At 37.1% G+C, this 1,043,147-nt stretch overlaps 6 protein-coding genes, 1 long non-coding RNA gene and 1 pseudogene across 11 annotated transcripts; 4 read left to right on the forward strand and 4 right to left on the reverse strand.

Moving 5' to 3' along the window:
* The first annotated feature begins 5,411 nt into the window (after window positions 1–5,411).
* LOC118837773 (glyceraldehyde-3-phosphate dehydrogenase-like) lies at window positions 5,412–6,413 on the forward strand. The gene has a single exon (XM_036744866.1). The coding sequence runs from the start codon at window positions 5,412–5,414 to the stop codon at window positions 6,411–6,413; it is 1,002 nt and encodes a 333-aa protein (XP_036600761.1).
* Window positions 6,414–37,033: 30,620 nt separating this feature from the next.
* Window positions 37,034–77,663, forward strand: DAPL1 (death associated protein like 1). The gene is made up of 4 exons (XM_036746787.1): window positions 37,034–37,143; window positions 53,731–53,818; window positions 66,364–66,424; window positions 77,277–77,663. The coding sequence occupies exons 1-4, from the start codon at window positions 37,086–37,088 to the stop codon at window positions 77,391–77,393; spliced, it is 324 nt and encodes a 107-aa protein (XP_036602682.1). The 5' UTR covers window positions 37,034–37,085; the 3' UTR covers window positions 77,394–77,663.
* A 115,161-nt stretch (window positions 77,664–192,824) lies between these two features.
* On the forward strand, window positions 192,825–464,038 carry TANC1 (tetratricopeptide repeat, ankyrin repeat and coiled-coil containing 1). The gene is made up of 26 exons (XM_036743222.1): window positions 192,825–192,938; window positions 273,448–273,529; window positions 305,855–306,055; window positions 342,989–343,093; window positions 354,922–355,052; window positions 356,075–356,261; window positions 373,385–373,645; window positions 389,724–389,849; window positions 392,752–393,033; window positions 393,990–394,141; window positions 397,500–397,731; window positions 398,584–398,750; window positions 401,402–402,009; window positions 405,494–405,602; window positions 405,794–405,916; window positions 415,045–415,281; window positions 419,233–419,418; window positions 421,328–421,406; window positions 450,749–450,882; window positions 452,630–452,753; window positions 452,942–453,117; window positions 454,854–454,986; window positions 457,073–457,164; window positions 459,364–459,510; window positions 459,988–460,088; window positions 460,785–464,038. Exons 2-26 carry the CDS (start codon window positions 273,469–273,471, stop codon window positions 462,223–462,225), a joined length of 5,595 nt encoding a protein of 1,864 aa, XP_036599117.1. The 5' UTR covers window positions 192,825–192,938; window positions 273,448–273,468; the 3' UTR covers window positions 462,226–464,038.
* WDSUB1 (WD repeat, sterile alpha motif and U-box domain containing 1) lies at window positions 463,339–542,272 on the reverse strand. Of its 5 annotated transcripts, none has more exons than XM_036743227.1 (13): window positions 542,084–542,272; window positions 540,868–540,935; window positions 539,266–539,404; window positions 538,735–539,150; window positions 535,888–536,072; window positions 523,795–523,887; window positions 515,004–515,097; window positions 513,012–513,045; window positions 499,913–499,953; window positions 499,708–499,814; window positions 498,874–499,050; window positions 491,016–491,156; window positions 463,339–467,236 (listed from the first exon to the last, which is right to left on the reverse strand). In XM_036743227.1, the coding sequence occupies exons 4-13, from the start codon at window positions 539,130–539,132 to the stop codon at window positions 467,079–467,081; spliced, it is 1,428 nt and encodes a 475-aa protein (XP_036599122.1). In that variant the 5' UTR covers window positions 539,133–539,150; window positions 539,266–539,404; window positions 540,868–540,935; window positions 542,084–542,272; the 3' UTR covers window positions 463,339–467,078. The 5 variants fall into 5 exon arrangements, with proteins under 5 accessions (XP_036599122.1, XP_036599118.1, XP_036599119.1 ...); XM_036743223.1 differs by having other exon boundaries at window positions 498,874–499,053; window positions 542,084–542,173; XM_036743224.1 differs by lacking the exon at window positions 542,084–542,272 and adding an exon at window positions 541,724–541,785 and having other exon boundaries at window positions 498,874–499,053.
* On the reverse strand, window positions 483,210–484,727 carry LOC118840001 (annotated as a pseudogene).
* LOC118835932 lies at window positions 542,193–580,997 on the forward strand. Its single transcript, XR_005009538.1, has 3 exons — window positions 542,193–542,272; window positions 579,721–579,818; window positions 580,909–580,997. It is a non-coding gene; the product is annotated as an uncharacterized LOC118835932 (long non-coding RNA).
* Window positions 554,156–908,130, reverse strand: BAZ2B (bromodomain adjacent to zinc finger domain 2B). Its single transcript, XM_036743221.1, has 38 exons — window positions 907,824–908,130; window positions 823,569–823,611; window positions 716,014–716,169; window positions 688,014–688,202; window positions 679,778–679,939; window positions 678,522–678,715; window positions 669,576–669,782; window positions 668,442–668,837; window positions 665,041–665,659; window positions 663,258–663,554; window positions 662,118–662,178; window positions 661,041–661,149; window positions 660,665–660,766; window positions 648,649–648,859; window positions 634,514–634,606; window positions 634,323–634,384; window positions 629,590–629,655; window positions 627,523–627,588; window positions 625,664–625,708; window positions 625,392–625,418; window positions 624,044–624,109; window positions 604,726–604,866; window positions 601,270–601,524; window positions 599,207–599,421; window positions 596,925–596,999; window positions 595,563–595,806; window positions 589,494–589,556; window positions 588,263–588,407; window positions 579,671–580,332; window positions 578,930–579,203; window positions 578,435–578,590; window positions 577,917–578,077; window positions 573,136–573,446; window positions 572,612–572,747; window positions 567,094–567,240; window positions 559,715–559,980; window positions 559,354–559,497; window positions 554,156–555,607 (listed from the first exon to the last, which is right to left on the reverse strand). The coding sequence occupies exons 3-38, from the start codon at window positions 716,165–716,167 to the stop codon at window positions 555,454–555,456; spliced, it is 6,675 nt and encodes a 2,224-aa protein (XP_036599116.1). The 5' UTR covers window positions 716,168–716,169; window positions 823,569–823,611; window positions 907,824–908,130; the 3' UTR covers window positions 554,156–555,453.
* A 105,057-nt stretch (window positions 908,131–1,013,187) lies between these two features.
* LOC118838946 (nucleoside diphosphate kinase, mitochondrial-like) lies at window positions 1,013,188–1,013,697 on the reverse strand. Its single transcript, XM_036746327.1, has one exon. The coding sequence runs from the start codon at window positions 1,013,611–1,013,613 to the stop codon at window positions 1,013,263–1,013,265; it is 351 nt and encodes a 116-aa protein (XP_036602222.1). The 5' UTR covers window positions 1,013,614–1,013,697; the 3' UTR covers window positions 1,013,188–1,013,262.
* Between the last annotated feature and the right edge of the window lie 29,450 nt (window positions 1,013,698–1,043,147).

Below are 1,043,147 nucleotides of genomic sequence, written 5' to 3' on the forward strand. Positions count from 1 at the left end.
CAAAAACTTATTTTCTATAAATTTTAAAGCCAGGTGGCCTAGCAGATGGCTAATTGTATGTGCGCATTCCTTCTCCTTCAGCCTTCTCCCAAAGAGAAAAAAAGTATGTCTTACTTAATATTAAGGCTTTTTCTAAAGTTGAGTGCTACACAGCTCTATCATCAATAGTAATCCTACATGTTTTTCCCATATGCCATCCCCACATCCTAGGAGCACAGGTCCTGGCACATAGTGGGTACTACTTAGAGAGACAGACAGACAGATGTACCCAGAGACAGACAAAGACCAAGAGACAGAGAGAGGGAAACAGAGAAGCAGAGACAGAAATAATAGATGGTAGATAGATAATAGGAGATGGATTGATAGATATTAGAAAACTCTCTTTATTATGAAATGCCATGATGTAGTGGATAGAAAGGCAACCTCAGAGTCAGGATGACCTGGGTTCAAAACTGTCTCTGACATAATACTGACTATATAACTCTCAACAAGTCACCCAATCTTTTGATGCCCTAGGTGACTCTCTAAGACTATAAATTGCAAAGCAAATGTCAACCTGCATTGGTAGTAGGAATTTCCTCACTGGGAGTTCCCTACATCAATTCAATCACAGGTTGTGGTTAAAAGGGGGAAAAAAGATTTAGTGGCAAGAAGAGTGTGGTCTATGGAACTATGCCCAAAGGGCTATAAAACTGCATACCCTTTGACCCAGCAAAAGCACTACTAGGTCTGTCTCTCAAAGAGATCATAGAAAATGGAAAAGGACCCACGTGTACAAAAATATTCATAGCAGCTCTTTTTGTGGTGGTCAAGAATTGGAAATTGAGGGGATGCCCATCAGTTGGGGAATGGCTGAATAAGTTGTGGTATATGAATTTAATGGAATACTATTGTGCTATAAGAAATGATGAACAGGCAAATTTCAGAAAAACCTGGAAAGACTTGCATGAACTGATGCTGTCTGAAGTGAGCAGAACCAGGAAAACATTGTACACAGTAACAGCAACGTTGTGCGATGATCAGCTTTGATAGACTTAGCTCTTCTCAGCAATGCAGTGATCTAAAACAAGTCCAAAAGACTCATGATGGAAAATGCTATCCACATCCAAAGAAAGAGCTATGGAGTCTGAATGCAAATCAAAGCCTACTATTTTTCTTTTTTTTTCTTTCTCTTGGTTTTTCCCTTTTGTTCTGATTCTTCTTTCACAACATGACTAAAGTGGAAATATGTTTAATATGATTGTGCATGTATAGCCTATATCAGATTGCACTCCATCTTGGGGGAAAGGGGAAGGACGGGGGAAATTTAGAACTCAAAATCTTATAAAAGTGAACGTTGAAAACTAAAAATAAATAAAGAAAAAAGAACAGTGTGGTCTAGAAATGAGAGTTGTGTTTTCCTCTCAGCTCTGACACTTTCTAGCTGGGCAGCAGTTGACGAAATCACATAACCCCTCTGGGGTTTCTGTTTACTCATTTGTAAAAATGAGGATGCTTGTATCACCTGGCTCAGGATTGCCGAGTACAAATCACTGTGGTACAATGCAAAGAGCAAATTAACTCTGGAGTAAAAGGACCAAATCTTGCTGCTGATGCTTGGTAATGGTGTGTTCTTTTTTTTTTTTTTGCTGGGGGGGGAGGCAATTGGAGTTAAGTGACTTACCTAGGGTCACACAGCTAGTAAGTGTCTGAGGTCAAATTTGAACTCAGGTCCTCCTGACTCCAGGGCCAGTGCTCAAATCTCCTAACCTCTCTGGTCTTAAGTTTCATAGGATCACACGCCTAGAGCTGGAAGGGACCTCAGAGGCCATCTGGTCTACACTTGAGGAAACTAAAACCCAGGTTAAGTGACTTGCCCAAAGATGCACATGTAGTAAAGGTCAGAAGTGGGATTTGAACCCATATGCCCTCTGACTTGAGTTAGTACATGCCTCTGAGTTCTCTTCTAGTTCTGTATCTGTGATCCTATGAAGCATTTAAAATGCTAGAAAAAATGAGCTATTATTTCCCAGATTTTTTTAGCCTCTCATTCTCCAGTGATTTATTTCACAATCTACTCAATGTAGTTTGCCTTCTGTTTATCAGCTGCAATGCCTCAAACGTCAGCTCCAACCAACCTTCCATCTTGCATTTCCCGGCATCTCTGTCTCTTCCTTAGACATCAAAGAAGTTCCATTGAAGCACCAGATTCTTCTTCTATTGTGAATACAGGATACTGTGCAGTCCAGCGGTAAATGCACTGTCAAGACTCTATCAACAGATGTTGCCCATCCCCCACCCAGAGATAAAAGTAATGGAAAATTACAAAAGAAGAATGTCTGGAATCACAAGGGAAAGTAGACATACCCACCAAGTCTATATGTGCAGAGGATAAGACAGCCCACTGTACTAGAAAGAGCACCGAACCAGACAATTGGGAGAGCTGAATTCTACACTCACCTGGTGGGTCTGTCTCCTCACCTGTAAAATGGCAACCATAATGCTCATCCTACTTATCTCACAGGCATGTTGTAAGTGTAAATAAAACATCTTTCTCACCTGTCTTGTCACTTCCATTTCTGTTCCTATCAGTCTAGGTCAGAACTTTATCACTCCTTCTTACCTCAGTCACTGAAATACCTCCAGTGGTTTTGCAGTGCTCACAGAATAAAAGTCCAAATCCTTAGCATAGTATTCAAGGTCCTCCACAATCTGTCTCCAGCGTACTCTCGTAACTTCATTTCACATTATTCCCCTCCATAATATGCTCCAACCAAACTAGACCACCAATCCCCCTTTTCTCATCCTGTCCTCTCAGCTTTGTGAACATATGTACAAGATACACTTCATGCCTGGTTTTGAGGAGGTCCAGAACACATGAGATTTGCTCCTGACCACAGGCACGTAATGGAGGCCTCTCATTTGGAATCTGGACCTCCAATCTCCAGCTACTGCCATCCTTTTATTCCACCAAGGGGATCTTTACAAATACTATTTTATTTCATCCTCACAACTACCCTGAGAGGGCGGTGTTATTATTATCCCCACTTTACAGATGAGAAAACTGACGTAGACAGAGGTTAAATGACTTGTCCAGGATCCATAGCTAGTATGTGTCTGAGAATGGATTTGAATTGTGGTCTCCCTGACTCCAGGTCCAGCACTCTATCCACATCACCTATTTGTTATTGTTCAGTCACTTTTCAGTCATGTCCAACTCTTTGTGACCCCATTTAGGGTTTTCTTTCTTTCAAAGTGGCTTGCCATTTTCTTCTCTAGCTCATTTTACAGATGAGGAAACTGAGGCAAACAGGGTTAAGCGACTTACCCAAGGTCACACACCTAGTAAGTGTCTGAGGCCAGATTTTAACTCAGGAAGATGAGTCTTCCTGATTCTGAGCCCATTGCACCACCTAGCTATACCCACTAGCTGCCCATAATGAGGAAACCAAGACCTAGGGAGGTTAAATGACTTGATCAGGTGATAATTGAATAGCCTGGTGACTGGGTGAGGCTTATGAGTCAGGAAGAGGTATTAGTGTCAGCCAGAAGTAGCTTGAATTCTGATAAACTGTTAACTTTCTGGCTACCAACACCTCAGCTTTCCGATCTTATCCAGTTCCCCTCACCTTTGACCTCTGACCAGCTACCCACAAATCCTTCATCTCCAAATATTACCCATGAACACAGACTCCTTGTAGCCTCTCTGATAATGATGAGGCCAAGTCTTAGACTTACATTTTTCTCTATCATCTCCAGCCTCACCCCACCTTGCTTCCCAGCTAGGATTGTCCTTTCCCTCTGCTTAGGGATTTTCTTAATTACTGGCTGAGCCTGCCAAAGATGTCGTAAGACATTTCCCTGTTACCATTGTCCCCATCCACCCTTCCCTGATTCCCTCCTTCCTTGAATCTCTGAGATCTCTCCCAGGGACACAGTGGCAAATGACATCAAGGGCATTGGAAAAGTAGCAGGTGCTTAATATATGCTCATTGAATGAATTTTGAATCAACCACCATGCACTTATTATGTTCCAGGTGTTATGCTAGGTTCTAGGGATATAGACATAAAACTGGAAAGGCCCCTGCCCTTAAGGAGTTTATATTCTGTTAAGGGAACCCAACATATAACAGGTAGAGGCAGCTAGGTGATGCAGGGGATAGAGCATGGGCCAGGAAGACCGGAGTTCAAATCCAGCCTCAGACACTGATTAGCTGTGTGACCCTGAGCAAGTCACTTAATCCTGTTTGACACAGTTTCCTCATCTATAAAATGGGGGAAATCATAGCGCCTAACTCCCAGGGTTGTTGTGAGGATCAAATGAGATAATATTTGTAAGGCACTTAGCACAGTTCCAGGTACTATAGAAATGTTAGCTATTATTATTATTATATTTCTCCACTTGCTTTTCTCATTCATTCTTGGACTCTTGCAATAAATAACCTGCTGATTAGTCTCCCTGACTAGTCTCTGTCTATTCTAAACCACCTTCCACTCAGCCACTACAATGATTTTCTTAAAGTACTCATTTGAGAGAGGGTAGAAGAAAAAAAAAGTAAAAAGTGCAGAGCAGAGAACAAAAGAAAACCTTAGAAGGAACCAAAAAAAAAAGCTGGGTAGCTTTGAAAAACAATGTGTAGTATTTATTATATAGGTTTTCTTGAAATGGAAATCCTCTAGCATTCTATTGTATATGTGGAAATGTTCTTTTTTTTTCTTTTCTCATTTTGTATTTAAGTTTAAAATGAATAAAAAATTTATAAAAAATAAAACAAAACAAAGTATACATCTTTAATCATGTCACTTCCCAAACCAAATAAACTACAGTAGCTCCAGGATCAAATATAAAATCCTCTGCTTGGATTTTAAAGCCATTCACAGCCTTGCCTCTTCCTACCTTGGTAACCTTCTTACACACATTGTAAGCACTTGTCAGTTGATCTCACAACTCCATGCATTTTCACAGGCTGTTCCCCTCACCTGGAATGCTCTCTCTGTTGCCTCTCTGCCTCCTGGCTTCCCTGGCCTCCTTCAAGACTAAGTTCAAACCTCCTGCATAAGGCCTTTTCTTTCTTTTTTTTTCCTGAGTAAATTTTTTATTTTCTTTTTTAAAAAATGTTTTTTCTTTTTAATTTACAGAATAAAACAAGCATTTCTATAGCATTTTTTAAAAAGATGATTGCACATGAAACTGTAAATTTATTATGTACAACTTGCTATTCCTTTTAAATATATAACGAAGTTATCACGTAAATTTCTTTTTTTTCTTTTTTTTTTTTCTTCCCTCCTCTCCCCTGCCACCCTAGAGATGGCCACCCTTAGACATAAATAAGAATACATATAGTAGCAATTAAAAGGGTTTGAGAGTTTTTCGGCTTTTCTCCCAAAATCTGTGCCAGGATCTGCTGTTTCAGTCACATCCCTGAAACAAGATGGTGAAGGTCAGAGTCAATGGATTTGAACGTATTGGGCACCTGGTGACCAGGGCTGCATTCACCTCAGGTGGAGTAGATATTGTGGCCATTAATGACCCCTTCATTGACCTCAACTACGTGGTTTATATGTTTCAATATGATTCCACCCATGATAAGTTCAAGGGTACTGTCAAAGCTGAGAATGGGAAGCTGGTGATCAATGGAAAAGCCATTACCATCTTCCAGGAGCGGGATCCCACTAACATTAAATGCGCAGATGCTAGAGCCGAGTGTGTTGTAGAGTCCCCTGGAGTCTTTACCGCCATGGAAAAGGCTGGGGCTCACTTGAAGGGTGGAGCCAAGAGGGTCATCATCTCTGCCCCTTCTGCTGATGCCCCAGTGTTTGTGATGGGAGTGAACCCTGAGATATATGATAATTCCCTTAAGATTGTCAGTAATGCCTCCTGCACTACCAACTGCTTGGCCCCCTTGGCCAAGGTCATTCATGACAACTTTGGCATTGTGGAAGGACTCAGGACTACAGTCCATGCCATTACTGCTACCCAGAAGACAGTAGATGGCCCCTCTGGTAAGCTGTGGCATGATGGGCATGGTCCTTCCCAAAACATCATCCCTGCTTCCACTGATGCTGCTAAGGCTGCAGGCAAGGTCATACCTGAGCTGAATGGGAAGCTCACAGGCATGGCCTTCCATGTTCCTACTGCCAATGAATCTGTTGTGGATCTGACCTGCCACCTGGAGAAATCTGCTAAATATGATAATATCAAGAAAGTGGTAGAGCAAGCATCAGAGGGACCCTTGAAGGGCATCTTGGGCTACACAGAGGACCAGGTTGTATCCTGTGACTTTAACAGCAACAACCACTCTTCTACCTTTGATGCTAGCACTGGTGTTGCCCTCAATGACCACTTTGTCAAGCTCATTTCCTGGTATTACAATGAGTATGGTTATAGCAACCACGTAGTAGACCTCATGGTCTACATGGCCTCCCAAGAATAAAGTGGAAAGCCATGACAAAAGGAAATCCACCACTGGGGAGCCTACATTCCTAACCTATGTTCTTATACTGGGGATCCATATCCCATTTACATTCTTGTCCCAAAGCACCCCTGTAGTAAGCGGAAGAAGCCTAGAGTCCTGTATTGTGTACCATCAATAAAGTCACCACATTCAGTGCAAAAAAAAAAGTTTTGAGAGATATAATTTCTGGGTAATGTAATCATTTTATTAATAAAGCCAGCATGTTATTAATAACAGAATGGTCATTTGGTCAACTCTCATAGAGCAAAGACAGTCACAGCAAGATAGGCTCAGGGCCTATGTGTTCTCTTGGAAGAGGGGTAGCAATCCACTCTGATTGGTTAACACAATGGGAGGTGAGTTATATTAAAATGAAGGGTTGAAAGTGATATCATGTCAGCCTTGGACAGAGAATTTAACCTCTATATCCAGATCACCCCCAGCCTTGGGTCATCTATTCGAAGAATGAATGCCACACCCAAGCCTGAAAAGGAGACAATGGCATGATGGGGTCCTAATCCAATCTCATTATCAGCAATGTCCTTCAGGAGTCTGAACTTTTAAAAATCAGGACTTTAGGAAAGAAGGGAGCTCTGGATCTCCCCAAATCATTGGTTACTAATAATCATTTCTCTCATTCTCCCATTTGATTCTGTTGAGAAGTGTAGCCCCCTCAATGGATTACTAACTGATATGACACTTCATCAAGGATTTCTAATGACGGGACTTACGAAAGGAGACAATGTGAGGGGAAAAGAGAAAGATGGACAGGCACTTTGACAAAATCAGAGGGAGCAATCTCCTTTGATAAGTAGACCTTAGAGTAAAAAGTACAACAGTAACACAAAATTGTCCATTTGAAGCTCAGAAGTCTCATCTCATACAGCTGTCTGGTTCTCAGTACACCATCTGATACAACTCTGATCTGAATGTAGTCTCAGAGCAGTTTCAAGCTGACTGTCTTCTTAGACTCAGGTCACTTCGCAGTGATCTCTCTTCTCTGCTAAAAAATCTCCTACAAAATTGGTCTTAACACAAACTTAAATTTACTTTGCAAATAACTAGGTCACATAATGAAAGTCAGCTCAGACCTTGTGTCTCTATTATTAGAAAATCAAATTTGGAACCTTTTAGACCAGGGAATTTACAATTTTAGGTTGGCCAATTGTCATGTTGAGATATATTTTATTTTTATACTTGCATTATCCATTCATCCATTAGGAGAATGAGATTCCACTAAGGAATTAATAGTGGAGCATTTTTTATAACATGGACTCTAATACAAAAATGAATTCATTTAAAAGTTGTCAGATTAACTTTAGTTGTAACAAAAGGTTCTGGGAGGGGATATGTAATTGATTTTTAAACAATACATATTAAGTAAGTTGTTTATAATAAAAATATTTTCAACTTCTACTGATGTTCAAGTGAATAACCCCCAACAAATGTGAATGTCTCTATAAGGCATTTATAAGATAGACTATAAGCCATTCTTCTTCTAAGATTGTACTGATATTCCTTTCCTTAACACAGAACTGAGACAGATAAGATATTCACTAAATAATAGATAATATCCTGGTTTTACAAGTTTTTGCATGATTTGCCTAATTATCCCTATACCATTGTGAGAAATTAAAGGATGGAATACATAACTAGTAACAGCAGGTGACAAGGTTAGATACTTATTCATTTAGTTGTTCAGAATATAGAAAGGACTAAAATCCTAGGCTAAAGAGCTCAAATCTTATAACTGCGTCTTATGATAGTGACTCAAATGTAGTTCAGCATTAAACTAAGAGATAAAGATCTAATATTATGTTTATCCTGATCATCTGACATGATTATAGAAATTTGCCATAGAAGAAGAATAGGGATGTAACTATATAGTAAGGGATTAATGCTTTCCTAACTTCATGTCTACTCCAGGCAAAAGTTATATAGATAGCCAATTGCATTGAGACAGACTTAAAGTCAGCCAGTTGAGGTATTTTCCATTCAAGGGGAAAGGTCATATTGGAATCAGGAGAATCCTACCTCAGCCCATGTGTAATGGCAAACAAAATGGGACTTTTTGTTGTCTTTTGTTTTGGAGTGCTTTTCAGCACTAAGGCAATCAAATGCCTTTGATTGAGTCTTCCTTTTGTTTGCAGGAAGGCCCACACCCTTTTGCTAATTAGGTCATGAGAGGTGTGAAGCCCTCTGACCCTGAAGAAGGGTATATATATTCTGAGGTTAGCATTTTGTTTGGGGTTCACTCATTGGAAGACTGTCGGTGTGGAGACTCTGGGTAGCCGTTAAGGAGCCTCCCGGCTTTGAAAACCCAGATGTTGGTGTTTCCTCTCTGGTAACTGTGTATACATAGCTTTGGTCAGACAGCTAGAAGCCTGTCTGGTGATTTGTGTTATTTGCTCTGTTTATATTTTCTCTGTTTGTAATTTCTGTTCGTATTTGCTCTGAAGTTCAAGGTGCTGATATTTTTCCCTGAATTAAGTGGATGATATATGTATGTTTGATTAAAGTAAGATTATTAACCCCTTAAAGTTGCTTTCCTTAGAAAAGCATATCAAAGAACGTGTTGTAGCAGCCCTTCTGTGCGCTGGTGTTATTAGCTTTACATAGCCACAGTAGCTGCAAGCAGCATTGTTGTGACACCATGCCAAAAGTCATTCTCCCAACTTTTTTCCATGAGAATTCCATCTGCAGTTCATGCACGTAAATCTCATAGGGTTGCTGGAATCATTGATTCATTGGCTCAGTGGCATTATTTGGTGATCGTATCTGGAGTCAGACTCAGAATAATATCAGTTAACAGCAAGTTCCAATAATCATAGCTTTGAGTGGATTCACTTTTCAAGGATCACATTCCCTAGTATCTACAAGTATTGACTATAATCTCACATTGGTAACAGTAAGAGATTCATCATGAAAAATCACAATTTATCTTGACATAACTAGTACTCATGTTAAGTAGATGCCTTTTCATTCCAAAGTTCAACATTACAAAAATGATTTTGCTTTAAGATGCTTAATAACAAACAACAAAAGACTTGAGATGGAATGTGTTAATATAATAATCCCAAATTATATACAGAGAATAGATTAAATGAAACAGCTCACATTTCTGTAGGGTTTTAAAGTTTTTCCTTACCACAACCCTGTGACAACCCTGTGAGGTAGAAGTACAATTTTTTTTCCTGCCAGTTGACCATTGAGGAATTTGATGAGGTTCAGGTCTCCCAACTCCCATCCCAGCTGATCCTACTGATTTCTTGGCTCCTCACAGCATATTCCTGGTTTTGCACTGAGAGTAACGAGTGAACAACAGGAGGCAAAATCATATAGTCAGTGGAATTGTAAACTGAAAAAGAAAGTCAGGGCTGAGTCATCAGGGCTAAAAATCATAGCATTCAAAAGTCACCACAGATATTAGAGATTATTATCTGGGCCAACTTTCTTATTTTATAAAGTAGAACTACTTAGAGAAGTAAATCAAAAGCCAAAGAAATGATTTGACTTTCCCAAGGTCACTCCACTGGCTAAGGGCAAAGATAAACCAGGTCTCATGACTAGAAGACTGAGATTATTTCCTACTTTACCAAATTATTGAGGCCATTTGACTACAGCAAGAATTAAACCCAGGCCAGCGCTATGGAATCTTTAGCCTGGTGGCTAGGGATCAGAGAAAGGTAAGGGAGCTGGGTGGAGAAGTTGGAGGAAACATAATGGTCATGACCAGAACCCCAGGGTTACAATACCCTTAATATATCCATGATCCAATTGAAGAGGGTAGACTCTCCAACTATGTTCAGATCTCAACCCATGACCATATTCTGAGATTCTTGTCCATGTCTTCCCATAAACTCACAACAGAGGGTCCATCCAATATACTGAGGGACTTTCTCAGGCTCTCTTGATATTTCATGAAAAGCAATGGAGCATAGAACTGTCCTTTTTTCTTACTTTTTTGCTGTCAACAGTCTTTTCTTTTCCAGATGTGTATTTCTCCGATGTCATCTTTTATGATTCCTCATTTGAAAGGGCCTGTAATCTGTTCACACCCACCATGTGCATTTCTGTTACCTTTTGGGCAGGCACATGCTGGTAAATATTTTAACAACCAGCTTAGGGGAGGGGCGGGGGGTGGGGGTGGGGAATGTTCTCACCACCCACTTTTAAGTTTGATCTGCATTATTAACATTTTCTTCATCACTTTTTAAGCAACAAATCAAGCCCTGATTTGTAGAGTTTGTTGGTTTCCTGAGGTGTAAATTCTCTCGCTGAAAATCTAACAATCAGTTCACTCAAAAGCTGGCTCCAATACATCCCTGTTTCTGGGTGAGCCTCAATTTCCTCAGTGAATGCTGTATTCTCTGCTTCACTGTCATACATACTAGGATTGCAGTAGGTAGCAAGAATCAAGTTAATGAGTTCTCTAGTCTGGGACTAGGAAAGAGCATCCTGTTAGAAAACCCAGAATCACAGCTCAAGGTAAAGGCTGAAATTATCAAACTTTGGACTTGTAAAATATAATAGTCAACGGAAGAGGGACCAGGCCTTGGAGTTGGGGAAAGGTTATCCTGAACTAAAGAGCTAAAGCTGAATCTTAAGACAACAGGAAAGAAGGAAAAGGCTGATGTCATTAAAAACCTATATTAGTAGGCAGAGAATCCTGGCTGATATATGGTCTCCCAACTGCATGGGGGAAACAGCATGATTCTGGAGTTGAGTTGGAGAGGATGATTTCTGTCCTAAGAGGAACACTTCATGTCTTTACAGTTGTATCATACCAAGGACTTTTCTTGTTCCTTCAGGCCTTGCTTCAGAGTGTTTTTCATTTCTTCCAGGTAAACATCTTGTTATAAATTGCATGTTTGATTTAGGGGAAATGCCAAGACAATTGCCAATTCAGAAAAGATCGAATCTAATGGGCTAGGAGTCGTTCTACCATCTCTCATGCTACATTTGCAAAACAACAAAAACTGGAGTGAGCCAGCATGTGAAAGAGGGGGGAAAGAGGAAGAGAATAATGTTAAGAACTCTGTCTGGTCTGTATCATATCAGAGTGAAGTTAGATACGCTTGGTTTTTTCTTTCTGTTTATTGTACATGTCAGATCTATACATAAATGAACTAAGTAAAGCATCAACCGTCACCCAAAAGAATCCTTCTTTATAGATGACCTCCAATCATCCCATAAGGACATTTGTTTCAAGTGAAAAAATTTTCCATAACACCACTGTCTCTGTTGCACTTCAAAGATATTTCATCTTTCCTCCCCTACATGCTACATGAACTGCACCCATCTCCACCAAATGAATAACCCAGATGTTCCCTATTCCACATCCACCAATTCAAAGACCATGGTACACACTTGGGAAAAAAGAAGAATTTCTTTTTACTTCAGTGAAACCAGTAGGAGAAAAAGATCATGAATGTTTCATATGTTAATGACTAAAAATTCACATATATACATCCATATGTACATATACATATATATACATATAAACCCACACATGTATACATATGCATGCATATATACCTATTCTATACATACATACATATATCATATGCACACACATGCACATATACTTGTGCAATACATGCACATGCAAATACATACATATATACATTATTAATAATGAGAGCTGGCATTTTCAAGTTCACAGATTGCTTTACATATATTATCCCATTTGATCTTTCCAAATACTCTATTTTGGTTCAGTTTACGGTACATGCAAAATTTCTTTGAATGGTCATAGTCAAACATACAAAACTGGTTTGTGTACTTCAATGCAGGATTATTCAGCAAACATACGTTCCTGCATAAAAAAGAAAAACAAATAATAAGTATAGCCTAAGGATTCCCATTTTCACAGCCTCCTCCCCCCAACCCCTCCGAGGCCACCTCTGGACCTTTCTTGCATTGACTTGTGAACTTTCAATTGTTTTGGCACTTTTGAGATCTACTTTTTTTGGTTCTCTAGGCATCATGATCAATTCTCCATGCCCTGTTTTATGTAATTCGAGGCATCGACAGAGAAAGATGGAGCTGGATCTCTAAGGATAGCCACTTTGATCTCCTTATGGGACAGAGGAGAACACCCTGTTGAACTCTGCAGATTCCAGTTAGATGACAAGCAGAAGGAAAGTCCTATCATCCCCTCAAACTATTATCTTATAATCTCCCTCCCTTTTCACAACTTCACTCCTAGAAAAAGCTATTTTCATTCTTATTGCTAAATCCAATGGCCTTCTCTCAGGCTTCGTCTTTCTTGACCTCCCTGGAGTTTAACACTATTTAATATTACTGAACTCTTTCTGAATACTCTCCTTCCTGAGTTTTTGTGAGCCTGTTCTCCCTTGGGCCTCCTGCCTATCTGATTGAGTGTTTCTGCTCAATCTCTGCCTCTCATTGACCATGTGACTTTAGGCAAGCAACTTCACATCTCTGGGACCTCGGTTTCTTGCATCAGTAAAATGAAGAAGTTGAACTAGTTGACCTCTAAAGTCCCTTCCAGATGGAATCTGTTGCAGAGTATTTATCCATGCCCTGCCTTTACATGTGGGTGTACCATAGAGCCCTACATGGGGCCTCTCCTCCTCTTTCTCTACATTCTCTCTTGGTAATCTCATCAGCTCCCACAGGTCAAGACAAGAAGCATTTATTAAGCACCTCTTATGTTTCAGCCCCTGCACTAAGTTCTGGGGACAAAAAGAAAGGCAATTTAAAAAAAAAATTTAAATAGCATTTTATTTTTTCCAATTACATGTAAAGATAGTTTTCAGCATTCATTTTTTATAAGATTTTGAGTTCCAATTTTTTCTTTCTCCCACCCCACCCCCTCCCTAACATGGCAAGCAATCTGATAAAGGTTATATATATGCAATCATGTTAAACATATTTCCATATTAATCATGTTGTGAAAGAAGAAACAGAACAAAAGAAAAAACACAGAAAAAAAACCATGAAAGTGAAAATAGTATGCTTCGATCTGCATTCAGTTTCCATAGCTCTTTCTCTGAATATGGCTAGCATTTTCCATCATGAATCTTTCGGAATTACCTCACATCACTGTATTGCTGAGAAGAGCTAACTATCACTGTTGATCATTGAACAAGGCTGCTGTTGCCGTGTACAGTTTTCTCCTGGTTCTGTTCAACTGGCTCAGCATCAGTTCATGTAAGTCTTTCCAGGTTTAAGAAAGGCAATTCTAAAATATTTATAGCAGCTCTCTTTGGAAAAAGAACTTTTGGCAAAGAACTAGAAATTGAGGGGATGACCATTGATGCAGGAGTGGCTGAACAAGTTGTAGTAATGATTATGATGGAATAGAACTGTGCTATAAGAAATGATGAACTGGGGGCAGCTAGGTGGCGTAGTGAGTAGAGCACCGGCCCTAGAGTCAGGAGGACCTGAGTTCAAATCTGTCCTCAGACACTTGACACACACTACTAGCTGTGTGACCTTGGGCAAGTCACTTAACTCCAATTGCCCTGCCTGTCCCCCTGCAAAAAAAAAAAACGTTAAAAAGAAAAAAGAAGTAATGAACTGGCTGACTTTAGAGAAATATGGGAAGACTTCCATGAAATAATGAAGAGTGAAATGAGCAGAACCAAGAGAACATTGTATACAGTAGTAGCAATATTGTTCAAAGAACAACTGTGAATGACTAAGTTATTCTGGATATTATAAATACTGAAATCAGCTACAAAGCACCTATAAAGGAAGATGCTATCCACCTCTAGAAAAAAAAAACTGATAAATGGAAGTGTGCATAGTATGATTTTACATATGTGTGTGTGTGTGTGAGTGTGTGTGTGTGTGTGTGTGTGTGTGTGTGTGTGTGTGTGTGAAATGGTAGCCTCCTCTAGTGTGGGGTGGGGAGAGAGAGAAAGAGGGAGACAATTTGGAATTTTAAATGTAACAAAAATTAAATTAAATTTAAAAAATAAAAATGGAGCAATGAAAAACAAAGAAATGCAAAAGCAGTCCCTGCCATCTAGGAGCTTACAATCTCATGTTCTAAGGTCAAACTATCTATCACCTCTGTGTAGGAAGCTCCCAAATCTACGTCTCCAGCCCTCATCTCTCTCCTGAGCTTCAGACCCACATTTCCAACTGTTTCCTGCAAGAATATCTCCACCCGTATGTCATATAGGTATCTCAAATTCAAGGTATCCAAAACATGACTCTTTCTCCCTAAATCTTCCCCTCATCCTCCCAATATCCCTGTGTGTGTTTTTCTGGTCACCCAAGTCAACAACCTTTAAGATGTCTTCAACTCTGTATCTTCACACATGCCCCAGATTCAATCAGTTGCCAAATGATTCTCACTCAACATCTCTCAAATCTATTTTCTTCTCTTTACTCACGGGATCACCACTCTCATCACCTTTTGCCTAGACCTTTAAAATAGTATACTAATTAGTCTCCCTCCATCTAGTCTCTCCTTCTACAATTCAGTTTTCCCCACAAGTGGCCAAATTGATACTTCTAAAACACAGGCTTAGAAATCTGTCACTCCTCTGCACAAGAAGTCTGTGTCTCCCTATTTGCTCTAAGATGAAATACAAACTCCTCTGCTTGGAATTTGTGGTCCTACACATAATTCAGAAGAAATCTTCCATGAAGGCAACCTCAGATGGTTCTTTGGTTCTTTGTTGGGGGTGGGACTGGTGAGTAAGAGCAGCTTTGAACAGTGACTAATTTCTGATGGCAAAACTCCAGCATAAAGAGATTTCTGTATTGCTTGTTTTCAAAATTCTCAAGATTCCACATGAATAGTTGGCCCAGATGTTTAGAATGTCCAGGTGGAATGGATTAATGGTACCAAGCATCCTTTCCAGAGACCTACTTCAAAGGATGAAAAATGTCTCCCCAGGAAAGTAGTCTTGCCTGAGGCTTGGTGGCCCAGAGCCTGACACTCCATCTACCCCTAGCTCCTGGAGCCAGAGATCACCAAACAGTGAAAGGTGGGAGGGGTGGGGTCATAAAGGAATGCTAGGCAGGGTGAGTGGGAAGACAGTAGTTCTCCTTGGAGTACTAATGTTCTGTGTGTATGGCTAAAGCACTTTGGTTTTCTGAGTTCTGGAGCCCTAACAGAACAAATGGGGTAATGTATGGTAATTGATTCTGCTTATATGCTTCCTCTGCATTGTTTTATTTTTTCCTAATGCCACTTTTGAAAGTGGCAAGAGGAAGTTTATTTGCTAGGAACCCCTCTCTTTGGCATTTAAAGACCTTTCACAACCTGGCTCCAAACTACCTTTCTAAACTTGTTATCCATTATTCCTCTTCACTTGCTCTATGTTTGGTCCAGCCAAATTGGCCTTCTTGCTGGTCCTCATGGAAGACTTTCCACCTCTTATATGTGCCTTTGAATATATAGCACCGTTGAGGGGGAAAATACAGGGATTCAGGAATCCCAAAACTAAAGTTCCCAGGACTGGAATTCCCAGTTGAGGGGAAGTGCCCCTCAAGGACCCAAGTACTGGAGAGGGTCGGTGCCATCCAGAATGAATTCACGATCTCAAGCATTCTTTAAGTCAAGGTGGCAATATTTATTAAATTATTCTCTTTTTTTGGGAGGGGGAAGGCAGGGCAATTAGGGTTGAGTGACTTGCCCAAGGTCATACAGCTAGTAGTGTGTGTCAAGTGTCTGAGGCCAGATTTGAACTCAGGTCCTTCTGACTCCAGGGCCGGTGCTCTACTCACTGAGCCACCTAGCTGCCCCTGCAAAGATTTATTATGCTTTACAGAGGGCAAGAGTTCTTAAGGAACCTGCAACCTTAGAAGGGTGCAGGGAGAGCTTTTATAAGAGATTTAGGGTGAAACATGTCAATTTGGTGTTTTGGGGTGGGATTAGGGAGTGGTTAAGGGGTGGTCAGTTCTTAAAGGAACATGCACTTTTTGTATCTACTGCTCAGGCGTATTAACCAGAGTTCACTGGGAAGTAGCCCAAGGTGGGGCAACCTGGAGATGTGGTTTTGACTGTGAAACATCACTAAGTCAACTAGCAGTCAGGGCTGACTGGGTATATCTAGGTGGCTTTCATCAATATCTTGTTAGACAAAATAAATGTAAGAGAGTATACATTTGACTATATCTAGGATGCATATCAGTAAGGTCAGTAAGCAGTAAATCTGGTCATGACCCAGTGCACAGCCAATTATCAGTACACAGGGAGTCAGTCACAGCTACCTACTATGAAAGGAGTAGAGATAAATGTGTTGCTGGGGCATGCTGCCCTTGTGCTAGAGAGACAGTATTTTGAGGCTAGGGAGAGATGTGATTTTAGAACTGGATGTGGTTTTGGGGTTCAGGCACAGGTACCCAAGCAGAGGCTGTTAGAATTAGAGTTCAAGCACAAGTACCCAAGCACCCCATCAGCACCTGCCACCCCCTTTCATGCCTTGTAGAATTCCTAGTTCCTTTATAGCTCAGCTCAAATGCTCCCTTCCACATAGTCCTTTTTTAATGTATATATTTTAATTTTATTGCTATATATCATTATGACATTATCACTGAAATTACAGCATTATTTAGTCTTAAGTCCACAAAGACAATAAAACTGCTATGAAAGACCAAAGGAGAAAAAGGTAATATTTATCTCTAGTTCCTTATATTGTAAACATTTAATCTATATGCTATTACTAACTTCTAACAAGTATTTAGAGATCTACATAGACGATTAATGAAATGATGCCCTGTATTTCCATTCATATTTAGCAGTAGCATATGATGACGGAGCATCTGTTCCTTTTAATTACCCTAGCAGTAAGTTTTCTTCAGCTAAGTATTTAACTTTCAAAAGAACTAAATATACCAAAGTGCTATACAGTTACATCTACCTAAGTCAACACATCTGGCTTTTATCCCATATTCCTAGCTACTAGTGTCTCTACAGAAAATAGTCTCCTTATCTATGAATTTGTTGCCTCTCCTGTTATAATATAAGCTCCTTGAGGGCAAGGATAGTTTCATTCTCACCTTTGCATCCTTAGCCCTCAGCACAGTGCTGGCACATAGGAGGTACTAAATCAATGCTTGTTAGCTGGTGGTTGATGGGGGGACTACATAAGCCACCCAAAACATCAAGCTCATTCACCACTGAGCTAATACGGGGTAAAGGAATAAAGCCAGGGGAGAATATACAGCAAGAGAGAGGGTAAGTACAGAAGAACACATTACTTGCCCCCTTCTAGAGCAAAAGGATAAGTGGATTGATCTCTGCAAATAAACTAACAGGATCTAGCAGAGTGGCAGGTGAACCAAACAAACTCATGGCTTGCACAAGAAAAGTGGAAGAAATGTTATTTGAAAGACTGGATTTTTTTAAAAGAAGGATAAATACCCTATTGAGAAAAGGGGTCCTTTTCTATTCACTAACCCCAAATGTGACTGCACTCCTGCCAGAGATCCCTGATTTTATAGGCAAGGGCACACAAGCCTTATTGACATGACTATTTACCAGTTAAATGGGATATGGCAAAGGAGATTGCAGCTCCTCTAAAGTATTTCCTGCTGCTTTGAAAACACATAATGACAACATTTAAATGGAGCCCTGTGTATGGACGTGAGCCTTCAAAATTTAAGACATTTCTTCATGTTTCATTCTCCCGGGCCTTCTCCCCATCAAAAATACTTTTCATTCAGCCCTATTCCCCCGACTCCTTTCTTAGCTACCCTGTCTCTTCTGCCATACTTTGATGCTTTCATTCCCTGCCTGCCTTTATAACTTTTTCTTGTATTCTCCACAGATCACTTACTAAGATTTCTTCCCTTGTCTCTGCCTTTATGAAGAACATGTTCAATTGCAGAGGAGAGCACTTTAAAATTATCATTCACATTTGTCTCTTTGTTTCCAGTTACATCAAGTGAGATATTTTGGGAGGAGGAGTGGTGTTGAACTTAGCAGATATGATCCTAAAATCTGCCTGAGGAATAGGGGAAATTTGAGGCTACAAGGACTGTTAACTCTTTGCTGATGGCTCTTGTTCCCACACCACTAATAGCTAAACATCTACATTTATAATACAAAAACAATAAAAATTTCCCACTGCTAGTAGTCTATTCCACTATCCTCATCATGGAGTTCCATTTAGTAAGTGTTATTAAGTACCAATTATGTATAAGGTACTGTGCTAGACATAATCCAGAACCAATGTTCTGTGTGGGTTTACATATACGAGATGCAGGTTTTGGGGACTTCTCAATAATTATCTCTCTCTTTGGCTTGTCATCCTACTCAAGATTTCTGCTGGGTCCAGAAGAAAGAAAGTCTTCAGAGAGCAGGGATTTGAAGAAGTTTCCTTCCAGGCATAGGGATATAAAGCTGAAAAATTACATAGTCCCTGCCCTGAAAGAGTTTACAATGTATTAGGGGAATAATAGATGTACACAAGTGATAAGGAGAGTCAAAAAGAGAGAAAATACATAGCAACAGGAGAGAGCAAAATAAAATAGAAAAGTGGTCACTAGTCCCAGTCTGCCTAGATTATAGATCTCAGAGGTTTTGTGGGAGGATTATTTCTAAGGTCTTTTTCAAACCTCAACCCTGTGATCCATTTTCCAGATAAGGAAAACTAGTCTCAGGTTAAGTAACTCACTTATGATCACAGAACTAATCAATATTAGAGTCAGGAGTCCAGTCCAGTTTCCTTGGCTACAGGTCCCTCCCTCCTTCCTCTGCAATGCACTGTCTCTTGGAGTCAAAGATTAAGATTTCAAGACTGAATGACTGGGAACATGGTGCTATTACTACCACCATGGAAAGCACAATAGGGAAGTTAGGAGAGATGATGTTTAAATAGGAAGATGATTTGTTCTGTTTTAGGTATATTGAACATCTACATTGTGCAAGGTGCATGGTTGGCTGACGGTGAGACAAAGATACTGATCCCCTTCACTCAAGGAGTTAGGGCAGAGATATAAAAAGGTAACTACTCACCCCTTTCAGGTTTTCTTGGCGAAGATGCTAGAGTGTTGCCATTCTTTCTCCAGCTCATTTTCCAGATGAGGAAACTGAGGCAAACATGCCAAGCAATTTTCCCGGAGTTACACAGCAGGTAAATGTCTAACACCAAATTTGAACTTGGGGCTTCCTGACTCTAAGCCCAGAGCTCTAGCCACTGAGCCACCAAGCTGCCTCAGCACTAAATAACATATACTTATACTTCAGTATGAAAAGGACCTATAATGCTTTCAATATGGATTCCACTCAGCATCAACACAGATTCTACATCTTACTAGAAATTGCTCCAGAGTCACTGCAGCAAAAAAAAAGTCATCACCTTTATGCCAATCTAATGTAAATGCAACTAGGCTGGTCTTCAGACAACTGACATGCTCATAACCTTTTCAGCTGGGTAGGACCTGGCATTGAGTTGCAGAATACAAGTTTAGCATCATGCTATGATGAAGCATCATGCTGTGAAGAGAGCAGCATGGTTCAGTGATTTGGAGTCAGGGAGCTAAATTTAGATCCCAACTGCCACTTATTAACTGTGTGACCATAGGCAAGTCACTTAGGCTGAGTTTCCTAATCTGTAAAATGAGGGGATTGGACTCTTGAATCACCTAGCTGTAAACCTATGCTCTTGTATATAGGACTCAAGGATAGAAGGTAACAGGTACTTGTTTAATTGGTCAGTTGTGTCTGACTCATCATGACCACATTTGGGGTTCTCTTGGCAGAGATACGGAGTGGCTTGCCATTTCCTTCTCCAGATCACTTTACAGGAGGAAACTGAGGCAAATGGGGTTAAGTGACTTGCTCAGGGTTCACACAGCTTGTAAGTGACTGAAGCCCATTTGAAATCAGGAAGATGAGTCTTCCTGATTCTAGGACCAGCACTTTATCCACTGTACTACCCAGCTGCCCAACAGGCACTCAATTTGAATTATTGACATACAAAATAAAGGTGATTGGTAGTCTGGTGGCAGGCTTTGGGGCTTGTTGCTACTCTGTTTTGGGGACTTTCATATTATCCAGGATGTTCATACATGCACATACACTCACACACACATATACACGCACATACACTCACACACACACACACACACACACACACACACACACACACACAAAATGTAAAGCAATTTTCTCCAAAGTTAGGGATAAGGACTGAACCTGTGATTTCATTGATACAGGGAATTCTCTGATGAAGAAACTCTCTTTACCAATGAAGATAGAGGGTGTCATTAGAAGGGAATTTCTTCAGCTTATTCCTAAAGAGTTGCTGTGGCAAGAAGTTAAGTGACTTTCCCAGAGTAATGCAGCCTGTATGAATTGAGACGATCTTCGAGGGCAAAGGATGAACAATGACAACCCATATGTCTTTCTGGCTCCAAGGCCCGCTCTGTCTACAACACCATGCTGACCACTACTAAGTCCATTGGATTGTTCTCAGTCTCAGTCCTTCCTGAAAAGCAAACACATTTGACAAGGGACAGGGTCAAGGGAGAAAATTGAATACAGGGAAACAGGATAGGATGGAAGGAAATATAGTTAGCCTTTCACAACATGAGTATTGTGGAAGTGTTTTGCATATTGATACACGTGTGGCCTATGTTGAATTGCTTGCCTTCCTAGGGAGGGTGGGTGGGGAGGGGAGAGGGGAGAGGGGAGAGAATTTGGAACTCAAAGTTTTAAAAGCAGATGCTCAAATAAAAAAGTTGTTTTTGCATGCATCTGGGAAACAAGACATATGGGGAATGGGGCATAGAAATCTATCCTGCCCTACAAGAAAGTAAGAGGAAAGGGGATGGGGGAGTGGGGTGACAGAAGGGAGGGCTGACTGGGGAACAAGGCAATCAGAATATATGCCATCTTGGAATGGGGGGGAGGGTAGAAATGGGGAGAAAATTTGTAACTCAAATCTTGTGGAAATCAATGTTGAAAACTAAATATTAAATAAAAATGATAAAACTCAAAAAATAATTCAAAAAAATTCAGTCCTCCCTATCCCTCTGAAAGTTTTATCATTGTAAAACACCCTCCTCTTCCTGAATACCTTTCCCTTTATGGCTTCCATAACACCACTCTCTGGTTTTCCTCCTACAGATCTCAACAATCCTTTTCACTCTCCTTTGCTGATTCAATGCCCATCTCTCACCCTCTAACCAAGGAGGGTTCCCCAAAACGCTGTCCAGGGTTCTGTCATCTTCTCTGTTTCTCTTAATGATTTCATTTCATTCCATGCATTCAGTGATCAGCTCTACTCAAATGACTTCCAAGACCTAATCTTTATTCTGAACTCACATCCATGTTGTCAACTGCCTGCTAGATATCTCCTCCTGGGTGTCCCATCAGCCTCTCAAACTCAAAATGTCCAAAGCAAAATTCATTATCTTTTCCTTAAACTTGCTTCTCTTTCATATTTCCCTCTTTTTGTCAGTAATACCACCATCCTTCCAGTCATCCAGGTTTATGACCTCTGGTCATCCATGATTCACCCCTCTCCTTTACCCTCCTTTTCAAACAGTTGCTCAGTCTTGTTGATTCCATCTCCATAACTCTCCAGACTCTCATCGTTTTTTGCCTAAACCATCACAATAACCTTCTAATTGGTCTCTGCTTCTACTTGTCTCTCACCAATCTCTCTCCACACTGATGTCAAAATCATTTTCCTAAAGCCCAGGCCAGACCATAGCAATCTTCTGCCCAAAGATAGTTCTCAATTGTCTCTGAGATAAAATAAAAACCATTCAACTGGACATTTAAAGCCCTCTGCAATCTAACTCCAGCCTATTTTCCAAATTTAATTCAAATTACTCCCCTTCAGACACTCTGCATTCCAGCCCTGCTTGCCCACTGGTCTGCTAGTGAGTAGGTCTACCTTGGTAGTCAATCTCTCATCTGTATGCCTGTGGCCAGAGTGGCCTTTGTTTTGTTTGAGTGACTCAGTTTATCTCATTGAGCCTCGCTGGGCCATACCTGGGAGCAGAGAACTTCCTGGGTGACCTCTTCTGGGGCAGGAAGCCCAGAGACCATGCCAGGAAGCAGAGAACTTCCTGTGTGATGAGTCATGGGGCTGGCTGAGGGGAGGTGTTACCTCCATAGCCATGCCCTATTGGATGTTAACCTAGGGGAAGGGGCCAACTCAAGAACCAATCGGCCCCGGTCATTCAGGCGGCACTTGATGATGTCAAAAACTCTATAAGAGGGGAGAAGACGGCTTGAAGATTCCTCTTTCCTTTTCCGGTTGGTGCGGGAGCAGTGGCAAGCATGACTCTGGGCCAGCCCTTGCTCTCGGGCTGAGCTAAGATGTTGGTAACTATGAATTGTATTGGGTCTGTCTGTTGATATTTGTAATTTGTTTGTATTTTGTTCTGAGTTCGGGGTACTGGTTTGTTTTCCCCCGACTAAATGAATGTTCTGAACTTCAGGGTGCTGGCTGTTTGTTCCCTGAACTAGCTGACTGTATCTGTATTTGGTCTGTCTCTTGATGCTTGCCTGTATGCTCCCCTGAAACTAACTGAATGCTGGTGTTTTTTCCCCTAAACTAAATGAATGTTGTCTATGTGCTAACTGAATGCTGGATTAAAGTAAGCTGGTCACCCCTTCACCGTGCTTTCCTTGTTTAAGCAGATAAAAAGAACCTGTGCTTTCCCGCATGCCAGCAGCCTCCTGGGTGCTGGCTGTGGGTGGATCTTACACCCCCACAGGAGCTGCCAGCCGGATTATTAAAACAATGCCTTCTAACAAGCTATCCCCCACACTGGAATTCATTTCCTCCTCACCTCCACCTCTTATAAGAATGCCAATTCTTACCTTCCTTCAGGTTCAACTCATTGCCACCCCACCTATCCTTTGGTGACCAGAACCTCAAATCACTCTGGCTCTCATGGATTGACCAGAATAGGTCCCAGGTTGAGCCCTCCTTGGGTTATTGTTGGGCCTTAATTGGCTCAGAATGAATGTCAATAGCAGTTATTTTTGTTTTGGCCAGGAACCCTAAGGGTCTTTCCTTCTCAGGTCTTTTTGTTTTAAGAGGCCACTCTCTACTTCATTTTTTTTAAGCTTTAATCACTGAATGGGTGTTGAATCAGAAAAACCGAGACCTGTTAAAGGCCTTAGTTTGAAAAGCCAATTGCATTCTGGGCCATCTCCAGTCATCTTGATCTATATCTTGCCACTAGACCCAGATGGCTCTGGAGGAGAAATTGAGGCTGGTAACTTTGCACAGCCCTCCCTCATTGAAATCCAATTCACTTGCATGTTGTGGCATCACCTCCCTGATGTCATGGTCCTCTTTGAGAATGAAGGACAAACAGAAAACAAGCACTGCCACCTCTTCTCTAAAGCCTTTTCTAACTGCCCGTAGATGTTAGGCCTTCCTCCCTCTTCGAATCATCTTGCACTGACTCATCTGTGGGCCAATTGTATCCCTCAAAAGAATTTAAGTTCCCTGAGGGCAGGTACTGTTTCCATTTTTTATATTGTCATCCCCAGTGCCTAGCCTAGTGTCTTGCACATGGGAGATACATAATAAATAGTTGTTAAAGTGAATTTAAATAACCACAGGCCACTTGCTACTAACTGAAGTTGTAATAATCTAAGACAGACATGATTTTATTTCTATACTCCATGAAGATGCTTTAAATAATTGCCTGCCTTTTGAGAAATCACTTACTTAGATAATGTCACCTGCTAAATCTGTTTACAGCATACCTTTAAAATTGAAGATAGGTATTTTTAATCTCCTACATATGCTTATAAAAAAAGTTGGAAGTACTCAAATAGCAGGTGCTCACTCTTTTGCTAGCTCTCTCCAGAACCTAATACCTGGATAAATGTCAATGTCAGACTTTCATTTATTTTTCCATTTCTGAAACATATTGGTTGTCCAGGCTGATAGAACTACATATAGTTGCTACACAAAGTAAATCGGAGCAAAAAGTATGAGGTGCTTCCTTTCTAAGCCAGACCTTTTTCCCTTGCCCCAATTATACAATTTTTGGATTGGAATCAACCAATTAACATTTACTAATCTCCTACTATGTGCTAAGCATCATATAACAAAACTAATTTTTGAGACTTACAATCTAGCAAGGGGAGACAACTCTAACAAGGACTGATACATACTCAAAAATGAATACCCAATATAACTTATCTGACAAGTATATAAATGAACTAAAGGCATTTATTAAGCACCAGCTACATTCCAAGCACTGAATAAGGGCTGAGTATAAAATTAGGGAGAAAAGATAGTTTCTGTCCTCAGGGAGCTCACATTCTAATAGAGGGAAACAAACAATAAAGAGGGTTAGCTGCAGGCTGGATGACAAGGCCAAGAGGTCCTTAGGGTAGTTGTCTAGACTCTACTTGAAGGTGGGTGAATCTAATACCTCTGTGGTTGAGTCTTTTCAGTCATGTCCTACCCTGCATGACCCCATCTGGGGTTTTCTTGGCCATTTCCTTCTCCAGGTCATTTTACAGCTAAGAAAACTGATTCAAACAGGGTTCAGTGCTTTGCCCAGGTTTACAGAGCTAGTAAGTGTATGAGGCCAGATTTGAAACTCACAAAGAAGAGTCTTCCTGACTGCAGGCTGGGCACTGTATCCACTGCACCATCTAAGTGACCAATACCTATAGAGGAAGTCCATTCAGTTTCGGGAGCTCTGGTAGGAAGTTTAACTCACTTAAATTTGCCTTTTTGCAGCTTCCATCCATTACTCTCATGGTGCTACAGCTGGGCTATCACATTCCCCTGAACGAACTTTTCTCTAGACCTAATGTCCCCACTTCCTTCAGCCAGTACTAATGTGACATGACCTCACCATCCTAGTTGTCCTCCTCCGGAAGCTCTAGGTCAGGGGTGGGGAACCTGCGGCCTCAAGGCCACTTGTGGTCCTCTAGGTCCTCAAGTGCAGCCCTTTGACTGAATCCAAACTTCCCAGAACAAATCCCCTTAATAAAAGGATTTGTTCTGTAAAACTTGGACTCAGTCAAAGGGCCCCACCCAAGGACCTAGAAGGCCACAGATGGCCTCTAAGTCACAGGTTCCCCACCCCTGCTCTAGGTGGCGCAGTAGATAGAGCCCTGGGCCCAGATGAGTTCAAATCTGGCCTCAGATACTGGTTGTGTGGCCTTATGCAAGCAATTTAACCTGTTTGCCTCAGTTTCCTCATTTGAAAAATGGGGATAATAATAGCACCTACCTCCCAGAATTATTGTGAGGATTAAGTGAGATAATGTTTGTAAGCATTTAGCAAAATGCCTGGCACTATATGCATGTCTGATATTTTTTTATTTCTTTTTCAATGTCTTTCCAAAACTGAGGTGAACAGAACTGAACATATCACTCCATACATGGTCTGACCAGGACACAGTGCCACAGAACTATCAACTCCTTATTCTTGGTTTTAAGCCTCTCTCACCATAGTCCAAGAAAAAATTAGCTTTCTTTTTTTTGGCTGCCATATAATCCTATTGAATAATCTTCAGATCGATGTCCACTAAAAACCCCAAATCTTTTTCTAATAATCACATTCTCTTTCTCTTTCTCTCTTTTTTCTTTCTCTCTTTGCCTTTCTTCTTTCTTTCTTTCTTTCTTTCTTTCTTTTCTTTTCTTCTTCTTCTTCTTCTTCTTCTTTCTTCTCTTCTTCTTCTTCTTCTTCTTCTCTCTCTCTCTCTCTCTCTCTCTCTCTCTCTCTCTCTCTCTCTCTCTCTCTCTCTCTCACTAGGTGGCAGAGTAGATAGAACAGTGGACTTGGGTCAGGAAGACCTGAGGTCAAATCCTACCTCAGACAATTTCTAGCTGTGTGACCCTAGGCAAGTCACTTTACCTCTGTTTGCCTCAGTTTCCTCAACTGTAAAATGAGGATAACAATAGCACCTACCTCCTAGGGTTATTGTGAGGATCAAATGATCTAGTATTTGGAAAGTGCTTAGCACAGTGCCTGGTATATGGAAGGTGTTATGTAAATACCCTTCCCCTTGTACTTGTCAAGTTGATTTTTGTACTCATGTGTAAGACTTCACATTTATCTCCACTAAATTTATACCTCTTAGATTTGGCTTCAATTTGGAATGGAGATGAAATGCCATGTGAAGAACTATTTTAGAAGGCTTGTTTGGCTGGACCATAAAGTGCCACAAAAAAAAGAGTAATATGTAATAAAGGTAGGAAAGGAGGATGGGAGCAGAACGAGTGGCTTTAAATGCCAAGGAAAGCAATTCATTTTTTATCCCAAAAGTCATAGGGAGCCACTGGATGTTATTGAGTAGAGAGGAGCTATGGCTAGGTTCTAGTCCATTAAGATCTTAGATCCCCATGCTATTATCCAACATGTTAACCATTCCTCCCAGCTCTGTGTGAGATACAGTTTTGATGAGCATACCATCATTGTCTTTAAACTTGGATGAAGAATAACAAATAATAAGTGGTTAAAGCATTAATAAAAATGCTAAATAACACAGGATTGGGCCCATATCCCTGTGAAGGTAAAAATGATGGGCCATCTATGAAAACCTCTTCAAGCAAAACCTATTTCAACAGTTTACCACTTTTATCCTTAATAATATGATTATCATAAGAAGACTTATTTTAAAATGTCTCTTTTATGTGCGGTTAAACTAGGATTGACTAAAGGGGTTTAAGGATTATAAGAATATTGGGAAAATGCAGGAAATGAGATTATTCACAGTTGCATCTCTTCCAGCAAACCCTTTTATCTGAGTCAACAGGAGGTTTTTATATAATTATGGTGACCCAAGTATATTGAGCTATGATTGATATTCAATTAATCTGAACATGTAAGGCTCTTTAAGAGACTGCTGATATTACCTTTTCAGAAATCCAGCTCCTAAATCTCCTAGATGTTAAATTTGATTAAGTGTTCCATTTGTTAGATAGACTAGTGAATTGTTTTCACCCCTGTGTTACCCTTCCTTGAAGTCTGGAGTATTTCAAGGAAGCCTCCCAGTCATCATTAGGGTAATTCACTTGTAATCTAGAATGTCTGTGTAGTCTTAATTAGATTTTAAATACTTTAGGGATTACAATACTTTTACAATACAATTTTTTCAATTTAGATGGCAGCTTGATGCAGTTATCTTTTCCCCATTTGAAACAACTGCCTTTGAAGCAACTAAATTTTTAAAACAAAATAAACCAAGAAAAAATATCTGATGCCTTCTGGTCTGTCAACAGTATTCACAGAGGCACCACAGAGTACAAATACTAGATTTAAAGAAATATTGAGGAAGACATAAGGCATCAGGTTTAAAAGTTAGAAATTCTTGCTAACAGCTTTGGAGAAAGTTTCATTAGAATAATGAGATTAAAAACTAGATTAATCATTTATCACAGCATGATGCCCAGTAGCAATGAAATGCCCAGCACAGATACAACCCATTCACCAGGGATGATACATCCAACAAAAAACAGCAGAAAAATAATGGGATGACATCACCAGAGGATGTCATTAGCTCTGCAAAAATGGATGTCTAACCCTAAATGCACTGATGGGGGCTAATAGGTGATGGTTTTGAGTTGTTGCTGACCCGCAGTGGGCCTTGATATTAGGACTGCTTTTCTGTGAGGAGTATCCTAAAGAGCTACATTTAAAATTTACATTTCTCGCAGCCTCTTTGTGATGGTAAATTGGGCCATCTTTTATCTCAATTCTTACCTAGCCCTTAGTCACTGAATGGGTGTTGCCTCAGACAAACTAAGACTTAAGAAAGACTTAATTTAGAAAGGCCAAGATCCTCCATTGCATCCTGGGCCATTGCCAGTTGACTTTTGTCTTGCCACTGGACTTCCATGACTCTAGAGGACAAAATAAGGTGATGAATTTGCTCAACTCTACCTCACTTAAATCCAGTTCATGCACAGCATCAATCATCAGCCTCATGATGTCACTGGTCCTTTTTGAGAATGAAGGGTGAATAACATCAAGACTTCTTTGAATATTTCAGGTACTTCCAAGTTTGTGGGGGAAAGTGAGTAGAAGGTTTAATTAGATTGCACAGACAGAAGACAATGGGTGCCAGCTGGGAGAGTTGTCCCAGGACTAAGAATAGGCTGGAGGAAGAAAGGAGGCCTTTCATATGACCATTAGATACAATTCCTTACTTAATGAGGTCCTAGAATCTGTGGTGAGGCTTCCTTACCTAACTTGGTAAGGTTTCCCCAGTGACTAAGGACGTGACATGATCACTGCCTTCAAATATCTGAAAGGCTTTCATGAAGAACGGGGACTTGGTATTAGATTTATTTTTTATGGTTTCAGAAGGAAGAAGAGAATACAATGAGTGTTAGAGGAAGGCAGATTTTTGATACAATGTACCTCTATGAACACTCACCAGGCAAATGCTTTATGGCCCTGGATACATATGACCCAGTCCTCTCCCCTAAACTCATTTCTGTACCTCCCCCTAAACCTATACACAAGAACAGCAAGTGAAAAACAAAGAAAGGACTAGCCAGAGAGAGTGACATGAAAGAATGACACAGTCTGAGGCAGTCATTTGTGCTAAAGTAAACCAAGTGAGACAGACTGAAGAAAACGCAGAATTCCAGAGAGGCTACATGTTACATAACTTCCAAGTCTTTATTTCTGCTGAGGACAGTGACCTACCCGAAGCCCTGAGACAGGAAGAAAGGGTAAAGTTGAAAAAAAACAGTTTGCCCTCCAGATGTCTAAAAAAAACCTTAAGTCCTGGGAAGAAAAAAAATAGTCAATTACAACATTTCCAAGGCACTTCTGTCTCTGAGCACAGTCTTATACAGAGCTGGGGACAAGGCATTTTGTGCACTAGGAGAAATTTAAATATTGCAACCCCAGTGTGTTTTGCCAAAGGATTTGAGCCTTTGAATTAGAGGATTTAGAGACAGAAGGGAGCTTAAAGACTGTCTAGTCCAAACCCCTCATTTTACAGATGAGGAAACTGAGATGCAGAAAAAAAGATTTGTCCTGGGTCAAGATGAATGGTTAGGTCAAGATTTGAACCCAGGTACTCTCATGCCAAATTCAGCATTGATCCCACTACATCATACAGTAATTCATTGTATTAACAACAGCAGCAGCAACAGTTAGCATTTATGTAGTGATTTGAGGATTGCGAAGTGTTTTTTTTATGTCATTTGATCCTAACTGTTGTTAGAATATATAAAGTTAAGTGCTGTTATTATCCCCATTTTACAGATAAGGAAACAGAGGCTCAGAAAGTTTAATGACTTGACCATGTCCCACAAATAGTAAAGTAATTTAAATACTTACCAAATAGAGAGTATTAAGCAGATCCTTCCAAGTGGATAGTGAGTATCTAAACAGATACTAAATTGTTGTTTGTCTTTTATTCAAAGAGGACTGTGACATCAGGAAGATGATGCCATGACTTGCAAGTGAATTGGATTTAAGCTCATGAGGTCACCAGCCTCACTTTCTCCACCAGAGCTGTCTGGATCCAGTGGCAAGATAGAGATCAGGACTATTGGAGACGCTGCCAGAACAGATAGTAAGTAGATAGTATCTAAAGTTTTATTGTTCGATCCCATCTGATTCTTCGTGACCCCGTGGTACATAACACACCAATACCATCCATGGGGTTTTCTTGGCAAAGATACTAGAGTAGTTTGCTATTTTTTTGTCCAGTGGATTAAGGCAAACAGAGATGAAGTGATTGCCCAGGCTCACACAGCTAGTAGGTGTCTGAGGCCCCATTTGAACTCAGGTCTTCCTGACTCCAGGCCAAGTACTCTAGCCACTGAGCCACCTAGCTGCTTCAAGTATCTAAACAGATATTTACTAAAAGATAGTAAGTATCCAAAGCAAGCTTTGAACCCAGATCTTCCAGACTCCAGCTCCAGCACACCATCAACTTGTGCTGGAACAAATCCTGACTTGCTGTGCCAGCCAGACTTTGTCATTGAAGTTGCATTTTGAAAAATATTTAAAACCTATTCTTCGTTGCTCTTCCCACTAAATGATGTGCCCTAGGCAGCTGTCCACTTTGCCTCCTCCTAACCCAGCCCTGGTCTAGACCACCAAGTTGCTCCTCTTCCCGGATGTAGCAGTGTGTTGGCTGCCTCTGCAGAGAATACTCTGACTTTGGATGCTTAGAAACTCAGCCACAGCTGCTTTCAGAGATTCTGTTCTTCACCTCACTTGTAAACAGCCTGTCATGTAGGTTTCTTTAAGGCTTTTTTTATGTTGACTAGGAAGATTTTGAGCTTCTAGAAAGTCATAAGGGACTGAAAAGACACTTAATCAAGTGTGGATCCCCCTGTGATGTTGAAAACCAATTTCTCTCCCTTTACCCCCATTTCTGCTTGTTGAAATACTGTGAGTAAGCTTTCACTTCACAGAAAGGGAAAGGGGCTGGTGCAGAAATTGATGTTTTCAAACTTCTTTGAAATCTTGTCAGGTACGCATTCATAAAAGCACAAGCTATTATTATTTTCTCATTAAGATCACTTGCCTTTCGACTCTAACATCCACTGTTAAAACTTCCAAAGTCCCAGGGTTAAGAAAAGCTTCACTCTTCTTTATTTGTTCTGCCAAACAATCAAATAAGCAGTTATTAAGCACTTACTATGAGCACAGTAGTGGGCCAAGTGCTGGGAATACAAAGCAAAAGAAAAAAAATGACCCCTGTCCTCCAGGTGCTTCCATTCTGATGGGGAGGGGGAAAATATCATGTACATAACTAGATACACCCTGAGTAAGTAGAAGACACCTTGCAGGGGAAGGCTCAAGCAATGGGGATCAGGAAAGGCCCACCGTAGAAGGCAATATTGCTGTTGTTATTGTTTGTCCTTCATCCTCAAAGAGGACCATGACATCAGGAAAGTGATGCTGTGACATGCAAGTAAACTGGATTTAAGTGAGGGAAGGCTATGCAAAGTCACCAGCCTCACTTTCTCCTCCAGAGCCATCTGGGTCCAGTGGCCAGAAACAGATCAGGATGACTGGAGATGACTCTGGATGCAGTAGAAGACCTTGGCTTTTGCAAGCTAAGGTCTTTAACAGGTCTCTGTTTGTCTGAGGCAATGCCCATTCAGTGATTAAGGCTAGATTTGTCTTAAAGGAAGCCAGGGATTGAACTCCAAGCTTGAGGAAATACCTCGACCTGACCCTGGATACAAAAGTGACCTCTCTGCTACTTGGGAAGTCCTTCCTTACAGCATCAAGCAATCAGCAACACAACACAGATGTTTGTGACTGGAAGATGCCCATTTAATATCTCCAAATTATCCAAAGTTCTATTTCTTTCTAAGGACTAGTACATATAGGAGTATACATAAGAGTGGGGATATTCACAGGGAAAAATGGTCCTGAAGCTAAGCAATGTAAGTGGTTATGATAGTCCTCCAGGGAACAGAGATGCACCTAAGGAGGGAGGAAGAGACAAAAGTGTTGTGAGACTTTGAAAACACACAGAGGAAGCCAGTGAACACTTGAGACACTGAGGGCAGTGGAGCATGTCACTAAAACAGGGGGTGGGGCTCCCCAGAGGGGGCTTCCTACAGAAACACACTTCTCCACCCCAGCTACAGGCACCAGCTTCCTGGTTGGCTTCCCCAGCCCATGACTGCTAATGAGTTTTTCCCAATGCTTTGAGACCTGGGGATTACAAACAGTAACATCCTCTCAACTAAGCAGCTTTTTTTCTTAGGGTCTCTTGGGACTGCTTAAACAGTGATTTGAGAACTTGGGGAGATCCAAGCATCAATCAGTCAGGCAATCTCTTATCCTAAAATATATAGCTGCATTTTAAAAAGCTATCTGGCTTCATCCAACATGGGATTGATTTTATTGGGCGTTTAGCACCATAAAACATTATTTGGAATGCTTTGGTCCTTCCATGAGCCTCTCTCCCATGGCAGATCACTAGACTAACTGCCTCTTAAACACAATGTTAAAAGCCCTGTTAATAGTAATAACATGCTAGTTGTCTTTCATCCAGAAGCATCAAGCAATGCTTTCCCAGACTGAATAAACTAGGCTCCAGCCTATCTCTGAAGGAGTCAGCGCATCTCACAAGGTGAAAGGCAACAGTGGAGTTTTAGACACTGTAATGACAGTCAGATAGGTAGCATGCCACTGTGGACAGAGGACTGGCCTTAGGGTCAGAAAGACCTGGTTTCAAGTCTGCCTCTGACAAATAGTAGCTATGTGACCATAGACACATCATTTAATTTCTCGATGCCACCAGACAACTCTAAGACTATATTTATTCTAGTCTCTTTTACGTGTAGAAAGGAATCACAAGAGACTGGGACAGGATCAAGTTGCTCTATGACTCCCTAGCTTCCTTCAAGATATCTCAAAGGCCTCTTTCTGGAAGAGGTCTTCCCCATCTCCCCAGTCACTTAAGCCTTCCTCTTGAAGTTTACCCACCTTCTGGTCTGTATATATACATATAGGTATTATGTATGTGCATATTTATACATGTATTGTATATACATATATGTATGTGTTATTTATTATATATATACTGTGTGTGTGTATATGTATATACACACACATACATATCGCTTATAGACTAGGAATAAAAATGTAAAGAATTAAAGAAGCACAATGGCAACTGTTTGGGCATTGAAGAAGAGAGTGGTGGGACTTCTGTACCTGAGGTTATTGAGAAGCTAATAGGCTAAAACAGAAGGTCTGAAGGAAACTCAACTTAACTCAATTCAATCAATATTTAAGTGCCTGCTATAGACATTTTACTGGGAGCTGGAGACACAGTCATAGACTAGAAGTGTAGAATAAGGCAATATTTTTAGGCATGGCCAAAATGTTGGTTTTGCTTGACTATACTTATTTGTTACAGGAGAGGCCTTCTAAGGTGGTCGGGAGGGAGATTGGAGTTGGTGATAGGCATGAAGAAAAGAAGACAAGATAAAAGCGATTCAATGAAATATTTTAAAATATAAAGAAGAAAGCAGAAGGAAGTTCAGAAGAAAACAAATGAGTAGGGCAGTTTTGTAGCTACCATGTTAAATTTAGCATACATATAGCCCATTTATGGGGGGGCGATCATCATCCTAATTTCCACTCACATTGGTGTGCTAGGTCCTCAGAGAGTAGTTACTTCTCCCCTCAGGGAGAACCTTAACCCCTAATGGGTTAAGGGCTTTTCTCTAATACTTTTGATCTCAAGCCAAATCTGGTATGTTTCCCCCGCCAATACGATCAGTAAATATCTCTTCAATGTCTAACCAGCAATTATTGCTCCTATGTGATTTTACCAGTTATCTCAACAATATCATTGATAACCAATTAACATCAATTAGCTTTTAGAAAGGAATATTTACTGTGAAGATACAACAAGAAACAAAGTATCAAAACATCACCCTTAGGGTGATGGGCACACTAGGGCACACTCTCCCCTCTCTCCCTCTGTCCTTGGGGAGAATGGACTCAAACTTAAAGTGTTGGCTTACAAAACATTCTTCCCAAATCAAGGTATGCTGTCCTCTACCACCTTGGTCCTTGGGAAGAGAGGATTCAAACTCAAGCAATAGACACAAAGCATTCCTTCTACCAAGTTTATTTCTGGATGGAACAGAGTTGGTAGATAAGTCACTCTCTTGCTTACATAACATGGTGTCTCAGCTACCAAGTTGATCCACTGAAGGGTTGGGTCATGGAGGTTACGCCTCAAGGATGGCTTTTTCCTGGGCTCACCTGCTACATTACCAGCTGAGATTGCTATAAGGACCTCTGAAGTCTCAGCCAACTTTGTGAAGTTTATAAGGTCAGAGCCTGGTCCATTTCATCTTTAATATTCTTTCACCTAAGATCAGGAAACTAATACACTTTACAAAACAGTAGTGCTATGAATTCATGTCACATGGCTACCCAGGTGGAGAGATAAGACTGCCCACAGCAGCACCTGCTATCTCTCTCTCTACCCAAAGGGCTACAACATTTCTTCCTCACTCCCCATCAGGGAAAAGAGGTTATATTCCTGTTAGAGACTTTTGTATGCACACTCAGTTCTCCCTCAGCACCCACTGAAAAGGCCTTCCTTTGCCATGAAGAAAACAGAAAGGGAACAATCACAGAATACCTGTGAGCCTGAAGTGGAATGTTGACCATTACGCTATCACCTACTTCTAAGAGCAGGCCGACCCAGCCCAGGAGTTGAGTGGTGACAGGCAGAGCGGAGTACACATGCTGGAAGAACTGAGCCTCTAATAGTCAGTCTCCTATCTCCCTTACATACACTTTTTAAAAAGCACAAAACGTATCCGCCATTTTGTATATAATCTTCTTTTTTGTTCTTCTTTGCATATTAAAAAGCACCAGTGTGTTGATGCATGTTAAGTTCATCATAAAAAAAAGGAAAAAAAATTAAGTCTTGTCCTTAAAGGGGTAAAGATGGTACTCAGGGAAATAGTCAAAGAACAAAAGGACACTGGCCCCTTTCCCCCTGGCCTCTCCTGTTTCCATAATTAAAGAGGGATGATGTTCCTCTTGTACAAGTCCTTTGCTTCTCTTTCATATTCCTGCTGCCAGTCTTTTGATCGTTTCACTGCTCCTCAGAGGGTAGGCAGGGAAAATGAAAGGTAATGGAAGCCCAATCAGTCCATATTCTTCCTTGTTAGTAGCTCTGATTAAAGTGTCCAGTGAAAGGGAAAGCTGAAGCTATTGTGTAAAATTGAAGGGTCTGAGTTCACTCACAATCTTATTTAACTCGCAGGGCTCCCTGCTCCTCTATCCCTCTGCTTCACCTCATACTCTCTGTCTCTCTTCCATTAGCATAAATAATTATAGATCGGCCCTTTTAAAGATTATCCCCATTACAATTCCTTTTTTCTAAGTGCAAAATAAAAAACAAGGCCAGGAAATTATCCTTCTCAAGGAGACAGTCAATCAATCAGCAAGCATTTATTAGGCTCCCACTCTGTGCAAGGAATAGGGCTAGGCACAGGGGATATAAATACAAAGTATTTCCAGAGTAACAGGAGACTGACCAATGAGAACCCAGCCCCTATGAGCATGCATAGGCTTGATGCAATCCCCTACATGGACTTTGGATCAAACTTCGATACTCTATGACTGTTTCCAATCCACTTACTACCCATAAGTAGAGGCATTTCCATTGGCTTCTGAGTCAGAACTGAGTATGCAAAAGGCCCTAAACTTTCCTGCCTGGCTTCATTTGAATAAGGAGACTGAAACTGCTGTAAGCCTCCAGGTGGAGGCAACTTTTTAAAAAAAAAATTTCATTTTTATCTTCTTCCATATTCCCCCTCCCTCCCCCCTCCCCTCTTTGAGAAGGCAAGAAATACTATACCGATTATGTATGTGAGGTCATGCAAAACTGTTTCTATATTAGCCATGTTACAAAGGAAAAAAAGTGAAAAAAATGTTTTAATCTGTACTCAGAGTTCATTAGTTCTCTCTCTGGAGGAGAGACTCATCACGAGTTCTTTGGAATTGTCATGAATCATTGATCAGAGTAGCTAAGTCTTTCACATTGATTGTCAATACAATATTGGTGTTACTGTGTTCTGCTCAATTCACTTTGCATCAACTCATATGAGTCTTCCCAGGTTTTTTAAAACCATTCTTTTCATCATTTCTTACAGCACAATAATATTCCATCACAATCATATTCTACAACTTGTTCAGAGTCAATTCTCCATTTGATGGTCCATGTCCATATTTTCCAATTCCTTGCCACCCACATGGGGGCAATTTGTAAGATTAGGAGGTAACATTGGACAAGAGTCTTCTCTGAATGATGGTATTGCATAGGGAACAGAAGACAAGTCTTTGGAATCAGGAAGGGGTTCAAGCCCTGCCCTTGACAAACACTAGTTGTAATGACCCTAAGCAAGTCACTTAACCACAAAGTACCACAGGCAACTCTCTAATATAATATAAATTAGAAATAAAGAGAAAAACAACTTTGAAAGACCCCATGAACTCAGATCAATACAATGAAAAACCATGATTCTAGAGGACCAATATCAGCCCTAGCTGACAGAGAAGTGATAAGAACAAAATACAGAATGAGATATAATTCTTTATCATATCCAATGGGGGAATTTTCTTTGCTTGATTATATATATTTAGTTTGGAGGGTTTTATTTTTGTTGCTATTGCTCATTTGGGAGGAGGGGAGGACAAGAGAGGAACAAGGGGAGGGAGAAAAAAATAAACACTTGTTAATTTTTTTAATATTATAAGGTAGACATAAATTTCTGATTGGCTTCCGGGAACCCTCCACACTGCTGAAATCACAAGGCCTGACCTCCCCCGACAAAAAAAGAAGAAATGCTTCCCTATAACCATCCCTGTCCTCACTTAGAAAATCATTGCTGCCCACCTTGACACAACAGAAAGGACTCCCTTTAGCCTCTTCTTTTTCTTATGGTTGAGAAAAAGAGCCCAAGGAACTCCATCTATTCTCTTTTCTCCTTCCCTTGACTTTCATCTGCTGAAGACTTCTGCCCTGCCTCTCCAAAGAGCTGGCAACAGACGTTTGCAAGCCTGAAGGAAATCTATAAGGCCCCACCTCCCCTGAGAGCACAGGGTGGCCAAACCCCGTTGCTGCTCTGCAATGCCCTTAAAGGGCCCTTTCCACTGCCTGTATAAAAGGAGAGTGCAGAGGAGAAAGTGCTACCCAGGCATCCAGCAGAAGCAATAAGGACCACAGGAGCAGCTGCTACAGCCCATGTTATGGCAAATGAAGTAAAAGTCATCCTCTTGCCCCTGAAAGGGGGCCATCCTCCTGCAGGTAGGCTGACCTCTGACCTGCAAGCAGCTCATGGCCTACTGTTGCTGCTGCGCTGGGTTTCCTCATTCACTCTTTTCAGATCTAGAACTTCACCCACAGAAGCAGAGACTTCTGAACCTTTCAGAGGATGTTTTTAAAAATTCATGCCCTTTGATTTCGTCTGGTGTCTTCAGGCTTCTTGGCACCTACATGAAATCAGCATCATATGATTCTTTTGTAAGATAAATACTGACTATTTTCAGAGGAAATTTGAAATTGTGGCAAGTCAAGGGAGGATAGTATGAGTTGGGTCTGAACTTCCCTTCCCTGCTGACCCTCCGATGTGTTAAGAGCATCCTCAACTGGCCAATGAGGTTTGTTGCTATGGAAACCTTCCTCCCAGGGTCCAGGTTATAGGACTCCATTGGCTCATAGATGTAGTGCTAGAAAAGAGCTCAGAGGCTGTCTAGTCCAACCCATCATTCTATAGTTGAAGAAACTGAGGCTCAGGGAAATTTTAATGACTTACCCAAGTCACAGAACTATCAGAGGCAGAATTTGAACCTAGGTCAGTAAACCAGCATTTATTAAGCACTTACTTTGTGCCAAGAACTTTGACACGTGGGGGACACCAAGGAAGGTAAAAACCTAGCTCCTGCCTTCAAGGAGCTCACATTCTACTGGAGGAGATAATGTGCAAATAACTGCAAGATAACATGCAAATAAGTTTACAGTGTAAATGAGAGGCAGCCAGTGTCAGAGGGAAGGATACTAGGTCCTCTGGTCCAGAACAGGTGCCTTTTCCTTCCTGAACCATATTCCCTGAGGCACCTGTGTGGACAGCATCTGAGGGAACCAGACCTAGCCAGACTTTAGAAGACCTCTACTGGCTCCAGATCCTAGGAGCTTATGATTTGTACATATAAGAAGCAGCTTCTAACCCCCAGAATGCATCATATGTTTCTCCTCCTCTTCAGCCTCTGGGTGGGCAAAGTTAAGAATGGTATAGGAAGCTGTGAAATGTCTTTTGATGAGTACGCAAGCACAAGGGGGCCAACTTGAAAAGACGGCTCCCTAGGTATTTTGCAAAGCATCGCACATTTTTTCCCCACATCTGCTATTTATAACAACCTGCTGAAAGCATGGAAATCAGTTCTATTGTAACTCATCTGCATGTGCATATGGATGGGCAACAGCCAAGAAGCCTATTTTTAGGGAGGCCTCTTTCCTTGTGGTGCTGGCATTCTTAATTTCTTCTAAAAGAAATTCTGAAAAGCTCAATGTCTGTGTGCTTTGTTATATCATCTAAGGCCTGGAGATGCCTCCCTTCCCTGATGCAATCGTCTACAAATTGGTCACCAAGTGGCACCAGAGAGATAGTCGGACCACCAAAGAGATGAAGGAAAAGACTAAAGTTCAGGGGTTTGCCACTGGTCACCTAGCTAGCAGAATCAGGTGCTGAAACTTTTATTTCTGAGATCTGCTACAACATAAGAGGAGCTAGGTAGAACAGTGGCTAGAATGCTAGGTCTGGAATCAGGAAGACCTGAGTTCAAATATGATCTCAGATACTTACTAGCTGTGTGACCCTGGGCAAGTCACTTAAACTTGTTTGCCTCAGTTTCCTCATCAGGAAAATGAGCTGCAGAAGGAAATGGCAAACCACTCCAGTATCTTTGCCAAAAAAAAAACACCAAAGGGGCTTACAAAGTGTCAGAAACAACTGAAATGACTGAACAACAAAAAGAACATAAGCTCCTCGAAGAGGCATTTTGTCTTTTTATCCCCATTTCTAGCACAGTCCTTGATACACAGTAAGTATTTAATACATGTTTGTTAAATTAAATTCAATTTTAAAGTTTTAATTCCACACATCCTATAACAACAAAAACTGTAAATAGTTGTAAAGTTATTTAAATATATGTAATAATCAATATATCTCTATATTTGAAGACAATTCAGCTAATTCAGTCACGGATTATAGAGACTATTCCCATTCATGCAGCCATCTGCTTAAAAACCAAGAGATGAAAGTAAAAATATTATTAAAATAGAAAGTCCAAAATTAGAATTGACTAAATTATAATGTACCCATGAGAAGCTTTGTAATGCAGTGAAAAGTGCATGAGATGTGAGGTCAGAAGACCAGGGTTCAAATCCTAGCTCTGCCACTTGCTAATATATAAACTTGAACTGTTATTTAGCTCTCTAGGTCTCAGTTTCCCAATTTGTAAAAAGAGTCGATTGGACTAGGTGACTTCTAAGGTTCTTCCTAACTCCAGAATTATGATTCTATGATTCTATAGACACAACAAAACGGAGATTTGATGAAAATCCTTGTATTTTCTGAGGACAATGGTATAATGCATTGAATACAGCTGAACTTACAGTCAGAAAACTCTAGGTTCAAATCCTACCTTAGATACTCACTAGCTGTGTGATCTGAGGTAACTTCCTGGAGCCTCAGTTTGCCCATCTATATAACGGAGATAAAAATATATCTACCATGTACTTCACAAGAGTGCTGTAAGAAGTACATGGAACAGCAATTTACAAATGCTAAAACACTCCGGAAAAGCCAACTCTGTTATTCTGTCCTGCAGGGAAGTCACTGTCCTTTGGCTTGGCAGTTACTTTGATTATAACAAATTCCTACTCTGTCATTTACTATGTATTACCCTTTCTGGATCTTAATTTCCTCATTTGTAAAACAGGAAGGGTGGACTAGATGGCCTCTGAGGTGCTTCCAGGACTACCTCTATGAGGCTCTGATTTTTTTGTGTCTAAGGTCTGAAGATGTTCCTTGCGGGGTGATGCAACAGACAGTGATCACATAATAGCTATCATAATAACTAGCATTTATATAGCACTTTAAGGTGTGCAAAGAGATTTAGGGAAAGAAAGGGAATAAGCTTTTGGTTAAGTGCCTACTATGTGCCATGTGCTAAATTTATGTGGGTGGTGCGTGCATGTGTATATGCATAGATATGCATAAATTATCTCATTTGATTCTCACAACAACCCTGAGAGATAAGAGCATTATTATCTCCACTTAACAGATGAGAAAACTGAGGCAAACAGAAGTTAAGTCTAAGGTTAAGGTCAAGCGAGAGTCACGCAGCTAGGAGGTCTGTGAATGTGAAATCTGAGAATGGATTTGAACTCAGGTCTTCCTGACTCCAAGACTACTGCTATGTCCACTGAGCCACCTAACTGCCTATCCAAGGTCAAGAAGTTTCTTGGAATTTTTGACCTGATCATTGAGAGTTAAATGATAGAACCTTATAAATGATGACTTGAAATGGAGGTCTTATAAACTCATTACTGTACTCAGACATTAGACTTCAATAATACTGGGCACCAAGGTCTGAATGATTCTGTGTTAGTCACTACTAGAATAGAACAGAAAGGAAGGAAGGAAGGAAGGAAGGAAGGAAGGAAGGAAGGAAGGAAGGAAGGAAGGAAGGAAGGAAGGAAGGAAGGAAGGAAAGAAGGAAGAAAGAAAGAAAGAAAGAAAGAAAGAAAGAAAGAAAGAAAGAAAGAAAGAAAGAAAGAAAGAAAGAAAGAAAGGAAAGAAGAGAGAGAGAAAGAGAGAGGGAGGGAGAGAGGGAAGAAAGAAAGAAGAAAGCAGGAAGGAAGGAAGGAAGGAAGGAAGAAAAAGAAAGAAAGAAAGAAAGAAAGAAAGAAAGAAAGAAAGAAAGAAAGAAAGAAAGAAAGAAAGAAGGAAGGAAGGAAGGAAGAAAGAAAGATTCTATATTCTGAAAGATACTCACAAATGCACAGTGGAAAATAAACTCTACAGAGAAGACAGTCTGACTGTAACTCTCCCCTCCTGATAGGTGCTAAGAGCTGGGTGGCTTCACTTCTACATAGACATAAATATCTTATATTGCACTACAGCTAACCACAGTTAAATTTGTGCTATAAAACAGGAACACATTAAATGTGAATACATTAGGAGGCCCAGGCTGTATTCAGTAAAGCTTAGCTTTGAATTTCCTGTCTCTGTTGCTTTTAGTTTCAAAAGAACCACATTACTTCAACAACATCAAAAGCAACAAAAATTGTACTTAGCAAGCACCCTGGGGAGACCAAATACATGATAAAGAGCAAAGAAGAATAGAGTCGGTGAATAGTTACATAGCTAAGTAACTGTTTGGTTTGGTGTTGAATAAGGGACCCGCTGAGGGTTATTCCACTGAACTCCTAAACAAACCGAGAGCCCTCTATGTCACTAGGAGGCATTTTGGTACAGTGGAAAGATAAAAATTCCAAAGGAAGGCCTTTTTCTATCACTTAGTGACAATCAATCCACAAGCATTGATTAAGTGCCTACTGCATCCAAGCACTGGGAATACAAATGATAATTGCTAACATTTCTGTAACCCTTAAGTTTGCAAAGGGCTCATTACGCATTACCTCATCTGATCCTCACAAAAAACCTTTGAGGTAGGTACTGTTATTATCCCCATTTTACAGATGAGGGAAACTGAGGCTGAAAAAAAAGTAAGTGACTTAGCCAGGATCACACAGCTACTAAGTACCTGAGACAAGGGTCAAACTTAGGACTTCTCGAGTCCAAGTCCAGCCCTCTATCCTCACTGTCCTCAAGGAGCTTCCATTCTATTGGACAATTCATTGTAAGAGGAAGTGTAGTAGAAAGAGTGCTGGATTTGGAATCAGAAGTTGTTGTTCAGTCGTTTCAGTCGTGTCTGACTTCATGACCTCATTTGGAGTTTTCTTGGCAAAGATACTTATTGGTCATTTCTTTCTCCAGGTCATTTTATAGATGGGGAAACTGAGGCAAACAGGGTTAAGTAACTTGCCCAAGGTCGCACAGCTAGTAAGAGTCAGAACACCTAAGTGCAAATACTGGTTCAGACACTAACTGTGTGACCTTAGGCAGGTTGTTTAATTTCTGTAGTAAACTAGATGATCTATAAAGGCCCTTATGGTTCTAGGATCTTTTGATCCTGCCACTTTGTAGAAAGTGGGGAGCTCACCAGGGTAAGGTTAGGAGGGAGAAGGGCATAGGTATTTGTATAGCACCTACTACGTGCCAGGTATTGTGATATATATATATATATATATATATATATATATATATATATATATATACACATATACATATGTGTGTGTATGTATGTGTGTATGTGTATATCATACATACAATATTTTGCAAGTATAAATATATATAATATTTTATAAATATTATCACAACAATCCTGGGGAGGTAGGTGCTGTTACTATCCCCATTTCACATTTGAAGAAACCAAGGCAAACAAAGGTTAAGTAACTTCCCCAGAGTCATACAGCTAGCAAGTGTCTAAGGCCGAACTTGAATTCAGGTCTTCCTGACTCCAGGTCTAGCTTTCTACCCACTGGAGCCACCTAGTTGCCTCACAAAAGTATATGTGGTATGATGCAGAATCAGGGCTGATGCTGGGAATAAACTGGGCAAAACAGCAGCTGCTTAAAGAGTCGGCTCCAAGAAAAAAACTGGGGCTTTCAGTGATATACTGGTGAAACCTATCACAGGAAGTTATGTGTGTGGATTCAGGAAAGGAGTCCAAGAGAACCATTCCCCAACCCAAAGAAGGTTGCAGCCAATGATGATTCAGGGAGGATGGAGAGAGGCTAGTTTGAAGAGAGTCCTATAGGTCCTATTGAGCGTGTTCAAAACTGACTGAAAAGCACCCAGTACGAATGAATAATAATTTACAATCATTTGACCCTTGATAAAAGACTTCAAATAGAAGGTATTGGTTGCAAATCTAAAATATGTACAAAACCTTGGATTTATGCTTTTTTAAAAAACATGCATAATGTCTTCCTGGGTAGGAAGAATTGCACCTAATTTTTTTCCTTCCTTATTTTGATCACTGCCAACCAGAAAATGCCAAGCAAAGTGACCTTGGCTAAGTCATGTGATTTTTCTATGCTTCACTTTTCTCATGCATAAAAGAAGTGAGTAGGACTGGGTGATTTCTGAGGCCCTCTCCAACTCTCTTATATTCTCTAAAGAAATTTCAGCCTAAAGAGTTACACGCATACTTTGAGTTTGGACTTTCCCTAAGATGTAAACTCTTGCAAAAATAGTTTTGGAATTAAAGTATGTTCATTCAAAACCTGAACAGTTGTGCTGTTAATAAGCAAGGCTGATGTGAGTAACACAGCAAAATTTTATTTTCTATAGAGAATTTAAAGTTTTCAAAAGTAGTCATTGAAAAAGCCCAACTTTCCTCCTCCCAATTTCCCCTTTTTGGGAAAAGTGAGATCATTGGGTTAGTGTTGGTAATAAAATGAGTGCCATTTGAAAGTTGAATATTGTTTTTTCAAAGTCTTGCTCTAAGGATCAAAACCTTACTTTGATGATCTACAATTTTATTGGCGTGAGTACTCCCTCCTTATAACGCAGCGATCATCCTGAGTCACTATAGCCTTTCTGGCGTTCAGCCTCTCCAAGTTTGGCAAGCAGATGCAGGAATCCATTATTCAGTTTGTACTGAAACCTCAGCAGCTTGGTCAGACCTACAGGATCCCAGGGCTACCTTGATGCCACAATGAGTCATTGGAGTCAGACATTAGGAAAGGAAGAAAACACAGGGCATTGAATGGGGACTTAGGACACCTGGGTTCCAACTGCCATGTAAACAGCTCAAAATAGACCTTACCTGATGCTAAGCTATGTTGTCAAGAAATGTCTGTTGAATAAACTTAGTTAATCAGATCCCCAGAGGTTTTCTTAATGGCGATGACAGAGTGTGACTGGTATTTCTAGCAGAGTTTGATAAATGAACCCTAACAACTCAGATGGGAGGCTTCCGTTTCATCCAATTTATTCACCCACATGTATGTATCGTGGCTATAACCTCTGCACCTCAATCTATCCATCTGTAACATAGAAATAATGTCTGATTTAAAGAGATAACTTTAGAACAAATATAATTATGTAGTTAAGCATGTACTTTAGAAAATCAATGGTATTATAAAAACATAAGAGATCATTATTGTATCTAAGGCTTCCCTACCATAAACTATGAATCTCTACTAAGGAAGGAAAGAAGGGAAACACAAATAAGCAACTGCTACGTGCCAGGCACAGCGCTAAGCACCTTACAAATATTATCTCATTTGACTCTCACAACAACCTGGGAGGTAAGAGTTTATCCTCATTCACAGATGAGAAAACTAAGGCAAACAGAGATTAATTCACGTGCCTAGGGTCACACAGCTAATAAGTATCTGAGGTTGGATTTGAACTAGAGTCTTCTTAACTCCTGGCCCAGTGCTCTAGCTACTGCACTGCCTATGACAGAAAGAATTCCAAGTTCTAGGACTGGACCAAAGTACTTATCTGGGTAAATTTTTGCAAAGTATTTGCACGTCAGTCATGTTAAAAATGAATACACCTACCATTCCTGGAATTCTTTTTTTATTTGTTTAACTGTTTTGCTTGATTTGATTCTTTGGACTTGTGATTGCAACCTTGTGGGCATTCCTCCCATTGATACAGATCACAATGCTTCCAGATCTTTTCATCAAGTACAACCCCTGTCTATATGTTATCATGAATCCCTCACAGGCACTGGAGCCTTCTTGCTCTTTGAGTAGCTCAGGGATACTAACCCACCAGTTAGAATTTCCATCTGTTGTCTCTCATTCTATTCATTTGAGCAACCAACCTCCTCATACTAATAATAACAATAGACAATATTTATATAGTTCTTTAAGTTTTATAAGGGGCTTTGCATATAGTATCTTAGCCCAGTTTGTAGCTTTCATCATATCTTACTCTTCTTTCTACACACAAGTTGTCGCTGTTTGCTTATACCAACCTTGCATTTTTCCACTGTCCTTTGAGTTGTTTGTAATTTTAATTCTTCTGCAATCATGGTGTTCATTAATTCCCAGGCAAACAGATCATTGGAAGAACGTTGCTGCTAATGAAATAGTTTCTCCCCCCCCCCCCCCGCTCCCCAAGTTTTGATTAAAGGGGCCATTCCTTGATTAACTTCTTAAAGATGCCTATTCACTGAATGGGTGTTACCTCACTCAAAGTGAGAACCTGAAAAGACCTTGGCCTGAAAGGGCCAGGGTCTCCCAATGTATCCTGAGTCATTTCCAGTCATCCTGGTGAGTATCAGGCCACTGGACCCAAATGGATCTTGAAGAGAAAGTGAGGCTGGTGACTTTATTCAGCCCTCCCTCACTCAAATCAAAGTCAACTGCAAGGTCATGTCATCATTTCCCTGATGTCATGGTCCTCTTCAAGAAAGAAGGACAAACACAACAACAACAACCCCCTCCCCCCGCCCCAAGCAAGCAATAGTTTAGGATCAGTGAAGGCAGGGCAGTTTCCTAGGCTTTCTTGAAAGTCTGACTTGATCTTCTCCCGTTTTCTACTTAACCTGGAGCATAGCTCATTATCTATGTGCAGCACTGTCCAAGATACACATATATATGGACTAATTTGGCGAGCTTTTCTTCAAACTGTGTGTTATTTAAGTAACATGTATTCTTCATCCACTGTTTTTTAGTGTGGATAGTTAAACAAAATCCATGTGAAATACTATGGATTTCACTTAGGAGTCTTTACAGAATTCCAGGGCTTGTGCAATTATTATGACTACCTACAAATAAGAACATTAAAAAAAACCTTAGGCAATAAATAACAAAACTTTTTTGTTTATCTGTCCCCCAAAACACTGAGGAAAATATACTTGCCGCATGACACTTCACTTAATATGTTAGATCATTAAACAAGGTTTTTCTATAGTGATATCTATCAATACAATTCAACAAGCATTTATTAAACCATGGAGTCTTATACGATTTTAATATTTGTATGAAAGGTACCATATCTGAAGAGAGTATTCAATGCTGCTATTTATTCTGTTGAAGCAAATGCTTTCTTCAAGTCAATGAACAATAAACACAACAGGACCTTGTGTTCTCTATCCTTCAGTCAGTTTGTTGGCCTTAAAAATTTGGTGGCCTGTTGTAGAAAATTGCCTGTAACTACTTGCCTATTTCCTATCTTCAAAGACAGGCTCCGTGTATACAGACCATTCTCATAAAGATTTAATAGGGATGTTTTCCCCAAAATTGCTTTTTAATGTTTTGGGAACAATATTGCTCATTCTCTGTCCTAAGTTCTTAAGAAGAGAAGAGGGTGTGAGGGAGAGGGAATGAGGAATGAGAAAGGAAGGGAGATTCTATACTAGAACAATAGAATATTAACACAAAAAGGAACGTGAGGCATCATTTAGTCCAAATTTCCATTGTCTACAAACTTTTTGTCAGGGAACATGTACTTAAGTTGGCAAGGGACCAGAGGTATGCTAACCAGCTTAGAAGAGACCATTATTAAATTTTCAATTTGTTTATACCTTAATGTTTACACTTTGGGTAGCTAGATGGCACAGTGGACAGAGCACTGGGCTTGGAATACGGGAAGACTCATCTTCCTGAGCTCAAATTCATCCTCAGATACTTATGTGACCATGGGAGAGTCACTGAACCCTGTTTGCCTCAGTTTCCTCATTTAAAGAAGGAGATGTCACACCACTCCAATATCTTTGCCACGAAAACTTCAAATGGGGTCATGAGAAGTTGGACACGACTGAAATGACTCAACAACATAACCTCAGAAATCAGCAATTGCTTTAAATCAAGGCTTGATTTGTTGTTTTGTTGATTGTCAGAACTTAAGAAATGTAACAATAGGGGTGGAGCCAAGATGGCAGCTGGTAAGCAGGAACTAGAGTGAGCTCCATACCCGAGTCCCTCCAAAAACCTATAAAAAATGGCTCTGAACCAATTCTAGAATGGCAGAACCCACAGAACAGCAGAGGGAAGCAGGGCTCCAGCCCAGGACAGCCTGGATGGTGTCTGGGTGAGGTCTATTCCACACGGAGCTGGGAGCTGGGAACGGAGTGGAGCAGAGCCCAGCCTGAGCAGCGTGGAACAACCAAACTTGGAGTCGGGCGGATGGGGCCCCTAGAGCCCTGAATATGTGAGCTGTGGCAGTTACCAGACCCCTTGACCCACAATCACCAAAGACTGCTGAGAAGGTTAGTGGGAAAAGCTGCGGGAGTAGAAGGAGTTCGTGGTTCAGCTTCCAGCCTCTGGGGCAGCGGAGGTGGGGCAGCTACAGCTGTTGTTACTTCCAGCTTCAGGCCCACCTGGTGGGAGGAATTAAGTGGCGGATCAGAGCAGGAGTGCAACAGCCTGCTGAAGATCTAAGCCCAGTCTGGACTGGGGGTTCTTGGGGAAGGAGTAGTGCGGGTCTGACAGAGCTGGCACCTCCCCCCCAAACGTGGAACATAGAACTCGTTAGTCTACAAGCAGTCATACCCCACTGAAAAACTCAAGGGTCAAGTTAGTTGGTTGGGAATATGGCCAGGCAGCGAAAACGCACCCAGATTCAGTCTCAGACTTTGGATTCTTTCTTTGGTGACAAAGAAGACCAAAACATACAGCCTAAAGAGGACAACAAAGTCGTAGAGCCTACAACAAAAGCCTCCAAGAAAAACATGAACTGGCCCCAGGCCATAGAAGATCTCAAAAAGGATTTGGAAAAGCAAGTTAGAGAAGTAGAGGAAAAATTGGGAAGAGAAATGAGAAGGATGCGAGAAAACCATGAAAAACAAGTCAATGACTTGCTAAAGGAGACCCAAAAAAATACTGAAAAATACACTGAAGAAAACAACACCTTAAAAAACAGACTAACTCAAATGGCAAAAGAGCTCCAAAAAGCCAATGAGGAGAAGAATGCCTTGAAAGGCAGAATTAGCCAAATGGAAAAGGAAGTCCAAAAGACCACTGAAGAAAATACTACCTTAAAAATGAGATTGGAGCAAGTGGAAGCTAGTGACTTTATGAGAAATCAGGATATTATAAAACAGAACCAAAGGAATGAAAAAATGGAAGACAATGTGAAATATCTCCTTGGAAAAACCACTGACCTGGAAAATAGATCCAGGAGAGAGAATTTTAAAATTATTGGACTACCTGAAAGCCATGATCAAAAAAAGAGCCTAGATACCATCTTTCAAGAAATTATCAAGGAGAACTGCCCTGATATTCTAGAGCCACAGGGCAAAATAGAAATTGAAAGAATCCATCAATCACCTCCTCAAATAGATCCCAAAAAGAAATCTCCCAGGAATATTGTCACCAAATTCCAGAGCTCCCAGATCAAGGAGAAAATACTGCAAGCAGCCAGAAAGAAACAATTTGAGTATTGTGGAAACCCAATCAGAATAACCCAAGATCTGGCAGCTTCTACATTAAGAGATCGAAGGGCTTGGAATGCGATATTCCGGGGGTCAATGGAGCTAGGATTAAAACCTAGAATCACCTACCCAGCAAAACTGAGTATCATGTTCCAAGGCAAAATATGGATTTTCAATAAAATAGAGGACTTTCAAGCTTTCTCAGTGAAAAGACCAGAACTGAATAGAAAATTTGACTTTCAAACACAAGAATCAAGAGAAGCATGAAAAGGTAATCAAGAAACGGAAATTGCAAGGGACTTACTAAAGTTGAACTGTTTTGTTTACATTCCTACATGGAAAGATGATGAGTATGATTCATGAGACCTCAGTATTAGGGTAGTTGAAGGGAATATGCATATATATATATATGTGTGTGTGTGTGTGTGTTTATGTATATATATAAGTGAATGTGTATGTATATATCTATGTGTCTATGTATGTATGTGTATGTATATGTACATATATGTGTGTGTTTATATATATGTATGTATATATATATATATATATATATGTAAAAGAGAGAGAGCAGACACAGGGTGAGTTGAAGAGGAAGGGAAGATATCTAAAAGAAATAAAATGAAATTAAGGGATGAGAGAGCAACATACTGAGAGAGGGAGATAGGGAAAGATAGAATGGGGTGGATTATCTCACATAAAGGTGGCAAGAGGAAGCAGTTCTGTGGGAGGAGGGGAGAGGACAGGTGAGGGGGGAATGAGTGAACCTTGCTCTCATCAGATTTGGCCTGAGGGGGAATACCATACATACTCAATTGGGTATCTTACCCCACAGGAAAGAAGAGGGAGGAAGATAAAAAAAATAAAAGGGGGGGGATGATGGAGGGGAGGGCAGATGGGGGTGGAGGTAATCAAAACAAACACTTTGGAAAGGGGACAGGGTCAAGGGAGAAAATTCAATAAAGTGGGATGGGTTGGGAAGGAGCAAAATGTAGTTAGCCTTTCACAACATGAGTATTGTAGAAGGGTTATACATAATGATACATGTGTGGCCTAGGTTGAATTGCTCGACTTCTTAGGGAGGGTGGGTGGGAAGGGAAGAGGGGAGAGAATTTGGAACTCAAAGTTTTAAAATCAGATGTTCAAAAACAAAAAAAGTTTTTGCATGCAACTAAAAAACAAGATACACAGGCAATGGGGCGTAGAAATTTATCTTGCCCTACAAGAAAGGAAGGGAAAAGGGGATGAGAGGGGAGGGGTGAGATAGAGGGGAGGGCTGACTGGGGGAACAGGGCAACCAGAATATAAGCCATCTTGGAGTGGGGGGGAGGGTAGAAATGGGGAGAAAATTTGTAATTCAAACTGTTGTGAAAATCAATGCTGAAAACCAAATATGTTAAATAAATAAATTTAAATTAAAAAAAAAGAAATGTAACAATACAGATCAAATTTAAAAGTATGTGCATGCATTCCCATGCCCCCACCCCTTGTTAAACATTTACCAGCACACAACCTTGCATTACTCTATAAATATTGCTTAAGCTCAGAAAGCGCAATAGAAAGCTCAGAAAATGAAGTCATCTCCAGACCGAAGGCCTGGTGACTAAAAGCTAAGTATAATAATACCTAACATTTATATTGTACTTTAAGGTTTGCAAAGTGCTTTATATCCATTATCTCATTTGAGCCTCACAACATCCCAGCAAGGAATTTACTACATACCTATCATTCCCTGTCATTCTTTTTAAAAGCTTCAATTCTCAGGAAATTCTTCTAAAAATTGAGTCAAAATTTATATCCTTAACATTTCTATGTATTGGTGCTAATTCTGACTTCTGAAATTATAGAAAATATCTAGGGGCTCTTCTGCAAAATTATCATGGAAAGAATGGCAGCCCTTGAATCAGGAGGACTGGGCTTGAATCCCAGCCATGACACATATTAGCTTTATGACCTTGAAGAAGCCTCTTTAACTTGTCTGAACCCCAGTTTTCTGATCCATAAAATAGGGTTAATTATGACTCCATCCCATGCTTCTCCTTCAACAGATTGCTTCCTCTGTTGCCTTCTCACTATAGACTGGTTTGGGGTTGTCATCTCTGGGAAGAGCCTTAGGTACTCAACCCATGTGGTGGTTCTTTTAATGTATTAGATTTTATTATTTTCATTTCTATGTTTGAATAAATGACTGTCTACAGCTAAACTTTACTTGTGTGATGATTGAAAATTGCTGAGAGACAGAGTTTCTGGCTAAATTATAACCAATTTCATTAACTATGTCTAGAAAGCAGTCAACAAAATAGGCTTATCGTTCCCCTTGGTGAACAAAGAGAGCAAGCCTGTCAAACCTTCAACATTTATAAAGTCTTTTGACAAGGGGGTGCACCTGAGGGCAACTCTGATTGGTTAACAAATAATGAGCAAATGAATATTATAATGACAGGTGGACTTATTCTAGCAAGGATCTTAAAATATGTGACACTGAGCAGTCAGTCTTGGTCAAAGAGCCATCAATATTCATATCACCCGTTTGACACAAGGGAGAATCCACATTTTCTCAGACCTGTCAGAGTAAAACATAATGAGTAGGAATCCACCCATTCACCTAAACTTAGAATTTCTTTACTGTGTTTGATTAGATCTTAGCCTTCCTGGTGGGTCAGTCTTTGCCCAAGATTTCCCACACTGGTGGATTTCTGGAAGAGGAAGTAGAAAAGGGGAAAATTCTTGGTCCTAATTCAATAGGTATTAAATACAAGAGAGAAATAATTATTTCTCTCACTTGGGTGGTCAACTCTTATGCCATGCTTACAGTTATATTCCATTGAAACAAAGAAGAAAGGGGAAAAGGAAAAGTTTTCTTAGTAGTTTGTGGCAGAGTCAAAAATCTAATTGTATAAATGCACACAGGCCACACCACTAAACTGAAGAAATAAGTACTAATACCCGTAAAAAGAACAGTTAGGGAATAGAAGTTGAGTGGAGCACCTGAGAACCAGGGAAGAGCTGGGGACTGGAATTACCAAAGTCTTGTTATTGAAAAAGATCAAGCAAGAGGAAAGCAGACCCACCCCTTCCACCCCACCCCTCAGCACTTGGAGGAGAGGTCCATTTACCACAGGTGTTTCTCCCTTCCATGACGTCTACAAGAGCAAGTTTGGAAGTCAGGTGGCTGGTCTGGGAGCCATTACTACTCCTATAAGTCTTGGGCTTAGGGTCCTAGGCTTTTTCCATGAGGTTGTGAAGGGAGATGATGATCAAGGTGGTAGCAATGGTTGAACTCACCTGGCTTATGCCACCTCTTATCTCTCCCTCAAAGTGCCTTGCTACTTCAGCGAGGATGGCTTGCCTGCCCTGTGTATTTCTGGACTCTTAAGAAAAGGTTTCATTCTAGATCTGTAGACTGAATGAGAAGATATAATTTTACTCGTACTTTCCTTTTAGTCTTGTCCTTTGAGTTTTCCTTTTATATGAACATCTAATTGGAATCCAAAGTAGACAAGGTACACCAGAAAAGCCCCCTTTTCTCTTGTGTGAGTGAACCTAGCAGAATTCCAACATAAATCACGTAGGCATTGAATGAAGAATTCCTTGGTCTTTTCAGAAGTGCTTTCAGGAATAGGATAGGTTTTCTTCATTTTTGATATCTTTTAAATAGTTATAGAAAGCTACAGATATTACATATCTACAAGAAAAATTAATGAATTCAAACAAATCTACATATATTCAGGTTTTTTTATCTGACTGCTTTTGAATTCATAGGTTTCCTGAGCATAAAGGAAAAAAAAGAATTTGATTTGACATGTTCACTAAAATAGGTTATTCTTTCTCACAAGTTGATTTCATCTGACATTGTTCAACACTTGAATTGTTGTTGTTAGGTCATCTGTAGCCTAATTAGTGCTAATTGGTTTTGCGAATGGCATGATTATTAATGCAATGTAATTAAGTTAGAACATTTATGTCTGAGTTTTTTTGGGTCTGCATCATAATGAGGGGTGGTCCTTTTGTTTATAGGCACCTATGCTGAATGAAACCCATGTTATCATGACTTTAGGTACATCCCACATTATTTGGTCTTCAGAAACCTTGGCTAAAAAAGATGCCAGCTAAAAAATGGAGATACCACATCACAATTCCCAATCACTACTATGCAAAAACATGGTTAGATAACAATTTTTTTCTCAAGTAGAATGCCTGAGTGAATCTGTATGAATCTGAGTGAATGAATCTTGTCTCTATTGCTTACTCTGTCTAACCTTGCAGAAGTCATTTAATCTCTCGTCTGTTGTTCATCTATAAAACGGGATTGGTCTAGATCACAGGTATGAAGGGCCTACCTGTTGCATGCAGCCACAACAACACTCAGAGTAGGCTGAACCAGATTAAAACATAATTGGGAAATGTTTAACAAAATAAAAATACAACAAAACATAGATAATGTTAATTTGTAGTTTTCTAAGTCAATATCTGACCCTCATTTCTATTTGAGTTTGGCACCGCTCACCTACCCCAGACTCCCTACCCCTCTTCCAATCTCACCCTAGCCGTCATCATGGAGGGGAGAAATACCTGTTGTCTTCTAAAGGAGGGAAAGAAACTCGGTTCTATGAACCTACTGCGTGCCAGGTCCTATGCTAAGTGCTTTACAAGTATTATTTCATTTGATCCTTACAACAACCCTGGGAGAGAGATGCTATATTATCCCCATTTCAGAGCTGAGGAAACGGAGTCAGATAGAGATTAAGTGACTTGCCCAGGGTCACAGAGCTAGTAAGTGTCTGAGGCATAATTTGAACTCACATCATTCGGACTCCAGGCTCCATTGAACCACCTTGCTGCCTTATGATTAATTAGGATTTTATTTCCCAAATATAGGGCCATAAATTTAGAAGTTAGAGCTCAGACGCCAGCTTGTCCAATCCCCTCATTTTACAGCCCAGGGAGATTAAGGAACTTGCCTAAAAATCACAAAGGTAGTAAGTAGGATCTGAACCCTGATTCCTTAGTGAGGGTTCTTTCCATTGTACTGTGCTGCCTTGCAGCAAAATCCCTGAGATTTGTCTATTTTTTTTTTGGTTCTTCTAACCACGTTACTGGGAGAAGACAAACAAGTGGGCTACAGAGACTATTTTTTTAAATGAAAGAAGGTTTTCTTTATGCTGTTTTAACACAACTTTACTTCATTACTTTAAGTAAGGCCATAATTTAGTGATCTTTAAAAAAATTTTTTTTAATCTATAATTCTTAAGCTTCAGGCTATCTATTGCTCTAAAGCTGCAATGTTGAAAACCCAAGGCGGTCAGTAAGAAAGCAAACTCCCTGCAGCTCTTCTATGGAGTTCTCACATTTCTGCTCTTTCTCTTTGCAGTCAAAGCAGGAGGAATGAGAGTTTCCAAAAAACAAGAAAATGCAGTTGTGGAGAGAAACGCCAAAAGAGGAGGACTAGAGAAGGCCAGGTAAGGATTGCTTGTCAGGATGCTAACTTTTCCCCACCACACTACCACCTTTAGATTGTAGAGAGGTCTATCAGGCATTCTACTTCCTGGCCCAGATAGGCCTCTTCTTCTTTTGTACTGGATCAGGGAGGGAAATAGTCTCCTTAGAACAAAGGAGAAGAGAGCTGGCTAGTAAGAAATGAGGCAGAGACACAACCTAGATACAGAATCTAGGAAACCTTTGATCTGTGATGTCAGCAGGACTGGGGGGAGAAGGGAAAGAGAATGAGCATTTAATAAGCACCTACTATGTTCCTGCTAATTACTTTGTAAATACAATCTCATTCGATTCTCACAATGACCCTGTGAGGTGGGTGCTATTATTTATGCCCATTTGACAGTTAAGGAAACTGAGGCAGACAAAGGGTAAGTGTTTTACCCAAGGACACACAGCTAGTAAGTTTCTGAGGCTGCATTTGAATTCAGGTCTTCCTGACTCCAGGCCCAGTGCTGAGGCTGTCTGGGAGCTAGAAAGTGACATGAGATTAAAAGGTGAGATCACCTTCAAGGGCTAGCTGCCTTCCATCACTTTGCTATAAACGCTGACATTGACAGAGCGCTTCAGTGTTTATAGTCACTTGTGGTGCTCCCATCAGCCCTGTGAGCTAGGTATAGGTAACCCAGGCGTTATTGATACCATTTTGCAAAGCCCCAGAGAGATGGAGTAACTTGCTCCAATATCTAAGGGGGCAGGAGCTGGGATTAAAACCTCCAACTCCTAGTCCACCTCTTCTCCATTGCCTGCATCCAAAGCTAATGCGGTTCCCTCCATACTATTTTCAGATCACCTCTTAAAATACTGTCCCTAAAGCTTGACCTGCTTTTATAAGATGCTTTGGGGAACAAGACTCCCAAATTTAAAATGAATACTTTTTTGGTTTTAAATTCACCACTCAATTATTTAGAAACTAATGGTCACTATATTTGGCATACCCAGAAGGCATTGAATTTATTTTCCCCTTGCTGATTCTGCCACATCCTTGACACACTACACTATGCCCAGAGCTAAGCAGAGGAAAATTGTTATTTAATTCTGTACACAAGCATCCAGAATAATTCTAAACACCATTTAAGGAAAGAGGGTGAGAGGGGAGGAATAGTGTATTCAGCAGATAATGAAACACAGACCTTGTTACTCCAGGAAGACATCATTATAGAAAATATTCAAGAAAGGCTTGATTAAATTTATGGATGACAGTTTTGTAATGGGGCACTAAAAGAAAAGCAAGGGTATTTAGGGTCCATCCTTTTTAGGTCAACTTTATGGAGGTTTACCACTGTCAGAGACAAAATATGGTATAGAATGGAACATTGGGTATGACCTTTCTTGTTTTCTTGGAAAAAAGAATATTTAAACCTACTCCTTTTAAAATTATTATTTACCTCCCAACCTCTGTTCCATTTTATCTTGAGGAGGAAATATGCTAAAGACTGTTTTCTACATTCTTAAAATAAAGTACCTGTTTGCCACATTAGCAATAGCTATTTAATAAGAGATAATAAAAGAAAAGTAACAATGATATAGCGGAAACGAGTAATTAAATTAAAACCTGTTTCAGCTGAAGTCACCGGTACAAATATAGGACAAGTTAATTATGATAAGCTGTTCTTTTGTCCAGGCCTGGAGTCTGAGAATTAAAAGTCCATGTCTTAGAGGATCTAAACATAAAAAGCCCCTTTGAAATCAGCTAAGTTTAACAGCCTCATTCGGGAGCTAAGACAGCTAAAATACAGAGTTCAAATGGCTTACCCAAATAGTAATTAGAAGAAGTAGGATTTGAATTCAGGCCCTCTAATTTCAGAGGCAATGTTCTTTCCATCATACTCAACTTACATAAAGTACTTACAGTATCTTATATAGTGTATTTACTTTATGTAAGATGGTTATGGGAGCCCATTCTAACATGGTACTGGCTGATAGATCCTAGGGTAACACCAGGCTGTACGCTAATGCTAGAAACTACTTCTGAGTCGCTCACTGTCAGTCAGTGCTGGATTGCCAAGTAGGCACACAAGCACAGTTTCAAACTGTGGTTTCAAACAAGCTGAAGGTACTAATCCTAGGGTGATGAGCAGACTGTTCTTGGAAAGCTCACTAAGGGCTAAGGGAGCGGGAGTATTTGCCTCTGAAGTTGCTCCCAATGGAAATTGAGGAATGGCCAGGGTTAGGAAGCTCTGGCAGCTTGAGACCAGAAGCGGTGGTGCCTAGTATAAGAGTTGTTGGCCTGAACAACCAGAGTTGGAAAAATACGCCCAAAGGAGAAGCAAAATTAGAACCAGGATCAGAGCAAAGAGACTGGGGCCAGGTTCAAGCTAAAGGGGATAAAGCTAAAGTAAAGAGAGGGATGAACTTGACAAAGGGTCCTCTAGGTCCTCAGGTGCAGCCCTTTGACTGAATCCAAATTTCACAGGAGAAATCCCCTTAATAAAAGGATTTGTTCTGTAAAACTTGGACTCAGTCAAAAGGCCAAACCCAAGGACCTGGAGGGCCACATGTGGCCTCAGGGCTGCAGGTTCCCCACTCCTGGATAGAACAAAGATACCATATGGCAAGCAGTTTCCATGATGTTGACTTCAGTCTCACATGGATTTGTCCCATGAGTGCAGGTCTGACTACCCAGTGGCAGGTTCAGAAGGGTCAGGTACCAGAGATTACTGATATCAAGGTGTCCAGCTTGACAAAGCCTGTCAAGGGTCAAAGGCAAAGAGTATGTCCCTATAACATCCACACCAGGCTTCTAGCATGTAGTCTGAGTAGGGCTAAGGGCAAGAGGCTTATCTATATCCTATAGCAAAGTAGTTGGTAATGCCAGTCACTTAAATTCAATGACTATTTAGAAAGTACACATTGTGTGCCAAGCACTGTGCTAATTGCTGGGGATACAAAGAAGGACATAAAATAGACCCTGTCCTCAAAGAACTTACATTCTACTATGATACAACATGCATGCAGATGGTCAGTTAGCCAGTCAATTTATTAAGTACCTACTATGTGACAGACGATGTACTAGAGATAAGTAGCTGCAACAGATACAAATTAAATGCAAACTAATTTCAAGGGGGGTGGGAATCACATAGGAGGTGACCCCTAAGCTGTGTTTTGAAGGAAACAAGAAATGATTAACAGAGATTAGAGGGGGACCACCTGTGCAAAGTCATGTACAAGGAATAGCTAGCCAGCCAGTTTGGCCAAAATGGAGCATACAGGAAGGGGATTAAAATTTAATGAGGCTGGAAGGGGAAGTGGAAGCCATATCGTAGGGAGTTTTAAATGCCTGGTTGAGGAATTTTTAATTTATCCGAGAGGCAATAAGTAGTCACTGAAGATTTTTTTAGTAAAAGGGAACATAGTTTTAAGAGTATCGGTTTGATCAGATTGCACACCATCTTGGGGAGCGGAGAGAGGAGGAAGGGGGAAAAAATTTAGAACTCAAAATCTTATGGAAGTGAATGTTGAAAACTAAAAATTAATTAATTAATCAATTTTAAAAACAAAGAAAATTCCACAAAAAAAAATAACAGTTTGACAGCAGACTGGAGAGGAGATAGGCTGGAAACAGGGAGACCAATTGGGGGAAAGGAAAGAAAGAGGAGAGAATGAGGTTTTATGTACCACCTACTATGTTCCACGTACTGTGCTAAGTGCTTTTACAAATCTTATCTCATTTATTCCTCACAACAACCTTGTGAGGTAGGTACATTTATTATCCCCATTTTACAGTTGAGGAAACTGAGGCAAACAGAAGTAAAGTGACTTACCCAAGGTCACTCAACTAGTAAATGTCTGAGGTTATACAGTATTTGAATTCAGGACTTCCTGACTCCAGGTCCAAAGCTCTATCCCCTGTGCTAGCTGATTACTGCAAGAAAGTTGGAAGGACTGGGAAGCTTACACTACCAATCCATGTGAGAGGTGATGGAAGCCGGTAGAGGCTGAGTGAGCAGAGAGAAGGGATGGATATGGCAGGTATTGTGCTTGTAGAATTGACAAGATTTGGCAACTGATTGGATTTAGGGGTTGAGAGATTGGAAGGAATGAAAGGATGATGAGGCCTTCACAACAAATAGGAAAGTTTGAAGGAGGGGGTAGGGTATTTTCAAAGAAGACATTTTGGACATGTTGAATTTCCAGCAAAAGGGTCCTAATGTGGGACAGCAATTCAAGGGCATAATTAGGACAAGTTATATAGATCTAGCAGTTATCTACAAAGAAATGATCTTTGAACTCCTGGGACCTAGTGAGACAGCACATGGAGAGACTGTGGAGAGAGAAGAAAAGGTTTCAGGTAGAACCTTGGAAAACACCCACACTTAGTGGTCAGGAAGATGAGGATCCTGTAAAGGAGACTGAAAAGAAAAGGTCACACAAGCAGCAGAAAAATCAAGAGAAAGAAGAGTCGTAAGACAAAAGAGGGCAAAGAGGAAGGGGTATCCAAGAGAAAGGGGTGGTTGACAGGCTCAAAAAATACAGAGATGTAAAGTAAAATTAGACTGAGAAAAGATTATTTAATTTTTCAAATAAGAGATCCTTAGTATCCTTAGGTAGATCAGTGTGAGTCAATTAACGGGGTTGGGAGACAGATTTGCAAGGTTTGAGAAATGAGTGGGAGGTAAGGAAGCGGAGGCAATAAGTATAGACCATGATTTCTAGAAGTTTGGTTGTGAAAGGGGAAAATAATAATCAGGCAATCGTTTGAGGGGAAGCCAGGCTCATTTGAAGAGCTTGTGTTTTTTTTTGTTTTGTCTTTTTTAAATAATGAGAGAGATCTGGGTGTGTGTGTACCCATCATGGAAGGAGCCTTGGATAAAGAGAAATAGAAGATGAGAGAAAGGACTGGGGCAAGCTGCTGGAAGAAACAGGAGAGGATAGGCTGAAGAATATAAATGTCAGGGTTACCTCTGGCCAAAAGAAAGACCACTTCTTTATCAGAGACTAGAACAAAGGAGGAGAGAATAGCAGTTAAATAGGGGGTGTGAGGCGTAGAGTAGGAATAAATAGGAGGTCTTCTGCTGAGAGGGAGAAAGGCAGATGATATGAGAAATCTGAGGGCAGAGGAGGTTTGGAATAGCTAAAGCTGGCCACAAAGCAAGATGGCCCAGCTGAGATAAATAAAATCATGACCTGGTTAATTTAGACTTGAAGGAAAGACTTGAATGAAATAATGAAGAGTCAAGTGAGCAGACCAAGAGAATGTTGTATACTGTAACAGCAATATAGTTAGTTCAAAGAATAACTGCGAATGACTAAGCTATTCTGAGCCTTAAAATATTCAAATCAACTACAAAGGATACATGAAGGAAGATGCTATCCACCTCCAGAGAAAGAAATGATGAATAGAAGCATGCATAGTATGGTTTTACATATATGTATATATACATATGTATGTCTGTGTTTGTGGATATGTATATATGTGTGTGCATATATGTGTGTCTGCATATATACATATACATAATATATATTTGTGTTTAATTGTAGCCTTCTTAAGGTTGGTTGGGGTGAAAATAAAACAAAATAAAAAGTGCACAGCAGAGAACAAAAGAAAACCTAGAAGGAAGCACAAAAAAGCTGGGTTGCTTTGAAAACAATATGTAGGATTTATTATATAGGTTTTGGTGAAATGGAAATTTATTGTTTTGTATTGAATCCTGTCATGTTCTGTTATGTACATGGAAATGTTTGGGCTTTTTTTTTCTTTTTTCTTTGTTTTGTATTTAAGTTTAAAATGAATAAAAATGTTCTAAAAATAATTTTTTTAAAAAAAGAAAGTAGATAAGATAAACTTGTTTTTATTTTTGTTTTTTGATAAGATAAATTTGGAGTGAACTCAGCATGGTTTCATGATTTTCTCTGTATTTAACAGTACATATATAGGAGCACAAAAAGTAGATTGTGAGGGTGAAGTAAGGTTGGGGTTTGGCACATGTTGCTAACAATAGGAAGCCAGTGAGAATTCCAAGGGTAGCTGATGTGTGACTGAACTGGTCAAACATGGGTCAAGTTTTGGAAAGGAGGAACATAAGGCTAGAATAGGGAGGGGCAATGGAGTAGAAGAACAGGGAGGCTGGAGGAACTTCGGGTCAAGATGAACACAGGGAATATGTTTAAGGAGAGTGAGGCAGATAGAGACAATGAGATAGGAGATGGTGGTCAGAGAGGAATTGCAAGTTCCCAGCCATGGAGGCAGAGCAGTTATGGATAATTGTCAGATCAAACACATAATCATCCCTGTGTGTAGATGAATGAAGTTGGACTCATAAAAGTTAAGGAGGTTGGCCAAGATGATTGAGAAGAAATCATTGTGTATGTTAAAATCCCCACTTATGAAAGCAAGAGTTGGAGTGAGAAGAAAAACTGGCACCCAGGGTCTGAGTTCTTTGAGAAAAGAGACCTGGAGGTCAGTCGATAACTGTGGGACAGGGAGTGGGACTGAGTGAAAGTTCCATAAAAATGAGAGAGACAAATGAGGATGAAGAGAACAGAGTATGCCTGCTCCTCTTCTTGACCCAGAAGACATGAGAGAAGGAGCATCCAGTTCTGAGGGTGGCCAGTAATGCAGGGTCTTCTCCTGGAGAGCTAGGTTTCCATTAGCCCAGGAATATAGAAGTGTAAAGTGAAGAGATCTAGGACAAAGGGAAGTTTGTTAAGAAACGAGCCAGGTTTCTGGAGGTCACCATGAAATGGATGGGCAGAGGGAAGATATACATCATAGAGGAAAAGAGCTAAGAGTACAGGGAGTGATGGAACTCAGCAAATGTGAACTATGAATGCTGAAGATAAAGGCAGCCAGGAGTTCGCCCGTTTGCATAGAGAAACTGATATGTTGATGGAGGTCCTCAGATTGTAGCCATCTCTTAACATTATCAGGTGGTGAACAGAATCCACAATTCACTGTCAAAGCAAAAGTAAGCAAAACCAGAAGTAGGCCTGATAAAGGAATGTGAGCTGGGCAAAAAACTTACCTCCATCTGCCGCATCTGCTCCCTCAAATGGGCCATTACTCCAGGGCTCTCCAGCTCACCTTTTACATCCTCCTGAATTCCAGACAATTCAAAAGAAGAACCACAAAGTAGCCACAACCACATGAAAGAATGCTGCAGGTTACTAATAATAAGAGAAATGTAAATTAAAACAACTCTGAGGTGTCATCTCATGCCCTGCAAATGGACAAAAATGACAAAAACTGGCAACAGTCAATGTTGGAAGGGATTTGGGAAGAAAGGCACACTAATATATTGCTGTGAAATGGTACAACCATTTTGGAAAACAATTTGGAATTATGCAAATAAACTGATTAAAATGTCTAAACCTTTTGAATCAGAGACCTCCTTACTGGGCTTATACCCCAAGGAAGTCATTGATAAGAAAAAAGGTTCCATATATTCCAAAATATTTATAGCAGCACTTTTTGTGATAGCTAGGAATTGAAAACAAAGTAGAAGTTCATTGACTGGGGAATAGCTAAACAAATTGTGGTACGTGAATGCAATGGAAAATTACTGTGTTATAAGCAATAGATTGGTTAGTTGTCATCCTTCATTCTTAAAGAGGACCAAAATGACATCACTATGTTAGAGTCAAGTTACAGTGTGTCCAACTGTGGCTGATCAGACCAGTAAAAGCTCAGAATTCTCTACTATAGGTCGGGCACAAATAGTCCATGGGAACATGGAGTGGATTCTCTAAATTTGCACATCTTGTGTTTCCTTTGAGCTGTTTCAATTCTGCTTTGGTCATAAAGCACAGAACCTTCTCTGATGTGGCCATGCCATGCTGGGTGGTCCTGTGCCAGCATCAACTTTGTCACACAATCAATTCAAAAGTGTTTAAGAGAGACCTTGAGAGAAATAATTAAGACATTAAGAAATAATGTATGTGATGAATACAAAGAAACATGGAAAGATCTATATGAAGGAAGCAAAGAAAATACTGTGCACAGTGACTACAATTTAAATGGAAACAGCACACCAAAAAGTGTTTCTCAAATGCATAGAGAACTGAGTCAAATTTAGAAAAATACAAACCATTCTCCAATTGATAAATGGTCAAAGGATATGAACAGGCAGTTTTCAGGCAAAGAAATCAAAGCTATCTAAAGTCATGTGAAAAAAATGCTGCAAATCACTATTGACCAGAGAAATGCAAATTGAAACAACTCTGAGGTACCACGTCACACTTATCAAATTGACAAGTATGAAAGAAAGGAAAATGACAAATGTTGGAGAAAATGTGGGAAAATTGGGACACTAATGCACTGTTGGTGGAGTTGTGAACTGATCCAACCATTCTGGAGACCAATTCAGAACTACGCCCAAAGGGCTATAAACTATGTATACCTTTTGACCCAGCAATGCCACTAAGTCTGTATCCCAAAGAGATTTTTTTAAAAGGCTGGAGGGAGGTGGTGAGAAAGGACCTATATGTACATAAATATTTATAGTAGCTCTTTTTGTGGTGACAAAGAATTGGAAACTGAGGGAATGCCCATCAATTGGGGATGGCTGGACAAGTTGTTATATGTGATTGTGATGGAATACTATTGCGTTATGAGAAAGCAGGATGCTTTCAGAAAGAGCTGAAAAGATTTACAGGAACTGATGCAAAGTGAAGTGAACAGAACCAGGAGCACATTGTACACAGTAATATTGTACAATGATCAGCTGTGAATGACTTAGCTATTCTCAGCAACACAATGATCCAAGAGGATTCCAAAGGACTCATGATGAAAAAATGCTATCCCCCTCCATAGAAAGAATTTATGGAGTCTGAATGCAGATTAAAGCATACTATTTTTCACTTTTTTGTGGGGTTTTTTTTTTTTGGTCTATGGTTGTTTTTTTTTTTTTTACTACATGACTAATATGGACATACGTTTTACATAATTGCATATATATATATATATATATATATATATATATATATATATGTGTGTGTGTGTGTGTGTGTGTGTGTGTGTGTGTGTGTGTGTATAACCTATATCAAATTGCTCATCTGGGGAGGAGAGGAAGAAGGGAAGGAGAGAATTTGGAAATGAAATTTTTTAAATGAATGTTAAAAAATGTTTTATATGCAATTGGGAAATTTTTTTAATTTAAAAAAAAACAAGTGGGACATAAATGAAGAGAAATGAGAAGACACCCCAACCTACCCTTTTTGTAGATGGAAGATCCACAGGTGTTACACATGCCCATGTTTTTGTACTTCCTCAATGTATCAATCAGTTGTGCTGACTTTTTTTTTCTCTCTAAAAAAAAAAAAACCCAACCCCCTATTTGTCATACGGGATGGCTCTTGGGGATGAAGATGGGGAGGGATACCTGGGATACTATGGGAATGTAAGAAACAGATAACATCAATTAAATTTTAAAAAATAAATTAATAAATCCCAGGCAACTGAATCTGAGAGACCAAAACCCCTGGTTTGAGACTAACGAGATAAGGTTTGGATAAAATCTGAAGCCCCACTGACACCCAGCTGTGCACACTCATTGTTCTTGTCTGGTCCTACTGGAACATTGCCTGGGGAGCCTTCGATTCCAGTGACCCAAACGCAGCACAAACATTTCCTTATTTTTCTTTATTGACGCTCCTGTTGACACTGGCTTTGTTTCTGGCACCTCCCTTATTTGTCCTCACACTTATCTCACTGGCACCTCCTTCAGAGAAGCTTTGATTCCAGTGGATTTTGGTCCTTACCCAAGGGCTGAGGCTGCTCTGACAATTGAAGAGATTTTCACTAATCCAAAAGAAGGAAATAGTTCTCTCTCTTTGAAATATATATAGAAAATATAAACAGTACTTACATGTATCTAAATAATCATTTTATATGTTCACACACACCCCACATCCCCTACTTGCTGATTAGGAAATTAGATTGTAGATTTAGATTTGGAAAAGACCTTAGAGATGATTTAGTCTACCCCTCCTCCCCTCATTTTTACAGGAATGAAAACTGAGGCCTAGAGAGATTAAATGACTTGCCCAAAGTCACACATGTAGTAAACATCAGAGGTAAGATCTGAACCTGGATCTTCTCACTCTAAAACCAGTGTTCTTTCTACTATATTACACTGTATCAGGGCAGCTAGGCAGTGCCATAGTGCACGGAGCACCACATTTGGAGTTAGGACGACTCATCTTTCTGAGTTCAAATCTAGCCTCAGACCCTTCCTAGTTATGTGACCCTGGGCAAGTCACTTAACCCTGTTTGCCTCAGTTTCCTCACCTGGAAAATGAACTGGAGAAGGAAATAGCAAACCACTCCAGTAGCTTTGCCAAGAAAACCCCAAATGGGGTCATGAAGAGTAGGACACAACTGAACGACAACATGATGACTAGAAACTGCCTATTATAAATCCATAATTATAGACATTTTCTTTATTTGGTCTTTCTTTTTCTGTCTGGTTATAGTTAATATGTTAAATTATTTGGAAAAATATGTTATTTTGCCAAGATTTTAAAAACTTGATACTTGTCTTTCCTCAAATTCCTTTTTTTTTAGTTTTATATTTTACTGTAATTTATCTGCTTTATAGTCAGTTTCATTGTTTCATTTTCTGAATCCAGATTTTCTTTTTATAATTTTATAACACCTTATTATGGCCTAAAAACAAAAATACACAATTGTATTAGCAGTATTGGCTTATTTTTATATCTTTCAGTCTTAAGATATATACATTTTAAATGCTTAAAAATATACACAATTTTTTAAAAGTATGTTTTCCTTTTTCTAAATGTTGGAACATACATGTATATATACATATGTGTGTGTGTATATATATATGTGTATAATTTTTTTTTCTATGATACCAGGTTGCAGCTAGGCAGCTAGATGGTGCAGTACATAGGTGCTAGAATTGCAGTCAGGAAGGTCTGAGTTTGAATTTAGCTTCAGAAACTTACTAGCTGCGTGACTCTGGGTAAGTTGCTTAACCCCTCAGTATCTCAGTTTCCTTATCTGTAAAATGAGAATGGTAACAGGACCAACTTTCCAGGAATATTGTGAGGATCCAATGAGATGATCAGACATAAAGTACTTTGCAAACCTTAAATCACTAGAAATTCCATTTATTATTGTTGTCTTCTTGTAAGACAAGCCTTCGATCTATGCAGGTAAATGTTTGACAACCTGCTCTCTGCAAAGATAGATAGATAGATAGATAGATAGATAGATAGATAGATAGATAGAGATATATGTCATATATCTATATATGCATATGTATACACAATGTAGACATGACACACCTTTAAATTAATATGCCTTATTAACATTTTCTCCATCACTTTCTTAAGTCTAGACAATCAATAAAAGAATAAATCAAGCTTCCATTTATAGTGCTTGCCAGTTTACAAAATATAAATGATCACACTGGAAATTTAACAAGCAGCTCAGTGGCAGCTGATTCGAAAGGCTCCTGCATAGGCCCAGAAGTCTCAGAGCCTAGGGAACCCCCTGGTGTCTGAAGACTCCCGGGTTCTCAGCGTCCAGATCGTTCCTTTCTCTGGGCCCCAGGAAAATGGAGGCACAGCATTAATACTGACTTATGCTACAGAAATATTGAAATGAGAAAGAAAATGGTAACTGAAATCTACTTTACCAGCTAAACTACAGAAATAATGATTATTAACAAGCAGGAATTGGTCGGGAAATCCGAGAGAGCAGTGTGCCAGTAGCTCAGCACTTACAGACCTACCTTCACTTCTGGAATGAATGTATTTAATCACTCCAATGCAGCATTTTCGTGGGTGAACAACTCTCATTACATTTGCTAGGAAAATTGCCTTTTTAAAAAAATGGAGAGTCCTTCAGAGTAAATAAATAACTGAATGTAATAAATCGTTGTCTTTAATCCTAGTGACTGGGCTAACAAATATGAGCCCTTCAGATGCCAAATGCATGGTCTCCCTCAGGAAATTGTACTGTCAGGTCACACTCGGATGTGATATGACAAACTGCCCTATAGCCCAAAATTCTGCTTACAAAGCTACCTGGCCACCAAGATCCAGAGCCTTGTAGCCATGGAAAGGAGGAAGGAAATGAGTATTTGCACAGCACCTACTATGTGCTAAGTACTTTACAAATATTATCTCATTCAATTCTCACAACAACCCTGGAAGGAGAAGGGAAAGAAGGTAATGAGCATTTGTTTGCACCTACTGTGTGCCAGGCACTGCGCTAAGTGCTTTACTAATATTATCTCATTTGAGCGTCACAACAAGGTAGGCGATATTATTCTCCCCATTTTACAGTAGAGGAAACTGAAGCAGTCAGAGGTTAAGTGACTTGCCTAGGATCAAACAGCTATTCTGGGTCAGAATCTGAACTCAAGTCCTCCTGACTCCAGGGCCAGCTCTCTCTCTCCACTGCACTAGCTAGGCATGGAAAGCAGAAAGTCGTATCAGGCATAGCCAAAGTAGAAAATGCAGTCCACATATCATATATGAATGTTTTAGAGGGGGAAGGAAGGAGGCAAAAATCTCATATGATATTTGTTTTTTGTCTTTTCAGCGCTCTCGCCAATGTTGCTAAAATGCAAAGTATGGTTCTATTGAATGATACTCTAGAGAAGGTAAGTATGGGTAAGGAACATACACAGGGAGACAAGAACATTTATCTCGGAGCTATATAGCTAATACAGGACAATTAGGACTTCTTCTCAGATCACCAAAAATTACAGGGAGCCTATAGCATGTATAATCCTTCAGCATCTAGAAACAACTGAGTTTAGCATCTACTTACTAAGACAGGTAAAACTAAAAGCTACCTTATGGTCCTTATATTGTCCCTTAGTGGCACCTCTGGTGAGCTCCAACTTGGCCTTGCGTGTCTTCCTTTTTTCATCCACTGGCACTTGTGATCCAAGGTCTCTTCTCTCTGTCCGCAGAATTTGTGTTCAAACAAACAGAATAGTTGATGTGGGGTATGTTTTGCACTATTTGTCTCCATGCACCAAAATCGATAGCCATGCCTAACAAAGGAATCAGCTCTTGGAAAAGAAGACATTTTCCATCAATGACAATGGAGCACGGAACACTTTGGCTAAGAGACCACTTTTCAAGGCATTGTTCCTAAAGTAGATGTTTAATAAATCCCTTTGAAAATAGAACAGGAAGCGAAAGCAAAAAATCATGTAGCAGAACTCGCAAAACTGTCCCTTTACCACCCAAATTCATTCTTAAGAACGTTAGGCTTTTTTAAAAGAAAGAAAAAACAGATTGTTCGCCCCATAGAAATCAAGTAATTTTTTCTCCTGATCTTTTTGGCAACGCAAACTGCTTTCCAAATTCACTGCAGAGAGGAAAAATCTGAGCTGAATATTGGATTGGGGGGAGTGACCCAACTCATTTGGGTTTTGATTTGGGACTTGAATAACGGTCTTGTTTTGGTATCCTGTAGTTCCTCTAAGGACCCTCACAAACTCTTTCCTGACAAAATAAGTCTTACACGGACAGCTAAGTGGCACAGTGGATAGAAAGGCTGGACCTGGAATCAACCAAGACCTGAGTTCAAATGCAGCCTCAGATACTCACTAGCTGTGTGACTCTGGGCAAATCATTTAACCTGTTTGTCTCAGTTTCCTCCACTGCAAAGTGGGGATAATAATATTACCTACCTCCCAAGGTTGATGTGATGATCAAATGAGATAACAATTGTAAAGCTCTTAGCACAAATTCCTGGCAATGGTAAGTTTTTATGTGTGTGTGTGTGTGTGTGTATGCATATGTATACACATAGATATATATTTATATTTATGTATACATATATGTATGCATGTATGTGTATATATGTCTATTATATATGTGTATATGTATGTGTGTATGTATATATAAATGGCACATGGCACTTAATATATATAAATATGAATGGCACATGGCACATTTATATATACATATACATATGTATATATATATATAAATGTTAACTACCATTAATATTTTCAGATGTTGGTGATAAATGTTCCTCATCACACTCCTGCAAAGTGTATACCGGAAGTTACATAGACACTGAAGTAAGAAGTTACTGTTAATTAGTCACGTCCAACTCATTGTGACCTCATTTGGGGTTTTATTAGCAAAGATACTAGAATAGTTTGTTCTCCAGCTCACTTTCCAGATGAGGAAACTGAGGCAAACATAGTTAAGTGACATGCCTAAGGTCACACAGCTAGTAAGTATCTGAGGTCAAATTTGAACTCAGGTCCTCCTAGTTCCAGGCCCAGTGCTCTATCCACTGCACCACCTACCTGCCCTAAAAGTAAGAAGACCTGAACTCCAATCCTGGCTCTTCCACTTGCTATGGGGTCACTATGACCTCTCTAGGCTTCAGCTTCCCCATGCATAAAATGAGAAAGTTGGACTTCGAGTCTTCTCGGGTCCCTTCTTGTTCTCAATCTCTAATCCTAAATAACTATACTCCAGATGTTAATGAGCTCTTACATTTATCAAGTCAACAAGCATTTATTAAGCACCTACTGTATGCCAAGGGGGGAGAGACCGAGGAAGATTTCTCAAGCTTATTACAAGGAAGACCTATAGTAACTCTGCTCTCCTTCCTTGTTAAGAACATTATGGTCTCCATGAACCAATGGCAACAGACCTAAACAGAAGGTCTGCAAGATATTACAAAATGAGCCTCCACCACTCCATCTCCCAGGTCCCCTCTATAACACTGTCTGTTTATTGGCTATAATTTCTGGGTCTGTTCAACTGTTTTGTTCTGGGTTTGGTAGGGTTTTTTTTTTTCTATATCAGTAAAATGAAAATGTGCTAACACCATCTGGAATATTAAAGGGAGAAAAACATAGGCTCTGGATACAAAGTACAGCCTTGCAATTTTGACAGCTCATTCAGATCCCTCAAATAGAACCACAGAATTTCGAAGCTGCGTGGGTCCTCAGAGGTCATCTGGTGCAACCCAAACCTGATCAGGGATCTCTCTCCTAACAAAGAGAGGAATGGTGATTGGTCATCAAGCACCCTGCCCCTTTCAGGACTGTAATTTAATCCACTCAATTTTTGGACAAGTCCAAGTGTGAGCAAGTATATCCTTGTATCAAATGGAAATCTGCCTCTAGGTAATTTCCACCCATTGTTTCTGGTCCTGCTCTCTGGAGCAAAACAAGCCAACTCCCTCTTCTGCACCACAGCCCTTCAAATATTTTAAGACAGCAATTACTCTTATTTGCCAAGTCAGACATTCCTCATTCTTTTCCCAGGAGCACAATTTCACAGGTCCTGCCTAGGCAACATAGTCTTTATTTCCTCTTCCAATCATACTTTCTTTTCTCTGTTCACTGATTGCCTTTTTAGCGGGGTGCCACGGATTCAGTGTTGGAAAGTCAGGAAGACCCTGATTGAAATCCTGCCTCTGAAACGAACTAGCTGTGTGACCAAGACGTAGCCATTTAAACTTTCTAAGCCTTAGTTTCTTCATCTGTAAAGTAAGGATAATAATTTCTCTAACACACTGTATGGGACAGAATCTTTAAATAATAGGAGAGACATCTTTAAGAGAAACAAAGTAAATTTATTCTACAAACCTTGCAAGACTTGGGCACACCTCCATAAGGGAGGAGGCGAGGTAAAAGGGTACCTGCCTTAATTTATACTCTTAACGAAAAAGATTCCCACCCACCTCTATCCCTTCTCACCATTGGCTGAGAGGCAGGCTTACAATCTAGGCGTGAAAACTACACAGAGGACCAAGATTGATCCGGTTCGTTCAGGTTTTTCCCTATCAGAACTCAACTGCCAGGGTGGCAGCTGAAAATCTAGGAGGAGAAATGGGATGGGGGAAGGAGAGACCCTTTCCAGAGCAGAGAACAAATAGCTCACAGGAAGTTCATTGTCTTCTAACATCTGAGAGAGAGAGGGAAGGGCATGCCTTCCCAAAATTACAAGGCCAAATCCCAAAACCTCTCCATTAGACATACCCTGTGAAGTCTTCACAATTATCCAACCCACACAACACGCAGTGTTGTTTATAAAACTCAAATTAGATAATGTATGTAAAGCAGTAGAACATTTATTGAACAATCAAGCATTTATTAAGCACTTACTTCTAAGTGCTAGGAATACAAATACAAGAAGAAAGTCCCTGCTCTCAGGGGGCCTACATTCTAATGAGGGAAGACAACACATAAAAGTCTTTTATCAGCATCTTCGTTCCATCATTTCTAGTTGTGCCTTGCTCTTCCTGACTCCATTTGGGGTTTTCTTGACAAAGATAATGGAATGGATTGCCATTTCCTTCTCTAGTTCATTTCACAGATGAGGAAACTGAGGCAAACAGGATTAAATGACTTGCTCAGGGTCATACAGCTAGCCAGTGTCTGAGACCAAATTTTAACTCAGGAAGAAGAGTCTTTCTGACTCCAGGCGTCACGCTCTATCCATATAAAGCTGCCCTTATCAACCTCTAAAACTGCTGTTACTAGCCTTTCCACATTGATTGTCATTTAATGTACTTGAAGAAAGGTAATCCAGAACAATGAGTTGTATTTCTGATCATCATTAAGATTATTCCTTTTGCATTGCTTTACTTTCTTCCAGCCCTAGTCCTGGTGCCCGTGGTCATTTGCATGTTTACTTTAGGACATAAATCGAAGGCATCATTTTCAATGATTTCCACATCATTTCCACAGAGTCCCAAGATTCTAGGAGTTCCTAGAAAGAATTAATGAGGATCATAGTAGACATATTTAATCTGTATCTCCTCAATCATACCAGCCTCACTCCAAAATTTTAAATTTGTGAGGAATGGCATGCAAAACAATCTAAAAAGACTGCCAAGGGGTTGGATATGGGTTGGAATTACATCCACATTTAAGAAAGTCCTCACATGCCCACCCAATTACTGACCTTACTCTCACTCACTGTAGATCTATTCATTTTACAAAGAACAATAGGCAAAATGACTCCTTCTAAATCTTTTTTGTTTGATTGGGGAGTGGAAGGGGGATTTTTGGGGCAGAATTTAAACTAATGACATTCAAATTTATAAATTTAAATTTGTGACATTCTATTTCTGTGAATTTAAACTTATGAAATGTAGCTCTGCTTCCAATTGTAAGCATAAATAAATGCAAATTGTTTTCAAAAGATGCACAAACAAAATGCTTGTTTAGAATGTTGTTTATTTCTGAGGCACTTGATATACTTTACTATTATATTTATAGTGGTGTTTCACAAAGCATTTCCATACCATGATCCTGTCAGTTAGAGAGTACAAGTATGATTATCCCCATTTTGTAGATAAGGAAACTGAGTCTCAGGTTAAGTAGCTTGCTCTTCTGTGGTCACCTAGCCAGTAAGTGGCAGAGCCTGGATTCCAACCCATGGCCTTTGATTCTGTGCACAGTGTTCTTTCTACTACCCCATGCTGTATAGACTTTACAGACCTTAGTTTACCTTCTCACAGATTTAATCAGTACATCCCTAAAAGATGAAGGTGGAGTAGATTTACCACCACCCCTTGTAGTAGGGCACAATCAGTACCATGAAATGAGGAATGGAGGCCTAATTCATGTCTCTAGCTATTAGATTGGATGACTTTATCTCCCAGCCTTTGGGGTTAGTTATATCTCCATACCTAGGCAGGTAGGCAGTCCAATAGGCAGAGTGCCAGGCTTGGAGTTAGGAAGATTCATTTTTGTGAGTTCAAATCTGGCCTTAGACACTTACTAACTGTGTGACCCTGGGTAAGTCACTTAACCCTGTTGGCCTTGGTTTCCTCATCTGTAAGGTGAGTTGGAGAAGGAAATGGCAAACCACTCCAGTATCTTTGCCAAGAAAACCCCAAATGGGATCACAAAGAGTCAGATGCAACTGAAAAACAACTGACCAAAGAAAGAGAGTATATGTATGACTGGGCTAGAAATCAAATCCATCTTCCTCACTTGCTAATCGAATGCTAGGTGGCACATCTAGGCTATACTTGGAGTCAAGAAGACTTGAGTTCAAATCCAACCTTGGATGTTGACTAGCTTTTGTGATTCTGAGTAAGACCTTCTATCTGCCTCAGTTTCTTCATTGGTAAAAATGGGGATAATAGCACCTTCCTCACAGGGTCGTTGCAAGGATCAAGTGAGATAATATTTGCAAAGTGCTTTGCAATCCTTAAAACATGATAGAAATGCTAGCTATTATTGTTGTGCCCTGAAGAACTCATCTAAGTTCTCTGGTCCTCATCTATTAAAGAAAATAAAAACGTGAATCAGATTCTGAGCGTCATAATACCTGACCTTGTAACTTAATAGTTTGTTTGTGATTGACAGGAGCAGCTAGGCACAGTGGAAAGAATACTGATTCTAGAGTCAGAAGGCGTGGGTTCAAATCTCACCCTTGATGCCTACCCCTTCTCCGACCTTGGGCAGGTCATTTAACCTCCAAGAGTTTTTCACCTCTGTAAAGTGAAGGGACCCCAAAGTTTCCTCTAGATCCATGACCCTAAATAATCTACTTTGAAATTAAATGCATCATATAATTAATATTATATTGCTTGCCTTCTCAATGGTTGGGGGAGAGAATTCAGAACTCAAATTTTTAAAAAATAAATAAATTTTTTTTAAAAAGAAAGAAAGTGTGTTCGATAAATTCTAGGCATACAGAGGGTTGTGGGTGGAATCGAGGTGAAAGTTGTGCCCATTTTCCAAGTTACCAGAAAGGTCAGTGAGTCCTTTGTGAAATGGAATTGGCAGGAGAAGGCTCTCAAGAGAAAGCGTTCTGTTGTTTTATAGATGAGGGTCCTGTCGTGGGAGTATCTTTGAGTTTCACTGACTCTGTCTGGATGTTTTGTTGTAAGCACTTTGCTTAACCGTGTGTGGAAATTGAAGTGCCAACAGTAGACTTTGAAGTTAACATCCTGTAAAGATGAATGAGAAGAAATAACTGTCTGGTACTGTCATCCAAATGTGAGCTGTAAAGGAAAGAACCACACTGGTCTCCATGCCTCAAAAGCAGCTTTCACAACCAAAACCAGAAAGGCTTTTATTCTTTTCGATGTTTTCTTTTAAATAGGCTAGTTATAACCAGAGAGGTTGCATGGCAGAGTAGATGAAGGGAGGCCTGGACTTAGAGGCAGGAAAACCTGGGTTCAAGTGCCCCCTGAACAATGTAATCTCTTGGTACCCCCAGGCAACTAAGACCATTCATTGCAAAAGAGTCCCTGAGCTACATCTCTGGAGGGAGTTGCCTTATTGGGAATTCTCGACAAGGGTGAAATCATGGGTCCCACCCTCACACCCCCATAACACGGCCAAACTGGTTAGGCGAATAATTCATATTTTTCTAATACTCTGAGCCTTACAAAGGCCTTTTTCTCCCCAAAACCCTGTGAGTTGGAGGATTTTTGTGTTGTTGATTTTGTTTTGTTTCTTTCTAGGCCTAGATTTCTTTATTGGAGGGTGCTACCCATGAGAAAACTCCCTGTCCCACTGCAGATTCTGCAGCTTGCAGCTAGCTTAGTCTTAGAGTTGCCAGGAGCACTGAGGGATTCGCAATGTGCCCTGGGTTACCTGGACAGTATAGATCAGAGTTAGATTGAACCCAGGTCTTCCTAACTCTGAGACTGCCTCGCAGAGTCTGTAACCATGAGTCTCAGAGCTCTCTATTAATATGTTTAGGACTATTAAGCTCCAAATGAGGGAATATTCTGATTTTTAAAAAAATTTTCTATTGAATTTACTTTGAAATTTCAAGACTGGTGCCCCTTACCATGGAGGCTGAATGGTATCTATCCATTTAGTTCTAACCATGAACTCCTTTTTCATGTGGAATCAAAAGTATATCTCTGCTTTATAAATTTAGCTGCCAAAATCAAGATTATCTTACCCTGAGCCCAAGCAGGGAAGGAAAAAAAAATCTCAATTACTAATAACGTTATTATTCTGCAAGGGGTGATAATGAAAAATTCAGAGCTGCCACAATGTTAAATGCCAAATACCAGCTGAAAAACGTACCCTGCCTCCACACACACACACACACACACACACACACACACACACACACACACACATCCTCTTTCTCTGTGAGTTATGTGTTTGTAAATTCTCAGTACTTCTTGTTAGGTCAACCTTTAATGAATAAATCTTCTCTGGCCTCTGCTCCATTCTGCCAACACATTTGTAGGTCATTTTAATTTACATTCTTTAAAAAAAATTTAATATTTTTTGAACTTTTATTTTATTTTTTAATTATCAAGTATTTTTTTCCCCTGCACTGAAAAAAGTGGGAAGAAAAAGACCCTTGTAACAAAGGGGCGTTGTCAAGCAAAACAAATTCTGACATTGGCCATGTCTAAAACCTCACGTTTCATCCTCCTTCTTGAATCTATCATCTCTGTGTCAGGAGGTCAGTAGCATGTTTCATCATTTGTCCTCTGGAATGATGATTGATTATTAGGTTGACCAGGGTTCTTATTAAGCCTTTCACAGTCATTTTTTTCTTTAAACATTGTTATTAATGTTTATCTTTCTCCTGGTTCTGCTCACTTCATTCTGCATCATATCACACAAGTTTTCCAAGGTTTCTCTGAACCTATCCCTTTTGTTGTTTACTACTTCATAATAGCTTTCTTAATTTGTATTCAATTTAGTTCTGGCTTGAGCTTCTTCTTGGACTCCACCAAACAATTCCAAGGTGGAGATGAGGTGGGAAATAGCATGGGGAACACTGAAGCCTGCTCTGCCCCTTCCAGTGGAGATCTGGCATTAAAAGTCCTTCAGCTTAGCAAACCTGCTCAGGATTATTAAACTATTTTCCTGCTTTCCTAGATAAAGGTATTTCTACTTCCTTCGGAATCCTGATTTTTCTTTTCTTTTCCCAAACTCTATCAGGTCAAGTTGTTTTCTCGACAGAGGTGCAAGGAAACTGACTCAGCCTCCTGACTATTACAGTGAGCAAGCTCTGCACTAGATAAGGGGTAGAACAGTATCATAATAACATTTCCTTAGCTACTTAACTATCCCAGGTTTCCCAAATAATACTGGGGCTTAACAAATGGAAAACAATTATTATGATGATATTAAGCCATATGTGCTTCCAACTTGTGTTTTCCCCCCTTCTTTCCTTCTTTGTTTTTCTAACGCTCAGCTCTCACCTCCTTTCCCCTCTTCCAACTCCACAATTAAATATGATATTACCTGTGGTCCTTTTTCCTTTCTAGTCCTTGCACGTTGCACCACCTCCCCTCTGGCTAACTGCCTGGTTTTCAATTGCATAAGTATGGTTTGGGGTTTGTTTGTTTTAATAATAATTTTGTTAACCTCAGGTTAGACCTTGGCAGTCTGGTGATAGGGAGTCAGTCTCAGAATCTGGAAGACCTGGGATCAAGTCTGAACATTGGCTGTGTGACCCTGGCCAAGTTGCTTAACCTCTCAGGCAATTCTCTAAGGACATTAATTACTGTGGAGCAGACAATCTACCTTAGAGAAAGGAGTTTTCATACCTGAATCTCCTTAAGCTGATGAGGTCATAGATCTGGACCAAAAAAAATAGTTGATCCTCAAGGTTCTGATGAATTACCTGTCAAATTGTCTCCCTGTTTATAACTCCTTGAACCTAACATAAAATTAATCCAAAAGGGGTTTCTTATGGCAGAGATGCCATTCTGCCTAGCTACTGAGCTAGAAGTCACCAAAGTAGGCAACTTCTTAAGATTACTCTAAGTCTCTGGTATTACATTACTATTCTGATAATAATTGATCCCAAATGGAATAATGAAAATGCTGGTCTTAATATTTTTCCCTTAAGGAGGCCAAGTGGACCTAAATTCACAGCCTCTCCCTCAGTTGCATTAAAACCATTCTGCTGACATTCAACAAGGACTTGTCCTTTGGGCTTCATTTGTTAAGAATGGGAGGAAACTATTTTTTTTCTGAGTGGAGTTCCCAGGATAGAGAACTCTCTGTGCCAAGAACCCAAAACAAAAACATTCACTAGGAGATACGATACCCATATGTTTGCAATGACTTTGAATGGCCCAAAATACACCAGACAATTTCTCATGGTTTAGTTCCAAAGCAGTTTAAGACTGAAAGTCAAAAAGAATAGTTTTTCTCCTCTTCCTCTGTGACTTGGAATTCCACAATGAAGGTTGCTATAGAAATTTCCTGAGATTTAGAGAATGTCTTACTTTCTGGAAGATCAAGGTGCCGTTGGGCACATTTGCTATTTTATTTGTGGTGCTTGGAATACTAGAACTGAAAGGAACTTGGAGAGCTGAGCATTGGCCCAAGTTCTCTAGACTGTAAGAAGAAAGGGTTAGACTAATCTTTAAGGTACTTGCCATGCCCAGTGATCATAGATCTAGCCAGGAGGATCTCAACAACCATCTAGTACAACCCCTTCTTTTTACAGATGAGGAAACTGAGGCCATTAAGGTTAAGTGATTTGTCCAAAGTGGCAGAGGAAGGAAGTACCCAAAGATGGAATTTGAATCCAGGACACTTAACCCCAGGTCTGTTGTTCTTTCTACCATACCACATTGCCTCTTGATAAATAGCTCTTATACTCCCTTAATTCTAGAGAAAATTTCATCTAACCTTGAAGTGTTCTTAAAGTGTGCTCCAGGATCCAGGAGGTCAAAACTGTTTTCATAATAATACTGAGATATTTTAATATCTAATGTGATAAGTATCAATGGGTACAAACCCACAAAAATAAAAAGCTTTTAAAGGGAATCCTCCATCATTATTAAGAGTATAAAGGGATCCTAAGACAAAATGTTGGAGAACTGCTGATCTAAATTATTCAGCACCGTTAGTGCCTATTCTTAAAGATGGAAATTCTGTAATATCCCTTAGTTGATGCAATGTTGAATTTCCTACTGCCAAGTAGTTCTTTGTCCTAAATTTGTTACTACCACTCAAGCTCACTTCCTCTAGTTCTTTCTTTATTCAAGATGGCCACTAACATCCTTGTAGTTATTTTCTCTGTGCTTAAGTTATTAAATTATCCTTTGACTTTCTCTTCATTAACTACATAACCTAGAATATCTTAACCGTCCTTCAGAGATCCTAACCATTTTGGTTTTTCTTCTTAGAATGCTTTTCCATTTTCACATCCTTTTTCAAAGATAAAGACACACAGCCACAAAGTGACTACAATCATGTTTTTTTATGCTTCAAGTGACTCATTTCTGGCATGACTGGTCATCTGTGTCTTTAAGAAAAGTAGCATGGGGGTGGAGGTCATGGGGAAGACCCACATTTATACATACTCTAGCCCTTGTAAGGGGTGTGTGCTCAAGGAGAAGTTACTGAGAATGCAGCCAAGCTCAACAGAGCTGTCCATGTGACCTGATGGCTTTCTACTGTTTTAGCATTTTATGGTCAAAAAAGTTTTCTCCCAAGACCAAGGTAGAGAACAGCTCAGGACTGATCATTCTTTCATTTCAGTTTTCTTTTTGTTCCTATCTTACAGATCAGCCACAAATTTCCAGCTGCAGTCCAAGTGGCTCATCAGAAGCCGAGACCTGGCCTGGAAAAGACTGTCCCACCAAAAAGGATCTATATCATTCAACAGCCTCGAAAATGCTGAGCTGTAAAGTAAAATACAGACGTCTCTCTGACAGCATGGAGCGTTTGTACCCAAAGCTCACAGGTATCTCACCTAAAAAAAAAAGAACAAAATTTTCCACAGATTTAAACATATATGTTTGGTAAAGAAAGTGGGGTTTTTTTTGGAATTTCCCTTTTTACTTTGGACAACAAAGTATTCGTGAATGTAAATCCAGTGCTTTTCTGTGTATTTTGGCTTATGTCATAGTTTTGTACTCTAATAAAACTTTTTCCCACTGTTATCTTATAATACGTAATTATGTCATTTTTGCAATAACAATTACAAAAAAATAAAACCTCTTCCATGTCCAAATTCATCTTCCAAGGCAGGATGTTCTCTTCCTAACATTCTTTTTCACAGATTGAGGGACTGCACAGAAATTGACAGAAAGAACTTAAAAGGAAGAGTAGATTATGCTTTCCAAAGTATAAAATGTTTCACAAATATACAAAGTATTATCATTATTACAGACATCCTCAATTGCTCAAGTTAGAGGTTTCCGGTTTTCAAACAAATATGTCATTCAAGTTTTCTCAGGAAAGACTGAAGAGTGAGGTTCACTATAGACTTTTTTCTCCTTCACCTTCAAATCATGCAAGGGCTTGGGGAGAATTATAGTGGCATCAGCCCATTTGCTCAGGATCCATAGAAAATTTATTACTCTGACATTATAGGTTCCACTATGCTGAAGCTTACTGTAGGATGTGAGTTAGCAGCTTACATTATCCATGCCAAAGATGGTGTAAAGCCTTATTTGTGTTGGCAGAGAGAGCATGCCTCTTCTCCCTTCAGTTTCTGTCAGCTTTAAGCCTACACTGCAGGCATTTATTCCTTTCCATACTTGTGAGTTAGTGGCCAGAGATCAAGGGGCAATGCAGTGAATTGGAAAGAGCAGTGATTTGGAGTTGAAAGGCCTAGGTTCAAAACCTAAGTCTGCCAGCTACTATATGACCTTGAGCAAGTCACTTGACCTCTCTAGGCCTCAGTTTCTGCATCTGAAAATGAGAAGGTTGGACCAGATGCCATTTAGGATCCTTTCTAATTCAAAAATCTATGATGAGGTCATAATCAGATGTCTATCCTGCCCCTTTATTCGTGAGAGAGTGGACAATCATGGATAGCACTCATATTCATTCCTTATACACTCTGCACACTCAAAATACAGAGATAGCAAGCCCACTCCTATAAAAGGGGAAGATTTATAACATGATGTCCAATGTTTCTTAATTCTTGGAAGCCCAAGGATCTGGCCAAGAGTTAATAGTTATGTGCCTCCATCTTCTTTTATATATCTCTCATGTGTTCATGTGTGTGTTCTCTCTTTTTTTTTTTGGAGGGGGGAAGGCAGGGCAATTGGAGTTAAGTGACTTGCCTAAAGTCACACAGCTAGTAAGTGTGTCAACTGTCTGAGGCCGCATTTGAACTCAGGTCCTTCTGACTCCAGAGCCGGTGCTCTACTCACTGAGCCACCTAGCTGCCCCCATGTGTGTGTTCTCAAATAATATTCTATAGGGAGAGAATAAATCTGGACAATAGGGAAAGCTGGAATAAGTGATTTTTAAAAATATTGTAAAATACATTTTAAATGACACAAAGTTTGGTTGGGTTTTGTTCCAACATAAGTTGATGGCACACTGTAGTTGGAGTCTGGAAGATTTGGTTTCAAAGCCTGCTTTAGATAGTTACTATCTATTTTGTCATTCAGTCTTTTTTCAGTCATTTGATACTTCATAACCCCATATGGGATTTTCTTGGAAAAGATGCTGGAATGGTTTGCCATTTCCTTCTCCAGCTTATTTTATAGATGAGGTAACTGAGGCGAATGGGATTAAGTGACTTGCCCAGGGTCACACAGTTAGTAAGGGTATGAGACCAGGTTTGAACTTAGAAAGATGAATCTTCCTGACTCCAGACCCAGCACTCTATCCACCACACCACCTACCTGATTATTGCTTCTCAAACACAGGTCTGGAAACCTTCTTTACAATGGAGAATAGAAGTCTTTGGTGCACTTTTTAAATTCAAAACTCTGTCTCAGGTAGAAAAAGTATAGCAAAAAAAAGTGGAGGGAGAGGGAAAGGTACATCTTTTGTCAGACTCCTGAAAATATTAATGGAGCCAACGATATAACTAGAGTGACCATTATCATCAGCAAGGGCAAGAAGGAAGAACCAGAGAAAGGGATAACTAGATGTGGAAACACTGAGACATTCAGTAAAGGCTTCTAGTTAGTGCAGGCATCACTAGGAAAGGTAGCCAATAAATAGCTATTTTAGAAACATTGGCAACCAGATGACACAGCAAGTCAAGTCGAGTCAACAAGCATTTACTACGTCAGGCACTGTGCTAAGCTCTGGGGACAACAAAGAAAGGCAAAAGACAGTCCCTGCTCTTCAAGGAGCTCACAGTCTAATGGGAGAGACAACATTCAAACAAATAGATCAAACACGTTATATACAGAACACACTGGAGATAACAACGAGAAGGCACTGGTGTTAAAGGGATCAAGAAAAGTGTCTTATAGAAAGTGGGCATTTAAATGGGACTTGATGGAAAGCAAGGAGGGCAGGAGATGAAGACAAAAAGAGAACATTCTGGAAATAGGGACCTCCAGGGCAGACGTACTATGAATGGAGGAAGAATATCTATGCTCTGGCAAATGTGAGCTAGTTTTGTCCAGGTACACATAAAGACAAATCAGACAGACAGACAGATAGAAAAACAAACTCACACACACACACACACAGAGTAATAACAATACTACTTGTCCCTACCTGGCTGTGTAAGGCCAATAACACCAGCACACAGGAAGGCTGCTAGTACAAATTCTTTGATCTGCTTTTCTAAGGAAAGCAACTTTAAGGGGTTGACAATCTTACTTTAATTAAACATACATATATCATTCACTTAGTTCAGGGGGAAAAGTCAGAACTCTGAACTTCAGAGAAAACACAAACAGAAATCACAACCAGAAATTATAAACAGAGCAAAATAACACAAATCAACAGACAGGCTTCTAGCCGTCTCACCAAGGCATTACATACATAATTACCAGAGAGAAAGAAGCACCAACATCTGGGTTTTTCAAAGCCCAGGGGCTCCTTAATTGCTACCCAGAGTCTCATCCGGTCAAATCATACTACACTCTTCCAGTGAGTAAGCCCCAAACAAAATGCTAACCTCAGAGTATATATATGCACTTCTTCAGGGTCACAGGGCATCACAACCATGTGACTCAAACCCATGTGACCTAAGCTTTCCCTTGGCTTAAGCAGGTCATCAAAGACTCCCGATTCAATCAAAGACTCTTGATTGAAACAAAGGCAAGACTCAAAGGCACTCGATTGCCTTAGTGCTGAAAAGCACTCCAAAACAAAGGACAACAAAAAGTCCCACTTTACTTGCCGTTACACACACACACACACACACACACACACACACACACACACACGCGTGCGTGCGCGCACGCACACACACACACAGAGGCAGCTCAGTGCTTGGCCTAAAGTCAGGAACACTCCTCTGAGTTCAAACCTGGCCTCAGATACTCACTAGCTGTGTGACCCTGGGCAAGTCACTTAACCCTGTTTGCCTCAGTTTCCTCATCTATAAAATGAGCCGGAGAAGGATATGGCAAACCATTCCATTATCTTTGCCAAGAACACCCCAAATGGGGTTGCAAAGAGTTGAACTCAACTGAACAACAAATATTTATCAAAACAAACCAAAAAATGTTGTGTGAAGAGTATTCCCCTTCTAAGACTTCCTTTCTTCTTCTTCTTGTTACAGCTTAATAGATATCTGAGGTCACATTTGAACTCATGTCTTCCTGACTCCAGACCCAGTGTTCTATCCATTGTACCACTTAGCACAGAAATAGTCAGTACCATGGCTAGAATCAATACTGATGCTGAAGAAAAGCAAGGGAGCTGCCACAACCAGTTACATTGGGCTATCCTTGTGACACCATATGGGGTGGCATTCCTGTAGATGTCTAAGGAGAAAAGGTTTGTTATCAATGCTCAAATTTCTAACTAGGCTGGATGACTTTGGCCCATTAGGCAGTCCACAGGGTGAGATAAAACCTAAATGAGCTTCAGAGACAAGAGTCCTTATCTTTGTTTGCTTTGTTTTACAAAAGTTAGGGATCTTTATTCACATTAGCAAAGTGACATTGCTTAAGCCCAAACCCAAGAGTGAACCCATAACAGAAATGGAGAACGGCAAAGAGGAGGAGAGAAAGGTGGAAGGAAGGACACTGCCAACCTAATCAGGTGGAGCCAAGACCTTATAATTGCTGCAATGCTTTCCATAATCTTTGGTCTCTGTTGTTCTCTACCATTTTGTTAATGCGTGTGTGTCCAGATACATACATATATGTGTGTGTGTATATATATTATATATAAATATATGCCTGTGTGTGTGTATACTTTCATATATGGATATGAAAGTTTTTGTTATTTAGGATTTTTGTCATTGCAAATGCCAATCTTCCACCACAATCCTAAAAGCATGTAAATGAATTTATAGTGTTTGCTAGAAAATATTCATGTACACATTAATCTATGTTAGTAAATGGAGACCTTTGGTTTCCCTAACTTTAGAATTCTGGTGAAATTCTTCCCTCCTCTCCCCTCCCAGATGCCCTAGGGCACCATTCAGTTGGAGAATCCAAGGGGAAAGCAGTAATTCCTTAAAGCAAAGACTCTATTGTTCTCCTCAGAGAAGCAAGCTCCAAGGCTCTTCCCCTTGGCTCAGCTCAATCAAAAGATAGGGAGTAAAAAACTTCTTAGGACACTTTGTTTGCTTCCATTTACCTATGCCAATTCATTATTTTGCCTTACATCCTTAAACCATGAAGAAACCTCCTTGCTTCCAAAATTATGCTTATTTCTTTGTGGCACTCTAGTTCTCATAAATAATAGGTTTTGAAGCCTGAGAAGAGGTAAGAAAGGTGGGCCCCTGGAACCCACTCTCTTACCATCCCACTTAGCCAGTCACTGGCTAGAATCCCTGGGAATTAGAAAAATGGAAACCTCTAATGTGAGTGGTATAAAGAAGGGAAGCTTGTAAGCCATCTTGGAAGATGGGTTCTGAGATTCTACTCATCATACCCCCCTACTCCACCCTACCCCCACTGCCACTACCTATCTGTGGTACTAACACAAGGTGGGGTTTTGTGCTGATATCTTCCCCTCACCTCCCCATTCCTACCCCACTAGCTGATCTGAAACAACAGGCTCCTGCACTGCCCATATTGCCAGTGGAAATCCATCTCTTGTTCTGAAATTCTCCCAAGAAACCTCAGGGTCATCATCCCTCTTCCTTCCCAACTACACCATGGAGAACTACCTACTTTTCCATTCCCACATCCTCTTTCCTCCACTAACTCATCTAAGACCCTGTGTTTCCAGATATCTGGTGGAAATTCAAGTCAAAACCTGAGGAACATCTTATTCTCCACCCATCCAAGATGTCTATTAGCTACAAAGAATATCCTTCAAGAAATCTTTTAGCTTCTTAACTTTCACTCACGTGGTCTATTTCCTTCTTTCCTAGTTGTACAAGTCATTCATTTAGAGCGCAATTACCACTAAACATAGAAAGTAATGTAAACCTTACCCAAAGACAACAAAAAAGGGAAAATGATAGTTATTGGAGAGTCTATGGGAGAAGAAACACACTCATGCATTGTTGATTGAGCTGTGAATTGGTGCAACCATTCTGGAATGCAATTTGGAACTATGCCCAAAGCCACTAAATTGTGCATAGCTTTTCCCACCAGCAGTGGCAATACCACTACTAGGCTTATACCACCCAAAGAGATCAGAGACAGAAAGAAAGGACTCATACATAGAAAAATATTCATAGCATATAAACAGCAGCACTTTCTGTTTCTGGAAAGAATTGAAAACAAAGTAGATATCTGCCCATTGAGGAATGACAGAACAAATTTTGGTTTATGAACAGAATATTATTGTGCCATAAGAAATGACAAAAGGAATAGATTCAGAGAAGAGATCTGGTCCAAAATCCCAAAACTATACATGTTCACATAGATAAGAAAGGGTAGACATATGATCTGTCCAAGGTCTGTACAACAAGCCTCTATAGCTTGGCAGAATTTGCCACAGTTTCTGATCCAGTAGCATAGCCTGAAAGAACTAGGATCAGCTACATACCTTGTTGAAACTTTGGATTAAGATCTTAGTGGAAGATATGATGCTTTCTCTAAATAGAACAAGGATGATAGTGTTGGGACAGTACTTCAACTTCACTTTGGGGAAGCTCATGAAACAACCTTAGCCAAGCTCAGGAAGCAACCAGTATAGTATCTATGAAATCAAATATCAAGAATCAGTTTATAAGAACATTTTATTTGTTTAGAAACATGCTGCCCCAGGGTCAAAGCACATTTTGTGTCAGGATACACTCAAAACCACAGTTCAAAAGCCCCCACCAATGTTCCTTTTACTAAACCACTAAGAGAACACGCTAGTTCAAAACAAAATATATTAGCTACCATAGCAAAGTAAATAATCATTTACATAAAAGTATACTTTCCCCCAGATTCCTACAGCAAACCACCTCCCCCGCAGTATATCTTACAGGTCCTATCCATTCCTACTGCCTCTTTTCACAGTAGAAGGACCCAAGTGGTTTATTGGTATTTGTACTGGACAGTCTTCCTGCCTTGCCAACACAGTGAAAAGAATAATTCAGTTCTCATGGTGAGTGGTAGGAAATCTTGTTGCAACTATTAGAGTACACTGGGAATCTTAGCATCATTGCTATGAAGTTTTGAAGTGGACAACATGGCTTCTTCAGAGGGGAGTCACAGCTGAAGTGGAAAGTTCCCATTTGATCCTTCTCCCAAGGCTGCCAATATAGTCCTGAGAGTAACTGAAAGGAAAGCCTCCTAGAGAAAGAACTCAGCATCACACATCCCCACCCTTAACAAGCCCTTGTGATGCTTGTGGCTATAAGCCCGTAGGTGCAGTGGCTATAATCGTATCCTCTAAGCCTCTTACAACACTTCCTGTGTTCATACCTCTTAATGCTGTGTGCTCCCAACATGACCCTCTGAGATATGACATTTAGAACCCTCTCTAAATGAGTATAGTTTTCTGGACCCCAAAGCTTTGTGTAGGAGGTGTTCTCCAGAAAAAAAAAACATGGAGTCTGTTCCTATCTAGAAATTATCCCTACACTTACCAAAAAGAGCCATTGGCCAGGGCTCACATGAAAGAAAAAAAAGAAGAAGCTATGACATACAAAATGGAAGCAATATTCTTTTTTCATGTTCTGATAATATCTACAATTAATTTCTCAAATCTCAGAAATTTAGCAGAGGCATAAGGAAAATTAGAAAATTCCTGTTAGAATAAGAACAAATTAAAAATATGAGAGGAATGAATCAAGGGAAAGGAAGCCCTGCTTTCAAGATGTCAGAGTTTGATGGGACATGCTAAAGAAAATTCTATAAAGAAAGCTCTTAAGGGAAGGATCAAAGTCAAAGGTTTAAAATAGGAAAAGAGATATTCCCAGCTGCAAAAGCAACTAATGGAGAGGGCGGGTATGAAAGAAGTGAAGAAATTAAAGCAGAAATGCCAAAATGAAAAAAATGAGTTTTTTTAACAAACAAGTTTGGATAGACTGAGTCAAAGAGACAGAAAAACAAAGAGGTGAAGGAAGAATAAAAAGCTCACCTTATGTGTACATATCAGAATATGCATGGAGAAGATGAGATTGAGGATTAAGAGAGAGTAAAGGTAAAATGCCATCAAGAAATTTGTTTCTTAGAGAATTATCTGGAGTTGTAACATGATGACATAATGGTTATAGAGCTAGCCTCAGAGAGGAAGACCTAGATTCAAGTCTCACCTCTGACACCTACTGGCTGTGTGGCCCTAGGCAAGTCACTTTTCATTAATCTAGGCAACTCTTTAAGACTTGAATTATAGAGAAAATAAAGAGAGGGGCAATTAGAGTACTTATGTTGAATATGAACCAGAGGACAAAGAAACACATAATTCAAAGGCAGACATCACAGCTTAACAAGAGAACAGGGTGATCAAAATGTTGAAATGGGAAAAGATTTCCTAGGTCAAGCAGACTAATAATTCAACAAGATTATTCAGGTCTTCCTGAGTAAAACTCTAGCTGCCATTTTCAAGAGGAGAAATTTAGGAGAGAATTGAAATGACCAGGACAATGAAACACAGGGTGCTAATGATATTTCCCACCCCCACCCTCTCTCCATCTAGATTTAGCTGATGACTTAGAGAACCATCCAGATTTTATTACCAGAAAATTTAAAAAGAGAAAAAAAGTTCAACACAACTAAAATTAAAAAAGTTATTTTCAGTGTTCTACACTGAGGGTTCTCCCATCTCTACAAAAAGGCAAGTAGAAGGAGATCTCTTCTCATATATCTTTTTGGAGGCCCAGCTTGTGTCCCTATCAAGTCAGTAAGGATTTATTAAACCCTACTATGTGTCAGGCATTGTGCTAAGTACCAAGGATACAAAGAAAGGCAAAAACAGTCCCTTTCTTCAAAGAGCTCATAATCTAATAGTAGAGAAAACATGTAAACAATATACTGTGTAATCTCAGAGAGAAGGCACTAGTGTTAACATGGAATGGGAAAGGCTTCTTGCACAAAGTGAGATTTTAGCTGAGACTTGAAACCAGTCAATTCAGAGAAACCAGGAGCGGGAGATGAGGAAGGAGAACATCTCAGGCATAGAGGACAGCCAGTGAAATGTGAGATTGTCCTAAGTCTGGCATGGGAAAACAAGGTTAGCCCCCTGAAATTCACTCCCTACCCCACTCCTTTCTTCCCTCCTCTCTATACAAGCTGTTCAGTCAATGGCCAGAAGGTTTTGGCCATATGATCAAAAACAGAAGATGTTCTTATTAGAACATATCCCCCATTCACATTCTCATAAATCTCTCATTTTAAAAACAGTTCTGATTTCAAGATGAATTGGAAAAAAAGTCATCCCATTTGGGGTTAGAAAATATGCTCACTGTATTGATGATCCACCCCAGACCCATAGCTGCAGAACACAACTAACCCTTTGGTGGCTCAGAAACTGTTTCCTAACACTACATGGAAGCTGCTGGTCTTTAGAAGTGAACAGCTTGATTCAATTTCAGCCTGATTTGAACAGATGAAGAATGTCCCCTAGGCAATGATTCAAATTGCCACAAACAGTGAACAAATGGGAGACCTTTTATTGAAACCTACACAATAGTAAATGAAATGAGATGGAAGCACAGTTATTGAAACACACAGCTGAGGGCTGAAAAGAATTCTGTGAAGCAAATTTTCAGGTCCATGTATCAAATTAGTTTCATGATTAATAAATTCTGTAATAATGAATGTACACTATGTGGGTACTGTGACCAGGGCTGGTTCTATTCCATAATCAAAGCCCCTAGGCATGAGGCTATCTTTCAAACACTCAGCCTTATCACTTACACCATCCAACACCACAAGATGCTTTTTTATAATGAACACACTCCCCGTGACTCTCAGAATACCTGGTTGCCCCTTCTCCATGGGCACCCCTTGGACCCTCCCCCTTTGTGGATGGTGTTGGCATTCTTGTCTGTGAAATGATTTGGTATTTCCACCAATTAAATCATGGCTCCACCCCCATCCTACTTGTTCTTCCTTTTGTCTCTTTATATGTCTATGTTTCTGTGAATGGACTTACAAAGACATACTTATAGATAGTCTTTAATCAAAATAGTAGAATTTAATCAGAGCAAATTAACATCTGGACATCTGGCCTGTACTTCCACAGCCCTAACCTAACCTTATTTTTGCTAATCGTAATTCTACTATCTAACGTCAGTCAAAGATCTTCACTTACCAAATCAGCCCCCACCTGGCAGGTAAGCCAAAAGCCCAGAAGTTCAATACCTCCTCCCACACTCCTAGCTAGAAGAAGATGGAAGCTTTCCATTCTCAACCAAACTTTCCTAGCTAAAATAAGATGGAAGCTTTCCATTCTCAACCAAACTTTCACAGTAGACTAGCATCAATTAATGTGATAAGGAAATGCAAGTGTTCCCTGTATATTTTAGAGATGAGGCCCTTATCAGAGACACTAGTTGTAAAGATTTTCTCCCAATTTTCTGCTTCCCTCCTAATCTTCGTTGCATTGGCTTTTTTTATATAAAAATATTTCAATTTAACATAATCAAAATTATCCATTTCACATTTTGCAATGCTCTCTATATCTTGTGTCAGGAATTCTTTGCTTTTCCATAAGTCTGATAGGTAAACTATTCCTTGCTTTCCCAAATTGCTTATACTATCAGCCTTTATTGCTAAATCATGAACCCATTTTGACTTTATTTTGGTATATGGTGTAAGATATTGGTCTATGCCCAGTTTCTGCCCTACCATTTTCTAATTTTCCCAGCAGTTTTTGTGAAATAGTGAATTCTTAGCCCAGAAGCTGGCCTCTTTGGGTTTATCAAAGAGTAGATTGCTATAGTGGTTGACTGCTATGTCTTGTGTACCTATCCTATTCCACTGATCCACGACTCTGTTTCTTAGCCAGTACCAGGTAGTTTTGATGGCTGCTGCTTTACAGTACAGTTTAATATCTGGTATGGCTAGGCTACCTTTCCTAACATTTCTTTTCATTAATTCCCTAGATATTCTAGACCTCTTGTTCTTCCAGATGAATTTTGTTATTATTTTATCCAGCTCTGTAAAATAAGTTTTTGGTAGTTAGATTGGTATGACACTGAATAGATAAATTAATTTAGGTTAAATTGTCATTTTTATTATATTAGCTCGGCCTAACCATGAGCAACTGATATTTTTCTATTTATTTAGATCTGACTTTATTTGCATGAAAAGTGTTTCATAATTATGTTCGTATAGGCCCAGGGTTTGCCTTGGCAGATAGACTCCCAAATATTTTATAGTATTAATAAATAAAGTATTCCCTGAGCCAAATTTATAGGAACACAAGTCATTCCCCAATTGAGAAATAGTCAAAGGATATGAACAGGAAGTTTTCAGAGGAAGAAATTAAAGATATCCATAAGCATATGAAAAAATGCTTGAAATCACTACTGATTAGAGAAATGCAAATCAAAACAACTCTTAGGTACCTCATCTCCTGTCAGATTGGCTAAAATGACAAAACAGGAAAATGATAAATGCTGGAGAGGATGTGGGAAAATTGGAACATTGTTACATTGCTGGTAGAGTTGTGAACTGATCCAGCCATTCTGGAGAGCAATTTGGAACTATGCCCAAAGGGCTATAAAAATGTTCATACCCTTTGACCCAGCAATACCACTTCTAGGGTTGTATCCCAAAGAGATCACACAAGTGGGAAAAGAACCCGTATGTACAAAAATATTTATAGCAGCTCTACTTGTAGCAGCAAAGAATTGGAAATCAAGGGGGTGCCCGTCAACTGGGGAATGCCTGAACAAGTTGTAGCATATGAAGGTAATGGAATACTATTGTGCTATAAGAAATGGGAAAGATATGGACGTCATAATAACCTGGAAAAACCTATACGATATAATGCTGAGCGAGGGGAGCAGAACTAGGAGAACATTATACACAACCACAGATATATGGATTCTGTGATGACTAACTCTGATAGACTTTGCTCTTCTCAGCAATACAAGGTGCAAAAACAACTTCAAAGGGCTCATGATGGAGCGAGCTATCTATATCCAGAGAAAGAACTATGGAGTTTGAATGCAGATTGAGGCACACTGTTTGCTCTCCTTTTTTTTTTCCTCCCTTTGTTTTTTTTTTCTCTTTTGTTTGTTTTTGGTTTTTTTGGTTTTGTTTCTTCTTTCTCTTGATTCATTCCAATGGTCATAATTCTTCTTTACAACTTGACTATTATGTAAATAAGTTCAATGCGAAGTTATATGTAGAAGATATATTGGATTCCATGCCGTCTTGGGGCAGGGGAAGAAAATCTGGAACTCAAAATTATGTGGAACTGAGTATTGTAAACTAAAAGTAAAAAATCTTAATTGTAAAAGAAGAAATGCAAGTGTTACTGCTAGTCTAAATGGTACGAGAAGTTGCAAAGGCAAGACAATGTCCAATCTTGTTTCATTTTCAGGGAGTTGCTTCTACTTCCTGATTCTCAGTATTATCAGATGTATGCATTTAATCTGCATTTATATACTTAGCAGGTCCAAGGAAGTTTCTCCCATTGGAATTGCCTGGCTATTTCATTCATACCAAGGCATCTGGAGGGAGAAACTGACAGGATCCACTACTTACTACTTGTAAAACCGAGGACAAGACATTTAACATCTCAAGGTTTCAGTTTCCTCTTTTGTAAATTGAAGAGGTGAGAACAATTCCTTCTAGCTCTAAATCCAAGACCCATAGCATATGATAAAAGCATGCATAAGTCATTCTTTTGAAAATTTATTTATTTAATTTATTTAATATATTTAGTTTTCAGCATTGATTTTCACAAGAGCTTGAATTATGAATTTTCTCCCCATTTCTACCCTCCCCCCCACTCCAAGATGGTGTATATTCTGTTTGCCCTATTCCCCAGTCAGCCCTCCTTTCTGTCATCCCACCCCCCTCCCATCCCCTTTTCCCTTCATTTCTTGTAGGGCAAGATAAATTTCTAAGCCCCATTGCCTGTGTATCTTATTTCCTAGTTGCATGCAAAAACTTTTTTTTGTTTTTGTTTTTGAACATCTGTCTTTAAAACTTTGAGTTCCAAATTCTCTCCCCTCTTCCCTTCCCTCCCTAAGAAGGCAAGCAATTCAACATAGGCCACATGCGTATCATTATGTAAAACCCTTCCACAATACTCATGTTGTGAAATTCTAACTGGATTTTGCTCCTTCCTAACCTATCCCCCTTTACTGAATTTTCTCCCTTGACCCTGTCCCTTTTCGAAAGTATTTGTTTTTGATTACCTCCTCCCACTATCTGCCCTCCCTTCTATTGTCCCCCCTTTTTTATCTTCTTTCTCCTTCTCTCCTGTGGGGTAAGATACCCAGTTGAGTGTGTATGGTATTCCCTCCTTAGGTCAAATCCAATGGGAGAAAGATTCACTCATTCTCCCTCTTCCCTCCCTACAGAACTGCTTTTTCTTGCCACTTTTATGTGAGATGATTTACCCCATTCTATCTCTCCCTTTCTCCCTCTCTTAATATATTCCTCTCTCATCCCTTAATTTGATTTTATTTTTTTAGATATCATCCCTTCATATTCAACTCACCCTGTGTCCTCTGTCTATATATATATATATATATATATATATATATATATATATATATATATATACATATATAATATACATATATATGCATATTCCCTTCAGCCACCCTAATACTGAGGTCTCATGAATCATACACAACATCTTTCTATGTAGGAATGTAAACAAAACAGTTCAACTTTAGTAAGTCCCTTGTGATTTCTCTTTCTTGTTTACCTTTTCATGCTTCTCTTGATTCTTGTGTTTGAAAGTTAAATTTTCTATTCAGCTCTGGTCTTTTCACTGAGAAAGCTTGAAAGTCCTCTACTTTATTGAAAATCCACATTTTGCCTTGGACCATGATACTCAGTTTTGCTGGGTAGGTGATTCTTGGTTTTAATCCTAGCTCCATTGACCTCCGGAATATCGTATTCCAAGCCCTTTGTTCCCTTAATGTAGAAGCTGCTAGATATTGTGTTATTCTGATTGTGTTTCCACAATACTCAAATTGTTTCTCTCTGGCTGCTTGCAGTATTTTCTCCTTGATTTGGGAGCTCTGTAATTTGGCGACAATATTCTTAGGAGTTTTCTTTTGGGGATCTTTTTGAGGAGGCAATAGGTGGATTCTTTCAATTTCTATTTTACCCTCTGGCTCGAGAATATCAGGGCAGTTCTCCTTGATAATTTCTTGAAAGATGATGTCTAGGCTCTTTTTTTGATCATGGCTTTCAGGTAGTCCAATAATTTTTAAATTATCTCTCCTGGATCTATTTTCCAGGTCAGTGGTTTTTCCAATGAGATATTTCACATTGTCTTCCATTTTTTCATTCCTTTGGTTCTGTTTCATAATATCTTGATTTCTCATCAAGTCACTACCTTCCACTTGCTCCAATCTAATTTTTAAGGTAGTATTTTCTTCAGTGGTATTTTGGACCCCCTTTTCCATTTGGCTAATTCTGCCTTTCAAGGCATTCTTCTCCTCATTGGCTTTTTGGAGCTCTTTTGCCATTTGAGTTAGTCTATTTTTTAAGGTGTTGTTTTCTTCAGTATTTTTTCAGTATTTTTTTGGGTCTCCTTTAGCAAGTCATTGACTTATTTTTCATGGTTTTCTTGCATCATTCTCATTTCTCTTCTCAATTTTTCCTCTACTTCTCTAACTTGCTTTTCCAAATCCTTTTTGAGCTCTTCCATGGCCTGAGACCAGTTCATGTTTTTCTTGGAGGCTTTTGATGTAGGCTCTTTGACTTTGTTGACTTCTTCTAGCTGTATATCTTGGTCTTCTTTATCACCAAAGAAAGATTCCGAAGTCTGAGTCTGAATCTGAATCCGTTTTCACTGCCTAGCCATGTTCCCAGCCAACTTACTTGACCCTTGAGTTTTTCATCAGGGTATGAGTGCTTGTAGAGTAAAGAGTACTTTGTTCCAAGCTTGAGGGGATGTGCTGTTGTTTTCAGAGCTATTTCTATACAGTCAGCTCTGCCATGCCAGCACTCCTCCTCCCCAAGAACCATCAATCTGGACCTGACTTAGATCTTAAGCAGGCTCTGCACTCCTGCTCTGCCACTTAATTGTTCCCACCAGGTAGGCCTGGGGCCAGAAGCAACTGCAGCTGTAGTTTTGTAGCTGCACCACCCCTGCTGCCCCCAGGGCAGTGGCCAAACTGCAAACTCCTTACCCTCTGTTCTCCACAGCTTTTCCTACTTCTCTGTTGTCTTTGGTGTTTGTGGATTGAGAAGTCTGGTAACTGCCACAGCTCACTGATTCAGGGCACTAGGGCCTGTTCCACCTGGCTCCTAGTCTGGTTGGTCCTGCCACTGCCCTTGCTGGGCTCTTCTCCCCTCTGCACCCAGCTCCGTGTTTGATAGACCTCACCCAGTGACCATCCAGGCTGTCCTGGGCTGGAGCGCCACTTCTCCCTGCTATTTTGTGGGTTCTGCACTTCTAGAATTTGTTCAGAGCCATTTTTTATCGATTTTTGGAGGGACCTGGTGGGGAGCTCACGCAAGTCTCTGCTTTCCAACCACCATCTTGGCTCTACCCCCAGGACCTTCCATTCCACATAAGTCATTCTTACAAACCAAAGTCTCTGTCATTCCAAGTTATTCAGGACCTTAGCACAAAGAAATCTAATGTAGCACCCATTGCCTAGCTACACAAAGCTCCAGAGGTAAGTATGGCTAAGATGTATGCATAGCCTTACACCATTTGGAGGAATCCAACCACAAGGGAATTTAAAAGCGACATGTTTTAATGTGGAGAATGAGAGGGCAATGTGCTTGGAAGAGCTAATGCTCTTTCTCCCTCTGGCTGCCTTGTTATGAATGTGACAGCCAGGTAATTCCAATGCAAGAAACTCTTCGTCATTAAGGGTAGCTTGAGTTTTCATCATTGTGTCTATAGAGGAAATCTTTTGCTCAGACCTAGGAGCCTTTCCTCAGTGGGTTGGGGAAGAACCTTGAGAGTTATTATTGTCATTCTGTCATCATTTTAGGGAAGTTTTTACTTATTCGGATAAAGAGGTGGGCATAACAGCTGCCTTTCCTGATTCATCTCACAAAAATGGAAATGGAAGTGGGAAGAGCAGAATTACACCTGATCCTATTACTTTAGTCTGGATCCAAATTAAATACAATTTTCATTTACATTTCATACTTGACTAAAAAGCTACAATTCTACAGGCTTTTAAAGGTGAAGCTCAGAAGGCTTATTTGCTTTCTAAAATACTTTTAGTGGGTTTGAATACAAAGGAAGAAAGTGACTTCAATCACTTTTTATTTCTACTCAGAGGACTAATGACAGAGTAGGTTGGCATCTGGTTTTACTTAGCTTTTCATTACTTGTTCCTAAAGTAATTCATTTTGGGGGGGGTTAGAGTTTCTTTTTTTTCTTTGCCACCCTTTACCCCAAATAACAGAAACCCAGCACTTTCAAAGGAGGTAAAATGTGTAGCTGGCACCATTCACTCCCTCCATTTTTCACCTGTCACTCATTTCTCAACCCCTTGTAATTTGGCATCTGATGAACTACCATAAACATGCATAAACACACAGGCTAAGCATGATGGCACATCTGGGGGTGGAGAGAGCATTTCCATTGCATTTTCCCTTTTTCTGGATACTTTCTCCTCCCTAGATTTTCATGACACTCATCTCTTATGAGTCTCTTCATATCTATCATGCTGACTTTTCTTGGTCTCAGCTACAAGATGTTCATCCTTTTTCCACTCCCTATATATGAGTGTATGCCATGACTCTCTCCTTAGCTTCCTTCTCTTTTCACTCTAATACTCTCTTCAGTGAACTCACCCCTAGATTCAACTATCACCTCTCTTCAGATGACTCCCATATTTATATACCCAGCCCCCATACCTTTCCCAACCTCCAGGCGTGAACCTCCAGCTGTCTGTCAAACCTCTCTACTTGGATGTCCTACAAGCATCTCCAAATCAACACATCCAAAATTGAGTTCATTATCTTTCTCTATAAATCCTCCCTTCTAACATCTATATTTCTGTTGAAAGTACCACCAATCTCCTACTGATCCAAGTTTGCAACCTAAGAGTCATCTTCAACTCCCTTCTCACTCACGTCATATATCCAATAAGTTACCAAGACTTGTTTACTCCATTTATTGACTCTACATCTTTTGCACCCACCCCCTTTTCTCTAGTCACATTATAACAGCCATCCTAGTCCAGGACATGGTCACCTCTTGTCTAAACAATTGTAATAGCCTAATTGTTCCCAATGTCTTCCTCCTAGAGTCCATCATCCACACAACCACCAAATTGTTATTTCTAAAGTACAAGTAGAACCAAGTCAGTCCTCTACTCAAGAAGCAAGCTTCAATGATTTCCCATTGCCTTTAGGATAAAGTATCTGGAGAGTATTGCCCCTCCCAGGGCTCCTGTACCTATCTCATATATGTATGTGTGTATGCATATATTAATATATCCTGGAGTTAGTTATCTGTGACCATGCTATATTTCTCCTGTGGAATGTAAGCACCCTTAAGGGATTGTCCCACTTTTGTATTTGTATTCCCAGGGCCTAGTACAGTACGTGGCACAAAATAGGCACTTAATAAACAACATTTGATGGATTGAAGAGTTCTTAAATTTCTAAAGGATTATAAATTTCCAAGGAATAATTAAGCAAAGGGTTAAAATTCCTTAAAGTCTTCAAAATCAGGACCTTGCTATTTTCCTGCTTATAGGGAGCTCAATATACTTATAATGAAACCTGGTATATTTTGTGTTTGCACAATTGGAGCTCTATAACAAAATAGGAGACTAGTGGCAATGTAGTGTAGTAGAAAGAATATTGGTTTGGGAACCAAAAGTTTAGGGTTCAAATCTCAACTCCTCTACTTGCTACCTATGTGAACTTTGGCAAGTCATTTAATATCATTTTCCTCATACGTGAAAGGTGAGTGTTGAACAAGATGTTCCCTTCCAGATCTAAATCTGTTATCCTATATATGAGATTCAATACATAAAATGGCCTATTTTTATCGATAGAGGCAATTCCTTCATTCCTTGATGGATGATATTCATGAGTTGCCATTGGCAAAAAAAAAAAAATCATTTATTGGCCAACCTTTTGGTGATGAGCCTTTCTAAACTTAGCCAGCAAGCAATACACACGTACACGTGCATATGCACATGTACACACACACACACACACACACACACACACACAAGACTTGCACTCAATGTCTTTACATCTTGGTAGAGCACTTTGGCAGACTCAGAGTTGCCTCCATGTCATGACAAGGAATGGGAGGAAGACTCAACACATGAATAGAATCGATAGGATGATAAATTTGGAGTTGGAAAGGACCTTATACAGATCACTTAGTCATAGAGCCATAGATTTAGAGCTACAACAGACCTTCAAGAAGTCTAGCCCAACTAGTTTTGCAGAAAGGGAAACTGAGGCTCTGAGAGGTTAAGTGACTTAGCTATAGCCACCCAGACCATAAATATCAGAGGCAAGATTTGAGCCCAGTCTCTCATGCCTCCAAGTTTGTCACACTATCCAGCACACCAAGCTGTCTCTCCACCCAAACTCCAAATATAGTACATGACAATGATCACAAAACCCAAACAAATGCTAAATACTGCACGTTAGTTATATTTCATTATGTTTCTGAGAAGTCCTGAAATTCAAGACCATGCAATTAAATATGAGTTTTTATTGCCTATTATACTTCTAAATTTCCTAATAAATTCACTTACCCATCTTTTCACTCTCCTCTTATTTCACAGCAAACACAAAGACAAACATTAACTTTGAAAAGTTTATTTTTAAACAGGTGGAGGTGGATGTAAACTACCAGTTGAGACATTTTTATTTGTTTTTGGTTGGTTTTCCAGATGAAAATTCAGGAGAACTTTTTTTAAAATTGGATACAAATTGTCTAAGTCTCCAGTGGAAAGGAGTAAGCAGGAATAAAATTTTTAAACCTTGTTTTCATTTATTCTGGGTCAAATGGAGTGTCCAGGAAAGAAACCAGACCCTCCCAGGGAAGCCAGATGTACTCCTTGAGCTACCCAGTCAAACACAGGTGAATGATTTTTTTTCCTTCCATAGTAGTCTGTGGAAGACATACAGCAGAATATCCATGTTGATTGCAAGTGAATCTGTACACAGTAAGAGAGGCTCTTTTTTTTTTCTTAACAACTTTCAGCACCTGGCCCAAAGTTCTCCTGTCAAACAAGCTGAAAGCCGACTTAATGCAGCTTGAGAATTGAAACTAAATATTTGTGCATGGTCTGAGAGAAAGGTGAAAGATCAGGTTGGCTGCTGCAGAATGTCTCTGGACTCATCACCACAATCGGTATTGAAAACTATAATGTGGCTATCACACTTTTCCAGATGTCAGCTGGCTTGGAAGTCCCCCAAGTACAGCTTCAAGATTTACTGGTAGACTGTGAGCTCTTTGAGAATGGGGACTGGTTTTTGCCTTTCTTTGAATCCCCAGGGCTTAGTACGATACCTGACATAGGCGCTTAATAAATGTTTGTTGATTGATGGACTGATCAGTGGATCATAATCTCTTGTTTGGAGAAACTTGCATTCCACCAGAGCTCTATACAGGTTTGCTAGAGACATGCTGCAAGGTGCTTGCTTTGGAGTGAGAGAGAGAGAGAGAGAGAGAGAGAGAGAGAGAGAGAGAGAGGGAGGGAGGGAGAGGGAGAGGGGAAGGGAGAGGGAGGGGGAGGGGGAGGGAGAGAGGGAAGGAAAGAGGGAGGAAGAAAGGAAGGAAGGAAGGAAGGAAGGAAGGAAGGAAGGAAGGAAGGAAGGAAGGAAGGAAGGAAGGAAGGAAGGGAATACCAAGATGAGCATGGTACCTATGCTGTGATGATCTCCAAATTCATGGTGCTCCATTTAAAAAAAAACAAAAACAAAAACCTGCTCCAGGACAGCATCATTTGGTAACCTCTTCCTACAGCCACCACCACTTAGCACATTTGAATCAAGAAGAGGCATTCTAGGTAGCCCAGTGGATAGTGCTCTGGACTTATAGTTGAGAAGACCCAAGTTCAAATCCTGCCTCCACTACTTAATAACGGCCTGATTCTAGGTGAGTCACTTAATCTCTTTCAGATTCAGTTTCCAAATCTGTAAAATGGGGACTAATAATAGAACCTGTCTCACAGGGTTGTTACAAGGATCAAAGGCATAAAATAAATAGTGTTTTGCAAACCTCAAAAAGGTATTTAATTGCTGACTAGGGGCCTGGCCTCTGGTAAACTCTGTCCTCAGCATACCAATATGTGGGCCCTATTTTCTGCTCCTGTGAGTAGCCAAGATTTGGCTGTGGGGAAGAGCTCTCAGATCACCCCTAGAAGTGTCCAGGATAGTAGACTCCTTCGTAAAACCCCTCACTGGCTTCAAGATACATTTCAATTGCCACCTTCCTTCTCCACTGTTTTTCCCAGTCTCCCTTATCTTGGCCCTCTCTAATTGCCTTGTTTGTATTTGTTCTGCATTTATCTTGTATGTACCTATACATATATACATATAATGTGTGTACATATATATATATATATATATATATACACATTAACATGTAAGTATGTTAACGCTGTCCTCGCCAATAGGTTGTAACATCTTTGAAGGCCGGGTCTGTTTCATTTTTCGGCTCCTAGCAGGATGCCCGGCCCTAAGTAGGTGCTTAATAAATGGTCATTTATTATAGCCTGGATAAATAAGGGCTGAGCTGAGCTGAGTAGAGCAGGCCCTGGGACAGAACATCTGTTTTTGTATCTGGCCTCAGGACTAAATTGGATAGAAACGCAGAGTATATGCTACCTTTCAAAAACAATTCCAAACCTTTTCTTGGTATTTCAGATATAATGATTTAAATTTTTTATTCCTTTCTAGAGACAGGGTAAAAATTTTTTGTATGTGAGCATTTTCCTCCTTTTTTTCCTCATTAAAATTGCATCTCCCTTTTCGTGTCTCCAATTTAGGGTTACATAACAACCTTCTCGTGTTTGGTTTTCTTGACTTTACAAAGCAGAGACAATAAGTCCAAGTATGTCTTCTCATCCGTAACATGAGGGCATGGATTTTGAGCAAGAAGAGACTTCAGAGGCCATCTAGTCCAAATTCTTTCATTTTACAAATGGGGAAACCGAGGCTGGAATTTGAATCCAGGTTTTCTGACTTGAGGGCCAGAGTTCTAGTGATTGGATGAAGCCCAGAGAAAAAGATGATGTGCTTATGAGACTAGACTTCATCACAATGACTCGTCTGAAAAGGGAATCACAAGAAGCTATTATTCATGAAATGCTTTACATAAAACAAATATGAATAAAACATTTTCTACAGGAAAAAACGGTATGAGTGTTAATACTGATGCAAGGCCAGATGTGCCAAAAACTGAGCCTTTGTTTCTTATTTCTGGAATGTTAAGGGCAGGTGAGGAGAGAGAAGCAAATTGAGGAAACGATAGTGAAAGGAGTTAAGACTTTTCAAATGAGCACTTTGTGATCATTCCAGCCAAAATAAACAATGAATCATTTCAAATGAGACAAATGGGAGCTTTCTTCCCCACTCTGCTTTGCTAATTAGGAACCAGGAGCCTAAAGCTCATGGGATTGGTGGTATAGGTTTACATCGTAGGCCACTCTAGGAAGCATTTCAGAGAGGGCCTTCTTGCCTTCAGTTAAGCATAAATTCAATAGCCCACCAGCAGAGACGGGTTTCTTCTTTGGTGGGCCTTCTGTAACACACAGGCTGCTTCGCCAGTATTGATGTCTCTGCAGACAAATTTAGTAAAAATTTAATAGCTTCCTGGACTGCAGAGCCCCGGGCACCCTAGCTCTGCTTCCTGGATCTTGCCTCTCACACAACTGCCGATTTCTAGACCCCTCCACCACAGTGTGGCCCCGGCCTACTGAAATCCAGCCCATCCTTCAAAGTACAATGTGTTAAGGACTGTGAAGGGGTCCCCTGAACTTATCTTTTTGAGTTGCCATGAAGCATTCTCTGAAGCCCCCTACTAGTAGAAACCTTAAACCTCTTTGAACATACATCACATTGTGTTTGTATTTTTCTTGCCTCTCCTCTCAGGAATAAGGACTAGAACTTCGATTTCATTGATTTAGTGAATGAGGAATGAGAAAAGTCCCTCTTATGTGGCACGTCAGCACCTTCTCTATAACTATAGTGCTAAATAGTTGCCCAAAACACAGAGATACCAAGACTTGCCCAGGATCACAGGTCTTCCCAGCTCTGAGGGCATTTCTCCATCCGCTACATCATGCTGTCTCTTATGCAGTGTGGTACAATGAAGAGTACTGGTCCTATAGTCAGAAGCCTTGGTTTAAATCCTGCATATGATACTATCCCTGTAAATTTGGGCAAGTCAGTTACCCTTCTAGACCTTGATTTCCTTATGTGTAAAATGGAGGGTTGGATTTGATGGTCCATGAGGTCACTTTCAGCTGTAGAACCCATATATTATTTTGTATTACAGTTACGTGTTTCATATTCCCTCTACTGGATTATAGAGTCAAAGGTCTGTAAGCTCAGAGAGCAGGGGTCACATTTTAGCCAAACTTCATGTTTCTCCCAGGCCTTATCACCATGCATGGAACACAGTAGGTATTTAATATATATTTGTCAAATGAATGTTGAATGAATGAACTTCTTGACTATTAGAACAATTGATGGTGGAATAAATTTCCAAGGGAATATGGTAAGAACATATCCCCTGAGAATATTCAGAGTCCAACTAAGGCAAGGAGTAGAGAGTGGTTTTCTGGGAAGCCATACTACCTTGTATGGGGGTTGAAAGAGAAGGTTGATTAATAGAATAATGAAATACAGAGGTGTTGAACACAGGGTCCACTAAACGCATATGGCCCACTGGATTCATTCAGCCCACAACAACCAGAATTCAAATAATTAAAATGTACTTGGGAAATAGCTAACAAAATAAATAAAAATACAATAAAACATAAATAATATTATATTTTAAAACTAAATCAATATGAAGCTTCAGGGCTCCTGATGTAAAGATTAATGTTCTGTTCTTGTTTCAGTCACGTTTGACTATGTGTGACCCCAGTTGGGGTTTTCTTGGCAAAGATACTGGAGTGGTTTGTCATTTCCTTCTCTAGTTCATCTTACAGATGAGGAACTAAGGCAAACAGTGTTCAGTGACTTGCCAAGGGTCACACAGCTAGCAAGTGTCTGAGGCCAGATTTGAATTCATGTCTTCCTGATTGAGAAGCAGATCTCTCTCCATACCTGCTGGTGACCAGTTTGCATCTAGAGAGCCCTGGTTTCAGGACACAACCCTTCAGCACCTACTACACAGAGCCTTGTCTTTTGCCTCAAAATACTGCAGTAATGTCCTCATCATCTTGTTCCAAAAAGGAAAACGGCACCAAGACCACGGGCATAGAGATAGGGTTGACTTACTCTTTGAAAATTTTTGTCATTAGCAGACTCACTATATTTATCTCCTGCCCCATCTTGGGTCCATCAATCACAGAATAAGATTTGACTGTAAACTATGACCACTGGAGACGTGGGCAAGGGGGCATAGGTTTACAATGGAGCATTTTAGTGCTATTTCTGTTCCCCTGGAGGAAGGGGCACTTTTTAATTTTACCTTTGGCTCTCCTCATTCTCTAAGCTCCCCTACACCTGGCATTCCCCCACCTGGCTGCTTTCTCAGGCTAAGCTTTTTTTAAGTAAAACAAAAACTATTACAAGCTGTAAGTTAATATGGAAGGTAAAAAAAATGACAGGTAAGGGGCCCATTCTAGAAATATGAAATACATATGGAGTCTAGTAAATCTTACCAAGATTCCACAAGTAATAAACACCTATTTAGCAAATCACAGAGCCAATATGACAGAGTAGAAAGAAGCAGTACAGTGAGTTCTCCATCAAAACTCCTCCAAATAGATCTCGAAAATACATCAGATTGAATACTGATGAGTAAGTCTAAGAGAAAGCCACACTGAGTCATTTCTCCATACCAGGTCAATGTAGAGAGACATACAAAGAGGTTTGTGGACACTGGAGACTGGGCATGGCCATGTGTGGAAAACTCAGACAGATACAAAAAAGCTGTGCACCTGGGAAAAAGGAGGTCCCAGATTCATACTGTATACCCCTAGAACCATACCATGGTAGATTAAGGAGAGGATATATGCTTGGGGGTGGTATTCTGTTCTAGCAGGAGACTAAAAAAAGCCCTAGGCAGAGTACTGAGAAGGAATAAATTCAAAGGCAAGCAGCAGCTATGTGACTCTGACCATGAGAGCAAAGCAGGGTCTCAGTTCCAGCTTCTGACCCAATCTGAAGCCTACGGAAGAATAAGCAAGGCAGGAATCACAAACCAAAGAGGATCCTGAAGTTCTGTAATTCTGAACCAGCAGGGCTTCCAGCTGGTTGATAGGGGCTGAACCCAAAAGCATTCTACTATTGCTCAAACCCAAGTCAGGAGCTTGCAGAGTTCAGACCAGGAAGACATCAATCAGGCTTTGCCCTGGATCAGACGACTTAGGGAGTACTGAAAGCCTGCAGGTCCCAGTAGGAGCTGTCCCTTATATTCCAGTATTCAATACCCCAAGAAAGCAGCAGCAGGACCAACCCAGACCTTCCTTCCAAAAGTATGCCATGCCCAGACTTAAAATCACATCTGAAGTCAGAAAGTAGGTTGAAGCAAATAAAAAAGGCATCTCATCATGAAAGCTATTCTAGTGATAGAGATGCTCAAGACTCAAATCCAGAAGAAGAGAATGACTCTAACAAAATTATAAGCAAAGTCTCAAAGAAAAACACAGCTTGGGCACAAATTCAATTAGATTTCCTGAAAGAAATAGAGTTAAAGAGTTTAATTTTTTTTAATTAAATGAGAGTACTAGAGAAAAATGGGAAAATAAATGAGTTTATATTTTGTATGACTTCACATCTATGACTGACATCATATTGCCTGCCTTCTCAACGAGTGGGGGAGGGGTAGGAGAGAGGGAGAAAATATGGTACTCAAAATTTTTCTTTAAAAACAAATGTTAGAGATACCCAAAGGGCTATAAAACTGTGCATACCCTTTGAGCCAGCAACACCACTTGTTAGGTCTATATCTCAAAGATATCCAAAAAGGGGGGAAAGGACCTATATGTATAAAAATATTAATAGCAGCTCTTTTTGTGGTGGCTAGGAATTGGAAATCAAAGTGATGCCCATCAACTGGGGGAATGGCTAAACAAGCTGTGGTATATGATTGTAATGGAATATTATTGTGCTATAAGAATTGACAAGCAGGATGATTTCAGAAAAAACCTGAAAAGACTTACATGAACTGATGCATAGTGAAGTGAACAGAACCAGGAGAATGTCGTACACAGGAACAGCAATATTGTTCAATGAAGAATTGTGAATGACTTAGCTATTCTCAGCAATACAATGATCCAAGATAATCCCAAAGGACTAATAATGAAACATACTATCCACCTCCAGGGAAAGAACTGATGTTGTTTGAATATAGACTGAAACACCCTACTTTTAACTTCTTTCATTTTTCTATTCGTCTTCTTATTACAAAGTGATTAATATGGAAATGTTTTATTTAATTGTGCATGTATAATCTATATCTGGTTGCTTCCTGTCTCAGAGAGGGAAAAGGTAGGGAGGGAAAGGGGCTAGAATTTGGAGCTCAAAACTTTAAATAAAACTATTTTTAAAAATTTTAAATGAATGTTGGAAAATAAATGAAAGAAAGAATTGCAAAAGGAATTAAAATGGAGGAAAGAATTGGAAAAGCAATTAATCCAAGAGTTTCCAAACCTTGCTCAAGCAACAAATTTCATGAAAATTCAAATGGACCAAATAGAAGCTATGAGACATGAGAACTCTATAAGAAAACAAGAAATATTAAAACAAAGTAAAAAGACAGAAAAATAGAAGAAAATGTAAGGTATTTCATAGGAAAAGCAACCAACCTGGAAAACAGATCAAAGTGAAAAAATTTAAGAATCGTTGTCCCATCTGAATACCATGACCAAAAACATAGGGAGGAAGGCAAAACAGTAAGCATTTACATAGTGCCTACTATGTGCCAGACACTGTGCCACTTTTATAAATATCTCATTGAATCCTTATAAAAATCCTGTGAGTGAAGTGCTATTAGTATCCCCACTTTACAGTTGAAGAAACTGAGGCAGACAGACTTTAAGTGATTTGCCCTGTGCTGCTCAGCTAATGAGTGTCCAAGACTGAATCTGAACTCATCTTTCTGACCCCAGATCTAATGCTCCATTCACTGTGCCACCTAGCAGCCTCATTGAAAAGAAAAAATTGTAACTTATTTCATTAAAAATGTTAATTTATACCCAACAAGTTTTATAAAATAAATAAATTTAATATGAAATCTTGCAGAAAATAGCAAGCATATGAGGTCTTGCTAGATTACTTTTAATTCTTATAGAATATTCCACATAAAATATTCATAATTATTTAACAAATAGAGTTTTACAATTTTACATTTATAGTGTTTATAACTATAGATAGAATATAATTTTATATTTTGTAATTATATAGTGTAAATTTTAATTTGGAGCTTTTGGGGGCAAAAGTTACCAATGCAGTTATTATGAACACATAATTAACAAATGTAAAATAATATCATGAGTAGAACATCAAATTACCCTGGGGGTTCACAATGCATTTTTTGTTGTTGAAAGAGGGGGGAAAAATCTTTGGAAACCACTGACCTACTAGCTTAGCCTTTGAGAATCCAGTGTCCCCTTCATTCCATGATAAGGCATCTAAATAGGAGTATTACAGAAGGAAATAATAAATGTTTTGGAATAAAATTCATCTTCACGAATAAAAAGAACACAAGAAAGAAAAGGGGGAATGGCAGCAAGAAAAAATGAATTATCATTCTCATAACAATTAGAGATCTGGGATCCAAGCAATCCAACTACAAACACATCCAGAAACACATCATAGCCCTTTTGGAAAAGCTTAACAGAAATACTTAGTATTTTTCCATTTTCCGCTGTCTCCTCAGCCCCTAAGGCATCTCTCAAATGAGGCACAAATGTCTACAGTAGTCATTTTGTTACAGTCTTCATCCTGTACTACCAGACTGGGTACTAAATTTGGCTGCAAGTGGTATATCTTCTTGTTAACAGAAATATTATTACCATCCCTGCTACTTACACTCAGGTGTCAGTCAATCTTAAACATCATTATATCATTTCTGCCATCCTGCGTAGTGCCTTACAATGGTTGACATATGTAATAAGGTTCCATTGTAACATCTGCATCTGGACCACTTCTTATCTCTGGTTCCAAATCACAATATAAGCTAGGCATGGGGAATGACATGGTAGTCAAAAGTGGATTTGCCATTTCAGTGTAAAACGTATACTGATCCTACATCAAGATGTGCGAGAGTAATCTGTTCTCTGGTCTGGTTTTTGGACAGAATTTTCAGTAATGAGTTTAAATTTGTGCTCAGGGTAGAAGGCAAAGAAATCCATTGACCAAAAAAAGGACCAAACCAACTGTTCGCCTTACTTCACATAAACCCACCCAGACAAAAAGTACAAGTCAAATTCAAGAGAAAGGTCAGGTATCAGAACCACTGTGATCTCTATAATAGCTAATAATTTTTGTTCTGTGGTTTCACTTGGGTCTAATTCTTCATGACCCCATTGGGGTTTTCTTGGCAAAGATACTGGAGTGGTTTGCCATTTCCTTCTCTAGCTTATTTTACAGATGAGGAAACTGAGGCAAGTAGAGGTTAAGGGACTTGCCCAGGATCATGCAGGCCAAATTTGAACCTGGGTCTTCCTGACTCTAAACCCAGTGCTCTATATACTGTACTACCTAGCTATAAAAGGTCGAAGAAAGTAACCTTGAGGTAAAGAAAGGTTATCTGAAGTCTAAGAGAAGAAATTTTTAGAGGATGGATAGGGAAGGATCTTTCTCATCCAGAAAGCCATGGGAATGGGTTTTCAAGGACCCTAAAGGCAAGAGTGAGGGAAAGTAAGAGCATTGACTCTCAAATTAGAGGACCTGGGTTCAAATTCCACCTCCCATATTACCTGTGTGACCTTGGACAAGTCATTTAATCTGTCAGGGCCTCAGTTTTCTCATATGTAAAATGAGGTTGACCAAGAGTCCTTTAAAGTCTATTCCAGTTCTGGCTTCATAATCTTCTGACCCCATGATTCCTTGCAGGGTCTATCTCAAACTCAGGTTCCATATCCAGAGCTAGACAGAGAAGATCTTAAGAGTCCAAAAACACCTGGAAGACTTTAAACTTCTAATTTAACAAACATGAATTAAGCACCTACTGTACTGAATACTGGAAGAAGCATAAAGTTAGAAAAGAAACTTGTAGTCAAGTAGGGGGTAAAGATACATAAGACCCAATAACACCTAAGTGCATTAGAGAAGTACAAAATAAAGTGCTATATAAGGTCTGTTCGGGGAGGTCATCACAATAGGGAGGGTGAGGAGAGACTTCATGGAGCAGATGGAATTTCATTTGGTCTTTGAAGTATGGGAAAGGAAGGTGGAGTCAAGATGGCAGGCAGAGTGGTAAAAAACAGTGTGGTCAACTCCCATACACAAACTCCTCCAAACAAATCCAGAAAATGAAGCAGACCAAATCCTGATGAGGCAATCCAGAAGTCACAATGAGGTATTTTTTTCAGCCCAGTTCAGCAGGAGACAGACAGGGAGGTGTGCAAACACCAGGGAAGGCAGGGCCAAGAACATATAGTGCCCAGACCACTCCAACACCCAGGCAGAGGCTGTGCATCAGGGCAAAGGGAGGTCCAACACCTCACCTGGGGTACTACCAGACCCAGACCATAATGGGGACAAGTGCCAACTGACAGCTTTGCTGTCCATTACCCAGTCCTGGGTCACAGAACTGGGAAAGTTTGAGAAGGAATCAGGCCAGGAGTGGTATTCCCAGGTAGGGAAGCACTAAGCTATGTATGGAGGGAAAAAAAAGGAAATTCAGAAGTAAATAGCAGGAATGGTGTGGCACAAAGCAGGATCTCACTTCTATCATCTAACCCATCATACAGAAGAATAACCAGGACAGGAATCCTAGACCAAAGGGAGCCTACTATTCTGCCACTCTGAACCAACAGAGCTTTCCAGCTTGCTGATTGGTCAGAGTCTCCTCGGCAGTAATCTACTCTTGCTGTTCCAAATCCAGGTCAAGAAACTGCAGAGCTCAGACAGGGAAGAAGCAATCACACTTTGCCCTAGATCACATCACTTAGGAAACACTGAAAGCTTGCAGGTTCCTCAATACTCAATAACCCAAGAAAGTAACAACAGAACCAGCCTAGACCTTTCCCCAAGAAGTGTGACAGAGCCCAGCTCCAATATTAAGTCAGAAGTCAAAAAGTAGGCTGGAAGAATGGGGCAAACAAAAAAAGAACCCCATCATAACGAGCTATTGTGTTCACAAAGATACTCAGGACACAAAGGTGGAAGAAGAGAATGACTCCAAAACATCTATAAGCAAAGCCTCACAGAAAAATACAGCTTGGGCAAAAACTCAACTAGAATTCCTAGAAGAAATGAAACAAATTTTAAAAGAGTCTTTAAAATGTTTTTATAATTGGAAAGAGAGTTCTTAAGGAAGAATTGGAAAAGAAATTAAAGCTATGGAAGAAAGAATTGGAAAGAGAATTAACGGCTTGGTCCAAGAAGAATAAAACTTTGTCCAAGCAACAAATTTCCTGAAAATTCAAATGGGCCAAATAGAAAGCAAAGATTCCGTGAGAGAGCAAAATCAAACAATATATAGAAATACATTTCACACGCTTGCATATATATAACCCATATCAAATTGCTCGCTTTCTTAATGATGGGGAAGGAGAGGAGGCAGGGAGAGAATTTGGAACTCAAAATTTAAAAAAATATATTAAAAATCACTTTTACATGTAATTAGAAAAAAATAAAATATTTAAAAAATAAAATAAAGTCAAAAGGCTGAAGGAAAGAAAGAAATGTAAAGTATCTCATAGCCAAAGCAACTGACCTAGAAAACAGATTAGGAAAAAAAAATGTAAGAATCATTGAACTTTCTGAATGCCATGCCCCCCAAAAAGAGCCTAGACATCATGTTGCAAAAAATCTTAAAAGAAAACTGCCCAGATTTCTTAGAACCAGAGGGCAAAGTGGAAATAGAAAGAATCTGCCAGCCATCTCCTTAAAGAAATCTCAAAATGAAAACTCCCAGGAACACCATAGCCAAAACCCAGAGTTTCTAGGTGAAAGAAAAAATACTGCAAGCAGACAGCAAAAAAGAATTCAAGTACAGAAGTACCCACAGCCCTGATCACACATGATTTAGCAGCCACTACTATAAAGAAGTAGAGAGTTTGGAATATGACATTCCGGAAGGCAAAGGATATGGGCTTATAGCCAAGAATAACTTCCTTTGCAAAACTGAATACAATGCTAGAAAGGAAAAATAGACCTTTAATGAAATAGAATATTTCCAAGAGTTCCTGATGAAAAGACCAGAGCTGCAGAGAAATCAAAGTTCAACCATAAGAATGAAGAGAAACATAAAAATATAAACATGAATAAACAGCAATAAAGGACTAAACAAGGATACTGTGTACATGAAAAATATTATACGTGTGTCCTCTCTGATCCCTATCATCATCAGGGTTCAGAGGGAGCCAATAAGACAAGGCCTGGAAGTGGTCCTGTTGTGTCTTGATGATATTAAGGAAAGAATGGAAAGAGAGGGGAAGGGGAATGTACTGAAGAGGGAGGGGAGGGGAAGGAAAATTGCAGGAAATTGTCACACATAAGTCAGAGTATACAAGTCAACATCTATACAAACATCTATATAAGGGCTTGTGGAGAGAGGCTGACACTTGAACCTCTCATCTGAACTGAGCAAAAGAAGGAAGAAAAAATACACACACACACACACACACAGAGCTGGATATAGAAATATATTTCATTCAACAGGGAAATAGGAAGGGAAAAAGAGAAGGGAGGAGGTAAGGGATTAGATGGAGATTAGATTGGGGGGGGTGGTCCTAAACAAAACAAATTCTAAGGATGTCCAGAAGTATTTATAGCTCTTTTTGAAGTGACGAAGAATGAAAACCTGAGAGTTTGTCCTAAATTGGGGAATAGATGAACAAGTGATTTCATGGAATACTACTATGCCAGGATTCCAGGAGTTTCATGATGAAACATGCTCCCCACCTTCTGACAGAGAACTGAAGAAGAATGCAGAATGAAGCAAATATTTTATAGGATATGGCCAACATGAAAGTTTGTTTTGATGTACTTAACTGTACATGTTTGTAATGGGTTTTGTTTTTCTTGTCTTTTCAATAGGGAGGAATAGGAGAGAGGGAGAAGGTGGATTTTGGCTGATTAAAACAAAATTTTTTCAAAAGAAGGAAACTTAGAAACTCTGATTAAAACAATGACCAACCACAATTTCTAAGGACCATGATGAGATATGCTGCTCAACTCCTGACCGAAAGGCGATGCAATCAGGTGCAGATTGAGGCACAGGCTTTTAGACCGTCAAAATAGTCAATGTAAAAATGTGTTTTCCTTGACTATACATACTTGTAACAAACATTTTTTATTTTCTTTCTTTCTTAAATGGAGTGTGGAAGGAAGAGGGAGGGAGAAAAAGCTAATCTTTGAAAATAAAATTTAATTAATTTTTCAAAATAAAGTATGGTTAAGGAGTTCTATAAGTGAAAAGGAGGAGAGAAAACCTATGGATTATAGGAAATGGTCAGAGCATAAGGCATGGAGCTAGGGACATTCAAGACATTCTCTAGGAATAGAGAATAGCCTGATTTGGCTAGAGTATAAAGTGCAATAAGAGGAATAATACAAGATAAGTCTACAGAGAACTTTCCAAACCAAATTCACCTCAGCTAGAAACCTAGCTGAAGCTAGCTGGTGCAGAAGATAGAGTGCCAGGCCTAAAGCCCAGAAGATTCATCTTTGTCAGTTCAAATCTGGCCTCAGATACTTATTAGTTGTGTGACCCTGGTCATTTAACCCTGTTTACCTCAGTTTCCTCCTCTGTAAAAGAAACTGGAGAAGGAAATGGCAAACCAGTCCAGTATCTTCACCAAGAAAACCCCAAATGGGGTCACAAAGAGTCAGACATGACTGAAACAACTGAACAACAACAGCAACCTAGTGCTGACTAGACAGGATTGGACCAGATAAATCTGAAAACAAGAATTCAAACAAGGACCAAGCAGGGGAGGTGAAATAAGCTGTGTTCCCTATATGTTCACATATAAGATCAGAATTCAGTACTAAGACTTTTGCAAACTGTAATATTCTATAAATACTACTCCGACTTGTTATTTTAATTGTAAAGGAATCCAGTAGTCTCTGAACTACATGTCCTAGAAGCCTGTATGTGTTCCAGGAGATAACAATGTTACCTCTGCATGGATTCTGCTTAAATAGGCATACTTTCAGTGCACTGGCTTAAGAAATTATGAAAGAGGTGTCTCACAGAGGAACAAGATGTGGGTTGTAGATCAGAATCAGAAATAGAGAAAGAGAAGGGAAGAAACCTATGTTTAAAAACCTATGTTTAAAAAAATGATTCTCAAAGTATGGTCTCCTGGGAGTCCCAAGATCCTTCCAGGAGGTCTGTGAAGTCAAAACTATTCTCATAATAATGCTAAGACATTTAATTTCTAAAATATTAAATATCAATAACCTAAAATCCACATGAACAAAAGCTTTTGGACATCCTCATTAATTTTTCCCTTTTTTTGGCCATCTAATTTGCTATTTTTTCTCAATTACATGTACATTTTTTAATATTTGGGTTTTTTTTTAATTTTGGGTTCCAAATTTTCTTCCTACCTCTCTCATCTCCCCCTTTCTTGAGAAGGCAACAATTTGACATAGATATCCTCATTAATTTTGAGAGTATAAAGGGATCCTGAGACCAAAAGGGTTGAGAACTGCTGACCTAAACCTTCCAGTATTAGTGTTTCCCAGTAAAAGCAGCAGCAGCAGGAGGCTCTTCCTTGAGCTGTGTCTAGACCATTCTGAGTGTTCACAGGCCCTACAGAAATTGAAACAGGGAGCTTGTCCTGCTCCAATTTCCTACAAGCAGACACTAGACCCTCTACAAAGCCCCACAGTTCTCATGCTGAGAAGCACTGCCTTCAAGGCCCTTAGGCCTCAATATTCACCTGGTTGGCAAGATTCTACCTTGCTTTCTCCTTGCCTTGTGTACCATGCTGAGGAATAATAGAGAAGTGATTGAGCAGCAAAGATGCCGGCAGATACCAACCCCTTTAACAAACCAGTGCATGAGTTCAACAGCCTGTATCCCTTTCCCTGGTTCCCTAACTCTGTTATGTAGAAAATATGAGGTGAGAAATAGATACAATTTCTAGCCCTTAGAACACAAGTTATCAACCTGAGGTCTTTGAATTTGTTTTTATGTTTTGATAACTGAATAGCAATATAATTGGTTTCCTTTGTGATGCTACATCATTCTGAGAAGCGTGATCTTAGAGGTTAAATGACTTACCCAAAGTCACACAAGGCCATAGTGGCAGAGTCAAGATTTGAACCCAAGTCCTCTAAATCCAGTTCTCTTTTCACTATACTACCACATATTTTATTCTGACTTAGGGAGATTTAGTAGAGATGGAGGATTTTGCACTGTGACTTCAGATAAACAAATGGTCCCTTGAGTGGCATGGCTTTTGGAGCAACCAACAGGGCAGCTACATAAGGGGGCTCAGGTCCTACATGACTTTCTAGGTGTTTTACTCTAGAGCAGAGATTTTTGACCTTTCAGTATCATGGATCCTTTAGTCCTTTGGTAGTCTGGTGAAACCTAGGGAGCCACTCTTAGAATCATGTTTTTAAATGTTGTAAAATCAAATATATAAGTTTTAAGGGAAACCAATTCTTTTGGAATACAATTATCAAAATATTTTCTACAAAACAAGTTAACAGATCCCAGGTTAAGAACACCTGCTCTCATTCCTAGTAGTAAAAGCGTAAACAAACAAACTAACTAAAGACTTCTGTGTGGTATTTACAGGGAACAAAGTAAAAGGAAAGAAGAGGAGTGGTGACAGTGAGGAACCAGTGAACCAAATGCAAGGACTTTCCAGTAGATCAGTGGTACCACACCATTTTGCTTCTCTTTTAAAGGAGTCAGGTGTCTTGGTCCCCTTTTCTTTACTCACATAGCTATAACTGTAGTTCGGGCCCTTCTCATCTTTCTCCTAGACTATGGTTACAGTCTTTTAAATGGTTTCCCTGCCTCAAGTTTTTCCCCACTCCAAGCCATCCTCTGCTCAGCTGCCAAGGTGATTTTTCTATAGTATAGCTCTTATATTATACACACACACACACACACACACACACACACACTCACTCACTCATATAAACTCCACCATTTGGCATGCAAACCTCTAAAACCTGGGCTTTTTAGTCTTCTTACATGTTCTCTTCTACACATTCTCTGTTCCAGCAATGCCAGCCTACTAGCTATTCCTCAAACACAACACTTCATCTCTCTGCTTTTGCACTGACTTTCCCCATGACTGGAAAACTCTGACCCCTTACCCATACTTTTTCCATTTCCCTAGTTTCCTTCAAGGCTCAGCTCAAATTCTACCTTCCATAGGAGGAGGACTGTTCAAGTCCCTCAAGTTACAACAGCATTCTGCTTTCAGATTGCCTTCCACTTACTCTCTATATGTCTTATATCAAGTTACTTACATGTTATTTCCCCATCAGAATATAAGCTCCCTGAAAGCAGGGTCTGCTTTTGTGTTTCTTTGTATTACCAGTTCTTTGTACAGTGCCTAACACATGAGATCTGAATCCAGGGGTGCACTAGAGCCAGCTTGAATGGCTGGAGTGGATGGTTAAATTTTCAGAATGAGTATTTACACTTCAGAAACCAGCAAAGCTACAAATCGGACCTTCATCTATTATTTCGTTGATTGTCTAGACTTAATAAAGTGATGGAGAAAATGTTGATAATGCAGATTAAATTTAAAAGTGTACCCTACATTTTTTTTCAGAGAGCCATTTGTTAAACATTTGCCAGCACAGCCCTTTCTGAATCTATAAATGAGATATCTTATTACAGATTGAAGAAAAAAAATTAGAGCTGGAAATGACCTCAGAGGCCAAATGCTTCATTTTAGAGATGTGAAAACTGAGGCCCAGAGATGTTGTGGCTTGCCCAGGGTCACACAATCGATAAGTATCAGAAGTGGGATATGAGCCCAACTGTCTTGGGTTCAAAGAGCTCTACCATCCCTTGCTAGGTGATCTAATAATCCAGATGGGTAAGCCACAATATCCATTCTGGTAGCTTCTAAGCTAGCGGGTTTTGTGCCCGCTATTGAATACCTATTTATTCAGTTTATCTGCCCATATGCTGACAGGCCAGTAGTATAAATACGTTTCCTCCTCCCTGTCTTCTATTTATCTATCTTGTACTTATTTTGTATTTATTCTCTAAATAATCATATATGTTCCTGTCTCTCTTGATTGACTATAAGTTCCTTGATAGCAAGGACTGTTTCACTTTTTTGTCTTTTTATCTGAAGTGCCTAGCATAGCACGTGGCACATAGTAGGTGCTTAATGAATGCCCACTGAATGATTGATGGGCCAGTCTATACAGCCATCCTGTCAACAACAGCCATGAGTTGCCACCAACTTAGCAGACAACACAAAGGATGTGTAGACTCCATCTTTGCAGTAAATTCAACCATTCTTGGCCATTACTTTTATGGTTCAACCTGCCTTGGAGAGCAGTAGTTTGGCCACACCAGCTCCATGAAGGTCAGCCACAAAAGGGCAAACCTATTAACAACTTTGATCTGTTCTCAAGGTGTCATGAAGCACTTAAATATTTCTATTGAGTCAAAAGAATCGGGGCAGATTTGATTCACTCAGGATCCCCATGGGGGCTCACTGGGCAAGGTCCCTAACAGACTTAAAGAAGCAAGGGCAGGGAGTGCCAATAGATAGGATTCATTTTTAAAGGACACTGGGCTATGGCTCAAACTCAGCACAACAAATGTCCATCCATGATAGACTCTGCTCCCAGCTTGATTTATTCTCCCTTGGCTTTCTGGATACTTTATCCTGTCCTGATACTTGGCTTGACTCTCCACTCCTGATCTGAACACAGCTGCCTCCCATTCAGGAGAATGAGGAGATGAGTTGGCATCTCCCACAGAGGCTTTTCAGTAGGTCAATCAGGTCAGCAGACCCACAATGACCTAATTTAAAAGCCAGCACCCACTCCCAGCTAACTGAGCGCAACAAACTGTTGCAGGTTCTTTGTACTTACCTAGGATTCTGCCTTTGATCAGTGTCATTTCTGCTTTTGTTCATTTCTTGTGTGACATTGGAATGTACCAGCTATCAGTGCCTGATCCTCTACCATAGTTGGCCAGGGTATGGGTGCTCAGCCCCCTTGAACTGTGGACCTTTCAACACCAGCAGGTGTGCTAGAATATAAAGAAAGTTCTTCATGTCTTCCTCAAACTGAGAGCTAGTTGTCACTGTTTCCTATGCCCTTTTTTCTATGATCAGAGGCCCAGATTCTAACCCAGAATTTGGTATGGAATTTCAATCAGATTATGGATTGATCCCCACCATTACCTCTAGAAAAACTACTCCTTATTATCCTGTCCCCAATACATTTCATCTAAGATGTTTCCAAAGGTGTAGTACATAAAACTTTAAGGAGAATGTTAAAAATAGATTAAAGCAAATTAACATGAATAAACCAAAACCACATGATTCTCCCCAGATCGGGCATTAACACATCAACAGCAGACTGGTCCCAGAACCCACGGTTAATGTCCCAAAGTAAACTGGGAATTCAGAACACCCTGAAGTTCTGTCCTGGAGAACTATATCACATATACAGATAAATTGCATCCTGCAGTGGTCTCACATCCAGGCAACCTTAGTTCTGCTCCCAGACACCCACAGTCAACAGTGCCCTCTTTCATTTTATGTCTCTGTCCCTTTGACACTAAGCATATATATGAAGGAGATTTTCCCCTATGGAGTATGAAATGTTTGGGCATCAAAATAATTAGGAAGGTAAGATAATAGGGAACCGTTTTTCTCCCCTTCCATCCTTATATTCAGCTGAGTCTTTTTGTTTTAAACCCCTCTAGCTCAAAATCCTCCATTATCACATGCATGCTCCCCTGCCCTACTGTACCCAGAATGGTACAGACTGGCCAATCACAGCTGCTTTGGCGCTGTTGACTCTGATTTTGTCTCTACACTTAGACTCCAGTTACTTTGGTAAATACTTCACTATGTCCTATGAATGAACCCATTCTCTTTGGACCCTTTGGTCTCCATTTTGACTGATCCATCACCAGCCTCTTTAGCACAGACAAGCCCAAGCACCTCCCCCTCCCCCAATCCACCTTCAATCAGCTGAGCCTGATCTGAAATTTCCATGCCCTGAAATCTTGGGAGAGACCACGCTGGACAGCTCTAGGCTTTTCCACACCAAAACCCTTCTCCTGGTTCCACTCCAGGGCTAGAATGAACAGAACAGACTCTTCTAGGTCTTGGCTCCCTATGTCATGTCCCCACGAAACAGCTACTGTAGTAAACAACGTAAGTCAAACAATCAATAAGCATTTATTTTAAGTCATAGCATGTACCAGATGTTATGCTAGACACTGAGGATAAAAACACAAAAATATAATAATCCCTTCCTTCTAGGGGTCTATATTCTGCCAGGGAAACAACATATACATATATGAGCATATTGAAAATAAATACAAGGTAATTTTGAGAGAGTAGCACCAACAGCTGGGGGAATCAGGAAAGGCCCTGTGTAGGAGTTAGCACTTAAGCTGAGCTTTGAGAAAGACTAGGGTTCCTAAGAAGTAGAGATAAGATGCATCCTACGAATGAGGTATAGCCTTTGCAAAAGCATGGAGACAAGAGATTGTCATGTGTGAAGAACAGCAAGAACACTAGTTAGTTTGGCTCAACTGCAGGATGGATGAAGTCTGGAAAATAATCTAAAGCCAGATTGCAAGAGCCTTAAATGCCAAACAAATGAGTCTGTAGCCACTGGAGTTTCTTGCACTAAAGAGTGACACAGCCGGACCTGTACTTTAGGAATGTAATTTTGGCAGCTTTGAGGAGAATGGTTTGGAAAGGAGAGAGACTGAAGGGAAGAAAATCAATTAGGAGGCTATTATAATAATATAGATAAGAGATAATGAGGGCCTGGGCTAGGATGGTGGTCCAATGAGCAGAAAGAAGGATAAAGGAAGGAAGCACTGTAGAGACAGGATGGCCAAGTCTTTGCAAATGATGGGATAGGAAAGGGGTGAAGGAGAGTGAGGAAAAAATAAGTCCTCTATAGGCAAAAATATTTTTTAGCTGCATTGTTTCTAAAAAGAAACAAAATATGTGTCAGATGATTAGAGAATAGCTGAACAAACTGTGGTATATGAATGCAATGAAATATTACTACACTATATAGAAAATTAATATGGGAAAACTTTATGAAGTGAAATAGACTAAAGTAAGCAGAGCCAAAGCTCTATCTAGATACAATGACTACAGTAATGCCAATGACGTCAACATGGAAAGGAAACAAAACTTTGATCAGTTAGGAATGGGGGTAAAGGATGGTGCCACCTGGCATTTCACTGGCGGAGGCAACCTGTGCATGCATGAGAAACCTTCCTCCCCCAATTCAGGTCAATGCTTTCTCTGCAGCTATAGTCCTAGAGAATTGCCTAGAGAACCGAGAGGTTCAGTGATGAACTAATGGTCACACAGATAGTATTTGTCAAAGGCAGGACTTAAATTCAGGCATTCATGCCTTTGCAGCAAGCTCTCTATTCACTATACTATGCTATTTAAAAATGGGAGAGCTAAGTCTTTCCTTTCTGTTAACCATCAACAAGTTTTGGGAAACCATCAAGTTTGGGAAAAGATACTTTGTAAAGGCGTTTGTTGGAAAGCATCTGTTGCTTCAAAGCAAAATATATTAATTTTTTAAATTATATAAGGAGTAGTAGTGTCCAAAATGAGTTGAGGATAGCAAAAATGGGTGCTAAGAACAATAAGAAAATAAATTGTTGAGGTTTGGGTTTTTTAAAAACTATTTGTAGGCAATAGGAGAAGCAAAGAAGGAATAAGACAACTGCTTGGGGTAGATGAAAAAGCTAAAATCCTCACTCTTATTTTGTTTCTGTTTTCTCTTTCAAGGAGGATGAATCTTTAGACAGGAAGGACAGAATAAAAATGGTTAGCAGGAAGTAGAGATCCAAAACAGGAGAAGAAATGGTCAAGCAGTGATGAGTTCAAGCCGCTAGTTCCAGAGAAACAACATTTGACTATGAAGAGAATAGGCAAATGTGGTTGCTAATCTTTGAAAGGTCTTGGAGATTGGAAGAAGGGTCACAGGCCTAGGAAATGTCCAGATTTTAAAAAAAAAATCAAGAGAGTAACGCCTGCAGACTATACACCAATGAACTTGATTTTCATTCCTGTCCACATTCCAGATCATGGGATTAAGGGACTCATTTGTAAACACCCAAAAAGGGAAGGCGTGATCTCTTAAGGATAGCAAGATGTCCTAGAATAGTTCATATCAGACTAACTCCATTTTTTGACATGTTTTTGACTATAGAGGAAGCATCCCACAATGAAAAGAGAGCTGGCCTCAGCTGTCAGAGTTAAGAAGACCTGGGTTCAAGTCCCACCCCTGGTGTCTATCGGCTGGGTCGATGCTGGGAAAATCGAATAGTTTCTTAGCATCCTAGCCAACTCTCTCATTTGTAGAGCAGGGGCCTGCTTGCATTGATTGAAGGAGTTTCCTCTCTTGGAGATCCCTCATACTAATCAAATAAAAGATTTTGTACAAAAAACAAAACAGAAACAAAGGCTGGTAGCTCAAGCGAATGCTCTAGACGTAATAACTTACTTAAGCAGTAACCTTCCTGCCTGCACTGACTCACATCCCCAGAGAGCTGCAGGAGCAGCCGGTCAGCAGCGGAGCATTCACAAAGTGAGAGCAAGGAAGGCAGCTGTGTCCTTCCACTCTCCAGGTCCTTTTGCCAACCCAAGAAATTTTTCTCTGAGTTGCTAAATGTTAGCAGCAACAGAATCAGATGCAGACAAAAGGTTGGTTTGATCCAATGCTGTAATGCCCAATTCTACACAAAGAAATTATTCTCATTGGCTAATAATAAAAGCTATAGGCTTTGTGTTTTGGAGGGGCACCTATGAGATGCACAAAGGCCCTGAAGCAAACAGAGTGGGGAAACAGAGACACTTTGTTTTCTGTGGAATGTAACTAGGTAGCTATGGCCGCTGTTGGCAAAACATGTAACAGTTATGATTAATGAAAATCGTAATTTTGTATCTTGGGGGCCTTTTGGGGAGAGGTTTGAAATCGGAGATGATGATAACAAAAGGATATTGTTCTTCAGGTTCTTATTACAGGAAAAATTCCAAGTTTGGGTTGGTTTTCTTAAAAATATGTATAGTGTAATGGAAACTTGTTTTAATTGACTTGTGTTTGAGGCCTCTATCAATTTTGTAAGTTAGCATTTAAGCAAAGACATCAGAGTGTCCTTAGCACGATTGCTTGAACTAACAATCAGAAGACTCGGATCATAGTCCCATCTCTGTTGTGCCTAGAATTGTGACGTTAGATGAGCAAATGGGATAATACAAGTAAAGTACTTAAGCAGCACCTGACACATAGTAGGTGTTATATAAATTGAGCTATTGTTATTATTAATATGTTTCAAAAATGGGAAGGAGGGGAAGGCTGGGAGGAGAAGTTAATATTTGGTTTTCCTCAACTATAAAATGAACATAATGATAGCACCAACCTCACATTGTGAGGATCCAATGTGATCTTATTTGTAACGTGCTTAGCACAGTGCCTTGCCCACAGTGGGTGCTATGTAAATGCTACTTATTATTATTATTATTATTAACTAAAACGTTCTCTGCCTGGTTAATATGAGTAAACACATTGACAGGGGCAAATACATTTTGATTAGGTGCAATTCCACAGAGTGCCTTTTAAGCAGGGGTAGCTATTTAGGGAACCTGTGCATGATAGGGTGTCCTAGGTGCTATAGTCAAATCATCATTCCTAGATCATATCCACTGCTAATCTTTATGGGTTATTTCCTTAAATTGTCTAACAAGGACTCTTTTTAGTGACATGACTACATTTTCCCCACCCCCTCATGTGCATTTGTGTTTTCTCTGTCCCAGTGTGTTTTGATGACATAGTTCCTCCTGTGACCTTGTGCAAGGAGGAACATGTTTTCTGTCTGGTCTGTACTGGCTGTCAACAGCTAAGCACTTGCATGGTGGAGAAAGGGTACGTTGGTGATGAATCATTGACATTATCATTTTATAATTTCAGCTCATCTAGTTCATTCCTCTTCCCTGAGGTAAGAGCACACTTAAGCCAGACTGACTTATAGAAAGATATAGGTTATCCCTTAAAGAATCCCAATGAAGCATAGTCTAGGCTCCCTTCCCTGATGCATCCTAGTGGGTTAAAAAAGGTGTTGCTTTTAAAAGAAAGTAACCTTTGTACCCTTTGATTCTGAGATCCTAATACTAGGCAAAAAACTCACAAAGAGAGAAGAAAGAAAGAAAGAAAGAAAGAAAGAAAGAAAGAAAGAAAGAAAGAAAGAAAGAAAGAAAGAAAGAGAAAGAGAGAGAAAGAAGGAAGGAAGGAAGGAAGGAAGGAAGGAAGGAAGGAAGGAAGGAAGGAAGGAAGGAAGGAAGGAAGGAAGGAAGGACAGAAGAAAGGAAGGGAAAGACGGAAGGAAGGAAGGCCCCCTAGACACCAACTTATTAATAGCAACATTCCTTTTGATAACAAGAAACTGGAAACAAAGCAAATGCCCATCGGTTGGGATAATCACTAAAAAAAATTGTAGTATAATAAATGGAGTTGAATGTATGAAGATTTACAAGAAGCATGAGAGACAGCTTATATAAACTGATGCAAAGTAGAGTAAGCCCAATCAGAAATACAATACTCATGACCACAGCAATATAAATGAAAAGACCAAACACCTTTCCCCTCCCCATCCCCCAACGGTGTAACCAAGTGTTCTGGGCTGAGTCTGACTCGGGCCAGTCCCCTGCCAGTTTAAGTTTGATATGGGAACAGCAAAAGACACTTGTAGGTCATTCAGCAATGAACAAAAGGAAATTTATTTAACTCCATCAGGAGGCTATTCAACAAGAATATACCTCAGAACACCTTAAGGAGAGTCAGCTCTTTGCCCGTATTGCCATTTCCCCCTCCCCCCAAACATCAAAGAATGCCTGGAGTTCCTTTGGCTGTTTTGTTTTCAGGTGACCAGGAAATGCTGGCAACAGCCTGAGCCTTTCGTGACCTGAGCCAATCAAATGCAATAACTTTTAAGGAAAAACTAGCCTACTTTGTGTGGGGGAGGACTTAAGATATTGCACAACCCCACCTCTATACACATCAGGCTTGGTCTGGAGAAGAGATGCGAAAATTCACCTCCCTCACTCCACAGCAGAGGTGAGAACATTGCATATATTGACAGACTTGGGAAGGATCAATAAGTTTAGAAATGGTATTTGCATAATTCACATAGTTTTACTCTATTTTGTTGCCAGTTGAACTTATTCCTTCTTGCTCTCTATATAAGTATGGGGGAGGAATAGTTTTGTCTGTCTTTCCTTTGGTTGAAAGGCCAAGAGTGAATCAGGCAGGCCCACAACCTACGCTTTTCCAGGTGAAATCCCTAGTGGGCGTTACTGATTAGTTACCTGGGGGGCTAAACTCTGAATGTTCTCCTCTCGCTGGAGAAGAGGCTTTGATATGCCCTAGATTTCAGTACATACCGTCATTATCCAATACACACAACTACAGAAACCTATACTTCTTTTTGACCACAAGAGGGCACCGTAGACCAATAAATTGGTATCGAGCCCAGTGCCCAAGGAGAAAGCAAGGACTATTCCACTCTGAAGTTTTGTCTCCAAGAATGTTAAAAAAAAAAAAAAAGAGTAAATTACTTGAGAATTTGAGCTTTGTCTGTAACCAATATGGACAATTTAGGCCTCAAATTTTGCTGTTTTTAATCTTAGAGAGTAGGACAATCCAAATAACCGTTTCATTTTTCCACTTCACTCTATATAAACACAGCCTTAATTAAGGAATCATATATTTTACTTCCTGGGAGGACGGTTAAAGATCAAAGCTTGTGCTTCTTTACTTGTTGAATTAGAGATCTGCTTTTGTCTTACTCATCACTGAGTGAGTGAGTCACTGAGTGACTATTGGCCTTGACTATTTTGCTCTATACGTTTTTCTGTGTGCTTTAATGCATATAAAATGTTTGAACAACCTCTTTGATCATTCAATTATTCAATTAAAATTTAATTTGAATTTAAAGATAAATATACAATTTTAATTTAATTCAATATTAAAGATACCATTTTAACGAAGTCAAATTTCTCTTTTAAAAATGCTTTATTGATGCATTTCATATTTTTATACTTTCCAGCAATACCATCAGTACTCTTTCTTACAGGAAAAAAAACAGTTAAGTAAACTATACAGTTCAAGTGCCAGGGTGTATGAGATTTGGAACTACCTTGATATATGTTTCAACAATCATCATCATCAGCAATCAACATTGTTCATTGCATCTGACTTCTGTTGTCTCATGGTATTGTCTTTATTTCCATTATCATGGTTATTTTATATATCATTCTCCTGGATCTGCTTTCTTCACCCTATATCAGTTCACAAAAACCATCCCTTGTTTCTACAAATTCCTCATCATTGTCCTGTCTTACAATGCAGTAAATATTCCATTATACTTGAAGATTACATTTGTCATTCTGCAATCAATAGGCATATATCTTTTTTCCCAGTCAATCAGTTAGTCAATTTATTAAGCCATTTATTAAGTCATATATTAAGTCAATTATTAAGTCATTTACTAGACTGCAGGCACTGTGCTGGGGATACAAAGAAAAGTCCAAGAAGCTCACAATCTAATGGGGGAGACAACAGGGAAAAACTATGTACAAACAAGTCATATATAGGATAAATAGGAAATAATCAACAGAAGGGAGGCAATAGAATTAAGAGAGGTTGGGAGAAGCTTCCTGTATAAGGTGGGAGTTTAGGTGGGATATGAAGGAAGCCAGGGAAGCCAAGTGGCAGAAATGAGGACAAAGAGCATTCCAGGCATGGAGAACAACCAGAGGAAATGTCCAGGGCTGAGAGATAGAGTGTTTTGTTCAAGGAACAGAAAGGAGGCCAATGCCATTGGATCAAAGACTTCCTGTGTATGGGGAGGTGTAAGGTGTAAGAAGACTGGAAAGAAGACTGGTAAGGGGTGGGGTGCTAGGTTATGAAGGTCTTTGAATACCAAGCAGAAGTTTTTCTATTTTGATGCTAGAGGTGAGAGGGAGACTCTGGAGTTTATTGAGTAGGGGTGAAACAGATCTGTGCTTTATAAAAATCGCTTTGGTGACTGAGTAAGAGGATGGACTGGAGGGGAGAGAGACTTGTGCCAGACAGACCAAACAGCAGACTATTGCAATAGCCGGGCATGTAGTATCAGAGGAGAGAAGGGAACCATAGCCAAGAGAAGTTGCAAAGATGAAATCTACAAGCTTTCACAACAGATTGGATATGGAGGAGTGGGGTGAGAGAAAGTGAAGAGTCAAAGTTGACATCTAGCTTATAAGCCTGGGGGTTGGGGAGAATGGTGCCCTTGACAATAATAGGAAAGTTTTGAGGGAGAGTTGATGGGAGGGTAAGATTATGAGTTTAATTTTGGACATGTTGAATTTAAGTTGTCTACAGGACCTCTGCTGGAGATGTCTAATAGGCAGATGGAGATTTGAGACTAGAGGTCAGTTTCCTGCTGCTACAAAAAGTTTTACTGTTAATATTGTGATATATATTAGACTTTATTTCTGTCAATGACCTCCTTGAGCTACATACCCGATATTGGGATCTTTGGATCAAAGGATGTGAACAATTCAGTAATTTTCCTTTGCATAGTTCAAAATTGTTTTCTGAAATAGTTGAATCATTTCTGAGCTACAGTAATGATGCATTAGTATGCCTTCCTGTCTATATCACTTCCAGCAGTAACTATTTTTATCTTTTATCATCTTTATTCATTTGATGAATCAAAATTATCTATTTTGTCTCCTCTAATCTCTTCAATCCTTTTTCTGGTTATGAATTGATCCTCTAATCATAACTGTGAAAGATACAATGTTCCAGTTCTCTAATTTTTAAAATGCTATGATCTTTTAGTTCAGATCGTTTAACCTTTTGGAGCTTATTGTAGTTAATATTATAATATGATGATCTAAACCCATTTTCTGCCAGATTGCTTTCCAGTTTTCCCAACAGATTAATTAAGATTTAATTTCTACAAATTTATCAATTTCAATGGAGAATAAAAATTACCACTCTTTTTCTACATTTTATTAAACCTGCTCCAAGAGTTTTGGGTAAATTACTACAATGTTAACCATCTTTTAAAAATAACTAAGCAGCAAATGAATTCAATTCGAAAAACATTTAGGATCTTAGGATGGGACCTTAGAGATCATTCTGTTCAACGCTTTCATTTCACACAAAAGATAAATGATGTTGGGAGAGATAAAATGACTTACCAAGGGCCACAATGGTGCTAATTAGCAAAACTGGGATTTAAATCCACGCCCTCTGACTCTCAGTTCAATGTTCATTGTGTGACACCAGGCTGATTCCTTCTATATTCAGTGCATAACATGTGCAAAGATCAGTGAGTTCCAAGAGCTAAAAATACTGATGACATAACTGAAAAAAAAAAACAAAATTCTCATAACAACTGAAATCTCTTTACCCTGTTGAGGACATTTAGTCACTGACTACTAGCCTTTTTTTTACTGCTCCCTTAGCTCCTTTTGCTAAGACTTCTATCAGGATAGGACAGGGGTGGGAAACCTGCAGCCTAGAGGCCACATGTGGCCCTCTAGGTTCTCAAGCGCAACATTTTGACTAAATCCAAACTTCACAGAACAAATCCCCTTAATAAAAGAATTTGTTCTGTAAAACTTGGACTCAGCCAAAAGACTGCACCCAAGCCCCTAGAAGGTCACATGTGGCCTGGAGGCCACAGGTTCCCCATCCCTGGTTAGGATTTCTCTCATGCAAGTCAATATCCAGCAATAAAGATGGCTATCTGTATCCTGAGCCAAACCCCACTACTTAACTTCCTGTTTCTCTGTTTTTGAGCTCCTTGAGAGCAGAGCCTGTATTTTGCTTTTCTTTGTATCCCATTAGCACAGTACCTGGCACACATTAGGCAATTAATAAATGCTTGTTGACTTTCGTGCCACCCTGGATAGCTCCTCTTGACTGCTCCTAGTTCATGCTTAGGCCAATGAATGGTCCTAATAAATAGAATGTCCTGACTTTGGCCAAAGCTCCCAAAACATTGCAGAGAGTAGAGAAGATTTCTTTTGCCCCAAAGAGATAGATTCCAAAAGGCAATGTTTGAGGTCCATGCAAGCCAATGATTATAATGACTTGATTCACTCTGTTAAGTAGCCAAAAGAAAAAAAAAACATGCCCATTGAGTTAAATTACTGTGGCTGAACACATCTATAAAATCTGAAGTAAAACCCAAAAATAGTTGATCACATTAAAAGGCCAATAAGGAATTTTCATCCACTGTAAAAACTATTCAAAGTCAAAATATCACTTCCCAGACACTATAAAGGGGGTCTTGTATGCCTTCTTACTTGAACATAACTCTCATTGACTTGAAAGTGGCATTTCCAAACTGGCTGCAAGAATGATTGGTTCTCTAAACAAAGCAGACTGGGCTTGTTCTGGAAGAATAGCCTCTCTTACTTCATTGTCTCAGGACAATTTGATACTGGCTCCATTCATTAAAGTGTGACTCTCATTTGAAAAATTTCTCAATGAGACCTTTTTTTAAAAAGTATTTTAACCCAGTACTGTCCTTATTTACTGTAAGGTCCTTTTCATCCTAAAACTTTGTTTTTGGTTAGCTCAGCATAATTAACTGAATCTATTCCTTGGGAACGGAAAATTTTCATGCTAGTTCTCAAGGCCAAAATGATCCTTCCCCTCCCCCCCACCCCACCCTTTCCCCCCATGCAACAATCCTCCAAACTTCCTAAAAAACCTTGTTTGTGCTGTGGGGTGTGTGTGTGTGTGTGTGTCTGTGTGTGTGTGTGTGTGTGTGTGTGTCTGTGTCTGTGTCTGTGTCTGTGTCTGTGTGTGGTTGTGGGAGAGGACAGCAGCAAGTTTTTGAAATTAAGGATTTTCTAGTGAGATCACAGTTCATTGTAATATTGAAGTATTCTACCAGTACTGAGACAGTTTTTGTTTTTTGTTTTGTTGCCAGTTAAAAGGATTTATTGAAGGAGAAGGACACTCTTTTGACAGAGAACTGGTGTTCTCAGCATGCCTGAAGAAATTTCATTAGCTTTAACAAAACTCTAAGTGTTGTGGAAACAGGGCAGCAGAAACAAGAGAAAATAATTTTATTCTCTCTGCTAGGACATGAAAGTCATCCAGGACCATCTTCCTCCCTACTTCCCCTCTCTATTCCTGTGTACTTCCTGACACTGGAGGTCAGAATTCCCATAAATTCCAAAGTCCTGCCTTTCTCTTCAGGCCAGAGGTGAGGGGTAGGCAGGGGGAAAATGGACAAATCACATTCTCATAAACTCAAACAAAGCAGATGTTCACAGTTTACACTGAAGGTCTATGAATTTCCATCATGATGGTTCCTGCTTCTCTTTAAATAAACAGTTTGGAAAGGAAAATATTATGGTCTCTATTCATAGCATTTCATTCTGGAAATAGCTTTTTCAGCAAGAGAGGTGAAGTGTGTGTGTGTGTGTGTGTGTGTGTGTGTGTGTGCGCGTGTAAGCATCAGTCTGCCTTTAGAGCTTGCACTTACTTCATTGGGATAAATCAGCCCATCAGTTACCACGATAGGAATGTCTCAGTATTAGACTAAAATAAAGGGATCCAATGAATACTTCAGAGACAAAGCAAGTTAAATTCGGGGTCAACAAGGAGGTAGTGTTGTCAACATTGAAGTTTCATGCCATTGGCTTTGGTTTTCATCTCATTAATAGGGCTTTGTGCAGACATTTTTAACTAAATGATAAGTATTTAAGATAATTACAGCCATTTAACAGATGAATAGCTTGTCAAGGGGAAAAAAATAAGGCAAAATTTTTTATTATCAAAAAGACCCCCTCTACACTAAATTTTCTCTTGTGAGCAAGATGTAAATGATCAGACTCAATAACACAACATTTATAAAGCTAAATACCTTCTCTCCTTTCTAGTCCCCCTATGACACCACTACCCTTCAGTTGAGCAAATTGGTTGAAAGTGCAAAGTGATCAAAAGAAAAACTTAATTGAGAGCATTGGCTGGTAAGGCTGAAAGGCAGATGAGGAAAATCTTCCTTTAGGCAGATAATGATCAAAAATTAAGGCAGTAGGTATGTGAAAGACCTTTCAGATATTTAGTAAATACAAGAAAAAACTCCAGAGAAAGCCTACTAGGTTTAGCTAGGCTACGAATGTCATAATAAGAGTTGACATTTGGGGAAGGAGCTGCAGTCCCTCAGATTACTCCTCCAGAGATTTTTCCAGGCAGGAGGCAACCAGGTATGATGCACGGCTTTCTCCTGCTTTCTGTGGTAGACAATTGCACATCTGACTAAAGGAAAGGAGGCTCCCTTGTCCTTTTGTCCTTACACATTATTTCTCTGCCCTTCTAATTCCACTATGGAAGCTGAAATGAGGTGAGGACAGTTACAACTAATTCAAGAAGACCTCTCATTAGAAAATAGCATGTAGTCGGGCGGAGCCAAGATGGCGGCTGGTAAGCAGGCACTGGAGTGAGCTCCGTACCGAGCCCCTCCAAAAACCTATAAAAAATGGCTCTGAACCAATTCTAGAACGGCAGAACCCACAGAACAGCAGAGGGAAGCAGGGCTCCAGCCCAGGACAGCCTGGATGGTCTCTGGGTGAGGTCTATCCCACACGGAGCTGGGAGCTGGGAACGGAGTGGAGCAGAGCCCAGCCAGAGCGGCGTGGAACATCCAGACCAGAAGCCGGGCGGAGGGGGCCCTAGCGCCCTGGATCAGTGTGCTGCAGCAGTTACCAGACCCCTCGACCCACAAACACCAAAGACTGCAGAGAAGAAGACCAAAACATACAGCCTAAAGAAGTCAATAAAGTGCAAGAGCCTACACCAAAAGCCTCCAAGAAAAACATGAACTGGTCCCAGGCCATGGAAGAGCTCAAAAAGGATTTGGAAAAGCAATTTAGAGAAGTAGAGGAAAAATTGGGAAGAGAAATGAGAAGCATGCGAGAAAACCATGAAAAACAAGTCAATGACTTGCTAAAGGAGACCCAAAAAAATACTGAAAAATACACTGAAGAAAACAACACCTTAAAAAACAGACTAACTCAAATGGCAAAAGAGCTCCAAAAAGCCAATGAGGAGAAGAATGCCTTGAAAGGCAGAATTAGCCAAATGGAAAAGGAGGTCCAAAAGACCACTGAAGAAAATACTACTTTAAAAATTACATTGGAGCAAGTGGAAGCTAGTGACTTTATGAGAAATCAGGATATTATAAAACAGAACCAAAGAAATGAAAAAAATGGAAGACAATGTGAAATATCTCCTTGGAAAAACCACTGACCTGGAAAATAGATCCAGGAGAGATAATTTAAAAATTGTTGGACTACCTGAAAGCCATGATCAAAAAAAAGAGCCTAGATACCATCTTTCAAGAAATTATCAAGGAGAATTGCCCTGATATTCTAGAGCCACAGGGCAAAATAGAAATTGAAAGAATCCATCGATTGCCTCCTCAAATAGATCCCAAAAAGAAATCTCCTAGGAATATTGTCACCAAATTCCAGAGCTCCCAGATCAAGGAGAAAATACTGCAAGCAGCCAGAAAGAAACAATTTGAATATTGTGGAAACCCAATCAGAATAACCCAAGACCTGGCAGCTTCTACATTAAGAGATCGAAGGGCTTGGAATGCGATATTCCGGAGGTCAATGGAGCTAGGATTAAAACCTAGAATCACCTACCCAGCAAAACTGAGTATCATGTTCCAAGGCAAAATATGGACTTTCAATAAAATGGAGGACTTTCAAGCTTTCTCAGTGAAAAGACCAGAACTGAATAGAAAATTTGACTTTCAAACACAAGAATCAAGAGAAGCATGAAAAGGTAATCAAGAAACGGAAATTGCAAGGGACTTACTAAAGTTGAACTGTTTTGTTTACATTTCTACATGGAAAGATGATGAGTATGATTCATGAGACCTCAGTATTAGGGTAGTTGAAGGGAATATGCATATATATATATATATATACATATGTTTATGTATATATATAAGGGAATGTGTATGTATGTATATATCTATGTGTATGTATATGTATGACACAGGGTGAGTTGAAGATGAAGGGAAGATATCTAAAAGAAATAAAATGAAATTAAGGGATGAGAGAGTAACTTACTGAGAGAGGGAGATAGGGAGAGATAGAATGGGGTGGATTATCTCCCATAAAGGTGGCAAGAGGAAGCAGTTCTAGGAGAGGAGGGGAGTGGGCAGGTGAGGGGGGAATGAGTGAACCTTGCTCTCATCAGATTTGGCTTGAGGGGGAATACCATACATACTCAGTTGGGTATCTTACCCCACAGGAAAGAAGAGGGAGGAAGATAAAAAAAAAAAATAAAAGGCAGGGGGATGATGGAGTGGAGGGCAGATGGGGGTGGAGGTAATCAAAACAAACACTTTGGAAAGGGGACAGGGTCAAGGAAGAAAATTCAATAAAGCGGGATGGGTTGGGAAGGAGCAAAATGTAGTTAGCCTTTCACAACATGAGTATTGTGGAAGGGTTATACATAATAATACATGTGTGGCCTAGGTTGAATTGCTCAACTTCTTAGGGAGGGTGGGTGGGAAGGGAAGAGGGAAGGGAATTTGGAACTCAAAGTTTTAAAATCAGATGTTCAAAAAACAAAAAAACTTTTTGTATGCAACTAAAAAATAAGATACACAGGCAATGGGGCGTAGAAATTTATCTTGCCCTACAAGAAAGGAAGGGAAAAGGGGATGAGAGGGGAGGGGGGTGATAGAGGGGAGGGCTGACTGGGGAACAGGGCAACCAGAATATACACCATCTTGGAGTGGGGGGGGAGGGCAGAAATGGGGAGAAAATTTGTAATTCAAACTGTTGTGAAAATCAATGCTGAAAACCAAATTTGTTAAATAAATAAATTGCATTAAAAAAAAAAAAAAAAAAAAACCTAGAATCACCTACCCAGCAAAACTGAGTATCATGTTCCAAGGCAAAATATGGATTTTCAATAAAATAGAGGACTTTCAAGCTTTCTCAGTGAAAAGACCAGAACTGAATACAAAATTTGACTTTCAAACACAAGAATCAAGAGAAGCATGAAAACGTAATCAAGAAAAAGAACAAGAAACAGAAATTGCAAGGGACTTACTAAAGTTGAACTGTTTTGTTTACATTCCTACATGGAAAGATGATGTGTATGATTCATGAGACCTCAGTATTAGGGTAGTTGAAGGGAATATGCATATATATGTATATATATATATATATATGTTTATGTATATATATAAGTGAATGAATGTATGTATATATATGTGTGTGTGTATATATATATGTAAAAGAGAGAGAGTAGACACAGGGTGAGTTGAAGATGAAGGGAAGATATCTAAAAGAAATAAAATGAAATTAAGGGATGAGAGAGCAACATACTGAGAGAGGGAGATAGGGAGAGATAGAATGGGGTGGATTATCTCCCATAAAGGTGGCAAGAGGAAGCAGTTCTGTGGGAGGAGGGGAGAGGGCAGGTGAGGGGGGAATGAGTGAACCCTGCTCTCATCAGATTTGGCCTGAAGAGGGAATACCATACATACTCAGTTGGGTATCTTACCCCACAGGAAAGAAGAGGGAGGAAGATAAAAAAAAAATAAAAGGGGGGGGGATGATGGAGGGGAGGGCAGATGGGGGTGGAGGTAATCAAAACAAACACTTTGGAAAGGGGACAGGGTCAAGGGAGAAAATTCAATAAAGCGGGATGGGTTGGGAAGGAGCAAAATGTAGTTAGCCTTTCACAACATGAGTATTGTGGAAGGGTTATACATAATGATACACGTGTGGCCTAGGTTGAATTGCTCGACTTCTTAAGGAGGGTGGGTGGGAAGGGAAGAAGGGAGAGAATTTGGAACTCAAAGTTTTAAAAACAGATGTTCAAAAAAAAAGTTTTTGCATGCAACTAAAAAATAAGATACACAGGCAATGGGGCGTAGAAATTTATCTTGCCCTATAAGAAAGGAAGGGAAAAGGGGATGAGAGGGGAGGGGGGTGATAGAGGGGAGGGCTGACTGGGGAACAGGGCAACCAGAATATATGCCATCTTGGAGTGGGGGGGAGGGTAGAAATGGGGAGAAAATTTGTAATCCAAACTGTTGTGAAAATCAATGTTGAAAACCAAATATGTTAAATAAATAAATTTAAATTAAAAAAAAAAAAGAAAATAGCATGTAGTAAAAAAAAAAAAAAAAACTACCGATAAAGGTGAAAAGGATTCACCCTTTACAAGGTGCAAAGGCAGTCCGAATGGGAGGGTCCCTCCTCACCTTTTCCTCTTAGAATCTCCAGATGCACTTAAAGCTCAGCTCACATGTCAACCTTCAATGTGATATCTTTCCTGATTTTTGCCTCCTTTCTGTTCGAGTGCCTCTCCCAGATGAAAGTATCTAGTGTTTATTTTGTATAGATTTTTGGATATGGAGACAGCTCAGAGGATCTGGCCTCAGGGTCAGTAAGACCTGCCTTCAAGTCCCAACTCTGATACATACTGTCTGTGGAATTCTGGGCCTGTCTCTTCACTGCTCAGTGGCCCAGGCAACTCACTAGCACCATGTTGCAGAGTGGGTGCAGAGCTACCTGAATGGACTCCCTATTCCAGTGAAATCACAGGTCCAACACACACCCCCTCAAAAAAACCATATATATATATAGATATATAGATATAGATATAGATAGATATAGATAGATAGATATAGATAGTTGTGTGTGTGTGTACACATACACATATGTATGCATATACACATATATATGTATACATACATATATATACACACATGCACATACACATATATATACTTAAATGTATACATGTTGTCTCTTCCTATAGAATGCAAGCTCCGGAAGAGCAGGGATTATTTCCTTTTCATCTTTTTATACCCAGTGCCTAGCCCCATAAAAGGTGCTTAATAAATGCTTATTGACTGTTTAGTTGATTGATACTGATCTAAATGAGCCAATAGGATATAAGAAATCTCATATTTTTGCTTTCTACTTCCCAGTCTCTTTTGAGGTATTTCTCCTGATTTTCTATTTAAGTCTTTTTTTTTCTTCCTGGAATCTATGCTCATGGGAAGAAGAAAAAACCTACATCAATAACACAGCTTTTCACTCTACCAAAAGATTCCCAGGAGCATCAGAAGCACCGACCCAAGGCAGCATTTAATCAGCCTTGCAAATGGTTTGACAGTCATTAGGCCCACCAATCAGCTATAGTCAACTGACCCTGGATGAGGTGGGTATATGGAGTGCAGGGTCAGAGCAACCCGAAAGCAGTCTTGCAAAGGATCCCACTGAAACTGTTTGAAAAGGTGATTTCATAGCCTGAACAGCATAGGATTTCACAACTAGAATTTTCATGCAGGAGTCCACCTTAGGGACGCAAGGATAGGAAATGTTTCCTTTGCATCGGTATCTAATATTCTGACCCAGACAGACACAAATTCACATAGAGTTCCAGATGAAAAATGGATCTCAGAAAGAGCCTTCTTGCAGTTTATTTTGGTTACCTCTGCCCTAGGTTATTCAATCAAAGTGATTGCTTTAGTTTTTATTTTTAATAAGCATTTATTTTCTCTTCCCCCTGCATTGGCCATATCTAAAAATGTATGTCTCCTTTTGCATTTTGAGTACTACACCTCTCTATCTGCAAGCTTCATCAGTGGTCCTCTGGAACTGTGGTTGGTCATTGCATTGATCAGAGACCTCAAGATTTTTAAAAATTTTCATCTTTACAATGTTGTTATCGTAATAAATTGTTCTTTTAGTTCAACTTACTTCACTCTGTATCAGTTCTTAGAAGTTTTCACAGGTTTCTCTGAACCCATCCCTTCATCATTTCTTATAGCACAATAATTTTCCATTACATTCATATGCCATAATTTGTTCAGCCACTCCCCAAATGATGGGAACCTTAAAAATGATTATTGATGCCTTGTTAATCCATGTGACTCCAGGATGAAACCCACATGAAACTCTGAGAGTTTATTTTCAAAATAAGGTGAAAGCATACTTAGGGGACCTTGGCCAAGTCACAATTTCTCTAGGCCTGCTTCCTTATCTGAAAAATTAGAGCGTTGGACTTGATGGTCTAGTCAGTTCCTCTCAGTTTTAAGACTACGGTCCTATGATCCTACTTAACAGATATCCTTTGAGAGGAGATAAGGTGCCATAAAGGATCAGTACCGAAAGCTACCCAGTCTACCCCAAATCTGTGCTCTCCCTACACATATATGGATCCATTTGTCCAACTGTTTCATATCTATATACAATTTATAAAGTTAAATTTGTGAGCTTTTAAATGGCAGTCTTTCTAAAAAGATAAAGAACTGCAAGCTAAAATATCTAAGCATGACATTGGATATTCATACTGCTATCCCTGCTTGGTAGGGGTTGGATATCTCATGTGAAAGGAGGTATCTAAATAATTAATTAACATCTAAAGTATTTATCAAGGCAAGTTTCCTTTGACAATTAATGACTGAATGTAATAGAAAACACATAAAGAAAATAAGTTAAAAATCATGGAATTCTCTGAGCAAGAAAAGGTCCTCACAAAAAAGGTTTCTAAAAGGACTAATAATTACAAAATTATAGCTACTCTTTGATCCAAGGATACCCCTACTGAGCATGTGGTTCCAGAGAAGCCAAAGACAATTGAAAGATCCCATATATACAAAAATATTTAGAGCAGTCCTTTTGTGGAAGTCCAGCAGTGCACAGTGGATAGGGCACAGGGCTTGGAATCAGGGAGACATCTTCATGAATTCAAATCTGAACTCAGACATTAGCTGTGTAACCCTGGATAAATCACTTAAACCTGTTTGCCTCAGTTTTTTCATCTGTAAAATGAGCTGGAGAAGGAAATGTCAAAACCATTCTAGGATCTTTGCCAAGAAAACCCCAAATTGGGTCACAGAGAGTTGGGCACAACTGAAACAGCTGAATAACAACAAAATACTGGGAACAAAGTAGCTATCCATCGATTGAGCAATAGCTGAATAAATTATGGTATATGATATTAGTAGTACCTTAAGAAACAATAGATAGAGACAAATCCAGATAAACTTGAGAAGACTGATAGGTACTTTTATAGAGCAAAGTAAGAAGAACCAAGAGTCAGTCAGGCAACAAGCATTTATTAAGTGCCTACTTACTATGTGCCAGGCACTATGCTTTCGAGAACAATTTATACAGTAAGCACAATAATGTAAAGGAAAATAACATTGAGAAACATCATAACTGACCAATGCAGTGACTAATTATGACTCTAAGTGAACTGTTGGTGAAGCATGCCTTCTTTCTTTCAACAGAGAAGTATTGTACTATAGGTATAGAATAAGGCCTGTGCTGCCAGACACAGTCAATGTGTTGATTTGTTTTGCTTAACTGTATTTCTTTCTTGCAAGTGAAAGGTTCTATTGAGCTGGTAAAGGGGGGAGTGGAAGGAGGTAAATCAACAGGAAATAGTGATAGTGAACCTAAAATACTGTTGATGTGGCTATGAATTGGTACCACTCTTCTCAACAACAACGAAAATTTAACTGCACAAAAAGTCACCAAATTATTCATACCCTTTGACCCAGTGATGCCACTAGTGACTTATACCCCCAAAGAAATCTAAGAGAGAAAGGATTCATATGTATGAAAATATTTATAGCAGCTCTTTTTGTAAGCTATCATATATTAATGTAATGGAATATTATTGATCCACAGATGATGAAAAGCACAGTTTCAGTATAATTGGGGAAGACTTGAATGAATTGATACAGTGTAAAGTGAACAGACCAGGAAAATAATTCATATGATAATAAAAACATTGTAAATACAAGCAATTGTGAAAAACTTAACAACTTTGATCAAATCCAGAGAACCAATGATTAATTATGTTACCTTTTAACAGAGTGGTGATAGGGACAAGATGCAGAATGAGAAGTACTTTTTTGGACGCGGCCAACAGAGAAATTTGCTCTGCTTGATTGTACTTGTTACAGGGGTTTTGACTTCCTTTTTTACCTTTTTCTAGTTGGTGAGGGAAGATGAGGGGAGAAAAATAAATGCTCGCTAATTTAAAAAGGTAAAATAAATAAAAGTTACATTAAAAAGAATATTGCTGCATTGTAAGAAATATTGAGAAGTATAGTTTCAGAGAAATCCAGCAAAACTTAAACGAACTGATGGAAAGTGAAGTGAGCAGAACCAGGAGAACAATTTATACAGTGACAATCTTATAAAGAAAAAACATGAAACACTTAAGAACTCTGATCAATGTAATTATAACTATGATTCCAGAACATGACTAGTGATATATGTTATCAACCTTCTGACAGAAAGGTGCAGAATGAGAAATGTATTTTCACACATGACCAATGTGGACATTTGCTTTGTCTGACAGTGTATATTTGTTTTTCTTTTTTCTTTCTTTTTTTTTGTTTAGTGGAGGAAGGGAAGCAGGGAGGGGGAGAAGCATTAGCAATAGGCTTGACAAAAAAAAGAAAAGAGAAAGGAAGTCATTGAGGTGTTTTTTAAGGCAAGGCATTGAAGTATTTTTTAAGGCATAAACGAGCAGGAGATCTTCGAAAATTACACCTTGAATTTATGATATACTTTATAGGGAAAATAAGTCTTACATAATAGAGAATTGCAACTTCTTGTGCAATATTTTTCCATGCTATTTCGTGTATGAAGAAGCTTGTTTCATTTGGCATTTTTAAAGTTCAATAAAACATTTATTTTTTGTAATGACCAATCCTGGACCTTAGAAGAAGCGAAGAAGTAACACTTATTTAGAAAGAGAGGTGGGAGCAGAATATCAGATGTGATTACTGTGATTTTCTTAGCTGTTTTTCTTTGTTACACAGGTGGGTTTATGGTATGCATATGTATGTGTATGGGGGGTAGCAGTGTCACATTCAGAAATAAATGGTACAAAAAAAACTTCAATAAACTTTTTTATTAAAAAAAATGCAAGTCAGCTAGGTGGCACAGTGGGTAGAGTGCTAGTCCTGTAGTCAGAAAGACTCTATGAGTTCAAATCTGGCCTTGGACACTTACTAGCTATGTGACTCTGGACAAGTCACTTAATCTTATTTGCTTCAGATTCCTCATTCCTAGAGAAGGAAATGGCAAATCACTCCAGTATCTTTGACAAGAAAAACCCAAATTGACTCACAAAGAGTGGGACACAACTGAAATGATTCAACAACAACAAAAACACAACTTCTTTGAAAGATAAAACTATAAGCTAGGCAGCAAGGAAAAAAAAGAATTTAATAGATTAAGTTGCAGACTAGAAATTCCTAAATTTGACAGAAATATCTTTTTAAACCAAAATAATGTTAATTCCTTAAAGTCTGTATCTACTTATGCATAGCTTATTTTTTTTTAAATTGACTTCAGTTAAACCATTGATTAATGACCAAGAGCAGGGTCTATGTTCCTTTGTATCCCCAACACCTGGCACAGGGCCTTTTTCTTAAAGTAGTGAATTATCCATCAATGTTAATTGAACGCTGACAAACTTCCAGCATTCAGTTGGAATAGCTTTCTGAAAGATGAGTACTTGAAGGGAAGCAGAAAAATATTCCATTGCCTTTTTACAGAGAGATTTATCAAGATGATATTTGAGTTGTCAAAGTTTAGGCAACACCACTAATGGAAAACACTTCTAAATTCTAGCCAAAGGCAGAATGCAAAATAGGCAATTAATTTATGTTTGTTTTTTTTAGCAAAAAGTGAGATTTAATTAAACAAGTTTTATAGAATTATTGTGCTATAGGTTATGCTTTAAGAAAATGCTACGAGAAAAATCATAAATTACCAAACCAGATAAAATGGGTGAGGAGAGACCTACATGGAGAGGATGTCCTAGGATCATTTGAGCTCTTCTAGTCATAATCTCCTTTTGTACATAAGAAAACTGAGGGCCATAATGATAAAATTTGCCCAAGGTTACATAGGCAGCAAAGAGCCATGCTGGGATTTGAACCTATGTCTTGATTTTAAATCAGGTATTTTTTCACAGCATCACACTGATTGATTATTCATGGGAAGACTAGACATGGATACAGAAACTTAAAAAGAATATGTTGGGAATCATTGCCAATTGGCAATCAGTCAAAAATTAAACTAAAGGATCTGAAATTTTAATGTAAAATCTTTCTCCTCTTTGTAGGGGGGTGACAGATTATAAGTGTAGAAAAATAACACATGCCCAATGTGTTGGTTTGGTTTAATTATGCTTCTTCAGTATGAGAGGGTTTCAAGGATGATGGTTGGAAGGGTGACAGTAATCTTTTAGAAAGCATCAATAAACCTTTTTTTTTATTTCATTGTAAGTCAACAAGAAGTTTTGATTCATTTTAAAGAAGATTTTTATTTACATTTCCATTTTCAGAAAAACATTTATTGTGATATAAAGCAAAGTAAACCTGAACCTGACCTTACTCATTGACAGCCATATCTGTGAACCATGAGGCAGAGTAATTTACTCAAAACTGTAGAAAATACATTCATTCAATCATAGTAATAAACTGATTAATGAATCTGTCTCTGAAAATTTTCCACAAATTGGCTTATAAACCTTAACTGGGAAAAGGAATAAAAGGGAAAGGGTTGTGGGAGAGGATATTTCTAAGAAAACTACTATTTGGATAGATCCTCCTTGTCACCGTCTAGAGATTTATGAACAGGATTAATATAGATATGCTATCGGACTCTGAAAGGAGTGTCCTTCCAGAAAAAAATTCCACTTTGGTGAGAGACTAAACACACACAGAACATGCAAAAGGCTTGGTTTTAGCTGAAGCTAAGAACCAGAGATGAGTCATGAGTTCATCTCTGTAACAAGTCAGAAACAATCAACCAAGAAGCCTAGAGACGGGGTTAATATTGCATAAATTAAGGTATATTTTGTCCAGACCTGTGATTTCATTGGCATAGGGAATTCTCTTGTGGAATCTCCCTCCACCTGTGCAAAGGAGCAGCTCCTCTGTAACTTAGAATTTTAGAGAGTTACCAGGGAGTTACAAAGCTAATACAAGGTAGAGTTATTGCTCTTGTTCAGTTGTGTCCAACTCTTTGTGACCCCATGGACTTTGGCAAGGATACTGGAATGTTTGCCATTTCCTTCTCTGGCCTGTCTCACAGATGAGGAACTGAGGCAGATAAGGGTAAAGTGACTTGCCCAGGGCCACACAGCTAGTTAAGTGTCTGAGACCAGATTTGAACTCAGATCTTCTGGATTCCAAGCCTAGTGCTCTTATCTAGCAAGGCAGATGCAGAATTTGAATCTGCTAAGCCAAACTGAATCTTACTTAAATGAATGTAATTAAATAAAAATCTGATAATATTATTGTTGAAGTTTGCCCTAAAAATAAATTTTGTTTTAATAGATAATTAGAAGTTGGAGATAGCAGGATATGGATGGTCTTGTTGAAAATAATAAGTGTAAGTTTTGTGGTTTTATGGGTGTTTTTTCACCTCAACCCAAAAAGTAATTTTTAAATTATGAATAAATTTCACTTTTTTCTTTTTCTCCTCTACAAATAAATCCCCTCACTAAATTTTGCACCAAAAAAAATGGTCATGGGGGGAAAAAGCAGGGGGAGGGATGGAATCATGTTTCTGGAAAGTGCACATTTCATTTTGTGAAATGTAGAAAAACAGAAGAGGCAGTGTAGAGTGATGGACAGAGAGTGTGCCCTTATAGCTAGGAAGACCTGGATTCAATAATGATAATAAATAACATCCAGCATTTACACAGCACTTTAAGGTTTGTAACGGGTTGTACATATGTTATCTCATTTGATCTTCACAAGACTCCTGGGAGGTAGTTACTATTATCCCCATTTTTCTAGACGAGGACGACGAGGCTGAGGGAGGTCCAGCACATTTACCCAAGGCACTGGTTGTTCTTCGAGCTCTAAGAGGACCGATACGACATCACTATGCTGTATCACCCAAGGCACTACTTTTACAACAAATACTGTGACATCACTCCACCCTCCCTTCCCCCAGTTCTTAGTGATCTGGGCCAGTGGACTGTAAGTCACAGAGAAGGTGTTGCCTTGCTTTGATAAGAAGGAGTTTCTATGGAGCAGCTAGGTGGTGCAGTGAGTAGAGCACCAGCCCTGGAGTCAGGAGAACCGGAGTTCAAATCTGGCCTCAGACTCTTGACATACTTACCAGCTGTGTGACCTTGGGTAAGTCACTTAACCCCAATTGCCCTGCCTTCCCCCCTCCAAAAAAAAATTGAAGGAATTTCCTTCCTCAGAAGTTCACTATACATGGTTGGATATATCTTGCTACTCTCTCTGAGTGGAAGGGATGATACCGTTTAAACCAGCCAGCCAGCCAGTAACAGGTTCTCTAGAATCAGAGAAGTTAGGATTGCCAGGGAGCACTGAGAGAATGAAAGAACAGGAGGAGATGCTGAAAGTAAAATGAGCTTCATTTCAGTTAGGAAAATGGAATAAAATTGAAAAATAATTCTAATGAGTGAGGTCAAGAAAGCACATGCACTAAGGTTACAAAAATAGATCCATCTACTGTCTAGGCCACCAAAGAACAGCTTCTCACGTGGAATCTGGAAACAGCTTTTTTTTTTTTAAAGGAAATGCAGTTTGCTTTTGTTTTTGTTCTCATTTTTTTTCCTCTTGAAGACTGTGGTCTTGGGTCCTGGCAGAGCAGAAATAGTTGCGTGAGGAAGAAAGCAGGTTTTAAGTTACCGTTTCAGTTCAGTAGGAAGCGCTATTATCTGGAACAACAGCAGCTGACAGCCCAGGTCAGGAAACAACAGCCAACACACGTCTTCAGGGAGGTAGCTGTACCTGGATAAATACCAAGTCTGTTTTAACTTGATTGATCCAGGATCTTACTTTGAAAAGAGAGCTCTTCTGGACTGTTGGGAACTGTCACATTCAGCACAAGGGAAAAGATGGATTGCTCTATGGACCAGCAGGGTGGAGGAAGGCTTATTAAGTCAGAGACAGCTTGCTCCTAAGCCTGTGAACTAATGGGTGGCAATATAATATTAACACAGTGTCTTTCTAGGAGGAGCCCAGCTTGCAGGAATATTATCATGCAGATAGAAAGTAGTAATTGAACCCAATTCTCCAAACTACAGATGGGAGAGCAAGTTTATATAGGCCTACACGCAGCAGGTGTGTTTCTGAAAAGCATCTAAATTAATTTTTTATAAATCAAATCACATTAAAAATTCAGGAAGGGGGCTGACTATTTAAAGTAAACCTGCAGTGAATCTTTTTGTAAAGTGAAGAATCTTTTTGAAAAACAGATAATCACTCCTTAATTTATCTACTTTGTAAGTTTGGATTTTTTAATGTTCTTAAAGTAAGCTACTCCTATGACATTTTCATTTCTTGCTCTAACCCTTCACTGAAGTTGTCTATAATTCTCCACAGGTGGCACAGCTAGATATAGGGCAAAAAAGAATGGACAGCATCAGGAACCTGGATGAAATGACCTCTGACTTCCATTAACATCCCTTAATTTTTATTATTTTTCTAAACTATAAGGGGCAGGAATTATGCCACTTTTCATATTTGTACCCCAAGAATTTACCAAAGTGCCTTGCATATAGTAACTATGCAGTAAATCTGTATCAAATAGAATTTTATTTACAGTAAACTGAGCAAGATTATGCAAAGGAGCCATATCTGGTTTGTGGTCCTGCATAGAAGGGTAGCCTTTTAGGACATCCTGCATTCTCACTGGAATCCCACACAGTAGTATCTCAAACTGATAGCTTTTCCTTGTTCTGGGTTGGAGGAGCTAATTTCAGAGACTGGAAATGTTATCAGTTTCTTTTTCTCTTTTGGCAACACTTAGCAGAGAATGCTTTCTAAATATATGGTTATGTAGTAAAGTTGGCGTTGTGCTACCCAAAACTGAAATCAGAGCCAGATATACAACCTACGTATTCCTGTGGGGCTTACTGACAGCCATGACATGACCAGGACACAAGGTAAAGAAAGATAGTAGAGTACAATGGCTTCTGATCAGCCTGCTGAGCCAACGATGAATTCTCATACCTCTTCAGCTATCATTTTTGTGAAGGGTAAGAAGTAGGGCATCTTTGGCAAGGTGCTCTTCCAGCAATGTGGCATCTTTTTCACGGCAGAGTGAATTTTCCACTGAATACAATTTGTGGCTCTTCATCATACTTATATAGAAAAAAAGGCTTCAGTTCTGCTATCAGTTTTTAATAAATTCTGAGACATACATAGGTAAAGTGACTTGCCTAGATTAACACAGGTAGTAAGCGTCTGAGGCTGGATTTGAACTCAGTTCTTCTTAATGCTAAGTCCAGCACTACCAATTAAGTCAATTTGCTGCTTCCTAGCATGTGTGTATATATATGTATGTATGTATGTATGTGTATATATGTATATCTGTATGTATATGTGTGTGTTTTTCTAGAGTTCTGACTTCATGAATACAGGTTTTCTCATCCTATTGGATGGTTATGTCTTTCAAGAAGTCCTCCACAGAGATTCTACTTAGAGTGCTAGAAGCTTTTTGTTTTTCCTTTTACTATCTCGAAGGGTACAAATATAAAATGTGATTTGTTCATCCATTTTTCTATCATGTTCCATGACTGACCCGCCAGCTTTTCAGGTCATAAATATACCTGATGTTTGTTATTACATGGGCAGGTCATTATTGGTAATATACTACAGTGCATGTATGTCTACTGTATGTCTTCCTCTAAATATCAACAGTCAATCCATCATCAAGGATTTATTAAGTACCTACTATGGGCCAAGAACTGCACTAGCCTATGGGGATGCAAGTACAAAGAATAAAACAATCCCTATTTGCAATGAGTTTATGCTCTAATGAGGGAGACAAGAATATGTACAAATGTATACAACATAAATATAAAGTTTATACCTGTATATTATATACATAAACACATATAGATGTATATATACATATGTGTTTATATTCATGTGTACATATACATATATACATATCAGTGCAACCTACATTTTGTGAAATTCCATAAGTAGAAGAAAATTAATATTGAGCATAGTCCTCTCAATGTACATATTAAGAATTCATTTTATTTTAAATATTAATTGGGACCTGTCAGTCACTGTTAGAAAAGACCAGGAGGGTAGAGTTCAAGCAAGTTCCTGAGGACCTGGCCTGATCCCTCTCACCCAAAGGAAGCAATACCTCTAAAGTGCTAAGAAGGACATAGGAAAACAAACTAAGAAAACCTAAGAACTGACAGGCAAAGTAAACAGAATTCTAGTAACTTAATCAAATGACCTCCAGGTCACTTCCTACCATCTCCTCACTGTGCCTTCTGCTCTAAGCAGTTCCCATTGGAACCTAGGACTTCTCCCTTGGGTCCCTTCATTCTCCTAGATGAGGTTTTGTCTTATCTTTCTTGGGCTCAGGCCTCTGCTTCTGAGCAAATGCAGGAGACAGGAAGGATGGTGATGCCTTTGCCAGAAATAGGGATGTTTGAAAGGGGGGGGGATTTAGGGGGAAAGATAATAAGTTCTGTTTTAGACATGTTGAGTTTAAGATGTCTCTAGGATATCCAGTTTGAAATACCTAAGAGGACACATTGGCCACATGGTACTGAAGCTCAGGGGAGACATAAGGGCTGGATTTGTAGATCTGGGTGTCTTCTGCATAACCATGATAGTTAAACCCATGGAAGTTGATGAGATTACAGAGAGAGAGAGAGAGAGAGAGAGAGAGAGAGAGAGAGAGAGAGAGAGAGAGAGAGAGAGAGAGAATAGCAGAATAGCAAGAGTTCTTAACCTTTTGGGGGGTCATGGACCCCTTTGGCAATATGGTGAAGTCTATGGACTCCTCAGAATAATGTTTTTAAATAATTAAAGAAAATACTAAATTTCCACTGGAGTTTTATGAAAATAAAGATGTAATTTTTCCCATCCAAGTTTATGCACCCACTGAAATCTACCCACAGATCCCCCTATGGCTCCATGGACCCCAGGTTAAGAATCTCTAGTATTGAGTGAGGAGAGGAAAAGGCCTACAATAGAAACTTGAGGAATATCTACAGTTACAGCATGCTATGGATGAGTCAGCAAAGAGGACTGAAAGGGAACAGTCATATAGGTAGGAGGCAAACCCAGGCAAGAATAGTGTCACAAAAACCCACAGAGAAAAGAGCATACAAGCGGAAAAGGTATCAAAGGTGTCAAATGCAGCAATAAAGTCAAGAAGGATTAGTACTAAGAAAGGACCATCTGATTTGGCAAATGAGATCATTGGTAACTTTGAAAATTGCAATAAAGATCAAATATGCTCACCAAAATATTATTTTTGAAATTAAATTAAAATGCATTTGCAACATTTGGATATGTGAATTACAAAGCCAAATCTAAAGTCACTGGGCTTAATCACCTACAGATTAATGTCTTGTCTCTTCTTCTTTAATATGATGCAGTATGTAGCAGTAGTGGCCAGCCAAGTGGTACAGTGGATAGAGTGTTGGGCCTGCCGTAAGGAAGGCCTGAGTCCAAATCTGGTCTCAAACACTAGCTGTGTGACCCCGGGCAAGTTGCTTAACCCTGTTTGCTTCAGTTTCCTCGTCTGTAAAATGAGCTGGAGAAGGAAATGGCAAACCATTTGTACTGTTAATATATTATTGATACAATTTGAAGATCTTCCCATCCATGAATAGGCCCTTGTGACCTGCTTGAGTCACATGGAAGCCTGAGTCACATGGAGCCTGTGGTGGGAGGAGCTTGCTGAAAGGGTGGAACAGCAAGGGTGGAGCAGAGCTGAGAGGAAGAGAGAGAGAGAGAGAGAGAGAGCAGTCAGAGCTGGGAGAGAGATGGTGGGAGATGGCAGGTAGGACAGAGAGGAGGCAGGCAGAGAGAGCCGCAGTTAGTGCAAATGAGAGCCACGGAGCGATTTTGTTTGAGGGTGTTCATTTGTGGGATGTTTGAATAAATGTTTTGGTTTCGCCTTCGATGAAGAGACCCTGTTATATTTTGCGATTCAGAACTTCGCCAACATATTCATAGCCACTGTAGGCACTGTGAATATCACGTTGGTGCTATACCGTTCCAGCATCATTGCCAAGAAAACCCCAAATGGCCTCACAAAGAGTTGGACGCACCTGAACAATAAATAGTAGAAACGACACCAAATTTTTAGTTAGAAGACTTAAATTCAAATCCCACTTCACCTATTTATTCCCCTGTGACCATGAGCAAGTGACTTCAACCTCTCAGGGACTTAGTTTCCTTACTTTTTAAATAAGGGAGCTAGTCGAATGATGGCAAGCTCAGATGGAAATGGATCTTTGACTTAAAAACCACAGATCAACATTATCTATGTATATTGAATTTTTATTTGTTTTGTTATACATTTCCCAATTACATTTTAATCTAATTCTGGCTGCACTCTGGAGTTTTACGGCTGCTTATGGCCTATGGGCTGTGAATTTGATACCTCTGGGCTAGACTATTTGATCTATAAGGTCTTGTCTAGCTCTAAGTTCTGGGATCATGATGTTCCATGATCTGTTGCAAAATATCAACACTAGAAGAATATTTATGATAGAGAAATTGGATTTTGTGTTACATCAGTTTGGGATCATTCAAAACACTGCTCATTTTCCCAAATATGGTCTAGTTTACTAAATTCTGGGCTGAAGGCTATGTCTATACATAGGTGGGCGAAAGTGAGCAGTCTGCCTTGATACATATCTGGGCAATATGTGTTTTTCATCCACTTTGCTTTTCTGCAATACAGTCAAAAGCACTCTGGATTTAGAATCAAAGAACTTTAAAAGGAACCCTGCTTCTGCTGTTTATTATCTGTATTAACTTGGGCAGCTCACCTTTCTTTCTCGGGCTCCATTTCCTCATCTATAAAATGAGAAGGTTGGCTTTGATGGTTTCTAAGTTCCATTATAGCTCTAAGTCCATGATCCTATGAGAAATTGCAAATGATTAAACCAATTTCTTTTTGAAATTCTTTTGAATTTCGTTAAGAAGACTTTGTAATATTTCCAGCAGCGATGTAATTAATACATTGTTATCCATGGATATGAGCATTTGTATAATCTACACATTAATAGGGAATCTTTGTTTGGACTCTGCACAGTATGTCTCCATAATGCTGGAGAGCATCCTAGATGAGTATATCTTCCTTGTCTTTGGATATGATTTCTTTCTGTCAATGTTCAGTCAATTGCTGAGCAAAGTTATGTCCATAACTATATCTGTCATAGAGTTGTACTGTATGCATGGCAGAAACTTTGAATAAAGCTTCCAGAGCTATATTTTGTTCTACTATGTTAAGTGCAATTTACAAATCAATAAAAAATAGACACAGGTTGTTATATTCTCTACTCCTCCCTGTCAGTCGTGACCATAAAAATAGGATCTGCTTTAGAAAACCATCGACTCAAACATTTGGATCTATTAATTAGTAAATTAATAAAGACAAATGGATCCTTCTGATATTTTGTTTGGGGTCAAAAGTTCTGCCACAGAGGGACTTCTAAAATATTAATCACTTGACATTAAATCATATCTGGAAAGACTGAAATTCTTGACTTTTACCTTGAGCAACTCACATGTTTTCTCTAGCACTCAAATTCCTTATCCAAGGGATGAATGGGATGGTTGGATCATAGTATTATAAAGACCTAGAAATGAAAGGGACCTCAGAGGTCATCTATTCCAACCCTGTCATTTTGCATATGAGGAAACAGGTCCAGGAAGGTTAAATGACTTCCCCAATGTCACACAAATAATAAGTGTTAGAGGCAGAATTTGAATGCAAATTGTCTAACTCCAGGGCCAGAGCTGATTTCACTGGGCTACACTTCCTCCTGAGTTGTCTTTAAGATCACTTCCAACTCAAAAAACTTCATGATCTTAACACATTTCAAGCGTGGTATAGTCTTTAAAACACACCCAAGAATGAATTGCGGTAGACTAAATTAATCTATTCTAATATTTCAGACATTGGAATATGACATCAGGCAAAGAAGTAAGCCTGTGTCCCTTCATTTGGGTAAATTCCACCCACCTCTTTTGCAGGAAACTCCCAACGTACATGCATAAGAACGGCAGCTGCTTCCAGATAAAGTGGGAGCACATGAACTTTGTGAAAAAGAGACAAAGATACTGGGATTCATACAAGACTTATACAGGTGCTGAGTACACATGAAACTCAGTACAACGAAAGGTTCCTTGACACAGAGTTTTCCTAATAGAAAGGAGTTTGGATGTGAGCCTGAATTTTGTGTAGACTTAAATAAACACTATCCCATACAATTTAATGGCTTAAAACTTCACTAAGATTTTTGGAATACTTTTATTTGATTTCTTGTTACCCTACGTGCTTACTTGGGAGCTGAGGGACCTTTTGTACAAAGTAAAACAAACCAAATACTGATTTTTCCATGGTCTTCCTGGGTGAGGGACTGAGAAGATTTTAAGAGGTTCCTCTCTCCTCTTGTCCCCCATCCCAAATATTACTTAGGCTTATCTTATCATCATCCAGGACTCAAATGACACACAGGTTATATACATTTTATTATAATAAAATTTAAAATTACTACTAGGAAAAAATAAAAATCTGAAAAAGCTGCTTATTTCCTTCTTAAGTTTTCATCTAGGATACCTTCAATGAGCAGACCACTCTCTCACAATGATTCTTTAGAGATAAGAACATATATATATATATATATATATATATATATATATATATATATATATATATATATGCTAGGAATTGATGTTTTTCTAGTCACCCTTATTTGCTACCTAAGATCTGAGATATCTTTAACATTGATCCTGAATGCCTTTAAAAATATGTCACCTCAACTATGGATCATTTCTATATATATTTGATCAAGTACAGCTCTTCCTCATGATCTTATCTTTTTTTAGGTGCCATTGCTACTCTTTCGCATAATATATCAGGTAACAACTGAAGTGTCAAAGTCCAAATATGGTGGTCTCATTCTGTAGTGATAAAAATAATCGCAATAAAACATTAGTCAATATATTCCTCTTCACAACTATTTGTTGACTTCTTTCTAATTGGACCTAGTTGAATCTAATACAAAATGCTCTGGAAGTTTATTTTCTTCTCCTAGTTTTGTAAGGTGATGTGTTTCATATTCTTTTGTCATTCCTTCATGATGTTTTGCAAATGAGCTTTTACTCTAACTTGGCATCATCCTCAGTTCCCATATCTCTCTGGTGGCAATGAGATTAAACATTTGTTGGAGGGGGTAGTTTGGGGAATCCTTAGCCTACACATTATATCAAATGCCTTGCTTTAGCTAAACCTCCCTCAGAAATAGTGACAGAGGCAATGTCTTTGCTTTCATATAGCTCTCATTTTTCAGAATTGATGGCTTGTTTAAAAATACTGAAACTGCTATAATCAAGTAGATTATCTTTTCATCTCAGTTCTTTCTTCTAATTTGGTACAGACTTTAACCTTTGCTGTAACTAGTCGCTGATCCTAGACAACAAATTCTAAACATGTATAAACAATTTTTTCCTGTTGATTTAGATCCAATTAATTTCAATTTTATGGTTATTCACTGTCCTTCCATATCCAAGGAGTATGGGACATTTAGATTCTTTGTCTATTTCACCAGATGATTTGTAAAAAAAAAAAAATCATTGTTTGTAGCCAACGTTGGGGTAACCTCTCAGTTATTCATAGAATTGAGGATTTCTAGAGAGAAGAAATCAAAAAGGTCATCAAATCCAAATCCTTTATTTTACAAATGAGGAAACTAAGGCCTAGAGAAATTAAATGACTTACCTAGGAACAAAGAGCAACAGGGCCAAGCTGGTCCCTTTATTGTACAGACAGGCCCAAACTTAGTCTTTCTAGTGTGGTAGAACTTGCAGAGCTTATACTCCAATTTAAAACCTCCAAACACCATCATGATGTATCAGCATTGAATTTTTAAAGAGACTATTAAAATAGCATATAAAAAATAAGACAATAGGGGCAGCTAGATGGCACAGTGGATAGAGCACCAGCTCTGGAGTCAACAGGACCTGAGTTCAAATACAGCCTCAGATACTTGACATTTACTAGCTGTGTGACCCTGGGCAAATCACTTAACCTCAATTGCCTCACAAACAAAAACAAATTTTTTTTAAAAGAAAAGGAAAATTAAAAAAGACAATGAAATAATAATTTCTTACATTTGTATAACACTTGACAGTTAACCTTTCACCCACCCATAGAATTAGATAGAAAAAATATTATGGCTCCTATTTTACAAGTGTGAAAGCAAAGGCAAAGATTATTTAAATGACTTGTTCACAATCATTCAGCTCATAACCAGATCAGATCAGATAAGATTTTATGATTCCATGGCCATGCTCTGTATACTCATGTCCATGCTGCTGCTAATAATAATTTTCCTTCCTTCTAGACATGAACACTGTTCAGGAAGGAAAAGGATAAAATAAGATATCCCATTTTATCCAGAGGTTTTTTAACTTATAATTAGCAGAATTGGTAAATAAAACTAGAAACTTTTTAAAATTAGTTTAAGACAGTTGTTATTCAGTCATGTCCAACTCTTCACGACTCCAGTTGGGGTTTTCTTGACAGAGTTACTAGAGTGGTTTACCATTTCCTTCACCAGATCATTTTACAGATGAGCAAACTGAGGCAAACAGGTTTATATGACTTGCCCAGGATCACAACAAAACTGGTATGTGTCTGAGGCTGGATTTGAACTCAGGTCTTTCTGACTATAGGGCTGGTCCTTTATCTACTGCACCTCATAAATAGACTGCCCTAATAAACAAACAAGCTGGCAGCTAATTTTATCTTATTAAAAGAAAAGAAAACTGAACTGCCAAAATTTTAAAAATGGCAAAGGAGGTTTAATAATGGAAGAAATAAAGGAAATAATTAAAAATTACTTCATCCAGTTATATACCAATAAACCCAACAACTTAAGTGAGATTACAGAAATATAAAATACTCAGATTAACAGATTAAGAAAAAATTAAACAACTCAATCTTAGAAGAAAATGATTTTTTTAATCTCTAAAGGAACTCAGAAAGAAAATACCACAGGAGCAGTTGGATCTACAAGTGAATTCTATCAAACATTTAGAGAACAATTAACTCCAATGTTATAAAATTACTTGCAAAAATAGGGAAACAAGATATACAATCTAACTCTTATGAAGTAAATATTGTTCTGCTACCAAAATCAAGGAGAGAGAAAGCAGAGAAAAAAATTATAGATTAGTATATCTAATAAATTTCAACACCAAAATACTGAACAAAAATATTAGCAAAGAAGTTACAGCAACAAATGAAAAAAGATTATGACCCAGCTGAATTTATACCAGTAATGTAGGGTTGATTCAATTTTGGGGAAATCATAAGCAAAATGGCACATATTAATAATAAAACAATAAAAATAACATGATTATATCAATAAACACAGAAAATAAAACATATAGTTACATTAATAAATTAAAAAGCAGGAATAAGATCTTTCCTTGACATGGCAAATAGTATCTATTTAAAGCCACAAGCTGGTATTATCTGTAATAGAGAAAGTTAGAGCATTTTCCAGTTTGACCAGGAGCAAAGCAAAGACATGTGTTATCAACACTATTATTTGATGTAGTCTTAAAAATACTAGTTTAAAAAAACAATAAATTGAGAGAATAAGCATAAGCAAATAAAAAATGAAATTATTACTTTTTGCAGAGGAGATAATGGTCTACTTAGAAAATTCTCAATTTAAAAAATACTTGAAATAATAACTTCATTAAATAGCAGGATATGAAATAAACAACTAAAAATCATCAGCCTAAAACCCAGTACAAACAAATGAAATTGCATTCAAAATTACTACGGCATATATAACATTTTGGGGTCCTTCTACTAAGACAAATACAGACTTTGTTTGAATACAACCACAAAGCACTTTTTGCAGAAATAGGGATTTAAATAACTCAAGAAATATTTATTGCTTTTAGTTGGGCCAGCTTAATGTAACAAAAATGAAAATACTACTTATTTTATAAATTTAGTGTTATATCATTCAAACTATCAAAGGACTATTTTTATAGAAATAGACAAAAAATAACAAAATGCATCTGCAGGAACAAAAGGTCAAGACTCTTAAGGGGGAAATGGAATAAAATGGGAAGAAGGGCCTAATAGTGCAAGAACTCTAAACTGATTACAAAGTAGTAATCTTCAAAATTATTTGGTACGGTTGATCAATCAATGGAATAGATTAGGAACATAATATATAGAAGCCATCTAACATAGTAACTTGGCCTTTCAACAAGCCTAAGGACACCCAGCACTGGAATAAGGATTCACTAGTTGACAAAAATTGTGGGAAAATTGGAAAGCAAGAAATTAGACTTAGACCAATATTTTATACCATATGACACAATAAAATCCAAGATACATGACCTAGATGTAAACAGTCATATCAGAAATAAGTTAGAAAAGTATGAAAGGAGATGCCATTCACAAGTATGGATTTGGGGAAAGTTTTTGATGAAGTAGGAATTGAAATAATCATGCAAGATAAACTGGACAATCTTGATTACATAAAATTGAAAGGTTTTGAGCCTAGAAAATCAATGAAGTTAGAATAAGAAGGGAAATAGTTTACTGAGGAAAATCTTTGTAGCATATTTCTTTGCTAACTATCTGATATTGAAGACATATAATGAATTGATACAAATGTATAACTAGAGTCATTCCCCAATAGAAAAATTGTCAAAGGATATAAATAGGCAGTTCATAAAAGAAGAAAAGCAAGCTATCAACAATCATATGAAGAAATATTCCAAATCACTAATAGTGAGAAAAAAGTTGTTGTTATTGTTTGTCCTTCAGTCTTGAAGAGGACCATGACATCAAGAAGATAATGCTATGACTTGCAAGAGAATTGAATTTCAGTGAGGGAGGGCTGTGCAAGCTCACCAACTCCACTTTCTCCTCCAGAGCTATCTAGGTTCAGTGGCAAGATATAGAGCAAGATGACTGGAGATGGCCCTGCAGTAAGAGAAAGGAGAATTAAAGCAATTCCGACATAGCACCAATCATTAGATTGGCAAACATGATAAAGAAATAAATAAAATGATTGGCAGTGGCAATAAATGAATGAAGTGGCAATGGACTGTTAGTGGAGCTGTAAATTGGTCCAGTTATTATGGAAGGCAATTTGGAATTACGCCCAAAATGTCATTAAAATGTGTATTCTAGCAATACCACTCTTAGAATATATGCTAAAGAGATCAAAGACAAGGAAAAAAATTATGTTATGTGTATCAGCACATTTTGTTGTAGGAAAGAAGTAGAAACAAAGTGGATGCCTATCAATCAGAGAATGACAACAAATTAAACTATAGGAATATCATGTAATATTATTACATTATAAGAAATTATAAAAGAGATAAATTTAGAAAAATCTAGGAAGACTCATTTTCTTCCTCTGGATTGAGAGCTAGTTCAGATGCTGATTTCCCTAAAGAAATGATGAGTCTCTTGTGGACCTATAATCTCTAGAATAATGGAGAAATGTAAGCAAGATGTGAATACTGTTATGTGTATTTGGATCTAGTGAATGACTAAACTTAAGGAGTAGTTGTTAATGGATTGATGTCATGTTGGAGGAAATTCTCTAGTTGAGCATACCAATGTTCCATCCTTAGTCTGTTACCATTTAATATTTTAATCAATAACTTGAATGAAACTAGAGAAGAGATGGTTGTTTAATTTATAGATAACATGAAGCTCGAAAATATAATTATTATGTTGAATAAAGGAACCAAATAGATCTCAGCAGACTAGTACTAAAACAAGAGGAAATTAATAGATATAATTACTCAAATAAGAGGCAATTAATAGATATAAATGCAAAGTTACACATTTAGTTTAAAAAATAATTTCACAAGTGTAAGATGATAGAGATGTGGCTAGATATCATTTCTTATGAAAAAGATTTAATGATGTCAAAAGTGTAACATGCAGTAAAAATAAATGATGCTAGTATAGGCTATATTAAATGAACAGTATCCAGAATAAGTAAGATATTAGTTCTTCTGTATAGCTAATATATAATTTTGGGAATTACATTTTAGGATGGACAAAGACAAGCTGTGTTATATCCAATCCAGTTAAATTAGGATGATGAGAGGATTGGAAGCCACGTCATATGCTCATTGGTTGAAGGTGAGGACCTTTTGATCAGAGAAGAGAAGACTTTGGTGTAAGTGCAGGAGTGTTGTGAAGGGCGTGACTAGAGTCTTGAAATATCTGAAGAAGAATTAGATTAATTCTATTTAGTCCCAGAGAAGAAGACTAGGAGCAAAGGGTGAAAAATACAAAGAAATAGATTTAGGCTTGAAGTAGAGAAATATCAGTAGTGATAGCTATCCAAAAATGAAATGTGCTGCCTCAAAAGGTAGTTGAATCCATGCCCTTACTCAAAGTCTTCAAGCAAAGACTGGATGACCACTAGTCAGCAAGATTGTAGAAGGCATTTTTTTCCAATTTTGAAAGGTCCTTTCCAACTCTGAATGTCTGTGATTTTGTAAGTCAAGTGTTTTTCCCAATCACTGATTGCAAAGAGCCAGACTGGTCTGGTTTCCTACAATTCTATTTTTTGTAACCTATTGATTTGTTGTCCAGGGTCCTTAGATGGCTCACCTGAGTCCTGGGGTCACAGTATAAAATTCTACTAGGATCAAATGAAATGTTTGTGCAATATTTTGAAAATATAACAGTTTTACATAAGCATGATCTAGAATACATGATAGTTTTCTTAGAGAAAGAAATTTTAAAAGTGTTGTGATGCTTTGTGCATTGTTTTATTCAAATTCAATATCATTCAATATCATTCAATGTCATTGAGTGAATTGAATCATTGAATGAATCAAATATTCAGTGTCATTCAAAGTCCTCTCATCAAGAGAAAATGTAAAGAACGCCGGATGTTCACTTTTCTAACTAACACTCAATATTATAAAAAAATTGGTTTAAATCAGTTTGCAGAATTAAAAGCTGTCAGTAGGGTAGTATACATAAAAAACTGAAGGGAGATTCCATAATAAATTAGACTCCCTTGTCTCTTATCTCCCCTAAAAATCCACATCTCCAAAAGAAAATGGTTTAAAACTTATGATATGTTAATGTGATAGAATAAAATAAAGCAATTAAAATGGATGAGTATGAGGAATACAAAGAAATCTGGAAAGATGTATATGAAATAACGTAAAATGAAAGTAGAAATAGGAGAATTGGTTATGTACTAGCTCCAATCATATAGTGTCAACATCAAGGGGCTATCTGGCAGGTTGGATGTGTATGTGAGCAGGTAAGCCCTATACTTTGGAACTTTGGCATTTTGCTCTGGGATGTAGCCACTCTTCCCAGCCCATACTTTCTTCCTCCCACTTGGTAGCCTGGAGGTATGATCCTCTCTTGGTCCACACCTCTATTCTGCTCCTTGTTCTTAGGGTCCAAACTACACTTGAGATATCTGCAGGTCTTAACACCTGAAACTAGCTTTTCTATGATTCCACAGTTGTAGGCATGAATGGTCCTAGTCACATTGTTTGCTCCTCTGCTATGCAGGAATTTATGAATTACTTCTAAAGTCAAGACCGTAGGATTGTTTCTCTTATGGCTCTGCCCCAAGTCAGGAGGATGGGGGAAGAAAAGAACATCTTTCCTTGTCATGCTGACAGTGAGACAGAAAAGCTTAGTTCTCCATCTCATTTCTGTAGACAAGCCTTTCACCAGTGTCACAAAACACTCCCCTCTTTCCCTTAGCCCCACTACTAAGCTGCTGCTGTGGGGCTCACTCCACTCTGAGCCTGAACTTCTAACCTTCACACATAGCCACTCCAGCTCCTCCTTCTCCTCACAAGCTGGTGTGTACAAACACCAAATTTCTGTGAAAATCTTTCTTTCAAGGCAAGGAGAAAACACTTTTCAGTCCTACAATTCCCAGAATTCACATAGCTAGGCTTTAGAGCCTTTCCTTGCCCATAGGAAAAACACTCTGAATACTTAGTTACATGAGGAAAAATGAATGAAGATGAATGGGTAAAAAACCCTAAAGGGGATCGGAGAATGGAACTGAAAAGGTGTTGTGATACTCTATGCATTGAAATTGATTTCAATGTAAACAGTTGTTAAGCATATATAGTTATTTATGTTGTTTTTTTATGTTAAGGCGCTAGGAAAATATTCAATTTTTCATACAATTCACACCTTTGTATCATTTCAGGAGAAGGGAAAGAAAGATCCAAGAAGAGGCACATGAAGCAGTAGGTGGAAAGTTCATCACATAATGATATAAATTACTGGTGAAACAACAAAGCTATTCCAACCATCACTTGCTTGTTAAGGGATTAAGAACTGGGAGAAACAACTCCAAGGAAGGAATGTTTTGCTATAGTTAATCTCAAAAATCTAACGTATGAGTGATTGTCTTAGTATAAGGAGGTCAGGGGGGTGGGGGGGGGGTTGGCACATAAAAAAGAATGAAGTTTAGTACAAAGTTGTTGGGTTTTTGCCTTTCCTTTTTAAATTTCATAACATGCTGGTACTTTGTTACATCTATGCTAATGGTTATATACATCATCAACCAAGTGACAGCTCTTTATTTAATTCCTCCCGGGAACTCTGGTGCCCAAATAATGCTTGACAAGAAAATCTCTTGTTATGAAAATGTATTTGCTCAGCTAAGGAACCCTCAGAATACCTTCCTTTTTTTTCCTCTAGGTGACTTCAGCACATCAGATTTTCTTTAACTCCAATCATCATTTGCTCAGGCAAAAAGCACATAATGCAAAAATTATAACAACAGAGAATATTTTCATGGTCCCCCAACAAAGATGACTTGCTATTTTTTATGCCTTTTGCTTTTCAATCATATTCATTTCCTGATGTGATCCCTCCATCTTTCCTACCCAGCAAGTCTTCCCTTATAACAAAGATTTTTAAAAAATAACAATTCAACAAAATCTAACACACTGACCATGCCCTAGAGCATATGTAAAATTCTTCACCCATGATTGCCTACTTCAACAAAAGGAAGAATTTGCATTTTCTTATCTCTTCTCAATGAATCTTAGGGGTCATTTAACTATAGAATTTTTCATTTTATTATCTGCTCTATTTACATTGTTATAAACATTGTGTATATTGTTTTCCTGGTTCTGCTTTCTTCATTCTGCATCAGTTCCTACATCTTCTCTTGTCTCTGAATTCCCCATGTTAGTTGGATTTTTTTAAACAGTCTATCAGGGGTCTGATGTATGAACAAAAACAAATAAACCTAAAATAAGTACCAAAGAGAAGATATAAAAAATTACGGGAGAAATAAACAAAGTAGAAACAAAAAATTAAAATTAAAAACTGGTTCTTTGAAAAGACTAACAAAATTGATTAACCCTTAGCCAATCTGATTAAAAAGAAGAGGGCAGAAAATCAATAAAATCAATCAATAAAATAGCAAAAACCAAACCAAGGTGAAATCACAACAAAATCTGGGAAGTAGGTTTAATTCTTATTTCAGTTTTACACATAAGAAAACTAGAGCAAACAAACTGAAGTGGTTTGACTAGCTACTCTTCCAAACCTTTTCATCTCTCCTCAAACCTCCTGTGGCTTCCCTCCTTCCACTCTCTCAGCTGAGAACCTTGCGTCATATTTTACAGAAAAAAAAATTGGACCATGTACCATGAGCTCCCTCTTCTTCCTTCTTCCTAGTTACCTTTCACTTAGATGCCTTCTGACACTATCTCCTTCTGTCTCACGTGATGAAGTGGCCCTACTCTTTACCAAGGCTAACTTGGTGATCTTAATCCATCCTATCTCCTCCAACAAATTGACCTCTTTGTCATCCTCATCACTTATTTTTAGTCTCTTCTTGTCTACTGGTTCATTACCTTCTATCTAAAAAACCTGCCATGTCTCTCCCATCCTGAAAAAACTCTCCCATCCCTACTATCATACTGTATCTCTTCTGCTCTTTGTAGCTAGACTCTTCAGAATGGTTGTCTGCAATAAGTATTTCCATTTTCTCTTCCCCTACTCTCTTCTTGGGGCTGGTAGGTGGCTCAGTGGATAGAATGCTAGACCTGGTGTCAAGAACACTCATCTTCCTAAGTTCAAATCTGGCCTCAGACACTTACTAGCTGTGTGACCCTGGGCTTAACCCTATTAGCCTCAATTTCTTCATTGGTAAAATGAGTGAAGGAGAAAATGACCCCAAAATGGGGTCACAAAGAGTTAGACATGACTAACAATGAATTCTCTTCTTTAGCCCTTATAATTTGGTTTCTGTGTTTATCATTCTACCGAAACTGCTCTCTAAAGTTAATGATGTTCTTTCAATTGCCAAATCCAATGGCCTTTTCTCTGTCTTCTTTCTCCTTAACCTCTTTGTAGCCTTTGACACCATTAATTGCTCTCTCCTCCTTGATGCTCTCTTTTTTCTAGGTTTTTGGGATACTACTTGTAACGGCAAACAAAGTGGGACTTTTTGTTATCTTTTGTTTTGGAGTGCTTCTCAGCACTAAGGCAATCAAGTGCCTTTGAGTGAGTCTTGCCTTTGTTTGTAGGAAGGCCCATACCCTTTTGCTAATTAGGTCACAAGATGTGCAAAGCCCTCAAGAGGTGTGGATCCCTTGGGCCCTGAAAAAGAGTATATATATTCTGGGGGTAGTGTTAAGCTAGAACGCTCAGAACTGTGAGAGGAGAGGTTTTGCTTTGGGGGCTCACTCATTGGAAGACTGTTGCTGTGATTTGGCCAGATGAGACTCTGGGTAGCCGTTAAGGAGCCTCCCCTCCCCCCCCCCCACTTTGAACACCCAGATGTTGGTGCCTCTCTCTCTGGTAACTAGGTATGTACCGCTATGGTCAGACAGAAGCCTGTATGTTGATTTGTTTCTTTCTCTGTTTGTAATTTCTGTTTGTATTTGCTCTGAAGTTCAGGGTGCTTTTTCCCCTGAACTAAGTGAATGATATATGTATGTTTAATTAAAGTAAGATTGTTAACCCCTTAAAGTTGCTTTCCTGAGACAAGCAAATCAAAGAATCTGTATCAGCAGCCCTCCTGTGTGCTGGTGTTGTTGTTCTTACACCTCCACAGAAGCTGCTAGCAGCATTGTTGCTACACTACTCTCTCCTGGTTCTCCTCCTAGTGATCTGACCACTCCTTTTCTGTCTCCTTTGCTAGATCCTCTTCTAGATCAAACCCTCTAGCCATAGTTGTACCCTGGGGTTCTATTCTGGGTCCTCTTCTATTCCCTCTTTCATCTACTTCACTTGGTGATCTAACAGCTCCTATGGATTTAATTACCATCTCTATGCTGATGACTCTTAAATTTACCTATTCTACCCCAAACTCTCTATTGACCTCCAATCTCTTATTTCCAACTGCCTTTCAGATATCTCTGACTGACTTTCTTGTAGATATCTTTAACTCAACATGTCCAAAATGGAACTCATTGTCTTTCCCCTTAAATGCTCTCCCCACCCCTACCTTTCCTATTACTATAGAAGGTAACACCATCCTCTCCTTCCTTCAGGCTTGCAACCTAAACGTCATCCTGGATTCCTAATTATCTCTCACCTCCCGCATCCAATTTGTTGACAAATCCTGCCAATTTCACCTTTGAAATAGCTCTCAAATATACCCCAAACTGTCTTCTGACACTGCCACCTCCCAGATCTTGCCATAGCCTGCTGTTGGATCAGTCTACCTTAAGTATCTCCTTAGTCTAATCCATCTTCCATTTGGTCACTAAGGTCATATTGCTAAAGTGAAGGTCTGACCATGTTGCCCTCCTACTCAATAAACTCCAGTGGCTCCCTGTTGCCTCTAGAATCATACAAAATTGCTCTGTTTGGCATTCAAAACCCTTCATAACTTTGATCTCTGCTACTTTTCCAATGTTCTTAAATCTTACTCCCTGATATGTACTCTGCCATCCAGTGACACTGGCCTCCTGGATATTCCATAAACGAGGCACTCCATTTCTCTGCTCTGGACATTTTTTCTGGATGTCCCCCATATCTGGAATGCTCTCTCTCCTCTGCTGTGCCTACCGATCTCTCTGGCTTCTTTCAAGTTCCAACTAAAATCTCTTTTTTTACTGGAAGCCTTCCCCAAACCACTTAATTCCAGTGCCTTCCCTTGTTAATTACTTCCTATTTATCCTGTATATAGTTTGTTTTGTCTATATTTGTTTGTGTATTGCCTCCCCCATTGGATTGTAAACTCCTTAAGGGCAGGGACTGTCTTTTGCCTCTTTTTGCATCCCCAGTGCCTGACACATAGCAGGGGCTTAAAAAAGTGTTTACTGATTGATTGGTTGGGATATCACTGTGCCATAAGAAATGACGAATGTGAGGAGCATAGAGAAGCATGGAAAAATTTCTATGAACTGATGCAGAGTGAAGTAAGCATAGACAAGAAAACAATATGCACAAGGACTACAAATATGTAAATGGAAAGAACACACATGCACACATCAAGAGCTAATGTGATAAAATTATAAAGAATAAGCATGGCTCAAAAAAAGAGATATTGGAAGACATTCCTACCAGATCCCTTTGCAAAGGTTGGAGGTCAACAAGTATTATACATCCACATATTTTCAGATTATTTGAATGTATTGGTTAATTATGTTGATTTTATTTCCTTTTTTAATCTTTAAAATCTATTATTGTTATATGGAATGGCTCTCTGGGAAGGGAAGGAGGAAGAATATAGGAGGCAATTATGGTAATATAAAAAAGATATCACTAAAAACTTATTTTATGAAATATCAGTTAAATAGAATACATGTTTCTTTGCACGTCAAGTCTCCGCTAGTTCCTTGAGGGAACTGTTTCCTTACTTATTTCTAAATATCTCCCAGCCTAGGTAGGCTCTTAATAAATATTTTAAAAAGTTAAATCGTTGACTCTTTGTTACAAGTTACATCCCTAACTGCTAGTTTTAAGAAGGTTAATTTTGGCAAATATATTGTGTGTGTGCATATGCATATGTGTGTGTATATATACATATACACACACATATGGATAGATAGATAGATGGTTGGATGGATAGATGGATGGATGGATGGATGGATAGAAAGAAAGAAAGAAAGAAAGAAAGAAAGAAAGAAAGAAAGAAAGAAAGAAAGAAAGAAAGAAAGAAGGAAAGAAAGAAGGAAAGAAAACCACACTTTTTTCTTTGGGAGTTTACCACCTTCCCCTCTAAGCTGTGCAATTTCTGTTTAAATGTGTCTCATTTTGAACCTGTTAAAAGGAACTATTTGTGGATCAGGTGTCAATGAAATCCTCAAATTGTACTCAATGATCTAATTCTTCTTCAATGATAACCACAGAAATAGTACATGACCCCAATTTTGAATAATATTTGTGGATTTTCCATTTTACAAGTGCATGCGTGTGTGTGTGTGTGTGTGTGTGTGTGTGAGTGTGTATAACAATCAACTACACATGTATAATTTAAAGGTCATTAACTGGTTAAAATAAAAAAGTTCAGTAAACAACTCCAAACCCTTGACTTTATAATCCTGATGAATGCCTTTTCAAATATGTGGGTTGTAATTCAGCCACATCAGAGGAGACATTAACTGGAGATTTTTGATCTGTAAAGCATTTACTCATCGTCAAGTACTCAGGAAATGATAGAGAACTTCAGAATACACAACACCAGCTCACTTGGAAAGCTTTTGTAATTCACTCAATATGAAGGTCACACTGTCTACTTGGAGGCCAACATTTCATTTAAATAAAATGTAAGAAGGAAAATAACAAATCTGTAGGAAGACAGTCCATGGAACCTCTATTTAGGACATTGCCAGCCCCTCTGCTTTTGAAATTGTCCTAAAAACTGGGTCATATTAACTGAGCTATTAAATGCCAATGTGCATAATTACAATGCTTTTTTATTTTTTAAATGTGTCCTTGATGAGGCTAAGTTTGGTCTTAATTAATGAGACACTGCAATCTTCACTAGTAGCTCTAATGAGGGCTAGTGAATCAACAAACAGTAAATACCTGCTAAGTGCAAGACAGTGTGTGGTAAGAACTAGGGATAAAAAGATTAAGAAATGAGAGCCTTTATTGTCAGGGATCTTACAGTCTTACATGAAGGAATCACACATACACACAAGTATGTTACATTACAAGATAGAATGTGACAATGGTAAAGAAGAGATTCAGACAAAGAGCTATGAGAAAATTCAATCCAATTTTATTTTTTTCAGTTCTGAATTCTCTCGCTCTCCCCTTTTCCTCTCACCCATTGAAAAGGCAAGTGGGGAAGAAACCTTACAAATATGTACAGTCCTGTGAAAGAAATTCCTGTATAAGATATGTCTGAAAAAGATAGAAGAAAGAGAAGAAGGAAAAGAGGGAAGAAAAGAAAAAAAAAGAAAGAAAAGAAAAAAAGAAAAAAGAAAAGAAAGGAAAGGAAAGGAAAAGAATAGAAAAGAAAAGAAAAAAGAAAATACGCTTCAGGCTGCACTCTGAGTTCTCTCTCTGGAGGTGGATAGCATGTTTTATTATGAGTCCTTTGAAACTGTGACTGGTCATTGTGTTGATCAGCATTGCTGAGTCTTAAAAGTTGATTATCTTTACAATATTGCTGTTATTGCATAGACTGTTCTCCTAGTTCTGCTCACTTTGCTTTGTATCAGTTCATACAAGTTGTCCCAGGTTTTTCTGAAACCATTCCTATCATTATTTCTTACACCGCAATAATATTCCATCACATTCATATACCATGATTTGTTCTGCCATTCCCCAAATGACAGAAATCCCCTCAATTGCCAATTCTTTGCCACCACAGGAAGAGCTGCTATAAATATTTTTGTAAGTGTATGAGTCCTTTTCCTCTTTTATCTGTTAGGAGAAAATATAAGGAGGGAAAAATCATTTTCAGTTGGGAGGGAATCTAAGGAAGCTTCACGGAGGTGATGACACCAGAGCTAGAACTAAAAGGAAGAATATGAGCATAGAAGACCCTCTAAATTCAGATACTCCGAATTTTGAATACTTGCATGTCAATGAACAACCTTTCTTTTCTCCCCAATAATGTTTTTTTGATTCTTTGTTTTACTGAGCCCAGTGAATGGGATGCATGCCGTGCGTGTGTGTGTGTGTGTATTGTGTATGTGTGTGTACATCTATACATATAGTAAGCTGATTCCCCAGCAGATAAGGGGGCAGGTAGGGTAGAATGGTGTGACCAAGAGCAGGCAAAGAACACTGAAAGACTCCTCACTCAAAACTATCTCCCACATCAATTAAAGATTAATTTGGGTTAACAACTTCCTCTTTTAAACTTATGCATCCTTCAATGAGAATTATTTTAATCAGATCATAGGCTTAGAGCTGGAAAAGACTGTTGGAGGACATTTAATCCAACCCCCTAACCAGACTCAAAGAAGTTGTGACTTGCCAAGGGTCACATGCATAGTAAATGACAGAGGAAGGATTTGAACCATTTTTTTTTGCTCTTAAGCACATTGTGTGGGCAAAGTGGATAAATTGCCAGACCTGGAGTTAGAAGTTCATCTTCCTAAATTCAAATTTGGTCTCAGATACTAGCTGTCTAACCCTGGGTACGTCACTTAACCCTGTTTGCCTCAGTTCTTCATCTGTAAAATGAGCTGGAGAAGAAAATGGCAAAGCACTCTAGTATCTTTGCCAAGAAAACCCCAAATGGGGTCACAAAGAGTCAGACACGACTGAATAACAACTGAAAAAAACAAACCACTAAACCAAATTCCCTCTGTTAATGCCTATGAGAGAAAAAACATTCCTGGAATATAGTTATTAATCTAGGTGAAAAGAGCCCCAAATATAAAAAACATAAAATCATAGTCAAAAGGTACTTCAGAACCACGTTGGTTGTGAGATGATTGTGAGATGAATGTCTCCACAATGTTTACCTGACTAAGAATTTCCTCCACAGTATAGTTAACAAGAGTTCATCCAGTCTTCCTGGAGACTAGAGAGGCTAAATTTTGCATGAGGAACTTTGAACTATATGAGAGTGCTGGATTTGTGGAGATGAGGATAAAGGTAGAGATACCTGGGGAGAAGAACATTCACCAGGAATGCAAACATTGCCCATGAAGAATTAACTGAGGGAAATCCCCAGAAGGAAGATTCCTCTGTTCATTTTCCTATTAACAAGAGTTAAGGGGCTCTTCATGAAACTTTAGCTTCAGGGCCCCCAATTTAAATTTATACCGTTGTCTAGGCCACTGATTAAAGAAAGGTTTAACATATTCTTAGCACATATCTAAAGTCATCTCTTCTCTAGCCTGGGCCAAGTCCAGCTCTAAATTTGACTTTTTAATAGTCTATTCCAGTGGGAATTTCCAAATTTGTTTTCAGCCTCATAACACTTCTGCCCTATTACCCAATCTCTACTACATCCTCAACCCTTGGGGCAAATTGGCCAAACCAGTCTGGCCAGCTTGCTGAGTGTGGACTTCCTAGGAAAAGGTTCTTTACTTAATGACTTCTTTCTAGGCCATTGCTAGATCTAGTGCCTGTGGAGCTAAAGGCAGCAGGGAACAAATACACATATCCTGCAGTAATCAGTCCTGTTGTTTCTCCTCTCTAGGGACTGAATGCAAAATCTGGTTTTTAGTTCGGGGTCTCATAGTTTCTTGTGATAGTTGTTCTCCATGTACCATATATATGTGTAGGTATAGGTATAGGTATTATATATTTTTGTATGTATATATTCCTCTCCAGAGTGAATATTAGATTTGGCCATGAGAGAAGATAAATATCTATGGTTTCTATGGGCAAGGACACCATCAGGGGAGAAAAGATGAAGTATAAAAGAAGGAAAAAATCTCAAAAAAGAAGAAATGTAATAGGACAAAGGAAGCTCAACTTTTTATGATTTTTTTTCTCCTTTCATCTCACAACCAACATGGTTCTGATTCAAGGGGCCACTAACCTTTTGCCACACCCTATCACCATACATCCAGCCCTGGAGGTACCTCCCAACTCTGTTCTTTACTGGGTATTTCAGGCAGAAACCCAGGATTTTAGACATCTGGCTTCTGGGTCCCTGAGTGTGCATAACTGATAAATCAATTCTCTAAGAATCTACCCTACCACCTTTTGTTAACCCTTTCTTAACACATCCAAAAAATGTGGTGTGTATGGCTTTCAAAGGAGACTGTCAAGATTCCTTCTGTCATGCCTGTGAAAGGATTGGTGCCCTGGCCTTGACTTTTTTATGATCTCATCTGCATTTTGATAGACAAATAAGCGTAAGATAAAGAGATAAAATCCAATTGATTGATTTCTGAAACTCCCATGCTTTTGTGGATTTATTTGGCCCTTTGATGACCCCCCCTTTTGGTTTTATGTTGGAATGTTTCAATCATGCACTAAATTAAGGTTTCTAACAATGTGCACATGTTTAAAGTCAGCTGTCATCTGGATACTACTAGAGATGCTAAACTCATAAACCCAAAGGTCAGTCTGTCTTACATCTTCTTTTCCTTCCTTTAATGTAGAAGGCTCAGAGTTCAGGTTGTCCTTCCTTTCTGTTTTCTCTACTTATTCAAAAGGTAATTTAAATTTTTGTGGTTTTAAGGAGCTTTGGCCTTTTCTCTGCTCGGACATTCCATCTAAAATTGGTTCAAAGTCTCAGGCTCATTCACTGATTATTTTAAGAGTCTTTTGAGTCTCTGATCTTTATGTTGATTCCCATAAATAACCCTAAAGGAAATTTAGGAACAAATCATCTGAAGTTTTGAATTGAATGTTTTCAAGGTTACTTTTTTCTTTTTGGTTTTCAGAATGTTAAGCGTGTCATTTTTTACAAATCAGAAGTAGGTTATGCTCTATCAATAACTTCCACTTCAGTTTGATAAATCAAGATAAACTATTTGCCAAAAATGAGAAACAGTGCAAAGACTCTTTTACACAGCTTAAAGGATCATCTGTTCCTTGCTAGAAATTACATCTCTCCTAGAAGTAGGTCAATGGGACATACTCTTCCAGAAACCACAAAGTATGAACATTTTCATATATCCTTGAACAAACACTATAGTTACAATCAAGAATGTGACCCTCTGTCAGGATGAGTATATATAGAATAATTACTTAGGAAAAAAGAGAGAAATTTGTGATAGCTTTTATACAAATGTTATTAAAGATGGAGGTGCTTATAAAGGATTAAGGCTAAGAATCACGTAATAAGAGTGAGAACTATTTAAAGAAAGGAGAATAGTCCTAAATAATAGAACTTGTGAAGGGTCATATGAGAAGTAGAACTAAAGAGATGCTTCCACTTAAACTTACCTGTTACCTGCCTGACTCACTTCTCAATCACAGGGTATAAGAGTTTGAAGAGACCCCAGAGACCATGTTGTGCAAAGCATATCTGATCAACAGTCTCTTTTATAGCACGCTCAACAAATAGTCATCAAACCTCTGCTGGAAGACCTCTGGTGATGGGGAACCCATTAGCTCCCAGCATAGTCCATTCCACTTTGGGATAGCTCTAATTCCTAGGAAGTCTTTCCTTCCATCTAGACTAAACCTACCTCTCTGAAATTTATTTCCATTGTTCAAACAGAACAAATCTAATTTTCATTTCCCATAGAATAGCTCTTTAAATAGCTTTGGGACATCATATGGCAGGATTATCACCTGCTTAGTCCAGAACAGTTTGCTCCTCTTAATAAAGCCAAATGGAATATTATAGTTCAGTTTAATTTTGGTTTTTTGGGTCTTTTGGCGGGGGGGTGAGGGGGTAGGCAGGGCAATTGAAGTTAAGTGACTTGCCCAAGGTCACACAGCTAGTAAGTGTGTCAAGTATCTGAGGTCACATTTGAACTCAGGTACTCCTGACTCCAGAGCCAGTGCTCTACTCACTATGCCACCTCGCTGCCCAGTTTCATTTTGTTTCGTTTTGGTTTTGGCTGCTATCCCACACAATTGAGTTATATTGAGCTTTTGTTGTTATTGTTCAGTTGTGTCTGACCCATTTGAGGTTTTCTTGGCAAAGATACTGGAGTGATGTGCCATTCATTTCCTTCACCAGCTTATTTTACAGAGGAAGAAACTGAGACAAACTAGGGTTAAGTGACTTGCCCAGAGTCACACAGCTAGTAAGTGTCTGAGGCTGGATTTGAGCTTAGGAAGATGAATCTTCCTGCCTTCTGGCCTGGCACTCTACTGTACTACCTAGCTGCACTATATTGAGCTTGGAATCTACTGAACCTTCAAGATCTTTTTCAAATTATAGGATCATTTATCTAGAGCTGGAAGGGATCTTAGAGGCCATCTAGTCTAACCGCCTCGTTGCACAGATGAGGAACTTGAAGGCTAGAGGGGTGAAATGACTTACCCAAAGTTACACAAGCAGTAAGTGGTGGTACCAAAATTCAAACACAGGTCCTATGTCTCCAAAGACAACAGTCTTTCCACTAGACCGGGGAATTCATTTGAACAGCTATCTTACCAAATCTCCCCCATTTTGTACTTATAATATTAATTTCTTGAGCTCAAATTTAATACTTTACATTTATCCCTATTAAGTTTTATCTTCTTAGATTCAGCCTATAGTTCCAGCCTGCCATGATCTTTCTGGGTTTGTCATTCAAATGTGTTAGCTATCCTTCCCAGCATTCTGGCATCTGCACATTTGATAAGCAATGTCACCTATGAGTTCATCCAACTCATTGATAAAAATGTTGCATGATACATATTATGTAAATAAATATAAATTTAATTAAAATTTGCATCATAAAATTATGCAAATAACTAAAACCAGCACAGAACTCTGGGCCATTCTGCTGACTTCCTTCTAACTTGACATCAAACTAGTCATACCCAGTCATTCAGTCCAGTCTGAATCTATCTCATTGACCTGTTTCCTAGTCCACAGTTTTCTGTTTCCTCCATAAGAACAGCATGAGAGGCTTTGTCAATTATTTTGTTAAAATCTCCTTACTTACCTTGAATTCCAGTCCAAAGATCAGTCTTTAGGGCAGAGAAAACAAAAGCAAATTAAGGATTGAGCAGTTCTGCATTCTCTCTGGCACCCATTATCTCCATCCCATTCACCCTCCACCCAAGCAGGACTTCTATCCCTTCTCTGATTTCCCCAGTGTAGCCTCTTGGCTTTCTTCAAGACTCAGCTCAGATTACACCTTCTCTAGGAGGCTCTTCCTCTTCTACCCCATTATTAGGCCTTCTCTCCGGGGATGTGCTGGAGCCAGTTTGAACAGGCTCCTGAGAGCTGATGGTTAAATTTTTAATAGAGCATTTATGCCTCAGAAATCTGCAAAAGCCACAACTGAGGGCTTGATTTATTGTTTTGATTATCTAGGCTTAAGAAAATGATGGAAGAAATATTAACAATGCGGATTAAACTTTAAATATGTCACAGGTACCATTTTTTTTCTGAATAGCCCAGTTACTAAACATTTACCAGCATACTTCTGCTTCCCTCTGAAATTACCTTCATTAACCCTGTATATATTTCATATGTACAAAGTTTTTGCATGTTGGCTCCCCTATTATAATGTGAGTAATAGTAGCTGCCCCCCGGTGTTCCAACCAGCCTATTTCAGTTGGGCAATGCTATCTCTTCCTCCTCTTTTTCCTCACCCCCACCCCTCCTGTCTCCCCCTCTTCTCTCTCTGTCCACATGGGGAGTCATACCCTTATTTATGGGTGCCCAAAGGAATATAAATTTTGATCACTTAAACTTGAGTTTTGGGGGTGAGATTTTTTTCCTTCCCTATTTATTCTATCATTTTTTTAAATAAACTGAGACAATTAACTCTTTTTACTCATGTGGTTTTCATTTATTATTTCTTGAAATATAGCTGTGGTAAACCAGGCTTTGATAAAGCCCATTGTGATTCAAGTAGAGCTACTTGACTATGCCTTTAAACCCAAATCGCTCTGACTTTCACTGATTGGCCAATAACAGGTCCCCGCTCAAGCCTCATTTGCTCATTGTTTGGTTTTCATAGTTCAGAGTGAGTGTAAATTATTTCTGTTCGGCCAGAAATTCTGAGGATCTTCCCCTCCCAGATTGATTCTTTTATGAAGGCAAACTAGGCCATCTTTTGCCTCAATTCTTACCTAGCCTTAATCACTGAATGGGGGTTGCCTCAGACAAACTGCGAGATGGGAAAGACCTTAGCTTAAAAAGGCCAACATATCCCACCACATCCTGGGCCATCACCAGTTGTCCTGACCTATGTCTTCCCACTGGACTCTGATGACTCTGGAGGAAAGAGTGAGGCTGGTGACTTTGCACAGCTCTGCCTCACTTAAATCTAATTCACTTGCAAGTCAAGACATCACCCTCCTGATGCCATTGGTCCTCCTCAAGAACAAACAACAAACAACAACAATAATGTAAGTTCCTTGAGGGCAGGGACCAGGTTTGTCTTTATTATTATCCCCAGAATTTAGCACAGTGCCCGGCACATAGTAGGTACTTACTTCACAAGTGCCAATGATAGTGATCAGCTAGGTTGAATAGAGTTTGGTCAATAGAGTACTGGACCCAGAGTCAAGAGGACCAGAATTCAAATCAAGCCTGAGACACTCACAAGCTCTGTGATTCTGGGCAAGTTAACTGCTGTTTACCTAATCTCCTGGAGAAGGAAATGGTAAACCACTCTAGGATCTTTGCCAAGAAAACAGAGTTGCATAGGGCTAAATGAATGAAGAACATAGATGATGCTTAAGGTGCCTTTAAGCTTTATGACTAACAGTAGGTTACGGACACTTTTCCAGAATCTACAAAAAATATAACATCTGTGAAATGAAGCTTGAAAAACATAAGCAATCTCAACTCTAATTCCAACCCTTAAAATTGTCTCTTCAGTGGAAATCTACAGTACTATACTGTATCTAAAAAGGTAAATTCCCTTTTTGCAAATTCCCTTTTAATTGGGCTATTCCTTTTCATTGCCAGTTGTCTTGACCTATGTCTTCCCACTGGACTCTGATGACTCTGGAGGAAAGAGTAAGGCTGATAACTTTGAACAGCTCTGCCTCACTTAAATCCAACTAACTTGCAAGTCAAGACATCACTCTCCTGATGTCATTGGTCCTCTTCGAGAATGAAGGACATACAACAGTCTGTGAATAGTAGTAGCTGCTCCCTGGGGATCCAACCAGCCAGTTCCAGTTGAGCAATGCTGCTATTTCTTCCTCCTCTTCCTCTCTGTCCAGATGAACAGTCCTACGCTTACATGTAGGTGCTCTGTCCAAAGGAATATAAATTTTGATAATTTGTACTTCACTTCTTTTCAGCTAGGTGGTGCAATAGAAAGAGCACCTGGCTTGGGAGTCTAAAAGTCTCATCTTCCTGAGTTCAAATCCTGCCTCAGATACTTACTAGCTATGTGACCCTGGACAAGTCACTCAGCCCTGTTTGCCTCAGTTTCCTCATCTGTAAAAATGATCTGGAGAAGAAAATGGCAAACCGCTTCAGTATCCTTGCCAAGAAAACTCTTAAATGGGGTAAGAAAAAGTTGGACATGATTGAACAACAAAAATTCCTTTTCAATCTGTCTTAGATCTTCTATTGCCTTTTTTGGCTCCTGAATTCTATATGAATTCCTTGTGTACAGTGTGGGCTTTTTTACCAGAAAAGAGAATTGGTTTTCTTTTGGAAATAAAGCATCCCACACTTAAACATCTCAAGTGAAGTTTATAGCTCTGTAAGCACAGCAATCTCAGTCTGTCCTGCTGTTGTCCTTTTCTCTGTATGAAGTCTAAAATAACTTTCATAAATTTTCTAGTATCAAGAGCATCTCTATATATTGAGCTTCATAACTGCAGTGTGTCGACTTAAATTGCTTTTAATTTCTTTTCATTCTTTTTCCATGTCCTGGCTTTGATGAACCCTGACTGATTGTTTCTTACAAGTCATAGAACCACATTTCTCCTTGTGTTGATTCAGTTTTTCACTTTCTCTTGTAACACTGTTAATTTTTTAACCTCATGCTTTTCTATTTCAAAATCGTGTTTCATGTTCTAATTATATTGTTAGATTGAATTTCCTTTTTTTTCCCCACTGAATCCATCTCTTTCATAAATTAGTACAGTTTTCTTACGCAGCTCAAATCCATTGAGTCGCTTTGCCACTAGATGATCAGAAGTGAAACTTCCAGGTTTACAGTTTCTCTTTTTGTCATGTCAAACACTCTCCATTTTGGTTTCTTTCTTAAGAACCTCCAACTACATTTTCTATTCTAACCAGGTGACTTTGCTTCTAATTTACCAAACCAATTCACTTCTGCCGAACCTCTCAGAGAAGTCCACTCTTGTCAGGCAAACCAAACTCTTCTAATAAAAATGATTTTTTTTTCTCAAAAGTATTCAGCTTGTCCTTTTCTCTCTCCTCTAGGTTATTTTCTAAAAAATAAAAATAAGCCTATTCCAAGTTGGAGAGGAAAAAAAGCTAAAAATATACCTATTGGGGTCAAAATCTTAAGCATGGGATAAATCTGGAAGATGAAAACTGCAAAATAGATTTAGAGATTTTTTTCTGCTCTGATTCTGGAGTGGTTGGAGAGGAAAAATTTTTAATTGGCATCATAAACAAGTAAAAAACAAAACAGATTCTTTAGCTGGGAAATCACTCATTCACACAACCAAAAAACTATTAAACGGTGCATATCTTATGACCCAGAAATACCACTTCTAGGGCTACACTTCAAAGAGATCAAATCAAAAAGGAAAGGATCCATATGTACAAAAATATTTATAGCAGCTCTTTTTTTGTAGTAACAAAGAATTGTAAACTGAGGGGATGCTCATCAACTGGAAAATGGCTGAACATGTTATGGTGTATGAATGTGATGGAATACTATTGTGCTGTAAGAAATGAAGAGTATAGTTTCAGAAAAACCTAGAAAGACTTATATGAATTGATGCAAAGTGAAATGAGCAGAACTAGGAAAACACTTTATGGAGTAACAGCAACTGTGAAAGCCTTCACAACTCTGATCAACACAATTACCCATCACAGTTCCAAAGGACTCATGATGAAAAATGCTCCAGATGTGAACTCGGAGTACAGATTGAAGCATATTTTTCCTTTCTTTTTCTTTTCTTGTTGTTAGCTGTTGTTGGAATGTGGCTGATGCAGAAATTTATTTTGTATGATTTCATATTTGTAATGCATTTGGTATTTCTTTCCTTCCTTATGGGTAAGGGGAGGGAGAGAATCTGAAACTGAAAACAAAAAAAAAAACTGAATAGAAAAAAATTTACAAGTTCCATTTTTATAGTGTAGAAGGTCCAGGTCCAGAGGCATCTCTACTTTTAGATGACTCATTTCCCATTCTGGAGATCCCTCTGACCTTCAAGTCAGACACATCTATTTGAAATAGGGAGTCTGGCCTCCAAAACACTCACTGGTCAAGAGGGAATTTCATTGGAGTCTCATTCAACCAGGAACCTCTCAGACTCCAAGAATCTGGCCTGAGCTTCATACTGAATAGTTCTGTGCTTTACTCCTCTCATCTATAGCTCTGCTGTGGCTATTTCAAAAGATTCCCAGCTCTACTCTCTGTATGATCTTACATCCACCTCAGATCTTTTATACTTCTAACCACAAAACAAATTCACCCCAAGCAAACATCATGAAAGAAAAAAACTCCACCAGCCTTATCATTGTGGTTAAGTCGTTTCAGTCATGTCTGACTCTTCGTGACCCCATGTGGGTTTTCTTGGGAAAGGTACTGGAGTGTTTTGCCATTTCCTTCTCCAGCTCATTTTCCAGATGAGGAAACTGAGGCAAACAGGGTTAAATGACTTGCCTAGGATCACACAGCTGGTAGGTGTCTGAGGCTGAATTTGAACTCAGGTATTCCTGACTCCAGGCCAGGCGCTCTATCCACTTTGCCACCTAGCTGCCCCGCCAATCTTATCACTTTATGCCAATTGGGAGACCTTGGACAGAAAACCATGGAGATGGTAGAATTTCCATAGGAACTAGGTGTGGTTAAACTCCTTCACAACCACTGGAGTACTGGCCTCAGATTTAATCTGCTGTCCTAAACTACAAAAAAGGATAAGAAAAATCTGTCACCAAGTCATAAGGTTGGGACCATTTCTCTTGCTTTCAGAACACAGTCTGTCCTTTATCCTTCAGCAGTTGAAGAAGTCCTATGCAGCTTTTCCCCTTCATGGGGCTCCACAGTGAGGCAGACGGTGAGGAGCACTTCACAGGGATGGGCCGAAGGTTATCTTCAACTGCGTGTGGCAAACAAATTAAACTCAGAAGTATTTAAAGACACATGCAGCTACAAATGCTTGCAGCTTGACGAGGACAATAGTTTCAAACCTGTAGACTAAAATAAACACATAAATATACTTGGGGTAAGGGTGGGGGAGCCCTTGTTATATTTAAAGGAAAAGTGTGATGAATCTTTTATAAATTGAAATGTTCAGTATTTATATGGATCCAGAACATCTGGGGACCAATCCACAATGCCACATCCTATGTGACTCCAGTCCATATTCTCCCATAAATTCTCCACAATGGATCTAATCAGTTTCCTGTGGGTTTACTTACAGAACTCTTGGAATGAAACAAAGTGGGAAAATTAGGAGATATTAATTCTTGGTATAATCCTATGGGCCAATTCATATTCATTTATCACCTTTCTAAGGGCCTTATCACTTTAGTGTTAAATTATTGTAATAGCCTCCTAACTGGTCTCTATGCCTCCCATTTCTAATCCCGCTGGTCCAACCTGTGAATTGACACCAGATTAATCTTCTTATAACACTGCTATGTTCTTGTCATTTCTCTGATCAAAAACTTTCATGACTCTCAGTAGCTACAGACTAAAGTTCGAATCCAATGACTTCTGAGTATTCTTTGTTGTTGCTGTTCAGTCGTTTTAGATGTGTCCAACTCTTCATGACCCGTTTGGGGTTCTCTTGGCAAGGATACTAGAGTGATTTGCCATTTCCTTCTCCAGCTCATTTTACAGATGAGGAAACTGAGGCAAACAGTGACTTAAGTGACTTGCCTAGGGTCACACACCTAGTAAGGTGTGTGAGGCTGGATCCGAACTCATGAGGATGAGTCTTTCTGATTCTAAGCCCAGTGCTCTATCCTTTATTATTCAACAATTACAGATTTTCTTCTTACTACCCATATCTTGAGGAAGTGACTTATCCTCTTTGGGCCCCATTTTCTTCATTTATAAAATGAGAGAGTGGTATAGGACTGAGGAGCCTTCTGTCTTGAGGCCACACGTGGCCCTCTAGGTCCTCAAGTGTGACCCTTTGACTGAATCCAAACTTCGCAGAACAAATCCCCTTAATAAAAAGATAAATAAAAAATAAAAGGATTTAGTCTGCGAAATTTGGATTCAGTCAAAGGGCCGCACTTGAGGACCTAGAAGGCCACGTATGGCCTCAAGGCCGAAAAATCCCCACCCCTGTATCTAGTACGTCCCTTCCAGCTTTAAATCAATGATCCTATAACTGGATGAATTCTGACTCTTCAATGAAACACCCGAACTGTAGCTTTTTTTATTCACTATTCTTCCAGTCACTCAGGTTCAAAACCCCTGAGTCATCCTCAATTCCTCATTCTCTCTAACCCCCTCCACCTCCAATTAATTGCCAAGTCTTATTGATTCTATTTCCACAATATCTTTTAAATCCATCTCCTTCTCTCCCCTCCCATGGCCACCATCCTAGTTTAGGCTTTTATCTCCTCTTATCTAGGCCATTGCAATAAACTCTTAAAGTGGCCTTTATATTGTCTCATCTTTAATTTTTTTTTCCATTTAGTTGCCAAATTGACATTTTTCTAAAGACAAAAAGCATCGACAAACTTTTAAAAATTTAAATAGAAATGTTTGAAAAAAATTATATCCAGGCAATATTGCTGTATTTTGAAATGCGACAGCTTGGAGCACTGTGTGTGCATGCATATCTGTCTGCATAGTAAACAAAAGAAAGTCAAAGAATAAAAAACAATTAATATTCTTAAAGCATAGGTCTGATGGTGTTATTCCTTTGCTTGATAAACTACAGTGCCTCCCTGTTGCCTGTAGTTTAAAATATTAACTCCTCTGTTTGACTTTTAAAGCCCTTCACACTCTGGTCTCATACTGTCTTTTTAGGTTTCTTGAATGTTACTTTCCCTCATACACTCTATATTCCAGCAAAATAAACCTACTTGAGGATCTGTTTATACAACATTCCATCTCCTTCCTCTGTGTGGTCACTTGTGCTTGGAATGAACCACCTCCTCACCTCTACCTCTTCAAAACCCTATCTTTTTTCAAATCTCATCTGAATTGATAAGGCTTACAGATTCTTCCAGTTTCTTACCCAGAAATTTCTTTGTATCTTGTTTTGTTTTGTTTTTCAGTAGAGTGGACCCAGGGATTAGCAAGTATTCTGTAATTTATAGTCTTAGAGAATTATCTGGGACTGAGAAGTTACCCAAAATTACTCAGAGTTACTTAGTCAGGATGTATCAGAGACAGTATGTGAACTCAAGTTTTCCAGCTCTGGTGCTGTGTCTCTCTATTCATCACCTAGTCCTCTTCTACACTGTCCATTTTGTATATTTTTTGCATTTATTTTTCTGTGTATTTCTTATTTCCCTTAAATAAAATGTAAGTTCCTTCAAGGTAGGAAATATTTCACTTTTTTCTTGGTATTTCCAGTGCCCAGCACAATGTCTAGAAGAACTGAGGACATTATTCCAGATGTGATCTAACCCAGGCAGGGTATAATGATACTATAAACTTCCTCCTTCAAGGTAGTGTGTGTGAGGCCTGAAAAATGACCGTTTTGGCAATTAATAAGCCAATCAATGGTTGACCTTTGAAAGAGACATGTCAGTGAAATGAAGTTGGAAGTCAGACTGTAGGTGGGGTTGATAAGTGTATGAGTGTATGAACTAGGGCAGAGTGAATAAGCAGAACCAGGAGAATAATTTATATAATAACAAAACATTGTAAAGTGAAACAACTATGTAAGACTTAAGAACTGTGATCAACACAGTGACCAATTCCAGTTCAAAGGACTGATGATGAATCATGCTAGCAGTTACTGACACAGGGCTGATAGACTCAGGTTGCAGAATAAAATTTTTTTTTGCACATAGATAATGCAATAATTTGTTTCATTTGACTATGTACATTTGTTCCAATCATTTTTTTTCATTTTTTTCCAATGAGGGAAAGTAAGGAGGAGAAAGAAAATAGATTTTTGTAATTGAAAAAATAAAATAAAATTAGTTAAGTGAAAGAGTCGTGGATATGTTAGCTATCCCTTCTAGCTTTATATCATCATAAGAATGACTTCTTCCATCCACATCATTAATACACATGTTGAATAAATCAGGGCCAAAGATTTTCTTACTAGAAACTTTATCCATTCACTATATCAGTTCCAAATCTACTGAATATCTTCATGTGGCTTATAACTCCCTACCTTGTTCACAAGGATATAAATGAAAGATTTCCTCATATGTCTTTCTCAAATCCAGGTATACCATGCCTAGAGTAGGCTCCTGATCTGTCAGGCTAGTAACCCCGACAAAAGGGGAAATGTAATATCTGGCATGACCCATTCTTGAACCTTTGTTGGCTCATTATAATCATGCTTCTCTTTCTAAGAGCTTGAAAACTATGGCTATAACAGGATCATAGAATTCAGAGTTGGATAAGACAGAATATCTAGTCAAACCCCTTATTTTATGGATGAAGGACTAGTGACGGTAAGTGATTTCCTCATTATGCATGTAACAGAGTTAGGATTTGATGTCCAGTCCAGTGATTCCAAATAAAGGAGTCGTTCCACTATCTGACCTATGGGTTTGAGGCCTGTTGATCACCCTCAGCCTGGTTTTACTGGAGTGTGGCTGCTGGCATGCTACAGCTTTTTGAAGCCACAAGTGAGAGTTGGGTGAAAGGTAGACACCAAAAGTGGATGAACAATCCCGAAAAGGACTTGGCAGGCCTTCACATCAGAGACGTTATTCCCCCCTGAACACCCCAAGCATGTAAGGATTTCCCCCAGTGAAACGGTCAAATTAGAACAATTTGTTTCAATGGGCCATGAAGGTGGCTGAAACACTTAGAACTTGGTCAGACATCAAAGATTCCAAGATTATCCATTGCATCCACTTTTGTCTTTGATGACTCTAGGAGAAAGAGTGAGGCTGACAACTTTGTGCAACTCTGCCTCACTTAAATCCAGTTCACGCACAAGTCAAAACATCACCTTGTGATGGCATTGGTCCTCTTGGAAAAAGAAGGACAAACAGCAACTTTTGCTATATGAATTCTAGAAATTTTCCAAGAATTGAAGTCAAGCTTATTGGCCTATATTTTGAAGAATCTACTCTCTTCTCTATTTAGAAAATTAAAGATATTTGCTTTTCTCCAATCCTGGGGCACCTCTCTTCCTTCAACATAATTTCAAAAGATCAGTGACAGTTGGATAACAATCACATGTCGATGTCATTATGGGAGTGGAAGGGGCTGAAGGGAGGGGCCAGAAATGACAACAAAGATATCAATTAAAGGTATTACAAGGAATAAGCATGGCCTTAAAGAAGAGATACGAAAAGACAAGAAGTCCATGGGTAAGGAACTTTGTATGTATCTTTACACTTTTTCAATATATTGATTTGTTTTGCTTTGTTGTTGTTGTTTTTTCCCCTTTATTTCTTTATTTTTTCCTTCTTTAAAAATATTGTTTATGTGGGATGGCTTTCTGGGATCAAGAGGGGAAGAAATATTGGCAATGTGAAAACAAAAGATTAATAAAATCTGATATAAATGATTAAAGGTATTTAAGATAAAACAATTCCAAGTCAAAGTGTCTTGGGGTTTTTTAGTACCCTGGGATGCAGTTCATCTGTGCCTCTTGGTAAGAGCTCATTGAGGGCCTCTAGGTGTTATGTTACCATCTTCTCCCTTATCTAGGGCTTTGAGTTCCTACTAACCATTTTGTTCTAGCTTATAGATCATTCTCCTTGATAGAGAAATAGAAACAAAATATAATCGAAGATGAGTAGGAAGTAGCAAAAAGTAGCTAAATCTTGTTCCTTTTACCCCCCACAAACATCTCTTGCATCCATCCCTCTCTCTCCATTCCAGTGGTGGCTACCCTAGTTCAAACTCTCGTTTCTTCCTACCAACATTTTTCAACACCTGTGTCAACAGGGCCCAGTTCTCAAACCTTCCCTCTTTCCACCTAATACTGCTGCAAAGATAATAAATGAGGGAAAGTGGAACTACAGCGCTCAGGAGAGATGATTCTACCTCCCCATCAAACTTCCCTCTCTCTCCCCATCAAATGATGCACCACAGAAAAGAAAGTGTTTCTGTTTTTGATGGATAAGAGAGTAAGGTTGTGATTCAACATGGAGACTCAAAGGCAACAATGTTGTGAGGGAAGACAAAGAGGAAGATATTGAAGATAACTGAATCTTTCATCCTCTAATTCTCATTCTCACCTCAATCCAGTCATAAGTAAAGGGGCGAATGAACGTCAGTGGCTAACCACTGTTCACGTGACCTGGCCCTTTTTTCCAGTCTCCTGAGTGGTCCTAGAATCATAGAGTCATAGATGTAGAGTCAAAGGCACTTTATCTGTCACCTAATTCAATCCTTGTATTTTTACAAATGAGGAAACTAAAGCCTTGTAATGTGAAGGGATTCTTCCGAGGTCCTCTGACTCTAAACCCCATCACTCTTTCCACTGGGTTTGTCCACTGAAATATTCTTAGGATCAGGTAACTTGGCAGCCTTCACTTCCAAAGAGATGGGAGAATGGATCTTCTATTCATTTGTGTAAATCAGTGTGGCCCCTGCTTGAATCCATAAAGCAAAACTTTAATATCAGAATTTCCATGCGAAAATTGGTCTTTCTGGCAGGCAGTGAAGGGTGCTGACTTCACCATCAAGTTGAAAGGAGTTGTCACCAACGACACAATTAACAATAGATTAGGCTGAGGCTTCTTGTTTGAGATAAGACAATCCTGATAAAGCATCTGGGAAAGAGAAATGATCTCCTACCCATGCAGAAGAAAGAATGCTCTCCTTTTATTTACTTTACTTTTCTCCTTTTTTTGTCTGTGTTTTCTTTTGCAACATGACTAATATGAAAATATGTTTTGCATGACTTCACATGTATAATCTATATCAAATTGCCTTTTCAAGGAGAGGGAAAGGGAGGGAGAGAATTTGGAATTCAAAATTTCTAAAAATGAATGTTAAAATTTTTTTCTTCATGTAATTGGGAAATAAGTAAATATATGTGCATGTATATTTTTTAAAAAAGAATGTCAGATTTAGGATCAGCAGACCAGGGTTTGAATCTTGAGTTTGCCTTTTACTATCTACTTACTACATATGTGAGCTGGGGCAAGTTAATAAAACAGTTTGGGTCTCAGTTCTTCATCTGTAAAAGATGGAATTGGACTAGATTGATAAGGCTCCTTCCAGCTCTAAACCTATGATTAGGTTAGACAGTCACTCAATCAGCAAAAATTTATTAAGTGCTTACTATACACACCAGACATTATGTTAAGTGTAGCTAAAATCCTATCTTCTATAGGAAGCCTTTTCTGAAAGCCCTTAATGCTAATGCCTTCTCTGTCTTGATTACCTGCCTATGTCTTGTTTGTACAAAGTTGTTTTCTTGTTGTCTCCTCCGTGAGACTGTGAGCTTCTTGAGAGCTCTTTTTGTTCCCAATGCTGAACGCGATGTTTGGCACATAGTAGGCACTTTATAAATATTGGCAAACTGCTGCAGTATCCTTGCCAAGAAAACCCCAAATGGGGCACAATGAGTAGGACACAACTGAAACAACTGAACAACATCAACAAATAAACACTTATTGACCGTCTAAGACAGAAGTGAAACAGTTCTTGCTCTTGAGAAGCAAACATTCTAATGAGGGATACAACAAATATAAATGGATATGTACAGATAAGATAAAAAAAGTGAATACCAGGTAGTTATAGAAAGGCAGGCACTAGCAAAGTAGTGGGGGTGGGATGGGGTGGGGTGAAAGATTGGGGGAAATCAGAAAAGGATTCATGTAGAAAATAGCACTCAAGTTTTTTTGTTTTTTAAATTAATTTTTTTCAACTAATAAGCATTTAGTTTCTCTCCTTTACACTTCCTCAAGTGAAAAAACAAAACAAAACTCTGTAATAAATATGCATAACCAAGCAAAATAAACTCTCTCATTGGCCATAAAGGTACTCTCATTCTGCATATTAATTCTATCACCTTTCTATCAGGAGGTGGGTAACATTCTTCGTTGTTGATCCTTAGGAATTTAAGCTGAGTCTTGAAGAAAACTAGAGATTTCCAAGAGGAGGAGGTAAGGAGGGAATGCTTGCTTCTATGATTATATGATCTTTTTTCTATCATGTCTTTCTGCCTTCAGTCTCTCCCCATTCCAACACATTCGTTGTAGCAGTGGTCTCCAAGTAGGGGGCTAACTTCCAACTTGTGTGATTTAACAAATGGAGTGTAGGAAAATGAGTCTCAATCCACCCTTTCTATGATAGTTGTGTGGGATTTATCGCTAGCACAACCACACTTATCCTCTTGAATTTTTTTCACTCTATTCTTCCCTCTGCTCTTCTAGCTCCCAGTCTCCCCACTTCTGAACTCTGGGTTTGACCCTCAGGAAACTTCTAACTTAACTGCTATCTGAACATCCACAACAGTGGCTCTGTGCATGCTATTGGAAAATAATTGCATTTCTTCTAATCAGGTCAATGCCTTTTCAGAAGCTTTTAGCATTTCCCCAGTTGATACCAAAGTTCAAACTTTTTCACCTGGCATTCAAGGTTTTTCTCAGTTTAGCCCCAATTTACCCTTCCAGTCTTATCTCCCACTATTCTCTTTTACCCACTTTTTGTTTCAGTTGAATGTGCTGAATCACTGTTGCCTAAATCAACTCAACTTTCGTACCCTTCAAGCCAGACAATTCCCTCTACTTGGGACATGGCTAAAATGTACCCAGGAATAGTGTCTGGAGCTCCATACAGGTGGAAGTTCTACTTCAGTGTGCCTTCTGGCATAACAACCACCTAGCCTATATGGAATTATAACTAAACAGAGAACTAAACAGAGAACTAAACAGAGGCAAGCAGCCATATGAGGCTGCTGGCATGAGGGATCTCGTTCTCTGCTTGAGCCTTCCTTTACCTTGAGCCAAGAAAAAAATGAAGACAAAAGGATGATTTCTCCTTTTGTGCCCAAGTGTTTAAATTGGTGATATCAGGCCTCTCTCAAACTCAAGCAGTGAAAATCATTCACTGAAATGGAAAATACTTAAAATTCAAATAATGACAAAAATACAGTTTTTATGACTTACCCCTTCTATTATAAGCTGTTATCTTTATTCATCGGCATCAGATAACCTTAAAGACTTGGAGCCTGCTGTACAATACATGAAATATAGCAAGCAATGAGAAAAGTCTGAGCTCAGTGTACGGCAGCAGAGTCACTGGGAGCCAGCCAGAGTTCTCAGGTTGTAAAGTAAAATCTCCAGACCAATCGGACACTGGCCTCAGGCCATGGCAGTGATTAATGCCAGAGTTGTAAAAAGTGTAATGGTGGGAATTGTTAGCCAGATCTTTTTTTTTTTTAAGAGGGCTGGTTTTTCCTTCAAAGCAGCTTAACTTGAAACACATAATTTTCAGTTGTTTAGGATCTAAAAATAAAATAAAGGATTTTTTTTTAAAAATTAGGAACTTAAGCAACTTTACAGAAAAAAAGGAATCTAAAAACTATTAAAAAGTCTAAGCTACTTAACATCATTTCAGATTCTCTTTCTGGGTCTTTTAAAATGAATATGTATAGGTTTTTATATCACTATGATATATGTGTGCAACTTGGTGCTGCCCTTTTAACATTATCTCCCATAAAGTAGACTAACACGGTTCACATGTTTGTCCATTTTTAATGGCTGTGTAATTTTCCATCATATGGACATACAATAGTTTGCTCTGTCATTGCCTATTGTTAAGCACTGGTGTTATTTCCAATTTTTTTTTACTCTTATTATAAATAGCACTTCTATTAACAGCTTTGTACAAGATACCTTTTTTTTCCACCTCCCTTTTGGGTTGTTTCCTTGGACTATATTCCCCAAAGTGGAATTACTACGTCAAAGGCTATGTGAACAGTTTTGCAGTTCTTGAAACATGTTGTCAGACTGCTCTCCTGTAAGAATAAACCGATTTACAGGGCCACCAGTACTGTATGGACGTATACTTGTTTCTCTATATCCTTGCTAACGACTAGTTGTATAATTTTAACTTACATTTGCTAGTTTAGTAGGCTTATGATGGCATCTTAAGGTTGTTTTAATTTGTATTTCTTAAAGGCTAGCATGGCCATGTTTTTTCTTCATGGGATGTTTGATGCTGTCTGTATTTCCTCATGGGCAGTGGTGGAAGGTGAGGGGAAGCAGAAGGAGAAGGATAGAATGCCTGCTTTTGAGTAGAGAAAACCTGGACTCAACTCCCGTCTTTGATACCTACAAGAGGTATGGCCATTGGCCTCTGTGCCTTAGGCAATTATCTCAAAGTCTAAGGTGAAGACAGGTAGTTCTGAATTAGGAGTTTTCCACACAGATAAAATCAAAGGTCAGGAAAAAAAAATTCCTCACATATAAACCATCTCCTATAACCACTACAATCTGGGTACTGAGTAAAATATATGGACACTCTTTATTTTGGATATTAAGGTTTGGGCTTTTTTGTTTGTTTTGTTTTTACCAATTAGACTTTTCATACATTTTTTTCCCCAGGCTATTGATTTTCTTTTTCTATTTATTTTATTGCATTTTACTGTGCTAAAGGCTTTTTGACTTTTTATATATTCATACACATTTGTCTTGCCTCTCAGAATACTTTCTATTTCTCTAGTCAGAGATTTATTTCTCCTCCACAATAAGCATAAATATACAATTCCACTCTCTTCAAATTGCTTTCTTTCACCCTAAAACAGAAATCTTCCTAACGCGTAGGTCTGACCACCTTATTCTCCTTTCCTGAACTTTTAGGGGCTCCTCACTCCATACCAAATAAAATTCAATCTCCACCTAGTAGTCAAAGCCCTTTACAATCTGGATCAAGCTTACTTTTCCAACCTGATCACATACCACTTCCTTCCCCATACTCTACATTCCAGTCAAATTAGATTACTTGCTGTTTCCTGATTTCACCCAGCTCTTTCCCCACCTCTGTCCTCTTTCACATGCCTATATACCTAAAGGATAGGCAATCCTCTATCTAAATAGCCTATCTTCTATCTAAATCCTTCACTTTCTTTAAGGTCCAATGCAGATACCACTTCTTCTATGAAACCTTTTCTGATTCCCCCAAGAGTGATACCTTCTTTCTCAAATCTCTCACACCACTCTTTTTGGTCTCCCTCCTTGACAAATCTTTTCCATTTATTTGTCCAGGTGAAGATCACAGCCTTCCATTAAATATTGCTCTCTAATTTAGGATTGGATCTTCCCAGGATTCTTTCTGATTTATCATGCAAATAAATTTAAACAATTTTAAAGGTCAGCTAAGTAGCACAGTACACTGGAGTCAGGAAGACCTGAGGTCAAATCTGGCCTTAGACACTTACTAGCTGTGTAACCCTGGGCAAGTCACAACCTCTACCTCAGTTTCCTCAACTGTGAAATGGGGATTATAATAGCAACTACTCAGGGTTGTTATGAGGATCAAATGAGATAATACTTGTAAAAATGCCTAGCACATAGTAAATGCTATATAAATATCAGCTATCATCATTAAATGGAGTCAGATTCATTGTTTTTCACCTACTTAGCTTAAATTCCTGTCTTTATTATGCATTTCTCTCAACAACAAAGCTTCTTGGTTTTGGGGGCTATATATTGGACAGTAGAAAAACCTCCTTTCCATATAAAATTAACATTAGATTAAGAAAGGTAAAGATGAGAAGATTCAGTGTGAAATTAAAACATCTCCAACTTGATGCATTTAAACCAACTATTATCATTGAAAAATAGGAAATGAATAATGGAATAAATATTGAAACAAACTTTCAATACTTCCTATGAGAGTTAACCTATGTAAAAAAAGCAGTCCTCAAAGTTAAGAGGTCCAAGTAGCTTAAAAACTACCCCAACCAGCAAACATTTGATCTCCTTGCAATATGCAGAGATAGAGCAGCAAATGGAAACTCCTACTTAGAATATGAGCTCCTTTGCAAAACCTGACAGAGAAGGATAGTAGAAGATTATTAAATGTTGCCTTATGAAACTTTAAGCAATGGTGGAGCGGTGGAAGGCAAATTTAGAAAGTTTAGCAATTGATCCAATTCAGACATAGAATTCCAAAGATGAAAATGGAAGGAAAACAACAAAGAGAAGAAAAATGAAAAAAATATATCTATAATGGACTATTTTCTTCACTAATGACAGAAGAGCTATCTCATTTGAGCCCTAACATCTTAGTCTCCAGTATGTTGTGTGATTAAGTGGAAATGGAGTAATGAAAAAAAGACAGGAAGTACAGATGAGAAAAATTAAGTAAGAATGGACAGGATAGCCTCTGAGGTTCCTTCCAATTTGAAATCTATGATCCTTAGTATGCACAGATGAGGTGAATGGTAGAAATTGGCATACTTTTGAGAGTACTGAGGGATCAATTCTCAAGATAGCTGAAATAGAAGACAACAAATTATTGGGAAAAATATCACTGACTGTATTGTGACCAAAAACAAAAAGATCATAGTGGATTGAAGAGACATCAATAACTACCAGTCTATTTGATACTCACTTTTAGAGATGATAGCTGGTGAAGTAGCAGAAAGAAAGCTGGGCCTTGAGTCAGAAAGACCAAAGTTCAAATCTGGCCTCAGACACTTACTAGCTGTGGAATCCTGTTGTAAAATAGAAGAAAATAATAACACCTCCCCGGGTTGTTATGAGGATCAAATGAGATGGTATTTGTAAAAAAGCACTTAGCACAGAGCTCTGCACATAGTGGGCATATATAAATGCACATTCTCTTGCCTTTCCCTATAAATTTATCAAATGTATGCTTGATGCAAATATGATCAGGAAACAGGCAGCGTTTCAAAGAAGACATTCTATAGCAAACCACATTTTCATACCTGTGTGACTACACAGGTGACTGAAAGGTTCATAGAATATAAGATCCACTGTGTTTATTGTTTGTTTACTACAAAAGAAGTAGTAATTTAGTAAGGTTAGTCAATAAGCACTTACTAAGTGCCTACCATGTGTCAGTCACTGTGCTAAGCACTTGACTATGTATGCAGAGAAAGGCAAAAAACCAGTTCCTGATCTGGAGGACTTCATAGCCTAATGCAAGAGACAAGATGCAAAGAACTATGAACAAACAAGATGTGTGTGTGTGTGTGTGTGTGTGTGTGCGTGTTTGTATATATAAACAATAGAATCAACAGAGGGAAGGCACTAGCATTAAGGGGGATTGGGAAAGGCTTCTCATAGAAGGTGGGATTTTAACTAGGACCTGAAGGAAACCAGGGAAGCTTGGAGGAAGAGAGGAGGAGAGAGAGAAACCAGATGAATGTTACACATGAGTTATATAACAAAAGATTCCTTGATACATATGACGATAGTGGTAATGTTGTTCAATGCTCCCTTGATTTTTAATACCAAACAATGCATTAAACGGGGACATATATGGTTTCCAAAGGTACTTGATACCATTATGGAGGGTATCTAGTCTAGAGTCCAAATGGAAGAGGAAATCCCTATAGATGATAAGTTCTTGTATCTATTTCTTTTTTTTTTCCAGATGACCTTTGATGATTGCATCAAGCTGTGCCACAATATAGAGCAAAGATTCTATGGACTTTTTTTTTAAAGATATTTTGATTGCTATAGTACAGGATAATTGTTTCTTTTATAATCCTATGTATTTTATTTTATACATTTAAAAACACTATTCTGAAGAGGGATCCATAAGCTTCACTATGTACTGTCAGAGTGATCCATGACACAAAAAAGGTTAAGAACCTCAGATATAGAGCCTCCTAAGTGAGATTCACCCTACTCAAAAGGGTTTGTCCCAATAATCCAGTCAGTGAAAAAAAAAAACAATAAAGAGGACCTGTTGTCCAGACTAGACTATAAGATGCAGTTGGATGGTATGACAGTAGATATATCTTGGACAGAGACTGAAGATGGAGCCAGAATTTAGGCGGCTAGTTGGTGCAATGTATAGTGCACTAAGCCTGGGATCAGGAGTTCGTGAGTTCAAATCCAGCCCCAGACCCTTGCTAGCTCTGTGACCCTGGTCAAGTTGCTTAACTTTTGTTTGCTTCACTTTCCTCAGCTGTAAATTGGGGATAATATCAGCACCTACCTCACAGGTTTGTTGTCAGGATCAAATGAGATAATATTTTTAAAGTGGTTATTCCCTCCTTCTGCCAGAATTGGACAGGAGGATTAAACTACACAGAGAAACCACATTTGAGAAATTACATAGTACTTTCAGCATCTCTGAACTTTTCCCTGAAACAAAAACCTGTCTTCTGAACACCAATCTTTGTTTAGGAATGGTGGGAATCATGCACTGCTACAGTCTTCCAAGAATCTAAATAGGCTTCAGCATATAATTTTTTTTAATTTTTAATTTTTTTAATTTATGGAATAAAACAAGCATTTCCATAATATAGTACAATAAAAAAGATGATTGCACATGAAACTACAAATTCACTATGTACAACTTGCTGTTTCTTTGAAATACACAACCGAGTTGTCATGTAAATTTCCTTTCCCCACTCTTTTTTTCTTCCCTTTCCTGCTCCCCTGCCCCGCCTTAGAGATGCCTATCATTAGACACAAGTAGATACATATTTGGAAAATTATTCTATACATGCTTCTATTTACTAGTTCTTTCTCTGGATGCAGATAACATCTTTCTTCATATGTCCTTCATAGTTAATTTAGGTATTTACAATAGTCAAAATGACTTATTTGCTCAAAGTCATTCTTAAAACAGTACTGTTGCTACTGTATACAATGTTCTCTTGGTTCTGCTCATTTTTCTCTTCATTATTTTGTGCAAGTCTTTCTATGTTTTTCTAAGATCGTTGAGCTCATCATTTCTTATAGCACGGTGGTTATTCCATTATGATCATATATTACAACTCGTTCAGCCGTTCCCTAATTGATGAACATCCCTCCAATTTCCAGTTCTTTGCCACCATGTATTATTGATTGGCAGAGTCTGATCAAGTATGAGGAGCATAACAAGGATGCAGCATATTAGCAGTCTCGTGCGCAAAAAATGGAGTATCATTCAAAAGATGCATGACTGCCATTGGTAGTAGCTGGTCATGTGAACTGGAATCTACTTAACATTAACAGGCCCACAGCGAGGCCAGAGCACATTGGGACAACCTCCTGCAGAGGTTTTAGGGTTGTACATGCACAAGAGTCACAAGGGATGAGAAAGCATGGTTGGATTGGGATCTGTACCAATCAGAATATATTAAAGTATTAGATTGTAAATTCCTAAAGGACAAGAACTGTGTCTTGTTTTATCTTTGTTTCCCTAGTACCTAAGAGAGTGCTTTAAACATACCAGATTCTTAATAAATAGTTATTGAATTTTATTATCCTTTAGTTTTTCCCCTATATTTTTTGGATGTTAACCCTTTGACTAATCTGAATTTTGTTGCTATTTGTGGTATAATGTATGGTCCCATGTTAATTCTTCCTCAAACTGTTATCCGATTGTTTCAACAACCTTTATTAAATAGAAATTTCTTTCTTCATTGTTGTGTTACTTCTAATTTGTCATAAGCTTTTAAAATAATTTGAATTTATTTCTGGAATTTCTATTCTATTCTGTTGAGCAGTTTCTCTAATTTACAATCTAATACCATGTGGATTTGATAACTGTCGCTAAAGACTTGATTTTTTTTAGGTTGTGGTCCTATTTATATCACTCAGAATAATTTTACTTTGGTGAAAAGGAAAGGAAGATCAGATAGATCCTGTCATTGGGTAATTGGTTCTCAGAAGCTTCTGTACATATTTCCATCTTTCCTTTAGAGAGAGTCAGGTTGTTTGCCCTCGCTTTACTTAGGCAGGATTTATTACAATTAGTTCCTGTTCTGTTCTTTTCCTGTCCCATTTTTCTAATGACTCTAATGAACCTCACAATTAGGTCTCTGTGTCATCCATGTTCAGGGGGAAAAAATGCTATTAACTTAGCATTTGAGCTCAGGACATTTAAAATTGATTTATGGTCCTTTCTCCTTATCCATGCCAATAAGATCCAGGGCAGAAGATGAAAGAAAGCCTCAGATAGCAGGTATTTTTCAACTTCTTCTATCTGAAGAGCAAAGTAGTAACTGTACGTAGTGGCCCCCATGCAGGTTCTAGTTCTGTGTCCAAGTTCTAGGCCTTTAACTTTCCTAGAGACTACAGTTAAGGAATAAAGAAGTAAGAAGAAAGATAGAGCTTCCGAGGACAGCATCTAATTTAGACCTCCAGTACATTGTTGTCTTATTTCAGATCCTTGACATCTTGTTTTAACCTACCCCTATTGTAATTCTATCAGTAATCACCTTCCCTTCAGGTGGTCTTTTCAAAGACGTGGAAAGCCTTGAATAGTGAGGGTAATACATTAGCAAAAGGAAGCTTAACTAGAGCTTTGAAAGCATAGACAGATAAAAGGCCTTTAGCTACAGCTCACTAGGAAGCCAAATCAATCTTTACTAAGTGGCTAGTTTTGAGAACTGGTGCTGATGCTGGTGCCGGAGGGAAGTGGTAATTCCTTTAATGAACTATTATCGCTTGAATTTTTCTAGATATTTACCAATATCACCAATTTCCTCTTACTTACATAAATTCCCACTAAAAGTAATAGAGATTTTGTGTGTGTGACGGTTTACAAGAGACTGTAGGAACAGAAATTTAAAGCTAAATTGTTTTTGCCTCTAACCTCAAATTCTACTAATTCTTTAACAGAGAGTTAGGTCATGTTGTGAAGTCTTTTCTGAAAAAACACGAAGTCTAGTTTATCAATCATTTTAAATGGGCCATTCCAAGCATCTTCAATTTTTTCAGTCAAATCATCATAATCAGTATTACTGATGTCCTTAACCTGTGTCTCCCTGTCAGGTTAGCAGTAGGGATGTGATTAAATTTTAATTATGGATCTTCATAATTTTCATTCAAAATGAAAGAACTCCTCTTCTCTGAGCTTAACCTGGAAACTTGGCAACTTGTTTGGCACTACTTTATATTCTCTAACCCATCGTCATCATTTATACAACGTCTACTATGTGGCAGGCACTGTGCACTCAGTCTTCACAATCCTATTTTACAGTGAGGAAACTGAAGCAAACAGGGTGAGTGGTTTGCCCAAGGTCATAGGGCTGGTAAATGTCTGAAGTGAGATCTGAATTTAGGCCTTTTTGACTCCAGGCCCAGTGCTCTATCCTTTGTGTCATCCAGCTACCTATATCATAATGTCTTTCTTTGAGTAAACTAATCAGTTGAATATGATATGCAAAGATGTTTTAATATTCTTTTAAAAAAATCATAGCTATGGGTATACTAGGGCAGCAAGGTGGTACAGTGGATAGAGTGCCTGGAGTCAGGAAGACTCAATTTGATGAATTCAAATCTGGCCCCAGACACTTACTAGCTGTGTGACCCTGGGCAAGTTATTTAATTCTGTTTGCCTATCTGTAAAATGAGTTGGAGAAAGAAATGGCCAATCACTTCACTATCTCTGCAAGGAAAACTCCAAATGGGGTCATGGAGAGTTGGACACAATTGCAAAACAACTTAACAAAAATGTGTATAATAGCTACCTACTACTGTAGAGTACAAGATCTGAGAGAGTAAAGACTTTGCTTACTATTGTATCTCCCTTAGCACTGCCAATGTTCTCTGCCCATAGAAGGCATTTCATAAACATAGAATGGAATGGAAGTAAACTGATATTTCTTTCTAGGGAGGGAAGACTATTTTAAGATTAACATTACATATTTACTTTGCTTTTGGAAATAGGCATATTCCTTGAGAATTGAATACTAATAAAATTTAAGGAAACATTTCATTATTTTAAAAAATCCTCTCGTGAATTTTTTTGTAAAGTGAAGACTTCTGCCTAATTTAGGTGTAGAAATCTGGATTTTCACATATTAGGTTTGCTTAAAGAATGGTGAAATTGTATTAGCAAAATTTTCCCTTCTCCCTTTAGCAGATACTTTACCATTAAATGGGGGGAAATATAATTCATTGGATAAATGATTATTAACCTGGATTAGATTAAAAGCACTTCATTCTTCACCCTTACTCTAAGGCTAACTTTTAACTCCTTGTTCTGATAAGGGCAAGTGGTAGCCAAGAGCTTAATAAATGCTCTAAATCTCACTTTTCTCCTTCCCTCCCCCTACATCAGAGTAAGTAGCAGTTATTCACACTTCCTTTAAGTACAAGAGCTTAATAAGTGCCTTGCTTCTTCACCCTCTCCCCACCCCACCCCCAGGAGTAACAGAGATATTCGCACATCTTTTAAATACTCTTCCTTTTACTTTCAGCAAACAGGGTCTTTGAAGTCTTCAGATCTGTTTTTACTACCACTATTGACCAAAGCAGTGCTAGGTAAATAACCGAAAGAAATAAAGGGGAAAAATCACAATTCTTATTTAGGGAAGCAGAGGACAGCAAGCAGAGACGGAAAATATCTAAGAGATTCAGTTCTAAGATTGCATTCACTCCTATCTTATTATTAATTATCCTAATAATTGTCCACCATACTTATTTAGGTGCTTAATACTACCTGATTGTACCATGTTATAATTTTCTAGCCACAGGAAATTACACGTAGTTTTGCATAGACCATTCAGCCAGCTACAGGTTGGAAAATCATCCATAAAATTTAGCTTTGACTAAGTCTATTTTTTTAAAAAAAATGTTAGAAAGAACTGCTGTAGACTAATGTAAGCTTTAGTATTTCAACAAGGGAACATGCACCAACAACTCCAAAGCCTAACTTTCTTTCTCTAGTTTGTTCTTTCTTTATCTATTTAAATGATTCAGTGCTTAGCGCATAGTAGATGAGCTTCTGCAATACTGGATAGCCATGTGTTAGATCAATTTAGAGATTTTATGTCCCCTTTGCCTGCCAACTACTTCAGTTTAACTGACTGGGCTTGGCTATAGTTTTTGTAATCAATAAATCTATAATCAATAAGTCAATGAACATTTGTTAAAACACACCCGGGCAATGTGCTAGGTGCTGATAAAAGTGAGACAGTTTCTGCTTTCAATGGGCTTACGTTTTACTAACCAAGAATTCTTAACTAGGGACCATGGACTTAATTTTTTTTTTTTGTTAACTGTGTTTCAACCTAATTTGTTTCCTTTGCAATTTTATGTATTTTATTTTGTGCATTTAAAAACATTATTCTGAGAATGGGTCCATAGGCCTCACTAGACTGCCAAAGGGATCCATGACACACACAAAAAATGTTATGAACTTTATGTTAGGGTGATACAACATCTTCACAGATAAACAAATACGAGACATATACAAATAAGCTCAAAGCGATGGGGAAGGCGAGGGGTAGTACACAGAAAGATGAAATAAGATACAATGTTTGGCCTTAGACTACATCTAACGAGTTATTACCTATATATGACCAAATGCCATTACACATGTCCAGACTGTGTTAGTGATATATGATTCTTATCTCTTTATTTTGTCCAAGTTTTTCTGAATTCCATTTACTTTGACTTTCTAAAATCCAGACAGATTCTTCTCCCCAAAATGCTTTCTAGTGCCTTTACTCTGTCATTACTGTCTTTTTTTTTTTTCAATTTTTGTTTAAGGACTACAGTATTCAAAGCATTTCTCCTTTCACTGTCTGTATTACATAGGCTATAAACACTGGCACTGATCCTAACTTTGATTTTTTTTAAACAAAATCAAAGACTCTGGGCCTAGGGAAGCATATATTTCCTTTCAATGAATGGTTTCCTGCTCCAGGCAATAAGCTGTATGGCAAAATGACCTACCAGCTTAATATTTGTTGTTTAATTTCCCCAAGCTTTGAAAAGCTTGCAAACTTGAGGGCAAGAAAATTATCGTAATCTCATTGTGTTTTTAAGTACAACATATAAATATATGGCATAGATGACAAATATTAAGATTTACGACCAAAACATATCATTCTTTTCCAGCTGGGGTTCATACTTCTTAGATCTAGAGCTGTTAGGGTCACAAAAGACCCTCTAGGTCATCTCCCTTATTTTACAGTGGGAGAAACCAAGGCCCAAGAAGACTACTCTGCCCTCAGTCAAACAGGTTATAAATTATGGAGGCATTATTTGAACCCAAATCTCATTCCAAAACAAATATCATTTCTTCTTTCCACATATAGTGTAAAGCCAACTATAAAGCCTTTTAAAGTACAAGAGATGGGGATAATAACAGAAGAAAGCATACTCACCCTACCCACACCAATATCTGGTCCCTCAATCCCCTTCAGTAACACAAAATCAAAGGAAAGGGAATAAAAGAAGATTTGTTTTAATGGGAAGGAGAGTTTATTTAAATTCACTTGAAACTGGACTTATTTAGTATTTTATATGCTTATTTTTTTCCTGTGGTAATACTATGTATTAAGCAGATCACAATCAATTTCTGACCCTTAGTAGACAAATCTGAGAAAGGTACCTGAGGTTCATCAAGTTTAAGTGTCTTGCTTATTTTCACACAACTTGTTTCAGAGGTAGGTTGAGAAATGAGGTCTTCCAGTCTCTCATTTCATATATTCATTCACTTATTAATTCATTCATATAGAAAGCTCAAAAATGTTCCAATCCTTTCTTTATAACATTGATTTCTGTGGGAAAAATTTTAACCAGCAATTTTAAATAATTACTTTATATTGTGATTTTTTCATTCTTTTTGTTTAACCTATATGTTCTTCCCACCCTAACAACAGTTGTTTTGATGTTGTCTCTGTGACATAGCTGCATGTAATGTTAGCTGTTTAAAGTTGGAGATTAAATTGTATAGTATAACGTGTATTTTGAATCATATAAACATTGCAGGAAGAAGGAGAGACGGGGCCCCTCTGTGTACAAATTTCAGATTGCTAGCCATATGACTGCTTAAAATGTTAAACACTGCTTAAAATGTTAATTTATATCAGTGCTCTAAGGGCAATTTAAAAAAATTAAGCCACTAAAGAAAGAACTTAAAGGAATTAATGGTAATTGATAAATCTATAGATTTCTGTCAGTTTCTAGTAATAGAATAACTTCATTAAATTCAACCTGAAATCACCATTGTTGTTCAATTGTGTCCCACCCCATTTGGGGTTTTCTGGGCAGAGATACTAAAGTGGTTTGCCATTTCCTTTTCCAGCTCATTTTACAGATGAGGAAACTGAGGCAAACAGGGTTAAGTGACTTGCCTAGGGTCACACAGCTAGTAAGTGTCTGCGGTTGACTTTGAACTCTGCATTTTCCTGACTCCAGGGTGCGGAGCTCAATCCACTGCGCCACCTACCTGTCCCTTCAAAGCATGATTAAGTAGAATTTTTCATTGCATATATTTGAAGATGGAGCTTGGAGAAAATGGGAAGTAAAAAAAAGTAATGCAAAGAATAAATCTGACCTGCTATATGTTAATTTGTACTGGGAGATGAGCCAGCCAGTCTCTTGCCTTGACTTTATTACTAGTGCTGCTTCTTTTACCTTTTAATATTACACATTTATTAGAATCAGGTAGGAGGGTCTCTTTGGCTTTGTATTCTCCTGTTCTCCCTTTGATGCCTTGCCTACTCGCTCCTGTTAATGGTAATTTGATAACTTTCATGCATTTAAAATATCTTAAAATAACATTTGCAAGACCTCCCTCTGCCATCTTAGTGTATATTAAAAGAGAATGAATTTGACTATGGGTTTCACTAATGTGACTTATAAAGTAGGACAAAGGGTGCCTCCAGCAACATTTTTTTTTTGTTTGGATGAGTTTATAGCTCAAACGTTAGGTTGGTAATAAGTTTGAAACTACAAATGAAAATTCACAAATTTCAGTAGTCCTGTTATACTGACAGAGTTCCCTGTCACTTGGTGTATCTTTTTCCTGAAGTCTTTAAACATGAAGATACTTATTGCTTTTTCTTTATCCTGAGAAATACTGTGCGAGGAGCCAAATTTTATGGGGAACTCGTTTAAAATATAGTTGTCTTGAAAAGAGAATGTGTCACAGACTAGGTTATGGGTTGCCTGTAAACCCGTTTATACCAACTTCTGTATATATATTCCCCAGGCGCACTGATGAGGCAAACCATGCAAAATTCCTTCCGAAAACACGTGATAGTCACAATTCATTGAGGGTGCGCAGGTCAGAGCCATATGGAGCGTTTGGAAAGTGTAGACTACACCACGTGCTAGATTGAGAGCACGGGGGTAGGTGTTACTGTCTTAAAAATGGAGTGTTGGGTGTAAGGAATCCAGTGCTTTCCCAAGCTCGAGAATAAATAGGCATAGTTTTGACTCGGGCTTTGCAGGAATCCCTCCACCCTCTTTTTTTGGAGGCCCAGACGTGTTATTTTATTAGTGTGGGGAACTCCCAAAGTGGAAACTCCATCTACCAATGCAGATCAGCATCTTTCTCTCGACGTTTAATCAGAGTGCCTGGGCTACTGAGAAGTTATGAGATTTGATCAGGGTCACCAAGCCCGCATGTGTCCGAGGCAGGAGTTAAACCCTGACTAAGGGGCCTGCTCCTTATTCACTAAGCCTAGGGGGAATGGATTTAGAAAAGAAAGGGAACTCAGAGGTCATCCAGTTCACACTCCTTGTTCCACAGGTGAGAAGTTAAGTGGTTTACCCAAGACAACTAGATGCAGAGCTGGCATTCGAACTCAGGGCAGCTGTCTCTAAATCCTGTCGCACTCTCTCCTTTACTGGTGAACGTATTTTGAGTCACCGGTTGTTTGATTTACAGTTACAATCCAAAATAGTAATGTTTTAAAAACTGCAAATTCCTATATCCTATAGTGTAAATAGACGACAGTTGCACTCCACATAGGTGCACTTCGGGGGGCCCCTCGGTCATTCCCAAGGGAACGGAACTGCAGGAGACACGGAAAGCTGGGGAAAAGCACGGGTCTGGCCAGGCAGCCACCTCGTTATCTGCATCTCTGCATTGTTTCTGTCGAGGTTGAACAGCAGGGAAGTGATCTTGCCGACGGGACCCTTGCACCGCCTCAGTGAAGTCACCCCCAGCCACAGCCTTTTGCAAAAGGAAAGAAAGAACTAAGCCAACTAGCAGAGGAAACAGGCAGGCAAGAGAAAAAAATAAATAAGTAAAACAAAAAATACCCCCCCCCCCAACAACCAAAAACTTCTGCTCGTCTAATTGCTCCCATATGCTTTCCTCGGTTGTTTCCAAAAGGCAGCCAGACCGGGGGTGGGGGTGATGGTGGGGGAGAGGAGAGAGCCGGATCCCTTTATTGATCTGAAGGAGGAGGAAGGAAGACAAGATCACCCCCTTGCCTATTCCACCCTCACTCTCATTCCTAGGGAAAGCTCAGATCTATAGCGACAAACTCTTTTGCTTAAGCCGGGACTCTGAGTCTGCGGGTGACTGGTGAGCAAGGATTAGAAGAGGTGGGGGAGAAAGGGCAACGCGCGCAGCGTCAATTTAGCGCTGCTCCCGCAGCGCCCCAGCCGGTCCCTTCTGCAAATAGACACCGAGAGAGGGGGGAAGGAGGAGGAGGAGGAGGAGGGGAGAAGGAGGCTGGGGGAGCGGGGCGGGAGGAGGGGATGGAGGAAGGTGCCTTCGGGAAAACGCGCAAGGGCGGGGATTAGCGCTGCCAATGAGGCCCCGGTGTTGGCCCTGCTAGGCGGGGAGACCCGGCTCGGAGCAGCCGCCTGGCAGTAGCAGCTCCGGGAGCGGCTGGAAGAGGAGGAGCAGTGGCAGCAGCCCCAGCAGCAGCGGGGCAGAGGCGGCGGGGGGCGGCCGGGACGCTGTGGGGTTGGGCTGGGCGCTGCGCCGGGCGCTGCGCTGCGGAGCTGGGCGCGCACGCTGGGACCGCTGAGCCGTGCGCCTTGGGGAGCGAGCGCCCCGGAGGAGCTGGAAACTTTCCCAGCGGCAGGTAACTTGGCGCAGTCCGGGGCGCATGGGGAGCAGGGACGCGACTGGCTTCTTAAGATGATTTTTTAAAATTCTTGGGGTGTGGGCAGCAGCACGCGCTGTGTGCAGGGGGGAAGGAAGGATGGGCGTGGGAAAGTTTCTCTCGCTGCACCCCCCTCTCTTCTCCGTACACCCCCCGTTCCCAGCCGCCGGGGAATAGGCTCGGACATGTTGGGTGCTCCGCGGGGCCTCAGGTCTGAGCAGCAAGTCCGCCCTTTTCCCTTCTCTTCCCTCCCCTGCCCCGCCCCGGCCGTGCTAGGCCAGCTGCTAGGCTGGTGGGAATGGCCCTGGGGCCGTACAAGTTTGGGGTCACTCTCCTCAGGCACTTGACCCACCCCGTGCTCTGGGTTCTTTTTCCTCCTCCCAGTTCTGTTGCCCCCAGGTTTGGCAAGGGCCTGGGCTGTGCCTGGTACCTGGGGCGGGGGGAGGTGGTGGGGAGGAGGCTGTAGAGGAGGTGGGAGGAAAGGGGTACCTGGCACCTCCCCTTGGGGGAAGGAAAGAGCGCAGGGGCGTTGGCAACGACAGTGGCAGGGGTCTCTAAGCTGGAGGGGCAGGTGTTGAAGGGAGATAGAGGATCATGTAAGCCACATTTCCCGTAGAAAGTCTCCAACTTTTAAAGAAACAATATGACATCTCTGCCCCCCCCCCCCGCGCCCCCATCTCTCCTCCTCCCAACTATTCTCTTCCCCTCTCTCCCTTTTTTGTTTTGTACTGTGTAGGATGAGGATGGTTTGGCTTGGATAAAGAAAAAGAATTGTGTCAAGAGTGTGTCTATTCACTCTCGGGGAAGTGCATTTCTTTTCTTAATATCAGTGTAAATCATTTCTTAGGGAGATTAAGGATACTGACCTCGGGGTCTAGGCAGGGGCACAGTTTCCCAGGGGTGGAGCATTCCAAAATTTAAGTCTAGAAAGGAAACCCCAAGCGTTGGGTGCTCTCTGTAGATCAAAAAAAGTCTCTTAACTCTCTTTAAAAGTTTACTTGTTTTATTGTGCTAGGCTTCTGCCCGGAAATGGGGTGATTGATAGCCAAGTGGAAGAGCCACTAGGGGTGGCGAGAACCCGGCGTGCACCTAGTCATCCACCTCCACTTTCACCTTTGTTGACACTTACGAGCATAAATGGCTGTACCCGGGATGATGACATTGGAGGTTATCTGCAAACTACAAATTTCTTAACTTTGAGAGCAGAACATAGATCCTTGGGCAGTTAGTCCCCTTTAATCCTGAACTTGACTGACACAGAACTCCCCATCACCTTTAGTTGAAAACTGGAGGACACAGCTGTGAATGAGTTTTGCTCAGGATATCCCCCAGACTCCCCTGCTGAAAGGAGGTGCCGAATTCAAAACTTTTGAAGAAATTTAGGAATTGCCTCTTGTCACCTAATAAGGCTTGTGTATTGGTTTTCTCTTTCGGTGGGCTAGTGGGGGAGAAGGGTGCCCTAGGAAAGAGGGATGTTTGTGCCTTGGCTTTTCTTTTCCTGTATCATCCTTATATTTGCCAGGGTGGCACTATAACGTAAGGGGGAAGGGTGCATAGGACTAGTTACAGATTCAGGAGTAAGTAAAGGCTTCCCCATCTGGCAGAGTAGTGTCGGTCCAGCTACTGGAAAAGTCAGGAGATTTTTGGCCTTTAACAGCTGCCTTTTTTGATTGCTTGGAATGAAAGAATTTATGAGTGGCTGAGAGGTGTTCATTATAGTATTTTGAATGTTTTACTCATGAGCCTTGCAAGGAGATTACATCGAGTATGTTGATTTCTGTGCAGAGTTTCTGTGTGAGCCAGAATGCTTGATGGGTGTCAGCCAGAGTGCTTTTGTGAATATATCCTGGTGGTTTTAAAATTAAAAGTATTCAGAAGTGAAGGAAATAAATATGGTATCTGACATCCTTCAGTGTTTCCGCCCAGCGTCGGTCCAGTTACTCACCTGCCAAGTGATCCCATTCCAGGGCTTCCTGACTCCTGTGATTTGACAATAAAGGATGGGAAGTAGTGTCATTGACTTGTAGTGAAGTCAGGAAAGTCCAGAAATAAATTTAAGGTTCTCTTTAAGTGACCTGGCCTTGCAGATGTGGTGCAACAAACTTAATTTTGCTAGTAGTTGGAAGTGGTAGATTTCCTGCTTGCTCTGGTTTGGTTAAGCCCCAGAATGTCCAGATTATTATTTCTGTCCATTGTACAGCACAAACATGGCATTTTTCATAGCCAGCCTTGCTCAGCTTCCCATAACAGCCTGTAGGGAAGGAACATTTTGTTGGTCTAACCACAATCATTTATTTGGTGCCGTTGCAGCTTTGTGATTCTGGTGATCTGAGGGCATAATTTTTAAGGACAGTGAAGTAATCTTGATTAAATTGTTCATTTTTGTGCAACGTCATCTTCAGAGTAAAGTGTTACTGATTAATACTTCATCTCCCTGGGAAGCCCTAAAACTAGCATCCCTGTAAAGAGAGAGCTGTAATCCATAGTATAATTATGCCTGCTAGCATAGCCAGAGGTTAACATTATGTCAGTGTTTCCATTATACATTTCTAATTCAATTGTTAAGGTTTTGTCTGGGTTACAAATGGACTTTGAAGGTCTTAGAGAGTAGCTTTTTTTTTTTAAACCTAAGTTCATTTTAATTGAGAAGTTAAAGAGGTAAATTTGTGAAAGCAAAACCTAGTCCAAGGTTTTTTTGTTTGTTTGTTTGTTTAACTAGGTGAGTAGTGCTGGTTTTGTTTCCAGATTTTTTTTCCACCTGTAAAACTAGTAAAAAGCAACTCCTTCCCCATCCTTTTCCTAATTAAAAAAGGTACCAAAAGGCATACCACTAGTTGTGTGACCTTGGAGGAAAGTCAGTTCACCTCTCTCTGGCTCTTTGCTGTAAATGAAAGGGTTTGGCCTAGATGAAGATGTTCAGGAAATAGCACTGGTTTCGGAGTCATGATATGGGTTCAAATCTTAGGGAAGTCATGTAATTGTTCTGTGCCTCAGTTTCTTCATCTGTCAAAAGAGGGGATTGAGGCTACTTTATCTCTGAGGTCTCTTATAGCCGAAAGTCCCTTTCTGGTCCTAAACTTCTATTAGAAAATGGGTGAAAACTGGATTTTATTAAGTGCCTAATGTTTGCCACCTTGGCCTCTGTGATTACACACTCTTAACACATTTCTTTTCCTTTATCCAAGCCAAACCATCCTCATCCTACACAGTACAAAAGGAAACAGGGAGAAGGGAAGAGGATATTTGGGAAGAGGGGAGATGAGGCGGGAAGATGTCATATTGTTTCTTTAAAAGTTAGAGACTTTCTATGGGGAGTGTAGCTTACATGATCCTCTATCTGTGTGGTTACATCCTCCAGAGAAGCTGTGTGAAGTTTGAGCAAGTTATTCAATTACTCTGAACCTCAGTTTCCATGTCTGTAAAATATGGGTAATAACTCAGCTCACGTATGTATAGTTTTGCGAAAAGGATTTTTTTAAATGGTCAAAGACTATATAAAATGAGTTATAATTATAGTGGAACAGATTTGGAGTCAGAGCACTGGATTCTGAGCCAGGCTTTGCCACTAATTATGTGTTTGACCTTAGGCACCTTAATCTTGGTTCTGTGCCTCAGTTTCCTTATCTGTAAAATGTGGCTAGATGGCTGACCACTAGGGCTAGAAGGTACTTTCCAGATCTTTGATCTGAATTGTATATTGTTGCAGTGAGAGTAGGCCAGAGCCTGAGAGCCAGGCTAATCTGTGACAGTTTCCTATGCATATTTCTGTTTACATTTGGACTGGTTCTCTTGAAAGAACAATAGTTGACATCTGTGCTTCATCAGGAATTAAAAACCAGAGCAAAATTTAAGAAAAATTTTGTCTTAAAATGAGTTTTTGAAATCAACTTTCTGAGCACATATCCCAGATAAAGTCATCTATCTAGAACTAATAATTATATATTTGACAACCCTTCCTTCCTTCTCTTTCTCTCTTCCTTCCTTTCTTTTCTTTCTACTCCCCTTTTCGTCCTTCCCTTCTCCCATCCCCCCTCCCTCCCTCCCTTCCTTCTTCCCTTCCTTCTTTCCTTCCTTCCTTCCTTCCTTCCTTCCTTCCTTCCTTCCTTCCTTCCTTCCTTCCTTCCTTCCTTCCTTCCTTCCCATCATTGTAACAGAAAAAAATCCTGCACATCTTTTGCCTTTCATCTTGGTATCTTTGAGCCTAATTGCAAAGCCTGGATGAATATCCTATTTCTGTACTATCTTTGCTGTGCGCTGCTTACTGATGTCTGAATAAGTCTGCTTCTGGAGCCCTGGCCTTGTTAAATCTTTCTTTTATGCCATTGGACTAATGATAGAGAAGTGACAAGTTGCTGGTGACCCATTTTTCCCTAGCATGCCATCCCCAAATGATTTTGCTGCAGTCTACTAGTCTATTTATGAACTTTAAGGGGCCTTAAGTGCAGTGTGTAGCTCATCTTGAAGCGCTTATGGATTTTTTAAAAGGTCCTAAAATGAAGTTATATGCTAAGCTTTAGGCCCTCTTCGTTCTGAACACTGTCCGTCTCCTGCACTCCCGAGAGGGTTTCTTGTGTATAAATTTTAAATTTTCAGATGAAATCCTGTTTTAAAGTGAAGATAGTGTTACATACTTATTCTGGCTGCTGAAAAAATACCTGTTGACTAGGAGAAAATGAGGAAGCCCCCATCAAACTTGAAGGCCCTCTCATTTTGTTGTGTTGGGGGTAATATTGAATAAATAGGATAGAATGTTTTTAAAAATGGCTAAGGACTTTATGAAGCTGGCTGCAATTGAGCCTTGGCCCTGAAGAATACTATAACAGGTTTGGGACCTCAGGGCCAGTCAGTTAACCTCCTCATGCCTCCCATTTCCTTATCTGTAAAATGGGACTAGTAACACTTGCATTGCATTGCTTACTTAATAGGGTCATTGGAGAAGGTGCTTTGTAAAACTTCCAAATTTAGCCTGTTTCAGTAGAAAGGGCCATGAATTTAAAGTTATTGGCTGTGGCATTTAATAACTGGGTAACCATGGGTAAATTATTGACTTCATCGCATCTTAGGATCATAGATTTAAAGCTAGAAGGAGCTCAGAGACCATCTAGTTCAATGATCTTTATATTAGCTGTTCCTTTTATCTTCCATCAATTAAAGACTTAGGCTTTATATTCATTCTTAAATTAAATTTTATTTTTTGCATTAATAAAACATTTATTTTTCTGTCTCACCTTCCTCCCCCGCTGAGGGGAAAAAAAAAGGAAAGGCAAAACCCTTGTGACAGATATGTATGGTCAAGCAAAACAAAATCCCTCATTGGCTCTGTTCAAAAATGTGTGTCTCATTCTGCATATTTAGTGCATCATCCCTCTTTGAGGAGATTTTGGGTCAGCTATGTGGTTCAGTGGATTGAGTTCTAGGCATGGAGTCAGGAAGATGCTGTGAGTTCAAATTTAATCCCAGACACTTAGTAGCTGTGTGATTCTGGGTAAGTCACTTCACTTCTGTTTGCCTTAGTTTCCTCAACTGCAAAATAGGGATACCTGCCAGGGTTGTTGTGTGAGGATCAAATGAAATAATATTTGGAAAATGCTTAACATAGTGCCGGTGCCTGGCACATCTGTCGATGCTTATTCCCTTTCCCTTCGAGGAGATGGATGGTGTGCTTCATCAGAGTTTTTGTTGTTGTTTCGTTTTTTATTAAATGGTGCTGTTGGGTAAATTAATCTCCTGGTTCTGTTTACTTCTCTCGAAGCAGTTCATACAGCTCTTCCCAGTTTTCTCAGAAACGGTTTCTTTCGTCATTTCTTGAGGCACAGTAATATTGTATTACGTTCATTGGCCATAATTTGTTCCTCCCTAGCCCAGTTGGGGAACACCTTACTTAGTTTCCAGTTCTTTGCCACCACAAAAAGATAGGCCTTATATCCTTGATGTAGAGCTGGAAGAGACTCTAGAAGCCATCTATGCCATATCCTCTTTTGTATAGATAAGGAAATTAAAGACAAGCAGGCTAGTGCTTACTTAGTGCAGTGTCTGGAACATAGTAGGCACTTAATAAATGTTTATTGAGTAAAATGACTTACCCAGAGTTATACAGGTAGTAAGTTGCAGGGCTCACATTTGAACTTGGGTCTTCTGAGTTTAGAGCCATTGCCCTTTCCACTGTACGTGATACCTTCCCCACTTACGTTCTTCAGCCTCCTTTCTTCCTTTGAAGAAAATAAAAAAGGAGAACATTGGTCTGTATGACTTCTAAGATTATTTCCAGCCCTACATCAGTGATCTTATGATGTTTAAAATGTTAAAGAAATGTCATTGTTATTATTAAGATGCTAAAAGGGACAAATTAGAGGAGTTTTATTCTTCATTATGGACATTTTGGTTAGAGCACCAGGCCTGGAGTTAGGAAGAGCTGAGTTCAAATCCAGCCTCAGACACTAACTGTATGACCCTGGTCAAATCACTTAACCCTGTATGCCTCAGTTTCCTCACCTGTAAAATGAACTGGAGAAGGAAAAGCAAATCATGGGGTGAGGAAGAGTTAGACATGACTGAAATGACTGAGCAACAACAAAATTCTTCCTTTTGACTTTCATAAAGTGCTGGGGAAGTATATGAAGTTGAAGGATTTGCAGAAACATGAAGAGCTTTAACTCTGGTGGGAGTAGGCTACCATGGGTATTTGGTTTGGGGTTGATATTCCAGGGGAGGATTTTACCTCCTTTGTTGAAGTTTGGGCTGAGGAGGAGTGTCCCTTCCCCACCAGGGGGGAGAATTTCCACCCACATATTTTGACTGGATTGGGGAGATTTTTTTTTGAGGGGGGAAGGCAGGGCAGTTGGGGTCAAATGACTTGACAAAGGTCACGCGGCTAGTAAATGTGTCAAGTGTCTGAGACAGGGCCCATGCTGTACTCACTGCGCCACCTAGCTGCCCTGATGGGGGGAGATTTTCAAGGTGAAATATGCTCAACTGTAGTTATGGTTAAATTTACCCTCAGCCACAATTCCCAGGCTGATTTAGCATGTCTCATGCCCCCTTCCCCCCATCAATTAAACACTTGTGAGTAGTGGGGTTAGAGATCATATTTTTAACCCTGAACCCAGAATTATAGACCAGGAAGGGACCTCAGAGAAGTTTAGTCTGAAGTCTTCATTTTGCAGATGTGGAAATTGAGACCCATGACTGCCCAAGGTAACATAGGTAGCAAGGAGTGGAGCAGGAATTTGAACTCAGGTTCTCAGTCTCCAAGTCAAGACCTCCTTCCAAGGCACTGTTTTGCCTCTAATTCTAAATCCTTTGTGCCCAACCCTCATTTTACAGCTAAAGAAAATGAGACCCAGAAAGATGAAATGACTTTTCAAGCTTAGAAAAAGCTAGATAGTTTTAGAATTAGGAATAGAACCCAATATTCTAGTAGGCTTAGTCCTCCCATTTTGCTGTGATACTGTTCTTTCTTCTTACATTTAGATGTCTTCTCCCTCTCTTACCAAAGCTTCAGAATTATCAGTAGTTAGCCTGTACTCTGAGGTTTGACTTATACTCCCTAATTTATTTTATTCTTTTTCAGTTAGCAAGCATTTTACTTTCTCTTCCTTTAACTCTGCTTCCCCATTTAAAAGAAAAACATAAAAATGAAATCCTTATTGCAAAGATGCACAATCAAACAAAACAGATTCATTCCCACATTGTCTGTGACTGAAGATGAATGTTTCATTCTACATCTTGAACCCATCTCTTTTCTATCAGGAGGTGAGTAGCATTAGACCTCTGGGATCCTGTTTGCTCAGTGCATTGATAGGATTTCTTAGGTCTTTCAAAGTTGGTTGTGTTTACAGTGTTATTATTGTATTCCTTATTGTATACATTGTCTTCCTTGTTCTGCTCTCTTCACTTCGCATCAGATCATAGAAATCTTCCCAGGTTTTTCTGTATTCATCTCTTTTGTCATTTCTCAGAGCACAGTGGTATTTCATTATATTCATATATCCCAATTTGTTTAGCTTTTCTCCAGTTCACACTCTTTTAGCTTCCAGTTCTTTGCCTCTACATAAAGAGCTTCTAGAAATATTTTTGTACATATGGATTCTTTTCCTCTTTCTTTGATCTCTTGAAGGGTATAGCTGAGTCACAAGTATGTAGTGACTTTGTGAGCAGAGTTTCATATTGCTTTAAAGAATGGCTGGACTAATTCACAGGTCCACCAGTAGTGCATCAGAGTGTGCCAGTTTTCTCATAGCCCCTCCAACCATCATTTTCCTTTTTGGATATTTTTGCCAATCTGATGGTTATGAGGTTGGAACCTCAGAATCGCTTTAATTTTTGTTAAATTCTTAGCGATTTGGAGTATTTTTTTCATATGACTGGTGATAGCTTGGATAGCTTCTTTTGACAACTGTCTATTCCTGTCTTTTGAGTTTTCCCTTTACTTAGTTCTTCTAGGGAAATGAAGTCTATTTGTGTTTGAAATGACTTTGTGAAGTCCTTTGGATTGAAATTTGATCCTTATACTTTCTTATTGAGGTATTTAACATGAATTGTAAATTTACATTAGCCTAGAATAGAGTCTGGCTGTTTGAGTTAAGTTAGCCGATGGCTTGTTACCAGAAAGTACAGAAGTAATTTTTAAAAAATCCTTTCATTCACCTTGCCATTGGAGTCTACTGATTGATGGTGCAGGCGGTCAGCAATGAAGAAGCCACTTGGATGATAGCTTTAGATTAGGTTAAAGCAATCTGTATTATTGTGTGTAGGCAGGGGCTGGCTGTTCTAGGACTAATTTACTTTTAGTAACTTGGATTAACACTTTTTTGTGTTTCACGCTCCTCCAAAAAAATTAGTTACTTAAAAAGTGATGAAAATGATACGTTGAGGGTTTGGTCTGGTTAGATACTAGTAGATGGTAAGACTGAATATGGGAAATTTAGTCTAGCCCAGGGGTGGGGAACCTGTGGCTTCGAGGCCACATGTGGCCCTGTAGGTCCTCAGGTGCAGCCCTTTGAAGGAATACGGTTTGGATTTTCTATGCCTGGGCTAGCCTCTTCAGTTGGGGGAATACTTCTGCCCCTTACTTATCTGGGGTCTTCTTCCCCAACAGTCTTTTTAAGTTGTTTCTTTTTTTTAAAAATTATTAACTCAACAAAAAGCATCAGACATGAACATTTCAGTATACAAAGAACAAAAAAAGAGGATTGCAAATGAAACTGGGAACTTTTTTTAAAAATGTTTTTAAAAATGTGTAAGGTAGTAGTAACAAAACTACTCCACTTGTCTGTTTCCCCTTCTCAACTTCCCTCTGCTTTCTTCTGTGACTTTTAAGAAATGTTTCATTGAAGGATCTTTTCTCCTTCCCTGCCCCCCACCCCAGTATCTAACACTAACACTCACCCCTCCTTTCTCCCCTCCCCCACCCCTGAAAGCTTCCTTTTTAATAAATTCCTATATTCCAACAGAGTAAATTGACACATCCCAGCTAGTTTTTGCATGGAAGGAGCCACTCAGTACATTCCTGGGCAGAGAGGAGCTCTTACAGCTAAAACCTTGAAGTAGGTTGCTGTACACCCATGACTCTGCTATTTAGATTCATCGCTGCAGGGAGCATCTGGTTCTGCGTTTGTTCCCAGAATGCAAGGTGACAGCTAGCCTGGAGTGCTTTATAGTTTGGATTAGCACCATCAATTATTAATGTTTATTGAGCACCCACTGACTGTACATACTATACACTTGAAGAAAAGCTCTATGGAGATGAGCCAAGGGCATGGTTGCCTGTCCCTTGCGGGTTAACATTTGAGACAGATAGAGGGCATTGATGCTGGCACTCCAGTGACATAGAGAAAGAGAGATGGATGTAGATAGTGTTTATGGAAGAATAGTATTGTGGCACATAGCAGTTGGAAAGATTGGGGCCTTTTTTCCTTTGGTTGTGAAGGGCTGGATACTATACTTGGATACCTTGGAGGTACTGGTCGGCCTCCCTGTCACGCCCCATGGTGTAGCCTCACTCTTAAGAATAAAGAAACATCACAACCACTGTGGTCCTCTTGTGATAGAAAGAACATTGAACTTGAAATAAGCTAAAAACTGGGTTTGAAATTCTGCCTCTGACACTTAACTATGGGCATTATCATTCGAATGACCTGAGGTTCGGTTTTCTTATCTGTAAAATGGGGATAGTAGTGATTATAGTGGTAGCTTTAATCTCTTAGGATTTTTTGTTTTTGTTTTTTGGTCCAGACCTGCGATTTTATCACAGTAGGGAGCTCCAGGTAAAGAAAATCCCTGTACCAATGAAGGCCAGCAACTGGTATGCAATTTATCATCTTAGAGCAGTCGTTCTCATAGTGTGGTCTGAGGACCCTTGGGGATCCCTGAGACCTTTTCAGGGGGCCCTTGAGATCAAAACTATTTTCATAATAATACTAAAACTTTTTAATTTCTAATATGGTATATATTGACTGATTGAGGCAGCTAGGTGGCACAGTAGATAGAATGCCAGGCCTGGAGTCAGGAATATTCGTATCCTTGAGTTCAAAACCAGCTTCAGACGCTTACTAGTTTTAGTTGTAGACTTCGGACCTCTGTTTGTTTCAGTCTCCTCAGCTGTAAAGATGAGCTGGAGAAGGAAATGGCAAACCGCTCCAGTGTCTTTGCCAAGAAAAGCCCAAATGGGGTCATAAAGAGTTGGGCACGACTGAAACAAATGAACAACAAGCAACATGTATTGATTGATGTAACCCTCATAAACAAAAGTTCTCTGTGGGTGGGCTCTGAATAATTTTTTAAGAGTGTAAAGGAGTCCTGAAACCAAAAAAAGTCTGAGGTAAATCTGGGACATGGAGACTTGAAATGACTTGCCCAGGAATCACAAAGCCCATACAAGTCAAAGATCAGACTTGAAGTCCGGTCGTTCTGACTGTGAGGCTGGCTTTCTGTTCTACCACGTATATGAGTCTTAAAAATGAATCTAAAGTGATTTGTAAACCTTAAATCACTATATAAAGTTCAATTCTTAGTATTAACATAACATAAATGAAACTAAAATTTATTTATTGGTTACTTTTCTTGAGGAGAGACCCATTTTCAAAGTTGTTGCTATTCCACTTGCTCATAGGCAGGAATCAAACTTTAGCCTGCTTTAATGTGATTCAAAGTACAGGCAGCTGTAGATTATTTTTCTTACATTTGGAAACATCCACAGGTTTCTTAAATCTGCAGACTGTCATAATAAGAGTATTTTTTCTACAGCTAAAACCTCACCCTGGTGACTTTTCTTGCTGCCCTCCAGGGTTTGACTAGTACTAGAACATTCAACATTGGTCTCCCTGCTTTAACCACATGGCATGGATTTACATGTTTCGTTTCAGAATTTGATTGCAGAAGGAATGGAAGGCTTTGAGAATAGTCAGTGGCTGGATGCAGAGAGTAGTCAGTCATTTTCGGTCCAGTGTCAATCAAGGAGTGTTTCAAGACTGTTTTAACAATTTTGTCAATGACTTGGATAAATGTATATATGGCGAGCGTATCTGATTTACAGGTGGCACAAAGCCAGGAGGATCTGCTATTATACCAGTTGAGTCATGATTTAAAACAGTCTTGAGAGGCTAGAACATTGGACCAATTCTGATAAGATGAAATTTAATAGGAATAAATGTAAAGTTTTACACCTGGACTCTTTGCAAATACAAGATTGGGAGGTGTGGACAGATGGCAGTTAGTTTGAAAAAAGATGCCATTTTTGGGTGGGCTGCATGTTCATTATGAATGGAACATTGTGATCTAAAAGCCAAGAAAACTAATGTGATCTTGGGAAGATTAGTAGAAGGAACTAGGGATGTATAGAAGAAAAGAGAAGACTCGGAGGGTGAGCGGTAGAAGATGATAATTTAGAGCTAGAAGAGACTTTAGAGAATATCTAGTATTGGGCTTTTCTTAACTGTAATTTCTTTTTTTGAAAATTTATTTTTAGTTTTCAGCATTCACCTTTATAAGATTTTGAGTTCCATATTTTTCCCCCTTCTTCCCTTCCCCTCTCCCCAAGACAGCATGCAGTCTGATATAGGCTATACATGTACAATCCTATTAAGTTCCTCATTAGTTGTGTTGTGAAAGGAGAATCAGAACAAAAGGGAAAAGCCATGCTTCAGTCTGCACCGAGACTCCATAGTGCTTTCTCTGGTTGTGGATAGCATTTTCTATCATGAGTCTTTGGGAATTGTCTTAGATCATTGCATTGCTGAGAAGAGCCAAGTCTGTCAAAGTTGGTCATCGTGCAGTTAACCAATTCTATTGAACTTACAGTTTCCTTTGTAACCCTTTGTATTTTATATTATGCATTTATCAACATTATTTTGAGGAGTCTGTAGGCTTCACCAGACTATCAGAGGGGGTCCATGACACCAAAAAGAAGTTTAAGCTGATTTAGGCCAGTCCTCTTATTTTACAGATGAAAAAACTGGAAGCTAAATAATGTGTAGAAGGCCTTACCTGTAGAAGGCAGGGAACGAGGCGGGGGGAGTCATGACAGCTGTAGTCTGTTTTTAGGAAAAGGGAGATTGGGCTTGTGCTGCTTGGTTCCAGAAGGGAAAAGTGACAGCAGTGAGCAGATTTAGGATTGATGAAAAAAAATCTTAATAATTAGAGCTGTTCAAAAGTAGAACAGCCTGCATTAATTTCTTGTCTTCATGAAGAGGCTGTGGGGACGGCCATTTGTCAGGTATAATGTATATAAAAGGGATTGTTTTCATTATGGGCTTGGACTACATGGCTTCTGAACTCCCAATACTGAAATTTTGTGGTTCCGAACCTGAAAAGGGTGACAAACAAGCTGATGTGCAAAGGGCATGTGCTGTTTTCTCTTGTGTGAGGTCAACATTGGCTCTTTGGAAAATAAAACTGGTTTTCTAAAACAGAATCTTGTTAATAGTAATCAAACATTTAAGATTTGTGAGGTAAGGTATCATTAACCAGAATTTCTAAATGGGGCCCATATTTTTACAAAAATTGCTGTGTTCCTGAAAAAATCTGCTAAATGATATTCTTCTGCTCCTAAAACCTCCTCAGCTCCAAGACACAGAGTACATAAAATGGGAAATTCTTTTCTTCAGCAGTCATCGAGTACCTACTTGGTGCTTAACGTTGGGCTAGACAGTATGGGGGGTGGTGGTGGTGTACAAAAACAGGAAGGGAAGGGATTTGATATATATATATATATATATATGTATATATATATATACACACACACACACACACACACATACGCACATATATATGTGTATATATACATATGTGTGTATGTATATATACACATAATCACATACATATGCACATACACACATACATACATATATATGTATATATGTGTGTGTATGTGTGTATATATATGTATGTATATATATGTGTGTATGTATGTGTATGTATATATATATATACACACACACACATAGTTCTTAATATGTGCCAGGCATTACGCTAAGTACTTTTACAAATATTATTTCACTTGATCCCCGAAACAACCCTGCAAGGTAAGTGCTGTTATTGTTCCCATTTTACATTTGAGGAAACTGAGGCAAACAGGATTAAATGACTTGCCCAGAGTCACACATCTAGTAAGTATCTGAGACCATGTTTGAACTCAAGGTATGAGGATGAGACACAGTCCTCTCCCACAAAGAGGTTTTTGTCTAGTTGGGTAGACAAGAGAACATAGGTAGTTTGAAAGGCAACAGCTGAAAGTTTCTTGCGTGGTTCTGTCCTGGGCCCTCTGGTTTTTTCCCCCTTATACTACTTTACTTGGTGATCTTATCCCATGGATTTAGTGCTGACTATCCTGTCCTTAACCTCTCTGCTGACCTTCAGGCTCACATCTCCAACTGCCTTGAACAGAATGTCCGGTAGACTTCTTAAATTCAGCAAGACCAAAATAGAACTCGTTCCCCTCCTTCCCCAACTTTCTATCACCATTCTCCCAGTTTCTCAGGCTCCCAATCTAAGAGGCATCCTGGATTCCTCACTCTCTCACCCCGCCATCCAATCTGCTGCCAAAGCCTATAGATTTCACCTCTGCAACATCTCTCCAGTATGATCCCTTCTCTCCCCTGATACTGCCACTACTCTGATGCAGGCCCTCATCACCTCACTCCTGGAGGTGTTAGCCTGCTGGTAGGTCTGCCTGCCTCAAGCCCCTCCCCACTACAGTCCATCCTTCATTCATCCACTAAAGTGATTTTCCTAAGGCCCAGGTCTAACCATGTCACCTCCCCTGTCCAAGGGCTCCTCAAATTCCATTTTCTACAAGAAGTCTTTCCCAGCCTTCTTAATTCTAGAGCCTCCCCCCATTGATTATTACCCATCTTGTATGCAGCATATTTGTCATTCATTCATTCATTTATTTATTTTACATATTTGTTTGCTTATCGTCTCCTCCATCAGATTGTGAGCTCTTGAAGTCGGGATAGCTTTTACCTCTTTTTGTATCTTTTAGTGCTTACCGCAGTGCCTGGCGCAGAGTAGTTTATTGACTGACTGACAGCAAGTGGCAAAAGTATATGATGTGGTAAGTGGCAAATGGATATAATAGGGTCATTAATTTAAAGCTGCAAAGATCCTTAGAGGTATTGTAGTTTAATCCCGTCCTTTTACGTTTGTTGTTAAGTCATTTTTCAGGCATGTTCAGACTCTTCATGACTCCATTTGGGGTTTTCTTAGCAAAGATACCAGAGTGGTTTGCCTCATTTTTACAGATGATAAAACTGAGGCAAACAGGGTTAAGTGACTTGCCCAGGGTCACACACCCAATAAATGAGTGAGGCCAGGTTTGAGCTTGACTCTCTAGGCCTCTCTATCCGCTGTACCACCTAGATGTCCTATACTTTTACATAGGAGGAAAATAAGGCCTTCAGAACATGAGATAACCTGCCTGAGGTGTTGCAGGTAATAATGCAGAGCCAGAATTAGAATCCAGGTCCTCTAACTCCAGATCCTTTATTCTTTTCCACTGTACCTTCCAGTCTTACCAACAATATAAATTAAAATGAAGCAGTAATCCTTGGGAGCTGGAGGGAGTAGGGAAGGGTTTATGGTTGAAGTGAAACTTGACCTTAATAAATAAAAACTATTGAGCTCCTCCGTAAAAGGTAAAGCCCTCTAGGCAGAGACTGTTTCTTTTTTGATTTTGGATCCCCAGGTGCATAGTGGAGTTCTTCTATATAGTGGGCGCTTAAAATAAATATTTGGATTTGAATCGACTGATTTGAGCTGAGCTATGCTGTAACCCTAAAGAGATGATCATTCCCTTACAGCATAGTAGGGACAAAGTGTCTGTTATAGGTCCAGCCCAGCTGGGCAGATTATTCCTTAATTTCAATTATTTGCACCAATGCCTCCCCTTCATTGGTGTGGATAATTAAGGGTTGACAAGTATAGGGAATTAAAGAGGAAACAGCTGTCACAGGGTCTTACAGGATGGAAAAAGATTGAAAATCAGGGTGCTTGATGAGTAGTGACTTCCAGCTCTGATTAGTGGTATTTTCCACCCCCCCCAAAATTTATTCCCATTCCAAAAAAATACTACATAAAAAATAGTAAACCTGATTGTAACATTGCATGAAGTGATATTTCTAAAAAAGCTGAACTCTGAATAACTGAAATGCCAATAATGAGTTCATATAAGAGGTAATGAACCATACCTCTACAGAGAGGTGGGACCTATTAGGACAGAGAGGTGTATACATTGTCAGAGTTTTTGCTGAACTGTTTTTCCTTGGTCTATAGGAAGATTTAATTTGTATAGGGGAAGCAGGGTATGATACTTGTGTAAAAACAAAAGGCAGCTATAAAACATTTTTAAAAACACTACGAGACTAAAATTTTTTATATGCGAGCTACCATTTGATTTTGCACATTCACATATGAAAACATCCTAATGTTGGATTTGCTGCTTTTGAGCAGGAGTGTTTTGAAAGTTAAATTATAGGATGGGATATGGTGTAAGTTGCCTTGAGTAAACTAGGTGCCACACTGGAAACTTTTAGCTGGAGAGTAGAATTTAGCACAAAGCCAGACCTATCATGAAACCTATCCAAAGCGGTTTTTTATTGAAGTCTTGAAAAGACTTAAGTCATTTGACCTTTTCTCCCTCCTCTGTGGACAGAGGATAGTGTTATACTTCCAGTAAGATGACAGTGTTAGAAAAGAGAAAATCTTTGATAAAATTGTTTAGTTCTTTAATTTCACTTATTGGTTTGTGATAAATTTAGATTTTAGGAGAGGATCTGGAAATGGTTAAGTAACACAAGGAAGGCCTTCAAAAAAAAGTGTTTGATGTTTTGGCTTGTGTGTTACTGTGAAGTCAACAATTTTTATGGCTTGGAGGTAGACAGTGGGGAGTCTTGTTTTTCTTTAGAAGGTTTTGGAAACTTTTGCAATATTTTTTTTTTCTGTTCCTTTGAGGCCAGAAGCCATATAGTTTTTTAAGTATTGAACAACTTTGATGAGATTTAAATCAATCATTTTCTCCAATATAATTTTTCATTGCTAGGTCAGTTAAAGGTGATGGTTTGATTTAATAATTTAATTAGGAGGACTTTTTAATAGAGATTATTATACTTTTGCTTCGGCATTTATCAGTAGGAGCATTTATGGGCCAGAAAAGGACTAGCCTATAGATTTGCACATGTATAGACTTTGAAAGTGAACATCTCATAAAGTAATTTGTAGAAGATGATAGGCTCATAGTGTTTAGAATTGGAAGATAGAGACCCAGAACAGGGGCAGTCTCTTGAAAGAAATAAAGGTGCAGTGGTGAAGTTTGTGAATTTAAGAATCTTTGCCTACTCAGTGAGAGAGAATATGGGTTTAGAGGTGTGTGTGTGTGTGTGTGTGTTACCTCAAAATGACTTCTCAAGTTTTTAGTATAAATCAGTAGTTCTGTAAACTACTGTAAACTAGTACCCCCAAAGCAGTATGAAAGTGAAACATTTTCTCCCTCTCCCCTACTCCTTTTTTTTTTTGGTATACTTTACATGATTGGGCCAGGAATTAGTTTAGTGATCTATTACCAATGGCTGTATCTTTCAAATGAAATGATGGAGAATTAATTTTATTTGCACATTAAGAAGATACAAGTTGATTTATCCCTAGTGAAACTACAGCCAAAACAGTATTCCAAGTTGTTGGCTTAGTTTAATGGATGCATGTCCTCGTGTCTTAAATAAAAAGGATATAAACCATATGTCTTTGGTGCTGAACAGACTTGGATAATAAATGTATATTCATTTTGGTTTTGGAGTTCTGCTTAGATTTAAGGCAGGGGGATGAAGCTGGAATGGGAGTCACTTTATTAGTTTATAAAAGCATTGTACCATCCTTGTAGGTGCGTTATGAAGGAATGCTTGTTGAATTGGATTTTGAACAAGTTAATTTTAGCAGAAAGGCATTGTGGTATGCTGAATAGAGGGTTGGCTTCGGTGTAAGAGGGACTTGGGTTCAAGTCCTGACCCTGACTCATACTATTTATTGATGGGGAGGGAGTTTGCATTATTTTCCCACACAGAGTCCTCCTTCCTCTCAGCAGAAAGTCCAATCAGTGGGAAAAATAAAACCCACAGCAACCTCTATGCACTTCTACATTTTCTCCCCTCCCCTCCATAAATCTTGAGCAGAATTTTTGGTACTCATTTGTATATGTACTTATATATATATGTGTGTGTGTGTGTGTGTGTGTGTATGTATACATGGTAATTTTATTTACATTTGGCTTAACAATAGGACCCCCTGCTGGGAGGCTGATAATTAGACATCCTCAGAACATAAAGCATTTTGTAGGACTACTGAAGCTCCTTGTCAGTAGAGATTGGTTCATTCTTTGTACGTGCATAGCATGGTGCCTAGCACATAGTAGGTGCTTAATAAATGCTTGTTGGTTGATTTTGGCATTTTACATTTCATCTATCCTACTCAAAGAATTCTGGTACATAACTGCTGGTAAAACAGGCTGGTCCTCCTGTCACTAGCTGCCTTCTCCAAGGCAGACATTTTCTTTGCCAGCCAGCTCCCCTCCACCCTCCTGATTTGTGTTACTGTCACTGGGCAGGGAAGAGCAAGGGACCACTCAGGCTTTCCTGTGTCATGTCAGAGTGACAAGTCAGATCACCAGTTCCATCACGACTGGAGGCAGCCAGGAAGTTTTATCATCCTCAAAGGCCCCAGGGAATGACCTGCACCAGCAGTCAGCCAGAACCAGGAAGGGCAGCTCTGAGCGTGCCTGTGGGATGGAGCTTGGAAATTAGGGTATTTCTGTCATGGATTCCACTATTTACATGTCACCTGTTTTTCTATGTCAGCGGTAATGAGTGCCGTGGACCACACAGAATCGTTGTTGAGTTGTTTGAGTTGCTGATTCTTCATGACCCCATTTGGAGTTTTCTCGGCAAAGACACTGGAGTAGTTTGCCACTTCCTTCTCCAGTTAACAGATGAGTAAACTGAGGCAAACAGGGTTAAGTGACTTGGCCAGGGTCACACAGCTAGTATCTGAGGGTGGATTTGAACTCAGGTCCTCTTGATTCCAGGGCCAGTGCTCTATCCACTGTGCTACCTAGCTGCCCCTTAGGCAATTTGTTAAATACTATTAGTCACTGATAAAGTTCTGGCCTGCTTTGGCTGAGTTTCATTATCTGAGAGTTAACCATATCAATGAAATTACTGGTCCAGTTTCTCCTGGGAGGCCACTGGTGGTGGTGGATAGACTATGATAGAACAGTAGGCCTGGAACCAGGAAAACCTGAGTTCAGATATGACCTCAGACACTTATTAACTGCGTGACCCTGGACAAGTCACTCAACCTCTCTTTCCCTCAATTGCCTCAGTTGTAAAATAGGGTTAATTAATAGCACCTACCTTGCTAGGTTGTTGTGGACATCAAATGAGATATTTGTAAAAGGTGCTTGGCATACATAGTTCCTTGCATATAGTAGGTGCTATATAAATGCTTATTCCTTATTCTCTTCTGTTCCTCCCTCTTGCCCTCTATTTTTAAAGAAGCCGTCTGACCTCTTCCCATATGAACAATTTGGGTTTCCAGTCAAATTAGACACAAAGAGATTTAGCTTGTATTCTTTGTGAAGAGGACATCTATCATTTGTGAAAAAGTAATGGCTAGCTTACTAAATATAAGAATAGATACATGTTAGTGAGTGGAAAAACAGAAGCATCCTGTGTTTGTCCTACTTCCCCTGTCCTGTTGTTCAGCACAGGGCAGGCTGTCACAGGCAGGGCCCCAGTTCATTCTTGTTATGGGGAAAACCATTTAGTTAATCTGAATAAAGGAATTAGAAACCCAGCTGTCCTGGGTTTATGGGCTGCAGGAGGTGACTTGCTTTTAAACTTTGCCATGCATGTTTAATCAAATGAAATTAAAATTTTGAGTCCCATCTTTTTCAAATGGTAGTCATTTGAATGTCATCCCTTACTTGAGTTTGGGGTATTTTTTATAGCTATTAAGCTTAATGTACTCACTGAATTTCTATTATTTCAGCAAAACTTTAATAGGATATTTAATGGGGATGGTTGAGTTCATGGAGTAATTTTTTTGAACAGTCACTGAGGAAGCAAAGGTGGCTTATTAGCATTAAGCTATCACTAACAAAACTTAAGGTGTCTGGTTTTTATGAAAATTAACCTTTTAAAGAATTCCATTTATTTACCGAAAGTCTGAGAGCATCAGAGATTCTACCCCCAGCCCAGCCATTAGCATCTGGCCTATTGGAGTGTGGCTGGTGGTAATAAACTTTTATTTCATTCTGCATAGAGTGAGGCACAGTTGAAGCCAGAGTCATAGCAGGAGGTGTATTTCTATACTGTACTAACTTCCAAGCCAAGAGTAAAGATTATACTATATACTTGACAACTGCTGTCAACAAGAGACTCCTTGGTGAATACCTGCCCAGGCATCTCAGACCTCTAACATCTCAGAATGTTACAGAGGGAGGTGGGGTATGCTTGGTGGTAATATTCTGAGCTTATTTCTCTTTCCACAACCAGGTCATCAGCCCAAATCAAGTCATTTCATGCTCAGGCACTGCCCCTGGAATGCCAGGCTAGAATTCATTCTGAAGGAAGGAAAATACGTTTATTAGGCATTTACTATGTACCAGAGTCTGTTGTGAGCTTTGGGGCAGTGAGGGAGAAGAATACACAAAGATCAAAGTAAAGACGAGCCCTGCCTTCAAGAAGCTACTCCCTAGCTGCCTCTGAAAAGTCTTGATAACAATTCTATTTAAATCACTGTGCCCTGTGCAAATAATACTACTCCACCCCTCCCCCATCCCCGACCCCCCTCCCCCCACTCAATCAGTTTCTAGAAACAAGCCCCATGACTTTGGTTATAGTCCAATTAGAGAATTTAAAAAGGAAGCTTTGTCTTGCTTGAATAATGTGGTAACCCAAATATGCTCTTACTGAAGGAAATACCTTATTGGAGAAGTGGATGATGACATCCCGAGTTCTTGTAAAAGATGTATGTGTGTTTGATGGTGACATTCTAAATACAGCAAAACTGTGTTTTTAGTCAGACTGAGATGGAAATACCTCAGATTTCATTGGGCTTGTATATGTAGGATTAACTATTTTCCTGGCTCTAAAAACATATAAGTTATTATCATATGAGGGGAGAAAAAAAACATTTGAAGCACTCTGATGAGAAAATCAGCTTGATGTCATTTTTTTCTCTTCTTTAAAAATTAAGTGTGTGCAGAACTTTAGACTTTTGAAAGTCTGAACTAAAATCAGTGTACAGAAAAACACGTACTTTTTTTGGTGATGGCCTTAGAATTGTATTGTACAACATATTATTTCCAGTATCGAGAATGAGTGCCCTATAAAATATTGATTGTAGTTTAATAATTTAGACTTTTTTATGAGATGGACCTTTTGTTCCTCATTTTTTTTCTTGTTGGCTGTCGTTCTCTGTCAAATTGGTATTCAAGGATCAATGAAGTAATCTCAAAGGTAGGTTTTCTCTTTAATCTTTTGCTAACAATGTCCTCTCCCTTTCTTCTGAACCTGTAGAAATTATCCTTGCTATTCTCTTGCTACAAATGCTGTCTCAAGGTAGCAGAAATTAAGGTTTCAGTAGGACCCTTTTTAATTCATAATTATGTTTATAGAATGTCACCACCTTTCTGTTCATAAGCTATGGAAATCATGTTACATGAAAATGGACAAAATTTAAATGTATATATTTTCCTCTTTTTTTAGAGCTGTTTGTTATCATGGCTTTTTGCATTGTTTCTATATATAGTTTCCAGATACATATGTTAAAAGAATTGCAGGATTTGTTAGGGTGTTCTCCCCCCTTTTTAAACAGTTAACCTCCTTTCCCCTTCCAGTTACAATAAATTAATAATAATTTAGCTGGATCTCCTTTATGGTAGGAGACAGAGAGGGCAGAAAAAAGAAATGACTAGATATTTTAAAGAATTTTGGTGTATTTGCATCTTGATTATAAAATTTTGCTAACTTTCAAAATTATCAGGAAGCTGTTAACTTTAGTGGATTGTTACTTCATAATATGCAACGGATTTTTCATACTCGTGCATGTGGGGATATAATGTTGGTATTGCATATTGTTCCCTTTATAAAGTATGAAAGATGCCTAATGACTATTATTTTGATAAATGATTAATGAGATCTTGCTATGTTTTGATAGCTGTATGGAAAATGGCATATATGTGGCTTCTCATTATTGAATAATTAAAAATAATTTTTGTTAAAAACATTTATGGTATCATAATAAATTAACTGGATATATTGGTTACTGATTAGAGTCTTTAAAATTTTTATTTTTTTCAATGACCAAGCATTCATTTTTTTTCCTCTCCCACATCCCCTTATTAACTGAAAAGAAATACAGAATTCTTATATTATGTACTCAGAGTAAAGTAAAACATTCTCATACTGTTCATGTCCGGAAAGGAATTTCTTATTCTGCTTATCTCTCTCCTGAGAGACAATTTTTGTCTCTCTTCAATTCTTTGCTCTGTTTCAAAGTAGCTTGACTTTGAATTCCATGTCTTCTGTTTCCTAGCTCTGTGACCTTAGGTAAATTATTTCCCATTTCTGAGCCTTAATTTCATCAGCACAAAATTGAAACAATAATACTTTTGCTGTCTGCCACAAAATCTTATATAAATGTGAGCAATTAAAAAACAAAAATCAAATACTTCAATACTTTTGGTGTTGGTATAGGTCATTGTGTATTTTACTACTTTGGGAAGGGAAGAGAATAAGCATTTATGTAGTGCCTACTATATACCAGGGCTCTGTACTAAATGCTTTTGACAAATATTATCTCAAAATGATGAGTAGCTAGGTGGTACAGTAGATAGAGTGCCAGGCCTGGGGTCAGGAAGACTCATCTTCCTGTGTTCAAATCCAGACTCAGATAGTTGCTACCAGTGTGATCCTCGGCAAGTCACTTACCTGTTTGCCTTGGTTTTCTCATGTGTAAAATGAGCTGGAGAAGGAAACGGCAAAACATTCTAGAATCTTTGCCAAGAAAATCCCGACAGGGGTCATGAAGAGTCAGACACCTCATTTGAACCTCACAGCGACCCTTCGAGGTAAGTGCTTTTCTTATCCCCATTTTACAGTTGAGGAAGCAGAGGCAAACAGAGGTTAAGTGACTTGCCCATGGTCACACAGCTAGTAAGTTTCTGAGGCTTGACTTTGATCTCAAGTTTTCCTGATTCTGGGCCCAAAGCTCTTTGTGCTGAACAGTCTAGCTGCCTGCTTTGGGAGATATAAAAAAGTTTTGAGGCCTGGAGCTCAAGAACTTAAAATTTTTAGGATAATAAGATTTAGAGTTGGAAGAAATCTTCGAGATAATTTAGTCCGGCTCATGAGGAAACTGACTTAAAATGGGCCAAGAAGGATAGGTAGCATTTGGAGAGGTAAAGAGAAGGGAGAAAGGCTTTCTGGCTTAGGAAAAAGGGTGTGAGTGAAGGTAGAAATGAACCTGGTGTTTTAGGTGAGATCACTAATAGTCAACTATAACTAATGCCGCTTTTGGGTGGGTAAGCCTTGCTAGTGGCTGCCCATCCCCACCTGCCCTGCTTCCACCCTATCATCCTGAGAAGCAGCCTCAGTAGAGATGTGTCCTGGCAACCGCTCTGAGGGTCCAGCAACCACAGCTACAGAAAGCCTTGGCACTGACAAGTGGCCCAACATTAGAAGCAAGTAAGATTTTATCAGTGGAAGTGTCATTAAAGAGGATACATTACCATCTGCTTTGCTCCTGCACCCTCAAGACCAGGGGACATTTCCATCTGACTTGCAGCTAGAACCTTCTATATGTCATTAGAACGTGATCTCCTTGAGAGCATGGACTGCCTTTTCTACTTGTATCATACCCAGGTGCTTATTGTGGTGCCACATAATTGCTAAATAAAGAGCATTTTTTCCAATCATTCATTCATACTCAGTAGGCAGAAAGGGTGTCTGAATTTTGATCTTTTTGACTTTCATGATTAAATTTATACATAAAGAAGCTGTACCTTGTAGTAATACGAAGGACAGATTGAAGGGCATTTTAGGAGGCTGTTGAAGTAGTTTAACTGAACGGTACTAAGGACCTGTGCTATTTTGGTGGCTGGGGGGAGAAAGGAGGGGATGAAAAGATTCAGAGGAACTGTTATTTTGATCATATGTTACATATATGTATATGTGTGTGTGTGTGTGTGTGTGTGTGTGTGTGTATGTATTAGGGGCTCAGTGAATACTTATTGACTGACCTACCGGCCTTTGCTCAGAGACGGAACCTGAACTTAAGCATTCCAGACCTACAGCCACCATCTCTAGCTACTATAATCTATTCAATAAGCAATATGTCAGTTACGCATGTGAACCCTTTGCAATTGTCTTGGATCATTGAATTGATCAGAGTGGCTAAGTCTTTCATTGTAATTACTGGAACAGTGATGTCCCAGTTCTGCTTTGCATCAGTTCATACGAGTCTTCCCATGTTTTTCTGAAATCATCTCCCCCATTTCTTATAGCACAATAGTACTCCATCACGTTCATATATCATAACTTGTTTAGTCATTTCCTAATTGATGAGCATCTCCTTAATTTCTAATTCTTTGCCACCACAAAAAGAGCTATAAATATTTTTCTATGTATAGGATCCTTTTCCTTTTTCTTTGGTCTCTCTGGGATACAAACTTACTGGGTTAAAGGGTTATGCATAGCATACTTCATAGCCCTATGGGCGTGTAGTTCCAAATTGTTCTCTAGAATGGATGAACTAGTTCACAACTCCACCAACGGTGCATTAGTGTACCTGTTTTCTCTCATCCCCTCCAGCAATTGTCATTTCTGACCTACTAGTGTCTTACCTAAGTTTAGTCTCTTCTCTAGTGCCTTCTAGGATGTCTTTTGCTCTCTAGCCTTCTGAACTGGCTTATGGCTGGCATTGGGATTGGAACATGGTATTCTTAGAATAGTGCTCAGTACACAGCAGACACTTAAATGCTTTTTGAGAGATTGATTGAACTCCTAAGCCACTTTTTTTCTACCATGCAAATTTCAGTTATACTCTCTTGTATTACTTGCTGTTTTTCTATTCACATTAGTTCTCTAGATTATAACCTTCTTGAAAGGAAAGAAGCATTTTCTGGACTGTTTCTTTTTCCCTCACAGTGCTCAAAAGGTAGTGTTATAATGCAACCTTTAGGACACACTTAATAATTACCTTCTGTATTGGTGTATGGTTGTGTTTTTTCTAGTTCATTTCTTTTTTCTGGAGAGTATATATAAGGCCTCTCAGAAAAAAAAATCTCATTTTAAAGTGTTATTAAATGGCTAGTAAATAAACTATTTTAAGATAACAAAGCTACGTTGATAAGCAACAAAGGCAAGTTTTTCAAAGGCAAAGTATTTTATCCATAGTTGACAGCGTCATAACGTATGGGGGAAGAATGAAAGGATTTTAGAGTGTTAGTAATGCATCTTTTAAAAAAATCACTTATTTCAGGAGGTTAAGTGGAATTTGAGAAAAACCACAAAATGAGAAACTGGCCACGTATAGGAAGAAAATCTAAAGAAATAACATAAGTGACTCAATCCTATGTTAAACAGTTATACTACCCAACAGTTTCAGTAATAGGCCCTTACCACAAATGATTTAAATTTTTTGATTAGGTAGGCAGATACTTGGCTAGACTTGTGGTTACAGAGGCACGAAATGTGCTTCTGGCCATTTTCTTGGCATATGTTGCCACCGTTCCTTGCCATCCGGGGGATGTGGTAGCATCTCTAAATGAAGGCATGTGCCAATTCCAGACCTACCCTATGCAAGAATTTCTTTTTCTTGACTGTACATATTTGTTATAAGGGCTTTCTTTTTCCCTTTCTTCTTTTTTTTTCCCCAGTGGGAAGTAGGCATGAGACTTCCAGAGGGGAAGAGGAATAGGTTAGGAAAAAAAAGGAAAATAAATTAATAAAAGATGATTATTGAGGCATATATGTGCATATATTTAAATGCAGAGAAGAGAACAGAATGATGGCCAGAAAGAAGCACAGATCAGTTAGACAGCTTTGAAAGCTACAGGTTGAACTTACTAAATTTGCTTAAGAAAAACAAAGCTATATAGAATAGAGAGCTGCAGTTTTCAAATATAATCCACTTTTTGAGAAAAAAATTTCTGTTTTTGGAAATGGCCATTTTATTTGGTGTTTAAGTTCAGAATAAAGTTAATTAAAAGAAAAAATAGCAGTATGTGATTGGAAAGAACAGAGACTTTTGCTTCTTTGTAGTATTCTAAGCAATAATTCAGTTCCAGTTTAACAAATATTTATTGATTATTTACTATGTGCAAGTCAAGTGGCGAATGAGGCATAGTACTTGTGGGATAAGACCAGTAGTATTAATTTGCATTATATAGCCCTTGAAAGTTTTGTACAAAGCTCTTTCTTCACCAAAACCATGTATTTCTGTGTAATCACTCACATCTCTGTGCTTTGTAAAACACCTAACCCACCACTACCTTGTGGATGGGGAGTAGTGCAGGTATCAGCCCTTGTACTGACTAGGAGAAAGTATTTTAAGTTCCAGAAGGATGCCTAGGCTCTCTGTCAGCAAAGGTGTCTTCATATGCATGTGGGCCAACTGGAGAATTTCTCCAAAAGGAGATAGTTTGGGCAGAGTGATTAACATCCTCCTTCCCATGCTCTCTCCTTTTATAGCTTCTGTGGTTTTACTGGTTTTGCTTTTTTCATTCTGAATCAATTTATATAAGTCTTCCCAGGTTTTTCTGAATCTGCCCTTTATATCATTTCTTACTGTGCATAGTAGTATTCTGTTACATTCGTATGGCATAATTCGTTGAGCTATTCCCCACTTCATCAGCACTCCCCTTGTTCTAAGTTCTTGTACAATAAAATTGCCGCTTTTTAGTATTTTTATACCTAAGGGTCCTCCTCTTCTATCTTTGATTTCTTTGGGCCTATTAGTGGTATTGGTGGGTGGTCAGGTGGTTAGTATGGTTTAGTGGCTTTTTGTTTTATAATTTCAGATTGCCTTCCAGAAGGATTAGGTCATTTCCTGGCTCTGCTAACAGTGTTGGCAATGTTGGTGGTTAGTGTGTCTGTCTTCTTATATCCTTCCTAATAATTGTCCTAAAATTTTTCCTTTTTTGACCTTGTTGCCACCTAGATGGGTGTGAGGTAGAACCTTAGCATTGTGATAATTTGTATTTCTCTAAGTATTAATGATTTGGAGCATCTTTTCATGTGATTGTTTATATAGCTTACATTTCTTCTTTTGAGAATACCTGTTCATATCCTTTGACTTCTCATCTCTTGGGGAATGACTCTTATTCTTCTATATTTGAATCAGTCTCTTATATTTCTTGGATATTAGAACTTAATCAGAGAAACTTGATGCAAAGATTTTTCCTAAATAACCATTTCTTTTCTAATTCTGATTATTGATCTTGTTTTTACAAAATCTTTCCAATTTTCGTAATAAAAAAATGACCATTTTATCTTTTGTGATCTCTTTCTTTTTTGGTCAAGAACCCTTTTCCTCTTCATAGATACAAAAGCTTTATTTCCCTCCTGCTCCTAGTGTTTTTAATGATATGCCCTTTTATGTTTAGGTTGTTTTATTTTTTGTATTTATTTGGGGCTTATTGTGGCATATAATGTGAGGTGTTGGTATAAAATCAACTTCTGTGTATAAAATCAATTGTATGTATACACACACAATTGATTATATACTTATACACATCCATCCATATATATACATCCATCCATATATATATATATATGTTCCAGTTTTACAATCGGTTTTATTGAGTAGTGAGTAGTTACCCCAGTAGTAGGGATCTTTGGGTTTATTGAACTTTACTGCTAAATCTTGTGTTCCTTAAAGGCCTCGCTGATCAATTTTTCTATTTTTAACCTATTTTTATTTCTATTTATTTCTGTCTTTAACTTAGAGTTTAATTTTTATTGTTTTTTTACATTAATTTTTTTCATTAACTATTATTATTTTTTTCCTCCTCTATTTGGACAAGAAAGAAGGAAAGAAAGAAAACCCTGGTAGCAACTATTCACAGTCAAGCAAAGCAAATCCCCTTTTTAGCTATCCATGTCAAAATGTATTCTCATTCTTTATCTTGAGTCCATCCACCTCCTTGTCAGACAGGGACTAGTTGGTATGATGTTTCATCCTCAGTCCTCTGGAATTGTAGTTGGTTATTAAATTGATCAGAGTTCTTAATTCTTTCAAAGTTGTTTTTCTTTATAATGTTGTAGAAATTGTTTTGGTTCTGCAAGCTTTATTCTGTATCAGTTCACACAAGTTTTTACAGGTTTATTCCTCAAACTTCCCAGTCATTCATACAACTAACATTTATTAAGTGCCTTCTGTATGTCAGGCACTGTTCCAAGCCCTGACCATTTAGTCATTTTGTATATGAGTGATTTTAGACTGTAGCCCCCCCCTTTTTTCAGATATCTACTTCGTATTCTGCTTTGTGAGGGCAGGGATTATGCCATTAAATAAAAAAAGAAACCTTAACCCTAGCACCTAGTAAAGTGCCTTGGAAATCCTGGGCAGTAAATATTTACTTTCTAAATATTTTATTGACAGAAAAAAAATTGAGGTGTTAGGACATTCCTGTGAAAGGTCAAAGTGAAGTGATGGCCACCCAACTTTTTTCCTAAAATTCATGGGCCCCTCTCAAGTTGCAGATTGCATCACAATTTAATATGGAGGTTTTTGACTCTTAAGCCAAGGAAAAGCATATTCTTCCTTTTCTTATTCCCAGTCTCACTCACCTTGCTAATAGATGTACAGCTATTAGACAAAATAATATCACCGACCATTCAGAATAGCCAAGGAAAGTAAACTTTCCTTCTTAGCCATGAACTTGAGAACACTGATTCTTCTTTCTTCCCAAGCCTGCTAGTCAGCTGGCTATTTTTCATAAACACCGTCATCCTATTTCTGTCTTTCTGGGCCCACTGGGGAGGAAGTAGTGACTACTGTTTCTGTGTTGTTTTTTTTTTCCTCTCATCTAAGGAAGTCGTGCCATAAAGCGATGTTGCTCAGACCAGAGAAGTGTCATCATTAAATAGTGTCGTAATACATGTGGCCTACTTTGTGTAGTCAAATCTTTAGTTGATACTCTAGAAGTTGCATATTTAAAAACTGGGACTCTTGGAGACAGATGTTAACCACCCTTTGGAATTTGTGAAATCCAGTGCGTGCAGCATTTGCCCTAGTTTAAGTATGGTGGCTGTGTTAGTGGGTTGACAATTGGTTGGCCTGTTTCTTAGGGGTGCTGTTCTTTCAGAATTACAGAATTTCAGAATTGGAAAGAACTTGATCCACCAAGACTCTTCCTGTGTGCTCAGGCACTGTGTTAAATGCTGGAGAGATTGTCTTGCCAACCTCTACCTGGGGAAAAAAAAGGATATCCTCCAGAGTACATCTGGCAAAGAGAACTTCCATTACCTCTTGAGGCAGCATATTCCACTTTGGAATTATTAATTTTAAGAAGTTTTTTTTTTCTGAATTCCAGTTGAAAGTGGCCTATTTGTAACTTCTACCCATTGTTCCTATGAGAGCAAGTAAATTAAGTCTCACTGCTTAAGTAGAGCCAGGTAGGTGGTGCAGTGAATAAAGCCTTGGACCTAGAGTCAGAGACCTCTGAGTTCAAGTCCAGCCTCAGACCCTAGCAGTAAGTGATCTTTAACAAATCACTTAGTAGTAATGATAGCTAACATCTGTATAGCCCTTATGTCCCAGACACTTTGTTAAGTGCTTTACAATTATTATCTCATTCGATCCTTGTAACAACCTTCAGAGGCAGATGAGGGAACTGAGGCAAACATAGGTTAAGTGACTTGCCCAGGATCACACAGCTAGTCAGTTGTCAGGGTTAGGATTTGAACTTAGGTCTTCCTCACTCCAGGCCTGAAGCGCTCTCTATCCGCCGCTCCACCTGGCTGCCAGTATATTTGAACTGTTTTCTAGGTATGTGGAGAAGGATACTTGGACCAGCTCTGGTGTCTTAGCATGTGCTGGTTCTCCCTGTTGCTGAGCAGGCACAAGTTTTAAGGCAGCTTCAGTGAAGGTAGGCCCTGCAGCAGTAGGATTTTATGTATTTCTGGAGCTGAGTGAGTGGTGCCTGGGAGTGACAAGGTTAGGTGAAAACCACTGTCAAGCATTTGAATTTGGACTATAGCAAAATACACATCATTGATTTCAGTTTTTTTTTTCTTTTATGTGAGGAGGAACATTAATCTGCAGGAGGAATTCTCTCTCTTAGGTCCACCACGGCCTTGCTTGAGATCATGGAATCAAAGCCTTTGGAACTTCCTGATCTTAAATGGGGAAAGATGTCAGCTTCTTCCTGTACCCCCCCTCCCCCCAATTGTAAGTCCAGTGAAGTATTTTGGATTTATACAGATATTTGAAGGTGTTTTAAGCTCCTTAGTAGAAGGCACTAGGCCTCTTAAGTGCTTTATTATGGTTCCCCCCCTCCCATGTTTACTTTGGATTCAGCAGAATTCTTATATTATCCTGCCGGTGCTCAAAGTCAAGACTGATTCAGCATTACTTGCTTCATAGCAGTTGTGACTATGGAGAGCAGAGAGAAGAGCCCATGTTTTTCTATAAATATTTTCACAGGACAAAATGGTGTGTTCACAGAAGGTCCTCCTGTGGGCAAGCCTGGAGACTAGGCCCCATTAGGGATTAAACTGTTGTGTGGCTAAATTTTGCAGCTGTCAGGTGCAGAAATAATATCTCAGCTTGAAACTTCCAGGTGGAAAGAAGGAGGTTATCAGCATCATTAGAAAGGTATTGGGAGGGTATAGAATAGTGAAATCCATCAAAGCATAGCTTGGCTATTTGCTGGTCCTTTTGGATGTGTGATTTGAGAGTGCATATCCAGAGACTTACATAGATTTTCACCTTTCTTTCTATCTCTCGCTGCTTAGTACACAGTAAACACTCAATAAATGCTTATTGACTGAAGGTACTCTAAGGATGATAAATTCTGTTTAAATGCCAGTTGCCCATGGACCACTCTTTTAAAAAAAATTCCTGATAAAGTACTGGAATCTTAAGACTTAAAAGTGACTTGGAAATCATCTTGAAACAGTTCTTCCATTTTACCAATGGAAGAAGCTGAGGCCTAGAATGATAAAACTACTTGCTTCAAGTTCACATCCTCAGTCTTTATTCCATGCCTGCTGTGTGGTAGACACTGGGGATGTAAGGACAAAAAAATGAAATACTTCCCTGCCTTCAGGGAGTTTACATTCTATGAGAGTAGACAACATGCATGTATAGAAATATATACAGAATAAATGCAAAATAAACACAAGGCAGTTAAATACTAGATAAGGAGGGAGCGCACAAATAATTGGGGGAGATGTCAGGAAAGACCTCACATTGAAGGTAGTGTTTGAATCCAGTTAATGGCTGAGCTGTTACTAAAATGAGACCTTTTGACTATGGGTCTTCCTCCTTCTTAGTGTCATTTCGTCTTTACCAGTTTTTTTTTTAATTCAGTGCTATTATAAACCAGGTAGGACAGTATAGCAGGAATTGATGACTAAAGAGAAAATGGGTCAGAGGCAAATGGCATTGTGCTGTTATTGGAAATTTATTCAGTTCACATTTGTTAAACATCTATTATGTATAAAGCACTCTGGGTAGGCATACAAAGACAAAAATGGAAATCTCTATCCTCAAATGTTTTATATTCTACTAGTGAAGGGATATAATATGTACAGAGATAAGTGTAATGCAAGACATTGTGAGGAGAAAGCACTAACTCCCCAGGGGAAGAAGAAAAGTTCCCTGAGAAGATGGCGTCTAAGTTGAGCTTTGAAGGAAGACTATGATTCTAAAATGTAGAGGTGAGGATAGGGTGCATTCTGGGAATGGGCTGATGCACAGGGACTAAAGATGGAATTTCAAGTTTGGGCAATAATTAGTAGTCCAGGTTGCCTGGAACACAGCGTCACTGATGTCACTTAGTCAGCAAGCATTTATTAACCCCTTATCCTGTGCCAGGCGCCGACTTAAATACTGGAGATACAAAAAAGGAAAAAAATGTGGTCTTTCCCCTCAAGGAAATCACATTCTAAAGGAAGAGACAACTTACAAATAACTACATACAGAAAGTATACAGTATAAATAGAAGATAATTTCAGAGGAAAAGTAATGATGGTGGTGGTAGACACCAGGAAAGGACTTTTGAAGAAGATGGAATTAGGCCTCAGTCAGGGAAGCTATTGGTAAAAGGTAAAAAAGCTATTGGTATAAGGTAAAAAGAGAATATTCCAAGATGGTCGTGAAGACAAGGCAGGGGAGCAGTGTGATAAACTTGTGAGGGTAAGTGGGAGGCAGATCGTAGGGCGTCCTAGATAGCAGGCTGAAGAGTTTGTATTTAATCTTAGACATAATAGGAAGTCATGGAAGGTTTTTTGAAAGCAGAGGAGTAATGTGGTTAGACCTGTGCCTTATGGAGATTATTTTGGTAGCTGAGGGAAGGATGGATTGGAGAAAGGAGAGACTAGAGGCAGGGAGACTAATTAAGATTAAGTAATTATTTTAATGTTAGTAAATCAAGTGAGAAGCAATGAGGGCCTAATGTAAGGTTTTGATGTTGTGAGTAGAGAGAAAGGGATGAATCTGAGAGATGGATGAAGATGTTAGTGTGGTTTTGAGGTATGGAGAGGGTGTAATGATTTCCTTAATGAGGCAGAAGTTGAGTTTATGGGGGGATGGTGGTGATGGGGATTGGACTGTAACTTGAGAGCGCACTCCTTTTCCTTTCCTTCCTGATGTCAGTAACCTTGTACCACAAATTTACAAAGATCAGAGTTTCATACATTCATAATCCCAGTTTGGGTCTTCATTCTTTACCCTGGTTGGTGTGAATTTTACACCATTGAGTATTTCATCCATATATGAAATTGAATATTCCCTACAAATAGTTCATTGATCACGGGATGTCTTTCTCAGTGGCAGGCTGTTTAAAAAACTTTTAGCCCAGCTGTTATAAGGTCAGAGTCTCGACTATGTTTTTGGTTGCCTGATTCTTCTGGTTTTGGGTTTGGAATCAGCACATTTGTGTTTGAATCCTGGCTTTGTCATTCGCTACTTGAGTGACCCTGCAAGTCTCTTCACCCTTTCTGGATTTCACAATCTATACGATTGTAGGGTTTTTTTTTAAAGGGGGAGAACAAAAGTCCAAATTTCATCAGAAAATTGTTATCTTTAGCTAGATCTTAAGCTGTAGAGAATCTTAAGCCTGAAGATAAAAGAGTTCTCTCTTTTCATATTTCTTCCTGGATGCTTCTGAATTCTTCCCACTTAATCCCTTAATTTTAGAAATTAAGTTCTCCCACTTAATCTCGACAAATTGCCTTCACCACTGCACCATTTTTGTCTCTTTCTCTTATTTGACCTAGTTGTCTCCCAATCTCTCCATGCCTATCTGTTCTGTGGATCTCTTCTCATGGAATTCTGTAAATCTTCCCAGGGTGTAGGGGATGGAAATGGGGGCTTCCTCTAGTTCTTTTCGACATGCTTTGCTAGCTGAATGAAACCCTAGATTCTCTACTGGCTGCTTACCAGCTGTCTCAGCAATCCTGCTAATTGGAGATTTCAGGTTTCTAGACTTCATCAAGTCTGTTAACATCTCCAAGCAGCTCTGTTCAGCCCACTGTCTAAACTCCTTCTTCTCTGCAAAGACTGCTTTCAAAACCTTAAGAGTCTGAATTTTGGTTATCCAGCAAGTGAGCTTCCATTTATTTCACTCTTGGGCTGTAACTGAAACACTATAAAATTGTTTCACTTAATTGAATGTTTTTCAGGGAACCAATAAATATGCCTACGTTCAGAGAGTTGGTAGATAAAGATGAGAATATAGGATGTTGTGTGCGTGTGTAATCAAAGCCTAAATATTTTCAAGTAATATTTACAAGACAGAGGGAGCTGGCCTAGTGGAAAGAGATAACTTATAGTTAGGAAAAACTGGTACACATCTTTCCTTTGGCACATACTCAGTTACCACAGGCGGCTAAGATTCTGAGTTGCAGAGAAATACCAGTCTGCTTTGGTAGAAAAAATTTCCTCACCAGGAGCTCCCATGCCCAGTGAAAACACAGATCTGAGGTGGCGCAGTGAATACAGCACTGGCCCTGGAGTCAGGGGGACCTGAGTTCAGATGCGACCTTAGATACTTGATACATTTACTAGCTATGTGACCTTGGGCAAATCACTTAACCCCAATTGTCCTGCCTTCCCCCCTGCAAAAAAAAAAAAACAGATCTGGTCCCCCCCCAAATTTACCATGATTTAAAAGGTGTCCAAGATCTCTAAAGTTTCATTTTAAATGAGTGTGTAATGTTTTGAGTTATAGGTTTGCATTAAAAATAACTATTTAGAGCTAAAATTAAATAAAAAAATTTTATCCAAAATGAAATAAACAGATTTACATTAAAATGAAAATATAAATAGCAAATTTAGAATTAAAACTAAATGTGATAATTTTGTCAGAATAGGTTTGAAATTAAAACCAAGAATAAAAACTATGTTAAAAATATAGTAACTTTAATAGAGACTCTTTAAGAGTTTATTTAGATGGGAAGAGTAGCAGTTTCAGGAAGACTACTAAAGGTGTGGAGTATGAGTTGAGCAATAATAGTCATAGCATGTGAACTGCATGTGAATGTGAGGAATTTCAGGCTGACTACGACTGAAGACACAAAATGCAGAAAAATTTTAGGAATTACTTTATCAGCCAGACAACTAGGACATAACATTGTAACAGTAATTGTCTGCAGTGTGCCAGGAAAATGCCCTATTATAATAGGGTTATTGTTTATAGAGGATTTGGAGAAATCCAGAGTCAAGAAGGACATAGTAATTTTGTGAGGGAGGATTTATTTGCTTGTTCATTGAGGGCAGTATATATTGGGAAATGGACATTGGAGGTGAAATTGCCAGATGGTTTGGGGAGGAAAGTGCTGACCATCTTTTAAAAATTGATCATTCACATTGAGGTTCTATGAAATTGTTGTTGACGTGTTTTATTTTGTTATCTTTGTTCTTGAAGAGAGTGGCATTGTGTCATAGTGTTAATAGGGTCACTTTGGAGTCAGAAAGACCTTGGGTTCAAGAACTGACCCTGACATATATGAGTTATCTGACCTTGGAACAAGGAAGCTCCCTAATAACCTCACAGTTCCCCAGGCAGCACTCTTAGTAGTGACTTATAGGTGAATTGGTGATTGGCATTCATCATTGCCAGGGACTTCTCTATGAAGATGCAGATGAAATCACAGGTCTGGACCAACTCTCCCCCACCCCAACAAACAAACAGCCCCACCCTCCAAACCAAGAAACAGTAGAAAGCCAATACAGTAGTCTAGACTCTTCCTAAGGAATTATTCTAAAAATAGAGAAAAGTGTGATTTACATAATAATATATAAAATTCCTGATAAAATAAAGTGTATAAATTGTAAAGGAAAGGTGTAGACTTTATTCAGGTCTGCATTGCAGCTAGGAAGCTAAAGAAAGATTACTTTATTGGTATTCAGCAAAACATTTATTGTGTCTACTGTGCACAGTGCTGGGCTCTGGGGAAGATACAAGGATAAGAATAAATATCAGGGTTACTGCCCTCCAAACAGAAAAATCAGTACAAGATGAAAATATTGGATATTTCCAGTATCAGTAGAGGGAGTCAGCATTGTCTGTCTCTTGGATAGGCTGTACTAATGAGAAGCTAAGAGACGTAATTGACTCATCAGAACTAATTTCACCATGTCATAGAATCAGAATGAATGGAAGCTCCTGGAGGGATGGATCATTTAAAATGACTTTGTACAAATAGCAAGTCTAGAATAATCTCTGCATGATAAACTAGTCTTTTTTCTTTCTAAGCTCCTGAGGACAGAGATTGTTGTAATTTTTTCTTTGTATCTATCTTTCAATGCAGTGCCTGACACACGCTTAATAAATGCTTTACATTTTTTTTCCAGCTGTTTTCCTTGTTAGGTTAAAATTGGCCAATAAAATAAATTGATTTCTTAATTTAAAGTCGGGTCAATGGTAATTAGTAAGCAAAAACCCCACTTGCTGTTTCCTGTGGGGAAAAAAATTTCTCCAAAAAGACTAAAAGGTCAAAAGAAAAAAAAATATGTAGATTTAAGAAAGCTTGGAATAGGTACAGCATTTGTAACAATTTCTGACAAGCAGTAAAGATTGTAGATCTATTTTATGTAGCAAAGGTCAATGAGCTCTGCTACAAAGTTTGTTCATCCTTTAAACTACCATGATAGAACAAGAGTTTGAGGTTCTGGTCAGGTTTCAGTAGGGATCAAATTATCTGTGGGCTGAGAGAGAACTGGAGTAGGATGGATGACAGATGAGAGATTCCTACAACCTTAGTTTTCTGATGCAAATGAGGCTTTTTGGCAAAGGAAAAGACCTTCAAGACTAGGTTCATTATGGAGTGGGAAGATAGGATTTTAGGGAATTTCTACAGTACTGAAATTCTAGTGATATTCATAAATGAAATATTTTTTAAGTGTCTTTGAAGTATCTGCATTCTAAGGTAATACAAATAAGAGCCTAGGGATGGAAAAGGTGGTGGATGTGTGGGCCTAGCTGGTGGCAATGGAGGTGAATATACGGGGAAGGGGGATGCAGCAGAGAGAGGCCCATCTTTCACCTCTGTTAACTCCCTGAAGAATAGTGTGTGTATGCGTTTGTCTCTATGTCTGTATATTATTAATAGCCCCTTGACAGCATTCATCACTGAAATGTTTTCTCTAATATTTTAATCATCCTATCTTTCAAGTGAAGGTTAAATGAAAAGTATTTCTAGCTCCATTTTATAGTTTAAGTTATTGTAAAGTGGAAAAAAATATAATGATTTCTCTAAGTGGTCAGTTAGGTCTATGGTCTGTTGATTTTCTCTATGGCTGAGTGGGAGACATAAGGAGCAGAGGGAATAGCTCACATGGTTACAGAGAGGAAGGCAGGGAGGGAAATTCTGCAAGAATAAGCATTTATTAAGGATCTCCTCTGTGCCAAGCCTTGGACTAAGGACTGGGGATACAAAGAGAGGCAAAAAACAGCCCCTGTTTTCATCATCTATTTTTTTTCCACTATGTACAAATAATATACAGAAATAAATTGGGGGTAATCTTGGAGGGAGGCTACTAAGATTAAGGAATACTGGGAAAGGCTTCTTGCAGAGAAGGTGGGGACTTCTGGGAAAGGGGAGGGAGGTAGAAGGAGTTCCAGGTAGAAGGAAGGAGTTAGTGAAAATGCTTGGATCTTACATGTCCTATATGAGGAGCAGCAAGGAGGCAAGTGTCATTGGAGAATCGAGTATATGGCTGCAAGTAAGGTGAGGGATTAATTCCAGATGAATTAACTTTTAGGGAAAGAAAATTGATCTCCCTTTAAACCATACCTTTATGTTAGCTAAATTAGAAGAGCAGTTTCTTTTTCTTCTAGGATGTTGGATTGGGAAAGTATTCAAAACTTTGTACTCATTAGAGAAATGGATAATGTGGTTTAGTCTCAACATTGTTAGTATCCATTTAAAAGAAAAATAATGCATCCTTTAAAATAAAAACAATACCGTATAGTCACATTCTGAAAAGACTGGAAGTTGACCTGTATTGGAGAAGAGCTGCAGGGTGTTGATTAAGAGAGGTGAAATATTTTCCCATGGGGTAATTGGGAAGTAAAGCAGATTTTAAAAGGCAGTAGGGACCTTAAATCCTTCACCTGAAGGTGGAAACGGCTGACTCATCTGTCATTTGGATTAGCCATGAAGTTAGCGTCTAGTTTCACTTGTTTCTGAGGTCAAGAATAATCTTGATTAAACTGCTTGGTTCACACTGATACTCAGCTTTCCTTGAGACACTGTGGCCTTTGTGGAAGTGAAACTTGACACCCCCCTGCCCCCCCAAAAAAGACCACTCTAGAGTGAATTAAGAAAAATAAAAAACTCAGATGCAAAAATACCAAGTTAAAGTATAATTCATCCTCTCGACTGAACTAACTCCGTATGTTACTATGTTAAAGACATTAAATTTTGTATATTGAATTCCATCACATGCTTTTAGATTCTTAAGATATTATGACAGTCTCCATTATGGGAGATCTATTCATCGGGATGAGTAGATAAAAGATTTGGGGTATGCGATAACTGTCATTATCCTTGGATTGATCTTGCCGTCATGCACATAATTTCTTACCATATGAATGGAAGATATTCAAAATGTAAATTTCTTTGGACCACTGGTTTGTCAGCTTCTAAAGTAACATTTACATTCCCCTACCACAAGCAGAATAAGTTCCTTTAACTAAATTATGCATAAGAATTACAAAACTTGTCACTTAAATCTGGATATTCAGGTCACTTAGGTGTCTCCTGAAAATAAAATGCTAAAAATATACAAACTTTAAAGATTATTTGTGGGGAAGTCTAAACCTTTAATTTAGTTTGTCTTATTGAATGTTTATTTTTATATGACTCCTGGGTAGATCTGTAGTGTTCTTTGTCCTTTGGCCCTGGAAAATTGTATAAGTTGTGTCTAGAGCTTAATAATGGTTCTGTGAGGAAACTACTCTTACTGTTCTTACACATTCTTGTATTCCCTGGAAACAACTTTTTCAGCCCTTCCTTGACCTGCTTTTCTCCACCTGGACCTTTGTGACCTCTGGGGTCAGCAGCTGACCTTCTTCAAGGTTGAACTCAACTGTACTGGCCATGTTGCTGCTGATAGGAAGTCTAGGCCCCTAGAGGGGTAGTGGGCTCAGTTCTATAATGGGATCTGTCCTTGTTTTTCCAGCTCCCTATTTCTCTCACCTTTTATCTTTGTTTCTTTCCTTAGTCCTTCCTTTCTCCTCCTGTTCCTTTTATCCAGTAAAAGTCCTTTGTAATGGAGGGGAAAATGTTATTTGATCGCAAAGTGTTGGTTGTTATGTATATTTTATGCCACATCAGAGAGTATGTGCATGCCTGGCATATTTGGTGTTGGGTTTGTGTAAATGAGTCACTTTAGAATGCTTGAAAAAGTTCTGGGATTGTCTGATAAAATCCCAGGTTCATTCTTTGCTTGAGGGAAGCTCTTTGAGTATATATTTATTTCAAGATTAGCTTTTCTGAACTAAAGCAGCAGCTTAAGTATATAAAGTGTTTAAAAATCAATGTAGTACTGAGCTTCTTATTCTAAGAGAGCCCTATTTGGGAAGGAAGAAACAAGTTGATAAATGGAGTACAATATTGATGAAACTGGGACATTACATCATATTCCTGCAATAAAATTGTGACCCAAGGGATGAGATGAAAGAGACTTAACTGTACTTCTTGTAACATAAGAATATTTACCAAAACCTTTCTATTTCTCTTAAAAATATCCTGTTTATAAAAGTGGTATTATTTTTGTATTTGTTAAGTGAAAAGTGTACCATGACATACCTTATTTACAGTATAACTGGTATTGATATTTTTTTAAAGAACGAAGAGGACAAAAGTGCTCTCTCTCTCTCTCTCTCTCCCTCCCCCCTCTCTCCCTCCCTCCCCCTTTCTCCTCTCTCCCCCTCCCCTTCTCTCCTCCTCCCTCTCTCTCTCCTTCCCCCTCCCTCCTCTCTCCCCCTCCCTTCTCTCTCCCCCTCCCCTTCTCTCCCCCTCCCTCTCTCTCCCCCTCCCTCTCTCTTCCCTTTCCCCTCTCCCCCTCCCTCCTCTCTCCCCCTCCCTCCTCTCTCCCTCTCTCTCTCTCCTCCTGTCCCCTTCTCTCCCTCTCTCCCTCCCACCTCTCTCTCAAAAGTCTTCATCAGCAAATGATCTCACCCTGTCTTCCTGTTCCTTTATATACAAGACTCCACCCCCCACCTCTATACCTTTGCTTTTGTTCCCCATGCCTAGATTGTACTCCTTTCTTACATCCCTCTCTTAGAATCTCAGTTTGCCCAGCTGTAAAATGAAGATCATAACAACACCTGCCTCCAAGGGTTGTTGTGAGGATCAAATGAGATAACATTTGTAGAGAGCTTAACATAGTGCCTGGCACATAGTAGGTGCTTCATAAGTGTTGTCCCCTCCCTTTTCCTTCCTTCTTTCCTGTCCCATGATTCTTTTCTTTCCAACCCTTGCTTCCTTCAGGGCATAGGTGAGGTGCCATTTGAGAACTAGTTGATGCGCTTTACCTTTTGAAATTACTTTGAATGGACTTTCTATTCCTTCTTTACATACATGTGGTTTGATTTCTCTAGCAGATTGTAACCTCTTTGTATCAATCAGTCAGCAAGCATTTATTACATACCTCATCCGTGTCAGGCATTGTGCTAAGCACCAGGGATACTGAGATGGAAATATATCAATACCCAGCACAGTGCCTGTCAATTAGGTACTTAATAAATGCTTAAAAGTCTCTTTAGAACCCTCATGGATCTTGAGGAGGCCTTGGTGTATTCTGAAGCCTGATGCAGATTAGTACAGTGTCCCTGAAAACAATCATCTGGGGGACATAGTTTATGCTGGGCAACATCACAAAAAATCAAATTGCCTATTACCAAACAGGAAATGACCAATTACTGATGTAGGAGTCATTTCAGAAATAACAGTGTTTGTTTTTTTTAATCATCGACTAGTTGGAGTGGAGGTCAAAACAAATACTAAATAAGAAGAAAAGCCAAAGATGAGAAGTTGATATCGTTAGCAATCATAACATCTCCAAACTGACTCCTCTAAACAGGCAATTAACTTTCTTTAAAAAAAATGGAAATAGCTTAAAGAAAAGATATGGGCTGTGTTTATTCTCATTTCTTGGAGAAATTCAACCAATGTAAATAACAGTTACCACAAAGAAGAGGCAAAAACAGCCCACAAAACTTACTTAGTCACCAGCCTCTATAATTAGAGAGACATGGCTGCTGAGGGGCATCATCACTTTAAGGGGATGGACTCATTTATAAAATACTATGAAGGAGTGGATGGTAGAGGAATTAAAAACAATATTTCCTTACCAAATTATTAAAATCAGTGTAGGGAAAATGAGCTTACAGAAGATTTTATGTGAGATATAACTAGGCTGGATTATCCCAGGATAATCCAGAAGGAAAACTAAAAGATACAAAAATAGAACAGTTCTGTCTATTCTAGAGGTTTTTAACCTTTTCTGTGTCATGGAACCTTTGGGCAGTTTGGTGAAGCCTATGGATCTCTAATCAGAATAGTGTTTTTAACTGCATAAAATAAAATTACAAAGAGATCAGTTATCAAAATATGTCTATTTTAAAAATTCAGATCAAGAGTAAGTTAAGATTTGTGGTCAGGATGGCCTGGCTTCTAATCAGCCCTAGCTACTTGATAGCTATGTGACCCTATACAAATCACTTAATCTCTCTTGCCCCTTTGTTCCTTATCTATAAAATGAGGGGGGTTGGATGACATGGCTTCTCAAGTTCCTTATGACTCTATTTCTATGCTCTATAACCATGGAACCACTGCAGTTGGCCTCCAGCATCTCAGTACTTCATGTTTTATATAAGTAAGTGGAACTGGCGCTTAAGACAAAGGAAGAGCATCTGGACCCGACCAAATACATGCAAAAGAAATTTGAGCTGGAGACTACATTTAACAGGCATTCAGGGAATGTTCTTTAAATTATTTGAGGGGAATATTCTGAAAGAATGTACAAGATCATGGATAGCATTACCAAAAAAAGGCAAGTGGAAACTGCAACTACTTGACTTATGTCTCTTTTTTTTATCTCCATAAAAATCGTTGAGAATGGTGTCGGTCCTGGTTGTGGATATGTTTAATGAAAATTAAGACCGAAAAAAAAAAAGAAAATTAAAACCAGACAGACTCGAAGACTGATTTCTGACATAGCTGACTTAGAGGGCAGAGAATAGACAATTCCACAATGGATTTTTTTTAATTGATTAGGTAAGCAAAAGTTAGCCTTGAAAAGTCTCTTGTAACGATGAATCATGTTGTACTAAGATCTTGTAGTATTTCTTGGTAGAAGCAAATTCAGACATACTTTTGTTCAACCATCCTTTAATAATTACTATCAAGATGGAGACTTCATTAAAGATGTTGAATACAGAGTGCAAAAGAAAGACCATTTCCTTATAGATGATGTTTTCCAGCTGTAGCTGTTAGGGATGGTTTACTGATCAAACCTTACTACAGGGTCTTCTCAGCCTTTCAAATGGGACATGCCTCACAGTCTCCTCAGAAAACCTGAATTGAATGAAGAATGCATACTGCCCAAATTAGGACCTGCAGTTGGCTGGGCAGCACACTGCATTAATTTATCAGTACATATATCTTGGATAGCTTTTGCAGATGTATAACGAGCAAGGCACAAAATAAATATTAGAAAAGCAGGATCAAGTCAAATCAGCAAGCAAGTATTAAACTCCTACTGTGTTCTGGGCATTGTGATAAGCTTTGGGGATGCAAGTAAAGCAAATGCAGTCCCTGTTATTGGGTCAGTAAGCATTTATTAAGCACTAGTTATGTGCCAGGCACTGTGCTGAGTGCTGGCCAGAGAAAGGCCAAAGATAATCTGCTGTCAAGGAGTTCAGTGTAATGGGACAACATGGAAACAATTACGTATAAAAAAGACATACAGGATAAATTGGAGGTCATTTCAGAAGGAAGGTACTGGGAAAGGCTTCTGGCAGAAGGTGAGATTTAAGCTGAGACTGAAGGGTGCCAGGAGATAGAGGTGAAGAGGAAGAGAATCATAGGAATGGGAGAGATTTCCAGTGAAAAGGCTTGGAGAAACAGTGAGCAATCACTGGATTGCATAGTACATGGCTGTTGTAAGATATAAGACTGAAAGGGTCAGGTTTGAAGGGCTTTCAAAAGCCAAACAGAGGATTTTATATTTGATTTGGAGATGATAGAGATCCATTGGGGTTTATTGAATGAGGGTGGTGGTGGTGACATGGTCACATCTGCACGTTAGGAATATCGGGGTGATGGCTGAATGGAGAATAAACTGGAGTGGGGAGAAACTTAAGGCAGAACAACTAGCAGATTTTTGCAAAATTCAGACTTGTTGTTTAGGGCCCGCACCAGGGTGGTGGCACCTTCGGGGAGAGAAGGGGATATATCTGAGAGAAATTATGAAGGTAGGATTCACAGGACTTGGCAACGTATTGGAAACGAAGGATGAGAATGAGTGTAACAGGGAAGAGAGGAAGATTTGGAACGTATTGAGTTTAAGGTGTCCAGCAGGTAGGTGGAGATGTGAAACTGGAGGATGGAAGAGAGATTGGGGGTGGAAAAATAGACCTGAGAGATGATACTTGAATCCAGAAAGCCCAGGGCAGAGCGTTGGGGGATTCTCACAGTTAGAAAGCATGACCTAACCTGGCAGAAGATCCAGGAAAGGAGACTGAGAAGGATTGGTCAGATAAGTAGAAGGAGAACCAGGAGAGAGTAGTGACACTAAAACCTAGAGGGAAGAGCATGATTGATGTCGTCCAAGGATGCAGAGAGGTCAAGAAGGATGAGGACTGAGAAAAGTCTATTAGATTTAACAATTAAGAAATCACTTGGATTGCATTTGGGAAATTGGGCAGTATTCTCACAATGCTCCCAAGCTGCTCATGACACATGCTTATCTTTTTTTAACAACAATATACTATTCACGATGCCATATGGTTGTGAATCAGGAACACCGTGATCTCCGATGAATCAAAATTGTGGGTAGTCCAGAGGGTAATGAAAAGGCACATGGTAGGATTGTTCTATTCTTTGTCCTTTTAGCTCCTGTGCCTAGCACAGTGAATAATTAGGTGCTTAGTAATTACTTGAATAATTGATCGATGATGGAAGCAGATTACAATGTATCAGCAGTGATGACTTTCATGCCACCAGTGGATTAAAAGACAGCCGGGCTGGTCATGTACTTGGCAGTGAGGTACTCCAGTGGTTTGAACACTGGAGCTTAAATCCTGCCCCAGAAACTTGGTATCTATGTGACCCTGGGCAAGTCACTTAAGCTCTGTCACCTTCAGTTTCCTCATCTGTTAAGTGAAGATAATAATAGCACCCACCTGCCTGGGTTGTTGTGAGGCTATAAAATGAGATAATATTTGTAAAGTGCTTTGCAAACCTTAAAGAGCTATATAAATGCTAGCTATTAATATTACTAAGAGCGAGGGAAGACACTTTGAACTGCCCGGCCCAAGTGTTCAACTGGTATCCAAGAAGTATTCAGAGGTGTAGAAGAAGACCCTCTCCAGGGCAATGAGGAGGAGGAGGTGGTGGCAGCGGAGGGAGTGTGATCTGCATCTGTGAAGGGAGTGTTCCTGTCAGTGAGATCTTGGATCCATCAGAGAAATATTGAATTGGATTGTTTCATCTGTGTAATTGTTTACAAATTCATGATGGCCTTGTTTTTCTGTACCTGCCCTGATGCAGCTAGGAGTTGCCCTGCACAGCTCATTGGCCTTAGAGAGTCTTGAAGCCCTGAGTTTGAATCCTGCCCCAGACACTTAAGTTCTGTGATCCTGAGCAATTCACATAACTCCTATATGCCTCACTTTCCTTATATCCTGAGCAATTCACATAACTCCTATGTGCCTCAGTTTCCTTATCTGTAAAGTGGGAATGATAATAGCACATACATCCCTGGGTTGTTGTGAGGATCAAATTAGAACCTAGGTGAAGTGCTTTGCAAACCTTGAAGTGCTATCCGAATCCCAGTTACATAAAACCAGTGAATGAACGTTAGTAGTAGGGTAGGCCACCTGGGAAGGTCTGTCTTGCACATTTAATTTTTGGCAGAATAATTTAGTAGCTATTGAAACTTTGGCGTCTCATCGGAGTGTTGGTTTCCTTGCCTGTTAAGAAAGACCAACATTATTAGCACCTTCTCCACTGCATGTTATATTTGAGGGCAGAAGTAGGTAACCCTCTCATCTTCTTTTACTTTCACTTTTGGTTTTTAATGGCTTGGGTGAAGGTGATGAGTAGATTATCCTTCTGCTCCCTTCTCCCAAGGGTCTTTGGGCTATAGTGGATGGTTTGGTCCTGAGATACTTCATAAAGTAAAGGCTTCATAGTTATAAGTAGAATATCTGGGGTGATGATGGTTCCTTTTCCTTCAAGGATCACCAAATTGGGAGACAGAAGAGGGTGGGGGAAAGCTCAGAGAATTCTTAAACAGCCTCAAGCAATGTGGCATGACAGATGGTTGGGAAACTCTGTCAACCTACAGACTTGCCTGGAGTGCAGTGACAACCTTCAAGTGCTCTTTCCAGCATGTGTAGGACCGTCTGTATCATTGGGCATGTGTGTCGTGAAGACAGTGGTAATGTGCATGGGGGGGCCACAGCATCAACCAAAGTCTAGAGTAGGTAATCAGTACAGCGTGTTCAGAGGCTAATTGTACTGGTTTGGCAGATATGGAGAGTTAAATGTTGGGGAATAGTGGTAGATAACATTAGAGAAAGTAGGTAGGAGCCAGATTTCTGGTGGCCTTCAGTGCTGTCAAGGGCCTCAACGGAGGCCTTTTTTATTTTTAAATTTCCAAGTCGAACGTAAATAGAGGATTGTATATGCAACAGATTTGTAGATGACAGTTTATAATGAATTGAATATGGTACATTCAAAGTTGTTCTGTCTAGTCTTTTCTGTGTTTTTAATTTTTCTCTTTATTTCTTGTTTTTTCCCCTTATTTTTTGTTGTCACTACGTCTAGTCCTCCCTCTCTTCCTCCAATCTCTGCCCTGCCCCCAATTAAGAACACAAACTACCCATGGAACAAAAAAGGAATAGTCAAAACAAATTCACACAGTATTCATGCCCCCAAATGACTATCTTTCTGCCCCTTGAGTCTCTCTATCAAGAAGTGGGTAATGTGCTTAATCAAAGGGACTCTGGAATAGTAGTTGATCATTGCTTTGATCACTGTTCTTAAATCTTAGCTTATTAACACTTCTCCCCCCACTTAGTTATAGCTTAGACTTGGACTGAGACCTTCTCTAAAGGTAAATTAGAAAAGTGCTTGATGTTATCAGTTATGGGACAGGTTGCTGGGAGAATCTAATGAGACAATATTTGTAAAGCACTTAGCATAGTGCCTGGCATATAGAAAGTGCTTAATATGTCCATCCTCCCTCCCTCCCTCCCTCCCTCCTTCCCTCCCTTCCTCCCTTCCTCCTTCCTTCCTTCCTTCCTTCCTTCCTTCCTTCCTTCCTTCCTTCCTTCCTTCCTCCCTCCCTCCCTCCCTCCCTCCCTCCTTCCCTCTCTTCCTCCCTTCCTTCCTCCCATTTTAATTTTCCATAATTTTTAACTGAAATTTAGAATTTACTTCAATTATGAATATAGTTAACCAAACATTATTCTGAGAAGGGGTCCATAATACTCACAAATGTACTTCTGATATAAACAAATTGAAACAAGATTCAGTAGTCTAACATATAATCCTTACCTATCCATCAATGGAAATCTTGAATAACATGGTACCTTCCATAGAGGGGTGTAGGAAGAGAGATGGAGCCTGAAGAGGTTTCTTTTTAATTGATGTTGCACTCCACCCCTCCTGTTACTGTCTTAGGGAGGGGAAAGACCAAAGGAACCACTCAAAAGTTTTCTATAGTGAATGGAAAGGACAAGTCATTTCAGTGCTGGGCCACTTGACAGGAAGCAGCCAGGAAGATCATCATCCCCAAAGGGCTCAGGTGCTGATTCATCACGTTCCTGCATCTCAGGAAGTATCCAAGGGTATTGCAGGTGTATGTTTCCTGTGATGGGCTCTGTAATCTGGTTCAACCTCTGCTACGCTTAGAGTCAAGGAAAACCCAAAGTCTTTGTTTCAAAACTTAAACTGTAAACCAGGCTGACTCTACTGTAGGTTGAAACAGTTTTCCCAGCCAGTCATGGTTATGCCCCATTGATTTAGACTGTTCTCGTAGTTTTTTCTTTCCCTTCTAGCTCTGTGATCCCTAGGGGGAAACGAACTATAAAAAATATTTCTGTTCACAGGCAGGTCACTTTAAACTAAGCACTTTGCCAAATGAACCTTTACCCTGTAGTACATTAAATTGTGTTTTGCCCTGGTGGAAAGAAATGAACTGGTTCTTGAGTGTATTTATAGGGTACACAACCTACTAGGCCAAGTTGTTTTTTGTTATGCTAACCTGGGGTGGAAGGGCTTCTGCTTTCTAGAAATGCAGCTGTTAAGGGAGTATGATGATGTGTCTTGTGTCCATAAGACTCCTACAGCTATGTGTTGGTTGGTATTGATGAGACTTGTTTCATGGCAAGAAAGCATGTCCGTTTTCACTGTATCTGAACTGGAAGGGATCTTGGAAGTACAGCCTGTACTTGAATAAGAATCCCCGAAACTATACACTTGACAGCCCATTATTGAGCCTTTGGGGGGTGGGGGGGATTCCTTTCCAAAGAAGTCTAATTAACTTTTGGATAGGGATAAATGTCAAGTTTTACATTTGGGTTCTAACAGTCAGATACATTAGTTTAAGATGGAGGCACGAAGGGCCAGATAGCAGTTGGTTTTAATGGACGCAAGCTCAGGCAGGGAATTGTTATAACATAGTTTATAATGCTTAAATAGTTCTCGGGTTAACAATTCCCAAGCCAGATGGTGTATTCTGTGCCCCATTCTCCAAATGGGAGCAGTTTTCAAGGTTAAATGGGTCTTTCGCATCTTTGCCTTTTTGAATCGAAATCAGGTGTGCAAATGCTTTTAGATTGCACCATCTACAAACTTTAAATACTTGGGATGGTTTGGAATACCCTCCTGTGTGAGGTTTATTATAGGCATGTCTAGGGGTGTGTGTGCGTGCGTGTGTGTGCGCGCGCCACACTGATGTGAATGGTTTGGTTTATAAACTGGGCATGAAGATCAAAACCTCCTATGAGCATTTCCCTAGGGACACACAGTTTAGAGGCAACACAGTGCACAGTGCTTGGTGGGAAGCCTCCGATTTTGTATATTTGCAGAGAAGAGAGAGAGAAAGAGCAGCCTGTGTTGAGAAGTTTATAATGAGAGGAAGAGCAGCTCTAGACGGGTATTAAACGTCTATCCTGCTGGCCCCCTCGGAGCACTTTGATACAGGAACATTGTCATGAGACCTTTGCATTTCAAAAAAAGCCCAGTTATACATCTGTGAAAATAGTTACTCCATTTCCTTCAACTACTGTATAATATTAACGTGTGGCTTTTCTAGGTTTTGCAAATACCTCTTTTGATAACTGTAAAGTATTTCAATTGCAAATTATTTTAGTGTTACGCAGTAGGTCCGTCAGGTTATTTTAGTTAACTATTACATCTCCCTGCTTCTTCGAGAGGGTGTCTTTTCTGTTGCTATAAAATAGTTTAGTGAATGTTTTAAGTGGTAGAGGTGCTGGATACATAAGGATTTCCATAAAGACTTGTGTTGCCAGTGAAGGCATTTTTGTATCACTCTGATGATTTCTATCATGTGCTGCCAAGAATCCACTAAAAGTGATGTGGGAAAACAACTGGTTTGGGGGCAGATTTCTGCTCATAGCAGTTGTCATCAGTTGTTTGTTTTGTCTAGTGCCATTGATCTGAGAGTGCTAGTTAGAATCAAAGATATTTAAAGCTGGCAGGGACCTTAGAGGATATTTAATTCAACTTCCTCACCCCTAACACACATTTTTTTTTTCCTTACCCCTCACCTGAAGGAAGCAGGGTTAGGGAGGTTGTGACTTTTTCAAGGTCACATAGCTAATTCATGGCAGAATTGGTACTAGAACCCAAGGCTCTTTTAGTTATTCCATAATTCTAAAAGAAAGTGTAGGTTTTTTCTTCAAAAACATACAAGAGATTTAGGGTTAGCTTCTCAAAAACATAATAGAATTTCAAAATATGGACACATGACCATAATATAAAATAATACACTGTATGAGAGGCATCATGGAGAATTAGAGAGAACTGGGCTTAGAACCAGGTAGACTTGGGTTCAAGTCTTTTCTGAAACAGACAGAATGTGTGATCCTGGGCAGTCATTTAGCTTCTATCTCAGCAGATAGAGTGTCAAGAAGTCCTGAGTTCAAATCTGGCCTCAGACAGTTACTAGCTTTGTGAGCCTGGACAAGTCACTTAGTCCCTGTTTACCTTGGTTATCTCAGCTGTAAAATAGGGTAATGGCACCTACCTGGAAAGGTTGCTGAGAAAATCAAATGAGATAATATTTGTAAAGCACTTAGCATAGTGCCTGGCTTATAGAAGATGCTTAATATGCCCTCCCTCCTTCCTTCCTTCCTTCCTTTCTTCCCCTCCCTTCCTCTGTTATTTCCCTCCTCCCTCCCTCTCTTCCTCTCTTCCTCCCTTCCTTCCTTCCATTTTAATTTTCACTGATTTTTAACTGAAATTTAGAATTTACTTCAGTTATGAATATAGTCAACCAAACATTCCGAGAAGGAGTCCATAGACTTCATGAGATTGCCACAGGAGTCCAAGAAACAAAAAAGGTGACAAACCTCTACATATACCAGTGGAGTCATCACAGGTCTTATCTCTGTCCCTTTAGATACAAGGGGTGTCTTTGTAAGTCTCAGTTACTAGAAAATCTGCTTTCTTGTATTTGTAGTTCCACAATAATGTTGAATAAATGAGGTGCTATGTGCTAGGGCTTAATAAATTATTTGTTGAATTGATTTGCTAATTTCAAACTCTTGTTTATGCATTTTTGAAAGAAATATTTAATCATATTGAATAATTGGGGCCCTTTCTAGGCTTGGTCCACCTCCCAGCATTTTAGCAATTCTTTTCATTGATTGTATTTTGTTTTATGGTGCCTATTTTTTACCTGAATTGTGGAGTTCTGAATACTCTACCTCTCTAACCTCATATTCATTCATTTTCTCTCTCTCTCTCTCTCTCTCTCTCTCTGTCTCCCCCCCTCCCCCCCCTTCCCGTCTCCCTCTCTGTAACCAGTGGATGCACTATTATCTCTGCCAGGCTTTTACTTAACATATGTTTCTGTACCCTCTGCCCTTTCATCCAGATTCTGTTCATCTTTCTTTTTTTTTTTTTTTAGTGATTACATTTACTGCAACTTTATATGATTAAGCTTAGTTTAAAACATTTCCATTCAGTAAATATGAAGTATTGTCTCCATTTCATATATTTGTCAGAAGCCATACAATTATCCCATAAGTATAGAGGAATAATACAACTCTACTCCCTATCTTACTACATAAAACAATACATTATCTGTGTAAAATCCATAGCATATATATATTTTTAAATTTTTCCTTCTTTCTTTTAAGTAGTATTTTATTTTCCCAGTTACATATAAAGACAATTCTTAACATTTTAAATTATTTTTAATTTTCAACATTCACTTTTATAAGATTTTGAGTTCCAAATTTTCCCCCCTCCATCCCTTCCTCTCTCCCCAAAACTGCATGCAATCTGTTTAACGTTTTTTAAAATAAAATTTTGGATTCTAAATTTTCTTCTTCCCCTCCCTCCTCCTTAAGACAGTAAGCAATTTGATATAGGTGGTATATGTCCTGCCCATCTTTTCAGGCCCAGCTCAAGTCCTGCCTTCTTAATAAAGTCACCTGTGTCTACCCAGTTTCCTCATTTGCTAAAATAGGGATAGTAATAGTACCAAATCTGTCTCCCAGGGTGGTTGTGAGGAGCAAATCAAATAAGTCCGTAAACCAGGGTATACAAATGTTAGCTGTTCTCAACACGATCCTGGTTCTGCCACTTGACTAGTGGTGTGACCTCAGGCAAACACTTCTTTCAGGGGGTCAGTTTTCTCTGCTGTAAAGTGGGGGTGATAGATTAGACCTCCATGGTCCCCTCTAGCTCTATGATTCCTCAAACATTACTATTGTTATATTACTATTATGTTATAATATATAATAATTATTATGTAACTATTACTACTATTTCTACTTATGCTGCTACTACTATTACTACTACTACTACTTCTGCCACCACCACCACCAGTACCACCACTACTACTCTAGACATCCATTGTCTTAAGTATAGATACTAGAAGCAAATTAAAAAAAAAATAAATACTTAGCTGGCCACTCAAGGACCAGCTGTGACATTGAGAAGTGTTGGTATTATTTTTAGATTACAATGATTCTGTAATATTTCCTCCCAGGAGTAATAAAGATGCAGGATTCAGTTGCCTGAATTGTTAGCAAGACCAAAAGGCAGTTTCCATAAAGCCTAGAGAGAAAATGAAAATTTTTGCAATATGGTAGAAGGCAGAAAGCTTTAGAATTCTATGAAAAAGTACTTCAAAAATAAATCTGGAGTAGAAAATAAAAGTTCCATTTAGTTAGTAACTGAAATCATGCGGAAGGACATTTGAGCTAGCGAAAGCTTTTTTTTTTTAAACTTATCTGAATTTGAGAGAAATTGCTAAAAAAAAAAAGGCAAATCGAGTTATCTTTCTTTTTTACTGAATCTCTTAACCTTTTCAGCCCTCTTAAAAAATCAAATTATCCAGTTATTCTTTCCCTATATAGCACTTGGTGTTTATAGTTGTTGAAATATTTTTTCAAGTGGTTTTAATGTACCAGTCATGTCCCAATAAAAAAAAAAACCTCTCACCCATAGCTTCCTATAGTGATTGACAATTATGTGTATCTTTTTTAAAATAAATTTTCCTTGTGAACTTAGGCATCATAAAAGAGCCTTGTTTTCAATATTATGGACTTTTATTATGTGTAGTTTGTTTAAAAACCTGATTTTTCTCCACTTTTGTTTCTGCTGAATATTGCCAAAGAAAGTCATGAAGTCACCCCGATACCAGTTTTAGATTCATCCTCTACAGTCTTGGGTGGGTCTTCACAACTCATAGAGTCATAGATCTATAACCAGAGGGGACTTCAGAAGCCATTCAGTCCAGCCCCCTTATTTTACAGGTGAAGAAACTGAAGGACAGGGATATTTTTGTGACTTCCCCAAGGTCACATGCGTAGGAAGTGTCAGAAGCTGGAATTTGAGCCCAGTTCTCAGACTAGAAAGCCAGTGCTTTTTCCATCTATACCTGCTGCCTCTTTTATTTTTGAGTTCAATCTCAGCCCTGGTAGCAAGTGTTAACAAATGTTTTTCTCTCCTCAAGGCCCTAACCCCACACTCAGCAGTTGACTTTTCTCTTGCCTGCTCTAGAACCTTGCCTTATCCAACATCCTCAATTATATCCTTCCTAATGTTTCCTTCCCATCAACTTGCAAACATCTGTAGGTTGTCATAAGAAAAGTCTTCCCTTGACCTTCCTCACCCGTTCAGCTGCCTTTTCATCTCTGTTAAACTTGAAAAAATTGTTTACCCGATCCTTTTATTACTTCACAGTCTCATCAGGCCTTTGCAGTCTGGCTTCCACCTCTCACAGCTCTGCTGAAACTGTCTTCTCAAGGTCACCGGTGACTTTCTGCTCTCCACATCTGATTCTGTTTTGTTCATTCTTCATCTCCCATGACCTCTCTGTAGCTTGTAGCACCACTGATCTCTTTTTTCTGTTGGATATTCTTTCATCCTGTGCTTTCAGAGACATCACAAACTCCTTGTTCTTCCTGCTGCCATTCTTTCCTTTACCTTTCAGTGTATCTTTCGTATTGCTGCTGTTATATGCTAGAGTTTTTTCATTGGCTTCCTGTTGTCTACTAAGTATAGTGTGCGTGTGTGTGTGTATGTGTATGTGTACATGCACGTACACATCTACGTCCATATATGTATGTAAGTATATATAATGTATGTATGTATATACTTACACACATGTATATAAGTATATACACACAAATATTTATGTATGTATGTCTGTAGGTTTAAATTTTATTTTGCTATTGGCAAAGCCATATGCAGTCTGACAGCAGCTTATCTTTCCAGCTTTGTCTTATGTTTTTTTTTTTCCCTTCCATGCATTCTGTATACCAGCAAATATAGACTGGTCTCTTCTGTCTGCCCAAAATGCACTGCGTTCTTCACCTCCTTTTCACCTCCAACATCCTACCCGATAGTTTCCCAGTTCTGCTGAGGACTGAGATAGAATTCTTTCATCATCCCTTGAGATTGGTCATTGCAGTTAAAACCTGAGTTTAGGTGCCTTTCAGAATCATTTTCACTTATGTTGTTGTGGTCACTGTGTCTTGTTCTCCAGGTTTCGTTTTCTTTAGTCTTCATCATTTCACATGAATCTTTCTTTGTGTTTCCCTCTCTCTTTTTACTCTGCTCTGTGACTGTGCCTAGTCCCATGGTGTTTCGAATGAAAAGGTGCTTAATAAATGTTTTTTTGGAATAAATGAGTGACCAAACTGTGGATGATCTTTTAAAATTATTCCTGAGATGATCATTCATTAACATTTTTGATAGGTTTCCTGCCCTCCTGCAGCTTTGCCTTTTAGGTGGATGTGAGACATTTGAGGGATTTGTTGCTTGAGGACCCAATCTGGAATCAGGTGGTTGTTTTTTTTTTTTTAATTTAGTGATGGAGAATTTAAGCCATAGGCTATTTAGACCCTTATAGGGATTTCTGTGATTTTGCAGGGGAGTGATTGGGAGTTGTGCTGTCCTGTCCGCTGATCACTGAATCAGTCAGGAGGGACTTCCGAAAGAATCTGTAAATGTAAGTATGAGAGAAGAGGGGACCTTTAAAATGGTCATGATCTTTGTTAATCTGTAATGGCTCCTCATAGTCAAGATTGAAGTGACTGGGGTGGGGGGAGGTGAAATGTGTAAAACCTTATGGGCCTTTTAAACTCTTAAAGACTAAAGAACTAACTGTATTAACAGGGATAAGTTTGTATAGAATGCCACAGTGTAAGTAATAGTAATAATGATATCATTTGTATTGTGTTTTAAGGTTTTCAAAGCACTTTACAGACGTCTCATTTTAGTCTTACAACAACCATGAGAATTTGGTACTGTTCCTATCCCTATTTTACAGATTAAGAAACTGAATCAAATAGTGTTTGTGACTGGATTTGAACTTGTGTATTCTAACTCCAGGTTCACCGTTCTAGACATTTCGACACCTAGCTGCTGAATTGGAGTCCGAGGACCTGTATTTGAATTCCCATTTAGTCACTAAGATTATCTCCTGTTTATCTTGTCTGTATCTTGTTTGAACATAGTGGTTTGCATGTTGTCTTCCATATTTGGAACTTTTTTTCCCCTTTCTTTGTATCCCCAGTATAAGTTTACTAGTGTATGGTTCATGGCACATAGTAGGCATTTGATAAATGTTTGATGCCTCAGTCTGCCTGCATGAACTTGGTGAAGTCACTTAACCTTTATGGACCCCGGATTCCTCATCTCTGAAATAAGGGATTAGGATGAGATCACTGTTAAGGTATCCTTCATCTCCCATCTTTTCATCTAGTCCACATGCTAAGTATATTCTAGACTCTACAACCTTCTCCTAGAGTCCTTATTTAAAGACTTTAAGTGAGAAGGAATCCCCTCTCTTTAGTTCATGACACTTTCAGACAGCTTTTATTGTAGGAGGTTATTTTATTTTATTTTTTACATCAGCATTAAATCTACCTCTTCGTGACTTTCACTGATTACTCCCAGTTATGCCCTCTGGGACCAAGCAGAAGTCTTAATTTTTCTTCTGTCTGACAGCCCTTCTTGTACTTAGACTGCTTCCTTTCTCCAGGCTAAATACCACCAGTTCCTCCAGGTGCTCTTTACCTGGTGTGGTCTTTAGTCCTCATCATCTTGGTGGTTGGTTGGCCTCTTTTGCATGTATTCCAGCTTATCAGTGACCCTCCTTAAAATATGGCCCCAGAGCTAAACAGTGTTCCAAATGTGGCTTGCCTGCACAAGTACAGTGGGACTGCTGCCTCCCTTGTTACGGATATTATTCCTCTCAAGGAAACCTCATTTCATATTAAATTTTTTGGGGGGGTACTATGTCCACACTATTGACTCACTGAGTTTGCAAACCACTAAAATCCCCAGATCTTTTTTTCCCCTCTAGGAACTGTTGTCTAGTCATAGCTTCCTTATCTTGAGCTCTTGAAGTTAATACGTTTTTAAAAATTTAAGTGTAGGAGTTTAGATTTAGTTCTGTTAAATTTTGTAACAGCATACAGAATTGTCTTTTTCTCTGCTGCACCATAGGATCTTTTTATGTTATTCTTATACTTATGCTTCTATCTCACCACTTTCTGACCTAATTTGGTCATAGAATATATTCTGGCTTTGCATAGAATGATGGACTCATAAACGGTGTTTTGGGTGGGTTATTGGGGAAAGAGTGCACTAGCCTGTGGGACAAAGGGAGAAAGTAGGGAAAATTTTGGAGTAAACTAGGAAATTAAGGCTGTTGTCATACTGAAAAAAGAACTGTGGCCCAAAATAAGCATTTTGTATACATATAGTCTTTTGTATTCTATATTTTAGAAAGGAAAAATATAGCAATCATAGAAATCTTTCAGACAGAGCCCCCTAATCATGTCATTTAGAACAACTGGGTTCCATAGAATGTGGTTTGAGAGATCCTACTCCAACCTTTTATTGAGCACTCGCATACTTGCCACACACTTTTTAAGGGCTAAGTTAAAGGTAAGATGGGGGGGGGGCAGGGGGATAAAGGAAGATTTTTTTTTTCTCACCATAGATTTTAACTTATCTTCTGAGAGAAAGATCTAAGATGGAACTCTTTTCTCTTTTGGAGGATATAGCTGTAGTTGTTTTAAGGCCTTCATGGCAATTTCTGACGGTTCTAGTCTCCTTCTTGGCTTCTTATAATTATAGCATTCCACCCTTCTAACCCATGTAGGACCGAATGCAGAATCCAAACTCTGTGATCTGGCCACCACAAAAACAGGCTGCCAGGGATAGGCCTTCTCTCAGGAAGCTGCCTCCCCTTGAGGACTCTGTAATTTATTTTGGGTCCTCTGACAGTTTCTTAAGCTCCCTCACTTCCCTATTTTTTTTTCTGTATTATTCTTTCCCAAAGTTTGGTTTCCTGTCTTCATAGGAGTAGTTCAACTATAACGGGCAGTTCCAGCTGGGCAAAAGGAGGATGGGGTAGGGGGGAGGAGGGTAAAGAGTATATGTGAACCACAGATTGAAAATTTAATTTTAAGATGCTTTACACATTTTTTTGATCCAGAAATTTAAATTTATTCTTTGTCAGAAGAGAGATGCTGCCTGATTTTAGAGAAAGTATCGTAGGCCAACAAGGACTGTTTTCTGAACCTAGTGGATGTGGCTTAACATGTACAGCATCTCCCTTTTCTTTCTTTTTGGAGGGTGGAAGGCAGGGCAATTGGGGTTAAGTGACTTGCCCAAGGTCACACAGCTGGTAAGTGTATCAAGTATCTGAGGTTGGATTTGAACTCAGGTCCTCCTGACTCCAGGGTCGGTGCTCTACTCACTGTGCCACCTAGCTGCCCCCAGCATCTCCCTTTTCTTCTGTTGAGGTGGTTTGTGTGAAAGGAGAATTGGCTGAAGATCTGTGACAGCTGGGGGGAGGGTCTTGAGTCTCCCCTTCTTAGCTGTTGAGTCTTATTTAGACAAAGCTTCCTTATCACCCCTGCAGATCAAGAGGTAAGTGATCCCTTTTATGGGACAGGCAGGTATTTGGGCTTCTCCTCACTAGGTGGAGCTATCCAGCTGTGAATGGTTAAAGACCAGGTTGACTGAGGTAGAAACCTTAGGCAACTCTATTTGGGATGCTGAGAAACCCTGTTAGGATAGATGAACATGGCTCAATGTGCGTAAGAGCGTTTTAAAGGAAAATGGACAACCTGAATGTGGGGCAGCCACACTTTTCACATATTAGTGGGTCATGTGTTATACTTAAACTAATCATAGAATTATATGCTTTTAGGGCTGGAAGGGTATCACAGAGGTCATCTAATTCAAATTTCTTAGTTAATGTAAGAGGAAACTGTGACCCAGAGAAGTTGTGACTTGTCCAGGACCACATAGCTAGTAAGTGGTGAAGCTGGGACTTGAATTCAGGTCTTCTGACATCAAATCTTGTACTTTTTTCACTGTATACAAATTCTTCCAATAGTCCAACCTGTTGACTACTTTTCCAGTGGGAGCGAGGTGACAGATTCCAAGGTACTGCTCCCTAGTTGTGATGGTGGTTGAACGAAATTTCTTCTGGGAGACTTTTTTTCTTCCTGAGGTTTCTGGGCTATCATTTGTGTCTTCATGGTACGGTTCTGGGCTTTGTCATCAGAACGTCTGGACTTAAGTCCCAGTTCATTGTCGCTAAGTAACCTTGAGCAATTCCAGTTTCCTTATTTGTAAAACTATAGGATTAGACTAGATTATCTTTAGGGAAGGCCTCCATCCTGCTCTAACTTTCTGTGAACCTACAAGCAGGGCACAAACTTTTGAACTTATTTTCAGTATTACTGTCCACCCAGAGAAAAACCTTTGAGCTCCTTTCTCATCTTTGAAGTTATGATGATGGGTTGGGGGATGGTGGTATGGTGCTATGGGGTAGGGGTGGGCCTGCTCCTCCGGAGCTCCTAATTAAACAGGCTCCGAGGGAAGAAAGTGTCCTCCACCCAGCCTGTGCATGCACAAACCTATTAGTACTCTGGTGTCCTGCCAAGATAGTTCTGTTGGCTCATACGTGATTCCACAGGATAAAGCCCTTCCTTTTGGCATTGTAGGCTGGCAGCATTGCTATGAGAGATTTGAGTTGGGAGAGAGCCTGGCTTTCGATGTGTTTGAGCATGGGAAGTATCCTAAAAAAGAACCTTCTTCAAATTCCAGGGCAGGTGTGGCAATCCGAGGGAGACTGACCTTGAGAAAGTTCGGTTAAGGCTTGAGAAACTGGCTTATGTGTGGGGACTTTTTTATTTAGCCTTCAAATAGTTTTTTTTTAAACCTCGTGACCACCTATTGATCACTTCTTCTAGTAGTCTTGTAAAGATCCCATTAAAATCATGATTATTAAAAGTGTATGTTGTCACTTTAGCTGGTGGTGTTTCTCTTAGAGTGGTTCTAAGTGAGGGTTGTTGGAAAATGCACTTATAGTGTCAACATGGAAAGTCTGTTAAGGGTAAGAGTAAACAAAAGTCTTACTGCTCTTTCCTCTGGTTAGAGTAGACCTGGCCCATATTATCATAGCTGTAGAGGGGGATCTCAGAGGGCAAAACTTCATTTTATAAATAAGGAAATTGAGATACAGGGCAGTTAATAGATAGTAAGGAGAAAGCAGAGGGCAGGATTTGAGTCCAGGTTCTCTTGCTAACAGAGTCAATGTTCTTCCTACTCTTTCCTCACTTTTTTTTGAAGAAGCTACCACTGGTCGTGGTGACTGTGTGACGGGTGGGCAGGCTTAGAGCTGCGTGGTTTAGTTCTGCTTCCTTATGGGGCAGACTAGTTTTCTTTTTCCAGTTCTCTTTCCAGCTCTCAGTGGTTGGTTTGCCCAGTGGATGATGTTGGTGGTCTTCTTAAAGGCAACGACAGCCCTTTTTGTAACAAGGGAGCAGTGTGTGGGGGTGAGGTGAGGTGAACAAGGATATAGGCTGACTTGTCTTAAATGGGGTATTATACAAAGAGGCTTTGGGCTTAGAGGCGAGAGGGCCCAGGCTTGAATTTCAGTTCTGCTACTCACTAACTGTGTGACTTTGGCCAACTCACTGAACCTCAGCGAGCCCCTCCTGTAAACTGGGCAGTCATGCTACTTGTTGTACCTAACTAATCCTATCACTGTGAATTAAATGAACTAACGAAGGGATTGTGGTGTAATCCAGGGGTTCCCAACCTGTGAAACATGGACCTCTAGGCCACCACAATGGGGGCAGAGGAGAGAGAAAGGAACACACTTTTTTTTGGGGGGGGAGGGTAAAAGGGAAGGCAGTTGGGGTTAAGTGACTTGCCCGAAGTCACACAGCTAGTAAGTGTGTCAAGTGTCTGGCTACATTTGAACTCAGGTCCTCCTGACTCCAGGGCCGGTGCCCTACTCACCATGCCACAATATATTTTTCTCTATTATTGGATCCTAACAGTACAACTACTGTCGTGGGGAGGGCTGTAGGATTTTTAATCCTAAAAAGGCACCTTCATACTCAAGGGTTAGGAGCCAGAAGATGTGGGTTCAGATTCTGACTTAGAGGCTTCCTTGCTTGCTCCCCTGGGAATGTCATTTAATTTCTCTGAGTTTGTTTTCTCCTGTATAAAAAGGAGATGATAATACTTGTATTTCTTACCTTATTGGTTTGTAAGGAAAGTCTGTAGCAATCTCAAAAACAGTACAGAAAGAAGAGTTACTTACTACTATTGAACATAAACAATACCAATTGTTAGGGTTCTATTGGGGCAGCTAGAGTGCTAGCTAGTCCTGGAGTCAGGAAGACTCATCTTCTTGAGTTAGAATCTGGCCTCAGGCGCTTACTTAACTATGTGACCCTGGGGAAGTCACTTAACCCTACTTCCCTCCTTTTCCTCATCTGTAAAATGAGCTGGAGAAGGAAATAGCAAACCACCTAGTGTCTGCCAAGAAAAACACAAAAAAGGGCCGTGAAGAGTCAGTCATGACTGAAAATGACTGAACAACAAAAAAGGATTCTGTTGTTCCTGTTTTGTCATTTGGTTGGTTTTCCTGTCTCAAATCTCTCCCCCATTCAAGTCCATCCTTCACTCAGATATCACATTGATCTTCCTAAAGTTCAGACCTGATCATGTCAGGACCTCCCTCTCCTCCATTTCAGTAAACTCCAGTGGCTCCCTATTATTTCCAGGATCAAATATAAAATCCTTTGTTTGCTTTTAAAGCCTTTTACAGCCTACCCCTTTCCTACCTTTCCAGTTTTCTTATACCTTACTCCCTCTCTATTTCCATCCTTCCTTCCTCTCTCCATTTCCTTCCTTCTACTTCCTTTCCTCCCTTCTTTCCTCCCTCCCTCCCTTCCTTCCTTCTTTCCTCTCTTCCTTCCTTCCTTCCTCCCTTCCTTCCTTCCTTCCCCCCCAACACTTAGCACAGTGCCTGGCACAGTGTGGTGCTTCATAACTGCTTTTGACCTGATTGATTTATTGCCCCATATTACCTTGCAAAGCACTTTACAAATATTATCTCATTTGATCCCCACAACTATCCTGTGAGGTTGGTGCCATCATGAGGAAAACTAAGAAAGATGCAGGCTAAATGACTTACCCTGGGTCACGCAGACTAGCTAGCTAGTCTGAAGTAGGATTCTAATTCAAGTCTTCTGACTGTAGGTCCAGCACTAGGTGCGCTGTACCACCTAGCTGCCTTACAAGGATCAACTCAGGTGAGCACTTCTTTCTTTAATCCAAATCCCACCAGTTGAAAATTTATGATAAGTCAGGCTGAGGACCCATTAGATTTGACATATATGAAATGTAAACATGGATAAAATGTGTGCATTTTACATACAGTTGTTTTTACACATGCGCGCATGCGCGCGCACACACACACATCCGACTTGGAGCCAGAAGGACTGTGGAAGTCCTCTGGGTCTGGGCCTTAGACACCACTGCAAACCTCCCCCCCCCGCCATTTCTGTGGAGGGCACTACTCCCAATCACCCAGAGACATAACCTCAGAATCATCCTTGACTCTTCTTCAGCTTCTCCCTCTGTCCCCCTTTTCTGTGGAGGGCACTACTCCCAATCACCCAGAGACATAACCTCGGAATCATCCTTGACTCTTCTTCATCTTCTCCCTCTGTCCCCCATATTCAGCCAGTCATGACAGGTCCTGTCAGTTTGAATTCTATAACTCCTCATATTTGTCCCTTTTTCTCTACTTAGCTCCTGCCATTGTTGAGGTCTCTGTCTCTCACCTGGACTGCTCTCCTTGCTTCCTAATTGGTCTGCCTGCTTCTAGTTTTCCTCCATTCCAACTCACTGCTGCCAAAATGGGTCTGATTGTCCTACCCCCTGCTAAACTCCATAGTTTCCAATTTCTTCTAGGATAAAGTATTAACTCAGGCTGGCTTTTAAGGCTCTCTACAAGTTGGTGCCTACCTGCCTTTCTACTCCTATTTTTTTTTATTTTTTGAGAGGCAATCAGGATTAAGTGACTTACCCACGGTCATAATAGCTACTAAAGTGTCAAGTGTCTCAGGGCTGATTTGAATTCAAGTCCTCCTGACTCCAGGTTCTACCCTTATTTTTACCTCTTTCCTTCATGACCTCCCTGTCTGAGCCGAAATGGAATACCTGAACTCCCCTGGTAACTTTTGCCTTCCTGTGTTCACGCAGGCAGTCCACTTTTTTCTACTGTCTCCCAGGTTGTTAGTGCCTTCTTTACTCAGTTTACATTTTAATATTCTTAATTTGTATACATGTTCTTCCCTCATCTTTTTCCTTCCCCCAGTGTAAGCTTTTTGGACCATTTTTTTTGTTGTTGTTTTTATCTGTCTCTAGCAGTCAGTCTAGTACCTTGCGTACAGTAGGTGCCTGCCTCACTTAAATCCAGTTCACACTTACGTCAGGGCATCACCTTTGAGTTGTCTTTTGTCCTTTTCAAAAACAAAGGGCCAATAACAACTCGATACTGACTCTATTGTCTATCTATAGATACACACATACATATATATATATATATGTGTGTGTGTATATTATATCTATATATGTATATATAATATATATAAAATATTTCATTTACAATCGTCTAACTCTGACTTTTTATTCCCCTCCACTAGTCTTGGTTTCAAATTAGTGAGATTTCACTTTGATAGATTAGAGACCAACTTCTTACCAAGTTCTATAGTCTATACAACCCAAAGAAGATGTGGTTTCACCACCTCTGCTTTCTATATTATTATTAATTGTTATTATTGTTGATGGTAAGTGTATGTTAAACTTTATATATCTCCCATCCTTTCTAAAACTTTGTGGTGTTACCCTGCTTGGAACTTTGCCCCCCAACCCACGCTTATTAAAAGCAAAAATTAATCTTAACCTTTGAGAGTTGTTGGGACAAAGAAATGTAGTCAATTTGAAAATTTAATCCTCTTTGAAGAGGAAAAGGATGGCATTTAAGACAATAACAGGATCTTCAGAATTGTTGGCTGCTGGAGGTAAGAGGTGAGAAGAGGTGAGGACGCTGAATTCTCATACTGTCAATTATTTATGCTTAGAGAGAATAGTTCCTATTGTGGAGCTTCTGCTCACCCAGCTTTGTGTCCAAAGCAGGCTGGTTGTGACTTGGTTGATTATGTGGACTCTGGCCACATTCTTGTCCCTGATGTGGGGAGGCAGGGGCAGGAATGAAGCTAAAAGCTGCCAGTGTGTCCAAGGCCCTCTTCTCTTCTCCCTCCTCCCCCTCAGACATTTGAAATGTTGATTCTAGAGATCTGTGGTTGTAGAGATGTGAGGGCTTTCTGGCATTTTAGATGTTTAAAGGCAGGGGAATGGAGCTTGATTATGAAAGCTGCTGGCTTACTTTCTCTTCTTTCCATGGGTACTTGGGGGTGAAGGTAAGAAGGCTGGATGATGCCCCTCTGACTTTGAAATGCCAGTGACTATTGGCGTGCTTTCCTCTCTACTCCTTAGACCCCATACCTCCTCCAGCAGAATTCAGTTTTCTCTCGGCCTCTCTTCCACTTCATTACCCCGTTCTCCCCATCCTCATCCAAATCCCAAATGGCTTCTTAATGTATAAAATTTGGGGACCTCTGCTATATAAAGTATTTAGAGCCTATGATAAATATCCTATTTTATCTAATTTTTAGGAAGTAAGAAAAATTGCATCCTTATCACAGATATTGGGAACCAGTGTTGAAGGCTTAGCCCAGTTGCCTAACAGAGTTTCTTTAAAAAAAAAAAGTCCCCCCACCAATAACAAACATTTATTTCTCCCCTCCTGACCCCTTTTTGACGGAAAAAAGAAAAAAAAAAACCTTTGTAGCAAATGTACACAGTGAAAGAAAAGCATTTCTTATGTTGGCCATTGCCAAAAATCTATGCCTTATTTTGTATATATTAAGTCCATCACCTCTTTGTCAGACTGTGGGTGACACTTTTTTGTCATCAGTCCTTTGGAATCATGATTGGTTATTGCATCAACCAGAGTTAGTTCTTAAATCTTTCAAAAAAAAATTTTTTCACCAAGGTGAGCTAACTTCATATCTAACAGAAGCTTATGATGTAGTTGATTTGAAAGAGAAATAGGAGAAGAGATTAGAGGAGAAAAGTTGTTCTGGTTCAGTGGTACATACAGAAGTATTTGGGTGAAAAAGTGTTCCTTTTCCCCCTTGAGCCAATTTTGGAACTCTCTGGTACTTCAAATCTTTCTATAAAGGAATGAGTTTTCCAGGTTATTATTAAAATTAGAGTTTAGCTTTTGAGATTAATATTTTAGTCTAGTAAACTGAAAGCACACACACATACAGCCTTTTACTGTGTAGCAGATATTTGTTGGGAATTTTTTGAACTGTATGTAACTAGTTTAACCAGTTCATGTTGCCAAGCTAAACATTCCCTTGCTGTGCCATAATGTGTACTATTGTTGAACCATGTTATAAACTTTTAAACTTAAAATGATCCAAGATGACATTTGTCTACAGTTGCAGGCATATGGTCATCTTAAAAGAATTGGGCCATTGCATTTGAAACACCTGGCTAAGTTTGTGGAGCTCAGGAATATTTAGAAGTCCAGGTGCAAGTCTTTTCTTGAAGGATCCCGAATGGTGCTGAGCTGCAGGTAAAAATGAGAACCTGAAGTCTTGTTGAAACACATTTCTAAAACTGATATAGAAGTAATCATCTTAGAAGAAATAGATTGTAAGGGCAAGCCTTACAATGTGATGTAGTGGAAAGAGAACTGGTCTTGGAATCAGGAAAGCTGGGTTTGCAGCTCAGTAGATAGTAAGTGCTTAATGAATGAATGCTTGTCGATTGATTAATTATCAAGCTCTGAGCGTTTTTGTGAAGAAGGTGCTTTATTAAATCTTGAAGTAATTTGTAAATGTGAGTAGTGTTACATTTCTGAATAAGGGAGTTTAGAATTTACACGCACTTATCTTGTTAATAATAGTAACTGGCATTTATGTGTTGCTTTAAGATTTGAGATCTTTTTGCCAATATTATCTCATTTAATCCTCACAACCACCTTGAGAAATAGGTACTGTTATTTTCCTCATTTTACAGATGAGGAAACTGAGATCAAGGAAGGTTAAGTAACTTGCTCCAAGTCACAAAGCTAGTAAGTATTTAGGTGAAAAGGTGTTTCTTTTTCCTTTTGAGCCAATTTTGGAATTCTTTAGTATATCAAATCTTTTCTACATAGAAATGAGGATTCCAGGTCATCATTAACATTAATTAGGTTTTGAGATTAATATTTCAGTCTAGTAAACTAAAAACACATACGCATCTGAGGCTGGATTTGAACTCAGGTCTCCCTGACTCCATGTCTAATTCTCTATGCCCTTGCACCATCTAGCTGCCTCTGTTTAGAAGGGTTGTGTGCAAAGGTCGTTTTTTCCTTTGGATGTAATTTTATGAATCTGATTGGTATACAGGGGGATATTTTCCCCCGCCCCTTTTTAAAATTTGTTAGAGGAAAGGAAGCAGGTACAAACTACATTTTTGGTTGTCCGTTGATTGTTTCTTTGAGATCAGTCTTCATTATCAACAACCATTATTTCAAATATCTATTTTATTTTATGAGTTTTAGCAAGAGTTTGGAGGGTTCATGGATTTTTAGAGCCAAAAGGCACCTTTGACATCTTGTTCGACTTCTTGTTTCATAGATGCCTTGCCTTTGACTAGATCAGGGTGAATCCAAAGGATTCAGCCAAAGGGTTGCTCTTGAGGACCTAGAGGGCCACAGGTGGCCTCAAGGTCTCAAGTTCCCCACTCCTGGTAGATCCAAAGGTAAGATCACAAGCCATAAGAGTAATTCTCTGGTCGGCCCAGCCCCAAGTGGCCCTTCTTTTCTCCCATTTGTGTGTAGTGGTAAGAGGCAGGAGACTTGGGTTTTGGTAGTGTTGACTCTGTTCCTACCTTTTGGAGACTTACTGTTCAACATGTGGCTAAGTTTGTGAAGGTTATTTGTGTGTGTGTGTGTGTGTGTGTGCACGCGCGCGTGTGTGTGTGTCTGTGTGTCTGGGGATGGGTGAGTGATCTGTACCAGTTCTTCTTTTTCTAATTACTTTTGAACTATTCTTGCTAAACTGTATCCAAACGTTACTCCTAACCTTGTCCCAGAAGGCCCCTGAATCATCTTAGCCTCTCCAAGTTTAATTACTTTTAGGGTTAATGTATATAAAGATATCCATGTAGATGCCATAGTGTGCTGGTGGTATCAACCCTGAATTTTAAAGCATATGTTTTAGCATATGATGATGATGGGTTAATTTTGTGATAAGACCAAAAGGAGAAGTACAAATCAACCCAGTTACTGCACTCTTTATGTCATAGGTCTCCCTTCTTTTGTCTGTCCTTTCCTGAATGCTCTTTTGTATTCCACTACTCCCATCCTTCTATTAAGGGAATATAATTTTTATGGGTTTTTTCTGCATGACTTCCTTCTTGAACTAATTGGTAACATGTAAAGGGTTTGTTTCAAGAAATATATGAACATAATTAGTATATTGTATTCTGAGAGGCTGTCAAGATCTGAGTTCAGGTACTGCCAATGACACATATTTTTGTGTATATATGTATGTATTATGTATTTATAACATACCTGTAAATATATGTGCTGTATACACACATGTACAAACATGAATGTATATATGTACATATACACATATAAAATGCTCATTGCCTAATGACTTAATCTTTTCAGTGCTTTGAACAATTTTCTCCAGACTAGAAATTAAGAGAGGAATTGCTAATCTCTGTCCATGGAGGGATTTCCCTACTGATGGGAATTTCTCAAATTATAAAATCATGAGTCTAGGCCAAGAAAAACAAAAGTATAGTATGCTAAAGTTGCTTTCTCCAATTTTTTTCCTTGTAAGTAGTTTAAATATGATTTCTTGTAATGCATTATGTTATTAATTTTATTAGCAAATTTCCCTCAGAAAGTAAAACAGCCCATGTCAAGTTTGAAATTAGTGGAGCACTAATCATAGAGATTTTACTGTTTTTCAAGAAGACAGGGCAGCAAAAGCACAGAGGCTTGATGTATCCACGTTAGAAATGAACCTAGTTAATGTCTGATTCTGTTTCGTGTACTGTACCTAAGACTTTTTCACTTACACATATATATGAGTTTGGTCAAACCTGCTAGGCTGGCTTTATCCGTTTTTTATATTCAGGCTCCTTGCTTTCTTTTGCCTTAGTGAGCTTCCATTCTACTTGAGTGGATAAAGAAGGATGAGGAGGGGACCTGTAATTTCTTTGGTACAGAGAACTCCCAAGAGAGGAAACTCTAACAATGCAAGTCAGCAACTTCTTTGCACCTTACTATTTTAATTGTTTAGAGCACTGGGAAGTTAAGTGATTTGCCCAGAGATATATAATCGTATGCTTCTGTAAAGGTAGTAGAATTCTAGTTATCATCGCTAAGAGCTTTACAAACAGCTGTGGGAGGTGGGCACTATTATTATCCCCATTTTAGTCTGCCAGAATACTGTGGTTTATAAGACTAGCTGTCTCTTATCTGGTACGCCATATGACATGATTTCCCTGTACTGTAGTTTTTCCGAGAGGTATTGACAAAGATTATATGAGTAGAAGTCAATAAAGTGAATTTCAGTGTAACTTCAAAATACCTTAGTTCAGAAATAAAAAGGAAATGGTGACAGTGTTTTACTTAATGCTTAATGAGGGCATATAATAATGTGTATAATAACCTATAGGAACAAAATTTCACGCTATTTCCTCTCAGCTCATGTTTTGAAATTGTTTATGTGAACTGCACAGAAGAGGCCCGTGTTCGAGGTAACAGAATTTTGAGAGTGTTGAGGGATCCATTCTCAAGGTGTCTGAAGAAGGTGTGGAAAAAAATCTTGAGCTTATTATCCAAAAATGTTGAAAGCGCATATCATTATCTACCAGTCCATATGCCTACTTTCCCAGCCGCATATTATATGCATGAGATTAAAATGGGTGTATCTAAAGAAAATCTTTGAGAGAATATTGGAAGGAAAGAGTCAGGCTTTTGCAAGTGATATTTTTAGAGTAGATCATATCTTTACCATCACACTAGTAAGTAGTATAGCAATTATAAGATTCCACTGGCCTTACTGTTTGTTGATTGTGAAAAAGCATTTGATTTGGTAGAAAAGAATGTTGCCTTACAGTGCTCCCCCTACCAGCTGTCCCCCATACATCTATCAAAATCATACAAGATTCCTAATGTGATGTAACAGAAAACTTTGTTCAGCCCTCCATTTACTCATATTCTGTGAGGCATAAAACAGGGATACATATGTTCTCCAGAGGTGTTCACTATTTTTATAGCGCAAATCCAATATTGGGTCCAAGTTGAAAGAGTGGTTCCCTATAGATGATGAAACCCTCCAAAATCTCCTTTTTGCAAATGATATCATATTGATTACATCAAACACTGGAACACTGGAGAGCCTGTAGTTCTTCAGAAGAATTTGGTCAAACCATCCAATCAAGAAAAACTAAATAATTTTTTTTTAAAACCAATCTTTTGTCCAGACTGTGATTTGCTGTGGGATGGGTTAGTAACCTGTGGGGTTTGTTCATTAGTATCGCTATATCTTAGATCCTACAGTTAGAGAATGAGCTGAGCCCAGAATTGAAGAGGAGGAGGGTGGGCTGGATCGCCTCTGGGAAGTTGGCAGGTTCTCTTAATAACCTTAACCTTCTCTCTGAAATGAAGATCTATCTTTTTAATACTGGTATTCTTCCAGTTGATGTTGCTCCGGTTTTGAATTATGAAATTCTACAGTCTTTGAAGAATTAAATTTGAAGATTACCCAAAAGACGATGGTGGACTTGAACAGGCTACAACACATTTCAAAGAATTATGTAGGAGAACTGGTGTAAACATAACACTATAAAGAATATCATTAAAGAAACGAATAATCCAAAAAGAAGATGGGGCGGTCATCGGGCAAAAGAAAGGGATATTGATGGATGGCCCACTTGTTCCATTTTATCCTCATGATCAGTAAAACACAAGGAAAGCTCTCTCTGTTGAGTAGACTTCCTTTGGCAAACTTATGGGAGGTTGTGAAGAAAAATCATACAGGATAGGCATGGATTGGTTATGCTATACATCACTAGAGGGAATATCCACATTGATGTAGATCCTTTAGTATACTAGAATATTCCATGGTTGAGCCAGAAAGGTATATTAGGTTAGTCTGGCATGAGCTGTTCTTGATGAAAGCACATAAACTCTGTGATTGCTGTTTTATTTTGTAGATCTTCATTAACCATCTCTCTAATAAAGTCTTCCACAATTTCGTCAAGAGTCAAAGTCAGGGTCACTGCCCTGCAGTTTGCAGACTCCATATTCTATCTTTTAAAAATTGATATATTTGTCCTTCTCTCACTCCTGCCATACCTCTTCATAGCCTTTCAGAGGACACTGACATTGGCTTAGCATTCACCTCTGTCATTTCTTCCAAAACTCTGGGATATAGTTTTTCTTGGACTGGTGACATAAACTCATGAACTTTAACTCTTTTGTAGTCTAATGAAAAGGTAAACTTTGCTAATTTATTGTGTGATCTTGGGCAAATTGTTTGATCTCCCTGCCTGGGATCCTCATCTATAAAGTGAGGTTGGACTAGATGACCCCAGGGTCCCTTCAAATTGCAAATTTTGATCTTATGAAGGGCATCTAGGTGTCCTCTTAGTACCTTCTTTGTCTTGAGTTTCAACTCCCCATTAACCATTCCAGTTAGGGAGTATGAGAGCTCTGTGCAAGTAATTGAAGAGTTACCACATGGAAGACACAATTAGATTTGTTATATTTGGCCCCAAAGGGCAGGACCAGAAGTAATGACTAGAAGTTGTAGAGAGGAAATTTTTGGTTTGAGTTAAGAAAACTGCCTGAAAACTAGAGCTCTCCCAAAGTGGAATGGCCTTCCCCAGGACATAGTAGGGTTCACCCTTACCACAACAGCAGGGATTCTTGACTGGAGGATTCCTTCAATGTGTATGTGTGTGTTTATATATATGTGTATATATGCATATGAGTGTATGTATCTGTATATGTACACACACATGATGTATACATATAGGTGTGTGTATACTATATTTCATTATAATTAGTTTCTTTTGTAATTCTGTATTGCATGCATTTACAAACATTCTGAGAAGGGGTCCATAAGCTTCACCAGATTACTAAAGGGGAGCTTGTGATCCCCGCCACCAAGGATTAGAGGTTGGTCAGTGAGCTAATGACTACTTCTTGGGTATGCTGTAGAGGGGATTCTTGTTTTCTTTTAGGCTGGAGTAGATGACTTGAGAAATCTCTTCTAATTCTCAAGATCCATGTTAGACCAGATAGCCTCTTTCAACTCTGGTAATCTGTGAATACTAGGTCTTAAGAAAAGGAAGAGTTTAATCCTGAAAGAGAGTTATCTAGATCAAGTATGTTTATTTATACATGTGTATTTGCCATAAGATTACTGTATTACTATAGCAAATATAGGTTGATAGATTTCACTAAAACAGCAGAAATTGGTGACCTTGTTAGTTCCAATGGTTTGGATTAATTAACAGTTATTTGAAATCTTTATTTTTTTTTGAGTGAAGACAAAAATTTTAATATTTTGGGAATATTAGGTACCTTTAATATCCATATAATAAAAATTTTCATGTTCTGTTTTCACGCATACCTACATAACTAGTAAAATCCATATCTTTTTAGTATGTGACTATGAAAGGATAGCACATTTATGTACGTTATTATGGAACAATCTTATAGTCACTATAATCCCAGCTATTTTTATTTTAAAGTGTGTGTGTGTGTGTTTGTTCTCATGTGCTGCTTTTTCTTAAAGGAAAGCAGTTGGACCACACATTATAAAGTTATAAAAATAACTTTATGATGGGTACATGTAAAAATAATTTCATTGTTAGAGTTGAAAGAATATAAGGATACTTTTTGTTTTGGGTTTGAAAAGTATAAGTTTTGTAGCTCTTGCTTTTTTCTATATTGCCTCCTCCCCCCATTTAAAAAAACGACCCATATCTGTTTGTGTGGTTTCTTTTTAAATTGATGTACCATAGTGTAAGTACTGCCTCACAATACTGATTTTGTTCTTTGGATCCAAGATGTATTTATTTCATGCTGTCTGTATGTGGTAAGGGAGAGTGATGACAGAACCGGCGATCAAAGCTTTCACTGAAAATGCTTCTAAAGGCCTTAATTGACCCTTTCAGTAGTTCTTCAGAAAATAAAAATCTGAACCTTTATCCTGACCCACCGGGGGCATGCACCATACATACCTTCAGGCATGGATAATGTTGGAACATTGCAGTGGTGGTTAAAGTTTTATGGATGTTCTAAAAATAACGTCAGTTGTCCTCATGCAAAGTTCTATCCTCATGTCCTCATTTTGTAAAATAAAAATCTAGCTGGAATATTTCCCATCTGGCTGTGTTTTCACTTATTAAATGTTGTTCAGAATGGCTACACCAGCTCTTCTACAGCTTCATGTTGCTTACCAGTTTTCGATAAAGTTTTTTTTTCCATTATTGCAGTGGAAATATCAGACATGCTATGATATCCTTGTTAGTCTTAAAAATATGTATTGCCTTAGGACAGGTCTATTGAGGAAATGGAAGTGACTCAGTCATCTTCATCTCTTTCGTTTTCTTTGTACCGGCAGTCCCTCCTCATCCTTGATAATAATAGGTACTATATATATATACACACACACACACACAAATTATATATATAATTTAAGACTTGCAAGGTGCATCACAGATGTATCTTGATTAGGTCCTCACAGCAGCCCCATGACATAGGTGATATTATATTTCCGTATTTTGCAGATGGGAAAACCTAGGTTGAGAAAGGTGACTTAGAAATCCCTGCCTTGTGAATGTAAGGTTCCCCTTGGCTGGAGAGAGGGTGGAAACCCAAGTCTTAGGTCTCTTTTTTGCCTCAGACCCATGCCAATTCCTCTTTCAAGCATATGAGTTTTTTTCATTCTTCCTAGATTAAATGTCCCCTTTGTTTTCATGTGACATCACCACATTTTGCATATCCGTTTGTTTGGTCGGCTTCTGCTCTTGTTATTGTTGTCTGTCATAGACTATAAACTTCCTGAGGTCTATTTAACCTCCTTTGTGGAATGTCTATCCCAGTTCCATGCACAGATATGTAGGGTTATAGTAAATGTTTTGATATTTTCTGTCTAAATACAAATCTTGTATATTGAATGATTTGAAAATTATGAGACACTTTGTTTGTCACCAGTGGTTTTATTATCTGGAATTCCTGACCCTGTCGGTAATGTGCCAAACAATGCATGATTTTGTCTAAATTATCTTGTGTTTCTTTTGAATTTATGCTGTATGTATTCATATATGTACATGTCTTCTCCAGTAGAACCTAAGCCCCTTGAAATTTTTATTTTTGTCTGTGTATCCCTAGTGCTTAGTATAGTGCCTGGCACATAGGTACTTGTTGATTAAATTCCTGGTACTGTGTAGTGTATCCATTAGACTCCAAGCCTGGCAAGGGCAGGGACTGTCATTTGCCTCTTTTTGTATCCCCAGTCTTTAGCACAATGCCTGGAACATTAGTAAATGTTTATTGCACTGAATTGAATGAATTGGTGTACCTTGAAAGAGCTTGCTTAAAACTGAATGCCTGAGTTATTCTCCAAATGTAGTTTAGGAGAGTTTGAATCTCTTGAGCATGCCTTTCTTTCAGGGACCCAAGTTGGCAACTTTGGAATTATCTTCAATTTTTGTCCGTCTGTCTGTGTCTCCCTTCTTAATATTTAGAAGCCTAATTTATTTTTTCCCCCTGTGACCTTCCCCCCACATATTTGACCATTTATTTTCTGCCATAATTCCAAGGCGTGCCTTGTCTTTGACTTTATGTCATAAGCCCCACCAATACCCTCTTTAGCACTGCCTGAACACTCACTTAAAAAAAAAAATTAGTTAAAAAAAAATCACTTGGCTCAAAAACATTTCTCATTAGCCCCTTCCATGCAACTTTTCTCATCAGATACCCTTTTGCTTTATGCTTATGGAATAAATAAATAATGGCATAGGGCCTGTTTAGGTGAAAAAAGGAATATTGTTGGTAGAATGCTAAGAATATCAGGCTAAGGAGTTGTTACTTGATTGGTTAAGAGGGAGTCACTGATGATTTTTAAGTAGGGATGTGGCATGATCTGAATCAGATTTTAAGCTAAAATCGGTCTCCCTATGTCGTACTTTGGTTTTAAATCCAAAAGGCATTATCCAGTTAGGTTATCCATATTCTTGTTCATCATAAGGTCAGAATGTCTTGTGGCTATATCTAAAATTTAAATCCACCCTCAAAGGTGGAGATGTGTGACCACTGAGGATGTTGAAAACCATGTGCCTCAGCCTCAAAACATTTCCAGAGTAAGATTTCTAAGTCTGTTTTTTGGGCAGCGGCTGCTTCATGGAAATAAATGTGTAGCCTCCCAAGATGGCAGCTTTCGGAAGGGACAATACTTATTTGAATGCATATGTTCTGCAGCATTAAAAAATCCTCCCTTATTCTTGCTTTATAGTCAATCCTCACATATGTCTTTGGAGACTGAATGTTCATCGACTTTGCACACAGGAAAAAAGCAGACTTTAGGGAGGATAGTGTTTTATAATTGAGGATTGAAGTCAAATCCCCGGCTGTTGGTTGGTTTTTGAATCAGTGATGACGTTAGAGAAACAATCGTATACTTTATATTAATTATTTAAACAATATCCATGTTATGTATAATAAATGGGAAGCTCAGAGATAATACAGCTTTTCCAAATTGTTGAAAAAGCCAAGGGCAGAGGGGATTAGGACTCAAAGTCATAGTTGTCTTGTTTCTCCTACACTCATGTGTCGTTTTGCTACTTGTAAATGGTGTTTTATAGGACCCATGAGTCCTCCAAACCTCGGGTTGATGGTGTTGTTTTATAAATCCATTAGAAAAATTTAAGTGCCAGTAATGACATTGTTTTTTAAAAACAGAGCGTCTCTTGTAATAATTTTGATAGTTTTCCATTTACCTGGGAAATAGGAGACCGTTAAATTTCTGTTTAGTCCATTATCTCAAGTATTCCTTTAAAAAAAAAGGCGTGATCTTGTTGTCTCTTTGTTGGTTAGGTGTGCTAGTTTGACTCAGCATTTTAAAGCTGAAGGCCATCCAACCCCTAGCCCTTATTTATAGCTCCTTGCCTAAAGCCATAGAAGGGTACCTCAGAATTGGAGATAACTGTTTACTAGAGTATATTTCAATAAAGCAGTGTGGTAATTTAGCTTGATGATTCATGTGTATGTATACACACATATACACATATATACACACACGTAGACACATGTGTATATATAAAATCACATCTGATTATCCAACTTTGCACATTTGGAGCTTTGAAGACTACTGTCGCTTATTTGTTTGACTAATATGTAGAATCATAGAATCCTTAGAATTCTAGAGTTGAAAAAGATTTCTAAAATTATCAGTTTATTAGTGAGGAAACTGAGATGCAGACAGCTTAAACAATTTGTTCATAGTCATTCAGCTAGCTAGTGACAATCAGCATAAAAACAAAACAAAACACCAGGTTTCTCAACTTCTACCTTAGTATTTTTCTTTTCTTAAAACAATGTTATGCAGCCCTTTCTACTTGAGGCTGTGATTCCCGCCCCCCCCCCAACCCTCTAACACATTTTTTTCCTTCCAAATTAGGCAGGCTGCTTCTAGGTGGAGATAAGTACCTGGGTTACAAATATGACCCTTTTTTATTTTTATAAGATCAATTATAAGTTAAACACAGCAAAGGGGCTGCTAGGTGGCACAGTGGATAGAGTGCTGGGCCTGGAGTCAGGAGTTCAAATCCAGCCTCAGATTCTTGCTAGCTGTGGGACCTTGGGCAAGTCACTTAACCCCATTTGCCTCAGTTTACTCATCTGTAAAATGAGCTGAAGAAGGAAATGGCAAATCACTCCAGTATCTTTATCAAGAAAACCCCCCCAAAAGGGGTCAAGAAGAGTCAGATAGAACTGAAAAATGACTGAACAACAAGAAAACATAGCAGGCATTGAAGAGATACTGTATTTTTTCATAGGAATCAGAGAAAGCTAAGGCCCAGGGAGGTTTGGTGATTTGCCCAGAGTCACACAGGTAATCATTGCCAAAGGCATCATTTGAATCTAGGCCCTCTAATTCCAGAGCCAGTGCTTTCCACGCTGTACCTTTTAAAACATGCTATTTTTTTTAGAACAGTTTTCAAAGAAGTGAATACCAAAGCTACAATTTGATCCTTTTTTCAGTAATCCGTAACTATAATCTCAGCTCAATAGGATCCTCAGATTTTGATCAGAATGTTTCTTTTCAATTTATTCTGACTCTTCTCTTAGAATCTGACTTTGCCAGGCTAGTACAATGCTGCAGAATTTCAGAATTAAAGGTCCCTCTGAGTAATTTTTCTCAGTTGCCAGTAGCTTCTCTAGGTTTTAGCCTCAGGTGGTGAATTCACCCTGCTTTAGCTGTTAGAGCTAATTAAAGGGATGACCTTAGTTTGTCTTTATATCAGCTAAAATGTCTGTCATTAATGGTGTATCTTTTTTTCTCTATTGTGGCAGAACAGGAAAAGAAAGTAAAAGACATGTAACTGGGTCTCCATCCTGAAACTGTAAAATTACCACAATGCCTCTCAAACTAGAAGCTCATTTTCTTCTCATAGGGGAATGAAGTACAGTTTCTTTTCCAGCATTCCCAACAGCTATTAAAGTGGGAATTTGTTTAAACAAACTTAACATGCAGCAATTTCTCTTTGCAATTCTCTAGCAACTTGAAGTGCAGATTTAGGTTTTTTATAATTTTGTAACTCTCTTCCTTAACAAACATATTTCACTGCAGAACAAATTCTATGGGGAGTTTTCAGGTAACTTAACACAATAAAATTTAAGCAATCAGTTTTAAAGTAAGCTTTGTGCTTGAATAATCTTTTAATTAAAATTACCTTTCTTGGGATAAAAGCAGACATTTGCTTTGCTTCCTAATGAATTGCACTCAGTGCTTTAAAAAGTCATTAATATTTGTGGAATTGGAAGTAGTATTTACTAAAATTTTTTTTAGGGAGACTAATACATTGGCATGGCTTATTAATTCATAAGATATCGATCATAAGTGACCAAAACACTATCATATGGCTCAGCTTCATTTACATGTAGTGCAATATAAAAAAAAGTGCTTTGGCACCGACACTATATCGTTGTCACCGCCTAGTGATGGTGATTGTAGGTAGAGTCATAGAATTTTAGAAACCAGGAAGAAATATTTGAGGTCATCTTTAATAGAAGAGTGGGGAGGTTATGTAACTTGTATAAGTCAACAGGCTAGTTAGTAGCAGAACTAAGAATAAAATCTAGGTCTCCTAATCCTCACTCAGTGCTTTAGACACCAAAGGCAACTAATTAGAAAGCTAACTCATAGGAGGGAGAAAAAATATATTTTTGTAATTGAAAACATAGAATAATTTTTAAAAAGCTAGCTCATCTGGTTAGGCAATAAAAGACATATCTTAAACTCTCCAGATAGTTATTAATTGCTTACTAGTGGAACACTAGGCTTTATGGAATGTGTACAAAAAAGGGTAAGAGACATGCCCCCCCCCCTCAGGGAGCATATCATTTTCATATAAAATAGACTAGCACAAGATCAAACATAACCAACTGCCAAAACATGTGGTACACACGTATAATATTTTAAGAGCTTTGAGAAGAGAGAGAGATCATAAAGTTCTCTCATTTTAAGTGCTTGCAACTTAAAAAAAAAAAACCAAACCAGTGAAGTTTAAGGTTTTCTCCAAATGATAGTTGCCTGTGTCTTTGATGCTGATGATTGAGGAAGGGAGAAATGGGAAAACGAGGTAACATCTCTTGCCTTTGGCTTCTACTCCCTCTGTCATTGTACTGGACCTCATTATCACCTGAATAGATTATTACAGTAACCTCTTTACTAACCCATCCTTCCTGCTTCTGTCAGAATTAGCTTTCTTATGCAGTGAAATACTTGAAGTGTATCTTTAAAAAATTGTAATGATTTTTAACATAAAACTCTACTCCTTTTCTTTATTGGAAAGGACTTCTGCTTCCTGAAGGCTATGCCCATGGAACATAAGTTCTGGTAGGCTCTTTCAAGATGGAAAGATTTTATAGTATGGTCCTCATGACAGACTTTATGTTCTCTGTTGTCCAGCTAACTGCAAGAGGCTGCTTGTTTACCATTAGGTTGGCCAGTAGGTGACGGCTGATGGCTTTTTTGGCTATGTTAACCTGCCATTTTCGTTGAACTTCCATAGAGAAATAACATTCCTTTCTCATGGACCTTTCTGGCAATCTGATGAAGTCTGTGGATCCCTTCTTAGAATAATGGTTTTAAATGAATAAATTAAAATGCACAGAATTAGAAAGAAAACCAATTATATTGAAATATATTTATATCTGTCTATCCATCATCTATCTATCTATCGTCTGTCTGTCTGTCTATCTATCTATCTAGCTGTCTTATCTGTGTTTCACAAGTCTCGGGTTAAAAGTTCCTGCCCTGCATGAACAAGTATAAGAAAAAGAAAATAGGGGAAAAAAGGTGATTACTAACGATGGTACATGTAACAAATTCTGTTGTCTTATTATTTTTAAAATTAATTTTCAGAAAGTAGTAACAAAATTGTCTTATGTGTTTTTTTGATTTCCTCTGAATGTCTTTTCTGTGTATTTATCTTTTAAAGACTGACTCAGTAAAGACTTTTCTGAATCCTGACCCCCCCAAAACTTTCCTTGTATAACACTTGGTTTTGACATTCTCAGAAGAATTTCACAATAAAATTCTAAATTATGTGATGTCTATTCCTTTGTCTTATTTTCTACTAGACTGTAATCTTCTTGAGGACAGGGACCATGTCTTAGGTCAGTTCCCTGGCACTTAATATGGTCCAGCTCTGTATATAGTAGGTAATTATTGAATGAGTTGTTGAAGGGGCTAGCGAAGATGAAAAGGGTTTGAGTGCTTTTTGTTTACTTAGGATTTATTTCCTCTTCTTCATCCTCCTACCTACTGTCAGGAGGATTTGAGCTAAATTTCAAGTTATTGCCTAATACAAAAAAGGGGTAACTAAGGATAAAAAACATCCAAAGGAAAGTAGAGGGATTAGATGTTGCCAGGCACCTGAGATGGATGAGTTGATTACTACAATTGGACACTGAATTTGGCTTAAATTTCCTGGCAGCTAAGGTAGAAATGGAAACACCTTGTGTTTTGTAGCTGTCATTTTTTGAAAAAAGAAAGCATATAGCTTCATCTGTAGAGTTTGGGCTGGTTGGTTGAGAAGCAACTAAAAGTTAAAAGCTTCCTGAACCAAGCATGTGCCATCTTATGAAATCTGTCATTTTCATTGCCAGTCTAGGAATTTGGGCTGATTTCCAGGATATTTGGGATTTTCAGGCATAAACATGCATGGATATTGCCAAACACATCCTTGTCACCTCCCTCTCTTTTCTCATTTCTTGTGGCCTAATGAGGTACATACCTGTGCCTCTTTTCTGCACTGTTAAGTCTTGTCCGTCAACAAGGATTTATTGAGAGCACAGAGGATGGAAAGATGTTGTATATTATGGCTCCTCTATATGTATGTATTAAAAAAAAACTTTATAGTTCCTGTGTATTAGCTTACCATTTTAAGTTCTTGTGTGAGTAGCCTGTGTAGTAGTGTAAAAGAGAGCCCTTCCTAATAATACTGTTTGAAAATAAATGGAGTGGCTGTGTGTTTCTTCATTATTTTCTGTTGTGGGTCTCATTTTCTACCAGAGAAAATGGTGTCACAGAACAGAATATATCACATAATCTTACAGTTGGGAAAAAAAAACCACAAGAGGCCATTTAGTCTCACTCACACTTGATCAAGAATCCTTTCTAATAACTTTTTCAACAAGTGGTCACCAGGCTTTGACGGGAAGAATTCCAGTGAGGGAGGACCGACAACTTTCCAAGGTACCTATCCCCTTTATTATATAGCTATATTTTTCTCTTATTTTGAAAATGCGTTTTTGAGCTAATTTTTTAATACCTATTTTCATATGCTTTTATTCCTTTTATATGCTTGACCTCCATAAAGACCTGTAGAATTCTTAAATTTTTAAGGTTCCTTCTCTCTGAGACTGACTACCCCCAGTTATTTATCTTGTACATACATGGTTTTTTGCCTCTTTCCTTCTCTATTAAACTGTGAGCTCCTTGAGAGCAATCACCCTAGTCCCCTTTTATCACAATGCTTAGCCCAATGTCAGGTACATAATAGGGTCTTAATAAATGCTTGTTGGCTGCTTACTGAAGGTGTTAGGGTTGAGATCCTTATGCCAGCATCCTGTTCAGGGTTGACTTTGGGACAAAATGAGACACTTGGACGTTATTGAAGAGTTTATAAGTTAATAAAAGGAAGTTTCCTTAGTCCGTTAACCTAGCCAGACTAAGTAAAAATGGACACTGTAGCACTTAGTTTCTATAGCCTGGCCCCCCTTCTCTCAATGGGAACGCATCTGGTCAGCAGGCCAAGGTATGGCAACCGGAGGTCTTTCAGATATCTACCAAGTTGGAAGGCACCCTGACTCCATGTGTGTGAGACTTCTTATGCCTTAGGTACCTAGTAAGCTGTCTCAAGGGAGGCAGGAGCCAATCAGTTAGCGACAAATTTCTATTGCATGCCTTTGGCAGGAGAGGAGGGGATAACTGGTAGATACTGGTTCTGTCATAGGTGGTACCGTGTTTGAGTTCTCGAACGTTGTATTAGTGGAGTGGAAAAGTGCGATGATGGATTGTGGTCCTGGGGTCTCGAGAACCTCCTTGAGAAGTTGAGAGAGGCTCATCACCAGAAAGTTGGCTATGATTTGAATAACTCATAAAACCATCTACCAAAGAGGAACTACAATTTTTATCATTGGCAAAAATACTTATACCAGTGAAATAATAAATATTTTAAAGTTTTGAAGTACTTGATTTATATATTTACCTAGCATAAAACATTGTAGTTTGCCTATCCTTAAGGAATTGAGACTTCCAAGGAGGGGGTTGGGGTGGGGAGAAAACTAGTCAAAAAAACAATACAATTGATATTTGATTTAGCTGGGAGTAAGGAGGAGGTAGATGCAAAGAAAACTATCAGTAGGTAAATATAATGATGGGGCGGGTACTAAGGAAATTTTTTTGTAGCGAGATGGTAGAGTGAACCATTGGATTTTGGGGGTGGAGCAGGATTTGAATGCTGACTCTGAGAGTTACTAGTTATGTGGATACTGGGCAAGTTATTTTCTCTCTCTGATTCTGTTTCTTTATTTGTAAAATAGTGTTTGTGCTTGTGCAGTTCTGTCACAGGATTGCTGTGAGGAGAGTGCTTTGTAGAGTATTGTTCATTTGCTTCTGTCGTGTCCAACTCTTTGTGATCCCATTTGGGGTTTTCTTGGCAGATACTGAAGTGGTTTGATTTGCTTCTCCAGCTCATTTTACAGATGAGGAAACTGAGGCAAACAGGGTAACAGGGTTAAGTGATTTGCCCAGGATCACAGAACTAGCAAGTATCTGAGGCCAGATTTGAACTCAGGAAGAAGAGTCTTCCCGACTTCCAGGCCTGACACTCTATCCACTGTGCCACCTAGCTGCCCTTTGTAGACTATACAGTGCAATAATTGGGAGTTGCTATTAATAATAGTAATCATTAGCAGCATTAGTGGTTAATGTTAGTTTGTTATTACCAACACTAATAATTTTAAAACTAGTCCTTTTAGTTTGTCAACAGCCATTTATTAAGCACTCTATCCACAGTTTAAGGTACAGTGTTATGTAGTTGGAAATTTGCTATTAGTTTATTGCAGCATCTGCATCCATTTCATTTGGATTAGTGGAGAGGAGGGAAATGAGTAAAGAGAATAACTTCATCCTGAAATAATGTCTTTTTGTTTGTCCACTGCCAGAGAGTAGGTGTCTGGTTTCACCTTAGGAATGGGCCTTTCTGCTGTTTTTACAAGCACAGTAGAACCCGGTTTAAAAAAAATGCAGCTCATTATTGCACAGGTTTGGCCTGGTGCCACGGGCTACTACTTCTTTTCCCTCTGCCTCCCAAAACATAACTACTATATATGATCAAAGACTAATGTCTCATTATTAGCTTTAGGACCTCAAGCAAGTCTCTTCCGTTCTCTAGGACTTAGTTTCCCCATCTGTAAAATGATGACCATGTTTTTACCTTGATTCCCTGAAGTCCCCACTCAGCTGAGAACTTTTAAGATGTTACTCTGGCCCCACAATGTCAATCTTACAGTGGATTCTCATCATACTCCTTTTGAAAATGCTAGCATTTGTTTGCTCCTGAGAAATTTTTCTTTTTTGGTGGCATAATTTAAGTCAATGAATTAATGATAATTGCTTCATTCTTTTGTTTGTAATAATCGCTGCTAGCTTTTGTGTTCCATATTCTCCCCCTTTAGTAAACTTGGGTCAGTAATTAAGTATTTTTGTACTAAAGTATCTTTCAGTAACTCACCCAGGTTTAGCCTTGTAACCTTAATTATATGTGGAATGTTGAGAATGCCCCATGTTGTTTTCCTTTATAATGAGATAGTGAGTGTCTAATCATTTTATTCAAATATTAAAACATTCTTTGTTGCTTTAGCCTTTGGCTTGCTGCTTAACTTATTCATGGAAAATTAATGTAAAGCCCAACATATTTTATATTTAATGACCTCTGAGTGTTTTGTTTGATGTAAGAAATATCTGTTTAAAGACAATGTTCAGGTTACATTCTAACATACGCTCCCCTTCCCCCTTCCTTGTCTCTTCTCTCCCTTTTCTCTTTAGGGAGCAAAAAGTCTATTAAAGATGTTAAAAGCTGTATTGAAGAAGAGTCGAGAAGGAGGAAAGGGAAGCAAGAAAGAGTCAGGTATGTGTGTGAGGAGTCTGTATGTCTGTCCTCTGTCTCAGTCTCTCAGTCTCCAGTTAATGTAGTGGGGAAAACTATACCATATTCTGTTGTTATTTTTGTTGAGTTGTTTCCGTCATGTCCAACTCTTTGTGACTCCATTTAGGGTTTTCTTGGTAAAGATACTGGAGTGGTTTGCCATTTCCTTCTCCAGCTCATTTTACAGATGAGGACATGGAGGCACACAGGGTTAAGTGACTTACCCAGGGTCACACAGTTAGTGTCTGAGGCCAGATTTGAACTCAGGAAGATGAGTCTTCCTGACTCCAGGCCCAGCACTCCACTCTGCTAGCTTTATTGTTGTTCACTTGTTTTCAGTCGTGATCAGCCCTTCCTGACCCCATTTAGGGTTTTCTTGGCAAAGATACTGGAATGGTTTGCTATTTCCTTTCGTAGCTATATACTGTGTACCATATACTGAACAATTAATAGTCTGGTTCTCCCCCTCTGTCTCTCCAATAGCTTTGATTTTAAGAATTAAATGCATTCCTGGTCTTAGAGATTAGATTTAGTTGATCCCCTAAGTGCTGTTGCCCCTTCTTTCCCTAAGAATGCTGTATTCTGTATGTATTTACATATGTTTATATCTCCCCCAGAAGAATGGAAGCTCTTAGGGAGCAAAGACCAGATCATTCTTAGGATTGATGTCCCTTAGCACAGTGCTTGGCATTGAGCAGGCCCTGAATTGATGCTTGTTGAATGACCCAAGAGCACAGGCCCATATATTTAAGACTGCCCAGAGTGAGATGCTTTTCTTAGCTTAAAAAGCAGCTGAGAAACTCTTGGGTTTAGATGCTTTATTGAGCTCAGAAGGCATTTCTCGGTCCAGTGCAAGAAGTGACTTGATTGAAAATTGAGTTTAGACCTGTAAATGTATCCAAATCCTAATTCTTTCTTAGGAAAACTGACATGGGGTAATTTAAAAAGTCCCACAAGCTCAGTTATCTAGATTACAGCTATCCATGACCGTATATGTCTAAGAATCTGGTTTCTAGAAAGTACCCTCTCTTTCCCTTATGTGAACAGTATTTAAGCAAATGCTGGCTAAAAAGCAGTTACCATCCTCCTTTAGAGGATCAGGTTTTGCCAGAGCAGGTGCAGAACCACTTCATGCTGGGTCACTAGTCCCCGTTGTAATGAGAACTACTTAATTTGTATTGAATTTCATTCCTACTATAGAATGTTCTCTAAATAAACGTATATGCTCTGTTACTTAATGACTTTCAAGGTAGGTCATGCCAGAAAGAAAATTCTGTGTGATAGACCTCTCTAGCAGCTTATTTAAAGTCATTTTGATGACCTATGGAATTTTTATAGCTCATTTCCCTTGCCTAGGGAATACCTACTATGTGCCTAAAATGCATAATTAAAATCTCTTAGACCTAATTTACTTGTAAAGGGGAGGGTAAAGGGAAAGGAAAAAGTATTTATATAGTACCTACTATGTGTCAGTCACTGTGTTAAACACTTTACAGATATCTCATTGGGTCCTCAAAAGAACCTCTCAAGGTAGGTGCTGTTATAATCCCCATTTTACAGTTGAGGAAACTGAGGCAGAAGTTAACTCAGGTTGAACTCAGATGTTCCTGACGCCAAGCCTAGCACTCTATATACTATGCGATCTAGCTGTCTCCAATATAGTAGTGAGTGAGCCTCTCAGAGTTCTGGATAGTTGGAAAACATGGTGTTGAGGTTAATGTGATCCTTCTGGTTAGCTGAGTTATAGCTGAAATCATGACCAAAAATTAATAAAACTTATAAGACACACACACATATATATATATATATGTATGTATGTATACACACATACATACCCACATACATACACATATATTATAGGTTTTATGAATTTTGGGTTATAATTTTAATATGTATAATCAATGTGATATAATACACATTTAACACTAAAAGTAATTTGGACATATTCCAAACACAGAAGCCAAACTCTCTAGGATTTAGAAGGTACTTGATTCAAGGGACATCATTATGACATTAGTTGTCATGAAAGGAATAGTGGATTGAGTTCAGGGCTCAGGGTTCAAGGAGGAAGACCTGGGCTCAGATCCTGCCTCAAACATTTAATAATAGTGTAACTTTGCATAAGTCACTCAATCTCTCTGAGCTTCATTTTCCTGATCTGTAAAATGAGGGTAATAATTAACAATTATTTATTGAGAGTTTGCTGTGGACCAGGCACCATTCTATTCAAGGTGCTGGGGATCCAAAGACAAAAATAGCTTATGTTTTTTCCGATAATAGTAGTACCTACTTTACAGAATTGTTTTGAGCATTAAATGACATATATGCATGTACATAAACACATATATGTATACGTGTATAACCACACTCATGCATGTATATGCATATAATGTGTATATATACATTATATATTGTATATACACATGCATATATTTATATATATATGTATATATGTACACACAGCTTTGGAAATCTTAAAACACATGTAAGTGTTGTTTATATTTATCATTGACCTTATATTCATTTTAACGTTAATTATCATTGTTGTGGCAAAAATTTTTTGTCCGTTTTTTATTTTGAAGCTTGTTGGGATTTAAGGTATTGTCCTAAAATAGCCTGTAAATCTTACTGATGAAACCTGAACTGTGTGTACTAAGGTCGTAGCCAAGTTTGAAAAGGGATCTGTTATAAATCTCTTAATTCTAGAATAAACTTAAAAACAAAGGTCTTCCCCTTATTCTTTTTGCCATAAGAACAGGAGGACAGAATTTGTCTCCTTAACCTCTGCCTACTAGGAGCTAATTACAGTTGTTAGTTTGACAAGAGGCCTAATACAGAATCTCTCCCCCTGCTACTCCCACAAAGACACCAGACTCTTTGGACACTTCTTTCCCTCTCCTGGGGCTAGACTGAAGCTTGTTTCTCATTAGTTCCCTAAGCTCTGTTTCAATAAATCAATCCCAGTTTTGGTTTGCTCCACCCATCCTGGGAACTTGCTTGGTTGCTTCTTACAAACCTTTGAAACATCTAGCTTAGACAAATTAAGTCCCAGGCTGCACTAAGGCTGGTGGCCTGGGGCAGTTTTCCTGGGCTCCACAGATTCTGGGACCACTAAACTAACCCTTTTTGTTTGTTTGTTTGTTTTAGTTTCAGCCAGAACCCTCCTCTGTAAATTCTTTTAAAGTAGACCCATTGCTCTTCCTATTATACCCTTTACTAGAACCAGACTATTTCTTCCGGAAGTAACTAGTAACTGGTAATAAGGCTTTCAGACTAAGGCAGACAATAGGAATATTTTGAGTCTGAAACATTTCCAATTTCAAAGCATATGCTTTTGAATTTTTTTCCCCTTTTAAGCTGGTCCCATAAGAGAATGTTACTACTTTTTCTTAATTCTTTGTAATAATTTCCACACTGTAGTTTTCCACTAATACAAACCAACTTGGGAAAGTGAAGAGAAATATTTCTTATAAAACATGAGTACAGAATATGACTTTTTTTTTTAACCCAGGACCTGTTTTTCATAGTTTGGGAACAAAGAAGTTAGAATTTGACTTTTATGGAGAAGTAATGGTAGAAAATACATCTTTGGGAAAACTTTGAATTTGGACAATTGGATCTTAATTCTCTTTTCAAATGGGAACCATTAATTTGATTAAACATAGTTTTTATATATTAATCTGCGTGATTATCTAGTGAGAATGTGCAAACTTGGATAGATATCTCAGAAAATCTAGAAGAAAATTCTGCTGTTCTTAAGTAAAACTAACCTGCAGGGATTTGCAGAGACAAAGAAAACTAGCTTTTCAAGGTACTTCTTTATATCTAAAAGAATTAAATTCAGCAGTTTCATTTAACCAGAATTATATCTCCTATCCCAAAAGATATTTTCTCTTTGGAACTTGTAACATGGAGAAATTGAGAAGTTAAAGTTCCCTGAAAGTTATATTTTTACATTGATAATTAATGAGTACTAACGTGCTTTTCCAGAAGTACTAGGAAAACTGTGCCCCTCTTCTAACTCCCACCCTTTGTTTATTGTTAGTGAATTGTTTTATGAAGGAAAATTTCAGAAAAAAAAATTTTTTTGAGCAGTCAGATGGTGGACCAGGCACCAGACTTGGTGTCAGGAAGATGTGAGCTTGAACCCTGTCTCAGACACTTAATAGCTGTGTGACCCAGGTCACCCAGGCTTATAACCTAGGTTTCTTCCTCACCTCCTTCCCTTTCCCCCTTCCAAACCCCATCTAATCTGTTGTCCAGTCCTATTTTACTTTTCATAACATATCCAGCATATGCCCCCTTCTCTCCTAATGTTGCCACCACGCCAGCTGGGATGCGCCCTCATCACTTAATTCCTGGATTCTTGTATAGTCTGCTGGTTGGTCTCTTTGCCACAAAATGATTTTTTTGAAGCCCTAAGGTAGAGGTTTGATCATGTTACTCCTCTATTCAGTAAACTCCAGTGGCTTTGATGTGGTTAGGGATGCTGGGAACCCCAAAATGTAAGGGTATAGGGCCAGTCTGCCTGGAAAGAATTTGAGCACTCGAGCCTTCTTTCAGTTGAAGTAGTGAGGTTTATTGTAATACCCATAGAATGGTCTGGATTCCAGTGAATCTGTGAGGGGGGTGAGATTGATACTTATATACAAAAAAAGATAGAAGATTTGCATGGGATTAAGGAGTGGTAGATGGCCTGGGGTGGCCTAGGTGAGACTGTGAAAGGAGTTATGTGGTCTGGGGTAGCTTGGAGAACCACAGTGAAAGGACTAAAAGGAAGATTGAGTATCTAGGTGGGCTTGTCTGGGCCAGATGCCGTGGGCAAAGCTCCAGGGACTGGGCTGCTAAAATGTATGGCAGAATTCAGGGTCCAGGTCACATCACCCCATCAGCTTCCTATCACTTTCATGATTAAATATAAAATCCAGTGTTTGGCATTCAGAGCCTTTCTTAGCCTGCTTTCTTACTCAAGCTTTCTGGTCTTCTTAGAACTTATACTCTCATTTAATTCTGGTTCCTTCCTTTTTTGATTATTTATACTTCATTTGATCTATATCTATTTAATTTTATTTATAAATCTTGTTTATAAATTTTATTTATAAATATATTTAGTTAATATTCAATATTTAATACATTTAATTTTATTTATTTAATATTTAATAGATATTTATAAATCTTATTTAGATTTAGTTGTTTTCAGTCATGTCTTATTCTTCATGACCCCTTATGGATCTATAGTTGTCCATATCTCTTGTTTGTAAATAGTTGTTTGCATGTTTTCTCCCCCAGTTAGACTGTGACCTCTTTGAGAGGAGGAATTGTCTTTGCCTCTGGATTCCTAGCCCTTAGCACATTTCCCGGGATATACATAGTAAGCATTTAATAACAGTTTGTTGATTGACTGACCTGGGCAAGCCACTTAGTCTCTGTTTTCCTCAGCTTCCTCATCTGTTAAATGGCGATAAGAACTCTGACCTTATAACTTTGTATGGATCAAATGAGATAATATATGTAAGGTTCTTTACATTCCTTAAATTGTTATTATTTCATATGAATAGCTGCTTGTGGACCATAAGGAGGAAAAAAATTTATCTAGTTTTAAAATTTCAATGGATGTTTTTTGTATGTAATTATTTTTCAGAGGTTGCTTTTACCATAAGGCTTCCAACTATTAAAAGTTGGATGTGAAACTTTATAATTGTTTACTATTCTCTGCCTCTTTGAAAATACTTTTGTGTTTTCTTGAATGTATTCTTTTCATTGGAAAAGTTCATGATTAGTTTGGATGCACAAGACTAGATGCAGTAGAGAATACTATAGTAATGTATAAAAACTTTAAATTGCTTTGAGATAAATGTGTGTGGGTTGTGCTTTTCCTGCCCTTGCCCTATCAATGTGACTGAGTGTTAATAATTCTCTTAACCTTGCATTAGGCCAGAGGGAAACAAGAATCAATATTAAGAATCAATATTACATTGTTGTGCTGAAAGGGACTGAGAAAGGTCATCTGGTTTTGCTTTTTGTTTTTTTAATGCCCCACTTTTGCGTAAGACCTTGACCCTAGCTAGTCTTGAACAGCTAGCCTATTTTTTGGTTTTTTGGAGGGGAGGGGAGATCTATAGAGAATTGCACCGATTATATCATTATATCAATGACTTAAGTTTCTGGATTACTGTATATTTTTCTTCTCTAAATAGAAAAAAAAAGAATTGGATTTCACAGATCGTGGAGTCTAGTGTAGATCTGAGTTGGCATCCTTTTTGTAACCTTCGTAAGTGGCTAGCAGATTATCCAGCACGCTCTTGAAGATTTCTAGTGATGGGAAACTCATATATTTTATCCTGTGGTAACCCCTTCAACTTTTGGACAGCTCCTGCTGTTAATATACCATGGCCAGTTGGTTTGTTACATTTCCATTGATTTTCTCATCTCTCCCTACCGTCGACCCCCAAATTCCATTCGATGAAATATAGAAGGGCCAGGTAAAAGAGAAAACAAGGTGTTAATGTCTGGCAAGAAGAGTTAAGAAGGATCTTCACTTTCTTAGATCTTTACAAGGTTTTAAGTTCTTCCTTGATGGAAATAGAAGGATAATTTGTCATTAGTTGGAAAAAGGTCAGCTATGTTTAGGTATCCCCTAAAAAGCTAGCATGTGAATTTCTGGCTAAGATGGCTGCTTGAATGGAAGCAAACAGACCAACCCCATATACCTACTCCAACAAAAACCTAAAAATAGTGCTAGACCAAATAGTAATCATGAAAGCCTATGATAAATTATGGTAAAGTACTTTTCCCACACCAGAATTGCACAGAAAGTCAGAAGGCCACAAGTAATAGGAAAGGGGGTCTATTGGGAAAGCCAACACCAGCACAGGCGAAGAAGACAGGCACTTCCTGGTGAGGCCAGAGGTGCGCCTGAGACACCTGGAGCCTGCAAGGCTCTGTATCTAGATGCAACAAGAGTGGAAAGTTCCCATGAGAAAACCCCAGGGTACTAGGGAACTGACAATGTGACTGGGAACAGTAGTAACCAGGCTGAGACACCCGAGAGCCTCTGACTTGTTTATTTCTTTTCCTGAAATGCCATAGAGGGTCCCGAGGATGCAGCACTTTGAACATTAAAGATCTGGGTTGGGAGGGAAGAGAAGGGGGCAGTGCTCTTAGTGTAGACCAGGGGAGGGGAGCCTGTTGCCTGGAGACCACATGTGGCCCTCTAGGTCCTCAAGTGTGTCCCTTTGACTGAATCTAAACTTCACCTAACAAATAAATCCCTTTAATAAAAGGATTTGTTTTGTAAAACTTAAAATCAGTCAAAAGGCCACACCCAAGGACCTAGAAGGCCATGTGTGGCCTCAAAGCCCAAGGTTCCCCACCCCTGATGTAGACACACCTTAGATAGTGATGTTTTGCCTAGGAACTCTAGAGACCAAGGTGGGCCAGCTATCTCATCCAAAAGTTTAGCAAGAGATGAAGGCCTAGCCCTTCCATAAAGCCCCAGTTCAGGAATTAAGGCCGGCGACATGAGTAAATAGAAGATTCTGACCACTAACTATAAAGAATTATTACAGAGCTAGATAAACAGAATGTAGTCCAGAGGAAGAGTGTCTGACATGTTTGTCACCACACCCTAAACTCCCTTCAAATATAGCACTTTGTTTAGACTCCTCCTTTCCCTTATCTCATGTTACCTCTAAGAATAGAGATAGGCCTTAGACCTTTGATATCATTAGTATAGAGAGCTTACTGAATGAGGAAACTCTCTAGGAATGCAAGTCTATACCTTTGTAACTTGCCTATGTTATGTATCAGAGGGAGGTCTTGAATCCATGTCTTCTGGATTTGAGGCCAGCAGTCTAGAGGCCTTGGTGATGCTTCCTGTTGTTCATTTGTCTGACTCTTCATGACCCTGTAGACCATAGCACTACACTACTGCCCATAGGGTTTTCTTGGCAAAGATACTGGAGTGGTTTGCCATTTCCTTCTCCAGTGGATTAAGGCAAACAGAGATTGAGTGATTTGACCCCCCTCACATAGCTAGTAAGTGTCTGAGACTGGATTTGAAGTTGGGTCTTCCTGACTGGAGGCCCTGCTATTGAGCCATCTAGCTAACCTTGATAATACTTATTTGTTTTCCTCTCACTCTCACATTAGATTATAAGTTCCTTGAGTGCCTTGTGTTCATGTTTGGTCATTTTTTCAGTTGTGTCCTTCTCCTTATGACCCCATTTGGGGTTTTCTTGGCAAAGATGCTGGAGTAGTTTTCCATTTCCTTCCTTGAGGGCATTGACATGTGTAATTTCATATCTGTATCCCTAGCACAGAACATGTGGTAGGCACTTAATACAGCTTTATTGAATTGAACGGTATTCTCCACTGCTCACAGTCCATCCCATTGTTTATAGCTCCTTTGCTTTCAGAAAACCTTCATCTTTCATCTCCTAAAGCTACATGTGCTGTTTTACCATGATTATTATGTTACTGGATTTTAAAAATACAATAGTCTGAATTATAGCTTTCCTTGACCCTGTAGAAGTTGGCATGGCAGGATTTTCCCCCCGTTGTTAAACTGTTTTCTTAACTTTTGCTTCTCTTTAATTTTAACTTTTATTCTCCTTAAACTGAGCTGGTAGAGGGTAGGCTTGATGGCAAGATTCATTGCTCTTTATCCCTGTCCTCAGGAATCCTCTGGCCACTGTCACCAATACTCTGATGCTGTGGTTGTCAAAGTTTTTGATCTCTGTACTTTATATTCTTAAAAACTGAGAACTCTCTAAAGAGCTTTTGTTTACATGGATTATATCTATCAATATTTACTGTATTAGAAATTAAAACATCTCAGTATTATCATGAAAATAATTTTGACCTCTTAGAGCTCCTGAAAGGGTCTTAGGAACCCCTCAGGGGTCCCTGGACTACTCTTTGAGAACTGCTGCTTTAAATTGCTAAGTAGATGTGAAGCTTTACCCAGCAATGTCAGTAATTTAAAAATCTGGTTTCAATGGATCAAGCTAAATTTAAAAAAAAATAAAAAATGGAATACAACTAATAAGAATAATACATGTTTATTGAATTGAATTGGTAAAGAAAGGTACATATTCTGTTTGAGAATTCCCGAAGCATGAAGCTAACCTTAGGAGTCAGTAAACATCTAGTAAGTGCCTGTTATGTGCCAGGCACTGCGCTACGCACTAGGGATACAAGTATGAAAAAGATAGTCCTTGCCCTCAAGGAGCTTACAATCTAATGAGGGAAGGCTACACACTAAAGAAAGCTGAAGGGGAGAGGGGAGTAGTTGCCCAGCTCAGGTGCATGTTGGAGAAGTCAAGAAATCCAAAATGAATGCAGCTGGAGTCCAAGAAGTCCAAGATGAGTACAGCTGGGGGGCAGGAAATCAGATGTCTGACTCTCAACTTAAGTGTTTTCAGTTAAATTTCTTTACAGTGGAGACGCAGAGTTTGTCCCACATCAAATGTAAGATTCTCGTACTGTAAGATTATTGCTGAAACTGTATAGCTCAGAGGTTCCCAAACTTATTTGGCCTACCACTCCCTTTAAAAAAAATTCCTCAGTGCCCGCCTGGAAATCTACTTCTTTTTTTTTAACCCTTTAATGTGTTTGGGTTTGTTTTTTTTTTTTTTTGGTTGGAAATTTACATCATTTCAAAAAATATATATACATGTATTTTTTAAATGGCATATCTTAAATTTAATAATTTATTATAAATTTGTGGACTTTTTCCTGCATTGAAATTTTGATGACACAGTATTGCATCATGTAACTGTATAGTATCATATTGTAAACAAGTCATTACATGCACATATTCCTGCTGATGCATGCTGTACTTCCTGACATGCTTGCCTTCCAGCCAACTCTTGCTTGTTAAGACCTGTTGGCGGACTTGACCACTGATCAGTTATAACTTGCACTTTGTGTGTTTATTTGGAAAATAATGTAATTACGACTTTAACTCTGTTACGCAACAGTTGAAACATGTACGAATGATTTTTCAGAATTTTTTTCTCTTCTTATGCTTTCACTGCCCCCTTATTTTTATTCAAGGCCCCCCCCCACTTGCATCCAAGGCTACTACAGCCCCCCATATTGTTACAGCACCCCCAGGGGGTGGTATCGCCCACATTGGGAACCTATGAATAGCTGCATACTGTTAAAGTAATAATTCACTGTATGATGCTTTGAACCCTTGATGAATATTGATGGGACCCCACCAAAGTAAGATCACATCCATTTTTGTAGATGGTTCCCTAAGGTTCATTCCTTAATCCTCTTGTCATCATCCTCTTTCTCCCTTGGGGCATTTCATTCACTTTTTATCCCCAGATAATTTTATAGATTACTCTGAGAAAAGCAGTGCAACATTTTTTCTTATTTGATGTTTTAGTATTTTCCTCCCAGTATATTGAGAGGAAGAAAAAATAAGTGGAAAATAATCCCTGTCCTCAGGGAGTTAAAAACCAATATGGTGAGATGATGCACAAGTGTGTAGAATAACTAGGATGGGATTCTTGCTGAATATATAAGTCAGCTATGAGCATGGACAAGTGGTGAAGAAAGTCTGAATAAGGAAAAGAGCATTTAGGGGGAGAAGCAAGAGCTTCACGAAGGAAGTATTCAAAGCAAGCAAGCCATTACCATGAGAAAGAATCTTCAAGATGGAGCCATATCATGGACAGGCATTGAGGTGGGGGTTGGACATATGGCACATGTTGGAGTGTTAAAATTGGGATAATAAATCTTAAATCAGGTTGAATCTGTATTCTAAAACCTGAATTTGACTCTTCCTCCCCTCCTGCTCTCTCCATCATTTCCTAACGTTTTGCCGAACATTTTAAAAATGCCCTGATAAAAGAGAAATTTAATACCCTTTAGATTAAATGATTTCTGCTTGTTTTGTTGCTTAGGAGACATTTTTGGAGTAAGTTTACAGCATCCTACCAAATATCCATGGCTCAGCAAGACAGTCATTGCACTAAATTCTTAAATAATAGTCCACAGCCACAGAAAATGGGCAAAGCAACATGGAATAATCAAAAGCAGCTCCATATTTTCTGGATAAAACAAAGCATCTTTTGTTGCTAGACATTTAGAAAGGTACCACTGAAATTCAGGCTGCAGCTTGAAATGGGTTGAAATTTCAAATTCAGCTTTCGTGCTAATGGTTTTGAACTGTGGTCGCCAGTTTTTTTCCTCCAAATTCAAAGGCCATCATCATCCAAGGATTATAAGTACAGAGCTTCCAGGTTAATTTAGTGTATGGACACCTCAGCGCCCTTCTTCCTCTCCCTTCCCTACTCCAGTCACTCAGTTGATACTCTTTATAAGTCAGATTGTCCATGATTAATGCTGGGAATAAGTTAGTGAGGGTTTCATACACAATTTAAAATAATCACATCTATCCAGAGACAGGGCCTTCTTGCTAAAGACATGTAAATAGATAAGTTGATAAGAGATAAAATTGGAAATGTACTATTTGTCATATAGTAGAAAAGGCAATAAATCGTTGAATCCTTGATTTAGAGCTAGAAGGGTCTTTAGAGGCCAACAGCTGCTTATTTTATTTTATTTTATTTGGAGGGGGGAAGGCAGGGCAGTTGGAGTTAAGTGACTTGCGTAAGGTCACACAGCTAGTGTGTCAAGTGTCTGAGGCTGGATTTGAAATCAGGTCCTCCTGACTCCAGGGCTGGTGCTCTACTCAAACTGCTTATTTTAAAGATAGGAAACTAAGGTATACTAGTTAAATGTTCCCATCCAGGTCCTATGTAACTCTCAAAGGCTCTCTTGTGCCTTAATTTTCCCCATCTGTGAAATGGGGGTAAAGAGGTTGGTCCAGATGATCATTGAGACTCTTTCTATTTATAAGTCCCATGATTCCAGGGGAAACTGAAATATTTAATTTATTATTTGGGTGGCTTAGGACCTTGAGTTTGTTTACTCTAAAAAAAAATAGTTGGTACTTCTTGGAGCTTGATTAAAATGTTAATTGGAACTTGCCCTTCTGGAATAATTGCTTTCCTTTGTACAGGCTACCCCTGCACTCCTTCTTCCCCACTTCTCCTACATCACCAACTTTTTAGTCAGTCAGTTGCTGAAAACTGTCTTTCTCTCTACATCACAGAATGATGCATGATAGATGCTATGCTGCTCAGTATCTTCCTTGCTGGATGCCAAGAAGCTCTAGGTCAGGAGTTTTTAAACCTTTTTTGAGTCATGAATCAGTCTCTTTGGCAGTCTGGGGAAGCTCTTCTCAGAATAATGCTTTTAAATTAAAAAAAATTACATAGGATTACAAAGAAAATCAATTATATTTAAGTATAGTTCTCAAGATTTCTTTTCTTTTTAGTTCGTGGACCTCGGGGTAAACAATCCTTGATGTAGAAGTTAAGTGACTAAACCTATTTTATTCTCTTGCTTTCTCTTTCCTGTTATAGGTTACACTCTTCTTGACCCAACTTGAAGGGGAGATAGGTGAATCTCGAGGTATATGGGTCTGGAAGGGCAATATTTAGTAGCATCACAGCATTGGGAGAAATCTGGGGGAAACTTCATGTTTGTGTAGGGACTAAAGCAACTTCAGCATTCTTTTAAGAGAGAAAGAAGATGAAGGATGCTGCCCCACGAATGTCATGTGGAAGAATAAAAATAGTAAGCTCAGAAAATTCAGAATGAGTTTCTTCTCTACTTTCCTTCTCTTAATTATAATGACACATGGTAATTTCTAAATCACCTACAAATACCAATAAATTCCTGAAGTTCTTTTGTACTAAGTTGCATCTTTTTGGAAAGAGGGAAAGTAAAATTGACTTCCCAGGTCACTCAGAGCAAAGCTTCCTACATTTTTAGTTATGAGACAAAATTACCTCTATACTAACTCAAAGGTGAATAGGCCTAATAGGAAGCAAAATTACAAAGTCTGTGTGGTATTTTCATCTTCCCGAGTCTTTTCTTTCTACATCCTTTTTCCTCTCCAAATGCTGACCCTCTCCCCCAAATTCAGGTCCCCTGTGTGCCGTGGTTCTCCTGCCTGCCTGTATTCAATGCTTACTCATTTCTAAAACAAGGAAAGAGCTAATTCATTTTAAACTTGACAGATTACTTTGATTGAAACTTGGAGTGAAGCTTATTCATACCAGTTTATTGCCTCAAATAAGGGTTTGTGTTTCTAATCCTGGAATAAATTTTTTTTTCTTCTCTCTCATAGTTAATCTGCAGCTATTTTTGGGGAGACGTCTAGGTAGCATAATTAGGGAGGCTTTGAACTCATAGTAGTGTCGCGTGACTGGTTCTGAGGGCAAACTTAATTTCTGCCCCCTTTTTTTTCAATTTCCATGCTGTTTTTATTTTTAAATCAATCACCCAGTATTAAGTTCTTACTATGAGCCAGGCACTATGCTAAGTGATGGGGAGTTAGTCTGTCTTTTTAAAAATAGCAGCTGTGGGGCAGGTGGAAGGTTTATAAAAGATGTTCCTTGAGTTTGGTGTGCTGGGGTTGGAGCTGATAAGGCTCCCAGCATCCTAGTCCATACTTGTTAGAGGAAGGAGAGCTCTTAAAGTTTTTCCAAAACCTGAAACCTACTTTACCCTAGCCCAGGCTTCTTCCTTCTACACTTTTCCCTCTTTTCTTGGGCATCCCCATTCTCTTCTCTTAGGTAACTTCCCCTATTCTACCTGAGAGTAGCATTTCCCTAGCCTTTCACACGTTCCCATGGACATAATTTATGTTTTCTGGAATAGACTTATTTTGGTGGTATTTAATTCTTTTTCCTAATGTAAATTTATCTGACGTACTGAAATACATCCCTATGTGCCCTGGGCTATTTTCTCCCTCTTTTAAAAATGAATTTTATGTGTTGGGATGAATCTTTACTGTTAATAAAGGTACAGGACTTGTTTTGACTGAACACTTCTTTTGGTGGGCTAGGTTTGAGGGAGGTGTGTTTGGGTAAAGGTCCTTTGACACCTGTTTTATATGACTTTATTAGTTTCTTGTAAACTCAAGTCCTGATGGGGTTGTTTCTGGAAGGAACAGAATTGCTTAGTGTTTGAATTCCTTTGAAAACTTAAGTGAAATCTCTTTTTTACAAGAGTATCTTGAAGCTTTGGTTACCACTACTTCCTTTAAAAGCTAGTTTTAGGTTAAACTAAAGATTGATTTATTTTTGTAATGGAATGGTGCCAGTTTGGGAGTTTGGACTTACATACCACGGTGGATGGTTCCCTGCAAGGCTGTACGTACACACTGATTATGGTGTAGAGTTACGGGGCTTTAATATCCAGTCACAGAAGGGCATACCCAGGAAGGTGGAAGGTTTAGGGGAGAATATCGAATTTAAGCTGTTTCCCTTTTATATTGGCTGCATTGTGTAATCAGGTAAAAGCCCAGAGAGCTAGGAGCAAATACTCCCTCTTCTGCCTTGACCTTTCCCATCCCCACATCTATGTGTTGCTTTGTACATTTAAAAAAAAAGGAGAAAAGTCGTATGATCTGTAAAAATTATTTCTTTGAAGCATTCATCTTTTCTCTGAACATGGTTTAAAAATAGTTCATCGTAATCCTGATTTTGTGAAATCCTAATGGGTGTGAAATTCCTCACAGCAAGATTAACTCATTTGCCTCATTTTGAGTGTGGATGACTATGCAACATATATTTATGTGGGATGACCGGGTTAAGACCAAATCAAGAAGAAATAATGAGCAGTTCAACTAATTGAAGTCCTGACTTACTTTTATATTTCCAGATGAGTATGGTTTATCTAAGTTATTTGTTTATTTATTATTATTGTTATTTTCTGTTAGTACCTTTCAGGACATAAAATATATTTGAATGTCTACATTTCTTTTAATGTCTAGAAGTGTCCCAAGTTTAATGACTGTTTTCACATAATGATGTGTTGTAATCACAGCCAACCTAATATGACTGTATTTTGTTTTTTAAAAAATTTATTTGTATTTTTTCTTTTTAATTTAAAAAAATTCAAATTTATTTTTATTTTTCAACATTCATTTCCACAAGATTTTGAGTTACAAATTTTCTCTCCATCTCTACCCTCCCTCCCACCCCAAGGTGGCATATATTCTGATTGCTCCTTTCTCTAGTATGACTATTTTGTAATGAATTATAAATGGAAATTTGACTTAATGCATTTTCTGATTATTTTCTCTTCCAGGGAGGGTGAGAGAAGTAAGTTGAAGGAAGGTCCCAAAATCACACTGATAGACTAGTGTCACAGATACTGAAAGGTTGGCAATTAGAATAGCTTCCCAACTGCCTTTAAGTTTTTCAGCCATAGCATTCCTTGAAAAATGAGGGTCGTGGACATGTCAGTGAGCTGAGGGAAGGTTGTATGAGAGCAGACCCAATATTGCAGTTCCTCGAGCTTTAGGTAACCAGTTCCTTGCCTTAAGTGCCCAATAACTGCTGACTCCATGATTGACTAGGTCAGGTTTTAAAATCAGAACTGATTGGGGAACCCTAGGAAGCATCATATAAATAGAGCACCAGACTTAGGAGAACCTGTGTTTGAATCCTCTTGTGGCCCTCAGATGATCATCTCTAGATGAGCCATTGCCTTCTCTCAACTTCCGTTTTCTCATCTGTAAAATAGGAATAATGATAATAGCACCCTACATAATTATTGTAAGGTTCAAACGAGATAGTGTAAGTAAAACTTTTTTTAAATGTTGACACGTTCTCTAAGTCTGCTGTTATTCATTGAAAGCTTTGTGGGAAGCAGCAATGTGATGAATACCTGCTTTTTTCATAGACTATAATATAAAACTAGAAAAGGTGCCTTTATCTCTTATTTCCATGCTTATTTGAGGATAATCACACGCCAGGCATTCCATGATGGTCACTGCCCTTTCTTCCCACATCCACCAAGGAAAGCGCCTAAATCTAGATTTAGACGATCTGATTCTTCTTCAGGTCCCAGTGACCACAATTACATCTCTTTAAATGGGAAACGTTAACGAGTGCAGGTTAGAGGAAAGGGCCAATGGGTGATACTTTTTTCCTTAGCAGCTATTTGAAATTCCTCACCCTATTAAGGAATGAGGAGTTGGTGCCCAGGAAGTGCCTGTTTCCGAGGGGATCAGTCAACTGCTAGAATTTGCATGTGATGACAGTCTTGGTAATGCAGTAGTATTCCAAAGCAATGAGTCACCTCAAGTGATGATGGCTAGGAAGTATTGATTTATAGTATCTTTGATGCAGACAGACCACTTTGATGGTTTTGGTTCTTGTCTGGAATTGTTACAGGTCGTGGAATTACTGGTAGCAAGAGAGGCTTGCTAAAAGGGCCATCTGCAAACTCGGAATCTTGCTACCCAAGTTCAGGCTCTTGTTACCACCTGCCTAGACTCATAGACCTTCTTGATTCTGTTTCTGCTCCAGACTGCTCACTTCCCAGTCCATCTTTACTCTACTTTTTTTTGCTGGGGGAAAAAAATGTCAGTGGCTCCCATTTGCTCCATCAAGTTCAAACTTGTGTGCCTGGCTTTCACGGCCTCCTGTGCGGTCTGCTTTTACAATTTTATCTGGTGCTATTCACCCCGATGCAACAGTTTGCTGCTACCTGTTTTCATGTTTGTTTTAGCACCCCTGATGGCTAGCAAATGTGCTTAATACGTGTTTAGTGAATTAAACCTTAAATATAGCCTGTACACTCTTCTGTGTTCTCTGTGTTTAGATGGCCTCCTTCACTGCTGAATGGCTGACCCATTGTTTAAAAACCAACTCACCGGCCACATCCTCCAAGAGGCCCTTCTTGGATCTATAGTATTCGATATTATTGTTAACTGTGTTGGTGTCGTATCTTCTGGGTAATGGAATGTAAATTCCATGAAGGCTGGGACCCTGCCATACTTATGGGTACTTCCTCCAATCCCAGCACATAATAGCTGCTAAATAAACGTTTGTGTATTGAGTTGAACCAGATTCATAATATCTTTTTTCCCCATTTGTTTTTTCAGAATTGCAAATTTGCAGATGTTATATTCCTGCAGGCTTGTAGATAAGCTGTGTATAGATTTTTTTTTCATATTTATTATATAGCCCTCTATCCAGATAGAAGCCACTTTGGTCATTAAATTTTGTTTTAATATTGGGAGGAGGCCGACTGCCCCAGGCAGTTTCATCTTAAATATGTTATTGATAAAATAGAAAAGCCACTAGAATTCAGACTTCAAATATCATCCTTCAGCAATCAGGCATCACCAGCCACTCATGTGGTGATTCTTATGTGAGAATCTGTTGCTTTTCAGAAGTAATACAGGATGTCCTTGATTTCCTTGGGTGTCTTTGGATCAGGTCTTGAAATCTAGACCCAGACCCAACATGAATAGTCCTTAGATTTCATTTGTGTTTTTTATTTGAAAACAGCTCTGTTTGTATTCCTAGGATCATCAGTCTAGAGCTGGAAGGTGCCCTCTGTAATTACTGCAAATCCAACATAGGATGCACTCCTTTGTGTGATTGTTGTTAAAGCCATTTTAATTCCTTATTGCTAAGTGAATACCCACAAGGAGTTTTATAGATTGGAATTTTAAACAGATAAATGTATGTGTCATGTTTGATTTCTAACCCTGAAGCTCATATGGTGATTCATTTATTCTTCATTTTTGAAATGAGGATTAGCTGAAGGATTTTGTTAGGTGTGTTAAGGTTCAAATTCGACACTTTAAAGTGTCAAAAGTCATACAAATTATTTTTTTGTTGCAATCAGTCTCAGTTCTCTAGATAGGTTTTGATGATGTTAATCTGATTTAAGCCGTTGATGGCAGCATCCTTCTTTGTGACTGAGGTTTGAGTCTTTTTCCCCTCCCTTTTAGGCTGTTAACATGGTTTCTATGGTTATTCTGACCTTTAAGCAAGCCCCTTCTGTGATTCACATTCATAGGGCCACATGAAATCTTTGGCCAGTGGAAATGTTTGTTAAGCAAATAGTAATATTGCAAATATTTTCATAGGTCTGTAGTTTCTGATGGCCATCTTGTTTCCCTGTGGATTTTCATAAGATCAAGAGCTGGGAAGGAACCTTCAAGATGATTTAGTTTAACATCCTCAATTTACGGACTCGGAAATTAAGAGCTACGAGAAATTAGTGACGTGTCCAAGGTTTTCCGTTAGCTGTGTTTTCACCACCGAGAACTGTGAATTAAATATACAATTACCTCGTTGATTGAACGCAACGTAGAAGAAATCAGAAAATGGGAAATAGAGTCTTACTAAGAGGGGTGATTTAAGCACACTGCTTGATGACTCAGGTAGCTCCAAGAATTTTTTTTCGTCTCCTGTTGTTGTCTTCAGGTCATTGGATAGGAAGCTGAGATGATCATCTCTTCTGATTTTTCCTCCCCTCCTGTTACTAGTGGTTGAAACTTGTAGAACCATAAGTTATTTTATCTGCACTGCCTTTGTTCTTTTCAAGTATTCCATCATTTTGGACAGGAGTGTCCCAACCTGGTTACATAGCAGTAAATCACCGGAGCTGTGAAACCAAGGGGCTTGAAGCAGTTCTGGATTCGGAATCAGAGGTCTTGAGTTCATATTATGTCTGCTACTCACTGTGTAACCATGGTCAAGTCTCTTTTTCTCTCTCCATCAGTAAAATTTGGGAACTGGACTACATGGCCTCTTCCGATCCAACAAAAAGAGCAACTGTTAGAGCAAAATTAATCCCAAGAAGGAGTTGTTTGCTGTAATAGATTTTTAGCAGTTTGTAATAACCCACTGTGCTTTACTTTTTAAATAAATCAGAATAATCTCACATTTGTAGACCACAAAGGGCTAAAAATAAAACTATATCCTCATGACAACCTTGTGAGGTAGGTAAATATTAATTAGTACTCTTAATTATTCTTATTTTACAGAAGAAATGGAGTCTAAGAAACTTGAAATGACTTGTCCCATAGTCATAGAGATTGTAAATATTGAATCTGGGATTTAGACCCAGGTCTCCTGACTCAGATTCCAGGAGTTCTTGCATCTTCTTCCGCTCTTATCCATACCAAAGTGAGATGTGTGTGGATCCTAGTCGAACTGGAGCTGCTGTTTGTCTGGGAGGGAGTGAGGGAGAGAGATAGACAGGCACACAACTATGGAGGGAGGGAGGAGGTAGGGTGTGTGTGTGTGTGTGTGCGCGCGCACGCGCGCGCCTGTGTAGAGGGAGTATCTTGACACCATAAAATCACAGAGATGGACCCTGTAGATGTCATCGTCCAGGACAGTGTTTTCCCAACCACAAGTAACTTTTACCAGGCTGTAAATTTTTACTCTTTATTTGTTAAAACCAAGAAATAGAGCTGCTGTGTCCTCCCTCTCCACCTCAGTCCTGCCTTTCTCACTGCGTTTTCCCCCTTTGGATCTAGATCTTGCTGCCTGAGCTCTAGAGAAACCCATCTCTGAGTCTGCCCAGAGTGTGCTTTTCCTTCGAAGAAAATGTAAACATTTAATTTGTCCACAGTATTGTTTAGGATGGGAAATTCTGACCTTCTACAGCCTTCTTATGTCTAATGGAGGCCAGCCCTGTACCAGCTTGGGTATGGGTGTGCCCATCCTATTCCAGGAGTTCCTTTTGGAAAGAGATTGATTCACAGCCTTCTCAAGAAGAGAGAAAGTTTCAGAAATAGTTTTGAAAATAAGGGAAAGCAAAAGCTTGGTGGACTGGGAGGGAAGACTATTTCAAGTATGTAGTTGTGGTTTGGAGAAAGCTCCTTCCTCTAATTGCTGGGGAGAAATTTGTTGATCATTTGAAAGTCTTTGAGCAGGTTTACCTGCAAACAGTGTAGCGAGTGTAAGTGTGCGACTGTAAAGAGAGCTATGACTGGGATTGTGGGGGAGGATGAGTATTAGAATGATTTTGTTTTGATTTTTATGTGTTTTTTTATATTTAATTTTTAAAATTCTGAAGTTAGACACAAACTAAAATGAGGATATTTCCACATACAAGGTTAGAAAAAGAGTGTTATATATGAAATTGAATCTCTACTCTGTGCAGCCTTCTTTTCCTTTTCAGAATAAGAAATTCAACATGTAACTTTCAAAGCTGTCTTGGTTGTCTGGGCTTCCTACCAACTTTCCTTATGTTAATTCTTTTGTGCATTTAAAATATGCTTTAGTGACCCTCATTTCTTTCTTTTCTTTTATTATTTTGGGAGGAAGAGGAGGACCCTATTGCTCTTTCTATTCCCCCTGCCCAGGTTCCTTTGAAATGAAATCATTGTATCAACCTTGTGGAGTCAAGAAAAACATATTTTCACATTGGCCATGTCTGAAAATGTATGCCTCGATCTGCATCCTACACTGATAGCCTCTGTGTTAGGAGATGGGTAGCATGCTTTATCATCCATCATCTGGTCTAATATTTGGTCATTCATTGCATTCACCAGTTTTCCTAAGATTCTTGTGTTTGTGCCTTCTCATTAAAATTTATCTCTCATGTTTCATTGGTGGGTATAATAATAGAGAATATCTGCTTTTTATATTGCTATTAGATTGAATTAATTTTAATTTTTAAGTTAATATTTATTTATCTGAATGTGGTTGGGGGCAGTGGGGGCAGAAGTATTTTCTCTAGACTGATGCTTGCAGAGTGAGCAGTGTTGCTCGAATGTAGAGCTCACAAAGCACCAGAAGCTTACATTCCTGTTTTGTCTTTGACCAGCCAAGACTAAAGCAGTATGCTAATATGGTTAACTGCAGTGGGAAAATATTGACATAGTTGCTAAGGCATTTTACCAGACATGTCATTGAGGCTGCAGATTTTAGAGGCAGAGCAGTGATTCTGATGGTGGTGGTAGCAGAACACAGCCAACAAAGTGGCAGGAGACCCTGAAGGGAATGGAAAGTGAGTCAGTGAGTGTGTGTGTGTGTGTGTGTGTATGTGTGTGTGTATGCACATGCATGCATACATGTGCATGTGTTTTGTCGTTTCCGCCATAATAGAAGTGAAAAAGAATCTGGTTAAGTAACCACACACACACAGAACTAATTTGGTCTGTCTGTGTGTCTGTCTATAATGTGATTGGAATTGGTCATGTTTCATTTTAATAGCATGTTTTGGAGGAAAGACATTTAAAATGCTCTCCAGACACATGTTATCCATGACACTCTTTTTTCCCCCTCAGAATGTTTATAGCTTACACTTTTCCTTATAAAGTAAAATAAAAGAAATGGTAGCAGTTCCTTCTTTGCCTGGCAATGCTGCCGGTTGGCAGACAGCTCTGAGGATGGTAGAGCCAGAATTTGGATCTGAATAGTGTGAGGAGGTGGTGTACTGCTTACACCATTGTTCTCCAAGCCCTCTTCTCCCCACCTATTTCTCCACCCCCAGAATGTCAACATGTCCAACATGACAGAGTGTTCTTGATGATTATCAGTCACAGAACCCTGCTTATTAAAATATTATCTGCCTTTCATCAGTACCTTTCATTAGGGCTACCTAATTGTGGGAAGCTTTATAACTAAGTACAAAGAGAATTCCATATTTACTCCCTGCATTTGGGGAATTTGTAATGTGGCGTGGAGACACTGAATGGACTGCTAGAGATTGGTAGCTAGGTGGTGCGGTGGTTGATAGAGAGCTGGTTTTGGAGTCCAGAACACCTGAGTTCAAACCCAGCCTAAGACACTCCTTGTGTGTCCTTGGGCAAGTCATTTAACCTCTGCCACAGCTTCCTCATCTGTAAAATGGGCATCATAATAGTATATGCCTCGCAGGGTTGTTTTGAGCATCAGAGGAGATATTTGTAAAGTGCTTAGCACAGTGGTGCTATAAAAATGCTAGCCATCATCATCATTATCATATAGGGTGACTAAATGTCTAAATAATTGTTAGCTATATAATTCTTCAATAAGGTTTGCAAAATGCTTTAATATATCATTCCATTTGGTCTTCACAACAATCCCTGTGTATAGTAAGTATTATTATTATTATTTCCATTAAGGAACCTGAGACTGTGAGAGATTGTGAATTGCCCTGAGTCACACAACTAGTAACTGAGCAAGATTTGAACTCAGGGCTTTCTGACTCTTAGGTTTAAAACTCTGTTCACTGGGCCACTTAATAGTTTGAATAAAAACATAATAGAAGTGCTATATCTAAATAGTGTGTTGTAATGGCAAGCCAAGTGGGACTTTTTGTTGACTTTTGTTTTTGAGTGCTTCTCAGCACTAAGGCAGTCAAGTGCCTTTGATTGAGTTTCGCCTTTGTTTGTAGGAAGGCCCACACCCTTTTGCTAGTTAGGTCATGAAACCCTGGAGAGGGTGTGAAGCACCCTGATCCTGAAGAAGTGTACATATACTCTGAGGTTAGCATTTCGTTTGGTGCTTACTCATTGGAAGAGTGTTGGTGTGGAGATTCTGGGTAGCCATTAAGGAGCACCCCTGGCTTTGAAAACCCAGATGTTGGTGCTTCTCTCTCTGGTAACTATGTATGTATAGCTTGGTTCAGACAGCTAGAGGCCTGTCTGTTGATTTGTGTTATTTGCTCTGTTCATATTTTCTCTGTCTGTAATTTCTGTTTGTATTTTCTCTGAAGTTCAGGGTGCTGGCTTTCCCCCCTGAACTAAGTGAATGATATATGTATGTTTGATTAAAGAGAGATTGTAAACCCCCTAAAGTTGCTTTCCTTAGAAAAGCAGATCCAGGAATCTGTGCTAGCAGCCCTCCTGTGTGCTGGTGTTGGTCTTACAACTCCACAGAAGCTGTTAGTAACATTATTATTACATGTGTGTGAAACATGTTTGTATAAATATGTGTGCAAATATATACACAGATATTCATTTATTTATACTAGTTTGTTTACTTATTTAGTTATTTCCTCCATTATAGGCCTGAAAAGAAGGGGGTTAGGTAAAATTGTACCCTTCTCCTCTGTGCCCCCCCCCACCTTTGCTAATTTGATCTGTGCCCTCTCTATAATGCGATTGGATTGTGATTTTGTGTGTGAGTGCATGCCTTTGAAGGAGAGAATAGCAATAGAAGTTGGCCCTCTAATTTAGGTGGAGGGAAGCAGTCAAGAATTTGATTAGTATGTTTCTCATCAATCCAGAAATGTCTTTTAAGGATGAGCTTAGGTTTCAGAAACTTTTGAATTACAGAAGTAAGAATAGTTACTATATTCCACAAGCTACCACTTGCTGGGTTTGAGTGAAAGACTATTTGAAATGATGCAATGCTGTCAGATAGAGAAAGGCATTTGGGCAACGGAGGGAGGCGATGATGGAGTAGAGAGGGGGGAGGGTGATAGCATGATTGATCAGGAAAGACTCTCAGGGAAGCGATGGAGGAGTTGGTAGGAGGGTTGTGGTGCATCAGAAAACCTAAAAGCTTTGGGAGAATGCCAGATAGGTTAATGGATGCTGACTGTGTTAAGTGAATATTCTCCAGGCTAAGTTTTGCTTTTCTTTATTTTTCTTCCATGGGATCATAGCTCTTGAGTTGGAAAAGACCTGGGAGGCCATCTAGTTCAAATTCCCATTTTATACATCAGAGCAAAACTCTTCTTTCTTCTTAAGACTAAATGGTATTTAGAGGGAGTAGTGATGGGAAGAGGGAATGAGTATAATAACATTTATTTACAATTTGTGGGTAATTTTAGGACTGCCTTAAATATAATGAACATGTTGTAGCTAGTTGCTACAAATCATCGCAATGTTAAAAAAGACCAACGGAGAGAGAAATGATAGGTTTAAGTAGGTTGTGGCATATTTTCAACTATGACCTGTGCATGTGAAATGGGTTAAGACAGTGGTGTCAGACTCAGATAGAAACAGGGGCCACTAACCTATACATAATGATCCCTATGGACTTTGAAAACCATTTATATTTTTCTTTTTAAAAAATTTTATTAATGCATCAAAACATTAAAATGAGATAGGAACTGCATCTTAGTCACCCGGGATACATGATGTTCAACACCTCTGTTGTAAGGCATATACCGTCCTGGAAGTATCTGATTAAGGATGTGGACCAGTCATGCAGTGAGAATGAGGAATAATAACCTGAATGCTGCTTTGATGATCTATGGAGAGCGTGGAAGAAAGCTGTAGGGAAAGTGAAGGCATGGACATGTCATGACCGGTACCAGTGAAGGGAGAATTCCCTCTTGAAATCTTGGAAAATATTGAAGATTTTAGTATATTCAGATACACACATCTAGGCATTTGTAAAAAATGCCTTAACTGTACGTTGGCTAAGCCTAAGGATACTGATTTTAAAGCTTTATTTTGGATAATTCAGAATCTGTTTTTATGACCTGCACGTTTAATTGAAACTGACTCAGTTACTTTCCTCACCATTTCTGTCTTTACCCTCTCCACACCCCACCCTAGATCTCTCTTAGTGACTAGCTTAGCAGGGTTTGTAAAATTTCTGAATGATAGTTATTAATGTGACTGAGTTGTGTCAGCAAATATTCCGTGGATAAAAACATAGAAATTTTTTTTTTTGGCGGGGGTGAGGAGGGAGGCAGTTGGGGTTAAGTGACTTTTGCCCAGGGTCACATAGCTAGCAAGTGTCTGAGGACAAATTTGAGCTCCAGCCCTCCTGACTCCAAGGCCAGTGCCCTATCTACTATACCACCTGTACAGGAATTTAAACTTAAGAATGATATGTGGAACTTTATGAGGAGGGGCAATGGTCATATTGTGTTAGGATGCCTGTAGTATAGCAAGGTGGGAAACAGGAGTGGTAGGTCGGCCATCAGAGTTTTTTTTTTTTTCAGGGGATGTCTAAACTGTGGTATAGATTGACATTCAGCATAGCATAAAGATGATGTAACAGTGCGGCCCAGAGCACTGTAATTATTCATGAATTAAAGGAAAAAAGTTGAAATGAGAAGAGAGTGTTTTATGGCTTAAAATTCCCTCTCACTCCCAGATTCACTTATTTTAAGGCCGTGCGTGATGTGAGAGAAAGAAGATTAATGGTGATTGTAGCTGGGTGGCTTTCAAATTCAGTGTTCCAGGGGTGTGGCGGAACTAATTAATTATTAGAGCACCAAAAATTAAATTAAAACAGATTTGGGGAAGGGATTTCTTTTAAAAGCAATGTGACAAATTGTACGTAGACTTCTACAGGCATTCTGAGACATATGTAGATATCTTTTAAACCTTTCTTTTCTTTTTAAAAAATGAGTAGTGGTCACCCCTCAGGGTTGTTTTTTGGGAAGTTCAGGGAGAGTTATTCTTTTTTATTAAAAAAAAAAAAAGAAAGTTGATGGAGTCTTAGAGCTAAAAAGTAACCTTAGAGCTTGTCCAGTTCAGCCTCATTTTTTGGGAAGTGATGTGGTTTAGTGGAACGAGCATCGGCTTTGGAATGAGAGGACCTGAATTTAAATTAAGCTGCCAAGGGATTCCTAGTATCTGTATGGCATTGAACAAGGCCCTTCACTGGGCCTTGGTCGACTCATTCAATTGGTTTCACCAAAATCTACTCTTTCTCTAACACGTTCAGTCATTGTTCAGTAACGTCTGACTCTTTGTGACCCCGTTTGGGGTTTTCTTGGCAAAGACACTAGAGTCTTTTGTCATTTCCTTCTCCACCTCATTTTACAGATGAGGAAATTGAGACAAACAGGGTGAAGTGACTTGCCCAGGGTCATACAGCTAGTAAGAGTCTGAGGCCAGATTTGAACTCAGGAAGAGGAGTCTTCTTGGCTCTAGGCCCCACACTGTATCCACTGTACCACCTAGCTGCCCACGGAGTCTCTAAGGGACATTTGTAACTATCAGATTCAGTTTTCAGAGGGTTACTTTCTTTTATCTCTAGGAAGCAGCAGGATGCAGTGGTGCCTGGGAGGTTGGGTGTGGGGAGTGGGATGTGGGAAAGGTGTAAGTTTAGAGAACTTGGGTTCTGTGACCTTCTTGAGTATGATGAAGTAAGGCATTTGGATGAGGTGGGTGGGCTTCTTAAGTCCTTTTCCACATCTAACTCCATTTTTTGATAGTTAAAAATTGATTCTGTCCTGTTTTTTCAATATTCAAAAGCAGATGAATAAGCTCTCACCTTTTGAAACAGGATCTGTCTGTGGTGAGGAAATAAAAATAATATTGGTAGTAAAAAAGGGTAATTAAGGAACATATCAATCTGTTTAAAAACACGTATGTGACATATAAAGGAATGCCCTCCTTATACTTTTTGGGGGTTCCAGGACTTAGTATAAGGTATCCCAAAGTCTAATTTTAAAACTGTAGCCAAGGTCTTTGGGATATCTTCTTTAGTGAGTGCTTCGTTCACAGTAGGTACTTAATGAATGCTTATTGCTTGATTGACTATGCTCAGCATGTTCTGTGTCACAAATGTGGCTTAATTGGGATTAATTTCATTGACTTTCCCTGTGATTAGTGACTTAGAAAATTCTCCTATGGAATTTTTTTCAAATGCCTTCTTGACAACTACCAATTATAGTCTTAGAGAGTTTCTTACAGGCACTGAGAAGTTAAATTATTTGCCCAGGGTCACATAGCCTATATGGGGCTTAGGTGGGACTTGAAATGTAAGGTGTTTTCTTGGGGATGTGTAGATTCTTTAAATGCTTTGTTTCTTGTATTTCTTGCATTTGGTTTTGGTTTTCTGAGTTGTCAAGTTCTTCTTTGAACATTAAGTTGTCTCTGTGTGTCCTGCTGTGGAGGTCAATGACTTTTAGTTGCATAGAGATCATATATTCTTTTTATAGCTCTTTTTCTTTTGTCCTTCATTTCACTATTTCATCTTTGGCAAAACTCCAAAATGAAATCATCTCTACTCATGATGATCTTCCCTTCCATTGGGAGGGGACAATGAGGTATACATAAAATATATATTTATATAACAAATATGTAAAATATATTTTTATATTTTATAAAATATATTTATAGTTTGTTTAGCCATTTTTCTGATTGGTGAGCCTATGATAAGACTTCTGTAACACTGCATTGGCTGCTAGGTTACGCAGTGGATAGAGTGTAGGGGCTGGAGTCAGAAGGACTTGAGTTCAAATTTGATCTCAGCTTACTAGCTGTGTGACCCTGGGCACGTCACTTAAATCACTGTTTGCTCCAGTTTCCTCATCTGTAAAAATGAGCTGGAGAAGGAAGTAGCAAACCACTTCAGTATCTTTGCTAAGAAAACGTCAAATGGGTCACAGAGTCAGACATGACTAATTAACTAAACAACAAAAACAGCAACAGTAGCGCATTCCATTTCCTCTTTTCCAAAGTTAGTTTGTGCATTTATGCAGATCCTGCCTGAAGAAATTATTCCCTCTGTCTTTCTTAAATTGATGACTTGTCTATTAAAACAACCTTCTGCTATATAAATCCCTTTTTACAATCTGTCTAGTGAAGGAGACTTTTAAATTGGCTTCCTGGATAGCACATTTGTCCTTTTCTTTTTTTACTTTTCTGAATTGTGTATCTTTTGAAGGGAATCTGGGATATCTGGAGTTTATTTTTATATATGGTATAGAGACCGGTATAATCACTCAGGTCTTTTTTGTATTACTGAGCTAGATTTATGTTTTTAAAACAGATAGAGATTGTATTTTTGTTGTCATAGGAGTTACCTGTGAACAAAGCAGGAAGATGTCTTAATCACTGACTAATTGTTAATGTTTTCTCTATTTCAAGCCACAAAGGCTGCCATGGTAGACACGAGAGTTTTTATTGCAGCAGTAGGCTAGGAAATAGATTGTTGTGTTTTCATCACTAAATTCAGGTGGGGAATAAAGTAGGTCGTGCTTATAAGAAAAGTACATCTACCCGGTGTTATTTCCAAAAAAAGCTACAGTGATGTAGGCTGTAATAAAACTTCTTTAAAGCCTCTTTAAACATCTACTAGTGAATATTGAATTAACTAGTGAGTTTTGGGGTGTTGTGTTGCCCAGAATAGGCATTTTGTTCCATTTTGTATAGATGCTAGTGAGTGTTTTCCAGTCTCTGTTACTGGCGTCATTGTAGTGTGTTTGGACTGATTTTGACCTTACCCCTTTGCCCTCTTGATTTTAAAGTAGCAGGCCGAGGAATGACTGTCTCTGGTTTCTAAGCCTGCTGAATCACCAGGCTACTTCACGGCCTCATGTTCAGAAACAAAGACTCTTCCCACCAACTTTTTTTTTTTTTTTTACTTCCAAGAAAACAGAGGCTGAAAGGCAGAAGTGTTTGTGTTCTCTGCAAAGAGCAAAACAAAACAAAATCTCTTTATGTGGAACAGGTTTGAGACTTTTGATGCTATAGTGTGTATGTAAAAAATACAAAACTTAAACAAAAAAAAGACTCCACCAAAAATCCCTACTGCTAAAACCTCCATTTTACTGCAGACTGACTGTATCAGATCGAAAGTGCCACAGAACAGCTGCTCCAAAGGCCGAAGGTCTTAATGGTTACAGCATGCATTGGAAACTCAATCCTGCCAGATTTTCAGTTAATGAAAATATTTACTTCAAGCGAAGTAAATAAAGTTTATGGGCATAATTTTTAATTAGGAGTGAAACCAAAATTCCACATTTCATCTTCTTACCCCTAATTTTTGTCTGGGACATGCTATGGAAGAATACTCCGACTGGTGTTTTAAGAAAACAAACTCCCCTTTCTAGTAATTTTCCTTGTTTTATATGTCAGATGACATCATTGGAGTTTAATCTCCCCTAGCCCCCATATCATGGTATTTTTTTCTGTTCTGGAAGTTAACTGATCTTTTTGGCGCTTTGTCTAGTCTGCAGAAGTATCCCTGTGTGAATAGGGAGAGGAAGAAATTTAAGTCACAGAGAGGTTATGTTCTGTTTTAAGCCACCCAGACCTCCTGACTCTTACTCAGGCTAATGTTCTGGCTACCCTACAAAGTAATGAGAGAGTTTTTGCAAACTCTGTGTGAAAAATTAGCTTTATGTGCACCACATTCTTATATGTTGGCAGTGCTTCCTGGTGCCCCACACCTGTTTTATGAGATGTCTCCAGTAGTGGGAGACTTGACTCCCAGACTTTGACAGACTCTCTGAGGGTAGGGGATTGCTGTGGTTTCTGGGTACACTGATAATTGGGTTTGCTCATATTTTTTGATACCCACAAATTGGGTGGCATTGATTTCTAACTTCTCATCACTGTAAGGCAAAAGAAACAACAAAAACCCTCAACTATAGATGTACTTTCAAACCTCATTGCCCTGGAACCCACTCTAACGCTTCTGCAATTGAGCCTCATTTCCCTGCTTAAAAATGACTAAACTGTGGACAGTGGAAGGAGGAGAATGGATGACTTGTGTTTTTTAGGCTGGTCTCAGGGAATGGCTTTTCAAGCCCCAAGGCTTAGGGTGATGGAGTGAAACAAGTCATTTCTGCTGTCTTCACCAGCTTTGACAGTTGATTTGATGGTTGGTATATGAATGGTAGGGGAGGGTGATGATGAGGCTGGGGAGGGAAGGCAAAGCGATCCCTATGTACCTCCATCAAATATAGTGTGTATAATTAAGCATTTTTGTTTTCATGATGTTGGTTATTTTGGGATAATTTCTAATAATAGGGATTTTTTTGGTGATCTTTTAGTTCTGGAAAGATGCTAATTAATAGTGTTTGGTCATTTGGATGTACAACTTGTGGTTCTCAACTCTTAGTTAAAACCCCCTCCAAAACAGGGGGGTCCCATTGGAGACCAAATGCAGTTTTCTGTATTTTTTTTTTCTATTGGCTTTTCTTGTTTGTTATGGAACCCAACGGTTTTTCAGGACCTGCATGCCTATTTTGAGTGGGCTAATGAAATAATAGAGGGAGCTTGCTCCCAGGCTGGGATCTGTTTCCATGGCACAGGGTCTTCTCCCCAATCCACTATCTAGTTTGATCTCTCTCCCTTGCTGGGCACATACTGATTTCTTCATTGTATAGTTGGCTGTCATGCTGTGGATTTTTTTCCCCCGTTTGTTTGTTTCTTTATTCAGAAGCCCTTTTGTGGAGTGGGTGACTTTGCTACTCCAAGCCCCCTAGATGTGCTTGTGCAGTTTGGAGGTTGTCAATCTGGGTTACATCCCTTATGAGCATTTTCTGCGGGGCTGTGTTGCTAGTGTGTTTCCCTTCTGACCTGTAGATTTCCTTTCATTTTCCATGGCAGTGACAGAAAGGAATAGTAAGAATAATTGAAGTTTGGAAATAAGTATCAGCTTCTCTTGAAATCAGCCCTTTCAACTTCCTTCCCTCAGACCTTTATCAAGATAAACAGATTTGTCTGCCTAAATCCCTCTGTGGAGCTCTTAAAGGCACAGTGCCCATGCATACACACAAGTGCTTAAAAATAAACAGCTCTATGGTTATGTCTTTGTGGGTACCCCTTTTACTAGTGCACATTGTAATCCCTCTGTGATTTGGAACGGTGTTTTTGAGAGCTGTTGCAGCCAAAAAGTGTATTGCTATTCAGCCACCCTGGGGATGAGCCCCTCCAAACTGAAACTGGTTCTCAGACAATAAGTGCATCCTCAATCATCTTTATTGTAGTTCAGTCAAACTTGCTTGTCGCAGACTTTTGGTCTGCTAACAGCTTTCGAGAGTCCAGGGCTAGCTTTCGAGCACAATGGGCTATTGGTTTATAACCCAAAAGGAAATAGAATTCCTTCAGTTCGATTTAAAAGATGAGTTTTAATAATTAGGATAGTGTTTGGCCTTTCTTACTTGCTCGAATCAGATGGCTATTAACAAATCCCCTTTCCCCCCTTTCGCCCTATGCCAGGAGAACAAAGGAACAAGCATTTATTAAGTGCCTCCCGTGTGCCACGCCCTGTGTAAATGCTTTTACAAATATAAATAAGAGGACAAGCTTTCCTTCATCCAGGTGCTTGAAATGTTCAAGAATATCACTGTAATTTCCATATTTTTTTAGGGTTCTGCCAATACAACTTCTGTTTCATTGAAGAAAGAATCACAGGATGTTAGAGCTACAAGGAACCTTAGCAATCATCATCATGGCCTAGTAGAAAGAATGTTGGATTTGGATTCTGGAGAATTAGCTTGAAATCTCAGCTCTCTAGTTATTACTTACTTGTGTGACCAAGGGCAGACATCTCACCACTCTGCACCCCTCTTTAAATGAGGGGAATTGGATTGATGATTTCCAACCTGCTTTCCAGATCTAATTTTATGATCCTGCAAACTTTTATTCATTCATTTGTTTATTTATTCATGCAGATGAAGAAACTGGCCTAGAGGGGTTAAATGCCCTGACTTAATGTCACAGGATTAGTGGAAAGGGAAAGGAATAGAACATAGGTCTTTTAACTTCAGTTTACTAGCTCTTTTCTCTTAATTGTGCTGCCTTCCTCATTATGTTTGTATTCAGTAATTCAGCTAGGTGCCTGATACCTTAGAATATTTGTGCAGTAGCAACAGACAATAGTTATGCACCTGCTGTGTGGAGAGCACTGTGCCCAAGTGCTGAAGGACCTGGAGAGGGGAGATAAGGTCCCTGTCCTCAAGGACCTTGTAAGGTAGTGGTCTAAGCAGTTAGCACTGTGGTACTAGAAGGCTGGGCATAGAGTCAGCGAGAATTGGGTTGAAATCCTGATCCTATCTCTTACTGCTAATTCAACGGTGCAAGTCGCTTAGTTTCCATTTCCTTATTTGTAAAATTATTGTACTACCTATCTCTTAATATGTTGTATATTTTCGAGAACTATATAAATGCCAATGTTGCGGATATCGCCACTGCCACCATCACCAACATCTTTGGCATCTCTTTCTCTAGACCTAGTTTGGTACTGGCTTAGCTCTAAGCCCGTGTATACCTACTGGGTGGCATGTTATGCAGAATGAGGTGATGAGTGGTGATGAGGAGAGTCCAGCCTAACCTTGTTGTACCAGAAGGTCAAATAGCTTTAGAACTAACCTTGCAGTTTGAATTGTTTCTTGAGGGGAAAAAAACAACCAAACTTTCTTTTGAAGATTTAATAAGCAACAAACCCCTTGAGAAAATGCCACATCAAGCCCAAGGTCACAGTAGCATCTCTAGGCATTTTATGGACTTCACCTTTCCTTGGATCTGAACTTTTGCATTTCTGTCTTGCAAAGTGGATGAAAGCAGGTCAGCCTTGGGAAGTTGGGATGAGGCTATGTAGGTTGTTGAGGCATTTAGTGCATGACATTTGCCTCATAATGAAGTCTTCACTTGTCTCTTGACAGCGTAAAATTAGAGAGGTACCAGGTTTGCTTAAGAGCCTTATATGTTTTATGTGGTCTTAACGTAATTAAATTCTAAGCGTAGCTTTTATGAAGGTAATTTGTATATGTTTTGATCTGAATGGATAGCCTAAGACCTCTTCCTTTTACTTCCAACAGGTGACTTTTGTGCTGAAAATGCACCTCAGATTATCAGCGCATCTGGCCACAGGACAGATTTTTCCATAAGTAATATTTCAGGAGGAGAAGACGCATACAGGACAAACTTTACAAAAGGAGTTTCCATGTCTTTGCCTTCGTCTCCCCTGCTGCCGCGTCAGTCTTACTTGGTGCAGTCAAGATCAAACAAAAAATCTCCAGGTAAAATCTAAGAAGCAGTAATATCCTATTTAATTTTTTAAAGCAAAAAAAAAAATCTAGTTTTCATAAATATTATATAGAGACACTAAACAAAATTGTCAACCAATAAGAACACCAACATTTAAGAAAAGGAAATGTTTGGAAATGAGATTCAATCCGTTCCATAGGTTATTCATTTTAATTTAAACATTCATCTTTTTTGAGTGGCCAGAATATACTTTCCAAAATTTTTTTTAAAAAGTTTGTGTTTTACATAGTACCAGCAATAGTAATTTTGGTTTCTTGATTCTGAACTAAGAACTGTTACAGTTTAAGCTCACTGTAGTAATTTTTTTTTAAAAAAGTACATATTTAGCCAAATAAAATTTGTGGACATTTATTTTATTACTAGCCAGCATTTTTTGGCTACTTGAAAATGTTGAATGAGGTAACCTTGTAAAATCAAACAATTGAACAAATCCTGCATCTTTAAACTATTACTTTAAAATAAAGTCAGTCTTGAAAAGTGATGAAGAAAGGGGAAAGAGCCCTGTGTCTTTAACACCTGATCAGTTAGGCGAGCTTCTTGACTTCTGGGTTTCGCCATGTTTCTTCATTGCAGTCAGTGCAGGTAGCTAAGGTGATTTTGTGTACTCTGGGGTCATCACTTGAATGGTGGGTAACTTTTTTTTCCAAAATGGTGATGCCTAACATTGTTCCCCCATCTCCTCCTTGCCCCTCCTCCTTTCCCGCCCCTCCCCAAAACATCCTGTGCCTGGTTAGACACCTGCTTGAAAGCTGGATGAGTTTATGGCCTGTTTGTCATTTGCAAGTACAAAGATGCTTCTAGATTATATGAAATTATATTTGGGATCTCTGAAATGTGACTATACTGAGCTTGTGAAATTGATGTTTCTATTCTTGTACTCTTTTGGCTTCCTAATCACTTGCATTTAAATTTGAATAGTCATTATTTAATGCCCATTAGCTTTAAAGCATTGAGTGAATATAAAGACATGTGTTATAATTGAATACTGAGAATATGTTAGGAATTGTGAGACCTAGTTAACTTCAAGGGAACATCTGAAATCTCTTTCTCTTGTCTCTTTCATTCTGCAGTCTCCCATCAGACCCCTCACTAGGGCATCCTACAGGGCTCCATCCTGGACCCTTACTCTTCCTTCTCCACTGCTGATCTCATTCCCTTCCATGGTTTCAAAGTGTCATCTCTACACAAATAACTCCCAAGTCTATGTATCCAGCCCTAACTTCTGTCTGAACTTGAGGCCAAGTGCCTGCTAGCCATTAGGGAAGCTGGGTTAGGTACCACCTCTGACCTTAGGCAGGTGTCAGTCTCCTGGGTTGTATTTTTCTCATCTGTAAAATGAAATTCTAGATTCAATGATCTTTGAGGTCCCCTGAGGCTTTAAATCTGTGACCCTAGATGCCTTTGGGGTCCCTTCCTGGAGCTATGACCCTGTTGTCTCATCCTGAATATCTCCTAGACATCTCACATTTAGTGTGCCCTGTCCTGAATTTGTCTGTGCACACCCCACTTCCCCCTCCCTGCTTCCAGACTTCTCTATTTCTTTTTAGGGAATTTCCGTTCCACAGTCACCAAGGCTGGTGCCCTAAAAGCCATCTTTGGACTTATCTTCCTCACTGACTCTTCAGCTCCACATCCAATCTAAATACAAGATGCTGAGTGTGGTCAATTCTAACCCTACAGCTTCTTCGACCTTTATTCCCTTCTGTTTTCTCACCCCTAGTTCAGATTTTCCTCACCTTAGACCTGGTGTACAGTAATAACCTGCTCATTGATCTCCCTGCCTTCAGGCCTTCCCCTCTCCTGTCCATCCTCATCAGAACTGTCAAAATAATCTTCCTAAGGCACTGTGAGTCTGACCTTCTCATTGTCCTACTCGGCAGTCTGAAGTGGTTTCCCTCACACCCCCTCTTGGATAATTGCCCCATCGCTATCTGGCTCCTCCCTACCTTTCACCCTTATTTCATATCCTTCTTCTAGGAAAGCTGAGCTACTAACTGTTCCCGAACTCAGCCGTCTACTTCTCATCTTATGGGCATGGGAACAGGCCATATCTTCTGCCAGGAACGCATGCCTCACTTCCCTTTGTCTCTCGGAATCCTTGCCTTACTTAAAGAGGCAGCCTCGTGGTGGAATTAGAAATCTGAGCTTGGAGTCAGAAAGGTCTGAGTTCAGATTCACCCTCAGACACTGAGTACTTGTTTGATAATCCCAGGCAAGTCAGTTCCCCTGTCTTCCTCAGTTTCCTTACTGCAAAATGAGGATTAATAAGAGCATGATTGATTTTCAGGGTTAATCCTCACAGGGTTGTCGAGAGGCTCCAACGAGATAATCTTTGTAAAGCACGTGGCACAGTGCCTCACAAATGGTAGGTGCTTAATAAATTCTTTTTCCCCTGTTTTCTTCCTTATTTCATGCCCATCTCTTCAGTGAAGCCTTCCTGGTTCTCCCTCTCCCCAATTGTTCATATTTTCTCCTTCCTTAGTTTACCTCATCACATTTATTAGTGTACATATTGTGATTTTCACCCCATTCCATGGAGAATTTAGGATTGTTGAGAGCTGGGATTGTTTGGTTTTGGTCTTTACATTCCCAAGTGCACATAGTAGGCACTTAATAGATACATATTAGTTTGGATTTTCAAATTGCATTTCATCATATGGGAGTTCTTGTAGAAAGTATTTTTTAATTTTAATCTTGAGTTTGGAATCTCTTGGCATATAGAGATTTTTTTTTTGGCAAAGATATTGGTTGTAAAATTATTTGACCTGTTTGTCAATAAGCATTTAGCTAGTATTTAGGGAAATGATTTATTATCTGGGGGATTAGAACCGCTTTGCAAACAGATTTGATATGGGTTGCAAAAGTAATTCTAAAATCAATTCTAGGTCGTTATGTGGTATGGGGCTGTTTCTTGGACGATTTTCTCTGTTATTCGTTGCTATCAGATAAACTGCTGCTAATTGTTAGAGCCCTGTAGCAAGTATTGGGTGTGTGTGTGTGTGTGTGTGTGTGTGTATGTTTGTTACTGTTATGCTAGGACATAGGTGGCAGCTGGACAAGATGGTCAGAAAAAAGTAGGTTAGGGAATTTGGCCAGCCCAGAGAGGTCCAACAAGTGCTGTATGTGAAGCAAGTCAGGCCAACAGAGACCTCTCTTTTGTTACTGACTTTATTTATGTATTCTTAGACAAATTGCTACTCTATTTCTGTTCGTCCTTGGTTCTAAGAAAATTCACCCCATCGGGTTCAAATTAAGTACTTTGAATGCTGTATTAATACAAGACAGTGGGTTTTCTACTGTATCCATCCTTATTAGAATGAATAAGACATACTGCTTCTTTTCTTTGCAGATGAATAACTTATGTGAAGTAGGGAGTAGTGCTTCTAAGAGGGAATGGAATTTTAAGAGTTGCAAGGGACCTTCATAGTCATTAATCTAACCCATTCCTGAAAAGTATCCCACCTGAGAGCGTTGGATCTAGAGCCATAAGATCTGGGTCTGTCACTACCTGCTTGGTTTTAATCGGTTCACTTAATCATTCTGTCCTCAATTCCCTCATCTGTAAACTGAAGGGATTGGATCAGATGACCCTGAGGTCTCTTCCAGGTGGGAAGCCGTGAAACCTGTGAGACCTTTACTTCAAGACCTCCAATGAGGTACTGGAAACCCACTCCTTCCTGAAAACCAATCCTTCCTGAAAAATCCAACTTTACTTTTAGATGGCCCTAATCACTATGAAGTTTTTCCTCATATGAAAACTAAATATGCCTCTTTGTATCTTCTACCCATTATTCCTTGTTTGCCCAAGCAGAACAAGCATAATTGCTGTTCTAAATGACAACTCTTAAATAGCTATTATGGCTCTTGTAAGTCTTATCTTCTCCAGACTAAACATCCTCAGTTTTTTCAACTTCTCCTTTTGTGATGTGGGCTTATGTCACTTCACCAGTCTTCCTGATTTCCCTCTTCTGAATGCTCTCCACTTGTCATCTTCTACCTCTAATGTGACACCTTCTCACTAACACAGGGCCCCAGATAGATTCTGATCCAGAACAGAGTTCAGCAGATGATAGCCCCTGATTCTGGATATTATGCCCTTCATAATGCAGCTGAAGTTTGTAATCATTTTCTTGGCTGCCATGTTACCCTGTTGACTCATTGAGCTTATAGGCCACTGAGACACCAAGATCTTTTTCAGATCTGTCTAGCTGCACCTCTTTTATTATACTTGTTGAATTGAGTCCAAGTGTAAGGTTTTATTTTTATCCCTGTTGAATTGTATTTAAATTTAATTTACCCCAATATTTCAACCTTTCAAAATCTTTTAAAACCCTACCCCTGTGATCCAGTGTGTGTAAGCTCCTTTTAGCTCTGTGTGAATTGCAGATTTGATAAATATGTCCCTTATGCCTTTGTCAAAGTCATTCATAAAAATGTTAAACAGGTGTAGGCTACTCAGTTACTAAACATTTATTAATTACCTACAATGTGCCAGGCATTGTGCTAAACACTGGGAGACAATATACAGAAAACTGTGTGCCAATATAGATAATATACAAATTAGAAATAATCGACAGTACAGATTGCCATGATAAATCATAAATATTTGACAGGATAAATCGACAGGATAAGTCAGAAATAATCGACCAGGAAGGCACAAGAGTTAAGAAGGATTGGGAAAGGCCCCCTCAAGAAGGTGGGATTTTAGCTGGGCCCTGAACGAAGCAAGGTAAGCCAGGAGGCAGAGATGAGGGACAGCCGGTGAAAATGCCTGAGTTGGGAGATGGGACTGTATTGTTTGTGAAACAAGGAGCCTGGTGCCACACAGTATATATTTGTTGGGGGAGGCAGGTGGGGTGGAAGGTATTAGAAGACTGGAAAGGTTGGGGGTGGGTGGGAAGGACAGGTTATGAAGGTCAAACAGACGTGTATTTGCTTAGGGAGGTGATAGGGAGACACTGGAGTTTATTGACTGAGTGGGGAGAAGGGCTTAGAAAGATCACTTTGCCATCTGAATGGAGGAAGGACTGGAGTAGGGAGACCTTCCCGCCAGCTTGACATCACACCATGAATGCATTGTTTCCAGCTGTTTGGTTCAGAATCTGCCTAACAGGACTGTGGTTTAGCCCACACTTTTTTTTTTTTTTAAGCAACAGTAGCATTAGAGATTTTATTCACTACTTCAGTAAAATCCAGGTAAACTTTACCACATTCACCTAATTTACCATTCTAGTTTCCCAGTGAAAAAAGGAAACAGGGCCAGTCTGTTCCGATCTTTCTCAAGGAAGCCATGGTGGCTCATTGTGATCCTTTCTTTTTCTAGGTGTTCACTAACCGTCTCTTTAATAAATGAGTTCTAGATTTTTTTCCTCCAGGAATCTGTCAGTTCTGTGGTTTGCAGACTCTGTTGTCTTCCCTTTTTTGAAAATTGGGACATTGCCTTTTTTGAATTCTGAGGTAACAAAGGTATTGTTATGAGTTAAGTCTAACCAATAAAACCTGATTGGATTCCTGAAAAAAGTAGAATAGAAAAATAGGGGTTTTTTTTTCCTGTAGGTGTCTACCATATTTACATTTCAATATAAACCAGATTGTTGGAATAATATCCAGAAACTGAACATTCTACCTATCTTTTAAAATAGTTAGCATATGGCGGTGAACGTGTGCTGGATTTAAAAATACTCATCTATTTTAAAATGTTAATACTGTTGCTGGTAGTAATCACACAATATCCAGTATTTCTGCATTGTCTGTAAAGTATTGAGCTATCCCTAGTGGGTTGTACGTTCAGCGTTCAGTCCATATCCTGAGCAGAAATTATACTGATGTCTATTCTCATGTTCCAATCAAACTGTGTTACCTATTTTATTAAAGTAAGTTAAAAAAAATAGGCATAACATTAGGCTGAAGGGAAACCTGGTACATAGAATTGACAACTGACTTTGAAGCCGGAAAGACCTGAGTTCAAGTGCTGCTTCTTGACATGCATCGGCATTGTGACCCTGACAAAATCACAACTCCTTAATGTTCTGGGCAACTCTAGGATTATCAGTTGCTGAGAAAGTGCAGACTTGAATGGGCAAAGGGAGCTTCCTCAACTTGTAGAGGGAAAGGTAGGGGAATAAATATTTATATATGTGCCAGACACCGTGCTTTACCAATATTATCTCGTTTGATTCTTACAACCTTCCAAGATAGCTGTTATTATCTCCAGTTTATAGATAAGGAAACTTGAGTCAGACAGGGGTTGAGGGACTTGCCCAGGGTCACACAGCTAGTAAGTGTCTGAGACTAGATTTGAACTCAGGTCTTTCAGACTCCAGGCTCCTCTCTGTAGGCACTGTACCACCAGCTGCTCTGTATCAATGAAATAATGGGTCTGATCTCTATCCTGATACTACACCCAACAGATCAACAGTACCAGAGAAAACATAAAGTCATGTAGCATTGTTTCCACTTTAAGGGTCTCTTTGATAGTCTGAAGATTCAGTGTTACTTAGTGTTAGAAATGTTGATATTTCATAAATCCCTGAGAATGCTTGCTCTAAGAGCTATTATCTTGCAGTGATTTTTACATTGCGTATGATTGTAGTATGTACCTATACACTCTAGTGAGAAGGCAAATTGTCACTGTTTTTGATAACATCTTTACTTTGTATGTTAGTGTTGACATTACCTCATTTACATGGCTAATAACTAAAGAGTTTAACTTTTTTTATAACAAAAAAGTAACATATTTTTCTAGTCATAGAAATGAATAAATTATTAGTAGTTTTAACAATGCTTTGTAAGTTGTGCCCCCTGAAATGACTTTTTAAATTAATGAAGGACTCTTCCTGCTCTGGATCTGTGACTTTATGAAAGAGCAAGGGATTACTTTATATACTTTATTTTAAAAATTAGACCTGTGATTTCGTTGGTATGGGAGCTTCTAGTGAGGAACTTTCTCTGCTCAGCCGGTCAGCCATGACCCATTTCTTAAGCACCTACTGTGTGCTGGGCACTGTGCTGTGTGCTCAATAAGATTATACATACACCCTTTTTGAAATTTATAGTCTTGGAATGTTGTCTGTGGGCACTAAGAGGTTAAGTGACTTATTCCAGGTAACACAGCCTGGAGACTCAGAAAGGATTTGAAGCCAAGTTGTCCTGATTCAGAGGACAGCTTTCTGCTATACCACACTGACTCTCTTAGATCCTTTCCTAACCCAGCAACTGGAAGGTTTCCACCATGTTAAAGATGTGAGAGAAATATTTCTTTATGTGTGGCTTCTCTGTTAGGATTCGTTCTGATCAGACTTGAGATTTTGAGAGAAAACTACTCAAGGAAATGTAGCTTTTGGAGGAATGAGGAAGCGAGGAAGCCTGGACTTGTATATACCATCCCTTAAAGATAGCCTCAGGCAGGGCATTTTAAATGAGTGATCTGTCATCATGAAGTGGTGACTTATACTCCTGGAATTTAGGAAGTTTGGACGTGACTCAACCAGGGCGAGTGTGAGAATTTATACTGGTCCCCAAGGCTTCAGTTTAACATCCTACTAGTTGGGATGGGAAGAAAGAAAAGGGATGGAAAAATTCTTAGCTAAAAGGAAAGAGCAGGAGAGGATGTCAGTGTATTTATTTCCATCTTCTGCTGTTTCTGGCTTCTCATTCATAGCAATTTTTCCAGGGAACAGGAATATGGACTCCTGCTTCCGTTGATAAAACTTCAAAACTGGATCCATAAATTGTTGAGCAGAAGTCATGCTGCTTACGTGATTCCCGTGGCTTCGGCCTTGTTTTCACAGGACGCTCTAAGGCCGATGGTGCTCTATCAGACTAAGTTGGTGTGATACTGAGGAGAGGTGGGAAAGTAGAAAGAAAACAGGGAGGAGGACCCTTGTTTCCTGCCAGCCTTCCTGCCTTCCAGTTCTTCTCCGTCTATACTATTCTGTTTATCACTTTATGTTTTTTACTTTTCATGTTCATGTGGGAAAACCATCACAACAGAGTCAGGGCATCCAGTCAAGTTCTTACTCAGAAAATAATTTGGACCAGTTTCCAGCCTTAGCTAAAGTAAGGAGTCTTTATTGGAAGAAGGTCATAGAGTGTTAGAGCTGGAAGGAAAAGGAAGGGAACAGGTATTTATTAAGCCCCTTCTAGGTGCCAAGCACTGTGCTAAGTGCTTTTTACAAATATCTTATTTGATTCTCACAACTACCTTAGCAGATAGATATTATTATCCCCATTTTATAGTTGGGGTTAAATGACTTTCTCCTGGATCACACAGCCAGCTAATAAATGTGTGGGGCCAGTTTTCCTGACTCCAGACCCATCACTGTATCTTCTGTGCCATCTAGATGTCCTACAGGGCAGAGTACCAGGAAATCTCTGGGAGTGGGGAAGAGCTGGGTTTGGTTCTTGCCTCAGACCTAAAGTAGCTCTGTGACCCTGAGCAAGGCACTCGATATCACTGAGTCTCGGTTTCCTGTTCTGTAATGAGAAGAGCCTCATGCATTCATCATTTTTGAGAACTGGTGTTATTCTTTCTCCTTGGGCATAGCACTCATCTCATAAGGCCATTGTGAGGAATAAATGAGAGAATATATGTAAAATGCTTTACAGACCTGAAAACATCATGTAAAAGTTAGCTGTTAGAATCATACGCATCATCATCATCATCATCATCATTGTTGAATATACTGAAAATTAGAGAGAGATTCAAGTTGCTTTGCTAGGCAGCACAATGGTTAGAGTGTCAGGCCAGGAGTCAGGAAAGACTCATCTTCCTGAGTTCAAATTTGGCCTCAGATGCTAGCTGTGTGACCCTGGGCAAGTCATTTAACCTTGTTTGCCTCAGTTTCCTCATCTGTAAAATAAGCCAGAGAAGGAAATGGCAAACACTCCAGTATCTTGGCCAAGAAAACCCCAAATACGGTTATGGAGAGATGGACATGACTGAAATAGAATCTCATAGGTTAGGGGCAAAGCTAGGAATAGAAACTTAAAGTTTTAACTTCTAGGCTAATGCTTTTTATGATATGCCAGGCATCTTGCTAATTCCATTTTTCCATTATTCGCAAATTAACCATAAACTACATGGAATCAAGTACTCAGTCAGTTGTGCAATATACAGTTCAGTATTCTGTGCATACAGCTTCATACGGAGGCTTTGAGATGGGGTCTTAGGGTCGCATCCCATACATACCAGCCTGTCTTCTTGGGCGGTGAAGAAGCGGAGAGGAAACACGTGGCCGGTGTCTTACTATAGAACTTGGACATAGGCTCTGAGATGTAGTAATGTCTTTCACCTCTGTGTGACCACAACCACAGTCTACCTCGCTGACCTTCAACAAGTCCAGCCGTCCTTGGTGTGGTGAATAGGACGTTTGAGTTGCCTTGTCTTGATCAGCCCAGTACCTCTGTTTCCTTTAAGCCACAGATGCTCTTAACCTTTTTTTTTATGGTATCATGGACCTCTTTGGCATTCTTGGACCCCTTTGGACTCCTCAGAATATTATTTATATGTAAAATAAAATATTTAGGAGTTCAAAGGAGACCAGTTACACTGAGATCCATTTGTCAAATTTTTTTAGGGAACGGGTAAGGGAATAAGCATTTATTTAATATACTAAGTGCTTTGCAAGTACCTCATTTTATCCTTATAAGAGGTTGCTGTTATTATCCCCATTTTACAGTTGAAGCAACCAAGGCAAGAAGGTTAAGTGACTTGTCCAGGGTCACACAGCTAGTAAATATCAGAGGCTAGATTTGAACTTAGGTCTCTTTACTTAGCTGCTGTTTAAAAAACATTTTTTGAAAACAAAACAAAACAAAACAAAAATCTGAGCTAACTGATCTTACTGAAGAATCCCTGCCCTAAGCAGTGAAAAGCTTTGTTGCTGGAATCTTTACTGACAGTTTTCACTGCCTAGTTAAAAAGCATCCACGTTCATACATACACACATAGATAGTCACACAAATCCTTACATGTATGATGTCACACTGCTTTGGAATACAGGGTTTAAAAGATACTGCTTTCCTTCCTACAGGTTTTATGACTCCTGGGCATTATCTACACTTTCACTTCCTGTAAACTTCAAAGCAGGATGTGGCTTACTATTTGTTAATGGCGTTTATTGTCTTAAATCAGTTCTTATTGCTGATTTCTTTTCCATGGTGATGTATTCCCAACCACGTGGACTGCTTTCTTTTTAAAATAAGATTTATTGATATCTTTTGTTATTTACCCCGCCATAGTGTCCAGCAGTATCTTTCCTCTTTTTCCTTCCTTTCCCAGATAACAAAGAGTATTTTTTTTAAAGACAAAAAACAAGGGAACACAAGGGGGAAGCTCAGTACAATTGAGCAATATATTGAAAAAACCTGAAAACGTGCCATACCTGTGGATCTCCCACCTCTACCAGTGAAGGGGTGGGTTGGGGGTGTCCTCTCATCTCTTTTTTTTTTGAGTCATGTTTAATGCCACATTCACTTTTTTGTCTGCTTATATATTTTTTTTAGTCATTATGGATATTGTTTTCCCTGTATTTGTGTACCACAATTTGTTTAGCCATTCCCCAACTGAAGGGCATTTACTTTATTTCTTTGCTATCACACAAAAGTGTTGCTGCTATAAATATTTTGGTGTATATGGGGACTTTCTTCTTATTAGTGGCTTTCTTAAGGTTTAAGGCCAATAATGGAGTCTCTGGGTGAAAGGGTATGGATATTTATTTGATTAATTCCAAGTTGTTTTCCAAAATGGTTGTACCAATTTACAGCTCCACCAATAATGTATTAGTGTACCTGTCATCCTGCACCCCTTCCAGCACTGACTAGTTCCATTTTTTATTGTTGTAATCTTTGCCAGTTTACAGGATATGAAGTAAAACCTCAGGGTTATTTTGATTTGCATTTCTCTCATTATTAGTAACTCAGAGCATTCTTTTGTGTGATTGTCAATACTCTGTAGGACTTAAGAACTATGTGTTAATATCTTTTGACCACTTATCTATTGGGGAGTGGCCATTAGTTTTGTATATGTGTATATGTGTGTATATGTATGTATCTATGTATGTTTCTTATATGTCTTGGATACCAAACCCTTATCAGAGAAATTTGATAAAAAAGTTTTTCCCCATTTAACCACTTCTCTTCTTATCCTGGATATATTAATTTTGTCTGTGAAAAATTTTTTGAGTTTCATGTCACCAAAGTTATCTTTTTAATCTTGTGTAATTTCTTCTGTGCCTTGTTTGGTTTCGAATATATCACCTACTCAATGCTATAAATTATTTTCTTTTATTTTGATGAATTGAAATCTGTTTTATTATAGTCTCTCTTATATTTAGCGTCCCAAAAGTCTTGGTGCATTTTAAAGCTATTCAACTTTAGAGCTTGAAATTGCACCAAGACTGTTGGGACGCTAGATATCTTGAGAGAAAGATTATCAGGTGGTTAAATTTTTATTTTTTGGAGGCATTGGGGCTTGAGTGACTTGCCAAGGGTAACACATCTAGTAAATCCCTATAGCTGGATTTGAACTCAGGTCCTCCTGACTCCAGATTCTGTACTTTTTCCACTGTGCCACCTAGCTGTCCCTAGGTAACTAAATTTTGAATAAATTTTTGTTAAAATTAAGTTACAGTAGGAATTATACAGATTTGGACTAATATGGGATGGAGGAGTAATTTATGAGTTTTCAAAAAATCAGTTATAGAAAATGATTAATTGTTTAAGAATTCAATGATAATGTGCCCACATTTTAGCTAAAGCTTAAATCAAACACAAACACTGTCCTTAGCATTGTGGCCTTCTTAGTTCTTCCCCATACATTGAACACAGGGGCACTGGAATATCAAAGGAAAGTAGAGAGAGGAAAAAGCTGCCCTAATTATTCCAAATTTTGTGACGTCTAAATTCAGTGGATTCTCTAAAAAAAACAAGGACTGTAAACATTCTGCATCTGGATGCATTAGTTTATACAGGATTTTTTAGTACTTCAAAGTACCTTCACTCTCCAAGTACTTTTTACTCCTGGAAGATTTTTTTTAGAAGAGCTTGGTACTAATAAAAATTAAATTGTAATATGGAAAAAGAGTGCTTCATGAATATTTCCTAAGACTGGATCACGAGATACATACTGCTTTTAAAAACATATTTAGTGCTGTTAATTTATTTAAAAATTTATCAGGAATAAATAATATTGAATTTCATGACTTGTAAGCCAGTGGCAGTAAGTAACAAGCCTCTTAATTATGAAGATGTTTACCTGCTAACTTGTCTAATAAATGGAAAAAATATGGAAATGTCTCTAGTCCTGGATTTTTGCTAACTTGGTTTTTGTTAAATTTGACTAAATAAATAGCTTTTAGCAGTAAGATACTGATATGTAGACCTCATGATGTCACATGATAATTTTAGGTTTGCTCACTGATTGGGCCTATTCAGTTTGTTTAAGTATAATGGAGAATCAAGGGTTTAAATATTATTCGCTTTTAGTGTATAACAGTTATTTAACATGAGAACAGTTTTGCTGCTTCCATACCCGATAATCTGTTTCTGTGAGCCTTGAATTTCTCACAGGGAGGAATGGTGCTATCATACAATTACATATCAGATGGTGAGGGTAGACAAACAGTTTAGTTTAACTTGGTTTGGCAGCAACTTTCTCATTTCTGCCTTTCCAGACTCCTGTCACTCTTCCCCTTGTTATGATTTTGGCTTTTTTTTCTTCCATATTTCCTACCACCTGCTGTTAATTATGACTAGAGGTTTTTTATCAAGTCACAGTTTATAGCAATGTCAGCTGCACCCTGTGGTGGTGTCAGATGGCTGAGGGAACAAGCTTAGTACCATATTCAGAAATTGGTACTTTTTGCTGCAAAGAAATAGATTGGGAAAAAAAATTTGTTTTCTCTGTTGTTTATTACTGACCTATCACTCCCCATATAGGGAAACTGGGTGAAACATGAAAGCTCATAGCAGTTTATTACAACTATATTCCAACCTAGTTTAAAGTAGAAACAGGAATCCTAAAAGGATACTCCCATCTGTGACATTTCCTGTTGACTTTGTCCTCAAAATTCAAGTAGTAATCCTATTATTTCATTCTCTAGAACTCCCCCAAACATCCCCTAGATGCCTTCTCTTCTCTCCTGACAACCAAAACCTAATGCTTATCAGCTAAAAACTCATACTTCTTCATAGGCTCTCACTCAAGAGTCTATTTATTCTTATTTTATATATAGTATTAAGATTAATTCTCTGAATTCCAACCTCATAATAGTTTAAGAGAGTCAAATTAGAGCAAATGGACTAACAGTAGAAGGGAGAACAGGAATCTGTAAGAGAAGATATAGAAAAACTAAAAATGATATACTAAAACTCCAAGAGCACAGCAGTGCGTAGCTTTTTTAGTGTAAGAGAAAGCAACCTTCTGTATGTGAAGTGTTGATGATATTGCTTAATTTTGTCTACCAGTTATCTAACTACCCACTTCCCTGCACCAATAATCTGTTAAGAAGGGTGTAGCACCTCAAGTCTCCTAAAGGCCAATCTTCTTTTCATCATCATTATTGTTGAATATACTGAAAATTAGAAGTTAAAGTTGCTCTGCTAGGATGCTAGGTGGTACAGTGGATAGAGTGTCAGGCCTGGAGTCAGGAAGACTCATCTTCCTGAATTCAAATTTGGCCTTGAACACTAGCTGTATGATCCTGGGCAAGTCACTTAACCTTTTTTTGCCTCAGTTTCCTCATCTGTAAAATGAGCTGAAGAAGGAAATGGCAAACTATTCCAGTCAGTATCTTGGCCAAGAAAATCCCAAATGCGGTCATGGAGAGTTGGACATGACTGAAATGACTTTTAATCATCCCTGGCACCAGTCACAAGAATACCTTGTTGTCTGAATTTCGTTAAATAAATACCTGGTTTCATTTGAGAGGGAGTCTAGTTAATGGGAAATTTTAAAACATGTGGACCATAAAGAAAAACTTCTAGCTCATTAAAAACATACAAACAGTGACTCAAATAATGAGAATAGAATCCTTCACAATAATCCTAAAAAATACAAGGCGCATGATCATTTCTGAAAACAAGATGGCCTTGTGTACCTCTTCTGGGCCTGGCTGGGTCTGCCTCGAGGTCACTCCTGGCAGAAAGGAGGAGAGAGGAGAAAGAATGCTGATTTTTCCTTTGCCTGTCAGAAGAGGAGTCTTGTCTCCACAGACAGAGAGAGGAGCCGTGATCCTACCTCCTCCAGAGGAGGACTGCTTTACTTAATAAGCCGAATGACTCCTCCTCTGCAAATTCCAGATAGTTGAGATTTTGCTGTGTTACCATTTTACATTTAAATAGCACTCTTTATGTTTTCAGAGTGCCTTTGATGTTGTCTTGTGTGACAGTCCTAAGAGCCTCTATGTGTCTGGTGGAGTACACCTTATAAACGCATAGATTTAGAGCTGGAAGTAACTGATGAAGTCATCTTACTGAACCACTTCATTTTACAGATCAGGAAAGAGGTTAAGGGACTTGCCCAAAGTCACACTTCTGGTAAGGAGCATAACTTGGAACGGATCGTAAGTTCTTTAGACTCTAAGTGCAGCGCTTGGAAATAAAAGTACACCATGCTGTTTCATCCAGATGAGACAGAGGAGGAACACGAGATAATGAGAGATTATGATGTGCCTGTAGTTGTCGTGTGGCAGAGATGGGGCCTCTGAGTGCCTGCTCCATCACTGGGAAACGGGAAGAATACATCAAAATGCCGTAGGCCAAAGTGGAAAGGTATAATCCTGTTAGGTTGAGTGTCCAACTAAGAATTAAAGGTCATTTTATGCTTTTATTGAGCCTATGGAGAGGAACCAGCTTCAGAGGCCAGATGGAAGATAAAAGGCATGAGCTGGGCTTAGTCTAGAGGAGTCAGGCAGAATCACCTAGGGGGCCTAGCGGAGGTTGTTGTTCGGTCATTTCAGTCGTATCTGACTCTTTGTGATCCCATTTGAGATATTAAAGTGGTTTTGCCATTTCCTTCTCCAGCTCATTTTACAAATGAGAAAACTGAGGCAAACGGGGTTAAGTGATTTGCCCAGGGTCACACAGCTAGTGAGTGTCTGAGGGTAGATTTGAAGTCGGGGAGATGGGTCTTCCTGCCTCCAGGCCCAGCACTCTATCTACCTTGCCACCTAGTTACCCTAGTGGAGGTACCTGCAGACTAAAGAATGACCTAGCAAAAGTCTGAAGGGGATTACACTCTGCTTTAAACATAAACCCTAAGAATTTTAGAGTTGAAATAGACCATAGAGATTTAATTCAACTGGCTTATTTTTTATATGGGGAAACTCAGGCCCATGGTGATTAAGTGATTTCCTCAAGGTCACACAGGTAGCAAAGACCAGCCCCTAGAGGGGTTTGAACTCAGGTCTTCTAACTTTAAATCGAGTGACCACTTTAGTATACTGCCCCCAATGTGTTTTGTATTCAGTCACTTCTCTCAGATCGTGTGTAATATGATACTGTTAAAAACGTTTACTAGGAGGCTATACTTTTAACAAGTTCATTGTTGAAAGTTATTCATTGGTAGAAATGATTTGACATGTGGTTTGGTGCCTCTGGGGCAACATTTGCTGTAACTGTTAACCAGAAGAGTCACATGACGACCTTGGCCCTTGTGGAGTCTACTATAACATTATAACATAGAAACTGGAGAATCTTGAAGGGCCTCAGGGTGAGCATGAAAGAGAAACACATGTGATTTTAAAAGTCATGTTCCTTCCTGTCATAAAGACCTCTGAGTTCCCTTCCAGCTCTCAATCTGTGAAACTATTAGAAAACAGATAAACTGACATCATAGGGATGGTTACGGGCACTATGAACAAATGCTCCAGATAGCCAGATATAGACTGGATATGTTTAAAAAAAGTCTAATCCAGAGTTAAGGGTAAAATCCCACATGAAACCTCCTACTTGTGACACACACCTGGAGATGCTTTTTGGCTCTCTTGACTCTTCACGCCAGCCACCCCGACTCAACCATTTTGATTCAGTTGCCTTCCATATCATTACCATCATCTTTGCTTTCACTTGGCTTCCTTTTTGCCCAATTCTCTTGTGGAAGGGAGGACGGGTTTGGAACTTGTTTCCTACCCTAACTGAACAAACTTTAAAGAAAATACATTTTTATTGATATCTTTTGTTTTTACATTGCAAAAAATTTCTCCCTGTATCCCACCCCTTCTCCCACAGTGAAATCCCATGTAACAAAGGATTTTCTTTTAAAGAAGAGGAAAAAAGAAACAAAAATCAGCAAAACCCATCAATACATCAAGAAGTCTGAAAATATAAGCAGTCTTTTCCAACCATGGCTCTTCTACCTCTGCAAATGAGAGCAAATCCCCAGCGCTTAGCATGGTGCCTAGCATATTATGATGTTTAATAAGTGCTTTGTGATTGAACCAAGGAGAGTATATTCCATCACAGGTGGAGGGAGGAGGCAGGGGAGGTAGTGTTGGTAGTCCCGAGCCAGAGTTCTTAACCTAGAGTCTACATACCCTTTAATATTTCAAGAGTCTGTGAACTTGGATATTTATTTCCACTCACTTCTAAATGAAATTCAGCATTTTCTTCAGTTATGAATGTAGGCAACATGATATTCTGAGAAAGGGCTCTTAGATTTCACCAGACTACCAAAGGTGTCCCCGACACCTGAAAGGTTTGTGTTCTAGAGAGGGTGTGAAGGATAGAGTAATGAGAACCAAGGCTGGAGAGGCACTTGGGAAGCCAGGTTGATAAAGGCCTAAAGGTAGAGTTGAGACATTTCAGTTGTCATCCCATTGTTTCAACTATAAAAATAGTCTATTTTTTGGGATTTCTTAGGGTTAGTAGTGTAAGTAGCAACAAAAGTACGGGTCTACAAGAACAACAAAAAGGGAAACGTTATAAAATTAGAAGAGGTCTGAAGAGCTTATAGAAGTAGAAAGTCCTGGTCTTTTGTAGCTTCCGTCTTTTACTTCCATATCTTTGTTTGTCTCTCAGTTGAGCCAGAAGGCTGCAATCCTTCATGAGTTGTACAGTTGACTGGGCTCTTGGGCTGGAATGGATTTCAGTTGATTATTCTACTAGGATTCTCAGCCCCTTCTAAAACTTCTATTTTAGCCTTTTTTTTTCCCCTGAGTCTGGATCCATTGGGTGCTCGAGGTACTTCTGGTCCCAAAGATTCCTTCCCTAGGTTATAGGCAGTCCTGTATTGACTTACCATTGACTTTGGGCCCTTGGAATGCCTACCTTCCTTCTCTGAATGACCCATTCTATTTACCTAAGGCATTTTTACTAAGTCCTTGAGCCTGGTTCTACATTTTGGGTGGGGCCCCCATATTTCAATTCTTTGTAGGCCTATGTGTAGTCCTTGGGTCATTTCTGTGATGAATGGTGCTACCATCCCTGAGGTCCTTAGCCATCTTCAATAACAGCCTTTATTCTCTTTTTGGTTCTAGGCCCTTTGCTTGTTAGATCTGCGACTAGTCTCCTGTTACTCTGAGGGGCACTACTCTGGCTTTTAGCTCGTTTGCAGAACTGAAATAGGTGACTGACTGACAGGTCTTGAATTGCCTGATGCTTGCCCAGGTTCTTGGCTCCACCCAAGTCCCCAGGTTCTCTTTGACTCATTCAGGCACCCTCCCCAGGGAGTGGTTTTCCAAAATCCCATCATTATAATTTTATAGCTTTATGATATTAAAAAAATACTTCCAGTAAACATAACAATAATCAGATGATTTCCATCAACAGTGAGAGATTGTGCTGTTGCAGAGGCCTCTTTGCTAACTCTTGACTTACTGTTTGCATATATTACCAGTGGATAGAATGGATGCTCCTGTTTTCAGAAGTTGTGTAAATTGAATTTTTGTCAATAGAGTTATATTTCAAATGCAGTAGTGGAGTTTTTTTGCCTAAGCAATCCAGTCTTTCTGTAATGCAAATAATTTTACTCTCACTTATTATTTTATATATTTATGTAAATGTAGATTCTTATATATCTAGATTTTCTTAAAAATAGAAGATATAGTCATCTAAGCAGCTTGTAGTCCATGCGGGCCAGCATCTATCTACTTTGTAACACATTTAAAAGGATGTGTGTGTGTGTGTGCGCGCGTGTGCACACACACACACACATACACACACATATATATATGCATTTCATTTTTAAAAATCATCTCAATGAAAATCCAGACTTACACTTTTCCTACCTTTCTCAGCCAAACTCCTAGAAAAAGTTGCATATATATATATATATATATATATATGGCTCCCTCTCATTTCTCAACCTTTTGCAACCCAGCTTCCACCATCCTCACTCAACTGAAACGGTTCTCTCCAAAGTTGTCAACAATCTTGTAATCATTAAATCTACTCATCATATTGGCTAACACGACAAAACAGGAAAGTGATAAATGTTGGAGAAGATGTGGGATAATTGGAATACTAATGCATTGTTGGTAGAGTTGCGAACCGATCCAGCCATTCTGGAGAACAGTTTGGAACTATGCCCAAAGGGCTATGAAAATGTGCATACCCTTTAACCCAGCAATACCACTTCTAGGGCTATATCCCAAAGAGATCATATAAATAGGAAAAGGACCCATATGTACAAAAATATTTATAGCAGCTCTTCTTGTGGTGGTGCAAAGAATTGGAAATCAAGGGGATGCCCATCGATTGGGGAATGGCTAAACGAGTTGTGGTATATGAATATATACCACATTGTGCTATAAGAAATGAGGAGCAGACGGACTTCATAACAACCTGGAAAGACCTATATAAACTGATGCTGATTGAGGAGAGCAGAACCAGGAGAACATGGTACACAATTAACAGACACATTGAGAGATGAATAACTGATAGACTTGGCAATGCAAGGTTCTAAGACAACTCCAAAAGACTCATGATGGAACAAGTGATTTACATCCAGAGAAAGAATTACAGAGTCTGAATGCAGATTGAAGCAAACTATTTGCTCTCTTTCTCTCTCTTTTTTTGTTTCTTCTTTCTCATGGTTCATTCCATTGGCTATAATTCTTCTTTACATTACAGCATGATTAATGTGAAAATATGTTTAATGTGAAGGTATATGTAGAACCTGCATGCCATCTTGGCAGGGAGAGGGGAGAGTAGAGGAAGAGAGAAAATTTGCAACTCAAAAACTTGAGGAACTGAATATTGTAAACTAAAAATAAGTCAATTTAAAAGGAAAAAAAAGAAATGCTAGTAATAGCAATAAGACAAGAAATACCAAATGAGGGAATAAGCATAAACAAAGAAGAAATAAAATTGTCACTCTTTGTTAAAAAAAAAAAAAAAACCTCCTCATCTTTCTTGATTTATTGGCTACTCTTTGGGGCTATGTTACCTGCTTTCTCTTGGTTTCTCTCCTACTTTTTTGTTCCAAGTCTCGTTTACTGGCTCATCATCCATATCATGATCCCTGACTGTGCGTGTTCCCCAAGGTTCCGTAGTGGAACCTCTTCCCTTGTCCCTCCAGACCAGGTAATCTTAATCTTTCTTGTGTCATGGACTCTTTTTGTAGTCTAGGGAGGCCTATGGAATTCTTTTCAGAACAATGTTTTTAAATGTATAGAATTAAATAAATGGGATTACAAAAGAGACCAATTAGATTGAAATATAGTTATCAGTATATGTAAAGAACAAGTTCACGGCCTGGGTAAGAACCCTTATTCTACGTTCTCTTGGTAACCTCATCAGCTCCCACAGGTTTATAAATCATCTTTTTGAAACCAGTTCAAAGATCCGTATATTCAGTCTAATCCCAGTCTTTCCCTTGATCTTTCGTCATGAATCACCAGTTGAGACATCTCAATCCCAACATACCTAAAATGGAACTCATTATCTTTTCCCCAAACCCTCCCTTCTTCCAGACTTCCCAGTTTCTGTCAAAGGTAGCAAGCACCTTCCTTACAGTCTTCTGCTTTTGAATTGGCATTAACCTCCGTTGCTCCTTCTTCCTTGCCCTGAATATCTCATTAGTTGCCAAATCTTGCTGTGTTTACTACCAAAGCATCTCTCCTATCTAGCCCCTGTCTCTACTCACACAGCTCCTGTTTTAATTTAACTCCCAATCACCTCTTCCTTAGATTTTTGCAGCAGCCTCCTCATTGGTTCCCACCGCGCCCCCCCCCCATTTCTCCCCACTCCAAACCATCCTACTCACTGCCGCTTCAGTGATTTTCTTCTATTACCTAGAAGATAAAATATAAACTCCTCTGTTTAGCTTTTAAAATCCTGCATGACTTAGCCCTTATTTATCTTTCTAGCCTCATTGGCTATTCCTTCTCTCTGCCCCTTTCTGGCATCCTGCCCAACAGCACTCCCATCATCTTCCTGCCTTTTCACTGGCTGTCTCACATCCCTGAAATATTCTTCCTCTTTACCTCTTCCTTTCAGAGTCTCTCTCTGCATTTAAGATATAGCTTGTGTCCACCTTCTATATGAAACCTTTTCAGATTCCCAGCTATAACTGTTCTTCCTCTCAAACGATTCTGTATTCATATACTTTGTATTACATTTTATTTATTTTTAATATTTATACTGTATATGCTTATATCATACTTGTTGTCTTCCCTATTAGCATATAAACTCCGTGTGTGAGTGGGGATTATTTTGTACTTGTATTCCCAGTACCTACCAGCACAGTGTCTGGTGCACTGAGTAGGGGCTTGAAAAATGCTTGTTGTTCGACCGAAAGATTGTTACACTCTATATTTTAAATGAGGACAGTGCATCAAAATGTTTTAGAAAGATTTTTTTTGGCACGTCAGTGCCTAACATATTAACTATATGTTAATATATAACATATCCTGCATATTATAAATACCTAAAATACTTGTTTGGATAAACATGGGTTTAATGGGTTAAAATGGGTTAAAACCATTGTAGTATATTTAACCAGATAATTTCATTCACCAGAACACCTTCTTTCCCTAAGCAGGTTGGTAGGCTTTGTTGTACAATTTATTTTTCTTTATTGTTTGTGTTGGTGGAAATTTAGAGTTTCAAAGAGAACTGTTCTCTTTAAAGAAAGAAAAAGGTCACCTATATGTCATCTAGTTGCCTGGGTTTAGGTTGTAAATATAAGAACTTTTTTTGTGGTAACCTTGTCATTTGTTGGCTGTGTATTGAATAGCTTTGAGGGAATTTTTTTCTTGTAGGTGATGGAGAAGGGCAGCAGAGGTGAGTTATTTACGGAAGAATATCTTCACCATCATGTAACACACCTTGAGCTAGTCATTGGAATAGTTCATCTGGGTTCTCCTGTGAAACAGAGGCGAGGGTGTCATGTCAGTCTCTTATGGGTATAAAATGATTTATTTTTATGAAAAGGAGTTTTTATTTTTCAGAGGGGACAGACTAGGTAGCACCAATGATTGGTGAGCTTTTTTCCTTGGCTTTAGGGAGCTTTTTGAAGTTACTAAATTGGCAATGGAAGTGTGTCAGGAAAGAGACCTTCACACAAATGCGCACACACACACACACGCGCGCGCGCGCGCGCGCGTGCACGCGCAAGTATGCTTATGGTATTTTTTTTCTTGGTCCCTCTACGATTAAGCAAATTTACCTCTTAAGTTAAAATGCCTCCTCTTTGACACATACACTTTCATTGGCAAGAACATGATGTAATTTAAGCAAACAAAATTTTGACTTTGCAGGAAAGACTGTTATGGTTCAGCTCTTCTACAGATCTATGTATATCATTAGTTACATTATATTCTCTAAAATGTAACCACTTATAAAAAAAAAAACCTAATATGATAGGTTTCTCTCTAAGGTATCCATATGGGCTCGTAGGATTATGGGTCCTTAGATTTGGAAGATAACTTTGAGGCCATCCAGCTCAGCTGTCACTAAAGTGGGGAAATTGTAGTCCTTGCCCAAAGGGTATGTAATCAACCAGTTGGATAAAATAAGATAAAATATCATTTTATCTTTATCTCATAATTTAGAAGATTGAAGATGAGTCACAGCTCACTTTTGTAGCAATAGCCAATCATGGGTTGTACTCCCAACACAATGTTACCTACTCTTCCCTCATTCCTTCCTCTTCCAGTCCCTCTGCTGTATAAGCTTCTAAGCCCTTGAGACTTAACCAAAACCTGTGGTAGCAGCTGTACAGGTAACCACTGGGAGCTACTCCTTCCCCAGTGGCTGCGGCAGGTATCTTTCTGAGTGTGGGCTTTTCACTCTAAGGCTGTGACTCCTGAGTAAGGGCACTATCTCACCTTTTCATTTTGGTATGGTCAGAGTGACTCCCACAAGATGGGCAGACATGCATGGCTTACAGTGGATAGAATATCTCATTACATTATCCTCCCTCCCCATATACCCTTCCTCAGCCTACCCTTCTTCTAAATCCTTTAAACTGTTACAGTTACCCAGGTTCTCAACCTTAATGTCAAATTCAGCTCTTCTCCCTCACTATATATAGTCAGTTGCTAAATCTTGTTATTTCTCCTTCCACAACTCCCAAATCATTCATTTTTCCACACAGAGCTGCAACCCTAGTTGAGGCCTTTGTCACCTCTCTCTGGGACTCTTGGAAGAATTACCTTCCAGCTGATCTCCCTGCCTTAAGCCCTTCCCCCTCTCCAGTCCATCCTTCCCATAGTTGTCAGGTTGCTAATATGCAGACCTCAGTCAGGTCTGACCAAGTTACTCTCCTACTCATTAAACTTAAGTGGCTCCCTAGTTACGTTAGGATAAAATGTTATTTCATCTGTCTCTAATAATTTTTTATTTTTTACTCCTTGTAAAAGTTTTATAGTTGTACATAATTACTGGAATAGTAACAGATGTATGTGATTTATAAACAACTAAATACACACAAATTGAAGGTGTATGCTCAAAACTTGTTTTTTGTAAATGGGGCTGTGGGATCCTAAAAGAGAGGAAAATGTTGAGTTGAAGCAAAAAGTTCATCTGCAAAGTAGTCCCCTCCGCTTTAAGACGTGTCTAAAAGGTGATTGGTAATGAACCTAATATCTGCATCTCTTTAATTTTTTCGGCCTTAATTTTCCCCTCTGGGTTCTTGAACACTCAGTCCGCCCAGTAATACCAGCGTAATGGCAGTGAATCAGTGTTGGGTTTTTGAATGTGTCTTAATATCCCACTTGTTTTTATTACATATAGACAGAGAGATTTTGTTTTTGTTCTTTGTTGTCTGACTCTTTATGACCCCATTTGGGGTTTTCTTGGCACAGATACCGGAGTGGTTTGCCATTTCCTTCTCTAGCTCATTTTACGGATGAGCAAACTAAGGCAAACAGGGTTAAGTGACTTGCCCAGAGTCACACAGCTAGTAAGTGTCTGAGGCTGGATTTGAACTCAGGAAGATGAGTCTGCTTGACTCCAGGCCCCAGCGCTCTATCCACTGGGCCACCTAGCTGCCTTTAGGTAGTGTTTGGTTATTATTTAGTCAGCTATCTCAGTGAAGCACAAATAAGTTTTCTGGAGCTGTTAATGCTGTTTCAGATAGACTGCATTTCTAAACTCTGGACAAAAACTAGACTAACTGCAAACGAGTGGCTATTTTTAACTTTCCCCAGTTATACCTTTCAAAATATTTTTTGGTTGTCTGTGTTTTTAGCCCATGTGTCATTTGATGGCTTGCTGATTGTTGAAACTGTTCTTATCAAAATGTGTTTTTTATTAGAATAGCTATACTGAGTGTGTAGTGTTGACACCTGCTTGGAGAATGATCTGGGTTTATGGAGAAGAAACTTTTTAAAAAAAGTTTCCAGCATTGTAGCCTTTTGGGCTTAGTTTGAAATTTAGCATTGAGGGAGCTCCACCTTGTGGTAAAAGCTAGATAAACAAAAATGTGTAGAAGAAGACATTTCCCTGAGTCCTGTGGCCCTTCCTAATTTATATACTGATGACTTCACCCGGTCCTTGTTCAGATAATTTCTTTTTTTTTAAATTGCTTTAAGCTGTCAGGGAAAAGAGAAACTCCTTTTTTGATTGGTGTGACTTTACCATTATTCTGAACCACATATAAATCAAAGTAACACAGTATTTAAAAAAAAAATTCCATTAATAGAGGGTTTTTGTGGGGGAGAGGGTGGTAAGTTACCTTCTGAACTATCTTTTAATTAGAATGTGCCTTTGGTCTGTTTGTTCAAAATTGCTCAATGCCTGAATGCCATCTTGGAACAGACGTGAGCTATTTATTTTATCTTTTGAAATCTCTCACAAGCTGTAGGCAAGTTGGGGAGTTATTACTTTATTAGCTTCCTCTCTTTCTTTTCCCAGGTGCGCAAAAATGTTTTTACATTCATGGGAAGAGGGGCTAAGTAGGCAGCTGTGGAAAAAAGCCAGAGCATCTGATTAATATATACCACAATGTGTGAGAAAGTATTGTGGGGGTGGAAGGAGAAATCACAACTGCCCTGGAGTTCCAGGGCACAGGATAAGACAGCAGGTCATGGAGTGTTTAAGTTGAGAATTAAAAAAAGAGAGAGAGAGAGAAGAGTGAGAGAAGGCTGGGGATTTGTGTGATGATTTAATTTTGCCTTGATCTTGACCTGGGTTAACTGCTTTGTAGTTGCAAGGCAAGGGTTTAGTGTTACAGAGAGTCATTAAATGAAAAAATTCTGGACCAAGAAGCAGCCAGACAGTCTGTTTCAGTTCTAACAACTGAATCTATCAGAAAGACGTGTGCATATACACATGCTGTCTTGAAGACTGCAACCCTAATTGTAGGATCTTAAAACTTTGGAGAGTGAGCTAACCCCAAAGGTTTCTAGACACTTAAGATTTTAGTTTCTTTGGCAACTCGGGAAAAGTAAATGAGAATTAAAGTCATGACTATCTAGGAGATTTAATGTGGAAAACTTTACTCTGTTATGTAGCATGCCCAGTGCATTGAACATATAAATGTGGAATAATAGTGACATTGGAAGGATTGCGACTGGTCCAGATTTCTATTAAGTTGCATAGAAAATTCCAGCCTCCATTGGAACAACAGTAATCCTTAAAAAAACTTATTTTAAAATTCCTGTAGTGGTACTGTTAGCAATTATTCACTCATTTCCAAGTTGTAGAGCTATCCAGAGTATCACTTTGTTGGTGATTCCTTGGGTTCTTAACTGACATCTGTTACTATAAGCATTTAACATAATGTCTTCAAGGTGATATTCCATAGGAATATGTGTCTACCTTAGCCTTGAGGAAAGTATTTTACTGGCATGTAAGCCTAGGTAACTTCAACATGGTTATATCTAGCTGACTTTTCTTGTATACAGTAGGCTTTTAATAAATGTCTATTGATACTGGAAACCAAATTCCAAGTTTCAGGGTGTCAGCTGTTCACCATAGGAATAAAGAAGAAATTTTTTTGAGTGTTTTTTCATTGTGAGGTATGTGCCAGAGTACAGTGGAAAGACCACCAGCTCCTGAGTCAGATTTAGTTATTCAGTCATATCTGATTCTTTGTGACCCTGCAGACCATGGCACACCAGTGCTATTCATGACGTTTTCATCAAAGATACTAGGGTGGTTTGCCATTTCCTTTTCCGTTGGATTAAGGCAAACAGGTTAAATTACTTGCCCAGGGTCACGCAGCTATTAAGTGTCTGAGGCCAGATTTGAACTCAGGTCTTCCTGACTCCAGCCCAGCACTCTATCCACTGAACCATCTAGCTGCCTACATGTTAGAGTACCTGGGTTCAAAACCAGCACCTCACATTTATCAACTGTGTGACCTCGAGCAAGAACTGTAACCTGGACTTCCACTCAATTGTCTCATCTGTAAGAGAGTCTAACTAGATGGTCTCACAAGTCTCTTCTATTTCTAAATCTATGACCCTGTGAGTATAGAATCATAAGCTTTCGTTCTAAACTAATTATGTATTTTCTGTTAATCTTTAATTTCTATTTATTAACTTCTGGAGTTAATTGGAAGTTGCATACAAATATCCAAACTTTAGGGTGGCGAGTCTTGTGACCTCCTCGTCAAGATTATTCTTTGCTTAAAAATCCATCTTTTGTAAATAAATAAGAATGAATTCTTAATGTTTGGTTGGTAGGGATCACCTCTTGGGTGATCTCTGCTTCATTTTTGTAGCAGGGATCCCCCACCTCCAGTTTTTAGTAATTCCAGAGTAGCTTTGCTATTTCAAAAGATATTGAGAAATTCTTTATTAAAAATTAATTTACTTTAAAAAGGAAATTTTTGAAATTCTCTGCATGTAGCCCCAGTGCAGAAGTGCATTTGTATAGAAGACTTAAAAAAAAAAGCTTGGTAATCATTCCTTTAGACTCTCCTCTCTTTTGTTGACCAGACTCTCATTCTCTGCATCTATCTGTCTGTCTGTCTGTCTGATCTCCTTTCATCTCCTGGCCCTCTTGCCAAGGCAGCAAGATAATTGACATTTGTACCTTTTGAAGCCCTTATGTAGTCAGTGGTCAGCTAAACTCTTCACATCTCTGCACTATTTAGAAGCTGTGACCTTTTTTTTTTCCTCCCTTCTTATCTTGGACCTGACCATGATAGCTCTGACCTCCTAGATTGGCAACTCTGACCTCCTGGATTGCAATATGTTCTCTTTGAAGTTGCCCTTGAAAGCCTGACAGAGCATCAAAGGTCTCTAAATTTCAAACAAGATTCCTCTTAACGTACTAAGTACTAGAATGTTTCTGCCTTTGTCCTTAGGGTCCCTGCTGTGGTACTGTTGATATAGATCTTTTTGGTATTCCTTGAAAAGGAGAAAAGAACTTTTAAGGAAATGATAATCTATTGAAATTCCACTATATAACTATTTTGAGTTTCCTCCCTTTTTGGGGGGAGGGGTGGTGTATTGCTTCTGTTACCTTGATAGGGAGACTGGAACGGATTTGTAGTAGGAGGAGGCCCTCAGTTCAAGTCTGTCTGACCATCTACTAATTAAAAGAGTGATGTAGAGTGGTGATATCAAACTCAAATAAAAGCAGATCCCTGCTGGTTGCATATTGACTTTTTGTTGTTCAGTTGTGTCTGACTTTTTGTGACCCCGTTTGGGGCTTTCTTAGAAAAGATACTACAGTGGTTTGCCGTTTCCTTCTCTAGCTCATTTTTAAGATGAGGAAACTGAGGCAAACAAGCAGGATTAAGTGACAGTAACTGAGGTCAGATTTGAACTCAGGTCTTCCTGACTCCAGGCCAGGCACTTCATCCTGCTCCATCTAGCCGCCCCCACATAGTGACTTAGAAAACTAAAAATTAATGTTATCTGCTATATTTTATTTATTTTGTTAAGGATTTCCCAATTACACTCAAACTAATTCTGGCCACACATGAGAAGTTTTTCCAGTGGCAAGTGTGACATCTATGGTGTGGAGCACTGGACTTTGAGTTAGGAGAGACAGATTTTGAATCTTGCATTTGAGTGTGACCCCAGGCAAGCCTTAGCTTCCTCATCTGTAAACTGAAGATAATATTACCTGGATACTTTGTCACACGGTTTTTATGAGAAACAAATCAGATAATATATGTAAAGAGCAAAGCCCTTAGGAAATCTATTACTGCATGATCTTGGGAAAGTCTCTTAAGTCAATCACCAAGTGTTTATTAAGCCCCTTCTATATGTTAGGCACTGTGTGAGGTGATAGAGATACAAATATGAAAAAGTGAAACAATTCCTATTTGCAAACATTTGACATTCAGTTAGATTGACACAAGTGTGTGTGTATACAGCATAAATAGAAAGTAAGTATATATAATATATGCAAAATAGTTAAAAACAAGGCAGTTTGGAGGGAATACACTTTGATTTGGTGGAGAGAATCAAGAAGGATTCATGAAGAAGATGACACATGAGCTGAATCTTGAAGAGAGAAGGGCCAGGTGGGAGTCAGTGAATTTCAGGCCTCTGGGGATGGGCACGGAGACAGGAGATGGTATGTTGTATATGAGGAATAGAGAGAAGAGCAGTTGGATTGGACCAGCGTGTGAGAAGCTATATGTATAGAGGCTGCAGAGACAGATTGTGGCCATTATGAAGGACTGAAAGGCTAAACAGTTGATTTGTATTTTATTATAGAGACCATTAGGAAGTCTGTGGTGTGTTTATGGATTAGAGAGGTCACATGGATTGATTAAAAAATTCACCGGGCCTTATCAGCCCTTATGAGAAATTACTTAACACTATGTGGAGTGATTTGAGATTTGAGGGTAGAGGCCAATTAGGAGTTCTCACCTTTCTGGACCTCAGTTTCTTTGACTATAAAACGAAGGGCTTGAACTAAGTGATCCCTAAAATCCTTTCCAGAAGTAGTTGAGAAACTTTGAGGTTGGAGAACCTTGAGTTTTAAATAAGCCTGATAGTTGTTTGAATGTACCTACAGAACATCAAAAATGGGACTTATCCATTGCAAGACATTATTTTCTTTCAAAGGAAGGATTTGTTATTCTGAATGCTTTTTAAAAAAATAAACACATAAAGGGAATTTATTATTCAGCATATCAAGGGAAAAAGTAGGTGCTTGGTGAGAGTAGGAATACAGATCAAATCTTATTATGTTGATACACAACAATCCAATTACTTTGTTGTAGAGTAATAAACAACAACTACATTACTAAAGCAAATCTTCTGCAGATTTATCTTGGGCAATATGTGCTCTTAGACCTTCATTTTAGTAGTTCTTGCAAAATGAGATCTATGGACTGTGTAGCAGAGTCATTCCTGGGTCAGTTTCTCCCTTCAGAGTTTTCTAGATTGCAGGCTGCCTAAGGGCAGGCACTTGACCTCATTAATATTTTTTATTTCCCACAGTTTCATATACATCACAAGGTGCACAGTACAAATTTGAGGATTCATCTCTCATTTTCTCTATAGACCTGTAGCTTTTAAATGTGATAAGTGACTTGAGAGTTTTGCTAGAAAACTTATTTCCACTAACTAATGACCTATTTTTCCATTCTTTAAACACAAAGTGGGACTCTTTTCTCCCTTGGTACCTTATCTTCTTCCTGAGTAGAGTCTCTTCTTTGCTTATTGTTTACTCAGACTAACCTTTCCTCTTACCAAAGGCCCAGCGCCTATGCTTTCTATGGGTGGGGTGGGAATTCGGTGGAGAAGAATTGAAGGGGGTGGGGAGCATTGAAGGAGGGTCTTAGAATGGGGACAGGGTGGAAAGAAAGAAAGATATTTGAAGTTCTCTGGATTTCTCTTTTAATGCCTTCAAACCAGCATTGCATTGCAATTTCTTGGCTATCCACTCATTTGAAAATGCATCTTTAATATAATTTTCATGGTAAACGACAAAATCAGATTCCCTCATTTACTACTGCTTCCTTCATCCACACCCCCACACCCCTTTTATTTTCCACCTTGTCCTTAACAATTGGTCCTAATATAAAGAAGCAAGCAGCCCTATGTGAAATGGAAACCTTAATGGAATGAAATAGACAAGAACCTTCTCTGTGAAAGATCAAGATGCTGAAAAACTATGAATGACTGATAATGCCTAAGTGTTGCTTTTCACACACTTCAGATACAGCAACTGTGTAAGATCTATTTTAAAGGCAATGAGTAGCCTCAGGTGTTTCCAAATACCAAATATTGCTTTTTCCTTCCTTTTACTGAAATATTCAGAAATGAATACTAACCCCTGCCCTTCTTTTTCACACCCTGGAGATGAAACCTGGTTTGTGTCTTTTCTATTTCTCTGTTGTTGAAAATATTCCTTATTGGGTGGTTTGATAGCCACAGAATAGGCGCTTTTGTTGATTAAAGTGTCAGAAAGGTCAGTAAAACAGACTTCAGGAGAAAATGTATTTGGATATTCACATGAAAGTGAGATGCTGAATCCTGAGGAGAACTCAATGCCTTAGGGGCAGCAAATGGATTTTTAAATCACTATATATAACTGTAATGATGAAAGGATTGACATTTCCTCAGCAAACAGCCTCAAGGTCCATATACAATTAAAGAAGTAGGCAAGTGTTATTCATCTGCAAGTCTGCCCCTTGCCTGGGTGAAGTTTATGGCTGGGTCTTTGGGGTGATTTTAATTTGACCTCTTTTGGTGTTTATGTCTGTTTTTTTTCAGCCTTCTCTGCACCTAATGAAATTTTTGACCATTATTTTTATCTATCAATCTCCCATTTGTCAAATCTATCAGTTTTTCTGTCATATCTATTTGTCATCTCTCTGTTTGCCTTTCTGTCTGTCTTGTTATCTATGTATCTATCTCCCTATGTATCTGTCTACCTATCTACCTATCTTGTCTGTCTGTCTGTCTGTCTGTCTATCTACCAATGTATCTCTCTACCCATCTACCTATCTTATCTATCTGTCTGTCTGTCCATCTACATATGTATCTGTCTACCCATCTGGCTATCTTACCTATCTTATCTATCTATCTTTTGCTATATTTTCCTTTAAATTTAAACATACTAGAGCTGCAAATCTAAATTGAAAGAGTGCACATTTATGGTCTGGTAGGATCAGCTGTTTTACCTTGAGAAATAGAAATTGCTTGTCCATTAGAGACTCATAGTTTGATGCATAGTCCTTTTTTCCTGTTCTACTTTACATATTGAAATATTCATTTGACTTTCAAGATTTAAAAAAAATAACTTTTAAAAAACAAACAAGAAAGAAACTGGCTGCTCAGGAAAGCAAAGTCAGATATCCTGGGAACCAAATAAAATATATGATTTTTATTAATTATATTTTCAACACTGTTTTATAGTGTTTGAAGTATAGCAACTTTGCATGAAAAGACTAAAGTATGAGGAAGATATTTATTTTTGTAGATGGGATGCCTGGTAAATTAAAAACAAAGATGAGGCACTAAATACTGTGCTTGGTTTCCTCGGAGTTGCTCTTTTTCTCTTTCTCTGGGTATTTATTAACCTTGCTTCAGTTCCCTAGGAATGGGGGGAGTGCTGGTCGGGGAAGGAGAGAAGCATTGGTCTGGTATTTCCAAGTGACATTTAAAATTCTTCATCACTGTATCCACTCGAAAATATGGCTACTGAAACTAGGGTAGGCATGCATGTTGCTGCCCACCCTTAATCCTGGGTACCTGAGCCCTGGAGTTCTGAACTGCATTTGATTAGGGTACCAAGTTTGCCATCACTATTGTGAGCCAGCCCCACCTCCTAACAGGCTGCTTGAAGAGGGGCAGACGGGCCCAAATGGAAATGGAGCTGACCTGTTAACGTGCTGATTTGTGGTTGGATTGAGCTGTGAGTAAGCCCCTGCATTTCCAGTCTGACCAAGGTAGGGAGAGACCCTACCAGCCTTTTAAAAACAAATGAATAAATGAATTCAATATGTCTATTGGCCATACCTTATATACTTTGCATGGGGACTCAGATTCTTATTAATTTGGGGTAGGAGTTGGACTAGCTGATTTCTGAGATTCCTTTCAAACCTTTTATTCTTCTATTTATTTCTATTTACTATTATATTCTTACTAAATTTACTTACTAGATTTTATATATTGTTACTATATATGCAGAAATGTGCTTTATTTCACTTGTAGGTGACCGATATTAGAGACGGGGGTAGGGAGAAAATGTGCACATTTGAAGTAATCTGGCATAGATTTCTGAGTTTTGTTGTTTTTCTTATTGTTTCTGGTTCTTTGTGACCCCATTTGGGGTTTTCTTGGCAAAGATACTAGAGTGGTTTGACATTTCCTTCTCCAGCTCATTTTGCAGATGAGGAAACTGAGGCAAGCAAGCAGAGTTAAGTGATTTGCCCAGGGTCACACAGCTAGTAAGTATCTGAGGCCAGTTTTGAACTTGGGTCTTCCTGACTTCATGTCTGGTGCTCTATCTACTTTGCCACCTACCTCCCCAAATTTCTAAATGCAATAGCTGATTGTCCCCATAGGAATTCTCATTTCTTCCCTGTGGGACAGCAGGAAGAATGGCTGGGATCTGTTGCTCTGTAGAGAGGTGGTCAACCTTGGTGCAGAATGAGGCATACAGTCTCATGTGTGAATGAATGAAAAAGCATTGATCAAGTACTACTATGTGCCAGATAACTCTGCTAAGCTCTGGTCAAGCAGGAATGACCGTCACTGACCTCAAGGAGTTGATGTGATCTGTTTGTTGAATTGTTTTGCTTGACTGTACTCATTAGTTACCAGGGGTGGTTTTATAAGTGGGGTAGGAGGTGGACTAGTCATTGAAACAATGATGTAAGAGAGATACAGACAGACACACACAGGCTAAGTTTTCATACATTTGGAGAGCAGTGTTGAGAAAGAATAGCTTGTAGGTTAAGTGTATAGTAAGAGTCTTGCTCAGTTCAACTTGAATGAAAGGTGGTACAACAGGAAACTCCTAGCCGTCCCAGGGAGTGTTCTCTATGAGGGAACTTTCCAAGAGAGAGCCTAGGGGTGGTAATAAAATATTTCTGTACCTACCACTTCCTCTCTGTTTTAAAAGTAAAGATATGTTTTATTAGCCAAAGCCAGATATATACATCCTGGCAGTGACTTAGCAATTATTTTTTAAAGCTCTGTTCAGATAGATAACATAGGCTTGTAGATTTTGGACTTGAAAGTTCCTTTAAGGTTATTTAGCTCACTAGTTCAGCTCCCTCATTTTTAGATTTGGAAACTGAGGCACAGAGAAATCAAGTGACTTGCCAAAAGTTAAATTTTAGTGGTTTGATTATATCATTTACCATCTTTAAAATCGATAGTGTAAAAATCTAGAAGAAATGGGAGGGGGCACTAAACATTTCATAATGATCCTGCAGACCACATATTGACTTAGAAAATCATATATTAATATTATGTTTTTATTTTAAAATCTATTTATTAAAAAATCTTTCCCAATTACATTCTGGTTTGGGTGCGCTTGGGAGTGTTGTAGGTGCTGTGTGTTTGACACCTCTTTTTAAGAACATATAGGGAGCATGATATAATGTCAAGAGCTCTGAATGGAGCCAGTAATCCTCTGCTCTAATCCTGGCTTTGTAAAATGAGGAGCTCAGGTGACTACAAAGGCTCTTTCTAGCAGTAGAGCCTATGAATATGAAATGTTTCAGTCGTCTAATTCAGTGAACATTTATTAAACATCTATAAAGAGCAATGTACTGGGCTATGTGCTAGAGGAAAAAAATAGATCACATTTATTTATTGTGCTTTGCAGTTTACAAAGCAGTTTATTCACAACTCTGCGAGGCTGGTAGCACAAGTGTATTTAGCTCCATTTTTTTTTTCTAAGATGGAAATGGGCTTAGAGAAGTTAACAGAAGTGCTAGATTACCCAGCTAGTACTTGTTAGGTCAGGGGTGGGGAGCCTGTAGCCCTTTTTAGGTCAAATCAGGCAAGAATATTTAACTAAACACATAATAAAAAGAAAACAATATCCTCTACCCAGGTAGATATGCCAATGAATGAATCTGACTCATTGATATGGTTAAGTCCAGCCTTCCATTGGTGCTGATCCCAGACTCCCCATCTATGCTTGCCGGTTGTAGGTGATTCTTGTCCATGTACTCTCATAAGTTTGCCCCAGTGGTCCCACTGAATGAGATAGGGACCCAAAGTGATTGTTCAAAATAAATTTTTATTGATATCTTTTTTTTTTACATCACTAGAGTTTCTTCTACGTTTCCTCATTGCCAGAGAGCCATCTCATATAACAAATAATATTTTTAATTTATTTATTTTTAGTTTTCAAGATTCACTTCAAGATTTTGAGTTCCAAATTTTCTCCCCACCTCTCCCCTTCCTTCACCCCAAGATAGCATGAATTCTAAGTACCCCTTCCCCCAATCTGCCCTCTTATATCACCCCCTTTTATCCCCTTCCCTTCTAACAAGTAATATTTTTTAAAGGAAAAAAGAAAGAGGAGTAAGAGATAAAAAATTCAGCAAGGCAATCAATGCTTTGAAAACGCTTGTAATATTTCATAGCCATTGACCTGCCTTTTAAAAGGAGCTAAGAGTGTCTTCTCTTACTCTTTCTTTGGGGGTAATGTTTTTTCTTTGTAATGTTGCAACATTCACTTTTGATTGTTTTGTGGTTTTTTCCATTTATATTATTGTAGTCTACATGTATATTGTTTTCTTGATTTTGCTTACTTCATTTAGCATCAGTTCATGTAGATCTTTCCATGATTCTCAGTATTCTTCACATTTGTCATTCCTTACAACACAGTAAGTGTTCTATTACACTCACGTACCATAGTTTGTTGTTTAGTCATTCTTCAGTCAGTTGTCATATACCTCACTTTGAAGTCTTTGTTACCATAAAAAGTGCTGCTATAAATACTTTGGTGCATATGGGTACTTTCTCTTTATCAGTAGCTTTTCTTGGGTGACCTTTGGGTCAAAAGGCATGGTCATATTTGTTACTTTCCTTGCATGATTCCAAATTGCTTTCCAAAATGTTTGTGCTGTTTACAGCTCCATCCACAATGTATCGGTGTCCCTAACTTCCCACAACTCCTCCAACATTGACTACTCCTATCTTTTGTCATCTTTGCCAATTGTCAAAGTGTGGGTTAGAATCTCAAGGTTGTTTTAAATTTGCATTTCTCTTATTAATGTTTTATAGTATTCTTTCACATGGTGGCTACTGGTTTGCAATTCTTGTGAGAACTGTGGATCTTAGGATATTTTAAAAATATGTTTGGTAGCGTAACTTTCTTTACAGTTCGTTAAAATACTATTCCAATTGGCTAACTTTAGAATCTGTTCAGATATTTAAAGAAAGGTAGAGAGAGGAAAATAGAACAAAATCCCTGAGATTTTTATAAATTGATTCCATTTTACAGTATTTTAGGCGCAGCTGTGTGTGAGATTTGGCTTAAATAAAAGGACCAATTTGAGTAGAAGATATTTATACTTGCTTACTAATATTAGTCTGCATTTGCACATTCCTACCCTTGGGGTAGTTCAGGTGCCAATGAGTAGCAGAAAACTGGGTGGGAAGCTTTCTTTGTCCTGTCCAGCCTTCTGACACCATTTTGGACCCAGATGTGCTACATTTTTAGGTAATGAAAAAGTTGGCATCTGGAAAGTTTTATATGATAAAAGGTCCTTTAAAAAAAGAGCAAAGACTGGTTTTTCTAAGCTTTCTACATTGCCAGGCTGGCATGGGTGCTTTTTAAAAACCCCTGTCTCCGTCTCACTCTCACTAGAGAGGGGCAGAAAGAGGTGGATTGAAATGAATTCAGGAACAGTAGCAGTTTTCTGCCCATAACTGTTGTATTTTAAGTATAGATACTACCTTTTTGGAAAGAGTTCAATATTAGAAAACTTTTAAACTGGGTTCCTGTGACTCTATGACACTTACATTTGGATTAGGTAGAAAATTGTCCTTCTTTGATAGTTATCTAAATGAGGATGCAGGGAGATATCTAAAGGCCATGGATCTCCTAGGAGAATTGTTTTCCCCTTCTTTGAGTGAATGAGGTTGGCAAAGAGGAGTTTCCCCACAGGCAATGGTGATAGAGGCCAAAAAGTATAGTTGTTTGTTCCTACTTGGCGTAGTTATACTTCCTTAAGACTAGTGTTAATATCTTCTTCCTTGCCCTACTGAAATACGCGACTACCCCCCACTGCACTCCAGTACCTTATTTACAAAAACAGAACAAAAAAAAAACTGAACAAAAAAACAAATTGGATCTGGGATCCTCCAATTTTTTGTCCTTGTTAAAAACAGGCTTAATTTCTTGGATGTGGCAACTTTTAAAAAATATTAGTAAAATTCTGAGAGAATTATTTTCTTTACTATTGGCCCATTTAAAAATAGCAATATAGCTAAATACATGGATTAATAAATTTATAATATAAATATAGAAAGGCATTTTTTGTAATAAGCCTTTAGATGGCAGTATCACTCACTGTTAACCACTTTTTAGGGAGTTTCAAAATTCTCAGTCTAATAGAATGTTTTTGTTAGATGAGACCTCCTAGATCACCCATTCATTGTACTGATGAATCAGCTGAGGCTCAGAGAATTTGAAATAACTTAAGGCCAAATAGGTAGTTAGTTGCCCCCATGTTCCTTAAGTCAGAGTCCATTGCTTTCTATATTACACTGTGTTGTTCTTTTTGTTCATTTAGGATGTTTCTTTTTGCTGTACTTCGGTAGTTGAATACTTTCTGGATTTCTTATTGCCACAATTTTTTAAAGCTATGGATAATAACTGTAACTTGGAAGGGACAGTCAGAATATTAGGTCTTTAATCAAGTTTTTTTTTTTTTTTAATAAAAAGAAAACAGAGTGGAGTAAGGACAGTGAAACGTCCCTTGTTTTGTCAACACCAAATCAGAAGGAGGGAAAGTGACTGTTTCTTTTTTAGGGCAAATGCAGTTAAATTCCAAGAAGATCACTTTTCTCCTACCCCTCCCAATTAGGCTTTGGGTCACTAGCAGGATAAAATGCCCAGCGATAAAACGGGGCTGCTGTGCTGAAGTATTTGCAGTGTGTTAATGTTACAAGCCGTCTGCTTGCACTCTCCATCTCCTGCTTCATAGATACCAGGCAGCCAAATTATCTTCATTCAGGGGGGAAAGCTCTGAATAAAGAGAAGCCCTAACTACAAGTTGTCCAGGTTTGAACATGTCAGAATCACCCACTTTACATGCACTGAAGGCAGCTTTAAGAATGTCACACAGAAAATTGGCAGCTTTTGTTTACCACCAGAGTTTACATTCCCAAACTGAACTAATGTGGTTTCTTCTCTGGCAGCCCTGACTGGACATTCCCCGATTCTAACTGAAGTGGTTTGGCATGGGGTGTGGGTGGGTGCATGTGTCTGGTGGGGGTGGGGGCAGGGGGAGGAGTAGCATTTCCTTTAGACTTATTTGGAGCTTGGTGAGGACACATACTGTACATTCTGAAGCTTTCTTTGCATCTGGAAAAAATTTAGACCCCCTTGGATCTTTCCTACTGCAGGTCCAATCAGGAAGCCCAAGTACGTGGAGAGTCCCAGAGTGCCAGGAGACGCAGTTATAATACCACTAAGAAAAGTGTCAGAGTCAACAGAGTCCAGTCAGAATGGTAAGAATGTGTTTTCAGTGACTTTTTTTTTTAAGAACACACAACAATAATCTCCATTTCAGAAAGAACTAGTAAGGTAATTCCAGCATCTTTTAAAGGAATATTTTGCTGGATTGCATGGTTTTTCCTGAAGTAGTTATAGGGAACCTGGTTATCTGTGTACACTCTCAAAATCCTACCTGTTGCTGGAAAGGTTGACTGGGCGTGTGGTGATTGAGTATGTTCAAGCTCTAGTTATCCTCCCACCCCACCCCTCTTTTGATTTGTCCCAAAAGGAAAAAAAAAAGTAACTGTCATCTAAAGGAATGCTTTTTTTTTTCTTTTTTTGCAATCCTTCCTTCCCTGTTTTAGAAAGTTCAATCAGTTCACTTGGAGAAAGAAAGCTTTTATATAGCAAGGGATCAGGCTTTCATAGTGGCAGTCTCCTCTGTAAAGTGAATTCATATTTTTAAACCTTTTCAAACTCTTTAAATAGAACCAACACGTTAACATTTTAATAATAAGGGAGAGAAACTCTCCAATTGGATTTAATATGATACATTGACAATTGTTTTATTTGTGCTTTTTTCCCCTGGCTGTAAATTTCTGGAAGTATGTGTAGCTGACATTAAATGAAGTCATTGCATATACTAGATTTATTAATAGCTCTCTTTGTTCTTTTGATGTGATTCTAAGAATTCACTTGTTAATTCCTATATAGGCCAACTTCAGATTATAAAAAGAACTATTAAAAAAAAGTTCATCTGTAAATTGGTTTGGCACTTATAACACATTTTTCCACAGTAACAATGTAATAAATGGTGATTAAGTTTACAGGCTAGTCCATTTTGTCTAGTTTCCCCATTTGTAAAATGAGGAAATCTATAATTACTCAAACAGAGTCACTATAAGGAGCAAATAAAATAATGCATATAAAGGGTTTTGTAAACTATAAATCTTAAAAATGTTAATAATGATTGTATATGTGAATACATATTATCTTTAAGAATAACAATGATGATGATTAAATCCATAGTTTAGTGACCAAACTTTGCTGGACTGCATGGTTTTCATAGGGAATAATAAAAGGATTTGTTCTGTGAGTTTGGATTCAGTCAAAGGGCCACACTTGAGGACCTGGAGGGCCACATGTGGCCTTGAGGCCCCAGGTTCCCCACCCCTGGTTTAGTCTACTGGAATATAGTATTATAGATTAAAACCTAACTTCATTCTTAGATTTAGAGCTGGAAAGGACCTTAAAGGTCGAGAGTCCAACCCCCCATTTTTCAGTTAAGGAAACAGACCCATAAAGGTTAAAGTGATTTGCTAGCTGGTAAACTTCTGAAGTACACTTAGAACCAGGTCTTCCTTATTTTAAATCCAATGCTCTATCCACTGCACTGTACTGCCTTCTTCAGTTATTTATTAATTTAGTTGTTTTTGCCAAGGAAAAAGACAAAGTTTATTAAAGGTTTTGCCATATTGGGTTGTCTTAAGAAATCTCACCATTTGTGAGGCTTGTTAGGCCAGATTCAACCTACTGAGCTAGATTGAATCTGAGCCTCCTTTAATTATTTATAAAAAATTCTTTTTGAGAACATGTGAATACAACTTATCCCCCTTGACACATCAACTACCCAAGCAAAGTTGGGAATCTCCTGCCAATAGCAGAGGCTTTCATTGGAGAGGGTTGGTATGGGTGCCCTAATGATGCCGTAACAGGGGTTGGGGATGGAGTAAGGAAGAATGAAGAACGGCACAGGAAAGGGAGTGAGGATATTTGAGTTGAATCTGGGAAGGAATAAGTAGGAACTGTGCTAGGACCGCATGGTAGGGGTGGGGAGGTAGATTTAGGAGATGAGAGAGGAGCAGCATTTGAAATACCTTGGGGTAGGAGAGCCAGATTCTCCCCATTCCTCCCTTTCCTGCCAAGATAGAATGGGTTTTCCTTTCTTCTCATTTCTCCAGGTCACATCCAGTAGAGACACAGCTGTGTCTGTTTATTATAAGTATCTGGGACTGTGTGTGTGTGTGTGTGTGTGTGTATGAATATTCCACCCTCCCCCCTTCTATGTATCCTTAAAATATACATGAAGAGAGAAGAAAATGTACGACTTTTAAAATTTAAGTGAATATTAAACACGCCTGGTTTCAATGTTTAAATCCCTGAGTTCAGTGTTGGAACTTTTCTAGATAAAGTTTTACTGTCATTAACCTCCTCAGTTTAATCAGTGAGTCCAATTGGCTACGCTGCTGCCAGATTGGCTATCTTAGACACCATGTGCTTTCATACAGATAACATTTCTTAATCCCTGCCTGGATAGGGACCCTGCTAAGGATCTATTCAGTCTACAAAATTATGCCTTTATAAAATTCAGTATGGATGGTATTTTCTGTGGGTGGGGAAAGTGACAATTTCTTATTTTGGAGTTCTCTTCCTCTCTTTAAAATCCCAGAATTCCCTATTCTTCCATGGGGATCTTGTTGAATATAGGCCCAATCTGAACTAAATTCAAGTGTATAGATGGCCGCAGGCCAGAAATGTTGTTTGTGACTAGCATAGAATGTGCTCATGTGCTTTTCTCTTCTCTTGAGAACTGAGCCCTTTGATTTAACATCAGCTATTTCCAGTTTAACTGGAGCCGTGACATGACTATCCTGGAAGCATCAGAAAATGTCTTCGTACTTAGGACGAAAGGAGTAAACTGTTTCTCTCCTCCCTCCAGCCCTGGGGAGGGAGGGAGGGAGAAGTTTAGTCGAAGGGGCACAGTTTCAAATTTAAAACTTATGAAATCATCATAGCTTTTAGAGAATAAGGTCATGCACTTTGGGACCAAGGGAAACCTCATCAGAGTTATCTGTACAAAGGCTCGAGGAGGAGGCATTTACGTAAAGGAATGGAACATGACAATTAGTAATGGGCTATGTGGTTAGTAATCCCTGTAGAATTTTTGAAACCTCAGTGGGGTTAATTAATTTTGCCATATATGAAAATAATGTCTTTATACCTAAGTCCTTGTGCCTGGAGAAGCATCTAGTACGAAAAGAAGAAAAAGAACAATTTGAGATTTAAACCCAAGTAGAGGTCCCTGAGTCAACAAAGCATTTTCTATTTGATAGGCAGTTACTAAATGCCACTCATATTCTAAGAGCCTTGAAGGTAGCACCAGGTTGGGCCTTAGAGAAGGTTTTACAGCTAACAATTGCATTTCCTTTTTCCTTTGGTGAAACAAAAATTACAGAGTAACCTCCTTTAAAAATCAACTTTGCATCTTAGGTTAAAATTTAGTATTTTACTTTTGACAAGGGGCAGTTTTGATATACATTTCTACATCTCTGAGAAACACTGCTTTGCTCAATACAGATGAAGTTCAAAGTATAGGGAACCTAGCCTTCTTAACAACTACTTGTGAAGTATCACATTGACTTGTGAAATATTAAGTCATTCCCAAGCTTTTAGATTTATCTTAATCCAGTCAGTTGCCTTCAAACCTTTTTTTAGCATGGTTCTCATTTTAAACTCATTCTTAGTTTTAAATTGTGAAATAATTTGCTTAAAAAAATAAAGCACATCACACCTGAATTTTTGTTTAGGAACATTTAAATGTATTTTCCTTTAGGGTCAGGGTATAAGTCCAAAAGGCCCCTTAGAGATTGTCTAGCCAAACCTCTTCATTTGACAGATGAAGAAACTGAGATGCCAGGAAGCAGTGATTTGTTTTTGTTCATATATATATATTAAGGAGGGCAGCTAGCTGGTGCAGTTGGATAGAGCACCAGACCTGGAGTCAGGAAGACCTGAGTTCAGTTGCTGCCCCAGACACTTACTAACTGAGTGACCCTGGGTAAGTCGCTTAACTCTGTCTCAGTTTCTTTATCTGTGAAATGAGCTGGATTAGGAAATGGCAAACCACTACAGTATCTGTGCCAAGGAAACCCCAAATAGGGTCACAGAGTCAGTCATAAACAACAAAAGATTTTAAGTGCTTAGAATCTATAAGCACTTAATATTTAGTACTAATTAATATTAAGTACTCCAGTACTCAATATTCTTTAATAATGATATGGAAAATGTTAAGAAGATGAAAACACGAGCCCTTGGGAAGACCACTGACCCTGGAGACAGAGACTCTGTGTTCAAATCTTGTCTTTGATGCTTATGACCTATGTGGGCAAGCGCATTTAGGGCCTCAGTCTCCTCTTGTAAAAATGAGGTCTGAGGTCCCTTTTAGTTCTAAATCTTTGACCCTATAGAGTCATGCAGCAGGTGAAAAAAGTGTTCGTGTGAAGAATTAGGGGAAAAAATTCATAACCCATCTAATAAAGTGTTAAACTTGGTCTTTGCCTATTAAAAATGTGATGATTGCTGTATAGTTGAAGTAGGAAATCCCTAAGTAACTGACTTTAAATATATATGAAAAACAGGTTAGTTTGAAGGGATTATGGTGGAGTGTGGGCTGGATTCTTGGTAAGGAAATCACCTCATGGAGCATTGTAGGGTTCAGGCTAGATGTATATATGGCCTAGGCTTATGTGGTGGTAGTGGAATTGGGCTGATCCAAAGGACATTTTATTTTATGTTTTAAAAATATACTTTATTTGAACATTTATTTTTAAAAATTTCGAGTTCCAAATTCTTTCCTCCGGCCCTTCCCCCACTCATTGAGAAAGCAAACAGTATATCAGTTACAAATGTGAAGTCATGCAAAACATATTTCTATATTATCCATATTTCCCAACCCCACCCTCCCCCAAATAAAAGCAAGAAAAGCAGAGTGAAAAAAAATATGCTTCAATCTCCACTGAAAGTTCATTAGTTCTATCTCTGTATGAGGATAGCATTTTTCATCATGAGTCCCCAAAGGATATTTTATAGAAAGAAATTTGTGGACCCATTCATTGGGTTAGGGTATCCCTGACCTCTGTCCCCCTTCCTCAGATATTACTCCCTTTCCACATTCTGTGGTCCATCAAATTGGCTTTCTTGCTATCTTCCCCTACAACATCCTATTTCCTGTCTCTCCATGCCTTTTCCCTGGCCCTACCTCCTGCCTGCAATTTACCCCTTCTTCATTCTTCAGAAAATCTCTAACTTCAAGAAGGAACTTAAGCACTGTCTTCTACATAAAACCTTTCCCAATCTTCCCAAATACATTCTGCCCTTCCTCAACAAGAAGCTTGTATTTATCATGTCTGTATAAGAGACAGTGTGACTTTGTGGATAGAGAGCTGTTTTCAGGTCCAGTTTCTGACACATACTGGCCATGTGACCTCTGGGCTAGTCAGTCACCCTTTCAGTGCCCCAGGCAACTCTCCAGGACTGTTATGAGAGTGTTGACTTGCACTGGTAGAGGGAGTTTCCCAAGAGTTCTCATATACCATTGAAATCACAGGTCTAGCGCCTGTCTCTATCGTTAATACACAAGGTATCTCAAAAAATCTTAGGGCAGCTTATTAAAGTTAGTAAAGCTTACCTAAGACTTTGGCATGCCCTGTATATCTCCCTGGTAGAATGTAAACTCCTTGAGAACAGGGATCTTTTGTTTTTGTACTTCTGGCACATAGAACACACTTAATAATGCTTATTTATTAATTGAGGATGAGAACTAGATAAGATTATTAGATCTTGCAAGAGAGCCATTTACAAACTTCGAAGGGCTCCTTCTTGTTAGAGTGGTAGGGTTGTAAGCCAGATTGTGGGTGTTTAAGGAGGTAGGAGGAGGTAGATAGAAAGTGAAAGCAGTGGCTGTAGACCATGTTGGGTTTGGTAGTAGAAGGAAGGAAAGATTGGATAATTACTAGGATAAAAGGTTCAGTTTTTGTTTGTTTGTTTGTTTTTTAGGGGAAGCCTGAGCACATTTGAAGATGGAAGGGAAGGAACCAATGGAAAGGGAGAGGTTGAAGATGACCGGGAGGGGATATTTTTGGGATCAGAGTTCTAGTAGTGGTGGAAAGGGATGGAGACCAGAGAATAAGCAGAAAGATATTTTGTGTGTGTGTGTGTGTGTGTGTGTGTAGAATCCTTTTTCCCAATACTAGAAGGGAATGATTGAAGAGTAAGTAGATCTTAATCATATGTTGAGAAGACTGGATAAATATGAGAGAGCTGTATAGGTTGTTAATTATTATTATAATCATCATTATTACAGTTTCTACCATCTAATTGTTTGTAATTCAGACATGACCTTTTATCTATTTCAGAAAGGAAAAACTATGAATGAATTACATTTTTTTAAAAAAACTCTTCCAAACAGTAAACATGTGGTGATGGGACATAAGATTGGGGGAAATGTTCATTAATGGCTGTTGGCTGGGAACATTGTTATTACCTGTACTTTTTGTGAAATATTGGAGAAGGGGACAGAATTTGAGACCTATTTTTCTCATACCTTTTGGCGTTACTACTAAAGGCAAACCTTTCAAAGTTTACACAGCTAGGTAAGATGTTTAGTATTTTCTGTTTGTGGCTGATGCAAATTCTTGTTTGCTGTGAAATAAATGGGGCATGACTTTAAAAAAAAGAAACAAACTGGCTCAGATATTAAGTAGTAAAACAGGTTCTACAGTGCTTTGGTATTAGCTGTAGATATAAAAAGAGTAATCCAGAATTTTCTGTTAGGATAATAAAAACTTAAGTTTCAGCTTTTTGGCTCTTCAGGTATCCTCAGTATGGAGAACAGGACAAGAAAAAATTACCATAACATTTTCACTTTGTTACAAGTATTCATAATTGGTGAGCCTGCCTTTCTTAAAATTTTGAGCAGCTATTACCCTTCACCAAAGAATCCCTAAAACTGATATGGAAAATCAGAGTCAGAGAAAAGAGACTGTAAGTTAGAGACCCATTGAATGAATAAGTAGGTTGACCTAGAATATGGAATACAGAAGGACAGGATGATGGAGAAAAAGAGGATGGGAGACCTTCCAAGGGAAACGGAGCTGAGGTAGCAAGAGAATGGATGGGGCCTAATTTGAGAGGAGAGAGGGAAAATTGATACAGACTTTGAAAGATCGGTGACATTGTAGTCCAGTACAACTGTAGGTTTCTGATACTTTTGTGCTGTTGGGCAGACCCTTAGTTAGAAGTGTTAAATTACGTGCCTGTTTTCACTTTCCCCATTTACATTTAGTGTGACATTTGTTTTCCATATTTTCTGGGAAAAAAGGAGGGGTTTAGATGATGGTTTGACTTTTGATTTACAAAGAGTTTTGGACCTCCTGCCCTTAGTTTCTGCTCTTGGCTGAACTCCTTAGCTATACATGCAGGCTTCCCTAGAAATATAGATGTGTTGAAACAGTGGAGACCTGGAGTCCTATATTTTATATGTATGGTTCGGAACTTGAGGGCTCTTAAAAAACCCTACTTGTGGCCAAGATGGCAGTATTGTTTGTCAAGGCAAATTTGGTGATACCAGAGTCCCCAACGTTGTTGTCTCTCCTCCCCTACTTTCTCCCAACAGTTGCTGACCTAGAATATTATCTGGCAAAATTCCTGTATAATTCAGGTTGTACCAGAAATGGATAATTCTGATGCATGGGTGTGACCAGATAACAGTGCAGCAGATGAATGTGTCTTACGGGGAGAGGCCGAGGAAAAGGGGAAGCAGTGAAACTATTCACCCCTCTCTTCTCACCCTCTTACTTCCAAGCCCCACCACACACATTCTTTTCTACTATAGCTTGGAAGTGCATATTGGTCTTGGCCTATTATTTCAGATTGATAAAGTGGATGTCCCTCTTAACTGTGTTAGGGCTTGGGGTGATGGCTTGGGAAAGTGGGTAGGTAGAAGGAGGAGGTGGTACTGATCCTGTTTTCTCTTAGGTGTGCCTGGGCTGACGCTGATTTGGCGTGGTTCTCTCCTTCCTTCACACACATTCAGATATGTATAGATTAGTGGCCTTTTTCCTTGTCAAGGCACACCCCTCTACGTATACAAATGATCCCATTCCATTTTGTTTTCTCCAACAGATCGGCCTTTCTGTTATCCCTAGTTGCACACTGATACTCAGTTGCTCCCCATCTACTGGCTCATTTCCTACTGCCTACAGATATGCCCGGATCACCACCATTATCAAAAACCCAATCTTGATCTGTCCATCCCCACTAGCTGTTGTCCTGTGCCTCACCATCTACAATAGGTTCTACTTCCTTTCCTATCATTCTCTTAAATCTTTGCAGTTTGGCTTTCTAACTCATTCAACCAAAATTGCTCTCTCCAAGGTTACCAATGATCTCTTTAATTGCCAAACCTAATGACCTTTTCTCAATCCTCATTCACCTTGACCTCTCTGCATTTGACACTGTCAGTCACATTCATGAAACTGCTCTCTCCTGGTTCTCCTCCTCCTCCTTATCTGCCTCTCCTTCTCTGTCTTCTTTGCTGGCTCTTTATCCAGACCTTGCCCAATAACAGTGGGCATCCCCCAAGGTTCTGTTCTCCCTCTATATTATTTTACTTGGTGATTTTATCGGTTTCCCTGGTTCCAGTGAACATCTTCAGGCAGACGACTCTCCAGTCTACTTGTCCAGCCCTTATCTTTCTCCTCATCTCTAGTTATCTGTTTGCACCTTAAATGGGATATACAATAGACATTGTAAAATCCCCATGTCCAGAACCGAACTGATCTTTCCCTAAACTACTGTTGAGAGTACCTTCATTCTCTCAGTCTGTAGTGCTCATAACTTAGGTGTCATTCTTGATACCTTGCTCTCTTTCAAACCTATATCCAATCTGTTTCCAAGGTGTCAATTTTACCTTCCTAATATTCCTCCCGTGTGTCCCCTTCTCTCCTCTGATTCTTCCCCACCTTGGGGCAGGCACTCATCACTTCACACCTGGACTATTGCAATAGCCCGCTGGTGGGTCTCTCTGCCTGGATGCTTTCTCCACTCTAATCTGTTCTCTACCCACCTGCCAAATTCATTTTCCTAAAACGTGTCTGACACCCTCTTTAATAAACACCAGTGGCTCCCTATCAGAGAGCATGAGATACAAAATTTTCTGTCATTCAAAGCCATTCATCACCTGGCCCTTTCCTTTCTTTTCAGTCTTTTTATACCTTACTGCACCCCCCCCCCCCTGCTTCCGTGTACTCTGTGATTCAGTGATGCTGGCCTGCTTGCTATGCCCTGTACGGAACCTTCCATTTCCCAACTATGGGCATTTTCATTGACACACACTTAAAATTTACCATTTAGTTGTTTGGGTACTTATTGTTTTCTCCAAATGGAATATAAACTCCTCTAGGGCAATGCCTTTCATTTTTGTCTTTGTATTCCTAATCCAGTGCATGGCACACATGTACTCAATGCTTATCAACGAGTGAATGGCCTGGAAAACAGATGGACTTTCGAATGCAGCACTTCCATATCACACTCTGAGCGTACAGCACACTAAACCCTCAGATCTTTTTCATACAAACTTATCTTCAGCCATACCTCTTCTATTTGGTGAAGTTCAGTTTTTGAACCTAATTGAAAGATTTCACATTTATTCTTATTAAATTTAGCTTTATTAGATTTAGTCCAGTGTTTTAGCCTGTTGAGATGTTTGGAGAGCAGGGCAGTAGGAACAGCTGATTTTTGACATCAGCTGTATTAGTTTTGTGTCATCTGTCAATTTTATAATCATGCTATCTCTTCTTTTGTGCAAGTTTTGGATAAAAACTGTTAAATACCAAAAGGCTAAGGCTGGGCATACACATCCCTGGGGCTAGAGACCATCTTACAAGTTAATTCTTTATACTTGGCCAGGCCACCATTTCTGAGGTTAGCTAATTGTACTCTGTTGCATGGCCCACATTTGTTGGTCCTGGACTCAATGAAGAGAGAGGCAGCATGATACATTGAACTTGGAGTTGAGAGACCTGTGTTTGAATTTCTCCTGACATTTCATTGCTGCGTGACCATGGGCAAGTCACCAAGCCTCTCAAAGCTTTTACCATTTCTTCACCTGTGAGATGGAAGAGAAGAACACTTTTGCTACCTTCACAAGATCGGTGTGAGGAGAGTCCTTTGGCAAACCTTCAAGCACTGTATAAATGAGAATTATTATTTAGAGGATTATAGCTTCTGGTTTCTCAGTGACTATTTTGTTTTCTGTTTTTCATTGTGTCCTCAACTCTCTACCACAAGGGGTGGGGAACCTGCGGCCTCCAGGCCACATGTGGCTTTCTCAGTCCTTGGGTGTGGCCTTTGACTGAATCCAAGTTTTACAGAACAAATCCTTTTATTAAGGAGATTTATTCTGTGAAGTGTGGATTTAGTCAGAGGGCTGCACTTGAGGACTTAGAGAGCCACATGTGGCCTTCAGGCTGCAGGTTCCCCACTCCTGCAAGGTCTGCCCCCTACCCAACAGTTGTAGTCATTTAGATTCATGGGCTACAAAAGAGTGGGTTATGTAGGTGGAGGGGGGCAGGAGGAGTGGGAATAACAGAAATTGAAATGGATGACCTGTTCAGTATTTGCATGTTGCTTACTCTTTTATTTTTTAGTAAATGTTATTTTATCTAATACAATATCTCATTCCCTGGAAGATGTTGATTTAGTGTGCGCAAGAGGTGTTACGGGGTGAATGTCATTTCAGCGAGGTTAGCCATATTTATGTTAGGATTTTGGATATGAGGATAATTTACATGTCTGATGTTTAAATGAAATCCCGTAGCTAAAATTCACTTTGAGGAAAAAAACAAAGTGACAAATCTTTAGGGAGTACTTGAGGAAAAAGGATGGTTTTGGAGCATATCCTCGCAACCTCTCATAATCATTATTTTGTACTACTCAGCAAATTCCACTATGATTTTTTATCTTACTCATTAAAACTAGGACCAGAATTTAATTCTTTGAAGGGCTAAGGCGTATCGATTGATGTAGTGCATTTTTTATCCACAAGGCAAAGAAGATAGAGATATTAAGATGAAAATTTTTATTTCTAAGTAAAATTATAATTGTTTTGTGCCTTTACATATAACTGGTACTTCTGGCATGAAAAGTTCTTTCTCCTTGTTGCTTATTTTTTTTTAAAGGATAGATTTCCCTGTTACTCAGAAAGAATCCTTAATCTCAAGGTCATTTTTTTTCTGGTAACTGTTATTTTATAGTACAAACACCTGTAGCCACCACCACCACAATAATAATAACTACAATTTATATGGTGTTTTAAGGTTTATGAAACATTTTACATATTATCTCATCTGGCCTTTAGAACTACCCTATGAGGCAGGTGCTGTTTTTCTTCCCTGTTTTATAGATGAGGAAACTGAGGTTGAAAGAAGCAAGTGACTTGCCCAGGGTTACACAGCCTGTGTTAAGCAGTATTTGAACTCAGATCTTAGCACCCTACCTCTTGTACCACATCTTGCAATGCCAAGTGTGTTTTCATATTAATGTAGTGACCACATCCTTTCTTTAGTTGTGCTGTGAATAGCAGTTTTACCTCAGTACCGTGACTTTCCTCATGCCTTAATGACTACTCCTGTGTCTTATATCTGATATTTCTTCAGTAAATATGCTCCAATTTTACTCCTACTAGAATGACCTGCAGAGTTTTGGATTTTTAGTGGTTTATAACCAATTTCCTTTGGTTCTGAAAATAGAAACTACTTTGGGAAAATTGTACCTCTCCAGGTTGGATATTTAACGTAAAAGTCTGCATTTGGAGTCGCTACCTGTTAATTAGAATGCATTGCTACCTCAAGGACAGGACTGCATTATCAAACTACGGTCTTTTTTGTAAAGACACGCAAAGACACAAGGACCTGCTGCTGTTGATGCCTGTATGGCATCCAGATGTGGTACCCAGATTCCCTCGACAGAGGGGCAGCCTCATCGTTTCCTTTCTTTGTTACAGAAGCAAAGCCAGACAATGAATCGAGCTGTTCGCCTGCAGCTCAGGAGCTGTTGACGAGGCTGGGATTTTTGCTGGGAGAAGGGATCCCGAGCACCGCACACATAGCCCTTGAAGAAAAAAATGAAGCCATGGTAATGATTCCCATGGAAGAGAATGCTCTTTGTGCTTATCCAGAGGATGAATGAAGCAATAACCCCTGCTCTCCTTGTCTTCCTGTGGGGATCGTGTGTGTAGACAATTAATTCGGTGTTTTTATGTATTGAAATGTATTTCAACAAGGTGGATAGTGGCAGAATCTAAGAATTAATTTATGATTTAACCTTCTGCCTGCCATCATTAGATATTTAAGGCTTAATGTCCCTGATGCTCTCAGCTTTAGCCTATGTTCTTTTTGATCTCTCGGCCTTGTTGCTGTCCCTTCTATACTTTTTTTAAAAATATCTATGAGTTTTTTTTTCAAGGATAGATGGGGTGATTTATGTGAGATGGAGCAGAGACAACATATGATTAGATCAAATGGCTTCTCTAACGAGATAGTACTCCTACCTCCCCAGAAATGCGGTGCACACAGTTTGTTTCATGATGTGTGCTCGTGAATAGAAATGAGTTTGATGCACCGGCTCACCCTCTGCAAAGATGTCATGTGTTGATTGAGATCATGGAGTAGCCACTGATCTCCCCTTACCTTGATCCTGTACCCCATAAATCTTGAAGAATAGAATGCAGATTGCAGTGTTAGTGAAACATTTAAAAAAACCCCAACATAAAAATCCCCAAAAACAGAGTTCCCAGAATTTCATTACAGAGGTCAAACAGCCATCCTGCCTTCTGTAAAATGTCTAAACAAAAGCAAATCTTTGTGGTGGTTTTATTCACAAATATTGAATTTCCATGAAACTCTTTCCAAACCTCTTCCTTTTAAGGCAATATGAAAAAGCAACAAAAAGAAAACAACAGAAAAAAACAGATCTAGCCTTTAAAATCTGAAAGATTTAAAGACTGCACATTTATATGTTTACCTCCCAGATTTTAAAAGCTTTGTCTTTGTGGAAATGATCTTTGATTGATTTATTTTAGTTTCATTAACTCGAGTTAAAAAGAAAAAAAGGAAGCATGGTTTATGATGCTAACTGTTCATTCCATTATCTTGCAGTGTACAGCTCCTAGCCAAGGAATCAGTCCTTGCTCTACACTAACGAGCAGTACAACATCACCTAGCACCGACAGTCCCTGCTCAACCTTGAATAGCTGTGTCAGCAAGACGGCTGCCACCAAAAGTCCCTGTGGGACCATTAGCAGTCCTAGTTCCACACTGGAAAGCAAGGACAGTGGGATTATAGGTAAGAAGCTTAATCTATGGTGTTGTAATGGTTTCATGCACATTAGCCAAGGAATTATCCAGACACTCTATAAAGAAGTGGGCCTTCCTTCCTTTCTTCCTTCCTTCGTTCTTTCTTTTCCTTTCTCTCTCTTTCTTTCTTTCTTTCTTTCTTTCTTTCTTTCTTTCTTTCTTTCTTTCTTTCTTTCTTTCTTTCTGTCTGTCTGTCTTCCCTCCCCCTTCCTTTCTTTCTTTCTCTCTTTCTTTCTTTCTTTCTTTCTTTATTTTTTTCTTTCTTTCTTTCTTCCCTCCCTCTTCCTTTCTTTTTTTCCCTCTCTCTCTCTTTCTTCCTTCCTTCCTTCCTTCCTTCCTTCCTCTCTCTCCCTCTCCCCCCTCCCTTCCTTCATTCCTTCCTGCCTCTCTCTTTTTCCCTTTCTTTCCTTCCTCCCTCCCTTCCTTCCTCTCTTCCTATCTCCCTCCCTCAATGATTGCACTGTTTAACAAGAGAAAAAGTTTGCCTTCCCTCTTTTCTTTGCAAACTGTGTTCCATGTGTGGTCTACAGAAGAGTTCCTCGTCTTTGTCTTCCTTGGTATACTGCATCTCCTTTCTGGCTTTATAAAATTTCACAGATCAGATATAACCCATGAGGTTTTAGTCAATCTTCATCTTCTGTACTCTTCACTGGTTTCTTTTGGGATATATGAAATCCCATTCTGACATCCAGTGAAAGCATTATATAACAAGAAGACTTCTGAGCCTCAGCTGGTGTCCCCACTTACGTCAAATAGCATTTCATGCATCAAAATTACACTATAAGAAAGGAACCTGAAAACCCTTCAGAGTCTGTTGTATTGAGACCTATCCTTCATTTAGAAGCTAAGCATTTCTGAAAATAAATAAACCAAAAAAACCCCAAAGAAACTAGGGGTAAGAATAGTTTTAGATTAGGTCTCAGCCCAGACTTGACCACTGGCTAGTTGTGTGATTATGGGAAATTTTTTTTAACTTCCCTGGACTTCCAGTTTCCTAATCTAGAAATAATAATACTAATAATATAGTGCCCTAAGGTTTGCAACCCTCATGACACATCTAGGAGGTAGGTGCTGTTGTCATTCCCATTTTACAGATGGGGAAACTGAGACTGAAAGCAGTTCATTGACTTTCCCAGGATAGTAAGCATCTGAGTCAATATCGGAACTCTTTCTTACTCTGAAGTCATATGCTCTATCCAGTACTCCACTACAGTAGCTGCCTGTTTCTGATTAGACTAATTAATCTATAGGGTATCTTCCAGTTTTTGTATTTTACAATTTTAATAACAGTACTGTTCCAGGCAGGTCAGTGCCTTTCCTCAGTATTTCTGAAAACTTGTTTCATTATGAATTTGAAACCCCCTGAATGTAAAGGAATAGCAATTTAAACTTTAAAAAAAACCCTTTAAATGAATTTTCCCTTTCAAGTGCTATTTGGAAATCAGATATTCAATCTTGCTCATTCTTTATTGTGTAAAATTATAGAAGGTTAACTCAGAGTTGGTGGTTAAAATTTCTGGGAATGTGTAGTGGTTGTTGTTGGTGCATCTCATAAACATCTTTGAATTAGTTACCCAGCTTATGAAGGGCAGACTTCCACCTGGCTCTCACTTGGATCAAAATTGTCAGTGGAGCCATTGGACTTTGTGGCAAATTTAAGCTGTTCAGCCTGGCTTCAAGTCCCTTCCCCAATCATATTCTCTGAGTGCCCCCTTTCTTCCCAGCTGCTGTTTAGTAAACAAGGCTTCTCAACATCTCGTTGGTTCTCACACTTGTTCAGCTTCCTTCCAGGATTTTCACCAGGTACAAGCCTTTCCTACTTCCACCATGTCTGCCACGTTACTTTCTTTACCCCATTCAGAACTCTTCTGAAATCTCATCTCCTTCAGGGATCATTCCTGATTGTTCAGCCACTTTGTTCAAGTTGTCCCACATTACAGTTTTTAATTCTTTTTCTGAATTGTGATGATAGAGGATTGAGAAACATAGTAACTCTGTAGCTGGTCTTTTGTTCTGAGAACAGAAAGGGAAAGAGATATTATGTCTCCTGGTTCAATCTAACAATGGTTGTCCTAATCCTGATCTTTCAACCTGTTACTCACTTTATCAGGGTTCCATTCCAATACCAATCCTAGGCACTAAGGGAAATACAAAGATAATCGTAACATTCTCTGGCCAGAAGAAGTTTACAGTCTGTTTTGTTTGGTCAGTAAAACCACAAGCCATTGAGTAAGTGCCTACTGTGTGCTAGGCACTGGGCTAAATGTGGCTTAGAAAGAAGTCATGAAGAATTTTGAAATAGACAATTTCATATACTTAGTTTGGAGGGAATCCTTTCATATCTCTTTGTCCTTGAACTGCCAAGTGTAGTTAAAAGTTGAATGTCAAACTTCAGATTATTTACAGCTGCTCTTTTCCTTTTTTGTGGACATTGTGCCTTCTTAATGTAACCATAGATAAAAAGTTAGACAATTTCCATCCAATCCTGTGGGGGTAGGGGTAGGGGTAGCATTAAGTACTCAAAAAAAAATGAGACAGTTTTAGGTTTGGAAATAACCTTAGAAACTTTTTAGTAGTACAGCAGTTTCTCATTTGGTTTCAGGATCCCTTTACACTCTGAGAAATGACTAAAGATCCTCTCAGAGAGTTTTTGTTTATTTGGATCATGTCTATCGATATTTATAGTGTTAGAAATCAAAGCCACTTAAACTATTGTAAAGTAGTTTTGACCTTATGGACCCCTGAAAAGTTCTTGGAGACTCCCCAGGGGTTCTGGGACCACATTTTAAGAACCATAAGTCTATTAACCACTTCATTGCACAGATGAAATTGAGTCTTGGAGAAATTAAATTATCCAACGTCACACAGCTAGTAAATAGAAGAGCTGGGACTGGAACCTAGGTTTCTTTTTAACTTTAAAAAAATATTTTATTCCCCCTGTTATATGTTAAAACAATCTTTAACATTTTAAAAAGAGTTTTGAGTTCCAAATTCTATTTTTCCTTCCCCTTCTCCCTCCCTGAGCAGTATGATATAGTTTATACATGTGCAGTCATGTAAAACGTTTCCATATTTGTCATTTTGTACAAGAAGACTCGAAGAAAAAGAAAAAGAAAAACAGCATGCTTCAGTCTGTATTCAGACTATCAGTTCTTTTTCTGGAGGCAGATAGCATGCTTCATCATGAGTCCTTTGGGATTGTCTTGGATCATTGTATTGAGAACAGCTGAGTCTTTCACAGTTCTTCATTGTACAGTATTGCTAATTACTGTATACAATGTTCTCCTGGCTCTGCTCACTGCATCATTTCATGTAAGTCTTTTCAGGTTTTTCTAAAATCATCCTGCTTGTCATTTCATATAACACAGTAATATTCCAGCACAGTCAATACCACAGCTTGTAGAACCTAGGTTTCTTGAAACAAAGTCCAGCGTCCTTTTGCCTATATCATGTTCCCTGAAACACCAAGTAATCCTGCCAAATAGAACTTAATATATTTTTTCCTCTTTTTTTTTGGAAGATGGAGGCTTCTTTTGATTTGGACTGATTAAAACTTGTTTTAGAAGCTAAATAAACCAGGACTGACCTATATTGCAAACTGTGTACAGTTAGTGGATGGGGAAGGAGCAAGAAGAATACAGTGTTGGAGATAATTTTCCCATGGTACCAAATTTTACATCTTATTAACTGATAGAACAGAGGCATCAGAATGAGGGAGAGGGAGGGAAAGGAAAGGGGAGAAAGAAGATGGGAGTGTTGAGGAGGATTTGTTCTCTTGAAGCTGCCTGGTCGATAACATACTAAATGTTAAACTAATTTCAATGGGGATAGTGATTTTTGTCATTTATGACTCCATTCACAGTTTGAGCAGCATTCAGCTTACGTTATAAGGATCACATTTGGGAGGGAGGGGTTTAAAACAATATTAACCCATGCCCTTGAAAATTGCATAGTCTACCCAGCAATACCACTTCTAGGGTTGTATCCCAAAGAGATCACACAAGTGGGAAAAGGACCCATATGTACAAAAATATTTATAGTGGCCTTTTTTGTAGTAGCAAAGAATTGGAAATCAAGGGGATGCCCATCAATTGGGGAATGGCTGAACAAGTTGTGGTATATGAAGGTAGTGGAATACTATTGTGCGGTAAGGAATGGGGATGATATGGACTTCATAATAACATGGAAAAACCTACATGATATAATGCTGAGTGAGCAGAGCAGAACCAGGAGAACATTATACACAACCACAGATATATGGATTCTGTGATGACCAGCCCTAATAGACTTTGCTCTTTTCAGCAATGCAAGGTGCAAGGACAACTCCAAAGGACTCATGATGGAGAGAGCTATCTACATCCAGAGAAAGAACTATAGAGTCTGAATGCAGATTGAAGCATGCTGTTTGCTCTCCTTTTTTTTTTGTTTTCCCTTTGGTTTTTTTCTCTTTTGTTTGTTTTTGTTTTTTGTTTGTTTTTTCTTTCTCCTGATCTATGCCATTGGTCATAATTCTTCTTTACAACTTGACTATTGTGTAAATAAGTTCGATGTGAAGTTATATGTAGAAGATACATCAAATTCCATGCCATCTTGGGGAGGAGGAGAAGAAAGTCTGGAACTCAAAATTATGTGGAACTGAGCAGTATGAACTAAAAATAAAAAATCTTAATTATAAAAATATTGCATGTTCTACCTTACAATTTAAGATGATTTCCATTGTGTTTTTCTATTTCATCTCAATTATTCTGGGCCAGAAAACTCTAGGATGGAAAATCAGTGCTGCTATTTCCCTAGACTATCTGTCTCTTGGAACCTTAAATACAGTAGCCAGACTCTGATCTTAGACTGAGTTTGACTTAATGGAGGTAGAACAGATTTTTGTCTTTAGGAGCAAACTCAATAGGAGAAAGCCTGGGCTAAGGGCCAGTGAAATACTTTCTTGGAAAACTGCCATTCTTTCACTATGGACAGACTTGAGTTTCAGAACTCTTCCCCACCCCGCAACTTTATTATTTTAACCAGAGGGGAATCCTAGTTTATCATATTTCAGAAGGCCCCAGTTCTTCTGACATAAATGTCTTTAGAAATGTAATAATTCTGTCATGAAGAAATACAGTCTAAGCTGGATAAAATTAAACAAATGCCTTATGTATACTTTTTACAGTCTTTAACTCTTTTGATATCTAAAATTATTGGCATTACCCACAATGAGGGCCTGATATTTTTAAGTATGCCATATTAAAGCCTTGAAATGTTACACCCAGCTGAACCCAAACATTTTATGGTAGCTATTTAAATAAATTGTCTCAAAAGAAATTTCCTTTATACAAAGTAATTTTTCCCTGTTTAAGAATACATGTTCTTAAAAATAAGATACTCCTTCGAGTATTTCTCTTTTTCATCATTTCACAAATCAGTAAGAATCATGTAAAATGTGTATATGTATAGATAATGTATGGAAATAAGCATACGTGAATACTTTGATGGATGCATGATCATATTGGTGTGTGTCCTCTCTCTACTGGTACAGATTGAAATTCCTCTGCACCTCTTTGTCTTTTGTGATTCTTGTCCGTGTCTTTCTGTAAATCTTTCATGAAGGAATTATCCGACACATGGATGCATTCATTGGGTTCTATTAATAGTTCGATGGGTACCAGTACATTTGGTGTCTCTATTCATTAACTTCTTCTTTAACAAACATGACTGTCCCATCTTCTTTTCTAGTCATATAGTTCGTTGATGATGTCTCTTATACCACGTCCCACACTAGAGTCATGGTTCATCATAGCCTACTTACACCTATCTTTTGTATTTCCATTGAATTTCTGGGTTACCTCTGATTTTTCTGAGATTGTGGTGTTACCTGAGTAACTTCCATAGGGCTTCATGGAGATAATATTGGGTTTTGTGAAAAAGGAATTCTGTACTAGCAAGTGGCTCACAAGTATCGCTGAAAGTGCTACACAAGAACCAGTAGAACATTTAATGCAGCAGGAGCAATATTGTATGATGATTAATTGTGAATGACTTAACTATTTTCAGCAATATCATGATCCAAGGCAGTTCTGCAGGACTTATGATAGAAAATGCTATCTACTTCCAGAGAAAGAACTGATGGAGTCTGAATTCAGATAGTAGCTTACTTTTTAAAACTTTCTTTCTTTTTTCCATTCCCTCCCTCTCTGTCTCCTTCCTTCCTTCCTTCCTTCCTTCCTTCCTTCCTTCCTTCCTTCCTTCCTTCCTTCCTTCCTTCCTTTCTCTCTTTCTCTTACTTTTCTTTCACAACATGACTAATCTAGGAATATACTTACCATGTCTGACCTACATTGAATTGCTTGCCTTCTCAATGGGGGGAAGGGGGGGACAGAGGAGGGAAGAAGGGAGAGAATTTCAAACTCAAATTTTTTTTAAAAATGTTAAAATTTTTCCATGTAACCAGGGAAATATTAAATAGAAAGTGTGGAATACATTTTAAAAAGTGCTACACAATTTCCAAATCAAATCTGAGTATTGCTCCAAAAAGGGGATGTGGCTGTGTGTGTATGTATCCAGTTTGTTTTTAAAGTGTAGATGACTAAACCAGTCTCTTGCATATCCATGAATCTTATTGTGTTGTGTAATCAGTACAGTGTTATCTACTCACAGGAACATCTGGAGAACATCAGTGATCTGTTTTATTTGTCTTTGATGTAGAACATCCCCTATGACATGGACCAGCACAAATATATATATAGAACTTACATAGGCCTGTGTAAGAAAAATGAATTTAGCTTTTAAAAGAGTAATGTTGAAAATATTTATATTCATAGTCTCTAGAATTCCAGATGGAGAATTAGAAAAAACAAACCCCAAAACTTATCACCTGAAGAAGGTTATTTCCCAACCCAAGGCAAAAAAATGATAAAGGTAGTTAAGGGCATAGGAGCAGACAAATCCTACTAAATTTTCCTAGCTAGATAAAATAAAGGTTTCTATTTAATAAAAACAGTTTCATTGGGAAGGGGAAATGAGGAATGGTCTAGAGATGAACAGGATTACAATCAGGGAAGGAGATTTTTCATAGTTTGTCTTTTCCTAAGAATCCATTGTATGAAATAGCTTAGTGGAGTTATGAAAGCTTCAGTGAAAGGAGGAGGAGAAAGGAGTCAGGTGCATCTCAGTGGGAGGTGACTGCCTTTTTCCAACTTGGGGAAGTCAATGTCAACATAGAGCAGGTGTGTCTGGCTGCATGAGTTGGGTGTTTTGTGCAACTGAGCTGGGATTCTAAGCACTAGCTTTGCAGAAGACCATGTCACCATCAGCCTGAAGGTGCCCAGAGCCTGAAGAGGGTAATTTGGAGCTTAGGTTCTTGGCTTGACTTTCCTTTTTATTTTGCTGTGAGTGCCTCCATTTACCTGTTTTCTTTCCTTAGTTTGAAGTTGGAAGGGAAGAGTAAATTTTTTGGTGGTGGCATGCCTCTTAATGTTTTCTGCAAAAGTGGCCAGTGTTATAGTAGATGGCGTTGATGTTCTTGTTTAGTGTCCTCCTGGGAACGACCAGAATTGGGACATTTTCTTTTTCCTTCTCAGTTGCTTTGGGCATTAAGAGTGATAATTTGCAGTTTGTTTTCCTCTTGATTTTTCTCTTCAATAGACTTTATTTTGTGATTGTCAGGTGTGAGAGATTTTATAAGTATCCTTGGTCCTCTTTTCTGCTGGGTTTCAGGCTTTTGCTTGTTGAGAGGCATAAAGCACAGATGTGGAGGTACAAACACAGATTATGCGAGTTTTATTCTGTTTGGTTTTTTTTTTGGTATACTCATTTTGCTCATCAAAGTAGTGGAGATAGATAGATGTTAGCTAGCTAGCTAGCTAGATGGATGATGATGTGTGGTGTGCCATGCCTTCTACCAAATTCAGATGCGTTTAAAGTTGAGATCATAATGATGCTTTGCAGTGTACCAAATCAATTTTGTTTTCACTATACTGTCTTAGCTATGTGATTTTATAATAATTTTTAATTACAGGAGGATTGTTTCCCCACTTCCCATTTGTTATGGAAGGAGATTTTCTGCAAGAATTTTAACCAATTATGTAGGTGATTTCTTGTATTAGTTTTGAACCACAGAGAGCAACAGCTGCCTTTGATGACCTGTACAGTCAGTTACGTGGGTGCTGTGCTTACCAAGAGTACTTGCTCGTGAAGGGATCAGAAGGTGTGTTTTGTCCTGTGGCACTTGTGAGACTTGTTTTACATTCAGTCATGACCGTTGTCTGTGAAGGAACATGTACATTGCAGGCTGATAATAGTGGTAATGATAATAATTCATAATAATACCAATTAATATTTATGCCTCCTGTTTCTCCCCAGTGCTTCTCTGCAGTGAGCCATGAATCTTTTGAGTACTTCAGAAACTATGTTGTCAAGCATTTTACTTGGGTACTTCAATCACTGCTGAATTGCTACTTGTTAAACAACTTGTTTTCTTAAAAAAATCCATAGAATTTGTGGGTAGCCTCAAACATTGGAGGTGAGTTGGAGGGTGTAGATGAATAGAGTAGGGGAAGGTGTAAGAGAGAATCTTTCCCTCTACCATTCTGTATGATAGGCCCCTCCCCTCTCTCCAACCATTCCTTTAAATTGTTTCCAAAACAAAACTGACTTGATGAATGCTGTATTGATTCATCATGCCCATTCCTAGGCTTACTGCAAGTTGTAGCAAGGCATGAGTTGTGTAATGTGCTTGTGTCTAGTGGGAAATCTGGTGCCACAACCTATCACATTTGGAAGCACAGGCTCCCCTTCGAAACTGCCTGCAGGGGAGGGGAGGGGAAGGGAAGGCAGGGGGTTAGAACAGTACATGGGAAATGGCCAAGTGTTCAACAGGACTAACGAGGCCAAGGTGCCTCGCTGTTTCCATGGGCAATTAAAAAGGGAGAAAACATTTTCTTAAAAAATCTAAATCGTCCACATTTAGGGGTAACTTTTGATCACTGCTGATATTTTGTGCTTTGTAGGTGGAGTAAGTGAAATAAGTGGGGGGGGGGCACGAGGAGAGGATGTAAGTGGTAAGTGTGTGAAATAGATAGAGTGTCTGGGTGGAGCATTCATTTTACGGGGCCGGGAGGAGAGGCAGAATTCAAAGCTGGAGTTTCAGGTGAGATAATGGTTTAGTTCTTTTTTGAGGGGATGGGGCAGAGGCAAGGATAAGGAGAGGGGGAACAGCAGGGCATTTTTGGCTGATCTGATTGAACACATGGCAGTTTCATATGTGGAGTTTTTTCCTCCCGTCACTCTTATAGGAATCCAAAGTATAGCATGTCAGTGTGAACTGTTCTTCATGTAAGAAGGGGAAAGCCAGGTGGGGATACCTTCTGTTATGTTTGAGAGGATATTAGGGTTATGTCCTGTCACTCAGACTTTTGTCTTTCCTCCTGGATCTTTTCTAATCTTCTTTAGACATTATCTGTCGAGCTAAAGGTGCCCCCTTTATTTACTTACTGCCTGTGTGACTTTTAAACTCTGAGCCCCAGATACAGCCATTTGTAAAATGAGAGGTTTAGGTTAGAAGACATTTAAAGACCCTTCTAGCTCTTTAAAAACATTTATGGTGTACTTGTGTACTTAACTAAACCGTGCTGGACGAAGAGGAAACCTAAGACATAGCTAACCTTCAGAGTCAAAACTAATACATTTAACTTGTGAATGACACTAAACAGACTAAAATTCAGTATTGTTATGACATATATAGGTTAGATTGTTAAATGTAGTGGACTGGCAGGAAGGTTGGCTGAGGTAAAGCAAGGTTGTGAACATTTTCAGATCATTATTCCCTACTACCCCAATTGAAGAAACAAGAAAAAAAATACCTGTTACAAACATGTATAGTCAAGCAAAACAAATTCTTGCATCAGCCATCTCTCTTCCCCCCAATCTCCCAAAGTCTCAGTCTTTACTGAGTTCATTATTTCTCTATCTGGAGGTAGGTGACACATTTCTTCTTCAGTCCTCCTCTGGAGTTGTGCTTGTTACTATGTTGATCAGGGTTTCTAAGTCTTTCGGAGTTGCTTGTCTTTACGGTGTTATACTTATATAAATGGTTCTGTTCACTACACTTTGTGTCATTCAATATAAGTTTTCCCAGATTTCTCTGAAACTATCACCTTTATCATTTCTTATAGCACAGTAGTATTCCATCACCTTCATATGCTGTGACTTGTTCAGACATTCCCAATTGATGGGCATCCCCTCAGTTTCCAATTCTTTGCTACCACAGAAAGAGCTGCTATAGATATTTTTGTACACTTGGGTCCTTTTCCTCTTCTGTCTTTTAGGGGTTTAGACCTATAGACCTTTGGAATATTTCTGGGTCAAAAGATATATACAGTTTAGGAGTTTTTGAGACATGATTCTAAATTTCTTCCAGAATGGCTGGACTAGCTCACAGTTCTATGACCAGTGCATTAATGTACTTATTCTTCCCCAGCCCCTCCAGCATTTGTCATTTTCTTTTTTTGACATCTTTGTCAATCTGATGGATATGTGATAGTACCTCAGAGTTGTTTAAATTTGTATTTCTCTAATTATTGATGATTTAGATTTCTTCATATGGATATTTTCTTCCTCTGAAAACTGCCTATATACATCCTCTAAAGGTAATCCTTTCTAAAAGGAACCAAGTCTGGATGACAATGATAGTATGCATGCACACGTATGTATCTGTACACACGTATGTACACCTACATGTATATTTGTCTGTTACATTCTAGCTTCCTTTATTGATTTAGACAGAAATTTGTCCTGGTTTTAGAGATATAGCATAGTACCATAGGCTTTTAGAACTCAGTGTGTAAGGCAGTACGTTAAGTGCTGGTCTGATACAAAAACAAAGCAATTTGCCCTCAAGCAGCTTACATTCCACTGAAATGACATCCATTCTCCAGAGAGCAGCCAGTGATTTAAGATTTAAGTTCTTTTATAATCACAAAAGCTTTGTTTGTCTGGGATCATGGTAACATGGTACTCTATTTAATTTTTTCCCTGAGTATTGTTTTATTTGGTATTTGAGTCTCTCTTTGTCTGAAGTAAACCCACAAATCTTTGGAAGCAGCTATTCACCAATGCCAGCAGCAGCACAAACCATCTTTTTAGGCCTCCACAGACTTCTGTTAGATGTGTTTTTTAGGCTGCATAGGGAAACTTCAGACATTTGCATTTTATCAGGGCCAAGTAGTTCTATGTATTTCTGCTTATTCACTGCATTATTTGATTTCAGAACGTAGTGACCAATTTTCAAACCAGACAAGTTGGACGTAGTATTATTCGGTAAGGGAGCAACATTTGTGAGGTGGGGGTAATCTCAGCGGGTCATCTCCTCTGGGAAGGGCATATGACTATGAAACTTCTCGTGTGCCCTGTCCATCTCCATTCTGTCTCAGGTCCTGGTTAATACTGAACCTTATAGAATTAGGAATATGTTTCACTTTACCTATCTCAGTATTGGGGTAAAGGAATGATGAGGCTGCTGTGTTCTTAGCCACCCCTGGGAATCACAAATTTACCAACATCTGACTTATAACCATTCAGTCCTCATAAATTATTGTCCTCTCTAAAGACTCATCTCACCATTGCAGCCACCACACATAACCTTCTTATCACAACAACTTCTGGGACCACTTCCTTCTTGGCCACTGCAGAATCAGGTGAATATCCTCTTCCATTTTTCCTATCCCTGTTTCCCCCATTTTCCTGGGTTCTTTTGCTTAGACAAGATGCAGACTGTTACTGCTTCTTCTTCTTGTACCCATCACCTGGCATTCCCTTTTCCATATCCCTGACCTTTCCTAGGAACTCTTATTAGAATCTAAGACCCCCAGCCCAATTTTCCCTCCTGATTCTGGGGAACTTCTGCTATGTATAATATCAAAAGGGGAAGGAATTGATGGGGGTCCTTGTTCTCATATAGAGCCGCAAGTCAGAAATCAGGATAGGTTTTCTCAGAAAAACATAATTGTGAATAGTGAATAGTTGTGAATTTTTAATAGTTCTATAGTACTTTAGTATGGTACTATTTTAAGCTTTGTTATTGATTAAATATGCTTCTTTGGGCTGACCTTGGGTACCTCAGCATTCTTTATGACTAATTTCATCGGGAAAAAGATCCCCATATCTCCAGACACCTAACTTGCAAATTTTAAAATATCAACATTAACAAAATTGTAACAATAAGCATTTACGTATCACTTTAAGGTTTAAAAGACATTTTATATACATTATCACATTTGAGATAACATAGGAATTCCTAAGTCTATAATATTTTCTAAAAAATACTGGTGAGAAGAAGGGAGAGAATCTGGAACTCAAAAAAGTTTTTTTTTTAAAGAATGTTAAAAAAATAGTTTTTACATGTAATTGGGGAAAACTAAAAAACTAAAAATAAAAAATACTAATAGGTGGTTTAAATGATAATAGTGTCACATGTGTTACATTTATCACCTGACAAGGATAGTAATAACAAAAACTCACTAATATCATGCTTTATAAAGTGTTTTCCTTCCAACCTTGTGAGTTACATAGGTCAGAGGTCCGTTAAAAAATTCTTACCAATACAGTGAAGTTCGGGTGACTTTAATGCAATAGCATTGTTATCAAAAGCTCAGCTTTGGCAACCCCTGTGTAAATTTAGATGTGCAGTGAAGTTAAGACTTGAAGAAATAATGATTGGCCAGTTGGGTAAGAATTAGTTGTATTACATTGGATGGGTTTCCCATGACTCAAAACCAGTTGGCCTTGTACAAATAGCTAAGTCTTCCTGGGCCTCAGTTTCTTGATATATAATGAGTTGATTGGATTCGGGGACCTCTGAGGTTCCTTCCTTCTCTGAATTTATGGTCCTTTAATTGTTTGGCTTCATGGAGATTCTGAGGCTTCATTTTGATAAAACCCTGTTTGAAGACTTGGGATGAAGAACTACTGAAGAGGTGAGATTAGTAGTTTGGTTTTCTTAAGCCAAAAATCAGCCAGCATGTATTTATTAAATATACTCTCAGCCACTTTGGGGACACAGGACATGGTCTCTATTTTCCATCCTCTCACAGAGAAGGCAGCATGATAGAGTGGATGGTGTGGGCTTGTAATTAGGAAAGCTTCAGTTTGAATTCTGTTTCAGACAGTTACTAGGTATGTAATCCTGGTAAAGTCACTTTCTTTGTATGCTAACAGCATCTGCCTTATAGGGTTGTTATGAGGATCAAACAGATAGTATATCTATGTGAAGTGCTTTGTAAACCTTAAAATACTACACAAATGCCAGCCATCAATATGGCCGGGCAGCTAGATAGAGTGGATGGAGTCCTGGGCCTGCAGTCAGGAAGACATGAGTTCAAATCTAGCCTCAAGACATGTACTAGCTCTGTGACCCTGGGCAAGTCACTTAACCTTGTTTTCCTCAGTTTCCCTTTCTTTAAAATGAGCCGAAGAAAGAAATGGCAAACTGCTCTAGTATCTTTGCCAAGAAAACCCCAAATGGGGTCACAAAGAGTAGAACATGACTGAACAACAGCAATTATTATTGCTATCATCATTATCGTCAATATTGTCACAGTTTTCCTATAAATTTGACTCAGTTCCGTGTATATTTTAGAGATGAGGCCTTTATCAGAGACACTGCTGGTAAAGATTTTCTCCCAATTTTCTGCTTCCCTCCTAATCTTTGTTGCATTTGCTTTTTCTGTACAAAAACATTTCAATGTAACATAATCAAAATTATCTATTTTGCATTTTGTAATGCTCTCTATTTCATGTTGTATCATGAATTCTTTGCTTTCCCATAAATCTGATAGGTAAACTATTCCTTGCTTTCCCAAATTGCTTATTGTGTCAGCCTTTATTCCTAAATCATAATCCCATTTTGACTTTATTTTGGTATATGGTGTAAGATATTGGTCTATGCCCAGTTTCTGTCCTACCATTTTCCAGTTTTCCCAGCAGTTTTTGTGAAATAGTGAATTCTTAGCCCAGAAGCCAGATTCTTTGGGTTTATCAAAGAGTAGATTGCTATAGTTGTTGACTACTACATCTTGTGTATCCACGGCTCTGTTTCTTAGCCAGTACCACGTAGTTTTGATGACTGCTGCTTTATAGTACAGTTTAACATCTGGTAGTCTAGGCCACCTTCCCTAGCATTTCTTTTCATTAATACTCTAGATATTTTAGACCTCTTATTCTTCCAGATGAATTTTGTTATTGTTTTATCGAGCTCTGTAAAATAATTTTTTGGTAGTTCAACTGGTGTGGCACTGAATAAATAAATTAATTTAGGTAAAATTGTCATTTTTATTATGTTAACTCTGCTTTCCCCAGTTGAGAAATGGTCAAAGGATATGAACAGACAGTTTTCAGAGGAAGAAATTAAAAATATCTATAGGAATATGAAAAAAGGCTCAAAATCACTACTGATTAGAGAAATGCAAGTCAAAACAACTCTTGGGTACCACATCTCTCCTGTCAGATTGGCTAAAATGACAAAACAGGAAAATGATAAATGCTGGAGAGGATGTGGGAAAATTGGAACACTGTTACATTGCTGGTGGAGTTGTGAAGCTATCCAGCCATTCTGAAAGGCAATTTGGAATTATGGCCAAAGGGCTGTAAAAATGTTCATACCCTTTGATCCAGCAATACTGCTTCTAGGGTTGTATCCCAAAGAGATCACAGCTCTATTTGTAGTAGCAAAGAATTGGAAATCAGGGGGATGCCCATCAATTGGGGAGTGGCTGAACAAGTTGTGGTATGTGAAGGCAATGGAATACTATTGTGCAATAAGAAATGGGGATGATACGGACTTTATAATAACATGAAAAAACCTACACGATATAATGCTGAGTGAGCAGAGCAGAACCAGGAGAATATTATACACAACCACAGATATATGGATTCTGTGATGACCAACCATAATAGACTTTTCTCTTCTCAGCAATGCAAGGTACAAGGACAACTCCAAAGGACTCATGATGGAGAGAGCTATCTGCATCCAGAGAAAGAACTATAAAGTATGAATGCAGATTGAGGCCTACTGTTTGCTCTCCTTTTTTTTGTTTTTCCTTTGTTTTTTTTTCTTTTGTTTGTTTTTGTTTTTGTTTTTTTGGTTTTGTTTCTTCTTTCTCCTGATTCATTCCATTGGTCATAATTCTTCTTTACAACTTGACTATTGTGTAAATAAGTTCAATGTGAAGTTATATGTAGAAGATATATCGGATTCCATGTCGTCTTGGGGAGGGACAGGGGAAGGGTGGGGAGGAGAAAATCTGGAACTCAAAATTATGTGGAACTGAGCGTTGTAAACTAAAAATAAAAAATCTTAATTATTAAAAAAATAAAGAAAAAAATATTGTCACGGTTTAATCAGGAAGACAAAACTAGCAAATTAGAAATAATTAGAAAACAAGTGCTGCTGAGCTCTGTAAGTGCAGTGTGACGTGTGGTAGAGGGAGAAGTATGGGCTGTACTGGTCAAGGTCAAATCCTGTGGAGGCATTTAGAGTATTTTGTGGAATAGGACATTCAAACGAGTGTATGAGCAAGAAAGATCTTGGAATGAGCAGGCAGGAGTTCTGATAGCATATGTTGGAGACCCTGAGATTTATTTTGGTTGTCCCAGGTCATTTAAAGCTCTGAAATGTTGTGTTTGTTCTGGCTTTGTCATTTTTCAGTTGTGTCTAATTTTTTGTGACTCCTTTTGGGGTTTTCTTGGCAAAGATACTGCAGTGGTTTGCCATTTCCTTCTCTAGCTTATTTTATAGATGGGGAAACTGAGGCAAACAAGTGGCTTGTTCAGGGTCATATAGCTAGTAATCATCTGAGGTCACATTTGAACTCAAGTCTTTCTGAGTCTAGACCTGGCACTCTATCCACTGTGCGACCTGGCTGCCTAAAGTGTTGTGTAAATAAGGTTAAAATCTCTCCCTGTTTTTTAATTATCAAGTGACATGTTGTACTTCATTTTCTTTATTTGCATTAGCTTTTAACACTTAAAAATACAGTGTATAAAATAATCCTGTCCTGGTGTACTGGGTTCATGTTCATCCTCACCATTGTGCTAAGGACTTTACTAGGTAGTATTTGAGATACAAGGAAAGTGGTGGGTACAGTCCTTGCTTTCCATAAACTTGAAATGTTAAACGTAGCAGAAGCTGTTAGAATGCTGGAAACTGCTAGAGAATAATTGAAAGGCAGTGTTTATGCAGTTGTGCTGTAGTGCATGGTCTGGTGACTTTGTGTTGACTTTCAGTGTACAAAGGAGCATTGGTCCAGAAGGTTTTGAACCAATGGTGTCATGTTAGAAGCTCTGGCAGATGGATATTTCTCCTGTCTTTTAATCACTTCCTTATTATTATGTTAAAAAAAACTTAAAATTTAAGCTATAGGAAAAACAATAGAGGTTTTCGAAGTTCTAAATTCACAGAATGCTTTGTATTTCATCCAGTCAACCTTACCCACTCATTATGTAAATATTTTCCATTCCTAATCCCTGAAAAAATATGTCTGCTGTAGACAGTCCTTCCTAAAAGACCTTGTAAAGTTTATTTGAGCAATCAAATTCCCCACTTGATTCTTTGCTTTTATTAACTGTTTTTGCATGTTGGTGATTCATTTTATCTTATTTCTCCTTCCCTCCCTGCCCCCGCACCCAAGACAAAACCTCAACAAATCAACAAACCACTACCACCGCAACAGAGATTAGTTTGGAGAGAAAATGTCCTGGTTCAGAGGAATTTTATGAGAGACACTCCTTTGAGAACAGGTTACGCCTTGTTATAAAGAAATAGATTCATTATCATATCCAAATTACGTAGATCTACAGTATCTCTCAGATGCTTTCAAACAGCTTTTTTTCATTGTCTTCGTGTCTGACTCTTTCCTTCTCCATGGAGTGATTTATTACTTTATTTTCCCCTCATAAGTAGCATTCTTCTAATTTAACAAAACATATTGTGTGAAATCTACTTTGATAAAATCTGTTTGCACCAGAAAGCTTTCTGTTGATAGTGAAAAGTTCATCTTATGTTTAAATCTCAAAACAGCCACAAGTATGTTATGCCTCCTTCTAAGTATTTTGGTCTTTCTTGTTCAGCCACAATTACGAGTTCATCTGAGAATGATGACCGGAGTGGCTCCAGTTTGGAATGGAGTAAAGATGGAAGCTTAAGAATTGGAGTCCAGCAAGGAATCCTTCATGATCGGAGGACAGACAATTGTTCCCCGGTGGCAGAAGAGGAGACAACTGGATCAACAGAGAGTCTGCCCAAAGCAGAAGGATCTGTTGGAGATGGTCCTGTTCCATATACACAGAACTCTAGCTCCCTAATCATGCCACGGCCTAACTCAGTTGCAGGTAAGGTTTTGCCTCCAAAATGAGGATGTTTCTGTTTTTGTGAAGGGAGGTGAAGGGTAATGAATATCCTTGACTTTGAAGATTTTGTGTTTTTGTTTCATTCACTATTGAAGAAGGATGTCGTCTTAAGGAGAGCCATAGTCAGTGAGCCTAGGTTCTGAGTTTGGTTCTGCTACTTTTGACCTATATGACCTTTAGAAAATTATTTCAACTTTGTGGTGAAATGGTCACCTATTAATGAGGGAGTTGGATTACAGTTTTCCTAAGATCGTCTTCCAGATTTCACATTCAGTGGTTTTAAGTGTGTACAGTCTGGTAAGATAGAGTAGAGATTATGGGACAAGAATAGTCCCTTCACAAATGAATATTTGGGACTTTCACTCTAAACGTGATGGACAGTAAGTATAGTCTGAACCTGTGAGAGTGTGTGGTGTAATTTTGTGTAGTGGAAAGAGTAATAGAGGACATGAATTCACAACTACCTTTGTGACCTCGGGCAAGTTAAGGTCTTTGGGCCTCAGTTTCCTCACCTGTAAAATAAGAGAGCTGGACACGGTGGACCCTTGAGGTTCCTTTCAGCTCTAGATCAGTGAGCCCATGATCGATAATAAATGAAACCATTTTCTTGGGTTTTTTTACCATCCTTTGGTTTAGATTACCTCATAAAAGGAAATTAAGTGTCGTTACAACAATTGCATTAAATATTGTTTTCAGCCAATACCATAGACGGTAAAAACCCAAATGGGTTTTGGTCATCCAGTCTGACCTTCTAATTTTATACAGGAGGTACCAGAGGCCTAGAGGGGTGACCTGCTTTATCCAAGGTCACAGAGTTGACGAGTGGGAGAGGCAGGGCCTTTGTCTGGGTGAGCTTAGATTTCTAGGTAATACAACTACAGTCAGCATCAAGATTGGAAACTCAGGTCATTAGAAATGGAATACTTTGTAACTGGAACATATAACTCAGACCTTTCTTTAAACAGATGTGTTGACAAGAGGATTGTAGCTTGCATTAGGTGGAGGGGTAATAAAGATTGCCTTTAGCTATTAATGTTCGCCAGCCAGAGGGTGAAAAAAGTAGAGATAAGATTGTATGTCTTAGTGTTGGGAGAAGGAAAAAAAAGAAAAGAAAACTACATCTTGGCCATTATTTGTAGCTTAATCTGGTGAATTTCTATGTTTCGTGTTCTCCAGTGTGTTAGCAAAGGGATCTGCTAAGGTTTTATTTTATTTTTTTCTTTGTAGTTGATACTTTTCTTGAATTAGCTGTAAGAGGAAGGGAGATTTAGTGGACAGGTTGCTGGGTTTGGAGTGAGGAAGACCTGTTTAAAGTCTTGCCTCTGACCCAGTAGTGATGGGATCATGAGCACATCGCTTAAGTAACCTCTAAGGCCACTGTCTCTCTAAGACCACAGATTACAGAGTGGTTGATGCTCTGTAAGTGTGGAAGATTTTTTTTGAAGTTTTATTGTGCCTTTTCCTTTTTATATCATACTCATTTGCAGATATATCCCAGCTGGAGAGAGCCTCCTTCCCTTGTTACAAAGATTGTTTTTTTAAAGTTCAGAAAAACTAACCAACATTGACCTTGCTTGACAGTGTGTGCACCACCTCCACCCCCAACATCTTTTCAACAGAAAGAGGGAGATTCCTCAATTCCTTCCTTCTTCTGCCACTGAGCTTGTTCATCATAATTACACTGCATTCAGTTTTGTTCTCTTGTTCTTTCTGTTTACACTGGTGTCGTCTTTGTGGATGTTGTTTTTCTGGTTCTGCTTACTTCATGAGGTATCATTTCATGTAAGCCTTCCCATGAATTCTAGAAGAAGTTTCTGTACCAAAGAAACCCTAAATGACTTTACCATAGGATTTAACAGTATTGGTCAGAGCAGAGGGGCATAGGAAAGAGAGAGCCAGTTGTAGAGTTAGGAGGGCCCAGGTTCAAGTTCCGCCTTCTGACGTACAGGCTATGTGACCCTGGGCAAGTCACTTAAACTCTTAGTGTCCCAGGAAACTGTCTTAAAACTTCAGGTTACGGAGCATCTGATAAGCCACATTGGTAGAAGGTGTTTATTCACCAGGAGTTCTATACTCTAATGAAATGATAGGTCAGGGACAACAGCAATAAAAATAAAAACAACAATAAACCTTTAGTATTGACCCATATTTCATAGTGGTAGCCTAGTTCTATGGTAAATATTTGTTGTTGTCATTGGTGATGGTGGGGTGTGTGTGTTTGTGTGTGTGTCTATGAGTGGTGGTGGTGTGTTGCGTATTCTAACTCTCTAGTAACAGATAAATAGCCTGAATAAAAGAACCTCCAAAATGCCTCCTTTAATTCACTTCCAATTGGCAGACAATGGCTCCATTCCAGAAAAGATTCTCATCCTACCACAAGTTAGTACTGCCAGGGAAAAACACTGAAGAGTGTAATGAGTACTGAGTCATGATTATTCCATGGTGCTTTCATTTTTTTCCCCATTAACCCCGATAGATTTAACCCTGGTTTTCAGACACTCTTTACCTGTTTCTGTTGATTGACTGGTTCATTTGCGTTAGTGTAGAATAGAATTTCATCTCTCCGTTAAATCCAGCAGAAGGCAAAGTTATGTTCAACTTAAGCTGTTTTTAAAACTGAAAATCCATTAGGACGTTAATTTTGAGACAGAAAAAAAGCCCTATTTGGGGACTGTTTTCTGCATGGTGTTTTCCTCTCCAGTCCCCTGCCATCTGAATCGACGATGCATGTGAGCCAAGATTTTCCAGTACACTGCTGTGATTATGGAGCTTAGCTTCCCAGTTTTCCGCTATGCTTGTTCATTAGCCTCATCACATTCACTCTTGAGTTAGACCTCCTGTGGCATGAAGACTAAGCCAGGGACTAAGCAGGGGCAAATTAGCCTAATGGATTTGTTCATTTTTTCCTAGTTTACCATCACTGAAAAACTAAAAACATATCCTGAGTTGGGAAGGGGGGGAAGCGAGTACTATAATTTTATGTGTTTATTAATGGGTTAGATGTATAATGCAGTGTTGGGTATCTATGGTAAACTAAATGTTGTGTAATAAGGAACCATGGAACCTGCTGGGTATCATATTGAGAGAGTAAGTTAGTTATAAACTATAACATGACATCAGCAACTTATGGCATGTGTCCCAAAGTTGGAACTGGTTCTCAAGAGGAATGATTTAGTGGAAAGGGCACTAGACTAAGAGTTAGAAAATGTAGTTCTGAGGTTGCATTGCTGCCTTTTACAGGTGACTGTAAATTTCCTACCCTTTCTGGGTCTCCATTCCCTGATCTGCTTAAAATAATAAAGGGGAAGGTTATAGAGTGAGACTAGTTGATCCTCTGGGCAGCTAGGTAGTGCAGTGGATGGAGCGCTGGGCCTAGGCTCAGGAAGACACACCTTTCTGAGTTCAAATCTGGCCTCAGTTTTCTCATCTATAAAATGAGCTGGAGAAGGAAATGGCCAACCACTCCAGTATCTTTGTCAAGAAAACCCCAAATGGGGTCATGAAGAATCAGGCATAACTGAAACAACTGAACAATAACAACAAAGTCGATCCTCAGTGCCTTTTTGGCTCTATGATTCTTTGATTCCCCCTGCTATAACCACAACCATGGGTAAAACTACCAAGTAAGTGAAGTTTGACTCAAGGGTGGGGAACCTGTGACCTAAGGCCACATGTGGTCTCCAAGTCCTCAAGTGCATCCCTTTTACTGAATCCATCCTTCATAGAACAAAACCCCTTAAGAAAAGGATTTGTTCTGTAAAACTTGGACTCAGTCTAAAGGCCGAACCCAGGGACCTAAAAAGCCACTGCAGGTTCCCCACCCCTGTTTCTAGTGTCTTCCTTGCTTGCTTTTTATATCCATCTCTCTGCTCACCCCCCCACAGATGACTCCTTGTTCCTTCTTGTTACCCACTCTGTCCAAAATTCCACACTGGTGGCCTAGTCAGGCCTGCCGTGCTGAGAAGTACCCTTTTATCTGAAGAGACATTTCCATTGTCCCCCCAGTCAAAACTACTCTTCCTTCCATGGCCCTTGTTCTTAGTTGGGTGTTTGTAGGAAAGCAAACTCTTGGTCCTGCTTTGAAGGCTAGTGTGTGAGTGACTGACTGAGAGGCACTTCAGATTCAGTGTGTCTAAAACTGTCATCATTTCCGCCCCTCAAGTGAGTTCTGCTTCCTGACTTGGGAGTCCCAAATGCAACTGTTCTTTCTCTCTCGTGATAGAAACTTGGAAGTTATTTTGTAATTTAACTCAACAGTTGATTAAGTAAAGAGCACATGCCCTGGGGGTATGAAGATAAAAAACCAATCAGCTCTCCCAGTGATTGTATAGCTTCTTCTTCCTCATATCCAATCATTTGCCATGTCCTTTTGTACCTGTTTGCAGTATTTCTCGGATTTGCTTCCTCCTTCTTGTTCCCACGGCCATTGCTCTAATTCAAGCCCTCATTACCTCTTGCCTGGACTGTGGCAATAGTTTCCTAACAGGTATTTCCACCTCTGATTTCCTTCCCTTTTATTCCTTTCAAAAAAAAAAAAAAACTGCTGCCAGGTAATTTGCCCTAATGCGTAGGTCTGCTAACATCACTTTTCTGCCCCAGACCCTTACATCACTCACTCGTTCCCATCAGAGAAAATCTGTTCTCCTTAGCCTGGTGTCCAGGGCACACAGACTCTTGCTACAATTTACCTTCCTTCCCAGACTTACATCATATCATTGCACATTTTCTTTGCTCCAACCCAGCTGCAATTACCTGCCACCCCTCACACGTTTATGTCTGTGCTGTTCCTCATACCTAAGATGTCTCTTCTTCCTTTCTACCTGCTGAAGGACTTAGTTCCAATGCCAATATCCTCTGATACCTTTACCTCAAACTGAGCTATGCGGATTTTCCTTTGGAAAGGGGGAGAAAGATAGGAGTCAGGAAAGATGTGGGTTTTAATTCCAGCTCTTACATTTACTATATATATTATGCTAAATAAGTCACTTGATTTTTCTGTTTGCCCATCTGTGAAACAGGGATAATAATACTTGTACAGTGTCACTGAGATGAAATCCCTTTGTAAATATTAAGGTACTGTCTGGATGTGAGTTGTTTGTTTCTTCCCCAAGTAATCTCACACTTTTCTTACATTGTTATATTCTAATTTATTTTCATCTATATGTTTCATCATCCCTACTAATTCACAGATTGTTTGAGTACAAGCACCATGTGTTATTTATCATTCCCAATGCATTGTGCAAGGCATGATAGATGCTTAATTGTTAAGTGAGTGGATCTCTCTCTCCCAGGATCCTTTGCATTTTCAGATTAATCCAAGTGAATATCTAAACTAGATGACATTTTGTGTACAGAAGTGCTTCCTGATCTTGATCCTAATCCCTCCTCCCCTCCCCCATTCCAGGCTGTCATTCTTCTGCCTTTCTGCCCAATATTTCTCCCTTCCCTGAACCTATGCCAAAGAAATAGAGCCACTAGGCATCCCCTTCTGAACAGTCATCTCTCATTACTGTAGTACGACATTACAGGTTAAATCTTGTTATAATAATAAAGTCATTTGGATATTACGCAGTGTCTAAACTTCAGTTTACTACAAAACATCTTGAATAGGAATAACAAGGTTTAAGTTAGGGTTTGGAATGATTTTCATTTAGAAGAAACTTTTGTTCTTTTAAGTATTTGTTAGAACAGGAGAACTGTTTGAATTTGGTTAAATGCAGTGTTCTGTGAGCATTATCATACACACATGTTTCTTTTATATAGATCTTATTTATATCATGTTATTATGTCATTAGTATATCTTTATCATATCACTTTTATATCCCAGAAATTAGCAAAGTGCCTGGTGTATAGTAGGTGCCCAATAAATGCTTATTGACTGATTTTCAAAATGTCAGCCTCTTATGTATACTATAGATATCTATCTCAAAGCCCCAGGCCCCCCACCCCCCCAACATTTCGTAATCTTGCATAATGGGATTCTATTATATTTAACCACTTTTTTGTTGTCTTGAAATATTCTTAAGTGGGTCATAGGAGACTGAATTTCATTGTGCAGGAAACCCACAAACTCAAATAATTACCATCCAATTTTCTTGAAACTCGAACTAGTAATTGTAGTGGAGACTATTGGCATTTGCCTTTGATGGTAGGGTTGATCCACTACTTACGGTTTCAGCAGATGTTTCGATTTGCTTGGATTTGCTGAAGTCCTTTTTCTTCTCCTTCCAGTGTAACTCTTTCCTGAGCCCTCTGGAAAATGGGACTTGTCCCAGATATTGTGAGATATATTGAGTGCTGAAAAGATGCAATAGAGTTCATCGTCAAGGAGAGTTATCAGTGGATTGATTGCAGCCAGAAGCCACTTCTTTTATGTGTTAGGTGGATCTTCCTCTTTCTTGAGCAGTGTTTTGCATACTGTGGTGATCTAGTTAATACTAAATAATTAAAGAGAGTCTGAACTTCTGACACACCAGCAAAATGCTATCCTCTCTCTCCCTATCCCAGCTTTACACAGTGTTCAGCAGGATTTTCCTTGAAGTGCTCACCTGGCCACACAGTGTCATTGGGTGGGTGAGACATACTTCGAAGACAATGTAACTTAATGTCTCTGGGCCTCCATGTCCTTCTCTGTAAAACAGAAGGGTTAGGCTAGATTGTGGGCGGGGGGGGGGGGGGGGCGCGAAGAGTTTCTTAATTTTTTTTTTTTGTATCATGCCCTGTTTGGCAGTCTGGCAAGCCCACAGACCCTTTATTAGAATGTTTGTTGCCCACATTCATTACTGAAGTAAATGCTAAGTTTCAGTTAGAGGTTAGTGAAAATGAGGGTGCTATTTTTTTTTCCACATCAAAGCTCAAGGACACCCAAAGAATATCCACAGGCCCCAAGTTATCTCCTTGGCTAGGTGACCTCTAAGGCCCTCAGCTCTACATCTGTGACTCTGTGATCTATCACTTCTCTTCAGGCAGATTTCTAAACAACTATGCAAGCCTCTTTAAAAGCTGAACTAGCAAGAAGCTGCTGACTCCAGATGAGTAATACTACATTTGGACTGGCTCTGAGTTACTTTGGATGAGAGAATCAAATAGAGCTGCAGAGAAGATTTTCTCATTTGCTACTTTGAGGCTAGAGGAGTGAGTCAGTTTCTAAAAATAGTGAATACAAAAGGTATTCAGATTGCAAATTCCTTTTCTCTGTTTTTGACAGTCATCTCTCAAATGTCTGCACCTGATGGTGCCCTTGTATATACTGGTGACTCTGCCAACACTGTCTTTCCTGTCTCCTCAGTACCAACACTTATCATAGTTTTCCCCATTGGACTATAAGCTCCTTGGGAACAAGAACTGTTTTTTTGCTTTTTCCCCTTGTTTTGTTTTTTTCTTTTCTTTTCCTTCCTCCTCCCCTCCCTTTCCCTCTCCTCGTTTTTGTGTCTAGCACAATGCCTGGCACAAAGTAGGAGTTTAATGAATGCTTGTGGACTTGAGTTCCTGGCCTCCTTCAAGGGTCAGCTTAAGTCTCACCTTTTTGGGGAGTTCTTGCCTGGTCTCCTCAATTGCTAGAGTCTTCCCTTTGAGATTTCTTCTCATTTACACTGTATATATCTTACTTACATGCACCTAGTTGTAGATACGTTATCTACTGCATTAGAGTGTGAGCATCGTAAGTGCAGGGACTATGTTTTTCCCCCCACCCCCGTTTCTTTTTATCCTCAGAGCTTAAGCACAGCGCCTGGCGTATAGGAAATGTTGAATAAATGCTTTTTGTCCAGTAATTTTATTATTGACAATAGTGATATCTGATATATAGCACTTAAAGGTTTGCAAATCACTTTCCATATACTACGTAATATGATCCTCTTGGTAACACTGTGAGGTAGGGAATATGAGAATTATCATCTTTATTTTATAGAAATTGAGGTTAAGAGAGGTTTAACACAGAATTTCACTGTTAAAGAGACTTTAGTTCACCCCTCATTTGAAGACAAGTGGTCATCCAGCCTTTCCCTAAAGACCTTCAGAAATGTGCAATTGGCCACCTTTCATGGCAGCCCACTTCTCTCAGAATGTTTTCGTAGTATAAATTCCCATTGCTCCTGGTTCTTCTCTACCTCCTCAACACCATAATCATTTTTCTCGTTAGATTGTAAGCACCTTGGGCCTCCTGATTAGAGATCTCAGAAAGGGATATGGGAGTTGTGATTTCTACCTAGGATGATGCAGCTAGTAGATTGTAGAATAAGGTCTTGAATCTAAACCCCCTGACTCCCAAGTTAGGTGTTCTTTTTAGGACATTTCAGTATAGAGTTATCTTCTTTTACAAGTAGAGTTTATTTAATTGTCATATTCTTTATAGTTTCATTTTAAAGTCATCTACTAATACCAGAAAATTTAAAGATGAGTGTTAAATTATTCACTGGAATAAAAAGGTTTCAGATAAGTGAAAAAGAGAAAGGAGACATTATAAGTATTTCTGTTCTCATGGCTTGAGATGAAGAAGCATTTTAAATTGCCGGCAAGTTAGCAGAGTGGTTAGCATAGGCTTTTGACTACTGCTGCTTCTCTTAGCTTCCATCCTTAACTTTTCCCTGTTATATATGAGCCTATATGGTGTATTAAGAGCCAAGCTCTGGTCCAGGGTGCTGGTTGTAATGGGAGTGCATTAGCTCAGGCAGGCATTTATAGGAAGGAGGAAGAAGAGGATAATTACTCGTATTTATATAATGTTTTAAGATTTACCAATCCTTCAGTACATCCTGGTGAAGTAGATTAGGAGTGCCTGAAAATATTCAGAATTTGCTTTGTTGTAGAGATTTTGGGGAGCTATATGAGGTTGTTTATCCACTATGACTGAAGGGAGACAATGTAGCTTTAAAACAACACTGTAGTTAGTGAATAAGTAAGGTATGAGTTCAGTTGGGGGCAAATGTGTTTATGTAGTATGTGTGAGAGAGAGAAGAGTGTGTATGTGTGTGTGTGTGTGCGTGCGTGTTTGTGCATGTATACATATATATATGTACACATTCACAACAAATGTAAACCTATAAATGTGTATATATATATATGCATATATAAAAATTATATGTAATATACTTGTAATGTAACAGTGTACATATATGATGTGGGGGGAGGTGTGTGTGAATATAGCACCTACTGTATACCGGGTACTGTGCTAAGTGCTTTAAAAATATGATCTCATTTGATCCTTAAAGCAACCCTGTAAAGTAGATGTTGTTATTATCCCCATTTTACATTTGAGGAAACTGAGGCAAACGGAGGTTAAGTGATTTGCCCAGGGTCACACATCTAGTAAGTGTCTGAGGCTGAATTTGAACTCAGGTCTTCTTGACTCCAGGTCCAGGGCTTTACCCTGCACCAAATAAGCTGCCTCTTATATAGATTATATCACATTCACACACATACACATATGGGGAAAGAAGACCTGGGTTATTAGTGTCCTAACTCTCATTATTAGCTGGTGATCATGGGTAGGCCTTAATTGTCTCATCTTTTAAGTCAGGATAACAAATGCTGCTTGTTCAATCTACCTTAACAGGGCTACTGTGAAGATTAAATGAGGAAATGTATATAAAATCCATTGAATCATAAAATGCCACATATATTTAAGCATGGATGCAGATGAGAGGCATGCTGGTGTAGTGGAGAGAGAGTTGGCCTCAGGAATCAAGGCTTGGGTCTAGTTCTGCCCTGGACACATCCTGCCTGCATGAAACCAGAAGCTACTTTCTGACAAAATACGTTGCAGAAGAGGTGCCAGCCTGTTGTAGTAGCTGGAGATTCCTCACTGGATAATCATTACACTATTGAAAGCACGGGTCTGTGGCTCCTGCTTTAAGTAAATTGGTGAAGGGTGAGACTGGAGACAAAGGAGACCAGCTTGCAGTTTATTATGGTAGCTGAGTGAAGAGAAGATGAGAGCCTGGGCCGGGTGGTGCTTGTGTGCATGGAGAGGAGGTGACAAAGGCAAGAATGGGGAATTAGGAAGAGGGAGTTGATACTTGGCACCAGATTGGATGTGAGGGAAAGGGATGCATCAGAGATGACTTTTATTTTGGTCTGAAATAATGTCACCCTTGATTCTCATTCACCCTACGTATCTAGTCTGTTGCCGAGTCTTGTCAATTCAGAACACCTCTCAGATGTATCACTTTGTCACCTCCACACAGCTGCTATCTTAGTTTAGGGCCCTTCCCCTCTCTCCCCTCAGTTTTTAACCATCAGTTTTCCCCAGTGTCCTTTCTTTCTTTTTCTAAATGTAAATAGTATTTTATTTTTTCCAATTACATGTAAAGATAATTTTTAACATTCACTTTTTATAAGATTTTGAGTTCTGAGTTTTTCTCCCTCTCCCTTACCTCTCCCGCTCCACACAACGACGAGCAATCTGATACAGGTTGTGTGTGTGTGTGTGTGTGTGTGTGTGTGTGTGTGTGTGTGGTCCCCCTCTCCCCCCCCCCCCGCTTTTACAGAGGGTTTCTGATTGGTTTCTCTGCCTCATCGTTCCCCACTTCAGTTCATTGTGTACTACTGTGAGATGAAATATACCTAATACATACTCTGCTTAGGTCACAAACAGCAATATATAGGATTTCTAAACAATTTCTCTTAACCATATCTAACAGCTTCTTTTCCATCTTATAATAATAGTAGCTTACTTTTGGGGAAGGGGGCAGGCCCTGCAATTTCACTGGTCTCAGAACTCCCATTGTGGAGATACTCACTGCCAAGACTGTTAACTTAGTGTCTGTGTAACCTTGGTGGGAGAATGATGATGCCATTAACAGAAATAGGGAAGTCAGGAAGAGGAGCAGCTTTAAGGGGAAAGTAATGAAATCCATTTTAAATAATGTTCAGCTTGAGGTGCTGGCAGAACATTTAAATGGAGATACTTGAGAGGTAGTTAAAATTCAGGTTTAGCATTGATGATGCAGTTTGAGAGTTATCCTCATAGAGGTGATAGTTGTAAGGAACAGATGAAGTCATCTCTTCTGCCTCTGGCCACCTTCCTTCTCTACCTCCCCCAGAATCCTTCACCTCTGGTCCTCAGACTCTAATGGGTGGTGAACTTTTGCCTTATATTCCTTGGCTCAAGCCTTCTTGGTTCTTCCCTTGATGTCTCTTCACCATGCCACTGCGGATGTCTTCTCTGAGGTGCCACTTCCCACCCCTTTATGTACTTACTCGTCCCATTAGACTGTAAGCCCCTTGAGGTCAGGGACTTTCTTGGTTGATTGTATTGGTCTCCTCAGAGCTTAGCACAGTGCCTGGCACGTAGCGAGTGCTTGATAAATATTCTTTTTGTGGGTTTGTCTCCGTGTATCTGTCTGTCTGTCTTTCTGTCTGTCTATCTATCCATTCATCTATTTACCCATCTGTCTGTCTACCACCAAGGAAAAGGGTATGAAGTCTTAGGACAGATTCTTGGGAAATAGCCATATTAATGAGATGAAAGAGAAGGAATGGCTAGACAACAAGGAGAGCAGGGAGAGCACCAAAAGGAGCAGAAAGGCATTGTCCACCCTGTCAGATACTATGAGGGGCCTATGGATGGTGAGGATTTAGAAAAGGACACTGGATTTGGTAAATGATAGGCCACTGACAACCTTCTGAGAGTCCTTTCCATAGGGTAGTGGTATGGAAACTAGATTACTAGAGACTAAAAAAATGAGCTGCAATGTATTATTAACAAAGCCCAACAGCAAGAGATAGAAAGAATAATTCCATTTAAAATTACTGTAGACATTATAAAATATTTGGGAGTCTGCCTGCCAAAACAAACCCAGGAACTATATGAACACAATTAGAAAACACTCTTCACACAAATAAAGTCAGATCTAAATAATTGGAAAAACATCAGTTGCTTATGGGTAGGCCAAGCTAATATAATAAAAATGACAATTCTACCTAAATTAATTTATTTTTTTGGTGCTGTACCAATCAAACTACCAAAAATTATTTTATAGAGCTAGAAAAAATAATAACAAAATTTATCTGTAAGAACAAAAGGTCCAGTATATCAAGGGGGTTAATGAAAAGAAATGCTAGGGAAGGTGGACTTGCCATACTAGATCTTAAATTGTATAATAAAACAGCAATCATCAAAACTACTTGGTACTGGCCAAGAAATACAGTGGTAGATCAGTGGAATAGGTTCGGTGCATAAGACACAGTAGTTAACGACTATAGTAATCTACTATTTGATAAACCCAAAGAGTCCAGCTTCTGGGATAAGAACTCACTATTCGACAGAAACTGCCAGGAAAACTGGAAAACGGTATGGCAGAAACTGGGCATAGACCAGTATCTTACACCATATACCAAAATAAAGTCCAAAATAGGTACACAGTTTTGATATAAAGGCTGATACTATAAACAAACTGGGAGAGCAAGGAATAGTTTACCTGTCAGACTTAAGGACAACAGAAGAATTTGTGACTAAATAAGAGAGAACATTATGAACTACACAATGGATAATTTTGATTACATTAAATTGAAAAGTTTTTGCACAAACAAGGCCAACACAACCAAGATTAGGAGGGAAGCAGAAAGCTGGGAAAGAATTTTTACAACCAGTGTCTCTGATAAAGGCCTCCTTTCTAAAATACATAGAGAATTGGGTTAAATTTATAAGAACACAAGTCATTCCCCAACTGATAAATGGTCAAAGGATATGAACAGGCATTTTCAGAGGAAGAACTTAAAGATATCTACAGTCATGAAAAAATGCTCTAAATCACTATTGATTAGAGAAATGCAAATCAAAACAACTCTTAGGTACCACATCAAACCTGTCAGATTGGCTAACCTGACAAAACAGGAAAATTATAAATGCTAAATTATAAATGCTGGAGAAGATGTGGGAAAATTGGAACACTAATGCATTGTTGGTGGAGTTTGTGAACTGATCCAACCGTTTTGGAGAACATTTTGGAACTATGGCCAAAGGGCTATAAAAATGTCAATACCTTTGACCCTGCAATACTGCTTCTGGGCCTGTATCCCAAAGAGATCATACAAATGGGAAAAGAATCCACATGTACAAAAATATTTATAGCAACTCTTTTATGGTGGCAAAAAACTGGAAATTGAGGGGATGCCCATCAGTTGGGGAATGGCTGAACGAGTTGTGATATATGAATGTAATGGAATACTATTGTGCTATAAGAAGTGATGAGCAGGCAGACTTCAGAAAAACATGGAAAGACATATATGAACTGATGCTGAATGAGGGGAGCAGAACCAAGAGAACATTGTACACAATTACAGTCATATTGTGTGATGACTAACTTTGATAGACTTGGGTCTTCTCAACAATGCAAGGTTCTAAGATAACTCCAAAAGGCTCATGATGGAAAATGCTATTCACATCCAGAGAAAGAATTACAGAGTCTGAATGCAGATCGAAGCATACTATTTGCTCTCTCTCTCTTTTTTGTTTTGTTTTGTTTCGTTTCTTCTTTCTCGTGGTTCATTCCATTGGTTGTAATTTTTCTTTGCAACATGACTAAAGTGAATGTATGTGTAGAGCCTATATTAGATTGCATGCTGTCTTGGGGAGGGGGAATGGGAAGGAGGGGGAGAAAATTTGGAACTCAAAAGTTTGTGGAACTGAATGTTATAAACTAAAAATAAATAAATACATTAAAAAATGAGCTGCAAGAGGTGAGGGAATGGAGGTCACTAGTAGAATGGCCTCCATTTTAAAAAATTGACAGTAAAAAAAGAAGAGAGAGAGGTTTTGTTTTTTAAATTCACAAAAGACTTTTGAATGTTTCAAAGCAGAAAAGAGTGGAATTGGTGTAGAGGGAAAGACTGGAGCAAAGACTTTCTAACGAGTGAGACGAGTACTGCCGTGATCAGTCTCTGCTGGAAGGATAGCCTCCTTTTCTTCAGAAACAGAAAGGAAGGGAAGAAGAATGGGTATAGACAGCCAAATTTTGAGGGAGGAACTCCCTGATCCCCATAGTTGTTAGGGTCATCCCACCGTGCTAGCATTTATAAGATGTCAGGATCCTCTGCGTTAGAGCTGAAGGAATCTCAGAGACCATCTAGTCCAACTCACTCTTTTTTACATAAGGAGGAAACTGAGGCCTGGAGAAGTTAACTGGCTTGCTCAAGGTCATACAGGTAAGAAATATCAGACCTGGGATTCAAAACCAGGTCTTAATTTAGCGTTCTTGCTGCTCTACCACATTGCCCCTTTATATTTCAGTCTCATTACTCTGACTGAATATGTACTTTCTGCATAGGACGATGGCAACATTTTAAAATGTTCATGTTTCTAAAATAAAGCATTTTGAGGATACTCTCAATTTTTTTTTTGCTTAAACAACCCAGTAGTTCCTACCACCAGCAATGTTATGTTTTTAAAAGAGCACTGAAGTAAAAAATGTACAGTAGGACGAAGTTGCCTTCACCAGTCTGAGGTGGTTAACCACAGGCTCCCAGAAGAATAGATTCTCGTGGTGTGGGGAAAGTGATTAGTGAAAATTTATGCTTACCATATGGAGAATAACGCAAGGGGAATGTGAGCCTGGATAACAGGGAAGTGAGAACAAGGAGTGATGCCAACCAAGGGCAAATGAGGTAATTGAGGCATTCTCTCATGGCCTGAATTTTTTTTAAAGCAAGGAAAGTGTGGTGGCTAGAATGATTCCCCCTCGTCATCCAGCTCTGCTGGTGATTGTGACTAATCCATAGAAGCCCAGGGCCTTGGGATTTTCATCCCTGCATACTGCCTGCTAGCATTGAGGGGACTTAGCTAGAATCAGAATTTGCCTAGCCAGTAATTTGCCATGGCAGAGTGAGATATACCCTTGAATGTAGCAGTAGCATGTGCTCATTATATCAGTTTGACAGAAATCCATTTGTCTGAGGCCACTAGCACTTTTTATTGTGGTTGAGGAAACCCATAAGCCCAATTATGTTAATTTCATTTTTATTTTTTTCACCATGGCATAGGATTTGTAAATAAATCACTCAGATTTTTAAAACAAAAACTTTCGCTGTATGTTTCCCAATTTCAATGAAAATTAACAGTTTCTTTGTGTTGGGTGTATTGTGCACATATATAAATATATGTTTAAATCAGATTGAGTGGAATACGGGTGTTTGGTTTCTCTTCCTATAGATCTCTATTGCTGATCTTGTTTTTGTTCTTTTGGTTTTTTTACCCTTATTTTGCTACCCCAGTATTTAGAACATAGTAGATGCTTAAGAAATGCTTGTTAGCCTGACTTGTTGACCTACTAAATATTGAATGTGACAAATGTTTTTTTTTTCAGAAAAATTTTTTAAAGGTTTTTTAAGATGTAGAGAAGAGAGCAAAAGGAGATTCAGAAAGAAACACAAACAAGCAGGAGAGCTTTAAAAGCTAAAATTTGAATTTACTCTATACTTAAAAAGAAAAGCAAGCTGTATTATAATATAGAGATCTGCAGTTTTACGTACGATCCTCTTTTTCCATTTGACTACATGTTTAGAAATGTCAGTTTTATTTGGTGTTAAGTTCAGAATAAGAATATATTATAAAAATAAAAGGAAGCTGGGGGAGGGATAGTTATAGAGAAATAACAATGCTGTAAAAAAAAGCATCAATAAAAATGAAACTTTTTTTACTTTAAAAGCTTAGAGTGTTACGAATAGGTCGACTTTTAAGAAAGACTCTTAAGGGACCCCCTCTCACTGAGGAGGGTGGTTATTATCATTATGGATACCTTGAAATTTTAAGCACAGTAGCTACCTGTCTGATTTCAGGATTGGGTGTCCTACCAACTGCAGGTAGACCCACTAGGGTAAACAGGAAGTCTAGATGCCTTGCTTGTGTGTTTTTCTCTTGAGTGTCAGACTTTTACTGAGTAGTAAATAATTGCCAGGCTAGTTATTAAGAAAATAGTGTGAGCTTTTGTCTTTTTCTCTTGCCGCTTAGGGAGAACTTGGCTAACCGTGTTCAATTGTACCCAGTATAAGGTGGGGGAATATTTTTTTGGTATGTTATTGTAATATGTTTTTAAAGAGAATGCATTTAATTTCGATAATACAGCAACAAGCTCAACCAAGTTGGAAGATTTGAGCTACTTAGATGGACAGAGAAATGCTCCCCTTCGAACCTCAATTAGATTACCATGGCACAATACTGCAGGAGGTCGGGCACAGCAAGAAATTAAAGGTATTTTGCGTTGAATGTCTCTTTTGTAATGGACATGACTCATTTGTTCAACACATTTATTGAACACTTGTGTAATTGTCAGTGTTCAGTTAATTAACTGTTTTTTTTTTTAAATGCAGCTTAAGATGTATGTGTTTAAATTAATAAAAGTGTAGGCAAAGTCATTGGAAGTGAAAGATTTTATTGAAGTGTTCAGTATTGTTATGGAGTTGAAAAATAAGCATTCTGCAGTGATGCACTGTGAAGTGACCCATGTTCTCTTCAGATTTTAAAAGCACTGACAACTATGAATTTAACTTTTTTTTCCTACCAGCACAGTGTATTGAGTTTACTTTGGTTCTGTGAGTTTGCCTTGGCCACCTATCAGTTTATTTGTTTTAGTTCATCTAACCAGTAACTTGGAATTGTGGATGTCAGCAGCCTTACCTAATAGGGCATTAGGTATTTTAGCCAACAAAGATGAAGCAGTTCTATTGCCATCCTTGCCCAGGGGAAAACATTGCTTACTGTTTACTTACTCATGGTGGTTGTAAAAGACATTCATTAAATATAGTTTCAGGGTAAACCAAACTACCCATGGTGTAACCATTTGTATAATAATCGTTAAACCTTCTGGGTGGTTGTATGTCCCTCCCCCCGTTCTGAGTGACTCAAAATCTTAGGTTTGAAGGACCAAAGGAAAATCAGCATAATAAGAAATTACATTTGTAGATTCCACATGATATATTTTTGCCTGTATCAAAACAGATATATGGGTAACTAAAGAATCTTTAAAGTTATTATATCACTCTAGTACAGGGGTGGGGAACCTGCAGCCTTGAGGCCCCATGTGGCACCGTAGGTCCTCAAGTGCAGCCCTTCGACTGAATCCAAACTTCACAGAACAAATCCATTTAGCTTGTGGTGTATAATTGCTGAGAGTCCAAGCCTAGTGGCTATTCTATCCTTCCTTAGAAAGGAATCACTTAGATTCTTGTAAAGATTTTTATAACAATTGTTCTTGAGGATGAACTGTTCACCATCATTAGATAAATTGTCATTCCCCTCACCCCTTTTAAAAAATACTTTTAGCAAAGCCTGTTGTATTGCCCCAGAAAATTTATAAATCATTTAAGTTGAGCCTTGATTCCGTTGAAAAGAAAGATCAGTTCATCCTGACTATAGGAGTGGTATAATCTTAAGTTTGAAACATAGACCAGTATTTAAGATCTGTGGAGATCTGAGCCTAAAAAAAATGATTTTAAAGAATTTTTTTTCTGGACAAAGTTTTCAAAGTCATTTTTTCTTTGAGATATATTTTCCTTACCCTAAATATTGACCTCTTAATCTCCCCAATAGAATAGTAAGCTTGAGGGCAAGGACTGTTAAAATATGTTTGCCGTCCTCAGCTGCACTGGGCCTGATTTTGGGTAGGGGCTTAAATACTTGTTGATGGGTTGGTTCTCCACCCAGTCATTTAAAAGAGTCCTCAGGGCTGACCTGTCATTTTTGTTCTTGTTATTGTTGTTTTATTGAAACAGTAGCGTGACACTTTTTTGGTGGTCAGGCTTCCAATCTACAAATGTTTATTAACTGCCCACTGTATGTATGCAGGAGTTCTGTTCGAGAGGCTCAAAAGGATCCCGAGGTAAATTGGGACCACTGGAGGAGCCTGGAAAGTGGCTTTTCAGAAAGTCCAAGTAACTTTTTTTCCCCAGGAGAGGTGGAGAACCAGTCTCAGGCTTTCAACCAGACTTATCGTTTTATGAAATAATATTATTGGATTAATTAGCTTATCTTAGGGTTTTTTTTTTGTTTGGGGTTTTTTTGGCCAGAAGGTTGGAGGGGTGTATGGGGAATCCTACTGGAGGCATTGAGAACAGAGAACTGACCGTAAGGGTTGGTAGACCTACACACCTGAATTCTCCCTGAGGGCATCTCCGGGTAATAGTGGGAAGCAATGATTAATCTTCATGGTGATAACACTGAGCCATTTAGAAAAGGTTAACTTTTTTTGTGTGTAAAGTATGGAAGCATGCCATTAATTTCAGAAAGATTTCTTTTCAAAATAGTTTTAAAATTTGTTTTGAACATTTTGTAGTTTTCAGAGGAATGATCTTGAATAATTTGGAAAATCTGGCTAGAAGACAGAGTGACTCAACTTGGTCCTTACACTTTGCAGGTGTTTTAGACCTTAAATATCTTCAACCTAGGGATTCTAATTCAGTTTTGTTAATTTTCTGGTACTATTGGTGAATTAACTATCAACTGAATGCCTTCTGTGTTTTGGCTATAGTCAAGTATATCGCACACAAAAAGATACTGTGGTCCACTGTACCTATCAGGCCTTCAGTTATTAGTTGCTTCCTTGATACTGCCAGATAAACTGGGCATCGTACTGTACACCTGAAGTCCTTGCTATTTGGGGAGGCTGAGGATGGCGAATTGCTTAGGTTAGGAGTTGTGAGCTGTAGTAAATAGGACTAAAGTTGATGCCAGTACAGACATCAAATCTTGCACCAATATGGTAAGCCCTAATTGACCTAGGTTGGAAACAGCAGATCTAAGCTTCTGTGTGGGTCAGGATCATGCCATGAGTGGCTACTGCATTTCCAGCTTGGGCAAGATAGGAGACCAGTCTTCCTCCCATCATTCCCTCCCACCCTTCAGAAAAATGCCAAATAAATGCATTATTGCTGGACTGGAGTTATTAGGTTGTAGTTAACTTGTGAAATTTTCCTAGGTCTAAGTCATTTAAATGTAAGGACCAAGAATCTCTTTTGAATTATTTCGTGTTATCCTGAGCAGACACTGAAACTTTTTATGCTATGTTCAAAGGATTATCTTTGAAATGATGCTGTTAATAGAATTTTATTGCACAAAACCATGGAGTTTCTTCTAATTATACTGTTCTTCCTTCTAGCACGGTTTGTCCCTTACAAGCCACAAGACATTTTGTTGAAGCCACTGTTGTTTGAAGTGCCAAGCATAACAACAGACTCTGTGTTCATTGGAAGAGATTGGCTCTTTCAACTGATAGAAGAAAACTTGAAGAATACAGAGTTGGCAGAAAATAGGGGAGCAGTCGTTGTTGGAAATGTGGGATTTGGGAAGACTGCAATTATTTCTAAGTTGGTGGCACTTAGCTGCCATGGGAGCCGCATGAGACAGATTGCTTCAAACAGTCCCAGTTCATCTCCTAAAAGTATGCTCATCTTTAATTAGTTGCCTAGTTTGTTATTTTATTAATATGAAATGAAATTCAGGATATTGCTGTTGTGGTAAACATAAATTATCAATGTTTCTCAAGTTGTTCCAGCTGCTACATTAAAACAAAAAAAAATTTAATTGAAGTTTTTGATCGTACAGGAAAATTCTGGTTTAACACTATTTATTACATCAAATGCCTGGATGGAACACAGGAGGAGGAAGTCTGTCCTCTTTGTGTTGGCCCCCTCCATCTCTTATTTGGCTCCTTTCCCAGTGCTGCTGTTTTGCTGGACCAGGGAAGGAGTACAAGGGGGTGAGTGGCACTATGGCCACTGCCCTGCTCTCTGAACACAGGTTCCTTCCAGTACTGGTAGGATGGAGGCATCTCCCTTTTGATGCACGGACAGCTGTAGTGTTAAAGGGGGAAGGACATGGAATTGTTCAGAGAACCTGTATTGAGAGCTCTTGGGGAGTGGGGTGTTTGGGAAGGCTGGCTCATCATTGCTTATTAAAATCTAAAGGTTTAGGGTTTCCCAGTTCAGCAGACCAACCCAATGCAGGGGTTCTTAAGGTTCCCAGATCCCCTGGTCATAGGTGTTGAAGGTCCCCTTGTATATCCATCAAGATCACGAAGATTAAATTGGAACCTCAATAAACCATCTAAATGCACGCCCATGTATATGTCCTTTAGGATGTGACATTCTTAGAATCTTGAAACCTTTTTAGTGATTAGGAAGAATATAATTTTTAACACCTGTTGCTTCTTAAACATAGTAAGCCAATTACATTTAAAATATGATGGAAAAAAGTATCTGCTTCTTAAGGAAATGGTAAGAATTAATCAAGGAGTGAACTGATTGGAGAGAACTAGTTTTCTTAAACTATGATGCTGACATAGATACTGGAAAATATTTTTTTAATGGGATCCTGGTTTTATTTGTTCTTCCACAGGTTCTGATCCCTGCCAGGATCTTCCTTTCACTCCATTGTTCTCACCCAATGCTTCCACAGGTGCTCCCAGTGCTGTGAAAGCCCCAAGTTGTCCTAGTACTCCTGAGCATCAGAGACCAGTAGATGGTGCCTTGAGATACCTTGCTTCTAAGGTAATGGGCTTTTGTGTTTGACAGAGTAGATTTGGGACTGCCAGCTAAATGGTATTGTGAGACAAGCAAAAGATTGTGTTAAAAGACCAGATTTATTTCCTATGTCTAATTCTGTGACATCTAATAAGAAACTTCTCTGAGCTCCATTTGTAAAATGGAGCTTTCACTTGTAAAATGGGAATTCTTTTACTTGTACCACCAAACCTCCATCGGTTATTGTGGGGAAAACTTTTTGTAAACTCTGAAGTGTCATATGTTTTCCAAATAGGCTGGAAGAAGAAACATTAAAAAAAAATCTTGTTCAGAAAAGATGAGTTTTAGTAAAGTTTAAGAAGTGTAATGAAATGTGTTGACAGTAACAAATATCTAATGATTTTGATAATAATAGTTGACATTTAAGGTTTGCAAAGCCCTTTACATTTGTTCCTTACAGCAACCCTATGAGGTAGGTCAGCAGACATCTGCCTGTGTTGATTGGATATCAGATTAAGGGTCTAAAAGGGAAACAGAAGTTGCTAATGAGAGTCACTAATATGCCTTTGTTGTGAGTTTAATTTTAAATTTAAACTGAACTTTAAAAATGTCTAAAGGGTATATGCTTCTGAGAGCTTTTACTTGATTGAGAATTCTTCTGACCAAGGCTTCATTCCCCCAAGACCTTGGCTCTCAGTAACTTTCTATTGGATGTTTGTCAGGATGTTGTAAAGGAGGGTTGGCTGACTTTTCCTTTCTAAATTTATGGTCATTAAGGTCTTTTGGTGACATTTTTCTTCTGCTTTAACATCTGTCATTGGTACGAGGTTGCCTTTTTATTCCTAATCCTTGCTACTGCTCTTGCTTTCAGCTAATTGCTTGAGTTTTTCTTAGTGACTTTCATGGCATGAGGTAATGAAGTTATGGGTCCCCAAAGGTGGGGCAGAGATGGAGAAGAAGCCTATAGAGGTAGTGGTCTGCTCCACTTGCCCCCGAGTCCCAGTAGCTCAACTGAGCAGCCCATGGCCTGTCTCCTCTAAAGCTGAAGGTCCTGCTGCTTCTGACCAGTGAAGTCAGTGGGTTTGTGCGGGAACAGCGTTGTCAGATTGAAAGAGGAGAGACTGCCCCCAGCACAGGCTGCCTTGGCTACTAAGTACACCATAGAGAGATGTGTGCTTTATTGCTTGTCTTCTTTCCAGTGAAGACAGAACTTTGTGCTGCTGTGTGTTGATGACTGATTTGTTGGAAAACAGTATGATAGGAATGGTTATAAATTACCCTTGAAAAAAGGATCTCAAACCCATAGTTAGGTGCTGTATTTCTTCTTCTACTGTCAAGACTACCAGGCTTAGAATCCAAAGACCTGAGATGAAACCTATTTCTGTCCCTAACTGTGTTAACCTTGAAAATGTCACTTACCATCTCTGTCACCTGGTTCTTTTACCTTGATAATAGAGATAGTAAGTAATACATACCCTGCCTACCACATGAGGTTGTTAAGGCCAAGTGAAATAAAAACGCCCCAGACTGTATGCCAGTAAGTCTGATAATCTAAGTGAAATGGATGAATGTTTACAAAAATATAAATTGCCCAGATCAGCAGAAGAGGAAATAAAAAATTTAACCCCTTTTTTAAAAAGAAATTGAGCAAGCCATTAGTGAATTCCCTAAGAAGAAAGCCCCAGGGTCAGACAGATTTACAAGTGAATTCTACCAAACACCTAAAGGACAGTTAATTCCAATACTATATAAACTATTTGGAAAACTACATGAAGAAGAAGTCCTACCAAATTCCTTTTATGACACAAATATGATGCTGATACCTACACCAGGAACAGCCAAACAGAGAAAGAAAATTAGAGACCAATTTCCCTAATGGAGATTGATGCAAAAACTTTAAATAAAATAAAAATCAGCAAAGAGATTACAGTAACTCATGCGGATGATACACTGTGACCAGTCAGGGCTCATACCAGGACTGCAGGGCTGGTTCAATATTAGGAAAACTATCAGCGTAATCGATCATATCAATAATGAAAGAAATCATATTATCACAATAGATGCAGACAAAACATTTGACAAAATACAGCACCCATTCCTATTAAAAACACTAGGGAGCATAGGAATAAGTACCTTTTTATTTTTTATTTTTTGGCAAGGCAATCAGAGTTCAGTGATTTGCCCAGGGCCACATAGCTGGTAAGTGTCAAGTATCTGAGGCTCAGGTCCTCCTGAGTCCAGAGCCGGTGCTGTACTTAGTTTACCACCTAGCTGCCCCCATCTTTATTTTTCTTGAGTTTTTTTTGTCTATGTTTTCTTTTACAACATGACTATTACAGATATGTTTTGCATGACTACACATGTATAATCTATTTGGAAAAAAAAAGAAAAGAAAGTTCATTATGACAAAGGTAACAAACACTCCTTGCCTTATGACCAGGTACAGTACCATTCTTCTACCTGTATCTACATCTAGGGTTTCCCAGGATCATAGGTCTAGAGTTGAAAGGGGTCTTAGAGGCCATTTCATCCAGCCCCCTCATTTAACAGAAAAAGACACCCAGGCCCAGGGAAGTTAGTTTGAGGTCATACAGATAGAAAGCCTTAGATGCACAGCTTGAGCTGCTTCAAAATACCTCCTTTAAAGCTTCATTGTCATTCATTCCTCACACAGTTTACTGGTCTTAATTTCTCTGCACTGTTAGTCAGCTGTGCTGTTCGAGTCTCTGTACTTGGAAAACTTGAAATTAGTCACCTATTCTTCTTTTAGAGGAAAGTAGAGACGTTAGTGTATGAACTATGTTCTTGTTGGCTACTCATTTCCTAACTCTCTTTTTGAGAGCAGTAACAAACCAGCTCTAAGGAATTGCCAGGGCAATGCTAACTGCATTTCTGTCCTCAGGAATGTTGGGGTCTACTTGGAATTTCCTGTGAACCAGGAATTGCCTTCAGGCAGGCCAAATTTTGGCTTTTGTGAATGCCTTCCTACCACTACAGCAATGAACCAGGTTGAAACACCACTGACCTGGGAAGCAGGAGACCTGAGTTCCAATCCCAATTGTACCACTTGCTTGCTGTGTGACCTTGAGTAATTCACTTTGGGGAGTTTCTGTTTCCATCTTTGTTGAAATGAGGGGAGATGAACTAAATCATTATGATCCCTGCTCTAACTTCTGAATGTCTGTGATTATTGGTGCTAAACCTTTTTGACATCTTGCGGATTCAACAGCATAGTATCACTTTTCTCCTCAGAGTATGGACCTATGATGGAAATCAAATGCATGCCCTTTTTATTTCATCCAGGGAAAAAGAAATAAATGCTCATTCCTGTTTACTTTAAACTGAGAAGCTGTCCTCTGATGGTGTGTGCTTGCTTTCTGTTCAGGTTGTGGCCTATCACTACTGCCAAGCTGACAACACCTACACATGCCTGGTACCCGAATTTGTGCACAGCATCGCTGCTTTGCTGTGCCGGGCCCATCCGTTGACTGCCTATAGAGACCTGCTGATAAAGGAGCCGCAGCTACAGAGCATGCTGAGCCTTAGGTCATGTGTTCAGGACCCAGTGGCAGCATTCACCAGAGGAGTCCTGGAACCACTTGCCAGCCTCAGAAATGGTAGATCGAGGATGTTACTTGGCAACTTTCTCATTGTATATTTAGACAGGAACAGGAGTGGTCAGTTCTAGGAGGGTAGTGATCATGGTCCCCCAGGAGAGACAAAGGGACTGGAACAGTGATCATCTATTACTACTAATGGAAAGCCAACTCCACCGACCATTTAAAGGCCATGATATATGTGGGTGCTACCTTAGAGCTACAAAGGTCATGAGTGACCTTACTTCTTGTTTGGAATTACTGTTAGTCCTAGCTTAGTCCCATTCGAATGGAGCTGTGAGGATGTTTTTCTGTTTACCTGCTCAGCTGAGTTTGAAGGCGTGGCCACTCTTGACTTGTTCTTTTTTTATCACCTCACATTCCACATTAGAGCTCCTCCCTTTTTTATTACATCTTCTCCCTGAGGAATCCTAGGAGCAGAGGGAGAAGCCAAATTCAGATTTAGGAGATTTTCTTCCATAAGTTATTCTGACGAAAAGTTTGTAGGTTAAGTAGTTGGTACAGAGATTCAATAGGGATTTCAATTGTCCATGTTATCTCTTATCCTTGTTACTATAAATGATCAAGGAATTAGCTGTATCCATATGTGAGTGCTTCTCTACTAATATATGTAATGCAAGATAATATTTCTAAAATCATGCCGTCTGGTGGGCTGCCTCTTGGCTTAGTGTTCCTGTTTTAATTATGAATTTAATAGAAAATATGCTTCGTTGAAAACCATTTCTGCTGCCATGTGTAAACATAACACTTTTGTTAACACTTAAAAAAAACTGTGCATAGACATACAGTGTTTTGTCACCTTAAAGAAATGTGTAATTTCCTGATTTAAAAAAAATTATTTTTATCCTTTAGAGCAGAAAATTCCAGAGGAAGAATACATTATTTTGATAGATGGCCTAAATGAAGCTGAGTTTCATAAACCCGATTATGGAGACACACTTTCTTCATTTATTACCAAAATTATTTCTAAATTTCCTGCCTGGCTGAAGTTGATTGTAACTGTAAGAGCAAATTTTCAGGTAATATAAAAATCTCAACTCTCTCACCCAGTCCCTCTTCCCAAAATTTTACAGTGATTAATATGAACACCAAAAATGCTTATAAATCATTTGACTAATCAGAAACTGTATTAAGACTGAAAAATTAGTCCAGAGGGTTCCAAACTGGCATAGAATATGACCTTATTTTCCAAGGTATATTCATCAAGATGTCAGGTAACTTTCCTATTAGCATTGAATTCTGCCTGTGTTTCTGAAACTGAAATGTCTAGGCCTGATTTACCATAATTTAAGTTTATGAGCTGAAACTAATCAAAGTTTTCCAAAGCATAGTTGTTTTAGATGGCTGCTAATAAGAATTTTTATTTGGGGGATAGGTTTAAAGGAGAGAAACATTTTTAATGCCTCTTCTTAAGGAAGTTATATTTTAGTTATAAAAATTGAGATATGGTTTGACATTTAGCCAGGTCAATAGGAATGAAGAAAAAAAAAGTTCATTACTTTTGGGCATTAAAATCTTGTTCTACATATTGACTTAAACATTCTGGCCTCAGCCCCCACCAATTTATGTCCATGTGTCTCTTTTTTAAGGCTCTTTACACAATTTCTGTACTTTGAAGAGACTTGATTTCATCAGAGTGGGTATCTTTTCTACCCTGAGCCCTCTTTGCCTTAGTATATGGTGTTTATAATGTGCCATGGCTGAAAATAATATCACCTGTTGGTTCTGAGCTGGTATTGGGTTTCCTTAGACTTGACTAAATTGGTCTTTGGACAACAATTGTACATTTTGTCACTGGGCTTATACTTGAAGCCTTTACAAAAAATTGATAGTACATTGTAGAGCTTGGGGCCTTCAGGAGCCGTGTATCACCTCCACTCCATGATGAGGCAGCCTTGTAGAACTTCAGGGAAGCCTTCTGGAGCCTTGTTATAGACATTGGACATTTTTACTTTTCTGTCTCTTTTAGATACTAAACTTTACTTTTTTAAAAAAAAGTCTTGGTTTATGTTTCCCATATTAAGCAGAAATGGGATTAAATTAAGGGTTTTTTTTTTCTTTAAGAGAAAATGGAAACAAGTTCAGTTGTGGCATAGCAGGTAGTTATTTTTTTTTAAGAAACATCAAACATATGAAGCACGATGAAATACATTACAATGATATGATAGCCACATAGCCTCATGAGAAATATTTTTATCCTATGCAGTAGTGAGAATAGTTATTTCACTTATATTTATAAAGGCATAAAATAAGTGTTGTGAATCTGAATGCCATTTAAAAAATAATTTATTTTTATTTTCAGCATTTACTTCCATAAAGTTTTGAGTTCTAAATTTTCTGACCCCCCTCTCATCTCCCCTCCCCAAGATAGCGTGCAGTCTGATGTAGACTCTACATATACATTCATATTAAACATATTTTCACATTAGTCATGTTGTAAAGAAGAATTAGAACCACTGCGAGGAACCATGAGAAAGAAGAAATAAACCCCCAAAAGAGAGCAAATAGTATGCTTCTATCTGATTGCCATTCTTAAAGAACTAATTGCACCAGAGGAAGCATAGATTGGAAAAGCATTGGATTTGTATACAAATATGACAATGAGGAGGACAAAGAATTTCCTGTATGTGTTGTTTTAGCTTTTTGTGAGATCTTTGGTCTTGAGCCTGCAAAGTGTTTTTCAGAGGAAACAAGTACTACCAATTCCCCAGGTTTAAGGAGAAGAGATTAAAAAGTACAAATTCAATCTAGAAACATTTTTTGCCACCGTTTTATTATCTATTGTTAACTTAAGAAAATTACTAATGCTATTGAATGAGGTGTGGCATTTTTGACTGGATTTCATTTATTTATACTTTCTAGATGATCATGATCCATGTCTGAAGTTAAATCCCTTTTCCTTCTGAGTACTATTGGATGATGTGCTAACATTGTATCTTATATTTGCTGTCAAACCAGATACAGCCTTTTGGCCTTTGTATCAAATTCATGTGTTTCATATTTATGGAAAGGAAGAGAGGCAGGGACATACATCAAAACAAGCAAACAAACATAATTGGTTCTAATCTTTAAAGTTTCAAAAAAGAAAGAAAAGAAAAGCATTGGATTTGGAACCAGAGGATATTGGTTCAAATCCTGAGTCTCCCCTTCTTCTGTTTCACTTTTGGCAGGTCACTTAGCTTTTATTTACCTCTGTTACTTCATCTTGAAAATAAGTGGCCAGACTAGAAGGTCTCTTCTAGAAGGTCTCTTCTATCTGCAGATCTACGGTCTTAGGATTCTGTTTGCAGTGTTTTGTAAAGGGACCTATTTTCTCGTTTGTTTTAGGTCATTTAAATAGTTCTCATTGTGTCTTTGGTCAGTGCTGGCAAACTGTGCGTGTGTGTCCGTGTGTGTGTGTGTGTGTGTGTAGTCTTAGGGCTTGTTTTGTCTGAATTCCTCAGATAAGAGCTTTGGGAAGGGCTTTTTCAATTAAATCTTTCAGCGGGATTTCTTTTCAATAAGTTTTTCATCTTCATTTGATCCCATTACATGTTTTATTACAAAACCTTGAATCCCTGTAATCCAGGATAATCTTTCTTGAAAGAAAAGCAATGAATCTGGTTTAAAATGCTACTTCTACTTCCATGGAATGACACTGTGTGTATGATTTCTTTCCCCCCTTCCACAGGAAATCATAAGTGCATTGCCATTTTTCAGAATTTCATTAGATGATTTCCCTGAAAACAAAGAGATCCACAATGATCTGAATGCCTATGTCCAGTATAGGATCAACAGTAGCCAAGAGATTGTCAGCAACATTTCTCTAAATGGAAAAGCTGATGCTGTCATCATTGGAAAAGTGAGCAACCATCTTGTTATGAGGAGCTTGGGATCTTACCTGTACCTGAAGCTGACATTGGATCTCTTCCAAAGAGGACATTTAGTGATTAAAAGTGCAAGCTACAAAGTTGTCCCTGTGTCTCTGTCAGAACTCTATTTGCTGCAGTGTAACATGAAGTTCATGACCAACTCTGCCTTCGAAAGAGCACTTCCCATTTTAAATGTGGCTCTTGCTTCCCTTCACCCCATGACAGATGAACAGATCTTTCAGGCTATCAATGCTGGTCACATACAAGGCGAACAGGAGTGGGAAGACTTTTACCAAAGAATGGAATCCCTTTCATGCTTCCTGATCAAAAGGAGAGACAAAACACGCATGTTTTGCCATCCCTCCTTCAGAGAATGGCTTGTTTGGAGAGCTGATGGCGAAAACACTGACTTCTTGTGTGAGCCAAGGTAAATTCAGAATTGCTTTTGCCTGTTCACGGTTCCTTGCCCTAATTTGGGGAATAGGCTTTTAACACATACGAGAAAACAACAAAGAATGAATAATTCAGTGGTACCATGTGGCGTATTTATTTAATGGGTTGTTTATTTGTTTTTAGGGCAAGCTGGGTAAGAGGCAAATGAAAAATTATTTCTCCTAGCAATTTTATTTATTCATATCTATTCAATGAATATTTACTAGATACCTATTGTGTACAGACCATTACTATAGGAGAGGTTAAAAATGTAGATGTCACTTTACCTCTTCTTAAAATCTTAAGAGTGCTTAACAGTCTGGTGCAACAGGAAGAACACTGGATTTAGAGCCAGAGTTACAGAGTTCAAATCCTGGCTCAGTCACTTAACTACCTTTGTGAGTTGGGCAAGTCACTTAACCCCTGTAGGTCTTGGTTTCCTCATCTGTTGTTAGACTAAGTGATTTTTAAGGTCCCTTTCAGCTCTAAATGTAGGGTTGGGGTTGTATGACCTGTTATATTCAAGAGTACTTGCCAAGTGAATTAGAGAACTGTAGAACAAACTGCTGATTCAGGAAGAAGCACATTACTGATGAAAGGAGGAGAGTCAGGTTGGCTTCACGATGGAACAGATTTCTGAGTTGTTCTGTAAAGGGTAGATAGAATGTAACCAGCACGTAAGGAAAAGAAATATACCGGGTTCAGAGAACAGTATGAACAAAGACGTGGAGATGTAGGGAAAGAGAGGTTTGGGGATGGGGGTGACCTGGAGATCAGTGTAATATAGTTTGGCTGAAGCAAAGAATGTAACAGTCATAAAGCTAGAAAAGTTAGGATGACAGATTGTAGAGGCCCGTGAATGGTGGACAGGGACATTTGCCCAGCTGAAGTTTTATAATACGGATATATAGTGAGTCACACAGACTCAATCGCATGGCTTTTCTCCAAGGTGGGCCAGCAGCTCTGGAGCAAGACTAGAGAAATCAGATGATAACTCAGGGATAAGTATCCCCAAGTTGGCAATGCGGAAGTTCAGTGGGGCAAGGGGATTTTGCAGGGTACTAACTTGTGTAACAGTTAGATGGATGAAGATTGTGTATGGAAATAATTAATATGAAATTAGGGAATTTGAAGAACAATCAAATGACAAAAAGATGAAGAGGAGTTTCTGTATGAATAGGAGAGGTGAAAGGATAGGAGACTGAAATTTCATTCCCAGACTATAAAGCTCTTTATTTTGAAAATGATGCAACTCAAGAAATGATAACTAATTTATGAGTGATGTGTAGTGGAGGTGGAGATGTTGGTAATGAGGAGATAGAGGAATTTAGACCTTCAAGGGATCACAAACATGCGTATTTAAATGCTAGAGGGTGGTAGGGGATAGGATAGAAAAGTCCATGAGCCAGGTAGGAAAATAATTGAGAAATTCACAACAATGACTTAAGGAATACCCTAACTTTTCTTTTTGCTGAACTGACTCATTGTACTCTTTGGATGAAAGAGACTAGATTAAGTCATTTTTCTTTGCTCCCTTCTTTCTTCCTCACCCACTATTCATTCTTTCACAAGAAATTCACTGGATTTCTCAGGAACCTGCTTTCTAGGACAGTACCTCTTCTGATGTCCTATTCTGATGCCCAGTCTTAGTGTGGAAGTAGCTCTGGCTGACCAGACTCTGCCTGAAATACACAAGTTCAGCCTGGTTCTGCCAAACTGAGAGGGCTTCAAAGTATGGATCTGGCCATAGACTGTATGTCCATGGACCATGGGGCTTCCTAGCTTTGAGTGTTTGTTATATTTTTGAGCTCCTGCAGGGTAAGAACAGTCTTTTACCTTTCTTTGTATCCTTTGCGCTTAGCACAGTGCCTGACACACAGTAGATGCTTAATAAATGTTTATGCACTGACTGAATCATGAGCAAGAAACGATTGGCCATCTATTGCAACTTCCTACAAAGGTACAGAATGTATGTCACATTAGTGAAAGCATCAGCCTTTGAAGTATGGTAAGGTACCCTGTATTACATAGGCTGTCAAGCAACAAGTGATATACTTTTGAACGAAGTGACCTTTAAGGTCCCTTTCTACTTTAACTTGCTGTATTTTTCTTATTTTTTTTATTTATTCAGAACTCAATTATATTGTACTGCTCCTTCCCTCCCCTTTCTCACCACCTTGGCATTTCATTACCATTATGCTTGTCCATCAGTTTTACTGATTGGTACTATTTCTGGAGAAATATTTATTTGGGGTGGAAGAGCTTGACTAATATTGATGTTTAGGAATTATTGGTGGATTTTCATTACTCAGTCCCCACTTTGGCACTGACTTTTCTATTGCATCTGCCCTCTACTGTAGACTCACTTTAATTATGCCTTATATGCTTATAAAACTTAATTTCTGGGAATTGCAAAAGGTAAGGGGCATTAAAATGGTCTTGTATGTGCTTGGATAAAGTTGCATTGGGGGTCCATGAAGTAAATCTGTAGCAGACATGGTGACTTGAGTATTTAATTACTATGTAGTCTTAAACGTTGATGAATGAATGTACCGCCTCTTGTTCATCAGAACCAGAAACTGATTTTTTTTTCCACTTACCTGAGAATGAGTTTTTTTTAAAGACTGCCATTCAGAGGGGAAAGAAATGTGAACCTCCAGAGTGGGAAAAGCCAAATTTCTCCCCTCTTAAGTCTAGATCTCTTAGTTTCTCTGTGGCTCACTTTCCCTGCCTGTAAAGTAGTCATCATCCACCCACAAAACAGGAGTGATGTGAAGCAGACATTTAACTTAAAGTAATTTTCCTCTGCTTAAAGTAAACTTTCCTTAATGCAACTTCTTAAAAGTGTTTTTTTTTAAATAATAAATATGTGACTTGGAAATTATGGGCATTTTATCATCCAAATTAACAGCCTTAAAAAGACATCTTAAAAATATTTTCTTCAGGTAGTAAATATTCTTTATTCTACCATTTCCTGCTTTTCCTGGAAAACTAATAGATGACACAGGATTAACAATTTAATAATAATTAAGGCAATAATTTTATGGTGTTCAGTTTGAGATAGATGGCTGGTAATATAGTCAAATTAAGGTATGCAGACGCATTATGCTTACCTGTAGAAATACTAAGTCTTTGCTCTTAGAATGACCAAGCTTTTCATGTTTACTCCAGTCTCTATCCTTCTAATAAGACAAATATTGAGGTGAGGTGCTATTCTGCATGTTATAATGGCATTCAGTAAGGTGTTTCTCTAAGTACTTGGAATGGTTTGGAAGCTCATAAAATGACTTTAAAGATTAAAAAAAAAGTATTTGCATCACCTCTCTGACTTTGACTAAGTGACAAGCCAACCTTTAACAAATTTTTTTCTTCACATAGTGCTGCTCCTTAGTTAAGGCATTTCAAATACTCTAAAAAAGGAACATTTGCTGAAAGAGTTCTATGTTTTCTCTTCTCTCTATCTCTCACCAATTCCCTAGGAATGGACACGCTCTTCTGGCATTTATGTTCTCCAGACAGGAGGGAAAGTTGAATCGCCAACAAACCATGGAACTTGGGCATCACATTCTTAAGGCACATATTTTTAAGGTAAGTCCTGGATTAGTGAAGGGGTCTGGGTGGTGGGAGTCCTATAATGCTCAGAAGCCAGGCCATTGTTATGGAAATTGTTTCTCTTTTGTTCCCCCTCTTTTTCCCAAGTGCTGTAAAACTCTTTTTATGCTCCTTGTGATAATGAGTGGAGACTTTGGAAAAAATTTATGTCCTCAATTAATTCACAGGGTCTCAGTAAAAAAACTGGAATTTCTTCAAGCCACCTTCAAGCCCTGTGGATTGGGTACAGCACTGATGGACTGTCAGCTGCTCTTGCATCCTTGAGAAATCTTTACACTCCCAATGTGAAGGTAAGGAAATGTGTTAAAATGTAAAATCAGAGCTGGAGCAGCAAATACTGTGACCTTTGCCAGTGATTTCGCTTAGTATAATTATCCTTTCTTCACCTTTCAGTGATGGATAGTGGGAAGAGTGTTCATTATCGGAACTGTTCAGTCTAATAACATTTTCTCAGTGAAAATCTCAAAGGTTTTTTTTTTTTGACACTGCATATCAAGGATCCATATTTTTTTTCTTCTGTCTGGGTAGGAAAGGTAAGGAGAAGGCCATGGCAAGGAGCTTACCTCGATAGCCAGCTTCACCTTTTCAGTGGGGTGCTGGATGAAGGCAGTTCTTCTAAGCGAACCAAAAGTAAGAGACTTCCAGAGAAAATTGATTCTAAAAATGTTCTGAATTCACAAAATCCTGGATTCTCAGAGTTGGAAGAGATCTCAGTCATTTATTTAGTTCGGCCTCTTACTGAAGCTTGAATTCCTTTGACATTATCCTTAGTGTAGCACAGCCATTATAAATGTCTTTTATTTATTATTTGTTTGTTTGTTTATTTATTTATTTATTTATTATTATTTTTTTTTTATGTACAGGAAATTTTGTTAATTCCAGGGCTTCCAGCCTCTGCTTAAAGGATTGCATTGATAGGGACCTTTTGAAAGTCTCTTGGGACTGCCCCTTCTATTTTGGGGACAGTTCTAATCAGAAGTTATTTAATTACTTATATTTAAGTCACCAGCTCTTTACTAAGTGTAGAAGGTAAGCTCCTTGAGGGCAGGAACGGTTTCATGTTTGTTTTTGTATCCTCAGCACAGTGCCTTGCACGTGGTAGTAAGCTCAATAAATGCTTACAGTTGTTGGAAGTGCAGTGGCGGAAAACAGACCCGTCCCTCCAGGAGCAGCTGTTCCATGTGCACAAGCTACTAAATGCAGTCATTTTAAGAGGGAGAGAATGCTGGGTGGGGATCAAGAAAGGAATCCAAGCCAGCCTTGTGGGGTCTTAGTTTTTCTTTCTGTGATCAAGCCCAGTAAGTCTAAACTACCTAACTGAATTATCTTAGGATGGCTTGTCATTAATCAAGTTTTGATCATTGTCGCAATACAGATAGGAGCTGGCCTGAGAGTCTAGAATACCTGGATCCAAATCTTGTCCCTGATACATACTTACTGTGTGAACCTGGCTTAGTGCCTTAATGTCTGGGTACCTTGAGCAGTGTTGTAAGACTTTTAAATAGCACTGCAGGTGAATGAAATCACAGGTCTAGTTAAAAACATTTTTTAAATGGTCAGAAAGAGATGGTTATGCAGAGAATACATTTTACTGAGGATTTCATTTTATTACCTGTGTGTTTGTGGTCATTAGTTTTGTCCTCCCCAAAACATGTTCATCAGCTTTCTTATAAAAATTTTTTTTATTGGTCCACACTACTCTGGCCTTGGCCTGGTACCTGCCTCCCTAAGCCATCAGGCTTCTCGGGGTCCTCTGGTACCACTCTTCCTTAACCATTGGGAAGCCCAGCTGTGCCCCATAACAAATGCCTAAAGTTTCTGAGTATGCTTGTATAAATGCATTCATTAGGCAGCTGGTGGCACAGTGGACTGGAGTTAGGAAGACCTGAGTTCAATTCTGGGCTTAGTAACACTCACTAGATGTATGACCTTGGGCAAGCCACGTCTGTTTGCCTCAGTTTCCTCAACTCTGAAATGGGGACGTATTATTGCCTCCCAGAGTTGTGTGGATCAAATGAGATAATATTTGTAAGTTGTTACTGTGTGCCAGGTACTACATATGAATACTGTATTATGTATGGTACTGTATATAAATTCTGCTATTGTTATTACAATATGTGAGGTTTTTTTTGACAATTTTGGTGGTATGTATCAATTATTTTTCCACCTGACAGAACTCACTGTAGAAGTAATACATTTTGCTAATGTTACAGCATTATTATACTGTTTTAATCAGAATAACAAAGTAAAAAAGGATCTAATGCCTGGCAAATCCTTTTAGGCAACCGGTAGTTTTGTACTCTGTGTGGCCACAGCCAGGAAAAGTGGACTCTGCTATTTTGAAAAGCAATATTGCGCTTCTTCTAATCTCTTTAACTAATTTAATTGTAGATAATTGTGAAAGTGGTGCATAGGAATCTTTAGCCCAAGAGAAGGGAGTGCAACAGGTTCTCTCTCCTTTCTAGGCAGAGAGATGTGCTTGGGAGTTCTTTGGTCATGAGCCTTTCTCTTCCAATCCTCATCTAAGTTTACATTTTGTTGAGGCATTTTCTGTTTTTCTTATGTCTATGTATATTCTCTGTCCAAATTAAACCACCTTTCTCCTATTGACTTCTGGTTTATGATAGAAAGAGGCATCCATTTACTAATGCATTTAACATTTGTGTTTGTAATGTATTTTGGCAAATACATCATATGAAAGAATGTGTTGGGAGTGATGTTACTCACACGTAAGCATGTTCTCCTTTGAAAGCAGAGAATTTCTGCTCTCAAACCCTACCTCTTGCCCCCACACCAGACTCTGAGCACATGTAAACTTGAGGCGAATTTGGATGAATTTAAGTTACTTTGAACTGAATTTAGAGCTCTCCATAGGGTTGTGTGAAAAGGAAGCCAACTTCACCCTATTTCTGCAGATTAGCACCTCCCCTTGGAATCACTGGCTCTTTAACATGTACGGCCTACACAAGGCCTTTCCTGCTCTTCCTGTTCCCTTCTTCCCCTCTCCCCATCCTTCCTCAGTTATTAATGCTCTCTCTGTCTTGGAATTTCTGTGGCCACGGTTTTGATTGTATTTTGTAGGTTGTAAACTTCCAGCATCTAAGATAGGGCCTTGCCTGTAGTAGGACCTTCTTAGATGTTTGTTGAGTTTTGATTGAACTCAAAGGAAGGACTACTCTAAACTGTTGCTTCTTATTAAAGACGACTTATTAACCTTTTAAGGTGAAGTAACATAGAAAGGTAGGAGACTCTTATTTTCTAGATTGCTATGGTCAGCCTTCTGATTGCATGGGGTACATATCGAAGAAATAATGTGTTAACACCTGGAATATTCAGCATCTTAGATGTTACTGAAGTTCGAGTTGAAGTTACTGTCATAACACAATGGCAAATACAGCATACCTTTCTTCTAAGTGGAAATTTATAATGTGAGAAAAAGGAAGAGAAAATTAGAATTTAAGAATTACATTGTTAAGTGAAATAAAGACTGTTGGCCTTTGTCAGCCTCTCATAGGTACTGTATGTATACTGAAGTTAAAACTAAGAAATGATAAAAAAAATTATTGAAATGTAAAAATGTAAAAAAGTAAAAATTATTAGGGTATCATTTAAATAATTAACTGTGTTCAAGACTCTGTAACCTTTCTTGAACATGTTGCTTAAAATCTCTTTAGGTCTCAGTTTTCTTCTCATTCATCAAATAAGGGGTGTAGGACTTGATGTCCTTAGATGCTCTTTCAGCTCTAAATTTCTTATGCTTTTATCCAAGTTCATCATTATTTAATGCATTGTCAACATTGAAAACTTGTCATTCTTTCCTATAATTTCTCCAATCTTTACTTTGTAATTTAAAAAATGGAGAAATTAAATGTGAAATGTCTCTTTTTGATGAACAGTATTTTCCAAACAGTATATTAACAGTGGTAATTTATATAATAAGTTTGACCACCTGACTATAAATTCTTTCCTTTTTTTGCCCCTCATAGCTTTGAGATCTTTTGGAGGTTTTGATTTTGTAAAATTTCACCCTTAAACAACTTTATGTTTCTTCCTGCCTACCTCTAACCAAACAATTATGTAACTTGTTCATGGAATCACTCACTTTTCATTTTTTCCTTCTCTCTTGTTTTTGTTATGCTTAAAAAGAAAGGAAAAAAAAGTTTTGTGTGCTTCACAGAATCTTGAACAAATGACAGCACTTTAAAAATAGTGTGTGCAATTAAGAGACTTTTTAAAAAAGAGTATTAAATGTTTTTATAACAGGAATGAATGTGCCATTTTGAGCACTAATCACAGTTTTCCACTTGGGTAAATTAAAGTGATTTAACTCGTTAAGGAGAGATTACTTGGTAAAGTTTTATTTAAATAGGATGAGTTCCATTGACCTGCAAACATATGTCTTGCAGTTTGGACACTCTGCGCTTTGTACCACCCAACCTCCTTCCCCAGCCAGGAATCTTAAATGACCCTCTATTTCCCCTGGCAACAAATGCTGGGATATAAATGAAAGCACTGGGTGAATTGTTTTGCTCACATACCCTGGTGTGAATAACTTGCTAGACAGGGAGGGTGCTTCTCTGGCTCGAGCCTCTGGAGAATCTGTTTCCAGATGGCTTCTACCTTGGAGATTTCAGTCTGTTCATACCCTGAGTTAGGGGAGGTGATGTTTTTGTTGAGGTTGATTTTCTTTTCAGTGTTTTGTGTTCTGAAACAGATCAGGGCCCTTTTTCCCCTCAGGAGAGATAACCTAGGTCTCCTCTGGTTACCCTCAAGACCTGGAACTGGTCCAGGGAAACTTTGGGCTTCAGGATGGGTGTACTCCCCAGCTGGGGAACCACCTGGGCTTATGGCCTGTGGTTTCCTGCTCACAGGCTGGTTAGCCAGTTGAGCTCCTCAGTGGCTCTGTGTTGGCTTCTTTGGTTTTGTTTATTTGTAACATTTAATATACTGAGGAGGGGACTTAAAAGGTTTCATATCCAGGTATTGTCTAGGAGTGGGAACCCCCCCACCCCCAGTTTTTACTTGCATAGATGATCTTTTCACAACAAATAGACCTTTTGGGAGGTTATAAATAGCTACTTAAGCTTTTTTAAAATTTAAAACAACTATCTCAGTTTTGACTTGTTTGAAGAAATAGATGTAGCAGCTCCATGGTGTCAGTTCTTTTCACCTCTGGAGCATCCTTATAGACTATTTTTGAAAAGCTCCCCGTAATTTATGGAATATAGGTGTAACTATTTGAACATCCCTGTTTGAACACAGCGTAGTTTGAAATGGGGCTGTTGCTTCATGGGCCATCCTGCAGTAGTTAGGAACACTGTCATGAGCCCACCATTCCACTGAGGATGAGTCTCATTTCTAGAAGCTTACATGTCCATTTGCCATAGTCACATAAGGGCTTTGGGATGAAACCATAGCCAGTTGTTCAGAGGGAATGCCTATCATGAATTTCTGTAATGGCTAGACTGTGTGAACTCTCTTGGTCTCCTCAGGTCTCTCTGTATCATTGTTATTGAGTAATGTAAAATATCTTTTAAGGAAATGAGCTAAGAGGAAAAACCTCCTCTCTACTTCTGTCTGTTGGGTTCACAGAGTCACAACATCTGAGTTAGATGGTATCTGAAGTCGTACAGTCCTGAGTGCATATAGTCCAGATTCCCTGAATAAAAGGAATCCCTTCTACCTTGTACTCAAAAGTTTGAAAGAAGATTTATAATCTTCTCCCTGTCCATCTCCTCCCTCCCCGTTTGCACTTTGGATAGTTCTGTTAGGAAGTTTTCCTAGTAACTCAAACCTAAATTTGTAAATTTTTCACTTTGCTACAGTCCACATGATTGTACTGTCATCTACCTCAGATCTCTCTCATGTTTTCTATAATAGCATAAAAGACCTCATTAAATGCTTTTCTGATATCTGTGTAAATTATATCTATCACATTCTCCTGTTCTAGTCTGTCACATAAAAGGAACAGGGTTAATCTGACTTGACCTGTTCTTGATGAAGCCATGCTAAATTTTTGCTATGTTCTACCACCCTTCCTAGATGTTCACTAACCATTCCTTTCAATGATCCTTTCTAAGATTTTGTTAAGAATTGGTATCACACTCACTTGACTATAATTTGCACTATGTTCTCTTTTTATGATTTGTTTATCTTTTTATATTATGATCTTTCATATTAAGGTCACATATCCATTTAAAATGTGTTATAGAATATGTTGTAAGTTGTTGATCTAAGCCTCATTTCTGCCATACACTACATTCTCTTAATGTTTCATATCTATAAGGCAGATATGAAGGAAGCCAAATTTCTTGGTGCTGGACTAGATGACCTCTGAAATTCCTTTCGAGCACAACATTCTGTGATTCTTGGAAGAGCACATTATGTGAAAACTGGAATCCAGCTTTTTAAAGAGTGATTCATAAAATTAGATGATGGATCAAATGAATTTCCCATATCGGTTAAAAGAAAAACAACACTGGGCCGATGTGATTAGATGTTTCCTTCCTGGGAAGTATATCAAGCATAAATGAATGAAAATTTTACAGCATGTCATATAGAGGAGGCCGAGGACCTCAGAAGAACTAGACCAGGCCTTGAAGAAATTGATCTATATCTAGGGAAAGAATTTCAATACCCAAGTAAAAGAGTTGGAGATAAAACTTACATTGTCGTTACTGGGTTGCTCTGCCAAATAATTTAACACATTGTTTCTTTGGCTCTTAGGAGAAGCAAGACCAACATGTTCATTTGTTTTGCTTGACTCTACTGGTCGTTCAAAATTTGGTAGATAAGTAATTTAGATGGTATTATCTTATTATCAAATGAGAGAATATTTGTTTAAAAAAAGTGCTTAGCACGGTATCTAGCACATAGTAGGTGCTACATAGATGCATATTCTCTTTTTCTTCCCTCTTTCTCTAATTATGAAATCGGAGTACAAAGAGAGGTTAATTGATTTGCCCAGCTAGTTAGAAGTGGTAGATGTCTGTCTAGGATCTAGGCCTTCCCAAAGACATTACAGAGCCTCCCATAAACTTACCTGCATCTTACCAGTTTCTGTTAATGACTGAAGCTCCAGATAGGAGTGGGGATGTCTGGAGCTTAGAGATCTCCTGACTGGAGTCAGGAGGCTGTGAGTTCACTTCTGCGATAGACATTTCAATGGATGGTAAAGGGTTGGTTGTTGGAGGAAGCCTCATTTAGTTATCCCTTATTCAGGCTGATCAAAAGTGCTTTTGGCATTTTTATATTGTACCATATAAAATATTTTAAAATAAAAATAAAATAGTAAATTTATATAGTGAAAAGATAAAATATAAAAGCTCTTACAACATGCAAGACATGGTGATGGGTACTGGGTGTTTTATAGAATACACTTGGCCCCTCTTTTCCTCACTTTCCCCATCTGTAAAATATGGATAATAATACCGCTTATCTTCCAGGGATTGTTGTAATGATCAAATGAGATTATATTTGTAAAGTGCTTCACCAACCTTAAAGGGCTATGCAAAAGCTAGTTGTTATTTTCGTTAACAAAGCTGCCCTCAGGTGAGTTAAAGTCTGAAGGTATGTTATAATTTAACAAAGAACGTCGATATTAATAATACGAAAACCAGAATGTTAAAGTGTGGATGGAAGGGAGATAGTATTGCTTTTCTGATACCATAGGCACTAAAGGCTTCTTATTGTGGTCGATGACTTTGTGCCCAACCCAGCCTTATAAAAGATTCTTCTAGGAGACCTTCATAGGCCCCAGTGGTGACAGATACCAATTCCTAGAGATATATCATCCAGGAATCTTCTTTGCGTGGGTGTGTGGAGTGCTCACAAGAAATTGTGTCCTTGAAATTTGAATTCATCCAGCCTATTACAATGGGATTGGGGAAGGCAGAGAGTATGCTTGGGTATAAAGCTAAGAAAAATACAGGTTTTGAGAAAGTTTTATTAACCAGTAGTTACTTATGATGAAAAGAATGGTTAAGGTTTTATAGAATGTTCCCTAAGGAACAAGTAACTTGTAAGTTGCCACAGTACTCCAGATAACCTCTGCCTCCAGTTCCTTCAGTAATTTTGAAGTAGTTATATGTTGATGCTAAGGTTTTGAATTCATGTCTCCATTGTATCTCAGATACAGTTTTAAAAATATCTTATTGATGTTCTTTTTTTTAATATCACTTTCACTTACTCCTCCCCTTGTATCCAACTCAGTCCCCAAAAGAGCCCATCCATGTATTATTAAGTGTGGTTAAGCAAAACCAGCATATGGGTGACATTTGCGAATGTCTGCCTCATTCCACCCCTTTAGTCCACCTCCTCTTTGCTGAGGGTCGCAATACGTGCTTCACCATTACTCCTCTAAAATCACCGTTAGACACTGCATTGATCCAACTTCTGAACCTTCTTAGTGTTGTTTTCCTTTATGTTATTGTGGTCGTTATGGAAATTGTTCTCCTGTTTTCTGCCTTCTTTGCATTGCATCATTTCATATAAGGCTTCTCTACTTCTCAGTGCCATTTTCCACTTTTTAGGTAACAGTTTGATTACCCAAACATTAGATGTGATTTCACCATATTGAATATTTTTGGTGCTTTTTAAAAATTTAGTTTTTAATCGGTGCAGTCACATGTGATCAACCCCTGCTAAGGGTCTTACTAGAGAAAAAATTCTCTTTTTGCCTGCATTTTAAGTATCATTTTCTGGCTTAAAACTACAAAATTTTTGTTGAAATGTCTTGTCCTTTTTGACCAGTTCCTTTGTAGTTTATTTGTTGTTGTTAATCAGCCCATGTCCGACTCTTTGTGACCCTGTATGGAGCAGTTTCCATCCAAAAATGGAAACTGAAATAAGAATAAAGGAATGGCTATTTTTTCATGAATTCTGGCTGGTTCTAAGCTAGTTAACATTGTAAGTCGTTCTAGAAAAAGAAAATTTCTCTGTAGACCAGCAGCTTTCAGCAACATCTGCAACAGAATTATTTTGTAGGTGATGATGTAGCAACTGGCCAAACAAACAGCTGGCTTTATCAGAATGTGTTCAGCATTCATAGTCTCAGGGGCAAACTAAAAATCTTTGCCTTTTTTCTTTTAGTAAAACTCCTCCTCTCTTTTCCTTGATAAATGAAAAGCACACATCCCTTCTTTTTGTCCAGTACCATAGCCTTGTTCTTGCTACATGGTTATTTAAATCTCTACATGGTTGTTTAAATCTCTGTTCATAACTTTATTATAAGAATAATAGGTTCTCACGTTGCAGTGAAATCACCAAGTGGAAGAGGAGAAAAAGTTTAGGAAATTACATTCTTAGCAGTTGTGAGGTTTTCAAATCTTACAAAATAAAAAGAGAACATGGAGGGATTGTTGGTGGATTTTTTTAAGCATGTAACATACACAAAGCTTATTTGGCAATTGTCCCACAGGTAAGCCGTCTCCTGATCTTGGGGGGAGCCAATGTGAACTACAGGACAGAAGTTTTAAATAATGCCCCAGTGCTTTGTGTCCAGTCTCACCTTGGCCATGAGGAAGTGGTCATTCTGCTGTTGGAATTTGGAGCCTGTCTGGATGGGATGTCAGAGAATGGCATGACCCCACTCTGCTATGCAGCAGCTGCTGGCCATATGAATATAGTCTCTCTGCTGTCCAAAAAGGGAGCAAGGGTAAGTGGCGTGAGCACACAAGATAGATTTTTATCACATTACTTGTAGACAGAGAGTACTTGTTTCCCAAAGTGCAATAGACTATTAATTTCTTCTCATCTTTGATCCTGGCACAGTGGAGGGTTGGGAGGGGAGAGAGAAAGAGGGAGAGGGAGAGAAAGAAGGAGAGGGAAAGGGAATAAATGTGTGTTTTAAATATGCAGGAGAAGTCTTTCTTTTGTCCCTGCTTTGTAAAATTTGACCAAAAAAATGCAGCGTGAACAAAAAACAGGTTTGAGTGGTTTGTTGTGCATTCCGTTCCCTCTGAGTTGTAAATATATTAGCAGAGAGAGTCACCATATGGGTTGCTCATTAATGGATACTTTTCTTAGTCTGCAAAAAGATATACAATACTGGAAGTGAGTCTGGATTACTTTAAAAGTGGACGGCCACTGGATTTATAAGCATTTAGGTGTTGCTGCTAGGATATTTTCAGCCACATGGGTAGCTTGACATCCAACCCAGCATGGTACCCAAGTTGACTGAGTCCCATAAGGTGTTCAAGATGGAGTAATTGGTTATCCTTCATTTTTCAGTTTTTGGTATTGGTCTTTTAAAAGCAGGTTAAAATGAGCTCTGTTAAGACTGTATTATTTTCATTTTATTCAAAAACTAACCTCTTGGGAAGAAACTTTAAAGAGAAGTATAATTGCTAGGAATAAGAAAGAGAATCGCACACCTCTCTGTCCTTGTCAGACCTCCTCTAGATCACTTTCTCGGCTCAGACCCCTTTTCACATTTAGGCCCCTTTCTTTGGTGTTGTGTGGCCTGAGGGCATGCAAAATGCACATGCTTTGTGTTCTGAACCAAGGCTGCTATGAGGTTGCACAGTGTAACCCGGGTAAGTGCTGCCAGAAATACCTCAGATTTATTACACATTTGGTTTTGAATTAATTTTTGGTCATTGCACATTCAGAAACCTTTTACTTACTGTTGCCAAAATTTCCTCAACCCCATATGAGGTCGTGACCCACAGTTTAAGAAGTGCTGGGTTCTAGAACATCGGTTTTCCTTTTTGGGCACCAAGGTTTAAGGGCATCAGTAAGTGGGATACTCTCCAGAGGAGGGTAGCTATGATAGTGAAAGACCTCCAAGCCATGTTGTATTAGAATAGACTGAAGGAACTGAGCAGCCAGGTGGTTCAGTGAGTAGGGAAGAGAACAAATGTCTATTAAGTGCCTGTGTCAGGCACTAGGCTAATAAATATTTATAAATAGCATCTCATGAAATCCTCACAACAACCCTGGGAGTTCGGTGCTATTATTATTATTATCTCTCCAGTTGAGGAAACTGAGGCTCACAGAAGCTGACTTGCCCAGGGGTCACACAGCTAGTAAGTGTCTTGAGCTGGATTTAAATACAGACCTTTCAGACTCCAGGCCGAGTGCTCCATCCACTGTGCCACCTAGCTCATTTTCTCAACTCTAAAATGGGATTCATAATAGGGTCGTGAGGCTCACAGGAAATAATACTTGTGAAGTGCTTTGCAAACCTTAAAGCACTATGTAAGTTCTAGCGATTACATTTAGCCTGGCAAAGAAAAGATTTGGGGAGAATATGTTGGCTGGGTTCAAGTATTCGAAGGGCTGTCATAGGAAAGAGGGATTAAGCCTGTACTGTTTGGGCTGAACTAGAAGTGGTGGGTAGGAGTTAGAAAGAAGCAGATTTAGGCTTGAAATTGGGAACAACTTCCTAAGAATTGGAACTGCCCAAAAGTGGATTGGACTACTGTGAACCTGTTTGGTTCCCCTTGGTTGAAGGTCTTCAAACCAAGGCCAGCTGACTTCCCTGGCAGCGATGTTTAAGCGGGGGTTCTTCCCTTCAGGCACTAGTTGGAGGTGATGGCTGTCAGGGCCACTCCCTTTTCTATAGCCCAGTATTCTGAAATCCAGTTTCATCAAGCAGTGGGTTGGTATTGAGTTTAGCAAACATCAGCTGAGTACCTGTGGAGGGCAAGCAATATTGTTGCAGAGCTGGACCTGCTTTCATGGAGCTTATGCTCTCGTAAGGGAGAGAATATAAGAAGCATAGATGGTTTTGCTACATGACATTTTGTGTTATGTGCAGAGGAAATAAAAATGTACATTGTGAGACTCAGGAGAGAAGCTTGTTCCTAAAAGGGAGCTCGGGAAAGGTTTCATGGGGGAGGTGTTTTTGAATTCGGCTTTAAGGTATGGAAAGACACCATGCCCAGGGAGCAAAGTCATAGAGGCAGGTAATTGATGAAGATCATTTTATATAGATTGATTTGAGTAATTTTATCGTGAGAGCTTAGTTAAGGGAAAAGATTCTTTTTGAATAATAAAGGGAGTGGAAACTTTCCAGTTTTCCTTGACTGTTCCCCATATTAATAAATTCTGCTAGACAGAAGCCTGGTAGAAATGGTAAAAGTGATTCATAAATATCTTCCAGATTTTCTGAATCATTTTTGTTAAAAATTATACTAATAAAATGGGGTTTTGCTGAATCTGGAATCATAATAATGCTACCTTACTTTGACAATAGCATACATTCAGAAGCAGCTATTGGTGCCGTGGATAGAGTGCTGGGCCTGGAGGCCTTGAGACCTAAGTTCAAATCCAGTCTCAGACAGTAGTTATGTGACAGTGAGCAGGCAGTTCCCTCAGCTATAAAGTGGGGATAATAACTGTACCTACATCACAGGATCATTATGGGGATCTAATGAGACAATATTTGTAAGAAGCACTTTGTACAGTGTTTGGAAGGTAATAAGTACTTAATAAATGCCCACTTTCTTCCCTTTCCCTTCTGAAAAGTTGATGTTCTGTCCCTTTTAACCATCATGGTGGCATGGACAAGCATTATGTGGACCTGAAGGCCTTTACTTGGAGCTATGAGTGTAGTTTTCAAGAGGGCCTACCGTTTTCCATACAGGCAAGTGTATTTGGAATTACATTGAAGAGTAATTTAAGATAGTCTTATTCCATGGCATAGCTATATATTCCTAATTGGTATAGTTTTAAACAGGAACCTCATTTCTTATCCGTGTATCTAGGGACATGGGTTCTTGGACCATAGAAGACAGAAATATTTTCTATATCTCATTGTCACTTAAAACCTCATGACTCATAAGTTCTGCCACAGAACCACTTACACAAGAACTATTGGCCTATGTCAGCTTTTGATTCCATCATATTTAGGAAGTATCCACTTCTGTACAATTTGGAGTTAGAGTAGATACCATTTTATGAGCTGTGTTGTTCAAATACCTCTCTTTTCCACCCCTTCCATTGCTGCTCCTTGTCCTAGCTTTTGCTGGTGAGGACTATCTCCCACGTTCATACGTGTCCAAGCAAATTGAGACATAAGTGTGCCGCCAAATTGAAACTTTCTACATTAGATTCTGTATGGGTTTTTAGTCTGTGCTTTTATAGATTTGCAAGGGAATTTAGAAGTTATATTGGTTTGGGTGACATACAGAGTAAGGAGGGATTTTGGATGGTTCCTCATAGTTTAAAGATTTAAAGCCAAAGAGGGACTTTTAGAGATCATCTAGTCCAGGCCTCTAATTTTGTAGAGGAAATAGATAAGGAAACTGAGGCCCAGAGCATCTTCGGCAACTGATTTTGCCCACACTCTCTTAGATCCTTCCTAATTCATTTTTCATACAGATGGTACTCCAAGCTGAAATCTGAGCCATGGAAATGTGAATTTATGACTCATTATTTAGGGAATAGTTGCATGTATTACAGAAAAAAGTTCAGATTTACAGAAAGAGTCCCTGTGGTTGTTTTAAAATAAATGAGGGCCTCTAGTGCTTTTGAAATGTAATTTGAGTTGCTCACAGCTCTTCTGGAATGTTTCTTTTGTTAATCAAGGTACACCTGTAATCCTTTTAGAAGAATAATGGTCAAATGTTATGGTTCTTTCCTTCCTCCTTCCCTAATGTAGATTGATCACCTGGACAAGAAAGGCCAGTGTGCATTAGTACACAGTGCTTTACGGGGACACTGCGACATCCTTAAATTCTTGCTGAATTATGACTGGGCATCAAGTACTCATCAGCAAAGCATGTTAAGGAAAAGCCAGGCACTTCAGCAGGCATTGACTGCAGCCTGTAGTATGGGTCACAGTGGGGTAAGTACTGATTTGGTTGGAAAAATCCTTCCGAACTTGGTGCTCCTGGAGTCATCTCTCTTTTCCCCTCTAGTCTTGTAAGAGAATACACATTTACAGCCAGCATTTTCAGTGGGAACGCCGTTTCTCTAATTATGATGCCTGTGACATACAAAAGAAAAGAGAAAAGTTTATGATTTTTTTAAAAATATAGACTCTTGGTTGATCTACGTGGAAGAGGCTTTTTGTGTGATGAAACTCCCACAAGGTGAATGTTCAGGTGTTCAATGAAAGTACACAAGTCAGGAACATAGTGTCTTTTAATCTTGATTTTTTGTTTATTAACCAGGCAAGTGAAACCAATGGTTGCCTTCACTCTTATTTTTCTCAGTTCTTCCTTCCCTTCTCTCTTTTCCTTCTTTTACTCTTCTCATCTTAGTCATTCCACCTTTTTCCCTCCTCCTTTTTCACCCATTATGAATATAAGACTAATCATATGGAATCTCAGTTCTAAAATGGTTCATGAATACTTGAAGGATTTTAAAATCCAGGACTTCAAAGCCCTGAAAGGCTATGAGGATCCTGGTTGCCCTAGCAGTCTTCGAGGAAAAACAGCATAGAACTTTTAAACCTGAAAAGCAGAAAGTACAGTCTGGACTGTTCAGCAATGTATACCAGTGCTGCCCACAGCTCAGACTGAGAAGTTGGATTTGTAACAAGGCCTGTTTATGTCAGGTGTCATTTGTTCATATTTCTGTTCAAATCTGGAACTACATTTCTGTTTTTCTTCTTCCAGCTCCCAGTAATCCAACATCTTTACCTCCTTTTTTATTTGTGGCATTTGTTTTTTTTTTTTATCTCCAGTATCTAATAGCTCCTATATTTTGACCAGATTGACTTCCTCAGTGTGTGTCGCAAGGTAGATTTTGCATTGTTTGCTGGCCTTTCTTACAAACCTAAACCCCACCCCACCCCCGTATACATATGCACCCACACCTTTGTGTGTGCACATAGATACGTAGATATAGATATATAAAAGCATGAAGGATTTTTTATTGACTTAAAATTTTTTACTTGGTGTTAACATTTTAGAATCCAGCTTGAGAGGAAGGGTAAACAGAACTTCCTTCTCACTTCATCTTTAAATCAGCCTGGAAGAAATGCTGTGCAAGGAAAAACTTGACATACCTAGTAACTATTTGATTTAAAAGATAGGATTCTTTTACCAAATGAGTTGAGGGTTACGGACTGTGAAACTTGAGGGAGAATCAGAGATTTCCTTCATGCTAATAAAAGTTCTCCTCCCTTCACGTCTTTCTAGCTCCTATCACGGTTGATGAGGTGAAAGCAGCCAATTCCACCTCATTACATCAACAGGCCAATAGTTCAGTATGTGGACACTTCAGTTGATCTCAAAGACAGTGCTACTTTCTGCCTTTGCTCCCTAAAGAGTAGTGGGAGAGCTTAACGCCCTCTTGGATGGAAAGATTCTCATAGGGAAAGAGAAGGATGCTGCTTAGATTTTACCTGTAGTGAAGAAATATGTTCAGCATGACTTTCTTTGTGGGAAAACATGAAATCAGTCCTACTCTTGAGGCTCAGACAGAAACAGTACTTTGTACAATGAATGTATTCTTTATTGGTTTGCCTTTCGTAGTTAAACCATTTCGGAATTTCATAGAATTCTAAAGTTCTAAGAATTCCCATGTGAGGTGGTTATTGCTTTAATCCTTAATAAAGACAAGGATAATGTTTAAAATTCGTGTTTGAGATCTCTTTTTGAGATCTCTTGCTAATGTTTTGTCCCCCTTACGTGGAAAAACAATGCTGGGTTTTTAGTGATTGTTTCTGAAATTCTCTCTCTTGTGATTCATGGGATATAATAAGCCAATGTACTGTGATTACTCATTAAATTGCCTGTTTTTGACAGGTGGTCCAGTGCTTGCTGGGAATGGAAAAGGAATATGAAGTAGATGTCAATGGCACAGACACATTATGGGGAGAAACAGGTAATTATACTGCTTGTAATCTGGAACATCTTTAAAAAAATATTTTGCTCCCATTTTGCCTAAATTGTCTTAAATGTGTATTAAACAGCATGCAGCTTTATTATTTTTGTCACAAGGCAGTTGAAATTAAATGGGAGTTTTTTTTTAAACTGTGAAAATGAACAGACCTGATGTAAATTAGAAACCTGAAATTCAAAGTACTTAAACACACCATATAAAAAGGCCATTCAAGTTTTGGGACAGTTTAGAAAGAAAGTACATTTTAATGAAGACTCCAGTTTATTGTCTGAGTTTGACATGCGGATGATAGACGAGGGGCTGTTTCCCACGTTTAATTTGCCAGCTGACCTGATTCCACAGATATTTACATGAAATATTTACCTCCCAAGTAAACCTAGAGATCCTAACTAAGATGAGTAAGATGTAACCCTGCCCTCAAGGAGCTCACATGGATTAGAGGGTTTGGGAGAGGAATAAGACATGTTCACAAATAAGTATAAGTTAATGTCAGTAGGACTATGAGCAACTGGTATCTAGTAAAAAGAGTGTTGCCATTTGGACTGCAGTCATAAAGTATATGGGATTTATGCATATAAGTGTGTTTAATATGCATTTAAAAATATATAGTCTCTGTGTGCATAGTTATATATACTACACATGGTCTCTGCATTGCAAAGATCTTTATTTCCAAGTGCTTTAAAATTATTTATTAGGTAACAGGTTAGTCAGTACGCAAGCCAGCTGGTGGTGTGTGGAGTTTTTAGCTAATTAGCTATGCTAATTTAGGAAAAGCATCTGGGATTTTCCTGGCCTCAAGTGTAAACAGTCTATTTTTATTAATCCCTTAAGGGCATTACAAGAAAAAAAATCAGAATGGACATATGCCCTTTAAATCTGTGTGCTGGTTGGAAATTAGTTTTGGTCTTTTCACATGGTTATAGTTTGTGGTTATGGTAAATGGTTATTTTTAGAGTGTTATCATCATTGGGATCTTATTTTTATGTCACTTTTATTTCCAAATGTATTTTTTCCCACTACTCTCCCCACTGAGCCGTTCCTTTTATTTTATTTTTTTATTTTTGGAGGTGGGGAAGGCAAGGCAGTTGGGGCTAAGTACTTGCCCAAGGTCACACAGCTACTAAGTGTCTGAGGATGGATTTAAACTCAAGTCCTCCTGACTCCAGGCAGGTACTCTATTCACTGCCCCACCTACCTACCCAGAGCCATTCCTTTTAATCTAAAGTAAAAAGAAAGTAGAAAGCATTTCTGCAAAACTAAACCAACTCACTGAGCTACTTGAACAGGATATGCAGCATTCTACACCCATGGTCCTCCACATTTGTGAAGAAGGGAAGGGAATGCATTTTCACTTCTCCAGGGCCAGGCTTAGTTGTTATAATTGTATATTAATCAGTTTAGGGTTTGTTTATTTTTTATATTTACTTTGTTGTAAACATTTTATATGATTTTCCTCATTCTCCTTAATTTTCTCTGCATCAGTTTGTGACTCTTCCCTTACTTTTCTGTTTTGTTGCTAGTCATCATTCCTTGGGGCTCAGTAATATGTCATTACCCTTATGTCCTGTAGTTTGTTGTGTAGTTTCCCAGTCTGTTGTGTTTCTAATCCTTTACCCCACAAGATGGTGTTGTAAATGAGTTAGTTAAGGTTATAGGATCCTCCTCCCTCCCTTCCTCTCTTTCCTCCCTCCCTTCCTCTTTCTTTCCCTCCTTTCCTCTCTTCCTTCCTTTTCCTGCTTTTCTCTTGATTGTCTTTGAGCTTGAATGATTATTTTCCACAGCTTGTCTTTTAAAGTAAGTCACCTCTCCCCCATAAGGCCACTAAGATGATTGATGCAAGGACCCTGAAAAGAACCGTTGGTGTGAGCTAGTCAAAATGACATTCTCAGTGTGTGGTATTTTGGGACATATATGCTTAGGATTATTAAAGTTTGCATTTCTTTTTTTAATAACAAAAATGGACATTTCTTCATAGAGAAAAGAGGATTATATATGAAAATATCAGCTTTTATAACATTTAAAAAATAACTTTTTTCCCAGTAGTGTCAAAATTGCTATTATGTCTTCCTTTTTGAATTTTTGATTTTCTCCTTTTTGTTTTCAAAATGTCTTATTAATGCTTTTGCTAGTACATCTTTCACTATCCACTCATTTATCCTCGCCTTCCCCCAACATAACCCTTTCTATGTAAGTCAGATTTAGAAATGAAGGGGTTACAAATAACTTTCCAATATAGTCAAATTTATTGTGTTATTTTACTATATACTATATTAAAATGCTATAGTATATCTAGAAATAATATGGTATTTTAAAAACATATAGTCTCTACGTTGATAGTAGTTTTATATTAAAATTTACCAAAATACTCCAAATAGGAGGAGGGGGATCCTTAAATAGCCTTATACCAATCCCTGCATTTTACAGATTTGGAAACTGAGAGTCTGAAAGCTAAAGTGATGTTAGTTCCATTTGTATCGCGAAGACTAGAATTAGCATTATAATCTTGAGCCCTGGCCGTTCTGTGTTGAAGGCACTGTCCCTAATAAATTAGGGGATACATTTATAGAAAAGTAATCCCATCATTTGTTTTCTTGAGTCAGTCTTGTTTGCTTCTCTACTTTTAACACTCCAGGTTACTTTGTAATTGAAAGAACATAAAATGTTCCAACTTTTCTGTTCTCTTTCCTCTTGGAGCCTATTGCCCATAAAGCAAGATATCCCAACAGCATGTTTAACAACGCTTAAACTAGTTACTAAAGGCTATTTAAACTGTAAAGCTCATCTTGCCAGAGGAAAGTGCTGTGTGGTTCACTAAACTGGCTGATTGGGAGTCTTAGAAGTGCTGCTCTGGAGGGGTTGGATTGCAGGAGGCCTCTTTTCAGCCAGGCCTCCATTCTCCCTTCCCTTAAGCCGCTCTTGTGCTGATGGTGAGGGGGCTTGTGTTCACTGGCACAAATTATGGACTTCCCATCAGTCTTAATACAAAGCAAATGATGGTTCAGCCTGTATTGCCCACACCTCATACATAACCATCTATCTTCATATTCCCCTTTTGAAGCCTGGGATGCAGCTCATAGCATTCTTCAGCTGGCTTACCAGTGAAACTCTGATCAACCAATTGGCACTGATGTGGCTTTAAAGACAGAAGACAGCAAGCTCAGCATTTCCTGGGCCGAGAGGAGCAGACGGAACTTTTACCGGGTCGTGTGTGTCATTGTAACTTTGCCTGACTTGTCTGCTCATTATTTCTCCCTGACATTTTTTTCTCTTTGTTCCATCAGCCCCTGGGTACGATGCCTCCTCCTCTCTGTCACCCTTCCCATAAGCATAGCACTTTTCAGTCTAATCTTTCTCCATTGTCTCTTCTTAACTAGTTTCTTCCTAGTGTGCTGCTGACCAGCTTCATTTGTAATATCCTTTTCACTCTTCTGGGGAGGAGAGGCAGTTAGGTGGCTTAGTGGATAGAGTACTAGCTTGGAATCAGGAAGAAGTTAATTCAAATTCTGCCTCAGACACTTAGTAGCTGTGTGATAAGGTGAGTCTCAACCTCCTTCAGGCTTGGTTTCCTCATCTGTAAAATAAAAGGGTTGGATATGGTGGTCTCTAAGGCCCCTTACAGCTCTAAATCTAAGATTCCATGGCCTAGGATCCCTCCTTTTCCCTGGGTTGATAGGGTAGAGCACCAGACTGAATATAGGGAAGACTGAGCTCACTATGAGGTATTGGGTAAAACTTTTAGGTAAAGAATATCCAGAACAAAAGTTCTTGAACTTTTTTTGTTTGTCATAGACCCCTTTGGCAGTCTCATGAAACACACACCTCTTATAATGTTTTTAAATACGTAAACTAAAATATAGAGGTTTACAAAGGAAAACAATTATTTTGAAATAGAGATACAGTTTCCCCCTTTCCAACAGGTTAAGATCCCTTTGATTCTAAGGTGATTTGAGCTTCCTAAGAAAATCTGCTCTGAGTGCTAGAAAAGTCCTCATGTTCAGATTTGTGTCTGAACATAATTTGGCCCTTCAGTTGGTTGGATACAACCCTCTAGATCCATTCACCCCTGAGTGAAGGAATGGGGAAAAAAAACCAAGAGTGAGAAGTCTGGTTGCTTGTGGGAAATGATGGTAGCAGGTGTGGCTCATGAACCTTCCAAACAAATCTCATCTCTTAGAACCACTGTGTGTCCTCTTTCTCCTTTGGTCAGTGTGTTCATGCCTATGCGTTCAGTTATTCCCCCTGTACAGTTGTCTCCCAAATCTCTGTATCCAGTCTAAGTCTCACATGGGAGGCAGCATGACATAGAGGATAGAGAGTTTTCTTTGCCATGAGTAAGGCCTGGATTCAAGTCCAGTCTCAGACACAGGCTGGCTTTGTCACCTTGGTAAAGTCACTTAATGTCTCAAGTTCTCCAAATAGCTAAGAGTAAGCTATAGAGCAGGTTTGGACACGGCCTCTCACCAGAATTCCAGTCCTGTGTCTACAGAACATCTTCTGGATGTCCCATCTCGTCTTCCTGAGGTCCAAAATGTAACTGATTATTTGTCCCCAAAACTTGTGTCTCCACTCTAAAATTCCCTTTCTCTGTCATTCCTGGATCCTGGAAGTCTTCCTTGACCCCTTTGTCTCCCTCAGCCTCCATATCAAATTTTGTTGCTTCTACCTCTTGATCTCTTGTAGATAGTTTTCTTTCCACTAATACAACTGTAATTTATTTCAAACTTCTTACTGTTACTATTGTAAAAGCTTTCTGATATCTCTCTGTTTCTCGGTTTTTCCTTCTCTAAACCATCTTCATTAACAGTGGTATCAAATTCAAACATAAATAGCTATATATCGACTTAGAAAACCACAAATTAACATGATATTGTATTTTTAGTTTTTTAAACATTTCTTAATTAAATTTGATCTAGTTCTAGCCAGTTGAGGCAGCAGATGGGTTTGACACCTCTGCTGTACACAGATACCCAGAGTAATTTTCCCAAGGCATAGGTCTGACCATGTCACTTCCCTGTTCAAAATTTTTCAGTTCCTTCCTTTTTAGTTTTATATAAAATGCAAACTGTTCCTCTTCCCAGCTATTTCCTACTTGTGTGCATTTGCACAAACTTTCCCCCATGCCTACCATTCACTCCTTCCCCATTTTTGCTTCTCACGATTGCTTTCTCTTTGTTGCTGTCCACAGAAACTCCTACCCTGGACTTTACTGTTCTTATCAATGGGAACCTACTCTAGCTGTCTCCAGACCCAACTGGTTTTCAGCCTGACCATTTTTTGCCCTTTCATAGCAGATAGTCCCACTTTTCCATCTCTTTCTTAGGGAATTGTAATCAAATCAACACTACCATTTCTTCTGGAGAGTGTGTGATGATCATTTGTCCTCAGTTTTTTCCAGAAGGATGAGAGCTTTCCATGTCTAGCTGGCCCCAGATCTGCTACACTGAGCTTTAACCATCCATCAGTGCCACACCTGGTCTTCTACCATCCCTTCCCTTCTAACCTTGCTCTTAAAACTAATTAAAGTAACACCAGAAAGGGTATGTCAGTCAGCTCCCCTACTGCTCAAATCAGTGTTGTTGTGACTCACAAAAACATCCCATCCCTCCCAACCCCTCCACTCCACTCTCCTATTAGAATATAAGGTTGGTTGTGCTTAATAAATGTTTATTGATTAATTAATTGACAGATTACTAGAAATAGTTGCTAGCACATAGTAAGCGTTTAATAGATGTTTTGTGTGTATCCATTCATTTGTTCACTTTCTTCTCATTTCTGCTAGTTTTCTCCAAAAAACAAATAGTTCAATTCTGTCACCTATATGTTTGCACATGCAGACACATATTCTCTCTCTCTCTCCCTCTGTGTCTGTCTGTCTGTCTCTCTCCCTCTCCCCTCCCCCCCCCCCCCCCCGTTTTTCCGAAGAGAGTAATCTACAGGTTTATTGCCGGCATACTCTCTAATACCTTTGTAGGTTAGTTTAGTCTAATAATCCTTTTTAGTTTGACTTTTGCTTCTACCTCTCTACTGAAGCTGTTCTTTTCTTCTCCTCTTATCAGGGTTAAGTGACTTGCCCAGGGCCATACAGCTAGTACATATCTGAGGCTAGATTTGAACTTGGATCATCGTGAGGGCAGGGCCAGTGCTCTATCCACTCCACCACCTAGCTGCCCTTGAAGCTTTTGTTTAAAAGATTACTTCTTAACTGTCAAATCATATGCCCTTGTCTCAGTCCTTTCTGCATTATTTGATATTTCTGACTGGGAAACTCCTTTATAAGAGTCTATCCTTTTTTGATTTCTTAGAGATCACATTCTCCTGGTCCTCCTCCTACTTAATTTCTCTGGTCCCTTGTCATTCCTTTGTTTGCACTGCAGGTAGACAAAATGTATACTTAGAGTCTTGGTGAGTTCCCTAGAATGCTGAGAGGTTGTTACATTCCTAGGGTCACAGACCATTATATGTCAAAGATGGGACTTGAACCCAGAGCTTCCTCACTCTAAGGACAGCTCTTTCTCCATTACAGTGTATTACCTCTTACGGGATCTATTCTCTTTTCTTTCAGATTTTTTATTTTTAGTTTACAACACTCAGTTCTAAATAATTTTGAGTTCCAGATTTTCTTCTCCTCCCACTCCTCCCCAAGACGGCATGGAATCCGATATATCTTCTACATATAACTTTGCATTGAACTTATTTACACAATAGTCAAGTTGTAAAGAAGAATTATGACCAATGGAATGAATCATGAGAAAGAACAAACAAAACCAAAAAAAAAATACCCAAAAACAAGGGGGAAAAAAAGGCAAGCATAAAGTATGCCTCAATCTGCATTCAGACTCTATAGTTCTTTCTCTGGATGTAGATAGCATTCTCCATCGTGAGTCCTTTGGAGTTGTCCTTGCACGTTGTATTGCTGAGAAGAGCAAAATCTATCAGGGTTAGTCATCACAGAATCCATATATCTGTGGTTGTGTATAATGTTCTCCTGGTTCTGCTCCGCTCGCTCAGCATTATATCGTGTAGGTTTTTCCAGGTTATTATGAAGTCCGTATCAATCCTAATTCTTATAGCACAATAGTATTCCATTACCTTCATATACCACAACTTGTTCAGCCATTCCCCAATTGATGGGCACCACCTTGATTTCCAATTCTTTGCTACTACAAAAAGAGCTGCTATAAATATTTTTGTACATATGGGTCCTTTTCCCACTTGTGTGATCTCTTTGGAATATGACCCTAGAAGTGGTATTGCTGGGTCACAGGGTATGAACATTTTTATAGCCCTTTGGGCATAGTTCCAAATTGCTCTCCAGAATGGCTGGATCAGTTCACAACTCCACCAGCAATGTAACAATGTTCCAATTTTCCTACATCCTCTCCAGCATTTATCATTTTCCTGTTTTGTCATTTTAGCCAAACTGACGGGAGAGATGTGGTATCTAAGAGTTGTTTTGATTTGCATTTCTCTAATCAGTAGTGATTTTGAGCATTTTTTCATATGCCTATAGATATATTTAATTTTTTCCTCTGAAAACTGCCTGTTCATATCTTTTGACCATTTCTCAATTGGGGAATGACTTGTATTCCTATAAATTTGACTCAGTTCCCTGTATATTTTAGAGATGAGTCCTTTATCAGAGACACTGGTTATAAAGATTTTCTCCCAATTTTCTGCTTCCCTCCTAATCTTTGTTGCATTGGCTTTTTCAGTACAAAAACGTTTCAATTTAACATAATCAAAATTATATATTTTGTATTTTGTAATGCTCCCTATCTCTTGTTGTCTCATGAATTCTTTGCTTTTCCATAAATCTGATAGGTAAACTATCCCTTGCTCTCCCAAATTGCTTATAGTATCAGCCTTTATTCATAAATCATGAACCCATTTTGACTTTATTTTGGTATATGGTGTAAGATATTGGTCTATGTCCAGTTTCTGCCATACCAATTTCCAATTTTCCCAGCAGTTTTTGTGAAATAGTGAATTCTTAGCCCAGAAGCTGGATTCTTTGGGTTTATCAAAGAGTAGATTGCTATAGTCGTTGACTACCTATCCTTTTCCATTGATCCACGGCTCTGTTTCTTAGCCAGTACCAGGTAGTTTTGATGACTGCTGCTCTATAGTACAGTTTAATATCTGGTATGTCTAGGCCACCTTCCCTAGCATTCCTTTTCATTAATACCCTAGACATTCTTGATCTCTTGTTCTTCCAGATGAATTTTGTTATTATTTTATCCAGCTCTGTAAAATAAGTTTTTGGTAGTTAGATTGGTATGGCACTGAATAGATAGATTAATTTAGGTAAAATTGTCATTTTTATTATATTAGCTCAACCTAACCATGAGCCACTGATATTTTTCCATTTATTTAGATCTGACTTTATTCACGTGAAAAGTGTTTCATAGTTATGTTCATATAGGCCTTGGGTTTGTCTTGGCAGATAGACTCCCAAATATTTTATAGTGTCTACAGTAACTTTGAATGGAATTTCTGTTTCTATCTCTTGCTGTTGGGCTTTGATAGTAACGTATAGGAATGCTGAGGATTTATGTGGGTTTATTTTATATCCTGCAACTTTGCTAAAGTTGTTTATTATTTCAAGTAGTTTTTTACTTGATTCTCTAGGATTCTCTAAGTAAATCATCATATCATCTGCAAAAAGTGATAATTTAGTTTCTTCTTTGCCTATTCTAATTCCTTTTTCTTCTCTTATTGCTAAAGCTAACATTTCTATTACCAAGTTGAATAGTAGGGGTGATAATGGACATCCTTGTTTCACCCCTGATATTATTGGGAATGCATCTAGCGTATCTGCATTACAAATAATGCTTATTGATGGTTTTAGGTAGATGCTATTTATAATTTTAAGGAAGGCTTCATTTATTCCTATGCTTTCTAGTGTTTTTAATAGGAATGGGTGTTGTATTTTGTCAGAGGCTTTTTCTGTGTCTGTCGAGATGTTCATATGGTTTCTGCTAGTTTTGTTGTTGATATGATCAATTATGCTGATAGTTTTCCTAATATTGAACCAGCTTTGCATTCCTGGAATAAATCCTACCTGGTCATAGTATATTATTCTCGTGATAAGTTGCTGCAATCTTTTTGCTAATATTTTATTTAAAATTTTTGCGTCAATATTCATTAGGGAAATTGGTCTATAATTTTCTTTCTCTGTTTTGACTCTTCCTGGTTTGGGTGTTAGTACTATATTTGTGTCATAAAAAGAATTTGGTGGGACTCCTTCTTCACCTATTTTCCCAAATAGTCTGTAAAGTATAGGAATTAATTGTTCTTTAAATGTTTGATAAAATTCACATGTAAAACCATCTGGCCCTGGAGACTTTTTCCTAGGGAGTTCATTGATGGCTTACTCAATTTCTTTTTCTGAGATGGGGTTATTTAGAAATTTTACTTCCTCTTCTGTTAACTTGGACAATTTATATTTTTGTAGATATTCATCCATATCCCTAAGGTTGTCAAATTTATGGGCATACAATTGGGCAAAATAATTCCTAATTATTGTTTTGATTTCCTCTTCATTACAGGTGAATTCATCCCTTTCATTTTTGATACTGGTGATTTGATTTTCTTCTTTCTTTTTTTTTAATCAAATTGACCAAAGGTTTATCAATTTTATTGGTTTTCATAAAACCAGCTCTTTTTTATTTATTAATTCAGTGGTTTTCTTGGTTTCAATTTTATTAATCTCTCCTTTGATTTTTAGTATTTCTAATTTGGTATTTAATTGGGGATTTTCAATTTGTTCTTCTTCTAGCTTTTTCAGTTGCATGCCCAATTCATTGATCTCCTTTTTCTCTATTTTATTCATGTAAGCATTTAGAGATATAAAACTTCCCCTAAGAACTGATTTTGCTGCATCGCGTAAGTTTTGGTATGTTGTCTCATTATTGTCATTCTCTTGAATGAAGTTATTAATTGTTTCTATTATTTGTTCTTTGGCCCACTCTTCTTGTTTCTGCATGATCTAAATAATTAGTTATTTAGTTTCCAATTAATTTTTAGCTTATTTTTCCATGGTTCTTTATTGCAAATAATTTTTATTGCATCATGATCTGAAAAGTATGCTTTGACTACTTCTGCCTTTCTGCACTGGATTGTGAGGTTTTTATGCCCTAGTACATGGTCAATTTTTCAGTAAGTGCCATGTACCGCTGAGAAGAAAGTATATTCCTTTTTATCCCCATTCAGTTTTCTTCATAGGTCTATCATATCTGCCTTTTCTAAAATTCCATTCACCTCCTTAACTTCTTTCTTATTTATTTTGAGGTTAGATTTATCAGGTTCAGAGAGGGGGCAGTTGAGGTCTCCCATTATTATAGTTTTGCTCTCTGTTTCTTCCTGTAACTCCCTTAACCTCTCCTCTAAGAATTTGCCTGCCATACCACTTGGTGCATATATGTTAAACAAGATAATGCTTCATTGTTTATGGTGCCTTTTAGCAGGATGTAGTGTTTTTCCTTATCTTTTTTAATTAAATCTGTCTTTACTTTTGCTTTGTCTGAGATTAGGATTGCTACACCTGCTTTTTTTTACTTTAGCTGAGGCGCAATATATTTTACTCCAGCCTTTTACCTCTACCCTGTGTGTATCCCGCTCTTTCAAATGTGTTTCTTGTAAATAGCATATTGTGACATTTTGGTTTTTAATCCATTCTGCTACCTGCTTCTGTTTTATGGGAGAGTTCATCCCATTCACATTCACAGTTATGATTACTCTCTCTGTCTTTTTCTCCATCCTATTTCCTCCTGTTTATGCTTTTATTTCTCCCTTTCCCCTTCTACTCCTCAACAAAGTTTTGCTTTTGACTGCCGCCTTCCTCAGTTTACCCTCCCTCTTAATTCCCCTCCCTTATCTTACTGTTTTCCACTTGCTAATTCTTCCCTCCCTTCTGACCACCTCCCTCCCACCTTTTTTCCCCCTTTTCCCTCCTACTGCCTGTAGAACAAGTTAGATTTCTATGCTTATCTGGATATGTTATTCCCTTCTTGAACCAGATCCGATGAGAGTAAAAGTCAAATACTGCTCTCCTCCCTCCCTTCTTTCACTCTCTATAATGTGTTTTTGTGCCACTTCATTTGATGTAATTTACCCTTTTCTGCTGCCTCCTTACTTCTTCTCCCAGAATCCTCCCTCTTAATTATGTTTTTTATCCTTATATCAGTTATTTTATGCAGACATCTACAGTTTATGTGTATCCCTTTCAATTGTCATAATAACTGTACAATTCTCAAGATTGACATATACATACATATATGTATGTGTGTGTGTGTATAACATACATAAGATGATATAATCCTATATAAAGATTTAAATAATTTGCCCTTATTGATTAATAAGGTTTGTAGGGTTTTTTCCCCTGTTTACCTTTTTATGTCTCTCTTGAGTTTTGTATTTGAAGATCAAATTTTCCATTGAGTTCTGACCTTTTCATCAGGAAGGTCTAGAATTCCCTTATTTCGTTGAATGTCCATTTCCTTGCCTGAAAAATTATGCTCAGTTTTGCTGGGTAGTTGATCCTTGGTTGTAGTCCCAGCTCCTTTGCCCTTTGGAATATCATATTCCAATTTCTCCTGTCCGTTAATGTAGAGGCTGAAAGATCCTGCGTGATCCTGACTATAGTTCCATGATATTTGAATTGTTTCTTTTTGGCTGCTTGTAGTATTTTCTCCTTGATTTTGTAATTCTGAAATTTGGCTATAATATTTCTTGGTGTTTTCAGTTTGGGATCTCTTTCACAGCGTGATAGGTGGGTTCTTTTAATGGCTATTTTACCCTCTGGTTCTAGGACCTTTCGGCAGTTATCTTTGATAATTTCTTCAAAGATACTGTCAAGGCTCTTTTTTTTCATCGTGGATTTCTGGTAGACCTATAATTCTTAAATTGTCTCTCCTGGATCTATTTTCCAGGTCAGTTGTTTTTCCAATCAGATATTTCACATTTTCCTCTGTTTTTTCATTCTTTACATTTTGTTTTACTACTTCTTGATGCCTCATAGAGTCATTAGCTTCCACTTGCTCAATTCTAATTTTTAATGAGTTGCTATCTTCATTTTCTTTTGAATCTCCTTTTCCAGTTGGTTGATTTTTACCTCTCGGGGTGTCATTTTCTCCATTTAGATTCTGACTCTCCATAGCCATTTCGCCGATCTTACTTTTTAAGGACTTGATTTTGTCGGTGTTTTTTTTTTTCTGTTCTTTCCATTTTTTCTTTTACTTCTCTAATTTGGTTTTTAAAATCCTCCTTTAGCTGTTCCAGTAATGTTTTTTGGGCTTGAGACCAGTTCCCATTCCCTTTTGAGATATCAGGTATAGTGTCAATGCTATCCTCTTCCAAATTGGTATTTTGATCATTCCTGTCTGCATAAAAAGAATCAATGGTCCTCGGTTTTTTCGTGTTTTTCACGTTGGTTAGCTTTTTCCTGGCTTTACAGTGAATTTCTGCTTTTGAGGCCCAGGGCTCCCTGTCCCAGTTTTCTTGTTCTGGCCATTATGTCTCCCGGAAGTTCAAGAAGATGCTTTTCAAACCTTTGGGCTGCAAGCCTTAGGAGTTGATGTCTCAAGGCCGGTGGCATTGTGCTGCTGCCTCTTGTTGCTTCTGCAGACTCCCATCCTGTGTTGGGATTCCTGGGGATCTCCGCCGGTTTGGGGCTCCCAGCTTTCCTCCAGCCTGGGTCGCTCAGAATCTATTAAATCTTATGCAAACCTATGATATGTACCCATTTGTGTTTCTCATATGCTCATGCTTTTTAGTTGATTCCATGCTTGAGATTTGGGATCATGGAACTCAGAGTCTGAAAAGTACCTCAAGTGACATCTAGTCCGTTCTTCTCATTTTACAGATAAAGAAATTGAAGCCCAGAAAAGTTAAGTGATTTAGCCAAGGTTACAGTAGATATCAGTGCTGGAATTAAAAAAAACCCTTTTTTGTTTGGTTAAACCACTTCTTTTCCACTTTTCTGTGTACTTTACTGTACTTCTGTATGTACTTTAAGAAATCAGAGGATGTTACAGCAAGAAGAGACCTAACAGTCAGGTTGTCTTCCTGATTTTACAGATGAGGATAATGAGTAAGCTCACATTAAAGGCAGATGACTTGAGAAATCAGCTTTCTATTTTTCTTCGTCACCTGCTGTATCTCCTTTTAGTCCAATGAAGGGTTACATGCATATTGTGGCTCTTCAAATTCAGAGCTTCAAATTGTTGGCCAGTGACTTTGTGGTGTGATTTCTCATAGACGACAGCCAGATGCATGGCAAGACCTTGTCACATGTTCTTGGAATCTCTATCCCAACCATTCTTCTGCAATTACCGATGTGATTCTAGGCCCCAAACTCCCGTCCACTTCGGAGTGCATTAAGTAACGACTTAAATATTGCCATATCCATGGGCAGAGGTGGATTGGCCAAACCTGAAATGATGTGAAATTCTTTGCTGTTTATTTAATTCTATGGTGAGTTTTTAATGAATTTTTCATACACGCACACACACACACACACACGCACACACCCTCCCCGAACTGTTTTGTTCCCTCTATGTGACTGTTAATTGGTGTTTCATTCAGAACTTTTTTTTCTTAGTTGCTATGGCTTTTTTTGTTTATTCTCCCTCTTTTTTTGTCTTGGACCTATGATTTCATTAGTGTAGGGTGCTTCCTGTGAAGAAACTCCTTTTGCCAGTGTGGATCAGCACCTGTTCCACAAAGTAGAGTCTTAAGAGAGTGATCTGTAGCGCTGAGAGGCTAAGTTACTTGTCCAGGGTCCCACAGCCAGTATGTGTCAGAGATGAGATTTGAATTCAGATTTTCCAGATGAGCTCTCTGCCCACTATGCCTGTTGCCTCTCTCAACTGGACCTTCTTTTTTATATAGGAAAATAATTGTTACCTGTTTCTCCCCACAGCCTGCTTCTTTTGGTACAATGTATAGATACTCTGGGGGGTTGAGTGTGTAAAAACAAAGTACCTCATGGTTATGCAGAACAGGCAGCCCTTTCTATAGATCAGTAATGTCCAGCGTGAATACTGTACACCTTCTAATGGTGCACGTCATAACCATTCCTGTCTGCTCATCCTGGATAACTCTTGTCTATCCCATACACCTTTAAGTTTGTCCTCAAGGTCTTTCAAGCAGTTCTTCACCTCTTTTTTCACCTTTGGCAGTCTGGTGAAACTTCTGTATCCTGTCTCAGAATAATCTTTTAAATGAGTACAGTGAAACACATAGGATTACTAAGGAAGCCAAGTGTACTGAAATAATTACCAAAATATAAAAAAGTCAAATTCATGGCGCTCAGGTGAAGTTGGATTGCTCTAGATCTTCTTAAATATAGATGTTTTATTGATTCCCTCTCCGTGCCCTCCCCCCCGCCATGTTGTCACTTACCAACGATTTCTCATGCCAAGCAGACTCCTTCTTTGTAACAAATAAGTACATTCAAGCAAAACGATCCAAGATCATTGTTCATGACTTCAAATGGACACCTTATTCCATGTCATCTGTTGGTTGATAGATCGTCAGATCTTCATCAACTTCTCTGAAATCATCATTGGTCACTATATCTTTGTTGGTTGATAGATCGTCAGATCTTCATCAACTTCTCTGAAATCATCATTGGTCAATGTATCTTTTAGTGATGCTTTCCTTTACACTATTGTGGTTATCATTCTAGTTATGTTTACTTTGTTCCCCATCATTCAATACACATCTTCCAAGATTCTTTGAATGGGCATTTCATGTGGTTCAGCAGTGTCGTGGTACATGCCCATACCCCAGTTTGTTTAGCTGTTCTCAGTCATTGGATACTTACTTTGCTCCCGCTTCATTGCTATTGGAAAAAGGGTTCCTAGGAATATTTTTGTCTTGTATCAGACTTTTCTTTTTGACTTCTTTGGAGAATGGACCTAGTAGTGGTATCATTGTGTTTTTATAATTTTGTTTTGTTTTTTACCATGGTGATGTTTGCTTTGGGTGTGTGTATTTTAGTCACTTTTAAAATAAAATTCCAAATTGTTTTCCCAAACATTTGAGCTAATTTACATTTCTATCAGCAATGCAGTATTTTGTCTGTCTTCCTATGACCCCTTTGGCATTTATCATTTTGGGCTTTTGTCATCTTTGCCAATTTAATAAATGTGAGGTGAGATCTCAAGATGTTTTTCATGTATGTTTATTTTATTAGTAGTGATTTGGAATGCTCTTTCATATGGTTGTTGCTAGCTTTCTTTTACTCCTCTGAAAGTTCCCTATTCATATCTTCTGTCCATTTATATTTTTGTAAGTGGATTTGTTGTTTTTGTTTAGGTGATTTCAGCCATTTCTGACTCTTCTGACCCCATTTAGGGATTTCTTGGCAGAGATACTGGAGTGGTTTGCCATTTTCTTCTCCAGTTCATTTTACAGATAGGGAAACTGAGGCAAACAAGATTAAGTGACTTACTCAGGGTCATACTACTAAAAAAAGGCATGTCAGGAACTAGGGACAATACTCTCATTGTGGCCATGCAGCTTCAAGAACTCTAAGCCATTTACCAGGGTGGCAAGGTGGCACAGTAGATAGAGTGCCAGGCCTAGAGCCAGACACTTACTAGCTGTGTGACCCTGGGCAAGTCACTTAACCCCATTTGCCTCAGTTCGTCATCTGTCATATGAACTGGAAAAGGAAATGGGAAACCACTCCAGTATCTCTGTCAAGAAAACCCCAAATTAGGTCAGAAAGAATTGAACACAACTGAAATGACTGAACAAGATTAGCAGTCAGTGCTGACCACTACCAGCACTCCTGAAAATTTGCTTTCAGCATATTTTGTCCTGATGGTCCCACTGCTCCTCTTTCTCTCACCTCTTCAGTTTCCCAATAGTCTGGTTGTCCTCATGCTCTGGCATTCTATACCTCCTCACACTAGCGGCCCATTCATTTTGCCTTCCATGAAAGTGTTCCCTGCCTCCAAGAATTACCCCCATGGTCAAAATCCCCCTTCTTTCAGCATCCTTTTCTCAGCAAGGTATTAGGAGAGAAGTGATGTGATTATTTGGATTGGCCTTGCCTCCACCCTGAGCCTATATACTAGAAGAACAGAGTTCACGTACTTGATCTCTCACTTTTGAAAAGCTACTGATCATCATCAGATAAAGAGTTAATTTTTCCATCATAAAGTAAAACATTCACTGATCATTAAGAATATATGAAGAAAAATCCTTTTAGTGATACACAAATGATGAAATATTCATAAAGAAATATAGAGCATATAGTAAAATGTAAAAAAAAACTGAATTTGGAGTCATAAGGCTTAGATTCAAATCTTGGCTCTGTTCAACAATGTGTTGGCCTAGATAATCTGTATGGTCCTTCCTAGTCCTAAATGTGGCTTCCCTTTTTTTTGGAACCAGAAGGCAACCTAGAGATTATCCAGTTTAACCCTCTTAATTTTGAGATGAGGAGCCTAAAACCCAAAGATGTTCAGTGATTTTCCCAAGGTCACAGAAGTTATAAGCAACTGATCTAGAATTTAAAACCAGTTCTTCTGACTTCTTTGTACTACAATGGGGCTATTTCTTGCTTCATTTATCTCTCCTAAATGAGTTCATCCAAATAATTTTGTCATTTGTGAATTTGTGTTAACACAAGCTTCACACCAGATTGCCATACCTTATATATACTTTTTATATTCTTATTTAACAAATCTTTCCCTTGATAGGTCACAGATATGTACAGTTCAAAACAGTTAGCCAACTGGTATGTGTACTCATTGCCAATATACCCTCTTTTAAAATTAAAAAAAACTTTTGTACTTAATAGCATTTTATTTTTTTCCAATTGCTTGTAGATATAGTTTTTATCATTCATTTCTGTAAGATTTTGAGTTCCAAATTTTTCTCCTTTCCTCCCTTACCTCCTCCCTCCCCAAGACAGCAAGCAATCTGATATAGGTTATACAGGTGCAATCTTGTTAAACGTATGTCCACATTAGACATGTTATGAAAGAAGAATCAGAAAAAAAGGGAAAAACTACAAGAAAGAAAAAACAAAAAACAAAGTGAAAACAGTATGCTTCGATCTGCATTCAGATTCCACAGTTCTTTCTCTGGACATGGATAGCATTTTCTATCACGAGTCTTTTGGAATTTTCTTGGATCATTATATTGCTAGGAAGCACCAAGTTTGTCATAGTTGATCATCACACAGTGTTGCTGTTACTGTATACAGTGTTCTCCTGGTTCTGCTCACTTTACTTTGCATCAGTTTGTATAAGTCTTTCCAGGTTTTTCTGAAATCCACCTTCTCATTTCTTATAGAATAAAAGTATTCCATTACATTCACATACCACAACTTGTTCAGCCATTCCCCAGTTGATGGACATCCCCATGATTTCCAGTTCTTTGCCACCACAAAAAGGGCTGCTATAAATATTTTTGTACATGTAGGCCCTTTTCCCTTTTTAATGATCTCTTTGGGATATACTCTCTTTTAAGACCTTGAGCAAGATCCTTCTGTGTGTTCACAAAGATGTCCACCTCCACTGCTTAACCAGTAGCATGACTTGGGACAAATCACTCAAACCCTTAGACCTCAGTTTCATCATCTCTATTATGGGGATAACAATGCTCTATTACGACCTTTCTTCCAGGGTTGATGTGAGAAGTGTTTTCTGAACTATAGACTGCTTTTGTAAATGGGAGCAACTAATGTTGTTGCTGAATTGAACAATAGTTGGAAGCTTTTCCCTTATAGGATGTAAATTTAAAAACCATGTTCCTATTTTTAGTGTATCTCAGAATATGTTGTTTCTTGAAGCTTTTCAGATTCTCACCAATTCCCTGGTGTTTCCGTGTGTAGGAGTTAAAAATACTCCAAATTCATTCTTTCCAGTGTCAATGTTTACTTTCTAAGAAACTGCTGTAAGAACGATGGCAGAAAAAATCTCATTGTCCTTTGGAATAAAAGGCCAGGAAAGTAAGTAAGAATAGAGAGAATAAAGTCAGAACACGAGATTAAAAACCCTTTTCTTAGGCATTGGGAGCTGGAGAAAGCTGTTAAAAACTGGGGCTGCCACAGGGAGAATTAATGGGGGAAAAGAGGGCCAGACCATAGGAAAAAGCTGCAAAGGGCTCAGAAATCCAGACTGGGTAATTTGCCTAGGAATGAGAAGTAGTCTGGAGTATTCTGGATTGGATTTGTCATATTGTTTTGGCTTATGCTGCGGCCATTTTTCTAGCTTGTGTCTCACGTTTTACTTCTTGGGAGATTGCACTTCCATAGATGAACTGAGAATACCCTTGGGGCTCTAGGAGGACTACTTGTCCTTAAGGGTTCAGACCAATTTTCAGATCAGTGAGTCTAGCCTTGACCTCACCTACCTTATTATGATATTCAGCTTTTATGGCTGAGCAATTTCAGTGTCATAAGTGCCACAACATCTTTTATCATGTAAATTTTATTCTTTTTTTCCAGCATTTGTATTTCATAGTGTATTTGGCGTACATACCTGTTGATAGTTTTGATTATGAATTTATGAGCCTGGGAAGACACCCTGAGATAGCTTAGGGCATGCGGGCCAATTCAGTGTAATTGGAGAATGGTGAGGCTCTAATGACACTACCAATATAAGGTGTTTTGCAAACTTTAAAAGTGCTACATAAACTCCGTGTCATGCATTGAATATATTCCCCTCTCTTTGTTCTGAGTACAGTCCTTTTAAGGGAAGAAGGAGCAATAGATTGTAGAATCCTTTTCTTCTATCTTGGCGGTGTTTGCTGCATGTTTGTTAGGTTGCATTACACCCATGTTTTGTTTCTTTGAACTGCCTTTGTTTTTCATCACTTTAAAATGTTATTGTTTTTCAGTCATGTCTTACTGAACCCTTGGGACCCCCTTTTTGGGGGTTTTCTTGGCAAAGATATTGGCATGGCTTGTCATTTCTTTCTCCGGCTCATTTTACAAATGAGTAGCTGAAGCAGACAGGGTTAAATGATTTGACCAAGGTAACACAGCTGGTAAGTGTCTGAGGCTGGATTTGAACTCATGATTAATCTTCCTGATTCCAAGCCGATTGCTCTACCTACTGCGCCACCTAGCGGCCCACTTTAAAGTAGTTCTTCTGATTGGAAATCTCTTAGTATTTTTCTGTTTTGTTAGATCATTGTTCTTTTTGTCTTGACATCTAACCATCTGTTTGAGGTTTAAAATTCTCAGTAGCTGTTACATTCTTCCAAGAAAATTTAATGATAATAAAATGCATTGAAGCATAAGCTAAACATTCCTTTAATTTAACAAATTGGCTAGGAGTATTTCTCTAGTATTAGTTGATTAGTGGTTAATCCGTGGGGGAAAAGAGCTTGTAAATGTAGAAGAGGAAGACATAAATAATTGTCTTCGGTATGTGACATTTCAAAATTTGGTGCTCACCCAGGCTACTTGGTAGGAAAAGAAGTCAGTAAGCTGTGTTTTGCAAATGACACAAAGAAGTGATATTTTTTGGCCTGTCAGTTTGTAACTCTGTAGCAGTCTTATTGTTTAGAGTGTTCCATAAATGAATAGAGACCCCAAATTTAATTTATTGTTTTTTATCATATCTAAGTGGATATGTTTTCCAGACACTGAATATAGTATAGGAAACAAAAGTGGCATCTGGAGAATGTTTTATGTGATTTTTCTCGCTCCTCCTCTTCCAAAACATGGCTTAAAGGCTATTGTTTTATGGTACCTACCATAATAATACTGACTTTTCATAGGCAGTGTCAGTTAACTATGGGTATTGTAATGTTTGCAAGGCTGTTTGAATCATATATTTAAATGTTCCTTGCTTTACTGAGGGACGTTTTCAAGCAGAAAACATTAAGAAAGGCTCCAGTAATATTGTTACAGAGAATTTTTAAAATTCAGAAAATGTTCAGAGATGTGCCAGTCTCCCACCTGTTAAAGGACTTGGTGAGGTAAATGGATCTCATAATTAGGCAGCCTATTAGTACCCCTTCCAGGGGAGGGAGATGCTGAATGGAACGCCGTATTGTCTTCAGAGCTCCAAGTGCCCTGCCTAATGTGAGTGTTCTTCCCCTGGGATTTTATGAACATGTGATGTTTGTCTCACAAAGCAGTCACAGGACATAAAGTTCAAAACACATTTTTTTTTGTTGAAAGATTGGCTAGTTCTTTCAACTTTGTGTTAAGTAGATTTGGTATTAGATGAAACGATTAGCCAGTCTTTAAACAGCTGGAAAAATCTTCATTTTCCTAGTGTTTCTGAGTTACTTTTATTCTTCTTCTTCCAGAAATAAAAACATCAGCTGTGTTCTGAGAATCATGGGCCTTAGGCTGGGGGTAAGGCAGCCTCCTGCTGCCTTGCTTCTTTACCAAGATGTGTACTGATGCAGGAGAATGGGCATTAGCATCTGTTCTTCTGCTTTGAGGTGTCTTGGCATAGACAGTTTGTGATTGTTTATGCCCACCCTTGCCACTGCCAGTTGCTCACTGAAACCTAAACAGAACAGATTACTGTGTATCCCAGCATGCTGCCTACTCCATATTCTTCCTGATTCCAAGTCAGAGGAACAGTGACCACCAAGGGTCCCAACAGAGATCTCTTTGTCATATACCTTACACATGTACTTGTTTATGCAGACAGCTGTTTATTTACTGTAATAATACATAATATGTAAGTGTACCTTGCAGTCGATCCTGTGATGTGTTCCTGATAAGTTGTTTGAATTTTTGTAAATCAGTTCATTTTCTATGCCTCGTGAAGCTTACTGTCCAGTAGGTGAATGCTTCTGAAATCTCTGCCCAAAATGATGTTTTGTTAATGTTTGTCATTAGTAATGATTTCATTTTTTTCAGAGTAACTCACTTTAACAAACTTAAAGGAAAAAAAGCTACGTTTTTACCTAAGACAGAAAGTTTTAGATAAGACTCATGATCTTTGCCCTAATGGAGCTTACATTTTAGTAGCAAGAGAACTGTAACAGGGCCAGAAATTTTGAGGTGACAGGGAGTTAAGAGCTTCACTAGTTAGTCCAATCCCCTCATTTTAACATGAGGAAACAGGCCCCAAAATGTTAAGTGGTCCCACAGTCCCACAGTAGCAAAGCTGGAACCTGGGCTCATGTTAATCTGACCCTGACTCCAGCAGTCACAGCAAGTGTTGACCTTGAGAGGTAGAACTTTGTCCAGATTGTCAGGGGCTTTTAAGGTTCTTATTTTATGTAGCTCTAATGACAATGAAATACAATTTCATGTTGGGGTGTTATTGATACTTGGTATCCGTATGTCTTGTATGCTGCAGTGGTCCTTGCTTAACCTTACCTTTGACTCCCCTCACCCCTGACACCCCAGTTGTGCTTCCCCTTTAATCTTTCTGGCCAGGGACCAAGGATCTGCCAAATACCATTTGTATCCCTTCATCTTAATAGGGTGCTCTCATTTTTTCCACTCTGCATCAGTGGTTGATTTAGCAATTTAGCAACTCCCTTAAATCTCCACCCACCCCGTCTATGGCAGAGTGCATTGAACCTTTGCAGAGCATATTAGTCAGTCAGATCAGAGGTGGTCCTTTCCAATAGAATAGCTGGAATTCCTGAGCATAGTTTCGCCATGACTTAGCTTGCTGAGTGGGCTCTAGGCTATTCTTTAGTCTTAATTGTTTCCGAATATGGTATACCCATGTCCTCACTGGTGCTGGAACTTGAGTTCCACCCCTGGATGCCAGAACTAGAAGTGATGGGAAGAGATACATTTAAATCTGGGTTGAAAAGTAGGGAAAAACTCAAGTCTTGTTATGTTTGTCAGCATTGTTTGCAGCTAAGATACCTCCATTAAATAGTTAGTCGCTCCTGTTTAGAGCCTGTGCAGCTCACATCTGCTGGCCACCTATTACCTTGATAGGCATATCTGTCAAGCCTCCATTTTGGAAGGGGGGAGAGAGGGGATTTTTATTTCTTTACTAGCATTCTCTTTTAGCCTGCTTTCATGACTAAAACATTTGACTTTAAAGGGAAAGAGAGAAGAAAAGAGAAATCCCCAACCTGGCCCCCGGACTTGACTTCTCATCTCCCCCAGAGCTCACCATGTAAGGGCTTGGGTTCAGTGTCCTGGCTGTGGCTGACTGGCTGCCTCTTCACTGAAGCCATGCACACATCTATTTTTAGCAAAGTGCTGTCATCACTGATGGTACCGTTTCATGATGAATTCAGTTTCCACACAAGCAGTGACAGAAAAATGTTGATTTAAAGCCCCATTAAAAGTGCCAAATGGACAAGAAATGATGAACTTTTTTTTTCTGCCCAAGTGTTTCTTGAATGCCTGTGCTGTAGTTGTGGTGATTGCATATGTGTGTAGTATGCGTGTTTGTGCAGTGTACGCGTGTTGTTTCGTTCATTATATTGGCATCCCCGCCATTCAGAATTGTGCCTGGCACCTAGTGGGCATTTAATAAATGCTTGTTGACTGATGGGTTAATTACGCATGAGCATGTGCACATGTATGGTGTGTATCTTATTCTTACCTTTTTGGTGAGAAAAGGGGAAAGGTAGCAACATTGACTTCATGGAAGGAAGTGAGAAGGAGCTAGTAAGTTGGAAAAATGGTGATGAGAACTGGAACTGTTCTCTATTCCTGCAGCTCCATTCTAAGGCTTGTGGTTTGGATAGGCCACTGCTTGGTGTGACTGAGGCCCCATGTCGGCAAGGGGGAGGGAAAAGAAAAGAGCCCCAAACTTGTCAATGGAACGGCCAGAGTGGTGTCCTTATTCTGTTTACTAACTGTGGGATCTTGGAAGATTTCCTCTATCTTTCTAAGCTTAAGTTTCTTTATCTTTGAAATGGTGGTGTTGATAATATTTACCTCTTTTATGATGATAGGTATTAGGGTGGGGTCCTCAAGTGCAGCTTGTTGACTGAATCCAGCCACACTTGAGGACCTAGAGGGCCCCATGTGGCCTCAAGGCTGCAGGTTCCCCACCCCTGTATTAAGGTTACATGAAATAAATAATGGCTCTGAAATTGCTGTGTGCCAAGAGAAGTTTGTGTGACTTTTGCATTTGTTTGCAGGTTTTTTTTTCTGGCTCCCCCACTTCCAGCTTTCTTTCACCTCTCTTCTTGAAGTACTTTGGGGATTCCTTCAGCTTCTCTGCTGCCTTTACACTTTTGTTCTTTCAGGAGAGTGCACCCCTTCATACATACCCAGGTGTCATCTCTTCCATGACACCTCCCCTGATTTCTTCCCCTCTCTCACCCTTGTCAGAAATGTTCTCTCTTCCTGTTCACGAGCAGATATGCTCATCAAGGAATAGGCAGCCAACAATTGTGAACTGCTTTGCAGTTTATACTGTGTCCTAATCAGTCTAACTTGTCTTACAGTTATTTATGTCCCTGGATTTACTGCCCAGCTAATCTAAGCTTCTTGAGGGCAGGCACTAGACCTTATTCATCCTGGTGTCTTAAGTTCATCACGTAATTTCTGATATACAGTGGACATTCAGTAAATGTTTCGTGAATTAATGACCCATTATGCCACCTGAAATTTCTCTGGGGTATGGAAGCATAAGGGGAGGCAGTTCTCTATGTCATATATTGTACACTGATTGTACGTGGGAGATCCAGCCCCTTTTCTGACCCCTTCCTGACGAACCACAATTGGCTCTCCTGGGATGTAGGGGTAGAGGGAGCATTTCCAGTTTCTTTGGAGTCTAAGAAGCTGCGAATTACCCGGCCCATTATTGACCTTAGAAAATGATCTTGTTTGAGGCGCACTACATGCTCGCCTTTTTTCTTCTCTTTTGTTTTTGTTTTTGGGTTGTTTTTTTTGTTTGTTTGTTTTTTTTTTGGTTCTGTCTCTTCTTTCTCATGATCCATTCCATTGGTCACAATTCTTCTCCACAACTTGACTAGTGTATAAATTAATTCAATGCGAAGTTATACATGGTTGTTACATGAGATTCCATGCCATCTTGGGGAGGGAGGGGGGAGGGAGGGGAGAAAATCTGGAACTCAAAATTATGTAGAACCGTGTGTAGTAAACTAAAAATAAAAAAAAATAAATTTATCTATTCAGTGCCAAAAAAAAAAAAGAAAATGATCTTGTAGTAGTGGTAGTGTGGTTTTCTGAAGTATTTATAGCTTGGACCTTAGCTTCCTATGGAGGAATGGGGCGGGAAGCTCCAGCTCTGAAATGGAATTGTAGGGACATGGCACCTGACTCTTCCTGTGTACCAAGGAATCATTCTCCTGATGCGTGTTGGACAAGGACTGAGGTAGTGCGTGCCTGGACCCCCTTATTCTGATTCTGGCTTTGAGTAGCTATAAAAATACAGCCCATTTTGAGTACCATAGCACCTAAAGTATTCTGCCCTCAGCCAACAAGACACCTTCCATTTTGGTGCGTTATTCACTTGGGATCTCATTAGCTCTGCTCACTGGCCTTCTCCCCAGAGGTCTCACAAGCGTATTACAGATGATCTTCCCTGATAAGTTGCGTCTGGTTACACCCCTGTTAGCCTTGGAGGTGATTTTCTACTATTGAAGTAGAGAGCAGTAAAGACAACTTGTAATCATTTTAAAAGAAGTAATAAAGGACTGACTATGTGACTGATGCACTGGGCATTCCAACAATTGCTGCTGTTGTAAGTTAGCTATGTGAAAGACACTGAGCATTGGTAGAATGCTACTGCTGGCTCATGTTTCTGGAGAGATTTATTCCATGGACTTGTGTTTTTCTCTTCTATGAGATCTTCTAAAACTCCTTGAATGTGATGCTCCCCTGCTGGGCAGAACTCTTAAGAGCAGCTGTTTTCTCCTTAGAGGCAGCGTGAGTAATGGAGAGACCTGGACTTGGAGTCAAGAAGACTTAGATTCAAATCCCACCTTAGATGCTTACTAGATGTTTGACTCTGAGCAAGTCACTGTATTTCTCAGTTTCTTCCCATGTAAAATGAGAGGGATTGGACTCTATTTCTAAGTGATTCTTTGATCTGCGATGCTCTGATTTTAAAGGCAGTGTGGGAAAGAACTTGAATTAGGAAGTTTCTGTGTCACAGAGAGAAGTATAGAAAGACTCTCACAGAATATTAGAAATACTTAGGACCTGGCAGTATCCTTATCTCTCTCTTTGCCCAACATAAGGATTGGAGAAATTGAGAACTGGAATTCTTGATCTATGACCTCCTTTATTTTTTTTCCCATGCTGTCTGCTGCAAAAAATAGACCAAACAGCTTTAAGTCATCTGTCAGGACAGAAGCCCATTTAAATGCAGTTCTCTGGGAAAATGTGCCTATTTGCCACTAAGCAAAAGCTGTCAGTCACATGTGAGAGAATTAACATTGTGCCACAGAGGGGCAGGCCTGTTGGCCTCCTTCTGATTTTCCTAGTCAGGCTTATGATAGACATCATGTTATAGTGGGTAGAGCCTTGGATCTGGAGTCGGATGATCTGGATTCAAATCTCATTTGGCAACCGACTAGCTTTGTAACCCCTGTAGGCAAGCCACTACCTTCCTGGGACTCAGTTGTCTCATCAATGGAATGAAAACCTTGGCCAAGATATTCACTTAAAGGACTTTCTATAGTAATTCTGAGTACAAATGATCAAGAGGGTCATCTTTCCTCCATTCCTTCCAGGTTCAGAACTATAAGTCAATTACCCAGCATTTCTTAAGGTCCCACTAATTGCCAAGGATTGTGGTAGATGCTGCAGATATAAATATAAGGAATGACACCATCTCTATAGGCAAGGAATTTCTGCTTTAATGGAAAAGACAAGTATTTCCTATAGAAGTACATACAGGATGCAGAAATTGAAAGTTGGGAAGTAGGTGGGGCAGTAACAGTTGCAGGGAGAGCAGCAGGCTTCATAAGGGGATGGCACAGAAATGGGGGATGGGGTGCTGTTTGTCTGGCACAGTGTTATCAAACTCCAGTAAAAACTGGGGCCACTAAACTAACTAAGGATACCTTCAGGCTGCATATTGACTTAAAACTGGCATATTGACATTTGCTGTATTCTCTTGCAATTTCATTTATTTTGTATATATTTTTCCAATTACATTAAATTTTTTTTTAATTTTTAAGCTTTTATTTAGTATTTTATTTTTCCCCGGTTACATGTAAGAACAATTTTTATCATTCATTTTTAAAACTTTGAATTCTAAATTCTCTTGCTTCTCCCTCCTCCCTCGCCTCCCCCCCCCCATTGAGAAGGCAAGCAATTTCATATAGGTTATGCCCAGTAACATTTTAATCGGCACACAGTATGGAGGGAAGGGGGTTGTGGGTTTAGGGGGATGACACAGCCAGATTTGCACTAAAGAAAACCACTTTTGTGGCTGTATGGAAGGTGTATTGGAATAAAGAGAGATTTGAGGAAGGTGATGAAGGCCTGGACTAATGTGAGGAACTAGAATTCATTTGGGTCTTTCAGTTTCTAGGACTTCAGTTTATGTAAGAGTTCTCCTGGTGATGTCAGAGCCAATTGCATCAGGTTTTTAAATTTTTTAAATTATGTGAACGCAGTATTCAGTCATCTGGAGTGTGTTTAACGATTTTTAAGGTCTCCTTAGTTTGATCCTAATCAAGCTGAGAATAGTGGCTTGCTATTGTTGTCAGCATCATTCACAGCTGTTCTTGGGCCAGAAAGGACTCCTAGTAGATAACAGTCAGCCCGAAAGGTGACACCAGTGAAGCTGTTCTTAGTGTCTTCCTTGAAGCTATTTTTAGACCCACCTGTTTAAAGTGCCAAGGACTAACAGGGCTTGTCTGTTTCATAGTTAATTGTTCCTTTGCTGTCGGTGTTTAATCAGATATAACAGCCAACACTGAGTGCCTACTGTACGCACGGTTGAGAGTGCGGAGCTGCTGCATACAACCTAATGGATGGTGGAGGTTTTGAGAAATGTACAAATGTAACTATGATTTTCAGACAGAGTGCTATGAGAGAAAAATAAAGATTGGGTTTGCAATGGAGAACCAGGGTTGTTCAAAATCTCAACTCTGTCACTTCTTTTCTGATCTCTGGATAGTCATTTAACCTCTGTGGGACTTGGTATCCTGATCTGTAAAAGGACGGGGTTAGACCTTAAAGCCCCTTCCAGCTCTATTTATATGTCCCTACAGCCTTAGCTGGTAAGAGAGAACATTGTCACATGTGGGGATGGTAGGTTTGAGGCTGAGGTCTGGATTTGGGAAAGCTGCCAGGGTAGGGTGGGGAGAGGACAGCACTTGAGTTGCACCTTCAAGGAAAGTAGTGACTGAAGCAGGCAGAGATGGGGGGGTGAGGGTATTCCAGGAATAGAAGATAGTCTGGGAAAGGCATGGAGGACAAGTGTGGGAGATAGGAGTAATTCAGTTTGGCTGGAACAGAGTACACAAAGAGGGATTAACAGGAGACCAGAACGTTAGTTTTGAAGCCAGATTGCAGATGGCCTGGAATGTTAGAATCAAGAGTTTGGATTTTACTCAGTAGGCAGTGGGGAGCCACTGAAGGGTCTCCGTTAGAAGAATGACCCAGTTAGAGCAATGCTTTGGGAAGCTCACGTGGACGGTGTCTGTAGATGGCTAGAAGACAGTGAAGATGGAAGGCAAGAAAACCCATTAGGATGGTGTTACCACAATGTATATAATAAGAGATGAGGATCTAAACTAAGTAAGGTTATTGCACTGGGACTGAATGGTAAGAAACAAATTAATTGAAATTTTTTTTAAAGAAAAAAAACCTCCAAATCAGGGAGGTGGTTGGATTTTGTTTGCTTTTTTAATTCACACACTGGTAGCAATTTGCCCAGTGAAGAGTGACAGCTTCTCTCATTGTGACCTGTAGAATCCCCGTTCTGTTTTTCAAGCTTTTGCATTGCCTCTCTCTCATGCCCAGGGCAGTCTTCCACTTCACCCACTGCCCCTTGGAATGCCCAGTCCCCTTCAAAGCTCAGTTCAAGTCCTGCTGCCTTTGGGAAAAAAAATCATTATTTGTGGTTTGTTTTTTTTTTTTTTACATCACCAAAATTTTCCCAAGTATCCTTCACCTTTCTTCTCCTCTCTCCATATAACAAATAATACTCTCGAAGGCAAAAGAAGAAGAAATGAGAGAAAAAAATCAGCAAAATTAATCAGTACATTGCATAAGTAGGAAGACAATGTACCATGGACCTCACTGGTCAACCTTCCACCTCTGCACAAGGGAGGGGTTAGAGGTGTCTTCTCATAGCTCTTCTCTGCAGTCAGGCTTGTTCTTGGTAATTTTGCAACATTCGCTTTGGTTTTTTGGGGTGATTCTTTCCATTTACGTTGTTGTAGTCATTGCGCATGTTGTCTTCTTGACTCTGCTTTCATTCACTCTGCATTAGTTCATGCAGATCTTTTGATGGTTCTTTGTATCGATCATATTCATAATTTCTTTTAGTGCGGTAATATTCCCTTACATACCACAGCTTGCTTAGCCATTCTTTAATTCAGAGGTGGAGAACCTGCAGCCTTGAGGCCACATGTGGCCTTCTACATCCTTGGGTATGGCCTTTTGACAGCATCCAAGTTTTACAGTCCTTTTATTAACAGGATTTGTTCTGTGAAGTTTGGATTCAAAGGGCCACATTTGAGGACCCTGGAGGGCCACATGTAGCCTCGAGGCCACAGGTTCCCCACCCCTGTGTAATCAATAGTCATCTGCTTTGGTTTTGATCCTTTGTTACCACAAGAAGTGCTGCTGTAAGTGTTCTGTGTCCTGTGTCGATATGGTTTTGTATCATACTTCTCTGGAAAGGGATCTAAGATATAGAAATAATTAGTTTTGTGTACACACACACTGTACACATACAAACCTTTTACCATATGTGTGTATAGTTGTGTGTGTGTGTGTGTGTGTAAAATAGGGTAAGGACTCTCTCAGTTTCGTCTACAGTGACTGGCACATAGTTAGTGCTTAATTAATGTTTGTTGAATTGAATTAAATTTAGAGGTATCTGCATGGTGCTTATTTTGAGGAGTCATTATTGGAGTAGGGTCTTGCCCCACCTCACCCCTCCCCCTCGCCCCCCAGAATGTTGTATTTTCTACATAGAAAAAAGCCACTGACCACCATGTGTTGCAGAGTCAGAGTAGGGGGGGGAATCTCCTCTGAGCCATCCCATTCCTCTAGCCGTTTGCTTTTTACTCTTGTCTGAGGTGGCCTTTGGATCCTAGCTCTAGTTGGAAGGCCATCTCTGTTCCATATAGATATCAGTTTCTTTTGCTTTTTGATCAGAAGTCATGATTTAAAAAACAAAACACCATCACTAGAGTGGACTTCCTATACTGTTGTCTTGATAACAATGACCTCTTGGTTCTTCCCCCAGCTTTAACGGCAGCTGCAGGAAGAGGGAAGCTGGAAGTGTGTGAATTGCTGCTTGAACATGGAGCAACTGTGTCCAGAACCAACAAAAGAGGGATCCCACCCTTGTTCTGTGCGGTGCGGCAGGGCCACTGGCAGGTACTGTATATGATGGTACTCTGCTCCAGTAAAGACAAGACAGAGAGTGGGAACTGCATTTGGGAGAGGGTGCATGAGTGACAGCTTGCCCTTGACCCTGCTTTTGAGGGCAAACCTCTCACTAGGCCGATGTCTGTGTTTTCTTCTTGAGCCTTTCCTTCTGTGAACTTTCTGATATTTTCTCCACCAAGGAGCAACTCCCATATCTATAAACTCAAACATCTGAAACAAGATGCCTCCACTGTCTGCAGTATGAGCTGGGGAAGATAGACTTTGATGGCTGGGTGGTAGACAAAGCTTTTTACTTATTTTCTGAATGAAGGCTTCCCACATGTTGGAAGTTGGGAGGGTATTCTTGGGAGAGGACTATAAGGACTGTAAGGACAGGAAAGGTAGGAACGGTTATGGCAATAACTTACCATCATTTACCTTTTTTTGTTGCTGTTGTTTTTGGCAACTGAGCACAGTTGGAAGTGGGCTGTTGTTAGAAAATTTAAAAAAAATGTCCTACCAGCCCCATAGCACAATACAGGTGAAATTCTTTGGCAGTGGATTTTAGGGTGGGGTCCCCTTTAATTCATGGCAGCAGGATGTCCCCAAACCGGAAACAGCATGGAATGCAAGCAGCTGGTCTGTATTCTTTCATTACACAAGGAATTTCCTGGATAAAATTTCCCATCATGGAATTGCTTTTGCAGTGATTTGCAAAAAATAGTTCCACAGCCAGAAGCTGTGAATGACTCTCCATGAGGACTGGACACAAGGACTCTTCCCCAAATTTCTTTTGAGTTTCTAAAGGTTTGGTCTTTAGTGCATTGATGTAACATAAAATGCCATTCATTCCCTGCTTAAGGACTGGCTGCTTCTCCTCTCTGGTGTTTGGCCGAGTAAACTGAGTGGATTAGTATTACAGCCAGAGTGAGTGGCATAAAAGTAATCTGGCTTGTTTGCTCTCTAGCTCCTTCTTTAAACCCAGCAACAGGCACCTCTGTGATGAGAAGCACAATTCGAAGTACACTGAATGAACAGTGGCTTTCAAGAACCTTGACTCCCAAGATTAATTTCTGGCACCTTTCCAAGGAAGTAGGCTAAGCATCACGACATTGTAGCAGAAAAGCCTGCTTATGCAATATCTTTGAATGGCAGAGGGCTTTGTTAAGAGGATGGGTTATCTCCAGGGACAATATTGAACATTCGGGGGCTTTAAAAGAAGTTGTAGTGTCCAAATGTGGCTCATTCTAATTGATTCAATGGAAATTTAGTGTGTTTGATTGTTAAAATGTTGTTTTCTTAACTTTTATCCAAATTTACCTTTCTGTTCCTACTGTGGATCCTGGTAGCTCTTTATTCTCCATTCTCAAGTACCCTTTTCTTCCATGTCGATAACTGTTGGTATGATGTCATTAGTACATTGAGGTCAGAGTTTTTCTTGAACATATTTACTCTGTTCCCCTTTACATGTACATTATGTAAATTAATACTGTATGTTAAAAAAGACCATTTCGTTTAACATGATTAACATTTAAAAGTGGGGTGACCACCTGAAAAACTTGTGTTCAAAGGGTTAACATAGGCTAATTGTGAAAGTCTTACCTGTCACCAAACTAGCAGTCTTTAAAAATAGCATTTTGTTGTGTTTCCTTCCTAAAGGGAACACCTCCTATGGGGTTGGGGCAGGGGGAGGGTAAAGAGTGCATGTGGTTTAAAGTATCATGGAAATAGATTTATTCCAAGTGTTCCTTTTTAGATTGTCAGATTGCTGTTAGAACATGGCTGTGATGTGAACTCAAGTGACAAGCAGGGTCGGACCCCGCTCATGGTGGCTTCTTGTGAGGGGCATTTGAGCACTGTGGAATTTTTGCTCTCCCAAGGTAACATATATCCACATGTTTGTAGATGGACAGAGAGATAATTTATTAGGATCTTTCATTATGGCCTAATTAAAATTAACTGCATTCATGAACAGGCCTTCTTGGCAGGATGGCATGAATGTGTTTGCTTTTTAACGTTTCCTTTTGAAATTGAGACCAACTCTCCTGTGGATGGACTTTTTTTTCAGGTGCAGCTATTTCTTCTCTAGATAAAGAGGGACTCTCGGCATTAAGCTGGGCATGTCTGAAAGGCCATAGGGGAGTGGTTCAGTACCTGGTTGAGAAGGGAGCTACAATAGATCAAACAGACAAGAATGGGCGCACACCCCTAGATCTGGCAGCATTTTATGGTGATGCGGATATTGTAAGTAAAAGTGTAATGTTGAAAAACCCCACCCCCACTTTCTAGTTAAGAGATAAGAATTCTTTCGTGCTTCATAAGGGCTAAAGTTAAGAAAAACTGAAGTAAATATCAAGAAGTGAAAGATTGCCAGGGTGTGGTTGAGGGGGATGTCATCTGAAACATGTAGGTGGCATTTTTATTAGACTTTTGGGGGGAGGGGACCTATCTTTTCATCCACCGTCTCAAAACAAAATAATACCTAGACAAGAACACAAGTGTTAACAGATGGGAATTGAAACGTGACTAAAAGTTATGTCTATAATTCCTTAGATCTATATCCAGACCATAGTAAAATCACCATCTAGAGACTGACAATCAGATAATTGTGTATTGTTTACCATTGATGTAGCAGGCTTCAGAAATAGAAAAAAGTTTTGGGGACTGTTTAAAAGTTATCACATCTTCTTGTGTTTTTGGAATACTTGCAAAAGAAGTGCTTCAAGTATTTGGCTTATTTTGCTAGAGTCCAACTAGGAGTGATGAAAGGATGGAAGGTACAGAGAAAGATTTAGTCCCAATTGAAGGAAAAACTTCCTAACAATTGGTTGTCTATCTATAAGTGGAATAGACTAACTTGGGAGGTATTACTAGGCCTGCCATTGTATGAAGCCTTCAGACAGTCTGCTTGACCACCAAGTTCCACAAAACAATTAGCGATTAATTAGCGAGTCTGAACTCAGCAAATTTTGTCAAGTTTGCTCAAACCGATTCTCAAAAGTATTTTTTAACCCACTTTCTTCTCCCTGTCCTACCTATGCCATTCTTCCTCCCCTTCTCTTCCTTTCTCTTCTCTCTTTCTGTCTCCCTCTCTCTTTCCTTCCTCCCTACCCTTTCTCCCCCTGTCCTCTCTCTTTGGTATCTCTCCTGAAGCATCAAAGTTGAATGTAGGACATTTTCTCATAGAGAATTGTAGGCATTACAAAGAGTGCCTTTTGGATAGAGACCTTTTCCCCTTTTCTCTCATTCCTGTTTCTAGTCATGGCAGTGGCATCAGATCATCACTCCTTCCCCTTGTTGTACTTTCACACTTGTCATTTCAAATGTAACAACACACTTTGATTTCACTTTCCTCTGCCCTGAAGTTAATTATATTCAAGTACATACGGTGGGTGCTCCTGTATTACATATTCATCCTAGCTTCACACCCTCACCTTGTTGATCTAAATCTTTCTAAAATGTCTCTTGCTTTAACCTGTGATGGCAGTAATGCCAGCTCCTAAGTAACATGGCATAAGAATGTGCTTGTGGTTTCCCTGGCCTGGGAATGGGGTGTGTGCGCCCCCATGCATGTGTACACTTGCCTGCACCTGTCTACATGCATGCATTAAAACAAGTCAGCCTAGTATAACAGGATGCTTCCAGCCATAGAATCTGGTCACTTTGAGTTTATTTTCTACATCGCTTCCCTTCAGGAATGCTATTGGTCACAGCTTCTAAGATAAAAATCAGGGCTGTGTCTTTATGTCATTGTATCCAGATGTAAGACAGATTCTTGTTAAATTTGGGCATTGATTGTTCTATAGGAAATTGAGGCACAGAGAGGTTAAATACCTCGTCTGGGGCACAGGCAAGTGTCTGCTGTAGGATTTGAACCTAGGTCTTCCTGACTCCAAGTTTAGTGGCCCATCCTCTATGCACCCATGCCTCTCAACTGTGTAATGGTGACTAAAAGGCCTTGACTTTGCTCCCTGCTACAGGTGCTCTATCTTGTGGAAAAAGGAGCTGTCATTGAGCATGTGGACCACAGTGGCATGCGTCCTTTGGACAGGGCAATTGGCTGTCGAAACACATCTGTCGTGGTCACATTACTGAGAAAAGGAGCCAAATTAGGTTGGTAAAACTCCCTTTTTTTCTCTGGTGGGGGAGGCTCAAGGTTCAGAACAGGTTAGTAGAAAAGCAACAGATTTTTAAAAGTCAAATATTTGGAAATTCCTCTCATTTCAATCTCCATTTGTTCATAGTGACCTTGAGGGTACAGGTAGTTGGCGATGCATTAGCCACATGACAGCCAATTGTGGTTACTCTGAAAGGTTCTATGGAAGAATTAAGACTTTGGCAGAATGTCACATGGGGAGAAAAGAGGAGAATGATTATCTAAAAATACCTGGGCAGGAGTTACTGGCTTCATAGCTAGAAGGAACCTTCAATATCACCTACAGGGAGCATAACAGAGCCAGGATCAAAACCTAGGTCCTCTGACTATAAATCTAGTTCTCTTGCCACTGGATCAATACTGCCTTTGGGGAAAAATATGTTCCAAACCACCATTGTATGAACAGATCTGGAATAGATGCACAGAGTTGTTTTCCATGTTAGGAGTAGTCATTGGTATAGCACAAGTGTGCCAAATGAATTTGGAATGAGGGGATCTGGGTTTGAACCTTGATTAATGATACTTTACCTGTGGTTTGACCTTTCTGAACCTAAACAAAGAAACTTAGGTCCCTCCCTCTGCAAAATGAGGTTGAACTAAAGGGATGTCTCTGGTTCCTTCTAGCTCTGAAATTCTTTGACCCGTATGCTCAAAAAATTAATGTTGGTAACCACCTCAAGCAGGCTTTTGTTTCCCTATGGAAACACTCTGAAAACCATAAGGTGCTATGAAATGTAAGTTGTTACTATAGCTCCTTAACATGATGTTCCTACAACTTAAGAAAATTTGTTTTTAAAGTAGCAGTAATGGAATATTTTGAGATGACTCAGTGATAAGACAAAATGAACTTTGGGTTGTTTGTGTTGGTCCATTTTGTTTTTAAATATGGATAGCCATCCCAGGTAATCTGAAAACAAAAATATGCTTCGTTGTACAGATTGAGGACTTTTTGTTGTTGTTCAGTCAGTTTACAGTTGTCTGATTCTTCATGACCCCATTTGGGGTTTCCTTGGCACAGATGCTGGAGTGGTTTGCCATCTCCTTCTTGGGCTTATTTTACAGATGAGGAAACTGAAGCAAACAGGGTTAAGTGACTTGCCCAGGGTCACACAGCTAGTAAATGTCCAAGGTTGGATTTGAACTCAGGTCTTCCTGACTATAGGTCTGGCACTCTATGCACTGTACCATTTAGCTGCCTGATTGGGGACTACAAACTATTTATATCCATGACTAAGCTAAAAATTCATCTTGAAGGCTCAGCCAGCATCCAGAAGAATTTTTACTCTTGCAGGAATTGCAAACCATAGAAATGAGAGAAGTCCATGTAGTGCTAGATAGGAGCTGCAGCCTTTAAAATTCATCCTCTTTTCATAGAGCCCTTATATGCCTGTTGGTTTGGGCCCACATATGTATGTTAGAATACTTTTAATCCAAGGCATCATTCTAAAAAAGAAAATTATAGAATGTTAGAGAAGGAGGGAGGGGTGCTTAGAGATCATCCAGTCTAGCATTTAGAGCGACAGGAACCTTAGCAGTCAGCAGGTCTCTACTCTCCACATATGTGTTACAGGTTAGGAAGCTACATACAGCCTTCAGTGAAACATTGATGTTAGTAACATAAAGTGGTATGCTTAAGATGTGTCTTGTAAGCTTCTCGGAAGAGGCAAAGGTGGCTCCAGGGACACAAATTTACTACCAATGTTGATAGGGATTTTAGGAAGGAGGAAATCTTTCTTTGGGATCCTCCTACTCCAGGCAGAAGTAAATGCTTGCTATCAGTAACCATTTCTCATGCAGCAGATATCTTCAGATAGATTCATTTTATGGGTGTACTCCCCATATTCTTTCATACCCCTGTTGACTGAATGCTAGAAAACTATCTATTGGTTCTCTTTAATGGCTTGTGTGTTGTTTGCAGGTGCAGCTATGGAAGCCAGCATTAGTTTTAAAATACGATGGGGCAGTCGGAGGATTAGAATTTCTTTCCTTCTTTGTCCCAGAACTGTTGCATCCGGTTTACTATTGAATACATTTGTTTTGTAGGAAATGCAGCTTGGGCAATGGCCACTTCCAAACCAGATATTCTGATTATACTTTTACAAAAGTTAATGGAGGAAGGAAATGTATTGTACAAGGTAAGTGGTGGTGTCCTTTTTTTCTCTGAGGCCATTTCACTCTGAACTTTGGCTGCTAGTTTAGTTACTTTATGAAGGGGACAGCTTTTTGTTACCTCTCAAAGCACGCACAACTTGGTATTAGTAGAAATCCTGTGAGATGCTGACTTGGGACCTCATGCTCAATATGGTGGAGACTGATTAAGATTTTTTTTTCTTTCTGCTATTCAGCTTTAAATAAATTTTAAATAATTTTTCTCACTTTAGTGAGAAAGGATTTTCTCTTTTTATGAAAAAGTTTCAAACTTCATAAACACAAAATGTTAGTTATTTATTTTGAATTGAATGGCAACAAAACTAAACACATTCTGTCTAGATAATCAACACTTGCGTCTCAAAAATGACTATAAGATTGTGTGATAGTTTTCTTTTTAGATCTGACCACCTCATATTTAATAATGGCTAATGTGTTTTTATCTTTAGCAGATATAATTACCAAAGCTGTAAGAACATGTGGCCACACTTCATTTGTTAGCAGTTGCAGAATATGATAAAACTTTGATGTTAACAGTGTCAGATAAAAGGCTAGCTAAAGTGATTTGCTTAGTATTTGCACTCTGCTCTTCCTGTTTAGAAAAATGCAAAATATTTGGCCTTCATTGTTCCTTTGTCACCTTTCTTGTTCTCCACAATCTTTGTTGAGTCACGAATCTTTGAATTACTTGTCAGTAGTTCTTCTGAAACCCTTAGGATATAGTTCACTTACTTTGGATTTCTACTTTTCATCAGACTTCCCACCCCCAAATCATTCTCCACTTGCTTATTGTCTTCCCCATTACATTGTGAGCTCCTTGAGGGCAGGGACTATCCTTTGTTGTTCTCTGTATCCCCGGCACTTATCACAGTCCCTGGCACAAAGCAAGGACTTAAGACTGGCCAGGTCCAGAATGGAAATTCCCCAAATGTGTTTCATCTTTTAAAGGATAAGTTATCATCAAGGCAAGCCAAGATAATATTATCTGCTCAGGTTTTAGTCCCCTCTAGCATATATTTCACCAATCCATCTAAGCATAAATATTATGCTAGGCTTATCACTTGAGTAACTGCTAAAATTTTATTGTCTCTATGAGATATTTACTTGAGATTGTCAGATGATCTCTAGCATTGTTTGGTTTCTAGCTATTCAGGAGACTAACTGGAATTTTTAAAAAAATTCCCATAAACCATTCAATATACATGAATGGACTTGATTTAAAAAAAAATGAAGAATTCAAATTTGTCCACAGGAGGCCTCCACTGTATAATATTATGTTAGTCACAAGTATTTATTTCCACTTCTGGCTAGATGAAATTAAAACTAAAATTTATAAAATTACTTCCTCACCGTTTTTCTGTGGTTGTTACTCTTCAGATGTCTGTTTGTTTCTTTAAAAAAAAAAATCCTTAAACCTCACACAGCATAACCAGCAGGGTTTCTGACTTAAGGAATCAGTTTGAAATTGAGTTCAGAGTGTGTGTTGCTGTGGCTTTGAAGTGATTTTAATATGGATTTGGGTAGGCAATTATGTCACAAATATCAAGCCAATTTCAACAGGCTGCATACCTGCTGTGCGATGGAAATGACTGAGCAAATCGGTTTCTTTAGCACTGACAGTGTGGTGCTGTTCTGATTTTTTAGCCATTGCTTCTGTAGCAAACATAATCTAGGTTTCGTCTTATCTACAAGACTCTACTTGTTTTAGGAATAACATTTTTTTTAATCTGACTCCTTTTACAGAGTATAATGTCTTAGGATGAGATGTTTATGAAACTTTCTCAGAGAATAAAGGGAAATGTTAACATTTATATTAACTGAATATTTAAGTTTTTCTCATACATTTCTTACATATTTATAAAAACATGTCCTGTGTGAATGTGTGAGCCCTGGATAAGGAGTATATGAAAGGAAACTAGTGTGACCCTTTGGCTTCCATTTTAAAATTCTGGATAATTTCTGTTGATGACAAATTTATTATCAAGGTTTAATTAAAAAAACAAACAAACAACAAAACCCTCCTCCCCAATCCTTTAGCAACCAGGTATTTCCGTGGGGTCAAATAACCTCTGGGTCAAATAACCTTTGGGTAATGTGTTAAAAGCAAAACTATTTATATTCCTGTCAGGTACTTAAAATTCCTTTCATTGAATCCTTACACTGAAATCTTTCCTTCTGACTGATAGAAAGGGAAGATGAAGGAAGCAGCCCAGAGATACCAATGTGCCTTAAGGAAATTTCCTCGTGAAGGGTTTGGTGAAGACATGAAAGCATTCAATGAACTGCGGGTTTCCCTCTATCTGAACTTGTCCCGGTGCCGAAGGAAAACAAATGTAAGTTGTGTCTTGCCAACCATGCTATACTCTTAAGCTGTGGAAAAGTGTACTTGTGCTGTCTTTTTTAGAAAGTTTAATTTCTGTGACAAACTTGCTTTTCTTAGTTGACTATGTCATGATCAGTGTTGCCTTTAGAGATTCTTTTCCTTTTGCAGGTGAGGAACCCGAGCCCCAGGGAGATTGATGCACTTGAGATCATCCTGTTAACTGCAAAAGCTGGGACTAATTGTCCGTGCTGTTAAGAGATAGCTTTCCCCTGGGTGTTAATTTTCTCAGTGTCTTTATTTGCCTTCACATTATCTTAACCTTAAAGGTCTTTCCTTCTGGTTTGGACCTGCTAGGGCAGAGATATTATTAATAACTGATATTTCCATACTCTTTCTAACAGTTGTCTTTGAAATCAGCAAAGAGATTAATGTAGGCTTGTGTTTTAATACTTCTGTATAACTAATGTCATTTATATTTTGATATCAGGACTTTGGCATGGCAGAAGAATTTGCTTCCAAGGCTCTGGAGCTGAAACCCAAATCCTATGAAGCTTATTATGCCAGAGCGAGAGCAAAGAGGAATAGCAGGTACTTTATATGCAGGTGGCTAGAGGAGCTGCTTTATCTTTGGCACTGTCCCTAAATATTCACCTCCTGATAAATTAATGGAATTCTATTTCATAAGTATCTATTTCATAAGTATTTCATCACTTTTAAAACTCTCAATAAAGATGAATTTTGTCTCCTGGCATCTCTGTAGTGATGGTGTTCTTGTATTTGACCAGTTGAGATTTTGTGCTAGGTACATATCCTAGTTTGAAGTTCTTTCCCATTACCTGTGTTTCTAGAATGGATTGACTCCTGTCAGTTAAATAGACTTTTCTGTCATCTAGGAAATAACTGCATGTAAAAGCGAGTAGAGGACTTTTCTCACTGCTGATCCATCATAAGGGCCAGTAATAAAAGCACTGAGAACTTTTTAAATAAAGTGTTGATATAACATTACATAAATGGTGAAAGGAGTGAAGTCAGAAGCACTTAACTATTCATTGTTTTTGATGGTTAGGGTGTTCACTCCTTTTTTGCTGGGTTGTTACTCTGTTGTCTCTGCCCATTTGAAGTTCTAGTGGAGTGATATTTCTAAGACCCACTACAACTTTGAAATTATCTGCACCAAAGTTATATACTCCAAAAGTTTCCTTCCTCCCTCTCCCACCCAAGTAAAAAGTGTATTGGATAAAATGCATATCTCACAATTTTAATCTCTCTTTCTTTATTACAAAGGCAATTTGTGGCTGCTCTGGCCGATTTGCAGGAGGCTGTGAAACTGTGTCCTACCAACCAAGAAATCAAGAGGCTTCTGAGTCGGGTAGAAGAGGAATGCAAACAGCTGCAAAGAAGCCAGCAGCAGAAGCAACAGTGCCCCCCCTTGGCCCCAGCCAATGACTCAGACAACGAGGAGGAGGCCCCAGCTCCTGGACTAGATGAACACTTTCCCACGGAGGAGGCTGAAGAGGAGCAGACAGTGCAGTCTGGGGACTTGGTTTCACTGCCTGTGAGGCCTCAGCCCTCTTCCTCAGTACCTGCTTCATACAGCAGAACCCTTCAGGAAGGGCTGCAGCCAAAAGCAAGACCAGCATCACCCCAGAATAGGCCAGGAAGCAGCAAGCTCCCAAGGGAGCCAGTTGTTCAGCCAGGTTTGATAATGCAGCCTACTAAGCGGGCACAGATTGTGAAAACTAACCAGCACCTGAGTTCTCTTCAGTCTAACCTGAGAACTGGAGTAGGTACTAGTGGTACAAAAATTCAGGCTTCTCAGAATCCCCCCCCAAGTCCCATGCCAGGAAGGTCTCCTGCAGTTCTCACTAATAGAAGCCAGCATTTAGAGGGGACAGGCTCTTTCACTGCAGGAGCCAACTCTGGTCTATATGGTGACCGGTTGGGCATCAACCAGAATGCACATCTGCAGCGCAGTGAGGGTGGCTCTGCATATCCTTTACCAAGCAAGGTTAAAACTACAGAGAGGCTTCTAGCTCATGCTTCCTTAGCTATGGATATAGCCCCTCCAAGCCAAAGTGGGTCAGTGAATTGTAGTGATATGAGGCACATAGGTTCTCTGGTTAATTCAGCCTCTAATGGTTCTCCATCTGGCAGCATGAAAATGTCCAATTCAGCCAGCAGTTTAGCTTCAAGTAGCAGTTTTTCAGATGGTTTGAAGGCCCAAGGGGCAGATGCAAGAAATAAGGAGAAGGTGGCTAATAACCAGGTTCAGACTGGTACGGCTGAGCACAGACCACGCAATACTCCATTCATGGGCATTATGGATAAGACTGCAAGATTCCAACAGCAGGGAAACCCATCCAGCCGTACCTGGCACTGCCAGGTGACCGAGGGCTTACTGACAAACCCATCTGCAGCTGGCCTGCAGTCTTCACACTGTGAGCAGCCCTCTGTCAAACAGGCAGGAGGATACAATAACCAAACTAAAATGTGTTCTGCTTCCCCCCTGGGTGGAATTGTCCACAATGGGGCCCAGTTGAAAGAACTTGAGGAAAACAAGTGCCAAATATCAGCCCACTGTCAAGACAGCCGGAGAGCCAAGAATGTCTCTCATTTATATCCGGAGAGTATCTCTAAACAACAGCCCTCTATTAATAAGGAAACCCATCGGAGTCATATCACTTCAGCAAAACCAAAGCGATCATTCATAGAATCCAATGTGTAAACATTAACAGAAATGCCGTGTAAAATAGACAAAACCATGTACTGGTTCCTGGGGTGAATTACTAATTGTGGTGTTTTTATCCTAAATGTAAGGAGAGCTTTTTTAGTTAGGGTTCTTGATATTTTCTGTGGGGCTTATGTGATTTGGTATTGACCATCAGTGGTATCAGAAACAGAAGGATAAACCACTTTAATATGAAGCCAAAAGTCACCATGAACGAGAATGTTAACTGGAATGTCAAGCAGAGCTGGAAAAAACTGACGCAAAAATATGGTTAGCTGTGACTGACTGTAAAGTTAGAAAACAGGGAGCATCCAAGGAGATGCTATCTTGTATTCTTTGCTTCTGAGACTGTTTATAACAATCTCTTTTCTGGGTCTTTGGTATGATGAAAAGTGCAGTATTTATCTCAAGAACACTCACACTTTTCTCACTCCATGTGTGAGAAGCTCTTAGATTTGTAGGTAAAAAGCAGTAAATGTGACCCAGGACTGTAGATAGATGCTTTTTGAATAGGGAGTGATATAATATACCTTATTGATGGTTCAATAAATCCCCAGTTTAATATATGACATGATTTAGCAGTGACTTCTTAAGTCACTTCAAGCTGAGTATGAGGTGGGACTATAAAGTAATGTGATTGTTTGAAAAAAAAAAACCCATCCAAATAATTGTCTTCGTTGAGGAAATTGCCTTGAGATGCTGTGCATTTATTTCAACAATGTTGTCATTGTCCATAATCTTTTGGAACTGCTCTTTTAGAATTCCCTTCAGAGCCCATAGCCCTGAAGACTGACCTTCATCTTTTGAAGGGGAATCTAGCCCAAGGTGAATAAAATCAAGGCTAATGGTGATGTCTCGAGCAGAAGTATTAATTATAAAATAATGCAAATAGTTCTCTCAGTGTGAAAACTGAGTGTAAAGGTAGTTGTAGAAGGAGGGTTCCAGAAATGTGAGCAATGGCAGCATTGCTGGAGTGAAGTCCCAAGGTGACTGCTTTGAAAAATAAAAACTCATTTAGTTGTTTAAATTCTGCTCAGTTCATAAAATCACTCTACTCTACAGTCACACTCTCTTTGAATATATATGTATGTATATATAAAGGTAGTCAGGTTTTACTTAAACATGTAAATATAATTTTATTTTCAAATAGTTAATCCACAAAAATACAGCCATAGATTTTAAATGCATGTTTTGTTTTTTTAAGAGCTTCTACCATGCTGATTATTGCACTGAATAATATATTATTATGGCATGTTAATACTATACCAGTAACCGCACTTTATGTAGTTTATATAAACACCTTTAAGGTGCTAAAGTCCAAAATTATGTTTCATTCATTTGTGGTGATAAGGTACAGGAAAAAGGTGTTTTTATATGAAACATGATGGGTTATTTGAAGGTTTTGCTACAACAGTTTGAAAGCAGTGGATGTGCATTTGTTTTTATAAGATGGGATGTGAAATTTATTTTCCAGAGTTGGGGGGAAGAAAATTCTATATTTACAGAAGTGCTTTCAAAATGAATAGTTGTAATGAAGTTCCTGTGAGGGTCTATTTTGTACAAGTTAGAATATTCCATTGTCATTCTTAAGCATTTGTTCTGTGTGTACAGTGTGTACTTTGTAAAAATAGCTTTATCCATTTTTACAAGCTTTTCATGAGTCTGCATATGATTACTTTGGCTTATTTATTGTTTTCTTTGATATCTGTATGTCTTATTCTTTTGTTATGTAGTTTGTTTTTGCACAGCTACTGTACTTTTCCACATGGAATAAAGACCATTAATATAGTTTGCTCTAAGTTGAACAAAACCCTGGATATGGAGAGAGTGTACTGTTTGAGTGTAATACGTGCACTGATTTAACTTTGAGTGATGTATTACTGTCCCAAGGCCTTATCAAAGTTCTAGAAGCTGAACGCTGACATTAGGTCTCTGTTCCTCTGAAACACATTTTTCATAGATCAAATCTTTATTTTCACTTTCTAGCTGTGCCAAAAAATCTTAGTGTCTGTTTTGACTGGCAACAGGATGGGTAATACTCCAACTCTCAATCATTTTTGCCAAAACACACAGAATACTGAGTGTTACTGTCACAGGTTTGCCTTTAGCACATTTATATTACAATATGTTTCATTTTAAAATGTTTGTCTTCATACCAACATGAATTTTAATTTCAAAGTAAAGTATGAACAAGGGTAAATGGCAGGCTGCGCTACCCGAGATAAAGTTTTAATATATGCAGTCTTGAACTTGATCTTTATATTCATCTAGTCAGCTGTAATACTAAAGTATCTCCAGATCACCTCTTATTTACACTGACTCAGCGTGACTTTTTTTAATCCAGCAAATTCTGTAGTTTGGTTAAAGAAATTACTTTGAATTGAATTTTAAGGCTGTTTTTTGATAAAGATTCCTAACTGAAGGAAAATGGAGGAACATAAGGAGCTTTAAGTTCTGTAGATGGTGGAAAGTTGCATTAGACAAGAGAAGAAGCATTTATTAGGCACTTAACGTATGTTAAGTACTCTGCTAAGAGCTGGGGATACGAACTTACAGGGAAAAACTAGTTCCTGTCCTTATAGCTTATGTTCTAATAGTGGAAGATAATGCACAAAAAGGAGGTGAAGAGCTGGGGGTGGGAAAGGAGGAAGAAAGTATACACATAGGGAATGAAGGCTGGCCAGTCTGGGCCCCTTCACAAAATGGAGGCCTCAGGAAGAACTCAACAGTATGCTACTCAGGGAACTTCCAGCTCCTTCATATATACATTTTCCTGAAGCAAGGTAAGACTCAATTTTCTTTTTATGAGGCCACCTGTGTTGCTTCAAATTGAATAAACCTGTGGTTTTCATTCATTCTTTGATTAAAAGCACTCATGGTTCTGCCTGCTCAGATGAAGTAAAAGGTTCTATAATTATCATTTTTAGTTTCAGTGTCATTTAGAATAACATTTATTTATTCCTATTATAGATTTTAAATTGTCACATTTTCTTGCTTAAAGCAAATCTAGTCTCTTAAAAAAAACAAACACTACAGGTCCCATGGAAATGCTTTTGCATTAATGGTTGATTCTTGAGGTAGTGAACAATACCTTATAATTTCTTTTGAAAGAAGTGTGATCTATATCTAGTGGTATTAAACAGGAACTGAGAAGAATTATATTAGTAAGATGCTGGAATGCAAAAGTAGCAGTATGTAATTATATGTGAATTTAACCTGTTGTAAATGAGATTTTATTTCTGAATAGGATTTTTTTCCTACTAAATTCACAAAATAGGAGCTATGATATTTTTATAATCATATTTTACAGGTGATCTGCTTTTTATAATTTAAGCAAGAAGACTTCTGTGAGAAGATGTTGCTTTCCCTAAGTTTCTATTTCTGTAGATGGAAATCTTTTGATTGTTTAAATGTTTTTTGTTAGCTCATAATTTAGATGTAGAGCAAAGGCTTTCAGACCTAAGAACGATGGTAGGTTTTAATTTGTTCCTTCTTTCTGAAATGAGGCTTATTTTACATAGAGGATGAATAGATTTAGAGGAATGTAGTCTTCCTTTTTCTTCTGGTACACTGACAGAACTTTCCTCATCATAGTTCTGTAAGTTGGATAATTATTTACAAGCTGCTATTCTCATTTCAGAGATGAGGAGAACTGGCCTAGAGAGACTGTGATTTCCCTACAATCTTTCAGCTGGTAAATGCTGAATCCAGAACTAGAATCACATCTTTATAACTCCAAGGTCCTGTGCCCTTTATATTACACCATTTATTTATTTATACAGCACATTGCCACCAAAGTCAGTGGAGGCCACTAAAAGTTAGATCTCATTGGAAATGTGAAAGCCACTCAAATTAATCAAGAAATCATAAAGCTCCTTTAGAATTAGAAATATCTTACTCCCAAGTCTAGCTTCTTTGAACCTAGAATTCCCCACTGGGGCAAGTCTTCTCTAAGTGAAGAGACTAAGACTGTCATGTAGAAAAGTTATTTGCCCACAAGCTTGGAATCGATAGCAATTTGTGGGAAAAAGAAGACAAAATAGCCATTTAAAATATTTTAATGTCCTTGTAAACTCTATCAGGAAGGATGCTTTGTACTTCCCACAAGTTGTGCTTCAGTAGTTTTTTCACTCTGACTTGATTTTTGTAGAAATTTGGTAATTAGCTCTTTCCCAAATGTTCCCTATATTTTCAGTGTCAAATCAGATTTAAATATAATTACTTGCTAGACTTAACGGAACTGATAGCACCTCCCTAAATTCTTACTCAGGTAGGGTGTGGGCCTACCTCTGAAGTCTCTTTCAAACCTGAGATTCTGTGAAACTGTGTACACACACACACACACATTCACAAAGGACTGACGTTAAATTTAGAGTATTTAATTGAGAGTGTATTTTTCATTGGAAAGGACAGTTCAAATGAATATATGTTAGATTCTGCTCAAAATGGGCCACCAGAACAAGAATTAAAGATTTCTTTAGTGTGATATTTGTTGTAACAATATTTGATCCAAATACCTACCAAGGAGCCCACTTGGCCATAGTTACTGTTGCTGAGATATTTAACATTAAAAGACACTGTTATCTAATGTCAAAAGAACCCTTTCTCTGTTGTACATGTTCATTGGATTGCTTTGTACTTATATAAAATGCCAACGTAAATAAGGTTAAATACAGAATTTAATTCACAATGTTTTAAAGGCAAAATATAGAAACTTTAGTTAAACAAAACTTAGCTTCCCTTCTCCCTGTTTGGATATAGCTTTTTGAGTTCATGTTTTCCTTTAAAGCTGCTAGAAATTTACCTCATTGGCATTAAATAAGTACCTAAGTAAGGAAATATAAACAGTTTCATTTCTGATGAGTCTCTAGCCAGCGATCAATGGCCATTTTCAGAGTCCTATTTGGTGTCAGTACCAGTGAAGGAAGAACCAGATTAGTCATAGGACTTGTACGCTTCTTTTTGCTGATCCAGTTTTCTATTGCTTCCTTTTCATAGGAATATCCATCTATAAGAAATAATGAGAAAAATCTGTGGGTTGACCAAAACAAAGAAAACCAAATTTGACTCCACAGTGATTTGAAGTGTAAAATCTATGTCTGATACCAGTTGTCTTAAAGTGATTTAATAGGTACTTGAAAGGTTCCTGTACTCTTTTCTTCCCAACCTGCCTGGAAAAAAACTGAGGCATCAACCAAGTATTATGAAAATTAGGACTATTATAACACTTGAGCTCAAACTTGTTCACCAGATAGTTTGCTGCAGTGTTAGAAAGCTAAGAGCCAGATTCCACTGGAACAATAATTTTTTGTGGGGGAGGGAGGGAAGGGTTAAGTGACTTGCCCAAGGTCACACAGCTAGTAAGTGTGTCATGTGCCTGAGGTCAAATTTGAACTCAGGTCCTCCTGACTCCAGGGCTGGCACTGTACTCACTGCGCCACCTAGCTGCCCCGTGGGAACAATAAATTTTGAGATGGAAAAGAAAGTAGAAAGGAATCCATCACTGCTGTCATAGAAGGCACTCTTGGATGGGGTAACGGGAGGAGAGGTTGCAAGGTGCAGGGATGGTTTGGAAACCTCAGGAAGTAAAAGGACTTTGGGTTCTTGGGTGCTAGCCCATGCTAAGGCACTGACAATTTTTTCTAGGGCTACCTTGCCCAGGACTCAGTGGTCAAATGAGTCCACCATACTTTTTATCCTTTATGTGAATAGTAAAAACAATTTCTTTCAATGGCAAGTGATTCTTGAAAAAGTTCAATAAGAGTAGCCATTAATTAAGTATACTGTGGTGGGCTCTTCCTGGGGGTTGGGAGTGCTAACAGAAGAGACCAGAATATCTGCCCTTGGTGCTTACAATTGGTTTTCTATCCCCACTTAGGTGTTACTTATGCCAAAACATGAGTGGGGTGGGCAGAGAAAAAGTACAATCTAAGAAATTCAATTAGGAAAAAACTATATAAACATGTAATTCAAACAAACAAACATGACATAAAAGAGAAAGAGGCAGCATTTTAAGTGCTATCTTGGACACATACTAGCTGTCTAACTTTGGACAAGTCACTTCATCTCTGCAGACTAGGTGATCCATCTATTTTTGTGTAAAATGGAGGTTCATAACTTTTGTGTGTGTCATAGATGACTCTGATGGTCTGGTGAAGTCTATGAACCCATTCTCACAATGTTTTTAAATGCACAAAATCTACTGGACTACAAAGGAAACCATTTATACTGAAATAGTTATCAAAATGTTTTTTAAAATATGAGTTATATTTAAAATGCAAGTTTCAAATGTGGGTCTAACAGCTACATTAATTCAAAGTAGTGAAGGTGAATGTAAATGATATTTCAAGGTATCTGTTATACTGAAAAAATATTTTTACTGGTAACAGGTATTTTTTTAATACTATTGTAATTTGTTGCTAAATTTCAATTAAAGGTTAGTGAAAATAAAAATTCAGTTTTTTTCCCTTGCCAAATTCAAAGAACCCATGAAATGTATTGATCTCAGATTAAGAATACCCGCTCTAAAACGTAGATTTGAAATACTTAAAAAAAAAAAAAACTCTACTCCTGGACTGTATAGCTTGCCTGAGGAGCCCCTTACTGTTCCATGCTATCCTTGTTCTTGTCCCCATCTGTTCCCAGGAACTTAACAATATAAATTTGAATGTTAATGCCATTTTCTTTTCCAGAGTACAGTTCAATTTATATCATGCATTACTAGTATTTTAACACAGAAACCTTTGCCCCTTGTTGTGGGGGTTCCTTCCATGCCCATTTCACAATTCTGGGGAAAGCACGTTTTTTAATAAAAGAATAATCCTATTAGTGTGTACCAACTAGAAGCCTACATGCATGTGAATAACAAAGTAAAGGTTCCTTTAATCTTACATAATCTTAATATGTGGCACAGATCTTTTAAGTTTTAGGTATTAATATACATCCCTATTAATGAAAATAATGTATTCTGAGGATACCTCTCTTTTTCAGAAATTTGACAAGAAGACAGAAACACATCATTAACTAACAAAATAACATTAATACAAAGGATATAGAATTTCATTTTCTATACTAATGGAGTAGTAAATTCATTGATGTGGATATTTCCTCCACTAGCAGAGATCCAACACTGTTCTATGACTTAGAAGATGGTCTTCAATAACTGCTATAGTTGAAATACTCATCACCCTCCAACCTATGTAATAAGAAGGAATGTATTTGGGTATCTCAGGGCAGAATGATGGGATATCTGACCTAGGGGGGACCGGAAAGAGGGTGGGGGGAAGAGCACAGAAACAAGGAGGGGAAAGCCTGACGGAAAGGATATCTACTGTAACTAATTAAAATAGGTCCAGGATAAGACAGTGAAAAAAGGCACTGAAGACTCTTGTGAGAGACAGTCTAACACAAAAATAAAAAAGCACAAGAAAAATTGGCAGAACAGAAGCCAAAATTAGAAAAAGTCCGTTTATATGTCAGAGTGAATGAACTTGAAAATAAAGTAAGCAGAGGTAACTTAAGGATCATAGCTCTTCCAGAAGAACATGAAAAATCAAAGAACGTGAATATGATACTGCGAGAAATAATATGAGAAAACTGCCTAGGACTTTTGAATACAAACAATAAAGCATTGCTTGACCAAACCAAAAATCACACTTGACTCTTCAAGAAAGTGGTTAAATTTAACAATTTCAATTAAAAAGAATTTGTTTACAAGTATCTAGCAGGGAAAAAACCCCTTCAAATATAAAGGAAAATTGGAGGCGGAATCAAGATGGTGAAGTAAGGCAGGAACTATCTTGAACTCTCCCAAATTCACCTCTAAACAACTATAAAATGATGCCTTAAAATGAATTCTGGAGCAGCAGAACCCATAAAAAGATGGAGGTGAAACAATTTTCCAGCCCAAGACAATGTGTAACATAGACCAGTGCAGGCAGTGTCCAGGCAAGCTAGCAGCAGGCTGGGTCCCTGCAAGCCTGTGGCGAGGCCCCAAACGTAGGTGCAGGTTAGCTGTGAGGCTCCAGGGTCCTGGCACAGCAGGACAGCCGAGAGGCCCAGGCAAGGTCCTATGGCCCCACTCTCCAAGCACATGAAGCTTGGAACAATCCCCTTCCCCGCCCCTCACAACCTAGGAGCAAAGCCCATCTTTAAAAGTCGTGAAATGGAATGGAAAAAGAAAATGAGCAAAAAAGAAAGTAACCATAGAAAGTCACTAACTGTGGTGACAGGGAAGACCAAAACACAAACTCAGAAGAGGACAACAATTCCAATAGGTCTGCATGTGATGCCTCAAGAAAAATAGAACTGGAAGAACTCAGAAGAGATTTTAAAAATCAAGTAAGAGAGTATAGAAGAAAAACTGGGAAAAGAAAGTGACACAAGAGAATCATGAAAAAATAGTCAACCACTTGGAAGCACAAAAAATGGAAAAAAGACGTACAAAAATTGACTGAAGAAAACAACTCCTTAAAAAGTAGAACTAGCCAAATGGAAAAAGGAGATACAAAAGTTCATTGGAAAAAAAATAATTCCTTAAAAATTAGCACTGGGGAAGTGGAAGCTAATGACTCCATAAGATACCAAGAAACAATAAAATCAAAGGCATGAAAAAAGCAATGTGAAACATTTCATTGGGAAAAAAATGATCTGGAAAACAGATTGAGAAGAGATAGTTTAAGAACTACTGAACTATCTGAAAGCCATGATCAAAAAAAGAGCCTAGATATCATAGTTCAATAAATTGTCAAGGAAAACTACCCTGATATTCTAGATCCAGAAGGTGAAATAGAAATTGAAAGACCCCGTCTCCTTAAAGAGATCCCAAAGTGATAACTCCCAGGAATATTCTATCCAAATTCCAGAACTGTTAGGTCAAGGAAAAAATACTGCAAGCAGATAGAAAGAATTCAAATATCATGGAGCCACAGTCATGATTACATAGAATTTAGCTGTTTCTACATTAATTGATATTAACGTGATATTCTGGAAGGCAAAGGAGCTAGGATTACAACCAAGGATCACCTACCCAGTGAAGCTGAGTATAATCCTTCAAGGAAAAAGATGGGCATTCAATGACATAGAAGACTTATACATTCCTGATGAAAAGACCAAAACTGAAAAGAAAATTTGATTTCCAAATAGAAGACTCAAGAGAAGAATAAAAAAGTATACAGGAAAGAGAAAACATAAAGGATTCTAAGGTTACACTGTTTACATCCCTACACAAGATGATACTTGGAATTCTTAAGAACTTTATCATGGTTAGGACAGTCAGGAGGAGTATTTATAGACAGAGGGTGCTGGTATAAGTTGACTTTGATGGGACGATTAAAAAAATTAAGGGGTAAGAAAGAGGATTACACTTGGAGAAAAGGAAAGGGAGAGGTAGAATGGGGTAAATTACTTTACATGAAGAGGTGCAAAAGATCTATTACAGGGGAGGTAAAGTTGGGGGGTGGCATCTTTTGAACCTTACTCTCATCAGAATTGATTCAAATGGAATAACAGTTGGGTAGAGAAATGTATCTTATCCTACAAGGAAGCAGGAGAGGGGACTGATAAAAGGAAGGGCAGATTGAGGGGGTGGGCAGTGGATAGAAGCAAAATATCAGTGAAGAGGGACAGGATGAAGGGTGGGGGGAGGAGAAAGAAAGAGAGAAGAGGATGGAGGGAAAAACTAATCGTAAACTTGAACGGGATAAACTCACTCATTAAATGAAAGCAGATAAAGTAGATTAAAAACTAGAGTCCTACAATATGCTGTTTACAAGAAACATCTGAAGCAGAGAGACATACAGTAAGAGGTTGGAGCAGAATCTATTATGCTTCAGCTGAAGTAAAAAAAAAAAGCAGGAGTAGCAATTATGATCTTGGACAAAACGAAAGTAAAAAGAGATCTAATTAAAAAGATAAGGAAGGAAACTACATCTTACAGAAAGGTAACCACAATGAAGTAATTTTAGTACTAAATATATATGCACCAAATGGCAGAGCATCCAAATTTTTAAAGAAGTTAAATGAGTTAAAGAAGGAAGTAGACAGTAAAACTATACTAGTGAGGGACTTGGACTTTCCCCTCTTGGATCTAGATACATCCAACCACAAAAAAAGGAAGAAATTAGGGAGGCGAATAGAATTTTAGAAGAGTTAGTTATGATAGACCTGGAGAAAATTGAAAGTGGATAAAAAGGAAAAACATCTTTTCCTTATCAATACACAATACCTACATAAAAATTAACCATGTAATCAGGCATAAACCCCACAATCAATACAGAGAGGCAGAAATATTAAATCGATTTTTTTCAGATCATAATGCAATAAAAATTACATTCAATAAAGGGCCACATAAAGATATATTAGAATTAACCAGGAACTAAATAAAATAACCTAAACCTAAAGAGTGAGTGGGGCAAAGGACAAAACCTAAAAATAATAATTTCCCTAATAAGAATGACAATGTGACAACATGCCAAAATTTATATGATACAGCCAAAGAAGTACTTAGGGGAGAATTTATATCTAAATGCTCACATTAATAAAAGGCAGACAAATGAATTGGACATACAGCTAAAAAAAACAGAAAAAGAACAAATTAAACCCCCCCAATTAATAATTAATGCCAAACTGGGAATCCTGAAAAATCAAAGGAGAGATTAATAAGATTGAAAATAAGTAAACCACTGGACTCTGTAAATAAACTGGGAGCAGGTTTTGTGGAGGAAAAAAAAAATTAGCAGCATCAAAAATGAAACAGGTGAATTCAGCACCAATGAAAATGAAATTAAAGCAGTTATTAGAAGCTATTTTGCCCAATTATATGCCAATATTTACAAAAATATAAATTGCCCAGATTAACAGAAGAGGAAATAGAATACTTAAATAACTCCATCTTAGAAGAAGACATTGAAAAAGCCATCAATAAAATTCCTAAGAAAAAAATTCTCAGGACCAGATGGATTCACAAATGAATTCTACCAAACATTTAAAGAACAATTAATTCTAATATTACATAAACTATTTAGAAAAACAGGTGAAGAAATCCTACCAAAATCTTTTTACAACACAAAATGCTGATACCTAAACCAGGAACAACCGAAACAGAGAAAGAAAACTATAGACCAATTTTCTTAATAAATATCAATGCAAAAATTGTAAATAAAATACTAGCAAAGAGATTAGAGCAATATACCACAAGAATCATACACTATGACCAGGTGGGACTTATGCCAGGAATGTAGGGTTGGTTCCATACTAGGAAATCTATCAGCATAACTGTCCATATCAATAACAAAACCAACACAAATCATATGATTATCTCATTAGATGCAAAAAGGCCTTTGACAAAATACAATACCCATTCCTATTAAAAACACTAAAGAACATAGGAATAAAGGGAGCATTCTTTCAAATGATAAGTAGTATCTGTGTAAAATCATCAGCAAGCATTATCTACAATGAGGATAAGCTAAAAGTCTTCTCAGTAAGACGAGGGGTGAAGCCAAGATGCACCTTATCACCATTATTATTTAACACTGTGCCACAAAAGTTAGCTATGACAATAAGAGAAAAAAAATTGAAGGGATTAGAACAGGCAATGAGGAAAGAAAACCATCACTCTTTGTAGGTGATATGTATATACTCAGAGAATCCTAGAGAATCAACTAAAAATCTAGTTGAAATAATTAACAATGTTAGCAAAGCTGCAGGATAGAAAATAAACCCATGTGAAGCATCAGCATTTCTATATATTACCAAAAAAGTCCAGCACCAAGAGATAGAGAAATTCCAATTAAAAGGACTGTCTGACAACATAAAATACTTGGGAGTCTACCTGCTGAGAGAAACCCAGGAACTACAGGAACACTACTACAAAACATTTTTCACACAAATAAAATTAGATCTAAATATTGGAAAAATACCAATTGCCCAGGGGTAGGCTAAACCAATATAAAAAAATGACAATTCTATCCAAATTTATTTAATCAATGCCATGCCAATAAAACTACTAAAAATATTTTATAAAGAGAGAAAAAACAATAACAAAATTTATCTGGAAGAACAAAAGTATATCAAAGGAATTGATGGGAAAAATGTGAAGGAAGGTGTCTTTGCCATTACTAGAGCTCAAACTGCATTATAAAGCAGTAATCATCAAAACAATCTGGTATTTGCTAAAAAATGGAGTAGTGGCTCTGTGGAATAGATTAGGTACACATTACACAGTAGTAGTAAAATGATCATAGTAATTTAGTGTTTGATAAATACAAAGACCCAAGCTTTTGGGACAAGAGCTCACAATCTGACAAAAACTACTGGTAAAACTGCAAAACAGTATGGCACAAACTAAGTGTACATCAACATTTTTTTTTTGACTGTATGCCAAAATAAGGTCAAAATGGGTACATAATTTAAACAAAAAGGGTGATACAGTAAACAAATTAAGAGAGCAAGAAATAGTTTGTTTACATGTCAGATCTATGGAGAAGGGAATTTACAACCAAACGAGATAGAGAGCATTATGAGATATAAAATGGATAATTTTGATTAAATTAAAAAGATTTTCTACAAACAAAACTAATACAACCAAGGTTAAGAAGGAAAGCAGACTACTGAGAAAAATTTTTACAGCAAGTGTCTCTGTTAAAGGCCTCATTTCTCATTAGAGAACTGGGTCAAATTTGTAAAAATTCAAGTCATTTCCCAATTCCCCAACAGGTAGTTTTCAGAAGAAGAAATCAAAGCTATCTATTGTCAAATGAAAAAATGCTCTAAATCACTATTGATTAGAGAAATGCAAATTAGAACAACTCTGAGGAACCACCTCATACCTATCAGATTGACTGATATGACAGAAAAGGAAAATGGTAAATACTGGAGGGGATGTGGAAAAATTCAGACACTAATGCACCACTGGTGGAGTCATGAATTGCTCTAACCATTCTGGAGAGCAACTGAAAACTATGACCAAAGGCCTATAAAACTGTGCATACTCTGTGACCCAGCAATACCACTACTAAGTTCGCCTCCCAAAGAGATTTTTTTAAAGGGGGGATGGGTGAAGGATCTATATGAACAAAGAATTGGAAATTGAGGGGATGTCCATCAACTGGGGAATGGCTGAACAAGTTGTATATGACTGTGATGGAGTACCACTGTGCTATGGGAAATCACAAGGAAACGATGAGTTTTTCCAGAAAAACCTGGAAAGACTTACATAAACTGATACAAAGTGAGCAGAACCAAGAGAACACTGTACACGGTAACAGCAACACTGTATAATAACCAACTGTGGATGACTTAGCTATTCTCAGCAATACAATGATCCAAGACAATGCTAAAGGACTCATGATGAAAAATGCTCTTCATCTCCAGAGAAAGAACTAATGGATTCTAAATGCAGATTGAAACATAAATATTTTTTACTTCATTATTTTTGTGGGGGGTTTTTTGTGTTTTCTTTCACAACATGACTATTATGAAATAGGTTTTGCATGATTTCACCTATATATCCTATATCAAATTGCTTATCATCTCAGAGAGGGTGGAAGAGAGGAAAGGGAGAGAATCTGAAACTCAAATTTTTAAAGATGAATGTTAAAATTGTTTTTAATGTAAGTGTGAAAAATAAATTATTATTGCAGTAGGATAAAAGAAACAAATATAAAGGAAAACCAATTTGAAAAATTCTATAAGGATGAAAAATCTGAGAATTGAAAAGTGTATTCTACAAAGCAAAAGGGCACAAGTTGCAACTTAAATTCATATCTTTCATTGGCTGTGCATTCACTTTTTTCATTTTCGTTACTTTTCTTCTTTCTTATCAAATTATCCAATGACTTACCTATTTTATCTTATTGTTTTCATAAAATCAGCTCCTAGTTTTATTTATTAAAAGTTTTTTTAAACTTTAAATTTTATTGATCTCTCCTTTGATTTTCAGGATTTCTAATTGTGTATCTAATTGAGAATTTTAAATTTGTTCTTTTTCCAGTTATTTTTAAAATGTTCATGTCCACTTTGTCAATCTGCTCTTTTTCTCTTTTACTGATCTAAATGTTTAGCGGCATAAAATTTCCCTACATACTACTTTGCCTGAATTTTTACAAATTTTGGTAGGTTGTCTCATTTTTGTCATTGTCTTTAATGAACTTATTACTTCTATGACTTATTTTTGAACTACTCATTCTTTAAGATTGATTATTTAATTTCTAACTAATTTTTAACTTATGCCTCACAGTTCCTTGTAATTCTTGTTGTATTATGATCCAAAAGGAGTTCACTTAATATTTCTACTTTTTTGCATTTATTTGTCCAAAATAATACCTTTCAAAACTTCCTTAATTATTAGTGTGAAAAGACAGGTCTTCAACAAAAAGGGGGAGAAGAGAATAAACACAGAAATTAAAAAAACAAACTAGAATCCAAGTGGTGAAAGTAAAAACTAACTGAAGGCTCCAAGTATTGACTTATAACAGGAATGGAATAAAAAATTATACAAAAGAGCTAAATGGAAGGAAATAAATCTAACAATAATAACCTTAAATGTAAATGGAGAAAAAAATTCAGCAAAATGAAAGTAATAGAATAGATAAAACAAGAAACTCTTAAGAAAGACAGAGAATAAAAATTAGGTATAGGAACAAAACTGATTAAGCATCAGATAATTTTGCAATCATGTTATCAAAGCAAAAATTAAAATTCATTAAATTCAAAGATTAAACTGATTAAAACTACACTATGTTTAAAGGTGCCACCAAGAAAACAATATCAATACCAAACATATTTGCACAAAATGTCATAGCATGTAAGTACATAATAGTAAAGTTAGCTGAGTTACAAAAAAAGTGTTATCAACACAATAACTGTAGGAGTCTTTAATACTCTGCTCTCAGAAAGTGACAAATCTAACACACAAAGAAGGAAAATATAAGACTGAAAAAACCCCAAGAATTTAGAATCAAAAAAATTATGATGTCTCCTAAATGGAAATAAAGAATATCTGAATTTTTCAGAACAAAACAGACAATGTGCTACACAGCATAATGAAACTGCAAATATAAAAACCATAAATACTAAATAATATTCTTTAAGACCACAATACAATGAAAAGAAGAATCAATATAAGAACACAAGTAAAAGATACAAATCTAAAGAGACTTAATGACATCATAAATAAGGAATGGATAAAGAACACACCATAGAAATAATAGCTGTGTGAGAGAATAACAAATATAGCAAATTTTTTGGGATGTAGCTAAAGTATCCTCAGAGTAAAAATTATCTTTCTGAAGACATATATTAACAAATCAGAAAGGGGAGGAGTTAAGTGCTTACAATGTGCTAGGCAACATGCTAACTGCTTTACAAATATAAACTAATTGGCATGAAGTTAAAAAAAAAAAAGCTAAAAAATAGGAAATCAAGTAACCACAAAAAAACTTGAAAATTAGATTAAATTAAGGGGAAAAAATCAATTTACCGGGAAGCATCTATTAACTGCTTACTATTTGCCAGGTACCATGCTAAGGCAACAGAGAGAAAAATCTAAAAACAGTTCCTGTTCAAGGGAGCTTACATTCCAGAGAGGGAAGACAGCATGTGTACAAATAGGTATATTAAGATACATAAAGAATAGATGAAAAATAAGCACAGAGAGAAAGGAACTAGCTGGAAGGACTGGAAAGGTACCCTGCAAAAGATGGCATTTGAGCTAAGTCTTGAAGGAAGCTGGGAATTCTAAGAAAAGGAGGCAAGGAAAGAAGGCATTACAGATATGGGATACCTAGTATAAAGGCATGTAGATGGGAGATGGAACATTGTATGTAAGGGATAGCACTACAGCTAAACAAGAGAGTTCACTGAGGGAAGCAAGGCATAAAAAGACTGGAAAGATAAGAAGGGGTCAGGTTGTGAAGAGCTTTAAATGCTAAAGAGAGTAATTTATATTTGATCCCAAAGGTAATAACAGCATGCTGAATTTAATGAGTAAGCAAGTGTCATGCCTAGGCCTACTCTTCAAGAAAACTACTTTAGAAGCTATGTGAAGGATGCATAGAGTAGGGAGTGACTTGAGGAATGGAAACTAATGAGAAACCTGTTGCCAATAGTCCAGGTGAGAGGTTAATAAGGGTATGACATGGGATGGTGGTTGTATAAGTGGAGAGAGGGGTAAGTATATGAGAGATATGGAGGGAGAAATCAGCTGAGCAGAGTGGATGAATGAGTCATAGGAGCTGAGTAGATTAAGGAATGTGGAAGTTGAGAGAATTAGAGGGAACATCAATTTGTATACTGAAGTTCTCTAATTTAGGGGGAAGAGTTGGAATGGAGAGGAACATTTAGCTGCACCAAACTCATCAGGAGAAGCGAGAGAATATCATCAATATTGGTATGGTTCCCAGAATCTAGACTGGGTGACAAAAAGATAAAAGAAAAAAAGGAAAAGATAATAGAAATGACAAAACTAAGCTAGTTCTTTGAAAAAAATAATTAAAAATTAATAGACCTTTGGCTAACCTGAACAAAAAGGAAAAAAAAACTGCCAAAATAAAAAATGATTAAGGTAAAATCTAATCATTAAAGAAATAATAATCAGAACCTACTATTCACAATTATATACTAGCAAAACATGATTTAAAAGGATTATCTACAAAAATTAAAAGCACACAAATTAACAGAACATAAAAGATCTTTTCCTACTCTTATAAAATGAAATCAAGTAACTCATAAAGGAAAAACCAAAGAAAAACAACCCCTGGTCTGGGTGGATTTACAGGTAAATTCTATCAAATATTTAAAGAGCAATTAATATCAGTTATATAAATTCTCAAAATTATTTACTTAAAACTACCAAACTCCTTTTATGAGGCAATTATTATCAGTATGCCTAAGCCATGGAAGGCTAAAGCAAAGAAAGAGAAATATAGCCCACATCACTACTTCATGAAAAATTTAAAATAAAATCTTAGCAAGATGACTATAACAATAAACGTTTGCATTTAATATGTACAAATGTGCACACACATATGTAGAATGTGTTTGCATATATATGTATGCATATCTATATGCACATATACTGCATATGTATCTATTTATGTATAAAAAATTATGACCAAAGTGTTTTTATAATGGGGATAAAAGAATGGTTCAATATTAGGAAAAAATACCCTATTAAAAACAAAAACACCCCAAACTACATGATTATATCAATAGATGCAAAAAAAAAACCCAGAACTTTGATAAAGTACAACAGTGATTTATTATTCAAAAACTGAACGCACAGGCATAGGGTTATTTTAATATGGTAAAAGGCATCTATTGAAAACCGAAAGTATTATTTGTAGTTGCAAAACACTTGAAATTTTCTCAGTAAATACAAGAGGAAAGCAAGGATGTTCTCTCTCTCTACTACTACTTGACATAGGTTTAGAAATGCTAGGAATAGATATTATTTAAAGGTTTATAAATATTTTCAGAGGAGACAAAATTATCTCCATTTGAAGATAATGTGGTTCACTAAAAAAAAAATTAAGAATCAGGGAAGAAATATTAATGGAGAAAATCACTTTAGTAAAGTAGCAGGATAAAAAAAATTATCAAAAAATCAACAGCATTTCTATATAGCAAAAACAAAATCCAGGAGGAAATCATTAAAAGGAAAGCACATTTAAAAATTTAAAATGTCTACAAAATGCATAAAAGAATGATTTAAACAGCTGGTAGGTTTTAAGAAAATAACTTTGAGAACTTATATAACTGATATTAATTGCTTTTTAAATATTTGATAGAATTTACCTGTAAATCCACCCAGACCAGGGGTTGTTTTTCTTTGGCTTTTCCTTTATGATGTTTGATTTCATTGCTGAGAGATGCCAATAAAAGTGACAACACTTAATGAATTTACATACTAAACTACCAAAGAAGAACAGAAGTATACAAAATAGTAAAATTAATTTGGAGGAACAAAAAGTCTAGAACTTCAAGAAAAATGTATTTTTTTTAAAAAGCAGGATGAAAATGAAATGATACTTCTAGACTCTGGCATATTTAAAGGAAAATTCTTAACCAAAGGAAGTGATAGAAATCAGAAAAGATAAAATAGATCATTTCAATTACATGAAAGTGAAAAGCTTTTGCACAAATCTTAAAATCAATGCAATTAGAATAACAGGAAGTATCAGAGGAAGGGGGAAACACCACATTGCATCATATCTCTGACAAAAATCTGATAGCTAAGATATACAAGGTGTCCCAAAAAGTCTTAATTTAAAGTGTTAGTATCCCAGCCCTAAGCACTAAGATTTTAGAAACATTGTACATAGGGAGTTAATACAATTATATATTTTGAGACATTTTCTAACGGATAAGTGGTCAAATGATATGAATGAATTTTGATAGAATTAAACTTTTAACAACTATAATGAAAGACTGCTCCAAATCACCAATAACAAGAGAGATGGCAAATCAAAACAATTCTGAAGTTTTCTCTCTCACCCAACAAATTGTCAAAAGTGACTTAAAGACTGAAATAGATAATATGGGCATGGCTGTGGGAAGATAGGGACACTAAAATATATTGATTGCTGAGTTAGGAACTGATCCAACCATTCCAGAAAGCAATTTGGAATTATGACTTTTAAAAACTAACTAAATTGTCCGTACCCTTTGACCTAGTGATCTGACTGACAGGTATATTCCCCAACAAGCTCAAATACAGAAAGAATCATCTTGTAAATACCAAAACATGAATGGTAGTACTTATTTTTTAGTGGAGGCAAGGATTGGAAACAAGACAATATACTCTGGAGAATGAATAAATAAATTGTGGTACACGAAGGTAATGTAATAGTACTTTGTTATAAGGAATAACGAAAAGGAAGAATTCAGAAAAGCATGGAAGACTTGAACTGACAAAGCAGAACAAGGAAATAAATATATATGACTGCCACAATACAAATGAAGATAACAAAATTAAAACCAAAAGCTGTGTTAACAAAAAAAAATTACAACAAATGATGTATAATTATTAAAACTAATGTTGATTCCAGAGAAGAGTTGAGAACATGCACATCCTTCCCCTTCATTTCAGGGGTGGGAGACCACTCATACAGATATACTGACTACACTATCAGACACGGTCAATGCGTTGATTGGTTTTGTAAACTGATTCCCACCCCCTCCCCCTGAAAGTTTTGTTGGAAAGAATATATTTGGAAATCAATGAGAAACAACAATGAACATCAACAAAAAAAATTTTTTTTAAAGATTGTTCATTGTATGGAGTTCAAGGGGAAATGACTATAGCATAAAAACAAACAGCAATACCAAAACACACATACAGATACCCACACACGCACACACACGCACACACATCAATAGCTATGTTGCTGGCAAAGAGATCTCCAGAATATGTCCAGATAGTTTAGTGCTCCATCAACCCCATATCATGCATCTCTGACAAGCCTAATAGCTGTTTCCTCAATAATTTCCTCTTCCTGCCCATGCTGCCTACACCAGGTGTCAGTATGTAGCACACCACTCCCCAGTGTGTCTTGGAACCATATTAAAATGTAATAGGAAAATATTTAAGAAAACAGAAATATCACATAATGTTCAATTTAAAAGTAAATATGCAGGTGGGCAGAGCCAAGACGGCGGCTGGAAAACAGGGACTAGCGTCACCTCCCCACCAAGTCCCTCCAAAAACCTATAAAAAATGGCTCTGAACCAATTCTAAAACTGCAGAACCCACAAAATAGCGGAGGGAAGCAGGGCTCTAGCCCAGGACAGCCTGGATGGTCTTGGGGTAAGGTCTATCCCACACGGAGCTGGGGGTGGAGTGGAGCAGAGCCCAGCGTGGGTGGCACAGACCAACCAGACCAGGAGCCGGGTAGAGCAGACCCTAGCGCCCTGAATCAGTGAGCTGTGGCAGTTACCAGACTTCTCAACCCACAAACACCAAAGACAACAGAGAAGGTTAGTGGGAAAAGCTGCTGGGGACAGGGAGTTCACGGTTCAGCCACCACCCCGGGGGCAGCGGAGGTGGGGCAGCTACAGAACTACAGCTGCAGTTGCTTCTGGCCCCAGGCCCACCTGGTGGGAGGAATTAAGTGGTGGATCAGAGCAGGAGTGAAGAGCCTGCTGAAGATCTAAGTCCAGTTCGGGTTGGGGGTTCTTGGGGAAGGAGGAGTGCTGGTGTGGCAGAGCTGGCACATCCCCCCAAGCTTGGAACATAGAACTCTTTACAAGCAGTCATACCCCGCTGAAAAACTCAAGGGTCAAGTAACTTGGCTGGGAATATGGCCAGGCAGCGAAAACGCACCCAGATTCAGTCTCAGACTTTGGAATCTTTCTTTGGTGACAAAAAGGACCAAAACATACAGCCAAAAGAAGTCAACAAAGTGAAAGAGCCTACAACAAAAGCCTCCAAGAAAAACATGAACTGGCCCCAGGCCATGGAAGATCTCAAAAAGGATTTGGAAAAGCAAGTTAGAGAAGTAGAGGAAAAATTGGGAAGAGAAATGAGAAGGATGCGAGAAAACCATGAAAAACAAGTCAATGACTTGCTAAAGGAGACCCAAAAAAATACTGAAAAATATACTGAAGAAAACAACACCTTAAAAAATAGACTAACTCAAATGGCAAAAGAGCTCCAAAAAGCCAATGAGGAGAAGAATAACTTGAAAGGCAGAATTAGCCAAATGGAAAAGGAGGTCCAAAAGACCACTGAAGAAAATACTACCTTAAAAATTAGAGTGGAGCAAGTGGAAGCTAGTGACTTGATGAGAAATCAGAATCATGCTTTCATATGAATTCTGTGCAGCACATGACAGTTGGTGCACTTCTTTGTTGACAAACTTCTCCTCTTATGCCTCATTTGAAATTGACAAATAATTGTTAAACAAGGTTCTCTGTGGCTGTAGCTATCAAATAATCTTTTGTTCTCTCTGTTTTACAAAGGAAAATATATTTAACAAGTGTCACTTAGTGCAATGCACCTAAAATAAATTCATAATACAATGAAAGATTTAAATCAAAGCCTCAGAAGTTAATACAAATACCAAGACCAAAATCCTAATAAATCTGTATTGCATCTCAAAATTGCCCTCGTTAACTTAAAAAAAAATTTAAACACACATTTCCTTACAGAATATAAAGCTAAGTAACTAGCACATGCCAAATGTTTTGTTTCTGAATTGTAGATGCAGCTCTTATATTTGTTTTGCCAAAAAAGCACATCTCCAATATGCATCTCGAACAGTATTCCATGTAATGTGGTATAAGAGCGACATTTATGCTAACTGAAACAGCTTTAACCTAAATAGACTTACTGTTTAAGTACAACATAACTACCTGGTCACGTTGCTGTTTAATCTCCAATTGTTAACAATTTTATGAAGGTGGTCCTGTAGCAGCAAATTCAATGTATGCTTTTCTGGTCAGTCTGCCATCAAGTCCACTTTTAAATGTGTACTCTCACATGGTTTAGTGGTGAGAAAAAGGCATAAATACTTTCAGCAGGCTCTGTAAGGTAATCCTCTAATGTGCACACAGTGGCCTATCATAATTTACAAGACCACCATCTCCATATATAAACACAGAAACACATATAATACATAAATATACACAAACACATCCATAAGTATATGTATGTATATATGTGGATATGTGGATACATATACATATATGTATATAGACATCTCCATGTATATGTACATGTACATATACATATATACACACATTCACACATACATATCTATTTCTCTCACTCTCTCCATCATTAATCCATTGTGGTCAACATAGCCTTCATACTCTCCACCATAGGCACCACACCTCAGTCTTTCAAACTCAGCTCCTATACCAATTCTATTAAAGCCTCTGCCAGCACACCAGCTACTGTATAGCCTTCAAAGAGGATTATAAGCTTTCAAAGAGGACATAAGTACAAACTTCTGCCTATCTGCTTTTGAAGATTTGTGTGTCTTTGTGTTTTCCTTGTGTTTGTTTAAAGCCTTTTCAGCTATTTTCTATGAAACAAAGTGTACAAAAGCTTCCGATGTGCTATTCCCCTAGAAGTCCACTGGCAATGTCAACCCATTTGGTATGATTTCAACCCTGGAAGAAAAAAAGAACAACTTTTTCGTTACTATGGTCAAATGAAAGGACTCTAAGGTATACAAAGGCTTTACTAGCAGTGTCAGGATCAGAACGAGTCAACACCCAATCTATTTCAATCTTGTTTGAATACTTCTACACATCTGTGTCCCATACTTTCTCCCTTTTTTGCAGTGCTAATTTGAATTCATCCTTCCATTCAAGTTCAACAAACAGTTCTCCATTTGGTCTGCCATCTCTGTTACACATGAAACAAATGCCTTATACTCCATTTTGAATTTTGCATTCTAAGAAGAATTGGACTTCATTTGCTAAGCAGGACCCAAGGACCAGAGCAAGCAGATCTTCACCATGAAGCCTTTTTTGTTTTTGGTGCTCAGCATCACTTTGTCTAATCAGTAGTGGAGGCTTGATACCTGCCTTTGGCATGGCTATGAAGAACTGTGCTATCAAGTAATCTTGTATAATTATAACATATGTAATGGAGATATTTTGTTGTTTTTTTTTAATTTTTTTTTGTGAAGCAATAAGGGTTAAGTGACTTGTCCAGGGTCACACGGCTAGTAAATGTCAAGTGTCTGAGGCCAGATTGAAACTCAGGTCCTGACTCCAGGGCTGGTGTTCCATCCACTGCGCCACCTAGCTGCCCCAGAGATACCTTGTTAAAAGAGAGCTTTTAATGCTCTATCTGTAGTTTGCTCTACTGAGTCAAAATGTTCTTTAAATAAACAATAAATCCAGTATGCTCTTGTAGTCTTTACATATTTCAGTAAACTACATGACTTGAAGATGTGGTCTACTGTAAAAAGCAGTTGTGAAAGACTTCCTAGGGAATAACATACACACTCAACTGGATATCTTACACCACAGGAAAGAAGGAGGAAGGGAGAAAATTGGATAAAGGGGGACAGGATAGGAAGGAGCAAAATACAGTTAGTCTTTCACAACATGAGTATTGTGGAAGGGTTTTGCATAATGATACACAAGTGTCCTATGTTGAATTGCTTCCCTTCTTAGGGAGGGTGGGTGGGGAGGGAAGAGAGGAGAGAATTTGGAACTCAAAAATTTAAAAGCAGATGTTCAAAAAAAAAAGTTTTTGCATGCAACTAGGAAGTAAGATATACAAGCCACTGCTTGGGCATAAAAATCTATCTTACCTTACAAGAAAGTAAGAGAAAAGGGGATGGGGGGGGAGTGGGGTAACAGAAGGGAGGGCTGACTGGGGAACAGGGCAATCAGAATATATGCCATCTTGGAGTGGGGGAGAGGGCAGAAATGGGAAGAAATTTGTAATTCAAAATCTTGTGAAAATTAATGCTGAAAACTAAAAATATTAAATAAATAAAAAAGAAACAAGCAGAGCCAAGGGAACATTGTACATAGTATCAGCAACATTGTGTGATGATCAACTATGAATGACTCAGCTCTTCTCAGCAAAAGAATGATTCAAGCCAACAACAAAGGACTCATGAAGGAAAATGCTATTCACATCCAGATAAAGAACTGATGAACTCTGCATGGAGATTGAAACATACCCTGTTTACTTTATTTTTGTGTATGTGTTGTTTTTCTCCATTTTATCTGTTCCTTCTTTCACAACTGTAACTAATATGCAAATGTGTTTTATATAATAGCACATTAAAAAAAAAGATTAAGGGCTTTCCATAATGCTACCCATAATAGCCATCATACAATTTTAGTCTTGCCCAATGGCTGGCACTGTGGCAGCATTGTGATTTGAGAAAAGCTCTTATGGCCTCTTCTCAGAGGGAAGGCTTTCTATGTTGCAACATGCTGAATTTTGACAGGGTTTTATAAATCTGTTCCTTTAATAAAAAAAAAATCATTTATTACAAAAAAAAAGTTGAGCTTAGGCCAAGCATTAGAAAACTATTCCAGGATATTGTATATCATAAATTATTTTAACATAAACACCCTTCAAGCTTGTCTTCATCATCTAATGAATGTTTTAAAATTCAGTACCCATGGGCATTGGTGGGTAACCAAGCACCTGGTACCAACCTAAACTAGGGAAATATTATTTTAGCAGTTGTTTAGACAAATATAAAATCAACATCTTGCATGGCATTAAAAATACTTCAAAATAATAAATTAGAGATCAAATAGGGATGAAGGATATGTTTAGGTTGATTGAGGCATAGGGAAAGATGGCAATATTAAAGATTGTGATGAGATAAAGTGAGTTCAGCATTATTATGGATAGGAGTGGAACACTTTTAGGTGATGACAAAATCAAGGGCATGACTATTTATGTAGGAGAAGTGAGTGGAGGAGAACTAGGATGTTAGGGTAACAGAGAGGGGAAAGAAAAACCTCTGTCTGTCTAAAGTCCTTTTTAGGCTTCTCTTTATACTAGATGACAAAGTAAAAATGTATATCTTTATATTTTAGCTTTCTTGTAAATCAGTTGTAATGCTGACTATCTTTACAACTATATGTCTATAATTTGCTTTGGATATGAATTCTTGTTTTATAAGCCCTGTTTTGCAATGCAAGAACAAAATCCCCAATCTGAGGAGCTGTCCCTACTACCCAGCCTCCAATAAAAATAAGAACTCCAAAAAAAAATTCCTCAAAATATCTTCGATTTTCAGAGTAGAGCTCCCTTCATTTACATACATCACAACTACTCTACGTCTTATAAATGATTTCATGAGTTGGTGCAGCCAGTCTTCTGATGATGAGATTCTCAAAATGTAACTAAGTCTGTTCTCTGAGCAATAATTTCCATCCCTGGGCCTGTATTCAAAGCCCTTCTACTGTGGGAGGACCTGCTTTGTACTATAATAGCTTTTGAGCTCTCAAGATCACTTCCATACAAATATGAAGCTTTAGAATAGGACATCAATGTATAGCATGATAACATTAGAATATACTAAGGAAAAACAAATACTTTCTTTTGGCAGAAAGTCGTGGCCCTCTGCTAAACGAAAAAAAGCAGGGACTCTCAGCAGATTTATTCCATCATATTTCAATATAATCTTTAAAACAGTTTTTACCAAAGTCACCACAGAGCTATCAATGAAATCATTAGATCTATCAGGCTGTGCCCACAGTCTTTTATGTATAGATAAGGAAGACTGAGAAGAGTTATATGCCTAGCTAGGAAACTGCAATCAATAATCTGATTTAGGAATCTTCACTCAGTTCCTTAAAAAAAATTATGGATGCACTGATAATTTAGTATAACTGCAGTTAGCTAAATTTGAATCAAATTTACAAAAAAGTAAACGATTATAGTAAAACATTTCCTAAAAATATATTATGCACCTCATTAATAACTAATTTTATTTCTTGTTTTCACCACTTCCCCTTAAGGTAAATGCATTGTAATACTAATTTATTAAGCAAACTTACGGAATTTTACATTTAAGGAAAACACATACTATAAAAAAGCTACATAGGTTTAATAACAGAAATATTTAAAAACCAATAAAGTGCACAACATAGAACTAACTGAACTATGCTAAGAGCTGGCAAGTTGGTAATATGTTGAAGTATGCGCTACCCAATAACATAAATATTTTAAAACAGTTTCCACAAGGATGAAATCTTTATCTTTGAAAAAAATTTTAAATAACTTCACTGCTTACTCTGTCCAAGGCATTGTACTAGGTATTTTGTATACCAAGATAGATGTAACATTTATTTTACTCTAGGAATTTACAGTCTAATGTTGGGGTTGGGGAGAATACACATACACAAATAAATGACACCTGAAATAGTACGCTAAGTACAGGAGAAGGTGAAAACAAAATGCTAACAATAAACTGAAGAAGGAAAGATCACTTTCACCTTGGTAGGTGATACTAAATGAATGACTAGATTTCATGTGACCCAAAAATTGATGGGTTAGTACAGACTACACTCAATCTTGGGTTTTGTTTTTGTTTTTAATAAATCATTTTCTTTCATCTGTGCCTCTATCCAAGGTTTCCCTGAGAACATCAGAATTTGGTTTTAGTCTAGGTCTCCTCCTCAAAAAAATGAAAAAAGGTCTCTCAGCTCCCATACAAGAATCAAGGCTATCATACCATTAAATATAAAACAAGCTTCAATTAGCCAGACCTCAAACCCCAAAAGACAAAAAGCATTAATTCATATTCAAGCCTACAAATTGTCAAGACAACTCTACTCCCTGCTACCAGAGTCCTTCACCTCTCTTGGGGGCCTGCCCACAAAGCAACAAAGATTTCTAATACTAACATAGGGCTAAGATTTCCTACAAAAAGAAAGTAATTGCTTTGATGAAAGAGAGACAGCCCTTCTACCTCTGGGGAGCCCTACCTTTCAGACATATCTCTAGACTTGGAATCCTAATCTAACTGACCTCTCCTTGTCAACTATCCCATTAAGAAAAGCACTCAGGGTTGCTAGAGAGTCAAGAATCTATTCCCTTCAGTGAGCTCTACTTTCCCAGACACCTATACAGTCTTCTAACTCTCTCCTACTAATGCCTAGGAGTACAGCTTAGCAATGAACTTTAAGAGCAATGCGTTCTAACCTAAGAAAATAAGTATGATGAACATTATGAAGGTGGGGTTAACTCAATGAAAAACAAGAAAAGGCAAGTTCACAGTTTGACAAGAGTTAACCCTACCAAGAGAATTTCACTCCTTAAAAAGCTATCATAAATAACAGAAGGAAGTTCTTATCAGTGGGTAATAGAGATTGTTATATAACTTATAGGGAATTTCATATGTAGACTCAGGCTGGAGCACAGCCTCTACAACTGCAAAACCAAAAACAGAAGCACAAAAATAGTTTTAAAAAACAATTTTATTTAATCATGTTCCTGGATTAGAATATGGATGATGTTATAGAATTCATTCTCAGTTTAGTGATTTTAACTAAACAAATTTGAGTAACTTGTGCCAACAATAATTTTTATTCAAGGGTAACACTCTTCTTAGCTAAACTGATACGCTCTTTCTTACAGTATGTTTGGGGGGGAAAATGGTTTTCAAAATAGGCAAAGCTATTTAAAAATATACAGCTGGTGGCACAGTGGATAGAGCACTGGGCTGGGAGTTAGAAAGACCTTAGTTCAAATTTGACCTCATGAACTCACTAGCTGTGAGACCCTGTGCAAAAAAATTACCTTTGGTTTGTCTCAGTTTCCTCAACTGTAAAATGGGGATAATATTAATAGCACTTGGTCTGCAGGATTGTTGTGGGATCAAATGAGATAATATTTATAAAAACTGCTTTGGCACAGTGCCTGGGACATAGTAGGTACTATCCAAATGCTTATCCTTTTGCCTTTCCCCTATCGTTATGCTGCGTAACACTTTAGTTCCATTCAAGCCCAGGTAGCTTGATAGCTAACTCCCTTACAGAAAGGCAAGGTGGAAAAGAGAGGGCTTGCCTTGGCATCAGGAAGCCTAGCCTCTAACACTTGCTAGCTGTGTGACCTTGGGCAAATGATATTACTTCTATAAGTCTCTGTTTCTTCATAGGTAAAATGGGGATAATAATAGTACCTCTCTAAGGATTGTTGTGAGGATCATCCAAGTTCATTTAGATAAAGCAAACCTTAAAAAGTTTTCGAACCTTAAAACCTTATATAAATGTGAGCTGTTATTACTATGTGGTTAAAGTTAAATACAATAACATGAGAATAATGCTCACATTATCAAATAAACGTATTTTTCCCTAACAGAAATATTCACTCCAATACCAGTTGTGCATATTATAACTAACATTTGCATAGCATTTTAAAGTTTATAAAATATTTGAAATATGCAACCTCAATTGATCTTTACAACTCTATAAAGCAGTTTATCATATATAATTATTATTACTATATATTATCATTCTCATTTTACCAATGAGAAAACATAGCAAGAGAGTATAATGACTTGCCATGGGTCTGAGGGAGGATTCCAAGGTGTCCGGCTGAGGTCTTCCTGACCCTAAGTTAAACACTCTATCTCTGCCACAGAGCTATCCCATGCAGGGATACACCAAAACAGAATAGGATTCCCTGGTTTTGGCCAAGTAAGTATGATAAGCATTCTAGAAAATACAGAAAAAACTCCAAAACGATCATATCAAATCAATTCAGGTTAAAAAAAATAGTATTACTTATTTCAAAAATCTGACTTTTAAAATGTTTTAATCAAATTCAATATGTTCTTATAAAAATAAAAAGTATAATTTGATCCTTATTTCTTTTAAAGAATAAAAAAAATTAAAATTTTTGGTTAGTTGAGGCCACTGACATACAACTGGAATAATTTATGAGAAATCTGTTTATAACTTAATAAAAGAGTTCTTAATTTAGCATTCAGTGTTTCACAATCTGGTAACTTAAAATGATTATCACATGTTTAAATGAATCCATTATTAAGTAAATATAAAATTTTGCATTTTCTTCCCAAAGAAGCACAATGATCAATTATTTATCATCCTATGGAACTAATGAGTTAAATTATACCAGAATAAAGTTAACAGGAACATCTCCTGAAAAGAAAATGGTTTAACATTTCCCCCTCAAATGGTTTAAAATCATGGTGTTCTTTAGCATAGCAATCTCTCTAAACAAGGGGCCTTTTTAATCATTCTTCACATTTAAGCACACTTCAATAAATACTTTACATTATTCATTTGATATGTTCTGATAAATTTGGTATTGTTTCTATACATACCTGATGCAATCACAGGCTCTTTCATTAGTTCCCTAGTTATTGGACATAGGAATTCATCTGGAATTCCAGAAGAAAGGGATTCCACCTTTACTTTCAGCTCTTCAACTTTCCTCAATACTTTACTCCGTAGACCAAGAGATTCTGAAGAAAGATTAAAAAACTATGTTAAATTCAGCTGACTACAACCGACTAGGCATGATTTCACTTAAAGTAACGAAAAATATTCAGATAATCCTTTTTCCTTTACTTAAGTCTCTTTTTTTAAAAGAAATAACATTTTAATATATTTTCAAAGACTATGTTTTTGTTTACTTAAAGTAAGTTAGAAGTAGAGATTGAATGGCTGTTAGAATAGTTTATTTTTAAAAGCCTTAGACTTTAAAGTTTTTAAAATTTCACGGTGCCCTGAAAAAATACAACAAAAATAGAATAATTCAATTTTCTTTATTCACAAAATGAAACATTTCCCAAATATGCTCATCAAGATTTAAAAGTGTTGGCATCACTCTGAAAAGTCCAAGTACAATATAGCATTTAATGGATATATATTTTACAATATTTTGCATGATTATCTATACTGCTCATTGATCTGTTACATAGCATGATCACAGAAAAAAATGTAGAAGAAAAGTGTGAACAGGACATTCTGTTGACTTTGCTACTTTGGTTTTTATAAAAGTAGGTTTAACTGTTGCTAATTAAGAAGGAAAAAACATTTAAAATATTGTCAGATTTGTAGAGTGTTTTCAAGGGGGAAGGAAGAAAAATGGGATGAAAATGGAGGGGTAGAGGGAGGAGAGTAACTCCCATAAAAATAATAAACTAAACAATCTAACTGAGAAAATAATGAAAACATACTAGCAAACTGTTAGTGTTGCCTATGAAATTTTCTTAATAGAGCCCCAAATTAAGACCTTAGGATATATAAAATGAAGCACCAGAAAAAAAAAAAGGATTTCTTCATGGGACATGACACTACTTGAAACTACTTCTAAGGCTTTATGACTCCATAAAATTCCTTAGATTCTCTGTCATTAGTCTCAAGAGGAAAATTATCCTATTTAAAAGTATCTAAGACTGAGCTATTCTTTCCTTCTTTAGTTGTAAATAGACTTACTAAAATTCAAGGTTATATATAAAAATGAAACATTACAATCATATATACCACAACTTTCAAAAAGTATTTATTAAGCATTTACTATATGCTAGGCACTAGACTAAATGCTAGGGACACAAAGACATTATCCTTGTCCTCAAGTAGTTTACATTTTAATGGGGGAAGACAACATGCAAATAACTGTGTACATACATGTATACAATATAAATGGAAGGTAATTTCAGAGGCAAGGGACTTGGGGGTGGGGATTGGGGAGGAAAGATGCGAAAGAGAGAAAATAAATTTTTAATTGAAAAAATTATTTTAATATAAAAAGAAAACAAAAATATCCTTGTAACAGCGGAAAAAGTGGGATTTTAGCCAAGTTTCAAAGAAATCTAGGGAAGCTAAGGAGGAAGCCAGCCTAGAACCAAACTGTATTCCAAAAGTTCATTTGTAAGTCAGCCATGTAGAAAAAAAGAAACCATTTTTTTCCTACAAAAATTATATAACAGAGTGTTTGTTTTTAGGCTGGCCAGTAAAACCCCACATCTATATTTTAGTTTAATTACTAATGAATACTATCAGCCTGAATTCCGAGTCTCTAGGAGACACGTGCTGCAAGAGAAAAGAGTAAAAATTTCAAAGTTTTCCTCTGATTCGCAAGGGGTGGGCCCTTACAAAACAAAGCTGTAGTAAGCAAATTCTGTCTCTGGTCCATTCAGTGCTCCTCTTCTCCTGCCCCCTAGCTTCATGCTGTCCAAAGCCCACAAATGTAGCATTTCATCTAGCCTTGTTCTTGCCAGAGTGAGAGAGGTTTTTCAAGTTTTGACCAGAATGAATCCCCTGAATGACTACTGGCACAAGGAGCAGTGAACCAACAGATGGTAGTTTTCACACATCAAATTCCATCACAGACTGTGTTTCATTCTCACCCCACTTAGAATCCCTAGCTTCCCTCAAAGGTCAGCTCCTGCCTCTTATAATAGGATGCCTTTCTTGATCTCCCCAGGTGCTACTACTACTTCCATTTCTCCCCATCAAAATAGTCTTATATTTGCTTTGCATATATTTTCTGTTTATTCACGCACAGTTTCCCCCAAAACAACATTAGCTTCTGGAGGGTAGAGGCTGTGCCATTTTTACCTTTGGATTCCTAGCACCCTCATAGTGATTAGCCCAGAGTAGATATCAATTAAATGCTTGCTGATTGAATGACAGAGAGGTGTCATGCAGGTGGGTAAGAGTTAAAACATATATGTTCCAGCAGTTAATTATTTCTAGTTTAGTCAGATGGTATGGAGGTCTACAGAGGAATAGAAAGAAATTTAATCTAGAGAGGATTCAAAATGAGAGCAAATTGGGGCTGGGAGAAAGAGCTGAGCAAGTGACAAGAAGGGGAGAAAGAGGCATAAATAATTATCTAGGTAGGAAGTGAGAAAAGCTGAAGGGGTTAGCAATGCAGGGGTCAGACTGAGGAAAGAAGCAACCACTATAATCTCTCTCATTTCCATCCCCAGAAAAAGGAGCTCTAATTTGACACTAAAGCAAAAATTCTCAACCATTTTTTTGTGTCATGGACCCCTCTGTGGCAGTCTGATGAAGTCTATCAATGATTCAGAATAATGTCTCTAAATGCATAGATAAAATACATAGAACTATAGGAAACCAATTATATTGAAATATTTATCAAAATATTAAAAAAAATTTTACACTGTCCTAAAGGGAATCCAAACCCCTCCCTCCAACCCTGTCTCCACAAGCGAACACAGCCTCCCTTAATATAGTGTCATTAAGTTTCCTTTTCTGTCTCTATAAGGTCTCAAATTTTTCACACGGTAATGGCACCTGGGAATGTGGTGGTATGACCCTAAGCAGGAATATCAATTTTAATATATGGGTTGTTTATAAGTAAGATGTTTTGTAAAGTGGGGACTATCTATATAGCAAACCTTATTTTTAGATCTTGGTTAATCGTGAGAATTAAATGTCTGAATTAATAGAAACTATTAAAATTGAAAAGCAAGATTTACCTCTTATCATTTTAGAAAGCTGTTGCATGCATAAATTATTTTAAAAATTTAATTCAGAATTTAGTCAAATTGTAAAATATGGCATTTCCTTAATGTAAAATGAGCATTTATTAAACTAAAATACTATTTTATTTTACAATTATTTTTAACAGTCCCACTAGTGTGAAAGACATGCATATGAATCAAGGTCAATTTTTAGAAAAGTTTGCAAATCAATTACAACAAATATTTCCCAATAATCAGATATTATGAAAACTATTCTAAGAAATTAACTTTTCATTTTGTTTATTTCTAAGTACTTATTCATTTTTGAGGCACCTATACAAATAAGCTTACACATAAGCTCCTCTGGAAGCCAGTGGCATAATATTCTGACTCTTAATTTAAAAATTTCTTGGTTTGTGGAGATGCATAGTTTGGTTGCTCCAGATGGTTAAAGTAATGAAGTGTATTATTGCAGTTCAGTTTGGTACATGAAACTTTTATTGATTCAACAATTAGTCTTGTAGAAAGAAAAAAATGTAACAGGCACAGTGATTTCATACACAGCTTTCTGTAGTACATACCTACTGCCTTTGTGAATCAACCATTATTGAGAAAACATTATCCTACTATTTTCATAGGTCATAGATAAAAGGGTTGAAATTTTTTCCAAAGCTTTGGGTGGAATGACAGCATAGATGTAGAGCTGGAAGGGAACTTAGAAACCAAGTTAACCATATAATTTTAAAGATGATGAAACTGAGGCCTAGGGAAGCTATATAACTTGCCTAAGGTCACAAAGGCAGTAGGTGTCACAGGTTGGATTTTTACTCAGGTTCTCTAAAGACAGAACCAGGGCTCTTCTACTCTACCAAATAATGATAATTTTTTAGGGGGCCATCTTAAAGTCAATGGAAATATAAAATACACACAAGAGAATAGTACTGAAAAACTCAGAATAATTAACTATCTAAAAGCAACAAAAGCTTTTTGGTGATACTCAACTAATCAAACCATTACTTTCAAATAAGATACCAGACAATACTGTCTACTAAGTAAAATGGAAAGGTCTATCTACTTTCAAGAGAAGGTTGCAGAAGAACAAACAAATAAAACAAAGCTGTACTTAGACTAAGACAAATCTTCTCTGACAGCAACATTCTAAATCACCTTGTCATGAAATTGAATGCCAAAAAAAAAATCTCCCCTGAAAATAGCTTTTTTTTTTCCTCCATAAGCTCAGAGAAGTAAAAGCAGAGGGCACAGAAAGAACATTATCAAAACCTTAATTTTTCCAAGAACAAAGAAAAAGTTAGCCCTTGATTCATGCACGAAGAATCAATCCATCAAGTATTAATGTATCCTACACTGTGTTAGGGGCTGGAGAAACAAAGAAACAATCTCTGTTCCCATGGAACCTACTTTCTATCAAGAAGATGTGCATACTTTGCATGAAATATTAAAATAAATACAAAATAATTATGGCAAGGAAGGAACTGGCAGCTGGGGAAAGAGGATGAGGAATGACTTCATGTAGAAAGTGATCTTTGAAAGAAACTGAAGACTGTAATAACCAGATATAGGGATGATGTGCATTCCAGGCCTGAGGGGCATTCTGTGCAAAGGCTTGGAGAGAAGATATGAAAGAAAAGAATGGACAAGTTTGTGATCTACTGCAACTTCATGCTTATAATAAGCAGCATCCAAACTTGTTAAAGTCAGTTCTGAAAATGGATACTGTCTCTCAAAAGTCAGAAAGACCAGCAACTTTGATCTTTACCATCACCTATGCCTACTTGCTACAGGGAAATTTATGTTTGTATCATTTCTTGAAAAAGCTATGAAGTGACCTTAAAGTCTTCCCAAAGTCGGTTCAAACACTCCTGTCAAACTTCTCCATAGAATCTCTCCAGAATTTGATTTCTCTGATGAAGGTGATACTTTAATGTGGTAGTAGAAAATTAATTCTGAAGGTGAGAATTTTGTACAGTATATTATACCAAATAATATTTTAAAAATTATAAATGGACTATTATACTGCCCTGTTTAATTGATTTTTATGCTATTTAGAAAACTTTATGATTCAACATAAGTTTATGTAACTTAAATTTCTTTTAAATGATATTTATGGTTATTTTTCTAAAAAAAATTGTTCAGGATATGTTTCTATGTTTCAATGGGAAATCAATTTATGTCACTTCAACTTATAGTGTCTCTTCCAGGCATGTAAACTTCCATAAACATGAGAAATGTCTGTATAATTACTTAAAATATATATGTATGTGTATGTATATATATATATATATATATATATATATAAAAAATATCTCTGCATGGACAGTCTCTATTACATGCCAAAATATAGGAATAATGAGGAGCTATCCCACATCTAATTTATTAGCAGGAGCCTCCAGTGCCAGGCAGCCCCTAGCCATTCACTCTGAAGCGATGTCTTTCCTCTGGCAAAAAAAAAAAAAAAGCACCGCCCCAGAAAAAAAATCAATGCCTCTGCTCAGCTAAAAGCATTCTTTTCCAACAGGTAGATGAGTTAGCAGCAGTTCCTTAATATAGAACCTACAAAATTCTCTTTCAAATAAAAAAATCTAACATTCAGGTTTTTCAACTCTTTAAAAATACCCTATTTTAAGTGTCAAGCACAACAGACATGCTAGTCTGGTTTTTAACAGTCCAGTGCATTCTACTTTGGTGCACAATTAATAAGCTTTCTTCATGAAGAGTATTAAATGGAATTCAAATATAGTCACATTGATTCAGAGGCTGTTTTATCTGTTCTGCCACAAAGGAAAAATGTAAAATAGTTCTGCATCTGAGGATTATAAAGTGAAATCTCATTAGCATATTCCTCATTATCACATTTTGCTGTGCAGCACATTTTTTCAATGCTTAGACACAATCTTAGACCCCATTAGTACATTTTCCTGCAGTGTCTTATTTAGTTTTCTGAAAACTCAAGCACTAATAGAATTTCACTACAGCTTAAAATAGCACCTGTGGAAGATTAAAGTTTAGACACTTAGGAACTTTTCAAGATTTCCAAAATATTGTAGGAAAATAAAATCTTTATTCTACTTACTTAGTAATTTACTGTGTTAAATCTGCTGAGAATGCTAAATTCCTGAGCTTTGATAACAAATGAACAGTTATATATTTATTAAAACATTTTCAGACAAAATATCACCTACTGCAATTTTCTTCAATGAGACAACCACAAAGTCAAGGTATTAATCAGATATTGCTCAGTTTTTTTGCTTACACTTGATAATGGCAAAACCCAATTCATTGTACTTTCAAATGAAATTATGTGTCAGATGGGAGACTTTTTTTTTAAATCACACTGATGACCTCTTGGTTCTAAAAAAATCATCTTACTTTCATCGGAACTTCTTTTTATCTGTTAAATGGTAGGGCATGTCAAACTTTTTATTAGAGATTTTTACTGTTACATTTGTAACTATCTTTTATAAACTGGAAATGACTATTTTTTCTTGCAAATCAATTTTACTTCACATGGTAACATTAAATGTCTTGTTATGGTACAGTAAAACTCTTATAATTCAGGATTCGCATAATTAGAATCCTCAACTAACTAGACTATATACTCTATTTTTCAGAGAGATAGACAAATAATAAACTAAGATATCTGAGTCAAAAAATGAAGTTCCAGGGTATGTCCTGGAGGCAGTCCAAATCACTTGATACCTTGAACGGTTATAATATTAAAAAAATAAAAAATCCTAAAGTCAGAAGGGACCATCATCTCAAAGCATAAATGTTTGCTTAAAAAACTATATAGTGAAAGGAACTCATTCCATTCTGGACAGAAGTCCAAATCTGCCTTATTGTGACTTTTGCCTGAGGACAACAGAATAAGATTAAAAAACTCTTCCACATATTCACATTATAAAAATAATGAACTGCAAGATTCTTAATCATCAAACATTTAATTATATTCATAATTTTCTAATTAATGAGGCAAAAAAAACTATACTAGTAGACTCTAAAAAGATTTTTAACAACAGAAGTTTTCAGATAAACCAGAGTTCCCTCTTGACATGGAATTCTGATTAATCAAAGTTCTACTCTATAATATGTATACAGTAGGTAAATGAACTGTGAAAACACTGGATTTGAACTTTAGGTAAATCAGGCAAAGCTCAAAACTTTGATTTTTCATGCATCAATAGACTATACTTCCAAGATCATTAACAGCCAACTGTCTTACAGATGTGTGCTATTGATCATTAGTCTCCACTAGTGGAAAAACAATTCAATACATATGTACTGCAGATGGTGGGTGCTCATAGGATGCATCATAATGCAGTCAAGGCTAACAATCCCAAGGTTAACTAAAATTTTTTCAGTGTCGCCTAGCCTAACTGGGAGATGGAAAGTCCTTACTATAGTGAGTCTATTTTTGATTTTTACATACAAAGTCATTAAAATGTTTTTTCCACTTACATGTCAATTACACTGCTTAGACTGGGTGCCATAATCAGGTTTAAATATTCCTTCTTATTTGTAATTTTAGCTAGCTCTTAATAGTGTCATACGAATTTCAATATATAAGTAACAAGCATTTTTTTTTGTTTAAATACAGAAATACAACAGTCACATATATGTTAGCATATCTAGAGAAAAACACTTTGATACAACTGAAAACAACTTTCCAGAAAGTACTTATACATAATCTTTCCATATATAAAACTGTCTCTTTAATTAATCTTACCAATTTTTAAGTCATCAGTCAGACTTTCTTTTGTAAGATTCAACAGTTCTTTGCCGTCAATGTTGTTCATCTTGAAAATACTAACAAGGTCTTTTAAACCTTGCGCACAAAGCCACGATGAAACTTCTTCTTCTGACCAATCTTCAATAAATTGCTTTGGTTCATCTTCTGGCCTACCTGCTTGAGAAATCATGAGGAAAAAAGCAAATAAAATATGTATAATTTAAAATGCATTTGCTTAAAAATTTTTTTATTTACTTCACAAAGTTATTTATGTCTCCTTAATTTTTCATTCCATTATTTTATACCCTTTCAGAAGATACAAAATGAAATATTTTTCCTTGTACCTTTTCTTTTTCATCTGACACACATGTTTTCTCTTAGATTTTAAGACTGAACAAAGGTGTTCTATTTGACCTGTGGTTTGTGTATCAGTATGAAGGTCTGCACATCTGACAAAAAGTCTGACAGTAAGTTAGCTGCTCCTGCTGCCTGGAGTGGCCAAAATGAAGTCAAGAAAATATATTATTTCTATTCTCTCAGTAAACTGTTTATTCTTAAACAGAGAATTCTAAAAAAGTTATGGAAATAGAGATCGTAAGAATATACTTAGACAAACACACACACAGACACCAAAGGCACTTTCCTATAATTTTAATGTACTTTGGCTATTAATCTTGCCCTCTCTGAAAGGATTTTAAAAATTATACTAAATCTGTATTTCATGCTTTATGTTAAGGAAAGCAATCTGAACAACTTGTCAAAAGATTTGCTGTGTTCCCGAATTAAATGCTGAAAGGGGTGAGTCAGGTTAGAGATAATATTCCTACTAACCTTGACAATGTGCTTTCAGTTCAAATTGCCAGATGTTCACTGTTTTGTCCATTGACCCAGTAGCAAGTAAAAGAATATTGGGTGCAAAGGCACAGGTTGTAACATACCTAGGAAAGAAAAAGAACTAGGGAATTTAATATCATATGTTTTCTAAATAAGAATTTTTCTTGAATAATATTTATAAAAAGTGATGTTAAGGTCATACCTGGTATGTTGAGTCAAAGTGTGAAGTATGCTTCCAGTATTCTGAAAAATGGAAAAAAAAAAAAGTCTTATGTTTGTATAGGCAAGAAGAAATTTTTTATATTTTTTCCTGAATTTAAGTTCACTGCACATAGATTATGTCTGTGTTCTATACAGCATCTATGTTTGATATTAATAATAATTAAGAAAAAATAATGAAACAATAGGCTCTGGTACTACAATTTTCCAGTTATCTGTCTATTCCTTCAAAATTAACATTCCTAAGGTAGCTAGGTGGCAAAGTGGATAGAGTACTGGGCTTGAAGTCAGGAAGCCCTGAGTTCAAATTTGACGTCTAATATTTCATAGCTGTGTAACCCTGGACAAGTCACTTAACCTCTGTTTGCCTCAGTTTCCTCATCTGTAAAATGGAGATAATAGTATCACCTGCCACTCTGGGTTGTTACAAGGATCAAATCATAGAATAATTGTAAAGCACTTAGAACAGTACATGGTACATACTAGGTCCTATATAAATGTTAGCTAATATCACCACCACCACCACCACCACCATCATCATCATCATCTTCATCATTTTCATCATCCTTGTTTACTGATGACCAGGACTCATCAGACCTTTTGATTTTATGGCTCCTTATCTCCTTGATTTTAGTGACTTGCACCTTCATTTCATATGCCAACAGAGTAATGTCAACAGGAATTTAAGGTTATAAGCTAATGTGATCATATAGACCAGATTTAAACTCATATCTCTTCTAATCTCAAGTACAGCACTTTCTATTATACCACATTGATTAAAAACAAAATCAAAGGCATTTAGGAGATATGAAACAAGGAAAGGCAACTGAAAACTTATTTAACAAGTAGCACAGTCATGTAAGAATGGTAAATTTCATAACTAGAAAAGACTGGTAATGAAAGTTAAGGACAAAGAAAAAGGTTGTGGTAGTGGTACAAGCTAGGCTGGAGCCAAGAAGAATATTAAAGGACAGAATCACTACTTGTAATGGATGAGACAATGATGAAGAATGGCACTACTGACTTTCTGTTCTGATTCTAGTTTTTGTGCAAAGAAGAATGGCTTTCAGACTAGGAAAAAGGGAATAAAACTAATTACCAGGGAACTGAAACTCATAATAAGTGAAGAGGTGGCAAGAGAACAACTAGCTGGATTTCTGAGCTCTGACAAATAGTTGTATCACCTTGGACAAATCTTAACCTCTCTGAGCCTCGGTTTTCTCATCTGTAAAGTGTGGATAATAATACACTATCTCCTTCCCTCTGGATTATAGTAAGAACATTTTGTAAACCTTAAAATACTATGTAGATCTGGAACTTCTGGGAGCCAAGATGGCAGAATAAGCAGTAGATTGCTGTCCCTCTCCCATTCTCATCCCTAAACATCCATAAAACATCGCTTCAGAACAGATCCTGGAACAGCGGAGCCAGTGGAAAAATGGGGTGGAGCATCTTTTGATCCATGAGACTTAGGAGGACTGGCACTCGAATACAAAAGGAGCATAGTCTAGGACAGAGAGTGTCCCAGCAAGTCCGTGTGGCAAACTCCACCTCAACAAATAAGCAGAAGATTCTGAGACCAAGAGCCATGGAGCAGGTAAATGCCAACACCAGGACCCCCCCCCCCCCCCAAGCCTTAGCACAGCCAGGGGAACTGGCAGACTCCACCTCAGAGAACCACCCAGCTTCAGAGCAGCCCCAGGTAGGCAGGCATCCTCTAGCAGATGAAGCTCCCTGTGCTTCACCATAGCTCCAGGTGGGCAAGCATCCTGCAGCAGCAGACCTCCCAGTGCTTCAGCTCAGCACAGCTCCAGGGAAATGCAGGAAAACACCACGTGGCCTCAGCACAAGCCAGACACCACCATTAGGACCTCAGCTCAGCACTAGGTAAGGTGCCAGATACCTAAAGCCTACATCAGCCAGCACCTGAGGCCCCAGGCAGAAATCTAGTGACCAGGCCCCTGGACACCAGCATAAGAAGCTTGGGACAGCGCCCCCTGTGCTCCAGCAAGAGAGCTCAACTTTAAAAGCCACAAAATAGGCCACAAAAATGAGCAAGAAGTAAAAACGAATACTGACCCTAGACTGTTTCTATGGGGACAGGGAAAATCAAAATACAAACTCAGAAGAGGAAAACATTGTTGATATACTCATATCCAAAACCTCAAAGGGGAACCTGAACTGGTTTTAAGCCTAAAAATCCTTCTTGGATAATGATACATGTGTGGCCTAAGTTGAATTGCTCGACTTCTTAGGGAGCGTGGGTAGGAAGGGAAGAGGGGAGAGAATTTGGAACTCAAAGTTTTAAAATCAGATGTTCAAAAAAAAAAAGTTTTTGCATGCAACTAAAAAATAAGATACACAGGCAATGGGGTGTAGAAATTTATCTTGCCCTACAAGAAAGGAAGGGAAAAGGGGATGAGAGGGGAGGGGGTGATAGAGGGGAGGGCTGACTGGGGAACAGGGCAACCAGAATATAAGCCATCTTGGAGTGGGGGGGAGGGTAGAAATGGGGAGAAAATTTGTAATTCAAACTGTTGTGAAAATCAATGCTGAAAACCAAATATGTTAAATAAATAAATTTAAATTAAATTAAAAAAAATTGTAAAAAAAAACTTATTAAGTTGTTAGCACTTATCACTGCACTAAAACTCTGGGGTCAGCTTTTATGTAAATATATACGTAAGTATATATGTAAATGCATAGATAGGTGTGTGTGTGTGTGTTTTGCTCCTATTCTCTCAAGACTATTCTGTTCTAGGTGAGAGCTAGTTAATTTGATAAACTAATATATATTAATTTGTTTATTAGTGCTAATGAATTAACCTACCATTAAAAAAAAATCCTTCTTGGAAGAGCTCAAGAAGTATTTTAAAAGTCAAATGAGAGAAGTAGAAGAAAAACTGGGAAAAGAAATAAGAGGTATACAAGAGATAGTCTACAGCTTGGAAAAGGAAGGACAAAAATTGAATGCACAAAACAATTCCTTAAAAAAAAAAAACAACTGATCAAGTGGAGAAAAGATACACTGAAGAAAAACAACTCTTTAAAAAGCAGAATTGGCCAAATGGAAAAGGAGGTACAAAAACTGAAGTAAACAATTTGTTAAAAATTAGAATTGGGCAAGTGGAAGTTAATGACTATGAGACATTAAGAATCAGTCAAACAAATTCAAAAGAATGAAAAAATAGAAGAAACTATAAAATATCTCATTGGAAAAACAGCTGACTTAGAAAATAGATCCAGGAGAGATAATTTAAGAATTATTGGTCTGCCTGAAAGCTATGATCAAAAAAAGAGCCTGGACAGCATCTTTCAAGAAATTATTAAGGAAAACTGCCCTGCATCCTAAAATCAGAGGGTAAAACAGTCATCGAAAGACTCCACTGATCACCTCTTGAAAGAGACCCAAAAATGAAAACTCCAAGGAATATTGTAGCCAAATTCCATAATTAACATGTCAAGGAGAAAATACTGCAAGCAGCCAGAAGAAACTATTTAAATATGTGGAACTACAGTCAGGACTATGGAGAACTTAGCAGCTTCTACATTAAAGGATCACAAGGCCTGGAATATGATATTTGGGAAGGCAAAGGAGCATGGATTACAACTAAGAATCAATTATCCAGCAAAATTGAGTACAATCTTACAGAGGAATGATAGAGGGGCCTTTCAATCATTCCTGATAAAAAACCAGAACTGAACAGAAAATTCGATCTTCAAATACAAGACTCAAGAGAAGCATAAAAAGGCAAATGGATGTTATTCAATAAGGTTAAACGTTTAAACATCCCTACATGAGGAGATGACATTTCCAAGTCTTGAGAACTGCATCTTTATTATGGCATTTAACATAGATGGAGGGTATAGAAATAAGTTGAATTTAATGTGATGATAAAAATAATTAAATATTTAAAAGATGAGGAAAAAAGGATTGTATTGGGAGAAGAGGAAAGAGGGATACAGAATAGGGTAAATTATAACACAGGAAGAGGTGCAACCAACTATTACTGAAAAGGAAAAAAAGAGAGGAAGGCAAGCATTGTTGAACCTTACTCTCATCCAATGTGGCTCAAAGAGGGAATAACATACCCAATCAATTGGTAATAGGAATCTATCACACTCTATAGGGAAGAAGAAGGAGAAAGAAAAGGGAGGGGGTGGATAGTAGGTAGGGAAGAAGTAGTAGGGGAAAAGGGAAAGAAAAGGGAGGAAGGCTGATAGAAAGAAGGGGAGATCAAGGGAGGCTGTGGTCAGAAGGAAAACACTGTTGAGGGGGGAAAGGGTGAAAGGAGAGAGAAAAGTATAAATGGGGTGAAAATAGGATGGCGAGAAAGACAGTTAGTAATCATAACTGTGAATGTGAATGGGATGAACTCTCCCATAAAACAGAAGCAGACAGCAGAGTAGATTAAAAACCAAAATCCTACAATATGATGTTTACAAGAAACATATCTGAAGCAGAGAGATACACACAGAGTAAAGATAAAAAGCTACAGCAGAATATATTATGTGTTGGCTGAAGTAAAAAAAAAAAAAGCAGGGGTAGCAATCCCGACCTCAGACAAAATAAAAACAAAAATAGATCTAATTAAAAGAGATAAAGAAGGAAAGTACATCTTGCTAAAAGGCACCATAGACAATGAAGTAATATCAATACATATATGCACCAAGTGGTAGAGCACCCATTTTCTTGGAGGAGAAGTTAAGGGAGTTACAGGAAGAAACAGACAACAAAACTATCCTAGTTGGGGACCTCAATCTCCCCCTCTCAGAACTAGACAAATCTAACCACAAAATAAACAAGAAAGACATTAAGAAGGTGAATAGAATTTTAGAAAAGTTAGATATGGGAGACCTTTGGAGCAAAATAAAAGGGAATAGAAAGAAATATACCTTTTTCTACACATAAAAACTGACCAGGTACTAGGGCATAAACACCTCATAATCCAATACAAAAAGGCAGAAATATTAAATGCATCCTTTTTCAGATTATGATGCAATAAAAATTACATGTAATAAAGGGCCATGTTAAGATAGACTAAAAATTAATTGGAAACTAAATAATCTAATCCTAAAGAACGAGTGGATCAAACAACAAATCATAGAAACAATCAATAACTTCATCCAAGAGAATGACAATAATGAGACAACATACCAAAACTTACAGGATGCAGCGAAAGCAGTTCTTATGGGAAATTTTATATAGAAAACGAAGAGAACAATGAATTGGGCATGCAACTAAAAAAGTTAGAAAAAGAATTAATTAAAAATCCCCAATTAAATACCAAATTAGAAATTCTGAAAATCAAAGAGATAAATAAAATTGAAATAAAAAAAAAAACTATTGAACTAATAAAACTAATAGCTTGTTTTATTTAAAAAAATAGATAAAGCTTTGGTTAATTTGATTAAAAAAGAAGAAGAAAACCAAATTATCAGTATCAAAAATGAAAAGGATGAATTCACCACCAATGAAGAGGAAATTAAAACACTAGGCGCTATTTCGTCCAACTGTATGCCAATAAATTTGACAAACTAAGTGAAGTGGATGAATATTTACAAAAATATAAATTGCCCAGATCAACAAAAAAGGAAATAAAATACTTAAATAACCCCATTTCAGAAAAAGAAATTGAGAAAGAAAAAGAAATTCCTAAGAAAAAAATCTCCAGAACCAGATGGATTTACAAATAAATTCTACCAAACATTTAAAGAACAACTGACTCCAACACTATACAATCTATATGGAAAAACAGGAAAAGAAGGAGTCCTGCCAAATTCTTCTTATGATATAAATATGGTGCTGATACTTAAACCTAGAAGAGCCAAGAGAAAGAAAATTATAGAACAATTTCCCTAATGAATATAGGTGAAAAAATTTTAAATAAAATATTAGCAAAGAGATTACAGCAACTTATGAGGATAATACACTATGACCAGGTGGGATTTATACCAGTAATGCAGGGCTGGTTCAATATTAGGAAAACTATCAGCAAAACTGACCATATCAATAATAAAACTAACAGAAAACAAATGATTATCTCAATAGATGCAGAAAAACCTTCTGACAAAATACAACACCCATTCCTATAAAAACACTAGAGAGCATAGGAATCAATGGATTTTCCTTAAAATAATAACTTGCATTTATTTAAAGCCATCAGCAAGCATTACATGTAATGGGGATAAGCTAGAAGCATTTCCAATAAGTTCAGAGTGAAACAAGGATCTCCATTATCACCACTGTTATTCAATATTGTACTAGAACTGTTAGGTTTAGCTATGAGACAAGAAAAAGAAATTGAAGGAATTAGAATAGGCAACGAATAAACAAAACTATCACTATTTGCAGATGATAGGATGGTATACTTAGAGAATCCTAGAGAATCAACTAAAAAACTATGTGAAATAATTAACAACTTTAGCAATGTTGCAGGATATAAAATAAATCCACACAAATCACAGGCATTTCTATATATTACTAACAAAGCCCAGCAGCAACAGATAGAAAGAAAAATTCCATTTAAAGTTACTGTAGACAATACAAAATATTTGAGAGTCTACCTGCCAAAGACAAACCCAAAAACTATATGAATACAATTACAAAACACTTTTCACACAAATAAAGTCAGAACTAAATAAATGGAAAAATATCAGTTGCTCACAGGTAGGCTAAGCAAATATAACAAAAATTACAATTCTACCTAAATTAATTGATTTATTCAGTGCCATACCAATCAAACTACCAAAAAATATCTTATACAGCTAGAAAAAAATAATAACAAAATTCATCTGGAAGAACAAAAGGTTCAGAATATCAATGGAATTAATGAAAAGAAATGCAAGGAAAGGTAGCCTAACCATATTAGATCTAAAACTGTATTATAAAGTAGCAGTCATCAAAACTACTTGGTACTGGTTAAGAAATAGAGTGGTGGATCAGTGGAATAGGTTAGGTACACAAGACACAGTAGTCAATTACTATAGTAATCTACTGTTTGATAAACCCAGGCTTCAGCTTCTGGGATAAGAACTCACTATCTGACAAAAACTGCTGGGAAAACTGGAAAACAGTATGGCAGAAACTAGGCACAGACCAACATCGTATACTATATACCAAGATAAGGTCAAAATGGGTAGATATAGAGGGTGAAACTAAGCAAATTAGTAGAGCAAGGAATAGTTTGCCTGTTAGATCTATGGAGAAGGGAAGAATTTATGACCAAAGAAGAGATAAAGAACATTATGAAATGCAAAACAGATAATTTTGATTACATTAAATTCAATGCAACCAAGAGAAGAAGGGAAGTAGAAAGATGGGAAACAATTTTTACAGCCAGTATCTCTGATAAAGGCCTCATTTCTAAAATATAAAGACAACTGAGTCAAATCTATAAGAATATAAGTCATTCACCAATTGATAAGTGGTCAAAGGATATAAATGGGCAGTTTTCAGAGGAAGAACTAAAGCTATGTGTGGTCGTATGAAAAATGTTCTAAATCACTATTGATTAAAGATATGCAAATTAAAACAACTTTGAGGTACCACATCACACCTGTCAGATTGGCTAACATGACAAAACAAGAAAATGATAAATGTTGGGGAAGATGTGGGAAAATCAGAACACTAATGCATTGTTGGCAGACTTGTGAACTGATCCATCCATTCTGGAGAGCAATTTGGAACTACACCCAAAGGGCTACAAAACTGTGCATACCTTTTGACACAGCAATAACAATTCTAGGTCTGTATCCCAAAGAGATCATAAAAAAGGGAAAATGACCCATATGTAAAAAAATATTTATAGCAGCTCTTTTTTATGGTGGCAAAGAACTGGAAATTGAGGGGATGCCCATCAATTGGGGAAAGGCTGAACAAATTATAGCATATGACTGTGATAGAATACTATTGTACTATAAGAAATGATGAGCAGGCAGATTTCAGAAAAACCTGGAAAGACTTACGTGAACTGAAGCTGAGTGAAGTGAGCAGAACTAAAATAACACTGTACAAAGTAACAGCAACACTGTGTGATGACTGACTTTGTCAGACTTAGCTCTTCTGAGCAATGCAATAATCTAAGACAATTCCAAAAGACTCATGATGGAAAATGCTATCTACATCCAGAGAAAGAACCATGGAGTCTGCAGATCGAAGTACATTCTTTTGTCTCTTTTGTTGCTGTTCTTTCTTTTTTCTTTCTCATGGATTTTCCCTTTTGTTCTGATTCTTCTTTCATAGTATGACTAATGTGGAAATATGTTTAGTATGATCATACATGAATAGCCAATATTAGATTGCATGCCATTCTGGAGAGTGGGGAGTGGAGCAAGGGGGGGAAAATTTAGAACTCAAAATCTTATAAAAGCAAATGTTGAAAACTAAAAATAAATAAATTTTTTAAAAATGCCATGCAAGTTTAAGTTATTGTTATTACTACAATCTAAGACAGATGTCAAATAAATGGCACAGAACAGTCCCAGGTGGCCCAAAACAGGTTAAAATGTAATTGGGAAATATTTAACAAAATTAATAAAAACATGATTAAAAATATTAATAAGAGGTTTCTAAGTCAATATGCACCTACAGTGACTGTTAAATCCATTTTAGTGGCTGTTGGTTCTATTTGAGTTTGACACCACTGGTCTAGAAGACAGGCAATAAGTGCCTCAAAGGTATATGCAGTGGAAATGGAAAAGAGAGAAAGGATTAGAAAGATATTATGGAGGCTGAATCAATAGAACTTACCAACTGACAAGATGTGAGAAATGAGAAGGAGGGAAGAGTTAAGTTTTGAGCAGAGTGAGTGAAATATGGTGACATCAAAAGAAATAGGTTTAGGAAAAAAGGCAGGCTTTTGAGAGAGGAGCTGTATTTTTGTCATGCTGAATCTGAGATACTGGTGTCCAGGTGAAGACATTCAGTAAGCAATTGGAAGAAATTCAGTAAGCAGAACTGAAGCTGGGGAATGAGAGTCAGTCTGAGAGTCAACTAAAAAAGATTTGTAATTAAAGCTATAGAAGTGAATGAGTTCCAGAACATCAAAGAAGAAAATATATGTGAGAAAACAGACAAAGACAATTCCAGCAGGTACACCCACATATAAGAGTCAGGTAAGTAGTCAATAAAGAGGACAGAGAAAGTATGGCCAGAGAAGTAAGTGAAAAATCATGAGAATACAACATCATAAAAATCAAGGGCGAACAGAAGGGTATCAAGAAAAGCATTATCAAATGTCAAATACTGAAGAAAGAACAAGGATGATGGTATCTGAAAAAAGGCCACTAGACTTGCTATTAATACTTGCATTAATAGCTTTGGATATGTTTCAATACGGTAGTGGTGAAGTAAGACAGAATAAAAGCAGTTATGTATCAGTCAAGTTAAGAATGAAGAGTGGATGCAGACTATACAACATGTATTCTTTTTAGAAGCTTAGCAGTAAAGGATAGGAGAGAGAAAATAGAGTCACTTGAAGGACAAACTCGGGTCAAAGGGAGTTTTTTTTTTAGTTACCTTAGGAGACCTGAACATTGTCCATCTACAAATGAGGGAAAAAGTCAGTAGTAGAAAGCACCAGGTAAAGAGAAAAGAGCTTGGATTGTGATCAATGAAAAAGCAAGAAGAAAATAGGAACAAGGGAACAGGTGTTTGGATTTACTTTGACAGAAAAAGAATGGTTTAATTGTTGGAAATCTGAAGGATGGAAAAAAGAACAGGTGAGGACACTGCATGGTTAAAAGAAAAAGTGAGGATGTGAGGGAGTTTGCATTGTGATTTCTCCACCATTTTTGGAATGTACTCAAATTCATTAGTACCTCAACAAAGCTCTAAGCCCACTTCAGTACTTTTTCATTCTAAATCAAACCACATACTATACACCTAAGACCAGCCCTGTTCAAAAGATCAATTTTCTCTGTGACCAAAGATAATTTAAAGTTGATTGCAATCCTTTGCTCCTTGGAGAACAATATCTCTACCGACATTATCTGAGGGCCAGGCGCTCTATTTTATTCATTTTCTATCAGCTACTATGCTGCAGAGTAGCTTACATACGATATGCTCGATAAATATTTCCTGAATGAATGAATCTGACTGTACAAAATACTAATGATTAAAGGGAAAAAATGTAGAGTTGTAGGGGCAGCTTGATATGATGGATAAAGCACAGGACTTGGAGTCAGGAGATCTGAATTCAAATAGCACTTGCTTGATGATGACCCTGAACAAGTTAACTAAAAAATTATAGGGTTGGACTTGACAGCACTTCAGGTACCTTCCTCCTTAAATATATGATCCTATGATCTCTACATACATTTTCCTAAAGCACTATTTTCGTGAAGTCACTCCTCCGCTTCAAGGTGCACAAAATCCTCCTTTTGGCTTACTGAATCAAGCCTAGCACTTAAAATTCTTCCATATACTAGCCTTATTTTTCCAATCCTATCTTGCCTCTTGTCACTAGCCAATAGGGAACGTAGGTCCAGTTATATTAGATTCCTCATCCACGAGTTTCAGTTTTTCATATAATTCTAATTCCCAAAGAAAACTAACATTTGGCATGGTTTTATTATTCTTACTATGTCTGAGTGTTAGCTTTATAATTCAGCAATTGTATGTAACACAAAGCATATTAGTAGAGGTAATTTCATACTGTTGTGTGAAAGTGATTTCTATTATTTGAATGTATACGATCTCTTTAACACTATCTATGGCTTATATTATCTGTTTCTGAATGCCAAAAAATATTTTAATTACTCCTTGGATTGTAGCTCCTTAAACCTACATTCTCCTATGGTATTTTGAGGTCTTTATCATAAAGTTGGAGCTAGAAAAGATCTTAAGGATCATCTAGTCCATCTACATCCTATTTTAGAGATAAAACCATCTGAGGCCCTGAAAGGTAAAGTGATTTCCCAAGATCAGTTTTTAAGAAGCAAAATTGTTATGTCATCGTAGGTCTTCTCAATTACATAATGCAGTGTTCTTTTCACTATATCAGACTGTCTTGCCTAATTGAAAAATCACATATTATTTAAGAGAATGATCCCAAACAATTACGTTGCATGTAAAAACATGCAGGAGGACCTGAGTTCAAATGTGACCTCAGATATACTTATTAATTGTATGACCCCAGGCAAGTCACTTAACCCTGTTTGCCTCAGTTCCTCATCTGTAAAATGAACAGTAAAAGGAATCACAAACCATTCTAGTATCTTTGCCAAGAAAAATCCAAATGACGTCATGAAGAGTAGGATGTGACTGAAACAACTCAACAACAACAAAGACAAGAATTCTGTGTTGATGTTTTATCCCAGTACAGAGGTTCTCAAAGGCTATGCCAGTGGGATGCAAACTCTGTCAGGTTGTGTCGCACTAAGAACAGGCTTTTAGTATAAGTCTAGCAACAGGCTGTATAACAAATCAAAAGGCATTTGAGGATCTGCTTTGTGTCAGGCACTGTGAAAATGTGAGGATACAAAGACAAAAGTAAAAATGTCTCCACCCTGGAGGATCTTACAATTCACTGAGGGGAAGCAACATGTACATATAGGTTATTATTATAATTACTCCTAGTATTGTCATGTAGATATACATAGAACAAATATAAGATAATTTTCAGGGTAAGGCACAAGCAACTGGAAGGATTAGGAAAGGCTTCACACAAAAGGAAGCAGTTTAAGCCAGGAAGGAAACAAAGTAGCTGAAGAGGTGAAGGTGAGGAGGGCATGTAACTTATAAGGCAGCAACTTGGTCTACCAGAGAAAAGCTTTTCTGCCATAAATAATCAATAAGCACAATGGGATCTGATATTCTCTATATCTTTCAATTGATCTACTGATGAATATTGCTTGTAAAAGCCTTCTTGCTCCCTACTAATACCCTCACTGAAGATGCCCTCAGATGATGCACTGGTGACCCTCAAAAGACCTCGCATAGATAGGGTAAGAGGCACAAAGGCTGGTAGTCACTGATGTTTTCTTCATCACCTTTTTAGGTACTAATAAAGTTTGAAATTTTTTTCCCTTTGGCTTTGGCATCTCCTCATTAAGATATTTAGCATATCAGTCCCTTAATGCCCTCACAACTATACCACCTCTAGTGACTTCTATACCTATTTCATACAAAATAGCTGCTTCCTCCCCATCTTCCCCCAAACTCAGCTCAACCTTTGTTCACTTTAGTGCCATGTCTACCTTGATAAATATATCCGGGACAGGGAAATTAGGGTCAAAGTATGGTGGTACAACATGCCTTCATAGAGAAAACGAGTTGTTAAAATTTTTTTTTGCAAATCTTTTTCATTTTTCTTTTGTTTATAGTTCTTTCTTTTTTTTTAACTCTGAATTCCCTTTGGATGATTTTACTTAATTAGATATGTTGATGAGCTTTTTTAAGACTGGTTTTACCCTCTTCTGTTTCTCTCTGCTCTATGAGACTATATTGCTTATAATCTATAATCCTTCTTCATGAGATCTTACAAATGACTTTATATTCTAACCTGGTGTGGCCTTTGGCAACCACCTCTCCCTGGAAAGCAAGCTAGATATTTGCTGACTAGGGTGTTTTCTGGGCTCTTTTAATATTCTCGTGGCAATTAATTAACATTGGTTAAACTTATAGTAACTAATTTACAATGCTTAAATGCTGAGCAGAAGAATTTATATTTGATCCTAAATAAGAGAAAGGCTCTAGAGTTTACTGAGTACAGTTGGGACATGGTCAGATGTGTGATTTGGGAAAACATCTGGCAGTTAGACTAGATTAGGGAAGTTCAAAGAAGCTTATCACCAGAACTTTGGCCACTAAGTGTTAAAGTGCTGTTTTATGAGGTTCATAGCAACTCATGAAGATGGTCTACTAAGCTCTGGAAAGGCTTTGATCTTCAAATTACTGAAGTCACAGGTCTTGTAAAGTTTGAAGCAGCAGTTAAAACATTTGAGAACACACTAAATCAGAAAAAAGACTGAATAAAATTATCATCTTGTCTTTTAGATAAACTAAGTTTAAAGGATAGTACTCTAGCATTTTTTTTAATCCATACACATGTACCAGTACTAGATGCTCAAGTACTTACAGGTTCATATACAATCACAGATTTGTCCACAGATCTTTAAAAAAAGAGAAAAGAAAAATGTGTGTGAATATTTCTATAAATAGGGAAAATTTTAAATTTACCTAAATTGTATTTAAAACATTACAAATTTAATAAGGAGAAGAAAGAAGCTTAAACAAATACATATCATTCAAATGGAAAAACATACATAAGTAATATAAAAATATATAACACAGAATATAGGTTATAATAGCAAACCCTTCTAGTGGTATAAAGGTTCATACATAACTTTTCAAATATAAAATTACTCTACAAAATGAAAAATAATCTTATTAAAGGATTAACATGTGTTAATTGCAATTTGCAATAAGTAGTTATAATTGGAACAGTCATCTGTGATTCAAAAATTGTTTTAAATACATTTCTAGTCCCTGAAAAGTAACATCACAAAAGGATAAAACATTACAAAAAGTTATTGTTTGGTATGTTATATATGACTGTGAATAATTCTGCATTTTGATTTTGTTCCTCTTTTTAAATACATAATTCTTAATTTGGCCTTGTGGTTACATGGACTATTCTTAATAACAGCCATTTGAGATCACTCTAAAGGGCAAAAAGTCTTTTATAAATGAAGTTTTATATATTAAAAGGAAGCATAAATAGTCTCATTTATTTTTTTCTCTTTAAAAAAGCATATGAAAATTTATATCATCCCTACTACAAGTTCATAGCAGGTAAAACAAATTATCTAAAACAAAGACTATGACCAATATGTCATGTAGCAATAATGATATTATTTTACTTGCTTTAACATAGTAGCTCATATGGCGGAACAAATTATGGTGTTTGAATGTAATGGAATGTAACTGTGCCATAAGAAATGACAAAAGGGACAATTTCAGTTAAACATGAGAAGACTTGTAAGAACTTATGGAGAGTGAAATCAGGAGAACCCAGAGAACAATTTATACAATAACAATACAAAGAAAAACTACTAAGAGAGATCTAAGAACTCTAATCAATGTAATGACCAATCAGGGCTCCATAAGACCAATGATAAAAGATGGTACCTATTTTCTAACAGAGGTGGTGAGCTCAAATGAGATATGTATTTTTGGACATGAAAAGTGTGATTTGTTTTGTCTGATTAAGTAGATTTGATACAAGGGTTTTGTTTTTTTTCTTCCAAGATTTTTAGGGAGCAAAGGGACTTGGGAAAGAAGTGGAATAAGTCCAAGGTTAACAAAATTTTTAAAAAAAGGAAAGTAATAAAAGGTCATTGAAAGATATTGAAAATTTACTGAAGAAAAGATAAGTTAGTAGAAAACCCAAACAAAACAAGACAGCTTTGGCAATAACTTGTTAAATTGTGAAGGAACCAACTATGTGTGGTATAGATTTGTAGCTATATACGCAATCATGAAATCTTGCTGACTGGATCCACTACAAATTTATGTCACATTAATCTTAACTGGGCCTTTTCCCCTGCAAGGTATTCCTTTTACACCTCCTTAATTGATTCGGTATCCCAATTGCCACAGTAACTTTTCTAAATTTTTTGCATCCCTCCTCAAACTTCCTGTAGCTTCTCCTGCCACTTTCTCACTCAACTGAGAACCTGTCTCATATTTCACTGAAAAAAAAAAAAACAGAAGCACTTTCCAGGGAACTCCCTCTTATCACTTCCTCATCTCACATCATAGGAAAGATAGACAAGGAGGAATTACAGCACCACAATGGATAGGCTACCATTTCAATCTAAAGAAAACAAAGCAAAACAAAAAAAAACCAATAAGTGAGAACACCTCAGAGAACAAGGTTCATTAATTTCACACCGTGCAAATTTTAAAAGTGAGTTTATTTCATCATACAAGTAATAATTTCTTTATGTTAAGTTATTTCCTAAGAGGACAGCCTTTCGACTTGAAAGCTGAGTTCACTTTATTATGTTGCCACTCTTCCCTAATTCAAAATATAATTAAATCACAAAAACCAAATTAAATAGCTTACCCTGAAACTAACATTTGACCATCATAAGAAAAAGCACAAGACAGAACTGGAGCAGAGTGTCCACTCAGTGTACATTTATACTTCAATTCAAAACCTGCAATTAACATAGTAAGAAAAATGGTAAAATAGTATTTAGAATTTTAAATGCCATTTATTAAGAGCAAAAAACTTTAAAACATTCTGATAATTTTTTAGGCACAAATCTCACTGTTTACATATGTCCATTTGTTTTAAATACCTAAAATAAAGCTAACTATAAATATTTTAAAATATTATCTTAAAAAGCAAGGGAAAATATACACATTTTTTACTAACTTCCCTGAAATAAAACTAGGTACCAACAAATAAATTTTCTCTCTAGGTAGTCAATACTTTAAATCTTTAAAGGAGATAATGAAAAATAGATTGTAAATGATATGAGAAAGTAAATCGATGTTCAACAAACTATTTCTAATTTTTTTTCTTTTCTAAGTTATAAATTTCACTTTGCAATATAAAGTTTTGTTCATAACTGGCCTAAACACAAAATAATCTTGAATGGAAATAAGTATTTCAAACTATTCATAAATTGGCATTACTTAATAATATTTCTTTACTTCCCTTTAAAAGGACTCTGATTTAGTCAGTGAGTATTTTCATTACCAATGCAAGATTACAATGCCTCCATGATTGTTTCACAAATTTGTATAATTCATATACATATATTCATAGCAATGCCTTTTGTGATGGCAAAAAAATGGGAAACAAACTGATTGCTCAGTAAGAGAGAAAGAGATGATTCTTAAAAGCAATTTGGAATTATGCCAAAACTGTGACCAAACTACTGATATCCAGTGGTAACCACTATTAGGTGTATCTCTCCCACACCCTCCAAACCCTCCACCCCAAGAGATCACAGAAAGAAGAAAAGGGCCCGTATATACAAACATATTTACAAAGTCTCTTTTCTATAGTACGGAAGAACTGGAAACTGAAGGGGTGCTGATCAACTGGGTAATGGATGAACAAGTTATGGTATATGAATGTTTTGGAATGTTTGTGCTGTAAGAAATGATGAAGGGGATGGTTTCAGAGAAACCTGGGAAGACTATTATGAAATGATGATGCAAAGCAAAGTGAGCAGAACCTGGAGAACAATTTATACAATAACAATGATATTGTAAAGATAAACAACTTTGAAAGATTTAGGAATTCTGAATAAAACAATGCCAATCACAATTCCAGAGCATTCATAATGAAGCATGCTCCCCACTTCCAGATAGAAGAGTGATGGACTTGAAGTACAGATTAAATATTTTTTTTTGATGTGGCCAATGAAGGAATTTGTTTTGCTTGATCATACATATGTGTAATAGGTTTTGTTTTTCTTGCTTTCTCAGTAGGTGTTTCAGGGTGGGGGAAGGTATGAATTGAGAGGAAGAGAATGCAAACCTAAAACTAAAATAAAATTGAATTTTTTAAATAGAAGTAAAAAATTTTAAAAAAGAAAAGAAAAATTGCTGAACAAATTATGGTATATGAATGTAATGAATGTAACTAAATATTGCAAGATAAGAAATGACAACCATGAGAAATTCAGAGAAGTGTGGAAAAGTGTGGGGAAAAAAATAAGTATCAACTGATGCTGTGTGAAATACGAGAAGAATATATGGAATATCTACAGTAACATAAATAAACGCTGACAGCTGAGAGACTGTAATGGCCAATCTTGGTCCTAAGAATGAAATGATGAAAATACTTTCCTCCTCTCAGATCAGAGGTAGGGGACTATGTATTTGTAATGTTGCAATATCAATGGGGCCATTATGTTAGTTATTTTTACTTAACTATTTTTCCTGTGTTCTAATTCTTTTTCTATGTTCAAAGGAGGCAGAAGAGGGTATATCAAGAAATGAATGGGCTGAAAAAAAAAACAAATGAAAAGGCATCAACACAATTTTAAAGAATAGGAAAAACAAGGAAAAAACCTAACATTTTTACTTCAAAGATTTCCTATTTTGAAAGAAAACTGAAAAACATATATAAAATAATCAAGACACTTTATTCTATAAACATTGTGTTAAAACCTAATCAATTTAAATTAAGAATAAAAGCTTAATTTCAGTTTACTACCATGTTGATTTTAACATACACTGTTTTGATATGTTAGCTACCTAATGGGAACAGCTACCAATGGAACAAAACCCTGCTCTTTATCCTCATCCCTACTTCCAAAGACTCCATCCCTCAGTTCTTTCCCAGGCCATTACCCCTGTATTATCTATACTCCTCCCTTCCCCATCTTGATAACTTTGGCAAACCAACTCAATTCTACCTTGACCTCCATTCTTGAGTCTCTTACCCCTTTATTCTATTTTTCCTCACCAAGTTTCAGCCTTGAATTGCTAGGCTGCCTTCATTCCTACTCATGAACTGCTGAGTAAGGCTGAAGAAAATTGTATAACTGTGCTAAATAGGTCGACTTAAAAATTAGGTTACATAAACTCAACTGGACCCTCAGTATGTACATCCCTAATCAATTCATTATTCCACTCACTACAGAGGCTTTTTTAAAAGTAATTTCTCTCTCCTCACATTCCTCATATCTTACCAACATTCTTAGCTAAGAACTTGGTCTTATATTTCACTGGAAAACTTGAAGAGATTTTCTGAAAGCTCCCTCTTAGTCTGTCCTCTTCATCTCACATCACTCAGATGTCTTCTGCCATTACCTTCTTCACCTGCCTCACACAAAGACACGGTCATTCTTGCCAAGGCAAATTCCTCTACATGTACAAGTGATTGCATTCTAGCCTTTCTTCTCTACCAGTTAGTACTCTTTATCATCTTAATTCTCACTTTCTTTCAATTTCTGTTTATGGAATGCTTCCCCCTGCCTACAAATATGCCCAATGTCTCTCCAATCTTCAAAAAACTCACTTGATACATCTATCCCCATTAGCTATCATCCCATATCTCTCTTACATTCTGTGGCTAAACACCTTGAGAAGGGTATCTACAATTGTTGCTAACACTTCCTTTTACTTTCACTCTCATCTTAATTCTCTAAAATGTGACTCCTGACCTTATCATTTAACTCAAACTGGTTTCTCCAAAGTTACAAAGATCTTTTAATTGCCAGATGTAAAGGCCTTTTCTGAATCCTTACCCTTCTTGACCTCTCTGCAGCTTTTGATGCTGTTGATGACTCTCTTCTCCTTGATGCTCTCTTCTCTAGGTTTTCATGACACTGTTCTCTCCTGGTATACCTCTTACCTGACTGCTCCTTCTCCGTTTCCTTTACTGGATTTTCATCCAGGTCATGCCACTAACCATGCGTGTCCTCCAAGGATCTGTCTTGAGTCCTCTTTCCTTCTCTCTCTAAACTATTTCACTTGGTGATCTCACCAGTGCCATTATCATCTCTATGATGATGATTCTCAGATCTAGTTATCCAGTCCTAACCTCTCTCTTCTAACCTCCAGATTCACATTTCCAAACATTTATGAGGCATATTGAATGGAATAACCCATATTTATCTTAAACTCATCACATTCAAAACTGAATACATTATCTTTCCTCTCAAACCCTACCCTATTCCTAACTTTCTTATTACCATAGATGTTATTCTTGACACTTTACTCTCTCTCGCTCCAATAACCAATCTGCGGCCTATTGTTTCTACCTTCCTAACATCTCATTTGACATTTAAAGCCTTACATAAACACCTACCATTATAGTTTTCATATACAACTTATAAACTTCTTGAAGACAATCCAACTCCTGACTCTAGGCATTTTCATTGGCGGTTCCCCATACCTGGAATACTTTCCCTCTTCATCTCTGTCTTCTGGCTTCACTGGCTTCCTTTGAATTCCAGCTAAAATCCAACCTACTGTAAGATGCCTTCTGCAATCCTCTTTAACACTAATACCTTCCTCAGTGGATTATCTTCCGATTATCTGGTATAGATCTTGCTTGTGCACAGTTGTTTTCATGTTGTCTCTCCCATCAGAATGAGCTCCTCAAGAGCAGAGATGGTCTTTTGCCTTTCTTTGTATCCCTAGCACTTAGCACAGCACCTAGCACCTAGTAGGTGCTTAATAAATACTTGCTGACTACAATGCTAAGACTAGAAGAATCTCAATCATGAAATACAAAATTACGTATCTATCTATCTATCTACATGTGGCTAAAACCAATTCATAATGAACAGTGCTTTTCCCATTAAAATTTATGAATATTGTTCATAGGATCAAAGATCTAGAGCTGGAACAGACCTCAGAAGCCATCTGGTCCAAATCCTACAGATGAAGAAAGTGAGGCCCATGGAGGTTAAGTGACTCACAAAAAGCCACACAGGTAGTTCTTTTACTTATAGTCGAAGACAACATTTGCAGAGTCTGCTACTGTTTGTCTTTCTGTTCTTTACTCTTTAGAGTAAAGCTACATCAAAAGGTTTTAAGTATTCTAGTACTTCAATCACAATGAATTTTTCTACTTTTCCACTTTATTGTTTATTGTCTTTGGAGTATTCTGATATGTTCCATTCTCTGCATCATTGACTTTGGTCTACCACTTACTGTGTGACTTTGAGGAAGTCATCTCTATAGGTCTCATCTCTATAGGTATCAAATCCCTTGTCTGTAAGATGAGGGGGTTTTACAAATATATAATCCTATAATTCTGTGTCCTGCAGTGAGAATCAACAAGAAATAGAAACCAATTAAATATGGAGGGAGAGAGTAGAGTTGAGAATGACTCCAACTTTGTGAACTTGGCTTACTGGAAGAATAGTGATGAAGTATAGGAACAGGAAGTCTCCAAAATAAATGCAAGCTATCAACAACCCTATAAAAAAATGTTCCAAATCACTAAAAATATGAGAAATGCAAATTAAAACAACTGAGGTTTTATCTCATATCCAATAGATTAGCAAAGATGATGAATGATGAAAATCGCAATTGCTGGAGAAGCTGTGGAAGGAGAGGCACACTAATGCACTACTGGCAAAACAGTTAATTGACCTAATGTCTAGAAAACAATTTGGATCTATACATAAAAAGTCAATAAACTCTTCATGCCCTTTGATCCAGCAATACCAATAACAGACATATACTCCCAAAAGGTCAAGACAGAGGGAAAGTACTGATACGTACAAAAGATTTAGAGCAGGCCTTTTTGTTGTAGCAAAAGACTAGAGAATTGGAGATTGGAGAATGGCCAAGTAGTGTTATATGAATATAATGGAATGTTATTTATCAGAAGACAAATATGAAGAATTCAGAGAAACTTGGGAATATTTTCATGAACTTATATATAATGTAAAGAATAGAACCAGAAGAAAACTTATGCAAAAGACCACAACAATGCAAAAGAAAACAACTGCGAAAGAAAACTACTTCAGAATTCTGAAATCAATCATAATTTCAAAAAACTAACTAAGAAATACAGAATGAAATACAGATTTTCCTTTTCTTTTCATTATGAACTAGAAAATCGTGAACAAAGAAGGCTACACAAGTATCTGTATGTGATCATCAACATGTAAATTGAAACCTCAAATTATAAGGGCAGATTTTGGTGAAAGGAATACTATGAGCCAAGTACTAAATTCATTGAAAAAGGAACGACCTCATGGGGGCAGAAGAAAACAGTCACAAGGATCTCGGTAGAATGATATATCTGGATTCAATGAAGCTCAAAATAGGTCAATTAGAGGTTGCTTGTTAAATGATGGTGGTAGGAGGAGAATAGAGTATTGAGCAAGAAATATACCTTTTCCTCTTCCTGCCCCAAGTGTTGGGGAAGAGAGGGGTGAGGAGGGGCAGGAGTGAAGGTATATCCCATACTAGAGAGGACAGCAATGGATAAACATTATTATCTGGGAGAAGCCAGGTTTTGTGGATTGCAAGGATATGGGAAGAACATAAGACAAACAGGTCTAATACGAAGGGCAATTTGTTGATAACAGAACAGAGTTCCAGTGGGTTACTACCCTTGGTAGTCAGTCAATAAACATAAAAGTTCCTACTATGTGCTAGGTAGTGTGCTAAGCAATGGAGAAAGGCAAAAGATAGTCTTTCCTATAGAGGGGCTCACATGGGGGAGAAAACATGCAAAGAAGTATGTATAAATAAGCTAAAGACAAGATAAATTAGAAATAATCAACAGAGGGAAGGTACTCTAATGCTTTAATTCTAATTAAGGGGGACTGGGAAAGGCTTCCTGTAAAAAATGGAATTTTAGCTGAGATGCAAAGGTAGCCAGGAGAGACAAGAGGTAGAGATGAAGAGGGAGAATGTTCCAGGTGGTAAAAAGTAGACAATCAAAATGTTTGGAGTCAGGAGACAGAGTATCTTTGTTCAAGGAACAGCAAGAAGGTAGGTATGACTGGGTCAAAGAATATATGAAGTAGGGGTGAGGGAGTGTTATGAAGGGTTTTGAATACCAAGCAGTGAATTTTATATTTGATCCTGGAGGTGACAGGGAGCCAGTGGAGTTTATTAGATGGGGAGGGGAGACATGGTCAGATCTGTGCTTTAGGAAGATGACTTTAACAGCTGAGTGGAGGATGGAATGGAGTGGGGAGAAACTTGTAGCAGGCAGACCAATCAATAGATTATTATAATAGTCTGGATGTGAAATAATGAGGGCTTGTACCAGGTGCTGGCATCAGTGGAGGAAGAAAGAAAGAAATATATTTGAGTGATGTTGCAAAGGTAAAATCAACAGGCCTAGGCAACAGATTGGATATCAGAATTGAGAGAGTGAGGACTGAAGGATGATATCTATGTTATGAGCCTGGGTGCCTGGGAGAATGGTGGTACCCTCCACAGACATAAAGAAGAGGAGGTGGGGAGGGGAAGATGAGTTCAGTTTTGGACACGATGAGTTTAAGAGTTTGAGATGTCCTATAAACAGCTGGAGATGTGAGTCTGGAAGCTGTGAGTCTATAGATGTGAGCAGAGAGGTTAGGGCCGGGAAAGAACTGTGGGATGAAAGGATTGGAGGTCAGAGTGTGGATGAAGAACAGGGTTTGGGGTTGCAAGGCAGAGAGAGGGAGTAGAATGACAATAGACTATGATCACATAAGGGAATTTCAGAGTTCATGTACATAGAAGTGGTGCATTTATGACTGATGGCAAGAGGAGTAGGTCATATGAAAAGAGTAAGCTGAGAAACAGTGAGGTTAAGGTGTTTGAGGGAAATCTCGGAGTATGATGGCAGGAATTGAAAAGAGAAAGCCTGTAAGCCAGACACTGAATTCACTGAGAAAGAAAGGGGAGTATCCTAGAGGTCTACAGCCAATAGCTACCAGGATTTTGACTGGGTGGTAAATGCAGATTATAAAGAACTCAAAGAGGAGGATGGTGGTAGGTGGAGAACCTGAATGTGGCAATGGGAGGGTGGAGGTGGAGGAAGGAATATTTCAACATCTCCACCTCAACTAGTAGGTTGGAAGGAATGAGTAATAGTACAGCCAATGCTAAAAAGGGGACTTCATATCTAGATCCCTCAGAGCTAGATGATGGAAGGAGTGAGAAAGGAAAAGATTTAAGTTTACTGCTTATGGAGCAGGCATTTCAGAGCACACAGTTGAAGGCATGGGTAGCTTTGAAGCAAGACACTGTAAGTGTGGAGAGTATGGGTTGAGGCGGGTGGAAATAAGAGATTAGGCAGTTGGGGACAGAAAATGAAGTTTGAATGATGAGAGCTGGGATTCAGAATCACCAGGATGGGAAAGGTATGACCAGAGAGGAGTCTGTTAATCACTGAAGAATAAGTTCAGGTATGTTTTCATTGTCCATAGAGGGTTAGCCTCAGGCTGCACTTCTCTCTGGGTCTTAAACTGTTTAGAGGGAACAATGAAAAAGTAGGATAGAGTGGGACACGCACAGAAAGGTTGTGGCTAACATGGATGTGTATATAGGCCCTAGTAAAGGCTTTGATTACCACATGCCTGGACTATTGTAATAGCTTCAATAAGTTTTCAAAGAATATGAAGAATAATTTTCATTGTGCATTAATCAAGTAAAACAAACAAAACTCCAGAAACTCTACATTGCCTTCCAAAGTTCAAACTCCTTTTTCCAGGCATTCAAAGCATTATATAAGCTGCCACTACACTACTTTTCCAACCCAACTGGGTCCCACTAATATGCTATTTTCTTGCCACTTTGCTCTGACTACTAGAATGTCCTCCTTCCCTTATTTATCTATTGAATTTCTATTTATCCTTTAAAGCCCAATTCAAACTAAGGGAACCTTTCAAACAACAAATATTTATTAAGTACTCATGATGTGCCAGGCACTGTGCTAGGTGCTAGGGATACAAAGACAAGAAAGAGACAGAGTCCCTGCCCTTGAGAAGCTTACATCATATCTGGAGAGACAACAAATACATACATAAATATATAGGAAATAAATATACAAATACAGAGTAACTTGGGGAGGAGACGTGCTAGATCTCTGATCCTCTCAGAAATAATCTTTCCCTCACTTAGTACTTTGTTTTACAACTCTCTAGTGAAGTTATCATTGATTATATATTGCAGTTATCTGTGGTTTATCTTATCCCATGACTACACTGGAACCTTCATGAAGGCAAGAACAACACTTTATGTAAATTTTTCACCTCACTCAAAGCCTACCACAACTCTCTCTGATGTAAACGATCTTATCTGGTAACAAAAAATATATAAAAACAGTTTTATGATCAGTTTTAAGTTGCCTGCTCACTGTTTTTTAAAAAAGACTAATTAAAATAATCATCATAATTATTTGTATATGACTCTAGATGCATACATACCTAAGAAATCTCTAAGTGTAGTAACCCAAAGTTTGATCTGGCAATCTTGACCACACGATGCCATTCGGAAAAATTGGGGGCCATGCTCACCATCTGGTAAAATTAAATATTTTAAATGAATCAAAATTAATGAAACAGATTAACGATCTTAAGAAAGCAGATTTTCTTTTTCATATTGAGATCTGATAATATTCCTATTCAAGCATTTTTTGTAAGTAGTATTCATTTACCTTGTTTGTCTAATATCAGAAAAAAAGATGATTTTACAAAGTATACTATGACCAAATACATTCTTGCAAGGGGATAGTTCGAGGTCCTGTCTACAAGTGACAGAATATTTGTATATTTACACTCATGCAGAAAGGAAGAAGAGATCAGATAGAGAGAAAAGGAGAAGAGAGAGAAGACTGAACCTGGACAGGGAAGGTTGGTGTTTTTAGGACTGGGAAGGACATAGCTAGTATGGAGGATGGACTGAATAGAGAAGGAAAAGATTTGTTAGAATAACACTTTGTTAGAGGCAGAAAAGAATGCAATCAGTGGTGCAAGCAAAAGAGCCTTAATAAGGAACAGAGATAAATCTCCTGTAATAAGGAGGTAAAAGGATATTAAATTTTTTTTAGGAATAAAGTGATTTGAAAGATCTCTCATGTCAGTTGCCCTCAATCATCTTAGCAAAGTAAACAGCCAAGTCACCATGTAAGGATATGTGGGTATGGCTGATGGTTTCTTTAAAAAGGATAAGTTCTGATGCAATCACTATGGGGAATGATTTAGGAACTGAAAGAGTGTAGACAGTAGAAAAATTACTGGCTGAACTGAGATTATGTACCATAAATTTGTAATGGATAAGAGTCATTTCAACTTCATTACTGTATCCCAAGGATGAGGACTTTAAAGTCAGAAACATAAGATGGTTAAGAAGGCAATGGATTCTAAGGTTGTAGCTAGTGAAATCCTGAGGCAGACCACAAAGCCAGGGTAGGGCTTAGAGATAATGGAAACAAGAAGGGAGAGAGAGAGTAGAAGAGGAATGGGCCAAAACAGGCATTTTTCCCCCACTTAATAGTATTTTATTTTTTCCAATTACATGTAAAGATAGTTTTCAACATGCACTTTTATAAAATTTCGAGTTCCAAATTTTTTTCTCCCTCCCTTCCCAAGATGCAAGCATTTACTACACATGTACAATGATATTAAGAAAAAAATATATAGTGAAAATAGTATGCTTCAAATTGCAGTCAGACTCCATAGTTCTTTCTCTCAATGTGGATAGCATTTTCCAGCAGGAGTCTTTTGGAATTGTCTTAGATCACTGTATTGTTGAGAAGAGCTAGACTATCAAAGTTGATCATCACACAATGTTGCTGTTACTGTGTACAATATTCTCTTGGTTCTGCTCACTTCACTCAGCATCAGTGCATGTAAGTCTTTCCAGGTTTTTCTGAAATCTGCCTGCTTATCATCTCTTATAGTACAATAGTATACCACTACAATCATGTACCACAACTTGTTTAGCCTTTCCCCAACTGATGGGCATTCCCTCAATTTCCAATTCTTGACCACCACAAAAAGAACTGCTACAAATATTTTTGTACATGTGGGTATTTTTCCATTTTCGATGACCTTTTTGGGATATAGACCTAGTAGCAATATTGCAGGATCAAAGGATATGCACAGCAAAACAGTCATTCTTAATAAAATGAAGATCATCCTTTTAATTGCTCTTTTTATTCCATATTAAAAATAATTTCCTGTAAAAGGCATTTTTAAAAAAATCTCTACTTACCAAAGACTTGTTTCACCAAGAACAATGGCCTAAGCTGCTTTTTCTAACATTATAAAAACTCTTGGTCAAAGCTACAACTGTTCTTGCTTCTCGTTCTTAAGAAAAGTCAACCAGTGCGACTGTTCCAAATCTTTTCTACAAATCCCCAAATCCATTTACCTCTCTCCCATTCTCGGATAAAAGATCAAGCCTACTTTGCTAAAAACAGAGGCCAAACATAAAATCTCTCTTATATTCTCCTCTCCAATTCACTTTTTTCCCCTCTGTATCTATCTTTTCCCCTTTTCTTGTTGTCTGAGAAAGAAGTGTCTCTTCTTTTTCTAAAGCTGTCTCCGTTTGTGAGCAATCAAGTTCTTACTCCTTTTTTATTATCTCCTCCTTCTCTGGCATGTCCAATCTCTTCCTCCTCACAAGTTTCTCTTTCACTTCAAACATCATTATTATTTCTCCACTCGAAGAATCTTCATTTGAACCTGTCTCCTCTAGCTTCCAAATTTCTTGAATACAATTACCACAATGTCTCCATTTCCTCACTTCTCATTTTTCTTTTACCTTCAATGTGATATTAGGGTAACTATTCTCCTATTATACAACAATCACGAAGTCACCAAATCCAGTGATTTATTCCTAGTCCTGGGGAACATATATTACCGACCATTGCTTTCTTCAGCTTCCATGCATGGCACTACAGTTTCCTGGTTCTTATTTATTTCTTTCCTCCTGCATTCAAGGCTCACTCTTAAACTTCTAGTCTTTTTTCCAAACTCTAGCCCTGCTTTCATAGTTTTAATTATCCATTGTATGTGATTCTCATATTTTTCTCTTTCACTGTCTAATCTCTTACCTGAACTATTGTCCTCTATTTGCCACTACATGAACCTTTTTGTGTGAATGTCTCAGTATCATAATCATAATAAAAGTTGCTATTTATATAGTTACCTTAAAGATGGCAAAAAGATACAGATATATCATCTGACCTTCAACAATATTCCTATGAAGTAGGTAGTATAGGTGCTATTATTCTCACATTATAGATATGGAAACTCCGGTTAAGAGGTATTAAATGATTTGTGATCACACAGCTAATGTCAAAGGCAAGAATCAAAATCAGACCTCATGCTTTTTCAACTCCAACACTTTGCAACATGGACACAAAGCAGTCTTTATATTAAAAAAAATTCTTTAAAAATCTCTCACAAACACTTTACTTGCCCATTGCTACCATCATTTAATACTATTATAATAGCCATGATCTCTGAGCCAAACTAGCAAAAACATCACTTTCTTTATAACACTACACTTTTTAAAAAACTCTAAATCACTTTTCAGTGCCTAAAGGACAAAGTTCAAATTAATCCCCCCTACTTGGATTTCAAGTTACTGTGTACTCTACTATCTGGCCTTATCTACCCATAATTCAACCTTTATATTTTCTAAATACCATAAACTTGAGAATTCTCATAAACCACAGCATACCAATCAAGCTGGTCTAACTCTATATTCATTTTCATGCTTTTCTTTTCACATTGTTCTCCCTATCTGGAATAGCTTCTTCCATAATCTTTCCCAATGCAAATATGAGTAGCCATTTATAAACATTTATTGAATTTCTTTGAAAATAAATTCCCTTTATCACAAATAAAATTAAATGTTGAAATATGAGGTATTGTATTTTTATGTTATCCTACTGTTTGGAAATAGACCATAGTATTTCTTAAATATAACTCATTGAAATGCAATTAATTATCTATTATGCAATGGAGGGCTTTGGAATGTGTTTAAAGTTACATTTGAATATAAACGTGTTAGACAGTCTAAGCATTTATAATACTTGAAGCCAAATAATGAGGCCACATTGTGAAAATTTTATTAAGACAGAAAAGTTAGGAAGTTGTGCAGCTTTCTGACACATTCTCCCAGTTCAGCTCTTCCTAGATTTCTCACTCCATGCTATCAATGGACAATAAAACTTTTCATAATACTAATACAAAGCAAGAAATGCAAAGTATTATGGGAAAGAGGTAGAAACAAAGGGTTTTAATTTCATAATTATATAAGGAAGTTGAAAGCAAGAATTTGCTAGGGATAATCCATCTGTAATATGGATAATCCCTTTTGAAGATAGTCATGAATTGACCTTAAAAAGGTATAAATGGCTTAGTTTAAATACTTTAGGTTTTTTACCTATGGGTCTTGGATAAAATGTAGTTATGTCTTTGTAACTGATGCTTACTAAATAAATCACAATCAAGAAGTGATTTTAAATCACCTGTGGAAACAGAAACAATTAATGGAATTTATTTATTGAGGTTATATTTAAACAATTAGCTAGATTAATGAATGAATGATAAATCCTTGAAGAGAAATTCTAGAATTTAAGACTGTACTCTTGACCTTTGAGGATGATGTCACAGGAGCAACTATCATGATATAAAAATACCTGATATAAAAATACACACTTTCAAAGAAAAGACACAGAACTGAACATATGCCAGTCTGACCTGGTTTAATCCACAATTTCATTTTTTTTAAATGGACATTTAAAACATGTCAACAAACAAGTTCTTTATAACAATACCCAAAGGTAATTAGCATCCAACTGGAACTTTTAATTTCTATCCCTGTAACAAATTTGACACTCAATAATTATATGTATGGGAGAACTAAAATCAATATTTAAGAGATATTTTTATAACAGAGTTCTTTGGATTTGTATACAGTTAATACATTTTGTCACCATAATATTACTATATCAACTCTGGTTGAAATTAATGATTTAAAAGAAATATAACCAATACATGCCTATTTTAATTCATCCAGGATACATTAGTAGAATAAATATTTTCATATCTTTAAAAATCATTTAAAATGTATATGAGGTAGAAAGAATTAATGAAATAATTTAATATATATTATAAAAATTATGTCATATAAAAGAAAAAATAATTTTAATATAATAATGTGAACCAAAACTAATTTTAGGATTTCAATTTTCACTAAAAAAAACTTTACTAATATCTAAAATAAACAACTTGTTACTTCATTGCTGAATCAGCTGTCTGCACAGAGTGAGACCACTGACTAGCCAGAACAAAGCAAGTTAGAAGAATAAAAACTGGAAAAAGATGTGATTAAAATAACTCCATCCTGATCTATGTAAACTAGCTCATGATGATGAGAAATGCTTATGGAGAGAAGAAAAGAAACAACCTGCAATAATTTCATATCTAGTTTTGATATAAATCAATAGCAATAATAAGGAAACCAAAAGAGCCCCTAATGCACCTTAGCCTTTGGACATTGGACTGATTTGCATGGTAGCAGAAGGCAATACTTATAGGGATATAAACTTATTTGTAAAACCTTAATCGAGAAAGGTGATAGGGAGGCAGCAGAGTACAGTGGAAATAATACTCTAAAAAGTCATAGAACTTGGGTTCAAATCCTCTTATATGACCCTATGCAAATCATTTAGAGCTTCTTTAAACCTAGATTTCCTCACCTATAAAACAAGGGAGTTGAACTACATCAATGGCGTCAACCTCAAATAGAAACAGGGGCCACTAAACTGTACATCAGGAACCCTGTGGGCTGCATATTAGCTTAGTTTTAAAATGTAATATTATATTTATATTTCATTGTGTTATTGTTTTATTGTATTTTTATTTATCTTGCTAAGAATTTCCTAATTACATTTTAATGAGGTTCGGGCAACACACAGGATTGTTGTGGTCCACATGCAGCCCACAGGCTGTCTGACACCTCTGAAACAGATGGCTCAAGATTCTTTCCAGGTCAAGGTCTATGATCCTAAGCCTATGAGCAGTATTGCCCTATATAACAGAGAGATGCAATAGAGTAAAGGACTCAACTAAGTAAAAGTCATCCTGAGAGCATTTATGAATGAAAATGGAAAGAGTTCAAACAAAAGAAAAATAGAAAAGATACACAGATGTGCTAAGATTTTAATAAAGAGGCAGCTGGACGTTCAGTGAATAGAACACTTGCCTGAAGTCAGAAAGATATATGTTCAAGTCTAGAAGTAGACACCTACTAGTTGTGCAACCCTGGACATGTCACTTAGCCTCTGTTTGCCTCAGTTTCCTCAACTGTAAAATGAAATAGCACCTACCTCGTGGGGCTATTGTAAGATCAAATGAGACATTTGTAAAAGTACTTAGTGCAGTGCCTAGCACGTTATAGGTTCTACATGAATACTTATTGCCTTCTCCCTTCCCTAAAAAACACAAAACAATATGTTCATTTTCACACTCAAAGAGAGCAGAGCCATCATAACTGTATTCTAATATTAATAGTCCTGAGTATGCTACTAGGGGAGGTAGAAAGGGCACCAAGGAGAATAAAGATCAGAAAAACTGCTAGACTACAGGAGATCTATGTTGTAGGCAACACAACTGTGAAAGTATTAAGGGACAGGTTCACAAAGTATTTGAAGAAGACACCAAAGGTTTGGAAAAAATCTCCTATCTCCTTAAATATCTCCTTTCCTCATCCCATTCCCCAGAGAATTAAGGGCATATTAACAACTACCAACCTACACACCCACTTACCCATTTATATATCATTTTTAATAAGGATAACCTATGCAAATATTGAGGATACCCTCAATGAGGATATAGTGGGGAACAGGCATGTTTTCAAAAGCACTCCAGATACCCATATCTTTATCATAATTGACTAAAACATTTAGTGAAACTTCTTCCATTAGCTTACAGTATGTTGGCTATGAGAGTATTTGATTTCGTACAGAAAAATAAAAAAGATGTTTTAAAAGTGTCCAAAAAATGTCTACTAAGCATACATCAAAATTAATCAAGATTCCACATAAATCATCGCCATTTCTATATATAAACAACAAAATCTGGCAAGAAGAGCTACAAGGAGAAATTCCATTTCAAATAACTATGGCAGGTATAAAATATTTGGGACTGTATCTAACCAAGATATATACAAGAACTACATGAATTCCACTATAAAATACTTCTGTGGAAATAAAGACAGACTTAAATAATAAGATAAACGTTAATTATTCCTGGATAGGTAAGGCCAATACAATAAAAATTACAATATTCCCTAAATTACTTATTCAATATTATATCAATCAAAAGTACCAAAAGATTATTTTATAAACCTAGAAAAAATAAAAATGATATTCATATGGAAGAAGAAAAGGTCAAACTCTCAAGCATAATAATAAAAAAAGCGAGAAAGGAGAATCTATCAGTATCAGATATCAATCTATACTATAAAGTAGTCATTGGTAAGATAATTTGGTATCAGTTAAAAACAAAAGGAGAGATCAATCAGTAGAACATATCAGGTACACAAAATATAGAAGCAAATGAATACAGTGGCATAGGACCCAACAAATCTAACCACTCTAGTTAATGGGGGGTAAAGACTCACTATTTGACAAAAAGCTGCTGGGAGAACTGAAAAGCAATTAGCAAAAATTAGGCAAAGACCAACTTCTCATACCATATACCAAGAAAAGCTTCAAATGAATATGAATTGGATTTAAAAGGTGATACCATAAGCAAATTTGAGGAGGAAGGAAGAAATTATCTTTCAGATCTATAAAGAGTTCATGACTAAACATAAAATAGAGATTATATAAGATGACATGGCCAATTTTGGTCATATAACATTTAAATATTTTTGAACAAACAAATCTAGTGTAGTTAAAATTAGAAGGGAAAGAGGTTAACTAGGAAAAAATCTTTGAAGTGAGTTTCTCTGACAAAGATTTCATTTTCAAGATACATAAGGCACAGATTAAAATTTATAAGAATAAGAGCCATTTCCTAATTGCTAAATGGTTAAAGCATGTGAACATGCAGTTTTCAAAGGAGAAAATTTAAACTATCAACAACCATATAAAAAATTCTCTAAATCACACATTATTAGAAATGCAAATTAAGACAATTCTGAGGTTGCACCTCACACCTACCAGATTGGCAAAAAAGACAAAGCAGAAAAATGACAAATATTGGTGGGGTTACTCAAAAGAGGCACACTAGTGCCCTGTTAACTGGTACTGTGAACTGGTCCAACCATTCTGGAAATTGAAACTAGGCCCCAAGATTTAACCAATTGTGCATATTCCTTGAGCTAGTTATCACTTCCAGGTCTGTACCCCAAAGTGATCAAAGAAAGAGGAAAAAGACCTGTATTTACAAAAATATTTATAGCAATACTTTCTGAACTGGATACTAAGGGAATGTTCTCCTCCTCAACTATGCCTAATGACTTCTCTGGTTTCCTTTAAATTACCAACTAAAATCCCATCTTATAAGAAGCTTTTCCCAATCCCACTTAAATCTAGTGTCTTACCTCTGTTAGTTTCTATTTATCCTGTATACAGCTTGCTTTGTATATATTCATTAGACTGTAAGCTCCTTGAGGGCAAGAACTGTTTTTTGCCTCCTTTTGTAACCTAGCCTCTTAGCCTGATTCCTACTAGGTGCTTAATAAAATTTTCTGACTGACAATATAAATGGAATATTACTGTGCCATAAGGAATTTTTAAATGAACATTACAGAGGAAACCGGGAAACCTCCTATAACCTAATACAGAATGAAGTGAACAGAATGAAGAAAACAATTTGAACAAGGGCAACAACATTAAAGAGAAAAACAACTTAGACTTTAGAGCTCTGATTAATGCAATGATAAAACACAAGTCTAGGGGCACTGAAGACAAAACACACTACTCGCTTCCTGTCAAGCCAGGTGACAGGCTTAAAATGCAGAACGGAAATACAATTTTGCACATGGCCAATGGAGAATTTTTTTGGTTGGATTATGCATATTTGTTATCAGGATTTATTTTTCTTTATTGCTCAGTGGAGGGGGGAGTAAAAGAGAAAAATAATATATACTTGTAAAAGTAAATATTTTTAAAAGTTTTCATTAAAGAGCTAGCAACATAGATAAGGTCACTAATGACCCTCTGAATGTATTAGATGCAACATAAAATGGGGAGATGTATGCTCACCAAAGGTTTATTACAGACATGGAGAAGATCCATGTAGATTTCAAGTTGCAGAGGAATTCCCTAAAGACGATGAGGTACTCCAAATGCTTCTTAATGTAGATAACAGGGTGCCTGTTAAGCATGTCCCATAACAATGCGAAGCCTCCTGGACAAGTTCTATAACCACTCAAATGAATTTAGTCTGACATAGGAAAAACCAAGTGGATGAAAAAAGACCACTGTCCATTATGATATATAGTTACATAGACAACCTAAAGAGCATAACTATACACACACACACACACACACACATATGCACCATGGATAGACAAAGCAAACAGACAATGAATTGGACCCACAATTCAACAGGAGGAGAGTAAATTGTATGGCCTTTCAGAAAAAGCTCTTGAAAAAGTTATCTTTTTAATACAAATATTCCACAAGCAGTGTTACATGGCTTTGAATCATAGAATACTATGATATCTGAAGAATAAAAAAAATTAGTATTACTCAAAAGACAACGGAGAGGTACATCACAGCATTCTGCTATACTGTGTCAGTACTCTGAAACCTATCAAATATGGAACTACAAAGAACAAGAATAAAAGAGATCATCAGGAAAGTAAGTGATAAAAAAAATCAGTTGATTTATGTGGCAAGAGGGGAGAATAACCAATAGATAGACTATATGCCCTACTGGTATCTTCTTGATGGCAGGAGAAAGTGAGTAAGGCCCCTGGTATGTTAGGTGGATCACTTGTTGCAGACTTGTTGAAAGAGGTGGTCAAAAGCTCACAAGATGGACAAGTAATGAGGTGCTTTAATCGGTAAGAAAGAACATCCAAATCAGTGACCAAGAACGGAGCCAAAAGAAGTCACTCTTGCCCCAGCGCTAAATTCATCCAATTTCACTCTATTTAGGTGAAACAAGTAAATACAGCTAAATCAGAACCAATACCTTTTTCAGCTTGTTACTGGCATGCTGATTCTCCTCTAACACACACCCGTAACTTCAAGCTAGCAATAAAGAAGGAGAAATCCTTAAAGTTGTAGCCAGGGCAGAAAAATGGTTTTGACTCTTACTCTTTCATGGACTACATGGTCCCTCCAATTATTAAAATACTACATGTATGTCCTTTGCACAGTAGACAGCATTTCCAAAGAAAAGTTCAGTCACACAACTAAGACAAGGCTTCCTACAGGAATCTATGTAGGAGTATGATTAGAGCTGGATCCAGGGGGCTTTGGAAGAAGGTAATGGTGCTATGGAGAGAGATGATGTCTTTTCAGCCAACAAATATTTACTGAGTACTTATTTTGTACCTAGCACTATGCTATGATATAAATGATGCAACACAAGAGGCAATAGAGTAATACAGTTCTGGCCATGGAGTCAGAAAGACCTGAGCATAAATCTCATGACTAACATTACTAGCTATGTGAACAAGTCATGTAAGTTCCTTAAAGTCTTAGGTTCCTGATCTATAAAATTGGTAGGAATAATAATGAATGAAAGAATAAGTTTAGGGAAAGAGTAAACAAAACTATTACTTTTTGTTAATGATAAGACACTTAAAAAACTTAAAAGAGTCAAAAGTTCATTAAAACAATGAATAAATTTGACAAAGTTGCAGGAAAAAACCCCACATAAATCATTAGCATTTCTGTTTGTTGTCAATAAAGCTCAGCAGGAAGAGCTAGAAAGCAAAATTCTATTTAAAATAACTATGGAAGCTATAAAATATTTGGGAATGTATCTACCAAGACGCACCCAGGAACTCTATTTATCAATAAAAAAATGTGTACATCTATGAACTATAAAATAATTTTTGCAGAAGTAGACAGACCTAATTAAGTGGAGAAATATTAATTGCTCATGTGTAGGTTGAGCCAACATAATTTTTCAACCAGTACCAAGGCCTTCTAATGACTACTACTTTATTTGATTTCTGGTATGGACAGACCTCCTTTCTTTGCCATTTATTTCATTTTTACCCCTGAAATTCTTGACTTTTTTTCCCTAGAAATGAATGATCACTTTTTCTAGTTGTATAAAGTATTCCTTTGGTATTTTTTACTGGTACAACACTGAATGTGAAAATTAATTTAGGTAATATTGTCTTTTTTTATTGGCTCAACCTAGACATAAGCAATTAATGTTTCTAAAGTTATTTAGATTTGCCTTTATTTCTGCAAAGCATTTAAAGATAGATTTAAGGTACTAAATGCATTAAAACAATGATTATTCATTTTACGCAAAATGCTCTTTAAAACAGTAAGTTTACTTGGTATATTTAAAATAGTATTTGATTTATATTAATTTTTGGAGGAATACAACTACTGCATAAAATGAGCTAAACCAAGATATATTTCTGATGTGCATTCTTTGTTTGAACATTGTTATTTTATAAATTTAATACACCTCCTAGGAAGTAACTATAAATTCATAAATATTAATTTGTTCATTATTATGGATGACTTATGTTAAAGACCTTTTCCTATTAACCAGTGAAAAACTAGATTTCTTATAAAAGCTCTTAGAACTTATAAAAATCTAAAATATTCTTCCAAGTGACTTCAAATTTGGCTAAATAAGCATCTTCAAATGCCAATGTATTCTTCTCTTATGGAATCTGTTATTCATGAAAATCAAATACATTTCCCTGATACTATTTAGATTCTAATGTAAACACATATTTTTAAATGTTAGCTCACTTTCTAAAGTTTTATCTATAGCCTTAGGTGTAATTTATATAATTTTTAGACTACCAGTTTTTCATTACTTAGAATTACTATAAATATATAATTGAATAGCTATAAATTTTAAACTGAGAAACTAAATTTTAAAATGTCAAAAATACAATTTCCACATAGGTTAGTTCAACTTATGCATCCTTTGCCTTTACCTTTTCCATTTAAAATATACCATATAAAATACTTCATCAAATTCTAACCCTCTATGGGTTACAGTATGAAAAACGGAATAAAAGAATGTTCTTCTCCCATAAATAACAGTATTTAATAAATTTGGGTTTATGATACTCTTAGCAGTTGAATCATCCCAGACATACTAGTTTAATTCATTGTTTCTTATGGCATCTCTTTATGATACAGAAGAATAAATTACAGGATAGGATTGAGAACTTAATATTTAACATTTATTAATATTAGCATATAACACATAATCATATGTAAAATATCAATGTTTATTATATTTAATAATGATAAAAAGAAAATTAATAAAGCAATCAAATAGTAGTAGAAAAGAATATAAGGAAGGTGTACTTAAAACAGAAAAACAACTAACCAGAAATTGGCTGTGAAGAAAAATCACAGCAGGTGATTCCAAGATCATGTGCTTTTTCACTATGTAAGCACCTCATTTTATCATCCCAGACTGTTAAGTCTCCACATGACGATCCTGTGACAAAGACGCTTCCATTGGGAGAAAATGCACAGGCCACCAAGGAACCATCTTTAACACTACCACATCTGAAATAAAGAGTTAAGGAATAAAGGAATTTGGTTTTTAAGCATCTTTTGCTTTTAAAATATAACTTCTAACTATAACCTGATAAAGTAAAAAATCATAAACACTAGCTATTATTTAAAAAGGGAGAAAATGGCTATTACTAATTCTTTACAATGAAGAAATTTAACGTTAAGCCCAAAAGGAAAAAAGTGTCTATGATTAAATTGAAACAAGCTCTCTTAAAATGAGAAATTTAATGTTATCTTAAATAATGTATTTCAGAAGACCAAATTGCCTATGTCCTAACCTGAAGTCGATTTACATTTAGCTTTTCATGCAGAGATCCACATAAAGGAGAACAAATGTCAAAGTAGATAACACAAATCAAACATTAAAATCTATTAAACATCAAATACAGACAATATTATCTACCATACCTTTGTCTTCAAAATAACTACAAAACCTGACTGAACCATAATTAATATGGATTTACCACATTCACATTAAGTTTTACACATTAGTCGTGAGTCAAAAAAAAAAATCTTTAGTCTCCCCACATCCAAATAACCATTTAGCAACATGAATTTTTTTTTACTTTAACACTTCTAACACAAATTCATCTTAGAAAAAGAAGGCTGAAGTAAAGGTAAATTTGTCTTTAGAACAGAGGTAAGGGATTATGATAATTATATACTCAATTATTTTCTTAAAATTAGTGAAATGCAACAATTAATGGAGTGCCCCATCCAGTGGCTAAATTTACCATATGCATATCCTGTATATTATCAGCTAAAAACTTAAACTAAGAAAACTAAGCAACAAAGACATAAGCCATCATCCCCTTAGGTAAAAAAAAATTCCCTTAAGATATCTTTAATTATATTAACACAGCCCAAGATTGTAGTATTTTATCATAGGCATCTTTCACTTCATCTTTTACATAATATTTCTAATTATAGCTAGAAATTGACTACTTTTCCTCCATCCTCCCAAATTAGAGAATAGTTGGTATGCTGATAGAGTAATCAATAGTTCTCAAAGGGTCACGTGACAGATTTTTGAACAAAGAGAGGTAGAACAATTTAGTTAATAAAAAAACTGAAATAAACTGTACATTTACATAAAAATCTAATAAAAGATGTGGTAATAACTAACATAGCTTCTCCCTATCTTAAGGCAAAATGAATAAATGGAAACCTCATAACTAGTAAGTTTATTTTTATTTAAACCAAATTACATGAAAACCAATGAGAACAACTTTAGTCTTAGTCTTAATCTTAAACATACAGCAAGATATACCAAGATCCCTGGTCTTTCCTCTTTCTCCTTCTTCCACACTAAAACTTTCTACATAAGCACCCTTCCCGATCTCAACAAATATATTCATACATCTTCGAAGTAATAAGAACTTTAAAAATGTATGTTTTTAAAGCAGAAAGGCAGCATGGCATAGTGGATAGAAAACTAGTCTTGGACTCACAAGAACGGGGTTCATGTTTCACATACGCAATGGCTGTGTAAACCTGAGTGACTTTCTGTAACCTCTCAGTGCCCCAGACAACTCTTTAAGCCTATAAATGGCAGAGAGGTGCACATCTGCATTCGTCCTCTATAATGAAAACTCCCTTCTTTATATGGAGTCACCCATATCAACAAATCACAGGCCCAGTCCCATCACATTCCAATTTTTAAGTGATAAAGTTACTGGTATCAGTGCTTTTTTTTTTTTAAAGTGAAAATAAAATACTTTTGGGCACAAAGTTTCAGTTTTTCCTGGGCTTGGTCATCACAGAACTAATTTGATGGTCTGAAACATTTCCTCATTTTGTAGCCAAGGAGGACTAAAACATTAGAAGGGTTATTAAATAAGAGGCAAAATGACAACTAGAACCACTGAAACCCCAGATAAAGCTTCCTTTTTCCAATGAATATAAAGAGATAAAATGTGTTAATTCAAATACTTAAAGCCAAGAAGCAATTAAACATTAAAAAATAATATTTATAAAATAGGAAGCTGTTGAGATGGCTGGAGGGGAGAAAGAAAGGTAGTATGCACATTGGTCAGAAATTCTCCATAGGGAGTTCCCTATAACAATGTAAGTCCAAGTCCAGTCTCATCCCACTCCAATTTACAAGTGATAAAGTTATGGATATTTCTTTTCTTTTTTTAAACAGATAGTCTTAATCACAAGCAGTCCTTTAAAAAGTGAAAATAAAATATTTGGAAATTAAGGTGATATAAAAACAAAAGATACTGATAACATTACAAAGAAGTCTGAAACACTTAGAAATGTAAACATCTTGGGATAAAATCTACCATGGCCAAAACCATCATAGCTATGCTGAATCTCTATATTCTCTTTTTAGATCTTCTGATGGCTGGTGACCCTCTTAAGTTTCTCTTCACAATTTCCCCAAACCAGGTTTTTATTTTTATTTTTAAAGATTATTTTATTTTTTCCCAATTGCATATAAAAACAATTTTAAACCTTTTTTTTTTTTTAAGTTTTGAGTTCCTGCCTTTCCCCACTCCCTGAGATGGTAAGCAATCTGATATAGGTTATACATGTACAATCACGTAAAACATTTAATAGCTCTTTAAAATACCTCACAGAATTCAGCTTTTTAATGATTGTCTGATTATTCTCCTAATAATGCAAAAATAAACAAAAGGATCCATACCTAAACAACTTGTATGTCTGCATATTCCATGAGACCACAGTGCCATCAGCTGCTCCTGACACCAAATATGTAGAATCTGGAGAAAATCTGCACACCCTTACAGGGCTGCCACTAGGTTGATTCAACACTGCCAAAATGTGCCCAGTTTGAGTATTCCATAAGATAGTTGTACCATCTGTTGAACAGGAAGCTAAAACATGTCCTGAGGGTGAAAAACAGCAGCAGTGGACCGCATATGCATGACACTTTAGTGGAGAATATGGGAGTTCATTAAAGCCATTTAATGAATAGAGACGAATTGTCTTGTCCAAGGAGCAAGTAGCCAAAAGGGAAGAAGAAAAGGCACAGTAATTGACATCATCACCATGATCTGCTAGTGTACGAATTAGTGTCACCATGTTTCTTATGTAATTATCCTGCAATTGAAAATAAAATAAGATAAAAATCCCCTTCTCCTTAATGACCAGATAAATATAACTCATATCTTTGTCAAAGGAATAAAATCTATTTTAAATATTTCATCTTACATACCCTATTTAAAATGAAAATTGCTATTTCGATTACTTAAGGAACAATTCATCTTCCTGGAAATAGAGGTAAGGCTCACCACCAATGACTTCTTAACTGCCAAATCCAAATGCCTTCTCTTCTTCATTTTCCTTGACCTTTTCTAAAAACAAATTTCAAAAACATTTAGCAAGCACTTTCTATATGTGCATAGCAATGAATAGGTTCAGGGGATGATACAAAGTTTATGAGATAAGGTCCCTGACTCTCTGAGACTGAAGATCTATGATATAACACATGCACAGATAAATGTAATGCAAGATAATCAAAGCGCATAATAGGTATAAAGTCTTATGTTAAGTTCAGAGGAGTGGGAGCTATTACAAATTTGGGAGTTAGGGAAGGTATTCAGGACAAAAGAGCATTCAATAAAGGATTTAAAGGATAGACTTCAATGGCAGGACAGGAGATGCCTTTCAGGAATAGAGAGCAATGTGAGTAAAGAAAAAGAAGCAGTAAAATATGGGGCATAGCAATTAGTCAGTAGTCTGGGACTGATAGCGTTAAAATGTCATTTTCTGATTTATGCCATTTGCTAGGAAAAAAGAACTAGATGGCACAAAAGACTTGCTAATACTAGCCAACTCAAAGAAAGCACAAAGGCTGAGAAGCTGCTGTCAAAGACAAGTTGAGTGGAGAAAATGGTCTTAGACTATACTCCAGTGCAACTTCATGAACATTTTCAAAACACATCAACACAATGGCCATGTCTGACAAAGTATGCCTCATTCCAGGACTTAGATTCTACTTCTGGAGTTCAGTCATCTCATGTTATGACTGGTCATTGCTCAGAATTCTAAGGTTTTTCAATACCATACAAATATTTATTTTAGCCAAATCCAATGTTATTAAATTGTATCCAAAACCATTATAACAAAAGTATCACAGGAAAGAAATTAAAAGAATTTGGTAACAGTTGGAAAATTGCTAGACAATATGGCAGTAGTTATCATTGCAGGGAGCTGGTCAGTTATATTTTGTCTTCACTCTTTCCACAACTCTGCTGCCAGATGTTGCCAGACATACCAGATATCAAACTTAAGTTCTCGGGTAAAGATCTTGACAAATAATCTTTGTGAACCACTCCCCCCTCCCATGTAGATTTACACAATGCTCCTTCAGTAGGGCTATCTCTGAAACTACAATTGTTTGTGGAATCCCATTAGCAACAGCAGTTGAAGGTGAAGCACAAAATGCCAAAATCAAAAGAGCACTGGCTATGAATGTGCCTGTGGATAGTTCAAGTGACTATTAACCTCCACAAGGTTAAAACTCTTCTCTGCATGTATCTATGAGCAGGTGGTACTCCCTGGTGAGTTTGTACTCCTTGCAGCTCATTTCCCACTGAGAACACTCTACAGTTTCCAGTTTACATTGGTATAACTGAGTCTGCTGATCTTCTGGGCAAAGCACAGTCAAGCTTTATACAGACTTTTCCTAAAGATGTAGTACTAATTTTTTAATATGAGATTTTGTCTATTTGCTGAGGTATAGAGTTCATTTGTTTTCCTTTTCTTTTGCATTTGCCTCCTAGGCGTACACTTTAAATCAGAGAAATAAAAGTACCTTTAAAACCAGGGTAGCAAAAGGGCTGTTGATGTCACCTCCACATGGAAAGACCTACTGTATCAGAACTAAAAAACAAAATCATTTCAGTACAAATTTCAGAGTATAGACAAAACCAGCTCTGCAACACCAGAGCAAGACATTAAAACAGTTCCTTAACCTATATATCTATTACAAGATTCAAGAGCAAAAAATCTCAAACTCTCTTGAAATATAATGCTTTGAATATTTTTCAGCAACACAAGTTACTGCAATTTAAGTAAAAGAATCTAGCTAATAACCTTTTGTTTCTTTGGTTAATTGTCAAACTTTTTAAACGGGTCTCCCAACTCCCCACTCTGTCACCTGAGCTTTATTCTCCCCTCCCAGGAAACTACAGCCTTCAACTCTAGAAGGGGACTTCTAAACTCACTTCCAGGACTAACACCGGATTTGGTTTAACAAGGGGAACAATTGTTTGTCTGAATGCCCTGGGGGCCTCGCTTGGATCTGTATCGTTCTGGCCAGATTCTGGGGCTTGGGCTTCCAGCCAGAACGCTATTGTTTGTGAGCCCAAACAGGATCTAGAGGAGACAAATAAGAGCATTTCTCAGGGGAGAGCCCAAAGCAGTTAGGTATAATGTGCAACGGGTAGAACCTGGACCCGGAGCAAGGAAGACCTGAGTTCAAATCCCGAGTAAGACACATACTGGACCCCGGGCAAGTCACGGAAACCGTCTCCAGGGTAAAATAGGGCTGTTAGTAGGGTAGTTTGTGAGGATTAAATGGGATGCTCAAGCCCCTTGACAAACGAGAACTATCGTCACCAACCCTAGAACGACGACCCCTCCCACACCAGCCGGTAGAGAGGCTGCACCTGGGGCCACAACAGACGCCCCGGGGTCAGAGAGGAGTAAGGGGAAGCGAGTGTAGACCACCAGTTTTCCGCCAAGTTCATGGAGTAAACAGCCCCAGGGTCTCCCCAGATGCCTTTCAGTCAAGGTAAAGGGCATCCTGGGCCCTCCGGGGCCAGGACGCGTAGCTGGCAGGCCCCCAGCAGAATGTGACCCTGCCCGGAGGCGGCCGGGTCAAGGGCTGCGGGTGGGGGAGGAGGGACAGAAGGAGAGGGAGGAGGGGAAGGCTGCGCCCCGCGCGCGCTCCAGAGGTGGGAGGGAGAGAGGGAAGGGGGCCGGCAGGAGGCGGGGCCACGAGCGTCCCCAGCGCCCTCGCTTCCCACCTGTCACAACGGCGGCCCGTCCGGTCAGCGGGTCGCGGGGCCGCAGCCACTTCCCGCTGCGTCTTCCTGTACAGCTGGCCGCGTGCGGGCCCCTCCCGCCTCGGGGACTGCGCTAATAGCGCCGCTCACGATAACCGGCGCTCAGGTGCTGGTTCCCGGGGGCCGAGAAACGTCACGCGGGCAGGACAGGTGAAGCGGAAGGGAGGGAAAAAGGGGAGGATCCGCCCCCCGTGGGGCGGGGCAGGGGGGGAGGTGCAACAGCGCACGCATGCGCACCCTTTGTTGTGGGAGGGGGAGAGGAGAGAGGGGACAAGGGTGGAGGAAGAGGAGGAGGCAACAGGCTGGAATAAGAAGAAAAAGAAAGAAGAACTTTATAGAACCCTCTGAAATCAGTTCTTTTTTTAGATGGAATTAGGCGTAGGGCGTGGAGGTGTAAAACTCCTTCTTCTAGTGGAGGTCAGCACCTTCCCCGACGCTATCCATACAGTCCTAGAGGGCTGCCCAGGCTCTCTCGGGCCAGTTTGTGGCATAGACGGAAATAAAACCGCTTTCCTTGTCTCTAGCTACCAAGCCAAACTGCCTCTCCTTATGGGGAGGTGTGCTTTTTAAATGAAGTGTCTAATGTCTATAAAATTGGAGCTCTCTCGTCTGCTTGTCTTCTCCCACAAAGAATGGTGCAATGAGAAGACCCCAGGATTTCTAACTAGGAGGAACCTGATACCCTGTCCCTAGAAACAAGTCGCTTATCTCTGAGGGACCCAGTTTCTTCATCTGTAAAATGAAGGTCACTAGATGATCTCCCGGGATATCCCCCCTTCTTTAACTATGGGTGACCACCCTAGGTGCCTATCGCTCTTGAGCTTATTTGCTCTTAAGGTAGACGGTATATCATGGTATTCTATAGAATGTTAGTACTTTAAGGAATTTTTGAAATAATCTAGTCTATAATATGCAGAACGAGTTAGTTATCATTTTGGTCGCAACCAATTCGGTAATTGTTTTGCTTGACTGTTGCTTATTTGTGCCAAGGGTTTTGTTTTTCTTTTTTGGCAGGGAGAGAGAAATGGGAGAAAGAAAAATAAATACTTGATAATTAAAAATAAAATTTAATTAAAAAACAATATAATCCAACCGTACCATTTTGCAGTAGAAAAACTGAGGCCTATAGAGGCAAAGCAAAATTTCATAACACAGCACTCCATGGGTTCTTCTCTGGCCTGTTGAACAATTCCTCAGTTTCTTTTGCTAGGTAGCTATCTGTAGCTCACCTCCCTACTGTAGGTCTAGGCCTTGTTATTGTTTATTCGTTTTAGTCATGCCTGACTCTTCATGACCCCATTTGGGGTTTTCTTGGCAAAGATACTGGAGTGGTTTGCCATTTCCTTCTCCAGCTCATTTTACAGATGAGGAAACTGAAGCAAAACAAGGTTAAGTGACTTACCCAGGGCCATACAGCTAGTAAGTGTTTGAGGCCAGATTTAAACTCACAAAGCTGAGTCTTTATGACTCCTGGCCCAGCACACTATTCATTATACCACTTCACTGTAAGTCTAGGCCTTACATTCATCAGCTCCTATAGGATGTTTTTTTGTGAAGATGAGTTTGCAGCCTTAGCCCCTCCTCACTTCTAGTACCCACATCACCAACTGCCTATTGGACATTTTGATGCTCTGGAAGCATCTCAAATTCAAAATGTCCAAAATAAAGCTCATATTTCCTGAGAAATCCATCTGTGTTCCAGGATTCCTTCTGTCAAGGGTATATTCAATGTACTCCATCTCTTAGAATCCCTAATTTCCTGCAAATCTCAGCTCAAATACCATTTCCTACATCAGACCTTTCTCCATACTCCAAGATACTAATGCCCCCTCCCCAAATTTTATACGATTTATTTCATACATATCTCTCCTGATCAAATGTGAGTTCATTTTTGTCTTTTTGTTTTCAGCACCTATCACAGTACATGCCACCTAGCAGATGCTCAATAAATGCTTGTTTGTTGAATGATTCTAGATAAAATAGAAAGTGAAATATCTCTTCTCATTTACTGTCCTCACCTTTTTCTTTTTCTAAAAGTAAAAGTGAAATAACAAGAAAAATTGCTTTCAACAATCATGTTACAATTTGCTAGATTCTATTCTGAGTCACACAACTTATTTTTTTTTCCTTATGAAGGAACAAACAATGTTTAAAAGTAGGGTTTAACCTGGGGGGAAACAAAATTATATGCCCAAAGAGGGGTAGTCCAAATTGTTTAATTGGAAAATGAAAGGAAGATCCTTGGAAGACAGCAGTGCTGGTGGGCATGGGGTAGGGAATGGGGAAGAAGGAGAAAAAAGAAACTTTAAAATTTGAGCTAATCTTCACAAAATATCAGAAAGAGGAAGATGCTAAAGGCCTAAGGGGGAAAAAGCCTTACTAATCCTGAAATAAATCAACCAAGAGATCATTAAAAAGTACCAACCTATGTGACTACTTTCTTCTTTATATAAAATTTTTATCCAAATCATTTCAGTGTGGAAGAACACATCCTCTATGGGAATATTAGTAAAGACACACTTTTGCATGCAGTGTTCCACAGTGGACCACATCAATACCATTACACAACTTAGTTGCTAAAATAGAGAATACACTATTTCATCATGTGTGTTTATCCATTATGAAAGAATTTAAAATAATTATATACTATAACAGCAACATTGTAGAAAATGAGCAATTTTGAAATACGCCAGAACTCTGATCAACTCAGTGATTAGCCATTACAGAGGACCAATGAAGAATACTACCCACTCTGGGACAAAGAGGTAATAGTATAAATAGACATGAGAATGAGACACATTTTTTGACATAGGGCATTTGTAAATTTATTTTTCTTAACTGTGTAGGCATATTGGTTACAAGGGTCTCCCAATGCATGTCAAAATAATTTAAGGTTATATGAAAACAGATAACCTTCAATTACTACCTGATAATAGACATCAGACATAAAATAGGGAGACTTAACTTCACCAAAAGATTTTGTGTATATGTGGTCCTCCACCTGTTTCTGATTGACATCATGCCAGTTGCATCAAGCCCAGGAAATTGCAGAGCCTGCTGGATGAAATCTATAACTATTCTAAAGAGTTTGGCTAAACCATCCACACGGAAAAATCAAGTGGATGAAAATTGTACTGCCTAGATTAAAACATGCAGTTGCATCAGCAATTTATGTCCCTTGTCCATCTGTATAAGTATGTGTTTGTACATACCTGGGACGGATATTGAAATAGATAATAGGTTGAGCCTAGAATTACGTAAGGGGAAAAAGATCTGGATGGCCTTCAGGAAATTGCAGAGCTTCTTTAATGACCCTCAGTTACTCTCATATATAATAACATGTGAAATTAAAGTGACCACACTTGGTCTCAAAGAAGAGAAATAATAATGGACTTCCCTTCTTTTCCTCTTTGTTATAAGGGATAGCTCTCTGGAAGGAGATGAAAAGACTGTATTGGGAAGTATAGGTGATACAAAAACAAGACATTAATAAAAATTCATTTAAAAAGAAACAAGCTTAACTTTTTAATGTATCTAGCTGACAGTATATGGCTTTTTTCCTACATCATCATTTGTTTTAATATTTTAAAAAATTTATTATTTTTAACATTCTTTTAAAATTTTAAATTCCCTCTCACTCCTCCCCCACTCACTGAGAAGGCAAACAATATATGAATTATACATGTGAAATCACCCAAAACATTCCCACATTAGCCATATATTTTTTAAAAGCAAAAAAAAAGAAAATGAGAAAATTATACTTCAGTTTGCACTCAGAGTTCATCAATTTTCTGTCTGGAGATTGATAGCAGTTTTTCATCATGAATCCTTTGGAATTGTTTTGGACCATTGTATTGGTCAGAATAGCCAAGTCTTTCACAGTTGATCATTACAACATTGCTGGTACTATGCATATGATTTCCCAGTTCTTCTCATTTCACTTTGCATCAGTTTACATAGGTCTTGCTACATTTTTTCTGAAACCAATACCCTCATCATTTCCTATGGTGCTCTTTCACAATCATATGCCACAACCTGTTCAGCCATTCCCCAATTGATAAGCTTTCCCTCAATTTCCAATCCTTCACCACTATAAAAAGAGCTACTATGAATATTTTTGTACATACAGTTTCTTTTCCTTTTTCTTCAATCTCTTTAGAGTACAGACCTAGTACTGGTATTGGGTAGGCACAGTTTGATAGCCTTTTGGGCCTAGTTCCAAACTGTTCTCTATTATCATGATCTGGATTCTCTGTGTATAAGCCATTATCTGATTCCACCTGAATCAGCTCTTCTCAGAGTTGTCTGGGAAGCTAGTTTTCTTATGGGCAGTAATTGATAGTGAATGCATTGTCTTTGGGGCTATTTTATAGATCAGCAGTTTGTCTAGTCTTATAGACTTTTGTGATGTAGCTGTCTTTGCCACTAGTCTTCCAAGGACAAATAGATTAAGGAGGATGTAGCTAATGCTTCAAAATTTATGTCTGTTGGTAACACAACCTGCAATAGAAGACCCAGACTCTCTCAGCTGCACTTATGTAAATGAGCAGCCTAGCTCTATTTGTCACAGACAGGTCACCCTTTTTATGGGAATCACCAAAAGTTTAGCCACATAACATAGGAACAGGGAATTTGATCCTCTATGGTCTTGCATACAGAAGTCATAATTGGCCAGTGCCACTTACCCATTATCTCTAGCCAACAGAGTCCAATTTAGCTCTTATCAAAATATCAGCATTGGAATAATATATGATCTTTCCAAACTTGAAATTGAGTTTCACGCATTCTCAGAATTTGTCCTAAGTAGCACACTTCAAAGCCACGAAGTCCAATTTGTGGCTCTCTCCCTCAAATTCATTAACAGCCTTCATAAGATGTCACATTCAGAAGTGAATATGATAATTCAGATATACTCTGACCAGGTAAGAGTACAATAGGATTGTCACCTTCCTAGTCCTGGACACTAGCTTTGGGGGCTGCCATGTCACCCTGATTTATCATTTATCATCAGAGGACCCAGGTGAAAATCACAGCCCTACCACATTATCTGTGTGACCTAGGGCAAGTTACTTATTCTCTCTGAACCTATTTCCTTATCTAAAATTAGGTCATTTGACCACCATGAGTCTAAGATTTTATGTTATCATTATGAAATTTTATCTTGTTGGATTTTGAATAGTGTCCTGGGTTGTCTAGATCTTCTTTGAATCTTGACTTTGCAAGTGAATTATTCAGTCAAATCAAACTTATTAAACACTGCTAAGCATCGTGGTAGGTAAGTGCTGGATAAACAAAGACTTTTTAAAATGAAAGTTTCTGCCCTCAAGCAGTTTACTTTTGGGGAAACAACATATTTTTTTTTAAATTTTTAAAAAATTTAAAAAACCTGAAGGATTAGGAAAAGCCTCATAGAAGGTGTCTCTTGAACTGGTCTTGGAAAGAAATCAGCCACTTATTTGAGTTGAGGGAGTATATTCCAGGCATGGGAGAGAGCATATATAAGAGACGAAATATCATGTATGTGGAATGAGAAGCCTCTTTTGACTGGATTATAGTGTGCATAAAAGGGAATCATATATGAGTAGAAAGGTAGCTTTGAGACAGACATGAAGTGACTTAAAAGCCAAACAGAGCTGCCTGTATTTGATCCTGTAGGCAATAAGGAATTTATCGAGCAAGGTAATATCCATCATGTAGCTGCTCATGTTATCGCTAATACATAGAGCTGACCATAGAAGGGGGAAGAGACTTGAGGCAGGCATTCCAATTAGGAGGCTTCAGTAAATATTTTAGGAAGAGAGGAGATGAGGGCCTTTATCTGAGAGGTTGCTTTAAATACAGAGGAAACATATGTAAAAGATATTATAAAATATAAAAAAATTTTATTAAAAATATAAAAAAGGTAAAATTGGTGAGAATTAGCAAATGAATGGAAATATGAGATATGGGAGAGTGAGTAGAAGATCACTATTGCAAATCTTGATTACATCTGCCTTCAACAAAAAAAGAAGAAAGGTGACTTTGGGGAGAAAGATAAAGAATTTCGTTTTGGACATACAGTGTTTGAGACATTTACAAAACATACATTTTGAAATTCTCTGTAGGCATTCAGTGCTGGAGGACCAAAGCTCAGGAAAGAGACTGGGGCTGGATACACAGGTCATCTACATAGAGCTGTTAAAACACACGAAGCTTGAGGAGGTGACTAGACATTGTAGAGGGCAGAGGACATAGGTTCAGGGCCTTGAGGAAAGAGCATTTGCTCTGGATTTCATAGGACCTGGGTTCATATCTATCTTGCTCCTGATTAATACCTCTGTGACCTTGTATACATCACAATCTCCTTGGATCTCAATTTCTTTGTAAAATGAGGGGTTAGGATAGATGGCCAATGAAGTTCCAACTCTAGATGTATGCTTTTATAATCCAAGATCCTTTGAAAATCCAGAAAATCTCATGTGTAAGCTACCCCATCTAGCTTTGTGTTACCTGAAGATTTTGTAAGCTTAGTATTTTTTTTATCCAAGTCACCGATAAAAATATTAAAACAACAGAGAGTTAATCAATCCCTGGGGTACCTCCTTCCAGGATGATGCTGAACCACAAATGAATGTTCATTGTGTCTGGCTGTTGCTTGTTGCTTCAGCCAGTTCAAAATCCCGTATCACCATCTATCTTGACCACAATGATAAAATTGCCTCTTTGTCAAACAGTTTGGTAAAATCTAAGTATTTTCCTCAGTCTACTAGTCTTGTACTTGAATACTCAAATAGCCCTGGGATATCATCAATTTGGAAGGTCCCATCAAAGGTGCATCCACACTTGCCCATCCCATATGTGGTCAAAACAATATCCTACCTCATTGCCCCCATTTAAGTTAGGATAGTTTTTCCTTATATACTGAGGCTATTGTCAAGACTTGATTGACTCAGGAGATTAAGAACTCAGGCTATTGACATTTTTTTTCTTATCTGCTAAGATCAAAACAGCCACATGAAGCTCCAGGTACATTCTGATGCTTGGCTTAAGGACCACGAAATGCAACCCCAGAAGCTGGGGAGCTTTGTTCAACTTTGTAAATTATTTGTTTAATATCCTCCTACTATGGCTAAATAAATTTCCTTTTGTTACAATGACTGTCTTATTTCATTCCAACGTTAAACTACCAAGGGACTGGCTTGAGTCAGGTCCAGCCCAGATATTGTATGACTCTCTCTCGTGTCCTCCCAAAAGTTAACTACTCAAATATGCTGGATGCCTTCCTCAGTTTCATCCTGACATTGAGAATTTACCAGTGGAACACTATGGCTATCTACTTCTGATTTCTTGCAGTTGCTGTGTGTGGCTGGCCCGCATTCTCTTTCCATAATACAGTTCTTCATTAATGTCCTTTAACCTGTTCTTTGGAGTTCAATGATTATAGATTGTAGCCTGCTCACATCCACCACATGTCTTTCAATTGCCCTCTATATAATGTTCATCTTAAATTCTTCAAAGGCAGTGTGGTATTCCAGATCTCACTGCCCTACAGAAACAATGATAAAAAGTGAGTATCTACCTGTTTTGTTATGGGAAGTTTGGAATCAATAAAAGTTCTTTGCAATTTACCCAAAGCAATAAGGCCTACTCTTCTCCTCTTTTTCAACTCTGGACCCAGTTCACTGTTCATCTGTAACAGCTGTCCCAGATATACGTACTCTTGGACACACTCCATGGGGTTGCCATTCAGATGCAAGTTAAAATCTGGGTAATAGACATTCTTTATCTGCTTGATCCTTCCTGCATGGATGTGTAGGCCAAATTCTCTTGAGTGATGGCAGACCTTTTCAACCAGGGGGAATTCTTTCCTTAGCTTTTATGTACCTTGGGTTACATATTCTCTATTACAGTGGAGAATACTTCTGATAAGCAGATATCTCTCTCTTTTATGCTTCATCTGATATTCATTATCAAGAGGTCAGTGAAAGTGTTATTTCTGTTGTTACACCTTCCAAGGAATCTTGAATTAATTTGATATATAGATGGAAGAAACTTTGTTGTACAATGTTGTAAAAAGGTGGCCTTTGGTTCAATTGAAGCATCTTAAAAATAATAAACAAACAATAAATATAGGGGGATTTAAAGGAACCCAGGATCACCTTGATAACATGAGGAGGCATCATAGTAGAACTTTTGTGGGGCACCCTTCATAACGCTGTCAAAAAAGGAAATGAGGTTAGTCTGGTATAAATTATTCTTGATGAAGCCATGCCAGATCTTTGTGATCCCTGTTACCTTGATCTATCAATCAACAAAAATTTATTAATACTATATCCCAGACACTGTTCTGAATGTTGGTAACAGAAAAAGAAAATAGTCTATGTCCTCAAGGGGACTAACCATCATGATCTCATTAATAGTAAAAATAATTAATAATTATGGTTAAGAATTTTGTCAGGGATTAAAGTAAAGCTCACTGGATTTTAGATTACACACTCCATTTTCTTATTTGAAAATCAGAGCAACATTTGTCCTATTTACAATCCTATGGCACCTTATCCACTTTCCATGATCTTTGGTAATCAAATCTGCCAGTTCTTTCAGTAACCCAAGATGTAGTTTGCCGGAGACACATGACTTAAATTCAACAAAGACAGCTAGTAAGTATCTACCTGTTATATTGAGCATCAACTCCCTATTTGGCTACTTCTGTCCTTTCCAGTACAGATATTTTTTGGCAGAGAAAGGAGAAACAAAGTGAGAGATGTGTGTGCAGCAATACCCATTTTCTCTATATACTGGGTTATCATGATGGTACTATCTACCCTGAGCAGTGGTCCAATTATTTCTTGGACCCTCATCTATTCTTCAAGACAGCTAAACAAACATTTAGTTCACATTAATGTTTAAAATCCCTAAAATTATTCTTACAGGACTATGCCACACTTCTGCAATTGTCTGTAATAACAGTAAAATCCATAGTCCATAAAGTCCGTGTGTAATTTAAAATAGTTGTAACTTTGTAACTATATATGATAGAAAGAATCTGAAACAAGGATTAGAAAGACTGATGTATCTAGTTTATTTTTGTCTTTAGAAATTTTATATTTATTTAATTTTTATTTTTAGAAATTCAACTTAAAAATTACTTATTTTTAAGGATTACTGTTGACACATGGCTTCACCAGAAAAAAAGTAAACTGTGTTCTTTGGTTGGCTGAACTTAATAAAACCTACCACCGCTGTCCAAAGGTTTAGAACCCAGTACAAGAAAGAAGCACCACACAGGAATTCCATATCCAAGTGGATGAAAACATGTCATGTGATTGCTGGCATTACTGAAAATCAGCTTGAAAGCATTTTCCACGAACTACAGAATTTTATTTCCCTTTGTATTAGTAATGAATGGTGGACATGTTGAAAATTAACAAGAATAATAAAAAAATTAAGTGTTTCATCTTTTTTTTTTTTTTGCTTTTTACAGATTCTTTCTATCATATATAGTTACAAAGTTACAACTTTTAAATTGCGTACGGGCTTTATGGACACCCTGTACATAATAGCGTACGCAGTACTGTGCTAAGCATTTTACAATTACCTCATTTCATCCTCACAATAACCCTGAGAGGTAGGTGCTTATTATTATTATCCTTATTTTATGGATGAGGGAACTGAGCCAAACAAGCAACTCGCCTAGGGTCACACAGGTAATAAGTGTCTGCAGCTGGATTTGAATTTAGTTCTTCCTGACTCCAGGCCCAGCGCTTTATCCACTGTGCCTTCTTGTTTCCATTTTCTCTTAAAATCTAAGTTGCTTGGTGATTTCCTAGTGAGTATACATTGGATTCTTTAGTGAACTCCCCTTTTTCATTCTTATACAAATTCTCTTTGTACCTTCAGAATTTAATTCTTGAAAGCTTCCTATTCTTCCTGAACTGACTACCCCCATAGAATTTTAGGTCAAAGTCCCTAACTTGAACCTTCGAAATCTGCTTTCTCAAAATTTTAGAACAGATTTCAGACTATGCCTGGCTTTTCCCTCCTTTTTAATCTAAATTCTAAGTGGAATTTTACATCTTGCCAAAGTTAACATCATTTGTATTCCAAGATCCAGTTCCTTCTCCTTGTGGAAAAATGCAGATTCAGAATTAAGTTTCCATTATTGGTTCCTCCATGTTTTGAAAGATCAAATTATTATGGCAGTTCAAGACATTATTACTGATTCTGATTTTGGGAAGGAGAGTGATCTAAGAGATGTACAGGTAACCTAAGCCTCCATCACTACAACATCATGCCTCTTTGTGACAGACTTTCGATATTTTAATACATTACTGATGTTCTATATATGCAGCATGATATTTTCACCTTACCTACTTGGTGCTTCAGTGATAAAATTATGCCCATTTCCCCCGTAACATTGTCACTTCTGAACAGAACAGGGCAGAAGCAAACACAGGGAATAGCTATATCTGAGCATTGTTGATAGTTGTAGCAACAGTAGCATCAGTGAAGGTAGATAATGCCCTTTGGGAAATGCCAAGATTTTTGGAGTAGCTTAATTGTTATCTTGGACAACCTAAATTAATGAGCTCATTTGATACTGGGAGGCAACATGGTGTCATGTATAAACTATTTAACAATCAGAAAGGCAGGGGTCAGAATTCTGCTTTCAACATTTAATATTTTCATCACCATGAGCAAGTCTCTCAGTTTCAATTTCCTCATCTGTTAAATGGGAGTAATAATATTATCTGTAATAATTACCTCATAGGAATCAAATGAGACAATTTATGTAAAGTGCTTTGTGAACCTTAAAGTATGATATGTGTCAGCTTAATATGACTATAATCAAGAACTTATTGTACTTATGTATCACATGCATGAAGAAAAGTTAACATTCCCATTTTATTGATACATCTAGGCCTGAAGGAAATAATTTTACAGTATAAAAAAAACTATTTAGGGGCAGCTAGGTGGCGCAGTGAGTAAAGCACCAGCCCTGGAGTCAGGAGGACTTGAGTTCAAATCTGGCCTCAGACACTTGACACATCTACTAGCTGTGTGACCTTGGGCAAGTCACTTAACCCCAATTGCCCTGCCCCCCAAAAAACAAAACAAAAAAACTATTTAAATATTTTACCAAAATGTCCTTTTTTCAAGGATATTTTATTTGCCTTTTAAATGTAGTTATTAACAATTAATAAATCTGGCATCTATATCTTTTTTCATTCTGATATTTCCCCTCATTAAAGAGTTCCTTAGGCAGGTGCTAGAATATACTCATATGTAGTCCCTTTATATTCCATCTAATGTAATTTAATTAATTTAAATGCATAGATCAAGGGTTCTTAACCTGAGATCTGTGAACTTTTAAAAAAATATTTTGATAACTGTTTCAATTTACTGGTTTCCTTTATAATCTTATGCATTTTATTTTATGCACTTAAAAACATGATTCTGAAAAAAGGTCCAGTGACGTCACATAATTGCCAAAAAGGTCCATGACACAAAAAGTTAAGAAACCTGGCATGGAACATATGCAATAAAAAAAAGTAACTAAAGCACAAAGCACAAATAACCCATATGGAGCAACTGACAATTTTTCAAACACAGAAACACATTTGAGTTCTCAACTTCATTTTGTATTTTTTGAATGAAACCTTTAAAATGTTAGTTCAATGTTTAGTTAATGAAAACCTGACATTTACACTATAATAAGCATGCTGATGATAGTTATATAAGTGTTAGCTAACCATTTAAGGAATTTTGGAGGATACTTTGTGTATATCTTGTGGCTCTCAATCCTAAGTTAAGAACAATTTAGTTTTTGAATTTTTTTTATTTTCCCTGTATTTAGCTGTAAATAATAGAAACTCACCTATGACCTTTTGTTGAATCCTGTGAACTAAATTAATAATCTAATCATTTTGATATATTATACTTTTAACACATTTCTTTCTGGTTCTCTATATGGATGTCAATAAAAGCGTTTAGAAATCAGGATTTTAAAAAAATTCTAACTTTAGGGTTACTAAAAAAAAAAAAAAACTTATACTAGTTTGCAAAAGTCTTTTATTGTATCCGTGCCACACATACTAGTGAAAAATAACACTCCTAAAAAAAGGGGGGAAAAAAGTTTGCTACCTTTTCCACAACATTTTATTTTAAATAAAACTTCAAGTACTCTTACATAGGTACAAAAAAAATTCTGATCTATCTGCCTCCAACAGGCCACCACAACACACAGTAGATAAAACACAGTGGTTACAAATGTCTTTTTTTTTTAAATTTATTTCTGTGGCAAGGCAAATGGGAGGGAAATGTTTCTATGAAAAAATACTGTGTGCGTAGGAAATTGTCACAATTTTATTCCACATGGATACAAATGATTATATACTTGAATTTGAGGCCCTGGTGGCTTGAAATTATATAACAAAAATAGAAAAAATGGAAAACTAATATCCCCTACACCCTGTTTCAAAGGCAGGCACTACCAAGATTAAGGAGACTCCACAGTGTTGGTAGAGGATAATTACTGTACAGGCTGTATAGCTATAATTACCTTAAGACTAAAATAAAATGCTACAATCCTTCTAAGGCATAAACAATAATGTCTGCAAACAATATGTACACATCATACATATTTAAAACAATACTTAATATAAACAATAATGAACAGTATATACATGTCAATTTTTCTTCACTGTCTTGAAATACAATTTTAACTACACAAGTGATGCAGCAACATATATATAAATGTACTTGTTACTCTACAGTAAAATTTAATTTTTAGTGCTTTTATAGCACATCAGTGTAAACAGTTTTACTTGGCTTTGTTTTATATTTTAAAACATTCCTTGTTGTATTTTCAAGATTTAAAGCAATTTTCTAATTCTTCCTTTTCACAGAAAACGAAGATTCTGGATGCAGTTTAATCATAAATAATTCATAAAATTAAATACATTCACTAAAAAATAAACTACAAAGTAAAAAAATGAAAAATAGATATTTATTGAGTGGGAAAGGAAAACCATTTCCCAAGTAGAGCTCTGGTGGTTGAATATTCAGTGCGTTTTGATATATTTTCATTTCTATTGCACTATAACACCCCTCTCTTTGAAAATTCTTTGGGTGTGCTTCCCTGTTCTACCTAAATTAGTTGATAAAACATACAAACCAATAACCAAGGGCCATGGTTGCTGTAGGAGTGAAGCCTTTAGAAGTAGTATCACTTTTCTGATACTTAAGAAAAAAAAAGTCTTATGTATGTGCCTTGCACTTTTATGTAAATACAGTTCACATTGCTGGTCTCATCTGTCCTGTTTAAAGGGGGAAGAATAGTTCTGATAACTTCAGCTCACTTTGAAAGTATCTGTCCATTTTTTTTCAAAATACTTCCTCATGTTGTGGCCAGCTCTGCCTATGTCAGAATCATCTTCATTAAAGGTTTCACAGTTGTCAAAAACAAGCCTGACATCTAGAGCAAAGGTTTCGAGGTTAGAGTACCTGGAAGAAAGAAAGAAAGCTTTTGTTATCTTTTTTCCCTCACTGAAACAAAGTCATTTTGATTGTCAAATATGAGAATCTAAATACCCCTAAGTCCAGCCAGCCCACTGTGCCATCTATTCTGTGATGTTTTTATTTTCTATTCCCTCTTTCTACCACTTGCTCTAGGTATAGGAATCAACTTATTATCATCATTGCTTCTGGAAAGGGTCAGTCGACTGCCCTATAGATCAATTCATTATTCCAGTAAATTCTAAGACCAAAGTTTCCTTCCTCAATGTGTAATGTTGAGTCATTTCACTAGTGTCCCACTCTCTGTGACCCCATTTCGTTTTCTTGGCAAAGACACTGGAGTGGTTTACCATTTTCCTTCTCCAGCTCATTTTTACAGATAAGAAACTGAGGCAAACTTGGTTAAGTGACTTGCCCAGATTCACACAGCTAGCATCTGAGGGCAGATTTGAACTCAGGTCTTTCTTACTCCAGGCCTGGCACTCAATCCACTGCACTAACTAGCTGCCCAATGTGTATTGCCTTCCCTTCTCTAAGTTCCTTGGCTCCAGAGGGCTTTTTGTATGGGTGGATTTCTAGGCATATAGTGCCAGAGCATATTAACAATGCTTACTTTTTTTTCTTCCTTTTTTCATTCTTTCATGACAAAAGTGAGCAGAAATGCTAGACTTAAGTTGGCTACATAAAATTCCAATCTGGAATTTCTAAATATAAAATATGAAAATGGAATTCTAGAAAAAGTCATTTTTATGTGGCATAAAGGGATTTAAATGGGGAGCATTCTACAGATCTCTGCAAATCATATTTTCAGACAACCCCATGTTTCTGATATATACATTTTTTCCCAGGTGTCTAGGCCATATTGTGGGGTTTTTTTTGTTTGTTTCTTTGTTTTGTTTTGGTGCTAAGCATCACAAATATCCTTTAGGACTTGTATTATCCTATGTAATCTGAATAAAGACAGTGTGGTATAGTGAAAAGAGGACTTTCTGGAGTCAGAAGACCTGGGTTCAAATGAGGAAACTACTTAATCTCCTTGGGCTTCTTTTTAAGGTTCCTTCTAGTTTCTAGGTTTGTGCTTCTACAATTTCTAGCATGGTAATTACAATAAACAATGTTCAAGCAATTCAAACACTAATAAGATTAATACGGAGTTTGAGTGTAGATTAACAACATACTTTTTTTTTACACAAAGGAGAGGAACAACAGTGCCTTTAATCAGGACACACTTTGTTTCAGTACTTAGGCACTTAACTATACAGTCATCTACTCAAACCTATGCATATATATACATATATACACATACACACATACATACATACATATATATATATATATATCCACTGTGCCTTAAGTAGTTTATAGCTACCTAAGATCTCAGATTTCTACTATCTTCTCAGTATATTTTCTCCCATTGTAAACTTCTCCTACTTTCAAAGTTCATGCTTCTTTCCCAGCAACAAACTCCTTTATTTCTTATTCTTCCAGTTAGCTCCAGGCAGACCAATACAAATAAAATAAACCATGTAAAACTCATTTGCAAGTGATAATAAGTCATAAGAAATAGCCTTCTAAACAGAAAAAGGCATTTTAGGCCTCTCAGGTTTTTTCAGTGTTTCCACTAGGAAAAAGCTCATACTTGGAGCAAGCACAGTGGGAAGGAAACTTCTCCAATTGATAAATAGTAGGTAAGTGGGTATTAAAGCCAAATGAAGTGCCAATATATTTCAAAAGAATGCTTTTAGAAATGCAAATGCCAAATTATTTCTGACTTGGGATAAAGAGTATTTTAAAAAATGAATACATGAGAAGTGAGACTCTCAAGCTTTGAGAATAATGCTTTGATAACACTGAAAAAAAAGCAGCAGAAATTTCTACTGCTTCTCTAGCATTTTCAGAGATTTTAAATTTCATATGAGGAATCTCGCCTCAAAAACCAGAAAGTCATTGCTCTATCTTGAGTCAGAGCTCAATCATTGACTTTGAATGATTCTAAATAAAAAAAAAATCTCACTGCTGGAAGTGACATCTGAGATCCACCCCATACCTCAAGCAGTATAGAAACTCTAGTTATAATGCCCTAACAAAACACCCAGCCTCTGTTTGAGATTTTTCTAGTGGCAGAGGTAGTCTATCATTGCTTCTTTTTTTTTTTAAAGTACTTTGAGGAACTGAGACCTGGGAAAGACCTAAGCTCAAAAAGGCTAAGGTCTCCTACTTCGCCTGAGGCCATTTCCAGTCATTCCTGACCTATGTCTTCCTACTGGATCTAGATGGCTCCTGAGCTGCATTAAAGCTGGTGACTTCGCACCGCCCTGTCTCACTTAAATCTACTTCCCTTGCAAATCAAGACATCACCTTCTTGATATCATGGTCCTCTTTGAGAACAAAGGACAAACAACAACAATATTCTATAAGCTTTGTCTTAATCCCAATTATTCCAATCCTGGACTTTTGTGGCTGCCCCCTCTCTGGCCTCAAACCAATCTCCTCTCCAACATTTCATAAAGAGCATCCCTGGTTCAGAACCCTTTAGATACTCTCAATTATTTCCCACATAAAGGTGAAGCTTTACACAATGGACTATAAAACTCTCTACCAATTGCCTTCCCCAGTGGCTGCTATCAGTTCCTTAACCACAACTTTCCATTCTATTTGCTGTTTTTAACTTCTTTTCAGCCTTTGAAAACATCCTTCAGGCCCCATTTCTTTTCCATTCATTTCTGCCCAGTCACGGGTCTTCTTCCAAATTCTACTAAAGCCCCACCTGGGTCAGGTAACTCCACAAATTCTCAACTCTCACAATCATCTTAGGGTTGGCTAATTTGGCAGTTTTGAGATGCCACTACGTTTAAAAATAGATTTCCATATGGCATGAAGACTTTCTTTGGATCCAAATTGTACAACTGAACAGGGACTCTAAATATAGGATCTGTCAAATGTCATAAAATTTTAAGTTTTAAATTATAACATCAAAATAGTTTAAGATACCTCTAGTAAATATGTTTGACCAATATGGTAATAACAAAGATAAACCCTAAACAAAATTCCAGCCAACTCTTCCAAATTTACTTAGTCCCATGCTATCATCTTAAGGAAAAAAATGTTCAGAATAAAATAATTAATGTATTTATTTGGAGTTTGTCTGATAGCTCAGAATCTTACAATTATAGGTGGTAAATTTATTAGTTGTTCTTTCTCTGGTTATGGAAGGGCACTGTAGATTAAGATCCCAAAGGAAAGCCGTTAACTGGTTTGGAGGAGAGAGGGAAGAAGTGACGTATGAATTCACAGATGGAATGGCTCTGTATGGGTTTGTTCTGCCGGTGAATTGCCCCATCTGCATAGCTCCAAAAGTACACACTGTCTATGGGAGGCAAAACGCACTCATAGAATAAGTATGAGTCCTTATATTCCCCATGAGGAACTCTTCTAAGTTATGGCAAAATGCACCATCCAGTTACTGGGAAGCTATTCTCCCTTTAGTCAATTTACTGGGTAGAGCACGCTAAAAAGAAAAAAAGCATTATTTCTTCTTCTAGTCAAATGGAAGAGTGTATAGCTTATACTCCCAAAGAAATAAAGGAAAAATCAAGATCTCTGCTTTTAGGCATTCCTTAATTAAAACTTCCACTAATATACTACCTTTGCAATTTTGTAATAACCTAGAACCATGATAAAGCCAATTTGGCTATCAACAGCTTATAGCTTTACAATATAATATGTTTACTTACTGTCCACTACTTAGTTTTTCTCTAATGGTAGAAAAATCCATTGGTTTCTTAATAACCTTCTTATAACCAGGGACAAGTTTCAAGTTTACAGGAAGTAGAAAAGGCCATGCATCCTCATGAGTTTCCATTTCAGTCAGGATCATGCTAAATAAAATAATGTTTGAAGCAAATTCATAGTTAAGCATTTGTTGATAAATACAGTACATTTTAATAGAATATATGGTTAAAAGAAGAGAAATATGTTTTAAAAACAAATTTTCTACTAAGACAAGGAAAAATAGCATTCATTGAAAAACTTTGAAAAGTTCCTAATGTAGTAAGAGAATACTGAAAAATTTTTAAAGAAGAATAGAAAACTTACCTGCATAAAGCCAGGTCCTTGGAATCATCTCTTTTAGGTTTCTTAATAGAAGTAAAACTTTCTTGTTTTAACAAGTTTACAGAGACATTTTCCTCCATTTTTCTTTTCTTGGGGTCTTTATTTCCTTTCTTTTGTGAACTACTTGCGGCTGCTGAATCTTCATCTTCAGTATCACCTGTTAGAGATAATTTTCTCCCTTTCTTTTGTTCATTACTCTTTTTTCCTTTGATATTAAGTTTTTTGATTTTTAGAGTTTGACCACTTGCCTATAACAGAAAAATGTAAATAAGGTGTAAACAATATGGAAATTTGATTGATAAATAAATATATTTTCTCTATGCTAAAACAAGTAATGGAACAATGCAAAAAACTCATTTTTAAAACTATTCTTGGAAGAAGGAAAGAATTGCATAGATCAAAGCAAGTGATAAAAAAAAGTTTGATTGTTTCAAAGTGGTACAAAAACTTAGGAATCATATAGCCACTAAATTTCCAGTAGAAATAAGAGTAAAAAAGAATTTTGGAGAGGTCTTGAAACAATTTCTTACTGACTTTTTCACAATGTAAATCATATCCAACTCTCTTCCCATTGTCAAAGAGAATTTTGTACTTATGCCAGCTCTAATGACAAGACTAAAAGCTAATAGAGCAAGAAAACTCTTCCACCCATCAAATTCACCTTCAGAATTGTTAGAATTCTAGTACACTAACACCACATTTTCACTGTAGAACAAGTCAGGAATATTTCTCTAAAGCACTAAGTGAATGAATTTTCAAAGATTATAAACAGATTTCATTTAGAATACAATTTAATTAGGAAAAGCAGTATGAACAAAGCATGGATTTTACATAGAGTTCAAAGATTATTAAAATCCCACAGGGAGATGATAATCACACATATGAAAAAAATGTTTCCAGAAAGAAACTGTATAAGATCTGGATAGGGACCGCTTCTGTTTTTTTATAGGGACAAAAATGATGGCACCTTCTATGTACATATGTGTTTGAACTATATTTGCACATATATGATAAGTATATGTACACATACACAGTTTACTAAGAAATTTTAATATGCTCAGGATGATGCAGAATACGAGAGGGTTCAAAGGCTTCTCTTTAAAAAAAAGAGGGACCGTGTGGTTCAGTAGGAAAGAACACTTTATTAGGAATTTACAGATATGGGTGATAGTTTTCACACTAGTTGTATGATATTGGGCTAATCAATTAACATTTCTGGGCCTCAGTTTTCTCATCTATAAAATAAAGGGGATGGACCAGATAATTTCTAAGGTTTCTTAGTTTAACAATTCTATTCAAAAATCTAACTGTGACTAACATATCTAAGGTCAAAGAAAATACATTGAGCACTTGAAATGAACTGGTTCCCTTAATTTCAAATCTGTTAAACTCCCTTATTTACAGTTATTTTCTTAACTACTAAGGTATATAAGTCTTACAATGATTAGGAAATAGTTGAGCAGGTTATAGTATTGATTCAGCTCATTTCAAGAATATTTCAAAGCCACAATCTAATTTGAGGGAATTTCTCAACTGTCAGGAATTGACCTCTCAAGTTAATAAATTTTAACTAGAAAATAGAAAGAGTGACAGGCAGCTATAGTCTCATTTTTTGAGAACACAGCAGTTTTAAAAGGTGGTACAGTGGGTTCCCAGCTTCTCATGACAACAGGGACCAAGACTGAAATCAAATTTCTAATCATTTCAAATAGCTACTTCAGAGCTAAAGGGCTCAGTTTTTTTTTTCATTATAATGCCAAAAATTGCTCCAAGGAGTTTTCAATGAGCCACAGACTATTGTAGGCATTGAAAATTAGTTATATATGCAATGTGCAAAAGCAATTTAATTTTCCCCATAATGCATATGCACAGAATAAACAAAAAATTGAATTCCTTCACATTTTTAAAAAGTCCAAAAATTATGAAGAAATGAACACAATCTAGTTGACTTTTTTGCTTCTGTTTCTTGTAAATTGAGAATTAAGGTCTGGTCTCAGTGTCTTCAATTTCAGTTTTGGATGTGTGAATGAGCATCTGTTATTTATGATTAAAGGTAGGTACATGTAGACATTCATGTGTACAGATTTTGATTTGCAAATCAACATACAGGATCTTATAATGCAGTACACCCATTCAAAGCAGTCCAAAAGTTTTTTCTGAGTTTTGTGTACTGTATCACAGCCAATGCTGTGATAAAAGGGTGGGGAGATACAAGAAAAATTGTAATATTTTCCTTTACTGCAAATCCATATTTACCATCTTATCAAAATTATAATATAGTCTATTTATTTAAACACAAGCAAAATGACTTCACCGATCATTACAAAAGCATATGATCTCTTACGCAGCAGGTTACATAACTCCTAATTCATGGAATAATGTAGTGTGGACAAACCAAAAAGTCATTTGCATTCGATTCTGGAAAGTATTTATATTTACATTTGTAAAATACCAGGTATTCTAAGAATTTACAGCACTTTTAACAAAACTCTACTGTCAATCTCACTTAAGGGAAAATGGAAAACTGTTCAGCACTGGTATCCTGTCCCCCTGCTTCCCATTCCTTGCTTACAATTTACCAAGTTTCACTTTTCTGGCTAGTGAATTTAGTATCGTCAGACTTCATGATCCATACCTTCCCTCTATAATAAAGGGGCAGCTAGGTGGCAAAATGTAGAGAGCACTAGGCTGGGAATCAGAAAGACTCATCTTTTTGAGTCCAAATCCGGCCTCAGACATTTACTAGCTGTGTTACCCTGGGCAAGTCACTTAACTCTGTTTGCCTCAGTTTCCTCATCTGTAAAATGAGTTGGAGAAAGAAACGACAAACTACTCAATATTTTTGCCAAGAAATCCCCAAAAAGGGTCACCAAGAGTCAGGCATGAATGAAAGGACCAAACAACAAGACCTCTATGAAGAAAGAAATTAACTTGCTATAGTACATATTTTCTGAGTTAGGGAGGAAACTATTTCTGGCTTTTGATTAGCTTTAGAATCAAAAAGATTCTATTAAACAGAATAGATGACAATGTCAGTAAGATACTGAAAAGAGAAATTTATAACTATGATAGCAGTCTGTGATGACAAAGCAAGTGAGAGTATAAATAGATATATGCGCTTATATGCTCATATATATACATAAACACATAAAACAAAGAAACAGTTTAGATAGTTTAAATTAGTTTAAATTGAATTTTAGTTTAATTTTAGCAATATAAAATCAACTAGTTTGAGTTAAAGATGCTAATGACAAATGAAATAATAACCAACAATCATCTAACATTAATCCAGAAAGCACTCAGATAATTTACAAACTGAATAATACTCAAAGAATACTTCAAATTTGGATGTATTCTTTTACTAAATTTTGGGGGAGAGCTTAAGGCTTTTCCATAGGGGTTGTTTCCCCTAAGGTGATCTAGTTAACAATATTTAAAATCTTACGTTTTAAACTAGCCTCCCCATTACAGACTTCTTTTGGAGGACTCCTGTGATGTGAAGCCATGTGGCCCTAAGATCTTAAAAGCTCTACCACTTGTACACAAGTTCTGACAGTTTCTTCTTAGGCTTTGTATATGGACCTAGCAATAGACTGTTGTCCAAGAACAACATAGCTAGGTGTGGTGAGGCTTATCACTGGATTAACTGCAAAGTGATGAATTCCAGGGCTATGAGATGATAGATAGCTGGAAGGGACACCAGAGAGCATCCAGTCCAATTCCCTCAATTTACAGATTAGGAAACCAGGACCCAATAAGGGACTTGCTCAAGGTCACACAGCTAATAAATGTAAGAGGTAGGATTTGAACACCAGTATCACTATTCTTTTCACTTTATTGTCTCCCATGTCACAGAGCAATGATATCAGACTCACACAGAAACAGAACCCTGTGGGCAGCATGTTACCTTAGAAAACCATGAAGGAACATGATATGTACTGTGTTATATTTTTTATTTATTTCATTAAACATTTCCCAATCACATTTTAATGTGTTTCACTGGCTTTGGCAGTGAGTTTGACACCTCCATCATAAGAGAGATTGTTGTCTATTTTTGTACACCTACTTGTAGCATAGCATGGAAGTAAGCATTTTACAAGTGACATTTCATATTATTTTGGCTTTTAATTAACATGTGTAAAGTAAGATGTAAATATAATAGTCATGTTAAAGATTTAAATAATTACTTTAAAAATTACAGATGAAATTTATTCATTTATTTCTTTTTTTTTTGAATAAAAGTTCCATATTAACTAGATCATTCTGACTTTCATGAGCCATTCTACACGCCCCTCAATTAAAAACATCGAGAAAGAATGTTTGATATTTTGATGGAAAGGAGAAATGCTTTTAAATTTTAATCTTCCTATGGATCATAGATTTCCAGTGGGAATGGACCTCAGAGGCAATCTCTTCCAGCTTCCTCATTCCATGGAAACTAAAGCCCAGAGCAGGGAGGTAACTTGCCCAAGATCATGCAGTGAGTGAATGGCAAGAGTCAGGAGTCAAGCCTAGGTTTTCTTGACTTCATTTTAATAATAGTTTTAAGAGTTGAATAATAGTTTTTTAAATATAGTTTAAAAATTTAAGAAATTCTGTATTCTAGGAAAACAGAGGAGAGAGGAAAAAAGAGTAGGGAAAGCAAGACAAGCAATTCCCAAACCTTGGATAATGGACAGAAATTACTTATTATCATTTTGTATTGCTTTAAATGTTATTTGAGCTCATGTCTTAAAAAAAAACCAATCTGATTTTAGGAAATCTGAATTTTGAAATTTATTCATATAATGGTGATGTTTGCTGTTTTTCTAAAACAGTGAATTTTACTAAACCTCTGAGTTGATACTTATCAGCATACTTAGAATCCACTGTAAATACAGGCACATAAATTTATTAACTATTTTAATTCCAATACAACTGTAAAACAAATGGCTGTGCCAAAGGATTTGATGTTGGAAGGGACTTTGGGAATGGCAGGGGTGACTGCAGCCTCAAGGCCACATGTGGCCTTCTAGGTCCTCAAGTGTGGCCTTTTGACTGAATCCAAGAAGGTTCTGTGAGGTCTGGATTCAGTCAAAGGACCTAGGGGGTCACATGTGGCCTTGAGGCAGCAGATTCCCCACCCCTGAACATCCTCATTTGTCAGATAAGGAAACTGAGTCCCAAATTGGTGGAAATTATTTTTCCATGGTCACTGAATAAGTGGTAGAGATAGGATTTAAACCCAGACATTCAGACTTCATATCCAGTATTATTTCCACTAAATTGTGTTAGAATTTAACACTTAGTCCTGAATATGTAGGCTAAGTATGCCTTTTTGAAAGCTTCAGAAATGCATGGTAAATGATAGGTGCATTAAAAAAATCAAAAATTAAGCTGAAGGTATATAAAATTGATGTTCTTTTTCACGTACTGTTAAAATAATGTTGTAATAACAAAGTTAATTGTCAATTTTAGCAAACTCTAAAAGGGCAGCTGTGATTTTGTTCTTATCTTCAAAAATAAAACCAGGAAAACTTTTTGCTTTGGGACAAAGTTTGGCTTGTTTCTTGGCCTTTTAAAGTCATCAATAGAAATTTGCTGGGACTTCAATTGCTATCAGTTATCTTTCACAGCTCTAAATAGTGCCCCGCCCCCAATTAGTTTTTCAATTGCTCTCTATCAGTGCTTTCCAGTTCCTGAGTTAGGTGTAGTTGACCAGCTGACTGAGTGAACTGTATTTCTAGAATGCGTAGTTTTTGCTTTTATTCTCAGTGTCTCCAAAAAGATCTTAATGGAAAATGAACAAAAACAAAATATAGAATCATAAAAGTAAGTAATATAAAAATCCACAAAAATTACTGATGAAGAAACAACATTAGTTTGTATTTAGGCAGGGTTCATTTGACGATTCCTATACAGTTCTTAAGTTTAAAATCATTTTCTCAATATGACAGGCTAGGGGCAGCTAGATGGTGAAGTGAGTAGAGCACTGGATCTGGAGTCAGGAGGACCTGAGTTCAAATCTGGCCTCAGGCACTTGACACATTTACAGCTGTGTGACCCTGGGCAAGTCACTTAACCCCAACTGCCCTGCCAAAAAGCATGCTCCTCATATATATAAGGGAAGACTTACAAATAAGCTATTTAAATGTGCATATGCATGCATATATATGAATATAATAATAGCTATTATTTATGTAGTGCTTATTATGCCAGATACTGTGCTAAGTACTTTAAAATGATTATCTAATTTGATCCTCACAACAATCCTTTGATATGGATTCTATTATCTCCATTTTACAGATGAAGAAACAGGGGCAAATAGGTTAAGTGACTTGCCCATACAGCTAGGAAGTATCTAAGGTCATATTTGAACTCAGTTCTTTCTGACTCCAAGCCCAACACTCTAGGCACTACACTAGCTAGCACACACCCACATACTTCCCAACCCTCTAACAGAGTGTTACCCCCACATATTTATATACATGTAAAAAAGTATAAATATATAATAAAATACATAAATGCAGTGAACTAAGAACTACCAACTTAATAAACATTTATTAAATGCCTACTATATGGGCATCTTGAATATTTCTAAATTATTTTATCAGGCACAACTGTTTTAGGTATTTAATTGAAACCTGAAATATCAAATAGGAAAAAAAAGCAATCTTAAATACTTAGAATCATGCATTTCTTCTCCCCCTTCCTTTCCCCGCCCCCTCCCCTGAGCTGTAAAGGAACAGAGAAATCATTTAATTTAAGGCTCTTATTTTTATAGATGAGAAAAACGAGAGCCAGAAACAGCAAGCCAGTGATAGCGCTAGGGCTCAGACATATTGACTGGCAGACCAGTGATCTTTCCATCCTACTATTAAGTCATAATTGGGTTTTGACTATGGTCTATATTGATGTACACAGAACTTTTTAAAAATGCATTTTTATCAATCCACAATATTACATTTGTGTCTCTAGTTTTTAAATGATAGAGAAAACATTTTAAACTAAATGTAACTGGTTTTCTTCATCCCTTAAGTATCTCTGAGCATAGATAGGTTACTTTGTTATTACTATTTTGACTTCTGCAACTTATTTATAATATTTATATTAATGTAAATATATTTATATTTATAATTTTATGACATAAAATTATAAATATATTATAAATTAAAGTGCTATTTGTAATTGCACTTCAAGATTTGCAGCACTAAAGGAAGCTGATGGAAGTTTCTGATGTATATATGGACCAGCCAGAATGTCTCAGTACTAACATTATGTAGTAAGGGAAACTCACTAATTGCCCGAAACAGAGGACATCTGAATTGACATGACAAGTAAAAAAAAACAAACAACAAACAACTTTCAGTGTACTTGATTACCTTAGCAATGCAAGCTGGACAAAACCAGTCCCCATCTGGAATGGTAGTAATCTTGGGCCTATGGCAGTAAGTATGGCAGCCTTTGTCACAGCCATCACAAAGAAGAAGCAGTTCCTCATTATCTCCCTTTCGGCAAATCTGGCAGTACTACAATACATGAAAAATCATTTAAAATCAATACTATCTTGAAAATTTCTTCTTGGGAAATTAAATGTACCAAAATTCACATTTTGCACTAATAATTAACATTCCGCTTGCTAACATACATACAATAGCCATACACATCTATGTATCTCTCATTACACAGATATGGACCACATGACAGGGTGAGCAAATCTACGGGAGGGGTAAAATGCATATTTTATGTACATTGCAAAGACCAAAGCTAAAGGCTGAATGCCCGCAAACACTTCTGAAGCATATACACATTAACATATGGAATAATTAACATGACATTAGAGCACATAAAGCAATGAATAGCTTTAATACATGATATTTTTTAGGATGATTTTTCTCTTTTGGCCATCTTATAATGATCTTCATAATACCCTGTGAAGGAAGTAAGGGTTAAGGTTACTGTTAAACATTAAAATAAATTAAAGAGGAACCTGTGTCAGAAATAGGATTAAGATTCAGGGTTTTCCCAGATTTTTATTCTACCTAAAAGAATACATTTCTCTTTAATTTTGTGTCTATTTTAGACACTGATGAAAAGGTGAATATGAAAATTGAACCAAATCAAATGTTTGCTACAATTATGCAAATTATCATGAACATGATTCTTACTGAAAGTAAGAGAAAGGGGCTACAAGTTAAAACACAGAATTAAATAGTTCATGATTTCTTTCCCCTTGACTAACTTAAAATGTTATTTCTCTATTCATGAATTTCTGATATCTTTATACTGAAACTGTGATAAGTAGGTTCAAATCTTAAAATTAAAGTATGAGCACAAGAGAAGAAAAATGACAATATAAAAATACAATACTTTTAAAGTATTTTTGAGAGAAAGCATAATTAAAAAACTTCTTTTGAATGACTTATTATATGACTATGTATTCTTACACATTTTTGCTCACATAACAGATAACATCTTGCAATCAATATTTAAAAGAATAAAAACATTTTAACATAAAAATTAATACTAATTTAGAATAGCATTTGCAATCTCATTACCAAGTTAATTTACATGTTCCCATTTATTTAATACAAGAGTAAAATCTCAGAGAATTTAAGATAATTTGAAACATTTCACGACATAATGCATAGAGTACTCACATCTTTAAAATGCAAATACAACTTATGAATTCTGTCAGTAAACCTGCTGCTATAGAGTATTCTGCTCAATGAATATCTGTTAAATGTGTAATATACTAGCAGCCTAACCAACCACAATGGTAAAATAAAGTGGATGAAAAACACAGACTACAAATGCTTAGTAAGTAAGTGAAATAAAACAAAGAAAAGAAAAACACACAATGCCCAAATTGCAACATGAATTTGTACAGTAGACAATAAGCTAGATCCAGAATTTACTCAGAATAGAAGATTAGGTTAAATTATATTTTGAAATAAGCAGCACATTCAACTGGTCATTTTAAAAAATACAATGTTCTCTCAACAGCTGTGAATCAATAAGATTTGTGGTGGTAAAAATAAGATACAGATTTGTGTTCAAGAAATGACACTAAAAAAGTATTACCAGGGACACAATCAGAAAAGAAAATGGACCAGTCAGTAGTGAAAGTGAATGATAAGAGCACAAGTGCTGCTGGAATATCCTAAATATTAAAAGAGCCAGAAGAAAGTCTCAACTAGGTTGAGTGGATGCCTTGTGGAGGATTTATGAAGTATTTCCTGTGGAGATATTTACAGGAATTGTACAGGATGAAAATCTATGGAAAAGCTGTGATTTACACTGATGGAGGGAATACCCACACCAGTGATATCCCAGATCCATTGCATTATGTCATGTACACACTAAAAGTGGTAAAACTAATATGTATTACCTAGATCAGATGAAAAATGATTCAATATTCTTTTGGTAGTAGGTATGTCTTCTACCATAGCCAGGAATACATTGATTTAACAAGAATGTAATGTAATGTAATGGTCTACATTTGAGTCACATTTTTAAAAAAAAGTCTATCATAGAGATATTGAGTAAAAAAAATCTATACCACCACCATGAATATTAAATGTAAATTTCTAAAAAACAAAGCTTACAGATTTCAAATAATTCATATAAAGAAAACTTGTGCTGTTTTCAATAACAGAGAATTAAAACACATTGTAATATTAGGGAAGGATGATAAAGACATTGGGTCTTCGATTTTGTGAAAATCAAGTTTGATATCTGTACTAGAAAATGGTCACTATATGTTAGCATGTACATAAACATTTGGTTGAAATCATTTACTTCTAAAGTTTAAAATTTCTTTTAAACACTAGAAAGCGAGTGCACCCTAGAACAGGGAAGGAGTTCCCAACATTTTAATGAGGTGAACTATTTTTCTGTTATCACAATATGGGAGTGAGGTAGGGGTGGGTCCTTTCAGTAATGGGGCCATTAACATGGATCACATTATTCTCCCTTTTGGGTATCCCTGTCAACTGAGGACAGGTGACCATGACAGAGAAAACAGTTTAATAAAATTTAAGATCTATGGGTATATGGCAATCAACTCTAACACTAAGTTTTATCTGTAAATCTGGTGCTAGAAGTAATCAATCAACTAAGGTGACTAACACTGTAAAGATGGAGGGAGAGGAGAGTGCGATATAAAACAAGGATAAGAGATTAGATCTTGCCCTCGATGTTACAATATAGTTGGGGAGATAAAAGTGACATAGGTGAAACAGCAAGAGAACAGTTGTAGGGAAACTGGGTGCTACTACTTAAGGACTCAGACTATTAGTGCTAGGCAGCAAAGTAGATAGGATGATGGACTTGGAATCAGGAAAACCTGAGTTCAAATCCTGCCTTACAAGTCACACAGCTTAGCTGTATGACTCTGGGCGAGTCACATAATCTCTGCCTCAGTTTTTTCGTCTATCCAATAGGGATAATAATAACACCTCCTCAGGCTGTTGTGAGGATAAAATAAGTAATATTTGTAAAATACTTGGTAAAACTTAAAGTGCTACATAAATGCTAGCCATTGTTTTTTTATTAGTCCCAGAAGAAACCTCAGAGATCACCTTCATATGCCAAACGGAGGTTTACAGAGGTTAGGTGACTTTTCCAAGGTCATACAATAAAATCTCCTGAGTCCCCAGATGAAGATTCTTGTCTTAAACATAAACATTTACTAACCCCCTACTATGTGCCAAGCACTGTGCTAAGTGCTTTCTCTGATGGGTTCAAATGACAGTTTGAAACATTAGTTTAGAAGCAATAGTTTCAACAGCCTAAAACTAGTCCTTACTGGTATTTCAATTTATAAAAAGAATAAAATACATAGCACCATATAGTAAAATTAACATTCTGCATTTTCTTGGGGAATCATTGTAAATAATATACATATGTATACACACATGTATGTGTACGTGTATATATACATACATGTATGTGTACATGTATGTATATATGAATGTAGATTAAAGGAAATTGGTGAAGATACTGTCTATATCTCACATTAATAATAATAAAGCATACTACAACACTGAATTAAATGGTCATTAAGGGCTTTCCTCATGCTAAAAATAGAAAAATATCACATTTTCTCTTATTCAGTGTCATATGCCCAGATAGTATCTCTACAAATATTAAGTTCCTATACTAAATCCCTCTGGCACATGTAGACGGAGAGCCTGTGTGAGGGATTTGCCACAGGAAATAATATAACATATCTCTATAAAAGTGGTAAAGAATTCCCAAATGCTTGTCTAGACAACTTCATAACAAGCAACAGGAGTATACATCAAGCAAATGTTTCTGAAAAATTAAATTATGGAAAATGAAGTGTCAAATATGTTAAATCTGTATTAGGAATATTGTAAAGTTATTGGGATTTCAAATAAGCAATAAAAGTATTTAAAAGTTTAAAAAATGTACTATAAAGATCCCTCAAAGTTGACACTACACCATGCTACCTCTCAACACATAAACAGTTAAGCAAATACAGGGAAGCAAATCTCCAGTGAAGCAGAGAACATCCACAAACTAGAAGGATAAGGATCAGTTTCACATAGTAACTCGAGTTAGTAACCTGTACATGAAACCTTCAAGCAAGATGTGGATTCTGGCAGGTAGAAGGAAGAGAATTTGAGCAAAGGCACAAATTCAGGAGGTTCAAGGTCAGGATTGTGGATAAACTAGTTGGGTCACCTTTATTAGAAAACAGAGTATTCAGTTCGGTGGAGGAATGTGAAATAAGTCTGGGAGGGTAAGGTAGGTTAGAGCCAGGTTGTGAGGGACTGTGTATGGCAGGCTGAGAGTTTAACATATTCTAGAGAAAACAGGGGGCCACTAGAGATTTGGGGGAAATTTTATGGCCAGACTTCTGCTTGAAGAAACTAAGATCCTGAAAAGTGACTTGATGATGAGGTCACAGTACTTGAAAACAGGCTGACTCCAAATGCATCATTTTCTACTATACCACCCAGCTTCCTTAGGTGGGCAGGTACCTGCCTGTCTATCTTGTGAGCTAGGTGCTATTATTACCCCCATCTGACAGATGAGGAAACTGAGGCAAATAGAGGTTAAGTGATTTGCTCAGGATCACACAGTTAGTGAGTATATCTGAGACTGGATGCTTCAAAACTAATGATAAATTCTAATTCATTGTTCAATGGGAAAAAGTGCTGAATTTCCTACAGGAAGATCTGGGTTTCGCTACTTGCTACCTGTGTGACAGATAAATGGCTTCCCCTTTCTATTTCCTTATCGGTGAAATATGAAGATTGGACTAAGGAATCCCTAAGACTTGGTGGATAGGAAGGCATTAAAGGAGCATATTGTGATTAACGCACACTCAATGCAGCCTGAAGGTGAGCAATATCTAACTTTTGGCAGAAGTTAAAAGTGCCTACTTTATTTCAGACAGTGGGGAAAAAAAAGAAAAATACAGAAGAACAAGAGAGGATGTAGAAATGAGCTGGAGATAATGAAAATCTTTAGACTGTATGAATATATTATGTACATCTTATCTTCCCTATCTCCTCTAAAAGAGGAAGGACCTCTAAAATATGCCAGTCAACAACTACTATCCATGTAAAATCTTTAAGAAAATGTCAGTTATAGTTCGATATTTTCTAAAACAATAAGAGGAAACCATACATGTCAACCATTCTGTAATAGAAAAAAAGATATGGCTTGGTGAGATCAGAAATAAATCTTTGAGAGAATACGTCAGATAGTGCTTTACAAAAGATGCCAAACTCTCAAGTGCTACAGCAAATAGTATTTAAACAATAATTCATTCATTCATTCATGATTAAGCTAAGAGAGCTGAAAATTGAAAGAAATGGGACAAAGTAAAATTAGTTATAGTATTTCTTAAGTAAAAACACTTACAACTTTCATAATTGATTTTTCCCATGCTATTGATTTCTGTAACTGCTGAATGCACAGAGCTACCTGTGCAGCACTGCGAGCTTCTGATAATGCCCTTCTCCATACCCTGAGCCCTGGAGCAATATCCTCTTCAATTCTGCATTGAAATATAGAGAAATTAAGTAGGTCATATCCATATTTACTGGGTTTTGAATGTGAAACAATCATCATCACACTGAAAGCCAAGCAATGACAAAAACACGTATACAGCCAATAAGTATAAGGTTTAAGCAACTAAATTTGATGTAGTGCACAGACTGTGGCTACGTGCCTCAAAGCTTAGTCACAACCAGGTAAATGTAAGATCACTTTGCAGGATAATCAACAAACATAACAAAAAATATCTTTACAAAGCATCATGCAGAATAGCATGATCCATATGGATCACAGACATACAAGAAGATACATAGATAACAGGCAATAGAAAATAGGCTCCAATTAGCAAAGAAGCACAATAATTTTTCAAGTTAATCTCAATAACCTACCCGTCACCATCACCACTAATGGATGGTGCAGGAGCAGGGACAGTAACTGTGCCCACATTATCCAGTTTGATCTGAATGGTGGTACTTAAGGGGCTCTTCAGATACCTTCGCTCTATGTTCCGCTCCAAATCAGCCAGCCTGGTTACAGCTATATCTAGAGGGTTGTCACTCTTCCGTTCTAGAGGGCTGGCACTGCTTTCTTCTCCTCTAGTATACTCTCCATCATGCTCCTTGAACAATTTAGTAACTGACTTATGCTCAAAATATACCAAGTCTTCCCTTTCTGATGCAGGCTCTGGACACATCCAACCCTAAATTATCAAGAAAAAAAATTTTATTTCCTGCACCAACTACTTGGAGTTTTTGTCAACAACAAATCTTAATGATCACTAATAAGCTTTTACCTTGTGCTTTCCTAGTGCTAGCCAGAAAACAAAAATGGAACATGTGAAAAGAAATACCTATCCATTACAACTCTGAAAAGTATTAAAAATGTGATCAGAGTAATCTATAAAGCATTAAACAAGATTTTAGTTGGAAATACTGATTAAATTTATGGGATTATAAAAACGAAAACTCCTCTGGAATCTCTGGATATCATCCACTTTGTTAGGCAGAAGAGAATTAGCTTAGGACACATTTAACAATTTGAAATGTCAGACTCTGTTTACCTCTTGTGCTCACTAGACATACCATCAGTATAACCTTTGAAAAATTGAAAGGGATTAAACTCTTTAAATACTAATTAATTGCTGACATTTATCATGCTGTACAGTTTGCAAAGAACTTTACCTAACTTACGTAAGTTCATCCTCACAATATCCCTGTGAATAAGTATAGTTATTATTCCACATTTTATAGACAACAAAAATAAAATACAGGGAGGTTAAATGACTTAAGCAAAGTCACTCAGGGAGTCAGTGATAAAACCAGTATTCAAATCTATGTCTTCTAAATCCAAAGCTCAGGGAGCCTCCATTAGTACCAATTGCTTCTCAGCCCCAACAGCCAATCTTTAGATACAATACTTAAAGTTCAACCACTTATCTCAAAATAAGTATAGAGAGAGCATGTAGATACATGGAGTTGGCAAACATTTTCCTATAAGGGACTGTACCCCTTTTAGATGTTACAAATTTTGATGATACATGAACAATGCACTTAGTATAGAAGAGTAAGAGAATTCTGTTTTTACATTACAAAAATCTAGAATGGATTATTAAATATGTGGTAAACACATAAAAAAGAATGGAATGATCACTAGAAGCCAGTATGGGTTTACCAACAAGTCATTTTTTTCTTTCTAACCAGGAAAACCCAAAGGCAGGATTATCAAATAGAAGACAGAAAGCTGGAAAGGGAACTATACATATTTCATGACAATTAGGATTAAAAAATTCCTTAACAATACTATAAAAACTGTCTAAAAACATTAAATATAATAAAAATAAATGTAAAATCCTACAGATAGTTTTGAAAAATTATTTGCAGAATTAAAAAATTTAGCTTAATAGCAGTTTGTGAGAAAAACTAGAAAGTTTTATACATAGCAAAATTAAGTATGGGACAATTATAATACACGGCTGATGATACACTAGTTCATAAGTACTGCTACATAAATAGCAGTAGTGTTCAGATCAATGGAGGTGAGTCTAAATATAGTAATAGTCCAACTTTTTACATCAATTTATATCAAAAATATTGTGTCTGGAACCACCTTTTTAAGAGAGATAATGAGTAACAGGAAGTGATGGCTGAGCATAAAGGATGAAACAGAATAACTATTTAAAAAATGGACATGTGAATTAAAAAATATGGACATTATTATGACAAAAAAAGGATACGAGAAAACAGTAATTACTAAACTACATATGCATAGAAGAGTACATACTTGATAAGAGAATTAGAAGAAAACAAGAAGACTTTTTCTATTTTCCCATTTTTAGTATTAATAACTGTTTTAATTATATGTCATATTTCTTCTCATTTTTATTCTTTTCTCCAGTTTTGTAATCATTTTGATCTTTGCTCAAATAAGTCAGTAGACTTGACTGCATACAGATAGCTGGTTCAAGCTTGATGCCCATATCAGTAACAAGCCGCTTCCTATATGTTAAAACGTAATCAATTTCATTTCTTTGGGATGCTATTTGATGCTTGCTACATGAAGATCCTTCCAATTCTTTTCCTGAAGAATATATTTATGATGTATAGGTGTGAGGTTTCTGATCAAATAGGTTACAGATCATTGGATTCTTTCATTCCTTACTTCTGAACTACAAGATGGTATAACAACTGGCAATCAGCAGTTTAGGTATCTAGGTGGCACAGTGGATAGAGTGTAGGGCCTGGAGTCAGGAAGACCCACATTCAAATTTGGCCTCAGACGTTTATTAGTTGTCGCTGGGCAAGTCACTTAACCCTGTTTGCCTCAATAACAATCAGCAGTCTACAGCTAGTTAGTATAGGGGTAAAAAACTATTGACACCTCGCTAGCCCCTAAATTTCTCATTGTATTTAGAACAAATAGTACAATATACGCATACCCCCCACCTAGGATCATTACTTGATTCGATGACAACATGACCAAATGAAGGAATTTTGTAATGGGAGATGAGTTGTATACCAACAATATTACAAAACTATAAAACACGTTCCTAGACAATAAGAGTTTAAAATTGGTTTTCTGACACTGGAGGTTAGAAGAAGTGTGTGTGATTACACATTGTTAAAGTTTAAAATAAGGCATAGTGTTTAAGATTAGGGAAATTATTGCTCCTCTTGTAATCTGGCTTGGCCATACCATATCTGGAGAGTCTCATGTACAGATCTCAGTGCCATGTTTTAGGAACAACATTGGTAACCTGGAGTGTTCACAGGAGTGTGCCTAGGATAGTGAAGAGCTTTTAGCCTGGCAAAGAGAAGATTTAGGGAATATATGGAAGCTAGCTATGGTTATGTATTTAAAGGGCCATTAAAGTAAGCAGGAATCATACCTGTTCTTTATTTCATTAGTCAGAACAAGGAGCAAAGATGTATATTCAAGGGAAAACTTCCTAACAATCAGAACTATCCAGAAATAGAATTGAATGCCTTAGTGGGTACTAGGTTTTTCTCTCACTAGAGATCTTCAGGGAAAGGACAGATGGCTACTTGAGTATTTTGTCAAAATTTTGTCCAGTTATGGCCTGGCTTAGATAGCATCTGAGGTCCTTTTCAACTTGGAGATTCTGTATTTCTGAGATGTGGAAACCTAGTATTTTAAACTCTCCAAGGGCCCCTGAGGTTTGCTGCTTATAGTTAACTTCTAATTTATAATCTAGCTAAAGAGAGTAACTCTTAGAAAAGTTTGGGCATTTTAAAAACCAACAAACAAACCCCACAACTGGTATTCGTGTTTTGGGAATATGCAATCCATTTCCCCAGAAGAATGGAACATCAGAAAAAGACTGAATCTTTGTGTGCCTGGGGAAAGAAGAGTGTTATTTGTCAGACCTGGAGCCCTGTCCATCCCATTCCATCAAGAAACTGGCGCAAGAGTAGGGCAGACAACAGGCCAGTAAGTCTGATCTTTCAGAAGCTGATTGAAAAGTCTTAAAAGGCTGGTCTTATCTCCTCCATACTTCTTACATTTGTGTTCCTGAAGTTGCTAGATAGAGTAGTTAACTTGGTACCTTTTTGTGCAAATGAGGTTGCTACGGATAAGGAAGGACATGACTCTCACAGAGGAATTGTTTTTATAAAGTACTTACCATTTCTGTGATACCAAACATCATAAGTAAAAAACAAAAACTAAAGCTGGGCATTGGAGCTAAGATGCACTTGTCTCCACTTATTGCCTGAAATAGGTTACAGAAGGGAACCCTGACTTAAGCATGACTGGCTTATAACTTATTAACAATATCAAAATGATGCTTTTCTGGGTAACTTTATGTTGGGTATGCCTCAATTTAATAGTCATAATAATAACTTTTGAGTCTTCAAGAAAAGGTTAAGTTCTGTTTATATTACTATAACTATAAAGTTCTTCAAGGACTAAGCTTTTTTATGGAAAACTTACGTGTCTATTATGTATCTATTACTGATTTTGATTAAATATCATAGCTGCACAAAGGTAGAAGCCACAATTTAAACTGAAATACTCATTCATTCATTTATTAAGAAAACCTTTATTGAGAACTTACTATGTAAAACATATGTAAGCACTGAGGGAGATATAAAGATAAATAAAGCAAGCTCCCTGCACATAAGGTGTTTACGATCTAGTAAACTTCACATTCCTACAGTCTGAAGTGAAGTCTCTGTCTCTAATGATGTCTTTCCCTCCATTACAAACATGCTCAGATCCTCTCTGTTCTAAAACAAAACCAAACCAAAACCTACTTCTTTCCTTGTCACTCTTACTCCCTCATGTGATCCTCCGTCCTCTGCTTCACTGACAGACTTCTAGAAAGAATTGTCTCCACATGCTTCCTCCAATTCCTCTTGTCCCTCCATCCCTTGAAATCTGCCTTTGGTTTGCACCATTCTACTGAAACTACCCCTTTCAAAAATCACTTCCCACCCATATGTTTCACCACGGATTTGAATGTACAATGTACCAAAAAATGTCCTCTAGAACCTAACTACACAGTGTTAAATCTAATTTAACACAGCTGTTTTTAAAGAAAACAAAACCCACTATAAGGAGTTCTACTTTTAACTCTTTCACAATTAGCACTTATTCACAATATAAATCTTTATTGGAATGATATTTTAAAATAGCTTTTAGTCCCTTTTACCTTCACTTGTAAACTTGCTGATGCAACTCTCCTTTCTAAATCTTCTACCTGCTGAAGAATTGTCAAGTCCATCTCCATTGCTTGTTCATCCACCGACCAGTTCTCTACAATATCTCGAGTTACTTGGTTTTCTTCATTTTCATTTATTTCAATAATAGCGACTATATTTAAAAATGAAATTTTTTTTTAAAAAAAGAACACTGTTTGAATTGTATAAATACAGGATTCCTCCCCCAGTAGTTACTTTCACCATATCCAACTTAAACTTTGAATTACTGCTCTTTTTTATATATAAATTATTTAAAGAATGTTCAACTACAAACTATAGCTAATTGTTAAGAATTACAAAAAAATCTATGCTAATATGATAATGTTAGTAGTTTCCCTGAGCAAAGCTACTGTAAACATTAACACTAGTATTATAGTAATGAATGAAGATATGTTCCAGTAGATTTTTCATTTAATTAAATGAATTACATTTTCCTAAGCAAAGTAATGAAAATGATTTATTTACATACCATCCTTATTTTTGATGCAGGCCTGAGTAATATAATCCAAGTGTTTCTGTATTTGCTTCTGCAATGCCTTTTCCCTTATCCCCCTGAGATGTAGCACTTTAAGCAAAGCTTTTAGGTCCTCTGGGTCAATAATTCTCCACCAACCAAACTGCATTTCTAAGTCAAAATAAGTATGTAAATCTTTTACAAACATTTTGAATGATATTCTAGCATAATTCAAATCAAAAGGCTTACGAACTACATATAACCATTCAGAGATCCAGTTACCATACTGAGGTAGATACAGATTGCATTTAACCTTTTCCCCCAAAATCTGGATAGAATGTGATGTTATTATTCAACATCTTTCCATTTTTTTTCTTTTCAAGAAGAGCCCACTTTAGGTATGTAGCCTGTATTTTATGGTATCTTATATATTTAGATCATCATGGTATACTACAGACATTTTTTAAAAAAATAAAAATTATTGGACAAAAACCATCTGAATGTGCCTACCTTCTGGAATGGGTTTTGGACTAGGAAAATCTACTGGCTTTGCTACTTCAACCGTTCCAGGGATAGCTGAAGATGCCTTTTCATTCTGTGGCACTGGTGATTCACTTTTACATGAAGAAACATTTGGGGTCAAGAATGAATTACCATTTCCTTCTGACAATCCCAACCCTGATCCCAGACTAGGTAAAGGAGATGTAAAGGAAACATTTGAAGTGAGAACTCCTGTTGGCCATCCACAAAACTGAAGTCCCATTATAGGTAATCCACTCTTCATCTATAAACACCAAAAACATTGGAAAATCATTGAGAAACTTCAGTAGAAATTATATAAAATCCAAAATTATTTGTTAAATTCTGAAAATGATTTGCCATATTTATATAATAACCAATATATACATTTAAACATACAACTTCAAGCAATAAAATTTTAAAAATTTTAAAATGCTAAAGACAGTCAGTCAAACATCATCTTTTTATACAAAAATTTTAAAACTTAATTATTAGGAATAATTATATACAATAACTTAAGAAGATATAGTAGTAGGTTTAGGGAGTATGAATATGTTCTGATTTTAGAATCTATATGTACTTCCAGTCAATTTTTAGGAATGTGTCATTTAATTCTATTTTTAATTTTCAAACTGGGCCAAGTATGTTTTAATTGAAAATGCAGTGAAGACGGGTTAAAATGTGAAAAACAAAACAAAACAGTATAAGAATGCTATTGCTACTGGGACTAACCTGAAGTGGTGATAAAGCAAATGGACTGAGGCCCATTGTATTCTGTGCAGAGGAAGACCCAAGAAGGGGTGATGGAACAGGTGAAGGTGATTTAGAAGGAGGCTGAGAATGAGGAGCCAGTGAAGCAGCAGCAGATCCGTCTGCATGGGTAAGGGAAGTGTCATCACAGGGTGTTCTGGGTAAAAGGCTGAACCACTGTCTATTCTTTTCTGTCAGGGTTTTTAACAGTTGGTCATTGGCGATTAATGGAGGGCTATAAAACTTCCCCTGACCACTTGAGACTGGATTAAATAGGTTAGAATCTGCCTTTTCCTTGTTGCTTTGTGATACTGCTGGTTGAAGGCTGCAGAGGGAATTTTTTGCACCATTTTGGTAAGATAATGTGCATCCATTGGCTGCACCACCATTTGGTTTGGGGTTCATAATATCTGACTCGGGAGGCATTTTAGCTACTTCTAACAATTTGCTTAATTTAGAGAAAGAACTAGGTTTTTGGAGAAATAGATTAGTGTTGTCTTTTTCCTTAAGATCTTCTTTTTGCTCACAATGGCTTGTATTTAAACAGTGCAATGTATCATCAGAAGTCTCAAACATTTCTTCTTTGATTTGTATAATTTCAGCTTTTTTCAATTTTTCTTTCTCTTTCGCAATTTCTTCTAGACCTACATAAGAGAAAAATTTCATGAAGACTCATCTACATTTAAACTTCCTCTTTAATTATATTTTATCAACATCATTATTACTCAACAAATTATATGCTTTTACCAGTTTACTTACAATTCCACATAAAAGAGGTTTAAAGTATATCAATAATGCCATCAAAACTGAAAATAATACAGTTCAGATAAAATTAGAATAAAAACCTCAAACTCCTGATGACTAGCAACTTATCTTAAAATACAGTTACAACATTCTAGAACACCAAGATCATCACAATAGACTCAGAGTTTATTGTAATGAGATATGACCAGTTTGATGAAAAAAAATTCTAATCCAAAGTGAAGTTGAGGTGCTTTGTTGTTACACTATGTTCAACCAAAAAAAAATTCAATAAAATGAATCCCTTATTCCCCCAGTTCTTACCATTGACACTAAGGTAAAAAAAGTGTGCTTTTATTTTTAATAATAGGGCGAGCTCTCAGAAAAAACAATACACCTACAGTACTTGTTAAAATATTGCTAATTATCTTTAAATGTAAAGAGTTACCTCTAATCCTTTCCTATTCACCTTTTTTCAGTTCACAATCTTGCCAGAAGATAATTGCAACTGTCATTCGCTTAGGCTGTATTTGGGACTGCTTGAGCATGCTTATGGATCCTAACCATACTAAAGGTATATTCAGGGAATTTTAAATATATATGATACAGTTGCTGGTCCTTCTATGTTTGAAATTAGACCTAGCCCCGCTTTTCTTGGTTTCATGAATGAATACATCAATATTATCAATAGGTTATAGATAGGAAAAAAGTATGACAAAGGTAGTTATGGTGTCCTTGACAATTATTAGTAAAAATTACATGTGATGCAATATATTCTCCCTTAAGTTTAGCTCAAAGTAAAGATGGGTCCTGGGAACACCTTTGCCTTTAGTATTATTTAACACAAATGATATTCCAAGTACAAGAAAATTATTTTACATACTGCTTAAAGTGAATTGTGAGAGTACTTATGTGAATAAAACTTACAGCATACATACATATAGACATCACAAGTTTTGTGAAGTGATTGTATATAGCTGACTACTTCAAAAGGGGGTTTCTGGTGATTTTTAAAATCATGATATAATCAATCATTTAAAAGTTTTGCATCTTACCTGATTACCTTTTCCCCCACTAAAGAGAAGGGCTAGATAGGTGCTCAATGTAGTCAAAAGTAATTTCCACTTAAAGAGATTTGGGGCAAAGGAATGTAGGAGGCCTCTAATGGGGACTGGGACTCACTAGGGAGGGACAAGAACTTGCTGTCTGCACAGTTAGAAAGCACTTCATTTGTTTTTCATAATTCTAGGATTCAAAAGTATGACCCTTCACCTGATGAAAACTGGAGCTTTGAGTATGATCAAGTAAAGAGATCCACCCTGCCCCTGGGGTAACCCTGCACTGTTGCCCTCTCTTCATACTGCACCTCAGGGGTTAGTTAGCTTCAGCACTCTGTTCTAGACCACAGCCGCCAGGCTTACACAAGGGCTTTGGGAGCCAAACATATTTGTGGAAACTGACAGATAATGAGGAAACAAAGGGAAGGTCAGATCTGGCAGGATCATAGGAGACAGCCAAAGGAAAACTAGGAAGTGCTTAAGGTACAAATGACAGAGTTTTACTTTCACTGGACCTTGAAACTCCAAAGAATGGGTTATGTTTATTAAGGGATCAAAGAGTTGGCATAATGGATGTTAAACAAGGAGAAAGAATCATGAGGGATCAAAAGGCAAATATGAAAGAGAAAGAGCAAAGGTCACTATAATGAATAATAGAGAGTGCCAAAGGATGGAAGTAACATTTGTGGCATTATCATTTTAGAGTTGTTTTAAGAAAAAAAAAATTTTTTTTAAGCTTTTGCATGTTACATAGGTTCATGAAACCTTTTTTCTTCTTAAATTAATACTTTGAAAATGAAACCCATATAAAATAAAAGATCAATGAAATCTTTAACATTTTTTGCAGCTTATTTTTAATATTTATGGATGTCTGAACAACTCAGTGGTAGTTAGGAAGCACAATTGATAGAGCACAGGGCCTGGAGATGAAAGAACTGAGTTCAAATGTGGCCTCAGACACTTACTAGCTATGTGACCCTGGAAAAGTCACTTAACCCTGTTTGCCTCACCACTCCAGTATTTTTGCCAAGAAAATCCCAAATGGGGTCACAGAGTTGGACATACCTGTAACAATAATGAACAACTCAACAAAAGAATAAAAGGATTTATGAAAAGTCTAATTTAGGTAGCTTACCTGATATGATATTTAATTGTTCAAAGAGATTTTTTGGGAGGGTTATTTATCTACCACTTTGGGTTTCAACATATACTACCATGCCCTTATCACTCAATGATTTCCCTGAATACGGTCATCTTGGTTGTGATGTCACTATTTTACAGGTTTGGTTTTATAAGAATGGCATTAGGGAGGTGATTGATATTTTTTCAGTACCATTTTTGCAATTCAGGTAAGCTGCTACCAGGTCTAGAGTTGCACCTGAGTTTTGGTCATGTCTGAACAAATTATGGTTCCCTTTAGTGAACCTGAGATGAACAAGTTAGTTCTTCCTTTTACCTAAATTATGCAGAAATTTTAAAGAGTATAATATTTAAGCAGGGCACATAATTTAAAGTTTAATAGAATACAAACATATATATATATATACACATATATATGTACATATATATGTATATAAAAACAGATTTTTCATTTATTTTCAACTGTTGACTAAAGCTTAGTCTAACTGATGTTTGGAAGAATAAGTCCAAAACTGAAATCATTAGCTTGCTTCCCCTCCCCACCAAACCGTTCCTCTATCTAATACTCTTATTTGTTGATGGCACCACCATTTTGCTAATGGCCCAGGCTTATAACCTAGGGTTATCCTCTACACCTCATTCTCTCTTAACCCTTACGTCCAATCTGTTACTGTGTCCTGTTGATTCTCCCATCCCAACATCTCTCAGATATGTTCCTTATTTTTCTTCCTCTGACACAGTTGCCACATTGGTGAAGGCTATCATTTTTTTTTTGGCCGGGGCTTGTGATTTCATCAATGTAGGGATCTTCAGGTATGCAAACTCCTTCCACAGAATGCAAATTAACAGTTTGTCAGTGAATAATTTATAGTCTTAGAAAGTAGCCTTCTGGTTAGTCTCCCTGCCTCAATTTTCTCCCCAATCTTGTCCATCCCCCATTCATTGGCAAAAAAAAGGTCTTCCTAAAGTTCAGATCTTACCATATCATCTCCCTACTAATAAACTCCAATGGCTTCTTGTTAACTTTGGAATCAAATATAAAATCCTGTTTGGCTTTTAAAGCCCTTAATGACCTGGCCCCTTCCCATATTTCTAACCCTTTCATACCTTACTCTCTCCACAGACTCTACAATTCAGCTATACTGGCCTCTTTGCTGCTGCTTCAACATGAGTTCATCTCCTGACTCTTTGCCTTTTCAATGGCTGTTTTCCATGCTCGGAATTCTCTTTTTTCTCCACCTCCTGGCTTCCCTGGCTTCCTTCAAGTCTCAGTTCAAATGTGTCATACTATGCAAATGTGCATCCCTCCCCCCAACCCCAATGTTAGCACCTTCCCTCTGAGATTACCTCCAATTTACTATATATGTATTTGTATGTATGTATATCTGCTATACAGATATTTACATAAAATGTATATGTTCAGAGTTCTTTGCACATTGTCTCTCCCATTAGAATCTGAGTTCCTTGATGGCAAGCACTGTTTTTGCTTTTTTATTCCCAGGGATTAACACAGATCCTGGCATGCAGCAAGCACTAAATAAATGGTGGCAGATTTGACCTGACTTATCCTGTTAGGATGTATCTTCTTTGACAGTGTGAACTGTTTCACTTTTCTTTTTGTTTTTCAGCTTTTAGCAGAGTATCTGAAACATTGCTGTTGAATTGTCTCAGTTAGGTCTGACTTTTCATGACCCTATCTGGGGTTCTCTTGGTAAAGATACTGGAGTTGTTTGCCATTTCCTTCTTCTGCTCATTTTACAGATGAGGAAACTGAGGCAAACACGGTTAAGTAACTTGCTCAGGGCCACACAGCTAATAAGTGTCTCAGGCCACATTTGAACTCAGGAAGATGAGTCTTCCTCACTTCAGGCCCAGCAGACCATTTACTGTACCACCATGTTGGCACTTGGAACACAGTAGACACTAAATAAATGCTGCTTGACAATCCTGTTGTAATTTGTATTATAGTTATTTACACATTTGTAGTACCACCTCTCAAGCTTAACCACCTCCCATCAGACTGTAAACTCCTTGAAGGCAAGAGTGATCTTATTTCATCTTTATTTCCCTAGCATCTAGCACAGTGACTTGCACATAGTAAATACTTAAATAGGTGTTCAACTTATGCTCCCTTAATTCCCTGGCGACTCTGCCTCACTCCTGGCTAATATCTATTTCTGAAAGTACCATCTCATAAGGACACCCACACAACACTAACCTTGACCAGAGGCACTGAATCTGGACTGACAGGCAGGTTAGCATTAAAAAAAAAAGCACTTTGTAGAGCTTATCTCATCCATCAAAAACTGATACCCCACAATTAAAGGGATAGTCATAATAATCCTTCTCGCTCTCTTCTGTTTGACGAAACCCTTGGGACTTGTTAAAATTTATAGTATAGTTTTACTTGGAGATAAAGATTCTGTCCACTACCTTCCTTCACAGCTGTGAGCTGTCTTATCTATGGCTTCATTTTGATAACAACTGGAAAAGTTGAGGTCTTTTTCTTTGGGCTCCTAATCATCTCTGAATGCTCAGTTACTGAATCTTTTTTTGTTCCCTGAGCACAAAGAAGAAAATCACATATTTCCTACATTAACTATCCTTTCCCCAATCAGAAGCATATTTTCTCCAGCTAACCTTTCTTTTTTAGCCTGTTGCCTTTTGGCTGCTATCACTGTCATTCCAGATTTGAAAATAACATATATTTACACATTACTCACTCGGTAATGACTATGGCTCCCCAGCAACATTTTTAGGGTATGGCTTCTGACACAGACTACTTTCTTTTAAAGGGATCATGGCCCTTTCACCAGAAGATCAAAATTAAAAACATATTAAAACAAAAAATGACATAGATATGAAATGAGTTCTTCACATGGGCATAGCTCTCATATGACAGTAGAATTTCTGAACCTAACTCACTCAAAAGCTAATTACTTTGACTTAATCCCTTCTCCGAGCTCTTTACCCCTGCACCATGCCATAACTTATCTAGAAAACTCATGGGGTCATGTATTAAGTGCCAAAAGGGAATCAGGGACACCTTGATCCCAGTCCTGCCTCTGACTCTCCTGGCACTGACCCACAGACAAGTGTCAGGCAATGCTTTAACATTTACCTAAATTAGATATGAGATGGCTTGTCATCCACGTTCCCACATCTACATAATGTCAATGATCCTTGATGTGCTGAAAATAACTTCTGTCTCAATTATCTAATTATTCATGTTTCCAATAGACCTCTACTTTTCCTAATCACTTTGTGAAAGACTAAGACTTCTTTTTTGTCCACATTTTATCTTTTCTTCATAGATTAACATTTGTACTTGAAAACACCGTTAAGTCACACTTTCCACTGGTCAGTGATAATGTGTAGACCCCATCATTCTGCAAGGTTGATCCATCTGTCCATCTATCTATCTAATCATAGCATTTTATGGTGTTACTTGATTGGTGAAACATAATACTAATCTCTCATTTGTTTATAATGAAAGAGACGAACTGATGATGGTTTTTAATTGCATTTGCTCATGGCTGTCTTTAACTTTCAATCTTTAGCAGAAAAGCTTAATTATAAGCAATTAGAAATGCTTTTAAGCTTTCAAAAATAATTTAAAAAAGAAAATCCTGAAAATTTAATCAGTATCTTTAGTGCAGGAAACTTTAAGTCTGAAAAATATATATTATCAGTGTTCTAACTCTGTTACTTTCTTCTTTTTACCTTTTTTCCTTCTTCTTACCTTCAATGGCATATGTCAATGATCAGTAATCAATAAATATCTTCATTAAAAAGAGGCAAAAAGTGAGGACCAGGAAAAGATGGAACAGTATGGCAGCCATTCCTCTGGATTAATTTCCATGTCACTTATTGCAGCTGCATAATTACAGATAACTAAGGTCTTCATTTGAGTTTTAAAATTTAAAACCTCTTGCTAATGTTGTTTGTGTGAACTGCAACCTTTGAAATTCCAAATAAGTGCAAAAAAAAACTATAATTGTAGCTTCTCAAGGCGAGAATGAATTTAGTTATGAATATACATTTCAAATCACCAGCTTACAGGTGGATGCTTACCCCAATAGTATTTTATTAAAATCAATTTTGTTTTCATAATAGCTCTAAACACTACAAAGAAAGTACTTATGGATATAGTTTATAATAATCATAATATCCTGTATTACTTATTTCTTTGCAGTTGCTAACTTCTTCCTTATTGCTGCTTCCTTTTGCACTATCTATATAACAATTAGCATCATATTCTATTTTTCAAAAATCTTCTATGATTTCTCACTGCCTATAGGATAAAGCTGAAATTCCTTAGTTTGATATTCAAGACCTTCCAAAATTTTACCCTTAACTACTTTTCTTCTGCTTTGCAATATGAACTCCTCATTGTAGCCAAACCTATCTCCATCCTGATTCAACATACCCTTCATATTCTGGCCTCTGAAGCTTTGCTTATGCCTGGGCTTTCCTAGGCCTCCCTCCAAGGTACTGTTATCTGCCTTGTTGTTCTTAACGTGTTTGAATCTTGCCCATCTATCAAAGTCAGCTTAATTCCCATATCTCCATCTAGAATCACTAACATTGCTCTACATAGTGAAAAGAACATTTTATTGGAAATCAGAAGACTCAGTGTATGTTAAAAGAAGCACTGGATTTAGGTTAAAGTACTTGGATTCAAATTCAAGCTTTGATACTTACTAGCTCAGTCACCTTGGGCAAGCTCCTTAATTTCCCTGGATTTCAGTTTCTGACTTTTAAAATGAAGGGACTAGAATACATTATCCCTAATATCCCTTCCAGCTCTAAATCCTATAACTAAGTGGTAATTAAAGCCATTAGGTTAGATAAGTACTCTGAAGGAAATACTGTAAAAATTGAGAAAAGCAAAGGGTTAAAGACCCAGCACTGGTTAACATCCATAGTTACAGAGTGGGAGAATGAAAGGAAGGCAGGAAAGGAATGGTCAGAGAAACCAGAGAACTAAGGCAATATGGTACCAGAGAGGCAAAGAGATGAGAAGATCTAAATAAGGAGGGGCTAGGATGCAAGCTTCTTAAGGGCAGGGACTATTTCACTTTTATACAAGTATCCCAAGCACCCTGGCAGAATGCTTGTTGACTGACTGATTGAGAGGGCAGTCAATAGTATCAAATGCAAAAGACTGTGAAAAGGTAAATGGTTAGCATGAACACTGGGTACCTTGGGGCAAGCACTTTCCTAGAATAATTGGAATGAAAACCAAATTGCAGAGGAGGAAAGAAGGAATGAATGGCTGAAGGAATGAAAGTAAATGGTATAGAACAAATACTTGAGAACTTGGGAATGAAAGGAAAGTGAGATCTAAAATGGGTAATACTATTTTTTTTAAAATGTGGGTAATATCTGTACATTTGAAAGCAGTCAGGAGAAAAGAAGAGAATAGAGTGAACAGGAAGTGAATAAGCATGGAGATAAGGTTCCTTTTTTTGGAAAGTAAAGTATCTGAGGTACAAACAGCTTAATAAATCTTTTCCAAGAAGTGTGAAATCTTAAACTGATCCTAAAATCATAATAGAGATTAAAGAAATTACCAGCTTATATTCATATAACTATTGCTTTGGTTGTTCTCAAATAGGCTAATGTATCCTACCTTCACCACTTTCCATGCCTTCCACAAAAATACCCCCACATTGGGGAAGAATCCAGTATCTGCGTCGATAACGATCCTGTCCAAACATCATTGACCGTAAAGAGTGAGAAGCATCAAAGAGTTTCCTTCTGTACTGACTCTGTTGCTGTTAAAAAGAAAAAATCACATGCATATATGTATATAATATTATGGGAGTCAATTGTTTTTAAAATAAACATAAAGATAAATTACTACTTATTTCATTGAAACTGGCAGCAAAGCCATGGGGGAACTGAATCAAAGTATTAGGGTGGCCCATATTTAGTTGAGTTTCATTATCAATCACCTCTTAAAGAAAGCAATTACTTTTAAATGACCAACTTGGTCCTTTTTAATATCAAAAAGATTGGTTTAATTTAGGCAAATATCCTGTAAAGCAATTTTCATATTTGGATATATATATGTGACAGGATGAAATATTTTGCTGAGGTAAGGCAGCTAAAATCTTATCAATTATGCAAAAGAAAAATGTGTACATGGTGAGTTAAAGCTAGCTGAAGCACTGTAATACAGAACTCCTAATGAGAAACTGGTAGAATTTTAACTAAATTAAACAGCAGTGATATCGACAATGTCTGTATATAAACTAGTGTTTTACTGAGTTGGCCAATTTTATATGCTCATATTTAATAAGCCAATACTTTATTCTTACATTTTAAACTTGGTTCACCTTAGTATCCAATATACTGCAGAAGTTTAAAAACAAGCAAGAAGACCAACAGATCAAAATTCCAAATTCAGGAGGAAGTAAAATTCATAGATAAAGAAATGCAAAATATAATAGAAGTTATTAAATTCATTAATATCCAATAGCACTTCATATTTCATAGCATTTGTATGGTGTTAATTTCCAAGGAATAAAGCTATCTTTAGAAATACTTTGAACTTACAGAAAAAAACAAATATGGCTTCTTGTGGGTTAAAAGTATACTTTATGTTTGCAGTTTTTTATATTTAGTATCATTTGCTGCTGAATAACCTTAAGATTGTGACATCACATCTCATGTATGGATTTCAGTCGTGGGTTTAAAACTGCCTGTATTTAAAATTTTTGAATACATTTTTTTATAGTCAGCCACTTCCATTATTCAAAAGGAATGAGCTTTATATATCTTTATTTAACATGCAGAAATGGTAATTCTACACAATTACAACTTGAAAAAGAGAAAAACTTTATTTGAAAAGTGCTTACTTTAGTCAGTTTTTCAATCTGTTTCTCCAGCTCTTCAACACTTGCTGCTTGATCACCATCATCCTACAACAAAATAAAGCATTATTTATCTCTTCTCAAAATAAAAAGAATGACTACTGAACTTTGTGCTTATGCTATAAATATAAAACTTTTATGTAGAATTATAAAAATGTTAATGTTGGAAATTATAAAATACTCTCCCATTAGTTTTTTTTTCTTCTTTAGAAGATTTTCTTTCAGAAAATCATTCTTTCATATATGTTTTAGATAAAAACACTTAGCTATATTGAATATTTCTATTTGTTATCATATTGAATAACAAAATGTGTAATACACACATAAGGAGGGAAGGAAGAATACGTAATAACATACATAATAATAATAAAATTACAAAAACTGACACATGTAGAATTTTAAGGATTTTAAAGTGCTTTACAGGCATTATCTCATTGGAGCCATAAAACAACCTGTAAAACAATATTGCTTGGGGCAGCTAGGTGGCGCAGTGAGTAGAGCACCGGCCCTGGAGTCAGGAGGACCTCAGTTCAAATCTAGCCTTAGACACTTGACACACTAACTGTGTGACCTTGGACAAGTCACTTAACCCCAACTGCCCTGTCTTTGCCCCTCAAAAAAAAACAAAACAAAACAATATTGCTTTCCTCATTTCACAGATAAAGAAAATAAGGCTCATAAAAGTTAAGTCACTTGCTCGGGTCATGCTGCTAATAGGTTCTGAAGTAGGGTTCTAACCAAAGTCTTACTGATCCAGGTCCAGTACTTTAGACAACATGCCATGCCAACCAGCCAGCTTATCCTGAATAGCTCTCCCAAGACCAACATGTCTTATCAGTACTTCATCGAATTCAGTGAAAGGCTATTACCTATTTCACCATACCTTTTACTTCCTATTCCAAAATGGCCATCAGCACAAAGGGAGGATGATGATTAAAAAAAGATAAAATATTAGGAAGCAATGGTAGATTACTCTAAAAGTCATGCACAGCTAGTTCATGCATGGCTATTATTATAGTCAGATCCAAATGGCTAAGAGCAGCTAAGTCAATTGGACATAGAGGGATGCAAGCCACATTAATGAATATGTGGTACAGTAAATTCTTGATTTACTGAGGAGTTGCCTATTAAGCCTATATATAACCCATAATCTTTGATTTTCTTTATCTCTTTTGTAATTTCATTTCAGTCACCATAATGTTTACTAGCAAATATACTAAAAATTGGTGTTGGAAAATAAAATGAAAGCAAAAAGTCTAGGAAGATGATCTGTATTTGTTTTGCTACTGCAACAAAAAGCATTATGAAGATAGGAATTGGAATGCTGGCAAAAGTGAATTCTTGCATCATCAATGGGATTTTGTTAATTTCAACAAATATTACTGTAAATTTTTTATTTGTAAGGTACCCTGTACTAGGATGTTTAAACTATTGATAGCCTGTGTTACTTCAGAAATTTCATTTTATATGGACTAGAAAGAATAAGAAAGGCCTTTTAATCCCTGCTTTTACTTATTAGCAAGAGTCAGCTACCAAAAGTCACCTAAGTAAGTAGCTATCAGCTTTTGCTTTAAAAATAACTCGCATAAAACATAAAGGATATCTTAGTTTGACCTAGATGTTTGTTATACCTTTCAGCAAGATTCAAAGCAGGTATTTTCCACACATTGGTACAAAGATATAACTTTATCAAAATTTTGATTGATAGCAATTGGACAGACTTTTTAGTTTTATTTTAAAAATCATAAGACATAATAAAAAAAAGTTCATAATAAAAAAGGACATGTCAAAAGTTAAAAGGAAGTAGGACAGCAGGCATGTGTATTACTAAATTACAAAGAAACAGAATTGTTAATTCCACAAAGAGATGATTTGGTATTGATCAAAAGGTGATTTTTGTTTTCTATAACAAAACATGCGCTTGTCAAATAAATCAAAAGCCTCCAAGAAAAACATGAACTGGTCTCAGGCCATGGAAGAGCTCAAAAAGAATTTGGAAAAGCAAGTTAGAGAAGTAGAGGAAAAACTGGGAAGAGAAATGAGAGTGATGTGAGAAAGACATGAAAAACAAGTCAATGACTGGCTAAAGGAGACCCAAAAAAATACTGAAGAAAATAACACCTTAAAACATAGACTAACTCAAATGGCAAAAGAGCTCCAAAAAGCCAATGAGGAGAAGAATGCCTTGAAAGGCAGAATTAGCCAAATGGAAAAGGAGGTCCAAAAGACCACTGAAGAAAATACCACCTTAAAAATTAGACTGGAGCAAGTGGAAGCTAGTGACTTTATGAGAAATCAAGATATTATAAAACAGAACCAAAGGAATGAAAAAATGGAAGGCAATGTGAAGTATCTCATTGGAAAAACCACTGACCTGAAAAATAGATCCAGGACAGATAATTTAAAAATTATTGGACTACCTGAAAGCCATGATCAAAAAAAGAGCTTAGATACCATCTTTCAAGAAATTATCAAGGAGAACTGCCCTGATATTTTAGAGCCAGAGGGTGAAATAGAAATTGAAAGAATCCACAGATCACCTCCTCAAAAAGATCCCAAAAAGAAAACTCCTAGGAATATTGTCGCCAAGTTCCAGAGCTCCCAGGTCAAGGAGAAAATACTGCAAGCAGCCAGAAAGAAACAACTTTAGTATTGTGGAAACACAATCAGGATAACACAAGATCTAGCAGCTTCTACATTAAAGGAACAAAGGGCTTGGAATACAATATTCTGGAGGTCAATGGAGCTAGGAATTAAACCAAGAATCAACTACCCAGCAAAACTGAGTATCATGCTCCAAGGAAAAATATGGACTTTCAATAAAATAGAGGACTTTCAAGCTTTCTCAGTGAAAAGACCAGAGCTGAATAGAAAATTTGACTTTCAAACACAAGAATCAAGACAAGCATGAGAAGGTAAACAACAAAGAGAAACCACAAGGGACTTACTAAAGTTGAACTGTTTTGTTTACATTCCTACATGAAAAGATGATGTGTATGATTCATGAGACCTCAGTATTAGGGTAGCTGAAGGGAATATACATATATGTGTATGTATATGTGTGTATGTGTGTATATATATATGTGTGTGTATATACATATGTGTGTATGTATATGTATATAGACAGAGGGCACAGGGTGAGTTGACTATGAAAGGATGATATCTAAAAAATATCAAATTAAGGGATGAGAGAGGAATATATTGAGAGAGGGAGAAAGGGAGAGATAGAATGGGGTAAATTATCTCACATGAAAGTGGCAAGAAAAAGCAGTTCTGTAGGAAGGGAAGAGGGGGCAGGTGAGGGGGAATGAGTGAATCTTGCTCTCATCAGATTCGACCTGAGGAGGGAATACCATACACGCTCAATTGGGTATCTTTCCCCACAGAAAAGAAGGAGGAAGAAGATAAAAAAGGAGGGACGATAGAAGGGAGGGCAGATGGGGGAGGAGGTAATCAAAAACAAACACTTTTGAAAAAGGACAGGGCCAAGAGAGAAAATTCAAGAAAGGGGGATAGATTAGGAAGGCGCAAAATATAGTTAATCTTTCACGACATGAGTATTGTGGAAGGGTTTTACATAATGATATTCATGTGGCCTATGTTGAATTGCTTGCCTTCTTAAGGAGGGTGGGTGGGGAGGGAAGAGGGGAGAGAATTTGGAACTCAAAGTTTTAAAAACAGATGTTCAAAAAAAAAATTTTTGCACGCAACTAGAAATTAAGATACACAGGCAACGGGGCATAGAAATTTATCTTGCCATACAAGAAAGCAAGGGAAAGGGAGGGGAGTGGGGTGACAAGGTAGGGCAGACTGGGGATTGGGGCAACCAGAATATATGCCATTTTGGAGTGGGTGGGAGGGTAGAAATGGGGAGAAAATTTGTAATTCAAACTCTTGTGAAAATCAATGCTGAAAACTTAATATATTAAATAAATTTTTTAAAAAAAAGAACTGAAGGTGACCAACACTTCTATCATACTTTTAGGATCATAGCTGAGAGGTACCTTCAATATCATCTGGTGTAATGTATTCATTTTACAAATGAGGCAGCTGAGCTCCAGAGAGGTTGTGACTTACCTGTAGTTACTTAAGCACTAATCAGCTGAGCTAGAATTCAAACTTTGGTATTCTAATTATTTCCTCTTTACCTTTGCATCACAGTTCCTAAACAAGTTCATTTTTATTCAGTTTTATATAGTAGATTAGAAAATGCATGGCTATGTCAGATGCTGCTGAACTTATTCATTGGATAATATCTGGTTTGTGGCTATGACCCATAAAAATATATAAAATGTATAAAAATGTATAAAAGCACACATACATCAGTAATTGTTTGCTGGTCCAACTCAAAGGTAGAAGACATTCCAGATAAATGAAGTATGCAACAATAAAGTCCTGGAGTGAATGTTAACTGTTTAATGTATCTACAATGTATTTTGAGTCAAGAGGGTTGAATTAATTCTGAAATTGAACCCACGAACAAACATTGTCACTTTTATTCTTTATTTTGCCATGAAGCTTTTTAAAAGCTTCAGATGACCTAGACTCTGAGAAACTCCTTGGAGATCAATCAAGGCTATGAGAACAAAACCTATCTCTATAAAAACAGGCCTAATGTTGGCCAAGAAGTGAGATAGACTCTTTTGCCTTTTCTTTCTGCATCCTTCACCCCCTCAAATAAATACAATGCTCAAAAAAATTCAAAATGCAGACTTCTTACCTTTGTAAGTAAGTCCCCTCAACTGGACTCTGACTAGGATAGTGGTTGTTTCATTCTCTGAGTGAACCTGACTCAAGACTCCAACACAGAGTTTTGGGAAGGAATGTACAACACCAGCGGGAGCCAGGTTGAGGGAAAGAATTTGAGCACTAACTTAAGCAGAATTTGGTTGTCAGAGCAGCTATAACGCAAACATACCCCACTGACTGTCCTGGCTGTTCTCAAAACTGTTCATCTTGAGCAACTCCTCCCTGCCTGGTCAGTGAAGCCGTTTGCTTACACACTGGAGTTTCCCCAAACCATGACAACTTACTTGGGGATTCTTTCATCAGGAGGAGCACAACATAATTCGTTGCCAATATTTCTTAGGATGAAATTCCCCAGAACTATGTAATCAATTAGTAAAACACAACTTTGAATGTAATCGATAGAGATGCCTTTTCCATATACCTAAGACTCCTCTTCCCGTCCCCTAGCAGTCTTCCTCCCTTCTCATCTTCCCTCCCACTTCCTCATCCCACCCTTGGTTGGATATTTTCTGGACCACTAGGGCCCAGTTTCCAAAATAGCAGTTCTAGTGAGTCAGAACTAATTCCTAGGAGAGTGGGGTTTCTCATATGCTAGCTTCTCCTTGCTCCATCTCAGAAAACTGTTTTTGTTAAGGGCTCTTCTCTGTGATTCCTGACCCTGCTGGGTACCCTGGTTCACTTCTCAGTATAGCCCAAAACAAGTCTTTTATTTGGAAAGCATATAACACAGGGAAAAGCAACCCAGGTAACTGGAGCCCCCCACCCAGAACTGAACTGTTTTGCTACAAAGATGATTTACCCAGGCTCTCTTACTTCTTTAAAAAAAAAAAACCTAACCATCAAGTTGTATTATGGGACAACTTAAATACTAGTCAAGAGATGAATAATTCCTCTACTTTTATATATTGTCTATAGGCAGCCTCAGAGTGGGAGAGACATTGACATCCAAGATAGAACTACTGGCAGGACTTGTTGTCTTTCTGGTCCAGAGATCAATTGTGATAACAATGTCAGCATGTATGCAACAATACTTTGAAAAAGTTTAAAGAAGCATACAAAAATAATTATAATTTATGTTAATAAAATAAAAGACAAATCTGGAGAGCTCTGTAACAAATGCTTACAGAGTTACATAAAAAGAATTATTACCACATTTGTATAATGTAGTATTTATTTATATTTGTATATTTTTAATTTTACATTTAAATATTTTAAAATTTATTTTTAAATTTAAAATTTTAAATATACAAATATTTTATATTTATATATATTTATGTAATATACAGAGAATGTAAATTTTATTACCTCATCATCACAAAGATCTATTTTCTTTCCTTTTTTATCATCTTTATCTTCTTCATCTTCATCCTCTTCATCAGCTTGGTCATCGCTATCATCATCATCATCATCATCGTCGTCACTATCTCCCCCTTTCCGTCTTCGCTTGCGTCCTGTGGTGGGTGTACCCAAAGAATGTGGTTCTTCTCCAAGTTCACTTCCACCTGTGGTGTCTCTTTTCCCTGTTTTCTTAGCATGAATGATTCTGAGTCTTTAAATGTAAAAAAAAAAAATCATCATTAACTAAAAGCAAACCTATCTGTAAACTCAATAAAGTGTAAGCCATTCATTCAAGACATTCATCTCAATGTACTTATCTCAGTTAGGAATAAATTTAAAACTAAATAATTTATAACTAAAAATTAGATGAATGGAAAATGAAGAACTAGAAAATAACCAGTAGATAATATTCTCATATTAAAACTTGTTATTGTTTGAGGTATCTCACTTACTGAATTAAAACATATTAAAAACATGACAAATTTTATCTGTCAGGGTTATGAGAACATTATAAAACAGATGAAAACACTGTAAGGCCTTAATTATAACAATGAAAAAGTAATAGCAAACTTAACTCCCATTCTATATTATCAATCTGATTATATATTATTATTCTATAATAAGTAATAATTTTCCTTTTAGTTACTGCAGAAGAGCTATTCTTTTAAGATAATGAGCATAATATTTCCAACATTATATTAATAATGAGGTAGAAAATTACGTTATAATTTTAAATTAAGTTTGAACTTTGGCAGAATCTCTCAAAAATAAACTTTAAATGCAAAACAATGAAAAAAATAAGAAAATGTAATTGGTATAAGGAGATGATAGTCATGTCAAAAGGAACTGCATAGCTCCCAAAACTTTAAAACATGAGATTAACTTTTTAAAAAGAATTTAAAGATAGGAAGGACAGTATTAGTAAATATAAGAGGTGGTTCAGTGGAAAACACTAGATTTGTATTCAAATAACCTTAGTTAAATGCCTATACTACTATTTAATAAATATCTTCATGACCTTAGGCAAGTTATTTTATCTCTCTAGGTCTCAGCTTTCCTATCTTTAAAATGAGAAGTTGGACTAGGTGACCTATAAGAAACAGCCTTTCCTGGCTCTAAATCTATAATCATATGATCTCATTTAATCATATAATTATTTATGTATAATAATAATTCCTGGGTTTGGGCTATATTTATGTGTCATTTAAGTTAAGCACTTCTATTCATTGTATCAAAGTGAGCCAGCTGAATTCTATCAGTGACTTACTGCTCTTGTTGAAGAGTTTACATAAAAACTCTGAATATTAATTTTAAGGAACTATAACTTACTTGCGAAGTTTACCTTCTACCATCCATTTGTCTCTCCTCAAGTTTGACATATAATCAATATTCTTGTCAATTTCACTGCCAATATAAAAAAAATTAGGAACATAAAAACAAACATTACTACATATTTTCCCCAGTATAAAAAAACTTCCAACTTCAGAAAAAATACATAAATATATGTGTATTCATATATGTGTAATGACACATTTGTGTGTGTACATTTACATATATACACATATATCCTAGATACATGTCAATATTGAATACCAAGAGGCAGCGTGGTATAGTAGGATAAAGGTTTAGTTTTGAAGTAAGACCTTGGTTCAAATGCTGTCTCTGACTCATACTAGCTCTCAGTACCCCATGCCAATTCTCTATTAGTAACACAGGAGTTAATGAGCTGTATTGGTGGAAGAAGTTTCCACATTGAGAGTTCCCCACACTGTTGAGAGCACATGCCCAGACCCTTCTTAAAACTAAATTTATATTGAGAACTAGCCTTATAGCCCAGACAACCTGAGTTCAAGTCCTACCTCAGAACATAACGACTGTAAGATCCTAGACAAGTCACTTAACATCTCAATATTCTTGGAAATTCTAAGAGTTCTCTATATCAATGGAATCACAAGTCCAGTCCCTATCCATGCACAAACACACATACGCACACACACACAGAGATATGTGTTCTTATGCAGTCATGATGTAGTATAAAATTTGTGCTACCAAAAGTTGTCAATTCTTAAATGAAATTACATGCTTAAACCCAAGCCTAGAATTTTGCAACAAACAGTGGCAATGATGGTAAAATAATTAGTTGACATCCTTCTCCTTCTTGGATAAAAGCCTTAATATACCTGATTACAACTGCCCTACAGCATCAATGAATACCATCCATTTTTAAAATTCTATTAATACTACAGTATTATTACCAGCCGCTAAGCAATGGTCAGGCACAGAATTGTCTGTTTTATGAAAATATTTCTCCAGGAAAAATACAGTTTGTACATTCTTTGGAATTTAAGCTGTTGTCATTTATAACATGAGACATTATACTAAAGATAAGGGACATTTATTTAATACCTCCTATATGTCATGAACCACACTAAATAAGCTTAAATAATTGCCCAAAAGTAGCATGAATAGATGAAAAATGATGATAATGCAAAAGTGTAGCTAAGAAGGTATTTACACAAAAGTTTAGACTCACAAAAAGTGATATACATAGTTAGCCCTGCATACTTTGATATTTTCTTTTGCCTGGAAACCAAAGGATGGGGAATGGGACATAACTAATCTAAAAATCATGAATGGAAAAGATAAGGTGAATAGGGACTTGGCCACTAAACATGAAACATTAAGGTGAAGAAGCGGGCTTTGAAATTTGAGAAGTTTCAAACAAGAAAAAAGAACTAATATTTAGCCTGATAATCTTAATTATGTTAAATGTTATAATAATGATAATAAATAAATGCAACTGCTTGCTACAAACTAGTGGCAATGGCAGAAAACAAACATATTAAAAATGTTTCAAACAAACTTTTGAATGACAGAGCCATAAATGTCTAATTAGAGAAACTATTATTTAAACTTGAAGGATGATGTCAAGGTAGAAAACCATTAGGTCTTCACTACAGATTATTACATGATGGTATTAGCAAAAGAGTAGTGGCCTATCACAGGTCTGATTCCGCAAGGGAATTCCCATGTTTCAGAACTTATGACTCATACTTCACATTGGCAACTCTCAGGAAATGGAATATTTGGGGCTCGCTGCCTAATAAGGCTTTCCTTTTTAATTACCTTAAGAAAGCATTAATCCAAGTTATCAATAATTAGCATAGTTACAGTATAAACTTGTTTGTTACTACGACTACATAATAGTCAAACATGTAGATCTATTAAATAGATTGTTTATATCTAGCCTATTTGACAATTTTAGGAAAACACCCACAGTTGCTAGAGAAAATGCTCCATGGGAGGATAATTATGGTCATTCGGTCTCATAAAATATCAGGGAATTAAGGAATGAAGAGACAGGAGGTGCAGTTCTCATATCTCCTAATAATGAAAGACATTTCTTGGAATGGTCAGTGTTCACAATGAACTTAAGCAGAAATAACAAAATTACAAGTAATCTTATACAGTTAGTTCATAGTAAACATCTTTTAGTTTAATCCACATTAAAAAAAACCCTACAAGTCACTATAAATGTCAAAGAAGAAATATAAGAAATAACCAATACTAAGGATTATAAAATCATAGGAAAGTGGTTAGGATACTCTCACCTTACAACACTCTTGCTACATGCTAGCTCATTAATGAGGAAAGCAAGTACTGATGCTTTCTGAGCTGGAGTGTGTGCCTGAAAAGCTTTTGTCTTCAGGCTTTCTGTAAGTTCAGTTTGTCCACAGTGGGCTTCCATAAAAATCTGCAAGATCTCAGAAACATTGTCTCGGTTGACACCAACATTCAGTAAGTGTTCCCCAAGAGTTGTTTTGGCCTGCAAAAGTTTTAATTTTTTTTTTATTATTCATAGCCATTTAAAAATACAACCCTTTTCAATAAACACATCAAAGGTAAAATACTAGCATCATAACAAATATTTTGGATAGGGGCCACATGTTCTTGATGGGACTGAGGAAAAGAGGAAAGCAGTTTAGTACTTGTGCATTTTCTGCACCCTACATATGTATTTATGTGAGAGCTCTCATATGCTTCATTAATCAGAAGTCAGAAACCTTCCCATGTGTGAATTTCTGGATTCACTTTTGATTCCTCCTAGTGACCAAATCAAGTTCCTGTATTTTCCATTGTCCTAGGTGTGGATATTGGCACTTGCTATTCTGTGATGTCTTCACTGCCCATCTGGTCTCTAAAGTGAAGTGACAGATGAATGGATGGATCGAAAGGAAATCTGAAAACTAGGTGTCCTGGCTCCTCCTTCTTTTCAGAATATTGTTCATAGCTGAAAATATTAGAACATATGGATATTATTGGAATGTTAATATGTTACTTAACTGGAGCTTGAGATAAAACCAAACATGTGCCTCCATGCTAAAATGTGGTCAATCCCATAGATGTTATACAAATTACATGTATCTAAAGTTGTCAAGAGTTCTTGCTGAATCCTGGAAGTCAGGTCCCAATTACTAAAGCTATTCTTCAAATCTTGCCCAGGGCCCATGGGTGTCTGGATTACCCCAATTATTCAAAGGGATCCCAGACTAAGTATAGATCATCCCAAGAGTGCTAATTGAATTACAGAATATAAAAGCTATGGTCTGGTCTAGGACCACTTGTATTTATCCCCATACCAACAGGGTATTTTGAGATCGTAGCAATTAGAATTACCTAGATAGGATTCCATATCAGTAGTTCTTAATTTTTTTAATTAACTTTATTTTATGGCTCATAGAACACTGGCTATGAACACTGAAAAACTGCAGCAACTGAAGGAAGGTTACCAGGCAATCCGAATCTAGACCCATTTGTTATCTGGGCCTTTCTCCCCCAGACCCTCATTTTCTTCTTAACCTCCCTCAGGCCTGCAGCAGAGAAGGCAGCTTGGGACGGGTCTGAGGAATGTAAAAGTGTAGGGGTGTGTGGGTTCAGCACACGAGTTTGAGGCAGTCATTCAGTCAACGTTTATTAAAAGTGATTACTATGTGACAGAAACTATGATAAATGCTGGAGATACAAAAAAAAGAAAAACACACATTGTAATAGGTAAGACAGGGCAGCTAGGTGATGCAGTGGATAGAGCACTGACCCTGGAGTCAGGAGGACCTGAGTTCAAATCAGACACTTGACCCTTACTAGCTGTGTGACCCTAGGCAAATCACTTAATCCCCATTGCCTCACCCCACCTCCCAAAATGGCTAAGACAACATGAAAGTAGTATACACACATACGTACATGTATGTATGTATGGATGGATGGATGGATGGATGGATAGTGTAGATTAACATAACCTCAGAGGAAAGAGACTGAGGGAAGGGGTACAAAAATAGGTGGACAGGGGACAGCAAAGGCCTCTTCAGAAAACAAACCCTTTGAGAATCACTGCCCTCCTTAAGAGCTCTGGGACAGCCTTGTCTGGGTTCAGACATCAAATAATTCTAATAACTATTTAGCATATGATACTTAGCTTTCTGTGACATGATCTTAAGAGTTATAGGAGCTAATGAAAATAGTTACTTACTCAGTCCACATAGTCTAAAGCTGCTGATGCACCAAAAAAATAATAAATTTAAATCAATGGCTAAATTTTTTTAAGGATTTTGTGTGTATGTGCCCATGTGTGTACATGTGCTTGTGCATGTGTGTATGTGTGGGCGCATGTGTTTACCTTGTATCCTGTTATTAGGCCTGGATCACAGACAGCAGCAGAGAGGAGCCTTACAAGTAAGTCCTGTACTTCACCCATGCTGTCTCCTATATTGAGTAATCCCTCTTGAAGAACACTCAGGTTTGGGACATCAATATTCACATCGAAGCCTAGAACTTTACCAAAATTTCGTAAGAATTGTACCACCATGAGACAATCTGAAAATGTACTTCCAGAGAGAACAAGTCCTGGGATGCGCGGTAACTCTGGCAAAGGCTGGAAACAGAAGGACAAAATCATATGTCACTGCATTCTGAACAGAACTTAGCCATTGCTATAAAGTTCAGCTTCTGTGAAAGGAACACTAAGGAGTTTTTGTTCAGATACCAGTATTTTAAAAGCATGTGGATTGTATGAATTAAATATAGTAGAGAAACTCAATTCCCTACTCTATTCTCCAACAAAGTAAATGAGAACAAAAATGCTGTCATCTGTCTACACAGCAAATGCTACTGTCATTCTAACTGTGATGAGTGATTTGAACTAATCCATCTACATTCTTTTTTTGTGGTAGGGTATGCATTTACAAGATATCTAGATTTGTACTGAGTACAATCTGTGACAACAGGCTATACCAATGATCCTGTGATCCCAGGAGAAAGTCAAGCTGGCCAAAATGATGCTGGCTTCATGAATGCTAAAGCTGACAGTAACAAAAGAAATTTCCAGTAATACTGCAGCGATTTTGATCATTACAGCTTATAGTCAATACAAAACTAGTATTTTGTGGGCTTTAAAAAAAAGCAGGTAACAGAGCACATTTTTCATATTATATTACCCAAAGGAATGTCCAATATGGTTCTAAAGCAGGTATTCTTAACCTGAAGTCTGTGAATTTGCTTTTTTAAATATGTTGATAAATGCATTTCAACAACTGGTTTCCTTGATAATCCTCTGTTTGATTTTATGTTAAAAATGTTATTCTGAGAAGGGATCCATAGGTTTCACCAGGCTGCCAAAGGGCTATGACACAAAAAGGGTTAAGAACCCTTGCTCTAAAGAATCATTGCTTTCCAAACAGCTATAAAAACAACAATGAAACAAAATATTTGCTAATGCAGTGCCTGCTGAACTGGAATGTATACTTTTTATGCCTCTGAGTGAAGTGGAGGTTATCACAGTTCTTGAAGTCTATAACAGAAGAGCATAAGCCCTAACAGATCCTGTTAAGCAAGAAAAGCTCTTAGTACTGGTCCAGACTGGCCACCAGGTGGTGACTTTTTAAAAAATCTAAGGAAGCACAGAGGGGTTTTGATATATGTTGTTGAAGTACGTGCCCAAATCTGATGAAATAGTTCTTTCCAACTACTGATGTATTCAAGGAATTATTATTCATATTTTAGATGAAAATCATGTAAAGATACTATGGGATGAGATATATTACAATCATCTATTCCTAGATCACACATCTCTTGAGATCACAAGAAAAATATCTCTTCACAAATTATTGCCAAGACACAATAAGTTGCTACTTCTAAAAGATGTCTACATGATGTCATGTAAAGCCCTATCAGCTGTCAAGATGACATCTGGTTTCCTCCGACGTTCTATTTACAAATTTTAGTTTCTTTGCCCAAGTTACATTTCTTTGAAGGTCCAAACAAGAACGAGTAGGAAGGAGATATTATGGACGGATATAAGTAAGGATTACTTAACTTTAAGGGTGATTAAACGTAAGAGTGAGGGAGGTCATATTTTTGCAAAGTCTTCAAGAAACATTTAACTATTTGCCCTGGATATTCACCTGCCTGAAGAAAAGGGAAAGACTCAACTAAGATAACTTCTGATCCAGTGATTTTATGTATTTGTCTTGGGGCTTCTATGTATTTAACATTAATATACTTCCTATGATCTCATATGGCTGCAAATCATCAAATGATCCAATCTCTGAAGAGTCAAAATTGTGGATGATCCAAAAGGCAATAAGGTGACAAGTGATAACTGTAAGTAGGCTGCCACATGTAATGACTCATATGTAAAATGTGGTGTAAAAATTATTATTAAGGAAATACTTGCTGAGAAAAGGAGGTGTGGGCTTATCATATAACGTAATGAGAGTAAAGGACATCACTGGTACTCATGAAATCTTAAAGTATCTAGAAGAAAGTTTCAACCATGTCACATAGATCTCTTAATGAAGATTTATGGGAGAACATGGACAAAAATTACACAGAATGAAAAGATATTCTGGGGATGAGATCTGTTGTAGTTGCGGGAAGATCCACACTGATGATGGAAATGGATGGGGTCACAGATCACAGATCCATCAAAGTAGCTTCTATGTTGGTTTTTGGAACGTTACTACTAAATGGGAAACTATATCCATCAAAATTCTGTTTCTTTATTAGTGGTTGATGCTATAATCATTAATATTCATTTAAGTGTAGGGCAGCTTGCAGAATGCCACCTATACATAATAAAGGTATTAATGACCAGAGAGGAAGAAAATAATGACCCTGTTATTTGGGTTTAGATGTTGTGTCTCCTCATTTTATTTTATATGTCAAGTCCCAAAGGATTAGGGGGATATAGAAGAAAAAAAATTATGGTTGGTAGACACGCATAGCTCTGAGGAGTTTTTTTCGATAGTCTTCCTGAAAAAGGTCTGAATCCCCTCTCAGAATGTTTTTAAATATATAAAATCAAATATTAAGAATTACAAAGGAAACCAATTATTTCAACACTGTAGTGTTGAAGCAATATTATCAGAAGACACCAGGATCCATAGAGCATCAGATGAAAGAGTTACTCTTCCACATGTTTGTTACCTACAAGTTTGCCCAACAATGTTTGTGCTCCAGCCCCATATATTTCCCATCGGTGTGCCCCCTGGATGCACATGCCCCAGTAATGCAGGTTCTCTAATATGTATCATGCTAGTTTACCTGTGTGCCTCTCTATGTGTAATCTCTAGATGTGTTCTCTCTCCTCACTGATAGTATTTATATTTGTGGGACAGTATACCAGTTTTGTGGGGGAAGTGTTCTATTAATATTTCCTTACTATAATATTTCATTAAATTCCTTTGGTTTGAATGAATTGTGTTCTATGGTTGAATAGTACAAGTTAAACACATTAGTGGAGGCACATGAGCTATGTTTCTTGAGTTGATATGGACCCACACTGAATTACTTGAAGAACTGGGATAGCTTTTCTAGGACGACTCTAGTGCAAGAGGGGTTTGATGCCCCTAGACATTATGTAACACTAAAACTAAAAGGTAAACATTCAAAAAAAAAAAAAAGGAATTCCTGATAAAGCCTGCTTACATCTCAGTTTAAGGGACCAGAAATAAGACTCTGGGGGCAATGTTTCTAGCTAGGTAAAAAGGATAATTTTCATATGAGCAATCTGGGGTAAAAAAAGTGGGGAAGAGGTCATAAAATTTTTTAAATAGGGTAAAATGGTAAAGATTACCTTTTGATCTGCTAAGCACATATCTTCATTAGGCTTCTTTAGTTCCTTTGCCATTTCTAATTCTAATCTTCGTTGCTCTAATTTGCGTTCTTTATTTAATCTTTTTTCATCACGTTTTTCTTGCTTCAATCTTTCTTTTTCCTTTAATGAAAGAAAAAAAAAACCTCCATGTATTTCTGTTAACGTATTATGGACATTTGAAAAAGCCTCGATGAAAATGAAGAGGGACACACAGGACATATAAACTTGGTATCCTTGGCTTGTTGAGTTGAGGAAGGCTTGCAACCACTTTAACACTCAGTTTTTTCCACTGTAACACGGGAATAATGATATTAATCATACTTCTCTCTCAAGGTTGTAGGAAATGTGCCTTATAAATCACAAAGTGATTTATAAATAATGAATGTGAATTACTGTTATTAATTTTATAAACAAAAGCATGGGTCAAATCCCTTTTAGGAGATTTATTTATGAGATCTGAAGAGTAATTATAGTTTCCTGTTAGAGACTATCTTTTATGTTTCAAATGAGGACTCTTAAGATATCTTTGTCTATTAGATGTTCTCCATCTGGATTGGGCTCATGAGACCTAGTCCATATCCCATTATTCTAAATACAACAAAATGCAACTGACACATACAACAAAGTTAGCATAAAGGATCCCATACTACAATGTATCACATCAATGATGTGAGTACTCACTCCATCAATGCAAATCATCCTGTTTCGTAAAAACAATAGATAGTGTATAAAGCATTTTAAGGCTCTGCAAAACTCTTTAGAAATATTATCTCACTTTATCCTCACCATGATCCTGGGAGGTAGGTGCGATTATTATCCACATTTTAGAGTTAGGAAAATTGAAGTAGACAGAGGTTAAGTAACTTGCCCAAGGTCACATAGCTAGCTGCTGAGGCAGAATTTGAATTTGCGTCTTCCTAATTCCAATACTCTCTGTCCATTGTGTCACCTCGTTGCTTAGGTGACTCTAGTTTGACTCTTATCTAAATTCTACTACATATTCACCACACAAGGTCCATACAAAATACTATGTACAATGTACAATATATTGTCTACTGGTTATCCCTCACTCTAACCTCTCTCCTTTTTTTCACATGGAGAAAGTCATACATTTCTCTGATGACATCCTCTGTCTCTGATGTCATCCCCTTCTCCTGGGTTAATTCCTCATATGTAAAGTGTTTCACGTTGCTCAATCCCACCATAAATTTCTCCATAGCTCTTTGTATGATCCCTGACTTTCATTCTTTAGACATTATAGTATTCTATGGCTTGCTGCCATAGTACATTAACTCTCCCATATTCACCTCCAAACAACCATAAAATAGTGCCCCAAAACAAATCCTAGAACAGCAGAATCAGCAAAAAGACAGGGTGAAACAATCTTTTAACCCAAGAAACTTGGAAGATTGCCAAGAAACATCTGTCTCACTTAGGGAACATAGTCCAGGACAGGAAACATCCCAGTAAGCCAACAGCAAGCCTCACCTTAGCCAACCAGTGTGAGATCCTGAGCCCCAGTGTCATAGAGCAGGCAAATGCCAACACCAGGACCCCCCACTCCCCGTGTGCCTCAGCATAACCAGGGGAATGGGCAAATTTCAGATCCAAGAGCCACTATGTGATTCAGCATAGCCCAGGGAAAACAGGCAGACTCCAGCATCCAGACCGCCACATGTTTCAGCATAGCCCTGAGCAAACAGGCAACCTCCAGCTGCCAGACAGCCACATGCTTCAGTGTAGTCCCAAGAAAATGCACATGCCAGACGCCAGCATTAGGACCCTGGCTCAGTAGCAAGCAAGCTGCCAGACCGCTATGGCCTCCAGCAGTGCCAGCCACCCCCACCCTACCCCCTCAGTGCAGCACCAAACATGAGGTTTCCCCATGGGCCTCAGGGCAACACCAGTGCAGCATCAGGTAAACAGCCAGGACCTGCAGCCTCTGATACAAGAAGCCTAAGACAGTGTGGAGCAGAACTCAGATTTAAAAGAAAGGAAAAAGGCCAAAAGAGGTGAGTAAACAACAACAACAACAAAAGAATCTGTCCGTAGAAAGTTATTATGGTGACAGGGAAGATCAAGACACAAACTTAAAAGAGTACACCAATGTCAAAACACCTATAGGCAAAATCCCAAAGAAAAATGGGAAGTGGTTTCAAGCCCAGAAAGAACTCATGAAAGAGCTCAAAAAGTAGCATAAAAATCATATAAGAGAGGTAGAATAAAAAATGGGAAAAGAAATAAGATGCAAGAGAATTGTGAAAAAGGAATCAACAGCTTGGAAAAAGAAGATGACTGCTTAAAAAGTAGAACTGGCCAAATGGAAAAGTAGATTAAAAAAAATACACAGAAGAAAATAGCTCCTTAAAAAGTACAATTGGCCAAATGGAAAAGGAGGTACAAAAACTAACTGAGGAAAATAACTTCTCAAAAGGTAGAATTGGGAAAGTGGAAGTTAATGACTCTGTGAGACATCAAGAATCAATAAAACAAATTCAAAAGAATGAAAAAAACCCGGAAACGTAAAATACTTCATTGGAAAAACAACTAACCTGGAAAACACATCCAGGAGGAACAATGTCAGAATCATTGGATTACTTGAAAGCCATAATCAAAAGGAGAACCTGGACAGCATCTTTCACGAAATTATCAAGGAAAACTGCCCTGATATCCTGGAACCAGAGGGCAAAATAGGCATTGAAAAAATCCAGTGAACACCTCAGGAAAGAGATTCCAAAATAAAAACTCCAAGGAACATTATAGCCAAAATACGTAATTATCAGGTCAAGGAAAAAAGTACTACAAGCGGTCAGGAAAAAAAAAAACAATTGAAATATCGGAGAGCCACAATCAGGATTACAGAAGACTTAGAAGCTGCAACATTAAAGTACTGAAGGTCATGGAACATGATATTCCAGAAGGCAAAAGAGCTAGGACCACAACCAAGAAGCACTTACCTGGCAAAATTAACCATATTGTATATTAAGGGAAAAATGATCCTTCAACGAAATAGAAGAATTTCAAGCAATATAATATAAAATAACCAAATGCCCCTTCCTATTAGTTTCTTGTTGCCTGCAGATATGTGCCAAAACCAACTGTGCCAAATCACTGATCTCCCTGTAATTCTAGAGATGGAGTTAATCGTAGTAGTCTCTGCTCCTGCTTTCTGCTACTGTGAAACTGGAGGGGAGCCCAAAAGGACCGAGGTCCATTTTGTGTTTTTGTTTTATTAGTTACTATCTCCAAAGAATTCATGACCGAGCAGTAAGACTATTGATGCTGAGCCCCTCTATGCTTCCTGTGGCAGCTGTGAGCCCTCCTTCATGATGCTGGAATACAGCCCCTTATATATTGTGCCTTGAAATACTAGTTGATGATAGTGCCTCTTCAGCATGGTAGAACCTGTCAGGGCTTCTATTCTATAGGCATAACCTTTCAAAACCCATAGTCACCGCCACACTATGTTGAGGCATAATAAAAAGTAAGTCATTGAATGTACTGCCTTACATGCTGAACTCTGACCTCTACTTGAGGAGGAAGGGAGAAAAACAGGGAAGTGAAAAAGGCAAAACCTCAGACTCACTGTTATACTCCACTATGTTGGCCACTCTTAGAGAAATGCATTCCTCAAATTGCCCCCCCCCAAGTATCTTCATTGTCCCCTCTGCCCCCCCCCATTAATGTTATTTTCCCTATTTCTATACCTCATCCTCTTCCTTTACTGGATAGGTTAATATAAGGAGGTTTGGTATAACACAGATTTTGTTTAATTTCACATCTAGGTGCTAGAAATGCTGTGAATACTGTTTCTAGACATTTTTTTTCTGGCATTTATCACGCCAGATATTTTATACTTAAGAATGATACCATAGTGCTTACTAACTATGAACTTAGAAAATCTAGAAGGTTGTAGGGACAGGATTTATGCATGATTCAGGCTCAGAAGTTATTAGCATTTGTGACAGATTCTCATGCCATTTGAGTCCCAGGACCATAGCTCTAGAGCTAGAGGTGCTCTTAGAGGTTATTTATTCTAGCCCTCTCCATTTTACCAAGGAAGAAACAGAAGCCAAGGGAGGTTAACTGACTTGCCCAAGGTCACATAAGAGGAGGTAGATAGCGTTACTAATGCTTACAACTAAGGATCCCACAGAGAATCAGCACAGGTTCTTCATTTTCAGAAGTGGATTTTAGCAATGCAATACTGGAAAGATGACATGTGTGATTCATGAGACCTCAGTATTAGGGTAGCTGAAGGGAATATGCATATATGTATATATGTTTATGTGTATATATATATATAAGTGAATGTGTATGTATGTATATATCTATGTGTACATATATATATATATATAGAGAGAGAGAGAGAGAGAGAGCGGACACAGGGGGAGTTGAAGATGAAGGGAAGATATCTAAAAGAAATAAAATCAAATTAAGGGATGAGAGAGGAATATATTGAGAGAGGGAGATAGGGAGAGATAGAATGGGGTGGATTATCTCGAATAAAGGTGGCAAGAGGAAGCAGTTCTGTGGGAGGAGGGGAGAGGGCAGGTGAGGGGGGAATGAGTGAATCTTGCTCTCATCAGATTTGGCCTGAGGAGGGAATATGATACATACCCAATTGGGCATCTTACCCCACAAGAAAGAAGAGGGAAGAAGATTAAAAAAAGGGGGGATGATGGAGGGGAGGGCAGATGGGGGTGGAGGTAATCAAAAACAAACACTTTCAAAAGGGGACAGGGTCAAGGGAGAAAATTCAATAAAGGGGGATGGGTTGGGAAGGAGCAACATATAGTTAGTCTTTCACAACATGAGTATTGTGGAAGGGTTATACATAATGATACACATGTGTCCTATGTTGAATTGCTTGACTTCTTGGGGAGGGTGGGTGGGAAGAGAGGAGGGGGGAGAATTTGGAACTCAAAGTTTTTAAAAACAGACATTCAAAAACAAAAAAAAAATTTTTTTGCATGCAACTAGAAAATAAGATACACAGGCAATGGGGAGTAGAAATTTAGCTTGCTCTACAAAAAAGGAAGGGAGAAGGGGATGGGAGGGGAGTGGGGTGACAGAAGGGTGGGCTGACTGGGAAACAGGGCAACCAGAATATACGCCATCTTGGAGTGGGTGGGGGGAGGGTAGAAATGGGGAGAAAATTTGTAATTCAAACTCTTGTGAAAACCAATGCTGAAAACTAAATATGTTAAACAAATAAATTAAATTAAAAAAAAGAATATGATAGGAAAAAAAAATACAAATACAATGTTTGAGATTACTAAAGGTATTCAATCAGTTATCACCAAGATTTTTATTAGCCATCTACTATGTGCTAGTTGCCTGGGACAGATATACATGGAATGAAATAATCCCTTCTTGAAAGGGCACTATAGTTTAATGGGGGAGACCACAAATACACAAATTAATACAAAATAAATGAATAAATGCCATTCCCACAGTCAGGATGACCTGAGTTCAAATGTGGCCTCAGACACTTATTAGCTGTGTGATACTAGGCAAGTCACTTAACCTTGTTTGCTTCAGTTTCCTCATCTGTAAGATGAACTGGAGAAGGAAATGGCAAACCACTTCAGTATCTTTGCCAAGAAAACACCAAATGGGGTCATGGAGAGTTGGACATGACTGAAACAAGTGAACAACAGCAATCACACAAGGTTTGGAAATGAGGGCACATAAAGTACTTCATGTAGAAGTTGGTGCTTAAGTAGTATCTTAAAGAAACAAAGGGATTCTATGAGGTAGAGGGGAGGACAGAGTAGAAACTAAGGATTAGGGACAGGCAGAATAAAGCTATAGACATGGGAAAAAAGCATGTCATATCTGAGGAACAGAGAGATGGCCAGTTTGGCTGTTCTGTGGGTGGGGGAGGGTAATGTCCATTGAGGCAAGGGCTTTTCAAAGATAAATAAGAGTTCAGATTTATTTAGAGGTAAGAGGGAACCACTGGAGTTGATTGACTAACTTCTAAGAAATGGCTAGCACTTTATTTTTCAGGTAGTGAGGAATCATAAAGAATCACAGCATGAAACAGAGTTGGCTTCACTGTATTAATGTAATTACACTAGCATGGTAACATGATATCCACAAACTGTCTATGGAGACTTCCAAAACAGTGAGAACTATAAAATTCTGCTGTGATGACTATGATTGTGGTACCAGATTTTAAAATCCAAAGATTTCAAGGACAGTTGTGTGGATGCTGTAAAGGGGCCAGAAATTAACTAACACCATGGGCACTTTATGAATATTTGTAGATCAATAGATATGGCAGTCATCAAATTCCACATAAATTAAACTGAGGTAAAATATATCAGTGGCCTCCAATATATTCACTTGACAACTGGCTTTATGCGTTGCCATTTCATTATATTAATACATAAAACTGAGGAGTTAATATTTTGAATAAATGTTTTCTGCCCAGAAAAAAGGATACATTTACCAAGAAAATATAACCAACTATATTTATAAACTTATAAACTATTTAAAATAGAAAACTAAGTCTTTCTCTTCTGTCAACTTTAAAGTTGGTGATTTATCATTTAATTATATAAGAAATAAGTGATTTGATAAGCTTGTGAAGGAAAAGTTGTCTTTCTTTTGTATTTAGGCCCTATATTCAAATGCATTTGAAGAATCTCATTACTAAAATCACTTCATTTTCTTCATAGAAAGTAGGGCCTATAGTGGCATCAGTGCTTCGGGTGAAGTCTAAAATTTCTAAGCCAAGTTTAGTGTTGTTTACACATGGTTTCAGCTAATTCTTGAAATAATATTAACCATGTATACTCCTTCTTTGGTCACTTTCCCAAAATAAATTATGCTTCTTTCCTTTATCCTATAGCCAATTTATATTAACTCTATAACCTATTGCCAAGTCACTAATTATGGCTTAAAAGTCAACTATTTTGACTTCAATTTTGATGAGTGAATAACTGAGAAAGAGAACACTTACCAAAACTAAAGATAAATGGAATATCAAAAGATATAGCTTATGGGATAAACTGCATTGCAGAAAATCATTAGAAACTGTTTCTACCAAATTGTTCTCAAAATATTTTCTAAGATGTAAAAAAAATATTTTCAGTATAGTGTATGTCTAGGTAGGATTAGTGTTGCTTGGTTAAAATGTGGACTGGGCTACACACAATCCTTAGCAATTTGCTTTCCTCAAAAAATGTTCATTCTCCTAATATTTCATATATAGTCATTCTATACATATGCACAATATAGATGGATTTATAGAAAATATATGGGTTTAAAGAGAATTGAAGTTACTCTTGAAATCTAAATATTGATTTTGGGACAAACGTCTTGACAGTGAGAGTGGTCCCAAAATGGAATGAGCTGCTTTGGGAGGGTGAGGGTATCTTTCTTCCTTGGATAGTCTCTTGTCAGGCATCTTGAAGGCTTGTGAAGTCTTCCAATTCAATAAATTCTCTGTGTTTCTCATTAACTAATCACAACTATAACTACAGGCTTTTCCTCTCTATCTAATACCTTTGTTGGGAATCAATTTAAAGTATTATTTTATGCTTAAAATACCTTACTGAAAAACAGATGCTCAAATGTACTACATATAGTACATTTGAGCATAAATTTTATACAATACACACACACACACGTTGTCCTAAGAGTGCTAAATAATGTGAAAAATTTTTAAAATCCTTTATTTTTTCCCATGAAAGGTTTATTTAGAAAACTAAAGTATCTTAAATGAAAGTAGTTATTAAATGAGTTTAGTTCACAGGGTTGTTGCAGGGAAACTATAAACATTAACATAGTAAACGAATTGTTGCTATTATTATTATTGTTACATGAAAAAAGCTTCTCTCTTACATAAGACAGTGTTGTAATAATAAAAAAGAATGTGATAGAACAAAACTCAGATGGCTTTGAGCTATCATTGTAAAGCTTTACAACTTAGGGGACCAGGAAATTTTGGGGCAGGCTATTTTCCTGAGACTACGTTGCAACAATTCCTCCATTTTTGCATTTTATAATTCTTTTGGGTGCCTTACAAGTTTGTTCTGGGCATAATTAGAAGTGAGAATACATTTCTTATGACAGCAACTAGTACTTAATTTTAAAAGGCATAAATATAATTTAAGAGGCACAGGATTACCTCAGGGTACAGGAAGAATAAAATTGTAAATGAGATTAATAAAACAGAAACTATTTCTAGAAGACAGATCCAAAGGGGGAAAAAGTTAAGGGCATGTGTTGATTATGTTTGAATTTACCTAGCATTGTACAAGAAGAGCTGACTTTTTTAAAGTGTGCCTTCATTTTTCTATTTTATTAATATGATAAATATTTGTGATAAATTATAGTCTCTTTTATAGGGTATGTTTTTCATAAGTCTTTACAGGGAAAAAAGACTGCTAAAACACAGCCATAAATAACTATTAAACCCCCTCTAGGTTAATTTTTTTTTGTTTTTATCTTAGGTCAATTTACCTTTCAGTACCATACTAATTATATTATACAAAGTAACTTTTCAAATTACATTTCTTATGAACTGAAAAATTCTTAACGTATAAAAATATAAGGATGCTGTACGCTTCAGTGAAAAGTAGATTTGCTTATGCACAAATATCTGGGCAGTATAAAATATTTTCACTAAGAAAGGACTGCTATAAATTCAGACTGATGAAATATTCTCATCCCTTGAATCACTTGGGGGTTGTGAATTTCCCTCTGTTTTCAAACTGCTTATTAGACGGCTTCTGTAAGCTCAAGTATGGTCTTCTAGATTATGGTTATGTCGACTAAAATGCTGACATAGTCATTTTGTGAGAGATGCATGTTTAACAACCTTTTGTTGTTTATTGGGCCTTAGGGAGACATAACTCTACTACAATTACTATAGTCTGTTATTCAGTTTACACAAATAAAGAGATTACAAACCTGTGCATGACATAATTGCCAGTCTTAATAGATGAAACTGAGATTCTGGACCTATTGTAACTTTCCAGACAATTGTTCAAACCACTGAGTACTCATGGATTATTAAGAGATAAGTCATATGTCAAATCACTTGAATTATGCTAAGATAGTGTGTATCTTTTGTCCACAAACCAAAAACACAGACCACAGACTAAAAATGATTAGCTATTTTTACAATATGTCGAAAATAACAATTAAGACTGAGGTTCACTAATACATTTAAACTAACTTCTCGTTAAAAAAAAAACCAACAACAACAGCACGGCAATGGAAACAAATAAAAATACTTTAGCTCTTTTCTAATTAACAAGATTTTCACATAAGGAAGAAAAATAAGGATGATAACTATATTTTATATATGATAATTTGGGGACAATCTACTTAGGAAAGGCAGAGAATAATTCAGTAATATTTATCTTATTGTGTAAAACCACCTCAGAGATATCCTGCTTATAGTGTCTCTATATCTTCATGGATGGACAATTGGGTATTTTAATTAATTAATTTAGGGTAATTTGGGATACCTATTAAAGACATTTGGGGCAGCTACATGATGAAGTGGAGCACTGGGTCTAGAGTCAGAAAGACCAGAGTTCAAATTTGACCTTGGATTCTTACTAGCTGTATGACCCTGGGTAAGTAACCTAACCCCTGCCTGCATAAAACTGAAGAAGGAAATGGTGGAAGAAGGAATGCCAAGAAAACTCCATGGACAGTTGATCCACAAAGTGATGAAGAGTCTTGACTGAACACCTGAACAACAACAACAACAACAACAACAAATTTAAGGCATCCATAAGTGGTTTGTAGTAACAGAAAAGTTACAGTCCTTTATGCTTTACACCTACTCACATAAACACTTATGGAGCAAAAGCACAAGTCTGACTATGCTAGTCCTTTGCTCAAGAAGCTTCAGTGGCTCTCTATCACCTTTACATTAAATATAATCAGCTCTGTTCGGCATTTAAAACCTTTCCCAACATGGCGCAGTCTATTTTCTCAGATATTACTCTTCTTTACTGATTTCCAGCTAAATTGGGTTTTGTTTTTTCCTGTATACAACAACCCAGTACCTGGCACATAACAGGCACTTAATGTCTGTTCCTTTGAATTGAATCAAGGAATTAAAGGGGAAAAGATTCACAGCCACACATATTATATTAGGTAGTTAAGTCCTCTAAGGACTTTGACTAAATTTAACCTAGAATATTATTTATGTGTTGGTCTAACAGTTCTTTCTTGATAGCTTATTTATGGCTCAGGTTAAAATAAATTATACAATTCTGTGTACTTAATTTAATCTGCTCTGATTAGCAAAGTGTAGGTAATGGTTTTGTCAGGACATGCCCTTCCTGATTCTGTGTTCTTCTTTACACTTGTGATTATAGAAGTCATGTGGTTTAGTTTTCATGCGTCACTCAGCACAGAACAGGCTAGAGATAGGATAGGGACTGGAAACTGCACCTGTGATTTCATTAATATACGGAACTCTCAGGTGAGCAAAACTCCTTTTACCAAGGCTGATCCATATCTTTTGTTCTCCTCGACCTAGGGCAATGAGAGATTCAGTCTCCAGCATCACACTGCCTTAAGGGTGGCCTTCCTGGCTCTAAGACCAGCTCTCTATCCACTACACCATGATGCCTCTCTGTAACATAATAAGGAAGCAAACAATTATATACATGGGGATATGCTTACCTTTTGCTGTTGTCCATGCTCTCTGGAGGCCAAGGATTATCTTTAAATCACTAGATTATAAGCTCTTTAAGTGACGCTTTGTGGACTGGAGGAAGTTAGAAGGAAATTTTTAGATCTCTTTAGAGTCCTATTACTGTTCTCTGATGAGACATGAAATCCAACCTACATAATTTTCCAGGTATAATAGCATGATGAGTTGGGTTGTATTGGGTTAGGGAGGGCTAATTATTTGGACTTTTATAATATGGAATTGGTTTACCAGTTATGGAAACTCAGGCTACTTTAGATCTTAAAATTCAGTACAAGAAAATTCATCCTGGGGAAACCCCCTGATCAATATAATGAATATGAGGAAGCATTCATTGACTCCTTCCTTTCTATTAAGCATCAGAGAACACATAACGAAGAGAAACCTTTTTTACATATGATGGAACATCCATTACTCATTTCTTTTTAAACATCAGAGAGAAATCCTGTGAATGTAATGAATGTGTGGAAAGTCTTCAGCCAAAGCTCAAACTTTGCCATCATATAATTTATACTGGGAAGAAACCATGCGAATTTAACAAATGTGAAAAGGACTTCACTCCTCAGCTCTCATTTATCATCACAAAACTGAGATGTGCAGAAATGTGAGAGGAACTATATAAATGTAATAAATGTGAAAATCTTTGTCTGTGCACATAAGGCTCACACATAAGAGCCTTTGTGCTGGGAGGTAAGGCTCAGCAGGTAATAAATATTGAGAAACTCTTGAATAACATCAGGAGAACGTAAACTCCTTGAAAGCAAGGGCTGCTTTGTTTTAATCCCTGACACACAGTAGGCACTTAAATGCTTGCTGAACTGAATTTAAATGGGTGACAAATGACCAGAATGGATCTGAGTTTGGGTTGGCCTCAATGTGTCCCATATTACGATTGTTGCAAAATGCCTGGTTTTATGTTACACAGAGAAAAAAACAGTACCCAAAAGGATGTTAGTAATAGTCCCACTACATTCTACTATACCCCAGGGCCCTACCTGGATAACTATATTCAGTTTGGGGCACAACATTTTAGGAAAGATTAAGAATCTGGAGTGGGTCCACAAGATTGTCCCGGGATTTATATCTGGAAAAAACCTCAAAACTTATTGAATCCAGTCCTCTTGTTTTACAAATAAGGCCTAGAAAGGTCAAATGACTAAATGACTTGCTCAAAGCCATATAGACTGTAAGCAGAAAAGCAAAGAATTGAACTTAGTGATTTCAAATATGACACTCTTTCTACCGCACGACACCAAAAACAGACTAGGATGGTGAGAAGGTTGGAGAACGAGTCATAGAAGGATCTGGTGACACTGAGTCTAGGAAAAGGGAAGAGTTAGAGAAGGCATGAGATAGTAGAGTGGGCTGGCCTAGCAGGTAGTGGCCTCCCCTTACTGGAGCAGAAGATGTATGACTACTTTGAGGGGATTTGGTAGAGGGGATTCTTTGATCAGCTATAAGTTGGCCTTGCAGGTCCTCTTAAAGCTCTTAAGACTCTGTGAGTGAACTCGGGGAAAAATTATGCACAAGGTCATAACATAGTTACAGGCAGCATAGTAGATCGACAATGATAATATTGAGCTTGGAGGCCAATATTCTATATATCTCCATCCCTCTTCTGGTCTATGTGGAAATCCACTGTTATGTTGATACTTTCTTCTAGAAAACTGGGACTCTATGGGAAATACCACTTGTCAAGGAAACGGGAAGTCTCATAATGCACAAAATGCACAAAAATGTTTTTTTATTTCTTTAAGAAAGAGAATCAAGCCCCTAGAAGATGAAATAAATTAATAAATCCTTAATGCAAATTTGTCTCAATAAACTCCTAGAAGGTCCTTATCTTTAGCTCTATAAGGAGTATCCTACTAGGATTAATATCTCAAATACTATTTCAGTGGTACAGCCATAAGGGGGACAGAAGTATCTTGACAACAATTCAATTCAAATAAACATTTATTAAGTACCTAACATGTGCCAGACACTGTGCTATGCATTGGACAGGAGGACTAAACAAATTTGAGAACTTTTCAATGGATTCTGAGAACCTCTTGGAAGAAGGGAAGCCAGGTGTTATAAAGAACAGTTGTCTCTTGAGTATTCCTGACAATGACAAAGAGGTTTTGTGTCTTCTCTGTCACTAGGTCTAAAACCAGGAAGAAAATGATAGCTTTAATTACAATGGAAAATTGAGGTGGGATAGAGCACTACTAATGGAAGTTATCATGGAAAGCTTTTCAGAGGAAGGAGGAAGGAAGACAAGAATTCTGAGAAGCAGAGATGAGGAGGAAGTACAATCCAGTAAAGGGAGATAGTTCAGGGAATGACAGTCTATTTTAGCTGGATCTCTGGAGGGCAGCAGTAGGAATAAGACTGGGAAGGCTGGTGAAAGCCCAGCTACGGGGAGGCTTCAAACGCCATCCCGAGGGATCTGTGTCTTATCCCATAGGCAGTGGGGAATCATTGAAAGTTTTTGAGAAAAGAAGTGACATGGATAGACCTGTGCTTTGTTGTTGTTAGGAAGATGATTTTTGTCAGTTGTGTGGATAATGGAAGCTACTTGAAGACAGAGACTGTTTTTCATCTTGCCTTTTTCTCCCTATAGCTCTTCAACATAGTTTGGCTTGGCTCAACTTGACTTGGAGTGTGAACTGAAGAGGGGAGACCAATTAGCAGAATACTGTAGTGCAGTAATCTAGATGAGGATTGATGAGGCCTGTAGTATTGATGAGGGTGGCGATAGTGTGAGAGAAGAAAGGGAGTCATATAAGATGTGCTGTGAAGGAAGAACAGCAGGATTTGGTAAATGGCTGGTTAAGGGGTATGGAAGAAAGGGAAGAATGGAGGATGACTCTAAGGTTCTGAATCTGGGTGGTTGAAAGGGTAGTGATACCCTCAATAGAAATCAGGAATCTTATAAGGAACAGCGAATGTGGGGTGGGAGACAATGAGTTCTGTTTGAGGCATAGTGAGTTTGAGATACCTATGGGATATACAGGAACTGAAATACAGCAGTAGTTAGTGAGACAGAGATTAGGACTGGAAATACAGATCTGGGAGCCAACTGTATAGAAATAATACTTGAACCCATGGAGGCAGATGAAGTCAATAAGGGCAAGACTGTAGAGAGAAAAGTGAATAGGGCAGAGGACAGGGCCCTGGAGGACACCTAAACTAAAGAGGCAAGGGATAAATGGTGCTACATTTCCTCTTAGTAAAAAGTTTCTTAGAGATAAAGACAGGTATACAAATGAACATTCATATGAAAGGCTAGGAGAATTAGTCAAACAAACAGGTTCCAAGGCTGGCTAAACTTAGACAGGTGGGCTGAGGAGTAAGACTAAGTTGAACATAAGGCAAGGGGTGAACCATGCAGGCCAGGGCAGAACATAATTTAGACTGAGGTCAGGTACTTCTTATTGAAGAAGATAAGCTTAGAGGAGAAGGTATTAGGCAGCAAATAAGCCAAAGAAGATGGCAGGAAGTTTGGATATATGATCAGGATGGGAGAATGGCTTTTCTACTTCTATAGGAGCTGATAGAAAGTTTTCTTCCCTAAATGGACTCATAGAATTAGAGTTGGAAGGTATCTTTACCACGCCTAGAGAAGTTAACTATTTTGGCAAAATCACACAGATAATAAGTGATTGAGCCTGGATTCAAATCTAATTCCTCTAATGTAAAATCTAGCATTCTTTCCAAGATAGCAAGGTTCTAGAAGCTGGTATGTTATTGCACAATGAAAAAAATAAAAAGAGGAAAACTTGAGTTGAATATTAATCTAATTTCAAATACCTTACAGAAAATAAATTTAGGTACACACATATATAGTTAATATAGTAAACTATTTTATAATGTATTTTGTTTTCCTATGTTTTTATCCAAAATCATCATGATTGTAGGAATAATTTGAAGAAAAAAATAAGTTTAGATTTTTGTGCGATTAATTTAACAGGCAATTTTTTCTTGTCAACAAATTGAGATTTAGGGCATATCATATATTGATTTAGCAAGCTAATCCTGTTTGTTTTTTTATTCTTACTATTCTTTCTGATATTAATTATAATTGTTTTGAGCTTTTATAAGAATAACTGAACTAAGATGAAATTATTTTTAGAGCATAAGCATTACAAAAAGGACTACTGTGAATACAAATAATTACATGACATGCAAGTTCTAACAATCCTAGTTATTTTGACTTAGCTAAATTGACATCTACTATACCTACACAGAGTAGATACATTCCATTAAATCTAATGAAATTCGTAAATACAAAATAGCTTTAAAGGCATAGTTTTAGTAAGTATTCTAATAATTTACATAAATCTGGAACAAATTTTAATGACATATATAGCAACATGGTCAACTTGCCAACCCTAAGACAGTTCTCTATTTTATAATTCACCCTCATTCCAAGGATTTTTTTCCCTAAAAATAAAGTATTTGAATGTGGATCTAAAAATTTGTCTATTGTACATATAGGTAAGGAAATAAAAAGCTGCCCACTCAGTCAACTTCAACTTCACTTATTTTTTTTCCCACATTAAAAATTAATGCAGCACAGAATCTCATTATTTGAAAGCACAGAAGGTATGTTTTCATTCACTGATGTTGCCATTGGAATGCTGGCATGGCATGGGGTGAGTAATGTAAAATGGGGACGAGCTTAGGAAGAAAAAAGTCAGGGATAGAGGTACAGTTAAATAGCTCCATGAAAACATGTTGAGCAAAACAGTGCAATTAGGAGTAAATAGCTCCATGGAACATAACAAATGGATGATTAGCCAAAGAACATTACACTGGTGTTGCTATAGCATTAGGTAGAACATGGTTAAAATCATTAATAATATTAAAGTTAAACAACATTGGCCAGCACGATGTTATTCAGGGCAGTCTATTGTCTAAAGACCAGGTACCAACATATGACTTTATCTTGTTATAGGTATAGTAGCCCTCTCCAAAAAAATTTTCCCCTCTTTCATCACTGATGACTGGTTGGAAGCTAATTTCTTTTTTTTTTTTTAAATGCAATTTATTTATTTAACATATTTGGTTTTCAGCATTGATTTTCACAACATTTTGAATTACAAATTTTCTCCCCATTTCTACCCTCCCCCCCACTCCAAGATGGCTTACATTCTGGTTGCCCTGTTCCCCAGTCAGCCCTCCCCTCTATCACCCCCCTCCCCTCTCATCCCCTTTTCCCTTCCTTTCTTGTAGGGCAAGATAAATTTCTACTCCCCATTGCCTGTGTATCTTATTTTTTAGTTGCATGCAAAAACTTTTTTTGTTTTTGAACATCTGATTTTAAAACTTTGAGTTCCAAATTCTCTTCCCTCTTCCCTTCCCACCCACCCTCCCTAAGAAGTTGAGCAATTCAACCTAGGCCACACATGTATTATTATGTATAACCCTTCCACAATACTCATGTTGTGAAAGGCTAACTACATTTTGCTCCTTCCGAACCCATCCCGCTTTATTGAATTTTCTCCCTTGACCCTGTCCCCTTTCCAAAGTGTTTGTTTTGATTACCTCCACCCCCATCTGCCCTCCCCTGCATCATCCCCCCGCCTTTTATTTTTTTTTTATCTTCCTCCCTCTTCTTTCCTGTGGGGTAAGATACCCAACTGAGTATGTATGGTATTCCCCCTCAGGCCAAATCTGATGAGAGCAAGGTTCACTCATTCCCTCCTCACCTGCCCTCTCCCCTCCTCCCATAGAACTGCTTCCTCTTGCCACCTTTATGAGAGATAATCCACTATCTCCCTATCTCCCTCTCTCAGTATGTTACTCTCTCAACCCTTAATTTCATTTTATTTCTTTTAGATATCTTCCCTTCATCTTCAACTCACCCTGTGTCTGCTCTCTCTCTTTTACATATATATATATATATATATACATAAAAACACATATATACATATATATACATATACATACACATACGCATAGATATATACATAACAACACATTCACTTATATATATACATAAACATATATATATATACATGCATATTCCCTTCAACTACCCTAATACTGAGGTCTCATGAATCATACTCATCATCTTTCCATGTAGGTGGAAGCTAATTTCTTGGTGTTTGTGATGGCATATGGACAAAATGAGGACAATATTGGCATAAGGCTTGAATCAATTTGTGGTATGAATCAGAAAGAATGATGAGTTTGAGCTCCCGGTTCTGAACACCTGGGAAGTCAAGAGACCCAGAGATTGGAAATGAGTATAATTAGTGTCAAGTAGTGAAGCACTTATGAGTGTAAATAGGTTCCTGTCAATGGGCTTGACAGATAATTTTCCACTGTAGGAAGGAAGGGAGAGAACAGAAGGATAAGGGGCACCTGAACCTAGGGAAAGGCCACCACTGAAAGGAAGATGGGTGAAGAAAGGCAAAGAAGATGAAAGCAACAAAAGGCCATGAGAAGCAGAGCAAACAGAAATGCTGCTTCACAATTGTGACTAAGCTTAACACGATAAGTGTTCAGATATCTTGATTTGGATGGTAAATTCTGGAGGATAGGAGCTATGCTTATTACTCAAGTCATCATCTATCAACAAATAGCATGTAATTTAATAAATGCTAAATGACTCAATTTTATTTTCTGCAATAATAACTTAAATACAAGTTGGTTCTCAGGAAAAGAGTTGTGCTTTCGACCCAGTATATTCAGCAGAAGGTCCTTAATAATTTATCCAAATAGCTTAGGTCTCTCAGTATAAATGATTGTTAAGGTGGGGGAAAAAGTGACTCATAAATAAAAAGAAGTAGCCTTTTTAAACTAATGAATTCATATGCATGACTTTTTTTTAAAATTTGGCCACAAAACCATCCCAAAGTCACATTTACTGAAAATATTTTGGCTGCTACAAGGCATTTTTATATACATCACAATCTTGGGAAGTGAAAGATCTGGGGGGAAAGTTCTGACAGTTTTCATTAGTCAAACAAATAATTAAAAAAAAAACAACGATTTTGAAAATGTGACCCAATGGACTATGAAATGTTAGCCTGAGAAATCAGTGAGCAGGTCTTACCTAATTTGTAGTAAGAGACTATCTGTATTTTTATTTCTGGCATAAATAATGATGATATTCAAAATTGATGCCTTTAAAAAGCATTTAATGACATTTTAATTAACTTTGATGAGGTGGTGTTGTTATTGTTAAACAACTGCTACAAAAGCCCATTTAAAAAGACTTATAACAGTCTCCCAGTTACACTACCACTGTGAATTATGGAACACAACAATGGTAGAACTAAAATAATGAATGACTCTGCAATGGAAAGATGCATGCTGGGCATTAGCAGGTTGAAGTCTATAACTAATAACAACTTGCATATAAAAAGATTAAGGATACATATGACCTATCGTGTATTAAGAATTTAACAGACAACCCAGGTAGTATATTGCTATTCTTGGTATAATCGAAAAACAACTAGAACAAGAAGGAAAGGTTTACAATGCATTATGGAAGGTTAATCACAAAACATGGATGATCCATGCACAAGATGACAAGATGGGAAGAGATTATGATCTGCATCAGTATAGCAAGTACCCATAAAGAGAAAATCAGTTATTATCTTAGGTATTCTAAATAAAATGCTGGGCAAGTATAGATGGTCTATTTATATATTATTGTTTTTTCTTTACCCCAACTGAAGAAATATACAGACACAATAAATTTAAGAAATTCTTTCTTAAATACTTTCCTCCTAGTTAGACTATAAGGGAAAGCTGAGTGCCACAGAATTGAGGTTTTGGAATTGTGGTGCTGGAGAAGACTTTTGAGAGTCTCTTGGAGAACAAGGAGGTCAAATCATACAACACTTAAAGAAATTAATTCAGGCTATTCACTGCAAGGTCAAATACTGAAGCCTAAATATTTTAAATAATTTAAATACTTAAAAATTTTGGCCACATAATAAGAAGATAGGACTTATTTGAAAAGATCCTGATGTTGGGAAAGATTGAAGGAAAAAGCAAAAAGGAAAGGATGAGATGGACAGACAGTATCATGAAAACAACGAAACATGGACCAGGCATGCTATGGTTCCTGAGATCATGAAGAGTAGGACATGACTGAATAACTAAACAACAACAAAGTAAGTTTATGCTTATCACAGAATACTCATAAACTACTGCCTAACCTATGCCTAATTTGTGTGATGTTTTGTATAGCATGATTATTTCAGGTTATTCTACTAATAGCAAAAATTAACCTAAGTAAATTGTTTTTTAATCATGAATATATCAGAAGACCAGTCTACTAGCAATTTAGACTTGGATACATATTATCTTTTAAGAACTCTAGCCACTGGGCTTAACATCTCACTCTCATCCAAACAAATTGTAATAGTTCTAAAAAAGAAATGTAAATGTGAGCCAGAAAAGCAAAACAAAAACTAATACATTGTGGGAGCCTTCCCATGCCCTTTTGTATTCTAAAATTCAGTTACTATCTCCACCTTTCAGTATGCTTGTGGAACTGGCGAATCAGGCACAACTTTATTTCAATGTAACATCTATTTCACAGATTTAAAAAAAAAAACCCTTAAACTGCAAGGAATTTTTTCATCCATATGCACTTACTTCTGCTTTTTTACGAGCTTCCATAGCTTTCATAAGCATCATATGTTGTCGTCGTCTTTCTCTTTCCTATTAGAGCAGATAAAATTAGGAAAAAACCTCAACCACAGTTAGCAATATGATTTGTAATTTTAAACTTGGTAGAGCATGTTTAGCATTAATAGACAAGTCATGGTAAATACTAAATAGAAGACAAGAATGGCCAAGTCTGTGCATGTTTTAGTTCAGGTTTAGAAAGCAAATACAAGAACAATCAAAAGCAAAAAGGTAAAGCAATGAACATGGAGACAGTGTAAAACATAAGCATACAGGATTTACTTATGGTCAGTTGTGATGCTCCTTCCAAAGCTGGCAGAATGAAAAGCATAATGGTTGGCTGGAACAGGTCAGTTACCTTACATCTGCTATTCGAAAGCCTGCAGGTACTTACATATTGCCAATTAAACAGAAGGCTGGACTTCTGGTCATTTTTGAGAGCAGATATAAGATGATATGTGATCATTTCAATTTTGTGGTTTTAGAGAGATGATAATTGTCTTTGAGTAGCAAAATCTAATTTGTAAAGCCAATAAGGCACCAACAAATTAGAATGCTGAATTTTCTCAGTTTTTATAGCAATTTAATTACACTAGTCACAGTTTATACACAAACATGAATGGAAGAGGATTTTCTTATTTACTGATGTCTGTCCCTTGGTGCACTACATAAGGTGACAAATGCTGCACCAGGGGCTCTGTTGGTAATCATTAAGTGGAACCTGAGCTACAAGTAATAAAACATTAAAATGAAGTTTGCCCCAGTGGAATTTGAAAGTCTGGTTTTATTTCCAGATCAAAATACTATACATTTTTATGGTAACTAATCAAAAATTTTATCCAAAATTTAAATTCCCTTCCCACAGAAGGGATGTATTTCATATAACTTAGCTAAACAAATTTATCTGCAAAATTAGGTCTTAGAAGTGATATAAATTTCATAACCTCCCATCAAGCTGTATCCAAAATTCCCATTGCTTTTAATGGCAGTTTTGCATCTAGGATGATGGGAGAATATGGTTCATAGTAACTGAATACTTAATTTTACAAGAGGTCCAACTTTATATAATGACATCAGTAATATAGATTTCTCATTAGCAGCCTCATAAATGGATTCAATTTATAAACATTTGAGACAAGTCATACTTTCTTTATAGACAGACAAGCAGATGTATGCAATGCACTGTGCTGTAAAGCCATGCAGCAGTATGTAATATGACAGCAGCCAGTGCTACACTTTATGCATTGCTATGACAACCATATCACAACCAAATCACAATGCGGTGTTAGATGTACAAAAATAAACATACCCATACCATATCTAGTCTATGCCTCTCCAACTCCTGGTAGAAAGAGTTGGCACAACATTATGAAACAGAAATCACAAAGTCATAAAACCATTTTATAATTCCCAAAAGACCCCAATACCAAAGCAGGCAATACACTGTAAGATAAAGAAAAAAAAACTTAGGCAGGAATTTTATCAGAAATTTTTAAAGAAAATATTTTGAAGATTTTCCCCAAATAGCTCAAGAAGTAGTTAAAAATTAGCATTTGCAACAGTTGGGCTAACTGCATGTATACAGACCTGATGCTTCAAAAGTACAGCTTGTTGTCTTCTCATTTCTTTTTCCTTAAAAATAAGAAAAAAAGTGTAATATGCAAGTGTCACCCAGAACATTTTAGAAAACACTGAAAGCAGTATTATTTATGTTTGACTTCTCTCACTTGAATAAAAATTATATGACCTAGAAAAAGAGTCATTAATGTCCTTTATTACCCTGCATTAAGATGACATGTCCCAATATCAATCCTCAATAGCATATTTACTAAAGTAACTTTCCAGAATCTAAGGACATCCCATATACAACTCTTTGGTAGTAATGAAACTATCAGTTATATTCTTTAGCAAGGTGATAAATGAAACACCTGTTAGGGGCCAGGACTCAAATCTGGGTCTATTCAAAATGATGAAGGCTTTTTATTCTTTGACAGACTGAGATCGAAGCAAACATGATTAGTAGCATTTATTTGAATCTCCAAACATAATGATACCATAATAGTTTTCAATGTTAGTTGTTTAAAGTGAGAAGCACATAGGATCACAGGCTCTAGGGCTAGAAGGGAACTCATCTGTAATTTAGTCCATCCTCTTTCATTTTACAGGAGAGGAAGCTGATTTCCCAACAGATGAAGTGACTTGCCCAAAGTGACACAAAGCGGTAAGAAGTGGAGTCAGTGGAATCCAATTTCACTGATGCCAAAGCCACTGCCCTTCCCATTCTACTCCTCTTTCCAAAGGCCAGGGTGAGTGACAGTATGGGCTCCAACCCACATTCCCAAAACTCTTTACTTAATTGAAATTAGGTAAAAGAAAAGAATGAAGCAACATAAGGTGAAAAGTCTGAGAGAGAGATATGAAAGAGGAAAAAGGCAGTACCATTCACTTCCCTCTAGTGACGGTCACCAGCACATATAGGCTGATCATAAAAGTACATAGGAATTTTAGAATTTTTTAGCACCAGTTGGTAGAACTACCACTTCTTCCCTTCTATGTTCAGCTTCCTGCTAGAGTCACTCTTCTACTACTAGGAGCACCATTTTGCAGGACCTCCAAATTGACATTCGTCAAACCCCGTAGACAACTATTTTTCTACATGATACCATGCAAATATAACCAAACAGCCCCAATATATAAAAAGGTGGTAATTCCTAATTAGTAACTGCTGTTATCAATGGCTTGGTGCACTGTCAAAGAAATATTAAAAACTCACATTTATATAGTGCTTTAAGGTTTACAAAGCACTATCATAACAACTCTGGGGGACAGGTAATGCCTAAGTTCTTATGTATGTCCTTTTAACATATGAGAAAGATTAGGCTCAGATAGGTTAAACGATTTGCCCTTGGGCACATATCTAGTGACTGTCAGAACCCTCATTTGAACCTGGGCTACCTAACTCTTTCCCAGGATTTTTTTTACTACCCTGTGGGGATATAGTTAGGTAATTTTAAATAAATGAAAATGTTGGTCAAGATTCTGGTTTGTTCCTGGTTTGGTCACTAAGACATAAAGAACACTAATAAGTAAGGGGAAAGCAAGACAGGGTCGGGGTAGGGGACAGATTGTAACATACAATGCAATGAAGAAAATGAAATTTGGGGCGGCACTTGGCCCAAATAAATTTGTTCACAGGTTTTATATAGTAGTTCGTATTGAAAATAAATGTCTACTTTTGCTCAAACCAAGCATCAGACAAAGCACGTACGACAAAAACATTTATGTTACTATAGGCAGAAACATACATATAATCCACACATTACAGGTTTGCTAAACATTTTCAGAGAAGTTTGAGAACGACAATTCTCATAAATTTACATATCATAAACAATCACATGGTTTTTATTTTTCAAAAAATAAAAACTCTGATGCTCAGCTAAACTAACCTTTATTCGTTTCTCGGCCTCCAATAATTTGGCATTTGCCGCTTCTTCCTTCTTTTTCTTTTTAGCCTGTGCATGCAAAACAGGTCTCAAAGTCATGCAACAGCACCACTATAACTTGAAAATAATCTTAGAATCGAAAGGAAGCTATATGCCTCACAAGGTGCAAAACAATACATGACACATGATATTATAACAGAGTTTTTCACCGATATACATTAGAAAGATTTGTTTCAACTTGTAATTTGGAATTTACACATTTAAAATGTATTTCCTCCAGTAAAGTGTGACACAGAAACAATCTTGTGAACTCCAAGACCACGTGAGTGGAGTGAAAGCTTTGGCAGGTCCCACTAAAATGGCAAGACTTCAAGGATGAGCCAACCACACTCTATGGCTGTCTTCTGATGACCAACCTCATGAAGTCTAAAGATTATTTTTTCTAAAGAAATTTATGAAACAGGTAGTAAGTGGTGGAGAAGACTGAAATCTGCATTGAGGTAATTTATATAAAGCACTTTGCAAACCTTAAGGCACTATATAAATGTTATCTCTTATTATTATTAGGAAAGTAAGTACCACGTGAACAAAATTATAGTTCCTTTATATAACAAACTATACTTATTTTATTTAGAGCCATATAGTAAAGAACTAAAATATACCAAAAATTCTTAAAGCAAAAATTTCTAAATTAAGAATAAAAAGCTTTTTAATTTATCTATTCAAGGTTAAGTTTTATAATTAGTTTATGTTGTTTTTAAGTCTTAAAAAAAGTAACAACTCAATGCATGTAAATAATGTGTGTAAAGAGCTTTGCAGGTCTTAAATCACTATATAAGGTGTGCTGATATCATCATTATAATTGGCAACTTTCCATTTATTTGGATTTCAATATTTAGCATTATCCATTTGATATATTTTAACATCTATGGAATTACAGATCAGAAATATCTGAAACTGAAAACATAATTTTAAAATTTCCTATACCTGAAACAAGGTTAAATTATAAATAGTTTTTCCATTTTACAGGAACTGTTAAATTTCTTTAAACATGCAGTTTTGGTTATCAAGATAATGTAAACAACAGCTTTAAACTCAACTTTTAAAATATTCACTATTTTTAACCCATCGTTTCAAAAATAATTGCTAAATTAGAAGTAAACTAGACCATATAGTTAGATAAATATGGACTAAATTGATATTTCTAAATGAAAATGTATAATAGAATTAAACTTTGCTATCTGTGACACTCTGGAAAAATGAGTCATTCTAGATGTCTGAGTTCTGTTGAGGGTTTACCCCTTTGGACATTACAATTTGTTTTATTTTAATCACTTTGGAAGGAAATCTCTCTTAAACACATTATATATTTTCCCTTCCCTCCAAAATAGAGAATAACGAGTATCATTTAACCTTTTCTTATGTACTCATATTTAATATTATGAATATCAATGAGGAAATCTACTGTAGTATTGTAGGCACTGGTAGCCAGTTTGGTTGTTTAAGCTGTTTTGTTTCTGGTTTTGTTTTTCCCTTAAATTAAATGGCCCCCAATATTATCCTTTTTGAGTTCTTGCACAATTCTTTTTTTGTTTTTTTTAGAAACTTTACGTCCTTTTTCATTGCTGTCACCTATCCTGAAATTTCACTGTTGTCATTGTAATTGACAACCCATCTCCAACGTCAAGTTAACTACTTTTAATTGCCTCTGTGCTTCCTGAAAATCCGATAAACAGACTTATTACTGGTATCATTTGTATTTTTGCAATAACAAGTAGATTTTAAGTGTGTTACTAAGGGACTTCCCTACTGAGTACAAACCACATGAACTTTGTGTCTTTTATTTCAGCTGCTCAAAGGTTTTTTATGCTTGTTTCTTCATTCTCTAACATGATCTGTGTGGATGAGGTTGACTTGGGAGATGTTATTATATATGACTAGAAGCTTAAGAGCATTTTGAAGGACAGACTGAATTAGACTTCTGACAAAACATGCAACTATGATTTTTGCTCATAAAAATTTTGAGAAGTATGAATAAGTTCTTAATTGTATTAAATCTGAAATTTCTACCTCTAGAATTTGCTGGGCTCGAAGTTCTTTTTCCATTCTGATTTGCTGTATTCTCTTAATTTTCTCCTGTAGGGAATTTTTTAAATATTTAAGATATTAAAATGACATTAAAATCAGCAAAAAACTGTTTAGACAGACTAATCCATGTTTAAATAGATTTTAAAGTTCACATTTTTTTAAAATAGCTTAAGTAGATGGAAAATATACACTTTAACCATATACGCTTTAATCCATACACACAATTCTACATTTTACACTACTAAAGGATAACGTTTCCAAAATTGTTTATATAAAGTAAACAATTATCTGCATAAAGTTTAACGAAAAATTATAAAATATTGAGTGCCTACTACATGCAAGGCACTATTCAATCAATCCATAAATCAATTAATAAGCATTTATTAAGCACCTACTATGTCCCAGGCACTGAGGATACAAAGACAAAAATGAAACAATCCTTGCTATTCAAGGTGCTTTAGAGTACACAAAAATGAAGCAGTCATGGCCCCTGCCCTCAAGGAACTTATAATCTAGTAGTGGAAATAAAACATGTAAAGAAATAAATTTGACAGAACACAGTAAGTGCCAGAGGAAACATTCAAGCAAAATACTACACACAGTTGACAATTTTTTGTAAGTATATGCAGTAATAAGAAAGATAAAAGTAAAAGAGAGACAACAAGGAATAATACAAAGAGGAATATACCATGCATCAGGAAAGCTGAGTTCTCATCCTGGATCTGTTATTAACAGTGTAACCTTCATCAAGTAAATTCTCTAGACCTCAGTTTTCTCATCTGTAAAATAATGCCTGCCCTGTTTCACTGGGATGTTGTGAGGATCAAATCAAAAATATTTTTTAAAAGTGTAAAGCTGTGTACAAATATAAGGGACTATGAAAGATAATTTCCATAAATTTTGTTTCTACTTGATAAATAAAATGTCTTTAAATCTAATTACTGATCATTAACCAATTTCTGAAACTAACTGAAAATTCATTAAACAGAAACTAATGTTCCGTGAAAATGTACATACATTAAATTTGCATGTTCAACTCCTATACTAATTATATTCTTTATTACATTTATTTTTTTTATTAAATTGTAAGGACTTTCTATTTTGGGATTCAAAGGAATATATGTGAAATTATATACATGCATATGTATGTATATAAAATCATCAACAATGGCCTTCTAATAAGCACATCAAAAAAGATGTTGGAAATTCTGCCACTAGCCTTAGAATTTTAATTCTGAATAAACACCCATTTATATGCTAATATTCCACAAGGAAAAAGACAGATAAGAGTTAAATACAAAACTCATTGGTCTAGGAAGATTAGTGTCCAAAAAGGCATGATCTCCTCATTTGTGTGTATCATCATATTTCAGGCATGAAGATGATTTTATTAATGGTGATCACTATTTGAAAATGAAATGACAGATGCACCTCTAGTAGTCCTTCCAGTCTGTACACCTGGTTTGTGGCTCTAACATCAGTTTGCAAATATGAACCTTTATCTCCTGTTCTATCGAGAACCACCTTAACACCCACTGTTGTTCTTTTTAGAGAGGCACATGCATATTGTATATTTTGAAACCATCCTTCCATGTGACTCTGCCTGATCTGCTTCTGGTTTCTTCACCACATTTGTACAGTAACTATCGTGGTGCATGGCTGTATTTTGTTTTCTGCAGAAATCTAGAGGAGTAGATTTGTATTTCACCAATTAATCTTTAGAAGCTGACAGGTTGTCTACATCCCAAGGCCTTAGTGTGGTGATCGTAACATCTTGTTCAAGGTTATGGCTTCTAGATGTAAAGGATTTGTATCTGGATAGGCAAAGACTCTCTGGACTACATGTGCCAGAATGCTTTCCCACAACAAGCATTAGAACACTCACTGACTAGGAAAAGATGCCAAATATCATGTCTCAGAGGCTTTGAATGGGTATGCAATGTGGGGAATTCTTAGGATAGGTTTTAAGTTTTACTGATGCCTAATTATTTTTATATCAAAGTCATTTCCTGACATAATTCCTCCCCAATGAACCCTTAACTGTAACAAAGAAAAGAAGTAAAGGAAAATTAACAAACATAATAATATGCTTAACTTATATACAACATTCTATAGTTATAGACCCTCATTTCTCTCATAGGAAAGTGTATTTGATCATCCATTCTCTGGAATCAATATTGGTCATTCTATTTAGAGTCCAATTGCCTTTTTGTGTTATCATTTACAATACTGTAATTCTTGTAATTACTTCTATTATCAGTTAATAACAGTCATCCCATAATTCTCTGAATTTTTCATATTGCTTCATATTGTATAATTTATATACCACAATTTGTGCAGCCATTTCCCTACCAAAGGGGACTCACTTTATTTCTAGTTTTTGCCACTCCAAAAAAAAGAAAAAACAAAAACCAGTTCTATGAATATTTAGATACGAATAGGCCTTTTCCTTGTGTCTTTTATTTTCTTGAGGAAGATAAGATATCCAGAAGTGGAACTGAGTGAAGGATTTTTTTTAAGAGAGCTAGGAAGAGGCTAGAAGGTAATAGCTACTGCACCTACCATTTAAGGTAGGACTAGTACACACGGCAAAAACCAATAGCACCTGGTGGCAAGATGTGGCATTGTTATTACTTTCCTTTCAGGCAAGTCCAGACAAGAGATGTAAAACTCAAATAAAAATACATTGCTGCTGGCCCATATTAATATTATCATTTACATTTCTTTTATTAAAACGTTTACCAATTACATTTTAATCTAGTTCGGCCTGATGTTTGATGCCCTTGAAATAGACCATGCCAGTGCAGTGCCTCCCTAGGCAGCAGGAAGCTTTTGCCTTCAGGTGGGCTATGACCCTAAGAAAACACCCCAACTACATCAATCCTTCACAGTTCAAGACCTAATATTTCTCCAGATTTCTTACTACCCTTCAAGTGTAATTAATCTACCTTCACAGCCTCAAATCCCCCACTAGCTGTATTTTGCCATGCTGTTTAACGAAATGACTTTGGTCAAGTAAAAGAAAACATTGGAGGTTGGTTTATAAACTATGATTGCGAGTAAAAGCTGAACCAAAGAGTGCCTTAAACCTTTGGTAGCTTTCATAGAGCCCACGACTGAGGGCTCAGGCTACATGGATGATACCAATTAAATTTAATCTTAAAGAATATTAAACAAAACCACAATTCAGTTTGGAACATAATGCCAGGGTAACACCAAACTGTTTACCAGTTTCTCTAAGGAAAATAGGCAGCTAATATAGCAAAATTCACTAATGGTTTTAAGTTCTGTAATGCAAATGACAAAAAAGTACTGGTTTTATACAGGTTTCCTATTGGTAGGCAGGTGAGTAAACCAGAGACCTATGCTGTGTTCAGATTTCTCCTTCGTTCAGAACCAGTTCAGTTCTACCTGTCCAAAATGGTTCACAATTATTTGCAGAGTTGATACAATAGCCCTGTTATTAAAGGGCTTCTGGCAATAGTCCCCCACTTCAGCTTTATATTCCTGTAGGACAGAACTATGAGTGGTTTTGCAAACTTGATATTCCGTGTCCCACCCATTCTCACAAACTATCCCCTATGCCTCTCTAATCCTCATCTTCTTTCAAGCCTGGGTTCAGGTGCCAACTACTCTGTTGAGTCTTTCTTAATAACTCTTATTTCTCACTGTTCTCCCAATTTCCTCAAAATACTTTATATTTACTTATCTCCATACAGGCTGTTTCGATGTATAAAAAAGCAGCATAAAATGTGTCATCATCAAGACATATGACCCAAAAGGGAAGTGGACTAGTCATATAGAAAAACAAGGGAGGGGAGGGTAATGATAAAGGAAAGAATGAAAAACCCAATGTATGGTAATCATGCGCTCATCTCCCTTTTATTGCTAACACCTAATAAAAGGGACATGGGAAAATGTTTCATACAATCCTTTATTTACAAAGATGAAAACCTTGTCAATTATAATATTTTGCTTACACAAGGTTAGTTTGAAAGTTACCTCTTAACTTTATATAGAAAGGATATTATAGGAAGAAAGAACTCCAAATGTGCTAAAAGAAAGCCTTTTTTAACCCGGAGTGTTTCCAAGATTTTGTTTTTCTATTGTTGATGCCTTCTAAGCAACTCTAAAGGCACTTAGGCAATGAGACCAGAGCAAAAGATTTGACAATGATTTATACCCATATATTTTTTAAATTTTAGCTTTTCTTAATATCTTACAAGCTTATATCAGAAAAAAAAATTTTCACATAAAACTCTTAAGTGATAAAAACAATGCTAAAATAGTTATAAAACATCTGTTAGAATACCAATTAAAACCGTTTGGAAGCTAAAGTAAATCACACATCTTATAAGTAGCTACATCTGATTGTTTCTTCCATATTCAAGATTTGAATACAAACTCAAAATTCAATTAAATATTAAAGAGCTTTTAAATTAACATTTATTCTTAAATAACCATGACAGCAAACTTCTTATATCTCTCTTGTTTATCTGCAGCTATTTCTAAAAAATCAAATAAACAGAAATACTTGCCTTCAAAAAAGGAAACAAAATTTTGCTTAAAGAAATAAAAGGGTCTATAAATGTAAAATAATATGTAAAACATTAATCTTAGAAGTAGTTATTTATGAAATTTAAATGAAAAATCATACAAGCAGAATCAAAAACATGGCTTTCATTATGGAAAATTAATCGCGTGTCCAAACGTACCTGCTGTTTCATTATCTTAATCTGTTCCTTTTGCTTTCGTTTCTCTTCAGCCGCCATTATTGCTATGAGGGGAAAAAAAAAAGCCAAGGGCAGATGTCACCCAAAATGGAATAAAGCATTGAACCCTGCTATTAAGAAGTTCAATTCTGACAACTACAAAAATTCACAATCTTCTACAATTGATCAGTTACCTTGTTGCTTCTTTGCTTCTTTGGCAACTCGAGCCTGTTCCTGCTTCTGAAGTTTCCTCAAAAGCTTTATTTGCGCTGCTTGTCTTGCTATTTCTGAAAGATACAAAAAGGCAGAGCATATAAATGATAATTTCACACCACATCTAATTTGAATGGTCTCAAATAATTTTGCTTTTAATAAGGAGTATTTAATGAAAATGTCCAAATTTGTTTTGCACATCTACAATGATTTTTATGGGGTTTTCTTACACAATGAAATTATAACTGTCTTATTTCTGTGTTTGACAGGAAAAAATGTATACTCTAACAATAATGTGACAATAAGGATTTTAGAAACAGCATAAAGAAGAAATCCAGTTTACAACAACAAAGAAATTAAATATTTGGGGATTAATTTACCTTGACATACAAATAACCTTTATAAAACTGCTGGAAACGAAGGAAGAGCTAAACAATTGGAAGGTCATTCAACGTCCATGAACAAGCTAAGATTAACATAGTAAAGATGACAGTGTTCTCAAAAACTTAATTTATAGATAATGAAATAGCAATCACAATACGAATGAGTTTCTTTATAGATCTGGATAAAACCATAATATGATTTATATGAAGAAAGAAACAGGCAAGAAAATCAAGGGGCACTTAAAAAAAAAGATGATTAAAGTAGACTTGCATTTTCAGACTTTAAAACTAAATATTTTTCATGGAAACTATTTGGCACTGTAGACAAAATAGAAAAGAGATTGATGAGACATAATATATCCTAGAAATACAACCAAATGCATACAAATGATTGAAAAAATTGTGGAAAAAAGGATTCTTTTTTTTAATTGGGAAAAGTGGTTAGCAATATAGTAGAAGATAAATTTAAATTTATATTGTAATACATGCTGCATAAATTTCATCTGGATTATAGATGTAAATATAAAAACTATAATAAGATGGAAAAAAGAATAACATTTATCTTAATTGTGGCATACGGATGAATTTTATCTATTAAAGCACATTTGTCTTGTCCATGATGATTTAGAAGAAATTATATAAATATAGATGAATTGCTCATCTATTAAAACAAAGGAAATTGATAGAGGCAATGTTGATATACTCAGTTACATAAAAATAAACCATAAAATAGTGAAGATAGATTAAAAAAAAGAACAGATTGGTAAAGCATTTATTGTAAATTACAGGAATGGGGCTGTATCTGTGATTTGAATGGCATAGTGAACTACTTCTACCAAAGCCGAGAAGCACATCCTCAATAATTTATAGTCTTAAGCCAAAGGCACTGAGAAGAACTGACTCAATCTTGATAACATAATCAGTATATATGTCAGAGAAAGGAATTCAATTCTGCTCTTCTCATTTCTGAGACCAGTTCTCTATCCACAACTATGCCATGGTTCCTTTCTGTGGCAAATACAACAGGTAAAATTTTAACTTCTTAAAAATGATTTTAAAACATTAATAATAAAAAAAGAAAATTTAAAAAATTGAGGTCTCTATCTCAAATTTGAAAAAAAATAATTTAAATGAAAAATTAATGTTGGCATGGCAGTGGAATAATAAATGTTAGTACACTGTAGAAAAAATGTCAAATTAATGGAAATGAAGTATGTTGAAGGAATTACCAGAAAAATCACACTCATCTAGGTTCAAAACAGCAAATTAGCCTGGCATGAAAAGGCCCTAAAACACTGGTTCAGGGAAGGAGCATTCCAAACCACATGAGCCAAGTTCAAAGGGTAGAAATGGCTCTCACCTGGGCCAGCTCTCACACTCCTTGAATTGAGAAATGAACATAGTCATGCACCAAAGTGGGCTGGAATACTTATTTCACATCCTGGATTCTTTCTTATGAAGGCCCTGAACCTTGACTTGAAGGCACCTATTCAAGCTCACTGTGCCAAAGCTCAGTTGACCCCCAAGGAAGGGGCAAGGCAAATAAATGGGTGGAGTTTCTGTTTGTATTGTGTCATGTCAGCCTAATCACCACCAGGAAAACTGCAGCACTCACATCTTACAAAGGGATGAAATGAAAAGGTTCCACAGTAGAAAAATATACAGTTATATCACTTGCTTCTTAGGCTCAGCCTAGTAGAACATTTCTTTTCATTCCAATGATCACCAGAGTAAAAATGATGATTTTCTTGTGGCAAAGATATTAATTTCTGAGGGGTGGGGTAACAATGTTGGAAGGTGGATATAATTCTATCACAAGGAACACTCATAAATGTATTGGCCTTAGCATGGTTTTGCCACACACTGCTGACAGCTCATTCTTGAGTTCTCCTCGACTTCCATTCACCAATCTGAATGAAAAAACCTAATAATTTCTAGGAATTCTTCCTATAACATAAGGGGCATATCTTTTAAATGTTTTATTGATGTAATCTTTTCATGTCAATATACATCCCTTCCCTCCACCCAGTGGGCCATCCCTTACTACAAAGACTTTGAAAAAAAAAAAAGCCCAGCAAAAGCAACCAATACATTCACTATACCAGTATATGAAAGACTCTACCCTCAGAGACTTCCAATGCTACAAAGAAGGAAGGGAAATCTATTTTCTCACGTGTTCTCCAGAAGTGAAAAGCATTCTTTTTAGCCATCATTAATGCACAGCGTTCAGTTTCATTTTTTATAGTCATTATGTATATTATTTTCCTAGTTCTGCTTACTTTACTCTGCATTAGTGCATAGAGCTCTTCCTATGTTTATGTTTCTCTTAATTCTTTATATTCAACCCTTCTATATGGTACAATAATATTCCATTAAGTTCATGTACATAAGAGATTCTAGTAAATGTCTAAATTCATACATTTACTTTGAGTCTTTTATCACCCCCCAGAAAGTGTTGTCATTAATACTTGGATGTATAACTGACCTTTATTTCCTTCTTAGTCTTCCTTAAAGTATATGTCTAACAGTGTGATTTCTGGGTCAAAGGGTAGGGCCACTTTAGTTCCTTTTTAAAAGGAACTGCCTTTCAAAACAATTGGAACAATTCACAGCTCCAGTAACAGTGAGTATATTAGTGTGATTCTCCCTTCATAGCCAGCTGCTCCAATACAGACTATTTCTTACTTTTCACATCTTTGCAAATTTTTCAAGTGTGAAATAAAATCTAATAGTTATTTTGAGTTGCATTTTTCTTATGATTAGTAATTTGGAGCAATGATTCATATGGCAATCATTTGTTTATATTCTTTGACCACTGAGGCGTGGCTCCTAGTTTCTGTTAATTCTCTATTATGTCATGGCTATCAGAACCTTTATCAGCAATATTTGATGCAAACTTTTCTTTCAGTAGTTTTTCCTTCTTATCCTAGCTGCACTGATTTTGTTTGTGCAAACACTTTTCAATTTCACATGAATGAAATTACCTATTTTATTTTTTGTAATAAAATTTATCACTCATTTAGTTTAAAATTCTCTCCCTAGTCAGAGCTATGAAAGATACCTAATTTCATTCACTTCTAACTTTTTATGGTGTTACTTTTCCAATTTAGGCCATCATGTTGAGTTTCTTAGAGTATACGTATGAGTCATAAGATGTCATTTGAAGCTAATTGTTGCTTCAGGCTGCTAGGTGGTGCTGTGAGTAGAGCACAGGTCCTGGAGTCAGGATGACCTGAGTTCAAATCTGGCCTTAGGCACTTGACACACTTACTAGCTGTGTGACCCTGGGAAAGTCACTTAACCCCAACTGCCCTGCCTTCTCCCCTGCAAAAAACAAACAAACAAAAAAAAAAGCTAACTACTGCTAAACTGCTCTCCAGTTTGAAAAACTACTAGTTTTTCCAAATAATGAATTCTTCCCTAAATAATTTATGTTCTCAGTTATGTTACACTGAACAATGGATTGCTGAGCTTTTTGGGTTTTTTTGATTATTCCTTATCTAGATCTGATCCATTATCCTAGTTTCCTATTCCCCCCTCCTATCAAATATGTTTGAAGATTAGTTATTTATAATATAATTTGATATTCAAAAGTCCTAACACCCTAGAGGGGACATTTCAACAACTTAAGCAATAAATCATCATTAAGCATTTTCTAACCTACTCCAACCAATATAATATCTTTGCTGTGGAAGTCAATAATTCCACTACAAAGAAGGTTAAGCTGAATAAGATGAAATTTAATGAAGGCATACATAATAAGTTATACATTAGTGTTAAAAAAGAAACAGCTACATAAATGTACCATGAGGCATATATGGCTAGCTAAGTAATCCTTCATCTTGGGATTTTAGTACTCAGAGAATCAATAGTATGATAGGGAGCCAAGAAAACTAAAATGATATCAAACTTCATTAAATACACAGGAACATTCCTCTGCACTCTACCCTGATCTGACCGTATTTGGAACATTGTAGTCAGTTTGGGTTGTCATATTTTAGAAAACAGTGGCCCAGGAGAGTAAAGGGCTCTAAATTGGGTGAACGTGTATAGGTAGAAGGAACTAGGGATACTTAGCCTGGAAAAGAGAGGACTGGGAAGATAGGGAAAGGAGAGCTGGGAAAGCATAGCAGTCTATAAAATATCTGAAAGACCATTATGGGGAAGAAGGATTAGATCTAGTCCATGAAGCCTTCAAGATCAGAACTATGACTAAATACAGAAAATTGTTGAGAGGAAGATTTCAATCAGTCAGTCAAGAAATATTTATTAGATGACTACTATGTGCCAGGTAAGGCAGTCAGGTGACTTAGTGGATAGAGCACTGGGCCTGGAGTCAAGAAGAACCAAGTTCAAACTTGGCCTCAGACATTTACTAGATGAGTAACCCTGGGCAAGTCACTCAACCTCTTTGTCTTAATCAACTGGAGAAGAAAATGGCAAATCACTCCAGTATCTTTGCCAAGAAAACCCCATCGAAAGTACTAGCATGCTATGGTCCACAGGGTCACAAAGAGCTGAACATGACTGAATGAACAACAATGTGCCAGGTACTGTACTAAGTATGGGGAATACAAACAAAAGTGAAAGACAGTCCCTGCTTTCAAAGAGTTTAGTCTACTGGGGGAGATAAGAGGAAAACAATGATTTTCAAACATAATATATACTGGAACATAATCAAATCACTGCTCCCAGAATAAATTGGGGATAATACACAAGCATTAAGAAGGATTGGGAAAGGCTTCTTATTTATAGAAGGTGGGATTTAACCATGACAAAAGGTAACCAGGGAAGCCAGGAAGCAGTGGTGAGGAGGGAAAGAATTCCAGGTATGGAGGAACTTCAGCTCAAGAAATTCCTAATAAAAAGAGTTATCCAAAAGTGGAATGGATAGAGTGGGTTTCTCCTCACTAGGGGTATTCTTGCAGAAGTTGGATGAATATTTGCCAGAGCATGATGAGAGGGAGTTCTTATTCAGATAATGGTTGGACTATATGGTCTTAAAGGTCCCTTCAAATTTAGAGATTCTGGGATACTACCTCAAATCTCATCACCAGCACCCCAACCCTAAAACCCAAATCAATACATGCTCTGATCCACCATGCTCCTGAGCTTTCTTATTCTGAAAGCTTTTGGCTACAAAGTATAGCTACAGTCTGAATGGAGATACTGGATATAACAGTGGCTTTTCAAAATTTGGTACTACCAGCTGAAGGGAGATCCATATCCCATCATTGTACAACCAGATGACTAACGTGGGGACAGCCCCATGGCTGAATCAGTGACAGGTCAGGTAAGCCATTGCCTCAAGTTGTTTTATTTACAGGTCTATGGCCTTTCATGGAAGCCTGAGTTTGGGCATTTGGTAGGGTACCCAAACTATCCTCCTCCCAGCAACTATGTGATCAGAGAATTTCAGTCAGCCAGAGCTGGCTTAAGTGAACAAGAGCATTTGACAGCCAACGTAAACACATGATTCCTTCATGCAAGGCTCTGTAGATGGAATTGCTCACTCCCTAGAGGTGAAATTCATACTTGATGAAGCACTCATGCTTTTTCCTAACCTGTTTGTGCCTTTGCAGGAAAGTACAGAAGTCTCTTCCATGAGGGGTTACCTATGGGTCACTAAAGATTATGACCAATGGTCTCCCAGGTGACCTCTGACCTAGTGTCTTCTAGTTAACCTTGGCCTGGTAGGACATCAGCCAATGAATAATGAATACAGAACTATGTGCTGAGATCAAGGACAGGACGGGGAGTTTGTAGGCTCTTGCAGGTGCTCCCTTTCATGAAGCACTTTGATTGAAACATCCCTAGACTTTTCTAGAGACCTATTCCTATCCAAGGAGAGTGATTTCATGGTGATAGTGGACATTCTCAAAGAAAATGGTTCAGTTCCTCTATGACAGATTTCCCACAACCAATGAAACTGCCCATCTATTCTTTTAGGGAATTTTTATATTTCTGCAGCTTTCCAGAGCATCTTATCTCTGACAAAAGACAGTTATTATTTTGTTTCTAGATGATACTGATCACTAATATATCAGTTAAGGTATCAATCATGTACAACCTCCTAGCCAAATCTCTGCATGCACAAGACTTATAAGATTCTCAGACACACCTCTTTTATACTTCCCACCACTAAGACAACTGGACTACTTTTTCCTCTCAAAGTAATTCGTTTTCAATCACTTGATGAACATATTCAACAAGATGCAACTTTCATCACTAATTATGGTCTTGCCCTTATTTCTCTCCTGATCACATAGAAACCTGACAGAATTTTGTGCTGATAAGATAGCTTCAACTTAGGGGAACTGGAGACTGTTCAGACAGACTTCCCAGGCACTCCATCATGATCAAATAAGCAAAAGATGAATCATCACTGGACACAAAGTGAAATACTATCAACCAAGAATGCAGCTATCTGAATGACATTTTCTTTCTTTACTATCCCTCTCAAAAATTAGACGGAAGAGGAAATCCCAACATATAAGCACTATGGTCTTTCCGTTAGAACTCTCTACGTCAATGAGGTTTCACTGATCTTTGCTTCAGAAGTCTCAGAAAAGCCCATACACTCTTCAAAGGCTTCTAATGCTGAGAGATGGTCCAGAAAATATTATGACTTGAGAAGTATTTGATTCCCAGAGGCAGACTGAGAAGGCTTTAAGTCTAAAAAACAGTAAGAAAACCTGCTCCAAATATCCTTGTCAAGGAAGTAAAGACATAATTACCCCAATATTACCCATGCATTTTACTCTGTAGAGGTTATAGAAGTTGACCTGGAAGAGAAAAGCATCAGTGCCACCTGCCATTGGCAAATCTTCACTGAATACACAGAAAAAAAAACTTTTAAAAAGAGTGAATCACAGTGAGTGTTCAAGGTGATACTCACTAACTCTTTGGAATGTTCCTCCCTTTTTACCAATTCCTCATCTCTGATTCTTTTCATGGTTAATTGACACATCTCTTGTCAATTCTTTTGTAATAAACCATAAGTTCTCCTGAAATTGATTAATTCTTCTGCTTATTCTTTTTCCAAAACATCTTTACATGGATCCTTAGTGTTTCTGAGAAGAACTAGGAAACCCACACTTTTCTAATCCATCCTCTTAGGGGCTAGGTTCATGAAAAAATGTCATTTTCTTCTTGAAAGGAAAAAAAAATGAACTCAACCTCCTTCCAAAAGTAGGTGAAATTGAATACCATTGTGTGAGAATACCTGAATAGGATCTTAGAAATAGTTAGGCAGTGCTCCCTCTCTGACAACGTACAAGGTGTATAGTGGTATATTTTCCACAATGTGTATGCCATGCCAAAACAATCATAAAATAGATATAAACAAAGGGGTGCTCTGAATATGTTAGCAGTACAATAATCAGCATAATGGTTGTAATGGCTGATGATGCTGAGTAGATTTCACAAATGAAAAACTGTTTTAAGCAAAAATGTCACTGGATCAAAGAGTAGTCATTTAGAAAAACTCACTGCATATCAATGTCTGATAAGTTGATCATTATTAGATTTTTCTGTGAAAATGTCAGCAACATTGATGATTTATAGAGAGGTCAAAGTCATTAGACCTTCTGGACTGGGAAGTTTGCAAAGCATCAGTATATTATTTACATCATTTTCAGCCCACCAAAAAGCAGGTAAATCACTGATATGCATATGGTATATGATTATAATTGGCTTGCAATAGAGTCTAAAGACCTTAGTAAGCAATTAACAAATTCTTCTTATTATAACTATGTTATGGCACTGGGTACTACAAACTATTTCTTGAAAAACTCTAAACTCTAGAAAGCAATACAACCAAAGAACTATTAAAGAGTACTATTGGAAAATAAAAATGTCCACATAGTAACTTTGTAGCAGCACTCCTGTTTGAAGGAACTTCTTAGCTTAGATATGAATATGAATGGTGGAGTGCTTCATTCTTTGAGCTAACATCTACCAAATAGTATATTGGGCATAATAGATATCATGAAACAATGTACTCACAATTGATCTGACTACTACTATGCACAGAATAAAGAATAATTTTTAGCAAAGTAATAGTTTGTTTTATTCATTTATTAAATATTTATTAAGCATTTTAAAAATACAAAACACTCAGATGCTGAATAGACTTTTAAAAAATACAAACAAACATAGTTTCTGCATTGAACTTACGTTGTCTTGAGGATACAACATATATAGAGATACGTATAAAATGACCTGAGGAAGGAGAGAGCACTCACAACTTGGGAGAAACAGGAAAGGCTCAAAGAAAGAAGTGGCACTTGAGCTGAGTCTTTAAGGAAAATAAGAGTAATTAAAGATGGAAGTGAGGAAGGAGGATTTTCATTCCAGATGGAATCTTTCTGTACCTATCCAAAACATACTGTCTTCACTTTTGCCATCATCCCCATATGCCATGCACCAGAGGCATGTTTTTAGGATATTGGGCTTTCACTTCATCTTATTCAGTGCCAAGCAAGCCTCCACACCAACACCCGGCGAGCTCTTCCACCATTAAAATATAAGCTCTCAAGATAAAAACTGTCTTCCTGGTATTTGCATTCCTAGAATTTGGCATATAGCATTTATCTATCTATTTGTCTGCCCGTCTATCATTGTGGAGAATTCTATTTGAAGCCACAGAAATAAGAAATAGGAGGAATGGAGATAGGAGATCAAATGATGAGTTCAAGTTCAACAACTATTTAGTGATTAAAACCCTTTATAGTACTGATTAAAGGGTTGGCTATAGAACCTTGTCTTTCAATATAAAGATATCTATCTATCTATCTATCTATCTATCTATCTATCTATCTATCTATAAAACAGAATGAGCCATGGGACACAATATAGTGGCCAAAGACATCTAGAGATACTTAGGCAGCTATTAAACTCAAGGCTTCTATAAAGTCATCCATATTGTATGTGATTCCATGAAGTACTACAGAATTATAACTCATTCAAATCTCTCATGAGGAACAAGGTCATCTTAAAGAGTTAGATATCATAATTCAGTGATCACTTAAATATACCTTTCTCCACTATGAATAACCTCAGTTAAAGTATGACAATATAGACTTAGTTATTACCTTTAAAATGGTAACATTCCTAAATCCGACAGATCACCTTTGAGGTTTTTCACACACAGAAGGGAGAGACTGATTAGTTATCAGCACAAAGCGTCTCCATGACAAAAGAATTATGAAAGAAATATCACAAGATTTCAAAGACAACATCACAATCATTCTGATTATCCACTAGAAGAAAGGTTTACATATTTGATAACTATCACGGAATTGCATTTTTCTTCTAGCAAAATCTTGGCCAAAGTTATTCTGAACCAGAATAAGCAGTACCATGCTGCCTGCCATTTTCAGTAGAGCTTTGCAACCCAAGACTTTACGGTGGCACGGATTTTACTATGGGGTAAATCTGGAAGTTCAAGAAACAAAATCAACGTTCCTACGCTGTACTAATTAATCATGTCAAGCATCTGCTAGCACCAATAGCTTAAATATTAAGCAGATTTGAGTGCTCAGAGATTTTAACTAAGATCTTATAAAGTTGTATCCTTGTGACAGAGCTAGTTGTTTTAGAATTGATGGGGTTTATTTTACCCATTCCTCAACACTAATACTGCAGAAGAGGATATAATTGTATTTCATCTCTGTAAAAGCCAATGCTAAAATACAGTTTCAATCCTTCAAAAAAAATCTTCCAACTCAAGAGACTAAAAGCTTCATCAAAAGTACCTCAAACATTGGGTACATAACTTTTTGGATGCTGTTGACTAAACCCTGGAAAAATACTCAAAAGGACATACAAAAAAAGATTGCAAACATGTGTCATGGGAGGGCTGTCAGTTTCACATAGACCATAGTTACCCTTTCTTCAATACCTATTGTTCTGGCTGAAGCTGATGGTGGGGGTAAGTTATTTTTATGCCCCATTTAAAATAGAAAGTAACAAGGCACCAATAAGAGCTCAGGAGCATAAGGCACAGCTACACTATGGTGCAGCCTGTTTTAGAAATGCTACAAGTATAACCTCCCTTACTGAACTACAGTTTTCTGATGTTTGACTACTGTATCCATTAATATCAGGAATGTACTCCTTCCTCATCTCTGCCTTTCAAAATGGGCCACTTCCTTCGAGGCTCAATTTATGTGTTACCTCATAAATGATCCTTTCTCTAACTCTCCCGCTGCAAATTTCCTTATAGCACTTTGTCTACATGTCTTATTTTCCCTATTCATACTTTATCTTGCATGATAATTATCTGTATGTGTATCTTATCCATCAGAAGATTTTAAGCTACTTGAGCTGTTTTTCATCTCTACATTCAACAGTTCCTTGCACATGACCAGGTGCTTATTGTTTGTTGAACTATTCTGAAGCTGCTTTATGGGGGCCATATGATAAATGATAAGTCTAAAGAACTGTGGTAATACGTAAGTCAGCATCAGGGAAAGATGTTCATTTAAAAACACAGAACCAAAAGCATTCCTTGAATTTTGCAACCTAGACTATGTGCTAATTGATAAAGTCCAATATGCTTTCTATAATAATTTCATTCTCTGTATTTGTATCCCTACTCTCAAGGAGGTTACATTTTATGGGAGGCATATGACATTTAAACAAATTTAAATTACATATGACAATTTGAGCAGGGAGAGAATATTAAGAATTAAAGGGATCAGGAAAAGGGTTTTTTTTTTGTAGAATATGGTACATGAACTTATAAAGGAAGCTACAGATTCTAAATGGCATAAAAATGCATTTGAGGCAAGGGGACAGCCTTTGCAAAAGTATGAAAGTATTGAATTTTGTAATAAGGATGCCAGTTTGGTTGGAATGCAGAGTCATAAAGGGGAATTATACATTATGTTTCCAAAAATGGCCTGGAGCCACACTGAAAGGCTTTAAATGCCAAAGATTTTTGAGTAGGAGAGTGACATGGTAAGTTCTGAGACAAAGGAAGACTATTTTGGTCACTATTTAGAGATAGTAGAAGAGGGAAATGTCTGGAAGAAGGGAAAACAATTAGGAGGACCTTACAATAGTCTAGTTCAGAGGTGTCAAACATGAAGCTGTGCAGCCCAAACCAGATTAAAATGTCAACTTGAAGCCCACAGGGATCCTTATTCCTGGGGGGAGTGGCCCACAGTTTCTATTTGAGGTTGATGGCACTGGTCTAGGTGACAAGTGATAAGGGCCTGAGCTAGGAAGGTAGCTGTGTGACTGGAGATAAGAGACCAAGAGAAAGGATAGAGAGGAAAAGGCGAGAGCCTGGAAAGATATCATGGGTTCAGGTATGGGGCACAAATGATGACTGAGGAGTGGTCAGGCAGGTAGAAGGAGCACAAGGAAGTCATATCCAGGAGGAAGAGTACATCAACAATTTCAAATGCTACAGAAAAGGAAAAAAGGTTGATGTCTAAGAATAAGTCAGTGGATCTAGCAATTAAGAGATCACTGATAACCTTGTAGAAAGCAGTTTCAGTAGAGAGGTGAATGGAGAGAGAGGAAATGGAGGTGATATTATAGAAGTCTGTCTATGAAAGGGAAAGATACCTAGAATGACAGCTTGAGGTGCATAGTGAAATCAGGTGGAAGTTTTTAAGGGATAGGAAAGAGCTGAGCACCTTTACAGGAAGCAAGGAAAGAAATAATGAGACTTATATCCTTGACCTAATTGATATGTTCTGAAAAGCTCAAATTTGAAGTACCAATGGGTTATTCAGGTTGAGATAGATATCCAGTAGAATTTTTTGGTCAGAAAGTTGGGTTGGAGACAGACATTTGGATATCATTGCTATAAATAAAACATTGGAGATTAGGTTACCAAGAAAAAAATTAAAGAGGTAAGAAAGAAGTCCAAGAATACGGTGCTGCAAAACATATATTTTCAGGAGAAGGATTGGTCAGAAACAAAAGAAGAACTAGAAGCATCATGTCATTGAAACCAAAATAGGATGAAGTGTCAAAGAGGAAAAATCAACAGTGTTAAATGCTCCTTAAAATTTAATTCTTACCAAAAAGGCATTAAACAAACATCATCATACATATTTTACAAGGATTACAAAGAATACAAATAATGGATTTGCAAGACACTGTACAATGCAATGATGAAGGACAAAGCAATACAAATGTTTATACTCTAATAGCAATTAGTTTTTGTCTCTATTTTAAGAATAAAAATTATTCTAATTATCTAACAGCATCATTTAAATACTTAATAATAATATCATGCAGGCATAGTAAGCATAAAAGGTAAAGTCTATTCATGTTTCAAGCAGAAGAATATCTTAAGTTCTCATAATAAAGTTTATGCAAACCATTCACCATCCATCCTTTCACACATCCTTCATAATATCCAGTTGCCTAATTACATAATGGGAAACTAAAGTTTGCACTTACCCACCATTTATACTTGTCAAAGTATTAACTTTTACTTGTTCTAATACCTATTTGTTAAGGCATAGGCCTTCTTAAAAGAATTTAAAGAATAAACATGGTGACAAAACTACGATACTAGTGCAACAGATAGAACAAAATGAAGTAGTCCACACTATAAAGTATCCCGAGAGTTTTTTAAAAAAGAACTTTTTTTTAAAGGTTCCCTCAACATTCTGGTTTTCATTAGGGGGCGGAATATTATTTTTTATAAATACTGATTAAAGATAAATTAAATCCCATGATTGTTTCAATTTTTAGGTATAAAACTTCACTGTGTGTACACGTGTATACACTATATACACTCTAACATATGTATGCATATGAGAACATTTATATGTGTTATCAGAAACCTTTGATATAATTTCTGATGGTTAAGCATTGAAATCCCAGAATGGAAATGCTTATTTCAGCTAGCTTTTTATATGTCAGGGATGACAAGGAAATTTTTTCTTTATCATAATAGCCATTACATATCATTCAGAATCATAACTAGATCTGATGTCATTATGAGCTCTTTCAGCTTGACAAGAAGGCACCAGTTACAGAGAAATATCCTCTGATGCACTTAAAATATTTCTTGATTCTAATCTTGAGCTACTTGGGCATTATGAAAAAAATATAGAGGAAGTGTGCCTTGTAATTATGATTATAAAACTACCTGTAAAAGCTGAAATAAAACTAATTTAGAGGACTAGACAAGAATCCAAACTAGAAGACTGGGTTACTTACCAGTAATGGGAGTTCTCTGACTGAAAATTTACTCCACAGATCCATACATATTGGAGTTATTCACATGTACCACCTCAAGGAATCGGGAGCTGTTGAAATGAGAATTTCCAGAAGGTTGGCACGTGCCTTGTAGCATGTGCCAAGTGCTGGTCGATTCCCTCCCTGTGCAAGCCATAGCAGCTTGACCCCCAACTCTGTAATTTGAATTATATGGCTGGGACACATATTCTAAGCACACAAGGCAGGGTGTGGTTGTGAGAGTGGCTCTTAAAAGGAGATTACCCAATCAAAGAACTCCAGTTACTAGTAGGTAATCCTTATTTTACCATTGTTTTGTTCTCTTCCACATTCTCCACTCTTTGGAAACTAGAAGTGGCACCCTAAGGAGATGTGGATGTAGAACTAAGTTCCCAAGTCTAGCTCACACACATACAAAATGTATTAAGGTAAAGATATAAAAAATACTTGTCTTCAAAAAGTAGATAACTTTTCACACATACTAAATTAAAATTTCCAATCATACATACTATATTTCTTACCTTGGGCTTGCAGCTTCCGTAAGAGTTTGGCATCTGTATTATCAAGAAATTCACTGCTGCCAACATTTGGAGGTCGCCCTTTGCGCCGTCTCATCCTAGATTCCTCTCTAGCACGTTGTCTATCTGGATTGGGTGGTCGTCCTCTACGACCTTCCATTGACCTGATTCGGGGGATGACTTCCTCTTCCTTCAGAAGACACCACTGCATTCCCTTTTAATTAATATTTCACAGAAATATATAATGAACAAAATGAACACAAAATATCAATATATGTAGGTAAAAAATAGCAATATGTCGAGGTATACAAAATTCATCTGCTTGACAGAACTAGGGTAATTTCATAGAAATTTTCAAATGTACACAACTGGAAACAATTTTATACAATTTATATTTCAGATCATAAGTAATTATTTCTGCTTTTGGAGTCTGCTTACACATATCATTTAAATAAACTTCCCAAACACCGTGAAGGTAACTTCTGGTTGAATTGATTTGGTGCAGTGTGTCAGCAGTGTGGTAACTGTCAGAGCATCAGCAGCATTGGCTGTTCCAACACATCAATATGTTTAAGAATTATGGGGAATAGGAAGATTCTAGCTTACCAGTTCAACTGAAAGCTAAAGGAAGAGTGGTTGAGGAACCACTATATGGTAATTTGCTTCAATAAAAATGAATATATCAATAGCTTATTTATATATCAAAGGGATATGAATCATTGTCTTTATCCTTTTTCTCTTCTCAGGTTGGCATAAAACAAGGACAAAACCTGAAAAAGTGAAGTGCTTGGACAAAGGAGAGGTGATATTTTCAAGAGGGCTTCTTATGGTTTAGTTTTTCTCCTGAACTGATAAGGCTATAGTGATCACTTTTTCTGAAAGGACAAATACCGTCATTGATGTTTTATTTAAAATAAGTATAATATAAAGCCTTCAGAGGATATTAATTTATTTCAGCAAATCAGAATTAAAAAACAATCTTAAATCCTTAAGTTACACTTTAAGTTACACTGTGCAAGGCATCACTGAAAAAGTAACTGAAAAAGTTACAGGTTTTAAAATTTCTATAAGCCTTCTATCTACCTTTGAATATAGATCACTATTGCTACCCTGTATTTCAAATGCGGGATAGCTTTCACTGAGCTGACATGAAAGAGATCTCATATTGGGTGGTCTCCCTTGCCATTAATTAGGTATGGGTAGTTGTTTGATCTAGCTATGCTAATGATAGGTAAAAGTCTCTCTCTTAAGCTAAGGTGGTTTCTTTTTTTTAATAAGTGATTTAGAAAATAGCAGATAGTTATTTCCAAAGTGAACCATTACATACCGATGAAAACCCATCAAAGACTCTGGTAGGCAGAGGATTGTGCAAAGCAAAACACCAATTAATCCTGTTATGCCTATATATTAAAGACAATCTCTACCCTGATTCTTTTAATTAATTTTCAATTTAAAAAGACAAAATGAAATTAATTCTGAATAATATGAGAATTCTTTACCTGAACTTAAAATAAAGTCAATATGAACAGTTGCTGCACCAAAGGCATTTTGAGGCTATAAAGCCCTGAGAGGTAAGCCATCACAACAGTTTTATGCTCCCCAGCATGGGAAGCTTTTGATTAGTTTAGGTTTTCATTTTTGTATCATGCACTTAGGAACCAAGGCAGCATGCATCACATAAATTGAAAAATATAAAAGTGACATTTGTGGTGCTTGGAGTAGAAGAAAGAGCCCAATAAAACAGACTGTAAACCAATCTACATTCCACTTTAAAACTACTTTATTAATAATAAAATCAATTTTAGGCCAAGTTTTAAAGGAGCTATTGGAAGGCACTTCTTTTTTTTAGAGATACAATTTTGTACAAAGTTATATTTTACCCAGCTAGCAAACCAATAGGAAAAAGCAGCCTATGGCAAAAACTGAATATACACCATAGGCACAATTTTTCAGCCAAATTATGAAATCATTCATTGTTTTAAATATCACCCTTAGTATTTAAAAATTCAGTACTCTATATTAATTATACACAGTACCTTCTGTCTAAAAGCATCATAAATGGAATGCAAAAAACCTAGACCCCATTTCCAGAAAAGAAGAAAGAAGGAGAGGGGGAAAGGAGCAAAACAGCTAGTTCAAGAAATTAGGAATACATCCAAAATCCTTTATCTCAGAGATGTGAAAATCCTATTGCACTAAAACATTTCTAATTTTTCAAGGATATACAAGAAATGAATTAATCTTTATCTCAAAAGATTTCCATTTTGAAAAGAAAATAAAAAACTTTTTATTAGTTCATATATATCAGAAAACCCTAGACATTCACAATAGTCTATTCGAAATTCAACTTAGCTTTGGCAACCCATAAAGCAAAGAAAATACAAAATGGAGTTTGGTTCTGTTTAGCCCCACCTGGTTAAGCCAGGATTGAAAAAAAAGGCAGAAAGGCTGAAACACCATTCAGTTCTTAGACTACCTAAAAATCTGTATCCTAAATACGATCTTTAGTCAATGACCAAAAAGCTGACAAATTATAAGAGGTAAACCACTGCCAATATTGCCATTCTTGCTCTAAATTTGCAGTTAAATGTAAGGAGGGCTCCCATTATTTCACAAAATCCTTGGTCGGCTGGGCTTGCACATCCCTTGACTAGAAGAAAGAATCATCACTGGATCACAGAGTTAAAGCCAGAAGGGATTCATCTATTTGAACCCTCTTATCTCACAGATGAGGAAATTGATGACTAGAGAGGTGAAGGGACCTGCCCAAGGTGACAAGGTGGCAAATAGAAGATTTAGAACTTGAACCCAGGTTCTCTGATTCCAAAATTCTCATTTTTTCCATCATACCACAGTGCCTCCCATAAGAGATTAGTGTGGCAGGACTGAGTGGATTACAATGAGGTCAGGGAATCAGAAACACTGAATTCTTCTACCCCAACTTTTATTTTTATTTTTAATGTATGTTTTCTCACTCTAACACGGTGTGAATTAAGTCATTTAAGGCTCAATTTGACAAAAAGGCATTAAGTTATAGAGGAAAGAACAATGAACTCAGAGCTAAGAGACTAGAAATCTATCTTCCAGTCTGCCAATCACTCCTTCAATCCCATGGGAAATTCAATTAGCCACTCTGGGACTATTTCTTAAGGTGTAAAGTGAAGGTGTTAAACTATTCTTTAAGGTGTCAAACTATTCTTTAAGGTGTCTTCCAGTTTCAGAAATCGATTAATCTACTCAAAGCAATTTTGTTTAAATGCCAATTTATTAGCTATCTATTAATAATAATAATCACTAAGAGAAATATAAGTAATTAATCATAATTATTAATAACTTACAAAAAGAAAGCAGAAACAATAAAATCTACAATTCAGAAATATATGTGAATAAACTTTTAAAATGGATTTAGACTTCCAAAGGAAAGCTCTAGTTCTTATATTGGAAATCACACAGTTACGCTGTGTCTGCAATCTATATTTAACTAAAGTGTTTTCTAGTAAGTGTAGACAACCTGATTTTCAAAAAAAACCTGAACATAATTGAAATTTATGAACCACTATCTATAGTAGGACACGAAGATATAAATGAATTCCGTAAGAACTTGAAAAGATCCTTTAGTCCAAAAAATATATACAATGGTAATCAATGACTTTAATGCAAAGATGAGCACAGGCTATACACATCAAGGACCTGTGATTTCATCAATATGGTAATTCTCTTCACCAATGTGGATTGCAACCTATCTATAATTTAGTCTTAGAAAGTTGTCTGAGGCATTGCCAATATCTGAATCTAAGTCTTGCTCATTCCAAATCTAGCCAGCACTCTGTCTACTGTTCTAAGCCACCTCAACATAAGTGGAAGAAGATAGTGAAAACAACACTGGAAGAGATGATGCATTATTAAACAACGACAAAATGTTTGTAGGTTTAGATGTTTCATGCCTATAAATCATGAATACTTTGTTTAAGAGAACTAGAAGACAGTGGACTTGGTGAGCATCAAACAACATCACAAAAAGTGAAATGGATTACATCTTAAAAGAGAGGAAAGAAGAGGTTATAGACATGGGAGTCATTTCAATCATTCAAAAAGCATTTGCTAAGCACCTACTACATGCTAGGCACTATGCAAATTACTAGGGGTACAAAGACAAAAATCCAACAGTCCTGGTGCTCAGGGAGTTTATATATACTTGTACAAGAATATAAAGAGTAAAAAATAAATAAAAAGTCATTTGGGAGTTACAGCATTAGCCAACGTGGTGGGTTACGAAAGGCTTCTTGTAGGATGAATTTGATATGGGTCTTGCAGGAAGTATTCTATGAGGCAGAGAGCAGGAGGGACTGTGTTTCAGGTATTAGCGACAGTTACTTGGAGGCACCAAGAAGGGAGATGGAGTGTTATGTGTGACAATAGGAAGATAACCATTTTGGCTGGACCACAGAATTGTATAAGGGGAATAACATGTGCTGCTGCTCAGTTGTTGCAGTCATGTCTGGTTCTTTGTGAGCCCATCTGAAGTTTTCTTGGCAAAAATAATACTTTGTTTTAAAGTTTCAGATTAAAGTAGGGTAAATCTAACTAGGATTCTCAAATATACTGTTTATTTACTTATTTGTGGCATTCTTTTATTTTTAAATTTTGAGTTCCAGATTCTATCCCTCTCTCCCACCCCTCCTCCACTGAGAAGGCAAACATTATATCAATTAAACATGTGAAATCACACAAAACATATTTCCATGCTAGCCATATCACAAGAAAGTAAAATAAAAAAAGCAAAAAAATTATACTTCAATTTGCACTCAGAGTTCATCAGTCCCCTCTCTGGAGGTTGATAGCATTTTGTCATTATATGTCCTTTGGAATTGTCTTGGATCATTGTATTGGACTAATCAAGTCTTTCACAATTGTGTATCATTACAACATTGTTGTTATGGTGCACAATGATCTCCTGGTTATTCTCACTTCACTTTTCATCAGTTCATATAGGTCTTTCCATGTTTTTCTGAAACTATCCTCTCATCATTTCTTACAGCACAATAGTACTCCATAAAAATTATATGCCAAAACTTGTTCAGCCTTGCTCCAATTGATAAGCATACCCTTGGTTTTTAATTCTTTGCCACCACAAAAGGTGCTGCCATAAATATTTTTGTACATATATGTTCCTTTTCCTTTTTCTTTGATCTCTTTGAGGTACAGACTTACGAGTAGTGGTATTGTTGGATCAAAGGGTATGCATACTTGTATAGCCCTTTGGGCATAGTTCAGGATTGTTCTATAGAGCAGTAGGACCAGTATACCACTTTAGTAACAGTTCATTAGTGTATTTTTCCCTCATCCTCTCCAGCATTTGTCATTTCTGATAGATATGAGATGGTACCTCAGGGTTGTTTTAATTTGCCTTTTTTACTCAAGTGATTTACAGCATTCTTTTCATATGACTATACATAGATAGCTTGGATTTCTTCTTCTGAAAATTGCCATATCTTTTGACCACTGATCAATTGGGGAATGGCTCTTATTTTTACAAATTTGACTCTGTTTGCTGTAAATTTGAGAAATGAAGCCTTTATCAGAGAAATGTGCTGTAAAAATTTTTGATAGTACTTCATTGTCTATGATATCTTTTAGCATATGTAATTTTCTGATTATCTCTTTTTATTAGGTCTATTTTGACCCACTTGTTCGGGAAAGCATTTTGTATTTTTGCCCAAAGGGTGATAAATTGTACATACCCTTTGACACAGCAATACTACTTTTAGGTCTATATTCCAAAGAGATAAAAAAAAGGGAAAATATTTACAGCAGCTCTGTTTGTGGTGGCAAATAAATGGAAATTAAAGAGATGTCTATCAATTGGAGAATGGCTGAACAAGGTATGGTATGTAATTATGATAGAATACGATTGTGTTACAAGGAATGATGAACAAGGGGGCAGCTACATGGCACAGTGAGTAGAGCACTGGCCCTAGAGTCAGGAGGAACTGAGTTCAAATCCAGCCTCAGATACTTGACACATTTACTAGCTGTGTGACCTTGGGCAAGTCACTTAACCTCAATTGCCCTGCCTTTCCCCCTCAAAAAAAATTTTAGAAATGATGAACAGGGTACTTTCAGAAAAACCTCAAAAGACTTACATAAATTGATACAAAGTAAAGTAAGCAGAACCAGGAGAACACTGCATATAGTAAGAGTAGTAGTATACAATGATCAACTGTGAATGATTCAGCAATACAAAGACCCAAGAAAATTCTGAAAGACCTATGATGAAAAATGCTAATCTACCTCCAGAGAAAGAACTTATGGAATTTGAATACAGTTTGAAGCACACTGTGTTGTTTTTTTACTTTCATTTTTTTTTGTCTGTTTGTCCATGAACAATATGGAAATGTTTTGCATGACTGCACATGTATAACCTTCATCAAATTGCTTCCCTTCTCATTAAGGAAAAACTAAAATATTCTAAAAATTAATTAGGTCTATTTTTGCTTTTGCTTTGTCTGAGATCATGATTTCTACCCCTGCCTTTTTTTACTTCAGCTAAAGCATGATAGATTGTTCCCCAGTCCTTAATTTTAACACTGTGTGCTTCTGTTTCAAGTGTGCCTCTTGTATATAACATATTGTTGGATTCTGCTTTCTAATCCATTCTTCTTTCTGCTTCTGTTTTATGGGTGAACTCACCCCATTCACTGTTATAATTACTGTGCATTTCCCTTCATCCTATTTTCTACTGTTTCTCCTTTTTTTTTAATCCTGTCCCTCCTCAAAACTCTGTTTTGCTTCTGACCACTGCCTCCCTTCATGCACCCACTCTTTTGCTATTTTTCACCCCCTCCCAACTATTTCCCTATTAGGTAAAATACATTTATATATCCAACTGAGGGGTGTGTGTGTGTGTGTGTGTACATATGTGTGTGTTTGTCTTCCTTCTGTGAACCAATTCTGATGACAGTGAGGTTCAAATATCGCTACCCCTCTCCATTTTCCACTTCACCATAAAACCTCTTTTATGTGAGAAAATTTTCCCCATTCTACCTCTCCCCTCCCCCTTCTACCAGTACCTCACTTTTTCTCACCCCTTCATTTTTTAGTAGGAATTATTTCAACATAATCTCCTTATTTCCGCGCCCTCTCTGCAGACTCCTTCTAACTGCCCTGATAATAATAAAGTTCTGATGAGTTAAAGGTATCTTCTTCCCATATAGGTAAGTAAACAGTTTAACTTTATTGAGTCTCTAATGATTACTCTCTGTCATACCTTTTTATGCTTCTTTTGAGTCTTCTGTTTGAATGTCAAATTTTCTGTTCCACTGTATTCTTTTCATCAGGAAGCCTTGGAAATCCTCTATTTCATTAAATATCCATTTTTCTCCTGAAGAATTAGACTCAGTTTTGCTTGGTGGGTTATTCTTGCTCCTTTATCTTCTGAAATATCATACTCCAAGCCCTCTGTTCCTTTAATGTGGAAGCTACTAAATCTTGTGTGATCCTGATTGTAGCTCCATGATATTTGCATTATTTCTTTCTGCCAGCTTGCAACATTTTCCCCTTGACCTGGGAGCTTTGGAATTTGGCTATAATATTCCTGTGAGTTTTCATTTGGAGATCTCTTTCAGGAGGTGATCGGTAGATTCTTTCAATTTCTATTTTATCATCTAGACCTAAGATATAGGGGCAAACCAGTTTTCCTTTAAAATTTCTTGATATATGATATCTCAGCTCTTTTTAAAATCATGACTTTCAGGTAGTCCAATAATTTTTTTTTAGTTTACATTTTTTATTTTTTTTTCTCAAATACATGTAAACAAAAATTTTTAAGATTTAAAAAAAATATTGATGTCTATATTCTTTCCCTCCCTCTTTCTCCTCCCACTCTTTGAGAAGACAAGCAATTTGACATAGTGCAGTCATGCAATACATTTCCATGTTAGCCATGTTACAAAGAAAAAAAACCAAAAAATTAAACATAGACCAAAAAAAAAAAAACCAACCCAAGAGCAATAAGGTTTAAAAAGTATTTTACAATCTGCATTCAGGCACCATCAGTTCTTTCTCTGAAGGCAGATGGCATTTTTCATCACAGGTCCTTCAGAATTGTCCTGTATCATTGTACTGCTGAGAATAGCTAAGTCATTCACTTACAAACATAAAATATTGCTGTTATTGTGTACAACGTTCTCCTGGTTCTGCTTGTTTCACTTTACATCAGTTCATGTAAGTCTTTCCAGGTTTTTCTGAGAGCATTCTGCTCATCATTTTTATTATTCTCAAATTACCTCTCCAAATTTATTTTCTAGTTCAGTTGTTTTTCCAGTAAAATATTTCACATTTTCTTCTGTTTTTCATTCTTTTGCCTTTGTTTTATTATTTCTTGGAGTTTCATGGAGTCATGAGCTTCTACTTTCCCAATGCTAATTTTTAAGAAATTATTTTCTTCAGTAAGCTTTTGTACTTCTTTTTCCATTTGGGTAATTAAGCTTTCTAAGGAGTTCTTTTTCTTCAGTGAATTTTTGTGCCATTTTTTAAAACCATTAGTCCAATTCTATTTTTAAGGTGTTATTTTCTTCAGAATTTTTTTTGTGCCTCTTTTACCAAGTTGTTAATGATCTTTTCATAATTTTCTTGCATCACACTCATTTCTTTCCCCAATTTTTCCTTTGCCAATCTTATCTTTCTTTAACTCTTTTAAGAATTATAATTAGCATTTTTCTTTGAGGCTTTTTTTTGTATCTGTTTTCACACTGTCATCTTCTTCTTAATCTGTCTTGGTCTTCCATAGTAGCTTTTGATGGTCAAGTTCTCTTTTTCCATTAGCACATTTCTCCAGCTTATTTTCTTCACTATGTACATTGTGTCACAGTTGGACTTTGCTTACCTTGGGGTGGGGAGACACTGTGCCAAGCTTCAGGCTTTTTGTGCTGCTGTTTTCAGAGCTAGTTGGTGAGAGGGGGAGGTCTGGAAGTTTTCAGTGCTTCCAAGGTGTGGTCAAAGCTCTCTTTGTCTTCACTCTGGTTTTTACCCAGGAAGGGCCCCTACTCCTCTATAGCCACAAGTACTAATACTCTTCTTGGTCCTTTTTTATCAGGTCCTCTGTTTTCCTGAAGCCACAAGAACGACTCTCCACCCTAGAACTGTGACCAGGGCCCCTGCTCCCTTGTGACCAATGACAAGTATACCTTTCCACCTTGGAACTGCAACTTAAAACTGCTTATGGGCAATAGAGTTGCCAGTCAGTACCAGCTGCACCCAGTGCTAACAAAGAGTCCCCTATAATCTCATTCTGATCAGTTTTCTAAGCCCCTTACCCTCTCTGGATGAAAGCTCTCGAAGCTGCTGCTACTACTGCTGTCACAACTACCTCCAAGGCTACTCCTACCACACTCTAGGACTGTACCCACAGACCTTTCCTGCAGACCTCCTAAGTTGTCTGAAGCTGGAAAAAATGTCTCCCTTTTACATTTAGTTGGATCTACTGGTCCAAAATTTTATTTGAGGCGTTATTTTTAAACTGGCGGGGAATGTTGGGGGAGTTCAGCTGGGTCCCAACCTGTGCTCCACCATCTTGGCTCTACCTCTAAGTAGTATTTTTTCAAAGATAATTAGAAAGAATAGAACATAATTGAAGAAAAGTAAGTTGTGCCATTAACAATTTGCTCATAGAACAAGAAAGGAAGGTCCATATATAATTGGTTCCTTTAACTCTACTTCCTGATTCATTGTTTCTGTCTAAATCTGGTAAAACAATGGAATGGGAGTTAGAGATTACTTTAAGAAGGAAGGATAGCTGGAAGGCTGCTGAATCACACTGCATTCATGGTAGATGTCTCTCCATGTAGAGAGCAATGGACAATTTCACCTATCATCATCATGTCCTTCTTCCTTTCATTATACCCCTCACCCCTGCAAAACAAAACAAACAAAAACCTGCCAAAAACTACAATGAAAGGGAGATGGGAGAAAGTAGTGCAGTAAGGGAGAATTGGAAGAGTGCTTCAAAAGGATGTAGGAGTCCTCTCTGAGTGGCTTCCATTGTTCTCCAGCTCCAGAAAGCTATAAGCTTCTTTTCCTGAGGTAGACACTTGATAAAGACTCACATTTATATAATACCTTACATAAAGCTTTACAAAGTGATTTCTCTACAACCGTGTGAAATAGGTAGAAAAATGTTGATTTTTTTTCCCAAAGACTCAAAGATTAAGTTATTTGCCTAAGGTCACACAACTACTAAGTATAAAAATCAAACTTAAAACCCTTTCTTCTGTCTCCAAGACTAATGTAGCTTTCCAGGACACTGTCTCTGTCAGGTAAGTAACACTGAGAAGGTTACTGGTATATCCTGAGGAAATAGCTCACAATTTTGGGGGGCTAAATATTTGGGAGGTAAAAGTAAGAAAAGTGAGAAATATGATTAGTTTTGCAGGGGTGGTTGTTTAAGGTTAAGTTCTCCAAGATCACACAGCTAATAAATGTGAGAGTCATCTGATTTCAAGACCAGTGTTTAGAATGGTATATTGGAACAATGGCACAATCTGATTTCTCTTAATTAAGAGAAGTAAACACTATTGGCATATTCTTGTGAGTGGTTTTGATTTCTATGCATTGCAAAGACTGAGAATGAGAACCAGGCAAAGGAGGCACCAACAGGGCAGGGTTGCATGTACAACTGAGCAGCATGAGTAATCTGTAATGAGTAACAGTAATCTGTTACCTGTTATTGACATGTGGTGCATAGGTGACCTCCTGTTTGTCCTCCCTTTGTGGGCTGAACCACAGGGTTTAATGTTTCTGTCCCTGAGGTGCTGTGTCCTTCAGGGCTCATATTTCCAGTTTCCTAGGAGATGGGACATCTACATCCAAAAGGAAGGGCTGGTGTAAACAGCAATTACTCCCTCACCACATAAGGGGGCATGCCAATGCAAGTTGTCATAGGATCCTGATAAACACATCATGCATTGCAAAGCCTTTTTAAATCTTTTTACTTCCTATTAATTCTCACTTTTAATTTTTCATTGATTCTCATAATAAACTTATAACATTAAAAATCATAATACCATATAAAAAGAATGCACTATTAACCTCATTTTCCAGATAAAGAATTTGAGGGAAAAGAAGATGAAATGACTTGCTTAGTATACACTTAGCTAATAAGAGAACAAGACCTAGCTCCAAAGTCTCCTGACTCTTAGTGAAGGCTTCTTTCCAAGGAGATGATGAAGATAAAGAGAAAAAGAAGCAATACAGCAAAACATGTTATCAAGTACTAAAGAGAAAATAATATGAAAAAATAAAGAAACAAAAAATATTGAAACAGAACAAAAATGATAGTGATGTGGCTAATTCACAGCACAGGTAGACTGTACACATTCAATAAATAGTTATTGGCTGATGTGGTTACCTGCCCTGCCAACCATCTTGGTCAAGATAAGGGGTGACAACATTGAAAATTAAGAAAACTCAGAATGCCTTTAGTTAAATAAATCTTGACAGGAAACTTACCTAATGAGTTTTAAAAACCCAAGAAAAAAGGAAACAATGGGAAATTATCAAATTTGTGAAGAAGTCACACAGCATTGCAGATAACATTCTTCCGTTAAAATTGTCTTTTCACAATTATCTTATCCTCTTTGAAGCAGAGATATTCTGATTAAGTTAATAAATACTTTTATTATGAATCTAATATTGACTACTTCAAATCTCCTTAGTTATTTTATCACCACACCCAGAAAACAAGACATTTTAGCAACACAGAAATTATGCTTACAAAAATTCCTTACATCATGATTAAAAAAAACAAAATAGGCGGAGAAAAGTTTTTTTTTTTAAGAAAATATAATCTCAAAGCTCCTTGTTACTATAAGATAGTAATTTCAGTCCTTAAGTGTTCAGTATAAAGTATAGCTTTATGAATTAACTAACAAGAGGCAATGTTCCAGAGTGCAGTGAAAATCCCTTCCTCTAGATTGTTACTACTCCGTGGATCAAAGACTTTACTTTTTTAAAAAGTGGATACCTGCGGTCCATCTCTGGCTTCATAGAAGTCACCCACTCTTATTTTTGCACTGAAGCTGAAATTGTCCCTTGAGATATCCATTATTCCATTTCTGCTGAGATACTGAAAAAATCACATATTTTTCCACTTCAGGTTTTAATAATTACAACTCAGCTCTGATGTACAGCTATCTTCAGGAGTCATGTTTTGCATATTCTATCAAGGGGATATGCAGTTATAAGTGGTCAATTTAGAAATAGGTTAAGGTAGATTAGACTCACATGAGAGGATAATTTTGTATCAAGGAACTTTATTTGAGGAATGAGTACACATTATTTCACTGTAAGCATGCTTAATAGATACTGAACGTACTAGTCATTTAAAGAAAAGTACACACCTTTATTACTTCAGGATACTGTCTAAGTTTCTTTCCACATGGAGCATAATATGCTACTTCTCCTTGTAGGCGCCCTCCAAAGTTCCTTATCCGTGTCTCCCTCTGCCAGCTATATGTAACAGAAATGTAGGTTATGAAATACCTCATTTAGAACAATATTTCAATATTGTAAGTCATTAAATGTTAATCTGATATTTAATTTACAAATATTAATCTGCCTAATCTTCACAGTTTTAGGAAATAATACTTTTCAATACCTCAGTTTAGTACAGATAAGGCATTTGAAGTTTCAATGTCAAGAGAGAAAAATTTATCTCTCAGTTATCTTTTCTCTGTAGTTAATGTACTTAAAAATTTTTTTTATTTTCAGTTCCAAATTCTTTCCCAACTTCTACCCCTTTCCCTACTCATTGAGAAGGCAAAAAATTTAATACCCCTAATAGATACGAAGTCATGTAAAATGTATTTCCACATTAGCCATATGCAGGAAAAAAAAGAAGCAAAAAAAATAAAGAGAAAAAAAATCCTTCAGTATGCACTCAGAATCCATCATTTCTCCATCTGGAGGTGCACAGCATTTCTCAACACGAGTCGCTGGGATTTGTCATGGATTGATCAGAGTTAGCTCATGTATTTTTAATAATGAGCTGGTATTATATCTCAATCCTACTCTAATCATTACCATTTGGTTTTGTTCTGTTGCTTAGTTCTATTCACTGTGGTTTCCTAATTTTGCTTTTAACTCTCTCCTTACTACTCCTGGTACTACTTTCCTGAGATTCTGCCTTCAGCCATATTTATTAATTTTCAGCTCTCTTGCCTTTTTGTTCTGTTTCCACTTCACTGTTTGTTCATGTTTGACTCTACGTATCCTACAATTTCCTCCTAATATCAACTTTGTAAACACTGGGACTTTTTAGAAATATTAACTACTCTCCCTGACATCTCTGATTTACTATGTAAAACCTTTTTATTTGTTTTTGCTAATGAGCAAGAAAAGGAAAGTAGGCATAATGTTTATGAAACAGTATTTTAAATAAATATTTGGGGGGAAAAGAGCAAGTTCATTAAGCATACCCATATTCCAAAGGAATGCGCAGTTCCCGCTCATCTGTTACTCTCCTCCTTTTGGAAGTACCTTGGAGAAAGTTCAACTGATTAATATAAGAAAAAGTTTTGAGAAAGGTTAACAATTAAAAAATTTTTTTAAAGCTTTTATGAAATGTTTTCTTTCTGTTTTGTCAATTTGGAAAGGGTACAATTTTGTTATATTTCATGACTTTTACACAGCTTTCATGGAATCCTTCCATAGCAAAGTTCTTCAAAACGAGCAAACCATCTGTTAAGGCTACATTTAAAAGAATTCTTTGGAAAATTTGGGAGATCGGAAGAAATGACCCATAAGATCACTTTTGACTTGAAGAGTCTATGATCATTACTCTCTAGAAAAAGGAACAGAATACAATCTAAGGAATGTATTGGCTTCTCCTACGGAAGAAATCACTGAAACAGGACGGAGGACTTATTAAGCAACATAAAAATGTCTAAACTGAGAATAGATTACAGAAAAACTTTTTACCTAAGACATTAGTATTCAGTGTCTTCAAATCCAATAGTTTAATGTACAAATATTTTAAAAAGCAGGTCTACAAAGTTAAAGACATTTAATTTAAGTCACATGGATCTGAGGTGAAAAGCTGCATAGTAGGGCCTTGTCTGATAAAATGGAAAGGAATATGATCATATGGACAAATGTTTATCACTTTAGGTAACTGGCTCTGTTTCTGTCTATGATATATACATATATATGATATGCACACACATATATTTTTGTATATATGCACATACACATACATACACACATACAGAAAAATCAGAGCCTTTTCCAATTAGATGGTCAGTTGGCTGACTAAATCTTAAGTAACATTTCAAATTCACCTGTAAAAATATAAAAAAATATAAATCTATAATCAAATTCTACAAAAGCACAAACTCTACAGTTACTAAAAGCTAAAAAATGTTCACATTCTTAAATTAACTGCATCATATGGTAAAAGTTCTTAACTTTAGAGAACAATCTCAACCTGAACTAGACAACACTTATCCAGGTACAACATTTTATTCCACTGAGATTATCTATAGAACACTTTTACAAATAAATCTTCTTGCCTCAGTTTTGACACTGTATTTTATAAGATAAAAATAAAGTTTAAGTACCACAGTGTGGACTTGAAGCAAGTGTAGAAGAAGGAGTGCTGAGGAAAACGGGTGACTGGGATTCAGGACATAAGGCAGCAGGAGCAGAGCCTGGAGGTTTGGCTACTTGGAGATTAAGTGGTGTTGAGTGAGCCGTGAGACTGATGGAAGAGCTTTTGACAGAGGAAGTTGTTTTATTCAATTGCATTGGGGGTTTCTCTCCTTCAGTATCACTATCTGATTCATCTTGATCCTTATCATCCTCGTCATCATCATCTTCTGACCCTTCTGTATCGGATTCAGAATTACTATCTGATTCTACAAAGGGGAAAAAAAAAGCAATTGTAGATTATAACGGGCCCATGACCTCTAGATTCCAGCTTGGCCATTCTCATACCAAATGAAATATTCCAATAGCCAGCACTTTCAGGAAAGAAACTAACATGTGGATGTCTGCCATGCAAAATTGCTTAGTTTAGTGCATAGCGCAGTCCCTAGAACATGTAAGAGGTGTTATATAAATGTGTACTCTCTCCTCTTACCCCTCTATCATTTAAAAATCATACTTTATTGTTGTTCAGTCATGTCCAACTCTTTGTGACCCCATGGACCATAGCATGCCAATGCTGTCTATGGGGTTTTCTTGGCAAAGATACTGGAGTGGTCTGCCATTTCCTTCTCCAGTGTACTGAGGCAAATAGAGGTTAAGTGACTTGCCCAAGGTCACACAGCTAATTAAATATCTAAGGCCAAATTTGCACTTGGGTCTTCAGACTCTAGGCACAAGTGCTCTATTCACTGAGACACCCAGCTGTCAAAATTATATCATTAGGGTCTATTTGATAATAATAATAATAATTAACAATAATAATGATAGCTAGCATTTATGTAGCACTTTAAGGCTTGCTTTACAAATGTTTTTTCTTATTTCAACCTCACAACAACCCTCGGAGGTAGATGCCATTATTATCCACATTTTACAGATGTAGAAACTGAGGCAGACAGTGGGTAAGTGATTTGCCCAATGTCATACAGCTAGAAAGTATCTGAGGCAGGACTGAAACCCAGCTCTTCCTGATTCCAGGTCCAGTGGTCTATCTCCTGCACCCCTAGCTGCCAGTGTATGCAGTGTATAATTTAAATAGCCACATTTAAAATACTGTTAATATTATTTATTTTTTAAAACAACACATCTTGTTATATTGCACTTTACATATGATAAACTCAGATTATAGAGTACAAAATCATTTTGGTCCAATGGAGAAACTAAGGCACAGAAACATCCATAGTCAAATGAATGGAAAGTGTCTCAATCACATGGCAAATTAACAAAAGCAGGTAGTTTACACAAGGAAATTTGTGAAACTATCTGGTAGAAGTTCAGATTAAATATAATTAATTCTGAGCCACCATTGTTTTTTTTTAATCTTAGTGATATGATGAACAGTAGTGGAAAAGGAGGAGATAGTAACTTATGATTATGCCTAGATGCAGTGTAAACTGACAATTTTTTGTGTGTGGATGTACACATGAGGTGAATCAATTTTAAGGTTGTTAATTTGCCCAATGTCAACCCAATGACAAAGCTGAAGATAAAACTGATGCATCAGGAAGGCATTTTCTAGCAGTAATACTTTTTGGAGTTATAAGCTTAAAAATATACTGATATGTAGAAATTTGAATGACAAAATGTGTATAGTGATTTACAACTGTGAGGTTTGTCCAGTTAAAAGACTCTGGAAAAAATTTTCTTTCACAGATCTCTCATAGTAAAACTTTTAATCATTTAAAAATAGAAAATAACCTGATTGGCTGTCATCAGAATCATCATCTTCATCATCTTCCTCATCATCCTCTTCATCCTCATCATCCTCATCGTCCTCATCATTGGAGTCATCCGAGTCTTTACTACTGGGAATGTCTGAGTCTGTTCCTCGAAACTGTTCCACTATGGATTTTGTGGAAGGAAGGTGATGCTGGGGATTTACTGTGGTTATAACATTATTGCTGACTGATTTTTCCTTCCCTGGACCATGCAGTACAGGAGAGGTAGAGGACATTACAGGGGTCCGATTGCCCGATGTTTTTCTCCCACATGTACTTAAATTTACAGGTGAAGAAAAAGGGATATTACTTGAAGTAGGTACATTTTCATTTATCTTGCTTTGACTTTTACTTTTGGTGGTAAGTGCTAAAGGAGCTTCTTGAATGACACTCTGAATAACTCCATTTGGTTGGTGATTACCTAAAAGTGCATTTGTCAAGAATGGATTAGAATGGTTATTTTCTAATGTTGTTTGTTTGGGATGCGCTGGTGAGCTAGAGATTGCTTTTGGACTTGACAAAGCTGAAATAACCTTCTTCAGGCTCTTAGATGATTCTTGTTTCTTTATCTGTGCTGGGAATGTCTGTTTGAACTGTTCCTGTTGAAACATAAAAAGTCAATACTACAATGTACCGTGCCTCCTCCCATCAAGAAATTGTTGGTTTTTCCTTCAGTATTTGAGAATTACAAATTATATGTGGCAACATGTAAATCATTTTAAGGCAAAGCATAATGGCAGATAGAGCTTGGTCTATAGAACTGAGTAGCCTTATCATGTCTGCAGTTGGCCTTCTCAACAGTCCTTTCCTACTGTCTTTGTCCAGGCATGACATCTTAAATTCTATTCCCCTTAGAGACTATATCTAGTCATCAAAACTTGACATTTTCCCTCTGAATCCGTTTTTCCCTTCTCATATCCATTGTCCACTCTCTGGTTCAGATCTTCACTATCTCACAACCAAACTACTTTATAGCCTTTAAAGCCTTATAGTCTTTCTAAATTCTACTTCAAATCTCACCCTTTTAGCCAGTTTTTATATTGTGCTTTAAAGTTTTCAAAATGCTTTATGTAAACAATTTACATCAGAGGCAGCTAGGTGGCTCATAGATAGAGTACTGGACCTGGAGTCAGGAAGACCTGAGTTCAAATCCTGCCTCCAGATACTTTTTAGCCATGTGACCATGGGCAAGCCAGTTAGGCTCTATTTGCCTCAGTTTTCTCAAACATAAAGTGATGATAACAATAACACCTACTGTTTAGAGTTGTTATAAAGAAAAATGAGATAATATTTGTAAAATGCTTTGCAAACCTTAAAGTACTACATACATTCTAACTACATACAAACTAACTATATATTACAGATATTATTACCTCTGTAAGAAATCGAGGGCCATGGTCACAATCGATAAATGTTAAGAGGTAATATTCAAGCTGAAGTTTCTCTGGCACTTTCCACTTGCAGATTAATCCTCTTACAGACCAACTTTACCCATGTTATGTCGGTGATGAAAAACCTTCCAGTTATTCACTACTGCCTAGCAAAATAAAAATCTACTCTGTATTCTGTCATTCAAGGCCCTCTTCTGATCTAGCCCTAATCTACCCTTCCATAGCTATGCTTTATATTTCAGCAAAATGTGATCACTTGCTATTCTCCATGCATATCTTCTAGAATGTTTGCAGTTGTTCACATGGAGGAAACCCTCTACACCATTTGAAATATCATCCATTCTTCAAAGCACAGTTAAACTGTCATCTTCCATGAAACCTTTACTGATAACCCAAAAGGGAAGCATTATCTTCTTCATCGGTACTCCTGCCTCTTTACTCATAGTGCTCTTTTTATCTGTTACTTACTACATATTGCAAGTCATTTAACTGCAATAAGTGACATATCTGTCATCTCCTTTATTAGAGAGAAAACTTCCTGGGGGAAGGAGCTAAACTCCATTCATTTTTCTATCCAACCAGAGCACCTTACCTAATGCTTTACCCTTAACAGACAGTCAACAAATATTTGTGACATGTTGGAAGAGGGACAAGCATGCTTAGAAGAGAAATTTAAGAAAATTAGTTGAATTAAATAGAGTCATGTGCCACTTTATCTACTCAATAATGTACCTTTACAAAAAATTTTCTGTGTATGGGGAATCAGTAATTACAACTGTACCATGCAATTTATTTCTATAAATGATGGGGGAAAACACTGTTAGCTCTAGAGGATCTTTCTAGTACAAGTAAAACAAATTAAATTTCATTAAACCACCATCAAAAGAGTATATGAAAAATTTAATTCCCAAATGGAATTATTAATACATTTTAGATCTAAAGAAGAGCTTGAATTTCCAAAGTTAAATTCTTCCTGCAAAGATGAAGATAGCTTTGATATGGAAAACAGTGAGTAATATAACCAAAACCTTGTGATACTCTAGTCAGTTATAAATCATGCCCAGGCTCCTGACTCAGTTGGCACAATGGCAAATTTGACTATGTCGTATGACTTGATTTGATTTTGTAATGAACCTTTACATAATAAAACAGTAGTACTGAGAAGCAACCAGAGACTCTTGTCTAATTTCTTTAGTAATTAACAAGCCTACTTCCACATGGAGCTGCAGGGATTAAGAAAAAAAAATCAAACAACTTAAATGGCTATAGAATGAGTGAGGGGAAAAAACAAAAATTCTAACTCAGAATTTTCGTTTGGGTTTAAACTCTTATATGAAAAAAAAATGTTCATTTTATTACTATATCATAAGTGCCTTTGTTAGATAGATGTCTTTGAAATTCTCACAGTATCTACTATCCTGTCTTGAACATAGGAAGTAGGGGCTCCATATTTGTTAAATAATGAACAAATTAATGAACCAATGTAATTTGGAGATAGTATTAAATGGTTAAGGATGGCTAGTATTAGTTTCCTATATACGAATTCCTCCTGCTTAAATTTCTTCACATTTCTGATCTTCATTATTTTTTAAAAATATTTAAGCAGAAGGCGTCTTTTGCTGATTCTCAGACAACAGTGCTTTATCTGAACATTTTTGTGTCCTTATTGGTTTCACTTTAATACATCAAGTATAACATATATATTAAATTTCTCTTTATATATTGCATAATCAGGCAATGAAATATTTTTTGTTTCCTTAAATCAAAGATTTATGATTTATCATAAAACCTTTTTTGATTTTTCCTTAAATCAAAAAATTTTTAAATGTTAAAAACTTTTCTTCAATCTACAAACCAATTTTCCTGAAAGTTTGTGAGGCAAAATCCCAATAACTGAATGCTAGTTACATATTAAACAGTTCAAAAAACCTTTCATCAGCTACAATTTCAGTCTCAGGACTGAACAAAAAATCCATTAATTTTTGCTTACCCGTTTGGATCTCAATTCACTGGTCAAAGGGCTAGATTCTTCAGAGGTATTTTTATTCCCTGCTTTGGGTATATCAGGAGAAGGAACTACGAGTTTCATGTAAGTTTCCTTTTTGGCTTGATTTACCAAAGACAAAGGTTTCACATTGGACACCAATCCCGTAGACTGTATTACACTGGTATGTTTGTTCACAGATTCCTCCTTTGCCTGAGAGCTTTGGAAAATAAAGGGAAGCTGCTGTGACAAAACCTGAGGCTGCTTCTGCTGGGATTGGAATGATGAGTGAGTCTGAGGTTCAGACACAAGAGGTATTGGCTGGTGTATTCTTTTTTCTTGGGACTTTTCAGTTGCTTTTTGTCCATCTGACTTCAGGTCCATAATACCATGCAATAGCACCTGAAAGGAAATTAAAAAATTCTTTTAAACATCTGTAGAACAGAGACTGCATAGGGTAATCACATAGAATATGACAGAATAGAAGGGATTTAAAAAAATTTTAATGATCAAATGAAAAAGCTGTAAAAATATTTCACAAAAAGGCCATTAATTCTCTTATTCATGTTTTCTCCCCAATCTCCTATTTTTTTTTCTATTTGATAAAACTGCAGCTCCTAGGAATGGAGAAAATATTAGTCTGGAGGTGGGAGTTAGAAGAAAGTCCTATGTCTCAATCTGTAATTGAATCTGCATGGAAACCTTGCTCCTCTTAAGTGGATTCACATTTTGTAGGTTAACCTATAGTCTCAGAGGACTGCCTAGGCCAGGGGCACTTAGAGGTTAAGTGACTGGACCATGTCACACAGATAACGTATATAAGAGGCAGGACTTGAAATCAGGTCTTCCTGATTCCAAGATTGGACCTCTATTCACTATTCCATGTTGCCTCTTCCTATGTAGTAGATGGTAAAAATAGGAGGGAAAATTTTATTTTAAAAATAACATTTATGAGGCAGCTAGGTGGCGCAGTGAGTAGAGCACACTTCCTAGCTGTGTGACCTTGGGGAAGTCACTTAATCACAATTGCCCTGCCTTCCCCACTTCCAAAAAAAATTTTTTTATGATTGATTCACAAAAAAAAATTAAATCGATTAATTTAAATTTAAAAGTACCCAAATCTAGATATGGTGGTTTTACCTTGGTTTTATTTTTATGTTGTGCTTCACTTTCTGAATCAGAATCGTCATCTTCACTTTCTTCAACAGTTTGGTCTTCTTCTTCCTCTTCATCTTCCTCTAAATCATCTGAGTCACTGCTACTGATGCCTTCACTTGAGGTGTCTGAGGATGTGCCTGAGTCACTGTCACTGTTGCTTGAACTTTCCATGGCCTTCTTTCTTGGTTTCTGGGAAAAACAGTTTATCAAGACTTTACTTTCAAAATGGAATCCAATTTTTAGTACATAAATATGCTTTCAAATAATGTTTTATTCGTGAAATGAAAGAAGAAAAGTGATAAATGTAATCATTTAAACAAACTGATCCAACTGAACTTTACCTACTGGGAAGCCCTCAATCTTGCCTATGATAGCTAGCCCATATAGGACACGAGAAAAGAACTGTATCGACGACACATTTCTAGGTTTCTACTATGTTTCTGAAACCAAAAAAAATAAATAAATGTGACATTGTGTATTGTTTGATGGATGTGCAAGGCAAGCTTACAAATGAACATTTTGAAATACATTAAAGTGTTGATTTCCTTATTGTAATTTGTGTTTGAAATATATTGAAATTACAAATTCAGTTCTATTCCCTTTCTGTGCTAAGGACAGCAATTGGTTGAAGAGGCTAATAGCTTAGATAACTGAGGCTCTTAGGAATGCTAAAATTAGGGAAACGCTCCATTTTTCTAGCACAGTGTTGCCTAAGTATATTTACTCCCCATATGCTTTAGCTTGCCATGTCATCTATTCGATATTAAAGGAAAGAGAAGGTTGACAAGGCATATGCACATAAGAAACAAAGATGCTAATTATTTTTTTCATAAAGAAAATATTATTCATTACATAATAATATTGTAGTATCATAAAATTGTTCAATGTATATCAGAACATAGTCAAATAAATATCCCATGGTTCTGTTTCTTGTCAACCAAAAATTCTATTCTTACTCTAGTTTTTGAAAGAGACACCTACTTATCATGTTTCATCTATTCACGGAATTGTTAATATAAATGGAATTAAAGCCTTATTAACATTCTTAGTAAGAATGGGATATGCTTCTCCAAGGACACAGCCAAGATTTTTTTTAACTTCATTATTTGGAAAACAGTCCCAAAAAACAAATTATAGTATTCTCTTACTCCTCTAACAAAATTTTTTGTAGCCATTGGGACTTGGACTCCTGATCTAGCAAGACATAGGTTTTGTCCTCTAATGGATATCCAATAACACAACACCTAGAATCACTGAAGCTATATGGTCACCAACTCTGCCATGGCTTTTAAGAAGGCCTAATTCCATTGCAGAAATATATTCAGTATCCATTACAAACATCATTATTATCACTGAAAAGTATTTATTATATGCTTTATAGTATGTAATAAATGCAGAGACAAGTCCAGATTCACTCATCCACCCTTTAAAGATCTTTCTATCTAAGGCATTCACACATTCATACACACAAAGATATAGATACACACACAGACACAAAAAATATGCACAAACACACACAGTCTTGCATGCACTTCAGAACAAATGGGCACAAATAGTAAAAGAAAACCAATAAACCAGTAGGATCTGGATTCACATTTAATGAAATAATTTTGTTTTCCTATTTTTCTCAGTCTTCAATGTGGTGCTGCTGTTTGTTTTAACATTCAAATGCAATTGCTGAAATTCTAAACATTTTTATGAGATAATTGTATATGTTCTAATTAAAATTACAAATTTGGCAGCAGAGGTAAAACTCAATACATAAAGGGGAAAAAGTCTCATAATACTAAAAACATCATTTTTAGGCAATACGTCGAGTAGAAAGAACAGGTGAATAGGAGTCAGAGGACATGGGTTTGAAGTCTGAGATGCAACTACATGGTCATAACACCCTGAAAAAGTCACTTAACTTCTCCAACATTTAGTATCCACATCTTAAAATAAAAAGAAATAATATCACTCCTGCCAATATGCTCTATAACTTGTAATGGGTGCATAAGCTATTATTGTTCTTTACTATAATTATTAAAATAATTCCATTCAATTAATATTTCAAAGTTTTGGGTGTGTGCCTATTTTAGGAAGTAGGAACAATCTATTAGATCTGCTATATCACTGGACAATTTGATAAGCATGCCATCTATACTTTTATTCAAGTTTTATAAGTGTGTGGATTCTGATTTCTATGTCCCTTTCGCTTGATATGTGAAAAGATTTCTTTAGCTCCTGGGGAATACAGATGATCCATTACTGCTTGCTACTGGATATATTCATGCATATACACAAATGTGAATATCTGTATATGTGTGTGTGTGTGTGTGTGTGTGTGTGTGTGTGTGTGTGCTTGCGCGCGCGCGTACATATGTGGCTCAGAAACCATCTTTGGTGGGGATACCATATAGCCAACCCAATTTGGGGAACTGTCAGACCATCATCCCAATTTGGATACAGAGAGCTGTAAAGAATATTCTCTAATAAATATCTATGGGGGTGGGACAGGGATTTTTTTATTATGAACTTAAAACACCAAAAAAAGAAAGCATTTCCATAGTAAAGAGCATGTAAGATGATACTATATGAAACTGTAAATCTCCATTTCATATGTCTTGCTTTAAAAAAAATAACAAATTCCACACATTACTTTCAAAAACATCCCACTTGTCCAAAACTGACATCATCTTTTCCCCAAAGCCCACTCTCTTCCTAACTTCTCTATTATTGTAAATGGCATCACTATCTTCTCAGTGACCCAAGCTCATAATCAGTGTGTCATCCTCAACTGCTCACTCTTTCTTACTCCCTATGTACAATCAATTGCCGAGTCCCATTTACTCCCTTCCTCTTATGTCTTGCACAGGCCCTATTCTTCCCTCTGACACTGCCACTACACTGATGGCTGACCTCATCACCTCACACTTGGACTATTGCAATAACCTCCTGCTTGGTCTCCCTGCTTCAAGTTTCTCCCCAGTATAATCCATCTTTCACTCAGCTGTCAAAGTGTCCTTCCGAAAATGAAAGCTAGACCATGTCACTTCCTTATTCAATAAACTCCAGTGGTTCCTAATAACCTCAAGAAACAAATATAAAATATTATATTTTACTTGGCATTCAAAGCCTTTCACAACCTGATCCCCTTTTCCTACATTTCCAGTCTTCTTACATTTTACTCCCTTCCCTACACTATGCTGTCCAGTGGCACCCTAACCTGTTTGCCGTTACTCAAATAAGACCTCCCATCTCCCAACAATGTGCCTTTTTATGAGGTGACCCGCATGCCTGGAACTCTTTCCTTCTTTGTTCTCCACTTCCTAGCTTCCCTGGCTTTCTTCAAGGTTCAGCTAAAATCTCATTTTCAAGAAGCCTTTCTCAGTCCCCTTAAAGCTAGTACCTTCCCTCAGTGATTATCTCTAATTTATAGCTAGCATTTATCCTGTATATATCTTGTTTGTACATAGTTGTTTGCATGTTGATTAACTGATTAAAATAATGTTTCTTGTAGCATTGGGGCACATAATGAAATCAACTCTGCCAAGTCCTTTATTTGCTTTTCTGAGGAGAACTTGTGGGCTCTCCTATTTACTAATAAAAGTACTCTATTTAGGAACTACTCCTTTAAATTATGTGTAGCAATTTAGCTGCAAATTCCCATTTGATTTAGGGTGAGAATGTCAGTACTGATTTCACTTCCTCCAACTCATTCATCACTGAACAAAGATCTCACATTGAGAATACCAACAACTAGAATAAGGTTTTTAGATGCTCTAAAACTATGTGCTTCTTCATCCCCACTGTCTTCCTCTTCTGCTCCTCTATGGATGGCAGCATCCAGCCAGAGGCAGAGGAGCAGAGCCAACGACTGAGTGATTTTTGTATTTTTCCGAGTTTCGTGGGTTGCTGTGGACAAAGAATAGATCATTTGCCTTTCAACCAGCTGGTCATGAGTTTCTCTATTTCTTAGTCTGGTCTCAGCCAAGAGCCTTTCAACAGGATTTGACTTGAAACTTTTCTGACTCAGAAGAACCTAATATTCAATTTCAATCAATTCAATAAGTATTTATTAGGTGCCTAATATGTGCTGGGAATTGTGCTAAGCGCTGGAGCTAGCAATAAGAAAAAGAGACAGGCCCTCAAGGAGCTTGATGGAGAAGTAAATACACAAAAGGAAAACTAAAAAGCAAGAGGAAGAAGCACCCGAGGGTGATATGAGAAAGTGAGGAGTATCAAAAGCTGGGCCATTCTTCCCGGTGATGGGATTGAATTCCCCAGGCATAGCCTTTAAAAACCTAGGGTCACCTCCTTTACCACTGGAGGAGGTAAAGCCGCATCAGTGAGCAAAAGGAGGTGGAGCTATGGTGGAAAGTGAAAGTGACAGGGAGGAACAAACCCTCACCTCCCCCTTCCTGAGACTGAAAGGGAACACAGTGAGTCAGAGACTATGTAGGTCAGGGAAGGGGAGGGAGGAAATTCACTGAGGGATTGGCTGCTTGACTTTTAAAAGTTTCTATGATGATCCTTTCTGTAGTCATCACTTTGCAAATAAAATTATTATGTTCTGAAGCCTGTAAACCCAAACACTCTTAAACAAGATATCCCAGAAAAGATCAGTGAGCGATTTTCCCAAAGCTTAGCTAGGTGGAAGCAAAGGGATCAGACAAGAGGTTTTCAGTGAGTTGATTCTCTTTGGGTCAAGAAAGAGATTTTGATCCAAGGATTACGTTTTGGAGTAAGACTTTTGAAGAGGCAACAATAGTAACTAATATAAAAATTTAGAAAATCATAAATCATAACAAACTAGTTTATTGACTAATATTAAGACTCAAATTTACATAACACTTTATGGTTTACAGATTTATTCACAACAGCCCTGAGAGTTAGGTAGGACTTATGTAGAGAGATTCTTATTATATTCTACTGGTTAAGGAAATACTTTCAGAGGGATTGATAGTAATCATCTGAGCATTTGAACTCAGTAGATACATGCCCCATTTTTTTTCCCATTTTTGTTGTTTTTAATCATTTCAAAGCAGAAAACTTTGAAATGCAGCTAAGGACTATGTAGAACATTACAAAAATACAGTTTCGTTATCATTTAAGCATAAATGGTATCTTCACATCAAGTTTCATCAACTGTAAAATGGGATAATAATATCACCTCACATGAAGGGCTGTTGTGAGGATCAAATGAGAAATTTGAAAAAAAAAAAAAAAAGAAAAATAAAGAACAACTTAGCAGAGTGCCTGTCAAATAGCAGGCTAAATATTTATTACCTTACTCCCTTATACAAATAAGCTAAGTGAATTACATATAACAATAAATTTTTGTATTTCTATGCTAGCACTATATAATTGGAATCTATAATGAATAATTAAATTTAGTCAAATAACCAGATTTTTCACCTATTTGATAGAAAATTATGAGCCTGACTTGACATATACTTTTCAAATAACTGCATTACCACTATGATTTGGTCTTGAATATTTCTAACAACTTTATGGTTGGGAATGACTTACACCTCCTGGGAAAATTGCTCGATTTTATATATTTTACATTAAGGTCCAAGGGACTGTTAGGCAGCTGTTTATTTCCTAACAAGAAGGCAATGTTAAAGTTTCATCTATCCTAAATTGCTAAATAAAAAGTCAGCATGTTTTGAGCACTCAAGTTATACTTACAACCAAAGAAATAAAACTTCTAAAAAATCTTCCTCAAAGTAGGTAGTATATCTCACTTTAGTAACTAGGTGTATGGTATTAAAAACTCCCACAAAACAATGATGTATAGAACTAGACAAATAGTGAAAGTCTGAATATGATTACATAATTGATATTTCAGATCAGAAAGACAAGTAAAGGGACAGAAATGCCAGAACTTAGTTTCTAAAACAAAAGTCCCTTTTGGAAAATGAAAATACAAAATTCAATGAATGGGGTATTCCTGGATAAAAAGGAATTGGGGGGGGTCTTAAATAACAGAACTGTGTAGTACAATAAGGAAGAGACATTTTATAATGAAATGAGGACTGTGAAAAGTATACTAAAGAAATGGATTTATCAAAAAGCTGCCAAATGGCAGACTAAAATGATGAAATGGTAAAATAACAATGTAAGATAAATGCATACATAAAAAGAAACCTCTCAGAAATAGGGCAACAAGACTAAAACCAATCAAATGGTTACTCAAGGGAAGTTTCTACCATATCTTTTGATGAATGAAAGATAGCAAACAGGTTAAGTGACTTGCCCAGGGTCACACAGCTAATAAGTGTTTGAGACCAGATTTGAAATCAAGAAGCTGAGCCTTCCTGATGCTAGGCCAGGCACTATATCCACTGTGCCACCTAGTACGTTTACAAAAGTGATTTCTGTATTACAGTATGAACGCAAATAAAGCCATTAGCTATTAATGAATTTAATAATAATAATGAGAAAAGCACCAATAGCCCTAGGAGCACCAGATAAGTGGCTGAAAATTAGAAAGAGTTGAGGATTTCAGGGATAATTGTATTAGTACAAGGGTTGAAACAGTAGTCAGAGATTGAAGGGAGGACAATATTACAGGACAATATATCAACAACCACGGTATTTAGTACACAAAAATTTCTACCTTGCAGTCAGAATCAATAGTGGGTTGCTGAGATTGCCCAGTGGGACTTCTAGAACCACACAGAGATCTGTTGTCAATTTAAAAAGAAGATCAAGGGTACACAGGATGTTTTAGGCTTCCCCTAGAAAGACAATGGGTGACAGATTTTTGTGAGATAACTGTACAAGAACTGTAGGAGAGGAAGGGTGAAGAATTTTAAAGAAAGAGACAAAATAAGACAGAATAAACTGACCTGTGAGGAAATAAAGACAAAGAAGGCAAGGAGGATAGAGCAGTGAAAATACAAGCTCTCCATAAGCAGGAAGAGTATAAGCAATGGGGAAAAGATTCAATTTAAAAAACTTTTCATTAAATTGTGTATTGTGCTAGGCACTGGAATTGATGCAAAGTTTAGATGAGACACCCTCAGAGAGCTTTACCTTGTAATAAAGAGATAATGCACATACAAATGACATAATATACAGCAATGTATGACAGTTATATTAAAGAAGTATAAAATAAAATAATACTAGGTCTGACAGTTAAGAATCATTCAGTGCCAACAGAGATATCAGGGAGGCTTCATTCAATAGATGGAATTTGAAATACTACTTAGAAGTTGGGTAGGAATTCAATAGAAAAGAGGGGTAGAAAGGATATTCCAGGCAAAGGGTATGGAATGAACAAAAGCATAAATATGGGAAATTACAGAGCATTCTCCGGGGATGGAGAGCTGACCAGATTTGCTAGAGCATAGAATGACCTGAGGAGGGAAACAAGAAAAGTCCACAAAGGCTGGTTGGTAAAACAATACCTTTAGGAAGGGGGAAAAAAAGAAGAGGCAGATTGAACAAGCTTTTATTGCATATTAAAGCTCAGAATGACCAGGGAACTGACTGGTGATGAATACCAAAAATAACAACGAAAAAGGTCATTTACAAATTACATTCAGTGCAAGGAGGTCAAAGAACAGACAGTATCACTGCTCCATGTTGGAATAAAATGCTGACAGTGAATTTACAACAGAAAGAAAGCAGGACTACTCAACTTCTATTTTGTTTCAATATTCCCTGCCACGGAATATGATCTTTGGATTGGAAAGCTAGAGTAAAAATGGATAAAATGAAGTAGAGATTCAAGAAAAATGGCAAGAAACTACCAAGTTACTGGGCCCAAATGAATTACATCCCAAGCTACTGAAAGAGCTGACAAGGAGCAAATGCTCAGTGACCTTTGAAAGACCATGGAAAGCAGAAGAATGGTCTTGGGACCAGAGAGGGGCAATATACCAAAAGCTTCCTATAAAAAGGCATTGGGTAAAATCTGCAAATTACAAGCCTATGATATTGACTTGGATAGCTGGCAAAATTCTAGAACATATTATCAAAAGTATGATTTGTGAGCCTTTAGAAAGGGAAGTAGTAAATACTGTGCTACCTAGATGCTCTAGAGAGTACATATTACATGTAATAAATGCTATCTGCAAATATATTAGGGAACCTAGGTGGTACCATAGGTAGAGTCGAGGAAGATTCATTTTCCCGAGTTCAAATTTGACCTCGGACATTAACTGTGTCTCCCTGGGCAAGTCACTTAACCCTGTTTGCCTCAGTTTCCTCATCTGTAAAATGAGCTGGAGAAGGAAATAGCAAACCCCTCCAGTATCTTTGCCAAGAAAACCCCAAATGGGGTCATGAAGAGAGCTGGACACAAATGAAAGTGACTGAACAAAAAAATATATTTCAAGCATAAACAAAAATAAAGTACACCTATCTCTTCATTTAATTATTGCTATAATGTTTTATTCTACCATTTGTTGATTTTATATGTATATGTATTTTATATTTATTTGCAAGCCTGTCTTAGATTTTAAGGGCAGGATTCAGGTCTATGGCACAGTTTATAGAGAACAGGCCCTTCATGTGGGCTTTTTGGTGAAGATGATGACCTTGTAAGTATAAGGTAAAGTAGACAGACGCAAGTGGAAATAATTCAAAGCACTTAAGAGGAGCCAGTAGGTTTTCAGAGATCAAAAAATCATAATATCTCCTGCCTAATGACATGTGACTAAGGTGAGTTAGTATCCTCTTCTTGCATCATTACTTATTATCGATAAGTATAATACTATATTTGAATAGAGCCGACACAGCTTATTCTTTAATTCAGATCCACATAATCATTTACCTTTGTGGTATTACAGAAGATATGTATTACTACCCTATGATAAAAAGCCATTTATTTTGGTAAGACTACAACACACAACATTCGATAACAAAGTTAACAAAGATAACAAAGTAGTCCTTTGTCTACTCTATGCCTTGTTTTTGCAGATTATAACTTACCTTATCTTTGATTTTGTCAGCTCTGGCATCCAAAAGCTGATTCTTCGTTTGATCCTGATTGCATTTGCGACTTCCTCCTCCTGGAGTCGCAGCTTTTGTTTGTCCGGTGGAACTTGAAGCTGTAGCGGCTAATACAGATGTACTGACGCCAGATACAGGTGACGGACTATTTCCATTTACGGACCCATTTACACCTTGGAAAAAAAATAAGCATCTCAAAAAACAATTATGGAAATATTTTTTCCTTTTGAAAAGAAGTTAGGCTATGAAATCTTTCACTATTGATAGGGAAGAAATTTTTTCAAAAACCATTTTAAATCTGAAGAAAACCTCCATACAAAATTGGCAATTATTTCCAAAAAAGTAATGGACAAATGTAGTCCGCTGAGATGTTATTGTTGGTATAAGTGATTAGAGCTGAGAGAAGGGCTTTGTAAATCCTATTGAAGGTTTTAAAACTGTTGAAGGGAGGCTGCTTTTGACCCAGAGCTGTGGTTTCATTGAGAAACCCCCTCTGTCAAATGCACCTGCTCTGCAATTTTTAAACTTAAGAAAAGTTGCCTAGGGGCACTGAGAGATAAATGACTTGCCCAAGGTCACAAAGTCAGTATGTGTCAGAGTCACAACTTAAACTTGGGCTTTTCTGATGCTGGCTCTCCATCCACTATGTCATCTGTTCATGAATGACTTACCACAAAATAAATATTTACATGGATGAAGAAAATAATTTTCTGGAATACAAAGTGTATTTTAAAAAAAGATATAAAAAAAAGTCCTTCCTTGAACCTGTTGAATGTTGCCTACTTCATCCTCTTGCCTACCCCCAGATCTGGCTCTTTGAGTGAATCTTAATTACATAAGAATTGACAGGGATAATGATTATTAATTCCATAGCATAGTGAACCATATTTCATTAGACTATCCACACAAGGAATTTTGTTTATTTTCTTTTAAGTGAACTTTATTGAATACTCAATCATAAAAGGCAACACTTTCATTCATCAAACTAAAGAAATTAAACCTCAACTAAACTTGAGCACAACACTTATATACAAGATAAAATCCATATTTTAGAACTAAATATCATACTGCGAGATTAAATTCAAATACAAAGTAACTTTTGGGGGAAACTAGTGTGCACCTGAGAACACCCCACACACATGACAATGCTTGAGAATAAAACTCATAGACACCACTGAAAATTGCTATCACAGGAAAGAGTTTGTAATATTCTTTCAACATTTTTGTACTGTTACCTTTTTCTAGACCACCTCGATTATTTTTTCCTGTATTCCTTGAATGGAATGAAGATGAATCATGATTCTGAGCTGAAGAAGCAAACAGTGGCGGAATCCCCAAGAGTGGTGAAAAGAAGGTTGCCCCTGATCGAGCATGCACATCTGCAGTTCTCCACCATTCTGCACCTCAAATAAAGAAATGCGTGTGTTATTTCTGCAATTAAAGTCACACCAGAACAACAACTCAAAAAAAGAATCGAGTGCTTTTTCAAAACAAAATTACTTATTGAGTTCTGCCTCTTTTAAGTTCTGACAAACTTACTTACTAGAAAGGAATACAAGTGGAACATAAAACACACCAGGTGATCATCCAAATTATGGCTTCTGCTTCTGATTTTACTCTTCTGACCTTAGACAACATCATATCAAGCCCTTCACTAATATGTCTATCAGCAGCTTCTCATAGAATGAGAAGTGTTTGGGGTTTTAAAAAACAACACGGAAAACCTGAAATATGTAGTAATGATTCTATTCTCTAATGACTTTTCGAAAAAAAGAAAAAGATTAAAATTTTTGGTACTATACTTCCCTCTTTTGTACCCCAAAATTTATGGTCAGATTCACATAAAACACAAAGAAGTCCTCCCCAAGTTATGCAGAATGTGAATTTGAACCATTATAGTTCAAATGGTATAAATAATATTCATAGAAATGTTATTTATGTCTCCTCGAAATCCTTTCAGAATGCAAACGTTTTACAATTTAATATATACACATTAATATATACGTACATGAAGGTACATGTATACACTCCCACACTCACCCACTCACATAGTCCAAAGAAGCCTTTTAATGTCATTGTAAAGGAATGGCACTGTTCAAGGAAATTTTCTTAAGTTACGTAACTTTAATACCACCTTAAAACTATGAGTCTCTCCTTAAAAGCTAATAAGAAAAGTCTGAATTTTCTCCTACATCTCCTAACAAATATTAGAAAACAATTACTGACTATCAAACTAAAATGTTGAAATCAATAGCTCAACAGCTAGAATTTAACTCTTTAAATAGGTCCTTTTAAAAGATCTGCCAAATCTTTGGACAAAAGAAGAGTGGGGTTTTTTTAAATTGTATTTTCAGAGAGGTGACTAAAGTAGTTTCATAGCTCAAGGCTCCTTAGAAAAAAAGAGAAACACCACTAATGAAGAAAAACAGGAGTTTTATAAAAAGATCAATACGCACAGAAAACTCACTGAACAACCTAGACTTTTTAATGATGTGTACAGAAGATGGAAGAGCAGATAAGAGAATTGTGTATAAAAGCATGGCAGGGTAATATAAGAAAGGTGTCAGAATGCTAAAAGCTCAAAATGAGCTGAAGCTAGCAAGGAAAATTAATACTAACAAAGAGGGTTGTTTTTGAAGTTATTATGAGAAAAGGAAACATATCAAAGAAGGGGTAGGATTGTTGCTCTAGGTATGTAGGAGGAGAATAACTGATGATAGTTAAGTCACTCAACTTTGTTTTATTTCTGTTTTTTCTGCCAATGAGAATACTCTTTGAAAGACAAAACGAAAGTGGCTATTTGGTATCAGCTAACCAAAAGACGTAAAAGAGACCCTAGCTGACCTTGATGAATTCAAATCCTCTGGCCCAGGTGAATTACATCCTTACCTGCTGATAGAATTGGTGAATGTGAACAGGAGAAGTGCTGTAGGGTTGGAGAAAGGTAAACGCTGTCTTGATTTTTAAAACAAGGGAAGAAAAGGGAATCTGTGAACTACAGGCCAGTGAGCCTGACTTTAATTCCTATTAAAAAAGTTCTAAAATGTATTATTAATGAAATGGTTAGTGAACTCCCAAGATCATAAAGCACCAGCATGACGAATAAGTCACGTCATATTAACTTAACTTCTTTTTTTGATATATGTGTTGCTGATGTGTGTACCTTATCACATTTTTTGGGTCAAGGTTACAAAACTGGTAGATTAGGAGGATACTATAGATACTGAATGCCTACCTAGAAAAAAGGTGGACTACAGAACAACATAATTGGATGGATTCAGAACTGGCCAGGATCAAAGATTAGTTATGAATGGTTCAAAGTTAAGTTGGAAGGATGCCCTATGGATCTGTTCTTGCCTCTAGGCAGCCTAATATTTTTATCAATGACTGAATAAAGGGTCAATGGCATTCTTATCAAATTTTCAGGTGATACAAAGATGGAGGGAAAGCTAATACGACTGGCTAACAGTTAATATCGAAAAACATCTTGACAACTAGAACATTAGGGCTGAATCTAATAAGATGAAATTTAATAGGGATAATTCTAAAATCTAGCATTTTGAGTAAAACAAATTACCATCACAAGCACAAGATAGATTAGGTATGGCTAGGTAGTTTGTCTGAACAAGATTCAAGGTTTAAATGGATTGTAGACTCACTGAGACAAAGTGCTATCTATAGGGAAATTAAAAAAAAATATAATCTTTGATGGAGATAAATGACCCCTCCCCCTTCCAGGAGTCAGGATTTAGTAGTCCCCTAGTACTCACCCCCGTTCAGATCACTTCCGGAATTTTAAGTTCAGTCCTGGATACCAAAGTTCAGGAAGAATAATGATAAGCAAAAGAAAATTGAGACAAGGGCAACCAAAATGGCATTTGTCCATTTGCAGACTGGCAAAAGGAATGGCGTGTGTTTAGCCCAAAGAAGAAACTATGAAGAATAGGAAAGACATCCTTGAATATTTGAAAGACTATCATGTGAAAGATGGATATAAACTTATTTTGTTCATCCATAGAAGGCAGACAAAGCAGTAATGAGTAGAAGTATTAGTTAGAATAAATGCCACTTCCAACTCTGAAATTCTATTTTTCTGTGATAAAATGGTTTGAAAATAATAGCAAACAAACCAACTAAACCTCTGTCCAAAATCTCCTTGAAAAACTTTTTCTTCTTATTTGGATAATCTATCACACTGTCAAAACATTGGTTTGTTGCCTAATATTGCAAGCAAAATAGTGATCTCTCTCCATTGCTAGTAAACTATGGAAATTATTGAAGAATATAATAATGTTAAAAACATATTAATGAGATGTACTATATGTTCTAAAAGCTTTTTTTTCTAAAATTCTAGGCATCAAGTATCCCTATGAAAGAACATACAAAAAGAAACCAAAGTTTACCTGTTTTTAAATGTAAGAATCAGAGAGCTTATAAAAGATAAGTAAATTATTAACTACAATTGTCACCTTAAAAGGACTTTTTTATGAGCCTAAACTGAGTACAACTTTTTCCCCCATGGGGGAAACATCATCATAGGAAAACTTCCCTTTTTATATAAAATCAGCAGTATATAGACATGGACACCAAACCAAAAATCTCTTTTTAAGGCATAACCCTGTATAATTGAATTAAGACTGTTCAGAAATAAAGGGCAAATGTGTGTTAAGTAAACTATATTCAAAATGGTATCTGCAATGACTTTATTTTGATAATTAGATGCATCTATGACTTCATCAGTATAATTTTTCTCTCCATTAATGAAAATTTCAAGCCCCATACACATTTGCATTCCTTGTGATTCTTTTTCCATAAACCCTCCATAGAGGTTTAATATAAAATGCTTGAAATTTTCCTTTGGTTATTTTTATGTCTCTAGGGGTTAGCAAATAGGAAAATAAGATGATTATTTTTAAAGCTGGAAGCATCCTTAAAGGACACCTAATCCAACCTCTTATAATATAAATGGAAAAAAAACATGATGGCTAGAGACGTTAAATGATTTGTCCATGGTCAACAGGTAGCAATTCCAGAGGTAGGACTTGAATCCATGTTTTCTAAACTCCAGATCCAATGTAGTAGCATGTGTATTGTTCATATGTAGTCTGTTATTTCCACTACAGAACTGGCCTATCTCTCTTCAGTCTTTTATGTCATTGATGGCAATATTTATACAGTCTAGTTATGTCCACCATACATCTTTGCATTGTTTTTTGGGTAATATAATTTTGATTCTTCTCAGGTTGCGGTGTTTGATGATTTTTAATCATATCGCATCACTAGAATAATGGCGTTAAACAGGCTTTTGCAGTGATGTACAGTTTGGGATCAATGGAAACGTGACACAATTTTCAAATGCAATTCATCTAGATCTCTTCCTTCTCAATTGTGAGACCAGCTCATTATTCATCTGCAGTGCCTGTCAATGATGTGTTGATAGGTGAATAGGTAGACGGACAAATTTGATTCACTGCCCATCTAATTTCTTGATGCAGTCTTGGTAATATGCATTTTGAATGTACCTTTCCCCTCTATTGTGGATGATAAAGCATCTCTTGCATTGCTGTACATTTCAGCGAGGTAGCTTTGGTGTGTTCTGGAGTCCAAAGCACCCATAATAATTTTATCTGAGAACAGAAGCACTTGGAGAAGGTTGTGGTCATTAAGTAATCCTTTTTTTGTTGTTGTTATTGTTTAAATTCAATAGAGAACATCTGTAACACAGGTGAGCCATTTAGGTGAACATACGTCAGTTTTACATCTCAATTTTATATCAGTATTCAAGGGTTCACTCGATAGTTATTTTTTAGGTTTTTTTGGCCAAAGAATCTTGTATAACTTTAACGTGTATGTGCGTGTGCACATGCACGCATGCATGTATGTGTGAGTGTGTGTGAAACACACCTTGTTTTAGGAGAAATTTCAGGGCTGCCTCTTATTTTACTGAGTTAAATGCTTTTCCAAAATCAACAATTAACATAAAGAGATTTTATTTTCTTTCTATTTCTCAGTCACGTGTATGACTATAACAATGTGTTCTTCATGAGAAAATCTACTTCTCTCTTCTCATGTTTTCAACACAGATGCTTGTGATGTCTGTATAGAATGGTTTCATAAAATGTATCTAGATGAAAAAGTAGACATATAGGTGCCAATTGTTTATAAATATACAGAATTTTTTTGTTTGTAAACTGGAAATTATAAATACTTTTTTGAAATAGTAATTTCTGATGAGGTATTTTGAGTCGGATTTTAAAGTAGCTGCTGCTGATTTTTCAATTTTGTCTTTGTTCGGTTTATTTTCAGTAAAAGCATTGTTTATCATTTTCTCCGCTATTTTGGCATTTTCTCCTCATCTGAAATATTCTCAGTAATGACCCCTGTGTGTCTTTCATGTCATGCCACCTCAAATACAGATTCCTTTTCTATTTAGCTAAGTTTCCTTGATCCTTCTGATTTAATTTTCTTAAGTGGCACTTCCTTACCTAGTACAAAGGTAGTAGAGTACAAATGGCAACGTGGTTGCCCATGAAAAGAAGTTGCTAAAAAGAATGAAAACTTGTGGGTCTTTCCCATGTTGTGTCTCTTGATCTTCTTCCTGGTTTCATCTATAAATTCTCAAGATGATTTGGCTTGGCTGGATCTCATAATAACATTTCTGCAGGCTCATTTTCTTAACTGCTTTTGGCCATTTTGTGAGATGATATTGCTCACCGTCTTCTGACATCCTTCTTTAAAATGTTTTCCAAATGAGACTATATTCTCAATCCAGTGTTACTCTAAGGTTCCATGTCTCCAGATTCAGTATCTCCTGGATGAGGTCACTTTACACTTCTTTTGGCAAAGATGTGGTAACTGTATTTTATTAGTTAACCTTCCCTACGAAATAGTGTGAATTAAATATTTCTACTTCTGTCCCTTTCTCATTTCCCTGAAGGTGAGAGTTTGCTTTTAATAAATTGTATTGGACTATGAATTATGTATTGAAAATTAGGCTCAAAACAGCTGACTAGGAAGAATTAACTTTATAGAAATCACTTAGTGAATAGAGTTTAAATACAAAACATAAAAGACTATTCTAGAAAAAAATATATAAATACACACACATACATATATCATCATCATTATCACTACCATGACTTTGGTGTCGAATTTGGGATTTCTAGTAGGATGCAAGTAATTTAAATACAAGAAAAGCCAAAGGAATCATAAAAAAGAAAACTTGGCATATCAAAATGTTGATGTTGCATTATGCCAAGAACAGACAGGTAAAAGCAAAGAAAGCTATACATCCAGTGTTTTGGTTTAAGATGATACCACCTGATGGTGAAAATGTGTTTTACCTGAAACAAAGCCCTTAAGATCTAACCCACAGTAATATTCAAGTTTCAAAAAAACTCTATAGATCCCTGGAAAAATTCCTCAATTATGAATTAGGAAATTTATTCAAGTTAATCATTTTGTTGAAATTTTCACAGCAAACATGGGACTTTTAAAACTATCACAAAATAGTCTACTAGCAAAGTAATAATTGCATACAATAAATATTGCAAGAATAAATCTGCTAATAGATTTGAAACTATATTCATGGGTAGCATCAGTATAATTTCACTGTTAACTTTGGTAGTAAAAACCCATCTGATTCAGATAATATAAAATTTCAGAGTATCCACTGTATATCCATTTTAACCATAAAGCAGAGGCTTCTGAAACACTAAATCTTGAGAACAGAATGAAATCTAACACCCAAAGAAATGAAATAAATGGTTAATTAATTAAATAATTCCTGCTTAGCTGAACCTTGGGATTCTTCCTTCTAATACTATGGGTTGCACCGCCCCCCCCCCAAAAAAACAACCAAAATCACTAAAATGGAGCAAAAATGGACAAAAAATTGTTTCCATTTAAAATTCCTAACAATTTCTTGTTTGTATTTTGACACTCTTTACCCTCACCTGTTAAAATTTTTTCTAAAGTGGGACATTTTAGCTAAGTTTAAACATCAGCCCAACCTTATTTATTTTAAATCACTACAACAAACCTTTAAAGTGACACAGTCTAAAAAATGATAGACCATTTGATAGGAGAAGTATTCTGGAAAATGTGTGGTCAAGAAATACCCTACTACAATCATAGGGCAAGTAAAATCTTATGATGGATACAGTAAGCATAATTCTATGAAAAAGGGTGTGATTTTAATAGTACTAAGAGAATACTAAGGTTTGGACATGCTGATGTCATGCCCAAAAGGAAAACTTGGCCATTAGTCAAATGACAAATTTAAGATTTCAAGTACTTTTGCTGCTACTATCTTGGCTTCTTCAGAAGGATCTTATAAGATAAAAGTAGTATTATTGGCAGACCTTAATTTTTCCTAATTCCGATTTTCTCAAGTGATTTTTTTTTACAATGTCAAATTCTAAAATCTAGTGTTCTGGAGTGAAACAATCTGATTCATCAAATAAAAGAACAGGAAATACACATTTCAACCATCTGTCCTTCATGTCTGTTTTGAGAGAGGTATTTCTTTCCTAAGATTAAAACAGTTGACAGTTTATAAATCATCCATGTGAGAAGGAACAAATATTGATGGAGGAGCTAGAATAAAATTCAGACAGTCTTGTACACACAAAATCCAACTCATACCTATAAAATTTTGATTAAAACACAGGATCATAGATACAGAATTGGAAGAAAACTCAGAGGTCATCCAGTCTAATCTCATTTGGCAAATGAGGAAACTAAAGCCCAGGGAGGTTATGTGCTCATCAGAACAGTATGGTTTGGATTTGAAAGGATAAAAAAGAAAAGTACAAGTAAATTACAAGAAATAATAGCTTCCAAACTGAGATAATAATGTATTCCTGCAATGAAATTTTGTTAAGCACTTTGGAATAGTACAGATGCAAGCAAAACAGGTGAAGAGAGATATAGATTCAATCAAGCCAATCTCAGAAAAATCTAGTCAGAGTTAGAGACTTTTAGAGTTAGAATAGACCCAAGAGGCAAATAATCTTCTTTCCTAAGCATAAGAGAAATAAGTGCCCCAAAGAGAAAAATATATTCATTATGAGAACTGGGCTTTGGCTTCCAGCTAAAGCATTTAGAAAAATCCATATTTTTTTAAATGGAGTACTTTTAAATGAAAAAAAAAAAAGCACACAACCTATGTCAGTTTGGCTTATTCCCGGTCTTTTAGTATAATTGTGTATTTCTCTAGTTTTAACCACTTCAGTAGCCTCTGAAGGGGTCTGTTCCCTGCTCCTGAACGTAACAGACAGGAATCAGGCATATTCTACATACTGCTTACTGCCAGAACATAGACACTTTTTTCCCTCTAGCACAAGTGTTAGTCTAGTCCTTCTTTCTTTGACTTCTTGATAAAAATAATTATTAATCAAATGCTTATTAGGACTAGGACATTTCAATTGTTCCTTCTTCAGTTGAATACTGTTTGTAACAGATGTTTACCTGGAAAAGGTGCTAGTTGGGGATGTGCTGCTAAGGCTGTAGGGGTACCAAGTGTCCCCAAACCACCAAATTCTGAATGCCCTGAGCTGGCTGTATGTAGACCAAAGACTGGGTGGCTGACCATTGGGAAGGCACTCGACACTGTGGACAGGTTAAACGGTTGATCACCAGCTGCTCTGAATAAATGTCCTGAGGGGGAGAAAAAAACACTTAAAATTGTACTATCAAAACAGATGTTGTATGTGATTTCAACCCTCATGTTTGGATAAATGTTATGATTTTACTTTTTCCACAATATAGATTACATTTTTCTATTGCATTTCAGTTATTAAAAGACTAGAGAAAACAAAGTGTTTCTAAACACAGGAAATAACATCCTAAGAAGAATTAATAAAAATGGATGATATAATTTTCTTTATTTTTGGTGTTTTGAGACCTGAGAAGATGTTTAATTTGGGGAAATAGTTCTTGCAAATGAAATTCAATTGGCTGAATAAGTTCAAAACCTGTTTTCTCATAATAAATTTATTCCAGAGTATTAATACATTTTTTGTCATAAGGAAAAAAATCATTACGGTCATATAGATTTAGAGTGGAATACATTGACCCAGGCTTGAAAATTGGTGACACAGGCCATCAATTCATAATCCTGGAATCCATAGTCAGAGTCCCCAACCTTCCTGTCAGTGGTTCAAGGGATCTAAGAGAATATCAGGTTCACCACATGGCACTTCTCAGCAGTACAGAAAAGCTGAGTGTCGAGAAGTGAGGCAAGTCTAGTTTTCCTCTTTAGAATGTGAGGTGTACAACCTGCTTCTGATATATTGAGGAAAAGTTCCTAACAATTCTAGGGATTATGAAGAACTCCCCAAAGAAACAATTATTTGTGCTTGACACCGGAATTAGGAAACAATACTTTAGAACCTGGTGATCAAGTTCCATGGACTACCAAAACCCTTCTAATCCTCTCATAATTTTAAGGATCATAAGATAAAAGACCTATACCTTGAGGGGACCACAGTGGTCTAGTGGTCTAATTCCTTCATTTTAGAAAGGAGAAAAATTAGGCAAAGGGAGGTTGATCAATTTCCCCAAGGTAATATCAGAGGAGGGATTTGAACCCAAGTCCTTTGATACAAGAACTAATGATTTTCCTTCTGTACTACGCTAAATCAAATTAAATCAGTAAAAACTAATCACACGCTTTAAGTACAAGGAATTATACTGCTAAAAAAGAATATGTCACCATTAACATTTAAAGTAATTTAAGAATTAGCTTCTCCTTGCTTCACCTACCATCTACTTTTTTTCCCATAAACAAGATAGCAATCTGTTGAGTCTAAAGGGAGGTGAGACTTTGTTCAGAAACATGGAGGGTATGGACATGCTCACTGGTTCTTTCTTAGGCTCTTTATGTCTTTTAAGTGCCAGCAATTAGAAATGTATTGACGGGCCTGAATATTGTGGATATACTGGCTATGATTTAGTTGGATCAGGATATCATGAGTCACAGATATACCAGACACAGCTCCAACTGGCTTGTTAAGAGTCAACTGTTAAATTTTCAGTATGAGCATTTACACCTCAAAAATAATCAAATGTTACAAATTAAGGATTGATTTATTATTTTGTTGATTGCCTAGAGACTGAAGAAAATGTCAATTATGCACATTGAACTTAAAAGTGTCATGTGTACGGGTTTTTTTTTTGTTTGTTTGAGCGCCAAAGTTAAATATTCACCAGGACATCCCTGCTCATGGCTATCCTTTTATGCCAGACCTAAAAAAGAAAGGGACAAATTCTACAATTGTCTCCCCATCATCACCACCAGAGAAGATCCTGAAAGAGCTAACCACAGACCAGAATGCAGCAGAGCTAGATCAGACTTGGGAGAAAGCTGTTGTTCCACCTCACTCCTAGGAGCCATAAATGGCAGTCAGAAGCTCTTTCATTCATGGAGCCACATGGCCAGCCTCCTGGAGGGAGGGATATAGGATCCTAAATTTGAAAGTTCTAGAACATAGCTTCAGGAGTTCCTGAATGTATATATGGATTGGAAGAAAGCCAAGGGCCTGGAGACAGAGCAACACAAGATGTGACTTTACTTCTCCTACTACTGTGAGTTATTCAAGTGGTATAGATAGGTCTAATGGGAAGAAAGTTGTACTTCCTTTCTAAAATCAAATCGTGGTTAGTTGATAGAGGAGAGAAAATGATTGGTTTATATTAAGGCAGTAATCATTGTTAAATGGATACTGAAGAGATGGTAACTGGTCAGTTAATATTAGGGCACTAGTCACTGGTTAGACGATACAGAGAAAAATACACAGGAGTGGGGTGTGAGATGAACAGTAGTGAAGAAGACACTTCTAACACCTGTTCTCCATAGAATCCTGATGGGAGCAGTAGTCTTGATCAGTGGACCAGAATTATGAGTCAGAGTGTGAGTTGGGAGAGCAAGCCCAGAGCCTAGATGAGATATAATGCGAAAACCTATCTTTTTAAAATCAAATATCATACATATGGAAAGCACAATGATTATTACTATAACAATTCCAAATCAATGCCATAAGAATTGTTAACTTGCCTACTATCTACCTGCTATTTTTAAAAATGACTTCATATTTTTGCACATCCTTCTTAAATACTCTCCCTTTACTAAATAATAGTATGAGGTATTGGTCTCCATATTAATAAAAATATACATGGAATTTGGAGAAAAAGAATTTCTTAGTTTCTTGCCTGACTTCTTGCATGTTGAGGAATAACCAAGAGAGCTAATACACTTGCAGTTTTTTAATTAAAAGTGATGAACCATTCACTTAGGTTATTTTTTTCCCTGGTGGAATTAGTGAAGGTTTATCTAAGGGAAAAGAGTAGCTTGTCTCTACACGAAGGTGACCTAATTCAATATGTGAGTTTTTTATTCCATTCAGCACTAGAGTTCAGCCTCATAAAGTGGGCATATCAGACAGGTAAGGTAATTACAATTATTCCACGAATGCTGTAAAATGGTACTCTGTTTGAAAATCAGGAAGGTCCTCCTACAGACTGTCTTAGATCTGTACAACAGATAGCATTATTTAGGACTAGATTACAGAATCTGAGTACAAATCAAATTTTAGGAAAAAATAACACCATTGATAAAAATCTAGAGACAGTTTTCTTTAACCAAATATTCATATATAGCACAATTAAAATATAATATTGCTAAAAAAATGTAAGAAATAAATCATTAAAAATAAATACATGTGTCAGCATGAGAATTTATCTGGTCAAGATACACACCAGAGACAAAAGATAACTTTTCACTAGGTTTGTTTTAAAACGAAGAAGCACAAACCTAGTATCCAGTAGTTATGACACTAGCAACAAGTGAACACTCATTCTTATTTTTAGTTTGAAGAACTACTATGAAATGAGTTTATTGCTACATCTCACAAGAATATGTATGTATATGTACAGAATTATATTTACTTTTCTTACCCTACATTCTATAGTGAAGTTGCACCTATGTATTAGATTAAACTCAATAAACATTAAGGCCAAAACACAATGGGTCAAAGATTTCTATCAACCAGACAATATAATTATGTCTTCAGAAGGACAAGAAAACACTCCCTAGATCAAATGTCAGATTTATTATCTTTTAAACTCAATTCACATACATGCTGGGTCCCTAAATATAATTCTTATTTATAATAGCGCAAAAGTGTAATTAGTTCCTTCCTTCTTTAAGCCAGGATCACACTCAAATGAAAATTACTTTTTCAACAATGATTTCATAAGAGATCTGTGACATTTTTGCTTATTAGAAGGGCTACTTAAATTCATTTATGCTTCTGTCGCTTGAGTTTCTGATGCCATAGTAACAATTAAGGAACAATCTTCTGGTTTTAATAAGAAAATTGTTGAATCATACTGGACTCAAAGGTTTATCTTATTTTCAAATTTTTTAAACATTTCTGTATTGTAAACAAAAGAATTTATGCATACTTCTTTCCATTTAACAACTTTTTTAAAATCTATAAAAGAGGATGATGGTCTAAATGCAACAGTGTAAGGTGCAAGAGATACAAAGACAATAATGAAACTCTCTGCCCTTGAGAAGCTTGTATTCCACTGGTTGAATACATCTTAAGTAAATCCAAAGCAATCTGGAGATAGAGAGTACATTAACAACTAGGTAACTGAGGCAGGTTGTAAGAGAAGGTGAATTCTGTGGGGTGCAAATGCATTCCAGCATTTATTATATTCGGAGGTAAGAGATGGAATTTCGCAAGATCATTGGGACATAGATTGAGATCTGAAAAGGAACTCGGATGCTAGCCAGCTCAATACCCTCATTTTTCAGATGAGTAATCTGATGCCTGGAAAGGTTAAATGACTAGCTCATTGTCCCATAGGACTCTGAGGAACAGATGTAGGATTTGAAGCCAGGTCCTCTGATGCCAAATCCAGTGTTCTTTTCCCTGTATAATGATGCCTCTAGGAATAAGCTAGCATTCCAGTTTGGCCAGAATGCAGACCACATGAAAGAGAACAAAGTGGAATAAAAGTGAAGTGCCAGACTGTGGAGAACCTTCAAAGCCTCCTATGGGGCAGCTAGCTGGCCCAACAGGATAGCCAATCAATCAATCATCATTTACCAAGCACTGACAAGGTTTCAGGCACTGCGCTAAGTACCAAGCATACAAAAAGAGGCAAAAGATAGTCCCTGCCTTCAAGGAGTTCACAATCTGTTGGGGGAGACAACATGCTAACAAATATATTCAAAGCAAGCTATATGTAGGATAAACAGGAAATAACTAGCAGAGGGAAGGTACTAGATAGGGCACTGGGCTTCTAGTCAGGAAGAGCTGAGTTCAAGTGTGGCCACATACTTATTACAGTGCGACCCCAGTTAAATCACTTAATTTTATCTCCAGTTTCCCCATCTGTTAAAAAAAATGGGGGGCGGCAGATATTAGTACATATCTCTCAGGGTTATTATGACCAACCTCAAAAAATGAGATAATATTTATAAAACTTTTTACAAAGCTGTATAAAGGTCAGTTGCTGCTATTTACTATCTAGTTAGTTAGCTAGTTAGCTAGCTTCTTCTTGTTGTTGTTCTTATTCCTGAGGAGTTGTAATTCATTCTAGAGCCAACAGGAAGCCAATAAAGAGTTTTTAAAGTAAGGGAATGCCATTATCAGACTTAATCATTAAGAAGATTATTTTGGGCATTGCATAGATGATCATTTGGAGAACAACACTCCTAGAACTCAGAAGACCAATGATGAGGCCATTAAAACGATCCAGGTGAGTGATAATGAGGTCCTGAACTTGGGTGGTGATTGTGAGTGCAGAAAAGGGAATGGATATGTAAGGGACACTGCAGTGGCAGAATGGAAAAAAACAAACAAACTTGGCAACTGATTTGATATGAGGCGTAAGAAAGAGGGACTAGTTAACAATAGCTCTGAAGTTATAAATCTGGGTAACGGAATAAATGGCAGTCCTCCTGATGGGAAAAGATCAAGTAGTAAGTTTAGTTTGGTCCTGGACACTTCGAGTCCGATATGGAGATGGATACTATTTAGGGAGAGATGGACAGCAGACAGCTGACAATACAAGACAGATGATTTCAGGAGAGATGAGGAGGAGGAGAGGGGAGAAGAAAGGAGGGGAGGGGAGGGGAAGGAAGGGAGAGTGGGAAGACAAAGCTAGGTGGTACAATTCATAGAGCAGTAGGCCTAGAGTCAGGAAGACCTGAGTTCAAATGTGACCTCAGACACTTACTAGCTGTGTGACTCTGGGCAAGTCACTTAACCTCCGTTTGCTTCGGTTTCCTCCACTATAAAAAAGGAATAATGATAGTACTTACCTCCCAGGGTTGTTGTGAGGACCACATGAGATAACAACTGCAAAGTGCTTAGCACAGTGCATGGTATATAGTGAGCACTTTATAAATATTGGTTATAATTATAATAATTATTAATACTAATGATAAATGGACTCATGAGAATTGATGAGCTCAATAAGAGGTCAAGTAGAAAAAGACAAAAAGGACTTTCCCCCTCTTTCTACATGGTCTCACGTGTTGACAAAAAAGGAAAATGATAAATGCTAAAGGAGCTGTGGGAAAATAGGTGCATTAACGTACTTTTCAAAGTGTTGTGAACTAGTCCAGCTATTCTGGAAAGCAAACTAGAACTATGCCCTAAAAAGCATTAAACAGCACATACCTTTTGACCCAGTGATACCAGTACTATGTTTATTACCCAAAGAGATCAAAGAAAGAGGAAAAGGACTCATATGAAAAAATATTTATAGCAGCTTTATGTGGTGGCAAAGAATTGGAAACTGAGGAAGTACCCATCAAATGGGTGATGGCTGAACAAGTTATGGCATCTGAATGTGATCAAATACTACTGAACCATAAGAAATTATGAAAGTAGTGGTTTCAGAGAAACCTGGAAAGACATGTATGAATTGATGCAGAAGTGAGAAGAACCCAGAGGACAATTTCTATATGACAAAATTGTAAAGATGATTTTTAAAAGACTTATGAAATGTGATCAAAGCAATGACCAATCACCATTATAAAGGTCTCATGATAAATATGCTACCTACCTATTGACAGAGATGTGATGGACTCGGGGTCCAAGGTAAGACATACAGCTCTTTCTGTAGTGGGAATAACCAGCCATAAGGAAACATAATTTGAATAGCATGGTTTTGTATAGTGCTTTATGCTTCACAACAGCCTCTCAAGATAGGCAAGGAAGATATTTTCATTCCCATGGTGCAGGTGGGGAACCAGGTTGAGAGATTGCATAAGTTGTTCACTTTGGAAGACCAACCTCATACATTGAGTAAATAGTTTGTTGTTGTCCTTTGTTCTCAAAGAGGACCAAAATGACACCACTATGCTGGAGTCAAGTTTCCTTATGTCTGACTGTGGCTGATCAGACCAATACGAGCTCGGAATGCTCTACCACAGGTCAGGCACAAATAGCCCATGTCACCATTTGGGGTGGATCCTCTAAATCTGCGCATCTTGCATTTTTTTGAAACCCGGTTATTCTGACTCCAATTCCAAAGTTCTATCTACTATTCAATGAGGTCCTTTTGAGTGGCACGTAATACATTTTTACTTTTATTTGGTGATCAGCAAATAATCTTCCAAAAGTGAACAATATTTGCTCAGTGGAAGCTATAAGTAAATTGCTTTAGATTTGTTTGAATCCTTCTGATAACATAAGGTCAAACTCTGAAATTATGTCCAGCAAACTTTTTTCAAATGTTGATTTACTCATATATTCTGAACAGAGCCAAAAAAAAATCTGTGGGGCGGCAATTTATTTAGCAACTTATGATGTTAAAAATATCTTAAATTGCATTGCAGATTCAGTCCAATAACAGATCTCTTAGTTAACTGTTTTTGCATAGTCAGTAGAGGTCATTCAAGACTGACTACTTGCTGTTATATTAAAACAGTAGCTTTTGAGTTTCATTTCTGCCTCCAATGTGAACATATTTTAAAGGCTAAAATGACCAGTTGTCTTGCTCCTTTACTGATAATTTAATACCTCATTTTTTTCTGCTCAAAATTTAACAGCAATTTGGTAGATTTACTAAAAATCTTTTGAGTCTGGATAATTCAAGAAGTCAGCATGGCACAGTGGAAAGTATATTGGATATGGGGTCAAAAGACCTAGGTTTGAATGTGGACTCTGCCATCTTCTATATGACCAGTGGCTAGTCACTTAAACCTCTTTGCCTTCCATTTCCTCATTTATAGAATGAGGAGGTTGGACTGTATGCCCGCTGAAGTCCCTATGAGCTCTCAGTATGCAGTTCTTATGAGACCAAGGCTATAGTGTTTAAGCAGGGTGCAAGGAGGCCATTTTGTCCTGATTTCAAAACAACAACAATAACACCTTGATTACATGATCAGAGCCTATGTCTCTAACTTTGGCCAACTAAGTTGCTTAAAAATCCATTCTACTATCTACAAGAAGATTTGCATTACGGATTTATTGCTCAAGAAAAGTCCTTGAAAGTATCTCCTATGGATGTGGATTCTGTTACGGGAAAGAAAATACTCTGTAACAACCCCTCACCAAAAATACACTACCATTAATTTAGATGAATGTCTATAAATCAAAATTGTGTGGATTTAATTAAGGGTACAACATAAAAAGGCTTGTGAGGGAAGTAGAAATGTCATTAAATGCTTATTTGATCTGACATCAAATCACTCCAAACCCCAAATTCTACTTTAAAAAAATGGCTGAAAAAAATTTAGGTTTAAACTTTCCACTAATTGCTTTAAAAAAACTAGCAATGACAACAAATCTCAATACAAATCAAAACTATTTTGGGGAGACAATATTTCCTTTTCAACAGATACTAATATCCAAATACAGTTCAACTACTATTAATACAATGTGTTTGTTTTGGTTTTCAATTCTATTTAAATTTACCATACTGAGTTTGCACATTTTGCATGATGAAAAATAACATAAAACTTCACTATTTAGTTGAATTACAATATAAAAAGGCTGAATATTTTTGAGCAAAGCTTTTTAAATTCTACTAGCCAAAACATAGATAAATGATTGAAAGCATTACCCAAAAGGCCAGCATCCGTTTCTATAGTACTGGTGTCTTAGTAACAAGAAAGGATAACTGCAAATGCTTTATTAATATTAATGAACTTCATGCTGCAATATAATAAGGCTTTTCACAAAACTAAAAAGGATAAATACTCAGCTAATGCCTTAAATATAAAGCATTAATTAACAAAGTCCTTTATCAATCAGGAAAAGTCCCAAATAGCCAAAAAGTCATTTACCAGAACATATAAGTATGTAAGTGCCAGTGATGCTAAAAAAAAAAAAAAATCACTCTTTCAGAAAATCTAAGAGACTGCTAAATGTGACAGAAATTCATATATGTTGTTTTTCCTCCTGTAGTAAATTTTAAAAAATCTTTGCAACTCTACATAAGCTTGTTGCAACATGTCTTCAAACATTAATCTCAAGTACTTTCAAACTGTATGCATAATAATTTCATAACACTTTAAAATTTGCCTGCAGTACTTAGCAAGCCGAAAAGTGTGGGGAATCATCAGAATGGTAGTATATCCAAATAAAGGCCACAGGAATAATTTAATTAATATTTGTGATCATTAAGTATAACAACCAAAGTGAACAATACAATGGCTATAAATTAAAGTGATGTTTAAAATATTAAAGTACTAAAAATTTCAACAACATTTAAACATATTAACTTATTTAAGAAATACAATGGATACACTGTAACCCAGGGACATTAACCTCTTTGGCTAGTCTTCACACAAAGCAGTCCATCTCCAACCTAGAGGCATTGTCACTGGCTGTCCTCCATGTCTAAAACTTTCTCCCTCCTCATTTTAGCTCCCTGGCTTCTCTGGCTTCCTTTCAAGTACCTGCTAAAATCCCACCGTCTAGGAAGACTTCGCTCATTCCTCTTAACACTAGTGCCTTTCTCCTATTGATTCTATATAACTTATCCTCTATATAGCTTGTTTGTACATAGTTGTTTGCATGTTATCTCCCCTATTACACTGAACTCCTTGAAACAGGGACTACGTTTTTCTTTTTCATGCCCAGCTTTTAGCACTGGGCCTGACCCACAGGAGGCACTTCATAATTGTTAACTAACTGGCTGACTGATTTTCTAGAGAATGAAGGATGAGGAAAAGACCCCAGCCAAAAGTACTAAAACCACTTCTTCCTAATAAGATCTTTATATCCACGTGGTTTTAATATTAGTGTAACTTTTTGAGCTTTACATTTTATAAAACTTTAAATAAAATGTATCTAAAAACCTAAATAAATTAGAAATACAATGTTTTTTAGAGGAGGAAGCATGTAAGTTTTATATTGCTTGCTAGTCTCTACTGTTTACAGTATTTAGAAATGTGTAACATGTTAGGTACTGTACTGAATATGGTCTATTTATTCCTGAAGGGATGTAAAAGAGCTGAGTTCCAACCTTTAAGCCTCAGCTCCCTAATTTGTAAAATTGTGATCATAACTGGTAAACTACTGTCACATAAAACTGCAGAAAAAAGTGCTTCACAAAACTTAAAGCACTTAAGTGAAAGTCATGTTTGTATTATGATAATAATTAGAGACACCTTAAAACTAAGGCACTTATGGCTAGCAGTATGTGCCATAGGTGTTTTTTTTTTTAACCTTTGGGGCAGGTTGTGTGGTCTATTAATGGCACACATAGATAGCAATCATCCCTTGATTATAATAATACTGATCTTAATGTTACTAATTATTAAAAATGTTATTATAAGTAATTATTAGTTATATTAGTAAATATTGGAGTTCTTAAATGGGAATCCTACTAAAAAAACAGTTCAGTAAACTTTTTTCTTTATTCAAATGTAACTGCTCTTGCTTTAACATCATGCTGCATTTTTCCGTAGGTCTCTTATTGATCATTCATTTTCAGTGAGGAAGGCTCAATTCCACTCTAATATTCCAAATTAACTAACTCCATAGACATTATGAAAGTAAGATTTTAGAAAAGGCATTGTAGATAGATCATCTGACTAAAAAAACAAAAAGCACTTCCCTATTTAAGGGATTTACTTATACTATCTCATAAGGAATTTATCAAATTATATTTTTGTCATTAAACACTAAGAATGTTTCAAAAATGGATTATGACAGGAGCTCAGTTAAAAAACTCACAGAGATGGCTAACTTTCAAACAAAAGTCCTTCTTTATTCAGATTTCCCAATACTATGAACTCACTGATAAAAGTATTGTCTTATCTCTGATTCTGCTAAAAGCAGGAACGAATATACACTGTATGTAGTATCAACATAGTATATCTTCTCTGATCATAGACTTAGAACTAAAAGGGACCTCAGAAGTATTTTCCTCTTATTTTTCAGATGAGGAAAATGAAATTCAGAGAAACAAAGTGAATTTCCCAAAGTCACACAGTGCCAGAGCTATAGATTAACTTCATTCAATTAAAAAAACCTGACAATTTTGAATTGCTTAGTATATGCACAACACTGTAAAAGCTACACAGGCCTTCCCCTTCTGGAACTTAAAGAGACATCTCATGTACACAAAAACTGCAGGAAGTTGAAGAGCTATATAAGGCAGAATGTGATTAGTGATATCGGAGATGAAAGGTGCTAAGGAACTGAAGAGGAAAGCCAGGAAGGAGGAAACACCAAGCCTCTCAGGCCCCTTCTAGGAAATCTACACACTGTAACCTAACCAGAATAAGAGTTCTTTCTGGGTGTTCACACTTGAAATCCAGAGATGACAATTGCCCAAACCCTTATGTCAGATTGGGTCAGACTGGGAGGAGAGTGAAGCTGGTGGTGCTCCTGTTCTCTTTGTTAGATAAGGACCCAGATGCAGGCACCCCCCATCCCTTTACAGAATCCCTAAAACCTTCTAAGACAAGCCTATATCCAGATTTTACAACCTTCAAAGACCCAACTTATAGTTGGGATGGAATCATTTGCTGCTTGGAAGCTATGGCAAATGCGAACAATAGTCTAAAAAGCATTATCAGCAAAGATCAATGTAGTCAAAACTATGCTTTTTCCAGTAGAAATGTATTGCTGCAAGACTTGGACTGTAAGAAAAACTAAGCACTGCAGAACTGATGCTTTCAAACTGTGGTGCTGGAGAAGACTTCTGAGAGTCCCTTGGACAGCAAGGAGATCAAATCAGTAAATACTTAAAGAGATTAATTCAGGCTATTCACTAGAAGGTCAAATACTGAAGATGAAGCTTAAATACTTTGGCCACATAATGAGAAGACGGGACTTAGTGGAAAAGACCCTGATGTCAAGAAAGATAGAAGGCAGAAGATGAGATGGATACATAATATCATGGAGACAACAAACATGAATTTGGACAGACTTCGAGAGGTAGTGAAGGACAGAAGGGCCTGGCATGCTATGGTCTATGGGGTCATGACGAGTCAAGACACAAATGAATCACTGAACAACAACAAGACTCTGGGGACTCCTCTCCCTGGGGATCCTAGTAAAGCCCAGTTAAAATAAAGTGGTCTGTAGGAGGGATTCTCTTGGAGACAGGATTGCTCCATGCCCCCAAGGCATAGGTAGTTCCCAGGTGGGATGGACAGAGCTAGGCTTTCAGTCAGGAAGACCAGAGTTCAAATTTTGCCTCACACACATACTTAGCTATGTGACCCTCAGCAAGTCACTTAACCATTCATTATCTGTTTCAGTTTCCTCAACTGAAAAAATGGGGATAAAAATAGCATCTGTGAGAATCAAATGAGACAATGTTTGTAAAGAACTTGGTACATAATAGGTCCTTAATAAATGCTTCTTTCCTTCTTTCTTTCCCCTGCATGGGTTTGGAGGTAGACCATCTGTCTGAGGCATTTGAACTTTATATGAAGCCAGCCTCTTTGGGGGTCCTTTTGCCCACATCCTAGACAGTCATCGCTTCCCTGACTGATAAATGCATCATAGAGATTGATTTACTATCACATTTGACCATGCCATCTTACTGTCAGGAATGGCTTCACTCTTACTCAACTCTGAGATTATTGGCCATCAATGCAGTAACGAGGAAGATTATGGTTTCCCATCTATGGACCACCCCCAATTCTTCAATGAGCTTGAATCATTCGAATCACACAGCGCCAAATATTGGGGGTGGGGGGGGCAGAAAGGATATCATTGCCCAATATAAAAATTAGAGTAGGAAAGAATTCCATACCCCACCATTTCCCACTATAACAGTCCTGTTTGGCTAGTCAAGAAAGCCAATGGCACCTGACATTTGACTACTGACTGACTATAGGAAATTGAATAAGGCCACAACTTTGAGTTGCCCCTTTACCCCCAATGTAGTGACCCATAATGAAAAGATGGATATTAAACAAGGAGAGTGGTATGTAGTCATGGAGTTAGCAAATGCATTTCTTCTTTTTTTTTTTTAACTGTCACTCAGAGAGGAGAACCAGGAACAATTTGCTTTCCTTTGGCAAGGAAGGCAGTGAAACTTCACCACCATACCCCAAAGATACTTGAACAGTTCTACAATTTGTCACCAATTGGTGACAATAGTTTGGGCAATGTCCAAGGTCCCCTCATACCCTGGGGTTACAACCCTAGGCTGCATACATAATGTTCCAAATGGAACGAGAGGTGTGGAAAGCAAAGATTGCCCTCTTAAAAACTTTTAAAGGAAATGGCTAGGATACTATTTCCGATAAAATTCAGGAACCTGACAAGCAAGTTCCTGGGGGCCCAAAGGGCTCTTAGAGTTCAGTGGGATATATCTTGGTCAGTAAAGGACAAATTGTTAACTATGATCTCCCCCAAAAGCAAAAAAAGAGACCCATGAAGTGATAGAAATGTAACTGTGTGACCCCAGGGAAGTCACTTAACCTCTCTATGCCTCAGTTTCCTTATCTGTAAAAAAAGGATAATAACAACATCTACCTCCCAGAATTGTTGCAAGGATCAAATGAGAAATTACATGAAAAACACTTTGCAAACCTTAAAGGATCATATAAATGTTTGCTATCATTAAATGCTGAGTTGGAGATGTATATAGGATATCTAATTGTAAATGTCTAGTAGATAGTAATGCAGGACTGGAGATTAGGAAAGACAATAGGACTAGGCATATAGTTCAGGGAGTCATCTCCATAATGCTGATAAATGAACCCATGACAGCTGATGAGATAAAAAATTGAGGCAGTATACGGCATTTTTTGTTTAATGGACTATCTGACAATCTAGTAAAGCCTGTGGATCTCTTCTCAGATTAATGTTTTGAAATGCATAAAACAGGGAACATAGAATTACAAGGGAAACCAATTATATTGAAATAGTTGCCAATTTTTAAAAAAATGCACAGATCCCAAATTAAAGACCCCTGACTTCTACAGAGAAGAGGCCCAGGAACAAGACTTAAGGTATAAATCTAAAATTACAAGGCAGGATATGGATAATGATCTAGCAAACAATGAGGGAGCATCCAGACAGGCATAAGAAGAACCAAGAAGAAAAGGATTATGAAAAGCCAGAGAAAAGAGTTATCTTGGAGGAGTTATAAATAATTTCAAGTGCTACAAATAGGTCAAGAAGGATAAGGGTTGAGAAAAGTCCATTAGACTTGCCAATTGCAGGATCAATAGGACCTTTGAAGAGAGCATGTTCCCTTCAGAGATAAAGCCAGAAGGCTAAGGGCTTGAGAAGCAAAAGAAATGTAGGTTAAAAATGCAGATTGCCTTATAGAGGAGTTTGTCTGTGAAAGGGAGGAGAGATATAGTGGACAATTAGCTCAAGGGTCACGTGACAATATTTTTAAGGATGGGGGAGAACTTCACAGTGGGTCATTTTCTGCAGAGGAATCGGAACACAGAAATGACTTTCATGATCTTCAGCCCTATTAAACAAATTGAGAATGCTCAGTAGCTAGTGGGGACCTAGCACCTAATTTTCAAGCCATGGTCTTTAAAATGCAGTCAACTTCCAAACACTGACAACATATCATCTTTCCAAACTTTTAAAAACATTGCTCAGAAATTCTTAAGTCAGCAACCTGACTGGCAAAATCAAAAGTTGGAAAGCAAACTCTCCAAATCTAAGCAAATATTTGCTTGTCTCGAGAGAAGGTCTGAGCAGGGTTTAAAGAGACAAGTTAACTCTGATGAATAGGAGGGAATACAATCTATTCCCCCAGAAGTGTGGAGTAGGAGAGGAATTAAGCAAAGAAACAGGATGAACAAGTTGGAAGAGAAGAAAATTAATGGGATAATTTCACTATTTTCTTTGAAGTATTGTGAATTCCAGCATGAAAAAATACCTTTATTTAATCTTATTTAATCTTTATTTAATTGCAGAAGTACTTTCCAAAGTTAAAAAAATTAGTAATGTTTAAGTTGTCTATGCTATTATTCCCTTCTAGTCATCAAAGCAAGCATTGACTCCATCAGTAACCTAAAAAAACAATCACCTCTGGTTATCATAACACTGGCCACAGGAACCACAGAAGGTGAGAAGGTGCAAGATATTCCTGAGTGCAAGGGTAACCAGTACCGACACCACATACAAAGGGGTTAAAGATCTATTCTTTGAAGGGCTAAAAAGGAAAAAAACAGGCACTTGCTGCTGTAAGAACAATTTCCTACAATATTACCTACAATATTCTCTAGGATATGGATTTATTAACATCATTTATTTAATGCTAAATATAATTTTACAACTGTAAAAATCACTAGCATAGAGGTTTAGAATACAAGTCTATAACCTCCTAGGTGTGCTGGAAAAAATAAGGCTAGAGATTGGATCTGTGATTTCTTCAGTAAGAGAACTCTTATAAGAAAACCCTTCTTTTTTAAACCAGCAAAAGTCAGCACCTTCTCTGCAATTTATAGCTTTAGAGAGTTGTCTCCAGCACTTAGAAATAAAGTGACTTGTCCAGGGTCATACAGCCATTATGTGTCAAAGGTATCACTTGAATTCAGGCTGTCTTCCTGGGTCTGAGGCCAGATTTCTATCCACTATGCCAGACTGAATCTCAAAAAAAAATACTGTGCTTTATTTTAAATAAACCTTATATACTTAAATTTATAATGATACCACACACACGTATATATCCCAGAAGTAGGCAATATCAGGATTATAGGCTATCGCTAGAAGATTTATACAGGAAATTTCTGTAGCTGCAATGGAACATTAGCTCTAATCTGATGGCAGTCCCAAAACTCACAAAGCTACTGCTATTACCTAATATTGCCATCACTGGCCTCATACTTGACACCTATAAATATTTTAAACAACAGGGCAGGGTAAAAACCTTTCTTTCGTGTATACAAATGCATACTGAACTGATAAAGTATGATGCTTCCTGGAGAATCAAAAGCTAATAAAAGGTAGTAAATCTAAAATGGACTTCCTAAACTCCAGATAAAATTATTTTAGGTCATACTATGAGAAGAGGACTAGGAAAATCTCCAGCTACGTTTTAAAATTCAATATCTGTTGGGCTTATCATATCAATGGATAGAGACTCCAAAGTACAGATGTTTTTTTTAATGAGAGAAAACCATATACTTTTCAAATGATAATTTTGCTTCCTTTTGCTTGTATAAAATGTCTGTAAGATGTATTTTCACAGGCTCAGGCCATTCTCTGAATGTACGTGAAAGAATAAGACTATTTGTGTTATTTTCCCTAATAGAATATAAGCTCCTGGAGGACAGAGACTGTCTTGTTTTTTGATCCCTAGTCCTTAGTATAGCATCTGGCACACTTTTAGTGTTTAATAAATGCTTTTTCATTCATTTACTCATTTATCCAAATTACGAAATTTCTATAGGAATACATGAGATATATAAATCCAAATATATTATCAAATGAATAGTCTGAAACAATAACTTCAAGGGAGGCATAAAGAACTATCGAATATTTGACACTGTTGACATGAAAACTCTGTTAAAGTCTCTTCAAATATATATATTTAGAGTGTTCAAATTTATTATGGTAACACATAAGACATGTTAGCTGAGAGTAGGTTACAGCACAATATAAATAATAAATGGCACAAATTAAGTGCTTTAAAGAAGAGCGGGAGATGTGTGACCCTAAAAAGAGATGGTTCCAGTCAAGTAGAGAGAGTGAGGGATAACTGATAGGATAATTTAGGTACTCCATTTTTATCCATGTAACAAATAGCAAGAGATCTAGAAGAATAGTCCCTGCTTACTGAGTAGATGCCCCCATTGAAGGCTCACAAGAGGACAAGGACAAGATTCACAAAGAATGAGAACATGTGAAGAAGTTGCCATCAGTACTATTAAGACAATGTTTACGCATTAACAAGAACATATATTTACTGAATCATTTAAGTAATGCATCATGAATCATAAACAGATTCCAAAAATCGCTTTCAGCATATATATATATATATATACACACAATCATGAGAACAAAGAATGGAATTCAATCCAGCATTTAATAAATGCCTAAAATAGCACTTGATCTGGAGTTCTAAATCTAGAATGCTATGTCATATAAGATAAGGACTGTGTTCAGTGCTGATGACACAAAGATAAAAAATAAGTCAGTACTCGCAAGAAGTTTGCAAACTGATAAGTTGAATAAGACCTTTATGAAAATGTAATTCAATTCAATAAATGATTATCAAGAGCCTACTAGTGGAAGGCATACAAGAGCAGTGCAACAGGGTAGTGGATAGAGACCTGGTCTTAGAATTAGAAAGAACGGACGCAATTCTATCTCTAACACACTCTGGCTACAGAACCCTAAGCAAGTTGCCCCCAAGTAACTCTTTAAGGCTCTAAGTTACTAAGTATAAATCTAAATTGATGGAGGGAAATTTCTCACTGCCAGTTACTTATATCAATGTAATCACAAGTCCAGCCCTACACACTCCTTTTGGAGAACAGAGGAAATATTCAAGGCCTTATAAGTATGTGAAAAGGTATTATGTTGTGTGGTTTGTCCTTTGTCCTCAAATAGGACCACAATAACAGGAAGATAATGTTATGACTTGCAATTGACTTTGATTTGAGTGAGGGAGGGTGACACAAAGTCACCAGCGTCACTTTCTCCTCCAGAGCCATTTGAGTCCAGTGGCCAGATATCAATCAGGACAACTGGAGATGGCCTAGGATGCAGTGGGAGACCTTGGCCTTTTTTAAGCTAAGGTCTTTCCAAGTTCTCACTTTGATTGAGGCAACACCCATTCAGTGATTAAGTCTGTTTATAAAGTAAGTATGATAAAATAAGGAAAGTACAGATAATTGTCCACTTTGATAATCTAGGGAAGCTTTAGAGGTGGCATCAAGTTGGGGACTGGAAGAAGAGTTGAATAGAAAGGAAAACGGAGGAAGAGTATTCAATGTGTCTCCTCTATCTTCGAACAATATTAAAAAAAACCATTCACTTAACCATGCCATCCCCTCATAGTATCATCTTCTATTTCTTCTCCCTTTCACAGATAATCCTAGAAAAGATCATCTACTCTGTCTCTACTTTCTATTCCCACATTTTGGTCAATCCTGGCAATCTGGCTTGAACTCCACCACTTGATTGAAACTGCTTTCTCTAAAAGTTATCCTGTGATTGCTGAATTGAAAAACCTTATTTCGGACTTCATTCTACATGACTTTCCCGTAGCTTTTGATCTATTGGCCACCTTTTCTCCTTCCTTGCCTTTGGTAACACACAGCACATGCTCTCTCTGGTGCTCCACGTACCTGACCTTCAACAGTCTCCTTTGGATCATCATCTGGCTCCTATCTTCTAGGACTATGTCATGGGCCTTCTTCTCTTCCCTTTACATTCTCTCTCTTGGTGATATCATCAATGTCCATGGATTCAATTATCCTTTGTGTCCATATGATTCCATGTGGCCAGGTCAACAAAATGTTAATGGCTATATTATTTCTCATAATGTCTGGTACCTGCAGTTCCATATCCTTGTTAATAACATAAAGATGTTTGTTATTTAGAATTTTTGCAAGTGAAAGTGATAACCTTCTGTGAAAGTAAAGAGTAGAGGTTGTCTGCTAGAGAATATATACAAGAATAGGTAGATATACTGATAAATTGAGGCCCCTTTCTCTTGATTATTGAAATCCTTGTGAAACTTCCCTACTCCAACCCCTACCTATGTCAGAATATAAGAGGAAAAATATAATTCTTTAAATTAAAGGCAATATTGTTTTACCTTGAGAAGTAAACCAAGACTGTTCTCCCTTAGTACTGGTCAAGCAGTTAGAGACAAAGAAAATTCCTTAGGATACTTTGTTTTCTATTTACCTATACGATTTCACTATTCTGCCTTATATTCCATTCCTAAACTATCTGGGGGGAAAAAACAGGCTAGGCTTAGTCCAAAAAAAAGAAATCTTCTGGCATTCATCTTCTTCTATATAATACATGTCACAACCCTAAGCAAAGTCAAGAAAGATGAATCCCTGATTCCTATCCATCCTATTCAGCCAATCTCTTGCCTTGGAATGCTAGAAACTAGAAAAAATGGAATATATCTTTCACGTATCAGAGATAGGACATTGTATAAAAAAGAAAAAACTTGCGAAACATCTTCAGAGGGATTTGAGTTACAGTGCCATCTACACCCTTACCCCAACAGCTGTTCGGAGTAGGAAGTCTTCTGAACTACCTTCTGAGTCAGCCAGTTAAAAACCATTTCTTGTAATTCTGAGATCTCCACAAGTTACCTTATATCCTTTCCCACCAGCCTCTTGGGAAACTTCCTGCTCTAACTTTTCCAATATATTTTTTCATCCAATGTGAGGTCTTGTGGAGACTGATGAGAATGATGTAAAATAAACATGCTGATGATATAAAATAAATGGGAGAGCTTAATCAATCCCCTTTAATACTTTTTTCAAACCTCAAGAGTAACTATTATTATGGAAGCAAAATAGAACACTAAGGGGCAGCTAGGTGGCGCAGTGAGTAGAGCAGCAGCCCTGGACTCAGGAGGACCTGAGTTCAAATACAGCCTCAGACACTTGACACATGTACTAGCTGTGTGACCTTGGGCAAGTCACTTAACCCCAATTGCCCTGCCAAAAAACTTAAAAAAAAAAAGAACACTAAAATATTCCAAAACTGAGTCCTAATTTTCCTTCCAAACTCCATTCTCACACTGCCAAATGATGATTGGACATCTCTGCCTGGATGACCTATAGCCATCTCAAATTCAAAATATCCAAAAGAAATCTTTTTCCTCCAAAAAGGAATCCTCCTTTTAGTTTAAAGGCAATATTGTTCCAAGGAGCTCCTCCAAAAAAAAAAATCTCTCATCCAAACTTATCTATTTTGTGGATTGTGTCATCAACACCATCCCTCCACCCTTCATGTACCTTCTACTGTAGTCAAAATGTCTTTCTAATAGCTACTACTATCACATGACATTTCAGCTCTAACTTCTGTGACTTTGCACAGGTGGTCCCCTCTCCTTTTTTGCACTCCTCCCTTTTTTAAGTCCAGGTAGACTTTAATTAATTTTTTAAAAAAATTTAAAAGCAAAAAAGATGCAAAATGATACTTGAAAAAACAACTTTATACTAACACTAAAAATTAAGTCTATTTTACTCTTTATGTCAGAAATTTTAAACACTTCAACACTGTTTTTCTAAAAAGCTTTGAACTAGTAATTCTTATAATCCTTTGACATTGGCAAGTAGATATTTCCAAATACACCACATAATATTTTAAACTGGGTAAAATAAACTTATGTTTTATTTTTTAATTCTGCACTTAAAAAAAATTAGCACTTCTGTACAGAAAAAAAGATGATCATACATAACAGTGAATCTCTTGGTTTTCTAAAAGTACACAACCAATTCACCATCTTACTTTCAAAGCTGCCTTTTTGTCTGTATTTACTTATAACATTCCTTCTGTTCTCCAGTATGAATTTTCTTTTAAATACTTCAATGTTCCTCCTTTTTGCAACATTACAACCAACCCCTGTCTCCTCTTGTATCCCCACTTTGGAAGGTTTAAGAATGGTAATCAAACAATTTAAGACAGCCCCCAGCTACTGTACTTAAAAGGCTATTGTTACATAGGATATCAATCTCTCCAGTTCATCCCACTGGGAAGTAAACAAATAGTTTGCTGCAGACTATACTTTTGTCAAGTGCTTTTCAAAAAAGTTTAAAAAATAGGTCTGCTAAGATAAAAGGAAAGAATGGCTCAAGAGAGATGGGAGGCACTTGAGAAATCTATTGACAAAATTTCAAATGATTCTAGTGGAGAAAAGAGGGAGCTATTTAAAGATAGCAATGTGGTCACAAAAGCACAGCTGCAATAAAAACAAAAACTTAATCGGAAAAAGGCACATCTGGCGAGCTCAGATTTTTAAAAGATATATAGAAAGTGATAATAATTGTTCTTATGATAACAATACTAATAGCCTTCTCAAAGTCCAAACCATCATACTCAAAGTAAGGAGCTGCCAGCCAAAGTAATGTATAATGGCGCATTTTATGAGCCCTGAGACAATTATGATATCAATAAAGAATTCACAGGAAACACTGGCAAATTGGGCTATGTGAAACAACTGCCCTTAAAATTTAGAAGGACAGACAAGGCAGAATAAGGTTACAGACCAATCCTATTTTAAATCATTACTATTATTATTAATTTAACCTGGAGAGGAGTGGTGCTGCTTCATGTTCTGATATCCAGTGAAGGTAAGACACCCCAGAACAAATTAAAAATGCTGATACCTCATTCCTAGAATTGTTTCAGTGTAGGATAGACCACTAATGTTGGCAAACTATGAACATGCATGGATGCTTTCATTATGCACTAGCATGAAATCATAATAAAATTCAACTACTTTAGAAGTTATAGGTAAGGGCTTTGTACTGCTTTTTGTCAATGCCTCATATTCATGTTACACAACAGTACAGGGTGTTCCTAAAGTCTGGACACAGACAATTGATGGCAACATGGAGTTATTGCATCAAGTTCACGTGAATCTTGCAAAGGGCTTCAGCCTTTACGTCACAAATGAACTGAAGATGTTATTTGCTAATATTCCAATTAAACAAAATGTTGTTGAAAATTTCATTCATTTCATTTCTTGAAAATATGCATTTTTGCCTATGTGTCCAGACTTTAGGAACACCTTGTATATTGCAGACCAGTTCAGAAAAATCATCAGAAATAATTTAATTGCTGTATCAGTAAAATGACGAGTGTTGCCAAAGTTACCATTAAATGTAGAAATACACTGTAAAAAAAATGAAATAACTTAATCTCCAAATCTAGATTAAATTAAACAAGAGGTGAAACTGAAGAGTTACTAAAATCTGAAGAGGCAAAAGTTGAAGAAACGAAGAGCATTGAAATGACACCTTGAGAGATTCTCTACCTACCAACAAAATGGATGACAGAAAATGATACCAATATCTCAAAACAGTTTTGAAAAGGCAATGGACATACTGAAAATGGACAATTCTGAAAAGCATTTGGTGAGTTTGAAGGCATTACTCAAAAGTAACAGAATAGCTATACTAAATCAGAGTACTTTTTAAAAGCTAGCATTTGTTATCACTATCACCACATTTTCCCCACGTTTTCCAGAAAATGTAAAAATGTTTCAGGACCTGCACACCACAGCATCGAGTAGTGGACAATGTCATAGTAAGAATCATAGGAAGAAATGCTGCATTATTGAGGAATACTCCTAAAGACAAATGAAACTTCCTACATGTATTATCTCCTCTCTGAAAATGTGAATTTCTTAAGAGCAGGAACTCTCTGGCTTTTCTGTTTCTACCCCCAGGGCTTATTGTGTACCCAGTAAGCTCATAAATGCTTTTTCATTCATTTCAGTCATTCATCTACAAAACTGGAAGGCAGTGAGTGGGGTTGAAAAAGATTTATAATTATTGGTTTAAACTCTTTAATTTAGGACATGAAATACAAAGTAAGCACTCTGCCAGCTTCCCCTGAAACCCACGGATGCTCCCATCTTTCTTCAAGAAGACATAAAATAACTACTATCAGCAATCTCTCCAAACATAAGCCATTTATGTGCTTATGGAATGTATATGAAGCATTCACAGCTTGTATTACTAAAAAAAACTATAAATGTTTACAAGAAAACAACATATTGATAGAGGAGCAAAATGGTATGCAAGAATATCCCTGGAATGTGATTATTATCAATTACAAAATTACTGAACAAGCCACCCCAAACCTTCAAAATATTTATACTATCAATTATTGCAAAGCACTTGACTCGGTTGGACACTTATGGCTTATTTCTGTGCTACAAATATAAAACAGACTCAAGTATAGTGAAGACATTAGACTCCATGGAAAACTGTTCTCAAAAACAGGCCATCCGGGCAATAGCATTTATTAAGTACCTACTACATGCCAGGCAATGATAACGTCAAGAACAATTGGTAATGACATGATATTTTTCAGGGAGACAGTCTAAGCCCATTACTGTTTTGCCAGGTCTTAAATCCATTATAACATCTACTAAAAAAGAACCACATATGGGCTTCTAAATTAAAGAGAAACTTGAATAAAGTATCATATAAATAACTTGATATACATGGATCACATCAAGCTGGATAACCACACAATTAGTAAATGAGGGAAGCATTATAGACCAAGAATATCTGGATTCATCAAGGTATATGACAAAGTCTCTCATAACATCCCTGAGTACAGCTGGATGGATGGAGGTTGTAGAAACAAGCCTAGCTAAAGAATGTGGATCTATGTGAATTTGGAAGGTAATCTCTAGAGCTCTGTTCAAAGTCCTGTAGGGTTTTTTTAAAACAATTTTTAAAAATCAAACAGCCATAGATGGCATGTTAATCAAATTTGCAAATTACATGAATCTTGGAAGCAAACTGGTTGTAAGATATAATTAAGATCCAAAACTACCTTGATAGACAAATGATGAAAGATGAACTTAAAGAAGGAATTATATAGCAATTAATGTAAAATTTAACTGTAAAAGTAGAGAATGGGTGAAAAAAAGTAGCTCAACAGCGCAGTACATTGAAAAGACTCAAGGTTTCAATTAGGTATGTTTTCAATATAAGTCAATAGTGGGAAGTAATCTTCCAAGAAAAGCTATTAAATCTTAAGCATTATTAGATAGATAGTAAGAGGGAACACTATATTCTGTGCTATTAAGACCATTCTCTTAATATTGTTCTGGGTGCCACATTTTAGGGGGTGGAGGTACTATAAGATTGGAGTACATCTGGAGGAAGGTAACCAGGAAGATGTGGAGAAGCGAGAATTTGAAGGGTTGCCATAAAAAGTATTAGGATTTGACTAATCCCATGTAGTTCCAGAGGAAAGAACTTGAACTACAATAGGTAGCAGTTTCAGGGATGCAGACTTTTGACTCAGTATGGGGAAGGTCTAATAGAGCAATCCAAAATTCAATGAGCTGCCTCACAAAATAGCAAATTCTCCATCATTGAAAATGCCGAAATAGAGGTTGGAAACTACCTTGGGGCATGTCATAGAAGATATGTATTTGTTTAGCAGGATATAGGGTTTCACATGATCCTTTCAATGCTGATATTAGGTGATAATAGAAAGACTGTGTGGCAAAATGCAAAGGAAATCTGTACTATATTACTTTGATTACATTTTGTACTTATCTTACATGGACTTGAAGTCAGAAGACTTGGGTTGGAGTCCCAGCATTGACAATAATCGTGTGACCTTAAACAAGTCACTTAACTTATCTGAGAATCAATTTCCTAATCTGTAAAACAGGGAAAATAATAATTTACACTATCTACCTCTCAGAGATGTTGGGAGGAAAGCACTTGTAAACTGTAAAATGTCATATAAATGTGATGTCAATGTTACTTTCACTATTTAAGTGAGTCTCTTAGCTTATGAGGGTAACAATTTTTTTTTACCTTACTCAAACTACTTTTATTTCTATTGGTTTCTCTCTACTTTTGCCCATGCTGATGTTTTCATATTATTTTTTAAGATTTCAAAGTCTCAGATATAAAATATTGGTGGGACTAGATGAACTATCAATAATAATAAAATGTTTGGATTAGTGAAAGTTATTCTTTCTTACCTCCCACGGTTCGACTAACACATTATAAATATTGCATAATTGGAATAAAATCCTCTTTGACATTGCTTCAAGTGACTTGCTACATTCAAGTCACCATCTTCCTTCTTATAAATGTTTCTCCAAACCCAGTTACTGGTAATACAATGATTTTTATGATATAAACAGTAATGCCAATTGTAATTAGTACATGTGTAGGATTATGGGCCCTTAGAGCAATAAACAGGTCATAAAAGAAATCAGGCAATCATGCCTTAAAAAAGAGAAATGATTCATTCTCCTTTGTATAAAAGCTCTGTGAATGTTTGATGTAAATCTTTCAGTGTACATGGAAATAAATCAAATTCATGGAATAACCTATAAAAATATTTGTTATTGACAAACTCTTTTCATCAAACAGAAAAACTCAATGAAAATGTTTTGTCTTATTGACTAACCTATATCTGAAGAAGCTACATTCATTCATTCAGCAACCACTTACTGACTAAATATTATTAACCATTAAGAGCACAGGGTGCTTTGGAGGTGTAAAAGAAGTAAAAGCCAGAGTCTCCAGTCTTAAATAATTTACAGAGTAGTGTGGGAAATGAAAACAGGTACATACTAGAGAATAATTATAAAGGAATATAGGAAGATATGCCAGATATGTGAAAAACTCATTCTAAGTTCTCATGTGACAGGAAAGAAAGGGGCAATCAGATGAATCACGGGGGCAGGAAAGAAAAGCTTCCTGGAAGTGAGTTGTGATTCAAACCTTATATAGAACAGGACTATAGAATCATAGATGTATTTGAGTTAGCTGGAAGGATTAGAGTTAATCTAATCAAATCTCCTCTTTCTCAAGATGAGAAAGCTCAGTTCCAGAGAGGTGACAAGTAAATCACTCATGACCAAATAAGTAGTAAGAAATAGAAACAGAATTTGAACTCTAGAGGTAGCATTCTTTCTACTTCAGCAGTAATACTTAAAAAAGTATTTCATCATAATTAAAAGAGTAAACATACAAACACTGGAGTATTCAGGAATATTCCTTTTAATTTGTATATCCTTATATACTTGTAGAATTTGGCTTTATCATATAATAGACTTTAATGAGAGGTGATGGTTATTATGCTAATTTTTTGTGCAGCTTTAAATTCCTTTTATTCTTGTTGGAACAATACTTTGCTATTATCAACTGGAGGAATATATAGTTTGCCCAAAGGATAAAAAAAATCATTTTATATCCTTTGGAATTTCATCTAAATAAATCCAAGTTTGAGATAAACAATTCTATTTTCAATTAAAAATTACAAATTCATGAATTTAGATTTTTAGAACTATTTTGGAAATACAAATGAAATAATCTACACTTGTTTTAGGAGTTATATCACATATCGCAGAAATAACTGTTAAGTTAAAGTGATTATACTTTTCCTCTGGTTTATAAAATGAAACACTAAAAATTAATAATTTAATATATCTAAATAGAGCTAATAACCACCTCAAATTTGAAAGTAGGAAAAGAAAGTTTCAGTCAATGGTTCAGCAAAAATAAAGTTAGAGACATCACTGGGAATGATGAGACATGAGAATCATGGATCTGAAAACCAGGTCCGTTCCCATATCCTTCCTACTCGTGCCATCAGAAATCAAAAACCAGGATGGCTGAGTTCTGTGAAGCAGGCAGTAAATCATTTTCCTCCATTCTCCCTATAAGTCAGTCAATAAAATGGTTATAATTTTATAAATGACTTTTTTGGGGATTAGTTTTGGGGACTGACTGATACGTTGGTCTGAGGTACTATGCATGATTTGGAATAACAACTCTAAAGGAAAAACAAAATTAAAGGACATGCATTTCTTGAATTTTCTTAATGATTTATACTAAAGAGACAGGAATGGTGGTACATGCCTGTAATCCCTGCTCCTAGGGAAGCTGAGGCTGGAGGATCTCTTGAGCTCAGGACTTTTGAATAGCACTGGACTAAGCTGATTGAGTGTCCATACTAAGAGTTTGGCGTTAATAGGGCGGGTCTCCAGAAATAGGGAGTCTACCAGGTTACCTAAGGACAGGTGAACTAGCCCAGGTCAGAAACAAAGAAGATCAAAGTGGCTGTGCCAACCAGAGTGGGACTGGGCTGATGAATGGTCCCTGAACTTCTAGCCTGGAGAGACAGGGAAATGAAGCTTTAAAACAAACAAATAATTTTGATAGGATATAAGCTCCTTAAGAGCAAGGTCTATTTTATTACTTTCATTCAGGGTTGAGATACACCAGATTCACAGAGAAGTTTAAAAAATAGGATATGTATGTGTGTGACGATAGATTCGAGAGGACTGAACAAGATTTAGCAACCAACTGGATAAGAGAAGTGCTGTAGATATAAGAGCTGAGGATAACTCCTGTGTTGTAAACCTGGATGACTGGAAGAATGGTGGTGTCCTCCACTGAAACAGGGAAGCTAGAGAACAAGATCAGATGAGGGAAAAAGATAACGACTTTTGTTTTCAATATGTTGTTTGAGAGGCCTAAAGTGGAGATGTTCAACATTTCAGAGGTAGAACTAAAGCAATGACTGAAGTAAATGCTTATGTAAATCAATTCAAAGTCAGTAAATTTTCACTATTATGCCCAAAGTTCAAAAAATTATATGAATATAATATAAAATACATATAAAATGATATAATTAAATTGAAGCGATTACGGCTCCCCACAAATGCATGGGAAACAACAATATGCTATAACCAACAGACTAATGCAAAGAAATTTGAAAGAATTTAAGGCTAACGTTACATTTGCATCCTTAAAAAAGAAAATTTCCCCTAAATATATTACCTTACTTGAATAGTTCATAAATAATTTCAATAACAATTTTTTTAAAAATAGTCACGGCTTCATATTATAAAATCTGTTTCAATTTTTTTCCTTGCCCAAAAGGCCATAAAGCTATAAAATCTTCCATCTGTATGTAATAGGTAGCAGGATGTGTGTGTGCATGAGTACTGGAAGTTCTATATAATGAAACAAAACTGAAAAAAGTTTCTCAACATAATTCTATTCCATAAATAGTTATCACTGGCAATTGGGAAACTTTAGTCTTTCTCTATAGTTTCTGTCTCTTATCAATATCAAATCAACTCATTATATTCATTTGTGAGCTGTGGCAACAAGAGGATTTTGGTGACTTTTTGATGACTATTACATTTTGGGAACGTTTAAAACTAATCACCTAGACTCAGGAAAACTTGTCATGCTTACATGCTATTTTATGCCAATATATGCAGAACTTTAAAAATATTCCCAAACAGGATCCTAAATAGATGATGCTGCAAAACAAAGTTAAAGAAAAGTATTCACCACACGTGTTGATTGTGGAGCTGAGTGAGGCAGCTCCAGTGGAAAGGCCACCTTTGGAAACTGCTGAAGCTGCAGAAGGTGGAGAAGATGTAGAAGATGAAGTGGGTGCAGTCGAGGAGGCCGTCGTTGAAGTTAACCGCTCTCCAGACTCCATATCTAAAAGAAAAAGAGCAAAACTTTGAATTTTCAAGACGAAGGACTGAACTACTTGTTAATTTGATTTAAGGAAATCATGTGAAGCAGAAATAGTTTAAGGAATAGAATCTTATTTTGCAACACTGCTGTAAATACAAATCATTAAGAAATGTTTCTACAGGAACAACAAAATAGTAAATTTAGAGTGGAAAAAACGGTAACAATGAAAAATCTCAGAAATATGCCAAATCTTCACACACTTACATATTCATGATATATGTGTATCCATTACACATACCATATATTCAACTCACAGGAAGGTAGCTTGCAAATATAAATTAAATGTATACACACGTATACAGGCACATCCATAAAAGTAGGATATTATCACTGTATTTTTTAAAATTAATATCTTTCTATGCCTAAACCTTTCCATTTACCATTCATTGTCCCTTCCCAATAACACCACACAACAGCAGCATGAATCAAAGAAATACCAACCACTATTAAATAAATTCCCAACTCTATAACTACAGAGATTAATTTGATTATAGGCACGAAATGAACTGACCTAGTGTTCTGTTCCTAAACATGTGCCACTGCACCCCTGACCCCCATCCTGAGGACCCTCACCTTGAGTAGGCTGAGCCCATCTAGGGGCCATGGTTAAGAGGTGATTAGAATAAAGGGAGTTTAAGGAGTCACCTTAAGAAGAGGTTCTTTCATAAAGGAGAACAAAATCTTCAAGAATAAAGACACGATATACAGGTGTCCCATGGGAAGTTGTGGGAGCCAAATTTATATAATGTACTGTAGTGCTTATTAAGAGAGGAAATAAAAAGGGCAGTCTAGAAGTCCCTTTGGCATTCAGTGTCTCCTAGGCTTTTCCTTACCATCACCAGCTCCTTTTCCTTTCCTTCCTTCTGTTATAGGCTTGACTCACTTATTTGCTCTATCCTCTGTTTATGTGATTTATGTCCTTAAAATCTTAATGATATGATATGAGTGTTGTAAACTATTTGGCATTTCAACTTAAATGTTTTATTCTACACAAGTACGACACATCCAAATGGAAACATGTACGATGGTCACTGATCAAGCAAAAAGACAAGCTGAGTAAGCTGAAGGAAAGACACGATGGGCATTAGGCGGGAAGACTGATCCTGAGTAGTCCAAGGCAGGGGTTGGGGGTAGAGGTATACCCTCATGAAAACAGGAGACCAAGAGGATGCCAAGAGAGTAATCATATCCAATGTGCTGTCACAGTAAACTGAAGACAGAAATGCTCTACACCTAAGTGTACAGAAGGACTGACCTTGCTAGAGAAGCAATTAGTACAGATACTTCAGTCAGGTAGTCCAATATCTGACAGTCAGAGAAATAGACTCCAACCCTCTGGCCCCAAAGGACAACTCAATTCCAGGGCACTAAGTGCTGAGGGGAGATAGAAAGTTTAGATTAAGACATGATCCCTAACCTCACAAGTCTTACAGTCTATTTAGGGAGCTTATTTAGTACAGTAGTTAACTTTATTCCTTAGAAACTTAACATTGGACTACTTCAATAGGCTGTATACCAACCTTGCAATATAAGGGGTACTTTAAAAAGGAAAGTTTAGAATCTAATGCAATGGTCACTCTAGTACTCAGAACCATAGTTGTGGCCATTTCAACCTCCTTTCAGAAGCGACAGTCACACTGAGAAATAATTAGTGAAATTCAACTCTAAATCTCAAGTCCATGCATTCACAATGCCTTTCACACAGACAGTGACATAGATGATCACAAGATGCTGCTTGGCATACTTGCTGAGACCATTACTGTTGAGCCTTCCAATCTTGTGAAGTCTAGTTACTGTTCTCTATATTTTGGCACTGCTGTCAATTCAAGTGATGAATTTTTCAGGACAATCAACAGATAATGGTATTGCTGTGATGAGTCTGTCCATATCCTTGAACAATTTTTCATTCTCCTCCTCAGTATTCACCATGGTGAGGGCATATGTGCTAATGATGGCTGCATAGCACTTCTGTTTTAAGGGCAGGCTTTGGGTCACCAGACAGTCACTAATGAGCTTTGAGACATGTGGCTGTCTGATTACAAAGCTGATGGCTGACACCTTTCACTACCAAGTATTCTCATCAATAAATCTAGATTCACCAAATGCAAAAATATTGATTTTGAACCTGGATCATTTGTGGGATATACTACCTATTCTCTCTCAGTGGTTAGTGTTCTTGTTGTCTCATAACATCCTAATATTGATGACTGCTAGCTATTTTTATTATAAAAGGTCACTTTCCACTTACTTTTGGACTACACGGATAAAAATAACCTTATGAGTGTTTTTCAACATGTGATATACAAGATTAAGGCATTTTTCACTAGTCCTTTCTCCTATAGAAAAGTGAAAAATTGCTTAAATTTTAAAAGAACAACAAATCTCCTATACTGTCTTTTTTTTTTACAGGATTTTTGTTTTGGAATATCCCAGCATTAACATAAAGTATAACAAGCAACAAATCACAGAAACTAAATTCTTTTGCATTGTTAAAGTGTGGAGTCAGGCCTTCAATAATAATTAGATAGTTCAAGTTCCCCAAAGCCTATAATACTTACAGCTGAGCCAAATAAGTTCTTGCCATTTAAATAAATTTCATTATGAAAAGAGCTATATCTGTAGAAAGTTCACATAATTATTTATGCCTTTTGTTACAAAATGGTTCGATGCCTCATTATGGTGCGGAGTTGGCCCTTAGCTTTAAAGTAAATGCGAGCTCCGGTAAAATTTACCAAGTAGAATGTATGGGTATGTAGCATAGGCCAGTGAAATGCTATGTACTAGTTGTCTAAGGATCAGCCTAGCTAAATGTGGAAACAACAACCACCAGTTAGTCACAGGGAGACGATATTTTGGTGTTACCAAAGGACATATGTTCTTTCTGAGAGCACGGTTGTCCTCCCTGAAGTCAACCTCAAAGTTAGGAATAAACTCTTAGCTATTTTTTAACTCATTTATATTTTGGGAAAGCATCATCTCTGAAGGGGGTAATTAATGAGTTTCAAAATTTTACTACTCACTGTGTAGTATGTAGTGTGTATATACTTGTCCCGAATTTGCCTGTAAGCTTCAAGGGCTTTTCCTAGTTCAGATATTCTGGTTGATGATCTGTGTTCACATAATTTACACAATTACTATGTAGACTTATCATGCCCTTTGGTAGATTTTGTCACCTCCTACTAAAACCTTTCTTGAGCCTTTATTTGCCAGTGTTCTCTCCCGACTCAAATTGTGTATATAAATATTTCATACACACCTCTCCTCCAATATAATGTAATCTCCTTGAGGGTGGGGACCATTTCTCATTTTGTCTTTGTATTCCTTACCCTAGCACAATAGGTGCTTGATGCTTGTTAAATTGAATCTGTCTTTCCAAGCAGAAAAGTACAATTTTTTTAGTCTGTTCTCATGTATCAGCCAATTCCCTAACTATCTGATCACTGTAATGCCATTTTCTAAACTTTCTCCAGGATGGGCCCTATTTTCTTATTTTAAGTCTTTAAGATCATTATAGATTTGGTCGTATTTGTGTGTGTGTGCGCGTGTGTGTGTGTGTGTGTGTGTGTGAGTGTATATATATATATATATACACTATATATATGTATATATATACTGTCTTATAAAAAACAGAATTAAATGTCAATACACCTAATGCACTTGCTTTGCAACTATTTACATTTAAATAAATGAAATTCAACCCATAAGATGTCATTCTCATTTATGTCTTTTGATATGGTGCCTCAATTCTTCTGGCTTTACTTTTTTTTCACTTGCAACATTCCCCTGAGTTCTTTCATTATTTGTTTATACTTATCGATCTTCATTGCATTATAGTATTCTATTTTATTAATATGCCGAAATTTATTTTACCATTCCTTATTGTTAGACATTTAGGTTTCTAGTTTTTTGCAATTACAAATTAAGCTCCAGTGAAAGTCTTTAAAAGAGAGTTAAAAAAAATCACTTAGTTTATATCCTCAATAATGCAGTAATTATGTCAATCCTTATAACAGTCTTAAGATAAAGTAATGATAGCTAACATATTATCTGTAGTACAAAAGCAATAGGAGATCCACAATAGTTTTTTCTTGGGTTTCCAAGGAGTGCTGGAACCAAACAATTGATTAATGTGCTCTAGGGACAATGAATTCTAATAACAATTCTGTATGTTTTTAAAAAATCTAAACTGATGATTTGGAACCTATTTTTCTGTGCATATATAGAACCTCACTCAGTCATATTCATAAACAATTTTCTGACTATTTATAGTTTCCCAAATATTTTCTCACAGCTTATTTCACTACTTTGAACTTGGTACCCACAAACACTCCAAAAAGTCTTACTGTGCATTCCTTCCTTCAGAATTTTTTTTAAAAAATGTTAAACGAGATTGGTTCCAGCACTCCTTGGGTAAGGGTAAAAGGGAACCACACTATTTGCAATTCCCCAGTGATAGAAGTACCCATATATCTCTAGCCTGTCAATCTCACATCTCTATAGAAGACTCATATCCATGAACAATGGTCTTGCTCCTAGGATCCTGCTATAAATCTGGAGCTGGAAGGAACCTCAGAGGTCATCTACTCCAAATGAGGAAACCAAGGTCAAGAAAGGTTAAGTGAATGATCCAATGTTATAAAGGCAATAAGCATCAGAGATGGGATCTGAACCCAAGTCCTTTTTCTCCAAAACCAGTGCTCTTTCAATGGTATGTATATTCATAGTGATTTAGTTTTTCATGGTATATAAATTAACCAAGACAGTGATATGCTTTCCTTTCCTTTCAAAATTATTAGTTCTATCTAATACTTCAGCAGGTAGATACTAGCACTTTTTACACTGGACAAAATGGATGCTGAAGACAACTAAGTGTGACAGTAAATGTCGCCTTTCAGTGTCAAGACTTGAAAATGACTTTCTGAAAGATTAAATTACATTTTGTGCTTCCCTTTCATTTATTCTTCTTTCTTCTCTCTATTTCTGACTTTTGATGTTGACACTTGAGATGACTATGAATATACATGTCTGCTAATGAAAACAACAATATTTAATAAAATACATAGGTAGCTGCTGACTTTACCCTTAAACTTAAAATTTAAATATACTCTATCAATTTATCACTTAAATCTCAACAGATGGCTAGCACTAAAAAAGTTCTCTGTGAAAAATATTAGTCAGGATCAACAATGAAATGAAAAATTATATAAAGTCCATACACAAAAACGTTTTGGAAAACATAATGCTATTATATGAAGTTTAAATAACACAAAAATGAGCTTTCATTAATTTCTTAAGACATGTTATGTATATGAACTTTCATTAATTTCTTAAGACATGTTATGTATATGGAAGCTGTACATGGACTGCTGAAATAAATGCCTGTAATAATGAGGGAGACAAGGGTCCTAGATTTAAGTCTAGACTTGCCTTCTAATTTGGCTATGTGCTACTATTCTCTTAGACAAGTCACTTCTCTTCACTATACCTCAATTTTCTCATTTGTGGAAAAAAAAAAGGATTTGGACTGGATAAGCTGCATCATATCTTCTGTTAATCCTATGATTCCAAATTGATAGGTCCATACACACTTCTTTACCGAGCTAGTTTATGTTCAAACATGTAACTTGATCCCAACAAATTAGTTTTAGTAGACAACTGTTCTAATTTCCTAGGCTTATATTAATTATTTAAGTCAATTTTCAAAATTCTAGATTTCATATGAAAGGGAAGCTTCCTGGTTACTTAGTGATTGTTCTGCTTTCAAAGCAAATAGCAGTGTGCAAATATAAATGAACTCCCAAAGCAGAAAGGACTATAGTTAAATTATAGCCTTTCACCAAGAAGACATAAGGTAACCTTATTTTGTATTTTGAAAATCTGGCAGTCAAATATACAGTTAGTAATTACAATATCAAAATCTAAATCTCTCTAGGGAAAAAGTATGGAAAAACAAACTTAAATGGTAAAATATTTTTCTAGTCTTCAAAAGCTAAAGTTGTTCAGAATTTTACCTTATTACCTTATCAGGTTAAGTACCATAGCACAATTTATACTAGATTCAAAGAGATGGTTAAGAGCGACAGGAAATGATTCGTTAAATTATTTTTGGTTTATCCTTACCACTGCTGCTTTCCATTACTATGGACATTTAATTGACCAGAAGTTACATTTGCACTGCACAGTTAACAGGCAGCCATTTATAATCTAAACAATATTTAAAAGCTTAATAATTGGGAATGCATCATTAAAAAGTATCTTTCAACCTTACAATAGAATGGTAATAAATTTCTTTATATATGCCAGTAGATGAAGGTATAGTACAGAAACAGAAAGAAAATTTTAACATTTAATTTCAGCCAGGAAAATACTGTAACCCCAGATATTACTTTTCCAAAATTGTAGATATGTTCATTTCTGGATCGCCCAGGTCAGAGATTTTTCCATTCTATTATGTATTATTCTACACTATTACATATTATTCTGAATGTGTTAAATTCTTTGCCACCTCTGGGCTATTCATCATAAGATTTTCTATAATTGTAATGCCCTTCTCCCCTCAGTATCTGCCAATCAATAGCCTGGATACTTTCCTCCAAGGCTGTGTTCAAATGCCATGTGAACAGGCTCCTTATCAAATGCATCATGAATACTCTCAGCTGAGAGATTAAATCTAAAATACACCTCTTATACACTTATCTCATTCTAATTTTTATTACACATCAAGTCCCAAAAGACTTAGTGCAATTTTAAGCTTTAATGACTTGTGAAGTATACCAACTACAAGCCTACAAAAACAACAACTTTATTTCCTACCCAGGTTTGTGAATTTTGAAGAACTTCTTTTTAATTTTAAAATGATAAGAGTATCCTGCCATTCTGCACTACCTGTTCAATGATTTTTAGATGACCCTTTCTTAGACTGGTATATTGACAGAGGAGGTCCTCTTGCTTGGCCACCTCAATCACCTGATCTAGCTCTCTTGGACTTTTTCCTGTGGTGTCATGCCAAAACCATCATGTATGCATAAAAACCTTGTTCTTTATATGATTTTAAGGCTCGGATTACAAATGCAATCCTTTCAGTAACAGCATCAGGAGGCAATGAACAAAACCTTGAAGGAATGTAGGAATTCTAAATGGCAGAGGTGGGGAGAGATAATCTATAAAGGCTTGGCAGAAGGGGATACAGTGCTATGTTCAGGGATTAGTACATAAGCCAATTTGGCTGGAATATAGAGTGCATGAAAGAGAGTAGCAAATGGATTTACTGAACCTGAAAAAATGAAGATTGGAGCTAGATTGCAAAGGGCTTTGAGTATCCAGGTAAATATCTTATTTATCTTTATATTTCCCTCCTACCCCATGCCCTCTGAACTATGTATACATAAAGATCATAAAATTGATAGCTAGATAGAATTTTAGAGATGATTTAAATCCAACAATCTCAATTTAAAAGTTAGGAAGAGACCCAATGAGGTTAAGTGACTTGACCATGATCACACAGCCAGTGAAGCGGCCAATTAAAAATGAGAACCCAGACCTAATAACAGCAAATTCATATTTTTTTCCACTAGCCCACACTGCCATCTTTAATCATTTTTACAAAAAAAAAGTTGTTGAGATTAAAGAAAAGAAAAATACATAATAAAAATCTAATTATAAGATGCTTTATTATACAATAAATCTACTTTTACTGCCAATCAAATAATATCACCTCTGTGCATAATGATAGTGCATCTCTTAATGTAATATAAAGTCAGAAATATGGATACTGTACTGAACAAAAACTTAGAAGAATTCTGCTGCATATCAGTCCATCAGTTGGATAAAAAAGAGTGGTAATCAATCAGTAAACATTTACTCAAGACCTACTGTGTGTCAGGCACTGTGCTAGGTGTTGGAGATACAAATACAATGAGGAAAAGAGTTCCTCTTAATTGGCTTATATTGTGGCAGCACAGATAACATTTATAATATATTTTCAAAACATACATGAACAATTTAAAAGTAAATATAATTTACAAAGTACATATGAAATAAATAAATAAAATAAATGCAGCCAATTTTTGGAGGAAGGGAAACATTAGTAACTGAGAAAATCAGGAATGGTCTGATGTAGAGGACTACATTTGAGTTGAGCATTGAAGAGAACTAGGGATTCTAAGAGGTGGAGGTGAGAAGCAAATGCATTCCAGTCACTGGGGACAGCCTGTATAATGGCATGGAGACTGAGGATGGAGTATCATGTATGACAAGCAGAAATAATGAAAGGTTGGCTGGATCATGGAGTATATTGAAGGGAATAATATATAAAGAAGCCTGCAAAGGTAGATTGGAGCCAGGCTGTGAAACCCACTAAAGGACAAATAGAGGAACTTGTATTTGATCTTAGTGGTAACAGGGAGCCACTGGAGTCTATTAAGCATTATAGTAATATGGTCAGACCTGTACTTTGGAAGTATCACCTTGGCAACTGTACAGATGATTGATTGGAAAGGAGAGCTTAAAGGCAGAGACCAACTAGGAAATGAATGCTGTAGTCTAGGCAAGGCTGATGGGAACCTGGAGAGAAGGGTTAGATGTGACAGACATTGTGGGAGAACAAATTATAAGATTTGACAATCATATGAATATATGAGGTGAGGAAAAATGAGGAGTTGAGGATAAGACCAAGGTTGCAAATCTGGTAGCTGAAAGATGTAAAGTCTTCAACACAAACCAGCCAAGAAGACTAAGATGGAGGGATCATAAAAGTTGGAGAAAAAACAAAAGAGAACAGTGTCAGAACAATCCAGAGAAAGGAGAATTATCTGGTAGATGAGGGTGGTTAATCAATCAAGAAAAAAAGGCCTTATTAAGTGCCTGCGATGTGACAAGCACTCAGGTAGACATTGGGTGAATAATTACAAAAAACAATCACTACTCTCAAACAGTTTACCTTTTAGTCCAGTCATATATGGGAACTAAGAAAAGTCCATATCTGTGGATTTAGCAATTAAGAAATGGTAACTTCAGAGAAAACAATGAGAAGGCAGCCTTTTCTAAAAGTCTCACTGTCACAGGGAGAAGAGATATACAATGACGAGATCAAACTCGTGGGTTTGAGCCTATGTGAGTCATTTTGCTTAGCAGAGAGCAAAATTTTGTTCTATAAATACCTAAATCCTAATCCCAATCAGCTCATAAATATATGTCTTGATCTAGAAGGTGACAAGCTGAAAGAGTGTGCATATGTGCTTCCAGTAAGTCCACAAATCATAACTACCAAAAATTACTAAAAGTATAAATACCAAAAAAAATTTAAAATTTCTTAATATAAAGAGAAAGGGAAGATATTGCTTAATTGCTTAAATAATACAAAATAACCTAATCCACTTATCTTGTATATAAAATATACATCTTAATTAAGAAGTAAACTACTTACATTCCTTTAACTTACCAGCGTTATTATGAAATTCCTGACTCACCTAGTTGATACCACCACCTTTTAGATTCTTTTGATCATAATCTCTGGTCCTTCCACATTTCCACAGCCTCATTCCTAATCAATGTATTCTTTATGCTCATCACCACTTTAAATTCCTCAATTTCTCCCTCCCCACCATTATATTCTTATCTTTGGAGTAATCTATTCTAGCAACCTCCAGGTTCTCCTCAAGTTGCACCCCCAATAATCCCAAAACCTGAGCAACTCCCATTATTGGCTTCCTTCGCCTCCCCCCCACTTTACTCTTAACTCCAGAGTACCACAGAAGTCACAGAATTGTACTACCTACTTTACAAAGGAATGCTATCTTTGACTTTCCTCCCCATTACATCTCATATCCAAAAAGGCACCAAGTCTTATCAATTCCACCTCTGTGTGATATCTAGTATCTGTGCCATCCTCTCTATTCTTACTTAAAACACCTAAACATCATTCATTACTGCTGGCCAGAAATACTGTAATAGCTTCCTAACAGGTCAGTCTTTCTGGTTCCATGCTCTCCCCATCTTCAATCCATCTTTCAGACTCCTACTACAACAAAAGTTATGCATATATCTACTCTCATCTCTTTGCTGAAAATTTTTCAGTAGCTCCCCTATTTCTTATTGAATAAAATTTACATTTCCCTACCTGACATTAAAGGATTCTATCAGCTGGTATCCTCCTATCTCCAGGCTGTTCTTCTATTACTCCCCTCCCCATACACTAATCTCAGTCAAATGTTTTCTATCCACCTGAAAATTCCTATACTATTCTGCCTCTTTGCCTTCCCTTATCTAGGTCCCTATAAAAAGTCTTCTCTCACCTACCCTAGGGAAGCAGGTACAAAGAACAAATATTTTCATTTTACGAATGAGAAAACTCTCGGAGAAGTTGTGCCTTGTCAGTGTCACAAGGCTAATAAGCATAAGAGACAGGACTTTAACCCTGGACTTCTAATTCTAATACCTCTGTTTTTTTTTCTTTTCAAGGTTACTGTCCAAAATTAAAGGTGCTTTCTGATCAAATGCTACCTACCATTAAACCAAATCTCTCTATTCAACAGCCCTTCCATATATTTATAGTAAAGTGACCGAATCTTCATTATGAATCTGAACTAAGACAGAACAATAAAGTTAGATTATGTTTGCTATGTTTTAGTATAAAGTAAAATTGCTTTAATTTTTGGAAATATCTGAACAACATCCTATTAACTAGAATATGTGATTAACCAAAAATATCTACTTGCCTAAACATGCCAGATAAGAAAGTGCTTTACTAAATGCTGAAATGGTCATTGTTGGGATCATGGAAAGAAAAGTGCATCAAACACTACTGAAAGTTCTATCAACTGGTCCTTGAAAGTTTGTTCTAGGAAATTATCTGGAACTTTGCTAAAAAAAATAACAGAACTGTTCACACCCTTTGATCCAGTAACAACACTACCAAGAAAATATCTCAAGGACAAAGGGAAATGTTCTATATATACCCAAATAAACATAGCCACCTTTAAGGCGGTAACAAAAAACTTAAAAGTGTGTGAATCCCCATTGATTAGAGGAACGGCTTAAAAGAATTGTGGCATATGAATGTAACAGAATAATGACTGCCTTCACAGAAACTTGGGAAGACATGTATCAACTGGTGCAGAGTAAAAAAAGCAGAACCAAGAGAATAAATCTATAGGATAGCCAAAATAATACAAAGAAAAACAATATTAAAAAATATCAGAATGTAGATCAATCTACTTCTTCATAGTTACTATACAATGTATTACACAATAAGTACTCAACTCTGTATAGTACAAAGGAAGCATAGACAGAGAGTTGACCTGAAAGTCTAGAAAATCTGAGGGTTCAGAGGGTCTACCTCTAATACAAACTGGCCATGTGACCCTGAACAAACTGGCTAACCTCTTAGTGCCCTGCAGAATTTTCTTTTTTTTTAATTGAATTAATGTCTTTTTCTTATATTTTAAGTTCCAGACTGTCTCCCTCCATCCCTCTCCACCTCACACTAGAGCAGGCCACCATTTGATGCAGATTTATAAATTTATGTAAAACAATCCTACGCATACTTCTATTTAACAATTCTTTATGTGGAGGTGGACAGCATCTTCTTTCATAGATCGATCCTTTTTTAGTTGATTTGAGTATTTATAGAACTCAGATTAACTTGGTTGTTCACAATTATTCTTCAAACAATAGTGCTATTATTGTATATAATGTTCTCTCGGTTCTGCTCACTTCACTTTTCATTATTTCATGCGTCTTTCCAGGTTTTTCTAAAATCAACCAACCAGCTTATCATTTTTACAGTACAGTAGTATTCTATTGCAATCATATACCACAACTTGTTTAGACATTCCCCAATTAAGCATCCCTTCAATTTCCAGTTCTTTGCCACCACAAAGAAAATTGCTATAAATATCTTAGAACACATAGGTTCTTTTCTTTTTTCCCTGATCACCTTAGGAAACACATCTAATAGTGGAACTGCTACGCCAAAGGATATACACAGTTTTATAACTTTTCGGGCATAATTCCAGATTACTCTCCAAAATGGCTGGATCAATTCACAGTTCCATCAACAATGTATTAATGTCCCAATTGTTCCACATCCCCTCCAACATGTCATTTTCTCCTATTATTTTAGCCAAATTGATGTGAGATTACTCAGAATTATTTATATTTGCACTTCTCTAATCAATAATGATTTAGAGCATTTTGCCATATAACTATATATAGTTTTGATTTCTTCATTGAAAAACTGCCTGTTCATATCCTTTGGCCATTTATATTCTTATAAATTTGACAAAGTTTTTTGAGATATGATACCTTTATCTGAGAAATTATCTACAAACTTCCCCCTAATTTTGTGTTTTCCTTCTAACCTTGGCTATATTGGTTTTATTTGTACAAAACCTTTTTAATTTAATGTAATCAAAATTATTCATTTTGCATCTCACAATTCCAACTCGTTTTTTCATAAATTATCCTCCTCTCCCTAAGTTTGATAGGTAATGTGTTCTCTGTTCTAGTTTTCTTACGATATCTGCCTTTATACCTAGGTCATGTATCCATTTTGATACTTTATCTTGGTAAATGGTGTTAAGATATTGATCTATACCCAATTTCTGTCAGATGGTTTTCTAGCTTTCCCAATAATTTCTTTTATCAAACAGTGAATTCTTACCCCCAAAGCTTAAATATTTACATATGTCAAACACAAGGTTACTATTATCATTTACTACTGTGTGTTGTATGTCTACTCTGTTCCACCAATCCACCTTTCTATTTCTTAGGCAGTACCAGATAGTTTTGATAATTACTGCCTTAGAATATAGTATAAGATCTGATACTGCTAAATCTCCTTCCTTTACATTTTTTCATTAATTCCCTTGATATTCTTGACCTTTTGTTCTTCTAAATGAATTTTATTATTTTTTCAAGCTCAATAAAATAATTTTGGTAGTCTAATTGGGATGGCATTGAATAAATAGATCCGTGTAGGTAGAATTGTCATTTTTATTATGTTGGCTCTGCCTATCCATGAGTAATTTCTATTTCTTCAATTATTTAAATCTGACTTTATTTGTAAAAAAAAAAAAAGGGGGGGGTTAACTATGTTCATGTAGTTAATGGGTTTTTCTTAGTAGGTATACTCCTAGTTGTTTTAAATGGGGTATCTCTTACTTATATCTTCTTGCAGGATTTTGTTGGTGATATGTAGAAATGCTCAAAATTTTCTAAGACTATAAGTTACAGAGCATTTACTGACCAGCATTGGTAGAGGTAGTTTCTTCATCTGGAATTTCCAAAACTAATCAAATCACATCTCAAAACAAAAAACTTTGTTTCAAAGGAAAGTTACATTGGAAGAGGGCTTTATTGGGAAAAGATAATGATGTTTTAAAAATCAATGAAAATTTTTTTTAAATGATGATTTCCCATAATATAATAATCAACTATGTAAAAAGTGAAAATTTTAAAATGGCAAGGCAAAGTTTTGATTTCTATTTTGCAAGAGTGGTATCTGTTCCACCAAAGGTCCACTGATCCCCTTTTAGGTTTACATCTGTTGATGTTCACATCTATCACTTTTCCTTATCAGTGAAATCTTGAATACTAACAGCTGGTCAATGAAATCTTGGAACAGGTGCAAACAGAAACAACTGATAAACCAGACAATGTTGGCTGCTATGTGCAAATACTATGTTAGCAGCCTCCAGTGTTCACATTGCCATCAGCTCTTTAAATATTCAAGGACAGACCTTCTCCAGGAAGGAGGAGGACCTGAGGGTCCACATGTGGCCTTGAGGCTGCAGGTTCTCCACCTCTCCTTAAACTAACCAGGTTCTAAGTTCCTTATCAAAGTCCCAAAATTAGAAATTAAACTGTGGAATATAAGCATAAGCTTCCTTACTAACACAATCTCAAGTGACTCAAAAGTCAAAGCAAAAAAGAAAAGAAAAAAGAAAACTGTAAACTGTCACAATGGTATTGTTGACTTTTGTTTATTGGAAAAAATGTGCAGGGAAATTCTATAACTATTTTACTCTATTTCAAATTCTGATACAGATGTCATAATATTATTATTTTAAATAAGAGAATTTAATCAGGGAATTTAATACCTATCCTGACTAAGTTTAATCTTTGATAATAAGAAAAATATTAACTCAGAATTAGCAGGGTGGTAGTACAGGCTTTAACCCTTGAAATGCTTATAGTACAAAAAACATAGGACAGGGCTCAATTAATCAACCAACTAGTGTTTACTACTATATGTGAGGAACTGGTAAGTGAAGAGGTCCAAGGTCATATAGGTAGTAGGTGGGATTTGAACCTAAGTCTTCAATTCCAAATTCCTTTCTCTTTCCACTGTTTCTGTTGCCTGGAAGGGGCCAGGTTGAAAAGAGTCTTAAATGTCGAACAAAAAATCTTCTATTTGACCCTAAATGTAATGGAGGACCACTGGAGTTGATTCAATTGATGGGTGAGACCTACACTTTTAGAGCTGTCTAGGGATGGGTTAGAGAGGGAGAACACTGGAAGCCAAGAGAGTAATTAGAAGACAGTTGCAATAATCTAGGTCAGGTATGAACATGGCCTGATTTAGAGTGGTAATTCTGTGAGTGGAGAAAAGGGACGTGAAAGTAGACACAAAACGTTTAAAGATAGAATGGTTACTGGATAGAACAAGTGAGAGTAAAAAATAGAGGATGATCTTAGAATTATAAACCCAGATACCTGGGATCATGACAGTACCCTTGAAAGTAATAGGAAAGTTTGGAAAAATGAAGAGTTTGAGGTGGAAACATAATGAGTTCTGTTTTGAGTTTTGGATTCTACTTCTGGCTCTGACTCCAAGTTGCTATATGTACTTAGACCAGGCATTTTCTCTCTCTAGGTCTCAATTTCCTTATCTGTTTAAAAAAAAAAAACAAATTAAAAAACCAGTGTTTGGACTAGATCAGAGGTGTCAAACTTGAGGGTCCTAACCAGATTAAATGGTAATTGTGCAATATTTAACAAAGTAAATAAAAATACCACTTCATAGTATTATGTAGTATCTATAGAACACAGGTAGTGTTAATTTGTGATTTTCTAAATCAATATGCAGTCCACAGGGATCCCTTTCTGAGTCTAACACTAATGGACTAAATGATATCTAAGGTCTCTTCATTGCTAACATTCTATTGTTCTTTAATTCTATGAAAAAATGTTGCGGAAATATATCTATTGTGTAAAGTATGATATATCCATACTACAATTTAAATTATAAGTTTTTTGGCCAATTTGTGTTTTGTTTGTTACAAAGGCCAGTCCATTGTTTAGGGGACTAGGGAGGAGTTATATCCTGAAATAACTGTGATATAAAAAACAAATGGCACCAATATTTGTAAAAAAAAAAAATTAAAATTTAAGAAATTTTAAAGAGGCGACCTGACTTCTTAATATAAATGAAGGAGAGCATTCTTTTTGAAGGGATTCAGTTGGCTTTTTTTTTTGGAGGGGGCGGGAGGAGTAGCTTAAGTCACTGTGTATCTAGGTATATACTGACTTAAGTTTGTAAGATACTATCAAATCCTTGATAAATCGAAGGGTTGTTGTTTTTTTGAAGGTAGAGCAGTTCTATTTTTTTCTATATATCTCCAGTAAGTGGCACAGTAAGAGTTGCTTAATGAGTGCTTGTTGACTGAATGATAGGATTTTCTACTTCCTTGTCCTCTGCACAGATGGTAGTGGTGCCTAAGCAGCAATTATCTTCACAGTAACCTATTTTCTTATGCTTGTCTAGAATACTGCAAGGCTTGATGACCAAGAGTCTACAGAGTTATTTCTCCTTGCCTTTGAGGGGCACAAATGATCTCACTCTTTTTATTCACCACTCTGAAAACAAGAATCTATGAGCCTTCCTTTCATTAAACTGAAGCTTTATGTCATCGACTTTCACTGATAGCAATGTCAAGATGGATACAGTTTTGTTTCTCTTACTGTGTATCAGCTCAACAGTCATTGGACAAAAACCTCATTTAAAATACCAAAAGTAAATTTTAAGAAATGACTCCTAGTATTGCTGTTGTTCAGTCATGTTGGACTCTTCTTGACCCCATGGAACATGGCACGCCAATAATGTCTACAACATTTTCTTTATAAAGATGCTGAAGTGCTTTGCTATTGCCTTCTCCTGTGGATTAAGGCCAAAAGAGGTTAAGTGACTTGTCTAGGGTCACACAGCTAGTAAGTGTCTGAGGCAGGATTTGAATTCAAAGTCTTCCAGACTCCAAGACCAGCACTCTATCCACTGAGCCATCTAGCTGCCTCTAATTCTTAGCATGGCAGTTTCCTTTTCTACTACTACCCCATTACTACTTAAGTAGAAGGGTACCGAATCAAACTCAAGGCAATTTTGCTCTATTATCTGAATTCTACATGGCCAAATTCCTGGTGATGTTTGTCCACAATTAATTATGCTGGTCTTTAAAGAGCCAACAGAGACTATCACTGGGACCTTAACTGAAGATTTTCAAAACTGGAAGAACCTATCAGAACTTGTAGAGTTACATACGTGACATATGTGTTGTGACATGTGTTCCCAAAAAGCACTGCCCTAAGCAATAAAAACCACAGAGCTCACGGAGAAAATGAAGTTAGGGGTACTAGGCTCCAAAACTTCAGCAGCGACACAGGAAGAACAAGATAGGAACCTCATAAAAACACTAGCATAGCTTTATACATGTTAAATGGTTAAGAAATACACAATACCACAATAAACAATTCCCAAAGAGTTGGCTGGCAAAATCTCTCACAAGGACAGGTCAACACTCCAGGCCTCAGGGGCCCATGGAGGAAGTAAGCAGCTGTCACAAACCAGCTCTTCTCTATCCACAGTTTCTACTGAAGCACCACAAGATATATATAGTAAATATGACACCCTAACTTGACAAAGACCTGATTGACTGAGGCTGTAGATGCATCCTCCTTGTTTCTTGTGGAAGAAATTTCAAATCAGTAAACACAAACTCAAAGTGTTCCCGAATAAATCAATTGCATTGGAACAACTTCATGTTTTCAAAACAAGCATCATCGCAAATTATGTTCTATTGGCTTAGCTTTTAAGAAATGATGGTCATTGCTGTGCTGAGATCAGACACTGAAGGAGTTTTGTGGGAGAATAAATTACATGTTGAAGAAATGAACTTTCTTTGATAAATTATTTCCCACTAAAACATAAAAAAACCTGGCCTCTGACCAATTAAATAATATTGGAATGAGAGGAAAAAAGATCTGAAAGACATATAAGAATTCATCTAAATTTCTTGTATCAGTTGCAAGTAGAATACCTGAATAGTCTGACTGCATCATAAACATACAATCCATATGCATAATGTATCAGATTTCTGAGGCAAACTTCATTAAACGAAAATGTATAAAAGTATCAATGGAGAATTTAATATATAGGTAAATTATCAGAAATCCCCAAAACAGAAAAATTGGAAGAAAACTAAATCACTGATAAATTTGCAAAAGAACACTTACTAAAAATTAACTTTATATATGGGAAGAGAGGAGTATGGAAGAAAGATCAATTCATGTAGAATTTGGATTGACAAAGGTAAAATGTTCCTTTTCAAATAAAATAGAAGCTAATGGCAAGATGACTTAATTCAATAAAAATTATATCACATTTAACTTTTTAGGAAAGCACTGAATAAGAGGAAATTATAAATACACAATTAGTCCCACTATTCTAGGGCCCAAACATAAATGGGTGTGATTATTTGTATTACAAAAAGCTTTCTTTTAGAAAGAATTTATCACAAGGTTTCTGTTGTAAGGTTGCTCCATCATTAATACTTTAAGTACTTTAAATACTTGACAATGTAGAGAATATGAGGACAGAAGTAAAATATAAATCTAAAGTTCTGTAGGAAAAACTGTTCAGATAATAACTTGGAAAAAATAAAAATTTGGGAGAATTTCAATCAACAAGCATTTATTAAACACCCACTATATGCTTAACTAGCACTGTGCTAGGCACTTGGGATACAACAGAAGCCAAAAAGATCCTGCCCTCAAGGAATTTACATTTTATTGGGGGGGTCGGTCACAACATGTACATAGATGGGTACCTACAAAATAGATACAGTGTAATTTCGAGAAAGGAGGCACTAACCCCTAAGGGGAACGGGGAGTAAAGAGGGATGAGAAAAGGCTTTTCAGGTAGAAGAAGGCAGCATGCGGGTGAAGTCTTGCTACAAGGTTAATGCAATGTATACAACCTTAAATCTCCACTTATAAAAGCCTCTCCATTTTCTTTCATAAACTTGTTTTTTTCTTGATTTATCAGTCCCTGTTCCAGGGCACTCAAAGAACCTCAGAGGTCCACCTAGTCCACTTATCCAAGGTCACACCACAGACAATAAGCACAGAGGCTAAATTTCAACCAAAATTCTCTGGCTGCGGAGACAGTCCTCTTTCCATTGAACCAAGCTGCCTTTCTTGACCTATTCTGATTCTCTCAGATCGTCACTCTAGCTTCCATTGTCACTCTATTCAGACTGGAATCTAGCTTTACATGTTTTGTTGTTATTCAGTTGTTTTTCAGTCATGTCCAATTCTTCATGACTCCATTTGGGGTTTTCTTGGCAAAGATACTGGAGTGGTTTGCATTTCCTTCTCCAGCTCATTTTACAGGTGAGGAAACTGAGATAAACAGGGTTAAATGATTTGTCCAGGGTCACACAGCTAGTAAATGTCTGAGGCCAGATTTTAACTCAGGAAAATGAGTCTTCCTGACTCCAGGCCTGGCACTCTATTCACTGTGCCACCTAGTTGAGCTTTTTTCTGTGTTTGCCATTACCCTAAAATATCTCACCACCCTTTGACTTTCTTCCATTCCCACATCCTGCTAATTCCCAAACTTGGGTATTGCTATTTCCTCTCCTATGACCTGATGCCATGCAAATTACAGAAAATTATAAAGTTAAACAACTCCATGGTATTTATTCAGTGTTTAATCTCCACTACCTTTTAGCCATTATTTATCTCGTTAATTTAGTTCATCATTCTCACATTTACCATGGAAATTGCTCCAGAACAGACTATTTTCTCTGAGGCTTCTCGCCATGTGAGTGGGCCCACAATCACAAATGCAGTACATCTGTAGGGAAGCATATGCATAACACATGGCTAAAGCAGCTCCCGCCTGGAGAACCGCAAGGCCTTCATGGTATCCTCACAAGGACAAACAATAATACTGTTCTCCCAAGGCAAGTAGGTGGCACAGTGAAGCTGGACCTCAAATCAGGAAAACTCAAGTTCCAATTCAGCCTCAGATCCCTACTAACAGGATAACCCTGGGCAAGTCACTTAAACTCTGTCTGCCTCAGTTTCCTCAATTGTAAAATGGGGATAATAATAGAACCTAGCTCCCACGGTTGTAGTGAGGATCAAATAACATATTTGCAAAGCTCTTAGCATATTGCCTGGCTGGTATCTAGTAGGTACTTAAGACATGCTTGTTCCCTTCCCACCTCCACTTCTATCTGCTGGAAATGTAGCTCTGTTGGGTTCCCTGGACCTGTTCCTCTCTACATCTCAATTCAGTTTTGTAGCCAAACTCTTTTTGACTGCCATACGACCATCTCTCAAAATACTCCTCGGACAGGGGGTTCTCCCCTATATATCTTGCTAATCTCATTCCTACTTTATGACTCTACCTCCTACTTTACTGAGTTGAGCTAACTCATCCAAGACAGGCTCTCTTAACTTTCTTCCTCTGTACCTCAAAACATATTTATTTATTTGCTTATCCTCTTCCTCTTTCCCTGCTGTATCAAAGGAGAAGGATTTAATCCTTTCCTAAATTAAGCATGCTATGTCCTTGATCCCATCCCAATTTCTTCCTACCTCTACACCAAAGAGTATTGCTTCATCAGTCATTCCCCTCTCCGTGAATCTTTCGATGTCTCTGTCTCTGATGAATTCCACTTTACAGCCTCACAAATGTGCTTCAATAATTCTGATAGGCACACTGAGCCATTTAGAAGTGCATGGATAAAGAAAAGACTAATTAGGGCCTGTGGTACAAGGAAAAACCTTAGTACAAGTATTTTAACCAATTGATTTTGGTCAAACCTAACCAAGGATAGTGAAAAAGTGATCAAAAAAAGGCGTATTGAACTGAGCCTATAACATGGAGTGTCTGTGCCAAGAAGGGAGGCTGAAAGAACAATATAAAGGATTATCACATAGACCTGATCACTAACAAATTATTGCTTGGACGAAATTAAATATAATATTGGTTAATAATCCATTTGGTATTCCTCCCTTCTACTCTTAAATAAAAAAAACTCAATCACTCTGTGCCTCTGGTTGCAGTGTTATAATCTGTACCCATCTCTCCTTCTAACCTTTCTTAATGGCATATTAGAAAACTTATGTTATTAGATGACACATTAATTAAATTCAATTAAATTCAACAACTGATTATTAATGCACCAATAGATACCAGACACTACGCTATTATGATACACTGGACTGAAGATGGGGTGGGAGTGGGGGGTAAAGGGGAAAACATTTATATAACCAAGTGAACACAAAACATAAACAATATAATTTCAATGAAGAAAGCTCTAACAACTGGAAAATCAAGAAAGACATCAAGTAAGAAGCAGTATTTGAATTCAGCCTTGACAGGAGCTAGAGATGCCAAGAGACAGAAGTGAAGAAAGAAAAGAGTATTCCAGACATGATAGACAATACTATGAAAAGGCAAAAAAACCAGAGATGGAATGTTGTGTTTGGAGAACAGCAAGAAGGTCAATTTCACTGGAATACAAAGTTTACAAAGAGTAATGTGAAATTAATCTGAATTGTAGTGCTATTTCAAAGGGCTTTGAATGCCAAGTTGAGGAGTCTGTATTTTATTCTGGATCCAATAGGAAGTCACCAAAGACTCTGAAGCAAGGGAGAGAAATGGTCAGACTTTACTTTGGAAATATCAATTTGCCACATGTTTGGAGGCAGCTGGAAAGGGGAGTAACTGGAGGCAAAGTCTCTAATATCTAAGGTCACCAATAAACAACCTTCTAACCGCCACATTTACTCAATGGCTCTTTCCTCAATCATCATTCCTCCTGAAATTTTTGCAGATCACACACTGACTATCCCTTTTGTTTCTTTGAACTTTTCCATTTATCTTCCTGGCAGTGCTGGGCTAGTCTATTTACCAGGTATATCCAGTGGTTTTCTACCTCTGTGCCTTTGTTTATACTAGCCTCTAAGCTTGGAATTTCCACCCATTCATCTGTGCCTAATGAATTTCTTCAAAGCCTGCTTCAAATCCATAAAGCATTTTCCATTTCCTCAAACCATGGGTGATCTCTACCTATTTGGATATGTTGTAGTCAGTTTAACTTGGGTTATCATGTAAGCTCTTTAATAAGAACAAGTATTGCTCTGTTCTTTGTCCAAGGGTTGTCTGGCAAAGAGTGTTTAATAAATGCAGCTGATGGTTTGATTAATCATCACATTCTGTACTGTGTTCCATTTATTTGTGTGTAGATAGCCAGTAGTGGCTGGAGAGCAAGTCTACAAATCAAAATGAGCTGGGTTCAAATCTTCTCTGATATATAGCAGCTATGTAACCCTGGGTAAGCTGTTTAACCTCTCATTGCCCTGGGCAACGTTTTAAGTCTCTAAGTTGCAGAATCAATGATGATGTGAATTGTTAGAAGGAGTTTCCTTACCACGAGTTCTCTATATCAATGGAATTGCAGGGTCTAGAACATAAAAAAGAAAGAAAATTCCCTTACTAGATTGCGAAGTCACTGATAAAGCTATGTATAACAAAAAGAACACCAGAATTATAAGCAAGAAGAAGACTTAAGTTAAAGTCCCAGTTTTGCCAATTGTTAGCTATATGTGAGGCCTTTTGAAGCATCGGTTACTTTATTTATACTTAGGATTTCAGAATTTTAGAACCAGAAAAGATATTAGGACTACTTAGTTCAAACCAGAATTTTCCCTACCCTATCTTCTAGGGTAGTTAGAGGATATCTCATGAGACATTGTACACAAATCAGTGAGCAAATACAGCACTTAAATGTTTATAATATCTCTCGAGCAATAATCACACGCTACTCTGTGCTATGTTTATTTGTATATGCTATCTACTCCTCTAGATCTTAGATTCCTTCAAGGAGCTATGGAAAGACATAAAAATCACTAGTTTTGAAGTCAGGAGATCAAAGTTTGAATCTTGATTCTGTCACCTCTATGTTCCTCAATTTCCTCATCTATATAATGGAAATAATAATAATACAGGCAACTGCTACCTCCCAATTTCATTTGTGGACCAAATGAGAATATGGAGAGTGCTTTAGAATCTGAAAATGCCTTATAAATAAGGCTATTATTGAGGACAGGAGCACTATTCTTCTTTATTATTAAAAGATAAAGAGGCAAGTCTTCATCAGACCCATAATGGCCACATGATCCTCTGGTAAATGTTCACCCTTAGTATTCCAGGTAGTTCTTTAACACTATCACTTGTACCATAGTGGCCAATCTGCATTGGTAGAGGGAGTTCCCTCACCCGGAGTTGCTTAAAGCAGAGAAATCACAGATGGCACTAATAACAACGATAAGAATCACAATAACAATAACTCTGTGTGTGTGTGTGTGTGTGTGTAAACCTTTGTTGCAAATAGGTACTATCTTGTCCATTGTACAGATGAAGAAACTTGGGGCTCTAAGAGGCTAATTGACTTGCCTATGCTCACAGGCATGACTTGAATCCAGGCTTTAAGATTCCAAGTAAAGCATTTTGGTCATTAAACACACTGCCTCTTGCATCTCCCTCAGCACTTGTCATGGTGTTTTGTACACAACAGATACTAATACATCTGTACTGGAGCAAAGTGACTCTTGCATAAAATATTAGTAAAGAGTAAATTAAGAAATTAGTAATACTGGATCACTAAATTATTAAATTAAGCTGGTTTCTAAAATGCACCTAACATAACTGGAAGTTGATCTAGCACTAATCGAATTCAGTTCCTGTATTTTAAAGTCATATTCTATTTATACTCTTCTTCTCACCCTCAATAACGGATTTGTCTATTATGTGAATGCTGATTCTTAGAAAACAATTCTGCATACTAATAAATTAATTATAATCTGCTTAAATATAGTTAAACCTTATATGCACAATTCTTGAAAACATAGAGAATGAAATTTCATATACCAATTTCATTTTTCTATTTACTTACACTTTAAGAGATGTATGCCCATTTACAAAAAATGCCCCTGAGACAAAAGAAAATAATGTATAAGAATAGAGAGCAGGTGGGAGCCTATCATTATAGACTGAGAGATAGAAGTCCAACCCTCTCATTTTACAGATGAGGAAACTGAGGCTGAGAGAGGTTAAATAACTTGCCCAAGGTCACATGGTAGTTAGTGGCAGAACCAGGACTCAAACCCAGGTCCTCTGATTCTAAATCCAGCAGTGTCTCCACTGTACTACACTGCCTCTAGGATGTGGTGGGGAACTTGTGGCCTTGAGGCCACATGTGGCCCTCTATATCCTTAAGTGAGGTCTTTTGACAGTCCAAATTTTACAGAACAAATTGGATTCAGTCAAAAGGCTGTACATAAGGATCTAGAAGGCCATATTCTGTGCCCTCAAGGCCACAAGTTCCCCACCCCTGCTCTAGGAAATTTTAAAAAAGGATTATATAAACAAAGAGGTATTTCTAAGAACTAAAAAAATTGCAAAGGCATTAAACAAAAGCAAAAATCAGAGCAGTAATGCAGAATTTTCAATTGAGTATTTAGCTCTATTTTCCAAAGTTTCAAGTAACTCTTTTAGGTAAAAAGGAGAGAAACGCAAGACAGAAACAGAGACATGAACAGAGTCAGAATCAACAAAACCAATTGGCTCTTGGAACGACTTTTTCTTTCTAAAATACTCTATGATCAAAGTGACTTTTAGGATGGGGGTGACATGGAACTTGTATTCTCTTGTATTTTCTTCTCCTTCTTATGAATGAAGAAAAATTTAACTTCTAAAAAGCACTTCATTTCCAGATGGCTATTCTTGAAATTTCGTGAATGTGAACAGATTTAGAAAAAAAATGGTAAGTTGCTTGTCTGCTTTATTTCTTAAAATAAAATTTTAATGCCTCAACTACAGCAACTTTGTCCAAAACAAAATGTATTATGCATATTGATGCAACATACCAATCAACCAAAACCCACCACAAATGAACCGCTTACAGAAAGTTTCCAACCTCCAGCTGAGAGTACTACTACTATTCTGAGAAAAGCAAAATTCCTTAATTGGAAAAGAATATAGGTAGGCCCTTAAAGTATTTTGCAACAGATTTGCCTTGTACATCTGGTTAACCTATGTGCCTTAGACAACTCTTTAGGATTTATCTATCACGTGTATTAGAAACTGTAATCTCCAAGTTCACACACCTGGAGTTCTCCAGCTGAGGAAATGCCAGATTCTTCAGTATTAGATTTCTCAAAAGCTATTATGAATTTCTCATCTGTGCTTGCTGTAATATCAATTAAGGTGGGGCTTTCTTACTGTCTTTAAATGATTAAGTGTCTTTGATTGAGTCTCACTAGGTGCTAAACCACAGGCCCAAACCCCTATCTGCTAGGTGTTAAGCCTATGTGGGCGTGAAGCCCTCAGGGGTCCTAAGGGGAGTTGCTAAGACCAGAGCCAAGAGTAGGAGCCTAAGTTCTGGTGGGCTGTATAAAATGCTAGAACAGAACTATTTGTGGGGGCTCTCACTCTTGGAGGTGTGTTGATGTGGAGACTCTGGGCAGCTGTAGCTTGTAAACCCGGATGTTCAGACTTTGTTAAAACTCTGGTAACTATGCGTTGAGATTTGAATCAGACAAGGTATGTCTGTTGATGTTTGTAATTTGTTTGTATTTGCTCTGAAGTTCAGGGTGCTGGCTTTTCCCCCTGAACTAAGTGAATGATATTTGTATGCTGGATTAATGTAAGATTGTTAACCCCTTAACGTTGCTTTCCTTAGTAAAGCAGATCAAAAGAACCTGTGTTGGCAGCTTTCTGTGTGCTGGTTGTTGGTGGGTCTTACACTCCTTCAGCAGCCACTGGCAGATTGTTGCAACACTTGCATATCTGATAAGATCTGAAGTGATCACTATAATTGTTTCAAAACTGGGATGGTAATCCTTGATAAACAAATCACAGAGTATCAAAAATCATTACATCTATCAAAGCCTAATTAGGAATTCTTGTGTCTTCAGCAAGTACAGTAAACCCTGTGGGCAACAGTAAGAAAAGGCACCCTCTGCAGACTCACAGAAGCATCACTAGGGAGAGGGAGGAAAAAGGGGAGAGAGACACTGGGCCAAAAAGACAATATGCCACTAGACATTTCTTTGCAATGAAGACTGCCACAGTCATTTGGTCACTTCCTATTTAATTCCTTATAACTTGTTCCTCTCCAGTTGATCAGTCTTCTATTTCTAGCATCCATTTTCCCTAATGACATTCTTTATTAATATTCTTCAACCTCACACCCAACCATGTTCCTCTCCATCACCTTCCCTATGTTATTCTTTTTCAATTTTTTTGTTGACTTGTATTCCACCCCTCTGTTTAACCACAATGTAACACTGGTAGAATATTGGTTTTTAACGAGAAACTGAGTCCAAGAGAAGTTAAGTGACTTGATCCAGTTAGTAAGTCTCTGAGGCAGAATTTGAACTCAGGTTTTCTTAACTCTTAAGTCTAGTATTCTGTCCGCTATGCCACAGACCTCTGTTTGCTGGAGAAGACTGGGCCATTAAAGGAACTTTGAAATTTCTTAAAATGCAATCCCAGCCATTCTCCTCCTCTCCTTTAATTCTGGACCCAAAACACTGTCCATTGGTATTTCCTGTCTCACATATACATAATGGTGGACAAGTTCAATAGTCCTTCCAAATTCATGTCAATCTAGAAAATAGCCATTCTTCATCTACTTGGTCTTCCCATGTTGATAACCAAATTCTTAACTGGTTATAGATCTCTTCCAGAAAACTATGTAATTTTCTGCTATCAATGAAAATAGCACAATGCTATTAAAAATAACACGATAATTTGGAGGACTTCATTACGAATGAGGAATCCTTCGACTCTGCTCTGAATTACCTTCATGTCTGTTGAGATCATCTTCTGTAAGCATGTATCACTCTGTTTTATGCCACGTCTGGTAAATATCACCAGAAGGTTGTTGAGCAAGTTATTTCTGTTGTGAAGTCTTTCAAAGAATTTTGAGTGATTTTGATGTGTGGCTAAGACACATCTTGTTGGAAGACAGCCTGTAACGTAGCTTTTTGCTCTATTGAATTAAATGATTATTTTAAAATAATAATAATAATAATAATAACAAACAAACAATAGGCACAGTGTAATCTCGTATTTTCTATAGCTTTCAAATGAGAGATGGTACAGATGTGGTCCACTGTGGATTATTACTTGCAAAAGGCTGCCTACTCCTTACTACTACCCTCAAACAAGGATTTTTCAAATTTGTATGTGGGTGATTTGTAAAGACTTTTGTAGAGATGGGAAAGCAGGCCTAAAGGCCAGTCATTTTATATATTCTCCTGGTCACTACCTTTTTGTATTAATAAGGTATAATATTTTCCCCACACTTTTATGTTCCCTCTTTCAGATACCTTGTGAATTGACCATCAATGCCCTCACGACTGTGTCACCTCTACCATAAGTGTCCTTTTGGGTTTTTTTTAAGTGTCATTTCTACTTCTCTCATTCCAATAGGTTCAGCACTTGTGATATTAGAGCCCAAATGTGAGGAGTCTATTTGTTCTTGATGGTAAAACCATTTGTAAATTTCTTTGCACATATTTTTCAGTTTTTCTTTCCTTCTTGTTCTATTTTCACCCCTAAATGTTCTCAGTTTGCCTTTTCTTAATTGGATTTCCTGACAAGCTTTCTTCAAGTTATTTTTACTATCCACTATGCCTCTATACTTTGTCAGGAAAATACTACTGATGAAAATCCATCATTTTTCTTTGGAAAAATTTTATAAACAAGAATATGTGGTGTTGCCTTTCACCAGCATCTTTCTGCTTGGCAATTAATTCAAGTGTTTGCTGATTACAAAGCTCTACAGGAAGTTTTGGTCTCCTTGTTTTGGCTACTAATTTACATTAAACTTCTGTAACAACTTATTATAAATGGTGTCAATGTCATTCGTGTAGTACTACTATCAGCCTGGTTACCTCATGATGGCAGGAGAAGTCAGGAAAAGCCTCCAACATGTTTCACTGACTCTCCTGTGGCAAACTTATGGGAGTATATGAGCAGGCATGGATGGCTTGCAATCAGCATCATCGGAGGGAATAAACAAATCAATGGTATTAACAAATTCATTTGAAAATAACTTCATGACAATCTGGTATAGTCAATTGTTTCTTGACATTAAACATCCAAGAAGTATGATTTGGGGTTAGAGGGAGAGTGGTACTCTTACAGATAGATGCTTCTGGGGAGCAGAGAGAACTCTTATGGATCATGCGGGTTTTCTCCTTGAATTTACGGAGAAAGAAACTGAGACCTCAGAGAGGGGTAGTAACTTGCCCAAGATGAAGGAGGAAGGTTCATTCCAATCTTCTTGAAACTGAGATTGACCTAAGGTGTAGTAAAGAAGAGGTCCAAATCTCATTAACTCACAAACTTAGAACTAGAAAGGACCTTTGACTCTAAACTCCTGTACTTCACTGCTTTGATTATATCTAGAGATAAAACAAGTGGGGAATTAGTGGTTGGAGAGGAAGGGTGTGTTGGGGTGGGGGACACGGGGCAGTACTGGACCTTCTAGCACAGGGGTTCCTGAATTTCATTACTCAAGACAAAAAGCAAATGGGGAAAACTTTGAATACTCAGTCCTTCCTAGTATATCCTGGCCCTAAACCCACCACCATCACCATTCTTCAGGAAAGTTTAAGCTGTATAGGAGAAAAAGCTTTGAGGGAAAGAAAAGTACCAAGGATGAAGGAGTCAGAGGCATTTCCAAAAAAGCGTCAGCTCTCTGGAAATGGCTTAGGACTTGCTGCCTCACATCTTCTACTATCTGATAGTTTTCAGTCGGAGAGCAATGTAGATCAAAGGAAAATGAACCGGACTTGCATTCAATTCTGATACTCAACAATTATATGACTCTTGGAAAGTCATTTAGCCTCTTCACACCTCAGTTTATTCACCTGAACTATGGGAGTAATAATATTTTCACTAGATTTGTTTTGAAAGAAGAACCTTTTAAATCTGAATGAGCTATATAAATGTAAGTTGTTATCATATTTATGCTTTGTATTTATAAAGGAAATAAGTTGTTTTTTTTTTTTAAAAAAGGCCTAAAGCCTTAAAGGAAGTCTGCAAAATGGAACTCTATAGAAATCGAAATTTCTTATGAAAATGTTTTATACTATCAAATACTCTGAAAGCCTAATAGAAAGTATTTAATATAAGATAGAATTTTAAAGTTATAAACCTAGCTAGAATTGAAATTAATGCAAGAGTAGCATACTAGAGCTCTGACTTTAAATGACATGATTTTTTTTCACAATGCTTTAAACAAAAAAAAGAATTTAAAATGTCATCTATATTTGCTAGTAATATTTACAATCTGATACAGATGAATTTAGCAAGTAAAATTAATCTACCTAGTCATAATTCCATTAAATTGCAAAGCTTTCCTGTTGGAAAATTTTCAGTGGACACATTTCAGACTATAGTATTCATAATAAATTTAGTAAAAAAAATTGTTGTTGATGTTGTATTCTGTAGCCACAGAAAATAATTTACATATGATACTTTATCCAGAATCACAGTAGCTGTTAAGCAGCTCAAACATTAATGCAGCCACACTGTCCTCAATCAAGAGAGTCAAATTTAAAATGTGACATTCTGGCAAAATAAGCTATTTTTTTTAAATCTCTATTCTATTAAATATTAGAGGGTACAAACAAAATTCTCAAAATTATTTAATGCTTAAAAGGCAAAAAGTGATTCTGCATTTAATTCAGTCAACATCCCAAGAAGAATTCTCAGGTCAAGGTAAGCTTTTAATACTATCCTAGATTCTAGTTTCAGCTTCATTTCTACTGCCAAACCTTTAAAAAGCTGTGTGTGTTCACAACACAATAGTTCCTTAAAAAAATACCATGTTTAAGGTACTTATTTTCTTTATCAGAGCTGGCTTCTTACCTCTCTTTTCTCCTCAGATTTTTCCTTTATTTTGAAAGGAGACTAAGCTCCCACATTTTTTTTATGGTTTTATCACCACAGCCCTACTCTCTGACCATCTCTACCCCAATAGAAACCTGGATTTCACCCCTAACTTCCTCTGGAATAGGAAAAATGAGAGGTGATGAGGGCTTCAATTAGGCTACTGACTATAAGAAATGAGGAGACATAGATATGACAAAATTTAGCAACTGACTGGAAATGTGAGTTGAATGAAAGTTGAGGATAATACCAGATTTGTGAACCTACGAACTAAATAAACTGAATTTTAAAAAATCAATCAATGCCTTTTTTAATCCACATACTTGTGAATTTTTAAAGTCTTAATTATTATCAAGTATCTGTCATTTATGGTGAGAAGATTTATGAGAGTATATTGGCTGGCACATTTAAAAACAGGCCTACTTAAATAGAATTCTTTTAAAATGATGTAGCATGTAATATGCTACTCAGATTATTTTGATTTTATTCACCTGTTTACAATGTTTTCCTGAGGAGCAACTGGTTTGGTAGAGCTACTATTGGACTCTGCAGGGGGTAGTGGTAATAGACTTGATATTCACTCCTGCATCTATCTTTATTTAGCTATATGATTTGGGCAAAACGCTTTAGCCTCTCTCAATTTCCTCATTTTTAAAGTTGAAGCATCTAGCTAAATAGTCATTAAATTCCTTTCTATCTCTTAAATTCTCTATCTCTGACAAAAGGTAGTTCATATTACTATTGTATTTAGGGAAAATTAATATCATATTTAGTCATTTCAAGATGTCTTAATGCAACTCTTTTTCAAGGTTTTAGGATCTTTAAATTTTTTTTGCTGTAAATTTTCTACTGGTCATTGTACCTATATCCTATATGACTTTTAGAGGCATATATTTAGACAAGAGAAACAAATCCTATTCATTCTACCTCATTTTTGGGTCTCCAAACAAATGGAAAGGAACTAAGTAACTGAAGTAAGGAAGTGAAAAACAACAACAAAAACAAATCTTAGGACTATTCAAAACCAATTGCAATGTCATGGTTTTAAGTACTGATAACAATCCAAATAATAGTAATAATTCTTTAGGCTGGCTTTAGAAGGCAGAAAAACACATAGGGCCAAATTAATTATTTTCTCTAAAACCAGTATTAAATTTTTTTTCCTCCTAAAAAATGTAATTCAATAAACATTTGTTAACTGCTTACTACTTGCCAGGTACTGTGAAAATGCTTGTTTGTCATCAATAGTCATTCTGCTTTTTAAAAACCTTTAATAGCTGCCCATAAATTCAAACTTTGAGCTCAGCCCTTTTATTTAGGGCCATCCACAATCTGGCTGTAACCTACCTTTCTCACTTTATCAGATATGAAATTTTTGCTATCACCTAAAGTAGTGTTTCAGTGTGCAACACTAAATAATGAGCACTGATCTTAGAATATCTCTCTTCCATAAAGTTTCCCTGACTTGAACTTGAAGTGTTTTCTCCCTTTTTGAACTACTATCTTAAATATTGTCCCCTAAAATTATTAATGTCAAATTATTATAATGTCTAAATATTCATACACTGATCTAGTGACATCTCTTCTATCACTGTCTTAAATAAGAATAAGGGATTAAATGATAGTTGACTTTTACATGTTTATCTTAGCTTCTAAACTAGTTTTAAAAATGTCTAACCATTTAAAAGTACAAATTGCAGGATATTTTAGCAATATATTATATGATAGTAGTCTTTTACTCCAAATTGTCAGGAAATGAAATATTAAACAGAAATGGATTTACTTGCCAGAAATGGATCAAAACTTTAAAAACTGTAATCAATTTCAATCAAAATCTTATTATACCATATACTTTACTGATATCTAACACATAGTATATTAAATGTAATTAAATCTACTCTTGGTAATTCAGGAGCATGTTGAGACATTTAAGGCTGTTTATGCCAATGTTAATGGCTGTGGTTTGCTGCTGCTGATTCTGCTGTCTCCCTTCAAAACAAGCTGTGATTTTTCAGTGACAGCACAAAATAGGCCCTTCTTTAAATTTTTTGTTTTAGGAAAATCTGAAGTGGAAATCAAATAATCAAGCTTGTAAAACCACAACTGAGATCGAATTCTAAATCAATAGGCAATATGTGCTGAGGTAGCTTCACTGTACATGTGGTTTATCACATTTTTTCCTCCTTACTCAGAGGTGGGTTTGTGTTTGGGATAGCAGAGACTACCAAAAAGTAGTGCTTCTAGATAACTGTAGTATTACAAGATAATATCTAGTATCTAGTATCAATGTAGTATCTAGATAACTGAAGTATTACAAGTAGATTTGAGCATCGTACATCTCTTTACAAGTCTCAGAGTACTTTACTTAATGTCTTCATCTAAGAGTATAGAAGAATTGTTATATCAATAGATGAAGAAAAAGGCCATGAACAAAATATATGGGGTTCTGAAATTCTAAAAGGCTCAAAAGTATCTGTAAAACCAAAAGCTAGCATTATTTCAATGACGAACACTGGAAACATCTTCAGTAAGTATGGGGGTAAACGCAAGAATCCTCCCCTTGCCCAATCCATAATTATTTGATATAGTAGTAAAAATACTAGCTATCATAAGACATCAAGAGAAAGAAATTAAAGACAAAAACATTTGCAAAGAGGAAGAAAACTCATCCCTTTTTGCAGATGACCTGATGGTTGTAAATGAAAGCCACGGGGAATAAATGAAGAAACTAATCCAGAAAATTAATATGTTCAGCAAAAGAGCACTATACAAATAAATACCCAATCATCAGCATTTCTATACACAGCTAACAAAAGCAGGAGGAAACAATATAAAGTCCATTACAAGAAATTTAAATATACAAAATACCTGGGAGTTCATCTTCCAAGGTCCATTTGAAGCTTAAATAGAACTACAAAAGACTTGATACAGAAATACAGGCAACAAAGAAGTGGAGATATATTCATTCTTAAAGACTTAGTAATGCATATACAATAGGAATAATAATACTACATAGACTGATCTATAGATATAGAACTATGCCAAACTACCAAAAGGTTACATTATGTAACTAGACAAATTATTAACAAAATATATTTGGAGGAACAAGAAAGTATATAATGTTGAGGAAAAGAATGAAAAAAGTAGAAACTAAGGTGGCATTGATCTAAAACTATATTAAAAAGAAGTTCATCAGGGTGGAGCCAAGATGGCAGCTGGAAAGCAGGGACTTGCTTAAGCTCTTCCCCAGATCCCTACAAACACCTATAAAAAACGTCTCTGAACAAATTCTGGAGCTGCATAACCCACAAAATAGCAGAGGGAAGCAGGGCTCCAGCCCAGGACAGCCTGGATGGTCACTGGGAAGGGTCTATTATATGGAGCTGGGAGCAGAGTGGAACAGAGCCCAGTGTGGGCTGCGCCAGGACCACCCAGATCAAGAGGCAGGTGGAACAGGCCCTAGCGCCCTGAATCATTGAGCTGTGGCAGTTACCAGACTTTTCAACCCAAAAAATGCCAAAGACAACAGAGAAGGTTAGTGGTAAAAACTATGGGGACAGAGTGAAAGGAGTTCACGGTTTAACCACCACGCCAGGATCGGTGAAGTTGGTGCAGCTCTGAGGCTGCTTACAGAGCTCCAGCCCCAGCCCACCTGGTAGGAGGAATTAGGCAGCAGATTAGAGGGGGAGTGCAAAGCCTGCTTTGCCCTGCTTGGATCTGGGCTGCAATCCTGGCTGGAGGTTCTTGGGGGAGAAGGAGTACTGGTGTGGCAGAGCTTGCTGTGCAGAAGTAGCTCTGAAAACAGGAGCACAGCCCCTCAAGCTTGGGACAAAGTACTCTCTACTCTACAAGCAGTCATACCCCAACAAAAAACTCAAGGGTCAAGTAAGTTGGCTGGGAACATGAACAGGCAGCAAAAATGGTCTCAGATTCAGACTCAGACTTTGGAATCTTTTTTTGGTGGCAAAGAAGACCAAAACATACAGCCAGAAGAAGTCAACAAAGTCAAAGAGCCGACATCAAAAGCCTCCAAGAAAAATATGAACTGGTCTCAGGCCACAGAAGAGCTCAAAAAGGATTTGGAAAAGCAAGTAAGAGAAGTAAAGGAAAAATTGGGAAGAGAAATGAGAGTGATGTGAGAAAACCATGAAAAACAAGTCAATGACTTGCTAAAAGAGACCCAAAAAATACTGAAGAAAATAACACCTTAAAAAATAGACTAACTCAAATGGCAAAAGAACTCCAAAAAGCCAATGAGGAGAAGAATGCCTTGAAAGGCAGAATTAGCCAAATGGAAAAACAGGTCCAAAAGACTACTGAAGAAAATAGTATCTTAAAAATTAGACTGGAGCAAGTGGAAGCTAGTGACTTGATGACGAATCAAGATACTATAAAACAGAAACAAAGGAATGAAAAAATGGAATACAATGTGAAATATCTCATTGGAAAAACCACTGACCTGGACAACAAATCCAGGAGAGATAATTTAAAAGTTATTGGACTACCTGAAAGCCATGATCAAAAAAAGAGCCTAGATATCATCTTTCAAGAAATTATCAAGGAAAACTGCCCTAATATTCTACAGCCAGAGGGTAAAACAGAAATTGAAGGAATCTACCAATCACCTCCTCAGATAGATCCCCAAAAGAAAACTCCTAGGAATATTGTTGCCAAATTCCAGAGCTCCCAGACCAAGGAGAAAATACTGCAAGCAGCCAGAAAGAAATAATTTGAGTATTGTGGAAACACAACCAGGATAACACAAGATCTAGCAGCTTCTACGTTAAGGGATCAAAGGGCTTGAATATGATATTCCAGAGGTCAATGGAGCTAGGATTAAAACCAAGAATCACCTACCCAGCAAAACTGAGTATCATGTTCCAAGGCAAAATATGGACTTTCAATAAAATAGAGGACTTCCAAGTTTTCTCAGTGAAAAGACTAGAGCTGAATAGAAAATCTGACTTTCAAAAACACAAGAATCAAGAGAAGCATGAAAAGGTAAACAAGAAAGAGAAATCATAAGGGACTTACTAAAGTTGAACTGTTTTGTTTACATTCCTACATGGAAAGCTGATGTGTGTAATTCATGAGACCTCAGTATTAGGGTAGCTGAAGAGAATATACATATACATATACATACATATATATATATACACATACATATATATGTATATATATATATATATATACATACATACATATAGACGGAGGGCACAAGGTGAGTTGAATATGAAGGGATGATATCTAAAAAAATAAAATAAAATTTAGGGATGAGACAGGAATATATTGAGAGAGGGAGAAAGGGAGAGAGAGAATAGGGGCAAATTATCTCACGTAAAAGTGGCAAGAAAAAGCAGTTCTTTTGTAAGGGATGAGGGGGCAGGCATGTGAGGGGGAATGAGTGAATCTTGATCTCATTGGATTTGACCTGAGGAGGGAATAACTACAGGAAAGAAGGAGGAAGGGGATAAAAAAGGGGGGGGATGATAGAAGGGAGGGCAAATGGGGGAGGAGATAATCAAAAGCAAACACTTTCAAGAAGGGACAGGGTCAAGGGAGAAAACTGAATAAAGGTGGACAGGATAGGAGGGAACAAAATATAGTTAGTCTTTCACAACATGAGTATTGTGGAAGAGTTTTGCATAATGATACACATATGGCTTATGTTGAATTGCTTGCCTTCTTAGGGAGGGTGGGTGGGGAGGGAAGAGGGGAGAGAATTTGGAACTCAAAATTTTAAAAGCCGATATTCAAAAAAAATAAGTTGCTTTTGCATGCAACTGGGAAATAAGATATACAGGCAATGGGGCATAGAAATCTATCTTGCCCTACAAGATAGTAAGGGAAAAGGGGATGGGAGGGGAGTGGGGTGACAGAAGGGAGGGCTGACTGGGGAATGGGGCAATCAGAATATGTGCCATCTTGGAGTTGGGGGGAGGACAGAAATGAGAGGAAAATTTTTAATTCAAAATCTTATAGAAATCAATGCTGAAAACTAAAAACATTAAATAAATAAAAAAATGAAACAACATATGTAAAAGCATATGTAGTATAAAAGGCTTTGCAAAACCTTAAAATACTTAAAAAAAAGTAGCTCATCATAAGTATTTTGTATTTCCTAAAAAACAGAAAACTAGGTCAGTGGAACAGACTGGACAAGCAACTTCTAGAGGCAAAGGAAGACTATAGCATGTTTGATAAAGTCAAAGGGGTAAAAACTACAGGGGAAAGGTTTCCAACCCTACAAGAAACTGCTGGTAAAAACTAGAAAGAACATTTTTTAAGTTGCCTTTCCCCCAAGATAGCACCAAAGGTAAAGAAGAAGCGGTGGTTTCCACCCTTAAGACAGAAGCCAAGTCCAAAACTCTGAAGGCCAAGAAGGCCATGTTGAAGAATGTCCACAGCCACAAAAAAGAAGATTTAAAGATTCCCCTACCCTCCAGCAAACTAAGACACTGAAGGCAGCCCAAATCCTGTTAGAAAATGTCCCTAGGAGAAACAAGCTTGATCACTATGCCAACATTAAGTTTCCTTTGACCACTATGTTTGCCATGAGGAAGACTGAGGACAGCAACACCCTGGTCTTCATTGTGGACATCAAGGCAAGCAAGCATCAGATTATACAAGCAGTAAAGAAGATGTATGACATTGATGTAGTCAAGGTTAACACAATGACCCAGCCTGACAGAGTAAAAGACCTGTATCTGACTTGCTGCACACTATGACGATCTGGATGCTTCCAACAAAACTGGAATCATTTAAACTACATCCAAATAGCCCACTCCACCTGCAGTAAAGTTTTCCAGCAACAAAAAAAGATCCTACTTCATATAAAGATCACAGAATCTAAGAGTTGTAATGAACCTCTAAGGTCAATCTTCAATTGAATTCAACAAACATTTATATATGCCAGGAACTGGAATAAAAAGACAAAAATATAATAGTCCTTGTCCTCAACAAAACTATATTCTAGTAGGAAGAAACAACATAGAACAGGTAAATAAAATCAATAGATACACTATAAATATAAAATATTTTGCTGGTAAAAGAGTACTAATAAACAGGCGGATCAGGAAAGACCTCAGAGAGCTATTGATAAGCAAGATTTCACTCCCCAACATTCTAAACAAGTGGTAACCTAGCCACTGCCTGAAAACCTGTGGTAAAAGAAACTACTCTACAACTAAGGCTTTCCATTTCACTTCCAGTCAGCTTTAACTTAAAGAAAATATTTCCTTACACTGAATTTAAATTTACCTCTCTCCAACTTCTGCCTTTTGCTCCTAGTTTTGGTGCATATGGTGCCAACTAGAACAGGTCTTCTACAAGATTGTGCCGCCTTGCACTTGGAAGACAGTGATCATCCCCTTACCCCTTTCTCCATCAAATGATCTTTAAATGGCACAATCTTGACCCTTACTATTCTAGTTGCCCTCCTCAGAATGAGCTTATCAACAATATTTTGATAAAAATGGGGTGCTCAGCACTGCAATAATCCCCCAATTATGGTCTTAACATGGTAGAGAATTGTATAACAGCGGGGATAAGCATTGCCTTTTGCAACTAGGGTTATAGATAGACTTCATAACTAAACAAATGATAGGAGTGATGACAAAAGACTAAACAGGAAATTTCAATTACGTAAAACTGGAAAAGCTTCTGCATAAGCAAAATAAAGGCAATTAGATTAAGAAGAAAACCCATCAAATGGAGAAAAATTATTGAATCAAATACCTGTAATGAAAGTTTGAATTCTAAGATATACAGGGAACTGACACATAGATTGAGTCATTTCCTAGTAGACAAATAGTCAAAGGATATAAACAAACTGCTTTCAAAGGATAAATGCAAGCTACAAAAATTCCTTAAATCACTAAGGAGAGAAAAACAAGTAAAAACAATGCTAACAAATTGCCAAAGTTCATTAAAAAAAATTCCTAAAATTGTCAGTGCCCTGACAGAGACACACAAATTCACCAATGATGGAAATCTGAATCTGGTTTAATCAAACTGGAAAATAATTTGAAGTTATGCTAGAAAAACTATGAAATCATTCATTTCCTTTGATCTAGTGCTCTCATTCCTAGCTACAAATCCCAAAGAGTACAAATAGCCTAACGTCTCATACATACCAAAATATTTACAGCAGTGCTTTTTCCTGGTAATAAAAACTGGAAAACAGTAGATTTCTCATTGATTGGGGAATGGATGAAAAGAAGTATGGCATATGAATGTAATGGGATACGCTAGTGCTAAAACAACAGACAAGGATAAAGAATGAGGAAACTTGAGAAGAATTATGTGAACTGATACATGACGATAATGTAAATGAAAACAACACTAAAACATCTGACCTCAACTAAGATGTACTAACCAATCTTGATTCCAAAGGACAGATGATGAAATACACTTATCAGCAGGGAGGTGGAGTGAATGTGTGTAGAAGGTTATATGTACTGTCAGTTTCAATAGTTGTTTTTGCTTAACAGTAAAATGAGGATAATGCCTGAACTACTTAGCTCACATGTTGTCATAAGGATTAAATGTGACTGTATAAGGAAACATTTTTTATTTTTAAAGCCCTTTGCAACTGGGAGTTATTGGTTGCAAGTTCAATATAAATCAAATGTCAAATGAGTTCAAAAAATGCTTAATCTCAGGCTTAAAGGATGTGATATTAAAGAATGGGGAAAAAACTCATTGGATTTGGATTCAGAGAACCTGAGTTTAAATATTAATTCTGTTACTTAATATGTCTAACCTTGGATGAATCCCCTAAGTTCTCATTATTAAAATGATTGAATTGGATTTGATGACCTTTTCCCCCTCCAAATTCTATGAATTGTTTTTTTTTTTTTTTTGCTTATTGCAAGAGAGGCATGGAAGATGGGATATTGGGGGAAATTGTTTTATAAAATCAAAAGCATCAAAAAAGGTTGTTTGCTTGTTTTTTTAAAGCAGCTCACTAGGTCTGTACTCTAAGCTTCTTCAAGACTGATGGAAAAGTACTCTACCGTCATATACTTAAAGAGAACTCAGGGTCACCTCTGCCACCATGAGACACCACATGGTATTTTAATGGAGCTCACTGTGGAACACAGAGTAGAATTTGCATTATTTAGTATCTTGTTTGGACAGCTCTAAAAACCTACATTTTTGTCATTTGTCTGATAAGAATCTTCAATCTAGTAACAAACATATCTGTTAATATAGCTAGCCACTTAAGGCAACTCAGTTACCAAAAGGCAGGTTCTGGCAATAGGATTAACCTTTCTGGATCCAGGTACAGTAATCTCATCGAATTTATACTTGTAAACTACTGCCCTTTCAAAGCTGCTAGTCTCCAAGATAGGGAAGACTCTGACATCTCCATGAGGTATAAACTGTTTCGATTATTTAGACAGAGAGGCTCCTTTCTACAGGGGAATGCCAACCCCATAATTCCAAACAAGTTTTAAAATTAAAGGGAAACCTCTTGGGAAAACATGAATTAACTCTCAGTTAACAGACATTTATTTTAAGAAGCAGGATTCCAAATTCCCTCAACATGTTGGATAAATAAAACATTCACAGTAAATATATACTAACAAGTAAAATCAGTTATGTTAATTAAAATTTGTAAATCACAATAGGACTCCTTTACATCACAACATAGCTATGCAAATGCTCAAATGAATTTGTGATCTCACTGATGTGTATATTCTTCACAAAGTTATATCTCACAACAAATCCATGCCTGCTCATCCTTTTCAACTCTTGTCTGCTGCGCAGAGCATTGGGATTCTCCTATATCCTGATATTGGAGGATACCAATGAAGCATGTAGTCCACCTACAGGCTATCCTTCACTCTTTCCACGTGACCAAGTAATCTTATTTTTCACTCATGGATTTCTATGTTAACATAGTTCCGTGTTTGGAATGTATTACAACTTGCTCAACACATAGCATGTACCTGTCCACTTGTCCTCTGAGTGTGCCTTGATTTCAATTCTTCAGAAAAATTTCGTGTTCTGTGACTCACAGCTATACTATAACAGCAGAAGAATGCTACCATTCAAAAGATGGGCCTTTGATTGAAGGAGAAGCTTAAGAGTCACTTAACTTTTCAATTTTTACTCCACCCCAAACAACCCAGCCTACCTTCTTCCTTCTTTTCCATTCTAAGCTCCACTTATTATCAGTCCAAAATATACTCACTAATGGACGCACATCAGGGGTTCTTAAGCTGGGGTCCATGAATTTTTTTAAAAATTGATAACTATATTTGAGTTATAATTCGTAACACTGTGTATTTTATTTTGTGCATTTAAAAATATTCTTCTGGAGAGGGGTCTATAGCCTTCACCAGACTGCTAAAGGGGTCCATGATAGACAAAAACAGTTAGGGAGACTCTACATAGGCTATCTAATACAGTTGCAAATAGTCTGGGCTACAAATATTCTTTACCCACTTAGTTTCTACTAAGTGGATAATTAAGTTGATAATATGACAGAAGAAAAAAAGTAATGAGTTAACCACTGTCTTTCTTTTATTGCTGAATAAGAAGGAAATCCTGATTTATGGACAGAGTTCAGAAGAATATTATACAAAGGACAAAGGGAGGGTAAGCACAAAGGACCTCCTAAAGCAACATCTTCTGACATCAGAATTTATTTTGTTTTATTGTGTTTTCTGAAATTTAATACTGCAAAATACTCACATCCTGCCAGATGAAATTTACAATAACTGCCAATTAATAACATATTCAAAATTGTCTTTTGAGTGCTCTAATTTATGTACTGATTTGAAAAGCTGACAACAGAACTGAGAAGCTTTGTTTTGATCCTAGCCCCTCTAATCATGTCATTTGGATGACTGGAAACAAAACAAAAATTTTTAAAGGGAGGGCTTTGGGTCATATTTATCCCCACTTTTCCAATATTTATACCTAGTGAATTTTTTAAAACTATTGAGAAAACCTAAATTAAGAAAACCTAATACTCACCACTCTGACAATTTTTTTCATCTTGAATTTTAAAATAGTAACTGTGTGTGTGTGTGTGTGTGTGTGTGTGTGTGTGTGTGTGTGTACATACACATACATCTTTAGGAGAATGATCAGTTCACATATTAAAAATATCCTTGATGAAAATTTGAAAAAAGAACAGATGGGGCAACTAGGTGATACAGTGAGTAGAGCACCGGCCCTGGAGTCAGGAGGACCCGAGTTCAAAATCTTACCTCAGACACTTGACACGTGTAGTAGCTGTGTGACCTTGGGCAAGTCACTTAACCCCAGTTGCCCTGCCACCCAAAAAAAAAAGAAAAAGAAAAAAGAACAGGCAAGATTTGACAATGATTCTCTACAGATGAAAATTTTAAAGACATGTTTGACTAAAGACAAAGAAAATATAAGATCTTGCTATGATGACTGTTTATTGATGATGAAAAAGCACTTAATATTTCAATAAAGTAAAATTCAACACAAAGACTCTCTTCCAATAAAGCATCTTCTATGCTTTCATTAAAAATGACATAAGACTCCTTAATAGACACAACCACAGACATGGATTTGATAACCCTGTGATAATACAAAGCAAGCAAGGCATAAACCAGGAAGATACATGCTCACCAAAGGAATTTTTAATTCTCACAGAAGATATCCCGTGCAAATTCCAAATTAAAGAAGTATTCCCTATAGGTAATGAACTCCTCTAGACGCTTCTTTTCATGGATGACATTTTACTGATTGCATCACACTCTAGAACACTGTGGAGTTTCCTAAATGAGAGCCATGATCACTCAAAAGATTTTGGCCTAGATATACAATCAAAAAATCAAATGGACCAAGAATGTCTATAGTCGAAATGATGGCATGCAGCAATATGGGGAAACCATAGACCCTGTGCCTCTCTCCCTTTGCTTCTCTTCTCTATCGCTATATGTTTGAGCATTTAAATAAAGAACCATTGGAATTTGGTGAGAAGGGGAGTGATGTGGTTAGACTTGTCTTTTACAAAAACCACTCTGTAAAAGGTGTAAAAAGGATAGCAAGAGACTTGAAGGAGAAGGATCATTTAGGTCTTAGGAGAATATTCAAATAATTCTGGTAAGAGGTGATGAAGGCCTGAACTAGATTGTTCGCTGTGTGAATAGTGAGATCAATGTAAAAGATATTATGGAGGTAGAAACAGCAATATTTGGTAAGTGACTAACTGGGTTGTAAAAGAGTGAGTAATCAAGGACAACCCCAAAGTCGTGAACCTACATGATTATATAGTGCCTTAATTTACCCCAAGTTCTACCTAAAATGAAATTCCATCTTTTTACTGTGAATATTCTTCTGATGGTGCTCTACAGCTAAATCAGGAGATTCCACAATCTCCACAAATTTTACAATGTAAGTCAGCCAAAAGTCAGCAGAGGGATTCAATGCAGACATAAGTAAACTGCAACATGTTTCCAGCAATGATGTGCACATACAAAGTGGATTACAATTGTGGTAATAAAAGATATTATCAAAGAGATAAATAGCCAGAAAAGGAAATGGGCTGATCACATGGAAGAAATGAAGAATGAAGGACATGGCACACATGTAATGTCATGAGATCTAGAGGAAGGGCTCTAGCTGACTGGCTGGCTGCCCTATAAAGGACTTGAGGGCTTGGACAAAAGTTACATAAGGTAAGAAGATGTGAATGGGTTGTACTCTGCCCCAGTGTAAGGGAGCATTCACATTACAGATCTATTGACGTGTTACAAAATATATGCCCCTTGAAGGCAAGAACTAATTTTTTTTTCTATCATCAGCACCATGCACAGTGACTTGTACAGAATAAGTGCTTAATAAATATTTGTTGAATTGATTAAAGGGAGATCGTTTCAAAGGCAATTCTATATCCTGTCACATATAAAGCATGTTTTGTTAAGTTTTTCCACCAACACTGAGGATACCAGACATGGTATATACTTCTATGAGGCCAAAGGTAAATATAGCTGTATTTACTGGCATGTCTTGTCCCAAAAATAGAGGATAACAGAATCTATAATGTTCAAAATGGTCTAATTAGTTGATTAGCTCACCCTTCTGTCAACTTGTCCTGCAAAATAGTAACACATCAATTTCAGTTTTAGATAGGTCAGGCAATAAAATTTCTTTTGTTGAAAGATTAATCCAAAGTTTTATAGCTCTCATGCAGAAATTTTGTCCTACTATTCAGCCTACTGTTTCCTTTTTTCTACTCCATTTCAGTAATTCTAGAAATGATTCCTCTCCATCTGTGATATTTATGGCCTCCAAAGATATCTAGAAAGTTAATATGATGCCCCCTCACAGCCCCTCTTGTGAGATAGTCTGGCCAAATTAGATATTAGGACCTTTAATCTACCCTCATAAATCAGTCCTTTCATCATCTCACTCATTATTTTTATTGTTATTCTCTGAACTCTCTCCAATTTGTCTACATTCTACTTAGTACTGACATGCCCCAAACTTAGCATAATACACCTGGCCATGCAGAGAAAGCAGAAAGCCTAACACCAGATTGCAAAGTGAATCTGTCAGCTGCGTACTCTGTAAAACTGTGCCTAAATATGCATCCTAAACTGGCCTTAACATGTCCTTAATGAAATACACAAAACATAATTTAATAATTGCGTAATGAAATAAAACAATATGTAGAGAAAGTTGAGCTGATTCTACAATAGAAGAAAATTAAGCTGCTGGATATGTAAACAAGAACTAAAATGAGAAAATAACATTTTGAAAATACTTTTCACAAATAGCCCAGTCTATAGGAAACTGAAGAAAGTCACTGTGATGAGAGAATTAGTAATTCCCCTCAAAACTAAAAGTTTAAGTGAATCAACAAACATTCGTTAAGTGTCTACTTTGTCCTAGACACCCTGGTAGAGACTGGGCACACAAAGACATAAAGGAAAGTCACTGCCCTCAAGCAGCTTACATTCTATAGGGGAAAACAATATGCACAATTGAATACAAGATGATTCAGAAGGGGAAAGACTAGTAGCTGGAGGGAATCAAGAAATGCTTCAAAAAGGAGGTAGTGTTTGAGATGAATTTTTAAGGAAATCAGGGATGTGAACAGGCAGAGACGAGACAGGAGTACATTCCAGGACATGGGAACAGTCTGTGCTATTGAAGGCATGAAGACAAGAGATGGAATGTCATGTCTGTACAACAGCAAGAAGATGAGTTTGGCAAGACTGGATGGTAATGCCTAGCATTTATTTAGTGTGATAAGATTCACAAAAGCTTTACAAATATTAAGTGGGACTTTTCATTTTAAATGGGTAAAAATTCTGGGTTAAATGCTTATCTAATATCACTGCCATGGTCTTATGGGCCAGTTAACAGAGCATTCAACTTATTGCATTTCTCTTCACTGTATCTCTTTCCCACCTTCCTTACGCAGGATGAAGGGTGCTGACTTCCCAATATGAAATCTAGCAGTTTATATTACAAGATATTAACCCCCCAAATTTGAAAGCAATTCCGTAAATTCGTCTCTTGGTCAGGACAGTCTCTCATCAGTTAATCTTTAATCTACATTTTAAATACATCTAGATTGTTTCCATTAGATGAAAATATATTAATTCAGTCTAGAGATTAATACAGGTTTAGAAATCATTATACAAGCCCTCAAGCACAAACCAGATGTTATACAAGTCAATCCCAACAGCCAAGTAGTCAGCTCAATTTTATAAAATTAACCTGCTAGAGAAATGAATATAGATAACAGTATAAAATTTGAACCATATCAATTTTCCATTAATGTAATTCATTTTTAAAATAGCTTTTAAAAAGTTCCAATATAGGATAGAGGAGCAAAAGGAAATACAGGAAGAAGCCAAAAGTAGCTCCAATCTATCACACTTCCAAACATCTCTATCATTTGAAAGATTACAAGATTACATACCCATATTTTGTAATTATAATACTTCTACAATAGCTGTTTTCCAAAACTAAAAATAAGACTATCTGAATATTGAGCACATTTATCACATAAGGACCTTTTTAAAAAGCAAACTTTAACTGATGATCTTTTTTGATTATCAACTTATACTGCAGTCATGAAAGCTGTATCACTCCTTTACTTGTATAAAGTTGGTTATATCATATGCTAACCTCACTGCAACATGGGAAAAGCCATACCCACCTGCATCTTTCTCTCCTGGCCAAAAGTAGTTGTGAAGTTAGTAAGAGTATAAATTCCAGAGAAGGAATATATGAAGTTGTTCACATTAGAATATACTAGTAAATTGAGAAGTGGAAAAAGATAGCTGAAGGATATGTGGGGGGTGGGTGGGGGTGGGGACGGTGGTAGTAATACCTATATCTATATTTTGACAGAAGGGGAGATGTCACTACACAAAACAACAAATCCATTAAAAGTTTATAATCTGTTTTACATTCCCACAACTGCCCTATCAATGGTCATCAACAGCATGTGCTTACCAAGTCCAGAGTTGGTTATTTGGTCCTCATTTTTGAAGCAGTACTGAATGCTGAAGATCCAACTTCTCCTTCTGGTTTTCTCTTCCCTTAGCCTCTAAGACAATAAACTTGCATGACTTCTTAAGTTCTTCCATAGCTCTTAAGGCAGTATTCCTTAAAGTTTGGTCTCTCCCCCTTTTATTTTTTTTTATCTCTACTGTCTCCCTTAGCAATCTCATTTATTTCATTTCTACAGTTTTGATATCCTCAGCCCTGACCTTGCTCCCAAACTGCAAGTCATGCATCCCCAACTGCTTGTGTCATTTCTATCTGAAGCACCAGCTGAAAACTCTGCATTTCTTTTCTTTTCTTCAAATCCTGTTCCTCCTAACTTCACTAATTTTGTCAGTGGCACTGTCATTGTCATCTCCCAAGTCAGAAATCTTAGGATTATCTTTAACTGCTATTTCCCCCTCACCTGTCACATCCAGTAAGTTACCGAGTCCTGTACAAAGTTCAAATTGCTAAGACTCACCACATTTCTTTTCCTTCCTTACGACATGCTGTATTACCCCACCATGAAACTTTAAGTCCCAGTCAAACTAGACTGTACACACATACACCCTAAATTTTCGAGCCTTCATGTCCTTGCTTGTGCTGTTACTTATGAGTTCAATATTTTCCTTCCTCATCCCTACATCTTTTGCATTCTTATCTATCCTCAGCTCCTCCCATTGGGGTGCCGTTTGGAGTTAGAGAAAGACATGTAACAATGTTGAAGAGACTACTGTAAGCTTATGTATCCAATCTTAACTGAACCCTCATGGCAACAATGTAGTCCTTAAGGACTCTCTTGTATCGCTCCCCACACCAGATGTTAAACTTTCTTTCTTCCTCAAACCTAACATCCCACCTCTCCCCCAGCCCCTACCCTAAACAGCTAAGGAACCTGCTTCCTACTTTACTAAGAGAAGAAAGGCCATTGCCTATAAGATCCCATTTCATCTCTTCTCTACAACTTGTCATAGCCCCTTGATTTCATCCATTTGCTCCTTCTTCACTAGAGCTTCTGTTCAAGAGGTGGCCCTTCTCTTCACCAAAATTAACCCTTGTAACCCTTGTGATCCCATATTCTCCTTACTTTTCAGCAAACTGCCCCCACAGTTATCCCATTTTTCTCACTTTTCTTGATTCAGTCTCTCCATATATACTGATTCCTTCCCAGCCAGCTACAAACACACAAAAACTACCACATCCTGAAACACCCTTCTTAACCCTACAATTTGCTCAAGCTATCATTCTATGTCTCTCCACTCTCTCTGACAAAGTAAAAAAACAAAACAAACAAAAACAAAAAACCCTGTCTACACCCATTGTATCCACTTCCCCTCTTACTCATTTCTCAAACCTTTGCAATATGGCTTCAAATTCAATCACTCAAATGAAATAGCTCTTTGCAAAGTTACCAATGATCCCTTAATTACCAAATCTGATGGCCTCTTCTCAGTCTTCACCCTTTTTGATGTTTCTGCAGTATTAGACACCATTGACTATCCCCTTTTCTTGGATACCCTGTCTTTTCTGGTTTTCATGACAATACTCTCCCTTTCAACCTGCCTGACCATTCTTCTTCAGTCTCCTTTGCTAGAACATCGATATCATATCCTCTAGTTACAGGTATGCTCCAAGACTGTGTCCTGGGTCTTCTCTCTCTCAGTTGATAACCTCCTTGTCTTCCACAGGTTTTATTAACATCTCTATGCATATGATTAATAAATCTATATATCCAGCCCCAGCCTCTTTCTTGATCTCTAGTCCATCAGTCCATCATCAGTTATCTATCAGAAATTTCTGACTGAATGTCCCACAGATATCTCAAATTCAATATGTCCAAAACATGTTATTTGTTCCCTAAACTCAATCTTATTCTGAATAGTCCTATTTCTGTCCAGCACACCACCGCACTTCAAGTCACTAAGGTCTGCAAGCTCAGTGTCATCCTCAACCACTCCTTCCTCCCCTCCCCCAGTCAACCCCACATACAAAATTAGTTGCTAAATCTTGCCACTTTTACCTTGCCAACATCTCTGGAATCTATCCCCTGCCCTCGTTACCTCTGTCCTGGACTATCCCAACTCCCTACTAATTACTGTCCTTGGCTCATCTTTCACTTTTCCACTCCAGCCTTCACACAGATGTGAAAGTGGTTTTCCTTAAGTTCAGATCTGTCCATATTACTCTCCTATTCCCTAAACCTTCATGGTTCCCTATTAAATCTAGAATCAAATACTTTGTGGTTCAGTTGCTACTGAATGGCTGCTCAGGGTAAGTTCGGACACTATCTTTTGACAAATGAAAGCTAGGTAAAGTCATTTTTTTCAGTCACATTTGACTCTTCATGATCTCATTTGGGCTTTTCTTGGCAAAAATACTGGGGTGGTTTGTCATTTCCTTCTCCAGATCATTATACAAATGAAGAAACTGAGGCAAACAGTTAAGTGACTTACCCAGGGTCACAGAGCTAGTAAGTACCTGGGGGCATATTTGAATTCAGATCTTCCTGACTCCAGACTCTACCAACTGCACCACCTAGCTGCCCCTAGAATCAAATATAAACCCCTTTATGTCATTTGAAGACCTGGCCCCAACCTACCTCTCTGGGCTGATTATACATTATTCCCCTTTTTACACTCTGCAATACAGCCATACTGGCCTTCTTGCTCCACTTCACACATGACACCAAATCGCATGTCTCTCTCTGCCTTTGTACTCACCATTCCTCAGGCCTGGAATGTATTCTCTATTTAATCTCATCTCTGAGAATCCCCTACTTCCTTCAAGATGCAAGAAAAGCAACTCAACTACATGAAATCTTTTTTAAGCTCTTCCTCAATACTAGTACCCTTCCTTCCACACTACCTTGTATTTATTTTGTATATATTCTGAATTTAATTATTTATGTACATGTCTTCTCTGACAGAACATAAGCTCCTTGAAGGCAAGATATGAGACGTTTCATTTTTTGTCTTTTTTCCTCATGCCTGTCACAGTACTTAATACTTATGGATACAGAAATCATCATAACACTTTGGTACTAGTTAAGAAATGGAAAGGATGATCAGTGAAACAGAATAGATACACAACATACAGAAATAAATGAACACAGTAACCTAGTGTTTGATAAATTCAAAAAGCCAAGCTATTGGGGCCATGAATTTACTAACAATGACAACACAAAAAAAAAAAACTGTTGGGAAAACTGGAAAGTAGTCAGGCAGAAACTAAGTATAGACCAACATTTCACACCATATACTAAGGCAAACTCCAAATGGGTACATGATTCAGACATAAAGGATGATATCATTATCAAATAGAAAAGCACAGAATAAATAATCCCTCAGATCTCTCCTTCAGATGTCAACTAAAATACTACTACTGCCAGACACCTTCTTTGATCCTTCTAATTAGTAATCACCTCTCCCCACCAGATCTCACAGAGCATTTTGCCTGCAACTCTCTGATGCATGTATTTTGTACCTTAGTTATTTGCGTATATGTAACAGGCCCTCTATTTGACTAAAAGTCCCTTGAGGGCAAGGACTAAGTCTTATGTTAACATATTATGTTACCTAGTGTCTTAAATAGTTGTCTGGACACAGTAGCAATTAATACATGTTTGTTAAATTGAAAAATACATGGAAAATATATGTATATGCTAAATTTATAAAGCAGAGTAGGCTCATTTTATGCAAATTCTATTATTAGCAATTAGATGTGGTTATTACATGAGGATAGCTATCATACAATGGTGACTACTGTGTTGCGCATACATGGAAAGAGGTAAATTTGCCCACAGAAGGAATCATGGACAGACTTACAACCCATAGTGATAGGCAGTTAATAAAACTAAATAACTACATTCATCTATGCAAATCCCATTGTCATGTAATACTAGTCATAAACAGTAACTTGAAAATGATAGTTTAAAAATTGTGAGGATTTGCTTTTTCTATTTCCTCCTTTTAAAAAGAGATATCTCAATTACTTGAGCAAGACTAACTATATCTGTTTACTAATTTTAATCACCTAACATAAAACTTTTGAGACTTTACTAAACATTTTAACTCAATATTTCAATTATATAAGAAAACAAGTTCCTTATGAGACATTTCTTCTCAATATTTAGCCTCCATGAATTTAAAGATAATCACAGTAACATCCATAACACATACCATATGTACAAGAATGAGTTATTTTGGTAAGATTTTAGATTTACAAAAATTTCTCTTATGTACATAATGTATCTTTCTCTTTATGTTATAACTTACCTACTGATGTAACTCATATGTAGGTAGTCATAATTAAAGATGATTTTCACAAACATATTTATCAACAAAGTAGTAACAAAATGTGTATTGATGTGTTGGTTATTCAAATCATCAAATTTGTTTAAAATCATCATGATTTTAGAAGTAAAACTTCTAAACTGGGGGAGTCAGCTGCTGAATACCAGCCCCAGGATTGATGTTTGGCTCTCCTAAGAGTAACCATCAATAAATACCTTAAGTTTTGTAGGCCTATTTCCTTATCTGTAAAATGAAGGGGTTGGTTGAGCTAATCTCTAAGGTCTCTTACACCTCTCAGATCATAAAATTTAATTCAATTCATCAAGCATTCATAAAGCTCCTAATATGTGTAAAATACGTTGTTAAGTACTGGGAAACACAGAGACAAAATAACAAACAGCCTCTGCCCTCAAGGAACTACTGGAGGAAAACAGATAAATAAATTCAATGTAATTTGAGGAAGGTGATTAACTCTTGGAATCAGGAAAGGTTTGCTATAGGAGATGTCATTTTGAAGGAATTTAAGGATTCTATAGTACAATTCTATGGTACAATTTCTCCCCCCTATTTTCCCTTTCCTATCAGTTTGGATTCTTGCAACTAAAACAAAGATATTAAACACTCTTCAACCTTTTCTTTAATTTTAAAATAAGTGTGGGTTTAAAAAAGAAGAAAAGACATTAGACATTCAAAACTAATACCAATTACTTCATCTTCTAACTTATGAAATTACACAAAAACTTGACAGTGTATATACTGACTTCAAAATAAGCAAAAATCATGTTTAATCTAAAATAGATTTTAAACTAGGAAGAAAATATGTTAGAATCTCATTAAAGTATTTTTTGTTATATAAAATGGAATTCTATGTCAGATCAAAAGGGGTTTACCTAAAGAAAGCTCTTATGTAATTATAGTAAATAGATATATATGTAACATACATGTGTGCATATATACATATATGTATGTATGTATGTATGTATATATACATACATAAATTAGTTTTATTTATAACACAGCATCTTCCTTGATGAGTATTATGGATTTTTCACCAATTTAGAATAGTGTTCTGTTTTTAAAGTTTTGTAAATCAGCTGTTTGGCATCTCTAACATTTTCCCACAGTGATAAAAAATGGTAGACAGTATCTTAGGATAGACCTCCAAAAGCCTCTGTAGTCCATAATGTAGCTGAAATACTGTACAACTGCAATAAAAACTATTTTTAAATGCTGTTTTGATACTAGTAATTAAACAAAACTTAAAGCAATAAAACTGAATTGAACACTAACCTAAAAATGAGTACTTGACAAAATCAGGTTTAATAATGCAAGGGATAAAGAGAAACTTTTTTAAAACTATGAAATGGAAATTGGGGGAACTTTAAGAGCTTTTAGAAGCTAATATCACTGGTTTTCATTATGTGTACTACGAGTTCAAGTTTGGCTGGGTCTGGAGAGCCATCAAGGTTTTTGAGGAAAGGGATAGGCAGTAGACAAACAGTTCTTTGTATGTTGTCCATGTTCACGAAATGTACATTCATAATAAAGGTGTGTCTATTGTGAGACTTCAGCGTGTTTACCTATACAATCTATAACACTTCCACCTTTTCTGTATTTTTGGTGTTTGCATACTGTACTGTATTCTATATTCACTAAGCATTAAAAACTACTTGAATGTTTCCAACCACACAATGCAGAGCTTTAGGAAATAAAGAAGTTTTCTTGGCTTACTGACTCCAGGCCAGACACCTTCTAGATACCTTTGTGCATGCAGTAAAACTCAATGGGTCCGTGTTAGTATCATTCCTAAATCTTAGTACACTATTAAATTTAAGATCTCATATCCTTATTCCCTTATCCAAGTTTACTGTAACCTCATCCACATGACTTCTGCTGTATCCAGACTGTTTTGTAGAACTCTTAGCTTTTCTCCCATATATTTACATTCAGCACATGCATTTACAGTCAGTATAACATCTCAACATGGAAACACCACTCCATATACTCTCTTTGATGAGAGCTTGCTGTGTCAGATTGACTTAAGAGATGTAATGTAGCTCCACATAAGAGGGAATAGAAGGCTCTCGCTCTGTTTATACAGCAAAATGAGTATTTTGTAAAACACAAAATAAAAGGATATTTTAAAATGCCACACGATACACAAATTCATGTGTAATCAGCCCACAGATGTTCTGAGATGTCAGATTTTCATATGTCTGAAGTGTCCTTTGTCCTAATTAGTCTGGATATATCAAGTTAAGAAGCATACTTGGGGACTAAAAATAAGTAGATGTAGTACAAAAATGATGTTATGGGGAATTTTGACATAGACACAAAATCCCCAGGAGGAAAAAGGGAAGGGAAATTTGGGGGTCAAATGGAAAAAATTAAGCATATTTTGGTGAACTGGTATACACAATAAGTACTTTTGATATATACAAGATTTCATATTAAATATTTTAAAGGGAAAAATATGAAAATTTTCCCATTGAACTCCTATTCAAATTATATGGAACACCAGAAGTTCATAGGGCAGAGTTTGACAAACTAATGTAAATCAGTCAATCAGTTTTTATTATTTTACTTGGATATGTATATTCAGGCTGGGAACAATATATAAATATAAGATTTAAACTACGCATCTATGGAGTTTATAATCTGGGTTGGGAAAAGAAATGAATATAGATGAAACCATAGCAAGTAATATGAAGCAGCACAGAATTTCTTTTTCCATCCATCTAATCTCCTGGATTTCATGATTTTCAGAAACTTATTCTGTAAGACTGTAATGGCAAACAAAGTGGGACTTCTTGTTTTCTTTTGTTTTGGAGTGCTTCTCAGCACTAAGGCTATCAAGTGCCTTTGATTGAGTCTTGGCTTTGTTTGCAGGAAGGCCCACACCCTTCTGCTAGTTAGGTCAGGAGAGGTGTGAAACTGTTGAGAGGTGTGGAACGTTCTGACCCTGAAGAAGTATGTATATACTCTGAGGTTAGCATTTTGTTTGGGGCTCACTCATTGGAAGAGTGTTGGTGTGGGGACTCTAGGTAGCCATTAAGGAGTCCCCACAACCCCCCACTTTGAAAACCCAGATATTGGTGCTTCTCTCTCCAGTAACTATGCATGTATAGCTTTGGTCAGACAGCTAGAAGCCTGTCTGTTGATCTGCATTATTTGCTCTGTTTATATATTCTCTGTTTGTAATTTCTGTTTGTGTTTGCTCTCAAGTTCAGGGTGCTGACTTTTCCCCCTGAACTAAGTGAATGATATATGTATGTTTGATTAAAGTGAAATTGTAAACACCTTACAATTGCTTTCCTTAGAAGAGCAAATCAAAGAACCTATGCTAGTAGCCCTCCTGTGTGCTGGTGTTATTGGCCTTATACAGGCATAGTAGCAGCAAGTAGCATTGTTGTTACAAAGATGAATTCAACTTTGTAACTCATACCTTCTCAGATCATTTCAGATCACGGACCCCAGCTATAGGACATTATCATGCCTCCAAACCCTGAGTACCTTCCTCTGTTTCTTCCCATCACCCAATAGCTCTTCAGCTTCTTTTTATGTGTTGTCTTCTCCCATTAGACTCTAAGTGCCTTGAGGGCAGGGGCTGTCTTATATCTTTATATCCCCTGTGCTCAGCACAGTGCCTGATACTAGTAGATGCTTAATGTTTACTGACTCTATTTCTGATAATCATGTTTGAAATTGTGTAACTGAAGTTTTTAAGGCTCTAGAATTTCATAGGGAATATAAATCAATGAAGGCTGAGAATAGTTAGGGTTGGTTTATGGAGGAGATGGGTGTGAATTCAGCCTTGAAGAAGGGAAAGGATTTGAAAGAGGAAATGGGGAAAGGAAAATGCATTTCCTTTTGGAGGCAATTACACATAAAGGTATGGAGATAGAAACAAGTCTGGTATATTGGTGGATCACTGTCAGATAACACACATATATACAGTACTTTATATTTTAATTTTGGTAAGATTCTATCCTCATCAGTTTCTTCATTCAGAAATATGCTCTCAGAGCAGTTTATAATGTACTTCAAAGGATTAGAGATCTAAAGGAGGAAGGGCCCTCAGAGGGCATCCAGCCCTGCCTCATTTTACAGATGAGGAAACTAAGGCCTCAGGAATATTAAGTGACTAACCCCAATCATGTAGCATTATTATGTATTGCAGGTGTCTTATCTCGCTGCTAGACAGAAGTTAAGTTCTCTCCACGCAGGGCAACTAAACTGTCTTCTCTCAGCCAGCCTATGTTTCTGGCTCAGGTATGGATTAGATTAGATGGTTTCTGAGAACCCTTCCAACTCTGAGGTTCTGTGTTTTTGAGTAAGGGTGACTAAAAATGTAGGGTGCCAAAGAATATTAGCACCACAGGCAAAAGCTAAAACATCTATGCATACACAGATACCAATTTGTCCACATCACATGAAAACCTCAAGTGAGCCTTCACTACTAGAAAGAAATCTTTTCATTCATCTTGACTCTTTTCTGAACTTCTTTCTCTCTCCTCAATCTCCCTATTTTATACCTCTCTTTTAGCAATGACCTCCCACCCCCCTTTTTCAGACTGAGACTATTATTCATAAGAACAATCATTTCCCCAATATCATAGCTATACTAAATTTCTCTCTATTTTCAGAGGCTGAAGTGGCCTTTTCTTTCCAAGGTTAACCCCATGCCTAAGATTCCATCCTCTCCAAGACCTTGCAGCATCAGTCATCTCCAATCAGAAACATTATCTCAGAGTTCGAAGAAAGCTCTAAGTCCATCTAATCCAACTCAAAGCAGAATGGGCTACAAAATTAACCAACCAAAATTAACCAATCCTTCTAAGAAATTAACCAACAAATGATTATCTAACTTTTGTTGAAAGACCACTAGTGAGGAGAAAACCACTAACTTCCTTCAAAAACAACTCATTCCATTTTTATATATCATTAATTGTTGAGAAGTTCTTGTACAAGAGTCTACAAAGCCTCCAACATGGACCCTGGACTATTTTAATAGCCTTCTAATAGTTCTCTTCCAGTACTTCCAGTCTCTCTTTCCTTCAATCCACTATCTGCATGGCTGCCAAAATTGCTATTACTACAATGGATATATTGACCATGTTTCTCCCATCTCCCATCTCCCAAGAACCTTCACTGGCTTCAATTCTCTGGAACACAAGGGGGTTTTCTTTAGTCTAGCATTCGCATCCTTCTACAATCTAATTTTTCAGATTTATTTCACATTACTCCCTTCCCTACTACCATCACTTCTGTCCCAGATCTTATCATCTCTGACTCTCAGAAGCTTTTTATTCCTTCAAATTTCAGGTCAACTGCCATCTCCTCTGTTAAGCCTTCCATTTTGCCTCCAGTTGCTAATGCTCTCTCATCAAATTAACAAGTATTTATTTATCAGGGGATATGTTTTATCCAGGCTACTCCACCTCCTCTAGCAGAATCTAAGCTAATTGAGTGAAGGGACTTTTTTATTTTTTTTTTCTTTGTATCCTTGGATCCTAGCACACTTCCTGGACATTACAGATGCTAAGTTTTGTTGAAATCACTTCTCCAATGTCTCTCTGCTTCCAACATCACCCTTAATTGCTACATATTAGTAAAAGACTAATAAAAATGCCTTCTGAATTGAATTACTATCCCACAAGGGAGTAGAGTTGAGAAGAAAGGATCAGAAAATTCTTGACTTTGATTCAAAATGCCACTACTTTGATCCCTCTTTAATTCTGAATACTATAGTTTTCTATTTGTGAGATTCACTACTTCTTTGTGCCCCAATTCTTATTCAGATATAAGTGTGCTCCATTTTAGAGGGTGTAGGAGAACTGACATTTTACACAGACATCTTCTTATTATGTGCTCATTACTACACACTCCTAGTACTGCATGTTTGAACACGCTGAACTCAGTTTCTGTACAAAGTTGAGAGTACTATAAGTGGCAGTTTTCAAAATATCACCTCCTACATCAGATTCTAAAGCAATTCAAAAGGAAAAGTGTTATTTGATTTTTACTGTCAAGTTAGCCCAAGTAAAATTGTCTATAGAATATTTATAATACAATAATAAATGTTGCTCATCCAAATATGGACAAATGATATGAAATGCCAGAAATATCATTAAGCATATTTATTAAGCATAAAGTAAGTGCTTAATAAATGCTTGTTAACTGACTGGCTAGAACACTGTTCTTACTTGCTGGAATTCCACCAAAGTATACACTTTTTTAACATAGAATCTTGGTAGAACTTTTTCCTGAGGTCAGGCTATGCTCCTGGAATTGAAAAATATGAAGATTCCAAAAGTAAAATGACACATTAAGAAGACTGAAAGATAAGACCAATAAAGTAGTTGAAGGGAAATCACCTTTGTGTTACATCTCCAAAGAGAAAAAAAATTAAGAATGACTGTACCAGGTAACATAAAAAGCAACTAATATTCCTAAAAGCTGGTGTGTATACACATACACACACATATATATACAAACATACATACATACACACACATATATATGTGTATGTGTGTGGAGAGAGGGAAAGATACACTTATACATGTATGTATATTTATGTATATAAAATAAACCACCTTTAGCTAATCTTTTTTTTAAGTGTCTGTGGAGACTAGGCAATCCATAGCTATAGTCTTTTTAAGTGTTACAGTAAAATCTTAATTAAATGGAATAGCTTTAGTTGGGAATTCTAACCAGATTTCCCCTCTTAACTCTGCTTATGTATGAATAAGTTATTTAGGCAAGTGCAAATCAAGAATGTATCTGATTGAAAAACAACAACCTAAGTTTTGCTGTCAACACACGTTAGGCTCCCTTCTTCTATAGCAATAGCTAAAAAGAAATAAAGTTGTGAATATTCTGACATATTCTGTATTTTTAAAGTCTTTCACAGATCTGCAATCAATGGGTACTCCCTCGCACGAGGCAGATTGCAACTCTTGTCCTGTCTTCCTCTTGTGTACTAATTCTCCAATGTGACTCCAACCAAATTCTGAACAGCCTCCTCTCCTTCTCTCAACATCACAGTGATATCAACGGAGTATGCAGGCAGTCCTGTTAGCCCTCACTCTTACCACATGACTAGTCCGCCATCTTTTCCAGTAAAACTCTGATGACATCCTTTACATGGCTCCTCTTGAACAGTTAGTAATGTGTTACAACCTTTTCATATCTAGCATACATTTCCCCTCGATGTTTGAATGACTCTCAACTTTTATTCTTTGGAGAGATAATAATAATCAAAACATTCAATGATTAAAGCAAAATTTAAAGTTTGCAAAAATCTTGAAATACATTATCTCATTAAATCCTCACAACAACACTGTGAAGCAAGTATTATTATCTCCATTTTGCAGATAAGGAAACTGAGGCTCAGAGAGGTTGTGTTACTTAAGGTCAAAGAGTTAACAAGTTATCTAAGGAAGGATTTGAATCCAGAGCTTTCCTAACTCCAGGACAACACCTTTCATAGAATTTCAAATTTGCAATAAACTAAACTTCCATCTAGCCTAACCAATACCTAGGTGGCACAACGGATATAGGACTGGGTCTGAAGTCAGGAAGACAAGTTCAAATCTGACCTCAGACACTAACTGTGTGAGCCTGGTCATTTAAACTCTATTTCAGTTTTCTCATCTATAAAATGGGGATAATAATAGCACCTAACTTCCACGGCTGTTGAGAGGATCAAATGTGATAATAACTGTAAGCACAGCATCTGTCACATAATAAGTGTTGTTTTATTACTACTGCTGCTATTCTTCCTCTTCTTCCTATTAATTAACCCTCAAAAATTCTCTCTACATTGTATCTGAAAAATTCCAATGAGAGTCACTACATCATGTAATTCATTATATTCTCTAGCAAATCCTTGACACTCAAAGACCTAACACTATAGGGATGGCTATTTCCATAACAACACTTTTTACATATGTATAGTAGGCAATATAGCAACAGTACACAAACTCTAGCTCAGATTATCAATTATACCATCCAATCGGGTGTCTCTGGCAATCAGCCAAATGACTTCTAGATGGACTTGGGCATGATGTATTTTTTCAAAACAATTTGGTTATTATGGCAAGATTATGTAGGTTTTTCCTTTCTTGTCATTTAATTTTCATGTGGTTCTCCCCAAATAAATTATTACCTCCTCAAAGGGGAGGGCCATGTCTCATAAGTCTTTATATCAAATAAGAGCACCTAGAATAGTAGATATACAATAGATATTTGCTTATCTGATCTAAAATGGATGCTCTGAGGTACTACTATATAATTCTTATAGCAAAGGAAAATCAATTTTATATACTATATTTACTGAGGCTATTTTTGAAATTTCAACAATGAAGGCTTAAAAACCAGATTTCTGGCTAGTAGTACTCGGTTGATCAGAAAGTGAGGTTAATAAGTACACTTACCATCCAAACATTCTAGGTAGCTGTAATTTATTCTAGCATAGTTACTCAGACATAAATATTTATATTCAAAAAGAATGCAATCATCGAAATGGTAGGAACACTTCTAACTGCCAAGGTACTTTCATGTTGCTTACTACTAAATGAAAAAGGGTACAGAGTTCATGAAAAACAATGTAAAAATAAAATGAAACACGAGATAAGGATACATTGTATTATATAGTTTTTTAGTACTCAATAAGTGTAAATGTTCAGCATAGATTGTTCCAATTTTGAACAGGATTATTAAATACTATATCACCCAAAAGCATGATTTAGTTACAGTAAAAATTATTGTTTGGGAGTACCAAAGATGTTTGTGTTTATTTAGAAATCTCATGCAATAATTAAGTATAGTAAAAAATAAATTATGCTTAAAGCTTGAAGGAACAATAGTGAAATGACAGGAAGACTTTAGAGCAAGGGTCATGGATTCCTTTGACAATTTAGTGAAGCCTATGGATTCCTTCTCAAAATAATGTTTTTAAATGTCTAAAATAAACCACAAAGTTACAAAGGAAAACAATTATAATAAAATATATTTACCAAAATATTTTTCAAGTTTATAGACAACAGGTTACCATAACAGGTTAAGAACCTTTGAGAGGAAAAGAAAAGGGATAAGATCCTCAAAATCATAGTTTATCCTTTCCTTAATCATATAAAAAGAAAGTGGACTTAAAGGTTATTTTAAAAGACCCAAACAACCCCATAGAGGTATCATTTATTTGTAGATGGAATAGCAAAGAAAAGCAGAGTTACTAATTACGCTATATCTATATCTATATCTACTAGCTTCATTCTAGGGTGACTTTTTGGTTCTAAGAGAAATTAAGTCAAAATACAGATTCTTCTTTCCTGGGGCTGCCTTGAAGATACAACCTCCAAGAACATAAATTCTGATATAGGTAATGTTTGCAAAAAGTAATCAACCCCAATTTTCTTATCCCTATGCAGTGTACAGCATATAGTTTGTGGTCTTTTGTTAAAATAAAGGCAAAAGAGCTGATTCATATAATTTCTAAAAAAAAAAAAAAACCATAAGTGAATTCAAGAGGTGTATCATGAAAACAGTACTGGATTTTGAGTAGAAGAACTGGGTTCCAATTTCAGCTCTTCTACTTACTACCTGTGAACTTTTGGGCAAGTTTCAAATTCCCTCTGGGTCTCAGTTTCTTAATCTGTAAAACAGACAGGGATAGGCTAGATGATTTCTAAAATCTCTTCCAGCCATATATGTATGATTTTAAGTTAGAAGGCTGTGGTCAGTATTCTAGAAATTGGAATGTTTACCTAAATAAAATTCTGTTTCACTGAAAAATACCGGGTTTATTATTTATTGAAGTAAATCAGTTCAATACATTATCAATTCTGTATGTCATAAAATTTTCCAAATGGACAAATATCATCTGCCCACTTTTGTAGGTAACACTTCCCCTTATTCAAAATTGTCTGTCCATTTCACCTGTTCGGAAGACAGAAACAAGCCACAGAAAAAATACTTTTTAGGCCCCTGGGCAGCCAAAATAGACATCACAAAAGTCAGGGACTTTATTCACAAGGAAGTCCCTCAGACCTTCACTCATTACTTTATACAGAGTTCTAACAAGACTGGTTATCTAATTTTGAAGCCCCAAGAAGATTAGAAGAATTAATAAGTGAAAGGTGGGGGGTGGCAGAGGAAATACTGCTACATGGTAGTCTCATAGCAAAAGTAGAAGAAGAAAAATACAACTGAAAAAAGATACAGGTACTCAAAAAGTACAGTACCCTAAGCCAATTTAATACAGAACCAAACAGTCCCCTCAGACATAAAGCAGTCTGGATTATTGGAAAAGGCACAGAAAATGGAATTAGAAAACTTAGGTCAAAATCTTTGCTCAGGTTCTTTTGGCATATGTGTGACCTTTGAATCACTTTTCAGGGACCTAGTTTCCTCATCCTTAAAATGAGGAGATTGGACCACATCTGCTAAAATTCCTTTCATATTTAAATAATTATCTCAATAAACACTGAGAAATATTACTGTATTCTAAAACAAAAGTATAATTTATATTTATAATAATGACCCAGAGTCAACAAAAAAAAAGTTATACTATGCTTGGTTAACAGAGCACTTAGGTGCTCTGAAGTCAAGGAAAAAAATTACATTTTAGAAATAATTCTATCCCAGCTATGTGGCAAAACAAAACAAAACAAAAGCACCCACTATCTAGAGCTGTTTATACAAAGACTTTGGATAGCCAGGTCTTGGATACTGAAAACTTATTACTTTAGATATTAAAATCAGAGTCATGGAATTTTGGTCCAACTACACCTAACTTCCCAATTTGTGCTTGGAGATAAGTAGCCCAATATTAAAAAAAAAAAAACAAAAAAAGCCATGATTCAGAGTTACTAGGTAAACTGTACCTAAATCTCATCTGTAAGCATCCTTTTACTATATTCCCAAGTTATAAGGGGAAGAAAACAAGAGGAACAAGCATTTATTAAGCACCTACTATTTGCCAGGCACTGTGCTGAGCACTTTACAGATATCTCCTTTGTTCATTTCATAACAGACCCACATGCACTTTAAAAGTTGCATACAATCCAACAGAAAAGCATCAAAGTATAATGAATAGAAAAAGGGCCTCAAAATCTTGGGACACATGGGTTCAAGTCCTGTCTCTGACACATTCGGTCTATATATCTCCAGGCTTAACCCTTCAGTCCCCCCAAGCAACTCTCTTAAGATTAGAAGTTGCCAACCTACGTTGGTAGAGGGAGTTTCCTCACCTGACAGTTCCCCATACCTATATCATCACAGGTCCACATTCTATAATACTCTAATAGATTTTTAAGTGTATGACTTGGCTAAGGATTAAAAAACACGAGGCCAATATCATCCTAGAATGCATCTCTGAATTTTCTTAAAATAGGAGGCTAATTTAGTTAACAGGGATTAATTTAATCTGTCAAAAATCAATAAAGTATTTTTTTCCTAATGGAGGATTATTTAGAATACAGAGACCGATAGTGAACATGAAGGGACCTTAAGAGGTCATCAAGGACACATCTTCTGGTATAACCATATTTAAATCATCCTCAACAGGTTAAGAATCTTACCATATTTTAAATTACATCTAAAACTTGATTTCCAAAATTTTATTCAATAACCCATTATATTATTTAATAACTGCATAAAATCCTTCATGACTTCTAACCATAATATTTAAATATGCTAAACTTTAAATTAATTTCATCTTGTTCTCTCCTTGGTATGTATAAAAAGATCACCACTTATTTAGGGATTTATTGATCAACTACATGTTTATATTTATAAATTACCTAACTTTCTTTAGCTTGAACAATCTCATTTTTAAGTTTTGTTTTTTTTTACACAAATCTTACTGTTCAATCTACTAGTTATCTTGGAGATTATTCTCTGCCTATGTATCCATCTCTCGGGTCTCAATGGACCATTTTTTAGTTAGTGATCTCAGAATCAGCACAATTTCTGGTAAAGCCAGCTTGCAAATTTTGTTATACCCACACCAAAAAAAAGTGAAAAGGAACTAATAATTCCTTTGTGCTATATACACAAACAACATCCTGGTAAATACTTCTACGTTTATGCCGTCAAGCTATCATGCTAGTTCATAATCAGCTGTGGTTCTTAGATCTTTTTCTGTTGTAGCTACACATAGCTGATACCATACTATCTCTTTAGAATTTATTTGTCCTGCTCATGCAGGGTACCTGACATAAAAGGCACACAACACAATAATTTATTTGGTATTTCTACAAACACTCACAGAATAGTAGGTATGATAAAAATGTAATTTTGGAAACAAAAAAATAGGTAAGCAGTTTAAGTGCTTTTCCCAACACTACAGATGGAGTGTCAGCTCTAAGATTATTGCTAAGCAGCTCATTACTCCCTTCCTTATACTCAAACTACTTAGATGGCAATTTTTTTTAGAAGCTAAGTCTCTTAACTAATCTAATCACAAAACTTAACCAAAACAACTGCCAATATAAGGTTCTTTTCCGACAGGCAAAAGCATGCAACAATGTAGCAAGTGCAATGGAGCTACAAATTTACACAGAAATACTGCGAAACAAAATATAGGTGATTATTCACATAGTAGTTAGAGAAAAAAACCTGAGAGGTGGTATGCAGTGCTTTAAACAGAGTATCTACAAAAGTTCTATGCGATTAGAATAGTATCTACGTATCAATTTAACATTTCAAATTTTCCAAAAATACAAGCAAATTCACCAAAATTTATATTAAGCATGTTTTAGCTGTACAAAAGAGCACACAGAGAAACTTCCTCATTCAAAAAAAAAACCCTCCTAACTTAACTCAGTAGTTTCTATTACAATATAAGCTTTTAGTTCGGCTTATATTTAATAGCACAAAACATGGAAAACTGGCAAGACCCTGGGCAGAAGTAAAAAAAAGCAAAACACCGAACACTCTTGCCTGTACAGGGGGAAGAAAAGAGAACAGAATACGAACGGCTTACTGTGGAGAGTGGGTTTAATCAGGAAGTAGCCATTATCCTTTCGATGCAGAGCATTGACAGCATACTCCAGAACAACAAGCCGGGATGTTTTTTTCAGTTAAAAGGAAAAGAAGGACCTATACTATTGTACTCTAGCTCTGCTGACCCCAAAGGTCACCCCCATGGCTAGCAGAAACAGCCCTCATGAAAACAGGATCCAAGCTAGCCTGTACAATGCCCTGTTTGTGGCAACCCCTAAAATCCCTCTCCTACAACCTCTCTCTCTCTCAGTTACTCACAAAACATGGCTGTCTTATTCAGAGATTAGCAATTATTGTAATGAGATACTGTCGGAGAGGGTCAAATAGTACTTCCTGCAGTTTACACATCTTGATTTCCTGGTAAACAAACTGAAAGGCAGGTGGAGCAGTTAGATCACCAGTAAATGTGGAGCTCACGTGACCCAAACCTAAGCCAGGTGAAGGCTCTGGTGGGAGGGCAGGAGGCAGCTGGGCATCACCCTCCCTCCCTTCACAGTCACAACCACAACCACAACATGCGGGAAGGAGATAGAGGGAGGCTTTTCTTCTCACCCTCCTCCCATCCCCACGCCTTTAACATCAAGCAAACCGAACACTCACAGTGGACTGTTTTGTTCCTTAAGAGAACTATTTAAAATGTAGAAAGAAATGAAGTGGCCAGAAGCTTAAAATAAAATGTCACTGAGAAACAGAAATGCCCATGCCATCCTTCACAGGGTTTTTTAAATTTCAACTGTTTCGAAAGCTAAAAAGTTTCTGACTCCCCCCCATGCTCTTAATTCTATCATTAAACCTTATGTAACAGACTCTATAACACTCTTAACTATACTTTTTTAGTCCAAGCTCGGATCAGCTTTTGGCAGCACAAGTTTCTGCACGCAGAACAGGAGAATTTCAAAACATAATGGTACTCAGACTTGAGGAGAAAAATCTATGAATATCTGAAATCTGGATCAGAAAGTTCATTTCTGTTCATTTCTCAAATTTCCTCTTCTTCAACTCACAACTACGGGCAAAGTAGTTTTGCTTGTGTTTTTAACTCGCCTGAAAACCTTAAAAAAATACAAGTTACACTGTTAACTTGAAAGTATCCTTCCATTGTAGGTTACAAGTTACTAACCCACAAATTATATGTGGTTTTACTCCCTTCGAACTTTTAATACGGTTGAATAAGGACTAAGTTAAATGAACTATGGCAAAACGTCTAAAAAGGTATTGGAAGATTCCTTTCATAAGAGACTTTAGTTATTCTATTGTTCTATTATTTAATATTAAAAACATTCTTGATAATGTATTAACTTTTTTTAAAAAAGAATCTTTTACAAGACTAATGTGAAAATGTTTAATCTGAATGTACATGTAGAGCCTATATCAGACTGCACACCATCTTGGGGAGGGAGAAGGAAGAGGTGGGGAAGAGAGGGGAGGGAAGAAAATTTGGAACTCAAAAGCTTGTAGAAGTGAATGTTGTAAACTAAAAATAAATAAAAAATTTTTTAAAAATCTTTTTTTTTAATACCATGGGTTTATAAAGAAGTCCTTTACAAATACCTTGGGTGCTTTTATTTTAATGTGTGGGTGGGGGGGAGATTAATAAGGAGTCTCTCACTTCAGTATAATCATGTCAAAACATAAAAAATTATGTTACTGGATTTAGGTTTCTATTTTTTCTCTTTTCTGTATGAAAAAGAAAGCTCTAAAATATGAAAATGGCAAAAACACAAAGCACACTCTGGGAAATAAAAGCTTGTGCCAAAGGGACAGTATCTCAGGAGAGCACTCATTACAGCTCTTAATATATGCTTTTTCCAAGCACTGTGTATTCAGGCTTGAACCATGGTGATGTTAATAGCCAACATAACTGTGTGTCCATATCATCTTTGCTATGATGAGAATGGAAATGGACAGCAACTTCCCAAATAAACCATGACTGAGATGTTAAGAGCTTCTATTGAATTTCTTGTTCAAACTAAGTATTTCTGAAATGCTATGGTCAACCAGAGTACAAAAAGTAGACACTGGGAATATAATATTTATAAACGACTGAAGACTTCTCTAATCCCTGCAGTTGTTAATACACTCCCCCTGCTCAAATTATTTTGTATTTTACTTATCAAAACATATGTTTGATCCCAAATATAAAATGTTAACTCCTTAAGGGCAGGTTGAGAGAACAGTTCATGTTATAGAAGCTAGCTTTGGAATCTGAGGCCCTCTCTTACTATCTGAGCTCTAACATTTATTTAATCCCTGTGTGTCTCTAGGAAGGTCACTTAGCCTCTCTCTGCCTCATCTATAAAATCGAGATAATGACAGCCTTGATCTCAGGGTTGCTGTGAGGAACAAAGTAATCTGCAGACTTTTTATGGTGCCATTAAATATTAACTATTGTTATTTGGGTTAGTATGGTATGGTAAAGCAAGGACAACCAGCACCGAAACCAGGAAGACCTGGGTTCAAGTCCTACCTCTAAAACATACTTGCTGGATAATCCTGGGCAAGGCCCTAAATCCCTCTAAAAACCTCTCTAAATTGTAGAAAGAGTGCCTACCTTCATTGGCTGATGGAATTTCCTCACTTGGGAATCCCCAGTCCCAAGTCCCATCCCTATCTCTATTGTTGTTGAAGTTAAATCTATTTCTTTTTAAAGAAGATCAAAGGCACTACATGGTGTGCAATGAGTAACCTGCTAGACTCCAAATTAGAAATGTGTTATTTTAAAGGGTCAACTTAAAATATTGGGCAGATTCCTACAGTTAAATTATGAGGTTTCCACATGGCAAGACAGAATCTCATTTTCTCAAAAGTTATGCCAGCAGTGAATAAAATCTTGTTGGGCCTACCCAACTAAAAGCAGTTCAGGTATAGGATCACCAAATCAGACAGAGCTGCCATCATGGACAGCCTATATAAATTTACTTATTACCAGAAATCTAAACCAGGCCCTAGACTTAATGTACATTTCTTTACTTCCAGACTTACTGTACATTACTTCCCTTTCCCTTACTTACTTCCCTTACTCTGCAATCCAGCCAAATAGACCGTCACACATTCTTCACACCTTCACACAACACATTATCTTCTCATCACTTTGCCTTTGCAAAGGCTGTTCTTCAAGCCTGGAATATTCCTTCCTCACCTCTGACTCATCATATCCAATCTGTTGCCAAGGCCTGTCAATTTTACCTTCATAACATCCCTCAAATTCACCCCCTTCTCTCCTCTGACACTGCCACCATTCTGGAACAAGCCCTTATCATCATACACGAAGAATACTGCAATAGCCTACTAGTTGTTTGGTGTTCAAAGTCCTTCAAAACCTCCCCACCCGGACTTTTCCAGTCTTCTCACACCCTACAATCTACCCTACCATCCCCAAAAAGATGATCTGCAATCCAGTGACATTGGCCTCTTTGCTGCACCTAGAATGAGATACCCAATCTCCCAACTTTGGTCATTTTCACAGGCTGCCTCCCATGTCTGGAATTCTTTCTTTCCCTCTCTCTTCATCTCCACTTCCTGGCTTCCCTGGCTTCCTGACTTAAAGTCATGGCTAAAATCCCACCTTGTTTAGGAAACTTTTTCAGATTCTTTTTAATTCTAGTGACTTCCCCATACAAAGTTACAGCTAAAATCAGATTTAATCAAAAGAGAAAAATAGGGAAACTACACTGTCAGCCATATTAATCAATAGTTTTAGACCATGTAAAACAACTAAACAGTATTAAAAATACCTGTATACCTGTAAAGACACAGAACTATATGAATATACACACCAAACACCTTTTATAAAGTTAAATCTAAATAACTGCAGTGATATTTATTGTGCATGTATAAAGCTAATATAATAAAAAATAACAAATTCACCTAATCTATTTATGTAATACCATCCCAATTAAATTACAAAAAAATTGTCTTACTGAGTCAGAAAAAAATAACAACAGTTTTCGTTTGGAAAGGCAGACAGTCAGGAACTTTAAGGAAACCAGGAGGAAAAGATGTGAAGGAACTAGATTCAGCAGTATCAGACCTTAAATCATATTATAAGATGAGGGCAGTATTGAAGTGTAAAATGAATAATTTTGATTATTTTAAATTAAAAATTTCCTGCATGAATAAAACCTATAAATAAATAAAACCTATATCGCCAAGAACAGAAAGAATACAAAAAATTTAGAAAAAAGTCTCATAGACAATCTCCCAGATAGAATGTGACCGGGTCCGAATATTGTTGTGGTGTAGGAAATGATGAGCTGGTAGATTTTGAAAAATATGGAAAGACTTGGACTTATGAAGAAAGATGCCATCCACCTTCAGAGAAAAAGATGACAAGTGGAAATAAGCATAATATGGTCTTATGTATATGCATTTGAGTGTATATGTGTATATATCATCTATCTATATACATATTTATGCATATATGTATGTTTATACATATCTACATATATTCATGTGTAGATATGTATATACACACACACACATGATTAATTGTAGCCTTCGGGGGTGGAGGGAAATAAAGCAAAAAGTGACCAGCAGAGGACAAAAGAGAACATGCAAGGAAGCAAAGAAAAGATGGACAACTTTGAAAATAATGTATAGTATTCATTATATAGGGTTTCTGGAAATGGAAATTTATTGCTCTATATTGAATCCTCTCTTGTATTCTACTGTGTACCTGGCAATGATTATTTTTGTTTTCTTATTTTGTATTTACATTTAAAATAAAATAAATCTAAAATTCAAAAAAATTCTAGTGACTTCCCTCTGCTGATGATCTCCAATTTATTCTTTGTATAGGTTTTTGTACATAATTGTTTGCATCTTGTCCTCCCCATTAGACTGTGAACTCCTTGAGTGCAGGCTTTATTTTACCATTCTTCACATCCCTAGAACCTGTCACAGTGCCTCTTACATAGCAAGAGATTAATAAATGTTTACTGACTGACTGACTGATAGAACATTTCTATTCTTTTGAGAACCAGCCAAATACCACCTGATTATCTAAGAACTAGCATCCTCCCTCCTTGTGTTGAACAACTTCCTATTTATTATCGTTATACTTATGTATGCTCACACACACACAACTTATATATTTGGTTCCCTGTTAGAATGCATTTATTTTGTATATAGATGGGAAAAGCAGCCAGAAGCGATCAAATATGAAGAGATCTGGGTAGGAGGTGATTGACACATTGAGGACTTTATGGATATCTAAAGGAGGGGAAGATACCAAAGGCATGTCACTGATAGAATGCAAGCTCAATGAGGGCAGAGAACTTCATTTTTGTCTTTAGATCCTCTAAATCTAGCACATTTCCTGCCATGTAGTAGATGCTTAATAAATAATGGTTCATTCATTGATTAGCTTTTTGGGCTGGAATACCACACCATTTATTCATTCAGCAATACCTCAATTATTTTTTATGTGCAAAGCACTATGCTGGTCAAGTCAAGACAATCAGCATTCATTAAATACCTCTGACATACCAGGCTTAATGCTAAACTCCAGGAGTACAAAGAAAGGTCAAAAATAATAATAATCCCTTTACTCAAAGAGCTCACAGTCAAATCGCTTGGCACTATCACACTGAGGTAACAGTACATGATACACCCAGATCTCTTTCAGACAAAACCCTATTTCATACCCATCTTGAATTTGTTGAGATTTTGGACTCAGCTGTAAGACTCCACATTTATTTCTAATATGTTTCATCTTACTAGGCTAGGAACAACATTCTAGCCATTCGAGATCTTTTTTAATTCTGCTTCTGCAATCCAATGTATGAGCTCTCTCTCCCAGTTTTGTGCCATCTGCAAATTTGAAAAACATGCCATTTATGCCTTTATCCAAATCATTGATAAAAATGTTAATCAGCAAAGCACAGAGCACAGACTCCAAGAGAATTCCACTGGAGTCTTTCTTTCAAGTTAACACTGAACCATTAATAACTCACTGGACTCTTTGGTTTAGCCATTAAATCTGTTTTGAATTCATTTAGCTGGACCATCATTCAGCCCACATCTCTCAAACTTGTCCATAAGAAGATCATAAGAGACTTTAATCAAATGCTTCTTTTAAAATTTAGGTAAATTACATCAACAGCATTCCCCTCTCAAAAACAGGCAATCATATTAGTCTTGTGTCTGGCATTTTCTGAATGTCATATCTTTTCAATATATTCAATAGAATCTCTTTAATAATATGTTATGAAGCATAAATGATCAAGAAATGAAGTCAAGCTAACTGACCTTACTGTTTACAGACTCTATAGGAAAATGGAACAAATTTGTCCTTTTCTAGTTATGAAACTTTTGTTCTCCAAGATCTCTCAAAGATTACTGACAATGAATCAGCAAACACATATGTTAGGTGTTCGGTTGGTTTTTTGTTTTGTTTTTGTCATTGGTTGCCTGGAATATAATTCATGTGGACCTGGCAAATGGAACTACTCAAGTAGAACTATCTTAATATCTCCCAATCTCTATTTAGCATCAGCTTCCCATTAACTATTTTTATTTAATCCTTTCTAGTTCAAAGATCATTCTCTTTGACAAATAGAAGCAAAATCAGAATTAAAAAGCTCTTTCTTGCCTTCAATTGTCTATAATTCTTGTCCCAGCCAACTTAACAAGAGTTCTTCTCCTTTCTTTTATCCTGCTGTTTCCCAACTTTTTTGTGTTCTCAACTTTTTTTGTCAGCTTTGGCTCATTTAAAGCATTAGCACCCTCTGACACTTTTTTATATGACTATGTTATGCTTTGGTGTTCATTCTCTACTATCCGCCCTTGCTTCCATATTCTGTACTTAGTCTTTTATCTAATTAAACAACTCTCTCTTCCACCTCCTGAGAAATGTTTCTCTTTGTGTCTCTAGAATGTCAGTCTTGATAGCCACCAATGGGTAATGGGACTGATCTCTCTGTAACTTTATGCCACAGAATCCTACCTATCCTTTCTTGGAATCCAATAAAATGTACTCTCCCCAAGTCCAGAGTACATTTTAGATCATACACAGCTCTTCTCTTCTTTCCTATCATAAATTTGAAGTTAGAGTGTTCATTCTCACAAGCTTCATAGCATTTTCATTCCAGTTCTTCCTTGCAGCTGAGAATCAGATCCAGAATAGTTCACTCTATCAGATTCCCCACCTTTATAAGGATGCAATTAGCATTTTTATTCTGTGCTTACATCCTGTATCTAGTACAAAGTGTCTCATGCTAATGCAGGTGGAACTCATTTTTCTTTATAATCATATATATCATATAATCATATTCTTTATAATCATATGCTAATAATCAGGTATGCCCCTACTTGAAGCTAAACGGATGATACCCAATCCACATGTAGTGATTGGCTAAGCTTTAGTACCTAATAAGAAAGGATATTATATAACATACTAAATTTTATAAAATAGTTTACATATTACTTCAATTAATGCCCTTGACTACTCCTACAGCAAAGTATATTTTCCACTGGCCATTTCTTAATGCCATAACAAATCAATACAAGGCTTGTGACAACTGCTGACTTGTTGCTTGACACTATACATAAAGCCTACACAAGCTGTCCCTTTTTTTGTTCAACACAGCATTGAATAGTCAGGGCTTGCAGAAGCAAAGGTGGTCAAGTAAGAAGCAACAGGACAGCCCAGGTCTCTTCCACAATTACTTGGACAAAGATCAAGGGAGATCAACAGACCAGGAAGAAATCATAGTGGGTCATTTTTCAGCGCAGATCAGTAGTATATGAAGATAGTCAGAAACCTCTGAACACTAGGGAAGGAGTCCAGCCAAGAAAGCCATTGCAAAGTTTTCCAGACTGGGTATTGGACTAGGGCCTGTGGCTATGTACAAAAAAAGGAGAAGAAATAAGTATAAATCATCAGCTGTGTCCAAAGTGGAATGCAGATCCAACAAAGACTTGTGAAGAGAGGGAAGACCAACTGTGAGCTGTATCACTCTAAACCCAGAGTAAGACTCTAGCCTCATCTGTAGTCCCTAGGGACTACAGCTGAATAACCAGGGTAAGGAATGTGGACAAGGGATACACCATGTAGCTGTCATTCTGCAAGGCCTGACAGGGGCTATGGCCAAAACTGTATACTAGAACTCTAACCAGAGGCGAGCTCACAATTGTGTCTTTCAGACCCAGGCTGGGGTTAGGAACCTATAAACTCCAAATGAAGGGAGCAGCAATCAGACAGGGCATGCCCTAGATCAGACCATTAGTGTTGCTCTCAAAGTTTGAAAGTTCCATGAAGTGATCTATCCCTGAGATCCTTGAAGAACACAACATTCAATACCAAGAACAACCAGTGTCATGACCCTAGATAATACAAGTCAGGACCAAAAAATGCCCAATTTTTCTCCAGGAGAGTACAAGGCCTCACCCTAAAAGGAAGTTAAATTCACTCCAAAATAGAGCATCTGGAAGGCAGAAGAGAATAAAAGTAGACAATTAATTAGCTACTTTGCTTGTTAAAAAAGAAAACTGGGGCAGCTAGGTGGTGTAGTGAGTAGAGCACCAGGCCTGGAGTCAGGAGGACCTTAGTTCAAATCCGGCCGCAGACACTTGATACATGTCCTAGCTGTGTGACCTTGGGCAAGTCACTTAACCCCAGTTGCCCTGACAAAAAGAAAAAAAAGAAAAGAAAACCATATACCAGTATCAAAAGTGAATACACAGGATTTAAAACAAAAGAAGGAAATTATTGTAGACTATTCTGCCCAACTACATATGTATGCATGTGTATGTGAGTACATACATATTATATCCAATTAACAAACTAAATGAAATGGCTAAATATTTTTTTAAAAAACATAAAATGCCAGATTATTAAAGAAAACTTAACCCAATTTCAGAAAAATGAACTGCACAAGACATAACTGAACCTTCCCCCAAAAAGACCAGATGGATTTATAATCTAATTCTATCAAATATTTAAAGAACAATTAATCAATTAAGTGGTTTGAAAAAATAGGGAAAGAAGGGGTCCTATCAAATTCCTGCTATGACACAAATATCTTGACACCAAAGCCAAGGGGAGTCAAAATAGAGAAAAAAATTATCAATCAATACTGTCAATGAAAAAAATTAGCAAAGATGCTATGGTAACATTTAAAAAAATTATACATTATGACCAGGCTGGATCCCAGGAATGAATAGTTGATTCAATATTAGGAAAGCTACAATTATAATAGACTATATTAATAATAAGAATAATTTAAAATCACATGATCACATCCAAACATGCAGAATAAGCTATTGTTATTGTATTTTAATGTTTTTAAAACACTAAAAAGCAAAAGAATATGAATATTATAGGTAATATCTATATAAAACTAAAATCCAACATTATTTGTAGAGGGGATAAACTAGAGGCATAGCCAATAAAATCAGGAGTAAATCAAGGCTGTCCATTATCACTACAATTGTTACAGTGTTAGAAATGCTAGGTAGAGCAATAAGACAAGACAAACAAATGAGGGAATTAACACAGGCATAGAAAAACAAAATAACTGCTATCTTGCACAGGGTATTGTAGTTTGCTAAAAGAAATATAGAGTTAACAAAAAAGTAATTGAAATAATAACTTCAGCAAAGTTGCAGGTTATAAAATAAATCTACACAAATCATCAGAATTTCTGTATACTACCAATAAAACCCAGCAGGAAGAGATAGAAAGAGAATTTCTGATCAGATTAAGTATAGAAGTTTTAAAATATTTGGGAATCTATCTACTTTACATTTATTCTCTGTACTTGTCCACTGGCCTGTGGTGACTAGATTGTTATTATAAGAACACTATATTATATGCCTATAATGAATATTCAGTTTCTTCTGAAAATGCCTGCAAAATTCTGCTATAAATAGAAGACTGTGATCTGACATTATTAGATAAAAATGATATTCATATAACACTTTAAAGATTGCAAAGTGTTTTACATTGTCTCTCATTTGAGCCTCAAAACAACTCTTGTGAAGGACTAAAGTTATCATTTTCTGAATTTTGCAAATGGGGAAACTGATGATCAGAGATGTTAAGTGATTTATCCATGGTCACATAGCAAGTAAATATCAAAAGAGAAACTTGAACCACAAGTCCAGCATTCATCTAGATTAGATAGTATACGTCAGGAAAATTATTTACTGTAAACAGGACAGTGGTGTATCCTTGGAATGAAAGTAAATTCATTATGGCATTTAAACCAACATGACACCAGGGTCATGAAGAATGAGCAATGGCTGCAAAAGTTCCTAACATATTTGCAAGGATTTCTTTCTCCATTGTCATCAAAAAATGACACTCCTCTGACCAGAATCTCCTATAAATCTATGTCTCTCCTCTCCTTCTTGCCCTTCTACCCCTCAGTACTGTCTCAGGCCATTACCCCTGTTCTGACTTCATTTCCTTTCCCCTTTTCCAATCTTGACCCAATAGTTAGCTAAATCAATACTATATTACCATTTATTCCCAAAATTCCTTATCCCTTCATCATATTGCCCTCATCCCTTGTCAAACTTCAGCCCTAGATCAGGCTACTAAATAGAGTTGGAGAAAATCACAAAACTGTAACTGGGCATACATCATAGATTCATGTTATCCAACTTCAATTGGATCCTTACAGCAGCAGGGAGTCTTTTATTCTTTTTTAATTGATCCATATCTCACTTCCTACAGAAGGTATTTATTCCAAACCTCTTCTCGAGCCTCCCGTATCTCCCTATTTCTTCTTTCCCTCAAATGAAGAGCTTGTCTCTTTACTGAGAAAATTGAGACTGCTCTATGTGACCTCCCTTTTACCCCTTTCTCTTCATCTCAGTCTCCCTTGATACCCTTCCCCCAACTCTCTTCTTTTTCCATAGGGTTTTCAATAATTGGGTGGCCCTTCTCTACATATATTTTTGATCCACTCCCTTCCCATCTTCTCCCAGCAGGCTGAAATCTCAATCATCCTTTCTCTCTACAATTTTCAGCTCTTCCTTACTGGTTCCTTCTATACTGCCTTCAAACATTGACAAGTCTTCTTCAAGCCCCCAAAACCTTCACTGGACCCTACCATTCCCTCAAACTATCATCCTATATCTCTCTCCACTTTTTCATCCAAACGCCTAAAAAAACTATCTATACTCATTATATGCACTTTATCTCTTCTTACTCAATCCTCGTCTTTTTTAATGAGGCTCCAACTTCATCATTACCTGAAAACTGCTCTTTCCAAAGTGACAAATGATCTCTTAATTGCCAAATCTGATGGTATTCCTTCAGTCCACATTCTTCTTCACCTCTTGTACCACAAAATTGCTGACCACTGTTGTTCTCCTCCTGGATAATCTCTGGGTTTTTATGACTAAGCTCTCCTAGTGTTCTTCATATCTGTTATCATTGCTCCTTCTCAGTCTCCTTTGCTACAACAACGCATGTTTGTGAAAAACCATGAACATCCAGATCATACCCCCTGTTAATGTTCCTTAGGGCCCTGTCCTAGTCACAATACTCTTCTCCATCTACATTCTCTCTTGGTAACCTTACCTAATCAGCAGTCCTGGGTTGCATTACCTATATGCTGAAAACTTCCAGTACCTTCCTGGACCTTCATTTTCAGTTGCCTAGTGAACTTCTAAACTAGATAACCTGGAGATATCTCATACTCAACCTGTGCAAAATTGAACTCATTCTATTTCTCCCAAACCTCTACTCTCTTCTAAACTTCTCAATTCCTGTTGGAGTTGCTATTTTTCTACTGCTCTCCTAGGTTTGTAACTTTGAGGTTATCTGCAATTTTTCACTCTCCTTCACCACACATACCCAATATCAGTTGCCTCTGTAATCATGAGTTCCCACCTTAGTTCATGCCCTATCACCACTTGCCAAGACTATTGCAACAGCCTCCTAATTGATCTTCCTCCCTCAACTTTTTATAGCTTTAGTACACATTGCTGCCAAAGAATTTTTCTTAAGGCAGGTGTGACCATGTCACTCCTCTTCTCAATCAACTCCAGTGTCTTCCTAATCATTCTCATGTCAAATATAATGTCCTCTCTTTAGCTTTTAAAGCACTTCAAACTTGGTCCTAGTCTACCTTCCTTCCATCCTCGTTATATATTAATCCTTCCTTCCCTCCCTCCCTGTGATCCAGCCAAACTAGCCTTCTCTGTTCCTCATGCACAACACTCCAAGACTGTAATGGATGTCTTCATGCCTGGAATGCCCTCCATCCCCACCTCTACTCATAGAATCTCTTCAATACATGAAGTAGTTCTTGATCCTCTGAACTGTTCATGCTCTCCTCAAACTACCTCAGATGTAACTATCATGTATATATTCTCATGTTTATTACATATATGCATATAGATACGGATTGTGTGTACACACATATGTATACACGTATACATACACACATAGATATATATTTGTTTGCTCCTCCGTTAGATGTAATCTCCTTGAAAGCAGGGATTTATTCATTGTATAACTGTATCCCCAGTACCCCAGTACCTAGCACAGTGCCCAGCACATAGGAGGTGTTTAATAAATACTTGATCATTCGATTACTCTCCCAATAGGCGCTGAATGAATAGACTAAATAACCTACTGCCCTTAAATGACTTTACCCAGTTACCTTGCCTTAAGTCTGTCCCTTTTTTCCCTTCTCCAAGTAATCGCTCAGTTGAACATCATGTTAATTAGGCCAGGTAGGTCTTCAGGGAAAGTGTGTTCTGGCAATTTATCTTTTCATTCTTAACTCAACCATCTCTTTAAAAGTACCAATAATACCACCACCATCCTATCCTTGACAACTTGAAAAATTAATTAATGTATGTGGATTAATGACTAGGCTCATTGTCAAATGCCTAGCATGGCAGTGGCTCTATCACAGTAGTGGTATAAATATTTGAAGGTTGCTTTTGAAATGCTGGTAATTCATAAAAGAGATAGTTGTTTTCCTCTATCAATGCAACTGCCACTTACGAACTACTCTCGACCATTTGGTCACAATGAATACTACTCAAACCTGATCCATAGCAAAGGAACAGGGCTGAGATTGCCAAAACAAAACAAAAAACCAATCACACTGCCCCTAATGATGCCAATGTCTGCTTCTGCCAGACTCTTGGAGGTATTAATGTTGCCACAACCATAAGTTTAACAGTACCACAGATAAGGTGCTTTGACAAAACCTCCTATTATCCTCTAGAATTCTGACAGCATGGGGATAGCCTATATACCACCTGAACCAACCCATTTTAGGCTTACTGGAGGAGCTGTCTTTATGGGTACTGCTGTTATTAACACTCTGCCCTTTGCTACTGGAATGCCCTAAGGAAAAGAAATGATTTCCAAAGGTGGAATTAAGGAGGCAGCAACAGCTATATTTGTGGCCACTCAAAGCATCACTATTAAACTTCTGCTTTGTCCTTTACTTTCCAGATGATTCCAAAAAGGGTAGAGAAAAATGGGGCCACCTAGGAATCTAGGGATCATGGCAGCCACCATGGATCACTGCCTTAGAGTCTTCTCTCTTCTCACCTGTTACCATGAAATTACTCCTTCTATACTGACAGAATTCTGGGACCATTTTAGAAATACCAGCAACTTTCCTTCTCTCCTCTAAATACACCACTTAATTACCACCCAGTCAGTGCAGAAGCCATTGTTTGCTTCCCAAGGCAAAGGCTGCACCTGCTCCCTTCCCCACCCCCAGGGGAGCATATCCATTGCTTACCCCCACCACGACCAACAACCAAATAGCTCTGAGTTCCTCATGGCATATATAGACATAGTTTATATTTAATCAATCCTTAGGGAAATGTACAAGCTTGTCAAAAACTTACATTGGTTAACTGAATGAATTCTATGAAGAACTGGGCTTATTTTACTAATTTATCTGGATTTGAACTCAGGTCCTCCTGACTCCAGGGCCAGTGCTCTACTCACTGCACCACCTAGCTGCCCCATGACCTTTTAATTATTAGTAAATGGCATTTGTGCCCAACAATGTTTAGGCAACATTTGAATTGTCATCCATGACTCAAAACAATCTATTCTCCACTACCACTAACAAAGCCCTGCAAATAGTCAGATCATGACCAAAAAAATGTTTATAAATTTTCTCTTCTGAAATTAATCCAAGTATCATAGTCATGATCATATGTAATTTCAGCTATTTTGAATGTTATTTTTAGAAATTAAGAATGTACTTTGACTTGCAACACCTGAGACACTTTATTTTGTATACACATATGTATTATCAAAAAAGACATAATGTAGTCAATCATATAGGCACATTTTATTATCATGTTTTATTGCATTTATTTCAAAAAGTTGTAGATAGGCAAAAACAGTCTGATTATTAAACATCTTAGTATGTATCGTGGAATGTTCACAGGAAAATATATCCTTTAAAGAAAAAAAATGGATCTGCTTTAGGACAAATTTAAAAATAAGATAGAATTTTGTTTCTTTTTCATCAAAAGAAGAAAGAAGCAGACACCAAAGAAAGCTGTAAATGTACATATTTTCATTTATCTATCAACATAAAAAAGACACACACAAGGCCTGTGAGAATACAATATTCATTTTGCTGCAGAAGAACAGACATTGCATAACAATGAGATTTGCTAATGAAATCAACCATCAACCTGGAATACATATGTATTAAACCAAGACCTCAGTGTCATTTTCTTTTTGCATCGTTTGTTCTTTCTTTCATTTTTCTCGACCTTTCAATATTGTGTCCTCTTTTAGCTTTTACTGCTTTGGTAAGCCAAAATCATTCAGTACTGTAATATTATACTGCACTGCTTTCAATTTACCACATTTATTTTTTAAAATGTAAATCCTAATTGTTCTGCTTCTATCAGCACTGTTAATGTACCTTTGAAAGAAAAATCAATGGATGCTAGCTATGGAAACAATGCCGGTTTATTTCTATAACAAATTCTTGTAACATGTCTAATAAAATTTTTGTTACAGTTGGAGAATAAATCTCACACAGAAACTTTTACAGCTAGGTTAGTGCTTACCTAGCAGATAATCAATAATAAAATAACAATATTTATTTATATTTGAAAGCCTTCTGTTCAACTTGTAATAACCTAATTCCTTAGGTACTTTCAGCTATTGAAAAGTAGTCAGCGAAATGTCAGTGGCATAAACATGTGGGATTTAGTAGCCAACAAAATGACAACCATTTCCATATTTTTAGTGACAAACAGCAAAAGCTTTGGAAAAATCCATCAAGCTTTTTCTATTTCATCTGGTCTAGGAATGCTCTTTGTTCAATAGTAATATTTATTAAAGGTATGCAATTATAAGTAATTTTTCCAAAATACTTTAAAATTTTATTCAAGAGTACCACTCACAAGGATCCATAAATGTTGAAACGCACTGTAAAAATCTGCAGGATTATAGCCTCTCCTTTAAATGAGAGCTGTGCTATTTGCCCAGGATCCATTTGCATCCTTGTAAATGTAACCTATTTAATAATTAAATGGCTATCTATCCTATTGGTCGCCTGATTGCACAAATTAGATTTTAAATTCACCTGTGCAACTGATAAAATTAATGCACTATCCTGTATATAATTGTTATTAATTCATGAAACCAATAATTGTTAAGAAAACAGCAGTACCACAAACTGAAAGAGCCGACAACAACCACCATAGTAAGTCTACTACCTTCATTTTCATGGTACCTTAGTGTCTAGCTTCAAGGAACAAGCTACATTTTTACAAATAGCAGCAAGAACTGCAACAGAGTCCTAAAAATAGCCATTGTATTAGATATTCTGGGTGAAGACAAATCCTCATCATAAAGTTGCTACAGACACAGTCTAATAGTTCACACTTTATGCTTCCCCTTTCCCACCCCCACCCCCACTGCAGAACAAAGTATATTTGAAACACTAAAGAAGGATTTTAAATGAACAATGTGTGTAGGCACAAAGCCATGACTGCTCCATGAAAGTACCAATAAGGTACTTAATAAGGAATAAGGCCCACTATAGAAGCTATTAAAACTGGCGTGAGGAAATTCAGGTTATAAGCCAGTTTCCCAAATACGACAAAGGAAATACCTGAAGCCTGGTTGCCACAAGAAAAAAAAATTATAATCCTAAAGCTATGGGCTTAAGTTTTGGAAAATCTTGAGCCTTTAGATTAAAGGTTTTGAGCCTGGGGTCCATGAATTTTTTTTAGAAAATATATATATTTTGTCAACTGTATTTCAACTTAATTGGTTTCATTTGAACTGCCATATATTTTATGCATTTAAAAAATCATCCTCAAAGGTGTCCACATAGGCTTCACCAGACTGGCAAAGGGGTCCATGACAAAAGCCTATACGCAAATATCAGAAAACTTGGATGTTCTTAGAATCATTAATGGATCAGGAGTCCAAAAACCATGGTCTGAATCCCAGTTCTGTCACCCACTGTATAAAGGGCAAATCATTTTTCCTCTTTGGGCCTCAGATTCTTCACTGATAAAATGAGGTTGTTGGTCTGATAATCTCTAAGATCCTTTTCAACCCTAAATTCTATGAACTGATAAGCATAACTCTCATTTATATAGCGCTTTGAAGTCGACAAAGTGTTTTATTCTGAACAAGCTCTGAGGTAGCACTATTTCTGAGGCTCTGGGAGTTTAAGGGACTGGCCAAAGGTCAGAGTATCAGAATCAGGACTTAAATCCAGATCATATGATTCTAAGTCCAGTGTTTTTTAGACTGTGATGCCCCTCTATTCACATTAACAATTATTGTTAAATGGAAACATTTTGCTGAACACATTCCAAGTCATTTATGTTGTATGCAAGAAGGAGTGCTGGATTTGAAGTCAGAATAATTAGATTCTGATGTTTACTGTGTGACCACAGGCAAGTCATTTAAAACTCTTTGGGCCTCAGTCTCTTTATCTATGAAATGAGAGGGTATACAAAATGATAACTAAAAGCCATTTCCGTACAAATAAAATTGAAAAGGACTATTTATACTATTTAAGAGAATAAATCTACCTAAAAATTTTAAACAAATATTTCAAAACACCATGGTTATACAATTATTTTGTTAGCCAGAAGGCATTTTATCTATTCATTTAATTCAATCCAACATTTATTAAGAACCAACTACATGTAAGGCATTGTGGCTAGACACTAGGAATATAAAAACAACAGCAGCCTTTGCCTTCAAGGGACTATCAGGCACTTTATATTTCCTTGTTTACATTCCTTAATCCAGGCCCTCAAGAATTTATTCTTGAAATGAATGGCATCAACCCATCCTTAATCTAATTCAAGGTATTTCATGGTGTTTGAAAGTCATAAAACTTCATTTTTTAAAAGGTCTATATTCAAGCTTTCCATTCATTCCGATTGGCCTTTCCCCTAAGGAGAACAGATTTGTTTCTGGATTACATTACTCTATAAATACAGTGACAAATGTTGGTATAGGTCAATGGTGTCATATTCAAACAGAAACAGATCTCTGCTGTTACATATTACCTTAGAAAACCACAAATTAACATTATCTGTGTTATACTGTATTTGTATTTATCTTATTAAACATTTCCCAATTACATTTTAATCTGCTTCAGCAGCACTAGGCTGTGAGTTTGACACCTTTCCTATAGTTGACATATAACTGTAACATTTCTAAAGGCTCATCAATGTATTAAGTTCACACTGAAACAGATAATACTGAAATAGCAGGCAAATATTCATTCATTTTCATAGTTATGGCAATCCATAAAATGACACTGAGAATGTTACTTCTCATCTAGTTATATTTTGCACTGGGAGAGAGTCCTGGCTGGCTGACAGGCATCTATACATAAATGATTTTAAGTATTAAGAACCATTCAGCTTTACCCTTGCTATGCTTCACCTTCTCTCCCTTAATCAAAAAAGGTCATGCTGCAATGTAACTTTATCTTTCATAATTCGTGACAATGGGCACCCATTACAGAACTGCAATACATCTGGGTATATAGGCTGTAAAAAAAAAAATGGTTTCAACAAGTCTTTATAAACCGGTTTGCCATATAATGGGTATCCACATCGTAGCACATGAAATTACATCTCTAGTCTCTGATGATACTAGTCAGATACTGCTCACAGCAAAAACTACAACCTGACTGAAACATTTTAAGAGAGCATACTCTACCACAGCCACCTTGACCCTGTAAAGCAAAGGGTCATTTTCATCTGTGATATACAGTGATTGCTTTCTATAATGTTAACCATTGTCAAGTGGTTTTAGTAGGTTATCGTTGTGAAATGCCTCCACTTTTAATTTTAACAATGAGTTATTACTCTTTGGTATAGGTCAACTGTCCAATTGAACATACTGTATATGATATTGCACACTCTTGGGACTATATATTCTTCTTGAACCGCAAGAAAATCTCATTGACACATACAGCAATTTTGTAACATAATAGAGCATATGACTTTTAAATATTTGCAAACAAGCAGAGCATCTGCCACATGTATTTTTTAAAGACAACTTCTAAATAAGCAATCTATAACATATCCATTTAAGTGACTCTGGTATTTGAGAGATGAAGCTATATAGTTTATGTACATGTATCTTAAATTTAAAGGTATAAAATCAACATAACACAGAAAGATAATTTGTCCAGTAGCCTAATGGTGGTCTGGAAATACTGAAATGGCATGTGTCCATAAAACTGGGTTCACTTCTATAAAAAAGTCAGAAATTTACTTTTGCCATTTCAGCGTGTTTTCCAGGTCACTATTATATTTTTCCCAATTTATGGATTTTTTTTCCATAAAGCTCATACAACTGTATATTTTATAGTTGTGTGATCTGTGGTGTCCCTTTACTTCCTTGGGCCTTGGTTTCCTAATTTTTAAAAATTAAAAAAGAAGATTCAACTAGATGGTCTTTAAGACTTCTTCTATCTAGAAAGTGTCTTTGTCTCTGGGAAAGTTTTATTTTTGCATGATAGCAATCACATACCAACTTAAACATTTCTACCATTTATCTTGCCCAGAATTACAAGCTCCTTTAGAAGTACATTTTGCAGGTTCTAGGTAAGATACTTGTGGTTAAAAAAAAAAAACAATGAAACACTTCAATTTGGACTGAATTATGATATCTACTATGTCTACTTTTAGTAAAGAAGAGCTGAAGACAATTTATTAAAGGCTGGGAGAAATTCTGGAATTAAGGTCACAGCCTTGTGTGTGTGTGTGTTGAACTTCCAGCAAAACATCTCTGATGCTCCAAAGCTGCCATTTTTCTTCCTTGACAAAGACTCCATCTGCCACAGAGCCATTTACAGCTTCAGAGTCAGAATATCAATGATTTCCAACCATTCTGCAAGTCTGCTTTCACCTTGACATCACCTCTGTAATACATCTAAAACAGATGATACATATATCCCCTCTACAAGCTCTAAGCCTATGCTTTATTCAGCTGATAGGTATTAAAGCTGTCCTCTAATGTACCATTTTTTATTCTCACTGAATTGCTGAAGAATTTTTAAAGTGTGTGCATTTTCTATAATTCTTGTTGGTTTACCGATACATTTTAAATCAGTTACATTCACAGTACTTTAAAATTTGAGACTATACTGCATAATTTTCAATATAGGTTTTATGACATACAATTTAGATGACTTATCTAGTTTCCATTAAAATAATGTGGTATTAAATTAATTTAATATAAAGTACGTCATTTTCTTAAAGACAGAAATTATAAAAAATGAAAATGTTTAAAGGAATGAAAACATTAAAAGATGAAATTCTCAGAATTTGGATTTTTAAAAAGATAACTCTAAGCCTTGGAAATTCTCTGAACTTTAGTTAAAGCCATTTTACACCATTTCAAAACACAAAACTAATTAGTTTTACCAATAAAATAATACTAGAGAAATTTTAATTTTATACTTCCATTTGTTATCTAGTAAAGTAAGGTATAATTGATGTTATTCTTCTGAAAAGATGCTATTTACTGACTAAAAAAGTTATCCAAGGGAAGGTGGCACAAGAAAGAAACACAATTCTCTCCCCCTTAAAAAGCTTATAACCTAGCTAAGGAAATCAGAGAGAGAAAAGTTGAAAGATGACTAATGATGCAAAACAGTATGTGTTAAATTGTCAGATGAATATACAGACAAAATGTGCCATAAGAGCACATTTCAGGTTGGGGTGGCCAGTGGAGGTTTGCTTCATAGTGGAAGTCAGTTTGGAGCCGGGCTTTGAAGGATGGGCAGGACTTGGTAAAAAGATTAAAAGGAAAAGAGAATTCTAAGGGTTTCTGTTTTGTTTTTTGAGATTGGATCTCCCTATCACGTCAAAAGCAGGAAATATAATGTTCTTTCATTGACTGATTTCATGCTAATTAGACCTGTTCTGTTTCCAACTTGGACCAGTTCACCCCACCTTACGCTACCAGGTCGTCCCTCCATTACCCTACTCCCAGGGGCTATATTGCTGCCAGACTTAAAGCAGTTAGCACATCAGTTTTAGCCCTACTACAGCTCACAACACCCAAGCTCAAGCAATTTCTCAGCCTCCGCTTTGCTAGGTGCAGGGATTAAATGCATATGTATTTGTGCCATTCATGGCCAGTGGAAAAGGGAATTTTAGGCAGGAGAGATGTATGTACAAAGGTGTGGGAGCAGGAAATTATGAAGTCATTTTGAAAGATTAATCTCATACGGTATGCCCAACTATGTACACCAACTGGATTAGACAGGGGACAGGAACTGAACACAAGAACGTCAATTAGGAAGCTATTTCAGGAGTTCAAACATGAGATGATAAGCGTAGAAGCTGGGTAGTAGAAAGAAAATAGAACGGAAAGGAAAGGATGATTGCAAGAGGCATTTCAATGTAACAAGTAAATCTCAGAAACATTTATTAAGTGCCTGCTATGATATGCAAGGCATTGGCTTACACACCAGGGATACTTTGACACTTTGATGAATTTGTGGCATTCTCATCAATGAGGGGACTCTTTTTAACAGTTCACAATGAAACAGACCTATTCCTTCTCATTTTGTGTGACCCTTGTTCATGTTCTCTCATAAATCTTCCATAGGGAGTCTGCCCAAAATGCTAGGGGCCTTACCCCAGGACCTCTTGTCATAATTAGGATATCAATGGAGCGTATGGACTGACCCCTTTTTCTGGTTCTACATCCTTCATGATACTACCCTTGTCCTTTTTCTCCATTATCTCCATTGATCATATGCTCTAGCCTACTCATGCTCTCCACTGTCTTTTAAGTGACCTGTAACTTTAATTGTTTGGCTTTCCATGACTTAGCCATACAGCATCAAAGGAAAAATATTGTTTAAAAAAAACCCAGATTATTGTTTCATATAAAAGTGTAGGGATATAAAAGCACTGCTTTCCCTTAACAAAGCTATCCATGTTATTATATTTCAAGGAATCTGGTATAACTTTGGCATAAGGCACGGGAAACAGCATGTTGGAGGAAAGTTTTTAAGGTAGCAATTTATCTAAAGAAATCAAGCTATAAATATATGTGTATATGTATGCATGTGTGTATATATCTATACATGCGTACATACACATGTGTGTACACACACGTGTATGCATATATTATATATCTATACACACATATATTCTCTTCACTTTTCAGTCAACTGAGACTGTAAAGTTGTGGTCTGCTATAGACTCCTTTGTGAAAGCCTGATAATTCCTTATTCATATCTTTATAAGAGATGCTCCTGATATATGTGTACATTATTCTCATTAAGATTTTGTAGTGATGGGAAATGGTATATTTCTCAGTACTTAATATTGTTTTCTCTATTTTCTTCCCCCAAAAATAAGGTTCATGATTCCTTCTCAAGCATTTTGTATCCTCCCCTGATTTAACCAATCAATCAATAAGCATTTAAGTTTTTCCCAGATGTCAGGAACTATTATAGGCATGAGAGAAACAAAAGCACAAATGAGAAAGGCCCTAATTTCAAAAAGCTAACAGAAGGTTCACAGATAAGTAAATGTAGGGCATACACAAAATAAATATATAGTGATAGCCAGAAGGAGAATTAGTCATTCAGGGAATTAGAAAAGGCTTTTCAAAAGCAGTGGGGCAGTACTTAAGCTGAGTCTAGAAGACAGCAAGGGGTTACAAGTGGCAGAAGAGAGGGGGGAAACAGTGCGGGCAGAGGGGACAACTTTTTCAAAGACACCAACGTGGAGAAGAAATGTTGTGTATAGGGAAGAGCAAGAAGGTCAGTTTGGCTGATTAAAAAAAACCTAAATGGAGCGAGTTAACATGTAATCAGCCTGGAAAAGCAGGTTTGGAGTGAAACTGCAAAGAGATTTTAAATGGCAAACAGAGGAGTTTATATTTTATCCTGGAGGTTAATGGCAAGCCACTGAAGCTTCCTTAACGGGAGTGACATGGTCAGAATTTGCTTTAGAAATACCTATTTGGCAATGATATGGGGGATAGATTTGAGAGGATAGGCTATATGGGGAGACCAATTAGGAGGCTATTGCAATAGTCAAGAAGAGAGGTTGATGAAATGCTGAACTACTATGATTTTACATAAGTCCAGTGAAAGGCACTGATGCAAGAGATGCATCATTGGTAAAAAGATTAAGAGGTGGTAGAATTGACATTTGGCAACTCATTGATTATAAGGGATAAGTGAGATTGCAGAGTTGAGGATGGCTTCCTTAAGAATGGTGCTGCCCTTGACAGAAATCAGGAGGTTAGGAGGAGGGGAAGCGGGCTTGAGGGAGAAAATAATCAGCTTGGTTTCAGGCATGTGGAGTCTGAGATGCCTGTGGGACATTTCATCAATTTCAGGTATCTTGAGAATCAGTCCCTCAGAATACCAATATAAAAGGACACAGTTCAGTGACTAAAAGAAACTTATAGCATAGCAGGTGAGGTATGGCATATACATGAATAACCCAATGTAATTCAAAACCTAAGTATATAGGAGGATTCCAAACAAAATGCTATGAGAGATTTGAGGAAGAGTCCACATCTGTCAAGGAACTGGAGAATCAAGGGATCTTACTGACTTATTGGACATATAGAGAACTGGGAAAATTTTACTAAAGACTGGAACCCAGGTGATGGTGGTACTATTAAGAGAAATTTTCACTTAAAGGAAATTGAGGGTGAGAGATCCTTTTAATAATCTTTTTTAAAAGAAATTAACACATTAAAGAGATAAAGGAGTCAATCTGTTATAATAGAAAGAACATTGTATTGTAGCCCAGGAGACCTGGTAATTGTAGTTCCAGTTCTGTCACTAATGAGCTACATGATCTTAGATAAGTCATTTTAGTTCTCTGGGCTTGAGCCTTTTCATTGGTAGTCCAAGAGAATTACAAAATTAGTATTATGCAACTTTTTCCATAGAACTCTGATTACCATAGGACATGAATAAAGGTTCCTTAAAAGAATTTTGATTCCAGCTATTTTTAACTTCCAAGATATTAAACATAAAAGTATAGACATATTAAAAGTAGGTTTTACACGCAGCAATTTTTGAGTATGAAATAAGACTTAATTTTCTTTCTTTTGTTGCCTCCAATGGATCTTGGAAAATATTTCACAGAAGAGATCACACCTGAATTGGGTTTTGGTAGGTGAGTAGAAATTCAACAGCAAAGAAGTAAAAGAGAAGACAACATTCAAGACATAAAAGTAACTGAGGTGAGATCATGCAGGGCAAGTTCTAAGTATAGTCCTAGAACATAGTTCAAATGAAAAGGAATATAAAATAAGGTTTGAAAACTGTGGAGGTCCTTGAATATAAGACAAATAAGACTAAATCTTACTTCATCTAAAAAGAAGATCCACTGAAGATTTCTGCAGAGATTTCAATATCCACATGACTAAGAGTGGTGACAGAGTAAAAAGATCACTGGACATTTAATCAGTCAAGAGAGACCTGGGTTCAAATGTCACTTCCAGATACTAGTTGCATTATCATAGGCAAGTCACCCAAGTTTCTCTCTTCAAACCTGTTTCCTCATCTATAAAATAGAGATGATAATACCTACCATGTTGTTCTTTGAGGTTTTTTTTGTTACTAAGGATGAAATGAAGTAACACATGCAAGGCAAACATTAAATGCTATCTAAATATCAGCTATTAACATTATGACGGTGTCTGGCCACACTGCCAACTACTCGGTCAACTCTCTTTACAGAATGTTCTCTGGGAAATACGAAAGAAGTAGCAGAAGACATAACACCTACCCTCAACGAGTTTAAATTTTTTGCTAAAGTAAGATGACACATAATCAACAACTTGAGATGAAAAGTAAATATATTATAATCTGGTCCAAACCACATGCCAAATATTGAGGGGATGTGAACTGTAAGTAGTGATCAGTCAGACTGGAAAAATCTTGAGCCATCCTTGAAGAAGCAATGGGCTTAAGAAGTAAATAAAACATTTGTATATGGCTTCTTTATAAAAGCAACAACATATAAATCAAACAGGGGATGCTAAAACTCTTCAGAGAAAAAAATCTTGCCTTATTAATTTTCACATTGAAACTGAAAGCACATTAGCTAATGAAAATTATGAGATGTATTTGATGGGGAAGTTTTAAAATGTAAAGCAAACTAGTACTATTTATGTTAATATAAAAGTATTGCCATATGCTAAAATAAATTTTAAAACCAGAAACTCATGACTCCCTTAAAATAAATTTTTTCCAGCGAAATTGTGTGCAAATGGGAGAAAAAAAAACCTTTTAATTACTTAAGAGGAATAATTGCTTTCTGTCTTCTATTAAAAACAGGTATACTTATCAAAAACACTTAAAATAGTGTTAACAGAGCTTATTATTCTTGGTTTCTTAGTCAGTTATAATTATTGTTATTATGTTAAAGTAAAGATGTAATTAAATTGGCAGGTACTGAACATGTTCTAAAATTATGAATTATTATTTTTGGTGATATATTTTTTCTGTGCTTCCTTGCTTTTTAATCTGCAATATGACTTTTTCTCATCCAAATACATACTTTCTAGATTTCTTTACTTTAAATAAGTAGGTGATAATTAATGCTTGCCCAGTGGTTTTGCCTAAAAAATAAGAAGGCTCCATAAATTTAGATGACTCTTCTGCTAAGTTGATCCTGGTCCTTGTATGTGAGAACAATGGCTCCTAAATGGAGACAGCACTAAATTAGGCAAGAGATGAATAGATGCCCTTCCCACTACTGTTAGTTTAACTAAATGAGTAGCAATTGAGAATCGTTCTTTAAGACTGAAGTAATGAATTCAAGTGATTACTTCAAGAAGCCTTGGGGAAAAAAGGAGAAAGAAAAGAAGAGAAAAAAGGAAAGAAAAGGAAAGAAAATTAATAACTATGTAAATACATGTCATACTACAGAACTTTTTAAATAAATGTGGATAGCCATAAATGTGTATTATGATATGTGTGTGTACGTATACACATACATATCTCCCCCCTTAGGGGAGGTGCTCTCTCTTAAGAGCCTAGAATATAGGATATGACCATATCCTATATTATATATATATCCTAGACTATATGATACTGGGAAAATAATATCAACAAAGATGAAAATTTAAATGTCTTAGTTATCTCTTTTAAATTTGAATTTGGCAATTTAAATTTTGAATTTAAATTTAAAATGTGAATTTTAATTTACAATTATAAATGTCTTAGTTGCATTTCATCTTTTACAGATACGTTAAAGAATAAAGAAAGAAGAAATCAGTTTAATTCAATTCAACAAAATTTAGCACATACCTATGTGTAGAACATTGTGGACAATGTTGGGACAGAAGCAAAGCTTAGATAAAACACTGTCTTTGCTCTTACATGGACCTTATGTATAGGTGGCTATCTCACATATGTGGATAATCATAATAGAAAAGATTACACAGGTATGTTAAAGGGGTATAGAGTGTTATGTGAAGCCTGAGGAGCAAAAGGTCATTATCAAATGAGAGGAATAAGAAAGGCTATGAAGAGGAAGAGGCGTTTGGGTTGGGCTTTAAAGGATGGGTAGGAATTCAACAAGCAAAAGATGAAGAGATGGAGAAGCTGGACACAGGAAACAATGTGAATAAAGGCATAAAAGAAGGAAAGGGTAGGCCATTTAAGGTGCAAAGACTGATCCAGTCTGACTAGAGCACAGGGTATGCATCAATGGGAATAGCAGAGACAAGGCTGAAACGGTAGAGACAGTGCCAAATTGCAGGGGGTTGAATCTAAAGCAAAATATATTGACTTTTATTTGGTAGGCAATGGAGAGGCAAAAGGCTTTTTAGCAGAACAGTAATGAGTCCAAATCTAAAAATAAAGAAAATTTGTCAAGCAAGTGCCTAAAGTACAAATTAGAAAAGGGATAGAATGGAGCATGGGCAAATTGAAATCTTACTGTATACTAGAGTAGTGATAAGAAGAAGAGAGGAGGGGGAAGCTTCCTTCAAAGCTCAGCTCAGGTACCACCTCCATGAGATGTCCTTTTAGGATCTCCCCAAATTGCTAGCTTTTCCCCAAACTGTTTTGTATTTACTTTGTATATGTTTTCTATCTACATGTTATTCTGCCCCCCACCCCAACACAAGTAAGTCACTTGAGGATGAGAAATAATTGTGTTTTTCCAGGATAAGATTACTGACATAGGGACTAGAAGGGAACTCAGAGGCCATTCATGAAGAATTGTCAATGGTAGCATGTAAAAGGAGTCAGAAGACCTGGATTCAAATTTGGCACTGCCATCTATTACCTGTGTGTCCTTGAGAAAGTCACTCTATTTCTCTCCCTACTGAAAAAATATAGCATAATAATGTTGTGGGGAAGATCAGTTCAATGAACACCACTTTCATTCCTTCCTTAAGCTCATATTTATGAGCAAGCCTTAGAGTGGGATGGAATACTATCTTTTGAGGAGTCCTGAAGGCACTCTACCTTAAAAAAATAAAGATAAAGCAAGGTTAAAGTTGTTCTTGAGCACTAATGAACTATGCTCCAAAAGGCATACTCAGACCACAAAGAGAAAAAAAAAGAGAAAAAAACCCATAGGTACAAAAAACTATTTATAGCTGTTTTCTCTGATATAGCTAAAAACTGGAAACTAAGAGTGTGTCCATCAACAGAGAAATGGGTTGGATTATTACTGTGCCATAAAATGTTTTCAGAGAATCCTAGGAAGACTTGTATGAACTTATACAGAGCAAAGTAAGCAGAATCAAGGGAACAACTTATAAAACACTGTAAAAACAAATAATTTTGAAAGATTTAAGAACTGTAATCAATGTAATGACCAATCATGATTCTAGAGAACTGAAGATAAAGCATACTACCCACCTTCCTCATAGAGAGGTGATGGACTCAAGGTGTGGAAGGAGACAACATTTTAGGCGACAATTGATGTGTGGATTTGATTTGCTGATATTTGTTACAAAGGTTTGGTTTTTCTTTTTTCTTAACTAAGGATGTGGGAGATACAGGGGAGTAAAGACAGAGTTGCCAAAAAAGGAAGCAAAGGAGGGAAGGCAGAAAAGGAAAAGGGAGAGAGGGAGAGAGAAAGAAGAAAGAAGAGAGAGGAAGAAAAAAGCAAGAGGATCACCGAAACATGTTTTTGAAATGCACATAAAGGAAAAGAAGAGTGACCAGAAAAAAATCAAGCAGTATACCTTTGAAAGTAACATGCTGAATTTATTATATACTAAAAAAAGAAAAGCATGCTGAATAAAGTAGGGACTTACAATTTTACATTCTCTTTCTGTTCTACTATGTATATGGAAGTGAGCAATTTAAGTGATGATTGTTAAGTTCAGAATTTTTTTAAATGGGGATGAAAGCTTCATCTGAGGACACAATATCCCAATACCCTTTTCTCCTGACCCCCAATACTTCAAGCACTGACTTGATGAAAGTAAAAAAGAAAGTGGACCAGATAATCTACAATCTGGAAAATGACTCAATCACAAAAGAAAGAATTAATTTTACCCAATATGATATGTGTGTTCTCTGGACAATGTACTGAAGTCTGAAATAGCTTTTGGTCTCACCAGAAGATATTATTGTTTTCCAATTGTTTATCAAAAAATATTCACAAAAGAGATAAAAGTTGAAATGTTCATGCTGTCAGTTCTCAAAATGTGACTTTTACAAACTCGTGAAAAGTATTCCCAAGTAGACAGTGTTTCCTTGTAGAACCGATTCTACTTAGTGGTTCTCAGAGTTCCCATCTTGGGCAAAAAACATGTCTTCTTAATTGGTGTTTGTTCATTTCATCTTTACTGATTTTTAGTATTTATGCAAAATTACTACAAATTTTATTCCTTAACCAGTTTATGTCATCCCATCTGCCACTAACTAATGATATGACCTTGGACCAGTGATTTAACCTCTCTGACCATCAGTCTTCTCATCTGTAAAATGTGAGAGTTGAACTAGATGTTTTCTAAGAGCTCTAAAAGACCGAAACAGAGAAATGATAATTCAAGCCCTTTTCACCTCTCCCCTCGAGGATTGCAATAGCTTCCTAACTGGTCTCCTCCCTCAAGTCTTCCATTTTAATTCATCCTCCAAATAGCCCAAGCGATTTTTTGAAAGTACAGGACTGACCATTTCACTCACCTACTCAATAAATTTCAGTGGCTCCCAAGTGCCTCTAGAATCAAGCTGTTTTTGTTAAGTCATTTCAGTCATGACCAAATCTTCATGTCCCAATTTGGGGTTTTCTTCATAAAGATACTAGAGTTTGTCATTTCCTTCTCCGTAGAATCCAGTGAATCAATTTTATCAGGCAAGGGAGGATAAGTGATTTGCCCAGGGTCAGATAAATTGACAACATGCTTGAACAAAATCAAGACCATTTATCAGGCCAATTTATAAGCCAATATTTTTATCAGCTAAAAATGGATTCTGTACAATAGTGCAAAAATAAAGCATAGTTTGTGGAAAAGTCAGAAAAGTAGCTAGAGTAAAAGTAAAAAAATTCAATTTTATGTAGTAGTAAATAGGAAATACATATTTGCATTGTATTGTATTTTCATTTTGTATTTTCTATTTATATTAATATTTTTTCCAATTACATGTAAAAAGTCTGTAACATTCATTTTTTAAAATTTTGAGTTACAAATTTTCTCCCACCCTTCCTCTTCTCCCTCTCGTTGAGAAAACAAGCAATTTGATACAGGCTATATGTGTGCAGTCATGCAAAACATATTTCCATATTAATCATGCTACAAAAAGAAACAGATTAAAAAACAAGGAAAACAACGTTTAAAAAAAATGCTTAAATCTGCCTTCAGACTCCAGCAGTTCTTTCTCTGGAGATGGATAGCATTTTTCATCATGAGTCCTTCAGAATTGTCTTAGATCACTATATTTCTGAGAATAACTAAGTCATTCACAGTTGGTCATTATACAATATCATTGTTATTGTGTACAATGTTCTCCTGGCACGGCTTACTTCACTTTGCATCAGTTCATGTAAGTCTTTCCAAGTTTTTCAGAAAGCATCCTGCTTGTCATTTCTTATAGCATAATAGTATTCCATCAGAATCATACACCACAACTTGTTCAGTCATTTCACAATTGATGAACATCCCCTCAATTTCTGATTCTTTGACACCACAAAAGGAAGTGCTATAAACATTTTTGTACATAGGGGTTCTTTTGCTTTTTATTTTTTGGTCTCTCTGGGATACAGACCTAGTAGGGGTATTAGTGGGTCAAAGGGTATTCACAGTTTTGTAGCCTTTTGGGCATAGTTCCAAATTGCTCTCGAGAATGGCTGGATCAGTTTACAACTCCACCAACAGTGCCAAATTTTCCCATATCCCCACCAAGATATGTCATTTTCTTTTTCTGTCATATTAGCCAATCTGATAGGTGTGAGGAGGTACCTCAGATTGCTTTAATTTACACTTCTCTAGTCAACAGTGATTTAGAGCATTTTTTCATATACTATAGTTTCGATTTCTTCATTTGATAAGTGCCTAATCACATCCTTAAACCATTAGACAATTTGTAAATGACTCGTATTCTTACAAATTTGACTCAGTTCTCTATACAGCTGAGAAATAAGACCTTTACCGAAGAAACTTGCTGTAAAATTGGTTTCCCAGTTTTCTGCTTTCTTTCTTATCTTGACTGCATTGATTTTGTTTGTGCAAAACCTTTTCAACTTAATGTAATCAAAATTAGCAATTTTATATCCCATAATGTTCTCTATCTCTTGTTTGGTCATAAATTCTTCCTTTATCCATAGATCTGACAGGCAAAGTATTCTATGCTCCCTTAATTTTTTCAAAGTCTAAATCGTGTACCCACTTTGACCTTATCTTGATATACATTGTTAGATGTTGGTCTGTACTTAGTTTCTGCCAAACTGTTTTCCAGTTTTCCCAGTAGTTTTTATTAAATAGTGAGTTCTTGTCCCAAAAACATGTATCTTTTGATATATCAAACACTGTATTACTATAGTCACTTACTACTATGTATTATATACCTAATCTACTCCACTGATACACTACTGTATTTCTTAGCCAGTACCAGATTGTTTTAATGATTACTGCTGCTTAATACAGTCTGAGATCTGGTATGGCTAGGCCACCTTCCTTTACATTTTTTTTTTTAGGAAATACATAATTTGGACAAAAAGGCACTGGGCTAGATGCCCATATACAATGATAAATAAGAGATGACTCCTGGCCATAAGTTTCATATAAACTACTAAAAAAAATTACATCAACAATCTAGTAAAGGATATGAGATATGCAGGGACAGAAACTGGACATCTGATTTCATTTGCATAGGGACTTCCTATTGAGGAATTCCCCTTACTTTTATCATGCAGGGTCCTATGTTATATTCCTATTACTTTGGACTAGCTCTTTACTAAAACTTCTCTCCTTACATACATACCACAAGAAAAGGAATAAGTGACTTGGAATTCTGCTTTGGAAAGTTGTTGGTTCCTAATTTACAGTGCTCTTTCTATAGGTACTATAAGTACCTACATTGTCATTAAGTTCTAGGTAAATAACTTCTAATGCTGATAAATGGGCATAGTGAAAAATAATTAGAAATAAGTTTTAGGATCTTAAGGGCTGATTTGCATCTACCTATGAAAAGAGTGATAGGATGGAATAGAAAAGGAAGAATTAATGACAAAGACCTTAGGGGGATTGGGGTTGTTTGCTTGTTTCTCCCTCTTGATTGATAGGTAAGGTATTCAAGAAATGTAGGAAAGCTTGAGTTGCACCAACCAATATATAGCTACTTTCTGGAAGCCAGAACTATTAATCTGACCATCATTTACTGTACACAGTGAATCTTCTCCTGTAGTTAGTACATTTTACTGATTTATAAGATATATTCTTTTGAAATTCTGTCCTTTAAAAAAACTTAAGGTAAAATTATGTGGAACATAATTCCAAAAACATATTTTAAGGATTATCATCTGCTCCAGGATTCTTGAAGGAGCATGTGAAGTTAAAAGTGCTTTAGTATATATGGAACATGTACTTAAGTGGCTGATTGTGCAAAATAGCTCATACACTCAGATTTCTTTTTTATTTTTCATTAATCTTTCTGGAAGGTTTGTGCCTGGAAATGAGTAATGTTGTTTAATCAACTTTCTAAAGATTGAAGATCTTCCTTCAAACTATTTTCATTATTTCCTCACGGTTCAAATTCTGTGGGAAAAAAGGAAGATCAGTTCCTGCTTTACCTTTCATTCAGAATCTTCAGAATCTCTTCCGCTTTTGTGGTGAATCATGATTTAGCCATGCAGAAAATACTTGGGAGTATATAAATTGGCTTGCTTAGGAAGTCCACAGAAATCTCCTCCACAGTATCCCCAATACAAGAGTCATTGCCTTATTTTGAACTTTTCCAGTGATGGTGAGCTCATTACTATTGGTAAATGAACACTGTCAAAAACATAGGAACCTTAATTTCTTCATTTGTAAAATAAAAGATGGTGGTAAGTCCTGCCTTTCCTACCTTCAAAAGGAAGATTCTAAGGCCAGAATACAGTAAGATATGTAGACCACTTTGTAAATCATAGAGCTAAGAGATATAGGCTGCAGTTATTGTTGTTGGATACCTCTAATTATTCTAAAGGTGTTCCTTATATTAAAGTAAAGCATTCTTCGTGATAACTTTCATCTATTCATTCTAGGTCTGCCACCTGGAACCATAGTCCTTCTGTATCATAATGCTTTACATATTTGAAGAGACCTGTTATGTTTTACTCTAGTCTCCATCCTCAATTTTACCCCATTGCTTGTTCTCTAAGACTAAATAGTCCCAGATGTGCTAACATCCATAGTTTCCAGACACTTTATCATCCTGGTGGGTCCCCCTCCAGAGGCATTCTCATTTATAAATGCCACTCTAAAAAATATTATGCCTAAAACTAAATACAGTACACACCAAATGTTTTCTGACATAGTGTACAATGGGACAATTATCTCCATCATAGATCTTATATTTCTATTAATAGAGTCTAAAATGACATTTGATTTTTTGGGGGCAGCCAAATCAAATGCACTATTAGCTCATAGTGAACTCAAAAGTCAAATAAAATCCACAGGGGCTATTTTGGTATTTAGCTCTGTATCCCTCCCCATTAACTGAAACCAGAGTGCCATACTTTGGAGTTTTGTCTGTTGTTTTTTGTTGTTGTTGTTGTTGCTGCTGCTGCTTTTCTTCGTCTGATTCCTCACTGGCAGCTGTTATCTCTTGTTGCTATCAGCGTACCTACTTCTATCAGGTCCTCCATTCTTTTCTAATTATACACGGACCAGGAAACCAGATATTTAATCTTATTAGAGTTGTACCTAAAAATTATAAAAACACACCTAAAGATTTCTCCTATGAGTAAAAGCACATTAGCTTTATTTATATAGACTTTACGACATTTTTTGGATGCTCAAAAGTTCTTTTTTGTTCCATTCCTGATTTTTGACTTGTGTGACAAATATAATTTAAGACTGTTAGAGTAGTGACCCCTGGACATGGGAAGTATTGCTCAAAGACCTAAAAACCTTTTTTTCCACATAATGAGGAAAAGATAGTATAATAGATGCATAGTCCCAAGCTTTTATGACTATATTCAAAGCTAAACCATTCTTTACCACTTCTTAAACTGCTAAGACAATGGGGAATGAAACCAAAAATGACAGATGTGTAATGTATCTCAAGCAATTTAACTAAAAGGCTGACACTGACACTAAAAAGTAGCTTTAATAAACAAAACATGATTACCTCATGGTAAAAGCATCTGTCAGAAAGCAGGAAGCATGGATTCTATTAAGATCATAATGGATGAAAATGACAGAATTTTAGAGTTGGAAGGGACTTTAAGTATTATCTAGTCCAACTTTATACACAGTAAAAGAATCATTTCTCCAACATCCTTGTCAGATGGTTTGTCCAAATTTTAGCTGAAGTCATTATCCCATAAGACAGCCCATGTGTTCATTGGACAATGTCACTTGTTAGAAAGTCCTTCCTTATAAACACCCAGAGAAAAAAATTCTCCCATAGGTTAGAAGATGATTCACAAATACCCTACTTAATAATATAGCCAATAAAAATATTATATCATTTTAAGAGTTCGATAACCAGGGAAGTTGTAAAGGAAAAAGATATCTTTAGCAGAGTACTCCAGGTATCAGTTCTTGCCCCTAATTAACATCTTTATCAATGACTTGGACAAAGAAAGCAGACTTGTACAATTTTCAGATGAAATAACACTTCGATGACAGAGGAAGGTTCTAAAATAATTCTGACGGTTAAAACAAACAACTGAATAAAAAATAAGAGATTTAATAGGGATAAATATTAAAGTCTTACACTTAGGCTCAACAAAATCGACATCACAAGTGTAAATTGGGGGAGGTATGGTTAAATCAACTGTTTAACTGAAAAAAGTCTGGGAGATTTAGCTGCCTTCAAGATCAATATAAGCTAATTATTTCATACAGCAACCAAAATAAGCTAATTAGAGCCAATGTTGCAATAAGAGTGGAATGGTAGCAAGGATGAAGGATGTCATTTTCTGTTTATATTTGCCTGGGTTAGACCACATCTGGCATATTACAATCAGTTCTGGATACCACATTGAGATGTTAGTGAGTATCTAGGACGATGAAAGATCTCAAGGTAAGGATGAGGAATTAAGAGATGTTTATCCTAGAGAAAAGAATACCAAGGAGGGACTTGATAGTGGTCTTAAAATATGTGAAGAACTGTCATATAGAAGAGGAATTAGACTTGGCCCCAGAGGGAAAAGTTATAGGGGAAACAATAGTTAGAACTTGCAAAAAAGAATATTTAGGCTTAATGTAAGCAAAAACTTCATAGCAATTAGTCAAATCCAAAGAAAACTTATTCAAAAGAAAACTGGGCAGCTTTGTGAGACAGAACTGTGTCAAGAAATTTTAGTGTCTGGGGAAAGCTTCAAAAAATACACTTAGGGAAAGTAGCATGAAATTCACCATTTAAGAAAAAAAAACAATAAAACCACTTCATTATGTCAATACATGTGGAAAAATGCTTATAATAAAATGTAATATATCTAAAAATACTTAAAATTAAGAATAAATGGACTAAATATGATAAATGATATCTAACACCAAAAGCTAGCAATATCTATAACTGTGAAACACCTAGAGACATTCCCAATAAAATCAAAGGTAAAACAAGGATGCACATTGTCACTACTATCTTTAATGCTATAGAAATGCTAGTGATGACAAGAAAAAGTACCTGAGAGAATAAGCATAAGGCAAGAAGAAACAAAAGCACTGCTTTTAACAGATTATATGATTGTTTATTTAAAGAATCTTAAAGATCAAAGTAAAAATTGAAATAATTATTAACTTCAACACAATAGGATATAAAAATAAACCTACGAAAATCATCACCTTGTCTTTGTATTACCAACAAATATAGCAAGGAGTGAAAAATAAACTTTTTTCAAAATAACTAAAAAATATTAAACATTCAATAGCACATCTATCAAGGTACACAGGAATTACATGAATACAACTGCAAATCACTCACTAGAATACTAAAGGAAGTCTTAAAAATTTTTTTTAGAAATGTTTGCTGTTCATGGTTGTCCTGTACTATATAATAAAATGACAGTACTACCATACTTAATTCACAGATTCAGTTCTATGCCAATGGAACTACCAAAGGATAACTTTACAGAACTAGAAAAAATAACAACAAAATTCATCTAGAGGAGCAAATGGTCAAGAATCTCAAAAGAATTTTTATAAGTGGGAAGGAAGAGGACCTCCCAGTAAATAGTCTTAAACCATACTACTAAGTTGTCATCATCAAAACTAGTAGGTAATTTTTTTTTAAGTGACCGGCTGAACAGATTAGGTATAAGATTCTGAAAGCGAACATACTAAGTGTTTGATAGACCCATGGACTCCAACAACTAGGGTAAAGATTTACTGTTTTATAGAAACTACTGAGAAAATCATAAAGCAGTCTAGCAGAAATTAGATTTAGGCAATGGTTGTGCTGGTGCCAGCTCCAACTGGCTTGCTAAATTTTCAGCGTGATCATTTACAACTCAGAAATCAGCAGTCACTAAAATGGACGGCTTGATTTATGTTTTATCGACTGCCAAGAATTAAGTAAACATTAACATTACAGATTAAATTTTAAAGTGTGTTAAGTATGCATGTATACTCCCATAGAGTCTGGCTATTAAACATATACCAGCATATCCCTGTATTGTTTACACTGTTTGAGCTTGGCAGGAATACAATAGAAGGCTCAGGTAATGAAGTTATCACAAGACTAGAAGTCTGCTGACTATAGGCTAACAATAACTGGCATTTATATAGCACTTTAATGTTTGCAAAAAGCTTTACATCCTTTATCTCATTTGAACCTCACAACACTCCTGGTTTAAACCAACATTTGACTCCAATGTCTACATTACAAAGTTTCTACTCAGCTCTGGCCTTTTCATAATGATTGCTTGAAAATCCTCTCTTCTACAAAAGGACCATTTTTTTCCATGTAGGATTATATTCACTTTTACAGAGGAAGCCAATCTTGGCTATAAGCCTTTTATATCTTAAGCCAATATCTTCCCTCCTTTATTGTAAATTTTAGCAAAGTCTTATACAATCTTTCCTATGGTTCCTTAGTATCTGAAATCTTTTTGGCTACCTGAAGTATTTTTTCTTTGACTCCATAGGTCTTGGTTTGGGCAATGACATTTCTTTGTTTTCAGTTTGGAGTTTGTCTCCGGAGACGATTAGCAGATTCTATTTTCACTTTGCCCTCTGGTGCTAATATACTAGATAGTTTTTATCACTTCTTGAAATATTCCACCTAGGCTTTTATGTTTCGTCAAGGTTTTGGGAAGTCTGATTATTTTTAAATTATTTCTCCTTAATCAGTTTTCCATGACAGTTGTTTTTGACAGTAAATAGGCTTTGTTCTAATATTTCTTGTTTTATTAGTCATTGCATTCTAAATCCTCTATTTCATAAATATTTTTCTACCTTCTGCTCTAAGCTACTTATCATCCTTCATTTTTTTCCTCTAGAGCTCTTATTTCACTTATAATTTCACTTCTTTTTTCTTGCTTCATTTCTTCCAGCTACCTATATTCTTTATATGGCCAAGCTATTTCTATTTCTTGTGGAATTTCTCTCTTCTTTTATGTTGACCTCTTGTCTTGGGCTTCTCTTAATCCACAGTATTTCTCTACTATACTGGTATTCTCTCATGTTTACTCATATATCCTGTCTCAGTTCTTGGATTGGGACTTTGTGCTAGTAGCAGTCTTTTTCCCCTTAAGTATATGTGTATAGATTCAGTAGGTCCTGTTGAGTACTATTTATTCACTTTGTATTCTGGATGCTACCACTGCCACTCTGCTTCAGATGGTTATTACTAAGTCTCACTCTTCCTTTGCCTCAATCCTTGACTTCTGTTTAACTCTCTTCGTGGTTCAGTGTAGGTGCTGGCCTCAATCTATCTCTGTCTCCTTTCCTTAGCAAAATTCCCAATCAGGAGGTGGTTCCATCCACTGCTATAATCCAAACAGGCCTGAGTCAAATGGTGGAGATTACACTTGTATCAGCCTCTTCTTATGAGGCTGTTGGGACACTGAGGCTTTGAGCTGGCCCTGTCTTTTGCTATGGCTCCCATAGCAAAGGTAAAATGGCTTATGCCAATCACATTTTAAATACGTGTTAGGATCTGAATGCAGGCACTCCTGACTCAGAGGACAGCCTTTTAGTCTCTCTGCCAAAATGCTTTTCATAAACCATTATATCACATTCAAAAAAGGAGATTATTTTTACTTTACTTATTCCTTTATTTTCTTGATTATTGCTAGATCTAGAACTTTTAAATAATGGTGGTAGCAATGAACATCTTTGCTTTACTTCTTATTAAAAAAAAGGTTTAGAGTGTTTCTCAACTAAAAATGTTAACTCTTGACTTAAGATAAATTTTTTCTCACATTAAGAAAAAGTTCATTTATTACTATTTTTAAAACGATTTCACCTCATATTACTGCTTCACTTTGACAAGGGCTTTTTCTACATCTATCGTCATCATCATCATCATCATCATCATAGCTATTTTTTGTTAACACAAGTTACCACAGTACCAGAGACAGCATGGCAGGTGGATAACCAGCCACAAAGCCAAGAACACTTGAGTTTGAGTCATGCCTCTAACATAAACTAGTCATGTGACCCTCTAGCTATGTCACTTAACTTCTTGGTGCTTCTAGGCAATTCTCTAAGACGGAATGTCTAAGACAATTCTCTAAGTTGCAGAGAATGTGCTAAACTTCATAGGTTGGGCAGGTTTACTCACTGAGGAGCCTGACATGACAATGTAATCACAGGTCCATTCCTTATCACATTCATAGTTTTCCTGTTACTAAATCATCCCTACATTCCTGATGCTCCCATCAGATTTCAGTATTTTAAAAAAAGGTAAATACTCAATATATGCATGCTTTATTTACCTGTTTAGCTCAGAAACTACTTCTTTTAACTTGCTACTGTTCTTTAAGGCCTAAGTTCCCTACAAGTACAAGACTGCAGGGTTTTTTTTCACCCCTTTCCCTATATGTTCCCTGTAGCAGTAGTACATTAATTTCTTAGGTATATAAAGGTGTTTTATGTAGCATAAGAGAAGAAGATAGGATAATGCAGGGAGGAAACATAAAAAAGAAGAGGGTGAGGCAAGAGGGTATAGTTGCAGATTCAAAAGTTTAACAGTTCAGTTTACAAAGATTAATCCTGATCCACCCTGATCAACTTGATTATTTTGACTGGTTTACTTTGGTCCTCAGTCCTGAGCCTATTTTCCCTCTCCCACAACATGTCCTCAAAAAAAAAAACAGTAAGAAGATACTCTCTTCTATTTGGGCCCCAAAGCTGGCTGCCCCAAGCTTTAGGATTGATGTCTCCCTCATATGATGTTGTAGGTCTGCATGGTCTGTCCTCAGTGAATACTATTTACCTCCAAACTCCACCTGTCTGTCAGTTCTACAACAAAAATTGTACAAGAAACAACTTTAAGACAGTTTAGTCATTTGTCTCATTTATGCCACGCAAGCTATAGCCCTTGCATAGCTAGGCTGAGCACTCCCTGAGTCTTGACTTTCTTATCTCGCTCCATGGCTATTTCCTCCTAACTAATTTGTCATCTAGGTATGAACCTACATTTCCAGATGTGCCAGAACCTAGCTCTATGTTATAGGCTTATCTAAAGTGGCAAAAACTGGACTCCAAAAGCCAGTGGAAACTGGCCACCTATCCTTAGTCTTCAATTAAAGCCAATCACCATATTCTTTGGGGTTAGTTACAAGTCACTGAACTTGTTTGTACCTTGTGCACTTGGGTGGATCTCAAAAACTACATGTTCTTACTATAATTACAAACTAAGAATTCATGACTGTCAAAGTCTCACCTCAACCCCCACAATAACAAGGCAGGGCCATTTTTACCATTAATGCCCAAATATGCATATACACTCAAGGATCAGGTAAAATTTAAAATCTTAGATCTGAAAACAAAATAATTTTGGAATGAAATGATGTGCAGCTGAGGACATATATTTCAATTTGCTTAATGAAAACAGAATCTCTAAAGCACAAGATAACAAATTTTTAGCTAAAAACTTAAGAGCTTTTTGCTAAATATAATAATTTGGATCTGAGGGAGCGAATCCACCCAAGATTGGAGAGAGGATATTACATAAGGTCCAACAGCTAAAACAAAAAAAATGAGTTCTTTTTCAGGGTCTATCCATTAAGCCTCTGTGAGAATTGTAAAGAGCTTAAAAGCAAATGTCTTATATTCTGGAAAATATTACTGATGAATTGAAAGCTTTGGTAGACTGGTTCAAAATACCAGAGCAACAGGAAGATGAAAATGAAGACTTTAAAACCTAAACAAAGCTTCCAGAGGGATACAGATAGGTTGAACAGTGTATTTGGCAACTCTGAGACTTTTCTTTTGGAGAGTTTGGTAAACTTAGCATTAAGGGTTAGTTTCTACTGTAAAACTAAAGAAATTGCCAAAGCTGATTGGTTGGTTGGAAAACAATAATAAACTGGAAACCTCAATATCCCACCTATCTGGTATCTAATTAGGAGAGTTATAGATCAAGCAATGAAATGTTTAAGACAAGCACACTAAAGGAAACCTTAATATTGAGCTGTAATCAATATCCAGACTTCACTTTCCAATTTTCCAAGATTTCAGCACATACAGGAAAGTGCAAGCATATAAAAAATTATGATCATTGTATCCTAATAGCATTTATTCAACACTGTAGCATGACAAAAAATCAATCAAATGTACAGAGTACATACCTTGGTCTGCTACATTGCTGGCCCTGAAGAGGAGTGGTACCCCTTACTGCAAACATTTACATATATGACAGTATGTTAAAAAATCTTTTTTCTTAAAAACAAGTCACAGTAAGAGTTAAAGGCCTCTTCTTAAGATAAGGAAAATTTTAATCAGTTGGAAGCATATATACAGGAATAATTTAGAGAAATTAATATAAAGGAAAAGATATCCCAAAGGTTGTTTATGGCAGGAAGAGGGTCTCAGAAAAGGGAAGTTACAGGTTACAGTAAATGATCTGTTGCCTTCTGGGACAAATATTTCAGGTGTGAAACTAAAGAAATCAAAGTATATTAAAACTGAAAAGTTAGTGGGCACAGAAACTGGAAAATCTTACAATCCCATCTAAATAAAGTACTCATGAGCATTATGGATTGGTAAAGAAAGATCTAAGAGGAGTAATAAAGAAAAACTCACTGCTGACCTAGAGAACAGAGGGTACAATCCTCAAATAAAAGAGTATTCTTTTGAGTAATGAACATTTTCTAAGTTAAATGGAATCCATCTGTGTTACAGTCTAAGATTAACAGGTGCTGATTGGGAGACTGGCCATGGCACCAGAAAAGTTAGTTAAGACTGGGCCAAGCTACTGAAAGGAAAAAAATGTGTCTTTGAGTAAATATCTTGGCTTGGATCAATTTGGTTTAGTTACTAGGATGAATCTAACAGATATTAAAAATTTAGAATTAATTCATTTGAATCATCAAGGCTTATCTTCTTTAAAAGTTGATGTTATGTGTGTGTCAATTATGAAGGCATCTAAATATGTATTCTGTGCAGTGAACTTACAAGAAATAACTCGTATTTATAACTAACTTTAATAACAAAATAACTTTTGGTGGGCAGCTTCAAATAATACCTAGGGGAGTACTGTGTGTGTTGAGTAAGACTCTCTGTCTCCTGACTCCATGCATTTTCACTGACTGTTCCCTGTGCCTAGAATTTTCTCCCTCCTCATCTTGATCTCCTGGCCTCCTTTCACATCCCTGCCAAAAATCCCAAACCCACCTTTTTCAAGAAGCTTTTTCTGATTCCCTCTAATGTTCTATTGATTAACTCTGATTTATCCTGTATGAATTACTGTTTGTACACAGTTTTTTTCATGTTGTCTCCCCCATTACACTGTGAACTTCTTGAGAGCAGACTGTATTTTTGCTTTTCTTTGTATTCCCACAGCTTTACCCAGTGCCAAGTACATGTTGTTCTTGAGTCATTTTCAGTCATTTTTGACTCTTCATGACAACATTTAGGGTTTTCTCAAAGATACTGGAGTGATTTGCCATTTCTTTCTCCAGCTCATTTTACAGATGAGAAATTAAGGCAAACAAAGTTAAGTGACTTGCCCAGGGTCATACAGTTGCGAGTGTCTAAGGCCAGATTTGAACTCAGGAAGATGAGTCTTCCTAACTCAGGCCCAGCACTGTATCCCGTCCCACCTACCTGCCCTAAAAAGGGAAATGGTGATTACTAAAATGCATCATGGCTTCATCAAGAATAGGTCATACCAGAATAACCTCATTTTCTTTTATGACACACTAACTAGATGAGTAGTTCATGGGAATGCTGCGGACCAATTATTCAGTAAAGAGTCTTATGGTAACCTTATGGCCAAGAGGGAGAGGTATGCACTAGAAGATAATACAACTAGGTACATTCAAAATTGGTGAAGTGATTGAACTCCAAAAGTCACCATCAATGGTTTGCTTTGAACTTGGATACACACCTCTAATGGAATCTCACAAGGATATGTCCTTGACTCTGTGCTATCCAATATTTTTATCAATAACGGATGAAAGAAGATGGAATGCTTGTCAAATTTGCAGGTGACATAAAGCTGGGATGAATTTGTAACACAAGTTAATAGGCTCTCAAAAGGCCTTGAAAGCCCAGAGGAATGGGCTAGATGGAGGTAAGATAAAATTCAGTAGTCACAAATGTTAAGTTCTGTACTTCAGTTCAAAAATCCGATTTTACAAATACAAGCTGGAGGAGACACAGCTAGAAAACAGAACCTGGATACCTTAGTGATCTCCGTATTTGATATGAATTAAAACAGGAGAGACAAAATGGCTAATACTATCCTAGGCTACGCACACGCACACATGGTGCTTTTACAGTGCTGTGATACTCTATCCTCATCTGATGACCTCAGGAATACCGTGTTAAGTTCTGGACATGACATTTTAAGCAATACAAAGATAAGTCTGAGCTCTTCCAGAAGGAAAGAGAACTGGAGAACATACTATATGAAGACTTGTTGAAAGCAGTGAAGATATTTGACTCGGAGAAGAGGAGACTTAACAGAATAACTATTAGAAATATTTGAGGGATTGTCATGTGGAAGACAGACTAAATTCTGCTTAACCTTAGGAGGCAAACTAGGAAAGCCAGGTAGAAATTGTAGATCTAGACTCAACATAAGAGGAACATTCCTAGTAACCAGAGGTGTCCAAAAACGGAATGTGTTGTCAAGCAAAGACTGAATAACCCTTAGTTGGGTACTCTTGGTTATATTAGAACTGATCTATAGCAATGGTGTCAAACTCAAATGGAAGGAGGGACTACCAATCCATACGTAAGGATCCATACAGGACACATATTGACAGTTTTATTGTATTTTTATTTTGTTAAATATTCACAAATTACATTTTAATCTGGTTTGGGCTGTACTCAGGCCTCCTATGTGTTTGACACTTCTTGTCTAGATGACCTACGAGGTGCCTTGCAATTTTGAGATTCTGGGCACACTCCTTTCATAGCTTTAAAGGGCATAAAAACTTCAGTCATTTAGCATGATATTCAACCAAGGGTCCAAATCCTACAACATGCAAAAAAAGTAACAACAGAAGTCAAAAGCTTTCATTCAAGGAATTCTGAGTCAGGGGAGGTACATCTAATCCTTGAAAGATCAAAGGAGGAAAGAGTAACCTAGGAACATAGACAAAGGTACTCCATTGCTGCTAGAGAAGTGAAATTTTTCTTCTTACTCCTAATATAAAACTAAAGAAGGCACTTCTCCATAATTTAGAGACTTCCATTCACTTTCATGCACTGAAAATGGATTAGAAATGGATTCATTATATTCTTTGTAAAATATCCATGGTTATAAAATTTCTATAAAAATAGAATAAAAGTACTTTTCCTTCACAAAGGCCTGGTGCATGAATTATAGAAGCTCTGCCTAACTAAGTAGCACCTCTTGTACTTAGCCCATTGTTTCTTCTTGCCAACTAATAAATTTTCCCCAACCTGATTCTATTTAATCCCTGTTAAACAGCATTCATTATAAAATGATTCTTTTTTTACTTACAAATCATTTGTTCCTTCCTCATTAACAGAACTACTTTTGCTCTCTCCCTCTCTCTCTCTGAACTTGGTCGTTAGATAAAGATGTTGGTCTTTTTTTGTCCACTCCTAATTAGCTATATTACCCATAAAGCTTTTAGCATCCAGGTCTGGTATACATTTCCTATTTTTTAAAAAAGCATTCCAATTGTTAGGGTTTTAAAATCTAACCTTAAAGTGATTTGTTATGGTCAGCATTTGAAACTGATTATTTTAGCAATTTTTTGTGCTTCTAGGGCTAATTTTAACTTTCTTGATTATAAAGCACCCCTGGGATGCTGGCATGAAGGTCGCTGCTGTTATATACCCTTTGTATTCTATTGTAAAATATTCGGCCAGTATAACAAAGGAAGTTTTGAATCTCCAACAAATCTCAGAGTTAAAAAATTTCTTTAGGCAATAAATGTGTAGGATTTTGTCTCTCTTTTTATACAATGGAAATACAGTGTAAAATTATTAGGATAAAGAAGTTTAAAATAGAATTATAATCCTTTCAAATGTCTGCTAGTATGGACTAAATAAAATTAGCAATCATATCAGAAGTCAGAAATGAACATAAAAACTATCTATATGGGCTTATTTCTTGTTTTTATTTTGCTAATTACATCTTGGTTACCTGACCAATGATAAGGCATTTTTTTCCCTGAAATCTATATATAGAGCAAGATCTTTTGATTACAGCACCACAGTAGGAAATTCAATTGCGTCAAAATTATAAAACTACAACTCAAGGTATAGAGTTTCATAATTAAGAAACTCTTGACTCCTTTTTAGATGACTTTACAATTTAAAATATCTTTCAAAAATACAATAAAACTTCATTATTATAATTCCAACCACAATAATTCTGAATGTGAAATAATTGAGGCTAACTAATGTTTATCTATACTAAACAAATCCTTTCTTTATGGACAGTAAAATTTAATAGTGTTAACATCAAAGGAAGGGGAGGCAACATAATTAAGAAAACAAACATTTTCCCAAGTACTTCCATCTACTTTATAAGGACCATTAACATAATTAATAATATAATTTAATTAGAAATCATTTAAATAAATTCATTAAAGAAACAAATATAAAGATCTCCAGTAAACAACTCTTTGTTGCCTGACCTTGCTTGAGTTACAGAATATACTTAAAATAAAAGTTTATTTCTTCTAGAATACTTCTATAATTCAAACTTTTCACTAACTCAGAACAACTCTTCTTCTAATTAGTTCAAATCTATGATAGTGCCCTATACATCATAAATACTAATAAATGCTTGTTGCTTGTTTAAGATACTGCTAAAGGTGCAATTAAAAAAAAAACTTTGAGTGGATAAACAATTATATTTGACTTATATTTTTTGCTTTATTTTTTGTTTACACTTTTTAGTGTGATTCACTGCTTGCTACAAGGTAAGCGCTTAATAACTGTTTGATGATTAACTTTAGACATTATTTTGTTAAACCTAAGTATTATGTTTCTTTAATATTACAAACTAATGGTCATAAATGAAGATTTGTTTAGTGGCTAAATTAATTTAGGCAAAAAAAAAGAAACAAGTAGTTTAGGTACTATAAAAGTTACTATGACCAGCAATTTGGTCTGTTGTTTAATTAACAATAATCATTTTAGATAAATAAAACAATACAATGTCTGATTTACTGGCAAAATTATTAAGATTAATTAGAGTTGAAAATATTTTACCTATAAATTAAAATTTAATCTTTCAAGGTCCCTTTCAGAGTGCTAAATACACGATCAATCCTACAATTCTTTTTTTAGTTTCTTTTGAAATTTCAACTCTTTTAGCAATATCTTGAGCAAACAATAAATAATTATTCAGGGTCTGAGGATACGCTAACAAAAATCAAGAGTACCTGATCTGCAGGAGCTTAAAATGTTCAAATAAATTACAAGTGATACTACAGAAATAATTTAACCACAGAAAAATTCAAAATTTGATTTTGCAATGGATTGGCTAATCAGTTTGACCAATTAGAAGAACCCATCAATGAATGATATATCTCAGGAGAAAAAAAAAACAGTTTTAAAATGTTAATTACAATTGTGAACTTACTGTGATGAACGTAGTCAGTCTTCCGTCATCACTGTGGCACAATCTACACCAGAAAACAAGAGACATAAATCAGCTAAGTCATTCAGGTCAAAAGATACACAAAGTCTGAATAGGGAGGAATAAATAGTTTACCATACTAAAATAGTTCTATAAAAATCATACAAAAATTCAGGTACAGTTTTCAGGAAATGAAATATATGCATGACACAAATAAATAAATGTATCAATGTGTATTTAACTAAATAATTTTCATTATATTTTATAACATAGAAATGCTTTGGTTGTGTTTATAATTGGCAAGGAAAATGCTAACTCCAGAGTTAGCAAATTACAGAGTGCCTATATTATGAACTTTTATCTTGCTAAAAGAAGAATCACAGAATCACACAAAAGGGAAGTTACAAATGGATCAATGTAAAAAATAAACGTCAAATTTTATTTATAAATACTCCTATCTCTAGGAGAAGTTGCTGTACCAAAACAATGGCTTTTGCCCCTGGTGGTGCTGTGGCCACAAATTGAGTCTACTCTGTATAAAAGAGAAAAGAAAGGTCAAACTGCAAAAACTGATGAGCTGACTGAACTATGCAAGAACCTAAAATGAAAAGCCACTGAAACAAGTGCTAGAATGAATAAGGCTATTACTACCCATGCTTCCAGAGTCTTTTAGATATATATACCTAAGAGAAACATCCAGATAGTTGCTTATAACTTCCAACATTTAACCAGAATCAGTTGACTTCAAATCTTTTAGTTTAAGGATAATGATTTGACATGTGTTTTCATTGGCATAAGAAACTTCAAGGTGAAGAAATGCCATTCTTTCAATCCAGGTCAGCATCATCTCTTAAAACATAAAGTGATAGAGTTGTCAAGAGGACTGAAAGGTTAAGTAACTCAAATTATATTCCCCACCTTGTTGCCTTAACAAAGTAAAAAATGAAATATCCAAACAGCTTAGGAGCCATGTCAAGAACTACAAGATGAATGTAAAACTGAATGAAGGTGTGTCAGAGTTATAAAAACATATAACAGGAGTTTCCGTTGAAAAATTGACAATAGTTCCTCCTTCATACTTGGTCATCACAAGTTTAATAACACACCTGAAAAATTACTTAAAACTAGGTACACCTGGAATCTTTTATGTAGTATTCCACCCATGGTGGGAACATTATCATTCTCTTGAGTTTCATGAGGATACTAGTAGAGGACCTGATTTGTCCATGTTTTGAAATTAGTAATGATAGTTTAAAGTCTGTCTTTAAAGATATAAAAAGAAATAATATATCCTGCTCATATGAGGATTCTTATTGACTCATTTTCCTTACACAGGACATGAATTTGAGCTGTTTTTATAGTGACAGCCATTTACAGTGTCATCTCCTTTTACATCTAGTCACTTCATGATCAACTTGTTGTATACCTACAGTATGAAATAGATTTCCAGGGATATTTTTGTCCAAATTAGCATTATAATCAATCAGCTTATTGAGAGGCAACATGGTGTAGTGGATAAAAGTTCAAGTCCTGTCTCTGACATACTAGCTGTGTGACATGAGCAAGTAACTTGACCTCTCAGTATCCCCAAGCAGTTCTCTATGACAAAGGTTTTAACTTTCTGGTGTCACAAATCCCTTTTGGCAGTATAGCGATGCTACTGGATCCCTTCTCAGAATAACATCTTTAAATGCATAAAATAAAATGTGTAGGATTACAACAGAAACCAACAATATTAAGACACTTCTCTCTAAAAAAATAAAAGTTCATAGATCCCAGGTTAAGAAGTCCTGCTCTTACACAAAGATAAGTTAACTCATTTGCATTGGAAGAGGGAGTTTTCTTACTGGGAGTTCCCTATACTGATGAAATCACAAGTCTTGATCAAAAAAGATTATTTGCCCTGTTGCATTGGTAACTAAGGTGGGGCTCCAGGTGTTCAGACTTTGTTAAACTCTGGTAGCTATGCATTGAGATTTGCATCAGACAAGGTCTGTCTGTTGATGTTTGCAATCTTTTTGTATTTGCTCTGAAGCTCAGAGTGCTGGCTTTTCCCCCTGAGCTGAGTGAATGATATTTGTATGTTGGATTAAAGTAAGATTGTTAACCCCTTAACTTTGCTTTCCTTAGTAAAGCAGATCAAAAGAACCTAGGCTTACAGCATTCCTGTTGTTGGGCTTGTGTTCGTTTTTCACCCCCACAGCAGCAGCTAGCCGAATTGCTGAAGCACCTGTACTGTATGGACTCCATGATACAGAGGAAAGAGAAGCAGTTGTGCCTGAAAAACTTTCAATGTAGCTGGGGGAGATGGGGAGGGACAAACAATGAAAGAATAATTAAAGTGATCAACTGTGTTGTACTGAATATAAATACAACAGGATTTCAGAGAAGGGAGAAATCAATGTGTATTCCAGAATAATGCTTAGAAGCCTTCCCAGAATAACTGGGCCATGAGTTGGGGCATATTTACTGGAATGATTTCTCTAGGCTTCAGTTTTCCAATGTAGTTGTGTAGCAACAAGAATGCTTGATTTGAAGATAAAGGATTGAGAATTCAGCAGAGATCAGGAGGAAGCAATGTTCCATAGAAAGAAAATAGCAAAAACAAAGGTAAGAAAGAAATGGGAATGGTATGTTGCCGGGAACAGTGAAAAAATGATTCTGAGTGTGGACAAAGTTATATTGGGGAGCAGTGAAATATAATTGAATACTAGGATAGGATCTGATTAGGGACACCCATAAAGTCAGCCAGAGGAGTTTGACCTGATCCAGTCTCCAATAGTTAGCCATAGTAGGTAGCTGTGCAGGTGACTTAATGAAAATATAATTTAAAAAAATAAGCCAGATGGTAACATATAGACAGATTGAAGAGGCAAGATTGGCAACAGGGAGAAAAATTCGGAGGGAGATCTTAATGATTCAAATGTGAAGCAGCAAGGGTCTGAATAAGATGGTAGCCATGTAAGGAGCATTTATGAGGAAAATAATGACAGGATTTGGTAACTTCCTGGCTTAAGGGATGAAAAAGAATAAAGTATCAAAGATGACAAAAAAATTCCTAGCCAGAGAGACTAAAAAAATGATGCCACTAAAATGAAGGAAATGTGGATGTTAAGAAGTAAAACAAACATATTCTGTTTTGGAGATGTTAGGTAAACTTGAGATAACGATAGTATATCTAAATGGAGATGTTTCCATTTGCAGTTGTAAATTCTGAGCAAAATGTATAATAGAGGTCAGGATTAGAGTTAAATGAAATTCCTCATCATAGAAGTGATAGCTGAAGGCAAGGGAATGAATAATCTCAGCAAATGAAGAGTATAAAGAAAAAAATCTCGAACACCATAGTTAGCAGGAAAGAGAATGAATGAAGTACTAACAAAGGAGACAAAGAAGGAATAGTTAGAAAACTGGGGAAAAACAGGTGAGAGTTTCAAGAAAGAAGGAAAACATCTCTTCCTTGAATAAAAGCCCAGCTATATTTGGTAAGGGAGACTGAGGAAGAATGGTCAGTTCCTCCCTCCAGTTATGGTGCAAAATTCCCCTACACAAACTACTGAAATTACTCTTTGAATAACTTCCTTCAGGTCTGTTCCTGCCCGGTCTGTTCCTGTCTTAGTTTGTCTTTCTGGTTTTATGAAATACTGACAAAAGAGGAACAGAGAAGGAATCATTGTGGTTACAATTTATGTAATGCCTTATGGTTTCTAAAGCATGTTACATAAAATATCTCATTTGATTTTCACAACAGTCCTACGAGATAGGCAGGGCAAACATGCACTTTGTACAAATGAGTCAACTGAGACTAAAAGATATTAAGTGACTTATCCAAGTCACACAGCTCTTGTCAGTTCAGCTTCAAACCCATGTCCTTGGACTCCAAATCCAGGTCTTTTTTTTTTTTTTTACCACTTTTTACCACAATATCAAAACTTCCCTTCTACAAGCCTACGTAAACTAAGAGTGATATTATTAGGGAAAAAAAAAACCCTTAACTCCTGTGTTCCACCTCTTTTCTTTTTTAAAGAAGAATGATCTTCACGCTGAAAGGGCCAAATGGTGAAGAGGGAACTGACAGTTTAGATTAGTGAAGAGACAATAGGAAAATAGTGGTTGTCTTTAATAAGTTCAAGGTACAAGGCTCTTCTATACTCCATCCCAGAGTACTATTGGTGACTGTTGGTATCAGTGATTCCTGAAGAATTCTGGAGAATAAGAGAATAACCTCAGGAATGGAAATAACAAAATGGCCTGCTTTTCAAAAAAGGGGAAGAAAACACATTGCAAAATTCTAGAATGGTTATTAAATGCATAACTTGTGAACATTTATAAATAGAAGCAGTTATAGGCAGCAAACAACTTGCACTCAAAACCAATAAGAACAAGTCATGACACTAACTTTTCATTTTCTGAAAGGTTTACTAGAGAGTAAGTTCAAGGAATGCAACAGACATAGCCTAAATCTAGATTTTTAACAAAGGATTTGATCCAATCTTTTATAATATTCTTATGGAGAAAATAAATATAGGCTGGGAGATCACCAAGGTAAGTAAGCTGAGAACTAAATGAACCACTAGTTCCAAAGTTTTAATTAATGGATCAATGTTGGTTCATCTCAACAATACTTATTAAGCATCTATGATATGCAGTGATAGATGGTAGGTATTAAAGGACAAAAAAAAATTCTTCCTCCCAAGGAGTTTATATTCTACTAAGGAAAACAAGAATAAATAAATACATGATAATTTGGGAATGGAGGTCGGTAGTGGTTTGGCACAGCACTCTGTCCTCAGCTCCATCCTGCTTGACATTTTGATCAAGGACTTGAAGACACTGATATCATGTTTATTAAACATACATGACAGAAATCTGGGAGGGATAGCCCAATGTATGAAATGACAGAATCAAGAGCCTCAAACAGGCTGAAAACAGGGGTAACTATAATATGTCATTATAGGAACCCAGGTTTTCTGATTTTAAGTCCAGTATTCTTTCTAGTATGACATGTTGCCAGCCCCAATTTATCTTACTCTCCCATAGTTATTTATGTTCTTGTCTGTTCCCACGTTAGAATCTAAGGTGCTTGAATGCACATTCTGTTTATCTACCTTTCTATTTACAATGTGAGATGGTACCTTATACAACATGTATTTACTGTGTTTGTTAAATTTAAAGATAAACATAAAGCTCTGTATTGAAGCTCAGAACTCACCTCCACAAATAAATGATGGCAGCAACAAAGATTGGCAATGGCAACATATTATAGCAGGGAAAGGGCTGGATTTGGGGTCCAAGCACCTTGATTTGAATCCCAGTTCTTCTACATACTATTACCTAACTTTGGCTTAGCCACATAATCTCTTTGAAGCCAGGCTTCTTCATCTATTCAGTGAAGTCAATGAACCAGATGACTATTAAGGTTCTTTCCAGTTCTTGATCTTACAATCCTAGTTCACATGAAAAACACAGTGGTTTGAGTATAAGCTGAATGAGTCAATAGAATGATCCTGCTTCCTCCTCTCCCCCTAAAAAAAATCTCCAAAGTCTAATGTTACCTTAGGCTGAATTAAAAGAAGACTAATGAGTTTCTAGAGAAGAAGTAGAGTTCCACTATACTCTATGGTCTGAAAATATATAGATTATAGTGTTTGATTCTAAGAAGAACAGTGAAGAAAATGAGTGTTAAAAAAGGACAATTTCCAAATCCATAATGATAGAGTAAAAAAAAATGTGGAAAGCCTTGCTGAAATTAAGAATTACTATACTGGTAGCATTTCCTGAACTATTATCCTAGTAATACCCTGTTAAGTAAACTCAAAACTCAAAACTCAAAAATATTATTTGAGGATAACTGAAATAACATGGAAGGAATTGGGAATGTTTATAATCTCAAAAGTAGAAGATTCAAGGAGAAAATTATTGTTGTCTTTAAGTACCTGAAATGGAAGATTACTTAGATATAGGTGTAAAGAAGACAACTATGAACAATGGGGAGAAGTTACAGTGACCCATATATCCGCTCCACATAAAGACTATCACTCCAAAAATGAAAGTCGCCTAAAAGAAAGAAATTAATATCTCTTGAAGATAGGAATTCCCTATCAGTTGAGATATTCAGGTCAAATGACATTTGCAGAGATGTTGAGAAGGTGAATTCATGAATTACACAGGGCTTTAGAGGAGATGAAATATAAGGTGCCTTTCAGCTTTAGAATTTCCATGAATAAAGTGGAAAGATACAATTTTAAATATTCCAAGAATTAAAAAGCACAACACTTCATCTTAAAGCTACCAGTAACGATGTCAATTATATTTAGAGAACACCAAAAAAAGGAAAAACCCTTTAAATCACAAAGACTACTTGGATGAAGTAAATTTCTTCTTCATAATGGTAATTCTATACATGACTTACTAAATTACTTAAAATTTTATGAAGAAATATACATGAAATTTAAATGACAGAGGTTAAAATTATACAAATCTTAAAACTTCCCATAAAAATCCTAAGTGGTTTTTTTTATAACTAAATGGTTGAGTTTTCTTTTTAATCAGCTGAAAACTAGGAAATTTATTCAAATTATACTTATAAAAAGTAATGTTACATTTTATGTAAATATAATTTAAATAACATATTTTGCTACATATTATTTTCCTACTAAAATTGGGTATTTTTGCATACACAGAGAAAATCAAAACTATAATGATCCCCAGTAGGGCCTTCCAAATTTAAACTGCTGCCAAAGAGTCTAATTTCCCTTAACTTGCTATTAAATTGTCTATTTCAGAACTTCCAGCAGTTACTATGTATTATCATTGGTTTGACTTTCTTGTCCCCATTTTAAAGAGATTAAAGTACAATTCAGTTCAGTTGATTCAAATCTTGCCATTCTACACACCTCCAATTTGGCTTCTCTAGGAGACAGTTTCCTCAAGTATAAAAAGTGGATAGTTAAAACATGGCCCTGACCAACTGTTGCTACTTACTGAGTGGATTGCAATAGGTGGAGTATCTCAAATATCACTTGGGGAAAGTTCACCCAAGTGAGAAGTGAAGCCAAGAAATCAGAATAGCATGAAGTTAATAAATACATCAAGCTCTCACCTGAACTCACTTTTAGAAAAAGTCCTCCAAAGAGAACTAAAAAAACAACTAGACCAAATCCTGACTGGGAAATCCCAGAAAAAAATCAAAATGAACTATTTTTTCTAGCCCAAGTTAGCATACGGAGGCAGAGAGAGCTGTGGATACTGGGAATGGGATCTGGCTATTGGAACATCTTAGCACCCATGAAGTAAAAGGGGACCTAAGACTGTATGGGTACCAGACCCATACAGGACACTGACTTTATGCAAGGTGTGGGAACAGGTGCCAACTGGCAACTTTGATGCTCACTACCCAGTTCCAGGTCACAGATCAAGGAACGATGGAAGAAAGGACCAGGGTTCTCCATGCTAAGGAGTGGTTGCAGGTGTTAGGCTATATACTTGCTAAGGGACAAGTTCAGAAGCAAGAAACAGCTGAGTGAAAAAATTTTAATTTAATTTAATGTTTTAAAAGTTTACCAGAAAGGGCAGGGATATTTGCTATTGAGAGGTGCCATGTAAGAATTTAATTGAAATGTTACCAAATCTAAGCCAGAGTCTTTTGCTGAGATTCTGTCTATACAGAAAGGGAAAAATTACACAAACGAGACATGCTGAAAGAATAATGCCAGGATCACTTACCAACTTGCCAGTCTATAATCAAGAAACCAGTAGATAAGGGAAGGATAGAGCCAAGATGAGCTCTCCCACATTCCCCTCCAAACAACATTAAAATACTGCCTCCAAATGAATTCTGGAGTGGCATCACCAACAAAAGGACAAGGTGAGACAATTCTCCAACCCAGGACAACTTAGAAGATGAGCAGTGGGGAATAAGAGAAGATGGGGGCTAATAAAATGGAGGGAAGATTGGGGGAGATGGTGGTTAGAAACAAAGCACTTTTGAGGAGGGGCAAATGAATGGAGAAAGAAGGATAAATGGGTAGGGGGAGAAGTAAGAGGGAGGGATGTAATCATAACTGTTAATTAGAATGGGATGAACTCACCCACAAAATGGAAGCAGATGGCAGAGTAGACTAAAAAAACAAAATCCTACAATATGTTTACAAGAAACATACTTAAAACAGAGAGACACACAGAGTAAAGGTAAGGGGCTGGAGCAGAATTTATTATGCTTCAGCTGAAGTGGTGGTGGTGGTGGGGAAGCAGGAGTAGCAATCATGATTTCAGGCAAAGCAAAAACAAAAATAGATTTAATTAAGAGAGATAAGTGGGGAAACTACATTTTACTAAAAGATACCGTAGACAATGAATTAGTATCAATAGTAAATATACATGCACTAAAAGGCTTGGAATACAATTTTTAAAGCAAAAGCTAAATATGTTATAGGAGAAAATAGACAGTAGAACTATACTAGTATGGGACTTCAACCTTCCCCTCTCAGAACTAGAAAAATCCAACAAAAAACCCAAACAAGAAACTAAGAAGATGATTAGAATTTTAGAAAATTTAAATATGATAGACCTCTGGAGAAAACCGAATGGGAATAGAAAGAAATACACCTTTTTCTCAGTGGTATATAGCACCTACCCAAAAATTGACTATGTGTTAGGGCATAAAACCCTCACAATCAATATTGCAGAAAAACAGAAAAATTAAATGCATCCTTTTCAGATTATAATGCTAGCTATAGCAGTAAAAGAAGAAAAAGAAATTGAAGGCATTAGGATAGGCAATGAGGAAACAAAACTATCACTCTTTGTACATTATATAATGGTATACTTGGAGAATCCTAGATTATCAACTAAAAAACTAGTTGAAATAACTAATAAGCTCAGCAAAGTTGCAGGATATGAAATAAATACACATAAATCCTCAGCATTTCTATATATTATTTCTATATATTGGAAAATGACTTGTATTCTTATAAATTTGATAAATATATATCATATTTTTGGATATAAATATAAATTGGATATAAATATATATCCAATATATATTTCTATATATTACAAATATATTACAAATAAAGTCCAGTATCAAGAGACAGAAAGAAAAATTCCATTTAAAGTAACTACAGACCATATAAAATACTTGGGAGTCTATCTGCCAAAACAAACCCACAATATGACTATGACAAATCCAGAATATGAAAGATGAACACAATTACAAAACATTTTTCACACAAATAAAATCAGATTTGAACTGGAAAAATATTAGTTGCCATGTGTAAGCTGAGCCAATACAATAAAAATGACAATTCTACCTAAATTAATTTACTTTTTCAATGTTATATCAAACTACCAAAAAATTATTTTATAAAGTTAGAAAAAATAATAAAATTCATCTGGAAGGACAAAAGGTCAAGAATATTAAGGAAATCAATGAAAAAAAATTGAAAGAAGGTAGCCTAGCCATACCAGGTCTCAAATTATATTAAAAAGAGGTAATCATCAAAATAACCTGGTACTAGCTAAGGAATGGTGAAATCAGTGGAATTGATTAGGTAACCAATACACAGTAGTAAGTGTTTGATAAACCTAAGGATCCAAGCTTTTATGACAGGAACTCACTATTTAACAAAAACTACTGGGAAAACTGTAAAGCAGTTTGGCAGAAATGGGGTATAGACCAACATCTCACACACCATATATGAAAATAAGGTCCAAAAGGGCACATAATCTAGACACAAAGGGTGATAACATAAGTAGGAGAACGTTAAATAGTTTACCTGCCATATCTTTGGACAAGGGAAGAATTTATAACCAAACAGGAGATAGTGAGTAGTATGGGATAAAAAATGGTTAATTTTGATTACATTAAATTAAAAAGGTTTTGCACAAACAAAACCCATACAGTCAAGATTAGATGAATAGCAGAGAACTGGCAGGGAGAGGATTTTACACCAAGTTTCTCTGATAAGGACTTCATTTCTCAAACATATACATAACTGAGTCAAATTTATAAGAATACAAGTCATTTTCCAATTAATAAATGGTCAAATAATAGAAACAGAAAGTTTTCAGAAGAAGGAATCAAAGCTATCTATAGTCATATAAAAATGCTCTAAATTACTATTGTTTATAGAAATGCAAATTAAAATAATATTGAGGTACCATCTAACCTATAAGATTGGACAATGTGACAGAAAAGGAAAATCACAAATATTGGAGGGGACGTGGGAAAATTGGGACACTAACATACTGTTGGTGGAGTTGTGAACTGATCCAACCATTCTGGAGAGTAATTTGGAACTATGCCCACAAAGCTATAAAACACTGCATACCCTTTGACCTAGCAATATATCACTACTAGGTCTGAATCCCAAAGAGATTTAAAAAAAGAGAGAGAAAGGACCTATATATACAAAAATATTTATAGCAGTTCTTTTAATAGCATCAAAGAATTGGAAACTGAGGGGATGCCCATTACTTGGAGAATGGTTAAACAAGCTGTGGTATATGATTGTGGTAAGAAATGATGAGCAGGATGCTTTCAGAAAAACCTGGAATTACATGAACTGATGCTAAATGAAATGAGCAGAACCAGGAGAACATTGTACACAGTAATAGCAATATTGTACAAGAATCAACTGTAAATGACTCAGCTATTCTCAGCAATATCTAAGACAATTCTGAAGGACTCATAAAGAAAAGTGCTATCTACCTCCAGAGAACGAACTCATGGAGTCTGAATATAGATCTAAGCATACCTCTTTTTTTGTAAAATGCTTTTTTTAAACCTTATTTTTCTTGTGGGTTTCTTTTTTTGGTCTGTGTTTTCATTCACAATATGACTAATATGGAAGTGTTTTGCCTAACTGCACATGTATAACATATATAAATTGCTTGTCTTCTCAACGTGGGGGAAGGGAGGAAGGGAGAGAAGTTGGAACTCAAAATTTTTTTTAAAAAGACAAATTATTTTTAAATATAATTGGAAATTTTTTTTAAAAAAAGGAACCACATGATATATAATAGAGTCAAAGAGGACTTTGGAACTGTATTGTTGGGATTCATCAAGCTACCTTGACCATTCAATCTTTAAAAAACAACAAGAATAATGCTTTGTCCCCATTGATCTCATGAAATATTCTCAAAAAAACAGAAGAGGGGCAGCTAGGTAGTGCAGTGAATAGCCCTGGAGTCAGGAGGGCCTCAGTTCAAGCATGATCTCAGACACTTGACACTAGCTGTGTGATCTTGGGCAAGTGACTAAACCCCAATTGCCTTGCCTTCCCCCCACCTCCAAAAAAAACCACCTGAAGAGATTATGATACTTTCTTATCCTAGAATCTGGAACACAGATCTCCCATTGCTATTTAGCCCCTGTACTAAAAAGCACTTATTTTAATATAGGTAAAGGATTATATGATCATATATCTAGATATGGAAGAGATGTTAGAGGTCATCCCAAATTTAACAGATAAAAAAAACTGATGCTCAGAGAGGTTAAGTAACTTGCCCAAGGTCACTCAGGTACTTTGTGGCAGATCTAAATTTAAACAGATTCTGTGACTCCATGTTCAGAGGTGGATTACTGTTGCTTTTCCTTTGTTTTTTGAAGAGAAGCAATGAGATCACCCCGACTTATGCATGAAAAATATTTAAGTGAGGTAGAGTTGCACAAAATCATTAGCCTCACTCTTTCTCCCAAAGTCATCAAAGTCCAGTGGCAAGATAAAAGTCAGAACTACTGATGATCTCCCAGGATACAGTGGATAACTAAGCTCTAAGCACTCCACAGAACCTGCTCCAGCCACCTTCATGGCCATTGGAACAAATTATTCTCATCCGCCCATTCCACTGGTGGAAGTCGTCACATGCTTGGGGTAGCCATAACCCTAATTCACCTATGGGTTTGAGGCCTGTAGGTTACCCTCAACCTGGTTTAGCCTCTCTCCACCAGCCACTATGCATACCACAGCTTCTTCAAGCTACAGGTGAGAAGCTTTCTGAGCCTCAGACTACCCTCTGTGACATCTACAAAGTTACAGACAAGTTGTAATTTGTATCAAAGGAAGAAATTCTCACACCAATGAAATCATGTAGAAGTATGTACTGAGAGAATACAAAAACAGTAGGGAAGGGAAAAATAAAGAGATATTACTTTGGGAAAGACATGGTCTAAGTAAGGAAAATGCCAAATATTTTTTCCCTTAGCACCCCAGAGAAGTGCTGATGGATGACTCAGCTCTGACTTGTGTTCCAGATAAGGCCAAGACCTCGTTACTGGTAGAGCCTGTTATGTATCATAGTCAGGGGTCCTAAGGTCCAAGAAGCAGCCGATGTTGCTTTGGTGATAGTAACACCTACCTCCCAGGGCTTTTGTGAGGATCAAATGACAAAGTAATTGTAAAATGCTTAGCAACAGTACCAGGCACATAGTAGTTGTTATGTAAATGTTAGCTTTGGTAACAATAATGCTATTACCATTATTACTATTATTATTCTGATGCTATATAACCTTCCAATATACCTGGCCTAAACCTTTCTTTTGGTCACCTCTAGATTTGATGTGAACTTGGACTGGGGAATTGACCCAGAATTGTTATTAGAAATGTGCATGGGAGCTAAAACCACAAATACTAGAGAGAAAATAGAAAAACTCCACATTCCATGTGGGAAAGGTTTATGTGAATTATTTCCATCCTCAGGTAAACTCAAATGTGGTTGGAGGAACAGTTTTCCATGTGCAGATGAGAAGGAAACAGGCCAAGCCCAAAGTCAAGATGGTCCCTTGGAGGATAGCACTAGGAAAAATGTGGAGGAGCTCCTTAACGATATATATAAAGTTCTATTTCACAGTTACAGAGCTGGCAAATGCCCTTTATGGCCAAATGGATGTACTTAAGCATGTGTGCATAATGTATGTGTCTGGAAATGTTTATATAAGCTTGTTGCTTAAATGCTTGTATACCGGTATTACACGTTAATTTAGTTGGAAAGCACTATTTCATTCTCTATCAAATTGCCAAGTGCAAAAGGTCTTGGGGGAAAAATAAATGGTCTTCTCTATGTGAATGTATGTGAGGAAGAGAAGTTAACAACCTCAGCAACAAAAAGCCTTCAAAAAAACTGAGAGGGATTCATAATTAGGCATGCTAGAAGGCATTAGAAAAGATAAAGGGTACAATCTTGAGTATGTGGTATTTTTTAAGGTTTGCAGAAATAAATAATGCAGCTACATTCAAAAGAAAAGACATGCACTAGGAGGAAAAGTCTTTGCATTAAATATCTTCAATGAAAGTATGACATCAAAAACATCCTGGAAACTGATATTAGATAAATCACCATTTCCCTACGGAAAAGTGGTCAAAGGATGTGTAGAAATAATTTTCAAAAGAATACGAGCTAAAAAAGAAAATAATACAAGCTGCCAACAGATATTCGCAAAAAGAGTTCATAATAACTAAAAAAAAGAAATAAAAATAAAAAATCTTATCACCTTACAACCATCAAATTAGGATGTACAGGAAAAAATGGGAAAATCCAGTGCTGAAGAGGCCATGGGAAGCTAATTTACTTATGTTAGAGTTTTGAATTAGTTCAATTACATCCAAGAATTTTAGAATTTTACAAAAAAAAAATTTAATTGTTCATAACCTTGAACCTAGGGAAAAAACCTGAAATATACCTGAAGTTGGTCCCTGACAAAAAATGGCATGCATCTAAAGAGAACCATTATATAAAGTAACAAAAAAGCTAGAAACAAAATACCTGTTCAGTGATTGCAGGATGACTAAACAAAATATAGTGCACGAATGCCATGTAACAACACTACTGCAGCATAAGAATGACAAAGAATTCAGGAAAATATAGGAAGACTTAAAAAACTGTTGCAGAATAAGAAAGCAGAGCCCTAAAAGACCATATACAATTACTACAAAAAATGTAAGGTGCAATAACTGGAAAAAGCCATAGAATTCGGGCTAAATACGAAGGACCATGTAAGAACTAGTAAATAACAAAAGGAGAAAATGGTTCACACTATCAGTTACAATCTTCTTCTAAGGTGATTTCGTGTAAGTGTTTTTAAAGAATAGGTTTTCCAGAGGGACTTGTTTGAGAGTCTGTTGGGAGGTTCTCGTGTCAAAACAAATGGGGGGTAGGGGTATGCTGTGTTTAAGAAGTTCTTGGCACCAGCAATAAAACTGAACTGTGACAGTTTATGGTCTTCCCTGGAGATATTGCCATCCAGAAGAAGCTACCTGAACTGTGGATGGAAATTTGAGCTATGATCAGTTTTGTGATTTGTTTCTTACAAATCTTGAATTCGGAATAGCAACTCATTGTGCAGGTGGTTGAATTTCACTTATTGGCAGTAATATAATTAGATGGATTCAAATGGTTAAATGACTGAACTTTTAATAGTTTAATGTTAACTTGTTGGGAAGTCTCTAGTGGACTGTCCCTAGAATCTATGCTTGACCTTGTGGTTGTTAATATTTTTGTCAACAACTTGGATAAAGGCATAGGTGACGTGCTCAAAAAATTTGCAGATGACGCAAAGCTGGTTGGGAGAGGAAATACAATGGAAAACAAAGTCAGAATGCAAATAAATAAATAAACCCTGACAGGCTGGGACACTGTGCTGAATCTAGGGATATATTTAAAGTCTTACATCTGGGTACAAAAGATGTACTTTAACTGACCACTACTACTCCTGCTCCTAACTTGCTGCAACTCACCCTCCCCACCCACTTCTGTGCCACTTGTTGCAACAAAATAATAGGTAATAATCACTGCCATTTATATAACACTTTAAACCTTGCAAAAACTTCTATCTCATTTGACCCTCACACTGACACTGCATGGGTATTTTTATTCTCGTTCTACAAATTTACTCTACTATAAAAGCCTGATTTTGAAGATACCACACAAATAGATGGTATTGGAAGGAACTCTTATTAACAGTGATTTTCTAGGTACTGTAAAATAAATTTGTTTTATCATTTACAAAAATTCAATTAGTAACAATCACAATGATCATATATCAATATAATTTTGGTGTCCATCTAAAAACATGTAATATGTCCCAACTTATCATATATTTCTCTTGTTTTCCCTTCCTGAAACTGATTGTCTAAAAAAATTTTCTAATTTCTATTTGTCGTCTAAGGTTTTCATTGCTGCCATCTAATAAGAACTTATACTTCATGAAAAGTATAATTGATACAAACTTGTAACTAGATTAGATCAGACAAAAGAAGAGAGACCCCAGACAGCTTACTTATGACTAGTACAGTCAAGAGTGCCTGAGGTCTTTTTATTGTAAATGGATACATTTGTAAAGGATCTGAAGCTCTCTCTGATATTCTGAGCTTATAGTATCTTGAACCAACCTGTAGTTCTAGGGAAGGATGGTTTCCTAGACCTATCATGGATAACTGTTTCAGTTCTCCCAGGAACAGAACCAACGTTGCAACAAAAACATCAGTAAAATGGATTAACATATGTCTCCTTGTATCCTTTTAACTTACCTACATACCATCAATGGTGTATACTATCAATAAACTTAGTAGCTAGCAATAGAATGTGGAGCTGTTTTTCTATTTTTCGAGACCCTACATTGACCTAGCACAAAGAAAGATGGCAAGAGACTATTACTGCTGGTAACTTCCATGACAAAACAAACCCTAAGAAAAATTGTCTAATGCAGAGACAGTCTTTGACCTCAAACCATATGTGGTCCTTTAGGTCTTCAAGCACCACCCTTTGACTAAATTCAAACTTCACAGAACAAATCCCCTTAATAAAAGGATTTGTTCTGTAAAACTTGGACTCAGTCAAAAGGCTGCACCCAAGGGCCTAAAGACCACATGTGGCCTCAAGGCTGCAGGTTCCCCACCCCTGGTCTAATGCATATCATTAATTTATTTTCAAGAGTAAAAATCCAAGCTGTTTCTTCTATTTTCCATTCTAATTGACACCTGTCAAGTTGACCGGGAAAGATTGACTTTTTATATAGCTATAAGTGATCCAAGTCCTCCTAAATTCTACTGAATTCTGGCAGCTGTGATTGCTGAGCCATTGTATATCTAATAGATCTATTAGATCTAATAGAATGGGGGGGGAAAGGCCATATGAATGTAGAAAAGCAAAGTCTTGACTTTTTTAAGGTTGAATATGTGAGTGAGTTTGACTTCTCTTTCTGGCATAGTTCTCTAACACATGGTTTGTGAGCCCTTAGAAATGGAAGCAGTGATTTCCAGACCAAGAAAGGCTTCATCAAGAACAGGTCACACCAAACTAATCTCATTTCCTTTTTTTGACAAAGTAACTAGAAAGGCAGATCAAGGGAATGCTGGAGGCATAGAATATTCAGATCTTAGCAAAATATTTGAAGAAATATTTTATGCTATCCTCATGGACAAGATGGAGGCATATGGATTAAGATGAGGAAAAAAGAGATGAGAATCCCAAAAGCTGTTTATTTCTGCTCTAATAGTCTATAATCTGGATCATATTCTGATTTTTTTTTAACAACTGGAAGTTCATCTTTCTCCCCCTTCCTTGACCAGGAGAGAACCTTGTGAACTTTGGACAATGAAGGATTCAGCATTTCTCATCAAGTGTCCTAGTCCTAGCAATGTCACCAAAACAACTGCTACAGTGTCAGCACTGGGAGCTAAGAACAAACAAGAAACACTGAGGAAAATAAGGACTTGACACTGAAGTCATCAGACAACTACATGATTAAGGGGAATGTCATGAGAGAACCCCCACGAAGGGGAGAAAAGGACTTCAAGCAACCATTAACTGTGAGTTATACTTTCGTTATATGTGCACTCTAAACTTGATCCCACTTATCTCTACATTCTGTATGGACTGGTGGGAAAGGCAGCACAAACTCTGAAGGGGAATGTTTTATAGCAATTATTCTAACTAAACTGCCTTAGTAAAAACATCTTTCTAAAAATTAATTAAGCCTATCTGACTAATTGCTATCAACTGATAATGGGGGGGGGTGGAAGCACAACAATGGGAACTCATGAACTAGAGCATTAGATAAACCATCATCCATCCACAGAGGCTACCATTAGAAGCCTAAGGGAGTTGGTAGCAGTGACCCTCTGGAAAACCAGCCTACCAAGAAAGGGGGTGGGTGGCTTAAGAAACCATCTCCAAAGCATGAGTTATACTTTGTTTTTCTAAATAGTGTTGCCCATAGGCATTTGCTAGTTATGGTGTAATTCCCAGAAAGCAAATTAGGAGGAAGCTATTGAAGGAGAACAATCAAGGGGGCAGGGGAGGGGGAGATGAAGAAGGAGAGGGAAGGGGAGAGGAAGAGGAGGGAGAGGGAAAAAAGAGAGAGAGGGAGGGAGATAGAGGGAGAGAGAGAGGGGGAGGAAGAGAGAGAGAGAGAGAACTGCCATAGCTAGCTGAGGGCTGTGCATTTTAAAAAGATAGAGAAAATTACAAGTCTTCTCACAACTTCTCAGAGTGAAGAAGGAACAGTTAGTTATACCAGAAAATTTATCTAAGCAGTAGAGTCAGTAATAGGAGAGGGAAAAAAAAGGTGGGTTGAACAACCCTGTTCACCACACCATGGTTGCTACCTTGAGAACACACTAATTTGCTTGTTCATAATCTGCAGATTCTAAAACACACTTCTTCAAATTCAGTAATGCAGACTCTTCAGAAAAGGTAAGGAAATTAAAATTAACTTTTAAATGCAAATAATTCTCCCCTTATTTGAAATCTAAAATGTTTAAATGCAACAGAAATCTGTCAATTTGGAAAAAATAACAGATAGTAGTCAAAATGACGCTTACCAAATTATTTTCTATCCCAGTTGCATACTACTGACCTTTGCACACTGGCAATGCCCCTATTCCTACAGCCTCATCCTCTGATTAGTGATTTCCTCTTGGAACATCCATTTGAGAAGGAAACACCCAAGCCAGCCATTCTCACCCCTAATCTGGCTAAGGTCTTTACTTACTCTCCAAGATTGTTTTTCCACTTTCTCTTTACAACATAAACCCCAAATCAGGCTTAGTACAAAGAGCACCTGGCACATAGTGAGTGCTTAACAAATGCATGAAGTTATCTAATCTTATCTTTGATGAGACCAAAAAAAAGAAAAAAAAGCAGAAGGGAAAGAATGTTCATCAAAAATTTCAATAAAGGTAAGAAGATTTCCTTAGAAAAACTGAATACATCTAAAATCACCATTTGAAAAATTGTTTCTACAACCTTAACATTAGAATGTTATGAATTTCACGTGTGAATGGCCCTTTAAGGGGAAGTATGGCATAGAGGAAAGAGACTTGAAATTGGAGTCAGGGAAGATAAAGGTTCCATTCTACCTCAGATATTGGCCAGCTACAACCTCTCTGAGCCTGACGCAACTCTAAGACTAAGATACCTACGTTAGCAGGAAGGAGTTTACATACATACACACACACACACACACACACACACAATAACTTTATCCCGGCCCTTGACAATTTGACTATGGCCCTCTGAAACATATACATGATGAACATATGTTTTATTGATATTACTGCAGTTTTTAAAAGGCAAACATAAGGATCATTAAAGCAACTGTAAATATTGATCCAAGATAGGGAGCACATATCATTTGTTCAAGATATAGCATGTATGTCTTTAATGGGGAATTTATTTGGATTAAAAAACACCAAAGGCATTTTCATTTACAAAATGATTACACAAAGTTTTATGGCTTAAACTAATCATCCTTAATAACTATGAGTTCTTTTGGAAATTCAATTCAACACACATAATCTCTTTAAGTTAAAACCTTTAAGATATTATTTGTAGAAATTAAATTTTTTTACAAACTAACAAAAAATTGAAAGTTTGAATGTCAAAATAAGCCACCATCTTAATCCTGCCAACAAATTCCAAATGTATGGGTTGCTCACAAATCATCTGGGGTCTGGGCAGAAGGAACTCCACAGGATCATGTCGTGGAAGAGCTAAGGTCTTATGAACGCTTATGAATGTTCTCAGAATCACTGTTCCAAAACTAGACCTGATTGCCTTGATTCATGGAGAGGAAGAAGAGGCCAAGGGTTGGCAGCTCTGCTTGGCTGGAGATCACACCAGGAGGGGCCCAAACAAACTGTAGAAAGAGCACCTGTAAAGATAAAACTCAAGAGAAAGGACCCTGAAAGGTAGATCTGTAAGCTGCCACCTTCCTTCAGGCCCATACAAGTCACTAAAATAGAGTACAAGAAGGGTTCATAAAGAATGGACAACAATTCCCCATTTCCCTCAGGAAAAACTTATGGGTGCTACCACCCCACCCAAACTCCCTCCTCTAAAAGGGAGTAAAGGGAGATGTTCAACCCAATAGATATCTATCCCGAGTGAAGGACACTCTTGGAGAATGGAAGAGAAGTCCTAGAAAGAACTTCCAGTTTCACGAAAGCAGGTCAAACAATACCGATGTAGGGGCTATGGTGAAACTTAGATTTTAAGTCTCATTTTAAAATGTTCATCTTGTTCATCACCAGGGAACAATCGCAAGAAAGAAACCATTTAAATGCCATGACTGTGGGAAAGAGCCAGATATCCAACCTTAACATCCACTAGAAAGACCATATAAGGGAGAAGCCTACACCTGTGTGGAATGTGGGCAAGGGTTTATCCACCGGCAAACCTTAATGGATGAAAACGAAGCCCTACAGGTATACTGAGTATGGGAAAGCCTTCAGCCAGACTTCCCAGTTGCATGGATATCAGAGTCCACATGGGAGGAAAACCCTATGAGCGTCTCAACTGGGTGAAATGCTTTAAACAAAGGTCAAACTTCCAAATCAATCAAACAGTCTATAGTAGAATAGAATCTTCTAAATGACCACAGTGACACCAAAGAGCCCCAGGGCCCCTTTACTTCATTCATTCATTCATTTATTCAGCAGTCCATGTTAAAAAAAAAAACCTACTGTATCAAGTCTTATGTTAGGTAAATGAGTACACAAAGATAAATGCATTATAGTCCTTGCTTTAAATAAGCTAAGTCTAATAAAAGGGGTCTGGGGGAACAGATGCACAAGTAAGAAGCAGTGTGTTATAGGGTAAAGATCATTGCATTTTGAGATAGAGGAGATGAGTATGAATTCCATCTCAGTTACATGCTATTTGTGAGATGTTAAACATTTTATTAATTTCTCTGGGCCTCAGTCTCCTTCTCTACAAAATGTCCAGAAACATACAGTGGGAAAGCAGAAATAGTTCAGGATTTGACATCAAAGAATGTGAGTTTGAACACTGGCTCTGCCACCTACTAGCTTAGTAACAGTGGTCACTTAGAGCCACCTATGCTTTCTGATACTCAGTTTCTCATCTGTAACAATTAAAGAGTTGAATCCAGTTAATGGAATAAGAACAAACCTATTTAACAAAAACTGCTCTGAAAACTGGAAAGTAGTATGACAGAAATTAGGTACAGACCAACATCTCACACTAAATATCAAGATATACTTGAAACCGATTCATAGCAGACATAAAAGGTGACATAATAAGCAAATCAGAGGTTCAAGGAAGAAATTGCCTTTCAGATCTATTCACAGGGAAGGAATCCATGACCAAACAAGGGATCAAGAAGATCACAGAAGATAAAATGAACAATTTTAACAATAAAAAAGGTTCTGAACAAAAAAAAATGTACTTAACTAGAGAGAAAACAGATAAATGGAGAAAAAAAAATCCTGCAGTAATTTTCTCTAATAAAGGTCTCATTTCCAAGATATATAGGAAAGTGATTAAAATTTATAAGAATTAGAGCCATTCCTCAAATTAGTAAATGGCAAAAGGATATTAACAGGTACTTTTCAAAGAAATCCATACTATCAACTTGAATCAATGCTCCAATATTAAGGAAAAAATGCTGCAAATCACAAATTTTTAAAAGATATATATAAATTAAAGCAACTCAATTCCCTCCTCACATTCATCAGATTGAAAAATATTACAAAAGATAGAATGACAAATGTTTCAGGGGCTTTAGGGAAAATAGGTACACTAATGCACCATTGGTAAAATTATAAATAGGTTCCCCACAGCAATTTGGCACTATGCCCAAAAAAGTCACTAAAGGTGAGTACCCTTTGCTGCAGAAATATCACAACTCATCATACATGCCAAAGAGATGACAGAAAGGAAGAAGACCCTGATATGCAAGAATATTTATTTTAAGACTTTAGAATTCTGATTGTTGTAATAGCAAACATGTTACATGTTAGAAGCATGTTACCCATCTTGTGACAGAGAAGTGATAAACTCATAACACTACGTGAAAAATATATTTTTGATACACTCAATAATGGAATTCACTGTGACTGGCTAATAGATACGTTATGAGAATTTTATTCTTTGTTGTTCAGTTGGAAGTGAAAAATAAAATAAATGCTTATAAATGGGAAAATATATTTAATTTTTTAAAAACACAGCACTACAACTCAATATTTTTTTTTACTTTCCCTATGGATAAAAAAATTTCAACTGCCCAATGTTTACAGCCAAACAAAACTTAGAAAAACCTAAGCAATTTTAAAAATTACACATGCAAAAGAAATTTAAGAGATTTTAAAAGGCAGAAAAGGTTGGTTTAATTCTCAAAAAACCTAATGCTGAAAATGACCAACAATGCGATGCTTTCAAATTAACACGTTAAATCATGTGATTACCTTTCTTTAGTATTTAAATAATTTATTCTATAAATTTCTAGGTGATATTAATTAAGAACTAAGGCCAATTTTTTCTTAGACTCATTGGTAAGATAATAATAGTCTAGTGCTTACAGAAAGCAACCACGTAATCCTGGTCTGTATTATGAGATTTGACATTCATTGTGGAACTTTGAACAACTTCCTAATGCCTCGATGTAATTTCATCTACAGTATATAATAGACTAATTATCTCCTTCAAGAAGCTGTTGTGAATTTTAGTTAATTACTATGTATAAAGCTCTTTGAGGGCTTCAGATGAAAGAGTAACATACTACTTAAAAGCATACATCCCTTTAATAATCATATAACAGATATTAATGAATATATAATTTAATAAAATTTTAAAATTTCAAAAAAAAGTAGGGAGATTTAGAGTAGCACTTCAAGGAATGGAAAAAAGGGAATATACAAGAGAGATATGGAAGAAGAATCAAGAATATCTAATAGGAGAATGAATATAGAACATGTAGAAGAGAGAAGCTGAAGGTAACTCCTAGGTTGTGAACATGGGTGACTGAAAGGATAGTCATGCCTTCAACAGAAATAAGGAAAGTGAAGAAAAGCAGAATGTTGAAGGTCAAAGGTAATGAATTCTCTTTTGGACATAGTGAGTTTAAGATGACCACAAGACATCGAGTTGGTGATGTCTAACAGGCATTAGTTTTGTGGGACTCAGAAGAGAGATGAGGAATGAAGGCAGATCTTGGATCCAACTGAATAGAGATAATAATTGAATACATGCAAGTAGACAAGATCATAACAAAGAGAAAATAGAGAGTACACCCAGACAAAAGGGGTAGGATATAATTAATGATCATATTTAATGATCTTGCAAGAAAAAGGGAGGATAATTCAAACAGGCAGAGGAGACGAGTTAAGTATTGCATCATGAAACCCAGGGAAGAGAGAATATCTAGGAAGAGAGAGTGGTTCAGTTGCCAAATGATGTACAATAATCGTAAAGTTTATAAAGGTTGAAAAGAGTCAATAGGATCTGCAATTAAAAATTATTAGTAACCTTGGAGAAAATGGTATCATTTGAGTGATGTGATCAGAAATAAGTACATTCTTTTAAAATACATTATGAAGCTTCATAGAAATGTCTCTAAGAAGGCTCCCTCCTGTCAGAGAAATGGAGAATGGAAGAATTTATGATCAAATAAGAAATAGAGAACATTATGAAATGCAAAAGGGATAATTTTGACTAAATTGAAAAGTTTTGCACAAACAAAGCCAATGCAACCAAGATTAGGAGGGAAGCAGAAAATTGGGAAAGAATTTTTATAGAGAATATATATATTCTCCAATAAAGTCCTCATTTCTAAAACATATGGAGAACTGAGTCAAATTTATAAGAATACAAGTCATTCCCTAAATGATAAATGGTCAAAGGATATGAACAGGCAGTTTTAAGAGAAAGAAATTAAAGATCTCTATAGTCATATGAAAAAATGCTCTAAATCACTATTGAGAAATCGAAATCAAAACAACCTCTGAGGTACCACATCATACCTATCAGATTGGCTAACAGGACAAAACAGGAAAGTGATAAATGTTAGAGAAGATGTGGGAAAATTGGAACACTAATGCATTGTTGGAGTTGTGAACTGATCCAACCCTTCTGGAGAACAATTTGGAACTATGCCCAAAAGCCTATAAAAATGTGCATACCCTTTGACCAGAAATACCACTTCTAGGGCTGTATCCCAAAGAGATCATACAAATGGAAAAAGGACCTGCATGTACAAAAATATTTATAGCAACTTTTTTGTGATAGCAAAGAATTGGAAATTGAAGGGATGCCCATCAACTGGGTAATGGATGAACAAGTTGTGGTATATGCATGTAATGGAATACTATTGTGCCATAAGAAATGATAAGCAGGCAGACTTTCAGAAAAACCTGGAAAGACTTATATGAATTGATGGTTAGTGAAGTGAGCAGAACCAGGAGAACACTTTACACAGTAGAGCCACATTGTACAATCACCAACTTTGACAGACTTAGCTCCTCTCAGCAATGCAAGGATCTAAGATAACTTCAAAAAGACTCATGATAGAAATGCTGTCCACATCCAGAAAAAGAGCCATGAAGTCTGAATGCAGATCCAAAGCAGACTAATTTGCTCTCCTTTTTGATTTTGTTTGATTTGGTTTGTTTCTTCTTTCTCATGGTTCCTCCCATTGGTTCTCATTCTTCTTTACAACAAGACTAATGCGCAAATATGTTTAATAAGAAGGTTCACCAGCTATATTTCTTTCAGGCTAACTAAAACAGAGACCTTCCATATAGAAACTATGCTACCAAGAACCTAAACGAAGCTAGATAAGAGACAACGAACGATAAGGAATGTTTTAAAATTTGATTCCAAATTAAATATTTTAGTTAAATAAAGTACAAGTACCAATGTTAAGAAATTGAAACAATGTGTTATAGAAATATATTTTATGGAACAATTCCTACAAGCATCATTTCCTCAATCTACTTATTGGGAACAGTCAGCCCAGTTTTCACTCTACAATAGCAAGAACAACTCCCTAATACATTTTCTTTATGTCATGATGAAATTGGGTTCAATATGGACTTACTATTCATACAGAATTTAAATGCTGTCTAAGTTTGATTTGTTCTTTTAAATAAAAATTAGGTACTCTAATAGGCCTAGGTCCTAGGGCCTATCGTTAAAGATTTCTTAGGTTGTCAGAATATTGAAGTTTTTACCTTAGTTACTATGAAAAAAACTACTTTATAACTTTAAAAATCTTGGCTTTGTTGGAATGTGTTTAAAAAGTTATGTTCTATGTTGGCCCTTCAATCAAAGCAATTCATTTCAACAAACATTAATATCTGTTGAACATGACCTACTACCTGAAAAGCACTGCCCTAAGAAATAAGGAAACAAAAGACAAACAAAAAAGAGTTCCTGCCCCAATTCAAATTCTATAAGAAGAACTTGTATGCAGAAACAAGGCAAATTCTAAATGAGAAAGGGTTAAAAAATAAAGATAGAGAAAAATTTAGGTGGCAAAATTCTTTTGCTATCTGGGGAAAGGAAAGCACAAAACTGGAAAAATTAAGGCACATTAATTATGCCCATGTATATTTATATGTATAATTATTCCTATGTATATAATTTATATCTATGATTTTAGGCAAGGAAAAAAGGAGACATAGGCTTTAGTCTGATGGAGCATGGTAGTACTTTCTAGCAATGTAAGTTTTCTCAGGATAAGCAAGAAGCTGTCATGTATAAGAACCAAACCCAAAGTGGGTAACAGCGAGTTACAAATAGGGTCTTCAACGCCAACTGAGTTGAGCCACTGACAAACAAAGGTTTCCAATAACAACCATAAAGCTGAGCTCAGAGGAGGCAGAAAGATTGTCGAGGGTATCCCTTTAATTAATGGAAGTAAATACCTAAACATCCAAAGTACAGCCGTGCCTGAGTGAAGGAAACTGTGGGCAGATAAGAAAAAGCAAAGGCTTTTCTGGAAAGCTTCTCTCAATCCCACAAGTCCCATGGAGGTTTCTATCTGAGATAAAAGTTGACTCAAGACTAGGGAAAATCTAGGTTTGGATTGATAGTGATTGAGAAAAGTTAAACAGAATGGAGAAAATACCAGATGCTACTACGTATTTGCATTTTTTAAACCTTGTTTATTTAATATTTAGGCATAATGTTCATGCTAAAATGCAATAAAATATTCTTTATATAAAAAGCATAGCTGAATGGGAAAACAACAGTACTTACTGTTATCTCAGTTAATTAAACTGATGAGAAATGGTAGCTCACTCCATCTTCGAGGTCATTCATCTGTTGTGAGAACTTACTCTAATTACAGGGAACGTGAGTTTTGGCTTTATAAATCTAAACCATATTTGTAATGAGGGTACCACCATCCCTTTGGCTACCTATGTTGATCACCTCACTATCATTCTCAGCTCCTCACTGTCACTCAGACTATGTATAAAATAACTCACAATCTTCCCATTCCTACCTCTAAAATATCTTTTACATCTAGCCCCTTCTCTCCACTCCCAAAGCTACCACTCTAGTTCAGGTCACCTTTCACACGGATTACAGCAAAAGTCTTCTACTTAGATTTCCTGTATCAGGTCTCCCCCCACTCCAATCTGTCCTCCATGTAATTACCAAACTGATTTCCTAAAGCCTAAGTTTGGCCATGTCACTCCCCATAAAGCTCAAAGAGTCCCTGAAGAAATCTATGTGGTGTTTAAAACCCATCACAAACTGGCCTCAACTTATCTTTCCAGTTTAATTATCCCTCACTTCTCTCCATACACTTTATGGTTCAGCCAAAATGTCATCAGGCTATGCTATGCTATCCCTCCAAAGATATTCTATCTGGCTGCCCACCCTACTTGCAGAAAACTCCCTCCTCACCCATGCCTTAGAATCCCTTCTCTTCAAAATACTGTTCAAATGACAGTCTCTACAGAAGCCCTCCTTGATCTCTCCAGCCTTCCTCCCCCACACTTCCACTTGCACTTTTTTAATATTTATTTATTTTCAGTTTTCAATATTCATTTCCGTAAGTTTTAAATTTTCTCCCCCTCCCTACCCACTGCCTACCCAAGATGGCATGCAATCTGATATGGGCTCTACTCATCCATTCCTATTAAACACATTTTCACCTTAGTCATGTTGCATAGAAGAATTATAATGAATGGGAGAAACCATGAGAAAGAAAACAAAATAAAACAAAACCAAGGAGAAAAGAGTCCGCTTTGTTCTGCATTCTGACTCCACAGTTCTTTCTCTGTATGTGGATGGCACTTTCCATCATGGGTCCTTTGGAAAAGTTTTAGGTCCTTGCATTGCTGAGAAGGTTGCTAAGTCTATCAAAATCAGTCCTTGCAACATTGTGGCTGTTCTTGTGTGCAATGTTCTCCTGGTTCTGCTCCCTTCACTCAGCATCAGTTCATATATGTCTTTCCAGGTTTTCCCAAGTCTCATTTCTTATAGCACAATAGTATTCCATTACATTCATATACTACAACTTGTTCAGCCACTCTCCAATTGATGGACATCCCTCAATTTCCAGCTCTTGGCCACCACAAAAAGAGCTGCTATAAATATTTTGTATGTGTGGGTCCTTTTCCCACACTTGCACTATTCTCCACATACTTATCTATGTACATGCTGTCCCTCTTGATAAAATAAACTATTTAAGGGCAGGGATTGTTGCATTACTGTCTGTATCCCAAGCACCTAGTACAGAATCTAAAACATAACAGGTACTTCATAATGTTTGTTGGTTTGTGTAATAGTGGTATTTCTGGGACATTTAACAGTATTTATGTCTTAGGCCCAATTCCACCTATTATTTCAAGTTATCACTCTCCAGCTATATGTAAGCTCTTTAAGGGCAGGGACTATTTTGGTATGGTTTGAATATCCTCAGTACCTACCTAGCACAATGTCTTGTACAAAGCAGGCATAATAAATAAATGCTTGTTGAGTTCAAATCAAATTCAGTAAGAAATGCACCAATAAATTGAATCAACAACCAAAAAAAAAAAAGGGCAGAACTGGTGAGAATTCCTCATATGGAAAACCTTGCTGAGACACCAGTACATATGAAAAAAAGGGAAAGTAATAAAAATCATTCAATAGAATGAATAAATACTATGAGGTGAAAGAAAATAAAAAGAAATCTCCAGAAGAAAGGCATAATAATTGTATAAAAACAATAATTACGTTCCCCTCCCCAGAAATATAACAATTACAGTAACCTCCAGAAGCTCAATAAAAGAAAGTAAAGGTTGTAATTCTTCTTTGCAAAATGCCTAATGGGAAAATTTTTTAAAAAGAATTAAAGGATGATATAAAATTAAGATTTTACCAAGAGAATGAGTTGTTTTCAGCAAGCAGTAGAATGTTAGTAAATCAATGGCAGAAAATCACAGAAGTAGGACACAAAAAATGAAAACAAATGGAATAATATCAGAACAAAATTGAAAGAAAATAAAATGGGAAGACTTGCAGCCTCTACAAAACCAAGGTAATGGCTCCTCAAGATATAATTAGGCAAAATAGTAAGAATTATTGATCCCCAAGAAAAACACAAAACAAAGAACCTAGTAACGTTTTAGGAAATCATATAGAAAAATTGCCCAGAAGTACTGAGAAAAGGGGACTGGGTATAAATTGGCAGAACTCATAGGACACCATCAGGATTCGTTTAAATTAAACGGACCCAAAAGTACAGTTATCGAGCTTTATTATTAAAGAATCTTAAAAGTAGCCAGGAGACTTTCCCAATATGACCAGAGGGTTCTAACAACATAGTAGAAAGATCCCTTGAAGGTTATGCCATGCAAGGTGAGAAGAGAGAAAACTCCAGACATGGATGATAACTTGTACAAAAGGCACAGATGAGGGAAATGGAATATCATGGACAGAAAAAGAAAATTGGGCCAGTTTGGCTGGAGCATATGGTGCATGAAGGGGAGTAAATATATAATCAGCCTGGGAAAATAGGCAGGAATCAGACTGTGAAGGATTTTTAATGCCAAACAGGAATTTGTATTTTATCTGAGAAGCAACGAAGGATGACTGAAGCTTCTTGAGCAAGGGAATGATACGGTCACACCTGCACTTTATTCTACAAGAACTACCTGGAAAACTAGATAGTAGTTTGGCAGAAGATGAGTTCAGGCATCTAATCAACATACCACAATAAATTCCAAATGGCTAAAAAATTTTAAGTCTATCAAATTAGAGCATTAAGAAGTGGAAAGCAGAACTGTGTATAAGGGAAGAATGCATAGAAGACATAGGATAGCAGAGATTATGAAAAAACATTTAGACAACTTTGATCATATAAAATTAAAAGCTTTTGTCCAATCAATGAAACGACAAGAAGGATTGTGTTTTGGGAAAAAAAATATTTGCATTAAACATTTCTGATTAAAGTCTAGCACAAAATCTGCAGTCCTCATGAAAGATACAAATTCTTCAAGAATAAGAACAATTTTGTCAATAGGCAAGTGGTCAAAAGATATTTTTTAAAAATGGTTTTCAAAAGAATATATAGTTATATACCACTTGAAAAATACTGAAAATCCAGAATAATCAGATAAATGTACATTAGAACATTGAATTATCACTATATATTCATCAAGTTGGCTGAGGTAAAAGAAAAAAAAAAGGAAAGTTTCAATGTTGTAAGAAATTGTAGGGAAATAAAAAACTGTAGGAAAACAGGCACTGTTGGTAAAACAAATGAGATGATATTTGTAAAAGCACAGTCCTGGCACATAGTAGGTATCATATAAATGCTTATTTCCTTCCCCATTAAAACTCTGACTTTTTGCAACTACTCCGGAAAACATATGACCAGTCACAAGCATTCTGCTAAGTAGTTTCCCCTATTTTGGGGGGAATGTATTTTGTGAAGAATTTATTTAGGGTTTTGCTGGTAATTATCTGTTGCTTTAAGATAAAATATATAAATAACAAGAAAAAAGCAAAAAAGGCAGAAATCTCTTCAGAACATGATGACCTTTCTGTTAATAGGGCTTTCATCTAATCATGTGTCTTAACATATTTTCCAAACTTTTGTCTTCAAAACAGGCAAATACCTAAACAATTTAAAGATGTATGTCAAAAAAAATGCTGAAACTAAAGAATAAGATGAATGAGGAGAAAGATAAGAAAGAAAGGGAAATTATATAAAGTTTCAAACCATGAATCTAAGGGACTCATCTTTACCATTATCAGTCCACATCCACTGTACGTATGGCATTTTATCTGTATGTAGGCAAACAAAACCCGGGGTTGGAAGGACCTGCATTTACAGGTCTTTAGGTAACCATCAATTATAACCAATCAATGGTTGCCTAAAAAGTATGTAGATATTACATAGGATTTCCTCCTTTCCCCAACTTTGCCCCCACGCAGGAAAACAGTATTCTTTTGCAACTTAAATAATATAAATAATCCTAAATAGCATAAAATATTTTTACTTGTACTTACCATGAAACCAACATAAACTCATTTCCTACACTGTCATCAATTACTTAGGAGATCCTCTTTTGAATAAGTACCAATTAGTCAATAAGTACTTGTTGAGCACCTATTCCATATTTATTTTAATCTCTATCTCCACCAGGAGGTACAAGAATATCTGTCCCAATGACCTTGCAACCCAATTGCAGAGATAAGCTCATATGTGAAAAATGAGTACTATACTATTACATATTATATAAACAAAACATTAATATGTTTAAAAAGGATATTAACTGTGTAACAGTATAGTATGGATAATTAAAGGAATAGCACAATAAATAATAAGGCGTTAATTGCACAAAACAAACAGTAAGAAGAAAGTCACGGTAGCGGAGAAATTAATGTGAACTGGTGTTAGGACTTCAAATGAGAAGTCATTCAACAAATATTTTAGCAGTGCTTATGATATACAAGGCATTATGCTAGACACACTATGGAGAATACAAAGATATAGATACACATATACACATACACACACATATATACACAAAGATATATATATACACATACATACATATTAATACACACAAAAAAATATCTTTGTATTCTCCCTACTGTGCTTAGCATAATGCCTTGTATATCATAAGCATATGTATGTATGTATATATATGTATATATCTCCTCTTTGTAATTCCTAGAACAGAAAGCCTAGTAGGGGAGATATAGATAAGTAAAATACCAGGTAAATCTGCTGACCCAAGATCACAAATTTAGAGCTCAAAGGGAGTTTAGAGATCATCGAGCTGATCTCCCTCATTTTACAGATTAAAAAATTAAGGCCAAGAGAGGGAAAATGACTTGCCCGAGATAGATACAAGATTTGAACCCGGGTCCTCTGATTCCACATCCAGAGTTCTTTTCCATTGTACCATACCCACAGCATACCCCAAAAGGTACAAAGAATACTGTTATAGGAATTCAAAGACAGGAGAGATAACTTCTGGCTGGAATCAATGAAGAAGAATCCATAAAAGTAAGGTTAGGATTTCAACTGGTCAATAGGCAAAGAGGAATGATATGGCATTCAAGGCAGAGGAAAAGGAATGACCAAAGAAAAGAGAGAAGAAAAGCTTACAGCTAAAAATAAATAGTAAAGCCTAATTAGAATGTAGTGTTTACATTTGGAATTCATAGTACAGCATCACAGAATCAATCAATTCTATTGCTATATACGTAAATGCCAAAATCCTCCAAATTCATCAATTCTTCTGAAAACCTTACAATTGAAAGTACAAGACTGTGCTGCAGATTTCCATAAATTATAATTTCTCTTCATACTTATCCTTGAACCCTCATACCAGATTGACTACTCATGAATGTTTCAGAAGTCATGAATCCAACTACATGTTCACCTGCATGGAGTAGATGCTACAGAAGTCTGTTTTCATCTATTTCTCACCACCTGTTCATCTTTCTTTAAATACTCTGGGGATAGATCATGTTTTAAAAATTAAAGCTTGTGAAGATCAAAGGGGGACTATGTGGAGGAGGGGGAAAGTACAAAATGATTTAAACTTAAAAAGGAAAAATATGACTCTTAAATCATTTTAAAGGAATTAAAAAACCATTTTTCAACTTGTCTCCACTGCTGAGGTAAAAGTAATGAATTCAAATCAGCCCTGCAGATATATAGAAGCAAAAGAAATTATTCGTACAAACATACAAGGTCTGTTAACTACCTTTAGTCATTCTGACTTCTAAAAAAGCCTACTGCCCACTCAATATAATGGGTTATATCAGATTCATGTTTTCTTAATTAATCTCGAGCCATATAATAAAAAAGTCACACATTCAGAAGCACTCTTTATCCAAGTAACTACAGTACAGAATTCTTATTCATGTTTCTGACGCATATCAAGAGAATGTCCTGACATTCAGTTCTTGCAATAGATTTTTCCATGAAAGAACAAAAAATACATGCATTATCAAAGCACTGTCAGCACATCACACACAATCAAATTGTGCATCGAGCCAGATCAGGACCTTTCACTATTTTGATGGATGAAAGAAATGATGTCAGCACTAAGAGAAGGGTCTGCATTGTGATTAGGTATTTTGATCAAGATTAAACACACTTATGAAAATTTATCTCCAGACAATGCTTTAAAAAATAAATAATGCTGCAAGTGTTGAAAACACCTTTGGATCACTGAATTCAGTTTTCACTGACTCTTACATTTCATGGATAAAATGTGATTGGGTCTTATGCTGACTCAGCACTTTACAACTGGCAAACACAATTCCGTTAACAGCAAAAGAAATGAAATATCAGCCCCTGCATCTGATTCTTGTATGTGCTGCCCTAGAGACATTTAACCACCAATAGCTAAGGTAATACAAAATCATGCCCCAAACAATATTTATTGGAGGCCGCATACATGTTTGGGGCTAACCAAAATGAAAACTAAAACATCATTAATATTAACATGTAAAAACATGTTATTAATCTTTCACCAAACACAACGATAAACAAAAGACTGTTCTGAAACCCAAGAGTAAAAGCAAGCCTATTCTATTACTCTTTAATAGCATAATAGCTCTTAATGTTCATGTTTTAAAAGTGGGTTTTAGACAAAAGGTCACCATATTCATGAATCGTGACATATATGACTCTCTCCCTCTAAGTCACAGGCCATTCACTGGGAATATCAGTTCTTCACTCTCTACCTCCCCACCCTCTTTGGAAATCTAGAAGAAATAGCTTGTGGTAATTTGCATAACACCACTCAGATGTTCCAAGAGAAAAAAGGCGACAGAAAGACATGAAAAGCATTCAAGTGTCTCTCTCAACACCAAAAGGCTCCGTAGGAGGTGCTGACCCAAGTGGGAGTCATACCACCCACATCCCAAAGGGGAGAGGAAGAAAATTGACATATTGACTATGAGGCAACCAGGAGCTGGTCTTGGAAAAACAGGGACCCATTTGAGTGACTGGTAGAATGGCCAGAGCTGCCTATCTTATGGATCACAGCCCTGCTTGTTACTGAAATGATTTGTCACATATTTTGTAATGCAGCTGTTTTTTCTGGAATGATCTATAATACTAAGTGTGTTGTAAGGTAACTAGCCAACAGGAGTTCCAAGTTCTGTTTGACCTCATATGGAGGTTATTTACTCCAAGAATAAAAGACGATGGCTACGTTGGCTAAGTGGGTCATTCTAAAAAGTGCAGGAGTGTTATCGTGCTAGGTTTGATGTCAGAGTACCTGAGCTCAAATCCCAGCTGTCCCACCAACTGCTTGTGTGTGATATGAGGCAAGTTATTTAACATCTTGGGGCCTTATTTTCCTCACCTGCATAATGAAGAGATTGGAGTAGATGACCTAAAAATACAATCCTATGACACACTTGAGATGTGATTGGCCAGTTATGTCCCCAGAGCAAGAGGTGCAAAAAAAAAAAAAAAAAAAAGCCCTGCAGTTTGACTGTACCAAAGAAGGACCTTCTCATCTCTTTCTCAAGCCTCCCACAGTACTCTCACCTTCTCAGCTGAGGATTTTGCCTCATATGCTTTACTAAAAAAAAAAATTAAAATTAAAAAAATTGAGGCTATTCATAGAGTGCTCCCCCTTCTCTCTGCCTCACCTCGAATCACCCAGAGGCCTTTCCCCACAATACCCTTCACTCCAGTCTTAGATGAAGATGTGGGCCTTCTCTTTGCCAAAGGAAATTCTCTACATGTAACATAAAACCCATTCCCTACTACCACCTCCACTCTCTTGCTAATCTTCCATCTCTTTCACCTATCTTTGTATCCCCAGAACTTAGTACAATGGCACAGAGAAAACACTTAATAAATTCTTGTTGACTGATTGGTCCCCAGAGCTGTAAAAGAGGCACAATACTGTCAGCTAAGGCAGTCCAGTATAATAATTTTAGAAACCAACTAGTCCTAAGAGAAGAGACAGCCAGGACCATCTGTCTATAGTCAGCTGTGAAATAGAAATGAGGATAATGTTGGAACCTCCTATCTAGCCTTTTGGGGTTTGGAGACAGTCTTGTTCTCTGTTTGACTTTCCATCTCCTATGTTTCTCACTGATAAATGGGCCAAGTTAGGCAAAATACCCCAGGATGCTTCCTAAAGATCTCAAAAAGTAAAGAGAAGAGGTAGAGCTGGTTGTTATTCTCATCAGAGATGCCTATGACTCAAAGGGAGGGGGCAACCCTTTGATAAACTCTAAAGTTACACATGCATTTTCTCTGGGTCAGTCATAGATAAAACATGAGACAGTTGGTTCACCTCTATGTGCACCTTTTAATTTACTCCCAAGTGGGCAATGCCCTCATGAAGCTCCCTATACGGGAAAGGACTCGGGCCCAGAATATTTTTCATAAATTAAGATTTATTTCTCCTGTACCTCATTCCCTTTTTGTGATAATGGCTCTTTATTAATGTGCTAATGGATTGTCAACTATATTAACAACATATTTACACATTGTTAGGCACTTACTGGAGATACTGCATGAAGGCAGAAGATGAATATAGTTGTAGATATTTCAGGAGGCAGGCAGACAAGACATAGCACTTTCAGTTCAGGAAATCTAAGTGACCACCTACATACCTATGCCTGTTTTATATATGTTTTGGAAGATATTAAAGTGACAATCATGATCTCAGACAAGGCAAACAGTAAAAAAAACAGACATGGTAAAAAAAGATAAATCAAGCATTTATTAAATGCTTAATGTGACAAGAACTGCACTAGGCTGAGAACACAAAGACAAATACGAAACAGCATCTGCCCTCAACAAGCTTACAATAATAATGTACAAGTACATGTAAAATATATACGAAGTAAAAACAAGGTCATGGGTAGAGGGAGGGAGATGGTAGACTAGTAATGAGGATCAGAAAAGGTTTATGTAGAGAGTGAAACTCTACAGCATGGCAGAATTATGGGGAGAGCTTTAAGAACTAGGACCAGGTCTTTTGATTAACCCTATCATAAATATGCAAGCCCTTACCAAACACTTGGGATCTTGCCAGCACAAATGCTTCCATCTTGCCCTCTAGTTTCCACAGCCCTGTTTCTCTGTTGCACTAAATACTGAGAGAAATATTAAATATAATTTATTACAAATAAAAGGGAGAAGCTTTCCACTTGAAAGTTATATGCATTTGACTGAGCATGTATAATCGATTCAAATTGCTTCCCTTCTGAAGAAAGTGGGGGCATGGGGCACGGGAGGGAGGGAGAGAATTTGGAACTCAAAAATTTTTTAAATGACTATAAAAATGTTTTTTTATACATAATTGAGAAAAAAAATTAAGTGTAAAAAAATATTTATATGCATTAGACTTGGTTTCAGTCCAGATTCTAACATTCAGCTTGCTACCCTATGCATGTTAACCTCATTGGGTTTCACATTCCTCTTCTATAAAATGAGAGAATTGGAGTTATTACATCTTAAGATTCTTTCTGACTCAAAATTCTATGACTTCGAGATTCTGAAATTTCAAAGAATTGGTTGACATATTAGAATGCTGGGCCAAAAGAAACCTGTTGAAAATCAACTATGATGAGTCCTGCATTAAGGTCTTTTCAAAAAATTATATAGCTATAGCATGAGGATGTTTTGTTTTAGCAGCAGTATAAATAAAGAAAACACTCCAAGTGATCATAATCAATAAAAATCAACTGTTGAATGGCTGCTAAATTTTAATGTAATCTTAGGTTTCATTAATAAAAGTACAGAGGTCACACATATAACAAAAAGTCTATCATCTTCTGCACTGGACAGACATTTGTTCGTTTTAATATTTTTTCCAATCACATATTAAAAAAAAACTTTTAACACTCTTAAAATTTTTGAATTCCAAATTCTCTCCCTTTCTCCCTTCCCCTCCTCATTGAGTTAGGTTCTACATGCACAGTAATGCAAAACATATTTCCATTATTAGTCATGTTGTGAAAGAAAACACAGACCAAAAAAACAAACAAGAAAATAAAAAATAAAGTTTTAAAAAGTAGCTTTCATCTGCATTGAGATCCCATTAGCTCTTTCCCTGGAGGTGCACAGCATTTCTCATCATGAGTCTTGGAAATGTCTTGGATCATTGTATTACTGAGAAGGTTTAAGTCATTCAAAGTTAATCATACAATGCTGCTGTACAATGTTCTCCTGATTCTGCTCACTTCACTTTGCCTCAGTTCATATGTCTTTCCAGGTTTTTCTGAAAGTATCCTGATCATCATTTCTTACAGCACAACAGTATTCCATCACAATCATATACCACAACTTGTTCAGCCATTCTCCAATTGATGAGGAATCCCTAACTCTTTGCCACCACAAGAAGAGCTGTTATAAACAGCTTTGAACATACAGGTTGTTTTCCTTTTTTATCTGAGATGTAGACTTAGTGGCGCTATTGCTGAGTCAAAAGGTACGTATATGTGTATGATAGCTTATGTATGCATATGTGTATATATGGCTATATACACATATATGAATAAACTCTATGAATTGTCATTTTAATTGGAGGCAATCTTCACCAACTTGGTTTTTCTGTATGAATAGTTAGGTCAAACTTTAAACTCAGAATGTTTATGAATTTCTTTTAAAAGCAAATGTTCTAGGGATTGATGAAATCAACACAATTTAATCCACAAAGAGGAGAATCTTGAGGATCTCACTTTCTAAATCTGCACTAGATTTCCTCCATGACATGACAGTGACAAACACCAGAGGGGAGCAAACTTCTTGCTTTTACCTTGATTGATATTAATGATCAGACTGACATTGAACAAAGTGATCTCAGTTATTATAAAAGATTCCTTTAAAGATAAAATTCTGATAGGTACATAGCAAACATGTTGCTAGAGGAAAGCCTTTCAGGTACTGTCTTTCTCAAATCTTTTTTTCAATAGTCGTTAAAAAATAAGCACCATGTGATTTTTTTACTCTCTGAAGCATTCAACTATGTGACAGTAAAAATGTGGTCTACAGAAGGATACTGCTTTCAAAAGCCTGCCTATTTTCATTAAATTCCTTCATCAACCATGTTTCCAATGTGTGCATGGATTCTTCTTACGAAAATTTTATTCAGATGGAAGAGAAGTAGGCATATGCCTTCATATTTATTTATGTTTTCAGTCAACTTCCCTTTTGTTAATAAAGTCCAAGGTTTTTTCCATTCCTTTGATATTTTTCCCCCTTCCAGATCCACTTGTATCTAGTCTACCTAATCCACCTACTTTTCTCAACATCACTGGAAGACAATTAGTATTTATGAGAAGAGGAGTTCTGGTTGTAGGTAGAAGCATGGAACCACTGAAAGTAAGAGAAATTCCTAAGTGCAATACAACCTTCTCTCTTCCTCATATTGAATTCTGGGGCCAAATCAATGTCCACCTCAAGGAACTATTCAGAATGTACTGATAACTCAACTACTAACTCAATGGACTATTTAGTCAATGGCATTCCATAATCAGAGAAATACACCTTCTGCTATGCATATTACCAGACCAATCCCTTGAGAAACCAGAGATCTCACCAAAGAGACAGTATAGGGCTACACAGCTTAAAGGGAAATTGTTGAAACATGTCTTCTCACAGCTTCATCAATGACACCCTCAATATATGTGCTGATCATTCTCAGGGTCAACAAGTTGTTTAGAAAAGTCATGTTGGAATTGATGTAATTGCCTCATTTCTTCATCACAACCTTATCCTTTCTTCCATTTGATTGCCAAATGTTCTAGGGCTTGATGAAATTAACACAATTTAATCCACAAAGAGGAGAATCTTGAGGATCTCATCTTCTACAGGTGAGAACACTCTGCACTACAGTCCACTCTGCACTAGATTTTTTCCATGACATGATAGTGCCAAACACCAGAGGAGAGCAAACATGATTGGCTAATTTTTACTTCTATTCCCACAAGCTACTGGAAAACTATACAGCTTATTTTGAAATGACTCTTTTCCTGACCTTCCTGGCTACGAGTTCCTCCCCCCTACCCCAAATTATCTTATGTTTGCTTTGTACAGATTTCATGTTCACTTATATGTTTACAGGTTGTTTACCCCTAAGAGCATGTAAGTTCCTTATAGGCATGAACAATTTCATTTTCCCTTTTGTACTTCCAGGACCTGACATGAAGTAGACACTAAATAGATGTTTGCTTAGTAGTAATCAGTCATTTTCTGTCTGTTGAGAATCAGCTTCATTTTTTGTTATATTTTTCAGGGTTTGCCATGTCTAGAGACTTCCAATACCCTTATGGAAATAAGTTTTCATGATATGCATATGGGAGGCTCTTTAAAATGCACAGACTTCCAGCCTTTTTTATTTCTTAATCCTGAACCACATTTTATAACACAGTTTTTGTAATCCTCTTCTTCGCACTGAAATCACAAAGTATTGAAGCACATGTTTCACTAGCTTTGTCAAGTTTTTCATCAAAAATCTTTATTCCTTCATCTCCTGCATATAAACTCCAACATTCAAATGTAAGTTCAATAACCCCATCTAAGAGGTCAAATCTTTTGCCTATTTGGGTGAGCATTTTGTAGATGAGCCCATCACAGGGTGCATATCTCCAAATCAGATATTTTACTCATGGGTCATATTGAGGTTCTCTCAGAGTCTAAGCAATTGACTGGTTTAATAACTTATCCTTAGCCTTTTTCAAGTGAGTCATTGCTTCCAGGTAATATGTCACAGAACCCTAAGGTCTCAATAAAATGCTTATATAAACTTCCTAGTCAGATTCAAGGTTCTATTTTGAGAAAAAATATTGTCCATCCAACCCCTCAGGAAACCATGCAAATTCTGTTCATGCTTAGGTGAACTGGTCTATGTCTGAGTAAGAACAACAGTAAAGTTACAAACTTACAAATAAAACACAATTACCTTCCTTTTCAATGTCTAATATCTAAAGCATATTGATTTTTCTTTAACACTTTAGGCACTTGTCAGAAAAATTAAACTACAAACTGACTACAAGCTGGCACTTGCCAAAGTCTCATCTGACATATCTTATATTTGAGAAACACAGTGTAATGGCCATTGGACCACATAATGTCTAGGTTATAACATCTAACAAATTACTTATATATTTCTTCAAATTGTTGAAGTTTTATCCTATATTCAGTTAGTCAAAAAAACAAACAAACAAACCCAGATCACATTCTCTTAGGAAGCCCACAGAAATTCTTTCACTGAATTACAATGTAATGCTATGCTATAAGTTTCTATGGAGATTCAACAACAGAACCACATATTTGAATATTTCAGTATCTTTTGTAAAAACCACAGTAGATAACATTGTCTGTCGCGTTATCTAATGTCTCTTTGTATAAAAAGTTTTGTTCGCATGAGTATGATTTCTATTATCAAAGAGAACTATATAGCAACATGTTTCTAATTTGCTTTAGATACAAGTAAACTCAAAGACAATTTCATTTGTCTGCAATAATTAACTAATCTCAGGTGCCTGATAACATTTATTCCTCTGCTGATTTCACTAATGTTGCTCCATTTGTATTTTTAATTGTTCTGTATTAACCTGTTTAATTTTGAAAGCTACTATAAACACTTTTTGAGAGTAAGCACAGTATAACTCTTAAATAAATAATGGGATAAACGAATTTTTATTGCTGGAAGAAACCTCAGGACTGCAGTCCAATAGCTTCAATTAACAGGATTAAATAAAGTGAAGCCTGAGATAGTCACAGAGCTATAATTAGAACCCAGGTGCCCCATCTCCTTGACCCAGTATTCCTTCTGCTTTGTTTTCTATGGATTTTTTTTTTTCTTCATGCTGTAGAAGGCCTGAGTGAAAAGCTGAATTAAACATCTAAGGTCATTACCACTTTAAATTATTTAATTTTTATTGAAGGTAACAGACTGGCATGTACTTCTACGAATTTCATAAATAATCAGGCAAGTTAGAACTAGTTTGTAATTCCATTTTGTCTGAAGTACAAAGATCAAAGTTCACCAAGCAAAGAAATATTGTAAAGTAACTTTCATTTTGACCAGGAATGAAATATTGTAGACCCAAAGTGGCTTTTCATCAACATTAGAAATACTATATTATCATAATGAGTCCTATATCTCTGCTCTCTTTCATGGCAAAACTCCTAGAAAAAGCTGTCTACCTAATTGCCTCCACTTTCTCACCTACCATTCACTTCTGAACCCCTTTTAGTCAGGCTACTTTTAGAATAGAGAAAGTGATCTCTACAAGATTCCCAATGATTTCCTTATTCCTCAATCTAATTCCCTTTCTTCAATCCTTACCTTTCTTGATTTAACATTGATGACTACCCCCTACTATTGGACATTCTCTCCCACCTGGGTTTTCCTGACACTGCTCTCTCTTGATTCTCTGCCTGAACTATTACCATCCATCTCCTTTCCAACAACATCATCTATGTCCTACCAGATACACGTGGGTTTATAGCCGACTCTATTGGGAGCCTCCTCCCTCTCTTTACATTCTCTCTCTTCACATTCTCTTTCTTGGTGATCTCATCAGCTCCCATGGATACAACTATCATCTCTATGCAGATGATTCCCAAATCTACATATCCAGTGTTCATCTCTCTTCTGAGCTCCAGTCCCATGTCACCAACTTCCTGTTGGGCATCTACATCTGGATGTCCCAGAGGCATCTCAAACTAAATTCAACATGACCAAAACAAAACTCACTTCCTTGATAAACCTGCCTTTCCTCCTAACTTTCCTATTTTTGTTAAAGGCAATCAAGAAGTCATCCTCTACTTTTTAATTTCACTCACCCTCTAGTATCAACCAATTGCTAAGTTTTGTCAATTTTGCCTTCACATCCCTCACAATTTGTAACCTTCTCTTCATAAATATGGCTACTATCATAGTCCAGGCCCTCATAATCTCCCTGTATCCAGTCTCTCCTCCCCCCAATCTATCCTCCATAGAGTTGCCAAATTGGTATTCTTAAATAACTATCCCTGTCACTTCCCTGTTCAAAAGCTTAAGTGGCTCCCCACTGATTCTAGTAAAAATACAAACACCAGTTCATAAACTGGCTTGAGCCTCTCTTTCCAGATTCATTACACATTACTTCCCCTCATACATTCTACACTTTAGCCAAACCAGACTACTTCCTATTCTTCCACAATATTCAATCTTCCATATAGTACTGCCTACATCTTCTATATGCTACTGCCTATATTGTTTCATTTGCCTTCCTCATTTCTGTCTCCTGGAACCTTAACTACCCCCCAAGGTTCAACTTAAGGACCACCTCCATCAAGAGACCCTTCCTAAATCCCATAGTTTGTGCCCTCATTCACTCTGTACATGTACTGTATTTACTTAAGTATCTAGCTCCTCCTTTTCAATACAAGGTAAGCTCCTTGAGGCAGAAACTGTCATTCTTCTGTATCCATATGCTCAGTGACTGGCATAGTGCTTGGCATAGAATAGACACTTATTAAATGTTTGTAGATTAGTTGTGGGTATGTGCTATGTGACAGGCAGCATGGTACACTGGTAAGAGCATACTTGTCTGGGCTTTAGAAGAACACAGTTCAGAGTTGAAGCTCTTTTCAGCTATGTGACACTTTCTGGCTATGTGACTGCAGAAAACATAGCCTCATTTTTCTCATCCATAAAGCTGGGTTAAGAAAATTTGTACTACTTACCTCAAAGAGTTACTGAGAAGGAAACCCTTTAGTAAAACTTAAAGAGCCCTGTGAATATAAGCTATTCTTATATTGACATTATAATTTTGGTGTCTTTAGGCTTCTTCTAATTGTTCAATAATAAATAAAAGGAAATAAAAAGAATAGATACATTATCTGTATGCTGCTACTAATAAAAAATCAAGTCCCTATCAAGATGAAAGGGTTAAAACAGCTGGTTGCTTATTGGAGGAGGGAATTAGGAGATGATCAGGAGACACTGAGGAGAGAAGGAAAAGGGGGCTGTTTGTGACATTCTTTAAGTTGGGTGACTTTTAGGAGGGGGAAGTAATCTTACGACTTCTCCAAACTCAGGAGAGACAAAAGATATTTTGAAGGTGGTAAGAATAACAAGATTATGCAATGATTTTATGTACAGTCTGACTGAGAATCAGAATGAGGAATTGAGGATGACGTTGAGGTAATCAACTTAAGTGAGTGACTGAAAGGATAATAGTGTCCTCAACAGATGGAACAAATTTCGGAAGAGAGATGGGTTTTAGAAGAAAATGATGAATCAGTCCATGCAATTTGAAATTCAATTTAGGGATCTGGGTTTGGTCAAGAAAAATGGCTCAATGGGGATAGTATAGCTTTCTTTAAATATCTGAATGGCTGTCATGGGGAGGAGAGATTAGAATTTTCTGTTGGGCTCCAGAGGGCAACCAGAAGCAATGAGTGAAAGCTTCAAAGAAGAAAAATTTAGCCTTGATATCAGGTATACTTTCCTAACCATTTGAGCTTTCTAAAAGAGAAATGGCTGCCAGAAATAGTTAGATTCTGTCTGTCTGAAAATCTTCAAGAAGAGGCTTGTTATGCTTTTTGGAGTGATAGTGGGGATTACTTTCATGTCTTTATTTGATTGGACAGACATGAAGGTCCCTTCCAACTCCTGAATTCTGTGATTCTAAGTTGTTTTCAATATGTTGTGGTACCTATGACACATCCATTTGGAAATGCCCAATAGGCATTTAATAATTTGGGCCCAGAGCTCTGGAGAGAAACTAGGATTGGATATATAGAACTGGAAGTCATAGAAATAATTAAAGCTGTGGGAGTTGTTGAGGTTATCAAGTGAAAGAACATAAACAGGAGATGACTCAAGATAGAACTTTTGAATCTACCCACAGGTAGGAGTTAAACCCAAATGTTTTCTTCTAAATTTACATTTTGATAATCAGAGAGAAGGGGAAAGGATGTTCTAGGCCAGAGGTGTTAAGCATGCAACCAGCAGGTGGCTCACAACACTCCCAAGTGTGGCCAAAACCAGATGAAAATGTAACTGAGAAATATTTAATAAAATAAATAAAAATGATAATACACAGTTAATGTTAATGTCTTTTTCTTAATTAATACATCTCTACAGGGATCCTTAGTACTGTTTATTGGACTCATTCCTATTTGACTTTGACACCACTGTTCTAGACACAGAGAAGAACAAAGAAACAATAAATCACATGGTATGTTATTGGGACATGAATTGACCAGTTTAGCTGCAGCATAGGAGGAGGGTAGGATAAGGCTAGAAACTTAGGCTGGGGACAGATCATGGGGAGCCTTGGTAAGAAGTTTGAATTTAATCTTTAGCCAAGCCAAGATTTTGCAAACATTAGCCACTGTACAGTTTTATTTTTTAGTGCCTTACAAAATTAATTCTGGTAAAGTTTACTTTTTTTTTTTTTTTGCAAAATTTACTTTTAAGAATCACATTTTACAAAGTACATTAGAGTAATTAATAAATTGTCTTACAGGACCTTTGTGCCTAGCAATGTAAGAAATTTGACACAGGTTTAATTTGAATACAATCAAATTTAATTCATTAATAAACAAGTAGGAATACTAGTATGCCCAGAGCTATGTTATGCCTGCAGGAAATACAAAAGTATCTGACATTCTCTTCAAAGAGTTTACAATCAAGAGGATTTAGGCCTTGACAAGATATAGGGAGAGTTGGACATATGAAAACTTTTTTTTAATTAGCTTGCTGTAATTTGGTTTTTAACTTCTCTCCTGAAATGAAAATTAGATTTAGGATGCTCTCCACCAAAATGGTCTATGACAAAGTACAAAACTGTAACATTTGATGGCCTTGATTAGTGTAATCAGTATGTATTAAGTCTTTATACTTTATACATTATACTATATAGAGAGAGCATACATGGTATGTATATGTATGCATTATACTATATATAAGTATATACTTTACATAATATGAAGCTTTTAAAATTATTACTAAAAAACATCGAACAACCTCCTAATGCAGACTTTAAGTCTATGGTGCTCTGGATAGCAGTGGTTTACATAATTTGCATCTAACGCCCACAGAAAAATTAATTGGATACCCCAAATTACAGAATCTAAGAGCTGAACAGCATGTCAGAAGGTATCTAATCCAATCTACTTCTAACCAAAAATTCCTTCTACAAAATTCCTAATCCATGCTGTGCTGCAGCCAGTTTGTAGGGCTCTAAAGAGCTGACATAAATTTTCAGAGTGAGCATGTATACCTTGGAAATCCATAAAAGCTACAAATTAGGGTGAGATTTATTTTTTGTTGTTGAATGTCTAGACTTAAGAAAGTGATAGGAAAATGTTAGTAATTCAGATTAAACTATTTTTTGGAGAGCCAGTTGTTAAACATTTACCGCACACTCTTGTTAATCATGATCACAAGGTCTTCACTTGAAGGCCTCTAGAGAGTAAGGGACCTGAAGCCCAGGCAGCAACTTAAGTACATCCATACTGGCAACAGAGTCTGGCAAATCTCAAGGAAACTGTATTTTAAGAGCACTGACCTTGGAAGTCAGGAAACCTGGGCTTGATTCCCAGCTCTACCACACATCATCTATATGACCCATATTATCTGGCAAACCATTCAACCTCTGTTTCCTGATCTATAAAACAGGAATGCTAATATTTACACCACCCACACTGCAACATTTTTGTACCAAGATAATGTTTAAAGCATTTATTTCTGTAAATTGCTATACAAATATAAGCTGTTGCTAATATAGAACATTAGATAAATTATGTAGAATAGCATGAATTTTTTTTAGTTTTTGAAACTAACTAAAATTTGTGATTCTTAATGATTCATGTTTCTTAAAATATTTTAGGGGAAAATGTTATATATATATATATTTTATTAAACTTACTACATCAAAATACGCTGAATATAATCTTAACACTATTTTCAGTTGACTGAGGTTGAATAGATTTAATATCTTAAACTTCCCCGGTTTCTGGATTGCACCATACAAGAAGACAAGCACACAGTTGGTACTGGATAGTAAATTTCTTGACTCCCTAATGAAGGCTAGGCACATAGGTTGGGTCCAAATGGAGGAGGGCCTTGTATACCAAGATCAAGGGTTTTAAATTTTCTTTAGCAAGCAATAGAAAGCTACTCAAAGTCTTGAAAAGAAAAATGACGTGACCATAGAGCATCATGAAATTTTGTATTTTGAGCTAGAAGAAACCTTAAAGGTTACCTAAATCCAACATCTGCATTTTAGAGATAAACTGAGGTAAAGCAAGGTAACTTGTCCAAGGTTACCCATATAGGAAAAAAGCCAAGATTTCAATCTAGTTCCTCTGACTCCAAAGTCATTGTTTCTCCGCTTATGTATTAATAAGGCATTACATAATGCCATATATAATATATAATGCCTTACATAATAATGCAATAATTAGGCAATGGTATGGAGGATGGATTGGAGAGGGTTATATGATTATTTCAGTTTTACATATGTTAAAAAAACATGGGGACATCCAGGTTAGAGGTACCCACAGGTAGCTGGAATTAAGGGACTGGAGTAGTGTAAAGAGGTGGGGTAGAGGGAAGACTAGATTTACAGATTTGTGAGTTACTATGCATAATGGCAAAAACTGAAGTAATGAGAGAAGATATCATCAAGGGAATAACTGTAGAGAGAGGACATAAGAGTACACCTAGGAAAAGAATATTGGAGAATGCCATTGTTTAAGGAATGGGAGTAGAATGAGGATGCAGAAAAGTAATCAGAGAGGTAGCATGGTACAGTGGAAATAATGATGAATATTAAGTTACAGGACTTGAATATACTTAAGGTTGGATTAGATGATCTCTGCTGTCTTTTCCAACTTTAAATCTATAATCAGATCTAGGTAGAAGGAAAAGCATAAGAGTAAAACACTGTAGAAGCCAAGGAAACAAGTATTAAGCAGAGGGTGGTCCAGTGTCAAATATTGCAGAGGAGTGAAGAAACAGGAGGAAAGAAAAAAAAACCTATCAATTTGAGGATAACAAAATCATTAGTGAGCTCAGAGAAAGCCATTTCAATTGATGATTGGAAATCAAAGCCAGATTATAAGGAATTGAGAATTTGCTAGTGAGGGAAAAGGTCAGGTACTACTTTCTAAGACTTTCAGTAAAAAGTAAGAGAGAGCTAGAATAATAGTCTGAAGGAACAACAGGGTCAAAGGCGGAGTCACTAGGTTTGTTGTTTTTTTTAGGATAGGGTTGATAAAGAAAAGGAAGATCACTGAGGCAGCCAATGAGCCCAGTGAAATGCCATGATCAGTGACCTGAGTAACCCAGACCAGCAGCAAATCAACCTAGTCAGCAGCAGAAACACCAAGAGTCCTGTAAGGAAGAGAGCATCTCAGTCATGTTTGGAAGTAAACTTAGTGGGAGGAATGTTTGTAGCTACTACTCTCGAGTTTGATCCCACTTCCCCAAGAAGCAATGTATAGAGAAAGAGTCCTGATTATGGAGATGTTTTAGTTTGCCCATCTTACATATCTCCTCAGTAAATATTATTTGTAAAGGCTATGTGATACTCATTGTTAATTGATGATATAAAGGAAATATCAGCTGGTTAAATGATACCGGGAAGATAATAACTGGCATTGGCATATGGCATTAGGAGAATCAAAGAGGAGGCGTAGGCCAATAGCATCAGAATACCTAGTGGTACAGCAAAGTTCTGGAGATCCAGTCCACTAGTGCAAGTGAAGCTGGGTTGAGAGAATAAGCCCTGTAGGCTACATGGGCTATATTCTAAAACATATTCCAAAACTATTGCCAGGAATTAAAGTCAAGCTCACTGGCCTATAGGTTGTAAACTTTCTTTCTACTTACCTTATTTTGAAACCAGGATATTTGTCCTTCTCTAATCTAGTATCTCTTTATTCTACATTATCTTTCAAAGATTATGATCACTGATAGTGGTTGAGAAATCTTATCATCAGCCAGCTCTTTCAGAACTCCAATATACAATTCATCTGTGCCTCATGACCAGAATTCATTAAGGGCAGCTAATGCTATCTTATCATCTCTCTACTTCTTTGGGTATCAACTTCTCTTAGCTATTTTGCTTCTATCCCTTCCATCCAAAATAATTCTCTGTGGCAGAGAAAACAGCAAACAAATAAAGCAGTTTTTCATCATTGGCAGTTATGGTCCCATCAATCAACCAACCAGCATTCACTGAACATCTACTCTGTGTCAGGCACTGTGCTAGGTACTGAGGATAAAAATATAATACAAGCAATGGCCTTATACCTTCTGACAAACTGAAGCAAGGTCACAGAGGAGATAGGAGGGAAGGAAGAACGAATGATATTGAAGGGATTAAGGGAGTGGAGAATATATGAGGGAGTTCACATTGAATGGTGTCAATCAATACTGATACTTGATTTAGAGTCTTGGTTTTTCAGAACCTAATGTAGCTGAAGTGACATCTTATGAAATCTTCAAATATACAATCAGATTAAAGACCAGCAACTCTTGGATATCCTCTCATACCATATTCCTGCTGGTGCCTGTCCACCATACCTGAGATGCACTCTTTCCTCATCTCTGTCCCTCAGAAACCTTAGTGTTCTTCAGGGCTCAGTTTAAAATACCATCTACTCTGACACGAGACCTGTCCTGATCACCACAGCTGCTGAAGTCTCCTCCTTAACTTTCCCCTGAATAACCGTATCTTTTTTGTACACACCTATCTATACATGTCACTTAACCCTGTTTGCCTCAGTTTCCTCATATGTAAATTTAGCTGGAGAAGGAAATGGCAAACCATTCCAGTATCCTTTGCCAAGGAAACCCTAAATGAGGTCATGAACAGTTGGACACAACTGAAATGACTCAACAAAAACAACATTCTATACATGTAAATGTTGCCTCCCCAACTAGACCATGAGTTCTTTGAGGGCTGGCACTATATTTTCTCTATATGTAGTCTTTTTATTCCCGGAACAAAACAGTACCTAGCACATTATAAGTATTAATAGGTATCTGTAGATAAACCAAATGTCTCACTTACACATGATGTGCAAATACCACTGAATTGAACTTGTTAATCAACAGCTCAAAATGTGACATGATGCTACATTAACTGTTTTTTATTTTTAAAGAAGCTGAAGGAACCTTTTTTAAGTCTTGCTTGGTCATCTTTCACTATATCAACTGTAATGATAAATCAGTTTTGCAACTGTTATACATTTACCAATTGTAAGGATAATTTTTTTCTTATAAATTCACAAGAAGTTTGCCTAAGTTTGGCTGACCTTGCAGAAGTGAAAATAATCATGAGATGTATAAAATAACATATTAGGGATACTTTTACTTTCCTAGTACTTTAATGTGTACTTTTTATGTTAGCACCTGAAAGATAATTAAAACAGTTCACTTAGTTCTAAAAGTACCTTTAAAACTTTTAAAAAATTATTCATTCTTAGCATATCTGAATCTGCCTAAATTATTTCCAGGAAATAATTTATATATAAATAAAGAATATCTCACTGACCAGACTGTATATCTGTTTTAAAATGCATAAGTTTTAGGAAGAAAATGAAGTGTGAATTATTAATGGCACAGTTTGAGTGGGTATCTAGGACCTCATTTCAAAATGTGATTTGGGATTCTGATTAGGTTCACAATTCATATAACAAAGAAATGAGAGATGGAAATGTAGGTAGTATACTGTTTTTACAAGGGCCAATTGTTATACTTGTATAGTATTCTATATCCTTTATGTTATGTACCAATTAAATGAAGATGTATGCTAAATTTCAATGCTGCAAGAATATAAACTTATCTTTATTTAAGACTATTCATTTGCTTAGGATGGAACATGTAAAATGTTGGTATATTTGGTATTCTGTAAGTGTCACTGAAATTTTGCACCCTTGAAATTTTTACCTCATCCTATCCTCCACAGTTTTCAAAGGCTACCTTATTGTTTTGTCATATGGATCAATTTTCATATTTTTTCTTTTAAGTTCCCTCTAGTCAAGCCATATCTTCCCTGGTTCTTTTTTCCTAATTCTCCACAAATTTATTTAAAAGCTATCCTAAATGTTCAAATAACCTCTCAAAATACATCTAGCTAACTATTTCCCACCTAACCTCTTATTCAAACCTTTCTTTTTTCATAGAGTCTTCCAAAACCAACTCAGCAAATCCTGTAATGCACATTAACTAATGCATACACAAATGTTCCAGCAAGACTCCATTGACTCCAGCAGGACCAGTTAGGATTCTAGCTCAACCATGACAACAGCTAAATTTGGACAGGTTAAATTGCTGCCAAATCATATGTGCCATATTTAGACAAGCAGGTATTCCACTTGATCCATGTTTTATTATTATGTTTTACCACAATGTTTTATAATTACAAACATGAGGATCTTCGTTTAATAAAAAAAAAAATGGAAAATGATGTAAATTACTATCCAGCAAAAAAAAAAAAAAAAAACTAGCCTAAATGTGGTGACCCAGAATTTTGACTTAATTTAAAAATCTGGAAAAAAAGAATATCTTTTAAAATTAGTTAATAAAATCTTATTATACATGAATGAAGGGTTTGGAGATTAAAATGTTTAAGTGTTACCTTCTGTTCAAATAAATTAAGGGGTATAAATTGTATGTAAAAATAACCTGATTATGTAATGTGGATTAATTTTCAGAAAAACATATTTCAAAACATTTGCTTTTTGTGATTTAAAACATTATGCTATTTTATATTATTTGAAATCATTTTAAAGACATTAACATATTGATGAAATAGTATAATCTATATATTTCAGGTGCATAAACGGGTTAACTAACTCATCTTTGAGGTATTTAATAGAGCTAGGGACTAGCCCTGTAATTTCACTGGTATGGGGAACTCTCAGGAGAGCAAACACTCTCTACCAATACAGTCTGGCACCTTCTCTACAACCTATAGGCCTACAAGGTTGCCATTTGAGAGATTAAGTGACTTCCTCAAACTCACAGGCAGTATGTGTCAGCAGCAGGACTTGAATCCACGTCTTTTTGCCTTTGAGGACAATTCTCCATCTACTCCACCAGAGGTGTCAACTTCAAAACCTGCATTCTGTGCATAATTGCAAGGATCCCTTTCTATTTGAGTTTTACAGCAATGTACTACACCATTCTGCCTCTCTTAATATTAAATTAATATATTTAAGTGGAGATTGGAATTTATCTCCATTCCTAAAATGAAATAACCAAACTGATCTTTTGTCAAGGTAACAACTCACTAAAAAACCTAACTTAACTAGGTATGACAATAATATATATGTAAAAAGAGGTCACTCACTTGGGTGAATGTCATCTAAAACATTATTAGCCTGGCAAATAAGGAATCAAGTAGCAAGTAAATAAACATGTTAGTGCTGGCACAATTCACACACTGCATTTGTCTAAAGAGAATACTCAGGAAGCAAATGATCCATATTCTTTGCTTATACTACATGTGATACTGACCAACCCTTTATCAACCACCTTGGCTTTTCTCCTACAACTGCTACGAGATGCTCTCTCTTTAACTAGACATTCTCACTCAAGTTAAGATTATTCTTAATACCCAAATGCCACCAGACCCTTCTAGTAGTGGAACAACTTCCAAAAAACCTGGACAAGCACCCCAACCCCCCGTCCCTCAGACACAATCCTTGAGCTTCTAGTTATGCTGTACCAATTGACCACAGGGGAAATAGCAAGAGGAACTTTAGGGTCTAATTCTGAAGGATCATATTACAAAATAGTTTTAAAAGAACCTTGGGTCCCCTAAAAATTTGTTATAAAATATTTCAAAATGCTCATCTATAAAATGAAGGGGTTTTACTGGATGGCCTGTGACATCCCTTCCAACTCTTGGTCTCTGGTCCTATGATCTGCTTAAGTTTTAAGCTTCATACCAAACTTTTTAAATTTTAATTTTTTTAACATATGATGCATTTTGCAATAACACTGGCAGTTTCTTAGTCATATCTATCATCCTAACTACTTGGAACACTGGAAAGGCTGATTTTATCACATTATTTTCTTTCAAATTTCCAACACTCAAATTTCCTCTTGTGACCCAAACATTACCTTTTTTTTCAGTTTGTGCCAAACAAATGAATATACCTGTGAAAAAGGTACATAAATACAGTTTATTTTAGAACCTCTAAACATAATCTTCTGCACAACTGTTAAACTTGTAGGTAATAGCTTTGCTAAAAACATTAGCTAAATCTTCAAATGCATCTTTTTGCTAAGTTTATACTCAGGAGCTGCTAGGTTTTTATTACTAAGCAAGAATATTAATTGTTCAATCTTCAGCATTATCTAAGCACTACTAATATGACTCCATCTGTAATTTCATACACTAAAATCTGTTTAAATGGAAACTAGTATTTAATGATGAATTGCAAATCTAATGAAAAAATAAGATGTTTTACTTGTAGAATATATTTCAACTTAAATGGTGTAAATCTATTTTATGACTAGCTTATGCAATCAACTTTCTTTTATTAACTTTCCAGGCTTCCAAGATTTTTCCGAGGTAACATTTACTCCAACATTGTCTTGGGCATGAAATGTCCAGTAGTACTCTTTTTTTTAAGGACATGGAAACTTGGGCAGGGACAGAGCATATCCTTGTTTTATCCTAAAATGCCATTGCAAATACAAAAAATCATAGATACACAAATTTGCCAAAACATGTGGACACACATGGTACTCTGTTATGTTCCCTATTTACAAGTGGACTTTTTATTTAAATGGAATATTTTCATTTTCTTAACTAAATAGATCTTTCTGTACAATTATTATATTCTTTTTTTAATAAGAGGTTAGGTGAGAAATAGTTAGCTAGATGCATTTTGAGAGGTTATTTGAGCATTTAGGTTATCTTTTAAATAAATTTGTGGTGAAATAATTAGGAAAAAAGAACCAGGGTAGGTATGACTTGATTTGACTAGAGGGAACTTAAAAGGAAAAAGATGAAAATTGATCCATATGACAAAACAATAATGTAAACTTTGAAAACCATGGAGGATAGGATGAGGTATAAATTATTATTATAATACATATATAACTATATATTATATAATAATTAGCTAAAAAAAACTAAAGTATCAAAATAAACAAGTACTAGCTATATATATAGTATATATGTATAGTATATATGCAAACTCCAAACTTCCAACCATATTCCAAACTTTAACATTCTTAAAGTTAATTCAGGTTAAAAGGAGGAAGCTGAGAGATGAATTTTTAGAAGTAACATTCCAAGTCAAAGGAAATTTCTTTAGGCAAGCATTTTTTCCATATTAACTCACATCTGTAAAACATTATCATGTCTCTGCATTTCTTCATCAGGACAAAGTAAAATACTCCACTAAAACTTTCAAGTTTTTCAGTTTCTCCAATGTATATGAAACTAAAGAGTATGATTCAAAGTAATTACTCTTACGCCACTTTTCACAGTGAACATGGTAAGTGAATAGTACTTAACATGAGAGGAAACATGTACGACTTCTTTACAAAGGTATACAGTGAAACAAGTTTTTATTGAAACTATTAATGGGAACATACACTATGAAGATTATATACATATTTTCATATTTGGATAATGAAGTCTAAAACAAAAAGAATTTCTCCAGATAAAGGTGATTTAATATAAGCAAATAAATTTATAAAGACACAGGTTTATATAGTTGAACTCATCCCATTCAAATCCATACAATCCTACCCAGGTAACAAATGTTTTATTACCCCCTGAAAGATCTAGGCAATTCTCAACTTCTAAAAAGATTATGTTCTATATGTTCCAAACTATTTTAGGATATAATTTTCATGAGTCCTGAAAATTAAACATCAAAGAAAACTTGGGGAAAAAGAAAAATTTAATTAAAAGGAAATAGATTTTGACATATGAAATAGTAAGGCTATGCAGGAATTATAATGTATAAAAGAATAAGGTAAAAGCAGAATGGTATCTACTGAAAGAAATTAAGTGCTGTTAAATTACAAGTTAAAATAGCGAAAACAGTTCCAAATTTTATACACTGATTGTGTTGTAAAAATTTCTAAATCAACTGCTTAAACCTAGCATATATTCCTATCATAATATAGTTAGATATGGTAGAACAAGGAACCCTGGGCAGGGACAGGGCATATCCTTGTTTTATTCTAAAATGCAAACTCCACTACATTCTTGATGAAGCTTTCCCTAATGCCCCCAAATTCATATTATTTCTTCCACCTGACAACCCTATGCCACTTTGTCTCTGACTCTTTTATGGAACATCACATTCCACTAAACTGTGAGTTTCCTTGAGATCATGGAGCAAGTTTATTTATTTCTATAGTCCCCGCAGCACCCAGAATTTTGCCTAACACATCACAGGTCCTGAATACAAACAGCTGACTTCTTTCCAGTGCACTCTAGGGAGGCAATGAAATCACAAGTTTCTGGAAATGGCAAGAAAGACTCCAAGGAAAACGGATGGGAAATTCTGGGCAAAGGAAAATTGTTAACTTTCCATATTTGTGCAAGAAAAGTTATCTCTCTAAATTTCATCAAGTCAATCTTTAGGTACTCTAAACTAGAGGGAAAAAAAGGTCATTTGCTCCAGCTGGTGGAATCCTCTGGCATCAAGAGTTTGGGGTCCCTTTTTTGCCCATTCATGTGGAAACCTTGTTCGTAAAGTAAAGAACTGCCATACAATGCTTTCCATTTGCCATCAAGGTTAGGTATCAGATCTAAATCTTAACATTATCAAAGAGAAATTAATTCAAAATTATTTACGTTACTGAAATTGATTTAACATAAACCCCAACTGCCAACTCTCTAAATTCTAATTCCAAGGGAAAAATATTTTCTATTGTTACCATTGTTATTTTAATAACTACTTTATAAAAATTTAAATGCAACATTAAAAAAACAAAATGTTACTATTTATTAAATGTTAATTACCTTGGATGCTATCATTCCAAAAGGTGACTTCAGCCTTGAACTCAATTTGTAAATGAACTAATGTCAACTGCATGGCAAACAGCTAAGTTCTTTCTGATGTCACAATCCCACCCCTAAAAAGATATTGTTTGTGACATTTTTGAAATTATATTTTTTAATCTGTAAAGGTTTTATCCAACACTTTACATGGACTTTAAAATAGATTAATTTTTTATATTACCTATACAGATAAAATGTAAACAATTAAAATATGCAAACAATATAAACATAAACACTAACTATAAGTCTTTCAGACTATATCTGAAGTTTCTAACAATTTGAAAAATAGGAAAATACAATCGATGAATAATAAGTGAGCCTCTATAGGCGGTTTTCCCTCAAGAACTGTCCTTCTTGTAAAGATGAATATACTCTAAAAAGCCCTTTCTCTTTTCAAGTTTACAATCTTGAGGTCGAAGAAATCAGGTTAATATGAGGTAAGTTACTTAAATTACAGGATAAAACACAATCTGCCCCCCATACTCAATGATGAAATCACTATGATTGACTAAGCATTCAAAGGCCACCCTAATGATTTCAACTAATCCTAAATTGCCAACTTTGAGAAAAAGGATTCAGGAGTACTTGAATTTCTCAAAAGTGTTTCTTTTAATATAATTATCAAATATGATAAATCCTGAACGATGTTTATGAGTCCACTAGCAATTCTAAATAGACAAGTGAAAAAAAAGACCAGTTTTGTTTTAGCCCATACAACCCTGAAAGGAAATTCAATTGTAATCTAGGAATCTGAACATGAGTCCCAAAATACAATGAAAGAGTTAATGCCTTATATTCAAATAGATTAAGAAAATCCAAACCTAGGGAGAACCAGGGTAAACATACTGTACTAAAAAGAAATTGCAAGCAGCTGTTTTTAATTACTGTGTTACTCTTGGTAAAAATAGGGCAAGCTCCTAAAAGACATCACCACTTTGTGACTTTTGTTCTTGTCCTTAGAAAGGCAACAAGTTCAAATCAAGGGCCTCAAAGCAAAAATTCAAAAAGGCATCTTTATTTTCTTTGTTAATTAAAAGTGCAAATAAACAAAACACTTCTTGGAAGCCTCTGGGGTCTCCCTACTCACAGCTTTCACTGAAAGTATCTCTCCCTAAGCAGGGTACCTTTACAACAGATGCTTCTACTTTTCAAATGTTAAATAGAACAAAGGTCAGAACCAACTAGCTTCAACTAGTTTGCTTAAATTAGGTGTACTGATACTTTTTTACATTCTTTTGGAGAAAATATTTGCTTCTTTTTGAAATCTTTATTTTTATTATTCACTGTTATAAGAATATGTAGAACTATGTCCTGCTAAACTTTTAATAGTAAAATTTCTCTCAAATTTTAAGAAATATTTTCAGGACTGAAATTACTAGTAAGCGAAAACTTTTTGCCCACAGTTCAAAAGAGACCAAGCTGAGGAATCAGCTATAACCAAGGACCTGCTACTCCACTAGAACATTAAGGAACTAAACTGTATCCATAAGAAAAGGAACTTTGGTGGGTTAACCTTTGAAAATTTGCCAGTAATGGAATTCAAATTCTTCAAATGGCAGTTGCAAATTTACAATCAATTATAACAACTAAAAAGAAAGAAGCGTTCATACTAAAATCTGAACAATAGCAACAATGTTGCAGTTTGTTTTTTTTTTAAAGATGTGAAACTGATCTCCTGCTGCTAAAACAAAAGGCTTTCTTTTTCTAGTATACTTCAGTGTTTTCTTTATTGGAGACTTTTTTTTTTTTGCTTTTAATTCAATTAACTACCTTCCACCTCACCTCCCAGGGAAACATGCTGTTCTTGAATTCATTAGGAATGGAAAGTCACACAAATGGGCATTTCAAGTTACAACTTGAAAAGAAGGCTATCAGTCTGGCCACAGAAAGAAATGAAAATCTCCCTGAAGTCTTCCAGTGCCTATGTAGCCAGATCAACAGCTCTGAAGAAATCAAAGTTTGGTTCTAGACTTTTCTCTCTTGTGTTGGTGAACGCCTTACCTTACTTGCTCATTTCCATTAAAACAGGAGTTGAAATGGGAAACAGCAGCTACAGGTGGAGAGTTAGAATGCTCATTAATTTCAGTTGCTGGCTGCTGGCTGCCAGTTTCCTATTCCACTCCTGTTTCTATGGCAACAAAGGTAGGATCTGGGAAAATAGAAGCAAGTGCTTTAAGATAACAGCTGAAAGCTGAGAGTCAAGTGCTGAATAGCATATATGGTAATTTAATTTTTTAAGAAAAATCATCTAAACTATATAAAATCGCAGTCTGAGCTGTCTTAAAAGTAACCCATAGGCAGGACTCTGATCTTTCTTAGCTTTTTCCCTTCACCATTCTCACTGCCAAGTATACTTTTCTTACAACTTTGTCATGAATTAGAATTTAGTTTTCCCATGAATGACCAAAGTTACCAGGAGTAAGTGACTAAGAAAGGAATTTGAGTAGAGCTAATTCAGGCTCTGGCCAACTGTTTCAATGAATGACATTTTCACACTTTTCATTTTGGGTCAGTAGGTTCTCAGACATTCCTCGAGACAGTACACTGTAGTACGACCCTTTAAATCTGACACAGTAGCTGCCTTAAGTATTCAGACAATTTTTTAATACTGACAAAAGGGACTTTCTGTCTATCATGCACCCAGAAAAAAAATCTTTCTCAAAAAATAATGTCCATAATATATGCTATATGTAATCTTGAGTGAAAATCTGAAGTCTGAATTAATATCATGCCCATGCTGGACTATATCAACTTTGAATAGGCTTTATCAAGTTCCTTAGTATTCACAAGATTTGTCCCCCACCAACCCAAAAACAAACTACTAAAAATAGTATCACTACTTCAGCAAGCTTTAGAATGGATCACTTTAATCAGAATGATATAATGTAAAAAGTAAGAGTTTGGGAGTTAAAAAGACTTCAGTTCTATTAAGTGGGAGAGCCAGACCTAAGTATATATACAATGTCTCTGTGCCTTACTTTCCTTACCTGTAAAATGTGCTGTCTGGTCAAAATGATCACTATGATTCTTTCCAACTCCATATCCCACAATACTATGATTATTACTTCCCTGCTCAAAAACCTCCAGTGGCTCCCCACTGTGAATAGGATAAAGTACAAGTAAGTTAGCTGTCAAGGCCTTCCATAGCGTGACCCTGACCTCTTTCCAACCTCATCTTTTACTACACCCCCAGGTGAATTCATAATCTTCTGTATATAAACATGTATCTCTGCATTTTTGCTCATGCCACTCTGCCCACCTGAAATGCCCTCACCTCTTCTTCTGAGACTGATTGAAAAGATAAGATTAACGTGAACACAAAGATAATGCTAAGGTGAGGATAACGTAGTTGGTGCCAGCTGGCTTCATTTTTTTTTCTTCAACAGAGCAAGAGATAAGAAAAAGTGAATTGGGAGGAGGGCCTTGAGAAGAAAGCAGATCTTAAATAGCTACCATGGGAAATCATCCTGGAAGGGCATAAGAGATGAATAAAAAGATTTCCGGAAAGCAAAACAAACCCTTATTAACTTGAATTATAACTATAACTCATTCCTTTCTGTACCTGGCAATAACAATCGCTAATATTTATAAAGCACCTTAAACTTTGCAAAGTGCTTTATACCTCTTATCTCATTTGATCCTCACAAGAACCCTGTAAAGTAGGTGCTAATATTGCCTTCATTTTACCAATAAGGAAACAGAGGTTCAGTGACTTGCCCAGTGTTACAGAGCTATAAAGTGTTTGAGGCAGCATTTAAATTCAGGTTTGCCTGACTACAAGTCCAGAGCTCTATATACTAGGCTGTATGATAATGACGGCTAACATTTATAAATTGCTTTATATATGTGTGTATATATATGTGCATGTATATATACATATATGTACATATATACATATACATATGCACATATGTAATCTCAATTGACCCTCACATCAACCCTGCAAAGCAGCTGCTATTATTATCCCCATTTTACTCCTGCTATTTCCATCTCTGAAACGACTTCCTCTCCGCTTATCCAAATCCTGCTACTTACAGTAACACGTATCCCACCTCTTTCATGAAGCTTTCCCTGATCATTTCAACCCACTGTGATCTTAACCTTCTCTTAAGATTAACAGGACCTCCCTTATACTTTTAGTGTGTCAGTCATTTGACTATCTCATTGCTCAATCTCTTAGTATTATTTGCAATATCATAAGATGTTTTATTACATAGTTATACTTTGTCTCTACAGTAGATTGTGAGCTCCTAGACTGCATATATTACATATATCTTCATATGAAAGCACTGAAAAGCATTTATTAAGTGCTGACTATATATACAAAGCACTCTTCTAAGGACTGGGGATACAAAGGGAAAGGCAAGACAGTCTTTAGTCTCAAGGAATTGATATTCTAATAGTATTCAGCCCAGTACTTTGCACACAGTAGGCACTGAAATATTTGTTAAATTATGGATGAGTGAATAAAATAAAATTATTTAACAGTACAGAAGCATAAAAATAATGCTAACCTTTTAAGGACCCCGAATAATTTGGAAGAGTGTGTGTGTGTGTGTGTGTGTGTGTGTGTGTGTATGCAATAAAACATGTAAGGATGGAGTTTTAAACAACAACTCAAGTCAACAAGCTAAGTGTTGAGGACACAAAGGAAAGGTAAAAAAACAATCTCAAAAGGGCTCATTTCATTTTAGCTAGGAAACTTTAACTGGGCAAGAACACATCTCAAGCAATCAAAAGACACTGGAGTAAATAAGAAAAGTCATTGAAAGTCATTTGAAGCAAAATCACACCAGACAAAAGGTCTATTCCAATTGGCTGTGGGATTTTGTTCCACTCTCTGGGTCCTGGATGAAAGCATCAGTTTACCTAGGATTGGAAGATTTTCCAGACATTTGGAGCTTATTATTTTTTTTAGTACGTCTCAGAGAAGGAGCTACCTAGAGGCAAAAGAAAGTCCTCAACATCGACCAGGTCATCTTCTTTCTCATCCTCCTTTTGAATGGAGGAGGATCTTCCTACCTGAAAGGGTCTGGAGAAATACAGGATTTCCCATCCTCCCACTGGTGTACTAAATGACACCCTCAGATCAACTGGTGGCAGTGTCTGTTTCCTCTAAAATCAAGAGCAAATCTGACTCACAATTCTACAAGAGGCCGAAGAGATGATATCATGCCTAAGGGGAGCTCCTTGTGAATCCCACCAATGAGAGAGGAGGACCACTAAGAACAAGGAGCTATGAGTTATCTCTTGCCACATGTGCTCCCCACTGTCCCCTGGGTATTTTATGTACTTATGAGAGAGAGTGCCATGGATTGGGGTGGGGGAACAACAACTGTCCTTAACTGGCCTACCTTGCTATATACCCCTTTCTTAAAGCTACCTAAGATTAGATAACTAAATGATTCTCAACTGATAATATTGGTAGGAAGCATTAAAGAATTATCCCAGACCCATCAGGGCTGCTCCAAGAAACCAGAGGCAAAGATGGTGCCAGAGCCTAGCTCTGGGAATGAAAATCATAAATGCAAATCTGAGCTGGTATAAGGATCTTCAGGATTCATACGAGTTAGATACAGATACACAAACACACACAGAGTTTACACAGGTTAAACACATATAACACAATATACATATATATAAAACAAAAATATTAAGTGATAGTTAATTTTAACATCTATCTTCTTTTGAATATTTTTAGCTCTTAACTACATAAGACTGTATTCCCAAATAAAAGCTTAATAGGGATACCCATTTACACTAGATCTCTATACACAACAGAGCAGTAAAGTTAAATGGCATTGAATGGCACTGAAATGATTCTACTTGAAAACAACTTTCTTAAACTGTTCCAAGGGCTAATTACTACTAGTACGTCCATGACTGTATTCATTATTGTCCACAGTGCTAACATTTGTCCACCCCTCCTCTCTTGGCTAATTCTCTAGCATCTTGGGATCCCATAGCTTATAACTATTTATCCACATGACTTAGATCCAGAATGAAGCAGAGAATGGGATCAATGCAAAAAAGAAAATTTAAGTGGTCAGATTCTAGGCAATTCAAAGTCCATTTAGAGGCATTAGAGCGTAGTAGAAAAAACCTCAGACCAGAAGAAACTGGCATGTTATTAACTAGCTGTGAGATCTTGGACAGGTCACTTAATTTACCCCGAACTTTAATTTCCTCATCTGTGAAAATGATGTGGTTGGAGTTGATAATCTTTAAAGTTCATTCTAGCTCTATTATTATATAACTTCTATGGTTAAAGATAAAGAGGAAGTGTGGCATTATGGATTCAGAACTGTAAAGAGCCAGAGAGATGGTGGGTTAAAGGTCTGCCCCTGATTCATTCTGGTTGCAAGATCTTGGGTGAGTCATTTAACTTCTAAGTTCCTCAAACAACTCCTTAAGACTAAATTACAGAGCTGATCTGACTTGGCAGAAGACATTTCCTCATTAGGAGTTCCCTACACCAATGAAATTCCACATTCAGTTTGACAAAAGAATGGCTACTGTTATTAAAATAATAAAACTGTTTGCATGCAACTAAAAAATAAGATACACAGGCAATGGGGCATAGAAATTTATCTCGCCCTACAAGAAAGGAAGGGAAAAGGGGATGAGAGGGGAGGGAGGTGATAGAGGGGAGGGCTGACTGGGGAACAGGGCAACCAGAATATATGCCATCTTGGAGTGGGGGGGAGGGTAGAAATGGGGAGAAAATTTGTAATTCAAACTGTTGTGAAAGTCAATGCTGAAAACCAAATATGTTAAATAAATAAATTTAAATAAAAAAAATTATATAAAAAAAGAAAAAAAATAAACATTATTGGAACAGGATGATCTAAAAAAAATAAATATTTGTCAATCAACTGACAAAAAAAAATAATAATAATAAAACTGTTTTGAACATTCTGCAGCTGAAAAGTTTTTTTTTTTAAAAGAGGAAGACAGTAAAGGCAATGGCTTTACTGAAGTTAAGAAAATTATTTATAAGATTTCCTCCATTGCCCAGGAAGTTGTATAGCTACATATTCTGTGTTCAACTTTAGGCAATCATAAAGAAAAGAACAGAAATACTAATGTATGTTTTGGGATCAGGAAAATTCAATCTGATACCCTACAAAACCTAAAACAGTACAACAATTTATTATAACCACAATCCTAGAATATAAGCTATGCTCCTTGAGAGTAAGAATTGTTTTTCATTCCTTAGATTTGTATCCCCAGCACTTAGAACAGTACCTGGGCACACAGTATGCACTTAGTAAACACTTATTAACTGACTGATTTATAAAGGAAAAGGTTAAATAGTTTGCATCATATTGTTTGTGTTAAGGAAATTAATATATAAATACATTTTCATGAAGGAAGGTTAAAAATGCATCAGTGCTTAGCAGGTTAACCTCTGTTATCTAAGACAGTGGTGTCAAAGTTAAATAGAAACTGCTATTGCAAATTGACTTAGAAAACCACAAATTAACATTATTTGTTATATTTTTATTTATTTTGTTAAATATTTCCCAATTACATTTTAATCTGCTTCAGGACACAATGGGGCCCCCAGTTTGACACCCCTGATCTAAGACAATTATTCTGTCATTCTTTATGACCATGGTCTTACTCTGGGACACCAATAAGTGCTACAGAAGTACAGAAGTACTTGAACTAGTCCTTGATGAAGGGGTAGGATTCAGCAGACTAAGAGAAAAAAGAATAAACAGCTTTTTATGTGGACATGATAGCATTGCGAACAAAGCTATCTAGGTAGATAACACAATGGTACAGGAGGGGTGCAGTTGAGAAAACATAGGCTGAAAACACTGGTGGGGACTAGTAAGAGGCAAGTTTAATAGGTTAGATGGGGCCATAAGATGGTAGCTACAGAATATCAGTATGAGAAGTTTGGGCTTGATCTCATAATACGATACAGTAATACAAAGTAGTTCAATGCCGATTTAAGCTCTGTTCTTTAATCCAACACATTTATTGTATGACTTCCTCAGGCAAGAGTCAGCCACTTGTGACACAGGCCATTTGTGAAACATATGAGGCACTGTTGTCATCATCCACCAAAGACTCTTATTAAGACAGCACGCTACTAACTACATTCCCTTCCCAGAATCCATAATAGGCTAAGTAGGAGGAGTTTGCCTTTAGACTTCTCTAATATGCCTGCTGGCTTCCTTCTCCCACATATCACTCATGACATTCTTCTCATCTGACTCTTAGGAGCCTAGTGCCTTTGTACTGTCCTAAAGCTGCCTAAAGCTCTCAACCTAGAACTGTCCTCCATCTCCAAAATGACCTCCTCCCTTTGTCCCCAATCAAAATTTCCATTGTTTCAGAGTAGGTGTTACTGGAAGAAAACAAGGTTACTAAACTAACTCAAAGGAAGATGCCAATGGCAGCTTTTTCAGGGTCATCTAAAATAGATACCTATCAATCCAAATGAATCTCTCACTGAGGCAAGTTTGGGCAGTTGTGCTGCAGCAGAAAGAGCAGGAAGGACTGGAATCCCAGCTCTTCTCCTTTCAACCTCTGTGCCCTTGGGCAAAGAAGATTGGCACAGATGATTTCTCAAGAACCTGTAAATACGATGATATTTACTATGGCTAGTTCCCATGGTTCTATGAAACACTGTTGTGTAGCCAAGTCTAGTACATTTTTGTTCTAGCCAAGTAGGTTCAAATTCTATGTCTACCTCCAACAGTGTGAGCTTAGGAAAATCAATTAGCTTCTATATACCTTACTTCCCCCATCTCCAAAAAGAAAATACTATCCCAACTACAGGGGCACTGTGAAATTAAAGGAAACAATGTGTGTTTTCCCTCAAAAAAAAGAAATTTAAGGTTTTATTATGTCACAAAATATAAATCATCTCATTGATTCTCAGAATTATCACTATATGATAAACATATGAAGTACAGAAAATCCCACAAGGTTTAAAAAACAATCTCTTACCAAGAGCTAGATCAAGTTATACAGAGTTCCTTAAACCTTAAGTAAAAATGACATTTTTATTTTTGTATGCATGATGATCATTTATTCACCTAAACTTAAACATTATTCATGATAGCAAACATACTTTTAAAAAACAATCATATTTTCTCTTTAAAAAAATCCAACTACTTTCATCCTCTTTTTCTGTCAAAGAATCTATAATGGCTCCCTGCCACCTATTTGTATAAACTTTATAAATAAACTGTATAAATCTCAAACTATTCTTCTTAACTTTCAATGGGCTCCCTAATCTAACCCCATTCTACCTATCCAAATTTGTTTACCATGAATACCCAACTTTCATACTTCATACCCAATAGACTAGTTCTCTCATACACCAACATACCATGTCCATTATAATTTTTATAGCACTATCCTCATCCTCCCATTCTAACATCTTTCCCAGGTACCTGAATCCTATATTCTCTCCAGCTCAAATCTCACTACCCTGATAGAGCTTACTCCAGGCCACATTCACTTCTCCTCTGAAATCTTATTTATTAAACAATCTACATTAGCATTAAACCTTTTCCTTATGTTCATAATATATCTATTCTTTCTTGTTCCTTTCCTCTTTCAAGATCCAATTCAATTAAATTCAGTAAGCATTTGTTAATATCTTGCTACTTTCAAAGCATTGTACTAGGCCCTAAGGATACACAGACAAAACAAAATAATGCCTGACCTCAAGGAACTCAAGTTCTACAGGGATATACAAAGTGCAGAGAGAAGTAGAAGTAGAAACAAAGTGTGTGCATGGGGGGGTGAGAAGGGGGTGGGGCTTTAACAAATTGGACAAGGAGAGAATCAGAAAAAGCAACCTGTGGGAGGTTGTACATGAGATGAGCCTTGAAGGGAGATGGAAAGTCCAAGAGATGGAGGGCATTCCACAGGCATAAAGAATAATAATGTGTACAAAATGATAATTTGTACAGAGGTAAGAGATAGAATGTTGTGCAGGAGAAGAGCAAACAGTCCAGCTTTGCTGGAACATACAGTGCACAAGAGAGGGTATTATGAAATCAGTCTAGAAAGCTATGTTGAAGCCAGAATGTGAAGATCTTTAAAACAGAGGAGTTAAAACAGCAGTGAGCTTCTCAACCTTTTATAAGTGGTGGGGGTGGGGAGGGAATTGACATTTTCAGATTTGTTCTTTAGGATAGGGACCAAATCTTAAACATTCATTAACTGTAACAGCTGCCTAACAGTACACAGCAAGCTCTCTTTGAACAATTGTTCAATTCATTTCAGTTCAATTCATCTTCCTCAGTCATATTCAGTGTGAGATTAAAAAAAAAAAATCTAAATGTGTGTAGTCCAAAAGTGGAAATGTGTATAACACGATTGCACATGTATAACCTCTATCAAATTGCTTGCTGTCTTCGGGGAGGGGAAAGGGGAAGAAAAATTTGGAACTCAAAATCTTATAAAAAAATGAATGTTGAAAACTAAAAAAAAAAAAGTTTAAGGAGCTCTAAAAAAAAACTAGTCTAAGAAAAATGTCTATATTCTTATGCTTACAAATTTATGGGTTCCTCTGTCAGTTTTATCCAACAGCCGTGTACTAGGAGATCATTATCAACACAAAACAACTTTCCTTTTATTTTGTCCTTTAAATTATTAGACGTTTCTTAAGAAATTTTCAATGTTGTATTAACTTTAGACCACCCACTTCCCCAACTCTTCCCAAACAGGAAAGTGTCCAGAGTTTCATAAGATATTTTTAGTAAACAGAAACACATTTCAACGAACTTTGAATTTTAAGACTACTTGATTCCTACTTTGTATTTCCTCTTTTGTGTTTATCTGAATGTCATATACCAATTTATCTGAGCTTATAATGATTCAAATTCATTGCATAGCAAAGAAAATACTAACCAAATATTTTTAAGCCCGAATCACTGGCTATTAATCCTTTCAATTACCAAAACATTTGTAATAAATTATTCCTCCAATAAACTACTGAAAATCACTCTTTTTTTAATCAATTAAGATTATATCCATAAGAGTGCTTGAGGTAAGCAAATGAACATGTTTCAAGAGAAATTCTAACTTACACCACACCATTACCTAAGAAATCACCTAAACATTCCACAGTTCTTTGATATTTTAAGATATTAAAGAATGGGATGAAAATATACAAGCTGCTAACAAATCTTAATCTTAGCTAATTATTTCCTCTAAATCTTTACTAAACAAAATTTCCATTGGTCTATGAACAATCACTAAACAGGCACCTATTTGTTAAAAAATTGTTCCCAATCACTACCCTTAGATGTTGCTCAACAGAAAAGAGCATGTTTTGGAGAGAGAAGAGACACGTAAGTGTGTTGAGCATTCAACAATCAACAAGCACTTATTAAGTGCATACTATATGCCATGCAAATATATGCTAGAGGTTGGGAATACAAAGACAAAAAGGAAAAATCCCTGATTGAGGGAATTTATATTCTACTGGAAGGGCAAGCAGTTAAACAAAAAGAAACTCAAAACATGGGGGGAAAACAGAATTAGTCCACCTTGCAGGCAAACTTCTTAACACAGGAATAGCATCAGAGAATTCAAGGGCCACCTTCAATGGTTAAAAAAAAAGTACTCATATACTATCTATCAAATCATTCACACACACATAAACCCTCTATCACCTACTGACAGTGACATATGAATGCATGAAGCTAAACACACAGAATACTTGTCTTAATAAACAAGTATTTACTTCGCACTTTTACTATGTTTCTAACATTTTGCTATACACTACACATTGGGTTTTAAAAGAGAATAAAATACGTGATCACATCTTCAGATTAACATTGAAGAAAGAATAGAGAGTATGAGGCAATATATTCTCAAGTCTCAAATTGTTTGGTACAGAGTACAGACTACAACTGTTAAGTGTCAAGAACCTGTGATTTGGTCATTATGAAAATTCTTGGTGTCAGAACTCCCTTCAATGATGCAGATCACAACATATTTACAATTTAAGATATGAGTGTTGCCTGAGGGTCAGACATAGTTGTCAACTTACCCATGGCCACCTAATTTATTGTCAGGAAAGAGATTTGAACTAAGGTCTTTTGGATCCAAGTTCATCACTCTAACATGCATACTGCCTCTCTCTAGAAAAATCTTACATAAATAAAATTTGCATGAGATCACATTTAAATACTTTAGGAACAACTCACTCTTTGAAAGATGCCTTTTATAAAGCAAATAATTATCTTGCAGATGAAATCATCACAGCCTAATTAGCCTGTTTTTCAAACCTAGATTTTAATATACTATAAAGCATTTGCTTAAAGCAAGGTATATCCTATAGTAGATGCACATACAAAGACAGGCAGCCATACAGCTATGGGTACCTTGTGAATGATGAAATTATCTGCAGGGCAAGTCAAAGATTTATCATTTGCTTTTCCTTTAATAAAGAGAAATCTCCAGTAATTGTTATGGAGACTTTACTGATCTGGACAACTGTCCTTAAGCAACCTGAAAGGGAATTCTGTGATCTTTGTTAAGAGTTTGTCATCCAGTTCTCATAACCAAATGTAGACAAAAAATCATCTGCATACAGTTGTACAGTACTAACACAAATAGTTATATTATCTAAGAAGAAATAATTTGAATTTCTGAACTTGCAAGCCTAATCTTATAAACCAATACCTTAAACATCAAATACAGAAAGATACACAAACAGGTAGACACTGAGATGTATACCAAAAGGAGAAGAAAATACTTTAACTGATAATCTGCAAACTGAGAGTAAAGGCAGAATGGGCAGCATCCTGGTTAGAATCAAAGGAGAGAGAAAAAGCAATAAATAAAGAGAGTAGTATGGGGAGACATGTTAGTCAACAAGTTAGTTGGCAGAACTGGATAAAAAATTTTCAACATATATCACAAAGTTGCCACAAAGGCATGAGAATTATGATAGAAGACTTCAACTATCAGAATATCTGCTGAAGAAATCATTAATAGAAGATCTTTAATTTTATCCTTTGATTTGATTTATCCTTTGTCCTGTAATGTCAAATATTTTTTATCAAAAACTTAGATGAAGGCATACATTATATGCTCATCAAATTCGCAGAAAACACAAAGACGAGAGAAATAGTTAACGCACTGGAAGACAGAGAAATAATCCAAAGAGATCGAAACAATTTAGAACAATGGGATTAAAACAACAGCATGAAACTCAAGAGAGATAATGTAAAGTCTTAGGCTTGGAAGCAACTGCGTAAGTACAAGACAGGAGGCATGACTAGACAATACTTGCTGTTAAAATAGTTTGAGAGGGTTAGTAACTTGAAAGCTCAACATGAGTCAATAGTGTGACAAGGCAACTCAAAAAGTCAATGCAATCTTAGATTGCAGTAAGGGCATGATGTTCAAAACCATGAAGGTTCTAATGTTTCCAGGGTAGACTGTCCTGGTCAGATAATGTCAGCTGTATCATTTCCAGATCTAGATGCCACATTTCAGGAAGGATATTGATAAGCTAGAGCATGTCAAAATAAAGGCAACCCAGCTATTAAATGGCCTAATGATCAAGACATATGAAGATCAGTACAAGGAACTGAGGATGTTTAGCCTAGGGATGAGGGGAAGGGGATAGGAAATTATAGCAATATTTAAGGGGATGTCATGTGGAAGACACATTAGATTTTTTTCAATTGGCCAGATAGCAGAACTGAAAACAAAGGGTGGAAGGTATAGAAAGTCAGATGTACACTTGATATAAGCGGGGAGTTGGGGGAGAAGGCTTTCTAAAAATTAAGAGCTTTCTAAAAGCAGTATGGGGATGCCTTGGCAAATAGTGACTTCCCAGTCAGTAGAGGTCCTGAAGGAGACCGGATGACCATTTGTTAAGGATACTGTGGCAGAGCCATCAATTCAGGTAGGGATTCAGAACCCCGAAGTCTCCTCAGACTTCAAGATTCCATGATCCGATATTTGTCTATCTGAAAAGTTTCCCATCAAAAAGGTTGTATATCAAGCACAATGAAATTTCTTCTGAGGAAATCAACTCACATTTGCATAACCTTGTTGATTTGTCAATGTTGGTGTAGCAGAATAGATTATATTTAAAAGTGTTTTCTTCACAAAATATTATTATGCAATATTATTATCCCCAAGTTGCAGATAATGAAACTGAACTTCTGAAAGGTTAACTGATTAGGCCATGGGCAGAGCTAGCAAGCAACAGAACCAGGAGAGGGAACTCAGATTTCCTGACTCTCAAGTCTAGACCTCTTCCTAGCACACCATTCTGCCTTTGGATTAAAGAAAAGGTTGATAATAAAAGTTACCTTAAGACCACAGAGTATGTAGATGGGTTAAACTAATAGTTTTTCTTAGTTATTTTTAACGATAAAGACAACTTAAGAAAAGATGAAAGATCAGTATTTCTTTAATGTGATTTCCCCTTTCTCCTGTCTTCTAAATTGTTGCCCAGATTTTTCAGGATTTTGTTTAATGTGCTCTTTATAGAGCTTTTAGGTGGGGGAGTATTTTGATGCAAATACTTTTAAAGAACTTTATTCTATATATTGACTTTCCAACTTAAATACTTCATTTCATGAAAATTCAAAATACTAAAGTGTTACATTTTCATTTGTGCATTTTTTTCAAATTAAACAAATGTTTCTTTAATGTCTACTATGGGCTCACAAATTTCGGTGTTTTTTTTTTCCTTATTTCTTATCCTCACTCCGGGTTCTTTTTTTTCATTTATTTTTTAAATATATAATATTTTATGTTTTGTCCAATTACATGTTAAAATAATTTTTTACATTTTTAAAAAAAGTTTTTTTAAAAGTTTGAGTCCTATCTTTCCCTTCTTCCTTTCCCTCTCCACTCATTTGTGTATTACAAAAAAAAAAAAAAAAATTCCTTCATTTTTCTAATACTGTCAAATGTCCTAACATATTTTGAACCTATGTTGTTCTTTCCAAATAAGTCAGTCTGCTCAATATCATTCATATACAAGATGTCCCAAAAGTTTTAGTGCCATTTTAAGCTATTAAATCTTTACTATCATAATAAACATAAATTATTAAACCTTTAATAGCTTAAAACTACACTAAGATTTTTGGGACACCCTGCATATGTACTCATGAGTCTTTGCTCATTTGTTCACCCTGGATTTTCTCTAAACCTTCTTCCACGCCACTTTCATAACTCCCTTTAAGACCTTGCTCCAATTTCATTTTCTATAACGTCCATCAGCACTTAGGCATACCATTGTTCTTTTTTAAGTCATTATTATATAACCTGGAAAAACCTACACGATATAATGCTGAGTGAGCGGAGCAGAACTAGGAGAACATTATACACAACCACAGATATATGGATTCTGTGATGACTAACCTTGATAGACTTCGCTCTTTTCAGCAATACAAGGTTCAAAGACAACCCAAAGGACTCATAACCAGAGAAAGAACTATGGAGTCTGAATGCAGGTTGAGGCAAACTATTTGCTCTCTTTTTTTTTCCTCTTTTGTTTTTGGTTTTGTTCCTTCCTTCTCATGATTCATTCCATTGGTCATTATTCTTCATTACAACTTGACTACTGTGTAAATAAGTTTAATGCGAAGTTATATGTAGAAGATATATCGGATTCCATGCTGTCTTGGGGAGGTGTGTGGGGAAGAAAATCTGGAACTCAAAATCATGCGGAACTGAGTGTGGTAAACTAAAAAATAAAAAAATCTTAATTAAAAAATAAAAAATAAAATTATTATTATATTAGTAAGTGACAAATATTTATCAAATACTTTTAAGTGTAAGGCACTCTCCAAGGTGCTGTGAAGGTCTCAGACACCTTATAGTCTGACTACAGGAGATAGATTATGTATGTATGAAAACTTGTGACATATAGCAGCATATTATAAGTACCTAAGTACTACAGGAATTCAAAGGAGGAGCATTATCAGTGCATGAGATTAGAAAAGGTTTCACAGGGGAAGTGGAAGGATGGAGTAGAATATGGATGAATGGAAGGCAGACGAAGACATTCCAAGAAGAGACAAAAGGTATAAGGACACGTCTGGTGGCAGCAATGTACAGAGGGTATTAGAGGAATAGTGGGCAGACCATTCAGGCTAGAGAAAAGTTCACATTGGAGAGAACTGAGAGTTAAATTCAAATGGCAAGTGGGAGTTAGAATGTACAGGGCCTTGGATAACAGACTAAAGAGTTGAGGTTTTATTCTATAAGCAATGGAGAGCCACTGAAGGTTTTTTGAATAGGATACTGGCATATGTAAAGCACTAGTTTGTGAAGATCAATCCAACAGTGGTATATAGAAAAAATAATAGCTGATTTTTAATAGTACTTTAAGTTTTGCAAAACACTTTATGAATGGTATTTTATTAGATACAACCACCTTGTGAGGGAGGTACCACTGGTATCATTATCCTCATTTTACAGAAAATAGAACTGAACCTCAGAAAAGTAGCCTGCCTGTAGCATAGCAGTAAGCATCTGGAACAAGCTGCAAAACAAGAATTCAAAAACCTGACTTTCAACTATGCTATGAAGGGAGATGGGCAGGCAGGGAAAGAGGAGAGGAGAGGGAGAAGAGGGAAAGTAAAGAGAGAAGGAAAGGGAGAGGGAGAGGGAGCGGAGAGACCAAGGGGAACAACTTGAGAATGAGGTAATAATGGCCTAACATAAGTAAGGAGGTGGCATTAGAAATATAAAAGAAAATGTGGGTAAAAGATATAATGAGAGAGCAACCAAAAAGATACAGGGCAAATCAAAAGAATATAGGATAGTATCATGAATGGTGAGAGCATTGCATCAGAAATCAGAAGATCTGTATTTTAGACCAAGCTCAACCAATTAGTAGTTATACAGCCTTGGAGAAGGTCATTAATCTCTCTGGGTCTCAGTTTGTTCATCTTTAACATTAGGGAGTTTACAAACTTGGCCCAAAGAAGAGAAATAAATGAGAAGGCACTAGAGGGCAGCTAGGTGGCACAGTAGATTGAGTATCAGGCCTGGAACCAGGAAGACTCATTTTCCCAAGTTCGAGTCTAGCCTCAGACACTTGCTAGGTGGGACCTTGGGCAAGTCACTTAACCCTGTCTGCCCCAATTCCTCATCTGTTAAAATGAACTGGAGAAGGAAATGGCAAATCACTCCAGTAGCTTTGCCAAGGAAACCCCAAATGGGGTCATGAAGAGTCAAACACAACTGAAACGACTAAATAATTGGTTCCCTTCTTGCTGAGATAGGGGACAATGGGTATGGAATACTACATACCACATAAAATTTTTTTGATGTGTTGGTTAGTTTACTGACTAAACTTTTTCCTCCTCTTTTTAAAATTTTTTTTGTTATATTGGATGGCTCTCTAGAAGGGGAAGAAGGGATACACTAGGAAATGTAAGTGATGTTAAACCAAAAGATATGTCACATTTATTTTTTAAAAACATTACAAGTCCAACTATGTAATCACTAAAAGTCCTTCTCACTTCTAAAATTCTAATTCTAAAACACACCAATGTAAATATGTAAATCTATACACATATACAAACATAAAAAAGCCTGTCTATCCAAGTATGTTCATATAAACAGAAGCAGAGATTTGTTTCAATATACATTAATACACAAATACATATATACTTGAGAGTTGCAGTGGTGTTGTGGAAAGAGATGGCCTAGAAATCAAGTCTTAGCTCAGGAACATAATGATTGTGTGACCCTGGAAAACTTATTTCACCTTTCAGGATCACAAGCAATTATCTAAGAGTATAAGATGCTGACCTGCACTGGTAGAGGTCAGGAGACTTCTGTATCCATGATATCACAGGCCCAATAAAAACTACACACACACACACACACATATATGTTTCTATATATACCTAGGTACATACAAGGTAAAACCAATGTGTCCATAATGCCCTACCCAGAGTCAACTACATTATATGAAATTAATAAAATTCTTTGAGAATTTTTGGAAAATCACCTAAGATAAAGTATGAAACATATCCTTAGGATACTGAATATGACACAGAAATGTATGCCTAATTCACCGTTTAGTTGTTTCCATGTATATTTGCATCTGTATGTGTAGCTATGCTTTTATTTGCATACATGTATAGGAAACATGGATAAATATGAATAAATATGTGTAGAAATCATCATCCATTTATAAATAAAAACATATCCTATACATATAGATATAGACATAGTTATCCATACACGTACATAATGCACACACACACGTATGACAAATCTCATATTTAGAAAAGGATGACTGTACAGATTAATGGCAGAAGCTGAGATCTGAGATGCTCAGAACATATTAGTAAATAAACTAGCCCAAGAAAGCAGGGACTCTCTTTCTATTCCCATTTAGCATGATGCCTAGCACAGAGCTGGCACTTACTATAAAGTATCAACCTACTGAAAGCCACAAACACTAGTAGCAATTTTTTTTTTTACTGTTTTCTAACTCTATAAACATCGTAGCTATTATCTCCCTTAACTTCTGAGCCATTTTTTTATTCTACTCTTTTTCTTCCCTACTTTCTGGTTCTCTGCTAGTTCCTCTTCATTTTCTTGGCTCTTAATTTTGAATGTTACCTAAAGTTCACACATTGCTGCTCTCTGCTGTTCTCAGGTCTTCCTGGCAGCTAGGTGGTAGAGTGGATAGAGTGCCAGGCCTGGAGTCAGAACTCCTCTTCTTGAGTTCACATTTGACCTCAGATACTTACTAGCTGTGTGATCCTAGGCAAGTCACTTAACCCTGCTTACAATAATTTCCTCATCTGTAAAATGAGCTGGAGAAGGAAATGACCAACCACTCCAGTATCTTTACCCAGAAAACCCAAAATGGGGTCGCAGTCTGATACAACTGAACAACTACCAAAACCTCCTGACTCCAGGCCCTGCACTTTATTCACTGAGCCAGCTAGCTGAGTTCAAATCCTGCCTTAGCCATTTACTAGTGGTTTGACCCTGGGCAAGTCACTTAACCTCTCTACCTCAGTTTCTCTAGCTGTAAAATGGAGATAAAAACCACAGGGTGGTTGTAAGGATCAAATAAGATAACATTTAAGGTACTTCAAAAAACTTAAAGAGCAAATGTAATTCTAGCTTTTCTACACTGTTAGCCTCAACTTGAGCTTCAATTTTGGATTTAGAGGCATTTTATAAGATATCTTCACTTGGATGTCCCAAAAGCACCTTAAATTTGCATTTTTTATTATTCTTTTCTTCTCAAGGATAATGAATGTATTTTAACACAATTCTTGATGTGCTAGGATCTCCTTTAAAAGACAGCTTAAGATATGGATCTATAAATTTCCCAACAGAAGTTTCTACATATATATGTCTCAATTTACTAATCAATGAAATCAACCTCAGCAGCAATATAAACACATGTATGTATATATGCACTAAATATATAGAATGCTACCTGTCAAAATTAAAAGTATTTTCAAAGAGTTACCTGGCCCTCACACATGAATAATTCATAAAATTAGAGTGTCTTCTGTCTTTATACTTTGCTGATAAGTACCACGGAAATATGTGCACGCAGCTAACAAGGAAATCTTTGCCAATTTAACAATAACATTTACAGTATTTTACATACTGACCACATTCCAAAAAATCCCAAAGCAGTTTATAAATTGTTTACATAATGATTCACCCCTGACACGCAGTCACTATAAACTGGAAGTTCAACAGTCAATTGGCATATATTTCATAAAAAATAAAAATAGTGAAATTGTAGTCACAAATATAAATATTCCCACTTAACTGCCTTCCCTCCTTTCAAAGCCTTACTCCTACCTTCCCACTCCTTACAAGACAACTAATACACAAATACATTCTTTATTACAAATATCTTCATTTGTGATTTTTGACAAGTGCACCTGTAAAAAACAGGTCTAGCACCCAAACTAACAAAAAACATCCTGATTTATTAGCCAAAGATAGTACAGATTCACTGGACTAGATGCATACATTGCCCTTCCATAAACCCTCTACTTCCTATCTCAAATCCCCAAGATGTGATTACATATACTTCCTCATCCTAATTGTGCAAATTTTAAGAACTTATCTAGAGAAATTAAATGACACAGTACTAAGACTGCTAAGATTATGAAAGAGAAAAAGCAATGTTACACTTTTCGCAAGGCCTCTATTTTGTAACCTGACTCCTATTAATTACATTTAAAAGGATGCCTTGAAATTGCTTTTCACTGTCTTCTATTATTGTCTACCTTGTGACACTTCCTTTCATTCCAGTTTCCTTACAAAATAAGGTAAAACAGGTTGAACTCTACTATACTACTGACGGATGAAGTGTCAGCTACAATTTCTACTCATTGCTAATGCTAACTACCCAGAAGGGGAAAAGAGATACTTATTTGCTTCTATAATCCCTTGCCTTGGAGGTTTCTTGGCATTTCTTTCACATACCCAACATGGGTTTCTGCTGCTGCATCAATTTGTTATCATAATCCTCTTTCCTATGAAAGTGTACATCCATGAACCCATGGCAAAGTGGATAGAATACTGCACATGGAATCACAGGAGACTACGGGAGATTACTGGGTTTGAATCCTGCCTCCGATACTATTCAGGTATATGATCATGGGCAAGTCACTTAATCTCTGTTTCAATTTTCTCCTCTGAAACACTTCTACAATTATCTATAGCACCTACTTCATAAGGTTATTATAGAACTGTAATAATATTAATTGCTAGCATTTAAGTAGTGCTTTAAGACTTGGAAAGTATTTTACGTATCTCATTATATCCTCACAATAGCCTGTGCTATTATCCCCATTTTACAGATGAGGAAACTGAGGCTGACAGGTTAAATGACTCATCCAGGATCACAAAGCTAATGTCTTAGGCCACATTTGAACTCAGGTCTTCCTGACTCCAGATTCAGCATACTCTTTGCTGAAGCACCTAGGGGCCTCTAACATATGTCAACTACTATTATGAATACTAGGTCAGTAAATATGACTTATTTAAAAATGTGTTTTACAACTTTCTATAGCCACTGCTTCTCTTTCATATGACTTAAAATTGGTCATAACTCCTATCTTACATTTTTAAGCCTTTTTAAGAAACCTAAAGTGCTTTGCAAGCAAATATTCATCACTTTATTGCAGATGATTAGATAGAAAAATCCTATACCAAAAGGCTTGCTCTCTTCAGAGATGGCATTCAATATTTTTTTTGAAAATTTATATTTTGAGTTTGTTTAAAACCTTTCCTTTTGAGGCGGGGTTATTTGGTAATTTGGTCATTCACTATGAAGCAGTATTTTAGTTTTTAATAGTAGGTGCTGCCATTTGCTCCTTCTTTTTGCTCTGTTAGTCCATGTGGCTGGCTGACTCTTCATCATATATATCCAAAGACAGAGGGAGATGAGTGGAAACCTATAATTATTCTCAAATCAGAAGCCGTTCTTTCCCCACCCAAAGAATAGGACTCAGAGGTTCCCTGTTCTGTCATTTTCTTCTCAAGGGTGATCTTAAGGGGGAGAAGTAAGGGCAAAAGAGAAATGGATGCTCTCACTTAAAACTGATGACTGACCAGAGGGGGCAGTCATCCATTTTAACCTGGCTCCCACAAACTTGTAGTGTAGTAGTAGCCTTGAAATTTATTATTTAACACCTTCTAGAGGCAGCTAGGCAGTCAGTGTTGAATAAAGCTAAGAGGAAAATAACTTGATACTTCTTACTCTGAGAAATGGGAGGGAGAGAACTGACTTCAGAAGGGTTACAAATAACCCTGAATTGTACCTGACCACAGTCTCAACTTGTTTGTCTGGTAGTATGGTGTGCTAGAAAGAACACTGTATTTTTAATTAGAGGACTGAGGTTTGAATCCCTGCTTCTTCCTACCTGTGTGACCTTGCAAAATTAACCCATCTGGGCCTTGATTATATCATCTCTAAAAACAGACTAAGTTGGCTTAAGATGACCTCTAAGGTTCTATCAATCTATGAATAATAATAAAAATGATATTTCACATCTGAAGGCCTAATGGTTGTATTTCTTATATTCCTCTCATTCAGGATTTTCAGCATTCAAAATTTTCAAATAAATGCATAGACACCTATTTTTCTACTAGTTCCAAATGTTATTGTTTTAAAGTAAAACACTTAGACAAGTGTCAATTATCTTATCCCACAGTATGGCCAATTTTTTATTCTCCATAGTACTAAAAAGAATTAATTGAAATCCACACATAATCCAAACATCTCACATCAGCAAAAAGTTTCAAGCTTCTCTCCCTCAGACTTGTCAACAAAATATTTCACCATACCTGCCCAACAAGGATTAAAACCAGTTCATTTGGATTTCACCTCCCTTTATTTCCCAAACTATTTTTTGTAGGAATGCTAAAAGACTGTGAAATAATCGAAAGAAAATCCAACAAAAGACATAAAGGTCATGCACATATTCAAAACTAAATAAGAGCCTTTAATAATCAAGAATTGACAATATATGTAAAGTTATGATCTTCTGCAACACAAAGTTGAAACAGAGATTTTGTCCTTTAGTAACCTCTAAATTTATTATTTAGACAAAAAAGTAACCCATCAGCTAGATTAATTTCAGCCATATATTATGTGATATTACCAACACATCCAGCTATTTGTGAAGCTAAAAAAGAATAAAATGCACTCGAACCACTCATACTCAGCCTTGAAGTACTGAAAGGCACTTCATCATCGAGTGTGGTTAGAAGCAAATACACACACATATGATATTGTAAAGGCTCCTCTGTGAAGTTGTATGTCATAATTTATTATCGCAAGGTATCCACCTATCTAAGCCCACACAAATTAAAGCATATCACCCTGTGATTACATCAGGCATCTCTAAAATGACATTCAGCACTTTCTTCTTCCACTCTTTGCATCCAAAGCTTTCAGATATAACGAAACATCTTTCACTGGTTCTTTCTCTACTTCTATGTAGAAAATCCAAAATTATGGATGGACTAACTTGGCACTCTCCATTCAGGCACCACTGTCTATGTTTAATATTCTAGGGACTCTGCCCCAAACCTGGCAAAATGTGAAGGTTTCTTATAAAACTAACTTCACAACAGTCACAAGCAGTTCTACAGCCACAGGTTAATTACTTTAAAATGCATCTACTGGCTACTGTCAATTTTCCTTTGACAAGACCTGTTACAAAAAATATTAGCAGTGATCTATACATTATAAGTATTGGTATTCTACTACCTATTAACATGACTTTATTTTTTAGGGTAATGAATAAAAAAATTTTGACTATTGCTTAAAATTGTAAAGGATAGTAAAGTATAAAATTCTTTAACAACCAATATTGCTCAATTACCTATGGTTAAAACTAGAAAAATACCAAAATATCACATCATTTCAGAGCTTTATAATAATATATCTTTTTCATCAGAAGATGAAATTTTAGGTGTGGGTGTCATTGTTGATCCTTCACATTTGTTCAAAGGCCTTCCTCAACCATTTTATTTAGTATTTAGTTAAAATTAAATATTTAAAATTGAAGCCATTCTATACTGCAAGTGCTGCTAAAAGGAAAGGCTTCTGTGGCAGCAGTGACCAGATTTTAAATGCAGGTAGATCAATAATAAAAAAAAAAGAAGAAGAAACAACCACCAAGCACAGGCTCCATGTGTGAGTGGAATGGTTTATAATAGCTTGCAAATGACTATGTGCTTGCTGTAACCAGCTGTTCTTAAATTATGAATATGCAACCAATTCATGTTAAAGCCAAATCCCAGCACTATTTCTACAGAGAAATCCCAGTAGTTTTGCTTGTTCTACATGTTAGCTCTGTTAAGGATACAAATAGCAGTAAGCTTCCGAACAAATAGGACCAAACTATTGGCATTTCATGCACTAGGTCCATTATCACAGCAGGGGATGTCAATCACTGGAACATTCCTATAACAGCTCAGGCAATATGACAATGATCTCCTAGAAAAAAAAATCAAAATCTCTGCAGTGTACTCAAAGTCCCTCTCTGCCAACCTAATTCTTTTTTTGCTTCAGCCAATCAGATTTTTAGCCCTGACCTACTAGAAGACTTGCATCAAGCTTCAAACATTTAAAAACATCAATCATAAAAACAAAGACAGGACATTGAATTATACAGTATTAACCTCCAGGGTTTGCATACAAAGACCTTAGATTTATTTATGTCCCAGCCCGTTAAGAGCTTCAGTACACCGTTCTTTACACCAAACTGGCTGCCAATTTGATGAACCTCTCTGCCCTCAGCAGGAGTGCAGCGTCTTTGATTAATGAGTGCATGCTTGTGGAAAAGTGTAAGAACAGAAAACAGGGTAAAACACACAATTATGTTTCTACATATCTGATATACGAATGCAATTATTATTTTCAAGCCTGATTCCTCTTTTATAAGAAGTGAAAACTCCTTTCCTTAAAATTACTTTCAAAACTATGCCTACAATAACTTAAATGTTATTTTATAAAACATGTTAAATTTGTTTAAAATGTATTTGAAAACAAAAAATACATAATAAAACACTACATGTAAATAAAAGAGCCACTATTTTAAAATTTAAAAGATTTTTTAATGATGAAAACTGTCATATGCAAAACATATTTTGAATCTTAAGGTAAAGGCCATTATTTTCCACTTAGATTCCTACCAAATGCGACAGATTAAAAGGCCTGAAATTTAAAAGCACACTATGCTTCCTTTTGTTTCATTACTCTATCAAAATTAGAATGAAATTTATTATCCAGGTTGTTTCCTAACATTACTAAATTAATAGTCATTTTGCATTACTTTCAAAATTACACTCAATGTTCAACTTACCAACATCAGAATTATCTAAAGTCTATATCCTAAACTCTACCATAACACTACAAATTCTGCAGTGGTAAATATTGAAATAGATCCTAAATTCTATGTGAAATTAAAATCAGCTCTTTCTGAGCTGTATAAAAGATACCACCAATCTTTCATTTGTTGTAAAAAGAATAGTAATGAAACCATGCTTATTAACTAGGTTTATGACTGCCATTATATACAGTTTCAAAGTTTACAGACTAATAGAGAAACTTTATAAATGAAAGTTTAATGTTCTTATTGGGCCTTTGTTTTTTAGAGATAATGTGCCATAAGAAAACCAACATACAAAAATGTAAACTTACTAAACTAATAAATTAAGGCATAATTTTCATTTTGCAAGTGCATATTAAAAAGATTCTTCTCTCTGCAAAAAGATTTAACATGAATCCTTTAAATAGCAAGTTCTTCCAGTGCATTTAAAAAAATAAGTCAACCAAAAATTGACTTACATGTGTCATGATTAATAATAAAAATTTTAAGCAGTTGAAAAGCTATAAGCAATTTTAAAATCATATTTAAAAAGGAATTGTACAGCTCTTTATTAGGGAGTGAGGGTACATTACACTTCCATTTAAAACTTTACTTCAATTATAAAGGACATAACCACTTTCCTCTAAAGTTTCTCTAAGAACATGAGACAAGAAAAATACAATTCTGAAGTTATACAAAGGTATAACTAAAATTTGTTAAAGTTTGCTATATCTCTTTATGGGAATAACCACTGCCTATTTATTTACTATTACTGTCAAAGAATACATATTGTTCCATGATTTTTATCAATTATGTAAAGCCTTTTTTACTTACATGCTAAAAATTATTTTGATAGGTGTAACACAAATAATGAGACTAGAGAATGTCCTTTACTTTGCAGGCTATGTCACATGTGATGTTTCTAATGAAGTTTTTGGTTAGCCCATCTTAACCATCAAATATCATTGTTAAATTGTTTAATTTTTTGAGTTCTGCCTGTGTTGAGCTCATCAGTTTTTACCCATTCCCAAAAGAATGCATAAACACTTTGATCATGTAGTAGGCAAATAGGCAACAACCTACTACCTTGGCTAACATTATATGATGAGTTTAATATTAAAACTATCAACAAAAATCAGTAGTAAGATAAAAAAGTGCAATTGCAATGTTTATAATCAATAAATAACTTTTTTTACTAAGATTACCCTTTACAAAAAAGACTCCTATAAAAGATCAATTAAAACAACAAATCAACATGCACTAAGTGCATATTATTATGAGCCTCAAAAAATGCTTGCTTTTATTTTTTAATCTCTTATTTTTAAATTTTTATTTTTAAAAGTATATATACTCTTTTAAAAATATACAACTAGATATATTGTCCTTCAAGCAACCAAGTGTGGTAGGAATCATTAAATCTTTATGATGTAATTTTATTTGGGGGGCAAAGTTACCATATCAGCTTTTTTGTACTTCATGGTATTTCTCCTTTTGGCATGTCTAGGTCAACAACCAAGAATCTATAGTCTCAAAACCCTTACTACAAGAAAACTATAAACCTAAAAGCAATCAAGTCCTACAGCGTCTTTCACTAATTCAAGGGGATCAGACAGAAAGCATGAACTTTCTTGCAACTGTGATATTCTACATCTTGTGTAGGAACACAAAAGTAGCAACAAAGACATTAACAATTGCAGTTCAAGCTGGGAGTGACTGTTCTGTTTCAATTCAATGACACCACTAATGGCTTCTTAGCAGCTCCATGAAATCAACCAGCTGTCAAGTTGATGCATCAGAAGGAACAGTTACGCACTCCCATAAGAAAAAGCAACACATCAGGATGTTTGGCAAAACATCTGCTCCTTTACACTGCAGTTCTATAATAAACATGCAAACAAAGAAATGGGAGAAAGGGCAATAGAATTAAAATTCCAAGGTTTCTATTACAACCTTATGTGCATTTTAAATAAATGTCTTATAAATTAAAAACAAAATTCTAAACTGTGGAACACTACCTTATACATTTTTTTTAAGACAGCCAGACACAAAGAAATATTCAACCAGTGATTCCTCTGATAAGGCAATGTTCCACTCTTCAGTTTCTTCTTTCCCAAATCTTTCCATCCACCCACAAAAATATACCAAAATTATCAAAAATGCTTTAAAGTGACTTTATGCCATACCTATTGGTAAAATTGTTGCAATATTATTATAAATGGGGCTTATTAAACCAATGAAACATTATGTTAAAATGTTCCTCTGAAACATAAAAGCAAACCTTTAAAGATGATACTGGTGGTAAAATGCAATGGCCAAGGAAAGGAGATACTAGGATTAGAATCTAAAATAATTTAAATTAACATAGAAAAGGATAGTTTTATAGAGGATAGATCTAGGCATTTGGCTTAACGAACATGAACTTTAAAGATTTTGTTTCTCAAATAGCAAAATAATATTTGTGTTTGAACCTCAAAGAAAAAATGCCTACATCTACTTTTCCTAGCCATTATGTGAATTCAACATACTGGAAAAAATTTCTCAGATATATTTTTATATTTTTGTGTGAGGTTAATACTGCTTTATTTCCAATACACACACAAAAAGACATTATTTGTCAAATTCACTTTAAACATTTTAAAACTGAAGGCATTTCTTGTAAAACATCACTTCTCACTTCTGAAACACAGAACTCTCTTAATGTCTGAATTATTGATTATGCAGCACTGTGACAATAATATTCCCAGTGTTTACAATAGGTGTGAGACATCAAATATACTTAACTACCATTTTCTTAAACTGCTTATCCTCTGTTGCTCACCATTTATAATCTGCCAAATCTTCTAGTCCTTTGTTGCATGTATAATTTAGAACCATCTGTTCTATGTGCTTTTAACTATTTAAACATTTTCATCTACCTAAGATTCACATAACTGGCAGACATTCAATTCCGAAAAAGCTTTCTAAAGTATTTTAAATAAAGCAAATTCCAAGGTAAATAGCTGAATTGTGTTAACCCAAAAGTAAGCTGCCTACATAAACATAAAAATATAACACATACATCATATGTTTTTGTGTGTGTTGAAAAAAACCTTTTTAATGCACTTAGAATTGTTCCTATTAGCTTCTATGACTTAATTGTAGTCAATGTTTTCCCCAACCCTGAAGACAAAGAGAATGCAAATTAAATACAGACAGTTTCACGTCCTTGTTAGAGGAGATGTAAATATGCTGACTGCAAAACCTAGCAAGGCAAAATGACTAAAGAAGAGAGAATTCTATTTGTTTCATTCTATTTACACTACCTATTATTTATGAAGTACCCAGTGTTTCATTAAGTTTTGTCATGTGACCTAGAAGAACTTTTATGAGATGAAAAAGTATCTGTTGTAGAGAAGTAAATTTTCAAAGAACAGTACCTTTTATTGTTTCCCTTTTCACAATGGCTGACATAGACCTTATAGCCAGAGGTGATAGGGGATCTTTTAAAATCAATTTTACCTTTTGAATGAACACTATCAGCATTCTGCCAACCACAGAACTTAGTATCTAGAACTAAAACAAATATTACCCATTATCTCCTGTTACTTTTTATAAACTTCTAAAATAGAATCACTGTAAATCATTACAAAATTAAAGCGAATGGCAATAAACATTTATTTAATGTGTACTGGCTAAAATGTTACAAGAAAAATGAGACTGGAAATAAAAAATTTATAATTTGACTCATCAGTGAACCAGTCTAGCTGTTTTTAGCTTGCTTCAAAGAATAAACATTATTTAGAAAGCAGGAAAAGATATGCCTTACTAAAAATACCAAAAGACAGAAAAAAAAACCCAAAATACTGTATTACTTCTCCACCTGTTACCAAAACACAAAACTAATTCACAGGTTTGATATTGAGGGGTTGAGTATGGCTTTCTCTTTTGATTTTTTTCTTTTCCTTTTTTTTTTTTAAGAGGAAGTTGGACAGGACATGGGATGACAGGTATTTTTTAAAGCATAAACCACCATCCTAACTTTATTCTATAAGTTGCACAACTCTTTAAAGGGGGAGCGGGACAGATTTTAAAGGGGGGGAAACCACTCTAGAAAAAAAAATTCCCTTAAACTTTACATGACGTCACTTGTTACCGTAACATTTCCTAAACTTTGAGCCTCATCCAGACACACTTTGTTCCTTTCCAAATGTCCTTCCTCCTCCTCCAAAATAAAAGGAGAGACTTGGGAATAAAAATTGCCCAAGATGGCGAAAGGCTTGTTGTTTAGAGGGCAGAAAAAAATGGAGGATATTGTAATATACACAAAGGGATAAATTTCAACAACTCGGCCAAGGGCTGCAGCTGCTTCTCTCTTTATAAGGAAGCAACACACAAAAGATAAATACCGAGAGGGAGAGAGAGAGAAAGACAGAGAAAAGAAATGAAGAAAAACCCCCATCAGCAGGGCCGGCTCTCTGCCCCCTTCAAACACCTCCTTTCCGACGCCCAAATCTAGGGTGACTGTAACTCCCGCATCTCTCCATAAGAAAATGTTTCTGAGATGTGGGGAGCGGGGAGGGGGGGAGGGGCGGTTAAGGAAGGGGGAAGCTGGGGAAAGAGTTGAGAGCTTGTGGTGTTGGCCAGCCAGGAAATGCTGGGAGATTAGAGACGCACACCCAGACATCACCGTAGGGAAGGAAGGCAACGCTCCTCTAACCTTCCGCATCCAGACACAGAACGCACCCCCCAACCCCGGGACCCCCGTCCCACCTGGCCCCCGACCCCACAGCACCAGCTGTAAACCACAGCCCCAGCTACCCAGGAGGGGAGGGCGAATAGCTGGCACAGGGCTAGAGAGGCCCATCGCGGGAGGTGGGGCTGGAGGGGGGGGGGGGCAGGCTGGAGCAGCAAAGCAATCCAGGAGGGGAGGGGGGTTGGGGGCAGCGGGGAGACGCACAGGGCTCCGGGGAGGGCAGGAAGAGGGTATCTGGAAATTGCCCCCACCGAGTGGGGCCGACGGCGGCAGAAGCAGCACAACCACAGTGGGTTGTTTTCCAAGATGAGACAAACTGTTCGTGCGGCCCGAATGCAAGCAAGCCCCGGGGAACCGAGGAAGAGGCGCCCGGGGAAAGCTCGGGCAGCGGCCGGCACAAAGGAGACGTAGTATCCCTGGTCTGCCGGGGGACTCCGAAACCCGCTGGCGTCCTCCGCAGCAGCCGGGACCGGCCTTCCTAAGAGAGGATCCCCCTACCCACTCCCCTAAAACCCCCAACGCTTGCCGCTAGGAATAAAGTTTAAAATCGCCTGGGACCCGCGCTCGCCCCCTCCCCCATGCCTCCCAACACCAGGATCTGTAGCCCATTCTACACCTTCCCTAAACTCCAAGCGGGACCCCTCCAAACCACCCTCCAGCCCCACTAACCAGCAGCACAACAAAGAGCTAACGCCGAGCAGCCGAGGGTAAACACCAGCAGCAGAAGCAGCAGCAACGGCAACGAGCGCCGGCCAAGTCGGGCCACTCCGGAGTCTTCCCCATTCGCACTAGAATAGTTTCTCTTTCTCTGCGGCGACCCGACGTTACAGACGTGGGGAATCACCAGCCTTGCCACCACCGCCACCACCACCACCACCATCACCCCGTCCCTTCCAGGCCCCCTCGCCTGCCACCCCTTCTTCCCTACATCAGAGGCTTTTAACTCACCTTGAGTTTCGAACTGGGTGGGAGTCGCTGTGGATGGATTGGTTTGGGTTATTTTTCCCCGTTCCCTACCCCTGCGGTCCTGAAGGTTACGATTTTTTGTTTTGTTTTGTTTTTGGTAACCTCCACCCCTTATTACTCTAGTTGATTTTTATAAGGGGAAAAAAAGTACAAAGAGTTGAAATGGAGGTGAGAGTTGCGATAATGAAAGCCTTTTCTCCCCCTTCCCTCCTTCTCTGTCTTCGTTCTCTCCGATTAGTTCCTCCCCAGCAGCAGATTGAAGTAGGAGATGATTCTTCTCAAGGTTTGTTCAGCGGCTTCACTTCTAGGCGAAGGCTTCATGAACCAAAAGTGACGTCAACCAGCAAGGCTTCTCTCTCTCCTCGCTCTCTCTTGCTCTCTCTCTCTCCCTCTCCCTCTCTCTCTCTCTCTCTCTCTCTAACAATGAAAGTTGCTGTTAACAAGGGGAAAAGAGAGACAGAAGAGAGGGAATTGTTTATATCATTTCAGTTCCAATAATAAATGACCTATCAGAGCTCTTAAAGAAGCAATGGGAGGGAGGTACATTCTTGCTCCCAAGTCCACTGTATCTTTGGGTTTGCACCATCCTTGGCTTTTGGAAAAGTTAGAAAAGTTTTGTTTTGTTTTTAAAGGAGAGAGGGTGAAAAATAAAACAAGAGCGAGTGAATTTTGTAAACGGACTGAGCTAGAGTACGAGGAACATACTGGTTAATCATCAGCCCCTGAATTATTTCTTAAGGCAATTTAGAGTCCGGCTGGAGATTAATACAAGTAAATATACCGAGAATTCGGGATGAGCGTAAGAGAAAAAAACGTCAGAAAAACAAGATGCTCAGGAGATTAAACCGCTACCGCCCTTTCAGGGCAGGTAATGCTGATTGCAATGTATTTGTACTGGCTAGTATAAAAACACTGGTATGAAAGCAGTCCTTGGATACTCCGCAGGTAGTAAATTATTTTAACTTTGACGTCCTAAAATAAATCATTTTGATATCGGATGGTTAGCTTTTTCCCCCTAGCTTCTCATAAAGGTTGTAAAATGCTAACCTTTTTTTCCTGACAAAACTGGTTAGCTAGCTATAAGCAATAAAATACGTGTTATTTCATCAAGGAAGAGCAAAAAGACCGGCATCTCCTTACTCCAACCCTTTAAACTACACACGTGGTGTCTTTCTCCCTCGCTCTACACCCCTCCCTCTTTCATTATCCCCCACCTACCCCCTCACTTTTCCCCTCTAGTCTTACACCTTTCTTTCTATTCTTACTCTTTAGCACTTTTTCTCCCCTATCTTCCTTGTCAATCCCTAACCTCAATCCCCTCCCTCAAAAAAAAAAAAAAAAAAAGGCTTGTTAGGCCAGGGTTAAAGTACGCTGGCATACGAAAGAGCGATTTCCAATAAACCAAGCAAATAAATATATAAAGTAAAATTAAATAACTTCCAAGGCATTCGTGAACAAAATGTCAAAAAAAAAAACCTAACCACTTCATTAAGGTGTTTCTTACGCAACACCCTAAAATCTCCAGATTTTACTTATTCACCTTTTGCTCAGAATTGAGTAACTAGAATGTTCATAAATGAAAACTTTGAAATCCAGGAAGCTTTATGCTATTTCTGAAAAAATAATTGTATATTTCTCTGCACATGTATGGATAGATGTATACCTTAAAAAGATGTTATTGTTTTCTGTTTCCTCTCCAGCCACTGGCTGTGATTTTAATTGTACTGGAGGATCTTCATTAGTATTAACACATGGGGAGATTTCACAAAGCTGCTTCATTAGAAAAAAAAAAAAAAAGCTTGGCAGACTAGGTCTTTTTGCATGCAATGAGAATGTCAGCCTTACCTCGGTCATTTGTAACATAATAAGTGCAAGTACAATGATTGCAATGCAGGGACGCTGGGGGAAGGGCAGAGATACTGCCTGTCTAATAGGGATATCTGAAAAGAAAGCTCCTCATTACACAGTTAAATGTATGCTAAAAATTAGTGAAGATGATGTCTCAGGAGACTGATGCTAAATAAATTAATGTGCTGATATGTTTTTAATTATTATTTTTGTACTAGATTATTTCATTGCCAGAATTCACATTGAGTAGCAAAGCTGTGCTAGCACGTATTGATTTTTTGCACTGCCACATTCCCGGAATACAGATTTTAATCATTTCACTACACCACACACAGTAATTTCATTAAAAACTGGAACCTTCCATCCCCAGAAAAGCATTTAATTTCAATGACACACAATTTCTCTCTTAGCAGCAAACTGTCTCAACAGTAAAAGCTGGCCTAAGGTTCAAATGCATAATTTAATCTTGAGTTTTCCATGCTCTGCATTCCTTTGAAGCTATAATTTGTCTAACTACCTAATAACTGTAATAAGGACAATGATTTCCTTATAATATGTTATTAACCCATATTTAATTAACTCAGAGGCCAAGCTCTGTACGTGTTAGACTGGGTCAGTACTTCTATAACCTCAAAATTTACTAATAATTATCTAGAATAAAAATGTGGAATAAAAATATAAGTATGAATATAAGCAATTAGGTATTCCACACCAGATGCTATGCATCAGAAGTTCATATTTTTATACAACCATGGTATGGTTATTCAATGAATAACAGGATTTTAAAACATTTGGAAGTAAACAATGGATTTGGATGATTTAGTTCAAAATTCAGTGGCGTTTCTATAGATACTTAGAACATCATTAATATTAATGCTTTAAAGTAGCCCTAATATTTTACCTAATGATTGGAACCACTGCTGAAAACATTTAATTTTGAAAGGATAATCAGGAAAAAAAAAGTAGATTCACATCATGTTGTCTTACAGGATAAGCTTCTACGAAAAATTGTCTTAAAAATATATTACCCTTCAAATGTGTCTTCTGGCACATTGTAATTTGAATAATTAGGAATGCACCTTTTACTCAGAAATTTTAAACAAAACATTGAAAGGCACACAGTATTGATGTTGGCTTCAATTAGCATTTTTAAAATACTATTGGCCTTAAGAGGATGCTTTAGATTGCTAACAAAATGGTTTCATAAAAATATGTAACTTCTATTTCCTGATTGTTAGATGACAGAGTAGTTTTTAAAAAGTGAGCCATTTTCATAAAATAAAATTAATGAACTTTATGCATTTTTAATTGCTTAAATCTGCTTATTCAAAAGAAACTGCTTCTATTGATGCATCTAAAGTGATTAACTATTACATAAAAATATTTACAAAGTCAAAATTTGTATTTTTTTCCCTAGGTGTTATTACAGCTATAATTTCCAATTGTACAAGTAAAAAACCCCACATTTTTAGAGAATAATAAGGCATATAGACAAATTGACATTTCTACTCATATCGTACAAAAATAAAACTATATATCTAATTGTTTGCATGATACATTAATTAGCAACCCAAAAGCCTTGACTTCCCTTTGAGATGGCTATATAAACTCCAAAAGAGAGACATAACTTCAAAATTTCAAAAAATCTGTTCTGACTTCATTCATTTGGATGGCCTAACAGGTCAAAATATGATGATATAAAACATTACTTGTGTTTCCTTTTACATTTCGTGATATGTTCATTATCAGCCTTGTTAAGAACTCTTCAGACAGTTTAGACATTTTTGTAACATTCTGAAAATGAGTAGTTGAGAGAAAATAAAAGGACATCACCAAGTAGCAAAAGTGTTGGCAAATTCAGAATATCTACAAAAATGAATGAAAAATTCATGTTCTTAGCAAAGGAAAAAATTAATTACATATAATGTGTGCATGTATGTGTGTGTATTCTTCAAAAATGAGAGCATGGCATAGTGAATAGAGAGCTGACCTCCATATCAGGTAAACCTACGTTCAAGTTCAGTCTCTGATATATACTAGCTGTGTGACCCTGGCAAAGTCTCTTAACTTATTACACCCTGGCAACTCTTAGAAACCATGAAGTGTAGAAAAGGTGTTGAGCTACATTGACAGAGGATGTTCCTCACCTGGAGCTCCTTTACACCATTGAAATCACAATAACAGAGGAAAAAGCAAAACTTTTTCAATGAACTCAAAAATTAAGCTATTAATTTGACCTTAAAAGCATGTCCTTTAAAATAATATTGAAGTTGTTTCTATAAAATATAAATATATCTGTTTAAAGATGCAATCTATGCTCTTAAAAAAGTAATTTTTAAAAAAACCTATACTATAACTATGCACTTTGAGCTTATAAAGCCAATTTTTATGGTAACACTGAGAATTATGTATGGTTTACATTTTACCATTTCTCCTTGCTTTCTTATTTTGGTATTTCATTTGATGATTTAACAGAGTAGTCAAGCAAGCAAAGTAGCCTTCACCACAGCATAATAAAAAAGAAATAGAATGCAAAGACAGAAAATGAACAAAACTTACAATTATAGTTGTAAGCATTGTCTATTTTTTGGTTTCTCCATTACTTTGTTTTTTCTTGAAGATGATAATGTCTCCCTAAGAACTTCATCAATTGGGAACTATTGAGAGTCAATGACCTAACAGCATTTTCCAAACTAATTTAGCTATAGAATACTTGTTTGATATGAAATATGTTGACAGAATCTATAAACCCATAAATGCTGGTATGGGAGACCCTGAAGTATAAAATAAATAAATGGACTGAAACCTAGGGTGACTAATGGCAAAAAGAACTTTTAAATGGTGGTCCCAACAATAGAACTCAATGGGAACAGCTGTATCTTGTTTGTCTGATAAAAAAACAATGCTACTTAATATTTATATGTCACTTTCTTCTCATCAACTCTGTACAATAATACAGGTATTAATAGTACCATTTAACCAAAAGGGAAAGTAGGTTTACTCAAAGTCACACAAATAGTAAATCATTAAGCTCCACCTCAAACCCAGGCCTTCTTGCTTCCATTCATTACACCCACTGCTTCATACAATTTATTGGTGTTTGTGTATTACATTCATACAAGTAACACGACAAATATTTCTCAATCGATGAAAAAAAAGTATTTAAAAATTTTTACCTCCAAAAAATCTCAAAAATGAAACCTAAATAATTCAGATCTTTATTTCCTATAACTCATTTAGGAGTTATATATAAAATGACATTTGTATCATGTTTTAATTATTTTCATTTTGAAACAAAAGTGACTAGAGTAACTACAAAAGTATAAGAACTTTAGCTGTTTAAGACAGAAAATGAGTATCATTTTATGCATCCACAAAGAAATTGAAAAAAACATAGTATTTTCATTAAAAATTTGCCTAGAACACTGTGGTAAAAAGTATTCAGTAACTGTACATTTAGTATCTGGGAACGATTCATCTAAAGATCTCAATCACCACATATATATTTTGCCCACCTGTTTTCATAAGCTTAGGGAACTCCAGGTATTGAAATTCCTTCCAAGGCTACGAATCAGCAGTTCCTTTGTAATTCATGGCATTAGAGGGAGTTTAAGTGATTTTTCCCAGAATCATAGAGCTGCAGAAGTAAGCATTTGAGGTAGTACTTGAATCCTGGTTCTCCTACCTCCAAGGATAGCCCTCTATCTCCTTTTCCAGCCTGCCTTACTGCTATACAAAACAAATGGAGAGAGAGAGAGAGACAGAGAGAGAGAGGAAAGAAAAGAATAAAATTGCCCCAAATCTCATCATTCTACATAAACCTGAACTAAACAAAGGATTTCCCAAAAAGTGTATCTAGGAATAAGGAGGAGGGCAGCTAAGTGGCCCAGAATGCATAGAGTGCTGTGCCTGGAGTCAGGAAGACTCATCTTCCTGAATTCAAATCTGACCTTAATAGCCATGTCCCTGGAATGAGACACTTACTTAACCCTATTTGCTTCAGTTCCGCATCTATAAAATGAGCCGGAGAAGAAAAAAGCAAACCACTCCAGTATCTTTGTCAAGAAAACCCCAAATGGGGTCATAAAGAGTCAGACATGACTGAAACTGATGAACAGCAAAGAAACAAGGAGGACCAACCCGGCTTCCCCGCCAATAACTCTTAAGGACACGTGGTCCTTCTAGAAGGTTTCCATAAAATATTCCCCCTTGCACAAAGTCTTTTTAAATTTGTGTATACTTAGATATCCATAAATTGAAGTATTCAAATGCATTGAAATACCTCAAAAGTTTCTATAGTCTTGTCCCTCTGCCAGTTCTTTCAGTCAACATAGGTCACAGCCCCTCTGTGACTTAATACATGGTTCAGTCTTCCAGAGTTATGGCCTCAAAGTTCATCACCCTGAAGCCAACCTGGTGATATCTCTCCTAAGTAAACTAGAGTCATCCTTAGATGACAGACCACCTTAACTGGTGTTCCAAGCCTTTCTACTTCAGTAAGCATTCTTTTTCAATTTATCCTGTATATAGCTTATTTGTACCTAGTTATTTGCACATTCTATCTCCCAAGCTCTGTGAGCTCCTTGAAATAGGGGACTGTCTTTTACCTTTCTTTGTATCTCCATAGCTTAGCTTACTTAGCACAGTGCCTGGCAAATAGTAGGTACTTCATAAATGCTTACTGACTTGTAGACAGCATTTGAAACCCAGGGTCAATTTCATGCCCTTATTCCTTATATACACTCAATGTCATACAAATAGCATACATATTATAGCCTTTCCCTTGCTTATGGACATATAAAACAAAAGGGCCTTTTTCCTTTAGGGATGCTTATTACAAAGGAGAAAGGAGACACAGATTTTCAACTTGGTTCACCGTAAGTTCTGTAAATAACATTTTTGACTAGGACTTTAAGCTCCTAGGTTATGACTTTAACATGTGCAGAATCACAGAACTGAAGCCTTTCAATTAATTTTTCTTTTGGGGGGGAGGCAGAGTACTAATGTTTTTCTTAATTTTTCTTAATATCTTTTCTTTTTCAATATCCTCATTTCCAAATATGTTCTTCTCCAACCCCTCCCTAGAGAGCCTTCCCTTGAAACAAAAAATAAAAACAAAAGGAGACAAAAAACACTTTAGAGAAACTAACACATCAACTATCTAATATTATATGACATGTTCCTCACCATATGCCCTTATCTCTGTAAAGAAGGGGAGGAGGTACATTCTTCTGCTCTTCTTCAGGGCAAAACTTTTACATTTATTTTAATGATCTCTCTGGATAGCAAAATACATGAACCGGCTAAAAAAATTTAGGTGATTATAGTTGAGATGATTGTGGTGAATACCATGATGACAAGAATGACAAATTTGACTTTTTCATTTAGGCAAGTCCCATCATATACATACTGGATTTAAAAGCATTTTAACAAAGATGTCACTATGCTTTATGAAAATTATAGAATGGAAAAATATTTGTGCTTTACCTTTTTAGTATTCATAAAACCATCTACTAATCTACTTTTAGTGCTTTCTACTTCCAAGTAACTAAAATATATTTAATTCTTTGAATAATTCTGGTTAGAATATAATTTAGTCCACAGTCTTAGCTGTAAGATTATAATCTTCTTGACAAGAGCAACTATGTTTTTTTTTTCATCTTGGAATTCCCAATACCAGGCAGAGTGCCCTGCACATAGTAAGAATTTAATAAATATTTATTAAATTATTAAGTTGAATTATTGTGATAAAAATGCTTTTCTAAAATACAGATAAATCTGGATCAATTCCTTCTTCATATAAAGCAACTTTACTCAGCAGTTTAGAGTAGAAAATATTAATGAGTTTATCACTTAAAAAAGTAAATATAGCAAATAGAGCAAAGCAGAATTCAGGTGCCCCACTTGTAATTTGCCTAGAACACCATGGTAAAAACCCTACTTGAAAAAATTGATAACTTTTCCCCTCCTCTCCTTCCCAGAAAAGCATTCTTTATCTATGACTCAATTTGTCAAAATCTTTTGGAACCAATGGAAGGAAACTACAGTTGGTCTCTGACTGCTGACCTGGGGAGGACATTTACTCTATGGAAATACTATGATAACTCCATTAAGGAGAGCAACCTTTCAAGAAGCCCAGGTATGTGGAAATCAACTCAATTCCAATGCACAAGTGAAGAAGGTAATTGCCTTTCTGCAGCTTGAAAAGGCAAAGATAGATTTGTTTTTTAAAGAATGCTGCCCCAATTTTGCATTTATCTGACATGGATGTGACTATATTCTGTCAAAATAAATGATGAAGGACAAGCCAAGAAGCTGTTAGAATTAAAGGAAAATGTATCCTTTATAACAAAGAATAAAAAGAGTGGAGGGAAATTCAGCAAAACTAACAAACATATGGAAAAAGTCTGACATCTGCAGTGGCCCACACCTGTAATCTTCCACTACTTTGGGACCAAGCTTGGTCATTTTAATTTCACAGAATTCAATTTCAGTTGAATTGCTGTTGCTCTTCTTTCCATTTATATTAAGATAGTCACGGTATATGCTGTTTTCCTGTTTCCTGTTTCTCAGTCGATAAACATTTATTAAGTACCTACTATGTGCCAGGCACAATGCTTAGCACTGGGGATACAAAAAGATGCAAAAAATAGTCAGTCTGAGGGGGGAGACAACATTCAAAAAAATATTTACAAAGGAAGCTATATACAGCATAAATAGAAGACAATTAAGAAAGAGAAGGCTCTAGAATTAAGAGTGGTTGGGAAAGTCTTTCTGTAGAAGATAAAATTTTGGTTGGGACTTAAAGGAAGCCAGGGAGGTCAGTAGTTGGAGTTCATACATATCTTCCCATGCTTTTCCTACCTTCATCATATTTATGATTTCTTATAATATTCTAAAATATTCATGTACTGCAACTTGTTTAGCCATTTTCCCGTCAATGGGCACCTATTTTGTTTCCAGTTCTTTGCTGTTTCAAAAAGTGCTACAATAAATATTTTCCAGTTCTGAATGAGAGTACAAACATGCTAATCACTTTCTTCATACAATTTCAAATTGCTTTCCAGAATGGTTAAACAAATTCACAGTTCAACCAGCAGTATATTAAGGTAACCACACCAACATTGAAAATGCCCATCCTTTTATCATCTTGGCCAGTTTATTGATGTGAAGTGAAACCTGAGAGTTGTCTTGATTTATATTTTGCTTTTTATTAGTGATGTGGAGTATTAATTCCATATGATCATTAATAATTCGCAATTCTTTTTATAACTTCATATCCTTGGACTACTAATCTATTGAATACCATACTTTCAAAAATGGCTTTTAAAATAAATTTTTATTTGCATCTTTTGTTTCTAAATCATGGGTTTTTCCCAGAATTCCTCCCCCACTCTTCCAGAGATCCTCCCTATATAACCTAGAATTTTAACAAAAAAGAGGAAGAGAAAAAAATCTGCAAAAAATTAATATTTAGAAAAAGACTAAATATATTCATTGTTTCATATCTTTTGCCTCCATAAAGGAGTGATACCTGACTTTTTAAGAGTACCAAAAGATCTTTACATAGTTAAATAAATATTTGCAGATTTGCAAATTTAATGTAAACAAATAGGAACATTCTTTCTCATCATCCTTGGCAAAAACTGTCAACAGTCCTTGGGCATTAGAATGACATTTGTTTTATTACTTCAGAAATATATTTAGCACCAATCAGTACAGAACTAATGAATCCACATTTTAATAAAAGAATATATACAAGAACTACAAAAATTTAAGCCTGAATGACTGTACCCTAGCATAACAATTCACAGTACTTGTGTGACCACTCAAGGTCTCTCAGCCAAAGATAAGTACCTCTCAAGCATCTGCTGCATTGCAGAAAACCCAGAAAAGGAGGGGGACTTCCCCTCCTACCCCCTCCACTCCCCTCCACTGAAGATCTGTTTATTTTGTATTTAACACAATGTAAGGTGAAACTTTCTAAAATTTTTCATTCATAGTCCCTGAATTTAAGCTTAGAATTATTGCATTTTAGATGTGATAAAGGCTTTAGAGATAAACTCATTTTAGAGATGAAACTAAAACATCGAAAGATTAAACTAAGCTAGATAGTTTTATGTCTGGAACTAAAATTCAGGTCCTAACTTTTAATTCAATGGTCTTTACACTCATAAAGCATCAAAAAAGTAAGAAAATATGATTTGAAGAGGCCAAAGGCATGTAGACTATGCAGAAACCTATTGTCTATGTTTCATGAATATTTTCTTCAAGAAAAAGAGCAAAGTGCTGGACATGGCATGCACCAAATAACATAACAAAAAAAAAGTGATCCTATTTTGAGACAAGAAATGACTCATTACTGATGTGGGAGTCATTCAAAATCAACTCGCTATACAGTCAGATTATTGACAGCAAAGATAAAAATTGATGTAATTCTAGAAGGCGGTATAAAATTGAGAAAAAGGTAATGGTTTTTATAACTTTCAACCTGACCTATTCAACAAGCTGTTGATACCAAAAAAAGGGGGGGGAAATAGATGAATGGACATTAATGCAAATTATAACAATGCCTAAATAAGTTTAAATGATGTAAACCATTGGTCATGGTAACCTCTGTCCCAAAACCCATTGGCATGGGACTCTCTCCTCATTGGTGGAGATGAATGCCCTGGCCTGAGTGAGGGCCAGGCTGGAGTTGAAAAGAATGGCAGAGCTCTAGCATTCTTCACTCTTCCTTGGCACTCTCCAAGTGTTGAGTCACTTCTGGCTTCCAGTTTCAAGAGGGAAGATGGAAGAGGCCAATCCCACTTCAAGTTGCTGAAGGAAAAGTCTCCGGAAAGACATGAAAGGAGCTGGCATTCTCCATTATGACCCAATCCCCAGCTTGTTACATTAGAGATTCCAGGGAATTTCCCATTGGTGAGATCTAGGACTCTTTCATGGTGAGCTGAGTTACCTGGCTCCCAATGGGAGAGCTTCACTCTGTATTGTCTGGTATATATTCTCCTTTATATACCTACTCTGGTCTCTGTTTTGCTATGATTTAAATAAATTAGTTTCTTTGCTATTCACTATGTATGTATACTGTGGAACTGGTAGTTGGTGAGAAAGGAGTCAAGCCTTGGATATAGAGTTTAGGGTCCTCCTTCACCCCAATAATGACATAGTAATCTCTAATTAGATTGAACTTGATCACTCTCTCTGAAGAGAGCAGAATAGCTTCTGGCCCCAACTTCCTGTTCCTCCTTCTGGTAGTAATTAAAGTCTCCCTTGGGAGACTTAAATGTCGGGGTAGGGGCAGGAAAGAGGCTAGATTTCTATTCTGCATCCTTTAGAACTGCAAAACACTCCCAATGTTCCATGTTGGGGGACAGCCTTTGATACACCATAAAGAGGAAACCAACAGAACCTAAAAACTACCTCACTTGACAGGCACTCCAATAAACATTTCATAAGAGCATATTATGTGCAAAGCATAATGCTAGGTACTGGGTTTACAAAAACAAAACTTATCTGAGGAGCTTACATTCTATTGGGGAGCATAACATGGACACAAGTAAGTCAGTATAAATATATACAGGACTATACAAAGTAATATCTAAAGGGACAAAGTGCTAACAACTGTGATAATCAAGAAAGACTTCTTTTAGGAGACAGCAGCTAAACTGAAGGAATGTATGGATTCTAAGAGGCAGAGGTGATGAGAGATATTAAGGGCTACTTTTGCAAAGGCACAAATCAGAGATGAAACTGATATGCAGGGCACAGCTATCTTGCCAATTTGACTGGAAGAGAAGTACATAAAAAAGAATAATATGAAATAAGATTGTATCACCGGGGATGGTGGCATATGGTAGAGATTTTTAAGGATTTTATAAGAGTATCACCAGGTTCCCTTGGCCAGGTGCAGAGACCCCTAGGATCTACAAATTCACAGGGGTTCTCATTGTCTTCAAATTGCAGAAGTTCAAGTCAGGAGGGTGGCCTTCTAGTCCAACCTCTATGGGAAAAAGAATTCCCCTATAACACTGACAAAGCATCATTGTACCACGATGCCTCTGTCTAAAGGCCTCCAATGGGGGACAACCATCTCCTGAGGTAACACAATTTTGGACAGCTCTAATTATTAGCAAGTTTTTCCTGACATCAAATCTAAACTTCCTCTTAGCAATTTCCGCTTACTACTCTGAGTTCTGCCACATTGGTCCAAACAGAACAAATCTAATCTTTCTTCCATGTGATAGTCCTTCAAATTCTTGAAGACAACTATCAGATTATCATGTCACTTGGAGTCTTCTCCAGTATATATAAAACACTTTAATCTTAAAGCACTGTATAAATATTATTTTGGGTTGTTGTTGTTATAGAAACATAGAGCCAGGAATTTCTGGATTGAAGCTCCACTTCTGAAAGATACTAGCAATGTGACCCTAAGCAAGTTCCTTAACCTCCCAGTACACCAAGCAACTCTATGAATACTAAGTGCAGAAAAGGTGCAGATCAGCCTTGGTAGAGAAAGTTGCCTCATCTAAGAGTTCCCCAAATAAATTAAACCCCATATCTAGCTAGGTTCTATCCCTGTTGTTATTTAAATGATGCTCTTATGAGAAGAACATGAAGTCCTTTCCCATCATGTTTCTCTTCCCCTGGAAACTTTTCAACTTATCAATATTTCTCCAAAAATGCATCACCCACAACTGACCACCATAATTCAGATATGATCTGCCTAGGATAGAGTACAGTAAGACTGTCATTTTCTTATTCCTAAAAGCTATGGCTCTCGATTTAGCCCATAATCTCAGTTTTTTTGGTAACTGATAATTTAGCCATATAACTCCCATCTTGTACTTTGTGTAGGGCATTTTTGAAACCCAAGTGTGAGACTTTATGTCTATCCTTATTGAATTTAATCTTATTGAGTTTGGCCTAATTTTCTAGCTTTTCAATAATTTTTTGGATTTTTGGCACATTATCCAATATGTTAATTATTCCTCCCAACTTTGTCTCCAAATTTGATAAATATGTCATCTATTCCTTTATCTAAGTCATCAGTAAAAATGTTAAACAGCAATGAACCAAGTGCAGATCCCTAGGGCATTCCACTAGAACCCTCCTTCCAAAATGACGTCAGCTCAATAACAATCACTCTACAGATATAGATTCAGCTAGTTCTAAATATCTAGTCAAACCAATCATTAAAACCAGTGGTGTTAACCTGAAATAGGAGCGGGGGCAGCAATAAGTCATAATAAAGATCCTACAGGCAGCATTTTGACTTTAAAAACCATGTATTATCATTATCTATGTTTTATTGCATTTTTATTTATTTTGTTAAATATTTCCCAATTTGTGGGCCACCCGCCCACAAATATCCATTCAGTGGCTGCAATTTTGACACTTCTCATCTAAATCACTTCTCCATTTTCCCCCCACAGGATAACTTGAGAGACAAAAGCTTTGCTGAAATCTGAGTAAAATATCTCTCTCTATCTCCCTTTCTTTGTCCCTGTCTCTCTCTCAAAATATATATATGTGTGTCTGTATGTATTTATATATATTGCATGTATGTATGTATGTATGTATATATGCATGTATAATTCCCCTGATCTACTGATTTTGTAAATCTAAAGGATTACTAAGAAAGAACATGGATTTTTTCTGGAATGACCTATTCCTAATGAAGCCTTGACAGCTCTTTGTTATCACTACTCATTTTTCTAGGTGTTCCCATGTCATCTAGAATACACTAATGATGTATTCTAGAATTTCCCCAAGAATTAAAATCAAGCTTATTGCTAGGGTTTACAAATTCTATTCCATAGCCTTTTAGGAAAATGGGGACATTTGTTCTTTTCCAACCCTATGGCACTTTTATTCTGCGATGATTTTTTTTAATTGACAGCAACTCAGTAATCCCATATGTCATTTCTACACCCCAAGTTGTAGTTCATCTGAGCCAATTGACTTCAATTCATTAAGAGAAGCTAGGTGTTCCTTTCTTATGTCCTTGTTTTTCTTGGGTATAAACTCTCTATCAGCTATTTCTGTTCTGTTCTTTCTAGTCCAAAAGCATTTCTCCTTGAAAGAGAAAACAGAAGCAAAATAAGAATGCATCACATTTGCCTTCTGTTCATCAGTTATTATAATTGCACAATCCATCAGTCTTCTCTTCTTTCATCCCTTCTTTCCCAATAGCATTATTTTCCTAATCAACAAGCACTTATTTAAGGCAAATTTATTGTGTACTAGGCATTGTGCTAAATGCTGGGAATAGAAAGCAAAAGCAAAAACAGTCTTTGCCCTCAAGAAACTTGCATTTTAATGGGGGAGACATCCTATTTTTAAAAATTATATTTAAAAAGTATAAGACAAATGTAGAGTAGATGTAAGGTAACCTTAAAGGGGATGATACTAGCAGCTGGAAAGGGGTACATGTGGGGAAACTAGGAAAGTCCTGGAGTAGGTAGTATAGGAACCGAATCTTAAAGGAATTCAAAGATTCTAAGAGTTGGGGCTTAGGAGGGAGAGCATTTCTGGCCTACACACAACTAGAGCAAGGCAAAGAGATGGGATATGGAGTTGTATGAGGAAGAACAGAAAACAGACCAGTATCACAAAAAAAAATTTTATACTTGGTCATGGGAATAGTAGGAAGACTTGGAATTTATTGAGCAGGAGGGTGACATGGTCAGAACTCTGCTTTGGAAAAATCACTTTCATAGCTAAGCAGAGGACAACTTGGATTGGTGGAGAGACTTGGTTGAAGGAAATCAATACTACAACAATTCAGGTGGGATGTGATGAGAGTCTTAACTATAGGTGAATCTGTGTGAGAGGGAAGAAGGGTACAGGGCATCAGAGCCAAGATGGTGCAGAGAAGCCATGAAGTTGCCTGAGCTCTCTCCAGTTTCCCTCAGAAACAATGTTAAATCAAGCCTCTAAAAGAATTCTGGAGTGACGGAATCCAAAAGAGATGGAATGAAAGAATTTTCCAGCCCATGATAACTTGGAAGGACTTCAGGAAAAGGTCTGTCGCATTTGGGCAAGCCAGCAGGAGACTCTTAGCCATGGCATAGATCAGCAACTAAAGCCCCAAGGTCTGTCTCAGCAGGGCAATGGCACAGCAGGGCAGCTGTGAAGCCTCCAGACCCAGTGTAGCAGGCAAACTGCCAGCCCCAGAATCCAGGGCACAGCAGGCACATCTAGGCTGGGCCACCCTAGTGTAGTGGGCAAGCTGCCAGCCCTAGAAACCCCAGCACAGAAAGCAGTGACCATGCCACTGGCCTCCAGTGCAAGAAGTTTAGGTATCCCGGGAGTGGAACTCAACTTTTTAAAATCAGCAAAAAATAAAAAAAGAGCCCTGACGGTAGAAAGAGGAGGATAATAATATCAAAATGCCTATATGCTAAGTCTCAAAGGAAAGTGTGAATTGGTCTCAAGCCCCAAAAGTCTTCTTAGAAGAGCTCAAATGATTTTAAAAATCAAGAAAGATAGAAGAAAATTTGGGAAAAGAAATGAGAGTTATGAAAGAGAATTATGAAAAAAGAGTCAGAAGCTTGGAAAAGGAAGCACAAACACTCACTGAAGAAAACAACTCTTTTAAAAGTAGAACTGCCCAAATGGAAAAGGAGGTGCGAAAGCTAACTAGAGAAAATTCCTTAAAAGTTAGAATTGGGCAAGTGACTCTATGAGATATCAAGAATCAGTCAAATAAATCAAAAGAATGAAAAAATAGGAGAAAATGTAAAATATCCCATTGGAAAAATAATTGTCCTGGAAAATAGGTCCAGGAGAGATAATTTAAGAATTATTGGTCTACCTGAAAAACATGATTAAAAAAAGAGCCCATATAGCATCTTTCAAGAAATCATCAAGAAAATGTCCCTGATATCCTAGAACCATAAGTTAAAATAGTCATTGAAAGAATCCACCAATCGCTTCCTGAAAGAGAATCCAAAATGGGAACTCCAAGGAATATTGTAGCCAAATTCGAAAACTGTCAGGTCAAGGAGAAAATACTACAAGGAGCCAGAAAAAAACAATGCAAATATCAAGGAGCCACAGTCAGGATTTCAGAGGACTTAGCAGCTTTTACATTAAAGTATCAGAAGGCTTGGAATATGATGTTCCAGAAGGCAAATGAGCTTGGATTATGACCAAGAATCAAATACCCACCAAAACTGAGCATAATCTTTCTGGGGAAAAAACGGTCATTCAATGAATAGGGGACATTCAAACTTTCCTGATGAAAAGACCAAAGCTGAACAGAAAATTATATCTTCAAATACAAGACTCAAGAGGAGCATAAAAAGGTAAACAGAAAAGGGGGGGAGGGGAACATGGTTTTCAGTAAGGTTAAACAGGTTACATGCCTCCATGGGAAGATGATACTTGTAACTCTTAAGAGCTATATCTCTGTTAGGTCAGTTAGAAGGAGTATACTTAGAGAGCAGGTGTGGGTATAAGTTGACTTTGATGTGATGATTAAAGACAATTAATTAAGATGTAAAAAAAAGGATCATACTGGTTGAAGAGGAAAGGGGGAGGCAGAAAGGGGTAAGTTATGTCACATGAAGAGGCATGAAAGACCTATTACAGTAGTGGGAAAGAAGGGAAGGGTAAGCATTGTTTGAACCTTACTCTTATTGGATTTGGCTGAAAGAGGGTATAATATGCACACTTAGTTGGGTAGAGAAATCTATCTTACCCTATAAGGAAGCAGGAGGGGAAAGGGAAAAAGAAAAGGAAGGGGAGCAATAGAAGGGAGGGCAGAAGTAGGACGGGAAAAGGGAAAGAAAAGGAGGAGGGGCTGACAGAAGGGAGGGCAGATTGGGAGAGGCAAAACACTGGTGAGGAGGGACAGGGTGAAAGGAGAGAGAAACGTATGAAAAGGGGGAAAATAGGATGGAAAAATAAATACAGTAATACTAACTGTGAATGTGGATGGGATTAACGCTCCCATAAAATAAAAGTGAAGAGCAGAGTGGATTAAAAAACAGAATCCTACAATATGTTGTTTACAACAAAAACATTTGAAGCAGAGAGACACACACAGTGTAAAGGTAAAAGGCTGAAGCAGAGTATATTATGCTTCAGCTGAAGTTTAAAAAAAAGCAAGGGTAGCAGTTGAACTCAGACAAAGCAAAAGCAAAAATAGATCTAATAAAGAGACAAGGAAGGAAACTACATCTTACAAAAAAGTAATATCAATACTAAACATATTTATACCAAGTGGTACAGTATCAAAATTTTTAAAGAAGGTAAGTGGGTTACAGGAAGAAACAGACAGTAAAATTATGCTAGTGGGTGACTTTAACCTTCCCCTCTCAGAACTAGAACTAACTCAGAACTAACCACAAAATAAACAAGGTAAGGAGGTGAATAGAATTTTAGAAAAGTTAGATATGATAGACCTCTGAAGACAATTGAATGGGGATAGAAAGAAATATACCTTTTCTCAGAAGTATGTGGCACCTACACAAAAAATTGACCATTTATTAGGGCATAAAAACCTCACAATCTAATACAGAAAGATAGAAATATTAAATGCATCCATTTCAGATCATGATGTAATAAAATGGCCATGGAAAGAAAGATTAAAAATTATTTGGAGACTAAATAATCTAATCCTAAAGAATAAGTGGGTCAAACAACAAATCATAGAAACAATCAATAATTTCATCCAAGAAAATGGCAATAATGAGATAACATAGAAAAATTTAGGAGATGCAGACAAAGCAGTACTCAGGGGAAATTTTATATCTCTAAATCCTTACGTTAATAAAACAGAGAAAGAACAGATCAATGAATTGGGCATGCAATTTAAAAAGCTAGAAAAAGAACAAATGAAAAACCCCCAATTAAATACCAAATAAGAAATTCTGAAAATCAAAGGAGAAATTAATAAGATTGAAAGTAAGAAAACTGTTGAACTAATAAATAAAACTAAGAGATGGTTTTATAAGGAAAAAACAAACAATAAAATAGATAAACCTTTGGTTAATTTGTTTCGTTTTGTTTTTTTGAAAGAAAGAAGAAAACCAAATTGCTAGTATCAAAAATGAAAAGGGTGAATTCACCACCAATGAAGAGGAAATTAAAGCAATAATTAGGAGCTACTTTGCCCAACTATGTGCCAATAAATCTGACAACCTAAATGAAATGGATGAATATTTACAAAAATGTAAATTGCCCAGATTAACAGAAGAGGAAATAAAATATTTAAATGACCTCATTTTAGAAAAAGAAATTGAACAAGCCACCAATGAACTCCCTAAGAAAAACTCTCCAGGGCCTGATGGTTTTACAAGTGAATTCTACCAAACATTTAAAGAGCAATTAATTCCAATACTATATAAACTATTTGGAAAAATGGGAAAAATATGGGCATATTAATTCCTTTTATGACAAGGTATAACACATATGACAAATATGGTACTGATACCTAAACTAGGAAGAGCTAACTGTGAAACAGTTAGAAAGAACAGAGAAAGAGAGAAAAGAGAAAGAAACTATAGACCAATTCCCCTAATGAATATTAATGCAAAAATTTTAAAGAAAATAATTAGCAAAAAGATTACAGCAACATATCCTGAGGATAATAACTATGACCATGTGGAATTTATACAAGGAATGCAGGGCTGGTTCAATATTAGGAAAACTATTAGCATAATTAACCATATTAATAACAAAACCAACAGAAATCATACAGGGATAAACAAGAAGACTTCCCAGTAAGATAATATAATAAAAATAACAATTCTACCAAAATTAATGTACTTATTCAGTGCCATACCAGTCAAACTACCAAAGATCATTTTATAGAGCCAAAAAAATAAAAACAATGTTCATCTGGAAGAACAAAAGGTCAAGAATATCAAGGGAATTAATAAAAAAAATGCAAAGGAAGGTGGCCTAGCCATACCAGATCTAAAACTATATTATAAAGTAGCAACCATCAAAACTATTTGGTACTGGCTAAGAAATAGAGTGGTGGATCAGTGGATTTGGTTAGGTACATAAGACATAGTATTCAATGTCTATAATAATCTACTGTTTGATTAGCTGAAAGACTCCAGCTTCTGGGATAAGAACATACTATTTGACAAAAACTGTTGGAAAACCTGGAAAATAGTATGGCAGAATCTGGGCATAGATCAACATCTTACATCATATACCAAGATAAAGTCAAAATAAATATATGATTTAGACATGAAGGATGATACCATAAGCAAACTGGGAGAGCAAGGAAAAGTTTACCTGTCAGATCTATAGAGAAGGGAAGAATTTATGACCAAACAATAGATAAGAGAACATAATGAAATGCAAGATGGATAATTTTGTTACATTAAATTGAAAAGACTTTGCACAAACAAAGCCAATGCAATCAAGATTAGAAGGAAAGCAGAAGGATGGGAAGCAATTTTTATAGTGTTTCTAATAATGCCTCATAGAAAACTGAGTCAAATTTATAAGACTTCAAGCTCCCCAACTGATAAATGGTCAAAGGATATGAACAGGCAGTTTTCAGATAAAAAAAAAATTAAAGCTATCTATAGTCACATGAAAAAATGCTCTAAATTACTATTGATTAGAGAAATGCAAATTAAAAAAACTTTGAGCTACCACCCACCTCATACCTATCAGATTGGCTAATATGACAGAAAAGGAAAATGATAAATGTTGGAGAAGATGTGGGAAAATTGGGACACTAATGAACTATTAGTGGAGTTGTGAACTGATCATAACTATTCTGGAGAGCAATTTGGAACTATGCCCAAAGGGCTATAAAACTGTGCATACCCTTTGATCCAGCAATACCACTACTAGGTATGTATCTGAAAGAATTAATAAAAAAGGGGAAAGGACCTACATGTACAAAAATATTTATAGCAGCTATTTTTGTGGTGGCAAAGAATTGGAAATTGACGGTATGCCCATCATTTGGGGGAATGGCTGAAGAAGTTGTGGTATATGGATGTAATGGAATACTATTGTTCTCTAAGAAATGATGAGCAGGCAGATTTCAGAAAAACCTGGAAAGACTTACATGGACTGATGCTGAGTGAAGTGAGCAGAACCAGGAGAATATTGTATACAGTAACAGCAACATGGTGAATGACCAACTTTGATAGACTTAGCTCTTCTCAACAATACAATGATGTAATACAATTTCAAAAGACTCATGATGGAAAATGCTATCTACATCCAGAGAAAGAACTATGGAGTCTGAATGCAGATTGAAGTATACTGTTTTCTCTTTTGTTATTTTTTTCCTTTCTCATGGTTTTCCCCTTTTGTTCTGATTCTTCTTTTACAACATGACTAATGTGGAGATATGTTTACATGATTGCTCAGGCATAACCTATATCAGATTGCTTACCATCTTGGGGTGGGGGGACAGGAGGGAGGGAGAAAAAATTTGGAACTCAAAATCTTATAAAAAATGAATGTTGAAAACTACCTTTAAGAGGAATCTGGGAAGATGGAGGAGTAGGTCAAAAATTCCAAGCTCTCTAGATTTCCCCCACAAACAAGACAATAGCACCTCAGGGCAAACATAGAGTGCTACAAATAAGCAAGAGTTGAGGCAGAAGAGTGGTCCTCCTGGGACAATCACAGAACATCCAAAGAAAAGTCCCAAGACTGAGGTTTGGTCCCTGTGAAGAGTAAACACCTCCAGGCTAGTTCCCCTGAAACCATAAGCAATGAACCTTGGGGCTAGCTGGGTTGAGAGGTGGCCTCAGCCCCAGCCGCAGGAACTTTTACCTCTCAGATTATGTAGGCAGCCAGGCTTCTGAGCCAGGGAAGATTAAGGAACCTCTGCTGAAAAGGAACCCTGTACTGCTGAAACACATCCCTGGGTGAGAAGGAACTAGTGCAGAAGCAGTGGCTTCCATTGTCCACCATTGGCTGTGGACACTTACAGGAGGGCAGAATTCTTGGTTTTGGTTCCATGCTAGAGGGGAGAATTGAAGGAGGATCTGAGGCCAGAGGCACCATCCCCCATACTCTAGGACTAGAGGTGATTACCAAAAAAAATGGCTACAAATAAAAAAAAAATGAACAGGCAAAGGAGAAAGAATCCAGCCATAGAAAGTTATTATGGGATTAGAGAAACCTGGAGTTCATCTTCCAAGGAAAATATTGAAGCAAAAAAAGCCTGTCCTACCCTAAAGAGTAACATCAAATGGTCATCTGCCCAAAAAGAATTCATAGAAGAACTTTAAAAAAGACTTTAAAAATCAAATGAAAGAGATTGAAGAAAAGAATTTTAAAAATTCAAGAAAAACAATGCAATTTTGAAAAGAAAATCGATCAACTAGAAAAGGAGATTCAGAATCTTAAGGAAGAAAAGGACTCCTTAAAAATTAGAATTGGGCAAGGGGAAGCCAGCAAAGTTATAAGAGACCAAGAAATAATAAAACAAAATATAAAGAATGAAAAAATAGAAAAGAATGTGAAACATCTTATAAGAAAAACAACTGATCTTGGGAATCGATCAAGGAGAGAAAGCATAAGAATAATCAGACTACCTGAAAGTCACAATCAAAAAATATAATAATATTATATATTATATAATAACACATAATATACAAAATAATATAATAATAATAATACAATATACATATAATATATAATACAATACTATATATAATAATACAAAAAATAATTGAAGAAAATTGTCTTAGAAGCATTAGAACAAGAGGGAAGGTAGAAATAGAAAAAAAAATCCACCAATCACCACCTGAAAGAGATTCTATGAGGAAAATCTATAGGAATACAACAGTCAAATTCCACAGCCCCCAGCTAAAGGAAAAAATATGAGCAACAACAAAAACCACCAATTTAAATATGGTGGTACCACAATTGGAAACACACAAGACCTAGCAGCAGCTATACTAAAAGACCACAGGTCTTAGAACACTATATATCAAAGAGCAAAAGAACTGGGGTTGTGCCTGAAAATATCATACCCAGCAAAGTTAAGCATAATCCTGAATGGAAGAAAAATGGATATTTAATGAATTTTCAGACTCAGGATTTTGTGTAAAAAAAAACAAAACACCTGGACTAAATAGAAGATTTGACATAAGATCCAACAGAAATATAAGGTACATATGAAAGACTGATTACAAGGGACTCCATAAGGGCAGACTGCTTATCATTTATACAAGGAAATGGAAAATGTATGAGATTCTTATCAGTAATTAGGTAGTTCATAAGAGACAGTGGGGTAGACCAAAAGTAAAACAGGTAATAAAGTAGGAACAGGTAAAAAGAGTAATTATTTCATACAAATGAAGTTCAAGAGGAAGAACTGACACAGAGGAATTAGATGGGAGGGGGGAAGACTGGTAGTTCTGGAACCCTACTTGGGTTTAAGAGGGTAGAAGGGTACAAAAGTCTTCTAAATTCAGAAAGAAATAAAAGGCTAAGGGGATAAGGAGGGGAGAGAGGATAATGGAGGGATTTCTAGAGGGAAGGGTGAGGGATTAGGATAGGGGGATAATAGAAGGGTGTTTAGATTAATGGGAATGGAGGATAAGGGAGTGATCCTTAGAGATGGGGTAGGTTGAGTAACATGAGGGCAAGGTGGTGGTAGAAGTAAAGTAGAGGAGTTAGGAGGGATAGGAAATAAGAGACACACACAAACAAAATAAAGATCAGGAGTAGAATTTATTGGGGAAAAAAAGCAGGGATAGTAATCATGATCTCAGACAAAGTTAAAGCTAAAATAGATTTAATGATAAGAGAAAATAGGGAAGCTACATTATGTTAGCCATATTAATCAATATTGTTTTAGACTATTTAAAATAACTAGATAGTATAAAGATGGAATATTGCTGTACTGTAGAAAATGATGAGTTAGTGGACTTGGAAAAATATGGAAAGACTCAGACTTATGGAGGAAGAGGTTATCCACCCTCAGAGAAACAGAGGACAAATAAGTATAGCATGGTCTTGCATAGATGCATATGTCTGTATATGAGTATGGTTATAGGTATCTAAGTATAGGTGTGCATATGTATGTGTATATGTATATCTTTGTGTGTACGTATGTTCGTATTTGTATATATGTGTGTATGTTTATGTATGTATACATGTGTGCTTGTGTGTGTGTATCCACACTTAATTGTACCTTCTTGGGGAAAGGGGGTGGGAAGAAAGGGACAAAAAAGGACAAAATAAAAAAGTACACAGCAGAGAACAAAAGAAAACTTACAAGAAAGCAAAGAAAAGATGGACAGCTCTGAAAACAATGTGTAGTATTTGTAATATATATAGGCTTTCTTGAAATGGAAATTTATTGCTGTATATTTTGAGTCCTCTTCTTAAGTTCTGTGCACAAGTCAATGCTTATTTTTCTTTTCTTATTTTGTATTTAAGTTTTAATATTTAAGTTTGCAATATTTCTTTTTCTTTTCTTATTGTGTATTTAAGTTTTTGTATTGAAGTTTAAAATAAACAATTTTTTAAAAACTATCTTTACATTTAATTGGAAAAAATAAAATACTCTATTATACTATATAAATATAATACTATATGTACTATGTACCAAACATGTACTATGTAAATATACTATTATAAATATATAATAAAATTATATTTATATAATAAATTATATATAATTATATAAAAATAATATATACCAATTAGAAATATAAATAAATATAAAAAATAAACATGATTATATAATACTGTATACTACATTGTATATAAAAGGTACATATATGAAAGGAGTTATAAAAAGAGAAATAACATGATTTGGTGTCTAATTCAATATATTAGGTGAATGAAAGAGAGCAGTCAAGGAGGATGACCCCAAAGTTTTGAACCCAGGTGACTGAAAAGATAGTGGTACCCACTATGGTCATAGGGGATTTCAGAAGAGAGGAGTGTTGGCCTCATCAAGAAGAAGGCCACTTCATCATCCAAAACTGGCATGAAGGAAAAGACAATGAGGGACAATGACTGGGAGATGTGAAATGAGGAGGAGGAGGGAAGAAACTCTCCTCAAATGGCCTCAATTTTTTTTTTTAGTGAAGTATGAGCTGAGAGACATTCTTTAAATTGTTCTTACTCAGTTTACTGGCTTGCTACCAAACTTCTAGGAAGGGAGGGAGGAGAGGAAAATTTGTAGTCCCCATAGATCTCTTCCCTTTCACTTCTATTCCTCTTTCCTACAAACCACCTGCAACCTCTAGCTAGGAAGGTTTGCCCTGTGTGATTTTCACTCCTAAATGACATGAGGCAACTGCCCTTACAGAGGGAAGAGGACATTCAAATTTAAAACAGATTAAAATGCATATGTAGGTGTGAACTCCTATGGTCCAAATCTAATAAAAGACTGATGCAAAGCCCTGCCAAAAATCACTAAAGAATTTCCCAAAGCTTCAACCTTGACTCAAGTTCAAGATAGTTCTTATTCTCGAGTTTTTCCTAAGCAACAATTACACTGCTTTATAAATTTACACCTCCTTCTCACAACCTTAAAGTAAATGAGACCTAGATGTCTTTTATGTGGCAAAATCCCATTATCAAAGATTCAGTCTTCCAGCAAATTTAGTTAAGATTATTTTACCCCACTTAGGATCTGACTCTTCCTTGGAATTTAAAGAGGAAAAAGAAGGTACCCATGACTAAAGGCAAATTATTGCTCCCTACAGGCCCTCAGCAAAAACAACAAAAAAAGGCAAAATAAATGAGGTACACTTTTGAATGAAAAACATTCATTACCTTGTTCTGATCAAATGCTTCTTTTCCTCTTAATGTCCTCCTCAGAAATAAATCTATTTTAATTAACTTCTATTGTTATAAGTTGTATTTTAAACTGAATAAATTCATTGCTATCCTCTGAAGAGAGCCTCTGGCAGAGCTTCGTGACAAAATCTTGCCTAAAGCACCTTCTTAGATAGAATAACAACTAATTTGTGGCTCTGCAAAATTATAGGAATTTTCACAAGTGGGAAAAATTATATCCTGTTTGAAATTTTTATAAGTATAATAGTTATTGTCTTGAAATTAAAATTCCTAGCCAAATGTAGGTTTGGAAAGTTATTCATTATATTATATATTGATTATGAGGTAAGAAGACAACAAATCAGAATAAATCTGGTTTCGATGGTGTTCATTACTCATTGAAATGAATAAGAAAATTGTTACAAAATTGCTAGGGAAAAGCTGTCAGACACTAATTTCAATTCATTATAGACATTGATCTGAGCATTGAACCCTTTTCTAAATATTCTATACTTTAAAGCTTTATGCTTTGATGAATGTGATTTTTATTACTATTTTCCTTCTATATCAAACTTCTATTTTAGAATATGAAACAAAACAAAACACTGTGTTTAAAGAATGCAAATGTGACAGTTTAAATAAGTAATTTGCCCTTCCAGTTTCAAAACAGCCTTACATCAGGCATCTTGAGGTTGTTGTGTTTTTAAGAAGGCAGTTTTTCCTTAGAATCTTCTCAGATTCATTTTGAACATCATTTTTGTACTTTGTATGTCAAGATTTTACATTTTATTCTGTCTAAATTTACATCTACATCCCCCCCAAATTCCATGGCAAATAGAAATAATGCAAACAACTCCAACTTTTCACACTACTACATCTAGAATGTTCTTCCTCATTTCTGTTTCTTGGGAACCCCTAACTTTCTTCAAGGTTCAGCTCCTTCAGAAGGATTTTCTTGATTCTCCAAGTTGCTAATGCCATCCTCCAATAGATCTATTACATATATGTCTTATATTTACTTTTTGTGAACACAAATTCCCTCAGTAAGCTTCTTGAGGGCCCAAAGTGTCGCACTTAAAAAAAATCATATCCCCATCCCTGATTACAACATCTGGAACATAGTAGTGTCTGAGTCTGAGACCACTACTCACATTAAAAGTAGACAAAGACCGTTCTTGAGAGAAGGCAAAAAGGCATTTTATTGCTTTCTCATGAGAAACGATGCCACCCAAGTGGTAGAGGTTGGGGGCACTCTAATTATGTTTTACATTTATTCGGTCTGAATAAATGGGCATGTCCCCTGAACCGAGTATAGGACAGTAGAAAGGACTCAAATGGATGCCGGTCCTTTTATTGAGTCTCCCTTCGAATCTCCTGCCAGACTCTTCATTGGCCAGATACAACATAATCATGCCATCCTAAAATGGCTTGTTTAGGCATATGTACAAGCCTCTAACCTTTCACCCCAGAGCTTTGATTAGAACTAGTTCTAACCAGTCACCGGATTTACATTCTGCTAAAGCTGGAGGGAGAGGGGGTGGAAGAGGAATGCTTTCAACTCTGTGGAAACAAAACTGCTCCCCCACCCCCCTTTTCTTACAGTAGGCACTTAATAAATGCATGTTAATTGATGCATCCTTCTTTGTATGGTCTTACATGGTGGTTTATTCTGCCTTTCCTTTCGGTTTCAATGAAAGGGGACCTTAGAGATGATACAAGAAGTTCATGACTTAGGCACCTTTTCAATAACTCCACAACATCCCCTTCTCTCCTCTGACACCATGACCATTCTAGTGTAGGCCTTCATAGCCTCATACCTGGATTATTGTAATAGCGTGCTGGTGTGTCCACCTGCCTCAAGTCTCTCCCCACTCCAAGCTCTCTTCCATTCAGCCACTAAAGTTATTTCCCTAAAGCACGGATGTAACCATGTCATCATCCTATTCAATAAACTCCATTGGCTCCCTATTGCCTCAAGGATGAAAGACAAAATGCTCTGTTTGATCCCTCATAATCTACCCTTCAGAGCGCTTCATAACCTAGCCCCTTCCTACCTTTCCAATCTTCTCTCCCCTTGCTCCTGCCCCCTACTCTTCCATCCAGTGACACTGGCCTCCTAGCTGTCCCATAAAAAAGACACTCTATTTCTCAATTTCAGAGATTGTTTTCAGCTGTCCCCCATGCCTGGAATGCTTCCCTCCTCCACCCCATTTTTACTAGAAGCCTACCCAACACATCTTAATCCTAGTAATTCTCATCTGTTAATTATTTTCTACTTATCCCATATATGGCTTGTTTTGTGTATATTTGTTTGCAAGTTGTCTCCTTCATCATATTATAAACTCCTTAAGGGCAGGGACTGTCTTTTGCCTCTTTTTGTATCCCCAGCACTTAGTACCATGCCTTAATAGTAGTACAATGCCTTATTAAATTGTTGTTGTTCTTCATTTTTGAAGAGGACCAATGACATCACAATTTGATGGGTGATGTATTGACTTGCCCATGAATTTGGCTTTAAGAGAGGAAGTTTCACAAAGTCACCAGCCTCACTTCCACAGTCATCAAAGTCTGGTGGCAAAACAAAACTCAAGATGACCATAGATGATCCAGGATGCAGTGGATGACCAAAATATCTTCAATGTTTGACCAAGCTCTAAGCCCTCCACAGAGTCTGCATCAGCCACTTTCATGACCACTAGAACAAATTGCTCTCATCCACCCATTCCACCGGGGAAGTCTTCACATGTTTGGGTTAGCCATCACCCTAACTCACTGACAGGTTTGAAGCCTGTCAGTTAACCTCAACCTGGTTTGGCCAGTCTGCCCAGACAGTTTTGCTGGGGTGTGGCTATTGCTTATACTATAGCTTCTTAGAGCCACAGGTGAGTGTAGACACTTAATAAATGTTGATTGATTGATGGTTTCTTTGGACCAAACCAGACCTTCTGTGTACTTATAGATCCCTGAACTATTTACATGCTTCAGCAGGATTTGTGGTCATCCCTATACTCCCCACAACTGGCTTTGCTGCATGCAATCTCTCTTCTCAAATCCCATTTATTTGTCCAACTCTTAAGAGTATATAGATTCATCATTAGTGGTGATTAATTCTCTGACTATGGCAGTAACTGAATTATTTCAATATAAATATTCTTCCTGTAAATCAAACCAGAAGACTAAAGGAAGTTGCAACTAAATAGAAAGACTTACTTGGAGAGACAGTGTAATTTAATTCATCAAGCACTTATTAGAGCAACAAAGAAAGTGATGGAATTGATTTCATCATGTCTCCAAAGACAAAGAGAAATATAATTTTGCAGGATATTTAGTTATCTTGTATTGCAGTGTTCATGATATGTAAATGCTCAAAGGTGAAAAAAACTAATGTGAGGATAAAGAAAACTTAAGTTACGCAGGTTGAAGAAGTATAGAAATTCTACGAAGAACTTGATAAAAGCCTCCAAATGAAATTAACATATATTGTAGAGTGACTTTGATGCGAAACAGGGCATAGAGAATATGGTTTGAAAATATGTTAAAAAGTATGATTCAGGATTAAGAAATGGAAAAAAAAGAACAAAGACTGGTAGACTACAAAGTGATTTTCTTGGATCTGCTAAGAGAATCAGAAGGTGTTAGACATAGTAAAAGCAACGAATATAATAAAAAATTAAGTCAATTATTTTATCAGACAAAAACTGTTGCTGATATAGCAAAACATTTCCGAATCATCGGTCTATATATTCTCAGATCATCAACTTGTTAGAGCAAAGTTCAAACCACCAAATTAAAAGAACGAATATAAGAAGAGAAGATTTGCAAATAAAACAACAATTAAAGCAAACCTAACAACTTACTCAAATCACACAAAATGGGAAATGGTTAGAAGAATAGACTTTGGGACAGATGATCACCATTCCCTATGGAAATTTAACTGAAGAAAGGATAACCACAACAGAGAATATAAAAGAATATAGGAACCAGCAAATATTTAGTCCCCTTACCAACTGAAGAAATATGTCAACTAAAGGCAATACTATTTAGAATACAAATTAGTATATAAGACCTTACAAAGAAGGATGCATCAATAAGCAAACATTTATTTAGTGTCTACTATGTTCCAGATATTTTAATAGGGGATGCGGGATACAATTTTTTTTTAAGTGTGACAGTTCATACCCTCAAGAAGCTCAATGAGAAAATTTGTGTTCACAAGAAGTAGATATAGAATATATATGAAATAAATCTATTGGAGGGTGGCACTAACAACTGGAAGAATCAGGAAAGTCCTTTTTGAAGGAGATTGTACTTGATCTGAGCCTTGAAAAAATTAGGAGTTTCTAAGAGACAGAAGTGAGGAAGAACATTCTAGATGTAACAGTGAGCAGGATTATAGTTATTTGCCTTTGTAGAAAAACTAGTTACTCCCTCAAGAGTGTACTTGACCTTTGTGGGAGATGACCCAATTCCTCCCTTCTGCCGTACCAAATGGATGTAACTTTTCTTTCACTTCACCTCACACTTAGGAGCAGATTTTCACCTTTTAATTTCAGGAAAGAACAATAGGAAAGTAAAATTGCCTGAGGCTAATTGCCTATGAGGAAAATAGTCCTTTTTTGCTCCCCAAGCCTCCTTCCATTAAATGTACTTACTCAAGATACAGGCTTTTTTCTTTTTTAAAAAAATTAATTAATTCATTTTTAGTTTTCAACGCTCACTTCCATAAGATTTTGAGTTCCAAATTTTCTCCCATCTCTCCCCTTTCACCACCCCAAGATGACATGTAATTAGATATAGGCTCTACATATACATTCACATTAAACCCATTTTCACATTACTCATGTTGTAAACAAGAATTAGAACCAATTGGAGAAACCAAGAGAAAGAAGAAGCAGAGAGAGAGAGAGAGAGAGAGAGAGAGAGAGAGAGAGAGAAAGAGAGAGAGAGAGAGAGAAAATAATATGCTTCAATCTGCATTCAGACATAACTTCCTGGATGTGGTCAGCATTTTCCATCATGAGTATTTTGGAGCTATCTTAGATCTTTGCATTTCTAAGAAGAGATAAGTCTATCAAAGTTAGTCACTGCACAATTCGGCTGTTACTGTGTATAATGTTCTCCTGGTTCTTCTCACTTCACTCAGCATCAGTTCATGTAAGTCTTTCCAGGTTTTTCTGAAGTCTGCCTGCTCATTATTTCTTATAGCACAATAGTATTCCATCACATTCATATACCACAACTTGTTCAGCCATTCCCCAACTGATGGACATCCCCTCAATTTCTAATTCCTTTCTGCCACAAAGAGTTGCTATAAATATTTTTGTGCACATGGGTCCTTTTCCCATTTTTATGATCTCTTTGAGATATAGCCCAAGAAGTGGTATTGCTGGATCAAAGGGTATGTACAGTTTTATAGCCTTTTGGGCATAGTTCCAAATTGCTCCCCAGAATGGTTGGATCACAACCATTGGTTGGAGTTCACAACTCTACCAAGAGTACCTTAGTGTCCCAATTTTCCCACAACCCCTCCAACATTTGTCATTTCCTTTTCTGTCATATTAGCCAATCTGATAGGTGTGAGGTGGTACCTCAGAGTTGTTTTAATTTGCATTTCTCTAATCAATAGTGATTTAGAGCTTTTTTTCATATAACTATAGATAGCTTTGATTTATTCTTCTGAAAACTCTCTGTTCATATCCTTTGACTGTTTGTCAATTGGGGAATGTCTTGTTTTCTTATTAATTTGACTAAGTTCTGTATATGTTTGAGAAATGAGGCCTTTATCAGAGAAACTCATTATAAAAAGTTTTCCCAGAGTTTCTTGCTTACTTTCTAACCTTGGCTAAATTGGTTTTGTTTGTGCAAAACCTGTAATTCAATGTAACAAAAAGTTATTCATTTTACATCCTATAATGCTCTCTATCTGTTGTTTGGTCATAAGTTCTTCCCATATCCATATGGGCAAAATATTCCTTGCTCCCTTAATTTAGCACAGATTTTTTTTGGGGGGGTGGGGCAGGGCAATTGGGGTTAAGTGACTTGCCCAAGGTCACACAGCTAGTACATGTGTCAAGTGTCTGAGGCTGGATTGGGACTCAGGTCTTCCTGACTCCAGGGCCAGTGCTCTACTCACTGCGCCACCTAGCTACCCCAACACAGATATTTTTAATGTGGGGAGATTTCAGATTCATGAACTAGGACGGGGAAAAAAGTTACGTCTTGATTTTCACAAACCTCTAACTGAAATTTAGAATGTTTTTCATTTAAAATCATTATTCTGAGAAGGGTCCACAGATTTCACAAGACTGACAAAGGGGTCAATGGCACAGAAAAGGTTAAGAACACAGGAACCTGAATGTAAATTTCTTGAGGGCAGGGATTGTCTTAATCCTGTGTTTGTATACCCAGTATCTAACATTGCCTGCCACATAGTAGGTGCTTAATAAATTCTTGGGGTGTGTTTGATTGATTATTTTGATCTTCTGTCCACTGCTAGGTAACAATGTATTACAATGTGATCCTTATATTCATCAATTTATTGAGTAGTGACTATATGCTTTATACTGTATTCAACACAAAGATACCATTTCTGCCTGAAGGGCTTAAAATCTAAGTTAGATTGGCAAATATTCCAGACACATTAATTCAGGAGCTAAATCTCAGTGGTATTGAGATGTTGAGCATTCCTACTATATGTGCATATATATGCATATATGTATATACACACACATGTGTGTATATACATATATATTAGGAGATTATTACTAAAAGACTTCACCTCTTAGAAACATTATGAAAGAAGGTCAGTGTGAAAAAGATGAAAATGGAGTGTTGTATTAAACTTTTTTATTATCCTAAAAAAGGGACAAAAGAATAAAAAGAAAGAGATAAAGAAAAACTGAAAGGCAAAGATATATGATTGATGTATATAATGAGAGAATTACATCTATTCTTTTATAGAAAATGACTGAAGCACAGAGGGACATTCTGTAGGAAAGCCTGCTAGCTAAACATTCTCTGTGCATCTATATAATAATGTTTTATATTAAAAGGTTAGGGATATACCCTGAACATCTGTAGTCTTGTTGTAAGATCCCTATTATAGTTGTTTTATACAGAACTTTAAAAATTTGATAACATTTGATGAATAAATACCACATGTTCACTATCGTTGCCTTCTAAATCAAATGTAACTTAAGATTTGGATTAGCTGATTTGACTTTTCTGAAATGGTCTCATGCAACAGTCACTTAAAATAGTCTAATGCAAGGACACCATCAACAGAGTGCAGCCAAAGGACCAGAGCTACCTTCTGCTACAAATATGGACTAAAAAGACATACATGTACTGAGTGCCTTTAGCAGCTGAATCAGGCATTTATTTAACAGAAGCCGAATGGGACTGGAGAAGCTTTGGGAAATGAGAATGGGGTCAGGAATAGAGGCCACCTTGAAGGCAACACCAGTTGTTTACAGATCTATTACACTGGAATTCATGAGAATGTGGAAGCTATTATAAGTTTGAAGATGTTGAATGACCTGTGGTCCTGGACATTAGATCCTACGTGACCACTGTATTCCAGTTGTTCTGTGAGAGACATCTGATAAACATATCTACATATCCAATGAAAGATTTGGGATTCTGAGGATAGAATGACAGTGACTATCCATATTTGGGCCATATCAGAATGATCTTGGCACTACCAGGAAGGTAGACAGAATTTCTGATGTGTCCACATCTGTTAAACATCTCTAGAGTGTCAATGCTTATTGGGACAACATCCAGACTATTTATACTATTGAAACAGCAAAATATTGTAGGCAGTGAGCTAGGACTTTATACTCAAATATCTTGACCATTCACACATCCTCTGCAGAAACTTATAAGGAATACATGTTGGATACCATATAAGCACTGATTCTTTTAGTTCACTGGTGACTCCTGAGAAGTTCAACTTTGGTGACTCTCCAGTTCAATTCAATTCAATTATCATTGAGTTCATGTAGATGAAGCAGTGGATAGAGTGCTGGGCCTGGAGTCAGGAAGACTTGAGTTAGCTCTGTGACCCTAGGCAAGTCACTTCATCTTGTATACCTCAGTTTCCTCATCTGTAAAGTGAACTGGAGAAGGAAATGGCAAACCATTCTGGTATCTTTGCCAAGAAAACCACAAATGGCATCATGAAGCATCAGACACAACTGAAAATGACTGAAACTGACATCACTTATTAAGCACCTACTATATGCCAAGCACTAGGCTAAGTACAAATACAAATAAGAAAGAAAAGATAGTTTCTGCCCTCAAGGAACTTACAACCTAATGGGGAAAGACAACATACAAAAAGAGACTGGAAAGTCAGGAAAGGCTGTGAAGGGAGACCCAGGAACAAGGAGTCATCTTGTCCCATTGAATTGAAACCAGGCAGAGCTATAGCTGCAAAGTAGATTGAATTAGAAGTCCAATTTCTGTCTTCTGCAAAGGAAGTCTTTGGGAGGAGTTTGGTATGCCACCCTCTGGACGGATGTGGTTTCCAGGTTTGAGTTAGCAACATAGTAATGAAATGAGAAGTGAGGAGTTTACCCTGTAGAGGCTACTTGTTCCATGGAGTTGAAATTCCTCAAGAATAGAGGGATTAGTTGAGGGAGAAGATCAGCAAGAGGGAGAATGTTCCCATTGCATGAGTTGAATATGGAATGTACCTAAGGGACAGGTCACAATATCTACCTCACAACTCCTTAATTTTTAATAGAAGTCTTAGAAGAGTCCCTAATCTGAAGCTATCTGAATAAACTGTTAGTCAATGGTATCATCATAGAGTTCAATAGTCCATAGGCATCAGTTAGTCAATAAACATTTATTAAGCTCCCACTATGTGTCCAGTGTGCTAAGCATGCTAGGGATACAAGTAGGAATGATAGTCCCTGACCACAAATTTATAATCTAATGGGGAAAGATAAAACACAAAAAAGCTGAAAAGTGGGGTAGGGGGAAAGGAAGGAATGAAGATTTTGAGTACAGGGGGCATGATGAAGTCCAAAGAAGTTCCAAGGATTGTAGCTAGATGGGAAATAAAGAAATGGCTATCCTGGGCCCCTCCTTAAGTGAAGATTTTGTAATTCATTGCTCTGCCCTCCAAACAAAGGGACAGAGGGTGCTAGTGAGAGTGCTAAGGCTGATTAGATCTTGTATCACCTGTTGTGTGATAGAAGAATGAGGAAATATGGGTGTATGTAGACTATCAAATTTTGAACATAAAAACTACAGTAGATCAGTCCAGCAAGCCACAAGATGAAGATGTCCTGGATCATTATCTAGGCAACCAATGATATTCAATGCTGGACTTAATGTTTGATATCAAATTCTTAACACAAAGGAAGACAAATAGAAGAGAAATTTCATTTGCCCAACTCTTTTCTACCAGTTTGAGTGTATGCCACAAGGCACTTGTACCTTTTCAATAGCTTAAGAAAAAGTAGTTAAGGATATGAACTAAATGGAAACGTTGGTGTATCTGGATGACCTTGTTGTCTTTGGAAATACATCAGAAGAATATGAGAAAAACTGATGAAAGTGTTGGATTGTCCGGAAGATGTTGTTGTAAGATGAACTAGGTTATGTATATTTATGTTCCAATGCATGATCTAAATGCACCTTTCAAGAAACATTGATAAATATTTCTGGAATCTTGCCCACCCCTCACTAGAAGGGTCTATGTTTCTTAACTTGAGGGAACCAGGAGAAAGGGCACAAGTCTAGATGTTCTGTTCTCCAGTCTCTGACAGGGGTACAGGACTAGAATTTTACCTTTCTGACCTCCCTAAATATTGCTGGGCTAGGAGTAAAATTTCAGGTTCAAAACAATAAAACAATACAGTCATTTCTTTAGCCCTTATTTTGACTCCTCACCAAATGCCAGTTACACAAAAGCCACCATAAATAGTGAGTGACAAGAAAACCATTTATTCAATACAAAACAAATAGAAATAAGAGAAGTTATACATATTAGAATACACCAGAAAATACATAAGAACTTGTTAGGTGGAGAACAAGATGAGATTTCAGCTCGACCAAGAGAGAGACTCAGGTTTCACCCATGGAAATTCCCCCAAAGTCCCTAGAGAGTCAAGCTTGATATTAGGGATGTGAGGATCTAGTTTCCCCTACATGTCCTCAATTTCTAAAGTCTTTCTGTCTCCTTGGATTTGATATGGACAAGAATGCATGAATGATAAGCTGAATATTCTTCTCCTACGAAGTTCTCAAACCCACTCTGCCCTCAAACAGTCATGCAGTCTTGTGTCAGGTCTCTACCAAACAAGAGTAATCCCTAAGTAACAGCATGCAAAATACCCCAGGCTTAGTTAGAAACCTGGGTTACATCTTCAAATGACAAATACTAGTTTGCAAAGCCTCTTTCAAGAATGTGGGTCACCTAGTTTCTCATCAAGGAGTGAGAACTAACCAAAAATAGAAGTATTCATCAACTAGCCACATCCAAAGAACTTCAAGACATAATTATTTTTTCTAGGATTTGGTGGCTGTCAAAAATTGTTGAAGAACAAGTCTACCATTGTTAAATTAGTTATTGCATGGACATAGGACTGAAGAGAACAAGAAGCAGAAGACCCAGAAAGGTCAATATACCTTGACCTCTCTGAATCCATTCAGAGATTTTGGGATGAAAAGTGTGTTAGCTAATGCAGATATAAGAATGCTCTTTGACATACTTATTAGTTTGGAAGGATGGTACAACACTTCATTGTCTGCCATTGCCTACCTGTGATACACAGGGAGCTGGGCTACAGTTAAATTGAAGAACAGATAGACATTCTTCCAGAGAATGCATCCCATCGCTATCTGTGAAGTTTGCCTTATTGAGTCCAATTTTACTTCAGTTGTCCTTGGATGACTTACAGAAGTGTTGTGAAGCACAATATAAGAAATAAAGAATTATCCAATGATACATTGTTTACAAGAAACACATTTAAAAATGTGAGATGTGCATAGAGTAAAAATAAAAGTCTGGAGTAGAATGTATTATGCTTCAGCTGATATATATATATATATATATATATATATATATATATATATAAAAAGCAGGGGTAGCAATCATGATTTCAGACAAAGTTAAAACTAAAGTAGATTTAATTAAGAGATAATCAAGGACAATACATTATGTTAAAAGGTACTATAGATAATGAAGTACTATCAATACTAAACCTATATGCATCATATGCTATAACTATAAACCATGAAGAGCAAAACCAGAGAAAGAAAATTATAGATCAATTTTACTAATGAATATGGAAGCAAAAATCTCAAACAAAATACTAGCTAGGAGACTACAACAATATATCACAAAGATGAAGATGGCGGCTGGAAAGCAGGGACTTGTGTGAGCTCCCTGCCAGGTCCCTCCAAAAACCTATAAAAAATGGCTCTGAACAAATTCTAGAATTGCAGAACCCACAAAATAGCAGAGGGAAGCAGGGATCCAGCCCAGGACACCCTGGATGGTTGCCCCATGAGGTCTATCACGGCACGGAGTGGAGGGGAGCAAAGCTCAGCGTGGGCGGCAGCAGGACCAACCAGACCAGGAGTCAGGCAGAACAGGCCCTAGTGCCATGAATCAGTGAGCTGTGGCGGTTACCAGACTTCTCACCCCACAAATACCAAAGACAACAGAGAAGGTTAGTGAGAAAAGCTGCGGGGGACAGAGTGAAAAGAGTTCGGGGTTAGGCCACCACCCCAGGGGCAGCGGGAGTGGTACAGCTACAGAACTACAGCTGCAGTTACTTCCAGCCCCAGACCCACCTGGTGGGAGGAATTAAGTGGCTGATCAGAGAAGGAGTGCAGAGCCTGCTGAAGATTTGCATCAGGTCCAGGTTGGCAGTTCTTGGGGAAGGAGGAGTGCTGGGGTAGCAGAGCTGGCTGTATAGAAATAGCTCTGAAATCAACAGCGCATCCCCTCAAGCTTGGAACAAAGTACTCTTTGCTCTAAAAGCAGTCATACCCTGACAAAAAACTCAAGGGTCAAGTAAGTTGGCTGAGAACATGGCCAGGCAGCGAAAACACACTCAGATTCAGTCTCAGACTTTGGAATCTTTCTTCGGTGACAAAGAAGACCAAAACATACAGCCAGAAGAAGTCAACAAAGTCAAAGAGCCTACATCAAAAGCCTCCAAGAAAAACATGAACTGGTTTCAGGCCATGGAAGAGCTCAAAAAGGATTTGGAAAAGTAAGTTAGAGAAGTAGAGAAAAAATTGGGAAGAGAAATGAGAGTGATGTGAGAAAACCATGAAAAACAAGTCAATGACTTGCCAAAGGAGACCCAAAAAAATACTGAAAAAAATATTGAAGAAAACAACCCTTAAAAAATAGACTAACTGAAATGGCGGAAGAGCTCCAAAAAGCCAATGAGGAGAAGAATGCCTTGAAAGGCAGAATTAGCCAAATGGAAAAGGAGGTCCAAAAGACCACTGAAGAAAATACTACCTTAAAAATGAGATTGGAGCAAGTGGAAGCTAGTGACTTGATGAGAAATCAAGACATAAAACAGAACCAAAGGAATGAAAAAGTGGAAGACAATGTGAAGTATCTCATTGGAAAAACCACTGACCTGGAAAATAGATCCAGGAGAGATAATTTAAAAATTATTGGACTACCTGAAAGCCATGATCAAAAAAAGAGCCTAGATAGCATCTTTCATGAAATTATCAAGGAGAACTGCCCTGCTTTTCTAAAGCCAGAGGGTAAAATAGAAATTGAAAGAATCCGTAGATCACCTCCTGAAAAAGATCCCAAAAAGAAATCTCCTAGGAATATTGTTGCCAAATTCCAGAGCTCCCAGATCAAGGAGAAAATACTGCAAGCAGCCAGAAAGAAACAATTTGAGTATTGTGGAAACCCAATCAGAATAATCCAAGATCTGGCAGCCTCTACATTAAGAGATAGAAGGGCTTGGAATACGATATTCCGGAGGTCAATGGAGCTAAGATTAAAACCTAGAATCACCTACCCAGCAAAACTTAGTATCATGCTCCAAGGCCAAATATGGATTTTCAATAAAATAGAGGACTTTCAAGCTTTCTCAGTGAAAAGACCAGAGCTGAATAGAAAATTTGACTTTCAAACACAAGGATCAAGAGAAGCATGAAAAGGTAAACAAGAAAGAGAAATCATAAGGGACTTACTAAAGTTGAACTGTTTTGTTAACATTCCTACATGGAAAGATGATGTGTATGATTCATGAGACCTCAGTATCATAGTAGCTGAAAGGAATATGCATATATATATATATGTATATATATATATATATATGTATGTATATACATATATATATGCATATGTGTGTGTCTATGTATGTATATATGTAGGTTATATATATATAGACAGAGGGCACAAGGTGAGTTGAATATGAAGGGATAATATCTAAAAAAATAAAATTAAGGGATGAGAGAGGAATATACTGAGAGAGGCAGAAAGGGAGAGATAGAATGGGGTAAATTATCTCACATAAAAGTGGCAAGACAAAGCGCTTCTGTAGGAAGGGAAGAGGGGGCAGGTGAGGAGGAAATGAGTAAATCTTGCTCTCATCGGATTTGACCTGGGGAGGGAATACCATACACACTAAATTGGGTATCTTACCCCACAGGAAAGAAGGAGGAAGAAGATAAAAATGGGGGGATGATAGAAGGGAGGGTAGACAGGGGGAGGAGGTAATCAAAAACAAACACTTTCGAAAAGGGACAGGGTCAAGGGAGAAAATTCAATAAAGGGGGATAGGTTAGGAAGGAGCAAAACATAGTTAATCTTTCACAACATGAGTGTTGTGGAAGGGTTTTACATAATGATACACATGTGGCCTATGTTGAATTGCTTGCCTTCTTAGGGAGGGTGGTCGGAGAGGGAAGAGACATTCAAAAACAAAAAAAACATTTTTGCATGCAACTAGGAAATAAGATACACAGGCAATGGGGTGTAGAAATTTATCTTGCCCTAGAAGAGAAGAAGGGAAAGGGGGATGGGAGGGGAGTGGGGTGACATATGGGAGGGCTGACTGGGGAATGAGGCAACCAGAATATCTACCATCTTGGAGTGGGTGGGAGGGTACAAATGGGGAGAAAATTCACAATTCAAACTCTTGTGAAAATCAATTCTGAAAACTAAATATATTAAATAAATTAAATTTAAAAAATGAAAAAAAATCACAAAGATTATACATTATAACCAAATGGATTTTATACTAGGAATGCAGGGCTAGTTAATTTTAAGAAAAAATATCAATATAATTGATTATATCAAAAACAATAGTAACAAAAATCACATTATTATATCAATGAATGCTGAAAAAGCTTTTGACAAAATACAGCATTCATTTCTATTAAAAACATGTGAAAGCATAGGCATAAATGGATTTTTCCTTAGAATGATAAACTGCATCGACCTAAAACCATCAGCAAGCATTATCTGTAATGGGGATAAGCCAGAAGCCTTCCCAATAAAATCAGGAGTGAAAAAGGATGCCTATTATTGCCAATATTATTTGATATTGTACTAAAAATGCTAGCAAAAACAGTAAGAGAAGACAAAGATATCAAAGAAATTGGAATGGGAAAAGAGGTAATAAAACTATCTCCTTTGCAGATGATATCATGGTATACTTGGAAAATCTAGGAGATTTAACTAAAAAAACTAATTGAAGCAATAATTTTAGCAAAGTAGCAAGATATAAAGTAAATCTACATAAATCACCATCATTCCTATATATCACCAACAAAGCCCTGGAAGAAGAGACAGTGAGAGATTGTTCAAAATAACAATAGATGATATAAAATATCTGAGAGTCTACCTGCCATGACAAACTCAGGGACTATATGATCCTCATTATTACACACTTTTATACAAATAATGTCAGATTTAAATAATTGGAGAAATATTAATGGTTCATGGGTGGGTAGAGCCAATATAATAAAAATGACAATTCTGCCTAAATTAATTTACTTATTCAGTGCTGTCTCAAATTACAATATGTGTGTGTATATATATATATACATATACATATATATATACATATACATATATATATATGTGCATGTATATATATTACTGAGCTAGAAGAAAAGGTCAAGAATATCAAAGGAATTAATGAAAAAATGTAAAGGAAGGAGATTTAGCAGTACCGGATATTAAACTGTGTTATTAAGATGGTAATTATCAAAACTCTCTGGTACTGGCTTAAGAAATAGAATGGTGGATCAGTGGAATACAGTAGATAAATAATATATAGTAGGAAATGATGATAGCAACCTTGTGTTTGATAAATGTAAAGACTGAAGATTTGGGGACAAGAATTCAGTTTGGTAAAAATTGTTGAGAAACTGGAAAGTATGCGGTTTGGAAGAAAATAGGTATAGAATGATATCTTATACCATTTACCAAAACAAAGTCAAAATGGATATATGACCCAAATATGAAGAGAGATATCATAAGTATATTAGAAGAACATGGTACATATTACCTATCAGATTTATGAATAGAAGAATTTATGAATAAAAAAGAGAGAGCCTTGTAAGATATAAGTGAATAATTTTAATTACATTAAATTAAAAGATTTTATACAAATAAAACCAATATAGCCAAGATTAGAAGGAAAACAGAAAATGGGGGAGAAGGGGAATTTTATAGATAGTTTTTCAGATAAAGGCCTCATATCTCAAATATACAGAAAATGTTGTCAAGCTTATAAGAATATAGGTCATTTCTCAATTGATAAATGATTAAAGGATATGAGCAGGCAGTTTTTGGAGGAAGAAATCAAAGCCATATATAGTCATATGAAAAATTCTCTAAATCATTATTGATTAGAAAAATGCAAATTTAAACAACTTTGAAGTATCATTTCACACCCATCAGATTGGCTAAAATGATAGAAGTGGGAAATGACGAATGTTGAAGGGATTGCGGAAAAATTGGGACACTGATACACTGTTGGTGGAACTGTGAACTGATCCAACCATTTTGGAGAGCAATCTGAAAGTATGCACAAAGAGTTATAAAACTGTGCATACCCTTTGACTCAGCAATACTGCTATTAGTTCTGTTTCCCAAGGTGATCCAGGAAAAAGGAAAAGAACCTATATATTCTAAATTATTTATAGCAGCTTTCTTTGTAGTGGCAAGAAGCTAGAAATTGAGGGGATGCCCATCAACTGAGGAATGGCTGAATAAGTTGTGGTATATAATTGTAATGGAATACTTCTGTGCTGTAGGAAATGAGGACAGATTGATTTTAGGAAAACACGGAAAGACTTGCATGAAATTATGAAGAATGAGACAAGCAGAACCAAGAAAACATTGTATACAGTAACAGCAATATTGTTCAAAGAGTAAAAGTGAATGACTTAGCTATTCTAAGCTAAATGAATATTCAAATCAACTGTAAAGAACCTATGAAGGAAGATGCTATCTACCTCCAGAGAAAGAACTGATATATGGAACTACGTATTGTGCAGTTTCAGATAGATAGATAGAGATGTAAAATAGTGGCCTTTTCTAGTGCAGGGTTAGGAGGGAAAGAGGCAAACAGCTTGGAACTCAAATGTAACAACTTTTTTTTTTTTTAAGAAGTAAGGAAGCAAAAAGCTTTTGCAGGGACAAAACAAATGCAACTAGGATTAGAAAGAAAAGCTATTGACTGGAAAAAAAATCGCTTCATCAAATATCTCAGATAAAGGAGTGATAACCCAGATGTATAATGAATTAATATAAATGCATAAGAACAAGTGCCTTTACCCAATGGATAAGTGGTCAATGTTCTCAGTGGTCAATAGTTCTCAGAGGAAGATTTGAAAACTATTAACAATCATATGATAAACTGCTCTAAATCATAAATGATAAGAAAAATGTAAATGAAAACAACTCCAAGGTTTTATCTAATGTAAGTCAATCTGAAAGATGACAAAAGATGGATATAATCCATTTTGGAGGGGGGTGTAGAAAGCTAGGGACACCAAAACACTGCTGGTAGAACTGTGAACTGGTTTAGACATTCTAAAAAGCAATTTAGAATTAAGCCTTGAAAAAGTGACTAAAATGTTAATATCTTTTGCCAGCCTACTCTCTATGACCCATCAGATTCACAAAGACCTTACCTTCTCCCCTAAAAGTGCTATAGTTTCAGAAAACACCTCTTGCTAGGCAACTACTGATTCAGGAGCCCAGAAATTTTCAAACTCAGGAGGTTGCCAAGGCTGGAAACATCCATCTGTCAGGATTTCTGGTTGCTGTTCACAGATATGTCAGCGAAGGAACACAAAGCAGAAACAACAGACAGAGACCTGAGATCCAGCTTCATCTAGGCAAACAAATGTTCTTGCTCTCTAGCTATTGAGTCAAGGAGATAAGGTTTGGGGGGCAAAGAGGAGACAGAACTTCTATCATCCTCTTGTTGGAAACACAAAGGAGAGCTGGAACTTGGTTTGTTCCAAAAGAGGGTAGATTGAAAGACATAAGCGATAGAGCCATTCAACAGCTTTTATGGTTCCTCCACAAGAGTCAGTTCTCCATGACAATGACCTGTTTGACAAAGAGGGAACAGTACCATAAAATGCCAGAAATATCTAGAGGATGGTTGTCAACAATGTCAAAGGCTACAGAGGAAATGAAGGAATGAAGGAAACAAAGGAAATGAAGGTTGATTTTTAAAAAGTCATTAAATTTGGCAATTAAGAGATCATTGATGACTTTGGACAGTTTTCAGCTGAATGATGAGGTTGGAGACCTTATTGCAAAAGTTTTAAAAACCAACTAGATGAGAAGTGGAGACATTGAGAGAAAACAGCTATTTTTTCCCTTTGAGTTTGGCTGTGAAAGGGAGGAGAGAGAAAAAGCAATAATTTGAATATGTGTTAGGGCCTGGAGAAAGTTTTTTTTTCCTTAAGGATGAGAGATTTGCATATGTTTGAAGGTAATAAGGAACAAATCAGTAGATAGGAAAAGATTGAAGATTAAAGAGAAGGGATAATGTTGACAGCTATGTTCTGAAGAAGGGTTTTGAGAGGTAGGGTTGAGATCAAGTGCACATGTAGAGACAATGGCCTAAAGGTAGCTAGGTGGTATAGTGGATAAAGTGCTGGACCTGGAGTCAGAAAGACATGAGTTCAAATCCAGCCATAGATACTCATTAGCTGTGTAACTCTGAGCAAATCAACTAAGCTGTCTTCCTCAGTTTCCATAATTATTTTGTTTTGCAGCCCTATCTGACCCTTCATGACCCCATTTGGGGTTTCCTCAGCAAAGATACTACAATGTTTTGACATTTCCTTCTCCAGTTCATTTTATATATGAGGAAACTGAGGCAAACAAAAAAGTGACTTGCCCAGGGTCACACAGCTATTAAATGTCTGACGTCAGATTTGAATTCAGGACAATAAATCTTTCTGACTGCAGGCCTACTACTCAATTCCCTACACCACTCATAACTATACAATGGGGATAATGGCACCTAGTTCTCAGGGTTGTTGTAAGGATTGAATGAGATAATATTTGTAAAGAAGTTAGCAAAGTACCTGGCACATAGTAGGCACTTAAATGTTCCCTTCTTTCCTTTCTTCCTGAGAAAGGCCAAGCCTGCAGCAGAGACTGGATTATGGAGGAGACAATGGGGGATGATAGTAATCATAAGATGAAGAGAAGAGAGAGTACACAGAAAATGAACTATTTTCACAATAAAGTAGGTCATCATCTAAGTTTGAGAAGATAAAAGAAGCTTTAGAAAAGGGGAATGGAATAGAGACCAGAGTAAAAGGATTGACTTGCCATAAGTGAGATTAGATAACAAAATTGCTATCTATTTCAGTTCTTTTATATGTTTTCTACCAGCTCCATTCAACAGCAGGCAAGTAGAAGAAGAGGTAGACAGTGGGTATAAGCCAGGGCTGGGGATTGACAAAGTATAAATATTGAAAGGAAAAGAGGACAAAGATTTTGAGAGTAGAGGCCCATGTAGAGTTAAATTGGTTAACTATAGAGGCAAGATTGGGAAGGGAGGAGAGTGAAGTTAGAACCTGGGAGAGATAAAGGGATTTACTATCCAAGTGAGGATGAAGAATAGTGTTAGGAGGAGTAAGGCATAGGGAGCAATGGAACCATAGGAGGTTATTTCAGGAACTGTTGTGCTTGCTCCATCTACTTCACCTCAGATTGTCTCCTTTCTATCTAACCAAGTATGAAGGATGGCCCCAGAATCTTTGTGGGTGGAAGATTTCCAAAATTAATGAATGAAAAAGCATTTATTAAGTGCTTACTATGAGTTAAGTACTGTGCTAAGTGTTGCTTATACAACTATAAAAGCAAAGATATTCCTTGCTCTTAAGAAGCTTATATTCTAATAAAGAGACAACATACTTTGGGGAGTGGTGGCCAAGGAGGGGTGCTTTGTTCTAGAAAACTATCAGAAAGGTGAGTGGACTACTGGAAAATAGATTGATACACCCCATCTAAGGATAATGGTAGAGTTGATTTGATCAAGGTTCTTGCTTTGGGAACAGAGAATTAGAAGTGGCAGGAATATTAGAATAGGAATGCAGTCAAAATGCAGTTCCTAAGACTATGATGGATGACTGAGAGTGGTGATGACAGCAATAATAGTAGCTAATATTTATAAACATACCGCATTTTATTGCACTTTGTTGATACTGAGGGGGGAGAGGGTTGTGTGTTTTTTGTTTTTGTTTTTGCTTTTACATTTTGAAGGGTTGTGGCAATCGTTCATCAAGCAAGCCTGTCAGCACCATTTTTCCAACAGCGTGTGCTCACATTGTATTTCTGTGTTAAATTTTGGTAATTCTCACAATATTTCAAACTTTTTCATCATTATCATATTGGTTATGGTGATCTGTGATCAGTGATCTTTGATGTTATTATTTTTTTTAAAATTTATTTAAGATATTTAGTTTTCAGAATTGATTTTCACAAGAGTTTGGATTACAAATTTTCTCCCCATTTCTACCCTCCCCCCCACTCCAAGATGGCATATATTCTGGTTGCCCTGTTCCCCAGTCAGCGCTCCCCTCTGTCACCCCACTCCCCTCCCATCCCCTTTCCCCTTCCTTTCTTGTAGGGCAAGACAAATTTTTACACCCCATTGCCTGTGTATCTTATTTTCTTGTTGCATGCAAAAACATTTTTGTTTGGTTTTGAACATCTGTTTTTAAAACTTTGAGTTCCAAATTCTCTCCCCTCTTCCCTTCCCATCCACCCTCCCTAAGAAGTCAAGCAATTCAACATAGGCCACATGTGTATCATTAAGTATAACCCTTCCACAATACTCATGTTGTGAAAGACTAACTATATTTTGCTCCTTCCCAACCCATCCCCCTTTATTGAATTTTCTCCCTTGACCCTGTCCCCTTTCGAAAGTGTTTGTTTTTGACTACCTCCACCCCCATATGCCCTCCCCTCCATCATCCCCCCATTTTTTTTTATCTTCTTGCCTCTTCTTTCCTGTGGGGTAAGATTCCCAGTTGGGTATGTATGGTATTCCCTCCTTAGGCCAAATCTGATGAGAGCAATGTTCACTCATTCCCCCCTCATCTGCCCTCTCCTCTCCTCCCACAGAACTGCTTCCTCTTGCCACCATTATGCGAGATAATCCATCCCATTCTATCTCTCTCAGTATGTTCCTCTCTCATCCCTTAATTTGATTTTATTTCTTTTAGGTATCTTCCCTTCATCTTCAACCCATCCCATTCTATCTCTCTCAGTATGTTCCTCTCTCATCCCTTAATTTGATTTTATTTCTTTTAGGTATCTTCCCTTCATCTTCAACTCACCCTGTGTCCACTCTCTCCCTCTCTCTCTCTCTCTCTCTCTCTCTCTCTCTCTCTCTCTCTATATATATATATATATATATATATATATACATACACACATAGATATATATATACACACACATTCACCCATGTATATACATAAACATATATGTATGCATATTCCCTTCAGCTACCCTAATACTGAGGTCTCATGAATCATACACATCATCTTTCCATGTAGGAATGTCAACAAAACAGTTCACCTTTAGTAAGTCCCTTGCAATTTCTTTTTCTTGTTCTTTTTCTTGATTACCTTTTCATGCTTCTCTTGATTCTTGTGTTTGAAAGTCAAATTTTCTATTCAGTTCTGGTCTTTTCACTGAGAAAGCTTGAAAGTCCTCTATTTTATTGAAAATCCATATTTGGCCTTGGAGCATGATACTAAGTTTTGCTGGGTAGGTGATTCTAGGTTTTAATCCTAGCTCCATTGACCTCCGGAATATCGTATTCCAAGCCCTTCGATCTCTTAATGTAGAGGCTGCCAGATCTTGGGTTATTCTGATTGGGTTTCCACAATACTCAAATTGTTTCTTTCTGGCTGCTTGCAGTATTTTCTCCTTGATCTGGGAGCTCTGGAATTTGGCAACAATATTCCTAGGAGATTTCTTTTTGGGATCTATTTGAGGAGGCGATCGATGGATTCTTTCAATTTCTATTTTGCCCTGTGGCTCTAGGATATCAGGGCAGTTCTCCTTGATAATTTCTTGAAAGATGATATCTAGGCTCTTTTTTTGATAATGGCTTTCAGGTAGTCCAATAATTTTTAAATTCTCTCTCCTGGATCTATTTTCCAGGTCAGTGGTTTTTCCAATGAGATATTTCACATTATCTTCCATTTTTTCATTCCTTTGGTTCTGTTTTATAATATCTTGATTTCTCATCAAGTCACTAGCTTCCACTTGCTCCAATCTAATTTTTAAAGTAGTATTTTCTTCAGTGGTCTTTTGGACGTCTTTGATGTTATTATTGTAATTGTTTTGGGGCTCCATGAACCATGCGCATGTAAGATGGTTAACTTATTGATAAATGTTATGTGTATTCTGACTGCTCCACTGACTAACCATTTCCCCATCTCTCTCCCTCTCCTCAGGCTTCTCTATTCCCTGAGACACAATATTGGGATTAGGCCAATGCATAACCCTACGATGGCCTCTAAGGGTTCAGTTGAAAGGAAGTCAATTGATGAGGCAAATTTCATTGTTGTCTTATTTTAAGAAATTACCACAGCCACCCCATCCTTCAGCAACTACCATCCTGATCAGTCAGCAGCCATCAACATTGAAGCAAGACCTCACCAGCAAAAAGATTACAACTCACTGAAGGCTCAAATGACAGGTATCACTTTTTAGCAATAAATTAATTTTTAATTAAGATATGTACATTGTTTTTTAGACATTATACCATTGCTCACTTAATTGACTACAGTATAGTATAAACATAGCTATTATATGCATTGGGAAATCAAATTATTCATGCAATTTGCTTTATTATATTTGCTTTATTGTAGTGATCTGGAACCGAATTTGCAATATCTCCAAGGTATGCCTGTATATAGCATTTTAAGATTTGCCAAGCACTTTACATATGTTATCTCATTTGATTCTCACAAAAATCCAATGGGGGCTATTTTTGTACCATTTTTCAGATGAGGAAGCTGAAAAGTGACTTATCCAAGGTCTTACAGCTACTGAGTTTCTGAGGCAAGATTTGAACTTTGATCTTTCTGATTCCATTTCCAGTACTTTCTCCACTGAACAATCTAGTTGCTTTCTAGGATGTGAAGTGTGATATGGCTAGAGCTTTCTTGTCCCATCCTGCAAGCATCAGGTACAGGTGATAATTGGGGAGGAAGAGGTGCAAGTCTATATCTACTTGCAGGAACTGTTGAATGACCAGGTAAATTTGTACTGGAGGTGGAAGTTCTAGTGGGTATGCCATGAAACATGACAGTTGAATAGTAGGGAAGGAGCCTTGTAATGGCAAGCAGAGTGGGACTTTTTGCTGTTTTTTCTTTTGTAGAGCTTTCTAGCTCTAAGGCAATCAAGTGCCTTTGAGTCTTGGCTTTGTGTCAATCAATAGTCTTTGACTGAATCAAGAATCTTTGATGACCTGCTTACATCACAAGAAAGCCTAAGTCACATGAGTTTGAGTCACATGGTTGTGATGTCCTCTGACCTTGAAGAAGTATGCATATACTCTGAGGCTAGCATTTTGCTTTGGGGCTCACTCACTGGAAGAGTGTTCTTGTGATTTCGCCAGATGAGGCTCTGGGTAGCCATTAAGGAGCCCCCCTAGCTTTGAAAACACAGATGTTGGTGCTTCTCTCTGGTAACTATGTATGTATGTATTGCTATGGACAGACAGTTAGAAACTCTGTCTGCTGATTTGTGTTATTTGCTCTGTTTATATAATTTCTGCTTGTAATTTCTGACTTTTTCCCCTGAACTAAGTCAATGATATATGTATGTTTAATTAAAGTGAGACTGTAAACCCCCTAAAGTTGCTTTCTTTAGAAAAGCAAATCAAAGAACCTGTGCTAACAGCTCTCCTGTGTGCTAGTGTTATTGGCCTTAAACAGCCACAGTAGCTGTAAGTAACATTGTTGTTACAAGCCTATGGCTTACTCTGCTAGTTTCTTTAAGGGCTTATCCAGTGAGTCAGTCAATCAACATTTATTAAGCAACTACTATGTGCCAGCCACTGTGCTAAGCACTGCTAATACAAAAAGAAGCAAAAGACAGTCTCTGCCCTCAAGGAGATCACAATCTAATGGATTGTATCCAAGAGAAGATTCTACATATTCAAACACATTTAATGTCTTATGTGAAGGGGCACCCTCAAGTTTCTACAACTATGAATCCTCTGTATAGATGCATTTGTAATGAATTAGAATATCTCTTATAGTTTGATCTAGGCCATATCTAATTGCACCAAGCAGCCATCTCTTGCTGGCTCATGGGTGGTTCATGGGAAGAGTATTGGGGAAAAAGAGGTGAGGTAAAACCACAGGTCATAGTAAAACGGGTGTTTAGGATAAAATATGAATTACTGATATTGCAAAAATAGGCAATGGGAAGGAGGCTAGATGAGCCATTGTGTTGATAGATACATGAGTTGAAAGTGTTCTGTTTTCCATTTGGTTCTCTTCAACTGCTGTCAGGTTGTGTGCAATAGTGAAGAGGGAGATAAATTTTAATCTGAAATGTGAACCAAAAATGTGGTTCAAACCAACATTGATGTGAAATATGTGAAGGAAAGAACAGGAAGATCTCCATGAAGAACATTGTGTAATAGTTATAATAGAGGAGATGGATTCAGAGATGAATCAGGCCCTGCCACTTATAAGCCATAAAGCCTTGGACATTGGGCTCATGCTCATTTATTAAAATGTGTATGATATGACATAATCTACCTTTAAAGAATGCTGTGAGGAAAATCCTCAATAGAATATAAGCTCCTTGAGAGCAAAAACTCTTTGATTTTTGTTTTCTTATCCCCAGTGCCTATCACTATTGGAAGTGTTTAATAAATGCTTGTTGAATGAACTCTTTGTAAAATTTAAAGTGCTGGTTATGATATAATAGTATTAGCAATTGTTATTATCTTCATGACTGACTCTACTACTTTGAAGATGGAGCTATAATTTAGGGTGCTGGTAACTACATGATAAAGTCCATTGTTTTGGCTTCCCAGGTGTAACAATGTGTGGGGATCTGATTTACCATTATGTGTGCTTATTAGAGATGGTGGGGTATACTAATAAGACTTACATTCATCAATGTGTACAATGAAGTTTTATTGACAATTCAACAATATCAATATTAATTTCTCTAGGAACAAACCACCAACCCAATTCCTAAAGGTCCCAGTAAGAGATTCTTGTGAGAGAGTATTCTGGAAAGATGGCGGATTTTCCCCCCAAACAAGACAAAACAACACCTCAGGGCAAAGGTAGAGCTGCAAAAACAAAAAAGAGCTGGGGCAGAACAGTGGTCCTCCTGGGGCAATCTGAATAAAAATCCCGGGACCAAGGTTTGGTCCTTGAGAAGTGTAAACACCTTCAGGCTAGTTCCACTGAAACATCAAGCAGCTGGATTGGGAGGTAACCTTGGCTCTAGCTACAGGAATCTCCTGGACAGTGTGGAGAGACAACTGTCTAACCAGGGGAAGAGTGAAGGAACCTCTGCTGAAAAGGGACTTCAGGCCTAGATGTGCTGCCAAGAAGCAGCCAAGCAAGAAGTAACCTGCACAGGAGTGAAGAAGCAGTGGGGCGGGGTCGCTGCTGGCTGTTGTCACTTGCAGAAGGTCAGAGTTCTTGGTTTCTATTCCACACCAGAAAGGAGAAGTGAAATTGGGTCTGAGGCAAGAGACACCATTCCCCCATACCCCAGGACTACAGGTGATTACAATAACAAACTGCGACAAATAAAAAAAAAAAAAACAGTGAGCAGGCAAAGGAGAAAGAACCCAACCATACAAAGGTATTGTGGGAATAGAGAAGACCAAAGTTCATCTTCAGAGGAGGATATTGAAGCAAAAAAAGCCTCTCCTACTCCAAAGAGTAATGTCAAATGGTCACCTGCCCAAAAAGAATCGATAGAAGAATTTAAAAAAAAGACTTTAAAAATCAAATGAGATAGACTGAGGAAAAATTTTTTTTAAAAAAAAAAACAATCCAAGAAAAATAAGATGATTATGAAAAGAAAGTCAACCAATTACAAAAGGAGATCCAGAATCTTAAGGAAGAAAACGACTACTTGAAAATTAGAATTGGGCAAGGAGAAGTCAGTGAAGTTATAAGAGACCAAGAAATAACAAAACAGAATATGAAGAATGAAAAAAAAATAGAAGAGAATGTGAAACATAAGAAAAACAACTGATCTGGAGAACAGATCATGAAAAGAAAACAACAATAATCAGATTACCTGAAAGCCACAATAAAAAAAAAAGGATCTTGATACAATAATGCAAGAAATAATTAAAGAAAATTGTCCTGAAGTGTTAGAACAAGAGAGGAAAGTAGAAATAGAAAAAATCCACTAATCACCACCTGAAAGAGATCCTACCAGGAAAACCTATAGGAATATAGCTAGATCCCAAAACCCCTAGCTCAGGGAGGAAATATTATGAGCAACAAGAAAAAAGCAATTCAAATATGGTGGAACCACAATTAGAATCATACAAGACCTAGCAGCAGCTATATTAAAGGACCTCGGGTCTTGGAATACTATCTATCAAAGAGCAAAAGAATTGGGGTTTGCAGCTGAAAATATCATACCCTGCAAAGTTAAGTATAATATTGAATGATAAAAATGAACAATCAATGAATTGCCAGACTTTCAGGATTTTGTTGCAAAAAGACATGAAATCAATAGAAGATTTGACATATAAGATCCAAGAGAGGTATAAAGTAAATATCAAAGACTAATTACAAGGGACTCAATAAGGACAGACTGTTTACTTTTTATACAAGGAAATATAAACTGTATGTGTTAGATTGTTATTAGTAATGGGGTAGTTCGAAAGAAAGATTGGGGTAGATTTGATTATGATGTGATACTAAAAAGTAAACCATTTAGGAAAAGGTAAAAAGAGTAATTATCTTATACAAATTAGGTGGGAGAAGAACTGACAAAGAGGAATTAGATGGAGGAGGAGGGCTGGTGGTTCTAGAACCCTACTCTTAATTAGGAATGGGTTAAAGAGGGAATATAAGTATGTACACACACACACACACACACACACACACACACACACATATGAATATATATGGGCATAAAAGTCTTCTAAATTCGGAAAGAAATAAAAGAGCATAGGGGATAGGGAGGGGAAGAGGATAAGGGAGGGGTCTCTGGTGGGGGGTAGGTTAAGTAATAGGAAGGCAAGGTAGCAGGTAGAAGTAAAGTAGAGAAGTCAGGAGGGATAGGAAATAAGAGATACACACAAACATAAAATAAAGATCAGGAGTAGAATTTATTAGGGAAAAAATGCAGAGATAGTGATTGACTCTCCTGGCTTGGAAATTTGCCCCACTCAGTCTGCTAGTGGCTTCTAACTCTCTCAAATCTGCTCAGAATCACTTTTTTAGAGGTATCTGACAGAACTTGTGAGAGAGCTCCAGAAAGACACTATTTTCACACAGCCATCTTGGCTCCGCCCCCCAATCATTATCTCAAAGTTGAAGCTAAAATAGTTTTAATTAAAAGAGAAAAACAGGGAAACTACTCTATATGTCAGCCATATTAATCAATATTGTTTTAGACTACATATGTAGTATATACATACTGTATGTACATACTGCAGCATGTAGTATAATACTGTAGTCTACATACTGTAGACCACATACTAGTCTACAACTAGAGAGAACGAGGGTAGAATATTGTTGTAGTACAGGAAACAGTGAGTTGGTGGACTTAGAAAAATATGGAAAGACTTGGACCTATGAAGGAAAATATTACCCACCCTCTGAGAAACAGAGAACAGACAAATAGGACAAAAGGACAAACATAGATGATATGAATGTATATGTTTATATATGATTTATGATTATAGATATCCAAGTATATGTATGTATGTATTTGTGTGTATATGTATGTGTATGTGTGTGTATATATATATATATACATACATACATACACTTAATTTTAGCCTTCTTGGAGTGGGAGAGCGGAAAGAAGGGGGAAAAACAACAAAGTAAAAAGCAGAGAACAAAAGAAAATTGGCAAAGAAGGAAGCAAAAATGGACAGCTCTGAACACAATGTGTAGTATTTATTATATAGGCTTTGTTGAAGTAGAAATTTATTGCTGTATATTTTGAATCCTCTCTTACATTCTGCTGTGCACATGGCAATGCTTTTTTTTCCCTTTTCTTATCTTGTACTTAAATTTAAAATAAATTAATAAAAAGAAAAAGAGAGTTTCTTGCATCAGCACTCACAAGGACCCCTCTCTGCTCAGCCAGAGCCTATCTCCCTTCAAAGCAGTGTTGTAGCAAGTTTCCACCCATCAGCACTGCTCTTGAGGGAACATGAAATGCCCAAATCTCTGAGTTTGAGAAACAGAGTCAGTTCTGGTGGCTACCCAGAAACTGGGGCTTCCAATGGGTTTTATGGTTCTGGCTAAGGGTGTTTACAAGTTACATCTAAGTTTCGAACCTAAGCTCCCAGTCAAAGCTCTAGTTTCTTAATATCAATTAGCAGGTGTATATAATTTGTTTTTTCAGATTTAGAGGACACACACATTTGTCACAAACAAACTATACATGAGTGCTTATTTTATCATAGAAAACCAACCTATGTAACAAGTACTTAATCGCAAAATGGAAGCTTGAAACAAAAGGAAGTTGCTCATGCTAAATTAAAATACTTATTCTTACTGCATCAGGGATATCATTATCCATAGGGGTTGCAGTTCTGAGAACATCCTAGAGAAAGTTAACTCCATATACTAGAAAAAGTCTGGTGTGACAGGGATTTTAAAACTGACTAGCATCCTGGGACTTGTAGTTCAGAGGGACAAGCATTCCTTTTCACTCTCAAGATAGATTTAAGATGATCAGCATCTTTGAGCCTGGAGCCAGACTTAACTCACACCCAGGAATTCTTAAACAGTCACACACTGTCTGTGAGAAATGGACTGAGTGAAAGAGATGGGGACTGCAAGAGCTCAGGTAACAGCAGCAACTGGTTTTAGGCCTGTCTAGGACTTCACAAGCTGACCTGGAAAGAATCAGTGTAGCAGTCGGCAATTGAGGAACCAAAAGAAGAAACTGAAAGGAAAGACTGAATGGAGAAAGTGAAAGGAGAGCTGATCTGTGGAAAACAAAACAGAGATTAAGAAGGGCCCTTAGAAGACTCAGGCAGAAATGAAGGGTTGTAACTCTTTCATTTAAGGAACAAGACTTCTGCCCTTCCCCCCTTCCCAATCTTTCCTTAACTTTCTCTTCTGTCCCGATGTTTGTCCTGTAACTGAAATGCTAATGTGCTCTTTTCACTTCTTTTACCTAATAATCTCCAGTGTCTTAACTTTCACCTCAAACATAAAAAGTTTAGCTAGAATTCAATAGTCGGGCAGCAGGTAGGTGGGGCAGCAGATAGAGTGGCCAGGCCAAAGGCCATGAAGACTCGTCTTCCTGAGTTCAAATCAGGTCTCAGATACTTACTAGCTATGTGACCCTGGGCACTTAATCTTGTTTGCTTCAGTTTCCTTCTCTGTAAAATGAGCTGGGGAAGGCGACGGTAAGTCACTCCAGAATCTTTGCCAAGAAAACCCCGAATGGGATCTTAAAATAAAAAATGACTGAACAACAACCGAGTTCAACAAAAATTTAAATTAAATTAAATTAAGGCAAAGAATCAAATTTCCGTCTGAATTTTAGGAATTTTCACAACTTGGGACGTGGTGGGGTCCTGAGCTATGATGGTTGTATTATTAACTTTGTATGTCCATTAAACTCCATTAAATAGAGAAAGGGACCAGGTAGGCCTGAGGGCCACTATACTGCCCTAGGCTAAAAAGCAAGCTAATTGTTCTAACAGGGTGTGCCTGATTAAACCCCCAGAGAAAAAGAGGGCAGGAAAGAAAGGTAACTAAAGAAAATATCAGAACCTAATTACCCCCAGAGAGGAAATGGGAAAGGTCTGGGGAACAATAGAGCTCTGCCCCTATTAAGCTGGGAGGAGGCAAGAGAAAGGATTATGCAGCAGAAAACCACCCCCGCACTTCACTGTAAACTCCACTTGTGTTATTTTGGGATTTGGAGTCAGTGAATTTAGGGTGAAATCCTGCCTCTGCCATTTAATAATCTGTGTGACTTTGGGAAAGGCCTAAACCTTGGAATTACTAGGCCTGATAATATGAGACATCACATTAGAAACATGGGCCATTTCATGTCCAGTTCTGTCAGTCCTAACATGACCTCCAGTTGCTTGAGTTTAAAGTTTCTCTTACCTGTCCTACAGATTCTCCTACTATTCTTGAACGATCCTTTCTTTCAAGCTATTTTGAGGATCAAATGAGATAAGAAATATTTTAAAAATATTGTAATTAGTGAGGCATTGTATAAATACATAATGTATCAATAAGATGTTCGGAAAAACAAAATGGATGATACCTCAAAATAGCTATGGAAAGATCAAGGCTTTTTCTCAAAAAGGAAGAAAATGATTGATAGATGTTCTCAGATAAACAGGTTAAAAACTTTTTTCTCTCTCTGGAGGTGGATAGCATTTTTCGTCATGGGTCCTTTGGAATTGTCTTGGATCATTGCATTGATCAGAGTAGCTAAGTCTTTCACATTTGATCATCCATTACAATGTTACTGTTACCATGTACAATGTACTCCTAGTGCTGCTCATTTCACTTTGCATCAGTTCATATACATCTTCTCAGGTTTTTCTGAAACTGTCCTGCTCATCATTTCTTATAGCACAATAGTAAATACCATGCCTTCCTTGTTCAGCCATTCTGAAATTGATGGGCATGCCCTCAATTTCCAATTTTTTGCCACTACAAAAAGAGCTGCTATAAATATTTTTGTAGAAGTAGCTCCTTTCCCTTTTTCTTTGATTTCTTTGGGATACAGCCTAGTAGTGACATTGCACAAAGGGTGTGCACCATTTTATAGCCCTTGAGCTATAGTTCCAACCCCACCAACAGTGCATTGACGTGCTAATTTTCCCACAACCCCTCCAGCATTTGTCATTTTCCTTTTCTGTCATATTAGCCAATCCAATAGGTGTGAGGTGGTACCTCAGAGTTGTCTGCATTTTTCTATTTGCAATTTGCATTTTTCTAATCAGCAGTGATTTAGAGCATTTTTATATGACTATTGATAGTTCTGATTTCTTCTTCTGAAAACTGCCTGTTCATGTCTTTTGACCATTTATCAACAGGGGAATGGCTCTTATTTTTATAAATTTGGCTCACCTCCCTATATATTTGAGAAATGAGGGCTGTATCAGAGTAACTTGTGGCAAATTCACCCCTGCCTTGCCCAGTTTCCTGTTTTCCTTCTAATTTTGGCTGCATTCGTTTTGCCTATGCAAAAGTTTTTTAATTTCATGTAATCAAAATTATCTATTTTACTTCCTGTAATCCCCTCTGTCTCTTGTTTGATCATAAACTCTTCTTTTATCCACAAATCCAACAGGTACATTTTTTTCCATGCATGGTAGTTTTATAGTGAGGTAGTATGGTGGATAGCAATAAAATTAAAGTAAATTGACGATATGGAGAAATAGAGAGAATAACAAAGAGCCTTGTATATAGCAAGAGTTTGACAAATGTCTTAAGTGAAAGAATTAATGAATAAGAACTTTGGAATGGGAGTCAGGAAACCTGGTTTCTCATCCTGGTTCTTCCCAGTAATTAATTAGTTTTATGACCTCAAGCAAGTCATGTCTTCTTTCTGGGTCCCAGTTTTTATCTCTACAAAATAAGGTAGTTGATCATGTGATTTCTAAGGTCCCTTCCCTCTCTAATATTCTACTATTTAAAATACATAAATAACTATTGAACCATTTTATGGGAAGTAATGAATTGTTCTCACTTTTTTTTTCTACTCAGGACAGAAAGAAATAGGATTAAAGGGAAACCATAAGCAAAACAGATTTGAAAAAATTTTAAATAGTTTCTTGATTTTTAGAGCATGAAACAAAAGGAGAATTGTATCTCTTCGGAACTATTTAAGGAAAGATTATGCAAGTAACTTTCTGGGATGATTTGGGTGCAATTATGCCTAAAGGCACTTCTCTCAGTTTCATTTCTAAAATAGAGAAGACTTACTACTTTAACTGCCTACTTCAGAGAGTTGCTGTGATAAGATCAATTGAGATAATATTAGTGTTTAAAGCACTTTATATGGTTTAAAGTGTAATTTACTCTTATGATTGTAGTTATATAATTATATATGTGCAAATATATGAAAATATATGTATATATGTTACATATCATATATATCATAGCAATGAGTCGTTTCTCTAGCTAGTTTCCCCCTAGCTATGTGGTTTTGTATTTTTTACTCTTTTCATTCTCTATTTCCCAGAATATCACTCAATTTAAGGTTGTAGTATAATCTTCAGGTTTAGGTTTGTTGGCTCAAATACTTCAGGGAGCTCTTAGACACCAGAGCTATGTAATAGATACTGATTACTGACTAGAATCCAACTGTTTACTTTAGTTCATAAAATCCTACATGGATTGAGGCTTCCAGCACTTTGATGACTGTGTCTCTCCTTATTTATCAAAACCAAAATTGATAACATCCATTAACCTCCTATGAATAATTCCTAAATTTCAGCTTCAGAGAACTAATGGCATGGATATTTTTTACAGTGAGTCCTTATCTTTCAAATTTCCCATTATTCAGGCTCAGTAGAGCCTCAGTTAGGTAACTTGTAGGTTGAGGTATGAGACTTTTTCTTCTAAATATGAGCCTTCCCTGAAGGGTAATTTTCTTAAAATAGTGATAGTATTAAAATAGTTTGGTGTTTCATTTACTATGTTTCTTAATTATTACATTATTTTATTTTATTTATTTAATATTAATGTATAAACTATTAATGTATTATTCATTATTTTACTAATTTAAAAATCAATATTAAACTAAATTATTGAATTATTAAATATTTCTGAATTAATGTGAGATGGGGGAGAATATATATACATCACATATACACATACACATACATATATAGATAATCATAATACACCCTGAAGCAATTTATGCAAAGGACATTATTTTTCAGATCAAATAAATAAATCCTTTGCCCTTCAAATTGAAATGCTTCTCTTCATTTGCTATACAGATCACCTTCATGCCAAGGTGACAGGTGTCACAGAAACAAGAAGAGAAATTAATATTAGGCACCTTAACTGGAAGAAATAATATTCTTTTATGTTGCATCTCTGATTGATTATAGTCTAAATTAAATTTAATTGCTTATAGCTCAACTTAAATTTATTTGTTCATTTTAGGACTTCAAATGACTTGTAAGCAACATTATATTTGCATTTTTCCAAATTCTAATTCCTAAGCAAAACATAGTATTATCTGAGTACAATATTAAAATAGCATTTCATTTTTTTCCTCCTCCCTAGACATGGGAAAGACCCACTTTAAATTAATTATGTGTTAATTAAATATATTAAGAACTTAGTCTTGTTTGTTTTTACTTAATACTTTTTAACTAATATGACAACTATAAGAGTAATAATGAATGTATTTGTTGCTGGACATGTGTCAACTGTATAAAACTAAGTAATTTATCATATTAGCAAAAATGATATATAGCACTAATTTAAAAACATAAAATTTACTATTGATATGTTAAATCATTTTAATACAAATAGGAGAGATAAACTCATCAAAATTAGTTGTTTACTTTAGCAAGACACAAGCCTTAACTAGATTATTGTCTCTGACCATTATTTCACTGTTGATGAGATTTGACCTAGGAACTTATATCATAGATAAGCAATAATTTATAATTCAATCCAGTAATCCTAAAATTCAAAGTATTTTTCCTCCATGGATAATATTATTTAAATTTCTACTAAATATTGCTTGTCTGGCAATATGCTAAGGCATTTTTATTATACCTTTAGTCATAGTAATTTTAAAGATGAAGCAGTGGACAATTCAAAAGCTCATGACATTTCAGTGCCAGCTAGTGCCTAATTGCCTGAGACCCAGAAGGCAAAAAGAAAATCTTGTCAACTATTATGATTGTTACTGGATAGAAGGTCTGTATTGCACTGAAAAGGGAACCTTTAACAGTGGTAATGACATATAAACAATGAAGCAGTTATAGTAGCCAGAAGCTATGTGCATACAAGTTTTATTTGCAAGACAAGGGATATGAACAACAAAAAGATTTATTAAAAGATAAAAGCCCAGACCCACTAAAGAACTAGGGAGAGTATCTTAACCCCTGAATATACACTCAATCATTTTAGTGATGTAAAAAGTGACCTTGTCCTTTTCATATTACATTCAAAAAGAAAGTATAAATTACACAACACTGCACTATCATATATGGCAACAAAGCAATTTCTCCCGAAGGTATTTAAAGGTAACCTTAGTGCTCTTTATGGAGCTATGTTCTTGTCATTTCTAGGTGTAGCTTAGAATATGGCATGGAATTCATGTGTAAATTTGTAAAATACGTAGGCAAAGGGTCACTAATTTTTTATAGCAATTATGAAGGTAGGGAAATGATTTCTAATGAATTTACATTCTATTTCATCTCTATCATTAATGTTAACAGAGATTATAAATTTATACAACAAAGGGAAAACATAATGGAAAAAAGTAAACTGAGAGGAAAGAAAGCAAATAAATATTAATATGTACTTTAACACTTTGAGTAAAAAGGACTTGCTTTTTAATCAAGGATGCTAATTTTCCCAAATCCAGATTAATATCTCTATTTCATAGGAAAAGAGATAAGGCCAGAGGTCTCTATTAAGATTTTGATGTGTTTTTTCTCTTTGAAAATTATACTTCAGGCTACATTTAGTTTCATCAGAGCACAAGAGCTTCAACAAACACTGTATTGTTTACATCCCCACCTAGTGGTCTTGAGTTTCAGTTCCTTAAACTATTTATTCATAAACGATGAGTTGTTATAAATTCAGAATTATAATGGATTCTTAGTGTTTGACTAATAATTTATTATTCTTATAATATATTTATTGAATAGTTATATTATAGTGGTGGAGACTAACACACAATCCACTTACATGATTAAGGTTTCATAATACACAAATATATCATTAGCTGTGAAGGCAATATAACTATGAGTTTTTAAAATCCATATGAAGTTTTTCTTCGTGATTTCCAAGAGTAAGTTTCACTCATCAGTTTACTAGTAAATTACCTCTGACAGATCACAGAACTTCAGAGCTAGAGGGGCTTTTAGAGATCATTTAATCCATCTACCCTGCCATTTTGCAAATAAGTTGATTGTGAACCAAAGAGATTAAATGTTTTACTGAAGGTCACCCTCTAGTTAACAAGAAAGCTAGGACTAGAACAAATAACCAACTCCCAATCAGGTGATTTATTACAATACTTACTTAGTTCACTATAATACTTACAGTTAGTTCACAAGTCACTAGATACTAAAGCAATAATAAACAAAATCAATTGTTCTTGAACTGAGATCTCCTTTCTTTGAATTTAGAATTCCTTAGATTTTTTCCCCCAAAGTATCAAGAATTTTGTCAATCTCCAGAATTTTTCTTTAATTGTATCTCACCAAAAGTGCTATACATGTTATCTCATTTGATTCTTGCAAAAATTCTGTGAAGTAAGTTGTATTTTATCCCCTTTTTCCATATGAGAAGACTGAGTCTAAGAAAGGTAGGTGACTTGCCCAGTCACACAGCTAATCAATGTCTTGAGGCACAATTCAAGTCTTTAAGTCTAACATTCATCTACCTTGCTATCTAGCTGAAATTAGTCCAATATGAGATTTTTTTTTTTGGAGGGGGAAGGCAGGGCAATTGGGGTTGAGTGACTTGCCCAAGGTCACACAGCTAGTAAGTGTGTCAAGTGTCTGAGGTCAAATTTGAACTCAGGTCCTCCTGACTCTAGGACCAGTGCTCTACTCACTGCGCCACCTAGCTGCCCCTTGAGTTATTTTTTTAATAAATATTTATTGATATCTTTTATTTTTATATAGCCTAAATTTCCCCTTGTATTTCTTTTCTTTTCCTTCCCAGGCAGCCATAATACACTACAATGAATTTTTTAAAAAGAAAAAGGGAAAAAGATCAGAAAAACTGAATACAAAAAGAAAAATCTCCAATGCTCCACACCCATGGACCCCCAAATAGTGGTGGGGAGATTTCTCCCCTTATATCTTCTTTGGAAACAAACCTGTTCTTTGTAATTTTGAAATGCTCATTTTCAATTGTTTTATGGTTGTTCTTTCAATTTATATTGTTGTAATCATTGTGTATATTATTTTATTGGCTTGACTTCACTTTGCTTCATTTTATATAAATATTTCATGTTTCTCTGTATTCATCATGTTCATAATTTCTCATAGCACCATAATTTTCCTTTTTTTCGTGTGCCACTATTTGTGTACCCATTTCCCAATCAATGGGCATCTACTTGAGGTCCTGTTCTTAGCTACCACAAAATAATATTGCTACAAATATTTTGCTATATATGGGACCTTTCTTTTTATCAAAGACCTTTTGGGGCATATGCCTAGCTGTGGAATTTCAAGACTCTCTGAATTATTGCCTTTCCAGCAGTTAGCTTAAGAGTGATACATTAGGGACGACACAAGAGGGGCATTGGGCTAAATTACCTTTGACTCTGTTGCTAAGAAAGGAGACACCATAGGCACAATGATTTTATTTTCCAGAGGAGAAAGGAGGAGGTGGAGGGTGGGTAATGATAAAAAGATATTCCTTTTGTAAAGCATAGTTAAAAATATTCATTGTTATCTTTCATTTAGCCCTGGACAATGTAGGATCTTGACTGTTAGAGTGTGAACTGCCTGAGGACAAAAATTGTCCCCACCCTTTTTTTGAATCCTCATCACTTAATAGTTTCTGGTATATAGCAAGCACTTAATAAATGCTTGGTGGTTGATTGACATATAGACATTGTACCCATAAGGCAAACAAGACTTGTTTTTAATAAATTTATTCCAGTTTGTGGAAATCACTGTTGCCCTTTCTAAGTGCACAAACCATCTGTTTAGTAGTATGTTTTAGAATTTTTGCAAGGAATTAGATATTTAGATAACCAGCTTATGCTTTATTTATTTTTAAATTTTATTTTATTTTTTTAATTGGCAAAAAACTGCCTTCTCACTCTCCCACCCTCCTCCCTAATTGAGAAAGAAGTAAAAACAAAACCCTTCTTACCAACACATATAATCAGGTAAAACAAATTTCTGCATTAAAATAATGATAGCTCTTGGGTTAATAGATAGTTTAAAATACTAAGGAATGATCCACTTATTCCTATGTTTTTAATGTTTTTTAAGATAAAACATCATGTTTTGTCAAAAGCCTTTCCTATATCTATTAATGTTATTTATTTTTGTTAACAATATGGTACAACATTTATTGGGCAACATTTATTGCTTTCCTAATATTGAACCAATCTTATATTCCTGATATAAATATGATGTAGTCATAGTATATAATCTTTTTGGTAGGTTTTTGTAGCCTCTTTGCTAATATATTTCTACATAGTTTTATATCAATATTCATTAGAGAGAGTGGTCTATAGTTTTGTTTACTTGCCTTGTCTCTCTCTGGTTTAGGTACCAAGATTATTTTATCAGAGAAGGAATTTGATAGGTTCCCTTTTCCTCATATTTTGGCAAACAATTTGTGTAATATTGAAATTATTCTTGAACATATGTTAGAATTCACTTGTAAGTTCTTTTAATCCATTATTTTCTTTGAGAGTTCTTTTACGGTTTGTTCAATTTCTTTCTCTTATATTGGGTTACTTAAATTCCCTAATTTCATTCAAGTTGTTGGTATTAATGGGATATAATTGAAGAAAAATTTTAATAATTGCCTTCATTTCCTCTTTATTTATTATGATTGATAGTGGTAATTTGGTTTTCCTCTCTCTTTATCCAATTAACTAACTTTATCTATTTTATTGGGTTTTTAAAAAAGTAACAGCTCCTGGATTTATTAATTAAATTATTTTGTTTTCAATTTTCTTTGACATTGAAAATGTCTATTTTTGTATTTAATTTTCTTCTTTTCTACTTTTTCTTTTTTTTATAAAATCCTTATTTAATATTTTTTGTTTTCAGCATTGATTTCCACAAGATTTTGAGTTACAAATTTTCTCCCCATTTCTACCCTCCCCCCCACTCCAAGATGGCATATATTCTGATTGTCCCATTCCCCAGTCAGACCTCCCTGCTATCACGCCACTCCCCCCATCCCCTTTTCCCTTACTTTCTTGTAGGGCAAGATAGATTTCTGTGCCCCATTGCCTGTATATCTTATTTCCCAGTTGCATGCAAAAACAACTCTTTTTTTTTGAACATCTGCTTTTAAAACTTTGAGTTCCAAATTCTCTCCCCTCTTCCCTCCCCACCCACCCTCCCTAAGAAGGCAAGCAATTCAACATAGGCCACATGTGTATCATTATGCAAAACCCTTTCACAATATTCATGTTGTGAAAGATTAACTATATTTTGCTCCCTCCTATCCTGTCCCCCCTTATTCAATTTTCTCCCTTGACCCTGTCCTTTTTTGAAAGTGTTTGCTTTTGATTACCTCCCCCCCCCATCTGTCCTCCCTTCTGTCATCCCCTCTTTTTTATCCCCTTCCTCCTTTTTTTCCTGTGGAGTAAGATACCCAATTGAGTGTGTATGTTATTCCCTCCCCAAGTCAAATCTGATGAGAGCAAGATTCATTCATTCCCCCTCATCTGCCCCCTCTTCCCTTCCAATGAACTGCTTTTTCTTGCCACTTTTATGTAAGATAATTTGCCCCATTCTATCTCTCCCTTTCTCCCTCTCTCAACGTAGTCCTCTCTCATCCCTTAATTTGATTTTATTTTTTTAGATATCATCCCTTCTTTCAATTCACCCTGTGCCCTCTGTCTCTGCTCTGTCTCTCTCTGTCTCTCTCCATCTCTTTCTCTGTCTCTCTGTCTTTCTCTCTCTGTCTCTCTCTCACTGTCTCTCTGTCTCTCTCTGTCTCTCTCTCTGTCTCTGTGTGTGTGTGTGTGTATATATATATATATATATATACACACATATACATGTGTGTGTGTGTATATTCCCTTCAGCTATGCTAATACTGAAGTCTCATGATTACACACATCATCTTTCCATGTAGGAATGTAAATAAAAAATTTCAACTTTAGTAAGTCCCTTATGATTTCTCTTTGTTGTTTACCTTTTCATGCTTCTCTTGATTCTTGTGTTTGAAAGTCATCTTTTCTATTCAGTTCTGGTCTTTTCACTGAGAAAGCTTGAAAGTCCTCTATTTTATTGAAAATCCATATTTTGCCTTGGAGCATGATACTCAGTTTTACTGGGTAGGTGATACTTGGTTTTAATCCTAGCTCCATTGACCTCTGGAGTATCATATTCCAAGCCCTTCAGTCCCTTAATGTAGGAGCTGCTAGATATTGTGTTATCCTGATTGTGTTTCCACAATACTCAAATTGTTTCTTTCTGGCTGCTTGCAATATTTTCTCCTTGACCTGGGAGCTCTGGAATTTGGCAACAATATTACTAGGAGTTTTCTTTTTGGGATCTTTTTGAGGAGGCAATCGGTGGATTCTTTCAATTTCTATTTTACCCTCTGGCTCTAGAATATCAGGGCAGTTTTCCTTGATAATTTCTTGAAAGATGGTATCTAGGCTCTTTTTTTGATCATGGCTTTTAGGTAGTCCAATAATTTTAAAATTGTCTCTCCTGGATCTTTTGTCCAGGTCAGTGGTTTTTCCAATGAGATATTTCATATTGTCTTCCATTGTTTCGTTCCTTTGGTTCTGTTTTATAATATCTTGATTTCTCATTAAGAAACTGGCTTCCACTTGCTCCAATCTAATTTTTAAGGTACTATTTTCTTTAGTAGTCTTTTGGACATCCTTTTCCATTTGGCTAATTCTGCCTTTCAAGGCATTCTTCTCCTCATTGGCTTTTGGGAGCTCTTTTGCCATTTGAGTTAGTCTATTTTTTAAGGTGTTATTTTCTTCAGTATTTTTTGGATCTCCTTTAGCAAGTCATTGACTTTTTTTTCATGGTTTTCTCGCATCATTCTCATTTTTCTTCCCAATTTTTTCTCTACTCTTACTTGCTTTTCCAAATCCTTTTTGAGCTCTTCCATGGCCTGAGACTAGTTCATGTTTTTCTTGGAGGCTTTTGATGTAGGCTCTTTGACTTTGTTGACTTCTTCTGGATCTATGTTTTGCTCTTCTTTGTCACCAAAAAAAGATTCCAAGGTCTGAGTCTGAATCTGAGACCATTTTCACTGCCTGGCCATGTTCCCAGCCAACTTACTTGACCCTTGAGTTTTTTGTTGGGGTATGACTGCTTTTAGAGTATAGAGTACTTTGTCCCAAGCTTGAGGGGCTGCGCTGCTGTTTTCAGAGCTACTTCTACACAGCAAGCTCTGCCACACCAGCACTCCTTCTCCCCCAAGAACCGTCAACCAGAATTGCAGCCCAGATCCAGGCAGTGCAAAGCAGGCTCTGCACTCCTGCTCTAATCTGCCACTTAATTCCTCCCACCAGGTGGGCCTGGAGCTGAAAGCAACTATAGCTGTAGCTCTGGAAGCAGCCTCAAAGTTGCACCACCTCTACTGCCCCTGGGGCAGTGGCCAAACTGCAAACTCCTTTCACTCTGTCCCAGTAGCTTTTCCCACTAACCTGCTCTGTTGCCTTTGGCGTTTGTCAGTTGAGAAGTCTGGTAACTGCCACAGCTCAGTGATTCAGGGCCTACCATCTGTTCTGCCTGGCTCCCAGTCTGGTTGGTCCTGGCACAGCCCATGCTGGGCTCTGCTCCCCTCCACTCCCAGCTTCGTGCAATAGACCCTTCCCAGCAACCATCCAGGCTGTCCTGGGCTGGAGCCCTGCTTCCCTCTGCTATTTTGTGGGTTCTGCAGCTCTAGAATTTGTTCAGAGCCATTTTTATAGGTGTTTGGAGGGACCTGGGGGAGAGCTTAACCAAGTCCCTACTTTCCAGTCACCATTTTGGCTCTGCCCCCTTTTCTAGTTTTTTTAAGTTGCATGCCCAATTAATTGATCTGTTCTTTCTCTGTCTCTATCTCTATCTGTCTTTGTCTCTCTCCCTTTCTTTCTCTGTTTCTCTTTTTCTAGAAGTATGTAGAGAGGTAAACTTTCCTCTATGAACTGCTCTGATTGCATCCAAAGTTTTGGTATATTATTTCATTGTAATTTTCTTTGATGGAAGTAACTATTATGTCCATAAATTGTCCTTTGATCTAACAATTCCTTTAGATTAAATTATTTTGTGTACATTTAACTTTGACTCTTTTGTTCAATGGTCCTTTATTGATTGTAATTTTATTGTTATGATGAATAAAAGATGTGTTTAACATTTCTGCTTTTTTCCACTTATTTATGAGGTTTTTATGACCAACTACATGGTTAATTTTTGTAAAGATGTCATGCATAGCTAAGAAAATATATACTCTTCTTTATTCCCATTGAGCAGTTGTCAGAGATCTACCATATACAGCATTTCTAACATTCTCTTAGGCCCTTAACACCTTTCTTATTTATATTTTTGTTACATTTGCCTAATTCTGACAGTGGTTCATTGAGATTACCATTACATTTTTGTTCTCTATTTCTCCTTGTAGTTCAAGTAATTTTTTTCTTTAATTATTTAGATGCTATGCTATTTGGCAAATATCTGTGTAGTAGATATTTTTTCATTATCTATGGTGTCCTTGAGCATATGGTAGTTTATCTGTTTATACCTTTTAAGCATTCCTGTTTTTACTGTTACCTTATTTGAGGTTATAATTGCTACCCCTGCTTTTTAAAATTCATTTAAAGCATAAAAATTCTCCAGACCCTCATTTTAAGTCCATGAATTTTTGTATGTGTGTGTGTATGTGTTTCTCAAAGATGTCATATTGTTGGATTCTGATTTCTAATCATCTCCTGCTCTCCATTTTATGTAGAGCTCATTCTGTGCACATTCTCAATTATGATTGCTGAATATATGTTTCCTTTCATCATATCATCTTGTACTTTTCCCTCCTTTTTTTGCAAAGAAAGAGGAGGTAGAAGAACAGAAGCAATCTATAATTGATATGATCTGTTCCTATATGTCAACCCATATCTCTTCACCAAGCCCAGAAATTGATCTCTGATTCTTATACTTTCCTTCTCTCCCTTTAATACCTGCTTTATGGATTTATTTTATTGGATACTATTCCCTTCCAGACTCTTCCCTCCCCCTTAAACTCTCTTCTTCCCTCTCCACCCCCTTCCTATTTCATTGTTGAATTTAATGTACTTCAACATTAAAATCTTTTTTTATGTCAATGCATATGTTCTTTGTCTAGTTCAGATAAGAATGATGTTATGAGATGCCTGTTCCCCCAATACCCTTTCATTCACGTTTAGATCCTTTCAATGGCTTATTTTGAAAAAAAGAAAAATGTATTCTTTAAACCATAGGCTGAAGTTGGGAGGAAAAGCCAAGATATAGCAGGAAGTTCCTCTCCCCTCCTCCAAACTCTTCCAAATACATCTAGAAAATGTACCAGATTGAATCCTGATTAGGTAATTTGAAGGGAAAAAAAATTACAAGTCATTTCCCCAGCCCTAAAGAGCAGAGGGAGACAGACATGGAGGTCTGTGGACACTGGGTAGAGGGTCTGACAGGAGCACTGAGGTAGAGCATTTCATTGCAGGGAGAGGCTGTGCACCAGGGCAAGAGTTCAGCTAAATCAAGTTTGGAAAAGAGACTGAACTTCTGTAGGGTGTAGAAAACAAGTAGGTATCAACTGACTGCTCTGTTGCTCACTAGTAAGTTGCAGGTCAGAAATCCAGACTGAGGAAGGGACCTATGCATAGGAATGGTATTCTAGGGTAAGGAGTGGGCATAAACCCTAAGCTTACTTAAGCAAATGTATTTAAATGTACTAAATGACTCTAACTGTACTAAACAAGGAACACATTCAGAAGCAAGCAGCAGCTGTATGGTTCCTACTCTAAAAGCAGAACAGAGTCTAACCCAACCTCAAGTCTGCAGGGCTGCAATCCCAGACCAAAGAAGAGCCTACAGTTCTTCACTCTGAAGCAGCAGAACTTCCTGGCTGGTTGATGGTGACTGAGTCCAATGGAAGTCTATTAAAACTCAAAATGGGGCAAGACCACAGACCTATTCTTCACACCCAGATTCAGGAACTTGTAGAACTCAGACCAGGGGACTGATGATCAAACTTTGCCCTGGATCAGAACAATTTGAGATCACTTGAAGGCCTGCAGATCTCCAGCCTGAGCTGTCCCTGAGATACTGGAATAACGCCACACTCAATACCCCAAGACAGTAGCAACAAGACCAGCCCAGACATTCTCTCCAGATGTCTGCAAAGCCTAATTCTAACATCAAGTCCAAAGTCAAGAAATAGGCTGGAATAATAAGGAAACAAAAAAAAATTCCACAATAAAGAATTATTATGGTGACAGGGATATTCAAGATGGAAGAAAAGAAATTATTTCAAAACATTTATAAACAAACCCTCAAAGAAAAACATATTTGGGCATAAATTCAACTGTAATTCCTAGATAAGATGAAGCAAGATTTTTTAAATGGTAAAATTCTTTTATAAGTGAAATTAGAGGGCTATAGAAAAATGGAAAAGAAATGAAAGCTACAGAAGAATCAGAAAAAGAATTAACATTTTGACACAAGAGGTATAAAACTTTGCTCAAACAACAAACTCCCTGAAAATTAGAATAGACCAAACAGAAGCTAAAGATTCCACAAGACAAGAAGAAATATTAAAACAAAGTCAAAAGACTGAAAAAAAGGGAAGAAAATGTATAGGTATCTCACAGCACAAGCAATTGACTTGGAAAATAGATTTGAGGAGAGAAAATTTAAGAATCATTTATCTGTACTAGCTGTGTGACCTTGGGCAAGTCACTTAACCCCAATTGCCTTGCCTTCCCGCCTCCAAAAAAAAAAGGATCATTTAACTGCCTGAAAGCCATGAAAAAAAAATAGAACTTAGACATTATACTTCAAGAAATCATAAATCTGTCCAGTTCTTCATGGCCCTAACTTCTATCTTTTGTATATATCCTTAAGAATATGAACTTAAAAGAGAATGCTCTGTGAAGTTTTTTAAGATGCCTTCCCTTTCTCATCAGAGTTATTTGTAATTACTTTCTTGAGAGTCTCCCATCCATTTTGGTCAACTTACTTGCATTTTAAAGTCTCAGGCCATAGGCTTACATCTACATTTTCTCTGAGTTCTTTCGTGTTAAAGTAAAAATCCATTAGCCTTTGCAACAACTGGCCTGTAACTTTCTCCCTAACTGTTATAAGCTCTCACTTCAGAGTGGGGAATCTTCAGAAGAGTTTTCAGAGATCACTGGTGAACAAGCCAATTACAGCCTCAGTTCCAGCACTTTGCCACAGACCAAATAAAGGTGAGATTCCTGCTATCATAGTTTCACTGCCTAGGAGGCAATGATGTTTGTGATGACAGATTTCTCGGCTGATTACCTTCTAGCACTTTCTGGTGAAGCTATAACCTTCTTCAGTAGACTTAATGTGGTTTGGGACCAAGGTAGTGGTACAACTCAGTGATAGATTATACTAGCAACTTAGTATAATGGTGAATGGAATGCCACTGCCCTGGTGGACTAATTCAGGGTAATTCTAGAGCCTAATATCATTTAAGATAAGCTTACTTATATCAAGGTGGCCACATCTCTCCTGGAGCTTACCTAGCAGGGTATCTATACAGAAACCTTTTCCTGCTCCTGCTGGAGGGGCAGTTGGGCCACATATCCTTCCTTCTAGGCTATCAGAATTCCTCTCATTTCAGAGGAGAGGAATGGATGCAAGTTTATGCATCCCAATTCATCTGATCTTCACCTAATAAGGTAGGTGTATGGATAGAGGGCTAAATTTATTCTTCAGTAAACCTGCATACCACTGGATGATTTGTCTAGCTCAAGGCCTTTAAGAAAAAAGCAACAAGGGTGCCACCTTACTGCTTTGAGGGTCTCCCTAGGCTCTTATTTTACTCTTGAATAGTGTGGCTTACCATGCCACTGCAGTAGACTAGTAGCATTAATTTGAAGCTCAATAGATTGGTAAATTATAGCCTGTAGCTTTAATACATGGACTAATAATCATCACTGTTAAAGTTAGGGACAGGGGTAGTACATATGATTCAATTCCATTGACTCTAGTCTTTCCACCCTACTCCTTCCTTGTGGCGTTAAAAAATCAAGGCTGAGGCTATTATGGGGGTTCTGCAGAAGTATTCCATCCCCAGAGGGCTGAAGCTTTGACCCTCTACTGAGGCTGTGATGGCACTCTAGACTTGATCTCATCAATGTATCTATCACTAACTGACCAGTCCAGAAACTTAGACCCTTCAGGAATTTCTCTCCACCAATCTCCAACAAGACTCCATCCTTCACCTCATCTACCAGAGACATACTATGTAATGTTACTACTCCCTGAAGGCCACTGCCATGTCAGACATGTCTCTCTTGCCATTGATCTCCAACTTGTTTGACCTAATGAGGATAGCCATAATTACTAAAAGGGAGTTATAATTAGGGTAACAAATAGAAGAACATGTTCTAGGCTCAGATCAGACAGTTTAAGTAACTAGTAAAGAAAATTGTACTCTGAAGCATGCTTGTCATGTTCCAACAGTTCATTAATATGGTGTTCTAGGACATACTTGTTAATGGAATGATGGTATCCCTGGACAACTTCTGTATTTATTCAGTCAACTCGGGATGTTCAACCCATTTCTTTATGCTTAATCAAGGATTCAGTAGAAATCACCAGAGGGATCACTGCTATCCCAGTGGTGGTCTCCCTGAGTCTTATTAGGGATTTTCCTTTAACCCGTGGCAAAAGACATCATAGTGGTTGTTGACATGCTTACCAAAATTATCTTCTTGTGTTGTTTTCCACTGTTGTAGAGGCTCTTTATCTTTTCCTCAGATATCTTCCATTTCCATAGTTTCTCTATTATCACATCTTCTCAGGTAGATGCCCTACTTCATTTATTTATCCCTCTTGGACTACACTTTTTAGACTTCCAGATAAAAACATATCTCTAACCATTTCTGACCCAATGATCTTATTAAATGCACAAACTTTGACTTGGATCAGTGCTTCATAAACATTTTGGTCTCAGGACCATACTTTGAAGAGTATAAATAAGAATATATAAGAATAAATAAGAATGTAAATAAGAATATAAAATATGTTATAGAAATAGAGGAAAAAATATAGAAATATTTCTGTATATAAAATATGTGCTTATTTACACATACACACACACATATCTAAAAATATAAAATTCTTCAAATTTATTTTGGACTCCCTAAAGAGCTTTTGTTTATGTGGGGTCTATTCATGGGTATTTAGTATATTAGAAATTAAATTTTCTTAATAATATTACAAAAATAATTTTTATCTTACAGACCCCCTCCATGGGTCCCAGGAACACACTTTGAAAACCACTGCCTCAGAGAATTATCACCTATCATCATGATGTATTAGTTTGTTTTTTTTAACCAAGTACCGTGGAATTTTCCTGTAGTAATTGCACAAATCCTTTCTGAACCATGCCTTTAATTGCTATTACTTCTCTTCTGTTATATCCTACACTGTCATATTCATAGTGGACTGATAACTTGAGGAACTACAGCAATACAGGCAGGACTGCAATCTACCCTGGACTCCATGAAGGTTTTCTTCAAGTAGACTAGAAGGAAGGAAAGAAGAAAACAAGCATTTATTTAATGCCTTCTATATACCAAGAACTTTGCCAAGTGTTTTGTAAATATTATCTCATTTGATCTTCACAACAACCCAAGAGGCAGATTTTATTATTACCCCCATTTTACCAATGAGGAAACTGAGTCAAAGAGAGTTGAAGTGACTTGCCAAGTGTTAAACAGCTAGGTTGGATATGAATTCAGGTCATCCTGACTCCCTGTGCACTGCTCTATTCACTGCTCCACCTACACCCAGAGACCTACTCTGTAAACAGAAGATAAGGTATAAATAGAAATGAGATGCTTCCAATATGACCACCCCATAAGAATCTGGTAGAAAAATTTGGCCTTTATCTACCACCCAGGTAATTAACCTAATAGCCTTAAAGCCAGAACTTACTGACTCAACTGAGAAGCACCCAGTGTTTCACCAGTCCTTGCTCAGGAAGACCTGGGAGCATCTGGCACTTCATCCGCATGTACCATGACAATTCTGGATACTTACAGATGTCTAGAAGGAGACTATAGTCTGGGAAGTACCAGATGGCTTGGTAACTGCATGGACAGTTACAGTATTTTATTAAGTGGGAGGAATATAGGAACAATGACTGCACATTGAAATGTGGCTGGAACGTCCTGCCTCCAATTGTTACAGTCCACACATTCTATCAACAGCATCCACACAGGTCTCATCCTTTTAAGAAGAGGAAACTTTATGTCCAAAGCCAGTGGTGGAGGGGGTGAGGGATTGGAAAGAATGGAAGAATGGGATAAGAAGAATGGAGGCCATGCACAGTGGCCATCCTTATGCAGAAACTCGGTCAGTGGCATTAGGATGAGTTGTTTATTCGTTTCAGTTGTGTTTGACTCTTCATTATGCCATTTGAGGTTTTCTTGGCAAAGATACTGGAAGGGTCTTTCATTTAATTTTCCAGTTCATTTTACAAATGAGGAAACTGAGGCAAACAGGGTTAAATGACTTGCCTAGGGTTACATAGCTAGTATGTGTATGAGACCACATTTGAACTCAGCCCCATTAGGATGAGTAGGTATAATTAATTAATAGGGTAGCTAGGTGGTACAGTGGATGGAGTACTGGGCCTAGACTCAGGGAGACATCTTCCTGAGTTTAAATCTGGCCTGACTGAAATGAATGAACAACATCAGGCATAATTAAAAGCAGGCCCGAGAAAACATGGTTTTGAGTTAACACTTCTTATCTACAGAACCATCTATCCTATTTGCCTTATTCCAAAGTTCTTCTCCTTGGTTTCCCATTTAGGACTTTGTCTGGGGATTTTTTGCCTTTACATCACCTTTGGCATCTTTGTGTTATCAACTTCAGTCCCTTAGTGATTAATCTTTTGATTACCCCATTTATACTTTTATATCGACTATGGGATTGTGATTGATTTAGGCCTTTCTGATTGTATACTTAGCTCTAGGCCAGGACAACTGTATCTTCCCTCCATACCAGTTGTGTAATCTTTGTCAGGAATTTATCATACATTTCCTCCATCTGTCCAGGCAGAGTATTATAATTCTGTTTTTACTTCTGCTTTGATCTTCTCTCAAATGCCATCTGCATGCTTTCCACCTCAGATTTAGTTTGTTTCTCATGTAGAACCACTCTTGTTGGCTGTATGTGTCTATGAAGTAGCTACCTATTTTTCAGGCTATGTATGTTTAAAACCTTGGTAAAAATCTCCATTAAGAGGTGGAGCCAAGATGGTGAGGTAAAGGCAAGGACTCACCTGAGCTTTCCCCCAAATTCCTCCAAATGCCTTTAAAAATGACTCCAAATAAATTCTAGAGCAGAACCCACAAAAAGATAGAGTGAAACTAACTTCCATCCCAAGACAACTTGGAAGGCTGGCAGGAAAGGGTTATTGCACCAGAGTGAGAGAAGAATGCAGTCCAGCGCAGGCCTCATCAGCTCAGACCAGGACCCAGCAAAGGAGCAGGCCTCAGGGCGACTGAATCACTGGCAGTAGTGGTGGTTTTCAGACCTCTCAGCCCCTAGATGCCAAAGACAACTTAGAAGGTCAGCAGGAAAAATCTGTTGGACTTGGGTAAGAGTGGAACACAGTCCAGCATGAGCCACATCAGCACAGTCCCAGTTCCAGCAAAGTAGGAGCAGGCCTTGGGAGTGACCGAATCAGCAGCAGCAGGGGCTGTTTCCAGAGCTCTCAACCCACAGATGGTAAGGGGGCCAAATGACTAGTCAGAAGATTACAGGGGTCCTTTTGCTAGCACTGAGGCAGGACTCTATTGTTTTGTCCATACTTGGGTCTGGGTTGCAGTCCTGGGTGGCAGTCCCAGGGTGAAGAGAAGCACTAGCATAGCGGAGCTTGTGGCCACAGCAGAGGGGGGACTCTCCTCACAGTTCCAGGGAAGAAAAGAGTGCTTGTGGTCACACATACACCAGAGCACAGGCCAGGAGAGTAGTAAACACCTCTTCTTAAATTATACTACCCTGGAAGAATTGAAGACATACAGGTCCCTAGAAGTATCTCTGAAAACAGCTGCACAAAACCCCTAAAGCTTGGAGCAGTGCACCTGGAAGCAGAGCCCTACTTTCACAAAGAGTTTAAAGTCTTCTAATAGGCTAGAAAAATGAGCAAACAACAGAAAAACTCTGACTATAGAAAGTTACTGTAGTGACAAAGAAGACCAAAGCATACATTCAGAAGATGACAACAAAATCAAAGCTCCTACATCCAAAGCGTCCAAGAAAAATATGAATTGGTCTTAGGCCATGGAAGAGCTCAAAAAGGATTTTGAAAATCAAGTAAGAGAGGTATAGGAAAGTTTGGGAAGAGACATGAGAGTGATGGAAGAAAATCATGAAAAAGGAGTCAACAGCTTGGTAAAAGAGACAAAAAAAAATACTGAAGAAAATAGCACCTTAAAAAACAGAGTAGGCCAAATAATAAAAGATGTTCAAAAAGCCAATGAGGAGAAGAATGCATTAAAAAAGCAGAATTGGCCAAATGGAAAAGGAGGTCCAAAAGACCACTGAAGAAAACAATTTCTTAAAAATTAGAATGGAGCAAATGATTTTATGAGAAATCAAGAAACAATAAAACAAAATCAAAAGAATGAAAAAATTGGAGACAATGTGAAATATCTCACTAGAAAAACAACTGACGTGGAAAATAGATGCAGGAGAGAGAATCTGAAAATTTATTGGGCTACCTGAAAGCCATGATCAAAAAAAGAGCCTAGACATCATCTTTCAAGAAATTATCAAGGAAAACTTCCTTGATATTCTAGAACTAGAGGATAAAATATAAATTGAAAGAATCCACTGATCACCTCCTGAAACAGATTCCAAAATTAAAACTGCCATGAATATTATAGCCAAATTCCAGAGTTCTCAGGTCAAGGAAAAAATATTTCAGCAGCCAGAAAGAAAATAATTCAAATATAATGTAGCCACAGTCAGGATAAAACAAGATTTAGCAGCTTCTACATTAAAGAATCAGAGGGTTTGGAATATGATATTCTGGCAAGCAAAGGATCTAGGATTACAAGCAAGAATCACCTACCCAGAAAAACTGAGGGGGAAAAGTGGACATTCAATGAGATAGAAGACAGACTTTCAAGCATTCTTGATGAAAAGACTAGAGCTTTGAAAATTTGCTTTTAAATATAAGACTCAAGAGAAGCATAAAAAGGTAAACAGGAAAGGGAAATCATAAGGAACTTAATAAGGTTAAACTGTTTACATTCCCACACAGGAAGATGATATTTGTAATTCATAAGACCTTTCTCATTATTAGGGTGGTTAGAAGGCATATATATAGACAGAAAGCACAGAACTGGACTCAAGTTCCTTGCGCTCTTAGTCGATGGCTCATTCTTCTAGATCACCTGCTCCCAGTATGGGCCAAAGTCCAGAGATCAGTAAGTGGGAGGCTTGTTCTGGGAAAAACAAGGAGCTAAATTTGGCTGGTCTAGCGTGCATGAAAGAGAGTAGTAAATAAAGCTGGAAAGTTAAGATGGGACCATATCCTGGAGATAGATGAATACTATACTAAGGAGTTCAGCTTTTATTCATACTCGGTGGAAAAAGCTCTGTCAAATGTCTTCTTAAAATCAAGACACAGGTGATCCCAAACTTATAAATGTTTTATATTCCAAAAACAGTACAGTGAAAAAAAGCACTGGGTCTAGAATAAAAGGAACTGGTTTCACATCCCAAGTCTAATATTACAGTCATGGTCACAGTTCCTATGAGAGCTTGGCCAAATCACTTCATTTCTCTGGGCCTCAATTTCCTTTTCTGTCAAATGAAGAAATTGGATTATATAGTCTCTGAGATTTAAGTCTAGATGTAGTAAGATGGCTGGCAAGTCAAATGTTTGGAATTCAGAGTACGTTTTCCCATAGGCAGAGGTCATAAGTGGTGGTTAAGTTCCTGCATTAGTCTATGAAAGCCTTTTAAGTAAATAGTAGAACTTAAGCAGTACTAATATTAGGTCACAAGCTAATCCTTGAGGAATATGAGGAGTCATGATTTGGAAGAGATTCCAATGGCTGAGCAACACCCATAGCAGTACTTGAAGGAATATTTTTGCAATGGTAAATTGAAGCACTTTTCATCTCAATTCTTTTTTGGGGTGGGGGTTTGAGGGAGGAAGGCAGGACAATTGGGGTTAAGTAACTTACCCAAGGTCACACAGCTAGTAAGTGTGTCAAGTGTCTGAGACCAGATTTGAACTCAGGTCCTCCTGACTCCAGGGCCCGTGCTCTGTTCACTGTGGCCACCTAGCTGCCCCCTCAATTCTTACCTAGCTCTCAGTCATTGAATGGTCATGGTCTCAGACACACAAAATTTAGAAAGGCCAAGGTCACCCACTACATCCTGGGCCATCACCAGTCCTCTTGACTTTTGTCTTATCACTAGATGATTTTGCAGCTCTGTGTCACTTAAACCTAATTCACAAGTAAGTCAAGCCTTCATCCTTGTGATGCCATTGGTCCTTTTGAAGAATGCAAGAGAAACAACAACAATCAAATTGGCAAAGATGAAAATAGACAACATTAGTGAGTTGCAGACACACTAATGTTCTGCCAATAAAGCTGTGGATTGGTGCCAATATTTCAGAAAACAATTTGAAATTATGCAAGTAAAGTTACCAAACTGTTCATATTCTTTGATCTAGAGATCTCTTTGCTAGGCATATATTCCAAGGAGATTAAAGACAGACTCAACAATCCCTTATATACCAAAATATTCATGGAAGCACTTTTTGTAGTAACAAAAACCTTGGGAAAAAATGTATTTTCCCCTTGGGAATATAACAGAAATTCTGTAAAAACAGCATAAATAATTACCATATTAGCATAATTTGTTTTTCTCAATACTTTGTTGATTACTAAATATCTTAAAAAAACTATTGATATCTTTTGTTTTAAATCTTCTTCATTTCCAAATATATGCCTGCCTTCTCCTTTACCCAGAAAGCTATCCCTTTAACAAAGAATAAAAAAAAGAGAAAGAAAATCAGCTTGGTAAAGCTAGCCAACACATCAATTAAGTCTGACAGTACATATAATGCTTCATACCCACTGTTCTTGACTTCTTCAAAGAAAGGAGAAACATGTATTTCTTATCTCTTCCTGGGGGCCAAATGTGGCCATCATGATTACATAGTATTTCATGTGGGATGTTTTTATTCTTTCCATTTACATTGTAGTAATTGCAGATATTGTTTCCCTGATGCATCCGTTCATATATATCTTCCCATCCTTCTCTGAATTCTTCACTTTTTTTGTTTCTTGTGGTGCAATAATATTCATTATAGTCATATACCACAATCCATTTATATAAAATTCTTTTAAAACTCTTTACAAGAATTGTTACATTTTCATATATAGATTTTCCAGTCTAATAGGCAAAGTTGTTGAACATTCTGTTCACTTCCTTCATTGGAATCTATTTTGGAGAGGGGATATATCATTGCCTGAAAAATTCATGGGTAACATACCAAATCTCTTCCTCTTAGACCTTCATTAACTCTAATAGCCCTCTAATTAAAGTGTGTTGAACTAGTTTGACCATTGACTAGTTCTGTTAAGGAAATTTTTATGTACTTAGTCAGACACCTTGACTCTTCCTGTTAAGTGGGAGGCAATATGACAGTGTTTACACCCCACAAGAAGAGTTGTAAATACCAGAGCAGCACACAAAAGCTTTAAGTCTTTAGGTTTCAAACTCATATTCAAAAAGAACAGAACACATATACCAAAGTAAAACATAAGTAGAATCTTTCAGACTTAACGAGAATAAGCACCTGTGAACTGAAGGTGGTGACCTAAGGTTACTAGGATAGTAGAAGACCAAGCCAGGCAGAAATCTGAGAATATCTAATGGGATAAGCATACTTAACACCTGACACTACCATAGGTCCCAGGCAGTGTTTCTATTAATATTCTTCTCTCATTCTGTTTTGATTCGGTGAACAATTTTCAGTTTCTTTGAGGACCAGGACATACGCTCTAGCATGTCAATAGTGATATAACTTTATGGCTATTGAATCAGATCAGGTTAATCAACTTTATTAGTTTATTGGAGAATGTAGCATAGGAAAAGATAAATCTTTCATAATATTATCGTCCATCAAACAGTACAAAGAATTCACACATCATGTGATATACTTGACCAGTGAAGATAAGTTTAAGAAACTGTAACTTAAAGAATAATTCTTTATCCAGAAAGGAAAAATTATATTTATTGGGATTGAGTCTTCGTTAGGAAAATATAATTTTCCATTAGTCATTTCTGATACACTAATATGCTCTTTTGATACATAATCTGCATTATCATTTTTTTTTGCCTCATAGTCTGACTCATTAAGTCTGACTTTTTTGAATTGTGCTTATCAAAACAGATTCCATATCAAAAATCTAACATGACTGATATTATCAACTGGATACCAGGTAAAATAAATTGCTTAAATGTGGATCACAAAAAACAAAGTTTTTCCTCTGGCCATGATCATAATATGAAGGAATGTTTTGTTCTAGTAAAGCCCCAGTTTAGAAGAGGTGCAAGATTCAGTCTACATTTGTTACTATTACTATTTTCAGTTCTGCTTTTTGCGAATGCTCATAAAGTAAATGCTCATAGGAGCCCTGACTTGTCTTCCGAAGGCTTTCTTTTAGTGGCTGCAGTAATATTTTTAGGCATTAGCCCATTGAGTTTACTAGCACTAAAATATAGGAGTTGGAACTGAGAATTTGGAACTACTCTGTGTCACCAATGACACACTGTATGATCTTAAGGAAATCACTTTGTTTCTCTGGGCTTTTGTTTATGCACCTGAGAATGTGTAATTCTATAATAATACCTCCCTCATAGATGTGTTGAAAGGTTTAATTAATGTTTGTAAAATGCTTTGAAATGTTTGGATGAAAGGTATCACAAGCGCAAATTACTATTAATTATAATCCAATATCATATTGCATATGCTACTATGTTAACCACCAATGTCAGATCACTTGTTGCTGTAGCATCTTATAAACATAAAACGCTACCTTGAAGAACCTCCTCCTTTTATTCAACATTTTATGCATGCGTGAATACTACTATAATTTCATTTTCATCAGGTTGTTTTCTAATTTCCTAATATTTTCTTCCATATTGTTCACATTTTTCAAAACTTATTTGATTTTTTTAAGGCTCTCATAGCCTGTTTCATTTCCCTTTTTTCTCTAGAATCCCAAATCTGCCTATTCATTATGCCATTAGTATAGAATTATGTAATAAAGTTATTGAAAGCATAATAAACTTATAATCAGAGAAGCTAGGTTGGAGCCCAGGATCTACTCTTTACTAGTCATGTAACTATGGACAAATCACTTATCTTCCTTGGCCTCACTTATGTAATCTACAAAGTAGGGATAATGATATTTGTACTACTCACCACTGGTTTAGGTTTGTGGGGCTAATTCTGAGTTGTAGTTAGAGAGAGGGTCAGGCTCCCCTGACCATTCCCCAACATGTAGCAGCTATTGTTTCTAAACAAATAATTATGTAGTAACCAACCTATAAAAGGTTTTTACCTTTTACCTAAAACCCAAGGCACAATTAATGTATTCTAGTGGGATTTATGGGAGACTAGTAGTGATTTCGCAGATGAATGACAACTGGCCAGATTTCATATAGACATCAAATACACCTCTCTCAAGCTTCTTACATATCTTCAAAGGAAATATACGATCTTCTAGGCCTGTAACGTTTCTTCTCATACTGGATTAGCCTTTTCCACGTTGATGTCATACCAGAGGGTGTCTTTGGCAGCAGTGAAATTTGCAACTGTAATCTCTTGCTCATAGACTGAAAAACTTCCATTTCTGACATTAGTCATTGTCAGTGAGACCCTTCAAATCTTTGCAAAGATTTACAAGATTTAATTAATATGACACTATCTAAATGGGAGCTATTATTATTTATCCAAAGCACTAATTATTTTACCATAAAAGTTTTCAATATATTCTATAATTCTATAATAATATAATTCTATAATTTTAGCATTTAAAAACTTCCAACAACTTTTTGTAAACTATTTGAAAATATTTGCTTTGATGATTTGCTTAGCTCTTCTCAGCAATACAATGATCCAAGACAATTCCAGAAGACATAGGATGGAAAATGCTATCCACATCTGATAAAGAACCAATGGAGTCTGAGTGCAAATTGAAGCATGCTGCTTTCACTTTCTGTTTTTTGTAATTTTTTACTTTCATTCTGTTTCTTCTTTCACAACATGACTGATATGGAAATATGATTTCCATGAGTGCACAAATATGACATATCAAATTGCTTATAGTCTTAGAGAGAAGGGAGGAAAAGAAGGGATGGAGAAAAATAAAATATCTTATTTATAAAGAATGTTAAAATTATCTCTACATGTAATTAAAAAAATAAAATACTATTTCATAAATAAAGAAAAGACAATATTAGCTTTAGAAAGTAATGATTGATAAGGATAGAGCTCAAACTGTTCTTTCAACTCAACAAGATTTTTAAAGGAAGGACTTTCTTATCAATAAGATGATTTTTATCAAATTATTCATTGTATATATGTGTATATATTTAATTTAATGTTTAGTATATATTGAACATACTAAAAGAATAATACACATACAAACACACAAATACATATGTGTTATATCCCCCATATAGAATGTTATATCCCCCATATAGAATTTGAGAGCAAAGACTATCTTTTGTATCCTAGGGATTTTTCTATTTGTATCCCCGGTGCTTAGCACACTGCTTCATACATAGTAGGCTCTTAAATTTATTTTTCATTCATTTATATATACCACATGGCTCTCTCCTCTACAAAGCTCATGTTATGAAAAGAAAGTTCTCTAAGTTGCAATACTTTAGGACATCTGACTTGTGGCCCCACCAAAGGTGGAGCAGGTGGTGATGGAGCAAGGCATCATCCTATACGGGTAAGGTAAAATCAGGCACACCCACAACCAATAGTTCTTCTCCAGGGAGACAGGTTATACACAGAAGAGAAACTGGGAGTTCACCAACTTCAAGTCTTCTGGGAAGCTCTCAGTCCTCTTTTATTGCAATTCCTAAACTTCCTACATCATCATTAGTTTGCATTCATTATCATTGCAGCAAACTGTGTTTAGAAATAATACTGAACTCCTTTTTTTTAAAATTTTTTTTTATTTTTAGTTTACATCACTCGGTTCTACATAATTTTGAGTTCCAGATTTTCTTCTCTCTCTCCCCCCCTCCCCAAGATGGCATGGAATCCCATATAACTGCCACATATAACTTTGCATTGAATTAATTTATACACTAGTCAAGTTATGGAGAAGAATTATGACCAATGAAATGAATCATGAGAAAGAAGAAATAGGACCCCCCCCCAAAAAAAACAACCCAAAAACAAAAACAAAAGTGAGAAAAAGAAAAAAAAAGGGGCAGGGGGAAAGGCTAGCATGAAGTGTGCCTCAGTCTGCATTCATACTTCATAGTTCTTTCTCTGGATGTAGATAGCATTCTCCACTGTGAGTCCTTTGGAGTTGTCTTTGTACCTCGTGTTGCTGAGATGAGCAAAGTCTGTCAGGGTTGGTCCTCACAGAATCCATATACCTGTGGTTGTGTATAATGTTCTCCTGGCTCTGCTCTGCTCACTCAGCATTATGTCGTGTAGGTTTTTCCAGGTTGTCATGAAGTCTGTATCATTCCCATTTCTTATAGCACGATAGTATTCCATTACCTTCATATACCACAGCTTGTTCAGCCATTCCCCAATTGATGGGCATCCCTTTGATTTCCAATTGTTAGCTACCACAAAAAGACATATGGGTCTTTTTCCCACTTGTATGATCTCTTTGGGATACAACCCTAGAAGTGGTGTTGCTGGGTCAAAGGGTATGAACATTTTTATAGCCCTTTGGGCATATGAACTCCTTTTTTTTAAAAGAGAAATAACATACCTTATCTGCTCCCATCTCTATGTCTTTGTTCATATCTTCTCCAATTTAAAATACATTTTCCCCCTCTCTGCCTACCTGAATCCTACCCATTCTTTAAGTCTGAGCTTGTGTCTCACCTCTTCTGTGGAGTAATTCTAGCTCACAATAATCTTTCTCACATAGGATTACAAGATCTAGGATTCAGAGCTGGAAGGGCTTGCTAAAGTGCCTTACCCAAGGTCACACTGTCACATAAGTGACAGAAATTGGTTATTAACCTAGGCCCTCTGTGTCTCAATCTAGTGCTTTTTCTACTGAACCACACTGCTGAGATAGGGCCTGAAGTTCAGAAGTGTCAAACACAATGAGGTAGCAACAACACCCCCATTTCCCCCCCCCTGCCCTGCCCATGTAGCCTGAACCAGATTAAAGTGTAATTGGGAAGCATTTAACAAAATAAATGAAAATACAATAAAACATAGACAATATTAGTATGTGGTTTTCTAAGTCAATATGTGGCCAGCAGGGATCCTCGGGTAACAATTTAGTGACCCCCCCATTTCTATTTGAGATTGATACCACTGATCTAGTTCTTCCTTCCAAATGCTCTCATTTTTTACTTTGAGATAATATGTTAAGTAGGCAACCTAACTGCACCTATGACATGCTCAAAGTTTATTACACCTATTCTGTCACTCTAGTGCTTAGAGCACCCAGATATTCAATTTGACTACATGAAAAATTACACTTAGGCATTACCAGCCCACTTCTCTGCTGCATTTGTTTAGACAGGGCCTATCACCAGGAGCTCAATCAGCTGCCCCATAAGCCTATTCTAGGGTAAAAGAAATGTGTCGACAAATGGGTAAACTACAATGTTTGAAAAGACCAACCATTTGTTGCTACAGCTATTGGAACTATAAAAAGCCAACCACATTGAGGCCTAGTGAAGCCTGTCAGCCTTCCCTGATCCATGTGATAGCTGGCCATAAAACTGACCAGATTCAAAATTAAATGTATCTCTCTAGCTAAGTGAACTTTGAGTTGAGGACAGGGGGAAGGGGAAGGGATTAAATATTTATATAGCCTCTATTATGTGCCAGGCATTGTGCTAAGTGTTTTACAAGTATTATCTCATTTAGCAACTATTCAGATTTTCTTGTAGGACTTCCCTAATCATGCTGTCTGCATTTGACTTCCTTTGGCCATTATCCCCAGTTCCCTCCCTAAGTGAGAAGAACATTCTGCCCTGGAGCCACCCTGAGCTTTGATGGACCAGCTTTGGCTTTATGTTGCTGGGTTGCAAGCCTCAACTGTACACTTCCAGGACATCTCTAGCTCTACAACAGTAGGTATCCCCTTCCCCTTCCTGCTCCTAGAGATCGCTTTTGTGTGTTTTTATCCTACACTTTTGAATATAAGCTCCTCAAGGGCAAGAACTGTCTTGCTTGTTTTTATTTGTATCCCCAGAATTTACCCTTCCCCCACCTCTCTCTCTCTCTCTCTCTCTCTCTCTCTCTCTTTCTCTCTCTCTCTCTCTCTGCTTTGGTTTGTCTCTGTCTCTCTGTGTCTCTCTGTCCCTGTGTCTCTGTCTCTGTCTATGTCTCTGTCTTTGTCTCTGTCTCTCTGTCTCTCTCTGTCTGTCTCTCTCTATCCTTCCTCCTCTTCTTCCTCCTCCTCCTCTTCCTTCTTCTCATTCTCTGTCTCTCTGTCTCTCTCCTACTCTCCCAGGTCCAAGAAGGCTACATCTGCCCTCAGGGTTCTAGGATTCCTGGAGAGGATTTGTAGGGTATCTTACTCTACTATCTTCAGTTCAAGGGCTCCATTTACCTTTAACCATTTAACATCAATTAGCTTTTACAAAGGAATATTTACTTGGAAGATACAGCAAGAACAAATGCGTAAATATTTCCCCCTAATACCTTAGGGATACATTCTTAGCTCAGTTTCTACAGGACATTGGTCCCATTGAGACTACTGAATGAGTGCTTACTTCAGTTTCTAATCAGCCAGAGCCAGAAGATCACTCCTAAAGGTCACTCCTTGCTCCTCCGGGCACTGATACCATACTAGCTTCAAAGCTCAGACTCTGGAAAGCATCCTCCTGACCTACAAGATCAGAGGCTTCAATCTCTTCATCTAAAATAGAAAAAGAACCAATGAAAATGCCACAGACCAAAGCCCCTTTTTAGGGGCACTATGGTCTCAATGGGGAGAAAGCTCAAAGACTTCTTTAGCTGCCATCATTGAAGGAGTTAAACCACTGAGCTAGGTCAAAGAGAATAAGGCAAGGGACTAGGTCAAAACCGATTCTAGCCGATTTGAAGATATCCCTAGTTCCAGCTACACGACAAATAAAAAAAAAATTTTCCTCCTTATTATGTGGTTAGTAGAGTAGAACCAGTACAGAATGTCTACACATATTCCACTTCCCTGGAATCAGGCTCCTCAGACTCTCCAGATGGAAAGACAAAATCCAAGATACTCTGCACATGTGGCAGGCCTTTGTTACATATCAATCTGTCTATCTATCTACCTATCCATCTATCCATCCAACCGTCTATCTATCTATCTGTCTGTCTGTCTGTCTGTCTGTCATGGACCGATAGACAAGGAGAGAAGATATAAGTTTGAATGTGAGAGCACCTCCCCTATAATACTACATGAGTGTTATTGTTTCAATACTGCACATTGTTGTGTATTTTATTGCTCTATTGTATCCCATCTTTGTACTACAGTTTTCCAACACCACATAGGCAATATAATTCTAATTTTACTGTAAGCCCATTTACGTACATATCTTCTTGAATCCCTAATAGATGTTTTGAGTATTCAAGAGTATGTTCACTTACTACCTTCTTTTTTATTTTCAATTCCAAATTCTCTCCCTTCTTCCCCTGCCTTTCCCACCCATTGAGAAAGTAAGAAATACGCTTTGAATTTATGAAGACATGCAAAACAGATTTCTATTAATTACTTTCAATATTAGAAACCTAAATAAGTGTTAATGAACCAAAAGCAACAATAATACTAATTTCATGGATATGTAATGGGAGCAAGCTAGTACTCCTAGTCTCTATATTCTCTTTGGCTCATTTTTTTTCTGTACACCCTCTCTCTGCTCCCTCTGGTAGCTCCTTATTTTTCCTCAGAATTCCTCTCTTCCTTTAAGATGCAGTTCAAACAACACATCTGCACAAAGCCTTCCTGGTCCCTGCAGCTACTAGTGTCCTCCCTTCCAAATGATCTTACATTGAACTACTTTGTATTTTTTTATATTTATTCAGTGTAAATATTTACATATGTACTTGTTGACAGCCCAGTAACCTGGGGGATTGTTTTATTCTTTGTATTTTTATCCGTGGTAACTTGTATAGTGTCTGGAACATAGTAGGCACTTAATAAATGTTTGTTAAATGATTAATGGATTGATTTTTAAAAATCAGCTCTTGCTAATAAATTATCCAGACTTTAACTCAGTCAAGGTCAAGGACAATTTATTTAAAATAACAATGCGTTACAAGATAACAATAGTTATATTAACTATTTCTACATTATGTAGCAATTTAAGGTTCACAAAGTGCCTTGTAGGTATCTCTTCTGGTCCTTACAAACAACTCTGTGAGGTAGACGCTCTTATTATCCCCATTTTACAGGTGAAGAAACTGAAGCTGACAGGAGTTAAGTGATTCACCCAGGATTTACAGCTAGTAAGTATCTGAGAAGGAATTTGAACCCTGATCTTCTGTGCACCACACAACCCAAGGAACTACATCCTAACAAGCACTTAGAACAGAAATGGACTAATTAAGCCACCTCGTCACCTCCTAACCCCCTAAGGATGGAAGTGTCTGACCCCAATATCCCCCATTCTTCTGGAAAATTTAGAGGAAAAGAAAGAGAATTTAGGTTGCCATTGCCCCTTGACAAAATCCTTAACACTGTAAGAAAGAAAAAAAATTGCTTAAAAAAAAACCACAAGAAACAAAAACAAAAAAAAAAACAACCCAGCTCTTCATAAGAAAGCTCATGAATGCCACTTGGATTTGATGAGCTTAACCTGGGACCCCAGTGAATCCTGGAGCTTTTCATGACAATGTATCCATCTTCCATTGAGTAGGAGGAGAGTGTCTTAAAACTCCAGTCTCCTTTCTTTTTGTCTCATGGCGCTATGGACAGCAAAAAGGAGGCCTTCAGTACCAAGAAGCTGAGGCCACCAGGGTACAGCCAGTAGTAGTATTTCAGTATTTTTGCTCTCCATGGCCATAAGTCCCTTCACCAATCCCAATTAATTTTGGTGCTGGAAGCTCTGACATCTCCCATAAAATGGGACCTCCAGACCTCATCATCATAGTTCACTCTGAGGGTTGCCTCACCGTCAACTATACCTCTCTCAGTCTGACAGTGTATCGCTAAAGCAGCCTTCGGGAAAATGCAGCATTCCAACTGCCACATCATCAACAGATAAAATCAGCAATAGCTCCCACTGCTATAGCATTTCAAGGTAGATGAAATGCTTTCCCCATAGCCACCCCATCAGCTATGCAATGGAGAGGTCACTATATCTATTTTTACAGATCATGACACTGAGGCCCAGAGAGTTGAAGTTATATAACATGACTATCAGAGCTGCAACTGCAAACCAATTCCTAGAACATTTATTATCACATATGGCAGTTATTCCATACTGCCTTGTATTATTGACTTTTTATAAATATATAGTTTAACTTCCAACCCAAGTTAGTATTTCACTTGCCTTACAGTGTCCAGTCCAATGTCTTACATAACATAGATACTTAAATATTTGGTGATTATTGATTTCCAATTGATTGGGTCACAAATAAATTCATTTTTATTGAATATATAACATACTTATTTAGATGATCATGTTTTATGTATTATGATGATCATTTGCTACTATTGGATTCATAAGCTTTCTACAATTTGAATTAAAAGAAACGCATAAGAAACAAGGTTCAAAATCATGTTTGATATCTGTGCTGTTTCCAGTCATTAACTTTTTCCTAATTGCTATCAAATGGCAGTGTGGGATTACCTTAAAAGTTCCGTAGAACAACCATTAGTCATCTTCAAAGTTTTTTTTTTATTTGAAAAAACAAACAAATAAACTGAGTTGGTACTTTATAATAATATACATGTGTTTACGAGACTCTGCTTGTCTATGACATTCTGGTATTAAAATTTTCCTGTCTGAATATAATAGGACAGCTAGGTGGTGTGTGGATAGAGTGCCTGACCTGAAGTCAGGAAGATTCATCTTCCTGAGTTCAAATTCAGCCTCAGACAATTACTAGCTGTGTGATCCTGGGCAAGTCACTTAACCTTGTTTGCCTCAGTTTCCTCATCTGTAAAATGAGCTGGAGAAGGAAATGGCAAACCATTCCAGTATCTTTGCCAAGAAAACCCCAAAGGGGTCATGAAGCATCAGATATGACTGAGCAACAACAACAACTGGATATAATAATAGCTAGCATTTATATAGTGCTTCACATTTTTGCAAAGGGCTTTGCAAACATTATCTAATTTAATCCTACAAACGATCCTTGGCGCTAAGTAATGTTATTATCTGCCCTTTACAGATAAGAAAACTGAGGCAGACAGAGGTAAAGTGCCTTGCCCAGGATCACACAGCTAATAAACATCTGAGGGCAGAATTGAATTCAGGCCTTCCTGATGCCAAGTCTGATACTATGCATCACCCAGCTGATGTAATTTACCAGCTGATATGATTTACGAGCTGATATAATTTAACAGTTATGTATGATACCATTCATAGAGGAAAAATTAATTCTATAAACATTCAATGATATCCAAGAATTAAAGATCTCATATAAACGGAAACTATGACTATCATAGCTTCACCCATTCTCAGAATGAAGCATCATCTAATCCAGTCTCCGTGTGAAATAATAACCCTACTTCTGAAATTTTTCTGGAGTCTCGAATGTACTAGTTCTCACTACTTATTTAAATTGCATCAAGGAAGAGAAACTAATGATAAACTTTGAAAGTGTTGGAAGTACTTATTATAGTGCCCTTGCTCAATGGGCATGGATTAGCATATTGAATAAAGCTTGATGGATATGCTATCATTTTAAAAATATACATAGCAAAGGTTGTGTATATAAAGTTTTCATTTTCTTTTTTAGTACCCCTTGTTTTATAATCATGAATTTAAATTACCATCACAATCATGAACTAATCCTAGGCAGCTTGCTGCTCTTTGGATAAATGTTCTTTTGAAAAGCCCCTAAGAGTTGGTATTATTAGCTACATTTTTTTTTGCATCATACATTAACATCTATGCTAATTAGCATTAAGAACTGGCAGTTTTATGTATAGACTTTGAAAAATCTGTGTTTTGTTTTGTAAGCAGCAGGATATTTTTTGCTGCTATACAGCTCTCCTAGGGGAAGAAAAGGCATATTTGAGCTAATTAACCAATACTTGAATAATGATAGATATCTTTAAAATATCTTGAATTTAATCACCCAAGAGCCTTTTCACAATATGTGGCCACAAAAAAAAACCTAAGTAATGACTTGATTTTTGTTTTTGTATTATAAGATATGGATATGTTTCTGCAATTTGCTATTTAAACTTTCAAAAATAATACAAAAAGGTGGAGATCACATAAAATAATTTAATTTGAATGAGTATTTAAACATACTTATTCTGTCTTTTTAAAAGGTTGCTCTCTTTAGTTAGCATTATCAGACAATAGAAAATAATCAGTTGCTTAAAGCTAATCTTGAATTTTGCAAAATGATTATGTAAGAGTAAACATTGTGAACTTTATTTGCACTTAGCATAATCTTCAAAAACTACAATAGCTGAAAAATAATCTTCTGAATATAGTTTTAGTGATGCACATCACAAGGTGCGTAGCTAATTTTTACATACAAGGATGACATTTTACACAGTTAATATCAAGTTTCCAATTTCTACCTAACTTTTTAAAATTACATTTAAAAAATAGTCTGTGAACCAATAATTATACCAAAGTAATAGAATATTTTACAAAATACTAAAAATATATCCCTGACTTAAAGGAAACATATCACATTTTCATTTTCAAATGCTAAAGCAATGCTGGTGTGTGGTAAGAATTGCAAGGAGTAAAAAAAGAAAACCCAAAACATTTCTGTTCAATGGCAATCACTTAAAACCATTTACAAATTAGACCCAGCAATGATTAACACCATATAGTAGAAAGTACCAGGCTAGACCATGTATTTAATTCATACATGGTTTATATGTGTATTTTCTACTGTGATATAATAATATTTATAGTAACTGTATATTTGTTTTAATACTCTGACAGTGTTTTTTAGTCACATAGGGAGGTACTTGGATTTTTTGTTACTTTTAGCATCAGTTATTCATATGTAATGCCAATCTGTTAGTATTTGTAGAAACCAAGATCTGTACCATGGCTAAGTGTTTTTGTTAGCAAAACAGTTTGCCCCTTCATCTCTAGACCAATGAGGATTCAAAACAAGAATGTTAAATGTCGATTGGAGATAAAAACTCTATCTTTAGCATAAAATGTACACTGAACAATTGCAATGCCTCTCTTACAGTTGTAGGTTTGAATTCTTTGTATTTCTTATTCATTCTTTTAAAAGCAGCAGATAGCTTAATTCATCAGTAGACCTTATGTTCATGGGTTTTGCCTAATTTTTTCAACTGCACGTTCTTTCCATGCATAAAAGAAGTTAGGAATATTGTAATGATGGTTTGTGGAGATCCTGCTCTGTGACCTTTTCTACCCTGAACAACAGCTTGAATTCCACATTTGGTTCTGCATAGCAAGCACACAAAAGTCTTCTAAATAGGGCCCTAAAAGCTTCTATTCAACTTCTGAGAGTTGCTTCTATTGTAGGAGCATTTTCTCCCACATTCGGTTGATTTAGGAGTAAAGTGTTGCAGCATTTTTAGCTTTTTCTATACTTTTTTTTCTTTTAAGTCTTTTAATGAGGGGAATAAATTCGAGTAGCCTCTGTGTGGCTTTCTGCCAAGTAGAGATAAGTCACCCATCAAAACACTAACAGTTTTTACTTTTGCCCACTAACAACAACAACAACAAATCAAATCCAACATAAGAAATCAGTGTTTCTTGAACTTTTTAAGAAAATGAATCTTATCTGCCCAATTAACCGAGTAATATAAAGAAAAATCTCCAACTTCATTGATCTCTTATTTATAGGTGCTAATTGAATAATAAAACATTGCTTTAAAAATGATCTTATTTCTAAATTCCTCTTTCTTAAGAGGCAGATATAGTATGATAATAATTCTAAAAGCAAAAACTTGAGCAATTCAGGAAAACATTTGTTAGCCAGTTTCGGGGTGGGGGGGGTGCAGTGGGTGGGTGGAGAGAAGCCACATATAGACAGATCTGCCATTCTTGTGCTCTGAAATGAGAGAATTTTATTCCCTATGGAAGATCTTTAATAAGATGTAAACCAAAATCACAAAAGACAAGAAGCTGTGGAGGAGTTGTGAGAATACTCACATTGATGAAAGCATACATTCACCAAAGTAAGAAGCTGAAGGAAGAAAACATTATTAAAAACTCCTGATCTTTTTATCCCTTTCCTGAAGTACAGGCACATGAATACACAGACACTCACAATTCAAGTACCTAGCTCAATGTAAGTTCCTACAATGAAAATATCTTAATAATTGGCTTTGATCACTACTAACTAAGCACTAGAAAAATCTTCTCTTAATAAACATGGGACAGACAACTCAAAACAAAACAATGTATTCAAAGTCAATGCTACTCCTAAGAAATGAAATAAAATACACTTTTAAAGAATTATGGTACTCATGGTTTTAAGGAATAGAGCCCAGTATCAAAACATATGATTGAGTTTTATAAACATTTACATGAGGTAATACTTTTAAAGTATGTGAGCAACTCCATGTTGTGTATGGTAACATAATATCAAAGAATATAGGGGTAGAAGAAGAGGGTTGCAAAACTCAATCTTGACATCAAAAGTAAAGATAAAACCGCATGGTGAGAAAGTTAAATGATATAGGATGGAGTTATAGGAGACATACATAAATACATATACATACACAAATTATATGTACATATTATATATAAAGTTTTTTTAAAAATAAAATTTAATTTTTCCCCAATTACATGTAAAAAATGTTTAACATTCTTTTTTTTTAAATTTTGAGTTCCAAATTCCCTCCTTCCCTCCCTCTCCTGCTTCCTCCCTCATATGCGCAATCATATAAAAATATTTCTATATTAGTTATGTTGTGAAAGAAGACACAGACCAAGGAAAAAAAAACATGAAAAAAAAATAAAGGTAAAACATAGTGTGCTTCAATTTGCATTTAGATGCCATGAGTTCTTTCTCTGGATATGAATACATTTTTCACCGTGAATTCTTTAGAATTGTCTTGAATCATTGTGTTGCTGAGAATAGCTAAGTCATTCACAGTTGATTATGCACAATATTGATGTTTCTGTGTACAGTGTTCTCCTGGTTCTGCTCTTTTCACTTTTCATGTTAGTCTTTCCAGGTTTTTCTAAAATTATCCTACTCATCATTTCTTATAGCACCATAGTATTGCATTACAGTTATATATCACAATTTGTTCAGCCTATCCTGAATTGGACCTCCCTCAATTTCCAATTCTTTGTCACTACAAAAAGAGCTGCCACAAATAATTTTGTATATATAGGTCCTTTTCCCTTTTTTGAAATACATGTACACATATGCAAGGTTTTTTTGGTTTTGTTTTTTTAAAAGTTAGTAAACAAACTACTGCTGAAGTGATTTAACAACTCAAGAACATAAAATGGCTTTAGGATAATGTGTAAAATAAAAAAATACTAAGAGACATAGTCAGTTGGGACAATTATGGAGAGGTAGTTAGAGACTGGTACAATGCAAATTACACTATACAACTGAAAGCTGTAAATGGGGAGAATGAATAGCTGAAACACCTTTAGATGAAAAATGAGTAGTACCTGGATTGCTGGGTAATGATAGTATGTAAATGAGGTCTAACAAAGAGGTATGCGTGGCAGAGTGAATACAAAGGGAAGTGACATTTTACTTAGTTCTCAGATGTCCATCTACCAGCCTAGCCCTGGAGTATGACTTTTGGCTGTCACACATATATCATTTCCATTATGTAGATCATCTGGGTGACTGAGAAAGTATTTGAACCTATTGAAGTATGGGCACAAGAGTTCACTATTTCTGATTCTAGGGTTCACCCTAGAATGAATCTTGAGTACTTAAGATCTTAGGTATCCTCTGAGCAAGAATGGAGGCCTATTCAAGTAAGGACTCACTAATTTGGGCTAGATTTCTTTTTTTTCTATTTTATTTAATTTAATTTATTTAATATATTTAGTTTTCAGCATTGATTTTCACAAGAGTTTGAATTATGAATTTTCTCCCCATTTCTACCCTCCTGCCCACTCCAAGATGGCGGATATTCTGGTTGCCCCATTCCCCAGTCAGCCCTCCCATCTGTCACCCCTCTCCCCTCCCATCCCACTTTCCCTTCTTCTCTTGTAGGGCAAGATAAGTTTCTATGCCCCATTGCCTATGTATCTTATTTCCTAGTTGCATGCAAAAACTTTTTTTTTGTTTTTGAACGTCTGTTTTTAAAACTTTGAGTTCCAAATGCTCTCCCCCCTTCCCTCCCCACCCACCCTCCCTAAGAAGGCAAGCAATTCAACACAGGCCACATGCGTATCATTATGTAAAACTTTTCCACAATACTCATGTTGTGAAAGATTAACTATGTTTTGCTCCTTCCTAACCTATCCCCCTTTATTGAATTTTCTCCCTTCATCCTGTCCCTTTTCAAAAGTGTTTGTTTTTGATTACCTCCTCCCCCTGTCTCCCGTCCCTTCTATCATCCCCCCTTTTTTATCTTCTTCCTACTTCTTTCCTGTGGGGTAAGATACCCAATTGAGTGTGTATGGTATTCCCTCCTCAGGTCAAATCTGATGAGAGCAAGATTTACTTATTCTTCCTCACCAGCTCCATCCTCCCTTCCTACAGAAGCATTTTTTCTTGCCACTTTTATGCGAGATCATTTACCCCATTCTATCTCTCCCTTTCTCCCTCTCTCAATATATTCCTCTCTTATCCCTTAATTTTATTTTATTTTTTTAGATATTATGCCTTCATATTCAACCCACCCTGTGCCCTCTGTCTATATATACATACATATATATGTATATATATACACACATATACACCTACATATATACATACATAGACACACACACATATGTGTGTGTGTGTATCTATTATATATACATACACATATATATATGCTACTTTCAGCTACTATGATACTGAGGTCTCATGAATCATACACATCATCTTTCCATGTAGGAATGTAAAGAAAACAGTTCAACTTTAGTAAGTCCCTTATGATTTCTCTTTCTTGTTTACCTTTTCATGCTTCTCTTGATTCTTGTGTTTGAAAGTCAAATTTTCTATTCAGCTCTGGTCTTTTCATTGAGAAAGCTTGAAAGTCCTCCATTTTATTGAAAATCCATATTTTGCCTTGGAGCATGATACTCAGTTTTGCTGGGTAGGTGATTCTTGGTTTTAATCCTAGCTCCATTGACCTCCGGAATATCGTATTCCAAGCCCTTCAGTCCCTTAATCTGGAAGCTGCTAGATCCTGTGTTATCCTCATTGTTTTTCCACAATACTCAAATTGTTTCTTTCTGGCTGCTTGCAGTATTTTCTCCTTGGTCTGGGAACTCTGGAATTTGGTGACAATATTCCTAGGAGTTTTCTTTTTGGGATCTTTTTCAGGAGGTGATCTACGGATTCTTTCAATTTCTATTTTACCCTCTGGCTTTAGAAAAGCAGGGCAGTTCCCCTTGATAATTTCTTGAAAGATGACATCTAGGCTCTTTTTTTGATCATGGCTTTCAGGTAGTCCAATAATTTTTAAATTATCTCTCCTGGATCTATTTTCCAGGTCAGTGGGTTTTCCAAGGAGATATTTCACATTGTCTTCCACTTTTTCATTCCTTTGGTTCTGTTTTATAATATCTTGATTTGTCATCAAGTCACTAGCTTCCACTTGCTCCAATCTAATTTTTAAAGTAGTATTTTCTTCAGTGGTCTTTTGGACCTCCTTTTCCACTTGGCTAATTCTGCCTTTCAAGGCGTTCTTCTCCTCATTGGCTTTTTGGAGCTCTTTTGCCATTTCAGTTAGTCTATTTTTTAAGGCGTTGTTTTCTTCAATATTTTTTTCAGTATTTTTTTGGGTCTCCTTTAGCAAGTCATTGACTTGTTTTTCATGGTTTTCTCGCATCACTCTCATTTCTTGTCCCAATTTTTCCCTACTTCTCTAACTTGCTTTTCCAAATCCTTTTTGAGCTCTTCCATGGCCTGAGACCAGTTCATGTTTTTCTTGGAGGCTTTTGGTGTAGGCTCTTGGACTTTGTTGACTTCTTCTGGCTGTATGTTTTGGTCTTCTTTGTCACCAAAGAAAGATTCCAAAGTCTGAGTCTGAATCTGAGAACATTTTCACTGCCTGGCCATATTCTCAGCCAACTTACTTGACCCTTGAGTTTTTTGTCGGGGTATGACTGCTTGTAGAGCAAAGAGTACTTCATTCCAAGCTTGAGGGGATGCGCTGTTGATTTCAGAGCTATTTCTATACAGCCAGCTCTGCCACACCAGCACTCCTCCTTCCCCAAGAACTGCCAACCCAAACCTGACACAAATCTTAAGCAGGGTTTGCACTCCTGCTCTGATCTGCCACTTAATTCCTCCCACCAGGTGGGCCTGGGGCTTGAAGTAACTGCAGCTGTAGTTCTGTAGCTGTACCACCTCCTCTACTCCCAGGGTGGTGTCTGAACCACGAACTTCTTCCCTCTGTCACCACAGCTTTTCCTTCTCTTCCTTAACCTTCTCTGTTGTCTTTGGTGTTTGTGGGTTGAGAAGTCTGGTAACTGCCACAGCTCACTGATTCATGGCGCTAGGGCCTGTTCTGCCTGGCTCCTGGTCTGGTTGGTCCTGCTGCCACCCACGCTAAGCTCTGTTCCCGTCCACTCCACGCGTGATAGACCTCATCCAGCAACCATCCAGGCTGTCCTGGGCTGGATCCCTGCTTCCCTCTGCTATTTTGTGGGTTCTGCACTTCTAGAATTTGTTCGGAGCCATTTTTTATAGGTTTTTGGAGGGACCTGGCAGGGAGCTCACGCAAGTCCCTGCTTTCCAGCTGCCACCTTGGCTCCCTCCCTTGGGCTGGATTTCTAGTGCCTTCTCACTAAGATTTACATAATCACTGAGAATACATTTACTCTTTGTGTGTGTGTGTGCCTGTGTGCGTGTGAAATCTTGTATATACGTCTATGTTTTTGCATTTCTTTGTATCTCTATTGTGTTAAGTACAATACCTGAATGTAGTAAGTGCTTACTAAATGATTGTTGACTGAATGACTGTAGGAGGTTTGGGCTCTGATGAGGGAATGGATGGTAAGACAGCTTTTTCTGTGAGTTTATTCCTCTTTGAAATAGCCCTTCCACAAGAGGCTGTGGTGGTTTTTTTTTTAACTTTCTTTCTTTTTCTTTCTTTTGCAACCTGGCTATTTGGGAATGTTTTGTATCATTTCACATGTATAATTGATATGACATTTCTTGCCTTCTCAGTGGATAGTCAAGGGGTGGGAGGGAGGACAAGAATTTAGAATTCAAAAGTGCTTTAAAATTAATGTCAAAAATAAATAAATGTTAAAAAGACAGCCTATGGTATTGTGATCGGTTGATATTATTGCAGCAAAGTGCAGTCAAGATATACTGAGACTCTACGGTAAGTAGGGTATCATCCTGAGGAATTATGCATTTCAGGAAAATATGGTGTCCTAAATCAAAATTTACAAAATATATATTATACATTGGATCGTTGTACTTTTTTTTTTTTTTTACTAAAGATTCACTGCAAGATGTTTTTACATAGTGATCTCCCTCAAGGGAGTGATCTCAAATATGTTTGGTGTCAAACATTAATTTATTTTTTAAAAATATTTCAACCAATAAAAAAAATCTGCCTTTCCTCCCTGATCCCCACCTCCAACTCCATGTTGAGAAACAAAATTCTCTCATTAGCCACATCCAATTAAAATATATGCCTCAATCTACACTTGTTATATCTTTCATTGCTCTATCAGGAAGTAGGTATCGAGTTTTATCATTAATCCTCTTAAATCATAATCTTTCATTGTGTTGATCAGAGTTCCTAAGTCTTTTAATATTGTTTGTCATTACAATATTGTTGTAATTTTTTATCTTTATAATATTGTCCTCCTGGTTCTGCTCACTTCACTTTGCATCATTTCATACAAGTCTTCTCAGGTTTCTCTGAATCCATCCCCTTTTTCATTTCCTAAAAGCCCAATAGTATTCCATCATATTCATATACTATAACTTGTTTAGCTATTCCACAATTGATGAAGACCCACTCAGTTTCTAATTACTTGTATTCCAAAAAATGCTGCTAAAAGAATGTGCAAGTTAAAGTTTATTTTGCTTAGGACTAATCTCCCCATTAATCTATCCTCCTTATTACCTCCTCCCCTTTCCCTCTATTTCCCCATAAAGTAAAACATATTCTGTATCCAGTACTCTCTGTGAATTTTTGTAGTCTTCCTTCCTTTAAACTTTTCACATAAGAGGGAGGTTCAAGTAGTTCACTCCCCTTACCCCTTCTTCTTTGTTTGCAGAGACTCCTACTTGTGCAAGTTCATTTATGTGAGATAATGTTCCCCATTTTCCTCTTCCTTCTCCTCTCTCCCAGCGCATTACTCTTTCCCACCTTTTCCAGTCTTCCTTTGAGATGTCCAAACATAACAGAATCACACCCAGACCCTATGTCTAATTAGACTCTCTCAATGAGCCCTGATGATGATAGGGTTCAGAAAAGATACAGGTATTATATCCCCATATTAGAATGTAAGCAAGTATTTCCTTGTTTAGTCACTTTTGATCCTTTACCTTTTTTGCATTTCTCTTGACTCTTATGTTTGCATTTAAAGTTTCTATGTAGTTCTGATCTTTTTATCAGGAATTCTTAGAAGTCCTGTATTTCATTAAAGATACATCCCCCCGCCATTTCATTATACTCAGTTATGCTGAGTAAATTCTTGCTTGTAAGTCTATGTCCTTTGCCTGGTGGAATATTGCATTCATGCTCTCCTCTTCTTTTTAGTGGCAGCTACTAAGTTGTGTATGATCTTCACTATGGCTCCTTGATACTTGAATTCTTTCTTTCTGGATGCTTGCAATATATTTTTTTTACCTGGATGCTGAATTTTGGCTTAAATTAGTTTTCATTTTGGGATTTCTTTCAGGAATTGACTGGTGGATTCTTTCTATTTCCATTTTGACTTCTGATTCCAAGAGATCTGGGCAATTTTCTTTAAAGATTAGTTTGACTATTATATCTGGGCTCTTTTGTTAATGGCTTTTGGATAGTCCAGTGATTCTCATATTTTCTCTCCTCAATCCGTTTTCCAGGTCAGTTGTTTTTGCTATGAGATACCTTGCATTTCTTTCTATTTTTCCCAATCTTTTGACTTCATTTTAATATTTCTTCTTGTCTCATGGAATCATTAGCTTCTATTTGGTCCATTCTAAAATTCAAAGAGTTTGTTGTTTGGGCAAGATTTTGTACCTCTTGTGCCAAATTGTTAATTCCCTTCCCAATTCCATCTTCTCTAGCTTTCATTAAAAGAAAAAAAATTTCCCCCCCCCTAGACTTCTCATTTAATTTATAAAAACAATTTTAACTCTTTTCCAAAATTCTTGCTTTGTCTTTTCTAGAAATTCAGATTTGAATGTTTTGCCTAAACTGTGTTTTTCTTTGAGGCTTTGATTTTAGATGTTTTGCAGTTATTCTCTTCTTTTGGGTTTGCGTTTTGAGTATTTCTGTGATTATAATAACTCTTTATGTAGTAGGATTCTTTTTTTGTTTGCTCATTCTTCGAGCCTACATTTTGACTTTGGGCTATTTGTTAGGTTCAGGTTCTGCTCATTTCTGGACAGAATGTCTGGGCTGATCCCATTGTTGCTCTCTTGTGTTATTGAATGTTGTATTATTCAAGCATCTCAGGGACAGCTGAGGTTGGGGATCTACCTCAGTAATCCCAAGGTGTTCTGATCTAGGGCTGAGTGTAACCACTGACCCCCTGGTCTGAGTTTTGCAAATTTCTGATCTGTGTTTGTATCTGAGCAACTGGGCTCTTGCCCCATTTGTAGTTTCAGTAGACTACTATTGGACTTAGCACTATTTGCCTGCTGTAAAGCTCTGTTGGTTCAGAGCGACAGAACTGCAAGTTACCTTTTGGCCTAGGATTCCTGTCTTGGTTATTACTCTCCAGGCTTCAGACTGGTCTGGAGCCTGGAACCAAGACTCTTCTATGCTCTTGGGGTCAATTCCTTGATCAGTACTGGTGAAGGTCCCCTTGTAATTCCATCCTGGATCTATGACACAGAAATGAGGAGAGAACGACAGAGTTTCAGTTGGTAACTCTTCCTGAGCCCTCCACAAACTTAGATCTCTCTGTGTTACATCTGGGATCTTTTGTTGCCCTGGTTTAGACCCTCTCGTTGTGCAAGAAAGTTTCATTGGCTACGTCCCTGGCCAGATCACAGTTCATGTCCATAGACCTCTATTTGGCTCTCTGGCAACCTGGGCTAAAAAAATGACTATAATTTTTAATTGGATTTTGAGATCAAGATTCAACCTCATGTGTTTTCTAGATAGATTTGGAAGCATTGGGGTGGGGGTGGGTGGCACCTGAGGCAAGGAGCATGCCATACTTCCTACTATTCTACTATTTTGGCTCTGCTGAAGATAGCTAATATTTAGAATCCCACTTGCCCCTTAGATCCAGGACACACTTCTCTATGTTTCAACAGATGCTTCTTCCTGCCTTGGCTTGTGACAATCTAAGGAACAAAGCCTCTTACTGAATTGTATTCTAAATTGTAAACAATAAGTTTTCTTTCCAGGGTAGTTCTAGTTCAGAAGTGGGATGTCTTAAATATGAAAAGATAAGGAAAAACTGAGGATCATTCCTTTCCCCTGCTCTCCTCCCCACTTCCTGGTGTCATATTTTATGTAAGAGGGATTACTTTTAAATCCATACTAGTAGGTTTTAGAAGGTGGCTACAAATGGACTCCATACCTCTTTGAGGTTTAAACCTTCCATTTGTGTGTATGTTTTCCCCAGACTGCCTTTTAGTTTTCCCAACAGTTTTTTGTTAAATAGTGAGTTCTTGCCCCAACAGCTGAGTTATTACCCTCATTTGCTTTTGTATATTGTATACCTAACCTGTTCCACAGTTCAATCTCTCTCTTTCTTAACCAGTACTAAGTTGTTTTGATACCTACTGATTTGTAGTATAGTTTGACATCTGATACTCTTAGGCCCTCTTCCTTCCCATTTTTTTCATTGATTCCTTTGATATTCTTGACTTTTTGTTCTTCCAGATGAATGTTAGTTTTTTCTAGCTAAATAAAGCAATCTTTTGGTAGTGTGGTTGGTATGACACTGTAGAAGTAAATTAATTTAGTTACTATCGTCATTTTTATCATTTTGGCTCAGCCTACCCATGAGCAATTAATTTTTCTCCAGTTATTTACATCTGCTTTTATTTGCATAGAGTGTTTATATAGTTCCTATAAATTATATTTATATAGTTTTTATGTATTTATGTTAGGTAGACTCTCAACTATTTTATACTGGCTCCAGTTATTTTAAATGGAATTTCTCTTTCTCTAAGAATATCTTTTCTGGATGGACTTTGTTGGTAACATACAGAAATGCAGATGATTTGTGTGGATTCATTTTATATCCTGCAATTCTGCTGAAGTTAATTGTTTTGATTAGTTTTTCAGTTGAGTTTGTAGGGTTCTTTAAGTAAGCTATTGTATCATCTGAAAAAGAGATAGTTTTGTTTCCTCATGGCCTATGCTTGTTCTTTCAATTAAAACTAATAGACATCTTTTGCTTCACTCTTGATCTTATTGGAAAGACTTCTAGATTGTCCTCATTTCAGATAATGCTGGCTCTTGATTTTAGATAGATACTACTTATTATTTTATCAGAAAGTTCTATTTATTCCTTTACTTTCTAGTGTTTTTAATAGGAATAGATTTGTATTTTGTCAAAATTTGTCACCTATTGAAATAATAATATTATTTTTGTTGTTTTGTTATTCATATGATGTCATATTTATAGTTTTACTAATATTGAACTAGTCTTGTATTCCTGGCACAAATCTAAACCGGTTATAGTATATATGATTTTCATTATGGTATATTACTGTCAACCCCATCCTACCATTTTATTTAAATTTTTTGCACCAGTATTTATTAGGAAAATTGTTCTAGTTTTCTCTCTCTATTGATTCTTTCTAGTTGAAGTATCAAGATCATATTTGTGTCATAGAAGGAACTTGATAGGACTCCTTTACCTATTTTTCTGAACAGTTTATGTAGCATTGAAATTAATTATTATTTAAATATTTGGTAGAATTCGTAAATCCATTTGATCTTGGGGTTTTTTATTTTGGAAATTAATTTGTGGCTTGTTCAATTTCTGTTTCTACGTTTTAACAACCCAGCTAGCAGCTTCTGTGGGGGCATAAGATCCCCCCCCACAGCCAGCACCCAGGAGGCTGCTGGCATGCTGGGAAAGCACAAGTTCTTTTTATCTGCTTAAACAAGGAAAGCATGGTGAAAGGGTTGACCAGCTTACTTTAATCCAGCATTCAGTTAACATACAGACAACATTCATTTAGTTCAGGGGAGAAACACCAGCATTCAGTTAGCATTCAGTTAGTTCATTCACTTACTTCAGGGGGAAAAGCCAGCACCCTGAGGTTCAGAACATTCATTTAGTTCGGGGGAAACGAACCAGCACCCCGAACCTCAAAACCAAGATACAAAAAAATTACAAATATCAACAGACAGACCCAATACAATTCATAGTTACCACCATCTGGGCTCGGCCCAAGAGCAAGGGCTGGCCCAGAGTCACGCTTGCCACTGCTCCCACACCAACTAGAAAAGGAAAGAGAGCTCTTCAAGCTGTCCTCTCCCCCCTTATAGAGTTTTTGACATCATCAAGTGCCACCTGAATGACCAGGGTTGATTTGTTCTTGAGTTGGCCCCTCCCCCTAGAGTAGACTAGGTTAACACCCAATAGGGCATGGCTCTGGAGTCAACACCTCCCCTCAGCCAGCCCCGTGACTCATCACACAGGAAGTTCTCTTCTTCCTAGCATGGTTTCTGGGCTTCCTGCCCTGGAAGAGAAGCCCCAGTGCCCAGCGAGGCTCAATGAGGTAAGCTGAGTTACTCAAAGAAAATAAAGGCCATTCTGGACACATTCTAAGATAGGGTTATTTAAGTATTCTATTTCCTTTTCTGTCAATCTGGGCAATTGATATATATATTTTTTGTAAATATTCATCCATTCCGTTTAGATCATCAGTTTTACTCACATAGAGTTGGGTTAAATAGCTCCTAATAATGCTTTTATTTCTTCTTAGTTGGTTGTGGATTTATCTTTTTCACTTTAATATTGATAAGTTGTTTTTTTTCTTTCTTTTTCTTAATCAAATTAGCTAATGGCATACCTACTTTGTTGTTATTGCTTCAAACCAGCTCTTAATTTTATTTATTACTTCAATGGCTTTTTAAAAAAATTTCTATTTTTTAATCTCTTCTTTGATGCTCAGTATTTCTAAATTTATGTTTAATTGGGGAGGTTATAATTTGTTGGTTTTGTTTATTTGTTGTTACATGCTGTTTTCATTGTTCTGCTCTTTCTTTTGTTGATGAAAGTTTTTACAGATATAAATTCTTACCTAAGTACTGTTTTGGCTGCGTCCCATAAATTTTGATATGTTGTCTCACTGTTGTTATTATCCTTAATGAAATTATTGAATGTTTCTATGATTTGTTCTTTGACCCACCCATTCTTTAGAATTAATTTATTTAGCTTCCAATTAATTTTTAATCTTTACTCAAAGGCCCTTAATGAATTTATTACATTATGAAGAGTAAAACATGCATTAATATTTGTGGTTTCTTGCATTTGTGACTTTTTATGGCCTAATTATATGACCATTTTTTGTGACTATTGAATGCACAGTTGAGAAATATGTAAGCTTCTTTCTATGCCTATTCAATATTTTCCAGAGGTCTTGCTACCTGACTTTTAAAAAATTAAATTCAGTTCCTTACCTTCTTTCTTGTTTATTGTATGATTAGATCTATTTAGGTCTGATAGAGGTCAATTGTGATTCCCCTGATATTGTAGTTTTACTGTCTATTTCCTCCTGTAACTCATTTAACCTTTCCTTTCAGAATCTGGGTGCTATGTCATTTAGTGCACATATATTTAATATTGATATTAATTCATTATCTATAGTACTTCTTAGCAAAATGTAGTCTCCTTGTTTATCTCTTATAATTAGGTTTACTTTTGTTTTGCTTTATTTGAGATCATAATTGCTTTTTTCTTTTTTACTTTTTTGTTTTTTTTTCTTTTTTACTTTAGCTGAAGTATAATAGATTGTGCTCTAGTCTTTTATTTTGACTGTGTGAGGATCTTTCTGTTTCAAGTATGTTTCTTTTAAACAACAACCTGTTGGAATCTAGTCTTTAATTCATTCTGCTATCCTCTTTCATTTTATGGATGAGTTTATCCCATTCACATTCACAGTTATAATTGTTAACTGCCACCCTCCTTCCATCCACTTTTCTTATGCTTTTCCTTCTTTTTTTCCCTGTTCTCTCTTTGAGAGTCTGTTTTGCTTCTAACTCTTGCCTCCCTTAATCTACTTTCCTGCTTATTCCCCCTCTCCTTTAACTCCTTTCTTTCCTATTTCCCTGTTGAGTATAACAGATTTCTGTACACAATTGTGTTTATATGAGTATTCTTCCCTCCTTTAATCAATTTAGATAGTAGTGAGGTTCAAGTGTCATTCAACCTCTCCTCTCCCATGTCCCATCTGTGTTGTACAAACTCTTCTTTGTACACCCCATTCATGTAAGATAGTTTTCTCCATTTCCCCCTTTCTTCTCCCCGTTCCAGTGCATTTTTCTTCCCCGCTCTTTCTAATTCTCTTTTTGAAAACATCCAAACATAATAATCAACCAGTAAACATTTATTTAGTGCCTACTATATGCCAAGCACTATGCTAAGTGCTGGGAATACAAAAAGAGGCAGAAGACACTCTCAAGAAGACTAAAGTCTAAAGGAGGGATACAACACGTAAACAAATACATACAAAGCAAGCTATATACAGGAATAATTAAGAAAGGGAGGTCATTGGAAGTAAGAGGGGCTTGGATAGGCTTCCCACAGAAAGCGAGATTTTAGTTGGGATTTAAAGGAAGCCAGGGAGGTCAGTATTTGAAGGAGGTGGAGCATCCTAGGCATGGGGGACAGCCAGAGTGAATACACAGAGATGAAAGATATACTGTTTTATACATGGAACAGCCAGAAGGCCAGTGTCACTGAATCAAAGAGTACGTGTCCAGCAGTAAGGTACAAAAAGATTGGAAAGAAAGTAGGAGACTGAGCTACGAAGGGCTTTGGATGCCAAACAGAGTATTTTCTAATTGCTCCTGAAGGCAATAGGAAGTCGCTGGAGTTTACAGAGTAGGAGGGTTAGCATGACTGCATCTGTGTTTCAGGAAAATCACTTTAGTGGCTAAATGGAGGATGCACTGGAGGAGGGAGACACTTGAGGCAGGAAGACCCATCAGCAGGATAAATTGACATTGGCAACAGCTTGGACATGAGGGATGAGAGACCGAGGAATCCAGGATGTCTCCTAGGTTGTGAACCTAGGGGACTAGAAGAATGGTGTTGCCCTCTACAGCAAAAGGACAGGCAGGAAGGTAGGGGAGTTTTTAGGGAGAATGATAATGAATTCTGTTTCGGACTTATTGAGTTTAAGATGTCTAGTGGACATCCGGTTTGAGATGTCTCAGAGGCAGTCAAAGATGCAAGATTGGAGATCAGCAGAGATATTGGGACAAGAAAGGTTGATTTGAGAATCATTAGCATAGAGACGATAAGGACTACAGTTTCTCAGTACTTGAATTCTTTCTAAATGCATGCTTGCAATATTTTTTCCTTGAACTGTGAGCTCTGAATTTTAACTATAATACTCCTGGGATTTTTAAATTTGGGTTTTTTTCTTTCAGAAGAGGACCAGTGGATTCTTAAAATTTTTACTTTGTTCTCCTGTTTGAAGATATCTGGGCAATTTTCTTTTGTGATTTCTTGGCATATAAATTTAGGCTCTTTTTCTGTTCGTGGCTTTCAGATAGTCCAATGATTCTTAAATTATCTCTCTGTGGTCTGTTTTCCAGGTCATTTGTCTTTCCCATATTTCACATCTTCTATTTTTTCAGATCATGTATTGTTATTTCTTTTTTTTAAAATTCTTTTATTTATTTATTTAATATATTTAGTTTTCAGCATTGATTTTCACAAGAGTTTGAATTGCAAATTTTCTCCCCATTTCTACCCTCCTCCCAACTCCAAGATGGTGTATATTCTGGTTGCCCTGTTCCCCAGCCAGCCCTCCCCTTCTGTCACCCCACTCCCCTCCCATCCCCTTTTCCCTTCCTTTCTTGTAGGGCAAGATAAATTTCTACACCCCATTGCCTGTGTATCTTATTTTCTAGTTGCATGCAAAAACTTTTTGTTTTTGAACATCTGTTTTTAAAACTTTGAGTTGCAAATTCTCTCCCCCCTTCCCTTCCCACCCACCCTCACAAAGAAGTCAAGCAATTCAACATAGGCCACATGTGTATCATTATGTATAACCCTTCCACAATACTCATGTTGTGAAAGACTAACTATATTTTGCTCCTTCCTAACCTATCCCCCTTTATTGAACTTTCTCCCTTAACCCTGTCCCCTTTTGAAAGTGTTTGTTTTTGATTACCTCCATCCCCACCTGCCCTCCCTTCTATCACCCCCCCCCATTTTTTTTTTATCTTCTTCCTTCTTCTTTCCTGTGGGGTAAGATATCTAATTGAGTATGTATGGTATTCCCTCCTCAGGTCAACTCTGATGAGAGCAAGATTCACTCATTCCCCCCTCACCTACCTTCTCTTCTCTTCCTACAGAACTGCTTTTTCTTGCCACTTTTATGTGAGATAATTTACCCCATTCTATCTCTCCCTATCTCCCTCTCTCAAAATATTGCTCTCTCATCCCTTAATTTGATTTTATTTCTTTTAGATATCTTCCCTTCATCTTCGACTCACTCTGTGCCCTCTCTCTCTCTCTCTCTCTCTCTTTATATATATATATATATATATATATATATATATATATATACATATATATATATATACATATATATATACACACACATACATATATACATGCATACACATTCACTTATACATATATATACATAAACATATATATATATATATATATGCATATTCCCTTCAGCTACCCTAATACTGAGGTCTCATGAATCATACACATTATCTTTCCATGTAGGAATGTAAACAAAACAGTTCAACTTTAGTAAGTCCCTTGCAATTTCTTTTTCTTGTTCTTTTTCTTGATTACCTTTTCATGCTTCTCTTGATTCTTGTGTTTGAAAGTCAAATTTTCTTTTTTTTTTTTTTTGAATTTTAATGTGTCTCCTTTAATAGTCATCATTCTTTCTGGTTACAAGCAGTCACCCTCAAGGTTGACTGGCACTGCAGTTGAGGGATTAGACTTGATCCTTCAATGGTTTGGGGCATGGAGTGAAAGGCACACAATATGGAGAGGTCTCTGTGGGGGACAGGGGGTTAGGATAGGGGGATGGCAGGTAGCTTGGACAGGAAGGAAGGAAGGAAAGAACATAGCATTCTCATTGGCAGAGGTAGTTACTCCTGGGTCCTTAGGCAGTGGGCAGGAGGTGGGCTGAAACCCTCCTTCACACGTGGTACAGGTTGCTGCGACTGCAACAGTCCCAGTCCACCAGCTCACTGCTGTGAAACCACAGGCTGATCTCTCTCTGGGCCACTTCCACCGAATCGCTGGCATGGACAACATTCCTGCTGATGTGAACGCTGAAATCTCCCCTGATTGTCCCAGGGGCAGCTTCTCCTGAGTCAGTGTCTCCTACCATGGCTCTAGAGGTACGGACCACATTGTACCCTTCCCAGACCATAGCGACCACGGGACCAGAGCTCATATAGTTGATCAAGTTTGGGTAGAAGGGCTTCTTCTTTAGGTCATGGTAATGCTCAGCAAGGACTTTCTCTGGGGCCTGTAGTAGCTTCATGCCCACCAGTTTGAATCCTCGTCTCTCAAAGCGCCTGATGACATCTCCAACCAGCCTCCGCTGAACACCATCTGGCTTTACTGCAACTATTTTCTATTCAGCTCTGGTCTTTTCACTGAGAAAGCTTCAAAGTCCTCTATTTTATTGAAAATCCATATTTTGCCTTGGAGCATGATACTCAGTTTTGCAGGGTAGGTGATTCTTGGTTTTAATCCTAGCTCCATTGACCTCCGGAATATCGTATTCCAAACCCTTCGATCTCTTAATGTAGAAGCTGCCAGATCTTGGGTTATTCTGATTATGTTTCCACAATACTCAAATTGTTTCTTTCTGGCTGCTTGCAGTATTTTCTCCTTGATCTGGGAGCTCTGGAATTTGGTGACAATATTTCTAGGAGATTTCTTTTTGGGATCTATTTGAGGAGGCGATCGAAGGATTCTTTCAATTTCTATTTTACCCTCTGGCTCTAGAATATCAGGACAGTTCTCCTTGATAATTTCTTGAAAGATGATATCTAGGCTCTTTTTTTGATCATGGCTTTCAGGTAGTCCAATAATTTTTAAATTATCTCTCCTGGATCTATTTTCCAGGTCAGTGGTTTTTCCAAGGAGATATTTCACATTGTCTTCCATTTTTTCATTCCTTTGTTTCTGTTTTATAATATCTTGATTTGTCATCAAGTCACTAGCTTCCACTTGCACCAATCTAATTTTTAAGGTAGTATTTTCTTCAGTGGTCTTTTGGACCTCCTTTTCCATTTGGCTAATTCTGCCTTTCAAGGCATTCTTCTCCTCATTGGCTTTTTGGAGCTCTTTTGCCATTTGAGTTAGTCTATTTTTTAAGGTGTTGTTTTCTTCAGTGTATTTTTCAGTATTTTTTTGGGTCTCCTTTAGCAAGTCATCGACTTGTTTTTCATGGTTTTCTCGCATCCTTCTCATTTCTCTTCCCAATTTTTCCTCTACTTTTCTAACTTGCTTTTCCAAATCCTTTTTGATCTCTTACATGGCCTGAGACCAGTTCACGTTTTTCATGGAGGCTTTTGTTGTAGGCTCTTTGACTTTGTTAACTTCTTCTGTCTGTATGTTTTGGTCTTCTTTGTCACCAAAGAAAGAATCCAAAGTCTGAGACTGAATCTGGGTGCGTTTTCGCTGCCTGGCCATATTCCCAGCCAACTAACTTGACCCTTGAGTTTTCCAGAGGGGTATGACTGCTTGTAGAGTTTAGAGAACTATGTTCCAAGCTTGGGGGGATGCGCCAGCTCTGCCACACCAGCACTCCTCCTTCCCCAAGAACCCCCAACCCGGACTGGACTTAGATCTTCAGCAGGCTCTTCACTCCTGCTCTGATCTGCCACTTAATTCCTCCCACCAGGTGGGCCTGGGGCCAGAACCAACTGCAGCTGTACTTCTGTAGCTGCCCCACCTCCGCTGTCCCCAGGGCAGTAGCCGAACCGGAAACTCCTTCCACTCCTGCAGCTTTTCCCACTAACCTTCTCTGTTGTCTTTGGTGTTTGTTGGCTGAGAAGTCTGGTAACTGCTGCAGCTCACTGATTCAGGGCGCTAGGGCACGCTCTGCCCAACTCCTGGTCTGGTTTGTCCGCGCTCACGCTGGACTCTGCTCCACTCCCCTCTGCTCCCAGCTCCGTGTGGGATAGACCTCACCCAGAGACCATCCAGGCTGTCCTGGGCTGGGAATTTCAGTAGAGTACTCAGCCATGTTAGCTAGCTGAGAGGTTTTGCAGGTTCCAGGCAACTAAACTGCCAGCTCTGCTTTGTTCTGGGACTTCTGCCCTGCTTATTTCACTGTAGGCTTATATGCTAGGCTAATGTCTAGAGCTGAGTAACTGTTCTGCTCCTCAAATGACAGCCATACAACTGCACTTCTAGAACTTACTCCTCACTCATTATACAGTTAGGGCTCATGCTTGTGATAGCTCCTCTCTACTCTGGATTCATAGTCTGGAGCAGAATAGTAGGCAACAGAGCTGCCAAAAGGTACTTATTCCTTCACCCAGTAACAATTCAGGGGTCCCCTAGGATCTCTTTCTGCCCTGGTACTTCCTGCCCTGGTGCCCCTTTCAGTCCTGGGTACTGGGGCTAGAAAAATTACTACCTGTATCTTTTTGTTGGCTTTCCCAATCAGAATTCAGTCTAGTGCATTTCCCAGATCAATGTGGAGAAGGGAAAGGAGGAGCTAGACTCTGTTGCCTTTCCTCACTTAATCATTTTCATTCCACCTCCAGTTCATCAGTTTTCTTGCAGTGTGGCTGTGAGCTACTAGGCCCTTATGTGTCTTTCCCATGTGTATCTGTGAAAGGGATAGATAGGTCTGTTTAACTAAGTTCAATTAAGAGAATGCCAATATCTGAGTATATTTATTATTCTCTTAAGGTTTAACTGATATAGTACACTTGAAAGAAAAAAAAAAGCACACCTAGATTTGAATCTTGATTTGTTTTGTTGGATGTGAGTGTGTGTGAAACTGAGAAAATGTTTCATTTTCTGAATGTGTGAATATGTTTGAAGTTGGGGAAGTGTTTGTTTTATTTTAGCTATATCTATTTATATATGATGAATTGAATTTCAGTCTTATCTGAGCAGAAACATTTCTCATCTTGGCTTGATCAACTCAGTTAAAAAATGTTTCCTTAATTGAGAAAACCTCTATACAACTGATGCAGAGTGAAGTGTGCAAAACAATCCATATAATGGCAACAACACCATGGGGGAAAAAACCTTAAAAGTCTTTAGCATACTGAGCCATGCAATGATTGACTACGAATTCAGAAAACAGAAGATGAAACACACCACTACCTCATGCCAGAGAGGTAATGAACTTAAAATGAAGCCTGAGACATGACATTTTCAGGCCTGATCAACGTAAGAATTTGTTTTACTGCACTATGCATGTTTACTGGACTATGCATGTTAATGATAAGGGTTTTATTGTTGTCAAATGGAGAAGAGGTGAGCAGTAAGACAGACAAATTATAAATGCATGCAAAAATATATAAATAAATGCATTTCTTCAAAGTTTCTTTATTTGGGTCTGTGTTGATGCCACTTTGTAAATATCACCTATCTGTAGTCAATTTTAGTAGTGAAAGTTTTTTAGGAAATTTATTTATTTTCAGCTTCTATCTATGTTTTAAAGCTTACTTTAAGCAGCTATTAACTTTCTCTTTTTACTCTGGATTTGGTTACTTAGGGTGAGAAGACTAAAAAACAGAATTTAGAGAAGGGAGTCTTCTTTCCCCTACTCTTCTGAGTTATTATTGCCTTGAAAAATAAGGAGGAAGAAAGAATTATTTTATATGATAATATCTTTTCCATGAGGAGAAAATAACTTCAAGAAAAACAGGTGGAGCTGGATGTGCTATATTTAATGGTTTGTATATATTGAACTTTATTATGATTTTACTATGGATTGTTATATTGAATAAGAAAAAGACTGAAAATTTGTACTTAGTCTTTTTTAAGTTGTTCTTTTCTGACCATTAATTATAAAAGAACCAAATGTTATAGAATATAAAAATTTATTTATGTCTGATGTGATAAATGTAACATTTGAGCTCATAGATTAGGCAATAGGTCCCTGCCCTCCTAGCACAGAGTGAATGTAAATACAGAATAGTAACTGTTTCTCTTTTGACCAGGAACCCTGAGGGTCGTCCCCTTCCACTTTGAGGGTTTTTTTTTTTTACTTTTTGATTAAAGGGTCTATCCATTGATTAACTTCTTAAAGAGGCCTATTCACTGAATGGGCATTACCTCAGGGAGCACCTGAAAAGACCTTAGCCTAAAAGGGCCAGGGTCTCACAATGTAGCCTGGGCCATCTCCAGTCATCCTGGCGAATATCAGGCTACTGGACCCAGATGGCTCTGGAGGAGAAAGTGAGGCTGATGACCATCACACAAGCCTCCCTCACTCAAGTGTAAGTCAAGTGTAAGTCATGTCATCATTTCCCTGATGTCATGGTTTTCTCCGAGAACAAAGGACAAACATAAATGTAATATTTATTTCTTTATTCTTTTTCCTCCAAATGTGGAAAGTAGTTTTGTTCAATGTAAAACTACAGCATGTTTTTAATTTTGCTAAAAGATTTCTTAAAACAGGAAGCAACAACCTCTGAATATTATTGTATTTTGTATCAAGTAATAACTAAATGTAACTTACTCTCCTCTCATTTTTCTGAAGCAATGATTTGCATGTTTTCTTTCAAGGTAAACTTTCTCTAATGTGACCAAAGTACATTTTATTGCCTGAGAAAAATTGTACTGTATTTTATGTCCTAAATATATATACACTGTGATGTTATGAACAAGTTTGAATATATTGACATATATTTTTGGACAAGATTTTTCCTGTAAGAATACAAAGGTATATATGGGTCTTATAAAGATTTTTAATAGTATGAATTTTTAAATGTTTATACTAAAATTACAAAATTGGAAAGTACGTTAAATCAATTTGATTTATCTGAAACTGAAACTCTTATATCAGAAAATAGGATGGGAGAATTTAGAATCTTAACAATGTAATTAAAAAAGAAAAGCTAAACCCTTTGAATTTAGAATGAAACTACAAAAGGAAAAAGTATCCCTTTTTGAAAAGATAACATTTTTAGTGTTGAAAACTTAGCCCCCTCAAATGATACATATACCAGTTGTACATAACTTTTGAGACACTGCAGCAATACTGGTTAATATTTTGTTGCCTATGATATTAAGGGATATTTTATTCATCAAAATCTATGTTTCTCAAAGAAAGAGTCAATATTTGCCTGTGGTTTCCCTTCATGCACTAGGTTAAAAATAAGCAACTTTTATAAGACTCTGCAATGGGATGAATGACTACAGTTTCATTAATCGTCAGGCCATCAAGTTCAGAGGAGAAAAAAAAATCCCTAATGGTACTGAAGCTGATTTAAACTGTATTTTCCAAGGAATTTAAAATTAAAACTTTGTTTACTTCTAGGGAAAAAAATTACATTTCTGATTTCTATGAAAAAAAGAGTCAAAAGGGAATCTTCAAGGCCTTCATGTGCTCTAAATTCAAGGGTTTTTTTTTTCCCCTGAGAATGACTATATAGATTTTGAGTTATTAACTATATCTGAGAAACTTTTCAAAACAAATTTTGTAGGGAAAAAAGCTGACCTGAAGATCAAGTGGGAGGCAGCTAGGTGGCGCAGTGAGTAGAGCACCAGCCCTGGAGTCAGGAGGACCTGAGTTCAAATTTGACCTCAGACACTTGACACACTTACTAGCTACATGACCATGGGCAAGTCACTTAACCCCAATTGCCCTGCTTTCCCCACTCCCGAAAAAAAAGATGAAGTGGGAATCAGAAATGCCTTTAAGATTAAAAGAAATTATTGATCCTCTCAAATATAATTAGAAAATTGATTTTGGATTTTAAAGTCTCAGATCAATTTTAAATCTATACAGATTTTTTAAAATTTATGAACAATTTCCTTTTACATGGAAAAGCTATTCATTGATCATTAAGAGCATAACATAAAAACAATGACATGAACTGGGATTTTAAATAAAATTATGAAGAGGTTTATGTATATTACTACATATATACACACACACATATACATATACATAACAGTATATATATATATATATATATATAACACATACATATACATATGTAAATTGAGGGGAGGCAGAGTGATAGGAAGAAGACAGGCTCAAGTCCCAACAGCTGTACAGCTTGGTTTGACTCTACCATTATCAATTTCCCCTACCCCTACCTCCAGAATAAACACATCACCAGGGAAATTATCATCACAGAGATTGCTTCAGCTTTGATACTCACATCCTCAGTACCCTCAGTTCTCTTTGTCCCTCTGACTGGAAGGAAGGCTGGAGGGCAGAGCAAAAAAAACCTCCCAAAGCTTCCCTTTAAAGAGTCCAGAAGTTCAGCTGCTTCTTTATATCCACACATCTGTACTGCCTCTTCAAGTCCACCATCATCATGCGACTGCATCCCACCTCCACATGCATCTCCTCCTCCATGCTGGCTACCCCCAATCCCTTTTTTTCAGCTTCTTTTTGTGTGTTCTCTTCCCTATTAGATTGTAAGCTCCTTCAGAACAGGAACTGTCTTTTTCTTATTTGTATTCCCAGTTCTTAGCATAATACCTGGCTCTTAATAAATGTTTATTATATTTTAAGTCCTGCATCATACATACTGGCTGTATGATCCTGGGTAAGTCAATTGACTTCTCACTGTCCTAGAGAATTCTCTAAGATAATAAGTTGAAAGAGAAGGTGCTTACCTGCATAATTAGGAGTCTCCACATCTGGCAGTTTTTAATACCAATGAAATCACAGATCCAGTTCTTATACCTCTCTGTCTCTCTGTCTCTCTCTCTCTCTCTCTCTCTCTCTCTCTCTCTCTCTCTCTCTCTCTCTCTCCCTCCTTCTCTCTCTGTCTCCCCTCTTCCACAACTATTACTAAAGATATACACCTCTTGAAAAAAATTTTGTCTTACTTTATATTCTAAGCATCAACATTCCTTCTAATTAAAATTTTTTTTTACAACTGTGGGGACCTGTTATTTATTCTGAGCAGAAAATTTTACATGACCTGGTAATTGTGTGGCACCTAAATTTTCTTTTGTAATATATGTAATAAAAATATTCCCAATGAAAATTGAAAAGCTGCATACTTTTGATTTTATTTATTAATTGAATTATTTATTAGCTGAACAGTACAATGTTTTTCCTTTCCTTTCCTGATGGCAACATCACCTTTGTAAGGGGCTTTGAGTCAATCTCACGTAACTCTAGCAAAACAATCACTCCAGCCAATTATCACTTTTCTATCCCTTTAAAAATAGGAAAGTCACCAAATATTTCATTCCTAGCAGGCCTGAAGATCAACCAAGATCTCATGACCTAACTGGATCAATTCAATGGCAGTCTATAAACCAATTCAAATATGTAGAGTGTCAGGAAAGGAAAACAAAGATAACCATGTAAATAGTGACTTAGAACTAACAGTGTTTTTAAGAGAAAATTTCAGCTGTGAGGCAACAATTCAGTGAGCAGGGGAAGCACCTAACCTTCAAGGGAACATTGCCCAATACTTAGTACAGTACCTGGCACATAGTAGGTGCTTAATAAATGCATATTGACTTGACAAACACACACCACATATTTACATATATAAATAAGGATTGAACATGTGGTTTTATTTCTATACATATTTTATATGCAAATATATGTTGAAAAAATAGATAAAAATAATGAAATAGCAAAACCTGTTCTTTATGTTTCTATCTACATCCCATGCCCTTGCAATGTAGTGTGTGTGTGTGTGTGTGTGTGTGTGAATAGATGTGTATGGGTAAGGACTGCACATGTGATTTAATTTATATATATACTATACATAGGTGGGAAAATAAATCTATAGTTACATAGATTTTTCTTTCTTTTTTATGTTTATCATCTGTCAATCTATATCTATATAGATACCCTTGAGGAACAGTGGCATTCTTGTCTAATGCTAGTAGTTTAAACCCCCATTCTGATATTTTCCCAGCATCATTTCTCAATGATTAGCTCACTAGAATTACTTAACCAATCAACATCAATTAATTTTAGTTCAGTTAGACTCAACAGAGACAGAAACAACAGCAGGTCCATGCGTTCACATCACCAGAGTTTGGAGGAAGAAGAAGCAGGGACTGATGCTAACTCTCTCAGCAAGAGCAAGGTCATACCCTCTTAGTTTCATGCAGGCTCCAGCTGAAGTGAGACAAGGCCTAGGTCCCTCTCCAATCTAGAGGCCTATAGTGACTTGTCTTCCTTGCTTGCTACTAGCGAAGGAAAGAGGCTAAGTTGTCCCCTTGAGAGTCCTTCTCTTTTCTTTTGGCACCATCAGTTCTGCTTCAGCAGCCAACCAAAAAGCACATACTATGAGGACTAGAGACAACCAAAGAAAGTTACAGATATTACGAAGTGAAGAGCAGAGTCTTTTCATTACTTATGCTTGGAAGCAGACCTTACTAGCTTCCACATGGGAATAGAGCAGGCATTCTCCAAGGATGGAACTCCCATTGGATAGGTCACCTATTTCATATATAATATATATGTATACATATATTATATAATATTCATCTGCTGTTTTATTATTTTGTCCTATTTCTCAATATTATACGACCAATAAATGGGTTAAGTATGAAGTTTGGGTGAATATCAATTTACAATTTGTGCCATAGTATTAGAAAATAATTTTGTATAATGTAAAATAAGTATTCAATAATTTAATAACCCAAATTAGTAATTACCATAAAAATCAACATACCAAATAAATAATATAATTGATAAATAATAATCTATAACCAATAATAATAATAAATAATCCCACGTAGCCAATAATCCATCTTTCAGTCATGTGTATAATTCAATCATATATATATGAACAGGTACAGGATTAGCTGTATAATCACCTAAGTATGATCTTTCTGTGGGTATCTGATATTATAAATATTCTTGTGATAAACTATAGCAGTAGGGATTAGATTTCTATGCGACAAATCACCAAATTATATTTGAATTTTATATATAATAACACATACACTTAAAATTTATTCAAATATTATACTTCTATTGCCATTTTTGTGTTTTTAAAGTTGTGTTTCTTTTCTCTCTCTTATTCCTCCTTCCCATTCCATTTCCTTAGTCTTTCACTCACAGTAACCATTATAGAACTGACTTACAGATATACTTAAGATACAATCCTAAATAATCTCTGGATTATATCTATTGCCTTAATTATTTAGAGATATATTCAATGGTAACGTGAAAAATATATTTAAATCAAATTAGCATACAACTGGACAACCAAAATGTGAGCTTGATAACTTGAGAATAGCTACAAATGAAATTTTCCTGTTTTATTAAACACAATCTATGACATAAAACTAAAAAAAATTCTTATTGATATACTAAACCTGCTGAGACATACAGGAGCAAATTGTGACTCATTTTTCATTTCACATGTTTAATAGCTTGTCTTGAAATAAGAATGTTGTTTATATTCAACGTTATTCTTCTAAAAGACCAAGATGTGAGACCTAAATATGAAAAATGTAACAATTTAGTACTTGTCAAGGTCTCCCTGCTGTTTGTGAGTTTTAGAGTTGTTCTATTTGTTTTTAAGAAATATCATTTAGTTTAACTGTATATTATACTGGGTAATAATATATAGTGTGTCTGCCCTTATTGAAAATTTTCTCTCTCTCTAATCTGGAAGAATCCATAATTTGACAAAACATTTGAAGAAAAAATAGGGAAACCTAATTTTTTGAGGAGGCTAAAAGGCTTTTGATTTTTGCTTAATTTTTCTGTAATTTGTCCTTTTATGGACATTCAATTTCTCTATTATATGTGAAAATAACTATACTATTTGTTTTTTAATGTTTAGGCTGCAATTATTAAATAGAAAGACTATAAGGACATGTAACTGAAACATGATACATGATTTTTAAAAACTTATTTATTTTTAGTTTTCAATATTCACTTCCATAAGTTTTAAATTTTCTCCCTCTCCCTTCCTTCCCCTTCCCCCCTCCGCAAGACGGCATGCAATCTGATATAGGTTCTATATGTACATTCTTATTCAACATATTTTCACATTAGTCATGCTGTATAGAGGAATTATAACTAATGGGAGGAACCATGAGAAAGAAAAAACAAAACAAAAAAGAGAGCAAATAGTATGCTTTGATCTGTATTCAGAGTCCCTATTTCTTTCTCTGGATGTGGATGGCATTTTCCATCATGAGTGTTTTGGAATTTAGGTCCTTGCATTGCTGAGAAGAGCTAAGTCTATCAAAGTCAGTCATTGCACAATGTGGCTGTTACTGCATACAATGTCCTCCTGGTTCTACTCACTTCACTCAGCATCAGTTCATATAAGTCTTTCCAGGTTTTTCTGAACTCTTCCTGCTTATCATTTCTTATGCCGCAATAATATTCCACCACATTCATAAACCACAACCTCAGCATTTCCCCAAATGATGCACATCTCCTCAATTTCCAATTCTTTGCTACCACAAAAAAATTGCTATAAATATTTTTCTACATGTGGGCCCTTTCCCCATTTTTATGATCTCTTTGGGATACAGACCTAGAAGTGGTATTGCTGGGTATGATGCATGTTGAAGTTTAAAATATGACATCAATCTCCCCTCTAGCTCTTATACTATTTCACTATCAGATACCCATCTAGAGACCATAGGTAACTGGTCCCCCAACTAATCTTCTCACATGTGATAGAATCACACATATGATCAAAAACAGCATTACCAAATATTTATTTTGTATTATTAGATGTTATTATTATTGAATATAGACCATTATCTATGAATAGTTATTGATTTTTGACTATCAATTATGGATTATTGGTTTAAGGCATTGGTTTTCATTATTATAATTACTGAATTAAATTATTATTTAATCATTAAATACATATTTTACATTATACAAAATTATTTCCTCACGCTATGGCAAAAATTATAAAATGACTTTGTAAACTGACAGTTTCTTACCCGCCCCACCTGCTAATCATATAATGCTGAGCTTTAGGTCAAAAATAATAAAAAAGATGATTATACCTTTATAAATTATAACTTTTCAAATTGCTGCAAGAGATTGATGTTATTTAAAGGCTTTCATTTCCAGCATTTGGACTTCAAGAAGAGAGACCACCAGGAATCTTGCTGAAAATCCCACTGGTACCCCAACTACCAACAACTGTGCTATTGAATATCAAAACATTCGATCTGAAATACACAGATCCCACTGTAAGAGACTCATAGGTTGACAATGAAATAGAAGAATATATTGAATGTGTTGGTAACCTCTTGGTAAGCCCAAGATAAAAAGATAATAAATACAAAATATAGTTCCTACAGCTTCAGAGACATTAAGCCACATTGGCTAACCTAAATAATGATTCTTTAATATTTCTTCGTATCCATGCTAAAATATTATATCAATATTTTATTTTTGTGAATGATAATTTAATCATCAATAATTGCTTTGAAACAACAATAAAATAGAATGTCAATTGTCATATGAGTTCAGGGTTGTGCTAGAAGTTTGGAATTAAAAGTGTTTAAGTTTTATAGTCAATGGGCACAAAAGTTATTTTCTATGTTATATTGTTACGTATTATGTTATAGCTGTAACACAACCCTAGTATCTAATATTATTAACATTAATATTAATTAATAATTAATTAATCATAATAATTAATTATATAATATATAATTATTAATATATAATATATATAATTATATATAATATACATTATATATTATATATTATAATATATAATTATATAATAATAATTAATTAATTAATAATATTAATATTAATACAGCTGTATTAATTGTAAGCAGTGAAATTTACTGGCACAATGGAATCTTTAGGTATCTAAATTTGGCCTTTGAGCTTACTAAATCCAGGTAAAAAATATTCTTACTGACATAGCAACAATTCACCACGCAAGGGAAAAGGCCAACAGCACCTACAGGGTATGCTTAATACCTCCCCAAAGGAGCAAACCAGTTCCAGATTTACTGAGAAGACTAAGGTATCAGCCATAAAGATAATGGCAGGATTATCCCAATGTATCCTCCTGCAATCAAGAGCCATAGAGTTTACTGAGCAAAGGAGTGGCATGATCAGATCTTTACAAATATCACTTTACAAATATCACTTTGGCAGCTCTGTGGAAAATGTGGACAGGAGAGGCTGGAAGCAGGGAGACCAATCAGGAGGCTATTGCAATAGGCCAGGTGAAAAGTGATGGCCTAAATTAGGGTGACTTTTGTTGTTAATATAGAAAAGGGAACAGATATGAGAAATGTTGAGCAGGTAAAAAAGACTACACTTAGCAACTGTCAGGATATAAGGGTTTGTGAGAATGGATTTGATGATTCCTAGGATGTGAACCTAGACGACTAGAAGAATGGTGATGCCTTCAATAGAAGTACTCACATTAAGAAAAATGTGTTTAGTAGAAAAATCATGAATTCTATTTTGGATATATTAAGTTTGAGATGCCTAAGATTTATGGCTCAGAGCAGAAACTAGGCTTGGATATATAGATTTGGGAGTCATTTTCATACATATGCATGAAAGCTGGTTAGATCACTAAGAAAGCATAGAGAAATAGGAGGAGAGAGTTGAGGCGAGGGCACTCATATGTAGGAGGTTAGACATGGATGATGAATCTTCAAAAAAGACTGAGAAAGATCAATCTGACAACTAGGAAGAGAATCAGGACAAAGAAATGTCACAAAATCTAAGAAGTACTGGATTTCTAGAGGATGCAGTGCTTGACAGCACCAAAAAAAGATGAGGACTGAGGAAAAGCCATTGTACAAGGTGTTCCTAAAGTCTGGACACGTAGGTAAAAAATGCATAATTTCAAGACATGAAATTAGTAAAATTTTCAACAACATTTTATTTAATTGGAATATTAACAAATAACATCTTCAATATGATTTCCATCATTTGTGATGCAAAGGTTGATGCTCTTTGCAAGATTCACATGAACTTGATGCAATAACTCCACATTGTCATCAATTGTCTATGTGTCCAGACTTTGGGAACACTCTGTATTTAGCAAAAATTAGATCATTGGTCTCTAGAAGAGAACGTTTTTAGAGTGGCTAGGACAGAAGCCAGTCTATAAGGGGTTAAAAAGTGAATAGGTGGGAAAACTAAAGGAAATTAAAGTAGATAGCTTTTTTCTAAGAATTTGGCTATGAAAAGGATGAAAGATGTAGGAAGGAATCTTGGTGGGATGTTGTGTCATGAAGTTTTCTTGTTTTTATTTTTAAAGATCAGGGAGATCCAAGCACATTGTAGGTAGCTGGAAGGGAGCTAATAGATGGGGAAAACTTGAAAAGTAGAGATACAGAGAGGGGCAAATTCCAGAAGGAGAAGGGAAAGTGATGAAAATCATCAGGAAAACAATTAGAGAAGTCAGTGTGGATAAAAAGGCCATTATCTTTTAAGACTGGAACAAAAGAGGAAAGACTGAGTGGTGATATTGACACGATTTGAAGTGTGGAATTGGAGAGGAGAAAGAGATGACCTCATTTTTTTTTTTGGTGAAATATATCTGAGGAGACTGTCTGATTCATTTACATGCACAAGTAATCCCATTCCATTCTGTCTTCTCCAGAGGATAGCTCCCTCCATCAACAGTCTTTCACTAATCTTCAACTGCTCCCTGTTTAAGGCTGTTTACCTTCCACCTGCAAACATGTCCATGTCTCCTCCGTTGCCCCAAAATTCTCACTTGATCCGTCCATCATCTGTCTATCTCCAATAACTACAATCTTGTATCTCTCCTCTTTAAAATGCCATCTGTAATAAATATTTCCACTTCCTTTCACTCTCTTCTTAATTCTTTGTAATCTGGCTTGTGACCTAATCATTCAACTGAAACTACTCTGATCTCTTAATTGCCAAATCTAATGGCCTTTTCTCAGTCCTAATCCTTCTTGACCTCTCTGCAGCCTTTGACACCATTGATGACTCTCTTCTTCTTCATACACTCTAGTTTCTTAACATCGCTCTCTCCTGGTTCTCCTCCTACCTGTTTGACCTCTCTTTATCTGTCTCCCTTGCTGAAATGTGATCCACATCACTGTCACTGTTGGAATCCCCCAAGGTTCTATCTCCTCATCACCTGCCATAGTTTCAATTATCATCTTTATGCAAAAGACTCTCAGATCTAATCGTCTAGCTCTAACCTCTCTCTTGACCTCTAGATTCAGATCTCCAACTTCTTATTTGATGTCTCAAACTGGATGCCCTGTGGATATCTTTAACACAACATGTCTAAATCTGAACTCATTACCTTTCCCACCCAAAACCTCTTTTTTCATAACTTTCCTACTATTGTAAAGGGTATCATCACTCTCCCAATCATGCAGGTTTGCAGCCCAGGTGTCATCCTCAACTTCTCACTCTCTCAACCACTCTCCCCATATACAATCATTTGTCAGATCCTATACCTTTATCACATGTCTTAAATATGTCCTCTTATCTTCTCTAACACTGCCACCAGTCTGATGGAGGCCTTATCACCTCACAACTGGACTATTACAATAGTCTGCTGGTTGGTCTCTCTCAAGTCTCTCCCCATTCCAGTTCATCCTGCACTCAACTGTTAAATAGATCTTCAAAAGTACAAGTCTGACCATATTGGTCATGTTTTCTCCCTCCTCAGCTCTATCTCTTGGCTTTCCTGACCTTCTTCAAGTTCCATCTAAAATCTTACCTCTGGAAGAAACCTTTCTTGATTGCCATTAAGGCTAGTGCCTTCCCTCCATGACTATCTCTAATTTATCCTGAATATATCTCATTTATAAATGCTGTTTGCATGTAGTCTCCTCGATTAGATTATGATCTCCTTGAGAGCTGGGACTATTTTGCCTTTCTTTGCATTGCTAGCATTCAGAACAGTGTCTGGAAATAGTAGACCCTTAATAAATGCTTCCTGATTTCAGTTGAATAAAAATTCCCTAGTTATCTTTAAAGATCAAAGGTTTACTGGGTAATTTTGATTGCATAAAATTTAAAAGATTTTGCATAAACAAAACCAATGCAGCCAAAATTAGGAGGAAAGCAGGAAACTCAGAAAAAAAATTTACATAAAAAGGCCTCATTTCTTAAATACATAGGGAACTGAGCCAAATTTATAAAAATAAGAGCCATTTTCCAATTGCTAACTGGTCAAATATATGAACAGGCAGTGTTCAGAAGAAGAAATCAAAGCTATCAATAATCACATCAAAAATTGCTCTAAATTACTATTGACTAAAGAAATGCAAATTAAAACAACTCTGAGGTACTACCTCACCCCTATCAGATTGGCTAACATTTCAGAAAAGGAAAATGATAAATGCTATAGGGGATGTGGAAAATAGATACACTAATGCACTGTTGGTGGAGTTACAAACTTGTTCAATCATTTTGGAGAACAATTTGGAACTATGCCCAAAGCGATATAAAACTGTGCATACTCTTTGAACCAGCAATACCACTAGTAGGTCTGTATCCTAGAAAGATCAAAGAAAAGGGAAGGGGACCTAATTATACAAATATATACATATATATCAGCTCTTTTTGTGGCAGCAAAGAATTGGAAATAGAGAGGATGCCTACCAACTGGGAAATGGCTGAACAAGTTGTGGTATATGATTGTGATGGAATATATTGTGCTACAACAAATGATGAGCAGGATGGTGTCCAGAAAAACCTATAAGACTTAAAATGAACTGATGCAAAGTGAAATGAGCGGAACCAGAAGAACATTGTACATAGTAACAGCAATATTATGTTAGGATGATCAACTATGGAAGACTTAGCCACTCTTATCAATACAATGATGCAAGATAATACCAAAAGACCCATGATGAAAAATGCTATCTATCCCCAGAGAGAGAACTGATGAACTGTGAGTACAGATTGAAGCATATTTTTTTTTCACTTTCTTTATGTCTCTTGCTTTTTATTGTGGGTTTTTTTTGCAACATGACTAATATGTGAATATGTTTTACATGACTTCATATGTACAAATGATATCATATTATTTGCCTTTTAAATGGGTAAGGGAGGAAGAGAATTTGGAACTCATTTTTTTAAAATAAAGGTTAAATGTAAATAAATAAATTTAAAATTTTTTAAAGATTTACTGGTATAAAGAGTTGGGTTAAAGTTTTGCCACTGATACGTACTGACTGTGTGACTGCATAAGTCAAGTTGACTTATCTGACATGGAAGCCTTTCACAATCAGTCTGTAGTCTATCTTTTAAAAAAATTTTCTTTTTTTAATTATGAACTTCGCAAATAACAAAAATGAACATTTCAATATACAAAGAATAGAAAAGAGGGTCATGTAAAATACGAATGTCTGTTATGTACTTTTTTGTGTTTAAGAAATTATAAAAAGAGGTTTTATGTATGTAAGAGATTACAATAACAATTTAAAAAATAAAGTTTTGAAAGACTTAAGAACTCTGATAAATGTAATAATCAACCATGATTACAAAGGACTAATGATAATGAATGCTACCTATCTCCTGACAGAGAGGTAATAGACTAAATATGCAGAATGAGACCCACATTTTTGGACATGGCCAATAAAAGGATTTGTTTTGCTTGGCTATACATATTTGTTATAAGGGCTTTGTTTTTCTTTTTTCTTTTCATTGAGGGGAGAAGATGGGAGGGAAAATGCTTTATAATTGAAAAAGATAAAATTGAAAAATAAGTGCATTTTAAATTTAATACAATAGTAACAAAATTGTCCTGCTTGTCTGTCCTCTTTTCAACTTCTTCCTCTATTCTGCATATTTTTAATGTTTATTGATGCTTGCTTTATTTTGTTTCACTGTCACTATCACCTCTCCAACCCCACATATCCCAACTCCCTGACCCTCCACCAAGTAAAAGCCCTTCCTTGTAACAAATAAAATAGTCAAATAAAATAAATCAACAACATGGTCAAGCAAAACAGAGGAAGACATTAGCTACTGTATTTCTCATTCTGTACCTCTAGTTCATCACCTCCCTTCTAAGAGGTAGGAATCATGTTTCATCATTAGTCTTTTGAATCCAGCCTGTTTCTCCAGGCTGGTTACACATGATTTTCTTTCACACATGCTATATCCCAGCCAAACTGACTTGTTATTTCCTATATACATTTTATCTCTTGCCTCCATAACAGCTGAAATTCTATCTCCTAATATATGTCTTTTCTGACTCCTTGTTGTTAGTGTCACCTCATAAATATGTGTTTTTTATGTGTAACACACCTTCTGGTCTGCTCCTCCAACTTGCACTCAAAGATGCAAGTTGGGATCCCCATAAGGAAGGCTGTTACTTCTAGGTATTAGGATACCATATAGGTTCAAACTCCTAAAGCTTTGGCTATAGCTTATTAACAATCAGCCAGTAAATGAAGATAGTACAGATCTTTTCTTATTTTTGCTTCCAGGGCTTATCTCTGCTAGGTCTAGGGGTAAATTTATGTCTATGTTATTAATCTCTCTGTGTTTATAGGCTTTACTGCTTATGGAAACTTGCATTTGCTTAGGGGTACAATTTCTTTTTTAAAAATTTTATTTATTGGGGCGGAGCCAAGATGGCAGCTGGTAAGCACGGACTAGAGTGAGCTCCATACCCGAGTCCCTCCAAAAACCTATAAAAATGGCTCTGAACCAATTCTAGAACGGCAGAACCCACAGAACAGCAGAGGGAAGCAGGGCTCCAGCCCAGGACAGCCTGGATGGTCTCTGGGTGAGGTCTATTCCACACGGAGCTGGGAGCTGGGAGCTGGGAATGGAGTGGAGCAGAGTCCAGCCTGAGCAGCGTGGACGATCCAGACCAGAAGCCGGGCGGAGGGGGCCCTAGTGCCCTGAATATGTGAGCTGCGGCAGTTACCAGACCCCTCGACCCACAAACACCAAAGACTGCGGAGAAGGTTAGTGGGAAAAGCTGCGGGAGTGGAAGGAGTTCGCGGTTCGGCTTCCAGCCCCGGGGGCAGCGGAGGTGGGGCAGCTACAGCTGTTGTTACTTCCGGCTCCAGGCCCACCTGGTGGGAGGAATTAAGCGGCGGATCAAAGCAGGAGTGCAACAGCCTGCTGAAGATCTAAGCCCAGCCTGGACTGGGGGTTCTTGGGGAAGGAGTAGTGCGGGTCTGACAGAGCTGGCACCTCCCCCCCAAACGTGGAACATAGAACTCTGTAATCTACAAGCAGTCATACCCCACTGAAAAACTCAAGGGTCAAGTTAGTTGGTTGGGAATATGGCCAGGCAGTGAAAACGCGCCCAGATTCAGTCTCAGACTTTGGATTCTTTCTTTGGTGACAAAGAAGACCAAAACATACAGCCTAAAGAAGACAACAAAGTCATAGAGCCTACAACCAAAGCCTCCAAGAAAAACATGAACTGGCCCCAGGCCATAGAAGAACTCAAAAAGGATTTGGAAAAGCAAGTTAGAGAAGTAGAGGAAAAATTGGGAAGAGAAATGAGAAGGATGCGAGAAAACCATGAAAAACAAGTCAATGACTTGCTAAAGGAGACCCAAAAAAATACTGAAAAATACACTGAAGAAAACAACACCTTAAAAAACAGACTAACTCAAATGGCAAAAGAGCTCCAAAAAGCCAATGAGGAGAAGAATGCCTTGAAAGGCAGAATTAGCCAAATGGAAAAGGAGGTCCAAAAGACCACTGAAGAAAATACTACTCTAAAAATTAGATTGGAGCAAGTGGAAGCTAGTGACTTTATGAGAAATCAAGATATAAAACAGAACCAGAGGAATGAAAAAATGGAAGGCAATGTGAAATATCTCCTTGGAAAAACCACTGACCTGGAAAATAGATCCAGGAGAGATAATTTAAAAATTATTGGACTACCTGAAAGCCATGATCAAAAAAAGAGCCTAGATACCATCTTTCAGGAAATTATCAAGGAGAACTGCCCTGATATTCTAGAGCCAGAGGGCAAAATAGAAATTGAAAGAATCCATCGATCGCCTCCTCAAATAGATCCCAAAAAGAAATCTCCTAGGAATATTGTTGCCAAATTCCAGAGCTCCCAGATCAAGGAGAAAATACTGCAAGCAGCCAGAAAGAAACAATTTGAGTATTGTGGAAATCCAATCAGAATAACCCAAGATCTGGCAGCTTCTACATTAAGAGATCGAAGGGCTTGGAATGCGATATTCCGGAGGTCAATGGAGCTAGGATTAAAACCTAGAATCACCTACCCAGCAAAACTGAGTATCATGTTCCAAGGCAAAATATGGAGTTTCAATAAAATAGAGGACTTTCAAGCTTTCTCAGTGAAAAGACCAGAACTGAATAGAAAATTTGACTTTCAAACACAAGAATCAAGAGAAGCATGAAAAGGTAATCAAGAAACGGAAATTGCAAGGGACTTACTAAAGTTGAACTGTTTTGTTAACATTCCTACATGGAAAGATGATGAGTATGATTCATGAGACCTCAGTATTAGGGTAGTTGAAGGGAATATGCATATATATATATATATGTGTGTGTATATATATATGTATATGTATATATATGTATATATATGTGTGTATATATATGTATATATATGTATATGTATGTGTGTGTATATATATATGTTTATGTATATGTATAAGTGAATGTGTATGTATGTATATATCTATGTGTATGTGTATGTATGTGTATATATATATGTGTTTATATATGTATATATATATGTAAAAGAGAGAGAGCAGACACAGGGTGAGTTGAAGATGAAGGGAAGATATCTAAAAGAAATAAAATGAAATTAAGGGATGAGAGAGTAACATACTGAGAGAGGGAGATAGGGAGAGATAGAATGGGGTGGATTATCTCGCATAAAGGTGGCAAGAGGAAGCAGTTCTATGGGAGGAGGGGAGAGGGCAGGTGAGGGGGGAATGAGTGAACCTTGCTCTCATCAGATTTGGCCTGAGGGGGAATACCATACATACTCAGTTGGGTATCTTACCCCACAGGAAAGAAGAGGGAGGAAGATAAAAAAAAAATAAAAGGCGGGGGGATGATGGAGGGGAGGGCAGATGGGGGTGGAGGTAATCAAAACAAACACTTTGGAAAGGGGACAGGGTCAAGGGAGAAAATTCAATAAAGCGGGATGGGTTGGGAAGGAGCAAAATGTAGTTAGCCTTTCACAACATGAGTATTGTGGAAGGGTTATACATAATAATACATGTGTGGCCTAGGTTGAATTGCTCAACTTCTTAGGGAGGGTGGGTGGGAAGGGAAGAGGGAAGAGAATTTGGAACTCAAAGTTTTAAAATCAGATGTTCAAAAACAAAAAAAGTTTTTGTATGCAACAAAAAATAAGATACACAGGCAATGGGGCGTAGAAATTTATCTTGCCCTACAAGAAAGGAAGGGAAAAGGGGATGAGAGGGGAGGGGGGTGATAGAGGGGAGGGCTGACTGGGGAACAGGCCAACCAGAATATAAGCCATCTTGGAGTGGGGGGGAGGGTAGAAATGGGGAGAAAATTTGTAATTCAAAATGTTGTGAAAATCAATGCTGAAAACCAAATATGTTAAATAAATAAATTGCATTTAAAAAAAATTTTATTTATTTTAATCAGCTAAGAACTGCCTTCTCACTCTGCTCACCCATAATTGAGAACATAAGTAAAACAAAACCCATTACAAACATATATAGTCAATCAAAATGAATTTCCACAATGGCCATTTCCCAAAAAACAAAAAAATGTGTTTCATTCTGCATTCTGAGTCTTTGACCTTTCTATCAGGGGGTAGGTGGAATGTTTCATTATCAAGCCTCTGGAATCCTGATTGGTCATTATGCTGCTAAGAATTCAGAACAATAGCATTCCATCAATTTATGTACCAAAGCTTGTTCATCCATTCATCAGTTTATGGACATACTCTCAGATTCCCATTCTTGCTACCTCAAAAGAGTTATAAATATTTTTGTTCATCCTTAGAGTTTATTTTGTTTAGGACTAATTCCCCTCTTAATCTACCCTCCCTCCAATTCCCCCTCCTACTTTCTCTTCTTTTCCTCCTTTTCCCCTGTGGAATGAAATTATTTCTATACGTGTGTGTGTGTGTGTGCGCGTTTTGTTCCTTTTTCTGATCAGTTCAGATGAGAGTGAGGTAAGGTTCAAGTGTCAGTCAATCCCCTCTCATCCCTCTTCCTTGTTTGTATAGGTATCTACTTCTGCACCCTGATTAAGTGAGGTGATTTCCTGATCCTTCCTTTCTCTTTCTTTCTAATGTATTTCTTTTCTGCTCTTATTCCATTCTTTTCTTAATAGCATCAAGACATTCCCAGATCTCATCAAATTGGATTCCTTCTGTGAACCCTGAAGAAGAGGGGAACATTTTATCATCTCCTTGTATTTGAATGAAAATAGTTTATCCTTGTTCAGCCCTTTATCATTGTTCATTCACATTTACTTTTTTTTTTTTTGGTTTTGAAATCATTTCTTTTTTTTTAATTTTTTAATTTTTTTTTATTTTTAGTTTACAACACACAGTTCTACATAATTTTGAGATCCAGATTTTCTCCCCTCCCTCCCCCCTCCCTCCCCAAGACAGCATGGAATCTCATATAGCTACCATGTATAACTTCGCATTGAATTAATTTATACACTAGTCAAGTTGTGAAGAATTATGACCACATTTACTTTTTTATGTTGCTCTTCACTCCTGTGTTTGAATTTCAAAGTTTCACCACAGCTCTGGTTTTTTCATCAGGAATGCTTGGAAATCCTTGATTTCATTAAAGGTCTATTTTTACCCCTATAGGATTATATGAAATTTTACTAAGATTTTTTAGACTTTGCTTTCTGGAATATCATATTTAAGTTCTCTGCTCCTATTTGTGCTGGCTGCTCAATCATGTATGAGCCTGACTGTAGCTCCTTGGTACTTGAGTTCTTTTTGGCTGCTTGTAATATTTTTTCTTTGACCTGGAAGCTCTGGATTTGAATATAGTGTTCTTGGGAGTTTTCATTTTGGGGTTTCTTTCAGGAGGAGACCGGTGAATGCTTTCTATTTCTACTTTGCCCTCTAATGCTAAGAGATCTGGGCAGTTTTCTTTTAAGATTATGAAATATGATGTCTAGGCTCTTCTCTTTTTTTTGTCATGGTGTTGATGTAGTCCAGTGATTTTTCAATTTTTTCTCCTCAATCAGTTTTCCAGGTCAGTTGCTTTTGCTGTGAGGTATCTTATATTTTCTTCTGTTTTTTTCAAGCTTTAGACTTTGTTTTAATATTTCTTATTGCCTTATGAAATTTGCCTTCTATTTGGTCCATTCTAATATTCAGGTAGTTTGTTGCTTGGAGTAGGTTTTATACTTCTTGTGCCAAGTTGTTAACTCCCTTTCCAATTTTTTCTTCCATAGCTCTCATTTCTTTTCCATTTTTTCCTCAAAAACTTTTATTATATTCATAAAGACATTTAAAATTCTTTAAAAAAAATTCTTGCTTCATTTCTTCTAGGAATTCTAGTTGAATTTTTCCCAAGCTGTGTTTTTCTTTGAGGCTTTGTTTGTTGATATTTTTGGAGTCATTCTCTTCTTCTGGGTTTGTATTTTTGAGTGTTCATGTTGCTATAATAGCTCTGAGGTTGGCGTTCTGTTTTGAGGCTCTTCTTCACTGGAAGAGTGTCTTGTGATTTGACCAGATGAGACTCTGGGTAACCATCTTTGAAAACCCAGATGTTGATGCTTTTGTCTCTGGTAACTGCATGTATTGCTTGGATAGACAGAAGCCTGTCTACTAGTTTGTGTTTATTTGCTCTGTTTATATAATGTATGCTTGTAATTTCTGTTTGTATACTCTCTGAAGTTCGGGGTGCTGGCCTTTCCCCCTGAACTAAGTGAATGATATATATATATATATATATATATATATATATATATATATATATATATATATATATATATATATATATATGTTTAATTAAAGTAAGATTGTAAACCCCTTAAAGGTGCTTTCCTTAGAAAAGTAGATCAAAGAACTTGTGCTAGGAGCCCTCCTGTGTGCTGGTGTTATTGGTCATGTTATTGGCCTTACACAGCCACAGGAGCAGCAAGCAGTCTTGTTACAACCTCCCTATCTGTCTCCCTATCCTGACCTGAGCTAGACTATTGATTCACTGTGACTTTTTCTGGATATTCCCATCAGGATTCAGTCTGGAGCATTTTCTAGATCCGTTTAGAGGAGTTTGTGGAGGGAAGCTTAATTCACTGCTTCCTAGCATTCTGCTATCTTGGCTCTTTAGAGGTATAATTTCAAAATGTCTCTTGCATTTGTGATGTCACAACAGGGTGAGTGTCTGTTCTTCCTATCCTTTGTATCGGTCAAACTAAAGCAAGGATATATCTGCATCTACAAAGATCCAAACCTTTCCCCAAATCTCAAACCAACATTAATCATGCAGATAAAGGTTAGTGGCTACCAGATTTTCTTTTATATAAAGGGGGAATAAAATGATAGCAATTTAAGGAACAATGCATGGAACAGTTTGCAATGAGGTTTACAGTTTGGCTAGGGAAGAATCTAGTGGCTCAGACTGATAGTTGCAGGGGTAAAATCAGCTTGCCTTTAGGTTCATGTTAGAGCATACATCATGGCCTGGAAAATGGAGACTTGGAATAACTGAAGGTTGCATGAGGATGGAGATTTGATTTAGATGGATGGTGCATAGGGCAAGATGGAAGAAAAGATGTTGTGGTCCAATAGAGGAATTTCTGAGTTGTGGATTAAGCTCCTTGAGGGCAAATAATTAAATCTTATGCTTCCTTGTATCTGTTTCATCTAACAAGGTACCTTGTACATAGTAGACATTCAACAAATATTTGTTGTTGATGATGATGTCTTTAAAAAGAGCATTAGTAGATGATGAAGAATTATCTTACCACATTTTCGCTCTTAGCTGCAGAAGAATACATTCCTTTATCTCTGTTTATACTTGATGTCACCTCTGATAATGTCCCTGCTGGATACTGTTCCCACACTCTGTCAAACTGTAGGATCAGTTACTACTGAGTTTATGGACTTTGAATAGAAGATACAACTACTTGGGATGAGTGACATTGTTCAGGAACATAGTAGAGTCACTTCTCATAGTGGATAATGTAAGCATTCTATTAGAAGAGCAGAGTTGAGGAGAAGGTACTTAAGGAACCTTCATAAGATAAACTCCCAGAAAGAGAAGTTATTAGTGGAAACGTTAAGAGAAATAGTGTAGCAAGAGAAGGAAATCAATGAATTAACAAGCCTTTATTAAGCATGTACTACATGACAACACTAGGAATATAAAAAAGGAAACAGACCCTTGTTCTCAAGGAGCTTACCATTAGAGTAGACAACATAAATAGGAATATATAAAATATATATAAAAGTAATATAAGTAACTGGAGGGGGTGGCCTCAACAGCTAGAGTATAAGAAAAGGCTTCATGTAGCTGGTGAGTTTTGAAGAAAACAAGGTCTTCTCAGAGGCCAGAATGTATTCCAGACAGTGCAAATGCATAGAGATGGGAAATGGAATGTCTTGTATGATAAATGGCAAGAAGGTCAGTCTGGATAGCTTACACAGTACACGGAGTAATTTATAACAATGTTAGAAAATAGGTTGAGGCCAGGTTTTCAACATTTTTAAAAGCTTAAAAAAATTATTCTTTTAAAAATGCAAATCAGACTTTTTTTTCCTACCAGTAACTCTTCCTAGAATATACTTGATTATTCTTTGGTTTTCACCATGTTATATTTTCAAATTCCCAGATGACCAATATGAAAGACATTTTAATGGCAATTCTAAAATTAATAATTGCTGGAACAGTATTCAGAGAAATTTATGATAATAAGAACAATGGCGAGATAGCCAAAATAAGCCAATGAGATGGAGAAAGCCATATAATAAATAGGACAGTGAATAGGAAAAAATCACTAGGACTCCAAAATTGAAGAGTAAAGCAGCTAAGTGGCACAATGGATAGAGTACTGGGTTCTGCATCAGGAAGATCTGAGTTCAAATAGGACTTTAGACACTTAGCTGTGAGACCCTGGGCAAGTCACTTACTATCTGCCTCACTCAGTTTTCTCATCTACAAAATGGGCATAAGAGCACTTACCTCCCTGGGTTGTTTTGCGGATCAAGTACTATAATACTTGTTCATTGATTTGCAGCCTTTAAGGCACAATATAAATGCTAGCTGTTGTTATTACTGTTACTATGATTTCTCTAGCAATAAGATTGAGATGGTATCTGCATGCTTCACCTTAAGTCTGTTGTGAGAATAATAATATCTAATCAACATATTGCTTTATGATTTGAAAATCACTTTCCTCACAGTGACCCTGTGAATTAGGTGTTACATTATAATTGTTATTTTACAGATGAGGAAACTAAAATTAACTTTAAGTGACTTATTTGGCTCATGATCACATGACCAGTAAGTATCCCAGCCAGGGCTCTTCTTCAGTGGAAGAATAATAAAAAATGAGAGCTCTGAGCCAGCAGTTAAAAAGACCTGAGTTCAAATTAGAACTCAGACATTTATGAGCTGTGTGACCCTAGGCAAGTCATTTAACCTGTGTTTGTCTCAATTTCTTCATCTGTAAAATGGAGATAACAATTAGCTTCTACCTCTCAGGATTGTTGTGAGAATTCAACAAAATAATAACTGTAAAGAGTTAGCACAGTACCTGGAACATAGTAAGCGCTATATAAATATTAGCTATTATCATCATCTATATTAAGCATTTTGCAACTCTGAAAGCACTATATAAATCTTATTCATTCATATCCTCATAATTAGGAATTTCAATTATTTCAACAATTCAGCATTTTGGCAAATATTTCTTAAGTGCCTATTATGTGCAAGTTACCCTCCTAGTGCTTAAGGGAAAGGACAAAAAACAAAACAATTAATGCCTTTAAGGAGTTCAGATTCTACTGGAAGATATATCAATCAATTAATTAACAGTATTGATTAAGCGTCTACTACTATGTGTCAAGGCACTGTGCTGGGCATAGAGGATACAAGCACAAAGAATGGAACAATCCCCACTCACAATCAGCTTATGTTCCAATGAGAGAGACAAGTGTATATACAAAATAAATATATTCATGGCATAAATATAAAATTAGTAAGTAGAAATATATAATTTCTGAGCTTCAACTTAAAGGAAAAGAGTGAGGCTGAGGTAAGAAAGAAGTGAATTCCAGGCGTGGGGACTGCCAGTACATGGAGTCACATGTAAAGAACAGAGAAAGCCAGTTTGGCTGAACTGAAGAGTGCACAAGGCAAGTAATGACAAATGAAGCTGGAAAGATTGGCTGGGGTCAGATTGTACAAAGTTTGAAAAGCTAAACAGAGAAATTTATATTTTATCTAAAAAGCAGTAGGAAATTAAAAGATTTGGTTGAGTGGGGAGTCACAAACTCAGATCTCCTTTTAAGGAAAATCACTTTGGCAACAGAGTACTAGAGTGTTGAGAGACTTATAGCAAGAAGACCAATTGGAAAGCTGTAGCAATGATCTAAGCAAGAGGTAATGAGAGGCTGAACTAAGTGAGTAGCTCTCTGGCTTACTTTAAGTCTCAACTAAAACCCCATTTTCTACAGGAAACTTTACCTAACCCATCTTAATTCTAGTACTTTCCCTCTATTAATTATTTTCTATTTATCCTGTATTTAGCTTGCTTTGTTTATATTTGTTGGCATGTTGTCTTCCTCATTAGATTTAAGCTCCTTGAGGGCAGGGACTGTCTCTTGCCACATTTCTTATCCTTAGCATAGAGCCTAGCACACATAGTAGGCATTTAAAAAATGTTTATCAATTGATGGATTGATAGATATGCGAGTGGAAAGAAGGGATTAGAGCTATTGTGAAGGTATGTAATCTAGAAATGAAAAGGTTTGGCCCCTGATTGGATATGTGGGATGAAGGAGGGTGAGGAGTCAAGAATAATGCTGAAATTACTGACCTGAAATACAGAAGTTTAGAAGAGGAAAGGGTTTAGGGGAAAGATAATGAATTAAATTTTGGACATATCGAATTTAAGATGTTTCAGGGACATTGAGTTTGAAATGGTAATTTGGGAGAGACAAACACTGAATATGTAGATTTGGAAGTCATTTGCATAGAGATAATAGTTAAATTCGTGGGAGCTAATAAGACTACTGAGGAAATAAAGATGGAGGAGAAAAGAGGGCCCTAGGAGAGAATCTTAGGAAACACCCACAGTTAGGGGACATGATCTGGATGATGGGCCCACAAAAGAGAATGAGGAGCAATTAGAAAGGCAGAAGATGATCTGGGAGATAGTAGTGTCTTTAAAAAAACAGAGAGGAGAGAGTATACTGGAGGAAAGGGTGGTTAGCAGTGGGGGGGTTCGGGGGGCATCTCTAGTTGTCCTTGTGTGGTGTGAGACCACCCAGCATTTAATAAAAAAATCAGAGGTCTCTCCAGGTAGAAACAGAAAACTTCTTTATTACGATCTCACGAGAAAGGAGAGGTGAAGTACAGGAAGTGAAGTATGACTATATACCTTAGCAGTTCCATCCTCCTCCCACCACTGACCTTCACCCTCATTGGTGGAGTTCAGACTCACAATCTCTTGAGAAATCTAACCCAGGAACAAAGTGAAAAACATCTTTTTCCTCATTTGTCAAGGCTCATGCTGGGATAGTAGTGGGGAGGAAGCCAGTCCAGCTACTCTAAGTTCCAGATTCCTGTAAGTCAGGTGGTTTCTCAGAGACTTAGACCTAGCTGTCAGTCAGAAACCCTGAGTCATGCTGATCCCATTCAATTTACAGAAAGGTTGAGATTTAGATTTCATGAGAGGTCCTCATGATCCCACTCATCCTGATGTATATCTTGCTACTGGACCCAGATGGGGAGGAGTGAGACTGGTGACTTTGCATAGCTTCCCCCCTCCCCCCTTTAAATCTAATTCACTTGCAGGGCATGACATCATCTTCCTGATATTTTGGTCCTCTTCAAGAATGAAGGAGAAACAATGAAGGAACAAACGAATGAATGGAACAGTTAACAGTGTCAAATGTGGCGTATTGGTTGAAAAGGGTTAAGACTGAGAAAGACCATCAAATTTGGCAATTAAGAGGTCACTCAACTTTAGAAAGAGTAGGTTCAGTTAGATTAGGAAGTTGAGAGCCAGAATGAAAATGATTGAGGGGTAAGAGGAGATGGAGGCAGCAAATGTAGATGACTTTTTCAAAGAGATTGGCCGAGAAAGGTGGGAAAGATACAGGATAAACAGCTCAAGGGGATGATAGAATTTAGTTGGTTTTTTTTTTAAGGTTGGGGAAATGGGCCTGTTTGAAGTCAATAAGGAAGGAATTTGCTGATTCCTTGTTCAATACTGTAACCCAGTACTGCCCAAAAGGTTTTATTGGCAAAGATACTAGAGTGGTTTGCCATTTCCTTCTCCAGTGGATTAAAGCAAACAGTTTAAGTGACTTGCCCAGGGTCACACAGCTAATACATGACTGAGTCCAGATTTAAACTCAGGTCTTCCTGGCTCTAGCACTATCTACTGAGCCAACTAGTTGCCTCCACTGGGGAGCATGAAAATTTGAAAATTTGCAGGGGAGAGAGGAAGATGATTGAAGGTGCAATTAGCTGCAGAAAACAGGAGGGCATGAGATCAAATGTACCAGTAGAAGCGGATGACCTTAGAAAGTCTTATTTGTCAAAGTCTGGGGAAAAGAGGAAAGAAAGGTAGGTGCTGTCAAGGGTTTTCAGACAAAAGAGAATGGGAGAAGAGGAAGCTCCCAGCAAATGGTCTCAGTTTTCTCATTTAAGAGTCCAGTTCTTCAGCTGAGAAAGTACAGAGAGAGGGAACTATGGGAAGCTTGAAGAGAGAAGATTAGCTTCTGTGGGGAGCGAGATAGGGAATCAACTCAGTGTCAATAAAAGAACTGCCTTGTTGAAGTGAGGGCCCAGATGAAGTTACATAACATACATTTGTAGTACATCCAGTCAGCACAGCTGTGTGACTTCCTTCAGTTCCTTTCAGTAGCACACGAAGAAGCTGAACAATCAATTATTCAGCTAGACTTTACTGGAGATGATGGGGTATTCAGGGAGGGCTAGCGCATCTGTTATGAGAGCTTGCTAGAGCCTTTTTAGGCTGCTCATCCACCTTTGGTGTCCCCACCTATTACCCAATTCTCACTTATGGCTCTAAGAAGCTGTAGAACAGAGGGTACACCCCGGTTAACTCTCTCAGCAGATGGGCTGACCTAGGTTGAAGGTTACTGATGGGCTTCAAATCTGTTGTTGGTGCTTTAGAATGATGTCTATCTACTCCAAGCACGTGAAGACTTCCCCTGGTGGAACGGGCCAATGAGAACAATTTGTTCCCACAGCCACAAAGGAGGATGAAGCAAGTACTTTGGAGAGTTTTGAGCTTGGTCAGATTTCGAAGACACCAAGGTCATCCACTGTATCCAGTTGTCCCAATTTTTGTCTTGCCACTGGACTTGGATAACTCTGGAAGAGAGTGAGGCTGATGACTGTGCAACTCTGCTTCATTTATATCCAATTCACAAATAAATCAAAACATCACTCATGATGTCATTGGTTCTCTTCTAAAAGGAAGGAGGAATAACAATTGGAGATGGTAGTAAACTGAATCCAGGTGAGCAGGGGACAGACAACGGAGTGAGGGGTTTGAGAATAGAGTGTGGAAATGAATTCGTTAACTATAGTATTGAGTTTGGGAAAAGGGGTAGTGTGAAGTCAGTGCAGGGCCTAAGAAAATACTGAGGAATAGAGGGAAAGCAGGTTCAAAGGAGGGTAAGGAATAGAGGTATGGAATGATTATAGGGTTCTAGTGAGAGAGGGGAATGACAGAATTTTTGAACAAAGGAGTGAGATGCTGTAGGTAAAGTACTTTGCAAACTTTATACAAAGATAATT

The sequence above is a fragment of the Trichosurus vulpecula genome, chromosome 2, assembly GCF_011100635.1.
Source record: "Trichosurus vulpecula isolate mTriVul1 chromosome 2, mTriVul1.pri, whole genome shotgun sequence".
Taxonomy (NCBI): domain Eukaryota; kingdom Metazoa; phylum Chordata; class Mammalia; order Diprotodontia; family Phalangeridae; genus Trichosurus; species Trichosurus vulpecula.

Bases quoted from the DNA above. Each gene is read 5' to 3' on its own strand.
- BAZ2B (XM_036743221.1), bottom strand. From the start codon at position 716,167: ATGGAGTCTGGAGAGCGGTTAACTTCAACGACGGCCTCCTCGACTGCA. The intron at 625,709-627,522 runs GTTAGTTTAGCT...CTTATTTTTAAG, and splicing joins AGGCCGAGAAACGAATAAAG to GAAAAAGAAATGAGAAGACA. The intron at 604,867-624,043 runs GTAAGTGCATAT...CTTTCATTAAAG, and splicing joins AAGCTCGTAAAAAAGCAGAA to GAAAAAGAAAGATTGAAGCA.
- LOC118838946 (XM_036746327.1), bottom strand. From the start codon at position 1,013,613: ATGAAGCTACTACAGGCCCCAGAGAAAGTCCTTGCTGAGCATTACCAT.
- DAPL1 (XM_036746787.1), top strand. From the start codon at position 37,086: ATGGCAAATGAAGTAAAAGTCATCCTCTTGCCCCTGAAAGGGGGCCAT. The intron at 53,819-66,363 runs GTAAGGATTGCT...TTGTCTTTTCAG, and splicing joins GGAGGACTAGAGAAGGCCAG to CGCTCTCGCCAATGTTGCTA. The intron at 66,425-77,276 runs GTAAGTATGGGT...CCTATCTTACAG, and splicing joins TGAATGATACTCTAGAGAAG to ATCAGCCACAAATTTCCAGC.
- WDSUB1 (XM_036743223.1), bottom strand. From the start codon at position 539,132: ATGGTGACACTAATTCGTACACTAGCAGATCATGGTGATGATGTCAAT. The intron at 499,815-499,912 runs GTATGACCTTAA...TTTCTTTCCTAG, and splicing joins ACTTTGACTCAACATACCAG to GTATGTTACAACCTGTGCCT. The intron at 467,237-491,015 runs GTATGTATAGAA...TATTTCTTATAG, and splicing joins AGAGCCTGTGATTGCATCAG to ATGGATATTCCTATGAAAAG.
- TANC1 (XM_036743222.1), top strand. From the start codon at position 273,469: ATGTTAAAAGCTGTATTGAAGAAGAGTCGAGAAGGAGGAAAGGGAAGC. The intron at 356,262-373,384 runs GTAAGAAGCTTA...TTTCTTGTTCAG, and splicing joins CAAGGACAGTGGGATTATAG to CCACAATTACGAGTTCATCT. The intron at 450,883-452,629 runs GTACTGTATATG...GTTCCTTTTTAG, and splicing joins TGCGGCAGGGCCACTGGCAG to ATTGTCAGATTGCTGTTAGA.
- LOC118837773 (XM_036744866.1), top strand. From the start codon at position 5,412: ATGGTGAAGGTCAGAGTCAATGGATTTGAACGTATTGGGCACCTGGTG.